The sequence below is a fragment of the Lissotriton vulgaris genome, chromosome 1_2, assembly GCF_964263255.1.
Source record: "Lissotriton vulgaris chromosome 1_2, aLisVul1.2, whole genome shotgun sequence".
NCBI classification, from domain to species: Eukaryota; Metazoa; Chordata; class Amphibia; order Caudata; family Salamandridae; genus Lissotriton; species Lissotriton vulgaris.
In genome coordinates this window covers 45972673-47097395 of record NC_141686.1, presented here as the reverse complement: position 1 = coordinate 47097395, position 1124723 = coordinate 45972673, and the positions used below count along the sequence as shown (strand labels likewise).

The window sequence follows — 1124723 nt, the reverse complement described above, 5'->3', positions numbered from 1 at the left end:
GGGACGGGGGCGGGGGCCGGACACGTGACCGGAGCTTCCCAGGAGGCAGGCTGCAGTGGCTGGCGCATGGCTCCGGTGCAGAGAGGAGAGCCCTGCGTGCAGCCGGTGTCCGCCGGGAAGCCAAGGAGCGGAGTGCCGGTGTCCCTGTGCCCGTATTACGTCGGAGTGAGCAGCCCCGGAGCGGGACGAGCAGAAGTCCGGGTGAGTGGTGCTCCGTGCTTGCGTGTCTGTGTGTATGCAGGGGGGAGGGAAGGGGGGGGGGGGGGAGGGGAGGGAAGGGGGGGGGGGGAGGGAAGGGGGGGGGGGGGAGGGAAGGGGGGGGGGAGGGAAGGGGGGGGGGAGGGAAGGGGGGAGGGAGGGGAGGGGGGGGCAGCGTGTGCGTGTGTGTGTGTGTGTGTGCGCGCACGCGCGCCTGTGTATGCGTGCATGCAGAGGGGTGGGGGCTGGCTGTGTGCGAGCAGGGGATGTGAGTTGATCTGCGCAAGCGCGGGTCAGACGCGCGCTCCCGCGGTGAAATCTGCGAGCTCGTAACAGATTGGTGTCCTCATTCCCAGCATTCTCACTAACGGGCCACAATAGGTCTGAAGCAGACACCTTCAATGCTCACGCATTGAGGGTAGGTCTGCTCGACCTAAAAATGGCTTAAGCTCCCACTGTCCAAGGGCGGGAGAGTTGCCCTCATAAAATGGTTGTGCTTCCCAAATTTTTATATTTATTTCAAAATATCCCGGTCCCCCTCATAAACAAATTTGTTTCTGCCCTTCGCTCCTACCCAATTAGATTGGTATGGGGAGGCAAGAATGCCAGGGTTAGCTGGCAGGTTATGACACTCCCCTGGGGTACGGAGTCCCTGATTTACAACTTATACTATCTGGCTGTGCAGTGCAGTTTTGCACAAGCATGGTACCATCCAGAAGCCAGAATTCCCTACCTCCGGCCAGAATCCAACCTAGTTCCTCCGGAGAAATTAGCAGCCATTTTACCAAAGGATTTCCCAAGAGACCCCAGAGATATCCAACGGTATCCACCACTAGTTGGGCATGGGCGAAACTATGGTGCGCCACACACACATCCTTGCTTAATGCTTCCGATCTCCCACTTCCAAACGCTAAATGGTAACCTATTACTGGCAAAAGATTGTACAAAAGACCTGTGTTAAGTTCAACATTGCGAAAGTTGGCGATCTGTTTCCGGATGGCCATATCTTTGAACCTGATAATGAGTCCTCCTTCCCTTACCCCACATTCATAGATAGATTCATACTTCTGAGGCTCCGTTCCGCCCTGCAAGCTACACCCCTAACTATCCACTAGAGCCTCCATCCTTCCCGCCACTCACGACAGTCATAGTCAGCGAGAGAGGGGTGCATCTTGTGCCCCAACTCTACAAGTCGTGTGCTGCTATTATGCCACTTAACGATGACAAAAAACGTAATGCTTGGATAGACGGACTTGGGCAATCCAATACATAGGAGCAGTGGGCAGCCTGCTGCGCTGTCACGAAAAAGGTTTCCCTTAACAGCCGACACAAACTGATCCACTTTAAGTTCCTACGTAGGATGTATATTACCCCAGCCAGACTACACAGGATAAACCCTGCCAGAACGCACTGTTGCGCGAGATGCAATGCTTCACAGGCAGACTTTGCTCACCTCGCCTGGACCTGTCCGTGTATGCATACATTATGGGTAGAAGTCCACAAGATGATAAGTGACATGGCTAAGGGACCAATTACTCCCCTGCCCGAAATTGCCCTGTTGGGGTATGTAGTGCAGTTCCCTCTGGCAATTCGTAGATTTGTTGCCATTGGTTTGCTGCTGGCTAAAAGGGAAGTCGCCATCCATTGGGGGGCAGATCAGCACCTTTGGTGACGAGATGGCTGAGTAGTGTGTCATCTTGTTCTACGAACTCCGACCTGTACGCAACAACCATCCCTTTCACCTCCAGGCCCAAAGATATATGGGGTCCTTTCAGATCCTACCTTGCCGCGCAGCGACAGGACTCCCCCCCCCCCCCCCCCCCCCACCCCCCCCCCACACACACACACACACAAAAGGAACAGGGCTTAGTCCCAACTGGGGTAGGTAAGGCTGTCCCAATGCGCGTGACTATGTGTCAAATTTGAAGGATGTTCGTCCCATTTTTTACTAATACTCATGCAGTTATATATTTTATATGTCATGCTGTTGAGTATTGTTTATGTCAAATAGAGAAGAAGGCTGCTGTTACTGAGAATATATTGGAAGCTACATAGAATGGTGTGTGTACTGTTAAATCGGAACAAACCATGAACTGAGCCTGTGACTACTCGTTTTTATGTTTACATTTCACGTGCCAAATAATTTGATGTGTTCTAGTGTGCTGCTTTCTGTATATAAAAATGCAAAATACATTTTTTTTAAACTCTCCACCCAAATATACGCTGCTACTACGTCATGAATTAGCAATCTGCGGTAGAATATAATTCTCCCATGTATTATCAATCTGCTGCGGTATATCAGTCCAGGGCGAACAGTGACCTTGCTCTACTTGGTGTGTTTTCCTCACTGACAGTGGCCTGTGTAGCAGCAGGCCACGGTACATTACCAGGGCACACGTCTGTGTGGATGAAGTAGAGTGCCCCCCATTATTTTTAAAGATGGGATGCCACTTCCCCTTAACCCGAGTTCGGCAGTGATTGGGAGGTGTCCATGATGTCACCTTGCGTGCCACCACCTTGGCTGCTGGTATTTGCAAACATTTGTGGCGCTGCATTTGCATGAAAGGTGGCCTAAGGGGGGTTTCACCCTCCATCACATTGGCAACATTTTCTTCATCTGCGAGAATGACCCCGGGAAGCGGCTATCATTACTTCCTACACATGTGAGGGATTTGCACCCTCTGAGCGCTCTCATTGTTTAATAAGGTGAGAATGAGAGGCTCTTTTGTCCTTGTACTTATTTATTTTACATTTTAATATAAAGCCTAGCATCCAATGGTATGAGAGAGCTTCACCAAGAACAACTGCGAAGCAAAAGCCATACAGATAACACAATAACATAAATTGGATGGTCAATGCAAGAATTATATAATTGGTAATAGTTACAACATAGATAATCAGATAAGGGGAAAGAGGACAATGAGAACTTGAATGGCGTTAAGGGAGATAATGGATAGGAGACAGTAAAGGGAATTGAGGAGGAGTGGGATAGACAAGGAGGACAATACGGGTTTACTAAAGGTAGTGTGGGCACTGGCATAATGCAAAGCACTGTGCTCGGGGGCTTTTACAATTCATAGTAAACAGGCACTACGTGTTCTGTCAAGTTACGCCTTGGGGGCCCCCATGCCAAAATCTAGCCTTCAAATTCTATCTGTGGTGTTGTTAGGAGAGATTCACTGTGACTCCGAAGATACCATGAAATGGTTTCACAATTTAAGAAGTCCTTGGCAAAGGTTGCTTTTAGAAGGGTACATCTGGTGGCCTTGCACAAAATCTAATTGCATAGAAAATCGAAATGCATCGATATGCAGTTAAACAAATAACACAATACTATTAATAACTACAATGTAACTATTCGGCATTCTTTATTTAATGAACAAATATGACCCCGGAAAAATATAGGTCCTGACCATTTTTTGAAAGCGAGTAGTGCCGAAAAGAGATAAAGCTGAAAATGTTGTATATCAATACTTAAAACTTAAATATAAAACCGGGTTCTTCGCTCATTTTTAGCTGTATGCCAACACCGCTGTGTGTACCCGACACATCACCATCTTTCAGCGTTCCCAAGCACTCAAGCCCTGCTTCTCGGCCTATCACTAATCCGGTTTTCTTAAAATACGTGGAAATAACTGCTCTGGAAACGTGACAGTACAGCAAAGTGCCGAGCTCTTGGGCGTACAAATTATCTTTCTAAAAAAGCAATGTCTAACCAATTCACTGGACTTTGTAAAGACGCAAGTTTTTTTTAACTTCAAAATTAAAAGATCTGATAGTTTGCATCGCCGACCCTCCAAAGAGAAGAGTTATAAAAATAAACATTTCTGCAGTGAAAGTCTCGTTTTTTACAGACTGAATACAACTTGGCTGACTGGAAAGTTTGCCGATAGGGTGAGTTGTAATGGAACACTGTGATTGGCATGTCACAACAATGGCAAGATGAGCAGAAAAACAAGCAAAAGCGAAAGCATTGCACGTTGTGTGACCCAAAACGAATGCAACTGCCACCCTGCGCGCCGCTACCGCTCCGGAGAGCAAAACGCCATGGGAGTGAACATTAAAAAAAGAAGTGGGATATGCGCCCGCCTTTAGCCATTTGCGTGCTTTCATTATTGAAAGACACACGCAAAAGCCAATCCTATGTGTAGGAGGAGTCAGACCCACACGGAGTAAACACAAGAAGCCTCACAGAGAAGCACATGCGTGCTGCGAGGCTGGACCTAGAAAGGGATGTATCTTCAATGTAGCAGGAAGGTCTAATTTCATTGCAACAGGATTGATAACTTTCCTTATTCTGCAGGGACCAACAAACGCGGTTTGGATTTACAGAACCCTTTCACGACAATGTTTTTGGTGGATAACCACACTGTTTCTCCGATTGTGTATGTAAGTTCTAAACGTCGATGAGATCTGCCTTTTCCCTGAATACAGACTTATCCGTCTCTAAAATCTCTGTAGCTATTTTCTGTATGTCATGTAAGTTCTTCACAAATTCAAGGGCAGCGGGAGCCAGGTTACAGAGAGGAGGGGGTAACAGCAGGAATCGAGGGTGGAAACCATAGTTGCAATAAAAAGGAGAATAAACATAGACGCCACTCTTCAAAAGCCCTCTTAATGGGCAGTAGTTCTTTATCCCCAACAGTGTAATTTTGTTCGGTAGGAGTCAGCTTGTGTGATTTGTGTGCGACTGGATGAAGACGTTAAGTAGTTAGGTCTGTTTGAGAAAGGATTCCACCTACCTCCATTTGTGAAACATCAACCTCTACAACAAAGGGCTGAGATGGATCTGGATGTTTTAGTATAGGGGCCTTGGTATAGGCCTCATTTTACAGAAAGCTTTCTCAGATGCTGGGGTCCATTTAAATGCAACTCCCTTTTTTAATCTGGTTATGGGTGAAGCAAGATTGCAAAAGCCTTCAATGATACACCTATAGCAATTGTCAAATCTGAGAAAACATTGTATATCTTTCACATATGGGGGGGTTGCCAGCGAGTTATGACTGCCACTTTCGGAGGGTCCATGCTAATCTCTTGAGGGGACAAGGCAAAACCTTAAAAAAATACTTCAGAGGTATGGAACTAACACTTGTCTAATTTGACATACAGATGATTATCTGCAAGTCTCTCAAGAACACTCTGAACATGTCCTTCGTAATCCTGAACGGAAGAGGAGTAAATCAGAATATCAGCGATGTATGCAATAGCTTAGACATCTAATATATCTTTTAACACTTCATTTATAAAAAAATGAAAGGCAGAAGGGGCATTGCAACGACCAAAAGGCATTACCAGATGCTCGGAAAGGCCAAACTTGGTACAAAATGCAGGCTTCCACTCATTTCCCTCCCAAACTCTCACTAAATGGTATGCCACTCAAATCTAACTCAGTGAAGATTTTGGCATTCTTTACTTCATCAAGTAGAGAGGATATCAATGGTAAGGGGTACCCTTTTTTTCATTAAGGGCCCTATAATCAATGCAGCATCGAAGACCCCCCTCTCGCTTTGGAATAAAGAAGAGGGGTGAGGAGGAAGGCAATCTAGAGGGCTGAATAAAGCCAATACGCAGCATCTCATCTAGCTATTATTGTAAGTGTAAGTTCTCTTCCTCTGTTAATGCGTAGATCCTGCTGCTTGGTATTCGGGCTCCGGCCACTAAATATATTCTGCAGTCATAGGATCTATGTGGCGGAAGTGTTGTGGCCTTTTCATTGTCAAAGACAACCCTCAAATCACGATAACAAGAGGGTAATTCGGGGGTCAATGTGTCGGTGATCACAGCCACATCCCCAGAGTGACTTCAATCTGTCCTACAGTGAGCACTACAATACTCAGAACCAAAAGATATGGACAAGTCCCAAATACTGCTTACTACTGAGACCAAATCACTACAACTTCCACTAGGACCAAAGAAACATTCAAAATAGTCAGCGAGTTAGGACTCCCTAAGTGTCTAAAAAAAGGCATTTTGTCATCAAATACCTGATGCAAAGATTGCCTACTTCTTCCTCAAGTTTTAAACTATTAACAAATCATTACTTTCTTCAGGATGCAATCACTACAGTTAGCTTGATAATCCTCTATCAACCAAAGGCACTACCATTCTATTACAAATCTCATCTGAGAACAGAAAGTGTCAATGGTCAAATTTGGCTGCCCTGTCGACCCATGTTCCCAGTTATTCTTCTTGAATTTCAAGAAAATGGTGTCTACTGCCATCTCACATATTTGTGATTTACGTTTAAGTTGGGGCATTGTTACAGCTATCAGGAACCAAGCCATAGTAATGCCTTCATTGGAATAAAAAGCTACCACTGCGCCACAAGTGCTTTCTAACTTAGGTCCATTCTCCATGCTCGTTTCGGTCTCAAAATCACAGAAACTACAGTTAATCTTTTTTCTTTTCTAGAAAACAATTATCTAATTGACTTAGCACAAGCATGTTTTAGACCTACTCACAGCCATCTGCAATATTCGAAAGTCTCCCAACCGGTCTGATCAAACTACTTTGAGTGGTAGGGGTGAGAGACAGTTAATTAGACTGGCTCTCATCATTCCTGCATCAACGTTCTCATGCAAGGTCATTGCATCCATTTCAATAAAACGTTCAATAGTTACTTTTATGGTACCACAAGGACTTCCTTTTGTGCCCTACTCAGTTTAATTTATACCTTGTGCACCTGACTTGCTCAATTAGAACTCATGACAAAGATTTACTGCTATGCTGATGATACCTTTTTCATTTTTCAGTTGGTAAATCTTGGGACATCTCTCTTTTCAATCACCTCGAACAATGTCTCTCAGACAAAATACAAGTGGTCCATTAAACAGATGAGGCACCTCCCCCAGTCTCCTAACCTGGTATCATCCTTGATCAACACCTTTTATCCCTCCCAGTGTTCTCAAATTAGCTTCTTCTCACTTCTTCCCATTATGAAAAGGCATTAGTTTTCAACACTAATCCTATCTCGCTTACGTGTCATGGAGGCAATGTTCGCTGTCCATTCATCTCCCTAGACCGGAGCATTTTATGGGAGTCATGGGTCACTGAAGGTTCAGAACAGAAAAGTACAACAGCTTCCACTGGACAGCTTTCAAGTTGGGTTATTACTTTGGGAGGGGCATACCCGGTTAAGTACAAATGCACTACCTAATAATGTCTCTGCTCAACGCATGGTAGCAATAGCACATGTAGCAGGCAATTCCCCAGAGAAATGTGTGTAAAGTTCAAAGAATACCAAACAACATTACCATTGAGAAACTACTGCACTAAAATTCCCAAACCGATTTAGAAACTTCATAACAATCGAAATCATATAAGGGGAACCAAATATTAATTAGCAGTAACCAGTTGACTGAGACCTAGAAGCCGTTTCAGACTGACCACCAGGGAATAAAGTTTGGGTAGGTCAGTCAAAGTTTTAACCTTCAGGTTTAATCTACTTTTTGAAGCATCAAATACTGTAAGAACCTGAAGCCAGCAAGGGCCTCCCAAAGTCAGAAAGAGTTTGGGCTGCCGGTTAAGTTTGGTGATAAAAAGGTCCAAGCAGTACAAAGCAGGATTCTGTAGCTGGCAAGATCAATTCACCACTGTGATAGCTTTATCACCAGACCCCGGTCCAAGGATTTACTGCAGACTTAGTTTGGGTTCGAAACCCCTCAGTGTGGAAAGTATGGGAGCTGTCGCCAGGTAGGACTATAAGACGCTTGAAACCATAGGGACAAGTTCCTGCTTACCTCTTTATATTTATGACAAAAACACAGAAAGGGGAACAATCTGGGATTTCTTGCCCACCGAGGAGGCACCCTCCAGGGGAAGCATACACAATTTTTCTAGTTCTCAATGTGTGGGAAAAAAGACAATGTCCCAAATTTCTCCAACTTCTGGTCACTCCTGCAACTCTCACGGCAGGCTACTATATGCTAAGTCTAACCCAGTCATGGCTCATCCACACTGTTCATCCAGGTCTCCATGGAATCAGGACGCCTTCTAATTTTTATGTCCCTGTGAAGACAAAAGGAGGCCAACAACATGGCCCATGTAAAGCAGCTCCAGTCCCTGTGTGCCTGCAGTGGAATCAAGTAATTGGATCATCTTTCTTCCAGCAGCCAGGCAAAGTACTCATCCTTCAGGATGTTTTCTTTCTTGATTCAGTAATATTCTTCTTTTCGCAGACGACACACTGCTTATTGCCAGAACTCCTCAAGGAATCCAAAATCTCTTTAACAAATTTGCTAAAGTCTGCAAAGAAAAGGGCTTAGAAATAAACTGCTCCAAACCCAAATACATGATCTTTAATCCCTACAAATCGAACAAGGGCAAACTCGTGCTGGGCCCTCAAATTTTGGAGCAGGTTAAGTCCTTTGATTACTTGGGCGTCCTCATCAGCGATAGGCTGGTATGGACTCTGCAGCTAGAAAAGAGTACATTGACCCTTCAGCATGTTAATTGTGCCATAGTACGCAGGGCTAGGGCGTCCCCCTACTGGCGAATTTCCCCTATTTTAGAACTACATAGGGCAAAAGGTCTAGGAGCTGCCCTATATGGATCTTAATTATGGGGGCTAGAAAATCTAACAGACCTAACCCTTGCCGAAAACAAATTTATCAGAGCCATTATGAACCTACCCGTGAATACACCCCTCCTGCCTCTAAGACTTGATCTTGGTCTAAAACCTATAGACCACTTCGCTATTCCCAGGACACTCTTGTTCTGGATAAGGGTATTGGCAAGCAACACAGGTCACGTTGAAGGAGGCCATGGGCGAGCTGATCGCCCTGCACAAGTAAAACAGGCCGCATTAAGTGGTTTAGCAAGATCAAGGCCTGGTTTTCAAAAATTGGGTTGGGGCAGCTCTGGGAGGTACCTGGGTCCATCACTAAATCTATGGTTCCCCTCATTAAAAGAAAGGTTTGGGGGGGGTGGCTTGGACGGCAGCGGTAATGGCTGCCTGAACGCGTCGCTCGGCACACAGGAGAGCGATCGAGTCCATTTTCGGGAGACAAATCAGTGTATTTCACGTCAGAAAAGCCAGGCTTCACCTCATCTCATCATGTAGATCAAGACGGTGCCAAGTTTCAGGCACTGACACCACGGAGACGCTGACTGACACAGATATCTGAGACCCATGAACCCTAACGTGCTGCCTCAAGATGGCGGGGATGCGCGTTGAACAAGGAAGACCTAATTTCCACACGGATGGTCCAGCACAAGCCCATCACCCCAAAGGTAGGTGTTCCAAGTCTGCGACTAACATCCGTGGACTTACTTAGACCCAGGTGCCGAGATGCCTGCCCTAACAATGGCGGTGGACAGGCATTAGCGGTTAGACAGTACCAGCGGCTACGCAACAATCTCTGCTGTTACCTGTATCTCTAGGGAGTGGTCAATGCAATTTGGCGATATGAGTTCAGCTTCCGACCCCTTGCCCGGCATCTGAGTAGTGTGGTGTAATCAGGCAGTTGTACACACAGTGCTGTGAACACACGCTTCACCTCTAAAATGGCGGCGCCATCGGGCTCGCGCTGAGCAATGAAAACCTCACCATTTGCACGTACCTCTGGGGAACCGATCGCAGCAGGCATTGTACCTTATTTAGAGTATGGTCTGCTCCTTAACCCTTGCCAACATATGGGAGGTGCGGAGCGCTCGGTAAGTGGCCACACAGAAATGCATGCCATACACTTCACCCTTAAAATGGCGAAGCTACAGAGCTTACACTGATCTCTCCCTCCAGCCCTGCGGCCCTACTACACCCTCACGCCACCCTGCCTAAACGTTCTCCAAAGCCAGTCAGCCTCACATGGTGGGTGCCATGGGAGTAATTCCTCCACTGCCTCCAGCGAACCACCCAACGTACAATCCAGTCTTTCCTAGCGGCGACTACCTTCCTGCCACAGCGTGATCTGCACTCTTTGGAACCCGGCACTGGTACCGCTCTTTGCCTTTCTTCACCACTACAGCACAGCGCAGAAGATCTCATAGCATCACAGCGGGCAACCACTCGTGCTGCTGCAGCCCTATGATCTTCACCTCTACATGGTGTTTGCCTGTGAACTGTGCTAGTATATTGTTTGCCTGCTACTCCTGGTTTGGTGGTCACTGCTCTACAACAGCTACTCTGTCAGTGCTGGCAACTCGAACCGGTCACTGGACTGTACCCTGCACTAAGTTTCGATCTGTAGGGTGCTAACCAGGTTTATCCTAGTCCACAACAACTCTACACACCAGGTCACCATATCTACAAGAAGTCCACCCACTCCTGTTGCTCAATCATCTTAACATTGTAGTGCATTGTAGTGCTCCTCTGCATTGGGGTCCTGACCATAACAATGGGCGCACACATGTGCTGGAGGAAGAGTACGAAAAACCAGCAAGAAAGTGAAAAAGAGAGCAAGAGTGGGTAAGAGAGAGGTTACCAACAAGACCCTTCGTAGTAGAGTTTGAACATATCAGGGTACTCCCTCAATCACCTCAACCCTGCCTGACGATGGCGGATAGGGAAAGCAGACCAACAATACGAAAGTAAGACCTGAACCAACAAAGTCGGAATCTCCAATCAAAGCCAAATCAGACCTGACCAGTACGATGGACACGATTTTGAAAAAACTTGCGGAAGTCCATGATTTAGCTAAATCGACGAAAAACAATGCTTATACTATGCAACTGAAGCTTACAGCAATCCGGGCGGACATGAGCACTATGAACAAGAGCATCTGTGAGGCGGAACGACGTAGAAGACAGGACCTCCCAATCCTCCGAAATCATAAAGCACCTCCAGAGCGCCACAAATGACCTCAAGAAACAAAATGATCTCAAGAGACAAAATGCTGAATTAGAGGATCGTAATAGAAGAGGAAATGTACGAATTTTTGACGTTCCGGAGGAATCGGAAATAGATGCGGGATCTTGCGTGGCCTTCCTTGAAGTTTGGATACCGACGGTAATCGGGATCAAATTCCAACACGGCCTGGAACTTGACAGGGCACACATAATACCAACGTTCAATGTCCAAGGCAGGAAAGGCCCTCGACCCTTGATCTGTAAGCCACTCCGCTATCAACACGCTGAGGCCATCTAGCAATTCGCCAGGAAAAATCATCACGTCACCTGGGAAGGTCACTGCATAATTTTTACTCAAGATTACTCCAAAGAGACTGTCGAGACGAGGAAAAGATTCCTTCATCTAAGAGATAAGCTGAAGGCGAAAGACATTCAGTTCTCCTTTGCAGGCCCGTCGAAGTTTAAGATCATTGAAAATGGCAGATCACATATCTTTTCAAATCCCCAAGATCTTGCACACCATCTAGAAGACTCTCCTCCACAGGGCATGGACTTGACTAACGGTTCATCCAACGAGGGAAAACTGATATCCATGACGCTGCTATCCCCTGAACTGCCGGGTCTTTGTGTTCCACTGGTATTTCTGTAATATTGTTCTCTTCTTGCCAAAATGCTTAACATGTTATTTCTTATTAACAAGAAGTTGCCCCACAGTCAAGTTGACTACATGCCGTAATGGGCCCCTATATGGGGCAAATTGCTGGAATAATCGGGGCTCTGTAGTTTTAAATAGTTACTATGGTTCAATACGTTCAAATACATTCGAAGTCCATTTTATGTGGTCATAATGATTCATGTGCTTATAAGTCACTTGTGCTCTATTATAAGTCACCACATGTATGGTGTGGCGTAGTTTCCTACCGACATTTCTCCTGACGAGACACTTTTCTATTAAGTCTCTCTGTGCTGCCTTTGGACGGTACTGCTGTCGCAGCTCCTGACTTCGAGTTTTCCGGGGAGAAGGGGGTGGGTTGGATGGTGGGAGCAAGGGAGCAGGGGGAAGGAGGGGAGGGGGGGAAACGGCTTTTTGGGGTAAATGTAACTTTGTCTGTTTCCTTTTTGTTCTTATCTCATTTTTAGTTATTTGCTGATCAAAGCTCAAAAGTAGTATCACACATGCCATATTCAACATGCAGACTCACAACCAGACACCACACGTTTTAGGAAGGTCCCACATTTAGTTGGACCCATGCCATGCTGCAGATATCATTGCTGTGATATACGTTTGGAATTACCGCCTTCCCGGCTGCACTTATCACAATGCAGATCCCTTTTCTAGCGATCATTACCCTTTCGATGGCTCAGACTAAAACCCTGGCAGAAAACCTTAATATCGTTTCTCTAAATGTCAAAGGCCTTAATCACCCAGTAAAACGTAGAAAAGTCTTTGAATACTTAGCAAGTCCAAGGGTGACGTCATCCTACTTCAGAAGACAAAGCTCTCAGAAGAGGATATTGGGTTCATAAAACATCGCTGGATCTCGCATACCCTATGCTCCCCGGCTGTCCATAAGAAGAGAGGGGTGATCACCTTAATTAAAAAAAAATCAAACATTTCCATCACTTCATACACTCAAGACACGGATGGAAGTTTATCAGTTACACACCTAATGAGAGATGAGAACCCCATTCATGTGGTAAACATATATGGGCCTAACGCGGACGACCCTGACTTTTTGGAATCGGTCTCAACCTTCATTGAGGATATTCCTCAAAATGAACTCATGATAGTAGGCGGTGACTTCTATCTCCCGTTGGACCCCCTATTAGATCATTAATTCAAATGCACATACCAATCTTCCCGCTCTCATGAGACACTCAAACGTATCTGCTCCAAATTTAACCTAAGAGATTCCTGGTGCCTACAACACCTTGATGGGAGAGATTACACATTTTACTCGGCACCGCATAACTCTTACTCTAGAATGCACTACATTCTAATCTCTAGCTCTTTCACACATCTTATAGAAGAAACGGACATATCACCCAAACTAGTTTCTGACCATTCCTGCATCATCACTAAACTCGCAGGTTCACATTCTATCCTACCCCCGGAGCGCTGGCGCTTTAATGAAGACATACTTTCAAATCCAGAGAACAAACGGCAAATAGAGAACGCGATTCGAGAATACATTGCTCTGAATAACCTCCCAGATACGAACACCTCCGTAGTATGGGATGCACTCAAAGTCACGATTAGGGGCATTATTATAGGTATTAGAGCACAGACCAACAAAAAAATTAACTTAGAATGTGGCACACTTGAGAAAGATATCAAATCACTAGAAATTTCCCACACAGCTAATTTGGACAACAATTCTGCTCTGGACCAACGTGTTAAAAAGAAATACGAATACAACACAATTGTGAACAAACGCGTGGGAGTGTGGATAAATAAATCCAAAGCACTCAAATGGTGTGAGAGGGAATAGGGCAGGGTAACTACTTGTGTCTTACCTCAAACAAAGGCAGAAGCAATTCACTATAGCATCAATTAAAGATCCTACCAATAACATCCATACCAAACAAAATAACATTTTAGACACTTTCCAGGCCTTCTACGAAGACCTTTACAATAACACGTTAACATTTGACCCGGAGGCGTGCTCTAATTACCTACACTCACTAAACCTCCCTAGACTTTCAGAGGATGATTGCTCTAAATTAGGGTCCCCATTCACCGACAAAGAACTCTCTTCCTCTATTAAATCCCTCAAAAGTAATAAAGCCCCAGGCCCAGATGGCTTTTCGGCCAGTTTCTACAAAGTGTTTGATAAATCTCTCAGTCCCACCCTACTAAAATTATTCAACTCTTTTGCTATAGAAGGTTGTGTCTCTACGTCAATGGGCAAAGCCACTATAATGGTCATCCCGAAAGAAGGTAAATACCCCCTTTTAACAAAAAACTACCATCCAATCTCACTCATCAATCTGGATTGCAAAATATATGCAAAATTCTTAGCCAACAGACTCAATGCAATCCTCCCAAAACTGATGAGCAACTCTCAAGTGGGGTTTCTTAAATACTGTATGTCCAAGGATAACACCAGAATACTGTGCCATGTCCTGGAAAAAACAAAAATAACAGCCACCCCCTCTGTTGCCATCACCCTGGACGCGGAAAAAGCATTCAACAGGGTGTCTTGGACCTTCTTGAAACAATGTATGCTATCCTTCAATCTGGGGAAGACTTATATTGACATGGTAATGGCCTTTATTCCTCTCCGCCCGCCCGGATTGCCATAAACGGCACACTGTCGGACCCATTTCGCTTAGAACAGGGCACCAGTCAGGGCTGCCGTCTCTCGCCAGCCTTGTTTCTCCTGGCCCTTGAACCCCTCATCACAGATATAAAGCGGAATGACGATATTACGGGTGTGGACTTCGGTGATACGCAGGTGAAACTTGCCACATATGCGGATGACACCCTGGTGGTTACAGAACACCCAGATACTTCCATCGAGGCTCTCATGACCACCATAGAGAGATACTCTGCTCACTCTGAATACAAACTGAACCGGGATAAGTCAGAAGTTAAGCCCCTGAACATTTACGGCACCAGAGACATGCTGGGCAATTCTGGCGTTTCATGGCAGACCAGCTTTATTAAGTACCTCGGATTGAATTTGGCAGCACCCTACTTGAGACACTCCAGCGCAACGAGAACATCACCCTAGAAAAAATTAAATCACAACTAGAATGTTGGTCTCCTCGCTTCACAACATGGTGGGGGAGGGTCGAGACCATCAAGATGATGATCTCTCCTCTGGTAAACTATCTTATCACGATGCTGCCCCTCACTCTATCTCCGGATTTCCACCACAAATTGGATGCCTTACTTACTAAATTTCTCTGGAAGAGCCCTTTTTAGAAACCTCGCCCTAGCGGACGTTTTGACCGCGAGCCTGAACACAGTCACTTGCTCAAAGTCCATCTTCCAGAATACAAAAATCGCTCTGCTGAAAATTGACAAACTTTTAGACACAAGTATACGGCACTCTAGTTGGGAATCGCTTTGGCAGAACTACATCTTACTTTATAACGGGAAACCACTACACAATGACTTATGGGTTAATAAAGGTATTTACTTCCCACACCAATTGTTTAAAGACTCTTACCCTCTCTCCTTCAGGGAAATCCAATCCAGATACAGCCTTGATACGCTTGAATTTTATAACTTTTTCAAAATAAAGTCGGCAATTACTAAAACAAAACTCTCTACAAGCCCTCCCTCCCTCCAGAACTACCTCTCTAAATTAAACAGACTCTGTCACCAGGTATCCTGGATCCATAAATTATTAAGTCCGCAACATTCTAATCTCAATAAACAGCTCACACAGCTCTGGAAATCACACCCCTCCTTCCCGATATCAGACGTTGATTGGCCACAACCTGGGAGTCAACCAGGAGACACAAAATCAGACCTACACTCTCCCAGACGAAGTTTTGGCTGCTCCATAGAGCTTTCTGGACTCCAGCGTGTCTTTACGCTCACAACATTAGAGATGACGCCAACTGCTGAAACTGTAAGGATAGTGACGGTGATCTAGAACACCTCCTGCTCCACTGTGTGTGCGCGTGGTACCCTTTTGGGATAAAGTCTTCGCTTTGCTCTCTAATGTTCTCATACTCCCCCTCCAGAGAGATATCCACCCTGGTATTCGGCTTACTCAAAGCCGGGTCCCTTACTGACAATGATAGGACCCTACTAGGTCTACTCCTCACGGCTGCGGTAAAAGTGGTCCTCAATAATTGGAAGGACACCCGCTAAGCCTCCTTTACCTGCTGGTTAAATTGGGTCACTAACCTAAGAGGAGCTGACAATATATCACTCCAAAATTCGCCGTGGCATCCTCCTCACAGACGAATACGGGACACTCTTGACAACTACTTTAGAGCTCACAAGCCACCATAAACCTCCTATCCTACACTCATGAACCCGTTCAACTTGGCTTTGCTTGAGCTCTCCATGACATTCCTCTGGTTACTTTTCTTGCCTTTGACAGCGGCTGTTATCATCTGTGGGCCAAGGCAGTGATACTACGTATGCAATATGTATGATCGTTGATATGTCTTTTCTTATGTTATTTTCTCGATTGCCTAACATCTATTATCACCCATTCAATTATTATCCTTAAACTCATTATTTCAAGCTTATATGTCTCAATCATATGTTTTTCTCTTTTCTGTTTTCCATGTCTGTATTACTTTATATTTCCTATTTTTTTGGAAACAACCAAAAAAAACTTTTGAACACAAAAAAAGGTTTTGGGAACTAATGAATTTGGAAAGTGTAGAACGTACAGCACAAGGCACTTTAACTGCGAGGTTTTCAAATTTTAAAGGAGGGTTTGGCTTTGAAATGTTTCTGGATAATATCGAACCACCCCAGGCACAAGCTCTGTACGTTCAATTTAGGTACAGAGCTCTTCTTCTAAATGCAAGAAGACTTACCTGGGGAAATGTGCCTGTTAATCCATTATGCCCCTCATGCCACACTTCTTCTGTGACCCCTGAGCACTTCCTCTTTTGTTGCCCCCTCTTTGCTGATCACAGGAAAAGCTGGATAGCTCCTGTTTGTCGCATTTTATCTTTTAATTGTCTCTCGGAAGCCACACGTATTTTCAGATCAGATAGCAAACACTAGCCAACTTGCGGTATTTCAAGATTTTTATTGTTCGCCTAGTGGAAGAGTTGAAAAAATGGGTAAACTCTTATCTAAACCCTAGACTTGTTAATTTAACCTAACTTGGCCCCAATAGTATGATCTTGAGTATTAGGTTTTTATATTGGATGAATCAGGAGTCTGTTTTACCTTACTGAACATTTTTTATTAACTTTATGTAATTTTAATTTTTTTTATTCTGATGTATTGTATTTAATATGTGAATGATCAAATTTGTGATCGAATAAAGTAATAATAAATGATAATAATAATAATATTCTGCAGGAAGTAGAGGTGAGTTAATAGTCTTATCATGGGAAGTAGCCAGCAAATGCAGCATACCCTAAAGCCAAGCCTGGCTACTTTTTCACAGAATGAATAGCTCCATTTTCAGCAATTCCAATCTCAGTTTACTGCAAATCTTCTAAAACCTCCCTCAACAAAAACTGCCTAGATTTTTTACAACTATAGAAGCACAGTCTCTCTTTCTTGCCACTCCACTATGAAGATGATGTATCCCTCCTATTTGTCAGTGCTGGAACAGGTTTTCCCTTCTTCAGAGACACAAAGTCTAGCGTGGCTCTGGAAAACAATGTTCACAGTCCCTTTTGAGATTTCCAATTTAAGGGAAGGGCTTTTCAATCTGGCCTTTCTGTTGTCATCTGTCCCTATCCCTCTCCCAGGTGGTTAACTAATTTCTAAATAGCCATTTTTGGTACTATTCCTAGCTTACTGCTGCCAAAGGCCAAGCCACTATCCTCCAGTGTCATGGTTCCCATGCGATGTCTGAGTGAGTGAGCTCATAGGAATGCCAGTTAGCTGTCTAGCTTCCTCATCCGGGAAGCAAAACCTTAGGTCACCACCAGGGCACTTCCAGGTGAGACCGCATAAGGACCTGCGGTGCTCAGCTCTAATTGCTTCTGATTCTGGGTGCGAGAAAGGTGGAATCGGAGTCTTTGAAACTTCTCTTCCTTCACAGTTTCTTTTGTTACTGGTATTACGCTGTGGATTAGGCACAGGAGTACCGGTGCAATCTTCAGCGTAACTCGCGTAAGAGCGCATTACCAAGTATACAGTAGTCTCCATGCAAGGCCCTGATATATATTCACTGCACAAGCGCAGAAGCGCGTGTGTGGTTTCTCTTTGGCGTGACAAGCACAGGAGTGCTTGACCACGATATCAGCCATTTACTATTTACTTTGGGAAAAGTGCAGAAGCACTAATTAACCCTGTGTAGTTGGGGATAAGCGCAGGAACAGGTTGCCTTCCTGCTTTCGCTACATGGTGGCAAGCACAGGAGCATTACCTTTCCAGTTTACTCTGTTCATAGCGCAGGAGCGCTTGGTTCCTTATTTACATCTGTGTGGAATCCGCTATTTTCATCATTTCCTTTATCAGCACAGGTGTACTGTAAGAACATACTGCAAGATCCAGTAGAGAGCTGCATTCCAGGTGACTATAGTTGTTTTCCCCAACTGCTTTCCTCAGAGCGTGTATGTATGTGTGCTTGCGAGGGCAGTATTAATAACCTGTTGGTTTGTGCTTACAGGCAGTAATCCAGGAAAGGTTCCCCCATCACCATTGGACCTAAGCACTGGAAAAAACGCGACCTCCTTTAGGATTCCTTCCACGGCCTCCACCACCAACCAGGTCAGGTAATAAACTACGACACAGGAGAAGTTGGAGACGGTAGAGTTTGTTCAGGTCTGCCCTGCGAGACTACTCTACAAGCAGAAGGTAAGACTTGTGTGGTCCTGACATCCATGAAGAAAAAGCCGGGCCGGGGGGGGGGGGGGGTGAATTCAGCCTCAGAGCATGACTAGGAGGCAGACGAGGTCTACAAAATACATATAGTTATAAAGTTACTTTTCCGCCCAGGTAATCAAAAATCTGCTCTAAATACCTACATTGGATTACATTTTTAAAACTAAGAGAAAAATAACACTTTACCTCAGTGGCATTTTTACTAACGGAGGTAGGAAAAAGTGACTTGATCCAACTCATGTTCATGGAAAACACAACTTTACCTACAATGGAAGCCACTTCCCGAGTCCCGAGCATTGTGTCTCTGATGTCCGAGACCCCAGCTCTGACTCCAACACAGGCCCTGCTGTTCAGATGAAGGTATCGATGCACCTGTCTGCCTGCGGCTGGATGAATCAATGCAGCACCAGTTTTGCCACCGCTGCTTTGACTCCAGAGCGTCTGGATTTTCATGGATCGCACCTTTATGCCAGGTTTTCAACACGCAGACCGGAATAGTCTTCAGAGTTCGACGTATCACTTCTTCTCGCAGTAACACTTCTCCTGCGTACAGCAGAACTGACGCTTCGCTTCCCCTGGGACTCCAGAACCAATGCATCATTGTGTTTTCCAATGCTTCTCTCCTTTGCAGTTGTTTTTCGCTTGGATGTTGACTCAAAGGTACTTAGTGCTAAAATCACCCCATCCATAGAGTTCTATGGACAGAATTGCTTAAACCTTCATAAAGTGATATCTTGAGTTCTGTGTGTTGGGTTTTTGTCGTTTTGGTGTGGTTTGGTTTAAATAAAGAGTGGTCATTTTTCTAAACTGGTGTGGTGTCCATTTGTAGTGTTTTCACTGCATTACTGTATGTCTTCTGTTAAAATGCTTTACACATTGCCTCTGAGATCTGCCTGACTGCTCTTGCCAAGCTGCCAATGGGGTGAGCAGGGGTTATCTTGTGTGTGTAACTCCCTTGCCCTGACTAGAAGGAATGGTCCCTACTTGGACAGAGTGCATACCACTGCCATCAAGAATTCCTAATTTCTGACAATGGCTGTGAAACTATTGTTATGTAGGGCTTCATTTTGAAGATTTGAGCAGTGAAAAACAGGCTTGAATCAGGTGCTGTAGAGATGCTGATCTGATGATTACACCAGATCTTTAAAGATCAGTGGGAGGCAGGGAAATTGATTCTTTCCTTCTCTGATACTCTCAGATTCTGAGTGTTATGAGTATTAACCTTTGAATCCCATCTCTAGGGCTTCTTAGGGGCCTTATTCCTTTGTTAATTCACTAATGGAGGGGATTTTGTATTGCTCCTTTAGCAATTGCATGCATCTCACTACAGCTTTTATTGCAGGGTGCATTTTTGTAAAGTTACTGTGCCATAGTGCTTGCAGTGGTGTTATTATGAAAACCTAATAAATGTAGACTATTACTTGATTGCAATATGATTATATATTTATTAACAGATTAGAGCTCGTAGTATTTAGCTTGCATGAAGTGCTGGTATGTATTATATTTACTATTTTTACAGACATTGAACATTTACGTTTTTCACCTTGCTTGATTTTTTAACTCCTCATTTTTTTACATGGTTAGCATTTTCATATGTTTAGGTTTACTACTTCAACTTTCATTTGCAGCAGTTCATTATATGCATTTGCACTTGTACAACTAATAAGTAACATAAATAAGTCAAGTAGGGATAAGCCAATGTAATCATATTTTAGGGGTCAGAGCATATACACTGGACAACGGTGCACCAGTGTGCAGAGTCTAACAATCAGCAATACAATTCAGAATAAAGTGTTGGTAACAATGCAAAAAGTTGCATCTTCTCACGGTATCATATATAGACCATGAGACAATCAAAAGGAACATCCATTATGTTCACCCCAGCACTGCTCATCTAAAAGGCATGGGAATGTGGGTGATGCCCCAAGTGTCACACACTTCTATCTACCTTGCCAACGAAGTCTCTGCAGGGACATAGGCAATTTTAGTTTGTGCTGGCAGCGGCTCTCAGTGTGGAAACAGAGAAGAACAAAGGAGTGAGAGACAGAGTGAGAAAACGTAATTTACACAATGGGGGGTTCCATTTTGTTCTTTAATATAGTGCCAGGAAGTGATACATTTTTCTGGCAATTTAAACAAATTAGCTTTAATGCAGGGCATGATAAAAACTGGATTAATGAAGTTCATAAATAATGACAGTCTGCCTCTTTCCAACTAAACATATTCAATGTATTTTATTGTTGTTACCTGTTCCCCTGCTGGCAGACGTCTCCACATAGCTTTCAGGAACCTTGGGAAAAGCATCAAGCTCTTTAACCAGATTTAAGGTTTTCCTCCGATTCAATCGCCTCATCTTCAGCAGGTTTCTCCAGCTTCTCCCTCACATTCATTCTAGAGTGACAAAAAAGTTGAAGTACATACGTAGCTGTAAACATTCTTAGGCTTTTACAACACAAGTTATTTGACAACACCTAGATTAATATTACAACTGAGTGGAGTATGTCAGCAGTGGTTTATTGTCAAGGTTTGTATTAGATTTTCCATAAGAAAATAACAGCCTCATATTTCAGTCATAAATAATTTCCTTTCCTAGGCAATTCTGCAGAACTTCACTGTAGGAAAGTTTAGTTGTTTTCAAATAAGCACAAAGCAACTCCTTACATTTACTATGTACTAGGCATAATAAGAGCACTGTGCCACAGCAAAGAATACGAGAAAAGGCAGGATGAAATTGACCAAAGCACACCCACGAAGTAAGGCAGTTTACAGTTGCAAGAATCAAACTAGTCCACTAGACATACAGCAGAGGGTAAAAGACATAACAGAACTGAACGTGCAAACAAACATATAAATGTTAGCAATTCATATTGCAAATTTACAACAGGTCAGCAATATAATCACTCCAGACAAGATACTCATCTGCAATGAGGTGCTGCCAGGCAAGTGATAGCAAACAATTGCACATGGAAACATACTAGACATTATCTGTAATTGCGCCATTAAAGATTAGCAATTTAAAAAAAGTAGGGATCCGTAGTATACATTTAAAACACGGAATTAATGCAAAGTACATATTGAAAACGTTTTTCATAGTGGTTTTATATACACATCAATGAAAGAACAAAAAAAAGTATTAAACAAATTGATGGACTGTAGGTGAATAAAACAGATATGAGCTGCATCTTGTTATCAACAGAGATGACATACGAAAAAGAAAACAATGTATTGGATGTGCAAGAAACCTCCTTAATATATTCATCAAAATGTGATATGCACTGTACTAGAGAACCACTGACCACCAGTGCCACATACCAATAGACAAAATGCTAAAAAATGGGTATAATGAGCTAAAGATCCACATCTCTAATTTATAAATACGAAAGCAATCAAACTGGATCAACTACTGTTTCTTTTTATGTACTATATTACCAGCTTGACAAGATGAACAGTCATAGTTTACTCCAGGAGGTGAAGGGGGTTAGAAACTTAGAGACAGTATGACACAATAAATAAAGTGGTGTCTGTGCTTTATTTTAAAAAAAGAACAGGAATTCATTTTGTAGGTAAAGGCTAACCACCCACCATGATTTAAAAAAATGTTTTGAAAAGACCAGTGATGTGAGAAAATTATGATAGATAAGTGTCTGCTTCATGTTTGCTTTTCAGAACATATTTTCGTTTTTCATCAGATTACATCATAGAAAAATATAGCTGCTCTCAGCAACTATACAGCCACTACGCAATTTCCAAGTAAGTTACAAGCTCCCCAAAAAGAAGACAACACTTCTTAAACAAGCAACGGGGCTTTATCCCATTGCTGACCAACTAGTAGAATACGCATTTTTATGTTACAAGTCGAAATTCGGAATGTTAAAATGTGGTTTGCTGAGCATCCTCACTTGGTATTCTACAAAGCAGTATTCTACAAAGCAGCATAAACAATCACTCCCAAATCAATGTTACATTGAAGCAAAAAGGTTCTTTAATTATCATACGGTTTTCACTGCATGGGAAAGCATACTAAATAGATGCACCTAAAGCGGTCCCCAAAAGCACGTAGGTAAAGTTGCAGTAAAACTTACCATAAGACAAAATTCTGATTTGTTCCTGTGGGATAATGTGGTCCATGAAGAAGGTTTCGATATGGCTTCCTAGGAGGCCGTCCACACTGAACATATCCTCCTAGGATTACAAAAGCACTAAAGTAAATTTTATACGGTCACCGAAAGATGTATAGCTCCAATGTCGATCAGCTTTACCTTCTTTAGTAAGACCAATACCATACATGTAAAACTCATACTCTAGCATTCACAATACATTTAAGGGGTGAAATTTGAAAAGGTGGCCATACAAATAAGTGCAATAGGATTAGACATGATTTACCCAATCTGTGCCATGTGATGTTGTGTAGATCCTAGGAATCCCCAGGACCTGCACATTTTGGATGACCTAAACTGAGGGCTTGGTGTCCAAACTGCTTCCAGACACCCCCACAGGACATGTCAACCATTAGACCAGCTAGCTCTACAGTGCCATTACCACCCCCCCCCCTGTATCCTACAGTGGTGTAGGTCGATTCTGGCAACCATTAAACAGGACAACCCTGATTCCTCATGGATCATGGAAAACAGTACAGTACTTTTCGCTCAGTCAATCGCACTTACTTATTCTCAGATGGTACACAAGAGGGCAATCAGGACGTTTCAATAAGTATTTATTGGTCCAGCGTTAGTGTTGTGTAAGACATGTTTGCTGTGGCAATCAGGAGACAGAAGCATACGAAAGAAATCGCAAGTACTAATATGGTAAATAGTATATACATTTCTACCATACTGCTAAAAGGTTCGAATAAAACAGTAGTATTTGCAGAATCCTATAATGCGCTTCCTAAGTAATTTTCCTAAGAGTACTTAATCTAGATATGTAGGTGTAGCATGTATATGTGTGAAGCTATGTAGGCATGTTTCTAGCCAAGAACTCCCTAGGGAAGAACCAGCCCACTCACCTGATGGTTGGGAATGAAGGAACCCGCCTCTGCTTCGAGGATGACACCCTGCAAGGGATGTCAGACCGCTGCATGTCGAAGATTCAGAATGCAGGACCCAGTGTCTGCATGAAAGGAATTCTCCTCTAATTTGCAGGGGGGAATAAGGGTCTCATATACTAGAGTGGTCACTCCAGGGTTTCTTCTAGAATCAATATATTTTGAAAACAGTCATAACTGTTTTAAAAACAATCAAATGTTTTTCCAAACAAATGTGATCATCAAAAGCTAGCTGGTGGCTAAGGATAAAAAGAAAGTGGTGACCCTTATACAGAACTATGCAGTGCCTGAGGGCATGTTTATGCACGTCAGGTACAGGGATTAGGATAGAACACTAAGAGCCTGGTGTCGAAGAGACAGAAGCAAGCTACTAGGTAAAAGGTCAGTAGTGGTTTTGCTGTTGCAGGTTTCGTTATGAATAATATATAAATGTTGTAGTACTAGGTAAAAGGTCACCTGTTTCAGAACAGTTATTGTCGTTTGGGTGGGACAATGTATGTAAAAAGGGGTATACATGACAGAAATAGCCTAAAGGACATGACAGTGACACATACAACCTAAACATTCACAAGCCAAATGATAACTTCACCACTTATATATTGATTGAATGGAAATGTGAGATGCTACTATTTTAGAAATGACTAATCCTTTAGAATAAATAAATACCCGCACCTTTTGGTTCCTAATATTTTCAGTTCACAACAAAAGTGCCAGTCTTAACTATTGATTCCTTTTAAGCATGGACACCCTTTGTGTATTTGACAAACTGGAAGAGATTAAAAAAAACTTTTGCATTACAAATATTTATTCTGAACCACTACACTGTTGAATGCAAGGGAAAGAAGCAAGATACATTTAGGTGAGGGCTTGCATTTATACAAACAGCCTCTACAGTGCGACACAAGTGCAGTACTTTCATCAGCTAACTGACAAGAAGGGCAAGAAAGTAATAAAGGCTTTATAGAAAGTAGCATTTTACAGTCTTCAATAATAAAGTATCACCTGCAACCAGTATTTGATTATAAATCAGTAATTGTGTAACTGGAAAAACAGGGGTTAAAAATATGCGGTTTTGGTTTTTACCTGGAAACCTGAAAGTGGACTATACTGCAAAAATTATGTTGGGAAGTTGCACTTGAAGGTAAAGGTTGAGACAGTGAGTGTCCGTCAGAGGCAGAGCTGTGATTGCCTCTAACCTAGCCAAACTGCCCAACAATAATTTTCCCTAGTACATATATTTCAATATTATAAAAGGGCGAATGCCTACCATTCATTTTGCTCTGAAAAATAAATAGGTAAACACAAAGCACTGCATTAGTGCAGCAGCAGTAGACTCTAAAATCCAGAGCTTTCGTTTGCCAATGCTTGTATTTGTAAAGCTTGCTATCACCAGCGAGGGTCCTGGTTGTTAATTGAAAAGCCAGGTCTTCAGGTTATTGTGGAATTCCAGAATCGAAGAGGAGGCTCTGATGTGGAGTGGTCGAGCCACAATATTGGAGCGATGCAAGAGAACACTCATCTTCCTGATCTGGTTCTGTGAATGTGTGGTATGTGTGCCAGAGTGGCAGTCTCTGGGTGGCTACTGGAAGGAGATGTAGGTGGGGCCTTACTTATGCAGGTGGGGGGCAAGTGTGTGTGTATATTAGAGTTTGAAAGGAGAACCAGGGGTGTGCAACTCCTATAGCCCAATGGCCAGGACATATTGTTTGGGGTCAAGAACAACAAGTTTTCAAGTTTATTTTGTCCTAGGGACAAGTAGGCCCAACCCCTTGCAGCACAAACACATTGGCTGCCAATTTTCAGTACCATATTATGGAGCACGAATGGGATCTGTCTGCAGTTGAGGTGATATTTGTGTCCATATGAAAATGCGGTTTGAACTTGTACTTATGGTTCATTAATGCAAAGCCTTTATTATTAGGGTGAGCATTCTAAATAAATATTGTAAGCTCAAACGGCACTACTGACAGTGGTTCCAGTAAAAAAATGTGTACACAAATTTGCAAAGTCTAACAATGTGAGGCTATGTATAATGCTCCCAGAATGCTTTCTGATTAAATGCAAATATTTGCGAAAGCTTGAAAGTACGGTTGAGGATTATTTGCTTTCAAAATTAAAAGTTTACAAAAAATGCAACTAGGAAAAAAAAACATTTTACTAAATCAAAAAATCTTTATTCGATTGTAGATTTTACAATCATAAAAGTACAGTTTTAAGTACACATTTAAAAATATTACAAACAATTCATTTCATAATGACACAATATACAGTACGAAGAAAAAGGTTGGCACGTCAGACACGATAGGCATGAGCAATATTGAGATAAAAACATAAATACTGTATTCTTAAAAAGACATCTAAAACATTTGCAGCATAATTAACCATCCATACTTTTCCTAAAACAGATGGCTTTTTTAAAAAAGTTACAGACAAATAGTGTACAATCAATATTCAGTAGTTGTAAATAATAAAGTGCAGGTTTAATTTGTGCAAAACTCAATTTTTTAAGACACGGTTTAAGATATAATTTCCGTGGGATAGAATAATAGGGGCAGATGAAGAGAAAGTGTGCCAGATCTTGAAGAGACTTTCCGTCGCAGCCACAAGCTGGCAACACTTCACCCCGTTGAGCCCCACTTGGTACTGCCAGTAGAAGATGATATAGATCAAAACGGAACCTAATTAGCAAAAACCGATCATAGCTAGTCATGGGCCATGTCAGGTAAGGTTCCATTTGTGGGCATGTTTTTAATAGTAGGTGTTTCCTTACACTAACCTTCTGTATTTCAGCCTCTTCTCTGTCAGTACATCTTAACAAGATTAGAGCGTTCTTGACAGAGATAACATCAGATGTAGAAATTGAGGTTGGCGCATGAAACAGGTCCGGGCGACCAATTGCCGTTAAACAATCCTTTATGTATTTCACCCAAGGTACTTTGAGCCTCCCGTCTAGCTGTAAAGTTTCTTTCAGTAGGGCATGTGTTAGTGGGATATCAGTGTTAAGCCAACAGTTCAGCCAACACAACACAGGATTTACTGCTATTCTATCGCCTAAATAGGGAATCCCCAACTCCTCATGTACAGAATAGTTCCCAATACCCCTTGGCAGCCTCAAAATCTTTTTTAAGAAGTTATTTTCTGTAACCTCTAGGTCTTTAATCTTGCGATATCCCCAGAGCTCACTCCCATAGCAGGCGACGGCAACACGTTTTGCCTGGTACAGTTTAAGCTGTGCGGCCATAGGGCAATTACCAATTTTTTGTGCAAAGCCAAGAATGGCCGCATTAACCCTTGTTGTTTCGCCCTTCTTTTTATCGACTGCTGGGCCCCACGATAGTTTATGGTCTAACAGAACCCCAAGGTAAGAGAAGGAGTTAGTTAAAGGGATTTTCTCCCCATTTATGCTGAAAGAATCAGTTTTCCGGGTACCCTTTCCTGTCTTCATGACGAAGGACTTGGAATTATTTATACTTAGGCCACGTGACTCCATAAATTTATGAAAGGAATTTAATAATTTCTGCAGACCGATTGCTGTTCTAGATATGAGAACAGCATCGTCGGCATAAAGTAATACAGGGACCCCTTTGCGCTCAACTAAGGGGTAATCCGCTTCTGTATTTAAAAGAAATTCCTCCAATTCATTTATGTACAGGTTGAAGAGGAATGGGGCCAAAATACAGCCTTGTCGAACACCCCGGTTTATTTTAAACTTGTCCGTTACTTTAAGGTCTTGAGTGTAACGGACGTTTGCTCTAGTGTCTGTGTGCAAATCGGCAAGGAAGTTGACAAGATTCCTCTCCACACCCATTCTCAACAAGGTAGCCCAAAGTAAGCTTCTGTCCACGCAATCAAAAGCGGCCGACAGGTCCATAAATGCCATGTAGACAGTACCTTGTCTCGCCAGGGTATATTTACTTAGAATCAGATATAGGTTCAGGCACTGCGTAATAGTTGAATGGCCTGGTCTGAACCCATATTGTATAGGTGACATGATGTTCTTTTCTTTAGCCCATGTAGATAACCTATTAAGAATTACACCCCCTACCACTTTAGCCACTGAATTTATTAAAGAAATTGGCCTGTAACATAACGGGCTGCTGCGATCGCCCTTTTTAAAAACGGGGACTATAGTCGATAGGCCCCAAGTTTTTGGACACCCCGTTATCACCGCTGCATTTATTACAGCCGTGAGAACTGGGGCCCAAAAGGGGATACTGGACTTGAACAGGTCCGGCGGTAATCCATCCGGGCCCGGGGCCTTGTTGCTGGTTAGACCCTGTATTCCCCTAACGACCTCATTTACTGTGAAACATAATGGAGTCACAGTTGGGGTTAAAAAATCATGATCTTCCCATTGCTCATTGCTCTTAAATATTGTGCTGAAGTGTGTCATCCACTCCCCCTCTGAAATGTTTGTACCAAGAGCTGTGTCATTAGGACTGTCAAACAAAGGTTTGTTTATTATTTGCCAAAATTTGCTGCTGTTCCCCAACACTGATGGGTCTAAAAGAGATTCAGTAACGTTGACCTTAATTTCCTTTTTTCTAACAGCTGTTGCCTTCCTATAAGCCAAACAAAGATTTTTTATCAAATCAGAATCCCTAGGTTTAGTTTTTAGAGCATATTTCAGATCCCTACTTGCCTTTGAACAATTATGGTCAAACCATTTGATGTTTTTCCCACTTTGCCCCTTTGTTGGAGCTGTAAGCATGGAGCCAATTTTGACGACCAGCCCCTCAAACCCGGTCAAAATATTTGAGGGGCTTGAGTCAGAGGATGAACATGCAAACAGCTCCTCTTCACATGCGCTGGTTATTTTGGGGTATAAAGTGTCTTGGTTTATCATTGACCATTTAATGCGGCGTCTGCCATTTATGCTACTCAACGTGCCATGATCAATGCGCGACTGTCGCTTTGTAAGTAAAGGCCCGCCCAAATTAATGACAAGGGGATTATGATCACTGTATACACTGGTATGGATAGTAAAGTGCGAGACCCATTGTATGAGATCTGAAGATATTAATATGTGATCAATAAAGGATCCCTGCCCATGCCCTTTAAAGGTTGGGGTGTCAAAAAGTTTTGTGTCAGGAACCAAAGACATAGCTACGGTCAAATTATTTTCATTCACTAAGTCATTTAGGTTCCTGCCACCCCTAGTGTGGGAGAAGTGAAAACCTTCAACTTCGTTACACCCCAAGGAACCCATAGGAGTACAGCCTGGATTACCACATGGTTGGATATTAAAATCGCCTACTATCAACAAATACCGTGATACAGTGTAAACATTTTTGCTCATTAATTCTGTTAAGGAGGCAATATTACATACATCATTACTGCTGCTAGCATTATAAAAGTTAACCAAGGACAACACATTCTTGCCATTTTTTAGGTCGATCATCTGGATGTTCAAGTTTTCGTTATAACAGTTACTTATTTTGCAGACCAAACCCAAGTTAATAAAAATGGCCAGGCCTCCCTTAGCTCTGCCCCTGATCGAGGCAACCGCTGGAATAATGAAACTTAAAAAACCCTCATTGTGAACATTTTTGTCCTCCAGCCAAGTCTCTTGAAGACACACAATACTACATTTTTTAATAAATGATAACCATACTGGGTCTAGTAGCTTATTGGCCAAGCCAGCTATATTCCATGAGATTAGGCTTACACAATCATCGGATACTGGCCCAAGAAAGCTATCTATGACGATTGGAGCGGGTATTTGCGCAGGTATCACTGCGCATGTGTCCACCAAACCTGCGATGCTCACTGCAGCCGGCTCCAAGTGCTCAGAAATAAGATCAGGAGCCCCATATTGATCAGGAGAGTTCTCGGTTTTAAGGGGAGAGTCCACTTTTAACAGTAATGTACTGGGGAAGTTTTCGTGGTGTCCAGGCATACTTACACCATTATCAACACCACATTCAGCGACGCCAATTGCTGGCCTTATAGCGGGTAACAGCGGTGGATTCGCCTCATTTTTCCCAGAGGGCACTGTGGGTAATACTATAGGGAAGCTGATATTTTTCCCAGCATATCTTAGAGCATTATATGCATCATTTTCATGGCAACAGCTAACCATCTTATCATGTGCCCTTTTGATGCGTGAGATGCTTTCAGCCCCCCCCCGTGGCCTCTACATTCCTTAAACATCAGTCGCATTCCTCCAAACCACTGAAGGCCTCGAACCTGTTGGAAAGCTCTAAAGGGGTAAATGGTATCAGATTTGACATATTACCATTAAAACCTATTTTATTGTTAAATGGTATTGTATTCCACCCTTGGATAGCTGGTGGAGGAGCTAGTTGATGCATATATGCAGGGTTCAAGGCAGACTCAATGTTAAGGAACTGGGAGGTAGAATAGATGTTATTATTTTGATATTGTGGGGGGAAAACAGTGGATCTGGGGTAAAAGTACGTCAGGGGACGTGGTATTATGCAGTTCTTCTCATTGCCAAATGGCCAATTCAAAATATGGTGTACTGCTTTTCTGTCCCTAAAATTAATAACCACAACGTCACCACCTATGTCCTTCACTCTGCCCCCCAGCCAAGACAGGCGGCGAACGTGGACTATTTCGCCGTTTACCATGTTTGGCTTTGGTCTATATAGAGAGAGCCAATGCGTTATTTTATTTTTTAACTGAGAGTATCCCTCTCTTTTTCCATTTGGCAATTCTGGGACCCCGGTAAGTACAACCACGTACGGAAGTGCTTCCGGTGGGAGTTCCATAGGCGGTGTCCTGATCTGACCCCCTCTTCCCCAAGTATTCTCCTTCACTTCTGGTCTAGGGAGTCTGTCCGATAGAGTGCTAGATTCCCTGGTTAGGGTATTAGCTGAAGTGACTGTACTACTAGTTGATGTTGTAGTAGTTGGTCTACCCTGGGCAGCTGTTGAGGCTATTGACAAAGAATTGTTACAAGTATTGCCACCATGTGTTGTCGAGGCCACATGCAAGGGTTTAGGGGCAACTGAAGTTGCTACTGCTGCCTGACTATTACCCGCAGTGGGCATAGAGGGTGTGGGGCCCACAACATTTTTTGAAAGGGGTTGTGTTGTTGTGATGACCTTATGTTGTTGCACTTTAGATGGACCTTGCGAGCGTACAAGATTCCCCAGTGTATTCAAGTCCCCCTCTATTTTACCTAGCCTTGACTCCATCCCCTTAAATCTTTCTGCTAGAGCAAGCATATAACTGCGTACAATCAACTCGATATTGTCCAGAAGCGTCTTGGGAGTGGCCAATTGTGGGACCTCTTCCATCTGGGTATGAGTGTTATCTAACTCTATAGTTACTTGGGCTGGCGGTGTCAAAGGAATAGGACTGGCTGCTGTAACTTGATTAATGTCAGAAACTCCCGGTGGTGTTATAACTACAGTGTTCACCTTTTTGCCAAACTCAGTATGACTTATTTTGGGCTTATTAACAGTTGTTGTTTTCCGTCTTCTTTTAGAAGGAGGAGGCCCATGCATTTTTTGTGCCAATGACCTTGAATTTTTGCCTCTTACAACTTTACCGGGTCTTATTGTTGGTGAAATCAAGATCTTGGAGGTATTAGAAGGGGCATTGGACACAGTTAGTAAGGCTTGTTGGGTTTGGGTGGGTGACACTGCTGGGGCTAAGCATTCTTGAAGGAGCAGAGGTATACTGGCAGTCAGTGAGTTGTTATCTGCTGGGGTGCTAATCAGATCGTCGTCCAAGGAGACGGACATTATGGGTTCAGAAAAGGTTCTGTTTTTAATACGTTCTATTGACCGACGACGATCGGCCCTCCTCTCGGCTAACAAGAGCTCCTTATTACCTTCTATGGCCGGTTTGAGAAAGTAGTCATCCAATGTTCGATTAGACATGCCCCCATTTTTGTCTGCTCCCCCGATAGCAGGGCTAGTAGCTGCCGTAGCCATAAGGTGATAAAACGTAGTGGCAAACTATAAACAGAGGAACTTTAACTTACGGGAAACTTGAACCAAGATTCCTGGCCCTGCCCGGCCTCCTCTGGCCGATGAGGGCCATGGAGGGCCCGCCCTTTGCCCGGGCTTAGCCCGGCGCGGCTCCGCGCGCGCTCCCGCGACGCGGGAGGGGCAGCTGTCACTTAAGCGCCTCCTGGCGCGGAAAACCGGGAAAGCAGGAAGTCGGCGTCACAGGGGATCCTGGGAAGTGTAGTTTCCCTCTCGGCGGCCGCGTTAACCTGCGGCAGCGGGGATCTCTACACGCTGTGGTCCGGTGCTCTGCTCCGCTGTGCAAAGGGTTTCCCCAGGTTCAGTTAAGCCCCGCTCCACCGGAGGGGCAGCTGTCACTTAAGCGCCTCCTGGCGCGGAAAACCGGGAAAGCAGGAAGTCGGCGTCCCAGGGGATCCTGGGAAGTGTAGTTTCCCTCTCGGCGGCCGCGTTAACCTGCGGCGGCGGGGATCTCTACACGCTGTGGTCCGGTGCTCTGCTCCGCTGTGCAAAGGGTTTCCCCAGGTTCAGTTAAGCCCCGCTCCACCGGAGGGGCAGCTGTCACTTAAGCGCCTCCTGGCGCGGAAAACCGGGAAAGCAGGAAGTCGGCGTCCAGGGGATCCTGGGAAGTGTAGTTTTCCTCTCGGCGGCCGCGTTAACCTGCGGCGGCGGGGATCTCTACACGCTGTGGTCCGGTGGTCTGCTCCGCTGTGCAAAGGGTTTCCCCAGGTTCAGTTAAGCCCCCTTTTACTAAACTACTGTGAAATCTGAGGTACCATTTCTTTGAAGCATAATTTAATAAAATATGTAGATGTATGCTAGTATTTCCAAAACATATTCATAATGGAAAGTTACTGCAACCAGTTTCAACAAGATTATGGGAAACATGAAAATAAACAAGCATTGGCAAAGCCAGTCGGTCGACACTGGTGATCAGTCTTTTGATTTTGTCAATGCGTATCTTGTTTTGACATGGCTTGTCTAAAAACGTTACTGTTGTGTGAGCTGCTGAGCCCTCACTATTGTAACAAACATTGGCAAAAAGCAAAAATATGTTTTTGTCTCAAAAAGCACACCAAAGTACCAGCGGTGCTGTGGTTGGGCTCTTGTATTGGGATGCACTTGAGGGAAGCCAGGGTGTAAGTGTGTGCAGTGATGCAGCTCATGAGGTTCTTGATGGCTTTCAGCAAGCTACTGGTGTACAGAAGCCCAGTCCTCTTCTGTGAGGATTTTCCAACTGCTGCGGATGGGACCAATGGTGGTAAGTCGAGGTGGTGCAGGGTAGTTATGTTGAAACTAACGAGGGCGTGGTATGTCCCAGTCATAGTTGCTGGCTTGTCAACTGTGATGTTTCTGACTGAGGAGAAGGTCAGGTCTAATAGGCTCTGGTGGTGTGGGCGAGTTCCGTAACGTTCTGGATGAGGCCACCGGTTCCTAGAAGAGCCATAGGGTTTGGGTTGTTGTGATTTCATAGGAGTGAGTTAATGTCTCCCGAGGAGGATGAAGGTGTTTGCATTACCGATGAGGAGATGCAACTAAGTCTGTGATGTCGCTGTCAAAACTGGTGCCGGGTCCTGGTGGAATACTGAAAGTGCCTGGGAATCTCGGCCAACTCAAATGTAAGATGGGGCTTACAAAAGTACAAGCCATATTAAAAGTATCAATCAATACAAAAGGTAGCTGTGGTTGCACATCCAGATATGAAGTAGTTACAGGGCCTGGGTTCCTAAGCCAAGAAATCCACTGAGGGGCCCTGCTACCAACAGGTGCGATACATATCGTCCACCAAAACACAACTATACAAAGGGCACGGCCATACAGTGGGTATGCCATATCTTCGAGGAAGTAGCTCTATCATAGCTGAATATTCCTTGCTTTCATTGGACTCCCAGTACCTTAAAAAAAGTTTGTTAGGACGAACAAATGACTTCACTTATTCTTCCTATTAGGGCATTTGATTGTTTTATTTTCAATGCCCTTTATCTTTAAAAATGCTATTAGGGGCGTGGCCAGGCGCCAGCGAAGATGGCCGCTTGACTCGGGAGCTCCGCCGAAGCCGAGCCCTTACCCCTGTTAATCCGGCCATAATCCTTCCTAATTTACACTCCTCATATAGCCCTAGCCTGGCCCTTCATGGCAGTGCCGGCGGCGCAAACTCCGGAGACTCAATTCGCCTGTGGCGCCATGCGGAAATGCCAGACTGCTGGGCCCTGACGACTGCCGAGAGCGCTGGTGCCGCACACCCGGGCTGGAAGTCCGGGCGAGGCCCCACTTGACGGCCTGCGCGCGGTGTGATGGCGCGCGCCGTGACCTGCGTCGGGGCTAACGATTGCCGGCAGGAATCGTAAGGGGTGACTGGCGGCTCCATTAGACACGAGTGATTGCCGGGCATTGAGTGCGGCAGCACGAATCGGAGGCGGCGTCTGCCAGCCTGAAGGGGGCCCACTTGCAGAGCAGGTGAAGCTGGGGTGCCTCCGGCCCCCTTGAAGGAGAAGTGGTGTGTGCTTGGATAAAGGCACAGAGACGATCACGCCACACCTTGTACAGAGACTCTGCCGAGCCACGTGGCCATTCAGCTGCCTGGCCGCCATATTAGAGAGGGACGGAGGTAGGAGCGCAGCAGGAACCCGACACGGGTGTGCAGTCGGACCGAGGGATTGAGGCCTATGGTCTAAACGAGCGTCAGGAGAACACCGCTTGAGAGGGTGGACCTCATTCAAGGGCTACACGGACTGTCCTGTGGGGTAGCTTGGAGAACATACCGTGTAGGAGGCAGCCGGGTGGGCCCCGGAACTGGTGGTGGAGGACTGCATCTATTGACGCATGTTGAGCATATGAAAGGAAGGGGAACTACGAGCCACAGCTGCTGGTGGGAGTGAAGGGTCACTAGAGCGCGCCTTGTGCCCAACTGCTGTCGTCGAAGTGGCTCTCCGGCGGGCTGGTGTGCGCCACTGAAACGTTGCTGACTGAGTGGGGAGCCGACGACATGAGGCCCAAAAACACTGTTGCCGCACAGACTAACAAGCTGGACAAGTACGCAGTCCAGCTGGGGACTCCGCAGACTGCTGGTGCATCGGGAGACCAAGCAGCCCCTAAAGAACCGTCGCTGGCTTCAATCAGGACGGCGATACAGACACTAGGAACTAATCTGGAGACAAACATTGACAAAATCTCCATCGAAGTCAACCTTCTCCGCACTGACCTCAGTAAAACCTCGGAAAAGGCCAAGGCAAATTAATCTGATATACGGGAGCTTCAAACCTCCTCGAAGGCACTCGAACAAGGCGTAAACGAATTGGTGCACCAACCTCGCCAGGTGGCCCTGAAGCTGGAGGACCAAGAAGGAAGAGCCCGCAGGAACAACATCTGAGGGTAGGCGTTCCAGAGTATTCCGAGGGGCCTAGTGTGGAACTCGTTCTGGAAGATCTGATCCTCACCCACCTGAAACCTAAGCGCCTGCCCAACATCCTCACCATTGAACGCGCTCATCGTGCACCTACCCCTAAGCCCAAGCCCGGAGCGCCGCCCAGGACAATCATAGCGAAAATCCTGAAGTACAGGGATAGAGATGCTATCCTACAAGCGACCAGGCAGACGAGCGACCTATAATACGAAAATGCTACAATCCGATTCTTCCCAGACTTCACGCTTCAGGTACAGCGAGAAAGGCGCTCATTTGCAGGAGTGAAGGCGGCGTTGCGAGATAGAGGAATCAAATATATGATGTTCTTTCCCGCCAAGCTCAAGGTCATTGCGTGGGGCAAATCTTCGTTCTTCACAACGCCGTCGGACAGAGAGCAGTCACGGGTTCCGGACCGGACGGAGGGGGAAAGCTGGAGACACAATCAGGTCGCCTCGCCAGGATCGACGGCCGAGAGGGCGGATGTGGACGGTCAAAGTCAGCGCTCTTGGCGGTCGAGGTCGGCCAGCCCCAAATGGGGGACTCTTCGAGAGGGGGCTGACCATTAATGGAGGTTGACCTGGCTACATGGACCCCAACGAACTGTTATGTATTGTGTGCTCCTGTGCAAGAGTGTGGATCCTACCCTCTCTGGTGGGTCCTTGGGCATGGGGGGTTGTTATTTAACCATGTGAGGACCTGTAGCTTCTGTAGAGTTAGGCTGCAAATGTTGAAGGCCTCCCCCCTTCTATGACTCTGTGGCTCATGATGACTTCCGAAGAGTCGAAACACTAATTTGTCAGTGACAGGCTGCAACCTGATGTGACTGTGATCAAATCCTTGAGGAGTGTACGCTTCTGTAGCAAATTGTTAAGTTATGAGGGGTGGGCGTGTGCAGCGGTTGGAGCTGGGGCCGGCGCACTCTTCCCCTTAAGAAGGTTTTTCGGGTGGAGGGAGGCTTCCTCACTCCTGGGTTGGGGTTGGGCGAAATGCACTCTGCTAATTGGGGATGTGGGTAGTTCAAAGCCTACGGAGCTGGGAAGCAGGTTCTACTATAAAGTGAAAAGGAAGAGCACTGAAGAAGAGGGAGGACAAAATTCATACTGTAATGAACAATGCGAGAAAACACTGTATCAATTGATTTAGGATGCCCCTTGCAGAAAACAGGGGCACTTTTCACAGAAGATGCTTCTGTGTTCACACAACAATTTTGGAACCTCCACTCATCTGAAACTAGTAGCTCCAAAAAGTTGGATTGGCGCTTACGATGCTATGACAGAGTCATTGGCTCCTATGGAAAACCTTTAGTCTGAAGTCCTGTCAATTGCGTATCTAATTACTCAAAGACAGAAAACAGCAAAGAATGGACAAGAGTTGTTTGAAGAAGGTTAAACAAAATTAGACCAACAATAATATATAATACAAGGGCGTATCTCATAGGAACTAATCTAACTACTGGAAAGAAACAGAAGAGTCTAATGCTCCCTATCCCACCCAATATGGTTGCCATTTTGTTACCGTCGGCTTTCAGTCATCCTCTTTAAGCATTTTTATGTACTTCGACAGACATCCAAGGTATCCGATTCTGGGTAGAGTAGTTTATACTCTTCCATTATGGGGATGAGGCACTGGTGGTCAGGAGGAGGCTTCTTAATATTTTTCTCTCCTCCGCTGATCCTCTGGAGTTTGAAAATGACTACTCTACTAGTTCACAGTTGTGTATTTACACTATGCAGAATTAGGATTGCTGTTATACATTTTGGTATTTATTAACATAGAAATCCTAAAAAAATGCACACAGGTGTGAAAGGCCACGGCAGACTTGCAGAATTTTGTGGCATAACTCAGGTTTCCCCGGAATTAAATTACAAGGCAAGAGAGCTGGGGTCCAAATGGCAAGTCTACTCACACACACTACATAGTAAATGCAGAGAATGTCTCCAATATGCCCACCACCACATCCTGCAGTCACAAAAGCTTGGGCTGCAGCCAAAGCAAAATGCAAGAGCAGATACATTTTATAACCATGTGTAACGACTGGATTTTTGGACCAGATGGGATCAGCTCCTGAGAGCCCCTCCAACCCAGCCGGAACGTAACCACCTCCCTCCTCAGGACCATCTATCCAGGCACCTGGGTACCTACCTGAGGATGGGGAACTCGCAATATACAAGCTCATATCATCAGAAACACCACTAAATCTATAGGGATACTAAGAATACTCACTGATTACTAAGGACATCCATGCCCTACACCACACTCATACCTCATAGTCTCGCGACCACATGGGTCCAGACTAATCTACCCTGGGGCAGTTCTGATTATCTACCATTAAACACTGATTACCCTCAGTGCTCACTCAAGCCGCAATCTTGCGGGTATACACACTGCTCACCCTCAGTGCTCACTCGACACGCAATCCAGCGTGCCATATACACTGGGCTGCAGCCCCAGTGCTCACTCTCTTTCTATTGTGTCCCCAATCCAGCGGGACTACACACCAGTCTCCTACCTGGTGCTCACTCACTTACAATCCGATCTGCAATCCGGCAGATCTACACACTGACCACAATCAGTGTTCTCACTAACGCCACTTACCAATGACGACCACTTTCCTATGAATACCTTTAGCTCTCTGTCTCTCTATGTTGGGAAGTCTCTCTCACTATTCACTAAGGGTTCGCTACTACAATAATATTATGGGATGGCCGAATTACTTAGTGTCAACAATTCCCTAGCTCAAGGGCTCCTCTCTCTCCCTACTTGTTCAGACTTACCGGATAAGGGGCAGCATCTGTTCTGGCTGTAACATCTGACTAGAAGAAAAGGTTACCTGTGCTCCGAGAATAGGAGACACTCTGTTTGCAGAAATAAAAACGCTCTCTATCATAAGAGCAACACATGCACACTAGTTCACTAAGAACTGGGGTCTCTTTATTTTAACAATGATGAAATACACATACACAAATATGCGGGGTCTCTATGACTAACAGGAACTTTAACACACCGCTGAAAGAAAAGGATTAGACATCCAGTACAAGGTTATCTGCGGGGTAACAGGAACTTTTAACACACCGCTGAAAGAAAAGGATTAGACATACAGGGACAATGATAAGGTTTGTAGATACAGAAGGATATCACCTGAGGGGTATGAAGTCTTGCTCTAGCTGTCATCTGGGTTCCTCTCTCGTCTGTGCCTTAGCTCGTCTTAGATTCTCTCCTGCACTCTTGGACACACCTCTGCGCTGATCACTTTGCACTGGGTTTCTCTCCCCCACGGACTCTCTCCACCTTCCAACTTCAATCTAATGGTTTCTGCCGCTCTGATAACTGTTCATTCCACTAGCTTGTTCACTCTGGGTAAAGTCTCTGTGCCAATGTCCAATTAACTCCAGCTGCTCCCACAGGTTAATCCACGATATAACTTCAGTCTCTTCTAAAAGGCATTACTTCAGACTCCAGCTATTCACAACTCCTCCTGATAAGTAACTGCTTCCTTCAGTTCCAGCTCACTGACTGTCTGTTTGTCTTCTCTCTGTTCCAAGCATTTTCTGTCTCTTCTCCTCCTGCAATTCCACTCCTCCAACTCTACCAACACTCTCTGCTCCTCCAATTCAACTAACACTCTCTGCTCCTCCAACTCAACTAACTGACTCCGCCTCTGCACTTCACTAATATAGAATGCAGTCTCCTCATGGAAAGTTCCAGCCAGCAGCTTCCTCCCACCGATTCCATGTACCAGGCTCCTTGCGCTAGACGCTCCCACAGTGACCAGCTGCTTGTTTCGTCTATAGACCTGAGCCCAGAGACACTTCCTGATTAGATTCAGCTTTGGCCGGTTCTCTCCGGTTCGCTTAGGGCGAACAACAGCTCAAAACCAAAATATTACCTTTTCCCTTGAAGCCTCTCAGCTCCATCAAAATGGAGTCTCTCTAGTTCTGGGCCTTGTAGGCCTGAGAAGGATGAAATAACCCTTAGCTCTGTCAGAGTACCTACATAAACCATACCAATGTGTAATATAAAGTCAGGACCACAGGATCCAACCTCTACTATAAGCAAAAATGACAGGCCAAAGCCAATAGGCAATAGATGGCCTCTTCTAGGTCTGGAAGAAAGGGCTTAAAAGGGCCAACACAAGCTAGGAATACATATCCTAGATGTGAGCAAGATTAAAGTCTTTATCACTCCCAAAATAGGGCCAAAAAGCCTGTCAATACACCATGGAAGTCAGGTAAGGGTATTCGGGTTCTTCCCCCAATCCTGTAACTGGAAACCCTTCACAATAGTAGGCCACGACTAGCTCACAGTGCATTTACTACCACTCACATTGAACAGGTCCACCTGGCCTGTTGCTGTTCTTACTGGAAGCAGTTGATGAAGCTGGTGTGCTATAGAGTCAGGACAGTATGAGGACACCTAGAGCCCCAGTTATCGGGGTAGTTGGTAAAGGTATGCAGTTTAGTGCTGTGGCCTCCTGGACAGTGTAGCCAACGCTGCATTGCTGGTGACAGTCTGCTCTACTGCTTCAGCCTGACTGCCTTCACCTGCCAGGAATCAAAACCACTAGAATAATTTGCCAATTGTTGGAATTTTCTAATGGCCTCATCCACATTTCCTGTCAAGGGCATGTTCCCAATCACTGCAGACCAGCCGGTCAGTCAGCTTTTTTTCCTACAGTACTGTACACCAGCTAGAACACAACTGCACTACAGAACATCAACAATATTGTGATATACTAATGCAGAAGACAAAATATCGAGAAGTACATATAGGAAAGTATAGATTTACTATTCCCTACTCCACATCTACGTAACTTGAAGATATATGTACTGGATGGGTACACATGTCGAGTTAAATATAGGAAATCTAGACTCACTTACCTGTCGATATTTTATCTTTCACATTCTGTCCCATCGATATTGTTGATTCGATATTAAGGGGGCACACCTTGTAATAACTCTAAGCAATTTGCCAAATTCAGGCAGCACCACTGAAAGATGCTATCCTAGCTGTTCACTTGTCAAATGTTATACAAGAGTCCTGCAAGACTAAAGTGTGTTGAAGCTGGGGTAGTAAGTATTTTAAGCATGATCTATGGCAAACTGTATTCTCAATGAGAACTTCTTTATTCTGATGACAGGCCTATATGTACACCATTTGTCACACAGGTCTTATCAGGGCTGTATCCTACACAAACTGTACTAATCATGAGCTACATAAACGTAGGTGATATGGTTGTTTCTGTCTCCCTCTTCCTGTCCCACTCTGCACTTGGTATGTTTCTTTCCTTGTCTTGCCCCAATCATTCTTACATTAGAATGCGGAGGTGAATATTTTACTCTGAGGAATGGTTAAAGCAGATGCCGAAGATAACCACAGAGTAAGGTATCCATACTGGTGTTGCTTAGCATTAAACTTGGACTCCACTTTGACTACATTGTTACTGTCATCTTTATTAAACCATTGTTATTAACCAAGCTGTCTGTCACATGCACACACTTTCAGAGCACCATCACATTTTCGCTCTGACTCATTCATCATTTTAGTGCATCTCTTTCGTTATGAATGCAGGTACACACAACCTCAGAAACAATATCCAATTTCCTTTCCGACAGAGCAAAGTGAAGAAAAGGCTTCCAAGGAACAACCCATAAACTAAACAATAAATTAACAGCATTACCATCACATCAGGAGTCTCAAAACATAGTTTATGAACCCAATAAGGACGCCAAAAATGAATTATCTTATTACATCTAACCTCTTCACACATAGAGGAATGAATAACTTAACACGCATTTGCAAAGCTAGCAGGTCTCAACTTTTCGATACATTGACAATTCTCTGTGCCAACACTTTTAAGCATAAAACAAAAAGAAAAAGCTTTTTGTCAATGTTGTACAGCACCAGGGGAAAAACAAAACAAAATGAACTAAAAATGCATGGACCGTGCTGCTACAGCAGCCCTGCACTATGGCGTATGCATGCATCACCACTCAAGTATGTGTTTTTTTTTTAATGTAACATTCCCAGGGAGCCGATACCCCTACAGCAGTGGGAAATACAACTAATCAAAAGTGCATTTAAAAAAAGTAGTTGCCACAGGGCAAATGACAGCTTTTGGTGGCTACCAAAAAAAAAAGTGAGAAAAAAATTGTTATAAACCACTAGCGGAGGGGATTGGGATCAACAATGGAGGAGTACTTGTGGTACAGTTAAGCAGGTGGAAAAAAAGGGGAGTGAGCAAGTGAGGAACTGGGTCACCAGAGGCGTGGAGATAAAAAAAACGAGGAGGTGCAATGGGTGAGATGGGACGGCTGCAGCAGAGGAATGTGGAGTATGTGGGGAGGAAGCAGCACACAATGGAGTAGCTAGAAAATGCATGCACCTTCATTGAGTGTGGAAAAAAAAAGTAGTTACCTGAATCTGAGGATAAAAGTCTTCAAATCAAAAAGATGGAATATAAGCTATGCTCCACGCAATAGACAAAGACAAAAAGAGAAAAGAAAGTAATTTGCTTTAATCTTATTCGGCGAGAGGGACAAGAAAGCTAAGCAATGGTAAGCAGTGAGCTGGATCTAAAGCTACAAAGTTTTTGGCATGTTGCACAAGAATTCTTTTTACAAGCTGTCTGGGTCGAGCCCTCCTCACTCTCAAAAAGAAAAGCGAAAAAAACACATTCACTGAGGCTTGCCATCAAACCACCGCACCTCTGATTCCATGCTGTAGAAATGCCAACGGCCCCATGATGCACTGCATGCTATGGTTTGGATTTGCCTGCAAGGTTGCCAAATCAGAGGAACAAGTAGGAACAACTTCATGGAATTACTGCTGTAAGGAGACTAGCAGACATGGGAGAACATGGGTACAAAAGACATCTGATGTAAGCCTCAACAAGGCTCACCAAAATTCAGTATCATGGGACTTAAAGATCCCTACTCTATAGAGATACATCAGATCCTTGTTCTGCAGAGCTAAATTTGGTAGAATTGTGTCAAGTCTTTGTGGCAGTGAAATATAATTTAAGACAAACCAAAGTGGTGCTACTAAAAGAAAAGAAGACTGACAAACTCTAGACAGTGCAACCAAATGCCCTAAAGTATTTGTTCGTCCTACCCTCTGAACATAAAACAGGGGGACATTCTGATTAGCACTAGAATATCAGTTCCCTCCTTACACAATGTCTTAGTAAAATGTGAGGATGCCCGGATTGATTTAAGTTGCACATGACTGTCTACTAACCACGCTCACTCACTAGTAAAGGCCTTTCTAGCTTGTGTTTCTATAAAATACAATGGGGCAGATTTACAGGCCCCTTGCGCCACCATTGCGTCACTTTTTTGACGCATCAGCAGCGCAAACAATGCGGCCAATTTACAGAGTGGCGCATCTAGGGAGATGCGTCACGTTGTAAAGCGCTGCGTCACATTATACTTGTGCCAGGTATAATGTATGCAGGGTGGGCGTTCCCACACAAAAATCCACGTAGAATTGACGCTGTGAAATTTATATTTTACTGCATCACTCTACACCTTCACTGCATCAAAATCCTTACGCCTGCTCAGACTAGGCGTAAGGAATGATGCAGGGCTTTTTGTCTGAGACTCATTTTTCATTTCAAAACTTTATTCGATTCATAAAATGGATCATAAAAGTACTGAACATACAAACCATTGTACCTCATAAAAGAAAAGAGCATTTTAAGTACACAATTTACCAAAATTTATAAAAGACATGATAAAAGGACCACTTATCTGTAGTTGCACATTGATGGAGTTGCGTCACTTTCATGAGCAACTCCAGCAATGCGTCACTTTTGTGCCAACAGATGCGTCAGTATTTATGACGCATCTGTTAATCCTTGCACCATGGAGCACTGCATTATAAATACAGCACATTCATGGTGGCGTAAGGAAACGGATGCATCCTTGTAGATGAATCAGTTCCTTGTAAATCTGCCATGGATTGCTTTGAAAACTCTGTTTGAAGAAGAAATTAAAAACTTGTTCTTGAATGCACAAACCACAAAGTAAAATTTTATTGCTGAAATATTCAAACGGAAGCTTTCCATGTGATTATTCCTTGTTGCTCCGGTGATATTTATTTTTTTACCTTTTTGAATATTTTAGCTTAGTCTTTCAGTCTGTTATTTGTAGGTAGAGATTCGGTGCTACTTAATTTTCTAAGTATAATTGAGCTCTTGGCCTTGCCTCCTGCTGCATTTATTGTATTTCTATCTAGCACCCTAATTTGATATTCCCGATTCATGCCCTTGTGCGGTTATAATCAATAATATCCTTACAAGGCATAAGAATCATATCCATATTCAGTAATAGCCCATGCAGTTCAAAGCACAGCACGGCTACTCCCATCAACTCCTAGAAAGCACAACGAGTTCTTCAAACAAACCAAGCCTTCAGGAGCCCGGTAAATTCCCCCCTGCTTTTGTTTTGATTTGAACAAGAACTCCTGGAGTCCAGCAAGAACTGTTAGTTCTTAGTGACGTCTTATGTCCAACCTTATGTCAAACCCGGCACCTTTCAGGTATAAAATACCAACAGTTGCCTTAAGCAAACACACGGTGGTTTGGAGCAGAGCGGCTATCTACTTGCCCGAGAGCCTAGCTGATGCGAGAGCCCACGGAAGCCACCCCTCCCCTTGGACGCGCTGGAGAAGCTACTTTTTCTCACGCCGAGAAAATCCAGCTCCGGTGTTCCCGAGTCACCCTTGCAGGTTGCTGGGAGATCGAGTCCTGAAGAAAGAGATAAAAGACCTCCCACATTCTATTACTAAGGTACGGAGCTGACTAAACCCTTAAAGAGAATTCTTGAATCAGATCCTTGGCAAAAACAATCTTAACCAACTGAACTTAAACTGCTACTTACTTACTCCTTCCCAAGTGTTAGGCTTAGGTCAGGTACATTGGGGTAGGCGTAGTTAGAAGCACCAGTTGAGTACGTTAGTCAATGGTTTTATGTATGTAAATATATTTTATCTATTTTAAGTATCATATGGCTAAGAAACCATATCTATGCTTTTACAGTATTATTTCGTAATACTACTTTTATTGTACGCACTTTACTTCATAATAAGTATTACAATTCTGCAAATTCATTTCTCTTGCATGAGAAAGAAGACTGCTCAATAAAATAACACCTTTTTATTGAAAACGCCTGTCTCTATTTCTCTGCACTCTGGTGAAACTAAGTATGCACAGTTGACTGAGTGAAATAGCTGCCTATTGTTTTCACACGACTCTAGAGATAAACTCTATTCTGAGGGAGCAAAGTTGTCATGTTTGTACGGTTGTCAGAAGCTAATCCCTTCTTGTCTAATCCGGAGAGTTAACTCTTTCCTGAACATTCGAGAAAGTTTCTAGTGACCTCTGAGCTAGCTGGCGAAAACTAATTAAGCCTAATATAGTCAGTAGAGACCTAGTCGACCTCAGTCCTACGTCTACACTGCTGTTTATATTATTCCAATGCGCAGAGCCTATTGGGAATATAGGAACTACACTACATATTCTTTGTTTAACATATGTTTTCTTTAGTTTATTGGGTCTGGCCTTTTCTCTCTTGTTATTTCTAGTTCTCCAACTTTGCTTAATACAATCACTGCCTAATATGCTGGGGATCGAAAACACCGTAAATTTCCTCGGATCTGAGCCCAGCATTTGACAACCTACATGCATTAGTTAAATCATGACAATGGACAACGAAAACATCCAACCGGAACATTGCTTACAAGGCACACAGATGGTAGTAGAAAAGCTGCTCACCAGCTCAAAACAATTGCTGTCGTTCATCTACTACAATGTTTGCACTTTCGCCAGCCGTGTCACAAGTTTATCTCTACAGTTTATTCCAAGCAGCGTTTATCTTACCCAGATGCAGTGTTATTCATGCTCCGGTACACAAACTCAAAGCATATATTGTTGTTCCTGTCCTTCCTCCATATCTATAATGGAGGACAAGACATTCATGGAAAGAGCCATTCGACTGTCCCTCTCAACCACTGCCTCTCAAGACGAGCCTGGGGACGTCTTCACCCCACAAAGTAACCAGCAGCACAGAGGAACGTGACAGCGCGTATAACATAGCAACAACCCAGATAGGCACCCTCTTAGTCTCACAGCTTGACTCTGTGCAAGCCTTCAGCTCCATACGTGCACCCGGCGCCTGTGAATAACATGCACACACCAGCCAGATGACACTCAAAGACACGCGTTACTTACCCTTAAGAACACCGAGGCTCACACCAGGGCAATGTCACTGTGTGGTAAATGCATAAAGTATGGTGGGCAGCCACTAACAGACATTGCGGATTACATGCACTGAATTTGGCAGTCCAATGCCACCCCCGCCAGATAACTGGCGCCAGCCTGCGCTGAGCCCTGTCACTACGGAAACACTTACCGCCCTCTTAGTGGTCCAAAGCTGGACTGTGGAAAAGCTCAGCAGGGGGGTTAAGCACTTGCACGCAGGTATCACCCTGCTGTTACAGTGCGAGCCCGGTGCTCGAGGGGGCGGGGCGGGGCGGAGTAGGGTGCAGGAAACGACAACGTCTGACGTCATTAAAGCCGGGTGGCTTTCCGCGCCTGCCTGCGCAGCAGAAGCTGGTTCCACTCTGACCGCCAGAGCGAAGTTTTAAGTGCCTGCGTTCATCCAATAATACATCGATCGTACGGACGTAACATCTGTGTTGTGCCAATCGCTGACTCCCTAACAAGTCCAAGAAAAGTCGCAAAGTGCCTGGTCGGGGAGCCTACCACTACAGGAAGAAGTAGAAGAGTCGCGAGGAAATACTTTACCGAGGCACCAAATCCAATGAACATGTGGGAAATGCTTCGTCAGCCAATCGGACCTTGTAAATACACGGCTGCCCAATGATTCTTTGAACTACCAACCAATCCCGCAGTTCGCGTACACTCGCCAATCGAAAACGTACGCGTTCCTATAGTGTTTGCTTTGCAGTTGACATGTGAAACCCCGATGTGTGGTCTTGTGTTGTTTTGGGAAACGTTCTATTTACCTTGGTGCGAGATCAGTTGAGTGGACGGCAGCAAACGTTGCACTCCGGAGAGAAGGGGTTGCTGGGCTCCAACCTTACTGGACTCATGGACGAGCAGAAGCAGTTTGCCTTCGGAGAAGCTACGCACATCTGGCAATTTCATATTTTCAGCGCACTTTTATGTGACGTTTGAGTGACACTTTTATCGCAAGTAGAGCAAAATAGTTTATATAGCAATATAGTAAGACGTGAAACGCATGGGCGTTGCAGGAATCCGTCGGCGTCTGCTAACCCAACTGGGGCCATTAGAGGTGAAATTGCAAATAAGAGTTTATTTTTTATTTTATTTATTTATGCGATTTTATATAGCGCGGACTTTACCCGAAGGTGTCAGAGCGCTTCACAATGGGAACATCAATGATACATGAGGAGAATAATAAGTGAACAAATTACAAAAGCAAAGTTACGTTACATGAATCAAAAGTGACAATAGTGAGTGTTATGTTGTGCTTTCTTTTATTATTTGCATATTGCTTTAAGGCTCGCGTTAGAGCGTGCCACCATGTAGAATGTCTATTACTGTTCTTGCATTCTTGTTCCATTAAGGGTCAGTTGAAGCCTTCCTCTGGTGCTGTCAGTTGTGCTTCCTGGCTCCACCTGTTTTATCCTTTATCTCAATAAAACCTTATGAGATACTACAGCCTCCTTCCCTACTTTACAATTGGCGACGATCAGGATCGACACCCTGCAACCTAAACCTCGGATTATTTTTTTTTCCTCTTTTTCATCGTCTACAAGGAAAAAAAAAAAGAGAATCGCTTTGCAAAGAAGTTATTTGTATATCTACTATCACCTGGGCCATTACATCCAAGGGATTCAAAAGCTGGTTCGTATATTTTTTTTTTCTTTACTTTAAGGAGACTTACTGACTTACAGGCTCCGGTTGGTCGCGCATGCCGGCATCTTTCAATCGAGAGCCGGATTCCAAACACCATCGGACGACGCGCGACCACGGAATGCGTAACATCAATCACGCGCGCCTGGGTTAATCACGTGATGACATAATCGCGCTAGGTCACGTTGCGTGACCCTGCGTAGCGGCCATTTTGGGTTGGTCGAAGGAATCTCGGAAGATTCAATTACCGAGGCTCAGTCACCGAGGCAGTTCTAAAAAAAAAAAAAAAAAACGAACTTTATTTAACCAGCGCTAATCCATCATTGGCTCACACCATTGAATAACGTTTCTCAAGGAGGATAAAGATAAACAGGTGAGACTGTCGGGGCACTTGCTAACTGTTAATCAACCTAGTGTTGTGTTTAAACGGGATTACTGCACAAAATCCTTGCATTGTTTATAGACATATATGAATTCTGGGGATCAACTCCACAGTGAAGATATTTCTGAAACAGTAATGGCTCAACAAAGCTTTGTCATTAGCCCTCCACAACCCTTTTGGGCTACTGGATCACAACCAGACATGAAGTGGGTGGAGTGGAAGGAGTATTTTAATAATTACATCTGTGCTATTGATGAAAATGCTAAAATGAAGCCAGAGCAAAAGAAAAGAATACTTCTACATTCACTGGGTCCTAAAGGATTAAAAACATATTCACGTATGCAAAAATTAGCTGATGCTGATTCAAGTGAATTTGATAATGCCATTGCTGATATGGATAGATATTTCGCACCTAAATTGTGTATAGGTGTTGTGAGACACAAATTCTTCCAAAGAAAACAAAAAAAAGGATGAATTAGTAGACGAATGGGTTGATGACCTTAAAAAACTGGCTATTGATTGCAAATTTGGTGATTTACACGACGAACTTATTCGAGATCAGCTTGTGATGCACAATGATAATTCTCCTATTCAAGATCGGCTTTGGGTTAATGGCGATGCACCTCTCGATGATGTACTCGCAATAATGAGGAAATCAGAGATGTCGGGAAGATGTGCTACTGTGATTAAAGATACTGTTAAAGATTCTGACAAGGCGTCATCGGCTGTCTTCAAAATCCAAGGGACACCAAAATATCAGAACAAACAATCTTATAACAAAGGGTTTAGTCAACCTTACAAGAACCAAGGAGTGGATAACAAGTTGGAAGACAAAAAGTGTTACCGCTGTGGTAGCAAAGAGCATATGGCTTACTACAAGTCATGCCCTGCTTTACGAAAAAAGTGTGGTATTTGTGGTCTCATTGGCCATTTCAGCAAAATGTGCCGTAGGCGTACTAATGTCAAATGTATTTGGAATGAGGATGAGTGTGTTGATGGAAGTAGTGATGATGAAAGTGGTTGTGTTAAGAATATAAGAGGGAATTACATGTTGAACATTACTGAGGAAGGCAATTATATGTTAAACCTTACTGATGAAGCAATGGTGGGTAAACCTATCTGTGAAGTCTCTTTTGGCGGTGTTAAAGTTAAGGTATACGCAGACTCGGGGTCTCCATATACGATTGTCAACGAGGAGATATGGAAAAAGAATTTTACACAGAATATTGGGGATAAATTAAATGCCTCAGATGTTAGCCCAGTAAGTTATACTGGTGGTAAAATTGAACTTTTAGGGTTCAGATGGCTTACCTTTATATTTAAAGGCAGAATGGCCAGAGGCAAATTATACATTGCAACAAAAGGACCTTCTGTTCTGGGGTGGTATGACCAGAAAAGTCTCCATATCATCTTAGATCCAAATAGCAAAGAGAAGGTACTAGTTGTAGATGAGGGCAGCAAATTGGAAGATATTTTAAAGCTTAAATTCACCAACGTAGTAAGTGGTCAGCTAGGCAAGCTGAGGGACTTTGAGCATAGAATTATGCTCAAATGCAATGCACAGCCTAAAGTGCATAAGGTTAGGCCTATTCCCCTTTTGATAAGAGATGAAGTCAAGAAGGAAATTCAGGGTCTTTTAGCCAAAGGTGTCATTGAGGAGGTATTCTCTTCGGAGTGGATTAGTCCAATTGTCGTAGCGAGGAAACCCAACGGAAAAATCCGTTTGTGTATTGATTTACGCCATCTTAATCAAAATATTGTGATTGAACGTTTTCCCTTGCCCAAAATTAACGAAATGGTTTCTTCCTTAAGGGGAGCGACTTGGTTTTCCACAGTGGACCTTTCCGCTGCATACCATCAGGTTGTTTTAGATCCTGAGTCTAGGCATCTAACAGCCTTCATCACACCATTTGGCTGTTTCCAATTTATAAGGATGCCATTCGGCCTTGCATCAGCCGCGGCTGTTTTCCAACGCCTAATGCACAGATTGTTTGGTGACATGAATGGCATTAGTTTCTTTCAGGATGATATTCTAATTGCTGGCAATGATAAAGAGGATCATGACACCAAGTTGTGGGAAGTTTTTACCACACTTAGTTCTGCTGGTTTGACTGTTGAACTGTCTAAGTGCAAATTTGGAGAAAGAAATGTCTCATATCTGGGTCATATAATTAGTGAGGAGGGCGTCAGACCAAAAACTTCACTAATAGAATGTATTGTCAACTCACCTGCACCTGATTCCAAAGAAGGAATCAAATCCTTTTTGGGTATGGCTGAGTATTGTGCTAAATTCATCAAAGGCTTTGCTTCAAAGGTACACAACATCAGATCCCTATTGAAGAAAAATGTAAAATTTGAATGGTCTAAAGAGTGTGAGAATGAGTTTGTGGAAATCAAGCGAGATTTGCAAAAGGTGAGCGCCTTGTCTAGCTTTGACCCTAATCTAGATTGTTATCTGACAACGGATGCAAGTGACAAGGGTTTAGGCGCAGTCTTATCACAGGTTGATGAGAAGGGTAAAGACAGAATAATTTTGTTTGCATCCAGGGCTCTGTCACCTGCTGAAAGCAGATACCCGATTATAGAAAGGGAAGCCTTGGCTTGCGCTTGGGCCTTAGAACATTTTCGTGCATTTGTTTGGGGGAAAATGGTTCACATTAGGACTGATCACAAACCGTTGGTCCACATTTTATCCACTGAGGGCACAGCTGCTGCTTCGGCCAGGTTGGCAAGGATCTCTATGCGGATGAAGGAATACATTTACGTGATCACATATGTACCTGGTAAAGACAATGTTGTCGCTGATTGTTTGTCTAGACTCCCTTCTCCTCTGGAAGAATGCGTTGATGATCCTTGGGGAAACATTAGTATAGCGTTCATTCATGATTCTGGTTTTCCAGCCATTAGCAGGGAGGATTGGTTAAGAGAACACAATGCTGACAAGGACTTAGTGGAAGTCTCGAAGTTTATTTGTCACGGCTGGCCGAAAGAGAGATTTTTGTCGGGCACTGTGAAACCGTTTTGGGAGGTACGTTCTGAATTATCATTTGAAAAGGAGGTTCTAATGAGGGGGGACAGGATTGTCCCACCCTCTGGGCTGAGGAAAAAAGTTTTAGAGTTATGTCACGAGGGACATTTCGGTATTGTAAGGACTAAGCTAGCGGTTAAAAATTTGTTTTGGTGGCCCAAAGTTGACAGTGAAGTGGAAATCTTTGTCAGAGGTTGTTCTGTTTGCAATTCTGCTGACAAGTCTTTGAGGACTCTTAGACCAGCTATGAGTGAGGGACTCATTCCTAACATGCCTTGGGAAACCATCGCAGTAGATATTTTTGGCCCTGTAGGTGACCCAAAGGAATACGGGCTTGTTGCCATTGATCTGTTTACCAAGTGGCCTGTAGTTAAGTTTGTGGACAGTGTGGATACTCAGACCGTGTTAAAATTTTTGGATAAAATTTTCATTGTGGAAGGTCTACCTGTTAATATCCTAACGGACAATGGTGTACAGTTCTTGTCCAAAGTTGCCCAAAACTATTTTGCAAAATGTGGTATCACACACAAAACAACCTCTTTGTACAATCCCAGTGGGAATGGAACTGTTGAGCGTTTCAATAGAGTTATTAAGGGGATTTTGCAAGCTGCAAATTACAAAGGTTTAGATTGGAAACTGGAGATACAAAAAGCTGTATGGTCTTACAAGGTGACTTTAAATAACTGCACGGGAGTTTCCCCTTTTGTGATGATGCGTGGTAGATTACCTAGGTGTAAATTCAACCCTGGTTGGGTTTTCAAAGATAACGTCCAGCAGTGGTCACCTGTTGAGGTCAAGAAAAGTTTGGAATTGGTGCATGACAAGAGTAAAGCCTACTATGATCAGCGCCATGGCGTGAAAAATATCATTATAAAAAGTGGTGATTGGGTCAGGATTGAGAAACCGTACAGGGTTTCAAAAGGGGAGAACAAATTTGATTCGCCTAAACAGGTTCTGGAAGTTCTTAGGAACTCAGTCAAGTTAAGTGACGGGAAGGTTTGGAACCTGAAGGATGTGGCTTTGGATATTTGTCAAAACCATGGTGCAGATGAGTTTGCAAGAGACAAACTAACTGATTTTGATTGGGTTGAGGATTACTTCCAAGGCAGCAGTTTGCAGTCTCAACTTGCGCCTAATGGATCTCTGCCTCAATTAAGGGAGGGGGATGGGGTAACCTATTCTCCTGTTTCTCATGATTGTCAGACCAATAAATCCTCACGTAAACCTGACAGTATTGAACAGGAACCCAACTCAGTTGATACTGGTCATGTACATGACAACGTACCTTCCTTTCCAATTGTAACTTCTCCTGCTGTTAATAGTGATGCTGTTTCAACACCCACACTACCTACAGTTAAGGTTTCTAATAGGACACGAGTGTTGCCTTGTTGGCTTAAGGATTATGTAAAGTAATTTATTATTATTTCCCTCCTTGTCCCTTCCTTCTTTCCATTTTCCCTTGCCTTTCCTCTGTTGTCCCTTTTGCCCATTATTGTGACGGAGGGGGATGTGTTATGTTGTGCTTTCTTTTATTATTTGCATATTGCTTTAAGGCTCGCGTTAGAGCGTGCCACCATGTAGAATGTCTATTACTGTTCTTGCATTCTTGTTCCATTAAGGGTCAGTTGAAGCCTTCCTCTGGTGCTGTCAGTTGTGCTTCCTGGCTCCACCTGTTTTATCCTTTATCTCAATAAAACCTTATGAGATACTACAGCCTCCTTCCCTACTTTACAGTGAGCAACCAAAATACATGAGGTAGCAATCGGTACAATACAGGAGGAAAAAGTGATATGTGTGACAGGAGGAAAAAGTGATATGTGTGCAGTGCAGTGGAGTTTCCATTTTCAATTCAGGTGATTGTGATGGAGTGACAGCAAGTACTAATGCCATTGTCAGTTTTGGGGTGGGACAGAAATAATCTGAGGATTGGTTCAATGGGCGGAGTCAGAGGTGTGGCCAGAAAGGGCAAAGCATCCCAATTTTTAGTATTTGTTTGGCATTTCACTGACCAGGTACAGTTTATCCCGTTATTTAATTCAACCACTGGATACACATGTTTATGTAATGTTTAATATGAGTTATTGACATTAAAATACATTCAGAAAGTGTGATATGTTTCCAATCACAGAATGTCCCATATACGCTTAAAAGTGGAATCGCAAGCCATTTGTCTCCAAGCACTGTAGCTTTTGTCATCAGGACTTCTCCCTTTTTCCACAAGAGCAGTTCAAACATAAATGGCAAAATATCGTAGTCTGCAAGTGTTTTCCACATATTTATGGCTCTGCCGTATTTGCTACTTAATACACCATCTGCTGCATAATCAGACGATTTTAACTAAAAACGGATCAAAGTTACTAAAAAATGTGACGTGTTGCTGTGACGTGGAGGGCCCTTTCTAAAGGCTGCCTGGTCAACTTTCGCACTCCTGCATTTGTATATTACACTGGTACCAATGAGGCAAAATCTTTGCAGAGACTGGTAGTATGTGCTTTTTTTGCTGCACAATTAAGTCAAAAATGTGACATCATTTTGTCCTCAATTGCTGTATAATTCTAGGACCCCAAAGCAGACTGCACATGTTAAAATAGCTTGTGCATGAAGCACAGAGACCGTGGACTTTGCAAACTTAGTTTGGTGTGTGTGCAAATCTTGCATTGCCGATCCCTGGTGAGTTGCACTACTGCTGAAACGAAGCCAATGGCGATGATAGAGCGCGCAGGTCACCTGACTAACTTTTATTACCAAATAGTGCACACTTGGGCCCTATAAGAATAATTTTCATTTATACTTTAATCAGGTAACCTACACACTATTACCAGTAATTCAGTTTCACTTCTTTTCTATTTCCGTGTACCTGACTTACCAATCCTTGTCACAGGTACCTAAGATCACAATGTATCAGAGAGCTAGCTGTGGGACAAATAGACAACACAAATACCATATACACATTGAATAATGTTTATACTCTTTATAATGACCACAGACTCAAGAAGTTTTCAAAACCTTTATCTAATTATCTTCATCATCATATGCCAGGAGCCACAAATTAACACAGATCATACTGTCTATAACTAGAATTAGAAATATCGTATAGCTATGGATGAGAGTAAGAATCATTTAGAAAACGGAAAATAAAGGGAAGGAGAAATAAGGAACACGCTATTTTAGATTAACAGACTTTCACAATTTCACTAAAGGCGGGTAAAGAAAGGGAACATACTAATCAAAATTGACTTTTCGAAATTCACTAACGGTTCCGAGGAAACAAAACTTTTGCAATTTGATTTATCAAGATGTGCTTATTTTCTGTGAGGAAGGTAAGAATGGAACATACTATATATGTAAACAAATCAGTAATTGACTAAAGGTGGGGAGAAAAGTGGAACATGCTAATAGACAAATTTGCATTGAAAATCTTATTTATAGAGAGACAGGGAAAAAGGACGTAGGCAATTATGCTTTATTCGAGACGAGAGAGAGAAGTTTAGAAAGACAAACACCCACATAGAATTTTATATCTACCTAGACAGAATAAAGACCAACCCTGGCCACGGGTCAGTTGGAAAAGGCGGGAAAGGACCATCAAGGACTTAGGCTGCCTGTAGGTGAGCAGGTACAGCTCATGGACAGTCAGGACAGGATAACCCCAGGATTTGGATCAGGACTGGGCTCACCAAAGGGTACTACCAACACCTGCAGCTTCGGTTGCAACGCCTGCGCTACTCCCTCTCTGCAAGGAATCTGCCAGTAACCCCGATTGGGTTCTCGAATCTCCCATCAAAGTGCTTCGCCAGCACTTAAGGTTCCAAAAACCCCGACTGGGTCTGTGGAAAATACGGACAGAGTGCTCCGCAGCTCTCTGTATCAGTCACCTATAGAGTACGTTGGGTCAGTGACAGGTCAGCTATTCGGACAAGTCGGACAATTTCTCTAGCTAAACCTAGGCTAGTTATACTGTTTTTGGGTCAGTGTACCACCCCCTAATGTTGCAAGTGGAAGGATTCCCAAGTTTTGATTGGTCAAAGGAGGAGGTTAGGTCATCACACCACCTAAATTTTAGACTTTCTCAGGCTTAATATTCAATTTTCGTACCCACCCCTTACATTCTAGTTCCCATGGCATAAGATTTACAGAGTACAATAGGATACACAGCAGTGAAATACAATTGTAACAGTTTTAGGTACAAGTCATCTTCTTCAGCTGGTTGGAGTTCAGGTTCCCAGGAGCATCTTGGCTGTGTCTGCCAGCTGGCTGGGTTCCACTGCTGCATGGCTTTCTTTTCCCCATCACGTGACTGGTACCATACGGGCTTCAAAGATGGAGTAGCAAGCGCCTCCCAGGCCCAAAGAATACGATACATGAAAAGCAAGCGAAAACAATTTAGAAACACAGAAAAAATTAATACACTGTATACCATGATTGGCTATACTACACCCCTTACTTTATAATAACCATAGCATTATGGTAAGTGTAGAACACACAGCTTTGCAAAAGCGGCAATGCAAGCTCGGAGCATATGAGAAAACAAAGCAGCCATTTTAAGTGCATTGCGCATGAGCAACAAATTCCCTCCAGAACTGCAAGTGCGTCACATCACATGGGTATGACCGACGCATGCGCAGACTAAATTCCCGCAAAGCTGCGGCCAATTTAGAGGCAAGCTTATTATTGTTAGTAAACACATAAGCAAGCTTCACTGGGACACCCCGTGTAGTGTAAAATGTGCAATATTAGTAAGACAAAACAGATTGATTACAAAGTTAAGGTTACTCGAGGTTCATGAATACAAGCAAGTCGTGTAACGTGCGAATACTTGCTCCATCAATCCCCTCTTTGATGATATTTACTATCATCACTATTAATGGAACGAGATGCCAACTTTTCATATTTCATTCACCCAATTCAATTTCTTCAAACTTTTTATTCAGCCTTTTCCCTGCATCCTTATTAGGATGAACATTCTTTGCTCTTTTGTAAATTTGATTATTCATTTCTTCTAATTCGAGCTCATCAACATTCTGTTTCATTCCTCTTTTATTCACAGCATACTTCTTCTTGTGTTTTCGACATTTAGAGCAAATTATTATGATAAGCACGAATAGACTTATTCCTGCTATTGGCATCAGTATTTTACTCACAAGACTTTTACCTAGGTTAGAAAACCAACTACCTATAGAGGAGAGACCATCAGTTAGTCTCTTCCAGGCACTGTCAACTGGTTTGAGCTCTTTTTCCAAATTAGTTATGTTTCTCACATATTTCTTAATTTCAACACTTTTGTCAGGCATGTAAGTGCAACAATGTTGTTGTAGTACTGCAACGGTCCTCTTTTATAGAACAAACTAGCTAAAATACTACAGGAAATTCCATATGTTAGTGATAAATGATGATAGGTCACACCTTCAGCTACTGAAGTAGGTAGCTTCATGCAGACTTAACAGTCTTCTATTTCCATTGCTTTTACGTAGTGTACTAACAGGTTTGCAAATACGTTTAAATGAGTTCTGTTCTTTATTCTGTGATAATGTAGTCTTCCCTCATCTGATGCGTCTAAGTCCATTCCAGTTTGTCTAAGGCTAAGTGTTTTCTCAAGTCTTTCTACACTTTGTGGTGTCTCTTTCGTTTGCAGTTCTTCTGTGTCCTTTGTCACTATTTTAGTAGGGTACAAATTAGTATCTTTACTCATCATGTAACGAATAGTTACTGTTAGTCCTATCCATAATATCAGTACTAAAGCTATACTACATACACATATTTTGCAACATGTCTTACAACAATTGCGTCTAGGTCTTCCATTCACAGTGGAATCAGAATTTTTTTTCCTTAAAAGAAGTTTTTCAACCCCTCTTTGTAACTTTGCACAGGTTGCTTACACAGGGCAACGTTCAGGTTGGTTCCTCTTCTTCAGAAGTCTGATCAGCAATCGGTTCTTCATCACTTTCATCACTTATATCAAGATTTTCAAATTCCTCCAACACCAGATAAGTCCATTCAGGACTCTGATACTTATTGTTCAGCCTCTTTATTCGGGCACTTCTTCTCTTAGGCTTTGCTCCAGACAGGTCAGTTTCGCTGGAGTCTTGATTCTCTTGCTCAAGTTTTTCTTCTACAGTTTTTAGCCTCAGTCTCAGTCTTTTGACAAATCTTGGTTCCCTATTCTTTTTCTTGAATCTTTTAACTGGCACTGTAATTTGGCTTTCCGAAAATGCTCTTTTATTTTTGTTTAGTTGTGGCACATCTGCTTCAATGTTTTCTTCTTCCCTATCTGTCTGACTAGTTCCAGGTCTTAGGTCAGTTTCTTCTCTTCTTCCTGAACACATTTATCTATTTCTATCTGATCCTGTTCAAGCACTTCGAACCTTTGATTTTCTTCCGCTTGAATTTCCGCCCTATTTTCTATCTGTCCCTTTTCAGTTTCAGGAGTCTTTGGAGGTGTGTCGGTAACCTGTTCTGTCCCTATCTGACCTTCCTTCCCATCAGATTTGACCTGGATTTCGATGATTTGATTATCTTATTCTATTCCTGTCTCGTCCTCACTATCCCACTCTCTATCTAAGTAGGTTTGTCTTCTGGTTCTTATTGGATCGAATGTCAGGTCGATTACTGGGACCCAATCATCTTGACTGGTGCTCGGTTGCTCTTCTTCAGCTACTTCAGGACCAACTTCCAGAGACCCCTCAGCTGCACAACCTTCAGTCTCAGCCTTTTCTTCGTCTTTTGTCACCTTTTTCGTATGGCTGGCATGGATCCACCTTGGCACACCTGCACACTTCACCGCTGTTTTGGTAACAAGAATCGCTTGTCTTTTCTTTCCCCACTTCGGTGCAAGGTAACTCGACCGGGTGTGTTTCTTAAGTACAACCCAATCACCAGGGTGCAGATTATGGGCTGGAGTTGCTGGCCTGGCGACGGCGTCTTCCCCAATCTGGTGAGAGATAGAACGCACTTGGTCACCCAGTTGCTTGCAGTACTCTAGCACCAAATCATCAGAAATGTTTATCAGTTTGTGTCTTGGCACCCATGCTTACCGTTACTCTTCCCATCAGAATCTCGTGGGGGCTCAGGCCTGTCTTCCGATCTGGAATACTTCTGAGTCCCATCAAGACAAGGGGCAAAGCATCTATCCATTGCATTCCAGTAGATTCACACATCTTTCCCGACCTGGACTTGATAGTGCCATTCAGTTGTTCCACCACTCCAGAAGCCTCTGGGCAATATGCACAGTGCAGTTTTTGTGTAATTTTGAATGCTTCACAGATTTGACTTATTATTTAATTCTGAAAATGCCCACCTCTGTCTGATTCAATTGTGACTGGAAAACCGTACCTAGGTATTAGTTCCCTCAGTAACAATTTAGCTACAGTGATGCTATCGTTCTTTCTTGCAGGATAAGCTTCTACCCATTTTGAAAATAGGCAAACAATGACGAGGACGTACTTCATTCCTTTACAGGGGGGTAACTGAATAAAGTCAATTTGTAATCTGACAAAAGGACCTTCTGCTTTCCCAATTTTACCCGGTAAAATTACTGTTTTCTTTCCAGGATTGCATTGTTGGCATGTCAAGCACCTCTGGCAGAGTGCCTCTGCTTTGTTCCTGAATTTCGAATTGAACCATATCTGTCTGAAGACACGGACCATTGCATCTCTTCCTACATGTGCATCTCCATATATTAACCTAGCCATAGGAGCAAGCAAGCTGTCAGGCAATACAGGCATACCATCAGTGTAAACAATGACACCATCCTCATTCCTTCTCTGACAACCACATTTTCTCCACCTTCTCTTTTCCTTAGGTCCTGCTGCATTTTGCAAATCTCTTAGTTCTTCCCATGTTTGTGCATCTTCAAACACCATAAGTTGGCAGCTGTTTCCAATTCCCCTCAATTTGATATTGACTGACATTCTATGTCTTGCACAATGTTGGGCCAGTTGGTCAGCATATCGATTACCTGCCGTCACATTGTCATCGCCAGATTTGTGAGCAGCACACTTGACCACTGCCAATTCTTTAGGTAACTGGATTACTTCCAGTAGTTGCTGCACAACTTTCCCGTTTCGGATAGGAGTACCCGAAGAAGTCATAAATTCTCTTTGCAACCACAACTGGCCAAAGTCATGCACAACCCCATAACCATACTGGCTGTCAGTGTATATGGTTATTCTCTTGCTTTTACCAAATTTACAGGCTCTTGCCAATGCAACCAATTCTGCTACTTGTGCAGACTTTATTCCAAACAAATAGGATGCTTCTACTGGACGTGCTATCGTACACACAGCATAGGCAGCGCTTAGGCCTCCATCTTTGTGTCTCAGACATGAGCCGTCTACAAACAGCTCAAAATCTTCTACAGGCAGGGGCATTTCCTTGATGTCTGGGCGTGGTTTTGTACTAAACTCAGTCAGATCCATGCAATTATGCTCGACCTCTCCCTTTTTTTCTGCCACGAGTGAATTTGGCAATAAGGTAGCTGGATTCAAAATATTACATTGGGTAATGGTTACATTTGCTCCTCCTACTAGAATTCTCTCATGGTTCGGGTCAGTAAGATTACAATTGCATGTGGAACATACACAGTTACAGGATGTCCCATAATGATGGATTCACTCTGTTCAAGACTCATGCAAGTTGCAGCTACTGCTTTCAGGCATCCAGGTAATCCAGCAGGCACTGGATCTAAAGTAGTGGAAAACTATGCCCCTGGACTTCTAGTCAAACCATGCATTTGAGTTAGGACTGAAAGTGCACAATTGTCTCGGGTGTCACAAAACAGTGCAAAGTCTTTCGAGAAGTCAGGCATTCCCAATGCAGGAGCTGTGCACAGACATTCTCATAACTTTGTAAAAGCTGACATGCTCTCATCATCCCACTCCACTGGGTCTTTCGCTCCTTTCTTTGTCATTTTTATTAAAGGTTTGGGTAGGACTGCAAATCCCAAAATCCACTGTCTGCAGTACCCTACCACTCCAAGAAACATTCTGATTTCTTTCTGAGTATTTGGTAGTTCCATGTTTTGAATTATTCTAATTCTTTCCGTGGTAACTTTCCTGATACCCCTCTCTATCTGGTGCCCCAGATATTTCACTGAAGAGGTACAGAACTGTAATTTGTCTGGGGATACTTTATGTCCTCCTTCACCTAAATGGTTCAGTAAGGCAATGGTGTCAAGAACACAGTCTTTCCGACTTTTAGACGCCACCAAAAGGTCGTCTATGTATTGGACCAGGACTGATTCTCCAGGTAAAACCAAAGATTCAAGGAATTTTTTCAGAATTTGATTGAAAATTGAAGGACTCTGTGTAGCCCTGAGGGACACGATTCCAGACGTAAATATGACTGTTGAATTCAAATGAGAAAAGAAATTTGCTGTTTGGATGCAATGGGATTGAAAAGAATGCGTGACATAGGTCAATGACGGTAAACCATCCAGCATTCCATGGAATTTGGTACAAAATCACTGCAGGTTTTGGAACAATAGGACAGCAAGGAACAACGATTTTGTTTACCTTGCACAGGTCGTGCACTACCCTGTACTTACCACTCGGTTTCTTGATTCCAATTATGGGCGAATTACAAGGACTGCTCATCACTTCTTGTATAATGTTTGCTTCTAACAATCTTTTTATTTCAATGGCAACCCCTGCTTTTACTTCTGCACTCATTTTATACTGTTTAGTATTCGGGTAAACTGCATCTTCTTTTATGGAGATTTTAATTGGGTCTACGTTTGCCATTAATCCTACATCTTTTCCAGTAAAATCCCACACCTCTGGTTTCACTGTCTGTTGGAGTTCTTCAGGTAAGTCTTGTATTGTCAGTCTTTTGATTTCTGAGTCAGGTCGTATTAACATTAATTTGTAAATTCCGTCTTCATCTTGGGTCTGAATTTCAACGCCTTTTGGTGTGCAAAAGATGATACAGTTCATTTTGCACAACATATCTCGTCCTAGTAAGTTCACGGGACTAGAACCACAGTGTAATAATCCAGGAAAAGGGTTTAAATGAAGAAGCTTTATTCAGCAGCACAGCATCAAGTATACAGCTTCAAAGTCCAAGTACAACTGACAGAAAGGGCAGAATGCATCACCAGGAAAGTTCTGAGAACCAGAACTTCATGAACAAAGTCTCATGCAGTTAAAGGTGAAGTAATGTAGGATGTAACACATCTCCCCCATAAACAGAAAAACAAAGAAAATAACATATGTACAAAATCATAACAACGAAGCAAAACTTTACAGAGCAAAATATTACACATAGTCCCGTAAAGAAATAGGTTTCTTACGAGTGCGGGAATCATCCTTGATCCTGGAGGCAATGGTGTCAGTAGAAGGCCTGGTGTCAGTAGAAGGCCTAGAACACAGACCTGGTGCAAAATTGTAACCATTCTGAGAAGAAAAATGAGAATTCACACCATACTGGACAGGGCACTTCGCAATCTTGCTTACATTCCAGACCTTTCCATCTTGCGTGATAACAGAGTTTTGGAAAACATTTTTAACCTGAATGGGTCTACTATATTTGCTCACTCCCTTGCTAACAAATGAAGGTTTCAGAATTTTGACCCAATCTCCCACAGCCAAACCATGATCTTTAGCTTTCCACCTTTTGTTGTACCACAGGGCAGATTTAGTTTGTTTAGAAGCCACTCTGTCCGCAACGAGTTTGACATCAACAACATCCTCACAAAAGGCCCCACATTTCTCCTTGAACCACCAAGGACAAATAACAGAAGCAGGATCTCTTCCCTTAAGTAACTTGAAAGGACTAACCTCTGTGGTGGAGTGTGGAGTTATGCGATAATGCCAAAGTTTCTCTCTGAGGATATTCAACCAGCTACCTTTTTCCTTAATGGCATCAACCACAAAGTTCTTTAACACACGGTTGAAACGCTCAACCTGACCATTCTCATGTGGCTCGTAGAGTGAAGTCCTAACATGTTTTATATTACAAGATTGTAAAAATGACTGCATTTCTGATGAGACCAATTGTACCCCATTATCTGACACTAAAGTGGAAGGACAACCCTCTCTAGAAAATACTTCTTGGAAAAACAGAATAATAACCTCAGAAGTGATCTTTGACACAAACTTTACCTCTGGCCATTTAGAATGGTAATCAATAATCACAAGGGCAAAACGAGAAGATTCAGGCAAAATATTGAATGGACCAGAAATGTCAAAGGCAATTTTACTCCATGGAACTTCAGGCCAGACCACCGGCTTAAGAGGTGGAACAACAACCTTTAGCATTTTGTCTTTGTCACAACATTCACTGCAATCCCTAACCACCCGATCTACAAACCTGTCTAAGCCAGGCCACCAGAAATTCAATCTAATCAAACGCTTCATGGCAGAAATACCAGGATGGGTTTTGTGCGCCAACTTGAGTATCAACTCCTGAACACCAACGGGTGGAACACACTTGTCACCTTTAAACACAAGATCACCATCACAGAATAATTCATCAGCAACATTGAAGAAAGGAACAATGTCTTCTCTAACATTAGTTTTGTTGGGCCAACCTTCCAACAAATATTTCCTCAAGGTAAGAAACTTTTCATCCTCTTCTTGACACTTAAACCAGAACTGTTCAGTGATCTCTTGATACTGTGAATCAACAAAATCCTGCAATCCACAAACAAAATCCAAATCTTCACAGCCCTTAACACTGTCAATTAAACTAAGACAAGGCAGACGTGACAAGCAATCAGCCGTCACATTTTTTTTTCCAGGAATGTATTCCACTGTAAAGCTGTATTCTTGTAACCTGGATGTCAAACGTGCGATCCTCGCTGTGGAATTCCAACCTCCTCCCACTGATAGAATATTTACAAGGGGCTTATGATCAGTCCTCAGAATGAACTTACTGCCCCAAATATATATTCTATAGTGCTCTATAGCCCATACACATGACAGCAACTCCCGCTCAATAACTGCATATCTGCGCTCTGTCTCACTCAGTGTCCTGGATGAAAATGCCACATTCCATTCTGACATACCGTCAGTTTGGGAAAGCACACAACCCAAACCGTATAAACTTGCATCTGTAGTGATTATACATTTTTTTCCCATTCTAAAGGGTCTCAAAGTTGGGGAACCAACAATATCCTTTTTGATCTCAGAAAAGGCATTTTCTTGCTCTGTGTTCCAAACAAATTCATTCTTTTGTCTCAAAAGTTTTCTCAACGGCTCCATTTTTGTAGCAAAATTAGCAACAAACTTGCTGTAATACTCACACATGCCTGAAAAAGACAAGAGCTGTTCCTTATTAATGGGAGCTGGGGCATTAAGAATGGCCTCGACATTCGATTTTTTTGGAATTAAACCTTCCCCTGAAAGGGTGTGCCCCAAATACTCCACTGATTTCTTAAACAAATTGCACTTGTGTGCTTTAAGAGTAAGGCCATAGTTTTGTAGTCTGGAACACACTTCATTGAGATGAACAGAATGTTCAGCATCATTTTTAGAGAAGATCAGGATGTCATCCTGAAAGCATTTAACATAAGAATCCAGGTCTCTAAAAATTAGGAACATTACCCTCTGGAATACAGAAGCAGCAGAAGCCAACCCAAACGGCATTCTCCTGTACTGAAAGAGACCCATGGGTGTGATGAAAGCAGTGAACTTCCTAGATTCCTCCGTTAATTCTATTTGATGGTACGCTGACCTAAGATCTAGGGTAGAAAAGATCTGCGCACCATCAAAAAGTGAAACTAATTCATTGATATTGGGGAGCGGATGGCAATCTATAACTATGTTTGAATTAAGAGCTCTCAAATCAATACAGACTCTTAATTTTTGATCAGGTTTTCGTACGAGAACAATGGGTGAAACCCACTCAGATGACTCAATTGGTTCAATTATATTATCTTTCAAAAGATCATCCAACATGTCCTTTAATTCAGACCTAACATTGAGGGGTACACCTCTCAATTTTTGCTTCACAGGAATAGCATTATCTTTTAAAACGATTTTGTGTGCAAAACCTTTCAATTTTCCTAATTGATCACAAAATACTTTATCAAATTTTTTACTCCAAAAGGAGGTAACATCTTCTTCCCGTTCAGTAATGCTATTAACCATCTCTTGGTCACTACAAAGTTCAATTGGATCCTTGGCTCGTGGATTTAGTTTGATACCAAGTTCCCATTGATCTTGCCACCCAAGAACATTTACACCTTTGAACGCTATATACAGTTTGATATAGGCAAATCTACCTCTAAAAGTTAAAGGCACATTTAAAAATCCTTCAATTGAAATATTGCCTCCATTAAAGTTTTCAGCTAAAATGTCAGATGGTTGTAGTTTAGTAAAATCACACACTTCATGTAATTTTTCATCAAAGTATTGTTTAGTAATGATGGTCCATGGAGACCCAGAGTCTACCATCTATTCCAGATCAACCCCAAGGATGTTAAAATTGCATTTAGGTGATTTCTTACGAGTAAAAACAATGGTACCACTTTGTAAGATGGACACAACATACCCTCTTGCAATCTCCTGTGGGGTAGGTTCAGAATCATTAACTGAAGACACTTTGATGGGAGTAGGATAATTGGGAACAAGACGTGACTGTCCTGTTCTTCCTTGTGAATTAAAACGTTTCTCCCTACAGACATTACTAAAGTGTCCCAGCTTACCACAAATGTTGCAAGTTCTATTTAGGGCAGGACATCCTGGAAAAGAAGCAATATGTGACTTACTGCCTCACCTATAACAGGAAACTAAATTGCTATTAACATCAGGTTTTCTGTAATTACCATTCGACCAATTTTTAACAGCAGATTGTGAGGTAGTACTATTCTTCGCTTCATTCTTGGACTTGACCAAGCACACTTCTTCCTCAACATTAGTCTTACTACCATTGGCACTTTATTTATCTACAATATCCATCCATTTTTCAGACATCTCTGTAGATTTAGCAATAGCAATACTCTCTTCCAAACTGGGATCACCTAGGCACCATAACTTATCTTGGACTTTCTTATTCTTAACGTGAACGATAATTTGGTCACGTATCATCTCATCGGCCATTGTACCAAAATTACAACGTAAGGTTAGGGCTCTTAAAGACGTGAGAAAGTCATCGAAAGATTCATCCTGTTTCTGTGCCCTGGTGTAAAACTTAAATCGATTAAGAGCAATATTAGCGGTGGGCTTAAATCTTTTTTCTAATCTGGCAAGAGCCTCAGAATAAACATTGAGATTATCACCACTGCCTGAAGGAGTAGAAATAGGGGGCAAAGTTCTGAAAATCTCTTGCCCTTCTGATCCTAAACAATGCAATAATATGCTCTTTTTCCTCTCTGAACCTATTCGCTCTCCATCAATGGCCTTCATATAGTTGAAGAATTCCTCCTTCCATCTTGCCCAAGGCAAAGGAGGATCACCCTTAATTTGCAAGAATTTAGCAGGCGGGTCAAATTGCATTTCCAAAGACACAGTTGAAATTAAAGCAAATGCCAAAATGAAACGAAACTTGTTAAAATTTGTAGTAAAATAAATATACCCAAATATAGTAAAACATGGAAAATATTGTAAATAAGGTAAGTAAAGCGATATCAATACAATAATGCACAAATACAAAGTCACTTGTAGAAATAAGTAGAAGATCCTCAAGGAAGTAACACGAAGAAAGTACCTTCATAACACGGGGGCAGAGAACGTTAATGAAAGGAATCTCACAAAAAAAAAAATGTAGCAAACGCTGTAAAAAGCGATGATCAAATAGGCTTTCCGTGTAAATTTGAATAAATAGCGCGTCCGTGTAAATTTGAATAAATAGAGCGTCCACAACCCTTGCGTATAAAAGGAAATCTCCGTGTAGAAATCGGCGAAGGGTTGCTAGGTAACTCTAAGTTTAAGGAAAACAAAATGGAGTCACGTTGCACGCAGCGTATGACGTAAGACGTTACGCTGCGTGTAGAATGCGTTGCAATGCGCACCAGTTGCTAGGAGATATGACGCGCTGGTGTGATGACGCTCCGTGATGTGTTGCGTCCCGGTGTCCAGGCAACGAGTCGGCACCTTGGTTACAGGAGACGCGTTGCACAGCTCAATTTCGTCTTCCAGAGCTCAGCGTCTTCGTATCCTGGCAACATGAAACGGGCTTCGATAAGGCTCGAGCCAAGGTTGAAAGCTGCAAAAACTTTCAATTTGACGAAAATAGCTCGGAGAACTCTCGCAATTCTCGCAGAAGGCTCAGGAAACCCAGAAATTGAAGTTGAAAAGGAGAAATTCCAAAGAGAATGATTTTAAAGGGGTGGAAAAAGCATAAGATCCACGGAAATCCAAAAATTAGTCCAGGAACAATAAAATAGGGTTCACTCCGCTCCTGTGCTGTAGATGGCTGGAGTCCTCGTCGCCAAAATATGTAATAATCCAGGAAAAAGGGTTTAAATGAAGAAGCTTTATTCAGCAGCACAGCATCAAGTATACAGCTTCAAAGTCCAAGTACAACTGACAGAAAGGGCAGAATGCATCACCAGGAAAGTTCTGAGAACCAGAACTTCATGAACAAAGTCTCATGCAGTTAAAGGAGAAGTAATGTATAATGTAGGATGTAACACACAGACAACAAATCTGTGCATTTCTTTGAAATTCCCTATTGTGATCTCCATGGGTTCTGTAGCTGGGGTAATAATTAATTGATTTGAAACACCCACTACTTCGATTGCTTCTCCCGAGAGGGGTAGGTTTGGAACGTCTGCTGTTCTCACAGTAGAGCGGGTAGCACCAGTGTCCAACAGAAAGGTGACGTCATTTCCTTCAACCTTTCCTTCAATGTATTGCCCTGGCTGGTCCACCAGCAAGGAGGCGCCAAGCACGCACTCCTCATCCTCCCCCCTCAGGCACCGTCAGTAAGGTGTCATTCAACAAAAATTGCGAAGTTGCTGCATTTCTATCCGCCCTTCCTTCCCAAACCTCTGTTTCCTCACTCTGTTGTGCTTTGCTCCTATAGTTTGGCTTAGGTGCACGAGGCAACTGATTCTGTTTTACCTGTTGCTGTGTCTTTCGTGGTCCCTCATTCTGCGCCTGTGGATTTAAATCATTATTTGGCACATTATCATTCTGCACAGCCTTACACTCGTCCCTCCAGTGCCCTATCTTCCCGCACCCGTGACAGGGAATTTCTTTTCGTGCCTCTTCTCTGCTCATTTTTACTCTGGGCTTTCCTCCACCCCCAGGGTTCTGATTCTGAGTATTTGCCATTTTACTCAACTGCTGTTCTTGGTGCTCTGCCAGTTTTACTTGTGCCCACATAACTTTTTCTTTTAATTCTTTTTGTTTATTTGCCAGCTCATCTTCACAATATTTAGCATATTTCAGGACCTCATCAATAGGTTTAGCTTGCCAACAGATTTTATTATCTTTGATCCACTGGGAAATTTCAGGTCTTAACCCTAACACAAATCGATAAATGAAGTGGGTCATGTCCTTCATCTCAATGTTATCTAGCCCACTGTACATTTTGAACACCTGTAACAGTCGTTCATAGTATGAATGCACAGTTACATCTCTATTCTGGGTAGTTCTATCTATTCGGGTCCAATCTGTTTCTTTTGCAGGCACCTTTCCTTTCAGGTACAATATTACCTGGTTATATTTCCTCATCACCTCCGCTGATTTTTTGTCTCTGGCATATTCTTCACTTGGCCAATCAACAGGAATTTTACATTCTGTCCACAAATCTACGGGAACTACAATGTCAAAGAACCCATCTAGATCTTTCAGGAGGCATTTTTGCACTTTAACAAATCTCTCCACCTGTCTGTACCATTCTACAGGTTTCTCTCGTAATTTTGCGAAATAATTTTTAAATGACACAATATCCTGCCGGACCATGGAACATGTACATATCCTCCACCTGGCACTTCTCTCATAGGATACAATGTTTCTGCCTTGTCAGATTCTTTTAGGACATATTCAGAAGTCACTTGTCTGGGTCTACTATCTTCCTTTTTCTTTGCCCATCTGGTTTTCCATTTTTCTAAGTCTCCCCATTTCTGTAACAAATTCAATAATTCTCTTATCTGAACCTTTTTCCACGACACGTTCATGTTTTCTAAATCTTTGTCAGAAAATTCTGCTCTGTAGGGCTTTTGCAACACTTTGGATCTGCTAACGTCTATTCCCATATTAGCTGCTGTGTCCATTAGTGTCTCATGGAACACTCCGGTGTTTCTGGTAATGCTTTTGCAAATGAATAGCAACTCTTCCTCACTAAGCGTGTTCAGCCTGTCTAATCCCACGTTCCCAGCCATCAGTTCGTCCAATTCTATTCTTAATTTGTAATATCTAATGGTTTTGGCTGTGGATTTATTTTTTCTAATTCTCGGGTCCATTGATCTATTTCTTCTGGAATCACTACTGTGGCACTTCGAGTACCTGTAGATGACTTTATCAGGACTTCTCTTGCACTAGTCTGAGTGTTCTTTCTCTGCGAATTACCTTCTGGTGCCCTTATGGGTAGATCCATTAGGGAAATTACAGACTCGCATTCACTTGCCTGGTCATCAACTATTAAGGGCTCTCTTCTCGGCTGCACCACAACTTGAGTATTAACCGGAGTCTTTGGACTAGTCTGTTTGTCCCCGTAAAGAGGAACAACTGGGCCAATAGTTACTGGAATTGTAAAAGCCTCAGGACTCGTATTTAACTGTGATATTTTCTGGATAAGTTCAGTTCTCTGTTTAGCTATGGCTTCTCTTTCTCGGTCCTGTAAAACTTTTTCCATGGAGGTTTCATGTATTACTTGTGAAATTAAGGGAGGGTAAAGATTCGGGGCAGTTGGAATTGTCATACTTGGTCCCGCACCACAAGACGGCCTATAATATGGAACAGTCGGATCGCGTATGCTCGACACCTAATTACCACTAGACCTATAACCTGGACCTGTCGGATCAGGCGTGGGTCCACCTGCTGGTGCTGAGACACCAGGGCTTCTAAAGCCTAGCAGGCCATCTAAGGTCTAGCATGGGAATGTGCTCCCTCAGGAGAGTGGCCAGGTCATGAAGGCTGAACCTGGTTCCCCAGTTCCAAATTGCCAAAGTGCCACATCCTCTACCCCACTGAACACCATACTGCCCCACTGAGAGAAACTCACACAGGGGTGTAGAATTAAATAAAATAGCTACTTGTCCATGGGGCAGGTCGCTTCATAAATCCACTTGCCATGTAGCGCAGAACAAATTATGACAGCAATCTCATTATATAAGAGCACTGATATAGCCTCTCTGACTAGCCAGGGCTCATACCATAGTAGTGTTTGACTATTTGCAATCCTCTTATGTTGCCACATTTCCGCAGAGCTACATACTGGGGCTGAAGGTAGTGGTAAGCAATAGTTCCAGGGTTAGAATGCCCTTATGAGTCTGTAAAAACCTACTAACTTGCATGTTTTAAGGGTTTTCAACAACTTTTCTCTAATCTTATCCCATACTGAGAAATGCTGGAAATTTACTCCTGACAATGACAGACGTAAACCTTCTTCCAGAGTTGGGGGAAAAAAGTGGTTGGAGGGAAAGTGAACTTGCAAACCACTCAGATTTTCGCAGGAGCAAATCTACACATGCATATTTGTGCATGCTAAAATGCAGTTCACAAATATTTTCTAGGTGTACTCTTTTGTCTCATACTTCTGTAAATTCTTGGGAATTCACGAAAGCGGTATAGCTGCACTTAATGCAAGGACATATACCATGGGTGCCTTTTTGAGACCAAAACCAGACCAAGGTTTCCTATGAGGCAGGTTGCAGAAGAAGGAACATCCAGTTGAACAAATAACCGGTCTCATAGGGAACCTTGGTCCAGTTTTGGTTCCCCTTTGTACCAATCAATGGTAACCCGGTTATTCTACTTGTGGGCTTTACCCTGACCAGCCGCCTTCTCTCTATAACATCAAACCACCGGTCCATTTCCCTGATCCTTAACCTAAATTTCCGTTTGTGGATGCAATCCCCATCGATTAGTCCAGACGCTTCCTTGTTTGTCCTTTTTTGAAACTACGCCCTGAAGAAGGTGAGCCCAACATTGGAGTCACACACCGAAACGCTTGTCGGAGCTGGAGTTCTTGTGTTTTTCTGCCACCCTCCAAGATTGTTCACATTCAACCTGTGTTAATTTATGATATCAAAATGTTGTAAGTTACTGACGAAAAGAATTGGTGTTGATGCCACTACATAGGCACCAGGAAATTGTATCTTTCAGATATTACCAACCTTGTTGTGGAGGGCTCAGTGTATACCAGATATAACTATTTCAAATTGTGTGCTGGATTTTTGTGTATTTTAGGATATGAGGGAATTAATATGTGCTGGTGTGTATGAATGGTATGTGTTTTTTTACTGGTGGCACCTGGTTCATTTTTCCATTGTAATTTTTTCCTTATTGTCATTGATCATGTGATTTATTATAAATAAACTTGATGTAAATGATTTTTGATACATTTGTTGACTTTGCCTCACTATTTAAATACATGTTCTTTATTAGTGTGCTTTGTTTTGTGGGGGAAAAGGTTTTTTCACTTGTTTGCCCATATTTATCAGTGACCATTAGCACTACCACAATAAGCTGTTGGGCAGCGGGGTTTTTGTTTGTGAGTTTTACTGTGGAACTCCCACATAGCACTCAGGAATTTGGAGATGGAAATGACTACTACTGGGCAGGGATCTGATCTAAGAATACGAAAGGCTTCCTGAGGGGCTCATACTCCTAGTAACATACATACAGGTGCAAGCCAAGTTCGCAGAGGGGGATGTTTAACCTGAACAGGCAAATAAAACATGGGAGATGCTCTCTCCTGAAAGGTTTCAGGTAGGACAGCAAGTGTCTCCTTTGCCATCCCCCCCATACGTATACACTCTGAGGGGTAAGGTGCCTATTCAGAACTGGAAATATAATTTCATGTGGAGTTGAACAGACACTAGATCCCAGAATGACTCGAACCCCATGTGAACTTGATGTCAATGAAGTCATTGGTCAACTTAGAGCTGGTTGCTCTCCGAGATTCCTCAGCATCCAGCATTTAACAATATTTCTTGTTCAACTCAGCCTTGGATGGAAAGACAGTTAAAGCCGGGTGATCCCACAAGTGATGAAGCCCTAACAAGTGCAGTGCAGACTTCTTGTTTGAGAGCCATGACATTTTGGTAAATTGTTTAGCCTTTGTGAGAAGGTGGGTGGGTGTATGTTGTCCACTAGTTAAAGTGGGCACCTTGTACCAGGCCACACAACCCTTATGATGTATGAGGTCAAAGATAACCTTTAGAAAGCTATCCTAGTGGTAGCTGTGGAGAGCTGCCTTCAGGCTTGATCTTGAACGAATGTAAAGCAGCTTGTTTGACCAGAATATCACCTCCTGAATGACTAAATGAAAGGAGAACCACACAGTAGTTATATAAAAATATGTATTTAATAATATAACCATCTCTACACGAGATTAGAACATAAAGCACACAATATTGTAACAATTGAACATTCGTAAGTAGAAAAATACACAGAGGACTCCAGGAGGAGACCGAACCATATACTAAAAAAAAAATGGTATAACAATCACAACTTCAATAGAGACAGTACCTAGAGCACGTAGAATTGCCGGGACCCCAAGGAACCACCCAGAGTGACACAGGGAGCCCACGGAGGACGGGTGCTGTGAGGAAACACGACCACGTGCTCCGTACAACTCTATGGGAAAGTTGCAGTTGGATAGTTAGAGTTTAAGGACACTTCTACAAGGACTTCAAGCAAACCCTTTGGAACATAGAAGGTTCTAGAGCCAACCCACCAGTGAGTACCGAAGTACACGTGTTACCTATCCCAGAGGACCCGGGTGCATAGGGGTCAAGTGGTGTCGGAAACCTTCGTTGTTTTTAGTGGAGAGCTGCAAAGAAGTACTGCTGTCAGGAAGGCGAAGAGTGTGTCTCAACTCAAATCCAGGCCTGGATTCAAGTGGAGAGGAACCTGAAAGTAAAGGGGATAGCGTCTGGGCCACAGCAATTGACCAGGGGCCCGCAGTCGAATGCCCACCGATGTTGGGTGCTTCAGGTGCGAAGAAGGGATGCTTGACTCTGCGGCCAATGGGACCAGGAGACGTCGAGGACTACCAGGATCCGGAGGTGAGCTGACCTACGAAGTTATGCACTCAGACTCCCCTGCACACATCAAAGATATGTGGAAACGATAAACAGTGCATAGAAAATAAGCACAATTTGTGCAAAAGATTTCAGTTTCTCCAGTGTTTTCTTTTCTCTTTTATTCACTAGATCTTCGCACAATGAAACTGCCGACACGTGTTTCGTCGCATACATGGGAATTAGTCCTGCAACTTTTTCAAGGCTAAGTCTTCTCAGTATGAATTTTATTTCTGTGGTGATAATTCCAACCCACAGAGTGCGTCCTTAAACATGCTTACTCGACATGGTACTGACGGCGCCCAGAAGATAGAAATACTGACACATGCTCAAAAATGACAGTATTGCTGGATACATAGGAACTGTGTTTAAGGACGCGGCAGAATACAGACACCCTCTGTGGGTTGGAATTATCACCACAGAAATAAAATGCATACTGAGAAGACTTAGCCTTGAAAAAGTTGCAGGACTAATTCCCATGTATGCGACGAAACATGTGTCAGCTGAACTACAGACCCATCTCTCTAATTAACGTAGACTGCAAGATATACGCAAAAATATTAGCGGGGAGACAACGAACTATGTTGGAACTGTCAGAAACAGAAAGGAGACCTAGAGCACATGATTGTTCACTGCCCTAAAGTTAAAACATTCTAAGCGAAAGTAAGAGATTTAATCTATAATGTAACAGGGTACACTCCACAACTAGACCTCCTCAGCATAACAAATGCCTTCATGGCCCCAGAGATACACTCTGCCAATGACAGGAGCCTCATTGACCTACTCCTCACGGCGGCAACCAAGACAATCCTCTCTAACTGGAAGGACACGGGGAGGGCCACTTTTAGAGTCTGGTTCAACTGGGTCACCTTCCTAAGGGGTGTCACCCTGACAGGAATTCTAGACGATGTATTACCGCGGTCTGGATGTGAGTCGATTTGACAGCTATTGAGAGATATCCCTGAGCGTGCCAGACTCGCCAAAAGACAACGGAAGACGGCCCTAGTCTCCAGTCCCTCTCTCTCTCTAACCCAGACGCGGCATCCAGCACCTAAAAACTACCAGCACTACCACACCATAGGAAGCACCCTGATCGGAACCGCATTCCCGATCGATATCGAGTGTCTGACGTGGCCCCTACGCCCGCTACACTACCAGTGTGATCATCCTATGCCCTGAACCACGGACATACGCAGATACCTAGACCCTCCAGAAGGAAATTATAATCCAGACTTTTCGGCCCCTGCTATCGACAGCCAGTATTTTCCCCTACCCCTCCATCTCTGCCAGCCCTGACGAAGGTGCCTCACACCGAAACGCGCGTTGGCGCTACTACCAAGACCGGCAACAGTATTCCACCTAACTTGCCCTCTCCAAGTTGCACCCCCGTCCATGCAACCATAACTCCAACCTTTTTGTTGCAGGCGAAACGAGATTTACCCGTGTGAAGTGGTTGAACATGTATTAGTATGAATGACCCCTGTAAGATGTGAGTGTCTGTTGAGCCCCTTGAAATTCCCCGGAGTGAGTGGAACACCTAATTCTCTGAAGAAAATTCTTCCCCACATGAAATGATGAACATTATTGATGGTTTTATTAATTCTAGAACCTGTTATTTTTTGATTGCTTCCTAAATATGACTAATTGCATTAAAACAAATAATAATAAAAACATATTTTCTATAATAGGATGAATTAACTGCTGTCTATCTGTTGTCTTGGGTTCTGATATTCATTTGATATTGCTCCCCTCTAACCAGAATCGGATCCTGTATAGGACCACGAATTATCATCCTTGGCAGGGTGTTCTTTTCTAATTGTTCTATTGTTTCCTCCACTCCCTTCCTGCCTACATCACCTATCTGCCCTGGGGAACCCCCTTCTATTGTATATATGCGACGAAACATGTGTCAGCTGAACTACAGACCCATCTCTCTAATTAATGTAGACTGCAAGATATAAGCAAAAATATTAGCGGGGAGACAACGAACTATGTTGGAACTGTCAGAAACAGAAAGGAGACCTAGAGCACATGATTGTCCACTGCCCTAAAGTTAAAACATTCTGGGCGAAAGTAAGAGATTTCATCTATATTGTAACAGGGTACACTCCACAACTAGACCTCCTCAGCATAACAAATGCCTTCATGGCCACAGAGATACACTCTGCCAATGACAGGAGCCTTCCTAAGAGGTGCGGACAACATAACAAAAAATCAAACACCACAAGTTAGACGGGGCAATGAGATGTGACTCTCCCTGGACAAATACCTTGACTCGCAAAAACCTCAGTGAACGCACCACACCAGACACCCTCATGGTGCCCTCCCCCACACTCCCCCCTTAGCGCCATCCGTCAGCAAACTCTGTAGTCATGCAACCCACAACACACCACACTCGTGTCCGGCAACGCATATGAACCTGTATGTAACATCGAGGTTTCAAGCTGTTTATGTATAACCATCACTCAAACGCCTCAGCAAGCCAGTATGTATCATTATCCATGCGTGTAACTACAGCAAACCAGTATTGCATTTGTTTCGGCTTACTCTGTACTGTTTTGTAAAATTTCTTCTAATAAAATCTTTTGAAATAAAAAATAAATAAAAAATCCAAGAAAATAAACTGACACTTTACTGCTCCTTTAGAACCACCCATTAAACTATTCTTCACCACGTTACAGAACTAAAAGCTGGCTGCGGATTCCGTAACATGACAGACACAATCACAAATTGATTTTGAAACTACTGCATTTTGCTCCACATGTTATCGTAAATGTAGTCAGAGACCGTTATTTGCAAGCTGTCCTGGTTTAACCTTCAGCAGGTGTACATATTTTCTATGTTCTACCCTTGGCTAAATAATCAGGGAATAATACTTCCTTTTGAGTAAATACTATGGTTTGGTAGACCTTTCATTGTATCAGTCACCTGCCTGGTGGGGTTTGCCATCTGATTCGATAAGGATTATGAAGCAAGGATGCTCTGGAGTTCTGCTTGGTCTGTCAGAGACTAACCAATGGAATCCATGCATGTAATAGAGGCAGGATGACTAAGACAACGTGAGGTACTGCAGAGATCACCCCCAACCTCTTACTTCATTATCTGTATGGCAGACTCACTCTCCACCAGTGTACACGTCCCAAGACAGATAATGGGTGGACTACTTAGTATATGTAGGTCACAATGACATCACTGGGAGTAACATCATATCCTTAAAATATTCCTTACTTTTAAAGGCATATTTTACAAAAGCAAGTTAATATAACCATGCAAAACACCACTTTGGTTTTACATGTTGTAATAAAATGTATGGTTTCCACATTTCTGTGTGCAATTCTATGTCAGGAACAGAGCCTTTGGATTATGCTTCTCCTTGTTTACTTTTAGAAATCACAGCAGCCAATGAAACATTATTAAATTGAAAACACACTTCCCATGAACCCCTGTAGTCCACTCCATCCACCAATCACTGGGGTCATGTACAGTATATATACATGTTATTATAGTTTCCCCTCTTTCTTTGCTGCTGCAGCAGCTGAATTAAGTCGTTTTTGGTCGAGCTTGAGGGCCCATGCGCTGTCTGCAAGACCTGGTGTAATCATAAAAGCTACATTTTCCCCGCCTGCTGCTTCCCATAGGTAGACTCCGGTGTCGCTCTTCTTTGCTGCTTCCTAACTCGATCAGACAGCTGATAGGCCACTTCCGTTGGACGCGTTAGAGCCCCGGCCAAGTACAGTTTCCCTTCACTTTATGGGCTTATCTTTAGTTCGGGAGAACTCTTTTTCTCCTGCTACCCTTCCTTGCACTGCAAGCCCAGCTCCGTATCAGTGTGGACTACTCCATACTGCAAGCCCAGCTCCGTATCAGTGTGCACTACTTCATACTGCAAGCCCAGCTTCTGAGTAACCTCTCCGTGCCCTCCTGCATGCTTAAACTTTAAGGGGCAGATTTACAAGCCCCTTGCGCCACTTTTCCCATGTTAAAAGTGGCGCAAGGGGCTTGTAAATCTACCCCTGAGTGCTCTGGGGTTGAGGGGGCTCGCTCCGGCGCTGCAACAGTTGTGAGACTATGAGCTTTCTGGGAAGGTTGCGACAGGCTTCTCTCGTCTACATGTGCAGGGGCATACTTTTCACAATACGTTTTTGTTTTATTTGTTATAGAAAAATTGTTTCATCTGTTCTTGTGCAGGGGCCCAGCGCATGTTGTGTGCGCCAGATCTCCTCTCCTGACGGTGTTTTTAATTTACTTCAGGCGGAGAGGCCCGTGTGTTCTGTGCACAGTGAGCGGTTGCACACATTCCAAAATTAACACTACTTTAACTCTTTTACATAATCGATAATATGCGCACATTAACAAAATGCTGCCACTGCGAGCTACAATACTAGTTGTTGCAGATACGGGCTCTACTGGACAGAGAGACCCACGTCTGACTCCCAGAGCAGGCAGGTAGATGCTTTAGCCACAACTGAGTCCCAGAGCACAGTTAGCTACTTTGGCCACGAGGCAGGCTGCATGCTGGAAACTTGTCACCAAACTGTAGTCAAGGCTCCAACTCTTTCTCAGTTAAGATGGCAAACTGAGCTTTGTTGAGCAGCCTGTCAGAGGCGTGGCCCCCCTCCTGCTAGCAAAGGTCAGAGTGCCACCATTCGAATCCTCCCTCCAGAAGCTTCCCAATGACATAGCACACATGACATCGAATATTTAAAGGCACAACACTCCACTTTACCTGCCTACTATAACCCTCTCCCTAATGGTCCTTCCTCAGGTATAACTGGTACAGGAACATTAGTTATAATGCTTGCCTGGAAATTCTATGCAGTGCATGCCTTAAATATGTGCCATTCAGTGTACGTTTAGTCAAAATTTCACAAACCAAGTGCTGATATTATTGCATAATCACAAAGAAACATGTTGTTGTAAATGGTTGTTTACTTTCATTTACTGCATTCATAATTAGTTATGAAGGCAAGCCACCTATGTGTATATTTATTTTTTTACTTCTGTACCGCCACGCAGATCTTACTTTGCTACTGGCTGTCTTTATTTGTAGGATTCTCTAGCCTATTATACCTCACATGAACACTCTATGTACTTCACGATGTTAAAGTGCCTGTCCCTCTCAGAAACAGTTTTCCACAAACCGTTATGTTTTAGTAATTGCACACAGTTATCGATCCAAGCATCTCTTTAACAGCCCTTTGCAAACCTTTGCAGAGCAACAGCCACCTGTTTAAGTCAGTCAAATGGATGGCAGGCAGTGCAGGTCATACTCTTAGGCGAGTGCTACGAATCACACTAAGTAAACCAGATTAGTAGCAGAGTGGAATCTACTACCCTTTATAGAAAGTAAATGGTAGCAGTGAGGGGATAATCCTAGGCAGTAGGTGCATGAACCTCTGTTGTCAGTAGGAAAGGTCTGGATGTCATAAGTAATCCTCATACAGTTCAGGCCTCCCCTCTCACGATACTGGATAGGGAAAGTGAGTCTTTTTTCCTGCTTATAACATGTCATTTTCGCGAAAATTACAGGGATTACATGAAATGCTTCTAGGCAATTGTCTATATGGAAATCCAATGCCAAATATGCACCAATGTACAAAAGGCAAAATAACAGCTCAATTGTTTGTCCTAGCACTTTCTAAAGTCACTCAGAAAACATTGCTAGCATAGTTCCCAGGAGACGGTTTCAAGTCATTCCAAGTCTCCCACCATCAAGCATACAGAAAATTACAAATTACACATTAGCCCGATAATCACGGTTTATGCAAGATTGTGTGCCTAAAAAAAAACTGCACAATCCTAATGCTGGCTGCGCGTGCCAGTGGAATAGCATTGAGTGGGTGTGGTAACAGTGGATTGGACATTGAGCAGGCGCACCACATTTAGACCATCTCTTTGCTGCTGATGACAGTGTAGGAGGTGTATGCTCAGGAGCATCTAACAACATAGGGTGGTATCATTTACCCACCTTTCATGTGTTAGGATACCACAAGGCCACCTTCCCCCGCAGAAGAACCTCTGCAAGATGCTCCTAAAATGCACAATGCACGGCCACCCGCAAAATGGACTATTAGTTATCTTTACTGCCTACTGAAAACAAAACATATTACTTTGTGTACAAGTTTACTACTCAGAATTTTTATTGGCAGAGAACAAATACCACCCAAGAGACATACTTTTATTCGTAATACCTTTGACTTCAATCATAATTGGCAGTTTTAAGTGCCTATGTTGAGAGCGTTTTGCCCAAGCTCCAGCCATTTCTCCTCCTTCTTGGATATACGAGGTTGCTTAACTGCCAGAAATTGAAAGGAGATGTGATGGATATGCATGCAGGAACACATTCACTAAGTCATTTGCGTTTTTAACTTCAACTTGCACAAAGTGTTTACCAATCTAAAAACCTTTTATTCATCGAATGTGGATTTTCACTTTTAAAGATTATTACTCATAAATACATGCTCATACAGCCGTTTGATTGTCATATTATGGCTTTACCAAGAGCATAAAGGGGCTTGCAGCCACCCACTGCTTACCATTGGTTGGATTTACAGTTCCTCTCATTTTCATACTTATTTCATAGCTTCAATTCTCCATTTCGGTCTCTGGCTTCCCTGGAGAATTCCTAATTGTCTTGTTATTCCATTGCTTCATTTTACAGAATGGCTTTTTTTCTGGTCGGAAGTACTCCACGAGAGTGCATGTATTTTCAAGCTGTCCCACTACTGTGCTTCTCTTTCCTTGTCCATGCTGCTCCATCACGTCCTTCTACCCTCCCCTCCTCTGTGATGCATTAAAAAAAATGTATTTGCTGAATTGCCAACGCCGGATTTTTAATTTTGCGGATTTCACAATCACAATCTTTGTTCTGCGGTTGTAAGTCACCTTCACATGCATGACTCAGAAGTTTCACTAATTGTGTACTATATGTATTATGTATATTTACTTAAACACTTCTCATACCCAACAAAAAATTGTTGCACATTTTCAAAAAAATACATCTAGAGATTAGCTCCTACCAACTGTTTTTTTAATCACCAAAAAGACAAAGCTATCCACACAGTTCCACGCCACTCAATTCAACTCACACATTTCCAATCTACACAAATAATTCAACAACAAACCACATAATTAGACTGCACACCATATCACAAACAACATCATAATTACATAATACACCACATACATTCAATCCTCAACTCAGAATTCCCCATCATGCCACAAAATTCAACATCATACCACTACAAAATACAAAATACCATTCCACATAATTCCACTCCATAACACACAATACAATTCCATATAACTCTAATACACTCAATACCACATAATTACACTGCACACCATATCACATAATTCCACTACACAAATACACTCCACACCACACAATTCCACTCCCCTAAATTCCACAAGTAACAATTCCAATCCAAACCATAGAATTCCACTGGACATCAGATACTTAGACTTCATAACACATTGGTAACATGTATTCTCATATACAACACCAATAGGTCTAACTCAAGCAAATGCGAGACCTATTGCATTTCCAATGCTTGTTATTCTTACTACTTTGCCTTGGGATTACGACTTGTATTTGTTTGTATTTATTGTTGGTGGGTTTTGGTGATGACAGAGCAATCCTGCGCTCGGTGGCTGTGCTGCCCGGTCGTCTGCTTTGTCGCCATAGAACAGGATGTGCGCTTCTGGGCCAGTCCTCTTTTTGGTTTAGTGTTTGGGCATGCACGGAAGGCCAATACGGCGTTCTCTTTGCCAATCTGCTCTTCACGCTGCACATTTTCCAAGAGACTGAGACGCAGAAGTCCCATTGAACACCCGATGGGGCGAATAAACGGATCAAATGCTTTATCTCAGGAGAGTTGGGTGACTCCGTCCACTATTGAAACTTTTGGCAACAATCCAGGGCATTTTGCTGCCCTGCATCAAGTGTTCTCTGTGAGACTTTCTGAACCCTTACCAGGGCTCTTTCCCCCTTGAACCTCTTCCGACCCTTTAGTGTTCTAGAATGGTGTTCTATGCCGCAGAGGGGGAGGATTATTTGGAATATCCTGAAGTCCCTTATGAACAGCATATGGAAGAGCACTTAGTGGAGGCATTTGACACACAGGTGCAGGACTATATCCTTGAGGACCCTGGCACGCCCTTATAGGATTATTGGCATATTCCATTCAGGCCATTTATCTGGTCCCCTTCAATACCAGGCCCTTCAACGGTTGAAAATTCTACACTTTTGCAGGGGCCTGACTTATTCTGAGCAGATTTCCTGGTCAGAGGAGGTCAAGACAGAAGCCTTTGTGGCTAGAGCACATGGATGCCTAGAACAGCATGGCCATTTTTACCTCCGTCCCAGAGGTGGTAATCGAGTCGGATGCCAATTGTTTGGGTTGAGGAGCCCATTGCAGTCCTGTGGAGACAGGGTACAGGTGGTCCCTAGATGAACTCTCTCTCCACATCAATTACCTAGAGATACTGGCAGGCTCTTTTCAATTCGTAACTTGTCACCATGCAAAACAAGTTGTAGTCTATTGGGGATGGGGAATGTATCGGCGGTCCAATACATCAATCGACTGGGTGGGACAAGGTCACGTCTTCATGTGGAGATTGCCAAAGATTTTTGGCATTATTTCCTTCAGAATCCGATATCAGTGACTGCGTAATACATCCCGGGCAAGTCCAGTGTAAGAGCAGATTGGAATTCACAATTTCTCTGCGATTCCAGCTGTTGGATACGGCATTTGCAGGTGTTTCATCTCTTGAATCTGCGCTTTTGTCCCTGCACACTGAATCTATTTGCCTCCTGGCTCAATGCGCAACTCTCACTCTCTTACAGTTGGGGGGCGGACCCTCCAGCGCTGAGCTCAGATGCTTTTCTCCAAGACTGGTAAACGGCTCAGTTGCATGCTTTCCCTCCATTTTCAATGATCCAGACAGTGTTGGTACAGGTGAGCAGACAACCAGCAGAAGTGGTTCTGGTTACACCTCTTTGGAAAGCTCAGGTGTGGTTTCCAGTGGTGATGGTTATCTTGATCCCTTCTAATTCAAGTGCAAACCCACCTAGACCTTCTGACTGATCCAGTAGGTCTTCATCATCCACTAGTGATACAGGGGCTCTTTATGGTAGAACTCCTACTTTCCTAAAGTCTCAACTAGTCTTCCATATCCCAGCCAGATGTCCCAGTTCCTCCAATACCTTGCTCCTAAACATTTTGAGATTCGAAAAGAAACTGGCTGGTGGTAGATATTCTTCCCTATAGTACCTAAATTATAGAACCAATTTCTGCTGAACCTAATACTGATTACTTCTGACTTTAGCTTCCGTAAAAAACTTAACACGTAACTGTACGCATTGTAATTTTTCCTTTTGCTCACATTTCTTAATTCTAGAAACCTTAGGGTACCATACATAACAAAACACTTATTCTCAAAAGCATAGAAAGAAGGTCGCTGAAATCTGACATATTAGTGCTGCAGTACTTTCCATATGAGGCTATTCAATTACATAAATGTGTGCACTTATTCTTCTAGCTATTGCAAATAAATAGGTATTAAGTCTGTAAGATGAATTCAAAAATGTTTTAGATGCATGAATGACATATGCATGCAAATGCCATACATACATCAGACCATTGTGAATTGCTGACAAGTCACAAAGTGTGAAACTTCTGAGTCATGCATGTGAAGGTGACTTACAACCGCAGAACAAAGATAGTATATAAAACCTATGCAAGTTCAACTTGGATGTGTTGAACTGACCATTTTCAAGGCTAGGTCAAAGGGGTACTTACTAGCTGTGAGTATGCAGAAACATATGTAATACCAAGTTCCACACGTATTTGTATCTGAATTACTCAGAAGGAAGTGTTTTGCAAAACCCACAATTAGACTTCATTTTCACATGGGATATTTAGAAAGAAAAGGCCATTCGTTGTTTTTTTTAACAAAAAAAGAAAGATCAAGAGATACTTTTGAAATGTCCCCATGTCACCCATTCTAAAAACACAGTTCTTAGAAGAACAAGAGGACACCATGGAAGTTATTCAAATCATAAATGTTTTACATAATAAGTCTTTTGGAATTGGGTAAACTGTCTGAATACAGATGTGCATGCCACACATCTACTATATTAATCTTTTGTATGAATTTGACCCGATAAGTAAAAATTACACAGATCCAGGAGTTTTATACTGCATTATTTTACAGTTTAAGAAATCATGCAATGCTTATTTAATGATTCTGGGCTTATTGCTATTTTTTCTTCTTCTTCCAAAGCTTTTTGGGTTATTGGGGCTGATCACAGATGTTTAAATTTACAGATTTGTCTTGAAGATAGTAATTGCCTTCACTTTAATATCTTTATATCAATCAAGATTTAATCATAGTTCTCTTAAGTTTAGGCATGCAAATGTATCAATTTAGCCTTCTGCAATGTTTGTTTTTTTCAGAAAACAAACTACCATAATATGGATCACTTCCCATTTGGCATTTTTTTATATCCAAAATTGGTTTCAATTTTGGGTTTCTTTTGGTCAACATTTTATAGCTGATATAGTCTTAGGATTCAAATTAGTTTCATGTTTTATTGTTGTACACTCGGTGTGTCTGTTGTAAAAGTTAGGCAATATATCAACAGCGGTAGGTTTTTATCAATCTCTTCTATATTTATTGGCTTCCCAGTTATGCCTTTAATGTTTTCATTTTTCTTGTTTTCAATCCTGTACTACTACTTCTCCCATGCTCTCTTTCACGTTACACTTGATGATCTCAAATTATTAATTTTTTTGCAGTAGATTCATTAACATTATCAATTCATATTTCTTAACTGATTAATGGGCCTTTAAGAAACAATAATCCATTGTCCATCATTGGACAACACTAGAGTGATCTGGTAAATGACTAGCAAATCTCCTGCTTGTTAAAAGAAAAATGAATTGAAAATACTATTGGTGTTGGGAAGGTAAAAACAAAATCTATGTTCGTTTAGGCATCGATTGAAATCTATATCTTGCATCAACATATTAGGCCCTTTACAATTTTGTGAGAGAAGGAGCAGAGTAATGTTTTGAGGAAGGTTTTTTCAATTCTGATTGGCGTGCTTTATTGAAAGTTATGCTGGTCCAGTTGCAGATTCTTCTAGGATTCAAATAGGGCGCTAAGTATTAGGTATTGGATCATAAAATCTGCAGCAGTTGCTCATTGCCCTTGATCATTAATCACAGAAAGGGCCCTTCAATTTTCATCATACTGTGGTTCTTCCCTTGAGTTTTAGCAAATTTCAGGGAGAGCATTCCCTCTGGTCCTAGCTTCTGGGCAAGTTTCATTATCGCCCAGAACCCATGTATAGATTTTACTAAGTATATATTCCTTGTAATATGAACTTTGTGCATGTTTCTTCTATACTAGGAATATCATCGCATTTTTTATGCATATATTTAGCACATACATCCAAATTGTTTGGATCCATGCCAAAGTTTTCAGGATAACTGTATACATTATTTCTCTTTCATTTAAAAAACATTTGCCTTGTGTGATCATCCTGAATAGCTAGAAGGGACACAGCCCTACTGGCTCCAATTGGCACCACCTTTCATCTGTACCCCTGCACATCCCCCTGCGATCTACAGCTCAGTGACTAGGCCCGGACAGGACTGTGCTGGAGCACTGTAACCACTTGACAAGAACAATACAGCCGCACTGGGCGTGCCCACCAAAAACTGAGAAATGCTTTCACGTCATTTATTTGATTGGTAACCTCTTGCTACTGGAACAGTGCACATTGGCTACTTTGTAAAACGGTAGATACAAATTGGAATCCACTCGGACAATGGGGGTGGTGGTCCCTACTTTGGTGGGGAGCACACGGTGTTGTTTAAATACCCCTCACACACCAACAGGCCCCTTGGTGTCATGCTTCATCATCGGGGTCTTCATGGACATGTTTCGGAGTCAAAAACTCCTTCTTCAGGACGGGAAATGCACAACGTTCCCCACCTTACTCACATGAAATGTAAATGCTAAAGTGTATAATACAAAAAAGGGGGTGAACTATAGGTGTAATGTACCTAGTTCAGTATCGTAGTCAGTTTACACTCATTATGCGTAATGAAATAACCATTTCTGTGTGTCATGTCTATCATATGTGTTTTTTGTCCTTTTCACCTTTTTACAGGTTGTACGATCACTGGAGGCAATCGACACCCATTACACTCTCGGTCCTTAAGGTCACTGTTACCTTGACGATATTCGAACGACTTAGTGAGAAAATATTTATCATGCTTTTCTCTCCTTCCAGGTCTTCATTATACGCATAATGAGCGTAAACATACTACAATACTTATTTTTGACTTCGAAACATGTCCATGTAGACGCACTAACGAGGTTGATGTACATAATTATACACTAACAACCTCCCACTGCACCCCTTTTAATGATACCAGCCAGGGGCTTAATTAAAGTTTATTTTTTCACCCCATGAGCCAGGTATTTTTTAATTTTCACTACCCCACCACTCACATTAATTAGGAACCACCCACACATAGTCCATTGATAGTACTCCCACGTAGTCGTCGGTCGCAGCACGCCGCTTGCCGTAGAAGTTTGCGAAGACCCCGATGATGAAGCATGACACCAAGGGGCCTGTTGGTCTGTGAGGGGTATTTAAACAACACTGTGTGCTCCCTACCGAAGTAGGGACCACCACCCCCACTTGTTAGGGTTCGAGGGAGAAGAAGGAGACCTTGAGCTGTGTTTAGGGTCGGATCATGGAACCGGAGGCGCACTTTACACACACTCCCTTAATCCTATAAAAGAAACGCCTCGCACGCTTGGCTTACTGACTCGTTCCGTGACCACGCCCCCTTCTACTTCCGTGTTGTTCCAGTCTCGACCCTGCTCCTTTGGCGTCTTCGTTCTTTGGTTCTCCGCTGCCCGGGTCCTCGACTCAGCTCCCCACAGAGTCGGTATACTCCTGAGGTGTAGCGGTATTTCTTTCTTGGCAGCACCCCCTTCGCTGCATTTCCCTCCAACCCCTCTCGTTGTTACTTGTCTCATTTGTGTATATCAAGTGCCTTATATCAAGTACTGTGAAGTCTGTTACGGTCTCAGTGCTGCTCTAGACTTTCGTTTATAATTCTCCCCTTTTTGTTTTTTCCTGCGAGGGAGTCGCTGTTCCGCTCCATATTTCCCCCGTGGAGCCGGACAGCGAGTGTGTGTCTGCTCCGCCCTGCTGTGGCTGACAGCTCGGAACAACTCGGATCCCTTTCCGGCATGCAAGGGAGTTGCTGTTCCGCTCCGTATTCTCCTGTAGAGCCGGACGGCACACCTCAGTGAGTGTGTATCTGCTCCGCCACGGTGGGACCAAATGGCCAGTCGGAACACCTCAATCCCCTGTCCTTTTAGTTTAGACAAGTTTTCACCTTCTTTTCCATCCCCCACAGTGTCCGTTGAATAAATGGTGAATGAATGTGAGTTAAGGTTACCTCAGTTTGAGACCTCCCAGAAGAACTCCGATAACCTATCCTCATTCCAGCCACATACAAGGAGGTACCGGGATATTTGGTGGTCCTCCTCTTCAAGGAGTCTTCCAGACGAGAGATGGTGAGTGTGAGACGATGATAAACACAGCTCAATGTTTGGAATGTTCTAAAACTTGCCTAGATATATAAGGGTGGTTATTGTTCTTTCCTTCCAGCATCTACGTTCCCTGGTTGCCATTCTACACGACCTCGATCCTCATCATATGGGGAGAGTGGTGGACACTCCTTGGTTTTATTCCCCCATACTTTTTGAGAGCAGTGTCTCGGAGTGAGTTTCAAGATTCTCCTTTGAGGACTGCTTTTTGGAAGTTGGGGGATTTATCTTCGCTCCTGTGGATTCTGGCGACTGTTCCTGACACCACTGTCCGAGTGGATTGCAATTTGTTTGTACAATATACTCGGGGAGACTGAATCCACTTTTTCTCTCCCTCCCTCGTTATGTATTTATTTTGTAAAACTGTCATGTTCCTTAAAAAAGAATTACATGAAATATTATTCGTAGCAGAAAGGATCATACAAAGTTTCAATTTGACCTTACTCAGAAACTGTTACATATGGCCAATACACCTATGTATCTAAACAAATTAAGTTGACTAGAAAATAACAATATTATTCAAGAAGATACCACTGTGTTTACTTGTTGTAAAGGATTCAGGTTCAATTTGCATTGTTGTGCTATTTGATGCTGAACTAACCTTCTGGGGAGAGCATCAACTGTTCGACCTCACTATCAGAAACTAAGCAACCTAAATAAGAGGTAGTTTGTAAATGAGTTTGCAGTATTTTCGGCTGTCTCTGCTTTCAGGGGCAACAGCAGTGGTGGATTGGGAGCCTGAAAATGTTTTCAGATCTGCCTCATACTGCATCAAGCGAGGGTAGCAAGCGCCCTAAAAGTCTCCACAGTTTTTGTGTGCATATTATATAGTGTCTAGCGGAAATTGTGGTGTTACCTCAGAGTGGTTTGCCAAACTGGACAGCAGACGGTCCATCATTTCTTCCTCCCCCTAAAGCAACCACAGGGCTCCTCAGACTATCACTGGTTTAACTATTATAAATGTGCTGTTTAGCATACAGTAGGTTTGTTTATCTGAGGCAGGTGGATGTCAAACCAGTGGAAACGGGGAGAGCTTCCTGTATTTTTACATCCACCTACTGCAGAAAAAAATATCACTCATCCCTTATCACATGGATTGCCTAGTGATTGGCCTTGAGTTCTTCTGGTCCCGGAAACCAGGTCGGGCACCAGGGAACTCTTCCCTTTCTTTTTTACCACATATCTCATACTCATGTTGCCCACTGTTACTATCCGTTCTTTCTACTGGGCTCAGCTTCCTGGGTACTTGTCTCGGGTACTTGCCTGGGCAGGGCACTGCTTGGAAAGCGGGCTTTGGAGAAAGGATTTGCTCCTTTTTTTAAGAGACATGTTCAGCTTTTCCTGCTGGCTGAAAGCGTCGTCAAAGGAAGGGTGAAGGTCACCAGTATTTCATAAAATTCTTGTTCACAGACCCCATAGTGAGGGCTTTCCCTGTGTGCTTTGTTTTAAAGTAGAGACAATGATTGCCTGTCAACACTGTGATGACCGAGGCAGCATTTGCACTCGACCTCTGGCCAAGCAAAAAAGGTACAATTTACAAATTGTGTTGTATGCAAGGCTACTGGAATTATGTGATTGTGCGGCCGTGGCAGTTTTTGCATAACTATAGATCTACAACATTTGCCACATAATTAATTTTCTGCTGCATTATCTGTAGATTTTAACAAAAAATTGTTTCTAGCTCAAACAGTTCATACGTTACTAAAAGCGCTGCAACTTGTTACTGGTGAGTGGAAGACCCTTTGTGTAGCTTCAATGGTCACCTGCCTTGCTTATTGCTTTATTTGGTTGTTCTACTGGCACTGAAGAGGTACAACAATAGCCCACACTGTGTTAACTATAACCACCATTCACCGAACCCGGGTGGTCTGGGAGTCGGACCTGCCAACTCTGACAGACGACTATTGGGCCTAGGCGCTGGCCAGCCCTCAACATGCCGCCGTCTCTACTAGATATACGCTAATCCAATTTAAATACCTCCACCGGGTATATTACACACGTCTCCGCCTTTGAAAAATGGGGGCAGTTCAGTCTGTCGGTCTCTGATGTGGCGCTGACCAGGGGTCGATCCTACACATGGTGCGGAGCATTACAGCTCTTCTGGTCGGGTTTGTTTTCTTGCATGGGATTTTCTGTCTGATCCTAGATTAGCGCTCTTACACAGCACAGAAGACATCCCGGGGGGGACAGGTATAAACGACAACTATTAGTTCTGGGTCTCACACTGGCTAAGCAGGACATAGCACAGCACTGGAAGGATACGTTCCTGCCTTCTGTATCCAACTGGAAAAAAGCCTTGGATAGGTGTATTTCAGCGGAGATTGCAGTGTTTCAGGTGAGGGGGTGCCCACAGAAACATGGGAAGATTTGGTCCAGGTGGGCCAAGTACAGAGGTATAGATTTGTCCCTGGTGTCGCAGACAGCCACCCGAGACCCTATAAAATGACCAGTGATGAGTGACTTACCTGTGTAAAGTTCCGGTGCTAACAAGACGTGGATGGGAATTCTTTTGGTGTGTACAGATTCTATTAATTACAATTGTATGGTGTGCGTGTGGGGTGGGGGGGCTATGTGTTTCTCTTGGTGTGATGTTTTGTAGACCTTTGGGGTGGGTGTTACATAGTACCTGAGGACCTGTAATTCTGCATTTCAATTGTACTTTGCAAGCTGGGCCCGGCCTATCTTGTTGTATTTCTATCTAGGACCCTAATTCGATATTCCCGATTCATGCCCTTATGTGTTTATAACAAATAATATCCTTATAAAGGCATAAGAATCGTATCCATATTTAGTAATAGCCCATGCAGTCCAAAGCACGGCAAGGCTACTCCCATAGACTCCTAGAAAGCACAATGCGTTCTTTAAACAAACCAAGCCTCCAGCAGCCCGTGAATTCCCCCTGCTTTTGTTTTGATTTGCACAAGAACTCCTGGAGTCCAGAAAAAACTGTTAGTTCTTAGTGACGTCTTATGTCCAACCTTACGTCAAACCCGGCACCTTTCAGGTATAAATATACCAACATTGCCTTAAGTAAACACACAGTGGTGTGGAGCAGAGCGACGTTCTACTTGCCCGGGAGCCCAGATGTTGCTAGAGCCGAAGGAAAACGCCCCTCCCTTTGACGCACTGAGAGAGACACTGTCTTTTTATCCAGCCGATAAAATCCAGCTCCGGTGTTCCCCGAGTCACCCTTGCGGGTTGCTGGGAGATCAAGTCCTGAGAAGCGAGATACAAGACCTCCTTCATCCTATAACCAAGGTACAGAGCTGATTAAAACCTCAGAGAGGCTCCTACCATCATGGCTTTTAATAAAGGACTGAAAACCCACCTGTTTAACATCACTCTGTAAACCACTTCTCTTCTGCCCATCCTTGAACCCTGTGATTCGCTCTCACCTTCTCGCGCCAGGATACTATTTTTAGTAATAGAGCGCGCTACAAAAGCCTTTATATCATATCATATCAGAGTATTCTTGATTCAGATTCTTGGCAAAAACCTAACTTAACTTAAAACTGCAACTTACTTACTCCTTCCCACGTATTAGGATTAGGTCAGGTACACCGGGGTAGGCGTATTTTAGAAGCACCAGTTGAGTTAGTTATTTAATGTTTTTATGTATGTATATATTTTATACATTTAAAAGTATCATATGGCTAAGAAACCATATCAATGCTTTTACAGTATTATTTCATACTACTACTTTTACTGTACGCACTTTACTTTATAATAAGTATTGCAATTGTGGCAATTATTTTCTCTTGCATTAGAAAGAAGACTGCTCAATAAAATAACACCTTTTATTGAAAATGCCCGTCTCTCTATTTCTCTGCACTCTGGTGAAATTAAGCATGCACGATTGACTGAGTGAAATAGCTGTCTATTGTTTACACATGACTCTAGAGATACACTCTTTATTCTGAGGGAGCAAAGTTGTCATGTTTATGCGGTTGTCAGAAACGAATCCCTTCTTGTCTAAATCAGGACGGTTAACCCTTTCCTGAACATTCGAGAAAGTTTCTAGTGACCTCTGAGCTATCTGGCAAAAACCTAATTAAGTCTAACATAGTCAGTAGAGACTTAGATGACCTCAGTCCTACGTCTACACTGCCGTTTATGTTATTTCATTGCGCAGAGCCCATTGGGAATATAGGAACTACACTACATGGCGCCCAACGTTTGGTAAGGCGATAATCTAACGCAAGACACTAGAGTAACTCAGTCGTGCTTTTCACACAGACCCCTTTCTCCCGTGAAAACTCCAATAGACGTCTGGAGTGGGTGAAAGGTTAATATTCGCCGGAACTTAGTAGGATGAGAATCCTATGTATTAGTTTTGGTTTAGTCAACGTTGAAGGATACAGTGTTCCAAAATATTGTGCACCTAATCTTTGTTTCCTTGAAACTTGATCTGCAACAAAAAAACTTTCTTTCAGTAAAATGGGGGAAAGTGACGATGAAAGGGAGAAAGCTAGATTAGCAGCTCAACTCCTAGCGGATGACAACCATCCAAGAAAATGACCCGAATGCTATAATCATTCCGGTCAATATAAGAAGAACTATAACTCTTAAACTTATAGAAAATGGACTTTCACCAAGAGGTGGTACGGTCATATTCGTGATAGAGGCACATGAGTATCGGCAGACAGAGGTGTTCTATTCATGGATACATTTTCCAGCAGCACACGCTGTGACAAAAGATTTCCACTATTACAAAATAGAGGAACCTACGGATGTATACACTCCTTTCGAGGACGTTGAAATCCCACTAACTTACCAAGAGCACCTGCTCTGGTTTAATGGCTTCCTAAAACATCAAAATCACATCACCAGGCATGGTCCACTAGGTAGACCAGGAGCCACGTGGCCGGTTCTAGCCTGCTACACACCACACCCAGATATTGATAAAATGTCGGACCGGGAACTTTTAGCTCAGCTAAAACTATTAATTAAAATACATAGACAATTGGTCCAATATGTCATGCGGACTTCAACAGTCCAACCAGCAATTAACATCCCACAACTGACCGTTCATCAGGGGAATACAAACAAAATTACATCACAGAACATACAATCATGTCTTGGTAAAACACCCATAAAACGGGAACAAATCCCATTCTGGTTAGCTCAAAAAATAACTCAAATAGAGGCAGTATTTCCTAATACCACACCTCATGAAAAAAACAGAATTCGGACTATCTGCCTCCCAATGGGGGTCGCACCACATGTGGAGGACTTTAACACTTGGGGCACGGTTTTTGCTTCCATCTACACAAAAACACATGGTGTTCTGTCTGTGGCGGTCATACCAGATGTTCTAAGACAAATTCAGGACGAATACGGTCCAGAACCTGCTTTAACTCTGGGTATGAAATTACTAAAAGATTTTAAGCAGGTCTCGGCTATATTATTAGCCAACATAAAAGGAGAAGTAGCATGTGTGGCAATCCACCAGAAATTGAAGGAGACAGATATAACAGACCAACCATTTGAACTAGCCAGAATCATAGAAACATCCATGAAGAGCTAGGAAGAGATAGTTTGGGTGGGAAGCCAATAAACCCCCAATTAACTGAAAATCCTGAAAAAACATTTATTAAAAATAATCTAAATACTCCAAAAAAGAGTTGGGATGGTAATAAACAATCCACTCCCAAGGAAAAACGTTTCCAGTCCAGAGGAAGGTCTCCTCAACGGAGAGGAAGGTCTCCTCAACGGAGAGAAAGATCTCCTTGCCGAGGAGGCAAGTCTCCCCAAAGGGAACCCTCTGAGAAAAGATACAGCCTTAGAGATAGGGATAAATTGAAAAAACCTGATAGATATCAAGATATTGATACACGTCCCTCTTGATCTTTTCAGACTTCCTCACAGAAATCGGAAAGAAGAGGACGGTCAGGACACAAGGAAGAGCACGTCAAGTCCAAAGACAAAGAACCTGCTCATCAAAGTAAAAAATCACAATTTCCCAGAAAAAAGGTAGCAAGTATTAAAATTAAACATGCCGAGGATTCTGAGGACACAACTGAAAAACGGAGAGCGGGCCAAGACAATGCTAGACAGCGCAGCAGAAGTGACCATAGCTCGCAAGATCCTGATGAATCTTCTGGAGACAGTGGACATGAAGGAATACATTCAGGTGGAAACTGCAGACACGCGAGTTAGCGTGCCCCATAAACTATATGAAATAACATTACGTATTGAGGGAGATAAAACTAGGAAAATAAAAGGTCTCTTTTGGGAGAATCTTTCTAAAAGCTATGACATCCTGTTAGCTGAAAAAGACTGGCCACCAGAGTTTGTCAGGGAGTGCCCTCATGGCGAAGAAATGATTATGCCTGCCTTCTCAAATCATATTCCAATTCGTAAAAAATACACATTCGTAAGAAAATGGGCAGTGGCCCAAGCCCCTGCATTATACAAAAATCATGTAGGATGGGATGAGGACTCTCCTCACCACAAAATCCAGTTAAAAAAAAAATCAACCTACTGCACGAAGGCAGTACCCAGTAAAACAAGAAGCTAAAAAGCAAGTCAGGGAGATCTTAGATCAACTCGAATATCAAGGGGTGATTGAAACATGCACCTCACAAATGAACAATCCTTTGTTTCCTGTCTCCAAGCCAGACGATTCATATCGCCTAGTTTTGGACTACAGACATTTAAACTCCTGCTGCAAAACTTTTGCAGTACAAAACTCAGACAGTGCAGCACTAATGAACAACATCGTGCCCAAAAAATAAAAAACAACATTAGATATCTCTAATGGATTCTTCTGTCATACATTGCACCTGAAAGCAGGTATTTGACCCCTTTCTCAATAATGGGGTCGCAAAAACAATTTTGCCGACTCCCACAGGGATTCAAGAATAGCCCAGGATTATTTTCAGCAAGGGTAACAGAGTTACTACAAATATATGATGGAGGCATTATCATATGTCGATGACATCTATCTTACAGAAGATGACCTGGAGACTCACTTAAAAAGAGTGAACACCATAATACTTGGGTTCGCATCAGAGGGTTACAAATTCAACTTCAAAAAGTCAAGAATTGCCCATCTAACAGTCCTATTTTTAGGATATGAATTATCAAGTGAAGGCAAAAGCCTGGCAGACAACTTCCTAGAGAAGTGTACAGTACTCCAAGCACCAAAGACGCTGAAAAATTTACAATCAATACTAGGTTTCCTGAATTTCGGAAGAACATACATTCTAAATTATACAGAGAGGGTTAAACCTCTCTACGAATTAATAAAACCTGATTTCAAACCAATACATTGGACTCAGAAACACACAGAAATTTTAAGATCATTACAAACCGACATGTTAGCTAAAACAAAATTGCAAACGTGCGCAACCTTGTAATCCGAGTCATCCCAGGAAGATGCGGATTCACATACCTGACCTCTAATGAGGGCGAAACGGTACCTATAGCTTACAAATCACATTTGTACACTCAAGCTGAAAGGAAATTCAGCTCTACAGAAAAAATTCTGACAGCGGTTCAATCTGCTGTAGCAAGAGAAAGAGCCCTAGCCCAAGGCAAGAGAATAACTGTTTATACAGCAGAATCAGCCCTTGAGGCATTAACAAGTCAACGCAATCTGAATGCAGTGGCATTAGATCCAAAATGGATACAATGGGAAAATTCTCTTGCTGCAGAAGACGTGAAATACTATTTTGACCCGAAAATGAAAAAACTAGATGATCTAGAATACGAACAAGAATATCCTCTGCCAATCGAAATTCTGCCTCTCGAACAATATACCTGTGTAATCTATATGGACAGATTTGCACACCATTACGATGTAGAGAAAAAATCCTACAATGCAGCGTGCGCGATTGTTAAAGGTCGCTGGCGCTCAGGTAAATTGAAACCGATGATTACCAAAACTGAATCACTCAGAAACTGTTCAGCGAGCTGAAATAAGATCTTTAAAGATGGCGCTTGAAAATGCCGATCGCGAATTCCCCACACTGATAGTGTGCGATTCGCATTACTGCGTCAAGTCATACAACAGTGACATGCAGACATGGAGCAAAAACGGTTACAAAGATGACACAGGTGCCACAATAAAGCATACAACGCTTTGGGAACAAGTAGTTATTTTGCAGAAAGAACTACAAAAGACTCACATGATCCATTCACTGAGTCATCAACGTGATGGCGTTCACGTTGCAGGGAATTCATTGACAGAGCCACAGCGGCAGCGGTTCAACCGGCTTCCGTAGCCACAAAAAAGCGTTCTAAAAAACACATAGATGGAGAAACAATGCTGGTGGTAAAAGCGTCGTAAAAAGGAGATTATGCAGCATTACCTCTCAACTATCTACTCAGTAATACATACATAATTGATGCAAACTCCGTTCCTTTTGCTCAATTCCCTGGAGTGGGGGATATAGTAATTCAAAACACAAACCGGAGAGTTTTCTTGATTAAAGACACACACATGGGATTGGGTCTAAGGCACCAAGAGATCTTGAAATCCCTAATAGAATTACAATCAGAATACTGGTGGCCGGGGATGAGCTTGTAAATTTACAAATTTGCAATGGATTGTCCAGACTGAGAGACAGAGATCGCAGTTGAGAACCGGACCAGACTATTGCCAGGACACCTTTATTAGAAAGCATCAGGCGATCTATACGCAGAAATCCAGCCGAAGGAATGCGTCCCCATAATTATTAAGACCAGATTCACTTGAAAATGTAGACCCCAGCGCTCGGCTGACGCCACAAATGTTATAAAAGATTTGCAAGTCTTTATCGGCACATACGCAATTGGCATGCTACATTCTGACCAGGGTCCTGCGTTTAGCTCTCTAGCTTACAAAGAGGCCATGACCAGCATAGGCATTGCATTGCGGTACTCTTCTCCCTTCCATCCTGAGGGAACTGCGGTAGTGGAAAGAAAAAACTGTGACATAAAGCAATCGATAACGGCGAGGGTATTCGGTTCAACGGATGACGGGTGGGTCAAACATCTAATAAGTGTCCAACGTAGTCTTAATAACATGCCAAGAAATTCTCTAGGAGGTATCAGTCCATATGAACTTTTATTTGGTACTAGAATGATTATCCAGGATTTGGATCGTCAAACTTCAGTGGTAGGAGAAAAAACTGTTGATATCAAAGATAGTTTGGCTGTTTTACAGGACTTGAATGAAACAAGAAAGAGTCTAAGTAACAAAGTTTAAGCCAACAACCACTGAAGAACCACCTGTCCCAGCAAGACCTGTCTGGATTCCAAAGGTTGGGGATCTGGTCAGAGAAAAAATCGCGGTGAAGAAGGAATTTGGGCCTTCTTACAGAAAAGCAGTACCTGTCTTAGCTGTCAGCGGAACAAGATCAGTAGTACTACCGCCACTTGCTGGTAAAAAGGAAAACAGAATTGTTTCCATTGACCTGGTGAAACCACAAACATGTGGCCAATAATTAATAGCAGGCCCAGTGGACTACCAAGAAATAGCTGAAGACCAAACTTTGCTACAATCCAAGAGGTTCAAACTGAGAGACTAATCACATTCGATAAACCTGCAGTAAATAAAAAAGGACTATGCAACAAAGCCATGGAACCTGTGCCTCTTGAAACCCAAATTGCAACAGTTCATGAAGATACACCAATCTACAACGATGTAGCCTCGGACTATACAAATGTAACAAAAGAAAATGCAAAGATCAATGGAAATCCGGAAGCAATCCCACCAATTGACAGAACTGCATCTGGGTATTTTACAACTTTGATGACTTTTCCGATGATCCAAGTGAACATGGAGACAAGCCAGAAACAAAAACTTTCAAAGAAAACATAATTGAGCTTTTTCACCAACTTAAAGAAACATATCTGATTTCACCATGGATTGACTGTGTTAGGTGTGCTTTTCCTCCTGCTTTGGCTCATCATGGTTTTATGCTTGGGTAAATTCATTGATGGAAAATATAGTACAATGGACACAGCAAGTCAGAACATCAACTTGGTCCTAAAGTCTCACAGATCCTCTCACATCGAGAAAAGAGAACTATCATCAGTGAACAGCAGAAAAAATACGAGAAATTGATCGTATAAATTTGGAAAAATCACTTTCTGTAGTGGACAATGGGTTAACGACTGTCTTCCAGAATATATTCACTGGACAGTATTGTATCATCTGCCTTTGATATAATAGAGCAAGACTTGCTAATGTTACAACATGGTCAGTCCCAATTGCGTTCTATTGTACAGCTAGGCTGGACGTTGCAAAACCTACGTTCAGGCTACGTGCCATGGCGTCTAATCAACAGAACGTCATTATTTTCTATCTGTAACCTTACTGATCAACAAATCAGTTTGGCACAAAAGGAGCAGACTATACGATTCTGAGCATTGAAAAACTTGAGAGATTACCATTGACAATGTCAGAGAGACCTGTCATTGAATGGATAATACAGGGAACAATTACAATTCCGATAACAACTTTTCAGTTTAAATATTGCCAAGAATATATACCAGCAGGCCAGTATGAAAGGTTGGGTAAAGGATACATCAAATCAACCTGGGATTTACCTTACACACACAAATGTTATAGTGAAGGGAAAAAGGGAGGTATTCCTTAGTGGTAATAATTGTAAAAAATCACTAAGCGGTACACTTCTGTGTCAAGGTATTAACTTGCATGGAGCCTGCGAAGGGTCTTCAAATAACCTTTCATGTCACCTGCAAGGCACTCCTGCAACACAGATAGAGCCATTTTTCAGACAGCTACCCAACGGCAGCTACGTTCTAATAAATGACCACAGTTGTTGTGGAATGGTGCCAGGAGAATGCTATCTCATAACTGTTACTTCCAGGGTCGTTTGCTGTATGCCAGTATTGTATCCAAACAGCAATCCAGACATGGAGGCGGCAATATGGCCTTATGTGAATATCTCTTCTATTCGAATTGATACTTTTTGATCTGCAAGTTGCAAGGACAGCAGCAGAGATACATCGACAAACTGCCCCGTGCATTTCGTAGAAATGTTAAGTCAAATTTTAAACATGTCTGATACCAGTGGCATCGCACATGTATTTAAGACAATTTTTTTGGGACTGGTAACACCATTTGAAACAGTTCTGGGCATCTTCCCGAATTTTGTCCATTCTGTCTTTGGCGGCCTACCTTTAATTTTGGGACTCGTAGCAGGAATGTTATTTTTGTTCCTTCTGCTCCGATATGGCAAGCCAAGCCACAGACAAGATTCCAGCAACGATGGAAGAAACGATCCTAGCAATACGATATCGAGACCGCATCACTAAGGTCCTCGGATTGGCCCGGCTAAGATCTGAATAATACCTCGTTTCTTTCATTCAGACCAATCTGGCAAGATTGCATCTTACCTGTGCTTCGATGTCTGCTATGCGGAGAAGAATGAGTGTTGGACGTCTGTCTTACACTACCATCAGCAGTACCAATTAATATAGAAACTTTGCTTTGTCCAGTAACGACTCATGCAACGTGTTGTCCCCAGCGGCTACCTATTCTGATGTAGGCATTCGTTGAGACTTCACCATTACGAGTAGGTGGCGGTGAAGTACGAGAGGAAAGCAGCACCAAACAGGTACAACCTTCTGTGAGCATTGCTGATCCAAACATCGATGATAGCAATCACGCTCACAACTGCACAGTTACAGTATTTTCAAACTTGGTCGAACTTTCACCTGATGTTGTAGACCAATTTTTTGCAAGCCTGTCTGATATGATGTTCTCCCCTGAACAACGAGAATAACTTTTAAAAACAACAAGCACACAGGGTTCCCTGAACTCTGAATTCGGCCTTCAGTTTTGTTAAACAAAGCTACTGAAAACATTTGGAACTATATTTTTTTCTTCCCCTGAAAGCGAAATTATTTTTCTTTCACTTCAAAAATATTTACCCTTTTTCTGGCACATGGTACTCTGCTTAAAGTAGAACTATTCTTAGAGAACAGAGCTTCTATTTTTAGAGACATTGGAGACAATATTTACCTCAGCCTCTAGCACATGTACAGTATCGTATAAATATGTGATGAAATGGTCTCTACCTTCTTTTCTGTATACAGAGCCATTTCATGTGTAATTTTCGCAATTCATTCAGCTGATATATATATGCATTTAACTGAATGATAACCCTGCTTGAAAAAACGTACAGTACCAATACTCATTTTCGTGTATAAACCATGCACCATTTCAAAAAGCAATTTATGTATTTTGGGGTGGGTTGGAAAACACATGCATCGTATGTTTAATATTGCTTATTTTTTAGTAATGATGGACATTAATACATGGAGTGGGTATTGTATTTCTATCTAGGACCCTAATTCGATATTCCCGATTCATGCCCTTATGTGTTTATAACAAATAATATCCTTATAAAGGCATAAGAATCATATCCATATTTAGTAATAGCCCATGCAGTCCAAAACACGGCAAGGCTACTCCCATAGACTCCTAGAAAGCACAACGCGTCCTTTAAACAAACCAAGCCTGCAGCAGCCTGGGAATTCCCCCTGCTTTTGTTTTGATTTGCACAAGAACTCCTGGAGTCCAGAAAGAACTGTTAGTTCTTAGTGACGTCTTATGTCCAACCTTACGTCAAACCCGGCACCTTTCAGGTATAAATATACCAACGTTGCCTTAAGCAAACACACGGTGGTGGGGAGCAGAGCGACGTTCTACTTGCCCGGGAGCCCAGCTGTTGCTAGAGCCGAAGGAAAACGCCCCTCCCTTTGACGCACTGAGAGAGACACTGTCTTTTTCTCCAGCCGAGAAAATCCAGCTCCGGTGTTCCCGAGTCACCCTCGCGGGTTGCTGGGAGATCGAGTCCTGAGAAGCGAGATACAAGACCTCCTTCATTCTACAACCAAGGTACAGAGCGGATTAAAACCTTAGAGAGAATTCTTGTTTCCGATTCTTGGCAAAAACCTAATGTAACTTAAAACTGCAACTTCCTTACTCCTTCCCACGTATTAGGCTTAGGTCAGGTACACCGTGGTAGGCGTATTTTAGAAGCACCAGTTGAGTTCGTTAGTCAATGTTTTTATGTATATGTATATGTATATATATATATATATATATATATATATGTATATATATATACACACACTCCTGGTCAAAAATTGAATCCACGAAAAGAACCAGAGTCGGAGCCCAAATGTGATACGGTGCTGTCAGGTTTATTCAGCAGAAGGAAACACCCATATATATATATATATTTTATCCATTTTAAAGTATCATATGGCTAAGAAACCATATCAATGCTTTTACAGTATTATTTCATAATACTACTTTTACTGTACGCACTTTACCTTATAAGTATTGCAATTGTGGCAATTCATTTCTCTTGCATGAGAAAGAAGACTGCTCAATAAAATAACACCTTTATTGAAAACGCCAGTCTCTCTATTTCTCTGCACTCTGCTGAAATTAAGCATGCGCGATTGACTGAGTGAAATAGCTGTCTATTGTTTTCACACGACTCTAGAGATACACTCTTTATTCTGAGGGAGCAAAGTTGTCATGTTTATGCGGTTGTCAGAAACTAAGCCCTTCTTGTCTAAATCAGGACGGTTAACCCTTTCCTGAACATTTGAGAAAGTTTCTAGTGACCTCTGAGCTATCTGGCAAAAACCTAATTAAGTCTAACATAGTCAGTAGAGACCTAGATGACCTCAGTCCTACGTCTACACTGCTGTTTATGTTATTCCAATGCGCAGAGCCTATTGGGAATATAGGAACTACACTACAATCTGATATGATGAAAATTCAATAAAATCTGTTTATAAAAAAAAAACCTCAAGCTTGGTTCTAGAGACAAGAGTTCACATTAACTCAAGTGAGGGACTCTGAGGTTGAATGGGAATGACAGATGGGCGTGTACACCAAACCAGTCCCACCCCTCACCCCAGCATTAAAGCAATGACGCAGCCTTCGGCTACCAAACTACGTTTTGAGAATTAAACATTCTCGTGCCATATTTATTTTTCTAAAGACACAAATAAAATGTCTTGACCTGGATGTACTTCAAAATATTTATATAATGTATATTTTAACATCCATATCAATAAAAGCCTAGACATAACATTTTCTGTCTGAAATTCTCAAAATCATAGTTACTCATCGAGCTGGACTTCATGCACCATCCCCAAGAAAATCTGATTTGGTACCTCCAGATTTCCACTAGGACTCCTACTTACTACTTGACAATGTGTACTCAGCCACTCCCTCATACCAGGGGTGCCCCCTTGGGTTAACCAGTAAGTCAGGCACTAAACTAATCCAGAGCGACCCAAAATTGGATACCCCTCCAGAGGAGTGGAAGTATTTTAAAACTGTATTTGTCCAAGGGTCAAAGGGGTATAGTAATCTAGCCCTGTAAACAACTCTACTTGTCCCAGAGCACTCGCGGAACCTCCCACTGGACCTCCCTTCCTCCGGAAATGTCTCTGACTTCCGGTCTTCGTGAGCGCATTGCCAGCCGCATCTACAGACGCCGCCGCCACCGCACTGGACAAAGGAAGAAGAACGGCGCACCCAGCAATAGCAGACTGCCAGCAAAAGCTTTAAAAGCGGCAAGTGCAGGAGCCGTGAAGAGCTGAGTTGCGGGAGTTTGAGGGGGCGTGGCGCAAACACCCCTCGCGGCTGAGTTAGAGCCGTACTCAGCACGAGAAACGCTTGGAAGATCAGTGCGAGCTGAAAACAAACCGTGGCAGCAAACCCCCCCCCCAAAAAAACGGATTGCCTTGGGTAGAGCCCAAGCCATATGCAAATAAACCGAGAAGCGGTTGGCGGCAGGCGCATCTAACAGAAGGTTAAGCATTCATGTTTGGACCTATGAGGAGAGGAGAATACAGCCACTGGAGTTTGCAGCTGGTAAATGGTTATAAGTGGATGAGTAACCAACCAGGAAATTAAGTGGTGAGGTGGAGGAAAGAGTGCGGGCTCACAGAAACAGAGGTAAGTGAAAGACAATTTTACCCCTTTTTTCTCTTTGTATTATTAAATAAATAATGAGGAGAAGTACACCGGGAGAGAGGGTAGTTGTGCGCCCCTCAAGCGGTGAAAACCCTTAAGGTGAAGGAAAACCCTTTCGCAGCTTGCGTACGCCGGGAAGAAGAACTCAAAGAAAGGATAAAGCAAAAGCAATGGCTTTAGGGAAATCCAAACCACGTAAAGTCCGGAAAAATCTCAAAAAAATCAGGAAATAAATCGGGAACAGTGGATGTGAATGTGACTGTTCTATCGAAAGGTCCGGATGACACAAACAAAGATATGGCAACACCCACCGGTAGCAGAACAACAGCTAATGGAGCAACCCCCCCTCCCGAGCTTAACCCCACAGCTAGCGCCGGCAACCTCTAAGTCAGCGGGCGCAAAAGGGGGGCCGGCGGTATCAAAATCCATTAAGGATTTCATTGGCAAAGATTTTAAAGGGAAAGAGACAGTAGATAAGGAGACAAGTGTACTAAGGACCCCGCAAACCATTGAGGACTCGGCAGCATCAAGCATGGAAGCCTTGAACCAGTCTGATTTTAATATTGCTGAGATACCAATGGAACCTCGCTTGTCTTCTTCGCCAAGGATGTTTCAGTCGATATTCACCCAGGACATAGGAGCAGATGTGGTGAATGAAGAAAGAATAGACTATAGCAATTCCTTGGGTGAAGGGAACATTGTTGGGAGGGAACCCAGCTTTAATGGTCATGAAAGAGTAGAGAATTCAAACGTTGCCGATTTTGATGTATCAGGTGTGGCTTTGCGCAGTCTGGAGGTGACTGGCTCCACCAGCTTATCTTTGCTGGAGGTTATGCTAATGCTCCAGAAAACCTTGCAGGGCATTTTAGAGGTTTCAGTCCTAAATATCGACATTTTAAAAAGACATGGCGACCAATTTAAGGATATAATCGGGGAGTTGGCACAGATTAAAAACTTGATGCCCGCATTAGTAAGACCAGTAGAAGCCCAGGAGGAAAATAAAGTGGACAGGGGGGAAGTAGCGGGAAAGGCGAGTAGTCACTTAGAGGATGTACCCACAGAATTTATATCCTACTGCCCAATGATTATAAAAAGGTATGGGGAAAAGAGGTATAGAAAGCAAAATACAACAAGGCGAAGGAAAGGGAAAAAGGCCCCAGTTAATTGCCATCCCATGAAGCAACAGGAGCATGGGGGGGGGGGAATAACCCCCTGCTCATAAGATAACGGATAAGGTAGTAAGGCAAGAAATTAAAAAGTTAAACTTCGCAGATATAGAAGCAAGTAGCAGTAGAACTGTAGAACAACCCAGGAGGATAACAAGGATTAGAATGGGAAAAAACGAAAAGGTTACCAGGAGGATTCACCCAGGGGTAGAGGAGAGTGTGGCAGCAGAATGGGGGACGGATACTTCCCCAGGTGCGGAGCTTACCAACCCAAGCCACGGGAAGGGGGTTAGAATAAGAGGCAGGGAAGAAGTAAGCAAGCCCACTAGGGGAGAAATGGTAGATGGAAATCTACAACATCTGCCGCCAGAATTGCCTGCTGACACTTGGATATTTGTAGAGTCAATGGGACAGGGAAAAGGGGGTGGAAAGAATTAAGAAACTAAACCCCTTGAATCGCTCCCAGCTCCTCTCCTCATTTGCAAAGTGCCCCAGCCTAAGATATGTTAGCACTGCTGACTTAAAAGAAGTAGGTTTCATGGTTAAAAGCAAGGCGGGAGGAAATAAAGGTTTTACTCCACTCAGCTCTAATAAAAGAGGCAATAGAAAGGAGACTGAGATGCTCTGGGAAGGAATTAGAATATTAAAAAGGGAAGAAGTGTTATTGGACAAAATAGGAAATTCATTCCTCAGGAACCACGCGGCATTGGGTGAAAGACCAATAAAAATTATTAACCTGGGGAGAGGCAAGAAGGACGCCCTTGAAATTACGATAATACCAAATGATCAGAGGTGGGAAGCTGAAGATGTCCTTGCTGGGAATAGATATAGAGAGTTGGCATACATGAACGGTGAGGAAGATGGTTATATGAGTAACATTGATTAGGAAGTAGGGTCGTCGCAGAGCCTATCCATTCTGTCCTGGAATGTAAACGGATATAATAGAATAGTGGTTCAGGTAGACTTTAAAAACACCCTGAGGACAAACGATATTGTATGCCTCCAGGAAACTTGGCTGTGCGACGAAACCCCTGCAACCGAAGGCTTCACTCACCATGTAAATCCAGCAATAAAGAACATAGTAGGTAGACCTTCTGGTGGTCTGATGACGCTGGTCTCAACAAGGATAGCTAAAGGCACCGAACCCCTTGAACTCAAGTGTAACTGGGCATTGGGTAGTAGAGTGCGAACTACAAACAACATGTCGGGGGGCAAAAATCTATGCATAATAAATGTGTATACACAGAAAGGGAAAACAAACGAGTATAAAGTTGACCTGCAACGCTTAAAAAAAGACCTGGAAGAATTATGTGATTGATATCCAAGAGATGTGTTCATGATACTGGGGGACTTCAATTCTAGATTAAATTAAATCCCCAAAAAACAGACTCCTGGCTGAGGGATCTGCTAGGAGCATACAAAATAGAGCTTGCACAATTTCCCTACTGTGGTAGGAGGGAGGGAACAATAGACGACGTCTGGCCCGGAATAAGGGAAGAAATAAAAATACGCTTCTCCCCTGACCTAGTTAGAGGTATAATACCTAGGTTAAATCCAACACTGGCAGCGGGCCCAGATAATCTACCAGCTGTCATTCTAAAAGCGAACATAGAATGGTGGGCGGAGTTTTTTTCTAATATGTTCATAGGGATTATAAAACACTGGCAAATTCCCTGATAGTTGGAAAGGGGCTATTAGGCCAATACATAAAAAAGGCGATGTAAACTCCCCCAAAAACTATCGCCTAATAAACCTCTGGACATAGGTGAAAAGCTTTTCTCCAAAGTAATTCTAGGTTTACTAAAGGAGTGGGTGGATGACAAACAGATTGTACCCCCAGAACAGGAGGGGGTTCAAAGAAGGCCACTCAACGGTTGACCACTCTTTCGCTCTTTGGTCCATTGCACGGAAGAGGATCGATCAGAGGGGTAATTTATTCTGCTGTTTCGTGGACTTCCTTGCAGCTTTCGACCTGGTGGACAGGGAGCAGCTGTGGTCAACACTGGTAGGGTACGAAATACAGGGTGACCTGTTAGCCCTAATCCAAGCACTGCACACAGAAAATTGGGCACAGATAATATTGGACGAGGAGGGAGGATTGACTGAGAGAATCCCAATTGGAAACGGTCTAAGGCAGGGGTGTGTACTCGCCCCCCTATTGTTCGCCCTGTATTTAGCAGACCTACCCCAAAAATTAGGAGAGGTTAGAGGGGCGAACCCGAAACTGGGAGGAAACCAGGTATCATGCCTCCTTTATGCCGATGATCTGGTGATTATGGATCAGACGGAGATAGGTCTCCAGAGTAAATTAAATAGGTTTAAAGAATATTGTACAAGTAAAAAATTTGTAGTAAGCATGGAGAAGACAAAAATTGTATGCTTTGGAAGGAGGAAAACAAAGTTCTCATGGTACCTTGGCACAGTTTTGCTTGAGAGGGTAACGGACTATAGATATTTGGGAATGTGGTTTTCTGGTACCCTGAAATGGTATACACACTTGCAAGCACTAAAAATGAGGGCATTGGCGTCTGTGAAAGGCCTAAAAAGATTTAATAATACTTACGGTGAAATGTCAGATAGGCTGGTCTTAAAAGCCTACCAAGCAATTGTCCCCCCACAATTTTTGTATGGAGCGGAGGTCCTCTACCTAAGTGGTAAGACCTCCTGGGATAGAGAGGAGGGAAATATACTAAAAAGCTTATTCCTGCTGCCTAAATCATCTATGGTGCAGGCAGCAAGACTCGAGCTGGGAATCACCTCCTGGGCTATAACTCCCAATGGGCCAAAGAGGAAATAGCCACTAGCGAGCTACCCCGGGCAAAAGAGACTGGAGCTTCAATAAGTTATGCATATGGGGTGCTCGACCTGAAGGTATGTCCGCCGCAAGACCTTCTAACTATTGGTAAGAAAGAATTAAGGCTTCAAGGGGCCGATATGTCTCGTATCAATGATCGGGAGGACCTCGGTAGCGCACATGTCATTGGCCTGGGAGAGCGACCAACATTTCCCCTATGTGGACCGGCTACCAAGTTATAGCTTAATGCGGGAAGTTTTAAATATGCGAATTGGGATAAACCCAAGTTATGCGAATAACGGGGGTCGAAACATATGATAGGATGTAATGGTAAATGCACCTGCACATTAGGCACCACCTGCAATATTTTACACATTTTACTAGATTGAGGTTTTTAGACATACGAAAGGAGTTTTTATGTCCAATTTTTGAAAAGTATAAGATTATGAACAGGATGCAAGCCGTTAACCTTTTGGTGGAAATGGGGAATTTAGATATAGCCTGTGCTTTGGGGAAATATATGAACAAAGCCAAGGTGTTCCTCAAGTGCACAGAGTAAACACTAAAAAAGCTCTTCCTTAACATCACATAAAGGTGGAACAATTAAGGGATAACAGTAGTACGTGCTGCATGTTGAAGGAGTTGATGTATAGGAATGAATTAAGTGATTTTAATAACTTAAATATCATAATACTCGGGGGGCGTGGCTTGAACGCCGCACAAGATGGCGGCTTGACACCGGAGCTCCATCAGCCGTTCACCGGAGCCGGCGATTTTCTCCGCACTCACCAAACAATTATGAGCGCTGATGCCAGATTTCACCGCCGGAACATGAGGTGAGCAGGGAGACCTAAGCTGCTCTCCTCTATACCAGCGGTATGCGCTTTTCTCATCAGTGACGCGCTCCGCTTTCCAGCGGCCGCCATTTTCTCCCGTTTTTACCGCGAAACTCCCTCAATCACCAAACGCCGCTTTTCTACTTCAGCGTGCGTAATGCGGATGTTTCAAGCACCGGACTCATGCCTTAACAGACCCCTCTCCTACACCATGTCTCTCCACTTGTGATACATATTATCGGCTCTCTGCAGGAAACAGCTCCATTTTCTCTCAGCCTAATTCAGCGCTAACTCCTCATGTCTGACGTCTTTCTCCACACAACACGGTGTCACGCTGCTTCGCATAGAGTCTATTGAACTTTCCAAGCCGAATTAGCGCTTCAGACTGTTATTCTCTGACATGAGGTGATACTGTATTCCCACAATTTTCCTGGTTATATCTGAGGAGAGATTATATGTTTTTGTGACGTCCATTTGGCTGCATCTCACCTTTCCTTGTTACGCTTTTTACAGTTTTTCACCATAAAGCGTACCTCCTGCATCATATTTACAACATTTTTCTCCTCTGAAACTTGTGGTGTCATTGCGCTTCCTTCCCCAGCTATTTATGGGGAAGCTCCGTACCCTCAAACTTACAGCTTCAAAGACCAAACCACAACTTTCCTCAGACTCTGATTCCGCGACACACACTATGGATGATTCAGTTCCCCTCAAACCAAATGCTGCTCACAGCGCAATTCCTAAAGCTACTCCACCCAGTAAGCTTCTACAACCTGTTTCAACGAAACGTCAGAAAAAAGACCCTCCCTCTCCAGATTCTTCAGCGCACTCTGCGTCAATGGATCTTATTCTAGAGGAACTTCGTGCACTCAAACCCTTCATGGCTGAAACAACTAAGACCTTACAATTTCTTCATGACAAATGGTCTACTTTGGAGTCGAGGGTTCTTTTGGTGGAACAATCTACAGAAAAACCCCAATCTTCCTGCGCAAAAATTTCACTCTTAGAAAAGGATATCTTTCTCCTGAAGCGACAGTCGGAGGAGTTGGAAAATCGCAACCGGAGGAATAACCTACGCCTTTATAATCTTCCGGAACTTACAGAGGGATCCAATCCAACAACTTTCTTCCAAACCTTTTTGCCAAAAATTTTGGATCTTCCTCCTTCCACCTCTCTTAATATCCAACGCACAGACTTGGACCGAAAGTTTCCACTAAGCCCCGCGGAGTCATCATGCTGTTCCTCAAGTATACTGATCTTCTTCAAGTGCTATCAGCAGCAAAGACTAAAAAACAAATTATATGGGAAGGTCATAGGCTATACCTTTCTCAAGACGTTGCTAAAGTCACAGCTGATCGTCGAAAGCAGTTCCTTGATTTAAGACCACGTTTGAGAGCCCTTGGCGCCCGATATGGACTGCTACATCCATGCCTCTTCAAGGTGACCTACAAGGAAAGAACAACTACATTTGAAGACCCACTCGTCCTTGAAGAGTTCCTTCGTCGTCATGAAACCGAAAACATGGACACTGCAAGACCTGTTTAACCATCTTTGTTTTACCATGTTTTCTCATTTGTCTGCCTCTATGTTTCCCTGCCGTTTCTTGTTTCTGATCCCTGTATATGAATGAATGCCTCCTACCTGTGTATATCCTACCTTTGTTGTGCAATTGTTCTCGTGCTCTCTTCTTATCTCATTTACCATATGTATCTCTAATGTTTCTTCTAATTTTTATCTTTTTACAGATCCTAACCTCGTGTCTCTTCATCCCGGTGTATCCGTATTCCCCTTCATTTTGTTCCTCAGGTGTTCGACGATGTGAGTCTCCGTTGTTGATGTCGTCCTCTTCTGACGTCGTCATTCCTCAGTTCTTTTTGACTTGTTCTCTATCTGTTGAGATGTTACTACTTTCTTCACACTTTGCTCTATTTTTTCTACTGTTCTCTTTTTCTCTTCTCTTATTCAATTCTTTCTCTTTTCTTTCTTTACTATATTATCTTCATTCTCTTCTGATCTCTTTCTCTTACATTTACTGTTTTTCACATTTTCATTGCGATTCTCTTCCTTTCCATACTCATCTCTTAATGTATCCTATTTCATATCATTTTACTGAAGTTACAAATTCCGAGTAGTTACTTGGAATGTTAAGGGGTTAAATAACCCCATTAAACGTCAACGTGTCCTAACTCACTTAACACGGCTTAAAGCCGACGTAGCTCTCCTACAAGAATCCCACCTTTCGGACAAGGAAGCTACCAAACTTAAACGTTGCTGGGTGGGACATGTTTTTCACTCTCCTGCTTTAGGTAAGAAAAATGGTACTGTTATTTTATGTCATAAAAAGCTAACTGTTTCAGTTGTATCCCATGAAAATGATGATAATGGCCGTTGGGTTATTACTAATCTTCTCATTGATAAAATTCCTATCGTTATCTTTAATGTTTATGCTCCTACAGGTGTTGATAAGTTATTTTGGCCTGCTATTTCTGACAAATTGGTTACACTTGATGAACAATATGTTATTTTTGGTGGTGATTGCAACCAAGTTATGGACCCCTTTCTTGACAGGAATTCCAAAGTTAAGTTTATTCCCTCCAAGATGCATTCCCAATTTATTACTTCAATTCAAAACTATGCTCTAGTTGACATATGGAGATTATGTAACCCTGACCTTAAGGAGTACACGTTCTATTCCCCCACCCATCACTCTCAATCTCGTATTGATTACCTTTTCCTCAGCAAATCCCTAGCACAACTAGCCACTCATTCCGATATTGGCTCCATTTTAATCTCAGACCATGCCCCCGTTTTTGTCGATATCGACCTTATTCCCTTCTCCCCTCATTCAGGACGCTGGAGATTTAATAATTCTTTACTCCTAGACCCCATATTCTCCACTAAATTTATAACTTTTACCTCTGAGTTCTTTGCACTAAATCATCTCCCTGAGTCTTCCTTTGTCACGGTGTGGGACTCTTTCAAAGCAGCTGCTAGAGGTTTTATCCTCAATTTTGTTTCTCAAAAGAAAAAACAGTAGATCACCAAGTCAACTCAACTTTTGGATAAAATTAAGAAACTAGAATATACCTATTATAATTCTACCTCTGAATCTTCACTTCGCGAACTTATTTCTGCCAAAATTGAGTTTAATAAGTTCACTACAAATGCGGCATCAAATTCTCTCCTTAAATGTAACTCCCGCTATTATGGAGGCCAAAACAAAATGGGCAAACTTCTAGCTAATTACCTTAAAATAGGCAAAGAAAAAACTAAGATTGAGTCTTTGCTAGATCCAGCTGGTGTTTCTTTGTTCAAAGACAGACATATTAGCTCAATTTGTCTCTTTCTACCAAACTCTATACACTCCTGAGTCTAGCCCTGATCCTGATGACCTTCTTTCTTATTTCCAAAATATCCCTTCCCCTCACTCTTCTCATGTTGATTTTCAATCATTAAATTTAGACATTTCCCTCTCTGAAATTTCACATGCTGTTTCAATCCTCCGTAGAGGCAAAGCCCCTGGACCAGACGGTTTTACCATTGAGTTTTACAATCACTTCTCTTCCCTTCTCCTCCCTAGGCTTTTATCATTGTTTCAGTCCTTTGTCGAATCTGGCTCTTCTCGGGGAACTTTTCAAGAAGCATTAATTTGTCTAATACCCAAACCAGATAAAGATCATACTTTATGTAAAAACTATCGCCCAATCTCCCTGGTAAATACAGACTATAAAATTTTCGCCAAAATTATAGCCCTTAGATTAGATCCTCTGTTACCAGAACTTATCGGTCCAGAGCAATCCGGATTCGTTAAGGGTCGCTTGTCATCAGATAATTCTCGTGTTTTCTTTAACATTTTGAGTAGAGCCGCCTCTCTTCCTTCTCCACTAGCTGCCATTTCTCTCGATGCCGAAAAGGCTTTTGATAGAATAGGCTGGGATTTTATGTTTCAAGCTCTTCGTTGGTTCGGTTTTCCACCCAAATTCATTTCTCTTATTTCTTTACTTTACTCCAGCCCCCATGCCTCCATTTTTGCTAACGGTATCACTTCCGATTATTTTCCCCTTCGCAGAGGAGTTCGTCAAGGATGTCCTCTATCTCCTCTTTTGTTTATTCTAGCTTTAGAACCCTTTTTGACCAAAATTAGACGTGACGAGAATATTTCCGGTTTTCAATATGGTCCCCAACAACAAGTTAAATTATCGGTGTACGCTGATGATATTTTATTTTACTGCTCAGATCCTCAAACAACTTTACCTTCCTTCCTTAATCAAGTTTCTGCTTTCTCTAATGTATCTGGATATAGACTTAATACGGACAAATGTGAAATCCTCCCCCTGAATCCGTTATGCCTCAAACATCTATTTGATGCCTCTGGCTTTTCCTGGCAACCCTCTAAGATTAAATATTTAGGTGTCTGGTTCGCCCCTCGTCTTTCTGATACCCTCAAATTTAATTTCGAATCTCTCTCTACTAAGATCACTACTTCTATCAATCGTTGGAACCCTCTCTTTCTTTCTTGGTGGGGGCGCTTGGATTCCATAAAAATGATGCTAGCTCCTTTGGTCCTCTACACTATTTCTATGACTCCTATTCGCATCCCTAATCATTACTTCAAGTCAATAGATTCTATTCTGTTGAAGTTTTTATGGAAAGGTAAAAAATCTCCAATAGCCCTTTCTGTTTTAAAGAAAGATAAATCTCTAGGTGGGGTCAAATTTCCCAATTTTAAATCATATCATACTGCCTTTTCCTTAAAACAAGCCTTACGTTGGCTCTCTTCAGATCTTCCGTATTATCCTCCACTCTGGCGGACGCTAGAATCATCCTTCCTTCATCCTTATGACTTCAATGAAGTTCTTTCCTTTTCCTCTAATGTCTCCTCTCTTCGATCTCCTATCATTTCTCACACACGTTCTCTTCTTCAGCCTTACTTGCTATCCTCCTACCCCTCTGCTTCTTCTATTCATACCCAACCTATTTGGCATAATAAACACCTTAAAATTCGTAATCGCTCACTCTATTGGAAATCTTGGCATTCACGTGGTTTAAAATGGATTTCTCAACTTATTTCTGATACTTGCCCTCTCCCTTTCCACCTCCTTCAAAACCAATTTTCGTTGCCTTCCTCTTCTCGTAAACAATATTTATCGCTGATCCCCTCCCTTATCCAATATCTTTCCTCCCTCCCTGCTACCAACTCTATTCCTATACCTCACCTTTACATCTCTAATGCCCTTGACCAATCCCCCTCTGCTTCTTTTCTCTATAAAGCTCTAGAATCATCGACTGAACGCACTAAATCTAAAGTTGAGTTGGCTTGGGAGGAAGACTTGTCTCAAAACTGGCCCCCTATTCTTTGGGATAAAATTTGGTCTAAAATTCATAGTACATCTAGAGCTGCCAATACTACCCAAACCTTATTTTTTATCTATAATCGTACATTATATACTCCCTTAATTCTGTCTTCTTTCTCCTCAGACACTCCTTCCACTTGTTGGTCCTGTCCTTGTCCTTTAGCTGATTTGAAACACATGCTCTTTGACTGCCCTCCCATTCTCCATTTCTGGCAATTAGTTTGGTCCCAAATTCATAGAATTTTCAACATTACTCTCCCCTTTTCAATCCTTCACATTTTTCTAGGTTCCCTTTCCCCTGATCTTTCTGGACCCCACCATAAACACAAACTACTCGATCTCCTGATAGCCATTGCTTTTCATCATATTACATCGCATTGGAAACAGGCTAAGGATGTTTCCTTCTCTGCATGGTGGAATGCAGTGTGTTTTAACCATCGTCTAGATACCAATTTTGTCTCCCCTATTTCCCTAGCAATTAAACGTGACCTTCTATGGCTCCCCCTTACCGAATATCTATCCAGAATTTTCAGACCATCTCCCAATTCTCCATTACGTAATGTCGAAGTTCAAAAACCACCGTGATTGTTTTATCTTAGTATATGTAAGTTTATTGATGCAAACTATGATTTCTTTTTTGTCACTTCTACGATATATGATTCTAATGTTTTTCCCTTACCCTCAATATTCCTGACTTTCTTAATACATATTGTTTCTATTTTACGTTATTTCTATGATCAATTCCATTCCAATGTAAGAGAGTTTTCTAGTTTCTTATAACTTATGATTGTTTCTTCATGTACTGTCTTTTCTTCTTTATGCCTTAATAAACTTCAAACTTAAAAAAAAAAATATCATAATACTCTGATTTTAAAAAGAAAGTTAAATTATATGTATTTTGAGGTGTAATATGTTTTGTGTAACCGCTGTGTTACGTTTTGTTGTTCTTTTTATCAGTATAAGAGGTAAAAATTACTTTAATGGTTGTAAAAAACCAAATAAAGTTTTGTTTGACTGACTGACACTAGTATGGGAGCAAGCATAGCTCACGGCATCCTTACAGAGTGAGGTCTCCGCCTTCTCTGAATTGGCGGTGAGCACAAACAGCTGTAGACAGGCTTAACTTGGTTATCGTAATTACCTATAAAAAGGCGCATATACTAATATTTCGGATTCCAATATGAAATAAATAGCTTGTGACTATTTTAGATGCACATTGTGAAAGAGAATGTCTACTTGTCCGAAGGGCTAAGTAGACAAAAGTTTGTCAGCAACAAGAATCCCCATGCCCAGAGCGTCAGGCGATACAAATACCTTGCCCATGGAACCCTTTGGAAGATGGACCTGGGTAGCATGGCCATATCTTGGTACCCTGGCGCTAGACCATCTTCTAAATCACCCAAAATATAATTACTGTAGCGTCCAAATTGCAGCCCCATGCAGATCGCTGCTCCACTACCCCTCTGTGGGGAATAATTAGTGGCAAAATCGGAATTCACCTGACCTTATAGTGGTTGCATTTTCACAGGCTTCAGAGGCTGATCTCTGGCTCTTGCTGAAAGTACTGTAGTGAATTGTGACATTTACAACATATTCCATAGACAGTCACCTGGGCTTCATCACTGTCCTTACTTTAATGCTACTCTCTGTCCCTGTGTAGTCACACTCACTGTAGTGGGCACTTTAAGTGGATCGCTCGCGCTATTCGCGCAGTGTGTCGCGCGAATAGCTAGTTCTATTAATGTTGTGTTTTAAATGTAGGGCCACGTGTATGGCATCGCGCATAGGGTGGAGTTTATTACTGTACTTTACTGAATAAATCAGTTTCCCTACATCCTGCTTCGTGTGAATTCTTCAACATAATACTCACCATGTGCAGCTTCTGTGTTTTTCAGTTACCAGGAACACAAAACTGAAGTTGGCTACACTTCTGAAATGTGCCTGAATTCCTGAAAGACATTAGTGAGTTACTGCACAGATAACATTAGTTCCCAAACATGCATAGAGAGTAGGACTCTGTCATAAACAGACTCGTCCTCTGGTGCTCATTCACAGTTAGACGGGACCTTTTTCCATAGTTTTATATAGAACAAACTCGACCTGAATGTACTGGGGTGCTTTACAGGAGCACCAGCGATATTACACAAGGTCATATTAATTTTTTTCAGCACAGGGACATTAATAGATTTGCCCAGAATAAGGGAATGTTGAGCCAGCGCTGAGAATTGAACCTGGCGCTCAAGTCCAAAGTCGGTATCTCTGGCCATAACACTACAGCTGAGTCCCCGCATACATAATACGGTCCCCTTGCACAGATACAGCAGAGTTTATGCAAAGATGGAGCTGAGCTCCTGTAGATATGATGTTGAGCTTCTTTGCAGTTTATTTCCTGCACTGAACCAGAGCAGAGTCCTTGTATTCATAGCGCTAAGCCTCTGCACAGCAAGAGTTGAGTTAATTCATAGATTGTGTTTAGCCAGTTCATAGGCAGAATTCAGTTCTTTCTCTATTCATTCCTACAATGTAAAAGCTTAACTTCTGTAAGGGCTGAGATACTTGCTCCTAACCGGTGGCAGTGGTTAGTGTCTGACATAGCCTGTCTATGAAAGTGAGTCAGGAGGAAAAGGTAGGCAGGAAGATGAGTGAGAGGTGATGGAGCAAGGTTTTGCTCGTAAATAGACTTGCTGGGACTCAATACTCTCGAAATAACCTATAACGTACTAACATGTTTTTTCTTATTAATAATGCACCACATGACATTTCTAGTAAGCTGGGGAAGCTTTTCAATGTGCTTTCTACTAATCGTAACTTGAGTGTCTTAAAATGACTGTCGCGACACGGGAACTTTTCTGCGCATGCGTCTGTTACACTCACGTGATGTGTCGTATTCTTTGCTTTTCTTCTGCGCACTATAACTGAAGATGGCTGCTCTGTTTTCATATGCTAACGCTTGCATTGCAGCTTTTTACTAAATTGTTCGTTCTGCCTAATTCCTAACTCTGTAGTTAAAATAAAGTAATGGGAATAGAGTAGAGATAAGTGGTATACAGTGCATTCATTTATTCTTTGTTCTAAAACGGTTTCTCTTCTACTTTGCTACTAGCTCGTATTTGGGCCTGACGCAACCTCCTACACTCCATCTTGAAATTTCTGCGACTGCGCAGAAGAGCTCAAGAGTCCACAAGCCATGGCATTGAATTCATGCCAACAATAGTCTTGCCTGAAGATGCGCCTGGGAAACTGACCCCGCGATCTCTCAAGAGGAAGACAATTTGTTAAAACGTTTAACATTGCATTTACTATTAGAACATCCATTGTCTGGTGGAATAAAAGTGCATGGGAAAATAAAATTATGGGAGTGAATATTAATTTGCATTATTGAATCAAGTGACCTCATAACTGGTATGGTGTGAGGACCTCTCTTCGTCTTTTGACCAATCATATTGAGGGAATACACAACTTGCAACATTGGGGGGTGGTGCACTGCCCGGGAAAATGGTATATCTAAGGTAGGCTTAGCTAGTTGGATTGTCTGACTTGTCCGAATAGCTGACCTGTCACTGACCCAACGCACTCAATAGGCAATCAAGAGCAGAGGTGCTGGCGGAGCACTGTCAGAAGAATCGATAACCCAATCGGGGTTCTGGAAAGGAATTCGATAACCCAATCAGGGTCCGACTGTTAGCTACAGAGAGGGCTGCAATGCTGGCGTTGCACTTTAGCTGTGGGTGCCGGTCTTGACCTGCGGTTGTCTTGTCCTGATTCCAATCTGGTCGATACTTATCCTGATTCTGGTCTGCAACTGTTCTATCCTGTTGGCACCTGAACTATCGGGGGTCCTGTCCTTTAGCCAGGCCATGGCCAGGGTTGGTCTTCACACCATTCTAGGTAAATATAAATTCATGTGGGTATGTCATTGTATTGTTTCCCTTTTCTTACCCTTATGTTTCAATGCTTAAAGAAAACCTTGTAGTATTTTCACATCTTATTTTAATCATATTCTTCCTAATTGAACAAGCTTTGATTGAGTTAGCATGGACTCTGACATTTAAGAATTTACATAAAGTGTTTAAACCTTTCCCGAGTTTGTGGTTATTTTATGATTGCCAATGAGTATATAATGCCTATTATGCTAACACCCTTGATCCCTTAGGACTCTAGGTACCGGTGACTAGGATTGGTAAATCAGATTGTATAGGTCCTAAATGGTAAATTAAAAACCTGATTGAAGCATAAGTTTACCTGTTTAAAGTGTGTATGTTTTTATGGGCCCAGGTGAGTATGGTAAAATCCCGAGCAGGTGAGCCCGCGCTCTATCAGAGGGAAGGAATTGAGGAAGGAAATTGTGGGAAAAAACAACATAAGAGACAAGATAGAGAATAGTAACAGAAGAGAGGGAACAAAAGAATAAGCAGGGACGAAAGCGATGGAAAAGAAATGATAGCAGAATGTGACAGATGGGAAAGAGAAAAAGTGTGAAAGAAGAGATAGCAGAGTGAGCGACATCTGAACAAGCAGCAAGAAATCATGCTCAAGCAAACTTTACTGCACATTTCAGCAATTGCTTTAGCTCTTTTCTTCACAAGAAGTTTGACTGTTACCTTGTTAGTGGCTGATGGCATTGCTAGTTGTGGATGTTGCAGGTGCAATGAACAGTTTGGGTAAAGCCAATTATGTCTTTTTTTCCCCACAAACTAAGCCCTGTGTGGGGGTGACACTGTTGCACATATGATAATGAAATTTATAAAGCGCACAACTACCAAAAATGGAGTCTCTGCGCTATATATAGCCACTGAAGCTAAGCGATTGTGTGACTATCGATTTTCACACAGCTTATTGATTTTATGTGTTTGCCCCATAATCTATCATCTGCTGCATAATCTGCAGATTAAAAAAAAAAAGTGTTTCTAGCACAGACGGTTCAAAAGTTGATAAAGATGCAAGCACATGTGTTGCTGTGCAGTGGAAGGCCCTTTGAAAAGCTATACTGGTCACCTGTCTGTTGCTTATTGCTATATTTGTGTGTTCAACTGGTACTAATGAGGGGCAATGCATGCCCAGAGAATGTAACCAAAATTAAAAAAGTACAATAATGAAGTAACGGTATTACAGTATGCCGGATTACGCAGCATAATGTGCCTTTTTGCTCCATAATTTGGCACTCTCCTACTGTCTAGTTTCAATTGCCCTGAACATAGTCATTTGGCACCCATTTTTAAGAATTGCACAGGTGGTATAGTCATTTTAGGTCTCGCTGAGTCAGCGCACATGCGCTGCTTGGAGAGACATTTAGTAGCTGCTTTGGGGAGTGCTCCAAAGCGGCGACCAGCTTGGTAGAACTCACAACAAGCACACGCGCTGCTGCGCACGCATCCCATGTTTTCTATTTCTTTACTTTTGCTATAACTGCGGCACCAGCGCTTTACTTTTAACATTGAAAGTAAGTGTGGGTACCGTGATTATAGCAAAAGTAAAGAAATAGAAAAAACTTCTGTTTCTGAACTTTAGCTATAATCGCGGCGCCCCGCTCTACTTATAACATTAAAAGTAAACCGTGGGTGCCGCGATTATAGCAAAAGTAAAGAAATAGAAAAAACGTATGTTTCTTAACTTTTGCTACAATTGCGGCACCCAGCTTTAATTTTAATGTTAAAAGTAAAGTAAAGCAAACAAAGCGTGATCTTCCCACTGAATCAGACAGCCAATGTGGAGTTTTCCATTTCAGCCCAAAAGGAACCTTTTCCAATATATCAGAGCGCTGTTTAATTCTTAAATGTAGCAAAGTTTGCCCTCTTTCGATTTCATTTTGAAGCCAAATATGTTCTCAGTAATTCATGAAATCTGCCGACGTTTCCATCAATACGGCAGTGGCATGCATGACACGAGGCCGGGTGATTTTCAGAGTTGTAAAATGTAGCGTCTAACATTACACATTAACCTGTTAATGTAGGTTCTGCATCGCAATGCTTGCTTCTGTGCCTCTCTCCTCTAGCTGTCCGAGTACAAAGCAGTGCCCTGGCTATTCTACTACGCAAAGGTGCAGCATACATGTTCAGGACTGATTAAAGTATCTCTGCACTTGGAGCGCTTTCCTTTTTTAGGTCTTGCTAGAGACCTAAAAACCACCACACCCACACACACACACACACACACACACACACACACAACCACACCCACACACAAGCCCACACACACAACCATGCATATAACCACACAACCATGCATACAACTACACACATATAACCATGCACACAACCACACACATACGACGCACACAACACCACACAACCACACACACAAAACCACAACCACACATCCAACCACACAAACACAACCATGCACACAGACAACCACACACACAACCACACACACAAAACCACACACACCACAAACACAACCACACCCAACCACACATCCACACACACAACCACACACACACACAATTAACCACACACACAACCACACACTCACACAACCATACACAACCACAACAAGCATTGGCATAGCCAATAGGTCTTGCCTCTGGGACCTTATACGTTTTTAGCCACGCAACAGCTGATGTGGTTGCACCAAGGATATTCTGCTGCATAACTAAATACTTAGAAGGTCCCAAAAGCGAGACCTATTGGCTATGCCATAGCTTGTTAGAACTGTGTTTCCCATGGGACATCAAGCATTAATCTTTAGCATACTTTGGTGAGTTTTTTTACTTTTTATTAAAGTCACATATAAAAGTAAGCACTGACAAGTCATTTTTTTGGCTTCTGTGAAAGTTTTTGTTTTTATTAGAAGGATCACTAAAACATAGCAAAAACACGTCATGACATTGGCAGCATCCCTAGCACAAGGAATAGGTAGTGTGCTATGGGAAATGGGTATTTTGGTGAAAGTGTGAGCTCTGCTGTCACTCACTTTGGTAGCATTCTGACACTATATGGGTAGTCATTCTGGTTTACTTAAGATACTATTAGAGATGCTTCTGACATATCCTGAAACTTCTGCAGCGGTCACATCGAGTCTTGTTACCATAATTTGTGCTAGTCATATCCTTGAGCCTTGGTGCTGTTACTGAGTCTTGCCTTCAGTGCATGCAGGTCTCAATGCTGCCATGTGACACGTGCCCTTGTCACTGCAAGTGAGTTCTGCTGCTATTATATGCTGTCAGTTCCTGCTGATTTCACTCAGAGTACTGCTGTCAATGGATATGTCATGCCAGTGCCCTGCTTCTTCAGGTAATCATGCACAATGAAGTAGTTCACTAGTAATCCAGCTGCTAGTACTTCTGGTGCACATCTCTGGGCTTGACTGCAGCAGGCAAATTGAGTGGATTGATGTGTGAAGCATAAGCCTACAGGAGTAGTTCAACTTCAATGTTACCGGAGGAGGGATTTGCTTCAGTAGTCTCAGGTTCCAATCCCGGTTCCCCCTAGACTGCTAGCTATTCCTTCCATCTTCTTGCAAGAGATTGGCAATTGTTCGGGTGGAGGAACATTAGCTCCTTACTGAATGAATGAATGAATTGGGGATTTATATGGCGCAACTTAACCCGGAGGCATCAAGGCGCATCTGGTAGAAAAGCAGCTGAGTGGTCGGCGGCACCTGAGAGAGGCGAATTTACGGGTAGGACTCTGCGAAAAGCCAGGTTTTTAGATTTTTACGAAAAAGGGCAAGAGATGGCTGGCCCTTAAGGTCAGCTGGAAGCGTGTTCCACAGTTTGGGGGCAAGGGAGAAAAAAGCCCTCCCTCCCCACTTGGCCTTGACGGTCCGAGGGATCGTCAGAAGATTTTTGTGAGCCGATCTCAGGGCCCTGCCCGGGGTGTAGAAGGACACGAGGAACCCGATGTCCTGAGCACCCAGGCCGTGTAGAGCACGGTAGGTAAGAACAAGGACCTTGAAGTTAATCCTGGCTTTTACAGGCAACCAGTGGAGATTTTTTCTGATTCCTGAAACAGAAACACGTCTAGGGGCATCCAGAACAAACCTGGCTGCAGTATTTTGGATAATTTGGAGGCGATGGATAAGCTTTTTACTGATGCCAAGGTAGAGGGCATTGCAGTAGTCCAGGCGAGGAGAAATGAGGGCCACAGCAACCTGTTTCTGGGCATCGGGGGAGAGATAGTGTACTAGTTTCCGGAGGATCCTCAGAAACCCACAGCAGGTGGAAACAGTCTTATTAACTTGTTTGTCAAAAGCAAGTGAGGTGTCGATAGTGTCCCCCAGATTCCGGGCAACCAGGCACGGCTTGGGACATGTTCCAAGGGAGGGTGGCCACCAGTCCTCCGACCAAAGATCTTGTTTGCCACCAAAGATGAGGATCTCAGTTTTTTCCCCATTAAGTTTGAGGAAATTCGAGGACATCCAACCTGCCACGGCTTCCATGCAGTTCTTAAAATGAAGGGCCGTGGCCTCCACAGAATGAGATAGGGAGACCATTATCTGGGTATCGTCAGCATACGATAAGACTTCCAGTCCATAAGACCTAACAAGCCTTGCAAGCGGGGCCACATATATGTTGAACAGTGTAGGGCTCAAGGATGAGCCCTGTGGGACCCCACAATGCAAAGGCTTAGCGAAGGAAAGGAAGTCACCCAGTTTGACCTTTTGAGCACGCTGGTTGAGGAAGGATGTCAGGAGACCTAGAGCCGGTCCTTCCACTACTATCTCACCAAGACGCCTAGCCAAGATGGATGGGGACAGGGTGTCAAAAGTGGCTGTAGGGTCGAGCAGGATCAAGATGGTAGTATGACCTCTGTCGACCTTAGCGCAGATGTTATTGACCACCACTGTGAGGGCTGACTCGGTGCTGTGCGCCTTCCGAAAGCCATGCTGAGATGGATCTAGCAGGCTGGCATTGTCCAGGAAGGCGCTGAGATGGCGATTGAGGTGGGCCTCAAGCATCTTGGCCGGGGCAGGGAGAAGTGATATGGGACGGAATTTTTTTAGGATACCTGGATCCAGAGTGGTCTTTTTCAGTAAAGGTTTTACAATAGCCAGCTTCCAAGATGCAGGGAAGACGCCGTTTGAAATTGCCGAATTCATTACATCAAGATAAAGGGGAAGCAGGACCTCTCTGCAATTTTTCAATATTTTGAGAGGGTAGGGGTCCAAGGGGGATCCAGATTTAAGTTTGTCGAGAAGAGCATTTAAGACTACATAGGATAGTGGAGGAAAATTGGACAGAAGTCCTAGGGGGACAGAGAGCGAGACGGGACATGACTGGGAGTCCGGAGGTAGGGAGGAGTCCTGAATAGAGTTGAGGGCTTCTAAGGCGGAGTGGATACCCACGATTTTGGTGTGAAAAAACGTGGAGATCTGGTCGCAAAGTTTTTGAGATGGAACAATGGGGTCTGGAAACAGAGTGAGAGACAAAGAATCCACAATATTAAAAAGATCTCTAGGAGAGCTGAGGGAGGTGGTCAGGTTGGTAAAATAGGATTGTTTGGCAGCTAGGATTGCGGCCTTCTATCCTATGATGAGGTTTTTATGTTTGATCCTTTCATCAGGGTCAGGGTGGGCTCTCCAGAATCTTTCTTGCCTCCTACACTCCTGCCTGCATAATCTAAGGGAGTCAGAGAACCAGGGGGCCGACGGACGTTTCCTGGCGCAGTAATGGGGTTTGGCTGGGGCGAGAGTATTGACTGCTTCCGAAATGGTGTTGATCAGATCCCGAGCGGCAGTATCCGTATCAGATTTGGTAGAGGACTTGAATTTGGCAATGAGGGGGCTAAGGGCTACGTTATTGAGTCCTCTATAGTTCCTTTTAAGAGTCCAGATGTTATTTTCCTTTGTGGGAAGATCCCGTAGCCCAGGGTCGAACTCAATAGAGACTGCCTTATGATTAGACCATGAAAGGGAGATGGGGAGGCCTACTTCCAATCTGGGGTCATTTGTAAAGACCCCATCTAAAGTATGGCCCGCTGAATGGGTAGAGCATCTCACTTTTTGAAAAAGCCCACAGGAAGCCAGGGCATCCACAAGGGATATAGTGTCAGGCGAGTTGGAATTTTCGAGATGGAAATTAAAATCCCTAAGGATGGTAAAATTGGGTACATCGATAAAAGGTTCGAAGATTTCCAAGAGACTAGCTGTTAAAGCCGACCTAGGACCTCGGGGTCTGTAAATTAAAATGCCCTTAAAGGACACCGTGGGGGAGGGGCTGAGTGAAAAATGAGCGGCCTGGAAGGAGTTATGAGGGGAGGGAAGGCATTCAATACGGCAGTTTGATGAGGTCTTATCTAAAATGCCAATTCCCCCTCCTTTTCGGCCTACTCTATCCAATCTCATGAAGGCGTAACCATCGGGAATAGCATCAACCAGGTCAGGACCAGCTGAGTCTGAGCCCCATGTTTCGGTGACAAAAACCCACAAAGGGTTCCTGTCTGAGACGAAGTCTCTAAACGCGATATGGTTTTTCAACAGGGAGCGAGCATTTATAAGGAAGCCCGTTTCTCTGGAGTGGAGAGAGGGGGAGTGTGTCTCAATGATGGTCGGGAGTGGGGGTATGTGAGGGGGAGTATGGCGCATCTTCATAAAGCACCGACAATTACAGCCTCTATGCAAATCCTCCGGCCGGCACTTATAGTGACAACTTTGCCTCGGTGGTCGGAGTGCTTTCATAGTGCTAATGGAGTATGCAGTGTATGAAATAGGAGAGGGGCTAAAATCGGCAGCCGGACTGGCCCCTGGCACCTCCTGGGCGCTGACGGGCGCAGACGGCAGGACTGTGGCACGACTCCGGCACCAGTCCAGCACGTCCGCTGCGCGGAGTAATAGCCGTCCCCTTTTAAAGACAGCTAGAGCACGTCACAGCGCGAGTTCACAACCAATATGGCTGCTAGAAATGAAAACGCCCTGCCAAGACCGATCAGCGCTGTTAGTCGGCTGAAGCGTAGCCCGGGCAGTGAGGCGAAGGGGAAAGATGAGATCAGAATTAAAAGCTTTGTAATCAAGCAAGGTATCAAAATAAATTTTTAAAATGCGAGCAATGCACAACAGACCTCCCGGCTTCCGCCTCAGGAGGGATACGAGCACACAGTGATAGCGGGCGCTGTGCTCAGTGGGTGGCTACTGGCTGGTGCTGATGCTACAGCATCCCAGTGTGAGTGGCCGCAGGTTCATCCATATGGTCATACCTTCCCAGAACTCCATCTGGTTATCCTCATATCAGTCATTCTAATCCTGCAGCAGTGTCTCTTGTGCTGTTTATGCTCACCATAACAAGATTTAAGCTAATGTTTACACAGCTTTGGCTCCTTCATAAGCATGGCTGACAACATTATTTACCATCATTTTCTAGTATAGCATGTGCACACTTACATTTTGGCATTTTTAGCCAACACTCTTTCATTCAGAGAAAAAGAAAATGTGACCGAGTGCACATTTGGCCTTGGCACGTGCCTGTATTTCTTTGAAAGATATTTGAGCTCTCAAACAGAAAATGACTTTATAGTTGTAAATTTCAAAATTGGTGCTTCCCTGTCACAACAATTCATAGCTATTTCAAGAAAGGATTGTATTGGCAAAAACTGGAACAAGATTAATCAACCCTTTGTATACTATTTTAAATATTAGAAATACCCCTTAAAAAAAGGTACTCATCATCCAGTCCACGATCACCGTTCCACGCTGATGGCTACAATGGGGATGCATCTCTATTAATAATTCATTAAATTGTTTAGAACTACGTAAAAAGTTATGTTATATTTCACACTATACTTAAACCTATAGTGTATAGAGACAAAACTGAACCTTAAAAGAGAGACCACTGAATCAAGGTGAGACTCGTCAGTAATAACTACATACCACAATAATTTGCATTCGATCTACTCACTAGATATCATGGGAAACACAGCATAATGCCTACGGGTAAATATCCCACTAATATAAGTGTCCACAAGGAGTGTTGAAGGTGAACTTTGGGAGCATTTATAACTGTTGACTTTTATTGAATGTTTTATTACATCAACTAAGGAAGAAGACGTGGTGTAGTGACTAAGTCAACATGGGGACCTGGTTTTGAATCAAGTTTGGCACTTGATGTAAAACTGCGCAGTTCTGGGCGAATCACTTAATCTCGGATGATGCCCGAATAGTGTGTAACTGTTATTCAAAGATTTAAGCCTTTACTTGATGTATGAAATCTTACTTCTGCTTCCAACACTCCCCATAACATGCTCAGTTGCTCCCCAGTTAAATCTGTGCTATAACAATGTAAGCACAATTACAATTAAAATATCCTGCTTACTCTGCTCTAAAAAATGATCCTTCCTTTTAAGCACTTTGTGAACTCCCTTATTTTGTGATATTTAGATAGAAGTCCCATATAATTGCCTTTATCGCAGTACACTTCACACTTTTATTAGGATTCATGTAAGTCTACTTCTTGATGTCTGTAGGAGCACTTTTTTGAGTTTAATATGAGATTCCCCATGCACATCATCTTATTTCATGACATTTTTTGTTTATAATGTGTTTTTAGTTGCTTTTGGTAAGAGAAGTGATGACGCTGGGATTCCCACCTAGATTTTCACCTTACTGTGGTAAAGGAAGTGACAGAGTCCACTGTAGATATAGGTTCCTTTAATTTAAGTTCCTTCCAAGATTACAGGTACAGAAGTAAGACAGATAAAACCCCACCAGGAGCCAGCTCTCATCAGCTCAGCCTGAGTAGATCAACTGACGTTAAGAGCCAGAGAGTCACCCCAGGCATTCTATGATGTCATCAACATTCTAATCAGTAGAGCACCACAGAGAAGTAGTTTACTACACATCCTCTCTCCTTAGAGAACGAAAAAAGAAAGAAGAAAACAGACAAAGATACCTCAAGTGTGACATTTGCATAAAAGTACAAAAATGAAGTACGCAAATAAATAATGTACAACAAGTACTGCATGAGGTATGATTAGCATGAACAGAAATACTATAATCATAAGTATGAGCAGAAATAGAATAACATGCTAAATTTTAGATGGAAAGAAACGACTAAATGCTACTAAATGCCACATCCCCTTCCCTTAGAGTAAAAGCATGGCATAGATGAATAAAGAGCAGAGTAGCAAAGAAAAATGGTCACGCTCCCAACTGGGTACACCAGAGAGAAAACACCCTGAAAAACAAAGGCGAGCGTAGACACAGACCCTTTACAAGCTCCCCTAAAAAAACAATCTGACAGAGAAAAATAAAAACTCCTCACCCAAAGTCCCACCGACATGAAACCCTTGGCCACGAATCTCAGGCAGGTAGACTTTGACGGAAGCGGAGTGTCGAAAAGCAACGATGTTAAACAATCTCCACCAAAAATAGGGAACACAGGGTACTAATACTTAAAAATCACAACCTCCCCAAAGTAGGGTACACCACCGGAAAATCAACCTGGGAACTGAAATAGGGCATTGACTACCCACAAATCAACAACCTCCCCTCGAAAGGGTACACCGCAGGGTAGTGAACCTGGGACATGGGGCATGGGCTACACGCACACACCATTACCACAAAAAGCTAAAGAAATGGGCTTTGACTACCCACAGACACAACCTCCCCTATGTAGGGTACACCTCAGGACAATACCTGGGAAGCAAAATGGGGCATGGACTACCCACAGACTCACAACCTCCCCTGTGTAGGGTACACCACAGGACAATACCTGGGAACCAAAATGGGGCATGGACTACCCACACAGACAACTTCCCCTATGTAGGGTACACCACAGGACAATACCTGGAAACAAAATGGGGCATGGACTACTCACACAGACAACCTCCCCTAAGTAGGGTACACCACAGGACAATACCTGGGAACCAAAATGGGGCATGGACTACCCACACAGACCACTACCACAGGAAACTAATAGAAATGGCATTGACAACCCACTCAAACACACAACCTCCCCTATGTAGGGTACACTGCAGGACTACATTCCTGGGAACAAATGGGGCATGGACCACCACCAAGCATATGACGCAGACTCAAAGAACCCAAAAAGACACTGGGGCATTGACTACCCAGACTACCCGCAAACTACCACTACATAGGGCATGGACTACACACACACCACTACCAAAGAAAACTAAAAGAAAAGGCCATTGACTACCCCCCACAACCTCCCCAAATTAACGGGTACACACTCTATGTTGAGACTAAATAAGGACACAAACCAATTGAGAGTACACTACAGTAACGAGCTGTGCAGAACACTTACTGAACACACAACCCACTTGGATTAAAAGAGAGTACACACCCAAAACTTCATCAACGTGTACACTATGTGTTAAGCCACACAACATTTGCCCCAGCACACAATAAAAACACTGGAGACCTATGTGTGTGCAAGCCCACCCACAACATGGACGGAAAAGCTAAGCATTTCAAGGAATAAATAAACAAACGAAAGACTTCAGCTCCGGTGAGCGATCTCTCACCCGGGGTCTGTATAGACTGCTCCCTGCAGACGCTGCTGAGGTCCAGGTAATTAATTCCTTGTTGATAACTGCACGCGTAGATTAATCCGGTTCAAAACATCGCCAAAATGTGGTAAAGGAAGTGACAGAGTCCACTGTAGATATAGGTTCCTTTAATGTAAGTTCCTTCCAAGATTACAGGTACAGAAGTAAGACAGATAAAACCCCACCAGGAGCGAGCTCTCATCAGCTCAGCCCGAGTAGATCAACTGACGTTAAGAGCCAGAGAGTCACCCCAGGCATTCTGTGATGTCATCAGCATTCTAATCAGTAGAGCACCACAGAGAAGTAGTTTACTACACTTACCACTCCAAGGAATCCCCAGGTCGACTGCTCTCTTTAGTCTGCATGTAAGTGTGAAGGAAGTTCTTTAAGTTCAATACCCTATCTTCAAATTCCCGAAATCAATACATTTTAATCCGAAGGATCACTGACTCCAAAGGAGAATTTAAAATGTATTACAAAGCCAAAAATAACTGAAAATACAAGCACTTCAGCAAGAGGTTCAAGAAATAAACTGGCACTAATACAAACACAATCCTACGCAGGAGTCTCAGACGACTCAAAATAAAGAGCAAAGTTAACGCCTTAGCTGCAACCGTTATTTCGGCACAGTGCTGGGCATTCCAAAAGTGGGTGGGGCCGTGTCAGCCATTGAACGTTCGCAGCACCAGCCAGGTAGTGCTCTGAACGTACAGCGGCCGACAGCAGCAGCTATGAAGTTAATTCAAGAAGCATCAGGAATGCAATCACAGTGCCCACTGGAAAACTCGACTGCATCTGTTCCAGTGGGAAAGAAAAAGATTAGTCTTTCGCTACACTAACTCTAAAGTGGCATCCCTACTTAACATACCTCCCAGGCAAGAGAAAAAGGTGTAAGCTGTGAAGGTTCCCTGAGAAACTCATTCACCTTTCCAGGTAAGTAGCCTACACTACCGAGCTCGTTTTGAGATGCTCCCTAGTTTCTCCTGCCTAGTCAAAACTAAGACCCATGTCTAACTGCAAATCCAATTGGACTGCCTTAGACAGGACTCAGTCTAAGCCAAACTAACCCTAACCCTAGCTTCACTAAGACCGAACTAACTCTCCACCCTCGGGGCACTTTCCCAAATACAAAATCCCAAAGACAATGGATACGCCCATGACACTCCTCCAGCAGATACAGCCTCTCGTACTTTTCCTGTACCGAACCTTCTTCCAAAAACTGTTGCTGTGTCCTTGGATCCCAGGCACCTTCTCCGCCAATTGTTGCAAGTGCACATGCCATCGCACTCCCTACCTCTTTACTCCTACCAGTCTAATTGCTAAACTATGGCTCATTCTACCTAACGAGCTACATGGCCTTGCACCTGCAAAAGAAATGCATGAGAACGAATCCTCTGCTAGCGTTTCTATGTCTCAGGCCTTTACTCTTTTAAATACATTTCTAATATCACAACATAAGCGTTTCAATAATCAAACCTAACATTACATCTTGTGTTAGCAAACATCATGCTCATGTTATAGCATTGCAGCTATACACGTGCATCTTTGATATGGCACGTTCATGTCAATGCACAATTTACACACAGAGCAATTAATTCCACTTTACTTAAAGCGTTATTCTCTCAACTATGCACTACATTAATCTATAAATAGAACACACTTCTACATATTGGACTGATCCCTGGCCTTATACTATCTTATAAAACCACACTACAACATGGCCCTCTAAATTTGTGGGTGCTGACTACAGACGGTTATGATGCACCCATACAATTTTTCAACCAACATGGCGCTCTATCAGAAGACACTTTTCCTATAAGGCTTCAGTGCTTTCTTTCCTGTGTGTCAGATATTCATCCATGCACAAGATTCGCTCGGTAACAACCATGTTGCAGACATCCGAAGCTTGCAGGTACTGTACATACTTTCGAAACTCCAGCAGTGCTTAGTGTCTGAGTGAAAATTATTGGCAAAGCCAATAGATCTGGCTATAATGTTCCAAAACATAGACATGCATAAATGCTGTTTGTGTTTAATGTGCTAAAGCATGCAGACATATTGACTATGTATTGTCTCATATAGGCGCTGAGGATGTTTCTACTTGACGTGGTAGCCCCACCACTGCGGCTTGAAGTTCTAGACCCCTCCCCCCGAAGTTCAAGTCTAGTTGCACCCATGAAGTCTACTGCTAGCACTAACTCATGAACCAAGCCCTTTGGGTTCTTACTTGGGGCTGCCTTTCGTGTCACCATTAAGCATTGGTTCCCAGACACTGCCTCAAAGAGAGGAAGAAAAAAAAAATAAGATCACAGACAGTTTGAAATTGTGTGCCTCCTGTATAAGCAAGCGGATTACAAGCTTGGCCATACCAACTCATCCATCGTTCATTGATAGATTGCATCGTAAAAGCAGAGCACACAGTTTTTAGTAGAAAAAAACCACCACAAGTGCATTGATTTTATTGACAAACTAGCACCGTTAATAAGGAGTGATCGGGCTACTCCGCACTGGGTTAAACTCCAATAGCTGACACCCTCCTGTATATTAAGCTAGAGACACCCAAAATTAAAACATTTCCATAATACATCAGCATCCTGTGCTAGCCGATTTAAAAGTCAGACTGTGACCCCTATTGGAGTTGCTCTACCTGTGAGAAACAGTACGATTAAATGCCAACCCTCAGAATACCAAATATCTGTTATCGGATAGCTTTAATCTCGTAGCCACTATGATCGGAAGTCATTAAACCTTTGGTACCATCTTTTGTTCTTGGTGTGTTATGCACATCTTGCACTAGGATTGTGTTGTAATATACCCACTGGCTCCTTACTTTCCCACCCAACATTCTAAGCCACTTGGTACATGTCGTTGAAGTTTGTTTGTAATGTTGGTGCCCCTGAGAGTTTACCATGCATGGTGAATCTGGCGATACATATGGTTAACTACTTGTACTCCTATTTATTAAACCTTTCAAAGTACTTACGGGTCCTTGCTACTGCAATATTGGCAATGAGCGAGAGATGCTGCGTAGGGGGGAGCGAAGTGTCTCCAGCCAGCCCTGTTACATCGATTCAGTTGTTCTTTCAAAGTGCTGCTTAACCGGGATGGTCTCACTGCTCTGTCCTGCGCTGCTCCTGATATCCACTTCAGCTTGGGTATTCTGGAGTGTATTTGGAAACCGAGAACTACTTACATTGCAGCCTTGAGCCAGTTTTTCTAGGATCCTACGTGAGCCCCAGTCTCAAGGATTTCTGTTGGAGCCTTCATCCAGCTCTACGCAACAGCTGCTGTGGGCATTTTTACTTCACCGCACATTCCCAGATCCAATGCCTACCACTGAGGTGACTGCAGAAGTGTTAATGGGTGGGCTTCTTCAACCAGCCTCCATTTTCTGCGCCCTTGCTATCGTCCGAAGTATGGCGTGTGGTAGCCTTTAAGGGGGTGTATTTCATCCAGTGAGAAGACAGCAAAGGCATTGCAGTGGGCGGGATACCTCAATTCTTTCCAGCTGTACGTATGTCCGCACCTCTCAGAATATTCTGAGGTTATTTGAGGCATTTAAGGGGCATATTTCTTCTCTGACGCTTCTGTCTTCACTGAGCAGTGCTTAGAGGGCCTCCACCCGGCTGCACCTTGATTTTCCAACGGTTGGTTTGAGGTTGGTGTAATCAATTGCTGCACAGTGCGTAGCACTATGGAGTCAGAGCTTTGTCTGACCCTGCCACAATTACTCATCTTCATTTCCTCCAATTACCACACATTCCAAGACTGCAGCACGTGTACCGCTGTGGTGCTAGTGTCCCGGCTGCAAGTCATACCGTAAAAGTGTATCTCTGTACCGCGCACTGCCTGGATAAGGAGTTTGTTGCAGTCTGCCATGTACTTTGTGTTTCAACGTTTGGGATAGTACTAATCCTTAGTAAGGTACTTTTGATGGAGTAAGGATTCGCACATAAAGCGACTTGCTCTCTTTCATGAACCTCGCTAACTTGTAATCGTATTAATCAATCCCGTTTGTTATTAATATTTCACTTTTTCCAGTACACGCGGGTGTCCCAGAGACGCTTGCCTATGTGTCTATTAATACTAATCACGCTTGCATACCACAGAATGGCCGCTTCGCAGAAAACCAGTCTGCGCATGCGTCGGTCATACCCCTGTGATGTGACGCACTCGCAGTTTTGGAGGGAGAGTTCGCTCATGCGCATTGTAGCTAATATGGCCGCTTGTCTCTAAACACGCTTTCTGCTTGCCCATGCTGCTTTGCATTTCTATCTATTTCCGCTTAACCCTTAACCGCCATAGTTATTATGAAGTAAGGGGTGCAGTGTAGATTATCATGGTGTACAGTGTATTCATTTTTTCTGTGTTTCTAATTTATTTTTGCTTACTCTTCATTTACCGCGTATCTGGGGGCCTGGGAGTTGGGGAGCCTCTCCATCTTAGAAGTCTATGTGGACCCGATCACGTGATATGAGGACCGGGCCTTGCATCAGTGGAACTCAGCCAGCTGGCTACCGAAGCTGAGACGCTCCTGGGAAGATCACCCTTAACCCCGGGAGAAGATGCTGAATTTCACCTGAAACTGTTACATTGTTTCTTTCCACTGTGTACTCTATTGTCCTCTTCTACACGTATGCCTGGGAACAGGAATGTAAGGGGTGGGTACTGACATTTGAATATTAAATATGGGAACCCAGAATTTTAGGTGGCGACAATGACCTAACCACCTCTCCTGACCAATCGTAAGTTGGGACCCTGTCACTTGCAACATTTGTGGGTGGTCTGGGGACCCAAAAAGAGTATAACTAGCCTAGTTTAGTTAGGGAAAGTTGTCCGAATTGTCCGAATAGCTGACCTGTCACTGACCCCACGACTCTATTGGTGATTGATACAGAGAGCTGCGGAGCGCTCTGTCCAAATTTCCACAAGCTCCAAGGGGTGGAAATAGTCCTAAGTGCTGGCGAAGCACTTTGCTGGGAGATTCGAGAACCCAATCGGGGTTACTGGCGGAATCCGTGCAGTAAGGGGGTAGCGCAGGCGTTGCATCCGAAGCTGCAGGTGTTGGTCGTGCCCTTTTGGTGAGCCCAGTCCTGACCCAAAATCCTGAGGGGTATCCTGTCCTGATTTTCCGTGAGCTGTACCTGCTCACCTACTGCCATCCTAAATCCTTGAAGGTCCTTTTCCTCGTCTTTTCCCGAAGCTGACCCGTGGCCAGGGTTAGTCCTCATTCCGGTCCTAGGTAAATATATCAGTGGGTGTCCGTTTACTCTCCCTTTCCTTCCTGCTCTTTAATAAAGCCTCTATGCCCATGATATTATCTCTGTTCTCTCAAATGTCGCATATGCAATCTGTTTATTAGTATGTTCAATTTTTCCCCTTCCTGTAGGGCACATTGAAACTGTTTTTGCTTGAATAGTGTGATGAACATTATTGATGTTTAGGATATACGTTTAGGTTATTAGATAGACTAAGTTTAGGGTTTGAATCACTTATAGGTTTTTTGGAATTCACTGACCAATGTGTTTTAAACTTACCTTCCCTAGTATAAGCCTGAAACTAAATAGCATGTTCCTTGTTACCCTCATCTATTAGATTTCCCATTTGCACTCAATGGTGCTTGCCCTTATTCATAGTTACATTATTCTTGTAATCCTGATTATTGATGTTTTGATCTGCATTAGTCTTATTCTCTTGTCACTTTGAATTTTACTTTCTATATAAAAATCCTTAAAACTCCCCAGGTGTCTGTGGTCATTGAAGAATTACAAAGTGTTATAGAATGTGTATAGTATTTTAGGATTATCTTATCTCTTGTCCTCTGATAGCTCCGGATCCGTCAGGAAATCAAGTGCCTGTGGTAAGTCAGGTACCATGGTAATAGTATTACAGAAAACACATACAAAGTACTGATAGTGGTGTGTAAACTCACCCGACTCACAAAATAGTATCACAATCACGTCATGGGCCCAAGTGCGTGAAAATCTGGAAGACTCAGAGCCGGGTGACCTACGCGCTCTATCACTTTAACCTAACATTTCTATAACCTACCTCAAGGGAAGCCTTTCTGAGTGTTAAACAGTTTAGTGTGGAGTTCTGGTGCCGGCATACTGATTCTGCGCTCTTTCTGGTAGTGGTTTGATACCCCTGTTATATATTCCCCAGTCTGTTCTACTTCAGAGTTTCAGATGAAGTTTTTTTCATTGCGTCTTACTTCCTAGGAGTACTTTATCCAGCGAAAAGTTTCCTCAGTGCATCATATGTATGGCACAGTCGGTTACTGTAACTATCTATAGAGTTAACCTGACTTGCATTGTGTTTTTCTGGTAATTTTTTCCCCTTTTCTTATTCTCTTCACTGTTGGGCTACTACCATATTTGCAGCATGTACATGCCCTATTGTTATTTGAAAAGTTTCTATATTATTTATTATGGCTGCAGCTAGCATGAATCATCCTTCACCTTTCCTTAATGAAGTGAGAGATCTGAGGTTTTGTAATTCTCGAGTCTGACTCCATTTTGTTCTGTGCCACCATTTGTGTTGCCCTCATATAGGCCTGTGAAGGTAGCCTGGCGAACAAAGTGGCCTGGCCTTCCTAATTCATGTATACATTAACTAGGTTTCTTTTTTACTCTGAAATGAACTGTAAAACTGACCTCTTCACCTGAAACTGACCTCGCAAAGCCAATTGCCCTGATCGAGATTTGTCTGAGATTGCCAATCAATGTTCAGGACATAATTAACTTTTAGTTTCCTTGCACATGCCTTATCTTGTTCAGCAACTGTTACTGTTTTTTTTTTGTGTTTCTTCATTACATGGGTTATGCTTTAAATTATAGGTTTGTCCGGCTTGTGGAGATTGAATTTGGGACATTCTTAATAATTTACTTTTGGGTTGGAATACTGTAAATTGAGTTTTTGTTATGTGATACTTTGTTTGAAAATGTACCTTATTGGCTAGAATTTTGTGCAGTGGGTGTACATTTATAGTGTGAATATTGGGTATAAAAGGAGAGGCCTCGCCTTAGTAAATTGAGCAGTCTCCTGAGAATTTACACCGTGATGTATTTCTAGGATCACTGTTACTAGCTGCAGCTAATAAACTTGGTCTCTGATGCCATCCAGAAGTATTCCATGTCTCTGTATACTAGGACAGGTGAACTCGAAGATCTTAGGCGTGCCCCTGCTGCTGCTGGGTTAAACCCCGATTCTTCAACTGGCGCCCAACATGGGACGACTTCAGCAGCCGAAGATTGTGAGGAGCCCCGTGAGGAAATTCTGGAGGACAGCCGCCACTTATTCGACCACTGCATGTCGACGTGGACCGAAGGTTTTTTTCTGCAAGGCTTCCCCTTTCTGACGGCTGCGAAGGACTGCTGCCCTGACTGTCGCCCTGTCTTGGACCCTCTTGTGATGATTTGTAAGGCGAGACGTTAGACAGTCTTCTGGTGGCGTGACAGACATTTTGGTTAAGTATAAGTGGGTCGCTCCACCGACTTTGTTTTGTTTCTTGGTTTTGATTCGAACTTTGCAATAGTCGAAGCCGAAGGGTTCATATATCTGCGAGTGTATCATTTTTGATAACCCCTTGAAGTTTGAAGCAAGACTAGCGAGCTAAAAGATGCCTAGTTTTAGCAAATGGTTTTGTTGTAGTTGTAATAGGGATTCCCGATTGGAGGACTTGTGTCTGATACCTCCGGTTGGAACTCCAACTTATGAGCTCTATTCAAAGCATGGTGTAGGTCCCATTACCTTTAATGAAGTATGGGTCCGTTATACAAGGAAAGATGGTGTTTTACGATGGCCCCAACATGGTAGTTTTGAATCAGATGTTTTAGATAACCTAGAAGTTGCGCTATTTAAGAAGAAAGCCCGGCCGGTGAGGTTTGACTCTTTCCGCCTTTGGCGTAAGGAAGCCAAACAGCGAGAAATTAAGCAAGCTAAGAGAGATAGGAAGGAAAGGAATATATCGGTACTGCAAGCTGCTAGGCAGTTTAAGGAAGATGAAGAAGATTGTGCGATTGAAGTGTCAGATAGACAACATTGCATGGCCATTGACAAATGTTACCCGGCTTTGCCTACCCCCCTTTCAAATGTGACTGAAGACCCTGAAAAGGATCCTTTGATGTCACATTTACTGAGATTACCACCCCCTTATGTGCAGGGTGCTACTGCACCTCCGTTACCTCCAGTTGTTGCACCCCTTGTTGTCGTTCAACCCCCTGCTGTTGTTCAGCCACCCGTTGCTTCACAGGTGGTTCTTCCTCCCCCGGCGCAGCCCCTTCCAGGGCCACTAACCTTGCCTCAGACTCCTTTGCCTTACACTCCTTTATCTTCAACTTCTCTTATTTCTGTCCCTATGTTTCTGTCGCCTCAAAACACTGCCTCCTGTCCTCATGTCAACGTCTCCTTCTGCTCGGCAACGAATGACTGAGACTGTCACTAGTCTTTTGCCTCCTTTCTTTGGGTCACTGAATATGACCCCTGTTTCTGAACGTAAGCAGAGACGTAGTCAGCTCCCTGGTCCCGAAGAGCGGGCAGTGTTAGATCTCCTTGCTCGTAGATGGGTTTTGAATACCTCCAAGTACAGTCCACAAGTGGTTATGGATATCTTCCTACAGTGGGAGGCACCAAAACAAAGGTATGTTTTTGATGTCCTATTTACCTTCATTCGTCAGGAGTGGCAAGATGAGGAGTTGGGTTCAATTCCACTGGAATTGCTTAATGTTCAGTCTGCATTTGCTAAAGGGATGATGGTGGGTTCTGATGTTGAGGAAGCGGTAGAGACACTACTCACTTTTAGGTCTAGACTTCCACCTCAGTCATTGTTCGAACCTGACCCTTCTGTTAGGAGAAAAGTGAAGCAGTATCCTATGAGAGAGGTTCCCCCTGTATGGAGAGAGGCAGTTGGGGCTGATGCCGCTCATGGTATTGCGGCTGCACCGGTTCATTTCCAGCGAGTGTGGGTGCATGTCCCTTGGAAGAGAGCTGAGGTCCTGGCTCTTAAGCAGACCTTGCCTGACCCCCGTAAAAATCCTGCTGGTTATTACAAGGAGTTGTCTCAGACAGTTGATGCGTGTGTTATAAATTTAGCTGACATGGATATGTTGATGGGTAACGTAGTTCCTCAACCCTTGTGGGCGAAGATCCGTCACGAGGATCACACGCCAGAGTTAGGAGATACATGGGTTAACATTACTGCTGCAGATGGTCGTCAGGTAGGAGGTGTCACACCTGAACCCTTAGTTGCAGAACTACCTGGTAGAAATATTAATTTAAAGAAAACTATGATGCCTCCTCTGCGGGTGAATTGGGACAAGTTAGCATCATGCAAACAAAAGAAAGACAAGAGTGCGTCTGATTTCTTCACTAGGTTTGAGGAAACATTCATTGATCATAGTGGTCAAGACATGAGTACAGAAGGTGGTCAGAGGTTGCTTGTAGATAAGTATGTTTTTAATTTACTTCCTGAACTTTCTAATAAGTTAAAGGACTCTGAGAGTTCATGGGCTGTTTCTTCTTCGGCCCAGATATTGACTACTGCACAATACTATGAGAATAGAGATCAAGATGAGAAGGATAAAGTAGAGAAGAAGACTAGAGAATTAAAAACGAAAGTTCTTCTGCTGCAGGCTTATCCACCTCGCCCTAATCAGCGTCAGTTTCAGCAACCTTCCCAGTTTCAGCAACCCCCACAGTTTCAGAAACTGTTGCAGAAGTCTGAGTCTTTTGCTTCGCGACTCCCGCTAGGCCCTAATCAGTGTGCTTATTGTAAAGAAGAAGGTCACTTCAAGAATAGTTGCCCGATCTTGCTACAGCGTGCGAATGGTGTGTCTGATCTGAGAGGTCATTGTGGTTTCCAACAAGTACCTAGGGGTAGGGGACGTGGTACGTTTCCCCAGAATGAACGTTCCTTTTCCCCTCAGAATTCTATGAATTATTTTGACCAACAGAATGTTCCGACCGTCCAGTCCGCTCAGTACTACACTGATGATTATTATGTTGGAAGTGAGAGTGCTGGTTTTAATGATAGTTAGGACAGCCATGGACAAAGGGAGGGAGTAGTTTCAGTTCCAGTAGACCAGAGTGGACCTTATGTTGAAGTGATTACATCAGGTGTGGCAGAACCTTTTCTTTTGGATACTGGTGCAGCAAAGAGTTCTATCATGCACTCTAAACTCCCTGGCGCACCTTTGTCTGGCTTGACCAATGTTTCAGTAGGATTTTCTGGCGCCCCAGTTCGTAACCCGGTTTCTTGTCCTTTGCCCCTTTCTATTGGTCCCTGTGAATTGGAGGCTCCCCTTATTCTAACGACTGGCTGTGGCGAGAATCTGTTGGGGTTTGGCCTTGTTGAAAATATTGCATGCAACATTACATTGTTCTCCTTCTGGAGTACATCTTACGGTGGGTAAGAAAGTTATTTCCCTGATGTATCTGTCTAAGGATCGCCTTCCACTGGAACTGCGTTCTCTCCCTGATCCACTTTGGGCTACAGGTCACAATGATGTTGGTCTCTGGCAGATTCCACCCTACGTTGTTACCCTTAAGTCGAATGCTAAATTACCTCGCATTCCTCAGTACAAAATTTCCAGTGATGGCGAAAGAGCTCTTTTAGCGATTATCTATGATTTGGTTGAGAAAGGTGTGGTTGAAGAAACGAGAGGTAATGTGTGTAACAGTCCTGTTCTGCCTGTCCTTAAGCGTAATGACTCTTCTCGGCCACCTGTGTATCTGTTTGTGGTCGACCTTCGAGAGGTCAATAAGATCGTTGCGCCACAGTTTCCTGTTGTCCCGGACATTACTGCTTTATGGACTATGATCCCTGCCTCAGCTGCCTCGTTTTCTGTTATTGATCTGAAGAACGCTTTCTTAAGTATTCCGATTGCTGAGGAAAGTAGGGATATTTTTGGCTTCTCTTTAGGAGGCCGCAGTTTCCAGTTTAAGCGCGCTCCTCAAGGTTATTGTGAGAGACCCTCCATTTATAGTCAGGCTTTCACCGAAGAACTCAAGAGCTCCAACAAGAACTGCCGAGCCCTCGAGAAAACCTGGCGCAGAGACCCAACACCGGACAACATGACTGCCCTCAAGCTCGCCACCCGAAAACACCACCAACTCATCCACGCAACCAAGAAAACTGCATTCAAGGAACGACTGGACAACAACGCACACAACAGCAAGGAACTCTTCAACATCGTTAAAGAGCTCTCCAACGCCAACGCCGGAAACAACGACATCACCCCTTCGCAAGACCTCTGCAACTCCCTCGCCTCCTACTTCCACAACAAGATTGCGGGCATACACAACAGCTTCAGCACTCAACCGACGCACGCCGCGACCGAACCACCGCCCCCCCACCACCACCCTCCGCGCCTGGACCCAGATCAGCACCGAAGACACCGTCCGCACGATGAACTCCATCCACTCCGGATCACCTACCGACCCCTGCCCTCACCACGTCTTCAACAAGGCCGATGCTGTCATCGCACCCCACCTGCGGGACATCATCAACACCTCCTTCGACACCGCTACCTTCCCGGAGAGCTGGAAGCACGCCAAACTCAGCGCTCTACTAAAGAAGCCATCAGCCGAACCCACCGACCTCAAGAACGACCGCCCCATCCTGCTGCTCCCGTTTCCTGCAAAAGTCATCGAGAAGACCGTCAACAAGCAGCTGGCCGCCTTCCTCGAGACGAACGGATCCCTCGACCTCTCGCAGTCTGGCTTCCGAGCCAACCACAGCACCGAGACCGCCCTGATCGCAGCCACCGATGACATCCGAGCACTGCTTGACAACGGAGAAACAGCAGTCCTCATTCTCCTAGACCTCTCCGCGGCCTTCGACACTGTCTGCCACCGTACACTAGTGCAGCGACTCAGCAACGTCGGAATCCAGGAGAAGGCACTGGAGTGGATCACCTCCTTCCTCGCCGGAAGGACACTGAGTTCGCCTCCCCCAGTTCAGATCTGAAGCCACCAAAGTCATCTGCGGCGTTCCTCAAGGCTCCTCGCTCAGTCCAACCCTCTTCAACGTCCACATGAGCCCCCTCGCAGTCATCGCACGCCAGCACAACCTCAACATCATCTCCTACGCCGACGACACCCAGCTGATCCTCTCCCTCACCAACGACCCCGCCACCGCCAGAGCCAACCTTCACGAAGGGATGAAAGAGGTAGCCGAATGGTTGAAGAACAGTCGCCTGAAACTGAACTCGTACAAGACGGAAGTCCTCATCCTGGGATCCTCACCCTCCGCCTGGGATGACTCCTGGTGGCCCCCCGCCCTAGGCAGCGCACCCAAACCAACAGACCACGAACGCAACCTAGGCTTCATCCTGGACTCCTCCCTCTCCATGACCAACAAGTCAACGCCGTCTCCTCGTCGTGCTTCAACATCCTGCGCATGCTACGTAAGATCTTCCGGTGAATCCCCACCGAGACCAGGAAGACGGTCACCCAGGCCCTCGTCACCAGCCGTCTGGACTACGGCAACTCCCTCTATGCAGGAACCACCGCCAAACTCCAGAAGAGACTTCAGCGGATCCAGAACGCCTCAGCACGACTCATCCTGGACATCCCCCGTCGCAGCCACATCTCCGAACACCTGAGACCTGCACTGGCTCCCAGTCAACAAGAGAATCACCTTCCGTCTCCTCACCCACGCTCACAAAGCCCTACACAACCAAGGACCAGGGTACCTCAACAGCCGCCTCAACTTCTACGATCCCAAATGCCAGCTTCGATTGACCGGCCACTCCCTCGCCGCCGTCCCCCGCATCCGAAGAGCCACCACAGGGGGACGGTCCTTCTCCTACCTCACCGCCAAGACATGGAACTCCCTCCCGACCCACCTCTGCCCGACCAAGAACCACCTCGCCTTCAGGAAGCAGCTCAAGACCTGGCTGTTCGAGCAGTAGCGGATCCCCCTCCCCGAGCGCCTTGAGACCCTCCGGGTGAGTAGTGCGCTATATAAATGCTTTGATTGATTGATTGATTTGAAAACTCAGCTTGATACTCTTGCATTGCCTTCTGATGCTACTCTTATCCAGTATGTTGATGATCTGTTGGTTGCTGCTGATGAGGAAGAGATTTATAAAGAAGTTACTCTTTCTTTGTTGCGACACCTGTCTGACCATCATAAAGTGTCACCTTCGAAGTTGCAGGATTGCCGCCAGGAATTGACCTACTTAGGTCATCTCTTTTCAAAGGAGGGAAGACGATTGACCGCAGAGCGTATTTAAGCGATTGCCCAAATGACTGTGCCATGCACACAGCGAGAGGTGCGTGCCTTCTTAGTTATCACCTCGTATTGTTGACAGTGGATTCCGAATTTTTCTTTGCTAGCGAAACCTTTGTTGGCACTTACTCTTAAGAACACACCACACCCTCTTCCTTGGTCTGACGAATGTCAGAAGAGTTTTTCGAATTGCGCGATGCATTGTGTTCTGCTCCGGTGTTGGGTTCCCCCGACTACAGTAAACCTTTTACACTTTATGTACACGAGAGAGAAGGTTGTGCGTTGTCAGTATTGACGCAACAATTTGGAGACAAGCAGCGCCCATGTGCGTATTTTTCAGCTACTTTAGATCCGGTAGCTAGGGCGTTACCTAGTTGTTTAAGAGCTACAGCGGCAGCGGCTGTTTCGATCCAACAGTCTGCTGGTTTGGTATTGGATAATACATTGATTGTGATGGTCCCACATGCAGTGGAAACCCTATTGAATAGAACGAAGACTCAACATCTTACCAGTGCGAGTTTGTCAGGTTATGAGTTGACGCTTTTTGCTAGCCATGTGCACATCAAGCGGTGCAACACATTGAATCCAGCTACATTGTTCCCGATTTTTGTAGAGATAGATGCTCAGGAACAGCATGACTGTTTTCTCCAGATAGAGGAGGAAACGAAGGGTAGAGTTGATCTGAAAGACACTCCTCTTTCGAATCCTGATGGTACCCTATGGGTAGATGGTTCGTGCTTTAAGCTTCTGAATGGAGAGACGACTTCAGCATATGCTGTCACAACTTTGCACACGATTGTTGAAACAGCACGTATTGCACAGAATTCAGAGCAAGCATGCGGAGTTGATAGTATTGACTAGAGCGTGTGTGTTGTCAAAAGGAAAGAGAGGGAATGTTTATACTGATAGCCAATACGCATTTGGAGTGGCTCACAATTTTGGTCGCTTGTGGAAAGAGGATTTCTTACTTCCCATGGTACGAAAATTCAGCATGGACAATTAGTGAGTGAACTTCTTCAATCACTTACTTTGCCGACCCAAATTGCGATAGTGAAGTGTAGTGCGCATAAGAAGGTTACGGATGATGTGGGTCGAGGCAATGCGTTTGCAGATGAAGGAGCGGGAGAAACGGCGAAAGATGTGACGAGTCGGATGTATGTTGCAGGTCCTGCCAGATGGGTTGTGGAAGGAGGAATGTGTGAAGATACAACAGAAAGTGTGAAGAAGATTCAGGCAGAAGCTACTGAGAAAGAATTGAGTATGTGGAGAGAGAGTACGGGAATGTTGGATTCAACAGGCTGTTGGGTTGAGTTGTCAGAGCACCAGCGATGGTTGTTGCCGGATGCATATGTGCTTCCGGTGGTTACTATGGCTCATGGGTTGGCTCACATTAGTTCAAAAGGGATATGTAAGTTGTTGGCTCCGGTATGGCAGAATGGTGGAATTCCTAGGTGTGCTGAGAATTTGGTTAAACACTGCATGATTTGCTTGATGCACAATCCTGGAAAGGGAACCCCAACTCCAGCGGGTCATTTTGCTCCTCCAACGTATCCGTTCGAGGTGCTGCAGATAGGCTATATTCATATGGAAAGATGCAATAACTTGAAGTATGTACTTGTGGTTGTTTGTGCCTTTTCCAGATGGATAGAGGCCTACCCCCGAAAGGATAATACTGCCTTGTCTACAGCCAAGGTTTTGCTCAAAGAATTATTTCCCAGATATGGCTTGCCGAGGATGGTATGAGTGAATTTGTGGGTCAGATTATGAAGAAAGTTTGTGCGGGTCTGGGTATTAAACAGAAATTTCACGCTGCGAATCACCCCCAGTCAGCAGGCCTGGTTGAGTGCTATAATGGCACTCTGAAGCTGAAGTTGGCCAAGGTGCAAGCGAGCTCTGGTCTTACATGGCTCGATGCCTTACCATTGGCACTTTTGTCCACGAGAACGACAGTACATTCTTGCGTGGGACTTAGCCCATACGAGATTGTTTTTGGACGTTTGGCGAATGTCTGGGGTGTGCCGAGGCCTAAGAAGTACAGTGATATAGAGTACCCAATGTTGGTTGACTACTTACATGAAATGACTGCTAAATTGCGTGTTCTTCACCAACAGGTCCATGACACTTTGCCTTCAGTTTCTGTAGATGCAGGCCACACGATTCAACCTGGCGACTGGATTCTAACCAGGAATTTCCAGAGGTCAAAGAACTTGGAACCAAGAATGACCGGTCCATACCAAGTCCTGTTATCAACTCGGACTGCTATTAAGGTGTTCGGCAAGAAAAACTGGGTACATGGTACCCATTGCAAGAAGATACCTTTGCCCTTACCGTACGATAAGTGGGTCCGGGAAGGTGTTGCCGATTCCGAGAGTGAAAGGGTTCCGAGATTTGTACCTTTTAGCGATGCACATCTGGAATGGACTCAGTCAGAACGTGCGGATGATGAAGTCTTGCAAGAAGCTGTGCCGCCGTGTTTGAGACTTGATACTAAGCACCCAGAGATACTCTTTCAGGATCAAACTGTGCCTGGTAAAGAACGCTACAACTTAAGGACAAATAAAATCAGAATTTTTTTGTGAATTACACTCTTTCAGACAAGAGACTATTTTTCTTTTCCTTTTTCGAACCACCATCCGGGTTCAGCTGCAGGGTCGCGGTATAAGACTTAAGGGGCGGCCCGCGTATTGACGAAAGGTCTGCGGTTCTAGGAACGTCTAGGACGCCTGGACGCACACTTGAGTGAAGAAGGAAAATTTCAGCGAGCAGCACGTTAGAGGATGGAGTCTGTTGTAACTGAAAGAGATGTTGAGAAAATAGATATTAAGACAAGATTTTGTACATTGATACATAGCAAATGTTTTATAATATTGTGCTTTTTCACGTTTTTAAGTATCACGTTAGCTTGTGTGGGTTGGACTGTCCATGCTACACAACAGACATCTGCACCCAACTCCCAACCTATGCTTTCTTTCACTACTGTTTCTTTGCACCAGTTTTATACGTTGCCTGAACATGAACAGACAAGGAGATCATAATTTGTCAACAACTCGTTCATACAGTTGTTGCATCAGTTAGTAGTAAATACCACTAATTGTTGGGTTTGTGGTCTTATGCCTCATACAACAGATAAAGGTATGCCATATTTGGTTTTGCCTTTTTCTTTTAATGGGTCTGTGTGGGCTTTTCAGACCATGTTTATCTATGCAAATGAGGTACGCCCCTTACGTTCCCTTAAAGATAACTCGAGCAATAGTGCCTTGATAAGGGGAATAATAGCTATGATCCGAAATATTGATGCATATAATGCTTTCCCTAAGGATGAGGTGCAGGCTTACATTGGTTGGAACGTGACTGGATATAGTACCAGCTTGACAGAAGGAGAGACGAAAAATGTCTCCCCCCCCCCCCTATTTGGATTGTACCCCACCGAGGCCATTTTTGTTTGCAAGGTAATGGTCGGAATCCAAAAGCTCAGCTAGGTAAGAGTGTGTGTGCTCAAACCTATGTCTATTCCTCTCAGACTTCCCCACCGTTTGTGCCAACTAAAGGTACATATTTTGTTTGTCATTACAGAACCTACACATGGTTGCCACCTGATTTTTCAGGAACGTGTTATGTGGTGTTTCTGCTTCCCCCTACATACACTACTGCTTCAGACGATCATAGAACGAGATATGGTAGAGGTGTCTTTAATCAGGAAGATACTGCAGCACACAAAGGAGATTTCTTCAAGGGCTTCCTGCCCTTTTGTGGTCTTGATCAATAGTAGGCATATTCGACAGCTTGTCCGTGTTGTTGAAGCTACTATTAATGAGACAGCAGGTGCTCTTAGTAATGTTACTGAGCTTCAAGCGGACCGCCTTATGACTTTGCAGAACTCTATGGTATTAGACATCATACTTGCAGATCGAGGAGTATGTAAATTGATTGGATCCAGTTGCTGTGTTTACATACCAGATAATGCCCCTACCGTGTACCAAGCCATCTCGAGGTTGTATAAAATCTAGGCATGAGCGGAAAATCCAGCGAATTTACTGAAAATCCGCGAGCGGCGGATTTCGGGGGCAAAAGTTCAAGCCTGTTGAACTTTTAACTATTTTAGGATGGCGCCGGTAAGCTGCCAGCGCCATCCTAAAATAGTTACTAAGTTAGCTTCATAAGGAAGCACAAATAGATAAAATAAAGCAGGTGCTCTAGCACCTGCTTTATTTTATCTATTTGTGCTTCCTTATGAAGCTAATTTAGTAACTATTTTAGGATGGCGCTGGCAGCTTGCCGGCGCCATCCTAAAATAGTTAGTTAGGATGATGTGTGTTTTGTCGAGGCTGGGTAGGAGTGGGTTCTCCCCATCTCTATCGTCGAAAAATTAGCTATGATGCTTGATGGAGGCCTTTGCATAATTGACTTTCACTAGCTTAATCCCTGTGCAGTTCCTGTGACCACGAGCTTCTCTGATCCGTGCCTGTCCTTTTATACACACACACAAGAGGCATGTGAACTCGCATATAAGCCCCGTCCCTTTGGCCCCTCCCCACACACTAGTGGTGTGTGCACCGTCTTCGCGCCCTTTACCCACTTGATTGACAGCTCACTCGAGGGACCCCGGCGCTCTTTGGTGTGATGGCAAAGTTATTATTCAGCACCCCCAAAAATGTGTGTTTTGTCGAGGCTGGGTAGGTGTGCACTCTCCCCATATCCATCGTCGAAAATTTGCTTTGATGCTTGATGGAGACCTTTGCATAATTGACTTTCACGAGCTCGATCCCTGTGCAGTTTCTGTGACCACGAGCTTCTCTGATCCGTGCCTGTCCTTTTATGCACACAAGAGGCATGTGAACTCGCATATAAGCCTCGCCCGTTTGGCCCTGCCCCTCACACTAGCGATGTGCACCGTTTTCCCGCCCGGCAATTACCTACTAAATCCGCAAAGTCCGCGAATTCGCAAATTCGTGGATTTTGCGGATCGCGAATTTGCAAATTCGCGAATTGCGAATTCGCAAAATTCGCCCTTGCCTTAAAATCTGAGTCTATCCATGTAGACGAAGGAGACTTGTCATTGACGGCATGGTTTTGGGGACTGCTGTCCAAATGGGGTTGGAAGACTCGGACATTCCTTGGTATGGTTTTAACCATCCTTTTCTCTTGTTGTCTTTGCATCCAGTGTGGTCCCGCCATTTGTAGTCTTTGTGCTACTATGTGTGTTCGGAGACCTGTCCAGAGAGAAGTAGAGAATAATAAGATGACGCTACAGCAACACCTTGATGACCTAATGAATATCGATATAGACCTAGATTCAGATTAACATGAGTCTTAGGTTATTGCCTACGTGAAGGCAAAAGGAGGGTCTGAGGTTTTGTAATTCTCGAGTCTGACTCCATTTTGTTCTGTGCCACCATTTTGTGTTGCCATCACGTAGGCATGTGAAGGTAACCTGGCGAACAAAGTGGCCTGGCCTTCTTAGTTCATGTATACATTAACTAGGTTTCTTTTTGACTCTGAAATGAACTGTAAGAAACTGACCTCTTCACCTGAAACTGACCTCGCAAAGCCAATTTCCCTGATCGATCTGTGTCTGAGATTGACAATCAATGTTCAGGACATTGTTAACTTTTAGTTTCCTTGCACATGCCTTATCTTGTTCAGCATCTCATACTGTTTCTTTTTTTATGTTTCTTCATTACATGAGTTATGCTTTCAATTATAGGTTTGTCCGGATTGTGGAGATTGAATTTGGGACTTTCCTAATAATTAGCTTTTGGGTTGGGATACTGTAAATTGAGTTGTTGTTATGCGATACTTTGTTTGAAAATGTTCCTTATTGGCTACAATTTAGAACAATTAAGATTACAAAAACAACACTGCCAAAATTTAGAACGCCATTTGCGTAAACAATATCATTCGGCAGATAAAACAGCATATAAATCCGCTCTTCACAATTACAAGCAGATGATATCCACAGAAAAAAACAATTACCACACCACCCAGATAGTTCAGGCCAAATGCACCATGAAAAAACTGTTCCAAGTGGTGAACCACCTTGCAGCACCCTCAGGCCCTCCCACTGAAACATCCCAAACTCTCTGTAATGCACTGGCAGACACTTTCTCTGAAAAGGTCACGTCCATATTTAAGGACTTTACTCCAAAGTCTACCATCACCAAAACAACCAATACACAAATAAATTCGGACTCACCGAGCTTCATGGAATTCACTAACACTCATCCTCATACATCCATAAACTAATATCATCAATCAAATCTGGCTCCCCACTGGACCCCTGCCACCCTTCGATACTCAACACCATCCCAGACATCATCACACTACCTTTAACACACATCTGCAATTCCATGTTCTTAACGGGCTCATACCCAACAATATGGAAAAACACAATAATTAAACCTCTGATCAAAAAACCATCACTTGATCCTTCATCACCTTCCAGTTACCGTCCTATAGCATCCCTGCCCTTCCCAGCAAAAATCTTTGAATCCATCATGAACAAACAGTTGTCCGAATATATTCATAACAACGAACTCCTGGATGACACCCAGTTCGGTTTCAGACACGGACACGGGACAGAAACCGCTCTGATAAAGGCTGCAGACGAAATAAGAATGACCATAGACAACGGCGGAGAAGCTGTACTCATCTTACTGGATCTATCGGCGGCCTTCGACACGGTCGATCATTCCACCTTGATCGACCGTGTCGAAGCCATCGGTATCAAACACAAAGCCAAGGACCTCATTACATCTTTTCTGGCAGACCGTAAACAGGCAGTTAAACTGGGCACATATACCTCCCCCACCTTCACCCTCCCTTGCGGAGTCCCACAAGGTTCCTCGCTAAGTCCGACCCTTTTCAATATATATGTTTCGGACTTAGCGAGAGTAATAAAAGCCTATAACTTCAACTTAACGACATATGCCGATGATACCCAGTTGGTAATATCCATACATAGAGACGGCCCTACAATAGCAGCAAATTTCAAAGGTGGCATGAAGGCCATCAGCAGCTGGATGTCCTCCAACTGTTTAAAACTAAACTCCACAAAGACCGAAGTTATGCTGTTTGGCAAGATCCAGCCAACATGGTCCCACCTTTGGTGGCCGGAGGAAATGGGCACTCCCCCTGAGCCAGTCAGTAAAGTTAGAAATTTAGGAGTCATTTTTGATGACAAACTCCTCTTCCACCATCATGTGAATTCAGTAGTTTCCTCATCATTCAATATATTAAGGAAAATCAAAAAACTACTCCCATATCTCTCCAAAACGGCAGGAAAAACACTAATTTCAACACTTGTGTTCTCACGAACTGACTATTGTAATGCCCTCCTCCTGAATGCACAAGAAAAGGTCATCTCTAAACTCCAGATGATACAAAATGCCTCAGCCAGAGTCTTACTGGGCATTTCAAAATGTAGTCCCGTCTCTAAACATCTAAAACAACTGCATTGGCTCCCCATCAGAAGCCGTACACAATTCAAATCCCTCTGTATCGTCTACATGGCAATCAACAATGTTGGACCCAAATTCCTCAAGAACTCATTCAAACCTCATACCACTTCCAGAACACTCCGTTCTAATACTGCCCACTTGCTCAACATACCCAGAACTAGAGGAGTCAACTGGGGAGACAGATGCTTCACTATCGCCGCTGGGAAATTGTGGAATTCCCTTCCCCTTAACATAAAAACCAGTCCCACCCTTATCATCTTCAGGAAGCAATTAAAGACTTGGTTGTTTTCGCAGTAATTTTATCATCTTCAGAAAGCACTTAAAGATAGGGTTGCCTTCTTAGTAATCTCACCTCAGTTGTATTAAACACAGCTTATAGCGCCGAGACACCCCTGGGTAATTTCAGCGCTTTAAAAACTGCATAAATAAATAAATAAATACATTTATAATGTGAATATTGGGTATAAAAGGAGACGTCTCTGCTTAGTAAAATGAGCAATCTCCTGAGAATTTACACTGTGATGTATTTCTAGGATCACTGTTACTAGCTGCAGCTAATAAACTTGGTCTCTGATGCCATCCAGAAGTATTCCGTGTCTCTGTATACCAAGACAGGTGAACTCGTAGATCTTAGGCGTGCCCCCGACGCCGCTAATATAGTGCAACATGAAAGGAAAATATATGAAAATCTTCCAGAACAGGTTGAGGTAGGAGAAGGAGCACAACAAGATGTCTATGAAGTTATCTTAAATAGGTTAGAAAACTATTTGAAGGAAAATATTAATGTGGTGTTAGAGAGACACAGATTTTTCAGAATATGTTCAAGGCAAAGATGAGATTTTGCATAGTATATTGCAATGTTGAGGGGGTTATCTGCCACTTGAGAATTTGGCCAGCTTACCGACTCCCTTATAAGAGACCAATTGGTAGGATGCACTAATACCTCTAAAGTTCAAGAAAAATTACTAGTATTAAACCCCAATCTTCAAGAAGCTAGTGATATGTTGAAAGGAATTGAGCATGCTGCAATATGTATAAATGAGATGAAAGTACATATGAAAGAAGACTTGTTTAAATATTCCAAAGATATTAGTAACATAAGTGAGTTAGAAGAAATTTGCAAGGTAAAAAAAATTTCAAATTCAAAAACCTGATTTAAAGGGGGTGACAATCCGAAGTGTTTCAGATGTGGTAACGTTAACCATTTGGCTAACTATATTAAATGTCATGAAAGATCGGTTTTATGTATAACAAACAAGAGAGGGCATTTTGCACTTACAGGGTCTGCACTACGCCTTGGGACACCAGAGAGATCTAATGTCCTTTTTAATTAACTAATGGGAGTCTGGCCCTTCCCTCCCTGTAAAGTTCTTTTGTTCTCGGCACTCACGGTGTGGATGCCTGACCCCAACATGGCCGACATTGGTGACTCTTTTTTTCCCCCCCTTACTGAACTTGTACTTACTCAACCCTTCCAGGAATGGGACTGACCTCAAGAGGACATCTGGAATTCTTTCGGACCGTGGCTCCCCCCACACTATTCTGACAATCCCCGAGTTCACATGACCTCTATCCTGTCAGCAGAGTCCGAGCATTATGTCAGACGCCCGGTGGAGCTGCTCTTTTCAGCTCATGAAGAGATTAACCTTGGTTCACCCCCTGACCGTCACCTGCCCAGCCGGACCTTCGGCACAGTTTCTCCCCTTCTCCCTGTCTCACCCACCCCTCCCCTCATTGTATTTCTGCCGTTCTGCTTTTTCCTTCGCTCCTTTCTATCCATCTTCCTGACCGCTGCCCATTGAAGCCTACTTGAGTTTTATTGGGGAGACTGGCTTTGGATCACCTCCCTGGCCATCACCTACCCGTGCGGTCTTTGGGATGACTTTCCCTTTATCTCTTATTCCGTCTTCTCCTCATCCTCTCTTCTAACTCCCCCACTCCCCCTTTCCTCTCTACTTGTCTCTCCTTCTCTCCCATTAATGTGCCTCATACATTTGATGTAACTTTTAATTGTTGTAACTTTGTTGTAACTTTGTTGACCTAATGTAAAGCGCTCGGACACAGATGGGTCTAGCCAGCGCTATATACAATACAACTGTTTAAATAAATATGTAGAAATAATGAAACAAAAGCAGTTGGGTTTGCACAGTCCAATGACGAAGTTTGTATGGAAGGGGATATATAGGTTTTTCAACTACATTCTATTGGAATCAAATACACTGTCAATTACCCTTGATTATGTAACGTTCAGTGTATGTACTTGTGCTCTCCCTATACTCTTATTGATAACAAGTTGTTCATAGAAAATTATGGGGAAAAAACTGACATACCACCTGCGGACATCAATCCAAGAGGATACAACAGAGACCCTATTCCATAAGTAGGAATGGCTAAAATTAATATCATTTAAAGATGGGGGTAAAGTGGGGAAAGTGTACTTAACAGAAAGAGTCTAATTTATTAGAGTGGAAACACCAAAAAGAGTTCGGGACTAAGTTGGACCCTAATGAAAGAGAACAGGTATTACTTGTTGAGACATCAGTGACAGGCACAGATGTGTGCGAGGAGTTTCTGGAAGTTTTACTGATGAATTAGGCCTCTTAAAAAGTTTCATTCACAAGATTAAATTATAAGACAACGCTATTCTAGTAGTTCACAAGACAAGACCCATTCCACTATTAATGGAAGATCCTCTTAAAAAACGAACTGGATGGTTTAGAATCATTAGGCATCATTGAAAGTATAGAAAATTCTGAAGAGATTGTGCCCACAGTCATTGCCTCTAAAAACAATTAGAAGGACATCAGGTTATGTTTAGACCTTTGCAGCCTTAATGCAAACATCTAGGTGGACAGGCATCCGCTTTAAGAATAAAGGAAATGTTGAGTTTAATTGACAATGCACATTTTTTCAGAGTATTTGATTTGTCCATTGCATACCACCAAGTTGCTCGCCACAAGGAATCACATCCTTTAATCTCATTTACTACTCCCTTTGCGGCATACCAGTACTGTGCGATGCCTTTTGGGCTAGCATCAGTGGCAGCTGTCTTTCAACGAGTGATAAGGTACATTTTAAGAGACTGTCAAGATATCCTTTGCTTCCAAGACGATATTTTAATCTACAGTGCATCAGAAGAACACCACAACAAGTAACTTAGGTCAGTCCTAAATGAACTAAAATCAGCTGGTTTGACAAAGAGGGAAAAATGACAAATCGTTGTTACTGCTGTTGATTACCTAGTACATTCTATTTCAAGTGAAGACATCAAACCCAAAATGAACTTTATTAATTCAGCGAGGGATGCCCTTGTCCTACTAACAGCATGGAAAAAATAGCTCTTTGTCCCAAACCTTTTTTGAATAGACCTACCATACAACCAAGTCAAGATTTCTACAACCATAGCATAGCAAATCTCAGAAGAAGCAACAGGCTTGTAAAAACCCTTAAATGATGGAAAGATTACGCTAGTTTTTAAATGCTACTTGTATACAGAGTGCTGTGCTATATTACTTTCTGTAGTTTTATAATGAAGACCTCCTGAGGCTTGAGCCGGGAGAGTCCTACATCGCAAGCACATGTAAATGCTATCTTCGCACACTTCTTTGCTGCTGAATTTAAAAAAAAAAACTAATTTTAACTGGTTTTATATTCTGCCCATTTACATTCACTCTGTTCTCAGGCTAGAAGTCACCGCAGGTTGATCGAAGGACCTCCGACTCTGGGGCAGCCATTGTTGGGGCAGCCATTGTTGGGGCAGCCATTGTTGGGGCAGTAAGGTTCGCGGACTAGCTCTCACGTCCCACACATCACTTAAAACAGACGCTGGCGTGTGCACGCAGCTGGCATGCCAAAGGCAAGCCCGTCTGCGCCTGTCGGTGCTCGTTTCGCGCTCAGCGCCAGCCACCCTACAAAAATGCCCTCAGGTATGGTTAAATACATACAGTACTCCAGCAACGAATTGAGAAATCTCAATCTAACTACTTCCACTGTAGATTGCTGTACGGTGCACCCAGATGCTATACAACCTCGGGCTCGAATGACCTGTACGGGCTGTAATACTAAGTTACCACAGATTCTGTCTCTGCCAATAGCAAACCCAAGCCCCAAACTACTACCAATCAAAATGTATGACATTGTTCTGTTTCTGCCCATCAACTGTTTTTGCATTTGTCTCCCGAGTGGGACGGGTATGCTCAGACGGGAGTCCCGTGCTCTCCACGCCACTGGAGTCAAGCTATCCTGTCTGAAGACGGCTGATCGCCAGAAACCGGTCCTAGGATGCTTGATTCCGGTCCAGGTTGCGGGACTGCATGCAAGCCGTAGGGAGTTGGACGGCCCAAAACTGCTTGAAACTTAATTCTGGGTAAAACAGAGGTAGTGTTGGTTGGGAACGACCCTACCTTCTGGACTCCTAAAAAGATATGGGTCCCCTACCAACTCCCATTAGGAAGGTGAACAATCTTGGAGTCTGGATAGATGACAAACTAAGTTTCAGGGACCTGATCAACTCAGTTATATCATCTACATCTTACATCCTGAAAGTCTTCCAAAAGACTCACAACAAACAGTGGTTACAGCACTTATGTCCAGATTGGACTACTGCAATAGCCTTTATCTCATGATCCACAAGGGATCAGTGAACAAACTACAGATTTTGCAGAAAGCTGCGACCAGGCTGCTTACTGTTACACCAAAGTACGAGTCTATTTCAGCCAAAATAAAAAAGCTCCACTGGTTGCCAGTCAGGAAACTGACTCTCTTTTAGTCTCTGTCTGGTGTTCAAGGCTCTACAGGGAATCGGACCTGAAATCCTAAAACAACATCTCTGCTGGTACACACCAAGCAGAGCACTCGGAAGCAGAAGTAGTGAGGGTATCCTGGGTAAAAAAAGCTAACTGGGGCGGCAGAAGCTTCATTGTTAATGCGGCTACCTCATGGAATTCTCTCCCGTTATCAATGAGAAAAATGTCCAGTTTTATGGCCTTCAGAAAAGCATTTAAAACTTTTCTAAAACTCACATCCCTTCAGCCCACAGTAGGCCTTCACATAGCGCCAGGACACCTTCGGGTAGCAGTTGTGCTCTACAAATACCACTAACATTAACATTAACGTTAACCTGCATTCTGAGTATCCCATGCTGCTACGATTATATAATTCTGTTTAATTCCTTACGTTGTGTTCCTCCTTTTTACCCCATTTGTTCCTTCTCTTTGGGAAGGGAGAAATATTGTAATACCAATTGGATGCTTCCTTTCCCATACCCACATTCTAAGCCAATTGGGTACATGCTGTTGAAGTTAGTTTGGAATGTTGGCGTCCATGTGAATTTACGGTGCGCTGTGAATCTGGAGACACTTATAGTTACTACTTGTACTCGTGTTTATTAAACCTTCCAACTTACTTATGGGCCCTCGTTACTTCAGTAGATTGTCCTGTAACTCCATCTTCAATGCTGAAAACATTACTTCTTGCTGGTAAAACTGGGTGAGTGGGAGGTTTTCTTGGGTGGCCACAGAATATTTAACCATCAGCTGATGTGAAACATTAAGTGGATGTTCACATTGTCAGCATATGGGTGACATGGCCATCCATCTTATTACTGGTATAATGTGTGCAAATATTGAACAAAACAAAAAAAAAAGTTACCTGCAGCTTTGGAATTAAATCTGATATATTCGGTTTTGCCAGAGACTTTTAAGACATGGGTAAAGTAGGCAACTGCCCACAGTGACCCCCTTCTAATGGTACTCCTGGTAAAGTGATATTTCTCAGTTCTCTCACTGCGTCTGACTTTTGTTCTCTATCAGAACCTCTCTTTCACCTCCTGCCTCTACTTCCGTCTCTCGATCCAGTGTCATTTTAAATTATTTTAGAGCATCGAACAAAATATATTTTTGCTGTTTTTGAATGAAAATTTAAACTATAATATTGTTGGGCATCATGCCAGGATAGGCAATAAAAATCAAAATTGTTTCGAACAGTGGGCCCCAAAAATGCCCGAAGTCCAAAAAATCCTTAAGATGACACTGTTTTACAACATGCCAACTTGTGCGCAGAGTTATGATTTAAGCTCAACTCAGTCAGTGCGAACCTAATAATTTTTCAAGAGGACATCTTCCACATGGCATTTATATTATCAGAGAGGAAGAGAATTGTCCCCAATATGGTAACTTTTGCAAATGTTATCGCTGAAGCTATTGATATCAGGACAGATATGCACAGAGTGTTTGTAAACTACAAGGGACCACGCAACATGAACAATTGAAGCTTCCTTGTTGACGTCTGGTAAGAAACCAGTGGTTCATGGGTGGATGATCCAGTTAGCAGTGTGTGAGTACTAAACATGCAGAACTCACCACCCTCTTTGTTCAAAACACATGGTTACAAGTCATAAGTTGGAATCCCTTCAAGAACCAACATTTTAGAATGATTTCAAGTAGGGAGAGTGCCCGAAATGGAAAATTATTTACTACATTTCTTCTAAGGCAGAATGAGGGAAGAAACGTCTGCACTCTCGTGTCAATACGTTGTGGTAGTGAGAGAAGGGGATTCTGTGGAAAATGCTTGAACCATTTATCATCTGAATGAAAATAAATATAGTAATGGTCACATGCAGTGTTCACTGTATTAATCAGTGGGGCTGATCTATGAAGATGAGTTCACTGGACAGCCTCTGCAGAAGTTCAAGGCTTAATGAGTGGCCTACACGGTACTGCATCTAAATGCAAGTCATTATAGTCCTATAAAGAGCAAAGCTGGAGTGGCAGCCTGATTCTTTGCAAATCAAGAAACATCCCATAATAAGCAATACACACTGGGAAAAACCTGAGGTAGAGTAACTGATCCACACACCAACATTATAAAAGGAAATATTTATTATTCCCGCAGAGTATTTTTTGCCCATTGCATATACTGCTTTCAGTCGCGACAGACCGCATGCTATGAATTGTTCATAACTTCGTTAATCCATGACAAGAATGGACGAACTCTGGTATAGACGGCTGGTATTCCTGTATCACATTTACCGCTACCCCAGCTTACGACTCCAGCAACCTTGTAGATGCCATTGCTCTTGCAAATCAGAGGTCCTCCAGAATCTCCCTGTAAAAAAGAGAATAGGTATTTATCCATAAAATTGATGTCACCAATCCAGAAAGCATACATTATCATTGTACTGCTTTCCCCAACATTATAGATACAACAATAAAGTACATACAGGGAACCTAAAACTAGTGTTCTACGTTGAAGTCTGGAACGAGGACATTACAGTCAAAAACACACAAATACATTTATAAGTGGCCCCAGCAAGTAGTGCCCGCAGCATTTCTCTGTGGCCCACTGTGTACCTCCCATAAAATGTACTCTAAAAATCTAAAATTCAGCACTGCTTCTAACACTGGGCACTCACAATCTTGCTTTGGGAGAGGGAGCAGGAACCTTGTCTTGAAGACAATTCAGAGAATTCATAGGAAGAGTCTCGCCAGAGCCAACTGCGGGGTCTGGCTATAATAAATATTCATGGTCTAAGACTACAGTCTTCTGCCTTTTACTCACATTCCCCAAACTGGTTCCTTATCTCCTTTTTAGGTGCTGGCTTAGACAGTAAATGCGCTGTTTTGAAGAGACATGTTGTATTCACCATGTGCGCATCAGCCCGCCTAGAGGTTTGCCTTTTTCTGGCTCCATTGTTGCTTTCATAGTCTTTCCCCCATTTGTCCATAGCATGCATGCGTCATACCTCTTCCTGTGTTTAGCCCTCCCCAAGAGCATAGACCAATTACTACCATCCATTCACTGCTCTCATTTCAGCAACTGTTTTAGGAGCTACTTTATTCTTTATTGAAGAGCACTTCACAAGAGCGCCCTTGTTTTCACTCGCTCTGTTTCTGTAAACAGGCTTGTAAACCTTGTTCTTATCTCATCACATTTGCTGTGCATTCAAAGACCAAGGTCAAATGTATCCATCAGTCTGTCTTTTGAAATAGCCACAGTAATCATGCTCGGCTCTACAGGGATACAATATATCTTACATGAATCAACATACCTGCGGCCTGCTCCATTCATTCTGTGATTGGACTTTAGTTTTTCATCGTTTTGCCGATGTCAGCCTTTGCGCTCACCTTGACAGGGTTACCAGGTGTCTTCCATGAGACATCACATATCCATGGCTCGCTCCTTTCATTTTATGATTGGACTACACTTTTTCATTACTATGCCAATGTCGGTCTTCGTGCCTGGCTTTACAGGGATGCAATGAGTTATCTTACCTGCCGCCCGCTCTGATTATTTTGTAACAGGATGATTTATTTACTAGTATGCCAATATCACTCACTGTGCTCATCATACTTGCATTGTATATTGCCTAGACACCTCCTACTGGCCGCCATCTTAGAATGAAGACCCTGAGCATTAACCAGCATGCACACTGATGCTGCGGTTGGCAGCAGCATTCTGCATATCTAACTGGACTCTTCTGCCGTGCTTCATTATCTCCAAACGTGGCTAGGTGATAGTACAGTTGATTCATTCAACTCCAAAAGCAATTGGTAAGATTTTTTGTTCACATCAATGGATTGAGTCATTCTTTTAAGTCTATTTCCTCTGCTGTAATATATTTACATTAACGTTTGGTGAGTGACTGCCGCAACAGTCAACTGCAAAATCAAGCAAACCTTTGTTTGCAAGTTTCAGTTTTTTTTGGGGACTTTAGTGAATGCGTTTAATTTGCTGCCCCTCTTGGGAGATAATGCGTTATATCCAATCTGATTTAATCAGTATATATGTTTGGAGGTTTCCTAGAGAACCTCGTTTCAAAACACATTTTACGCGCATGTTTTATTTAGTAAGGTTATTTAAACTATAGTTTGGTGACTGTCACATCCTTTTAAGTGAGTTAGATAACTACATAATTAAGTAAACAACAGTTTCCTTTTTTATGGGTTTTAACTCCATTTTAGGTCTCGGGTAGACAGTGCATGCGCTGTACTGAAGAGACTCTTGTAGTTGGTGTAATGTGATGCAGCTAACCACAAGGCAGATACAATTTATGCCAAGTTTGCGGAACATTTTTAGAAAATACTAAAAGCCTTTTTATTCTCCTTCTCCCCACCCACCCTCCACCCTCTCCCATATTGTGTTGCTTGCCCCACCAGATGCAGTCCTATTTTTTCCAACCCTGCTGCCAGACAAAAATGTGCTATGACAGGGCTCATGCTGGCCACTTCATATTGCTTTTTTCAAGGACTTTCAGCCATGTTGAACAGCAGCCATGCTGCTATACCATATGGCTAAAATACATTGACCACGCAAATAACTCTTGGTTTGCCGTGACCTATTGGCTTTGCCAATGCTTATTTAGGGTGAAGCCTACCAGACAGTGATGCTGGGAAAACAACTTGTTGTGGGCATTCTGAAAGCTTCTCTAGTAATGCACTCTGCCCATTGCAGACCATTGGCTTTATGGTTTGTAACTCACATTTGCTTGCGTTCTATTTACTGGCTTTGTTTTAGGCTGTCCAGCTTGAGCTAATCTGTCCGGTAGAGCATTGTCTGCTTACTGTATCCTTCCCAGGGCTCATTTTCTGTAAACAGGCCTTTACATCTTACTCTATCTTCTCACATTTACTGTGCATTCAAATACATAGGTCTAATGTCAGGCTCTGTCGTCTGAGGAAGCTTGGTGTTTACTTTTCTTTCCCTGACTTTCAAAGTGGGAAGATTTATGTGAATCTTGCTGTACAATAAAAGGCTTTTTTTCAGTACTAAAATGAACTGTGCTGATATTTCAGAATATATCAGAATTAGGAAAATACAAATTAAGCAAATTGTTTTGTAATTCTGAAGTGTTGTGGAAACAAATATTTGAAAAAACGACCAATATTCATGAAATGACCATTAACTTTTGCACAATGTATTGTCTAATGGCAGTGCGCTACCACACCATGCATACTCCACTCAACACTACTCTGTGCCCCTCCACTCTAGGTCATGCCACTCCCCTCTACGACACTCCACACCACTCCACCCCACTGCAATCCACCACAATCAACTGTACCCCACTCCTATCTACCCCACTTTTATCTACTTCACTTCAATCTACTCAATCTACTCCACTTAACCCCACTCCAATCCACCCACTCAACCTCACTCCAAACTACGGCAATCAACACCACCCTAGTCTAACCCACCTTACGCACTCCACACCAATCTACCCCACTCGACTCAACCCAGTTCGACTCCAGTCTACAGAACTCCACTCCAATCCAATCTAACCCACGCTAAATACCCCACACCAACCTATCCAAACCACCCCACTGCCATCTACCCCTCAATATCCCACTCCAACCCATTCTATCCAACACCAATCCAATCCAACTCCAGTATACCCCACACCACTCAAATCTATTACAATGCACCCTACTCTAATCTACCACTCTCCAATCCACCCACCTCACTCCACTTCAATCCATTCCAACCTACTCCACTCTAATGTACCCTAATCTACCCCACTCTAATATGCCCCCAATCAACTCCATCCCAATCTATCCCATCTATCCCACTCTACTTCACTACAGTGTACCCCAATCCCACACTACCCCAATTAACCACACTACACTGTTCCTTAATCAACCCCACTACACCCCATCGCCCACTTTTATCCATGCTGAACAGCTGCCAGGCTAGTGTACACCTCGACTAAAACACTGCCACAGCCAAAAGCTCTCGCAAAGGTGAGACCTATTGCTTTGCCATTGCTCATTGATATTCCCTAATTGCTGACATATAGCTCGCACTCATGTCTATTTCTCTCCCCTCTCTCTGCTCTCTTTATCTTCCCTGCTGCAAAAAAACAAAGGGATCCCAGGACATTTAGTCTTCAAAGGCTACGTACGGGTAGCACAGCAAACTGGTAATGCCCTGTCTAACACAGGATAAACAACGCACCCTATGTATTGCTTTTTTCTTGCTTTATACATTGCCTCCCCAGTGTTGCAAAAAGCCTGGTGTGCTCGAGAAGCCCCCTTGGAGAAGTGAAGTAGCCAGCGCCATTGGCTTGCTCCATTTTTATTACTAGAATAATCAAAATACAATTGCATACAATTGTAAGGTATTAAGGGGATAATCAAAAGGCAAAAAGCGGACCTGCACCTCCACAGCTGCACCTAGGGGACTTGTAGAGATTTGTGAAAGTTGCATGATGTAGCGTGAAAGAGAGCTTGCCTTGTTCTTTGGCCCAAGGGTCTTCATGACCTTACGCAGAGGCAGATCTCTACAGCTGGCTCAATGATTGAATTACTTGCTGACCTCTGGCTCAACCCACTTCATACAGTGCAGAGTGGGGAACTGCTGGATATCTCTTGGGTGACTCACTCAGCATTTCTCAATGACTTAATTCTGTATGTGCCTGAATCTTTAATATCCCTATGGTGCACAAGCATTTCGTTATTTCCATAGAGCCATAGCCCCATGTAAATGTAGAAAGACCATTTTATGTTGCGCGGACTGGATAAAGTAATGGTATTTGAGAAGGAGCCTCACAAATGTCTGAAGCACTTTTCACTCTACCAGGTGCTAAAAATAGAATATGATCCCAGACAGGTACAGCAAAAATATGATGTAATGAATATGGTGGTGGCATTTCATATTTCTCTGAGAACAAAGCTAAAGGCCATACGTCTAGGAAGTAGGGACCCCTCCCTAGGATGCCACATCTCTCCACCACTGTCCCAACCCTCCCACACAGCATTCTGGGACAATCCAAGATGGCTGCTTCAAGTTGTCTGTGGAAAGCGCTCCCCCAAAAGCCTCAACTTCATCCCCTGACAATTCCTGATCCCTTCCCACCAAAATAGCAAATGCAAACACTTACCCTTCCTGTGTTGGTTCTAGAGGTTTGACCCTACTCCTCTGTTCCAGAAAGCCTGGGCTCACCCCAGGTGCAGTGTGACAAAATTGTCAGACATAGATTTCCTCCCTTTCTCAGGAAATGAGTCGAGAACCGTTACTTGCACTATTGTGTAGGAAGAACTCTTTAGGTCGAGGACCTAAAGGCTGCGCTTGCGCAGTCTCCGGTCGGAGATTTAATGATTTGGAGTAGGGGGGCTTGAACCCGCCTCTCCTACTCTCTCCTACATTGGCTGGCTTCCTAAATGGAGGCCAGCCATTGGAGGAGACAGACGTCACTCCAATAAAGCCCCGTCTCTTTCGGATTCGGGGGCGTGTTTTTGGCGTTCTTTCCACTTGTGACGTCATCCGTCACTCAGAACGCCAAAACACGCCCCCGAATCCGAAATTTTCGGAACTTTGCGTCCGCCATTTTTTTCCCCTGTTTGTGACGTTTTTCTTGTTTTACAGGTCTCAAGGGATTACTGGCAGTCTGTATGAGCAGATGAATATAAATCGGGACAGAGCTGCTGAGCCATGAGCAGCGAGGCCCTGAAAGGAAGAGAAACCAGGATGAGGCGGGAGAGAGAGGGCGCGCGCTGATGTGTGTGTGCAGGCACCAGAAGCCGCCCGGAGTCAATGCGTCTAGACACCCTTCCCTCTGATCCGCACGCAGGGTGACTGGGAGCGGGGGGCGCCGAGCACAGCCTGCAATTCACACCGGGGACCCCCGTCCGTGTCGCCATTACTCTGGGAATAATGAAGAAAAACAATTCCACCATAACGGTAAGATGAAATGACTCTCCCTCGCATGTTTACACCCCACCTCTAGCGGGAACCCCGGACGCCCTCTGCCCCACCCAGCCCCTTCCCTGCTGCTGGGGGAATCCTCGTGGTGCAGGGAGGAGGGGGCGCCTCGTGCTGCAACATACCCCCCCTCTCCTTGTGCTCTCCGTGCATGTGGCAGCCACACAAGCCTGCCATGGGGGCAGGCACATCATAATGTCTGTTTGGATTGAAGCAGGCACGTGGTGCCGCATCAAATCCCTCCCATGTCTCTCTGACTTTGCGCGTCTGCGGAGGTCTGGCTGAATGGACAAAGCGCAGCTGTCTGCCATCAGATGGGCAGAGGGTGTGCCCAGCCCCCCGGAGAGTAAAGTGCCCAATGATATGCTCTGTTGTTGGCTGCCCGGGGGTCGCCACTGACTGATCTGGACGCGCTGATGATCGATCTTGTGTGTCTGCTCTCTCCAGGGTCCGCAGGATGGAAGCCAGCCGCCCTCGCATCCGGACAATGTGGGATGGATCCGGAAATTCTGTGGCAAGGGGATCTTTCGGGAGATCTGGAAGAACCGCTATGTGATCCTGAAGGGCGATCAGCTGTACATATCGGAGAAGGAGGTAAGGCTGCCCCGCAGCGTATTATTAGTGGTCCCTGGAGGGGGTATTGTTGAGCCAGAGTGAGCGCAGGTCTAAAAAGAACTTACAGGGGAGGGGACATGGTCCTTTATCCCAGCAGCTGAGCCTCACATTGCTTATTTATTTACTAAACCACTGAGGAGTTTTTGTATAGCGCTACACGTCGCCACTTCAGAGCGCTAGAATGGCCTCTTGCTACATTTGAGTTCAGATGCTGTGCATCCAGCTTTACTTTGGGAACGAACCCCAAACTTGCTAACATGTTTCTGCCCAAAATCTATCCTGTAGATAGACTTCGTGGCAGAGCCTCTAAATACTTTACAAAATGTTATGCTGATTAATATAGCGCACTAATCACCCGAGAGGGTATCCAGGCGCCTGGGCAGGTGTGTGGTTGTTTGGTCACCGAGGTGCTTATACGAAGAGCCAGGTCTTAAGCTTCTTGTAGAGCTCAAGAAGTGATGCTGTGTTCAGGGAGGTTATCACCTGTTTTATTTATGTGTTTATTGGGAGGCTTGTGACTCATGACTTAGGCCGACTTACCTTTTTTTCTTTTCTCGCCTATTTTCCAATATCCAGTTGTATGCATTGTGAGAATAAAAGGTACACCTTTTATTGTGAGAATAAAAGATATGCACCTTTTATTCTGACCCACAACCCTGTCATTGCAGCTCTATATGTTTGGGTCATCATCATCATCTAAATAACTTTATTCGGTCTAAACAAGACCATAAAAGTATAACAATCCAAATGCTATGGCAGTGAACAGCTTATATCCCATAAAAAGCATAACATTCATTTAACATACAGAGAACTTACTCAAAATGTGAATTGTGACAATTACAAGAAAAACAAACAAAATCTATACATCACAAAGCAATGACAAGTACATATCCACAATCAGCTTCTTCCAGCAAGACTAACGGCATTTACATATCAACACTCCCCTTATCAAAGGGCCTTCTCAGCCGCAGAGACGAGGCGAGAAAGCGAGCCACACAATACGTGGAGCACACAGTGACTGCAGATATAACGCAGGTCTTACTTGTACAAACTGCAAAACTTTAAATAGTGGGTTTAAGTACATTCTTCGATGAGTTTCTTAATAACCAGAAAAGAAGACAAAATGCAATAAATCCTGGGGAGAAAAGTTATCCCAAGTGCAGTGGCTTAACTGTGTACTCCACTCCACAGTTTTAGGGAAACCTAATAACATATGAGACATGTCTGGGTCTTTTGCAGTGAACGGCATTAAGCAATTAAGGGTAGTACCTGTGGAGCACCTGTGCTGGTAATTTAAGGGAGCTGTTCTGGTTCCAGACAGGCACAAATGTCCTTGACCCTTTGGTAACACCTGCTCTGTGTCAAGCTAGATCTGTGATCATAATAATTATGGTAAGCGCCTTGAGCCTTGCAAGGGGTCGGAAAGCTCTATATATGTCCCATTACAGTACAGCCAAACTGCTTGTTTATGTAGAGCATTATTAGTAATTGAATTGTCTGTTTTGGCAGCTGTTAGTGCTGTTATCTGCACCCAGCAGCACTTAGCTACCTCACACGGATGAAGAGCGGTGCCATTTAAACCTGTAACTTGCAGTTTGCATCCAGATTTCTGCAGCTGGGCACCACAAACACCACCTCTCAGTAGCCAGACTGGTCGATCTTTGAAAGCTCTGACCTGCTCATTTCTTCAGAATGTCCAAGTCGGTTGTTGCTGTTGAAATCAGAGTTTAATGGCGGTTGCTGCGGGTTTAAGGAGTCTGGTGGTGGGCTTCTGTCACAAGACTTGATACATTGGTGGCCTCCTGCCTGGGTCTTGCACAGTGTTGTCTCTACAGCATGGCGGCTGCCTTTGTGACACATTTGTATGCAAGGCACGAGCCTAAGTGCTCTTGACTTAAGTGCGAGCCAGTCTAGGCCTCATCATGTGGGGACCGTGATGCCCGACTTCTTTACTACTGCATCATATAATTCTACTTTCAATGAGCAGCTCTGAAGCTGGGAAGCCTGGCTGCTGAGGGGCCACAGAGGAAGGATTTCAAAAAGGCCTTCTTAGGAGCGTATCTTTGTGTGTGTGGCTCTGTGTGGGTGTAAATGCAATAGGTCATGCATTTGCGAGCGATTTTGCTATTGGCATTGTAAATGACAGTGACATTTATTTACCGATTAAGCTATTGGCAATGTAAATGACAATGCCATTTATTTAGGATTAAAAAAAAAATGTCATGAGCAATGCCAATAGCTCTACCTTTAATAATGCAGAGACCATTGCATTGTAAATGCTTGTTAATTCCTTTGCTTGGGAGCAGAGTAAATAACTTCACCCAGTAGGTCACACAAAGGCTTGGAATGTGATTATGAGCTACCCCAGGCAAATCATAAATTGCTGGAAAGTGTATATATGGCATGTTGGGGATTGGAAATTCATACTCTGGTGCATATTTTACCTCATATTTCGTACCCTTCTGGACCCTGTAGGCTTATGTGAAGTGAACCGGCTTTAGTGCAGATTTTCCTATAACATGTATACAGTATAAGCACTACAGAATTAAGCTACAAATACACCCTCACATTATAAGGCTGACCCCTAAATCAGTACCAATCCGTGTAAAGTGCCTTCTGCAAAAGGCTACCTGTGCACAAATACCGGCTGAGCAAGACTGTCACATGAGCAAGATATGTTCATGTGTAACCAGCCCGTAGCTTCTTACTCTAGCTACAGAGCAGTGAACATTTCTTAAAAGGTGGGCACTGGCAGTCAAAATGCTCAGTCAATTTATCATGAACTTACTAGGAGAGTGACTCGCTCATAGTAAAAGTCTAAACACCCGTAAATCAAATACGGAAAATCCAGGGGGACAAAATCAGAGAAACCCATTTGCTACATTTATACAAGTATTATTTACAAAAGCAACATTTTGGTGCCCAGTGCAAAATTCTCAAATGTACTAAACTGTTAACTGCAGAATGACACTTTTTGCTCAAATGTTCTTTGCAGGGATTTTTCAGGCTCAATTCCAGGTATACAATCACATATCCGTAGTGCGTGCTAAGCCACTGTAGGCTGCACTCCACCTCCACCCCATGATGGTACCCTGCACGGAGTGCATGCCGTGCTGTTAGTTTAGTCTAGGCCTAGTTGCATGGACAGGTTTTGCAAACGAATTACTAAACTATATTTGAGCTATAATGGTTCCACATCCGTTCCTCCAACATGAAATGTAATGCCCCAGTCAATGTCTTCATGCTCAAGGTATCATTTAATTATACATAGAAAAACCCCACCAAAAAATGCTGAACATGCATTAATGAGTACAGTTCAATGTACAGTATTTGTGTGTATTAACACTTGCACAAAAATTCATTAACACATGCTTATATGCCAGTGGACTGTGTAGTGTTGCATGCATGGATGAGAGTAATACCTCAACACATAGCTAACTGCTACTCATGGAGCACCTCTGTACTAAGAAGGGAAACACTTGGTGTAAGACTACTAACTGTACCACACCTTGTTTTTTGCTTAATGCTGTTAAAAAAAAGCACTAATTATGTGCGTTATAAGGCGCTTTATATAATAATAGTAGTAGCAATAGTAGTAGCATGGTGTGAGTTATTAGTGTATGGCAACCAAAATGTCTAAGACAGACAGGAGCCCCCTGTATGTAGCTGCTATTAGTCTCACCTACCCAGCTCATGCGCTGTGCTGCTAGACAATTGGTTTACAATTCAGTGGGCTTTCAACCCACCCACAGCATACCATTATAGCCCGCGGCCGAGGGCTATTCCTATTGTAAAAGACCCCGAACACGAGTTATAGGCCCGAGTCGCAGGCGAGGACCTATAATGAGGAAGTGGGCCTTTAACAATCAGTATAGCCCGAGGCAGAAGGGCTATAAGGCTATTAGAACATTCCACGCACTAAGGGCAGAATGTTCTAAATTAAAAAGAGAGTAACATGAAGACAAACATTGGAATGTTAGAGCTCCGGCTTATACCAGCCATTATAAGCCCGGAGCTACTCCATTGTCTTCCATGGAGCACTCAAGATTTTGTCACTCCCATTTGCAATCTGTTGATTGCATAGCTCCTGTGGGCTTCACTTTCTTGCGTGAGCTTCTCTTTAGAGCATGGAATAAATACGTGATCATCATCTTAGTTCTTCTGCTTCTTTTTGCAGCACACTTGTTTTTTTTTATAAGATTTGTATTACTCCAGGCCATGCAATGTGCTTTCCTAGGTTTAACAAAGGCATACAGCTTCTTACTTATGTTGCTGTCACCCAGTCCGTCGTCTTTATTTATGCTTTAGTTACTTACACTCAGAACTGTACTGCTCAACCATACTCAACGCTACACCACTTCACGCCACTATAGTACTGTACACCACTCCACAGCTCTCTTATACATCACTCTAGGCCACTCCACACTATTATGCACTCCAAGCTATGGCACACCACTAAAGCACTTTGTGCCTCTCCACTCAATGCCACTTTATATCATTCCACCCTACATCACTACATTTAACTCTACGACACTCTACTTTATGCCACTGCACTTAACACAACACTAATCCCCCACCCTGAGACTCCACGTCCCTCTACTTATCACTCCACACAATGCCATTCTAAGGCACGCTATGCCGCTCCACTCTAAGCCTCTCCATGCCGCTCTACTGTACAGAACTGTACTCTATGCCACTCCACCCCGCACAATGCCACTCTACGGCACTCCACTCAACTCCATTCCACTCTATGTCACTGCACGCCACTCTAGTTTACACCACTCCAACTGTACTGGCAGATGAATGCAAGCTCTGTTCAGAAGGACTTTATGTAAGTGTGTAACCTTGCAACACCAGCTCTCTAGTGGGGGGTCGCTGGCACTTTTATAGGCCCTTTCCCAAGTGGTTTGCGATGAAGAGTTATGTTTGCTCATGTAAGGCATGTCCATCTCTGTGTACCACTGTCACCTCTCGACCTTAGATGACACTAGAGACACTGTCTGACATGTACGCTTCTGTTTATCCTTTCACTGTTAACCTGCTCTTACTGTTCCTTGTATTTTTCTGGGTGCTCACTTTTACATTTACTGTTGAGTTTTATTTCATTTGCAAGTGTGCTTTTAAGTAATCTGTAAATATCACAATTTATTGCTGTGCGCCAGCCAAGATTGTAGACTTTGTAGCACTTGTTGTCCAAGAGGAGTGCATTGTTACTCTGTGGCTGGGTCTCACAATGGTCTGTTCCAGGTATTCACTTCTAGGTAGGAGAAGGAGTGACCGCCGCATCTGCTACGCGGATGCCGGGGGGGGGGGGGAGGGTTAGAGGAAGGGGCACAGAGCAAAGATGCCTGATGGTATGTTGGAAATTTAGGCGGTGTTTCAAGTAGGTGAGTCTGCAGTTGTATGCAGCATTCTATGTATGGGTCAGAAGATTGAACTGGCATCTTTCCAGTACAGGTAGCCAGTGGAGTTGCCTAAGGTAAGGAGTGGTGTGGGTACGTTTAGAGAAATCTAGGATCTACAGCATTCTGTATGGTCTGTATTTGTCAGATGAGGTGAGCTGCAATCCCTGCGTGGAGATCGCTGCCATCATCCAGTTGGCTGGAGATGAGGGCCTGGGTTATAATGCATCTTGAGCTTTGGGGAAGCCATGTAAATATCTACTGAAACATGCAGAGGATAAAAAAAAGCAGGAGCAGGAGCTAGAATTGCCCCGTCATCATGGTTTGCTTGTTGTCCAGAATGATGCCTAGGTTCCTAGCATGGTCAGTAGGGGTAAAAGTAGGTCCGAGTACCACGGCCACCAGGATGTGTCCCATGGGAGGCTTTTGTGTCCGAAAATCAGTACCTTTATCTTGTCAGTGCTGAGCTTAAGGCAGTTGTCCTTCATCCAGATGGTGACAGCAGCCATGCAGTTGTGGAAGTTGGTCTGAGTGGTGTCTACGGAGAGGGAGAGGATGAGTTGTGTATTGCCAGCATTGGATAGGATGTTGAGTCCATGGATTTCGGCAATGCTGGCCAGACGCGTCATATGTTTTGAAGAGGGTGGGACTGAGCAAGGATCCTTCGGTAAGTGCACAGATCATTTCCTTGGGTTCAGATGTGAAGGAGTAAAGGAGAACCTTTGGGGTTTTTTTGGTGAGGAAAGAGGCGATCCATCTGAGAGCGGCTCCTTGGATGTTAATTTGTTTACCACAAAAGGAGCAGGTAGATCTTTGTCAATGATTACTAAATGGCAGTACAGGTTACACTAACATTGTTATCGGATGGTTTATATCCCAGGTGTTAAAAATATAATGGTTGACTGCCTTTAGAGGTTAAATTTAAAAGTTGTATTCCAGAAGTGTGAGACATCTTGGAAGGACTAGGATGATATTGCAGTCACCAAATTGTCAACTGTTGTCCAGGAAGCCATTTCTGAGCATGGATTGGATAGAAGCTGTGCAGCAGGATGAAACTCTAAAACAAGTGATGACTTACGTTGGGAGTGGATGGCCATCCGGAAAAATTTAGATGCGTTGTGGGATGTCTATAAATCTACTGGGCCAGAGCTTTCAATGGATTTTTGTACAGGTCGAATATTTTGGTTGTTGCTGAGAAGTTGAAGTCCAAAGTAGGTTCTTTGGAACATGAAGGTCCTAAAGGGATGAGGTTCATGAAAAGAAGAGTAAGGGACATGTTTTGGTGGGCAGGAATAGCTAGAGAGGCTGAACATTCTGTCAGGGAGTATGTTTATTGTGTGGCCTGTGAAAGTCACAATTCCCACTGGTGTGAGTACCGTTCTGTGCTTGATAAACCAGAGTCCAAGTTGGCCATACATATAATTGCTCCTTTGGGCGTAGGTAACACCCTCGTCAACTAAGGCATTGTAGTAATTGATTATCAGTCAACATGGCCTGAGGTGACGTTTGTGACCAACATTACCTCATATGCTGTGAAGAATATGTTCGAGAAGTTGTTCTTGCCGGAAGGTGCGCCTGATGAAATCATCTCTGAAAATGGGCCACAATTTGTCTCAGAGTTTGAAGAATTCCTTAGGGGTTATGGCATTAAGAACACCAGGACATCAATATATCATCTCAAAAGCAATGGTCTTGTGGAACGTTGTAATAGGAGAATATTCAATTGTCTTTAGAAAATGTATTGGACTAGATGTTAAAGGTGAGGAAGTTGCTATGGGCAATCTGCACTACCCCTAATACAGAAACCAAGGTTTCACCTTGCATCTTGAGGAAAGGAAGAGTACCAGGTTCAAATGTGAACAGCACTTACATGCAGAAGTAAATGCCTTTTTAAAGAAATCTTGGACAGTGAGAGGAGGAAGGCTCCTCAGAACAGGTATGCGTGGAGTGCATTTAGAAAGTTGATGGTGGAAGAAGGTGACATGGTTGGGGTCAGAAAGGTTAGTTCTGATAGAGGTGTTAGTCACTTTTTAGCCCCAAAAGGCAGTAAGAGTGTGAATGCATACTGTGACCTTAGACAACGGCAGGTGTTGGAACATGGAGAAAATATCTGTGGTACAGGATGCAGGGACGGCTCCTGTATAATGGTGGAGGAGCGCCGCCCCACAGCCTGTGCCAGCAGACAATAAATCAAATGATAACACAATGTAATTATTTTATTTATGCTGTGAGCACCACAATACAAAAGTATAGGGCGGGCCGGCATGTCAGGGAGGAGTCAAGTACACTCATAAGAGCACATGTGTGTTTGGCCGCCCGTCCGAGGCCAGCCAAACTCAAATGTGCACTTATGTTTCTTTAACCAGGCTGTATTACACAGCCGGCCGGAGAAACCGCACTGACTCCAATGCACCACCTGAGCGGCAAAAAAGGCTGCTCAGACCAATCTTTGTGCTGCTCTCATGTAAAAACAGCACCTGGTTTGGGTGCAGAGCCTGTGCCCTAAAGGCCCATCACCTTCTGGCCAAATATATTTTATTCCCCCCCACCCCCCAAACCCCGGCCCTCTCCACCGTCGGCCACCCTACCACTTTAGGTAAGCGGACGCTGCCACTGACAGGATGTTCCTGTTATGAGATAATCACAGAAAGCTGTTGTGAGAAGGTCATCTAGCAAACATGCTGTGCCTGTTAAGTTACGGGAGTACTAGTTAGGTCTTTTTAGTACATACATGAAAATGTATAATTGACTGATTTTGCAACCTTGCATTTATTTGCTTGAAGAATGTTTTTTTTATAGTTGAATTGTATCCCTTATTGGTTTGCTATCTTGTGCCTATGCTATGTACATTTCTTATATGTACGGTGGGTAGGGGTAGGATGTATTGGGTTCTGCTTTGTAATACCAGAGCATCATAATGTGTTTGGAATGTAGTGCTATGAAATACCGGTAGTTTGCTGTGACCTTTTTTCCTTGAGGTCATGGATGAGTAAACCTACCCTGTTTTGGTGCTTCCTTTCAGTTATCCAATCAGGAGACTCGACCTCAACATCCAGCAAGGAGACTGAAAGGCTGGGACTGGACAGCCAGGATACTGACAAACTGAGCAAGAGATGATTGACCAAGGTACTGAATGAACCACCAGTAAAGATAAAGATACGGATTACTGATCGACTGGCAGGCTGATAGACTGTTCAGTTGCCAGGGTAACTAGGAAACAGATTTCCACCTGGATCAGTCAGGAGAAATACTGTCCAACAGGATAGCCAAGAGACCATTTTACCAGCCAGGAGACAGATTTATTAACTGAAGATCAGAAAAGGGATAGATTGGCCAAATGGCAGTTTGGCTGTTCGGAATACTAAAAAAAGTAGTAGCCAACCACGAGATGGATCAAATGAGTGTCAGAGACTAAATAACTTGGAGACCGACCCAAAACTGTCTAGACATGAGGCCAAACAGTAGTAAGAATGATCGATCAGCCAGGAGAATGGCTGGCTGGCTCGGAGACCAAAAAACATCTGGGGACCAGACAAACAGCAACTTAGCTGATAAGAAATCTGACCATGTAGTGGTCAGACGCACTAATCTACATGGAAGCAGAGCTGGACTGTGGCAATAGAAAACCTATATGAATGAAGGTTGACAGATGGGGGATCATACAGACTGGGGGTAGTGGGGGTTTGGGGGGGAGAGGAGGGGGGAGGAGGGGAGCCTGCGAGATAGCAGGGTGAATGTCAGAAGTAAAATTCAAAATGGGGAAGGAGGAGGAAGAGGAGGGCACATTTACTGAACAATTACAATGAAAGGACATGAATGAGAAATTTTGATAAAAAAAGAGGACAAGGAGAGGGTGAAATTGATGGGGACGCAGAGGGAATGCTAAACAGATGGGTAAGAGGAAGCCTATGAAAGAAAGCTTAGTGGTGCGAGACTAGACGAGAAAAACCAGGTGTAGGTCCTGCTCTTAATAAATGAACTTTTATATAAATATGCAACTAAGACTGGCAGATCAAATTAATATCATGACAATAGTAATCCCAAAATCCAGAATATAAAAGCATGGATACATTTCTTGTATTATCGTAAATTCAAACTGTACTGAAGGATATAACCAATTCCTTTGATATGCAAAGGCCCCACTAATTAAAAGACTATACCAATATAAAAATTGATCACCTATACCGTTGCTGCTATTAAAATTTACAAACAGAAAATAGTTACTATGCATGATGATCCTGGTTTTCGAGTACATATGTTGATAGGACTAACATCTACATCCCAATATAAGATACACTCTTCATTAGAAATCAGTGTTACGGATGCTTGCTTCAAAACGGGTGAAAGTTCATTTTCTGGAATACAAAAAGATTGAGAGTAATGTAAAATTGTTATAAGACCTGTGGGCTTTAAATACATTGTAATATATTTTCTATAAAAAAACTATTAACAACTTTAAGGCACCCATACATCACCACAGTAAACACATCTAAAGTACAAAGAATACAAAACGCAATAATATCAATACAATAACACGTGCAAAAAAATATGGAACTAAAGCAATCAAAAACAGCCTCTCCAGCTTGCAAGAGGGTTGCGGCAAAGTCAGATACAAAGTTCAGTGCTCAGGACGGAACTGTTCCGTCATGAGCACTGGTGGGCGTGTGCTGAACTCGGAACGTTCCGTCATCGCACCTGCCCATGGGGGAAGCTCTGGCAGTCCACCCCTTGGGCCATCCATCTAACTCCCCAAACAAGGATGGCAGAGATAGAGTTTCTGCTGCCACCCTGAACACCTCTCAGCAATCCCATGACATCAGCATGAATGGCGCACGCCATCATGAAGAGCCACCGGACCCGCTGGAAGCCATTTTCTTCCAGCACATCCAAAGAAAAGGTAGATTTCCATGTGCACAGGGGCATCGGGGGGGAGAGGAAAGAGTCTTTTCCCTTCCACGATGTGTCTGCAGGGCATTTTGCTGCACAATCGATCATGAGGTCACGATAGTGCAGCAGGAAGGCTCCCACTAGCACCAGGAATTTTTTATTAGGAATTGAAAGCAATCTCTTGGGCAAGGGTCGCTTCCTATAAGGGGCATTTTGTGTCGGCTGTTTTCTGCCCCCTCCCTTTCCGGGAACAGATTAGGCTGATTTTGAGGCCCGGGGGAGGGGGAAGAAACCACCACTAGCCCCAGAGAATTTAAATCTTTATGCCTGGAGCAACCCCTTTGGAAAGGATTGCTCCCCCCACAATTTTTTTCTAGTACTTCTAGACGTTTTCTTCCCCCTCTGGGGCAGATCGGCCCTATGTTGAGGATCATTTGCCCCTGGGGGTGGGAGTGGGGGCAGACAACCCACTAGCACCGGGGATATGTATATTTTATCTCCTTTGCTAGCAGATTTGCCATTTGGGTAATGACATAGCATGTTGTAATGTTTTATTTCTTGTCATTAACATTCGTGATTGTAATATTTTATTTCTCCTTCTTATTCTAGTTCAAGGCTTTTGCTCTTTTGACCGATGTTCCAGGTTACAGTTTTGTCACTGGTAATTCTGCAGTGTGTGTAGTTGCATGTGTTTGGTAAGAAAATGCTTTTTGTACTATTTACTCTAAATAAGTTTCATTTCCCTGCATGAATGTTTTTTGTAAATAGTGTAATAATAGCAGTATGTTTAGCTTCTGTTTTATTGTGTGTGAAAATCTTTTCGCATTGGTGCATTTTGTCTTCTTGTGAGTAATTCTCTTTTCTTTCTTTCTAATGGGATATCGTTGGTTTTTGCTGTGTCGCTGCAGAGTAGGTGCTGGTAAGTCTAGCTGTCTCTGGCAAGTGGTTGGTATAGTTTTTGAGTATATAGATCTTTGTGATGAAGCCACAATTGTTTATGACTTATTTTGCACAGTGTTGGTTGTTGTTGACTTGTTTGTGAAGTATTTCTTAGTAAGGATTATTATGGCTAGCTGCAGGAGGACGGCTCAGCAGGTTGTTGGTATGCTTTTCGAGTTTTCCCCTGACCAGGATTATGAGACGGACTCTGCAGCTGCGGCAGAGGAGGGAGTGGAAGATTCTGGCAGTGAATTTTCTGTCCGAGAGGAATCATCTGATGATGAAGCCACGCTCAGTGCAGCGGAAGTGCCTGTTTTAGAGTAGGACACTGATGTGCCGATAGTGCCGCAAGATGTATCAGGATTGCAGCGGGGGTACAAGGCTTCCCATTGGAAGAGCTAACCTCTGGGCTGCCCAAAGACATGATGCAGTCAACGTTGCCTGCCTTTACTGGTGTCACTGGGTGTTGAGTGGATACTAAAAACATTTTGCCCATACATTTTTTCAGTTCTTTATGGAAGATGTATTTTTTGGAGGAGATTGTTGAGCAGACTAATTTGTATGCTGAACAGTGTTCGAGGCACAACCGTGCCAGACCAAGGCCTTCTCCTAAAGCAACACAATGGACTCCCACAAATCTGGGAGAGTTGAAGAAGTTCTTGGGTTTAACCTATAGGATAGGCTTGATAAGGAAGCCATCAATGTCTTCATATTGGTCTTGTAGTCCCTTGATGGTTAGGGCTATATTTCCAGCAATAATGAGTCATGATCAGTATTTGCTTCGGCTTCGAATGCTGCATTTTGTCGATAAAGGTTGAGTGTGGCCATGTGATCATCCAGATTATGACCTTCGTTTTAAGATTTGGTTTCTCCTTGATCACTTTGTAGATCAGTTTTCTGAGATCTATGCTCCAGAGAAAGAAATATCTGTGGATGAGTCTTTGGTCTTGTTTAACGGCTGCTTGTTTATTAGGCAGTATATTCCTAGCAAGAGGGTACACTGTGGAATTAAGATTTATATGCTGTGTGAGAGTAGGACTGGATATGTCTCTAATTTCAGGGTGTACACTGGTAGGGATTGCAGGATTGATCCCCCCCTCTCCTCCCCCCCCCCATGGTTATCCATCCACTTTTGGAGCGAGTGAGATAATCGTATGGGAGCTTGGCTTGGCAGAGGACTTTTTAACAAAGGCCACCATTTATATGTCGATAACTTCTACACTGGTGTGCAGTTGTTTAGGGAATTGGTCAAAGTGGATACTGTTGCTTGTGGCACAATCCGCTTGAACCATAAAGGTTTCCCAAAATAACTTGTTTGTCAAAAGCTTGAGTGGGGACAATGCAGTGCGCTCCGTAGTGAGGAACTTCTAGCTGTGAAGTGTGCAGACAGGAGAGATGCCTACATGCCGATTTCCATCCATAATGAAAGTACTTCTTCACCTGTAACTGTTTGGGGTGAGGTTGCTTTAGTGCGCAAACCTGTGTGTATTTTAGACTAGAATAGGCACATGGATGGTGTTGATAGAGTAGAGGAGAGGTTGTAACTTTACATTGCTCTTCGTAAGGCTTACATTTGGTATAAGGCAAGTTGGAGTGGTGAAGGCTGTGGCTAGAGTGAAAGATTGACACTTTGCTGATCACATTCCTCCCACACCAAAAAAAGCATTTCCCAGTAGGAGATGTAGAGTCTGTGGGTGAAGAGGTACGGGGAAGGAGACGTATGTACTGCCAGGGTGTCCTAAACCTGTGCTGTGAGTGCCTGCTTGTTTCAGAATGTACCACATGCAAAAGTGTTTTTGGCAGCATCCATGAGTTTTAAAGTGAACTGCCTGGTCTGTATGGTTTAATATTTTTTGTTCAGTTTCAAGGCTGGCATTGGTGCAATGTATTTAGTTACAGCTTTTGTGTTTGCAGTTTTGTATCTACTTACAATTTGCTTGTGTTTTCTTTTTTGAAAAAAAACGCCAAAATGTGAGGACTGTGTGCGTGGACTGGTGCTTAGCTGGCAGTGTGTGTGGACTGGTGCTTGGCTGGCAGCGTGCTTGTACTGGTGCTGGGCTGGCAGCATGCGTGGACTGGCGCTTGGCTGGCAGTGTGCATGGACTGGCCCTGGGCTGGTGGGGTGTGTGTGGACTGGCGCTTGGCTGGCAGTGTGCGTGGACTGGCGCTTGGCTGGCGGTGTGCGTGGACTGGCGCTTGGCTGGCGGTGTGTGGAACTGCGCTTGGCTGGCGGTGTATGAGTATTGATTTGCTGCTGGTCACTTTACACATTGGTGGGCAAACACCAGTCCACACAATCTGTCAGCCAGTGTGCTTGCTGTGTCAGGAATGTGGGTGTATGAAAGTGATGGGCCCTTGAATGGGTCGGTCTGTTGATGCAAGTGTTTTAATGTGCTGGGCCAGTAGCTGGCTGTATGAATGGTTTTGTGGGTGTCACACGTATGAAAGGTGTGTGAATGACCTGTAAAGAGGTGGGTGCCTTATTGCGGCGTTACAGCTCACGAGCTGTGAGTTACTGTTTCAGTTTTTTGTCTTTTCAATTATTAAGAGTGCATTTAATTTTTGTGAAATCTCTTGTTAAAAAAATTATATATTATGATCCATCATTCACCCTCGTATGTGTGTGTGTGTGTGTGTGTACTTGACGAATATATGGTTGTGCAGTAATAATTTTCTTTTCTGTCTTTCTCTGGCAGGGTGTACATTATATCTTTTTGCGAATGTTGCAACGTGTTGGTTCCGTGGCTGGCGGTGTGAATGGTTTTGTGTTTATCACGTACAAAAGGTGTGTGAATGGCCTGTAAAGCATTTTGGGCCTCGACGTGGATTTACAGCTCACAAGTTGTGAATTACTGGTTCAGTTTTTTGTCTGTTCAATTATTAACCGTGCATTTCATTTTTGTGAAATATCTTGCTAATAAAGTTTTATATATTGAAGCATCAACCTCTTGCCAAATCCAACCAGTATGTGTGTGCTTGAGGAATAGATGTCTGTGCCGTAATGATTATCTTTTCTGTCTTTCTCTGCCAATGTGCACATTCCCTCTAGGGAAAATCTAGCAACTTTAGATGTTTTCGTAAACAAACCACTCAGGGGAGTACACAGTGGTCTCTCTCACATGAATACTAACAAGTTTTCTTACCCACAATGTCCTGAAAACCTCAGAATGTGACTAAAATCACATTTTCCTTGCATTACTGTGTCATAACTTTCCAGTTTCAGAAAGAAACCAAAGAATTCTTACCACCCAGCAATAACTCAGGTCTCCTGACAAAAATGGTACCCATTTGTCGAGGTGGGCCTAGTGCCCGCGACAGGAAACAGCCAAAATGCAACGTGGACGCATAACATTTATCCAGTGAAAACTGACCATTTTTACGCAATGTTCCTAGCTGTGGATTTCGGACCCTAGCTAAGCCAGCATTTTGGCCCCATTCCCTGTTACGGGTACTTGGCCTACCCACACAAGTCAGGTACCATTTTTATCAAAAAACTTGGGGAATTGCTGGGTGGGTGGAAGTTTGTGGCTCCCTGCAGATTCCAGAACTTTTCATTACAGCAATATGTGGAAAATTTCATTTTTGGGGACAAAGTTTGAGGTTTGCAAGGGATTCTGGGTAACAGAACCTGGCGAGACCCACACAGAGCAACCCATCCTGGATTGCACAGGATGTCTAGTTTTAAAAAATGTGTGGGTTTGCTAGGTTTCTCTAGCGCCAGTTGAGCTACGGTCCAAAATCTACAGCTAGGCACATTGTGAAAAAATGGTCAGTTATCACTGGAAAAATGTGATGTGTCCACGTTGCGTTTTGACTCATTTCCAGTCACAGGCACAAAGCCTCCCCACAAAAGTGAGGTACCATTTATATTGGGAGACTTGGGGGAACACACAATAGTAGAACAGGTGTTACCAATTGACTTTCTATGCAATTTTCCCTTTCCAAATGTAAGACAGTGCTTAAAAAAGAAGTCCTTTTGAAAAATGCCCTCTAATTCACATGCGAATATATGGGTCCCCACAAATTCAGAGATGTGCAAATAACCACGGCTTCTAAACTCCATATGTTGTACCCATTTCGGAAATACATAGGTTTCCTTGATACCTATTTTTCACTCTTTATATTTTACCAAATGAATTGAGGTATACCCGGTACACAATGAAAAAACATTGCAAGGCGCTGCTCAGTTTTTGGCTCTGGGTACCTTGGGTTCTTGATGAACCTATAAGTCCTATATATCACCGTAGCCAGAAGGGTCCAGCAGAAATAACTGTATATTGCTTTTAAAAATCTGCCATACTTAGTATACGTTACAGTGGAAAACGTAGGTACAAATGGCTGTTTTTTTCAACTTAATTTCAATATATTTTATTTCAACTGTTACTTTCTATAGGAACAACTTACTTGAGGGATCTACACAAATGACCTCTTGCTGAATTCAGAATTTGTCTATAATTTAGAAATATTTAAGTTTCCAGGATCCATTATTGGTTTTACACCCATTTCTACCACTAACTGAAAAGAGGTAGAAAGCACAAAAATAAGAAAAATAGGCCATATCCCTGTAAAATGCCAAAACTGTGTAGAAAATGTTGGTTTTCTGACAGAAGCCTGCCTGTTCCTGAAAGCTGGGAAATTAGTGATTTTAACACTGCACACCCTTCGTTGATACCATTTGCAGGGAAAAAACCGACGCTTTCTTCTCTAGCACCTTTTTCACTTAAAAAAAAAAAAAGTAGCTGTATTTTGGCTAATTCCTTGGGCCCCTCCAGGGAAATCGACAGTCCACTGGATGTGTGGAAAAAAAAAGGACCCAAAATTGGCATGGATATCTTATGTGGACAAAATGTTACAGGAGCCGAAGCATAAACTACCCCAAATATCCAAGAAAGGTTTCGCACGGGGGGGGGAAGAAGGGGAGGCCTAGCAGTGAAGGCGTTAAACAAATCCTTATTGCTTCCTGAAAAGACTCAATCACTGATGACATCCAGTGAATGTGTGGTTTTCTGAAAATGTAATATGTTTTATATATGAACATCTCAAGGTCGATGGAAGAATAAATGGGAATATAAGTGTCTAAATGGATGATTTGTTTTTGTAAAATTGATTGTGTAACTGACTGATTAAGTGTATTTTAGTGAATACATGGGTTAGTGAGTAATATTTCAATATCTAAATATCTGAATACGTCTCTCACTTTGTGTATAAGTGGCTGCATGGGTTGGTGAGTAGCTGCATGAGTCTGTATGGGTTATTAGTTGGTTTTCTGACTATCAGTATGAATGTCTTAGTGTCTATATGGTTAGGTGGGGTATTAGTGCATAGATGCATGAATGAGTGACTCACTGTTTGTATGTGTTGAACACAGCATGTATGTGGGACTGTATGGGTGGATGAGTGTGTGTTAGTGAGTGAATGGCTCAATAGTGTCTTTATGAGTAACTACATATGTTTTACACTAGTATATGTGAGTATTGGTATATGTGAGAGAGATTGGAAGAGATCCTGTATAAATAAGTATGTGTTTCTATAAGTGATTGTTTAAGAGAGTAAGTATGTGTAAGTTTCTGTAGAAGTGTGGTGGTGTGTGTATAACTATATATACAAGTAAATGGATTTTTGATACATTGTTTGCATGTGTGGCTGAGTGTCGGTGTGTAACAGGATGTATAGGTGTACGAGTACATAGGATGAGTGAGTACATGTATGAGTGACTGTATAAAATTGTTGGTGAATGAGTCGATGTGTGTGTAGATCTTGGAATTACCGAATAAGTGTGTTGTAACTGGTATTGGTATCTCCATAGTTTTGAAAATGTTAGTTTCTATTTTTGAGTGTGTGTATCAAAGGTTATGTTAGGGTGAGAGGAGGCCTGCCACTGTATCACAAGGATCATGTCATCAATGATGTAATTTGAGATGTCATGAGTGATGTTACTGACCATGTCATGAGTGATGTAATATGGGACGTCATCAACAGTGCATTGCGGGCGCGCAAGTTATAGTTAACGGGGACATTTCTTTGGTTTTGTACGAGTGAAATGTGCAACTAACTAGAACGCCCTTGAAAGCTATGGTTTTTCCAGTGAATTTCTAAGGTTTTTTTAAAGTCTAATTTAACTATAACGTGCCTGAAACCTATGGTTTTTTCAGTGAGTTTCAAAGCTTTTTTAAATGCTAATTCCTAACTATAACGTGCCTGAAACCTATGGTTTTTTTAGTGAATTTCAAAGGTTTTTTTAAATGCTTGTTTCTAACTATGCCTACAGCGGCAGAACATGTGAAGGAAGAAAAAACGCACAGAAAGAAGCAAAACAAATGCAGAAAGAAGCAAAAGAAGTCCTCAAAGACAAAGAAAAGTGCAGGATAAAGCAGGACATGTGCAGAAAGAACCAACAGAGGAGCAGAAAGAGGCCTTGTTACAAAATCATCCTGTGCCCATAACTTTTTCAGACGGATTCTGGTGTTAACTGACTGACTAACCAGACCTAGAGCCAGTGGTATGCTAAAATACACTTAGAATACAGTGAAACTACTTATACACTAGGGAACACTATGCTTTCATCAAAAGGCGGAAGGCGCACTCATTGAAATCACAGAGACGTTTTATTTAGTCCAAACTATTTTCTTCTTTATTTTGGTAATTTTACCCGATAAAACAAACAGCCAATGCGTTTCGTTACTTTCCGTAACTTCGTTGGGGCATAATATTCAGATGTTGTAGTAAACCAACGAGCTGACGGTAATGACCACAAGATGGATGCGTGATGCAGAAACCGCAGCTTCTAAAAACGAATTTAATGGATACTCTTCCACATATATATAATGCGTCACACTCAGGAAGATACTACGTAGATATTCTTTATCACTGAAAAGTCTCGCAGTATAGTAACTCCAAGGAACAGTGTATTGAGGAGCCTCACCAGCGTTTATTTAAAGGAGACTTAATTCCCCAACTTAAAATGCGCCACAGGGCTTGTTTCAACACATCAGTCAGACCCCGTCCCCTCCCTTCACCACTGTGTAAACACGCCCTGTGGCCATTTTAATTTGGTAGATCAAGTCCCCTTGAATCTTGAGGGTCCCTAGGGTCCAACTAGCCCAATAGGTACCTCCAGTAAGCACCACAAAGCTGCGTTTCAGAGAGGTGGAAAGAGTGGCACGGCCTAGACCACCTCTGCAACGCAGCGCGGCGGCGCTTACTGGAAGCACCTGGTGGGCTAGTTGGCCCCCAGGGGCCCTCAGGATTGAAGGGGAATTTTTTCCCCAACTTAAAACATGTCACAGGGCGTGTTTGCACATGTCACCTCAGGCCCTGCCCCCTCCCTTCACTACTGTGCAAACGCGCCCGTGGCGCGCTTTAATTTGAGGGATTAAGTGTCCTTGAACCGTAACAGTCCCTGGGGTGCAACTAGGCCACCAGGTACCTCCATTATGTGCCACAGAGCTGCCTTGCAGAGAGGTGTAAAAAGGGTGTGGCCTCTGATCACCTGTCTGCAACGCAGCTCCCTGGCGCATACTGGAGGTTCCTGGTGGGTTAGTTGGCCCCCAGGGACCCACAGTATTCAAGGGGAATTAGTTCCCCCATCTGCAAACACACCAGGGGGCCCACCCAAGGCCATAATCGGCCCCGGGGACCCCATCCCCAGGGCATGGCCATTTTTTTTTCTCTCTTTTTTTGGAGGGGGGCTGCCTTGTTCCACTCAGGAACCCCATCCCCCGGGGCCGGCCTTTGTTTTTTAATTTTGAGATGGGGGCGCGTGGTCCCCCTCCCAGGCCACTAATAGCCTGGGGGACCCCATACCCCATCCCCCGGGGCTGGCCCTCTCCGTTGGGGACCCTGGGGGTCCCCAATACCCCCACGGTCCCGCCGGTTCCCCGCGTCCTGCGGAAGCCGGCATTGCTTTTCCACACGGGGAGCTGGTAAGATGCAGCTCCTCGTGTGGAAAAGCAATCTGCTTTGGTTTTTGAAAGAAAGAGCAGGTTTCCTGCTCTCTCTTCCAAAACCAAAGCAGAGTTTGCTATGGCAGGTGGGCACCCCGGGACACTGCAGGAGCTGGTCCTGGGGGGTGGCAGGACCCTGGGCCATAAGAGGGCTCGAGGAGGGGGGCCACGCGTTCCCCCTCTCAACATTAGCAAAGCCCCGGGGAGGTGGTGGTCCCCGGGGCTGGGGGGTCCGTAACGGACCCCCCAATTTGCATACTTAGAGCCCTGGAGAGGTGGTGGTCCCCGGGGCGTGTGGGGGGCTCAAGCCCCCCACACAGGTTAGATTTTTAAAAAAAACAAGCACCAGGGGAATTTCTATGGTTTTGTATGAATGAAATGTCCAACTAACTAGAATGCCCCAGAAACCTATGTGTTTTTCAGTGAATTTCTAAGGTTTTTTAAATGCTAATTTCTAACTATAACGTGCCTAAAACCTACGATTTTTTCAGTGAAATGCCCTGCTGCAATTCGAGCAGACCGCCAGCGCCGGATTTCCTTTGCTGCTTGAAACAGAGTCAGTTTTTGTGGGAGCAGAAAGGGAACAGCAACAAGGTTTCCTCCATCATGTGACCCACTTGGGTAAAAGATTTATTTTATTTGACAAATCTCAACGGCACCCACTGGGGTTAAATATTGAGGAACTACAGGGACCATGAGGCTTTGTGGCCACACCTACCGGGGGGACCAAGAAATATATCAGGTGATCCTCATTGCAGCCGTGACTTTTGTTGCCAGTGATCAAGGGGAGAGTGCTGCCTGAAACACGTTTGGCCATTTGATGTGCACAAGAGGACGACAGCGGTTTCTCTGTGCCAACCTACAAAATAAAGGATTTAATTCTCTCTTGTGTGTGGCATTTCTACAGGGGCAACCTTTGTGACTGGAGAGATTATATATATACATATATACATACATATATACATATATACATATATACATAAACATACATACACGAATACATACATACATACACGTATACATACATACACATATATACATACACATATACATACATACACATATACACACATACATACACATATACATACATATATATACACACACATATACATACATATATATACACATACATACATATACATATATACACACACATATACATACATACATACATATACATATATATACATATATATACATATACATATATATACATATACATATATATACATATATATACATATACATATATACATATACATATATATACACTTATACATATATATACACTTATACATATATATACACTTATACATATATATATACATACATACATATATACATACATATATATATATACATACATACATATATACATACATACATATACATACATACATATACATATATACATACATACACATACATATATATACACACATATACATATATACACACATATAGATATATACACACATACATACATACACACACACCTCTGATATTCCCCATTTAGGAGGAGTACACAACAACTCCCAGCCCATAGTTGTGTATTTTGTTAAGGCCAGATCCCATCTAAAGGGTGCCCAGCAGGCCTTTATGCAGGTCCCAGCCACTGGTCAGATCCTGTTCTCACACCCAAACCCTTACAGTTCACTGGACAAGCCTTTAGCTTAAATGTTCTGTCTGAAAGTGGTGGCCATCCTCAAAAGCCCCATTCCCAAGATTACACTATATACGGCCATCCACCATTTTCAGTATAGGTTCCTTCCCTCCCAAAATACCACTGGGCACAACCTTTGGCAGGCTGTATCCAATGACTTCTGAGTGCAAACTCAATGCTTAATGTGCGTTTTAAGACCATTATTTGTTCTGGGTATGGCCAGTGCATTCTGCGTTCAGCTCCTGGCTTTTGACCCAGTCCAGCTTAAAGTTCTATAATCTCCTTTGTAGCTTCACTGGTGCCAGAGAAGACATCCCAAATGACAGTTATTGTGAGATGTCATGAGCAGTGTTCAAGCAGGATATTGTTCGATTCCTCAGCACGTGTTGCATTTCAGTTTTTTTTATGGTTTACATCATCACCATAGCATCCCTTCGACTGAAGTATTTGTAGTGAAATTTAATTGATTCTTAGAACAAATCTTTTCTCTTTAATAACAGAAAGCACCGAGTATGCCTTGGCCCTGTATAACATGTCATTTTGCCATCTGTAGCAAAATCTGTACAGTACATGGCCTATAGCTACCTCTGCTACCCATTACTTACCTCTTCTAACCATTACTCACAACCTGCTGCACACGGTCATTTGCTATACACAGTAACTCTCAGGGTGAGGCGGAGCATCCAGCCATGCCCCGTGCACCTGAATTCATCATGCATGTGCGCTACACTGAAATTCGTGCACCAGCTGTATAGATTTGTTTTGTGAATGGATCAAGTGTTTTTACTTGGTCATAGGCTCTGGCGGTTAGAGCTTCTTCATGTTTTCATGTTGACCTTCTGGTATGCAACTGAGTTCCGATGGAAAACCCTGAGCGCCTGTACTTTTTGTAGCAAAGGTTCTCTATGGACAACCTCCTCCGCTCCTGCAGGTCGGTTTTCTAGAAGACTAAGAAGGATCCAACTATCTCTATACCTGTTGCTCTAAGAGCTCCATTGCTACACAGTGTCCAGTTCTACAATTCTGTCCTGCATCTCTTGCCTAAACATGGTATGCCATAGTGTCAAGTACTGCCACCCGGGCCATGTTCTGTGCAGTGAAGTTGGCCAGAGTTAGACCTAGGCTGAGCCACTGTTTATATCTCCTACTGGTGGAGTTTCTGTACATACCTGTACATGCCTATCAGGTGCTGAACTTGATTAGTCGTGGCATTTGACTGGAATGTCACCAAAAGGTTTTTTTTCTGTACTTTTAAACAATTTTTTTATACATAATATTTTAATTGGGCTTATACATATAGGAATTATCTCTGATCGTGCCCACTCGGAAAATGTTTTAGAAATAATTTTTGTACTAATCAATTTACTGTCTCATTTATGTCTGTTTTTAAATGTTTTTAGCATACTTTTTATGGTATTTTTTACCGAAAAAAAGTTTCTTGATGATGATGATTAGTCGGTGTGTCCTGCCACATCTCCGATGTCACAACACAGCCAGCATACAGCCTGAAAAATGCTCTGTTGGGTAGCTGACGGAAGTTCATGTTGCCTGCATCTATTGATGCATCATTGATAGCTGTGGAAGATCACCTTCCCTTAGGATTGCCTTGAAAGATACTTTTTGTTCCTGTGGAAGGTTTTCTAGAAACATTGAAGGCGTTCATCCAATGCCCACCATGTCTATCTAGAAAAAAGGTTTTCCTCTTGAACTAAACAGCTGGAAAATCCTCATTACAGCTGCTATAACGTGCTATTCAATAGTTAAACAGAAATATTAATCCTGCCTATACCATAAGAAAAAATAAAATACATTCATTAAAATATTAATAGCCAAGGTGCATAGTGCTTTTGTATGAGAGCTACAAATCATATTCTAGCAGCACCATCTTTAAAATTTGCTCTAAGGCCCCAAATGTATTGCAACAACTTTGAAACAGAAAAGACGATACAGCTTCTGGTTTCTGTCTTGCATGATGGCGATCTTGGATACCCAATAGGCAACAAGGTGGAATAATTGAACGGGCATTTTGCTTCGTTTATAATTCATAAAAAAACAGGTGCTCATTATTTTCAACCTGGCACTTTATAGGGCATAACTTGGTTAAGGGTTTATCTTTAGACCATGCTAAAGTAAAAGTACCTAGTGGGAAGATCCCCCTTGATAAACAATGCTCTAGTGTGCGGAAGAGCAATACATTCTTCGACTGGCAAATCACTTTACTGAAAACCTTGCCTGAAAGACTGCCCGTTGAAGCGGCGGTAAGCCAAGTACTTTATTCAATATTCCAATATCTTGATGCAACCATTTTAGATGCACTTGCTGGAACTGAGAAAGGGTGTAGCGCTTACTGACTCACCTAAGTCTGCTCATCCACGCCTACTAAATAACATAGCCAGGTGATCTTACAAGACAAGGAGCTACCGAATATATCACAAAGACATTCTCTATAGGGCTCCAAATCCTTGGTTTTCCATATAAGAATTCAATATAAAATTGGCTTTAAGTTGGTAATAATAGTGACTGATATTAAATACAAGTTGTCATAGAGGAGTCAACGGTGCACTTGTTGGCAGTTTCAGCAATGTTTTATTAAAAGTATTCTCTCCTTTGGCGTGGCTACGAAGCCACCGATGGCGGACGCGTAAGCCGAGCACTACGCGCCAGCCAGGCAATTTCTCCTGTTGCAGCGGTGCTCTGGCCCGGGCCCTGGGTTGCTCTTCTAGGGCCTCAGTGGACTGAGCGTCTGAGGCAACCCTGTGGAGCGTGCATGCCGTGTCCCGCAGCGAAAGAGAGACGGGCGATACTACAGAACAATGGCAGCCTGAAGCAGAGAGGCGGGCTGGGTCACGGCAGAGGGTGACTGTACTGCCAGACTGCGATGGAAACAGGGTGCGCCCGGTGGCCCGGCCAGCAATTGTAGACTCAGGGATTCTCACCGGGACAGCGGGGGCTAGTGTCGGTGTATGGTTGACATCCGGAATGGCGCAGAATCCTGCCGGCGAAACTGCAGTGGGGGTCTTATGTGGAGGACTGTGAGGCGCTCTTGTGAGACACTGTTCTGGCAACCTGGTACGTTGGAGGCTGTCTGGTTCTGGACTGCTGCAGGTTGCAAAAAACAGTTGATGGACAGAATGTAGAACAATGTCATACATTCACCCCAGTACAAGGATCTGCTGCAGGCCATGGAGAGGTCCTCCATGGACAATGCCCTGGTGAAGGAGGGGCCAACGGGATTGTGGCACCTGCGGATGGCGATGACCGCAAGTATCGGTGGATCTCACCGCGAAGGGTAACTGAGGCGTTTGATTGGGACTAGGCGACGTGGGGCACTTTGAGTCGCTCGCTCGTGTCTACGGATCCTCCAGCTGATTGAGTGGTTGTTATGTGTCGGAGATGGGGGGAACTAGAGCTGGGACCGCTAGGGCGAGAGCCCTTGCTTTGTAGTGTAGTTCCTATATTCCCAATAGGCTCTGCGCATTGGAATAATATATCCTATAGATGTGACGTAGGACTTATGTCGACTAGGTCTCTATCGAAATATATATTCAACTTAATTGTGAGTGCCAGCTAGCTCAGAGGTCACTAGAAACCGTCTCGAGTGCACAAGAAGGGATTTAGTTTCTGACAACCGCATAAACATGGCAACTTTGTTTCCCCAAGATAAAACTGATCTTCAGAGTCGTGGAAACAATAGATAGATATTTCACTCAGTCAATCGTGCATGCTTCGTTTCACCAGAAGTGCAGAGAAATAGAGAGACAGGCGTTTTCAATAAAAGGAATTATTGAACAGTCTTCTTTCTCAAGCATAAGAAATGAACTGCTACAATCGTAAAACTGCTAGCAAAATATAATGCATACAATAAAAAGAGTAGAATAAAATGCTGTAAGAGCATTGTATGGTTCCTAAACCATAGATAAATACATACATAAATAACAGAGGCTAAAAGTACTCAACTGGTGCTTCTAAAATACACCTACCCTGATGTAACTAACCTAAGCTTAGTACGAGGGAAGTAGTAAGTGAGGTGTAGCAGTTTTGTAATATTCTTTGCCAAGAATCTGTCCAAGATTTCTCTTAGGGTCTAATCAGCTCTGTACCTTGATTTGGAATGAAGAAGGTCAGGCTCAGGACTAGATTTCCCAACAATCCGCAAGGGTAGCTTGGAAACACTGGAGCTGGATTTCTCAGCAGGAGAAAAGACAGCGTCTCTCTCAGTGCATCTTCTGGAGAGTCGGCTGATGCGTCGGGCAAGTAGATAGTCGAACTGCTCCAAACCACTCTGTGTTTGCTATGGCAAGTGTTGGCATATTTATACCTTGAAGGTACCAAGTTTGACGTAAAGGTGGACATAATAACGTCATTAAAGAGTCTCAGTTCTTCAAAAACTCCAAGATTTCTTGGACAAGTCCGTTTTCGAGCAAGGGAAAGCTGCTGAAGCCAAGTTTTCCAAAAAATCGTAGTAGATTTTCGGAACTAGTGGAAGTAGCCCTGCCGTATTTGGACTGCATGAGCGGTCTATATAAGTATATGGTGATTTATATCTATATAAGGGCATGAATCAGGAAAATTACAATAGGGTCCTAAAATGTTATACAACACCCACTCCACGTTATCATGTTCATCTAAGTTCAAGCACTAAAACATAATCTAGAGCATGTGTTTACAATCCCACCCGAAAATACAAAAAATGCATTTGAAAATTGTACACATAAAACGAGCATTTGTACAGTACGCATTTTAAAAGAAATTATTTCATTGCAAGCATATGATATGATATTAGCAATGCTAACTGAATGAATCACGAGAATTACATTTAGGAAATGGCTCTTAGTTACAGAAGAAAAAGTCGAGACCATCACATAGCAGAATATACAAACTATTTCGGTTTTGATATGCGTATTAGGTCAATATTGTTCGTAGGAAGTATGCTAAGAATTCTTGTTCTCTAAACATAGTTCTACTTTAAGCAGATTGCTTTTGTGCCAAGATTCATTGTGTTATGGAAAAAAGTCAAATCAAAATCATAGAAAAATAGAGGCCCAAAGTTAGAAGTTTTTTGTTTTAAAAAAGTGAAGGTCGAATTTCAGATTACAAGGAACGCTGTATGCTAACTTCAAAAGTTACTCTCGGTGTCAGGAGAAAACATTAAGTCGTCCAGGCTGAGGCAAAGAAATAGTCTACCACAGTAGTTGAAAGTTCAACCACTTCATTAAGAAGGTCAATCGTGCACAGATGTGAAACATAGCCGTCAGCGTCAGTCGCATTAGCAATGTTCACAGCAGATGGTACCTGTGTGCCTGTCGGTCCGCGTATCTCACCTTCAGCTGGATTTGCCAGTGAGATCTCAATGAATGCGGTCATCAGGATTGGTAGACGTTGAGGGCAATACATGAACCGTTTCTTGACACAGTAATGCGTCAACATCCGTTGGCATTGCTGATGGAAGTGTTAGACAGATATCTAACACGCATTCCTATCCACAAAGCAGGCATCGTAGAACAGGTAAGATGCAATCTTGCCAGATGGGTCTGAATGACAGGAACCATGTGGTATTCAGATTTCTCAAACGAGCCAAGTCAAGGATCTGTGTCATTCTTTCACAATACGTCATTGCCAGAAGAGCATTCTCCATGGTAATTTGGGAATCGCTGGTGACTGGACTTGCCATAACGGAGCAGGAGGAATAAAAATAGGATCCCTGCGATGAGCCCCAAGACGTGAGGCAGACCACCGAACAGAGTGCACAAAGTTAGGAGAAATGCCCAAGACTGCTTCAAACAGTGCTAGCAGTCCCTAAAAAATCGTCTTAAATACATGTACAATACCGCTGGTATCAGACATGTTTAAGATACGACCTAACATTTCTGCGAAATGTATTGGGCAGTTTGTTGATAATAATGCATGTATCTCTGCAGAGGACCTTGCAACTTGCAGATCATACATCTTTGGACGAGGTCATTGGCACAGTTTTCTGTAAAAGAATGGCTTTCATTCTGCTTAAAGTATCAATTCGTATAGGAGATGTTCAGTGAAGGCCATAGTGGCGACGCCCCGTCTGTCTTAGTTTTCGGAAAAAATACTTGCATACAAGTGACCCTGGCTGACACACTAACGAGATAGACTATCCCTGGCTTCATTCCACAACAGATGTGATCATTCAGCATTATGTAGTTTCCATTGGAAAGCTGCCTAAAAATTGTATCTATCACTGCTGCCGGGGAACCCTGCAGGTGGTATGATAAGTTGTTTGAAGAAATTAATGCCTTGACATAGAAGAGTTCCGCTTAGTGCTTTGTTGCAATTTGTACCACTAAGAAACACAAAGCAACAGCAGGTCTGGGAGCACACCGCTCACCAATCCAGCAAGGTTCGCCCCTGGCATTCTGGGTGATGCAGTCTCTGGTAGTTCGCCTCGTAGAAATGTTGTCAAGTGTTTCGCCAAAGTTGGCGCAGAGGGTGCTGATCTCTAGACACCGGTGTTTCAGGTTCATTAACCTTTGTCAGTAGAGATTACAGACTAGTTTTAGGGGTTTGCTGAGTAGGTTGCCAAAATCGTATCAGGTCAGGTACCGCTCACTGGCGCGCAGGGCTTCAACCAAGAGCTCGTCAGCTCCATGACTCATGGGAGTCCATTTAAAGAAACAGCAGGTCTGGGAGCACATCGCTCACCTATCCAGCAAGGTTCGCCCCTGGCATTCTGGGTGATGCAGTCTCTGGTAGTTCGCCTCGTAGAAATGTTGTCAAGTGTTTCGCCAAAGTTGGCGCAGATGGTGCTGATCTCTAGACACCGGTGTTTCAGGTTCATTAACCTTCATCAGTAGAGATTACAGACTAGTTTTAGGGGTTGCTGAGTAGGTTGCCAAAATCGTATCAGGTCAGGTACCGCTCACTGGCGCGCAGGGCTTCAACCACGAGCTTGTCAGCTCCATGACTCACGGGAGTCCATTTAAAGAAACAGCAGGTCTTTGGAGTCATGGAGCTGACGAGCTCGTGGTTGAAGCCCTGCGCGCCAGTGAGCGGTACCTGACCTGATACGATTTTGGCAACCTATTCAGCAAACCCCCTAAAACTAGTCTGTAATCTCTACTGATTAAGGTTAATGAACCTGAAACACCGGTGTCTAGAGATCAGCACCATCTGCGCCAACTTTGGCGAAACACTCGACTACACTTCTACGAGGCAAACTACCAGAGACTGCATTACCCAGAATGCCAGGGGCGAACCTTGCTTGATAGGTGAGCGGTGTGCTCCCAGACCTGCTGTTTCTTCAAATGGACTCCCGTGAGTCATGGAGCTGACGAGCTCGTGGTTGAAGCCCTGCGCGCCAGTGAGCGGTACCTGACCTGATACGATTTTGGCAACCTATTCAGCAAACCCCTAAAACTAGTCTGTAATCTCTACTGACGAAGGTTAATGAACCTGAAACACCGGTGTCTAGAGATCAGCACCATTTGCGCCAACTTTGGCGAAACACTCGACTACACTTCTACGAGGCAAACTACCAGAGACTGCATTACCCAGAATGCCAGGGGTGAACCTTGCTTGATAGGTGAGCGGTGTGCTCCCAGACCTGCTGTTTCTTGAAATGAACTCCCGTGAGTCATGGAGCTGACGAGCTCGTGGTTGAAGCCCTGCGCGCCAGTGAGCGGTACCTGACCTGATACGATTTTGGCAACCTATTCAGCAAACCCCTAAAACTAGTCTGTAATCTCTACTGACGAAGGTTAATGAACCTGAAACACCGGTGTCTAGAGACCAGCACCATCTGCGCCAACTTTGGCGAAACACTCAACTACACTTCTACGAGGCAAACTACCAGAGACTGCATTACCCAGAATGCCAGGGGCGAACCTTGCTTGATAGGTGAGCAGTGTGCTCCCAGACCTGCTGTTTCTTGTACCACTAAGAAACACCTCCTTTCCCCCACTACAACATTTGTATGTGTATGGTAAATCCCAGGTCGACTTTATGTACTCTTTACCTAACATTTCATACAGGCCTGCTCGTATGTGTTTTAAGCAATATTGACACTGGAAAATCGTCACTGGTATTGTGATGGTGCCATACATTATCAATTCAACTGATGGCTTCTCAGAAACGGTTAATGGTAATCTTTCCAGTTTTTCTATGCTCAGCACCGTATAGTCAGCTCCCCTCTGTGCTAAAGAGATTTGTTTATCTGGAAGGTTAAATACAGAAAACGTGGTGTTGATTAGATGCCAAGGCACATAGCCAGAACAAAGGTTTTGTATCGTCCAGCCTAACAGCATTATAGAACGTAATTGAGACTGGCCATGTTGTAACATTAGCAAGTCCTGTTCCATTATGTCTATGGCAGAGGATACAATGCTGTCCAAAGAATACATTCTGGACGACAGAATTGTTAACCCATTGTCAACTAAAGAGAGTGCTTTCTCTAGATTAATACGATCAATTTCTCGTATTCGTTCAGCAGTTTCCATTTGCGTGACTTTCCATGCTTCTTTGTAAGCAGCGTATATATAGGCGTATATGAAACTTTTATGACGTGGTTTGTGAGGACCAAGTAAGATTTCTCGTAAGTCAACGCCATCTTTAAGTAAAGTTAAGTGTTTTATATCTGGGAGTGTGGATTTTTACAGCCATTCAAGGCACAGTTTTCCTACACTGTAAGTTATTATCCCTGGATGTTGTCTCTGGACATATCTTGGATCTGGCCGAGTTAATGAAAACCCTTGTTTCTTGTTCTGGAATCTATCTTGACAGTTATTCGCGTCTGTTGGCCAGATTAACCATTTATTCCAATCAGGAATTGTTCTGTTTTGTTGTAAAATATAATTTACGTCTACCCCCTCATCTGTAGTTCTATTACTATCAGGTGTGGGCTTAGGTCTGGACGGTTTGTTTAAATCTTTAATCTTAGCCAGCCAAGACAAGATGTCTGTTTAATAGTTTCATTTAAGAACAGTATTTGTTCTTGGATGATGCAGGCTCTGAACAAGGCTTCTAAACCTTGTACCTGCCAGTCTTTTGTGCCACAAACAGTTTTTGTCTCAATGTTGTTTTTCCAAAAGTCAAAGCCTAATGTGGACAACTGAGCATAAAAGGCCGCAGAGTAAATCTGTTTAGTATTTGTCAACATGCTTTTCATGCCTGTCTTATTAACATCTTTGAAGTAAAAGCTTTCTGGGTTTGTGACATTAAAACCTGTAAAATATGGACATTTTCTATAGAATGTTTTAGAACTACCTTTTGAAGGTGTTGGACAATGTTCCCATTGATTACAAGTTAAAACATTTCTAGGGTTTGCTGATTTATGCAGATGAGGACCAAAATGATTAATCATAATTTGATGAACCCCCTAAGTATTCATGTTTTGCAAATTCTGGGGACATTTCCAAGTCTGCCATCATGTTATTAACAGTCTCAAAGTCCCAAATCATCAGAAAATGTACTAGATGAAACAAATTCACTCAAGGAAGCCTTACATTGATTTGGAATCTTCAGCAGCTCGACAGGGCCATAAATGTCATAATCCGTTCTATCCCATGCTATTCCACCAGGTAGAGGAACCGCTGTGATGTTCACTGACGACAGGTCTCTTTGTTCACGATGTTCACGATGAGATGATTTGTGTGGTTTCAGGAGCAAATTGATGTTCTTACTTGCTGTGTCCATTTTAATATGTTTTCCATCTATCAGCTTCCCCAAACTTAAAACGAGACTGAGCCAAAGTAGGAGATAAAATATACCTAATCCACTCCAAAATTCAACCCATGGTGAAACCAGATGTGTATTTGCAATCTCTTGACCAAGTTCCGTTAATTCTTCCTTGAAAGTTTTGTTTGTTGGCGTTGTTTCAGGCTCAATGGGATCCTCAGAAAAGGTATCGAAGTTGATGAAATAGCCAGAGGCAGTTCTGTCAATAGTTGGTATTGCATCCAGATTATTTTTAAATCGTTGGAGCTGCTGGTTCCCTTGACATGTTAGTATAGTCAGATGCTACATCATTGTAGACGGGAGATTCTTGACTAACTGTTATTTGGGTTTCAAGAGGCACCATGGCTTTATTGCATAGTCCTTTTCTCACTGCAGAATCTTCAAAGGTGATGAGTCTTTCAGTTTGAACCTCTTGGATAGTAGCAAGATTTGGTTGTCCGCTACATCTTGGGAGTCCTCTGGGCCTACTACTTATTATCGGCCACATGGTATGGTTTTGCCAGGTCAATTGATACGGACCGGTTCTCCTTTCTTCCAGCAAGTGGTGGCAGTAACACGGTTCTTGATCTGTGGATTGCTAGTACAGGTACTGGTTTCCTGTAGGAAGGCCCAAATTCCTTCTTATCCGCTTTTTTTATTTCTGACCAGAGCCCAAATCTTTGGAATCCAGACAGGTCTTGCTGGGACAGGTGGCTTTTCTTCAGTGGTAGTTGGCTTTTGGACGGTGTTGCCTAGACAACTTCTTGTTTCTTTTAAGTCCTGTAAGACAGCCAAACGATCTTTGATATCAAATGGTTTTTGTTCTACCACTGAAGTATGACGATCAAGGTCTTCAGCCATCCTTCTAGTACCAAAAAGGATTTCATATGGAGTGATTTCACCCAGAGAATTTCTTGGCAGGTTATTAAGACTACGTTGGACACTTATTAGATGTTTAACCCACCGTCACCCGAAACTAATACCCTAGCGGTTATAGATTGCTTTAAGTCATGTTTTTTTCTCTCCACAACCGAATTTCCCTCAGGATGGAATGGACTCGAAAACTGCAATGCAACACCCAAATTGGCCATGGCCTCTTTGTAAGCTTTTGAGCTAAACGCAGGACCCTGGTCAGAATGTAGCGTGCCGATTGTGTATGTCCCGATAAAGACTCGCAAATCATTTATAACAGTTCGAGCGTCAGCCGAGCACTGAGGTCACATCCTAATGAATCTTGAGCAGTAATCCACTGCGACCATGATACATTTATGTTACCATCCCTCTGCAAGGGACCAAAGTGGTCCAGGTAAACACACGCTAATGGTTTATCTGAAATTAGAAGGGGCGTCTCTGCTGGGCGTTTCACTGTTGAAACTTTTATTTTCTGGCAGATTTCACATTCCAAAACATAGTTTCTTGTTTGTTTCCTCATGCGTGGCCACCAGTATCTTTGTTTTAATAATGATACTGTAGCAGAAACACCTGCGTGTGCAGAGGCAAGCCCTTAATGTGCTGCTAAGATTAGCCCTAACCTGTGTTCCATGTTTGGGATTACTCCATCCCCCACTCCAGGGATTCGAGCAAACAGAACATTATTTGCATCAGTTATATATGAGTATTTGAGTGGAAAGCATTTTGGTAATGTTTTACCACTGTCTTTCATTGAAGCAGTGACAGCTTGCATTATTTCTCTGTCTATTTTTGTTTTTGAACGAGTGATTGCAGCTACGGAAGCCGTTTGCACAGCTTCCTTCGCGGCTTCATCAGCCAATGAATTCCCTGGAACGTGAACGCCATCACGCGGATGACTCAGTGTATGGATCACGTGAGTCTTTTGTAGTTCTTTCTGTAAAAGAACAACTTGTTCCCAAAGCATTTTATGCTTGATTGTGCCACCTTTTGCGTCTTTAAATCCATTTTGAATCCAGTTCTGCAGATATTCATTGTAAGACTGAACGCAGTAAAACGAATCGCACACTATAAGTGTTGGGAATTCGCGATCAGTATTTTCAAGTGCCATCTTGAAAGCCTGTAGTTCAGCTCACAGAACTGTACAGTCTCCGAGAGATTGAGTTTGTGACCATGGGTCTGAATTTACCATCGCGCCACCGACCTTTAACAATCACGCACGCAGCACTATAAGCTTGTTTACCCCAATAGCGGGCTGTGCTGATCCATCTGTATATATTATACAGCGTAATGTTCTAGAAGCAGAATTTCAGTTGGCAGAGGACATTCTTGTTCGTATTGGAGAAATTCTTGTGTCTTCAAGTAAGGGTCAAAAACGTATTCAACGTCTGTTGCAGCAAGAGAATTGACCCATTGTATCCATCTCGGATGTAGAGCTTTTGCATTTGGAATGCTTGCCTTTGTCACTGCCTCTGAGGCAGGCACAGGAGTAACGACTTTTATGCGTTTACCCTGCGCGAGGGCTTCTCTTTTGCTACCGCAGTCTGAACCGCTGTCAGAATTTTTTCTGTTGAAGTGAATTTCATTTCAGCTTGTATGTACAAGTGTGATTTGTAAGCTATTGCTACCTTTTCACCTTCATTAAAGGTCGGGTATGTGAACCCGCATCTTCCTGGAATGATTCGGATTACAAGGTTGCGTTTGTTTACACGTGTCTGTAAATGTGTTGTTGCTAACATGTCTGTTTGCACTGAACGCAAAATTTCTGTGTGTTTTTGAGTCCAATGAGTTGGTTTGAAATCAGGTCTTATTAATTTGTAGAGAGGTTTAACCCTTTCTGCGTAGTTTAGAATGCAAGTTTTTCCGAAATTCAGGAATCCTAGAACGGACTGCAAATTTTTCAGCGTTTTTGGAGGTTGGAGCAGAGCACATTTTTCTAAAAAATTTGCTGCCAGGCTTTTGCATTCACTTGAAAGTTTGTATCCCAAGAATAGGACATTGAGGTGGGCAATTCTTGATTTTTTAAAATTGAATTTGTACCCTTAAGAGGCGAATCCAAGTTTTATGGTGTTCACCCTGGTCAAGTGCCTGTCCAAATCATCATCTGTAAGATAGATGTCATTGACATAAGATAATGCCTCATCATCATACGTTTGTAGTGACAGTTACTCTGGCTGAAAATAACCCTGGACTGTTCTTGAATCTCTGGGGGAGATGACAAAAGTGTTGTTGTGTCCCCATTATTGAGAAAGCAGTCAAGTACCTGCTTTCAGTTGCAATGTTTTGACAGAAGAAACCGTTTGAAATATCTTATGTCGTTTTCTATTTTTTGCGCACAATGTTATTCATCAGTGCTGCACTGTGTGCATTTTGACCTGCAAAGGTTTTGCAACAGGAATTTAAATGTCTGTAGTCCAAAACTAGACGATATGTATTGTCTGGTTTGGAGACAGGAAACAAAGGATTGTTCATGGACGAGGTGCATGTTTCAATCACTCCTTGGTATTCAAGTTGATCTAGGATCTCCCTCACTTTTTTCTTTGATTCTTGTTTAACTGGATGCTGCTTCTAAGCAGTTGGTTGATTTTTTAACTGGATTTTGTGGTGGGGAGAATCCTCATCCCATCCCACATGATTTTTATATAATGCTAGAGACTGGGACACAGCCCATTTTCTGGCATAGGTGTATTTTTTATGAATATGAATATGATTTGAGAAGGCTGGCATAATGATCTCTTCACCATGTGGGCACTCCCTGACAAATCCAGGTGCCAGTCTTTTTCAGCCAGAAGGATGTCATACCCCTTAGATAGTTTTTCCCAAAAGAGTGCTTTTATTTTCCTAGTTATGTCCCCCTCTCTTCGGAGTGTGACTTCATATAACTTATGTGGTACACTAACCCTGGTATCTGCAGTTTCAACCTAAATGCATTCATTCAGGTCCACTGTCTCCAGATGATCCTTCAGGATCTTGCCAGCTATGGTAGCCTCTGCTGCACTGTCCAGCATTGTCTGGGCCCACTCCCAGTTTTTGAGTTGTGTCCTCAAGATCCTCGGCAGGTCTGATTTTAAGACTTGCTACCTTCTTTTTGGTGAATTGAGTTTTCTTATTTTTCGGAAAGTGTTGATCTTCGTTTGGACTTCACGCATTCTTCCTTGTGTTCTGATCGTCCTCTTCTTTTGGATTTCTGCGAGGAAGTCTGAAAGGTACGACAGGAACGTGTATCAGTATCTTGATATCTATCAGGTTTTCATAAATTATCCCTGTTTGAGGTTATACCTCTTTTCAGAGGGCTCCTTTTGAGGAGACCTCCCTCTGGATTTCTTCTTTTTAGGAGTAATGAGTGTGTTTTTAATGAAAACTTTTTCAGGATTTTCTGTTAGTTCGGGTTTTACTGGTTTTCCTGCCAAACTATCTCTTCCTAGTTGTTCATAGGATTTTTCTATTCTGGCCAGTTCATACAGTTGCTCAGTTACATCAAGTTCTTTTAGTTTTTGGCGCATTGCCACGGATGCTGCTTCACCTTTAATATTAGCTAATAATATAGCTGAGACCTGTTTGAAATCTTTCAGTAATTTCACACCAAGATTCAAAGGCAGGTTCTGGTCCGTATTCATTTTGAATCTGTTTCAGGACGTCTGGTATTACCGCCATAGACAGAACTTCATGTGCTTTTTTGTGTAGATTGAAGCAAAGACTGTACCCCAAGTGTCACAGTCCTCCACGTGAGGTGCCATCCTCATTGGTAAACAGATTGTTAGAATCCTGTGTTTCTCATGAGGTGTACTATCGGATAATACTGCCTCAATTTGAGTAATTTTTCGCGCTAACCAGAATGGAATTGGTTCCCTTTTTGCGGGCAATTGACCAATGACTGATTGTATAGTCTGTGGTGTAATTTTGTTTGTGTTCCCCTGATGAGGGGTGTGCTGTGGAATCCTTATAGCAGGTTGGACTGTTAGAGTCTGCATGACATATTGTACCAATTGTCTATGTATTTTAATTGATTGTTTTAGCTGAGCTAACAGTTCTGGACCTGTCATTTGTTCTATGTCAGGATGCGGTGTGTAGCTACCTAGTACCGGCCATGTTGCTCCTGGTCTACATAGTGGATCGGGCCTGGTAATGTGATTTTGATGTTGTAGGGCGCCTTTAAACCAGAGTTGATGCTTTAGGTAAGTTAGTGGAATTTCAATGTCCTCAAAAGGAACGTATTCCGCTGGAGGTTCCGCTATCTTTTAGAAGTGGAACACATGTGTTATTGGATTTGCTTGTGGAAAGATAATCCATGAATACCATACCTCTGTCTGCCGACATTCATGTGCCTCTATGTCAAATATAACTCTACCACCTCTTGCTGATAAGCCATTTTCTATAAGCTTTATAGTTATGGTTTTCCTTACGTTCTCCCAGAGGAATATAGCATCCGCATAGTCATGTCGGAAACTTGTAGTGTCAAAACCTGGTTGGTTTGCATTTACTGCAGTTCCTCTGCCCCCAGGATTGTCATCGTCTGACATTTTGTTAAGAAGTTCTGAAGAGCAAGTCTCAAGGAAATAAAGACAAGGTGCACAATATTTTGGAACACTATCCTTCATCATTGGAAAAAAATAAAAAATACTCAGTTTAAGGCGGATATTTTATCCTTTAATCCACTCCAGACGTCGATTGAAGTATTTTAAGGGAAAAAGGGGTTTCTGTGAAAAGCACGACCGAGTTACTTTAGTATCTAGCGTTAAATTAGTGCCTCACCAAACGTTGGGCACCATGTAGTGTAGTTGCTATATTCCCAATAGGCTCTGCGCATTGGAATAATATATCCTATAGATTTGACATAGGACTTATGTCGACTAAGTCTCTATCGAAATATATTAGACTTAATTGTGAGTGCCAGCAAGCTCAAAGGTCACTAGAAACCGTCTCGAGTGCACAAGAAGGGATTTAGTTTCTGTCAATCGCATAAACATGACAACTTTGTTTCCCCAAGATAAAACTGATCTTCAGAATCATGGAAACAATAGATAGATATTTTACTCAGTCAATCGTGCATGCTTCGTTTCACCAGAAGTGCAGAGAAATAGAGAGATGGGCATTTTCAATAAAAGGATTTATTGAACAGTCTTCTTTCTCAAGCATAAGAAATGAACTGCCACAATCGTAAAACTGGTAGCAAAATATAATGCATACCCCGATGTACCTAACCGAAGGTTAGTACAAGGGAAGTAGTAAGTGAGGTGTAGCATAAATGCAATATTCTTTGCCAAGAATCTGTCCAAGATTTCTCTTAGGCTCTAATCAGCTCCATACTTTGATTTGGAATGAAGGAGGTCAGGCTCAGGACTATTTCCCAACAACCAGCAAGGGTAGCTTGGAAACACTGGAGCTGGATTTCTCAGCAGGAGAAAAGACAGCGTCTCTCTCCGTGCGTCTGCTGGAGGGTCGGCTTCCTTCGGCACTTGCTGTAGCAGGATGCGTTGAGCAAGTTGATAGTCAAACTGCTCCAAACCACCATGTGTTTGCTATGGTAAGTGTGGGCATATTTATACCTTGAAGGTACCGAGTTTGACGTAAAGGTGGACATAATAACGCCATCAAAGAGTCCCCGTTCTTTGATAACGACATGATTTCTTGGACAAGTCAGTTTTCAAGCAAGGGGAAGTCCCTAGCTGCTGAAGCAGAGTTTTCCAAGAAATCGTTGTATATTTTCAGAACTAGTGGAAGTAGCCCTGCCGTATTTGGACTGCATGAGCTATGTCTAAATATGGTTATGATTCTTATGCCTATATAAGGATATGGTGATTTATATCTATATTAGAGCATGAATCGGGAAAATTACAATAGGGTCCTAAGATGTTATACAACAGCTTGACTGAGCAGATTCCTATCGGAATAGCCGCTGTGTAGGTGGTGCATCAGCTGGGCTTTCCCTCCTCCGCCTGAGTGGAGGCAACATCAATAGTTGGAGGCCTGGGCCTGGATAAGGAGGAACCAGAGTGGCGGCAGTGACCTGGGATACTCCGGTCTGTTGGGGTGCGTACTGTATGAGGCGGTTTGCCGCAGCGATTGTTCCTAAGGTGGCTTTATTGGTGCAAGACTGGTGAGCTGCTTGACTGGTGGGACCCTTCGCCTGGATAGGAGGAGCTGTGCCGCTTTACCCAGTGGGGAGCAACAGTGCAAGTACCGGAGTGGGCCAAGTGAGAACCGGAGGGCGGGGCGCTGTGTGGCAGAACAGGGCAAGGTCACCAGTTGAGCTGCGCCGGCCACCGGATGATGCATGGCACCCCTTGAGGAGGTCTGGGCTTGAGGTGAGAAGGGCTTGAGGTGGGCACCTGCCTGGCAGCGGATTGGGTGACAGGTCGACTCCGGAGAGGTCCTAACGCAGCGGTGCCCCACCCGCAATGTATGGACAGGAGGGGCAGGCTGGGGTGATTGAAGATTGGTGTGAGCAGTTCCTCCTCCTGACTAATGTAGGTTGGTGCCGGAGAGGCGGTGCAGGGCCTGGGGGCGGAGATTGAGTGAGCCTTTCAACAGGAACTGCAGGTGACATGCCCCCATTGTCGTTGGCACTGGTTGTGGTGTGGAGCGGTCCTACCTAAACTCTAGCCTTGGCGGCGGTTTGCGGAAGGTAATCAGCAAGACCCGCTGGTCAGTGGACGAACCTGGAGTGGCGGGTACCAGCCGAGCAGGAGACAGTTGTTTGTTTTCCTAAGTGCCTCCGCACTGGAGCGGGGTGGGAGAGACTTCAGCTATGGGGAAGCCATGGGGGGGAAGCAGATAGCCCCCCCCCCAGGCCTTGAGGACGACAAGGGGGACTCTGCAACAAAAGATGCTGGGGAGGAACAGGTGGAGGTGCCGGTTCATCAACAACTGGTCAAAACTCTTGAGGCTATAGCGGACACCAAGGCGACCCTCCACCAGGACATCAGCACGGTGGCGGTTGGCCTTGGCTTGTTGCGTGACGAACACTCTAAGCTGTCCGAGAGGGTAAAGCAGACGGAATCATCCCTGGAGGCTCTGGAACCAGCCTAACAGGCACTATCGGCCGAGGTGGGATAGCTTGCCTCTAGGGTTAGCTACTTGGAGAAGCAGGCGGAAGACGCGGAGGGGTGCAATAGACGGAACAACGTCTGGGTGGTGGGCCTTCCGGAGGGACTAGAGGGGGTAATGCTCAACGGGACCCCCCCCCCCCACATCATTTCGCTTTATGCAGATGATGTATTGATCTATTTGCGAGATGGGACCTCGGGAAACTGTCAAGTAGTAGAAATCCTGGAGGAGTTTGCAGCTTTGTCCGGCCTGCCGGTGAATGGGAAAAATGTATTTTTGTTCCCACTTCACCCCTCCATGCCTAGACCATTGAGTCTTCCGGCATCCCTGGCGTGGGCTCCTGTGTCTGTCAAATATTTAGGGATACAGATTTATCATACGCAGGTGGACATGTTTGAAGGGAATCTTAGGGACAACCCGGAGGGCTTTGTGGGCTTCTCACTCATGGCTCGATTGGCACTGTCGAAAATTGTTCTCCACCGCCTACTGTATTATTTTGTCAATCTACCTGTACTGATACCCAGATCTTGGTTTAGGACGTTGGATGGGCTTCATAGAGATCTTGTTTGGGATGGTGACCGTAATAGTGTCCTTACAGACCCTACGCCTTCCACTTACAGAGGGCGGGTTGGGGGCCCCAGACTTCGAGGCATACTACTTGACGGCCGAACTCCAATGGATGGCAAGATGGCTTGATGGCAGGGACCTCTCTACATTCGGACTCCCCGCTGGTCCATTATATGTACGGTTACTTCCTAGATTCCTTAACCGTCGTCAGAAGATTCCCAATATGGGAATGCTGCTTTCAGTGGCGGTGCAGTGTTGGGACAGATGTGTGGCCAGGTCCCGAATGCGACAGCTATATGCCCAGAGTTTCCTGCTGGTGGGTATACCTCAGGTGGGGCTGGGCACCCCCCACGAAGCGGTAATTGATGGGTTGGGAGGAGGCTGGTGTACGTACGGTGGGCGACTGTTATAAAGATAAAGAATGGCTCCCACTGGCTGAGTTTCTTACTTACCATGAACTCCGAGGTCAGTTTTTGAACTGTCATAAGCTCCGTGGGGCAGTGTCGGAGCTTTGGGGTGTAGCCTCTGGGGAACCGGACACACATCTGGCCCTGGAGGCGATGGTGACTCTGGGTTCCGCTGGACATTTAATACACTGGCTTTATCTGGCCATAAGACAGCTGGCGCCAAACAAGCTTCCAGGTATACGGGAAAGATGGGAGAAACTTAATGCGGCCATTGTCGGATAAGGCATGGCAGAAAGTTCTAATGAGCCCAAAAAAGATCTCCAGGAACACGGCCTTTAAAGCCCTTCAATTTAACATACTGCATAGGACCTACCTCACTCCGCATAGGTTGAATGTGGTTTATAATAGAGACGATCAGGCCTGTGCTATGTGCGCATTGAGGAACGCGGACTTCGATCATAGGATCTGGTCCTGTCCATTGCTTTCCAATTATTGGAACAAGATTGTAGATCTGGTTAACAAAGTATTGGCTCACACCTTGCAGTGCAGTCCTGAGGTTTGTCTGTTGGGCCTCTTCCAGAGAACCAAAGCCCATAGGTTCGGGCACAGATTTGTGGATCTGGCCTTCCTCCTGGCCACAAGGAAAATTGTGCTTCATTGGAAATCAGGGAATCCACCACTGGTTACCAGGTGGGAGGCGGACGTAACCTTTTGAGTTTGGGTTGAGGAACGAGTGCTAATCGCTGAAGATAAGATCACCAAGAGGCGTAAACCATAGGCGGAGCCATGGGGTGACATTGCCAAATCATGGAACACTCGTCATGGAGTGGAGCGGGACTTAGAGGAGAGGGGGACTAAAGCTTTAGTGTAGTTGTGTGAGGGGAAGCTGCCTTATGCTTTTGCCCTACTTGCCCTGGCCTGGGGTGGGGATTGGTCCCTTTCCCGAGGCCCTCTTCCAGGGGCCCCTTCCCCACTTTCCTCCCCCATCCGCCTATACGGTTGACAGTTGGCTCATTCTTTGCGGCTGAACCGCACTGACTCCTGGCAGTTAGTTATTAGTTATCAATTTTTATAGGTAATTTGGATAAGTTTCCTTTTTTGTTCATGTGCGAAAAGAATCTTTGTGTTTGAAGAAAGCCGGCTGCGGCTCGGGGTCATTTCCTTACTATACAGATTATATGGTTTCTATCATTTGGGAGTCCCAGAGAGGTCGCTTGTAGCCTGTCATTTGATTTGGGCAATTAATAGTATCATTAGGCTGGTAATTGCTTATGTGTGCATAGAATTGGGCTTACACCTCACGTATTGTATCAGAACTGAGCGCGCAGATTTGACATGCGGCATAGGAGAGATGCAAGAATTGATTATGCGTGCAATCGATAAATATAGATAAAGGTTGCACAAGCATTGAAGAGTGGGTATTGTGTTAACTGAAAGGGTGACACCCTGTTCCTTGATAGGCGATATTGTCTTTACATTGTATTCAGCTATTATATTTAGGAGTATGGTGGCGACTATTATGATGGAAATGCATTTCTGTAACTGAAGTCTGTTAACATGTTTTTTCAAAATATAATTAAAAAGACAAAAAAAAGTATTCTCTCCTTTCCCAACTTGCTGTTGCCCGACAATTCCGCTCTATAGAGCGCTGCACCGAGAGCTTGCACCTTATACACTCCACAGCAGGTGATATAGGGTAAGATGAAACTTGGTTAGTAAATCTAATAATCACTGTGGGAACTGGCACTTCCTGGTTGGCTGAGGCTTGGCATAGATTCTGGTTATACTGACATACCACAAACCAGGTTATTTAGTGTGCAACTGCTTAACATTCAAATGAAGAAAAGGTACGTTTTTGAGACTATATTTTGACTAATGACCATCTATGAATAAACAAGTTAACCAGATAATCCAATCTTCAACATACTAGCCTGAATTATTGAAGAAGATGTATCAACTATAATCACTAGAAAAATCGATCCTCCATGGTTAGAGCAGTTGTCCGCTCTAAAACGGACTGAAGAAATGCCCTTCTGGTGGATGGACCACCACAAAAAAAGGTTTGTAAGCTCCAGATGTTGCAGAATTCTGCAGTAGGAGCAGTGTACAATCTACCTAAATCTGCACAGATGTCTTCAATGCAATAAAGCATGCACCAGGCTTCCTGTCACTGCCAATATTCACTTCAAAGACCTTTCGCTAACATAGCGAATAAAAAGTAAGGTCCTACACTCTGCTGCTCCAAAAGGCAGCTCAGATCTGCAAGTAAACATTTGTTGGTGTCCTCCAAGCATGTAAGGAAAATAGCAGGAGGGAAGTCTTTTTCTGCTACACTCTGCTCAACTCATGAAGACTCAAAAGAGTCTGCCTTTTAGGAAGCCCATAAAGACATTTATTTGCATAATCCCCCTCCACTCAGTTTACAGTTGGAGCTTAGTTGCTCCATAGTAGCATAGGATGCTTGATTCCGGTCCAGGAAAGACATGGCTTGGCAGTTCGGGCTGGACTGTTCCCATGAGGCACAGGGTCATGGCTGATTTGCATATGGCCATGTCTGAACTGGGGTGGTGTGGAGTGCAAAAAAAACAATGGATTTAGGCCCAGATCTCTGTACTGGGGTGAATGTATGACATTGTTCTGCATTCTGTCCATCAACTGTTTTCGCATTTGTCACCCCAAGTGGGATGGGTATGCTCAGACGTGAGTCCCATGCTCTCCACACCACTGGAGTCAAGCTATCCTGGCTGAAGACGGCTGATAGCCAGAAACTGGTCCTAGGATGCTTGATTCCGGTCCAGGAAAGACATGGCTTGGTAGTTCGGGCTGGACTCTTCCCATGAGGCACAGGGTCAAGGCTGATTTGCATATGGCCATGTCTGAACTGGGGTGGGGTGCAAAAAAACGATGGATTTAGGCCCAGATCTCAGTACTGAGGTGAATGTATGACATTGTTCTGCATTCTGTCCATCAACTGTTGTTTTTCCATAGTAGCACTTCATAAATTCCAAACGGGATTCAAATGCTTCTTGATAATTCTCCATTCGCTTCACACATGGCTAAAAACCTGAGCTACGGTAACCTCTAGGGTAAGTTGAAATGTAAGCCTCATCACCTCATTGGCTGCAGTTTGGGTTTACAGTGTGGAAAGTAGTCTACAAGCATTGTAGTACTGAACTGCATGTTTGCCGTCATTGCCATTTAATACTTTGTACCAATGATTCATGGCCTGGTGTGGAATAACAAGCATTTTATTTAACATGTAAGAGATACTGAGCTAGAGCAGTTATTTATTTCTACCACATAAGATCAAAAGATCCTTATACATTTTCTTTCCTTTTTAAAAAAACAAAAAAAGTGTGAGCCATTGAAAAATAGTACAATGAACCTACCAGTTGCATTTGTCATTCCCCATCCGGTTACAAAGCATTCTGAGGTTAGACTTGGCTGTTCATTCTTTTCTGGTAGGCAAACTATTGAATTTGGGTCTGCAATGAAAGTAACCATATGCATGTTAGCAACACATACGGTTAAATTAACCAAACTTTTCCAAAATCAGATCACTGAATCCCATGCTCAAACTTAAATTTACTCCAGCCAAGATATAATACTTCACGGTTATATTACAATCTTTGAGCCACAATAATATCAATCTTTGTCACTGGCACATTAACACCCAATAATAAAATTAAAGACAATTTAAAGATTACATTCTATATCAAATAATCCACATGTAGATTTTGCAGCAGTTTACACATTTTACCATCTTACCAATTTTACTTCAATTTTTTTAGTGTTATGTGGAAAAGGAGGTCGACTATTTAAGAGATTGGCATTTCAACCTAGGTACCTTGGTTCTAATCCAAACTATGGTATTTGACCATGGACTTTGCAATTTTGGGCTACTCCGTGTATAGATGATTCAAACTGTAAATACATGCAACATAAATTGTAAATAATTTACAGGGCACTAATTAGTATTGTTCAAAAGTCATGTTCTAGCACGATCTCACCAATCACAGCTGATCTTTATTGTCCAAGTGGACCGTAATAGACACCAAAAAATTTGTCTATGTCCAAAACCTCAGATTCCCGCTAAAATTCTGTGTGAAGCATCCACTGCTCATTGCACCTGGGTCCAATCTAATATCTAAAACAATAGACATTAGCTCAATGCGGGTTCTAGAAACCAAGCTAGGGGCATAAGGAAGGCCCTTGCAGTCCTTGCGGTGCAATGGGCCCCACTTACCCCTTCAGGGGCGTTCATTTAGCCCAATACCTATGAATATGTGTAAGATAAAGGGATCTTCACATTCTGCAGAGGTGCCCCATAATTTTGTGTCGCGCCACTGAACCGAGCAGATCTTCATACTGAAAAGCAACTATAGCGAGTAACAAGAATCCAGTTTTGGAAAATGCAGGAAAGACTGTGCTGCATGGCTGGCTCAAGTGGGGTACAATTTTAAAATATCACTTAAGAGCTTAGCGACAAGCTGGGCTACTAATTCTGGCTAGAAAACATTCCCAAATGTGGTTTTCTTTTCATGCCAGCCCTGATGTGTGATAATTAACTGAACTATATAATATACCAGCTGAGTCTACTTAAGTCTGACATGTCAGGCGCACGGGGACCCCGCGGATGAGGGCACAGGCGACATAAGTCAGAGGTGAAATCCACTTTTAAGTATAGTTAGTTTATCCGCAATGCATCCGGGAAAAGCACAAACTCAATAAATAATTTGTGGTCACACCACGACGAATCCGAGATCCTGAACGGGTTTCTTCTGATGTACAGCGTAACTGACCAGTGGGCGCAGACCGATACTGCGGGATAACTGATCTGAAGCACAGACCTCGTGCAAATGGACCCTGGGCAGACCACGCTTAGCGGAGAAAATGCATTCTCACACTCCTCTTGCTCTTCTCATTCCAGTTACTGGAGTATTTGAAGTCGTGGGAGCTTTCGACTGTAATGAAAAGTATTTTTTCCCGGTTTCTCCATACTTCCGATATTCCACATTTTTAAGCAGTCTGATTTGGTGCTAATGTGTAGAGGGGAGGGCACACTCTTCTCGTATAGTGTTAGAGTGCACTTTGTCTTTGATACACTTACGGCCAACACTTGTTTGTTGGGGTCCAGAAAACCTAACACATGATGCATGCACTCCATAAAACACGCCGCATACACTTTAGGCTGGGTTTCACACTTGGGAAGTTTATTCACACATCCTTTCCTCCCATTGCAGCAATACAAATATACTCCAACTAAAACCACTCTGCACAGCACATGTTTCACTTCTTCACTGAGCATGCAGCATCTTCTTGCACACTCACTAGCTTGATCTGCTGTGCACCAACTCCACACTGAATAACTTTACAGAAGTTCAATTATGTGGAACTGTTTCCCTGTTTAAGGCAGGCTGAAACACTTCTACCAAAAGGGAGACACCTTTATGCAGTGGTGCCCCATTCTAGCAGGATGCACAAGTGGCCCCCACCTCACTACCTCTTGAATTTGCCCTCTCGAGGGGAGGGGGGGGGGGGGGGAGGGGCACAAACCAATCTTCTGCCCCATCTTTGCTCCATATTTTTGCTGCAACTGCCCAGCTGAAACTGTCATTTAGAGCTGGGGGAGTAGTTAGACTAGAACTACCAACCCATGTGACTGCTCCCGTTTCCTGCCAAAGTCCTGGAGAAAGCCATCAACCTCCAACTCACCGAACACTTTGAGGAAAACAACCTACTGGACCCCTCCCAATCAAGATTCAGAGAAAGTCACAGCACAGAGACAGTCCTGATCACCACAACAGATTTATTTATTTTAAGTGTTATATATATAGCGCTGGCTAGACCCGTAGGTATCAGAGCGATTTACATAAGGATCAACAATGTTACAACAGTGATAACAATTACACGTTACATCAAATATATGCAACACCTTAAAGAGCGAGAGGGAGAGACAAAATAGAGCGGAAAGGGGGTGTGAGAAGGTAGAGGAAGAGGGGGTAGAGGTATGAGAGACGAAGGGAAAGTCTGCCCAATGACCGACTAGGTAGGTGACGGCAGAGGAGGGAATCAACAGCCAATCACCCGTGTAGCTCTCAAGGTATCTACATCGGGCATCAGATAGATAGATAGTTAGATAGCCAGGAAAAAGCAGAGTCACATAAAAAAATGAAAGGGGAATGGGCGAAACAGCGAGATGTGGAGAAAACGGTGCCCAAAGTCCGGCTGGGCAGGTGACGGTCAAGGAGATGAACCAAGGCTGATCTCCTCAATAGCTGAACAGAGCAGCTCCACAGAGCGTATGACATAATGCTCGGACTCCACTGTCAGGATAGAGCTCAGGTGTATTCATAGATTGTCAAATTATCCAGATGCCATCTTGAGGTCAGGCACAGCCCTGGCAGGGTTATGTGAGGAAAAGATTCAGCTCAGGGAAAGAAAGTCATCACTGGCGGCCATGTAAGGGTCAGGCACCCATCAGCCTCCGCTTCGAGTAAATATTGGCCCAAGGGACTAGAAGGCAGCCCTAGCTATACGCAGGCATAAAGCACTATGGGGCCAATGGGAGAGGGGCCCAACTGTGTGATCCGTATGGAACAAAGTCTTCTGCACATCTTCACTGGCGGGGGCGGGCCTCCCTTTCTCACCTGGATGCTTCATGGGGTCCCCTGACGATTCACAAGGGGGAGCCTCACCCACATTGGAGCTGAGGGGCTCAAAAGTCTCTGCAGCTGCGTCTGGCATCCCTACCAGCACTCGCGCCCCGCGGCTCGCCGACTCACCGGGTGCAAGAGTGGGGCCATCTCAGCTTGCAGGAGGTTCGTCCGCTCTCGCCGGGCCGGGGTCCACAGCTCACGCCAGCTCACCTCAATTGGCGATTTCGCTATCAATTACTGCAGGCCCACAGTGGGGCATCAGCGCTCGCAGCAGCAGTCCTCTAGGGTTCCACTCCCCATGCCGTGAGGTGCAGGGGCTTCGTATTGTTCCACAGGGTGAGACAGTCTCCGTCCCAGGGAGCCGCCATTTCGGAGTCAGGCAGCCGAGTTCGCCCGCATCTCAATCCTCCCGCCTCTCGTGGTCAGCGCCACGCAAACCTGCAGAGCAGCATCAGCCCTCCACTCTCTCAAAGCGAAGATGTGGCAGGGGTCCGCACGCCGCTGTGAACCCTGTGGGCTCAGGGGACTCCCCTGAGCAACATGGCTGTCCGCCTCTCGTTTCCCCCTTCACTCGGGGTCCGAGTGCGCTCCAGCAGCTGCAGCCACGGCCCGCAACAGGTTCCCAGCTCTGACATTCCTGCACACAGATTACATTCACACCGTACTAGACAGAGGAGAATCAGCTGCCATGATCCTGCTCGACCTGTCTTCAGCCTTCAACACCTTCTCCCACCACACTCTCCTTGTCCGACTATGCCAGATCAGAATAAGGTGACGCAGCACATATGAATGGCATCTTTGCTCACGGAGCACACCAGAGCCATCTGTCTCCTCCCTACACTTCAGAAGCCAAGCACACCATCTGCGGGGTCCCTCAAGGCTCATCCCTCAATCCAACCCTCTTATCAACATCTCCTCCTATGCCACCCAGCGTGTCCCCTCACTTTAAGCGGACCCCACCAAGACCAACTTCCACAACTGTATGAAGAACGTCTCAGCCTGGATGAAGAACTGCCTGAAGCTCAACTCTGACAAAATTGAAGTACTGATCTTTGGCAGACACCTCCCTAAGGAACAACTCTTGGTGGCCTTCAGAACTCAGACCCACACCCACTCCGAAAGTTCACACCTGCAACCTTGGCTTCATCCGGGACAGCAAACTCTACATGAAACACAGTCGCCTTGGCCTCCTTCTACACACCCTCATGCTCCACAGAATGTTCAAATGGCTCCCCATCAGTACCAATAAGACAGTGACACAGGCCCTCATCACCAGCCGGCTAGACTACAACGATCCACTCTATGCAGGCACCACCACCGAACTCATGAGAAGACTCCCGACGATCCAGAACCCAGCAGCTACGCTGATCCTCAACCTGCTGAAGAGAACCCACATACCCAGCACTTGAGACCTCCACTGGCTCCCCATCCAGAATAGATGCAAATTCAAACTACTGGCACTTGCCTACAAAGCCCTCCGACCAAAGACCTGCCTATATAACCCTCCACCTACCACCCAGGAACCTCTGCTCACCTCTCCCTCGCACAAATACCATGCATCCACAGCTACCTCACCTGAGGACGCTCCGTCTCTATCCACGCTGCCAAGTCCTGGAACTCCCTTCCCTTCCCTCAACACAGCCGTTTCGCACACTCACTGACCAACTACAGGAAGGGACTCAAGCCCTGGCTCTTCGGCTGACACCCGCAGCACAGCGCCTGGATAGCCTAACGAGTGATAAGCTGTGCTATATATGTACCATTTGATTGATTGAGGTGGAATGGGTGATCATGGGTAATAAAGAAAGTGGACATTATACTGCATAGAATGGCATAGATAATGTCCAAAAATATGGCATGCTGGTGTGCCGCTTTCTCAGCAGCAAAGCATCAGCTTACCCCCTATGCATCAACTCCTTCAAGTTGAAAAAGTGCATTGGTAAGTAGTTTATCTGACATGTCTGAATAACAACTGGACTCAAAAAACTACATTTTCTTTGTAATATTCTTTTTCTTATGAAAAGGTTAGCTGATAATTTTCTTGTAGTGGCGAGTAACGTTATTAACTAGTATGAGGCACGCGAGGAGATATATATATATATATATATCCCAACAGCAAGCCTCGTTATATAAAGACACTGCACTCCTCTTGGAATTTTAATTTCTGTTTATTGACCTGTTTTCTTCCTCCACCATGGTGGAGGAAGAAAACAGGTCAATAAACAGAAATTAAAATTCCAAGAGGAGTGCAGTGTCTTTACGTAAAGAGGCTTGCTGTTGGGAAATATTGAGAGGCTGTCCTGACCTCGCCACCGGCACCAGCTGTCAGACGCTCCCCCCGCAAAGGACATTTTGCTGGAAATATATATTTCTTTAAAAGCTGTTCTCCTTACTGGACCACCAACGCAGTGGCACTGATAAGCAGCCTCCAAGAGATATTTTTCAAATTTCCCCTTTTATTTTATTCCATTTTCTTTATTGAATGCCACATATTCATGTGGCACAAATTCAAACAAAGTAATGACTAACGCCTTTAACTGGGTCTCAAACACTGCGTTATTATAACAGTCCTTTAGTGACCCTTAAACACTAGGGCAACAACTCTACTTGATATGCAGTGGCAAATTACGACCTCCATTATTTTCATGAACATTCATTGAAATTCCAATTACTCCATAATCCATTTATGCCAAGATTCCCTCTCCGAAAGGGATTATTTTATTTCATACTTAATATACATTACAGTTCTAAAATGTCATGATCCATTTCATCATATTATACACAGTAATTTATATTCTTTATATTCTTCTCGTTCACCAAACACAATTGTTTTAGGGATTTTAGAGGAGTTGCCATCAAAAACCTTTCTTATTCTGATCTTTCCAGTTCGTGTTTGATATCAATCCTACCATCTCTTCAGCGCTCAACTTCCAGTCCACACTAAGTTTTATTAGCGCTTGGATGAACGACAACCAATTGAAATAAAACCCAGAAACTGAGCTCATCCTTACAGGTGGGTTAGCAAACTCATGGAACGCCAATTTTTGGCCCCCTAGACTAGGTAGTCCCCCACTCCCCCAGAATCCGGAAGATCAGCAGATTCTTAACCACTAAGGCCCTAACCCTGACTGTCCTTGCCTTTGTAATGTTGTGTATTGATTACGCCAACTCTTTACATTGGCATCCCCGCATATCAACTACATTTGCAGCTGGTGCAAAATCACGCAGCCAGACTTATCGCCCACCAGCCTATACGACATAATGACAAACCCCTATTGAAGAGTCTTCACTGGCTCCCGGTGGCTAAACGCTGTGCCTTTAAACTTGGATGCACCACATTCAAGGTCCTAATGGGGAATAGCCCTGCCTACCGCTCTTCCAGGATTCAGCACTATATCCCCTCTCGAGAACTACGCTCCTCCAATCTTTATTTGCTGACCACCCCCATTTTTAAACGTAAGAAGCACGGAGGGCTCAGATCCGCGCTATTAGCTCCATAGCTCTGGAATTCGCTTCCTGTGGAAGTGAGGCGTACAGCCTGTTACATACAGTGCCGGAAACTACTTAAAACCGCTCTCTTCACTAAGGCATATCTGTAAGTCAAATGCATCATTGTCGCAGCCCCTCTCTTGCTCATGAGCACCATGAAACCACCTGGTGTACTTGCGCTGTATAAATTCATTTAACATAAAATGTCATAAATGGGGTACAACATGCCCCCTTTCTTTTACACACTCTTATCCTCCCACAGAGTACAAAAATATCCACTCTCTTGCCATTAATTATTCCATCATTTTATGGATTTCTGTGCTGGTAAGCACTATTATCATCATCCTCTAGGTTATTATAAAGTGCACGGTGCGTTATAATAGGATTCAATTTTTTAAAAGTACATATTACTTTCCATATGATTATTTTATCTTAAGGAGTCCTATAATCCAACAACTTTTCAAGGTTCTCAGATGTAGTTAAGTTCATAATGATACTCAATGAGGATGATATTTAATATGTAAACATCAAATATAAAGATGTCATACATAGGCTAATCTGAACCTACACTTCACCTCCTAATTTAATTATTTAAAGTTCATACTGCTCATAAAGTGCACATTGCAAGATTCCAAGAACCTAAAATATGTTGGAGCTTCTCACATCATTTACAATAAATACATTATATGTGATAATCATTCACTCCTAATCTCATAAATTCTTAAAATTACAAAATGGATCATAACATGATCCACCTAACTAAAGTACATAAACGCTCAAAGTGCACAACGTGCAATCACAATCACGCTTAATATTTTAGATCTTTTAAAAGTACTATGTATATATAACTCCTAACCATTATGATGCAAATGTAATTCCTTTCTTCAATGTGATTGCGTCAAATAATATATTGCCCCCTCAATCCTCATTCATTTTCAGGTTTGAGGATATATTCAAAGTTTATTCTTAAACTGATATGTAACAAAACATTAATCAGAAGTATAGTATTCCCATTAAAACTAAATCACTCACTTACATCACTATCTTGACACAATACATATGTCATGAAAAAAATTATGAAAAGGCTAAATATGAGGATCCACTCAATTTCTCATGCTGATTAACAAAATGTTTAGACTTTCCAAAAGTCATCCTTAAAACAGTACTTTTGCAATGGAAGTTTATTTCCACAATGCAATTAATTTCCTAAAAAATACTTCTCTGTATTGAGCTTACTTCAATACACATACAACATACTTTCAAAATGTAAGCAATCTCCAAAGTTCTCCATGTGTTCTGGTGGTAAGGTACTGGCGGCAGCAGTAACGCATCTTTATTGCCTACTAAGAATGCTGTGGAAAACCAGGAATTTATACTCCTAGGAAATTTATTTTCCTGGATTACCCATAGGCATCTTTGAAGATGTCTGAAGACAGAAATCCTTTCTTCGTGTAGTGCCAAGGCTCTGTATGTACCCCAGCATTTCCTTACTTTGAATAAATTTAGGACCTGCAAGCTTGAAGTATGCTGCTTACCAAGTGCAGAAACTAAAGAGCAGGCTACAGATCATGCCAATTGCTCAGGTATTTATGGTCGCTAGACTGTAGCCAAGATATTAAAAAGATATCACACTGAAACAGTACCTTCAACTTACAGCATTATTGACTCCTTTTCTTGCTCACTTCACAGACCTTTTTGAACCTTCCATATGAGTTCACAATATCAACTGCTTTCTTAATCGCTTTGGTCATAGTTTCCTTTACAGAAAAACTACTGACTGGCATCTTGGGCAATGCCCACAATCCAGCTCAAAGAGAATTTTTTTTAACTGTAATTTGTGCTCACCATTGGTGCCTTGACCAGAATGCCAAAGCAAGACTAGGATAATGTTTTTGTAGGTTGGAAGAAATCTGGTTGTTGGTTGACTGGGGTGTGAGGGTAAGGCACAAGCAAACCCAAAAATATCACTGTACTCAACCCCTGGTAGCTTGGCTCAGAGCAGTTAGGTTCAACTTATAGGCAATGTGTAAAGTATTTGTGCAGCACTTCAAACAGTGAAAACACACCACAAAAGGAGTCCACAACATATTCGAGACATCGAGGGGTATTCAATAAATAAAAGAAGACCAAAATTACAAAAATCCAATTAGTAGTACCAGAGATTACATTTTTAAGGTTTCAGTTAAAGAGCGGCAAAAAGTATAAAGTGCCGACTGTGATAATCTGGTTGCTCTGGACCAGGAAAAAGTCACAAGTTCAAGCCGACCGTGAGGGAGCGCAGGCCAGATACAGGGACCAAGTTAGGTCTGCTGAACAAGGAACCTTAAATCCTGGTTGTAGAGTGTTTTGAGGATCTGTGCAATGATGCGCTGCACAGCCAAAGCGAACTGTTGGGTCCAAGATGCGGCTAAGCTGTGGTGCAAGGTCCTATTGCATCAACATTGAGGACCTTGTCAACTGGGTTTTTGATGCGAAGTCCGGCATTCGGCATGCAGTGTGCAGTCAGGGCAATGTGGAGGTTCCGAAGAACAGCAAGGCTACCATGGATGAGATGGGAGGGTCTGTCTCGAGGATGTGTCACTCAGTGGCTCTTTGAATGACCCCAGTACTTAGACTGATCTGTTCCCCACCTCCCCCCAGTGCCTTGGGACCATCACAGGCAAGTAATTGCGCTTTACCATCCCTTGATTGAGTGGTGGATACAAAGGCAATACAGGTTGCAACAGCAATGAGTCTTTGCGAAGGGTCCAACCCCCGTAGCAGGGGAGACGCGTCTGCTCTGAATGGGGTTGCGTTGCACAACATCTGAGATGTGTTGGTTAGACTGGATCCCCAGAGGCTGATAAAGCACCTTAAGGCCAGTGCCAAGGGTCCAGGACTAGGGTGGCATTACTTGGCAGGATAGACTCACAGATGGCTGTTGGAAGCCTGCTATGTCCCTGAGGCTTCTAATCAGGAGGTCAGCCAAATAGCCCTTGGAGTCACTCTGGTTTCTGGGTTCAAGAGGTGCACGTCCAGTCCTTCTCAACCAGGTAAGAGGGCATCAGGTTAGCACAGCAAGGCAGGAGTCCAGTTGGGTGCAGTCCAGCAGAGTGGCAGTTCTTAGCAGCACAGCAGTCCTTCCTGGCAGAGTATCCACAGGTCCAAAAGTGTACTGAAGTGGTGGTCTCGAAGGTCCAATATTTACATTCAGTTGTGCCTTTGTAGAGGGGGCGAAGCTTCAAGAAGTTTCCCGCTGAAGTCTCCTGGCATCCTGCCTTCTCTGTCCTGGCTCCAGACTAACCACAGGGCAGCCCGTTGTGTGGAGACAGGACACAGACTATTCAGGTGTGACTTTTCCCCCAGCTCCTCCCTCCCATCATGCCAGTGAAGGCCCATCCAGTCATACCTAAGCTCCCATTGTGTGTGGCTGTCTAGGAGAAACACAAAGCCAAACTGTGAACTACACCATGCATGTGAACAGGAGACAGGCTGCAGGCACCACAATGCCAACTTTCTTAACGTGATGGTTTCAGAATGGCAATTAAAATACGTCACCAAAAGTTAGGATTTAAATTGTGACTCCAGTGACACCATACATGAACTAGTCATCACTTCCCATTTTGAAATTACACCTATAAAAGGTAATAAACAACTCCAGTGTTATCCTATGGGAGAAATAGGCCCTGTCGTAGTGAAAAATTTAATTTGAGAGTTTTCCACTACCAGTGTTGTGTAGTTCCTATAGAGGATCTGCACATTTAGACAACATACACTATAGGATTGGTGTCCAAGTGATTCTAGACACCCCTACCATGTTTGTTAGCCTGTATACCAGCTAGCTCAAGTGCCACTAGAAACCCCTCTCACGAAGGAGAGAATAGTTCTTGGCAACTATCGAACAGGACAACCCCCGATCCGTCAGAATAGTGGAAACAGTGCTACTTGTCGCCTAGTCACTTGTGCTCACTTTGTCTCAGAGAGATACACAGAATAAACGGTGGGAAAGTTTTTCAATAAGCATTTATTGAACCAGCATCATTCTAGTGTACAATAGGTGTGCTGAAACAACCATTAGACAGTAACAGATTTAAATGATTATAAGCACTAACAGAGTAAAGGGATGGTAGATTCTTCCATCATGCTAAAACAATGAATACATGCAAGTAAATAAAATACATGACAGTAAAATGCATACTCCTACGATGCAACACTTAGTAGATGTACCCAAGTGTACCTAGCATGTATGTTGGTGTAAAAGCGTAGAATCCCTCTAGGATAAGGTCAACCCCATTACCTAAAGTGAGAGGCTGTGGACACCCTGCAAGGGATGTCAGACCACTAAGAGCTGGAGTGTCTGCATGCAGGAGCCGCAGCATCTCGCATCAGTGTGTCGGCATCGAAGTCCTTTCTCCACTGAGTATCCCAGTAAGAGAGGGCCTATATATACCCAAAGTGGTGCCCCCCTGGGGATATACCTTGCTGTGTCATGTTGGACTGGGATGACGGAAGAAATGACACTTATACATAGTTATTATCAAGGGGATGGTAGGCCTGCTGCTGGGCCTTTCTAAATGAAGGGAGGGGGCCGTACGGACACCCTCCTGGAGCCCTTGATTGCCCTGGGGACCGCCAATCCCCAGGGCTGGCTCCTGCAGTGTCCCGGGGTTCCCACCCCAGGAACACTGCTATTTGCTATGGCAGGGCGGGAGCCGTGCGGCTCCCGCCCTGTCATAGCAAACACTGGTTTTGATTTTGTAAGCAAGAGCAGGTTTCCTGCTCTCGCTTACAAAATCCAAACCAGATTGCTTTTCCACAAGGGGAGCTGCATGACAGCACCTCCCCATGTGGAAAAGAAAAGCCGGCTCCCGCAGGTGGAGAGCTGGCGGGACCGGGGGGGAATTGGGGTCCCCACACGGTCCCCACACGGTCCCCAACGGAAAGGCCAGGTCCCAGGGGATGGGGGTCCCTGGGCCGTGAGTGGCTTGGGAGGGGGCCACGCACACCCCTCCCTTAATAAAGCCCCCGGGGCTATTAGAGGCCTCAGGAGGGGTGCCACGCAGCCCACCTCCTAAATGTATTATATAAAATAAATACATTTATGGCCATGCCCCGGGGATGGGGTCCCCGGTGCCGAAATTGGCTTTGGGAGAGGGGTGACGCGTCCCACTTCCAGTTTATAAAAAAAAAAAAAAAAAAATAGGGGCCAGGCCCTGGGGGATGGGCCCCAGGGCCTCGAAATAGGAAAAGGGGGGCCACACAGCCCCCCCCTTCTGAAAAAAACCCAAAAAAACGGCATTACGCTAGAGGCCGAATCCCCTCCCTGCATTACTCTGCAAACATGCCTGTGGTGCATTTTAAGTTGGCGGATTAATTCCCCTTGAATCCTGAGGGTTCCTGGGGCCAACAAGCCCACCAGGTACCTCCAGTAAGCGCTACAGGGCTGTGTTGCAGAGAGGTGGTCCGAGGCTACGCCCCTTTCTACACCTCTCTGCAACACAGCTCTGTGGATCTTACTGGAGATACCTGGTGGGTTAGTTGGACCCAAGTGACCTTCAGGATTTAAGGGGACTTAATCCCCCAACTTAAAACGAGCCACGTGGCGCGTTTGCACAGTGGTGAAGGCAGGGGGCAGGGCCTGATGTGACAAGTGATATATATATATATATATATATATATAAAGGTTACAAGGACGTTCAACTTGGGCTCATATTTCCTGTAAGGAGAAGCCGCAGAAGCCCCCGGGCAGCAGGATTATCCCTATAGTAAAGCGAAGAGGCAGAGCTGGTGTCGGAGGACCCGACCAGCGCCCGACACCACACTAAGGAAGGGATCCGCCAATTACCTGGTGAAGGAGTGCTTGAAACGGGACGCCGGTATTAACCAGGCGTTTGTGTTCATAAAAGACATTTCTAAACCCGATAAACGAAGCACCATGTCCGTAGACACGTTAAGGAGCCGCGAGGCAGTGGCAAGTGGCATGTTCGATGGTTCCCCGAGTGGGAAAGTGCAACCAACTTACCAGTTAACAGTCAACTCAATTCAAATTCAAATATCAAAGAGAAGTTTAAAATGTTGGAGAAGCCCATGAATGCTGAGCAGTTCAAGTGGTCGGATCACCGGTCCTGGACTCGATACTTGGAAGTTGGTAGGATAACGAGGGGACTACGTGTTATGCTTGCTCCCAGTTACGAGCATCCTGACCCCCGAATGCTAGCGGAATAGGCGGACTAACTTTGAGTCCTCTCGTAAACTTGTGGAAATTCTCACAAAGTATGATGATAGTGATCGAGAAACAATACAAACTAAAATTTACATCTTGAGTGCTGAAATTGACAAATTAGAAGCTGGTGCCGTGACAACAAAATATCGAAATTAAATGATTGCACGCTTGCAACGTGAAGAGGAGGTCATTAAGAAAATAAATATAAGTGAACACAAGTCCGCTATCAAAAACAATAAAGAAAATGCCCCTCTGGTAGCCCACTGGAAAGAACAAGGTCACAGTGAGAAAGATCTCAGATGGATCATTTTAAAAAGGATAAAAGAGCAGACCAGATTAGGCAACAGTACCACCAGACGTAAACAACAAGAACAGTGGTATATGATTAAATTCAACACAATTAAGAAAGGCCTCAACTCTAGGGAAGAATGGGAGGCCCTCATCTACTACAGGAAAAATCAACCCTCTTTCCTATTTAATGAAACTAGTCTTCATATATATGATGAGTCCCTCCAAAAATTAAATTACTAAAATACATGCCCGTGTTGCTTTTAAGTGATCAATCGTGACATAACAGAGGGTTATTAAACCAACACAATGTCCAGAATTAAAAGATTTTCAGACATAATGGAGTGGGTTTTTGACCTCTTAAGATATGTACCAATGAACAAGTTACTTACCTTCGGTAACGATATATCTGTAAGAAACATTAGTTAGTGTTAGATTCCTTACCTTAGAATATCCCCAGGCGTCAGTCTGGATCCGGAAACTTTTGCGTAGCAGTACCCCTGCGCGTCGGTAGGCGTCGTCTGCAGGCGTCCCCTGCGGCTCCGCGTCCGTCGTCGGCGTCGTGCACCGTGATGACGTCGCTGGAGTATATAGACGCCGCCTCCGCGCGCTGACGTCAGTTCTTTGCACACAGCTTTTCCGCGCCAGGAGACGCAGAGCCATGAGAGAACCAACACTGGTGCCATGTAAAACTAAGGCCCTGAAAGGGATGACCTTAACCCTAGGTATCAGTTCGCAGAACGGGGAGGATGGGTGGGTTCGGTAAGGAATCTAACACTAACTAATGTTTCTTACAGATATATCGTTACCGAAGGTAAGTAACTTGTTCATCTGAAAGAAACACGTTAGTGTTAGATTCCTTACCTTAGAATACATACCCCAGCAATACCAACCCCGGTGGTGGGTCTGCGAACCAATACAATACTACACCAGAAAGTCCTGGAGGACAGAACGGCCAAAGAAGCCATCCCTCCGGACTTGACTGTCCAGGCAGTAGTGCCTCGCAAAGGTGTGCAGCGAGGCCCACGTAGCCGCTTGGCAAATGTCCTGCAAGGGGACTCCCCGGCCCAGGGCAGTAGTAGCCGCCGTGGCCCGAGTGGAATGGGCATTCAGCCCAACAGGAGGCTCCTTCCGAGCCAAAGAGTAGCACGCTTTGATGCAGAGGACGACCCATCGAGAGATGGTTCGTTTACAAACCGCCCGTCCCTTCTTCGCACCCACGTAGCCAACAAACAGTTGGTCATCCACCCGGAACTGGCGAGTGCGATCCATGTAAAAGGAAAGCGCACGTTTTGGGTCCAGACGATGGAGCCGCTCTTCATCCTTTGAAGGATGCGGAGGCGGGAAGAAGGAAGGGAGGGTGATGGACTGCCCGATGTGAAAGGCCGAAACAACCTTGGGCAGGAAAGAAGGTCTAGTCCTCAGAACCACCTTGTCAGGATGAATGGACAGGAAAGGAGGTTGGACAGAAAGAGCCTGGAGCTCACTCACCCTCCTGGCAGAGGTGATGGCAACCAGGAAAGCCGTCTTTAAAGTCAGGAGACGGAGAGGACAAGAATGAAGGGACTCAAAGGGAGCACACATCAGGAAAGTTAGAACCAGGTTCAAATCCCACTGAGGCATCACAAACGGAACAGGTGGAAACATGTGAGTGATTCCTTTCAAGAATCGAGTTACAATCGGGGATTTGAACAAAGAAGGCTGATCAGGAAGCCTCAAAAAGGCTGAAAGGGCAGAAAGCTAGCCCTTGATAGTGCCCAGAGCAGAGCCCTGCTGGGCAAGAGAAAGAAGAAACAGAAGAACCTCCGAAAGAGGGGCAGAAAGAGGATCCACAGCCTTTGCTGTGCACCATGCCACAAATCTGTTCCACCGACAGGCGTATACCGACTTAGTGGAGGGACGCCTGGCTGCCAGAATAACATCACAGACTTCAGGAGGCAAGTCAAATGGCCTCAACTGCCGCCGCTCAATCTCCAAGCATGGAGGTGGAGACTGGACAGGTTCGGGTGGAGGACCGTCCCCTGCTGCTGCGACAGAAGGTCCTCCTGAAGGGGCAGGCGGATCGGGGGACCGACTGACATGCTGAGTAGCTCGGGATACCAGTACCTTCGAGCCCAGTCCGGAGCCACAAGGATAACTTGGGCCCGGTCGCGCCTGATCTTCTTCAGCACTCTGGGCAGAAGTGGTATAGGCGGAAAGGCGTATAACAGACCGCAACTCCACTCGCGCCGAAAGGCGTCGCTGTGCGAGTGCCGTCTTGGAAACTCCAACGCGCAGAACTGATGACATTGCGCGTTCTCTTCTGTGGCGAATAGATCTAACCAAGGCTCTCCCCATTGCAGAAAGATGCCTTGCGCCACGTCCGAGTTCAGACGCCATTCGTGATCCATCGAGCACCGACGGCTGAGTTCGTCCGCCCTGGCGTTCAGAGAACCTGCCAGGTGTTGAACCGTCAGAGTCACGCCCTGACGTTCCAGCCATTGCCAGAGGCGCAGAGCCTCCTGGCAAAGGGTCCACGACCCCACTCCGCCCTGTTTGTTGCAGTACCACATGGCGGTGGTGTTGTCGGTGAACACCTGCACTACACTCCCGTTGACAAAGGGGAGGAATGCCTTCAGTGCCAGACGAATCGCCCGCAGCTCCAACAGATTGGAGGGACTCCGCCGGAGACCAGATGCCTCTGATCTCTGCCTCTCCCAAGTGGCCACCCCAGCCCTGGAGGGACGCGTCCGTCACGACAACGTGCTCCGGTTGGGGAAGGGAGAGGGACTTGCCCCTGACCCAATCGCGGTCCGTAAGCCACCACTGCAGTTGTCTCGCAGTGCCCTCCGAGATCAAGACGTGGTCGGACAAGTTGCCCTGATGCTGGGCGCACTGAAACTTCAGGTCCCACTGCAGAGCCCGCATCCGCCACCGGGCGTGATGCACCAGAAGGATGCAGGAAGCCATCAGTCCCAGCAGCCGCAGCGTCAACCTGACCGAAACCCGGGATAGCGGCTGAAAGATGGGAATCAAAGCCTGTATATCCCGGACCCGCCGTTCCGGAGGATAAACCCGAAACTGCGCCGAGTCCAGAACCGCTCCGATGAAGAGGAGCTTTTGAGAGGGACACAGGTGTGATTTCGGCACATTGATGGAGAACCCCAGGTCGTGCAAGAGGTCTGCCGTCATCTGAAGGTGGTGGACGACTGTTTGGGGCGAGCCCGCCTTTAACAACCAGTCGTCTAGGTAGGGGAAGACTGAAACCCCCAACCTGCGCAGATGGGCTGCGACCACCGCCATCACCTTTGTGAACACCCGTGGGGCGCTGGTAAGGCCGAAGGGAAGCACGATAAACTGAAAGTGCTCCAGGCCTACCGTGAACCGCAGGTAACGCCGGTGGGCCGGCAGGACGGGGATGTGAAAATAGGCATCCTGCAAGTCCAACGCTACCATCCAGTCTTGTGGGTCTAGAGCAGCCAAGACCTGAGCTAACGTCAACATCTTGAACTTCTCCTTCCGGAGGAAGCCGTTGACGTTCCTTAGATCCAAGATAGGACGTAGGCCCCCCTTGTCCTTCTTGGGCACCAGAAAGTAGTGGGAATAGCAACCACGCCCTACTTCTGGCCCAGGAACGCACTCGATGGCCCCCTTGGCCAAGAGGGCCGTAACTTCCTCCTGCAGAAGTGTCAAGTGGTCCCCCGACACACGGTGGTTCTGCGGTGGCATGGCTGGAGGAGAGGTCTCGAAGGGGAGGGAGTAGCCCCTTCAGACGATTTGCAGCACCCACCTGTCCGAAGTGATCGTGCGCCAGTGAGCGTGGTGATGGCGAACCCTGCCACCCACTGGCGTCACATGGGGCCGAAAGCACGGACTAGGAGGATTTTGGGGTAGATGCTGCGGGGGAAGGTGTGGTCTGACCCCGCCGTTGTCCCCTACCGCCACCACGGCGGTTTCCACGGCCGCCACCGCGTTGAAAGGATTGTTGCGGCGCGTGGCTGGCAGCACGTGTGGGGGCGCCCCTTCCTTGGCCACGAAAGGGACGAAACGAACCCGGTTGCTGACGCTGGGTCGAGAGACCCAAGGACTTGGCCGTGACCCTAGAGTCCTTGAAGCGTTCCAGCGCGTGGTCCGCCTTGTCACCGAACAGGTGACAGCCATCAAACGGCATGTCCATCAGGGTATTCTGGACATCAGCCGAAAAATTGGCGGATCTCAGCCAGGCGTGGCGACGAATCGCCACCGTCGTAGACATAGCTCTGCCCAGCGAGTCGGTCGTATCAAGACCACACCGTATTGAATATTTCGCTGCATCTCGGCCCTCAGCCACAGCCTGACCGAGTTTTGCCCGCACCTCCATGGGGCATTCTGGCAGCAGCTCCGCGACCATATCCCACACAGAGTGGGTGTAGCGGCCCAAGAGGCAAGCGGTGTTGCAAGACCGCAGGCCCAAACTAACGGACGAGAAGACCTTTTTGCCAAATTGGTCATACCTCTTGGATTCCCGGTCGGGCGGGGCCGACGGGAATGCGGACTGGGAGGTCGAGGCCTGGATCACCAGACTCAGGAGTGGGGTGGGTAGACCGGAACTTGGGGTCGTCCGGACAAGGACGGTGGCGCCTGGCCACGTTCCGATCAACAGGCGCACCTGAAGCGGGCCTGGACCACGTGCCCAACAGAACGTCTGACAAGGCTTCATTAAACGGCAGCAGTGGCTCCTGTGGGCATGACTGCGGTTTGAAGACCTCGGTGAGGATGTTAGGCCTCACGGCCGCGACGGGGAGCTCAAGGTGTAAGGCCTTGGCAGCCCTCATCAGCACCACAGAATATGCAGCTCCCTCCACCGATGCCACGGAAGGAGGAGAGATCAAACCAGGGTTAGGAGAGTCGTCCAGACCACTGGCATCCCCCAAGTCACCCGTCCAGTCCGGGTCATACTGGCACTCGCGTGACAGAGGGTCCTCGGACCCCTCCCAACCTTCACCGAACTCTTCATCTTCTCCGTATTCGGAGTCAACGATGTAGACCGGCTCCTCGGGGTTCATGGGCCCCATCGGCGCCGGGACCGGCGTCGAGCGACGCCCGTCCGGCTCCGCGTCCGGCGTCGGTGAAGGTAAGGGGACGGCGCCGCCCGGAGCCGGCGCCGGAGCCCCAGTGCCGCCCGGAGCCGGCACCGAGGAACCGGCGTCGCGCGGAGGCGGCGCCGGGGGCAACCCCGATGGAATCGGTGCCGGGTTGGATGGACGTCCACCCGGCGTCGACCCCGAAGGCCCTAGCGGCGCCGGGATCGGCGCCGTCTGAGTCGGAGCATCCGACGGCGTCGAGGTAGGGTCAGCTGAACCGCTAGGGCCCCCGGACGGGTTTACTGGGCCCGCAGGCGCCGTGGAACCCGCCGGAGGAGACAGGGCCCTCATGGCCATGAGGAACGCCTCAATCTCCTCAGGCGTCGCACCGTGCCCAGGGACCTGAGGGTATGGGGCAGGCCGCGCCGGCGACTCTCGCGGAGCCGCGGGGTTGGGGTCACCCGAACCCCCGGCCGCATCGCGCGAGCGTCGGGGGGAGTCGGGGGTACGATGACGACGCCCCGACTTCTTGTGCTTCTTACCTGATGAGCCTGACGAGTGGTGGCGACTTCCGGAACGCTCGGCACGGCTCCGCGACCGCTCCCTCGAACGCTCTCTCGACCTCCGGCCGGACCGGGACCGCTCCCGACGTGGGGCCGACACCCGGAGCTCCAGTAGCTTGCGGGACCGCTCCAGTCTAGCCTTGTTGGTGAGGGCCCGGCAGTCGACGCAGGAGACCACGTTGTGGTCGGGGCCCAGACACCGGAGACAGAGGCGGTGATGGTCTGTGACCGACATCGTGCGCTCACAGTCATCACAGTGCTTGAACCCAGGCATCCTAACAGGCACAAAGTGATAAACAATTCGAAAAACTTGGTCAAAGACCGGAGTACTGCTCTTCAGATCTGCGTCCACTGGCGCGGAAAAAAGAAGAACTGACGTCAGCGCGCGGAGGCGGCGTCTATATACTCCAGCGACGTCATCACGGCGCACGACGCCGACGACGGACGCGGAGCCGCAGGGGACGCCTGCAGACGACGCCTACCGACGCGCAGGAGTACTGCTACGCAAAAGTTTCCGGATCCAGACTGACGCCTGGGGATATTCTAAGGTAAGGAATCTAACACTAACGTGTTTCTTTCAGATATGGTATATATATTTCTCATTCAATTCAACTGTAACATTTCTCCCTCGAATCTAAAAACTAATGAAATCTACAATGAAACCCATAATACTCTGATCAAGGGAATATAATAAAGAATAAACACAAATACCCATGAAATTCATAGAATTTTAATCGAAGGAATAAATAAATCTTGACAAAGTGAATATAAATAAATAAGGAAAAAACCATTAAAACACTTCTGTCCGGTAAAGAAATGTAGATTTCATGTAATAGCAAGGGGCCAACCAAGGTAAATAATGGCAGACGAATATCGGTGACTTTTTTTATCTTTGACGGCTAAATACTGCTCTAAAATGGCGCTGAAAGATTTTCCTGGCCACAAACACTGCGAGGGCGGGACGGCTAGGTTCCGATCTTGAATAAAAAGATACGGAACACTCCACGTTGAGGGATGTTACCCCAGGAAAATTAGTAATTCACATATCACTCTGGCTAAAAGAATAAAAGGGAAAGTCTCCGTAATTATATAAGTATAAAATTGAAGATGCGGGCACCACTCCAAGATGGCGACTCGATGCACACGCTTAACGCCCCGAATGGTAACTGACTAACCAGCTGCCAGCAATTAATTGGCGTAACGCACACGTAAATAGAAGCGCGTTTAGCATAGACGCCAGAGAGCGATTTGAACGAGGCAGAGACGCGGCACCCAAAACAAGAAGGTACGGGCTAGAGAGCCTTAACTAGTTTAAACCAGATAAATGGGGGTATTTTCTATAAAAGATAGAACAGTAGACTTTCAGCATTATGCTAAGGCGCCCGAGTGAGAATGCAGCCCATGGCAATCTAAAGGGGCATTATGCCGGGAGGTAATGGTGGTGATTAACCTAACATGGAACTTCATAACCACTGCCACGATCTATTGTACAATCTGGGGATAACATGTTTATATGAAATATAACAGAGAGACAGACTTAATTAAGGGTTTAAGGCCAATTATAAAAATACAAGTCCTCAAGTAGAGAGTGTCCAGTAAAAAAAAAGTAACATCCCATATAATGCCCCAGAAGAGAATAGAATAGATAATAGCTAAACCTGGTAAGTATTTAAAATAACCGTTCCATACGTTCTTTGATCCCACCAGAACATATCCGGTTCCCGTGAGGTTCCCAGATACCCTATGCCCGTTCGAAGAGGGTTTTATAACACTTTAAGGTAAGACATTCACACGATAAAAACATCATAACAACATTATTAAAGGCAGAAACGGAAAGGCAATCACAAATGTATTCTTTTGTTTAAATAGATACACGCACTTAAAAAGCAAAAAGACCGAATAAACTGCAAAAGAAATCCCCATACGAGGAGTTTTTCCAAAGACAAAAAGGTAACTAAAACTCCCTTTTACCTGAGGGCTTATGTCATTAATTTAATAATCAGTTCTTGACCAAGTATACATGTCTCTTATTAGGCCACAGTAGCAAGAGACTGCAGACATTAAACGACACGCCGAACAGGCCTTGACTGGATCCCTTATCATACCTATTAATGGGGAGAACACCCTTTATGTAAAGGTGAGATTATGAGAATTCTTCTCGAGTTATTCCCATCCATTTGAGGGTTTCTGTTATTCCTTTAATAATCAGTCCTTGACCAAGGATATATGTCTCTTATCAGGCCATAGCAGCAAGAGACTGGAAATATTAAACACGCCGCCCAGTCCTTGACTGGATCCCCTATCATACCTACTAGTGGGGAAAATACCCTTATGTAAAGGTGAGATTATGAGAATTTTGCTCGAGTCACTCTAATTATCCCCCATGTATCAGGAATGCTTATAGTAATGGTTTCCACAGTGAAATATATTTGGAGGAAATAAGGCTTACCATATACAAATGTTTTAAACATGAGCATTGTAACAAGAGACAAAGTGTGACACTAGCAGAGAATGACATTGCACCATAATATCAATAGGAACATTTTTTTTGCTATATCAGAGCTTGGGACACGGTATCTGCCACGATGAGTTCATAGCTAGACGGTAGAAATCCCATATTGCATTGTATAGAGGTATACGAATGTTCCCTGTAAAGGTGAAACTGAGCAACATAGATAACCTTTGAATTGTGAATAGTACACAATCTAAGAGAACGGATACTGACATATTATTTTGCTCCCCAAACAGAGAAATTAAAACTCGAAATCTTCTTGACACAGGAAACCCCTATCAAGAAGTCCTGAGGAAGGTGCCACAATATCATATGGCTGAGATACCCGCCACCCCCTCTCGACGCAATCCCCTAGGATGGGAAACGGAAACGGTTCTGAACTTTTGGAAGGCGGGAGGGAGTGACCCTCCCGGCCGTATTTATTAAAATATGAAACAAAATCAAAACATTAAAATAACAGTTTCATATTATGTACAATTTCATTTCCACATTACGATGTTTGGCTAGCCTTAACATATTTCTAATACAAAGGTTCTCCTAGCCGAACTAACATCCTACAAAACATTTAACTTGAAATTGTACATCCTAACGTTAAGGGCCAACGGCAAGGTCGTAACCGGTGTCAGATCCCTAAACCAGAATTACCCCCCCACTTGGGAGGGGCGACCGCACAGAGGCTGTACCTCAAATGCATCTACCAATTTCCCTTGACTTAACGGGGGGCCCCAATGAACTCGACGCCATTTAAAGGTCGTCCGAGGACTCGTGTGAGGTGTCTAGAACGTAGCGTAAACCCCCTCCCCACCCCACACAACTTACCACATCTGCCGTCGCAGGTGTCCTGGCCCCGGGAAATTCCCCAGGAGGGGCCCGTAGCCCCTCCTATCAAGGAAGGGGCCTTGACCGCCTTTCCTTTTCTTTCGGCGGCCCATCCTTAGAAGGGACCGCCTCCCCGTTGAGGGGCAAATGGCCACCTCCCCCGGGCGCTCCCATCCGTAATGGGTGACGCCCCCCCATAGGGATCTTCCGATTACTGCTCACCGATCATGACCTTACCGCCCGACCAAAATAAATACGACAATTAACTAAATTACTAAATTAAAAGACAACCATAACTACTTCACGTATGATTACTGATCAACACTAGTGCAAAAACTTTATTCGAAAAACATACTCTAAATGATCATTCTCTTTATTGCGTACACAAATAACACGTCAATCATCACAACCTGTAAGAAATAGAGTTACCACATCAAAACTTTATTTAAAAAACCACTTGCTGTCTTCAGGGGCTGGTGGGTGGGTCACAATTGGCTCTTCGTTCCGTCTCGAGCTCACGTGCAGTGGGGAGGTGCAGCTTCAGAGCACAGGAACAAGAGGATGCTTTCTTGGCTTGTTGCTCCTTTTATCCGTCTTCGGGCGGGCGTAAACCCGCCTCCGATTGCCTCCGGGGGCGTGGCCGGCGGCGTCAGCGTCTAGGACAACCCACTCCAGGGCGGGAAAAGGCGCGCCCCGGCTACGCCGCTTCGGGCATGCCAGCCGAGACTCGCCTCCCGCCCAAGATGGCCTCCCGGGGGGATCGGGGTACTCCACCATACGTTCGGGGGGATCGAGTGGTCGCCCCTTTCCATATGGCTGAGATACCCGCCACCCCCTCTCGACGCAATCCCCAAGGATGGGAAACGGAAACGGTTCTGAACTTTTGGAAGGCGGGAGGGAGTGACCCTCCCGGCCGTATTTATTAAAATATGAAACAAAATCAAAACATTAAAATAACAGTTTCATATTATGTACAATTTCATTTCCACATTACGATGTTTGGCTAACCTTAACATATTTCTAATACAAAGGTTCTCCTAGCCGAACTAACATCCTACAAAACATTTAACTTGAAATTGTACATCCTAACGTTAAGGGCCAACGGCAAGGTCGTAACCGGTGTCAGATCCCTAAACCAGAATTACCCCCCCCACTTGGGAGGGGCGACCGCACAGAGGCTGTACCTCAAATGCATCTACCAATTTCCCTTGACTTGACGGGGGCCCCAATGAAGTCGACGCCATTTAAAGGTCGTCCGAGGACTCGTGTGAGGTGTCTAGAAGGTAGCGTAAACCCCCTCCCCACCCCACACAACTTACCACATCTGCCGTCGCAGGTGTCCTGGCCCCGGGAAATTCCCCAGGAGGGGCCCATAGCCCCTCCTATCAAGGAAGGGGCCTTGACCGCCTTTCCTTTTCTTTCGGTGGCCCATCCTTAGAAGGGACCGCCTCCCCGTTGAGGGGCCAATGGCCACCTCCCCCGGGCGCTCCCATCCGTAATGGGTGACGCCCCCCCATAGGGATCTTCCAATTACTGCTCACCGATCATGACCGGCTATCCGGACCCCCCACAACAACTCCTGCCTAAAGGTCATGCTTTAAACTCTTTAGCCAAGCTATGAGGTCTCCTATGAGTAACTCATTCCCCACCCGGGACAAATGGACCCCATCTCCCAAATACATACTGTCCCCCTTGATACAACCATGCGGAATAGAATGCAGTGCACTTGAACGAAACAATCTACCCAACTTGTTATTTACTTTCTTCACTGAGTGATTCAGAGCAAAAACCGAAATCGCCCCCCGCCACACTTTTCGTGGAATCATATGGGACCATGCAATTGTGCGCCCTGGAACTCTTCTCGCCAACCAACTTACAGTGGAAAGCATTGCCTCGAGAAGCAGTCGTCTACCAGTGGTCACCAACTCATTACCCCCAAGATGGACTATGATTATAGACGGCGGTGACCTTGTCCGCCCTAACAAACCCTCGAAAAAGGATTGAAACTGGTCAATACAGAGCCCGCCCCTTCCATAGAAGGTCACCCTGTACCCGTATTCCCCAGCCATGTGAATCATGTCACCTGCTTCGAATACGTCCGCGGCACGCCTCACGTATGAGTGGCCCACGACCCACACCACTTTTTCCGCAGCCGGTGATGTCTGACCGGTGGTTCCCAGGTGTCGGGTCGACTGCTCAGTCCGCCCCGCCTCGTAAGCTTGCGAAACTGTAAACCAAACAAAAACAAGAAGCGTGAGTACATGATTACAGCTTCACAACATGTGCAACCGCACATACCTCTTGTAACAATTCGAGGACCAACGCCCCAAACGTTTCACTTTTTCTACACTCAGACCCCTGGCTGTAGCTTTAGTAGCAGCCCCTATCCGAAAGGAATGGGTCCCAAACTCGCCGGGGTTCAAGCCCGCAGCCGAAATTGACATTGAAAGCACCCGCTGGAACTGAAACCTCGTCAGCGGGGTGGCGTCAGAGTGTCTCAACAAGGTCCCCCCCCATGATGCCACCCTCTGCGCTAAATATTCCTCTACGCAAACAACAGGGCACATGGGAGATCCGGGAATCCTATGTATGACTATGCAGTCCCCAATCGCACCCTGATCGGCCTTGGACCTGACAAACGAGACAGTCATCCTCTCCACCGTAACCTGAATGTGCTCTCGGCACAGTCCCCCCACCGTATCCTGCTTGTTCTTCGCCACCAGTTCGCTTACCCGCATAGCCCCATGGAATGCTAACGCAAAAGCGGCCCGGAATAACACTGTTTCATACTGGGATAAACATGTCGCAGGGAGTACGGAAAATAACAGGGCCAACCTATCCAGACCTATCGGGTGTCTCATCTACTCTGCGCCCCTCAAGGCGTTGCCACCCACGTAGCGCTTTCTGCACCACGAAAGACGCTGTCGGGTCCTGGATCCCATGAGCCTTCGCCATAAAGGAAATGGCGGCCCGATGCCTCTGGGCCGTAGCTACTGATTTGCCTGCCTGATGTAAGGACAGCAAACATTTTACGACAAGCTCTTCATGGCCCCAAAGCTCCCCCCTAGCAGAACCCAAAAAGGACCAATAGGAACGAAACGCCCCTTCATATGCCTTCCTTGTCCTGGGTGCTAAACTCTCTCCCACGAGGTTTTGTAGTTCGGGGCACCGAGAGACCAGAGAGCTTCGGGAAAGGGTGCCGCCACCGGGTCCGCTGTGGGCAGAAAACCCCAGAAGGCCTGCATACGGAAACGAGAAAGCGCATCAGCCGCTTGGTTCAGCACCCCTGGGACATGTCGCGCCCTAAAGAGCACATTCAACTGCATACACAACAATACAATTTCTTTAAGCAGTCTCAGAATCCATTTACAACGTGCTGCCTGACTATTGATACACTCAACCACGGTCATGTTATCAGACCAGAACACCACAGAGTGATCTCGGAACCCCTCAGGCCAAGTTTTCAGGGCCACCAAAATAGGGAAGAGCTCGAGGAAAGCAATGTTACTTGTCAGCCCGCACTCGTGCCACCATGACGGCCATTTCTGAGCCGACCATTGCGTACCGAATATGGCGCCAAAACCTATACTCCCCGCCAAATCTGTCCACAGCCCCAGCTCCTCGGAGGACACCGCCGGCTTGTTCCAGACAATTCGACCATTGAAATCCGCCAGGAATGCCAACCAAATGCGCATGTCCTGGCGAATCTCTGCCGAGAGCCTCGTGCGGTGATGTCCCTCCTTAAGGCCGACCATGGCTTGTGCAATCGAGCAGGAAAAGGGGCGGGCCATTGGGATTACTCTAAGGGCAAAATTCAACTGGCCCACCGTTTGTTGCAATTGATGCAGGTTCACCTTAGTCTCTCGAATACATGTTTCAAGGGATGCCCTGAATTTCAACACCTTCTCTTTGGGCAACCGAAAACAACCTTCCTCCGAGTCGAGCTCGATCCCCAGAAACTCGAGTGAAGTCGAGGGACCCACAGTCTTACCTGGTGCCAATGGCACGCCAAAGTGATTCATTAAAACACAAAACTCTTTTAAAGCCTGTCCACATTCTGGATCCCCGCATGCCCCCAGGAACAGAAAGTCATCGAGATAATGCATCACATGCTGAAAACCCGTCTTTCTTGTGAATACCCATTGCAAAAAACAACTGAACTTTTCAAAATAAGCACAAGATATGGAGCAACCCATTGGCATACATTTATCCATGTAATAGCGACCCTGAAACATGAAACCAAGGAGACGCTGATCGTCTGGGTGTACCGGGAGCAACCGGAACGCTGACTCGATGTCTGACTTGGCCATCAGCGCTCCGGGCCCCAGGCGATTCAACATGGTTACGGCCTCATCGAAATATGCGTACCGCACCGAACACACTTCCGGGTCTATCGCATCATTCACGGAAAGACCTCGTGGGGCTGACAAATTATGTATTAGCCTAAACTCACCCGGGTCCTTCTTGGGGACCACCCCTAAGGGGGAACAAACAAAGTTAGCAACCGGTGGTAAATCGAATGGACCGGCAACCCGCCCTCGAGTCACCTCTTTCCCAATCTTTACCTGTACCACCGCCGTATGCTGCAGGACCGACAGTTGGTTCTTACAACTTGTTTTACCCTGAAAATCCCCCACTGGAATGCGGAAACCATACGAAAACCCGTCTCGCAACACCCCAGCGGAGACATGATCCGGGTATTCATTGAGCCAAGGAATCATTGCCATGGTATCAACCGGGGTAGGTAAAGGCGCCCCTCGGACTATTTCAGACCTGTTTGGCGCCTCCCCTACCACCGTTATCACCCGTTTTGGCTCTGCACATGGTCTCGGGATGAGAGGACTGTCCACACCCCCACATTCGTGTCTAAACTTGCATGACCCCTGAGGCCTTGTACATTTTCCCCTGTTAAAATTCCAACAAATCCCCTTTTTACCTGCGTTGCCACTCTACTTCGAGTGATGCTCGTTACCTGCACCCGTCCGAAAGGGTGTCCCAGAGGTTTGGCGGGAAGACTCACCCCCGATACCCCCCGACAATGGTACCTTTAACATGCCTGAATTCTCCATTTTTTGCCAAGAAATGGAGTCATAACAATCCCAAGTTAGGGCTGGGTCGTGCTCCTTAGCCTTCCTAAAAATATTGTCATAACAAAACCACTGATTGCCCTCGTATGCTAGAGAATACTCCATGATACGTGTCTGATTAATAGGCAATTCCGTCAACAACTCAGGCCTTCGCTCACCCATAATGGAGGTGAAAATGCCAAACGCTCTGCCCCAAGTACCTACGTTCTCGTCGACCTTAAAGGCGGCCATTTTTGCGCGCCAAATACTCGGATGCATAAGCTCTTTTTGGCCCTTCACATGCTCGATCTCGTAATGGTCAGTAAGCAAAGAAAACATGTTCACATACTTATCAGACCAAATCTTTTCCTTAATTTCGAGTGGAACATGCTGGGCCACTTTCTCCCTTCGTGAGGGTACAGACCCCTCGCCCGCAATCGGCATTAGCCGCTTACCTGAACTAGGTGCTGTACTTGCTGCCGAACTCGCGCCTGCTGCGGTCTCAGCCACCGGAACCTGCAGGGGAACAGAAGATGGTGCCTTCGCAGCCTCTCTAGATTCCCGCAATTGCCTCATTACTGCCCTGGCGTCGTCCGCCGTGGTGCCCTCACTATCTTTTCCCAACCACGCTGCCAGTTGTGCAGCCAACTCGGGAGGCATATCTTCCCCGTTCACGGGGGTGACTACCACGGGGATCGGATGCCCCTCCTTCGGAACCGGGATTGGCTCCTCTATCGGTGTCTCGGGAACCGGGGCCTCCCCCCGAGGTGCCCCCCTCTTGGACCTCTTGCCTCTCCCGCTAGGGACTACCCCCGGCAATGCTGGTCCGACGATTCGCTTCGGGCCTCCCGCCCCGTTCATTACCGCCATCTGTTTTTTCAACTCGGCTATGTCCTTCACGAGCATGCGGAGCATCTGATCGGTACCGACCCGCTTTCCGACCTTCTTGCCCGGCATTCTCCAACGAAGATATCTGTAAAAACAAGAACAAAATTACAACGCTCAAAATTGGCTCTTCGTTCCGTCTCGAGCTCACGTGCAGCGGGGAGGTGCAGCTTCAGAGCACAGGAACAAGAGGATGCTTTCTTGGCTTGTTGCTCCTTTTATCCGTCTTCGGGCGGGCGTAAACCCGCCTCCGCCTGCCTCCGGGGGCGTGGCCGGCGGCGTCAGCGTCTAGGACAACCCACTCCAGGGCGGGAAAAGGCGCGCCCGGCTACGCCGCTTCGGGCATACCAGCCGAGACTCGCCTCCCGCCCAAGATGGCCTCCCGGGGGGATCGGGGTACTCCACCATACGTTCGGGGGGACCGAGTGGTCGCCCCTTTCCAGATGTATTGCACCGAAACGCGTCGACGCATTTCTTAAATCAAAGAATCCAAGGGAAGCCTAGTACACACTGGATGTACAGACATTTTTGTCACAGTTGTGTAAGATAGTGAAAGCAATCTTAGGCTGTTGGATCTAGAAATCTATAGTGGCGAGAATATCCAGGAGCCACAGTTATAATAGGGGTTTATTACTTTATAGTGTGTTTTTGTGAAACTTCTTACTGTTTATGAACTGCAAATGTGTTATATATGTATTCCTTTGCTCTGTATTTTTAATTACTGTACACATGAGATATTGATTGTATGTCTTTACTTTTCAAAGAATAATTCTTTGAAATTTTAAACATTGCGTCCTTTTTATTGTTGTATGAAATTTTCTATTAAATAGATTGTTAACAAATTTTATTTTTCTGTGGAAATTATTACTAAATTTGACACTATAGCACAGCAGAATATAGTAGCCTGCTGTTTAAATGCTCTAGTGTAACTGCAATGGTATATATACATTAAGCAAACGAGCGCACTCCAGGGATTTCCCTCTGACTTGTCATTAAGAAAATAAAAGCATTCAAGTTCCAACGTGAGAAGTTGGACCATGAACACGGTCAAGTCTTCACCTTCTCTAAAAAATACGACAATGTCAAAGCTGCAAGGAAGGCGATATCTCCTCCCCAGTCATCTCACGATGAAAACTAAAGTGAACCAGCAGTCACGTCAGCCTCTGATCTCAGCTCGACAGTTGACAGTGAATCTGATAATGAACAACTCAGGGTCCAGCAGTTGGGTTTCACAAATCCTATAACTTGCGCATGAGGTGACTGTCTGCGCCAGGACAGAAGGCAAACATTGTGTCCCCGTGTTCCAGGTGCAAATACCATCAAAAATACAATGGCAAACGATGGGAGGGATGCAAATGTGGCACTGAACGAAAACGTAAAACAATACAAAAAAGCAAAGAAACAATGGAGGCGCAAATAGGTTCTATTGATGTAAATTATGACTCACAGACTATCAAACTTAACGAACATTGTTTTAACGGAAAGTGAACTAAAGATATTATCACTTGGATTATTCTTTAGTCCCAAAAGCGATTTCAACTATGCGCAAATGATATGTACAAATGTGTGCAAACTTAAATTATGCAAATTCCATCTGCTACAAGGGTCACATAAGATCCAACAAAGCACTACCGATGAGACTCGCAGTCCCTCAATATTAACAGCTGGCGATATGGAACTTCTACATAATCTCCAACAATTGCAGAGTAACAATGAAGACGTTGAACCACCCTCGAGTCAAAATACCATCGCTAGGGGAGATCAAGGCAACAAACTTCAAACCCAAGTCCACCTTCTGTTCTATTAAGCTAAGGGACAATATAGATGTTTTTTCATGATAAAATATCGCAGAAGCTGAAAACAATTTATAAAAAAACAACGAGAGGAAAAAACATTACAATAGTCAAGATCATGCATATTATCAGTCAATGAGAAAATTGCAAGATAATGACAATATAATTATCAGGCAATCGGACAAAGGTGGCAATATTGTACTGTGGTCGAGAGAACTATGTATGGATGAGGCCATGTGCCAACATAATGATAGGGACTGCTACAGACGTAGTTCGATGTTGATTGTCAAAACTACGTGGAACACTTTTTATTCAAGTCTATTGGCATGGAAGAGCGCTGGTTTACTGACAATTGTTGAATTCAAATTTCTCAAGAATGACCACCCTGTGTTGCCAGTGGTTTACATTGGTATCAAGATACATAAAGACAAAAGTAAACCACTGGGCAGGCCAATAATATCAGCATGCAATAGCATCATGGAAAATCTAAGCACATATGTGGATTTTTATTTGCAGTAATATGTAAGAGGCTACCCTCTTTCATTTTAGATACAGGTGATGTGCTAAGAAAACTAAATGACATTGTTTTAAAACCAAATTATTTGCCTATTTCATTAGATGTCTCGTCCTTATATACCAGTATTAATCACAGGGATGGTTTAAAAGCGATAGAGCATTTTTTACCAGACCGATTTGATTTTACAAGCACAACAAAATGTTACTGGCCATGATCACGTGTCTTGAGAAGAACTTTATTCTTTTCCAGAACCAAGTGTTTGAGCAGGTACGGGGTGTGGCTATGGGGGCCAGTTTTTCCCCCAGTTATGCCTGTTTGCACATGGGGCTGTGGGAGGAACTGGTCCTCATGTCAAGCAAGCTAATAAAATGGTTTCGATACAGTGATGATTTGCTAATACCTGGAGAGGTAGGGAGATTGGTGCCCTCCAGTTTGAGCAAATAAATGATAATCTTGATCTCGAATTTACCGGCCAGATAAGCAATGTATCTATCTGCTTTCTTGATGTTGAGATTTTGGTTCAGACTAACCAGTTGCACACAAGGCTGTATAGAAAACCTACAGCAGGCATGCTTTGCAACATGCTGCAAGTCACCACCCTGCACATCTGATCCGCAGCATCCCTTTTGGGGAGATGCTGCGGATAAGGAGAATTTGTAGCTATGACCTTGATTGTCAAACAGCCCAGAAAGAATGCTATGATAGGTTTCTGAGGAGAGGCTACTCATTGGATGTGTTCAATAAAGCTATGATCAGAGCAAACGAACTGGGTAGAACACAGGCATTGGCTTGTAAAGCTAGCACCAATTCAAATCTGATATCAGAGTCAACACAACCATCTAGACTAATTCTCACCTACAGTATTCAACATAAAACTATACGTAGGATGATTAACAGAAATTGGGCATTGGTGTAAATTGACCCAGTCCTAGGTGACAAAATAACCATGTCACCAAATATAACATAGGAAATCCCGCTCTGAGTGATGCTTTGGTCAAAAGTAGCCCAGAAATGAGAAACAATGTGACTTGGCTTAATGCCAGCAAAGGATTTATTAAACGTGCTGTGCGCAAAACCTGCAAACATGGTGTCAGTAAGACTGAGTAGGTCACGCCTTTCAGCAACAAACCTATCCACATTAGTAAAAAACTGACAAGCAAGACTGAATTTGCCGTTTATTTGCTGGAGTGTCCTTGTGGCCTGCGATATATAGGTAGCACCAAGCTGCAGGTTCACAAATGGATACTCCAGCACATAAGAGCAATCAACAACGGTGATGTATTATTTCCAGTTCCACGAAATTTCAGGGAAGTGCATGCTAAGAAATCAATTGAGCTTAAATATTTTGTTGTGGACTCAGTCCCACCCCTGAGAAGAGGTGGTGACCGAGAGGCAATGCTGAGAAGGCTAGAGACTAAGTATATTTTAGAAATGTGGAAATGGACTGTAAGACACCACATGGTTTGAATTCTAGTGAGGATTTCTTTACACGTTTATGACAATTCTGATTTAATTGAACTGCTTAAATCTTGTGGCTGCATCATCAATGTTTTTAATATTTAGCTTTTGTATTTTTGCACTAACTTTGCACATGTGAACCTTAGGGCTCACAAGGCGACACTTTGAATTGCACTGGCACTTTATTATTAGGCATGGAATGACTGATCCAAAGCCAACATGGGCTATATTATTTTGTATGCAACAATTTGGCATCAAGATGCATATAATTGAACCGTGTTAGATTGGGATTATGCTATTATTTATATGCCATAGTTTACATTTGTTTTACTCTTAATATGCAATTTTATCCAATCTGTGAGGTTCAGAATACCTTTTTATTCCAGCATCTCTTATGAGCATTGTATGTAATTATTTAATATTTATTTATTTACATATTTATTGATATTTATATCTTTTTGCTCATTTTGTACCATATTTACTATGCCAACGGTAGTTCATAATATATTGAACCGACCTGCCATTGTGAAAACTACTGTTCCGTTTTTTTCCATGTCTATGAACTCTATAGTAACGGCTAGCAGCAATGTCACTTTAAAAATGCTACGTTCTCTCCTCTAACGTGTCATGTGATCAAGGCCCCAAGAGGGCTGAAACTCATTATGGTGGCGGTGCACAAGATTGAACAAACATAATTGCACTATATTTTGGGTTCACTTAGTCTTTCGTAGGAAAGAAGGACACAAGAAAACTATATATATATATATATATATATATGTATATATATATATATATATATATTACATTACCTACTGGCGGTCGCCAGTAGGTAGTTATAGTTAGGATTATTTTCTATCGGGAAACCGCAACATTCTATTGGGAATAACTTTGGCGTCTATTGAGGGATCTGCCTGTAATTTTCCTGAAATTTGCCTCGCTGCGCTCCGCTCCGTCCCTGAAAGTTTGGGGGGATTCGTCAAGCGAGGGCCGAGATAAAAGGGGGGTCCCAAAACGTGTTTTCCCCATGTTAATTTCCAGAGGGCGGTTGGACTCACTTTTAGCCCGAACGGCTGAATGGATTTCCACCAAACTTGGCAAAATTGTAGGGACTGGTAGCCCGATGTGCCTTTGCTATGTCTCAAGATATGTGCTCCAGTGGATTTTGAGTGATGTAGGTTAAAAAAATATATATATATCTATAAGCGCGCCCCGGTACACGCACCGGGGCGTTCTCCAGCGCGCTACGAGAGTTCGCGAGCGGAAAGCTGATTGGCTCTCGGGTGTCTGTCAACATTCCAAACAGTCCGGAGCGGCCGCCATCTTGTGTCTCGGTAGGATCGAGACACAAGAGGTGGCAAAAACAAAGGGGGAAATGACCAAAAGGGGGCAGGGTAGACCCCCCCCCCCGACCCCTTAGGTTTGATGTGGGGGCCATAAAAGGGCCCCGCGGGGCAAAAAAAATAGATATTTTTTTCGATTTGCGCGGGTGGAGCGCCCGGTACGCGTACCGGGGAGCGTACCATGGGGAAAAAAGAATGACAGAGTTTTTTAAAAAGTAGCATTTTTTTATAAATTGGAGGTAGTTCTAAAAAAACTGTTTTTAATTCTTTTTGTTGCTTTATATTTTATTGTTTTTTGGAACATTTTTTACTTTTTTTGGCTTTTATGAACAATTTTATATTTTTTTGTAATTTTTATGGGGACAAACAAAAAACACGGAATTGTAAACGGCTCAACTGGAGCAGAAAAAACAGGAAAAAATTAAAGTTTGTTTTTGCACTTGTGGTTGTCTCCAGCACGGTTAATCATTTTAATACTTTGCTCTCCATAGCAAATTGTCCTTCCACAAAATTTGCAAACTATTTTGAAATCTCCAAACTGGGTTTGGATGTTTGGGACCATCTCCCTTGTCTCTGGACCCGATGGAGTGGGTTGTTTACTTTGGGAGGTGCTGGGAGAAGATTGGGGAGGGTTTTTGGTCAGTTCTCGGACCTCTGCCGCAGCATAGTTGTTTGGGTGCCGGCGTTGCATGTGGCGAATCATGGTGTTGTTGCCAAAAGAATACTTTTTGGAGGGTTCCCCCTGGAAAGTAAAGTGCCACAGATCAGACAAATAACGTTTGGCACATTAACTTTCTTGAGGCCCCGTGGGATTTTAAAAAAACTACCAGACAATGTGCTCCTTTGGCTTATAGGTGGTAGTATCTTCAGGTAGGTACAGCCTCTCCTCCTCCACCTCCTCCTCCCCCTCTTCTTCTTCTTCTTCTCCACCACTGTGGTGTTGTGGTGGTGGTGGTGGTGGTTGAGATGCTCCTGCTGCTACGGTAGCCATTTCTCAGTACAAATCGGTACAAATAGGTCTGCAAACAGGTCTTCCTCAGTCAAAGTAAAAAGTGAGAATGAGGAAAAAAGGTAGGGGCTTTCATCATTTGGAAACCAAAACTGTCCTGAACCAATGAAAAGTGTTATTTTCAGGTCACATGACCCGACGCGCTTACGTAGCATGCTGGTGCTCTTTGCTTGCTGATTATATCCTAAGCACATGAGTTTATAAAATTAATTGACAATTTTATATCAAATGTGTACATTGGCAATATTTTTTTTAGTATTGTATTGAATTTTGGATACCTTGATTTAAACACGGTGGACAGTGTTTCTAATTGATATACTTTACAACAGTAGTGCGTTTGGTATACTAGTGGGGTCTCCACCAGATGTTTATCTTTTTTTTTAAGCCAATAACAAAACAAATATTATACATGACATTAGAAGGGTAGACATAAAAAATTAAAAAAAAATTAAAAACAGACAAAAAGAATGAAAATCTTATACCTTTAATGCCAAGAGTAAAAGACATCAAAGAAAATGAAACACCGTCATGGGTTGATAATGCCTTATTGCTCCCATAACTGGTCAATCCTAATACCATTACATTTCAACCAAGAACGCTGTCCTAGCCAAAGCAAGTTCCATTTACGTACCTGTCTAATTAAGACCCATAATTCATTAACTCTAGGAATGATAGGATCTACCCAAGCTCTAGCAATACATAAACAGGCACACACAATATTAATAGTTGCCAGGAGATTCCAGTTACTAACAGCCCCACAATCGATCCCCAGAAAAACATCTTTTGAAGTGAGCTGATAATTAGGGCCAAGGAGTGGACAAAGAATACTGTTGACACCCTCCAGAATACGTTGAGTTTAGTACAATCAAACATATGTCTACGGTCTGCCGCATGCAGCCGACATTTTGGACAAAATGATTTTTCCGTATTCCCAGAAGCCCACTTCGATACACCCGCCGGATAGTAGTACAACAGGTGTACAGCCCGATGCTGTTGTAACTTCAAATTAACGGATGTTACCGCTTGATCAAGTACTTCCATACTCTCCCAAATGTCCTCAACGGTTATTTCAACCTGTAGGATCCGGCTAAGTGTAGCCGCAATTTGTAAGCTATCATCGGTAGCCGGGCCAACATTTTTGATAGACTGAGTCAATTACCCCCCCCGACCAATGCGGGTATATATTCAGACTAGTATTTGGGCAATGTTAATAACTTCTTGCCTCGTACAAAATAATCCCTAACCTGTAAGTATTTAAAGAATGTTTTTTGTGAGAGACCAAATTCATCCTTAAGTGCAATAAGAGAACAAAACCCCTGTCCATCATAAAGTTGGCAGAGTTGGTTGATGCCCTTAGATTGCCAATCTTTGCCAATATGATCCTGGAATATGTTGGGCATCATTGGATTGCCCCATAGCATAGCGTATTGATGCTGCGCCGGTAAAAAATATTGCTTACAGATATCAAGCCAGATACGATTTATGTCTATAATTACCTTAAACTTTACCCGCTTGAAGTAATTGGGGTCAGCGGTATTGTACAACAAACCCCACTATTGGGCCACAAGCAAGCTGATACAGTAACAATGTTGAGCCGGCATCCAGTCCGCAGGGCAGACCACAGAGGCAACTGGCAAAAAAAGCCCAAAAATAGAACTGAAAATCTGGGAGCTTAAAACCTCCCTGTTCATAAGATAATGTTAAACTAGAGAGCCCGCCGGGCATGCTTATACACCCATATGAAACTATTTATAACACTATTCAATTTCTTTCAAAAAGACGGGGGCGCGTATGGTATAGAGTGAAACAAGTATAGGAATTTAGTGAGGATACTCATTCTTATAACGTTACAACTCCCATAAATACTTTGTAGTAGTCAATGCCAGGTACGCAATTTGGCTGCAACACTTTTTAAAAGAGGATCGTAATTTAATGTAATACCCTTAACCTGGCTACAGATGCATACCAGAAGATAAATTGCACAAAAGGTAACCCCCAATGTTGTAGGGAGAGCATCAGGTTGAAAATTAACAATTGTCTGGGTCTTGGTGGAATTTAGCTTATAGCCTGAAAAGGAGCCAAGTAACTCAGCCTCTTCGATAATGTGTGTGATGACGTCGGCCAGATTAGTGGAGTAAACCGTAATATCGCCTACATACCCTGTAACCTAGAGTTCAATACCATTAAGACTAACAGGGGAGATACTTCCGTTAAGCAGTAAGTGTCCTATGTGTGGATCCCTGTTGTGTCCCACGTTGTACATCAAAGTTAGCAGATGTCAAGCCATTCACTTTGATTGTAGCAAACAGGGTTTTGCACAGTTTTTGTACCGCAGAGACGAACCTGGGGCCAAAACCAAGTGACTGCAAAGTAAGCCATAGGACCTCCCAGGCCACTCTTTGGAATGACTTCTCCGCGTCAAGCATAATCATGCCCATTTATTTATGAAGTTTACTCAAAGTGTCAAAAGCCGAGATAGCAGTGCCTATATGGGTCATTGTAGCCAGTCCAGGAACAAAGCTGTGCTGCTGTGCTGATACCAACTTATGGATAAAGGGAGGTAAGCAGGCGGCCAGGATTTTAGAAAAGATTTTGGCATCTGCATTAATAAGTGATATTGAACGATAAGAGCTTCTATCGTCAAGCAGTTTCCCTTTTTTGGGAAGATCACAATATTAGTTGTTTCCCATGAGTCAGGCGCATTGCCTCCATTAAAAATACTCAAGCTGAGCTTCAGATAGACCGGAGCTAAAAAGTCATGAAAAACCTTCTAAAATTCAAGCAGGATGGCATTGTGCCCGACTGCTTTATCAGAGGGTAAGGACTTAATAGAGTCTTCCACCTCAGCCAACAATAGGTCTTTTTGAAAGTTGTCATCATCCGGGCAATCAAGCATAGCAGATGACTCGTCTGCAAGTATTCAAAGCAGGTGTGTTGACAGAATGAGGCAGGAGCTGTATATTAGTCAGCATATTGCAGCCTGAATTGCTCCGTTATATCCGCTGGCTGAATAAATGACTTGCCACACTCCCCTCCGATAATTTTGACAAGGGTCCTGGCCTTTTGATAGGCAATCTGAAGGGCGAGCACCCGTCCCACACTCTATTCCGTATTGATATTGCGTAGCTTTAGGTTTATGATATTTAGAAGCAATCTTATCCATTAAACCCCTGTTTATTTTAGATCGTATTTTTAGCTTCTGAAGATATATTGCCTGTGCACCCGCATCACCGGCAGTAATTGCCCCAGCATGCTGGTGCTCTAATTTTAAATGCTCTCGCAGAGCCCATTTGGTCGCCTCTTTAGCAAGTCGATTCTGAACCAGAATAAAACGAGGAGTTCCCCCCCCTAATGAACGCTTTCATACAATCACATACACATGAGATATTAGCCGTGCCTACTTTAATGTTTAAATAAATACCCCTTCAAAGCTCCTCCGACATTTGCTACATACTGAGGGTTGCTAAGTAAGTGTCTCAGAAATGTAAAAGGCCGGGTGACTTTTCTAGCGCCAAGCTGTCTCTGTAGTCAGCATGACAGGAAAATGGTCAGAAATGATCTTCTAACAGACCTCTACCATAGTATTTTCCAAAAGAGACCTCTTGGTGAAAATCATATCCATGCGGGAATAGTGTTTATGTGGGTGTGAGTACAAAAAGTGTAGCCTGGCAGTGTAGGATGTAGCACTCGCCAAGCATCGTCAAGCTCGTGAATATACAAAAGCTCCTGAATTGCTGCCCTAGTTTTAGACATTCTTGCCCTACTTCTACTATTAGTAGTATCTATTTTACTGTACATTATGCAATTAAAGTCACCCAAGATTATAAGATCCCCATCCCAGGCCAATAATTCACCACTCAATTGATCAAAAATCTCAGCACAATCAGAGTTGGGACCATATACAACACAGATCGTAGCAATACGACCCGCTATAAGCAGCTGGACTATAGCCCATCTCCCCCAGCTATCCCACAGTGTGCGCATCACTGTAGCGACTAAAGTCCTTGATTTCTGTATAATGACCACCGGAAAGAAACTGTCTGGTGTACAAACTAGTGTAACATAGCCTAGCTGTTCCAGCAACAGTCTATCTTTATATGCTATATGGGTTGCCGTTAAGCGGATTACCTGTGGTGTCAGAGTACAGAGTTCCTCCCTGATTAAATGGCACTTACAAAGCTGGTTCAACCCTGCGACATTTCAGCACATAACTTTTAAGTATGACATTGAATATTATAAAACTCTGACATCTTAATTTTAACATCTACCCTTCTAACTGTTAATTTGCTGTTACCCCCCCCCACAGCCCCCCATCTGCCGTCAGCTAGTGCAAAGCAACCACCCCCTTATCCTATAGGGACCCTCCCCCCAACCCTTTCCAAACCCTGGTGAAAGGAATCATCCCACCCCAGAGCGGTCGCTGGCTGCTTTAGTGGATGCCAAACCAACCCCCCTACGGGGGGGTTGGTTTGGCACAAGCACTTTTAACAGTCATTTCTTTTTTTTTTTAAGCTTCCATAGAGTTTTACCCACCCCCTTTTGAATTCTAGGTCCAGAAAAAGTAAAGATAAGGAAATAAAAGAGGGGAGGATATTGAAAGAGCGAAAGGAGAAGGTAGAGAAAAATAAGCGCAATAGCCAGTCCTGTTGTACTCAGTGTGTCTTTTCTATGCCAGTGCACTTGTGGCGCCTCCTTCAGTGGCCTCAGCTTGCCATTTCAAAAGAGCCCATCTGGCCTCCTGTTCAGTATTGAAAAAATACGAATGTCCAATAATCTTCAGGCATGCTGGCTCCTGTAGCTAGACTTACGAGCACACCGATTTAAAAGGATCGATTAGCTGCAGCATCCTCCAGTGCCGATCCATTGTAGACTTGCACAAATGCACAAAAATAGTCATAGTGTCCAATTTGACAAGAGACAAAGGGAGCCTTAGAAAAAATTGCTTGGCGCAGCAAGAAGTTACGTAATAAAATCAAAATGAGATGTGGTCGAGGTGGGTTGTCCCAATTCACAAGTGGAACAGTAAAGGGTATACGTTGTGCCGTTGAACTTGGGAGTCCATGTCCCAATCTGAGAGATCAGGAAATGCTTGTTGAAGCAAACTAACGATATACGCCCGTGGATCCGAGCCCTCTCCCCCCTCTGGTATGCCGAAAATATGTAAATTGTGGTGCTGTTGGCGGTTCTCAAGATCCTAAACCTTAGGTTGCAAGAAAGCCAATTTCGCATGCTTTCGCAATCCCAGCAGTGTGTGAATTAGTTTTTTCAACTAGTGCCACCCGTTCCTGTAATTCCGTAACGTCAGTAAACAAAGAGGCACATCTACAAGTATCTTCAGTTACTGCAGCCTTGATATCTTGACTATCCGCCTTTGCTTGACTATAATATTCCTGAGACTCAGTTCTTTGAAGAGACAGCGCCTTTAGGATAGTAGTTAGAGTGGGTATGTCTTACTCCTAGGTCTCCAAGTGACCCACTTCAGGGTTTGACGTGCTATCCTTTCTTGCACCTGAAGTTCAGGGGACTGATGTAATCCTCGTCTCAGCCAATTCTTCGCTGTCCGCCTCAGATTCACAATGCCGACTGGGAACTACTTGCAAAGCATTTGAGGCCGCCGCAGGAGAAGGAAGTTGTTGGTAGTTATTCTCGTCCCTCATCAGTGAATCAGAGGTCATACTACCAGGATTGGAGAGTCTAAAAACAATAGCCTTGACCTCTCCTTTCGAAGCCACCCATTTTCACAGAGGACTAAAATTGGCATCCGTCTTCGCTTTATTTGAAAAATCACTTTTAAGTTGTCCCGCAACTGTAGTAGTGGCGCTGAACCCTCCTCCCCCACACACCTTTTGCTCCTTTGGTCGTTCTGGTCCCTCTGGTGGTTTTAGGACCTTTCCCCTGTAATGATTTTGCCTTAACCACCACCGTCGCTGCTGGCGTACATTCGACAGCGGGGGGCTCAATCATTTCATCATTGCTCCGAATACCCCAGTCCCTCGTGCCGCATCTCCTGACTGTAATGAATATCCTGACATAACGTCCTTGGGTACATCCTGAAGGGCTTGTTCCACAGAGGAAAACATAGGGCTATCGGTTATCACTGATCTGTCACGGGCAACTTGAAGATTATGTTTTTAGACTATCCCCACCAGCTGCTCCACAAATGAAAGGATTGGGATCCAATTTATGATGTATACCTTTATTGTCTTTTCCCTAACAGACACCCGCTAAAAGTACATCCTGCTCCTGTTGCTGTTGCTGGGGTATTTGCATAGCCACCATCTCGGGGGAATAGTCACTGGCACTACTTGTTAAATGACTCATTTTCCCTGACTATGTTGCTCTTGTCTTGACGCAGAGCCATTATGATCATTAGGATTCGCCATTGACTTGACAGGGGGGGGGGGGGGATCATCCCTCTTTGGACCTAAAATGCCAACTTCGAGTAACCCCCTATCATCCAGACCATATGGCACCGCTGCCATAAGGGGTTCAGCCATCTCTTGCCCAGGAATAGACAGGGCTCGACAAATCTGAAAAATTGTACTAGTCCTGCAGGTCTAGTAACTTGGAAAATCCCCTCGACCCAACTGCAACCTACTTGACCTCGGTCTTTGAAAACAGAGCAAAAGTGACAAGTTAAGAAGATAAAAAGGCATCTTTATTGCTTAGTTCCTTTGTGAGCAATACAAATGCCTTTAAATCTTGTTATCTTGTCACTTTTGCTCCGTTTTCAAAGGCAGAGGACAAAAGTTAGTTTGTTTCCTACTCGCCAGAAAGGGCGAGTAGGAGCTAAAAATAGCTCGTCCTCATCCATTCTCCCTCGCAAATGCGAGCGGGCGAGTGGATTTGTCGAGCCCTGATAGAATTAACTGGTCCACGGGACCCAAGTACCCTCCCCGGCCTTGCCAGAGCGAAATAGTCTCAGGATAGGTCGTCAGAGTGTAGAGTTGGATTCAGTGTATACTAACATCCTGACACTCATGCACTCCTGTGCCGCTTTCCTCAGGGATAGGATAGCTGCCCTGTATTGCCAAATTGTCTCCAGTATGCCGGCCCCTTCTGGACCAATGTACGTGGGGGGACCATAGCCACAACGCAGGGCAACACAAATGTCCACTGACCGGTACTTGTTGAGGCTCGGCGTGTATCTCGATGAGCAGAGACCATGGTGGAGCAAAACGTCAGCCCAATATTCATCCAAAGCGCTGCTCGGCCTGCATACACTAAACTTCGTGCAACGGCTGAGCCAAGCTACCACATTGATGCTATCAGCGAGTGGCAGGCTGTTTGATGCCTGTTCGCAGAGCCGTCTTCACTATTCACTTTGATAACTATTTCGGTCAAAGACTATAAAAGTGCAATAAAATATATACAAGCACAGAATTAAAATAAATACATCAGATTAAAAGGTTATTAAACATTAGATATCAAAGGAGTAGTTAAAAATAAAAGCGATGGTCCCTTAGTCCTTATGAATTATTGCGGATCTTCTCCTCCACATACCGACAAGAAACCGGGAAACAGCAAAGACAATGGGAGGGGTAGTATCATAAGTTAAGACTCTACAGGCAAGAGCACAGTGTCTAAAGCCCAAGTTTTTACAAAGTGGGATGATCCAACACTTCGGAATTTCACCCTATGCTGGACAGAAGAAGAGGATATGTATGATATCTTCCCTGGCATGGTTGCAGGCAGGGCAGTTAGCCTTCGTCGCTTTTGTCCATCTTGAAGTGAATTCCCCGACTGGTAGAGGGCCGTGTCTCAGTTGAATGTATAGCTTTCTAGCCAGTGGAGGTTGCACCTGATCCAGGAACGCCTCCATCATGAATTCAACTTTAATTGTCAGGAACTCATTGGATAGTCTGCCCAGAGAATTTGAACTATGTAGCAATTTGAGGTTGTACGCTTTTAGAGCTGCCACCAAGACAGTCCTTTGAGTCCTCAAACAGCTCTCCTCCGGTGTATCCCAAAGTTGGGGAAGGCCAATTTGGTAAAAAAGGGACTTTACATGTTCCAGCCATGGTATGTTCTTGGTCTTTAACTGCCCCGAAATGGTTTTGAATTCTGCTCTAAATGGTTTCAGCTCCTGGACAGACCAGAGCCTTCTCCAATAGAGCAGAGGTCGAGCTGCCGTCAGCTCAGAAATAGGTTCCAGGCCCAGGTCCAAGCGTAGTGGGAGCAGAGGCGTACTTTGCGGGAGATCGAACAGATGCCGCATGAAGGAGTGTTCCACTTTCGTTAGGTTACATGTGCTAGTGTGTCCCCAGAGTTCTGCAGCATATAAGGCTGCGGACCTAACCTGTATTTTATAAATCTCTAGGGCTGGGGTAACCGGTTTGAAAGATAGGGTGCTGCAAAATCTGCCTATGCCTCCCATTATCTGTGCTAGTCTCAAGGAGGATTTAGAGATTTGCTGGTCCCATGTGAATTGTTCTGTTAACACAATGCGCGCTAGCGGAATTCCGCTCGCACGCTGGGCTTTGCGGAAACGCACTTTACGTGACAAGCTGGGCTCGTCATCAGCGTGCGAGGAGGCTACGCCATGACGAGCCCAGCTCGTCATCAGCGTCGAAGGGGTTAAAGTCACTCCCAAATATGTGAATGTCTTGACTCTCTCAAGGAGGGTTCCGTTCAGAGTGGGGTTGGGGCGGGTGTGCCTCGGGGGGTTGAAGATCATAAACTTGGTTTTCTCCAAGTTGATCTCCAAAACCGCGAGGCGCAGAAGGATAACAAAACTGTCCAAAACCCGCTGAATGCCCGATGATGTCCGCGACAACAGCAGGGTGTCGTCCGCGAACATCAGAGCGGGCACCCTGCCAGTGGCCAAGCGTGGTGCATCATTGTCCTTGACACAATTGAGTCTGTCTATCAGGCCATTAACATATAAGCTAAAGAGGGTAGGGGCTAATACGCAGCCCTGGCGTACTCCTCGTGTGACAGGGAAACGATCAGATAATTCCCCATTCTTCCCACATCTCACCTGGGCAAAATTCCCAGTGTGGAGCTGGGTTATGGAGTCTAATAAGTAAGCAGGGAGACCAAGTTCCTCCAACACCGTCCAGAGCCTCTCCCTCTGGACCAGATTGAATGCGGCCCGCAGGTCCACAAAAACAAGGTAGAGGCTGCCACTATTCAGCTGCCTTGTGTCTTGACGCCGTATTGCCATACCGCAGTGGAGCTCCTGAGCCATCTACAGTCACCAGGTAATCAGGCGTAGCAGGCGGGGTGCTGTTGGGGGCTTTAGAATACCCCCCCCCCACTCTTACTGCCCACTCGCCGTCATCTCGTGGGCTTAGCATCAGCCCTAGGTGCGGAAGTGTGAAAGCCAGCGTGGCCGATGAGGAGGGTCTCTGAGCGGTATCCACACCGGCGGACTCACTCCACAATCTTCCCCTCATGTACGGATGACATCCCAATGGATGGATGGATGGAGATATATATATATATATATATATATATATATTTATATTTATACTAGCAGCCCGTCCCGACTATGTCCGGGTATGAATTGCTGCCGGCCAGTAGTATATTGTTTTGTAGGATTTCGTTTTGATAGCATTATATCTGTGACAGGTCTGAGAAACGCTCCGATTCACAGTGCACTGCTGATGCACTTAAGAGTGCGCGTTTAGTAGTGTGTACTTTATTTTTCCTTGCAATATTATGTAGCTCGAACTCGACAACATGGCACGAGCACAATTTACATTACAGAAGAACACATTCATTTGTGGTAGGCATGGGGAGACGAAGCAATTTGCCTGGAATCACAGGATGTTGAGTTGATGCAGAGATTTGAACGTAGCTCCCCAGCTCTAAAGTTCGCAATTCTAGAACTTGTGGCGGGAGGTATGTCTAAAAGTGTATGTCGGTGCTAGCCATCAATGAGAGAGACCTATGCATTTTTCAAATGGGTGGTGAAAAAATATGAGTATGTTGCTGGAGATGTGGGCCGTCGTGCCACCAATGTACTTACCGGGGGAGGGTAAACACCCATTATTCCGCAACTTTCTTTACACATACCATCACTTCGCATACATTCATTACGAAAGTACCATGACTCTGCAATGCCATTATAACGCATGGCATTACATTTTATATGCTTTTACCATGCATACATTTACAACGAAATTCGTTGTAAATGCATGAATGTTAAAAGCATGTTTTGATTTTTTAATGTTTGGATAAGGTAAGTATGATATATATATATATATATATATATATATATATATATTGTAATTGCATTTATATAGCCCTTACTACCCCTGACAAAGCGTTATATCACATCATATTTCACTGTTTACTACTGCACCTATAACTGGACCAGTCATAGGGTCCATGCAAAGAGTGAACAGAGGATCCATAGCTGGACATACCCAGATTCCTGGAATGAGTCAGAAATGGACGAATTAACAAATAAAAGGAAAGACTCTGGTGAAATCAAAGCAACAAACCCATTACGTAAGATTTGTATGCTCAAGCATACCCATTAGACTTTCAGGGACCAGTTTGCATCACATTGTGCTGACCCACTGTTCCTGTACTCCATCATTACCATAAAATAATAAAAATGGATCTCATACCTATATTCAGGGGTGCGGTTAGTTCCAGAAGCATGATGTCCATCATGGGAGGGAGCCTTTCATCACTATATTCTGGGGGTCTGTACATATTCTTCACAAGATATTTGTTGTAATTGGCTTGATCCAAACGCGTAATTCCGACAAGTACTCTAGTACCAGAAAGGCTGAAAGGCAAACAATTTTGTAAATAAAAAGTTCTCTCTCCATGCTACCTCATTGTATACTGATTTGCAATCACGGTCTACATTCTCATGAATAACAGAACATGTTTTTGCTTGCATGCTTTGAGGTTTGACAGAGCATTCACAGATCTCAGGATCTTAATTAAATGAGACTTGTCAGCCTTCCAACCCAATCTTCCACTTTTGGTATAGTTCCGAATTCTCTTTGCGAACAGCCCCCAAATTGCCTTACATACTGGTTCATAGAAAGTTGGCAAAAGGTATAAAATTAGCAACCACTTCTGCTGTGCCAAGATGATTTTTTTTCCCCAAAAACCATATCAAATCTATTGAATACCTTCATCCCAAAAGTAGTAACTTTCTCACATCCACAGAAGGCTACCCAAAATCTGAGACAGATAGTGGGAACATGAGCATAATTAGAGGTGGCTATATATGCATGAAAATCAGGATTCCTTTACTTCATATATAGCAAAGTAAAATCCATTTTGGATCATGAAACAGGGCTGCATATTCTAGGTCAGACTTCATCACTATGTCAACATTCAAAATGATTTAATATAGACAGCTTTTACAGGCGTATATTTCCAAATAGTAAAATTTGCATGAAGCTTAAGGAAACCCCCTAGGAAAACAGCAATGTGTTTCATTTACAAAGATCTAAATATTTCCCACTTAAGCAATTAAATTTCCAGATCTCAAAATTTATTACACAATGATTTCAAAATATATAAGATTCTTTACATTCAGAAACCCAACCTCTCCAATATAATATTTTATTATCAAGGTGTATAGCTGTAATATTCCATAAAGACTTATTCATGTAATGTAAATGTTACCTTGTGTTCGCATCAACCTGTCCCTACATATATTTCAGTAGAAGGGATAGTTGGCGTGCTTATAGCCATAAAGATTCCCATATCCATGGAAAGTAGAAGATCTAATATAAAACATTCAGACATTAATGATTCAGTGTATACCAAACAGCAAACCAGGTCTGCCTTGATTTAGTGTATATGGAGTACACTAAAGAACAAGTTACTTATCTTTGGTATCTAGCGACAGACTCCTTGCCTTAGAATAGTCCCCATGTGTCAGACTTGGTCTAACTTTTTTGGCCATTCCCTTTGCGTGCCAGTAGGTGGCATCATTCGGCTCTGTGTGGTGTCTGAGGCAGCGTCCTCTCCCGAAGTGATGTACGGGGAGCCTATATAGGTGCCACATCAGCGGGATGGCCTCAGTTCTTGACTTTTTTTTGCATGGAGCTGTTACAGGAGATCTGCAACAGGGGCAGGCTTATTGGAAGACAGATGCCCAGGAGTACGAGATACCGTACTCTACTTGCCCAATGCTGGGCAACTATGATCACTTGTGCCCGTTCGTTCTTGATCTTCTGAAGAACTCTGAACATGAGTGGTATTGGAGGAAAGGTATACAGCAATCCTGACCTCCACTCAAGATGAAATGAGTCTCTGAGTGAGAGTCGCTTTGGAAACACCAGCACACAAATGCTGCGATTGCACATTCTTGGTGGTGGCAAATAAATCTAACCAATGTTCTCCGATGAAGTCCAAAGAGACCTTGCACCACCTCAGGATTGAAATGCGCCATTTATGATCTGCAAGGCTACAATGGCTGAGTTTTATCTGCTCGGATGTTTAGAGAGCACACCAGTTGTTCAACCACCAGAAAAATTTCCCCACGCTCCAACCATGCCCAGAGACACACAGAGCCTCTTGATACAGGGTCCTCAACCCCACCTAAATCTGCTTGTTGCAATACCACATTGCGGTGGTGTTGTCCGTGAACACCTGAACTAGCCTTCCCTTGATGGAATGAAGAAAGTCTTCCAATGCCAGGTGAATTGTTCTAAGCTCCAACATGTTGATATAGAGTTGAGACTCTGCCGGAGACCAAAGATTTTTGATCTCCACCTCTCCCAAATGGCTGTACTAACCCAGAAGTGATGCAGCTGTCACTCCTGTGAGCTCTGGATGGGGATATGAGAGGGTTCTGTCACTGACGCAATCGCAATTTACGAGCCACCACTGCAGATCTCTTTGCAGGCCTCTCCGTTATCTGAACCAAGTCAGATATTCCCCTGATGCTGTGCCCACTGGGACTTCAGATCACACTGCAGAGCCCACTTATGCCAACAGGCATGTTTTATCATCAGGATGCAGGAGGCTATGAGAGACTAAAACAGAATCATAGCCCAAATGCCCTGTACTGACAGCTCTGGAGGAGAAGCCAGATACTGGAGAATAACTAAGAAGAAAGGGAGAGTCTGAGCAAGAGCCTGGTGTGGCTTTGCCCACGTTGATAGTGAATTCCAGCAAATGAGGAGGTTCACCATAGTCTGAAGGTGATCACGCCTTCAGAAGCCAGTATCTAGGTAGGAGAAGACTGGAAACCCTGACCACTGCAGATTTGCTGCAACCACCACTATCACTTTGGTGAACATCCGAGGTAGGATGGTAAGACCAAAGGGGGACCACAGCGAACGGGTAATGCTCTTGACCTACTGTGGACCACAGGTAATGCCTGTGGGCACGTGGATATGGAAGTTGGCATCCAGTCTCCAAGATAGAGGACAGGCAGTACCTCAGCCAAAGTGAGAAATTAGAATTTTCCTTTTTTCAGGAAAAAGATTTAGGATAGGACTGAGGCCTCCATCCTTTTTCAGCACCAGGAAGTAGCGGAAATAGCAACCACAACCTACTTCTGATGCTGGAATTCTCTGAATAGCTCCTTTGGCTAGAATAGCTAGTACTTCCTGTCGATAGAGTGAGAGGTGGTCCTCCATCAGCCAGTCATTGGTTGGTGGCCAAGGTAGTTGGAAAGGTAGGGGTTAGTTGGAAAGGTAGGGCATATCACCGCTGGACAATCTTAAGCGCCCATTTGTCTGAAGTGATTTCCCTCCATTGGGAGAGTTGGTCCCGAATATTCCCACCAACCGAGTGCCCATGAAGGTAGGCAGGCAAACTAAAGAGGCTTTGAGGTTGCAGCTGCAAGGAGGGGATGGAGATTGGGATGCAGATTGGGTTGACCTCTGGCTCTTGTTCCTATGTGGCTTGTGGAGCTGCGTCTGCAGTCATGAAATGACTGGGATGTTTGCTGACCATGGTAGGTAGAGGGAAAGGATACAGCTTATAACTCGTACCATAGCAGCAGAATGCTGCTGTCATGGCCCATGGCGAGCCCCAATGACCTAGTGGTGGCCCTACTGTCTTTGCAAAGCCCAAGTACCGAATACACCTTGTCACCAAAAAGGTGAGCCCCATCGAAGGGCATGTCCATAAAGGATGCCTGGACATCCCCCCCAAAAAGTCAGTTGTCCTCAGCCAGGTGTGACGTTGGAGCCTCTGTCCAGTGAGTCAGTTGCACCCAATCCACATCAGATCATGAACTTTTGCCACATCTCTCCGGTTGGCAAGAGATTGGGAAAATTTGGCTAGAGCCTCCCCCAAGACAACAGGCAGGACTTGCACAACCATATCCACACAGTGTGAGAATCAGCCCAAGAACCATACAGTGTTCGCGGAATACAGTGCCAGGCTGGTGAAAGATAAAAACGTCTTTCTGAAGGTATTCAGCCTCTTGTATTCCCTATCCAGTGGTGTGGTAGGGAATGCACTGGGATTTATACTGGAGGTTGAAGTCTGGACCATAAGGCTCTCAGTAGTGGGTTGTTGGGAGAGTATGTCTGGGTTCTTGCTACCGGGTTGATGGGGGCAAGAGGTATTTCTGTGCACAGGAGTGCCTGTTTAGGGCTTGGCCCCCACCCAGAGTAGGATGTCAGTGGGGGCTTCATTAAAGTGGAGTAGGTGTTCTGAAGGGAATACCCCGGGCTGAAACACCTCAATCAAGACAGTGGTCTTGACCTTAACTGTGGGCAGCTAAAGGTCCAGGACCTCAGCCACACTCCGGACCATCATTGCAAACAAAGCCCTTTCCTCCATAGCTCTTCTGGGGGAAGAGAGATGTGGCCTTGTCTGGTGAGGTGTCCAAACCACTGCAATAAGTCAGGTCATTATACCATGTGTCATGGACTCAGCTAGGGGGTCGAAGTAGCGATAAGGAACCTCAGAGGAAATCGGGCTCCATCTCCAACTGAGGCAGCATGGGTTTGGGCGACACTGGAACTTATGGGCGTGGTGGCACCGGAACAGCACCACTGGATTAGTCCCAGGAGAACGTTGTGAAGTCACGCTCTATCTCGATCCACCAATGGACCAGGAGGGCCTGACTAGTGCCGTGGGAGGATCCACTGGTGGGGCCTCAGTTGGAGTACCTTCTGAACCCATGGGGCCCAAAGGCTCTCCAGAGTAGTACAACCACTCAAAAATTAGGCTCATCGCCTCATAAAACACACCAAGTTGGAAAGGGGTTACTATGGGAAACTAGGAGAAACTCAGAGAAGCACGGAGCAGACCCAGTGTGACATTGGCACCACAGGAACAAATTAGGACCAGGCCTGGATTTGTGGCATTGTTCCCTAGCATCGTCTGATGAATAGGACCGATGTGGAGAAGTCAAAGAGCGCTCCAACTTCTTGTGAGACTTAACTGGAAACATCCAGGAGAGACGACTATGGTCACAAGTAACTCCAGGAGCAGTCCCGAGACCTCCCTAGCAAATGGGACCTTGGAGGCGCGGATCTTCATGCCCAGAACATTTATGGCCCACTCACGAATGGCCTTTGGATTCATGGCACTGCAATCAGCACAGGCCGTGAAATTGGGGTCCCGTCACAGACACACTAAGTAGGGGTCTGCCACAAGGCTTGAGACGGTCAGTTTCTTCAGGGACAGTCCAAAAATCGAGAAAAAAGCACACTAGTTGTTCCACAAAAGTTGAATAAATTAAGTCAAAAATTGACTGAGGGAGCGCTTCCTGATCGGAGCTGATTGTGTAGAATAGAAGGAACTGAGGTCAGCACACTGGGGTGACTCTTATATAGGCACTGCACGCTCATTTCCAGCATGGACGCTGGTGTCAAATTGCACCACCTACCGTCGTGCAAAGGGATTTGTCACGATTTTCCAGATCCAGTCTGACGCCCAGGGATATTCTTAGGTAAGGAAGCTGCTGCTAGATGCATTAATCAGATGACCATGTGTATTATAAAATATGTGTGGACAGAACTTCCTTTTTTGGGTCTCTAAACAGAAATGCATTTTACCTTTCACCCTTCCACCCATAGAAAGTACTTAGAATGTTATCTATTACCCAAATATTATCCATCAATGACCAGGGTAAGGCATTCAAAACTGCACAACCTTTCCCTAAGCTCAGTGGGACCACTTAAAAAACAAATTCCATTCAACATACTCAACTATCAGTTTTCCATTACCAGATCACATATGCATGGCTAGCGACTACAATTCATAAATATTTTGCTTTATAGACAGGTATGTAATTGGTGGCAATCTGTTAGAGCAGCACTTTTTGATTCAATCTGGGTGTTGGTTCCTCAGTTTAATAGGAAAATTGTCATTGATGAGAAGGTCAGCAAGTTGGTGAGTAACAGCCAAGTAGCTCGTGGTGGTTGCTTACATGAGAGCCTTCCTATATTTTTACACACTTTCACACAATCTTAGTGAATAGGATTGATGTGAATATCCTTTGTCACGTGACTTGACTAAAGCATCACATGCTGGCATTGAGGTAGTCTCCAAAAATTATTGGAACGGGACCCTTCATTACTACAAATATTACATTGGTATGGGTATGCCTTAAGAATTGCGCATACAGTGCGACTTTGTTCAAGGGATTCATATTTTATTCACTCCAGCAAAACAAACAAACTGGTAAGAGTCTTTTAACTTGGGCCCTACCAAAATCTAATGCATAGTGTGACAATGTAATTCAAAATCTCAAACCCAGGTGATTGCACACTATGGCTCACTGTGTATTAAGTAATTTTTACAAAGATTGCAGAAGTTTTAAGGCACATTTATTAGAATGGACTAAGAAATTGCCAGCTGTTGTCAACAGAATCCGCAATGATCTCTAGGCATTTAAGACCTTCAAAGAGACTTTCTGTACAACCCTGCATTCCACCAGAAAGACAGATGGACGCAGATATTTCCACTATTTGAAACACACATTTATTGATTACCAGTGGCTTCTACATCAGCTTTGTTACCCATTTACTAATATTAAAAATAGTTTAAAAAAATTCTTTGCTTTAGGAATTTTCTTTTAAATTTTTTATGTTATGGATGAACTCCAGATGAGGGTGGATAACGGTCAATCAGCATTTCTGAAATTACTCAATCGGTCAGCCGCTTTTGACACAGTCAATCACAAGACACCACTGGCAAGGCTAGCTATGAGTGGAGTTGGTGGTATGGAGAATTGGAGAAGTGTGGCTCAAGTGGTTGGAGCGGCAGACCCTGATGCAGAGGTCTGGCCCGGACCAGGGTTCAATTCCCCGCCTCGGCGGGTCTTGGGCTCAAAATTTCCCCAGACCTGACAATTCTTGCCTCGGTGCCTATTCCAATCATGGAGTCCCACTCTGTAACTCTGGGCAATAGCTTGCTTAATCTCCACAACGGCCCCTCGCAGCGGGATGTCTGGCTTTCACCTTGGGGATGCCCAGTAATGGGTTATCTCGCAGGGGAATACCAGGACGGGTTCCCTAAGCAAGCGCTGGGACGCTTTCGGGCAGCCATGCGCTCTACAAATCAAATTTAATTTCATTTCATTTCATGGCATTGAGTTGGATGAGTTCATATCTGTCAGATCGTTGTACAGTGGTTTTTTAGCACATTAATGCATTTTTTTTAATTGAGCAGGGAGTTAAACAAGGGTTCTTTTTAATATTTATTAGGGGTGGACACAATTTGAGTAGTCGCGCTACGCAAAGCTCAGCAAAATGGTAAAAAATCTCAGCGAGCACGCAAAAGTTCAGCGAACACGCGGAATTGCTTGTTCCATCCGTTCACAATGCTTTTTTCCTGTTCGCGAACGCTGTTTGAGTGCTCGGGGAGAAATATCTTGCGAACATGCATTTTGAAAGCGTGAACTTGCATAAAATTCCATGAAGCCGCGGAATTTTTGGCAACTCTGCGTTCTCCGCAGAACGCGAAATTACCCAAATTCCACGAGTGGAGCGGAATTTACAGCCCAGGCCTAATTTACATGCAACCTTTGATTACACTCATTAAATTCTGTAAGATCAAGCTTGTGAACTAAGCTGATGACACGCATTTTATACTGTATCCAGAAAGCAGTTAGCCTGGTGCACTCGACTACTTTCATAACTGTCTGAAAGACATCGTGAATTGGCTAGGTAATAATTCTTTAAGATTCAAGTGGGACACAATGGAGTTTCTGTTGTACAGCCAGTAAAGTCCTGATGAAACTCCCAACGAATTTCTGGCCACTGGCAACAAATAATGAACTAAGAGACTCGCAGAAACTCCACAACCCGGGGGTTACCTTTGATAACAAGCTATCTATGGAGAGCCATGTTGATCAAATAGCAGCTACTTGCTTTGCACTTCAGAATTTAAGTAAAGTCCTGCCGATGTAACACCCCAGCCCCTTAAAAGCTCCGACTGTGCGAAGTGTCATACTAAGCATACTAAGCAGGCTTGATTACTGCAATGCTCTTCTACTAGGAGTACCAGGCTATTTGGTAAATAGACTGTGCAGAGTTCAAGCCTCAGCTCCAAAATTAGCATTAAATAGGGCAAGAATATCATCCTCCTCCAGAGCTTTGAAGGAACTCCACGAGCCTCCAATAAAACAAAGGATAGCCAAATCACTCTGTATAGTCTTTAAAGTGCTCCAGGGTAAAGGCCTTACACCACTGATAAGAAAATTAAAAGGTGTACCAAGGAGGAATCTTCGCTCCCGAACTGAACATCTTGTATTTATTTCAAAATTCCAGTAAACAAGACAGGGTGGTCGAGCTTTTTTATTTTTTTCATTGGTAAATCAAAGCGGCACAGCTTTGGAATAAATGATCCGCCGCTTTGAGGACTATTACGGACTTGCTGCATTTCAGGAAAGCCGTACGAATTTGGCTTTTCCCTTGTAGTCCGTTATCACTGCTCTGGCATTTCGACAGCAGCTTTCTTCTTCTCAGTAGAGGTTTAGCGCCAGTGCACTCTATAAATACTAAGAATAAATAAAATTATGCTATCTGGGTAAGCTATTTTATACTTTATGAAATTGGTTTGGAGTGGACCTTGCATAATTCTTTGACTTGTTTTTCAGTTATTGATCCTCGCACCCCATTTTCACACCACCGGAGTAAGATCAATGAGAAACAGTATTTAACAGTAAGAGATTGATACAACAGAATGCTTTGGCGTGCATTTGAAGGCTTGAGGTTTTACTGGCATAGGTTCAGTGAGGTAAATCAGTTCTACAGTTGCATGCTTACCTGACTTCACAGTGTGCAGCCGTTAGAACATAAGTAGGTGATATAATGCAACCACCACAAATGTGCTTCCCTCTCTTTGTCTGCAGGCTGACCATCCAAGGAAATGAACTGGGGCACGCATCCCAACCACCAATCACTCGGGGGGTGTGCTCTTCGCCAGCTTGCACACTTCTCGTGTTCCTCACGCTGCAGTTTTCGTTGAGTATGAGCTGTCCCTCTGCACTTCCAAATGTACCTAAAACACAAGGTTCTAGGTGAGGCACTTAGTTTCATCTCCAGCAACTCAGTACACAGCTTTTTTTTTTTTTTTTTAAAGTAATGTGGTCCCCTTTGTACCCACTCTAAAATGATTAACGTTTTGACAAAGGGTGTTGTTTTGATGGTGTATCCCAAAATCCCTTATGTTTATGGAAGTGTCAAAGAACAATATTAAATGTGGTAATAGTCATAAGGGGACATGAAAAACGTATACATCTACACTGGTCAAGTGAGCCCATCTTGAAAACTCAACAAATATTCTATTGCGCTCTTGAGTTTTGGTATATTTAGTGTGTGTTTTACACTAAAGTAAATATGCAGCTGAAATTATTTATTGCACAAAACCTCAGTCCAAGATCCACCTTAAAAAAATCAACCCCTTTCAAATCTCTCTACTCTCAAGACAGAGGACACTTGGTGATCTATTCCATAGCAGTCTGCCAGTAGTGATAGCCATGTCCATTGCTGCCAGGATTGCCAGAAGTGGTGCCGCCTTAGATATAATAACCAAAGCAGGAGCACATTTGTGACCAAAGCTCTCCTCCTGCAAGTGCATCTCCATCAAATTTGTAGACTTTAGGCATTCCCGCTGCAGTGTGTTGTTTGTATTGTTTTAACCTTTTGCTCTGTATGAATTTGAATTGCCTCACTGCAAATTTTTAAAGATTTCGACACTACTACCTGCTCGTATCAGCCACATGCCGGCTTTACTTCCTTATCCAAGCCCAACAGGGGCACCCAATCACAGTGGGCGGGGTTGAGGAGCCGAAAGCTGCACCGGCCATTTATTGACGGTCGCAGCGGGGGCGCGCAATAGATGCACGCAACAGACGTGCCTAAGGTGAGAAGGCAAGCCAGTCTGCACCCGTCCGCGTCTCTCCTTGCCAGGGGTCAGTCACTATGCCCAACTTTTAAGCTATTCGATGACTAAATTAAAACATTGGCATTCTAAAGATCATCCATTTAATCCCTCCACTCGCTCCAGACTAGTTAAAAGGGGGATTATGAAAACTCTGCCCTGAACTCAATCAGCCGCCTCCCGCTGTAGAGATCACCCAGAGGCAGGACAGTCACAGGATGTCCAAACTAGCAATAATATATCTGAGCACTCGGTCCTTGTTAAACTTCAGTTTGATATATTTCATCTATATTGATCACTTTTTAATTAGGCTTTCTCTCAATAACCTATTATCAAAACCCCCAGCCAAGGAGTGGATAATGGCAAGGAATATTAACACCTTCTGTAACAGGCTGGTGACCACAGTACCCACTAATCAGCCATCCATTTGCCTCAGTGAAAAAAATATAAAAACATAGCTAACAGCAGCTAGCAATAAACATGACCCCTTTAGGAAAATCAAAACAGCCAGGCGTCATGATGCCTAGAGATGATTTTCAGAAGACTTAAAACTTCAAAAAATAGCCCTGCACCGAACAGAACGTATCTGGTGACGGAATTACTCCCCAGACATAAAGACATCTACTAAGCCCAGCTTAAACAATACAAAAAAATCCATTTTACAAACTAAAGCTACTTACTTCTCTAATAAAATCTTGAATTCCAAAAACAAATCGAAAGAAATATTTGCAATTGTCACTGAGCTATCCAATCCAGTTAGCTTTACTGTAATTTACTCCCACCCAGTCACTTTGTAACTCTTTGAATACTATGTTAGCGATAAAATCCCTACTATTCAAGCAAGAATCCCCATGATGCTCCCAGCTGGCTCATGGCCGCTTCCAGTCAGTCCGCCTCTCCCACTTCACATCGCTTAATATCAAATTATCCTCTGGTGTGCCACGGAGATCTTCGTTATCTCTGTGCTTGTTCCATTTTTACTTCCCCCCCTCTAATTCAGTCTACTAGGAGAAGGAAATGTGTGCACTTTTAACCCCCGACTATACAGAATGTTCAGACTACCATGCTACATATATGCAACTGGATGAATAGTAATCATCTAAAGCTGAATTCTGACAAAATTGACATTATCTTAATAGGTGGTTCACACAATCCTTGAACTCGAATTTCTGGCCAGCCGAGTTGGGAACACCTCCTGCACCATCCTCCTCAGCCAAGAGTCTTGGTGTTTCAATCAATTGTGACCTCTCCCTGAAGTCCCGGATTGGGACGGTAGTCTGTACCTGCTTCTTCCAGCTTTGTAAAATCAGGAAAATCTGTAGATTTCTCACCACAGAAGCTCTTATCCAGGTTCTTTTTATCTCTGGTCATTTCGACCATCGATTATACTAATTCACTTTATTTCGGTCTCCCGATGTGCTTAAGAAAAAGATTACAGGTGGTGCAAAACCAGGCAGCTAGACTGAACTATCATCAGCTGAGATAGCAACACGCCATTGCTCTAAGGAGGAAGCTACACCGGCTCCCCTTAACACAACGTCGTGCATTTAAAATCGGATGCCTCATCTTCAAATCTCTGCACTGCACTTGTCCGGAATTTGTCTCTAATCTTATCCAAAGGTACAGCCCTGTCCTCAACTTTCGTTCAACCCATCTTAACCTTCTGGTTACTCCTACTTACAAACTGAAGAGAACGAGGTGGTTGTAGATTTGTGGTCTTAGCCCCTCATTTTTGGAACTCTCTTCCTTTTAACATTAGATCTTGTACAAGCTACCCTCTATTCAGGAGACTCTTAAAAACTTGGTTGTTCTCCCAGGCATATGAATGACCAATTTAGCAGCAGGCTATTCCTACATTTAGCACCAAGAAACCGTCTGGTGTATGTGCTCTCTAAAAATATTTTTAACATAACAGATCACATTGGACATGACATGGGGATCTCCTCCAAAGCAGTACATGTTAACAGATTCGTATAAGCAAAAGATAGTGCTGTCAATAAGAACTATGACTGCAGATTATCTGGTAACTAGTTTAATATCATGCCTTTGAGTGAGGATTGCCACTTTAGTGGAAAAGATTTGCTGGTCAAAGTAGTGCTTGATAAAGGTGAGTGAAGCGACTTCACTGCCAGTAGTTCAAGAATTTTATACTGAGTGAATAAGACCTGATGATAGAAGCCACATGTACATGAACGGGCAAGGGTAAAAGATGTATGGGAGGGTTGGTTAACACAGCGTAGAGGCCATCATTAGACAGGAGATAAAGAAATGCCGTTGAACACATGGACTAATATCCTATATGGAGATTCTTATGGAAAGTACTTAAGTAAAGATCAGGGAAATACTTTGGCCCACTTAAGTAAAGTAGTGCTCAAGGTATCCCCAAACCCGAATCCCAAGCAAGACATTTCATGGAAAGCATATTTTCTGAAACTTCCTTTTGGGATATATTTAACTCAGACCAAAAAGCTCGATTCACAGTGGAGAACATCAGTAGTGAGACAAAAGTCTTCTGGGGTTGGTAGTCTTAAGACAGAGATACACTGGCATGCAAAGTAAACGATATCCATCTAAAGCAGTAGGACATATGCCAGTACATGGTATTAATCGTAAATTGATGTTTTGGTATCAAATGTACGTTAACAAAAATGGGACAGTTTTTTTTTGAAAACTGAAATCTTTTATTCAGTCGAAAAATGTGTGCATTTTCGTAACTGGACAAGCGGATGTTTATAAATGGACATGTAGTCCATTTATATTCAGAGTAGATATCGGAGTGATAATTACTCTATCGTCTAATGGCAGAGTCAGTACAATTCTTATAACTAGTCTGCTTTCCAAGCGTGGAATGTCTCTGTTACCCGGCTAAAAAGAATGCCTTTGCTATAGGCAACTAAACACAGCAGCATTTGGGTATTTTTAGGTTTCCCTTTTAAATAGTTTTGGACTCATAACACAAGACTGGCTATCTTCTTAGAAGGGGCAGAATTGGAAAACTGAAAGAAAGCGAAAAGTAGAAGTGAACATCAGTTATGAAAATTTCTGAAATTGCACTTTCTGAATCGAATGCAGTGCCTCAGTCATTTTGGACATTTTTGGTGGGAAATTATGCTGAAAAACCACGTTTACCACCATTATCTCAAAATTGTCTTGACAGGTGAACCTAAAAAACTCATAGCAGTCATAATTGCTCTCCAGCAAAATTTGTCGAAAGACCTTGCAACACTCATGGCTTCTTAGCAACTTATGTGAAAATTCTGCAGTAAAATGTACAATTTTATCCCAATTTTAAAACTTTCTCAGGGGGAGGGGCGAGAACATCTGCCCCGAACTGCTTATGGGGCAGTCTAATTCACTCACTTTGGTGGGGGTGTTACCTCCTACACTCCTATCAAAGGTCTCAAGCTACCACTTTTAAGGGTACTTCATCTCACTTAAAGCTTCACACATCACATTTGTAAATCCATCATTTACAAAACAATCTTCAGCCATTTTTGTACTTACGAGGTGAGCTATTTGGTGCGTTACTCTTTTGTCCTAGCGTCGACTCTGCAGTGACTTCTGTACACGTGCTCCTGAAGCCACGATCACCCACTGACCTATCAGTCTCAAAATGCAGGGTCAGGTAGTTGCCAGTTGACCTTAAAGTGATGCCATTTCCATTGCCACAAAAATTTCCTGCAACACAAAAACAGATTCTGCCGTGTATTCAGCATAACAAATGACACCTTTTAGCAAACTCCGAAGCCTAGCAGTATATTTTTTTCCATCTATTAGTATAAATGCATCTATGTATTAAATGCCAAGACACTTCAGAGGAAAGATGACGCCATTCGGGGTGATGCATGCATATTATTTTATTCACAAAGGAGACCTATCCCTTTCTCCAAACTCCGGAAGCGTGTAAGCAAGACCTTTGGTCTTGTTCATGGAATATACTAGGCCTTTTTTCTATATTTCCGGTTTATAATTTTTAGGATGTCCGATCTCGTTCCCATAAAAACTATATTCTCAGTATATTATATGTTTAGTAGTTTATGAATTGTGCTCTGTAGTTCATATGTCACTTGAGCTTCAGCTTGTTCTAGAATTCAATATATGGGATCACCGATATTTTAACCTCAAATTGTGTTTTTATTTACCCACGACCACCTAGTGGATAGGTCTCATACTCAGTTTAGTTCAAAATGCATTTTGGGATTTTAGAGCTAGAACCCTATGGGACAATACGCAGAAAAATCAAGATCATTTGTCAGGGTCTCAGTGCCAGGAGAAATATTTATATCAGCTGACCATCTAGATCTGCTCCCTCTTAGAACAGTCAGAATCGCCGATTTCACTAGGTTATGTGAACAAAATTAAATGAAAGAACATCTTTAGGTATGCACAGTTTTGGGTGGAGTCTGGATGAGAGCAAATGACAAACCAGGATATGACGAGGGAGGATGTCACAACATCCATTTGATAACAGGGGAAGATGTGATAACATCTCTTTGAGAAGAGTATGTGAAAACATTTGTAACATTTATATTATAACTTTGTATAGGACAATAGTAGTTCAAGGGGGAGGGAGAAAATAATGGTGCCTATAGGCATTTGGCTCAAATATCCAGTGATTGTTTTTCTGATTCCCCCCTTTCCTCCTGTCCCCATTTCATTTATAATAGTCTACATTCATGGAGTCGATTATAGGCACTCAAGTTTCCAAAATTGCTGGGAGTGCTAATGAATGTATTACATGTTGTGATGTCACATATCCTTTCACATCAAAGGAAGTGACAATGAAATAATATAACTGCTAAAAATAATTCTATGATGAATGAAAGAGATTGTTAAAAAAGCCATGATCTACAATTGCACTGCAGTTAATAGTATTTTGAGACACCCGGTCTAAACGCTTGAGCAGAACTGGCCTTGATCAAATCCACAGAGTAGGTTAGATAGGCCTTGGACCAGGGAGGCGCTGCGATGTTGATCATGTTGGATCTCTCGGCGGCCTTCGATAATGGTCCATCACAAGGTTCTGATAGACCATTTATCAGAAAATGGGATTCCAGGCACGGCCTGGAACCTCCTGAAATCCTTCCTCACTGATAGATTGCAAACAATGGACCTGGATAAGGTTAGGTCGAAACCCTTCTCCCTTCCTTGTGGGGTGCCTCAGGGGTTGATCCCTGAGCCCTACACTTTTTAATGTATACGCGTCCCCGTTGGGAGCCCTGATAAGTTTATTCGGGTTCCAACTGACATCATATGTGGATGACACGTAAATTGTATTGTCCCTTCAGCGTGGCCATGAAGCTGAAACCGGAATAAAAGGTCACGACTCGGTGAAAGCAATCTCGGGATGGGTGGCGTCCATCTGCCCGAGACTTAACTCTGGAAAAACAGAGGTTATTATTTTTGGTAATAACAGGAACATCTGGGCACCTGACTGGTGGCCGAAAGAACTGGGGACTCTTCCAGAACCGGCTGAGAAAGTGAAGAACCTAGGGGTGATCGTGGACAATAAACTCACTATTGGAGACCAGATAAGAGGGGTTGTCTCTTCATGTTTCTTTCTCCTCAGAATAATGAGGAAAATAAAGTTCCTTCTTCCGGATGACAGCCTCAGGACAGTGGTTACAGCACTTATTATGTCACATTTTACTATTGTAATAGTCTGTACTTTTTTGTTTTTGTTTGATTTTTTTATTGTAAAAAAATATATATTTACATGGAGCATACAGTATACATGGATGAGAAAAGAGGAAGAAAGGAAAGCGAGAGAGAGAGAAAAAGAAAAAAACTATATGTTCAAAGGCGTGGGTTTTCTCATGGTACAGTATACTTAAAAATCATAACTTTGGCATTGCTTTTAGATAAAGCTTGTTCTTACTGATAATTCTAACTGAAGATTCCTCATCTTTGAAATATCCCCGGGAATCAGGATGGATCTAGAAGATTTTTTCATCATATTCCCTGTATGCTGGGGGAGCCTGCCCCAGATTACGACTGTAATCTCATCTAGGCACTTCCCAAGAGCACTGGGGTCAGTTCCTCTTTTTGCTCCTTTGTACCTTTTTCTCATCAAACTTTAGTCCAATTTTATCCTACTGTGCAAGGCAACATGTCCGCTGTTGAAAGTATAAAGTTTACTTCAATTAGGCATTGTTGCAAAGAAATGACTGACAGATCTCCAAAAGGTGTGCCTCTGGTGTATGGGCTTAGGCAACTACTCCAAGTTGTGTCGGGAGTGTGCCATGATTAGCCTGAAGGGGATGCATGATCTCAAGGCCACACTATGTTGCCAAACACCCCAGAAAGTCACAAAGTCAGTTCTCACTCAAGGTCGAGGACAATCAAGTCTGCCTTTTTAACAATGCAGTAATAACCTTTCTCCTGCGCCTGTGTTACATGAGTATTATTGCTGTATTAGCCAGAGGTGAAGGGGTTCTGGCTTGCACTTTGATATAAAGAATTCACTGCTACCCGTATAGATACCAGAAGGGTCAGAAAGAAACACCAGAGGTAGTTTCAGAGCATTCCGTACCACAATCTGACGAGACAGCCTCCTGAACCTCCATTTCCTTGTGGAGCTGTTTTACCTCCCAGATCAAGGTACACAACGGTTTGGAGAAGTCCATCCACGTGGTGGAGCTTTGCCTCTCGTCCTCAGGAAGTCCAAGGCATCCTCTGGTGTGGTAAATAATTAAGTCTTCTCTTCATGTTGGGCACACTGTTTAGTCTGGAATATTAGGCTGTATTGAACGTTTAGTTTGCGCTGCTTTTTAGGTCGAGGACTGCGTCGCACTGCGTAAGCAGTGTGGGCGGAGCCCAAGGATTTAATGTTTCTTAGAGGGGGCTTGGAAACCGCCCCTCTTCTCCAATGGCTGGCCTAGTAAATGCACTCTGTTCAAGCCCCGTCTTTTTTGGATTCGGGGCGTGTTTTTTCCGTTCTTTCTATCTGTGACGTCATCCGTCATGCTGCAAAAAACACACCCCCGATTCCGAAAATTTCGGAGCTTTGCGGCAGCCATTTTTTTTTTGGGTTGTTGTTGTCAGGAACAGCCCCGCTACCACTCCAGGTAAGTTTTGATTTTTTTCTTGTTTACAGTGGGGAAGCGGCAAAACACAGAGAAAGGGGGACACGCATGCATTATGGAGTGCTTTTAGAAAAACAAAAACAGACACTTTTGGAAGGACAGAAGGAGCCAAAAGGTCCGATGGTAAACAGTCTGTGCGCCATTGGAGGGGCAGCGGGCTTAAGTGAGAGAAGCAAGAATTTAGAGGCATCCTCGAGTTTCAAGTGCGTCTGGCGCGGGAGGGTAGGCGTCGGCGCTGCATGGCGCGTTTCATGGTCTGGGCGCTTTGTTGACGCTTTACTCTTTTTGTTTAACGCAGTAATCTGGAGTGGCCGCCAGGACTGGTCGGAGCCGAGGAGAACGTATGGCCAGGAGTGTCTTGCCTCCTCCCCACACTTCATTTTTTCCCGCTTGCCTGCAGCCTGCGGCCAGCCGCCCCCCGAGGCCAAACACCCGGCTGGCTGAGGCTGATGGGCTCACGGGCACGCACACCCCTCCCCAGAGCAGAGGAGTATGTCCAGTAACCGGCTCAACAGCACCACACAAGAATGCGCAGCTGAAGGACTTGCTGAGGAAAGGTACTCCTCTCGTCGCCTCCTCTCCCCACCCCTCTTCTCACCTCTCTCCTCCTTGGCTCTCCCCCTCCGGTCCCGGACCGTGCGCTCCCTGCCTGCCGCTGGGCTCTGTGTGTGAGATGTCACATAGGAGTTTCTGGGACCCTGAACCACATTCTGACTGGTATTTTTTTTTTTCGTTACACACTGGTTCTGCAGCGTGCCTGCGGTGTACATTCACAGACAATGCTAGTGCAACACACTGCCATACGTTTGGCGCGCAAGCATGCTTTCCTATGCTCTTAAACAGTTCATGACTGTGTAAAAACATGCTGTCCTATGGTCTTGCGCCATCCAGGACTGCATGTCCACACCTTGCCCCATGCATCGTCTAGTTCCAGGCAAGTGGGCTACCTTTTGCCACAATGCAAGATTATGCAGGGCATTTCTGCCCCCACACACTACACATAGAATGTGTGGTAGGGCATCAAACATGGCCCCAGGCGCAAACTCCAGTACTGTGCATGACCACACTATCACGTGTTCTCCCGCAATCCAGGACTGTGAATCAACATTGTCCCACCCCCCTTCCATACTCTGCGCAGACTAGGGCAGAAACAACAACATGGGATATGGACAACTAAGGGCCACTGAGAAGGGGCCTATCACCGGTTAATTTGTAAAAAAAGACAAATACGTGCCAAGGCCTAATTTATTTTACCCAGCCACCAGGGCTCAAACTATACATACCCCCTGCTAGGTCTGCCAAAGGCCAGTGTTTAACTAGGGTAATTTCCTGTCAGACGTAGATATGTTGTCATCTTCTCACGGGTATAAGTAGGAAGTGAGACAGTGACGGTCCAGTAAGTAAAAGTGACTCACCGTGAAGCCATTTACTGGTATTCCTCGATCCGGCTTCCACCAGATGACTCACTGCCGGCTTCAGAGGCAGACCGGGAGCAGAAAGCAGCCGCGAAAAATGTGTTCTGACTGAGAAAGTGTAGCAAGTGCGTGCCGCCCTGCTCCAGGAGGATTAGGCGTGGGGGCAAATTCTGTAAGGGGTTTATTTACAAGCCCCTCGCGCAGCCAGTGCATCACTTTTAACATGGAAAAAAGTGACGTACGGGCGGCGCAAGGGGCTTGCAAATAAGACCCTAAGTGTCTACAAGTAAACGGAGGGGCATATTTACAATCCCTTTGCGCCGCCCATACATCACTTTTTTCCATATTAAAAGTGACGCACTGGCGGTGCGAGGGGCTTGTAAATAAGACCCTGTGTGTTTTCCCCTCAGGGCTGTTTGCCAGGCTGATTAGCGGATGTTCCCACCTAGCCATCGGTAAAAGCAGCCCCGGGTCTGCAGACTACCCAGTGTCCCATAGGGCCAGTCCAGCCTTACACCCAGCCCTTGTCATACTCGCCTCTTGACCAGTGACTAGAAGCTTGGGTGTACTTATGGCGTGGGGTGTGGCGTGGGGGGCTTAGATACAGAGGGGGATGCCCAGAAGCCTGGATTCTAGTTAAACCTTATTTTGTATCATTTAATGAATAACGTTTGGGTTGCGGCATGGATATTTTAGGAGTTCTGAGGAAGTTGGCACGGATTCCTACCAGGCACGCACTCATTTTGGAACAGAAATTCCATACATCAAATGCCCACCACATGAGGCCATTCACTGTTTTATTTGAGTGTCAGATTTATTATATACAGTAATGCAGCACACAATACAAGAATATTTCAATGAATACTTTCGGGATGAGTGCATATGCAGAGTTTGACCCAGATTTACTAAGGCTTTGTACTAAGGCTTTGTATCAGCTCTAGGGAGACTGAACACACAGCTATTTATTATCTTCTGGAAAGGTGAACTTTTCTCAGTACAAAAAAACTATTAGCATCAACAGGCATTTAATGGGGCAAACCAGAGAACACCCAAAGGCTTTGATGCAAAGCCCATTCTACTGAGACAGCTAAACTTGGCTTTGTATCTAACACCAACACTTACATGAAGTAGGTGCAAACAAGGGGAAATGTGTCTATTTCTTAAAAAACAAAATTAAACTGCGACTTTGGCAGAGGGCTAGCACTCCAACATCTGCCGGGGACCCGTGTGAACCAGGTATGGCCGCCCTCTCAAGCCAAATAAGAAGGTCGCTCGCTCTGAACTGCACAGGTCAGGTTTTTCCCACAATTTGGTCTATGGAACAGGGCCCCCAAACATACCCTGAATTCTTATTTTTTTGCATCAAACACTATTAACCTTAAACTGTGTGTGTGTGTCTCTGTGTGTGTGTGTCTCTGTGTGTGTGTGGCTGTGTGTGTGTGCGGCTGTGTGTGGGTGTGGCTCTGTGTGGCTGTGTGTGTGTGTGGCTGTGTGTGTGTTTAGCTTTTTTGGTTGGTGGCTGTGTGTGTGGGGCTCTGAGTGTGGGTGGCTCTGTGTGGGTGGCTGTGTGTGTGGGTGGCTGTGTGTGTGTGTTTGGGGCTATGTGTGTGTGTGTGTGTGTGGGGCTCTGTGTGTTGGGCTCTGTCTGTGTTGCTTTTTTGGTAGGTGGCTCTGTGTGGGTGGCTCTGTCTGTGTGTAGCTTTTTTGGTAGGTGGCCCTGTCTGTGTAGCTTTTTTGGTTGGTGGCTCTGTGTGTGGGTGGCTCCGTCTGTGTGTGTGTGTGGCTTTTTTGGTAGGTGGCTCTGTGTGGGTGGCTCTGTGTGTGTAGCTTTTTTGCTTGGTGGCTCTGTGTGTGGGTGGCTCTGTGTGTGTGTGTGGGTGGCTCTGTGTGGGTGGCTCTGTGTGGGTGGGTGGCTCTGTGTGTGTGGGTGGCTCTGTGTGTGGGTGGCTGTGTGTGTGGGTGGCTGTGTGTGTGGGTGGCTCTGTGTGTGTGGGTGGCTCTGTGTGTGTGGGTGGCTCTGTGTGTGTGGGTGGCTCTGTGTGTGTGTGGCTCTGTGTGGGTGGCTCTGTGTGGGTGGCTCTGTGTGGGTGGGTGGCTCTGTGTGTGTGGGTGGCTCTGTGTGTGGGTGGCTGTGTGTGTGGGTGGCTGTGTGTGTGGGTGGCTCTGTGTGTGGGTGGCTCTGTGTGTGGGTGGCTCTGTGTGTGTGGGTGGCTCTGTGTGTGTGGGTGGCTCTGTGTGTGTGGGTGGCTCTGTGTGTGTGGGTGGCTCTGTGTGTGTGGGGGGCTCTGTGTGTGTGTGGGGGGCTCTCTGTCCGCGAATACCCTCTACTTTCTAATGCTCACCTATTGCCATTGTAAATGACAATACCAGTTATTCATGTTAAAAAAAAAATGAAAACAAAATGTCATGAGCAATGCCAATAGCTCTACCTTTAATAATGCCGAGACCATTGCATTGTAAATGCTTGTTCTTTATAGTCATGAACTTTTTTTGTTTGTCCTGGACTTCCTTTGTGTAATCCAAGCGTTTTTATGACAGTCTACCAGTTAATACATAGGAGGTGCCCCAGGCGGAGACGGTGCTGCCAACAAGTGATAGGCTAGCTCAATCTAGAAGAACTTGGACAGTCTAGGTGGCCGTAGTATATCTGTGATCCAGTCCTCCAAAAAGAGTTTGGCGAAGGGCCCTCCGCGCATTCAGGAAATCCCAAAACCTGAGATTGTTTCATCGCAAGCATCCCTTCACATCTTCCAAGTACTCCCTCATCTTAGTTGCCTGAGTAGTCAATGTAGTCACCGCGGATTTCCAGGTTTTAAGTTGGGACTATAACGTAGCTATCTGAGCTTCCGCTTCCTTGACCTGATATGCGACTTTGCACATTTCAGCCCTTAGGAGAATTACTTCAATAGATACAGTATAAAATGTTCCCTTCAAGGGCTGTTCAGCTGCTTTGTATTGCCTCCATGATGTCGGATTGCTCTAGGCCCTTCTCTGGTTCTCGCTGGTTCCCTGCCTCCTGAATGTTGCCAACCATAGTGCACTCCAGCTACCACTTACCTTCAGTTCGGGCAGGAAGTAGAAATGGTTGCCAGTCATTTCCTGAACTGCAGTACTGAAGGGTGGAGACTGCCTCGCTGCTTCAGCCACCCCCCCCCCCCGCCTCCCCAGCACATGTACAGCCATGGAGAAAAAGTGTCTACCAGCCCGGCTTGTGAGGCCTTGATCGAAGTCTCAGTGGGGATTTAGAGCGCCGCTGCGACACACAGCAACCCCCTACAGTGCACAGCCGGAAGTCCTTGCTCTGCCCTGGGTCCTTACAGATGGTGCAGGGGCTCCAGCTGGCCCACTTTCTCTCCAGAGCTCACTTCCCCTTCCCGACCTCCTCTTACTGCCTGTAGTTTTGTGCCTAGCTGTGCAGGCTTCCAATCTGTTCCTGGGAGGGCAGGCGAGGTCTTCTTTCTCACGTGGGTCCTTGCCAGGGTCCTCACCCATGGCCCCTCAACAGTCGTCCAGCCCAGGGACTCTTCCATTCCTCCAACTCGCTCAGTGGCGAGGCAGTCCCCCAGCAGTCCTCAGGCTGCCTGCCCAGGGCCCGCAGTGTTCTTGCTGCGATTTGCCAGGCCTTTTATTGTGGTGCCAGCAGGCCAGATGGTGTTTGCATGGGATGCAGCATTGGCAGGCACCCCTCTGCTGCTTTTACCGCGCTGATGGGGTCTATGTGAGCCAGTATTTAACCGGATTGTCGCCTGTGTGTCAGAACTCTCAGGAGATGCACTGGTCAGCCATATTGTCCTGCTACGCCCCTAGCTTCACCAGAGTTTCATTAAACTAGGCCTGGGTGGAATGTGCGATTCCGTCAGTGGAATTCGAGGAATTTGGTAATCCCGCATTACTCTTGTAACGCAGAATTACTTAAAAATTATTCAGTTCCACTAGTAGAATTAATCTGTAGTAAGGTTTCAAAAAAATCACTGTAAAGTTTAATCTGCAGTGGTTTTTAAACAGAGGGACTTGCTCGCTATTGCAGCCCCCTTTAGAAATCACTGCAGTGCCTACATCTCGGCTCCCTTACATACTCTGTAGTAATCAGAATATAAGGGCACCAAGGGGGTATGCACCGTTGTGCTGTGCAGTGATTTTTAAATAGGGCTGGAAGAGGGAGCAGTCCCTCTATGTTAAAAAACACTTTAGAAACAACTACATATCAATGCCGAAGCAGTGCATACCCCTCGGTGCCCATACATACTCTGCAGTGAATACTGCAGAGTATGTAAAGTCCCGCAGTTTACAGCCCTCTTTAAAAGTCACTGCACAGCAGTGTATACCCCTTGATGCCCTTAGTAATCACTGCAGAGTATGCATGGGCGCCGTCGGGTATGCACTGCAGAGAGACATGCATGAGTTTCTAAACTTTAGAAACCACTGTACCCCACTCAGCAGTGTGCTTACATATTCTGCAGTAATCACTGAATTATGTAAGGGCACCAAGGAGTACTTGGGTGCAATATTTTCTTAGTGCAAAATGCGCTCTCATATCCATTCTGGGACGCATGGGTGTATTTAGCGCTTAGAAAATAGCTCCAAATGCCCACTCCATCCCATCTCAGAATTCCATTGAATCTTAGGGAATTTTAATGTAATTCTGCAGAATCAAATTCCGCACACCCCTATAACCAACCAGAGTTCAGCATCCAATATTCATGGCAAAAGTGAGGCTTCCTTCCCTTTCCAGGTTGATTATGTTTTCCAAAGTGTTTTAATCACAACTTCGACAAGTTAAAGATCAAGGATTGGCAAAGCCAATAGTTCTGGCATTGCCATGCTGCTTTTTAATTCTTTTTTATTGTAAGCATTTGCCACGTAAAGAAAAAAGAAAATATGCCTTCTCCTAAATGCGCCTAATGCTTGTAATAAATATTTTAATTTGAAAAAACATTACCGATGCAGCTGTACCGTTGATGTTTTTTTTCTAATACCAAACCTTTAAGTTGCAACATGCCTTTCATTATTTAAGGAGGAGACCAGCATAAATCACAGGATAACCAAGCACTCATATTGTCAGCAGCTATAATGTTAACGACCAAAAATATAAACACGCTCTGAACCACCTTTGCAATTTAAGAGTTTTTAGGCACATGTGAATAATGTGCACAGGCGTTGCCCAGCCACTCAAAGTGAAGAGAGCCAATGTTTAAAGTAGGCTGAACCATAGCCTCGTACAGGAGTTGGCAATCTAAATGTAAATTACACTTTAACAAACCAAGAAATGAAACCTTCTCACCAAAAGCGCCTCAATATATGTTTAATTTTAAAACTAAGCCTGGAGAGACTGATAAAGTAGTCTCAAAGGCCAGACATAAGGGAGTTCCCAAAAACATGCTTTACCTTTCCTTGAGTTGAAAGTATATTTAAGTTGTTTCCAGTGTCTGGCCGTGTTTTGTACTGTGTGATACATAACAGTGTTCTCTGTGTTTCAAAATAGTCACCTCGTTTTGTTTTAAAAAAAGCAGATAGGCAGATAGTTTATATTTATAAGACATTGATTCGCTTTTTACAATCATTCTATTTTCTGTGCTGAAAATTGGGTAAGTGGTAATATGGAAACGCATAACCAGGTAAAGTTTTCAAACCAGAACATCTTTAGCATTTAATGACCAGAGAAAGCACACCACTTCGTGTGTAGGCAGCTGTATCCGCTGTCCACAGTACTATAAATGGATATTTCCGATTCAGATGGGTGCTTCTTGAACTTGCAGTTAACATTGCCTAAGGTCTGATTTAGATCATGGCAGGCGGGTCACTCCGTCACAACGCTGACGGATTTCCAGTCCGTCGAACTATACGCTGGAGCTAGATTTTAACTCTTAAATGCTGTGCGTTTTACTCCATGGTTAAAGAACCATATTTTACTTGGAACTTTATTGATTTATTCATATTTTAATGTAGTCATTTATATGGTTTTATAAACCATACATTGTTGTATTTTAAAATCATTTTTGCAGCATGAAATACTTTAAGGTGTGAAAGCTGTTGGGTTGGAAAGCGGAGGATTTATCCTACCATCCTCTAGGATAAGATTGCGTTATTACTAAGAATTCTGAGTCACTGCACTGTCTAGGCAACCTTCACTCAATTCCTTTGTAGACTTTCTTCCTGAAATATTTGAATTCCTTTGCATTGCACACATTCCAGTGGAAGTGAACTCTTTGCTGTAAAATAATCTCAGCATCAGATGTTTCATATACATATGTATAACATCACATTACTACATAAGGTTTTCATCTAAATTCATTGACATTGTGTAGCTCTACAAAAACAGATAGGTTAACCTTACCTAGTAACTGGGAACTTGTATTTGGTCCATCATAAATTCTCAGCCAATCAAAAGCACAGTTGGGGGAATACTCAATTCCAAGGTCGTGGATGTCCAACTTCAAGTGCTGTCCTGATTGGGAGTATATAGCCCACTTGCAGTCACGTTTGTTGGGGTAAGTGCTGGGATAGTAGGGCGAATTGACATCCACAGACCCAAGGCTGCCGACTGGAATCTTGTCTAAAACTGGACAACCTTGAGGAACACACATGAGGGAATTAGTATGTTGACCTGAAAGTGCACTTTGTTGATACTCGATCACTTTATAAAGCTGAAGTCCCACTGGCAAACACGAATAACCTTTTTTCTTAAATTTAATCCGGGATCAAAATAGTTGTTGGGCTATGCACATCCCTAATATTATCATTAATAGAAAGCCTACTTACCATAGTATTAGATTATCCACTCACTGACTAGAAGATGAAGGTAGCAAACCTTATAGAGAATTTCTAAAACTACTGAGAAGTACATGTTTGTGTGAGGAAAACATCATTGATGTCAAAAACCGAAATCAGAGCTTTTACATTTAATATAAAATGGTGCAACCTAAAAAGTAGAGCAAATTGTTTTGTTTTACAAAAGTGAGTACAGATAAGCGCTGAGAAGTTTCAGTGTTCAAAACTGCAGACTAGCAGTCTTTTTTTTGGATCTTTAAAATATCAAAAATCTCCATCTGTCAGAAGTGTGCATTTTTTATTATTCTAGTGGGATGAGACACCTGAAGACACGCAAAGCCAAAGGTACACTTTGGGAGGATGCACAGAGACTTTTGGTTGCAGACAGAAAGCTATAGTCATGTCCTATGCCTACCCAAGACAGCCCCTGTGTACAGACTTCACTCCAGTGCAGCAGACTCTAGACACTGTGTTGACAGAAACCGCACCCTGTCGCGATTTTCTGGGTGAAAAGTGAGCTTTCCCGGTACAGGGTCCTGGGTGCCATGCATGGCCTCCACCCACCCTGCAAACACAGTTCTGACTAATGCATAATAAGAAATGGACACAGGCCATACTTTCTGCAAACCTTTATAACTCCAAATACCATCAAATACAGCCATTTGAGCAAGTTGTGGAAACACTGCGTGGCTTCATCAAGGGCAGTGGCTTCTAGGTGCAAGGCTTGGTCACATCTACAGCCACCAAACCTGCTTCACAGTTGAGTTTTCAGAGGGCCACAGGCACAGGACATACCCTCAAGTCACTAAAGTAGCACTTTAAAACATGTCTCAGGTCTACCATTGCAGCCTGTAGTGCAGCTTTAAACTTTCAATCCAACCTGGCAAAATAAACCGTTTTATCCAGAAATATGATAGAATGCACTCGTAATTAAATCCAAGTTAACAGTGATTTAGACTAGTCACCCAGGCAAGATTAACGATAGGTAGCCTCATAAATGCTCCCCCTCTGTAGCATAGGTTTTCCCAAAAAAATGATGTGCATGGAACCCACACATGATGAGACGTACTGTCTAAACACACAATGAGAACACGAAAACCAATTTTATACAGGTAATCCAAACTTTATTGACTTTCACAACTTTTAAAACATTCATGCAGAGAAACTGTCAAAAACAATCTTCAGATGTATGAGTCATGCCCATCCAGGCTTTTGTCTCAACATGTCTACATTCACGCAGCATTCGTATATCCAAACTGTTATGAACCCAATGCATTTCGAGCTCAAAATCCCCTCTTCAAGGATAATCTATGATACAAAAATCAGTAACCATTGGGGATCCTGTTTGAATGCAAATGACTGTGCATTTAAGTAATATATAATAAAAAGTTCAATAAATTGATACAGACATTACAAACATAGAATATATATTTAATACCATAACAAATTTGGTTCCATAAACATAAAAACCAATAGTGAACACACATTGCATGAAAATCCCTTGATACCTACTGGTGACTCAAACAAACCTCATTTTGTTTTAACACAATTTTTATTGTTTTGATTGCATAAGAAACGAAATAAAAGGCAGAACAGCAGGAATACAGTCCCCTCATAGCCATCAATCCATGACAAAACATTCGTACGGTGGGGCCTCTCCTCCCTCAAAAGTTGCATAGAGTCCGTCTTCTAATGTCCATGTTCTATCCCCTGAAAATCAGACAGTCGGAAGACTATATCCCTTAGACTTCCCCCTCAATCTCGGCCCCAACTCCTACCCTCCCCCCGCTATCCACCCAATCCCCCTCCTAATCAATACAAAACATCTCAACCCCCCTCCCCCGGCGTGTCGGAGTGCTACTATCTTGGGATGGGGCCGACCCTTCCAGGTCTATCCAGTAAAGGGACCAATGGAATCATGCAGACTGTCTTCGTTTGTCACAGGAATGGGGCAGCAGTCGAGAATCTAGCTTCCCTTTCGACCTCAAGCTGTACTATGGCAAGCGTGTCACAGGGCTATGTGCGGGGGACTCCTCATCCTCAGCAGCCGGAAGTGTGAGTTCTATGACTAATCTTTCCCAGGCTCTCGCCCTCTCTAGTGCCTGTTCATTGCCTGTTCTAAGTGCCATTTGTAACCGGACTTCCCCTTCACAGTGGGCCCACTTACAGAACTCAGTTTTCCATTTCTCTACACTGGGCCCTTTATTTGCCTTCCATTGGGAAGTTATAGTTCTTTTCGCTAATATCAACCCCAGGTCAAGAAACTTACTAATTTTGTTCTTTGAGGTGTGTGGAAAACAATGCAGGACGCAGTGTGCCATTGAGGATTGCAAGTCCCTTTCTGTAACCTCTCCTAATAGCTCAGTTACCTTCTGCCAAAAGGATTTAAATGGTGGACAGGACCATAACATGTGTTGGAAATCAGCAACCTCCGCTGAACACCGTGGATAGGCCGCTGAGTGGGTTGGGAAATATTTATGTAGGCGGACTGGGGTCAGGTATGCCCTGTGTAGGATGTGGAAATGCACCAGCTGGAACCTAGCGTTGCGCGTCCCCTTCCAAGCCCCTTTCCACGATTCCATTCCACGCTGTGTCAGGGATTTCCTTCTCTATATCCACTTCCCATTTAGTCTTTAGGGCTAGCAGAGGGGCCAGAGCCTCCAGGGTCATACGTTTGTATAGGCACGTGACAGCTTTGATGGCCCCGCAGCACCACTACATATTGGCAACCCATAGCTGTCGGAGGCTCTGTCATGCCCAGTTTCCAATGCTTGCTAATCGCCGACGTTAACGCAGCATGTACCAGAAAGTCACCTCTAGGTAGTTCAAAACGTTCTCTCAGAAGGTCAAATGTCATCAACGAGCAGTCTTCATATAAGTCGCCTATGTTCTCTAGACCCGGTTGTTCCCAGGCCTCCAAACTTTGCCATGTACCTCCGTGAGGGAGTGCCCTACAAATTTTCAGTGGGATCTCGGGTGCGTAAGGGATCTTTATCCCCCCTTCGCAGGTAGCTATGCCAACATTTCCGGGCTGTGGCAAAAGTGAGATGCATATCCCCAGTCAGGAGGCACAGAACTATGCGAGCCAAAACTTGCACGGGGCCTGCTGGCTCACCGGACTCCCCTTCTTCTCTGGTGGCCCTCGCTACCCATTGTGTGAGCCACTGCGGTTGAGCCGCCAAATAGTACGTATCATAATCCGGGACCGCTAGTCCTCCCTCTGCCCAGATTCTCATGAGCGTCCTGAGCGCCACCCTGTGCCTGCCTGACCCCCATAAAAAGCCATTAACCATCATCCTTAACCTTCGGAAGTAGCTCACCGGAATCCAGATCAGAAGAGTCCTAAAGAAGTAGAGCAGTCTCGGAAGGGTCACCATCTTGAGGAGTGCCACTCTCCCCGCTATAGATAGCGGAAGCGTGCCCCAGAATTCAAAATTTGCCTTGGTGCTGTTCATCGCCTCCCCCACATTCCCTTCTAGGATGTCTACCCGTTCATGGTAAATTGACGTGCCTAAGTAGGGAAGGCATCTCTCCTCCCAGGTCACCCCTACAGTAGATCGCAGGCACCTCCTATGTTCCCGAGTCGGGAATAGGCACGACTTCGCCCAGTTGACCTTTAATCCAGCCACCATCCTCAACGCCTGCCGTAGGGACTTCACTCCCCGCAGGGAGTCACCTGTATCCGCTAAAAAGATCAAGAGGTCATCTGCATAGAGAGCGATATGATGCACTTGCCCGTATATATCTAACCCCTGATGTGCCTGACCCGACCGAGCATGCGCTGCCAAAGGCTCCACCGCTATAGCAAAGAGCAATGGTGAGAGGGGGCAACCCTGGCGTGTGCCCCTACCCACTACACATGCCTCCACATGCCTCTGAGATTACTCCCCCTGCCTGTGTAAGATAGGACTTGTGGTCAAAACATTGAAGGCCTTCTACCGTTGCCGCAGCTGCCTCCCTAGCCTCCAATAGGGCTTCCTGTTTATCCGGGCTTTCTGGCCGCTCTGTCTCCAGGGTGCCTAACCTCTCATCTTCCCGTTGGATGTCTTGTAGTAAGGTCTTCCGAGTCCCCGATACCGTCGCAATACAGATCCCACGCACTACCGTTTTGAAGGCATCCCACTCAATAGCGACCTACCCCGCAGACCCCTCATTAATCTGAAAGTAGTTTTCTATATTAGAGGCTATAGTGGTTCTGAAAACCTGATCCTCAAGCGCCTCCGGGCGCAATCTTCAGGTAGGAATTCTGGGGCGCAGTCGCGACCACTACTCACTAGTGCAAATTTCTCCATGCACATCAGGGGAGCACAAGAATGCATCTATACGGACATGCAAATCGTGGAGGTCATTGAAAAAGGAATAATCCCTAACTGTTGGATGCTGAACCCTACAGGTATCAACCAATCCCCATTGTCATTGCCAGGTAGAGCGCACAATCGCCAGTTTTCCCGCCGGTGCATTCGGTAATGGGGGGTGTGATCGATCTAGGGCAATATCTGACAATTAAAATCTCATCCAAGGAGCAATGGGCCCCCCAGGACTGAAGCCAATTTACGGGACAACGAGGAGAAGAAAGTGGGCTGTTCTACATTTGGGGCATACAAACATCCCATCGTTAAATTCCTACCATCTAATTTCCCCAGTATCATTACATATCTGCCCTCTGGGTCAACCAGTTGTGTTGTACACTGAAATGGAACCCCCACCCTTATCCATATTAAGACCCCCACTGGCATAGGCCGAGAATACAGTGTGATAAACTTGGCCCCTCCACCGGCGTTGAAGGGCTTTCCCTTCCTTTGCCATGAGGGGTGTCTCCTGTAGGAAGGCGATTTGATTACCTCTACTTACTAAAAAGATGTGCATCTTGTGGCGCCTATGCATAGTGTGCATACCCCTAACATTCCACGTGAGACATGTGTAACCTAAAGCGGGTCCCATTGCAGACTTTGGTCTTTATGACATTCCACCCAAATTTCCTCTCCGACACGCCTAGGCTCCTTAAACCATACCCCATAAATAAAGCAAGCAAAACCTCCCCAACTCCCCCTCCTCAGGACAGGCGTCCAACATGGCATCCCCATCCAAACCAAGAGAAGGGTCCAGTGGTTGCGCAGAGCCTCTAGGACCAGCAGCCACATCCTCATCTTCCATGTTGTGCCCTGAATCATCAAGTCTTAGTGTCTCAAAGCCCTTCTTCCTGTTCCCCCTGACCATCTTGGGTGCATGTGCTAGCGGCTAGTCCCGCCTCCCAGCCCCAGGTCCAAAGTTACACTTGCAGTAGTCAGCACAGTTCAGTCAGGGTCCCCCTTCAATATTAGGACGCTTGTAATCAGTGGCCCTCATCAATGGTGTCTTGCGTTTTCTGCGCTATTACTAGTCCAGATCCCTCCCTCCGGGTGCACCACCGGGATCACTGTTCTTTTCCCTCTAGTCGTGGTCCCATCAGGCTTGTAGTCGTAAGGCGAGGTCCACTCACCGCTCGTCACACCCCAACTCCTCTATCTCAACACGGTGGCCAAGTAATGCAGAGGGGTCCGTTTTAAAGAACTCCATCAAGGTGCAGAACTACGCCACGAGCGAGGATCCCGCCCATCTGCCCGCTCCACCAGATCCTGGGTCAAGGGCACCTTTCCTACTTCAGCGCTAGCAGAGCTCACTTTATCTCAGTCCCAGCCAGTGTACTGTCGCCTCCCGGAGTCTTATATTCTGCAGTTGATGCTCCTGCAAATGTCGCCCCGGCACCATTAGGTCGTCGCCATCTTGGGGACAGGCAGTCCTCAAGGTATTTACTTGTAGAATCGCTCAGAGCCTCATTACAAGCACCCCACCTGTCTTGGATGCATCGACAAAGGCCTCGTACCCTCCGCTCACCCCACAGAGCTCCAGGGATCCACTCGCACGCAGAAGGAAGCCCCAGTCAGGCTCCCATCTTCGCAATTCCAGTCGTCATTCTGGGATCGCGCTGCTCGGCCACCTCGAGCATGACAGAAAGTTCTCCCACGCAGCTCGTGGGGTTCAATTAGTTGTGCTTCCCCGCTCAACAAGTGCACGGGGTTTAAGGGAGTACAGTTCAGGGTCGGGGACCCATAAATGAGGCCAGGCTATAGTGGGGCTTCCGCTCGTCCGCCCACTTCGTCAGCTCCCAGGTCAAGGGCACCCTCCTTTCTTCAGCACTACCAGAGCTCGCCTAGTCACAGTCCCAGCCAGTGAACTGTCGCCTCTCGGGGTCTTATACTCCGCTGTTGGTGCTCCTTCAAATGTCGCCCTGGCACCACGAGGGCGCCGCCATCTTGGGGCCAGGCAGGTCTCAGGCTGTCTCCTTGTAGGATCGCTCAGAGCCACACTGCAAGCTCCCCACCAGTCTTGGCCACGTTGACGCAGGTCTCGCACCTTCCGCTCACCTCACAGAGCTCCAGGGGTCATATCGCATGCCAGGGGAAGCCCCAGTCAGGGGCCCACCTTCGCTACTCCAGCCACTATTTTGGCATCACTCTGCCCGACCACCTCTGGCTTCTCGGAAAGTTCTCCCACGCCGCTCGTGGGGCTCAATTCGTCATCCCCCCCCATTCAGCAAGGGCACGGGTTCAGGGGAGTACCGTCCGGGGTTGCGGACCCGGAAATAAGGCCAGGATATATGTGGGAGAAGAGCGGCAGCGGAGAAGCTCCGGAGACCGCTGCCGCTTACATCGGCGTCCAAGCCACGCCCCATCCAAACAAACCTCTCATGCAGTCAGTTACAACAAAACTCAAAATTAGGAGTCCCAAACTCAAAAACTAAAGCCTTACCTACTGTGATCAAAACGATGTATGAAGCCTTCAGTGTTGGTTTAAGCAGATACAAACCTAAGCCACCCGAATTAAAGGACGAACCTCTGAGAAGTTAACTTTGGTATAGCGTCTGTTGTAGCTTTTTAATTTCTGGGGGTCACATGGGTTTAACTGTTCACTAGAGTTAATGACTGCTTTCACCTGCACTTCTGGAGGTTCCTCCATTAAAACTATTTCATCCTGGTGGCTTAGGTTTGTGTCAGTTCAAGCCAACGCTGATGGCGTTCATGCATCTTTTTTCATCACAGCAGGTATGGTTACATGGATTCACTGCATGTTCAATTTTATTTTGGAGTTAGGCACACTTCTTTTTGAGTTTTGATTTCACTGCACTGTTTGCATCTGAGGTTTGTTTGAGTCACCAGTGGATATCATGGGATTTGCACACAATTTTTGTTCACTAATGGTTTTTATGGAACACAATAATTTTGATATTTAGTACATATTGTATGTTTGTGATTGTGGTAGCTCTAGTATCAATTCATTGACATTTTTATTAATATAGTGAGCATTCACACAGGGGCACTAATAGTTACTGATGGTCTTTTTTGCATCATAGATTACCCCTGAAGAAGGGCTTTCAAACCCGAAATGCATTGGGTTCATGACTGTTCGGTTATACAGAATGTTACCTGAATGGCGACATGTTGAGGCAAAAGCCTGTATGGGCATTCCTCCAACATTACGATTGGTTTCACAGTGTCTCCACATGAACGTGTCAACATTGTGAAAGTCGTTAAAGTTTGGATTACCTGGATAAAATTGGGTTTCATGTTCCGATTATGTGTGTACAGGCAGTGCATCTCGACGTGTGTGTGTTTCATGCGCATCATGTCTTTTTGGAAAGTAAACCTTTGACAAGGTTTGGACTCAAATGATTTAGGTTTTAAAATCCTCTTTAATGATATAGTATGACTAAGTCACAATTCTGAAAATGCCACTTTTAGAAAGTTAACACAATAAGATGACAGACGGAACACTGAAACATTTTAGACACTCACCCCCAGTTACTATTACATCTGGGTTGAATCCATAATCGTTCTTTTGAGCTGCCCCAGTCAGACACAGCCATATGCAAATCAGTCTTGACCCTGTTCCTCATGAGAACAATCCAGCCCGAATTGCCAAACCAGGTCTTCCCAGGACCAGAAACATGCATCCTGGAACCGGTTTTGGGATAACACCCCTCAGCCAGGCTAACTTGAATCCAGTGGCAATGTGAGCACGGGGCCCATGTCTGGGCATACCCTGTCAACTGGAATGGTATGGTGAGCAAAACAAACAATAGATTTAGGCCTAGATCTCTGTACTGGGGAGGAATGTTTGCCATTGTTCAATATTCTGTTCATCAATTGGTCTTTTTACATTTTTCAATCCGAGTGGTACGGGTATGCCAGACGTGGGTCCCGTGCTCTCCATGCCAATGGAATCACCTAGCCTGGCTGATGTCAGGAAGATGAGACATTGTGCTCTATTTATATTGAAAATAATGAGGCCATGTGTGGTGGGATGTTGGCAGGTTGGCATAGTTACATGTGAAAATAAAATATCACTTTAAAACTTTAAAAAAACACAGAAAGTCACTGGGAAAAAAATCAAAGGATAAAGTGACAGTTAAGTATGGTAATACTTTCTTAATTGACATCAAATACATCTCAGAAATTCACTGAAAACACACAAAGGATGAAGTGAAGTTCAATGTCATGACAAATGGCAGTTGAAAACTTTTCGATCTAAAATAATTACGCTAAAATTCACCAGTTACATTAACTCAATTAACTATACCTCACACCTTTGCAATGTACTACTTATGACCTTGCACATTTTATCACTCATGGCATGTTCTATGACAACATTGAGAACATCACTGATGACGCCTGAAATTACATCATGTATGATAACAATGTGCTGAGCGGGGGAGCAAGTTATACTTCATTTACCTATACTGGTGAAAGTCAGTGTTTTTTTCCCAGTTTAAAATGTAACGTTTTAACTGACATTTTCATTTGTCACTTTAATTTTTGTTTTATCAATATATATTCTATTTTTTGCACAAAAAAACGATTTATAATCATAAGATGTTTTTATTATGGTATTAATTCTTTACAAACTTTTTTTGGTACTGTGGTACTTTTATGAAAGGTCAATGTTCATTATGAGCATTAGTGTCATCTGCATAAGTGCAATGCTTTCACTTTCTTGAAAGGTCTGCGCTACCGCCATACATTTTTTACGTGATATTTACCTTAAAGAAATATTTATTTAAAATAGGGATTCACGGTTTCATGGCTAGTTATGTTTTCTAATGCTGTTTTAGTATGTTATCTGTAAGTTGTGTTTGTGAATTATCCAGGTACAGCCATACAGGAAGTGTAAACCCATTCAATAGGATATCCTCAGAGGAAAAGGTTGTGCTTCATGCCTGAGGGAATATCTTTTGTTCAGAAGCCACCTCAACTTTTGGAGGAATGCAACAGCTGAAGAAGATGAGCCTGTGATGTTGCAAGAGGTGGAGTAGAGGAAGAAATTATAGTAATCCATTGTATGGGATTTTGTTCATTACCTCTTGGTGGGAAAAGGTGAATTCAAAACCGGTTACCTGCAACCTATGCAATAAATTTACTTCCTGTGGGATTGTGAAACAATACTCAATTGATTCCACAGGCAATTCATTCTGCCAGGTTGGCACATGTGGGAAGATGGCGTCAGAAAGATAGATCAGGTCAAAGCAGGACCCTCGACAGCGGCTACTTCTTCGGTTACTTCAACACCTTCAATGGCTTATGCAGCACCTCCACCTCATGCTGCATCTGTTCCTTCAGTAGCTTCTAGTGCTCAATCGCCACCTCCACCAACACCGGGTGCATATGTCCCTCCATCAGTACCTGCTCTTGGTACCCCGGTGTCAATACAACTTTTGAGGCAAAATCAGGAAAATATAGAGCAATATGACTCCTCTGCCATACTGTCATTGTTACTAGAGAGAGAAGTAGGACCATCCATTGTGAGCTTGTCATGCCTAACTAGTGTCCTCAACAGCCTTAGGTTTTATTTTTGCCTTTCTTGTTCTCCTGTTGTAGTGTAGTTCCTATAGTACCCCTGCAGGACGTGCGCGTTTGGATAACACACACTGTGGGTCTAGTGGCAGACTGACTCTGAGCACCGCACCGCGTATGTTAGCGTGTTTGCATTAGCTAGCTCACAGTGCCACTAGAATCTCCTTTTTATCAGAGAGATTAGATTTTTTGCAACCTCAGAACACAACAACCCTGATTCCTCATGGAAACAATGTACTACTTTTCGCCCAGTCACTCGTGCTTGCTCATTTGGTCTCAGAGTTACACAGAAGAAACAGTCAAGCATGTTTACAATAACAATTTGATGCACTGTTCTTCTAGTGTAAAATATATGTGCTGCGACAATGGTTAAACAGTAGCAGAGATATATGGTCAGCAGTACAGTGAATAAAAAAAGAATAGTACAGTTCTACCATTTTGCAATAGTCATGAACATATACATGAATATAAAATGCATTTATAAAATAAAGCGCATACTCCTACGATGCCTGTCTAGATGTACCTAAGTGTACCTAGCATGTGAATAGGTGCGAAAGAGCCAATGGTATTATGTTATGTTATATGAGCTTGTATAGCGCTCAGCTGCCCCAGCAAAGGGGCATCCCGGCACTTTGACTCACACAGACCTATCCCGAAAACCACAGTCATTTTGGCCACACCTCCCACATAAAAATATGAGCCCTCCAATGGGTGACTCGAATGAGTTTGCGTTGGTTTGTGGGTCTTATAGTGTGTGCTTCAGTTATGTGCCTCTGTCTGAGATCTTTCAAGCCCACCAATGGGCCTCCACTCGCACATCCGGCTTGTCAATCCTCCATGGAAGCCTCCACATTGAGACTCCGTGATTCAGAGCTCCATTGCCCCAAATGTCCGGGTGGTGCATCTCCAACGGCTGGGAGGCAGCATATAAATCAAAGCTCCAAGGTTCCCACCTGTTGGAGACTCACTCTGACATCCACTGCAGCAACCTTCTTGAGGTAAAAGCCAGATCGGCGAACGGATTCAGTTTACAGCACGCCGGACGCGTTTCGTGCTCATTGCAATCTTCAGCGGCACGACAGTCATTTTGGCATAGAGGCCACACCTCCCACTTAAAAATATGAGCTCTCCAATGGTGTGGCCTCTATGCCAAAATGACTGTCAGGCCGCTGAAGAGTGCAATGAGCACGAAACACGTCCGGCGTGAATCGACAGGAATGCTGTGAACTGGATCCGCCCACCGATCCGGCTTTTACCTCTTGAAGGTTGCTGCAGTGGATGTCAGAGTGCGTCTCCAACAGGTGGGAACCTTGGAGCTTTGGGATATATATATATATATATATATATATATATATATATATATATATATATATATATAGATACACATACATACACATATATACACACACACACACACACACACATATATACATACACACCATACATACACACACACACATATGTATATACATACATACACACACACACACACACACAAATGAACTACCATGAGTGAGACAGATTCCACGCTTTACTAGAAGCCCACATCAGAAGGCAATATGTGTGCCTGTTACTTCTGTGTGGCCAGCATTGGAAGATCAAAAATATCTGTTTTTGTAACTTGTTTAGGTGCTTTTATTGCATTATAATATGAGAGAGGCATAAGAATACATTTCACTGAGACGAATCAAATGTGAAAAATTGTTTGTGGGTACCTATGTAAACGGAGTTGTATAATTATAATAATGACAGACCTCCACCACTCTGCGGAGCTTTATTTTTGTCAGGGTTACTAAGATGGTTTGTGAATGGAGGACTGATTAATTTATGTGCCTAGATAAAGTTAATTATTTTGAAGCATATTTGCTGGCAGCATTTTTTTGATCTATGTATTTGTTGTATTTATTAAACTCTGCAAATAATGCTGCAAGTGCAGTAAGTCAATAATAATGTAGTAAATACCACATTCATATAGTTTCACAATTCCGCTGGCCCCAACCATTGGCCAATGTTTTATCAACAGTCTGTTCTTAAAAGATAAGCAACACCTAAACATTTGAATTCCAATCGCACCGATTGTTAGCTGCAACTAGAAGAGACAACCTTCCGTAATCTCTCCCTTCTACTTATAAAAATATCTTTTAATACAAAGAGATTTTTTTTCTAAAATTCTACATACTTACCTGTAGAATTAAGGACTATATTTTTTAATCACAATCAAACAGTGTAGTCCAGTATTTCATGTGTTATTTTCAATAAACATGTCCAGGCTTCTAATAACCTAATTGTCAAGCTAACTACCCCAAAGTAACCTTCTCTTATTAAAAAAAAATACTACATAACAGGTAGCATATGTATTACGTTACCTTCATGCGAACTCAAGATTACGATGACACCTACAAATGACTTTAGCTCATGTTTTATATCGCCAGACTATCTTCATTGCAGTTTCTGACATTATTATACGGTTACCCACTATTTATTCTCTCCTTATAGAGATGTATACACAAAATTATAGCTAGCGACTGTGCATTTTCACCCAATTAGGTAACTGATGAACACTAGCGACCTAATAAACCAGAAGGTTAAAGGCCAAGTGTGTCACTGGTTATGTATTTATGTTACATGTTTATTTTGATGTGCATGTGTGAATAGGATCCTTATTTTCACCATGAAAGTGTTTTATCAAAACTAATTGTGAAAATATGCATTGCGCAGAAGCATATTCATTCTGCAAGAAGCGAGAAGTTGCTGGCTATACCGCTCAACTAATAAACCCTACATTGAAATTAGAAGGCGAAGGTTATGTTTACCTTCCATTAAGAGGGTCCAAAATGTTTGGATTCTTTCAGAATCTAAATGCAGTGGTGTCGGAATGGCCATCTTTTTCGTGGTGCACCCCCATATTTCTGCATTAACTGTTTTTGTCGACTATGGAACTATGTGCACTGTACCCCTTTTAATCAGTGGTAAAGTGCCTGTGACCCTCCTTTGAACATGATGAAGTTAGTATACTTCTATGTGGCATATTTAGCTTACCTATACATCCAAGCAAAATATACCCAGGGGTAGTAAGTTAAATGTAACTAGTGGCAGTGCATATTGTGTAATCCATTGCAGTGATGGTGCAAGCATGGCTTCAGACTGACTTCAGCAGTGTAAACCATTCACTTTGACCTGTGAAAATAAGCCCTTTTGACAAGTCAAAACCTCCCTTTTAAACATTAAAAAGTCACCCTTATGTATGCCTTGTAGCCCACAATAATGGACGCATGGTATTTAAAAGCAGAACATGTAGAATTATTTTTTAAAACGCTATTTTTCACTGTCTTAGGCCTAGCTGTCATATGCAGAACACCAGAGTTAATCATGCATGCAAATCAACAGGTAACATTTAAAAACAATGGTTTTCAAGCAATAATTACACACAGAAATCAGGATAGTACAAGAGCTGATATATCATGTATATGCACCACATAAATGTGTCAACCAGTATAAAAAGTATGCAAATCAATGTAGTATTCATTCAAACCAGGCTGTAATTCTTTCAAACCAAATGACTACATTACAATCAATATGTTGCATGTACAAATTAGTACATTAGAAAAGTGAACTAATGTATGTTTCAAAACCATGCAGTTATGCAAGTGTACACGTACATTATGAATGCAAACCACTGTATAATGCTTTCAAACCAATAGTGGTATACCTTAGAACCTTAGGGTAGCCTTACCCCAATCCTTTGGCCTTTACCTTCCACTTTTTGCTGACATTATTTTATGTTGGCTCTAGGACTCTGTTCACTTCACCACTGTTAACAAGTGCTAAAGTGAGTGTGCCTTCTCCTTTAGACAGGGTCAAATTGGCTCACACCATATTGCCCGATTGACCCATCTAATTTACATACAAGTCCCCTCTAGAGAGGTATACCACATACCCATGACCTGTAAATGTAATGCTATGAGTGGGCCTGCAGCACTTATTTTGCCACACTCTTAAGTGGTCCGAACAAATATGTCTAGATCTGCCATTGCAGCCTGTAAGCAGTTTTAAATGGCCAATTCCACCCCTTGCAAAGCCTTAAACTCCCTTTTCATTGCATATATGTCACTCCTAATCTAGGCCATAGTTCGCCCAGAAAGCAGGCATGTAATTAAAAAGTTGGTCATCTACTTTTAAGTATTGAATGTCCTGGTAGTGAAAAAACTCCTTAATTCATTTTTCACTAATGTGAGCCTACCTCTCCCATAGAATAACATAGGGTCACCTTAACACTTTTAGTAAGTGCTAACATTTCATGTGTGGTGCGTAGGAAATTGTAATTAAAAATCCTGTAATAAAAAAGTAGATTTTTAGTTACAATTTTGAAAATGACACTTAAAAAGTTGGCTTTTTCCGGACTTCTTTGGAGCCTGCAGGTTGTTCCTGGGTCACATGGGTGTAGTTGGCAGATGTATTGTGTTTATTCCTCCCAGACAGCCACCCAATAGAGGGATAAGGTGTGTATGGATGGCTTCAACTGGCAGGTTTGGGGTCAGAGCAGGCACAGCACCACTTACAACTGACTAAGCTATGCTCTGCCTTTACAAAAAGGACTTGTCACCCCTGCATTATTCTTGCAGACAGCCAGGAGCAAGGGCAGAGGAAGCAGGAAACCAAGCATTTCAAAGGGAATTCTCTAGAAACCGCTCCTACTTCGAAGAAGGCAATAGGTATAAAAATAGGACCCTCAGACTCACTCTTCAGTTCGATTTCTCGACCTGTGGCAGGACTCTCCTGCTGCTGTAGCTTGCTTTATCACCCCTGGAGGGACATGGCAGCTTTGCTGCGGACGCTTGCCTTGAACTCTGAGGCTTGCCCTGCTGCTTGTGCCAGGTTTCATCACTTGAACCCAGACTACCAGATTGACTAAGAGCTAGTTGACTGGCCCCCTGATCTGAGCCTCATGGAGAGAGAAGACTCCAACCACCTTGAACCCGCACCTGGACCCAGTCTGAGTGGGTCAAACTCCCCTACTACCCACCGAAGTGCTGCCCCACAAGTCTTGGACCCTTGGTGGTGGTGATAAAGGCCCCCAGACAGCTAAAATTCTAATCTTGGGACTTGGTACATTTGTATTGGCTAATAACTGCTCTGAGAACCAGGAGAAGACCGAGACCAACCTGCTAATCTATCTACCCTAGGTGCCTTCATTGCAGCTCCCACTACGTTCTTCTCAGCAGCAAATCCTGTTTAGCAGTCCTTTGCCAAAGGGGTATCTAGCCTCTTGGAACTCTGGTCTGCTACATTCCCATCGGCGATTTTTGACTCCTAAAAAGAGATTATTTCCGAACATAGAAATCTTCATTGCGACTTCGTCCAGCAGCTCCCCATGAGCAACTCTCCCTCCTCGGACACCGCCAGCTGCAACCTTGCCCGGCTGAACTTTACCCTCTCAGAACTTTTAACTTCTAAATTTCTTCTAAGTCCGAAGGCAAGTCAGACTAGTACTCCACTGCGGTCAGCCATATTCTTGGACTTTGATCCACTCTCACTCAACTAGATTTGGAACAGTTCGCGCTTTGATCTTTTAGGCACACGTTTTTACCATAAACGTTAAAAATTCATAATCCCTGGTTCTACTGATTGGGTTTTTCTTGTTTTTATGTCAAATAATTTATTATAAAAGTCACACTCGATTGCTTTTGTGCCAAGCTACCAGAGTTAAGCACAGGTTTAAGTAGTGACATTTGTGGCTCACCGATTGGGATTGTGGCTGTATCTTGAATGGAATCACCCTTGATTCAACCAGCAACCCAATTTCTCAGAATTAGGTTACAGTCAGTCTAATGTATTCCATGCACTAACATCTACATTACAACAGCGAATTAACATATATAAAAATGAAACACTTTATTAAACATTGACACCCATATAATATTCGTGCAAATTGCTACGATATGCCTCTCAATGTGCTATGAATACTACCAGGTCAATATGGGAGAAACCATCTCCACTAATACGTTATACGTGTGAACGAGTGTTACCCATGCACAGCACCAGAGTAAGCATGCAAAGCACAGTATACCTAGCGACCTATTCATTATGAAATCAAACCAATAGAGTATGCCGACAGACCAGAATGATGTGCATGCAGCCCACTGTGTTATACACAGACCAGTGTTTATTGTGCATACACTAATGTACTAATCAGTTTACCAGAAGGTTAAGCAGCGTTCAGATTACTCAAACCAGTGTAAACCAACCAGTAGAATGCATGCAAACCAATACAACTTGTGCAAACCAGTATCAATCCATTTGCTATGTGAACCACTTCGAGAAATATAAACCAATATGTGTCACTGTAATTCAATTGTGGCCAATTTGGCACCCCATAAACTAGATAGAATGTCAATTTTTGAATAGTCAGTTGGGCTTGATTGGAATTTTATTGTTTTATCCCTTTCTTCCAATGGCCCTAATATGTGAAATTATTTGCCCTTCAAAACACACCATTCACCTTTTTGTTTTATTCAAACATCTCAACAGCTACTAAATAGCTTTAAATAACATCATTAGTAAAGTTCTATTTTCATGCCAAGTTGAGGTAATTCCGTTCTGCCGTATTTGCCGTAGCAGAGACCAAAATAAAATGATTTGTCTTAAAATGGGAATATAAATAAATATATTTAGGTTTCCTCCAATAAATGTCTTTTCCATTCACCAACTAAACTTCATAAAATGTGAAACTAAAAGTTTATTTGATATACCCCGGTATCTTCTAATTTTCATACAGAATTGTCAAAGCCGGCAAATGTATTAGCAATCCAAAATGTCAAATTCTTATGCGCATGTCAACTCAACCATAATTACAGCCTCTAAAGCAGACCTGCACACATACATACATAAGCCGGATAAAACACGGATGGACCATGGCTCTTAAGTGGAGGGGCGAAAAATTGTTCATTTCAACCTTTCAATAAGGCTGAACTTCTTTTCACTCTATTGTCAGAACAAGAGGCTCTGATGACATATGACTTATGTCTCATTTCTCGACACAATCAAAAATCCCTTCATCCAAGCACATGTTCTTACCACTATCAGCAGGGTCTTCTGCAGAATCTAAAAAATAGGAAAGCAGAAAAAGAGGTGTAATTAACGACAGAGTTTAAATCAACATATTACTCAAGTGGCGTTAGATACCCACAACGCGGATACCAAACAAGTGTAATTTGCAGATACATCAACTAGCACACATAACTTAAACCTATTTAAAAAATCTTTGGAGGTACAAGTTTATTAATGCGGAGACCTGAAGTCAACACTTAAGAACTCAAACAACCCACCTGAAAACTCATTGCACTAACTAAGCAAGGTCTCAGTTTTGGACAGAGAAACTGCATTCAATCATAGTGAAAAGAAAACTTTCTACATTTAATTTTCTATGTCACAACATCAATATTATTGAAATCATTTTTACGTAACAATTACAGTGATTTTCCTTCTTTCCTACACATTACAATTAGGTCCCAAGTAGAATGCGTGTTTAAACAGTTCCGTTTTCAGAACTTCCTAAAGGACAGTTGATTGGGTTCAGCCTTTTGATCTGAGTGTGAGACACTACAGTGTCTGAACCTCTGAAGCCCCAGGGACCTACCTCCATGTTTGTCACTTGTATACTTGTTGGTTGACCCAGTGTTTGGGGCTCAACTGAAGACTCCCGATTAGTGTGTGCGGAGTGACCGTTTCAAATGCTGCAGGTCGCTGCTCTCTTGCACCTTGTGTACAGGACAGAGTACTTTGCCTTCAGTTCTGGAGTTTGCTGATAACCAAAGGTGCGATTTCAAGGCTGGTTTCACATGATCACGTTATTAAAGAATCAGTCAATAACTGGCAAGTTCAATAGTTTTCAACTGTTGTCAAGTATTTTGCAGAGCTTAGTTCATGGCTCTCCCAAGCTCTATCTAGCGGTCTCCTCGAAGGAGCATGCTGCTTTCCTAAAGCATGTATGGCAGAAGTGCTCATCCCACTTCACAATGCTTCTGTATCAAAAATAAAAGACAGATTTTATTGCCTTGTTTGACCAACACATTTTGGTTCCTCCCCAGCCATTTCAGTCTACATAGAGTCTCTCAGAAGCTTCCAGCAGAAGGATCTCAGTAGTTGTTCAGTCAAGGAAGAAGAATATCTTCGATTGATGTTCATACCACCAATACTCCAATTGGTTTCTGGCTTTGCAGTGTCTTCTAGTCAGCCGTTGACGATATGCACGTATGTGAAAGTGCACCTTGTGCCTTTAGTGTCAGTCAGAAGTAGCGGTTGTACAGTGAGGAGGACAACCTTTGTGAATCTCCATACAACATACTCTGCATGGATGATTCTAGTGATCAAATATGAACCTTACTTGCCATTCTTTGCTGACTGATGAAGGAACAGGTCCACGCAAAGGCAATTCTGGACACTTCCATTGAACCGTCAGATCTGTCGCACATTATCCCATGACCCCATGTTATAAGCTCCAGATTTAGGACTTTTGATAGCAAGCAAATACCATGGTAAGGTGTTCTGGTGCACGATTTGTCAGACAATCGTACCCAGAAACCAGAATAACTTAAGTGATAAATATTTTATTTTTTATTTATTTTATGTAGTTTGTAGAGCGCACAGCTACCCCCGAAGGGGTGTCCCGGCGCTAGAACCTGAACCTCCAGAGGAGAGGAGAGGAGCAAGAAGGGGAAGTAGCGTAGTAAATCAGAGTCCAGAGAAGATCCAAGTTTTGAGTCTGGCCCGGAAGATGGATTCGGAGGGACAGAATCTAAGATCGACTGGCAGCGCGTTCCATAGTTTTGCCGCAATGACACTGAACCCTCTGCCACCCATTCTGGATAGTCTGAAACGGGGAGAGATCAGAAGGCATAGGTCATTGGATCTCAGAGATCTGATGGAACGGGATATTGAAACACGTTTTTTCAAGTAGTTTGGTCCGCGATCGTTGATGGCTCGGTGAGTCAGAGTGAGGATCTTAAACTGGATACGGCTGGCCACAGGTAGCCAGTGCAGTTCCTTACGATATGCGGCAACTGATTGACGATAGGGAATATTGCCAATCAGTCTGGCCGCCGCATTCTGCACAATCTGCAGCCGGTCAATCAGGTATTGGGGAGCACCAGCATAGAGGCTATTAGCATAATCCAGGTGGGACGTGATAAGGGCATGGGTAACTGTACGGCGGGAGTCCAGAGGGAGATAGGGAAGTATTTTTCTAATCATGCGCAACTTCAGGAAGCAGGCAGAGGTCACTTTTTTAATCTGAGTCTTGCATGAAAGGGAGTCGTCAAACTGGAAACCCAGGTTGCGGGCCGAGTGGACGGGAGAGGGAGCGGGATCAAGTGCCGCGGGCCACCACCAGGAGGAGGGGATGGAGTTTTTCTGGTTAAAAAACAGCACCTCTATTTTGTCTGCATTGAGTCTTAGATGGTTTTCAGACATCCAACCACTGATGTTGTTGAGGCACAGGCGGAAGTTGGAGAACGCGGAGTCAGAGTGGTCTCTGAAGGAAAACACTAGCTGGGTATCATCAGCATAGGAGACCACCCTGACTCCGTAGGACTCCACCACGCCGGCCAGTGGGGCAAGATAGATGTTAAAAAACAGCGGGCTGAGGGCGGAGCCCTGTGGCACACCGCAAGACAGGGGTTTTTCCTCCGATTTAAAAGGCCGCAGCAATACCCTCTGACTTCTTCCTGAGAGGAAGGACTCGATCCAGCTAAAGGCAGTGCCGCCAATGCCAGTCTGTTTAAGTCGGTCAAGGAGGATGGGGTGAGAGACCGTATCGAATGCAGCGGATAGGTCGAGGAGGACTAGCATGGCCTCCTCGCCCCTGTCCACGCACTCCCGGATTGTCTCCGATACTTCCAGCAGAGCCGTCTCTGTGCTGTATCCCGCCCGAAATCCAGATTGTGAGTCGTGCAGTAGTGAGTTGCTTTCCAAGTACTCCGTGAGTTGCAACTGCACGGCTTTTTCCAAGACCTTTGCAGGTTTGGGGAGAAGGGAAATGGGGCGGTAGTTGGAGAAAACAGTGGGATCAGCATCTGCCTTTTTTAGAATGGGGATCACCAAGGCTTCCTTCCAAGTGGTAGGGAAAAAGCCATGGTGCAGGGAGGCATTCCAGATGGAGAGGAAAGAGTCGGCTAACGAGGGGGCCAGTTCACCCATGAGTTTGGCAGGGACAGGGTCAGAGGGTGCACCAGACTTGCAATGGATGAGTAGTCTGATGGCATCCTCCTGGGTGAGTTTATTAAAGGCAAGAAAGGACGGTAAAGCAGGGGGACTTGTGGACGGAGGCCGGGATATTGGCCCTTTAGGGAAGGAGATGCATAGCTTGTTGATTTTTTCGAGGAAGAAGTCCGAAAGTCCTTCGCACAGGGTCTGACTAGCTGAGTTCTGAGTGGTCCTGGCCAGAGGATTGATGAAATCTTTAACGATGGAGAAGAGGGTTTTTGAAGAGTTTTTGGCCTTGGCAATTTGAAGCGAGAAATGATCTTTCATGGTGACTTTTTTATGTTTGCGAAATTTTTTCAGGGCAGCTTTGTAGGCAAGCTTAGCTTCAGGGTCGTAATTTAGTCTCCACTTCCGTTCGAGTGCTTTGCATCTACTTTTTTCCTCACGGAGAGAGGAGGAGAACCAAGGAGCGGAGGGGCGAGATCTAGTGGAGGCAATGATTTTCTGGGGAGCAATGTGGTCAATAGCATTGATGAGGGCGGTATTAAGCCTGGCGATATTTGCGTCAATATCAGGGGATAGATGATCCGTCTGGAAGTGGAATATCGGGTCCAGGGTGGCGCATGTTACTTTGTGCCACTTCCTTCCCAGCTCTTTCCTGGGCGCAGGAGGGACAGATTTCCGGTCTAAGGCCAAAGAAAAGGGGATGAGATAGTGGTCGGACCACGTAAGGGGAAGGGAAGGGGAGACAGTGATAGTGGAAAAATTGGCGAAAATAAGATCTAAGGTGTGACCAGCCACATGAGTAGGACCGGTGACTAGTTGAGTGAAGTTAAGACTATCCATGATTTCTAGCAAATTATTCGCTTTCGCGCAGAGAGGGTTAAATAGGCACGTGCTAGGTCATTCTTCAAAAAATAAATTGTCAAACATGGTTCTCAGCTGCTAAAGAAAAGTTTCTTCCTCCGCAAAAGACATTTACAGGAGGAACCTTAAACAGATGAGCCAGTGTAGAGCTGAGCTTCCTGCTAGGCTGATCCTGAGGAATACGATTGGAACTAAAACAAAAAAGAGTAAAAGACTTCAATACATTATGACAAATGGTCAAGGTTTTAAAGAAAATATATTAGTCAAAAGACAGTCAATGAAGCTGCATAAGTTGTTGAGAAATAGGGACTGAGTGGTTAGCCTAAGGAATAACCGTGCCGCAGCAAGCCGAAAAATTGCAGACTGAAGTCAATACTTGGGAAGACCAAGATGCAGTGTGTTGCTATCTAGTCGAGAGCGGACAATACCTAGAATGACCAGGAAGCGGAACTGGACAGAATAGAGGGCAGAACCCTTTTTTTTAAAATCACAGTAAGATTTTGATCGAAGATGAATCTTGGGTTTCAGGAAATCGTTCTCTCCGTTGTATTCATCAGTGCTGATTTATGCCATCTGTTTCTTCGGACTTTGTGACTGATTAATTAGTTTGGTGGAATTTACATATGTTCCAAAGCGCAGCTTCTCTATTTAGTACTCTACGTAAGCAAGCCATGACAATTTATGCTGTAGAAAAACCTATGCAAGTCTATGGCATGGAGGGACTGTAACTGGTGCAATATTTAGCACAATGAAATAGAAAGCATATTGCCAGAATGAGGGCACCTAATGTGAAAATAAACGGCTCAAAACAGGGGGTCTGTGCCCTTGATGACTCCAAAACAAGTTCTGCCATCACAAAATACTCTGCAGAGTAATGAAACATAGGCCACATATATACAGCATTAACAGCCACAACAACCGGTATTTTCATTAGATGTTTATTACAGCAAAGTAGTAAGCATCAATCTTTATGATTGTTAATGACTTGATGAAAGGCATTCACCTACTGAAGTCATAATTAAATTTTATTCCAATGGTGACACCATGGAATCTTCTTGACACCTTCAGTGAATTTCACATTGCTTAGGCCGGGAACAGTCAGAAGGTTTTTCATGGATTAAATAAAAACACTGAGTTTTGGGTCAGTCCTTGTCAACGATTGCTTGACCTCAGCATACTTCACATTTTACTTCAGACCAGGAGCATTTCTTTTTCATCATTCTAATTTGTGACTGTTTAGGACTTGCATCCTCTTGCTTCGGAAGCTGGGATTTATTTTTGTCCTCTGGTGCTCATCATTCATCCATCTATGTAGTTACTCATTAATCAACCCCAAATAAATAAGGTATCCCCGCCCCATCATCTCTTAGCTACAAAAATGACATATTTGACCAATTTGAAGGACTACCAAATCAATTATACTAATTCAATTTTTGATACTTACATATTTGAAGAAATAATACATAACCGTAGAATTGTTTGTATTAATTTTTAAGAAAACCTTTCAATTATGTTCCTTGCTTCTTGAGATTAAAGATATAAGAGAATATTTTGAATGGAAGAGTGTGCTTGGCTCTCGAAACAATGTTTTAAGATTTTCATTTTGGTTACACTTGTTGGTAGCCAATTACATCTATATTTCCTTGTTGGATATGCTCCAAATACAAATAGCTGTTCAACATACCATAACATCCAGAGTTAAAGGTTAGATCATGGACATAGGTATAATGTAGAGGGTGGAGAATATTGTCATTTTAAAAACAAAAATTAATGTTATACTTAGGTGAATATGTCCGTGATAACTAACTTTTTGCACTAAAAACAAAAACTCAGAAATTCTTACATTAGCAGAGTGAACTATAACTTGGGCCCCCCCATGCACCGCTTATGACATCAAACATTAAATCATTCATGACGTGTTGTATGACATCATTCATGACGTGTTGTATGACATCGTTTATGACATCACTGATGACATTTGAAATGAATTGATGAAATCACTGATGACATCATCCAACGACTATGCTACTTTATTTTATAGTTTACATAGTAGTGGGTAACTTCTCTACTCAATTTGTACTACCTGTGTCCACCTAATGGGTGTATTTACAAAATACATGTACTGCTATTGCAACATAGATGTGGAGAAGTAATGTGTGTGCAGATAAGGTTGACCTCTTGTGTCCAGTATGTTCCACACAATTTTTTTGGCTCTGCAAAAAAAGTTTCCAACAGGGAAAAGATTCTACATAGTAGATACTAATTATTTTAAGCAGCCCTGAGTTATCAGACAAAATTGTCTTAGCATGACAGTTTCTACATATATTCAAAGACTGTGTGCACCAGGTACTAATGTAGGTTTCTTTTGCTTTAGAAGAGGAGATATCTAAAGTTTTCACCACAGTATCAAAGCTGCAGGTAGTATAATCTTCAGCAACTTCAGACCTTGGGCTTTTTAAGCGAATAGTCTTTTTTGCATAGAGTGTACACTGCTAGTAGATACTTTTTAATACTCTATGGTGTATTTCTCATGGGAGTTTCTAAGTATAAACAGTGTACTACAGAGTAAATTCTCTCTATACAGTAAACAGTGTTTATAGTACCCACTTTTCTACTCATTTCAACTTTTTTTCTCAATATAGGTTCTGTGACAGAGGGGTTTGATACAGAAAAGCTGTCCATAGTATGGCATTCATTTTGGAACAGATGGGGAGTATCTTCGGGAACGTGGCTTGCTCTGAAAAGTTCTATACAGATTGAATACCATGTGCAATGAGGGTTTCCCCTATATATGTGGTTGATTGTTAATGCGAACTAGGTACCCATGAAGTGTATGGTACAGGGTCAATGTTGCACATAACCATTGCTTTCTATGCCCAAGGTAGATGCATCTGTGAGGGCATTCATGATGCTTCATATTATTCTGAGCCATATTGTACTTAATTTCAGGCCTCTAATGCCATGATAGTTTATAAACCATTTTTTGCAAATGAAGCTTGGATGAGGTTAGTGATGTCATAAAATGATGTCCTTTGACATGTCATCAGTGATGATGTCAGAGCAGGTCATGAATGACCTAATACAAGACACCCTAAGCAGTGCATGGTGGAGATGCAAGTTCTAGTTAGCTCTGATAACTAGAACAGGTGAATTTTATTTTCAAAACATTGTCACTGACATTGAACAAACTAATGTTACTTTAACCTTTGCTTTTCTTAGTGAATTTATAGGTTTTTATAAAATCTAAAAGTAATATTTTATTACCATATGTAAATCCAACCCCTTACTGCACCCACCTTTGCTGTAGGTGTTATGGGGCTGCCTCAGCCAACTGCAACATGAGCAAGGCTTTTCGCCTTGCACAGCAGGGATTGGCTACAGGGCCTGGACTGTGGCCAACCAACCCAGAGGCAGCCGGCCCACTGCAAACAGCCAACCTCACGCTTCTCATGGTCTTTCATCCCATAGGCAGTCAACCCCATACCGTGCACAGCCTTCTCTCGTGTGAGGCTTTAGCTGCAGAACCTGTGTTGCAGCCACACCCTGCATCCAACTACCCACGTGCAGCCAATCCCATGCTGGGCACAACTTTTGGCCATGCGCAGAGGTGAGGTTGATTACAGGGCTTGGCCCATCACCGGGCCCCACACCACGCACAGTCTTTGCCATACGCAGCACAGTGTTGGCCTTAAGGCCCCAGGGAACCTATCCCCTATGGGCAAAACATTTTACAAACAATTATATGGGAGGGGGCTGCACTCCCCCCACCCTCTCAATCAAAACCATCTTGGGCCAACTGGGGACCTCATTCCCAGGGCCCAGATCTAAGGGGACGGGGTTCAGCCTCCTTCTTCAGGCCTTATTAGGCCCTGATGACCGCATCTCCCAAGGCCTTCAGTATTCTGAAGGGAAGAGAGGGCCCTGTGCCCCCCAACCCTAATTAGGCCCCCCTGGGGGACCACAACCCCCAGAGCCATTTTTGTATTTCTTTTATAAAAGGGGAGGGGTCCACGTTGCCCCCCTCCTCAAGCCTCATTAGGCCAGAGGACCCCATCCCCCAATGCCACATGTCTTTTCAAAGATGTGGGCCACATGGTCCCCCTTCCAATGCCTCATTAGGCCCTGGGGACCTCATCACCTTCTGAAAGGGGGTTATGCATGTTCACCCCCAAGCCTATTTTATCCCCAGGGAACCCATCACCCGGGGTGCGCATACATTTAAGGTGGGTACCAGGGTGCCCACCCGGGTACACACCGTTTACATTGTTGAGCGCCATGTGTGGAGCCCCAGAAACCCTGTGGCCCCAGCCAGGTCCCCGCATGCTGCGGGACCAGGCATGGCTCCCACTCAGAGGGAGTAGATTTTTATGCTTCTCCCGCCGGGCGGGGATAATATCTTGATCTGCTCCCCTTTTCACATCAGTGTAGGCAGGGAAACAGATCTTAAGTCTGCTCCCAGCTCACAGGAGCAGACTTTGGGGCGGATTACAATGCAGCCTGGAAAAGTCAGAGCCTATGGGGCCGCATCGTAATCGGCCCCTCTGTTTACTTTCCTACAGCCGCATTACAATGCTAGCGGTCGGAAACAAAACCGGCTGGTCATTCCTACTGGCTTCTGACAGGCTCAAGGTGTCTGTCGGCCAGTTGGAACTGGCCTGTAATCCCAGAGGGTGGGCCTTTCCGCCCTTGGGATTACAATGCACTGTTTCCGGCACGGCTTCCATGCTGGCCTGTCCGACATGGAAACCATGTGGGAAAGCGTGTTTTGAGGCCTACAGCAAGGCTCCCTAGTGTGCGCGGCCTCCGGTTGGGTGCGGTGCCCCCCTGTTGATACCTGTACCATGTGGAAGGCTCCTTGAGATGCTTGCCACAGGGAGGAACAGCACCTCCCATGTCCTTATATGTGCATATATTATGGCTGGTTTACAGCCCTAATGCATGCTCCCATAGGGAAATGTAGGAATGCGACCGAACAGTGTTTCATGGGATCATAATTAAGCGGTCAGGACCGCCGTCCAGAGGTCGGTCGGTCCCAGGACTGAGACTGTGTCAAGCGTACTTAAGTCAACTCAACATCGTAATTAGACCTTTTGCGTTTGCTCCCGTTTGGCAGACGTTTTAAAAATGCTCCTGCCAGGAAGCAGCAAACAAGTTTCGGTTGCCGGTGTGGGCAGGGAAACCTGTCTCCCGGCTGTGGGCTATCCATGACACATGTGTCCCGGCACCAGGAGGTAGGGTCCCTGGGGTCATTAATGGCTCAGGGAGGGGGCTGCGAGGCCTCCTCTTTTTTCAGCCCTGGAGAACGGGTTCACCAGGGCCTTGTAAAGGCTTGGGAAGGGGCAGCACAACCCCCCTCCCCATACTTATGAAATTGCGCCCCAGGGGATGAGGTCCCCAGGGCCAAACACAGCACAGGGTGGGGAGCTGCACAGCCCCACTCCCCTTAAGAAATGTGACCGCAGGGAACCATTTTGTTTTTTTAGATCCCGTGGAAGTATTCCAGGATTGCAGAAAAAATTACCTATTTACTTACAATTTTGGCCCGGGGTAGTCCCTCTTGGCCCCCTCAAAGGGAGGCAGGGTATCCCTACCTTGCCCTCATATATATATATATATATTTTTTTAAACTTCAGGACAGGGGACTATGTCCCTGAGTCCGGTAATTATTGCCAGCAACATTTTTCTCAATGTCCATGGACAATAAGGACACTCCGTTTTTAAAAACTGGGTCTGAGGGACTCTAGTGAGAGTCACTCGTACCCACGGAGCTGTGCCCTACAAATGGCCCCATAGAGTGACCGGCTGCCACACCCCTCCGAATATATTGGCCAAAGGATTATCATACCAAACTTACTCCACATTTCTAATTTCCTTGGTTAGTCCATACCCTCCTTCGGGGTCCAGTACATTGTTTTCAACATTTTTTATTCATTCAAAAACATTCTTCAGACAGCAATCTATCATTTGCATGCATTTATAGTCCTGATGATGACCTGAAATAACTAAGGTCGAAACGCCGTTGACACAAATCAGCAGATTCAAGGCCTCTGAGTTACAACAGGATTCTGTAAAAACTTCCTCTTGCTAGCTCATATTTAATATCGGGTCAAATTCATGCCCTTTCATGGTTATTTTCACTCTCCAACATGTTTGACATGCTCCATGAGCACATGCTCCATATATTTATTACAAATTATCAAAGAAACGCTGATGCTGCCTTTAAGCTTTCTTTGTCCATCTGTTGAAATATAACTACAGTAATTAATTATTGGTGCTTCAAGTTTCTCTTTTATAATTAATTCATTTTTTCAAAGTCAATAGCATTACTAAAACCTACTGAAACATTGTTTAATGTTACTATAATTTACACCTGCCTCAACTGGGTTTACGGATATCTCAAATTGTATTATACTGTTCTACTAAGCAAAGAGTACACTATCAATTTGAGCACCTCACAGATTGCAAAGTTCACTTCAGGTAGAGAATTTGGCTTGCCCCAAAAAACAGGCAGAGTGGTACAATGCTTTTCCAATCCATACAAAGGTCTTGCAGATTGACAATGCTTTGCTTAGGTGGGCTTCTAGGCCCATAACATCAATGTAAAATAAAAACTATATATTACAACACGCAGTGTGGTGTCGGCAAAAGCCAGGACTGGCTGCATTTGCTTCTGCTAACATATGTCCAGTTGATGACTCAAGGAATCTTTAGTACATAGAAGACTAACTGTGCATATGCAGCAAAGGGGATTCATAACCACAACGAAATGTTAGATAAAAGGTGGAGGTCAGAATGTGCTACCGGGTCAGGCAAGATGGCGGCTGAGTGAGAGGTCGCATCAGCAGCACTCTGTGAGCCCGGACAGATTCTAGCACTCTTAAAATCTCGCAACCTTTTCGGCAAAAGAGAGGCAAAAAACGCTTAAGAAGACTTATGGCTATCCCGCTGGAACTATCACCAGGAATGAGGAATCCGGTGTTTGGAAATTAGGGGTGCCCGGTTTTATGTTTGTGCTTGTGGACTGCACCTGAAAACTGAAATTGGCCGTAGGAAGCAGGATCATCGCTGTGGACAGAGGCTGAGGCCTGAATCTAGGATTAAAGGACAGCGAAATTGTGAGTAATATGAAACCGCAATTGAACTGTTTGATGTATGATGGAAAACTTCGGGGGATGAAATGTGGCTGCATTTTATATGCTCGTAAAGAGGAAATCTTGAGCCCTTGAGTTCTGGATTGTGCAAAGAATCGAGCTCAGTTGTGAGCAAGAGGCAAAGAGGCATTAAGGGCTACAAGCGTCTCTGAATATTTGGTACATTTAAAAACATTTTCTGAGTCCCTTTGACTTATTTTACCGCTAGCACCCTTTGGTCTTCATAGCCCATTGAGGAAAACTTCACTCCTGTGGTATTCCATGACTTGATGTCATTTGGAATCACCTTATGTCATTTAGAATTATTCTTAGTCATATAGAATGTTTTTGGCTTGATTTGGACTGTTTTCTGTGGAGTTGATGCTGTGAGGACCTCTCCTCCTACTTGTGGTTGTAAAGCTGTTTTCTCTGAAATAAATCTACTTGGAACCTACATCCTGTGTAGTGGAGTTACTACACAATTACTGGCGACGATTGGGGATCCAGAGTTCAGAAGAAGACAGCGTTCACTTTTTCTTTCTAATTAAGCATCATTTTCATTTTTTTTTCCTCTCAACTAAAAGAAAACTTTGCTTCTTCAACTGTGAGAAATCTTTCTACGACGTACTTTTGGATTTTGCCAAAAGAACCTGTTCGATTTTCCTCGACAAACGTAAGTTTGTTCTCTTATTGACTGCCTTTAAATTCAAACCCTGCGCTTGCACGATATTCATTGTCTTTCCGACTGCACTCATCGAGCGGTGTTTTCCTTCAGGCATTGCGGAAATTGCAAATTGTGGACTTCTTTTGTTTATCGTGTGCGCTTTCCCCTGGGTTGTTTACATTTAAAGAAACTCACCTCGAGCCTCCCGCAGTTCGTTTACTCCTCGGACTGCTCACGGGGCATTGCTCGAGCCTCCTGCAGTTTGTTTACTCCTCGGACTACTCACGGGGCATTGCATTCTGGGATACCCGCGTCATCGCGCACGTCATCGCACACAAGACGCTCATGGCGGCCATCTTTATAAAGTTTGAAGTTGAAGCTTAGTATTTTCTCTGAATTTATCGTCGAGGGAAACGTTTACTTTCAGCAAGATACAATTTTGCTATCTTTATTTAATACTCTTCACTGCAAATATCCACGGTGATTTAAAGAGAGAAAACTTCATTTCAGCAAATCGATAACTACGGTGATTTGCACACCAATAGTGTTATTATTTGTATCTTATTCTTATATTTATTTACTTATTTATACTGTTTCAATATTAACTTTTATTTACAGAATGTCTAATATTGCTGCACCTCCTCATTTTCTTCAAGTTTCAGGTGATCCTTCCATAGAATGGGATCTTTGGTACCCCATGTTTATTGCATATGTAGAGGTATTAGAAAAAGATGGTTGTTCTGCAAAAAGAAAACTTGCTCTTTTGAGACATTGTCTTGGGGGTGCTGGGATTAAAGAATTTGATAATTTACCACCCTTAGAGGATGCTGGTGACACAGATGTTTTTGATAAAGCTGCCAAACAAATGAAGATTCGCTTTGATAGAAGAATAAATACTGTAATGGAAAGATTCAAATTTTATTCTCGTGAGCAGAAACCTGACGAAACAATTGAAGATTACGTTGCAGCATTACGTTCACTTGCTTGCACCTGTGCTTTTGAGACTATCATACGAACAAGTTCTTAGAGATCAAATCATGATGAAGACTAAAAGCAAAAAGATCCAAGAAAGACTTTGCTTAGGGTCTGAAACCACATTAGCTGCAGTAGTCAATATAGCAAAAAGTATAGAACACTCTGAACTATTTGTGTCTGAAATTAGGGGGAAAAAATCAGAAAACACATGTTCCTGATGTAGAAGTGGCTATTGTTAAAAATCAACCCACTTCAAGTTTTTCCAGTAGTAAAACTAATTTCAAAAAGGAATATGTAAAGAATGCCAATGATAATAGGAATTTTGTTAAGAAGAGTACAATATTTTGCTATAGATGTGGAAGTTCCAACCATGTGGGCAATTACAGAGGTTGTCCTGCTTGGGACAAAATCTGTGTAAAGTGCAAGAAAAAAGGGCATTTTGGTAACGTATGCAGGTCAGGTCAGAAAATCAACTATATATCTCCTGAAGAAGAAGAGGTTTTTTAATAGTTTGAACTGTATACTTTCCGTTGATGAGTGTGTTCAACAGAATTTTCCTTCTTGTACAATCTTTATGGATGATAAACCTGTTGAAGTCTTTGTTGATTCTTGTGCATGGTACACCATTATTAGTAAGAACATTTTTGAACAATTGTGGGACCAAAGAGGATTATTTAGTCCAGATATATATCCTGGTGGGTACACAGGACAACAGATTGCTCTAGAGGGTTTTTTCTGGGCTAAATTATCTTTTAAGAATTGGGATATCAAGGGAAAAGTTTATGTTTCTACTAAAGGTGTATCTATTCTCGGTTGGCCTCATCGACGTGGTTTGGGAATCAAATTGGACCCTAATGCTAATCCTCCAGTTTATGTTGATGAGCCCCGTTCTCAAAAGTTAACTGATTCTTTGGTGAATTTAACTCTAGATGTATCCAACAGTAGTTTCACTAATATGGTACTTGAAAAGTTTCCTGAAATTTTTAACGATAAGTTAGGAAAATATGTTGACTTTAAACACAAAATCATTTTGAATGATAACGCTTTGCCCGTTAGACACAGAGTAAGAAATGTTCCTCTAGCCTATAGGCCTAAATTAAAAGAAATGTTAGATGATTTAGTCAAAAGGAACATAATTGAACCTATTGAATCCTCTCCTTGGGTTTCGCCCATTGTGATTTCTCTTAAGAGCTCAGGCGAACTTCGCTTATGTGCGGATCTTCGCAGCCTTAACAAAGAAATATGGATAGACAAACACCCTTTACCAAACATACATGAGCTAATTTCTGCATTATCTGGTGCTACTGTTTTTTCTTCCATTGATTTGGCCAGAGCCTACCACCAAGTGGAGTTACATGAGGACTCCAGGAAGTTAACTGCATTGGTCACTCCAGAAGGAATGTTCCAATATTTGCGCATGCCTTTTGGTTTGGCGAGTGCAGCCTCTGTTTTCCAGCGTCTTATGAAAGAGTTAATAATGGAATGCAAAGGGGCTTAGCTTTCCAGGATGACATTTTGATTTTTGGGAAAGACTGCACTGAACATGATGAGAACTTAGTTTCTATCTTGGAGAAAGTTAGATCTAAGGGTCTTGCATTCAAATTTACCAAGTGCAAATTTAGACAGGACAAAGTTGAGTACCTAGGTCACGAAATTTCAAAGAATGGTATCAAACCCAAGGTCAACCATGTTCAGAGCATTGTAAATGCACCTGCACCTATATCAAAAGAACAATTGCTTTCTTTTTTAGGCTTGACTGAATTTTATGGTAAATTTGTAAAAAACTACTCAGACATTGTACATCCTTTGAGGATCTTACTAAAAAAAAATGCTAAATTTGAGTGGGGCAAAGAACAGGAATCTTTTGAAATTTTGAAACAAAATTATTGAGGCTCCATTTTTGAAGCCATATTCAGTAGGTAGAGAGTGCATTGTCTATGTTGATGCTAGCAATGTTGGTTTAGGTGCCGTATTAATGCAAAAAGACAAATCTGGTGAGTTTGTTGTGTCTTATGCCTCTAGAGCTCTACGTAACGCTGAAAAGAATTACTCAACTATTGAGAGAGAGTTACTTGCTTGTACTTGGGCGTCTCAGCACTTTAGACAATTTCTGTGGGGAACAAAATTCTCTTTGAGAACTGATCACAAACCATTGATCACTATGTTGTCTGCTGGTGGTGGAAGAGTACTTGCCGCTCGTTTAGCAAGATTAGCGGCCAAATTACAAGAATATCGTTGTGAGGCTGTGTATGTCCCAGGACGTTTGAATGTTCATGCGGATTGTATGTCACGTTTCCCTGCAAGCGTAACTGTTGGTAAAAGTGTTGATTGCGATGTTGCATACTCGTTTGCAGATGTTAATGTAATCTTAGATCAAGAGGGTCCTTTGGTCTTTTCCGAGAAAGATTGGTTAGACGCTATGAGAAACGATGTTTTGAACCAGGTTAAGCAGTTCTTGATTAAAGGTTGGCCTGAAGAGAGGAAATGCTCTGGTGATTTGTCATCATTCTACAAAGTCAGGGATGAACTAATGTTGTCTCAGGACATTATTGTCAGATCTGATAAAATCATTCCTCCTTTGAATTTAAGGGAAACGATTTGCAAGTTAGCACATGAAGGACACATGGGGATGTCCACTACTAAAAGGAGAATTAGGGAACATTACTGGTGGCCTGGTGTCGATGCTATGGTGGATAATTGGGTCAGGAATTGTTCCCCTTGCTTACTGAGTGACAAGTATGTCAAGAGTGTGTCTGTTGACACGACTCCCATTGAATATGCCAATGGTCCCTGGCGGAGACTTGCTATTGACATTATCGGACCTTTCAGTTATCAGTCTGGAAAATAATTTTTTGCTTTGGTCCTTATTGACTACTTCTCTAAATGGCCTGAACTGAAGATTGTCGAGAGAATTTCTTCGGAGCATGTCATTGAATATCTTGATTAAATTTTTGCAAGAGAAGGTCTACCGGAAGAACTTATTTCGGACAATGGTCCACAGTTCATTAGTAACAAATTCTAAGATTTACTCAGTAATTGTGGAATTGTACATAAAATAACTTCAAATTATTTTCCACAAGCCAATGGCCAAGTTGAGAGGTTCAACAGGGTCATCAAGGAATCTTGCCAGTTGGCTGTGAAAAGTGGTTTGAAGTGGAAGAAGGCTCTTCAGGCGACCTTGTTGACCTATCGTTTGTCTCCCAATTCGGTGACTGGTTTGTCTCCGTTTGAATTGTTACGTGGTAGGAAACCAGGTTCTCGACTTTTACCTTGGTGGTTAAAAGGTAATTCTTCTTATGAGGTAGATTTTAAAGAGTTGAAGGATAAAATTGGAAAATACCAGGAAAGAATGGTTCAACATTCTGCCAAAAAGAAGTACAATACTTGCAGCATAAAAATTGGTGACTTTGTTCGTGTAAAGCTGGGTGGATTGTTACACAGGAAAGTTTCTAGATGGTCTGATCGTGTCAAAGTCATTGAGATTTTTAGCAAAGCTGTCAGAGAGGAAGGAGGAAAAATATGGAATTTGAGGAGGATCTCCTTATGCAAGACCACTGTTGTTCCTTTCACTCAAAAGATCACTTTTCCACAGAAGTCCATTTCGGACCATAATTCCAATGGGTTTCCTGGTACACATGAGGTATATGACAATTTAGAAAATAAGTTTGTAAATAATTCTGATGTTGTGACCCATTCTGATGTTCTACCTGATCCTTGTGTTGAAGTTGACAACCATTCACTGAATGTAGACTGTGAAGAAATTTCTTTAAGACGCAGTGAGCGTATAAAATGTGTTCCTTCAAAGTTTAAAGATTATGTTAGAACTTAACCATTTTTCTTTTATTTTCTTGTTTCCTTTGGGGTTTTATTCTGGTTTTTTTTTAAGGGGGGGGAGGTGTGTGGTATTCCATGACTTGATATCATTTGGAATCACCTTATGTCATTTAGAATTATTCTTAGTCATATAGAATGTTTTTAGCTTGATTTGGACTGTTTTCTGTGGAGTTGATGCTGTGAGGACCTCTCCTCCTACTTGTGATTGTAAAGCTGTTTTCTCTGAAATAAATCTACTTGGAACCTACATCCTGTGTAGTGGAGTTACTACAACTCCCTTTCACACTGCACTTACGCTGTGCTCTTACCATGCGGCGTACGTTCATCTGGTGATCTCTGATTTCTGGAGCACTCTGCTCGGCATCCGGCACCGATAGCACTGGGCGTCATCTGCACACACAGGACAGGTGAAATCAATGCTGCGCGCAGTACGTAGCTTGCGTACCTCACTGCAGTGGTTGAGAGGTGACGTACGAGTCAGCACGGAGAGAGGCACAGAGAGGCAGCCAGCAGGGGGCAGTGAAAGCTTATAAATGGAGAAGGGGGAAAAAAACACAACGAATGTTGCTGAAAAGAAACCTATGTAGCTCGCTGTGCCGGGGGTGCTCAGACAGTAAGGAGACTCAAATAAGAAATTGGTACCTTGGTTATACGGTATGTGTTCTGAATTGAAATAATAAGGAATAAAGAAAAAGTACTCCCTATTTAGTGTTTATATCACTGTGACCACACTTAGTCTATTTTTATCTTTTATAGTCTCCTGTCTTGTCATGACCCACAGACACGTCAAAGGTTATTACTGAATGATTTTTATTTTATCAAATAAGAAAGTTTATATATCTCTCGTTGCCAATTTCAAAACACGTTTGTATATACAAGTAATTTTTTACATATATACAATAGAATAGAAGCCCTTTGTTTCCAAGTTAGGATGTCTCACTGAAAAAATAAAACAGACATTCCTATCGAGATCAAGCAGACTAATGTGAGGAAAACAAATAGGTGGAAATTATTTATACCCAATGTCTTAAAGATCCCTCAACACATTATTTAAATTAATCCAAAATATTTATATATATCTGCTGTCTCTTTATAGTCGACGCGTTTCAGCCAATCAATTCTGGCCTCTTCAGGACTAGGGCTATTCACAATCCATCGGGTTATAGAGTCGGAAATGCTTCTCAAATTCTTTCATGGGCTCTTTTTTATATATACTGTGCTCGCTGTCAATCCAATTAATGGAACTATTGCGTGGCCGGTGATTAGATGATATGTATCTCCCGTCTACAGCATTTAGCTAGCGCTTCAAGCGCTTCTTAGTTATTTCATTTACTCGATCGCGTGTGCTGACAAACGTCGGCCCAGCTCGTTGCTCTCTTCCCGGGGTGTTTTACAATGTCTCTCTTCTTTTCCAAATTGGTCGTCGCTCTGTTATGTTTGAAAGCGCCCGCCTCTATGTTTAGGCGACATTAATGTCAGCACACGCGATCGAGTAAATGAAATAACCTAGGGCTAGGGCGATTTTCATTTTATACACCAATGAACAGTAATAATGATTTGCCTTTAATATTCCATGATAGTTGTATAAACAGATGGGTATCGGCAGGGATGGTGCAACTGGGCTGCTTCTATAAACAAGGCTGTCTTAAGATGTTTGAGGATCTGCATGAGGAATATAATATTAGCGATAGAGATTTCTTTAAGTTTTTGCAGGTTAGAGATTTTCTAACAAAGAAAACTGGTGGGCGGGAGAATTTCCTGAACAATCAATTGATGGATAATATATGTAAAAAAATGTCCCCCAGGATTGGGGAAATTATGAAACTTTGGATTTAACCCCTTAAGTGCTGCGTCGGTGCGTTGGCCGACGGCAGCACTACCTCCCCAGTGCTGCGCACGACCATTGGACGTCCATTCAGCACTGGTTCCAATGGACAGCGCAGCACTGGGGAGGGATGTTTACTAGCATCTATGAGGTTAATGGCCCCCGATGATATGGATAAACATTGCGCAATTTGGCAGGACCAACTGGGACTATATTCAAATATCCCCCGCATAGCATATGACTTAGCTCTAAATTCATTAATGTCGATAAAGCTACAGGCACAATTTTATAAAACCTTCCTATATTACACCCCTAAGAAAATCGCTAAGTGGGAACAGGGAAAGGAACAACATGTCCACGTTGTGCACTATATGGGGCCGATATTATACATATATTTGCTACATGTAACACACTTACTAAGCTGATTAATGACATCTCGGAATTTCTATCAGAAGTTTGTCAAACAAGAATAGAAATTTCAACTGAGGAAATCATGCTGGGGGTAGCAAATCGGGAAGTGCAGACAAACACCCAGGGGTTAATATTTGTGGCCATGGCAATACTTCGACTTACTATTGCCTCAGCCTGGGTAGATCCGGATCCACCTGTATTTCAACAATGGAGGGCTAGGCTATTAGCCACTTGTAGCCTGGACGTTGCAATTTATAAAAACAAAGGTGCTAAAAAAAGATCAATGGGCATGCAGATTTGGTCACCTATGTTACTGTGGATCCAGAGACATACATGAGTGTATGTTGTTTACATAGAATTGTTTACATATATATATATATTTTTTTTTTTGCAACTTTATGGCAAAGTACATTATACTGGATCAATTTCTGTTGTATGTATATAATAAGCTGCTTCTTATCTATTGTTTTGACATGTTCTTGGTCAGGGAAAGGGGGGGGACGGGGAGGGGGGGAATGCATTTATTATGTAAAAAACACCAATAAAAATATTTTTTTTTTTTAAAGGTGGAAGTCAGTATTCCTATGCACCAGTGAATGCAATTCAAAGTCATGACAACTTTAACTGTTTCTTCTGGAGTTTTATAAGTTGGGGGGGGGGGAGCTAGAAGAACTGTACCAAGATCAGACACAGACCTATAACCTACTATGTACACTCCACGAAAATGGTCCAAGATTATGCATTTCCACCACCTGGGACACACAGTCAGCCTTTGAGTTAGCACATTTCTGATCGACCTTTATGAATGGCACAAATGGAGATGTTCCAGAGATGTTTTAAGGCATGGGCAAACTGGACAACTGTCCAGAGCCCCCACTTTCCTAAGGGCCCCTTGGTAAAGGCAGTGGGGCAGTCGAAACCTGTGGCATAATAACTGTGCTAATTTAAACTTTTTTCTAATTTGACAGCTGTGCATGCTTAACAGAAACAGGAGGGCAAATGTATTATTTCACACAGTGCAGAAACTAAAGTAGGAGTGTATTGTTGCGTTACTGACATTGCCATAACTACTAAGATGTGTGCTGCTGCTGTTTTCCCAAAAGCGGACTACCTTGTGCCATGCACATCTTTGCACCATAGTGCAAAGATGTGTTCGTGAGTATAGCACAGAGTTTATTCTGGAAGGATTGCCTTCTAGTACAAGCTCCCATGCTTAGATTAAGGCTAAAACATTTCCCACTGTGTATCTGTCTTGAGCAGTACCGATAGCACGCATTCACGTTAGGAAAAAACGTTTTCTCCTACTTTGCATCTTCCTACAGGAGGCCCATTTGTGTGGCGCAAAGCCCGGTTTTCAAAAGTTAGGACACGTGTGGTCTTCAAAAAAAGAAAACAGGTGGTAGAGTTGCAATGCACATGCACCACATATGGGAATCTCCCTTTAGGGAAGAGCTTCTTTTAGGCGTCTTTCCATTGTGAAACAAGCTTCGGCTGGAAAGTAATTCTCAAATTGACACTTTGTGCCAGGTTGCGTCACTTTTGGTGACTTCGCACTAGCTCACAATGTTGCTAAATTGCACTCGCAAGCAGTTGGTGGCAGTTGTATTAAAGAATTATTGTGTAATTTTTCTCTACTTACTTTATCTCCCTCCGTCTGCCTTAACTCTCTCTTAACAGCTCTCTACAGCTCTATGTACCTGCATCTCCCCTCTCAACCTCAGCTCTTTAACTCGCCATGGTCCCCCTCTCCCGCCTCACAATAAACCTAAAATACCTTACTAAAATTAATCTCTCTCTACTGATCTCCTTGTTGCTTTACCTCTGTCCACCCCTGTGCCTACTTCCCTCTCTCGATAGGTCTCTACCTTAACTCTAGCGAATCCCTCCCTCTGTACCTCACTGGTCTTTTTCCAAGAACGTTTACGTGGACAGTCTTTTGCACTTTATTGATTCGAAGACACTTAGGTTTACACCTGTGACGCTTTGTCATTTCCCTTCTACTATAAGAACCAAATCATTTACTTATGACTTCCGGCTTTGACTGATAATTGTGTTTTGCATTTGCACTCTGCACTCCTGTACAACAGTGGATTTTTTATTTTTCCAATTGATTTTATCTGAAGCTGTATTTTTTAAACTTTTAATAATCATCTGAGCAGCTAGGTTGTACTCAAATTTACATTTCTGGTTTTTGTATAGTGAGTAATAGTTGTCTTCCTTTTGTTTTGCTTTCATGGATTTATTGTTAAATCCGAATAAAGATTTATGACCGATTGGTCTTTTTCCATTTGAATTCCCTGCATCTCCAACTACTTCACTTCTCACACAAACCAATTTCCATGTTACCTCTCCTTTCAATCTCCCTTTCCATGTCTCCACTACTTTACCTATATCTTGGCTATTTCTTTACATCAACACTCCCCCCTCACCTCTCTATCTCATTGTTCTCTCTACCTCACATCTCTCTCATTAGTGCGCCTTTCCATATGCTACAGCTTGGTCTCTGGCTACCAAACCTCTCATCTTACCTCACCATTAATTCACTACCACACATTATAACCTCCCCTTTCCTTCCATATCTTTCTCTGTTCCCTTTCCTCTTTAAATATTGTATTTCTTTCTACTTGTCCTCTACCTCTTTCCTCTATCAACTTCTTTCTTGCTCTCTCTTAGACACACACGAAGTTCTCTCTGGACTTCCTTCTCAATTTCGGCTCTCCCCCTCAACCGCCACTGCCTTTGTCCAACTCCTCCTTTATATATCTCTCTACCTCACCATGTTTTCCTCTTTTTCAGTCTCATGCCTGTTATGTTATGTTAAATTATTTTTAAAGCCCACTTACACCAAACGGTTTCATGGCGCTGTGAACGGGAGGTAGCGGAGCCAGCAGTGAAAGGGAAGCGGGGAGTTACTCAAAAGCCTGGCAGAACAAAAGGGTTTTCAAGCGGGATCTGAAGTAGGGGTAGGACGTGGTTGATCTAAGTTCCAAAGGGAGAGAATTCCAAAAGGGAGGGGGCAAGAAAAGAGATTGAGACCACCATGCTTCTTACGGGAGAAAGTGGGGGCGGTAAAGAGGGCCAGGTGAGAGGAGCGAAGATTGCGAGAGGGGAGATAGCGGTGAAGCAAGGAGGAAGTAAAGGCAGGACCAAGGTCGACCAGAGCTTTGAAGATGATGCAGCTGAGTTTGAAGCTACAGCGCTTGACTACCGGAGCCAATGGAGGCTTTTAAGCAGGGGGCGGACGTGGTGGTGCCTGGGAAGGTGGGTGATGAGTCTGGCCGCCTGGTTCTGTACCAGCTGTAAACGGTGGAGCTGGTAGGTGGGGATGCCAACGTAAAGTGAGTTGGTGTAGTCAATGCGCGAGATGACTAAGGCCAGGAGCGCCAGGGTTAAGGCTTCCGTGGTCAGGAACCTGGAGATTTTTCGGATTCTGCGTAGGTGGAAGAAGCAGGATGATACCCTGCACTGATTTGGGGCTTCATGGATAGATCTTAGCAGATGATGACCCTTAGGCTTTTCGCCGATTTGGCGGGGCAGGGAGAAGTGCCTAGCCGGGGGGGCCAAAAATTGGACTTCCATGGGTTGGAGGAACCTCCGATCGAGACTAGCTCGGTCTTGTCAGGATTAAGTTTTAAATGATTGGCCGCCATCCAGTCGCTAATGAGGCACATGGTGGATTGAAAGTTGTTGATGGAATGATCAGATGGGTCGATATCAAACACTAGCTGGATGTCATCTGCATAGATGAAGGCAGTGACATTGTTCCTACGCAGGGACCGAATAAGGGGGGTCAGGTACAGATTAAAAAGAAGAGGGGAAAGGGAGGAACCTGAGGGACGCCACAAGTTAGCTTAACCTTCTCTGCGGAGAAGTTTAAGAGGCGGACCTTATGGCGGTTGCTAAGAAAGGAGGAGATCCACCTGAGAGCGGACCCCCGAATGCCAGCGTCCTCAACAAGACCGATCAAGCTATGGTCGACCATGTCGAAGGCCGCCAAAAGATCCAAGAGCACTAAGGCCTGGCTGACATTGTGGTCCGCTCCCCTTCTAAGTACATCCATAACAGAGAGGATAACCAACTCAGTAGGGTGAGCAGGTCTAAATCCTGCCTGTTGAGGATCAAGAAAATTAGAGAGTTCTATGAAAGAGCTAAGAGAGCTGGTGACATGAGACTCAAGTACTTTGCTAAGATAAGGGAGCAGCGAAATAGGGCAGAAGTTGCTCATGAGAGAGGGATCGGAATTGAGTTTCTTAAGAATGGGGACAACTTCTGCAGTCTTGAAGGAGTCCGGAACTAGGCTTAGGCTAAGGGAGTTGTTGAGAAGTGACAGGAGGGTTTGGGGCAGGCGGCAAAGGCTTCCTGGAGGACCCTCGGGGGACAGCAGTCTGTAGCCGAGCCAGAGACAACCTTTTTTAGTAGCCCAAGAAACTCATCCTCGGATATCAGGGGTATGTGATCCACTCTTAGGGTTTTTTTTGTCGTGGGCATAGGAAGAGAGGGTGAAATGGGAGGGGGAGGATACTGCATTTAATTTTTGAAATCTTATCCAAAAAGTAGGAGTTAAGAGAGTCACAGAGGGTTTGGGAAGGAAGGGGTCTAATAGTCACTGTAGCAGGGGTTGAGAGCTCATTGACTATGGCGAAGATATCTTTGGACTTGTTAGCAGAGTTGGTAATTTTCTGGGAGAAGTAAGTGCTTTTGGCCTGGAGAATGGATTGTTTGTAATCTTTCAGCAGCGCTACAAAGCGGAAAATAATTTCCGGGGAGTAATTACGTCTCCAGCCACGCTCAGCTCGTCTAAGTAAGAGTTTCTTATTTTTTAGTTCCTCTGAGAACCCTCTCTGGGCATCATGGGGGTGTTTTAGTTTAATTTGCCTGATGGGTGCGACGATGTTACTGGCAGATTCAAGCCAGTGCTTGATGCTGGCGGCCTGGCTATCTAAGGAGTCCTGTTTAGTAGGGAGTGAGGCGCTAAGTAGGGTGCGGAACTCACAGAGGTAAGCTCTGTTCCAGTTTCTGGCCAAGAGGTTTCCTAAGGAAGCCTGTTTGGGCTAGGGGACACAGGTCAAGGAGAACAAGATGATATGGTGGCCGGACCATGAACAGGAACAGATTGAGGGTGGGGTGATATCCAGATTGGATGTCCAGACCTGGTCCAGGATGGGTCCTTTGACATGCGTAGCGGATTGTATGTGTTGAGTGCAGTTCATCCCAGATAAGAGGTCAGTAAAATCGGCAGAGTGGGAGCATTCTTTGGGGTCTGAGGGCCAGTAATTGAAGTTGCCCATGATCAGCGTTCTAGAGTTGTTAAATATTAATTGAGATAACGTGTCGCTGAACAGAGAGGCAAAGTCAGGCATGTGTTGAGGGGGGCGATAAACAAGAACACAGATGAGGGGATAGGGGGGAGTTGAGTTTTATAGTGAGACGGTCGACTGAGGGAATTCCAGCGACATTAATGGTAGTAAACCTGAGTGAGTGGTGAATGATGGCGGCGACCCCACCGCCCGGCTTCCTGGGGGGTCTGTTGGCTTGAAGGGGGCACTGCTGCGAGGATGTCCGGAGTGGACTCTGCCGTGAGCCAGGTCTCCGCGACAAAGAGTACATCGGGTTTCTCGGAGTCCAGTAGCTGGAAGATCTCTAACTGGTGTTTAACCAGGGAGCGAGTATTAACGTAGCTGAGTGTAAGGGAGGCGTTGGTTTTTACCTTGGGTAGGGGGGGGCAGGACTGCCGGGGGGGCAGCAGGATTAAAAGGGAAGGGGGCTGCAGTGGAGAGGGCGATCAGTTCGGGAAAAGCAGACCTGGGGTTAAACACCTCTAGCGAGACAAGAAGAGCTGGAGTGCTAGGACTAAGGGACCAATTGTCATGGAGGAGAATCAGCATGTTAGCGGAGTGGGAGATGAATTGGGCAGGGTTCCTGGCCCCTGGCCCCGGGCAGCCGCAGACTGGCTCGCCTTTGGCGAGCCTGCGGTGCGCTTGGGCGCATCCGCTGCGCATGAGGTATGCCATGGGTGTTATGAAGGGGTGGGCTCTAGGTCATGTGACCATCCGAGCACACCTCCGCCGAGCCCCGCCAGCTGCAATCAATCTCCAATTGAAGTGCCACGCCCCTCACCCTCCACAACAATCAGGGTAAGGGCCCTGCGGGAGAACGAGGTGCGGGCGCTCCTTCGGAGAAAGTGCGGTGGTGAGGGATCCTGAGTCAGAGGTAGGGTTTTAAAAATAGCAGCGTGAGAGCAATGTGTTTTTAAAAGGAGTTTATCAGGCAGCGCTAAATCCATTGACCTGCTCCGTCCGGCGCGCGCGAAGAATGGCAGGCTACATGAAGGGGTGGGCTCTAGGTCATGTGACCGTCCGAGCACACCTCCGCCGAGCCCCGCCAGCTGCAATCAATCTCCAATTGAAGTGCCACGCCCGTCACCCTCCACAACCATCAGGGTATGGGCCCTGCGGTGGAACGAGGTGTGGGTACTCCTTCAGGAGAAAGTGCGGCGGTGAGGGATCCTGAGTCAGAGGTAGGGTTTTAAAAATAGCAGCTTGAGATCAATGTGTTTTTAAAAGGAGTTTATCAGGCAGCGCTAAATCCACTGACCTGCTCCGTTCCTGTTCGTCCCTGCTCTGTGTCTTTATATAAACCATACCTCTCTATTCCACGTATGTCTCAACCTTGTTTTTCTCCACATTTTTCTACCCTTCTCCCCTCTCTGCACATCCTTTTCTTACTGCTCTTTAGCAGCTTTATATTTCTATACATCTTCTAATATTTTTCTCTCTAACTTGCATTCCTTTATATATTCTCAAGTCAGTCTACCTCTACCTATTGTTGCATTTACCCCTCTCTAATTCACCCTTTTTTCTACATTATTTGTCGCTCTACTTCACCCCCTTGGAGTAAAGTGCTTTTCTGCCTCTCTCTACACATCCTTCTCCCTATCCCCCTGCCTCTCTATCTCACTTTGAAACCTTACCTATTTTTTACCCCTCTTCTCTACCTACATATTCCTATATCTACCTCTATCTTTACTTCTGACTACCTCACCTTTCCATATAGGCTTTATATGCTTCACATTTCCTTGTTTATCATCTCTATATCTAGCACTTTTTTCTCTCTACTTCAAGTCTCTTGCTATACACTTCTCTATGTATCTCTGTACTTCTCAGCTATTTTGCCCTGTCCAATTTCTTTTACTTATCAGGGTCACAGGTAACGGTCTAGCCAGAGAAGGGCACACATAATAGGAGGAGAAAAGGGGCAAGAGAGGCAAAGAGAAATTATGAGAAAATCATGACATTTTAACCAGTGAAATGGTGCAAATCGTCAAAGCAGCACTTGAGTTTTACTATTTGTAGCATTAATGCTGGTCAAAGAATGCAATGAAGAAGGGGGATATGTCAGTGAATACAAATATTTGGCAACTAAAACTAAAATTTCAAGTGCTAAGTGCATGTATTTTATTATAATTTATGCACTAGTCACTGAACATCTAGCAAGTACCCATTACATGTTTTTCCTACAATGGGAATTACGAGCTGGTTTGAAATTAAACTTCACATAAAATGTTGCTGTAAGTGAAAGAAAATGGATTTTAGATCCAAGCTCAAAAAGAAATGTCTTTATTAATGTTTATTTCAGGCTTTCTTTTGGTGCTATTTGACTGGCAGACACCATGCAACTTGAGCTTCCAGCTGTTTTTGCTGGTCTTCCCACTCATATCTCTCAAGTTTTAACATAAAATTCTATATTTTTTAGCAGCAAATGGGCTTGAATAAACTGAAAAGGGGTAATACATGTAAAGTTGCTCCAAACAGGGGGCCCCAAAATATAGTTAGCCCATGACCCTACAAATTCTTAAGAGGTCACTGGTATGCTGGCCTGCAAGGAACATACCCCCATCCCTTTGTTTGCATTCCCAATCTAGAAACCGTTTTAAGCAGCCCGTGTTCCTAAAAGAAAACAAGGCTGCGTTTAAAAATCACGTTTTTTTGGAACACACATTGGGGAGACAGCATGAATCCCAAAGCGATGCTGTCCAAAGTGGACAGGCTCTTCTGTGCCAATCCTTTACCACCTCCTTGCGGAATCCGTAACAATTCAATGGTTTTGCCACCACTTGCAGTCACAAACCATTCACACATCTCCAAAGAACCACAAATAGGTGGGGATGGCCATTTCTAATTGTGATTTGGAATGAGTCGCTAAATATCTTTTGCTATTCAAAAAGCCTTTTCTGAATCACAAGAGGTGTTAATTAAATACTAAAATGATTTTTTTTGCGGGGGTTGCAAACTCTGAATTTGCAAACGTGTATGAAACAAGAAACAGACTTACCGCTGCTAGATGTCTTCTTCTGGGAGGTGTAGCTCAAGCTGAAACCAGTATCGGTCACCTCTGAATTGGATATGAAGATGAGCGTAACTTCGGAGCCTTCAGACTTTATTGCGGTGGGAGGAATCTCTCCGCATAGATTGCCTAGAACAAGACAGAGCCACAGAGACAACACATTAAAAACAGTCCGATAAAAACACTCATTAGGATGGTTAATATTAAAGCTTGTGATAGAAACGGCAGACGTAGTAAATAGAGGCATAAAATAAAAACAAGTTCTTAATATTCAGTGTGAATGTACCATGTACAGAACTCCTTGTAGCATGCTTTGTATTACCACGAGGAATGAATTCCCAATAATTAAGTACATTAAAAAAAGATAAGAATCTGCTAAGTAAATCAATGTAGCGTTCTTACATGGAATTAAGTCATTGTTCAGTTTGTTTATATGAAAACAGTTCTTCTAAACCACACTTTGGTCATCATGTTTTCGCCTGTGACCATTTAAAGACCAAATGCAAGTCACCAAATTAATCAAAACGTAGCCTTTCTTTTGACAGAAAGCACTCACGTTTTGACATTTTTCATTGCCAACACTTTTTGGGTACAATTCTTTACAACACATTAACACTATCAAACGTTTCACCATTTTAAAGACTGGTCTATTTCCTCTACGTAAAGAGCAAGTTACTTACCTTCGGTAACGAAATATCTGTAAGAGACAGATTAGTTATAGATTCCTTACCTTAGAATTACCCCCAGGCGTCAGATTGGATCCCGAGAATTTTTTTATCAGCAGTACCCCTGCGCGTCGATAGGTGGCGTTGGTCGACTCCGCGTTAGTCGTTGGCATTGTGGTCGCCGTAATGACGCTGCGGTATCTACTTAGATGCTGCTCTTGTGCGCGGACGTCAGTTCTTTACACGACACTCCACGCCAAAAGCGCAGAGCCATGCAAGACACTGACCACTGGAGCACAAAACTAGGGCCCTGAAAGGGAGTCCTTAACCCTAGAAGTCAGTTCGCAGAACAGGGAGGATGGGTGGGGCAGTAAGGAATATATAACTAATCTATGTCTCTTACAGATATATCGTTACCGAAGGTAAGCAACTTGTTCATCTGAAAGAGACAATTAGTTATAGATTCCTTACCTTCGAATAGATACCCATCATTACCAACCCCTGAGGTGGGTCTGCAAACTAAGTTCAAACCAAAAAGTCCTGGAGAACAGAACGGCCAAAGAAGCAGTCTCTCCAGACCTGGCTGTCCAGGCCATAATGCTTTGTGAACGTGTGCAGAGATGCCCATGTAGCTGCCTGAGAGATGTCATTGAGGGTGACACCACGTCCCAAAGCAGTGGTAGCTGCTGACGCCCTGGTGGAATGGGCGCACAGTCCCACTGGAGGCTCGTTTGCCAAAGAATAGCAAGCTCTTATGCACAAAATGACCCACCTAGAGACGGTCTGTTTGTGCACGGCCCAACCTTTTTTGGTGCCCATATAGCCAACAAAGGGCTAGTCATCCACCCAAAAGGCATGTCCAGCAAGGTAGCCTGAAGCGGTACAAAAGGGGGTGGTGATGGACGGAGCATCTGAATCAATCAAACACACTCACCCAGTCAAAAGATCTGGGTTTAATCCATCACCGTTCTTTAGCCCACTCTGCCACCCCAGTTCAGACATGGCTATATGCAAATCAGTCTCACCCTGTGCCTCATGGGAACAGTCCAGCCCGAACTGCCAAGCCATGTCTTCCCTGGACCGGTAACAAGCTTCCGAGGACCGTTTTCTGGCATTCCAGCCGTCTTCAGCCCGGCTTGCTTGAATCCAGTGGCAAAGTGAGCAAGGGACGCACGTCTGAGCATACCCTGCCACACTTATGGCGGCCAAAAGCGGTACAAAAGGGGGTGGTGATGGACGGAGCAACTGAATCAATCAAACACTCACACCCATTCAAAAGATCTGGATTTAATCCATCACCGTTCTTTAGCCCACTCGGCCACCCCAGTTCAGACATGGCTATATGCAAATCAGTCTGACCCTGTGCCTCATGGGAACAGTGCAGCCCGAACTGCCAGCAAGGTAGCCTGGACATCCCCGGAAAAACCTGTCGACCTCAGCCAGGTGTAGCGTCGAAGGGCTACCCCCATTGAAATCGTCTAGCCCAGCGAGTCAGCGGTGTCCAGTCCACATCTTATGGTAAACTTGGCTGCATCTCTCCCCTCGGCGTCTGCATGGGAGAGCACGGCCCAGACCCCCTCTGGGCACTGTTACAGCACCTGCGCTTCTGAATCTCTCTGAGTGGGTGTAATGGCCCAACAGACATGCAGTGTTTACAGACCACAGTCTCAAGATGGACCAGCTTTTTGGATTCCCTATCAGGTGGTGCGTTAGGGAATGCACCTTTGGACAAAGAGGCTTGGACCACCAAGCTCTAAGGGGTGGGGTGTTGGGAGAGGAAAGAGGTGTCACCCAGACCGGGCAGTGGCGTCAGGCAATCATCCTATCCACAGGACCCCCTGTGTTGGGCTTGGATCAGGTGCCCAAAGGGATGTCAGTAAGGGCTTCATTGAAAGGAAGCAGGAGCCCGAAGAGGCTGCTGCTGGTTGAAGCACCTCCGTCAGGAGATTTGTCCTGACCGCCACTGTAGGTAGCTCGAGGTTGAGGGCCTCAACCGCCCTACACAACACCACTGCGTATGAAGCACCCTCCTCCGTAGCCACAGTAGGAGGAGACAGCATGCCAAGGTCTGGGGAGGTATCCAGACCACTGGCTTCCCCCAACTCCTCTCTCCAGTCTGGTTCATCCAACTGGTCAGCTAATGGGTCTACAGAACTCTCCCAGTCCTCCTCACCCTATGGAACAGAGGTACAAATGTACCGTTCAGTGCCAGATCTGGCGTTGGTCGACGTTGGTCCGGCTCCGTGTCCAAGTCAGGGTGAAGTCAGGGTCGACGCTGGCTGGGGACACAACCGGCAGTGGTGCGGACGTGGTGCCGGTGGAATCGGTACCGGGAGAGTTGTTATAAAGTCGACCGGCGCTGATCCGGATCCAGGCCTGGATCCAAGGGGACCCTGTGGTGCCCAGGCTGGAGCCGCCCCGTCGAAGACTCAGGGCCCCCAGCCAAGTCCGTAGGGTCTGAAGGCGCACCGGCGGAGTCGGGCTGCCCAAAGATGGCATGCATCGCTTTGTAGAAACTCTGAAGCTGGGTAGGGGTGCTCCAGGTCCCGGAAAGGGAGGGAAACTCTGAGTTGACACTTCAGCTCCGCATGCGGAGCCACAGGACGGGCACCGTTCGCATCCCTCGTTGCGTAGGCCGACGGACGGGGAGAAGTCGAAGAGTGGCAATGCTTCTTTAACTTCTTCTTGTGCTTCGACTTATCTGAGGAGTGCAAAGACTTTGATAAGGAATGGTGGTGACTCCGCGACCGGTCCCCCGACCTCCCAAGTGACCTGGACCTCGAACGGTGTGGAGCAGACTGCCAGGCCTCCAGAAGCTTTTGGGACAGCTCCCACAGACTTCGGATTCATGGTCCGGCAGTTGGAGCACGACTTGGGATCATGGTCATGCTCCAGGCACCACAGGCACATGCTGGTCGAGTCCCTAACATATATCAGCTTGCGACAGGTGTCGCAAGCCTTGAAGTTGGGCAGAGGACAACTGGACATCCCTGTGTGCGCCAGGAGTTGATAGACTCAAAAAACGGTGTCGACAAAAGTCGCAAAAAAGTCAGTCAAAACTGACTGGAGGTACTGCTCTCTCCGGACCTGCACTGGCTGGCACGGAAAAAGAAAGAACTGAGGGCAGCATCTAAGTAGATACTGCAACGTCATTACAGCAACCACGACGCCAAAGGCGAACGCTGAGTCGACTAACGCCACATATCGACGCGCAAGGGTACTGCTGACAAAAAAATTCTCTTTATCTAGTCTGACGCCTGGGTCGAAGGTAAAGAATCTACAACTAATTGTCTCTTTCCGATATAAGAGTTACCTGCAACTAGTTTAAAACATACAGCAGATGCACCAGGGACATCCAACTGCTAATCCAAGTGGTACCCCTCTCCTTAACATTGACAAAGAACCCCTTGGAGATTCTGTGCTTCAATAAATCAGAAATATATTTTTATAGGGGCTGAGAAGTGGTCAAAGTAGGTGGAATCTATTGGGAACACCATTACAAATTGTTTATTTAAAAAAAAAAAACTTTTTATTAACTAGCATTCGCAATGCAATCGGTCTAGCATTAGGGCTCTTATAAGTATTTATCCATACAGCACATTATCCTGGGTGCTGAAACATCTACTGTTCTTTAACATGGAGGCTTTGAAATGGATAGGCAGGTTATTGCACTATACATTATTGCACATTACTGGTGCGTAGCATCGCTCACATGTATCTTCAGCACAATGACATTCCCAGCTCACATGAATCACTACAACACAGGGAATACCCAATAACTGCCTGTGATTTAAATATTTTTAATCACAGAAGCACGAGTAAAAGCAGACACTGAGAAGCTCTACTTGCCTTTTCAGTGTGGTGATGCGGGATCATGCACTGGAATGCATTTAACCCATTATGTCATGGCGATTCTCCTGCAGAAAAGGTCCTGAATGCTCCCCTTTTAGAATTAATGACAAGGATGGTCATATCACCATAGTTGTTTTTAGTAAACACAGAAGTGAAGAGTCTAACTATAATTTTAGGATGGCTCCAGAACATGACTTTGTGGCCTGTTGAGCTTTCCGTTTCTGAACATTGGTAAAAAGGCACAAAATACCGAAGCCTGTTGGCCTTGCCAATGCTTGTTTTTATGTTGCCATTGCTAGGGTAGATTTAACATTTTGTAGTCCTGTAAAAATGAGGTAGCACGATAACAACACAACTGTACTTTCTTCAGTGAATTAGGAAGGCTAAATTTGCTTTATCAACATTCAAACCTGAGACTTGGAAGAGTGAAAGGCTGTGTCAGTCTTTGTGGGAGTTAAACCCATGATCTCCAGACCACCACATGTGTCAGCGACAAGCATTCATATCTGACATTCAGTATTAATTGAGATTCTAAGCAATCTGGAGCATTTAGGAACACCCTGTCACATGATTTACAGTTGTACAAAGGCACAACGTGTGTGTTAGGGTAAGTGAAATTTCCAAACCACATGGTTTGAAGCGACATGTTTTCAGGAGGTGATTTGGTGATTTATAATTTCAGGAAAATGCCAAGATCTCTCGCAGCAAGGATGCATAAAGAGTGTATGAGTGGGTGGAATGAGAGATGATTTCAGAAAGTGTGGCCTTGGGGCAGCTCATGTGAAGCTGGTAGGGTGCTGAATGCAGTAGCAGGTGGCAGAGACATGCTGTGCACGAGTTCAAGATGCTGAGCTCTAAACCAGAGGCGTAACACAGGCCCCTGAACCCTCTGTGGCACAGGGGTCATCCAATTCTTCAGGGGGCCCTCAACCCTCTAGAGAGGCCCCAATCATCCAGAGCCAACATCTGTGATATATGAGAGACTCACATTACATTCAGCAAAAGGGGGTGGCGGGGATCATTTTGCGCAACTCCACAGCTCTAAACAGGACTGAAATGGCAGAAGGTGGCACACAGAGGCGGAGTACGAGCATTAGATTTGGGGCAGAGAGAAACAAAACACCAAATTGCAGAACAAGCCGGAATGGAAATACATGGAGATGTCGTGTAGCTCCTATAAAACGTATACAGGATCTGCGCGTTTAGACAACATACTCTGTAGATTGGTGTCAGATGAACTCTGATCACCCCCACGGGTTACGTTGGCCTATTGTACAAAGCAGCTCACAGTGCCACCCAGGAGAGAAAAGTTCCTGGTAACCATCGAACATGACAACCCTGATCCCTCAGGACCATGGAAACAATATACTACTTTTCGCTCAGTCACTTGTGCTTAGTCCGTCTCAGAGAGATACGCAGAATAAACAGGCTGGGCATTTTCAATGCGTATTTATTGAACAGTTGTTATTCTGGTGTAGAATAGATGAGCTGCAACAACTGTTAGACAGTATAAGATATAAATGATTAGCAGTACTATAAAGGTAAATGGATGGTATAGTTCTACCATCTTACTATAATCATGAATACATTTTAGTATATAAAACACATGATAAAAAGATGCGCACTCCTATGATGTCTCCCTAACTAGATGTACCAAAATGTACCTAACCTGTTTGTAGGTGTCAAGCCAAGAACCCCTCTAGGATTTAGTTAACCCCATTACCTGAAGTGAGAGACTATGGGACCCAGTCCTGGTCTAGAGTTGGACACCCCGCAAGAATTTTTTGTAGTGTTGTTCCTATAGTACCCTCATGCAGGACCTGCGCTTTTAGATAACATACACTGTGGGTCGGGTGGTAGACTGATTCTGTGCACCCCCACTGCGTATGCTAGCCGTGTTTTGCATTAGCTAGCTCACAGTGCCACTAGAATCTCCTTTTATCAGAGAGATTAGTTTTTGGCAACCTCAGAACACAACAAAGCCTGATTCCTCAGACTCGTGAAAACAATATACTACTTTTCACCCAGTCACTCGTACGTGCTTATTTTCTCTCTGAGAGATACACGGAAGAAACAGTCGAGCGCGTTTACAATAAGAATTTATTGTACCGTTCTTCTCGTGTAAAATATATGCGCTGCTACAACTTTTACACAGTAACTGAGATATAGGATCAGCAGTACAGGGAATAAAAAAAGAAATAGTACAGTTCTACCATTTTGCAATAGTGATAACAGATATATGAATATAAAATGCATTTATAAAAGATAATGCGTACTCCTACGGTGCCTGTCTAGATGTACGTATGTAAGTGTACGTAGCATGTGAGTTGGTGCGAAAGAGCCTATACCTAAGAGCTTAAGAGCCAAGAATCCTGTTAAGATTTAAGCGAACCCCATTACCTGAAACAGTGAGAGTGTGGGACCTTGTCCTGGACACGAATTGGACACCCCGCAAGGGATTGTCAGACCCCTGTCAGCTGGAGCGATTGCATGTCAGAGCCGAAGCGTCTCTGGTCAGTGTGTCGGTGTGAAGTCTCGGTCCCTCCTCTTTACTGATAGCAAGAGGTGCTGTATTTATACCACCGTCCACGTGCTAGCTATTGTTTAGTATGAGGATGCCGTTGGCGTTTAAACCTTGTGCGTGGATAGGAGAGGTGAAGTATACCCCGGGTATCATTCTTATAAATTATTAATATGCGCTATGGATGACGTCTTAGCAATATCGATTGGGAAAAACCCTCCCTCAGCATGGAAGTAGGTGAAAAGTTTAGTCCATAAAAGCTGTCAGTCCTTAGAAGGTGTTTAGTCCATATAAGGCAGTATGTCCTTATTAGGAGTTATGACCTTATAAGGCTCGTTCATTTTAAATGAAGGGGAGGTGATGTAGGGAAGGTGTTTGATGTTCCCTGGACCTATATTAGGGTACCAATATGAAATATTAAAGTTTAACCTCTGCGAGCTGGAGTATCTGCGTGCATAAACCTCAGCGTCTCTGGTCAGTGTCTCTGTTGGCAAGTCTCGGTCTCCTCTGTCTTTTCTTAGCAAGATGTGATGTACATTTATCCATAGGTCTCCCCAGGGGTCCTACCTTGCTGTGTTACTGTGTCAGCCTGAGGATGACGTTGGGCATGAACTTTATACATAGATATTATACAGGGGATGGTAGTCCTGCTGTGCTTCCAAGAATCCTCATGCATAATGTATGAGATTTTGAACTAGGGAAAACCTGCGGTCTGAATGCAGCGTAGTATGTAGGTAAAAGGGCAGTCCCTGCAAACCGTAACAAGTGTAATATAGGGAAGAATATAAGTGAAGGGTAATGAAATTACTGAGGCCCATATGATGGTACCTATATGGAATATAACAGAGAAATACTGCCTATCAGCAGGAAGTGGTATTGTACAACGCTCTGTTTTTAATTTAAAATCAGGGTCATATCACTGAAAAATATTGTCTATGGGTGCTTGCGAAAGACGAGTTTCTACGGGCTGGAATCTATGCAATGTTAAAGCGATTCTGTTATTTTACTGACCTCTGCTGGTAGTTTTCTATCCAACAGTTAAATAGATGTAGTTGCTAGATAGAAAAGTCCCTAAACAAAAGCGGAAGCAGACAAGTCCTGGGAAAATGCTCTTGAGCCCACAAAGTAAAAACAACAGATCTTTCAGACAGTGCAAGCGCCGTCTAGGCTCAACCTAAAATCAACTGTTCCTGAACAGTTAATGCCGAGCTTAAGTTACCTTAGGCTGAAAAGTGAAAAGGGTGGTTTCCTGTACTGGGTTAACCAAGGGAGAGGCACACAGTGAAACAAGAAACAAGCCCTCTAACCAGAGTGCCTGATACCTGAAAGAAATGTAAATGGGTACAATAGGTCAATTACAAATCCTAACACTAGCTGGGAACCAGCATATGGCTTTAATTGATGGTCTTTGGCGGCTTCATAGTGAGACAGAGTTATTCCTTTTGAGAGGTGGTAACTTGCTATTCACAGTGCTTTCAAAGACAGACTGGAATCTCGTAACACTTTAAATGCAAATGTCACTATTCCCCATTGTGCCAACCAGTATCCAAGTCTGTGACTGGCTGGTTACAATCAATCAATCAGAGTACTTGTAAAGCGCGATACTTACCCGTGAGGGTCCCAAGGTGCTGAGGGGAGGGGGGTCTGCTACTGCTCGAAGAGCCAGGTCTTGAGGAGTCTTCTGAAGGCGAGTAGGTTTTGGGTCTGCCATATGTGGGTAGGGAGGGTGTTCCAGGTCTTAGCGGCGAGTTAGGAGAAGGATCTGCCGGCAGAGGTCATTTGTTGGATGCGGGGGACAGCGGCGAGGGCGAGGCTGGCGGAGCAGAGCTGGCGGGTGGGGGTGTCGAAGCGGAGCCTGCAGTTCAGGTAGGCTGGTCTGGCGTTGTGCAGTGCTTTGTGTGCATGGGTGAGGATCTTGAGGGTTATCCTCTTATTGACGGGGAGCCAGTGTAGGTCTCTCAGGTGGGGGGTGATGTGGCTGCGGGCGGGGAACGTTAACGACCAGTCGGGCGGAGGCGTTATGGATGCGTTGTAGTCGTTGTAGGTCTTTGGCTGGGATTCCTGCGTAGAGTGTGTTGCTGTAGTCCAGTCTGCTGCTGACGAGGGCCTGTGTCACCATTCTTGTTTCGGTCGGGATCCACTTGTAGATCCTGCGGAGCATGCAGAGGGTGTTGTAGCAGGAGGAGGAGACGGCGTTGACCTGCTTAGACATAAGAGGCAGGGGTCGAGGATGAATCCTAGATTGCGTGCTTGTCCGTGGGTGTTGGTGCTGTTCCCAGTGTGGTCGGCCACCAGGAGTCAGTTACACACAGACATTTTCAGCAATCTCAATCACCAACTGAACCTCAATGTAAAAGAGTGGATTTCCCATCAAGTAGTTCAACTTGCATTTATTTTTCCATTAATGTTAATGAGTTATATTTTATAATTATTTACTAGACGGTGAAAGACCAAAAAGTAGTTTAGCCATTCTTCTAGCCCCACCCCATAGCACTCTGTATAACATTTTCCAGACTTTAATTCAGTCCAACAGCTGGGGTTTATTTAGTGTTACCACAGAAGTAGGCATTAAGCAAATGGGCTCCTTTCTGGTTTATGTGTTGATATTCTGGATGGGCCAGCATCTGGCACCTGAATGAAATGGAGTAAATTTTTTAAATGCCGGTGTTTTATTTGATATTTTAGACCACTCTAAAATACTTTTTTTTTCTTCCAAAAAAGACCATTTTAAATGCAATGGCTAAGGGCATAGGCGATAGGCCTGAAAACCTACTGTCGTCCATCCACGGAACAGGTCTCATCTTTGCTAAACCTCTCTGAGGATCCAATCTATATAGGTTTCTAGGAGCAGCCCAACTGTGTCTACACCCGTTTCCCTAACCTACATTCCCTAAATTGAGACAAGCTTCCATGTTGGCCTAAATGTTGGTTAGGGTACACTCCAGAACACCCAATTGTTGATCGCAGGGCACTGCGCGATGAATTAATGGATCGATCAATGGCTCACCTTTGGAAAGATCCAAAGGTCCTTTGGAAAGATCCATATGTTTCTGCAGAAACATATGATTGAATATACCTATCTGAATCTTCGTGGGTTGCAGTCCGTGATAAAAAAAAAAGAAATCATGCACCTACAAGCCTTTATCTGAGTTCTCAGCAAATTTCTGCCCCTTCCTAGTTCCGTCAGTATTCAGTTTAGTGCCAGAGTCATGTATTGTACCATCAGTCCAACACCCTAGTAGATGGATTGCCACAGAGTGAGGACCCAGGACCTCAATCAGTTCAACACCACTCACCTTGTCACTTGCAGCAGCCTGCTCCCCTCGCTCAGATCTCTATTGGTTTCAACACACCTTCAGCAAGACAGCAGCCTCATCTATTTGTCATTGGAGATCCATCCTTGCATTATTATTCCCAATGTGATAAACTAACTCTCAACACCCGTTAGGCTAATCCTAGCAGCATTGCTCCAGCTGTTGAATCTTCAAGTATGAAAAGGCCAAAACAATACCACTGCGGCCCATAGTGGTTCCCCACTTAAGTGTGTAGTCAGTCATCTCCTTCAACCCTAAAACACTCCTAGCACTGCAGAAGTGCAATCCTCCCCAGCTCGGAAGATCATGGTCATTGTCGAGCCCAGCTGTCCATTCCTTGCTCTGAAATATTTCAAGTAAATTTTACTAGCAGTGGTTGTTTTTGGTATATTATTAAAAAAATTGAGAACTACCAGCTTCTGCTTATTGGTCATATTTTTTTTTTACGACCCCACCCTCAACAAAAAATTCTGTACATGTTAGTCAAATACAGAAATATAGCTCAGGTGTACTTTTTTTCTTATAACAAAAGGGAGTAGTTGCTTAGAAAATTAAGAGTTTAATGAATGAACTAAGTATTTATAGCACACAGGAATCAGCCCCGGAAGGGTATCTCCGCACTATAGATGGAGGGACATAGGTTGGAACAGGCAATAAGCTGGTAAAAAGATACCATTTTCAGAAGTTTCCTGATCTTAAGAAAATTCAGGCACTTGCGTAAGTGGGCCAGTCTTGAGGGGCCAAGTAGGAAAATGTTTTGCCACCGGCGTGTAGTTTGTAAAACCGAGGGATAACCAGCAATGCCTTCTCTCTAGAGGGCAGCGATCTGCTAGGTAGATAATAAAGTAGTTTTTCCGCAAGGTACCTTGGACCCCTACTATTGATTGTTTTATGGACCAGGCAGCAGATTTTAAAAACTCTTTTACGAATGGGGAGCAAATGGAGGCATCTCAATAATGACAGATGCAGTTCTAGGGGGCATATTGAGGGCCAGATGCCCTGCCATGTAATGGACCGTTGGCAATCTATTCAGCACAGTTATCATTTGCTGCTGCCAAAAGTGTATTACAGTAGTCGAGTCGACTGACTACCAGAGATTGAATCAGGGTCTTACGTACTGATAAGGGGATAAGATGGAACACTTTCAGTAGAAACTTCAGCATATAAAAGTAGGTGCCTGAGGTAGTTGGTGCTTGATCTTTCATAGATAGGGGGTGGCCCAGATAAACTCCCACATTTTTTGCCTTCGTTGTAGGGGTGGGAGCTGGACCTTATTCTGAAGGCCACTAATTGGGGGACCGCAAAGTTTGTACTTTGTCCAAAAGTAGTAATTCTGTTTTATCGCCATTCAACTGTAGAAAATTCATCATCCTGGTGGAAATTGCTCGCATACCTTCAGCAAAGAGATGTTATGTCGCAACCGAATTATGGTCAAACGAAAGGAGGAGTTGGGTATCAACAGCATTCGAAAAGGGAACGAATCCATGATCTCTAATAATATTTGCAAGGGGATGGGGGGGGGCACATATACAGAGTTACAGGATGTGATCAGTTTAAAAGAGCATGGCAACCTTGACTGGATGAAAACCCCATACCCAAAGAATAACCATAAGTACCGGGCCTCATCCGCAGTTCTCACATGAGAACGGACTACCGGGGATAAGAGATATGGAGGCACAATCTTGTGATATCAGTTTTAAGAACTGTATAGCCACTCAATACTCCTAAATATTACCCCAGGACATCCTCATTCACAATTGTCTAGGTCTTGGGCTCATAATTCAGGTGAACATAAATAAACAGTTATTGACTGGCTCTATGGTCATTAATGGCTTTTGAAGCAACACATCTCTTGAGAGGAAGTACGGCAAGCTAGAACTGTAAAATAGGGTACCATAGTAAGGTTATTTTGGGTAAAGCTATATGCAGTATCCTGCTTATGTATTCACCCTGTTGCTTTTTCCATAGTTGCTCAACCAGTGTGAATGTGTAGCATGGAATATTGGTGTGGTGATGATGAAGGGAATGTTTGGGTGCCGGTGAGGTGTGAACGTTGGAGTCTGAGCTGAGCAGCAGGTAGGCTGCTCCTGGTGAGTCTCTTCTACATGAACAAAATAACCTGTAACTAAGACTAAATGAATCTACTTGAAATACATTTCGGCTACTGGATTTCATCTTTACACTATACGTACCTGAAAAGCTTAAATTATGATATAAAATAGATTTTTAAATTGATATAATGAGATAGTATACCAATATTCCAATTATCTCAGATCAAAAGGTATTTATGGTATAGGTCAATTGGATAGCAAAGGAACATTTATGTGTAGCTAATCAAACTGAAGTAAAAGACTTACACAACAACTTCTTGAATTCACCGGTTCCTTCATAGATCATCAGCTGGTCCTGACACCCGTACTGTGCCTTTTCAGTGTTAAATTCTTCTACAAATATTGTGATAACGGAGGAGAGGTCGGCTATTATTCTCCATTCACAGCTATTGATAAATAAACAGCAAAGAATCATAACAGTGCCAAATTGTAACATGTGGCTAAAAATAAGATTTCAAAGAGTCATCTTGATTTTCAGATTACTAAAAGAAAAGCAAGCTTTATAACTGGCAATGTTACAATGCATTTCCAGCACGTTGAGACTGTGTAAAGTTGGAGTAGCCTCAAACACATCTAGCTTGGTTGCAGGCAGAAGAACCCTCAGTCTGGTAAACACAGCACTTGAGTTCCTCAAAAGGAAAAGGCTTTTTGGAATTTAGAAAGTAATACATTCATAGAAAATTGAAGATTGTGTAGTTCTCAGTTATATTTTTCAAAACGGTCATCCTTAAAAAATTAGAATTTTAGGATTTTCCATCAAATAATTGAAAAAAAAATGTTGGGGGGGGGGGGGCATGATGGATTGGGATCCACGTTTTGTTCTGTGCTTTAGCAATTGGGAACATTTGGTGAAAACCAACATAAAGGAGAAGTGGAAACGAGATTATCTCCTGAATAATTCTCAGGAGTTTTTTTAGAGCACCAACGGACCAGATATTACCAACGGGCATATTCAGAAAGGACCAATAATTAATTCAGCATTTTGACTGTGGGGGAAATACTAACTAATTTCTTATACATCCCTTCATAATAGTTCTTCCTGTCTCCAAGTATTTTAAATTACAGGTGAAACTATTTCTCACTTTAATGTTACATGATTTTTCGACCTTAGAAGGATGAAAGGTTTGGTTGCCTTCTTTCATACATCGTTGCAGATGTCTGTGATAAGTGCTTAACTCAGAGTGCTGTAGAGGCCATGGTCTAAGGCATCATGTAATTTTAGAAGCTTACCTTGTGAATATCAAACATTCACTCTTGACTGACAACAAAGGAGCAACTATCCACAGTGCTTACCAATATTTTCCAAAAGGCTAACACCCTCCACCCACAGGGAGTAGATGTATAGGGCTTCTGTACAGTTTTCAAAGTCTGGGGCTCTTTTTAAGAGAAGATAACATGCTGAGCCTTACTCCGATAAGTCCACCATGTCTTCATCTTGCTGATTTACAGGGGTCTGCCACAAGAAAACCATGTCTTCATCTAATGTCCAATCAAAAATACTACCATCCTGAACAGCTCAAAGTTTGAAATATATGTTCATGCTATGGCATCCACAATATAATTGAGGAAGGGAATTTTCTGGCTTTCTGCGATAAGCTTTACAGCTAGAATCTTTAGTGTCAAACTTCGGGTAATGTGTGCATTATAATTAAAAAAAATACATAACATAAGAACACTTTGTGACTAACACAAGGGTTTGGTAGTCCCGTTGGGTTTAGAAAAGGGTTCTTGGTGGAGATAAAGCTCAAACAGGGCACAGTGGAAGTGATTATTCAGGTGAGAAGCCTCCTGTTTATATATGCTTAGTGAGACTCAGCCTTAGGAATTGGAGTAACAGTTGTGAAGATGGGAGCAGAGTGATTAGCGTAGTAGGCAATGAGGGGAATGAACTTCGCCAGAGATGGGTATGAATTGTACTTATCCTAGTTGACGTAAACAGGATACAGAATGCCGTTATTCCCACTTGGGTCTTCTAATTTGTGGACGTAGCTGCAGCAGGTTACGAGCAGGAGCTTCTGGGTCCTATCCTTTGGACCTCATTGGCCCCTTCATTAAGCTTTTTTCACTGGTTTTAGCAAATACAATACATCTATGAAAACCTTGTTTCTTATGCCTGGGTCTGGGATGGAGGGGTACTTGGTTCCTTGTTCTTATGTCCAGACACCATCATGGTCCTGCAGTTTAAAATGACATAGTAAAACACAGGAGCTATTGTGCTTTGTGGTATTTAGTCAGTGCTTCCTATGGGTTAAGGCTTAGTATTAGTCAAAAGATTCATCTGAGCTTTGCAGTGTTCAGAAGTCTTCTGCACGGCAGGTGCGCTGGCTGTGTTCATAGATGTACTTAAAGTATTCAAATCGGGGCTTTTAAACTCTAAAATTTGCAAACAAAATCTCAATTTGTAGATTTTACACAGCGAGTCAGACTTCGATGTACTGTAGGCCTTTAGTGCAGTACCCTTCCTATACTTCCCTAGGTTCACGGGAAGGCATTCAATATTGGTGTCCTTTTTTGTGTTGAGTGCTAAGATTGCTCCTCACAATGAACTGTACTAAGATCCTGTTTTTTAAAGAAGCAAGAGTTGACTACATTTAACTTGCATTGATGTAATTAGGAGCATGTCACCTCCAGTGGAAGGCATGTGGTTTTATCAAAGTCTTGAAACTATTTGGTGCCCCATGAATAGATTTTATTTCTTGCCACATTCTTTGCTTCTAGGCAGAGATGAATAAGCATGCATCTGGGATGGCAGGTTATACTATTTATTACCCGTTCGAATAGAAAGGGTGAGAGGCACCAGAGGGTATGTACCCTATAAGCAGGATGGTTAGATTAAGCCAACTTTCTTGGCTAAAGTTTTTACGGAATGAAAAGCAAAAATTACCTAGGGAAATTGCTGCACTTCAATGTTCTCTTTTAGCTGTTTGGTTAAAATATCTCACTTTTTACTATGTTGTGGTAGATTAATGTCACTGCTGTACCCATGACTAATGTTGTATGATGGTTTGTATAAAGGTTAACATGAAATTTAAAAAAAAGCAAAAAAGGTTAACTTTTAATGTTTTCTAGTGTAGCCAGCAACCATTTCAATGGTCTAAAACGTAATTAGCAATTGAAAACGATACTGTGGCAAACCACTTACTCCATCAGTTGACTGGTTATACCTCTAATAAAATGTTTGCCGAGTCATGGAAGGCTTAGCACAAGCAATCATTCCCAGTACAGGGTATAGCATGTGATTTATTTAGGAATGTGGTAAGTATTTTATTTTTGATTAATTAAAACCATTACAACAAAAAAAAGAAAACAAATACTAGTCTAACACAATGACTAAATAAACGTATAGGGATACAGTGCATAAATTGAAATCGACAACCATTGATTACCATTTTCCAGTTAGGGATTGCAGTACTGCAGATATTTTCCCCAGTTTGATAACATTCTAAAAAATCCAAAATACAATAAGATAATCTTACAAAGCAAAAACTAAAATGCAATGTGCTAGCAGCAAATGATCAGTAATAGTTAACTGTAAAAAAGAAAACATGGAAAAACAATTTACAGAAGGTCTATAGCTGTCGTATTGCACAATCAATACTAAAGTGACTTATGCTATCATCAAGAAAGTGGACAATGCATTAAGTACAATTAGGCTAGCAGCAAATATTCAACAACAATAAGCAACGAAGAGAACAATATCACAAAAATAATATGCATACAAAGCGGAGGCTAAGGTGCAATGTGCTAGCAGCAAATGTTCCATAAAAATTAACAGTAGAAAAAAGACATAATAAAACAATTTACATAATATCTCTAACTGTCATATTGAAAAGTACTACAATGCCTATTACTATCCACAAACTGCAGATATTCAACAGCAGTAAGCAACAGAACAGAACAAAAAAAGCAGTTTCACAAATATCAAACTACAACCATTAGAACACTTGTAAGACAAAATCAGTACTAAAGTGACTTGTGCTATCAGCTAAAACGCAAGAGTTGCAATAAATCTTTAACTGGGAATGCTAAAGTGACAAGTGCAAGCAGCAAAGAAATATTATGTACTTTTTAGAATAGTCTATAATGGGTGGCGACTTTCAAAACTAAAGTACACCTACACCTTTCAATAAAAATAATAAACATAACATGCGGGACATTTTTAAGAAAATATGCTAAAAACAACATATCTAACCTGATTAAAAAGTGCCATAAAAATAATCCATCTACTCCCTAAAAACAGTGACATCTTCATTTCACAGCCTTATCAAGATTAACATTTACTTGAGGTGTTAACCTTACATAATTTCCTTTCCACTCTGAATATGAATTGAACAAATTGCTGTACAATATAGACGTTGACACCACTTAAGTAAAGTATTAATGTTGATCTACAGGTTCTAACTCCCATACCTTTAAAAATAGGTTTTAAAAATGTATTCCGTTCCTGCGACATTTTTGGCCATAATGTTACTATATGCAGCAAGGTTTCATCATACTGGCTGCAAAGCCTACAAACATTTGTTGCCCATTTAGGAGTTCCTTCTTTGGTTGGATATATTCCAAACCTTAACATACATTTCTTTTTAATTAGGGGTTTTTGATGAAAGCGTAAATAAGGTTGGACCGTTGTTTTTTCAAAAGAATTAGCAATAGACTAATAGTGAGTTTTTTTCTCAACTCATCTTCATCTAAAACTTCTGATAAAGCCACGGTTGAATTAATAAAAAATTTTATAATCCATTTTACTCCTTATTTCATCATCCAATTCAGGGCATTCGAAAGTTAGGAGACACTCAGATAAATATTCCTGCCAACTTCTGGAGTTTTCGCCTTTCGAAATCTCACACCAGCACATATTGGCCAGCGTGCCTTCATCGGTACGAGAGAATGCCAATAATGTTTTTAAGAATGTTGCTTGATGTACCAATAACTGATTCCTTAAACCATATTTCAATCTTAAATGGACACGTGAGATCTCTCTGGGAATCCTAAAAACTGATTTATATGTCCTTGCAACAATGTCCTCCCAACACTTTCACATCTCTACCCTTAAAAATTATGGACCCATAATCCAGGGAGGGAATACGTTTTGCTTTCATAACTTTTAGCAGGTGGTCATAATTAGGACATAACCACCTCTCATTTTTCGAAAAGCGAAGGCAAGTGAAGTACCTCTAGCCTCTAAGTTATCAAAATGCTGTCTATATGACAAACCAGCATCAAATGTAATTCCCAAATATTTATAGGCTTTTACACAGTGAATAGACAAACCATTGATATTAAAATCCTTTACCCCTAATTTGCCTTTCCCTATTAACATTATTTTTGTTTTTTTTGTATCAATAGCTAAGCCGTTTTGAGTCACATATATTAAATGAGTTTATTAATCTTTTTAATCCTATCCGGGTTTGGCTAAGTAAAATGGTATCATCAGCGTATTGTAGGTATTTTATTTTTTTACCCACTACAGCAAGGGAATGCGAGTTTACATCCTTAAAATGGGCAGGGAGATCAGACATAAATAAATTAACAAGACAAGGAGTGAGCACACATCCTTGTTTTAATCGACATTTGTTTCAAGGCGGCGGGTAGTAGGTCTACCATCGCCGATTTTGACCTGAACCCAGGTATTGGAATACAATAATTTAATCATTTTTAAAAGAGTTTCCGATATACCCCAATTCTTTAACTAAGTCCAAAGAATATTTTCTTGGTTGTGATTTTCTTTATTCCAAAAGGGTGTACAATCAAAACACAGGTGTTCGTGTTTTGATTGTACACCTTTTTGGAATAAAGAAAATCACAACCAAGATAACGTACGTCTTTGATTATTAGTACTGCAGTATAAGAATTGTGTGGTGCACCTTTGCGTTTATGTACTGCATTTTAGGAGATTCCGGATTACTCTTTAGCCCTGACTCGAAAAAGTCCCTATTCCCAGCAATCACCAACTGGGAGTCGACCGGCAGATTTGGTTGTTTAGTCTGCTCTGGCTTTAATTGAGCCAAAATACAAGGCCATTCAACCTGTTCATTCTTATTAGGTTGCAAAAGGATGGGACATACTAATTTTCCGATAGGCAGCTTTTGATCTTGTACAAAGGGCTGTGCTCCCTGACTGGACTGGACATTGTGAGTATGGGAGGAATTTACAGTTACATCATTTGCCATATGTTGCACTCCTTTTAAGGCTACTCCATCATCTCTAGACCAAACTAACACTATTTCCCTTGGATATTTTTGTGTATTATCTTTAAACTCTGCTAGTTCTGGATTGGAGTAATCTCGTTCTGGTTAATAACATTTTCAGTGCCCTGATAGGAGTATACATCTTGACTAGGCTTATATTGTCCTCCAAGTTTCTCTTGAATTGTTATTGTCTGTGTTTTGTTACCCACATTTAAAGTAGGCTCTACTTTTGACCCTTCGCTCCCAACTTTAATAAGTTGTTTAACCTTTTTATTAACTTGAGGGACAGACGAAGGTCTAAAAATTGGAAAGAGCCACGGGACTAGAGTTGGTGATTGAGCCGCCCTTATTTACTACCCCAGTCGGTATTTTTTTGTCTTGGGCTGTCTTGTTATGTGCCTTTCTTAACCTTTTCCTTGCCCTTTTTGATAAAACTTCGGGTACTACCATTACTTCCGAGGCCTCACTCACTATTGAGCAATTCTTATTTAACTTCTGGTTTATCTTAGATTTAGGGCCGTGAGGAGTCTCCAAAGGAACACAGATGTTACCCGCTACTGTTTGGGAGGCTGTATTTTTATTACTGGCAACCCTCGAAGGGGAAAGTTTTGAGGCTAGAGGATTTTTTTTCAACGTTTCCAGTGTTTATTAAATCATCACTCCCCTCGACTTTCCTACCAGATAATAATTTTACTTCGTGGACCATAGAACTAACGATTGATGGCAGGTCAGAGATTTTATCAATCAGTTCAGCACAAGTGCAAGGTATTAACTGATTCTCTTTATCATCTTGAACTTTAGAAATCAACTTAGTTAGTTGAAGAAGCTTTGCGTCAATTCCTCCAACATGTGTTGCTAAGGTATTTTCAAATATCCACTTGAATATCTAATTTATCAGAGTGGAAATTGAGGGCCTTTGTTATAGAATCGATAGTATTAAGCAAACAATCCCATACTCCACTCTTATGGTTATTAACATTATTTTCCAGGGCATCTGATTTTGCCTGAAAATGTCCGGCAAATTTTTTTAACAGGGATAAATCTGCGGAGTTAAGATTTACATTGCTCATTAATATCAACCTTAAGGTTATTACACCTACTAGCTATAACTGGAATCAAAACTGACTTGTTAATACAGAAACTATTATCCAAGATTATACTGGATTGATTAGAAATACAAGGATGTTCATCCCCAATTTGGGGAGGATGATCAATCGGACTTAACACTAACTCATCCCCACCTCCTTTATTGATCGATTTAACAGCATTGTGATCAGACACTATGTCCACGTCACTCACATTATGATTTGAACCTGAAGACATATCAATTACTGAACAAACAGCTATTACATTCTCTATAGATCCTTTGTTCAATTCTTCAATTACCGAACTTTGTAAGACCTCCTCCAGGAGTAGCCCAGTCGGCTGGATCACCCTATTTTGCTGATGAATTTGTGCTTGCATCTGCAGTCTTCCAGGGTGCACCAATAGTTTTTCCGTCGGGTTAGGAGCTGAGTCTTGTGAGTCATTGACTGTCTTTAAAGGCTTCTCCTTTTCCTTAGAGCTGATCACATCATACTCCTTCAATTGACCTGGGATAAATTTGGGATCTTTCAGAGAAGGAGAGTGGCCAGAAATTACGATCCCATCTGGGTAATCCGTCTCATCACAGGGCCTTGCTACCGCTGAGTCAATTTCAAAATCGGCATTTTCACAGAGCTGAGCACTATTCTGACACGGAGACGGTGATGGATCAGAAAATGATGATGTTCAACCACCGGCATTAGAATTGCAATTTTTAATTGGATTTCTATTTTGCCTTTGAGTTAGACTGTGATGATATTTAACGAAAAAGCTCTTAATCGACGGCTGGGCATCGATATTAATCTTTTGCGTCTTCCCTGGGTTAATGGGGGTTAAAGATGGTGAACACAACTCAGCTGGCTCAGACAAGCTTTCCCTTGATAAAGCTGCCCCTCAGTTTTTCCTTCTGACTTTACCTGTGACCCCACTTTGGGTAATGCGTCAGACTTATGTTTTTTTTTTTTTACATTCGGCATAGCGCCACGTTGACGGACAGATCTCATCCTCTACTGGCTTGGAGGTGGCAAGGGGGCCGGAGAGTGCCTGGAGGAAGAGGGGCTTTTCCTACTCCGGTCCGCTCCTACTCCTTATCCTGCTCCTGCCCCATTTTAAAAAACCTAACCACCTACAATGCTCGCAGGTCACTCAACACAAAGCACTGTGTACTTTCAGCAGCTCCCTCTCGTCAGGTAATCTCCACGGCTTCAGTTGTATTTTTTTTTATCAAGGGATACCGTTAAAAAACAAAGCAGTGGTATCAGTGTTAGGCAGTAGCAATGTCCGCCGTCTCCCAAACTAGGCTCACTATTTTTTGGCAGGGAAAAGTTACTTCAATACTTCAGTGCAGCTTCAGCAAGCCTAGCTAAGGCAGTAAAAAAAAAACTGCTCCAACAGCGATTCCTTCGTCAACACAATGCTTTTACCTCCAAACTGCCACCCCGCTTTCCCCACCTCTGCCTTCTTTCACCACGGCAGCTCCTGCAGGTGCGAGAGCGGCTACGGCAAATGCAGCTTCTCACTTCACTCCGCTTACTCAGCTGACTTTAGCTACCTTTAGCTACCTTTGGCTGCAGCTTCACACAGCTTCACACAGACCTCTCCAGCCACCTCCAAAACCGCCCGTCGCCTTCTCTTTCCCTTTCCACGGCAGCCCAAACTCGGGCACGGGCTCCAGTTGCGGCTCTGGTTCCCGGTCCAGTCCGGCTTAATTGCAGGCTTCCCACCGTGACCGTAGTACTCGGCTCGGCTCAGCAGCGGCTCCGGTTTTCTGCCTCCACCGCAATCTGAGATACGGGCAGGATGCCCCGGTTACTTACCGGTAATCTTCATTACTCCGAGTATAGTCTTCCTCGCCACATGACTTACATAGTGAGCTTCAGCTCCACACCAGATCCCTCCAAAGCAAAAAGTTAGCCTCCCATGCCTCCCATCCCTTCCCAAGATGGCCAAGCCATTACCACCTGACCTCTATAAGAGGCGGGCCGGCCCAACCATCAGCCTGAAACCACCAAGCATAAACATGAAGCCGAGAGCCAGACAGGGAGGGAGGGATGGGAACTCATGTGGCGAGGAAGACTATACTCGGAGTAATGAAGATTACTGGTAAGTAACCGGGGCATTACCTCCTCGTTAGTCTTCCTCGCCACATGACTTACATAGTGAGCAAATACCAAAGCCAAGCGGCTTCATGGAAACTCACAAGAAACCAACAGGCCAGAAGGGGATGACCACGAAAGAGTGCAAACCCAACATACCAGAACGAGTGGAAGGACCACCCAGGAGAGAGGCAACCACGAGTAGGAGAACCAACCCGGGACCGAAGACACCGGGAAGGCCGAAAAACAAACCGGACCCCAGAGACACCAAGTGCCGCCAGGAAAACCGCCCCAACAGAAGGAAGGCAGAGATAGGCACAGGACTGGACCGCACGGAGCCAAAAAGGGCAACAGCAACCAGGGCCAGAACAGAAAGTGCAGGCCCGACCAACACACCAGGGCAGCCCAACAGGCAGCACAAAGCGAGAGGGGAGCAAAAGGCCAAAGAGAGGAACCAAACGAACAGAGGGCAACCCCACCACAGAGACCCAACAAAAAGAATCACTAGCAGAAAAAGACAACCAGTCCGTCCAACACAGCAACACCGCAAGGGCGTCCACAAGAGCCGAACCAGAAAAACTGGGAAGCGGCACCAGAGCCATCCAACAGAGAGACAAGAGCCGGAAAAATGGAGCCGAAAAGAAACAGAAGGGGGACAAACCCCCGTCACACAAAGGACCCCCGGAAGGGACCGCGACACCAAGGAGAGAATCCAGGTAGGCACCAGGGAAAACGAACCCAGGAAGGAGCTGGAAACGACACCGAAGAGACCCGGAGGAGAACCAACCGGTCAAAGGAGAAAATCTGAAAAACCACAGGCCCGCCCACGGCCAGAAGGGAGGAGAAGAGGCAGAAAATAGCCAACCGGCCAGGAACGGAAACACCCCGCAAAGGGACCAAGCAAACCGACCCAGGAAGAAACCCAAGAGGGAGCGAGCCACCGAAGAGAGTGCCCAGGCGGTCAAACAGACAGCCATCCCACAACCAGGCCCAGCCCAGCGAGACAAGGAAGAATCCACTGGTACAGGAGCGCGGCAGTAACGCACCAAAGGCGAGAAGAAAAGAAGGGCAGGGCGAAGAACATTCAAAGTGCCTGAAAACCCCACCAGCCAATTATGCAGATGAATGTGAGTCTCAACTTACAAAGTACAGGGAGGACCCATCGACGACCCCACACTGGTAATCCAGCAGACACTCATAATTGAGAAGCCATTCCCACATAGCCGGCACAAGCCTGTCGAGATCAAGGCAAGAAACCCAGGGAGCCACCAGAGCCAACAGGACCCCGGACCCCAAACCAGATACAAAAACCAGCAAGGGAAAAAGAAGGCAGGGGCAGGACACAAAACCCGCACCCCAAGAGGCAAAACAAGGAACAAGAACAGCAGGGCCCAAGCCAACCACCGCCGAAGCAGAGGGAGAAGCACACAGGGGAGGACCACCAACCGGAGGAAGCGCAAAGCAGGAAGGCCAGACGAGAAGGCCGAAGAGCCAAAACCTGAGACCCAAAGGAAGCAGACAGGACCAGACGGACCCAGGAGACGCCCGAACCAGGCACCAAAAATGGTCCGATGAGAACAAGAGCGTACAGGGCCAGAAAAGGCCGGAGCCAAAAAACGACCCAGGCAAAGACAGCACCAACGTGTCAAAAACCAACACGGGCGAACCCAGCACACACCCCGGAACACGAGGCTGGGGACAAACCCACCAAAAAAAGGCAACCAACAAGCCCCAGCAGGGCAGGGGAACACCCCAGAAAAGCTAAGGACCCTCAAACAGAAGCCAGATGGGAAAAAACGCCCACAGGGAAACCCACCGACCCAGCACAGACCGGGAACCCAAGCATGCTCCCAGGAAGGCAACACCAACACACGGGAAGGAGGAACTCAGCCGCACCAGGAAACAGAGCGGGAAGGGCCGGGGACAAAAAGAACGAAGGAAGGGCCAGAACAAAACATGACCCGAGGAAGGCCCCACCAAAGCAGCTCAACACAGAACGCCCAGCCAGAGAGGGGCACCGAACCCCTGCACCAAAGGAAGAACAGGCACTGAGGCGAGACCAACAGGACCATGGAATCCTGAGCCCAAGACCCGCCGAGGCTGGGCATCGAACCCCGGACCCGGGCTAGACACCAGCATCAGGGCCTGACGCACCAAACACTGAGTCACACACCGCACAGCAGAGCACCAGAAGAGCCAGCCGCACGGACAGGAGCCGGGGAGCCCAAGAAACGACAAACGGAGCAGGCAGGCAGAGGGCAGAAGCCAAGGAACCGAGCCACCCAGGAAGAGAGGGGAGGCGACAGAAGGTACCGAAAAAAGGGGTGCAGGAGCCGCCCGTCAAGACCGCGAGCCAGCCAGGAGAGTCAGAAACGACACACTAGGAGCCCCACAGGTGCAGCCAAGGAACAGACCGGGACAGCACAACAACGGCGGGAACAGGAGGCCACACGATGAAAAGGACCACAGGTCCAAAACCCAAAAGGGAAGAAGGAGACAGGGACAACACAGCAACAAAGAAGCCGAGGCCCTGCAACCCAACGCCACACGAGCAAACATGCAATCAGTGCAAACACAGGAGCAGAAAACAACCCCAGAAAACACAAATCCGTAGTAAGTGGAAAGCGCACGAGCACCACCACGGGCAACCAGGCCCATAACAACAGAAGACAGATGTGACTTCACACAAGGGCACTCACCACACCAACCAAAGATGGAAGAAGGGCAGTACGCAGTGGCACAGACCAGTGACCCAGGGGGCCAACACAGGCACCAACAGCAGAAGCACCAGTCCAATTGAGCCACCAAACCCGACCCGAAGGACCGAACGTGGCTGCACCCGCAAAGTGCCAAATAACAGACAAGGACTGCGCCACAGAGGCCCAAGGTACCCCACTGAGCAACAGCACCATGGCAGCCACAAACACCCCAACAACGGGGCAACAAGGCCGCGGACAGAAGGAAATCGCCTGAACCAGAGCCAAGGGCATTCGAGACAAGGGGCTAACAGGAAGGACCAAGAGAGCGAGCCCAAATGCAGCGCCGCAGGCTAAACAGCAAGCCAGACCACACAGCCCCCGAAAAATCGACCCTGGAAAGAAGACAGGTCCATGCAACAAAAGGGCAAAGGAACAACATAAACCAAAACAAACAGCAAAGTCCACAGCCACAAGCGAGGACACATAGCCATGAATGTCTGGACTACGGCAACGCTCTCTACGCCGGAACCACCGCCAAGCTCCAGAAGAGACTCCAGCGAATCCAGAACGCTTCAGCAAGACTCATTCTCGACATCCCCAGACGAAGCCACATCTCCAGACACCTGAGACCTGCACTGGCTCCCGGTCAACAAGAGAATCACCTTCCGCCTCCTCACCCACGCACACAAAGCCCTGCACAACCAAGGCCCGAGATACCTCAAGAACCGCCTCAACTTCTACGCTCCCACACGCCACCTTCGATCGACCAGCCACGCCCTCGCCGCCGTCCCCCGCAGCCGAAGAGCCACAACAGGAGGAAGATCCTCCTCCCACCTGGCCGCCAAGACTTGGAACTCCCTCCCGACCCACCTCCGCCTGACCCAAGACCACCTCGCCTTCAGGAAGCAGCTCAAGACCTGGCTGTTCGAGCAGTAGCGGACCGCCCCCTCCCCAAGCGCCTTGAGACCCTCCGGGTGAGTAGTGCGCTATATAAATGCTATGATTGATTGATTGATTGAAAGCAAGAGGCCAAGAGCACAGAAGGAACGAGCCCAAGACCCGCCGAGGCGGGGAAAAAACCCCGGGTCCGGGTTAGCCCACAGTAACAGGGACTGCCGCTCGAACCCTCGAGCCACACCTCTCCGGAAAAAAAGACAGAATGAACAAGACTATGAAACCCACGTCAAAGAAGTAGATGACAAAAGGGCTGTAACGAGGTCACGGAACACTTCATGAAACGCGTGACATCCATGCGCAGGGGCCAAGATAATCTCCGAATCGTTCTAATTGAAGTATATGTGCTGCCGAAGCGAGCACTGAAGAAGAAAACAACAACCGAACTACCCACACACTGGAGCCCGAAAAGAGGATGGAAAACAAACCCCTGCACACCAACCAAGCCGTCCGAACAGGGACTCGAACCCTGGGCCCCCAGATCAAAAACCCGATGCTCCACCGTGCAGACTCCACACACAGTCACCCGCAGGGCCGGAAACCCCAAAACGGACAAGCACGCCCCTAACCGGAGGAAGAGAAGGAAGACGGGGAATCAGCAGAGCCGCGCAGCCGCACATAGCCACGGAGGAGCAGAGAGCCAGCCAGGAGGCCGCGGCCACGCCCCCCGGAGGCAGAGCCAGAAAACGCGAGGACAAGCGGCACCCCGCCCCCTAGAAGCCCGGACCGTGCGCGGGAAACGGGAAGAAGCGAGCCGCACCGGCAACGCAACCGCCGGAAAGCACGAACAAGGAGCAGCACCACAGCCGCCCGCCAGCCCCAACGGAGTGAGAGCGCAGGGAGCACCGACCAAGCACCATGAAACGGTGAGTGTGCCAGGGGTCCGCAGGGGCAATGGGGGCGCAGCCGCGGCGCGGAGGACAAACCGCCGGGCACCCAGCCAATCCTGCCAATAGCCACACACACACAGGGGCCAAGAGAAAAACACCGGGGAGCTGCAACAGAGGGACAGACAGCGCCGTAGGACAGCAGCCGCAGCACAAGAAAGCAAAACGTGACAAAGGCATGCCCATTTCAAAACAGGAGCACAACGCACAAACAAAAAGCCAACCGTGCGTTCCGAGGAAGCCCGTGCCACAGAGGGACAAGAAATACAGAAAAAAACTGTAAGAGAACACAGACTAACGGAAGACTGAGAGCAGGTCCGTGTAGACATGGAACAAACAGGTCAACAGTAAAGACCATCGCAGCACCATAAACTCACCCCCACGAAGTGAGCCAGGACAGGATAACGCGAGGCGCAGGATAAATGGGAGCAGAATAACAGAGCCCCAGACCACTGCGCCCGCCCCCCCCTATTGACCCTTGGCCCGCTAAGGCAGAGCCTAACCAGCCCCAAAAGAGTCGGGGGGAATGAAGGGGAGAGGTCCAAAAAGCCCCAGAGTCCGCTAGAGCAGGACCTCCAACCCGAGACCCAGGCACCAGCTAGCGCAGGCACCACTTACCTGAAGATGCATCTGGAGGGAAATGACGCGCAGAACAAAAAAACAGGCTGATGGTTGGGCCGGCCCGCCTCTTATAGAGGTCAGGTGGTAATGGGTCGGCCATCTTGGGAAGGCATGGGAGGCTAACTTTTTGCTTTGGAGGGTTCTGGTGTGGAGCTGAAGCTCACTATGTAAGTCATGTGGCGAGGAAGACTAACGAGGAGGTAATTATGGTTTACCAGGCAATGGCAGGGGTAGAGATAAGGGCTGGGCTGTGCTGGGCTGGGCTGGGCCAGGAAAATAACCAAGAAACGGGCTTCTTACGGGGCTTCTTGCGAGCCTCTTACATGCTGCACGGCTGCCCTCAAACACGACCGTTACTCTGCAGGCCAGTTTCCCGCTCCTCAATCCTCGTCCTTTGCTATGGCACCTGGTGCAGCTTGCCGGTGTGGCTTGCGGTGCGGTATTTCCAAGTTAGCAGTTTTCGCGGTTTTCCTGCTCCCGCCGCACCGCTGCTGCTTCTGCTCACTCTGCAAAACCCGTACTGGATACCGTACTCGCAAGCAGTATTTAGGAATGTGGTAAATATGCCATTCTAACAAGAGCGAAGGACTGTTTGTGGAGTATACTTTCAGGAGTTGGTTAGTCTGGTTGGAAGATTTGAAAACATGATTTATTCAGTTTAATATTTTGTGGTGCAACACATATGGCTGTGGTTTCAGCGTTTGAGAAAAGAGAAGGCAATAGATGGCCCTTGCAACATGGAAATGAGATTTCAGATAACGCAAAAGTCTGAAATAGTCTCAATGGAATTAGAGAGTTTTCAGGTTGAGCGTGAAAAAGCATTCTATTAAAATGTAAAATTAATATAGTAATGCCCTTGTGCAATGTTAATGTGCAAATTATTTTGAACTGAGAAGACATTAAAATATGCAAATAAGTAGTACCTAGTTATATCTATTAGTATTACGCCTTGAAATTTTAAAGCAAGCATCATTATTTCAGCAGCAAAGCTAAATATGCTGGGACACGCACACATGTTTAATAGTTGTCCTTAACCTGACTTTTTTTTAAAGCCTACACTACATTGTATTAAAGAAGGTACTTGATTAATAACATTTTGAAATGTTTGGCTAAAAACACATCGTCATTGAATAGAAGGACTTCATATTGTTTCATTCTCTAAATACAATGCATGAATAGAGAATGTTAATAGCTTAAGATATCTCTTCTATGATTTATATTGAGGAAATGTGGTGCTAAATGAGATTTGTTGCAACAAATGTTTCGATTTCACATAAAGCTACTGTTTAGGCTAACATACAATTTATATTATTAGAAGGTTAGAACGTGCTCGTATCCATGGGAAAAGAAGTCAAAGAATCAAAAGGCCTCAGACGCAACCATAGTTTAAAAATATTGTTTCATACTTCAAAGTAATTCTTTGTAATGCTTATTGAGATGGAACGTGAGAAAGAGCGTGACTAGACTGTTCTCAAGAAGACTCAAAAGCCTATTGTCAAAAGGAAGGAGAAGATACAGAACTAACAGCAACATTTTGTTCAGCTGTTAATATTAATGCATGTTCCTAGAGTAGGTTAAAGCTTTCCCAGATACTTTTGACCACACTTTGCCGTGCTTTTCCCTGATGCTTTTCCAGACCCAGACTATTTGTCCACACTGAAAGTGAATGTTAACAGCTTTATGCTGAAAGTGGGTTTGTAATCCTACCTGACGCGTTTGCTGATTGCAGTTGTGTTATATTCCATACAGGTTCCCTATATAGGCGCAGTTAACACTGCAACCTTTCACCTATATCCTTCCCTACATTACATACATAACGGTTCTTAGGGACTGACCTTTTACCTAGATAAGACACTGCATTCAGAACGTAGAGTTCCCCCCCCAGCCCTCCCCCGTCCCCCCCGGAGTTCAAAACTCAAATTATGCATGAGGATTCTTGGAAGCACAGCAGGACGAACATCTCTTTTTTCATATCTATGTATTAAGTTCAAGCCCGACGTCATCCTTTAGGCCGACACGGTAACATAGCACGGTAGGCCCCCTGGGGAGACCTGTGGGTATATATACATCAGGTCTTGCTTAGACAGAGACCGTGACTTCCCAACTGACACACTGACCAGAGACGCTGAGGTTCCTGCATGCAGACGCTCCAGCTCGCAGTGGTCTAACATCCCTTACGGGGTGTCCAACTCGAGACCAGGACAGGGTCCCATATTCTTTCCTTTCTCAGGTACTGGGGTTAACTAGACCTTCAACATCAGTGTATTTTTTTTATTTATTTTTTGTTTTAATATCTTTATTGCATTTTTGAATTTTGTAACAGTCTGAGATCGTCCGAGGTATCATACATACACATACGGACCAACATCGTAAAAGAGTACATATAGCTGAGGTGCATATCAGAAGCATGGTTACAAAACATGTGTATGTACTATGCTAGTAAACAGTTGCATGCTACTCTCTTCCCGCACTGCATCATTCCTGTCTCTTATTTACAGATCACGTGGAATGAGCAGAAGTAAATCACATGGGGGCTGTGAATGCATGTCCGCATCGGTACACAACTAGGAAATCTGCAAAATGTGTCAAGAATACATATATAGTCTGGTTCACTAAACTAATAACTTGCTGAACTACTATCGAAAAACATAATACGACTGGGCATGGATTTGTGCGTCTCGTACATTATATTATGTTGGCTCGCCAGGGTGGCACTATGACTCGTGCAGGTAGTGAGGAACTTGGCATACTAGATAGCTAGTGGAGGACTAGGGGAGATTTCCAACAGCGGGTTCAGGCCATGGACATGCTTCGCTATAGGTCACAATACTAATAACGGATGCTGCATGTCCATTGACTTTGGGCTTCCAGTGCTCAAATTAGGTACTGTTGGATGGGGGCACTGTAGTCCTCATTGTTGTTCCTGTGCGTGAATGTTGTGAGTATGGTGTCCCAATGTTGCGTTATCGGATACTTGCGGAGCCCTGCTGTTTCCTCCCTGTGCAGTGTTGTGCATTCTGCCTGTGCCCATATACTGAGTGATCTCCCCCAGCTGACTATTTCTGGGAGGGCATTGTGCTTCCACCTGTTCGTCATTAATCGGTTCGCTACTATCAGACCCAGATCTCGAAATCGAGACGGACTATTTTTCTTGGCCCTGGCATATATATAGTTATCGCGTGCCAGCAGAGTTGTAGGAAGGTGCAAGACCAGAGCATGTGTAACAGGTTCACGTTAAGCTGCTGAAATCGTGGACACGCGGAGGTGGCAATGATCAAATATCTATTCATATATGTTTGTATAAGCTTAAATTTGGAACTTCTCGGTATAGACGAGAAGCTGGCAAGGACAGCACTCCATTCCTTCTCCGTCCACGGTTGTCCTCTATCCGTTTCCCAACGTGTGTGAAGACTCAGCATGGGTTTCAGTGTATGTGTAAGCAGAGCTGATGGGGTTGACTAGACCTTAGAGGGATTCTTGGCATAACACCTACACAGATGCTAGGTACATCTAGTTAGGGAGGCATTGTAGGAGTACGCACTTTCTTATGTGTTTTATGTACCTGTATATTTCCATGATGTCTGCAAAATGGTAAAACTGTACCATCCCTTTACTTTCGTAGTACTGCTAATCATAAATCTCTGCTGTCTAATGGTCGTTACAGCACATCTATTTTACACTAGAATAACAACTGTTAAATAAATCCTTATTGAAACGCCCAGACTATTCTGTATATCTGAGACAAACTATGGGGTCAATTAAGATGGCAGACGGACAAAGTCCGTCCGCCATCCTGTCGGGGGTTGGAACCGTCCACCACAGGGGCGAAGGTCCCGTGCCTCGAATTATGATGCACCCGCCACAGTGGCGGGTGCATCCCCCATTTTTAACATTGTGGCGGGCGGTGCTGAAAGCACCTCCCGCCGCAATGCTAAAAATGCATGTTGTGCGTTTCAAAGCACAACGTGACAGACACCGCGCGGTGCCTGACATGTTGTATTTTGAAACGCAGGGGGGTACCATAGGTACCCCTCATGTGCACCCCTCCACCCAACAACGGGCCCCCAAAGCAAAGACCGTATGCCTTTTCGTGGCGGCATTGCCGCCACGGAAAGGCATTGCCCACAGCACATCCTAATATGGCTGGCAGTGTCTGATAGATACCGCCACCATATTAGAGCTTTTCCACTGTGGTCGCAAGGCGACCGCGGGTGGAAAAGCATCGGATGGTCTTCCCATCCGCCGCGGTCCCTCCGCCATTGTAAAATGGTGGGGGGAAATAAGTGGCGGACGGGCACGGATGGCGGACGGATCGCCACCGCCTGCATGGCGGTGGTGATCCGTCCGCCATCCTAATCGGCCCCTAAGTGAGCACGAGTGACTGAGCGAAAAGAAGTACATTTTTTCCACAATCCTGGGGGATCAGGGTTATCAGGTTCTAATGTTGCCAGAAACTATTCTCTCCCTGATAAGAGATTCTAGTGGCACTGTAAGCTAGCTTATGCAAACAGTGGGGGTGCTCGGAACGAGTCTGCCACCAAACCCAGAGTTTGTTAGCTGAACGCACAGATCCTCTATATGATCTTTTAAACTACACAACAGTTGCTACGGTGTGATTATTTTCTTTATGTGAACCTCTTTATGAGAAGCTCCACTGATATTTGATTAAATTGAATTTGAGCTTCATGCTCACTCTTGGCTTTTCAACTTGAACTCTTAATGGGTTCCTGCTACCACCCATTAACACCCCAGTCATTGAAATAGGGATTCCTTTCTTTACAGAACACGCTGTATTGCATATTTGATGATTTTCTCTAATCAATATTTTTTACTACCAATTCTGTAATTCGATTGCTGTCCTTTTGACTAATTGAATAACAATAAAGAAATCTTACTAAACCTCTTAATGAAAATAAAACCCTAAAAATAATCAAAACCCACATTATTGACTGAACGTAGAAATAGTATTGTAATTATTGACTGATGTATAGCTCCTGATCTTCTCATATACAATGGTAAAGGTCTGGAGCATAGCAGTGAAAGGAAACTCACACAAGTAACAGCGGGGAGATCTACCATGTTTGGTGTGAGATAGAGATGTTTAACCATTTTAATTAAATTGATTCCTGTAACAGTCATACTTCCTCTGGCAATCAGGGTGTGTTTATCCAATATCTAAACATATTCACTCCTAACTTTAGATTTTTGGGAAATGGGCTATCAGGAAAACAGTAGACACCGATCTTTAATTTGGCCTGAAGCTATAAGGGAGATCTGCTTAGCCTACAACACATTTGTGGAAGTAACTGGCAGCAAGTTGAGGGTGATCAATGAAGGACAGATGTGTAATTACATTCTAGGTTGAAAAAAGTCTCTTGCCAATTTATTTATGATTAGCTGAAATGTATTAGGTGAACCAGAGGAGCAGTAACTGTAGATGTTTTTCATAACCAAACACCAAGTAGAGCATTCCATGTAGCAGATTCTATACATTAACTAGTTACCTACAAAGTTTGTGGAGGTTTATATAGGTGGTTCTCAGTAAAAGCTTTAGTCACAAACAGAAAAGGGTACCTACAACCTTCAGAGAAAAGGAAAATCTATGCTTGCCACCCTTGGGACGAGCTTTAAACAGGGTCCAAGCATTCTGCACTTTGTGTGATTACAAGTTAGTTTGTGCCATAGTGCTAGAGAAAAGTTGTGCTAGATCTTGCACATGAAAAGCACTTTAAACATACTTTCATATTATCAGCACGCGAAACAGGCTGTCTAGGTTTGAGATTTTTATGAAGAAAAATGAATTAGGTTATTCATTGACGACTTGTCAGCAAGGCCCCAATTGCGCCAAGAGTGAGGCCTAATGTGTTTTAAAGTGCATGTTAAAAGTATTATTGCACACTTAGATAAACACCTTCAAAAGACTGCTCTTTCTAAAGTGGCAATGACCAGAAATGCATATTTCAATTCATGTGCCTTATCCAGTCATTCTCCTTGGACTTGCCCACAGGTCTATGCACTTGATAGTCTTCAAATCTGAATATACATTTATTTTTCATACATCCCTGATGTCAGCCGACATCTATCTATCTATCTATATATTCCAACAAAATCCCCACTCATTTGGCAGAAATCATCCAGCCCTCCATGGGGCAATTTCACTCATTTTTTTATTTTATTTACAGTGATGGCATCTACTCATTTCGGCAGCGCCACACTGCCTTGTTCATGATGCAAAATGCAATTGTTACCCATTAAAATATCTTTTTACAAATCATCAACATTGACAAATGACAAACCTCCTTCGGCACAACACAGTTTGCCATATCGTTATTGTGAGTGTATAAAGTGCTAGTGCTCAACTTCATCCGCCACTTTATATAATATTGAAAGTGCTAGTGCTTTATTAATAATACAGTACCATCATTCCAAAAAGTGCTAGTGCTTTAATATATAGGAGAGAGTTCCTTTTCCTGCTCTCTATATGCCCTTCAACAGTACTAGACTAATTTAAAGTGCAAATGCTTCAGTATATATAAAAAGTCATATACTTCATGATACACTATTAACAATGAGGAACATTTCTTTCCTTCCTCTCAACTCATATGCATGCGTCAAGTACTCCAAGCATGGTAATGTATGTTAAATATAAAGTGCTCAAATCTTACGTGCCAATGCCCTTCATTCCTCTTCCTCTACTATACAAGCATAAAAAAATATGGTTCTTGAAAGTGCAAACTCAACAGTTCTCAGTATAGGCAAGGATATTGATCTTCATCCACATTTAACCCATGAGGTTCCATGCTATCGAACTCCAACATATAATAGGTCTCCAATTTACGGAGTTCCTTCTCCCTATTCCCCCCTCTCCTCTTTCTGGGGATTTCAGCTAGACAACTGTACTGCATGAATATAGGGTTGCTTTGATGATGAATTTCAAAATACCTAGCAATCGGATATGTCTTATCTTGGCTAGTAATTGCTCTCCGATGTTGAAGAATTCTTTTATATGCAGGTAAGGTGGTGCTCCCTACATAGATTTTTCCGCAAGGACATTTCAGCATATAGATTAGGCCTGGGGGGTGAACTTCGCTCTGTTTGCAGAGTTTTCGAAAACTCTGCTTTGCGATGTGCAGCAGATTGTTTTCCCTGCTCGCGATCGCGAGCGGTAAGTTTGCGAGCACGAGCTGCCGCTCGGGTAGAATTTCGACCCAAGCAGCAGGAATACCAGCAAAAACTGCAGTTCGCACTGCACTCCGCCACTCACTGAACTTTGTGGAGTTTTTTTGTAACTTCGCGGAATTCCACGGAACGAAACTCTGCGAACTACGCCCAGGCCTGATATAGATCACAAAGCTAGATCTACATGTTAAAAAGCCATATATTACAATGGTTTTATTAAAAGATGTTTTAAGTGTCTTAAGATTTAAGACACTTTTAACTCATATCACTCTCACTTGCACACTATACAAAACAAACCAGCTCTGCAGTAATTCTGGCATTGAAGCACACCGGGAAGGTACTCGACCTTCCTGGTGGGGCCCGAAGATGAAGCATGTCACCAACTAGGTTTATGAGTGAGGGCTTTCTAAAGAATCAAATCTGATTCTTCTTGCTTGCTCTGCTCTTCTTCTAAGGCGGCTCACTCTTTTGTTGTTTGGATATATTGCCTGGGGGGCTAAGAGTGCTCCTTAAAAAATCCCATTCGTGTTGTTTAGTGACATTAAGCAACGCACTGCTGTGAGAGCTGTAAGGAGGCTTTTGAATCAGAGAGGCCTTCTCTTTTTCCCTATCTCCCCACATCTTGTGTTCCTACATACACATTGAAAAACCTGGGTCTCTCCTACATGGACTCAGAGGTGGATGCCATCCTAGCTGGTCCATCCAGGTTTGCAGATCTGACCATCACGCAAGCAATTACACATACTAGTGAGTGGGAAAAGTTGTCAGAACAGAAGAGTAACAATTAGGACAATTTTACATGGGACCATTCTTACTGAATACCTCCACACCCACACAGCAACTAGAAGGGCTCCTAGTAACAAATGCACCTTGTATCTTTCTAGAAGATGCAGTAGTCAGAAAAGAGTGAGCAATGATCGCATGGCATTGTACACGCGATTGGCTGATCTTAATCATCAAAACAGCCATTAGACTGTCAGAAGCCTTGATGGTTGGGATCCAACAAATCGAAAACCACTGCAAGACCACCCTGACAGGATTTAAGAAAAAACTAGAGGAAATAAACAAAGACATAGGTGAATATAAAGACGGCCTAACCCAGTCCAAAGTGACCAAATTTCAGAAGGACTTGGAGATTTGCCTTCAATAAGGTTTACCCCTATGCTGACCCTGCCTACACACCTCCTACTAGGAACAATCCCAACTCCGACCTCTCTGATAACAGTGGGTCTACAAATAGTGGGCCTAGCAACGGCAGCTTCAGAAATAGACAAAGAGGCGGGACAAGAGGGACACAGAGAAATAACTATACCCAATCCATGTGGCCACATTTTCCGGCACCAGGACCGGGATTGCGCCCCATGCACTACCCGCAATCCAGCTTCCCCTACATGGGCTGGAACCCAAACTTTATGCCAGCCTAGCCATTAAATCAGAACTCTTATCGCCCTCCTTTTTTAGAGTGGCCGCAGAGGCAGGAGAAGAGGGCATAACCAAGTGTGGTGGGAACAAGAGGACCCAGTGGGCAACCACACACGAAGCAAATCTCAGGACCAACAGGCGAGCACGAGCGCCAGGAGAGTTTAAAAACCACTCTCTCTAATGTTATCCTGTCCCCCGTAGAAAAACAGGTCCTAGAGAAGGGTCTGGGTTTCGTTCCCTCGGCACGTCTAGATAAGTTCAAATTGCATTGTGAGCTAGCGGAATTCTTCCGTAAACTCAAACTGAAGGCTTTCTTCAAGGGAAGAGAAGACAATGAACCACATGAGAGCCCAATCAACACAGGGCTGAGACTGAAGTCATCTTTCCAACCTCCCCCATATTGGTCCCTGCTGAAATCACAGCCTTTGAATAGGTGGTCTACCATGATAGAGAAATTTGAAGAGGGTAACAAGTACAAGAATCTGAGTCAAAAATAATTCCTGGCACTTCAAGGTTTGCAATCCAATACCGCAATCACCATAAAGCCAGCTGACAAGGGCGGAGCCGTGGTGATTCAGAACGCCAGGGACTATGAATTGGTCCAACATCTTCTTGACGACAGAAGGTACTACACGCCCTCACCAGTGACTTTTTATCAGAACTCAAGACAGAAATTACGACTTTGATAAAGGAAGCAGAGGAGAACGGCTATATCACCAGGAAAGAGGCAGTCTTCTTGAGCGAAGGGGACGGTATCATACCTTATTTCTATACGTTGCCCAAAACGCATAAGAACAAGACACCCCTACCGGGACTACCCGATTTTGTCGGGGGATCAGCTTAATTCTTGAGCCTTTGTCACGATTCTGTGACTTCTTTCTAAAACCGCTTGTGCAGCAAACACCAACTTATCTCAAAGATAGCAAAAGTCTTCTACACCTCCTAGAAGACATGATCATTGAGGTGTCATCTACTATACTAGTAACCCTCGACAATGACAGTCTTTACACCAGCATTACCTAGGACGATACCATAAAAGTCCTGGGTGAAGCACTGGGCGAGATTGTTTGGGAATACCAGACTCCAAAAGATTTCATCTTGAAGTGTGCCACCATGGCACTCAAACAGAATTACTTTGAATATAAAGGCACCCTTTTCCTCCAAACAACTGGAACTTCGATGGGCAGCACTTTTGCCCCTAGTGTGGCTGGCCTGTACGTCCACGATTTCGAGCGTAAATTCATAATTTCTGCGTACAACACATGCCTTTTCCATTGCCCTCTGGAAGAGGTATATTGATGACGTTCTAATGATATGGAAAGGACCTGAAGACGTCAATGAATTTCCTCCTCTGGATCAATACTCTGGACCACAAGCTCAAGTTCACCCATACCTGTGACCAGCAGGAGGTGGCCTTCCTGGATGTAATCATCTCCAAATGGGAGGGGAGCCTCATTACTAAGACGCACTACAAACCGACTGCCAAGAATAACTTACTAGAATTCTCCAGCTTTCACCCCAGGCCCCTCCGGGAATATCTACCTTACGGACAATACTTAGGGCTCAGGCGTAATTGCAGCAAATTGACCGATTTCCGCAATCCATCGTCTGACCTCACCGTCAGATTGAAGAACTGAGGGTATCCCGAGAGAATCCTGAATAAGAGCTACAAGAGGGCATGGAATCAACCAAGGGAAGCTCTCTTGGAGGACAATCCCAAAGAAAAGAAAGAAATTCCCCTCACCTGTGTGACAACGTACATCACGGCATCCACCGCAGTCAAGAAAGTGATAAACAATGAAGGATCATCACAAGCAGTAACAGGGCTTGGGAAAAACCCCTGTTTTCAGACAGAAAGGGCCAAAGTCTTAGAGATTCCCTGGTCCACACACAACCTAGAATTCAAGGATTCCTGGTTGTACCATCTGTTACAGTGGCATGGGGACTACCTAAAGTAGTGTGTCACTATCCCTGTGCCAACTGCAGCATATGCCATTTGACAACATACACAAAAACCCTTGGACTTGAACCGGGAAAGACCTGGTCTCAACGCTCTCACACCAACAGTAACTCCACTAACGTGGTATATTTGATCACTTGTCCGTGTGGATTGGGTTATGTCGGGATGACCACACAGAAAGTGAAACAACGAGTCTGTGAACACAGAAGCAACGTTAGGTGTAGGAGGGTCACGATGAAACTAAGTGAAAACTTCATCTTACAGAACCATATCACTAATGACAAAGTGGACTGTTATTGAATAGGTGCCTAAAGGCAGGAACATCCAGCAGGCCCTATTTGAGAAGGAACAAAGGTGGGTCTACCGCCTGGGCACTGACAAGGAGGGTCTTAATGACAATATCCCATGGAGCACTGTACTAACTAGACAATGACTCCACTGTCGTGACTCCCAGCTGTCCCCTTGATTTTTTTGCACCTGTATACACACCTACATTACTAGACATTCCATAGCACAGGAAATCTGACGTAGCGTAGCAAGTAGTGCACGTGATCAGCAACATTTCATTTGCAAACCATCACTTAATGATAGCTGTACACCAACTTGGTGTATTCCACCACCAACTGGTTCCAGGAAACCACATGCAACTTAACTAACCGACATATGACCAACTCCATTACGCTCCATTATAAGACACAATGACTTGTTGTAAACCGTCAGGAAGTAACTCCTGTCCACCGCCAACTGGACCCATAAAATGGGACTAAACTAACCAACCTGCGTTATCACATCAAGTGCCCTCAGGGGAAGGGGTGAGTTGTTTAACATCCAAACCCTTACGTGGCACTTATGAGGAAGCATGTACTTTTACACACTTAAAACGCGCACCTGTTCTGCATCTTAACTCTTCCCACTGACTGTAATTACTGTAGGTAAATATTGTTTCTCCACCTTAAACGCACTCCATAATGCATCCCAGAATAACAAGATGACGCGTTTGAAATTGTCAACAATACTTTATTAGTAAAGCTAAATGGGGGCCATAGAAGTCGGCCTTCTAGCATTTCGCGGACAGTCATGGTCACATGACCATAATCATGACCTTGATTGGGCATTGGTGCTAACTGATACGGACTGATGTACACACACCAACGTGACCAGCCGTGCCCCGCCAGCACGAATCCAGAGAGGCCCTGGGCAGCCAAAACAGCCTATCGACGGGGTCCGGTTTCAGAGGGTCCGATCAGGTACCAAGCGGGTGCTGGGCTTTGCTGTCATGAGTGGTTTCCTGCAAACCACGCAAGCACACAGATGAGTAATTGGTTTGGAGCGGGGACCTTTACATTGATGTTGTGCTCCTCTCTTGTTTCTCCATACAGGGTGTGCCTACTAGCCATTACCCCCCCTCCCGATACCCATGGGGAGATTAGTGATCATTCCGCATGTACCGTTCTTTGCCCTCCAGTTTTCTTTAGTGTGCTTTCAGCTACCCACTACACTGCACAGGGCGAGGTCCTACAAGTCATGCCACATATTGCGTGTAATTTCAATGTACCCATAACACGTAGGAGTGCAGATGATATAGCACTAAGAAACTGGTACCATCACCTTAATAGTGGAGTGTTCTACCATCACTGATAATGTGAAAACTAGGTGCACATAGATTTCTCACCATTTTGCACCATATCCTCGTGAGATATAGTTCAGTGCACATTGAGAAGAGCATGAGTACTTAATAATTTTAGGAACTACAAACATCTGACAACTATAACCTGAAATGTCCTCCTTTTCTATTTTTGTTTGTCTGTGTTTGCTTTTTCCTTTCAGAAAACTGCTGGGCTCCTGAAAATGAGCAGGTTCAAGCATGAATAACAGGTTTAAAAAAACTTTTTTTTTTCCTTTTTATTTTCACATATTTGACCTCCTGGTTAGGGTGAGCCTTAGCGCGCACATACCGCCGGGGTCGACACACTGGTCCTGACGAATGACTAGCTAGTTGCAACATATAGGCAGTAACATGTTGACCACCCACAGTGAGACATAGCTGAACTATCTATCCAGGATCCATCGCTCACTAAATTTTTTAACTGTGCCTGGTTTGCCATCGAATAAAAAATTTTGGGACACAACCTAGACACTTTAAACTCGCATCACTCACTTGCACACTATACAAAACGAACCAGCTCCGCAGTAATTCTGGCGTTTAATCACACCGGGGAGATAATCGACCTTGCTAGTGGGGCCCGATGATAAAGCATGTCACCAACTAGGTTGGTGAGTGAGGGCTTTCTAAAGAATCAAATCTGATTCTTCTTGCTTGCTCTGCTCTTCTTCTAAGAAGGCTCACTTTTGTTGTTTGGATATATTGCCAGGGGGGCTAAAAGTGCTCCTTAAAAAATCCCTCTCTTGTTGTTTAGTGGTAAAACATTCTTAGTCAGGCACAACTTCATCATTTCTAAAATCATTTTGTTACAATTAAAAAACCTCATAGGTCTTCTATTTAAAAAATATTCAGTGGCTTTTAAACCATCAATATGTCTTATACTTGTGTACAAAGTAGCAATGTCAAGAGTCAATAACACCATTGTTTCATTCCTACGTACGTCATAAATACATTAAAATAAATCTGTTGAATCTTTTATATGAGACGTTAATGTTTTTACAATAAGGTTAAAAAAATCATCAATATATTTCGAAGCATTTTCAAGCTGCCACATGAAGATATTATAGGTCTCCCTGGTGGAGTGGTGCTACTTTTATGCACTTTGGGTAGCATATAAAAGACTGGCATCAACTGGGTTTCTTGTTTGATGAACATATATTCGTCCCAGCTTAATAATTCTTGTTGTTTCCAAAACTCCAGTCTTTTAACATTGTTTTGTTACCACTTCATATTCCAGGCGAGGTGGGCCTTTGCCTGCACCTGACCTGACAGATTACCTTTCTTCTCCTTTCTATTGATGGAGCAGGAACAGGGAAACCCCCTGACAGGGCACATTGGTCTGTGCCATTTGACAGTCTGACACATGGACTTCACTAAGAAATCAAACGTGTCCCACTAATAAAGCCTACGTTATCAGATGCACAAATGACTCTAGGATTCAAGAAAAATTGTTATAACAAAATCTGAATCTTAAAGAAACTATCACTATTGTTGAGAGCAACGAACACACTTCACATTTGGTAAAAGAAATGTGTAACAGCACTGTTCCGGCTAATGCTATTGCCAACATAAAAAAGATGAACTAGATAGTGTTTCACATGACGCTTCACTTACAACGGTGTGTAAACTAAATAAACAGGAGAAAGGGTCTGCAAAGTTTGATAAACAAAGGTTTAACAACAACTCAAGTAAGGATATCAAATTAAGGTGCCCCAGGTGTGGAAGTCAAAACCATGGACCGAATTATTCCAACTGTTTTGCCAGAGGTATGAGCTGTAGGAATTGTGGGGAAAAAAGGGTGTTATCCCCTCATGTGTAGGAACACCAAAGTAAACATGGATGATGAGGAAATGTTCTCAGCAAGCCATTCACTGCATTACAGAAAATGTCCCCAAGTCTGTATAGGATTTAAAAGATGTAGATAAAGTTAACGTGGTCATGCCATGTATACATTGGTGACAACATAGTTCCAGGCCTGGCTGATTCAGGTTCACCGTACACCTTGTTAAGCGATACATTTGGGGATTCCACCTTTGAGTTCAACAATGGAAAACTTTTGCCACCTGACATCAATCCTGTAGGGTATGAGGGCAAGGTATTGATCTAATAGGATATTCTATCCAGTCCATTGTGTTTAATGGAAGAGAAACTGTAGGTAAGGTTTCCGTTGCCAAGCGTGGTGATAATCTTTTAGGGTGGCGACACCAAAAAGACCTTGGAATCATTTTGAATCCAAAGGAGCCTGATCAGATAATGCTGGTCACATGTCAGAGTGATGAACAAGATATTGTTGGAAAGTATCCTGGGGTTTTCAGTGAAAAGCTGGTCTTCTTAGTGGTTTCAATCATAAAATAATTTGAAAGGACATGGTGAAACCAGTAGTACATAAGGTAAGAAAGCTGCCTAATCTCATGCTGAAACCCCTTCAAGAAGAAATCAATAGATTACTTGAGTTGGGAGTCATAGAAGAAATAGAGTCATGATAATGGTTAGCTCCGATCGTTTTATCCCCCAAGGACAAAGGCAGCAAAATTAGGATTTGTGCTGACTTAAGAAATTAATATTTTTATCTGGTTCGACAGGCAGCCATTACCAAACATTAATGAAGCCCTGGCAAAATTGGGGGGTGCATGTATTTTCAGTGTGATGGACTTATTGTCAGCTTATCAGATCATGCTACACGAAGACTCAAGAGCACCAACATCTTTTGTAACACCCTTAGGTGCTTATAGATTAATCAGAATGCCGTTTTCAAAGAGTAATGAAATATGTGTTCGCTGGAATTGATGTAGTCTTGTTTTTTCAGGATGACATACTTGTGTATGGAAAAAATAGAGTCAACCATGACGAGGTACTGTTCAAAGTACTGTCTAGACTACAAGAACGTGGACTCACTTTAAAAAGTGAAAAATTAAAATTCAGAGTTGGGGCTGTATCCTACCTTGTACACTATTTTCAGTGAAGGCATTAATCCAAAAATTGATCTCGCAGAGGAAATATTACAGGCACCAGCTCCATTTCACAAAGACCAAGTGAAATCATTCCTTGGTTTATCTGAATATTATTCCAAATTTGTATACAATTTTGCTAGTGTTCAACCTTTCAGATTACTGTTGAAAAAGGATGTGGATTTCAAATGGTCCAAAGATTGTGTTGATGCTTTCAACAAAGTTAAGTATAAAATTGCATGTTTGCCAACATTGGCCAATTTTGACATACTTAAAAATACTATCCTGACTAATGATGCCAGTGTACGGGGTTTGGGCGCTGTTCTATCCCAAATGGTCATAGGTTTTTACCTCACGCTCATTGAAAGGAGCTGAAGAGCGTTACTCTAATTGAGCGTGAGGCGTCAGCCTGTTCTTGGGCCATCAACCATTTCATAGTCTACTTATATGAAATATTGTTGATTGTTCGTCGACTTACCACCCTGGTGCAATGCGTGAGGATCGGGGATGTGTCCATTCTCAATGCTGCGGCAATGGCTCTGCGTTGGTCTCTCCAGCCGTAGTCCCACTGTGCATTGGTTCTTGCAGCCGCACAGGAGGGTCTGCTTCGGAATCGGTGTAGTAATCTCTGATCCGGCACGCAGCGATTTCTTCAGCCATGGACAGGCTCTGCGTCGGGTACTTCAGAGATGCATCAGAAATAGGTGCTGATGCATCGCGCTTCAAAGTTGCATCTCTTTTCCAGGTCTCAACAGAAGGACTAAAAGGTGCCTGTTACTGTGGTACAGGCACCTTTTGGCAGATCAGAATTCCCAGCAAGGAAGTTCAGGGGAGCTGGTGGTAAAGTCTTTATTTTCCAGAGACTTCAAAACAGGAGGCAAGCTCTCTTGCAAGCCCTTGCAGATCTTCAAGCAGTAGACACAGCAAAGTCCTTATTCTCTCCTTGGCAAAAATAGCCACTGCAGGACAACCCTAAACAGCACACACTGGTCAGCAGTGGCAAAGTGCCCAAAGCATCTATACCAGCAAAAACAAAGTCCAGCACACAGCAAAAACACAGGAGGCAGAGGCAGAAAAAATACAGGGGCAAACCACACCAAGGATGCAAGGTCTAACACTTGTTCAATCATTTTCTCTCCACTGGAATCCTTATCTGCTTCTGGAAAACAACTTTGGCAAGATGTCTTCAAAAGAAGCACTGTTTGGATAAAATAGACCGTAATAGTTTTGCTGTTGCCTTTCCTGGCCAACTGCTAAAAGAAGTGGTGGGGGCTTTACCTAAAACTTTGCTTAAAAGAACCATTTTTTGGACCCTGATCACTCCGGTCCAGGCCAGGTAAGAATACTAAAATGTCAGTTCTATCGGTCTTTGCTAGGATGAGGAGGGAGGTAAATGGTCATTGTATGAGTCTGACTTTACTTGATCATTGCCTGCTTCACCACCATTGACCAGGGCTTCCTGCTGGAGAGTTTGGATTCTACAAGATTCCAGGGCTTTGTCAAGATGGATTTGCTGCTTTCCTTCTGGATAAAGTCAACAGTAAATTTTACCTGCTCATTGGCCTAGGTCTTCAAAGTTAGGCCAGGGACTACCAAAGAGGTAAATTTTCTCCCTGTCTATTTTACCTCTAAGTAGTCACTATTGAATGTAGAGTCCTTCTCAGGAAGCGTTTTCCAGTACGTATGAAGATGATCCCCCATGACATACTTAAACTTACTGAACATCTGGAGATACAGTCGGTGGTGATGGAGCAAGGTGAAGAACAAGATTTTGTTCAAACTTGTGAAGTTAATCTCTCATAACAAAGTAACCAGATTACTAAGCTTGTGGTGAAATTATTAATCAACTTAGTTTAAAAATATATTCATCATTACACACGGGATAAACTAATGTGCTCTATGTTGCAAACGCAAAGAAAGAATAATAAACTAACCTGGTCTATTGTCTTTGTCAGTATTAAATGCGGCAGTTAATTTGATGGCATGTGCTTATTTTATGTGCTTATGTTACGTCTTTCGTGATAAAAGCTCATGGAGTTCCTGCTGTGCGAAAAGGAGAAGTAATTATGATGCTGCCTATTTGTGCTTTTGCTAGGTAACATAATTAACAGGATTAATTAGTCAAGGGGGAGGGTAACAGAATGTGTCTCAATTCTTTAATTAATTGATGTCTTATGTCTGTTTAATAATAGTTTTCACAGTAAGGCCTAAAAGATGGTTCACAAAATATGGCTGACAGAGCTGCAGACGCAAAAGCTTGTCCAGAGTGAACTCGTACGCATGCGCAGCAGTGAAGATTTTTGCTGCATTGTCATCGTGAATTAAAAGGCAGTTCTCTGGTTGCGTTGAACGTGCTCATGGAGAGATGACTCAAGGACAGGAACTTGATTTGTCTGCCAAGGTCAGGAAAAGTTACTTTCTTGAGGAAACTGAATTACATAGAAGTGAAAGACAATAGGGCTTATGTGAAGCCTGGACTTGGTCATGAGTCGGAGATGACCTAATAATTTTATCATGGACTGACACAGGACAGCCAATGAAAAGCTCGGACTCGTTTGAAAGAATGTAAATTGTAGAAAGTTTAGCTAGAAAGAAAGATATAAAGTCTGACACAATGAGCAAGGAAAAAACTCTTACTTTCCGATTCCCGAGTGTCGTGATATGCTGATGGACCTTTGGCGCATGTAAGGACAGCAGACTTAAATGATTTTTCCTTTTCAGGTGAAGAGAGAAATAGTCAGGGAAATAGATTTAGGGAATGGGAAACTATTATTCTGCTAATATTTCATGACTCTGAGCTGGCTTGATAATGTCAGTTTATTAATTACATTTCCTTATTAAAATGCTGCTTTTCTATTTGCTGATAAAATAAAGATTTTAAAACTTTGAAGCTTTTTCTTATGAAGAATAAAAGTTAATATATTAGATTTGGAAAGACAAGCTGGTCTTGTTTATTCATGGTCCAGTTTCCATCAGTTGATCCAATCGCCTTAAGTGATTTGATTATAGGTGATAATATGTTTAAAGCCATGGTAAAGAAAGATAAACTGCAGTTGTATATAATAATGTAAATATTATATGAATAGATTTATTAATCAAATCACCTGATTCAGTTGCTCAAAAATTGTCTCATTGGTGTTATGGGCCTGAATATGTGTCTGATGTTTAATAGTGAGTATTAAGGTGATAGGTAGCATTTTGTGAGACAGTTTTTAAATCAGAGCGCTGGATCAGTGGCAGTGAGCTGGGCCAGCATCACTCCACCCAGTCATATACCCAATAAAGACGACAGTGCTTTAAGGTTTACAAACAATTTATCAGTGCTCTTCTTGCTCAACTGTGACTGATACTGAATGTTAGTTTGTAGTGCCACTAGACCGATTCAAGACACTTACATTTAAGAACATTCATACACTCAACGTTGGTTTTACACCAATCAAACTAGGGTGTTAAACACAGAAAATGCTATATTTTATTTGAAAAAAGTAGTGTCCTAAATTGTATATCCGTGCATTCTTTACTCTTACATGGATTTGAGCAAAGGACAAATCTTCCAGAAGATTGCACACAATAGTGTTACACTAAATTGATTACTATCCTTTATAAACATGAAATATTTTAGCCCACAAGCTTTTCTAGAGATTTCTTTTTACTCCGAAAACTAAGAGGTGGTAATGAATATTTTAAATAACTATTCTCAGGAAAAAACAGCATTGTTGAATGGCACATCCCAGGACTATAATAAGGCATTGACATCATAAGCCAGAGCATTAGAGGGAAGGGCTGCTCAGGGCATCCTAAAGAAGAATGGCCTGCCTCCTTATGTTGCCTTTATCTATGAAATGTAGATGCGGATTATACATTTCCCTTTGCCACTGCGGACTAAGGACACATTTCCTAAAGAAGAGGGTGGGAGACTGTTTATTTCTGGAGCTAGAGCAGCATAAATTGCACTTACCGGGCATTGTTGGAATAGTTATTGGGGTAACCAGGTGACTGGATAATGCCATTACTTTTTGTCAAGACTACATCGGCACATGAGCCCTGCAATTCTGCTGAGGACAAGTCCTTAACGGAGTCTGGAAACCGAGGCACTGAACAAAAGGAGAAATATTGTTAGGTTGCTTTCAAGGTGGACAAACTATACAAGCAGTGGATAATCCAATATTGCAATCCATTCCCACTACTCTTCATAATGTCTTTCCAGCGTATGCTTACTTTAGCTCGTGTGTTTAACCAGCTCCCTCCAACCTGCAACTCTGAGTTTGGGGTCTGCTCACAATTTTTGTCTTGTCCAACTCGGACACTCTGGGCCTTGAAATTTAATTTGGCGCAGCAGACCTGCACATTATCGGACCTCTGCAGTCTCATGTTGCATCCATCAACATTCAGCACAAAACACATAATCTCACCAGGTCTCCTTCCGCAATCTTCCAGCAAAATGCATCACCAAGCTGAGGCTGGATGTATATACAGTCTCTACTGTGGGTGGGACGTGCAACATCTATGGATACTGCTGTTGTGCAGCACACTCCTAATTGTAATACTACTGTGCATTTTGTGTTTCATCTTGAAAGTGTGCCGTCCTCGGAGTTTAAACCACTACTTCAGTGCACATTAATGTTTTTATTTATGAAGATGAAGGCCAACTGTCTTCCCTACTGGTTCAAAACTCAAATCCTGCTACACTCTGTCCAATTGCCCTTCCTTAGTTTCCGCCATCGCACTGATTAGAAATTTCTCCGAACACCTCCATTTTTAGGATAGGATTCGTGCATCGAAGCTCCATGGACATTTAGGATTAGTATGCAGTGTTGCCTCGATCATGCTCACTAGACCACCAGGGATATATTTGTGGTGAGTGGCCCCTTGGGCAAGGGTCCCTTCCCTTTTGGGAGCATTATTTGGCAGTTTCTGCCCCGATGGAGGCAGATCACCTGATTTAAAAAAAAGTGTGTGACCCACTAGGCCACCAGGGATTTTTGGGATGTTGAGGAGCGGCCCATTGGGCAAGGGTCACTCCCCTTTATGGGGTGTTTCTTGTGACAGTTACTGCCCCCTTTGGGGGCACGGCCATATGTTTTCAGGCTCATCTCCATGCGCTTTAGGGAAGAACATTTGAGCTGGCACAGTAATTCCACACAAAAATGTGGAAAATGTGTTTTTTCAGCTAAATTTGAGGTTTGCAGGGGATTTTGGGTAGGAAAAAGTTGGGGGGACCACACAAGCCATACATCCCTGGACTCCCACGGGTGTCTAGTTTTCTGAAATATGTAGGTTTGGTAGGTTTCCCTAAATGGCCACCGAGCCTGGGGCCAAAAACCTAGGTGACCCCCTTGCAAAACCAGGTTGATTTGAGATGGGTAATTGTGATGTCTCCACAATATGTTTTGGGGCCTTCCCTGATGTGAGCACTTGGCCCACCCACACGAGTGAGGTACCTTTTTTATGGGGAGACTTTAGGGAATGGAGGGTGGGTGAAATTTTGTGGATCCACGCAGATTCCAGAACTTTCCATCACAGAAATATGAGGAAAATCTCTTTCTTATAAAAAGTTTGAGGTTTGCGAGGGATTCTGGGTAACAGAACGTGGTGAGAGCCAGACAAGTCACCCCATCCTTGATTCCCCTGGGTGTCTAGTTTACAAAAATGTACAGGTTTGCTAAGTTTCCCTAGGTGAGGCAGAGCTAGGGTTCAAAATCTACAGCTAGGCACTTTGCAAAGAAAGGGTCAGTCTTCACTGTAAAAATGTAGTGTGTCCATGTTGCATTTTGGACCGTTTCCTTTCGCGGCCACTAGACTTACCCACACAAGTGAGGTACCATTTTTATTGGGAGACTTAGGGTAACACAGAATTGTAGAGCAACTGTTATTACCTATTGACTTTTGATGCATTTCTGCCTTCCAAATGAAAGACAATGTGTAAAGAAAGTCACTTTGAAAAATGTTTAATTCAAATGCTAGTATTAGTATTCACAATTTTGGAAATGTGCAAATAGCTACTGTTTCTAAATTCTATATTTCGTTCCAATTTCAGAAATACAGAGCTCTCTTTCATTACGATTTTTCACTGTATTTATTTTCCTGAATTAATTGCTATATACCTAATACACAATAAAAACAATTGAAAGACGCTGCTCAGTTATTTGCTGTGGGTTCGTCGGGTTCTTGGTGAACCTACAAGTCCTATATATCCCCACAACCAGAAAGGTCCAGCGGATGCAACAGTATATTACTTTAAAATAGCTCTCATACATCGAAGTTACAGGGGAAAACGTTGGCACAAATGGAGGTTTCTTTCAACTTATTTTCAATTTTCCTAGTTTCTATAAAAAAACAATCTACACAAATGACCCCTGTTGAATTCAGAATTTTGTCTACTTTTCTGAAATGTATAGCTTTACAGTACATTGCTTTCATACCCATTTCTACCATTAACTGGAAGAAGGTTGAAAGCAAACAATAGGCTATGTCCCAGTAAAATGCCAAAACTGTAAACACTTCGGTTTTCTGACAAACGTCTGTCAGTCCCTGATAGCTGAGAAGATGGTGATTTCAGCACCACAAACCCTTTGTTGATACCATTTGTAGGGAAAACAAACGATTTGCAGGACTTTTTTTCAATTTTTCCACAAATTTTGTTGTTGTATTTTGGCTGACTTCTGGGTCCCCTCCACGGGACTCCACAAACCCTGGGTACCTTTATAATGCCCATGATGTTGGGAGAAAATGACATAAATCTGGCGTGGATACCTTATGTCGTCGAAACGTTACAGGAGCCTAAGCACAAACTATCCCAAACAGCCAAAAAAAGGCTTAGCACCAGAGGGGGGGGGGGGGGGGCGGATGTGGGGTAGGGGACTGGGTGGAGAGGCCTAGCAGTGAAGGGGTTCGGGCAGATCCAATTTCACTGCGCGTAATTACACAGGTTTCAGAATTTTTTTATAACTATGCAAAGGGAAATTATGAATTTTGCACATCTCTACAAAATACCTGCCTGCAGATGTTGTGTTTTAAACCTGTTTTTACAATAAGTCAGACCTACTTGTTTTTTTCATAACTTTTCACTATAAACAGATCACTCTTAAAAAGTCGGACATAACTTTTCCCAATGAACCAATACAGTCTATAACGTTTACCATTGACTAGGCACTAAAGTGTATAAAAGCAGGCAACTATCATGCAAACAAGTTATAAAATTTCACTTGTACAGCATTATACACAACACAGAGTGTAACCCCTTTCAATAGGGCAGAACAAGAATTATCATAGTGAAAATCTCCTACTCTCAGGGTTTGCCAGAGTGAGTGGCTAAAACCAAAACATTGGCCTACTATGATAATTTGTAAGATTACATGTAACCAAATACCATTCTACAGCTTGTAACAAAGGTTGATAAAAATGTACTGTTAGAGGCCATTTGGCTTTAAAAAATGCTTTTCATAACATGTAAGCCAGGCCCAATTCAATTGCCACAACATTTCATAAAAATAGACAAGACTGCTGGAATTTGGCTTACCTTTTCCCTGTGTACCAATCAGGCCTCTAGTTGGTAATGTTGGCTTATCAACATAACCAACCCTAGTGCACTAAGTGTAAGCTTTCCCACACGACAGCTATAAGATAAATTACTAATGTATGTGATGATAGTTGGCAAAACAAATACTAGTTATCCTGCAAGGGCTTATCAGGGATTCTCACAGTGCAAATCATTTATACCCATGATTTCTCAGTGGGGTAGCCTACACCGAAATCCTTGCCCGAAATCTGCGAGATTCCTTGTAAAAAAAAAATACTCATTTGTAGGCTTTAATGCAGAATAATAGCAATTCACCCTTAAATGCCTATTGGCTTTAACAAATATTTGTCATAATAAAATAGCCAGGCCTACTGCCTTTGGCATAACTTTTCATAATAAATCGAAAAGCCCTATGACATTTGGCGTAATCAGGCCTATAGGTGCCATCATTCGCTTGTCTTCAGAACCATATTAGGTTTAGTGTACTAAGCGCAACCTTCCAAACAAGGCAACCAGCAGTCATACCATTACAAATGCATAAAAATTACTGTTAAAGCAAAATACCATCTACCCTAAGAGCGCCTAATAAGGATCATAGTGCATATCCTCTTTCCCAATGGTTTGTGTGGATCACCCACTCCAAAACCCTTGCCTACTTTGATAATCAATGAGACTACATGAAACATCGTATCTGCCTACAGGCTTTAGCACAGTCTAACAATCCATCCTTAAAAGCCTATTGTCTTTAACGCATAATGTTCACAGCAAGCAGGGAAGGCTTACTGGCTTTTTCATAATGCTTCATAATAAACCATGAAATCTGGTGCTACCTTACCCCACTTACCCAGTAAGGCCCATAGCCTTTACATCTTAACCAACAAATGACTAGTCATGTGTACATAAACTGGTGACAATCATGCATAGAAATATAAAATTAACAGTATGTCTAAAATTAGAGCTTTCAAAAATATACAAATCTTCTCTACAGGGCCTAACAACTATCATCACAGTGAAACCCGCGAGGATATGTCAAAGTAGGTGGCCAGTGCCAATCACTTGACTACTATAGCAATCCTCGAGATTAAGTTTAACATAGTTTAAAAAAAACAATGAGGTAGGTCTACTGCCTTTGTCATAGCTTTTCATAACAAGCATATCAGAACTATGGCATAGGACATAGCATTTAAGTGCACCAATCAGGTCTATTGATTTTTAGCATAACCACCGACCGACTGTTTTACACAAACTGTTCCGCAGGCAACCCTCAGGCACAGTCAAAATTTGAAAGGTATTCAAAATTATAGTTGGTTAAGCAAAATACTTTTTCTTTTGAAAGGGCTAACAAGGCTTCTTATAGAGAAAATCCATATCCATGGTTCGACACAAGGGATAGCCCCACCAATTCCTTTGCCAAATACGGTGAACTGTAAGATTCTATGTGAAACAAATGCATATCTGTAGGCCTTAATACGGGGCAATTACAATCCACCTTACAATACCTATTGACTGTAACAAAGTTTTCAGAATCAATACATCAGGCCTACAGAACATTTAATTGACAAACAAATCAGGCCTATAGCCATGATCATAAGCTTACCATCAAACCAACTCCTGTCTTCTGTACTGAGTATAAGGTTTGCCACCAGTAACAAAGTGCATTACAAGCACTCTTTGCAGCGGAAGCACACAGCTTGAGCCCAATCCAATCCTCTGCTCAGAAAAAGCAACATGTGGGTGTAGCCTAAGCCCTTCTCAGTAGTATCCTGTAAGTTCTTGTTTGTGGATCATATGAGGTGCAGTGACTGCTGCACTGTCAAAGTAACTAACACTGAGTAGAGTAGCCCATGGCACTCCATACTGCTCTCTAAAGTCTAATGTTAATGGAAGAGGGATCTCTGCTCCTGCCAGAGGAAAACAACTCTATAAATTATCTATATATCTGAGAAACGTTAATAGCATTACATTGGCATTATATTGACCCAGAAAGTTCTAGCTTTTTCCCATTGTAGGCTTGACTCAATGTGTTAGTGAGCCTTCTCTAGGCAGCCATAGTGCTTCTGGTTCATAAAGCTTGATAAACAATAGAAACAACAGCTGTGTGGAGGAGAAGTACATTTTCTGGGGAAGTTTTGCCCAACCAAAACATATACTCCTGTCCACCACCATGGGGGAGGAGCCAAAGACCCTCTCTGTGGTAATCCTGAAGTTCTTTTTTAGGTTGAGCACAAAGTCCAGGAACAGCTGAGCAGTTAAGCCAGACCTAAACAATGTTTTACCAAGTGATGAGTGGGGCCAAGCCTTAATTCAAGAAACAGGCTGAGCAGATCTGTACTGCGATGCCAATTGGAATCGGAGTATGTGTTGAAGCTGATCTCATTAAAATAAAATACACCTTGGGAAATAGATTCAGACTACTTATGGACATGTTTCTAAGGCCCTTCTGAGGGGAAGAAATAAAATATATCTTTAAAAACCAATCCGGTCTTAGCTTTTTCTGCAAATTAAAGCTGTAGTCGGATATCCACAAAAGTCCTGCTACATTACCATGTCAAAGGGAACTTTCCATACACATCTTGTGCCCAGCTGAAAACAGCTCCTGGGAGGGACGTTATTTTTTCTGATCCATTAAATACAGAAACATTCTGGAGTGGTAGATATTAGCACGATTATCCAACGTAGGGCCAAGAGGCCCAGAAATATACTGGACTGTCAGGGCATCCGTCGCCTATGTCAAGAGCTCCGTTTACATTAACTGTATAATTGTTGAATATTATACCAGATATTAAACCAGCTGGACAATCACAGTTGCTGCTATACATAAATATAATATGCTGTTAATTTACCTGCAATTCTTCCTATCTGGATTTACTTCATCTGGAAACAAACATCTTTAAATAAACACTGAATATCTTTAAATAAAACTGGTAACAACTATTGAGTGGCTAGAAACAGTTGCACCCGGCGTAAGGCACTTTAGAAAAACAAAGAGAAGTATCTCTATACAACTTTTGTCCTATTTCATATGCATGCAGCCTGTTGTCTTTAGTTGGAGAGTTATCTATAGTGTCCATCAATGCTTGTTTTCTGTATAAGTCTTTTTCGCAAAATGACCTCAACCATTAGTTTTCGTTTTTTTTTAAACTTGTAATGAGGATGTACATTCAAGGAAAATACTTACACAAGCCCCCATATAGTTTATATTGTGCCACAAATCCATGGTTTCCATGAGTACTTGGCATGGTGGACCGGAAGTGTATTTTCACCAGAGAGGCATTGCTCATGTAAGTCTTGTGTTCTTGGGTACCACATAACGTATCTGCCAAAACAGAAAAACAACTTCTTTCAGGTGGGTAAAAACCTTCCATCTTTCTTTGACCCATAGCCCAAAAAGGCAATTGCTTAAGACACCATAGTGCCCCCCCACTCCACATATTTCTCCCCCTCCCCACAATATTCCTCTTTCAGCCAATTGAGTTGTGTTAGAAGAAATTAAAAAATAGGGCTGTAATCATCACAGTATGATCAGACTGGACAGTATGGTTTAGGAAATTCATCTCCCTTTACATCCGATTTCACTGTAGTGATTACCATGATATTCCTTCAGAAAAACGTATATCAGCAGTAATCGCCCCACCTCTTGGAGGTAGCTATATGCGACGGTGATGCCATCTCCAACACCTATGAGATATAAAATGCCATGTCCAATCAAGATCATGGAAAAGCAAACAGAAAAGCAACTCTAGGAGGACATGGAAAGGCCCAGAATGGGCAGCATAAACATTTTGGACAAGGACATTCTACCAATGAGGGACAGCAGTGGTGCCTTCCAGATCATCACTGACCCACTCTTTGCGACTGATGGAACATAAGTTGTAGAAAAACTGTTACCTCTAACAGTTCTCTTTATTAACTGTATTTACGACTATTATTGATAAAGAAGATATGATAATGGGGTAAAATATGAACGTGAAAATGTTCAAGTGCATCATAAAAGTATGCAGAGTGTTAGAAACCTTGATTTATGCTTTGCAAATATAAGAAAGATATACAAAATAATAACCTGAGAGGTAATGTATGATATAAAGAAAAATAATGAATAAGATGAAGGTAAACGTGATATAAAATAAAACAATGTGTTGGAAAATAAATAAAATATGCATAATGATGCTTAGGGATTTGCTAAAGAATCACAATTTACTGAAATAACACATGCTAATGTGTTTTACAATTTGAATTGAATAAGTCTGTAACGTACCGAGAGGCGTGAACATTAGAAATGACACGTAAATATTGTATTTTTGAAATTTATGTCTATGAGAAGTTTTCCTAATTAATGTGTGACAATTTAGATGTAGTGCTTTGCAAATTATTTTTAACAATGAGTTGGGTTATAGTTTCATAGATATTAATGTGACATTTATTCAGCTAAATTTCATGTAGGCCTCAAAAAAGTTATTCTGCAGGCCTGTGCAAGAATATTGAAAAAAAGTTACACTGAGCAGTCATTTTGAATACTGAGAACTTTTCATGAAGTTGCTTTTTAACAACGGATGTTTCTTCCTATCGGACGTTGTATGCAGAGACTTTGTAACGAGAGATAGCAAACCCAGAAAGAATACTTTTGACAGAAAGTATCTAAAGAAAGCTTCTTTTAAAAAAGTTCATGGGAAGGATGAAAGTTTATTACAACTTTAACAAATTGGACGATATTCAAAACGGGTTAGCTAACCTTCCGGATTTCTTAGATGATGTATTGATCACACCATGAGCAGACCATTGAAAGGATCAATGAGCATTCAACAATTTGGCTAAAAGAAACATTTAATGGGGTATACAGATAACATTTGGAGTGTAATTGTTTTGCAAAGGAGGAGCAGGGAGGCTTGCTGAATTTCTTATTCCCTGCATGGCATGCTGAAGGACTGAACTCTAATTTTCCTTCATGCCAAACTCTGAACGGAACTTTCCTGACTGCAAACTCGAAATCTGCACTTTGTCGGCTCCCTCTTTTCCACAGGATAGTCACTGAGGTATAAGGTCTACTGTAATATGTATGAAACTACAGATGCATATTTGATGTATTAAACCCAACCACAAATGCATTTATTTCTTGCTTCTGGTCATTCTTCAGAATTTAGATAAATGTTTTTGTGAATTATCTAGCGATTGTATCTCATTCTTTTAATCCCGTTTCTCGTCTCACAATATATATTTTGTCATTTAGGGAAGGAATGTTTGAAGTAGATATTGTTGTTTTTGGTAATTTCATATTCCAGGTCCTCATAATGAGATTGCCCCACATTCTTTCAGGTTCGGGTTCCTATTAACTCAACCAAATAATCATCAGAGGACCTTGTGTAAGTGATACGGTAATGAGATGAGTTGTTTATGGGCCTAGTTCATTGAAATTATGACATGAAATGAGGAAGGTTTTTGGCACGCTTGATCAATTTTTTTCTAGCTTGTCGGATGGTTGGTTTGACAAATTAGACCAGGATTTAGGGGAAGTGGCTAATGAGAATATTTTAGGCTGGTTAGTAATATATGGATTTTCATGGTTAATATGAAAAATATTATTCATTCTGATTTTGAGAAAGGACAGATATGGACTTGTGATCACAGAAGAGTATTGTTATTGTACATCTATGTTGTTTTGAACTTAAGTCTGTTGAGTCTTAAGTACGGGCCTGCCAAGGCCTAAGATCCCAGGATAGACCTATGGGCATACACTAAGTGTGTTTGTCTCCTGTTTTGGGAGTACTGTGCATGAGACGTTGCCAGTACTGAAGAAAAACATTTGCAAGCATGACACGTTGGAATTGTTGAGATTTCTTCAGGGAGCGCACTGGAGGAGGTTTCGAAAATGTCTTACCTAAAGAGGGTGGAATCGCGCTGCTCGAGGTTCCCGTTGCAAGTAAATGAGATTTCTTTGAATGAATTGGTATATAGAATTCTTTTCGTGGAGCAGACAAAGTTGTTTTATGTCGTATTGTCTTTGCGTAAGTAAAAGAAAAGTTGACGGGACAGATTGTTAAGGGAGGGTCAGTCGTAGTGAGGAGTTAGGCTGACATCAAACTAGTGATGTGCTGCTATTGGTGGGTTGGTGTGGAGCCGCACTGGGATAGGTAGTAGAGGAGCGAATGCTGATTGGAAGTTAAAGATCAAAACACAGAAGGACATTATAGAAATACTAATATTTTGCCCCTTTTGGAGAGAAAAATGAAGTTTAAGATGTTAAAAACATTATTTCAGAAAGATGAACAGATTTAAACTAGAGAAGGTGTTTCAGTACGGAACATTTAATGTATGCAGTTTGGAGAACCTAAGGAGTAAATTGAATGAATTAAAGCCTAATCCAAGACCTGTGCAGTATGAGGTTCTCGAAGAAAGGGAACATGAAGCTCATCGAAAAGAGAAGGAAAAATGTCAAGGGAGAAATAAGACTACATTAAATCGATATGCAGAAGCAAAATGGGATTCCCAGAAAAAGGTTTGGAGGGAAGATGTTGCAATAGGTGGACACATGTATCGTGTAATGTTCAAGAAGAATAAAGGGGAAATGTGTAAAGAGTAAAAGAAGCATATCAAAGGGCCAACAGACAGGGTTCTCAAACTTACTGAAGAGAATCTAGATGAGACAGATACATTACTAAACAATTTATCGCTAAACAAACCTCCACCATATAATGAGGAACAGCCTAGCTCAGGAACAAACACATTTGTAGGTATATCACCAGATGCTCCACCTGTTAGTTTGGATCCTGCAGATAAAAATATTTATGTGTCAGAAAATCAGATGCCAGAGAGAATAAGAGGTTTGAATACAGTTATGACAAATAGTCATGATGTGTTGTCAGTTCCAGTGACAATAGGTTCAATTGTTCCTTTATATCAAGCAGGGCGAGGGAATTAACAAGCTCATGCAAGAAGGATTCCAACTCGAAATTCTGTAGGAATTAAGACAGGACAGGAGATCAAATAGAGGACAAGGAATCAAAGAGCGTCTGTCGCCAGAGATAGGTCATTTTCAAGAGAAAGTGAGACAGGAGAAAGTGATCCAACGAAGTATGTTGTAATTGAGCCATTAGTAAGTATTTCAGAGAGTTTAGAAACACAAAGTCGAGGACAGCAAAATGTCAATAGAAGAATTTAGCAAATGGGGAACCAGAGAATAAGTTCACAAAAGATAGGAAAAATTAGTGAAATTAATACTACAATAGGGCCATCAGCAGAGGAACTTGATAATTGAATTAAGGACATAGCACCAAATAATAGCGGAAGAAATATTGAAAATCAAAGTGATCATATAGGTGTAAGTAGTTTAAAGTAGAACTAGAAGAAATGATAGCAGGAACCATAAGTCCAGACATGTTAGGGAAATATTGTGATGAATAATTACTCTTCCTGTGCAAAGATAGAACACGCAAAGCTAAGAACATTCATGAGAAATTTACAGTAGTAGCACAAAAATATGGGATGAATTTTGAGAAATCTAAAGCATTGCAGAGAACTTACCGATTAGACTTTAGCGACAAAGAACTTTAGAGTTTGAATCCGTCAGGAAAAAGACTACAGATTAAAGAATTATTAATGACACTTTAGCATTGGACAGAGGTTGACAGGCCCGGAGTGTGGCTTTGGTGTCTGGACCTCTTCCGACGAGGCATACCGGCGCCGCCCGCACCGTCGACCGCGATCCTGAACTGGCCATCTGAAATCGGCACTTTTAGAGGAAAACACCAGCGCTCCGGAGGACGCGAGGTGCGGAAAGCAGAGAGACTAGCTGCTGCGACTGCCGGGGCCCTGAGAGATTTGCAAGGCTGACGGAAAGCAACCCGAGAAACCCCAGAGCTGCAAGGACCATCTGCACTACGGCACGAGTACGGCCATGCGATCTCACCTCAAGATGGCGCCTGGGATCTTTTCCGAGCTGGGCTGCGACATCTAAAGCTGAATCCTGGGAGCCTGCCTTCCCTTCCCTGATAGGGGCCCGCAACGGTTTTTATTCTGTTACATAGTATTAGACGGAGTCCTGTCTATCAGACCTGCACCCTGTTCGATCCGGACATGTGATTTTCCCTCCGCTTCTGTGGTTCGATGGCTGCGTGCGGAGGGCTCCCGGCGGCCGCAGCGGACATGCCTGAGATTTTCCTTGGACCTTTGAGACACTAGTTGCCCAGGATTGAGGTGAGAGCCCCCCCCCCCCCCCCACCCCTTCCCCAGTTCCCCAGCGCGAAGCTGGATGGCGGCTCCTTCCACTCTGCCTTCTCACTACCCAATCACACAGTAGAGAACGCAATAAATAAGTGAGCCTGAGCCTCCCCCACAAACTAAATTTTACACGAACTCCTAAGCGCAAAGAGACTGACCAACAAGGCTGATGTCCAGGAGAGCTGCCTAGACAGCTACAGAGGAGATAGACTCTGGGTCAACCCCTTGGCAGTCACCTACCCAGCCGGACCTTGGACTTAGTTCTTCTCGTCTCTACCCCTACCTCTGATACCTTGCCTCACCCCTCTTCCTCCCATGCCACATTCATCTTGTATCATGTACCTTTGTAACATTGGTATTTGTTTGTCTTTTTTGAGTATGCATCACCATGCTCCAGTAACTGTTTGTAACCATGTAACTTTTACCCAACTACCTACCCCCTACCCCTACCCACTCTACTCCTCTCCCCTTTCCTGCTACTGCCCTCTGCCCTCACATGTCCTGGCCCTAGTCCCACCCTATTTACCTGTGAATTTTTCCTTGTCATTTGAGATCTAGCTATTTTGTCTGATGGAGCTACCTGGTTTAGCTATGGGGGAGACAGGTCGGGGATTCCCTCCTTGAACGTCACCTACCCAGTGGGTCTTTAGCCAGACTTCCTTTCATTTCTCCAGTCGTCTCTTCCCGCATCCTCCCTCTATTTATGTCTCTTCTTCTCTCCTCTTTCAATGTATTGAGACTGAACTATTTTGTCTGATGCCCGATGGAGCTACCTGGTTTAGCTATAGGGGAGATGGGCCGTGGACTCCCTCCTTGGTCGTCACCTACCCAGTCGGCCTTCAGACAGACTTCATTTCGTCTCTCCTTGTTATCTCTTCCCCTATCCTCCCTTTCTCACCTTCCCTGTCCCCTCCCCTCTACGCTCCATTTATTTTGCCCTCCATGTTCTTTAAATGCTTCCCATTCAGACCTAGCTATTTGGCCAAAGCCTGATGGAGCTACCTGATAGCTATAGAGGAGATGGGTTTTGGGACTTCCCCCTCGACCGTCACCTACCCAGCCACACTTTGGGCAGACTTTCCCTCATCTTTCTGCCGTATCTCCGTCCCACCCCTTTACCCTTACCCCTTTCCCATTTACACTTCACTTATCTCGTTTTCTATGCTCTTGTTATTGTTTGTCTAGCAACTGATGTAATTTGGAACTGATGTAATCTTGTAATTTTGTGGAACCTCATGTAAAGCGCTCTTATACCTCCGGGTCTAGCCAGCGCTATATAAAACTCTTAAAATAAATTACATAAATAAAATAAGGCAGATGGTCTAAAAAGACGTTACCCCTTTATTCATTAATGGTAAAGGAGGCTGAAGCTACAGCTTATCCCATGCGAGAAGTGCAGTGGCGGCTCCTAGAGGGACTGCTGCAGGCAGGTGAGAGGTAGGGTGGGGGGTAGTAAATTCTAGCATACGGACGAACAGAGTTAAGAAAATAAATAAATAAAACAAATTACATTCTGCGCTCTGCATTGCCATCTAGCTTTGTAGCGCACGCAATATCATTTGTTTTAATTATTTACTTAACTCTGATCTGCCGTATGCCGGAGTTTACTACACGTAAATGTTATGATATCCGCTGCACTCCAAAAGTAAGCTTTGGATCAAAAGGTCAGATATTTGCAATATTATAGGTGCTCCGGGAGATCACCATCTGGTTCAAAAAAGTGCAAAATGATAGCAGAACATAGAAAGCCTTACGGGGGGTAAGGACTATCCCTGGGCACTCTTGCTGCACGGCAGTGAGTCAATAGGTAAATGTTCAAATATACTTCAGAAGTTAGCAATGTAGTTATTTATTGGTATAATCCAAATGGTAATCAAAACAGTCTCATCTTAGCATATTGCTTCATATGTTAATGGAGTTTTGATGTAGACATTGTAAGTTGAATCAAAAGAATACTTCAATTCATAATTCCATGACAGGTTAAAGCCCCGATGCATTTCGTGCTAAACAGCACTTCTTCAGGGGGAATGTGTCTAGGAAAAATGGAGAACAAAAGACGCTATAGGAGGCTGATATCTAGGAGCGACATGGAGTTGAAAGGTTTGAATGAAAAGAATGCTCAAGGTGATTAGTCGGAAGGTACCCGTGAATTTACAAATGTGAATACGAATCAACACTGGACTGATGTGCACCCGTGACTATGGGGAAATATTAAAATAAGGAGATGGGTGAAAATTAAAATACATTAAAATGTGTGTGGAGCCATAATGCGGTTAAGACACCCAAAAATGGCCGAGCTTAAAAGAAATTAACCCAAAGGCGGTGGAGAAGGTAAATATGAAGGTGAGGTGAACTTGGTGAAAGCTGCAGTGAATGTGCCGCCAGAGTGCGGGAAATTATGGGAAAGTGCAAATTATCGAGCATGCAGTATGATCGGTGCCGTTTCCAGCCCGTAAATAAAAACAATTATACTAACGCTTACCAGGCATGGAGGTAGATAGATCACGGTAACAAAGGTAATGGGTCCGGTCTGACCGAACGGCAACCCGGAAGACGCCGAGCATGCGTATATGCTCCTAATTAGAGAGTGAAGGCATAAACATGAAAATAGGACTCCGCAGTGGAGTTAAAATCGTAGGGTAAGTGAGGTGATGAGGGTTCAAGTGGATATGAGCAAATAGGAAAATACGTGGGGGGGGGGGGAAAGACAGACCTAAAAAGAAGCGCTGACCAGTGAGAAGATAGAGGATGAGAATTGTATACCAGGTGGTACTCTATTAATGTGAATAAAGAGAGAAACAAGAGAGAAAGAATCAAAAGTCAAAACATGGAAGATACAGGGAAATCAAATAAAATTACATTGGGGGTATACGTGTAAATGGGTAATCACAGGCAAGAGAGAGATCAAGTAAATGTTGTACAACAAACAGGATACTAGACAGTAATCATAAGTGACAGCTAAATTCTAATCTGTCATTGAGTCCCTTCGGTTGTAACGCATGGAGAAGGTATATCCAATGCAATTCGCATTATAGTAAGTGTTTACTGTTGTCTAGAATTAAAAACCTAATTTGACTCGGATTGTGAGATTGTGCAAAAAAGTGAGCAGCAATACAAGACTTCAGATTCTTCGTACGGATGTTACTACGGTGCTCAGTGAGTCTCGTTTTGATTTGTTCGTTCCGTTTTTCCCACGTATGGGAGGCCCCACGGGCACTTTAGCATGTATACATCATTAGACCTGTGCGCGATGGTTCTTCCGACGATGTCGAATCTCCTTCTGTTGATCTGTTTGTCTGGGTGCGATTTTGTCTTCTCGCGGCATATATCTCGGCCCAATTATACACTTCGCCCAGTTTGCGCACAGGTCCATTCAAAGGTAGACCTAGACAACAAGGTTTCCAACCAGGTGCTAAAACATCGGATCAACCATCAACGTCCAGAGGGAGTAGTGACCTAAGAAACTCTACTAATACCATCACAGACACGGAATCTTTTTTAGGGGTAGGCCCAACACCTACCGTAGACCCAGTAGGTCCCGAAGGAAACACCACTTCACTACCCCCAGCCAAATCGACCAGGAGTCACAGAATTTGATTATAAATATTCCTCAAACTCCTTTGACAATGACTCAACAAAAAAGTTCTTCAAAAGGGCATGAATTTCGTACCCACACACCACACTAATGAGTTGAATACTACCATATCTTTTTTCAAATTCATGAGAACTTTACGACTAAGACACTTTTCACCAACATATGTGTACCCTCTATCAACCAAGAAGAAAGTACGCTCATGGGCTTACGTCCAAAGAGCACTTTCACTCGGCCTACAAGCCACAAAGTGTTCGATACTTTTGAAACAGTTGTTCAACAAGAGCTACATGGCATTTTCTTGACATCTAAATCACATCGGTCTAATTTGTCTATCAACGAACGCCAAGCTTTGAGACAACTTGCCACGAATACGGATTTAAAAATCACTAAAGCTGACAAAGGTGGCACCATAGTAGCCTTAGACACCAGTTATTACACTGAAAATCTGGATGCTCATCTCAACAACCAAGACCTTTACATGGCATTGAATTCGGATCCGACCAATGAATTCAAAGAAATCCTGGTTACCATAGTAAAATGGCAAAATAACGATGGATTAAACCCAGATCTGTGACTGGGGGTGAATGTTTTGCCATTGTGCAACATTCCGTCCATTATCTTGTGTGTTTTGCTGATATGTTAACAACAAAATGCAGGAAGGAAGACGGTGGTTAGTACGAGTCCCATTGGCATATAAGGAGGGCTTTTTAATTTTATGCAATAAGATTTTATTGACATGCCCCTATGTAATGGTTTGAAATATGTCCTTGTGATTGTTTGTATTCCCCTTGGGTCGAGGCTTACCCAACGAAACACAATGACAGTCTAACTGTGGCTGAACGGCTTCATAGAGAGCTCATCCCAAAATTCGGTTTTCCAGTCTCTTTGGAATCAGATAAAGGAACACATTTTAATAATGAAGTGATACGAAGGCTTTGTGCTTCCTTGCAAATTGAACAAAAATTATAATGTGCCCATCGTCAGGAATCATCAGGCTTAGTTAAACAAATCAACAGGACGCTGAAATCCCGACTTGCAAAAGTGTGTGCGTTCAGGTCTCTGAAATGGCCAGATACATTACCTTTGGTGTTGATGAGTTTGCGAAGTATCCCAGACAGAAGAACTGGACAATCCCCCCCACAAGGTAATTATGGGGAGGGTTATGAGGCAGCCCATAGTCCCAGCAAATCAGCTGGTAAATATTTCTGATGACTTGGTACTAGACTATTGTAAAGGATTGGCTGATGGGGTTTGTTCTGTGTCTCATGCAATATTTTGAGGGAGGTCCCACGTGCAAAAGAGACAGGGCTCAAAGTAAACTAGAAAAATAAATATTCCCTTAGGTATTTTGGTTCAGTTGCACCTCCTTCAATCAATACCACATTGATTCATACTTTATATACATCCTCAAAAATCCATGTGTAGTAGTTGTAGTGCCACAAATAGTCAAGTAGTAGACAAATATATATATTTATTAAAAATAGTGAATATTATTCCACCACAGTTTAAAAAAAGATAATTAAAACTATTTCATGGATATAGGACCCCACACAATCAATTGATCTCACAATGATCAAAAGGACCCATACGGTTCAATAGCTAAATTGGCCTATGTGTTTTTAACAGAGCAGTAAAATCAAAATAAAAATCCAATGGCTATTGAGCGAAGAAAAACAAATATTTTTTAGAAAAAGGGGAAAGAAACAAGAGAAACAGTAAGAGACAAAACATACAACAGTACAATTATTTGTGATTCATAAACTGATCCAAATGTGCAGTCAGCCCCAGCATATGAGTAGTGCACGCTTTTTCTTCAGTAGTCCAGAAGCGCGTGCAGAAGAGTTGCTTGGAATCTCTTTGGCATGGGCCTCAAGTGATACATATTACCACAACTGCTGTAAAATGTGGTGGTATGCCACATTGAAACGCTCCTGGGTGGGCGGTCGCTCCTTCCGCTATCTCGCAGCTAAACTGTGGAACTCTGCCGATCCAAATACGAGGCTTAGAGGATTTGCTGACTTTTAGGAAGGCCATCAAAACTCACCTCTCCTTTAAAATTCACCTCTCTCCTTTAAAACTCACCTCTCTCCTTTAAAGTAGGCTTCTGGCAGCTGTTATGTTGAGTTATGTTGGGCTTTCTCGCCGCGGCAGTCAGCTCTTCTTGCTGTTGACAGCGCCGTGACGCCCCTTGGCTGGGGCAGCTGAGCGCTATATAAAACCCTATAACATAACATAACAAACCCTATAACATATTGGGTGTATGCTGCACACACTCGACAAGTCCTTTGTCCTCTTGAAAGTGCGAGAGCCTGTTGTGGATGAACCACTTGTTCCAGAAAAACATCCCATATTGACTCAGCACAAAGTAGAGGGGGCGCTAGCTACTGGGTCTCGAAACACTGGTTGAGAAGGAAGTCAAGGAGAGTTAATCCTAGAAGGTAACGAGGGTCATGGAGAGAGGGAGTTAACTAAGCGAGCTATTGACTTAAATAATGTGAACTGTGAAACTGAAAAACGAGGGCCAGAGGCGACCGATGGCCCAGAAAATCTGAAAGAAGACGTGTTTAACTACAGGAAAAATACCAGAAACGGTGATTGAAGTCTCCAGTTAGTCTGAGAACAAAGACGGAGAAAAACTGAAGTGCGCAGATCAAAAAGAGCAAGAACACTTCAGAAATACACAGCTCCAGAGTGGATATATCTTGCTGCTGCAAACGACTGGGCGAAAGAATACCAGGCATTTTGCTTCAAAGATTGCATCTCACAAAAACCACCGTAAAGAACAGTGCTTGTAAATATGAAGGCCAAACGAAAATGAAGGTACAAAGGCCAACGTGAACAAAGTATTATATATATATTTTTTAAATAATTGTTAAACAGATGGAAAATGTAAATCAGTCCGCACAATGGCGTAAATGGATATGTGCTTGCTTCTTAACTGTTTTCATTATAGTGTTTGTTTCCTTACTAATATTAAATCTACCTCATGTTTATTCTGATACTAATCTGCATGTGACAATGACTACTAAATCAAAGTGTGTGCATGGACGAAAAAATAAAGACTAATGCATTAACTGATGCTGAGTTACATCGTGATCAATCCATTGATTTCTCTTTGAATGTGTTGACAAAATTATTAGAAAATTCCCCAAATCGTATAAGAACTGATCTTCAAAAGCAGCCACTGTAAGCGGGGCTTTAACTGTTCACTAAAGTTACCATAGCTATTTACATACCAGGCTTTTAAATGGATTGCTGCTTAAGTGCTTTCAGAAATATATAACTTATATTTACCCAACTCTTTAATTCCATGGTCTCGTATCTCGGATATAGAGATGGACACGCTTTTACAATCTTCAGACGTTTCAACAGACAGGTGCACCACTTCCAGCTTTAGGACACTGCCGGGGGAGATCGGGATATTCCAGATACAATTCAAGCCCCCCGAGTAGCCCAGTGGGTAGCCTGGAGACGTCAAGGTGCCAATAGAAGAAGTAATCATTTGCATCACAGATTCTGTAAACAGAAGAATAGTGTATTTACAAATCCTGAGGCAGAAGGCAAATTAAAAGTGGAGCGCATAAAACACCTGGAAAAAAGATCAGTAGTTAAAAAAGAAAACATTTTTCTCCCTGAACTCGAACCTTTCCTTTAATTAGAAACCTCATTGTACCCTTATTCCAGCACTCACATATGCCTCTGACATTTACATTTTCGTGCTCTAACTTTAATGGCATAAATTTACCATACTAATCTGTCCATTTCCAACTCAAACTCATAACCCTAGTCAGACAATGAATGTTTTCGAATATAAAGAAACAAAGCATCAGCATTCCCTGGGCCACTTTCAGGACACACTGCATAATAACCATAGAACATTCCACATGACGGTGGAAGATGCTGGGCTCTTGGAAGGATATGTATTGACCTTGAAGAACAAGTATGTATCACCATGCTTCAGCGATTACGGTGAAAATCGGCATGCATGAATATACTTAAGTCTACAGATCCAGAGTGCAACTTCAATAAAACCTTTGGCAAAATGGGCATAGTTGTACGTGTCAAAAATATCCCCGTCTGCCATCAATACATGCCGAACTATGCGTCTGTATAGGAGTCATAAGTGTGTTCTGTAGAACATGTCATAAAAGGACATGTGCACAGAGCTATAGTGGTGGCATGCAATAACCCACAAAATGGAGATACAGAAGATAATCAACTTTTGCAAATTGTGGATTTTTTTCCTGATTTCATCTTATGAGTTCAACTATCCAGGCAAGAATTATTGTTTAAGGAGCCTGGTCCTATTAGGGGAGTTACTCTACAAACGTCCTTATATTTAAAAATTGGTTTATAAGGAGGTGCTGTGTCAATAAATGCCCTATTGGGTAGGAATTTCAGAAAGAGGATTGGAATGTTTAGACTGGAATGAACAGTAGAGAGGCAGCCAATGCCTGCAGTACTCCCCTTGGCTGTTGTCTTGTATTTGGCGAAGCAATAAAGCAGGAACAAGTCTCTGGTGTCAGAGCATCCCCCCTTCATTAGAGACAAGGACCTAATGGACTAGACTCTTTGCTACTCTATCTTTCTGTGAAGTAAACTTTGGACAGAGATGGCTTGTGGGGTGTGGGTGGGCCAAGTGGAAGTGATCGCATAATCTGGCAAGGCAAGAATCCATAAACTGCTGGATGCTGCAATGTGTCAGAGAAGGTGGTTAATAGAAATTTGGGAACAAGCCCTGTACTCCTGTTTGGCTGACATGAGTCCGGGACTCCGAACTCCTGGAGAAGACTGAGCTCACCGCCTGCAAACAGTCAGGCGCACGGTCACCCCCAACCACAGGATGCCCCACTGTGTCGCTCATCACAATTCACACAAGGAGTGAGCATTATGGAAACTCATGGAAACAAAAGCAGCGATCACTGTGCAGGTCATTGACATGGTCGAAGGAGTGTGCCAGTCATCAGGAATCTATGAGACAAACTCGTTTTAGAAGCAAGAATGTGTTGCCATGGTACTAGTCATTTTAGCATTTTTCTGCATTTTAACTGAGCGGGCGACCATGATCCAAGGGATTTGCTTAACTACAGTTGGATGCTGGGGAAGGAAAATGTTTACTTAACAAGAGACTGACAATACTGGAGAGTACCAGAGCTATTAAGACATATCTATCTAGGTTATTTACTTTTATTACAGCCAATCATACTCGTCCAACACTGGTGTCTGTGTGTGGTTGAGGCTCAAGTGGATAATGTTGTACATTTTCCTTCGGATATATTACAAGCAATGAGAAGCAAACTACAATTAAGGCAGTAAGTTGCTTAGACTACTAAACTTGGACAGCCTAACACTAGTGTAAACCACAGAGTGGCAGGCTTATGTGGTTGAGGTCCAGGGGAATTTATAGTATGCATTGATTTAATAGAGCTTACCAAGAATGGTGTAGTGAATAAATACCCCATTCCCACAATAACACAGATGGAGGCACTGATTCAGGGGGCGTAGGTCTTCACTTACCTATAACCTAGCAGCCTCCTATCAGCAAGTCCTGCTTCATCAAAAAAGTCACATTATCTGACAATGTATGCAACACCATTTGGCCTTTACAAGTTTATCAGAATGCCATTGCTTTTAGTGATAGCAGCGTCAGTATTTCAGAGAATAATGGACATATATTTAGGAGACAAGAGAGTGGGACAGTGTTTTCACAACAATGAGCACATTAGAGAAAAGAACACATTAGGAGGCAGTAGTGCTTGACATTTCACAAAGAAATGTGCTAACGTGGAAAGCAACAAACGTTTGAAGAGAGCTCTGAATGCAAAACTGCCAAACTGATAATGCTACTAAACAAAAATGCTGAGTGATTGGGATGGCGAGTTTGAGACGGAATTTAGGAGGATAAAAGAAGAATAAAGCCTTGACAATACAGTAGAATATTGACAGATACCAGTAATAAATCGTTACAGACCATTCTAGTAAAAGGAGACAAACCATTGCATTTGCTTCTAGAGCCCTGTGGGTGTGTCCATAATTGGTATTTTGGTTAAGTACTGTGATTCTCTGGATAGCTGTGATGGGCACAAAAAAACCAAGAGGAACCAATTCCTTAACTCTTACTTACTACCCGAATACAGTCTTCAAATCCTTTTCAATATGAAATGTCCGCTTTATATTGAATGGTTTGAATTATATGCATTGCTATAGAAAACAAGTGGAGGGAACAAATCACATTCCACACTTTTCCTTTCAAGCCCATTGTTTTCAAGCCAGTGTTGGCAGATTATCAATACTGTTCATTCTTCAGCAACAAATTTAATAGACAGAAGTGCTCCCTACCACATGTGCCTGTAGCAGAGATTCCAGTTAAGCACGTGAAGTCATGGAACTGTTGAGTCATGTTACATAAAATTATAAGAGATCAAATAGTGAATTTATGCGGTGTGCATGTGGTGTTAGCCCACCCTCCCCCATATTTCCTCAAGGTGGATACACTTGAACGACACTGCCTTTTCTTTCAAAATGTATTTAACAAGGAATAAACAAGACAATGAAGCATAAAGGTAACACATCTGCTGTAAAGTTCCCTAATCTTTGGTCTTGACTGAGGTCTGGATGCATAAACATGGGTCTGGAGGCATACACATCTGCTAAAACACATACTTCTATTGAAGTGGTATAAACCTTCCGTTATGTTGCCATCAAACTGGTAAAAGAGGGATGGTTCAACACAGTCAAAACTAGACTGCTGTTCTTTTATTTTAAAACTCACAAGAGGGACATTTTAGTCTGTTTCAGTATTAACATTTCTGCCATCGCATGCCATTGGTGAAAGATACGCAGTATGCTTACAGGCCAGTCTCAAAGTTAGTGTTTAAGTGTACCTTCATAGGTTCCATTTGGTGATAATCAATAACTTGATTGAATCTTACAAAATTCAATGTATGGTATGATACAGATATTTGACAAGAGGTTTTGAAATCTTGATGTCAAAGTAGATTATTAATGTTGCTTGAAAACCCTGCCAGTGTAGTGATGTATGAAGCTGCCGGTTTGTCTTCCTGAATGTGCCTTAAAGAGGCATTGATTTGGAAACAGGCTTTTTTGGGGTTTTGAAGGCGTGTTTGTCCTGAGAGACAAGCCAGGAAGACCAGAACATTGTAGAGGAATGTTAATATGGAAAAGGTCAATGCTAATATGAAAAAATACATTCATGTATGAGAACGAAATTGTGTCTTTATTAATTAATTCTTCCCTGACTCGCAAATCCGTAGTCAGGCAAGAACTGAGGCCTAGGCCCTAGGTTAATGATTGATAGGGTCACAGGTCAATCAAGAACAGAACACCTTAGATCAAACCCACAGGTAGGCACAGCGAAAGGGCGTGACCAAAATGGTCACGTAACCTTGAAGCTCCATCGATCATCCCCACAATCCTGGCCATACACTGGGCAAAATCGGTCATCCTAGCTGGGGGTGAATGTCGTAGCAGCCCACTCAATCAGTCAATCAGGAGTTTGTTAAAGCGCGACTACTCACCTGTAAGGGTCTCAAGGCGCTAGGGGTGGGGTGGGGGGGTGGGGGAGGGGGGTGCAGGTTCCATTCCATCAAGGAGGGGGTCTGTCCAAGAGCCAGGTTTTGAGGTTTCTTGCGAAGATGGGGAGCGATGTTGTCTGTCTGAGGTGGAGCGGAAGGGCGTTCCATGCTTCGGCTGCGAGGAAGGAGCGGCCTCCCGATCTGGTCTTTCTGGTGCGGGGGACCACGGCGTAGGAAAGCTGGGCTGATCGTAGGGTCCTTTGGGGTGCGTGGAATTTGAGTCGGCTGTTCAGGTATGCTGGTCCGGTGCCGTGGAGGGCCTTGTGTGCGTGGGTGAGCATCTTAAAGGTGATTCTCGCCTCGAAGTGGAGCCAGTGGAGTGTGCACAGGTGCTGGGAGATGTGGCAGTGTTTTGGCAGGTTGAGGACCAGTCTTGCGGCGGCGTTCTGGATGTTCTGTAGCTTGCGGATGAGGTTTTTGTTTATTCTGGCGTAGAGTGCGTTGCCATAGTCGAGTCTGCTGGTGATCAGGGCGTGAGTGACTGTGTTTCGGTGTTCGAGGGGGATCGATTTGAAGGTCTTATGAAGGAGGTTGAGGGTGTGGAAGCAGGAAGATGAGAGTGGATCTGGCGGTCCATTTTGAGCTCTGAGTCCAGGATGAGTCCCAGGTTGCGTGCGTGGTCTGTGGGGGTTGGCGGGTTTCCGAGGGCGGTGGGCCACCAGGTGTCGCTCCAGGCATCGGGGTTTGAGCCCATGATGAGTACTTCTGTTTTGTTGGTGTTTAGTTGAAGGCAGCTGTTTTTCATCCATTTGGCGACGGCTTCCATGCCTTCTCGAAAGTTGCGTCTGGCGGTGTTGGGCTCGTTGGATAGTGAGAGGATGAGCTGGGTGTCGTCTGCATATGACACGATGTTGAGTCCGTAGGTTCTGACGATTGGGGCAAGTGGAGCCATGTAGACGTTGAAGGGCGTCGGGCTGAGGGAGGAGCCCTGGGGGACTCCGCAGGTGATCGGTGTGGGGTCCGAGAGGAAAGGGGGGAGTCTGACTCGCTGCATCCTGCCGGAGAGGAAGGAGCAGATCCAGTCGAGGGCCTTGTCCTGGATTCCTGCATCGTAGAGTCTGCGTATTAGGGTGCAGTGGGAGACTGTCGAACGCCGCTGATAGGTCGAGGAGGATGAGGGCTACTGTTTCTCCTTTGTCCAGTAAGGTGCGGATGTCGTCTGTTGCGGCGAGGAGGGCGGTTTCCGTACTGTGGTTTTTTCTGAAGCCGGATTGGGAGGAGTCGAGGATGTTGTGTTCTTCAATGAATGTGGCGAGTTGGCTGTTGATGGCTTTCTCGATGACTTTCGCTGGGAACGGGAGCAGGGAGATGGGTCTGTAGTTTTTGAGGTCGGTGGGGTCCGCTGAGGGTTTCTTTAGGAGGGGGTTGACCTCGGCGTGTTTCCAGTCATCGGGGAACGAGGCGGTCGCCAGGGAGCGGTTGATGGTTTGGCGGAGCATGGGTGCGATGGTGTTGGCGGCTCCGTTGAAGATGTGGTGGGGGCAGGTGTCCGTGGGGGCCCCTGAGTGGATTGACTTCATTGTCTTCAGTGTGTCTTCGGTGGGGAGGGCTGTCCAGTCATCAATCGCTGGTTTCCGGGTGTCGGGGGTGGTTGGTGAGGGTTCAGTGTGTTGGTTGTCTTCGTCGAAGTTGTCGTAGATGCTCTTGATTTTGTGGTGAAAAAAGATGCTGAGTTTGTCGCAGAGGTCTTGTGAGGGTGGGATGTCGGTAGACTCGCTGGTGGGTTGGGCGAACTCCTTGATGATGCTGAAGAGTTCCTTGCTGTTGTGTGCGTGGGTGGAGATTCTGTCTTCAATCTCTTTTTTCCTCGTTTCTCTGATGAGTTGATGGTGGGCGTTGGTGGCGGCTCTGAAGTTGTTGTGCGCTTCTGTGGATTTGGTGTTTCTCCAGGCCTTTTCAAGGCGGCGGCATGTGCGCCTGGACTCTCGAAGTTCGGTGGTAAACCATCTGGCTTTCTTGGCACGGGTATTGTTTTTCTTGAGGGGGGCTATGGTGTTGGTGCTGTCCGAGATCCATCTATGCAGGGTTCGGGCTGCGGTGTTGGGGTCGTCGTTTTCCGCGATGGTTGGGGTGGAGTTGTTGAGTGAGGAGGTGAGCTGGTCATCGGTGATTTTGGTCCAGTTTCTTTGTGGAAGCAGGTGCTGGTGTCTGTGGATGGTGGGTGTTCTGAAGGTGAAGTGGACGCAACGATGGTCGGTCCATGGGAGTTTGGTGGTGTGGCTGAAGGTGATGGAGTTTCCTGTAGTGAAGAGGGGGTCGAGGGTGTGTCCTGCTGAGTGCATGGGCTCGGTCACGATCTGGTCCAATATTGTGGAGGTTGTCCAGGAGGGATGTGGTGTTGGGGTCCAGTTGATTGTCGAGGTGGAAGTTGAGGTCTCCCAGCAGGGTGTAGTTGGTGGATGCGATGGCCTGCGGGGAGATAATGTCCGTGATGGAGTTGGCGAAGGGTCCGCGTGGTCAAGGGGGTCGGTAGATGAGGGTTCCTCGGAGGGTGGCGGTGGGGCTGGCCAGTATCTTGAAGTGAAGGTGTTCCATCAGTTCTGTGGACTCGTCAGGGAGTGTGCTCAGGCGGAGGCTGGATTTGTGGACGATGGCGATTCCTCCTCCTGGGTGGATGGGGCGGTCCTTCCTGGAGATCTTGTATCCTTGGGGGATGGCGATGGTGATGTCCGGTCCCGAGGTGGTGTTGGTCCAGGTTTCGGTGAAGAATGCTACGTCTGGGGTGGTGCTGTCGAGGAGTTCCCAGATTTCTGTTGCGTGTTTGTGGAGGGATCGGACGTTGAGGAGGATGCATTGCAGGGTCTTCGGTTTGGTTGTGTTCTTGTGGGCGGGTTGTGCTGGATCCGTGTTCTTGGCGGTGCTGCAGGTGTGCCGGCAGCGGTGACAGCTGAAGGGTCCATGGGTGTCGGCTGGTGATGCTAGCTTGCAGTTGTTGCAGCCTGGGTTGAGTGCGTGGAGTGCTGCTGGGTCGTAGCCTTGGCGGGGCGGAGGTCCAGGGTTCCTGGTGGTGGTTGCGGACGGGTCGCAGACGGGCGCAAACGTGCTTGCCTTTGACGCGCCTTCGGTGCACCAGCGGCGCGCCTGCAGCCCGCGGCCGCTGCGCGACCGCGCAGTGGCCGCCATTAAGTAGGGGTCGGGGAGGGCTGGACAGCTGGGAGGCGGGGAGGGGAGCTGGATTGGGCCGGTCGTGCTGGGGGGGTAGGGGCCGCGGGGGCAGCAGCGGCGGGGAAAGGTTAAGGGAGAAAAGAAGGGATAAAGAAAAAAGGGAAAATAAGCAGAAATAAGGCACAAAAGAGCAGAGATCTAGAAAAGAGCAGAAAGGTGAAAGATAGAAAGGGTAAAAAAACGAGTGAAAACGAGTGAAGGAGCAGAGGGAGAGAAAGGGAAAATGGGCAGAAATAAGGCACAAAAGAGCAGAGGTGCAGAAAGGTGAAAGATAGAAAGGGGAAAAAAACGAGTGAAAACGAGTGAAGGAGCAGAGGGAGATAAAGGGAGAATGGGCAGAAATAAGGCGCAAAAGAGCAGAGGTGCAGAAAGGTGAAAGATAGAAAGGGGAGAAAAACGAGTGAAGGGGTAGACAGAAAGAAAGGAGACAGAGGTCCACTGGACCACCAGGGATGAGGCGCAGGGAAACCTGCGGGTGGAGGAGGGCCTCGATCACCAACACTGAAGAGTGCAGGGGCAGGGGCACCTCACTTAATGGTGGAGCTGCGAGGGTGGGAGAGCAATTTCACTGACAATGAGTCAGTGGTCTTGCTCGCCTGTCCCCGCAGTGGCCGCCATTAAGTAGGGGTCGGGGAGGGCTGGACAGGTCGTGCTGGGGGGGGGGGGGGGGAGGGGCCGCGGGGGCAGCAGCGGCAGGGAAAGGTAAAGGGAGGAAAGAAGGAATAAAGAAAAAAGGGAAAATAAGCAGAAATAAGGCACAAAAGAGCAGAGATCCAGAAAAGAGCAGAAAGGTGAAAGATAGAAAGGGTAAAAAAACGAGTGAAAACGAGTGAAGGAGCAGAGGGAGAGAAAGGGAAAATGGGCAGAAATAAGGCACAAAAGAGCAGAGGTGCAGAAAGGTGAAAGATAGAAAGGGGGAAAAAACGAGTGAAGGAGCAGAGGTAGAGAAAGGGAGAATGGGCAGAAATAAGGCGCAAAAGAGCAGAGGTGCAGAAAGGTGAAAGATAGAAAGGGGAGAAAAACGAGTAAAGGAGCAGAAAGAAAGGAGACAGAGGTCCCCTGGACCACCAGGGATGAGGCGCAGGGAAACCTGCGGGTGGAGGAGGGCCTCGATCACCAACACTGAAGAGTGCAGGGGCAGGGGCACCTCACTTAATGGTGGAGCTGCGAGGGTGGGAGAGCAATTTCACTGACAATGAGTCAGTGGTCTTGCTCCCACCACTCCAGGCAAGACAGTCATGATCAATACTGGCGCAGACTGCAAAGGGACTACCCTACTGTAAAGGAGAAGAGATGAGGCCTTGCCGACTCGAGGCGGAGCTCCTTCATGGCAGAGTAGTGCTGCCCTGCTGAGGAGACCTTCTCTCCGGCGGTCCAACTGCGCTTCCCAGTACCTGGCTGCAACTGTGGGGACCGAGCTCCAAGGTACCAGGCACTGAGACCGTATGAGACCTTTGGCATGCCGCTGGTATGCACAAGCCCTGGTGGGGCTTTTAAAAAAATATTGGTGGTCATAGTGCAGGAGAGCTGGGACTAGCTGGGGGAGCGAAACAGGACCAAGCATGACTACACGCCTGGTAAGGCTGGCCCTCTACACCCCCAAAGGCCCCATCATGACTGGGTCCACGGTTGAGCATGGGGCCGGTCATCGGGCCGAGTTGGGCCAGCCCGGTCCTTGGTGTGTCTCCCCCACCGCTGCCCTCCTACTCCTTTCTGCATGTTGAGCCTACCGGTGGCCCTGGGCAAGAGCTGATGGGCTGTGACTGGTGTACCCTGTTGGACTTGCTGTATTGGGGAGGGCACGGATTCACCTGTAGATGTGCACGGGGCCCGAGCGGAGGTATTATTCCCACCCGGCTCTGCTTGCAGATGCGACCCCACTCACTGGCGGGATATGGTCCATCGGGACCCTAAACAGCACTTGCGGACCTTTTACAAGACCAGCACTCTTGGCACTTTGAGATGGCGGAAGGAGGGAGTCTGCTGGATTCCCATACCACTGAGCCAGGAGGGGCTCATGCCTTTATAGTGGGAGCTTAGAGCTGGCTTTAAGGAGCTGGACACTCACTTTGACGCACTGGATAAGTGCTGGGCTTGATGGGGGCATACCTGGACCACCCTGAGGGGCAACTCGAAACAGTGGAGGGCAGGGTCTCAGATCTCGAAGATGGATCGGCCAAGAGGTTGGAGTGCATGGAAAAAGTCTTAAATATAGTTGCGATGAAGAATGAAAACTTAGAGGCCAGAAGTAGATTCAACAACGCATCCTGGGTATTACGGGATCCATGAGCACGGGCCGCCTCGATGACTTTGTGGAGTAGCTTCTGGTCCACCCGTTTGGCAGGGACTCCTTCACATCCACTTTTGTAGTCTAAAGAGCCCACAGCACGTTTAGGCAGTGCACAAATCCTCACTGCCCTCCGCACCCACTCATCGCCCAGGTGCTACATTTCCGGGACAGACACTGCTTTGCATCTGGCAAGAGAAAAGGGGCCACTAAATTGGCAGGGCTCATCGGTCTCTCTCTACCCTGACTTCACAGAGATGGTCCAGGACACCCACCACAAGTTAACAAGTGTCAAGGACACACTTCGCAACCTGGGCCTTAACTATGGGATGTTACACCCTGCCCACCTGCGGGTCGAGTTCAACGGTAGGTCACAAATTTTCGAAACCTCAACAGCAGTGCAAGAGTTCGGTCGCACATACTCCGAGGCACACGCCAAAATAACTCGTCTGAGTGATCGCCATTTGATTCCAACTCTGGCACCAGTACTGACCATTCCTCTGTAAGCTACATTTCTGATCTCTAACCTGTTCTGTAGCTATGCCACGTTATTGAGATGTATCAAACCATGGTGTTGCTAGTCTTCCCCTGTACCAGCTAACGTTTAATGTCGTAATGTAAGGCACACTGCATTCCTTAGCAGTACTTTTTTCCTTTACAGGGAGTGGGGAACCAGCATGGCATTGCCACCCAGAGTGTGTTCATATTTTACTGTATGGGTTTCATAATACTCTGCAAATGTTCCAAATTGTAGCAATGTTGTTGGGGTTGGGATTTTCCCGTAGTAATGGGAACAGGGATGGGGAGGAGACTGGCTGTGTGTTGAGTTTTGGATTTTTTTGCAGCAGTTTGTAATCCAAATAGCTGTTTGTACTGCACTGTTTCTCTTTGAAACAACTTTTCCCCATCCCTTAGCCCAGCAATGATTGTACATGACAGGATCCACCCCTTTGCGGATGTTACATTTGTAACCGGGAAGATCCGCGGGCTGACCAACATGCAAGGGCAAGCCAGTATTACACTATCTACAGAGGCACCAGGTTGACTTTGCTTTTTTAAAGGAAACGCATTTGTCCCCCACATCCCCTCACACCTTTGCCGCGGCATGTCCCATTGGTACTTTGTGGGAAATAACACATATGCCAGGTGAGTATCAATTCTAATTCACAAACTAGTACTTTTCCTGCTGTCGGGGATGCGTGCAGATGTGGAGGGACTTTATCTGCTGATGGCGGGTTGCTTATTGGGTTACACTATTCTCCTTGCTAATGTATATGCCCAAAACACAGATAGCCCAGAGTTTTATCTAGAGCTATAGGCTCAGGTAGACCGAATTGAGGCAAACCACATCTGCATAGGGGAGACCTTAACTTGCTACTAGATCCCCAGTGAGACAGTACAGCGGACACCCTTGACAGATTTCTGTATCCCTAGGGCAGGCGGGGTTAAGAGACAGTGAAGATTCCCCAGGTCGGATATTCGCAATTACCTATTCTATCCAGAACTCCGAACGGCTATAGTGGAAGACTACAAAATAAACAAGGGGGCAGTGGAGTCATGGGTGACATTTTGGGAGGCCTTTAATCCCTACATAAGAGGGGTCTGTATTTCCAAGCATGCAGGGATCCTTAAAGACCTGCGACATGCTCTATTTCAACTACAAAAACAGCTGTCAGAGGTCAATCAGGCCAAACTATTGCAGGGGATGCTGACAACTACAACGCCGCACCTACCTAGTAGCAGACTTTTGCGAAGTAGTTGAGCATGAAACATCTGGGGAAGTAAGCTGTTCCCAGACAGTACGGGGAGGGGGAAAGGCTGGGGCACACACTGGCTTAGATGCTACCGCCCCCTAGGGGCCAGTCCTCGCCAGCATCCAGACGGTACCTATATTTCCGAGACACTTGGTAACCAAGACGAATTACTTACTGGTAAAAATGGCGTTCTTTAATTGACAGAGGTAGGTACCTTTGTCCAAATAAGGACCCTTGCTTCTTGTCAGGGTAGGGGGGATACACTTCAAAAATATCCCCTGCTCACCCCCTTGGTAGCTTGGCATGAGCAGACAGGCTTATCTCAGAGGCAGTGTGTAAAGCACATTTGAACACATACAGTAATACAGTGAAAACACTACAAATGGACACCACACCAGTTTAGAAAAATATGTAATCGTTATCTAAACCAAACAAGACCAAAACGACAAAAATCTGCAATACAGTAATAAAAATAGGACTTTCAAATGGTAGAAATAGATCAGTTCAAAGCAAATTGCAGATGTGACAACTTTCACACAAAGTACCTTGGCTGCGTCACACACAAACAAAAAGGGTCGTAGGGAAGGTGATGCATCAGTTCCTTACTGCTGCGCTGGGGATATGATGCGTTGGTTCCTTACCAGAGAGGGAGTGATGCATCTGTTTCTTACTGCACGGTGAAGTGATGCGTTTGTTTCTTACTGCGTCCCTCAACGATGCAACAGACCTGGCGCCTCGATGTGATGATTAGGATGATACATTGGTTCTTGCAGCCGCACAGCAGTGCTTGCATCGCAATCAGTTCAGTGATCTCAGACTTCAGAAACTGGTACACTCGATGCAGCGTGCTGCGTCGGTTTCTACGCCGATGCATCGGAAACAGTTACGGTTGCTTCACGCTTCGACGCTGCGTTACTTTTCCAGCTCCCAACAACCAGAACAACCTCCAGAGGCCCAGAACAGCTACAGGCACATCTTGGCAGGTCAGATCTCCTGGCAAGGAATGCCAGAAGAGCTGGGGGTGAAGTCTTTGTGTCCCTGATACTTCAGAACAGGAGGTAAGCTCAATTGTAAGCCCTTGGAGATCTTCCTAAAGCAGGGGACACAGCAAGTGCTTCTCCTTTCCTTGGCAGAAAGTAGCCACTGCAGGCCAACCCCAGACAGCAAACAGCACAGGGGCTGTATTCCTCCTCAATTTCTGCAGCTCTTCTCTTGGGAAAGGTTCCTCATGATTCCCAGAAGTGATCTAAAAGTATGGTGTCTGGTCCCCTCTTTTTTTTTTCACAACAAATGTTATTAATTGATCAGGTAAAGGCATAGACACAGTTCTCCACAGTCAGGAGATCACTGCCAAGTATCAACACTTATCTCAATATCTTGGAAACCCAATCAATAAAAAAGAACAACTCCCCCCTATCCCCCCCCACCTCCCACAGCCACCCAACAACCCTCTGCCCATCCCTTATCCCTCCCTAACCCAGTGCACGCGATCACAGTAAGCCTCCTGTACGTGCTGATAACATGCCAGGCGCTATGCGTCTCCCTAGGCCTGAGGTCCATCGTCTAGATCCGGACCGTCGTCAGGATTTGCTGGAGGCTCCAGAGTTAGAACCCTGGTCCCATCTTTTTTGTAATACAGTAAATCTCTGTTCTCTAGTGCAGAGAAGCTCTTTCTGCCCAGCCAAAACCAATTCTATCCTCACTGGTGCAGCTTCCAGGCAGGAGGTGGAGAAAGCATTGGCCTTGGCAGGCCAGGCCCATTCAGGTGTGAAATAAATCTCCTCCCCCCTACTCTGAATGCAGCCCAGGTTTATACAGCCCAGCCCTGACTCACCCTGAAATACCTACTTCCTAAAAGTGGTATTTTCAAACCCAGAATGTAAAAATCACCATCACTAAAAATCTTAACATTCCGAGTTCAGGCATATCAACTTTTATTTTCCTAGTTTGTTCCCAGGGGAAGTTATGCTTCTAAGTTGTTATAAGCAAACGCCCTATTCTACCACAAGGGGACAGATAGCCTGACAATAGTGAAAAATGAAATTGGCAGTATTTCACTATCAGGACATGCCACACACATCAAGGTTATGTCCTACTTTTTACATACACTGCACCCTGCATACATGGGTACCTTGGGCCTACCATAGGGGTGACTAACATGTAAGAAAAGGAAAAGTTAGGGCCCTGTAAGTGAGTGCACTTGCCAGGTTGGCGTGGCAGTAGCAAACTGCATACAGGCTCTGCAATGGCAGGCCTAAGTTACACTTACAGGCTGCTTATGTGGGTTGCACAACCAGTGCTGCAGGCGCACTAGCAGCATTTGATTTACAAGCTCTGGGCAAACAGTGCATTGTACTAGGGACTGACTAGTAAATCAAATAGCCAATTATTGAAACACCAATTTACAAAGGGAACACTTGCATTTTGGTACTGAACAGCAGTGGCAAAGTGGCCAAAGTTTCTAGACCAGCAAAACGAAGTCCAGCACACAGCAACAACACAGGAGGCAAAGACAAAATACATGGGAAATCCATGCCAATGATGCCAGGTCTAACACTTGCTTACTATAACGACATCCCAGGTTGCGGAGGAGGCTGCGCACAGAGCCCGCAATTTAGATGATAGCCATGGTATAGCTCAGTTCCACGAATCAACAATTTCTCTGGGAGCCTTTTATAGAGGAGAAAATAATCCAGGCAATGGAAACCATGGATGGTACGAAAGCACCAGGCCTCGAAGGATTCTCTACAAGGGTTATGAACAGTTGCTCAACTCACATCTTTTACAACTTTATCAGGAGGCGAAAGAGAAAGGTGTCCTCCCATCCACTCCATGAAGCAGTGTTAATACTGCTCCTCAAGCACGGGAAGGATCCGCTGCAGTGCAGTTGCAGCTCCTACAGGATGCTCTCCTTGTTGAACTTCAACCACAAGATCTTGTCCAAAATGTTGGCTACCAGACATTTCCTCTTGCTAGACCAAATATTATCCCCTGCTCAATCTGAGTTTTTCCCGCACAGATCCAAGGCCCTGAACCGGCGCATGCTCTGATGTTTCCACACAGAATCTCCCCCACTCTGCCTGCCACTTCAGCATTGCTGGATGCTTAAGAAGTGGCCATTTCTGCAAGCCACATTGTTCAAAATGGAACTCCCACTGGGATATTCGGCCCTCATCATGCTACTATACACGGAGCCCACAACATGCATTTGCTTAAATGGCATGCTGACGTCCTCTTTCTCCCTTAGGTGGGGAATGCAGCAAGGACGGAAAATTCAGAAAAATCCCTAACTCTGTTGTGAGAAACTGGCCTGGTATATGATATCCACTTATGTAAGTGGGCAACCTGAACCAGTTCAGACTAAACGTATGGTGATTTAATAAGTCTTAGACAACCTTAGTAAGCTCTCTAACTGGTAGCTGTGGAGAGCAGCCTTCTGACTCAGTCCAGTAGGAGTGTAAAGCAGCTTGTTTCACCAGAATGCAATCTTATATTATAGATTAAGTGAAAAAGAAAGTCAAGGTATTTATAAAAATATGTAATTATTATACAATACTCTCTAACACATACAAATATCTCCTACCCGGAGATGTGCACAATGCACACAATATTTTGCAAAAAACACAGTAAATAGTACAGAATACACAGTGGACCCCGGGGTTGGGGGGGGGATTGGGTGTGGGACAGTGGCTAGGAACCCCACGGAGAGCGTGTACAGTGTGGAAACAAACAGCGTTCTCTGTACATGTCTATGTGTAAGTCGTGGTTTGATTTTTGAAGATTAAGGACCGTTCCCAGTGGACCCTGGAGAAACCCTGTGGAAGACAGAAGGTTGGAGAGCCACCCCACTCATGGATACCCTAGTACCCACGTTACCTACACCAGGGAAGCCGGGTACATACGTGTGAAGTGGTGTTGTAAACTGCCGTTGAGCCTAATGGAGGACTTCAGGAAAGTATCACTGCTGAAGAAGGAGAAAGTGTCTGGTGGAATCCAAAGGCGGATTCTAGTTGAGAGGTACTTGCCAGCAGAGGGGACACAATCTATGTCCCTCAGGAGTGACCAAGAGACTTGGAAGATGAATGCCCTCCGATGTAGAGTGTTGCTGGAGAGTTGACGATCTTGACTCTAGAGCTGTAAGGGCCAGGTGGTGCTGAGGAAGACTAGGAGCTTTGCACAAGCTGTCCGTCAGGAGCACCAACAAGCCTTGGCAAATGCATCCAACGCAGGAGCAGAAGGAGCAACATTGGGACTAGCAAGGTCCAGGGGACTCACCACAAGCATGGGAGTCAGGGCAGGCCCGAGCAATCAGGGGAGCCCAAAAGAAACAAAGATGACTCAACAGGACCCACAGGTCGGAGGCACTGAAGTCGCAAGAGGACCTTGAGCAGCTCACCAAAAGATGCAGGCCATGGTGCACACGATGCGTTGTGGCTGAATATTCTGGTCACTGGAAGTGCTTGAGGTTGGGGCTACTAGGAGCCAGAAGATCTTGGTGGAAGGAAGCCAACAAGCCTTTGCAACTGCAAGTAAGAGGGCAGGGCAGGCCTCAGGAGCTTTGCAAAACCACCACCTGTATTGCAGAACCTTTCGGAGTCCGGAGGAGCCCAGGATGAGCAGACCGGTCGACTTAGTTGCAGTGCCTGGGAATGCAGGGAACTGACTCCTTCACTTCAAGGGAGATTCCGTCAGGTGTCTTTGATGCCCACAGGGCTTGGAAGGTTCTTGTATGGTGCACAGACTATGCAGCAGACTGGAAGGGAGACAAAGTCGAGCCCAAACAAAGTCCAGAGTGCCCAAACGGTAGAAGTGGTGTCTGATCTGAATCTTGTCCCACGACGAATCTCGGGACCCACCCACAGGTAAGTCCTTAAGTACCCTAGAAGTGGGTTGTGACGATTCAGGCGACCCTTCCAGGGGAGGGTCTGGACAAGGGGGAGGTTAATCCTATGTCCTTTGTCCAATTTCGCACCAGAGCAGGAGCCAACAGCCCCCAGGACTGGTTTGAACTGGATTATGAACTGGGACACCAAATGTGCCCCTCATGCAGACCTAGTGACGATGGCAAGCGCACTCACCCGGGCCCAGTACCCTAAATCCTATCTGGGAGGTGGACACATCTCCCTGTGACAGGATGTCAGATTAGCTTTATTCAATTTTTGATTTAAAATCATAAAAGCAACAGTAAAGCATAGATAAATACATCAAAATTTCATTACATATCAATTGTTAAAAGCATGATTAAATTAATAAAGCAAGTCAGCTAATCAATATAGAACAATTCCCTGTCAAAAGAAGCACATATAGAAATAAGGAAGAATCGTACATTAAGTGCAATTTAGTGGAGTAGGGATCCAGGGAAAATCATCAAGCAGTGGTCTATGAAGGTTCGAATCTGGTGGCAGCTAGTAAGCTAGGGGCAATTAGATGCGCGGAGTCCCCCGCCCCAAACATTGTGGTTCTTTACTGCTGTTCTTGGTAACTGGGTAGGTGGAATGCTCGGATAAAAGTCATGTAAGTCCCAGATACGAATTGGGCCATCCCCCTCTTTATACTTGCAGGATCGTAAATAAGGGACTATTTTCCTGTGCTTGAATCTAATTAGCACCAAGTCTCCTGGGATGGCTTTTGGCAAAGTGCCCAACCACCCCACCCTCCTAACGCTTAGGATCCCCCCATCTAGGTCAGGTGGCAGGGGTCTATTGGTCTGTAACCAAAACATAGCCTTGTGTAGTAGATCTTGACGTGTTTCAAGTTTTCCGTGAGTTAGTGGTGGGATCCCAGAGACAACGGTCACATAAGGGGCGGCTTCAGGGGGTAAATTAATTTGTGGCATTCTAACAGGTTCTGGTTTAGCCTCAATATGGTTTGTTTGTACAAACGGTATGGTTTGAGGATGCGCATTCCTGCGGGAATTCAGCTTGGGTTTTTCCGGGACAGTGAGGGGAATAGGAGGGTCTGATAATACTGGTTTGGTTCTTGATGGAATGTGTGTTTTGATTATCAGTGCAATGCTAGATATCCTGTCCCCCAGATTGTTAATTTTTGCCACCAGTGGTGAAATTAGAGAGGTTAATAGATGCTCAAGCTGGGCCAATAAAGTTGGTTGAGGGGATGATGGGCGGTTTTCCATTTTTCCATGCTCCATCTCCCCCGACACAGAGCTAGGGTTGGAGTGGGGCTGAGAGGGACTGGAGCATAGTTTTTGAGTTTTGGCTGGCTTCCCGTTGACAATGGCATCATTGTTCTTTCTCTTAGTGTTGAGCCCACCCGGTAGTGCTTTGGCTGGAGATTGGGGTTTATTAGAGCAAAGGGGTGACATCTGCAGGGTGGCTTTTACATCGTCTGGATTGGTGGCTATGCTTATAGTGGGTAAAAAGTCAGGGATATATTTAGTTCCACACAGGGCATTGAGCTCCTCCCAGATAGACATGGTATGATGTGAATCGCCAAAGTGGGTCGATAGAAATGGTGAGGGGAATCACAGTACCTCTTTGATGGAAATGACAGGGGGGTGGCCCGTCCCGTCCTACTCGTGCCTCCGAGGGCCACAGAGGGCCCGCCCTTTGCCCGGGCTTAGCCCGCGCACGGTCCCGCGACGTGGGGGCTCGCGCTGGCCTTAAGCGCACCTCCGGGGGCGGGACAGGATGCAGGATGCGCGCCTTCCTGGGCGCAAGGGGTGCTGGGAAGTGTAGTTCCTGATCTGCCGCCTCGCCGCGGTGATCGGGAAGCGGCAGGCAGCAGGGTCTGAAGGTCCAGTGACAACAGGGGAGAAGCGCTCGGGCTGCAACAGTCCACAATCCCCAAAGGTGACCTCCCAGGTCAGTGAATGTAACAGGTCCCCCGCTCCCCCGGGGCTCGCGCTGGCCTCAAGCGCACCTCTGGGGGCGGGACAGGATGCAGGATGCGCGCCTTCCTGGGCGCAAGGGGTGCTGGGAAGTGTAGTTCCCGATTTGCCGCCTTGCCGCGGTGATCTGGAAGTGGCAGGCAGCAGGGTCTGAAGGTCCGGTGAAAACAGGGGAGCAGCGCTCGGGCTGCAACAGTCCACAATCCCCAAAGGTGACCTCCCAGGTCAGTGAATGTAACAGGATGTCTATTCTGCCTTCCCCTGCTCGAGCATGGCTCAGCAGCAGGAGGGCTGAAATGTGTCTCTGGTTGGCAGCAACTATTTTGTGCAGTCTGGGTCTAGAAGGTTGGCACTGTGAACACGGAGAGCCTAACGGATGGCTCTTCCAGTGCTTGGAATCATACCTCCACACTGTTTATGGTGTGGAGGTAGGATTCCAACATGTTTGGTACCAAACATGATGGGATTCGTTGCAGTCAATTTCGAGATGGCCATCGCGTAATTAAGCGGTGCCCCTCTATATGGTATATGGCTGCCTCACTTACCGCCTGGGAGAATGGAGTCTGTAGGCATGTCCTGCTCATGTAGGCGCACCCTAACACTTAGAACCAAGCACCCAGTCTTCAGGATTGCAAAGGCCTGCTATAAGAGTGTCATATAGGTTTTAAGTGCAGTGACCCTAGATATAGAAAACCTATATCTTTTGTAAGTGGTGCTAGCACCAGCTTACACAGGCTGCAATGGAGGTCTGTAGTTACAGTTTGAATGGTGTCCCTTGGGTGGCATAATGCATGCTTCAGCTAATGGGGGACCTCTGGGGTATCTATGCCCTGGGAACCTTAGTACCATATACTAAGGACTTATAAGGGTACCCCAGTATCCAATCTGGGATGTACCCAATTACTGAACATAAAAATGTAGGGAGAATGTAGATAGACTGGGGTGCGGATCAGCAGGATCCCAGTCAGCCTAGTCAATAACAGCTTAGCACCAGGCAAAAGTGGGGGTAACCAAAGAAGAAAATCCTACTTACCTACAACTGTGCAATCTCCAACCACACTGACAAAGCTACAAAAGATGCCTCTTTTTAAAAGACCCTTTGTATTTTTCTTTGGCTGATTGGGCTTTCCTTCACCAATAGTAATGTGAGGAGCCCAGACTTATCAGCTTAATTTGAAAAACAAATGAAGTGCTGGAGGATGGAGCCCATCAAGTGAGGCTGGAGCAGTTTGAATCACTTAAGCATTTAGGTGAAGGGCTGCTATACTCCAGCAGTGCTCCCCATTTGCCCTCAATGAGGACACTGGGAGTGGGTCAGCCACACAATGCACTGTGTACTATATATCATTTAGGCAGCAGAGGGAGCATTCTGATTGGCTGACCACCTATGAACGCTCTACTCAGAGTATTAATTTCAGTTTCAGCCTCTCTGAAATAAAGCAACAGACGTCCAGCAGAATGAAGCAAACCTCTCCTACACAAACACAGCAGTTTAAGGTCCAACCAGCTTAAAACCCAGAGACGGAAGCTCCATGTGCAAGGGCACTTCCTTGGCAGCGTTCATTTTCGGGTGCCTCTAGTGGTTTGATGACTGATGTTTTGGATAAATAAACCATCCAGAGTCCAGATCTTCCACTATATGTTGTACCAACTTAGAGGATCACAGTAGAATGGATTGTTTAACCCATTCTGACTTAAGAACTCTTCACAGGTACAATGTTTATATTTCTGGAGGCATTTGTTTTACCTGTTAATAGTACGTTATGAGAAAGTAGAAATGTTAGCATAAAGCACAAGACGTTTGAAGAATAATTTGAAGAATAAATTCCACTTGAGCTCGGTCACGTGTTAAAGAAATACATGTTAGTTAAGCAGCTGTAAAAAGAGGAATTACCTTTGTCATTAGGAGTATGAGACGGGATATGTGATTGGTGCTCTGGGCTGGGCACGCCAGGGCGGTGCTCACCACCTGTAGAAGAGCCCTGGTCAGCACCTGCAGGTAACACAAAGGTCAACAAGGCAAGGTTAATTCGTTTCTTCATGCCACACAGGTTACACCAAGCTTCTCACCATGTCCTTTTCATAACAGAAATGCACATCGGGTAATTGAATATTCTACAAGAATAATGCTGTTTATGGAGTGCATTTATTTGTGCTGTTTGTTCCACTGGTTGACTAGCACACTGACTAGCGACGGCGTCTGTTTTTGGTTGCGAATCTTTAGGGAATGCGAGTGAAAATACTAGTGAACTGAATATAACCTGCACGAGGCTCTGGGGGACCTGGTACAAACATGCCATCCGTATGTATAGCACGCCACTGAACGGTGTTCCTCGCCTCTCTCCAGCTGCAGGAGCTTTTAATGGCGGGGCCAGCCAGTGGGGCGCTCATGGGCTTAGTTTGTGTACTTTTACGGAAGTTTTGAAGCAGCAATTTAAGCAAAAAACATAAGCCAACTCTTCTCGGATGGTTGCCAAACAGTATAAAACCCATTCGAAAAGATGTCGAGCACTGATTGTGCTTGAACTTGATCACAAATTCTTACGAAATGTGAGCAAAACGACTTATGAATTGTGTTGCTTGATGAAAGATTGATTACTGTAGCTAATGGAAGGAGCTCAGACGGGGTTTGGCGGGAAGGGGATGTTTAATTCAGGGTGATACCCCAGATCAAATGGACGAAGGAGAAAGTGGCTACTGTCACCCCGCAATGGTGCGATAGTTGTACAGGAGGGTAGTGAATCAAGGCGGGCTAGTTAAGGATTTTTGGGAGACTTGGCCAAATGTATTTTGGGGGCCCATGTTCGGAACAGCTTTGATTTTATGATCCAGTTTCAGCCGTTTCACGCCTTCTTTGGTTACATTCTAAATGTGTACACATCTAATATTCAGGGATAGTGATGTGCGTTTTCAGTATTGTAACAGAGCAGCAGCTCATTAGTATAACTTAAAATAATCTGTCACACCCTTCCATTTCTCATATGTAAGGTCCTGTACTGATCCAAAGGAAACTTTTTATATGGATGTTGCATGAATAGAACACATTTTGTCTGCATTAAAAATAAATTAAAGAAAAACATTATTTACAACAACATGTTAAAGAATTATTCAAGCTCATCAAGGCAAGACCCTCTGCATAACATAGCTGACTATCAGGGCCCCCCCTGGTGCCAGAGCCCATCTTTGCCCATGCCTTAACAGCGGTGCGAATTCCGCCACAGTGCAGCAGTTTTATTCAGTGGGCGCGGCCTCTTCGGCCAATGGATGTGCCCAGCACTACATAGGTAGTGCTCGCAACGACCGTTGGCTGACGGGAGCACTTAAGTTGTTAAAACGTCTGCATGAAGGGCAGTCGCGGCCAGCATTAATCGCAGGTAGGGAGATATGGGGGGGGGGGGGGGGGTAATGATATAAAAGATGAAAAAACATACCGGTGCGCTGGCCGTGTCATGCGTTCTCTGATCCAGTCCTGCTCGGCGCCTGCTCCTGCCCTGCCAGGGGCTTATGGGGAGGCCATTTTCCTCTATGTAGGCTGCATTGCAGCCTGCAATGAGAAAGGGCAGAGTGGGCACACCACTCCTCCCCTGCTCACAGAGCAGAACACGCAACCAAACACTTCTGTTCTGCTTTCTCACAGTGCGAGAGACAAACATAAAATCGTAGTTAGTACCATTTTATGTTTCTGCTTCTCGCACTGTGAGAAAGCAGTGGGGCAACGCTCCTCAGCCCTAGTGGAGGAGCCGCCAGGGGTGAACTCTCAGCCATGGTCTACAGGCAAATTGCCAGCATCAGTGGTCAAGAGTTACACAGGAAGCACAGAGGAGGGAGCTTGCCTTTCATGGGCTAGGGAGCAATTGAGAACTTCCGGTGAGGGAAATGCACTTTCCCGCTGCTGGCCACTTATTATTATTATTATTATTATTCTGAGTTTTATATAGCGCCTGGTTACCAAAAAGGCATCCCAGCGCTCAACCAGAGAATGGAACTCCCAAAGTAATAAGGGGGTTAAGCAGAGAACAGGAAAGTTTTTAAAAGTTTGCGGAACCGAAGAAGACTAGCTTCCGAACGTAGATGTAAGGGAAGAGAGTTCCACAGAGAGGCTACATTTATCGAGAACCTTCTGCCACCAGTTCTTGCTTTCTTCACCCTCCCTACCTGCAAAAGATGTTGGTGGTCAGACCGGAGAGAACGGGGGGCCTTATAGGGCTGGACCATCTCCCCCAGAATAGGTGGACCTGTCCCCTGCAGGACTTTATGAGCGATACAAAGTGACTTGAACTTCACCCTGTCCCTCACAGGGAGCCAATGCAGCGCCTTCAGCGCAGGGCGAGCAGATTGATGTCTGGGGAGGCCCGTCAGGAGCCTGGCGGCCGCATTCTGCACTTGCTGCAGTTTGTTCATGGTAGATTCTGGAGCACCCAGGAACAACGCGTTGCTGAAATCCAGCCGCGAGATGATGAGCCCCTGGATGAGAAGTCTCCTAGTGACCGCTGGGAGCAGCGGTAGAATCTTCCGAGCCGAGCGGAGCAGGCCAAAGCAAACGCCAGCAGTCTTTTTGGCATGGGTTTTAAACGACAGGTCCTGCTCAAGCCAGACCCCGAGGCTCTTAATCTCCTGCTTGGGGGTGGGTACAGGTCCAAGGCTGTGGAATTTTAGTTTGCGAGCTAAACATCATCTGCGCCAGCTTGTCACCCACGTACAGCGCGCACAACGGCCATTTTAGGTATCATGGTCTCCCTGTCCGCGATCTATCGTCAGCGCGCCCCTCTGACCCAGCAAGCATCCTCTGCGCATCCTGGCTCCCCCTCCCTCCCTCTCATGAGCCTAACCCTTCTGCATGACCCTGTCCTTGGAAGTCACGCCAGCGCCTGACCAGCACCTCCTCTCCTCCCATGAATGCCTCTCTGTTGATAAACCTTCCCTCCGCGCTCAATTGTCCACGCGGCATGAATACCACTCCTTTGATGACCCCTTACCCCGTGTCCGACTGTCCACACAGGTCCGAGGCCATCGCCTAAGCCAGGAGATACCATTTACTGCCCCTCATTCTATGGAGTCGTCCCTCTTCAAAAGACACACTGTTGACCAGGGCCTCCCCACCCCCTGGGGTATGATCAGGCGCACACATCCTAAGACTTGGTGGAACACTCAGCTGCGTGATGACCCCCTCCTCTTATCAGCAGGTTAAGGACCTCTATTGTGAAGGTATACGGGGGTGGGATTGACACGAGGATTATGGGGATGTCTTTTCCTTGCTTCACAATGTTATGATTGTAATAAAGAAAGGTCACATGCCATAAACCAGTGTATAAGAGGCCAGGCCTCAGAGAGGCTGTTAGAGCACCTCGAGACGATACCTTGTTGTCTGATCTGATGTGTTCTGCTCCGTCGGAATAAAACTTCTGTTTCCTGCCTTCTGGTCTCCGGCGCCTGCCTCATTGCTTGGTAATTTGAATGGTACGAAGGCGGTTAGCGCCGGGCAAATCTTGAGAAAGGTCATAGCCCTACCTTTTTCTACAATTGGCGTCCCAAAGCGTGGGGCCCATCAGCGACACGTGGATCCAGTGGGAGAGGTCCCGACGACAGAGTGAACGACTGCAACGATCGGGAAGAGCTAGTGTCCGATAGACCCTCGTCTGACAGCCGATCATCCGACCTTCACTAGTTCCGAACAGACCTCTCTCGAGTGATCTACGGTCCTGACTGGGAACCATCAGGAGTGCCACGAACATCACGAAGAGGAGAGGACGATCGGGCGCTGGATTCGGAAGACAGGAAACCGTCCATGCGGTCCGGGTAAGGTCGTGTAAAAGACGACAAATTATGGAATGATTGTTTGGTTTGGATAATACTAGTATTACGCTTTGTTGAAACCTCTGGAGATTCACCGTCTGCAAACGGAGAAAACAACAGGCTCTCTCTTTGCAAGCAGTGAAGGATAGGTAACGCAGACTTTTGTCCCCATTGTAATCCGTCGTGCCTATCTTCCTCCCCCACTGTTTTCCCGAACTATCGTTCGTGGATTATTGTCTGGAGATTCTTTGTCCGCAAACAGGGAAGAACAAGGTCTCTCTTTGCAGGTAGAGAAAGAGTGGGTAACGCAAACCTTTTTCGCACCCACTTATTCTCCCCACTGATTGTTTGATTGACCGAACATTGATTGTTCGGTATTGGTTCTTTTGAGGTATTCACCGCCGGCAAACAACGGAGAATAGAAATATTCTGCCTAGTCTTTGCCCGCCGTGATAAGATAGGTAGTGCAGACTGTTGTCCCCGTTGTAATCCGTCATGCCTATCTTCTCCCCACTGATTGGTAGCCTGTACAGCCCGGACTGCTTATTAGAGATGAACCATCCAGCTCCACTGGAGGGCACCCCTAATAAGGACATGTTCACTAAGCATGGACTAGTCGCTATAGCTTATACTAAGTTATGGCATAAATATACAAAGAAGAACCCCGAAAGTCAGTGGCCACTGATAGGTTCCTTTAATGAAAATAAAATAAAAACATTGGAAATAGCGCTCCAGAAGAATAAGACCACGCCCACTATGCTCGATAGTATAGGCATGTGGCGCAAAGAAACGGAACGAAAGAAAGAAAAGGCAAGAAGCAAAAATAGGGAAAGAATTACGAAAGGCAGCCCACCTAGCCGCTAAGCAACTAGAAGAAGAAAGAAAAGAAAGAAAAGAAGCTGCACAAAACCAGGAATCAGGGTCGACAGGTCAATGTCCTGTGAGGACCCCCTCTGCACTCTACCCTGAATTGCCCTCCAAACAACGGGCGAACGATGAGTTACTGCTAGGTCCCCCAATCATCTACATGCCCCCTCCATATGCCCCCTGCCAACAAAGCTTGCAAGCCCCGAGTGCGAGCGAAAGTGACCTTAGCGCTAGTGCACCAGCCCTCACGGCCTCTGCACCAGCCACATTAACAACATCGTCAGACGACCCCGAGGCTAGCAAACAACCGCCAGCCAGACCAAATAGGTTGAGCAAAGATGAGCGGGATGGGATTGACAAAATAGCAAAGACATTAGTAGAACGAAGGGAGAGCGAAGAATACACAATGAGCGTATATAATTCACATGCCGACAGCCACAGACGGCATTTCATCTTGCGATTCAGCTACCACACCCTGAACGCATATGAAGATAGGTATCAAAGTAAGGGTCCCGCTAAACTAACAACGCTGTACAGGAAGATTGATGTTGGAGATGGGACTGAATGTGAGGCGACGGAACTCTTCATGCAGATACTTGAGGTCCTCCGCCACCTCACGGAACAAAAACCAGAAGCCAAGGTTACAGTCCCTGAAACGACCTCGATAGAAGTAGCCAATACTATGATGCCTATCAGAGAAGCGGCCCCTTACTGGATCCCGCCACGTGGTCAGGGAACAAGCGATGATATTAATAATTCAGATGCAAAAGGGAGGGTTGTGTACAATTGGGTTTACCAACCATGGGACCGGCAAGATATCCTAACCTTTAAACAAACTCTGCCCGATTTAAGAAAGAACCCGACAGCATTCTATACCGAATTAGGCACAGCCTTGGGTTCGACGATAATGACTTTAGCGGACATTGACTTGTTTTTCGGGTTATGCCTGCCAGCTGACGTGTGGAAGCAAATCCGGAAGGCTGACCACACAGATCTGTTTGGACATACCTGGAACCAACTCAGTGAACTAGATAGACAGCGAGAGCCTGGAAGGAAACCAGTAAAGGACATATTAGAACTTCCAGACAAATTAGTTCAGAAATTAAAGACACTGATCCCAGAGAAGAAGGTAGATTGGTCGGTAGTAACGGCCTGTCGTCAGAAACCCCAGGAAGATGTGTCAGAGTACTTCTCCCGATTCGAGACAGTGTTCTCCGACTACAGTGGCCAAGACATGACCACCGCAACCGGACAGCACCTGTTTGTACAAAATTATGTAAAGGGCCTATCACAAGAGGTCTCCCAAAAGCTGCAGACGAGTGAGAGTAGTTGGGGGGCCTCCAAACCCGCAGCTATCCTTCAGATGGCCCAGTATTACGAGCACCAAAAGAATGAGAATGATAGGGCGTCCGAGAAAAAGAAAAAAGATTTAAAGGAAAGGGTGATGATAGCCCAGATACAAGGTCTAGCGGTAGGACGAGAACACCAAAGGGGGAACTACCAATCGACCACCTCTAGAAATATACCTCCTAAAGACTACACCCCAACACCCCACACTGGACGTAGAGACATTTTGCAAAGGATTCGGCCATTGGAAATCAGTGTCCGGTCCTGCTAGAGATGAACAGAAATAGGGACCCCAAGGATGTAGCGGGCGGACCAAGAAATAGGGAACAAGGACGAGGGCACACAAACGACACCAACAATGACAGATCAGGGAGACCGAACACATTTGACCGTCCCCGACAGAACCAGTATCAAGTATCTGACGGTGAGAATACCCCCGATTTTGCATAGGACTGCCAGGGGCAAGGGAGGGATCCAGTCGAGCTCTGTGTTGACCAGCAAGGTCCTTATGTCACCGCTAAGGTCCTGGGTACAGAGTCTCCATTTTTGGTAGACACTGGGGCGACACGTAGTGTGTTATCGAAACGACTGATTCCAAGGGCACCCTTGTCTGGCTCACACATTACATCGATAGGTTTCGATGGGACGCCCTCCACTAACCCCCTGTCCGTGCCTATCACCTTTGACCTAGAAAACAACACTACTGACATGACATTTCTGCTCTCCTCCAACTCCCCTGACGCCATCATGGGCATCGACTTACTGAAACATTTTCGAGATACCATTAGGTGTTCCCCAGATGGAATCCGAGTCATCCTGTACGACAACCCAGATATACCCAAATCTTGCCCGACACGACACATGTGCTCCATAACTGATGCTGACCTGTCCTTGCTTGATACCCTGCCTCCGTACCTATGGGCCAAAAATGACTGATGTGGGACGAATGATGATTGACCCCATTCATATAACTGTAAGACAGGACGCTATGCTCCCGAAACTCCCACAATATCGGATATCCCCCGAGGGCGAGAAGGCACTGGTAGCGATCATTCAATCTCTGGTGGATGCAGGAGTGGTTGAAGAGGTGGTTAGCAACGTCTGTAACAGCCCAATCCTACCTATTGTTAAGAAACAAGGTGAAGGAGATGAGAAAGCGTACTGCTTCATCATCGACCTGCGAGAGATTAACAAAGTGGTTGTACCCCAATACCCCGTGGTCTCAGACATCACCACCATTCTGACCCTCATCCCGTCCACTGCCACCACCTTCACTGTTATCGACCTCAAGAATGCGTTTTTCTCTATCCCCATCCACCCAGACAGCCGTTATCTCTTCGGCTTCACCCTAAAATCCCGCTCGTACCGATTTTGTAGAGCTCCCCAGGGGTACACTGAAAGCCCGAGCTTTTATAGCCAGGCTCTCAAAAGACAGCTGGATGCCTTCCAGCTACCAGATGGAGTGGTGTTGATCCAATATGTCGATGATATCCTTTTGGCAGCCGACACCACCCCACTTGCAACCACAGCCTCTGTCCAACTCCTACACTTTCTTGCAGAAAATGGCCATAAAGTCTCCAAAAAGAAGTTGCAGTTCTGCCAGCCACAAGTGACATACCTAGGCCATCTCCTGTCCAAAGACGGGAGGAAACTCACGCCCGACCGAATCCAAACCATCCTAGACACCCCCGTCCCAAAAACACAAAAGCAAGTCCGCTCTTTGGTTGGCCTAACTTCTTTCTGCAGACAGTGGTTACCTAATTACAGCCTCATTGTGAAACCACTACTTGCCCTGTTGACCAAAGATGTCCCCTCCCCGCTTCCTTGGACCACTGAGTGTCAAGCCTCCTTTAAGGAATTACGGGATGCACTCTGCTCAGCACCCGTCCTCGGAACCCCGGATTACTCCAAACCCTTCTCCCTCTTCACCCACGAAAGGGAGGGATGCGCATTGTCTGTCCTAACTCAATCGATTGGTCCTAAGCAGCGCCCTTTTGCCTACTTCTCCGCCACTCTTGATCCTGTAGCTAGAGCTTTGCCTGCCTGCCTTCGAGCAGTAGCTGCCGCTGCTGTCTCTATCCGCCAGAGCGAAGGAATCGTACTTTCAAACCCTCTCACTGTGTTAGTACCCCATGCAGTCGACACCCTTTTGAACCAGACAAAGACCCAACACCTGACTAGCGCACGACTGACAGGGTACGAACTGACGCTACTTGCACCCCACATCACACTAAAGAGATGCACGACTTTGAATCCTGCCACATTGTTGCCCCTGCCTGAAAATGACCCCGACGTCCCTCCCACACACGACTGTGTGACCCTTACGGACGAACAAACTAGGAGTAGAGTTGACCTCTGAGACACTGCTTTCACTGACCCCGATGGAGAGCTATGGGTAGACGGCTCATGCATCAAACTCCCAGATGGCACCACTTCAGCTGCCTATGCAGTAACGACAGCCCGAACAGTAGTTGAAACAGCCTGCATCACACAACGATCTGCCCAGGCAGCAGAGCTGATAGCCCTCACCCGAGCATGCATCATAGCCACAGGAACCACCGCGAATGTATATACAGACAGCCAGTATGCCTTCGGGGTGGTCCACCATTTCGGGCTCCTGTGGAGGGAGAGGGGATTCCTGACGTCCCACGGCACCCCTATCCTCCACGGAGATCTAGTCTCCGCCCTGATTGAAGCAGTTCTCCTCCCCAAACGATTAGCGGTGATCAAATGTCAGGCACACAAAAGGGTGACAGACTTAGTTGGACAAGGGAATGCACTGGCCGACATCACTGCACGAACCACAGCTGAGAATAGGACGGTAACACGCATGTATGTGACCAGGTCACAAGCAGAGAAATGGACTGACGCAAGGGAAATGATCAGGGACATCCAGTCGGCCAGCACCCCTCACGAACTGACTGAATGGGCAGGGGTGGGTTTGAAGGATGATGAGGGCTGCTGGCGAACAAAAGATGCAAACAGATGGTTGCTGCCTGACTCATACCTGATCCCCATACTGACTATGGCACATTCCCCCGCACACATAGGATCTGCACCCATGATCGAACTAATTTCCAAAGTCTGGCACAACGACAAAATCCCCGACTCAGCTAGACGCCTAGTCCAACAGTGCCTTATCTGTTTGCAACACAACCCCGGGAAAGGAACTGTGGTACCCCGGGGAGGGTTTGGGACCCCCAATCACCCCTTTGAGGTCCTTCAGATGGACTACATCCAACTAGAGAGATGCCAGGGCTTGAAGTATGTACTAGTCATTGTATGTGCCTTCAGCAAATGGGTAGAAGCCTATCCAACCCGTGACAACACTGCCATGACTACTGCCAAAGTACTACTGAAAGAATTTTTCCCCCGCTATGGCCTTTGCCGAATTTTATGGAGCGACAATGGCCCCCACTTCATAGCTGAGGTTATCCAATTAATCTTAAAGGGGTTGGGGGTGAAGCAAAGGTTTCATGCGGTCTTCCACCCCCAATCCGCCGGTCTGGTGGAACGCCATAATGCCACGCTGAAGTTGAAATTGTCAAAAATAGTGGCCACCACCGGACTTAAGTGGCCAGACGCCCTCCCACTGGCCTTACTATCAATGCGCTCCACTCCCACTAAACACCATTTGACCCCCTACGAGGTCGTATTCGGGCGACCGATGAACCTCTGGACCGCTCCCAAGCCGACCTCCATTCATGACGTCCCGGACGTCCTACTGTCTGATTATTTGTGCAAATTAACTAAGACGTTGTCTGTCATTCATCAACAGGTGCAGCAGGCCATCCCCGATGCTTCCAGGGGCCCCGGCCACGACATCCAACCGGGAGATTTCGTTCTAATACGAAATTTCCAGCGGACCAAGAGTCTGGAACCCCGGTGGACGGGCCCCTGGCAAGTGCTGATTACCACGCGGACTGCGCTTCGAGTGGAGGGGAAGAGGCACTGGCTGCACGCACATCACTGCCGAAAGGTCTCTGCGAACCTGGCCACGACCGAAAACGTCAACACCCAAGAAGAGCTCCTGAACAAAGACCGACCGACATCGAACTGTTATCCCGATACTGAGGCACTTGAACTTGCAAAATTCTCTGATCCCACTGTGCCATCCAGAGAAGGGTATTTCCTGCGTCGAAAGGAGGGAGCTTCGGCTAAGTAGGCCGCGGACTAAGTTGAATCTCAGAACGGTGACCTAAGCACAACCAAGGGTTGCCGGGAGAGAAGCTAAACGAAGTCTGTGGTTCTGCCCGCTACCGAGCCCCTTGAAGGTGATGGAAGCGCCAGATAAGAAGTTGGTGGAAGCGCCAGATAAGAAGATGATGGAAGAAACAGGAAATACCCACTATAGAAACCCAAAGACTGACAATTTGCACAAATCGAAGACAATCGTCCTCTTTATTGTCTTCCTCTTCTGCCTCCTCCTCATGACCTCCTTCTGGATTCTGGAGGAAAGCACACCGGCTCATGAGGCATTGCTACCTACTGCACAGCCAACACCCCTGAAAGAGCATCACCTAATCTCTCTGTTGCCTCAGCTCCGAGAAAGGCGCCGGGAATTCTGGAACAATTCCTTCGTGCAACTGTTGCACCAACACAACCTTGCTGCAAATGCTACGAACTGCTGGATCTGCGGGTTGCTCCCGCATGCCACAGGACACTCCATCCCCTTCATCCCTTCTCCTTTCTCAGTTCACGGCTCCTGCCTCGCCTGGTTGATCCTCATGCAAGAGAGCCACAAGGACAACGCCACTTCCAGCCAGACAGTGTCGCACTTCTACTCTGGGTTCTGGCTGAACAAAACCGGAAAGACCCCTGCTGCCCTGTGTCCTGCGCTCACAGGCGCCACCTTCCTTAAAGACATTCCAGCCAAAGAACGAGTCGAAGTACAGGTGCTCCACAATCCAGCCAGAACCACCTTCTCTCATCTGCAAAAACAAACTACCGCCACCCTGACAGTGGCTCTGTCTGTTATCAATGTCACTGGCCTTGTGTGCCTCGAAGGCCAGGGAACGCAGCTGGTGGGTCACAGTTCCTGCCGAATCACCAGAACACTGGACTCAGTTGACCCCCCTTCTTTTGTCGCCTCTCCAAATATGTACTTTGTGTGTGGCACCAAAGCTTACACCTGGCTCCCGAAAGGTTGGAAGGGTATCTGTTACATTGCATTCGTTCTTCCACCCACATATGTAGCCCCTGCCAACCATCACCGGCAGAGGCGTGCAGATGACATCGGACAAGCCGACTCCACTGGAGCCCAGTTCCTAGATGCAGCAAAGGGACTTGTTCCTCTGTGGGGCCCAATGGCAAACAGCCGCGCTATCCGACACCTGACCCAGGCAGTAGAAACAACGATCAACATCACGGCTGGCATCCTCGCCAACAACACGGCGGAGCTTCAGGCGGTCCGTCTTGTGACCCTTCAAAACCGTCTTGTCCTAGACGTGGTCCTAGCCGACCGAGGAGGAGCCTGCCGCATCATCGGATCTAGCTGCTGCACCTACGTGCCAGATAACTCGCCTTCCGTCTACAAAGCAATTGAGCACCTCCACAGACTTTCCTCGGAGGTTCACCAAGAACAAGAAGGATGGTCGCTTGGGAGCTGGTTTTGGGACACTTTGAAGAACTCGGGTTGGAGGTTGTTTTCCTTCGTGCTGATACCTGTTGTGATATTATGCGGGTGTTGCTTAGGTATCCAATGTCTGCCATCTTTGTGCGGCCTTGTTTCTAACTGTATGTGCCCAAAGACTTTGGACTTCCGAAATGAGCACATGAGTCCCCTCTATGAAGTAGAAATACGTGGCCTTATGGGGATAAATCCGAACTGACAAGTTGGCAAGACATGTTAAAAGGGAGGACTGTGGAATTTTAGTTTGCGAGCTAAACATCATCTGCACCAGCTTGTCACCCACGTACAGCGCGCACAACGACCATTTTAGGTATCATGGTCTCCCTGTCCGCGATCTATCGTCAGCGCGCCCCTCTGACCCAGCAAGCATCCTCCGCGCATCCTGGCTCCCCCTCCCTCCCTCTCATGAGCCTAACCCTTCTGCATGACCCTGTCCTTGGAAGTCACGCCAGCGCCTGACCAGCACCTCCTCTCCTCCCATGAATGCCCCTCTGTTGATAAACCTTCCCTCCGCGCTCAATTGTCCACGCGGCATGAATACCACTCCTTTGATGACCCTTTACCCCGTGTCCGACTGTCCACACAGGTCCGAGGCCATCGCCTAAGCCAGGAGATACCATTTACTGCCCCTCATTCTATGGAGTCGTCCCTCTTCAAAAGACACACTGTTGACCAGGGCCTCCCCACCCCCTGGGGTATGATCAGGCGCACACATCCTAAGACTTGGTGGAACACTCAGCTGCGTGATGACCCCCTCCTCTTATCAGCAGGTTAAGGACCTGTATTATGAAGGCATACGGGGGTGGGATTGACACGAGGATTATGGGGATGTCTTTTCCTTGCTTCACAATGTTATGATTGTAATAAAGAAAGGTCACATGCCATAAACCAGTGTATAAGAGGCCAGGCCTCAGAGAGGCTGTTAGAGCACCTCGAGACGATACCTTGTTGTCTGATCTGATGTGTTCTGCTCCGTCGGAATAAAACTTCTGTTTCCTGCCTTCTGGTCTCCGGCGCCTGCCTCATTGCTTGGTAATTTGAATGGTACAAAGGCGGTTAGTGCCGGGCAAATCTTGAGAAAGGTCATAGCCCTACCTTTTTCTACAAGGCAGTCGGGCCAGCTGCTGGGGGACAAAGATGGAGAAGAATTTCCCAGCAGCATCAGCTCTGTCTTGGATCCGTTGAGCTTTAGAGCTGAGCTGCACATCCATGTGTAGACTTCCACAACTAATATAACAATATTGTAATGTTCTTTAACCAACGGACCAACTCAAATATTAGTGAAGTAGTAACATTTTTGCACATATTTTCTCTTTTGTATTTAAAATGTGGTATTTTTGAATAGCACAACGTACTCAAAAATAATGGGAAAAAAAACAATTATTTTATAGTCCTTAGAGGTTTAAACTCCAATAGAAGTCGGGGAACGAAAAAGTAATTACTTATTGTTCAGGATAATATAACAATGGCCAAACTGAATCATGTGTTAAATAGGAAATGAAAATTGCAGGGGGTCATAACTGTAAAATATTCATGAAAGCAAATAGCATGCGAGGTTAGTTTGGTTGTGGCAGAATGCCCAAAACGCATGGTCTAAAGATGGAACGCACGCTAAAAGGATTACTAGAAAATACGTGTATTAAGATTCCTCCTCTAGATTTGCACTTTAGGTAGAATTAAGTATTTTAGTACAATAAATTATATATTTGTGTGAGAAAAAAAAATAGGGTTCTTTTTGAATTGTGAAAGTCACCTGGACTTCTTTGACTGCCCTTCATTGCATACATTGCATACATTAACACCGTCTTCTGCAAGCCAGACGTGACATTATGCCAGACCATGTACCATTGGACACAATGGGTGAAATTCAGTAGTACTCCTTTGGAGAAAATTAAAAAAACGAATAAGTGATAGGACCTGATAGAGGGTCTTTTGGCAAATGCTTTTAACAATACAAAAACTGTTTCCAGGGCAGACAAGGGTAGCGGCCCTTCCAGACATGATACTGATGAAGCAAGGACTTGTAGAAAAGAGACTTGCTTGTAAGCAATCCTCTCTCTCATTTAACGTCTAACATTGTATTGACTAAGTATTGTATAAAACTAATAGGCATCACATTAAACATAAGAGACAGAGAAGCTTGCGTGTTTACTAAATAAGTAACGCGATCGAAATTCTAAAATGGCTGCTAACGGAAAATCTTTGCTGCGCATGCGTCAACTGCATCTACGCAGTATGACGAGCTGTCGCTTGGAGGGCAATTCTTGCGCATGAGCAAACGCTATTAAAATGGTGGCTTAAAAACTCACGTGCTTGGCATCTGCTTTTCTGAAACTAAACCATGCTATTTTTACTAATGCTAATGTGGGGACAGCATTAATAATTGAAGGGGACTAGAGAAGAGATAGGTGGTATATAGTGAAACCATTAATTTTTTTTAAAGAACATTTTTCTTTCTAGACTTTATTAGTGCACATTTGAGCCTCTCGTATGAGAGTTTGTTAGTCATACGACCTTCACGCATGCCTGGTGAGATTGAGCCGGAAAGAGTGGCGATATGCTTGAACGCCATCCAAGGCCACAAAAGTTACATATCCTGGGAACAAGTATCGAAGACTGCTGGATGAATAGACATACATGGAAAAATAAACAATTGTTTTTAATAAGATGTGAATACGGGTGGGAATAAAATTTTTTAATAAAAATGAAGGGGCTGGATTTATGAACAATGGGTTGATAGACTTGTGAAGTAGTGTGGCTCACTGGTTAGAGGCGGCAGACCCGAGAGCAGAGGACGGCCCGGGACCAGGGTTCGATCCCCGGCGCGGCAGGTTTCTGGACCAGGGTCAGTGGACTCGATAATTCTCTCGCCTCGGTGCCCACTCTGATCAGCGATCACACTCGGCAACTCTGGGCATTAGCTTGCCTCATCTTCACTAACAGCCCCACCAGACCGCCGGGGATGCCTGGTCTCACCCTGGAGATACCCATTAAGGGACCATCTCTCAGGGAAGCCAGGAAGGGTTTCGCAGCGGTCGAAGCGCCTTGGGACCCTACGGGTAAGTAGTGCGCTATATAAATGCCAATACATTTACATTTACATAGACTAAGACGACACTTCAGTATGGTGTGATGATCTTCCCACCCAGCCTGTCCAATCAGAGTAAGTATTTTTACGATATTTAAACATTAATGGGTGGTACATGAATATCGAAGAGTATAATTGAGGTAGTCTTAGTCAGACGGAGATTTGCTGAATGCTGCAGAGTTTGGGATGCTGTCGGAGTGACGAGAGATGCTGATGAAGAATCATTCATCCTAAAATTAATTCAATTAGAAGATCGCAGAAGAATCTAGAGGAGGAAGAGAGTGTCGGAGAGGGGTGCTACACAAGTGTTAGAGAAGTCATCTATCCTGTCCTGAATCCTGTCCTGAAACCTTTGTTGTCTGATCTTTTCCGGGGGACCCACATCAGCTCCGTGGCCAGGGGGTTGATTTTTACACCATCCTGGGTAATTATTATTTCAGTGAATGTGCAGATATTCTTTTCTCTCTATCCTCTCCTTTCTAAGCATACGTCATTGCCAGATTTAGAGCATGTGTTTGATGATTGATTAATTGAATCTTCCTTCCATTGATTGACAGACTGTGCGGTACTTTGTAAGTGGTTGACATGAAATTAATTTAGATAAAGACTTAAAATATATCTTGAGTCTGTGGTTATTTCATAAATGTAAGAAGATTATTTTATGTCATTTCACCATCAACTAGTTCAACTAATGGTCCATTGACCAGAGGAAAGAACTTTTTGATCAGTGAAAGATTAGTTGAAAATAGGAGATGACTAATCTTGATATGGTAGCAAATCATACTTTGACTCCAGCGGGTTTAACCAGGCTGTGTGTAGATGTGTTTATAGGCCCAGGTAAGTATATGGTATTGGAGTATCTGTTGCTGGTGAGCCGCTGGATCAATACAACACCTGCAAAACTGAGTGCGCATTGATTCCTAGTCCGTGGATAAGTGCCCTTGCTTGAAAACTCTGGATAACCGAGGACTAGTGTTGATTGCAACTGGCGGGGGCTTGGACACTGAAATCTATAGTACCAGCGCCCAATTCACTTAAGACCACCCAACATTCCACCATTCATCTTCTCAGGCTGCTGGCAGCAGTGCTCCCACTCAAGATATTTTGAGCCTCCCCCAGCAGCTTGTCAATATGTCCTAATCCCAGCTGGAGTCCCCACTCATGGCTGCTCAGCAGGGGTCATGGGATCAGCTTCAGAAGAATGTTGCTCATTGGCAGGGCAGTTTCTACAATTAGGCAAGACTAGACAGCCGCCTATGGTGGCAAAAAGGCTCAGGTAACAAAAGGGGGATTTTTTATTTGTATTTCAAGGCAGCAGCACCTGTATGTGAGTGCAAGCGCACCTGCTTGTACATGCTGTGCATGACACCCTAGCATTGTGATGTGTGGAGCGGGCTGGAGGTACCAGTGTGTGGGTTCCTAGGGCTGTCAACCTTGTAGCACGGAAAAGCGCTACCAATGACGGCCCTGGGCATAATTTTTGGCCAGTCCCCGGGCGGCGCTTTATGCAGCAGCCAGTGACTGACTACTTGCACGTTGCACACAGACTGTCGGCTGCTCTGGTGCCTAGGAAATAAAATAATCGTGTCAGGTAATTGGTTTATAATTCACGAATTTCATTTGTTTTTAAGCAGTGCAAACAGGTGACTAATAGCACGCCACACACAAAAAATTATATGGTACCAAAAGGCTTATTTTTTCCATCACGTCAATGTGAAATTCGTTTTTTGTTTTTTCACCCCAAAATACAGGTTCCGGACTTATTATGGTCTGGAAATAGTGAAAAAAAAAAGTCGAATAGCCAAAATGTATTTTCTATCCTGCAATAAAATCAAGTTCACATTGTGCTCAGCCTCTTGTGCTTTAGCTTTTGGGTTGGTTTGTCACGATTTATGCAACAAGACAGATCAGCGGCGGCTAGATATGAAGCATGTGAAGCTTAACCTGCGTGAATAAAATCATATAGCGAGACTCTCCAATCCACCTCGTTCTAGAGTCAGTTTGGCAGCTCTATAGGATTTACAACTCAGATGTACCTAGGCAACTATTGTACCGCACTTGATTTTCTACGGCTACGTTTGGGCTCTACGCCCACTTACAAAACATACATGGCTAAGCCTCGGGCTTAGATAATAAGTCAATATTACTCAACTCAAAGGCACTCCGTTTTGACTTGGAAAGATAAAAGGATGAGTAGACTGTGCAACTATTTCAATTTTGGACCAGCTAACACTGCAGACCTCTGCAGTAAGCAGTTAACCTACTCAGCTGTTTTGTCATGTGCTCTTTGATTGTTGGTATTATTTATACTCCGGGCCACTTGAAATTAAGCCCCAGGGGTAACCAAGTTATGCGGAGAGTTGGCTAAATTAATTCTTCTAGCCTGGATGACCGGGGAGAGAGTGATGGTAGTAAAAGGGAGGGGGCAGCATTTTTCAATTTTCGTCTAGGGCAGCAAAACACCTAGCAACGGGCCTGCTCATTGGGTTTTCCAGCACAAATATTTTAATGCATGGGACCATAATAATGAGATTACAATGGTGAGGAGGGTAGGCTGGCTTGGCCAGTCAAAGAAAAACATAGCTTGGGACTGTATTGTTGTAAATTTCCGGAGACCTGCTTGCGTATGAAATATATTGAGTAAAGGAATAAAACAGTTTAACAGCAGATAGAAAGCTTGTAAAAATACCCAAGGGGTAACATGCCTATCTCCTTCCCAAACATATGTGCTGATTCAGCCCAGATTCTTAGTGTTCCCTGCACACATATGTTCTCTTCACTTAGTGGTTTTGAGAATGTAGATTGACCCAATGGTTACACCCACTGCTATTATCCCTGGGTTCATTCTGAAGAGCAACAGCTTGGGATGCCAGTGTTACATAAATACACAATGTTGTCCATGTAACACATCCTATTATTGCCAGCTCTAGGACATCTTCTAGTGACAGGTGAGCCCTACCATTTAAAATATTAAGTTAGAATGTGGCAGGCCTCAGGGCAAAGAACAATATACCTGATTAGCTTAATTTCACTAAGGGCCATCATATCGTTCTGTTCCACGAAACCTGGAACACATTGCCCCTACTAATAGATGGTTACCAGTGTTTCTGCATCCCTGCTATCCCGTCTCACTGTGGAGTGCTTCTTCTGGGGAGGTTGGCCATTTAGGTGAGTTTTGCTCTACGGGGGACATGTTAAAACCATGGAGACCTGGGACAGTAGGTACCAAGCCATAGTTGTAAGGATTGGGTTGGAACTGTACATAGTGAATTTCTATAATAATGATTTAATTGGCATCCCAAATACGAAGTTTCCACCACTCTTTAGTTTAATTTCGATAACATTAGATTATCTGGTGCTGTCAGGGCACAGAGTATCTGTTTGGCTGGTGATTTTATTTTGCTGCTCCCTCTAATAAACCCAGCCCTTGGTTCATGGCTAGCCCTGATTGGCCCAGTATGGAACTAGTCTTATTTCTTACCTCTCCTTGATTTGGGTAATGCACTAGAAGATGTAGGGCTAATTAAATGCGTAGTTTCCACCTTTCGGGGCAGAGGTAGCTTCTCTATAATAGATTATGTGCTTGGCACTAGCAGTCTAGAGGACTTGCATATCAATGGCACAGTGGTCCCATCCAGCTATAGTGTCCACAATCCTATTGAGATAACACTATCTCTTTGTGCCAAGAGAAATTTTAGGACCGACATTGGAGCCCGTGACCTACAGCCTTCCACTGATGTGGCGACTGCAAGATCCAGTTAAATTTTTTAACACTATAATTAGGGCAAACCCTGGGACGGTGATGCGGTACCTAACTGAAGAGACAAATGAAAGACTAGTGGTGGAAGCCTTCACTACCCAATGCATTAGTATTAGGAAGGCTTTTTTTATTTTATCCTCATTTGCATGCATGGCTCCAATCTATCAAAACAAAAACTGCCACCGAGCAGAAAATCAGGTAGTGCCTCTGTACTGTCTCAGCGTCAGCTGGCAGGGATAGCGTAGGAAGGATGGCGACCAAATCCCAACAGTAACTGCTTGCAAGCCATAAGACTGACATATGGGCTATTTTGTTGATCAATAGTGCCGGAGGTACCAGGGCCCCAAAAGCACTGCTACATGCTGCAGCAGAACCAGAAGGTGAACCATGTCTGCATTAATCATTGGACCTGGGGAAAAAAAAACCCAGGTTCAAAGTGACCACTCCAGCTGATGCCAAAAGGCTCTCTTTTCCTGATTCCCTCCCCTTGCCAGATCGAGTTGTGAGATTTAGAGGATAGAAGAACGCTATTCAAAAAAAGTGGGCGGCAAGGCGTCCTTCCAATGTCTGCAAATTTCCCTGCGAGCCACCAGAATGGAATAGAACACCAGGTTTGAGGCTGCGCTGCGGGACTTCCCGCTCAGACCAAAGATGACTAGGCCCAAATCTATGGAGATGTGAAAATCCAATATCGAGGACAGTTTGTTACTTATGGAGTCCCAGGAGGTAATTTGCGGGCATTCGAAGAACATATGAATATCGGATGCCGCCTCCAAACCACATCTTGGACAAGAGACCGGACCGGTCAGGGAAAATTTAGACAGCCTCTGCGGGGAATAGTAGGCCCTATGCATTGTGAACAAATGGTTCCTTCGGAGCCAGGCAGGTTTAACCAAGTCCCACAACACCCTACATGAAGTTGTCCAGAGTTCTTCCACGTCTTTTCCTGGCATCGACTCAGCCCACAATAGCGTTGGGAGACAAAATTTGCCATCTGCTTCCTCCAAAATCATGTTCTACCAAAGCGAGATCTCCTTTACAGGGGGTTTGTCCACCAGACACGCCTCTATTTCACACCCTCCCCCTATAGGTAAGCTGCTGGTCCGCGTAGACTGCATATGAAATGCCTGAGCCCAACTTGAGATTTTTAGATATTTGAATCTTGAGAGTCTCGGCCCAACTTTGTTGACCAAGTAATTCCATGGAAATACAGATCCGTCAATAAACAAGTCGCCCCAGGATGCAATTCCAGCCTCTTTAAGTGGTAATGCTAATGCATCTTCCGCCCAGGCTGGGGGCGCAGGTAAATCCCATATTGGAGCTATGCTAGAGTGATAGCCTAGTTTAATCAAGAGCCTCACTCTATACCACGTATTAGCCATCCCCTGTAGTACCTTCAGCTTTATTTTTTTTTTAAATTTAGGGTCTCCGAATTAAAAAAAAAACTACCCTGCCCAACTCCCCCACAGCTCAGCAAGGTGGAAAACATAAGGCCCACGCCTGTCTCAGTAGGTGTTTTCAAAAGCATTCGTGCATGTGATAACTGAAATGCCAATGCGTAAGCCTGGAGATCTGGACCCGCCAACCCGCCCTTCTCCCTACGACGCCTTATCTTTTTCCAAGCAATTCTTGGATTCTTGTTGTTCGAAATAAACGAGGAAATCTCGCTCTGCAGCTTTGAAATTATTTTCGGGTCAAAAAACAGAATTGAATTAAATAAAAATGAAACCTTTGGCAGTATAGACATTTTTACAAGGTTTACCTTCCCCAAGATGGTAAGAGGGAGGTGTGCCCAAGCTCTCATCAGTTTTCGGCACTGCGCTGCCACTTTAGCAAAGTTTGAGGAGGCTATCAATTTTATATCTTTATCTATCTTTATCCCCAGGTACCGCAGGTTGGCCCTTGATGTTTCTCTGTGGGTATTTAAGTCAACATTCCATGACATCGACTCAGTTTTGGAGGCATTCACCTCGTATCCTGAAACTCTTCCAAATTCCAGGGCTAAATCTATAACCGCTGGGAACGCTGTATTGATGTCTGATGAAAAGATCATAATATCATCTGCGTAACATGCCACTTTTTTGACCCATTCAAAATAAACAAAAGGTTTAATTAGTGTGTCTTCTCTTAATTTCTGCGCAAATGGCTCAATATAGAAGTCAAATAACAGGGGAGACAGGGGGCAACCCTGTCTCGTACCCCTCGTTACCCGAAATGGCTCAGATAGGCCCCCATTGATCAGAATTGAGGCAGACGGACTCCTATAGAGCAGATTTATTGCTCTGCTGAACTTATCCCCCACGTTGAATTTCGACAAGGCCTCCGACCGGTATAACCAATTCACCCTGTCGAAGGCCTTGGTGGCGTCCTGTTGGACAGGCCACATGAAGGGCCGCTCTCCCCCGGCCCCACCAGGCCCGAGTCCAGGCCCACAAGTACCACACACCGCCATTGCACGTCCTCTGTCCCCTCAGAGACCCCTGCCCTCGAGCATGGCAACCTCGTGGGTCCGATCCACTGCCGGCCCTCGCGCCCATCCTGGGGCGCCATCTTGAACCCTCCACCACGAGGCCGCCTGGCCCCCGATCGACCTCAACCCTGGGCCTGGCCCGGCCTCAGACATCCCGGCACCACCATCCACCCAGGAGGTGAGCGGGCTACTTGGCAAGTCAATGGGAGAAAGAGGTGTCGATGGCTCTCCCCCGCCAAGTGCCGCTCGCCCATCGCCTCCCCGGGCGCCGGCTCCACCCCCCTGCTGGGTGTCTGGACTCCCTCATCCCGGACCTCCCGACCTCCAAGTGCGAGGGTCCGGACATCAAAGCACACCAGCCCTATAACTGGGGCAGCTCCAGAGCAGGAAGGCAGTTGTATCTTGGAGTCGAGAGACGCAAAGAAGAACTCATCCTTGACGGACTACTGGCGCTGCCGTAGCTCTGCCTTGTGCACCATCGTCTGGCCTGCTGGTGCTGCCGCAACCTTCGTAACCTTCATCTCCTTCATCGTCGTCGGGACCTGCTGGCGTGGCCGCGGACCGTTTGTAACCATCATCTCCATCGGGACCTGCAGGCTCCGCCGCGGACCGTCGTTTCCTTCGTCCATCTCGGGACCTGCTGGCTCCGCCGCGGCCCGATCATCTAGAACGCCGAGCTCGAGGATTGAGAGCTATTTTCATCTTTTTGGTAACCAGACTGTCCCGCTACCCTTTTCCCAAACCAGAGACTAGAATCGAGGGGACCCCTGAGTCCGGACCTCCTTGTACCATTCCATCGTAACCTTAAAGAATTGCCTATAAAGTCTCGTTGAACTTTAACCTTGTGTGGTGTCCGTCTGTGGGGGGGAAGTTACTTGTCTGTACGATCGCTGGAGACGGCTCTCCCCGGAGACCTCTCCCCTTATCCTCGGCCGACCCTCCCGGTCCGTCTAACATTGGTGGCCAGCGGCGCGATCCGAATCACCGCATAAACGTACAGAGAGTAGCTCACCCCACGACGAAATCACAATGACAACTAAAGAAAGCGGATCAACCGAGAAGTTCCAGATGGAGAAATTGGATGAGTACAGCCATCGTGAACTAAAACAATTCTGCATCGAACTAGGTATCGCTACCACCGGACTAAGTACCAAAGACGATTTTAAGCATGCCCTAGAGTCTTGGGCAGAAACCGGGGCCGCCGGAACCCCCGATCAGAGCACCGCAGCAAAAACCACCACGGCCCCTGAAGAGCAAAGAACGGGTCTCTCGCAAGACGAGATCCATGAAAGAGAAAAAACCCGACTACACGAGCTGGAAATGGCCCGACTCAAAATGGACGTTGAGCTTAAGTTGGCCGAACAAAAAATCAACTTAGAGCACCTGCGTCTCCGAGAAGAAAGAGAGGAGAAACAGAGACAAAGGGAGCTCGAGGAAAAGAAACTAGCGTACGAACACGAGCGGAACCTAGCTGAGATCAACCTACGCAAGCAGAATAAAGGAGTAGGGGTGCCCGAGCAACCCCACTCCCCAGGGGCAACAGAGAAAAAGGTACACATCCCCAAGGATGTCGTTCGAGAATACTTCCGAGAGGACGACATCCAGCAATGGTTTAAGGCCTATGAAATCGCTATGACTGCACACCGGATCGATAGAAGCGATTGGGGAGCCGGTCTATGGGGGAGATTCCTCAATGAGGGCCGCGACGCCCTGCTACAGCTCCCGGACCACCAGATGACCTCCTATGACCATATGAAAGCTGCACTCCTCACCCGCTATGGCCTCACACCTGAAATGTACCGTCAGAGGTTCCGAGACTGCACCCGCATCCCGGGTACAACTTGGGTGGACTATGTAAACTACTTTAGCCGAGCCTTCGAGGGCTGGATCAAAGGAAGCAACGTCACAACCTACGAACAACTGTTTAATCTTATGGTATGGGAGCATCTGTCGAACAATTGCTTCATTGAACTCCGCCAGCACCTCCTCGACAGCAAGTTAACGGATCCCCGGCAGCTCGCGGCCGAAGCTGACCGGTGGGAGATCACCAGAGTGGGCCGGAATGGGTCCTACGAACAGAACCGGAACAACAATGGTCAGCACCGTCCCCGAGGGGGAGGAGGGGGCCAAGGACGAGGAAGAGACAACGCCCCGGTCGCCCCCGCTACCAGCACCACCCCCCCGGCCAACCGGGGCAGCACCCCGGCGCGACCGGGTTACCGAGCCAATGTTACGTGCCATCGATGCCAACGAGTCGGCCACTATGCGAACGACCCAAACTGCCCGCAGTACCAGAGCCCAAGACCCCGCCAGGTGGCTGCTGCTGCCCTAGGGGAGGAACAGATCACAGAGGAACAAGAGGAATATGAACAAGAGCATCAAGAATGGGAGCCAGCCGCCATGGCCCTAGCCTGCTTAGGGGGGAGAGACATGGTCCCGCGGGTCCCCCTACCCGCTAACACCCAGAAGTACAGCCAATGGGTGAGCATCAATGGACGCCGGGCCGAAGCCCTTCGTGACACCGGGGCCAGTGTAACAGCCGTCCGCTGTCACCTGGTGACCCCAGAACAATATCTACCGAACATTCTCTGCCCTGTACGTTCAGCCGATAACTCGGAAAGTCTGTGTCGGATGGCCTGCGTCCCTTTCGAATGGGGAGGGGTCTCCGGCATGTTGAAGGTAACGGTCCGAGACGATGCCCCCGTAGACTGCCTCCTGGGGAATGACCTTGAAAGCTCTCCGTGGGCAGCCGTAGAACGAAGAGAACACCTGGGGATGTTAGGCGTCCCGGACTGGGCGTGCGTCACCACCCGGTCCATGGCCGCCCGTGCCAACCACCGCCTAGAAGAACCCGAATGGCCGGCGCCACCGCCTCCGGTCGCCCCAGCCGAAAACACCGACCATGACGTCCCCCCCGAACCAGCTCAACCTTCCGACCTCGCCAACCTCGACCAGCGGCCTCAAGAGGGGGGGCCCACGCAAGAGCAATTTCGCCAGGAACAGAAGACCTGTCCCTCCCTCGAGGGACTCCGCCAGCAAGCGCTCGCCCAAAGCGCAGGGGATACCTCCGGAACTCACTGGGTCTACTGGGACAATGATCTGCTGTACAGTGAGCAAAGAATCGCAGAGCTGGGGGCCAGCCGAGTACTAGTGGTGCCGCTCCGTTTTAGAGACTTTCTGCTAAACCTGGCCCACGATGTCCCCCTAGCAGGACACCTGGGACAAGATAAAACCTACAGTCGCCTAGTGACCCACTTCTTCTGGCCCAAAATGAGAAACGATGTACACCAGCACTGCCGATCTTGCCCCACGTGCCAAGCCAGTGGAAAGAGCGGCCGCAAACTAAAGGCCCCCCTGCAACCTTTTCCCGTGGTCACCACCCCGTTCGAGAGGGTCGGGATCGACATCGTGGGACCCCTGGACCCGCGTACCAAACAAGGCCATTGATTCATCTTGGTGCTAGTGGACCACGCCACCCGCTACCCTGAGGCTGTTCCCCTGCGGACCGTGACAGCCCCGGTAGTCGGCCGGGCTCTGATGGGGATCTTCTCCCGGGTGGGCTTCCCCCGAGAAGTCGTCAGCGACAGAGGCACGAACTTTATTTCTAAATATATGAAATCCCTCTGGCAACAGTGCGGGGTTACCTACCGATTCACGACCCCCTATCACCCTCAAGGGAACGGACTCGTTGGGCGGTTCAACCGCACGCTAAAAGGGATGATCGGGGGGTTGGAAGAACCCCTCCGTCGCCAGTGGGATGTGCTGCTACCGTGCCTCCTCTTCGCCTATCGGGAGGTCCCTCAGAAATCCCTGGGCTTCAGCCCGTTTGAACTGCTATATGGACACCCAGTGCGGGGACCACTCAGCCTAGTCAAAGAAGGCTGGGAGATGCCCCCGCTAAAGAACCCTCCAGATGTCTTCCGGTACCTCCTAACCCTCCGCAACCAGACCCGGCGGTTCAGGGAGCTGGCGAAAGCTAACCTAGAGGCCAGCAAGTGTCAAATTGGGCAAGGGTCTGTAACCTACCTCGGGCACCAGGTGGGAAGCGGCCTGGTGGCCCCTCTGCAGCTAAAAATTGCCGCCATCCAATCCTGGCAGCCCCCCATCACCCAGACCGAAGTACGAGCCTTCCTGGGCCTCACGGGCTATTACCGAAGGTTCGTGAAAGACTATGGTACGATGGTGGGGCCCCTCACAGAACTCACGTCAAAGAATCAGCCCACGAAAGTCAACTGGACCCCCGAGTGTCAAGCTGCATTTGAACAATTGAAAGCCGCCATGTGTTCCGCCCCTGTGCTCCAGGCCCCCGACTACAGCCGGGAGTTCGTCGTCCAGACGGATGCCTCTGACCATGGCATTGGGGCAGTCCTGTCTCAAGTGAACGCCGAAGGCCTTGATCAACCGGTGGCCTTCATCAGCCGGCGACTCCTACCACGGGAACAACGCTGGAGCACCATAGAGAGGGAGGCCTTCGCTGTAGTCTGGGCCCTCAAGAAACTCCGGCCCTACCTTTTTGGTACCCACTTCCGGGTACAGACCGACCACCGACCCCTGCAGTGGCTGATGCAGATGCGGGGGGAAAACCCGAAGTTACTACGCTGGTCCATCTCCCTGCAGGGTATGGACTTCACAGTTGAACACCGGCCTGGGCCAGATCACGCCAACGCGGATGGCCTGTCCCGATTCTTCCGCCTCGACGAGGAGAGTCCCCAAGAAGATGGGTAACTCTCCCCGCCTTCAGCTGGGGGGGACGCATGTTGGACAGGCCACATGAAGGGCCGCTCTCCCCCCGCCCCACCAGGCCCGAGTCCAGGCCCACAAGTACCACACACCGCCATTGCACGTCCTCTGTCCCCTCAGAGACCCCTGCCCTCGAGCATGGCAACCTCGTGGGTCCGATCCACTGCCGGCCCTCGCGCCCATCCTGGGGCGCCATCTTGAACCCTCCACCACGAGGCCGCCTGGCCCCCGATCGACCTCAACCCTGGGCCTGGCCCGGCCTCAGACATCCCGGCACCACCATCCACCCAGGAGGTGAGCGGGCTACTTGGCAAGTCAATGGGAGAAAGAGGTGTCGATGGCTCTCCCCCGCCAAGTGCCGCTCGCCCATCGCCTCCCCGGGCGCCGGCTCCACCCCCCTGCTGGGTGTCTGGACTCCCTCATCCCGGACCTCCCGACCTCCAAGTGCGAGGGTCCGGACATCAAAGCACACCAGCCCTATAACTGGGGCAGCTCCAGAGCAGGAAGGCAGTTGTATCTTGGAGTCGAGAGACGCAAAGAAGAACTCATCCTTGACGGACTACTGGCGCTGCAGTAGCTCTGCCTTGTGCACCATCGTCTGGCCTGCTGGTGCTGCCGCAACCTTCGTAACCTTCATCTCCATCGTCGTCGGGACCTGCTGGCGTGGCCGCGGACCGTTTGTAACCATCATCTCCATCGGGACCTGCAGGCTCCGCCGCGGACCGTCGTTTCCTTCGTCCATCTCGGGACCTGCTGGCTCCGCCGCGGCCCGATCATCTAGAACGCCGAGCTCGAGGATTGAGAGCTATTTTCATCTTTTTGGTAACCAGACTGTCCCGCTACCCTTTTCCCAAACCAGAGACTAGAATCGAGGGGACCCCTGAGTCCGGACCTCCTTGTACCATTCCATCGTAACCTTAAAGAATTGCCTATAAAGTCTCGTTGAACTTTAACCTTGTGTGGTGTCCGTCTGTGGGGGGGAAGTTACTTGTCTGTACGATCGCTGGAGATGGCTCTCCCCGGAGACCTCTCCCCTTATCCTCGGCCGACCCTCCCGGTCCGTCTAACACGTCCAATGTAAGAACCGAGAGGGGCATAGCTTCCTTCGTCGCAACATCTATGGCGCCTACAAGATCATAAATAAGCTGATATAACTGCCTCCCCTTCACAAAGCCTTTTTGATTGGGATGCAGTATATCCGGGGCTACCTGACCAAGCCTCTTGGCCAATATTGTCGCAAAATTCTTGTAGTCGGCGTTTAAAATTGATATTGGCCGATACGAGCCACAGTCGGCTGGGGGCTTTCCTGGCTTCAAGATAAGTGTTATGGAGGCGTTATCCCAGGAGGCAGGAGGGGCCTCACCTTCCCTCAATATCTGATTGAACAGAGTCGCCAGGACGGGAGACACCTCTAATAGCAGGTTTTTGTAAATTTCAGAGGGCAAGCTGTCAGTTCCTGCAGCCTTACCTCCCTTAGCTCCCCGTATGGCCTCCTCCACCTCTATCTTGGTTATTTCCTTGTCTAGGAAATTACTCTGTTCAGCCGACAGAGATGGTAGAGAGATATCCTCCAGCCAGCTCGTAATACTTTCAGATGTCACACTAAGGTCCTCCTGGTATATTGCCTGGAAGACATCCTTAAAGGTTTCCCTAATGTCTGCATCTTTTGTAAAGGTGCCTCTGTCTGTTGTAACCGAATGAACAAGATTTAGTGCCCGATCGGATTTTACTTTCCATGCCAGCAACCTGCCAGCCCTCTCCTCGTATTGAAAATGAGATAGTTTACTGGCCTCCCATCTCTGTAAGATGCGCCTATCTAGAACAGAAGACAATTTATTTTTCAAGTCTACCAGGTTTTCGTGTTTCAGGGATAAATCATGATTATCATCAACCCTGCAGTTATCAATGTCTGTCTGTGCTGCTGTCACACTCGTTTCGATAGAAGACACCTCTTCCATATACTGCCTTCTTCTGTATACAGTCCTATTTTTTATCAGTCCTCTTAATGTACATTTAAAGGCATCCCAAACAACGCCAGGTGGTGCTGAACCAGTATTAGTTACGAAGAATTCCCGTGTTTCAGATTGAATGAACTCTATGTCCTCCAAGGAGGCAAGGAGAGATCTATCAAAAGACCACATCCTAATGGGAAGCTTATCCCCCTACTCAAGTTCCAACATCATGGCAGAATGGTCGGAGAGATGCGAAGGAGCATAGCCTACATTCTTAACAGAGTCAACCAGGGCACGACTGACCAGGATAAAATCTAACCTCGACCGATGTCGATATTTGAGATTTCTGAACGAAAATTCCTGCCTCTGCCCTGCTCTAACCCTCCAAATATCCACGTAGCCATATTGGTTCATACACCCAAGTAGGCAGTTTCTAGATTTTGAAAGAACCTGCTGTCTACTTGTTGTGGACTTATCCAAAAAGGATTTAACACGATGTTAAAGTCGCCAGTAATTATAACTGGCTCTGGAAATTGTAGAAGATGAAGAAATAAAGATTCTAGCGCCGAGGGGTCATCACGATTCGGCCCATAATAGCCGACTAAAGTTAAGACTGTGCTTCCCATCTCGACCGCTGCAATGGCCCATCTTCCCCCGTTGTCCACCTTTTGCTGTATGATTTTCATGTTCATGGGTTTTTTAAACAAGATAGACGCACCCCTTATATTTAGCGATTGGGAGGTAGAGACTGAGGTATCTAACCACCTATTCTTGACTAGCTCAAGCATCTCACCCTCAATTAAATGTGTCTCCTGGAGTATAATGATCCCCGCATCTACGTCCCGTAGGTACTGCAGAATTTTATTTGCTCGAGGTTTGGTGCGAAGACCATTTACATTCCAGGAGAAGATCCTGAGCTTACTCATAGCCCTGGGAGTACATGATAATAGAAAATGCTGCCAAATAAAACTATGCCTTGTCTATCTGCCGAAAAGAAGTAAACTCCCTTATAAACTTTGATTGGAGCTCAATTGAGAATAAGTATTTTTTTCCCTTTTTATTCCATCCCAACACCCCCCGGTGACCCTCCGAACATCCCCCCCTCCCATGAGAAACCCTTGTACTCACTATCCGGAAGTACCGGAAGTGCCCCTACTCTACCCGAACCCCCCCATAAGTGCCTCTAATAGTTATTTACTTGTGTTCTTATTCGCCCTTTTGTTTTTTTTTTGTGGTTTTTTTGTGCACGTGATTTGTTATTTCATCCTTAAAGTTTTGATATAATACCTTACCAAACCCTAGCTTAGAGGTTACCCAGATTATTGTATATTGCTCCCCCACAACCTCCTAGATCTAAGCCAGTTGTAATAGGAGATGCAAGAGGGGGGGGACTTATAGATCTTGTAAAAATGGATTAGCCTGTTAGCCATGAAAAATAAGCCGCTTACCTATCTTAATCTGCTGGCCGTAACAGCTCATCAGCAGCCTGAACCGATCGTATGTTGTGCATTTTGTTATCATGCATTATTTTAAGGGATGCAGGAAATCCCATCTGCACCGTGGCGCCAATCCTATGAAAAGCATCCATTCTCCTGCCCAACTCCCACTGCTTTTCAAGAGTGAATATGGACAGGTCCGAGCGTATCTGAAAGTTGAATCCCTTGCCTACTAAAGATTTTTGTTTTAAGGCAAGATTCAAGATTTGTTCTTTAAGAGTGTACGTATGAAAATTCACTAGAATTTCTCGGCTTAGTTCTCTGCGGGTTACGCCTAAATGGATCCCTGTGGATGCGCTGTATATCCATTGCGAGATCCTCGGAGTGTTGCAAGTTGAGAGACTCTTTTAGCAGTGAGATAATAAAGCCCTTAATGAATGTTCCTTCGCTCCCTTCCGGGACATTTAGGAAGCGGATATTGCATTGTCTGGAATTATTCTCCACAACCTCCATTCTCTCTGATAAGGCCGCATCTTCTCTCTTTAGCTTCAGCATGTCAACCTGAACGCTTTCGGCACGCATCGAGATTTGCCCCACAGTCTCTTCTGTGAGAAGAGAAACATGGCGGCAGCAGGCTGACTGCCGTAGTGCTCCGCTCTGAACCTTCCATGAGTGCCACGGCTTACATTCATTTTTTTTTCGCTCCTGTTTCGCTAGCATTCTATCTCTGAAAAGAAATGCGGTGTAACTTTCGAAAAAGTTAACAAAGACAATTTTCCCGTTCACTCGTTTACCTGCACGCTTTTCCGACAAAGCTTTTTTCATCACACGGCTCCGGCTTGATGTGTATGGATGTCGGCGTGGAGGCGGAAGGCTCGGAGGTTGACGGCAGGAAACGCCCAGTGAGAGAGCAGCGGGCGTCAGAGCTGCTGCGCTGGAGTCAGGCCACCATGGAGCTCCGGAGGGCTAGACACATACGGAGTCTCCGTAAAGACTCCCTTACGAGCAAAAGCGGTGAAAGCTCGTTTGCTCCCAGCGCCTCCAGCGCCAATGCTGAACCAAGCCTCTCAAAAACGAGAGATAACATCAGATTGCCTGTAAGAGGACGGCTACAAGACGACGTGGCTGATAGCTTAACTGAGGTAAAGGGAAAGGAGGGTGGAAGCGAGTTGGAAGTTTTTTAATTTTCCCCTTCGCATATGAAAGCAGCTGAGACCGTAAAAGAAAGTCAAAGCAAGGGTTCAGCGAAAGGGCTGGGAAAGGTGAAGTGTCCCCGCAAAAAGAAGGGCAAAGGTGGGGAGTCGTTTTCAGTGGAGAAGTCCTCAAGAAAAGCTTCAGTAGCCTCAGCAGCTTTAGCTGGTTCCGGTTCTGAGGGGCCTTCTCAAGTCTTCACTCGACTACCTTCCGATCAGAATCTAGAGAAAACATCTTCGTATCTCTCGGTAGAGGTGAAGGCTAAGAGGGGTAGAAAGTGCAACAAGGCGGCAAAACTTCTCCCAGCTCCTACCTCAAAGATCACTCCCTCGCTGCGTTCTTTCTTTAAAGTGGTCCCACAGGTGCTAGAAATAGGTCAAGATTGCTTGTTGAAGGATAGCAATCCTACTGAGCTATCTACTGAGAACAGTATAATGGCATCGCTGGAACAAGACCTGGAGCAAGACCTCCCTAGCGGATCAGCGAGACTAACTTTGGATGCTAACTCCGACGCTCTACTGCACCTCAGTGTTAGGGGAAGGTCCATTAGTTCCATCAGTTCCAGACTTATCCAGTAGTCGGGTGGAAGCTTCAGTATCAGTCTATGAAGTGGATGCACCGGGGATTATATCAATTGAAGTTGCAGCTTTGTCTTCCTCACCCTCCCCAGATGAAAATAGGGGCAAAGACCTTTCAAAAACAACACATCTGGAGAATAGTAATAATAGTGTGGAAACGGATGCTCTACTACCTCCTGGGCCTCTTTTGGACCCTAGCTCCACTGATGGTGGGTTTTTTTGCCCTGAGGAAAGCGGAGCTTTGGATCCTAGTTCTACTCCCATTTCTGTTGCTTCATTGCAGCTGATGTTTGCGTCACTATCAGCTGAGATCAAGCGAGGCTTCGAGGAATCTGCCTCCAATCAGAGACATAAGAAGCTTTTGAGAGTCCCTAGATGAAAAGATTGTTGGCCTCTCTGCAAGAACTCAAGCCTTAGTATTAGGAAGGCTTGTCTAAAACCTCTACCACCTACGCAGAATTGTTCTCCAAGATGGTTTAATTCTGAATGTTCTGTGGCAAGTTAAGCAGAGGAACTGTGGTCGCCAGATTGGTGGCCACCAGAACTAGGAAAAGCACCCTCCCCTAAGAGGCTAGGCTAAGAACCTTGGCATCAGAATTGACAAACTTTCCATGGAAGAAGTGAAGACTTTGTCAGGCACCTGTTTCGGAACCATTCGGATGCTTAGGAAGATCTTCCCTTGGATCCCGCTCAATGCCAGAAAGGCCCTCATTCAGTCACTCTTGGTGGGTAGACTGGATTATGGCAATTCTTTGTTGGTTGGAGTAAGGGAGGACTTGTCATCTAAACTACAGGTGGTCCAGAACACGGCGGCTTGCCTTGCCCTCAACAAACCAGCGTGGACCCCTTCCTTACCTCTTCTGCGCCAATTACTTTGGCTTCCTATTAGGAAACAAACTATATTCAAGCTGCTATGTATGGTCTTTAAGTCTCTCCAGAGGACTGGTCCTGCTTATCTGTTGAAGAAAATTGAACGTTATCAACCCTTACGACAGCTGCGATCCAGCAACGGCAATCTGCTCAGTAAGCGGAGAATAAAGAAGGTCAAAATGAGGGGCCATGTGTTTTCTCATTTGGCCCCCAGCCACTGGAACAGCCTCCCCGACGGAATCCGTGCCTGTTCCAATCTATTTCAATTTGAGAAAATGCTTAAGACCTGGCTATTCTAGAGATCTCACTGTTCATAAGGTTTCTCCTCTCTGGCGCCGAGAGATCCCTTAGAGCAGTGGTTCCCAAACTGGGGTCCGTGGACCCAAAGGGATCCGTGACACATTCCCAAGGGGTCCCCAGGCAGCAGTTTTAAAAGCACTACAAAGTTCCTTGTTTATTCAGCAGTTTTCAAAGCAGCAATAAAAGTGTCAAGATAACTCTGGTGATTAATGTACCTGCTGGAGAGAGATGGTAGTTTTGTCTAATGGCAGCTTTGACTCCTCTAAGGAAGCACAGAGGTTTAATATGCCTGCTGCAGAGAACGTGTACCATGCATTTAAAAAACAATATTTTATGTGCATAGCTCAGTGTGTTACTGCTTTTGTCACTGAGATTCTGTTACTGTGCAGTTCATAAGTTACAATCGTAAACTAGCACAGTGGGTTATGAGCTATCAAAGAGCTGCATTTAAACGTCATGGTACAAGTTAGTAAGTTATGTTTTTTCTCAGTCTTTTATTATCCTGATGCTGCTAATAAAGGTTTATTTTGGTAGAAATCCCCTTTGCCTTATGTAACACTTTCTATACACTGATTTGCACATGTATGATTCATTTTCTCTGCCCTACACTGGTATGAGAGATGTTCTAAAACAAATGCAATACATGTGACAGAGGGGCTATGAAGAGATAAGAGGCACTGTTGGGGGGTGATAGTGAGGGAATCATTGAAGAACCCCAACAAAGATCGTTGTGTCCTGGTACACTTAAGATCATCATTTACTATGTTTTAAAAGCTAATACAATTCAATATATAAAGACAAATGCATGTGGAACGCACAATTTTTCCCTAATTTTCTTGGGGGGAGAGCCCCCCAAAGCACCCTTTGTAGTGGTCAGGCTCACTCTCTGCACTTGGTGCGCACCGTACAGGGACTGGTCTGACAACATTTGCCATGGCTGCTTTGGGTTTCCAGTACGGCCCTGGCAGGAGCAGGAGTCTCCTACCACGAAATAAAAGCAAACATTGAAAGGTTAGTCGCCGAGGTGCAGCACCAACCTACCCAATAAAATGATTAGATTTTAGAATTTTTTTCAATAATAAACCTTTAGCTATTAGAGTATGTATTTGGTGTGCACTGGTTTGTGTATTTTTCACGAATTACTGTTTTAATGTTTGAAATGTAAATAGTACAAATTGCTGGGGGGTCCCTGGCTTCCATGAGTGACTTACTGGGGGTCCTCAGGAGTCAAAAGTTTGGGAACCACTGCCCTAGAGGATGATTTACTCATTTGTAATGCGCAAAAAGTAAAGTAAATAGGGCTCAGTGTTAGCGGCAAGGCGCCATGTCCTAATGGCATCTCTATTGATTTGTTAAAAGTAATACTATTTTTTGGACTTCACTTCTTACTGACGTTTTAAATATTCTTGCCTATTGCCCACTCCCTGATACATGGGCCACATCCATTATTGTGCACATTTCCCATTTTTAGGAAAGGTGATCGATCACTCCTGGGTTATCGGGCGCTTAAGTTAATCGATACTATGGCCAAAATCCTGGGAAAAGTAATCTATAATAGGATTAGACAAGGGGTTAGAGAGGTGTCAGAGTTTTACCCCTGTCCGTATGGGTTTAGGCACAAAGTGAGAACTATTGAGCAGTGTCTCAACCTAAACCTGGTTATGGGAAAATATACAGTTGCCAAACATTCCCCCCTACTGAGCATTTGTGGATCTCTCATCAGCCTTTAACTGAGTGAACCCATCATAACTGTGGCTGCTGCTCACAGATCTAAGCTTGGATATAGCACTAGTCAATTTCCTGACAAATGTACACAAGGACATGAGGGCAAGGGTCCTGATCAGTACACTGGGTGTGCCATCTGGAGATATAGGCATACACCGACTAGTAAGACATGGGTGCTTGCTGGCTCTCTTATTTATTTTCTCTATTAATAAGGTACATCCGTTTCTAGCATGTTCTACTGACGATGTTCTGATAATAACGGGAACGCCACTGCCCACACTGCTTTACTCTGCTGACGCAGAGCTCATGGCATGCACCCCTAGGGCACTGTCAGTGTATGCTTTTGTAGATGTTATGGCCTCACTCGATCTGCAGACTGATTTGACAAAGTCCCATATTATGTCGTGTAGCCCCAAGTGTAAATCCCGCTCAAACAGGACGATTGTTTCTCAGCATTTGAGTACGACTAGTACTTTCCCATACCTTGGTGTGATTTTTTTTTAAGTCAGAGGGTCATCCTCCACGAATATCGTGCACCACTGCACGTCAATTTGTATGGCAAATGGTAGCGGGGGAGGTCTGTCTTGCACTCCTTTTGCAAATATATAATTCACAATGCCTACCCATTGTTATGTATGGTGCAGAGGTTTGGGGCACTTCTAATTGTAAGGCATTCAGCGTGAACAGAATCATCTGTATCACTGTATCAGGTTCGCATCTCATTTGCCACAAATAACTTTGCCCTTCCTTACTTAGCAGATCGGATTCGGGTTCCACCAGTCTGTTAGGCTGCCCAGGGACACCAAAAGGTGGCCACCTACGAGGGCGGCCACCCTTAGTGCCATAGGATGGCACAGACCCTGAGCGGTCTAGTGGTTGGGGGGGGGGACCAGTGGTCCCCCCGTGATGTCACTTCCTGTCCTGGAGGAGGGGTTGAACGGCTATATAGGCTAGGGGGCGAGGGTCATGCGCCCTCTTTGTTCTTTGCAGCGGCGAGCTGACCCTCGCCCCCCTCCCCCTGGCTGATCCTGCATCGCGGGTCTAGAAGACTGCCCGGCGTTTTCCTTCCCATCCACATACCCTGCTCTTGGGCAGATCGGGCGGGGTGGGTTTTGTTGATACTAATGACTTGTCTTTGTGTTGCAGGCGGAGTTACAGGGCGATCCAATACAGGAAGGTACAGAAGGGTACCCTCTACATGTGCACCGGAAGGGTGCGTGAGCGAATTATCCCCCAGGGAGATCCACGATGGATCCTGGAGGACCGACAGCGCCCAGTTAGTCCTTTGGGCGGTTGTGTACCTGAGCAACCAGGGGTTGCCAACGCTCCGTCCCCCGAGGGGGGAGGGGCGTGAGTAATGGGCAGACGAGGGGTTCTCCGGGGGAGGGGTTAGACCTTCCCCCCAAAACTGACACCGCCACGGTTAACACCGCAAGGTTATAGCTCATTAGGTGGGCGGGTCGCGAGAGGCGGCTTGCTCTGGATCTCACGTAAGATAACCCAACATGTTGGCATAATGTTTATGCTAATAAAACTGCAACAACTTTCTCCATCAAATTGTTTTGTGTCGATTATTGGTGGAAGGGTGTGTTGTATGAAGAAAGGTCTGGGTTTGGGCCGATATTGGCACTATTGCTGTGGCTTGGCATCTGGAGGAACTCCGAGGCCACTCTAAGATATTAAAATGGATTGCCCGTTATTTGGATAGAGGGTTACCTATCCATTGGTTGGCATAAGTGAAGGTGGAATGTTGTAAAATTGCTATGTAATCTGCCCCCACTGGCCCAATGTATTGCACTAGTGTAGATAAAAAATATGTGCCACAAGCACTTCCTAACCATGAAGAATTACAATGACTGAGGGGAAGCCGAATGCGACTGTATAATTGCGTCTGAGTGAATCAGATTGTTCCACCAACTATATTAGGTGTGCGTGCAGTTCGTTGTAATGCTCATTTGTATTCAGTTTTAGATCGGACACAATGAAATACTTACTTTGCTTTTCCCAGGTTTTTGTACAGAATGTAGATGTCTTGCCATGTCCTCGTGACAATGTATCAGGTCATTCGATGCTTCATTTTACTTTTTGTAATTTTATGTAAAGGTCTACGAGGCTCTAATTCCGTTTAAAACAAAGAATTGTCTGAATATATGTCAATGTAGGCTTGCATTTAGAATTGAGATTATTACCCAATGATGAAGCTGTTTTGCACATTGGGGCCTTTTTAAAATCTGCTGTTTAAACTCGTAGGTCTATTTTGTCTTAAAAATCTGTCCTCCTTATTGGATTATGTTCCTGTTTTTATTATCTTAATTATAGTCTTGATTTTTGTATTTTATGACTTGCACTAGTGACAGTTTACATTATATGATGATTTTATGGATGTTACAATACCTCTGGATAAAGATTGCGTGACTTTACTGCCCTAATAATATGTATACATTATAAAAAGCGTACAGAGATGCACTTACTGTGTATAAACATAATAGGCATCTCCAATGTTTGTACAAGGTCTGTGCAAACACTGGAGAAAGTGTATCACAGGAATTCCCAGACACCTCGACAGCAAAGGCGATAATGTATGATCAGACAGGTTTTACTTTTGAAATAGGTCAAACTGATAATATAAATCTCTCAAGTAGTTTTTTGATTGTGTTTGTTCTTTCATGCCCCCCTTCGATTAGGTTCTTGAATTAAACCTGCAATAGAGTACATACTGGAAATCATTACCCCAGTTTAATCAACAGCAGAACAAAACTTTTTATAATTTGCAGAGAAACAGTTCCAACAATAATCAATACAAGAGTAGGATTGTATGAGAAAGTACAAAAAAGACCCTCTTTGTACGATCACTGCCATTTCTGGACTGATGCTGCTGCTTTTTTCCCCGTCTGAGCTTATACACTTCTAACCAGGTGCCCGTGCTCAGATGATCCTGGAGGAAGGAGCAGCCCTTTTCTATCCTTACAAGGCCATTTATCCAGGCTAGCAGAGGGTGTGTATACGGGTTTAAATGTACCTTGTTTTCTCTTCAGTTGTATTATTCCGGGTTAACTAGTAGTAGAGCGAGTGTCATTTTCCATGTTCTTCGTTTCACACTATTTTGACAGTATAATTTCTTTGAAAACTATACAACAAGCCGTTTCTTGGGATGCTTGTGGGAGCATTTCACCTTTTCTTTGAAGGCAGGCTTCATGTAAGCCTTCGTACTGATTTCTACTTACGAGAGCTCTTTTACCCAATTTAGAGAAAGGTTTCATGCTAGTATCTTTACAGATCTATATGCAGGAGATTTTAGTCACACAGGAAAAAGCTTTTCATAAACAAGCAGAGCAAAACTTACCCTCTGGGCCCATCCACCCAGTAGCCCTGGCCTTCTTACATGAACTTATCTTTAGTTAGTTCAAAGTAAAATATATATATTTTCTATAACTTTTATTTAGCAATTTTCAAACATTTAACCAACAGGCAACATTGCAGTATATTAGTGATATTTGTAGCATGCACATGTACAGCAATAGTATTGTAGTTGCATACAATAAAACAACTTCCAAGCGTAATCTTTATGCCCCCAAACACCTCAGGAAGGGGATTGTGGAATCGCACACCCCCTTGTGCAACCGCTCAGCAGTTGAGGGGGTTGCTGTCTGTCTATCATGTCCCATCAGAGAGTGGGTTGGCAGGCCAGAAACTATTGGCATATATTGGGCATGTACCTATGGATCTGCAGGCCATTGATAGCAAGGTACCATAAATCCCTGTATGTGTGGAGCAGGCAGTGAGATCCCTTTGCTTTTGGGAGTATCTAGGCAGGGAGGGCTTCCTCCGGTGTATTGCCAATTTGCATTTCCCCATCAGGAGGGCTACTGCTATAAATTGCCTATCGGAGTTGGGAACTTCTATGCTGTTAATCTCTTGGTTCAATTTAATCCAAAAGGCCCAGATCGGTGTACGTTTCCAAGCCAGGTGGAGAGACTCAATATCTGGGGCCTTACATCTTCAACACTTAATATTTGTAGAGAAGCCAAGTCTGCACATGGATTTGGGGGTGAAATATATCCCATGTAAAACTTTGAGGTGTTGGAGGCGTAATCTGCCATTTAATAAGAAATGTTTTATTTGTTTAGCAGTATGCCCAGTTTTCAGGCAGAATATCAAATCCCAGCTCAGCCTGCCATTTATGTTTCGCATTGGTGGAGTATTGGGAGTACCACTGAGGCAAGGTTGTTATAGAGCCTGGTGATGAGTTTAAGCATGCTTGGGTTTGATATCATGGTCAAGCGGCCATTTCGTAGACTCGTCAGGGAAGGAGTGGCAGATGTCGTGTATAGTACTACAGAGTCTATTACAAAGTGGTATCTGCATTGTGCAGGGTTTGCTCTCAGACAGGAACTCCCTGAAGGAGAGAAACTTGAAGTTCACAAACAAGTCCCCCATCCTAAGCAACCCCTTGGCCTGCAGCTGCTGAATCACCCCCTTCTACGTCGTCATGGGGACTTTTGGATTGTTAAGTGGAATGTGTGTAGAGTACATGTCGATGTAACAAGCAGCTAAGTAGACCATATCCAGAAAGTATGAAGCTGTGGGAATTTTGGAACAAGGTCGCGTAGGTGCAGCATAATTGCAGTCTGTAGTAGGGTTGGGGCTGCCATCCCCGCTTTTAAGTTGCATAGTGGAGAATGTCACGTGTTGTGCATCCAGTAATGGGCAAACTGGGCTAAGCAGAAAGGTAATATCGTTCTTGATTGGCGGCAGAGAACTCTCCCTCTTCATATATTTGTGTCAACATGGCCCAGGCAATTCTAGGTTTCATTCTGGGCCATGCAAGTTCAGTCACGAGGAGCAGTAGCTTTATAAAAAAAGGCCCTTGTGAGTGGGATTGGGAGATTATGGAAAAATTCTAATAACTTGGGAGGACCACCATTTTCATTATCGTCACCTTTTCCGTTAGAGTAGGAGGAAGTTTGATCCAGCTCTCGACCTGCTGTTCCAACCTGGAGAAGCATCTCCCTTAGTTTTCTCTAAACCGCATTTCAGTATCCGTGTGGAACAAGACACAGATATCGTGTGGGCCAGTCTACCATTGGAGAGAAAAGTCTGCCTCCGGTCGTTCTGCAGGGTCAGTTAGTCAGTGGCTGGAGGATTGATTTATCCCAATGAATTTGCAAATTGGATCTAATCCCAAGGGCAACTACTTCCTGAATCACAGAAATTCGTTTTTTGTCTGGGCCTCTCAATAGAAGCAGAATATTGTCTGAATATAGGGATATGATCAGCCTGCGTGTGTGAAACTGTACACCTCTCAGCGAAGTATATCATATTATGCATACAAGGGGTTCAATCTCCAATGCAAACCTAATCGGCGACAGGGGGCAGTTCCCCTGGTATTTGGGGGGGGGGGGGAAGAGGAGTAAACAGTGGACTCTGATTCAGGACAGAGGATGAGGCTATAGAAGTGTTGCTGATTGCAGCACTTGCCGGCTCATCCCCATCCTTTCCAGCACAGCCAGGAGGTTTCACCACTCCCCTGAGTCGAAACCCTTGGTGGTATCCAGAAAGACAGCCACCACTGCCAACTCTGGGTCGATTTGGTGGGTAAGCACAAGGAGTGTTTGTAAATTGCCAGATGTGAATCTGTTTGGCACAAACTAGGATTAATCCAGGCGGACTATGTAGGGGAGATTAGGTAGCAGACGTTTTGCTATCGGCGTAGCGAAGATCTTCATATCTGTATTTGTTAGTGATAGCGGGCAGTAGGACACACATAGATGCAGAGGTTTCCCAGATTTGAGTAGCGTTATAACTAGGGCCACTCGTGGGGTGGAGAGAAGATTGCGGTTACTCCACCAAATCTGGCCTCCATGTCCTCGTTCTTGGCGTTGCTATGTCAAGCTCCGCTTGTGTTGTAGTTTCACCTGTTGAGCAGTGTCATCCTCTATATCTGATATCCTCCTTTCAGCCATGTCAACGTGGTGTACTGACAGTCAAGGCGCTCCTTAATTTCTCCATGTGCTGGTTCAGACAGTCCATTTTGTTATTTGGTGTAGCCAAGCTGCCTTGTGTTTCCAGCTGTAATAATTAACATCCATTTCCCCTTGGATGTGTGAGCCATCACTGCTGCTGGTTCTCAGGTGCTGCATCCAGCTGTGCCCTGTCTCTGGTTGTCTATATTTTCACTTCAAATGTAAGGTTCGACTGTTGCCCACTTGACTTGCCCATGTTCAGGATTTTTCCAGCAGCAAGGCGATAATAGGAAGGTGCCAACATCAGGGGCAGCCATGTCTAAAAACAACTACTCCCTGTGCAGGGTCATCTGGTTTGGCACCCCAGGCAGGCTGGTCTCCATCTGCCCCGGGGCCTTAGCACAAGGGAATCAGTCTCGCTGCAGGCCCCCCAACAAAGCCAGTTCTGGTTCGCTTACAGGCTCTTGGGCTGCCCAGATAATTCCCAGCTGTTGCTCTTTCGGGCAGTGGAAGGCCCCACGGTCTGCAGTGGAAGGCCGAGCCAGAACAGGCCTCACCTCAGGTTGAATCAGCAGAAAGGTGGGTGAAGAGAGAAGTGAACGCTTTACCAGCTGTTGCATATTAGTGGTGTATCTTCTCTTCATTTGTAGCGAATTGCATCTACATGCCAATGCTGCTCCCAGAGTTTGATGGCTGCCGCAAGGATGTGGCCCAATCGAGGTCCTACTTTGCTGCTTACTTCCTCCAGCTGCGCTCTTCACTCTCCCACTCTGGCACCTGGGCACCTAGCTTGACACTTGCCTGTGGCCTCCAGTTCCTGCTTATTCCACACTGATTCAGAGACACTGCAGCTGCCTGGGTTTTCCCGCTGGGGTTTTTCTGACCGGGTTTTCCCACTCACCATTCTTCCTGCTAACAGAAGAGCCACCTACACAGGATCTACTTAATGCAGGCTGCTGACGTGCGCAGCGGGCATGCCGAAAGCACAGCAACGACAAGCAAGTCTGTGCCTGTCCATGTGTAGACCGCTCCAAGCACCATGACCACTGGCCCTCAGCCCCCCGAAGATACACCACCACCGAGCTCCACACCCTCAACCATGGACGACGCAACAAACTGTCACCGCACTGACCCACTCACCGTTTGGACCTTTAACCTGCACCCACTGTCACTGCACACAAACCAGCTGACCGACCAGCCCACCCTGACCACGCTACAGACACCACCTGAAAAAAAAAAATCAACTCCAATGCGCCCTTCTCAACACATGCTTACTATACAAGCATTCTACTGAAATATGAGACCTCATTGCCCTCCTCAAACCTGATATAATCTTCCTCTCTGAGACCTGGCACAAGCCCAAATCTGCCCAGGCAATGCCACAGCGATCCCAGACAGATATAAAATCACTCTCCGGGACCGTACCAACAAGCCGGGAGGAGGAACAGCCATCATCCACAAAAAGACCATACAGTGTACCACCACCACTGACAACACCATCACTGACATGGAACATCTCAACTTCAAGCTCCACACAGACAACAAGATAACCATCAGAGGCACCCTCGCATATCAACCCCCAGGCCTGTTCTCAAGCTTCTGCAACACCATAGCAGACTTCATTGCGTCCCTAGTTTATACCCCAAGGACTACACCTTCCTCTGTGACCTAAATTTCGTCAGACGACCCTAATGACAAAAACACTGTACACTTTCTCAATAATTTGAGCAGATTCGGAATGACCCAGATCATCAACGACCCTAAACAGACCACAACAAACACACAGGACTCAATTTTCACCAACAGCAACCGTGTAAAATACAGCCATGTCACAAAACTCACATGGACCGATCACTCCATCATCCACTTCAGCCCCCTCCCCACCACCCCAAGTTGACCAACCCCCCTCGCCCCCCACCAGAGGGGGAATAAAATCTCAGGCCAGCTGGGCTAACACCTCCAACTCTCCTAATGCCACCAACCTCGAACGGGGAGTAAAAAACCTCAATGCCAGGATCACCAATTGCACAGACAGCAGTCACCATCAAGAGCACCATCTAGAGAAAATCCTCCAAAAATGCCAGCTGGTACACCCAGGAACTCAGAAAGCAAAATGAGACAACAGTCAGAGAGGAGATGGCGCACCAGCATGGGCAGCCTTCAAGACCTCACTTGTGGTTCCGTGGTTTACGAATTGGGTTCGACTGTTCCGAACCCGTTCAATAAAGATGGTCGGAAATGGACGATTTTGGTGTCAGCAGACCGCAAATGGCGAGCATAGCGTGTCTGAGTGTTTTCGTATGAATCGATATAGGAGAACACTTTGTATTCAAGGATTTAGTTTGAACCTTCGGGTTCCATTTTGTGTACGGCAGCCATTTTGTATGGTTGCCCTCACATAGGCCCTATGACTGTGGCCGAACGAGTCCTTGAGACACGTATGCCTTAGCTGACTTCTGGGTGACCTGGCCGAACTGACTCCTTGCCCGAGGCCGACCTCGCTGAGCCAGTTCCTTGTTCAGCAGCTGGTCTGATAAAGATCAAAGAGCAGGACTTGCCCGAGTTTACGGTACACTGCTCCCACCTTTCTATCTCATTTCCAATCTGTTTCTGCCTTTCCTTCACAACATAATCATTGATTTGGGTTGAAGGTTTTATGATGGGTTTGTCCGGCCTGATCGAACAGGAAAACTTGGAATTTGCTTGGTCATTTCTGATGGGCTGGACAACGGAAGATGGGATTGTCTGAGATTGTCGTCATACGCTAATTTCAAAATGTTACACTGTCATTGGTCAGTTTGTATGCACCTAATGCTAATTTGAAATGTTGCCTAAGGCTTGATTTTTGGCATAAAAGACCATGCTCCGCTCATTGAATTTGTGCAGTCTCTAGCGAACCACCCGTGTGTGCTCCGTAGATCTCTGTTCCTTGTTGCAGCCAATAAACTTTGGTCTTTGACGTCATCAAGAAGTATCCCGTGTCTGTTTGCCAAGACAGGGGAACTCGAAGTTATCAGGCGTTCTCCCTGACACCGCTGGGTTCTAAAACCCGGTCCTTCAGTTGGCGCCCAACGTTTGCCGACTTCAGCGGTACCGGTCCAAGCCAGAGGTTCGTGAGAAGCTTCGTGTGAAAATTCTGGAGGAAGGCCAGCACTTCATCGACCTCTGTATGTCGTCGTGGTCCGAAGGTCTTTGGTGTGAGGTTTCCCGCTTTCCGACGGCTACGAAGGACTGCTGCCCTGACTGTCGCCCTGTTTTGGAGCCTTAGACGTTTGTAGAGCGAGACGATTGACGGGTCTTCTAGTGACGCCATCGACATTTCAGTTAAGTATAAGCAGAGCGTCTCCTAGTTCTTAGTTTGTTTTGGTATCCTTTAGTGGATCGCTTTGATTTGGTACCTGCAGGCCCCAAAGCCAAGGGATTTGTGTATTTACGAGGCTATCGTTTTACGATTCCCCTTGTTGTTTGAAGTTAGACTAGTGAGCAAGATGCCTGGTTTTGGCAGTTTTAGAAACTTGTTTGGTTGTGGTTTATCGAGGGATTCCCGGTTAGAGGATTCGTGTCCGGTTCCTCCCATCTGAACTCCTACATACGATTTATATGTGAAGCATGGTGTGGGCCCTATTATTTATAATGAGATCTGCGTAAAATATACGAAGAATGACGGTGTCCTACAGTGGCCCCGTTACGGTAGTTTTGAAACTGAAATTTTAGATAACCTCGAGGTGAAGTTGTTCTAGAAGAAAGCCCGGCCGGCGATGTTTGACTCTTTCCGCATATGGCGCAAAGAAGCCAAACAGAAAGAAATGAAATTAGCGAAGAAGAATAAGCGAGAACGAGGTATGTCAATGGTGCAAGCTGCTATTGCATACAGAGATAATGAGGAAGAACAAGAAAGTGAACAGATGCTTAGAGTGAGGAAGTTAGCGGTAGATAGATGCCGCCTAAAGAGCAGAAAGACGAGAAAGATCTGGCGAAAGATCCTTTAATGACATATCTGTTAAGTTCGCCACCACCCTATGCACAGAATGCTACGGCACCACCGCCACCAGCGATGGCTGTACAACCGCCAGTTATTGTGCCTCCTGCGATTCCTCTACAGCCAGCTCTTCCGTTGGCTACTGTTCCTTTGGCGCAGCCTCTTCAGGGCCGCCAACTTTGCCTTCTTCTTCGACTGCTACTTCTATGTCTGTCCCTAATACTTCTTCAACTCAGACTTTGGATTCTTCTACTACTGTTCCGTCTTCCCTTATTTTCCCAACTACTCCTTCTCCTAGACAGCGGATGACTGCTGCCTTTTCTGGTTTTCTGACTCCTTGGTTGGGACAATTGGGTATGTCTCCTGTGAGTGAGCGTAGACAGTCACGCAGTCAATTGCCTGATGTGGATGAACGTGTGGTTTTGGATCACATGGCACGTAGATGGGTTACGTATACATCATGATCTTGAGGGTATCATGGATGTTTTACAGCAATGGAAAGCACCAAAGCAACGGTATGTTTTCAAGATGATGTGTGTGTTCCTCCATGAACAACGGATGGACGAAGTGGGTAGAGCTCCTGAAGAGTTGTCTCGACTGCGTTCCGAGTTTGCGAAAGGGACGATTGTGAGTCTCCTCGACATCGAGAGAGCGGTGTCTACGTTATTGTCGTTTCGAAATAATGCTTCTTCTGAACTGCTGCTCGAGCCTGATTAGTAAGTTAGGAGACAAGCGCGTCAGTATTCGATGCAAGAGGTTCCTCCGGTTTGGAGACCTCAGGATGGAGCTGTTGCTGCGCATTTTCAGCGAGTGTGGGTACATGTTCCTTGGAAGCGTGCTGAAGTCTTAGCACTTAAGCAGACTTTACCTGATCCACGGAAAAATCCCCCTAGATAATATTAAGAGCTTGCGCAAACTGAGTTCGTGCGTCATGAATTTGGCGGACATAGATATGTTGTTTGGGAATGTTGTTCCACAGCCCATCTGGAATGTCATTCGACATACAGATCATGATAATGAATTGGGTGATTCGTGGGTTAATCTTGTTGCTGCGAATGATAGACAAGTTGGAGGTGCTAAGCCTGAAGATCTTATCACAGAACTTCCTGGTAGGATCATTAATTTTTTGAAGACTTTGATGCCCGAAGTACGTGTTAATTGGGACAAGTTGTCTGCATGTAAGCAGAAGAAAGATGAGACTGTCAGATTTTTTCACGTGTTTCGAAGAAACTTTTGTTGATCATAGTGGTCAGGATATGGCTACCGAGGGTGGCCAGAAATTATTCGTTGACAAGTTTGTACATAATCTTCTTCCCGAGTTGTGCACTAAGTTGAAGGATTCTGAGAGTGCTTGGCCTGTTTCTACGTCAGCTCAGATTTTGGCTACGGCTCAGTACTATGAGAATAGACGTAAGGATGAGTTAGAGAAAGCGGATAAGAAGACTAAGGAATTGAAGACTAAAGTTCTTCTACAACAAGCTTATCCACCCCGTACTAATAGTCAGCGTGATTATCAGCAACCTCAACAGTATTCGAGAAACTCGCAAAGGGACGAGACTTCTCAACAGCGTTTTCCGTATGGTCCTAATCAGTGTGCGTATTGTAAAGAAGAGGGTCATTATAAGAATAGTTGTCCGGTCTTGTTACAACGAACGAATGGTGCTTCTGGTGTGAGAGGTAGAGGTGCTCAACAAGCGCCTAGAGGTAGAGGTCGCGGACAGAACGTACGTCCTTTGCCTCCGCAAAATTCGATGAATAGTTTTGATCAACAGCAGAATTCGTCTGGTAGGACAGCACAGTACTACGTAGATGATTATTATGTTGAAGGTGACGAAGTGAAAGGTAATGATTGTTAGGACAGCCATGGGTAAAGAGAGGGAGTTGTTTCAGTTCCAGTAGATCAGAGTGGACCTTATGTTGAAGTGATTGCATCAGGTGTGTCAGAACCTTTTCTGCTAGATACTGGTGCTACAAAGAGTTCTATTATGCATTCTAAACTCCCTGGCGCACCTTTGTCTGGCTTTAATAATGTTTCGTAGGTTTTTCTGGCGCCCCCGTTACGAATCAGATTTCTGCTCCATTGTCTCTTTTTGTTGGTCCTCGTAAGTTTGAAGCACCCCTTCTTTTGACTACAGGTTGTAATGAGAATTTGTTGGGATTGGACTTGTTGAAGAGATTGTATGCGACATTGTATTGTTCTCCGTCAGGAGTACATCTTACTTTGGGTGAGAGTGTGATCTCTCCGATGTATGTTTCGAAAGATTGTCTTCCATCTGAATTGTCTCTGTTACCGGATTCACTGTGGGCTACGGGTCCAAATGATGTGGGCCTATTAGACATTCCCCCATATGTTGCAACACTGAAGGTGAATGCTAAGTTACCGCGCATTCCACAATATCTTATTTCAAGTGATGGTGAGCGTGCACTTTTAGCGATCATTTATGATCTGATCGACAAGGGTGTCATAGAGGAAATGCGAGGTAATGTGTGCAATAGTCCTGTTTTGCCTGTTTTAAAGAGAACTGATCCTTCACAGCCTCCGGTATATAGATTTGTCATCGATCTTCGTGAAGTGAACAAGATTGTTCCACAATTTCCGGTTGTGCCCGACATTACTGCATTATTGACTCTGATTCCGGCTTCTGCCACCTGGTTTTCGGTGATCGACTTGAAGAATGCTTTCTTCAGCATCCAGATTGCCACGGAGAGTAGGGACATCTTTGGATTCTCTTTAGGAGGACGAAGTTTCCGCTTTAAGCGCGCTCCTCAAGGCTACTGCAGGAGTCCGTCGATCTATAGTCAAGCTTTAAAAACACAACTTGATCTGTTAGTTTTACCTGAAGGTGCAGCCCTTATTTAGTATGTTGATTTGCTAGTTGCCGCTGATACCGAGGAGATTTGTAAGGCTGCCACTTTGTCATTATTGCATCACTTGTCTGATTGTCATCACAAAGTTTCTCTCTCAAAGTTGCAATTTTGTCGACAAGAAGTAACCTACCTAGGTCACCTCTTATCGAAGGAGGGAAGGAAACTGACCCCAGAAAGAATTCAAGCTATTGCGAAAATGAGTGTGCCTACGACACAGAAGTACGTGCGTTTTTGGGTATTACGTCGTACTGTAGACAGTGGAGTCCTATTTTTTCCTTACTAGCGAAGCCTTTGATAGCTCTTACTGTTAAGGATACTCCAAATCCTATTCTTTGGACTGACGAATGTCAATAGAGCTTTTCCGAATTACGCAATGCGTTGTGTTCGGCTCCTGTGTTGGGTACTCCCGACTACAGTAAGCCTTTCACATTGTATGTCCACGAGAGAGAGGGATGTGCATTGTCAGTTTTGACTCAGCAGTTTGGCGATAAGCAACGCCCATGTGCGTACTTTGTCAACTTTAGATCCTGTAGCTAGAGCGTTGCCGAGTTGCTTGAGAGCTACGGTGGCAGCGGCTGCTTCAATTCGACAGTCTGCTGGTTTGGTTATGGACAATACGTTAGTTGTCATGGTTCCACATGCAGTAGATACCTTGTTGAATCGACCCAAGACACAGCACTTAACTAGTGCTCGGTTGCCAGGGTATGAGTTGACACTGTTAGCGAGTCATGTGCACATAAGGAGGTGTAATACCCTTAATCCAGCAACATTGTTGCCGATTTCGCTTGAGACAGATGATGATAGTGAAGAACAGCACAATTGTTTTCTAAGAACCGAAGAAGAGACGACAGGGAGAGTAGATCTCCGCGATACTCCTCTTCCTGACTGTGATGATGCTTTGTGGGTTGATGGTTCGTGTTTTAAGTTGCCGAATGGTGATACGACTGCAGCATATGCTGTGGCGACTTTGCATACGATTGTTGAAGCTGTGCGTATCCCACATAACTCAGCACAAGCAGCGGAATTGATTGCACTTACGAGAGCATGTGTGTTGGCAAAAGGAAAACGAGTGAATGTGTACACGGACAGTCAGTATGCGTTTGGTGTGGCTCATAGCTTTGGACGTTTGTGGCGTTAACGTGGATTCTTGACTTCGCATGGGACGAAGATCCAGCATGGACAATTGGTGAATGAACTTCTTGAATCTCATACGTTACCATTGCAAGTAGCGATTGTGAAATGCAGTGCGCATAAAAAGGTTACGGATGATGTTGGTTGTGGTAATGCGTTTGCGGATGAAGTTGCGAGAGAAACTGCAAGGAACATCATGAGTCGAATGTATGTTGCAGGCCCTGCAAGATGGGTTCCAGAGAAGAGTATGTGTGAAGATACGATCGAGAGTGTGAAATCCATTCACGCTGAAGCCACAGAGAAAGAGTTGAATGAATGGAGAGAAAGCAAGGGTAGATTGGATTCGAATGGTTGTTGGACTGATTTGTCAGAACATCAGAGATGGTTGTTGCCTAACGTGTATGTGCTTCCAGTTGTTACAATGGCTCATGGAATGGCACATATTAGTGTGAAAGGGATTTGCAAGTTGTTGGCCCCGGTTTGGCAGAATGTGGGGATTCCCAAATGCGCAGAGAATTTGGTCAAGAATTGTATGGTGTGTTTGATGCATAATCCTGGTAAGGGAACTCCAACACCAGCTGGTCATTTTGCTCCTCCTACGTATCCGTTCGAGGCTTTGCAGCTAGATTTCATCCATATGGAGAGATGCAACAACTTGAAATATGTTTTGGTGGTTGTTTGCTCTTTTTCTAGATGGGTAGAAGCTTACCCCCTTAAGGACAATACTGCCTTGTCCACAGCGAAGGCCTTGATAAAATAATTTTTCCCCGAGGTTTGGAATGCCGGGAATTATCTGGAGTGATAATGGGTGTGAATTTGTGGGTCAAGTCATGAAGAGTGTGTGAGGGTCTGGGAATTAGGCAGAAATTTCATGCTGCAAATCACCCCCAATCAGCTGGTTTAGTCGAGTGCTATAATGGTACTCTTAAATTAAAATTGGCCAAAATCCAAGCGAGCACTGGTTTGCGATGGCCAGATGCCTTGCCATTAGCACTTCTGTCCACAAGAATGACTGTGCATTCACAAATGGGTTTGAGTCCGTATGAGGTTGTGTTTGGTCGCGCTGCGAATATTTGGGGCGTACCAAGACCAACGAGGTTCAGTGATCTCGAGTACCCCGTGTTGCTTGATTACTTGCATGAACTGACAACTAAAATTAGTGTTTTACACCAACAGGTGCATGACAGTCTTCCACAAGCTTCAGAGGATCCAGGCCATTCCATTGAACCTGGTTCGTGGGTCTTTGTGCGCAATTTCCAGCGGACCAAGAACGAACAGCCCCGTTGGACGGGACTTTTTCAAGTGCTCCTGTCGACGAGATCTGCGGTCCGAGTGCGAGGCAAGCGAAACTGGATCCACGGAGTGCATACCAAGCGGGCACCTTTGCCCTTACCTTACGATAAGTGGGTCCAGGAGAGACTTGCAGATCCTGAAACGGAAGTTGTCCCACGGTTCATACCGTTCAGCGATGCTCGACTGATTGGAACAAACTCAGAAAGAGAAAGCAACGGGATTTTGCAAGAATCAGTACATCCTGCAGATCAGTTGAACACTACAGAGCCTCATCTTTTATTCGTTGATCAAGAATTAGCTGGAAAATGCCGCTATAATTTGAGACCGAGAGTTATGGACAAATAAATAAAGACTAATAAAATGTAATGATTTTTCTGTTTGCAGGTTAACTCTCCACCAAGGATCTACTCATTTTTGTTTTTCTTGAACCGCCATCCGGTTCTTGCTGCTAGGGTCGCGGTTGCCATCAGTCTTTGGAGTGCAAGCCTGAGACACTAGGTCGAGGGTTCTGTTGGCCCAAGGGAGCCTTCCTGGGTTGACAGAGTCATTCCTTAGCAGAATCAACCTATCACCGCGGGCAGCATACTTAGTTTAGGATGAATTTCTTTGAGTCGGAGAGACCTGTACAGACACTGACTTTTAGAAAACGGATATGTAAAATAATATCGAAGAAAGGTTTTTTGATACCATGTTTATTTTTACTTTTGAGCTTGATGATACTTATAGTTGGTTATGTAACATTTTCTTTTAAAATGACGTTTAATCCCACTATGCAACCTACACCTCCACCTACTATTTCTTCTCATTCTTTTCATCCTTTGCCTGAGCATGAGGTAGTTAGACGATTGGAATTTGCTAACAATTCCTTCATCCAACTTTTGCACCAACACCAGTTAGTGATGAACATGACAAACTGTTGGATTTGTGGTTTAATGCCCCATACGACCGATAAGGGTATTCCTTATTTAGTTTTACCTTTTAGTTTAAATGGTTCGATTTGGGCTTATAGAACGATGTTTATCTATGCCCATAGTGTCTACCCCCAAAGTTCACTGAAAGACAACCCGAAGAATAGTGCTCTAGTCAAGGGCATGGTCGACATGATTAGAGGGATTAGCTCGTATGAGACTACTCCGAGAGATGAGACACTAGCCTACATTGGTTGGAACGTTACTGGATATGGAGTTAGTCAGTGTTAACCAGCGAGCGAAGAATTCTCCACCGATTTGGATAGCGCCCCATCAGGGCCACTATTGTCTGCAGGGTAATGGCAAGAATCCGAGAGCTCAGTTAGGGAAGAGTGTTTGCGCTGAGACTTATATATTTGCGTCTCAGTCTTCCCCAGCGTTCTTAGCTGCTAAGGGTACCTACTTTGTCTGCTACGACAAACCGTATACATGGTTGCCCCCTGACTTCTCGGGCACATGTTTTGCTTCTTTTCTGTTACCTCCCACTTTTACAGCTGCGGCAGATTACCATAAGACGAGAGTTGCTAGAGGTGTCTTTAGTCAAGAAGACACTGCAGGGCAAGAATTGGGAGATTTCTTTAAGGGTTTTCTGCCGTTCTGGGGAACTATGGCTAACAGTAGGAATATTCGCCAGTTGACGAGAGTGGTTGAGTCCACCATAGTCGAAACTGACGGTGCCCTTGGTAACCTGACTGCTGAGCTCCAGTCGGATAGACTTATGACACTTCAAAATAGAGTTGCCCTTGATGTTATACTAGCAGATCGAGGTGGAGTTTGTAAGTTGATTCAATCGAGCTGCTGCGTTTTCATTCCAGACAACGCTCCATCAGTCTTCCAGGCCATTTCCAAATTACATAAGATCTCCTATTCTGTCCATTTGGACAAAGGAGATTGGTCGTTGATGGGATGGTTATAGGGATTGTTATCCACGTGGGGATGGAAGATTCTGATGGTCATTGGGATGGTCTTAGCTATCCTTTTCATGTTCTGTCTCTGTGTACAGTGTGCTCCTGCTATTTGTGGCCTCTGTGCTACTTCGTGTGCAAGGAGACCGGTCCAGAGAGAGGTACTGAGTAATAGGATGATGCTACAGCAACATATCGATGATCTGATGAGTATAGATCCGGATTCAGATTAACATGGGTTTGGGTCTGTTGCCTATGTAAGGGCAAAAGGAGGGTCTGTGGTTCCGCGGTTTATGAATTGGGTTCGACGGTTCCGAACCCGTTCAATAAAGATAGTCGGAAATGGACGATTTTGGTGTCAGCAGACCGCAAATGGCGAGCATAGCGTGTCTGAGTGTTTTCGTATGAATCGATAGAGGAGAACACTCTGTATTCAAGGATTTAGTTTGAACCTTCGGGTTCCATTTTGTGTACAGCAGCCATTTTGTATGGTTGCCCTCACATAGGCCTTATGACTGTGGCCGAACGAGTCCTTGAGACACGTATGCCTTAGCTGACTTCTGGGTGACCTGGTCGAACTGACTCCTTGCCCGAGGCCTACCTCGCTGAGCCAGTTCCTTGTTCAGCAGCTGGTCTGATAAAGATCAAAGAGCAGGACGTGCCCGAGTTTACGGTACACTGCTCCCACCTTTCTATCTCATTTCCAATCTGTTTCTGCCTTTCCTTTACAACATAATCATTGATTTGGGTTGAAGATTTTATGATGGGTTTGTCCGGCCTGATCGAACAGGAAAACTTGGAATTTGCTTGGTCATTTCTGGTGGGCTGGACAACGGAAGATGGGATTGTCTGGGATTGTCGTCATATGCTACTTTCAAAATGTTACACTGTCATTGGCCAGTTTGTATGCACCTAATGCTAATTTGAAATGTTGCCTGAGGCTTGATTTTTGGCATAAAAGACCATGCTCCGCTCATTGAATTTGTGCAGTCTCTAGCGAACCACCCGTGTGTGCTTCGTAGATCTCTGTTCCTGGTTGGAGCCAATAAACTTTGGTCTTTGACGTCATCAAGAAGTATCCTGTGTCTGTGTTTGCCAAGACAGGGGAACTCGAAGGTATCAGGCGTTCTCCCTGACGCCGCTGGGTTCTAAAACCCGGTCCTTCACACTGAACCTCTACCAGGCCCTGCTGAGGGAAACAGACAGCCATTGCCTCACACATCAAAACCAGTGCCTACACCACCAAGGAACTTTTCAAATTCATTAAGGAATTCTCCAACCAGGCTGCCAGAGAAAAAAACATCACATCCTCACAGGAGCTGTGAGACAACTTCACCCACTACTTCCACAAGAATATTGCAAACATATACAGAAACTTAAAACCTTAGCCCACATCTACGGATTTCCTCAACAGATTTGCCGCCACCGTAACCTACATGAACCACACACTGACCACCTGGAACATCCTCTACACCCAGAACACCACCTACGCCATGAAATGCTTCCACTCAGGAGCTCCCACAGACTCATGCCTGCACCACATCTTCAACCTTTGAATCTAAAGGATCGGCCAGGAACTCACCACCCTTCTCAATGCCTCTATCACCACTGCAACATGTCTGGATACCTGGAAACATGCTGAAGTCTGGTTTGAGAAAGGTCTATAACTAGTATACATAACATAGAAACAAATAGTGCTATTAAAACCCACTATATATAAATAATCATGGACCACTTTTGTTGTACTTTTATTCAAAATTTATTATCTTTGTTTGATTTTGTAAAGGGTATATACTTTTTGTTTAAAAATTGAGTTATTTATATATATAAAGGGTAACTGATCAAAAATAGTTTATCATTGAAGGTGCAAAACATACATATGACAAGACATAAAATTAAACATAAGGAAGATGAATGAACATGATGTAGGCAAAGCGGTAGATACACACTACGCGCGTTTCGACTCGTTAGCCTTCATCAGGTGACCCGTCTTTGACTAAAAAACAGCTAAAGATGAGTGAAAAGCTGGTCAGCAAATTAAGATAGTTGTATGTTCAATCTCGTAGCCCTAGCAAAATGGTCGGGGAAGTGCTGATGCAGAGTTGATATATAAGCGTGTAATTTCCTTTAATGTATTTTGATCACGACGTAAAAGATCTCATTGATGCTGGAAGTGAATATGATGCTAATAATAAACCACTTCTAATATATTGGCGTTGTGGATATTGGCTCTTAAGGGTTAGGCATCTAGAAAAGAAGCCAGATCGATTTTAATGTGGAAATTGTAGGACGATTTTTTAGGGATTAAAATGAAGTCGGTCGTCTGGCTTCATCAATGCATCGTCGGTAAAGGATCCCGGCGTCCAACACAAGACGCCGGGATCCTTTACCGACGATGCATTGATGAAGCCAGACGACCGACTTCATTTTAATCCCTAAAAAATCGTCCTACAATTTCCACATTAAAATCTTCCCCGACCATTTTGCTAGGGCTACGAGATTGAACATACAACTATCTTAATTTGCTGACCAGCTTTTCACTCATCTTTAGCTGTTTTTTAGTCAAAGACGGGTCACCTGATGAAGGCTAACGAGTCGAAACGCGCGTAGTGTGTATCTACCGCTTTGCCTACATCATGTTCATTCATCTTCCTTATGTTTAATTTTATGTCTTGTCATATGTATGTTTTGCACCTTCAATGATAAACTATTTTTGATCAGTTACCCTTTATATATATATATAAATAACTCAATTTTTAAACAAAAAGTATATACCCTTTACAAAATCAAACAAAGATAATAAATTTTGAATAAAAGTACAACAAAAGTGGTCCATGATTATTTATATATAGTGGGTTTTAATAGCACTATTTGTTTCTATGTTATGTATACTAGTTATAGACCTTTCTCAAACTAGACATTTTTTCCCTATGTATAACTAGTGGTTTTCATATATAGGGGTCCCCTACTTCCTAAAGCAACATGCTGAAGTCTGACCACTACTCAAAAAAAAACTCAGCTGACCCCAGCAAACTCAAAAACTACTAGCCAATCGCCCGGCTTCTATTTTCAGCAAAGGTACTAGAAAAAGATCATCAACAATCAACGCATGACACACCTGGAGCAAAGATATTACTGGACGCCTCCCAATCCAGCTTCAACAGCAATTACAGCACCAAAACTGCCCTGATCACAGCCACTAACATCTGAACTTTCTTTGATCGAAGAGAAGCAGCAACTTTGATCCTCCTTGACCTCTCAGTAGCCTTTGACAAGGTATCCCGCCATACACTGGTCGAAAGATTATCACATCGGCATCCAAGAAGGTCAAAGATGGATCACCGCCTTTCCCACCGGAGGACCCTAGAGGATCCATGTCCCACCTCTGAGCCAAGGAGAATGCCTGCAGTGTACCCCAGGGCTCATCCCTCAGCTCAATATTCTTCAATGCGGATATGACCAAGCTGGAAAACCTGGTCAGATCCCATGGTCTCAACATAATTAACTTTGCAGACGACACCAAACTCATCTTCTCACTCACCGATGACCCCACCACCACCAGAACCAACTTCCAAAGATGCATTACAAACGTTGCAAACTGGGTGAAAAATAACTGCCGGCAGCTGAACACAGACAAGACGGAATTACTGGTATTTGGCAACAGCAGCAACACATAGAACGACTCCTGGTGACCATAAGACCTAGGTCCCCACTGCCACGCCAAAAACCTCGGAATCATCATTGACAATAAGCTTGCCATGAAATCCCACATAAACACCGCCTCCTCCGCATGCTTCCTCACTCTGCGTATGTTACATAAGACCTTCAAGTGGCAACCCCTTCACATAAAACGCACAATGACATAAGCTCTCATTACCAGCAAACTAGACTACGGCAATGCCCTCTACATAGGAATCACCACACACCTTCTACAGAGATTTCAGGCCATACAAAACTTAACACAACAAGCCTCCTCTTCAGCCTTACACGACGAACCCACATCATACCCCACCTCAGGAAACTCAACTGGCTTCCAGTACAGAAAAGTTGCCAATACAAGCTGCTGACCCACGCACACAAGGCTCTACACAACCTGCCTACATTAACAACCGCCTGAACTTCCACCAACCATCGAGAAGACTATGCTCCACCTCCCTTTTACTTTCCCATACTTCCCGCAGCTACCAAAGGAGAAGTGGAGGAAGCTCTTTCTCCCACATCGCAGCAAAGACCTGGAACAGCCTCCCCACACACCTCCGGACAATCACTTCACTTCCATAATTCCGAATGGCCCTCAAGATCTGGCTGCATGAATAATCATCCGGGGCCTGCAAGCGCCTGGATAACCTATCAGGTAATTTGCCACGCTTTATAAATCCTGTGGTGGAGCTCTTTTCTGGTCCCGCAAATAAATCTTGTTTTTTAGGTGGCATTGATGGGGATGAATTGGACAAATGTTTTGTTCAGACCTCAGAAGCCCTCTCCCTATGTGGCCATCTTGTAGTGTACACTCTAGCGCCCCTCTCCCCCAAATAAGTAAAATATTCTAGATGTAGGCTAAAGCTGGAGTTTTACAAAACAATTGGTGTAGTTCTGAAAAATGCATAGTTTAGAATAAGACAGTAGTGGTTGTGGAAAGAATGTACATTTTTGCACCCTTTTACTATGCTATTACTATAATAGCAAAGTCAATATTCAGTTTCCAGACACAATGGCTATGCAGTTTTCACCATTAATGTTCGACAGCATATTGACCAACTACTGCACTGCATTTCCAATTAGAACATAACTCAAAAGAAACAGAAGAGAAGAACATGTGTACCTTGCATTTTGCCTCTTATCCAGTCCATTAAGAATGACACCCAGGTATACACGCCGGGTGTATTTGGCTTTGCACAACCAATACCCCAGCTGACAATGCCTTCAATAAAATATGTTCCATTGCCCTTCTGGCACACCATGGGCCCTCCTGAGTCACCCTGGGGAAAAAATTGTGCAGTAAAATTACTTTTACATTCTGATTAATTTTCAGTAAATAGAAATATATCATCCTAAAATGGCTTCAATTCCAGCTTCCTTCACAGTTAAAGCATATACTAAAAAACCTAGATGTCTTGCAGGAATTCTGCAGATATGTTTGGAGCCATGGTGGAAGTTTGATCTTTGTATGGTATACCAAAAATAGGTATTCTGTGCAAAGAGTCCAGGTATTCCCTTACTAGTTGACAGGGGCTTGCTCGGGCCATCACAATGTGTTCTTTTAGGGGGTTGTGTGGTCGAATAGCCTTAGGCTTATCAAAGACGAGTGTTAGACATCTGTTGCACACAGACAGCCAATAAAGGATTCACAAGACTCAATAAGGAGGATCTGCACCAATTTAAAAAAATAACGCTTATATCATTTGAGGCCCCAAGATCATCAAAAACAGGTAAGTACTTTTTAAAATAGCATACCTTGAAGAAAACTGTTCTTTGGTACTTTAATTTGTAATTTGAAGCACTTTACGGCAATGTTACACTATGGAGAACCTACGCTGACTACGGTAACTTAACGACTTACAGGACCCTTACCCGAGACTTAAGGTGAGTATGGGGCAAGGTCCAAGGCAGCACTAATAGGTCATGTCGAGAGGCACTGGGGCATCCGGGAACAGCGGTGTGTTTTTTAGCATCAGGGATTTTGATACTTTAAATTGTAATTGGAGCACTTCTCTGTAAAGTTAACCCATGAAGGAAAAACATGTATTGCATTCAGCAATCAACAGCGACTAACAAGGCCAATCTTCTGGACTTAAGGTGAGTATGAGGCAAGGTCCAAGGCAGTACCAACATTTCACTTTGGGCAGCACTGGGGCGGCTGGGTGCAGCGTTGTCTTACAGCGTCAAGTCTATAGAGATCGGTCCATCGGAAAACAGTCTGCAGGCTCAGCCTGCCGGACCTGTCTGGCTGAATGAACATGGGGGTTTAGGCCTCATGATTCCTGTGTATGTAAGGACGCCTTTGGTCCTCTTCTCCATGGCCTAAGGCAATGGGTGCTGAGGTGTCTTCAGGCATAGGGTATTTCTTACCGGTGCAGTCGCGGTAGAGGGAACCTGCAAAAAGAGGCTGCAGGTGATGTCAGAGTTAACGAGGGGCAAAACAAACTTGGATTGTCTTTCGAGGGCTTAGGGACTATTCTGACACCATTGGCCCACTCTGACATGGGCTGGGGGCTCAGTGCAGTGGTGCTTGGCAAGTTTGGGTTTTGGTGGTGTTGGAGTTTTTTTGGCTTCTTGGGCTACCTACAGGATGCAGGAGAGCTGCTCCGCTGTGCCACAGGAGTCCTTGAGTCTTTATTGAAGGCAGGGCATCCTCCTAAGCTTTGAAGTCATGACAGCTTGCAGGACGAAACAACTTTGGTGCAATTAGAAGGGAAATAGCAGACCGGCTGGCAGGGATTGTGCCAAGTCAGTTGCTCTTCTTCAGTCTTTGATTTTGCGGCTCTTCAGTGTCCTTACGTTATCAGGATCATATTCTCTCTTGCCAGGGTTCCCCTAAATACTGAATTTAGGGGTAATAGGGGAGTGTAGGGCGGTAGCCAATGGGCTACCTACCCTGGGGTTCACTACGCCCCTGATATGACTACTTCCTGTGGGCAGTGGGTATAACCTTGCCCCAGAACTCCTAAGTTTGCCTTCACCAAGATGATGGCACTAGCCTGAGGGTGGACATGCCTATCTGACTAGCTAATTTTGCCCCACTGTTAAGGTGCCAAAGGGCTCTAGACAAAAGGGGTCTGCTTTCTCTTCTATGAGAGAAAACAGATTTGTATTCCAAAGGCAGTGGGCGCTTTAGAGCTCCCATGCCTTGGAATGTTAATCTACAAGTAATTATGTTGGAGGGGGTGCAAACATCCACGGCCTGATCAGGCTTGGTTTCCGGTCTCCAGAGAGAAAAGGGCCTCACCCTTGGGTATAAGAAACTCATCTCTTTTGGCAAGCTAGCAAAAGACTAGTCTGTACGCACACCAGAAGCTGGTAGGTTTTCAGGGGGCACCTCTAAGGTGCCCTCTGGGCATGTATTACCAAATCCGACACAGGTATCAATGTGGGTTTATTAATACGAGATGTTTGATACCAAACATCCCTTTTTTCAGTGAAGCAGTCATGTCGCTGGGGAACTCGATTTCATAACTGTCAAAACGTGCTTTTAAAATGGCTTCCCTGATCACTTGTCCTGGCAGCAATGGAACTGACCAGCACAGGAGCATATCTGCTCCTGCAGTTATGCCCTCACATGTATTATAGTGCACTCTGCCTTAGGGTGGTAAGGCCTGCTGTAGGGGTTACTTACCTATACTGTATGTAGTGTCTGCAAGCATGGCACACAGGCTGTATGCCATGTTATATTTTCACATTTTGTCTGCAGCAACACACGCAGCCTGCAGGGACAGTTAGTGGTAGCCTGGTGAACGGAATCTTAGGGTGGCACAATTCATTCTGCAGCCTTCTGGGATCCTCTTTAGTACCTCAGGCCCTAGGTACTGGGGGTACCATGTACTAGGTACTTATAATGGCTAAAAAAGGTATTTCCAATTGGGGAACACAATTGCACAGTTTTGTGAAAGAGATGGCACTGGGGATCTGGTTAGCAGGAACCCAGTGCACTGCCAGTCAAAATCACATCATATACCAGGCAAAAAGTGGAAGTGACCATGTCAAAAAGGGCACTTTCCTACAAGCCATTGTGCTTCGATGGAACAAATAATTATTGTATGGAAACGAGTTCATGATCTTTATGCAATTAGATCATTCAATTTTGTCTTTGTGACAATGACAATGCAACAAGGCACACCCATAATCTAGAAAGACTGTAAAATACAACTAAGTTCAGCAGAGCACACAAGTTAAAGGATGGCCGATTGAAATTGGTGTCTCTAGTTGGCAGTGGTATGCACCCTGTCAAAATAGGGACCCTTCCTTCTAGACAGGGTAAGGGAGTTCCATACCCAGATAACCCTTGCTCAACACCTTAGTAGCTTGGCGTGAGCAGTCAGGCTGATCTCAGGGGTAATGTATAAAGTATTTGTACATACACACACAGTAACAGTGAAAACACCACAAATGGACATCATACTAGTCTAGAAAAATAAAGTATCTTTATCTAAACCAAACCAAACCAAAACTATAAAAATCCATCATGCACAACTCATTTAAAAGGTTTTAGCAATTCTAACCACAGGAAACTATGGATGCGGTGATTTTACACAAAGTACCTTCAGATGCATTAAAATTCACAAGGCAAAACAGTAGCAGAGGAGGGAAGCATTGGAACACACAACAATGAGCCAGCTCCTGAGTCTTTGGGAGAAGCGAGGCATCGAAATCCAAGGCAAGTGATGGATCGGAAAATGTTGCTGCACAGGTGTGATGCGTGGAAATCTGGGTGCGCTGGCCAACAGGCGCTGCATTGTTTTTTTCAGACGCAGTCCCATGATGCATCGATCTTTTCAGATGCACAGCAGCGTCTGAGCCAGTGCGGTGGTCTGGGACCTCGGAGACACAGTGCGCTGAACTCGGGCTGCAGATGTTTCTTCAGCCGGAGGCAGGCACTGCATGTATTTCTTTAGCTGTACGGTGGCAGTGGGTGGAAATTATTCCTGCACAGCGGTGCTGCACCAGAAAAACAGGAGCTGGAGGGTGATGTGTTGATTTTGATACTTTCTTGATGTGTTTTGCAGCAGAAACAACCTCCAAGGGTGCAGAACTGGAATTGGCACCATATGGCAGGTCAGAACTTCCAGCAGTGAAGCTCAAGGATGCTGCAGGTGAAGTCATTGTGTCCCAAGGCTTCTTGACAGGAGGCAAGCTCTACTTTAAACCCTTGGAGAATATTCTCAAGCAGGATACAGCAAAGTAAAAGTCCAATCCCTTCCACAGCCCACGGGCAGAAGCAGCAACTGCAGGCAAACCCCATAAAACACACAAAGGGGCAGTGCTACTCTTGGCAGCTCTTCAACTCTTCTTTGCAGGGTCCTCTTGATCTAGAAGTGTTCTAAAAGTCAGGGATTTAGGTCCAATACTTGTACCCCTTTTGGCCTTTGAAGTAGGCATACTTCAAAACAGTGTTTTTGTTGCTCACAAGTACTTGCTTTGCCCAGCCTTAGCTCCAGATTCACTCCAGATGGGTGGGGACAGCATTGACAGAGGACAGGCACAGCCTTATTCAGGTGTCAGTGTCAACCCCTCCCACCACTCTAGCACAGAAGGTCCCATCAGCCTTGTGATGACCAATCACAATAGGCAGGACAAACCTTAACTCCCTTTTTGTAACAGTCTAGGTTGCATGCACAAACAGGCCCCCGTTTCGTCTAAACCAGATAATGATTTCACAGGCAGGCAGAGGCACAAGATGGTTAAACAAGAAAATGCCCACTTTCTAAAAGTGGAATTTTCAAACACACAATTTAAAAACCAACTTAACTAAAAAATGTATTTTCAAATTCTGAGCTCAGGGAGATCAAACTCCAAATCTCTGCAGCTGCACGGATAACCTATGAGAGAGGCAGGCCTTGAAATAGTAAAATAACTATTAGGACATGTAGAACGCACCTGCACATGTCCCACCTTTCATATAAACTGCACCCTGCCAATTGTGGTACTTTGTGCATACCTTAGCTGTGCTCTACATGTATAAAAAGGGAAGGTTAGGGCCTGGAAAGTGGGTACACTTATCAGGTCGACATGGCACTTTAAAAGTGCACTCACAGACAATGCAATGGCAGGCACAAGACAAGTTTATCGGGCTACTAAAATGTGAAGAAGTGTGGCTCAATGGTTAGAGCGGCAGACCCTGATGCAGAGGTCTAGCCCTGGACCAGGGTTCAATTCCTGCCTCGGCAGGTCTTAGGCTTAATTTCCGCGGACCTGATAATTCTCGCCTCAGTGCCTATTCTAATCCTGAGTCCCACTCGACAACTCTGGGCAACAGCTTGATTAATCTCTACAACGGCCCCAACAATGCTAGGATGCCTGGCTTCACCTTGGGGGTGCCCAGGAGTGGGCACTTCACAGGGAAAAGCCATGAAGGGTTCCACAGCGGTATGCATACAAGCGTCTGGGATAACCCTTCGGTGGTCGATTCGGTGCGCTATACAAATACTACTACATTTACATTTACTCCTGTGGGTGCCACAATAAGTGCTGCTGGCCTACTAGTTGCATTTAATTTACAGGCCCTGGGCACACACTGTGCACGTTACTAGGGACTTACCAGTAAATCAAATATGCCAATCATGACTAACCAATCCGAATCACAATTTACACAGTGAGCACATGGATTTTAGCACTGATCAGCAGTGGTAAAGTGCCCAGAGTACATAAAGCAGCAAAAACGAAGTCCATCATACAGTCAAAAAAAATACAAGAGGTAGAGGCAAAAAGACAGGGGAACCACACCAAGGCTACAGGTCTAATTTCTTGTATACACACTCACCCAAATTCATGCACGAAACACGAGTACATTAGCCGTAAGCCTGGCGTGTGTTTGTCCAGAATGTATGCTGCCTATAAGCATTTGAACAAATTTGTAATAAAGCTGTGTTGATTTCAGAACCCATCACAACTGCACGTCATTTTCGAAGATTAGGCTGAGCCTAGAAGTGTCTATTTATAAAAGGAGCAGGGAAGCCTCACCTGGACGTGCACCAGTGTCTTAAAAGGACTTAGGGGATATTGAGGCCTCAAGTTAAAAGGATATATACATATATATGCACAAAGCATGTTATTTAAAGAAACTGTATTATTAAAAGCTTTCACATCTTTATTAAATTGCAAAATTCGAATTCCATCAAATCAAAATCAAATAATGTATTGATTAAACATATCAACTTGTACGTATAACATAAATGTATGGTCTTGCATCAACAACAAAAATACCCTAGAGATTTATGTAATGGAAAAAAACATTTGATAAACCTGTGTGTATATATCCGCAGAGTACATCCAAATTCTCCATGAACTTTACAGTTCAGCTCTATTAGGAAACCAGTTATAAAAGCAGATTTACATTAAACAGCAGTCTTATTGTGGATTGAGGGCAAGACTACAATAAATAAAAAGCTCTCTAAATGCATTGATAGAAAGCGATTTTAACACTTGGCAGTCTAGCTGAATTTCTATAAATTAATGCAGACATCAACGTTACTGAAATGACTGAGCACTAGACCCACATTTGGGCATACCCTTGCCACTTAGGGGAGGGGGGCATCAAAAACACAAAAGGATGAAACAGGACTTGGGTTGCTTGTGTTCTAGTTCAGGGAGGAACTGGCTTGGAAGTTCAGCATGGGATGCTCGTACTGAAACAGAGTCCAGACTGATTTGTATATGGCTGGGTCTAATCTGAGGAAGCATGTTGGACAAACAGGTGAGTTAGAATGTTACCCCCAGTGATTGCCAGTGATTAGGCTTAATGCAAACATCTTCCCATCCCCTTTTGTGTGTTTTCTGTACTGCTCTTAGTGGCCAAAGTATGTCCACACATGGGTCCTTTGTTCACTGTACCACTAGAACCAAACTGCACTTGACTGATCAGCTGCAATGAGTGAAGTGTGTCTTGGGTTGCTTGTGTTCCAGTTTAGAGAGGACCTGACTTGGCATTTTAGGCTGGACTGTTAATATTGGAGCAAGGTGAAGGTTAGTTTGCTTATGGCTGTGTCTAGTCTGAGTTGGCATGATGGTCAAATGAATGATGGGCGACAATGCTACCTCCAGTGATTGGCAGTGGTTAGACTTAGTGCAAGCATACTCCCATCACCTCACGTGTTTTATTAATCTGTTTTGATCCTATTAAAATCTTTGTTTCCATCACACTTCAGAATTAGGAAAAAAAAATATTTGTGCTTTTCGAACTGTTTATTCATTTTCAAATATCTGTACAGTCCATTTATAGGTATTTAAATTGTTGCGTTATAAGAAAACGTCTTACAGCCTTTCCTTTCACACCAGCAAGATTGTCAGAGCTCACTATCTCTTGTCTCTATGTCAAAAGAACGTGTAGAAATTTGTCAGAAGACTAGACTGACATTTGACCTCTTTAAATGCACAGAAAGTGGGACAAGACAAAAATAAAAATTGAAACTCATCTTTAATGCTAGATCACCTTCGGAGCCACAGCATGGTATTGCAGCAACCCCATAACACCTACTTCCAGTGCCTATACTCTTCATGGAAGACCGGTCTCCTGAAAGATTTTAGTATATATTCCTGCCAGTCATTTGAACTAATAATTTTTCCAATTTCGAATTCCAGATAGTTAAAAAAGAAAAAAAAAAGTACACCTAAATTTACGTAGGGTTTCCAGGGATTACTATGTTCCTTACTCTGGGAACTCATCTCCTTCCAAGTTAAACATCTACCATTAGAAGCAGATACATTTGTGGCTCAGAGTAACAAAACTAAGAGGGTTTTTTTCTGTTTTACCAAATTGACCTGCAAGCAAGTATGAACTTTAGCAATAGAATTAGTAACCCAAAGAGGAATCTAAATGTGTTGCTGTTTAAGGCATTTAAAAGTGAGCAACTTTACCATGGAAGATCTAAAGGCCAAAAGACAATTGCAGAAATCTGCAACTTCTGTGTCCTTAAATTGGAAAGTGCATAGTCTAAAGTGGTGGCTTCTGGCCTTAGTGTTTTCTAGGTATTTGCGGTGGCCAAACCTTTGATCCAGCCATGCTCCCAAGTGCTTATAAGAAAACATTCTCTCTAATCTAATACTATCTGAAAACCAAGCCCCACGTTTCACCATCCTTCACCCGAAAATGTCAACTTTTGGCTTGTCTGTTTATCCCAGATTGTTCAAGCAATATTCCCTAAGGGGGACAGTGATCTTTGGAGACAGATCACGTTCCTATATAATAGGAATGTGTCATCTATATATTGAATAGTGTGGAGCAGATAGCCACGGTTTTGGGGTGGGGGAAAGGTTCTAGAATTTCTCATCAGTATTAAGATGAATTAAAAAGGGAGCATATTTAAGTGCTCTGCTCTGTTGGTAAACAACTTTCCCGATGTTACCCACTGGGTATACAAATGTAATTCTAACCCAGGTGTTGTAATATAGCAAAATCACCGATTTAAATAGAGCGGATAGAATCACCCATCTAGGCAATTGTGCCCATAGGTAGCTTGTACTAACTTGGTCAAATGTAGTTTTAAAGTGAAACGCAGCATATGGATCATTAACCCAGCCCGCTAATGCTTGCAAAACATTTGCCCTCAATTTCTCGTCAAAACTGTTTCTATTGATTTCCATGTAGATATTCCATACATTACAGTCAATGTACAAGCCTCCCAGAAATATACATAGGTAATAGAATACACAGTTTGTATAACATGAGGCCTGTCACCTTACACGATCACAATTGAGGCCTACAGTTTAAACAAACAATTCAAGATACCCTTCTACCCTAAAAAAACATAAAAACAATTGTGGTACATGGGTGCTATTAAGTTCGAGTATTCGAGAGTCAACTGTGTTTTCCCCCTCGTATGGTCATGGGAGGTTTGAAACATCAGATAGTGGTAGCATCCTTGCCTGAATGTCCATCCAAAATGAAAGCTCAATTTAAAATTGAAATTGGAGATCCCTCGAGCGAGTGGGGCATGCACACAGAGGCAAACCTATTTAAATATAGCTCATCACTGAGCCCCAAATATATTCCAAGTTCTTGTAGGAGTCTGTGGCAATATCAGCCATCCGTTCCATCATGACGACATGCCATAATCTAGCTGCCATTGTGTCAGGAAGGGTGCTGCCTTACTTTTGCGAGCCGCCGCAACTGCGATTTTCGCAGCTCCTATTCACTGACTTGTCTCCATTAGTCCGATACCTAAGAACTTAATTTCGCAACCCCAGTAACACAAATCCTGGATCCCCACGTATCGGGTAGTCTGAAGTCTAAGGAAAGAGTCTCTTTAGTTTGGTAATTCGTCTTATTAACCCATCTAAGAGCGGGGTAAACTTTATTCCCAGATATGTAATATCCTTAGCCCATTGGAAGGGGGTGATCTTTTCCAAGGCGCCCCCCCTCTGCTGGCGGTGAAGTTTGACTGAGCAAGAAGGATTTCGTTAAGTTGATGCAGAATCCCTCTATTTGTTCAAATCTACTTAATTCCCCCATGAGGGCTACCAACAAAGTCTGGGGAGAGGTCAAAGAAAAGTATTTAAAAAGCCATGTTTTTACCTCCTTGCAGAATTCAAGAAGCTATGAGGAGGCTCTTGTGTGCCGTGGGAGGTCGTTCCATGTTTTAGGGGAGATGTTGAAGGTGCGGCCTCCTGCTCTGATTTGGTGTTTGAGTGGTATATGTGCTAATGAGTCCAGCAGAGCGGAGGTGCCTGGAAAGTTGATGGAAGTGCATATGGCTGCTGAGGTAGGCAGGCCTATATTGTGTAGTGCTTTGTATGTATGTGAGGAGTTTGAACTGAGTGCTTTTGTGAAAGGGGATCCTGTGAAGTTATGCGAGTGCTGAGAGTTAGGTTGAGATACAGTCTTGCTGCAGCAATCTGAATGGGTTGGAACCTATTCAGGAGCGGTTTGGTAATTCCCACTTTGATTGTATTGCCATAGTCGTGTTAGCTGGCTAGGAGGGCCTGTGTGACTGTTTTTCTGGTGTTCTCTGTTAGCCACTTGAAGAATTTTCACAGCATCTGCAGGATATGGAAACAGCTGGGGTTACCAAGTTTATCTGGGCTCTCATGTTAAGTTCGTCATCCAGGATGATTCCTCGGTTTCTAATATAGGGGTTTGGTGTGGAACGGAGGTCTGCTGGCCACCATGTGGAATCCCAAGCAGAGGTATTTTTTTTTTATAAAAACATTTTACTGATATTTCACATGTTGGCGTCATACCATTGCCTTGTACAATAGAAAGGTTAATACACATGGTGTCAGTAGTAGCACATAGATATGGAGCAGGTTGAGCATGGTAGCCCACCTATATTTATAACAGGACCCTTGGGTGACGTCAGCTTGATAATTCATGGTAGTCTCACCATTGTTTCCAGATTTTACCATATTTGGATGGGAATCACCAGGCTTCGTAGATCGCTTCTGACAGTTTACTGCACCAGTCCATCCCCTTGGTCCAGACCTGGATCAAAGGGGCCAAAGTAGAAGGCCAATTGCAGGCCATGTCCTGTTTGGCTAATAGTGTACCCAGGTAAACCTGTGCCCCCTCGACCATCCTCCCACAGCTCTTCCAAGACTCAAAGTAAAGGTATTTTTGGATCAGTGTCAATAGTCATACCCACCACTGCAGATAAAATAGTCATCACATCGGCTCAGAAGAATTGTATCACTGGGCATTGCAACACTACATGGCAAAAGTTCGAGGGATTTACACCAGCAGTATGATAAGGAGTCTATAAAAAGCACCTTCCACAAATGGAGAGGGGTCATATAAGCATAGTGAAGCTATTTAAATTGGTTAAAGTGGCGCTTGGACAATATTGTCAAAGTGCAATGTGTTATGTCTGCCTTTTCCAGAGCCCCTACCCAACCCTCCGATTTTTCTTTTAGGGAAGTCAATGAGGTAGGCGAGTGCATCAAAAGATCTATACATATGGGATACCCTACCCTTTCCCAACTAGCCCATAAGAATGCTATTTTTCAGTTGGGTATACTTGAGTAGATCCTGTAGGTCATCGTTATGTGAATGTAGGGCATGTCAAAGTTGTAGGTATCAACAGAATTGGGAGGGTGCCATTTCCAAGCAGTGGTGTCCCTTCTGAAAATCACTACTTCAGTCTTGTCTGAGTTGAGCTTAAGCAGGATCGATCTCATTCAGGTGGCTGTCAAGGTCATGCAGGCCCTGAAGTAGTTTTTTTGTCATTGGAGGCTTGTTCCTCAAGCAGAGTATCAGTTGGACGTCATTGAAGCAGGAAGTAATGTTGATGCTGTATGATCCGATGTCAGCCAGTGGTGTCATGAAGATTTTAAACAAAGTCAGGCTGGAGAGTGATTGTTGGCGGATCCCACAGATGAGTTTTCTGGCTTCTGATGTGTAGTGACATGCTGACTTCTTGGGTTTGAGGAAGGAGTAGATTCAGTTGAGGTCATTGAGAGTTTGAGCAGGATGACGGGGACTGCTGTTTTTCCTCAGCGGAGGATCATTCTGATGTAGCTAGTTGTAGAGGTGGTGGGAGGATTGTTGATGGCTTTCTCCAGGACCTTGGCTGGGTAGGGTGTAAGTTTGTTAACTGGGTTGGGTCTGCCGATGATTTCTTTAGTAGTGTGTGTGTGTATGTATGTATGTATGTATGTATGTGTGTGTGTGTTCTTATATAGCGCTCAACTTACCCTAGGACATCTCGGCGCTTGCCTTGGGAACCCGTCCTGGCTTTTCCCTGTGAGATAACCCATGCTGGGCATCCCCAAGGTGAAAGCCAGGCATCCCGCCATGGGGGGGCCGTAGTGGAGACTACGCAAGCTTAATGCCCAGAGTTGCAGAGTGTGAACCCGTGATTAGAGTGGGCACTGAAGCGAGAATTATCGAGTCCGTGGACAATTGGGCTCAAGACCTTGCCGCGTCGGGATTTGAACCCTGGTCCCGGGTCTGACCTCTGCTTCAGGGTATGCCTCCTCTAACCAGTGAGCCACACTTCTCCACCAGTGTATTGCCCGCTACATGTTTCTAGGCTACCCTAAATATTGGGGGGATGATGGAGGTGTTCAGGATGCAGGTGTGGTGGGGGCGCGGTTTTGTCGAGGCGTTGAAAGGATGGTTCCCATGTTGGCTGTCTGTTCCGTGGTGACTGCTTTCCATGCAATCAGCGTGTTTGAGGTTTTGTCTGGGTAGACTGGAGAGGAGGCTGCTTGGGTTCAGTTAATGGTCGGAATGTTATAAAAAGAGTTTAAATTTTGTTGCTGAAGAACTCTGATAGTTAGTCGCATAGGTCTTGGGAAGGGGTGATGCTATCGGTGGTGAAAGCGGGTGCTGTGAAGTTTGACGATCATGAAGTTCTCTTTACAGTTATTGGAGCGGTTACCCAAGTGCTCTGCTGGGCCTGCTTCTTGCTTTCTCTCATCTGCTGGTGACAGCGTCTCAGTACTGTATTAAAAGTAACCTTGTCTGTTTCTTTTGTGATTCATTGTACATCTTATTTCCAGTTGTTTGCAGAATTGTTTGATTGAATGGAGTTCTTCTGTGTGCCAACTTGCCTGTTTCTTGGTTCTCTTTTGTTTTTTGTGTTTGTGGCGGTACCAGGGAGTCAATGCAGTCTGTGATCCACACTGAGTTGTTTGAGGTCACGGTTTAAGTTGCAGGTGGAGTTGAGTTGTGTTGGTTCATGTGCAGAATGTGGGACCAATTTGATTCAGAGATGGTGATTAAGCTGCATCTGGCTAGGCTGGTGGGGGCAGGTATCTTGAGCGGAAGTGTATGGTGATGTAGTCGGTCCAGGTGAGGTGCATGGTTGCAGTTACAATTGTGGCAAAGACTGGGTTGAGAGTGTATCCGTGAAGTGATTGCCCAGTGACAGGCTGTCTGTGAGGTTTCGCAGGCTTTTGAGGAGTAAATTTGAGCTGTGGTTGCTCTGGTCTTCCAGGTGAAAATTGAGGTTTCTCAGGAGAATGTAGACTTGAGTTTATTTTGAGATGGTTGACGAAATGAGTGATGTTTGTGAAACTTGCTCATGGTCCAGGTGGACTGTAGACAAAAGATCCTTTCAGGGTGAAGGTTGCAGAGATTTGCAGTTTGTAGGCTAGGCACTCCATGTAGTGGTTTGCCTATTCTGTGGTGCAGCTCATGGTTTCTTTTAAAAGGATCGCTATTCCTTCTTGTGTATTGTATTGGCAGTCCTGTTGCACAATCTTGCATCCTGCTGGAGTGGCTTCGGAGATTTCAGGTGCTGACTCTTGTTTGACAGCCATGTTTCTGTAAGGAAAAGGAGGTCGGAACATCATCATCCAGAAAGTTCCAGATTTCCGTCACATTTTTACTAAGCTAACAGGTGTTGGGGAGCATGCATGATAGTTTTACTTCAGGTGCATGTTTGCTAGTGAGAGGTAGTTTCAGTGTAGGTCGGGGGTATGGTGGGTGGATTGTTGCATGCAAAACAGTGGGTGCTATGGAAAGGCGCCTTCTGTATTGTGTTGTGCAGCAGGGGGATACGCCTCCTGGCTTTGATGATAGGAGGGATGCTGGGGAGTACAGTTCGAGAGCGACTGGACCACAGTTTGTGGTGCTAGGTGGGGTACAGGAGCAGACTGGCTTGCCTTTGGTGTGCCTTTGGCCTTCCCATTTCTTGTCTGCCCTGTGGATTCCATTAAGTAGGTCTTTAAAGGGGAAGGAGTGCAGGGTACGTTGTGTGGGCCCTGACAGGAGCATGGGAATAAAACAAATAAGAAGCAGGGGGATGATTGAAGTGGTGTAGGATGTGGGAGGCAGGAAAAGAAACACAGTATTAAGGCAACAAAGATAGCAAAACGGAGCAGAGCAAAACACAAAAGGCAAAGGATCAAGAGGAAAAAAGTCAAGGAGAAAGACAAAAAAAAAAATCAAAAGAGCACAGAGTGAAAAGGCACATAAAGGTGATAACAGCACGCACTTCACGCTTCCCTGTTGCAGCAGTTCAAGCACACAGGTTAAAGGTATGCAAAATTGTGGGATAAAATGTGCAGAGGCAGCAGCATTTGAGAATCCTGCACTGTGCTCATTCAAAACTGCAGGCGTATGGTATAGAGAGATTCCGGAAGGGTTAGGGCAAAGCTACTTCGCTTTTCTCAGGGATACCCTCGGTAACTGGAGGCATACTTCCATGTCCTCATTTATTGCTGCGGAGTTTACTTGGTCCATGTCATCGTGTGCCGTGTTCACCCATTCTTTGCTTTTTAGCCACCCGGAAAAACAACAAAAATGTGGCAGCTCAAACAAACAAAGCTCCAGGGAAATATCGGGTAAAATCCACTGTGCAGACCTTCTCCAGCAGATGGCTTGTCTCATTGGCGGCACAGTGAGATGGAACTCCATCTGGCTCCCTGTTCGGCTGGAGCCTGCTAAATGATTGGGAGGGAGGAGAGGAGAAAAACACAATGAAAGTAAAACCAACGCAGCGCTCTCATGAAAGGGGCACCTCACTGTTAAAGTATGTCCATAATTATGAACAAGCCATGGAAGCCACAGTGGGGGGAGGGAGAAGCAACACAACTGCTGTATTAGGAGGAGGTGGGAGGAAGAATGCTTGATCTGAAGTAAGCAGCTAGGGCACTAAAGCTGCACACAAACAGTAGCAGAGCAGGAAACCAAGAAAAATAATAGCCCCCCACAGAACACATTAGGAACCATGGCAGAATGAGACCGTACTAAGTCCCTGCTCAGTGGGAGGAACAGAAGTGAGAAAGGAGGGACATAGAGGTAGGACTGACCACTGGCAAGCTGGGAGTTTTAAAGGACACTGACCTGCACTAATGAAAATCAATTTCAAGAAAGGGGATGGACTTGGTGCCCACAGACTGATTACTGCAGGTCTTGGAGTGACAAATGCGCTATCTAGCTCGACCGAAACAGCATTCAACGATCCAAAAACGGTCCCTTCCCTTCTGGCCTACCACAGAAATGTCCGGTGCCCGCTACGGCCAATCTGGCCCTGGCACCTGGTTAAACAGCAGCTCCACTGTATGCTGCTTTCGGCTTGGTTTTCATAATCATATTTGCCTTCCCTTCTCGTTTGTTGCTCCAGTCTCAACAAGGAGCAGTCTTCATGATTTTTAGAATGCTTCATTTGAAAGACTAGTAATCTTTTTTATTACAGATAGTACTTCACCATTTTACTGGTTATTCTTATTTGATAGAACACTTGGCGTGGCAGTCTGGGTCGTAACAGCGGCTGGAGGTGATCCCCGACCCATCCTGCACTGGGCTGTTCCCGCATAGTGCTGGACGAATGTGAGCGAGGGGTGGCCCATTGAGTAATCGGCAGGGCATGTGCCATGTGGCCTGGGTACCAGATGAGTGAAGTCCCCGTGGAGGAGGAGGGGCCGCTGTCTGAGAACTTGTGAGCACAGTGTGGCTCTGAACTGCGCAAGACTGTGGGGAGGCCCCCCGGCACCGGCAGAGGACCAGGGAGAAGGCAAAGGAGCTCCATTGCAGTGCCTGATTGGACCCGTGGGAGGTACCACTGGCTGGTCGCCAATGCCAGCCCTACTGGACAGAGGAGTTGGAGATCCTGCAGACACTGAATCCATAGCTGAGGGCAGACCAGCCCGAGAAGTGCAGGGATACACCAACAGATTTCCCACAGTGCCTACTGCATGATAGAAGTGGAGTCCAGACAGTGAGTGCAGTGTGTGGGGGGAATCCAAGAAATACCCCTGGGTCCTGGGCTCCCCTAAGAGTGGAGCAGAGTGCACACAAAAGTAGGGGAGGACTCCGGGCCCCCTTGGGGAGAGCAGCGAAGTGCGGTTTGGCTGGGGCCAGCACCATCTTGATCCAGCTCAGACCTGAGCAACCAGACATTGAGTTGCGATGCCCTCACCGCTGCTGAGTGAGTCTGGTCGGGAAGGCACCACTAAATGCCTAAATTGCTCCGCTGCGGTTTGCCCCTTGCTGGGGGCAAAGCCTCAAGTTCCGGGAGTTTGGGAGTTTGCTGATTGGGTGCCAGGAGGAGGACTACACCTCCCAGCGCCCCGTGCGGCATTGCGATCCTGCCACCAACGCCGTCATGTCCCTAAGCGCCAGGAGGCCCCTACAAAAAGACACAGGAGCTCCCGCAGCGCCAGACTGTGGCAGGGCCACTATTTGACCCTTTAATTTCGTGCCCATGCAATAACCTGAATAACTTCTCAGAGTGAACTGAGCGCCGTCCTTGCAGAATACCTTCATATCCTCCATAGAACTGAATAGCAGTGAGACAATTAATGTAGTACCATATTGCTTTTAAGTCGGTAGTGTGAGTAGTCCTCCCTTTAAAGACTGTTATTATATATTTTTTTTATATTTGGTCAACCAGTAAGCAAGATAGCTAAGAGACTCAACTAAGTATTTGGGAAGTGTGTTTCGAACGCTTATTAACTGTACATATATTCAGATGTTTAACACGAGTCGGTTGTTTTTTAACCAAATTGTATAGGTTTTACCATTTATATTTGTCCCCAGCCTTCTTTTATCCTTGGCCTTTCGGCCAAAGAACCTGCATCTTTTGCACCTGGCACCTTTCGGCACTGTTTGCACTTTATATAGCTGGCACTTATCACTTTATGGTACTAATACCGCAATCTTACTACCTCATTACTTTAGGCCCCGTGATATAATTTTATGTATTTTGCATTTTATTCAGTTGGCATTTAGGTGGTTGTCTGTGTGGTTGTCCTGATCGCAATCTGTTCTGGTCCCATTAGCTGTCCTTGTTCTTGGATTTTGTGGCATATTATTAATTATAAGGATGCCGAAACGTAAACTACTAAAAAACCCTAAAACTGCAGTTGACCAATCTTGGTCTACTATTGATGCCTACCTAGTAAAGCAGGTTAGCAGCATCAATATTTAAATAGACAGGGCGGAGCCCCACCTCTCACAAGGTGTAAGTACAGTGAAAGAAGAAATAGCGGGGTTGTAAGTAGAGGCCAGCCTAAGTAACTAGCAAGAATTCACCCCTCCTGCGAAACCGGGTACCTCTGTTCCTGCTCCAGATTTACCTTTGCCATCTAAGATACTGCAATCGCCATCTCCTAGTGGTCCACCGTCCCCAAAAAAGAAAAGAAGCTGTAGGAAAAGCCAAGTGAAAACAGGAACCACTAGTATAAGTAAAAAAGGCCCTCTTTCGAATCCATTGTTAAGGCTTCTGAGAAACCCCCTGAAACTGCACCTCTGTCCGACGAGCAAGCTAATTATATTGTAGCTCTGCGGACACAAAAATTGAAGGTATCTATTAAACCACTACATGATAAACTAGATAAACTTAATGGAGAAGTCACTAAACTTCGCAACATACTAAAACATATTAGTGAACACCCAGGGGAGAATGTGAATGGGCCACAGTGGGAACATTATGAACATCCTAAACCAGGTAAAACCAATGCTACAGCAAATACAATATCTAGTATCCCAAGCAACTTCAATAGCCTTAACAGGAATGGCGAGGGCCAAGATATCAATAACCAAGTGCTCATGTTATCTGCCAACACGACCCAAACAGGCCCTAGAGAGAAAGCGACAGCGTAGATATCCCTGCCATAACAGAGGGGACAAGAGTGTAGAGCCAGCAGAGGCCCCTAATAAATCCAAGGAGCGGGAGGAGCAAGAGGGACTAACTGATTTTCCGATTAACTTAACCCCAGAATGTTGTTCATAGGTGTCAGTTTTGGCAAACGTACCCCCACTAGAGTCGGGCCAAAATGAAAAGCATGACTCTAAAAAATAAAGTGGTGCACTGGTTAAATGAAAATTGTGGTTTCCCAGTAGGCCGTGCTGACCAGATACTCTTGACTAGAAGAGTGAACTGGATCGGGCCATTAGGAAAGTCATTGCATGGTGATTGCATAATTATTAATTTTAAGAATCCTAATTGGGCCCGAGCCACTATGGAAAGAGCAACAACATACCTGCATAAAGATTGTATTGTATCACTTTTGCCCCTCGGCTTCTTTTATAGACATTTAAGACCCTCACCCAAAATGGGAGGGGATCAGGAGCTATGTAGAATTAAATCAGTAGTGCTACCTCAGCCGCATTTTGGTTTACCTACATTTAATAGATGTTCACCACTTAGCACACTTGACGTTAATGATTGGCAGGATATTGCCAGTCTGCCTGGGTGGGGGGTTGGGGAGGGGGGGGGTTGGGCGGGGGGTAAGGTGGTACTGGGTCGACGGGTGTAGGGCTATCTGCAGATAGTGTGCATAACAACGCTATGGATAATCTAATTATCTTAAACCACTGTTCAAGAAATAGAACTCCAAAACCACTAATGCTGCTATGAGCCTATTGTTCACGCTAGGAGAACCTGATTTGTTTAACCCGCAACATTTATTTTAAGTTCAATTAATGCTAGGAAAAGTATGATGTTTTAATGAAATTTTGAACTAATTGACTTTTTGCTGCTTTTAATGAACTTGAAACTGTGACCAGTCTCCCCACGACCATGGGACAAGCATATCAACAGAGCACTCTGCACTTTTTCCTCCCAAGTGACATGTTCTTGAACTTAGACTTGCCTATTTTAAACAAGAATTTAGGAAATGCTATGAGTCTATCGTTTATACAAAGAGTAGAGATTAGTTGTATATAGTGACATCTCTTTTTTGTATGTTTTAAAGAAATTTTGAAACTCTAATTGATGGCTGGTTTTTCTTACTGAATTGAATCTGTACATGTACATTTTCTTTTATGGTTGCCACCTTTTAACCGAATAAAGCTGATTGAATTGAAAAAAAACATTGTGTTATTACAATAATCAGGGGGGGGGGGGCTAAGAACCACTGAAGAGAATCCATTAAAATACTCTGCTACAATTCAAAACAATTATCTTCAGTGTACATCACGGTGGTAGAAGTGTGATTACCAAACTAACCCTTTAGCTAGTCTCCATAGAATCTCCCATTTGATCGTTTTTAGTTTTTGAACTGTAACACATAAACCAGTTTTAATACATGGAGGATTTTCGATTAATGGAGAATTAATTTAGATAGACTGTGATACGAGCGTAATAGGATTTTAAAATCAAAAATTACACAAATAAGTCCAGGAATATTGGTGTGTATTATTAGAGAATGGTGTTTCTAATGGGGACTCTCTTGTATACAGGGCGGAGACAAGGGTTGAAAACCTGAGGACCAACAGTGTAAAATATCCAAGAAAAAAGAACCCTGAATCTCGGTCCCGTGAATGGGTTTCACTAAAGATGCTATTCCTTCGAATTGACTGTCCAATATGATAGTTTTCACTTTATCAATCGCACAAGAACAATTTAAGATTAAAGTCGCGAGTTAAAACACAACTAACTGAAATATGCTGTTTTTCAACAACTTCAACAAGTTAGTCACAAATGACAATCTAATTTCAATTTCGAACGCAAGTTAAAAACGCCTCCTCTTTTTTTGGGCGTAGAGGCTCCAGAAATGTTTACATAAGCTTCTTAATTCAGATAACAGGACCGGCCCACTGGTCAGTCTCAGATCCGCAGTGAACTGCTCACCGCACAGCTTCCCGAACTTCTAAACTAGATTCTGGAAGTGGAAGCACTCAGCCATCCAGAAACAGAATACAATGACAAATCTAACTGCATATTAGCATTATCACTTTACACTAAAACGCAACACACTTGAGGAGATTTTGAGGTAGCATTAGAGAAGAGTGTCACCAGCCTACAGATGCATCTTGATGTTGCAATCAAGTAAGGATCCGTGGAGTGCCACATCGAGGCTGACAATGAGAGGTGACAGATCTGTTGGGTAGACATCAGGAGACAGGTGGCTTCTGGGATCTTATTGCTTCCACCTCTGTGATTTTTGGCACGGTAGGAGGACAATGTTGAGAGGTCCATGCATGTTTCTAGGCTGAAAATCCGAATTGTGATGTCCACCCCTGAAGGCTGCTTCAACAGGAGCCGATGCAGGGATTTTCAGCGTTCAGTAGGGCATCAGCAAGTACCGGCAGATTAGTAGCCTATATGATGCATTATGGTTTGCAGAAGGTGACAGTCTGGCTTTAAACTGGGCTGCCGTGTTGGATATGCGCAGAGTGGAGATATGGCTTGTATTTCATCTTTCATTTGCTGCTGCTTCTCCTCTTGCTTAGAGAACTGTTCCGCGATCGCACTCCTGATATTATGATTATTTCTTTATTGTATTGTATGTGACCCTAACCTCCTATCCCCTCTCCCCGTTTTCTTTTGTCTTAATAAAAATGCTTTAAACCTAAACTGGGCTGCCAAGCAGATTGTGCTCATTAACATGATATTTAGCTACATATCTGATAAAGTACATCCCAAATTAAGGGACAGAAATGGGTTCTGTGCATATAACAGTCACTCCATTTCCACATTTCTTAGGTGGTTTTTACACTTAATGGCCCGAGGCGTCAAAAGGTCATGGCTGGCAACCCTGGATCAACAATGGCGCTCTGGCAATTACCCTGGTATTTAATGTCATGTTTTCAACTATTATATAACTGCAGACAGAACACTAATTGCTTGCAAATCCACCTCGTCCCTCCCAAACAAAGATCAGTCCAACTTTTAATGCTATGCCATGTTCCCTCAGTATGAAAATGCAAGCAGCCTCATACATGTTGCCCCAAACACGTAAGCCCCACCATACACATTCTGATCTTAGTGGGAGGAAAAATTCTCAGCCTGTCGCTCTAAAAAAAGCATTGTTCAGCTAGAAAACTCACTTTCCCCAAATGTCGAGAGGTTAGTTTTGCCAAGACCAAATCGACAAGTAAAACCATAAAGTCATGTCTGAGGGGTTAGAGGATGGTCCTGAGAGTGTTGAGGAAATGACGGGTAAGGGTCAGCCAGGGAGGCACAGGAGCAAGGGTTGACATATTATCCAGTGTCTCTGCTTTAGTAAGTATGCCGGGTTTCCTATGTTAAGTGCTATTTGAGTATTAAACTTCACTAAGAACTTAGGGTAGTCTATCAACCCAAGATGGCAGAACAAAACACTCCCAGGATCAGAGTTAAGCAAGAACTAATAGCAGCACTGACTAAGTATAAAATGAGAAAACACAGGTCTAAGCTTCTCAAGCCCCGATAGTTTAACTGTGGCAGTAATCGAGAAATCAATTCCCACGAGGTTTCACTGATATCCAATGCGAGTGCTAGATTAGTGCGCTTCAGGGTTAATCTCAAATTAAGCTATAGTTGCTTCTTCGTCTTAAATGAATGTTCAGGGAAGAGCTATAAGCGAGTTAGTATATTTTTCTTCTTCCATGCATGTAATTTAAGGGTTTTCCCTCCAGCACCTTCACTAGTAGCCAGAAAATACTTGACCGGCTTAGTCATTAAGGATGTTTCTTCATTCCTTTTATTGTTGCTTTTGTTATTTCTGGAAATCTGACATTTGGGAGGACTGAGATAGCTCAGTATTTTGAATCTTTAACATATAATTTACATCTAAGTTAAGGCAAATTCTACACCTGTCTTACAATGTACTCTAAGACTTTAACCATACAGGTGTTTGATTTAGGCGACAGAAGCATACCTCTAGTTAGACATGAATTATATGTTAAGTATTCACATACCTGAGCTATCGGTCTACCCAACCGTCGGGTGACAGGCATCTGAGCTATCTCTCAGGTGACAATGCTCCATCACCAAAGGACAAGAGCCACAGCATATCATTACTAAAAATAAATTTCCATTTTCCCTACATTTAGTGCCTGGGGGCGGCCACTAAATATACTGATCATCTACACCTGCAAGATATTAGTTGAGCTATTACTTACCAAATGCAACTAATACCCTAGGGTATCTATGCACTTAACTAGCATCAGAAAAGATGGAGATAATCAATGAAATAGATTAATTGAAATGGATTAATTTGAAGAGCCTTCCTAAACATAGAATGATGCCTGATGGATACTGGTAGGGGTAATGTAGAATGATCCCTAGAGGCAAGGAAAAATCTTCCTGTGTGTCAGGGGGTCTAAGTTCTGTATTAAGAAAAAAATCTACTTGGAGAGTTTATTTTCTCGAAACAAGGATGTTTCTTGAGTGGGTGTTTTCAAAATGGTGCCCGTTCAGCAAGCCTGCAGTGCTCTGAAAGGGGTGCTACAGTGGTGACTGCACTCACAGTACATAAATCTCATACAGACAGGTGGGAATCTTTATATATGGTGGACAGTCCTCTGTCTGAGTGGAGGAGCCCATATTTATATCCCCTGCCAAACCTGTGGAAAGTACACAAGGTTCTAAATACCCCACCCCCAAGCATGGTGGTGATCTGTGTGCATCATTATCTTTGTGTGATCTTGATTATGTACATAGATACCCTCTATATTATCATGGCACCAAGGCAGAACTGAGGACTGCATGAAAATATACATATTAGATGGGCGCCATCATTCTCCCTTCAGCCCCCCACACACACATCCGCACCCAGCTGAGAGATGTACCATTAGACACACCCATCGAGGGCACCACCTCCTTGAATGAACTCCACAGTAATGGCTGGGAGCACATAGCTCGGTTTTGTCCAAACAAAAGTAATATTGAACAAGAGAGTAACCCCCTCAAGACAACGCGGATTGGGTATCCCAAACCAATGAAATAAACTCTTCCATCAAAAATTTGGACCTTAATTTGTGCATAAATGTTACTTTTACACGTTCCTCATGGTAGGAACATTAGATATTTCTACAGAAATTCCATAACACTATTACAATTAGGGCACTAGGTTTTTTTTGTTTTTTAAAATCATTTAAGTCTATGTATCCATATTTATTTTTTGCGCATTTTATTGGCATTTATCCATATTTGTTTTGTGAATATATGGAGTCATGAAATGGGATATTAACACATTTATTAAACTGATAAACATGCACTCACTTTGCCGACTGTAGCGTTTTAGCAAATAAGCAGCCAAATATAGCAAAACACTATACCTTCAGGTAAATATTAGCATTATAATACAAATATGTTACCATACACCTGCATTTATGGAAATGCCAAACAGTTTTTAACTTCCCATGGTGCCTATCTGCTGAGCTGTTGTCCTAGAACTCACGAAAAACAGCATGGAGAGTCATCCACAAGAAGCACATTATTCCGCTTTTAAATATAAATTCAGACTGGAAACACTGTCTAATTATCGGTAAATTTCAGTATAAATGGAAAACCAGGAGCCTTAATTACAATGTATCCTATAAAATTCAAAACACGGTTTATGAACTATATACTATTTATTCTTCGTTACACCTTAAATACAGAAAATAAAACACATTAAAACCCAACTATTTTAATGAATATTTAAAAATCATAAACTGAGGACCCAGCATGTTAGACCTAATCCTACCAAAGGGACCAGGGGAGGTGAGTAATAATGAGAAAGTGTAAGGCATTTAGAACAGATGGTTCAACCTCCTTTGAAAGCCAGACAAAAATGTGGAACAGACTGCGAAATTTGTCTTTCACATGAGGTCTGGGATAAGTTATTGCGACTTCTTCACACACTTTAATGCAACACTAGATTCAGACATATACATTTTAATTTTGTACGTGGTATTCATATTACACGTGTTATGCTTCACAAATGGAATCGGGAAAAAGTACGAAATGCTCAGAGTGTAATCAAGAGGTATCCACAATCACCATTTAACTTTGACCTGTCTGAAGATACAAGAGTATAGAAACCAAGTGATGGAAATATACTAAGAATGGTTGCAATAAACCATACAGGTGTCTCATTGGGAGTAGGTGTCAGTCTAGCTAAAAGTGAAATGAATAGAAAATGTGTTAATGTTACCCTTTACTAAGGAAGTGACCATTGGGATATACGGATTGACCCCTAAAGCCCCAGGGCTATCAGGATAGGTAAAAGATGAGGGAGAGCTGTAGCAGAAGAGATGAGAATAAGCAGTAGAGCAAACAATGAAACTTGTTAGCAGGGATGAAAACTCGCAGAGGACATAAGTGTGGCAAGCTAGGAGCTTGCACACAGCCCCCCAAACACGATCAACCACCTCCGTGAAGAGGTCACAATTACAGACAAGCCCAAATAACATGTATAGAAAAGTCAATGCGAGTGTAGAGATAGCCCTGAAGTAATTATGAGAAACAATATTATATAAATATAGACCTGTGCAGATGTATAAAATAGGTGGTGCAACATTTAATGCCCACCTTTGGAATAAGTTTGTATGCTTACTGTTCTTATAGTAGATTAACCCGTTTGTACCAATGAATTAGAAACTAAAGTAAAAAGATTTAAAAAAAAATCTTATACACATTTTAGAGATCATGGAAGTATAAAACTTCATGTCAAACATGCCCCTTTTCTCAATATATAGTTTACCATCCTATCCACAATCTTGAAACCAGTAAGGTGTCTACCAGTTGCAAGCATGAGGATGTAAAATGCCATCTGCCTCATTACCACTCTCCAAGCTAAAGAAAACTTAAGGTTAAGAATACATCCTTGAAGAACATCGAATGGCTGATGGCAAGTGGTATATCGGGAACTAAACACCATGCTACATATAAACATTATTGAACTTTCACACATTGAACATCAATCAGTTTCTGTATTGATACCCAAGCCTGATGAAACCATACAGTTCCATCTAGACTTTGGAAGCGAACCAAGTATCTACTTTCAGCGCCTGCCCCAAATCCCAGATGGACAAACTAAAGGTATTGGCAGGTTCCTTTAAGAGCTTTTGATCGGCATTAAACTGCTTTATCAATAACGCATCGATTCCTCCAGTTCAAGGCATTACCATTTGTTCATAATGTTTTTTTTCACCTTTCATCGTTTATTAGACAAACTGTTGGCACCATATCAAGAATCCGTACTTGCCTACTTAGATGACAGGTATATTCGGTTCAACATTAAGGTCTCGTCTAAAACCTCCAGGCAGTTCTAGTGTGCTTTCAAGCAGGGTTGACATCTATTCCTGCAAAATTCTATGTGGAACCATCCGTTGAAATATTTAGGGTATACCTATTAGTAAGTCTTTTAACTAGTCCCCCAAAGTTAAACATTGTAATGTACGAGTTCCAGTCTTTGAATGTTATATCATTTAGGACAATTGTGGCATCCATTAAATCTGAATTTCCATTGCATCATTGTCCCCAAGTGACGTAGGTACCTCTCCTGGGGTGATCCCAGCATTTGATTGTCTGTGGCGACTACATCAAAGAGCAGGGGGAGGAGAGAGGGTGCTGGAAATTCCTTGAATTGCCACCCCGCGACAGCCGCACTAAGGAGCGGGGGGTGTTGGCGATTGCCGCCCCGAGATGGCAGGTAAGAGCCACTATGCCTGTGGTCCCCACCAGATGCATTTGGTAAACTCTCCCACTCTGTTATAGAGAAGATTACTCAAGTGTTGAATTGATAGCCGTCAAAAGGGATGGTCTCAAAAAATTGGAAAATCGCTTTGATCATCCCTCTACTAAAATAACTCTAACCTGGACCCCTCACTTAGTTAAATTATAGACCCATGTCGCTGCTACCCTCTCTTACCAAAGTGTTTGAATTCTGTGAGCCTATTGAGTTGTAGGTTTACATATTGCTCTATGACTTACAGCATACCTCAGAGCCCGGGTTCCGAGCAGGACATAGCATAGAATCTACGCTTCTGGATGTTACATGGTTTTCAAAGCACCAGTTAAATGAAGGTTGAGCTGCTGCACTGATCTTGTTAGATCTCAGTGCAGCATTTGATTCTGTATGCGTGTACAGAGGCTAGAGAGTATGGGAATACATAATACTGTCTTGTCTTAGTTATCTTTTCTGCATAATAGCACCTTCCTGGTACATACTAAACAACATAGATAAAAAACACATCGTTTAACCTCTGTGAGCCTCAAGGGACCACCCAGAGTCCTCTGCTATTCAACCTGTAGGTTTGGCCATTGGCAGAAATTGTGGAGAATTGTGGCCTTACACTCTTCTTGTATGGAGATGATATGCAAATTGTGGTATCTCAGTCAAAGGATAACCAGAACACAATCACTTTGCACTCTTGTCCTACAAAAGTTTCATCTTAGATGAAAGCCAACTTTTTAAAGTTGAATGGAGACAAGACTGCAGGCTTGCCTGTAGGTAACCCCTCCATGCCATGTGGCTCCTACTTGTGGCCTGCGATCATGGGCATTCCCCATAGCCCAATGCCAGGTGTAAAGAACCTGGATGTTTTGTTGGACGACAAACTTACCATGAGCCAGCAGACTGCCAGAGTAGCAACCATCTGCTTTGGCATATTGAAGTGGGTCAGAGAGATCATGTACTGCAATCCCACTTCTGCCCAGAGAACCGTAGATCAGGCCTTAGTTATTCTCTAGGCTGGACTACGGAAATGTCTTGTATCTGGGAATTGCAAAATATCTACTTAAGTGCCTTCAGATCATCCAAAATGCTGCATAACTCCTCTTATTAAGCCCCCCAGGTTTTCCTCAGCCAGTTTGCTAAAGGCTATTCCCTGGCTACCTATAGAGCAGCACGTGCAATATTTAAAGCACTGTGCTATATGCACAAATGCCTAGTGAACAGCAGACCTCAGATCTTTGGTGTCTCTTTGCTCACCCACACTTACTCTACGTTCCAGTCAATTGAGACTGACTGTGGTTCTGGGAATCAGGAAATCCTGCCAAAGAGGCAGAGTTTTTTCTTATCTAGGACTGAGACTTTGGAACAATCTGCCTACAACATTGAAAGAATGCAATTCTTTCCTGGTGTCCCAGAAACTCTATCACCTGGTTGGTCCCTTCCTTTAACGCCTCTTAAAAGGTTGCTGCTTTCAGTGATTACATGCTGGATTGCAAGCTTAGCACTGGGAAACCTTTTAAGGTCGAGCCTGAGTCAGCAAGCATGCGCTGTTCAGCAAGACTGCTGTAGTGGAGTATGGAAGAGAAGCCCCCGCCCACTCTCCACCCATGTTTGTCATTGGGTTATGTCAGTGTCCTCCCTAAATGCTGGCGTCTGATTCGTAAAGAGGCTTGTTAGTCCGTCCTTACTTCAGCTTGGTCTTCATCTGTAACCTCCCATGGCGACTGGCCCCTTTACTTCGGATGTCACACGGTAATGTTCTTAAGTGTGTAAGCAATATTTTCATTATCAAGTTTCTCTTTCTGCAGGCACGTCATGCTTTACTTGCGTTCAGCACGCCATGCCCGCTTTCTCTTTTGAAGCAGCCGGGACAATGACGGATGCTTCTTTGAAAATGCAAAAGTGGCTCGCATTTATATGCAAGACCTATTGCATTGCATATATTTTTGTTCCTGCTGATGGGCAGGAGTGAAGGAAAGGGAGGAGTTTTCCCTTCAAACGCGCACTACAAATTGACTCTCACAGACAGATCAATGGACAATTGAGGGATTGCAGCCAGTCTTCCAACTAAACTTGAACAGGTCAGTCTGAAGCCAGAGCCTTACCTCATCTCCAGAGTGCCGGTGTTTTTTTTATTTAGTTATTATGCACCCGTGTAAGTTAAGAATCACTACTTACACTTTAGGAGGTAGTCGGAAACTGCTAACTGAACTTTTATCGCACTTTATTACCAAGTGTGTGCGAGAGTCAAAATGAACCTACGTGTTTGTTTCATTACTTGAGTGATTTATTTCCCCAATACATCGTGAGTGTTAATTGCAGGGTGAGACTGTGCTAACCAGTTTCCGAACTGTTGGGATGGAAATATGTGATGCTACCTATTACTATTGTTTTTTGTTATATGATTTTTTTGTTGGTACCTATTTATGGATTGCGTGGCTTCTCTCTCTCCCCCCCCCCTATTTTTTTATTGGCCATGTTAATTTCTTTACATTGACAAGGGCGTCGCACTTCTAGACTTGGATATGTAAGATACGCTGGCCTGTTTGGCACGTTTCCAAAATATCACCGGCTTTCCCCCACATCTTTTTCAGATAACACAGTATTTCTTTATGCTTACGTTGTTTTATCTGCCTTACATACTCAGACTTTCATTCTAGTGACGTGCAGGCAGCCTGAGTTATACAGGGATTCCCCAAAGTAAAGATTGTTCGTAAGTATCCTCGAGCTGCATAAAGCCTTGTTTTAGCTGCTCGCATTGCATATTTGACCTTGGGTGCGTACGAACCCTGCCCTAGAGCAGGTATGGTAGGCATGTGTAGTGGCTCAACGCAGATTAGTATTATTTTGAGGGGTGCATGTTTGCTCTTAACTGGCAGGTCCGTTTTGGCTCTTTATCCCACCGAGGTAACATTAACAATTTCCAAGAATTTGAGTTACATGTAAACGACAAACCCACAGTAGTTACACAGATGCAACCGAAACAGTAACTATATATTCTTTAATAATGTGTTCTTTTCCTAACATGGACACTTTTTCACCATTCATTGTATGACTTCAGGCAAAATCATGGTATCCCGTTCCCTATGTTGAAATAAAAGGAATAAGTTTCTCTAGTGACAGATGGTTAGTGTAGTACTGAATACATTTTTAAATATCGTTATATCCCCGCGGTAGATTCTCGTTACAGAACCAACTGCAGAAAAAGAAGGCAACTTTACATTTCAAGAAAAAGATACATTGAGGTTAAAAAACGCAATTTCGCCATACCGTTGGAAGGCGATTGGATTAAAGTTTCTTCACCCTGGTTAACTCTGTATGGGGTGGGGAGGAGAAGCAGGGTAAATAAACAGTCTCGCTCTTCTTAAATACTTCTGGGGTGGGAAATGTGACGTAGCACAGAACCTCCCTCCCCCTCCGACATGAGAATATCACCGTGTCTCAAAGGAGCAGACATATAAAACAAATGAAAAAAGAAATCCTGCATATAAAAAGAAATAATGCACACTATTAGCAACGCTTTAACATTTGATCTGAGATGCATAGAAAGAAGAATGTTTTGTCTCCTTTTAGTCACTAGTGTTTAACACATTTGCCAGATGTAGGGGTTGACTCTTATGACCAATTTCAGCAGGAAGCAGGCATGTGCTCCAGCACCAGCCGGATAGCCAGGAACTCGTAAAGCAATCTATTTCATGTTTTATTCTCTTCCTTCCAGGGAAACAAAAGTTGTCTACTGACCTCCGCAAAAATCATAAACTAATGTATTTACAATGGAAACTCAAATATGCAATTGTTTTCAGAGATCAAGGACTATTGATTCCTGATTACACAGTTGTAGCGACAGATTTGGAGGTTGAGCCTGGGCAGCGCATGCACTTGTGCAAGGCTTGCAGTAGTGGAGTATGGCTTTGAAGTCCCGCCCACTCGCGACAATATTTTTAATAGGCTTGTGTCATTGTCCTTCGTATACGCTGGCTTCGGAGTCATTAGTAGGCTTGTGAGTCCCTCCTTGGTACCGCCTTGCCTGCATTTGTTACCTTCCATAACGACTGGACCTTTTTCTGGTGTTGTTACATGGTCTGAAGCACTATTTTTTTTAATGCTCTAACCCTATTTCACCGACATCGCAGCATGTCCCAGGCTTTGACTACTGAATTTATTTTAATTACTATGCATTCCGCTTTAACTGCGGCATTGCTTTTGTTTTTCGCAAAATTCTTGTCTGCTTGGGGTCTCCCATTCTTTGTACAGCATTATTACTCCCTCAAATCTAATTGCTGGTTCTCGCTGCATATTTCGGACATGTCGTACCTCAAATGTAATTGCTGGTTTTCTCTTCATATTGCGGAAATGTTTCTCCTCTGATTATTGTATATACCCTGTTTATGCCCAAATGTCGTCACTTCCTTCTATCCCTATCCATCTTTTTTGCCTATATCAACCATGTATACAACGTATTATCCCTGTAAAGCGCTCTGCTACTCTAACGGGTCACGTTCGTGCTCTATAAAACCTTGAATAAAACTATAGCGCCAGCGCTCATTCAATCATTTTATCTATGGCGCAGCTCGCTCTCAGTTTACTGGACAAACTTATTTAATTATTTATTTGATAGGCGGCCGCTTTCACATTAGCAGGCGCGCTTATTACTTTTATTCATTTTAATAATTATTAGCTCAGGCAGCTTTCACTTCAGCGACCGCGCTGCAGAACGTTTCTAAATGATCTTGTTTTGCTTTTTTGTGAAAGCGCACCATATGCGCTTTCACTTAAATATTGTTCTGACACTGCTCACTGTAACCCGAATATGGTGAGCAGCATCTGAAGAAAGGGGTGCAGCCAACATTAAAGTGCTTTCTCCTTTGGGAGAGTTTGAGCAATTGGCATTAAAAATAACAGTGCCTTTTATATATGTGTTGGGTTTAAGACACAAACAAAAGGCATTGTTTTTTACAATGCCAATTGCATAAACGCTCGCAAAGGCGAGACCTATTGCATTAAAAATGCTGGTTTATGTAGCCATGCGCTTTAAAAAACACACAATAATAATTACATTTAGGGATGGTATAGTGAAACCCCGATAAAAGATTTATAAGATGATAACAAAAGTAGAAAACAAATTCCCTGGCCCTGTACGAAAAAGGTTAGGGTGTTTCTAGCATTAATTGGGTATTACCAAACCTTCCAACTTTTGGAAAACATACAAGCTGGTGTTAGGGAGGACAACTGATCTCTCCAAAGAACACTAAACCAAGACCCCGGGGACAAGGAGACACAGGCTGCAACAGGCTCCAATGTGCTACCAATGCCTGTACTGATGCAATGGAGCAGACACCCAATCCAAAAGGTCGTGTCCATGTTACTCGCACAGTAGGTCCAGAAGCAATTCTTAGGATGTGAGGGAGCCAACTCTACAGACCTCCAGAGAGGTAGGGAAATTGATACAACGATTGTTGCACCATTACAGAGAACCAAGAATACAGACACAAAGGTCCAGTAAAGGCACTTTTTGTAGAATGTTGCCATTGTAGCAGATTTAGGCTACGAGTTATGTTTTATACTTTATTATTGTAATCCTTGATTAATACAATAACTTTCAATCACTACTACTACTACAGTAAAAGCACCTGCAGAACAGAAAATCTGGCACAAAGTATGGTAAATTAAAATCATTAGGTGCTTTGAAGGTTTAACCATACTATCCCACACAAAAGGAGGACAGATCCAGCAGGAGTCCTGATGGGCCACATGTCCCTCGCTTCACTTGGACCGGCTCTACCGGTGCAGCGCAGTAGTGCGGCGGATTCACAATTACCGCTGCTCTGCACACGGTGGACAGTTCGACCTCTGGTGAACTAAGCGAGCACACAAAAACGGGAGTATTAACCAAAGCAATTTCAAAATGATTCTTTCACAGCCCCTACATACTGTACTATTGAAATTGTATTTTACTTCTAGGACATAAAGGCCTGGACACATTATCAACGACTGACCTGACAGGCATCTTTGCCCCCAGCAAGAAAACCAGCACACAACATCCTCTTTGTCAGCTGCATACCATTATGCTTGGAAAAATACTTTTTGTTGCATATGTTCCAGTCCATCACAGGTAACTGTAGCTGCTGAAGCCGACATACTGAGCCGTCACCTAATGGACGAAAGCAAACTTATTATTCATAAATATATTCACATTTAGTATGCCTTAAATCCTTATGCATTCTGGACTAAATAGGTACAATAGGACAACCTTCAATTTATAGACTGCTCACATCATTGGTCCCAGTCCCCCAAAAAGCAAATCCAATGTTAAAACAAAAGACAAGGACTTAAAATGTTGTATATGCTTTAAAATTCGGTCTGATTAAATGGTTGCATCTCAGTTTACCGGTTACTGCCATAGGTGAGCGTTAATTTTACCAGATTCTGTAGACTGTTCTCACATCAAGGCTCCTGGGTATTTAAGGACTGTCTGGTAATGAGGCAGACCTGACTTGTCCTTATTAGAGAGATCCCAGGTTGTCAGGTCAAAGGCCAAAGTGCCTCCAAAATTCTTGAGGTGATTTGTGTATGCCGCAGTGTAGCGATTCATATCCCGTGTCTGGCTGGTGTGTGCAACGAGGCGAGATGTCCAACAAACTACAATATGCCATCCATCGTGAAGTTCTGAATTACAGTGATAATATAGGCAGTTACTGAAAAGGCGAATGGTCCAGTGGTGATATGCATATTTACATGCATCATCAAAACAGGATATTAAGCAAATTAATACCCATAAAACAATTAGTTACATGTAAAACAAATAATTACATTCTTTTGAAACAAGCCCAGAGAAATAGCCATACCCAATGTAGACAAATTTCAGTATGCAACCTATGTTAGTCTGATCTTTCTCAGTGGCGGCCATCATGGACTAGTCACTCTCACTATTGGAGCAAGAGCTGAGAATCAGACACATAGTCCAAGCTCTACTACCGCGCACCTCACTTAGCCTGGGTCGACACGCTCTTGTGATAGTGTCTGCCTTTTATTGCAGCATTTTTACTTCTATGTGTTTTTTATGCAATTGTTCCTTACCTGTAATGCACCGAATGCTACAACACATATTCTTGGATCTTCAGTGTACAACTATTTGTTTTTTGTTCTGTACTGGTCCTTTAACCTGTTAGGTAATTGATCTTACCTGTAACACACCGACTGCTCCTCATATATTCCTGGGTGCTCGCAGGGTACAATTATTTGGTCTTACGTATTGGGCCTATAACCTGTTTTTTTTTTTGTAATTGTCTTACCTGTAATGCACCGATTGCTACCTTGTATATTTTAGGTGCTCATACTCTACAACTATCTGTTTTTATATATTGGTATTATAACGTGTAATGCACCGACTGCTACCTCATATTTACCTATGGGTGCGCATTAGTGTCACCTGGTACACGTAACTCCTGTACTGCAACATCTGCTACTGTATATATCTTTTGTTTGCGCTCTAATGTCACCTGCGATTCATGTAGCTTACTGTGGCTCTTGTATTCTGCCCCAGTATACTGACAGCACCATACAGCTACTTGTATTCGGTACATTTAGGCAAACTGCACCCGTGTTAATTTTTAATTCTTAACCTCCTGTAATGCACCGATGACTCAAATCACCGCCATTCCCTTCACCCCGGACTCCACTACCTTCACCTGCAACCCCACCCCCTCCTCACGCGCCAATCCTCAGAACTACACACATTCCATTAACTCTCATTTCGCCCCTGACATCACAGCTCCCACCTACACTGCTCTCACACACAACCCTACCCCTTCCCCTCCTACCAACTCTCAGACCTTCAGACATACCATTAACACCCTTCTTTCCCCTGACATCACAGCTCCCACCCACTCCCCTCTCTCCCCTGACATAACCCTCAACACCAACCCTTCCCGTTCAACCAACTCTCGGATCTCCACACATAGTTAACACTCCTCTCTCCCCTGACATCACAGCTCCCACCCACACTCCTCTCTCCCCTGACATCACAGCTCCCACCCACAACCTAGCTCAGCTCCGGAACGACACACACAACAACAATTCCCACCCGTTATCCCCTCCCATCCTCAGTCCCCACTACCCTCGGACTAGACACGTAGAACACACTTCCGCTCCCTACTTAACTCCCCTACCTCTCAACAGGTCCACCATCAAGCCCACTTCCCCCCCCACTCTCAGTCCTCACTACCATTACTGCACCTCCACCACCTCTAACTTACACCCAGCCTCCACCTTGCTCTCTCCGCCTTCCACCAACCCCCTCTCTACCTCATCCACACCGCCCCCGCCCAAACTCTCTCCCTTCCCTAACTCCGTCCCGTACATGGACACTGACACAATGGAGCCCTGCACTAACACCAGCCGTCCCCCCCTCCTGCTCGCCAATTCACAGGTCAGTCATTCACCTCTGATCCCCGCCCCCACCTCCATTGCATACCCCACGCTGGACAAGATCATGGCCACCCTCATCCAGGTCAAAGAAGAACTGCACATCATCAAAGAACTTCTCTCCACAAACCCCATACAACTCTCACCCAACTCAACCCAACCCACCAAGTAGTTCAAGTGTACTAATTACACTTGAACTTGACTCTCAAAGAATATGCACAGACCTTACTCACTGTTTGACCTTTTTGTTTATTTGTACTATCTGCATTTTTTACCTACATCGTTTTGTGCTGTTAGCTTTATTGACTTAGCTGTTTGATTAGGATCATGTACTCTCTCTATGTAAAGCGCTCTGATATCTGCAAAGATCTTGTTCGCGCTATAGAAAACTTTCAAAATAAATAAATAAAAATAAATAAAATAAATATATTCTACACAATATAAAATGACACCAAATCGACAAAACTCCGATAAGGGAGAATCAGAGATATTTGTTAAGATAAAATAGCACCAAAAAAATGCTAAGAGCCAACGATAATCATAGAAAACTTTAGACCAAGACCGACGGCTGCAGGGCGCGGGTAGATAGACCAAGCCTACTCATTCTTGTGAAAGAATTTACCTTCTGATTTGTGGCCGGATTATGATCTTGACGGCTGGGATACTCAGTCACAAGTGTGATGGATATCCCATCAACCTTATTACAAGTTCCTTAAGATAATGGATTTGCAATTTGGCGGCCGGGATATCGATCACATTTGTGACCCTGCCCACCAAGATCATAATCTAGGCATTTAGTATTTTTTTTATATAGCATGAAGCTGTATCCTTGGAAGGCCTATCATATTCAGGCACTTGCCACAAGGTCTTGCTGACAGATATGTAGATATTGAAAGTCCAAACGTTACAGCATTTCTGGAACAACTTCCTCTGGGTCACCAAGGCTCCCAGAATCTCAGGATACCACTTAGGGACCAGGACTCACTCCAGAGGCCAACATCAAGGTCCAGTCTAGGTCCATATATGTCTGGTCTACTGGTCACTTCAGGAAATGTCTCTAGCTTGTTGTGTTAGACAAAAGAGGTTGCTGAACTGTTCCTATAGAAAGTGAGGAATTAAATGAGACTGGCGTGACCGGAGGTGTATGTGTTACACCTTTGGACATCCATTTTGTTGGACGTGTTTGCCTCACACACCCGAAAGGGTGTCATGCTTCATCATAGGCGTTGCTCCTCGTCGGGGAGGCGGTGCAATCCCCGACCGGCTCACCTCAGAGAGGGGCTCTTTGGCGGAGATCTTTTTGTCCAACAGCCTATGGGTGAAGTGCGGGTGTGTGGGTTAGGGCAGGAAGTTTCCTGGAGAAAGTGATTTAAAATGTAGCAGGGGGTGCCGGAAAACACTATTCTGGTGGTCCCCCTACTGCAGTTAAAAACGTGGATCTAGCTCGTTGGGTGACGGCTCGTTAGGTAGCGTAACCCTAGACGAGACTAGAGTGGGGTTTCGGTCTAAGTGTTTTCCGGCACCCCCTGCTACATTTTAAATCACTTTCTCCAGGAAACTTACTGCCCTAACCCACACACCCGCACTTCACCCATAGGCTGTTGGACAAAAAGATCTCCGCCAAAGAGCCCCTCTCTGAGGTGAGCCCGTCGGGGATTGCACCGCCTCCCCGACGAGGAGCAACGCCTATGATGAAGCATGACACCCTTTCGGGTGTGTGAGGCAAACACGTCCAACAAAATGGATGTCCAAAGGTGTAACACATACACCTCCGGTCACGCCAGTCTCATTTAATTCCTCACTTTCTATAGGAACAGTTCAGCAACCTCTTTTGTCTAACGGTTAACTGGCACGGGCACACGCTGATACTGGACCTTCCCCCTCTTTGGGTGGTAATTGGTGCGCGGTTGATCGATTGGTCACCCTCCCTCCTCCTTGACGACTGTCTAGCCCGTTGTGGCCACATATCCACCTAGGTGGTAAGCTAAATAACCCTTGAAGCTCACTTCTATGTCCTGTGTATATGAGGAAGCAAATCTAGACATTCAGGGTTTCTCTCATGTTACAGCAAGCGGGGTCCAGTCCTCTTCTGATCTTCCACAGGTCCAGAAAGTGTTTAGGAGGGTTCCTGGAAGTGCCACATTTGTGGATGGCACTAGTCAGTGGGTGACATCTGAACACCCTGTAACCAAAGAGGGAAATTTTCCCAGATATAACAACCCACTTTTCCAGCCGTTACAGTTTACACTACTGCAAACAATCCCACAGTGCTGCTCACTCCTAAAATCCAAGATGTGGAACCTCTTCTCCCTTGTGTAGAGCTCCTGTGGTCACCCAGAGGTACAACTATGGAAACGAGCAGTCCTTTCGCCCCTATGTCCTCTCCAAAACAGTTCTGGGGGCAGCTTCGCTCCAAATGGTGTTTTTTTGCCAGCCTGGCTGTTGGGGACAAAGGGTTGACCTCTCCAGGTCTAACCTTACTTTTACCTGTGAAAGGGCAGGCACCTTTACAATTCGACAAAGTTTCTTTGTTCATCCAAACAGGTCTTCCTTCAAGGGAATGAAAAACATCTCCCCACACTCAGGCTATGCTGTGGAAATAGTTTTCACACCTCACTAGGTTGATGTACATGATGGGTAGCTGGTAGAGAGCTAAAGCAAATTAGCCTCCAGGAGCTTCAGGCAGGGAAAATGTAACTTTCTAAAAGTTACTTTTCCTAAATAATTAAAATCTAACTTTCTCAATTAATTGGACTTTTAATACATATGAAAAAAAGTATTTGAATTACTTTTGTAGCAGTGTCCTGTTTAAAGTTACAGAAAAATTACATTCTACAGATTAAGTTAAGGATTAAAGGTTATAATCTGTACTTTGACTCTTTAGGATTCATCCAGAGCCCAGCCGGTTAAAAAAGCTTTTGGGGCCTAGTTACTGAAAGAATGGGCCCATTTTATTTTCACTCATGTTCCCCTTTTAAATATCAGGCACCCTAGCTTTTGGGTAAAAAGATACTCAGTGTTGCCTTATTATTTAAAAGCAAGGGTTCTTGCCTGTTAAAAATGGTTTTCTTGACTGGCCTGCATTGCCTGCAGATTTTAGGTTACTGGAGTCAGACAATGTAGTGTATGCCTGAAACAATGTTTTTCATCAGTGTACGGGATGGCACAATCAGTGCTGTAGTCTGTGACATTTAAGTTTCTATGCCATAGGTGTATTTCTGCACTATAAATTAGAGCTGTATAGCAAAGTTAAATAAAGTTAAATATGCCAATTAGGATTAAGCCAATTTCAACATGTCTAAAAGGTGAGCACAAGCACTCCCCTCCTGGTTAGTAGGAGTAAATGCAAAAATCCAGTAAAATAGATAGGGCAAACATTGGAAGGGCGTTGAGTTGGGCACTTGTTATCTATAGCCAATGCTGCTGCAATCTACCCAGTTGTCTTAGCACAATTTCTGTAGCGTGATTTAAATGGACTAATATTCAAATTGTGGATTTCGAGTTTGAGAGATGCAGAACATTTACCAAAAGCAGAGTATGTCCTTCTGCCACCTTTAAAGTGCATAGACATGTTAAATAGCACAGATGAGACAACCACATTTTTGCAGATATCCCACAACCGCCAAACTAAATCAGACCCCTGAATCCTCAGTTTACGGGAAAAATATTCGGATTTTTATCCATCACCATTCAGCAAAAAGCCTAATATAGAGCAAAGTTTGTACTGACATGTTACCATCGTCATTAATTTGAAGGCTTGTCCAGTTTTCCCCACTTGTAAGAGATTATTAAGGCAAAAGAGACACAATTGATGGACAGAATGTAGAACAAATCAAAACATTCACCCCCAGTCAAGAGAACTGGGTTAAATCCATCAGTCTTTTGCTCACCATGCCACCCCAGGTAAAACCTGGCCACATGCAAATCAGTCTTGACCCTGTGCCTCTTGGGAACAGTCCAGTCCGAACTGCCAAGCCAGGTCCACCCTGGACCGGAAACAAGCATCCTAGGACCGGAGAGATTATTAAGGCAACCACAATCAACTTTGTTGAACGCTGGCTGAAAGTCAACCAAGCCAACATAGAAGTTTCCATTAATATATTACAGTCGGGTGATGTACTAGAAGTAACATTAGGGTGAATATTTGGCTATGAGGCCAGGCCATTCTTATGATACTCTACAAAGAGGGTTCGATAGGGAAACGTTTTCAATAATTTCTGTTCCGGCATAAATGTATTTATTTGTCCTGAAAAATCTGTTGGTGCATGGTATAGGGATTGGAAAAACAGCTTATCCATATATTTTCAGCCATCTCTGGAACCTCCCTGTAGATTACCACCAACATTCCCTGGCGTTACAACAGACCAAAAAGTCAGAATCTTTTTTGAATCAGGGCTATATTTCTCATTGACAAATGATTGCTTATTTTCCATAGAAGTTCTTAAAGCTTTAAACACTTTGAAAACGATCAGCATTTAATACTGAGATAATCAATTTGAGATTCCAGACTACCTCACAAAAATGTTAGCCTTGCAGGCATATTAGTTTCCCACATTTAATACTACCAGAGCAATGGCTATCAACCAATAATTCGAAATATTTCACAATGCACATGTTCTACCAATACTAAAATAAAAAACATCATGTATTTGAAAAATGTTTCCCTCTAGGACCAGCCCATATTTTCATCGGGTATACCCAACTACCTTGCTTTAAAGTCTGACCCAAAGAAGAAGTGTGCATTTCTGCATCCTCTCTCTTATATTCATGTCTTCAAGTTGTCAATTATTTGAAGTTACTGGGATTCAAAGGAAGATTAATAACTACTATTTCTCCTTCTGCAGCTCAGAACCCATAGAGAAATATCCACCATACCAAATCTGACATTCTATGTTAGGACTGGAATGGATGTTAGGACTGAAAAGGCAGCCCCACCCCGGAATCATTCCCCTCATGTCTGGGTTGTTTTGCACCATTGTCTGGACATCATTGCTTGCTAGGCCAAGGTCCACTCAGATTCATAATTAAACCCATTTGTTCCATCCAAGTCATCAGGGCCATCAACTAGGAAGGTATTATGCCTACCCTCTAGGTCAGGGGTCTTCAAACTGCGGAGCCTCAAGTGATCCGGTGGGGAAGGGGGGCGCCAGGCTTTGGCCAAACGAAGAATTATGCGGATAGCAAAGGTTTGTTTTAAGCGGTGGGTAAAAATTAGTGGTGGTAAGCTGATTTAATGTGCTATCACTAGCTTCTTTTGTCATTTATATCCTAGCTTGGAAAAATGGTAACAGAATTTAACTGCAATGTTTAAATAGGTCTAGTGTTTTAATAATTCAAGACATATGTAAACATTGCCAGTTAAATAGAATTGTGAAAATTCTGAGGGGTGCCGATGAATGTTATTTCTTTACTGGGGGGGAAGGGGGATGCAGCATACAAAAGTTTGAAGACCACTGCTCTCGGGTGACATTGGGGTTGTCTACTGGGCTAGAGAAGGTCTACTGGATGAGACTCATTTTGTTCAGGAATGCCTTCCTGAGACACTCAAATGTAAACAATGTTGTGCTTCTTGGTTTCTCCAGACAAAGTCAGCACAAGGGCCCCTGATATTCGAAGAACTAAGAGCCTGCTTCTTTTCCCACCGGAAGGGCAATGCGCTGGAGAAATAATGCTTTAGGATGGAATTTACAGAGCTTTGAACTGAGTTGTTTATAGTCTCTGAAAAGCCATTCCCAATTGGGAAGAAACATTGCATCTCCAGGTCTCTTGACCAGTTCATGGAGTTCAGGACAGACTCTAGTCCTGTGGCACTGGTGGACTTAAGCACCCTTCACCATACTGTTACAGAAAGGGTAATCGCCCACTTGGTTCCATGCTCAAGTCCTGCTGGGGTGTTCGGAAAGCCATTAGGCCAACAAGCACAAAGGGGTCGAGTTTCCCTGGTGGCACACTCCACTTAGGCCTCCTCCTAGGCTCTTAGCAATGAATTGCTGATTGATTGAGGCTCCATTATAAAACAAATTAATAAAAAGAATGCTTCCAAATAGCAAAATAACCACTGAACAATTAGTAGAACCCCAAAGTCAAAAATCCTTAGGAAAAAGTACTTCAATTGCTGTTGGGCAGCAAAGAAGGAAGTGCTGCTCTATTGTTCCAGCTTTTACAAGTTCAAGAATCTCTCATCAATAATGAATCTATTTCCCCAATTTATTATATTTCCTTTTTGGAAACAAATACAACATATACATCAGAAGACTTGAGCATGTGAAGCATGGACAATCTTTAAGGCAAAAGGCAGAAACCAATACCTATTCAAGCAAATCTACAACCCTGAATATTAGTCTACCATTTGGACCCAAAATTGTGTTTTGTTAGAAACTGGGTCAATGGTTGAGGGGGTTGGAAGCTCCACTCCGGCACCAACCGCAATCCTTGTTAGGGTAACCTACAAATGTCACTAAATTAACCTGCACATATCCCTCTGGCAGCTTGGCACAAAGCAGTAAAGTTTACCTTAGAGGTAATGTGTAATGTATTTATGCAGCACACAAATAGTAATAGAGTTAAAACTCCACAAGAAAAATCCCAAACAAATTTAGACAATTGAGTATATGTTAATAAATAAAATGATGACAGAACAAAAATATTCAATTTCAAAGCTTTAAGTGAAAAGAGTGCATAAAGGCCCCTCACATTCATCTGGCAGTGCTAGACCGGGGAAGTCCAAGGTCAGACCAATCAAAATGGAGTGCGGGTTGGCTACAGGGACCAAGTTAGTCAGTGGCGGCTGCTCCACTATAGCAGAAAAGAATCGCTCCCCCTGCCATCAGCCTCAAACTTTGAAAAATAAAACTATAATAAAACAGGTTTATTATCGTTTTTTTTTTCAACTTCTAAGTGCCAAGTCTTGGGGGCATGGGCCCTTTGCGCGCTATGCTACTGGATTCAGGCTAGCCTGGCTGATGAGGAGTCCCAGGAAGCTTGGTTCCTGCCGAGGTATGATCTGGCTGGGCAATTCTTGCTGGACTGTTACCATGGGAAGCCGGGTAAAGTCTGATTTACATATGTCTGGGTCCAAACTGGAATTGGGTGGCCAGCAAAAATGATTTGGGACTGGGGATGAGTGTTTGATTTGTTCACCATTCCATCTATCATCTGTTATTTTTGCACTTTTAGAAAGTTGGTATTTACTGGTCATAACCATTTGTGCCTGCAGCCTGTGTGCTGGGTCACATGACTGATTAGACTGGCAGCTGGCCTTTGTGTATTCCTCCCAGACAGTGAGACAAAGGGGGACTAGGTGTTGGCAGATTGGCCATACTGCAGGATGGGTGGGGAAAGCCATTCTCTGGCCCACTTACATTTGAAAGAAGCTACCTCAGCACACTCAAAACTGCACACCATTTGTGTTACCCTAGACCTCTTGGAGCCTAGTCAGAGAGGAAGGAAATTCAAGAAAGATCTGGGGAAAAGAGGACCCTAGAAGTTTCAACCACTTGAAAGCTGGGATCTGGTATAAAAACAGGGCCCTCAGACCCACTCTTCAGTTCATTCATTGACTTGTAGAGGACACTCAGAAGGCCTGCCTTGTACTTCAGAGAACTTTCTGCTGCGTGAGGCTTGCTTTGTACTTCAGGGGACAGCACTGCTGCTCCCAGTGGATTGCCTTGCTGTTTGAGGGCTGCTTTGCTGCTTGAACCAAGGAATACCAGAGTGGCTATAAGGGCTAGTCGGCTCTCCTCCTGTTCCGAGCTACTGGAATCCAAAAAGCTCCAACTTTTTTAATCCTGTACCTGGACCCTGCCCGAAGTGAGTCCTACCCTCTTAATGATGCCTAGCCAGTTTTGAAAAACCTGGATGTGGTGCCAAAGGTGCCCAAACAGTCAAAACCCCAAACTCGGTACTGAAATAATTTTCAGCCACAAAGTCCTCTGAGAACCAACAGGAGATCGGGACCTACCAACTCGTCAATCCACCCAAGGTGCATCACCTGTCTGCCTTAATTTGTGGTAGCTCCAGCTACTTCTTCTCTACACTGGCAAATCCCGTTTAGCAGCTCCTTGCAGATGGGGCATCCAACATTGTGGAGCCCTCATTGCCTACAGCCTGCAGCTTTGTCCCCCTGGAGATTTTCGACTACTAAAAAAAGTAACAAATTCTAAACATTGAAATCTTCACTGCAACTTCATTCAGTGGCTCCCTGACTACAATGCATCCTCATCGGACACCGTTGGCTGCCTTGCACTGTTGAAATTTACATTCTCAGATCTTTTTCACAACAATTTCTTCTTCGAAGTGCAAGGGTAAGCTGAGACTGGGCACTATCCACCTCATATGTCCAACCTGCGCCCTATCTCAGTCAGCCATATTTTTCATTTTGTCCTGGTCATGTTCAAATAGATGTCCACGGTTTGCATTTATCTGAGAGGCCCTATTTTCTACTATTAACTTTAAAAATTAATAATTCCAGTTTTACTGGCTGCATTTTTGTAGTTTTGATGTCAAATTTAATAATAATTTCTCGATTTTTCGAAATTGGTGTGAGAATGTGTTTTTTTTGTTTGCTTTTACTTTATGATGCTTTATGTGCTGCATAAATACTTAACACAGTGCCTCCAAGTAAACCCTGACCACTTTTGTGTCCAGTTATCAGAGGGATAAGCACAGGTTAATTTAGTGACTTTTGTGGTTTACCTAGACAAGGATTGGTCGTTGCTTGAGACCCCCTTAATCAAAAAACCAATTTCCAACAATATGAGACAATATATGGAACAGAAGCTAGATAATTTATCATGATGCTATTGTACGGTCAAAAGATGAATGATATAAAAATACTTTACAAACAAGGTACAAGGTTATTGGTGAAAATGCTTTGCACATTTTAAGAGCATAAAATGAATAGGTATTAATCTTGGGATGGGAGGGACAATTGTATTGAACTGTAAGGGAGAAGAAATCAGAATAAATGCAAAGAAGCAAAACGGTTCCTGGTTCGTAATGTGACATCACTTGAATGAAGACTGAAATAGTTGCATTCAAGGTCAACATTTACTTTATTTCCTAGGAAGATATGGTAAGACATTTAAAGAAGAATTGCAGGAGGTTTAGTTTCCACAGATGTTAATACCGATGGATACAGTTATTAAATTGCAAGTACAGTTGGTTGTCACAGTTCAGAATTTGATTTTGAAGCTAGGTATGCCATGGGTATATTTAATGTGAATAAAGTGTAGTTGAGGCAAGGGTCGAATCCTGCGAGACAGCAATAGTGAGTAATAGGATTTAGGGAAAAATTTCAGGAGGTATAATTGGTAACTTGGATGTATTCACTGAATTCATCATCACCTTCTTTTAAAACACAAGTTACTAATGTTCCTTTTGCTGTGAGACAGGAAGCTGAATAACAGCAATTGATTTGAGGTTGCAAGTGTAACAGAAGGATTAACCACCCATTGGTGGTTGCCCAACAGGCACAGGAATAAGTTCCCTTTAAACAGAGCAGAGGTTTGGGGAGGTGGAGGAGGGGTGGGGGGGGGGGGGTTGTTAAGGACTACAGTGCTATAGACTTGTTCTGCATACCACCCAACATTGCTACACAGAATATAGGCCTTTGCCAGCATTTATTGTTCCTTTTACATGCTTTCACCTTAAATTGATCCCTCTGGCTTAGCCTCATCAGTATTCCAAAGATCAACACATGTTTTACTGCTAGGCAGTACAAACCATTTCCACAATATTATCCTGTTAACAGGAGTAAACTGGAATGATTATGAAGCATTTTATCTATAACCAAAGAAAAGGAACGAATAGTAAAATATAATTAACTGCAATATCACTTTTGATTTAATAATATTTAAGGCCTGCTTCCAAAAAACAATATCTAGACCCCAATGCAGGCATCCAAACTCGTATCCAAACCCACACACATAACACAACCGCATACCACATACCCATTGGCATATAACCCCAGACTCGACAAGATCATATCTTCATTGAACCAAATCAAAGAAGAACTCAGAGTGCTCAATGTTCGTTTAGTGAAACAATCATGGGGTGACAGAACAACTAGACATCCCAAAAACTGCCAACCTGGAAGCCAAACCACCACTAACACGAATCCACATTGTCCCACCTGGTCATCAGTCCCCTCCTCCAACAATTCATCCCGACCAAGTAGAAGCACCAACTTGCTCTCAGAGAGTGATTTACTATCCTTGGTGAGTTCATATGATCCCGCTTCTATGTAGCCTATCACACCTCCACCATCACCAACTCCCGTTCCACCAAAGCATAACACACCCGCAGCATCATTAATTCCTACTATCCCCTTAAACCCCCGTAGGACCACTAAACCAAACAGAAGCATCACAAATAACAACCTTAGAAGAATCATTATCACTCAGGAACCCTCTTCATCCACAAGCACGCCCACAATCAAATGTACTCTCCTAAATTGCAGATCGGCCGCGGACATAGCTGATCTCATCCTCACACATGAGCCAGATTTGATAATACTAACTGAAACTTGGTTAAAAGAATCCTCCACACCAATCATTGACATTCTAGTTCCACCCTACTACAACATCATCAGACTAGACAGAACTAGTGCCGACAAGTCCGGGGGTGGCATAGCCTGCATACATCGCAGCAATATCTCGGTAAGCAGAGCCATCTCCCCTTCTTTTCAGTCTTGTGAATATCTGTGCCTTAATATCTCTAGCAAGGGTACACTGGTCTGTTCTCTGCATATCATCTATCACCCACCAGGCGAGAACCTCACCTTCACCGAACACTTCATGGATATGGTGTCCTCATACATGGGTCGACAAAATACCCAAATATTCCTCGGCGATTTCAATCTCCATTGGAATGATCCTAATGATTCAGCAGTGAACAGTCTTAAGAATTTCCTGGCTGACCTAGACCTAACACAGTTCTGCAACATCCCAACACACGACAAAGGATCGATCCTGGACTTACTAATCTCTAAAACAGGCCACATTCAGCTAGAGTCGATCCTACCCTGCGACTGGTCAGATCATCACATCATCACGTTCACTATTAAGGAAAAGGTGAATATGAGCTCAGCCCAACCCACAAGACCAAAAGTGTGGAAAAGACCTAAAAAAACTGAAGCCCAACACCTTACCTTCCTCCTGTACTAACCTATTGATGCCTCCTGCAGGATTTACTACAGTACACGAGCTCACCAACCATTACCTCTCGACCATGACATCAATAATAGACGAGGTAGCGCCTCTGCAACTAAAAAGAGTCTCGCTGAAAGACTCTAAACCTTGGTATAACGGTATACTCAATGATAATAGGCGCTCCCTCAGAACTGCAGAACGGGTCTGGAGGTCAACACCATCTACCAACCACCTTATGATCCTCAGGTCAAAGAGAAACGCATATTTTCGCAAGATCAAGCGCACCAAAGCAGATTATTTCAGCCTCCAACTTGACCAAGCAAGAAACCGTCCCAAAAAACTCTTTGAGCTGATGAAATCCCAATCTAAGGAGGCATCTCATCACCCACAAGATACTGAATGCTCGCAGCCAAATTGTGAAACATTCTCCACCTTCTTCTCCCTGAAGACCGACTCCATCAAGAAAGACCTCCTAAAGGACCTAAACTTATACGCGAGCCCGAATACACTAACTTCTCCTATTCCCAGCTCCACGCCATGCCAATCCCCATCAAAGTCTATGCCTAAAAATAATGCAAGCTGGTCATCATTTTCCTCCTTTTCCGAAGTCGCCCTAGGCAAAATTCTCAGTGCATTGAACCCAGCCAACCACTCCGCTGACCCACTTCCAGCAAACGCAGTCAAAGACCTTACTCCACTGCTTCTACCTCTCTGGTCCAAGATCATAAACAGTTCCCTCCAACAAGGATGATTCTAGACACCCTCAAAGTAGGCCAGGTTTCACCCATTCCAAAGAACCCCACGGACCTAAACAACTATAGCCCAATCTCCAACATCCCCACCCTAGCCAAGTTGCTGGAAAAATTTGTACATCTACAGCTAACGAAACATATTGATAATTTAGACCTACTCAACCAACACCAATCAGGTTTCCGTGCCGGCCACGGCACAGAATCAGCCATGACACACATCATTATACAAATACTTGACCATAATGGATCCTGTTTACTCATCCTACTTGACCAATCTTCAGCCTTTGATACAGTTAAACATGAGAACCTGTTGGACCTCCTGAAACATAGAATGGGCTTATCTGGGGCAGTCCTAAGCTGGTTCACCTAATTTCTCCAAAATCGGACAACAATTCAAAATCAAGAACACCCTGTCCAAGCCCGTCCCAGTGACCCTGGGGGTACCGCAAGGATCAGCACTATCTCCAACACTGTTTAATCTTTCTGGAACCTCTAACGAAAATTCTACAAACCTCTAACGTACAATACCACATGTATGCAGATGATACACAGCTATACCTCAAGATACAGTCGTTAGATGCTATCAAATTACTCAACACAGCTCTTAGGAACACTCAAATTTGGCTAGCTGAAAATCATCTTAAATTGAACGCCCTAAAGACTGAATTTCTTCTAATAGCCCCACCGGCTCAAATCCCGAAATTGCAAGATTGGATCAAACATATTACGGCGTTCAACATGCAACCGACCATTGTGGATTCAGCGAAGTCACTTGGAATAACTTTAGACAGTAACCTCAACATGTAAAAACATATCAGCAATGCTACAAAGGGAGCCAACCTTCAGATAAACACGTTGAGGAAAGTAAAACCCTTCCTACCACACAATGACTTTAAGCAGGCAGTACAAGCTCTGGTTATACCCAGAGTGGAATACGGTTACATCACCCTTTGTGGCCTGCCCAAAGCATCAACTGCATCCCTTAGAGCTTCAATCAACGCTGCAGCAAGACTCATAACCGGATCTAAACATAGCTCCCACCTCTCACCGGATCTTCAATCCCTGAACTGGCTACCCCTAGATGCAAGAATTCAACTGAAAATTGCGTGCATGACGCACAGAGCCTTACATCAAAAGACCCCCAGTTACTTGGCACAGAAACTGACGATCTCCGGTGGTTCTAGATCCTCAAGAAATGCAGAAAAATTACTACTGAAACCACAAAAATTCCATAAGAAAAAAAACAATAACAGATCCTTCTCTGGGATGGCACCTAGAATTTGGAATGCCTTGCACCCTGAAATCAGACATGGCATTAGGCCACGTGATAGAGAAATGGTTAGATTGGCCAGGAAAAGATATAGTGAGGCAGTTAGAAAGAGGAAAAATGATTTGAGGTCCAAAGCATGGGAAGACCTGGATAAAGCGGTTGATCTAAGGGATAATAGGCTTTTTTGGGAGATAATAAATATGCCTTTTCTAAAAACAGGGGAAGATAATACCATCCGAGTGCATATACCTGAAGACTCCTGGTTAGCTCATTACAGTAAAATCTTCAATCCCAATGAGATATTGCTGACTGCTACCACGGGAGAGGGTGAATATAGTAATGTTAACATGGAATCAGCAAAGTTACTCAGGGATTCATTAACGCTTGCGGAAGTGGAGCTAGCTTTGACTAAGGGGGCTGCTTTAAAGGCCCCTGGCCCCGATGCAGTACCCTTAGACCTTTTTAAACATAACTTGGAGGTCTGGTCCCCATTACTTTTGAACGTTTTTAAGGCATTAGTGCTGGGGCCCATTCCGACCTCCTCTAAAGAGGCAGTTGTGGTTCCTATTTTTAAAAAGGGGGACAAGTCTGACCCACGTTGCTATAGGCCAATATCATTAATAGACGCGTCATGCAAATTAATGGGTAGGGTGATATTGGCTCGTCTTGAAACATGGGCAGAGTCAGCGGGGTTATTGTAGAATCCCAATATGGTTTTAGAAGAGGGAAAGGAACTACTGAGCAGTGCTTGAACCTAGCACTGATTATGGGCAAGTACATGGGTGCCAAGAATAGTTCTATTCACTTGGCATTCATGGACTTGTCCAGTGCCTTTGATACGGTATGTAGGGATAAATTGTGGCGTATGATGGAGTCTATGGGGTTCGAGGAGCCTTTGGTCACTCTGCTCCGCAGGTTGCACACCGCCACAATGGTCAGAATTAGATATGGCTCTGGAGGAGAGAAAACTAGACCTATATTATCCACTGATGGCGTCCGCCAGGGATGTATTTTAGCCCCTTTTTTATTTCTGGTTTATACGAATGGTTTAGAAGGTTTTCTATTAGAAACTGGTGCTGATTTTCCTCAGATTAATGGTAAAAGAATTCCAATGTTGTCATATGCAGATGACACTGTCCTAATGGTCCTTACTCCCAATAGCATGCAGATTTGTCTGAATGCCTTTGATATGTTTATGGGAAAATTAGATCTTGGGGTCAATTTTACTAAATCTTTTGCCATGACTTGCGGTTCGAAAAGTGTTAAAATCCGCAAATACAGGGTGAGGGATTCTAATATAGAGAAAGTTGATAACTTCAATTATCTGGGAAACCTTTTTAATAAAAAATTGAACTGGGAACCTTTGATGTCAGCCCAGGTTCAAAAGGTTACACAGTCAATTGAAGCTCTCTTTCGCTTTGCTAGTAAATTAGGACAACAACGTATAGCTGAAAACATCTTTGTATAAAGCCAAATGTGTTTCTGCTATGACCTATGGTGCTGGTGTCTGGGGGTCACAAAATTGTGAAAAGATGCAGATTATGGAGAATAAGTTTCTAAAACGTTTACTATCTGTCCCATTGGGCACATCAAATATATTTTGTCACGGGGAGGTTGGAATTGAGTTTGTAAGTGATTTTATTCACGTTGCACCTTTAGTATTATGGTCTAAAGTTTGGCAATATTATGAATTGAAATTGACAAAAGATATCCTTCACGATTGCCTTAAACTTGAGCATTACAGGGAAATCCCATGGCTTCGATATGTCAGAGATACTTTTTATAAGATTGGGTTAGGCAACATGTTTACAAATCCTGACATGCTTAGTAAGGATGCTAAGGAAATCATCAAAAATGCCTATAGTTTTAACCTGGGTTCCTTAACCACTTGGATACTAAGGGGAAGACTTCTCATGTAATGAGATTTCCATTGAAATGAATGGGCAGTGCATGACAAGTTACCCTTGTCATTAGCATCCAAGTGGTTAAAGAAGAATGATTATGTATTACGTGTTCGGGGAAGGCTAGTGCGACCCTTTTATCCATCATATATTATGAACACGCAATGGCGTTTCTATCTCACAAGGTTTCGCCTTGGCACTTTACACTTCCTTTTTGCTTTTCCAAAGCAGGGGGGTTGGAGGGAGAAGTTACCTTGTTGTAATAATAAGGTTTCGCAAAATACCCTGCACCTTATTCTTTTTTGCACTTTGTATAAGGTCCCAAGAAATACCTTTATTAGACCATTACTATTATCTCTTGGAACGTGCTATTATAAAGAAGGTTATGAAATGTTATTTCCGTCAACTGTAAATATCTGTAATGCTGTATTGAATTTTATCAGATCAGCTCTTGTGATCAGAAATCGATATTGAATGTTTACGAAAATCAGATTTATGCAATTATGTACTGTGGTTTTATTATAGAATCATGAAAATATGTATTGTGATTTTATGATAGTTCAAGTGCTTTTTAAATTGATGTATACTTTTATGATTTCCTTGTGGAATCGAAATAGTTATTTTGAATTGAATTGAGTGACTATATAGAACTGTTGGTGAATAAGTGGATGTTCATATAAATGGTGGAATTACTGAATTGGTTGTTGTAACTAGTATAGGTATCCACTTTTTTGTAAATGTTAGTTTCTATTTTTGAATGTGTTTCAAGGGTTACATTACACTGAAAAGAGGTCTGTCACTCGGTCACAAGGATGGAGTCATCAGTGATGTCATGAGTGATGTCACTGACCATGTCATGAGTGATGTAATATATGACGTCATCAGCAGTGCATTACACGCGCAAGTTATAGTGAGTCCAACTAACTATAACGTGGAATTTCAATGGTTTTATGTCAGTAAAATTTCCAGGTAACTATAACTGGTATGAAACCTATGGTTTTTTCAGTGAATTTAATAGGTTTTTTAAATGCTAATTCCTAACTATAACTGGTGTGAAACCTATGGTTTTTTCAGTGAATTTCAAAGGTTTTTTAAATGCTAATTCCTAACTATAAGTCTCACTTTATAAGTAAGACTTAACGCTCTAGTTGTTCTTGAGAACACTGATACATTCTATCTTTGGGCTATAGTTGGGCTACATATGGCTGATATTTGGGCTACATTAGTATTTTTTTGTCTCTGGTGGCCATCTTTGGGCTACATTTGGGCTACATTTGAGCTACACTTGGGCTACATTTGGGCTGTAACATATATATAGCCCAATGTAGCACAATATATATATTTTTTAAAGTTTTTTTTCTCGTAAAAACCACTTGAGTATAGCAAAGTATAGCAAAGGCACATCGGGTTACCTGTCCCTTCAATTTTTCGTACTCACTTGAAGCGCCCTGGGGCGCGCCCTGGGGAGCGTCCCGTAAGCGCCAATATCGCGAACGAAAACATGATCGTGACGTATCGCGTAGCCGCGTGATGCGTCATATTTCGCACAGCGTAAGCGCACCCGGAAGCACGCATGCGCATACGATCGCAAAACGTTCTGATCGCAAAACGTTCTGACGCGCTTACGCTACGCGCCCCGGGTAGCATTATGAATTATGTGTGATGAGATTTAATTTGATTGAATCGTATGCAGTGAATTTGTAATAACAGTAGATGGATATGGTATACAATTGTATTCCACCTTTGACCATTACAAAATGGCGCCCATAAACTGGGTTTGGGATGTGACTTTTCATGTGAGTCCACCAACTATGTCTAGTATTTGTAAAGGCGCGAAATTCAAATGTGTACCAAACCTGTATATATATATGTGACCTCCACATCACCCGCTCATCAGTGAGCAAGGACGCAAGTCCGAAACGCGTCTGATGACTGGCACCACCATCACCATTTGTTGGAATAAATAACTTTTCAAATCGAAGTCTGGCTTGCGGTGATCATTAGTGGAGTCTGTGAACCTGTATGCTGGCTGACGGCTGCCGCCGGCAACACGTTGGTGCCATCAATGTATGGGGATCTGATCTCCAACAATCCTGAATTATCTCCAACTAGTGACTGGCCAACTAAAACCAATGGCTTTGTCAAATGTAGGTCTTGTAAGGCGTGCCAATACTGCACAAATAAGAAAAGTTACTGTACCGCTTTCAGCAGTAAAGAGATTAAAATCTCCAAACCCCTACACTGCAAGACGGAATACGCTATTTACGTCTTGGAATGTAGCTGTCCTCTAAGATATGTGGGCAGCACGAAATTGCCAGTCAGCAAGAGAGTGCTGCAACACATACGGGCGATCAAAAATTGTGATCCGACTTACCCTGTCGCGCGTCATTTTCGCGAGGTTCATAACAATAATTTAACCAACTGTTCATATTATGTCATTGACTCCATCCCCAAAACCAAAAAGGGAGGCAACAGAACAGGCAATGAGGAAATTGGAGACACGTTACATACTTAATTTTAACAGCAAAAATCCTGGAGGCCTCAATAACACGGAGGACCTACACACCTGTTTATGAGTCCCTAATACCCCGCTCAGATTTTAAACCGCAAATCCTTTTCTGCGCTTTGCCTTCTGACTATTAATTAGACATGCTTTTTGTTAACCTACATATGAATTTTTCACACTATTCGAATGTATATAATCAACTGAAATTATCTACTGAAGCTGCTTTTTCTCTATATTGATGATCATTTTCATATTTTAAATATTTTTAATAGTCTTACACTTTATGCACTTCAAATCACAGGTCATGGGGTCTTTTTTGTTTAATTACATGACTAAAACTTAAATGGTTATCATGGTTATCATCTAGAATGAAATTAGCGTTTGAAATAATGCATTATGCGGGTATTATATAATACATGAAATGTTCTTTATCAGTCAAATTCACGGAATGTTTATAGGATCCATGTATCAATTTTATTGATCTGATATATTTAAAGTTACCTTTACCAATGGAGATTTTATATATTTATTAAGATTTAAATCTATTTTTTGTATTGTAAATAGAATTTATCTGAACTATTTGATCATTTTCAAAAGCGCTATATTGCTATTTCATATGTTTCAATAGCAAAGACCAACATACAGATACCAAAGTTTTTTGTTCATGTCTATTATTCACCTTAATCACGTAAGTAAATTCTTTATTGTTTGATTTAAAATCTTACAATTTTTCCAATACAAAAACATTCAATAAATACAATAGAATAAAAGCAATTATATCATAAAAAATTTCTTTAAAAAATATTTATAAAAGCATTTTTTCTAATTTATTCTCCCAGTTTTGTAGATGCTATCTTTAGGAACTTTACAAAGGCAGCGTTCATGACTATATAATTCGAATGTAGACAGACTTTCAATGCCTGTCTACATGTCCTTGTTCCACGCATATTAAAGGGAGGTTTAAGTATTGCGCATCTTTCATTGCGGAGTCCAGGACAGATACATAAGAGGTGGACAATATTCTCTTCTCCACCTTTACAAAGTCTACACAATGTGCTGCTGTTGGTTTTTTTCCACGGCGGGGCGTGACTAAGGCATGGTAAAATCCCAAATCTTGCTCTCACCAGACATGGTTTACTTTTTTCAGACCAAGGTATTTCCAAGTATTCCTGTACTTTCTTTTTTTCGTATCCATTTATTACTGACTACGAATGTTTTCTTTTTGCCAGCGTATCTTTGTCTTTTACAAGCGATAGGTGGTTTGTTGTTCGGTTTACTATTTTTTTAAAGGATCCATTGTTTATCATATTGTTCCAGATTGGCGTTAGCGCAAACTCTTCTAATGCATCTTTGAGATATTTCCATGCAACTGATCTCGTGTTCTTATTTATTTCTTGCCAAAGTAGCTGAGATATATAGTTATCGTGGTCATTTTTTATCCTATGCCACATTTTAATAAATTGGCCTTTTCTTGCATAAACTTGATTGTTTAACCCGAACTCCAGTCTAATTTGAGCTGGTGAAGCATTATTTGGGAGATAGAAGAGAGTTTTATATGTTTTGGAAAGGACCTTGTTTGTCAAATCTGCATCCCTCCCCATTAATGCCTCACTGCCATATGTTATTGTTGGGAGCAATTTAGCCCCTATAATTTTCAAAAGCGGATGATAGGTCAGATTTCCGAGTGATTTCTGTGCTATCTTGAATGCTGCAGTTAAGGAGTTAGCTCTCCTTTGTATGTCCAGTTTTTGTAGTTGATAGTTTCCTTTCTGGTCAAATAGTACACCCAAGTACTTGTACACTTCTATTTGTTCTAGTTGGGTATTTTCCATATACCATTTATTATTTTGTCTCAGTTTTGTGTTCCTAGTGACAACCATGATTTTTGTTTTGGTTTCATTTATTACCATTCCATTTTCCTGAGCATACAGAACCGTTCTGTTTATTAAGCGCCGAAGTCCGATTTTAGTATGGCTTAGAAGGATGCCGTCATCTGCATACATGAGGTTAGATATCAGTTTATCCCCTAACTTCGGCGGATGTGCATTAAGTTCATCAAGGTTCCCTGATAGATCTCATAGGAATAGATTAAAAAGGAGGGGGGCCAACACACATCCCTGCTTTAGCCCTTCTGTTGCTGGAATCTCCTTTGTTAATGATAGACCGTCCCCCATCCTTACTCTTACCCAGGTTTTACTGCGTAACAATTGAATCAGTCTTAATAGTTCAATTGGAATGTCTTTTTCAATAAGTTTTTTCCACAATAGATTCCTTTGCACTCAGTCAAAAGCAGATTTAAAATCTACAAAGCACAGATACAAGGGCTGTTTTACTCGGAGTGATTTTTCAATTATTAGTGATAACGCCATAATATTTGTCATTGTTCCAAGCCCCTTAATAAAACCTGTTTGATTTAATGCCAACATCCTGTTTTATGTTACCCATTCATTTAATTTAATTAGTAGAACTCCTGCAAACAGCTTGGCATCTGTATCTTGTAGAGTGATAAGTCTGTAGTTCTCCGCAAGTGCCCAATTGCCTTTCTTGAATATGGGGGAAATTAGAGATCCTCGCCAGGACTCAGCGATGTTGCCTGTCTCTAACTTCTTTGAATACTTTTTCCAAATAGCTCGACCAAAAGTCCGGGTTTTCTTTATAAAGGGCAAATGGTATCCCATTGGGGCCTGATGCCCCATCTTTCTGCTTCCTTATTAGTTTTACTAATTAATCTTTTGAGATTATGAATTGTTCTTGCATCTCATCACTTATTGTAGAGCTCTCTTGTATGTTTGCAATGATTTTTGTCGCTCCCTTACTGTTTAGATGTTTTCAAGAAAAGTAGCCCATTCTTGCTCAGTTAAAGTTGATGAAACTACCAATTTGTTCGGCCGTACTAATTTGTTTATAATTTTCCAAAATTCTCTTGCGTTTGCTAGTTTGCTTGCATGAAATAATTTAGACCACATTTCTTGTTTAGCTTGGTATTTCTCATTCCGTATTAGCTTCTTCAGGGATTGATTTAATGTTTTTAGATTGTTGAAGATTTCATCAGTTACTGTGGTTTTTATTTGTCTTCTTATTCTGTTTCGGTCTCTTTCGTCCTTTCCTTCTTTCCATTTTACATTCCTTTTGTTGGGGTTAACCTGGGTTTGGGGTTTCACTATTTTCTAAGTGAATTCCACTCACTGTTCAACTGCGGTTTCTGTCGTATTTTCAGTAAAGCAGCGGTTTATAATGTCCAACTTTTTAAATCATACTATCCTTATTCAGATTAGTCCAAATTAGTTTTTTTTATAATTTATTGTTCCAGTATACCCCAGGACTGTATGGTACAGTTGGTTAATATTGTGTCTAATGTTAGTAGTTATTATCTGCTGGCAATGGTCACTATCTCCAACTTTAACTATTCTATAACAGTTTATGTTTTGAAATATGTTGAGTGAAACCATTGTATAATCGATCCTAGTACTTGCATTATGTGCAATATACGTGCAAAATGGTGCAGTTTTATAATTGGTCCAGAATCAAACTAGCGTTTTCATGTGATCAAGCCACTGTGGTGGTGAAACGCGTAATGGCCGACGAGAAATAAACTAACGTTTTGGCACTGAAATTGGGTCCGTATCTGCTTACTGAGGAGACGAGAGGTGGTGTGTGGCAGCTATCCTTGATATATATAGATAAATAGATCTATATATATCAAGATACATGGATGTTGAGCCAAGAGAAGGACATCAGTACTTATCTATATATCCTTACTTTGGTAATATGATAGTAGTCGATATCCTAAACTCAACTATTAAACTCATGCTCATCAATGCACACTCTGTAATCATCCATACTTCTGACATTACTGACACCATCACAGAACACAACCTAAATACATTCTTCATCTCAAACATGGATCGTAACAATATCTACACATGCTAAATTTTCAACCATTGGCAGGGTACAGCATTCAACACAAACCACACCCAAGTCAAGTAGAGGGTCTAGCCATCATCCACAAGTCCTGCCAGAATTTGAGCTTCTCACCTACCACCTCTCATTTTGAGCACATAGAATAGCGTCTTTCACTCTGATCCACAGATTTCTCCGTATTCAACAAGAACTTTACAGAAGAAACCTTAGACCTCATCAGCTGCGCCTCCATTCAGCACACAGTTGCCAAATTCCTCAGAGTGTACCTTCCTGCTTATACCAGCAAAAAGACAATGGAGGAATCCCTAGTCCTACTTCTCGATGTCATCTAGACATTGAGTAGCACATCAACTAAGCCATCTGTGTCATCTTTACCTCATTGAGTAGCACATTACCTAAAGCACCAGTTACATCCTTGACCTCATCCTGATGGCATCACCTCAAACTATGCAAGAATTGTGTTACGAGGTTGGATATGTTCATGGGACAAGGTAGGTTTTGGTTGAGTTGTCACCTATGTCTCTGTAGAATGGTAGAATGAATATATCACGGTACTGTAGCAATTATTCAGATGGGTGTTCTTGAACCATAGAAAAGCAGAATGGCTGTGTAGAAGATTAAGCATTGGGAAAGGGTAGTCATGGGTTATTGAAGTGTTACCAAATAGGAAGTACTTACTTACGTTTGAGACTACATAGGAGCTGCGCAATGAACAACCAAGTGAGAATGATTTTGTTTTGAGGCAGGAGAGTGCCGTTTCCTCAAGGTCTTTGAGAACTAGGTAAATTTATGTGGGTCTTTTGGGAATTTGCAAGACTAAGAAGAGTAATTGAGGTTTGTTTGTTGGGTGTTGCCATGTGTGTTGAAAAACTAGAGAGGTAATGTGTGCTATGTCTAAGTCAGCGAGGTCTTAGAGGACAATCTACTATGGTTTCCTTTAGCATAGCCCAACTTGCTCGATTGAAATATAGATTAACCTGATGGTATAAATAACACTGTGGATTTGCTAGTGCTAACTGACTACTTTAATAAGAGGCCAAAGGTATTATTAGTGGAGAACATTAATACTTGTATATTTCTTGACAATTCGTTTTTAGAAGTGAGTGGATGGTAAAAGGACTAGTGGGTGACAACAGCATTCAGTCTACTGTAAAATATAGATTGTAATGGCCTGCTAGACTGACTTAATATATTTTATAAGGAATGATTCATTTAGTCCGGACAGGGAGGAGTAGGAAGGGTGAAGTCAGGAACACGGATTGCATCATGCAATGAATAGTCAGACACCCCCCCGCCCCCATTCAGGGAGATGGGAGGAGAAAAGTGTAATGGAAATGGCAGTGGCCACTGGGTCTTAACCATGAGGTTTGAGGTAGTCTGTCACTGGTGTCATGACGCCTGTCCTACTGTGGTTCTGTAAACTGAGCCAAGTACAACATCTTCCAAACTTGACTTATGGTAGTGAGGGTGAGCAGTCCCGAGCTTTTAATGGAAATCGGGTACTAAATACTACATATTTCAATAAACATATACAGGTCTGTGACAGTGGATGCTATCTGATATAGGTATTCTATCCATCTCACCTCCTCTGCTACTGCTTAGATGATATCCCTGGGTTTTAGGGTCCCTTCCATCCAAATGTAAGGCCAATCAGGAGCAGCCTGAATCAGGTTGGTTACCCACATTTAAAACATGCACTCCATTTTCAGCTTACCACTTCAAGTTATGAGAGTTCACAGGTCCTTTCAACTGCCACCACACACCCAGAACACTCTCCTGAGCACTCAAAAGAGCTGTGGGGAAATGGAGAGTTCTAACTAGAGTTTGTCAGAGCCAGGCACAAGCCAAATTTAACATGTCTGCCCAGCCTTGCCTATAGAGGTTGTGGTGCTGTGTTCTGTATGAATGTGGCATCAGTAATCCTAATGGTGCGGCTGCACCATAGCAGGTGCAGTCTGTTTGTTGAGCAGTCAACAGTCCTGAAGGGTTGTAGTTCTGACCAACCCAAAAGGAAAGTGCACTTCAATGGGGTCCTCAGCAATAGACCGATGCAGCCCGGACTGTCCCTTCTGTGATCACACAATTGCAGCTTTAACCAAGTTCTTAGTCTCTCAGTGTTGCGGTTTCCCACCAGAAACTGAAGTGAGTTGAGACTTGGGACACAGGCAGAAGTGTCCCTTGTGCATTCCTGGGTGCCCCACTGCCACCAGGGACACACTGGCCCTTACTCTTCCCCGGACAGTTGCTCTTCCTGCAGGGTTAGGCAGGCTCCTTACTTCTTCACCCCACGTATAGAACGGGAAGCATTTACAAAAAACTCCGAGCATGCAAAGTGAACAAAAAGACAGGACTGTTATAAGACTCTGTCTGATGCTGGCAAGTAGTCTGAGAGTGGGTCTGTGGGCATAGGAGTGAAAACTTGGCAGAAGTGGTTGGGGGAAATGAGTGCGGTCTGTGAAGGATGGCAGAAAGGGTTTGATTAACTCAGGTGACTGAAGTCAGGAAAATTGTTAATGGCTATGAAAAGGGGCAAAGGGCTAGGCAATCTGCAAAGTGGAGCTCACGATCATAAGAAGGCACCCATGCTTAGAATAGGGGGTGAAGGAGGTTCCAGATAGCCCAAAGAGGGATTCTGTGTGGACTTCCCCGCCCCCCATCTTTGCACTGACATTCCTTGTGCATACATGTACAGTGGGTATGCAGCAAGTGTGTAGTAGTAAGACTTATTGTGTGGTGAATGTCTAAGTGCATGGACCAGTGGGATGCATTTTGAACAGTGTGATGGAGAGCAGATACAGCTTCCCTACACAGTGGGTGTGTATTGAATCAATGCCTGTGGATGGAGGGTGGAGACCCAGAACTGAAGTGAGGGAGATTGGAGAAAAAGGTACCCAAAGAAATTCTGTGACTCCTTTTTAGTAAAGACTACTCAGTTCTGTAGGTCATAAGAATAGAGGTAACAAAATGTTTATTTAGTGTCATATTTCTTACAATATTAGTAAAGTCACTGAATAAAAATTGTGAGTTTCTTTTCTTCTTTATGTTTGATGCCTATATTTCTCTCAAGTTTACTGGGAACATCCATTCATATTCTAATGACATTCACTTCAATCATAGTCCCATTCCTTTGCTTGTGGCTTCTCGATGGAATACTGCCTCTGATGGGCCAACAGAGTAGGGCTCGTTGAAGGAAGGACTTTATACAATCTACCCTATTTTGAGTAATACGTGGCTTTAAGGGATAGAAAAAAAATAATGCCCCCCTCTTTGAGAGTTTATGAAGAACAATGTTTTTGAAAAGTTTGCTGGCCGACCATTTATGGATGACAGTACTGGCCTTCAAATGTTTTGTGCATAGACTGGTACTGCTATGACTACAGGCCAGCGGACAGCTCTAGATTTGGCAGGCAGATGTCCCTCAGGATGGAGGAGACGTTGCCCTCTGCCATACTAAATCAGTAAACTCAGTCCTGAAAACTCTAAATCAAGCCCTTCGCTTTTCTTCTACCTTCTGTCATGAGATTGAAATGAAGCCTCTCAATTATACGGTGTTCACTACATAAGGGGCAATATGCAATTATTTCTATTTTCATAAATTCACTCTAAATATTAAATGGCTTTATCTCACTTGGGTTAAAATATTCTCTGTACTGTTTGCTTTCAGGTGTTTTATAGACCGGTTTGTTTAATTGAACTGCACAAGAATTAATTTCAGAATGCACTTATGGTATCTGAACACCTTTATGTGCAGCAAATGAAACCTTTTGGTAATCCTAAAGCTGTCCCTGGTACATTCCCATGGCTTCGTGAGTAAGACCGAATACATAACTTTAACAGAGTTAGCAGATTTCACTAGTCTTGCAAAGGTTCGACTCATCTTCATCAATAGTCACCTCTGCGGTAAGCGAGAAGGAGTATTTGTGGGGCACGGGACAGCTCCATAAAGGGCCTCCTAAATAGCAAGGTCTTGGTCCATGGTGTAATGGAGTGGCATTCTGAGTCATGTCTGTTAAAATAACTTTCAAACATTCAAACATTTAGGACCTATACGTTAGCACCTGCATCTAAGTCGGTAAAAGCAAAATCACAAGTTTGTGACTATAAAAGTGCTTATCATTCCGAGTAAAACCCTTTTTTGAGTTGGTCAATGTTTCAAGTTGTAAAAGTACTTTTGCAATTTTTTCCGAATTATAAATTGGAGGATTACTGAAAGGGGTTTCCGCCGTCTGCTTTCCAATTCATAAAGGAATTCGATCGTTCGTACCTGCAGAACAAGTTACTTACCTTCTGTAACAATATATCTGTAAGAAACATAAGTTAGTTATAGATTCCTTACCTTAGAATTACCTCCAGGCGTCAGACTGGATCCGCAAAGTTTTTCGTCAGCAGTACCCCTGTGCGTCAGAAGGTGGTGTTGGTCGACTCCGTGTTAGTCTTCGGCATCATGGTCGCCGGAACGACGTTGCGGTAGCTATATAGACGCTGCCCTCGTGCACGGACATCAGTTCTGTACACGACTTTCCACGCCAGAAGCGCAGAGCCATGCAAGACACTGACCACTAGTGAACAAAACTAGGGCCCTGAAAGGAAGTCCTTAACCCTAGAAGTCAGTTCGCAGAACGGGGCTGATGGGTGGGGTGGTAAGGAATCTATAACTAACCAATGTTTCTTACAGATATATTGTTATCAAAGGTAAGTGACTTGTTCATCTGAAAGAAACAGTTATAGATTACTTACCTTAGAATAGATACTCCAGCAATACCAACCCCAGAGGTGGGTCTGCGAACCAAGTTCACACCGGAAAGTGGTGGAAAACAGAATGGCCAAAGCTGCAGTCTCTCCGGACTTGACTTTCCAGGCAGTAGTGTTTGGTGAATGTGTCAGCGATGCCCACATAGCTGCCTGAAAGATGTCATTTAGAGAGTCTCCTCATCCCAAAGCAGTAGTAGCTGCCGTCGTTCTAGTGGAATGGGCGCGCAGCCCCACTGGAGGCTCCTTCTTAGCCAAAGAATAGCAGGCTTTGATGCACAGAACGACCCACCTGGAGATGGTCCGTTTGTGCACAGCCCAACCTTTCTTAGCGCCCACGTAACCAACAAAGAGCTTGTTGTCCACCCGGAATTGTTAGGTGCGATCCAAGTAGAAGGAAAGCACACGTTTTGGATCCAGACGGTGGAGCCTCTGCTCCGCTTTCGAAGGATGCGGAGGTGGAAAGAAGGTAGGTAAAGTGATGATTAGGCCAATGTGGAAAGAAGTAACCACCTTGGGAAGAAAGAAAGGTCTAGTTCTATGGATGACCTTATTCGGATGGGCAGCCAGAAAGGGAGGCTTGGAAGAAAGAGCTTGTAGCTCACTCACCCTGCGTGCAGAGGTGATGGTCAACAGAAAGGCAGTTTTCAGAGTGAAGTCTGAGAGGACGGTTATCTTGCGGCTCAAAGGGAGTGGGCATAAGATAGGTAAGAACGAAGCTCAAGTCCCACTGAGGCATTACAAAGGGAACAGGAGGAAAAAGATGAGTAATGCCCTCAAGGAATCTACTACAACAGGGGACTTGAAAAAAGAAGGCTGATCAGGAAGCCTAAGGAAGGCTGAAATGGCCGTTAAGAGTGCCCAGAGCAGAGCCCTTCTGGGCCAAAGAAATGAGGAACAAAAGAACCTCAGAAAGAGGGGTGGAAAGGGGATCCACAGCCCTTGCTGTGCACCATGCCACAAATGTGTTCCATCTGCAGGCTTATACCGTCTTAGTGGAGGGGCGCCTGGCTGCAAAGATAACATCGCAGACTTCGGGAGGCAGGTCAAATGACGTTAACTGCTGCCTCTCACTCTCCACGCAAGGAGTTGGAGGCTAGACAGGTTCGGGTGGAGGACAGTCCCCTGCTGCTGCGACAGAAGAGGCAGTCGGATCGGAGGATCGATGGCCATGTTGAGCAGCTCGGGATACCAGACTCTTCGTGCCCAATCCGGAACCACAAGAATGACTTGGGCCCAGTAGTGCTTGATCTTCTTCAGCACTCTGGGCAGAAGTGGTATAGGCGGCAAGGCCTATAGAAGACTGCACCTCCACTTGCGACAAAGAAACGTCACCTGACGTGTGCCTCCTTCGAAATTCAAACAAGCAGAATTTCTGACATTACGTGTTCTCTTCAGTGGGAAATACATCTAACCAAGGATCTCCCCACTGTGACTTTGCGCCACCTCCGAGTGAAGATGACATTCGTGATCCACCATGAACCTGCGGCTGAATTTGTCCGCCCTGGCGTTCAGAGAACCTGCTAGATGTTGAACCACCAGAGATATGCCCTGATGTTCCAGTCATGTCCAGAGATGGAGAGGCTCTTGACATGGGGTCAATGACCCCTCCCAGCCCTGTTTGTTGCAGTACTATTGGCATTGGTGTTGTCTGTGAATACCTGCACTACTCTTTCCCGGACAGAGTGAAGGAATGCTTTGAGTGCAAGAAGAATTGCCCGAAGCTCCAGAAGGTTGATATGGAGCCCGGACTCCGCAGGAGACCCAGTTCTCTTATCTCCACCTCCCTCATGTGGCCGCCCCATCCCAGAAGTGATGCATTGATCATCACTGTGAACTCTGGTTGAGGCAGGGAGAGGGATCAGTTGTCAACCCAATCCTGGTTAGTGAGCCATCACTGCAGTTGGCGTGCAGTGCCCTCCAAGATCTGGACACAATCGGACAGGTTCCCCTGAGGCTGTGCCCCCGGGAACTTCAGGTCCCACTGCAGAGCCCACATATGCCATCTGGCATGGTCAACCAGCAGGATGCAAGAGGCCATTAGGCCCAGTAGCCCGAGGGTCATCCTGACCGAAACCCAGGATAGAGGATGAAAGATCGGAATTATAACCTGAATATCCCAGACTCGCTGTTTGGGAGGATAGACCCAAAACTGTTTTGTGTCCAGAACCGCTCAGCTGAAAAGGAGCTTTTGAGAGGGAGACTGGTGTGACTTCGGCACGTTGATGGAGAACCCCAGCGAATGCAGAAGGTCGGCCGTAGTCTGGAGGTGGGAGACAACTGCCTGGGGCGAGCCCGCCTTCAACAACCAGTCGTCGAGATAGGGGAAGACAGGAACCCCTGTTCTACTCAGATGAGCTGCGACCACCGCTATCACTTTCGTGAACACCCGAGGGGTGCTGGAAAGGCCAAAGGGAGCATGGTAAACTGAAAATGTTCATGGCCTACCGTGAACCGCAGGTAACGCCGGTGGGCCGGCAAGACAGGGATGTGAAAATGAGCGTCCTGCAAGTCCGACTCTACCATCCAGTCTCCAGGATCGAGGGCAGATAGGACCTGCACCAGAGTCAACCTTTTGAACTTCTCCTTCTGGAGGAAGCGATTGACGTTCCAGAGATCCAAGATATGACGCAGGCCCTTGTCTTTCTTGGGCACCAGAAAGTAGTGGGAATAGCAACCACAACCTACTTCTAGGGCAGGAACTCGTTTGATTGCTCCCTTGGCCAAGAGAGCAGTACCTTCCTGTTGGAGAAGGAACAGATAATCCCCCGACATTCGATGGTACTGAGGTGGCATGGCTGGAGGGGTAGTCTCGATGGGGAGGGAGTAGCCCCTTCGGACTATCTGCAAAACCCACCTGTCCGACATGATGGTACTCCAGTGGGGGAGATCATGGTGAATCCTGCTACCCACTGGCATGTGATGGGCCTGAAAGGTCAGACTAGGAGGGTTTGGAGGCAGCTACAGAGGGGGTAGTGGTGGACTGGCACACCGGATGGGCCCCAGAACCATGGCGGCGGTTCCCATGTCCCCGGCCACGGTGGTGTGGAATAGCTTGCGCCGGCCTGTGGCCCTGGAAGGAACGTGGTGCGGCACCCCTTCCCTAGCCACGAAAGGCAGACAGTGCAGGGCATGTGGTGGAGAGGCCCAAGGACTTGGCCGTAGACCGAGAGTCCTTGAAGCGCTCTAGCGCACTGTCTGCTTTGTTGCCGAAGAGGCGACGGCCATCAAAGGGCATGTCCATCAGGGTGTTCTGGGAATCCCCAGAAAAGTAAGTCAACCTCAGCCAGGCATAGCAGCAAAGGGCTACCGACGTTGAAATTGTCCTACCCAGCAAGTCGGCGGTATCCAGTCCACAGCGGATGGTAAACTTCGCTGCGTCTCTCCCCTCTGCAACTGCACGGGAGAGTATGACCCGGGCCTCCTCCAGGCACTGGGGCAGAACTTAGGAATAACAGCCAAACAGACATGCAGTGTTTACCGACTGCAGTCCTAAGCTGGAGGAAGAAAACCTCTTCTTCCCAAGTTGGTCCAGCTTTTTGGATTCCCTATCAGGTGGAGCGTTAGGGAATGTACCTTTGGATGTCGAGGTTTGGAACACCAAGCTCTCAGTGGTGGGGTGTTGGGAGAGGAGAGTGGAGTTGCCCGGGCCGAGGTGGTGGCGTCCGGAAATCATACTATTTACAGAAGCCTCTGTGTTGTGCCTTTATCAGGTGTCCTAAAGGATGTCGGTTAGGGCTTCATTGAATGGCAGCAGGGACTCTGAAGAGCTTGCTGCCGACTGAAGCACCTCTGTCAGGAGGTTAGTCCTGACTGCCACCGTAGGGAACTCGAGGTGGAGAGCCTCTGCTGCCCTACGCGCCACCACTGTGTAGGACGCTCAATCCTACGTAGCCACGGTAGGAGGAGACAACATGCCAAGGTCAAGGGCAGTATCCAGACCACTGGCATCCCCCAGTTCCTCTCTCCAGTCTGGATCATATTCCAACTGGTTGGTGAAAGGGTCTCCAGACCCCTCCCAGTCTTCCTCACCCTCCTCTGGCTGCCAATCTGGCTGGCCAGGGTGGAACACGGGCACAAATGTACCCATCGGCACTGGATATGGCATTGATCAATGATGGTCCGGCTCCTTGTCCACATCAGGCGGAAGCTGGGGTCGATGCCGGCTGTGGGTCCAGCCTGCGCCAGCTACAGACTTGGTGCCGGTGGAATCTGCGCAGGTCTTAAGAGGCCGACCGGCACCAATCCGGATCCTGGCCTCGATCCAAGGATGCTCTAGGTCTTCGACGCCGGTGACTTTGGCCTCGGAAGAGGAGTGATGATGGCTCCGCAATCAGTCTCTTGACTTCGCACGCGACCAGGACCTCAAGCGACGCAGAGCAGACTGCAGGGCTCGAGTAGCTTTCGGGACCACTCCCGCAAAGACTTCGGGGCCATGGTTTTCAGCAGTCGAAGCACAACTTGGGGTAATGGTCACGCTCCTGGCAGTAGAGGCACATGCGGTGCGGATCTATCACCAACATCAGTCAGTTACAGTAACCGCAGACCTTGAAGCTGGGCATCCCTTGTGCACCTGGAGTCGATAGACAAAAAACGTACTTGACCAACGTCTAGAAAAAGTCGGTCAAAAAGTGACTGGAGGTACCACTCTTTCCGGATCTGAGCTTGCTGGTGTGGAACAAAAGAACTGACGTCCATGCACGAGGGCGGCATCTATGTAGCTACAACTATGTCATTCGGTGAGCAAGATGACAAACGTGGAGTCGAACAATGCCACCTTCCGACGCGTAGGGGCACTGCTGACAAAAACTTTCCGAATCCAGTCTGAAGTCTCGGCGTAATTCTAAGGTAAGGAATCTATAACTAACGGATTCTTTCAGATATTATTATTGCAAAAAAATTGATAAGTAGATGACCCCAGAGTAGGGGTGGGAACCAGTTCGCAAAGGGGAAGGGATCTCCTTAGGTACCTTTCCCTTTAGAAATCATGTTGGCCGGTTTGGTGGTGGTGGTGTGGGGGGGTTGAGAAGGGGAGCGTTTTCAAAAACCTCTGTGATTACAGCCAATTAGAGCGTCGCAAATAGTTAAGCAAGTCATTCTACTACCCCTCCATTTCAATATTTTATGAACTGAACGAACAGTAAATAGGTCTGTTTGCAAAACACTATACCATTCACGAAAAAAGTGTGTATGGAATTAGAAATCACTTTTGCAAATAAAATACTACATCTGGACCCTAACTTTAATAAGGAGATGGCTGTGAATGGTGTTCATCCTTTGTTTGCAGTTCTACCTGGTGTAAGTACCTGCTGAAAATGGCATAAGACATAAAACTAAATCTAAGCGGTTTAGACATCAGCAGTGTGATATTGAAGTCCCTCTATGTGCTACAGGCCAAGTTGTGCACATTACATTTAGCAAGCCACTAGGCGAAGGACATTTCTTTTCGAGTTATTTGAAAGGTCACCAGCAATACAATATATCACTCATGCTGTTTAGCCTGCTGCAGGGTAAATATTGACATTTCATTTCTACTAGCCAGGCTAACCAGCAGCCACACATTATTAGGTTTAATTGCAATTTGCAGGTTTTTTTTTTTTTTAATTAGCATGGCTGCTGACCTAATTGTACATGCCTGTTTTGCCAGCAGCTGGCCACATAGTACAAACCCCCTTCTATTTTAGCTAGTGGCCAGGTAAGTGAATTTTCCTCGTTTTTTGTACGGCTGCGGGTTAAACAGTGTAGAGACTATTTGGTCAGTGGCCAAGGAAATAGTGACGGTTTTCTGCTATTTTAAGCAGAATCTAGTTATTTATTTTTGCCTGCAATTCGAGTGTTTTCTACATTGTCAAACTCTTAGTGGCATTGTAATATTGTAGCTGTGTAAAACTTAAATCCTTGGCTAAGTGCATATTTATTCTAGTCTTCACAAATAAGAAAAATTCACAGAGCCACTGAAGGTTAGCCATTTAAAGAAAAGAAAATCAGTAATAAAACATTCAGTAATATTTTTGAGGAAATTGCTTGCAATAGAAAAAGTAAAAGAAACGTTACCACTGCACCAGCATGCCAAGATCATACCTATTGGCTTTGCCAATGCTTGTTTTTATTAGCCATTACTTTGTGGCATTTTCCAAAGCACGGATGGCTGAAGTCAAGTCTTATCAATTGTTTCTAAAAGCTGCTACACTATCATGGGGTTAACTCAGAGGAGCCCCTGCGGTAACCCTTGTAAAAAAAAGTGTTTCCACTTTCTGGCTCAAACACATCAGATCTGTACCTCACCTACAGTAGTCAAGTGCAATGCATTTGGCAAATTTGGAGCTAGAGTTTCAGTATTCGAATAATATTCTCCACTCACCTTCGGCTTTGCTGCCCCATCCAGTCACTACGCACATAGTTGAGGGTGCTACAACCATGTTTCTGTTGGGCAGACAGATCTCTCGAACATAGTTATTGTACACCAATGGCTCTTTTAATTGTATCAGCGCAATGTCATAATCAAAGTTTTTCCCATCAAATTCTTCATGAAGGAAATATGCAAGCGCGTGCCTCACCTGCAGAAAGATAAAGTTCACAATGACATATTAAAAGACATTTCTTAATGCACATTGGTTTCCCATCCAAGTTTTGCTCAAAGAAAGGCATTCTGAAACCTAAGTGGTGAGAGTCATCCATCTGTGGTAAGAGCCATGACTTTGTGAACAAGCATTTACGCATCGGAGCCGGATTGGTGGTGTCACTGAGCATTTCTCCAGGAGGCTGATTTTGGTCTTAGTGCAGAGGCTGGCCCTTGGGATTCATCATGAGATGCCCATCGTGCCCCCACCAGCCAGGTGTGGCCCTGCCGCTAAGCTGTGAAACACTCCTTACCACTGGTAGCGCACCTTGTACCAGCCCCGCACACTGCATACGCCTTGTGCTCGTAGATCTGCCGCAGCTGTCCTATACAGGTCAAGCACCAGACAGCAGGGCTGAAGACAGAGCCTGCAGTGATGTGGATCACAGAAGGTCAGTGCTCCAAAACTACCTACAAATATATTGTTCAAAAGCACAGTGACCATCAAAATGTCAGTGGCTAACAACTGCACCTCTTCTTTTACTTGGGCCAGGACACCAAACGTCTCAAGATATACCAACTATATACATATGAACTCTGCTTCAACCGTCATGCGTCACTCGAGAAGCCCCTGCAAGCATCTGTTCATTATAACAGCTTGCATGCTGCATCAGAGATTATAAGACTTAGTTTCCATGGAATTGCAGTCGCGGATGACAACCCACGGGGTGGGGACAGAAGGTTTTCATTGAGAAAGCAAATGTAAAAATTTTTTTTTAATGTAGTGCTTATATAGCGCACGTATCACCCCCGAAGGGGTCTCAAGGCGTATACACATACTGCTGTGGAACCCTTCCTGGCCTTTCCCTGTGAAGTGCCCACTCCTGGGCACCCCGAAGGTGAAGCCAGGCATCCTAGCGCTGTTGGGGCCGTTGTGGAGATTACGCAAGCTATTGCCCAGAGTTGCAGAGTGGGACCCATGCTTAGAATAGGCACTGAGGCGAGAATTATCAGGTCCGCGGAAATTGTGCCCAAGATCCGCCAAGGCGGGAATTGAACCCTGGTTCGGGCCAGACCTCTGCATCAGGGTCTGCCGCTCTAACCATTGAGCCACTCTTCTCCAGCTTGAAACAAAGTGGTTGATAAAACTTAGATAAGTAGACCTAGCAATCAATGTGGAAAGGGAGTTGCATGTCTTTTTATGGGATTGATATTACACATTATTACAGTGTCTGTTTGAGCTCGGAGAAGAAGTGTGGTGCAGCGGCCAGGGCAGCTGACAGCACAGGGTTCCCGGTTTGATTCCCGGCTCCGACAGCAGCTCAGCTCAACACCATGTGACTCTGGGCAATAGCTCACTTAATTTCCACAATGGCCCCCAGGGCCTTGAGACCCGTAGGGGTGAGTAGTTTGCGCTTTACAAATACGGATTTTCATTTTATTTTTATTTACGCTGACGACACCAAACTCATCCTCTCCCTATCCAACGAGCCCAACACCGCCAGACAACTTTCTAGAAGGCATGGAAGCCATCACCAAATGGATGAAAAACAGCTGCCCACAACTAATCAACAAAAAAAACAGAAGTACTCATCATGGGCCAAAACCCCAACGCCTGGAGCGACACCTGGTGGCCCCCAGCCTTCGGAAACCCGCCAACCCCCACGGACCACGCGCAAAATCTGGGAATCATCCTGGACTCAGAGCTCAAAATGGACAGCCAAATCAACTCAGTCTTGTCTTCCTGCTTCCACACTCTCCGCCTCCTTCGCAAGACCTGCAAATGTATCCCCCTCGAACGCCGAAAGACCGTCACTCATGCCCTGCTCACCAGCAGACACTACTATGGCAACACACTGTTAGACCTGACATCATTGGCTTGAGTCTCTCCTCCATTTTTTCTGTTTGCCTCTACTGTTTTACGATGTTTTGCTGGTATATGCTTTGGGCGCCGTGTCACTGCTGATCAGTGCCATAGCGCAAGTGCTCCCGATGTTAAATTGATGTATCTATTGTATCCATGTTTGGCCTAATTTGGTTTACTGTCAGTCCCTAGTCTAGTGCACCAGGAGTGCCGGGGCTTGTAAATACAAATGCCGCTCGTGGGCTTGCAGCAAGTGTTGTGCCACCCACAGGAGCGGCCTCGTAAAAGAATGTCTACGGGTCGGTCATTGCGAGACCCACGTGCAGTCTTGTACTGTCACGCAGGCTGCGCAGGTATACCTACTTGCCAGCCCCTCCAACCTTCCCTTGACTTCATGTTAGTCACCCCTATAGTAAGCCCATGGGCAGGGTGCATTGTACGTCTAAGGTAGGACACACCTGACCAAGTTGGCATGTCCTGATAGTGAAGTACCGCCATCTTCGGGCTTCACTATAGCGAGGTAGCCTGCTCTCCGTTGGATAGAATGGGCCGCCGGGAACGTTAACACTATGATCCTAGCTGGCTCGGGGAGCATGGTGCAATGTCGAGTTTGGTATCCCTGAACTCGGGGTTTAATTACGCATCCGTTGGTGTGGATGGTTTTTGGACTCTGGGTTCGAAAATAGTACTTTTAGAAAGTGTCTATTTTCTTGTCTAATCATATCTGGTTTCTGCTGGTCTTGCGTGTGTGTGACAGGAGCTGGGTGGCTCCACAGGTCTGGATGAGTCAGTGTGGGATGAGTGGGACATTTGAGTTGAGAGTAGGGGGAGAGTAGTTGTTGATAGCCTGCCTTGCCTGATACAATGCCGGCTCCACATCCTGCTACGAGACTGATGGCTCTGTGCCTGCCATGGACGATCCTAGCCCCACCTCCTGCCAGGAGGGCGATAGCTCTGCTCCTGCCAGTATCAATGCTGGCTCCACCTCCTGCTGGGCGTCTGAGGACCCAGCCCTGCTCAATGAATAGGCCAGGTGCTACTGCCTAGCTCCACCCACCACAGACCCAGGATGTTGGGAAATCCCCGGCATAGACAAAGGGATCAAAGACGAAAAGGGATATAAGAGAAGGACCCCTGAACTAGGAAATCCGATCACTTCTGACAAGGAACCCTGTAACCAAGGACAAGAGGCCTGCTGATCTAAGGACTGCCTACCCCTTCTGCCAGTGTGCTGTTGTTGGGGGAATCCTGCAGTGCTTCTTTATTTTTGCCAAGGAACCAGGAGAGAGGAACTGTGTGTGTACTCTCACGCTTGCTAAGAAAATCTCCAAGGACTGGAAGAGTGCCAGTCTCCTGCTGAAGTCACAGGGCTAAAGGACTTCATCTGCTAAGGTGCTATTTGCTGGAAGTGTGAATCCAGCGCCTCTGAGAGAACCAGCAATCACGACGACCGGACGCCGGGCCCGACCGACGCCAGCAGCAACGCCAGGGAGTGGGAGTACGGCTCTAGCTCCAGAGGACCTCGTGTCTGCACCGTTGCTGATCGCATCAACCGTGTGCCCACCGACGCCGTGAGCGCTGCTCACTCTGTGCAACCGCATCATCGACGACGCCTGCTGAGGCCTGCTTGACACCGAAGGCGCGACGCCGGATCGTTCGACGCCGCTGATCATCGCGTGCTTCATTTTCCAAGGTACTGTGTTGTTAGGGGTCCGTGTGACTCCGGGCTAGACGTAGCGCTCCTCGCGGTCGACGCCGAACCCTTGGATTAACTTTGCCTGCACGTCGTGTAGCCCCCGTGTGGGTTACCCTGTTGCTAAGAACTGTATTGCCAAGAAGAAGATTGCTTGATACCAAAGACTTTTTGTGCTGAAGAAGAAACTACCTTTGAACTACCCCTTTTTCCTTCCCAGAGTATTTATTCCGATTGTGTACAGTTTTGTCGTTATTTGGTCTTGTGCTAAGCCTTATATAAAAATACTTATTTTTATAATACTACTGTGTCGTGTCCATTTGTAGTGTATTCACTGTATTACTGTATGTGGTCATAATTGCTTAACACACAGCCTCTGAGATAAGCCTGTTCTGCTCTGCCAAGCTACCAAGGGGGTGAGCAGGGGTTATCGAAGGGTGTGATCCCCTTGCCCTGACTAGAAAAGGAGTGTCCCTATTTGTCAGAAGTGCATACCTCTGCCAACTAGAGACAGCCGGTTCTAACACACACTATGCTAGAATAAACAAAAACCTCCCTTCAAGCTACAGAACATCCAGAGCGCCGCCGCAAAACTAGTCCTCAACCTGCCAAAACACTGCCACATCTCCCAGCACCTGCGCACACTACACTGGCTCCCCGTCGAGGTGAGAATCACTTTCAAGATACTCACCCATGCACACAAGGCCCTCCATGGCACCAGACCAGCATACCTGAACAGCCAACTCAAATGCCACGCACCCCAAAGGACTCTACAATCAGCCCAGCTCTCCTACGCTGTGGTCCCCAGCACCAGAAAGACCAGATAGATAGGCTGCTCCCTCTCCTTTCTTGTGGCCAAGGAATGGAACGCCCTTCCGCTCCATCTCAGACAGACAACATCGCTCCCCATCTTCGCAAGAAACCTAAAGACATGGCTCTTTGACAGACCCCTCCTTGATGGAATGGAACCTGCACCCCCTAGCGCCTTGAGACCCTTACGGGTGAGCGGTCGCGCTTCAACAAACCCTTGATTGATTGATTGTTCGGAATCACAAGTGAAACTCTTCAACATGAAATTGGGTTAAGGATAAATTTCACTTTGGTGTCTATCGAAAAACAAATCTTTTCTTTTTCTTTCATTTTCTCTTATGGTGAAAACTTTGGGTCAACAGCTTTATAAACTTTCCTTTTCTTCATGGAAGTATATTTAGTACTTTTTTCTCATCAGTAGATCATTATCTTTATGCCATTCACTCTTTGAAATGAATGGAAAGTTGTTATGTGAAACTAATGTTTTTATCTTACCAACATTCTGTATGAAAAAGGACAACATGTATTATATTTATATCCCAGCCTTGGAAAAGTCTATAATAGATGAAACACGTGTTGGCTGATTTATGCTGGAAGCTTTAAAGAATAAACCAACAGTTGAATAAGAATTGAAGGATTTTTGTCTTTGACTTCCTTCTCGAGATGAGAGATCATGGACGTTCAAATTATTTTTCTAAAAATTATATTTTGATTAATTGTGTTCGTTTAGTTGACTAATCCATTACTTGATGGGTAATTGCACTTATCTAGGAGCGTGCTGAACAAGGTTCTATCATACACTAGCATCTTTTCTTCAAACATCCCTCGTCCCCTTGGAATTGCCATGCCCTTCAAGGCTGCAGTACTTGCGCCTGTCAGCAACATTTTAAAAACATTTGGCATTGGCAAAGCTCATACTGGCAGGAGAGGTGTGGAAAGGAAAAGTGAGGAAGTGGAGAGTAACGAAACAAGAGACAGTCTGACACCGAGGTGTGGGAGAGAAAACATTTAAAGCAGCATGACTGGTGGTAGGAAAACAGAGGGGAGCACGTTAAAGCACACTCAAACTTAGAGTGCTAACTAACTAAAAGCAAAAGGAATAAAGACAAAAAAAGCAAGCATTGGTAATGCATTGGTTTCGCCTATGTAATGAACAAAGAGCTGTTTTCATCAATCATCATCGGGAAGAAGGAAAGAGCTCCCAGACAGATAACACGGGAGTGGAGAGGATGTGGTGCAGTGGTCAGAACTGCTGACTCGAGAGCTGGTGATCCCAGTTCGAGTCTCAGTGGTGCCGGCAATATCCTGGGATTTTGTGCAAATCACCTAAGCTCTCCAGGTGATAGATTGCTCAATAAATATGCTGCAACAGTAATAGGCATAACTTTATGAAAACAGTGTTCCACCAAACCAGATGTCAACAGTATTTTGGCGGCAGGAAACTGATACGAGAAGCATTGGGAAATGCAGGAAAATATGTCACAGCCAATAGAAATGGAGGAAAGGTAAGTCGCACGCACAGGAACCAATGAGAAGCCAGTAAAGAGATGAAGTGGGATGTAAGTCCCTTTTAAGTTTATATTCAAAAGAAAAGATCTCAAGCACAGTGCAAGCACTATACAGGCGAAACCTAAAAAGGAGGAAAGACATCTAATTATGAGAAACGACTGACCCAAAGCACACTTATGTAGTATTGCATGCAGTACTGGCTGCGACCAACTGCTGAGGCTTTATGCAATAGGTGGCATAGTTTATTAAAGTGAAAGCAAAAAAAATGGTACCGTATATTTTAATTCACAAGAATGTGCTGTTCATACTTTTATACAACATGATTTAGCATGCAAATTAGTTTCATATAGGAAAAGGTTTATTGAACAGCAGTAAGCATAAAAGTATATTTGCATCATAGAAGAAAATAACAAAAGCATTCTACTGTAATGTTTTATTTTTACATTTCTGGTATCGTGGAATTTCCTCTTTGAAGCACAGAGATTTCGATAAAATCATTGTTAAAATGAGGTAGTTGAATATAGCATTGGCATGGTTTGATTCTGGGACTGTAAAACAGAAGGAATAAAAGGATCTACTCTAATTGGGTGGGGGGGGGGGGGCTCAGAATGTCAGGCACCGAGCTAATTATCTGGAATACATGTACTGGTGATTGGTCAACTTATTTTTACATTCCTTCTCAGAACAATGAGGTCATGGACCGCTTTTATTTGTAATGGACATATGGAGCATACAAAAAGGCATGAAGCTGCATAACTTCCAAGTGGTCATAATCTGACAAATAATTTCCCAGATTTTTTAATAATCCCTTCTATTGAAGGTGATGATGGAGAATAGAACAGGCAGTTTTCAAACCATGCATGTAGCTACTGTAACCGTTTCTCACAGCAAATCAAACACCACTTGCATTTTAACATTTTTAAGAAGCCAAACAGCATCTGCCACCTTTCTGAGCACAGACCCACAGCTCCTTGTCAACAGGGCCGGACTGGGAACCACAATCGGCCGCCCCCCTCCCCACTCAGGGGGGTAGAGGGGGGAGGGGGGTTGGAGGTGCCAGCAAGCTCTTTGCCGGGGCCGCTTTTCGGCCGATTTTGGTTCTGGGCCGATTTTGCCGTTTTGCTGCAAAAACGGCCCTGTAACAAAAACGCCCCCCAGGGGCCCAAAACCGGCCCCCACCCGTGCGGCGCACCAGGGGATTTCCCAGTGCCAGCTATGGCCAGTCCGGCCCTTCTTGTCAAAGCTTTAAACTCCGAGAATCAGTGCAAGTTGGCGCTGTGTGTCTGCTGTCCAAGAAGCTGTGTCAGGGGAAGGAGCTGTGCATCTGTGCTAACTGCCACGGAGAGAGCTAGACACCGTATAGAGTATTTATCTCTGCTTGTGCCCTAGAAAGGATTGCTCGGGCACAGACTCATCTAATAAGAATACGTAACAGTAATTGGCTCCTTGCCAGGGTACAGACACAGCTCTTACCTCTCACAATAGTAAGTGAGAGGAAGGCATTGTGTGTCTATTCCCTGGCAAGGAACCAGAGTCTGATTGGACTTTTGGTTTTATACATAGTTTTTTTTTGTGCGAGAAAGCAGTGTGAAACCCATGGGAGCTCACATAATGCTACAGTTGCTCAGCAGTATACAACATTCCTAATTCAGCAGGGGGTTGTTTGTGTAGCTTGCCCAAGGAATTTCCAAGGAAACAAATTGCTGAAACAAATATATTTGTAACGAGTGTAACAAGCATTGGTAAATGCATTAGGTTTCGCCTAGGTGATTAATAGATGTGTTTTGTTATAATTTTAGTAAGTGGTTGCACAATACAAGTTACTGAAACTCCAATAAAGTGCTACGAGTTGTTTATCAATATATTGTGCTTTTCCTGGTGCTATTATAAAGTGGGGATGTTAGGTGAGGGAAGGTGATATTCAAAAAGATAATTTACCTTATAAGTAGGGTTGAAAGGGGCGCAGCTATGGGTAGATTAAGAAAAGGGGGGGGTGAAAAACAAAACAAGCCCAATTTAAGCGTTGTGTTAGCATATCGTAATAAATTAGTTTAGCAAAAGTGGTTGAAAATGTGTTCTTGGGTCATTGACTCGTAAAATGAAGAATAAGACAGTTTGCAAAGAGCAAGTGGACAATAGTGCCACATAAGTGAAACACTGAAAGTGTTTTCATTTTTACATTGATAAAGGCAAGCTATATATTTTTCGTTTCTCAATTAACTTTGTAAAGTAGTTGTTTAATTGTTTCCATTTTGCATCGCACACATTTAGTTGAACTTTTTATTTATGCGGGTGAAGGGGAAGTTGAGACGTGTTTTCGGGGTGAGGGCATCGGAGGCAGAAATAGTGATCAATTTCTGCATTAAAAAAAAGTTGGTCCTCGAAACCAGAAATAGTATATAATAAGCATTTGCAATGCAATAGGTCTCACCGTTGCGAGATTTTGTGCTTTTGGCATTTTAAATGACAATGTCTTATTTATGTTTGAAAAACCAGCAATAATAAAAGGTATTGTCATTTACAATAGGTCAAAGTTTTGAAAATACGAGACCTATTGCATTGTAAATGCTTGTTTTTTAAAGCGCCATCGTTTTGGATTGCCAGGAATTCTACACTGGAGTGCTTTCCCTTTATTTGTGGCGTCATCAGTCTGTGTGAGCCTGAAAATTAAGGGCAGATGAGGTCAAGTGTGGTGCCTAAAATGCATCCTGATGTGACCATTGTATTGGTCACATCAGAATAATTTTTTTGAGAAATATTTGGTAAAATAAATCTTTTAACCACATCAGCGCGGCGCAGATTCCTGCGCTGTGCTGAACGTTCTAATGAGCCAACGGGCTCATGACGGAACGGTTCCGTCATGAGCACAGGCCAACCGACGCTCATGACGGAACCGTTCCGTCATGAGCATCGAAGTGGTTAAAGCTTCTAGAGGCAGTGGCATTGGCATAACTAGGAGCACTGCATGCAGGCGAGGTGAAATAAAATAGCCTAAGACCACAACACTTGATCTGGCTAGGGTTGCCATCTGCACGGTATCAAATGGAAGAAAATCACCCAAAGCCGGTATTTTTTCATCTGACAGGTATGTACTTTAAGTAGTCAATGTAAGGCGAAAGCGCTTTAAAACGTGTTCTAAAGCTGCCTTAATTCTCTGTGACTGATAGAAAAACAAAAAAAGAAAAGCTGAATTAATAGAGTTTTTTTGTAAGTTTCAGTTGTGGCTCTGGGCTTGAAAATGTACAAAAATTGACAGTGTTAATCTGAAACAGTGGAAAACAGACCACTCACAACTTTCTCTAGTTTCCCCAGAGGTATAAGCGCTATAAGGGAGTTCTGCTGGGGCACTCATATTTCTGGTTTAGCAACATCCCTGGACCACTCAAGGCTGAGGAGAACAGAATCTGAAAATGTGCTGGGTGAAGCCCCCTCTGTGCCCTGATGTCTTCTTTATAAATGCAAAGGGCTGGTGTGTTATGTATTTGTTTTGTACAGTGCCACTCATTGCCCTTCTCAGTGCCTCGATGTAGACACAAATGTGTGTTGTGACAAAAAAATGAGAAATCTGGATACACAATAAATACTCCAGTTACTATTCTCTAAAGGTATCTATGCCTGCACGTTCCTGAGACCCACAATCCTAAAAAACATAATAAAAAAACAAAAAACGGTAGCACACTTTTCACGAAGTGCAAATTGCACAGGCCTTTCACAGGGAGCTCCCACAAAGTAAGGAACACCCCTCCTTTGTGTGCATCAAATATCTTCTAAAACACACTGGTTCAGGAATCCCTTTCTGTAGATGCATAACATCCCTTCTGTCTGACAGCATAGGATCCTCTGATAATTAAATATATGAAGCTATTCTTACAGGAGCTCGCGGTTTACAGGTGACGCTCAGTTCATGATATAATAGTTTAATTCTGCTTTAGTCAGTTACTCCTATAATCAGAGGCCAATCTGGTTTAACCATGTGTGCACTTGCTTTACGTCACGCTGACATCTGCCTGTACTGCAGTGTTCATTTAACTATTGTTGTAAATGCTAGTTTACAGCACTGACACTGTTCCACTCAGTGCTTTGTGCACTTTCCTAGGCACACATTTTGTGCAGCGATTCAGGATTAATCTTAATGTCATATCCAGTCACTTAAGCCCTGCACCCAGCAACAAGGCCTAAAAGACACTGGGGATGAGGTGACAACACCTGGCCTCTTGGGAGGCCACTTCTCTTACCAGCCCACCATAGACTGAGGTGAGAATGGACAATGGCCAAAAAATCACCTCTCCTTTCAGCCTCCCCCATGTAGGTTCCTGCCTATTCACACCCTCCCCATTGCCCCCATAACCTGAAGGTGATGGCCCGGCAGGGGATGACACTGCTTCTGGCCAGGCAGGCCCCACGAAGCATGGGGCCGAGGCCAGAATGCCCCAAAGGCCAGAGCAACACCGAGCTCTCAGCCTCAAATTAGAGGGTCAGTAGAGAGCCCGGGATGCTGGCGCCTCAATACAGTGGCCTGGCGAAGACAGTAGGTATATTGTACCAGTTTACAGTGGCTAAGAAAAACGGCCCATAGGTGCCCCTGAAACACCGGGCCATCGCAGACTGCCCGCCTTCCCAATCCGAAGTTGTCACTAAATGAGGTGTAAATCACACTCTAGCAGCAGGACCACTAAAGGTAGCCATTTTTGTGCGATGATTGATTGCTCCCACAGTGTTGCTTTGCAGGCCCATGCCCCAAGACATGGAGGGGAAGGGGGAGGTAGTCATGGCAACTGCAGACGCCTTCCTTAATGTGCAACACACATGGCTGCCGTCCTGGGATGCATGTCTAACATAAAGAAGTAGGGGAACGGTAAGTGTTAAATTTAAAAAGTAGGGGCACGCTGTGCCCTTCCGATCTCACCCACTTCTACCACTGGTGTTGGCACATGGCTGCCAAATGTGTGCCTCTGCAGAGGTAAAGAAAAAATGCACTATATTTTATTAAACATGGCACATTTTTTTGTTCTCCTTTTGACGCAAGGCAGTGCAGCAAAGAATAGAAAATCTGATCTTCAATCTCACACAATATCACTACCTGTCACTTGGCTCTCCCTCGGCTCACACACACACATGCTTACACAGACACACTTGCACATGCATGTAAGTTCTCTCTATAACTTAAACACTGCCACCGCAAGTACGCATACAACAAACATTTTAAACTATTTTTGCTTACCACAGCTGCCACCAAAGGCCTAAGTGCTCCATTTTCTATTACACTAATAGTGAATAATATGATATTACTCACTATTAGTATAATGTAAAAGGGGCAGACATTAATGAATGTGGAGCCGTGCATGTGTACTTGGCATTGATGTTGCTAACTCTCAAGCAAGGGGTTGCAAAAGCAGTGCCAGGGGCCACAAGGGGCAAGCCCGGGGTTCCAACCACAACTCCTGGCGACCCCTAAATGGCATTCAGGTGATTAAGGGTACCTGAATTATCATATTTAATATACAAATTATTTATTCTTGCACTGCATTTTATGCACTTTGTTTGCTCAAATAATGCCCTTTCCATGTGAGTGAACAGCTGATGCTAAGAAAAGTACATATTTCAAGATGGGGGTTTTGTTTCAGATGATTGGACCAGTCGATTACAGGGAGACAGGATCAGTCTGCATTTGAGAAGATTAGTGCCCCATTTCTGCAGCCATAGGCAAAGCAGCATGGTGAACTCTTTGAATATAGATGAAAAAAGTGATGGAATTCTTACTTGAATTCCAGAGGTCACTCTTTATTCTACCTACAAAGCTCCTGCTGCACAAATGTGCCACTGTGCCACTAAACTGAAATGGAAAAAGGACGACCACAATGTGACCTGCCGCTCTGAACAAAAAAAGAATTTGGGGCCATAGTATCAAGAAAGGGCGATACATTATCGCCTCTTTTATTGGCAGGAAACTGCCTCTAAAGCGGCGATAACGGGCTTGATAACATGCCCTCGTTAATTCCTATAGAAGCCCTGGTTAACACCAGAACCTGGGCTTCTATGGTAAGAGTCATCAGCAGGGGAAGCAGCAAGCTGGATCCCAGCATGTTCGTAGATGAAGACAGGAACGCTCCGAGCGGGCGACGTCCGAAGGCTGTGTCCAGGAAGGACTTAACAAACTGGCTGCTGCTCATGGTCAGTTTCGATGTAGCTTTCTACGTTCAGACCAGAACACTTTTATGGCAGTCAGAACTCCTTCAGCAAGGGAAAACCAGTAAATTGAATCCAACCAGCAATTCGATGGCAGTCCTGGGTTCCCTATTTATTGAAAACATTTATAATGCTGGTATCCTGGCATGGATGGCCTCAACCTGGACAAAACAACTGGAGCTTAACAAAACACTGAGGGGGAACTAGAAGGGGAAGCAAAATGGCTGCGTAACTGTGCAGCTCTGCTGGCCGATCCACTATCCGACTAAAATACTGCTTGAATAAGGTGGATCGAGAGCACTAGCACACAAAATGGCAGACAGGACTGGTTGAAACGCACCGAACCTGAAATACAGAGCAGGAACGTCTGAAAGTGAACAGCAACACACTTGCAGGTGGTGCAATACCGGAGGTGAGGTGCGAGGGAGAGCTGGATTAACTGGCCGCCTGGTGCTATATGCTGCTGCAGAAGGACCTGCCGAGAGAGTGGCGGGCGAGCCTTGTGCGCTAGGGAGGCAGGCTGGTTTGTCCCCTGGGGCTTGCGGTGCTGTGGACTGGTGCAGCAAAAAAACTGAAGCGGGACAGATTAGCACCGAGCTAGGTGAAGAGTGCAGAGTTTAGACATGTCGCATTGCAGCCCAGTAGGATCTTGCGGCCTAGGCCCCACTTGTGCATATGCACTGGTTAATAAGGCTGAGACAAGCGGATAGCGTGAGGCAAGTGTGGCGATAAAGGCAATATTGTGGGCAGCTAGGTCAAATACACAACCTGCAAGATAGAAAAGGTGATCTAGAGGTGTGCATTTCCCAGAAAAAGTTCAGAATAAGGGATTCGAGAATACTCAAAGGGATGCATCGGCAATGTGAGTGGTTCTGGAAAGTCGTGAGGAAGTCAGCAGCCCTGAAAGAACTGGAACCTGTGCAATCTGGGTGGTGATCCTGTTGAGGCTTAGCAGGCAAAATGGTGGACAGGACTGGTTGGAATGCACCGGGCCTGAAATACAGAGCAGAAACGTCTGGAAGTGAACAGCACCACACTTCAGGCGGTGCAAAACAGGAGGTGAGATGCGAGGGAAGAGCTGGGATCAACTTGCCACCTTGTGCTGTATGCTGCTGCGGTGGGGCCTGCTGAGAGAGTGGTGGCAGAGCCCTGTGAGCTAGCGAGGCGGGCTCGACCAATCCGGCAAAAAAATGGAAGCAGGACGGATCGGCACAGCGCTGGGTAAAGTGGGAGGAGATTAGGTCTGGCCTGGGAGAGCTGGGACAGTGGCGCGGCCTGAACTGGATCCTGCGACCTGGGCCCTGCTTGTGCATCCACCCCGGTAAATAGAGGCTAGACAAGATGATAGCATGAAGAGTGTGGCAAAAAAAGGTACTACTGTGGGCAGCAGGATCGAATACAGAACCTGCAAGGTAGAAGCAGAGATATAGAGGTGTGCTTAAAGGACAACAAAGAATAGAGTGCAAAGACGTGTGTAGCTGCAAGCGGCTAGAGGCTGCTATAATGGTAGGGGCACAGCTGCTCAGGCAAGGGGGTGAAGCACCTTTAATTTGTCGCCCCCCAATCGTCAGAAGTGGGGTGAGCACCTGAACGCAAAGGCTTGGATGTGGTGCTCCCTGCTAATGAAGGCAAAATAGGCAGAAGGAAGTGCTGTAATCGGGTGTGGGTGAGTGCAGACAGCTTGTGACGCACATGTGACACTGATCACAAACGCCAAGATCACCTAAAAAATATTAAAAACTGTACACAACCTGAATATGGGAAAAACGGACAAATCGCAACCCAGTCTCACGTTTGAGATGAGGAAACCGAGCAGTTCGCCGTCTAAAAAGCCTCCGATTTGGAAGAGGATTCCCGAACATACCTCTCCCTCTCTGGAAGCCACACTTCTGGCAATGCAATGCAGTCTCCTGTCAATTGATGGCAAAATAGAGGCTCTAAATCTTCAAATGGACCACATGTCTACAAATATGGAAAAGCAGAAGACTAGAATGGGGGAGGTGGAGCAGAGTCTCAAAATCTGAGAAAGAACTTGACACGGTTTCAGACTAATTGCTAAACTTGAAAAAGGCATTGGCAGTATTCGAGCAAAAAAAAAAAAAATAAGATTTGGAGGCAAAATCTAGAAGAAATCACATATGAATTATTGGGCTGCCTGAATAAACAAACAATGGTAAAATGGATATATTTGTGGAGACAATGTTCAAGGACATATTTGGGGCAGACAACTTCTCTCCAATGCTAATAGTAGAGCAGGCACATCGCTCACTAGTGGCGTGACCGGTCCCTGGAGAAACGCCTCGCCCCATCATTGCTAGGTTGTTAAACTACTGAGATCGAGATTCTATCCTGCGAACGGCCAGAGAGAAAGGACCTATAAGCAACCAGGGTAATTCCCTGACCTTTTTCTTGAATTTCACGACAACGGTACATGCGGCCAGGAGAGATTTAACAACAGTAAAGGAGCTTCTGATGTCAGAAGACATTCCCTATGTCATGCTATATCAGGCTCACCTCAGAGTTGACCAAGAGGGTGCAACTAAAATCTTCACCAACCCAAAAGCTGCACTACAATATGCCAAAACATTGAAACGACGCAGGCGAGAAGCTCCTAAGGACACAGACGACGAGGAACAGTAACTCTTTCACTATGATGTGTGTTACGTACATGGAGAGGTGATAGTCTTCAGGGTGCTTCATGTGAGATCACGATTTGTAGGAAAATATGTTGATGGGGGCCTCATTTGCTTAGATTGAATTGGTGTGCTCATAGTAATGCTACAGGACAGGAGCTATAATTGTAATAAGGTTCTAACAAGACTTGGCAGGTCAACCACCTCCTGGTAAGTCGGGATGTATATGGCACTCCAGCATTCCCTAGTGTATTGTGACGCTTTGTCGCTGGGGGGGGGGGTTGTCTTTGTTCAAAGGGAATGTCTTTAGCATGTTGGGGTTGGTGAAGTGGATGGGGGTTTGGAGGGGTGGGAGAAGTTTTCAGCAGATGCGGTATTATGAACATGTGGCTTGTGTAGATTTCGATTTACGTTCACGACCCGGGTGGAAATGTGCAGCCAATTTAAAAATGTGTTACAGGTCTGGGTAGTACTACAAAACTTTTAAAATGGAATGCAGTTAGGCATTACGACTCCAAACAAATGTGTTCAGTCTTAGCCTATTTGGATAGGATGAACGTCCAATTTGCTTCCCTCCAGGAAACGCACCTTACTAAACTTACTGAGAACAATCTTGGAGCTAAGTGGGCCGGGGTGAGAGTAGCTGAGTCATTCTTCTTACTCCAGGGAGGTGATATTAGTAAAAAAAAGGAAACCATTTACTGTGATTAGATCTGAGGCATACGATCAGGGCAGGGTGGTAATGGTCATGGGTAGGCTGGGGCGCACAAAGGTATTGCTGGTCAATGTGTATGGGCAGAGTATTGATGACCCTGTTTTTTTTTAATGATATATGGAGAAGGATTTCTATGTACCCTCCCGCTGTGGTGCTCCAGGGTGGAGATTTTAATTTGGAGCGCTCAAAGGCTGCATTAGGGCGGGGAAAAAAGGCTTCACTGATCTTGCTGGAACTAAGGGATGCTGAAGGGCTTAGTGATATATGGAGACTTTGTAATCCTACCACAAGGGAGAGCACTTGTCTCCGCAGTACACGGGTCATGGTCCAGGTTGGACTATTGGCTGGCATCTGAGAAGGTATGTCCCTGGAGTCTCGCAATTACGCACTTGGCAAAAACGCTCTCAGACCACTCCCCTGTGTTGCTGGAGTTAGAGGTCCCAGAATGTGTGAGGCCCCCATTTCAGTGGAGACGGCAACAGTCCTCTCTCACGGATTTAGTCTTTCTCGATACCATAGGGAAAGCAATAAGGAATTTCTTTGTTGAAAAGAGGGATCGGTCGGGAGTGCCGGGACATTGTGGGAAGCATTTAAAGTGATGTGAAGGGGGGAGTGTAAAGTCGCACAGGTGAGGGTCCTGAAGGATCGACGAAGAATGCAAGGGTTGGCAGCGCAAATAACAGTATTGGAAAGTCAGTACAAGGTGAGGCCCACAGCAGCAACACTAGCCAAAGACCTAGTTACAGATTATAATCCAACAGCAGATCAGGAAGTCCTTCACAGATCCAGAAGACGTAAGCCGAGATATTGCAGGGAGGGCAGTAGGCCAATTTGCTCGCTGGCTAATGAAATTCCAATACTGAAGGGCCGGGAAATTGTTATAGAGATGCTAGATGGGGAGGAAGTTGTGCGACATTTCACATCAGATATCAGTAGGATTCTTTTAGATTTGTACTCTAATCTTTAGGGGGAAATGCAGAGATTGCTGCTTAATTAAATGATATCGCACTTGGGTGGCTATTAGAGGGCCAGAGGGAGTATCTTACACAGCCTTTTGATGTGGAAGATGTGAAAGAAGCTATAATGTCCCTACCCACATGTCTGGCCTCAACAGGCTGCCAAGTGAGTTCTACCAAGCTTACGTCGAGGAGCTAGTGCTAAGACTGCTGGATGTATACCCCGAAGCATAGGAGATGGGTGTACTATCACCCACGTTGAAAGAGGCACTAATAGTCACATTGCTAAAGCCTGAAAAAGTGGCAAAAATATGTGAGTCATTCATACCATTATCTTTAATAAATGTTGATGCTAACAGTTTGGCCAAAATAATTGTAAACAGGCTGCAACCACTGGTCCCAAAGCTGGTCCTCCCAGATCATTCATGCTTCGTCCCTAAAAGATCCACAGCTCTTAACTTGCATATGGTCTTCACTGTACTTCATTATCTAGAGCCAGATTTTCAGGCGGTTGCAGTGTTATTAGATGCTCCAAAAGCCTTCGACTCACTGCAGTAGGGGTACATGTTGCAAAGCATGGGCTTTTAGCCATTTTTTTTTATGGATCAGCTTATTGTATACCAAGCCTGTTAATGGATGGGTCTCAGAGGCCTTCCCAATTGAGAGGCCTTCGACAAAATTTGTCAAAAGCATAGGCATGCTGCATTGAGGTTAAGGCAGCGACCACTTGCTGTCTCTCTCTACGCCGATGATATGATGCTATATGTCAGCGAACCTGCAACGTTTCTTCCAGCCCTGCTGCGTAAATACGTGGTATTTGAATGCTACTCTGGCCTAGGTATTAACTAGGCTAAATTCACAGTGTTCCCACTGACAGCTAGCACGCAGGAAACAGCGCTGGACTTCCCGTTGTCCTGGTCAAACGACCCGGTGAAGTATCTAGGATTATGTGTACATAGAGACTCCGAAGTGGTACTGACCATGAACTATGGGCGAGCCATTACTAAAATTACAGAACTAATTACACTGTGGAACCACCTACCTTTCTTGCAGATAGAATTGGAATTGTAAAAATGTTAAAATTTTCTACCCAAGCTGCAATATCCATTTGTAAACATCTCATACGACTTCATATGGCACTCTACAAATCACTTCAGTCTTGTCCGTTGTCGCTTGTGTGGGCTGGAAAACTGCCAGGATGTGGCTGGAATACACCAACACAACCATTTGAATGGGGTGGGTTTGAGGTCCCCGACTTGTGCTTATATTGTCAGCACGGAAGCACAATATGCACATTATTGGTTTTTCCCACAATGCTATCTTCCACACACCGCGGTTGAAGCGGACACTACACATCTGACACCACTGATTCAGATGGTCTTGCAGGCATGGGCTGCCAGGAAGGAAATAAATTCTGTTAAGTGTACTATTTGGGCGTGGAAGAATCTCGCCAGGCGAGCCCAGTGGGAATATATGTAAACCCCAGCTTTGCCGATTGGGGTGCACCAGGGCAACTCTGCGGCCCAGGAGAAGGGAGCATATAAAGTATTACAGATTGCGGGGGTTACTTGGATAGGAGACATGTACCAAAATGGAGTTTTTTCCTGCCTGAAATTTTGCCAAGGATTTAAAGAGTACAGCACTATGCCAGGGATTACATGTGTAAGGGTGGGTCAAGCGGTTCGATCCATTTACCCTGGGATTCCCAGAGAACCACACAATCTTAAAAGTACTGCAGGTTGTGTTGAATGGGGAAGAGTACAAGGGATTAATAACTAGACTGTATAAAAGCCCTAGAAAACATTGCATGCGTACCAGAGTTACTAGGCTTGGTGAAAAAGCTTAAACCCTGCAATTGGAGAATAATCGCAATCTCTACTTGTTAGCGAAGCATGCAGTTGCAATGAATTGGGAGGGCCAAGTCCTCTCCAACTCTTCAGAAATGGATTTGAGACCTGGTGTATTGCAAATGACAAATGGGCATCAATGCGGAAGAGCTGCCCACCACCTCGCAACCTAAAGACTTTTGAGCACCGTTTTCTATGTTTCTGCTTCAAAACCCGGACCTGCAATAGATATAACATGCACTCACCTAGACTGTAATGTAAATACGGGGTGGTCCTTCAGCACCTTGTAGGTTGAAAGGTGTTATGTAGATTGTTCATAAGATTGCAATACTGTACTTGCTGAAAGAGGGAGCTGGGCTGGAGTTTGTTAATATGCAGAAAACTGTTTGCGCCTTCCATGTTAAGAGGGTTAATTTTTTTTTAATCCTGCACATTGTGTTCACAAACTTACCAAAAATAAAATGTAAAAATAAAAAAATAATCAAAACTGAGTATTATATGAGGTACTTGAGGAAAAGCAAACGCTAGCAACTTACTCCAGAGCTGGGCAGCTCGGACCATAAATGCTCACCTGAACCTGTCTTAAATGTTAAATCCCCATATGCTCCAAGAGGCCTTTGTGAAATCATTGGAATGTTGCTTTGCAGGGCTTTACCGGGCCGTAGAAGCATGGAGCACTCCATTTACTTCAATGGACTGCTCCACATTCCAATGTTCTAATCAGTGTTATTTACAGCCTTATATAAATGTTGAAGAGAACCCTGAGGCACTCCATGTTTAATGGTCTTACAGTCAGAGTGGTAGGAAAGAAGGCAACCGTCTGACATTGCTCCCACAGAAATGAGCGCACCCAACTTAACACGGTACCACATACTCCATTTTTGGAGGCTTTTGAAGTTCTATAAGCCTGACTTAGCATAGGCTTTTGGCCCAATAACTTGTCGTATGTATACCCTGTCTCTCCCCCTTTGCTAGGGAATGAATATCCATTTGTTTCTGAAAACATAGTGCATGCACTATTAGGAAAAACCATTAACTTGGACCTTTGAATTCATGGCCTTATAGCTAGATCTTGCAGCCCCAATTTAATCTCTTGTTGAGTGACTGAACTAGTGACTGTTGTTCAATTTTTTGTTCTTACAATACTCGTCAAGCCATCTATCACTGGAATTGTTTTTAGCTATGGATTGCTTGTAAAAGGTATATCTTCTAGATACAATCTGGCTTAAAGCTTTCCGCAATTTGACAAACAGAAATAATTTGTTATTCTCCATCGGGCCTTCCAGGATGGATGTTTGAAGGACGACCATAGTTATTTCAGCTTTCCATTCTGTTACATTGGACTTTAGGTCTGGTTTACATCTCATTCTAACTTGCTCTCCAAGGTCCCAGGTGGTGTTCAGATGTTGGACTTCTATTGGCTCCATCTGTCTTACGTTTCATTTCTATGGTGAGAGGATCATGGTCACTTTCCAGCTTCTACTGTTCATACAAATTTTTAAATCTGGCCCAATCAGTTGCCTTCACTAAGATGTAACTAATTGGTCCAATCGAGCATTGCACATAAATACATTGTGGTTGTTGTATTAGTTTCATGCGGATAACAGTCCCTTAGGGCTGCAGGATTGGGCCAAGAATTTTCCTTTTTGCAAAAGCGTGACTTGGAGTCAGAATACCATGGTATGATCTACATTTGATTACTGCTTCACCGTTGACCCCTCGTACGCCCATCTTGCAATTAAAGTCACCACATATTACAATATATACACCAGGATGGGATATGTTCCCACTCAAGAGACTGGAGGGAATTCCAGGTTTAAGAGACAGAAAACAGTAAAAATATGACAAACATGATCAGCGGATTATCCCAACTAGACTATCAGGATGAGGCATACCTGACATCACTAGATTCCCTCCTTAGGTTTTACAGAATTAGACAATACATAGTTTGTAACCTTTCCATATAGTCCGGAGTTTGATATTTCTCAGATGTACAGTGCCCCATTACCAGTAATTCCGCCACAATTTAATGTTGTGCACTAATTTGACAAAATTCATTGTGCAGACTACATTTCCTAAGAAAAAGACATTTGGTATTGCCAGAGTGAAACATTTAGGGCAATATTTCAATCATTAACATTCTGGAATTGAATTCAGGTTTGCTCATTTTAGAAACGCAACAAAAAATGAAATTCTTTGCATTGAAAATTATATCTTCTGGTTGGAATGAGGTATTGATGCAGGGTTTGCACCACAATATTCCTTTGAATGTACCAAAATAAACAGTTTGCATGGGTTCACAGAGACCCTAGAATACAGGTGTTGAACAAACTTGGAGCGCGATGGTGCTCTAAAATTGTATTGGTGCATCATAATCATGAATAGTCCGCACCCGCATATATTCTGGTGTTGTATTAACTTTGATCATTAGAAATGTGTCGTAATAATACAAATGTGTAAGTGAATAAATACAAAAGTATTTTGTGCCATGCAAGAGAAGTGAAAGGCATTTATATTTGAAAACTGTAACCTTTAGTATATTGCATTTGCCTAACGAAAAGCTTGTGTAATGTATTTTGATTTAAATGTGCACCACGTTAAAGTTTGCACGTGGAGAGGACTAGTTGCGCTTAATATGTAATAATTTAGATGGTTGCAAATCATTATTAACATGTGTGTAAAAATTTGATGGGCAAAGGCCTTAATGAATTTCACGTTGTGTATATGAAAGGCATATTCGTTTATTCTTATGTTGGCCAAATTGTGTAGGTCTGAAATGTAATTTCCCTGGTAACCTCTCGCATTAGAGATGGTCGGCGAATTTCATGTGCATGCAAGTATGTTCTGTTCTCACGTTTCAGTTGCAGGTGGAAGAAGCTGCCTTTGTTGGTTAAAACTCACGCTCTTTGTTTTAGGAGTTAGGCATGGAGGAGAACAGTTACTTCGTAAATGGAATGTCGCTAAATGGAAGCCGGTGTTCTTTCTCACCGAGGAGGCTTGGGAATCAAGATCATCAAGCTGAACATTGGAAGGAGTGTGGAAGACTGTGGAAAACTACTTCGAAGTGTCCGTTCGAATGAGGTGATCTGTGAGCATGTTTTTACATCTGTGCATTTGTATTCGGGAAAGTGCCCAAAGGGAGGAGAGGCAGAGAGAGTGTCAGGGAGGCGGAATGAGACAGGTTGAGTTAGGGTGAGATCATCAATCTGGAAAGAGCATCTTAGAAGTAGCTCGGTAGCCTTGACTACCTAAATTACATTGTGAATGTACTTCTTAGGAAATCTTCACAGGCGGACACCTTTAACTGACTTTGCCTGGGAAATGCTAAGTAGGGATGTCACCTTAGAGACCGAGTTGGGATAGCCTAATGCTTTCTACTTTTCAGCTACAGATGAAGTCGGAGTTAAATATTGGATCAGTCCTTGCTTGTGCCTTATTTTTGGAGTTTTTTGTTCTCTTCATGATTCATGGGATTAGGCTCATTCGTAGATATGGCTTTGTATTTGTTCCCATGTATTTTTACGACCTTGTCTTGAGGTGCTTGTATATTCAGTTGTTTTGGCTTGGTTATAAACTCTAAACTGGAGTTCGGAGTCTGATCTTTTGAGTCAGTTATTACTGACTGTTGAATTGACTAAAATGAGTTGGTTCCCCCCTTTATACTTCTCAGCAGGTAATAAAGATACACCGACCTAGGGTTCTGTGTTAAATGTTGGTAGTGGAACCCGGCCTTATCAAACTAATGCAAAGGTTTCGGCACAGAGGTGTGGACAAACCCCTGCAGTAGAAGGCTTAATGAGCGAACAAATGCTAACTGCCTATATTCACATAGTTCAGCTCATTAAAGCAATAATAGCGATAGCTGTGTAGTCAAGCGCTGTTGGTGGCAATGATGGTGGTTGTGAGTGTTGTAGGTGGTAGTAAAGGGGGCGGAGGCAGTGCTTGTAATGTAATAATGGAAATGGCAGGTCATAGAGTTGGCAATGGTGGCAAGTAAAGGCTGTAAAAATGGTGGTAGCTTTGATAATCGTGGTGATAGGGTTGGAGGGCGTAAGAGAAGATGCAGAGTAAGAACAAACTGGAAAGGGAGACAGCGCCAGGTGTCAAGTGCAAGCCACAATGCCTGTGCGCTCTAGTTTGTACTGAAGTGCCTGGCAGAAGCACATAGGAACGGCATCACAAGAGCCATTGAGCGTGCTTAAAATTAGCAGCAACCCAGGAGCAAAAGAACGAACGAAGGCGACTGGAGCTGGATATAGAAGTACACACTAAGGAGCTGATGGTTCCGGTGTAAGTCTATGCAGCAGAATGGCAGCTAAGATCTATGTTTACAAGGAGGACAGGATTGTATATGAGCTGGCTTCTTGTAATGCTGGATAGCCATTTTGGAGTTAGGCTTGTCGGAACTTGAAAAGCAAACAATTATTTGGCCAGTCATATCAAAGTGATACTCACACAAAAGTTGACATCATAAAAAAAACTGCACTAATAGGAAGGAGTGTTTTTTTGTATACAATCCATGTATGGGATACATAATTTAATGTGGGATGACTGATTTTTTATATGTTAAATAGTTCCAAACAGCCAACACCATGAGGTGAGAAACTAACTTCTCTGGGTGGAGCTAAAGCTAGGTCTAGGTTTATTTTAAAGCATCAGTAACAAGGTTTTGCAGAACACTGCGCTGTAAAGCCAGATGTAAAAAAATGTTTTGTTCAAACCTGTTCATTCGAGTCTTTCAAGCATCTGTCGTGAATGCCAGCAGTGATTATCAAGGACGACGGCTCCACTATCCTGAAAAACAAAAATAAATATATTCATACTGACTGAGACCACTTTATTGGTTTAATTCTACATTTAGAGAGTAGTTAAGTACTAGGTGAATGTCAAATAGGGGTACCCCTGGTGACATTTTTCTACCCTGGGTTTGCGGAGTGGTGGGGGGTATAGAAGGGAGCAACAGGAACTGAAAGTACACGGGGCTCCATGAGACCCCTTTAATTCCTGTAGGTTATTGCTTGCCCGTTTCCTAGCATACAACAGCAAGCTTGTTAGGAAGGGTGGGACAAAGGTGGAAGCCAGTGATGGTGGATCAATTTTCATTAAAGTAGGAGTCAACATTTAGAATAGGCGATAAGGCAGATAGAGGGTTATTTTCCTTGAGGCACGCTACTTCTGAGAAACTTACTTACAATACAAGAGCAAACAATATAATTTTCTCATGAGGTTCGAAAGTGAAATCTTGTGCCACTAGAGGATTCCGGGTGGGCCAGGTCTGATGTATCCAAGTCATTATTCTAATTCCTAAATCTGTTATGAAAAGTGATACTACTCCAACCTTGAGCCCGGGATTTATCGTAAACAATGCTTTGGACCGAGGTTTTAACCATTACATAGTGTTAACTGGCACAGACAAGCTTCGAAAAAAAAAAAAAAACACAAGTTAAAGATGTTTTTAACCACTCTGAAAAATAATATTCATTTCAGTAAACAAACTTTACAACATTATGGTCTGTTCATAAGGTTGGTGGTGCAAAAGTAAGAACCCCCTCCCAAACAACATTTTCTGCACAGAAACGTTAGAGTTCTTCAGCCAGTACTTTTTTAAAATCAGAAAAGTAAATCAACTGGGCTTCAGGGTGACCAATAGTTACTAATCTCAGAGGGACTTGACTTTTCAACATGGTGTTCATGGGTGTTGGAAAATGTCTCTCTAAAGGGTCACCCCAAACCTTTAGCCTTTCTCCTCCTCTTTTTCTGACCTCGTTTTATCTGCTTTAGAACTCTTATCACTTGTTAGCAGTGGTAAAGTGCATGAGCTTTCTCTTATAAAAATGGTAACATTGGTTCACACCTAGTTGGCATATTTAATTTACTTAGAAGAATCTAGTAAAGTTCACTACATGTGCCCTGGGCCTGTAAATAAAATGCTATTAGTGGACCTGCAACATGGATTGTGGGACCCAAATAAGTAGCCCCAAAACCACGTCTCAGGCTTGCCACTGCAGAGCCCATGTGTGTGTGCAGTTTAACACTGCCATATCAATCTGGCAAGTTAAACCTCTTGCCAGGCCTAAACCTTTTTTAACACATTAGTCACCCCTAAGGTAAGCCATGGACAGCCCCAAGGCAGGGTGCAGTAAATCTAAAAAGATGGACATTGACTTTTAAGTTTTACGTTTGCTAGTAGTGAAAAACTCTCAAATTAGTTTTTCATTACAGAAAGGCCTATCTCTCCCATAAGAACATTGGGATTACCTATTACATTTTATACATATGATTTCTAATTGACAAAAAATAGATATTTCAGGTTTGGGGTCTCTGGACTCCACTTAAAATCACAACTTATGGTAAAGTCGGATTTTAAGTTGCAAGTCAAATGCACTTTTAGAAAGCATGCATTTCCCCCACTCCCTTATAGTGAGTGAGCAGGGCAGGGATTTGTGCACTTCAAAAGCCTTTCTTTGAAAACTCCCCCACTTCTAAGACACATCTTGAGGTTCCGTGAATTCTGAACCTGTTTCATAATGGTCATGGTATCGTTACGAATTTGGTAGTAGCGAACCGTAAATAGCGAGTGCGGCAAGTACGAGTGTTTTCATCATGTTCGATCGATGGATTTACTACGTATTCAGGGATTTCGTTCTGAACCCTCTGGTTCCATTTTGTTTACGGCAGCCATTTTGTGGTTGCCCTCACATAGGCCGATGACTACGGCCGAACGAGTCTTTGGTACACGTACACCTTTAGCTGACTCCTAGATGACTTGAGCGAACTGACCTCGTTGCCTGAAGCTAACCTTGCTAAGCCAGTTCCTTGTCCGGTAGCTGATCGAGATAGAGATCAAAGAGCAGGACATTGTTGAGTTTATTGTACACGCACACATCCCTTTATCTTGCTTTACATTTGTTTCTGTTCCTTCTTTTATGGCCTATTTATGGTTTGGGTTGTGGTCTTTTATTATGGGTTTGTCCGGCCTGTCCGAGCAAGAATGTTGGGCTTTCCCATGTAATTGATGGTGGGCTGGACAACTGAAAAGTGGGGTTGTCGTCATGTGATACCTTTTGCAATGTTACCTATGATTGGACGATTCGCAAATAATGGGTGTTTGTCAGGAATGTGATTTTTAGCATAAAAGACGATGTCTCGCAATACGAAAATTGAGCAGTCTCTAGCGAACCTACTTGTGTCGTACTTCGTAGATTTCTGTTCCCGGTTGGAGCCAATAAATTTGATCTTTGACGTCACCGAGAAGTATCCTGTGTCTCTGTATTCTAAGACAGGAAAACCCGAAGACTTTGGGCGTGCCCCTGGCGCCGCTGGGTTCTAAAACCCGGTTCTTCAGTTGGCGCCCACAGTGGGGCGACTTCAGTGGTACCGGTCCAAGCCTGAAGATCGTGAGGAGCTTCGTGAGGAAATTCTGGAGGACGGCCCCCACTTCATCGATCCCGGCATGTCGAACGTGGACTGAAGGTTTTTGCTGCGAGGCTTCCCCGCTTTCGGATGGCTATGAAGGACTGCTGCCCTGACTGTCGCCCTGTCTTGGACCCTTTGAGCTGATTTGTAGTTAAGTATAAGTGGGTCGCTCCCAGTCCTTAGTTTTTGGATATCCTTCGAGATCTTTGATTTGGAACTTGCAAGTGCCAAAGCCGAGGGACTCGTATATTTGCGAGACTATCGAGTTTGGTAATCCCTTGAAGTTTGAAGCTAGATTAGTGAGCGAAGATGCCTGGTCTTAGCAAACTTGGAAAGATATTTTGTTGTGGTTGTAACAGGGATTCCCGATTGGAGGACTCTTGTCCGATACCTCCGGTTGGAATTCCGACTTATGAGCTCTATTCTAAACATGATGTGGGCCCTATGACGTATAATGAAGTATGGGTCCGATACACAAGGAAAGACGGTGTTCTTAAATGGCACCAATACGGTAGCTATGACACGGAGATTAGATAATCTGGAAGTTAAACTATTTAAGAAGAAAGACCGGCCGGCGAGGTTTGACTCTTTCCACCTCTGGCAAAAGGAAGTCAAACAGAGAGAAATTAAACTAGCGAAGAGGAATAAAAGAGAGAAGGGTATATCGATAATGCAGGCTGCTATACAGTTTAAAGATAATGAAGACGAACAAGCGAGTGAGCAGTTGCACAGTCAACGTAAAATGGCCATTGATAAATGTTATCCAGGTTTGTCACCTCTTCAACAGGGTGCAACAAAGGACCCTGAAAAGGATCCTTTGATGTCACATTTGTTGAGGTCTCCACCCCCTTATGTGCAGAGTGCTACAGCACCTCCGCAACCTTTAGTGACGCAACCTCCAGTTGTTGTGCCTCCTGTTGTTCAACCTCCAGCTCCTCTTCAGTTGGTTCCTACTCCTTTGGTGCAGCATTCTCAACGGCCGCCGACTTTGCTATCAGTTCCGTCTCCAATTCCTATGACTTTTCCTCCTGTATTTCCGACTTCTGCCACTCCTTCTGCTACTACTTCTACGTATGCTTTGTCTCAACCTGCTTTGCCTCCTGTCCTTATGGCAGCTTCTACTTCTGTTCGACAGAGAATGACTGATACGGTTACTGGTCTTTTGGCTCTTTCATTGGGTCATTGAGTATGACCCCTGTTTCTGCGCGTAAACAGTTGCGTAGCCAGTTGCCCGGTCCCGAAGAGCGGGCAGTGTTGGATCATTTGGCGCGCAAATGGGTTACTAATTCTTCGAGATATGATTTAGAGTCGGTTATGGATGTCTTCCGTCAATGGGAAGCACCAAAGCAGAGGTATGTCTTCGACATGATGTGTACTTTCCTTCGTGAGGAATGGGAAGATGGTGAGTTGGGACAGACTCCATCGGAGTTGTTTCGTGTACAGTCCGAGTTTGCAAAAGGAACGATAGTGAGTCTGGAAATTGAAAAAGCAGTTGCAGCGCTGCTTTCGTTTAGGAGTGTGCGTCCTTCTCAGTCGTCGTTTGAGCCTGATTCTTCTATTAGGAGAAAACCGAGACAGTACCCTATGAGAGAGGTTCCTCCGGTATGGAAAGAAGCAGTTCAGGCCAATGCTAATGCTGGTATTGCAGCTGTAGAAGCTCATTTTCAGCGTGTTTGGGTGCATGTTCCGTGGAAGCAAGCTGAACTTTTGGCCCTTAAGCAGACTCTACCTGATCCCCGAAAGAATCCTGCAGGGTATTATAAGGAGTAGACACAGACAGCTGATGCATGCATTATGAACTTAGCCGATATAGATATATTGTTTGGGAATGTGGTTCCTCAACCCTTGTGGGGAACGATTCGTCATGTGGATCATGCGCAAGAGCTAGGTGATACATGGGCTAACATTACTGCTGCAGATGGTCTTCAAGGTGGAGGAGCTAAACCTGAAGCTTTAGTTGCAGAACTCCCTGGTAGGATCATTAATTATATGAAGACTTTGATGCCTGCAATGCGAGTGAATTGGGATAAGTTGTCTGCATGCAAGTAGAAGAAAGATGAAAGTGTGTCTGATTTCTTCACTAGGTTTGAAGAGACGTTTATCGACCATAGTGGTCAAGACATGAGTACGGAAGGTGGCCAACTGTTGTTCGTAGATAAGTTTGTGCATAACTTGCTTCCCGAGTTGTGTACTAAGTTGAAGGATTCCGAGAGTTCATGGGCTGTTTCTTCGTCGGCGCAGATATTGGATACTGCACAATATTACGAGAATAGGGATAAGGATGAGAAAGATAAAGCAGACAGAAAGACTAAATATTTGAAGACGAAGGTTCTTTTGCAACAAGCGTATCCGCCTCGTAATAATCAGCGTGAATATCCGAAACCTCAACAATTTCAGAGAGGTTCGCAAAGGTCCGAGCCTTCTCAACAGCGTTTTCTTGTAGGCCCTAATCAGTGTGCGTATTGTAAAGAAGAGGGCCACTTCAAGAATAGTTGTCCGGTTCTGTTACAACGTACAAATGGTGCTTCTGGTGTGAGAGGTCGCGGTGTTCAGCAAGCTCCTAGAGGTAGAGGACGTGGTGTGTTCCCCCAGAATGCACAATCCTTTCCTCCACAGAATTTGATGAATTGTTTTGATCAACAGAATGTTGCGTCTGGTAGGTCGACTCAGTATTATGCTGACGACTACTATGTTGAGGGTGAGAATGTTGACGGTAATGATTGCTAGAACAGCCATAGACAAAGAGAGGGAGTTGTGTCAGTTCCAGTAGATCAGAGTGGACCTTATGTTGAAGTGATTACATCAGGTGGGTCAGAGCCTTTTCTGTTGGATACTGGCGCAGCGAAGAGTTCCATCATGCACTCTAAACTCCCTGGCGCACCTTTGTCTGGCTTGACGAATGTTTCGGTAGGTTTTTCTGGCGCCCCAGTTTGTAATCCGGTTTCTAGTCCTTTGTCTCTTTCTGTTGGACCTTGTGAATCTTAAGCACCCCTCATTCTAACGACAGGTTGTGGTGAGAATTTGTTGGGATTGGATTTGTTGAAGAGATTGTATGCGACATTACATTGTTCTCCTTCGGGAGTACAGCTTACATTGGGTAAGAGAGTGATCTCTCCGCTGTATTTGTCTAAAGATAGACTTCCAATGGAATTGTGTTCTCTCCCCGATACTCTTTGGGCTACTGGTCCTAATGATGTGGGTCTTTTGGAGATTCCACCATATGTTGTGACGCTGAAAGCACATGCTAGATTGCCACGTATTCCCCAATATCGGATTTCTAGTGATGGTGAAAGAGCACTTTTAGCAATCATTTATGATCTAATTGAGAAGGGTGTGATTGAGTAAACGAGAGGTAATGTGTGCAATAGTCCGGTTTTGCCTGTTTTGAAACGTACTGATTCTTCTCAACCGCCTGTATATAGGTTTGTGATCGATCTTCGCAAAGTGAACAAGATTGTTGTACCGCAATTTCCTGTTCCGGATATTACTGCTTTGCTGACTATGATTCCTGCTTCTGCTTCCTGGTTTTCGGTGATTGATCTAAAGAATGCTTTCTTCAGCATCCGGATTGCCGAGGAGAGTAGAGATATTTTTGGCTTCTCTTTAGGAGGCCGAAGTTTACGGTTTAAGCTGGCTCCTCAAGGCTATTGTGAAAGTCCATCCATCTGTAGTCAGGCTTTGTAATCACAGCTTGAAACGATTGTCTTACCTGATGGTGCTGCTCTTATTCAGTATGTCAACGATTTGTTAATCGCTGCTGATAATGAGGAGATTTGTAAAGAAGCTACTCTTTCTTGTTGCGACATTTGTCTGATCATCATAAAGAGTCACTTTCGAAGTTGCAGTATTGTCGACAAGAAGTGACCTACTTAGGTCATCTCTTATCGAAGGAGGGAGGAAGATTGACCCCAGAACGAATTCAAGCGATTGTGAAAATGAATGTGCCAACTACACAGAGAGAAGTGCGTGCTTTCTTGGGTATTACTTCGTACTGTAGGCAATGGATTCCAAATTTTTCACTTCTTGCGAAACCTTTGTTAGCACTTACTGTTAAAGATACTCTGAATCCTCTTCCTTGGACTGACGAATGCCAGAAGAGTTTTTCTGAATTGCGTGATGCGTTGTGTTGTGTTCGGCTCCTGTGTTGGGTACTCCTGACTACAGTAAGCCTTTTACACTATGTTCACGAGAGAGAGGGATGTGCATTGTCAGTCCTGACACAGCAGTTTGGCGATAAACAACGTCAATGTGCATATTTCTCGTTGACTTTGGATCCGGTAGCTAGAGCGTTGCCGAGTTGTTTGAGAGCTACAGCGGCAGCAGCTGTTTCTATTTGACAGTCTGCTGGTTTGGTGATGGATAATATGTTCATTGTGATGGTTCCACGTGCAGTGGATACTTTGTTAAATAGGACCAAGACACAGCACTTGACTAGTGCTCGATTGTCGGGTTACGAGTCGACACTTTTGGCGGGTCATGTGCATATAAAGCGATGCAACCCGTTGAATCCAGCTACGTTGTTGCCGATTTCTGTAGAGACAGATGTTCAGGGACAGCATGATTGCTTTCTTAGGACAGAGGAAGAAACGAAGGGTAGAATCTATCTGAAAGATACTCCTCTCGCAAAGTGTGATGCTACTTTATGAGTAGATGGTTCATGTTTCAAGCTTCCGAATGGTGATACGACTGCAGCATATGCGGTTACGACTTTGCATATGATTGTTGAAGCTGCACGTATCCCACAAAATTCAGCTCAAGCAGCAGAATTGATTGCACTGACAAGAGCGTGTGTGTTGTCGAAAGGAAAGAGAGTGACTATGTATACAGATAGCCAGTATGCATTTAGTGTGGCCCATAGTTTTGGGCGCTTATGGAAGGAACGTGGGTTCCTTACGTCTCATGGTACGAAAATTCAGCATGGTCAGTTGGTGAATGAACTTCTTGTTAAGTTACCGATGCAAGTTGTGATCGTGAAATGCAGTGCACATAAGAAGGTTACCAATGACGTTGGTCGTGGTAATGTGTTTGCGGATGAAGTTGAGAAAGATGTGGTGAAAGATGTGATGAGCCGAATGCATGTTGCGGGTCCAGCAAGATGGGTTCCGGATAGAGGAATGTGTGAAGATACGATAGAGAGTGTGAAGTCAATTCAGGCTGAAGCTACGGAGAAAGAATTGAATATATGGAGAGAGAGAGTACGGGAAAATTGGATTCGACTGGTTGTTGGAATGAGTTGTCAGAGCATCAGCGATGGTTGTTACCCGATGCGCATGTGCTTGCAGTGGTTACAATAGTGCATGGAATGGCTCACATTAGTGCGAAAGGGATTTGTATGTTGTTGGCTCCAGTATGGCAGAATGCTGGAATTCCTAAGTGTGCGGAAAATCTGGTTAAGAATTGCATGGTTTGTCTGATGCATTATCCTGGCAAGGGAACTCCAACTCCAGCTGGCCACTTTGCGCCTCCGACATATCCGTTTGAGGTGTTGCAATTAGATTTTATCCATATGGAGAGATGTAATAACCTGAAATACGTCCTTGTGGTGGTTTGTGCCTTTCCGAGATGGGTAGAAGCATACCCCTGAAAGATAGTACTGCCTTGTCCACAGCTAAAGCCCTACTTAAGGAATTTTTCCCCCCCGATTCGGTTTGCCAAGAATGGTGTGGAGTGATAATGGGAGTGAATTTGTGGGTCAAGTCATGAAGAGAGTATGTGAAGGTTTAGGCATCAGGCAGAAATTCCACGCTGCAAATCACCCATAATCAGCTGGTTTAGTTGAATGCTACAATGGCACCTTAAAACTGAAACTAGTCAAGATTCAGGCAAGCTCTGGTCTCCAATGGCCTGATGCTTTGCCATTGGCACTTTTGTCAACCAGGACGACAGTACATTCTCGAGTGGGACTTAGTCCTTACGAGATTTTTTTGGGTCGCCCCGCAAACACACGGGGAGTGCCGAGGCCGACAAAGTATAGCGAGATTGAACATCCTATGCCGATTGATTATTTGTACGATTTGACGGCTAAATGGCGTGTCTTACACCAACAGGTTCACAATACATTGCCTCAAGCATCTGAAGATCCAGGACACGCCATCGATCCTGGCTCGTGCATTCTAGTGTGGAACTTTCAGCGGACAAAGAGCGATCAGCCCCGCTGGACTGGACCATTTCAGGTCCTGTTGGCGACGCGTACCGCAGTGAGAGTGCACGGCAAAAAGAACTGGATCCACAGCGTACATTGTAAGAGGGTTTCTTTGCCTCTGCCGTACGACCAATGGGTCCAGGAAAGTGTTGGTGATTCAGAAACTGAGACTGTGCCGAAGTTCATTCCGTTCAGCGATGCACATTTAATTGGGACAAGCTCTGAGCGACGACATTTTGCAAGAAGCTGTGCCTCCATCAGTCCGACTGAACACTACTGAGCCTGAGTTGTTGTTTCGTGATCAGACATTGCCTGGTAAAGGCCGCTATAACTTACGACCGAGAGTCGATGGACTAATAAAGTGATTTCTTTTTGCTTTTGAAACTACTCTCTCTCAGCTGAGAAACTGTTTTGATCTATTTCTGTTTTTTCGAACCACCATCCGGGTTCAGCTGTTGGGTCGCGGTATAAAGACTTAGAGTGTACAGCTGGTAGACACATGGTCAACAGTTCTGGTTTGTTCTAGGGCATTCCCTGGGACATTCAGAGGAACACCTGAGCAGAAGAGAACCAACTGCCGCAAACAGCACGGTTAGAGGATGGAGTTTCTTCAGATTGAGAGAGCTGTTGAAGAAATGAACTTTAAGACGAGACTATGTAGACTAATGAGTAGCAAATGTTTCCTGATAACGTGTCTTAATGCTACTTAGCATGACAATGTTTTTGGTATGATATGTTATTTTCTCTTTTCAAGTGACGTTTGCACCCACCACACAACCTATGCCTTTTCCTACTATTTCTTCGCATTCTTTTCATTCTTTGCCTGAACATGAATCTATTAGAATTCGTTAATAACTCCTTTGTACAACTTCTGCATCAGCATCAGTTACTAGTGAACACCACTAATTGTTGGGTGTGTGGTCTTATGCCTCATACTACTGATAAGGGTATTCCTTACCTGGTCCTGCCATTCAGCTATAATGGTTCTGTGTGGACGTATAGGACGATGTTCATTTATGCCCGTGAAGTTTACCCCCTGCGTTCTGTGAAAGACGATCTGAGGAATAGTGCTCTAGTTAAGGGAATAGTAGAAATGATTAGAGGTAATAATTCCTATGAGACTATTCAGAAAGATGAGACACTAGCATATATTGGATGGAACGTGACTGGATATGGTGTTAGTCTGAGTGAAAACCAGCGAGCGAAAAGATCTTCCCCGATTTGGATCGTCCCCCATCGGGTCATTTTTGTCTGCAAGGTAATGGCAGGAATCCGAGAGCTCAGTTAGGGAAGAGTGTTTGCACTGAGATGTATGTTTTTGCGTCCCGGACTTCCCCATCGTTTTTAGCAGCTAAGGGTACCTATTTTGTTTGCAACGATAAGAGCATATACATGGTTGCCCCCTGATTTTTCGGGAACATGTTATGTTTTGTTTCTGTTGCCCCTTACATATACTGCTACAGCAGATTACCACAGAACAAGAGTTGCTAGAGGTGTCTTCAGTAAGAAAGATACTGCAGGACAAGAATTGGGAGATTTTCGGAAGGGTTTCCTGCCATTTTGGGGACCTATGGTCAACAGTAGGAACATACAGCAATTGCCGAGAGTGGTTGAGTCCACCATAGTTGAGACTGCCGGTGCCCTTAGTAATTTGATTGCTGAGCTCCAATCGGATCGTCTTATGACGTTGCAGAATCGAGTTGCATTAAACGTTATACTTGCAGATAGAGGAGGGGTATGTAAATTGATTCAATCGAGCTGCTGCCTTTTCGTTCCCGACAATGCTCCGACAGTGTTCCAAGCCATTTCCAAGCTACATAAGATCTCCGAGTCTATACATGTGGACTAAAGAGATTGCTCATTAATGGGATGGTTTTAGGGATTGTTATCCACTTGGGGATGGAAGATTCTGATGATCATTGGGATGGTTTTAGCTATTCTTCTCCTGTTCGGTCTTTGTGTACAGTGTGCTCCTGCTATATGTGGCCTTTGTGCTACTTCGTGTGCAAGGAGACCTGTCCAGAGAGAGCTACTAAGTAATAGGATGATGCTCCAGCAACATCTTGATGATCTGATTAATATAGACCTGGATTCAGATTGACATGAGTTTAGGTTATTGCCTATGTAAGGGCAAAAGGAGGGTCTGAGGTTCTGTGAATTCTGAACCCGTTTCATAATGGTCATGGTATCGTTACGAATTTGGTAGTAGCGAACCGCAAATAGTGAGTGCGGCAAGTACGAGTGTTTGTCATGTTCGATCGATGGATTCACTACGCATTCAGGGATTTAGTTCTGAACCCTCGGGTTCCATTTTGCGTACGGCAGCCATTTTGTGGTTGCCCTCACATAGGCCAATGACTACGGCCGAACGAGTCTTTGGTACACGTACACCTTTAGCCGACTCCTAGATGACCTGAGCGAACTGACCTCGTTGCCTGAAGCTAACCTTGCTAAGCCAGTTCCTTGTCCGGTAGCTGATCGAGATAGATATCAAAGAGCAGGACATTGTGAAGTTTATTGTACACGCACACACCCCTTTATCTTGCTTTACATCTGTTTCTGTTCCTTCTTTTATGGCCTATTTATGGTTTGGGTTGTGGCCTTTTATTATGGGTTTGTCCGGCCTGTCCGAGCAAGAATGTTGGGCTTTCCCGTGTAATTGATGGTGGGCTGGACAACTGAAAAGTGGGTTTGTCGTCATGTGATACCTTTTGCAATGTTACCTATTATTGGACAATTCGTAAATAATGGGTGTTTGTCAGAATGTGATTTTTAGGATAAAAGACTATGTCTCGCAATACGAAAATTGAGCAGTCTCTAGCGAACCTACATGTGTTGTACTTCGTAGACTTCTGTTCCTGGTTGCAGCCAATAAATGTCATCTTTGACGTCACCGAGAAGTATCCTGTGTCTCTGTATTCTAAGACAGGAGAACTGGAAGACTTTGGGCGTGCCCCTGGCGCCGCTGGGTTCTAAAACCCAGTTCTTCAATCTGGGTAGAAGTACTGGACCTCTGGCACCATCAACTCAGTACACTTCTGGACCTGTGACTACTCTGCCAGGAAGAACTGCTGTGCTGCTGAAAGGACTGCAACTCTGCTGGACTGCTGCTTTGCTGGACTCTGCCTTGCTGTTCTCTTGCCTGCCCTGCTGTTCCCTTGCCTGCCCTGCTGTTCACATGCTCAGGTAAGAAGCAATGGACCCGTCTCACTTGAACCCAGAGGGACTTCAAGGGCTTGCTGGCTTGCCTCCTGTTGCCAAAGTCTCAAAGACACAAAAGACTTAAAACCATTCGGTTTTAACCCTTCGCCTCATGCGCTTGTGAATCGGTCCTGCCTAGTGGTGCCATCCCAAGTCCTGGACCCTTGGAAGTGGACCTAGGGATTTGCTCCAGTGGAACGGACACATACTCTGCTGTGAAAGCAGAATCAAAGCATCGCCACTGTAGTAGGAAACAGCCCTGTGCATCACACTCCTAATTGCCATATCATATCCGGAATCACCACTTCTGAACCAATGCATCACTACCACAGTGTGGAGAAGATTGACACATCACCGCTCCAGCGTGGCTTAACCAGGCGCATTGCCTTTGGAAGCACCACACTTGGAACTGAAGCTTGGCACAATGGAACTGACACAGCTGTATTTGCATGGAGTACTCGGGTGCAACACCCCAAATGGGTATCATCAACTCATCTGAACTGCTTGCTATTGATGAATGGATTTTTCTAAGGACAGCCTCTAGTGAGGCGAGGTCATTTCTGTGTTGTGTAGTTCGATTTTGCTAGTGAGGAAATGCACTCAACCCAGTAAATACATTTCTTTTTCCCGTCAATCTCATAATAAAATGAATGTGCAGTGCATTACATCAGCAGCAAGGAAGTGAGTGACTTGAGATCGGCAAGGGCATTTTCCTCTGAATCAAGGTTCTTTTGTTTTGCTTCAGAGTTATTAAACAGACTAAAAAAAACTTACTACAAAATAAGTTTCTCTTTGAGGTTCAGCATGGCAAGGTTTGTGCAGATTCATGGAGGTGGTGGGCTAACAAAATGTGGCTGTTAATAACAAGTTGTGTTTCTCATTTTAGCTCCAATATGAATCGTTGCTCTAGGCGACTGGAAAAGAGACACTTAACAGAATAAGAACAAACTTTGCAAGAAGCAGACTGCCTTTGCTTTGATTGGTGTAAATACGTTCAGTAGTTTGAGAAATTCATGTTCCAGTAAATGTGACGGTGGGCTACAGAGAGTTAAAAGTTAAAACTATCTGGATTGTTAGTCCATGTACTGGCCTCAAACTTGGGTTCACTTAGCCGTCCCAAATGTAAACAATAAAAGCCCCCAACCCTCCGAACTGAAGGAAGATTTTTGCTCCCATTTTCTTTCTTTATATATGGGGACGAACATTTGGATTCCCAAACCTAAAAGGTTAAATCGGTTCGCTTCAAGAGAAAATTACAGGACACAGGGTTCAAACCCAGTGTCTTAAAAACAAAAAAAGCTCAATTAAAACATGTGTGCATAACCTAACCCCATACTTGGATCCAGGGCAGTAGCGGCTCCTCGAGTGAGTGCTACGGGGCGAGGCAGGGGAGTGAAGACCTGGGTTTTAGAGCCCAGCGGCGCCAGGGGCACGCCCAAAGTCTTCGAGTTCACCGGTCTTAGAATACAGAGACACAGGATACTTCTCGGTGACGTCAAAGATCAAATTTATTGGCTGCAACCAGGAACAGAAGTCTACGAAGTACAACACGGGTAGGTTCGCTAGAGACTGCTCAATTTTCGTATTGCGAGACAGTCTTTAATGCTAAAAATCACATTCCGGACAAACACCCACTAGTTACAGTTTGTCCAATCATAAGCATCATTACAAAAGGTATCACATGACGACAACCCCACTCTTCAGTTGTCCTGCCCACCATCAATTACACGGGAAAGCCCAACATTCTTTCTCGAACAGGCCGGACAAAACCATAATAAAAGGACCACAACCCATACCATAAATAGGCCATAAAAGAAGGAACAGAAACAGATGAGAAGTAGGATAAAGGGTGTGTATGTGCATACCAAACTCAACAATGTCCTGTTCTTTGATCCTAATCTCGATCAGCTACCGGACAAGGAACTGGCTTAGCAAGGTTAGGTTCAGGCAACGGGGTCAGTTCACTCAGGTAATTCAGAAGTCAGTTAACATGTACGTGTCCTAAAGACTCGTTCGGCCGTCATCGGCCTATGTGAGGGCAACCACAAAATGGCTGCCATACACAAAATGGAACCAGAGGGTTCAGAATGGAATCCCTAAATACGTAGTGAATCCATCGGTCTAACATGACAAAAACACTTGTACTTGCCGCACTCACCAGTTACGGTTCGCTACTACCAAATTCGTTACGAAACCATGACCTTTATGAAACGGGTTCAGAATTCACGGAACCTCAGACCCTACTTTTGCCCTTACATAGGCAATAACCTAATCTCACGTCAATCTGAATCCAGGTCTATATTCATCAGATCATCAAGATGTTGCTGGAGCATCATCCTAGTACTTAGTAACTCTCTCGGGAAAGGTCTCCTTGCACACGTAGTAGCACTAAGCATGGGCGGAAAATCCGTTCCGCTCGCGGATTTTGCGGATTTTCGGGAAATTCGCAATCCGCGAGATTCGCGAATCTCCCGCAAAATCCGCAAATCCGCGAGCAGCGGATTTTGCTCGCACTGCTCGCACTGTTCGCGTGAGTTCGCGCCCCGCGAATAAGTGCAAAATTGCAGAAATACGATCTTAGCAAAACTGAAAGTAACTACTTACCAGGTTCAAAAGTTCAGGCTCATCATTAGTAGCCATTTCCTGTAGTGCTTCCTGAGGGGCCCCTCCAGAGTTCAGTTGCCAGTTGAAACTATTATGTGACCCTGCTCTGAACCTCAGAATAGTTACACATATGCCACAAAGGTCCTGAATTACAGCTAAGGGAGACAAGCAGGAGCCAGGCTGGAAGTTAAAATCCATTAATCAGCCCCTAATTCATTATTGTCAGTTGGGGCAGGGCAGGTGTTGTAACTAATTTTGCAACAATGAAAGCACTTAGCAAGTGCAAAAGATCACTAATCAGGGCGCACTAAGGAAGCAGGTGCCAGCTAAAAAAATATTCTGTGACACATTAATCAGCCCCAAATTAATTCAGGTCACTTGAGGCAGGGAAGGTGTGCTTTGCTTTGCCGAAAATAATGTACACTGGACAACCAGAGGGTGTGGTGATCAAACAGAGGGTGGCATGGGTGGGCCAGAGGGTGGCATGAGTAGTCAGAGAGTGGCAGTGGTGACAGAGAGTGGCAGTGATGAAGAAGAGTGTCCCAAACAGGCTGGACACGTAGAAACAACAAGTTCGCAAAACTTGCGACCCGACAGGTAAGTTCGCAAATTGCGAAATTGTAAAAACCCTCGCGAACTGGCAGAAACACGGGCGAACACAAAAAAAAAAAAAATCAGCAAATTCGCGGGAATTCGCGGATTTTGCGGATTGCGAATCCGCAAATCCGCAAAATTCGCGAACGCGAGATCCGCAAAATTCGCCCATCCCTAAGTAGCACAAAGGCCACATATAGCAGGAGCACATTGTGCACTAAGACAGAACAGGAAAAGAATAGCTAAAGCCATCCCAATGATCATCAGAATCTTCCACCCCCAAGTGGATAACAATTCCCAAAACCATCCCATCAACGACCAATCTCTTTCGTCCAAATGTACAGACTCTGAGATCTTAAGTAGCTTGGAAATGGCCTGGTATACTGTCGGAGCATTGTCTGGAATGAAAATGCAGCAGCTCGATTGAATCAATTTACATACCCCTCCTCTATCTGCAAGTATGACGTCTAACGCAACTCGATTCTGCAACGTCATAAGAGGATCCGATTGGAGCTCAGCAGTCAAAATACTAAGGGCACTGGCAGTCTCAACTACCGTGGACTCAACCACTCTCGTCAATTGCCATATGTTCCTACTGTTAACCATAGGTCCCCAAAACGTCAGGAAACACTTAAGAAAATCTCCCAATTCTTGTCCTGCAGTATCTTCCTTACTGAAGACACCTCTAACTACTCTCGTTCTGTGGTAATCTGCCGCTGCAGTATACGTAGGGGGCAACAGGAACGAAACATAACATGTTCCCCAAAAATCAGGGGGCAACCATGTGTATGCTCTATTAGAAAATACGTACCCCTAGCTTCTAAAAACGATGGGGGAAGTCTGGGACGCAAAAACATACGTCTCAGTGCAAACACTCTTCTCTAACTGAGCTCTCGGATTCTTGTCATTACCTTGCAGACAAAAAGGACCACGATGGGGGTACGATCCAAATCGGAGATGACCTTTTCCCTCACTGCTCTTCACTCAGACTAACACCATATCCAGTTACGTTCCATCCAATATAAGCTAGCGTCTCATCTCTAGGAATAGTCTCATAGGAATTAATGCACAAGTTACTACTTGTGTACCGATATAACTGTAAGAGACATTAGTTAGTGATAGATTCCTTACCTTAGAATATCCCCAGGCGTCAGACTGGATCCGCAAATTTTTGCGTAGCAGTACCCTTGCGCATCAGTAGGCGTCGTCTGCGGCTCCGCGTCCCTCGTCGGCGTTGTGTCGCCGTGATGACGTCGTCGGAGTACTTAGACGACGCCTCCGCGTGCTGACGTCAGTTCTTAGCCACAGCTTTTCCGCGCCAGAAGCGCTGAGCCGTGTTAAAAACCAACACTGGTGCCATTGAAACTTAGGGCCCTGAAAGGGGATGACCTTAACCCTAGATATCGGTTCGCAGAACTGGAAGGATGGGTGGGTTGGTAAGGAATCTATCACTAACTAATGTCTCTTACAGATATATCGTTACACAAGTAGTAACTTGTGCATCTGAAAAAGACACGTTAGTGATAGATTCCTTAACCAATAATCACACCAGAAAGTCCTGGAGGACGGAACGGCCAAAGAAGCCATCCCTCCGGACTTGACTGTCCAGGCAATAGTGTCTTGCAAACGTGTGCAGCGAGGCCCACATAGCTGCCTGGCAAATGTCCTGCAAGGGCACTCCCCGGCCCAGGGCAGTTGTCGCCGTGGCTCAGGTGGAGTGAGCCCGCAATCCAACAGTGGGCTACTTTCTAGCCAAGGAGTAGCATGTCTGGATACACAAGATGATCCATCGGGAGATGGTCCTCTTATGTACCGCCTTCCCCTTCTTAGCGCCCACGTATCCAACAAAGAGTAGGTCATCCACCCAGAACTGGCATGTGTGATCCAAGTAAAATGAGAGCGCACGTTTTGGGTCCAGACGGTGGAGCCGCTCTTCCTCTTTAGGTTTAAAGTATTTTATTGAAGCAGGGTGGGGTAGGACACAAAGGGGCAGGGAACAGGTGAACCACAAGATCCGCGCACCAATGCGCATCATACAGCCAGTACAATAATGCAGTTACAATTTTGCAAGAGGCTCCATCCGACTCGGGAGCATAGCTTTCGCACCTGTGGGCACGGACAGACGACGAGGGGAGGGGGGGGGGGAAAGGGAGGGAGGGGCGGGAAGGGGGGGGAGAAAAAAATCAGGAGGGAGGGGACAAAAGAGAGAACGAATGAAAAAGGGGGGGAGGGAAAGGAAAAAAAAGGGGAAGGGAAGGGAAGAGAGGAAAAGAAGGAAGGGGGGGGAGGGGTGAAGGGAGGAGAAGCAACCCCGCTCCAAAAAACCTACCTAACCAAACCGAACCCCCAACTACCATACCCCAACCCACCCCCTGTACTGTGCCAGTATCTACAGTCTCCACTACTGTGAACTCTCCATGAATCTCTACTATACAATACCGACCCCACCCAATCAAGCAGGCGGGTTCGGTGGCGGCGTCAGTCTCAACAACCGAAGATATCTAGGGCAGGTGATCTCTCGAAACTCGGAACATAACAGGCTATGAAAGGGCTCCCACAATTCCTCAAAGGTATCAGTATCCCCCAGGGCCACTAAGGACATCCTCTCCATTCCAAGAACGTGCCATAATCTGTGCAGCCAACCAACTACAGAGGGAAGTGTTGTAGTGCGCCAGTGTATGAGAATATTCTGCACCGCTGATCCCAGCGCTATTGCGATCTGTCTACCCCTCTTAGACCTAAGGGGATACATCAACCCATTCGGCAACCCCAGCAGGACATAGGCCGGGAATCTAGGCAGTTCTATCCCAAAGCATTTGTCCACCTCGCTCAGGACCTCTTCCCAGTAAGGAGCCAGCAGGGGGCATTCCCATAGTATGTGTGTTAGTGTACCAGTGTTGCCACAGTTGCGCCAGCACGTCCCCGGTATCGCCCTGTCCATCTCGTGCAGTTTCTCCGGAGTGCGGTACCAGTAGGTCGAGATTTTAGTAAAAGTCTCTGTAAGACCCGTGTGGTAGGCCGAGTGGCGCGCGCGGTAGGAGATGTGGTCCCATTCTTTACGACTCAGCTCGCGCCCGAGCTCTCGTTCCCATCGTTCCCGACCGGGGTTGTGAATGTGAAATGAGGGGGGCTGCAGCATTTTATACAGGTCTGAGATCAGTTTAGCGTCCGACGTGCGAGTAATTAACCAACGCTCATACTCCGTGATTTCCCGGTGTGCCGCGTCGCGCACTTGGGGTTGTAATGCCCAGTGGCGCGCCTGCATGTATCGCATGCGCTCCGTTTCGGGGAGGCCATAATCCCTCCTCAAGTCCTGGAAGGAGACAACCCCCTCAGGGGAGTACAAGTGGTACAGAGTGCAGCAGCGGGCCACCCTCCAGCGCTCATAGGCACCCTGTTCCATCCCCGGGCCGAAGTCCGGATTGCCAATGAGCGGCGTAAAGGGAGAGGGGAAGGTAGTTAGCTCGCATCTGGCAGCCACCTAGTCCCACGTCTGGAGCGGGACCCGCGTTACCAAAGACGCGTAAAGATTGGGGGGCCGATGGGCTCGCCTCAAGAATGGCACTTCCTGCAGCGTCCTACCCGCCACCGCCTGATCCTGGAACAACCAATGTTTATCAGACTCCCACCGGCTCCATTCCACGAGATATCGGAGCTGAGCGGCCTGGAAATATTTCCGCAAGTCCGGTATCCCCAGCCCTCCGGATTCCGGTGACAGCATAGCGATGCCCCTCTTGATCCTCGGGCTGCGTCCCTGCCACACGAACCGTGCAATGGCAGTCTGAGTCTCCGCAAGCCACCCCGCAGGGGGCTGGAGCGGTAACGCTCTGAAGAGGTAAAGCACCTGAGGCAGGAGGGTCATCTTCACCGCGGCCACCCTACCCAGTAGCGACAGCGTGCCCTTATCCCACCGGCCCAGTTCCTCCCTGATTTTGGTGCCTAGAGCTGCGTAATTGGCCGTAACCATCTCCGGGAGGGAGGGCGCCAACAGGATCCCCAAGTACGGGATCCGGTCCTTGGACCAGCTCAGAGGGTAAAGCCTCTGCAGTTCCACTCTAGTGGCAGCAGTAAGCGAGATGTCTAGGGCGGCTGACTTACCCAGGTTCACCTTGAAGCCCGCCACGCCAGCGAATAAGTTCAGTTCCTCCACACAGGCCGGCAGCGATCTCCGCGGGTCATCCAGCGTCAGAATGACATCATCCGCGTACAGGCTGATCGCATGACGAAACCCACCCATCTGGACGCCGATAATGTCAGGGTTCTGCCTAACCCTCTGGGCAAATGGCTCCATGTACAAGGCAAAGAGCAAAGGGGAGAGCGGGCACCCCTGTCTCGTGCCCCGCTCGATGGGGAAGGGTCGAGAGCTGCCGCCGTTCACCCGTACCACCGCAGATGGGAACCGGTAGCAATTGAAAATCAGATGACGGAACTTCTCCCCTATCCCAAATTTGCTCAGGACTTTCTCAAGGTAGGGCCAGTGCACCCTGTCAAAAGCCTTCTCCGCGTGCGTCTATAGACAGGAGCATCCTCTCTCCAGGGATCCTGGAAGCCTTCTCGAGAATGTGTGTCACCCGTTTCGTGTTATCTACCGTTTGCCTACCGGGCACGAAGCCTGCTTGGTCCGAATCAACCATGCCGGGGAGGTGCAACGCCAGGCGTGCAGCTAAGATACTGGGGAACACCTTCAAATCAGTGTTCAGCAGCGAAATGGGACGATAGGACCCGCAGGCGGTCCTGTCCTTGCCCGGCTTAGGGATCACTGAAACCGTGGCCTGGAGAAATTCGGAGGGAATGGCTCCCGGTTCTGCGAAGGAGTTAAAGAGGCGAGTCAGCAGAGGCGCCAGCTCCTGACAGAAGGTTTTGTAAAACAGCGGGATAAAGCCATCCGGTCCCGGGGCCTTGCCCAGTTTGAGCCGGGATATCGCCGTGACCACCTCCTCGATACGTATGTCACGCTCCAGATACTGAGCCTGATCCTGTGTCAGCGACGGGAGCGGGACCGAGTCCAGATAGTCCTCCTCCGCCTGGGCCGAAGAGGGCTCCCCGGAGTAGAGGTCAGCATAAAAGCCGCGGAAGACGTCCGCTATGTGCTCATCGGTCGTGACTCTGCCTCCGGTCGGGTCCAATAGTTCCTTCACTCGGTGCTGCTGGTGCTGCACCCTGAGTTTGTTAGCCAGTAGCCGCCCACACCGATCGCCCCCTGTGTAATATTTATGCTTCAGGCGAAGCACCGCGTACTCCGCTCGATCTGTGTCAAGGGCCGCCAGGAGCTTCCGCGCCGCCTTCAGCTGCCTCCACACCCTGGGGGCCCCCGTCCTATGATGAACCTGCTCCAGCTCCCTCACCTGCCGGGTGAGCTCATCTCTCTTGAGTTGTCGGTCCCTATTCTCGGCTGCGGAAATCGCGATAAATTCGCCTCGGAGCACGGCCTTTAGGGCTGCCCACTGCGTCGCGCGGGAAGTATCCCCATTATCGTTCACGGTCTGAAAAGCCAAAATGGCTGCCCTGATCTGATCTACCACCGACCGCCTATGCAAAAGCGTGTCTCGGAGCCTCCACACTCCCCTCGGCCGAGCCATCGGTGGAAGAGTAAAAACGCCCTCCACCGGAGCGTGGTCAGAAAGAGAGAGGACCCCCATGTCCGCATTCGAAGCCAAAAGGAGCAATGGGCCCGACACTAGGAGATGGTCTAAGCGTGCATAAGATCTATGGGCGTGTGAGAAGTAAGAGTATGCACAGGTGGTGGGGTGGAGGCGGCGCCACATGTCATGCAGGTCTAGCTCCTCAAGTCGAGTTCGGATCGAGCCCGAGAGCTCACCCAACTGATGGCGCCGCTGCACAGACCTATCCAGCGCCGCGTCGAAAACCAGGTTCAAATCACCCCCCAACACTATGTGCCTATCAGAGGTGGATGCAACGTCGTCCAAAGCCTTGTGTAAGAATTGGTCCTGATGATCATTGGGGCAATAAACGGTGCCTACAGTCGGTGCTAAGCCCCCCACCTTAATCCTGTATACTAGAAGTCTCCCTCTCTGTTCAGCCACCTTGCTCACGACCTCGCCCCTGAACCCCCTAGAAAACAAGATTGCCACCCCCGCCGTCTTGGAGGTGCTAGAGGAGAAGAGCTGTGTGGGGAACTTGGGGGTACGCATCCGCGAGCAATCCTTAGCCAGCAAATGGGTCTCCTGCAACAGGCAGATATCCGCTTGTGAGTTTTCCAACAGGGACAACACTGCCCGCCGCTTAACCGGATTATTCAGCCCTTTCACATTGAGAGTAAGCACCTTAAGAGCCATCAAAGAGGGAGTTCAAGGAGCACATATCAAGAAGCAAAGCCCCGCCAGCAAACACAGAAGACCCCCTTCGAGGCCTCAAAACAGAGCAACTTTGAATCACCCACTGGCACAGTACAGTCCCCGAACCCCAACACCCCACAACCAAAAAACCCCCCCCTGCCCCTACACCACCAAATCTACACCACCCCCCGCTACTGGCCCCCCCTCTAGGTCCCAAAATCAAAACATCTGCCCGCCCGCCCCAACCCCTTTCCTCGCTTCTCAAACTTTTCAAAAAAGACATTGTCCCAGTCCGGCCCGGAACGGGCAAGGCCGTGGTAAGTCAACCTAGTGGACGTCCAGCCACCACCTCCAGCACTCGCCCTTCCTCCCAGCCCACCCCCCGGATCCCCGCACCTGCAATAAGAATGAGCTAAAGTAGACTCCCCCAGGAGTGAGTTCAGGCCGTCAAGGCCACTTCGCCATTCGCCGCCACTCTGGAGGCCTCCTGGATGGCAGCCGCCATTTCTGCCCGGATTGCAGGCGAGCCCGGGCGCTCCGCCGGAGGTAAGGCCCCCCCCCAGCTTGCTGCCATCCGTCACGAGTGCTGCGCCTCCTCCGCGGGCCGGGGTATCTTGTGTCCGATGCAGTGAGGCCCAACACCGCGCAGACATCCTGGAGGGACCGAAGCTGATGCAAGACGCCGTTCCACCTAAAGATCAGACGGAAGGGTTGCCCCCAGGAGTACTGTGTCTCATGCTCTCGAAGGAAGTCCGTGGCGATCTTGAAGGATTTCCTCTTCTGTAGCGTGACTGTGGATAAGTCCTGAAACAGGGTCACAGGGTGGTCCCGGAATCGGAAAGGTTGCTGCCCTCGTGCCTCGCGGAGGATCCGCTCCTTCAAGGGAAAGTTCGGGAGGAAGGCCAAAATGTCCGGAGCGGGCGCCGTGGCTCTGCGGGGGCGACCCACCCGATGTGCCCGGTCAATGCGAATCCGAAAGTCCTCTGACTCTCCCAGGATCGCACGGAAGAGGGCCACCAGATATGCAGTCACGTCTTCACCCTCCTCACCAGACGGCACACCGCGGACCCGTATGTTGTTCCGCCTGGACCGATTTTCAAGGTCCTCGGCGTGGGCCTGTAACTCAATCTGCTGCTCCCGTAGTCGCAGGACCTCCTGCTGCAGATGGGTGATCTCCTCATCCCTGGAATGACCGGCCTCCTCCACTGTGTTCACACGGTCCCCTAGGGAGTCCATCTCTCTTCTCACTTCGCGGACCTCCCCGGCCACCTCACGCTTGAGCGTTTGAAAGTCCTCCCGAAGGGAGCTAAACAGCGACTCGAGAAATGATCTCGTCACCGGGGGCTCTCCACCGTCCGCCCCCCTGGTTGGTGCCGGGGAAGTCGCGGCAGGCTGGGCACCTCCGCTGCGTAGGGCGCCCCGGCCCAGCATTTCCGGCAAGGTCCGGTTGCCCCGTCGCTGCCCCCTGGCATTCGACATTGTAGATCAATAACGGACACTGAGGCTCACTGGACAGCAAAGAAAGCAGCTATATGCCAGCCGGGAGCAGCCCACACCAAGAGCACCAGGAGGGCCGAGCTGCCCGGCCGAGCTTCACAAAATGGCCGCTCAGTAGTGTTGAGGGGACAACGCCCAAGATGGAGACCCTCTCTCCTTCTTCGATCTGAGATCCAGAAATCCGGCCAGTGGGATAAGTCACAGTGCAACGTTCGCCGGGGTCCACTGCTTCAGGGAAAGATCTTCCCCGGGAGACTCGTTCCAAAGTCCCGCACAGATAACCAGCCGAGGCGATCTCTTCCAGCGGGCCTCCTCGAGCCACGGGCTGGCGTAGTGAGGCGATGCCGACTCCGCCTCCGCACTGCACCTCCGCTCCGTTCCGCTCCGTACAGCCGCCGTCGGACAACTCCGGGCCGCTCGCGGAGCCGTCGCCGACTCCCACTCAGACAGCTCATGCACTGCTGCGGGCTTCACACCTCGGAGGCCGGTCGCTCCGTCGCGCTCCGAGGGTTGGGAGACTCGCGGCTTCCAGCTCTCACTCGGGCCGTTCAGCGGGCTCCGACCTGGGCTTTACCGGCCAAAATCTCATCCCCGACGGCGCAAACCAGGCTCAGCAGGCTCTCTACACCTCCACCGTGAGCACCAGGCTCAGTTGCCGCTTGATCCGGGGGGGAATCAGCGGTTCCAAGCGGTGCAGGAATTCAGGGGTCCGGGAGCTCTCGGCAAGTGCGACCGCTCAGCCCGCCATCTTGGCCACGCCCCCGCTCTTCCTCTTTAGAGGGGTGCGGTGGCGGAAAGAAGGTTGGCAAAGTGATGGACTGCCCGATGTGGAAGGCTGTGACAACCTTGGGCAGGAAAGATGGCTTAGTACGCAACACAACCTTGTCCGGATGGACAGAAAGGAAAGGAGGAGTACAAGAGAGGGCCTGGAGCTCACTCACTCTCCTCGCAGAGGTGATGGCAACCAGGAAAGCAGTCTTCAGTGTAAGAAGGCGGAGAGGACAGTTGTGAAGTGGCTCAAAGGGAGCGCACATCAGAAATGTAAGTAGAAGGTTCAAGTCCCACTGAGGCATCACAAACGGAACAGGTGGAAATGTGTGAGTGATGCCCTTCAGGAATCGATTTACAATAGGGGACTTTAACAAAGATGGTTGATCAGGCAGCCTTAAGAAGGCTGAAAGGGCAGAAAGATAGCCCTTGACAGTGCCCAGAGCAGAGCCCTGCTGGGCAAGAGAAAGAAGGAAGAGAAGAACCTCAGAAAGAGGGGCAGAGAGAGGATCCACAGCCTTTGCTGTGCACCATGCCACAAATCTGTTCCACCTGCAGGCGTATACCAACTTCGTGGAGGGACGCCTGGCTGCCAGAATGAGGTTACAGACTTCAGGAGGCAAGTCAAATGGCCTCAACTGTCGCCGCTCAATCTCCAAGCATGGAGGTGGAGACTGGACAGCTTCGGGTGGAGGACCGTCCCCTTCGACAGAAGGTCCTCCTGAAGAGGCAGACCAACCGGGGGATCGACTGACATACTGAGTAGCTCTGGATACCAGTACCTTCATGCCCAGTCCGGAGCCACAAGGATGACTTGGGCCCGGTCACGCTTGATCTTCTTCAGCACTCTGGGCAGACGTGGTATAGGCGGAAAGGCGTACAACAGACCGCAACTCCACTCGCGACGAAAAGCGTCTCTGAGCGAGTGCTGCCTTGGAAATTCCAACGCGCAAAACTGATGACATTGCACGTTCTCTTCAGTGGCGAATAGATCTAACCAAGGCTCTCCCCACTGCAGAAAGAGACCTCGCGCCACGTCCGAGTTCAGACGCCATTCGTGATCCATCATGCACCAGCGGCTGAGTTCGTCCTCCCTGGCGTTCAGAGAACCTGCCAGGTGTTGAACCACCAGGGACACGCCCTGATGTTCCAGCCATTGCCAGAGGTGCAGAGCCTCCTGGCAAAAGGTCCACAACCCCACCCCGCCCTGTTTGTTGCAGTACCACATGGTGGTGGTGTTGTCCGTGAACACCTGCACTACACTCCCTCGGACAGAGGGGAGGAATGCCTTCAGTGCGAGACTAATCGCCCGCAGCTCCAATAGGTTGATATGGAGCCGGGACTCCGCCGGAGACCAGAGGCCTCTGATCTCAGCCTCTCCCGTGTGGCCTCCCTAGCCCTGGAGGGACGCGTCCGTCACAACTACGTGCTCCGGTTGGGGAAGGGAGAGGATCTGCTGCTGACCCAATTGCGGTCTGTGAGCCACCACTGCAGCTGTCTCGCAGTGCCCTCCGAGATCAGGACGTGGGCGGACAGGTTGCCCTGATGCTCAGCCCACTGAAACTTCAGGTCCCACTGCAGAGCCCGCATCCGCCACCTGGTGTGATGCACCAGTAGGATGCAGGAGGCCACCAGCCCCAGAAGCAGCAGCGTCAACCTGACCGAGATCCGGGATAAAGGCTGAAAGAATGGGATGAGAGCCTGAATATCCCAGACCCGCTGCTCGGGCGGATAAACCCGAAACTGCACCGAGTCTAGAACCGCTCCGATGAAGAGGAGCTTCTGAGAGGGGCACAGGTGTGACTTCGGCACATTGATGGAGAACCCCAGCTGATGCAGGAGATCCGCCGTAGTCTGGAGGTGGCTGACGACTGTCTGGGGCGAGCCCACCTTCAACAACCAGTCGTCGAGGTAGGGGAAGACTGAGACCCCTAACCTGCGCAGATGAGCTGCAACCACCGCCATCACCTTTGTGAACACCCGTGGGGCGCTGGTAAGGCCGAAGGGGAGTACGGTGAACTGAAAGTGCTCGTGGCCAAACGTGAACCGCAGGTAGCGCCGGTTGGCTGGCAGGACGGGAATGTGAAAGTAAGCGTCCTGCAAGTCAAATGCTACCATCCAGTCTCCTGGGTCCAGGGCAGCTAAAACCTGAGCCAGTGTCAGCACCTTGAACTTCTCCTTCCGGAGGAAGCCATTGACGTTCCGTAGGTCCAAGATAGGGCGTAGGCCCCCTTTGCCCTTCTTGGGTACCAGAAAGTAGTGGGAGTAGCAACCACACCCTACTTCTGGCCCAGGAACGCGCTCGATGGCCCCCTTGGCCAAGAGGCCCGTAACTTCCTCCTGCAGAAGTCGCAAATGATCCCCCGACACATGGTGGTTCTGCGGTGGCATGGCTGGAGGAGTCGCCTCGAAGAGGAGGGAGTAGCCCCTTCGGACGATCTGCAGCACCCACCTGTCCAACGTGACAGTGCGCCAGTGGAGGAGGTGATAGCGAACCCTGCCACCCACTGGCGTCACATGGGCCTGAAAGCACGGACTAGGAGGGTTTTGAGGCGGATGATGCGGGGGAAGGTGTGGAATGACCTCGCCGTTGTCCCCTACTGCTGCCACGGCGGTTTCCACGGCCGCCACCGCGTTGGGTATTACCCTGCAGAGCGTGGCTGGAAGCACCTGTGGGTACACCCCTTCCGTGGCCACGAAAGGAGTGAAAGGCAGCCGATTGCTGGCATGGGGCAGAGAGGCCCAAGGACTTGGCCGTGGCCCTGGAGTCCTTAAAACGCTCAAGCGCATGGTCTGCCTTGTAGCCAAAAAGGCGACGGCCATCGAACGGCATGTCCATCAGTGTGTTCTGGACATCGGCCGAGAAATTGGAGAACCTCAACCAGGCGTGGTGTCTGACCGCCACCGTCGTTGCCATCGCTCTGCCCAGTGAGTCTGAGTTATCTAGTCCACACCGGATCGAATATCTGGCTGCATCCCGACCTTCCACAAGGGCCTGGCCGAGTTTGGCCCGTACCTCCCACGGACACTCTGGCAGCACTTCCGCGACCGTATCCCACAGAGAGTGGGTGTAGCGGCCCAAGAGGCATGCGGTGTTGGAAGACCGCAGTCCCAGACTAAGGGAGGAGAAGATCTTTTTGCCATACTGCTCGTACCTCTTGGATTCCCTATCCGGCGGAGCCGACGGGAATGCGGTCTGGGAATTGGAGGCCTGGATGACCAGGCTCTCAGGGGTGGGGTGGTTGGACAGGAAACATGGGTCAACCGGGGCCGGGCGGTGGTGTCTAGCCACGTTCCTATTTACGGGCGAACCAGTAGTGGGCTTGGACCAAGTGCCCAAAAGAATGTCAGTTAAGGCCTTGTTAAACGGCAGCAGAGGCTCGGCTGAGCATGACTGCGGCTTAAGGACCTCGGTGAGAAGGTTAGTCCTAAGGGCCGCGATGGGGAGCTCAAGGCCCAAGGCCTTGGCTGCCCTCATCAACATCACAGTATAGGTTGCCCCCTCCTCCGTAGCCACGCTAGGAGGGGAGACAAAACCAGTTTCAGGCGAAGTGTCTAAACCACTGGCTTCCCCAAGGTTACCTGTCCAGTCCTCATAAGACTGGCACTCACGTGCCAGAGGGTCTTCAGACCCCTCCCAATCCTCCTCATCACCCATTACCAGGTACTCCGGGTCAGTAAAGGATGGGGCCGGTTCATGGAAAGTGAACTCACCAAACGGCATCTGAATCGGCGCTGAGCGGCGCCGTTCTGGCGCCGGACTGGGTTGAGGGAGGCGTCTGGGACGGTGCCGCCCGAGGTCGGCGCCGGGGGTGACACCTGTGGGGTCGGCGCTGGGGAGGTCGTTAAGTCCACCGGCAACGACCCAGAACCGGATCCAGCAGGGCCCTGCGGTGCCGGGCCCGAAGGCGCCGGCGGAGCAGAAGCACCCGACGGCGTCGGGGCCGAAGCCCCCAACCCGCTAGGACCCCCAGACGGGACCGCTGGGCCCGAAGGCGCCGCGGAACCAGTCGGGGGAGAGAGGGACCTCATGGCCATGAAGAACCGCTCGATCTCCCCCGGCGTCGCGTTAGGCCCAGGGACCGGAGGGTATGAAGCCGGATGCGACGCCTGCGACTCCGACGGAGCCGCAAGGGCAGTGCCACCTGAACCCCCCCCCCCCCCGGCCATGTCGCGCGATCGTCAGGGGGAGTCGGAAGAGCGATGACATCTCTTCAACTTCTTGTGCTTACCAGACCACTTCGACCCAGAGGAGTGATGTCGACTCCCGGAGCTATGACGGCTCCGCTCCCACGACCGGTCCCTCGACCTCCGCCCGGACCACGACCTCTCTCGGCACGGGGCCGACTGCCGGAGTTAGAGTCGCTTACGGGACCGCTCCCATCTAGCTTTCGAAGTAAGGGCCTGGCAGTCTAGGCAGGTCTGGTCGTCGTGGTCGATGCAGAGACAGTGGAGACACAGACGGTGAGAATCCGTGACCAACATCAGTCGGTCGCAATCTTCACAGGGCTTGAAACCAGGCATCCCTATCGGCACTGATCGGAGTCGAAGACGCGAAAAGGAATGATCAAAAGATCAAAAAAGAGTTAGTCAAAAAGTGACTAAGGTATCACTTTTTCCGGATCTGCGCTGCTGGCGCGGAAAAAAGAAGAACTGACGTCAGCACGCGGAGGCGGCGTCTAAGTACTCAGACGACGTCATCACGGCGCCCACGACGGACGCAGAGCCGCAGAAGACGCCTACCGATGCGCAAGGGTACTGCTACGCAAAAATTTCCGGATCCAGTCTGACGCCTGGGGATAATCTAAGGTAAGGAATCTATCACTAACGTGTCTCTTTCACATTCCTCTAATCATATCCACTATTCCCTTCACTAGAGCACTATTACTCGGATTATCTTTCATAGAACGCAGGGGGTAGACTTCATGGGCATAAATAAACATCGTCCTATATACCCATACAGAACCATTATAGCTGAATGGCAGGACCAGGTAAGGAATACCCTTATCCGTAGTATGAGGCATAAGACCACACACCCAACAATTAGTGGTGTTCACTACTAACTGATGCAGAAGTTGTACAAAGGAGTTATTAGCGAATTCCAATCTTCTAATGGATTCATGTTCAGGCAAAGGATGAAAAGAATGCGAAGAAATAGTAGTAGGAGAAGACCTAGCTTGTGTAGTGGGTGCAAACGTCATTTGAAAAGAGAAAACAACATATCCCACCAAAAACATCGTCATGCTAAGTAGCATAAAAAGACACGTTATCAAAAAACATTTGCTTAGTTTACACAGTCTCGTCTTAAAGTTTATTTCTACAACAGCTCTCTCGATCTCAAAAAACTCCATCCTCTAACCGTGCTGTTCGCGGCAGTTGGTTCTCTTCGGCTTAGATGTACGTCTGTAAGTCCAGGGAACGCCCTAGAACAAACCAGAACTGTCGACCTTGCGTCTACACAGTTTTACACTCCAAGGCTTTATACCACGACCCTACAGCTGAACCCAGATGGCGGTTCGAAAATGACAAATAGGTCAAAACAGCTTTCCGGATGAGAGAGCATAGTTTCGAAAATAGAAAGAAATCGCTTTATTAGTCCATCGACTCTCGGTCGTAAATTATAGCAGCCTTTACCAGGCAATGTCTGATCACGAAACAACAACTCAGGCTCATTAGTGTTCAATCGTACAGATGGAGACAGCTTCTTGCAAAATATTGTCGTCCTCACGCTCAGAGCTTGTCCCAATCAAACGTGCATCACTGAAGGGAACAAAACGTGGCACAGTCTCAGTTTCTGAATCACCAACACCCTCCTGGACCCACTGGCTGTACGGCAGAGGCAAAGGGACTCTCTTACAATGTACGCCGTGGATCCAGTTCTTCTTGCCGTGAACTCTCACTGCGGTACGCGGCGATAAAAGGACCTGATTTGGTCCAGTCCAGCAGGGCTGATCGTTCTTTGTCCGCTGAAAGTTTCGAATCGACACCCACGAGCCAGGATCAATGGCGTGTCCTGGATCTTCGGATGCTTGTGGCAATGTATCGTAAACCTGTTGGTGTAAGACACGCAATTTAGCCCTCAAATCATACAAACAGTCAATCAGCATAGGATGTTCAATCTCGCTAAACTTTGTCGGCCTCGGCACTCCCCATATGTTAGCCGGGCGAACAAACACAATCTCGTAAGGACTAAGTCCCACTGGAGAATGTACTATAGTTCTAGTTGACAAAAGTAATGTAATGTAATGTAATGTGTCTTGTAAAGTGCACTGCTGCCCTGAGGCGTCGTGGCGCTGTAGACCGCTGGGGAACCCGTCCTGGCTATCCCTGTGAGATGGTCCCTACTGGGTATCTCCAAGGTGAAACCAGGCATCCCAGGCGAATGTGGGGGGCCGTTGTAGAGATGAGGCAAGCTAATGCCCAGAGTTACCGAGTGTGAACCCTAGTTAGAGTAGGCACCGAGGCGAGAATTATCGAGTCCGCTGACCCTGGTCCACGACCCTGCCGCGTCGGGAATTGAACCCTGGTCCCAGGCCGTTCTCTGCTTCCGGGTCTGCCGCCTCTAACCACTGAGCCACACCACTCCACAAAAGTGCCAATGGCAAAGCATCGGGCCATTGGAGACAAGAGCTCGCCTGAATCTTGGCTAACTTCAGCTTCAAGGTGCCATTGTAGCATTTGACTAAACCAGCGGATTGGGGATGATTTGCAGCATGAAATTATTGCCTAATGCCTGAACCTTCACATACACTCTTGATGACTTGACCCACAAATTCACTTCCGTTATCACTCCACACCATCCTTGGCAAACCAAATATGGGGCAAAATTCCTTGAGTAGGGCTTTGGCTGTGGACAAGGCGGTATTATCTTTCAGGGGGTATGCTTTTACCCATCTCGAAAAGGCACAAACAACTACAAGGACGTATTTCAAGTTGTTACATCTCTCCATGTGGATAAAATCCAATTGCAACACCTCGAACGGATACGTCGGAGGCGCAAAGTGACCAGCTGGAGTTGGAGTTCCCTTGCCAGGATTATACATCAGACAAACCATGCAATTCTTGACCAGATTCTCTGCACACTTAGGAATTCCAGCATTCTGCCATACAGGATCCAACAACTTACAAATCCCTTTCGCACTAATGTGAGCCATTCCATGCGCCATTGTAACCACTGCAAGCACATACGCATCAGGTAACAACCATCGCTGATGTTCAGACAACTCAATCCAACAACCAGTCGAATCCAATTTTCCCATACTCTCTCTCCATACATTCAATTCTTTCTCCTTAGCTTCAGCCTGAATTGACTTCACACTATCGTACCTTTACACATTCCTCTATCCGGAACCCATCTCGCTGGACCTGCAACATACATTCGATTTGTCACATCTTTCGCCGTCTTTCACAACTTCATTCGCAAACGCATTACCACGACCAACGTCATCAGTAACCACCTTATGTGCACTGCATTTCACGATCGCAACTTGCATCAGTAACGTAAGTGACTCAAGAATTTCATTCACCAACTGACCATGCTGATTTTTCGTACCATGAGATGCAAGGAACCCACGTTCCTTCCATAACCGCCCAAAACTATGGGCCACACCAAACGCATACTGGCTATCGGTATACACAGTCACTCTTTCCTTTCGACAATACACGCTCTCGTAAGTGCAATCAATTCTGCTGCTTGAGCTGAATTTTGTGGGATATGTGCAGCTTCAACAATCATATGCAAAGTCGTAACCGCAGATGCTGCAGTCGTATCACCATTCGGAAGCTTAAAGCATGAACCATCTACCCATAAGGTACCATCACACTTCGCAAGAGGAGTATCTTTCAGATCGATTCTACCCTTTGTTTCTTCCTCTGTCCTTAGAAAACAATCATGCTGTTCCTGAACATCCGTCTCTACAGAAATCGGCAACAACGTAGCTGGATTCAACGTGTTGCATCGCTTTATATGCACATGGCTCGCCAAAAGTGTCAACTCGTAACCTGACAATCGAGCACTAGTCAAGTGCTGTGTCTTTGTCCTGTTTAATAAAGTATCCACTGCATGTGGGACCATCACAATCAACATGTTATCCATTACCAAACCAGCAGACTGTTGAATAGAAACAGCCGCTGCCGCTGTAGCTCTCAAACAACTCGGCAATGCTCTAGCTACCGGATCCAAAGTGGACGAGAAATACGCACATGGACATTGTTTATCGCCAAACTGCTGAGTCAGGGCTGACAATGCACATCCCTCTCTCTCGTGAACATAGAGTGTAAAAGGTTTGCTGTAGTCGGGAGTACCCAACACAGGAGCCGAACACAACGCATTACGCAATTCAGAAAAACTCTTCTGGCATTCGTCAGTCCAAGGAAGAGGATTCGGAGTATCCTTAAGAGTAAGTGCTAAAGGTTTCGCAAGCAACGAAAAGTTTGGAATCCATTGCCTACAGTACGAAGTAATACCCAAGAAAGCACACACTTCTCTCTGTGTGGTTGGCACATTCATTTTCGCAATCGCTTGAATTCGTTCTGGGGTCAAACTTCTTCCCTCCTTCGATAAGAGATGACCTAAGTAGGTCACTTCTTGTCAACACTACTGCAATATCGAAGGTGACACTTTATGATGAAGGTCGGACAAATGTCGCAACAAAGAAAGAGTAGCTTCTTTACAAGTCTCCTCATCATCAGCAGCAACTAAAAAATTGTCAACATACTGAATAAGAGCAGCACCATTAGGCAAGACAATCGTATCAAGCTGTGATTTCAAAGCCGGACTACAGATGGATGGACTTTCACAGTAGCCTTGAGGAGCGCGCTTAAACCGGAAACTTCGTCCTCCTAAAGAGAAGCCAAAAATATATCGACTCTCCTCGGCAATCGGGATGCTGTAGAAAACATTCTTCAGATCGATCACCGAAAACCAGGTAGCAGAAGCAGGAATCCTAGTCAACAAAGCAGTAATATCTGGAACAGGAAACTGTGGCACATGAATCTTGTTCACTTCTCGAAGATCGATCACGAACCTATACACAGGCGGCTGAGAAGAATCAGTACATTTCGGACAGCCAAAACCGGACTATTACACACATTACCTCTCGTTTCTGCAGTCACACCTTTCTCAATCAGATCATAGATGATCGCTAAAAGTGCTCTTTCACCATCACTAGAAATCCTATATTGTGGAATACGTGGCAATCTAGCATTCGCTTTCAGCGTCACAACGTATGGTGGAATCTCCAGAAGACCCACGTCATTAGGACCAGTAGCCCAAAGATTATCAGGGAGAGAACGCAATTCTAATGGAAGCCGATCTTTAGAGATCACTCTCTTACCCAATGTAAGCTGTACTCCTGAAGGACAACAATATAATGTCGCATACAATCTCTTCAACAAATCCAATCCCAACAAATTCTCACCACACCCTGTCATCAGAAGGAGTAGTTTCTGTCCTGTAACTTCAGTTCTGTAGTAGGGGTATCTGTTATAGTCATAATCTAGTGAATAGTCCCGCCCACGTGTGTGGACCCCGGAGCAATTAAAAATAATCTCTTACAGTGTCAAAAAATGCAGAAATGCATAGAGACTTAAGAGAGAATTTAAAGACAGATAATGCAGCCTAAAAAGGCTACACTGTCCAGTACTTCAACTAGAAATTCCACCATAAAATCCACAAAAACAGCAAAGCCTGTACAGATTTCCCTTGCTTCACCAGCAAGATCCCTCAGGAATGATAGAGAGAAGAACCTGGACAGACAAGCCCCATAGGCTGCCATTATGTGGCTTAAACAGGATACTGTGCCTTTAAGGAAACCTTCCAGAAGCTTCTCCCAGTATCCCAGAATGCATAGCAGGTCCAACTTACTTTCAGTTCTTTTTGAAGGCGTAAAAAACGCCAGACCTGTAGCATTATTTACATGAAGAATTCTCCACCGGGGAGGCGGGAGGGCGCTTATGACTATAACAGAGATACCCCTACTACAGAACTGGAGTTACAGGACAGAAACTACTCCTTCTGTAGTAGGGGATCTCGGTGTATAGTCATAATCTAGTGAATAGAATGGCAAGCCCATCCTCACACCAAAGCTGCGGTGGAGAAACAGAAACAACCACTATAGTGCAAATAAATTCCGCAGCGAAGCCTGCCCAACCTGAGCGTCTGCCCTGGCATCAGTGTCCAGGCAGTAATGCTTAGCAAAGGTATGAACCGACTTCCAAGTGGCCACCTTGCAGATCTCTGCAATCGGAACATTACAGAGTAAAGCGGTCGTGGCAGCTTTACCTCTGGTGGAATGAGCCTTAGGCTTACCCCCAAAGGTCTTATTAGCTTTTTGGTAACATAGCTGTATGCTGGACACAATCCACCTGGAGATGGACTGCTTAGAGGTAGCAAAACCCGTCCTGACAGATCCATAATTGACAAATAATTGGTCTGACCTACGAACATCCTTGGTTTTATCCAGATAAAATTTCAACACCCTCCTGACATCCAGGGAATGTAAAGACCTTTCCGCTGGAGATGAAGGATCCTGAAAAAACGTAGGAAAAGTTATAGTCTGGTTGATATGAAAATCAGAAATAGCCTTGGGAAGAAATTTAGGGTGAGTACGCATAACAACCTTAGCAGCATGAAATACAGTATAAGGTTCTTGGCAACACAACGCCTGAATTTCACTCACCCTGCGAGCCTATGTAATGGCCACGAGGAACGCCGCCTTCCAGGACAGGTGCTGCAACGAAGCCTTATGAATAGGTTCAAAAGGCTCCTTCATCAATCTGGACAGCACCACATTCAAATCCCATAAAGGCGAAGGAAGCCTGACAGGAGGGAATACTTTCTTCAAGCCTTCCAAGAAATCTTTGACCACAGGGATCTGGAAGAAGGAAGTCTGTGAAGGGCATTTCCTGTAGGCAGTCAAGGCAGTGAGATGAACCTTAATGGAATGAACGTTAAGGCCAGACTGCGCCAAATGTAGAAGATAAGGAAGGATGATGTCTTCCTTGCATGTCGTCGGGTCATAGTTCTTAGACTTGCACCAGATACAGAACCTCTTCCACTTGTAAGCATAGGAAGTCCTAGTGGAAGGTCGCTTAGCCTCCTTCAGTATGTCCATGCAATCGTCTGGGAGATTCAAATGGCCATATTGCACTCTCTCAGGAGCCATGCCTCCAAACTCAAAGAGGAGAGGTTCGGGTGCAACCCCGAACTTCGTGAGAAGGTCCGGCCTGCACGGCAGCCGTATGTGCGGAAGGAGAGACCGGTGTAGAAGGTCCGTGAACCACCACTGCCTGGGCCATTCCGGGACAATCAGGATCATCCGCGCCCTGGATTGGGACAGCTTAATCAGCAACGCTGGAATCAGGGGAATGGGTGGAAAAGCGTACACAAAGCTGTTCAACCATTTGATCCAGAGTGCATTCCCCAGCGTCCCTTGCTGGTAGTACCTGGAGGCGAAGTCTCAGCATTTGCTGTTTTCGGCGGTGGCAAACAGATCTACGTCTGGAGTCCCCCACCTTTCGAAGACTTCTCCTAGCACGTCGTCGTTTATGACCCATTCGTGGTTTTCCTGAATCAGTCTGCTCAGTGCGTCCGCCTGAACATTCTGCACACCTGGCAGATGGGTGGCCGTTATCGTCAATCCTCTTGCCAGAAGCCAATGCCAGATCGTCTGCGCCTCCCAAGACAGGGTGCGCGATCTCGACCCCCCCTGCTTGTTGAGGTAATACATCGTGGTAGTATTGTCCGTCTGTACAAGCAGAGAGTTGGTCCGGAAGGACGGATGAAAGGCCTTCAGCGCCAAGTGAACAGCTCTGAGTTCCAGGAAATTGATGTGATAAGTGGACTCAAGTACTGTATGCACTGGACCGGAGTCGGGACAGACTTGGACATGTTGATGTGCAACCCCAGCTTGTTCAAGAGAACGCATGTCTTCTGGAAGTGCGCTTGAGCTTCCGAGAAGGAGGAGGCCTTGATCAACCAATCGTCCAGGTACGGGTAGACAAACACCTTGTTCTTCCGCAGGTGTGCGGCCACCACCGCCATGCACTTCGAGAATGTTCTGGGTGCAGACTTCAGTCCCAACGGCAACACTGTGTATTGATAGTGATTGGCGCCGACTTGGAATCGCAGGAACTTCCGGTGTTTGTGTGCAATGGGCACATGGAAGTAAGCATCCTGTAGGTCTATGGCACACAGCCAGTCTCCCCGTTGCAGCTGAGGATAAATCTGATGCAACGACAGCATGCGGAACTTTTCTCTGCGAACTTTTCTCTGTCGCCCTCATCCTCCTCGACCTCTCCGCAGCCTTCGACACAGTCTGTCATAGCACCTTGATACAACGCCTCAGAAACATCGGAATCCAGGGAAAAGCACTGGAATGGATCACCTCGTTCCTTGCCGGAAGAACCCAGAGAGTCCGCCTCCCACCATTCAAGTCAGAGGCCACCGAAGTCATTTGCGGCGTGCCACAAGGATCCTCACTCAGTCCCACCCTCTTCAACGTATACATGAGCCCCCTCGCGGCCATCGCACGCAAACACAACCTCAACATCATCTCCTACGCCGATGACACTCAACTTATCCTCTCACTCACCAAAGACCCAGTCACCGCCAAAACTAACCTACATGAAGGAATGAAAGAAGTAGCCGAATGGATGAAGCAAAGCGGTCTGAAACTGAATTCAGACAAAACAGAAGTCCTCATCCTGGGTACCTCCCCCTCCGCCTGGGACGACTCTTGGTGACCAGAGGCCCTTGGAAAAGCACCCATCCCGACGGACCACGCACGGAACCTGGGCGTCATCCTGGACTCCTCACTCTCGATGACCAGACAAGTCAACGCCATTTCATCATCTTGCTTCAACATTCTTCGCATGCTCAAAAAACATTTCGCTGGATCCCCACCGATACTAGAAAAACGGTCACCCACGCACTGGTTACAAGCCGCCTGGACTACGGAAACACCCTATATGCCGGTACCACCGCAAAACTTCAGAAAAAACTCTAACGCATCCAGAACGCATCAGCCAGACTCATACTAGACATTCCGCGCAACAACCACATCTCTGGTCACCTGAAAAACCTCCACTGGCTCCCAGTCAATAAGAGGATTACAATCCGCCTCGTAACCCACGCACACAGAGCACTTTACGAACTTGGACCCGAATGCCTCAACACACGACTTTCCTTCTACACCCCCCCCCCGCCAGCTACGCTCCTCCAACCAAGCCCTTGCTGCCATACCTCGTATCAACAAAACCACCATGGGAGGTAGATCCTTCTCCTACCTGGCGGCTAAAACCTGGAACTCACTTCCCATTCACCTTCGCCTCACTCAGAACCACCTAGCATTCAGAAAGCAACTTAAAACCTGGATATTCGACAAGTAATCCCCACCCCTCTCCAAGCGCCTTGAGACCCTCTGGGTATGTAGCGCGCTATATAAGTTAACTGAATTGAATTGAATTGAATCCACTTGTTTGCCTGTCGCAAATCCAGAATGGGCCTGAACTCGTTCTTGTCCTTTTTGCGGACCAGTAAGAATCGGGAGTATAGACCTCTTCCTCTCTGAGACAGAGGCACGTCTTCTATGGCCCTTTTCCTCAAGAGGACGTCGGCCTCCGCCTGGAGCTCGTGCAGTTGATACTGTGAGCTGACCGGAGGGATTGATGGAGGCGGGCCGGTGAACTGAAGACTATCAATTGCAAACAATATTCAGCACCCACTTGTCCCGAGTAATTTTTCTCCACTCTGCCAGAAAAGATTGAATGCTTCCCCCCACCGGAGTGGGTAACGGACGAGGGGGAAGTAACAGCTCAGGGTCGAGACCCTGCTGCGCCCTTGTTCGCGGTAGAGGGTTGCTGGCCTCCCCTACCCTTCTGGCGCTTTTGGAAGGGCCTGCGGTACTGCTGCTGCTGCTGTTGCTGACCCGCAGCTTGTCCTCGCCCTCTGCCCCGAACCTCCTCTGGAACGGGCGGTAGCTCTTCTTGTCCTTGGGCTTCTCCAAGCCCACCGCCGTCAAGGTCTCCGCCTCCACCTTCATGCGGGCCATTTCATCGTCAGCGTGCTTCCCGAAGAGGGTCTCCCCCGAGAAGGGCAGATTAGCAACTTTCTGCTGGGCCTCCGGCTTGAGGGACGTCAGTCTAAGCCAGGCATGGCGTCTCTGGTTAACCCCATGACAATAACCATGGGCTGCTAGCAACGAGGCATCAGCAGCCGCGCTGACGACTTGATTGGAGACCAGCATCCCTTCCTTCAGGATTTCCAGGAAATCCTCCCTCCGATCCTTCGGAAGGAGATCCGCAAACTGCTGTAGGGACTCCCACAGTGCCCGATCATAACGTCCCAGCAGGGCCGTGTCACTAGCGGCCTTCAATAGTTGGAGAGGCCGTCCCACAGGCCTTTCTCCCATTGGAGTCGATCCAACGACTTTCCTTATCTGGAGGAACAGTAGAAGACGGGGAGGTCGAGTGCTGCTTCCTGGCCGCCGTCACAATCACGGAGTCTGGCACCGGGTCAGTTCTCAGAAACGCCGGGTCCGAGTCCGGAGCCCTGTACTTCTTAAGAAGGCGGGACGGAGCAGCCCTTGTAGTTGCAGGCGTAAGGAATAGTTCCTTCGCTGGTTCCACCAAACCTGGCACGAGCGGCAGAAGAGGGCGGGACAGGTGCTTCTTGTGAAGCGTCTCAAAGATCACAGACGTCGTCGGTGTTGGAGCCGTCACCGTGATCCCGAACTTCGCCGCCCCCCTCAAGAGCACGTCCTGAAAGATACTGATATCATCCACTGGGGACACCCTTGTCCCTGGCGAGTCCGACAATGTTGGGGAGAAAGATCTGGTCCCGGAGGAATCCGTGCGGGACCGCGACTCTCGCCTCCTGTGGCGCCGCCTCGATCTCGTAGAGGATCGGTGCAGACTGCGCTCTCTCCCTCTCTGCCTGGAGCGGGATCGCGACCTCCTGGGCTTAGGCCGCCCTGCTGGAGCCACTGGGGCAGGAGACTTAGGCTTGGGTGGAGCCCCCGGCCGTGGGGTCCCTTTAGGAGGAGTAGGGAACCTTGGCAACGAATAGGTCCTCGGAGGAACTGGAGGAGGATTCTCCAACGGAGGAGCTTGAGGAGTTGGAAGAGGTGGCAGTGGTGGTGGAGTAGGGGACCGAGGACGAGGCCCTCTTGGTAGGGGAGGAGGAGGAGTAACCGACTTAGGCTTAGTAGGGGTGAACACAGCAGAGTGCGCTGAACCCGGTGAAACTCCCCCCTCACTAGGTTGGGACCTAGGAGAGTCATCCACAGCCTCCTGACGCTTGCCAGAGCGACTCCTGGTGTCAGAGCTCCTTCCGCGCCTCTTGGGAGTCGGAGAACGGCGACCCGACGGCGAGCGCCGTTTCCTCGGGGTTGAGTCGCGCTTCCTCGACGTCGAGCGAGACAACCTCGACGTCGCACGTCTCCTTCGCCTCGACGTCGAACGTCCATGCCTCGACGCCGACCTTCTGCGCCGACGGCGATCTTCTGTGCCTCGACGGCGATCTTCTGTGCCTCGACGGCGATCTTCTGTGCCTCGACGGCGACCTTCTGTGCCTCGACGGCGATCTTCTGTGCCTAGACGGCGACCTTCTGTGCCTCGACGGCGACCTTCTGTGCCTCGACGGCGACCTTCTGTGCCTCGACGGCGACCTTCTGTGCCTCGACGGCGACCTTCTGTGCCTCGACGGCGACCTTCTGTGCCTCGACGGCGACCTTCTGTGCCTCGACGGCGACCTTCTGTGCCTCGACGGCGACCTTCTGTGCCTCGACGGCGATCACTCGACGTCGACACAGACGTTGACGACGATGAAGATGCCACCGGAGACTTCGACGGCGGCCTGTCCACATCCCTCGACGTTGACGGTAGACGTCGCCTCAACCCAGAGCCCTGGGGAGAAGGGGAACAGATAGCAGTAATTCCTCTCGACGTCGTGGTAGGAGCCACTGACCCAGACGGAGATAGATGACGTTTGCTGGACTTCCTGCCCCTGGGGAGCCCCCCAGAGGCCTCAGCATGGGCAGAAGAAGCCCCACCAGACCCACCTTGTGCCTTCATCCTTCTCTCCTCGAGTCCCTGAAGTCTGATTTTCATCCTGTCCCTCAGGGTCCTGCCAGTGAACCCACGGCAGATTTCACACTCCGCTGGGATGTGGGAAGAAGGAAGGCAGAGGATACAGACCTCATGGGGGTCCGACTTGGCCTTCTTCCTGGAGCACTTCGGGCATTTGTCAAATAATGCAGGCATTATAGACAACTAAAGTGTGCAAAAGACCAAGAAGAAGACACCAAAGTACTTTAAAAGTACACAAAATCGAAATTAGTGCAAAAAAACACCAACAAAACCCTTGAAAAGGGAGAGCTCAATGCTCCAGGGTCCTGCTTGCAGGAGCCGGAAAAAAGAACTGAAAGTAAGTTGGACCTGCTATGCATTCTGGGATACTGGGAGAAGCTTCTGGGAGGTTTCCTTAAAGGCACAGTATCCTGTTTAAGCCACATAATGGCAGCCTATGGGGCTTGTCTGTCCAGGTTCTTCTCTATCATTCCTGAGGGATCTTCCTGGTGAAGCAAGGGAAATCTGTACAGGCTTTGCTGTTTTTGTAGATTTTATGGTGGAATTTCTAGTTGAAGTACTGGACAGTGTAGCCTTTTTAGGCTGCATTATCTGTCTTTAAATTCTCTCTTAAGTCTCTATGCATTTCTGCATTTTTTGACACTAAGATTATTTTTGATTGCTCCGGGGTCCACGCGCATGGGCGGGACTATGCACTAGATTATGACTATACACAGAGATCCCCTACTACAGAATGAGGGGTGCTTCCAATTCACAAGGTCCAACAGAAAGACAAAGGACTAGAAACCGGATTACGAACTGGGGCGCCAGAAAAACCTACCGAAACATTCGTAAAGCCTGACAAAGGTGCGCCAGGGAGTTTAGAGTGCATAACAGAACTCTTTGCAGCACCAGTATCCAACAGAAAAGGCTCTGACACACCTGATGTAATCACTTCAACATAAGGCCCACTCTGATCTACTGGAACTGACACTACTCCCTCTCTTTGTCTATGGCTGTCCTAGCAATCATTACCGTCAGCATTCTCACCCTCGACATAATAATGGTCAGCATAATACTGAGTCGATCTACCAGATACAACATTTTGCTGATCAAAACAATTCATAGAATTCTGTGGAGGAAAGGATCGTGCATTCTGGGGGAACACACCACGTCCTCTACCTCTAGGAGCTTGCTGAACACCTCGACCTCTCACACCAGACGCACTGTTAGTACGCTGTAACAGAACCGGACAACTAATCTTGAAGTGGCCTTCTTCTCTACAATACGCACACTGATTAGGGCCTGGAGGAACACGCTGCTGAAAAGACTCGGGCCTTTGAGATCCTTTCTGAAACTGCTGAGGTTGCTGAAATTCACGCTGATTAGAACGAGGCGGATACGCCTGTTGCAAAAGAACCTTAGTCTTTAAATCTTTAGTCTTTTTCTCTGCTCTCTCTTTCTCATCCTTATCTCTATTCTCGTAATATTGTGCAGTAGCCAATATCTGCGCCGACGAAGAAACAGCCTATGAACTCTGAATCCTTCAACTTATTACACAACTCGGCAAGCAAGTTATGAACAAACTTATCTACGAACAACCGTTGGCCACCTTCCGTACTCATGTCTTGACCACTATGATCGATAAAAGTCTCTTAAAACCTAGTGAAGAAATCAGACACTTTCATCTTTCTTCTGCTTGCATGCAGATAACTTATCCCAATTCACTCGCATAGCAGGCATTAAAGTCTTCATATAATTAATAATCCTACCAGGGAGCTCCGCAACTAAAGCCTCAGGTTTAGCTCCTCCATTTTGAAGACCATCTGCAGCAGTAATGTTAGCCCATGTATCACCTAACTCTTGCGCATGATTCACATGACGAATCGTTCCCCACAAGGGTTGAGGAACTTCATTACCAAACATATCTATATCGGCTATGTTCATAATGCACGCGTCAGCTGTCTGTGACAACTCTTTATAATACCCTGCAGGATTCTTTCGGGGATCAGGTAGAGTCTGTTGAAAGGCCAAAACTTCAGCTCTCTTCCACGGAACATGTACCCAAACGCGCTGAAAATGAGCTTCTACAGCTGGAATACCATTGTTAACATCGGCCTGAACTGCCTCTTTCCATACCGGAGGAACCTCTCTCATAGGGTACGGTCTCGCTTTTCTCCTAACTGAAGGATCAGGCTCAAACAACGACTGAGAAGGATGCTCGCTCCTAAACGAAAGTAACGTCGCAACTGCTTTCTCATCGGAACCCACTATCGTTCCTTTAACAAACTCGGACTGTAGAATAAACAACTCCGATGGAGTCTGACCCAACTCACCATCTTCCCATTGCTCATGGAGGAAAGTACACATCATATCGATGACATACCTTTGCTTTGGTGCTTCCCATTGATGGAAGACATCCATAACAGACTCTAGATTATCTCTCGAAGAATGGGTAACCCATTTACGAGCCAAATGATCCAATACTGTCCGCTCTTCGGGACCAGGAAACTGGCTACGCAACTGTTTACGCGCAGAAACAGGGGTCACATTCAATGACCCAAAGAAAGGAGACAAAAGACCAGTAACAGTATTGGTCATTCTCTGTCGAACAGAAGAAGAAGCTGTCATAAGGACAGGAGGCAAAGCAGGCTGAGACAAAGTAAATGTAGGGGTAGTAGCAGAAGGAGTAGCAGAGGAAGTAGCAAATACAGGAGAAAAAGTCGTAGGAGTTCCAGACGGAACTGATAGCAAAGTCGGCGGCCCTAGAGAAGGCTGCGCCAGAGGAGAAGGATCCAGCGGAAGAGGAGCTGGCAGCTGTGCAACAACTGGAGGCTGAACAGCTGGAGGTTGCGCAACTAAAGTTTGCGGAGGTGCCGTAGCACTCTACACATAAGGGGGTGGAGAACTCAACAAATGTGACATCAAAGGATCCTTTTCAGGGTCCCTCATTGCACCCTGTAGAAGAGGTGACAAAGCTGGATAACATTTATCGATGGCCATTTTATGTTGCCTATGCAACTGCTCACTCGCTTGTTCTTCATTATCTTTAAACTGTGTAGCAGCCTGCATTATAGATATACCCTTCTCTCTTATTTCTTTTAGCTTGTTTAATTTCTTTCTGTTTGGCTTCCTTACGCCAGACACGGAAAGAGTCAAACTTTGCCGGCCGGGCTTTCTTTTTAAATAGTTTAACTTCCAAATCATCTAAAATCTTTGTGTCATAGCTACCATGTTGGGGCCATTTTAAAACACCGTCTTTCCTAGTGTATCGGACCCACACTTCATTGAACGTAATAGGGCCCACGCTGTGTTTAGAATAGAGCTCATAAGTCGGAGTTCCAACCGGAGGTATTGGACACAAGTCCTCCAATCGGGAATCCCTGTTACAACCACAACAAAATCTTTTTCCAGGTTTGCTCAGACCAGGCATCTTCGCTCACTAATCTAGCTTCAAACTTCAAGGGAAAACACGATAGTCTCGCAAATATACGAGTCCCTCAGCTTTGGCACTTGCAAGTTCCAAATCAAAGATCCCGAAAGAAACCAAAAACTAAGGACTGGGAACGTTCCACTTATACTTAACTGAAGTATCTATCACGCCACCAGAATACTCGTCTATCGTCTCGCTCTACAGATCGTCACAAATGGACCAAGACAGGGCGACAGTCAGGGCAGCAGTCCTTCGTAGCCATCGGAAAGTGGGGAAGCCTCGCAGCAAAAACCTTCAGTCCATGTTCAACATGCCGGGGTCGATGAAGTGGGGGCCGTCTTCCAGAATTTCCTCACGAGGCTCCCCACGATCTTCAGGCTTGAACCGGTACCACTGAAGTCGCCCCACGCTGGGCGCCAACTCAAGAACCGGGTTTTAAAACCCAGCGGCGCCAGGGGCACGCCCAAAGTCTTCGAGTTCACCTGTCTTAGAATACAGAGACACGGGATACTTCTCGGTGACGTCAAAGATCAAATTTATTGGCTGCAACCAGGAACAGAAGCCTACGAAGTACGACACTGGTAGGTTCGCTAGAGACTGCTCAATTTTCGTATTGCGAGGCATCGTCTTTTATGCTAAAAATCACATTCCGGACAAACACCCACTAGGTACAGGTTGTCCAATCATAAGCATCATTACAAAAGGTATCACATGACAACAAACCCACTCTTCAGTTGTCCAGCCCACCATCAATTACACGGGAAAGCCCAACATTCTTTCTCGAACAGGCCGGACAAACCCATAATAAAAGGACCACAACCCATACCATAAATAGGCCATAAAAGAAGGAACAGAAACAGATGACAAGTAGGATAAAGGGTGTGTATGTGCATACCAAACTCAACAATGTCCTGTTCTTTGATCCTAATCTCGATCAGCTACCGGACAAGGAACTGGCTTAGCAAGGTTAGCTTCAGGCAACGGGGTCAGTTCACTCAGGTCATTCAGAAGTCAGTTAACATGTACGTGTCCTAAAGACTCGTTCGGCCGTAGTCATCAGCCTATGTGAGGACAACCACAAAATGGCTGCCATACACAAAATGGAACCCGAGGTTTCAGAACGGAATCCCTAAATACGTAGTGAATCCATCGGTCTAACATGACGAAAACACTCGTACTTGCCGCACTCACCAGTTACGGTTCGCTACTACCATATTCGTAACAAAACCATGACCTTTATGAAATGGGTTCATAATTCACGGAACCTCAGGAGGAGAAGGGTGCGGGGTAGTAAACCCCGGCATAGGGCCGAACTGAGTTAAGTAAAGAAATAACTAAATGAAACTAATTACATTGCGCACGCTGCATCGCCATTTGGCGTTGCAGCAAGCGCAATGTAGTTAGTTTTATTTATTTACTTACCTCCGTTCGTATGCCAGAGTTAACTACCCCCCACCCTGCCTCACCGCCCGTAGCACTCTCTCAAGGAGCCACTACTTTTCCAGGGACACACAAATCCAGCTTCTCAAAATGTACTAATAGAGACCATGTTGGTTTGTGTCGTGGGGGTGCGTTTGCGAACCCAGATAAACAAAGCTCCCCATTCCAACAATGTACAGAAGTTTGCAAACCCAGTAGAGAGTCTGCAAACGTTGCAACTCATGGACCCATAACGGGGTTCCTTCTGTAATCATTAGACTCTAGACAGAGTCGGAGGCCTAGATTCGCTTCCATGCTGTGTCAACCAAGTCAGCAATCGATAAACACACTTGGACACCATATAAAATGTCAAAAGTTAAGTTCAGTGCAGTGTTGATAAACTGAAACTTTCAAAACACTCTGGGTCTTAGTGAAGACATCAGTCCCGAAAAGTCTAGTAATAAAGGCTGAACTAAGTGTGGCTCAGGGGTTAGAGGCGGCAGACCCGGAAGCTGAGATCAGTCCTGGACCAGGGTTCAATTCCCCGCCTCGGCGGGTCTTGGGCTCAAAAATTCCACGGACTCGCTAATTCGCGTTCCGGTGCCTACTCGACTCACGGGTTCACACTCTGCGACTCTGGGCAATAGCTTGCTTAATCTCCACTACGGCCCCTCGCGGCGGGATGCCTGGCTTTCACCTTGTGGATACCCTGCTGGGGTTATCTCACAGGGGAATACCAGGACGGGTTCCCAAGGCAAGCGCCTTGATGCCTTCGGGTGATACGTGCGCTATATAAATCGCAATACATATAAGTGAAGCTCTGGACTTCTAGCAAAGTCCACCCACATTTGGACAAGAGCATGCCATGCCCAGCTTTTTTTTATGATTGGAACTTCATACCATTGCTGGTGCATGAGGCTGAACTATAAGTGAAGCTCTGGGACTTGTAGCAAAGTCCACCGACATTTGGACAAGAGCATGCCATGCCCAGCTTTTCTTTTATGATTGGAACTTCATACCATTGCTGGTGCATGGAGGAGCATCTTTTCGGTAATCAGCATGATTGACAGTTGATGCGTTTGGGCAATAAACACATTACAGGCTCAAGTGACATGCAAAACTATATTCAATGCTCAACAGGGGCACATGCATCATTTGGTGAAGTGCAGGTCACCTGTGCAGTTCACAGATCCGGTGAATATTGAAGAATGGCTGGCATAGCTAACAAGGAGCTTCATAGAACATCTGAAGCTCAGGAAAGGAAGTCATCTGCACTAGACAGTTGAAGGAATGAGAAAAAACTTAAAAGGACTCCAATGTGCAGGAACTTTTCCACACAACAATCCGGAGATAAAAAAGTTAAGACAAGGAGGATCAGGTGAAAACTGTATGACAAATAACACTGAGCAGGTCAAAGAAATGTTTGCATTCCTTTGCAGGGGCACAGACCCAGACCCCCATACCAGCGACTAGACCTCAGACTGGACAAGGCCCATGCGGACCCGGCTCCTGCACCTCAAAGCTTTGCCTTTCATTTACCTCACTTCTCATTCACTCTGTGCCTCTGTTTTGTCTACTTTTGCCAGTTGTGCCTTTTTCTGCCTGCTTTTGTCCTTTTTTCATGCACATGTGTCCCTCTTTTTTGCCTGTTCTCTCAACACCGTTTCTGATATGTAGCAGTCTTCCATTGTGCCCCTTCCTGCGCTTCCTTACTGCCCCCTCTGGTCGGCCTCCATTCTCCCACTGCTCCCTACCCGCTCCTCGTGCCTCCCACTCCATTCCTACTCTTCTGCCTGCCACGTTGCTCTCCAGCTCCCCACCACCTCCCACTAAACCCGTCCCAGGAACGATTTCATTAATAGCAGCCCAGCCTCCTGAACTTACCTGCGACCAGAACCCGCTCCAATGCTTGGAGGCACCCACCTAGTTTCTTTCACTACCCCTTAAACTCTTGCTTTCTCTCTCTCTCTGTGACCTTTGTCACTCTTTCCTCTGCTGTGCCTTTCACTTGCCACTTCTATTCTACACGCCTCCTTCACTCTGTGCTTCAGTTTTGTCTGTTTTTGCCAGTTGTGCCTTTTTCGCCTGCTTTTGTCCATTTTGTATGCACTTTTGTGCCTCTGTTTTTTCTGGTTCTCTCGACAGTTTCTGCCCCGGAGCAGTCTTCCATTGTGCCCCTTCCTGCGCTTCCTTACTGCCCCCTCTGGTCAGCCTCCATTCTCCCACTGCTCCCTACCCGCTCCTCGTGCCTCCCACTCTATTATTACTCTTCTGCCTGCCACGTTGCTCTTCAGCTCCCCGCCACCTCCCGCTAAACCCCTCCAAGGAACAACTTAATAGCAGTTCAGCCCCCTGAACTTGCCTGCGACCAGTCCTCTGACTGGTCAAGGCCCTTGCAGACCGGGCTCCAGTGCTTTGAGGCACCCACCTAGTTTCTTTCTCTATCCCTTAGCCTCTTGCTTACTCTCTCTCTCTGACCTTTGTCACTCTTTCCTCTGCTGTGCCTTTCACTTGCCACTTCTATTCTACACGCCTCCTTCACTCTGTGCCTCAGTTTTGTCTGCTTTTGCCCCCTGTAACACTGTCTCCACCCTGTAGTGTTCTCCCACTGTCCTTCAACCCATGCACTCTTCCTGTCCTTCTCCCCGCCCACACCTAACTCTGCTCCTTGCACCACCGGCTACATTCATGCTCTCCTGCCAGCCATGCCATGTTACTCCTTAGTCCCACTCACTGCCCCCTGCACTCCTCGCCCTTCACAGACATACTTAATGGTGGCCACTGTGCAAATGCATTTCTTGGCACTGAAGACCTGCCAGTAGCCAGGCTGTCTGCATCAGCACCACACCCACTGCCGGAAACCCTGGTGCTCCCCCAACTCACTACTACCCTGCTGTACTCCTACACACCCTCAACCCAAGCCATCACTCAATGCTTAGCTGCCTTGCCACACAGCACAATACAGAGGGAGCTTCACTTGCACCACCCCACCCACAGATCCAAAACCTACTAAGAACACACCAGCAACGCCCAACACCTCAACCAATTAAACACCTCCCAACAAACTCTCACCCACTTCCCGCACACCAATATCAATATGCTCTTTAACACCTACTTGCTCAGCAAATCCACCACTGAGATCTGGGACATGCTGGATGATGCGACCCTGACATACTGTTCCTGTCAAACATGGCAAACCACAGCATCAGCACCAGAGATCACCACCACCATCTTTGCTGGACATAACCTCGCCACAGAAGACCACCAACACAGACCCGGAGGGGGGAGAGTAGCCATCATCTTCAAGGACACCTTTAGTGGCACTTCCTCTGCCGAATGAAGCTGATTCAATAGAACACTTTTATTTATATACTGCAAATCATAGCCAATTTAACCCTGGTCTACTGATCCCAAGGACAGCGTACAAACTTCACCAACATCACTGACTTGGTCCTCTCTTTAGTCATCAGCTCTAGGACATACATCCTCCTAGGGACCTAAATTTTCATCTAGAAGATTGGACCGCCCCAAACTCATCTGCACTCCTAGACAGTCTCAGAAACCTCGGGGTAACCAAATGGATCTCCGATCCCACCCACAAGATGTTGTTCACATCCCTCCACAAAATCACTGTCAAGACACCAGTCACCTGGACCTACCACGCCTTAGTCCATTTCACAATCTGCATCCTTCACCACAAAATAAACTCAATGATGAGCCCAGTGAACAAACACTAGAGCAAATTAGCAGAGGTTGATTGGTCTTCCTTCCTTCACAGGAACCAATTAGAGCACATGGGTCACATAACATGCAACATCCCCTACTTCAACAAATGGGATCATCATCTGAGACGAAACCCTGGTACCGCAGACAAAGCTATATAACAAGAACACAGGCCAGCTTTGAAGATCCCAGAATAAGCAAAAGGCAGTGCACAAATTTAGAATGGAGGAGGAGAACAAACTTGGGGAAAGTGGAAAAAGACGCATTCAAATCCACTTTGAGACTGTACCACCAACAAATCCGGGAAACCAAGAGGAAGTCTCTAGCCGAAGGCAGGCAACAGCTCTAGCAGCAGTAAATAAATCACGCTATTACCAAGAATTTCACCTCACCCACTGCAGCCACTAGCAACACCAACCCAACTCAAATCAAAGTCAAAATGAAGAAAAAATGAATTTAAAGATTGCAGAAAAAAAGGATAGGTATCTAAAAAGAACCGAACAGAGTTAATGTAAGATTAGGAGGAAGAATACATAAGAGAAAAAGAAGCACACGAATGAATGAGCAACAAAAAAGTTAAGAAAATAAAGTACAAAGAAACAAAGGAGAAAATAAAGAATGAAACCGATGAGAAAGAAAAAAAGTTGAGCAAGAAAAATTACAGAAAAAAAGAAAAAGTGAAAGAGGAAGAAAGAAGAGAATGTAGTAAAAGTATAGAAAGAAAACAAGAGATTGACAGGAAGAAAAAGAATGGCAAAGGAGAGAAAGCAAGAACGAGTGGAGAAAAGTGAATGAAGCTGGAAGGTCACAATATTTCAAAGCGTTGCCTTAATAAAATGGCAGCTGCATAGTCTCAATTCATCTCACAGACCACTAGGGTACAAGAAGGGTAATTTTTCTGGCAGCAGGGCAGTGCTTCTGAATCTTTCACAGGTCCAAAAGTGTTCTGATGAGGTTCTGAAGGTTCATTCTTATATCTGTTGCCTGGTTTTGTGTGTGGGAATTCCCTGACCCAACCCAAAAACTTGTTCTGGTCTGTTCTTTCCCTGCTCCTGGCTCCAAACGGTCTAGGGTGACAGTGGCAAGGGCAGGCCATGTGTCCAGTTCCTTTGAGATTTCTGCAGGCATGGTCCTTTGAAATTTTCTCAGAGCAGTACACATGTCCTCCCCAGCATTCCTGAAAGAAAGACTCTCTGCCCTCACACAGAGGAATCCATTGCTTCACTGTTTGGAAGAAATGCATAGCTCTCAACAGTACGGTCTTCAGTTATGTGACTTGGGAAACTTGCAGAAATGCACAGATGGTTTTGGTAAAAAGATGACAACTTTCTAAAATAAATTGTAGGCAGGGGAAACCCAATTAACCCTTGTAGGCTTGGGCAATATGCTGTTAAAGTCAAAAGTGTGCTACAAGGATTTGATTTGGACAGCAATGGAACTTAGTTATGAGTTGTACTGAATGTAACTCACTCAACAGAATCCACAGGATATCATACTATAAACACAGATGAAATAAATCAATGGAAGGATAAACAATGGAACACACTGAGATGAAAATGCAGAAAAATTTCTATTTACTCAAGAAACATTATTGGGGAGACAAGTACAAAGAATCAAATCAAGCAAATAGTTATGAACAGAGATAAATAATACTCAATCTACAGATTCACAACTAAGGACATCAACTCCTGGTGGATTAAATAAACAACCAAAATTAATCAATAAGAATTGGTCATATATTAGTGCCAGTGCCAAAGCAACGTGGTTGGAGATGATGGTGTCGACGTTTCGGTGTAAGGAGCAGTTGTCATGTAGACCATCATCAGGACAGACAATTTCTTTGCTGAAAACACTCCCTGAAATGTATATGCGTGGTGCGGAATGGCCTTGGATAGTGGGTTGGTAACAAGCACAAAACCACAGTGCAATGATCTGGGGTTTTAGAAGAGAAATAACCTCATAAATTGATAGATAATAGTAAGGCACGGTCTCGAGATGGAATCTATGGTTGAAACAAATCGGGCCACTTAAGTTGGCGGAATCTCAAAGAACACTTGTGAAAGGCGACGTGATGCACTCGTTATAAAGGCGATCACGGGAATGGCGTCATAAGTCCGTCCAAAGGGTCGTTCTAAAACCCCAGTTCATTGCACTTAGTTCCCAGAGGAAATTTGTGGGCAGCACTTAGTAAAATGGGGATCTCGGAAAAACTCCTGCAAATCGTCATTAGATTGCATACGAATAACTATGCGATGGACGACTGAGGGGGGGGCTTACCGATCGGATCAAGATAAACAGAGGAGTGTGGCAAGGGTGTGTCCTTGTTCCTACTCTCTTTACCCTTTACATTAATGATCTGATTGAACCACTCTTGAATTGTAGGGGTGATCCACCCAGGCTTGCTGGGCCAGCAGTGCCTGCACCTTTATTTGCAGATGATAACCTGCTCATCTCCCAACCCCGCTTGGGCCACAAAATGTTGTAGATCAGTTCAGTAAGGGATGCAAAGAATCTGGATTAGAAATAAATTCTCTAAAAACAAAATGTATGGTTTTTAATCATCCCAAGCAGTCTAATTGTGCTATTAAGCTTGGTTCAACAGTATTAGAGGAGGTAAATCAATTTGATTACCTAGGGGAATGACTGACTAGCTCACAATCATGGTCCACACAAATAATTAAAAGTCAGCTTTCGCTACAACATGTAGGGACAACATTAGTTAAAAAAATCAAGGAAGTCAACCTATAGACCGCTGACGCCAGTAATCAAAGTCTATCAGGCACATGGTCTAGGAGCCTCACTTTATGGGGCTATACTAATGTAACTCATTGAAAAAAACGAAAATATATTTGTGAGATCAGTCTTGGAGCTCCCTCGAAACACCCCACTAATACCAATGCGATTGGACATAGGAAAGGGTTTGACGCCGCGGCCAGGGCGACTGACGCTGGAATCTGGGGCTCACAGTTCGATCCCCGGCGGCAGGTCAGCCTAGCACCTTGTGACTCTGGGCAATAGCTTGCTTAATCTTCCCGACGGCCCCAGCGCCAGGATGCCTTCGGTTACCTGTTCGCACTTTACAATGACTTGATTTACATTTATCTACATGGGCCGGAAGAATGTTGGTCATGTAATTGCCCTTAGGCCTCTTATATTTTGGATTTGCTTTTAGTCGAATGACTCACCACTCCCCATGAAGGAATCACTTTTAGATGTACTATCATATACCAGTGGTCGAGTGCAGTGGCTTAACCACGTAAAGGGATGGTTGGTCAAATTGGGCCTGAGTGACTTGTGGCCAAACCCTGATCGAATCCAGAAAAAATCTTTAAATCACCTCAAAAAAAGCTATTGGAGTTATATGGATGACAATTGGTTATGTAATAGAACAGTAGGGACATTGACAGACAGTTTTTTCAAGTTTTAAGGACAATATGCAACAGGAAAACTTTAATTTTTTATTTTTTTTTAATCGCATTGAACTACCACTTGTGAGACCCTTACACCTCAAATTTAGTATAGCATCCTGTCAATCAATAGTCTCTGTAGTAAATGGAATGGTTCTAATGTTTCGCACAATTGTCCTGCATGGGAGGGTGTACCTGAGGAAGAAGCATACTTCATATTCTGTTGCCCTAGGTAGAGGCAAATTAGGAAAACATGGCTGGTTCCAATATGTCGGATCCTGGCCGCCAATCGATTAATGGAGATCACCAGGATTTAAAAAATTGATTGAAAAGAATTGTTAATATTTGGATTGTCAAGGTATTTGTTATATGCATGGAGATGAAGAAATAGGACATTGCTAAACCTGAACCGATCTAAAAACTTGTAAAGCACTTTATCCATTTGCTACTAGTAAAATATATATTAATCTATTGATTAGAAATACCAATGAGTTTTAAAGTCATAAGTTAAAATCACAAGATCAAAATATATTATATATGAATTGGATACAGCAAATCGGGAGTGCAACTTTATTGCATGAGATAATTTTACTCATTAGTAGGTTTTAAATAGTATTATCTTTTCTTCTAAAACATTTATTTTAACTATACTGGAATTGACAAAAAGTTTGATTCTTTGTGAATTTGTATATTTTGCCTCTAACACAACTCTATTGACACACACTCAACACTTTACTAAACTCCCAATCGAAGTTTAAGAAGTACAACCAGCTAGTGACGTTTGGAAGTATTTTTGTAATTACAACAATTTGGAGACGATAATATAGACTATGATTATGCAATGTGTAAATACATGTATTTCATACCATTATTTTATTGTGAGGATGTGGAGTTGGGAGAATTCTTTTTAAACTTTTTTTAACTATTTATATATTATGCACTTTTATGTTTTTCTCTATGAAGTACCGAATAAAGATACTACTAATAATAGGTATGACAGTCTATGGATTTCACCAATGCCTCACTCTCGCCAAAGAAGGGACATGAGGTTTCAAGGACAGTGAGCCTTTTTGGATGCTTTTAAGTGAAGAAAGCCAAAATACCTCTATAACTATGTGTGTTTTACTTGTTTGTACAGTGCACGTTCACACTTCATTTTCATAGAGCTTATCACAATCCTCTAATTTCCACTCGTCTCCAGTTCTACATTCATTTAGAATGCATTCATATTTCTATCTTGTTTGAGTAGTTTCCATTTTATTCTTCATGCATTTATTAATCTATTCGTGTAGCCATTCAGCCACTGACTCTTCCATCCAGGCACTCCATTATCTGCACACTGCCTTTGCACCTATTCATGCACCATCTTATTAAACCACCATTCATTCATTCATGACGGACCCAATTGACGGACGCGCTCACCACCACTCAGGCTGACCCAGCAACCAACCTGCAACAGCCCATCCAGAATTTCACCGTCTGGATCGCAAACTGCACAGACTGAGTCACCTCCATTAAACCAGCCAAGACTGGCAGATCCACCAAACAAGCCATCTTTCACACACCACAACTCATGTAGGTGACTCTGCTAAATCGTTAGGTATAACTTTGGAAATATATCTAAATATGCAAGATGATATCAGAGCAACCATTAGGGGAGCCAATCTTCAGCTCAACAGCTTTGGGAACATCAAGCCTTTCCTACCAACTGAGGACATCCAGCCAGCTGTACAATCCCTAGATATCTCACTCTTGGAATATGGTTTGGTGACCCTTGCTGGGCTTCCTAAAACTAGTTTGGCTCTGCTAAGAGCCACCCTGAACGCTTCGGCCAGACTCATCACTGGCTCCAGAAAACATGCCCAGATCAGGCCTGACCTAATTCAACTAAACTGGCTGGCCATTGAAGCTAGGATTCAGTTCAAGATAGCTTGCCTGATGCACAAAGCTATTCATCACAACACCCCCATTTACCTAGCAAAAAAACTTGAGCTATCGGGCTCGAGTTGGAACTTAAGAAGCTATCACCAATAAGAAAATAACTTATAATCGTTCTTTCTCTAGTCTTGCTCCAAGAATATGGAATGCTCTCCCCCCCAGAGATCAGAACCAATCCATCTACTGAGTCTTTAAAAAAATGTCAAATTGCTCCTCCTGAATAATCTTCAACAGCATTAACTATCTACTTTTTTCTCCGGTCTGGATACTCTTTTTAACGTGCTGTTTCAATTGGATTTATGCTTCTTCTCACTTGTCCCTTTGAACTACTTTGATCTGCTGAAACCTTACAGGTCTCACTAGATTTGTGAACTCCCCATGCCTCCCTTAGACCATGTGTGTTCACCCTTTGACCTTTTGGTAGTTAACTCGTTTGATCTCTTTTGTTGTTGTACTTATACTTACACCGCTTTGAACAGTGCTCTGATACCCGTATGCGTCAGTTCATGCTTTATAAAACGTTACAAATAAATCCTCGTTAGACCAAGCCACCTTCAAGTCAGCCCTCAACAAATACCACCAACACCCCAAAGACGTGAAAAAAACGTACCTGGCAAACCTGCATCAAAGCAAGCTCAACCACATAAAGGACCTCTTCAGCATTGTCTGAGGGATTTCCTGCCTGATGGCTACAGAGAACACAAATTCCCCTTCACAGGAACTCTGCAACACTAGCAAACCACAATATGTCCACCACCATCTACAGGAACTTCAAACCCCATCCTACAGACCTGAACAGCCTCCACACGCCATCGGATGCCACCCCTAAGCATCCATTCACCGCATGGGAACAGATCACCACAGAATACCACAGCCATCATGAACTCCATCCACTCTGGAGCACCCACGGACCCCTGTCCCCCCACCTCTGACTTCAGAAGCAAGTTAATCAGTTGCCAACTTATCACTATCTTCAAATCCTCCATCACCACAGCCACCTTCCATGATGTATGGAAACATACATAAGTCAGACCCCTCCTCAAGAAACCCTCAGCTGACCCCCAGTGTACTCAAGTACAGCCCCATCTCTCTGCTCCCTTTCCCCGCTAAAGTCCTTGAAAAGGCCATCAACATCACCTCCCCTAACACCTGCTCCATCCCTCAATGTTGCTTCCATACCAACCACAGCACTGAAACCACTTTGATCGCCGCCAAGATCTACACCCTCCTCAACAGGGGAGAAATGGCAGCTTGATCCTCAAATTCACCACAACGTTCAACACACTCACCATATTGGGATTCAGGGAACGCCCTGAGTTGGATCAAATCCTTCCTCAAAGGAAGAACTCCAAGAATCCACCTAGCTTCATGCGCCTTGGAACCAGAAAGCACCATCTGCGGCGTCCCTCAAGGTGCATCCCTCAGCCTCACCCTCTTCAACACATACATGACACCTCTAGCTGACACAGTCTGAACCAATGACCTCAACATCATATTCTACGCCAACGACACCCATCTCATCCTCTTTCTTTGGAAACAACACCCCCTGGTAGAACACCACCTGGAGGCATGCCAAACTGGTAATCTCTCCCACATCAAAAGACCACACCTGCAACCTTGGCATCACACTGGACAGCGAACTCACCATGAAACCACATATCAATGCAGTCTCCTCTTCCTCCAAATGATCTTCAAATGACTCCTTATCGACAAGAGGAAGACCATCATTTAAGCCCTAGACACCAGCCAGCTGGACTATGGCAACACACTGTACGCAGGAACCACCACCCAACTCAAGAGGAGACCCCAGATGATACAGAACTTAGCGGCCAGATATCCTCAACCAGCCCAAACGGACCCACATCACCCCCTACCTCAGTAACCTCCACTGGCTCCACATTCAGCAAAAATGCCAATTTGAGATGTTGACACATCCACAAAGCCCTCCATGAGCAAGGACCAGTGTACATCAACGACTGCCTGAACTTCCATCAACATTCCAAAAACCTTCGCTCCACCTCCCTCGCACAGCCACTGCACATCCGCCAAAGCTACAGGGGAGGACGTTCTTCCTCTAACCATGCTAAGTTCTGGAACGGACCTCCGGACATCATCCTCTATGGTGGAATTAAGGAAAAGAGTCAAGACCTCTCTTTTCAACTGATCCCCAGCAACCTTGGGCCTGGATACCCTTGCAGACGATTAGCTGCGCTCTACAAATACGTATTGACTGAATCTTTCATTCATGCACTCGCTCAGTAATCCACCCATTCACTGACAAACTCTTCAGCCTATACACTTGCTCATTGACTGTCCCAAACCCATAAATGCCCACTTCTGACTCTGCGCCCCTACCTGCAGCAGATACACACACACACTGCTGTAAGACTCTTAATTCATCATCGCCATACATCCACACTCTTTCACCCATCTAAATATCCATGCATGTATGCACTACCCCACCGTGCCCCTTCTCCCACTTAAACTTGCACGAAACTTCACTTGCCCCAACACATCTATGCATTTACTTACCCATCCATCCGTCCATTCACTCAATCACCTCCATTGATAGTCACAATCATTCTTTCCTCCATCTATCCGTTCATACACACTTTCAATCATTCTCACATGCATCAACACAAGCATTCACACTTGCAATCAATAAATGGTGAATCACTAACTTGTAGGCCAGACCTAGTGGCTTTACTGTTTTATATTCCTGCCAAACTTAGACAAGTTATGTTTTTTTAAATTTAAATCAAAGTTGTATCGTTGTTTCACCAATTGTGCTTTATCACAGCAATATGTTTTTATCCAGGCTCAATCTTGTATCGATTCAGGAAGCAGTTCAATACCTTGTGGTTTACTTCATCCACATTTCCTGCTGATTGCCCTTCTAAAGACACTGTATTCACTAAAATTACTATCACATTACAGAATTAATTTACAAATCTTAAATAGCACACCAAATGTGACAGAGTGGCATTAAAGTTTCTATTCAAGCGGACTTCATCTCACATACTTTCTGCAAAACTGTACCTTATAGGTCTGGATAAAAAGGCAATACAGGCATTGGAGCAATGCTCTATTAACGCTTTGATTCAATACCTTTGCAGTTACTTACTATGATGTTAACTTACTCATTTACACAGTGGCCTGCTGTCAATATCCATCTTGGACCAACGATTGTACCACCACACAGGTGTGGAGCTGCCACACGAATGGACACTTGCCAGGGCCAACTATTGGGCCTGGCTTCTTCTCCACCCACAATGCGAGTTGATTGCCACCGAGAGGCGAATGGTGAAAATCCACATACATCTAAACAAAAAAAGTCCAGTTACTAGTAATAAGCATCTTAATTATTTTCATATTAATAAGATCAAATAACCTCAAGCTTGCTTTGTGATTTTCCCCCTTCCACTGTTCCACAAGCATTACCCCATTTACCTTCTTCAATTTGGATGTCTAAAACGTTCAACCAAAGGCATACGATTTGTAATCCGAATGCCCCTCACAATATCACAACTTAATCAATGGTCAGTAACACAATATATCTAATATGGTCGTAGCTTTGGATCGGAGTTACAGGACAATTTTCTTGATTTCCATGGACAATACATTTTAAATCACAGGACAAAAAAAAAAAAAAGTTGAGCGGAATAGTGCGATGATGTTGCAATTAAACTTACCACTTTACTAGGAATCATCTGCACTTTAAACCAATGTGATGGTTTTCATCTATTAACCACATGCGTGCGGGGGTTATTTTTGCGCTGTGTGGCTTTTTTCGAAAAACCGCGTTACATGACGAGCTCAGCTCGTCATCCACACACGACCACCGTGGCTGATGACGAGCTGAGCTCGTCATCAGCATCGAAGGGGTTAACATCCTCTGGACAGACACAGACAGCCGAGGGGTTCAGTATGTATCATCCGGTCTGTTACAAAAAGTTTCAGCTGCCTGCTGACCAGACCTTTACTTCAAATAGAGGGTACCTTTGCATTGGATGGCTTTGCTGTCTAGCTCAGCTATGTCCTCTTGATTACATGTCTTTCTTACAGATTCAGCTGTTTGTCCTGCCCAGGAACATTGGGTGACCCGTTGTCGACGTTACTTGCACCCATGAACTACTATTTCCTTATAGTTAAATACTCCTGTGAGAGGTTGGCCTGGTATATGATGTCCACTAATGTAAGTGGGCACCTTGCACCAGTCCAGATAACCCTTGTGGTGACTTAGGATGTTTCAGACACCCTCAGAAAGCTATCCATGTGGTAGCTGTGGAGAGCAGCCTTCAGGCTTAGTCTTGGAGGGTAAAGCAGCTTGTTTTACCAGAATGCAATCTTTTAGTATATATTGAATGAAAAGGGACCACACAAAGTAGTTATACAAATATGTATTTATTATACTACACTCTCTAGTATGTTACAGTATCTCCTACAAGGAGATAGACAAAGCACGCAATACTTTAGCAAAGAATCACAGTAAATAATATCACTAATACACAGCGGGCCCCAGCAGGGGACCAAACCATATACTAAGAAAGTGGTGTAATAATCACAACTCGAGTCAGGACAATGTTGAGGATGTAGAATTGCTGTGGACCCACAGAACCACCCAAGGTAAGTAGATAGGGACCCCACGGAGAGCGTGTGCAGTGTGTGAACACTACTGCGTGCTCCGTACAAATCTTTGTGCAAGCCGTCATTGGAATTTTAAAGTTTAGGGACTAAACCTTCCCAGTGGACCCTGAAAAAACCCTGAAGACAGAAGGTTGGAGAGCCACCCCTCCCGAGGATACTGTGGTACCCAAGATACCTATCCCAGGGGAGCCAGCTGCGTAAGTGTGAAGGGGTGTCGGGAACCTGCAAACCCAATGAAGTACTTCAGGAAAGGGCTGCTGCTTGAAGAGGAGAATGTGTATGGAGGAATCCAAATGTGGATTCTTGATGAGGAGTACCTGAAAGCAGAGGGCATAGAGTATATGTCACTCAGGGGTGACCAAGAGACTTGGAAGACTGATGTTGGATGCTTCAGGAAGGATGATAGTGACCTTGACTCTGCAGTTGCGAGAACCAGGAGACACTGAGGACAACCAGGACCTGTATACGAGTTGTCCCATGAAAGATGTCGACTGTTGAGGGGTCAGTATCCAGCGGGAGCACCAACAAGCCTTGGCAAATGCAACCTACTCAAGAAGTCAAGAGGGTGCACTGTTGGGACCAGCAAAATCCAGGAGACTCACCACAAGCAGGAGAGTCAGGGCAGGACCCAAGCAATCAGAAGAGCTCAAAAGAAACAAGTGTGACACTCAAGTGGACCCACAAGCCGGAGGCACTGGAGTCGCGAGAGGACCTCAAGCAGCTTACCAAAAGATGTAGGCCACGATGCGGTGTGGCTGAAGATTCTGGTCACTCTAAGTGCTCGAGGTTGGGGCTACTTGGAGCCTGAAGCTCATCTTGCAAAGATGTCAACAAGCTGATGCAACTGCAAAGGGACGCAGTACCCTGGGGTTCAGTTATTGCAACCCCCACAGGGACTACTGGCCTCAAACTTGTTGAGAAGATAGAGCAGATCGCAGGAACAGAGAAAAACCACCACCTGTGTTAGAGAGCTAAAAAGTCTTTAGGAGCTTGGGATCTGCAGACTAGCCGTCTTTGTTGAAGTGCCTGCGAATGCATAGGAGTAACTCCTTCACTCCAAGGGAGATTACTTCGGTTGTCCTTGATGCTTCACAGGACTTGGTAGGTTCCTGTATGATACACAGGAACAGACAATGCAGCAGACTGGAAGAGAGATGAAGTTAAGCCCAAAAAAAGTCCAGAGTGCCCAGACGGTAGAAGTGCAGTGGTATCAGTTCTGAATCTTATCTACCACGAATCTGGGACCTACACCCAGGTAAGCCTTTAACTACTGTACGGAAAGGGTTGAGAATATTCAGGGGACCCTACTAGGTGAGGGTCTGGACAGGGGGAAGGTTACTCCCATGTGCTTTGTCCAGTTTCACGCCAGAGCTGGACCCAATGGCTCCTAGGACTGGTTTGAACTGAACTATGCACAGGGACACCAAATGTGCCCCATATGCAGACTTTCAGGCACTGTAAGCGCACCCATCCAGCCCTTATACAGTAAATCCTGCCTGGGAGGTGGTCACACCTCTGTGACAGGGTGTCTATTGTTCTGCCTTCCCCTGCTCTAGCTTGGCTCATCAGCAGGAGGGCAGAAATGTGTCTCTGGTCGGCAGCAACCATTTGGTGCTGTCCGCGCCGAGAAGGCTGGTAATGGGAACAGGCTTCACTGACAAACCGAGAGAATGGACTTGGTAGGATGCAGGGGTGTCCTTCTCGTGCAGGGGCACCCTCTCACTTAGAAACACGCACCCTGCCCCCAGGATTGTAAAGGCCTGCTATAGGCGTTGCTTATAGGTTTTAAGTGCAGTGACTCTTAGATATTGTAAACCTATATCTTTAGTAAGTGGTGCATGCCCCAACTTACACAGGCTGCAATGGCAGGCCTGTAATTCCATTTTGAATGATCTCTCATGGGTAGCATAATGCATGCTTCAGCCCATCGGAGACCTCTGGGGTACCCACGCCCTGGGTACATGGGTACCATATACTAGGGACTGACAAGGGTGCCCCAGTATCCAATATGGTATGTACCTAGGTACTGAACACAAAAGTTTAGGAAGAAAGCAGATACACTGGGGTCCTGATTAGCAGGATCCTAGTCACACTAGTCAAACACAGCATCACATCAAGCAAAAAGTGTGAGTAACCATAAGAAGCAGATCCTACTTCCCTACAACTCCATGGAAGTGCATTTGTTTTCTTTCTACCTTTGCGCTGCTTTCCTTTCACTTTCCCCCCAGCACCTTCACTATCCATGTGTGTGTACGTGTATATATATATATATATTTCACACAAAAAACAAAAGGTTACAGGGATATTCTAGTTCTGCTCAGATTTCACGCTCACAAAAACAGTGAAATTCATCAGTTATAGTTACCGGAGTAAACTCTAACTTCTGGCCTTGCAATGCACTGCTTATGAACTCTCATATCACATCACTCTTGACAGCCTTCGTTGTGCACAGAGCTGGCCTCAGGTCTCAGAGACACCATTCCCTGGGCCAAAATCCTAAGTTGAGGGGGCATAAAGCCCCTTTCCCAACCCTTAATTGGCCCCAGGGACCCCATCCCTAGTTGCCCAATATCTATCTATCAATCAATCAATCAATCCGGGGGTTTATATAGCGTGCTACTCACCCGTGAGGGTCTCAAGGTATGGGGGAGGAGGAGACTGCTCCGGATCAGTGGAAGAGCCGGGTCTTGAGATCTTTCCTGAGCGTGTGCGGGGTCAGGGAGCGTCTGATGTTCACCGGGAGCTTGTTCCAGGTCTTGGCTGCGATATATGAGAAAGCTCTTCCTCCGGTTTTATTTCTGCTGATGAGGGGCACCCCTGCCAGGGGGAGGTAGGCGGAGCGGAGGTTTCTCTTGGGTGCATGGTAGGAGACTCTTGTTGAGGTATTTGGGTCCGATTTTGAGGGCTTTGTAGGCATGGGTGGGGAGTTTGAAAGTGACTTCTACACAGGGAGACAGTGGAGGCTGCGTAGGTGTTGGGTCATGTGCGTGTGCCGTGGAGTTCCGAGGACGAGTCTGGCTGCGGCGCTCTGGATGGTTTGGAGTCCGTGTAGGAGAGTTTTGTTGATTCCGGCGTAGAGGGCGTTGCAGTAGTCAAGTCTGCTGGTTATGAGTGCGTGGGTGACGGTCCTTCTGCAGTCAGAGGGGATCCATTTGAAGGTCTTACGGAGGATGCGAAGGCAGTTGAAACTGGTGGAGGAGACGGTGTTGATCTGGCGCTTCATGGAGAGGGAGGAGTCGAGGATGATGCAGAAGTTCCGGGCGTGGAGGGTGGGCTTTCGAGGGCGGACAGCCACCAGGTGTTGTCCCAGGCGGTGAAGCAGGGTCCGAGTACAAGGACCTCAGTCCAGGCTGCCACATTCTTCAATCCATCCTGGAAGCAGAGTCTGGTGTCTTCGGAATTCTTCGAGAGGGAAAGGATGAGCAGAGTGTTGTCGGCGTAGGATATGATGCGGAGTCCATGTTGTTGGACTATGGCGGTGAGTGGGGCCATGTAGATGTTGAAGAGCGTAGGGCTGAGAGATGATCTGCGGGGGACTCCACAGATAACAGTGGGTTCGGAGTGAAAGGGAAGGAGTCCGATCCTCTGCGTTCAATTGGACAGGAAGGAATGGATCCAGTCGAGGGCGACTCCTTGTAACCCTGAGTCGGTTAGTCTGGCTGTGTGTGTGGGATGTGAAACGGTGTCAAAAGCCGTGGAGAGGTCTAGCAGGATGAGGGCCGCCGTGCGTCCCTGGTCCAGTAGCATGCGTATGTCATCAGTGGTGGCTAGGAGAGCAGTCTCGGTGCTGTGGTTGCTGCAGAATCCAGATTGGAAGGCATCTAGGATGGAGTTATCTTTGACGAAAGCGGTCAGGTGGGTTTTTACGACTCTCTCGGTGACTTTGGCAGCAAAGGGGAGGAGAGAGATGGGGAGGTCGTTTTTCAGGTCCGTGAAGTCCGCTGTAGGTTTCTTGAGGAGGGGTTTTACCTCTACCCGTTTCCAATCGTCTGGGCAGATGCCGGATGTGAGAGAGGTGTTGATGGTGCAACCAAGTTCGGGGGCAGTGGAGGCTCTGGAATATGGGCACAGGTCTGTAGGTGCTCCAGAGTGAGTTTTCTTCATGGTCGTTGTGATGAGTTTGATGGAAGCGGGATCCCAAGACCTGATGGTCAGCTTGTTTGCAGTGATGGATAGGGGGGTGGTGTCTGGGGCTGGTTCGCTGAAGTTGTTGTAGAAGTCTTTGATCTTATGATGGAAGTAGGAGCGGAGCTTGTCGCAGAGTTCCTGGGAAGGTGTGGTGTACGTGGCTTTGCAGGCGGGTCTTGCGAACTGCTGCATGATGTTGAATAGATCTTTGGTGTCAGTTCCGTTTGGTGTTTCTTATGTGCTGGTAGTATTCTTTCAGGGTGTTCTTGTGGTTGGTCCGCGCTTCCAAGGTTTTCTGTTTTCACCAGGTTTTTCCTAGGCGTCTGCAGGCATGTCTGGCTTCTTGGGGTTCTGTGGTGAACCAGGCAGCCTTCAGAGGGCGCTGTTTGTCGGGGAGGTGAAGCGTGCAAGCCTGTCCACACAGCAGGAGATCCAGTTGTTAAATTCCCTGGCTGCGGTGTTGCCGTCGGTCGTGGTGATGGGGGTGTTTTGGCAATGGTGGTGTTGAGGAGTTCCTCTGTGACCTTGCTCCAATTCAGTCATAGCAGGCATGGGACGGGCTTGTGTGTGGTGGTGGTGTTGAAGGTGAAATGGACGCAGTGGGGGTCCATCCAGGGGGGCTGGGTGGTGTGACTGAAGCGGATGTTGGTTCCTCCTGCGAAGATGGGGTCGAGGGTGTGACCTGCTCTGTGGGTGGGTGTGTTGACGAGCTGCTTCAGTAGTAGGTTGAAGAGGTTGGCGATGACCGTGATGGAGTCGGGGTCGTTGCTGTTGTAGAGGTGGAAGTTCAGGTCCCCAAGTAAGATGTAGTCAGTGGAGGTAATGGCATGGGGTGCATCGAGTTCCGTGATGGTCGTTGCGGGGTACTGGCGGTCTGTAGATGAGGGTGCCATGTAGCGTGGTCCTGGAGCTGGTCTGGACCTGGAAGTGGAGGTGTTCAGCATTGGACTGGTGGTCACTCGAGCTGGAGAGTCGGATGGCAGTCTTGTGAACGATGGCGGGTCCCCCTCCTGGACGGTGCAGGAGGTCCTTTCTCTGGAACTTGTAGCCATCGGGGATGGTGGTGGCAATGTTGGGGCCGGAGGTGGAGTTGGTCCAGGTCTCTGTGTAGGTGATGTCGTTGAAATCAGGGAACTGATTGACACCCTCTCACATGACATGTCGGTGCAGGGAGCGCACGATGAGGAGGATGCAAGTCAGGCCCTCTGTAGTGCGTGCATTGGGCGGCAGTCGGCAGTCGGCAGTCGTGGGAGCTCTGTTGATGGTGAAGGATCTGCGGCAGGGTTTGTAAGAGACCTGCCTGTGGGGGGTGTTATGCGAGGATACTGAGCAGTCAATGTGTCTTCCGGGGTTGAGTGTGGTTGAGTTGTAGCGGAGGGTTCTAGGAGAACCAGGGTTCCTGGCGCTGGTCGTGGACGGGCGCAGACGAGCTTACCTTCGGCGCGTTGAGCGGCGTGCCCTCTACGTGCATCCAGTTGCCATATGTAGGTGAGGGGATCAGGAGTAGCGGATGGGGCGCTTACCAACCCACAGGATATGTTTCACTGCTGAGATCTTATGACTTTGTTAAAGCTTGTTTTTGTTGTGTGTCTTACAGTGTCAAGAGTTTATAAGCATTACATCTCAGACAATTTCATATTGCCATCCGACAGTAATGTACAACATTCAAGGTACAAGTCTGAATCTTCCAAGGTCAATATAAGGAAATCAAGTAAACTGGATAAGAACACCTTTTTACAGTGCTGCAAAATGTCAATGCAAGTAAAGTTTTCAAGCATGTCAGCACTTTATATCACAAATTCATATTTATGTATGGCAATTTAAGGAGATGTGAATCAAGATAAAATATAAAGGTATTGGGCCAGCATGAGAAACATGCAGCTTACAGACATTGGATGTCATTATCAAACATTAACCATCACAGAAAATGTTATTTTGGTGGATGCTAGGTTGGCCAAGGTAAAAGTGCAGAAGTCTCGTCATGTAAGAGAGGGAAGCTCTCTGGGCAGTGGATAGTTTAAGGTAAAAGAGGTCCCATCCACTCAAGAAGGCATCTACAAGCGACCCCTCAGGTCCGGTCATAATTCGGTGGCCAGGCAAAAGAATGATCTACTTTGCCTTCATTCCCATCTGTGTGTAGGTTCATTTCAGTAATCCCTCTCCACATAGGCCATTAGCACCACTGCAAATAAATGCTATTTATAAAGAATGAGAGTATTTGCTAGGTAGTAGCCACCCAGATAATTTTCGTTTCTCAGTGCCAGGTGAGGGACCACCTCACAGGTTTGCACAAGTATATAAATAAATAGGTCAAGCATGCTACTATTTTGTAACATTTTAGAAATCCCATGTAAAAGAAATCAAGCAATTTATTGCCCCAACAGGATAAATGTAAATTAGCATTTATTGCACCATCATCCATTGAATTAAAGACCCAAAGTAGCTCTTTAGGGCCACACAAAGCCATATTACAAATTGGGAGCAGTTTCAAATTGGTGCGCCGGACACTAACCGGTACAGTGGCCCTGTTACTGGCAATATGGTTCCCGCAGAGCACAAGCAAACATCTTGCGGAACACATTTCTTCTTTATTAATCGACTACTTGAAAGTACTGATGATTGGTGACTTCAACTACTGGGCAAATAAAGTAATGGATGGGCAGTCATCTACAGATCTAACTGGCTTGCTCAGTAGCTTGAATTTTGAACATATGTTCTCACCCACCCATACCAAAAGCCATACAGTAGATCAGGTTTGGGTTTGGTCCTCTAATTTAACTGTATCTAACCTCACGGTCATCCACTGCCTTATGACCGGACCGTTACCCAATTACATTTTCACTTATCGGCCTGGCCCTTTCAAAACCCCCTCCAAGTACAGGAATTTGATCAAGAAACTGGGACCAAGTTGATATTAACTCCTTCTGCAAATCTTTGGCAACCATTCTACATAATACAAATGTCAGATTAGACCAATATGAAGAAGGACATACAAACTAGTTAACAGAAGCAGCGATACACATTTCCCCCTTGGAAATCCAGATTGGCCAGGGTTCATGATGTATCAAAATGTTTTTCGGAAGACTTAAAATTAGCCAAACTAACACGATTGTGCCAAGCATATGGTGAAATAATTTACCTGACAAAAGGGAAATTTACTAATTACATCCCAAAGAATTAAAAAAACGAATTATACAAATAAAATCCGCCTTCTTTTCAGATAAAATCAAACTCTGCAAACAAGTCAAAGGAAATGTTCAGAATTGTGTCCGAATGATCAAATCGAGACAGTGATCATACTGATCATGTCCTATCCAGACTATGCATCACCCTCAATTCCTTCTTTATCGACAAGATTATGATTAAAGATAGTATCCTCCGAATTCTTTCCACTTTGTATCCACCATTGAAGACAGAAACCAGATTATAATGCCTGAGAGTCACGCTATCAGCAAGATGTGCCTCATTGACCCGCTGACTAAAGTGAAGTCAGACTCCCTAATGATACCTGCTTTCTGAAGGTCTAAAAATATGTTTTCGTACTTCACTGACCCAGCTACATCCCTCCTTAACTTTGAGGCAAGGTATTGTCCCCAGCTCTTTTAAGGAGGTGATAGTGGTCCCACTTTTAAATAAAGCCGGTGAACAACTTCCTTTCACCCTATTTTTAGGTTGAGCATTTAAGACCTTGTATATATTGGCATATGTTGCCAGATGCTTATGCTCCTTCCTATATTGTCATCCCCAAGTTTACGGGCATGAACACTCCTTTGACCCACTCTGCGCCAATCAGTGCGGACCATCCTTGGTCGCCGACAGAGGCAGGTGAATGTCCCTGCCCTACCTCTAAGGTTAAAACCTAGGTGTGATCTTTGACAATCAGATCAATTTCTCTGCAGAGGTTAATCGTTTGACTTCCTCCTGCTTCCTCTTACTGAAGAGCTTACAGGAGATCTTCTGGAAGATCTTCCCTTTCATTCCGCAGGAGCTTCATAAAACTGTAGTAGTAGCTCTTTTTCTTTCAAAATTAGACTACTGCAACGCTCTTTTCATGGGCATTGACAAGTCTCGGAGTATAAAATTACAATCACTGCACCATGCTACAGCATGATTGTTACTAAATATTCCCAAAGGTCATTCCACCTCGGCAGGAATAAGGGCACTTCACTGGATCCCGGTCCAGCAACCAGTCGAATTTAAGGCCCTCTGTCTGGGGCACAAGACACTCTATGGAGGTGGTGCGGTGGAGATCCAGAAAATGTTCTCATGGTATACTCCCACCAGAACTCTGAAATCTACTAACACAGGTCTTATCCATACCCCTAAAATTCGTAGATCGGGGTCGGGGGTGGGGGGGTAGAGTATATTACACTGTGCAGCCAAGTTTTGGATCCAATTGGCTTATACCATGAGACTTCAGCGTTTTCCTAAAAATCTGCTGGCTAGGTTGAAGTCCTGGCTGTTTCCCTCAAATTAAACTAACAGCTCTTATGGCCTAGTATCCCTACTAGCACACCTAGCGCCAAGACCCCATGGCATTCGAGCACTTTAAAAAATTACTATCCTCCACCTAGACTTGCGCTCCTCAACATGTGGGAACAGACTGACCTAACAGACATAGAACAGCAATTTACAATACTGGGATACACTGGTTAAGCGGGAGATAGCGAGAAGGTGGGGGGTGGCGGACAAACCTTCACTCAGAGTATGGGTCAGAGAATACAACAAATGCATGATAGCAGAAAAAGAGGTGTTCAAAGTGAGAGGGTGTCCCAAGAAATGGGACAGAAAGTGGGGTAAGTGGAACGCCAACAGGGGTGACCTATGTATTTCCCCATCAGTAGAACTGGCACTGCAACGTACTGAAGAGACACTTGATTGTGCCCTAAATGTAGCTGCTGCCGTTCCCGGACAACGTATGAGTAAATGTGGCCTATGCAGAACCCTTGATTGTAAATGTATGTGACTTATTGTGAAACCAATAAAAACATGAACAAAGAATGACTATCCTATCCTATATAAGACCAATTTCCTCGACCCCATCAAGCAGGGTTCAGGCAGCCCATTCTACTGAAGCAGTCATCTCTTAGTTGTGGATGACATGAAGGAAGAAGCCAACAGGGATATTACACAGATGCTGGTTCTTCTTGATCTTTCATCGGCTTTCGACACAGTAAGCCATGAACTTCTGTTGGATTGCGTCAGAGCCGCAGGATTGCAGAGCACAGTGCTCAATTGGATTATCTCCTTTGTAAAGAACCGATTTCAATTAGTCCAGTTATATCCCCTTGAGTTCTTCCAAGGCCCGATTAACGTGTTGAGTACCCCAAGAGTCCTCTTTGTCCCCCCATCTTTTTCATTTGTACATATGCCCCTTAGTACACTCCTTGAAAAAAATGAAGGTCAGAATTTACTACTCCGCAGACAATATCCAATTGCTTTTTCCCATCTACAATTCCCCAGAATCCAAAGAAAAATTTCAAAACCCGATGTTAATCCGCAATTGGATGAACAGCAACAGACTAAAATTAAACTCTAAAATAAAACCCAAACAATAGTTGAGTAACAAAACTTTATGAACATATGGCTGCAAAAGAGGAGTATAACGATATGCAGCAAAAAGATACTTTTTAAATGTTTTTTCTAATGCAATTAGAGACCATAATACAATAGTATTTAGACAAATTATATATAGGGAATACTGTGTGTTTTTTTTTGTTTAGACAAACAGATCGAATCTGAAGTATACTCAAGAAATTACAATTTATCTTGTCAACAGATTACCTGGGTTGAATTGATTTTCGACAGACAAATATCGTGGAACACTATAAAACTTGCTATGGTATGTGTGCATATAATAATTTAATGTGCTCTTTTCTGTCTTGTGCCTAGTTACACATGGACCTTGATCCATTTTACGTTTAAGACTGTATAAACTGTAACAAATTATTCCTGTACTATGTTTAGAAATCCCCTGTGATGTGAATTTCTGTTTGTAAGACAAAAATTCCTTGAGCAAGTGTAAACTGGAAGTTTAAATTACAAGACAATGTTTTGCATTGTCTGTTTTTTAAGTGGTTTTAAATGTTTGTTAATATATTTGTAAAAATATTGTGTTTTATGTATTTCCCATAGCCCTGAAGAAGTCCGGTAATGGACTAAACGCGTAGGCTATATCATTGAAAACAAGAATTGAATAAAGATAAAGTTTTAAACTTCCGGAACTTGTGACTAACTTCTCTTTTGTAAATGAATATGACCATTCAAATTTGCAAATAGTACTGTATAAGGATTGTTATCTAAAAAAGTATATGTGAGTTTGACTTACTGGAAGGGTGCGGAGCCATCATTTTGTATTTTAATTTGAGGAGATAATGAGAATTTTCTCTAAATCTTCATTGGACATAGGGGATTGTGTTTCAGGCTACCAGCACCATCGTTCTGTATCCCAGAAAGTGTAGGAGACGTTAGATCGGTTCGGTAATCAGTGCTTTGATCCCCTTTTTTTTGTTGGTTAAAATCAAACTCTGACAAGACAGATTGTCTTAACTAGAAGCAAGCATGACTTGTGGAACTCCACATACTGACCAGCCACAATCAGCGACTCCACCCCACTCTAAGAGCTCAGTTAAAAGTCTTGGAGTTATCATTAGCAAGAACCCATATATGAGACCCCAATTAGGGGAGGGAACTTCGTCCTGTTTTGTGTAACTTCCCAGTCAGAAAGATAGCTAAATTCCTCACCTTCAAAGCTCTCATGAGGTCATTATGGCTTTAGCTATCTCGAAGACAGACTATGCAAACTCTTCATCTAGGTCTCCCAAAGGGCCTCAACATTAGACTACAACTAGCACAAAATAGTACAAAACCTGGAAGTCAGGTTAATATACTAACATCCCAGACACTGCCACATCACCCCGATGGGGAAACTATATTGGCTGCAGATAGAACAACCTTTTCAAGACTGGTTGCATTATTTTTAAATCCCTTTATGCAGCATGCCAGATTTTAGATAAGCCTGTATCCAAAAATATACACCTACTCTTAACTGGAGATCCATCCATTTGAATCTTCCTATTCCTTCATTCAAAAAGAGGATTTTTTGTCTCTCCAGATTTTTTGTACTTGCCCCCCACATTTGGAACTCCATCCCATTTGAAATTAGGACTACCTTGGTAAACCATACTTGGGCAACTTCTAAAAACATGGCTCCTTAGACAAGCATATGATTAAAACTATTAGCAGCATGTAATGTTTGTTACCCAAGCACCAGAAAATGGACCCGTGTATGTCTGCTTCATAAATGCTAGTAGCATAATATAACAAACTTGTGCATTAGTGAAATACAGATCATCACTCTGCAAGCGCATGTAGTGATCGTACCCACCGTCAGGGGGATGTCTGTCTGGGGGCAGAGGGAAGATCACCTTTGCACTCTTGAGCGAACTGCCCTCAGGGGGTGTGTGCCGACAGTACGCAACTGTTTTTTGCTGCACAATCAGTACACATCCCGGCATTCTCTTTTCCTCTGGAACCACATCCACAATACAGTACAGGTGCAGAGGCAAAGTGTTTCTTCAACTTGTATATGCTCACATCCCCCATGCAAGTAATGCATCACTCTTCAGATCACGCCAGAGCTATCTGGCATGATCTGTACTTTCAACATTAACATGGAACCTTTCACCACCCTACTCAAAAAAGCTAACATTCCCTTCCACCTATATGTTGATACTCAGATTTTCTTGGAAATCTCCTCTGTTAAAGACATTAAAAGACTCAGCGGCACACTGAGGGAAGTGCAACTCTAGCTGTCAAGTAACCAGTTAAAACTGAATCCTGACAAAACCGTATTACTTCTCATATTGAACAAAGAGGAGAACCCCCAAATGGTCGATTGGTTAAAAGCTATGGATGCGCTCAATGAGAACCTCACCCTGGCCGACTCGCTTAAATCACTAGGCATCACACTAGACCCGAAACTCGACATAACCAAACACATTAAATACTCAGCTAAGAGCGCCTTCCTCAACCTGAAGCTACTGAACAAAATAAAACCTTTCATCCCGCCCAAAAATCTCAAACAAGCCACCCAATGATTGCATTTTCATAGTCTAATCTTGACAGCACCAGTCCTCTCTGGAATAGCTAAATCACATCTTGCCACTCTTAAAACTCAACGTGAAACCACCAGAATGGTCACCGGAATCAGGAAATTTGATCACTTCTCACCTGCACTCTGAGAACTCAAGTGGCTCCCAGTAGAATTGCGGGCGAACTTCAGAACAGCCTGCCTCACACACAAAGCCCTACACACCAGCAAATCCGAATACCTTGCTGCCAAACTCAAGAAATCAGGTCAGAACAGGAACCTCAGAAGCTCTAACACCCTACTACTCATCCCGCTGAAATCACAAAAACAAAAAACCGCGGCCAGGTCCTTCGCCGGAAATGCGCCCAAAATCTGGAACTCTATTCTCCCTCACATCAGAACTATTCTCTCCTTTGCTAAATTCAAAAGTCAGCTTAAAATCATGTTCCTCGATCAATCCCTAGTGAACCGATAGGAGCAGTGGGAGCGCTGAAGTAGACTCCTCACTCTGCTCCGACGCTGCGTCATTGTCATTAGTATTTTTATTATGGGATTTTCCACATCATTGTATTATTTTTTGTCCTGCTCTGACGGATGTGCAGCGCTCCAATACCCTCTGGTCAGGTCAGCGCTATATAAAACTTCTCAAATAAAAAAATTAAAAAATGTGTAATAGAATGAGCAGCACAAGAATCTGCCGTCCCTTCTGTAATACTTCAGTTTCCTATGTCACAAACAATGGGTGCACATGCCCATTGAGCCCCCGGGGCCCTAAACATAAAATGCCACTCATCAGTTCCAAACAAAAAAATCCTGATGTCTAAGGAGGGCCAGTACGGGTTGAATTGTAAACAATTCAGTTTCTGCAAACTTGATTAGGACATTATTAAAAGATTTAACTTTTATTTTGCATGTTTACATAGGCTAGGTGGAATGAGTTGGTATACCACCTAGCCTAGAGGACAATTTAAGCTAGCAAAATTCCTAGACTACTTTCATGAAGCCTCATGGGACAGAATCACTTAGTGACCCAACTTTTAATATGTTTTGGAGAGTAGCATGATTACACAGGAATTATGTAAACGTGGATTAGGATATTTTTCTATCAGATAATCAAGTTTTGCACGTTCATGAAACCCAGAACATTAGGTTGTTTTTTATTAACACTGCCCTGCATTTGAAAAACCTGCAAATATTTGGTATTTCATGCTTGCAATTTATGTCACAGCTTCTTTAGTAAGAAATGTTGCTGTCGATTCCTGCTACATCAGATAGTATTTTAAACATTAACTTTCTCTTAGTGGTTCTGTGAAACTTTGTTACTTTTTGTGACAGCAGCATGGGTGTCATTTAGAAGTCGCCAGATGTTGTAACTTTTACCCCCTGGTCTGCTCCACGTAACTCCAGGAACTGCTCTTGCAATCCCTACCTTCAGAGTTGACAAAAGCAATTCCAAGAGCAAACGGTACCCCGTGCCCTCATGGACACAATTTACTTTCTGCAGCTCCCACTGGGACATCACACTTTCAGTTCTAGAAATTAAATACATTTTTCAAGGTAATGCACGTACTATAGAATACAGCATAAAATGAAACAAATAAAACCCGAAACACGTTGAAAAGTCATGTTTGAATTAACCCTTCAACACTGGTACTAACAAGAGTGAGTGCCTTTTTAATGATCACGAATTTATTAAGGAGTAATTTAAACCAATACCAGTTCCTATTCTATATATGAGTCAGATGACTAAAGGTGTAGATAATCAATATTTTTAAATGTTTGTTGCTTCTAATATAACAATATATATTTTCACTTAGAATACAATTGTAGTATCAAGAGCATGGCATTCAGGATCAAAGGGCATATGATATCCCTTCCTGTGAAGTTAGCGAGGTCAAAGCATGCGTCATGTCACTTCCACTGCTCCTGTTATTTGGGTGAATTGATATCAGTGGATAGTTTAATTTCCATTATCTTTGAAACAATTGGCTGATCAATCAATCAAGGTTTATATAGCAGTACTACTCAACCATGAGGGTCTCAAGGCACTGAGGGGATGGATGGGGGCTGCTGGTCCATCTGGGCACTTTTGTTCAGTAGAAGAGCACGGTCTTGGGATCCTTCCTGAATTGGGTCAGCAACGGGGCTTGCCTTAGGTGGAGAGGCAGGATGTTCCAGGCCTTGGCAGTGAGGTAGGAAAAGGATTTGCATCAGGTCCTGGTCTTGCAGATCCGTGGGACATTGGCCAGGGCCAGTTGGGCGGAGGTGTCTGGTGGGTATGAGGAATGAGAGGCGGAGTTTCAGATATGCTGGTCCTGCGTCGTGGAGGGCTCTGTAGGCGTGTGTGAGGAGCTTGAGTGTGACTTGTTGAATGGGAGCCAGTGGAGTTCACAGGTGTTCTGTGATGTGGCTGCAGTGGGAGATGTCGAGGACCAGTCTGGCTGCAGTGATTTGAAAGTGCTGTAGTTGTATGAGGAGTTTCTGGGTGACGCAGGTGTAGAATGTGTTACCGTGGTAGAATCTGCTGCTGATAAGCGAGTGGGTGACTGTCTTTCTGTATTCGGCAGGAATACCTCTGAAGGTCTTCCGAAGCATGTGAAGCGTGTGGAAGCATGAGGCGATGGGGTTGATCTGTAAGGTCATTGGGAGATAGTAGTCCAGTATGATGCAGACGTTTCGTGCGTGGTCCGTAGGTGTGGGGGTGTTCCTGATCGGCTTCAATCTTAACGTAAATTCCTCAGATCCAATAGTGTCCATCTATTCCAATGTCAAATTTGATTGACTCAGGGAGGGGCAAGGATCAGTTAAAGCATGCTTGTTTGAACAACCCATTATGTCCCTCAGTGGTCTCACCAGGAAATGACCATTTTTCATTGTTTTACTATCCTAGAGATTGAGGCTCATAACAGAAAATTCGAGGAGGACCAAACCTTTCACCCTAACATTTGATATATCTTTATGTCTGAATGATTTTCATTATTGTAATGTGTTGCTCATAATCCCACAAATAAAGTGTCAGCAGAGCCCCCAGACTCTTGTACTTCGGTTTCACCTCCAAATGGGGAGATTAGTGTAGTGAATGAAATGATGAATGGTCAGGTAGTTTCTTGAAGCTCTTTATTTCAAGTAAGATGAACAGGAGGAAACCCCACCAGGAACAGGATGGTCACTGCTCAGCCCTCTCTCTTCAACTGTCATTCCACATCCACACCAGGCACACTAACATTCTACTCACTCTGTCATCCAGCATTCAACATTCCACACAGACATCACATTCATACTGGCTGAGCAGCTAGCAAGGAGATAACACAAGGTACAACAATTAGCAAGAAGAGTTAGTGTGTGAATTTTATTAACAAGAGTCGTGTAATTAGATGATGCTGGCTCAAACAGGAAGGTAAGCAATCTATGGCCTTCACTTCAAATAAGTGCACTGGAGATATTAATTTCTAATTGAACTAACATCAATTTCTGCTTTTTGTTTTGGGCCTAGTTGCTTTCTTTGGTCGTATTCTGGCACTATCTCCGCTCCAAAGTTAATTAACAATAAATCCCTTATGAAAGTAAATGTTGCTGATTATTATCAACTTGAATTTATAATACAGTGCATTTAGAGACCTATTGCGGCCCACACTTGCTCCCTTAGCCTTGATGAGGCCATTAAATTGATTTATGCTGCGGTCACTTCACTCATTAGAGCTCAGTCATGAGGAGACCTGGATGAAAATGGTTAAAATGCAAAATGTGAAAAGAGAGCATTCTTGCAAAATATCATCAATATAAGTTTTTCCTGGCCCAAAACACTGGAATTGTTTACGGGCACTCGTTATGAAAATATTAAAGATTAATTTAAATTGATTTGAAGTCCCAAATGGGTAACCTCTTCTGATTAAACTAACTACAGATTCAATCATCGATCTTATTTTCTCAAGTAAGCCATTATCTGGATCACCAAGGTTCAATTGGACACCAACCAGTACCATTAAGAAACATCCAAATAACTGTGTCCACTATTTTAATAATTATATTTTCGATCAGGGTGTTATTACCCTATAATATAAGGGCTCCATTAATCGCCAATCTACAAAAGGGGGCTATTAGTCTTCCTAATAACAGATTGTTTCTCTTCTAGATACAGTAATATCTTGGCTAGATTATGGTTCCGAACTAAAAACAAAAATAGAAAAAAAAAAAAAAAAAAAAAAAAGAGTATAGGGTGGAATGCTTGAATTAATTGCAGGCACTACCAATTACTCTATGCCACACCCGAATCCGTCGTTATTTGACCCACCATGCCACCTTAGTATGGACCCAGCAAATTCAGATCAGTCTAGACCCTGTTCTAATATGAATATGCACACCTGAACTGCCAGGCCCTCCCTGAACCAGAACACAAGCAAACAAACTATTTTGCCCTGATTGGGGCTCTTGAACTGAGTGCGGCTTTGTCCCAAGTAACAGTGAGCACAGGACATACATCTGGCCATACCCATCACACTTGGGACGTCACACTTAAAGATAAAAAACAAAAAAATGACACATCTTCAGCAATGAGCCTAAAAATATATTTTGATAGATTACATCCAGGCAGGTTTACAGCACAGCTGTTCCACTTTGGGTCACTTAGCAGCTGCTGCTTTATCAACAATGGAAACTAAATTATTTGTGTATTGTGGATTATAGATCCTCATTCAAATGAGTTGATCCAGTGCAGATCGGACCAAATACATCTTTGAGATACTGACAAGGCTTCTGCAAAAAACATCCCACAGTGATGCCTGGGTCACATGGAAGTTATGACCCTTTCCTCAATAATTCTTACTGCACCTCGGCAGCTTCCCTCAAAAGCAGGGAGTTGATAATCCTCGAAAGGTCTTAAGTCCAATAGAGGCTGGGTGCAGCACTTCATGGTTTTAATGTAAATTTCTTGTCAATTTATCCTAAACAAATTATGGATTCTTCCGACTCTTCCAGTTTAATGGTTTATTAACATGCTAGAATTGATAGAGTAAAAGTCTGCCAGTATTTGGTAATGCACATTGACAAGAACCATAAAATGCTTGGGCATCGAAGTTAGTAACTTCAAGCACACTACGTGTGGTGGGACTCAAGTTGTTTTCCAACTGGTGTGAAGGTTTTGACATTGACTGCTGAATGACATGTCACTTGGATTTGACTTGGTCACCAACTACTCCCTCTAGGAACACATTGCCAACAAAAAAAATAGATCAGTACTAGCTCTCCAAAGAGAAACCATTTCAGAAAAGTTTCAGAACTGCTTTTCAAGCCCTCAAAATCTTGTATCTGGATGGTGGTAATGCCCTATTCCACGGCCACCCAGACTTTACACTGTCTGGCACCCCTTAGCGGCATTTTACATAATGCAGCATATCTTATCCACAGCCTGAAGAAATATGAGCACATCAGACATTTTCTGATGGAACTCTATTGGCTCCTTTTACTGGCCTGCCTCATCTTCAAAACTAGCTGCATCATTTAAAGCAATTACAACCATCTCCCTGCTTATTTTGGAGAAAATCTCACTATCTCTGATCTAGCTGGGGTGTGCCGAGAACCATCAATCAAACTGCATATTAAGTGTGAAAAAGAAAAAAAAACAAGACAGCAGGCCTTTCTATCCTTGCACCCAGAATCTGAAACATCCCTGTATCCATCATGGCCACCCAAATGCGGTTCAAAATTAGATAAGAGTTGAAAACCCACCTCTTTAAAGAGCACTACATAACAAGCAAATTAACTGTCCACATCCCTACTTCCTCTACTATTAGTCATTGACTTTATGCTTGTCTGGAAATATTAGACAAGAATGTGAAGAATGGTTTTTGGCACTTTTGGCTCTTCCGTTCATTATTAAGGATCTTTCAGGGAGTATGGTGTGTTGCAGGTGAAAATGCCAAATGGGGCCCGAGATCGTAGAGCACCTGACTCGCATCTGCCAAGCCCTCTTTGTACAAAGGAGAGATTTTAGATTGCTTTCTAAGGAATCAAATTACAGCACTATCAAGTCGTCTAATCAGCTATCTTTCAAAGCTAGGAGCAATAGAATTTTATGCATAGTCAAATTTGTACATATACTCAGAATGTTCTTAAAAGGAGATGTTAGGTTATCAGTAATAGTCAAATATGTGCTTGCTACAACCAACATGTTTTATAAGTTTTATAATGCATCATCTACCAATCTTTATTTTAGGTGTTTATTGTAGGAAATTTGGAGTATTACCGCAAGCAATAATCACAATCCTTGCTAGTGAGAATCGCTAAAGGGACTAAATTAACCCGAGCGCAGCACCCTGGTAGCTATGGCAAAGAGCTGACACTCCAGTCTTAACTTCGAGGCAATGTGTAAAATATGCAACACCAAAACAGTAATAAAAGTAAAGCAGAGCCAAAAAAAAAAGAATTTAGAAGACTATAGTAAATTGCAATAAATAAAATGACACCAAAACGACAAAAGTTCAATAAAGGGAACAGGATACATGAATTTTTAAAGTTTAAGGTAAAAAATGGCATCAAAAATCATTGTGTCAACCATGGCCAACAGATTGTGGTAGAAGGGGACCTAGAGCGTAATTTGTGGTTGACCACATTGGAGAATGGTTCGGTTACAGAAACCATGTTTGTCTGGTTGGAAGTTTTGCCATTTTACTTAGTCTCTGAAATGGTAGTCTTAAACCTTCAGTGGGGCAGTGCAGCAGCTTGTAGCAAAGAAAGCCTCCATAAGGCCAGAAAGCCATGTGATGAGGTCCTGGGGAAACCACTGACAGAGAAAGCTCAGGGTTGAATAGACTGGAATTGTGGGCCCAAGGAAGGTCCTCCACCAGTCAGATTCTTTGGTTCCTTCACTCAGTGAGGATTTCAACTTTCAGACTGTCACTTTTTCAGAGCTCAGATTGATCTGGTGGGGCAAGGCTATAGCCAAACAGGGATCCATGAGCTGGATACTTTATCTGCAAGTTCCAGCTAAAGCGGATTTGCTGCTGAGTAAGAGCTCTGAGTGGGAGCGACCTGATTCTACAGGCCAACGGTAATGAACCTGCGGATTGGTTAGGCAGGTTGGTCCCAGTTCTTCACAGATCTTTAGGGCCAAACAGTTTCAGGAGATTTAAGGTTAGTAGGGCATTTTGGCACAGCACATGATGCCAGATCTTGGGCATCAAGACTCACTCCAGAAGATGCCAAAACCAGGGCCCAGGGCAGGTCCAGTTGGAACTGGTTAGCTGGGCAGTTGCAAGAAAAGGCCTCTTGTAAAATGCTGTGTCCATATAGCTTTAACTACAGCGACTCCCCCATCACTTTGTAGACACCAAAATGGCCATGTTAAATTGTAAGCATTCTTGGCCCATCTTGAACCACAGGTAATGCCTTTGCGACTTCAGGATGGGTTCAGGAAAATGTGTATTGCAGGTCCAAGGACATCATCCAGTCTCCTGGGTCATAAGTAGACAGAACCTGTACTAGCTTGAGCATCTTTAATTGAGAGGGCAAAGGTTTAGAATGAGGCTGAGGCTCCAGCCTTTTTTGGGACATGGAAATAACATGGTACACACTCAATGGCACCTTAGGAGAGCAAAAGTAGTACTTTTTTGCATCAGGATTTTAAGTACTTCTCCAAAGTTAATTCTAGTCTGAGAGGTAAATGGGGTGAAAACAAATTAAGGGTAGGGTGCAATCCCTTTGATCTATCTGTAAAACTAATTTGTCTGAAGTAATGGATCTCCAACTGCGGAGGAAATGTTGGATTGTGCCCGCCATGGGTTATCCAAGCAAAACTAATGTGGCTTGCCATCCATTGCAGCAGGGAAGGAGATGGAGAACTGTTCTCTACTGGCCTGCAAGTTGTCTGACAGCACCGCATCCGCAGCCCCAAAGAAACTATTTGTTGCTTTGCCAGCGGTTAGAATGGTTGCACCATCTTTAGACCAACTCCCTGAAGTAACTGCTGAACCGATGGAACGAATGGTGACATTTTTCTACTACGGGCAACAATACTAAGGATTGTGCAGTGGTTCAGCTGTCATTGAGCCTTTCGAGAGCAGAGTCTACCTTATCCCCAAAAAAGTCTGGCCACAAAGGGCATTATCAATTAAGGATGACTGTTCATCACCCAGAAATCCAGTAGACCTCATAGCATGCCGCATTAATACCATGCTACTGCCCTGCCAATGTAATCTGTAATATCCAGGCAGCACAAATCACAGACTTTGCTACATCCTGTCACTTGTGTATTTTGTAAGCTAAAGAGGATCAGATATCTCCAGGAATCACCAGCAAGATCTTGCGTGTATTGCCCCAACAAGCTTGTGTATATCTGCCCAGCAAGCAGACATTAAGGACCTCAAGGCCAAACTTGCAGAAGAAAACATTTGCTTTCCGAATTACTCAATCAGTTTGGATTCCCTGCCCAGGTAATTGGTTGGAAAAGAATTAGGGGCAATATTTTTATGGGAAAATCTGCATAATGAGGCTCTCCGGCCAAAGGTGTTTAGTCAAAAAATCTGGGTCTTTTGGCTATGAAAACAAAGTGCCAGTAAGAGGCGTTCAAAGTCAACAATGGCTCAGATGAGGATTTAGACCATGCGTGAAGAAGCTCTGTGGATATTGAACTGTTTTGACGGCGCTCAACAGCAGTTCTAGAACCTTTGCTGGCCTCCTGACCACTGGCACAAATGAAGCACTTTCCTCCATTGGTGGGTCATTTGAGTTGAGTTCAGTTCGATTCAGGAGATGTGTCAAACCCACTGGCATTTAGAAGGTCTAGGTATAATTAGAGAGGAAAACATCTCCCTCCTCTTCATCATCGGCATTCTGAGGGACTGCACCTGGACTTGAACAAGATCAAGATAATGGAGCTTTTATTGGCAACTGTGTGGCAGCTAGAGGCATCAGTTAAAATCATTCTGACAACTGATTTAACTTTTCTAATATTGGAGAATGACCTAAGTCGAGCTGATGCTAAGGTCAAATTGGGATCAGACATGGCTGTCGGCACTGGTCATCCACTAGTGTCATTTGTGAACAGCTAACTATTGTGGATCTTGGAGCCAGGGTAAAACGCTGTACCGGACTAGTATGGCTCCTAAGGGGCAAACAGTTTTAGGTGAAATCCAGTCTACTGTAATTTGACTGGAGACTCCTGTAGCTCCTTGGGGCAAGGAGAGGCTCCAGAGGGTGCTGATATTGCAATCAAATAATTTTGCTTTTCTGAAGGCCACAATCTGCTACAGGACCAACATCACCCAGAGGCAGGCCAGTGTTGACTGAGGAATCTCTTCTGAAACCAGGGGGATCAAACAGATCTGCTCATTTTGACACCCTTGCACCTTCACTTTAGAACAAGAGGGGCAGAGGGGCAGATCGATTCCTGGTTCATCTATGTTATGTCTCCGGTTGGGCAAACTTCAGCTTCATAGCATCCATAGGAGCAACCCTGTGATAAAGACAGATGACAGGCCTGTGGTTTGGAGGGGTACTTAAGCTTCTATTGCAAACTCCTCTTGTGTTCAGTGACTTAGAGGTTCACCTCTCAGACCCAGATCACTATTCGGTGCATAAGGGCACAATTGTTGCACAATAGCACCCAAGAGACCTCAGAATTGTTCATGGCTGACATCTGATTCCTGAAGTCATGCCACAGTTTGAAGCCAGTAATTTTTGCAGGGGACATAGTTCCCTAGCAAACTAAAAAGTTTTCAGGGACATCGAAAATCTGAAAAGTTTAGCAGAGATTCAGACCCAAGTTAGAAAGCACAGAAATAAAGTAACTGTTCCAACGTGCAGGTACATACAAGTCTGCTGTGTCACTTCAGGGCAAGTACAGAGCCAACGCAGAGACACTTGTACCAAATGCCAATGCACAGGAGCACTCCTGACGTTTTGAAGATCAAGTCTGTCTCCTGGGGGGGTGTTGAAACTGTTAGAAGTATCCATCAGAACAGATTACATTTAGTAAATTGGAAGGTGCGACCCCCTCCAACATTAATAATTAAATTTCTGACTAGCGCAAACAGCTGTGCAATGGTTTGGTCTACTAAGATATAACCCATCTCTTTACCCACAAGTAAGGAAGCTATCAGACTGGGTTTGGGTTTGCCAGTGTGAACCTTCGTTTGCTGCAGACCTGCCATCCGCTAATGAATCACTACTGGAACCAGGCATCACAGCCTAAGCAATTTATATTAGTTGAACTTACAATTCACAAAAATACAGAAACAGAAACATATCAAATAAACTTTCAAACTCTAAGCTATCTTATTAACCCCTTCAGCGCTGCGCGAATTCTGCTGCGGTGCTGAAGGTTCTAAAGAACCTATGGACTCATGACGGAACGGTTCCGTCATGAGCACAGACCAACCGATGCTCATGACGGAACCGTTTCGTCATGAGCATGGAAGTGGTTAAATTCAACTAAAAAAGAAAAGAATACAATCTAATGGCTGAGGTTTTAAAAACATTTTTTTTTAAAAGAAAGTGATATGCTATAGTACATGCTATAGTACATCACTGTCTTTTTTGCTCTTAATGCATGCTCTCCTTTGGTGGTGCATAGCGGTGTTTCAATTGAGGACACTAATCGTGCTAAGGAAACACTTTTTTAGCCTAGAATTTAAAATCATTCATATTTACTGAGTATTTTAAACATATGCATTTCACTTTATGTATATTTACTTCCTTAATCTTTTACAATTTCTAAACAGTCAGATACCATGTGTATGGGGTTCTGCTGACCCCAGGTAAAGAGCCGCTGTAAATTGAGTGATTAGGACAAGATTGGCAAAAGCATAGGACTCACTTCAATGTTTAATACTGGAAGCTACATTTATAAATAACATGCTTAAAACGCCATCTAACATTCATTGCTGGATTGTTGCATCTCAAATATTGTATACTTTATGGTTGTGTAAGTTGGTTTGTCAGTCAGAAAGAACTGAAAGATACATCTGTCCTGGTGGGGCAGGTTGGATACCATTAAAATGGTGATTGCACCGCTTAATTTATTTCTGCTATATATGTTACCATCTAAAATTCACAATTATTATTTTATTCAAGTTAAATTCCATCTGTATTAAATATTTCTGGAACAATACACCTTTTACTTAAATTAATCAAACAAAAGAATGAAGGGGGTGTTAGATTTCCCAATTTTAAGTTATATCACACTGCTTTTCTAATCAGACAAGTATATGCATTAAATTGACAATACCATGATGCTCCAATACCTAGTTGCATTAATTTCGAACAATCTCTATTACATTACTTTTCTTTCCATGACATCTGTTTTATGTCCAACTGTACCTTCATATCTAAATAGCCGATTTTAAAACACTCCTAATACTTGCTACACTCTATTTATGGATGGATCCAACTTAAACCACGCCTTCCTTGCCTCCTCTATTTGCAATAATGAATGTAGTAGGTTTCGTCATAAATCATTCTACTTCAAACACTGGAATGAGAAGAATATTTTATATATTCGCCAACATATATCCCATATTTCTTTGTTGCCTTTTAATAAATTGAAAGACTGTTATGACTTACCCGCTTCCTGTTTACCTCAATACTCTCAATTGTCACAAACTCACATCAATCTTTCTTCCATCTAAAAACTTTTCTATCAATGACACTATGTTTATTCCCCTAACCCCTCTATACAACATCTCATCAAACTCTGATCCCAAAGCCTCAACTATATATAAACTCTTATCTTCTAGCTCAGAAAGACCAAAATCTCCTATTGAACTAGCTTGGGAACTTTACTTGTCCCTCTATTCCTCAAAAGTGTGACAAATTACAGCATAAACTTTTATCCACCTCTAGAATTGCTACTATCACTCAATCTTTATTTTTTCTTTAAGACAGAGCTGTTAGAACACCAGTATTTGTACACAAAATTAACCCATCCTATTCTCCCCTTTGCTGGTCATGCCTTTCTACCACTGGTACTCTACCTCATTTTGCCCTAATATCAAATCAAAATTTGGAACGCCATCTGGGCCAACTGTTCCAAGATTTTCCATCTAAGTATTCCCTTATTTCGAAATATTTTTCTTGGTTTGATGTTTTATTCTCACGATACTGTACTAAAGCTGAAATTGTTTGATCTGTTCATTGCTCTTGCATTTAAAGTTATTCTTACATGTTGGAAAGAAGATTCCAAAATATGTGTGTTAACATGGTGGAACCTTTTTTGTATTGAACATAGAATTTCCACTGTTTCATCTTCTTCTGTAGCTCATAGAATTAAGTCGGACTTCTTATAGTTACCCTTAACTACTTTTCCATCTAAACACTCTTACCAGTTCTTACCTGTTAATCTTTTTCCTGCTCTTTCCTCTTTTCTTTCTTCTGCTTTGTCCTTTTTTCACCTCTTTTTTTCTCATTATTATTCTAGAAATTATCCTGATACTTATTGTTTTGTACGGTACCATAATCTTATCTCCCCTTAAATTGTTGCATAAGGTTATAGTTCATAATCTCAGTTCTTCTATATTCTGTATTACTGCTTCCAATTACTGTATATTTTACGAGGTTACTTCATACCTTGTGTGGATGTATGACATTACAACGCATGCTTTTACCACGCATGCCTTTACAACGAGGTTTTTTACAACAAAAACCTTTACAACGCATAGCGCTTTGGGGTGCTGGATAGTGAATAGTTTAATTTACTATTCCAACTCCAGTCCCCGTGGACAGTAGGGAAGGTGTTGAATAGTAAATTAAACTTATTCCCTATCCTAGAGTGCCCCCCGCGCAATGCGGTGTAATGGTTTGCGTTGTAAAAGTTGCATCGTAAAGGCACTGCGTGGTAAAAGCTGCGTTGTAAAGGATGTTTCCCTCTTGTGTTGACTGTTTTTGGTACCAGCTTTATTATTCAATAAAATTGATTTAAAATAAAAAAGAAAGAACTGAAAGATAAATGTAGTTACTTTAACTCCAGTAACAATGAGTATAACTCCATGTTTTGGTGCACCAATATTGCAGGACATGGGAACATTGTTGCCCAAAAGGCCACTAGCTTGCTGTAGCTTTATAGTGAGCCTTGGAATAATGTTAGGTAGCTGGAGAACAAGGAGGAACAAAGAAAGAATGCAATATCAATAGCAATAAGCTGCACACATCTTTGGGTAATGACCGATCATAAAATGTAGGAAAGAAATTCAGAGAGACTGATCTTTATCTAAAGATCAAAGAGGCATCGATTTGCAGAAAATGACGACCTGAGAAACATTCACTTGAAAAGTTAGACCATCATTTTGCATGGCAGCTTGTCCCTTCATAGAAGACTGACCACTCCAGGGAGTAGCGGGACGCTCCATAAGTACCCAGTAACATAGTAACATAGAACACAGTGGTAATTTCTTGAGTTTTCTGTGTAGGACCTCCAGGCTTACCTTGGCTGACAAGAACAGAAATAAAGTATGCCTGAACACAGTTTTAAGATGCTTTTTACTTTTTGAATAAAGATTCTTTGACTTGACTTGAATTCCAAATGTAAAATTTGAAATTAATATCGTCGTAGTGGGTTACAATGCTATGCTTTAATTCGCATGAACAATGTATAGCATCCAGATGGGAAGCAACACTTACAACGCAACTTTTACAATGCACTACCTTTACAATGAAACTTTTACAACGCAACATCCATTACAACACATACCATTGCAACACATACCATTGCAACGCATGTCACTACAACGCATGTCACTACAACGCATGTCACTACAACGCATGTCACTACAACGCATGTCACTACAACGCATGTCACTACAACGCATGTCACTACAACGCATGTCACTACAACGCATGTCACTACAACGCATGTCACTACAACGCATGTCACTACAACGCATGTCACTACAACGCATGTCACTACAACGCATACCATTACAACGCATACCATTACAACGCATACCATTACAACGCATACCATTACAACGCATACCTACTCTATCCAACACTTACCCTACTGTTGCATCCCCTGGAGTTAGAACAGTGATTTTTACCCCTACACTATCCAACACTTACCCTACTGCTGCAACCCCTGGAGTTAGAATAGTAATTTTTATCCCTACACTATCCAATACTTACCGTACATGCAATGTAATGGTATGCGTTGTAATGGTATGCGTTGTAAATGTAGTATGCGTTGTAGTGGAATGAGTTATAAAGGTAGTTTTAAAGAATTTGTTGTAATGGCATGCGTTGTAATGGAATATCGAATACGTTGTAATGGATGTGGAGTTGTAAAAAATGCGTTGTAAAGGTATGCGTTGTAAAAGTATGCGTTGTAACGACATACATCCATCCAGATATCCCACAAACTCTACAATAAAGAATATAATAAAGGTACAATGTAAAAGGTAAACTGTTCTGACAGGGCATGTTTATGTAGAAGATATTTTAAAAATTGAAAGTGTGGGAAAACAGTAATAAGGTAGGACATAGAAAGAGCATTGGGATAGAACCAAAATGTACAGCTCGCCTTATGTGTTATACTGCATTAATAGCCAATCCTCAAATTCTGCCTCACTGTTCACCAAAATACCACTAATATGTATACCCAGGTGGCAGATGCATTTGACCCCAACATACCCAAAGTATGAGTTGCTGATTACGAACATTCATCCACATCCCATATAATTACTTATTCCACACTGCCAGCCTCGATGAATATAGCAGCTCCACATTCCTCACAAGTCATTATACTCATCATGGGCTGCTCCTCCATTTGTGTGGAGGAGCATGGCCCCACATGCCCCAGAGCTTATTTATCACCATTTTATTTTTTAGCAACCCGTCCCAACTAAGTGTCAGGATAGGGTGGGCCAGTGCTGCCATGTGGCAGCAGCAGGGAGATTTGAGTTTTAAAATATTCTCAACCCGGGTTAGAGAAAGCCCAAGCCTCCAGAGCTTTTAGGGGCAATGAGAGAGCCTGTGCTATCCAATCCTTTGCTGATCTCACTCTGAATTGAATTGAATTGAAAATTCCATTTATATAGCACATAACCACCCGAAGGCCTCGCAGCGCTAGGGACTGAATTCTGTGTGCGACTGCAGGGAGAGATTAATGCGCTTTTGAGAACAGATGGGTTTTCAATTCTCTCCTAAATTACATCAGGTTGCTGTTTTTCCTGAGGGACAGGGGTAGGGAGTTCCATGCCTTCGCCGCTGAATAGGTGAAAGAGCGGCCGCCCCATCGGGCTCTCTTGATTTTTACTTTGGTTGCCAGGTGCAGTGAAGCTGAACGTAGGGTTCTAAGCGGCACATACGGCGGTATTAGAGGGTACAGTACTGCCGGGCCAGTTTGATGAAGGGATTTGTGCAGGATGCACATGGCCTTGAATAGTGATCTTGAGGCTACTGGAAGCCAGTGAAGCTCCTTTAGGGCGGTTCTCGCTGACTGCCAGCGAGGGATATTAAACAGTAGGCGGGCGGCGCAGTTTTGAGTGACCTGAAGTTTTTTTGTCACTGTTGCCGGGGCCCCAAGATATAAAACATTTCCGTAGTCCAGGCGGGAGAGAATCAGGGCCTGGACCCTGACCCTCCTCGCCTGGAATCGGAGCAGAGGGAGCACTTTCCGGAGCATTTTCATTAGCCCTATGCATACCGAGGCAGTGATAGTAGCTTGGGACGAGAAGTCTAGCGCTCTGTCCAACCAGACTCCCAGACTCTTTATCTGCTCTTTAGGAGGGGGGGGAGTACCGAGACACAGAGGCCAATCATCCAGGAAGGAGGTAGGGGAGGAATTACCAAGCACCATGATCTCGGTCTTCTCCCCATTGAGCTTGAGGTGGGAGAGTTGCATCCACCCAGCTACAGCCTCCAAACATGGACCCAAAGTGTACGACGAACCCCCCTCGTGGTCCAAAGAGACCACGAGTTGAGTGTCGTCAGCGTAGGTGACAATCCGCACACCAAAGGGGAGAACGATCTTCTCCAGAGGCTGCATATAAACATTAAACAGCGTGGGGCTCAGGGAGGAGCCCTGAGGAACCCCACAGCTGAGAAGATGTTTTGATGATGTCACCTCGCCCTCAAATACCTGGAAGAAGCGTTCCTCCAAAAAGGAGGTCAGCCACAACAGGGCCGCGCCCGACACTCCCAAGCCACTCAAGCGATGTAATAATGTGGCATGGTTCACAGTGTCGAACGCGGTACTGAGGTCCAAGAGTATGATGGCTGTTTTACCACCTTGGTCCATTATGGCTCTCGCTGCCTCCGTGACCGCTAAAAGAGCGGTCTCAGTGCCATGTTGTGGGCGAAACCCTGTTTGGGAGACCTGAAGCAATTTGTTGGATTCCAAATATTCCCCTAATGCTTTGTTGATATGCCTCTCCAGCAACTTACTCATCCATGGAAGCAGCGAGATAGGGCGAAAATTGGATAGATTGTTAGGATCCAAATTCGGTTTTTTTAACAGGGCCCTTACCATTGCACACTTCCAGGTGGCTGGTACAGAGTTAGAGGTAATGGAGGTATTAAGAGCCTCCAGCAAACAGGGGCGGATGGTGTCCATTGCTTTCACTAAGGTCTGGGGTGGAGCAGGGTCATTTGGGGATCCTGAAGTAACCTTCTGAGCAAGAGAATCTAAAGTATTAGGGTCCAGGAGTGGAAAGGTAGCCAAGGAGCAGGATGGGGGCAAATCTGAATCTGAGGTGGGCAGTGGATTAGTGCCCCCATCATTTGCTGCTAATTGGGAATAAATGGCCTGAATCTTCTGTGAGAAGAAAGTGGCAAGATCCTCACAGCGGGCCTGCGCCCCCTCTGATATAGGTCTCTCAACAGGAAGAGATATCAGAGATTTAGCGATCTTAAAAATTTCCCTCGGTGAATTAGCTGCCATATTAATTTTATTTTCATAAAACTTGGCTTGAGCAAGTTTTATCTCCCTCTTGTAGTGCATTATAACTGCCCTGTACTCCAATTTTTTAGATTGAGAGCGGTCTTTCCTCCAGGCTCTCTCCGCTTTCCGGCACGTTTGTTTCAGGGCCCTAAGGGCGAGAGAGTACCAGGGAGCGACTTTGGGCCTTCTGATTGTTTGCAGGGAGCGTTTTGGAAGGACTCGATCTAGAGAGTTGGAGATCCAGTTATGAAAATTTTGGACTGCTAGGTCAGGATTCTCCGTTTTTTGGGGCAGTTGTTCGGAGAGGGCCTGTTCCCGGGTGTGAATTGGAACCGCGCTCCATTTCCTACCCCAATGCCTAGTATGGGGTGCAGAGGTAATGGGAATATTGATGGACCAGGTAATGGGAATTAGACAATGGTCAGACCATGGCAGTGGTACTGGTGTTTCCACCGAGAGCGTGTCCAAATTACTGAAAACATGGTCCAGCAGATGGCCCCTATTATGTGTCGGCTGAAACCCCTTTTGGGTAAGACCAATGGCTTGGAGGCTAGAGCGGAGGTCGTTAGCAGCGGCATTGAGGGGATCGTCTAGATGCAGATTTAGATCGCCCAGCAAAGTGAAATTGGCAGAGGTAAGTACAGAGTAGGCGGCTAAATCTGTTATGTTGGCAATAAAATCACCAGAAGCGCCTGGTGGTCGATATGCCAAGATCCCAGAAAAGGTAGTAGTCGGAGACAGACATAATGAGAAATATAGGTTTTCACACGATGAAGAGGTGGAGGGGGTGATGCGACAGCTATAAGAGCAGCCCCAGCATTCAGTAGTGCAGTTTCCTAGTCCGGAGCTTTCAGGAGCAGAGAACACCTGAGGGAGGATGACGTCACGCAACAAGTAAGAAAGGTAACTCAATATTTTTTTGTGCACTCCCCCCTCCTCACCACCCTCGGTGCAAGACGGCCGCCACTGCTCATCATCCTACATATCTTTTAGTGGTGGGCAGAGCTCACACAGTTTACCAAGCAATGCTATCGAGTTACATAAAAACTCCACGAGATACCGCCGATTTTTAGTACTGAGAGTTTGTTCCACACTGTAAAGTTAGCACAAACTGCACCACACAGCATACCAGTGGGCGCTGCTTCTTTCTACTGCTCGAATAGATTTTCTACTCGAGATGCAACATTTCAGTACGAAATGTTGAACCGGATGCGATTGGTTGAGACCTGACGTGACCGTCCTCATTGAGAAAATCTCGAAGGTTGGTGTTCTAGGACCCAAAATATTGCGCTAGGGGACTCAAATTCTCGCTGGCCACCTTAACGTTGATGAGCCGTGCACAAGAAAAAAAAAACACCATGAAGAAGTTGGCTGAGTTTTCCCAGAACTCCATGTTACAAGCATAACGAGGAGTGGGCAAAACTCCACCAGTGGAGGAGTTTATCACCCACCCCAACTCTTGTTTGCCACTTTCTTCCATGCATCCATCTAGCTTAGGACAAGCCACCCACTAGCACTTGTGTATCTTTAACTACCCTAGCACCAGTGGAAGATTAACATCAGTGTGTCCATTAAGACTTTGTAGATTGTCCCAGCCCTCTTTAAAATCAGTAGTAGTACTGTAGTAAAAATGACATTACATTTAAAGCTCATTTCACTTCCTCTAGAATGTTTCTGCTTGCAGTTTCAGCATTTACATATCTTCTACCTTCTGGCCATAGAGCCAATTTCTGGGTGTTTACTATATTGAATAGCTCATGATGAAACAAAGCATATACACCGATTTTGATCAACTATTTTACCATTTATTCCTAGGAATAAAAAAAAGGAAGTATTATTCATGCTTTGAAAGGGTCAATATATGGAAAGAAAATTGTGAAATAAGCTGAAGCAAAAGGAAAAGGATTAAAAAGGTAAAGGATAGGACTCTTTTCAAACAAAACTGATCCATCCAGCTTACCAGAACTGACTAACCGAGGAGTTTGCAACTGAACACCAATTGGCAGGTTCACTGTATCTTTTGGTACAGACAGATCTGCAAGATAAAAAAATACAAAAAGTCTATAATAAGAAAGTTATTTCATATATTTGTGTGATTGGCAACATTCACATAAAAATATAATATACTAATAAATTACGTTTTATCTGTAGTACAAACGATAACACGTCATTAAATTACTCCTATTTTAAAGATCTTTATTGTCTGTTAAAGCCAACACCTGAACAGTATTTTTAAGGTTCACCAGCGTGAGAGGACAAAAGGGTCAGTTTTGTAGGATCCTCAGCTTTTAGCAATCACTGATTTGATCTAAGAATCAGCAGGGCTGGACAAAAGAACATCGCGCATGTAACAATTGGACAATCCTCTCAATCCTTTGTTATGACAGGATAACCAACATTGGTCCTCCAATAGAACAGGCATTTGCCCAAGCTACTAGTGTCCCAGCAAGACCCAGTGACCGAAACGCCATACAAGTTTCCCCAACAGGGGACATCTCAATGAATCACAAGAAGCGAGCCCCACAATTAAACATTTGTTTTTGTTATTTTATTACTAGTTATCTGACCCCCTAATTGACTGCTGATAAAAAGTTTTCTTTAAAGAAAAACATGAAAAAAAAAATCAAAAACATGCTCAAGTTTTAACCCCTTCGATGCTGATGACGAGCTCAGCTCGTCAGCCACGGGTGACGTGTGCGGATGATGAGCTGAGCTCGTCATGTAACGCGGTTATTTGAAAACAGCCGCACAGCGCAAAAATAACCGCAGCAGCGATGCGGTTAAATGCGTTTATTATACAGAACGAAACACCTACTTTATTTTCCTTTGGATAGGTTATGGGTAGGACAATTATATGCCCAATTCTAAAATTTAAACAAAATCAAAAGGTGGAGTGAAGAGGTAGTGCTAAAAAGCACTTCGGTGGGCGCACCCTCCTCCATTTAATGGTATAAATAAACAACAAGGTCCACCTCTAGAAGGTATTCTGTGAGCCAGAGTATATCAGGCATACACAGTATTTGTTAAAATACCCCTCACACACACCAAAAGGGCCCTTGGTGTCATGCTCCATCATCAGGGTCTTCCTGCCCCGCTGCGGGACGGGGCATGCTAAGACTAGCGAATATGCTGGAGCACTTAGATATTGTAAGTGCTATGTGAAGTGTATTGAGGGAGTGTGAGTAGGGTCAGGAGTGAAATAGAAAAGTGAGTTTTAAAAGAATACCTGGCCTTATGAAAGCAAAGAAAATCTTTATTAGGCATAGACTGGTATCGTTAAAAATAGTGTGGCAGAGAATCTAGCTTAACAATGGGCTAGTTCTCCTGGTCTTGTCAACATGTTTCGAGGCTGACTGCCTCTTCGTCAGGACGGGGTCAGATCCCTCTGTCACTCACTAAGGTTGGCAACAATGTGTGCTATGTGTATATACAGGTGAATGGAAAATAGATTATAATACAACTGCAAAATGGCATTCAATATTGAACAGTTATAGCCCTGTCAGTATTTCTGAGTCGTGGGCTGGAATAAATAGGAGTCAGTGCCCCATGAGCCGGACTGGAAGAGGGGTACATGGAACTTCCATTAGTTCAAGAGCAGTCCTCGCATCCTCCCTCATCCGCGGCTTCCTATTTTTTCCAGCCCACGACTCAGAAATACTGACAAGGCTATAACTGTTCAATATTGAATGCCATTTTGCAGTTGTATTATAATCTATTTTCCATTCACCTGTATATAAACATTGTTGCCAACCTCAGTGAGTGACAGAGGGATCTACTTCAGCGCCCATGCCGTAAGATTTAGAACAAAGACTTTGGGCACTGGCAACAGTATCACATGGACTTCCTTTTCACAACAAAGCAAAATTGTACCCTTTACCTGAAATCAAAGCCAGAGTCACAAGGGGCAAAAAGTCAAGACAGACACTAAATACTCAACAACCCAGTCGCTACTAGAAGGTGTAATTTATTTGTGGTATTTATTAGGTGGGTTTGTATAGCAACCACAGACCACATTAAGGACCATGAGTTTTATAGGAGGGAGAGTCCAATATGGTACATTTGCTAGAGCCTGATGTTCGACAACTAATTGATCATCTGACCAAGCAGAACTCTAGGACACAACTTGAAAAGACTGTCTAGAAGAGGACAGGATTATACAACCACCAGGGTGAGGAGGTAGAGGTGGATCCTTATAGAATTTTAACTTATGCTTTATTTCACCACAAAAACCGTATGACAAACAATTTGCTTGCTTCAACCACCTTCAGCCATTCGCTTGCGAGACGGTCACGAACATCTTGGGTAAGCCCAAAAGAGTATTTTAGTCACACATTATTTAGAACGGCTGTTAAACTAGATCATTCCCTGTTCATTGGAATGTATGAGTGACTATTTTACCTCTGAAAAGTACACAATCACACAGTTAATTCTTTATCTAATACATACATTTACTAAAAGCAGAATATACTTTGTCAGAGCTCTAGAGGGTGCCTGACCCAAACATGGCCACAAATGACTCAAACAAGCAAGAGAAGTAGATTGGTGCAACATGCCATTTGCTGCTGCCAGATTGATCCTTGAAGATGCTGAGCCTGTGAACAACCAGTTCAGTTCCTCCTTCTAAAAGCCTTCTGGAAGGTTCATGGGCACCTGGAACTGGGAAAAGATACAAGGGTGTCTGGAGACAATGGTCTTGTTGGTGCATGGAAAGGAGTCTGGATCCCGTACATAGTAGCTAATTATCTGGCTCATCTTTGCGAATTAGGTCGCTCTTATAGAACCATCAACTGCTACAGGTCAGCCATTTCTTCAGGGCATGCTTTGTTTAATAATCTTGCTATTGGGAGCAACCCCTTAATCAAAAGGGTTATGAAGGGTATCAGGTTGAAGAGACCTCCCAAGGCTCATTACGAATCTCTTTGGGCGTCAACTTCATAATCAATCTCTTCCTTTCCTGGCCAATTAATGACTTACTTTCTCTCAAAAAGATTTCGATGAAATTGAAAACTCTTTTATGCTTTATCTCCTTTCACAGGGTTTCAGACATTAAAGCTTAAGAAGTTTATAATAGATTCTACTCCTCAATGGTGTTCATTTTGATATTTGGAAAAGGACTAAAACAATGTCTGAATCTATTTTCTACCCTCTTTTTCATGAATTTGAGAAGCTTTGTGTTGTGAATTGTATGAAATGCTATGATAAAAAAATGTAAGTTTTAGACCTGCTGGTACTGATCAACTTACAGGCTGCTCTTCCCATGAGCACCCAAGTGACATGTTCCTTGCCAGGTTGCCTCCCATCATGCTATCGCAGAGCTGCTAATTTAGCATAGTTCGCACACGGTGACCAGTTCCTTGCTCTTCTAGTCCCCAACGTATCCTGCTACCTCCGCTCATCCAGTCCCCAGGCAGCTCCTCTAGCACAGTAAGCACCGAGCGATCAGTTCCTTCCCACTCCATCTGCCCTTACCCTGCTCCTTTAGCATAGTGAATGTGAGGTGAGCAGTCACTGCCACCTGTCCTCATCCTATCATTTTTAATAAACATGGAAACAGCCAAAGAATCAGACTTATTAATCATAATGCCAACCTCGACAATTAGGACTGGTTTTAAAATTAAAAAAAGTTGAACCATGTAGATATTGCCAAACATTTGCTAAGAAACCCTTCACAGGTGATTAAAGTTATTGGTGAAAACCAAAACAAATTACTTTGGCTGAAGACCACTTTGGCACCATTGCAAAATGCCAATAGTGTAAAACACTAACACGAAAGATGCAAACAGGAAAGCAATTCATGCACAAAATAAATAGATCGACCATCGAGTCCAATCTGGCCACATTGCGGATTAACTCTCTAGGCTCAAAGGATCTTCAACTAGCCCCCCCACCAGACTTTGTACTGTGTGTAGAGCGCTCAGCAACCCTCTGGTAAAATGTGTACTAGCAACTCAGGTGCTGACCTCTCCCAGCACTATGCAGCCCAATCTGCCCAGCTGCACAACAGAAAATCTGCTTCTGGCCAGGTCGCAGACGAAGCACCCCCTATCTCTCCCATCTTGTTAACAACGTATGGGTCAGAGAGGCACCACTCCTCAACGCGCTTACAACTTCCAGTCATTAACCTTCCCCCTGCAGCATGCCCTTATGTGGTCGTATTGAAATAGGCCCCCTCATTGCTCCCGGATCCAAATGAATCGCACAAGCTTCTTTTCAATAAAACTCTAAACTGGTTGGCTATACACAAAGGTCTGCAATATCAGCACGCCAAGGACATCCTGTATGTTAGTAGATGCGCTTGGATTGGCTCAAACCGACAGGACTTATACGGGGACTGTTTTGTGTTTAATTGTAGACTTCCAGAGCTGGCTCATCATTTGTTATTCAATGCAAGTACCAGTAATGGAGCTTTCAGTACTATCTCTATGGCTCCTTCAGGCTTATTTTATAAGCACCCCCTTGATTCCTGGCTGTGCCCACCCAAATCAGTGTCAGCTAGTGGCACTCTTGCTTTTCTCGCTTTTAACCATCATAGGGACACAAACACAGACATTTCAGCCCCCACAGCTACTAGGAGTCAACCCCCTTTTGACACCTTCCCACCATATCAGGTTTCACTGAGTTCTCTCACTGTTTCATGCCCCATATCCACATCCAATAGGTTCAAGGCACTCTCTGACTTAGATTGACTTATTGCTCCATCCGTCGCTCTAACACCTGCCCCACTGGGCACCCGATCATCTGTAGACAATCCCTAAGAGTCTAATGCTGCCACCTCGTTGTCAAAACCAGTGGTGGTCGCAACCCACACTTCACCCTTACACTACAGATCTCTCCCCGTTCTTAGATGAGACATGGTAGGCCTCAAGGGAAGATCAACAACGATGATTGGAGGGCATTTGTATCCAAGTTTCATTTAATCCTTCTACTAGAGACCTGGCTAACTCAATCTTTCCATTTTAAGGGCTATGCTTGTTATTCAAATTTTTCCACTCCCTCCCCCCATGCAGTGGCCGGCAGGATTATTCACTTGGGTTACTTGGAGTTTACAGGTAGAGGTTTTCACTGATTAAATCTAGTTCCTCTGCATTTTTAGTATTATTAATTTGAGTACTACAGACAAACATGGCTTTTTATTTGATACATTTTTATAATAATGATTTTACCAATACTAACTGTTCACACTTTGTCAGACTATTTAACTTTGTATCCCTACTACAATCTGTAGCTAATTTTAGCACTTCACTTGTTTGCTTTTTTCTTTACAGTGATTTTAATGCGAAGATCAATCATGATTCGGTCATAAATAGGCACCTCACTGGGCAACATGCTAGTGGTGCCGAACTATCTAGACATCTTACTGTCCACGGTTGGATCGCTCTATTTGAAATGCTTGGGGGTGCTTGCATTACTTGGACATCATTTAGAAGGGGCAGAAGAGCTTCCCTCATAGATTATAGGTTTGTCAACTCAGACTTTTTACCTTGGCTCTCCATAAGTGAGATAAATTACTACAGATTGGGGTGATCATAATCCCTTAAATGCTTCCATGGGTTTACCGCTTAAGGGCTTAGCAGATAATAGTAATTTAGCCTCCAGTACACAAGACTCCGCAGATGGCCTCCGCCTAGTTTGGTGTATGAACAATACCAAAGAGTCACTCACAGCTTTACTTAAGTTACACTTTAACAAATTTCTCTATTGTCTCAAAGAGAACGTCCCGGACTCCATGGCCCTACACTAGATCCAGCTAATGCGCACAATCAGGGACCATGATTAAGCTAACCGTACCCCAAATACAAACCCAAGATGGTTCGATGGGGCTTGCTCATTGGCAAATAGGAGGCTGAAGAAAGCCCTCAATGCACGCCCCAGGAATAGGTCTGAAATCTCCACAGTGCCCATCGAGTACAAAACAAACCTCGCAATTAGGAAAAAGGGAATTCTATATCCAAGACTGGGAACTCCTGGAACTTGCGTCCGGGGAAAGGATAGTAACTCCTTTTGGGATGCAGTAAAATTAATACGGTCCAGGAATTCTCCTGTGCGGACTGAGTCACCCATTTTGCTGCTACTTACCACACTGAGGAGGTGCCAATCCGGTCTGCCGCTCTTCACACTACATTGCAGAATTCAGCACCATTTTTGCTAACTTTGGAGGAAGCCGAGTCAGCCATTCAGCACAGTGAGGGAGGGAAGGAGGGAAATCCCCAGGTCCAGACGTGGAACAGATAGCCACAAGGTCTAGCTTTTGGGACCTTACAAGTGAGTAGCCATGCAACATTCGTTGTTGTTTAATGAAGGATATTGTGCTGGATAACTAAACACTTCTAATGTCCCAAAGGCGAGACCTATTGGCTAAGCATTGGGGGGCCTTATAATTGTTTAGGTAGATCCGTCGATTCTATGGACAGTGTTTATGTTGCTTATGGATGGTAAATGTAAATGTAAATGTACATGTATTTATATAGCGCAAATCGCCCACATCGCAGGCATCTATGCGCTTGCTTAGGGAACCCGTCCTGGTATTCCCCTGTGAGATACCCCGGCAGGGTATCCACAAGGTGAAAGCCAGGCATCCCGTCGCGAGGGGCCGTTGTGGAGATTAAGCAAGCTATTGCCCAGAGTCGCAGAGTGTGAACCCGTGAGTCGAGTAGGCACCGGAGCGAGAATTATCGAGTCCGTGGAATTATTGAGCCCAACCCCCGTCGGGGCGGGGAATTGAACCCTGGTCCAGGGCCAATCTCAGCTTCCAGGTCTGCCGCCTCTAACCCCTGAGCCACACTTCCCCTCCCCCTCACCCTCCAGCATTTAACTAGTTCCAGGCTGCAAAAGGCAACCTTGGAAGCAACCCCAACCATTATCCCAAAGAGGTCATTCTGCCCCCACAACGGATACACCATCCTACAAGAGGGAGGAGCCAAGAGATGCATGCATATTATTGGCTAGATTAAATCTGAGGTCGTCCTATCCAAGGTCATGCAACAGACCACTGTGTAGGTAAGGTCTTGAAACACTGGATGTTCAATGGTCTGATCTGGAATTAGAGAAATGCTTGCACACAGAAAAAGAAGAAAAGTACAGGATTGCAAGCAAGCTTATAAAACCTGTAACAGTGGCCTGGTATTTGTGCATTGTCACTGGCGATGCTGCTTGCCATTCATTGTTGGCCTTATTTTACCCTTGCAGTCCCACATGAATTATTCATATTCCATGTATATTATGCTCTGTAATCGCCCGTAGGAAGGCATTGGTAGTTAACCTTTTTCAGAAATGGCTATCCATTCAAATCCTTTGACCATTTGGCACAGCAGAAAAACGTCGCAGGATTCCCTAAGAATCTTCCCTTACGGACTTTGTTTCCCTCTATATTCGAATTCTCCGGTGTGACTTACACAAGAATGCGGTAGTCTTAGACCAAAATCAATCAATGGGTAAAACTAATTTTGTGTACATGCGTGAATAGGCTAGAGGAAAGGGACAGTGTTTTAATCCTATTCCAGATGCAATTTGCTTCAACTATTCCTATTTCCCTGTCCAAACATACCGCTTAAATATATTTGGTATATCCGTTCTCCACGGGATAAGTTTTGCCGGGAATTATTTATATTTATTATATGTACTCTTTGAATGCAGCAAGTGCTTCCCACTTACTTTGTTGTCACGTATTCCCTTTCCGACAGAGCCTAAGCTATACCGAATGTAAAAGAACATGAAACTTTGGAAATCGTTTTGACTTACAGAACGAAACTTGGGAATACGCTTTGATTCGTAGGACTAAGTTTGCATTGGCAGAGCAAAATAATGTATTTACAAAAATATTTCCTGGTAACTGATTGGAGGTAGGGTTGGGGCACACAACATTCTTCCCCACATATAAAAATCAAGAAAATGTATCCATCACACCTGTGTTCTTCCAGAGGGAAGCCAATGAATGAATGTAGTCGAATATTCTATAACAAAATATATAAACGTTCGAAGTATTCACATTCATCCTTCACTTGGTATGGAATTTTATATGCTTTATATACTGGTATTTACAATCTGAGCTTTAAAGGCTGAAGTACTGTGCATTAAATCACAAATAACAGAGTATGCAGACCAGCTAGTAGTCGATTTGCAAAGATTTTTAGCAGTTAACATCATCCCAGGGGCACTGTTAGAAGAGTCACGGAATCAGAATGATGAATGGGAAGCTTTGTTCATGGCTGCAGACTGCCCAAATTCTGATTTAACATGTTTAACCAAAGACAATAAATTAAATTGACACATTGGAATCGAATCAGCTTCCCCTTCAGACAAGACTCGTGAGCCGAAGATTTGGAACAATACGCAAATCAAAGGCGTGATTAGGCTCGGAGAACACAGCACCAGAATCTAAAGAGAGACAGGCCGGGCCTCGCCGCAACGCACTCGGATCAGCAACACAGTTCACGCTGCACAGGTTGAAGGGCAGGCCGGAGGGGGCCTGCATAGTGACACCATAAGCTGCGGCATTAAGGTACCCACGAGTCAAGGAAAAGACCAGAGCCTGCATCTGTAGCCAGAGCCTCTGTGAAGGGAGGCGGTGGAGGTTGGTGAAAAGACATAGCGAGAGGAGGCTGATAACTGGAGTTGGTTCTCTGCTGAAAAAGATATACCTGGTGAGTCAGGAATGCATGGGTCTCTGTGTAAGCTCATGTGGACAAGACAGGCCAGAGAAGCATGCAGTGTGGCCACGGTGGATGCAGCCAAGGGCCCTGGCCCCAGTGGGCATCACACTGCTGCGGGAACTGGTAGCGCAACAAACTGAGCAGGGAATCGGAGCTGTGCGTTTATTTATTTTTGCCATTTGTTAAGCGCGCGATTACCCATAGGCGTCTTGGCGCTAGATTGTACCCTAGATCCTCCCGAGAGCTCGCCAAGTGCTGACCGTTTATTGGTCGAACAACCACGTCTTGAGGCCCTTACGGAACTGTAGCAAGGAAGGGCACATCCCAATGTGCTGGGGTAAAGAGTTCAACAGCTTAGATGCTGCAACCGAAAAGCGACGGTCCTCGCAAGAGACAGTTTTAGATCGTGGGACGGCTAGTAAGTTTAGATTGGCCGATCGAAGCGGTCTGGTTGGTTTATAGAATCTGAACTAGTCCTTGAAGTACCGAGGTCCTGAATCGTTCAATGTTTTATATACAGTACACAAGGATTTAAATTTAATTCGATTGGAGATGGTCAGCCAATGATATTTCCTGATGGTGTTTGCTATGGAAGTGAACTTAGGTGTCCCACAGAGCAGACGTGCAGCTGCATTCTGAATAGTCTGAAGCTTGGTGATAACTCCTACCTGAAAATTGAGAAACAGTCCATTACAGTAGTCTAGGGACGATAACACTAGGGAGGTGACCAGGGTTTTGGCAGCAGAGTCTGGTAAAAATGGGAGAATTTTTCTGATCAGCCTTAGCTTGTGGTGGGCTGTTGCTGCTACCTTGTTTGCATGAGCTAGAAAGTTGAGGTCACCATCAAAGATTATGCCCAAATTCCTAACCTTAGAAGCCGGCCTAGGGGGGGTCACCCATAGCTGCAGGCCACCAGGTTGCTGACCAGTCAGGAGAAAGAGGTCCAAAAATAAGCACCTCCGTTTTTCCGGAGTTCAGCTTAAGGCAGTTCGCTGCCATCCATTCTTCGATAGCTAGCATTCCACATTGGAAGCGTTCTGCCACCTTTGGTCCATTGTTTTTAATGGCTAGGACCAGTTGAGTGTCATCGGCGTATGAGGTTATGCTCATCCCGTATGCTCTGATGACATTGGCAAGGTCCGACACGTATATATTAAATAGTGTCGGACTTAGGGATGAGCCTTGTGGGACCCTTCAAGAGAACGACGACCCACCGCCACCAGCAACAGGCCGCCCGCAGAAGCTGGAACAAGATCACAGCAGACCAGCTCGCCACCTCCCTGAGCCAGCACCCTCCTGCCAGCTCAGCGAACCCCAGCCAGTTTGCCGACAACATCACGAAGTGGATCAGCAACTGCGCGGACGAGCTCGCCCCGCTGAGGACCCCGCCCAGCAGACCCGGCAGCAAGAAAGCCCCGTGGTTCACCGACGAACTCAAGAGCTCCAAGAAGAACTGCCGAGCCCTCGAGAAAGTCTGGAGAAGGGAACCTACACCGGACAACAGGACCTCCCTCAAGCTGGCCACCCGGAAGCACCACCAGCTGATCCACGCCGCCAAGAAAACAGCATTCAAGGACCGGTTGGACAACAACGCACACAACTGCAAGGAGCTCTTCAACATCGTGAAAGAGCTCTCCAACCCCAGCGCAGGAAACAACGACATCACCCCATCGCAAGACCTCTGCAACTCCCTCGCTTCATACTTCCACAACAAGATCGCAGACATACACAACAGCTTCAACAACCAACCAACGCACACCATGACCGAACAACCACCCCCCACCACCACCCTCCACGCCTGGACCCCGATCAGCACCGAAGACACCATACGCACTATGAACTCCATCCACTCCGGATCACCGACCGACCCCTGCCCTCACCACGTCTTCAACAAGGCCGACGCTGTCATCGCACCCCACCTGCGGGACATCATCAACACCTCCTTCGACACCGCCACCTTCCCTGAGAGCTGGAAACACGCCGAACTCAGCGCCCTCCTCAAGAAACCAACAGCGGACCCCACTGAACTCAAGAACTACCGCCCCATCTCGCTCCTCCCGTTTCCAGCCAAAGTCATCGAGAAGACCGTCAACAAGCAGATGGCCGCCTTCCTCGAGACGAACGGATCCCTCGACCCCTCACAGTCCGGCTTCCGAGCCAATCACAGCACCGAGACCGCCCTCATCCCCGCCACCGATGACATCCGAGCCCTGATGGACAATGGAGAAACAGCGGCCCTCATCCTCCTAGACCTCTCCGCGGCATTCGACACTGTCTGCCACCGCACCCTAGTACAGCGCCTCAGCAACGTCGGAATCCAGGACAAGGCGCTGGAATGGATCATCTCCTTCCTCGACGGAAGAACACAGAGAGTCCGCCTACCACCGTACAAGTCAGAGGCCTCCGAAGTCATCTGCGGCGTCCCTCAAGGGTCATCTCTGAGCCCCACCCTCTTCAATGTCTACATGAGCCCCCTCGCGGCCATCGTACGCAAACACAACCTCAGCATAATCTCCTACGCCGACGACACCCAGCTGATCCTCTCCCTGACCAACGACCCCGCCTCCGCCAGAGCCAACCTGCACGAAGGGATGAAAGAGGTAGCCGAGTGGATGACGACCAGCCGCCTGAAACTGAACTCTGACAAGACGGAGGTCCTCATCCTGGGCTCTTCACCCTCCGCCTGGGACGACTCCTGGTGGCCTCCCGCCCTGGGCACCGCACCCAAACAGACAGACCATGCACGCAACCTGGGCTTCATCCTGGACTCCTCCCTCTCCATGACCAGGCAAGTCAACAACGTCTCCTCGGCGTGCTTCAACATCCTACGCATGCTACGAAAGATCTTCTGGTGGATCCCCTCTGAGACCAGGAAGACCGTCACCCAGGCCCTTGTCACCAGCCGACTGGACTACGGCAACGCCCTCTACGCCGGTACCACCGCCAAGCTCCAGAAGAGACTCCAGCGGATCCAGAACGCCTCAGCCAGACTCATCCTCGACATCCCACGAACCAGCCACATCACCGGACATCTGAGAGACCTCCACTGGCTCCCCGTCAACAAAAGAATCACCTTCCGCCTCCTCACCCACACACACAAAGCCCTACACGACCAGGGTCCGAGCTACCTCAACAGCCGAATCAACTTCTACGCTCCCAATCGCCACCTCCGATCAGCCAACCACGCCCTTGCCGCCGTCCCCCGCATCCGAAGAGCGACTACGGGAGGAAGGTCCTTCTCTTACCTGGCCGCCAAGACCTGGAACTCCCTCCCGACCGACCTGCGCCTGACCCAAGACCACCTCGCCTTCAGGAAGAAGCTGAAGACCTGGCTGTTCGAGCACTCCCCCCCCCCCCCCCCCCGCATGGGAGCGACATCTCAACTGATTGATATGGGCCTGGGTTCTATCAGCCAGGAAGGTCGCAATAAGATCCCTTGCAGTAAGGAGAATGGCATTCTTTCCGACACGGTCGTGTAAGATCTTATGGTCGACCGTGTCGAAAGCCGCAGATAAATCCAGCATTACTAAGATTGCCGTTGCTCCCTGGTCTCTGATGGTCCTAATCTCATCGGCGGCTTTAATTAAAGCAGTTTCCGTGCCGTATATTTCCGAAAGCCGAATTGCGAATCGTCCAGGAGGGAGCATTTCTCTAAATGTTCGACTAGCTGGTGATTCATGGCCTTTTCTGTCACCTTGGCTAGGAATGGAAGACTTGCAATGGGCCTATAGTTCTTTAAATCTGATTTGTCGAGGTTTTCTTTTTTCAGCAGGGGCTTCAGAGTATTCTTTAAGGAATCTGGGTAGATTCCAGAGGCTAGTATCAAATTGCAGACTGCGGTGATGACCGGGATGAGAGTGTCAATCACCGGAGAGAGTACTGATAGACGGCAAGGGTCTAATGACGATTCAGATTTGATGGTGGAGACCAGCGCCTTTATTTGGTCTGTTTTGAGTGGGTTAAAATTTGTCAAGGCATTATCCATAAGGGGAGCCAGTGAGGCTGATATTGTGGGCCGCAAGGAGAAGGCCTGATAAATATCAGTCACTTTCCAAAAGAAGAATTTTGCCAATTCATCGCAGAGAAATTGGGAGGGAGGCGGGTTTAGGTCGGGGGCATTGCCTGACAAGGATCTGGTGATATCATACAGTTGCCTACTTGAATTTTTGGCATTTTCAATTTGAGCTGAGAAAAAAGTTTTTTTGGCTTCTGTTATCATGGTTTTATAAACACTCAAAGACTCTTTGCACTTTGCCTTGTCCTCAATGTTGTAATTTTTTCGCCACTTCCTTTCCCGGTTTCTATTCTGCTGTTTTTGTGTCCTTAATTCTTCAGTGTACCATGGCGCAGTTGGGGTAATTCTGTTACTTGATAAAGTCTTGGTTGATACTAACATATTCGTGGCGTGGGCAATCCAATCATGATATTGTTGGGTAGCAGTTTTTGGGTCCATAGACGGCAACGGGCAGGTACTATCCAGAAGATTTTTTAGTTCAGCCTGGTTTATGTTTTTCCAGACTTTAACAGATCGTGGGGTCTGATTATTGCTCGCATTCTTCAGTTTTTCTCCAATATTGAGTCTACTGAATACAGCGTAGTGGTCGGTCCAGGACATAGGTTGGATGTTGGATATGTGTAGACTCTTCATATTGGAGAAAATGCAATCTAAGGTATGTCCGGCTTGGTGGGTGGCATCAGTGATCATTTGTCTTAGCCCCCATGTGGCCATATCGGTAATAAGTGCTCAGGTGTCCCTATCATCTTTTTTTTCCAGATAGAAGTTCATGACCCCCATTATAGTGAACGACTCTTCCGTAATCGGTGATTCCATTAAGGTACCCATGTCGGCTAAAACCGCCGCCGTTGCACCCGGTGATCGATATAACAGTATTCCATTGAAACTGATAAGGGGGGTAAGCTTGATGGCAAACTGCAAGGCTTCACATGTGATGATTGGAATGGGGTCTGTTTTAACTGAGAACCTTTCTCGAGCTATAATTGCTAGTCCTCCACCCTTTTTCCGTTGTCTATCCTGTCGGTGAGCCTTATAGCCCTGCGGCACGGCGATTACTAGATCGGGGTCAGATGCATCGTCCATCCAAGTCTCTGTTATGAACAGAACATCTAGATTGTTATCGGTAATTAAGTCTGCTATTTCCTGACGGTGTTTACAAGCCGAACGAGCATTAATTAGTGCCATGAGGATGTCTGTTCCTCTATGCGGAGTTTGAGGCTTATTTCGAATTATGTGATTGTAAATGTAAATCGTGGTGTTACAGTCCGCACAAATGATGTTACTATTGTACAATGGACTAGCAGGATCATGGCAAGTGCAGCAGGAGCTGGGGGAGGATTGTAGGTCTGTCAAAGCCGAACGTGAGTACACCAACCTTTGATCCGGTCGATGCTGATCAGGGGTCATGGCCCTAAGCCCAGACTCACCGCGGACGGGCGCAGACGGACTTGCCTTTGGCACGCCTGAGAAGGCAGATTGTTTTTAAGCAGGTCGATAGGAGGGTTAGGTGGAGGGCGTGATCGTGCAGCAACTAGAGCGCACCCCTTTTCTCCCCTCAAGATGGCGTCGGAGTGTGTGTATTTCCAGTACCAGCCCCGAGATCGGCTGCACTGTAGATGCACAAAGCGTAAAGAAAGTCTTTGGCGCGACGCTAATCTCGCCCAAAGTGCGTGTAAGTACACCTAAAATGCACCATTAAAATATATACACAATTAAAAAAAATATGCAGTACTACGAATTCCAAAGTGATATTCTTAACACTCTAATGGGATCGCTAGATAGCCCCCGGCTTCCGCCTCAGGGGTAGATTTAGGGAAATCACAGGTTTGTAATGAGCCGTCCCTTAAGTAAGCTGGGAGGGCGGGATCGTGCAGCAACTAGAGCGCACCCCTTTTCTCCCCTCAAGATGGCGTCAGAGTGTGTGTATTTCCAGTACCAGCCCCGAGATCGGCTGCACTGTAGATGCACAAAGCGTAAAGAAAGTCTTTGGCGCTACACTAATCTCGCCCAAAGTGCGTGTAAGTACAGCTAAAATGCACCATTAAAATATATACACAATTTAAAAATATATGCAGTACTACGAATTCCAAAGTGATATTCTTAATACTCTAATGGGATCTCTAGATAGCCCCCGGCTTCCGCCTCAGGGGTAGATTTAGGGAAATCACAGGTTTGTAATGAGCCGTCCCTTAAGTAAGCTGGGAGGGCGGGATCGTGCAGCAACTAGAGCACACCCCTTTTCTCCCCTCAAGATGGCGTCGGAGTGTGTGTATTTCCAGTACCAGCCCCGAGATCGGCTGCGCTGTAGATGCACAAAGCGTAAAGAAAGTCTTTGGCGCGACGCTAATCTCGCCCAAAGTGCGTGTAAGTACAGCTAAAATGCACCATTAAAATATATACACAATTTAAAAATATATGCAGTACTACGAATTCCAAAGTGATATTCTTAACACTCTAATGGGATCGCTAGATAGCCCCCGGCTTCCGCCTCAGGGGTAGATTTAGGGAAATCGTTAAGAGTGCAATTGTGGCTGGGGGAAAAAAAAGGAGCCGAATCACACATACTAAGGGACAGGAATTTACACAGCAGTCAGACGCCGAACGGAAGACCTAAGAAAGGCCTAGGGAGCACAACGACCTGAACCGAAAGCACGAAAAGGAGGCGGCTTAGAAAATGCAAGCGATCAAAACGGGAGCAGCACCAGTGCCAAGAGCACTGCTGGCCCAATGTGAAGTAGAGCAAGGGCATATCGGCAAGCAAGCGCTACAAACATGAAAAAAGCAGAGACAAGCATTGGCCGCGCAGCCATAAATTTAACGGCGAAAGTGATCACGATTGTGGTGAAAGCGAAAGTGATCGCGATCCGTGGTAAGCGCACGAGTGGTGCACGCAGCAGTGATCGCGCTGGGAGGCAGATGGCGGCTGCACGTGTGCGTGACAAAAACCTTTGGTAGCACTTTAAGAACCCGCTAACTAAATGACTCGCAGCGCATGAGCTGGCTCAGGCGAGACCTAAAAAGGGATATTGATTGTCGCCCAGTGTTATCTAACTGACTTCGCTCATTGATGGCTTGATCAAAATCATTTGCAGAGTCATTTACGATCACTTGGTCGAATAAGCAGCTTCTAAGGACATACTCTCCCCTTTTCAATTTGGGTTTTGAGCTAAATTAGGTACGAACAAACAATGTCTGGGTTTAGCTTTGACAATTTCCAAGTCTACTAAGGCCAAGAGCGCCCCCATCGATTTAACTTTCATGGATGTATCCACTGCCTTTTCATTCAGTGAACAGAACCTAACTTTGGGTACTGTTGCTGGATCAAGGCGTGGATCGCCTCCAGGTGAATTCTTTATACTTTCAGCACTCGGACCTCACCGATTGGATCCGTTTAACTCAGCTTGGAGAGTTATCTTCTGAATTCTACTGAATGAGTGGGGTGAGGCAGGGTTGCATATTGGCGCCTCTTCTATTTATTTTATATATTAACACTAACATCTCACCTAGCCTCTTCCCTGAAGATATACCTAGAATTGCAGGTTCCCCAGTTCCCGCTCTGCTATACGCTGATGATGAAGTATTGTTAGTCCTTACCCAAAAAGCCCTGAGCCACCAGGTAGACTGTCTCCTTTATACATAAACTACACCTTAACAATAATTATTTCTAAGTCGCACAACATGTCCTGTTGCCCAGGTAAACTAAGACTAAACAAAATCAGTATTAAACGGCCATGTTTTGACATCCGTTGAGAACTTAGTCTACCTGGGATTCAATTTTAGTTCCTCAGGGTCATAGAATCCCCATTGTGCTCAGGTCTGCATCAAGTTAAGCAAAACTGCGGGTACAGTTGGCAACCTCAGACTGCAAATTAGGGGGACCCGGTCTCCATCTTTGAAAGTGTTTAACTCCTATGTCTCAGCGTGGCCACTTATGGAGCGAGAGTTTGGTGTTTTAGCAAGTGCAGCTCTGTTTAGGCAGAGGAAAGTCGCTTTCTCCGAAGACTTTTAAGTGCACCCCCACCCACCTCCACTCACCATGCACTTCAAATTAAACCAGTGTTTTAATGAGGATACAATTCAGATGGTGCTGCTTTTATTACTGGTTAGCATTTGGTCGAATCCAGCCGCCAAACTTTGTAAGGATATTATATCCGACTCCATGACGTTGGGCAAGGCTTTCTCCATACAATGGTTGAGCTATTTACAAGATACTTTTGGCTTTCTCTGCATACCCTGTGGTACTCTGAACCCAGTCATATTCCCAATAATGCCAAGTCCGAGGTGAAATCATTATATAAGGCTCACCAAGCAAATATCATGCTGAAATCTGAGCTATCCAAACCCTTGGTACTGCAATACTATAGTCTCCTTTATACTGACGACTCCTTGCTGTATTTGGCATTGTAGTTATCTAGATGGGAGCAATCTTTGCTTTTCCGCTTCAGAGCTGGGACAATCTTCTGGTCTCTTTTTTAAACATTTTTTAGATCCTGAAGGAAACACAGACTTCTCCTGTCCCTGCTATAATCACATTGTAAAAACATTGTTGCATTTTATGTTTTTCTGCAATTTGCTCAGTTTAGCAAACACTTTTTGATTCCCATATTAAGGAGGCTAGGCTTCGTTGCTGCAGTCCCGCTCTCCTTCACTTACAATCCTTGTGCTCCCCTGAAATTGCCTTTTCTGTTTGTGCCTTTCTGAAAGCAGCAATTAGGACCAGTATACATATATATTTGCAGGCATAAAGGACATCCCAGATAGATCTAAGAACTTTCAGTCAGAGAATTATTATAGTTCAATAGAAAGAAGCACAATTATATACCACTGACAAAAAGATTAATACTAACTTTAAGCAAAATCACCAGAAAGGTGTTACCATTAGCTAACGTAATAAAAACTCACCTCTTTAGGTCGAAATTGCGAGGTAAACATGAATTGTAAAATCACATAGTGCTGCGTAAATCACTTAACTCTTTGAGCCATCATGTTGGACCTGATCCAAATGGTAACTTCATGTGGTTCAGAATAGCGCTGTGGATAACCACCCAGTTATAAGTGAACTCTAGAGCTTTAGTGGTCAAACCAGTCATACAGTCACCAAGTCTTTCACACATAGATGGTTAAAAAAAGGTAAACATGGAACCTAAATATCATTTTAATGCCAACTCTATGGTACGTAAAGGCTCTTCATACTTTCTTGGTTTGGACATTCTTATAAGTGAACATGCCTTTCCATGTTTAGAGATTTAAAGACTGTCGTCCCCAAATCTGTTGCTGGTTGATGTGAATAAGGAATTTTTCCTAAATATTAAGACCCTGAGACACGCATGCTATATCACACCGCATAAGTTACCATGAATGCCAAAGCCAAAAAAGCTACAATATGTACAAAAATAGTTTTTTATCCTTGGAAGCCTTGAATATGGAAAAAAAGATAATTGAGTGGGTGTTAGAATGCGGGTCATTAGTTGTGTGGCCTGCATAAGCAATGGTTCCACATGTGCCCTCTTTTTAAAAAAATATATATATATATTTTTTTAACATTCCCTCCCCCCCATCCCCTCCCAGGGCATTTTAAATCGAAAAAAACCCCAAAAAACAAAGAATATACAAACATCCTTATATATCACAATAAACCAATATCAGTAGCAAGCATAGACATGAATTAAGCTGTTTAGCCCCTTAAGTGCTGCGTCGGGGCGTTGGCCGACGGCAGCACTACCTCCCCAGTGCTGCGCACGACCATTGGACGTCCATTCAGCACTAGTTCCAATGGACAGAGAAGCACTGGGGAGGGATATTTGCGAGCATCTATGAGGTTAAGCATACCCGTCTTAAATAAGTCTTCTTCTACATTTTTAAATCAAATTAAGAGACAGAGGTCAATCAAATATAGATCAGCCTAACAAATGTTGTTCAATAGTCCTGTTAGGGCAAGTGAGGCCAAGAGACACTAAGCAGCCTGGCTTAGTGCGATCAATAAAGTAATTAAATTAAACATGCTAAGCGGAGAGGGGTTACTTTCCCTTCCACTTATTGAGGGGGGTCCCAGATTTGTAGCCATAGTGCTCTTCCCCTCTTGCCCTTTCTTGCGTAGATCCCATTCTCTAGATTATAGACACTTAGCAGCTTAGCTACCCACTGATGCAGAGTGGGTGGAAAACGATCAAGCCAAACGGATGAAATACAAAATTTGAAGCACTGCCATGGCCACAAATAAGAAGTAGTCGTATTGGGAATGAAGGGAATCCTCGGCCATCCCCAATAAAATCCTAACTGGAGTCAGCTTAACATCTACTCTCAGCAATCTTTCCAAAAAATAATTCAATGGATTTAATTAGAGGCTGTAAGAGCAGGCATGTGGCAAAAATGTGTATAATATCTGCCTCTGAACTATCACAGCGTGGACAGGTAATCCCCCTGTGTTCCTCCCCATTGTGGAATTCTTGCTGGCGTATAATATAGCATATAAATGGTCTTATAATGTTGCACTTGGAGGGCAGCCGAACAGAGAACTTCCTGGCCTAGCTGCAGTGACCTCCAAAATACCTCCTGATCTATTCCTAGCTTGTTTGCCCATTTAGATTCAAATTTTACAAGATCATCTCTTTTTGCAATGAGCTCAGCATACAATGTTTTGATTGTACAACCATGTCCGCCTTCAATGGTCTCCAAAATTATGTTTTCCTCGAACCCCATTGATCCACCTTTTTTACTAGATAGGAAACTCCTAACCTGCAAGTACTTAAAGAAATTCCTTGAGTTAAGGCCAAATATTGACTGTATTTCAGTGAACTGCCGCATTCCTTCGAGCCCAATCACATCCCCCACTTTTGTCAACCCCAACTTCCTTACTCTGCAAAAAAACGTATCTGAAAAGATCTCCTGTGGTAGTGTAGGGTTCTGATATAGCCTAGTGTACGCGTTAAATCTTCCCAACCCAAATCTTTTCGTAAACGCCTTCCAAACTTGTGCGCTGCAATCACAGTTTTAAATCTTGTTCTTTTGAAATAACTGGATTGGGTGTACTTCAGGAAAGCATTCTCTGCTTCATCCCGAGAACTAGCGCATAAATAGGGGCAGACCCCGTGGGGACCTCTGATTCAGACTCCGCCCCCCCTATAAGCCCAGTCATTTGCTAAAGAGCTGCTGCCCAGTACTACAATTTAATACCAGGCAAAGTCCACCCCCTCTATCCCTTGGAAGTGACATGTATCTCAGTGCCATTCTTGTTTTTCCATGTGCCCAGACAAATCTGTTTATCATCTGTTCTAAGATGTTGAACCATTTGGCTTCTAACATAAGCGGGATTGCCCTGAACAAGTATAAATATTTTGGGAGAAGGGTCATTTTTACAATGGTGACCCGCCCTACTATTGACATATGTAAATTATTGGCCCTATATTGATAGCTACCAGTTTGCCCAAATCTGTAGTAATATTTACAACTAAATAAACTCCAGACTGAACAAAAACGGATCTGTGCACTTTGCCTGGTCATTTTTTATAATTTGGGTTTTGGACTTGTTCAGGGCATATCCTGTAACCCGACCGAACCGCTCTGCTTCCTCCTCTACCACTCTGATAGCCTCTGTGGGTAAGGGTGAAATAACCGCCACGTCATCGGCTTAGGCCAGAATCTTACATAGGCCCATTTGAGTTTCCAATGGGGGGATCCGAGAGTTCTGCTCCAGCTTGCGAATCAGAGGGACAATGTACATAGCGAAGAGTAGTGGGGAGCATGGACACGCCTGTTGTGTGCCACGGGTAATTTCAAAGGGAGCGGTCCGACCTGCATTCACCCGAATACTAGCTGTGGGTGCAATATATAATGCTTGTATGGCCTTGATGAAGCCCTCCCCACAGCCAGATTGCCTTAGAACTGCCCACAGAAAATCCCAAGAGACTCGATCAAAAGCTTTTTCGGCGTCCAGAAGCATAAACTGCCATCGGGTCACCTGGGATCTCCGTGGCGTCGAACAGTGTGATAACCTTTTGAATGTGCTGAGTAGTACCTCTTCCTGGTATGAAGCCATGTTGGTTTGTACGGACCAGTGCCTATAACTCTTGAGAATCTTACTGCCAGTTACTTTGAGAAGATTTTTACGTCTGTGTTTATGAGAGTTATTTGCCGGTAGGAGCCTGGCTCAGTAGATGGTTTCCCTTTCTTTAAAATAATTACTATATCTGCGCCTGCCCAGCTACCCAGTATAGACAAGCCTACCTGCGCCTCCTGTATTGTCCTAGCTAGGTCAAGTTTAAGTACCTCGAAGAAAACCTTATAAAATTCCCCCGGGATCTGATCCGGGCTGAGGTTCAGTAATTCTAGAGTCGTACTCCATTTTGTTCTGTGCCACCATTTTGTGTTGCCCTCACGTAGGCCTGTGAAGTTAGCCTGGCGAATAAAGTGGCCTAGCCTTCTTAGTCCATGTAAACATTAACTAAGGTTTCTTTTTGACTCAAATGAACTGTAAGAAACTGACCTCTTCACCTAAAACTGGCCTCGCAAAGCCAATTTCCCTGATCGATCTTTGTCTGAGATTGCCAATCAATGTTCAGGACATCGTTAACTTTTAGTTTCCTTGCACATGCCTCCTCTTGTTCATCATCTGTTACTGTTTCTTTTTATGTTTTATGTTTTTATGTTTCTTCATTACATGAGTTATGCTTTCAATTATAGGTTTGTCCGGCTTTTGGAGGTTGAATTTGGGACATTCTTAATGATCCACTTTTGGGTTGTAATCATGCCATGCCCTGCAGTGCCATCTAAATCAGATTAACCTTTGCGAACTATGTAATTATAATGTTTTGCCGATATCCTGCTAAAACCCCAAAGGCTACTCACTTGCTGACCCTCCAGATTTTCCATTTGTTTAGGAATGTAATTGGTACAACTCCCTTACATGCCTGGGGCAGGATAAAGAGTATATAACACGTGAAGTAAGACCATTCTAACAGACTGCCTCATTCAGTTGCTAAGGCTTCTGTGTGACGTAGTCTCACTCATTTGAGGTTAATAAAAATTTACTTTTATATTCCAGCTTCTATGTCAAGTTCTTTGCGAGTGTGAATGGACTACGTATCAGTGAGACCCCTGAGAAGTGGATTTTTGATTTCTACAGGGCCTGCGGCCTCGCCCGAGGGCAGGCCTAATATGGCAGCAGTAATCTCTTCTTTCCCCCGAGGAGCATCCAGTATTTCCCTATCCTCCTCAGATATTATATGACTGGGGGAATCCTGCAGATTTATCCGGGGTCTTTAACTTGCTCCTCCTTATACAATCTACAATAGAACTGTCAAAAGACTTCCCGAATTTCCTCCATATCAGAAACGAGATTACCGCTGGAATCCATTATTTCTTTAATTTCCCCGAAGGCTACCTTAAGTCTAGCCCGAATTGCTAATGTATGGCCCACCCTTTCACTACATTCATGACACTTTTCCTTTTGAATTGAAAAGATATTGCCAGCTCTAGCCGCTATTCTTTCCTCTGCCTCTGCTTTCGCCCTGTCAACCGCAAGTAACCCCTGATCGAGTAATTCCCCAGTTATCGTACATTGTGCCAGATTCTGTTTGGCAACCAGTAGAGCTGTATTTAGTTGTTCTGACCTCAGCCGCTCTTTCTTTTGCTTAGAAAGGCTAAAACTAAGTGTATTTCCACAAACACCCGCATTGAAGGCGTCCCAAGCATTCCCTGATGCAGTACTCCCTCTATTAATCTCCCAAAATTCTTTTATCCACTAATTCATATAATTAACATAATCAGCATCCATCAATAAACCCCTCTCAAAAGTCCAACCCCGCTCCTGCCTTCGCATTGCCCCAGCCTCTATTGATAATATTAATGGGTTGTGGTCAGATACGATCCGTGGAAGCCTTTCTATCTGTATTTTGGATAATAAGGAGCAAGATACCAAAAACTAGTTTAACCTAACACATAGTTTATGGGGGGCAGAATAATAAGTAAACCCTGAATCCTTCGATTTTAGCTTGCCCCATACATCCACCAACGAGTTATTCTTAGCAAGACTCAAAATTGCCCGACAGACTCTTCTTGCGGCCCTGATATTTCCCTCTAGAGTCCAAACCTATCCCGCTGCACCATTGATGTTAAAATCTCCTGCTAAAATAACCCGTGGGGCCCATGCAGCCAGTTCTAGATCTAAGAAATCAAACAATTCCGGATCCTCCTCAGTAGACCCATTAATTGATCCCAGCGTAACCCAGTCCCCACCAATCAAACATTCTATCAAAACCCACCTGCCCCACTGATCTTCTAATTTATTCCTTACTGTCACGTTACTGAGCCTTGATACAATAGCCACTCCTCTAGTTTTTGCCCCTTGCCTTTAATAAGCTACCAGATGGAATCCCAATTGTTCCAATAAGAAACCCTTGGTGCCCTCAATATAGGTCTCCTGGACACACAAAGTCTGCGCGTGTATTTTTGAGCAGACCTCCTGTTGGCTTCACCATCACCTGCCCTTTTGGTGACTGATGATCTCTCCTAATGTAGCCTTAAGCTATTTCCCACCGCACTGATCCCATTGTTGTGTAATAATTATAAGTCTATAGCTTTCCCAAAGTGATCTCTAGAAGGTTAAGTAGCCATATTTTAAAGCATCAACTTGACCTAGAGCTCTGCAGTCTGTGCCACAGAGTGAGTTCAACTGGGGAATGGTTGAAGAGTCCTCCAGCCATTATGTGCAATTGCTGTCCATAAGTACATCTGGAGTAGCTCCCTGGGCAATCTTAAAGACTGCCTCTCTCAAACTTATCCAGGACGCTATTGACATTCCTTGTGAGAAGACTAAGCCAGACTAAGTCACCGGGTGAATCTCTTGCCGCCATTAAGGGGAAAAACAATTGGTGAATAGCGATGTCTGAGTGAGCATGTGGGAGTAGTGCCGCCGCCACCACCGCCGCCACCACCACCACCACCACCACCACCACCACTGCCAGCAATAAACCTAGGAATCTGCACCTGGGGAAACGGAAAGAAGACTTGAACAGTTCATTAAATCCAGTTCCCCGACCCAATACTTCTAGAGTTGGAAGGATCTGTTGGGAATAACACAAGGGACAACTGCCAACTGAACAACAAACATGTCCTTACTATCCAATGGTCTCTTAACACAACCCATCAACAGAAAAATGAGCAAGAGAGACATGCCCATCCCACCAAGAAAGCAGTCAGCATCAAAAAATGATAGACCACGACCTATGTGTACATGAAGATACAAAGTCATATCTTAAAAAAACATCAGTTACAGTTTCTGTGAGTCTTTAGTACCAGTCGTGACTGGTGATGCCTAGAACCGCTAGTCCGCTTCCACCGAGCATCCCAGTCACCCATTTTTCAGTCTCTTATGAGGCATTGGCGACCAGCTTCCAGAGGGCCTGCCCATTTCTGTTCCCTCCCTGTTAGCTGGACTTTGCCTCCAGTTTGGATGTTACTTAATCCAATTCCGTAATGAATTGTGTAAGATTAGGCCCATCTGATCCTTCAGGGAAATCCACCAGTTGAATGTTATTGTGCTGAGAAAGTCCCTCTGCATTCTCCGCACAGCACTGAAGTATTAGCACTGTCTTGTGAAGGTGTGCAATTCTCGTAAAATTCAGCTGATGCCTTCTGCTTCAGAGATTCAGCCCTCACCGTCTGACCCAGTCTACAGACTTTCTGGCATTTCAGCTTTTTGCATGTAGCCAGGTTCTGAGCCGGGATGGTGCAGTGAGCTAAAAAACGGTGATGGATCAAGCCCTGATCTGTTGACTGGGTAGGAGTGTTCTGCTTAATTCAGATACTCTGTCCATCACCACCCCCTTTTCTGAATCGTTTTGTCCACCATAAGCGTGGAAGGATATGCTCAGACATAAGTCCCTTGCTCACTGCACCATCAGGATGCCAGAAACCGGTGCCCGGAAGCTTGTTTCCTTTCCAGTAAAAGAATTGGCTTGGTAGTTTGGTCTGCCCTGTTCCCATGATGCACTGGGGCAGGAACAGACTAATTTGCATGTAGCCAGGTTCTGAGCTGGGATGGTGCAGTGAGCTAAAAAACGGTGATGGATCAAGCCCTGATCTTTGGACTGGGTAGGAGTGGTCTGCTTAATTCAGACACTCTGTTCATCACCACCCCCTTTTCTGAATCATCTTTTGTGGTCAGGCCTCACCCCCTTCTTTATACTTTTATCTGCATTGCATCACCTATCAGTTCCTGTATTTGCAACACATCTCAGAATAAGACTTTTGCTCCACCCACGATCCTAAAATGCATGCCAGTGATGCTCCCAGGTATTCTTTGGCCTTTCACTGAATTGGCTGCCTGGTGCACAGAGACTTGGGGTGCCACCTAGTATTTTCATGCTACAATCAATCAATCCGAGATTTGTAAAGCACAGTTACTCACCCGCGAGGGTCTCAAGGTGGGGTGTGGCTCAGTAGGATGCCGGGTCGTCCAAAGAGACAGGTCTTGAAGTCTTTTCTGAACTGGGGCAGTGTGGGGGTTTGGTGGAGGGGGAGGTCATCCAGGCCTTAGCTGCAAGGCAGAAGGACTTCCCTGCTGTTCTGGCCTTGTAGATGCGTGGGATGGTCGCCAGAGAGGTCTGCTGATCGGAGGGGTCTCTTGGGTGTGTGGAAGGGGAGGTGGGGATTTAGGTATGCTGGTCCGATGTTCTGGAGGGCCTTGTAGGCGTGGGTGAGTAGCTTGAAGGTTGTTCTACTTTGGATGGGGAGCCAGTGGAGCTCGTGGAGGTGTTGGGTGTTATGGTGGCGGCAGGGTATGTCTAGGACTAATCTGGCTGCGGCGTTATGGATGGTCTGGAGTTTGTGAAGTAGTTTCTTGTTGATTCCAGCATAATGCGCATTGCTGTAGTCCAGTTTGCTGCTAATGAGGGCGTGTGTGAATTTTTCTGGATTCAGGATGGATCCATCAGAAAGTATGCAGAGGGGTTGAAGCATGCTGAGGATTGGGTGTTGATCTGGTGGTTCATCGGGAGCGCTGACTAGTATGATGCTGAGGTTTTGTGCATGTTCCGTTGGGTGGGGCAGGGGGTTCAGAGGGCGGGGGCTACCAGGTGCCGTCCCAGGCGAATGGGGTGGGGCCACGGATGAGGATTTCTGTTTTCTCGGAGTTGAGTTTTAGGCAGCTCCTCTTCATCCAGTTGGCGATAGCTTTCATCCTTCTTGGAAGTTGGGCTTGGTGATGTTGGGTTCTTTGTTGAGTGAGTGGATGAGCTGGGTGTCATCGGCATAGGAGACTATGTTGAGCCCATAATTCCAGACAATGGTTGCTAGGGGGGCCGTGTAGATGTTGAAGAGGGTGGGGCTGAGGGAGAATCCCTGGGGTACTCCACATCTGGTCTGTGATGCTTCCGAGAGGTTAGGTGGGAGTCGGAGTGCGAGTGTGCGTGTGACTGTCAAAAGCAGCAGAGGTCCAGGAGGATGAGGGCTGCCATTTGGCCCTGGTCGAGGAGGGAGCGGATGTAGTCTGTGGCGGCGGGTAGGGTGGTCTCGTGGTTGCTGCAGAATCTGGATTGGGAGAGATCTAGGACATTGTTGGCTTAGAGGAGGTTTGCTACCTGGGTGTTGATGGCCTTTTCGATGACTTTGGCTTCGAATGGAGCAGGAGATGGGCCTGAAGTTCTTTAGGTTCATCTGGTCTGCAGAGGTTTTCTTCAGTAGGGGGTGACTTTGGTGTGTTTCCAGTCATCAGGAAATGTGGTGGTTTCAAGGGAACAGTGAATCGTCCGGCGTAGCGCTGGTGCGATGGTCGTGGCAGCTCTGTGGAAGTTGTGGGGTGGGCAGGGGTCTGAGGGTGCGCCAGAATTAATGCTCTTCATGGTCTTTAAGGTGTCTTCTGTCGTGAGCAAGGTCAGCATGAGCAGGGTTTGTTGGGTGGCATCATTGAGGGTGGGAGCTGGGGTGGCGCGGAGGTCTTGGTGGTCAAAGTTGTCATAGATCATCTTAATCTTTAGGTGAAAGAAGGTACGGAGTCGTTGCAGAGGTCTTGGGAGTGTGGTACGTCTTTTTTCGCTGCCGGGTTTGGCAAATTCATTGATGGAGAATAGTTCTTTGCAGTTGCGGGCACTGGTGAGGAGTCGGTCTTGGAGGAATTTCCTTTTTGTGGCTTTGATGAGGTGGTAATGTGCTGTGGATGCTGCTCTGTAGGCTATCACTGCAAGGTTGTTTGTGGATAACTGAATTGAAACAAGTATTGGTGCTCAGCTACTCTTCTACCCTGAGCATGCAAGTTACATTTCTTCCGCCACACATCAGAAAAATTCAATTCACTAACATAAGGGACACCCATTGGTCACTAAAGACTAAGCAGGAAGTGCAAAAATGGGTGGTAAATTATTCTTGTCCATGAAAGATTAAACAGTCTGCTTTGCTACAGACTTAACAGAAAAGCAACATGAAAACTGCTGAGCAAAGAAGGATTTAAGCTGGAGCAAGAAGGTACGACCTGAAAAAAATAGTTTATTTACTAGACAAATATTTGAAATTGCACTTTGTGTAATTTGTTTGCTTTGGCAAATCCTGCACAATTTTTCATGCAGATAAAATAACCTATTCGACCGAGGAAAAAAGCAGGAACCTTACAATGGGCCTTAAATTGTGGCACTTCTTCAAATAATTTGGTCATTGACGTTTTACCAAAAAAAGGGTATTAGCCTGAACTTTGGATTTATCTAGGTTTAGCGTGACCTAAGCAACCTTTTAGTGCTATCGACTTCTAAGCACTGTTTTTGCATTTATTCTTTGAAAATTCATCTCCACTTCTAGTGATCGGATTTGTGTTCAATTAGACCCTGAAAGGTAAGATCCTGAGGAGAAAGTGGGATATTCTCTTACCATTCCCGTTTGCTTGAGCGGTTGTATTAACAACCAGTAAGAGGACCTCCGAGCTGGTGAAAGAAGGGTGGGAGAAAGCTCCCAGGAAGTTACCCTAGGATGTATGAGCTACAAGCTGGCCTTTAGAAGCCAAATGGCTAAGTTATGGTAGCAAGCTTCCAGTATCCTTGAAGCCAGCCAGGAAGTCATGAATGAGTGTTATGACAAGAATTCTACCACTGTGGAATTTCATCCTGGTTAAAAAGTGTTGGTGATGAAGCTGGTAGAGTTCAAGGTCATCCAGGACTGCTGGAGTGGGCCACATGAGTTGATTGAAAGAAAGGATGAGCTCACACACCTGGTGAGTCTTAAAGCCCCTAGGCAACCCCCCCAGGGTGCAGCATGTAAATCGCCTCAAACCACACTTTGAAAGGTCTGCGCTCATCATACTGTTGGTGACTGACGGAAAAGAGGATAGTGATCCTGCCCCTCCTGACCTCTTGGATTCTAAGGAGAAGGGATATGGAAGCATTGTTGCCCCCCTGACTGAGCTGGCTTCTAAAAAGCAGCCCAAAAATGTGATTTGGACAGGAATGCCAAACTGCATTTGACTCCCTGAAACGAGCCATGAGCACAGCTTCTATGTAGGGGTGAGTGGAGCTCATGGAGTTCAACACTGCAGAATTCCGCATAATTAGCTAAAAACTCTGTGATATTTAAGCATGGGCGAATTTTGCGGATCTCGCGTTCGCGAATTTTGCGGATTTGCGAACTCGCAATCCGCAAAATCCGTGAATTCCCGCGAATTTGCGGATTTTTTTTTTGTGTTCGCCCGTGTTTCTGCCAGTTCGCGAGGGTTTTTACAATTTCGCAATTTGCGAACTTACCTGTCGGGTCGCAAGTTTTGCGAACTTGTTGTTTCTACGTGTCCAGCCTGTTTGGGACACTCTTCTTCATCACTGCCACTCTCTGTCACCACTGCCACTCTCTGACTACTCATGCCACCCTCTGGCCCACCCATGCCACCCTCTGTTTCATCACCACACCCTCTGGTTGTCCAGTGTACATTATTTTCGGCAAAGCAAAGCACACCTTCCCTGCCTCAAGTGACCTGAATTAATTTGGGGCTGATTAATGTGTCACAGAATATTTTTTTAGCTGGCACCTGCTTCCTTAGTGCGCCCTGATTAGTGATCTTTTGCACTTGCTAAGTGCTTTCATTGTTGCAAAATTAGTTACAACACCTGCCCTGCCCCAACTGACAATAATGAATTAGGGGCTGATTAATGGATTTTAACTTCCAGCCTGGCTCCTGCTTGTCTCCCTTAGCTGTAATTCAGGACCTTTGTGGCATATGTGTAACTATTCTGAGGTTCAGAGCAGGGTCACATAATAGTTGCAACTGGCAACTGAACTCTGGAGGGGCCCCTCAGGAAGCACTACAGGAAATGGCTACTAATGATGAGCCTGAACTTTTGAACCTGGCAAGTAGTTTCAGTTTTGCTAAGATCGTATTTCTGCAATTTAGCACTTATTCGCGGGGCGCGAAGTTGTACTGGGAAGCCGCGAACTCACGCGAACAGTGCGAGCAGTGCGAGCAAAATCCGCTGCTCGCGGATTTGGCGGGAGATTCGCGAATCTCGCGGATTGCGGATTTCCCGAAAATCCGCAAAATCCGCGAGCGGAACGGATTTTCCGCCCATACCTAGTGATATTACACAGTTCCACCTACCTGCGAAATTGCGGCAATATACCTTTAAGGGGCCCGGAGAGTTCAGTTCTTCCAAAGGCTGTGCATCACAGTGGGCACCATCCAGCCAACATTAGACAGCGTTATGTTACATCCTGTGCACGTTTAAATAATGGCAGCATTGCTGTGTTTGCCAAAGCTAGTCGAGCGAAGTATCAGACCCCCGGACCTCCTTTTGGTGTGAGGTTAGTCTTTATTTGAACATTCAATAGGTATGCAGAAGTGCTTTGCACCTTTTATTTCTTTATTTAGCATTTTTTTTGTCTTGCTGCATGTGGTTCGAAGTACTTTTAGTAGGTGGCTAAATATATATATATTTTCCTATAGGCAGGGGTACTGTTCACCTTAGGGCACCTGGGTCTTAGAATACCAGCATGAATGATACTATTTGGTTGTGACAGTACTCGAACAGTTAGTTACGGGGAGGCAGCTCCCCTGAGTTTATCATAGTTGCAGAGTCTTTTCAAAGATCCCTCCCTCAGAGTAGACTCATTACCCTATGACAGTGCTCCCTTTAAATGAACCATAACCCTGAGTGATTTCGCCCAAATCCAGGACTTATTAATTATACAGAGAGCGTGTTTGGATTTGAGTATTTAACCAATTATCGGATTTTGTGCATCATCTAACTAGGAACTTAGGAGTCCTTTTTGAGGTAGGATACCCATCGGTTTCCTTAAGACTTCTTCTGGAAGCGTGCCATCGAGATCCAGTTAGACTATTTAGAATTTTTTTTTTTTTTTGCTCGTTTCTTCATAGAATCTGGACGACTACTTTGGTATGTGCTCGATTTTATCTAGCGAGCCATTTTCCCCTATACTCAGACACTACTTTATGATCGGAGACACGAGTATTATGAATTACCTACTATTACCTTTTCACCTGACCATGATGCTATTATCGTGAACTTTTTTAGCTCTCACAAGGTGGTACTTTTTTTTTTCAATTCTGTGATTGGTCGGCGATCTTTATGAGTGATTATGTTTGAACACTAGAGGTAGATTTATTGGGATTTCTACTTCCTTTTTCTTTTTTTTGTGTATACTCACACCCTGCATGTATTTGATACAGCACTCGCGTTGGTTCTTATACTCTTTGTAAATTAATCAATAACAATCCCACCTTTGAAACATGACATTTTGGTAACGGAATCTATTGACCGAGCCAGTGTCTGCGATGTTTATATTCATTCCATGCTGTTTAGGATCAGATTTTGGGTTCTTCAGCCTGGTCCCCCGTTCTCCACTCCATCTCAAGTCCTGGAATACCACATCTGAGCACTCTGAAGACGGTGTCAACACTATTGCAGCCCTCACCGAAATGGATGTCGGCGCAGGTACAGGAGTATTGGCACCAGAAGATTGGATTGAGGTGCATATGTCAATGTATAATGGTGAACAATTTATTTGCACAGATGGATGTATGATTTACATCTAAGAATTAGAAGATGTTGGCGTCCATTTATCACACTTAAACATCTTACGTGGCAACAGCTTTATTTTTGTTCTGTTACACTGTTCCTACTCCTATCATTTTGACTGTGGACATCTAAGGAGATTATATATATATATATAAACAAATCTTCAAACAGCACACTCCTGCCAGAAATGAAGACACGGACCACGAAGGCTGCAGTAAGGGAGATTTTAATCCAAACCTCTCAGGTTACGCGTTTCGAGCAACTTGTGCTCTTGGTCACACACCAATAATATATATATATATATATATATATATATTAGTATGTCATCGGAATATGGATGTGCATGGTATGTATGATATGTGTGCATTTATGGATGATGAGATTGAATGATTGATGGGGGGAAAGGAATTTAATAATATTAAGATAATGGTTTCTATGATTGAAGGTTTTTTTGATTTTTGAGGCTCGGCGATATTGGGGAGTTGTCCCCTTACCATAGCGAGATAGTCCGTATTTATTTATCAAAGGCAGGTTATCTTTTTGTTGTTTCTTTTTGTTTTTGATACCATCCAGAAGCACAGAAGATGGCAGCCAGTGGGTAGCCAGTGCCCGAAGTGGGGCAGCCACCTCCGTTGGATCACGAGGCTCAAGGACATTAATGGAGTGCCACTGCAATCTAAGGCAGAGATATAGTATGACGAAATCATGGGGGGAATCCACAAGGATAGCATAATAAAAAAAACAAAGCCTAACACACTGCACAGTTGCTCAGCCATAGAACTGCCACTCCTTTGCAGAGCACAGTACTGCAATAAAGATGACTTGTTGGTAAAATTATCAAATGTTCAAGAAGAGGATACAATGTGCCTAAAAACAATCAGGCAGCTCTCGAGAAAAGTACGGTGTTGGTAGAACTGCACTGAAACTTCACACAAAACGAAATTTAGTGAAAAGAACAAAGATCGCACAAAATCAAGGACACTTACCATGCCGCTGCCACAGTGTCTCTACAAGGGGTGGGCGGTAGCACTGGTAAAGTCTGCCACCTGGTAGAGCCGAGATTGTTTGCCGAACTGACTTGGCAAAACTCTGAACTCAGCCAGCGGAGTTCACCACCGGCCCCTACTCCTCGCCCCCGATTTCTCCTAGGAGTTTATCATTTAGACAGATTCCCCAGAACATGCTATAGGAGCAGTACTATCCCAACTTAATAAGAAGGGCCTAGACCAAACCGTAGCCTTTCACTCCAGGAGGTTACTCCCAGGAAACAGAAGTGCAGTGCTATTGATAGAGAACCTTTTGCTGTGGTCTGGGAACTGAAAATGTTGGGGCCATACCTGCTGGGCACTCAAATCCTGATCGAGACAGACCACAGGTCCCTCAGGTGGCTAATGCAAATGAGGTGTCCTACAGGGTATGGACTTCAGGGTGGACACAGACCAGGAGTAGGCAGCGCCAATGCGGACAGTGTGTCCAGGTTTTTCCACCTTAGTGATGAGAACTTCCTAGAGGCTAGGTAGAGCTCTCCATCTTTAGCTAGACCAGTCATCCTTAGGGTGGCCTTTCCACCAACTTTTTGTTATGCTTTTGTCTCCCATTTTTGCAGATATCTTGTTGGCCTTAGGACTGTGAGCACTTTATCACTGCTAACCAGGGGTGATTCCTCCGTTATGGCAGAGTAGTGTCACCCCACTAGGTGGCAGCAAAGTTAAACATATGAAAAATTAAATGATAATACATTTTATTTTAGTTTTTTTTCTTCTTACCTGCAGGCGAGCAGAGTCATAGGGTGCAGGCGAGCCGTATCACAGGGTGGAGGAATGCACTATGTGCAACAGTGGGGAAGAGGGGCACTGCTATGTGAGCATAACTGTTTGACCTGCCATCTTAGGCAGGCCAAACAGTCATGCTCTCTTAGCATTTCTCCATGCAGCTGTGTAGTACAGCCGGGTGGAGAAAAGCCACAGACTCCCAGGCACTGAGCGACAAAGAAGGCCGCTCAGACCAATCTATTCCCAGCAATGTGCACCAGCTCGTGACCGGACCGGGAGAGGAGGAATGTGGCAACCGCAGAGTCAGGTAAGTAAAGTTTTTTTTTTTTTTTAAATATTTTTATTAACACTGCAATATAACAGCAATCACAGTAATTATTACGTGGTATCCTCATCGCATTGCAAGCCGTATGTATATAGTTCTGTACAGTATATAGGACATTGCAGTGTTTATTTTACATAACTCCCATGTAACGCAAGATCGCCCCCCTCCCTCAACTTCCCTATCACTTTTCAAGTTGACCACATATGATACGTTGTACCTCGTTCGCTTTGTTCGATACTGTGACATTCAGGAGCCTGCGCAGTGTGCACCAGCTCATGACCAGATCGGGAGAGGAGAAATGTGGCAACCGCAGAGTCAGGTAGGTAAAGTTTAATATTTATTTGTTTGTGCTTATTTTGAATTTCACCCTTTCTCCCTTTCCCTCTCCCTCTACTCACTGCTTCAGATCTCGAGCAGCTGCCCCTGCTGCTAACCAGTACTATCGTGCATGTGCTTCTCCCCTAAATAGGATGACATTGGTGTATACCTGATTGGCATATTTGTTGTGCTGGTAGGACCCTTGTAAAAAGGTTTTACCATATACCCAGGGCCTGTACTTCTAATGCTAGTAGTGGGCCTGCAGCACTCATTGTGCAACTCTCAAGTAGCCTTTCAAATCTGTCTCAGGCCTGCCACTGCAGTGCCTGTGTGGGCAGTTTATTGACACTGAATTTGCATTTAAAACTACTTGCCACGCCCTAAACTCCCTTCTTATTACATATAAGTCACCTGTAATGTAGGCCTTAAGTAACTAAGGGCAGGGTACTATGCAAGTAAAAGGTAGGGCATGTACCTTTATGTTTTTAACTACTGTGAGGCCTACCCCTCTAATAGTGCAGTATCGGAAATGCCTTAATTTACTTTTAAGTTTTAATTCCTGATCAGAGAGGAGTATCTTTGGAATGGTAAAGATAAATCATCCTTACTGGTGTGGGTGGATTTAACATTGCTGTTTTAAAAATGCCACTTTTAGAAAGGTGAAGCTAAGAAAAGGGGTTACATCCTATATTGGTGGCCAGGTGGGGCGTGAATCAAGCTTTATAAAAAATAGTGCATTTTTCTTTTGCTCCTATTTATTTATTTAAGCAGACTAGGGGCCAATATTTATAATCCTTGGTCCTGGCTACATCATTTGGCCATGATTTACACATTTGTTCAGGAAACATTTCTACAATTGTATAAGTCTGAAAACATGTGGTGATACACTTTCAAATCAATATTGCTCTGTGCTGATTTTCACATGGTTAAAACATAAGACATAAACAGTACATTTTGTCAAATAAAACAATCGCGCTTAAGTTCGCTACCTGTGTACTTCAAAACAATTATACTTAAATTCAGTGCCTGTGTGAATTGTAGAAATGTTCCCTTAAAAAATGTATACATCATGGCAAAATAATGTAGCCAGGATCAAGGATTATAAATATTGGCTGTAGCCTGCTGAAATAAATATCAGCAGAAGAAAAATGGTTGCGGGGTTCTATTTTTTGTAAAACTTTTAGAAAGGTGACATTTATCTGTACTTACTGCTCTTTGTGCCGGACAACCTGTCTAAAATACACATCTGTGTTGGATGACATCTACACTTTGTGCATTCCCTCTAGACAGCCATAAACACAGGAAGGTGAGGCTCATCGGCATTGAGCACTCATCTGCATTGATATGCATCCGGATAGGTCTTCCTGGGCAGGGAAGTAATGGGAGGAGCCGATACATGCACTTCAATAGTTAGTGTCCGGTCCTTGCACAAAGCACTAATTTACCCCCCAGAGTTAGCCTGGCAGACAGGACTGGTTTGAAAGGGGTCCTTGTGCACTTCAGATAGTTTTTTTGAAGTCACCTCCTACATCAAAGGCACTTTGGGGTATAATTATTGGGTCTCTGACCTCCTAAAATCAGACACTTCTGGACCTTGAACTAAACCTCTGTCAGAAGGACTCTTCTACTGCTTAAAGTATTCAACTGTACTTCCTTTCTGGAAGGTCTGCTTTTCTGCTTGCTGCTCCCTGACTCCACTGAAGAGTTGGATTCTTCCATCCCTCCAAGTGATCTCCAGGGGCTTGCTGGCTTGCCACCTGTTTGCTGCGGTCTCAGGGACATAAAAGACTTCCTGCAATTCTGCTGGTGTTGCTGGACTCTGCCTTCTGTGAGTCCTACCCTTGCCTGAGGTGCCCTATCCAAGTTCTGGGTCTCAGAAGTGGATTCTTGCAGCGTTCACCACATCGACGCAGCAGTGACTTTGCGCTGATCGAAACACACGCATTGCCTTCAAAGCTCAAGTACAGGCCGCTTGATGACTGATTCTACAGTCAGCGTGGCTGAACATAGATGAAGAGCGCTGCTTGACATGGACCCAACGCCTGCATGGCACATTGGTGACACGAAGCTGCCATCGACGGCGGTGATGCTTGCATCCATCCTCTGATCCATGATGACGCAGGGCCTTCTCAACTCCTTGCCTCGAGTCTTTGATGTCAACACTTTGCTCCATTCAAGGTACTTTGCTAGCGGGACCTGTCAGAGTCCTGCAGCCAGCCTGTCCTTGATGGCGGTCAGCCTTAACTTTGAATTTACCCCCATTCTAGCACGATCTCAAGTGACCTTTTAGCTCTATCTAAGCACAGTTTCTGTATTTATTCTTTAAAAATTCATATATCTACTTCTACAGATTGGATTTTTGTCATTTTGGTCTCGTTTTGCTCAGATATTCTGTTTTTCTAAATCTGTGTTGTCTTTTTTTGGTGTATTCATTGTATTACTGCATGTGTTGCACAAATACCTTTACACATTGTCTCTGAAGATAAGCCAGACTGCTCTGAGCCCAGCTACCACAGGGTGAGCACAGGTTATCGGATTGTGTATTTAGCTTACCCTGAATAGAGTGGGGGTTCCTGCCTGTCCTAGATGCATACCTCACCCAACCAGGAATCCCATTTCCTAACAAGACTTTTCTGCTTGCTGCTTACAGAGGGCTAATAATGTTTGTTGTCCTTTCTGTATATAGAACTAATGTTTACGGTTATTAATTGGATTGCTTGTCTCATGTGCTATGGCTATTTAATTTCTATAAAGGTAGTAAGCATTTAGCATTATGATTTTGCTCTTATGCTAATTCCCTGGTCTACAATTACTTTTGCTGTCTGTAATTATACAAAACTGACAACTGGAAATGTCTTGTTGTGCATGTTCTCAATGGTCCGGATTAAGCGTTAAAATTCAGGCTTCTCCCTATCCTTTCCATCGACCTTCATTAATTAGTTAGTGGAGCGGTCACACATATTATCCCTACCCTCAAACCACTTGTACATTTAACAGATTGCTGTAACCTTCACGCAGTTCAATCAAAGTTCGTACACACTAATTTCTAGACCCGCTGAAAGTTTAGAATGATTTGGATTTTGACAAAAAGCATTCCAGAGTTTTTCGTCCACAGCAATACATTAGTGAAATTGTTTGCAAAGAGAAAATAAGACATATGAACAATTCTAAGTCCCAGGGTTACATCCTTTAACCATCACGATACAGTCCTCATATGCATTACAGCAGATATTAAAGCATTAAAGACACAGTAAACACTGAAGCTAGAACTCTGAACCTACCTTTGCGAATGAACTTAAACCTGGCTTTGAATCCTTTGTAGTTGCTCTCCTGGTCACTTGCAAAATGAATGCTCATAGTGTTTCCACGACTAGTCACACTCGAAGGAAGTGTGCAACCACAAAACGTTGCTGCAGTCCAGGAAATAAAGTGAAAAGCAAAGGATTGGCAAACTATCCTATGGTAAATACACATTAGAGAATACAAGAAAAAACTACTCTACGAAAAATGTACATGTTTAAACTGACATGGGCTCATCACATTTGCAAGAGCTCAACTTAATTATTGAGGACCCAAAGATAACAATGTTTGTTTTGTCACTTGTTTACCAGGACTATTTTACGCATACATTATTCTCAATGTATCTGATATCACCACCTGGGACACAAATGCCTCTTGAAAAACTCACGTGACAGTAAATCGTAACCCTCCAGATGTGCCTAAAGTGGAGATGAAACATCTTGTGTGTTCTGTTAAGGGAGAGATAACTTTCCTTGATGAGGCTAATAAAAAAGTTCTATCCCTTGCATCAACTGCTTCCAGCTCTATGAAGCGTGATGGAAGTATACTCAGATACTGCACACCTTCCATAGCTATTGGAGCACTTGGTGGTGGGTGTAACAAGAAGTCCAGACAGAGCATCTGATGAAGGAAAATATCCTCTGTGCATCTTCCAGAGGGCACCTAGAATACCATGCTTGGGCCCACTCGCCATGGTGTTCAAAACAGAGACTATGCTATCTGCCCTCCCAATCTACCCAGGTTCAACATGTGACTATCATTCCTATGGCTACTTGTAGTTTGTTGGTAAGTACGTTTAGTGCTGCCACCTCCAAAATACATCTCCCCAGTACAGTAAACACCTGTGTTTAAATTAGGGGAGGAGCAGAGATATGCAACCCATGCATATTTTACAGCACTGCCAATCCCATGCCACCTCTATCAACTACGAATTGGTGCTAAAATCAATATCTAACCCTCTGACGTCAATTGCAAGAGAAAGCCAGAACGATTTCAAAGTATGAGAGTGTGGTAAGTGCATGTTGTGAGCCCCTGAAAAGAATCCTGAAGTAAAGTGTTACACCATGATCATCTTGACTACTTCACACTGTTTTAGGAGAATATGTCAGCCTAGGAAAGAATTTGGATTTATGAGAGATGCCTCCAATAATCTATTTATTCTTTTAAAGCATGTACATTAGTTTTCGTACTGCATTTATGTATTACAAACTTTTTTTTTTAAAACAATTGGTGCACCTTGTGTTGTCATTGAGTAAATGGTTTAAAATACACATTAGGTGTTTAAGGTAACTGCTTCACAAAGCGAATATTCGTCGCAATCATTGAGTGCGTTTCATAGTTAGATAGGTTCAGTCTGTTTTTTAGGTCAGGGCTTGAGGTAGCTTTTAGCTTGTTTGCCAATTTGAGGTTTTCAGAAAAAGTCGAATAAAATATACTTGCATACACAGAGGGGCTTTCTTTCAATCAGTGCTCTTCGCCATTGGTCTGCTGAACTGCCATTCACGTTTTGCCTCCTCCCACATACGGAATGGGGCCCTCGTTAGCCATTGATCATCTCACAATTGCCTTACCGCACGTACAAATTTGCCTGCAAAGTAGTGCATGTCCGTGGCAGGGCTCGTGAGCCAATGTCTCATTTTATTTGGTTTTTTTTTCTATTTTTGTCTGTGCCAATTATTTTCTTTTTGTGCGAGGTCCCATAGGTCACCTCACGTGGTGCACTTCACATAATTTTCCCACGACACCTTGCTAGCGCGTGGCAGCGGTCTCTTCACCTAGAGAGTACTTTTGTGGCCACTGTAGGAGGGTGGATACCTGACTATAGTTGCCCCCAACTTTTTGCCTGGTGTTTTGCTGGTTTTCCGACTTAGTTGACCTGGGACCCTGCTATTCAGGGCCCCAGGCCTACTGCTCTCTCTGTAAAATGGATTCCATGTACCTTAGGTACATATCTAATTGGATACTGAGTCACCTTATAAGTCCCAGTACAGTGTACCTTAGGTACCCAGGGCATAGGTGTACCCAGAGCCTACCAGGGGCTGCAGCATGTATTATGCCACCCCTGGCTGGCCATCTAAATCTGACACAACTGGCTGCACGACAGCTGGGGCAAGGTGGTGTAATCACCCTTTGCTTTTGATAGAGTATACCTATATCTAACCCTAAAATGGACACATGTATTCCTATCAGTCACTCCTATGGCAGGCCTTGACAATCCTGAAGGCAGAGTGCTTGGAATTATGTGAGATGGTGCTCTGGCATGAGCTGAGCCCGTCTGCAGCTTGCGGAACCAAGTCCTAATAGCTGTTCTATGATAACGCGTACCATATACTCTTAAGTGCCTTATAATCCTCGCGGTTATTTGCCAACTTTGGTATCGCTTTATCAAAACATGTCGAGTAAGGTGTCATACGAATTGGAATACTAACCTCTCGCCAATTCTGGCGACGGGGTTAGCATTCCACCCTTCTAGAGGGACACGACATGTATGTAACAGTGAACCCCGGTTAAAGTTAACTCAAGCCTCAGCATCACAAAATGGATGCTGCCACCACAGACACAAGTCTGACCTCCTGCTGCTGGGAGTCCTTCCAGCGAGGAGAGCTTGGACAAAGGGTTTCCAGTCGGGGGCAGTGCTAGCACCATCCCAGACAGGGTTTTGTGTATCCTAGGTAGGCAGGGCTGAAAAGGAAGGTGACTGCAAGTGGCACCCCGGTGCTCACTGTGCATATGCCGGCTTGAACCAGTTCCAGGGGCACACCAGCCCCTGAGCTGGGGAAAGTCCGGTCAGGGGAGAGGGGTGTAACCACCCCCTTTCCTGATCCCACCCATGGGCAGGACCTAGTCGCGTACCAGCCCCTTTCTTTAGAATAAAGGTAGGAGCGGGGACCCTTCCAAATTAGATCATCTTTGAATCCTGAAACTACTTTCTACGAAAGGAACTCAAGACTTCTTCTCAAGATTTCTTCTCAAGATTTCTCCCTTGTGACTAAGGAGTAGTCACCCTGTATCAGCGGGCACCAACTAAGTAACCTGCGGTTTGCTGCACGTCCTTCCTCCGGAACCAGACCAACCAGCACAACGAGACCCGGCTTCCCTGGCACCTCTGACCTCTACCTGCATCATCAGCCCAGCTGAGATTCGTAGGTGTGACGAGACCTCGAGGGACCGGCCATCTTCAGAACTGCACTACACTTATCCAGCACGACCGCCGAGGGATCCTCGAGTGAGTGCTTTGGGGTTTGGGAAGCCCTAACCCTGAGCAGCTCCAGCACCGAAGTCCAGCCCCCCAGCATCCACGAGATCTGCGTGGGGCCCTTCTGCTCTTCGCTGCTCACCGCGTTGTCCGGCCACTTGCCTGCTGGCTTGTAGCCCTCTTGACGACGAACTACAACACTTCAATCGCTGGTCTGGTTGCTCCAGACTGGCCCTTGCTTCCCTCCAACAGAGGAGCACCCCGGACCCTCCTGGTCCACTCCAGACGCCATTTTGAGTCCACCGCGTGGGCTTGCATTTGCCAAGAGTTGTTGCCCCAATCCTGGGTCCAGCATCACCGACAGCAGACACCTTTGTGGGACAGCTCGCACCTCCATCCTGGTCGCCGACAACGCCTCCTGGTCCGAGAGACTGCAGAGCACAGCGTCGCCCACTCACCTGGTCGAGGTGACTTCATCCGGTGCCATCCTGGTGCCCACCTAATCACTGGCTAGTGATTCAGAACTTGGTCCCCTCTGCTTACAGGTACTCTTCTTCAGCTGATCCAGTCCTTGGATCAGCCCGGAACATCTTCACTGGTCGCCTGCCAGCAACTTCCACTTCAGGCTCCTGGTTCGTCAACGAAGAAACCCGACGACACTTGAACCCTATGCAGCCGCAGCCCCTGGGCTAGGTAAACCGAGTACCACGGTGCTCCAGAGTAGAACAACTCTCTAAGTGTCTAGATCCACTTTCGTTTTTGACCTACCTAGTCGGGTTCGCCCGAGAACACTAACTTTGTAATTTCTAGCAACCATAGACTTTGTCCCGCATTACGCGTGAGAGTTTCCACTCTGCACACGACGTCCCTATGCCTCCTGCTTCTAATCTAAGGGTTCAGCATTGTAGGTCCAGCGTTTCTAAAGTCTATGAGAGTAGTACTTACCTGCTAGTAATTTCGCATTCCACTTCCAGAGTATATGGTTTTTCGTGCCCCTCGGGCATTTGTGTAAATTGTGCGACTTTCAGTATTTCTTTAAGAGCTTTGTATTGTGCTTAGCACCCTGTCCTCATAAAGAGTCCAGGGCTGTTGTGTTATGATAAATATCCTTTTATTTTCATAACTTGTGTGGTGTCCTTTCACTTGGTGTTCAAGGGGTATATGTGATGGTATAACAGCTGGCTTAACACGACCTCTAGAGTTTAGCCTAAAGACTGCTCTTGTCCATGCTACTAGGATAGCTGGTCTAAAAGGTTGACTTACAACCAATCATCAATAAGGGTCATTTGGACTGATACATAGTCATCACTAGAATAGTGAGCACTGCATATCAGGCCAATTTCCCACAGCCACCTTCACACAGCTAGAAGCCATAGTGCAGTAGAAATCTTGCCTTATGAACTTTCAGCTAGCTGGTCGATGCACGGCCAAATCCTTGCAGAGATACTTCATTTAATGAGTCTTTTTACTTATTTGCAAGAACGCTTTTATGTTGAAATCTCACTCTTTGGGAGAACTTTGTTTCTACAAGACTTTTCCAAAAGAAGAGCAAAGTCTTTTTTTTCTTTGGACCCTGTAAGTGCAGACACGGAGCCTGCAAAAGATCTTTTGCAATCGATACATTGTCTACTAAAGAGCAGGCGACAACTATCCCTCCAGACGTGATCCCCACAATCAGGCAGTAGCAATGATGCAGGGGTCATTCCTTTCCTTTAAAATGTTCGCTTCTTGTGGAGTGTTTGAACACCAGGACAGTCCCCTTTCATGGATGTGCTGCTTTATGTTACATAAAAATCACTTTTGTGAAAGCCTGTTTCTCGATGGGCTCTGTTCGCTAAATGTACTGTCTCCTCTAATGTGCAGGTTGCAGGTCTTAAGGTTGTGTCGGTGTGCTCCTTCGCAGCTCCTTTCCTCGAGCTTTGCTGATACTTTTGTTTCAATTCTCAAGGTGCTTTGTCTTTTTAATCCAAACTCTGTCTTCCACGCCATTGAACAGGGTTCTTCTTGATTTGGTTTTACCGTCTTCTAAGGCTTACAGTGAGTGATCAAGGATTGTTGGGAGTACCTCGGACACAAGCTTGGCTTGACCTTTTTTACATCGTGGTGATTTGCAAATTCAAAAGTTTGTATGTATGCACACAGGCATACTGTGTGCTGAAATGTCCAATACATTTGTCTCTCATCGTCGGATGCACAGCTGAAAGGCTTTTTCATCATAAAATGATGCTGCTGTTCAGACACTTCGGATTTATATAGTGCTGCTAATAACCCAATAGGGTTTCTAGGTGCTTGCAGGTCTCGGGAGGCTTAGCCGAACAGCTAGGTCTTGAGGGCCCTTTGGAATTCCGGAAGTGAGGTGACAGTCTGCGTGAGGGAGGCTGTTCCAGGTCTTTGCTGCAATAGAGAAGTAGAAGCGTCCTCCAATTCTGCTTTGGTAGATGCAAGGAGTGTGGGCAAGTGATCGGGAGACGGAGCGTAATTTTCGAGATGGGTGGCAGTTCAGGCAGCGGTTAATGTAAGCATGTCCTTGATTCAGTAGAGTCTTGTGTGTGTGGGTCAACAGCTTGAATTGGAATCTCTTCTGTACAGGGAGCAAGTTGAGTTTCCTGAGGTGGTGTGAGATGTGGGTTTGTTTGGGGGCGGGAGTGAGGGCGAGTCTGGCTGCGACAATCTGTATGGCTTGAAGTCTCTGTAGGAGGTGTGGGGCGATTCCTATGTGGAGAGTGTTGCCATAGTCCAGTCAGCTGGTGATGAGGGGTTGTGTCACAGTGAGTCTGGTGTGCAGGGGTAGCCACTTGAAGATCTAGCATAGCATCCACAGAGTGAGGAATCAAGTGAAGGATACTGCAGTGATCTGTGATTTCATGGAGAGCTTGTTATCTTTGAGGATTCTAAAGTTTCTGGCATGGTCAGTGGGTATTGGTGTGGGCCCCAGGTCTGAGGGCACCAAGTGTCGCTCCATGGGTTGCTGTTGTTGCCAAAGAGCAGCACTTCCATCTTATGTTTGTTCAGCTTAAGGCAGTTCTTCAACCTGTCGGCGACGCTTGTCATGTTTCTGTGAAAGATGGTCCTCGTGGTGGTGTCATCCTCTATGAGGGAGAGGATGAGTTGGGTGTCCTGTGTGGGATGCTATGTTGAGGCTTTACGATGTGAATATGTTGGTCAGTGGGGTCATATAAGAGTTGAAAAAAAGTGGGGCTGAAGGATGAGCCCAGAGGGACACCACAGAAGATATCCTTGGATTCGGGGGTGAAGGATGGTAGGCGGACCCTCAGATTTCTTACAGTGAGGAAGGAGGTGATTCATCTGAGTGCATACCCTTGGATACGGATGTGGTGCAGTCTTTCGATCAGCCTGTGGTGTGATATGGTGTCTAAGACTGCAGCGAGGTTGAGGAGGATCAGAGCAGCAGTTTCTCCTTCGTTGAGGAGGATTCGGATGTCATTGGTGGCTGCGATCAGGGCGACATCAGTGCTGTGATTGCTGCAGAAGATAGATTGGGAGGCGTGGAGTAGTTGGTTCTGCCCCAGGTATGTTATGAGTGGTCTGTTAATAGTCTTTTCCAGTGCCCTGGCTGGGAATGGGAGAAAGAAGATTGGCCAGTAGTTTTTTGGAGTTCGCTGGGGTCGGCTGACTTTTTCAGTAGTTGTCTGACTCTGGCATTTTACCAGGTGTCAGGAAATTGAAGTGGCGATTGAGGTGTTGATCACGGTGGTGAGTTCCTGGCGGATCCTTTGGTTTCAGAGGTTAAAGAGGAGATGAGGGCATGGGTGTCTGTGGTAGCTCCCGAGTGGATGGATTTCATGATGGAGGTGGTGTTCTGGCTGGAGAGGTGGCTCCAGGTGGTCATTCTGTGGTTCATGTTGGTTGTGGTGGGGGCGTGTCTGTCGAGGAAGTCCCTGGGAGTGGGCGGAGGTTAAAAGTTTTTATATATAGTTGCGATCTTGCCGTGGAAGAAGTTGGCGAGGCTGTCTCACAGCTCCTGTGAGGATGTGATATTTTCGCAGGCAGGAGAACTTCTTACAGATGTTGAAAAGTTCCTTGCTGCTGGTTTTGTTGTGTGCGGCTACGCCTGTCTTAGTTGACCTCAGCAGGTGGTGGTAGAGGTTGAGGGAGGTCTTGAAGGCTGCTTTGTCGGAGTTGTCCTTGCTGGCACGTCATCTCCTTGCGCTCATGCTTCTCTGTACTAAGTTCTTGGGTGTACACCAGCTGGCCAATTTAGAGGATCTTCTCAGCTTGTTGCTCTTGATGGGACAAAGCTGTCAGCGCCGATGGTGATTGAGGCAGTTAAGTTCATATTCCTGTTCCAGGTTGGTGGTGGCAGCTGGGTTGGAGGGGTTGAGGGCATCCATCTAGCTAGTCTCTGAAATTTTGCTGTAGCTGCAGTGGGGAGCGCTAGCCAACCTGTGGGTGGTGGTGTGGGGGTTGGAAATGTTGAAATGGACGATCAAGTTATCAGTCTATGCAAGTTCGGCAATGTTGCATGTTTGGGCGTGGTTGCTGGAGATGAAAATGGGTCCAGCATGTGTCCTGCAGTGTGCATGGGGTCGCGGATGATCTGGGCTAGTCCGAGGCTGCTCATACTGTCAAGTAGGTGGGTGGTGTTGTCGCTGGGGGTTGATGTAGAAGTTGGTCTCTGAGGAAGATGTAGTCCTTTGAGTCCAAGGCTAGGCGTGCAAAGAAATCTGCAATGGTGTTGCAGAATCTGGAGGGAGGGCCTAGAGGGGTCGGTATGCAAGAGTGTCTCTGATCGTTGTCTTGTCATCAGTGTGGAGCTTGAAGTTGAGGCATTCCATGTGGGGTGGGGGTGTTGTCAGTGGTGGTGGTGGTGCACTGTATGGCCTCTTTTGGGAGGAAGGCTATTCCTCCTCCTGGGCTTGTTGGTGCAGTTGCTGTGATTGAATTTGTATCCATCAGGGATCACAATGGTGATGTCAGGGGCTAAGTCTGGGTTGAGCCAGGTCTCCATGAAGGAGACGGTCATGTGCGAGGGTAGTGTTGAGGTCCCATAACTAGGTGGAGTGCTTGCATATAGAGCATGCTTTGAAGAGTAAGCTTTGGAGTCTTCTGGTGTGGTGCTTTGCGCCTTGCGCTGTGGTGCTTTGTGATATGCTGGTTGTCATGTTGATGCAGGGGAAGGTGCATCTGGCACAGGAGAACAGTCTTACTGTAGAGTGTGATGCAGCAGTAGTGGTGGTCGTCACCGGGTCGTTCTGGGCTCAGGGGGCGGAGTACGGCTGAGTCATACCTCTAGGTGGGCCACGTTTGCGTGACTTTGGCATTCTGGTGACAATTGCTGCTGCGTGCAGCTGCAGTTTGGGCTTCATTAAGTAGTTGCTGGGAGGAGGGAGGGGTGCTGGGATGTGGTGGGCGCGGCTAAGCAGGGGCAATCGGGAGAGGAGTTGGTGGGTAAGTGGGGAAAATGGGCCAGAAGCAGAAAAGGAAAAGGATGGGAATTATGCAGAGAGAAAACGAGAGAAGCAGAGACAGAGAACTTAGGATGAGACAGAAAACGATTGAAGCAGAGACAGAAATTAAGCAGAGACAAAGAGAATATAAGAGACAGAAGGAAAATGAGAGAAACAAAAGAATAAGCTCAGCAATGGCAATTCAGTACAGATGGAGAAATCGAGAGAAGCATAAGAGTCCAAGAAATAGCACAATAGTGGTAATTAAGCAGAGAGAATATACAAATACAGCACAAGAATGAGGTTGGCAGCACGAGGGAGAGCCGGGTCTGGGACCTGCTCAAAGGGGTCGGGCTGCGACCTCCATTAAGTAGGTCCTGGAAGGAGGGTGGGGTGCTGGGAGGCAGTGAGCGGGGCCCAAGAGGGAGGCATCAGCGATCAGGAGAGGAGTTGGTGGTGAGGCAGGAAAAATGGGGGACAATCCAGCCAGTGTGATCAGAGCTGTTGTGAAGTGCACCATTAATAAGAGGTTTTAAAAAGAGAAAAAAGCCATATACATCTAAACACAAAGTCTGACATGCCGTTATGATCAGCATTTGTGAAATCTATTGCACATTGCTTCCTGCCCCTTGTGTGTTTCGCTCATCAGTGTCCTGGGAAAACTTAGCAGGGTGCCGATGAGATGATTTCCCACCTTGTCAATCCACACAGGGCTCCAGCGCTGTAGATCGTAATTAAATAAGTGGCCACTAGACTTCGGAAGACCTTTAAGAGGGATACTCAGTGAATGCATAGGTGATTCCACGTTTTAGGCATTCAGTTGATGCTGAAAAAACAATAAAGGAGTAACCCCTCGTGGGTAGAGAGAAAGGTAACTCTCTTACAATGAGCACTAGTGCTCTGGTTAGCACATTTTGCCCCAACCTGTTACTGGATAGAGCATATCCTTATAGAAGACCCCTCACTCACCAACCTAGTTGGTGACATGCTTCATCATCGGGGTCCCACCCCCTAGGCCGAGTGCCTACAGGGTGTGCTGCGACACCTGATTACAGTGGAGCTGGTTTCGTTTTTATGTGTACAAGACTATCAAAATTGTGTATTAAAAAGGGCCAACACTACTCACTTCAAGTATTTATTCTTGAGCGCTTGAACCCTTAGTAAAAATAAAGTGTGGCACCTTTGCCCAATTAGGAAGGCTTTGGTGTCAAAAAGTCGTGTTAAAATATATAAAAATAGCGAAAGTGTGCTATGTGAATGTGAATGTACAAAACTATTGTTTAAAAAGGTCTACATGTTTCAACCCAAACATGGATTCAAGGGTTTTCGTCAGGACCGTAGGTGATTTGAACTGGGTGGTCCGCCCACGCTAAGGAGCGTCCTGCCCTAGTTCAATTTAGAGATCGTAAATAGGGATCTCGTGCAAAAAGGTGCGTTTTTCACTTTTGAAAAAACCTGTGAAAAGACAGGGAAACAAAAAACAGGAAGGGGTCACACACAGGGGTAGACAAAATGGATTGTACCACATGTAACATATATATTCATGATTATTTAGGAACAATCATAATATCCACGTGTGGAATCATACCAGCATATCACTATCGTGATTAGAACATATCTACTGCGTGGGTGGCAACAGAAATATAGTGATAAAATGCCGGGAGGTGCCTTTCAATCAAAGGGCAGCCGCCAAATGAGAGGTGTCGAAATGGTTTGGCGTCTGGGATACGTGAAAATCAGGGGTCGATAAATGGGAGAGTGACCTGTTAGCGTGCTGCGCTGTGAACGGCTGCCAAATAATTGTGAGCAGTCGTGAGAAAAAACTGTCTCAAAAGTATTGAGGCGGCTGGTTATTCAGTGCTTACGCTTGAAAGCGAAACTCTCGCTTCATAGGCACCAGCGTTACCAAGTGGACAGGATTCCGTTCTCCTGTAGGTGAAAAAACAAGTTTCCAGTGTCAGCGCTGTGATCAAAGCGCATTGACAATCGAGTATTGCCCCAAGAAGAAATAGTAAATAATACAGGCGGTCGTTCCCGCTTAGCGGTCCTTCAAGTGTACTTACTTGTCGCTTCTGTTCATCAGACCGATTAACCTACTTGGTTCTTGCTCGGCGTGCCCCGTGGAGTGTCTCCGGTGCCTGTTTGCCGGTAATGTGAACACTTCCTCGTTGGGCGTGGCCGGGTCACGTGTGGTGAGCACGTGATCCGGAGATGGCCAATCACAATCTTCGGTGAACACTATTGTAGGACTTGCCCGAGTCAAGCAATGTATACATTGCCATGGAAACAGGTGCAGTGATCTCGGGCGGACAGCGCTCGCGTTGCTTAGCTATATTTCTTGGGTATTTTTATCGTGTTTCTAAGCACATACATGGGAGTGGATGGGCAATATTTACAAGGTGTTTAGTATACAGAGATTACTGTCAGGACATAGGAAAATGATTGCCTTTTAGAGACTTTGACAAAACCGGACAGGCATAAGATAAATCCGTCGGGTGGGGTGCTCTCTTATGTCAGTACATTGTTCCACGGAATGTTATCGTTTAAGCCGGTTTTGTGCGTGGAAAGTCTGTAGACCCACCTCTGTTCCTTCTCGTATAGGCGTTTTTCTAGGTTTGTACCAGGTTGTATTTGTTCAATTATTGTCCACTTTATGTCATCAGCAGTGTGACCTACCGACAAAAAATGTTCAGTAAGCTTTGTATTCGTTTTCCTGCACCTGATGGTGCTTCTGTGCTCTCCTATGCGAAGTTTTATTTTTCTGCTGGTCATTCCTACATAATGCAAGTCGCATGGGCATGTCAATCTGTAGATGACATTCTCGCTATTGCAGTTGGTCTGTCCTCTAATTGTCCACACTTTGTTAGGTTCCAACAGTAATGTTTTTGTATTTGTGGTAAAGGGGCAGACACTGCAACTTCCGCATTTGTAGTGACCAGTTACCTTAGGTAGACCCCATAGATTAGTTTGTGTTTCTTTCTTAGGGTGTATCGCTAGGGGTCTGGTATTGACTACCGCATCTTTTATGCTTCGTGCTCTTTTGAAAGAGAATAACGGTTTGTTCCATCTTAGGTTGCCTGTATTCAGAATGTTCCAGTGCTTTTTTATTATTCTTGACACGTCATTGGATATAGTGTTATATCTTGTAACACACGTCAAGGGGATCTCTTCCGGGACCCTTTCTTTTGGTTCCAAGAGCGCTGCGCGAGGCTGATTACGAGCTCGCTTCTGGCTTTTCTGGAGGATTCTGTTAGGGTAACCTCGGTTTTGAAGTTTCTGAGAAAGATCTTTGGCTTGGCTCTTGTAGTCATCCAGTTCACTACAGTTCCTACGGATTCTAAGGTATTGCCCGTATGGTAAATTTTCGCGTAGGGGTCTTGGGTGAAAACTTTCAAAATGAAGGTTATTTTTGGCAGTAGGTTTGTAATGGGTAATAGTAGTCAATTTCCCATCTTTTTTTGTGATTTTTACGTCTAGGAAGACCAGGGTGTCACTGCTTTTTTCATATGTGAACTTTAGATGATTGTCTCGAGTGTTTATCCAGTTGAAGAAAGAGGTTAGTGATTCCTCTGAGCCTTTCCAAATGGTTAGCACATCGTCGATGTACCTACGCCATATCAGGAGATTGGAGCTATAGGGGTTTGTATCGCTGAGAATGTATTTCTCTTCAAAATCAAATACATACAAACCCGCTATGCTTGGAGCAAAAGAACTGCCCATGGATGTTCCACCCGTCTGTAGGAATATTTGGCCCTCAAACTCAAAATAATTCCTTTTTAGTGCTAGCCTTGCACACTCGAGAATGACGTTTTTGGGTGTTCTTGATGTCCATGTTTCCTTCTCTAGAGCTCTTTCTAGTACTTCCAGCGTTGCATCTTGAGGGATGCTGGTGTACAGGCTCTCAATGTCAAAACTCACCAGGATGGTGTCATTATCCACAGTGAGTTGGTCAAGAATTTGTAGGAGACTCTTTGTGTCCTGTAGGTATGTGCTGGTTCTTTGCACCATGGCTTTGAAGAAAACGTCGCAAAATTGTGATAGTGGTTCGAGGACTGATCCCAAACCAGAGACAATTGGTCTACCTGGCGGTGGTATCCTGTTTTTATGTATTTTGGGGAGGGTATAGAAGTAGGGGATTTTCCCTTTGCTGTTGCAAAGGAAATTTGCCTCCTGTTTGGATATAAAACCCTTTGTTTCTCCATATTCCACTAGCGATGTTATCTCGCTTTTCAAGTCTTCTGTTGGATCCACTGGTAGTCTCCGATAACTATTGTCATCTGCTAGAAGTCGAAGACATTCGGTTTGGTAAGCTGTGCGATCTTGCACAACAATTCCTCCACCTTTTATCACTATTGTTTCACAGTTCCGCAGGGTTTCGAGGGCCACTCTTTCCTGATTAGTCAGGTTCATGAATTGTTTCTTGGGTTTTGTATTCTCAATTTCATTGAAAACAGCCTGCTCGAATGTGGAAACTTCCACAGGTATCGAGTGTGGCTGAGGGGTGAAAGTGGCTTTGTTCCTTTGCAACAGCGAAGGGAAAATCCCCTACTTCTATACCCTCCCCAAAATACATAAAAACAGGATACCACTGCCAGGTAGACCAATTGTCTCTGGTTTGGGATCAGTCCTCGAACCACTATCACAATTTTGCGACGTTTTCTTCAAAGCCATGGTGCAAAGAACCAGCACATACCTACAGGACACAAAGAGTCTCCTACAAATTCTTGACCAACTCACTGTGGATAATGACACCATCCTGGTGAGTTTTGACATTGAGAGCCTGTACACCAGCATCCCTCAAGATGCAACGCTGGAAGTACTAGAAAGAGCTCTAGAGAAGGAAACATGGACATCAAGAACACCCAAAAACTTCATTCTCGAGTGTGCAAGGCTAGCACTAAAAAGGAATTATTTTGAGTTTGAGGGCCAAATATTCCTACAGACGGGTGGAACATCCATGGGCAGTTCTTTTGCTCCAAGCATAGCGGGTTTGTATGTATTTGATTTTGAAGAGAAATACATTCTCAGCGATACAAACCCCTATAGCTCCAATCTCCTGATATGGCGTAGGTACATCGACGATGTGCTAACCATTTGGAAAGGCTCAGAGGAATCACTAACCTCTTTCTTCAACTGGATAAACACTTGAGACAATCATCTAAAGTTCACATATGAAAAAAGCAGTGACACCCTGGTCTTCCTAGACGTAAAAATCACAAAAAAAGATGGGAAATTGACTACTATTACCCATTACAAACCTACTGCCAAAAATAACCTCCTTCATTTTGAAAGTTTTCACCCAAGACCCCTACGCGAAAATTTACCATACGGGCAATACCTTAGAATCCGTAGGAACTGTAGTGAACTGGATGACTACAAGAGCCAAGCCAAAGATCTTTCTCAGAAACTTCAAAACCGAGGTTACCCTAACAGAATCCTCCAGAAAAGCCAGAAGCGAGCTCGTAATCAGCCTCGCGCAGCGCTCTTGGAACCAAAAGAAAGGGTCCCGGAAGAGATCCCCTTGACGTGTGTTACAACATATAACACTATATCCAATGACGTGTCAAGAATAATAAAAAAGCACTGGAACATTCTGAATACAGGCAACCTAAGATGGAACAAACCGTTATTCTCTTTCAAAAGAGCACGAAGCATAAAAGATGCGGTAGTCAATACCAGACCCCTAGCGATACACCCTAAGAAAGAAACACAAACTAATCTATGGGGTCTACCTAAGGTAACTGGTCACTACAAATGCGGAAGTTGCAGTGTCTGCCCCTTTACCACAAATACAAAAACATTACTGTTGGAACCTAACAAAGTGTGGACAATTAGAGGACAGACCAACTGCAATAGCGAGAATGTCATCTACAGATTGACATGCCCATGCGACTTGCATTATGTAGGAATGACCAGCAGAAAAATAAAACTTCGCATAGGAGAGCACAGAATCACCATCAGGTGCAGGAAAACGAATACAAAGCTTACTGAACATTTTTTGTCGGTAGGTCACACTGCTGATGACATAAAGTGGACAATAATTGAACAAATACAACCTGGTACAAACCTAGAAAAACGCCTATACGAGAAGGAACAGAGGTGGGTCTACAGACTTTCCACGCACAAAACCGGCTTAAACGATAACATTCCGTGGAACAATGTACTGACATAAGAGAGCACCCCACCCGACGGATTTATCTTATGCCTGTCCGGTTTTGTCAAAGTCTCTAAAAGGCAATCATTTTCCTATGTCCTGAAAGTAATCTCTGTATACTAAACACCTTGTAAATATTGCCCATCCACTCCCATGTATGTGCTTAGAAACACGATAAAAATACCCAAGAAATATAGCTAAGCAACGCGAGCGCTGTCCGCCCGAGATCACTGCACCTGTTTCCATGGCAATGTATACATTGCTTGACTCGGGCAAGTCCTACAATAGTGTTCACCGAAGATTGTGATTGGCCATCTCCGGATCACGTGCTCACCACACGTGACCCGGCCACGCCCAACGAGGAAGTGTTCACATTACCGGCAAACAGGCACCGGAGACACTCCACGGGGCACGCCGAGCAAGAACCAAGTAGGTTAATCGGTCTGATGAACAGAAGCGACAAGTAAGTACACTTGAAGGACCGCTAAGCGGGAACGACCGCCTGTATTATTTACTATTTCTTCTTGGGGCAATACTCGATTGTCAATGCGCTTTGATCACAGCGCTGACACTGGAAACTTGTTTTTTCACCTACAGGAGAACGGAATCCTGTCCACTTGGTAACGCTGGTGCCTATGAAGCGAGAGTTTCGCTTTCAAGCGTAAGCACTGAATAACCAGCCGCCTCAATACTATTGAGACAGTTTTTTCTCACGACTGCTCACAATTATTTGGCAGCCGTTCACAGCGCAGCACGCTAACAGGTCACTCTCCCATTTATCGACCCCTGATTTTCACGTATCCCAGACGCCAAACCATTTCGACACCTCTCATTTGGCGGCTGCCCTTTGATTGAAAGGCACCTCCCGGCATTTTATCACTATATTTCTGTTGCCACCCACGCAGTAGATATGTTCTAATCACGATAGTGATATGCTGGTATGATTCCACACGTGGATATTATGATTGTTCCTAAATAATCATGAATATATATGTTACATGTGGTACAATCCATTTTGTCTACCCCTGTGTGTGACCCCTTCCTGTTTTTTGTTTCCCTGTCTTTTCACAGGTTTTTTCAAAAGTGAAAAACGCACCTTTTTGCACGAGATCCCTATTTACGATCTCTAAATTGAACTAGGGCAGGACGCTCCTTAGCGTGGGCGGACCACCCAGTTCAAATCACCTACGGTCCTGACGAAAACCCTTGAATCCATGTTTGGGTTGAAACATGTAGACCTTTTTAAACAATAGTTTTGTACATTCACATTCACATAGCACACTTTCGCTATTTTTATATATTTTAACACGACTTTTTGACACCAAAGCCTTCCTAATTGGGCAAAGGTGCCACACTTTATTTTTACTAAGGGTTCAAGCGCTCAAGAATAAATACTTGAAGTGAGTAGTGTTGGCCCTTTTTAATACACAATTTTGATAGTCTTGTACACATAAAAACGAAACCAGCTCCACTGTAATCAGGTGTCGCAGCACACCCTGTAGGCACTCGGCCTAGGGGGTGGGACCCCGATGATGAAGCATGTCACCAACTAGGTTGGTGAGTGAGGGGTCTTCTATAAGGATATGCTCTATCCAGTAACAGGTTGGGGCAAAATGTGCTAACCAGAGCACTAGTGCTCATTGTAAGAGAGTTACCTTTCTCTCTACCCACGAGGGGTTACTCCTTTATTGTTTTTTCAGATTAATTGGGGGACCAGGAGTTCCCACCTCACATAGTGCCTAGCATTATTATTTTCCCTCTCTCTCTCCATTGTTGTGAAAATTCAGTTGATGCTCCCATGGACTACCAACTCCCTGGGGCTTTGTTATAATTTAGAAAGGGAGGAGAGCTGTGCGGACCCCTCCTACACATGGCCAACATGGGGCTAGGGGACCACGATCTCCATGAGGCCAGGCCGAGTGCAAATAAAGGTGAAGAGGGGGGGGGGGCGCGCGCACCTGCTCCTGGGCCATTTACAGCCCCAGGACCCTGGGGTGAGCGTTCAAGTGTGTCAGAGTGCGAGTGATTTTCAGTGTCTCAATGGGTGTGGGCCTGGGAGTGGTTTCATAATTGTCTCACTTGGTGTGTGAAGGGGTGCATGAGTGTTTAAATGGGTCTGTGAGTGGTTGTCTGGTTGTGCCTAAATTCAGTCCTGCATGGAAGAATGCAGCTTGACAGAGGGGAGAGAACTAAATGAATACTGTTTTGCTATGCAGTGAGCTCTTATCCTTAGGTCTTTAATCTGGCAGACTGTTTCCACATAGCAGGCCTAAAAGATATGGAGCTCATGTTCTTACATACATGCATGTCTTACCGCAACAGGGACGCCACCTTAGGCTTGATGGAAAGTGTATATATTTACACAACAGTGAGATAAACAAGTAAATCACTTACCCAAAATAACACTCTTTTCTTCATCATCGTATAAGGACACATTGTCATAACGACAATACTTGTCATACTCCAAGCAGAAATCTTCAAATTCAAACTGGAATACAGAAAATGTCAGGTTGTAAATTTTCTATAACTAAGTCCACACCAAAGGGCATAGCTGTGTTGAATGAATAGAGATTCTATGAAAATACACAGAAGAAAGGCTACCTCAGCACATGCTGCACTGCTATTCCTATGGAAACATGTGTTCACTGCCTGTGCTTCTTAAGTTTTGCCTGCACAGCGCTTGTGGAATCTATTGTATTTAATACAAATCTTAAAGGGGGCTTACATCCCGCCCTTGCTTTTAATTGGTTTATGTGCTTGCTACTTACTTTTCCTCCATTTCTATTGGTTTTAGCATATTGTTTCCTGTTCCTTGTGTGTTTCGCTGATCAGTGTCCTGAGTTCAAAGTACTGCTTTTCATCCATTGTGGTGGGTGGAACTTTTTATTCGGTTTCGTCTGCATCATATTTTTTTTATTTACCTGAACCTAATCTCTCCCTTCCTGCATGCATGCATTTGAAGCGTGCTTGATCTCTGCATGTTTTTTCTAATCTTTGATTTAAACTGTGTGGTGTTACGCTGACGCAGAGACTCAAACCCGGCTCCCCAGTATCCTTCCCCCGACCTCTTCCCCAGGCGCAGCAGCTCAACCGCCCATGCCAACAAAAACACTGTTCAAATGTTCAAGCTACTTTTAAGTTAAGCAACAGTTAAATTTCATATATTTGTATCTAGCTATTTCTCTAATAAACATATACTAAACAACTTCTTTGCATACACATTTGTCTTGTATTTTTGACTGGGGTCATATGACTTTACAACGCAAAGAACATTTTAAGATGGCCACCAAACTTTTATCTTATTTGAGGTATCACAGAGCGTGTCCCTTTCTACAGCGCATGTGCGATGTGGACCAAGAAGCCCATTTCTCCAGCGGCTTTCGAAGCTGCAAATCACACTAAAGGCAACAGGGATTACTACCAGCAAAATAACCCAAGCGTAGCACTCTGAATTCTGGGAGTTGTGGTTGGTTTCTCTGTAGATCGGCAATGTTTGTAGATCTGAATATTTTGCGCATGTCCGATATGAAGGGTCAGTTTAAAAAAAACGATATGAAGGGTCTTCAGAGTATGGTGAAGATGGCAGCGCACCGTGAGCATAGAGCCTGAGTTACAGCATAACCGCAGTGGTTTTAAAAAAAAAATCTTTCGAATTACGAGATATAACTTATGCAATGAATAGTATGGTTTTGCAGAACAATGTTGTGTTATTTGACAGAATGCTGTAGTTTAGGAGTGCTCCACGACATTCACTGTATTTTTTTGTGCAAGAACGACAATGGCAGCTACCTGTATTTCAAGTATTTCATCCTCCGTGCTTCGTGGATCTCTTACTGCATCCATTTCATCGCATCTAACAATTACGATGCAGAGCATCTCGCCTAAATCTCCTTGAACACTACACATACTCCTGGATTTTCAGGCCAGTGGAAATACACTTTGTTAAGTTCTATCTAGTATTTTTTTTAACTTTATTTCTCATTCTTCCACAATGATTAACAAACATTGCTCAAAACACATTTCAGCATTTTGTCCATAGTGCATTCCACAGGGTTGATGTCATACAAACTATGAGCGGTACAGTTACATGACAATATTAACATGCCAAAAAGACAGGAATTCTGTAATACAGCAAGGTCGTGCCCTTCAAAGTCGTCCTCTTCCGTATAGCCTACTCACAAGGCCATAGTGTTGAAGGATTATCCTGTATCCAAAACTACTGGAGAACCAAATTAGCCCCAAACAGCGCTTCGCTCAACCCACCCCGGTACGGTCAAAATTGTCCTTCAAATCAGCAGCATCAACTGTGTCCAACATGTACTGGCGATACGGACCCCATATATCTTTTGGGGCACATCGCACTGGCATAATTGCATTGTAGTTTTCGGATTGGGTAGAATAGTATGCTAAATCTTTTTTCCAGTACACTTTAGTTGGCAAGGGGCCCCCCATCCATTGCATGGCCACCCTTCTTTTGGCCAAAAGGAGACCAAGAGCTGCAAGCTTGCGCACTCCCTCTGCTAAGTGTTTATCAAACCCCAGTAAAGCGACCAATGGTGTCTCCATTAACTCACAATCTAGCATTTTAGAAAGAACCTTGAAAACCTCGCTCCAGAAGGTACGTATTCCTGGAAATTCCCAAGCTAAGTGAGTGAAGTGTGCATCCTCTGCATGACATCTCATACACTTCTCATCCTCCCTTAGTCCATATCTGTGCAACCTAGCCGGAGTGTAATACGTTCTGTGAATATACTTAAAATTTAGCAATCAATGCCTGTCGTTCAGGTAGATGGACTTAATAGTCGTAAAATACCAGGACCACTGCACCTCTGATGACCGTACCAAGTTCCTCCTTCCAGTCTAACTGAAATTTTAGTTTTGTCTGCTCACAGTGGCCTTTGAATAGGGAATATAACAGTTATACCATGTTGCGGAGATTGTGTTTGCAACGGTACATAAGTGACTGCATCCCTACGGGTTCACACATGTCTGAACCTAACAAAACGCACAGTGCACTACGAAATCTGTAATATTGAAAAGTATCTAACGCTGTTACCCCTTCCGCCTGCGCCGATACCTGTTCCCATGTTTTACCAGTCCCTTCCAGGAACAAGTCACCCATATACTCAATGTACAGCTTAGCTATAGTGTTCATTATAGCTCTGTCCCCTTTGTGTGGCAGCCACAAACACCATTATATCAGCAGTATAGGAGAGTATATTAATTGTATTTGTTGCGCAGCTCTGTAACACCTTTGCATGTCTAACGTTTAACCCACCCTCTGAATAAGGCTTTGTTAGGATGTCCCATTTTACCCGGCTCGTCAATTTGCGCAATGTAGAAAATAAAAACTGGGGTAGACCAATGAGTATGGGTATGTATGTATATATGTATGTATGTATATATGTGTGTGTGTATATATATATATATATATATATATATATATATATATATATATATATATATATATATATATATTTTTTTTTTTTTTAAGTTTCAAAACCCTTTATTGTGCATAATAGCATGGTATACAATACAGCACAAATTGGCAATCTTCCAGTCGATCTATCGCCCTACATACAATAACAGTGGTGTACTTCGCCCTGCTACCCTATCCCGGCCCCGCCCCCTCAACTACCCGCCCATCAGAACCCCCCAAACTCCCCATCTACTTCAACCAACAAAGCCAAGCTTAACAAAGAAAGCCATATATAGAGTTTCAAACCACGAAAGTCTTCTCACCAGGCAAGTCAATGTCTCTTGCAAAGTAGCAGATGTTCAGATTCCGTCGCTAATTTTGCCAGTCCAGTAACGACCCACGTGCACCCCGTGCCCACAATATCATGTTATATATTAACATTCCTTGCACCATCCCATGTACACATCACTTCCCCGCCAAGTGCGCCACAGCTACGCCAGCACTCTCAACCTCCACATGCTGACTCAGGAGATAAGTCGTCGGAGGCCCCCAGATGTCCCTGGGACGAGATTTCAACGGCAATTGTTCCGCATATGCGTGGAGGTATTCCTGCCAAGTGGATAAGTCATGAATCCAAGCCTTAAACTTAGGCGCCCTGCCCCTACCCCACCTACAGGCCACCTGTCTTCGTGCCAAAAGCACTCCCAGTACTAGAAATTTTCGGTATGGTGTTTTAACTTCTCCGGTCAGCCCCAACAGTGCCCTAAGGGTGGAGGGCTCGATCTGAGTACCTATCATGCAAGTCAGGCCCACGAATACCACCTCCCAATAAGTAGCCACCCGAGGACATCTCCATGCCAAATGCACAAAGTCCGCTCCTCTCCGACCGCATAGCAGGCATTTGTCATCTTCCCTAAGGTGGAGTTTATGTAACCTCGCCGGGGTATGGTAAAGCCGGTGTAAAAACTTATAGTGCAGTAAGCTCAGCCCGCTGCTGCTGGAGACAACTTCTGTTTGGAGGCAGGCCGCTTCCCACTGGTCATCCGTTAGGGGGTTATCAAGGTCCTCCTCCCACTCCCGCCGGGCCCTAACTGGGTGAGGGGGAGGTGCCCTTCGGACCCTCTTATATAACAGTGAGATAACATGTGTGGGAGCATCCGCTTGTAACATTAGATGAAGCGACGTGAACGTCTCTGGCTCTTTCGGGAAATCTGGGGTTTTAGCTCTAACACTCTGTCTAAGTCTGGTGTAAAGAAACATCCATGAACGAGTGTTCGCTCTCCCCAAAGAACTGGTCCCTAGTGTGAAATTCCCCCCCGATATGCAGATCACCCCAGGTCCTAAACTGCAGTTGATCTAGCAGGCTTTGGCATATCTTTTCATTCGTGACTGGCAGCATTGGACAATGTCGTAATGACACCCTTGGGGAGTACATCAGTTGCACCCGCTAAGCTTGCGCCAACCAGTTCCACGCCTTCACTGTACATTCAACTGTGGATGGATCCCGATCTCTCTCTTTGGTTGGTGTAAACACATATCCCGTCGGGGGAACAGGGGCCATGTCCCCATCCTCCACAGCAGATGGGGCATAAACGGGTGTGGATGAAACCAATATACCACGAAGTGTGCTTGTGCACTGTAATACTTCTCAAAATTAGGGACGTCAAACCCTCCAAAATGATCGGTAACGTGTGGCCAACGACAAAAGTGCCTGCTTACCCCTCCCATAGTAATCGCACCAGCTGTGTTTTAAGTGTATTGAAAAAAAAAGAAAAAAAACCCGGGTGGTAAGGAATATTTATGAATAAATATAAAAATGTAGGCAGTATATTCATCTTCGTCAGATACGGTCGCTCCCACGCTCCCTGGCTCCTGACGGTTTCGTTACCCTCTCCTCAAACCTCTGTGTACCTGTGCATTTACATCCGTGATTTGCTCTCTGCATTAGCACTTGTGATTTGTGATTGGCGATTTGTTAACCTGCATTAGCGCTTGTAACTGTGAATCTGTCTCAGCGCTAGTGATTTACTGCTCAGTCCGCTCTGTATGTGGCACGTTTCAGGCATTCTGCAGCGCAACATAATTCAGACCATTTAATTAGCGCGACGGAAACGGAGCTGCGCTCTACCTGGTTACTTCAATCTTTACCTGCATATTTAAAGCGCCTGTGACCTTTTTCTGTGCCCCAGCCTCACTCGACTTGTCTCTACCTCCATTTTGTTGGTTGTTGTTGCTCAGAGCCCTTCCTTCTCGCACCGCTCCCGCCTCCCTGCTGCCCCTCCCACGCCCCTCCCCCCTCAAAGTGTATTAATGACAGATGGTCCCACGCGCAGCGTCCACGCGCTACGTACACGCCGAAGGTGCGCCAAAGGTAAGGCCGTCTACGCCCGTCCGCGCCTGGACCGCGCCCAGCGCCAGACCCCATGTCCCTCGCTCTGCCCAGCCCTCCCGCATTACCTACGATGCCGCCACGCTCCTAGCCCTTAACCCCGGTTGCGCCCCCAACTGCGTCCAAGCCGCTCCTGGACACACCCATGGACCTTTCTCTTGCTACTCCTGCAAATTCATCGGCACCGACAACATTTCCGCTATGACCACACCACAGATTCCCGACCCCAACCACCTACAATGCATCCTTCTCAACACCCGATCGGTCCACAGACACGCCATTGACCTCTGGAATCTACTAGACACCATCTCTCCAGACGTCGCCTTCCTAACAGAAACATGGATGAACGCCTCCTCCGCCCCAGACATCACCATTGCCATCCCAGAAGATTATAAGATCACACGCAAGGACCGTACCGGCCACACAGGAGAAGGAATCGCCATCGTCCATAAAAAATCTATCCACATCTCAACCAGCTCTGACGTCAACCTCGCCAACTCTGAACACCTTCACTTCCAGATCCACATCGACCCCAAGACCACACTCAGAGGCACCCTCCTCTACAGACCACCTGGACCCCGCGCAAAATTCAGTGAAGACATCACGGACTTCATCACTCCACACGCGCTCCCCTCCAAAGATTACATCCTTCTGGGAGACCTCAACTTTCACCTTGAAAAGAACAACGACCGCAACACCACCACCCTCTTGGACAACCTCGCCAACCTCGGACTTAAACAACTGGTCACTTCCCCCACCCACATCGCAGGTCACACACTCGACCCCATCTTCACCTCCAGCAATCATGTCTCCTTCAGCCACACTACGGATCTCCTCTGGACTGACCACAGCTGCGTTCACTTCACCTACAACAAGCCGAAACCCATCAAACACCTCCAACCAACTCTGCAAAGAAACTGGAACAAAATCACCATCGATCAGATCTCCTCATCGCTCCTTCTAAACACCCCAGCCCACTCTAACCCAGACCAAGCTGCCGCCAACTTCACCCTATGGTTATCCAACACCGCCGACATCCTAGCACCACTGAAAAAACGTCAAAGCAAACCTGGCAGCAAGAAGGCCTCATGGTTCAACGATGATCTTAAGAAATCCTAGAAACTCTGCCGCTCCCTTGAAAAGGCCTGGAAAAAAGACCCAACAACTAGCAGCAAGGACGCCTTCAAAAACGCCACCCGCACACACCACCAACTAATCCGGAAGGCCAAGAAAACAGCATTCAAGGATCGACTAGACAACAACGCCCACAACAGCAAGGAACTTTTCAACATCGTCAAGGAATTTACCAATCCCTCGGCCAACTCCAACGACATCACCCCCTCTCAAGCCCTCTGCGACTCCCTGGCTTTATTCTTCCACAACAAAATTGCAGACATCCACAACAGCTTCGACAACCAACCCGGAGACCAACCCACCCAACCATACGCTGAACTTTCTTCCCCCTTAAACACCCTTAACGACTGGAACCCAATCTCCACTGAAGACACCATCCGCCTGATGAACTCCATCCACTCAGGATCCCCCACAGACCCATGTCCTCACCACATCTTCAACAAAGCAGACTCCGTCATAGCACCGCACCTCCGAGACGTCATCAACTGCTCCTTCAACTCCGCCACCTTCCCGGAAAGCTGGAAACACGCTGAACTCACCGCCCTTCTTAAAAAACCCACAGCGGACCCCACCGAACTCAAAAATTACCGCCCCATATCGCTCCTTCCTTTCCCGGCCAAAGTCATCGAGAAAGCTGTCAACAACCAGCTCGCCGCCTTCCTCGAAGCCAACAAATCCCTCGACTCCTCACAATCTGGCTTCCGAGCAAAACACAGCACTGAGACCGCCCTCATCGCAGCAACAGACGACATTCGAACTCTACTGGACAATGGAGACACAGTCGCCCTCATCCTCCTCGACCTCTCTGCAGCCTTCGACACAGTCTGCCACAGCACCCTCTTACAACGCCTCAGAAACATCGGAATACAAGGAAAAGCTCTTGAATGGATCACCTCGTTCCTCACCGGAAGAACCCAGAGAGTCCGCCTTCCACCATTCAAGTCCGAGGCCACTGAAGTCATCTGCGGCGTACCACAAGGATCCTCACTCAGTCCCACCCTCTTCAACGTATACATGAGCCCCCTCGCGGCCATCGCTCGCCAACACAACCTCAACATCATCTCTTACGCGGATGACACTCAACTGATCCTTTCTCTCACCAATGACCCCAGCACCGCCAAAACTAACCTACATGAAGGAATGAAAGAAGTTGCCGAATGGATGAAACACAGCCGTCTGAAACTGAACTCAGATAAAACAGAAGTCCTCATCTTAGGTACATCCCCCTCGGCATGGGACGACTCTTGGTGGCCGGAAGCCCTTGGAAAAGCACCCATCCCGACAGACCACGCACGGAACCTAGGCGTTATCCTGGATTCTTCACTTTCAATGAACAGACAAGTCAGCGCCGTATCCTCATCCTGCTTCAACATTCTTCGCATGCTCAAAAAAACATTTCGCTGGATCCCCACCGAAACCAGAAAAACAGTCACCCATGCTCTGGTCACGAGCAGACTGGACTACGGAAACACCCTCTACGCAGGTACTACCGCTAAACTCCAGAAGAAACTCCAACGAATCCAAAACGCCTCAGCCAGGATCATATTAGACATCCCGCGTAACGAACACATCTCTGGTCACCTGAAAGACCTCCACTGGCTACCCGTCAATAAGAGAATCACTTTCCGACTGCTAACCCACGCACACAAATCACTCTACAACTTCGGACCAGAATGCCTCAACTCACGACTGTCCTTCTACACCCCCTCCCGCCAACTACGTTCTTCCAGCCAAGCCCTCGCCACCGTACCTCGCATCAACAAGACCACCATGGGAGGCAGATCCTTCTCATACCTGGCAGCTAAAACATGGAACTCACTCCCCACTTGCCTTCGCCTTACCCAGAACCACCTAGCATTCAGAAAGCAACTTAAAACATGGATATTTGACAAGTAATCCTTCTCCCCTCCCTTAGCGCCTTGAGACCCTCTGGGTATGTAGTGCGCTATATAAATTCTGTGACTTGACTTGACTTGACATCTTAATTAAAGATATCCGCCCTGCCATCGAGAGGGGCAATTTAATCCACTTGGAAACATTATCTGTCACCCTGTCCATGGCCAGCCCATAATTAGTTCGCATTAGTGAGTCTCTATCTTTAGTGATATGAATGCCCAGGTATTTAAAAACTCCTACCTCCCATGCTAAGGGATAATCCAGCTGATGTGGCATAGTTTTGTCCATCAAGGGTAAATCTGCTGATTTATTCCAATTTATTTGCAATTCTATGGCCCCGAACTTCGTGATCTCCCATAAGACTGCGTTGAGGTTAGCTTGTGGTTTATGGATGTACAGCTGATGTCGTCTGCATAAAGGGACACTAGTAACTGCCGGGAGGGGTATATGAGGGCCCTGTGGTTATGGTGATGTCTCAGTTTCGCAGCTCGAGGTTCTATTGCTAAGGCAAATAGTACTGGGGAGAGCGGGCACCCCTGCCTCGTTCCTCTGGTAACCGAGAAGGCCTCAGATCGTGAGCCATTAAGGAGAACCCTGGCACACGGTTGTGTATATAGCAAATTAATCCAGTTTATAAAGGAGTCCGGCCATATAGCTTAGTGTTCCCATCACATAATCCCATTCTGCAGAGTCAAACGCTATGGTGGTGTTCAAAAAGACCGCCACTGCAGCGCTATTCGGATCAATATCCTGCAGCACCGCTAGGAGGGTCCGAAGGTTATGGGCTGTGGCTCGGTTCGTCATGAAGCCCGCCTGGTCAGGCAAAACCAATCGTTCTAGGAGAAGATTGAGCCTCATCGCTAATACTTTCGCCAAGATTTTTGTGCCACTATTAAGAAGCGACAGAGGTCGATATGAATTGCAGTGGACTGGAGACTTGCCGGGTTTCAACAGTGACATTATCTGAGCTTCCCTCATTGTTGTAGGTAGTCTACCTTCTTCCAACCCCTCGTAGAATACTGCTTTCAATATAGGCGCTAAAATGGACACATAAGTTTTATAGAAGCCTATTGGAAGTCCATCGGACCCCCGAGCCTTCCCCGATGACATGGACATAATTGCCTCCATTATCTCATCTACCTCCAAGTCTAGAGCCAAACATTTAAGCTGCGTATCACCCAGCCATGCCAGTGCGGTGTCTTCAAAGTACCCCCGAAGATCTAAAAGAGAACCTCTCTGTAGAGTGTGGTATAATACGCTACTAAGGTAGTCAACTGTTCAGGGAGATTTCTGTGTGTTTGTCCCCGCTCATCCTGCAGCTCAGTTACATAGTTATGAAATTTAGGTGATCGCACCGCATTGGCTAACGCCCTCCCCGGCTGGTCTCCTTCACTGTACAACCTTGCCAAACAGTGCTTCCCCCGGAACTTACACTCCCCATCTGCCGTCTCCCCATATTCTGTCAATTTCCCTCTCAGGCTAGCCCGCTGCGAACCGGTCTTGCGGCCTCCTTTTATTTCCTGTTCCAGTGTTTTCAGCTCGCCTTCTTATTTGTGTAGTTCCCTACAGAGGACCCTTAGAATCCCCCTCCCTTGAAGATGCACGAGCCTCGCACCGTCACTTTGAACGCCTCCCAAACCGTTGTTAGACTTGCCACAGAGTCAATATTCCTACCGAAAAAATCCTGAATATCCTGTTCCATCTCCGTTCTGAACACGGCATCCTGCAAATGTAGGGGTTTCAGCGGCCAGTTAACATAGTGGGACTGATCTATTGGGGTCTGAATCGTCACCAGTACCGGGGAGTGATCCGAGAACGTACGGGCCAGGTGTGTCACCTTACCAAACCAATGCGTCATACCCACCGTCACTAGTATATTGTCCAGCCTGGCCCAAGTGTTATGCACAGCCGAATAATGTGTTCCTTCCTTCCGTGAAGGATGCATGTGACGCCATGTGTTTAATAAATGATCAGAGTCTAGTATGTCATGCAGGGTGCGCTGGACAGTGGTGTAGTGGGACGCCATGGCATGGGAGGGATAGTGTTTGGGGTCTACCACAGTGTTAAAGTCCCCACCCCAGAGAACATACGTGGATCCAAGTGTGTGGAGTTTGCCTCTCAGCATGAGTAGGGGGCGCACATCATCTGTACTGGGGCCATAGTAATTTGCAATAGCTACATCATGTGAGTTCAATTTCCCCCAAAGTAGGCAAAACCTCCCATCATGGTCCGCCTCCATCCCTCCTAGCACAAATCTAACTCCCCGTTTAATAAGAATAGCCACCCCCCTAGAATAGCCCGAATATGATGCAAAGCATCTATGGGAAGCCCATTTTATCGCAAATTGGGGTGTGCTTCCTTGCTGAAAATGGGTCTCTTGTAAGAGAGCCCCGTGGACATGGTGGCGATCTAGGTATCCCAACGCTTGCCTCCGTTTCCTCGGATCATTCAATCCTCTCACATTCCAGGAAATGTGAAGATCATTCCTATTACCTGTGTCTGCAGACATGAGATCTAACTATTCCATTTTGACTTCTGCTTTGGTCTCGCTTGTCTCGTGTAAAGGTAAAGTGTAACCGTCCTACTTCAAAACTCCCTCCCCCCCTCTCACTCCGGCTCCCTCAACTTGCAGAGTATATCCACTCTCTCCCTCCCCGATTCCACAAGCACTTAGTCCCAGTCTAACCTTTGAACAATCACTAGTACATTCCAAATCCCATCCCACACCGGCTTCCCCAACACGCCGGGTAAGGCCCCCCCTCCCCCTCCCAGCCTTATTTCCAAAGAACTGCACTCGTACCCCCTAATATTAAATGATACATGTGAGAAGGGGAATGCCCGCAAGTGGGAACCACTAGGGGCTCTCGCCATGCCCACTCAACCTCCCTGTTTCACCCGTCCGCAAACCCACTTAACTAAGCGGCCTGCACTAACGGGACGGAAGCGAGCGTCCGGACGGTAAAAGTGTCTTAACAGCCAGTAAACATAAGTTATACATCGCCAACTCTGGACAGTTCTCAGTGGTCTCTATCCCTTGACTCTGTGGCGGGCCGCGCATTGCAGGGACAAAGAATCAGTACGGATCAGACAGCAGCGACTGGGACCAGGAACGCCGGCACAAAGCTCCTTCTTGGGATGCTGCTCTGCGGTCGCGTTTGAGGTACTCCTCCACCTGCTGAGGAGAATTAAAGAGGTGTTTTCCCCGGTGATGGATCTTTAATCTGGCAGGGTAAAGCATGGCATACGTAATTTCTTGTGCTTGCAGCTTCTTCACGGCAGCGAACTTTCGCCGGGCTTCCTGTACGGTCTGGGTGAAGTCTGGGTAGAAGGCCAAGGTGGAGTTCGCCCTTCTCACGAGCCAGGCGTAGTATAGTATCTCTATCACAATAGTTCAAAAATCGCTCTATCACCGGGCGCGGTGGGGCTCTCGGGGTTGGCCGCACTGCCAGTGATCTATGGGCTCGCTCAATGGTCATGTGCGCAGAGAAGGAGTCTTTGCCAAATGGTTCCATCAGCAGCCGTTCCATGAAATCCTCCATCCTTCCGGTGTTTGTCGACTCCGCCAGGCCCAATATCCGCACGTTGTTCCGCCGAGAGCGGGCCTCTAACTCCTCATTTTTGTCCGCTATGACCTTCAGCAGCTTATCCATCTGAAGCATGTGCTGTTTGTTGGCCGCCGCTCCGTCCTCCCTCCAATCCCGATACTCTTTTTCGCCTCCTTGAGCCGCTCATCATGTTGGTCAATTTTGGCAACCACCGCCTCGAGTCTACTATTCATGTAAATGTAAATGTAGTAGTACTTCTATAGCGCACAAATCGACCCATGAGAGTATCTCGGCGCTTGTACGCATACCGCTGTGGAACCCTTCCTGGCTTTTCCCTGTGAAGTGCCCACTCCTGGGCACCCCCAAGATGAAGCCAGGCATCCTAGCGTTGTTGGGGCCATTGTGGAGATAAAGCAAGCTATTGCCCAGAGTTGCAGAGTGGGACCCATAATTAGAATAGGCACCGAGGAGAGAAGTATCAGGTCTGAGGAAATTGAGCCCAAGACCCGCTGAGGCAGGAATTGAACCCTGGTCCTGGGCTAGACCTCTGTATCAGGGTCTGCCGCCCTAACCATTGAGCCACACTTCTCCACATTCATAGCGTCCATCTTAGAGTCTATGGAAGTAAGACTGTTGCATCCCCACAAGCAACGCTTTCCAGTCTCCGTCTCCTGACTCCGGTTCCGGCCCTGCACGCTTTTTGGAGCTCAAGCTGGGAGTCTTCCGGGTATCGAAGGACAGCTTTGCCTGGTTAGCCTCTAATCTCCCCATGCTGTCCGGCCGCGTAGCACTGACGCACTGCGCTCAGGGCCAATATATGTGTCTCACTCTACAAGTTGCGCTAAAGCACCACTCTCTCAGCCACAGCCCTTGGCCTCTTCTCACACTTCCAGTCAGGTACTCAGCAGGAGATGGGTCAGCCAGCCAGTGAGAGTCATCACAAAATGGATGCCGGGAAGCCCAGGGGGGTTTCAGCAGCGAGTGTGTGACCCCAAGCGTTCACAATCCAGCAGATGGGGTGATAAGGGACTTGTGGCCATCCATTTGACAAGGGAAGTGCCCTCCGTGATACTAGCGATTCGCAGAGGGGCCAGTAGTCAATGCTCCCTCGAGCCCCGCACAAAATGGCGGCTCGGGCCCACACCGCGCCGCAGTCTCCTCCTCGACCGGGCGAGCCGTCCAAAATTACCACTGTGCTCCCCCGTGTGTGTACTATCCCAGCCTCTAGGCCACAATGTCCATGAGAGCGCCCTAGTTACCCCCAGGCTCTCCCGCTCCTCACCTCACCGGAAGCCGGGCCGCGGGCTCTCCGCCCGACTCCTGCCGCTGGCGGGTCTCCGACCTCTCTCGCGGCAGCCCAACAGAGCCGCCGCCCGGCAGACGCATTCAGTCACTGCAGGGCCTCTGATATGCACAAAATGCTCAAGCGGCTCCGCCACGTCGCGCAGTTACCTCCAGCCGCTCAATAACGCAGCCGGCAGCACGGCGGGCCTATGCAGCCATGGCCTTCCCCAGCCACTGAAGTCCTCCAGGCTCACTCGCATTGCTCCGCACTCTGGCACCGCCGCCCGTCACACAGCTCAACGGCGGCCCTTCTCCAGCAAAGACGGGTTGCCAGAACCAGCTTGCTGTCCGCTGTCCAGTGGCACTATTTGTGGGCAGTTATGTTCAGTAGGATGAGGATGATGTATGAATTACCGCCCGGATCGGCGGGAGCCTTACCCAAGCGCAGCCATTACGGTCAAACGCCACCTTGCGCCCGACCAATGGGTATAGTCACGAAGAAAAATAAAAAACAAGGAAGCACAATCATTTTTGTCAAAGCTACACGGCCAACCAGTGATAGCGGCAGTTTAATCCATTTTTCCACAGCAGCTGTCAATTTCTGTACTGCGCGACTATAGTTTTGAGTCAATATCAGCTCAGCGTCTTTATGTATTTTTAGGCCCAGATACCTTACCGGGTCAGTAGTCCACTCCAATGGGTAAGGGGTCTGCACCGGCGTACTTACGGAGATTAGCGGCAATAGAATAGATTTATGCCAATTTATATGGAGCCCTGAATGCTGGCTAAATCGCTCCACCTCTTGCAGCATGGGAACCAAATTCTGTTCAGGATTACGAACAAAGTAAGGTATTGTCTGCGTATGCAGCAATAGAAAGATTGTACGTGGAGGACCAGATACCGCGATATGCATGATATTCGCGCATTACGCACATCAAAGGTTCCGCAACCAGTGCATACAAAAGAGGGGAGTGGGGAAACCCCTGTCTCGTACCTCTAGTGATTACTATTGTGCGAGATACTGCACCATTAATCTTCACTTTAGCAGCAGGGTCCTTATAGAGTACCTATATTAGTTGCTGAAAAATATCCCCAACCCCTACCCTGCGCAGGACAGCGTATAAGAATCGCCATTCCACTGAGTCGAAAGCTTTTTCGATATTAATGAACAGGACCGCCGCACTGACATGTGGGTTAATTCGCGCTATGGTACCAAACAGTGTGCCAAGATTGCCGGATAACGACCTGCCAGGCACAAACCCTGTTTGTTCTGGACCGACCAATTTAGACAGCAAGGGAGCTAGCCTATTCACCAGCACCTTTGTGAACAATTTCATGTCGGTATTCAGTAGTGATAGTGGCCTATATGAAGAAAATTGTTCAAGAGGCTTCTCGGGTTTGAGCAGCGTGACTATGGTGGCTTGTCGCATAGATGGAGGCATTGTCCCCGTTTTAGCCATCTCTTCGAAGAGGTTGACCAGATGGGGGAGTAACTTATCTAGGTATGCCTTGTAAAAGGCTACTGTCAAGCCATCTGCACCCAGTACTTTTTCATTAGGCAGGTCTTTCAAAGCAGCTGTAATTTCGGTGGGTCTCAGAGGTCCTATAAGTCGCTCCCCGTTGCTATTGTCCAGCCAGGTCATGGCTATGCGGGCTAAATAGTCATCAGATTCATGGGTCCTAGTCTCCCTTGAAGTGTAGAGACCTGCATAATAGTCAGCAAACGCGCCTAATATAGCCAGAGTACCCTCCACCAAGACTTGCTATGCATTATACACATGCATATGACAAGACAATCCCCCCTGTCAGGTCTAACCGTAGCTGCCAATGTTGCACTGGGTCAGTCCCCTTCCGAATATGACCAAGCCACCACATATTTCCCCAGGTGTTTAACTTCATCGTCTGCTAACTCATTATATTTCCTTTTTTGGGTCCTAATCTGTGCCAGTATCTGGGAATCACCTGTTTCTTGCAGTATACCCTTCAAGGACCGCAAGGAAGTGTTGACCTTAGTAAGTATGGGAGGAAAATTTGTTGCACTCGCGGAGTTTGAGAATTTTTGGCAATTTCGCTAATCGTGCGAAATTGCCCAAAAATCCACAATTCGCGAGTTGTCGGATGTTTTTCCTTGTTCGCGCTTAAAAAATACAATCTCGCGCGTGTGGCATTGACTTATCATGATTCTGCGTTCGCTGATTAAATTTCCTCCCTGTTCGCGTGCGCTGCAAGATTTTGGTAGCTGGTTGAGCGATGCCGCGATCGCGTCATTGCGACCCGTAACAGGAAATTGCGAATGCAAACACGTCATTGCGACCCGAAACAGGAAAAAGGCATCACAAGCAGGCTGGTTAAGTGGAAACAACATGTTTGCGACCGTTGCGACCGCATGCGCAAGTTCTCGTTCCCGAACTGGTAAAAAAATCTGGAACTCGGAAAAAAAAAAAGCAAACTCGCGGAATTTGGCGGATTTTTGCGAATCACGATTGCGAATTCGCAAATTCCGCCCATGCTTAGACCTTAGAGAGTTGGGTACAAATGGATTTAAGTACACCAGCATGCTTGGAAATTGTTATCCCTGTTATATAAATTTTAAAAGCTTCCCACACTGAGCCCATAGTGGTAACGCTGCCCAAATTTGTAAGAAAGAACTTGTCTATTGCCGTGGCTACCTCAGAACGGAAGCCTGTGTCCAATAGAGAATATTGTGGAAATCTCAATGATTGCCTGGGAGTGCTAGCCATAGGGAGCTCCAAGGTGAGGCATACTGGGGAGTGATCTCTCAAAGTGCGGGCGATATGCTGACAGTCACAAATTGAGGGGAGCAATGTGTACCAGTCGTCTATTCTGGTATGGATATCATGATGAGTGTATCCACTACCGAAGGGTGCAAGCTGTCGCCATACAATCCCTCAGCCTGCGCAATGCAGGCTACTTCACGTGCTGCACGCGAGGGGGGGTCTAGGTGCACCCTTTGACAGGTCCAGGTCAGGGTCCTGAATACAATTTAAACCCCCCCCCCCCATAGTATTGGCAAATGAGTACTGCATAATCCTAGAATGTAAAGAATAGTAAAAGTGCGGGTCATCATAGTTAGGCCCATAAACTCCCACCAATAGAACATTGAAATGATCTTTACCACATTTCACCACGACAAATCTGCCGCCATTGTCTATATCCATTGCTTGTATCTGTATACCAGAGTTCCTACGAGACCAAAGGAGTACCCTCTGAACATGCAATACAAATCCATACTTTGGGGAGAGCTGCATCTCCTGTAGGATAGCCACATCTATTTCACGCCTGTACAAATAAGCAACCACCTTACGTATTGTTCTTTGGTTGTTGAGACCCCTAACTTCCAAGAAATTAAACTGATAATCGCTGGGCAATCATTAGTATTGGGCATGTTTGAAGTTACCTATACATAGCAACCCTGCACACAAGCTGTACACAACTCTCCTTGATAGAATGCAATACCCCTGTGGGGACATATACACTGGCTGAAATACAACACTGAACACCCACGCAACCACCCACCCACACCATATAAAAAAAACAAGATACGCCCATCGCAGTTCCCCCTCCCCTCCCCCAACCCCCCCTGAAATTTACATCCGACCAACAGACCAGGATCCCCCAAATGAGTACCCAGGTGTTATACACACAGAGGCAATGGCCGCCAGCTACATGATGTAAGGGGTAGGCCGGCACCGCCCATACTTAACATTTCCTACGAGGCATCTTGGTATCCTACTACAAAACAGTGCAGTGGTAGTGCTAACATAATGAAAACATATCTATAGAGCATTTTAATTGACATAGTGAGGCAGTATCTAATGGGGAGGCAGTGTCTGAGGTCATTCTGCATAAAAAGAATTACATTTATGTCTTTGAGGGGGTCGGGGGAATCCGCCCTCGGTGCACCATCTGCCTCCGTGCCTTCAGAGGAGGCACCAACCTCAGCTGGAGAGTGGGGAGACCTGTTCGCCTTCTCTGCACTGTACTTCTTTAGATTTCTCTGCAATTCATTCGGGTCAGCTTACAGTTTGGAATTGCCATCAAAATTAACCTTCAGATGGGCTGGGTAAAACATCGCATAATCCAATTGAAGTTCTCTCAACTTACACTTGACAGGACCAAACTTATTATGTGCTTCCTGGACCAGCAGTGTGAAGTCCGGGAAGAGTTATAACTCAGAGCCTTCATAGGATAAGGTTTTCAATTCTCTTGCACGCTTCAGAGTAGCATCCCTGTACTGGTAATTAAGTAGATGAATTATCACTGGACGTGGTGGAGCACCCGAAGGCGGACGCGGTCCAAGCGAGCGATGAGCCCGATCCACGATGAAGACATTGGAGAATGTGTCATGAGGTTCTGTAAATTCTGTCTTGTTCTGTGAGGTTATGGTTCCGTCTCGATTTTGGTGATGTTGTACCGTATCTAGTAAGTACGGCTAATATGGAGTGAATTTGTCATGTTAACTAGCGAGTTCATTACGTATTCAGAGACTTTGTCTTGAATATGGGTTCCATTTTGTCCGTGCCTCCATTTTGTGTTGCGATCACGTAGGCCGATGAATGTGGTCGAACGAATAAAGCGACCTGGCCTTTGCATACCGGTATACATTAACTAGGTTCTTCTTGACTCTAAGGTGAACTGTAAGGAACTGACCCCTTCACCTGAAACTGACCTTGCTAAGCCAATTTCCTTGGTTGATCGTTGTCTGAGATTGCCAATCAATGTTCAGGACATCGTTAACTTTTAGGTTCTTTACACATGCCTTATCTTGCTCGTTATCTGTCATTGTTTCTTTTCTATGTTTCTTTATTACATGCATTGTGCTTTCAATTATGGGTTTGTCTGGCTTGTGGAGATTGAATTTGGGACATTCCTAATTAACTTTGGGTTGAGTTATTGCAAACTGAGTTTTCTGTCATGTGATACTTTGTTTGTAAATGTACCTTATTGGCTAGAACTTTGTACAGTGGGTGTGCATTTATAATGTGAATATTGGGTATAAAAAGGGATGTTGCGCCTTACAAAATTGAGCAGTCTCCTGAGAATATACGCTATGCTGTATTTCTAGGATCACTGTTACTAGCTGCCGCTAATAAATTTGGTCTTTGACGCCCACAGAAGTATTCTGTGTCTCTGTATACCAAGACAGGTGAATCCGAAGACTTTGGGCGTGCCCCTGGCGCCGCTGGGTTTAAAACCCGGTTCTTCAACTGGCGCCCATCGTGGGGCGACTTCAGCGGTACCGGTCCAAGTCCGAAGATTGTGAGGAGCTTCGTGAGGAAATTCTGGAGGAGGGCCCCCACTTCATCGACCCCTGCATGTCGACTGTGGACCGAAAGGTTTTTACTACGAGGCTTCCCCCATTCCGACGGCTACGAAGGACTGCTGCCCGGACTGTCGCCCTGTCTTGGACCCTCTTGTGACGATTTGTAAGGCGAGACGTTAGACGGTCTTTTGGTGGCGTGACAGACATTTTGGTTAAGTGCAAGTGGGTCGCTCCCACGACTTTGTCTGGTTTCTTGGTTTTGATTTGGTTATTGCAATTACCAAAGCCGAGGGGCTCGTATATTTGCGAGTATATCGTTTATTTGATAACCCCTTGAAGTTTGAAGCTAGATTAGTGAGCTATAAGATGCCTGGTCTTAGCAACTTTAGGAAATGGTTTTGATGGAATTGTAACAGGGATTCCCGATTGGAGGACTCGTGTCCGATACCTCCGGTTGGAACTCCAACTTATGAGCTCTATTCAAAGCATGGTATGGGTCCAATTACGTTTAATGAAGTATGGATCCGCTATACGAAGAAAGATGGTGTCTTACGATGGCCCCAACATGGTAGTTTTGAATCAGAGGTTTTAGATAACCTAGAAGTTGCGTTATTTGAGAAGAAAGCCCGGCCGGCGATGTTTGACTCTTTCTGCCTCTGGCGTAAAGAAGCCAAACAGTGAGAAATTAAGCAAGCTAAGAGAGATAGGAAAGAAAAGAATATATTGATACTATAAGCTGCTAGGCAGTTTAAGGAAGATGAAGAAGATTGTGGGATTGAGGTGTCAGATAGACAACATTGCATGGCCATTGACAAATGTTATCCGGCTTTGCCACCTCTTCTGCCGAAGGCGACAAATGACCCTGAAAAGGATCCTTTGATGTCGCATTTGTTGAGATTACCACCCCCTTATGTGCAGAGTGCTACGGAACCTCCGCGACCCCCAGTTGTTCAACCCCCTGTTGTTGTCCAGCCACCAGTTCTCCACAGGTGGTTCTTCCTCCATTGGCGCAGCCTCCTCTAGGGCCGCCAGCTTTGCTAACAGTTCTGCCTCAAACTTCTTTGCCTTCCTCTCCTTTACCTTCGACTTCCTTTGCTACTGACCCTACGTCTGTCACCTCAAAACACTTTGTCTCCTGTCCTTATGTCAACTTCTTCTCCTTCTGCTCGAAAACGAATGACTTAGACTGTTGCTAGTCTTTTGTCTCCACTCTTTGGGTCACTGTACATGACCCCGATTTCAGAACGTAAGCAGAGTCTTAGTCAGCTTCCTGGTCCCAAGGAGCGGGCAGTGTTGGATCTTTTGGCTCGTAGATGGGTTTTAAATGTGTCTAGGTATAATTTACAAGCGGTTATGGATGTTTTCTTACAGTGGGATCCGCCTAAGCAAAGGTATGTTTTTGATGTAATGTGTACTTTCCTTCGTGAAGATTGGGAAGGAAATGGGTTGGATTCAATGCCATTGGAATTACTTAATGTTCAGTCTGAATTTGCTAAAGGGACGATAGTGGGTCCCGATGTTGAGGAAGCGGTAGAGACACTTCTTGCATTTAGGTGTAGACTTCCTTCTCAGTCGTTGTTTGAACCTGATCCTTCTGTTAGGAGAAAAGTGAAGCCGTACCCGATGAGAGAGGTTCCCCCTGTATGGAGAGAGGCAGTTTTGGCTGATGCCGCTCATGGTATTGTGGCTGCACCGGCTCATTTTCAACGAGTGTGGGTACATGTTCCTTGGAAGAGAGCCGAGGTCCTGGCTCTTAAGCAGACTTTGCCTGACCCCCGTAAAAATCCTGCTGGTTATTATAAGGAGTTGTCTCAGACAGTTGATGCGTGTGTTATGAATTTTGCTGACATAGATATGTTGTTGGGTAATGTAGTCCCTCAACCTTTGTGGGCGAAGATCCGTCACGAGGATCATGCGGCAGAGTTAGGAGATACGTGGGTTAATATTGTTGCTGCAGATGGTCGACAGGTAGGAGGTGCCAAACCTGAACCCTTAGTTGCAGAATTACCTGGTAGGATTTTTAATTTAATGAAAACAATGATGCCTCCTCTGCGGGTGAATTGGGACAAATTAGCAGCATGCAAACAAAAGAAAGACGAGAGTGTGTCTGATTTCTTCACTAGGTTTGAGGAAACCTTTATTGATCACAGTGGTCAGGACATGAGTACAGAAGGTGGTCAAAGGTTGTTCGTAGATAAGTTTGTTTTTAATTTGCTCCCTGAGCTTTCTAATAAGTTAAAGGACTCTGAGAGTTCATGGGCTGTTTCTTCCTCTGCCCAGATATTGGCTACTGCACAATACTACGAGAATAGACAAAGATGAGAAGGATAAAGTAGAGAAGAAGACTAAAGAATTGAAGACAAAGGTTCTTTTACAACAGGCGTATCCGCCTCGCCCTAATCAGCGTCAGCAACCTTCCCAGTTTCAGCAGCCCCCACAGTTTGAGATTGTTGCAGAAGCCCGAGTCTTTTCCTCCGCGACTTCCGCTAGGCCCTAATCAGTGTGCTTATTGTAGGGAAGAAGGTCATTTCAAGAATAGTTGTCCGATTTTGCTACAACGTGCGAATGGTATGTCTGGTCTGAGAGGTCGTGGTGGTTTTCAACTAACACCTAGGGGTAGAGGACGTGGTACGTTTCCTCAGAATGAACGTTCCTTTCCCCCTCAGAATTCTATGAATTATTTTGATCAACAGAATGTTCCGACTGTTCAGTCTGCCAAGTACTACGCTGATGACTATTGTGTCGAGAGTGAGAGTGCTGGTTTTAATGATAGCTAGGACAGCCATGGACAAAGGGAGGGAGTAGTGTCAGTTCCAGTAGACCAGAGTGGACCTTATGTTGAAGTAATTACATCAGGTGTGGCAGAGCCTTTTCTTTTGGATACTGGTGCGGCTAAGAGTTCTATCATGCACTCTAAACTCCCTGGCGCACCTTTGTCTGGCTTGACAAATGTCTCTGTAGGATTTTCTGGCGCCCCAGTTCGTAATCCGGTTTCTTGTCCTTTGCCCCTTTTTTATTGGGCCTTGTGAATTGGAAGCACCCCTTATTCTAACGACAGGTTGTGGTGAGAATTTGTTGGGTTTGGATTTGTTGAAAAGATTGCATGCAACATTACATTGTTCTCCTTCGGGAGTACATCTTACGTTGAGTAAGAGTGATCTCTCCGATGTACTTGTCTAAAGATCGGCTTCCACTGGAATTGCGTTCGCTCCCTGATACTCTCTGGGCGGGCTACAGGTCCTAATGATGTTGGCCTTTTGCAGATTCCACCCTACGTTGTTACCCTTAAGTCGAATGCTAAGCTACCTCGCATTTCCCAAAACAAGATATCTAGTGATGGTGAAAGAGCTCTTTAGCGATTATCTAGGATTTGGTTGAGAAGGGTGTGATTGAAGAAACAAGAGGTAATGTGTGTAATAGTCCTGTTCTGCCTGTACTTAAGCGTACTGACTCCTCCCAGCCACCTGTGTATCGGTTTGTGATCGACCTTCAAGAGGTCAATAAGATTGTTGTGCCACAGTTTCCCGTTGTCCCGGACATTACTGCGTTATTGACTATGATCCCTGCTTCAGCTGCTTGGTTTTCTGTTATCGATCTGAAGAACGCTTTCTTTAGTATTCCGATTGCTGAAGAAAGGAGGGATATTTTTGGCTTCTCTTTAGGAGGCCGAAGTTTCAGGTTTAAGCGCGCTCCTCAAGGTTATTTTGAGAGTCCCTCCATCTATAGTCAGGCTTTGAAAACTCAGTTTGATGCTTTTGTCTTGCCTTCTGGTGCTACTCTTATACAGTACGTGGATGATTTGTTGGTTGCTGCTGATGATTAAGAGATTTGTAAAGCAGTTACGCTTTCTTTGTTGCGACATTTGTCTGACCTTCACCATAAAGTATCAACTTCGAAGTTGCAGTATTGCCTCTAAGAAGTGACCTACTTAGGTCATCTCTTGTCGAAGGAGGAAAGACGATTGTCCCCAGAGCGTATTCAAGCTATTGCTCAAATGACTGTAGCACGCACACAGAGAGAGGTGCGTGCTTTCTTGGGTATCACCTCGTATTGTAGGCAGTGGATTTCGAATTTTTCTTTGTTAGCTAAACCTTTGTTGGCACTTACTCTTAAGGACACACCAAATTATCTTCCTTGGCTGACGAATGTCAGAAGAGTTTTTCTGAATTGCGTGATGCGTTGTGTTCTGCTCTGGTGTTGGGTATCCCGGACTACAGTAAACCTGTTACACTCTACGTACACGAGAGAGAAGGTTGTGCGTTGTCAGTGTTGACGCAACAATTTGGAGACAAGCAGCACCCATGTGCGTATTTTTCAGCTACTTTAGATCCGGTAGCTAGGGCGTTGCCTAGTTGTCTAAGAGCTACAGCGGCTGTTTCAATCAGACAGTCTGCTGGTTTGGTATTGGATAATACATTGATTGTGATGGTCCCACATGCAGTGGATACCTTATTGAATAGCACAAGGACTCAGCATCTTACTAGTGCGCGTTTGTCACGTTATGAGTTGACGCTTTTGGCTAGTCATGTGCACATTAAGCGGTGGAACACATTGAATCCAGCTACATTGTTGCCGATTTCTGTGGAGACAGATGCTCAGGAACAGCATGATTGTTTTCTCCGGACAGAGGAGGAAACGAAGGGTAGAGTTGATCTGAAAGATACTCCTCTTTTGAATCCAGATGGTACCCTATGGGTAGATGGTTCATGCTTTAAGCTTCCGAATGGCAATAAGACTGCAGCGTATTCTGTTACGACTTTGCACACGATTGTTGAAACTGCACGTATTGCACAGAATTCAGCTCAAGCAGCAGAGTTGATTGCACTGACGAGAGCGTGTGTGTTGTCGGGAGGAAAGAGAGTGAATGTGTATACTGATAGCCAATATGCATTTGGCGTGGCTCATAGCTTTGGACGTTTGTGGAGAGAGAGAGGATTTCTTACTTCCCATGGTACGAAAATTCAGCATGGACAATTAGTGAATGAACTTCGTGAGTCACTTACTTTGCCGACACAAGTTGCGATCGTGAAATGCAGCGCACATAGGAAAGTTACGGATGATGTTGGTCGTGGCAATGCGTTTGCGGATGAAGTAGCGCGAGAAACAGCGAAAGATGTGATGAGTCGTATGTATGTTGCAGGCCCTGCTAGATGGGTTATGACAGGAGGAATGTGTGAAGATACAATAGAAAGTGTGAAATCGATTCAGGCAGAAGCTACTGAGAAAGAATTGAGTGTGTGGAGAGAGTCTATGGGAATGTTGGATTCGACTGGCTGTTGGGTTGTCAGAACACCAGCGATGGTTGTTGCCCGATGAGTATGTGCTTCCAGTGGTTACGATGGCGCATGGATTGGCTCACATTAGTTCAAAAGGGATATGTAAGTTGTTGGCTCCAGTATGGCAGAATGCTGGAATTCCTAAATGTGCTGAGAATCTGGGTAAAAACTGCATGATTTGCTTGATGCATAATGCTGGCAAGGGAACCTCAACTCCAGCGGGTCATTTTGCTCCTCTAACGTATCCGTTTGAGGTGCTACAGCTAGACTTTATTCACATGGAAAGATGCAATAACCTGAAGTATGTCCTTGTGGTTGTTTGTGCCTTTTCCAGATGGATAGAGGCCTGCCCCCTCAAGGATAATACTGCTTTATCTACAGCCAAGGTTTTGCTCAAAGAGTTTTTCCCTAGGTTTGGTTTGCCGAGAATGGTATGGAGTGACAACGGAAGTGAATTTGTAGGTCAGATTATGAAGAAAGTGTGTGCGGGTTTGGGCATCAAACAGAAATTCCACGCTGCAAATCACCCCCAGTCAGCTGGCTTGGTCGAGTGCTACAATGGCACTCTTAAACCTAAATTGGTCAAGATGCAAGCAAGCACTGGCCTTGCATGGCCTGATGCTTTACCGTTGGCACTTTTGTCCACAAGAACGACAGTACATTCTCGTGTGGGACTTAGCCCATACGAAATTGTTTTTGAACGTCCGGCAAATGTCTGGGGTGCGCCGAGGCCGAATAAATATAGTGACATCGAGTACCCTATGTTGGTTGATTACTTACATGACTTGACTGCTAAATTGCGTGTTCTTCACCAACAGGTCTATGATACCTTACCTCCAGCTTCTGTGGATGCAGGTCACTCGATTCAACCTGGCGAGTGGACCTTGGTGAGAAACTTCCAAAGGACCAAGAATCTGGAACCGAGGTGGACAGGCCCGTATCAAGTATTATTGGCGACTCGGACTACTGTCAAGGTTTGCGGCAAGAAAAACTGGGTGCACGGCACCCATTGTAAGAGGGTACCCTTACCCTTACCATACGGCCAGTGGGTCAAAGATGGTATTGCCGATTCTGATACTGAAAGGATTCCGAGATTTGTACCTTTTAGTGACGCACATTTGAAATGGACTCAGTCGGAACGTGCGGAAGACGAAGTTTTGCAAGAAGCTGTGCCGTCGCATTTGAGACTTGACACTACGCAACCAGAGACTTTTCCAGGATCAAACGGTGCCTGGTAAAGAACGCTATAATCTGCGGACTACAAAGGACAAATAAAATTTGAATCTTTGAGAATTATACTCTTTCAGACAAGAAACTTTTTTGTTCTATTTTTCTTTTTCGAGCTACCATCCGAGCTCAGCTGCAGGGTCACGGTATACAGTTTTTAAGGGGTGATGAGCGTATTGACGAAAGGTCTGCGGTTCTAGGGACGTCTAGGACGCCTGGATGCACACTTAAGTGAAGAAGGAAAATTGCCGTGAGCAGAACGTTAGAGGATGGAGTCTTTTGTAACTGAAAGAGTTGTTGAGAAAATAGATTTTAAGATAAGATTTTGTACATTGATCCGTAGCAAATGTTTTATTATATTGTGTTCTTTAATGTTTTTAAATATCACATTAGCTTGTGTGGGTTGGATTGTTTATGCTACACCACTGATATCTGCACCCACTTCCCAACCTATGCTTTCCTTTACTTCTTTGCACCAATTTTGCACGTTGCCTGAACATGAACAGACAAGGAGGTCGGAATCTGTCAACAATTCGTTTATACAGCTGTTGCATCAGCAGGTAGTAAATACCACTAATTGCTGGGTCTGTGGTCTTATGCCTCATACGACAGATAGAGGTATGCCATATTTGGTTTTGCCTTTTTCTTTCAATGGGTCTGTATGAGCTTTTCAGACTATGTTCAAATGAGGTATATCCCTTACGTTCCGTGAAAAACAATCCGAGTAATAGTGCCTTGATAAAGGGAATAGTAGATATGATTCGAGATATTGATGCATATAATGCTATCCCTAAGGATGAGGTGCAGGCTTATGTTGGTTGGAACGTGACTGGATACAGTACCAGCTTGACAGAGAAGGAGAGACGAAAAAGGTCTCCCCCCGATTTGGATTGTACCCCCATCGAGGCCACTTGTTTGCAAGGTAGTGGTCGAAATTCGAGAGCTCAGCTAGGTAAGAGTGTGTGTGCTCAAACCTATGTCTATTCATCTCAGACTTCTCCTCCGTTCGTGCCAGCTAAAGGCACATAACTTGTTTGTCACGACAGAGCCTACACATGGTTGCCGGCTGATTTTTCAGGGACATGTTATGTGACGTTTCTGCTTCCCCCTACATACACTACAACTCCAGACTATCATAGATCAAGATATGGTAGAGGTGTCTTAGATCAGGAAGATACTGCAGCACAAGAAGTAGGAGGCTTTTTCAAGGGTTTCCTATCGTTTTGGGGTCCTATGGCCAATAGCAGGAATATATGACAACTTACGAGAGTGGTTGAGGCCACTATAAATGAAACTGCAGGTGCCCTTAGTAACGTTACAGCTGAGCTTCAAGCGGACCGTCTTATGATGTTGCAGAATCGTATGGTTTTAGATATCATACTTGCAGATCGAGGAGGGGTATGCAAATTGATCCAATCTAGTTGCTGTGTTTTCATACCAGATAATGCCCCTACAGTATACCAAGCCATCTCTAGACTGCATAAGATCTGAGTCTATTCATGTAGACGAAGGAGACTGGTCATTGACTGGATGGTTTTGGGAACTACTGTCTAAATGGGGATGGAACATTCTGACATTCTTTGGTATGGTTTAAGCTATCCTCTTTTCCTGTTGTCTTTGCATCCAGTGGGGTCCCGCCATTTGTAGTCTTTGTGCTACCTTGTGTGTGCGGAGACCTGTCTCGAGAGAAGTAGAGTAGTAGGATGATGCTCCAGCAACACCTTGATGATCTGATGAATATTGACATAGACCTAGATTCAGATTAACGTGAGTTTGGGTTATTGCCTACGTAATGGCAAAAGGAGGGTCGGGGGGCGTGGCCGAGAGCCGACTATGGCGGACGTGTAGCTGAGGAGCTCCGTCCTGAGCCCTGTACACTAGCGGACTATCCTGTCATCCTGCACCGTTACCCACCCCGTCTCCACGTCCGAGGCTTCAGGGAGTGAGCGGCATACCTTCGCAGCGCACCACCCCTCTGGGACGCCGCCGAAACTCTGCTGACTTGTGGCGATCCCGGAGGCCTGTCCCCTCGTGGTAAGCCGCGGACTCGATTTGCCTGGGAGCTGGGCAGCGGCGCGGCCCCGACGGACTACTGGCGAGCCCCGGAGGGGGGCGGGTCTACGGAGCTCGAGAGCGCTGCCCGGGCCGGCGGCGGACACGGCCCCTGCTGCTGCCACACTGACTGCCTGCACACCAACGAGCCTGGGTGACCGTCCCTGTCCGGACTGTCCGGATCGCGGCACTGCGCCACCGGGGCCGCCCCGGAGTCTGCCCGGACCCTAAGGAGACGCCCGCACTTCCCTGGACGCCGCTGACACCGGTGAGGAGTGGGGGCCTGGGGTTGGCACCTGAAGGACATTTCTGCCCAGTGCACCATTGCCTTGGTGTGCACGGGGACCACTCGCGACGGCCCCCCGCCGCTGCAGGACCATAGCCGCCATTTTACCTCCACCCTGCACCCCGGGCCCTCCCAGCATCTAGCGCGGAGCCCTGCGCTGTCCTAGGCGCATCACAGCGGCAAGTTCACAGTGGCCCTGATACCTCCTCACATCACCAGCGCGGCCCCCCGCAGAGCAGGGAGTGGGTACCTGTACACTGCCACAGGTCCCGGCTACTCGAGGCTTCCACGGGGGCTCCTGGCTACACACCACCTTGGCCGGACTACACCGCCGAGCTCCCCTTCCTGCTGATCTCCACCGGACCCCCCAATAGTGGCCCAGCACCCCTACACATCGCCCTGTAGTGGCCAGACCCGCGGCTGAGAGGAAGGCCACCCGCGGAGCGCTGCTACACTGACGTGGATCCTGTGCTGTGAGCTTGACATCGCACTAGGGGTTGACCCCTTACTCACATCTTCGTGATGCCGTCGGAGGCGGACACCTCTGCTCGCCGCTCGGAGTGCCATCAGGCAGTGCAGACCGGAAACGGAGAGTGCGCATACTACTACGCCACCCTGCATACCAGGTCGATGGGGAAACACAGGGGCAGGACCCAGGACCACGGCGCATCGGCGGACATGCAGTCCACCGGCTCGGAGGACCCTCTAGCTTCGTCCACCGCGGACATTATCCCACCGACTGGAAAGGGTTCGCAGGACGCCAAGCTGGATCTCATTTTGAATGAAATACGAGCCACACGGGAAGCGCTTGAATCACGCATTGACAGCATGGCGACAGGCCTCTCGCTACTCCGAGCAGACCATAACAAACATGCGGAGGAAGTGTCAGAGCAGAAGCTTGCGCTGAACGATCTAATCCCTCAGCAAACAGAACACTCGGCGAAGCTGGAGGGTATGGAGAAACGGCTCAAGCAGCTATGGGATAAGGTGGATGATGCGGAAGGGAGGGCCCGACGCAACAACGTCCGCATCCTAGGCATTCCGGAGCGCAGCGAGGGGAGGAACCCCACCCAATTCGTGGAGGACTGGATCAGGAAGATGGTGGGCCCGGAAGATCTCACGACGCTATACAGTGTGGAGCGAGCACATAGAATGCCGTCACGACCTCCGCAGCCGGGGGCACCCCCACGCCCCTTGATCGCGCGACTCCTTCACTACAGGGACCGCGATACTGTGCTGAGAGTGGCCCGGGAGAAAGCGCCGCTCCGCTATGAAGACAAGAACCTCTCCATATATCCTGACTTCACGCCCACAGTTCAGCGAGCTAGGTCCACCTTCGTGGGGGTGAAGCGCAAACTGCGGGAAAGAGACTTGAAATATGCCCTCCTGTTCCCCGCTCGCCTCAAGATTCTTTATGGAAACAAATCCCACTTCTTTGACTCACCGGAGGAGGCGGAGGAGTGGATGGAGGTTACGCTGACGCCGCCGACCTCGCAAGACAGACTATCGGCTTCTGGGAATACGAGGCACCGGAATCCGTCAGGCCAGAGTCACCAGGCTTCCAATAAAGGACGAGCCCCTTCACAAAAATCTTCCTCAAAGGGGCGGCCCACAGCGGACCGCTTGACAGGCAGATCTTCGGTGGTGCAGCTGACGGAGGAGGCCCTCGCCGCTCACGATGCAGACACTAACAGAGGTCAGGCCAGCGTCTCCGGCACACACACTGAAGTGTCGGGGTCGGCGGACAGCCTACAATTATTTCCCAAGATCACGGCGCAGACAGCGGAGGAATACTGACGCCGGCAACTTGCACCCTGAACGAAGTCCGGGTGGTAACGTATGAATAGTGTATCTTCCTACATGCTGGGGGTAACTAGCAGGTTTGGTTTCACAGAGGGCTGCCACACCACCGCAGGCCAGTACACGTTAGGCACGAGAGGTCCACTCTCCCCCACCGTATGCACTTGAAACTGTTTACTTCTTGCCCATGTTGGGCACACTGGTTTGGATCGCGGGCCCGTTGGCCCGGGGACCTTAATGTTGAGGGGCAAACTGTTTACACGACACTCTTCTCATACGTCATGAGGTACTTGGTATGGTCACCCACGGTCCCACCATGGCCGCATTGCAGGTTTTGTCATGGGACCGCTTAATGTTTATGACTTGTGCACCTGGAATGTGCGGGGCATGGGCTCGATCCACAAGAGGCACAGGATACTGGCCCAGCTCAATCGCCGGGGAATCATGATAGCCTGCCTGCAAGAGACACACTTGAACTGCGCTGAAGGCCTGAAACTCAAGAAGAAGTGGAGGGGTCAACTCTTTGCCACATCCTACTCAGCGTTCTCTAGAGGGGCTGCTATTTGGCTCTGCAACTCTGTTCCCTTTAAACCGATTGAACAGCGAATTGACAATGAAGGCAGATATGTGTTTGTGAAAGGCCTGTTGGATGGAGACATGATTGGATTGGGCTGTGTGTATTCGCCAAACTCTGGCCAATCGGATTTTCTGGTAAATGTCAATAGAATCCTTGCGGAGTGGGCAGGTCACCAGTGGGTGATTGGAGGAGACTTTAATGCAGTCTTAGATGTTACACTAGATAGATCTCACCCCCCCTACACGCCACAGAAAGCAGGAGACAGGCGGATGCGCTGGCACAATGGGCGGCGGGATGGGAACTGGCAGATGCGTGGCGCAGTACGCACCCCCTGGACAGGGAATACACCTTCTCCCCCCCTCACCAGCTACATACCAGGATAGACCGTATATTCTGCTCCCGCTCCCTGCTGGGATCAGTCGTCCGAGCCCAACATATGGGGAAGACCCTCTCGGATCATAACCCCGTAGAGCTCACCTGGCAATGGGGCAAGATGCTGGCCCCGATCCCGACCTGGAGGTTACCCACAGAACTACTTGAAGACTCCGTCTTCAGGTCATCCATGGCGGACGCTATTGAGACCTACTTTGCTACCAACACAAACACTGCCAGCTCCAGACAAATAGAGTGGGACACTTTCAAGGTCTTCATCAGGGGAGAGGCGATGGCCTCCCGAGTGGGCAGGAGGAGGGAGGTGATAGGTGCCCTAAAAGAAGTGGAAGGTACACTGGCAATGCTGGAGAGCGAAGCTGCGGGCACTAACACACACTTTACTCCTCTGCAAGAGGCACACATTAAACACGCCGAGCTACTGGAAGACCTGAGGCTCCTAGATTATAAAGAATACACTATCAGACAACATACACAGGCGGATAGATCGGGCCCACTACTGGCCCGTATTATAAGAGACTCTCCGGTGAATCACCCGATCTTGGAGATACTGGACCAGGACGGTCTACTGGCCTCGTCCCAAGTGGGCATTAATGCCGCTTTCCGGAACTACTATGCCACACTATATGGTCATCACCAGTGCCTCTCCGAGGCTGCATTGGAGGACTTCATGAGGGACCTTGAATTGCCCCAACTCACAGCCAGGCAGGCCACTGACCTGAAGCGCACTATTACAGTCGCCGAAATTAGACAGGCAATACGTGCTCTCCCGAGGAGCAAAACCCCTGGAACGGATGGCCTTTCGGCTGAGTTCTACACTACATACATAGACCTCCTGGCCCCGCGTCTCCACACTGTTTATCTGGAAGCGTTGCGCACTGCCTCACTGCCCCAGTCCTCCCTCCAAGCTTTAATAACCTCCCTCTTAAAACCGGGCAAAGATGGCATGCACTTAGCTAATTACAGACCCTTATCCCTCCTCAACACCGACTGCAAGATATTGAGCAAGATATTAGCGATGCGCTTGGCGCAATACATTCCTCATCTGATACACCCCGACCAATGCGGGTTTGTGCCGGGAAGGAGCACGGCCATGAACCTTAGAAGGCTTGCTCAGCTGATGCTGCGGGACCCGGCGGAATTGGGTTCAGAAGGCTGCATCTCGCTGGACCTGAAACAGGCCTTTGATTCCCTTAGATAGGATTTCATGTTTGCTGCGCTCGCGAAATTTGGGATTCCACACGAGTATATTGCTTGGGTCAAACTGCTCTATACCAGCCCCACGGCCCGAGTGCGTACGTCCAGATACATCTCTGGTCCTGTGGACATAGCACGGGGTACCAGACAGGGCTGCCCGCTCTCCCCACTCCTGTTCATCCTGTCCCTTGAACCACTGCTCTGTAAACTCAGAACGGCAGCTCCCCACTATGGGATCCGGAGGGGCACGACCACCCATGTGGTCTCCGCATACGCAGATGACATTATCCTATACCTCCGCGATCTCAGGGGAGACCTTGCTTCTATATCTCAGATATTCGAGGACTTCAGATTGTTATCTGGCCTCTCCATAAGCGAGTCCAAGTCCTACGGGTTCATGTTTGCAGCCCCAGGCCAGCCCGCACCCTTACCCTTCGCGCCACACACATTTCAAATGGCGGACTCTACTTTCCGCTATCTCGGGGTACAAATCTACAGGGATGCGGCCATGATGATTGATGGCAACCTCGGCCGGGCTATGAGAGCGCTCAAATCCCAAATTCAATTTTGGTTGTCATTACCCTTATCGGTGGCCGGAAGGGTGGCCATCTCTAAGATGGTGATGCTTCCCCGCCTCATCTACTATTTTACCAACTTGCCATTTCTGATTCCCGCCTCAACATTTAAATCACTGGATACTCTCCTCACGGAACTCATATGGGGCCCAGGGCGGAGACGCATAGGCCTGGCCAAACTGCAGCTTCCTACTGGAGCCGGGGGAATGGGAGTACCAGACTTCCGGGCCTACAACTTTGCATGCCAGCTGCAATGGCTAGCCTACTGGCTAGCGGGTCGGAACCTGCACGAGGTGGACATAACAGAGGAGGACCGCTCTAGGGGGAAGATCCATGTCTTGTTACTGCCCCGCTCAGACCTACCAAGAAATGCCCCGCCACTGCTCGGGCTGGCTATCCAATACTGGCGGAAGGCCCTAAAATACACCACCCCGGCGACATCTTATGCCCCCACGATCCCACTGCTGGGTATCCCGCTGGAGGCGGGCCCACTTACTGCACAGACACTCACGCCTTGGCATGACACTGGAGTGGCGACTGTGGGGGACCTCTTTGCCGAGGGGCGAATTCTGTCCTTCGAAGACTTCAGGACTGCACACGGTGTACCCGGGGGATCGTTCCTCATGTATGCCGGCCTCCGCCATTACGTGACCAATAGGTGGGCGCACGAGGGAATGGAACCTCCCACAAACCCATTACCGACGATGCTTTATCTTATGGGGACGGGGAGCCACCTGACTAAATGGTTAACCGCTAGCATCAGGACAGGGAGGGCAGCCCCACTGTCGCTCCTCAGGGCGAAATGGGAGGGTGATGTGGGAAGACCGCTGCGAGACAAGGAGTGGGAGCGTATCCTCCAGTTCCCCAAAAAGATAGCCAGAAACCCCAAATTTAAATTCATTCACCGCTAGCATCAGGACAGGGAGGGCAGCCCCACTGTCGCTCCTCAGGGCGAAATGGGAGGGTGATGTGGGAAGACTGCTGCGAGACAAGGAGTGGGAGCGTATCCTCCAGTTCCCCAAAAAGATAGCCAGAAACCCCAAATTTAAATTCATTCAGCTCATGCTTCTACATAGGGCTTACTTAACACCACACCGCATACACGCCATGTTTCCTACTGCGGTTGACACATGCCCCCGATGCTCTGCGGATGACGCATCATTGGTACACATGCTGTGGGACTGCCCCAAGCTGGGCTACTACTGGTCCACGGTTGCCGGGTCACTCACCAGTGCAGGCGCCCTATCACGCACACTCACATTGGAATACGCACTACTGGGGTTGGGTCCCACAGCGCGCACTAGAAGTGTTGCAACACGCTTTGCTGACCTGGCTATACTCTTGGCGAAGCGGGCGATTACGATGAGGTGGAAGTCGCCCAAACCACCGGATCCTGAGTTATGGAGGGCGGAAGTGACAAGGTGGGGCAAGGCGGAAGGTGAAGCGCTGCAACGCGAGGAACACAGGGGCCTCAGAAAAACGCCGATCTCACTGGATTGGTTTGCCATATTGGGGATGTTTGAAGCGGAGGGAGATGGGGACTCTGTTTATTCGATGCCTTAGCACTGTACTGTGTCCTACGAACAGAAAACCTATGTGACGCATCTGACTGTGGTGCACTAGATGAAGACACGGGTTACCCCGTGCTGTTTATGCTGCTACTCATGACTATCTGTATTAATCTGTACTATTAGGTGGAATGGACTCACGGGTGCAACCAGGTACGATCTGACTTACACATGCATGTGCAATGAGTGTCGGGAGGGGGGGGGGGGGTTACTGTGGGTGGGGGGTGGGATTTTGTTCCGGTTGTTCAAGGGAATGTTACCTTATTGAGTATGCCACAAAATACAAAATATACGTTGTAATTGCTGATATTATGCTTGCGAGAGAACGCCTTCTCCTAGTGCCGATGTTTACTGTTCACTCTGTAATGTTGCTCGAAACACTATGCTAATAAACAGATTTCCCCAAAAAAAAAAATGGCAAAAGGAGGGTCTGAGGTTCTGTAAATTCTGTCTCGTCCTGAGAGGTTATGGTTCCGTCACAATTTTGGTGATGTTGTACCGTATCTAGTAAGTACGGCTAATATGGAGTGAATACTTCATGTTAACTAGCGAGTTCATTAAGTATTCAGAGACTTTGTCTTGAATATGGGTTCCATTTTGTCCGTGCCTCCATTTTGTGTTGCGATCACGTAGGCCGATGAATGTGGTCGAACGAATAAAGCGACCTGGCCTTTGCATACCGGTATACATTAACTAGGTTCTTCTTGACTCTAAGGTGAACTGTAAGGAACTGACCCCTTCACCTAAAACGGACCTCGCTAAGCCAATTTCCTTGGTTGATCGTTGTCTGAGATTGCCAATAAATGTTCAGGACATCGTTAACTTTTAGGTTCTTTACACATGCCTTATCTTGCTCGTTATCTGTCATTGTTTCTTTTCTATGTTTCTTCATTACATGCATTGTGCTTTCAATTATGGGTTTGTCCGGCTTGTGGAGATTGAATTTGGGACATTCCTAATAATTAACTTTGGGTTGGGTTATTGCAAACTGAGTTTTCTGTCATGTGATACTTTGTTTGAAAATGTACCTTATTGGCTAGAACTTTGTACAGTGGGTGTGCATTTATAATGTGAATATTGGGTATAAAAAGGGATGTTGCGCCTTACAAAATTGAGCAGTCTCCTGAGAATATACGCTATGCTGTATTTCTAGGATCTCTGTTACTAGCTGCAGCTAATAAATTTGGTCTTTGACGCCCACAGAAGTATTCCGTGTCTCTGTATACCAAGACAGGTGAATCCGAAGACTTTGGGCGTGCCCCTGGCGCCGCTGGGTTTAAAACCCGGTTCTTCAACCACGGCCCAGCAGTTGTACCAGCAGCTTTTTGATGAATGTTTCCATTGGGCCTGTGGAGGTGGTCTCTGCCAGACCTAAAAGACACACATTGTTATGCCTAGAGCACGCCTCAAGGTCTTCGGCTTTGTCTTTCATCGCCGTCACAAGTTTGTCCATCTTTTTTTTGTGCTGGCCCGTCTCCGTCTGGATGTCGTCTGCATCAGAGATCCTGCGCTCGGCGAAGTCGATCCATTCTGCAGATTTGTCCACCCTTTCGGGCATCCTGTCCATGCGATACGACAAAGAGTTCATTTTCACATCAATGGATTTGGGGCTACGCTGCATTGCCCCCAAGATTTGCCTAATATCCCCATCAGGGCCCGAAGGGTCAACTGAGCGGTCAGCCATGAAAGGGTCCGGGTCATCATCTTTATGCCTGGCAGACTTACGCAGGTCAAAATGAAGCTTTGTCTGCGTCTTATCACTTTTACCCATGTCTCCAGCAACTAGGCGCTCCCTGTAGGATAATGGAAGGGCATAAAGGTCTCAAGCCCTACAGACCACGGTAGCAGAGGCAACAGGTAAGTGAAGCAGCAGATTGGGAGCGCTTCCGAGTGGGGTCACTGGGTAAAAGAGCCAATGTGCAATACAACTCCACTGTGCCTTGGAAAATGCCAAAAGTCAATCCCAGCTGGTGCTTCACGTGATACAAAGCGCGGGGAACAGGACCCACACAGGCTCAGGGCCAGATGATTGAATCCAAGGTGCCACACCAATGGGGCACACCCCACGCAGGCCAGATAAAGCAGTGCTCCGAGGCAGGGGGTCCAGGTATTACAGCCTTCAGCACTGCCAAATTCGCCGGCGTCCGGTACACAATACCGCCGCAGATAAGGCGGCAAAACCCATCCCACCGGGGTGCTGCAGCGCAGATCCAAGCAGCCACAGGTCTCAACAATGTCGGCTTATGTAGGAGTTCACTCCCCAGGGCAGGGCGGCACAATGGGGAGCAGATGCACCACGCTCCCAAGCACGCCCATCACCAAGCACTGACCGGTGTGCAGAGGCCCAAGCCCGCAGAAGGCAGATCTCGCGGCGACCACATTAGCTGGGGGCAGCACCGCCAACTGGAGCTAATGGGGCAGAAGCAATGAGCCCAGCAGCGGAAGGGCCCGGATCAACACAGGCGCAACCTTGCACCGCGGACTGCCCAGAACAGCCGCTACCAGTCCCCACCAGGCTCGATGGCGCAGATCAGGAGAACTCCATCTATAGGGCACAGGGAATGACCAACTTCGATTGGTGCTGCCCAAGCACTATAGCAGGAACTACCTTCCAGTGTTAAGCCATCCGATGCCTCGATGGCCAAATCAATGCAGGATAGTGTGGGCGGCTGCCGGAGCTTGCTCAGGCTGCGGCCATCTTTGAGCCAAGCAAGCCCTTTTATCTAGTATTTATTATACTACTCTTACTATATGTACGTTTGAAGGTGGAACTGTTGCACTTCACTTGATACTTCCTGTAGTCCAATTTGTCATCTTGTGATTTATTTTCAGGAGAGAGTTGCTGGCCCTTGCAAAGTTTTTAGCCTTTGATTTTTTTTTCAGACATGGACATTCATGTAAACTAAGCTGACAAGATGAGTTTGGCACTGTTTTGGAGGCGGTTGGGGGAATCCATATCTCTTCGGTCCCTATGATGTGAATGTAGGGCAACAACCAAGCCCGCTTCACTTCCAAAACGTTTCGCTACAGTGAGTGGAAAGTGATGCATATCTCTAGCACAGTTCAGCTTCTTAGGGTTGCGACCCTGGAGAAGAAAAAAAAACAGTCTATAGTTTTTGTTAAACTTCCATTTTAGAAAGGACTGGTATACGATTCACATATATGCTCTCTACTCTGAACTCCCAGCTTATTCTCCATGTTTTCATTCTCGACCCTTTGATCGGACTCACTCCCCTCTGATGTTTATGTACCTTTTAATCTTAGTGTAATTTCTATGTTGTTTTCAAGCACTCTATTCTCTCTACCCTGCCATTGCATTTATATGTTTTTGCTGTTCCAGGCTGCTCTCTGTGCCAGATCACTTTCCTTTCTTACTGCTGTCGTCACACCACTGGTATTTTACGGATACTGGAGTAGTTTCACTCCCCATCTGCACACCTCTATTCTTTCTCTCTTCTACTTACTCTTTCATAGTTATTTCACTGTGCTTTCTCTTTATGCCAGTCCACTCATGTATCTCTGCCTTTCCACTCCACTATTCCCTTACACCCCTCTGAGATCTTTCACTGTCAACAATATGTACTATATTGTCATTCCTCTCGTCATATTCTTATTTTTTTCTTTTATTGGTTCTCTTTCTTCTTGCTGCTTTGCTATCTGTAACTCCATCTACTTCATTGCCACTTTTCTGCCATTTAGTTTACCTTCAATGCATTCTCTGTTCTTAATTCTACCTCTTATCACTCATCGTAAACTTACAACTAAAAAAATAATATTAATGACACTTAGGCGAAACCTAATGCATTTACCAATGTTTGTTCCATTTCAATGTATCCTCCCATTCACCTCTTTATCGCTGGCTCTCCCCCTTCTCTCCAAAGCTTTAATTTGAAAGGGTTTTTTTTGGACACGAGAAGCAACCCAACCTCTATTTTTACATTAACATTTTTCCATCTGATCTGCTACTATGTATGGAATGGATCTGGCAGGGAAACAACTGGCAGAGAGCACAGAAATGAATGATCCACAGAATATACTACTAATTGCCCACCATAAAGTTACTTAGATAAAGCTTCAGCATATCTAGTGCCAATTGTTTTCCATAATCTAAAATGTTTCAAACAGTATTAGTTGCATATTTCTGCAGACATGGGTACTATGTACATTTTGCACTTGCTCTGGCATTTAAGTTCCCTTGCGTTGAATTGTGAGTACGCGCGCTTTAGGAAGTGTTAAGATGCCATTTCGACCCGTCGTGGCCGTGTAAGTAACCCAAGATGGGTCTTTGCTAGGTCCGTATAGATCTAATAAAGGGAGCACAGTCACTCTGCACAGATCAGATCAAGGCTTGAGTTTCAAGAGTATCGCCGCAGTGGGGTGGCCACAAATATGGATGTGTTTGGGACTCCAAATAGATCCTTTGAGCACCTAAGATGTTCTTAGATAGATTCATGCTATCATTTGAGAATTTAAAATATGCAGAATAAGTGAAATCCAGTTTTCCAAGGAATTATTTAACCTCTAGTGAATGATGTGGTGTCGCTCTTACGTCTGATAATGTATTATGTTGATATCAAATACAGTTACCGAGTCCGCACCTGTGACAGAGAAGTTAGTTATGGTCTTCATGCAAGTCCTGCTCCGTGTTCGGACATCCACATCTCCCAGTCCCAAATAACATTCAGATACATGAAAGAACATGTATTGCACAACTTCAAGCCAATGCAAGAACTTTGGGAGAGGAGCTCCTGATCTGTATCGGGAGGTGCAGAAACAAAGGAACGAGCATCAGCACGTAGGGGTGGCACTTATGTGCAGCTCTACTCCATCACTTCTGGGGTTGTACAGTCAATATGGAGCCGCACAGCTTCACCTGGGAATCGTGCTGGAGCACTGCTGAGGAAACCCTTCCAGACCCCAGTCTGGCACCGAAGGCATATTCAAAAGTGAAGAATCTTTTAGAAGATCTATTAGTGAACTGGTATTACACCGGACATTCCTCGTGTGGTATTCCCCAGACATTTTGCCTTCACTCCTGTTTTTCTGAATTTGTTTTTGTTGGCATTAGGTCTCTGCCAGTGCTCGCTCCTTCAAACATGGCAAGATTGGACTATACCAATTGGCACATTTAATGTACTTTTCAGTCCCTAGTAAACTGTGGCTTGTACATTAAATACTACTAGTGGGCCTATAGTCCCTAGTAAACTGTGGCTTGTACATTAAATACTACTAGTGGGTCTATAGCACTCATTGTGATACTACTAGTGGGCCTATAGCACTCATTGTGGTGGAACATCCTTTACAACGAAACTAACAACGCGGTACCATTACAATGCAGGCTTTACAACGAAAGTCGTTACGACTTTCGCTGGAGGGCGCTCTAGGATAGGGAATAGTTTATTTACTATCCAACACCTTCCCTACTATCCACGGGGACTGGAGTTGGAATAGTAAATTAAACTATTCACTATCCAGCGCCCCCCAATGCAAGTCGTTGTAACGACTTGCGTTGTTAAACTTGCGTTGTAACGGTACACGTGGTGATACCACGCGTTGTACCGTCATACATCCCTCATTGTGCCACCCAAGAAGGTAGACTTTTAAAACCTGTGTCAACCGTGCCACTGCAACCAGTATTACAGTTTTAAACTGCAGTGTCAACATAGCAAAATAAACCTTGGCCAGGCCTAAAACCTTTCTTTTTAATAAATACAAGTAGTCCCCCAAGGTAGGCCCTAAAGTCTCATAGGGAAAGGTGTTTTGTATTTGAAATGTAGGACATGTGTGCTTCAGTTTTACATATCCGGGCAGTAAAAAAACTCCAAAAGTTACTTTTCATTGTTGTAAGGCCTATCTCTCTCATTAACTAAACCAGGTACCCCTTTTACATTTAATAAGCGTTAACTTTGGAGTTGGAACAGATAGATGCGGTTTACACTCAAGGACTCCTAATTATTGGTAACATTGGATTTTAAGCCACAGTTCGGAAAATGCCACTTTTAGAGAGTTGGCATTTTCATGTCTTAACCATTTGTGCCGTGCCTGGTTGCTGTGGTCCTGAATCACATGATGTCAATGGCTCTGCTGTTGGGTTTGGGTATTGCTTCCAGGCATTGAAAGAGGACTTCGGTGTGGAGAAGATGGGTCATCTTGGCATGATGACTAGGAGGGGCTGTACCCAGTCCCACTTACATTTTAAATGACTTTGCCTTCTGCACATACAAAGAAAACATACATAAGGCCTCCCCAGAGGTCTGGTCTCCTCAGAGAGTTTGGAGCCTTGACAGGAGGAGAACTTTCCAGAAACAGATGTATGGTAAGGCTCATACACCAAGGCTGGCACCAGGTACAAGTACTGGACTTCCAGACCAACTCTTCAGAAAACTCCTGGACCTGGGGAAGTTACAGAATGACTGCCCTGCTGCTTGAAGGACTGTCTTGCTGTCTGAGAAGGAACAAGGACCTGACTGTACCCAGAGCGACTCCAAAGGTCAGTTGGCTGAACTGTGTGAGCTACACAGACAAAAAGCTTAAGAGGCCTCCCTGCAACCGCCCAGCTGACCTGCTGCACTGGCCAAGCCTGAGCCCTGAGGTTAGCCTCTGCCTTGAGTGATCCCTGGTCCCAAGGAGATGTCCCTCCGGTCCTGAACCTTGCTTGGCAAAGTGTACTCATCCCATCCCTGCCTAACTATGGGTTCCATCAAATCTGACGCATCACAGCATGATGCAGGACCTCACATTGCAGTCCTCGCAGCTCCTCATAGGCACACGACAACACATTGCAACTCAATGCAGGACTTTGCATAGCAGCACCTGATCGGAAGCGACACAGAGCAATGCAAAGCCCCACATCAAAGACATATTGTACAACTTTCAGCAGGACTAACCTGGCCCCTGTATCTGACCCACATACCCCTGTAATCAGTTTGATATTGTGACTTTATCCCGCCCAGCACAACCAGATATGAACAGTTGGTGCTTTCCGCTTCTTGGTTCCATTTCTACTTAAAACTTTAAAAATCAATTACTCTTGTTCTACTGACTGGATTTTTGTCATTCTGGTATAATTATATTTACTAAAATGTACTCTTTTTATAAATTGTTTTAGGATTTGTCTTTTCTTGTGTTGTGTTTTCCCCTTATTACTCTGTGTGCTGCATAGATACTTTACACATTGCCTGTAAGTTAAGCATGATTGCTTTTGTGTCAAGCTACTAGAGGGTTAAGCACAGGTTGATTTAGTGGCTTTTATGGGTCACCCTGACCAGGATTGAGGTTGTTGCCTGGGTGGGGCTTCCAGCCCCCCTCAACCAATAACCCAATTTCTTCCAACAGTTAAGTGTAAAGCGAATGCTCTCAAATGGTATGGACTTTTTTTCCAGTTTTATAGACACTATGCTAGCCACCCAAACTCCCAGATTTCTTGCTCCAGCTTAGGAAGGGGCTCCTTTTGTTCAACATAGCTTGTTGAATCGTTTGAGCATTCACTCTCCACCATGCCATTACTTTATGGACTGTTCCTAACGGTAGTTAGATATCTAATTTCCAATTTCTTCATGAAAACATCCATCTGGTGAGACAAACAAAATGTGGCCAGCAACAGCCTTCACAATGGAAAACACCATCCTTCACAATGGAAAAACACCATTACATCAGCAGCGGCTGCTCCCTATGGACTAAAGAGTCGCCCGCACCTGGTGCAGCCAAAGTGAAAAATGAAATGCTAATAAACTAAGTTTATTACCATTTTATGTTTTCCTCTGGCATCCCTAGCTGCGAGGCCTGGGCAATTGCTTTACACTGGCAGCAGAGAGGAGTGGTGACAGTAGTTTAAAGAGCGCATGTCACTTTGGACAGCTGACTTACGAAGTCCTGCCTGACAGGCACACTTTATACCTCTCCAACCCGAGCTGTCCAAAACAACTCTGTGGAGAGATTTGATTTGATTTGATTTTGAGTTTTGTAGAGCGCGCAGCTACCCTAGGGCATCCCGGCGCTAGTGACCGCAGTCCTGGAGGATGGGAAGTCAAGGGGGGAGTCCTCAGGGGAAGAGAAGAGTCTTCAGTCTCTTCCTAAATCTGAGGTGGTTTTGTTCTTGCCTCAGAGAGAGTGGGAGGGCATTCCACAGCCTGGGGGCATTGTATGAAAACAGGTGACCGCCTGTTCTGGCCTTACTAATTCTGGGGACTTTTGCAAGGGAGAGTGAGTTGGATCTGAGTTGTCTAATTGAATGTTGATGAGACACAAGAGGCCTGAGGATGGGAGTGCCTTCATTGTGCAGAATTCTATGGGCAATGCACAGAGTCTTGAAGTTGATCCGTTCCTTGACTGGCAGCCAATGCAGACTTCTGAGGGCTGGCTTAGCCGAGTTCCTCGCTGCGGTTCCTGTGAGTATTCTTGCCGCCGCATTTTGTGCACATTGAAGTCTGTGAACTACAGAGACTGGGGCCCCCAGATATAGGACATTCCCATAGTCCAATCTGGAGTTCACCAGCCCCTGCATCAAGAGCTTCCTTGATTGAAGGGGAAGTAGATGGAGGATCTTTCGAGCCATCTTCATAAGGCCGAAGCACGTTCCCGCAGTTTTCCTCGCTTGTGTTTTAAAACTCAGATCCTGGTCCAACCATATCCCTAGGCTTTTTACCTTGGATTTTGGGGATGGTGGAGATCCCATGCATGGTGGCCAGGGAAGGGGTGAGGGGATTTTCTTTGGGTTTCCCAGGAGAAGTATTTCTGACTTTTCCCCATTCAGCTTTAACCGGGACTCGCACATCCATTGGTGAACTTTTTCTAGACAGCTAAATAGATTGGGGAGGGCGTTGTCTGATTGGTTGAGGGACACGACAAGCTGAGTGTCATCGGCATACATTATTGATTTAATCCCAAAAGGTTTAACAATATCCTCGAGGGGTGCCATATACACATTAAAAAGTGTGGGGCTCAGGGAGGACCCCTGAGGCACCCCACACTTGAGTGCCTGAGCCTTCGAGATGGAGATTCCATCAGTCACTTGAAAAGACCTGTCTTCAAGGAAAGATGAAATCCAAGCTAACGCGGAATTCGCCACTCCTATCAGTCCCAGACGGTGAACAAGGGTTGCGTGGTCCACCGTGTCGAAGGCGGCACTCAAGTCGAGGAGGATCACTGCCACTGATCCTCCTACGTCCAGTATGCCCCTTGCTTCTTCGACCACGGCTAACAGTGCGGTGTCCGTCCCCTGTCCAGGTCTAAAACCTGTCTGGGTCTGACGGAGGAGGTGATTGGTCTCTAGGAACTCCGAGAGGTGTTGGTTTGCTACTCTCTCGGCGATTTTACTAATCGCCGGTAGCAGTGAAATCGGTCTGAAGTTTGATGGGTCTGTGGGGTCAAGGTGGGGTTTTTTTTTTATAAGAGCCTTCACAGTGGCTTTTTTCCAGTTTGCTGGGACTGACCCATTTTTGAAAGAGGCATTGATCAGGTTGGTGAGAGGAGTGGCAATGGTGGAAGCAACTTGCTTCAGTTTACTAATCGGGGCTGGATCTGATGGGGCGCCGCTTTTGACTTTGTGCAGGACGTTGAGAAAAGTTTCGGTGGTGATTTGGGGGAAGGAGAGCAGCCTCGGGGTATCTTGGGAGGCCGGATGGTAAGGGTCTCTTAGTTCAATTGGCGCCGCCGGGAGGGAGTTCAGAATTTTTTCGATTTTTTTCGAAAAAAATTCAGCCATCTGGTTGCATTTTGTACCATCCAGGTCAGGTGATGGTGGGGGTTCCTGTATTTTGGAGAGGAGTTTGACTATCCGATAGGTCTCTATCAAATCAATCAAATCAATCAAATCAAATCCTGGTGCAGCCAAAGTGAAAAATGAAATGCTAATAAACTAAGTTTATTACCATTTTATGTTTTCCTCTGGCAGCCCTAGCTGCGAGGCCTGGGCAATTGCTTTACACTGGCAGCAGAGAGGAGTGGTGACAGTAGTTTAAAGAGCGCATGTCACTTTGGACAGCTGACTTACGAAGTCCTGCCTGACAGGCACACTTTATACCTCTCCAACCCGAGCTGTCCAAAACCACTCTGTGGAGAGGAGGACAGGTCCCCAAGCCAGTCCACTCCAACCAATTCTGGTGCTTTTCTCATGCTACTAACATTATCAGCAGCATGAGAGAAACATCTGGAGTGGTACCGTGAATAATCTGGATACTCCACCAGACATAGTGGAACATTGTCAGTGCACAGGGGCTTCGCTGCTGTCACACTTCATACATCCTTTTACCAGAATCTGCATTGGCATCCATTCTAGGTCACCAGTAGCGTAATCTCAGTTTTTTGTTGGTACCAGTAGCACGTACATGGCCATAGTGAGCAATGTTAACCAATGTAGACCTCAAAACACTTGGAGGTATCAAGGAATTACCTAACAAAATCCACCCACCTTCAATGCTTAATTCATCCATGACTGCTTTTAATTCACTAGCAAATAATGCTTCTCTGAGCCAAACTTTGCTGATCATTTTCTTAAGTCTCTCCTGATAACTCTTTCTGAAGAACCGGGGTTTATCCCAGCGGCGTCAGGGGCACGCCTAAGATCTTCGAGTTCACCTGTCTTGGTATATAGAAACGCAGAATACTTCTGGATGGCATCAGAGACCAAGTTTATTAGCTGCAGCTAGTAACAGTGATCCTAGAAATACATCACGGTGTAAATTCTCAGGAGACTGCTCATTTTACTAAGGCGAGACGTCTCCTTTTATACCCAATATTCACATTATAAATGTACACCCACTGCAAAAAATTCTAGCCAATAAGGAACATTTTCAAACAAAGTATCACATAACAAAAACTCAATTATCAGTATCCCAACCCAAAAGTTAACTATTAGGAATGTCTCAAATTCAATCTCCACAAGACGGACAAACCTATAATTGAAAGCATAACCCATGTAATGAAGAAACATAAAAAAGAAACTAACAGATGCTGAACAAGATAAGGCATGTGCAAGGAAACTAAAAGTTAACTATGTCCTGAACATTGATTGGCAATCTCAGACAAAGATCGATCAGGGAAATTGGCTTTGTGAGGTCAGTTTCAGGTGAAGGTCAGTTTCTTACAGTTCATTTCAGAGTCAAAAAGAAACCTAGTTAATATATACATGAACTAAGAAGGCCAGGCCACTTTGTTCGCCAGGCTACCTTCACATGACTACGTGAAGGCACCACAAAATGGTGGCACAGAACAAAATGGAGTCAGACTCGAGAATTACAAAACCTCAATTCTTCACAGTTTTTCCAGTCCTGTTATCATTAGATACCTTCAGACACTACCAACATCAAGCACACCAATCACAAGTTCCTCTTCACCAACCACATCACAATCTTGAGCGGATTCTGATGGTCATATGGATGAAAATCAGCAGTTTTCCCCTCAAGAACTATACTCCACCTTAAAATGAAATCCATACATTTTGGAACGTAAACCTAAATAACCCCTTGGACTAACATTTCCCAACCCTTTATTATTTAAAAGATTTACAAGTGGTTTGTAATCATTGACCAATTAAAATGCTTTGCCCCACAGTTGTGTAGCAAAATTATGTGCACCCCAAACACAGGCGTTTGCCTCGCTCTATTGTATTATCCCCCCCCCCCCCCCCCCCCCAGCTGTTAAGTGCCAGTAGGCAAAGCAAATTGTGATTTCTTTCCCTTCCGCCATCTGGCTTACCACGGGGCCCAAACCCAGGCACTAGCATCAATCGTCACTATGGAGGGCATCGCATCCCTGAATGGTTGCAGGGCAAGGTGCCTTGATTATGAGAGACTGCAATTCAGCAAATGCTACAATTTGTTTTTGTTCCCAGACAATTTGTGTTATACTGCAAGTTTCTTAAAGGTTCAGTTTGCAACACAAAATTCTCTAAAAAATTTTTTAATAGTTCTCCCAGACATAGGAATGATCTTAATTGGATTTTGTCTGTAGGAGAGGGGCACTTGTCAATTGTTGAATGAGATCGTCCTTGGGTTAAATAACCTGGGCAGAGATTTTGCACCCCAAATATTTAGCTTCCTCCACCATAAATCTGCATTTTTCTCTTTTTCACTGATCTTCTGATTCTCCAGAATGCTCAAACTCTCCTGAGTTTTTGTAAGTGACTATGTACAGAGACTGAACAAATCAGTCATCTCTCATCTTGATAAGCGAACACTCCCTTCTATTTGCCCAGGAGTGGATAAGTCAGTTTTTGAAAAAACGATGCAGCCGTAGCTAGGTCAAATGGCATGTGAAGGAATCAGAAAGCACCAAATGGGGTGTTAAAAGTAGTTAGGGGGAGAGAATCTCCACTAAGCAGCTATTGGGTTTAGAGTTCAAAGGAGTCTACCTCCCCCCGTCTGTTCCAACATCCCTTGAATTTTTGGCAAGGGGAAACAATCCATTAGAATGTTCTTCTTTAGAGTCCCAGAGCCTACTTTCACTGGATTTCAAAGCAACAATTGGCGAAACCCACTGCGAGAAGTCTAACGACTCAACTATTGCTTACATAACTTATCCAGATGTTCCTTTAACTAGTCTCTAATGCTCATAGGTATGTTATGAATCTTGTGTACCACTGGAACAGCATTCGGTTTCAGGATAACTGTTCAAATCCCTTTACAACTCCTTGTCTGTCCTAAAAAAATGACTTTGTATTCACTTAATACTTCTGGTAACGAGGTAACTTGTACATCATATCAACTAAAGATATTGGGTGCTCATTTCCCAACCTCAGAACCATACCAAATGTCTGGATACCTCCAATGTAGAAGGGTATAACCACTTTTAGCTACATACACTTCACTTTAGTGTGTATCAAACTATCCTTGTACAGAATAGCTTCATAAAAATACCCCATCTCTTGCCCTCCAAAAACCACAGTATGAATGTCTGTCAGTAACAAACTGATGTGTGCCCATTCTCGTGAATACAACTTATCAGACAATAGTGATAGTTGAAACAGAGCTGAGTGTAACAACCATGTCCACATTACAAATGTTTATCTTCCAAACAGGATCTTGTTTTTCCACCCAACCTTTACCCCAGATAACATGAGGGCTGACAACACCACTCTGCTCTTTTGTGCAACCTTTTGGCTCTTGACAGCGTACAAGTCAAACTGTCCACCCACATACTACTTTTCTGCCAGTTCTTATAGGCTCACCCAAAGTGGCCTATTTTCTATACTTCACACATTTTTCCCTATTGCACGGCAATTACTAGAGTTAACAAGAAGGCCTTTTTAAACACACATCTATAAAAAAAAAAACAATAGAAAGGTTTAATTCTTTGTTAGGTTTCCTAGATTTTTCTACGGTATTCAATGACACTTTAGGTTTAAAGGATATTGCATTCACAGTTTCAGATGAGATCTGTTAGGACTTTCCAAGCTCCTTTGATGCCAAAGCAGACCTCTATTCCTCTTGCAATCAAGAGTCATCTGAGGTGGGGTTCCTATAACACAAAAATCTTGTGTGTCCTACTTTCAAAGCAGTTAACTACCAACTGATCTCTTAAATATTGATCGACCAATGCACTTGAGTATAGAAGCTAACATTCTTAGTTCTGCTAAGAAACATTCAATAGATTCATCCTGAAATTTGCTGGTGCATGGAAAACGTACGCCTTTCACAATCATACTGGGATCCTCTTTAAAGTAGTTTTGTAATAGTATGGATTCTGCAATAACAACCCACTCAGAAGATGAAGAGGGACAAGGGACTAGTTGAGGTTGGCGCTCAACAATTCTTTGACCTTCTGTGCCAATCAATTATGGAGCTTAGCCTGTTTCCTCCCAACAGCAAAATTGATCTAATCAATGGACAATAAATAACTCAAAAAGTTCTGTACCATTGTTGCCACATCAATCTTGTGGATCCAGTCTCAGGTAAAAAAAGATACAGGTAAATTTCACTTTGCATGTTGAAGGGACAATGTGAAAATTGTTCAGAAAATGGAATTGATGCGGATACTCTAAAATGCCCCCACAAAGTACTTGAATGAAGCTAAAGCCGAAATACAGTGTAATTACCCAAAAGTCAGCTAAGCATAGGAAACCGGTCAGCCAATAGCAGGGTTGACACACAGCAGCCAATCCCAATGAAAAATAGATCCAGCCAATCCTGCGCTTTAACAGAAATCGAGGGAAAGAGCAATAATTGGAACCACAGGCTGAAGAAGACTTAAGAAGAATGTATTCCTAGTCAGAGCAAATAGCACAAAAGATGTCTGACTGGCTCAAGCTCTGCAGTCCTTAACTAAAGAGTCCGGAACACCCAGGAACAGCAAAGCAAGATGGATCATAAATAAACATTACGCACCTTAAAGGTAAAGCACCCCAAAGAGAAAGCCACAACACACATCTTCACTTTTTACTCTCAACTGTACAGGATTGACACAGGATAGACGAACAAATATCCATACTGCCAAACATGGCACATGGAAAAATATGACCATCCCAGCCAATCACAAGGAAGAACTTGTACAATAATTCTAACTCCTGCATTCATTAAAAGCACTATAGTTGTACCTTCAAAATATCATGTCCCGATTACCATAAACAAAAATCACAGTAAACCTCTCTAGAAAAACCAACCCATCAAATAGCTCATAACATGTATGTAATTGACAACTTGGCTATTTTATACTGTATAATGCATGGAATAGAACAGGTTTGCTACATATTGATCAGCTGATATCCTTTTCTGTTTTTTGCAAAATGTCTTTAAGAGTTTCAAGCACTTGTACACATTTCCAAGGACCAACATGAATTATATACAGAAAGGTGGAACACTCCATACAAATACCCTTGTTGAGCAAATGAAATACTCCCAAAGTGCACCAAGAGCCATCAGACCACAAAGTACTACTTTAAAAAGTCAAGAAATTCCGTTTTGCAGGATGGGGGCGAACGGGGAGGCGAAGGGAATCAAACAAAGGAAAGAGTAAGACAAGTAGGGAAAATATAAATGCATTTGGCATGACAAAGCAAAATTAAATAGAACCACACAAAAACAAAAAGGAAACTAATGAACAGCTCCAATAAAAAATACAAGCATCCAAAACAGTGCTCCTACATACGTACATACATCTAACAGGAATCGGCAAGTCCAAAAATGCAACACCCTGTTATGAGTAATTCACAAGACCGTGCTTATTCTCAGTGCTGACAGACACAGAATGAAACATAGAAACAGTATGTCCATCCACCATCTCCAGATAAAGGAATGGCTATCAGTCTCTATTTGCGCAATGAATCTCTTGAGAACTTGGTGGAAGACAACCAAAGAGATAAATGAATCTGTGTACAATGGTCTTTTTGATTGTCTGAACCCTACTCCATAAAAATTGGTGTAAGTGTTTCGATTTCGCAAAGTCTTTTTCAGTGCAGACTATCAGAGGCAGGAGATTGTTTTCCACCACGTGTGTGTTTTGTGAATAATTTGCATGACTGTGGGTAGGGATGTACTAGGATTAACTAGTGTGCAGAGTATATCGTCCACACACAGGAATGATTTAATGTCTCCCTTCCCAGTAGAAATACTGTGCATGTCAGTAGAGTGTGGAATAGCAGCCACCACAGGTTCCAAACCAAGCAGAAAAAGGAGTGGAAATAACAGGCAATCCCTGTTGGTTGCGTTGACCCAGCATAAACCGCTTGGAGAAAATACTCTGCTATTGACATCTGCTGCAGGGGAACCAGAGAAGATGAACTTTACATATAAAATCCTTTCCCGGTCTAATTTTAGTTAGAACTTTCATGAGGTACTGCCACTCCACCACTGTGTCTAGTGAAAATGCCAGGACTTCTTGAGAGTTGTCTTGTATGGTCATTTCGTAACAGTTTGCCAGTCGGACATCTTCATTGGCAAGTTGACACAACTTGCAGTTTGTGAGCCTGATGGGAGATTGCTCAAACAACTGGGTCACCAGCATTTTAGCTAAGATATTTAAGGCTGTGTTAATGAAAAAAATGGGATAGCAACTAAATCACTCAAGTGGATCTTTGCCTTGAAGTTAAAGGGTTAATGTGGCTTTTTGGATAGGGCTCTGAGAGCCAGAAGTCTCAACTCCTCTAGGCACCTAATAGAACAGTGGAACTTTTAAGAGTTTGTCCACCCTATAAAACTCACTGGGGAATCCCACTTCCCTTGGTCATTTACATGTTGATAAAACAGAGCGCCATCTCTGCTTCTATAATCTCTCTGGCACGAAGTAACCAACTCTCTTTTGACAGAGGGAAGCCGTAGTCTCCCTAGAATCAGATTTGCTTAGTTTGTCAGCCAGTCTGAGGTATTTAAAGACATATTAGAATGCAAACAGGTTTACTATGTCTAAGGGATGTGTCTTTAAGTTACAATTATCAACTATTGTAGGAATGGTAAGCTGAGAAGCAGATGATGGGGAGCCCACCACGTTTCTCCTCCTTGATCATACTGTTGCCAGCATAATCCGATCAAGCTGCATCAAGGATGAAGGTATTCAAGTGGAACTTCACAACCTGTAGCTCTTTCCTCGTGGTCTGTGGGGTCATTGATATATCACTCATAAGCTTTCTATTCTGTTCTTCCAACGACTATTGGTCTTTGCAGAGCCAAAACTTCACAATGCCTAACATTTTTCATTAATGTAATTTGCTGCACAGGAAACTCCCAAACTTGCATGTCAGTAGAATTACACCCTACAAAACTATTCACTGCCATCCATGTAAGGCCATCAGGAGGTCATCCTTCACTTGTGCTAGTTAATGAAGCTCTAGAAATGTTTTTTGCACACTGAACAAGCCCTCTTCCAATGACCATTCATCTGTGATCTTGGCTGAAGAGTCCCACAAAACCACAATCCACACATGCTCTGCCATATTCTGAAGCTGCCTGTTGTACTTGTCTCTACTCTTTTGCAATACTACCTACCAAAGAAACTGCTCACATCAAATTAATCAAACATCCCTCATCTTCTGCCTATCATTCCTACATGTCAACTATTTCGCCATGATAACCGTGAAAGAATCTAGCCGAACATTTGTCATCCAGAAATGTAAACTACAGCAGCATTGTACTCAAATTTTGTGTCCAGTAGTTGGCCAAGCAGTATTCCACCTTGAGTCTTCTCTTGTAAATCTGAACTACAAAGGGATGGTGTGCGGAATGAAATGCCTCCCTCCGACACAACTCTAAAACCATTCCACAACACGAGATCTAATCTGAGTGAGATATCATTAAGTTAAAGTATCCCCTCCTCCAATAGGAAGGGGGCACCAGGTTTCAAATCATGAAACCCCCATGATGCCTTTAGGCACTTTACAACAAATATTGCCTTGACAAATGGAAACAAAGCATTAAGCAGATGCATTAGGAATATTAAGCAGATGTAGATTACCATGCAGCCAGGCACAACACACGCCCGATGGTTATTTAGAGACCAAGGGGTTTCCATGACTGCATTCTAGTGATCAGATCTAGTCAAGGCAAGAAGACCATCAATGCAAGCATTTTTTTTAAACTATTGATAATGGAGGTACATGGGGGCACCATATCTCGTGCTGCTTGCCACTAAAACTCTGCATTACAAATGAATTATTTTACCTGTACAACGTGCTCCGAAGGTGCTTGAATTAACCAGTTGCATGATGCAAGTGATGGGTAGGCATCAGGGTAATTAATTGTGTCAATTGTCCCCGCTTCCGTCAGCTGAGCAAGACTTCCACAGCCAGAATCTGTTGACATAGAAGACACTTTAGTAGCTTAATGGTTATTTCTACTTACAGTTGCATACCTCTCCCATCCAAACCTATTTCACATACGTTTTCCCAAGATTTACAAAAACACTCAAGTGGGAAAACCTCTACTTTATGAGCTCAAGTTAAAAGGTGGCAATGGCTATCTAGAAAAAGTGCTGGGAATTTTGGGGAAAAAATGCCGATTTACGTTTATAGCACCTGGGCTGAAGCAGTGTAACGACTAGGCGAACAAAATAACATCTCAGACGTCATCCTACTTGTAGTATTGGCGGTGTGATGTGAACATGCGTTTTCATGCAAACTGCTACAGGTAAGCTTGGTCAGCATGCAACATCAGCCTATTCTTCCACCATTCACCTAATAATTTAAATCACTGTGAAAAGGATGTAGTATAATGTTGAAGATGCTGTTTGTTGCACAGAAACACCACCATTGCAATCCCAGGTTTCAAACATAACCGCATTGTGTGATTCTAGGTACAATACCACTCACCATGTACCTCAGTTTCAGGCAAACGTGGTAGCCCTGAAATGCATGCCAACATAAAAAGAAACCAGGACATACATTACATTCACTACAGTTTCACAATCTAGTGGTAGATTAGGCTTTAGGGAGCATCTAGTTAAAAGAACGATGTGGCCAGGTTACTAAATACATGGGAATGGACCTCAGATGAGGATGTGCAGACAACTGGATTATTCATTGGTTTGTCTATGGCAAGAAAACAGAACTCGCTGGATATTGGATGTCCAATTGATTATTTTGACAAAATTGTTACTGCCTTAAGACGGGCATAGTGGATCATACTTGGCGCATCAAAGTATTAAATAGAAGTATGTGAAAAGAGCAAAGGTGGACTATATACACTTACCCTCTAGGCCATCCACGTCCACCTCTTGGAAGTTCAGTGTAAAGCCCTTGGCAGTGGAGCTGTAATCCGAGACAAATTTCACTCTGGCCTTATTTGAATGTACCAAAAGAGGAGATGGCAAATCTGATCCACAAACTTGATCTGAAGAGAAACGAAATTATCATTGTAATCATTCATGGATTAAAGGTGGTCACTGGATCCACAGTCACCCCGCTCTCTAGTCTACTCACATCTGCAGGTTAATGACTCATGTTGCCAAAAGCAGTATCACATCATTCAAGTGCTTCATTCTCCACTTCCCTGCATACGCTTGTATAGCTCTTTATCATGGCAACACTGGGGACCCTCCAATCTACCACTCAGAGACCAGAGCGGATATAGCTATGAAAGCATAAGACTCCCTCACGTTCCCTCTCCCCTTTTATCACTTAAACGTCTAATTCCATCATTTCGACATTGATTGAAGAGCTTTATAGCTTACAGTTCCCACTGTTCGAGACCCTCTGCCTCTTTAGAAAATAGCCTTATGAAAGACAAACCATTCCTTCACTTTTCCCCCAAAGCGGTCGGATTGGTTTTCCATATTTATGTATTTGTCTTATTTTTTTTAAGTAACCAGATGAAAAGGGTGCACTTTTTATGTATTGCCTACTGATCGCTTTATCTGTTCTTGGCTGAACACCTATTATCCACAATACGGTAACACCCCTTGCTCATGATTAAATGAATTTATCTGTCAGTTCCCAGCTCCTTAATCTATGGGTTCCGATATTGGTCAGTGTTGGGCACTCACAAACAGCATTTCCTCTTTACCGTGTTTGACTGAAGGAGTTGTATCCTTCCACTGCTGATGTCAATAAGCTACTTTTTAAATAAGTTTCAGCACTCCATGGAAGTATCTCTTCATCTTCTATACCCTTCACTAGCCAATATGTTCTTCCACCCTTCCTGCTTTCTCACTTTTTTTTATTTTTGCAAATTTTTTTTAATGAGCCCAGACCCCTACATACTACTTTTAGCTACTTGCTCTTTACTTTTGATGCTCCTGCGCATTCATTTTTTTTATTTTTACAGTTCACAAATGGTTGTCTGTCATCTTGAAAAGGTAAATAAACTACAAAAAAATCCTAAATGTCAGTTGGTGCATCACAACTCATGCACAGGCTTGAGAGACCATCTTCAAATGTTTTTTTCTTGAAGAAAAATCATACAAAATGGTTCCCTATGCACATGCATGCATTACAACTAATACTGGCCATCTTGAAATGTGTCTCAAATAAAAAGCATTCCAAGCTGCTGTATGTGCATACATGATGATGCACTGCCTGTCATTTCAATTTTTGTGGTTTTAACACTCATTTGGGCAATGCCAACACAATCCTAGGCAAAGCCAGTAGCTTGGCATTTGCCTTTTAAATGCAATACCTACAGGCTTTGTCAATGCTTGTATTATTTTCAAATGTATAATACAGTAGCACCCCATACGCCCACCTAGACTGGGATCTCAATTATATGTAGCAATGTATGTTCTAAAAAAATATGAAATTTTTTAAAGAAAGTCCTTATATACGACAGCGTTAAAGTATATTATGTTCTCAGTATTTGTAGTAAACACAGTGCTAGTAGTAAAAATGTGGCTAGAAATAATCACATGTATACAAGCTGGCCTGGCTGATGAGGGATGTTACCCTGAAACCGGTCCAAGAATGCTTGTTTCCAGTCCAGTGAAGACCTGGATTGGCAGTTCAGGTTAGATTGTTCCCATAAGGAGCAGGGTCAAGACTGATTTTCATTAGCACGAATGTAATAGATTACTACTTTGTATGCGAGATCCAATACCAATTGTGTTGCACAGTTAGTGCACTGCGGGGTGGGTTTGAGGGACAGGGATCCAGGGTGGTTGAATTGAGATTAGGAATATGTATTGCTCATTATAATTATTGAATGAGGTTAACACAGGAAGTGTAAACATACAAAGCGGAAGGACCACACTATATAACTATGCACTGTAATCGAGGACTGGCGATTGTATGTCAAGACGAAAACTGTACATGTAAACTGCTTTGGTATGCTTATGTATCGGTACGGGGGCTAACTGTTCGAATGTACAATTGGAAAAACTCACACTTTGTGTAAAAAAAAAAAAAAGAAAGACTAATTTGCATATTGTTAGACCTGACATCATTGGCTTGAGTCTCTCCTCCATTTTTTCTGTTTGCCTCCACTGTTTTTCGATGTTTTGCTGGTATATGCTTTGGGCGCCGTGCCACTGCTGATCCGTGCCACAGCGCAAGTGCTCCCGATGTTAAATTGATGTATTGATTGTATCCATGTTTGGCTTACTTGGTTTACTGTCAGTCCCTAGTCTAGTGCACCAGGAGTGCCGGGGCTTGTAAATACAAATGCCGCTCGTGGGCTTGCAGCACGTGTTGTGCCACCCACAAGAGCGGCCTCGTAAAAGAATGTCTACGGGTCGGTCATTGCGAGACCCACGGGCAGTCTTGTACTGTCACGCTGGCTGCGCAGGTATACCTACTTGCCAGCCCCTCAAACCTTCCCTTGACTTCATGTTAGTCACCCCTATGGTAGGCCTACGGGCAGGGTGCATTGTAAGTATAAGGTAGGACACGCCTGACCAAGTTGGCATGTCCTAATAGTGAACTACCGCCATCTTCGTTCTTCACTATTGCGAGGTAGCCTGCTCTCCAGTAGTTAGAATGGGCCGCCGGGATTATTAATGCTATGATCCTAGCTGGCTCGGGGAGCATGGTGCAATGTCGAGTTTGGTATCCCTGAACTCTGGGTTTGATTATGCATCCGTTGGTATGGATGGTTTTCGGACTCTGGGTTCGAAAATAGCACTTTTAGAAAGTGTCTATTTTCGTGTCTAACCATTTCTGGTTTCTGCTGGTCTTGTGTGTGTGTGTGTGTGACAGGAGCTGGGTGGCTCCACAGGTCTGGATGAGTCAGTGTGGGATGAGTGGGACATTTGCGTTGAGAGTAGGGGGAGAGTAGTTGCTGATAGCCTGCCCTGCCTGATACAATGCGGGCTCCACCTCCTGCCAAGCGGCTGATGGCTCTGCTCCTGCCAGTGTCAATGCTGGCTCCACCTCCTGCTGGGCGGCTGAGGACCCAGCCCTGCTCAGTGAATAAGCCAGGTACTTCTGCCTGGCTCCACCCACATCAGACCCAGGATGTTGGGAAAGTCCCCGGCCTGGACAAAGGGATCAAAGACGAAAAGGGGTATAAGAGGAGGACCCCTGAACCAAGAATTTAGATCACTTCTGACAAGGAACCCTGTAACCAAGGACAAGAGGCCTGCTGATCTGAGGACTTGCCTACCCCTTCTGCCAGTGTGCTGTTTGTTGGGGGAATCCTGCAGTGCTTCTCACGCTTGCTAAGAAAATCTCCAAGGACTGGAAGAGTGCCAGTCTCCTGCTGAAGTCACAGGGCTAAAGGACTTCATCTGCCTAAAGTACTATTTGCTGGAACCTGTGAGTCCAGCACCTCTGAAAGAACCAGCAATCTCGACACCGACGGACGTCGCCGAATCCAGCTCGACGTAGTGGGTAACGGCCCCAGTGTCCCGCTTCCTCGACGACCGGCCGCCAGGCCCGAACGACGCCAGCAGCAACGCCAGTGAGTGGGAGTACGGCTCCAGCTCCAAGGGACCTCGTGTCTGCACCGCTGCTGATCGCATCGCCCTCGTGCCCTCTCGACGCCGTGAGCGCTGCTCACACTTTGCAACCGCATCATCGTCAGCGACGCCTGCTGAGGCCTGATCGACACCAAAGACGCGACGCCGGATTGCTCGACGCCGCTGATCATCGTGTGCTTCCTTTTTCCTAAGGTACTGTGTTGTGGGGGGTCCGTGTGACTCCAGGCTTGACATAGCGCTCCTCGCGGTCGACGCCGAACCTTTGGATTAACTTTGCCTCGACGTCGTGTAGCTCCCGTGTGAGTTACCCTGTTGCTAAGAACTGTGTTTCCAATTAGAAGATTTGCTTTGATACTAAAGACTTTGTGCTAAAGAAGAAACTACCTTTGAGCTATCCTTTTTCCTTCTCAAAGTATTTATTCAGATTGTGTACATTTTTGTCGTTATTTGGTCTTGTGCTAAGCCTTATATAAAAATACTTATTTTTATAATACTACTGTGTCGTGTCCATTTGTAGTGCATTCACTTTATTACTGTATGTGGTCATAAATGCTTAACACACAGCCTCCGAGATAAGCCTATCTGCTCTGCCAAGCTACTGAGGGGGTGAGCAGGGGTTATCAAAGGGTGCGATCCCCTTGCCCTGACTAGAAAAGGTGTGTCCCTATTTGTCAGAAGTGTATACCTCTGCCAACTAGAGACAGCCGGTTCTAACACATCTGAACTGGGGTGACAAAGTGGGCTAAAGAGCGATGATGGATTCAACCCAGATCAGTGTCTAGGAGAGAGTGTCTGAAAAGTTTCAGCGCTCTGTCAAACATCTTCTTGTGTGAAAGAGACAGACAGACACTTTTACTGCCATATTGCTCTAAATGGCTTTAACCCCATATGAATGACCAGGTCGTCAGGACAAAAGAATCATTCTGAGCACAAGATTGTATAGGCTATGAATACAAAGAAAAACCAAGTCAAAAACTTTTAACACAAAATAAATATGCATAAATGAGTGAGGCCTTGTCTATTTGGGGCACCTGTGGTTTATAAAATAGTTGTATTTACTGTTGGACTTAGCCGTTTCAGGGTCATCCCAGAACTTTTTGCCTTCCTCCTGTATTTTTTTTGACCGGTCGTTGGTGCTTTCAGGACTCTAGCACTGAACAGCAATGATAAAGTGCCCAAAGTGCATGTGCTCTCTATTATAAACTTGGTAAGATTAGTCTACACCTGTTTGGCATATTTAATTTACCTGTCAGTCCCTTGTACAGTGGTATCCTCTATACCCAGGGCCTGTAAATTAAATGCTACTGGTGGGCTTGCAGCGCTGCTTGCTCCACTCACCAAAGTAGCCTTTCAAACTTGTCTCATGCCTCTGCCACTTCAGGGCCTGTGCGATGTTTACTGCTGCTTTGATGTGGCACATATGGTGGTTGTTGCATCTGCAACTCCCATTTTACTACATATTGGTCACCCCTAATTTAGGTCCTAGCTAGCCCTATGGGCAGGGTGCAGTGTTGGTAAAAGGTAGGACATGTGCCTTAACTGTGTGGCATGTCCTGGTAGTGACCAACAGCCTATTTAGTTTCTCACTGTTGTGAGGCTGCCCTCATAGGGATGCATTGGGGATTCCCAGATATGCGCTTCAGTGGTAATTTCTGATCTTAGATGGTTTAGCGTGATCAGGTTTGGTATGTTTGGAATAATATTGATAAATCTGCTTTAACCGATAAGCATAATCTATCATTACTATTTTAGAAATGCCACTTTTAGAAGTGTGCGCGGTGTGTTTGTGCCTGCCGGTTACGTATTGGCGTCCTGCTTCTGACTGACAGGGAATGTGCATTCACGCCAGCCAGTCACGGGTGGGAGTGGGGGGGGGGTGTCAAGGTGTGTCCTGGCCTGCCTGGATGACTCAGTGTTAGCCTGAATTGATCTAGAATGAATTTAGAGTAGCGGGAGGAGTTTCCCCTGGCACTGAATCGGCCTGGTCTGCATTTGGAGTGGTGGGAGAAGTAGCACCTGCACCTGAATGGGGCTGTGCCTACCTTCCACAATGATGGCTCTGCTCCCCTGTGGTGTGTCTGGGGCCAAGGCTTACACTAACAAAGGATGTTGTTGTGCACTTGTAAAGATAATTGTAAAGTGCCCCCAGAACTGGTTTAGACTGGGCTCAGAGCCCTGTGCCAGGGGGAGAACAAAGACATATGGACTATAAGTAGTGTGGCTCACTGGTTAGAGGCGGCAGACCCGAGAGCAGACCCGAGAGCAGAGGACGGGCCGGGACCAGGGTTCGATTCCCGGCGCGGCAGGTTTCTGGACCAGGGTCAGCGGACTCGATTATTCTCTCGCCTCGGTGCCCACTCTGATCAGCGATCACACTCGGCAACTCTGGGCATTAGCTTGCCTCATCTTCACTAACGGCCCCACCAGACCGCCGGGGATGCCTGGTCTCACCCTGGAGATACCCATTAAGGGACCATCTCTCAGGGAAGCCAGGAAGGGTTTCGCAGCGGTCGAAGCGCCTTGGGACCCTCCGGGTAAGTAGTGCGCTATATAAATGCCTATACATTTACATAAGTACTGGGGCTGGGACCCCGGATCAGTTGAACCATGGGAATCTCTAACTGAAAAGAGGGGACTGCTATGAGCCAGGAGGTACTGCCATATCGGACCACCTACTACCTTCTCGAGGGGTGAGAGGACTGGCCTTCTGCTAGGGGACCCTGCATACTGGCCAGCCTGGGCCCAGTCCTCTGCCCCAATGATCTCTCAGGACCTCGGTTTCTGATCTGAAGTACTCCGCAGACATAGCGCTTAGTGAGTGCTTGATTCATTGGGTGTCCCTCCCCTTTGCTTTGAGGAAGCTCTATTTATTTTCCCCGATTCTTTAGGCATCCCGCTCCTTGAAACCTCTAGGGAGCGGTAACCTTGCTGTGGAAGTCTGTGCTGAGCCCCATCCCGGGGTGTGCAGATTCAGAGAGCGGTTTCTTTGAGTAAGCGCAGCGTGGTGCAGGCAGAGGAGCCTCTTGAGCCGCGTAAAACCGTCCCAGTGAAAGAGGAAAGGGCTGTGGGCAGACTTCATCCTAGCACACAGCAGTGGCAGGAGGTGGGTGAGTGTCTCGTTCACTCCCCCCCCAACCACTGTATCTGAAGGCAAGCATTGTGGAGCAGCCTGAACGTGGGCCGCTGCAGGCTTACTCTTGTCTACCTGTGAGGAGAGACCTACCATTGCGGGCCTGAGAGGACCTTTGTTTTTCTACCTCAGCGCTCCGTGCAGCTGCCGGGTCTCTGCCCCACTCATGTGTCGGGCGGCGGGCCAGAGGATTACGGCACAGCCAGGAGGGTTTCTTGTTACTTTGGGGGACTACTGGATTGACTCACCCATTTTTCCCTTGCACATCACAGATCAGGCTCAGTAATAAGGGTTCAATCAATCAAAGTACTTGTAGAGCGCACTACTTACCCGTGAGGGTCTCAAGGCGCTGAGGGGCGGGGGTGCCGCTACTGCTCGAAAAGCCTGGTCTTGAGGAGTCTTCTGAAGGCGAGCAGGTCATGGGTCTGCCGTAGGTGGGTAGGGAGGGTGTTCCAGGTCTTGGCAGCGAGGTAGGAGAAGGATTTGCCACCGGAGGTTGTTTGTTGGATGCGGGGGACAGCGGCGAGGGCGAGGCTGGTGGAGCGGAGCTGGCAGGTGGGTGGGGGTGTAGAAGCGGAGTCTGCTGTTAAGGTAGGCTGGTCCGGCATTGTGGAGTGTTTTGTGTGCATGGGTGAGGAGCTTGAAGGTGATACTCTTGTCGACAGGGGACCAGTGTAGGTCTCAGGTGGGAGGTGATGTGGCTGCAGCGGGGACGCCGAGTCGGGCGGAGGCGTTTTGGATGCGTTGTCCTCATAGGTGTTTGGCTGGGATTCATGCGTAGAGTGCGTTGCCGTAGTCCAGTCTGCTGCTGCCGAGGGCCTGTGTCACCGTTCTTCTTGTTTCGTTCGGGATCCACTTGTAGATCCTGCAGAGCATGCAGAGGGTGTTGTAGCAGGAGGAGGAGACTGCGCCAACCTGTTTAGATATGAAGAGGGAGGAGTCTAGGATGAATCCTAGGTTGCGTGCATGGTCGGTGGGTGTCAGTGCTGTTCCCAGTGTGGTCGCCCACCAGGAGTCGTCCCAGGCTGAAGGGGTGAGTCCGACGATGAGTACCATCCGTCTTGTCAGAGTTCAGTTTCAGACGGATGTTCCTCATCCAGTCGGCGACGGCCTTCATTCCTTCGTGGAGGTTGGTTTTGGTTTGGCGGTGTGCGGGTTCTTGGTGAGGGAAAGGATGAGCTGGTTGTCGTCGGCATAGGAGATGAGGTCATGCTGGCAGCCACTTGTGCGAGGAGGGACATGTGGACATTGAACAGCGTCTGGCTGAGGGATGAGCCCTGTGGTATGCCGCAGATGTCAGTGGCCTCGGATCGGAAGGGCAGGAGGCGAACGCTCTGGGTTCTTGTTATATCCTACATTATACATTACTTCTCCTTTAATTGCATGAGACTTTGTTCACGAAGTTCTGGTTCTCAGAACTTTCCTGGTGATGCATTCTGCCCTTTCTGTCAGTTGTACTTGGACTTTGAAGCTGTATACTTGATGCTGTGCTGCTGAATAAAGCTTCTTCATTTAAACCCTTTTTCCTGGATTATTACAAATTTTGGCGACGAGGACTCCAGCCATCTACAGCACAGGAGCAGAGTGAACCCTATTTTATTGTTCCTGGACTCATTTTTGGATTTCCGTGGATTTTATGCTTTTTCCACCCCTTTAAAATCATTCTCTTTGGAATTGCTTCCTTCCAACTTCAATTGCTGGGTTTCCTGAGCCATCTGCGAGAATTGCGAGAGTTCTCCGAGCTATTTTCGTCAATTTCAAAGGTTTTGCATCTTTCAACCTTGGCTCGAGCCTTACCGAAGCCAGTTTCATGTTGCCAGGATACGAAGACGCTGAGCGCTGGAAGACGTCATTGAGCCGTGCAAGGCGTTTCCTGTAACCAAGGTGCCGACTCGTTGCCTGGACACCGGGACGCAACTCATCACGGAGCGTCATCACACCAGCGCGTCATATCCCCTAGCAACTGGTGCGCATTGCAACGCATCCTACGGAGCATCATCACGTTGGCGCGTCACATCTCCTAGCAATTGCAACGCATTCTACACGCAGCGTAACGTCTTACGTCATACGCTGCGTGCAACGTGACTCCATTTTGTTTTCCTTAAACTTAGAGTTACCTAGCAACCCTTCGCCGATTTCTACACGGAGATTTCCTTTTATACGCGAAGGTTGTGGACGCTCTATTTATTCAAATTTACACGGACGCGCTATTTCTTCAAATCTACACGGAAAGCCTATTTTATCATCGCTTTTTACAGCGTTTGCTACATTTTTTTTTTTTTCTGATTCCTTTCATTAACGTTCTCTGCCACCGTGTTATGAAGGTACTTTCTTCGTGTTACTTGCTTGAGGATCTTCTACTTATTTCTACAAGTGACTTTGTATTTGTGCATTATTGTATTGATATCGCTTTACTTACCTTATTTACAATATTTTCCATGTTTTCCTATATTTGGGTATATTTATTTTACTACAAGTTTTAACAAATTTCATTTCATTTTGGCATTTGCTTTAATTTCAACTGTGTCTTTGGAAATGCAATTTGACCCGCCTGCTAAATTCTTACAAATTAAGGGTGATCCTCCTTTGCCTTGGGCAAGATGGAAGGAGGAATTCTTCAACTATATGAAGGCCATTGATGGAGAGCGAATGGGTTCAGAGAGGAAAAAGAGCATATTATTGCATTGTTTAGGATCAGAAGGGCAAGAAATTTTCAGAACTTTGTCCCCTATTTCTACTCCTTCAGGTAGTGGTGATAATCTCATGTTTATTCGGAGGCTCTTGCCAGATTAGAAAAAAGATTTAAGCCCACCGCTAATATTGCTCTTAATCGATTTAAGTTTTACACCAGGGCACAGAAACAGGATGAATCTTTCGATGACTTTCTCACGTCTTTAAGAGCCCTAACCTTACGTTGTAATTTTGGTACAATGGCCGATGAGATGATACGTGACCAAATTATCGTTCACGTTAAGAATAAGAAAGTCCAAGATAAGTTGTGGTGCCTAGGTGATCCCAGTTTGGAAGAGAGTATTGCTATTGCTAAATCTACAGAGATGTCTGAAAAATGGATGGATATTGTAGATCAACAAAATGCCAATGGTAGTAAGACTAATGTTGAGGAAGAAGTGTGCTTGGTCAAGTCCAAGAATGAAGCGAAGAATAGTACTACCTCACAATCTGCTGTTAAAAATTGGTCGAATGGTAATTACAGAAAACCTGATGTTAATAGCAATTTAGTTTCCTGTTATAGGTGTGGCAATAAGTCACATATTGCTTCTTTTCCAGGATGTCCTGCCCTAAATAGAACTTGCAACATTTGTGGTAAGCTGGGACACTTTAGTAATGTCTGTAGGGAGAAACGTTTTAATTCACAAGGAAGAACAGGACAATCACGTCTTGTTCCTAGTTATCCTACTCCCATCAAAGTGTCTTCAGTTAATGATTCTGAACCTACCCCACAGGAGATTGCAAGAGGGTATGTTGTGTCCATCTTACAAAGTGGTACCATTGTTTTTACTCGTAAGAAATCACCTAAATGCAATTTTAACATCCTTGGGGTTGATCTGGAATTGATGGTAGACTCTGGGTCTCCATGGACCATCATCACTAAACAATACTTTGATGAGAAATTACATGAAGTGTGTGATTTTACTAAATTACAACCATCTGACATTTTAGCTGAAATTGAAGGATTTTTAAATGTGCCTTTAACTTTTAGAGGTAGATTTGCCTATATCAAACTGTATATAGCGTTCAAAGGTGTAAATGTTCTTGGGTGGCAAGATCAATGGGAACTTGGTATCAAATTAAATCCACGAGCCAAGGATCCAATTGAACTTTGTAGTGATCAAGAGATGGTTAATAGCATTACTGAACGGGAAGAAGATGTTACCTCCTTTTGGAGTAAAAAATTTGATAAAGTATTTTGTGATCAATTAGGAAAATTGAAAGGTTTTGCACACAAAATCGTTTTAAAAGATAATGCTATTCCTGTGAAGCAAAAATAGAGGTGTACCCCTCAATGTTAGGTCTGAATTAAAGGACATGTTGGATGATCTTTTGAAAGATAATGTAATTGAACCAATTGAGTCATCTGAGTGGGTTTCACCCATTGTTCTCGTACGAAAACCTGATCAAAAATTAAGAGTCTGTATTGATTTGAGAGCTCTTAATTCAAACATAGTTATAGATTGCCATCCGCTCCCTAATATCAATGAATTAGTTTCACTTTTTGATGGTGCGCAGATCTTTTCTACCCTAGATCTTAGGTCAGCGTACCATCAAATAGAATTAACGGAGGAATCTAGGAAGTTCACCGCTTTCATCACACCCATGGGCCTCTTTCAGTACAGGAGAATGCCGTTTGGGTTGGCTTCTGCTGCTTCTGTATTCCAGAGGGTAATGTTCCTAATTTTTAGAGATCTGGATTCTTATGTTAAATGCTTTCAGGATGACATCCTGATCTTCTCTAAAAATAATGCTGAACATTCTGTTCATCTCAATGAAGTGTGTTCCAGACTACAAAACTATGGCCTTACTCTTAAAGCACACAAGTGCAATTTGTTTAAGAAATCAGTGGAGTATTTGGGGCACACCCCTTCAGGGGAAGGTTTAATTCCCAAAAAATCGAATGTCGAGGCCATTCTTAATGCCCCAGCTCCCATTAATAAGGAACAGCTCTTGTCTTTTTCAGGCATGTGTGAGTATTACAGCAAGTTTGTTGCTAATTTTGCTACAAAAATGGAGCCGTTGAGAAAACTTTTGAGACAAAAGAATGAATTTGTTTGGAACACAGAGCAAGAAAATGCCTTTTCTGAGATCAAAAAGGATATTGTTGGTTCACCAACTTTGAGACCCTTTAGAATGGGAAAAAAATGTATATCACTACAGATGCAAGTTTATACGGTTTGGGTTGTGTGCTTTCCCAAACTGACGGTATGTCAGAATGGAATGTGGCATTTTCATCCAGGACGCTGAGTGAGACAGAACGCAGATATGCAGTTATTGAGCGGGAGTTGCTGTCATGTGTATGGGCTATAGAGCACTATAGAATATATATTTGGGGCAGTAAGTTCATTCTGAGGACTGATCATAAGCCCCTTGTAAATATTCTATCGGTGGGAGGAGGTTGGAATTCCACAGCGAGGATTGCACGTTTGACATCCAGGTTACAAGAATACAGCTTTACAGTGGAATACATTCCTGGAAAAAAAATGTGACGGCTGATTGCTTGTCACGTCTGCCTTGTCTTAGTTTAATTGACAGTGTTAAGGGCTGTGAAGATTTGGATTTTGTTTGTGGATTGCAGGATTTTGTTGATTCACAGTATCAAGAGATCACTGAACAGTTCTGGTTTAAGTGTCAAGAAGAGGATGAAAAGTTTCTTACCTTGAGGAAATATTTGTTGGAAGGTTGGCCCAACAAAACTAATGTTAGAGAAGACATTGATCCATTCTTCAATGTTGCTGATGAATTATTTTGTGATGGTGATCTTGTGTTTAAAGGTGACAAGTGTGTTCCACCCGTTGGTGTTCAGGAGTTGATACTCAAGTTGGCGCACAAAACCCATCCTGGTATTTCTGCCATGAAGCGTTTGATTAGATTGAATTTCTGGTGGCCTGGTTTAGACAGGTTTGTAGATCGGGTGGTTAGGAATTTCAGTGAGTGTTGTGACAAAGACAAAATGCTAAAGGTTGTTGTTCCACCTCTTAAGCCGGTGGTCTGGCCTGAAGTTCCATGGAGTAAAATTGCCTTTGACATTTCTGGTCCATTCAATATTTTGCCTGAATCTTCTCGTTTTGCCCTTGTGATTATTGATTACCATTCTAAATGGCCAGAGGTAAAGTTTGTGTCAAAGATCACTTCTGAAGTTATAATTCTGTTTTTCCAAGAAGTATTTTCTAGAGAGGGTTGTCCTTCCACTTTAGTGTCAGATAATGGGGTACAATTGGTCTCATCAGAAATGCAGTCATTTTTACAATCTTGTAATATAAAACATGTTAGGACTTCACTCTACGAGCCACATGAGAATGGGCAGGTTGAGCGTTTCAACCGTGTGTTAAAGAACTTTGTGGTTGATGCCATTAAGGAAAAAGGTAGCTGGTTGAATATCCTCAGAGTGAAACTTTGGCATTATCGCATAACTCCACACACCACCACAGAGGTTAGTCCTTTCAAGTTACTTAAGGGAAGAGATCCTGCTTCTGTTATTTGTCCTTGGTGGTTCAAGGAGAAATGTAAGGCCTTTTGTGAGGATGTTGTGGATGTCAAACTCGTTGCGGACAGAGTGGCTTCTAAACAAAGTAAATCTGCCCTGTGGTACAACAAAAGGTGGAAAGCTAAAGAGCATGGTTTGGCTGTGGGCAATTGGGTCAAAATTCTGAAACCTTCGTTTGTTAGCAAGGGAGTGAGCAAATATAGTAGACCCATTCAGGTTAAAAATGTTTTCCAAAACTCTGTTATCACGCAAGATGGAAAGGTCTGGAATGTGAGCAAGATTGCGAAGTGCCCTGTCCAGTATGGTGTGAATTCTCATTTTTCTTCTCAGAATGGTTACAATTTTGCACCAGGTCTGTGTTCTAGGCCTTCTACTGACACCATTGCTTCCAGGATCAAGGATGATTCCCGCACTCGTAAGAAACCTATTTCTTTACGGGACTATGTGTAATATTTTTGCTCTGTAAAGTTTTGCTTCATTGTTATTATGATTTTGTACATATGTTATTTTCTTTGTTTTTCTGTTTATGGGGAGATGTGTTATATCCTACATTATACATTACTTCTCCTTTAATTGCATGAGACTTTGTTCACGAAGTTCTGGTTCTCAGAACTTTCCTGGTGATGCATTCTGCCCTTTCTGTCAGTTGTACTTGGACTTTGAAGCTGTATACTTGATGCTGTGCTGCTGAATAAAGCTTCTTCATTTAAACCCTTTTTCCTGGATTATTACAGTTCTGCCGGAGCGGAAGGACGTGGTCCAGTCAAGGGCCTTCTCTTGGGTTCCGGCAGACAGTGTCAAAGGCGGCTGACAGGTCCAGGAAGATGAGGGCTGATGTTTTGCCGTTGTCTAGTTGGCGCCAGATGTAGTCTGTAGCAGCGATGAGGGCTGTCTCGGTGCTGTGGTTGTGTCTGAATCCAGACTCGGACGGGTCTAAGATGTTATCTTCCAGGAGGCGGGCCCGTTGCATGTTCACGAATTTCCCCAATGACCTTCACCGGGAACGGGAGCAGGGAGTTGGGCCAGAAGTTCGAGGTCCTTGGGGTCCACCTTGGGCTTCTTGAGGAGGGCTTTGATTTCGGCGTGTTTCCAGCTTTACGGGAATGTTGCTGTTTCGAAGGAGATGTTGATGACCTTCCGTAGTTGGGGTGCGATGGCAGCGTCTGCTTTGTTGAATACGTGGTGTGTGCACGGGTCTGACGGAGATCCGGAGTGCATGGAGTTCATGACCTTGCGTGTCTAGTCATTGACGTTGGACCAGGAGGTGAGGTGGTTGGTGCTGGTGGTGTTCACAGGGAAGGTGGGGTATGGCTTAGTCGGGACGTAATGGTGTTGAAGCGGTCATGGATGTCAGCAATCTTGCGGTGGAAGAAGATGGCAAGTGAGTCGCACAGTTCTTGTGAGGGCGGTATGGCGCTGGGGTTGGAGAGTTCCTTTACGATGCTGAAGAGCTCTTTGCTGTCATGTGCATTGTTGTCCAGGCGGTCTGTGAAGGAGGATCTCTTGGCTAATCTGATGAGGTGGTGATGTCCATGGGTGGCGTCCTTGTGGGCTGTGTGGTTGTCCGGAGTGCACTTGTGGAGCCATATCTTCTCCAGTTTCCGGCAGGTGAGTTTAGAGGCCTTGCAGCTAGTCGGTGAACCAGTTGGCTCTCTTGCTGGCGTGGTTGTTGGAGGATTTCTTGAGTGGGGCGAGGGTGTTGGCGCAGTTGTCGATCCACTTTCTGAGGTTACGGGCTGCGATGTCTGGGTTGGTAGGGTCGGTGGGTGGGTTTTGGGCGAGGGTGGTGATCAGCTGGTCTTCAGTGACTTTGCTCCAGCAGCGGCGAGGTAGCTGTTGGGTGTGGTGGTGCGTGGTTGGTTTGTTGAAGTTGAAATGGATGCAGTAGTGGTCGGTCTAGTGGAGTTCGGTGGTGTGAGTGAAGGCGACGTGAATGCCTGTAGAGAAGATGGTGTCCAGTGTGTGGCCGGCGGTGTGGGTGGGTGCGGTGATGAGTTGTCAGAGGCTAGCAAGGTTGTCGATCAGGGTGGGAGAGTTGGCGTTTTTGTTGTTCGAGGTGGAAATTCAGATCCGAGGAGGATGTAGTCTGTGGAGGCGAGTGCGTGGGTGCTGGCGAGGTCGGCGATAGAGTTGCTGAATTGGGTTCGGGGTCCGGGTGGTCTGTAGATGAGTGTTCCTCTAAGGGTGGTGTTGGGGTCGGTGTGGATCCGGAAGTGCAGGTGTTGGGTGGTGTTGAGGACGTCATCTGCGTGGGTGGCAACCTTGAGGGTAGACTTGTGGATGATGGCTATTCCTCCTCTGATTCCGTTGGCGCGATCCCTGCGGGTGATCTTGTAGCCGTCTGGGATGGCTATGGCGATGTCGGGCGCCGAGGAGTCGTTCCACTATGTCTCGGTCAGGAAGGCCACATCTGGGGCAGAGGTGTCGAGCAGATCCCAGAACTAGACGACATGTTTGCAGGCAGAGCGGGTGTTGAGTATGCAACGGAGGTGTTTGGGTCCAGTCCTTGGTGGTTTGGTGGTTCTGTCGCAGGTGAAGCTGCAGGTGTGGCATGAGAAAGGTCACTTGAGTCTGTTTCGGGGCGGCTTAGAAGCAGGTGTGGTTTTGGCCAGCGTTGAGTCCGTGGAGGGTGCTGGCGTCGTAGCGGAGTCTGATGTGGCGTTCGCGGGGTTCACAGGGTCCTGGGGTTCTGGCGCTGGACATGGTCCAGGCGTGGACGGGTGCAGACTGGCTTGCCTTTGGTGCACCAGTGGCGCGCCCATTGCGCGCGCCCGCTGTGGGGCCTCCAATAGAGGCTGATAGGGAGGGAGGAGCAGCTGGGATGCAGGAGTGGGGTGGCCAATGGGGAGCAGGGGGGCGGGCTGCAGGGATGCAGTGGTGGGAAAGGATCGGGAAATGGCCGGAACCAGGTGGAGGCAGGAAGCAGGACACAAGGCAGCTGGCAGCCGTGTGGTGGCGTGGGGAGCAACATGCCTGCGAGCAGGGTCAAAGGTTGCCCAATGCCTGATGTTCTGCCCAATGTCTGATGTTCGCCTATATGTTGAGCTAATTGCCACGGTTGGCACCCTACGCATTACAATGGGGACCTGCATATGCCTAGGAGGGGCATGATGTGTTTATGGAATGTGCACTCTGATAAGTATTCCTTATGGTGCACTGCTGTCTATGAATAATGTGTTCTGCTAAGTAGCATTATTTTGTGTATGCCTCGTGTCCGGATATTAGGATGGGTTGCTGTTGCTCATACCTTGTAATTACCAAGAAGGGGCAACCATCTGAACCGTGGTGATTTTATGTATGCATAACATTGTGCCAAGTACAATCTTACGAGTAGTTACTGGTTAGACTAAATGTAAGGTTGAGGACAGTGGCCTGATTGGCCTAGTGATTTAAGTAAATCCATGTAAAGTCATGACAAGTGCCTAGTGGCACGGTAAAATATGTGATTGTATTCTAATGTGTTTTTAAAGTTAATTCAAAGGCTATTTTTATATAACCTTGAGTGGAGTTGCTTTTGTGTTGTGCCTACTATGTTGCTGCTGTCAGTGTTGCGCAAAACACTTTACACATTGCCTCTGGGATAAGCATGACTGGTCTGCCAAGCTACCAAGGGGGTGAGCAGGGGTTATCTTCAGCGGGTAACTCCCTTGTCATGATGAGAATGGAGGGTTCTGCCTCGTTTAGGTGCATTCCGCAGCCAACCAGAAACCCAATTTCTAACATTACCTATGAGAGTAAGGATAAGAAAAATAAAGGGTATCCATAAGGGGCAGAAAATCTTAGGTGGCGATTGTGTATCCTTGTGGTGAATGGTGCAAACAGTGCAACACTAAAAAAGAATTCACAATTCTATCTGACAGAGTTCTAAACTTGAAATCAATAGTAAGGCAAATCCGGGACCAAGTCATGATTAGGATTAATTGGTAAACAACTAATGGTTGTTTCTTACATGGCTTGTCACAATGAAACTGCACAGTAGATACAGAAAAAAGGAATAAGTGACATCACAAGAAACTGCACAATGGGTGAATCGAGTGGAAACTGGGGAAAAACAAAAGTGGATAGAAAGAAGTCCAAGTAGTCACCAGTGTCCGTAGTTATTGCCGTGGATTTCCGGTGGATGTATAGATGCATGCAAAAACTCTCCAAGGGGCCAAGGAATCAATCAGAGCCCCAAAATGTTTTGACTACAGTCCTGCAGTTTGGAAACTAACATTGGAATGCTGCTTAACATTCTTGTTATTCCAGCATAAAACACAAACGCACATTGTTGAAACAATGAAGGAAAAGACTTTCATGCTGTATATGTTATGAAATCATCCAATAGACACTGTTGTGTCGGGTGATCTACGCTCAATAAGGGACATCTAACCCTGACTAGGCCTAGCACGTGGTCCTAGAATAAACTCAGCCAGACACTGGGAATAAAGTTGCTTGGTCGGTCGGCGCGCGTCTCTGAACGCCCTCTCACGTGCTCGACCTCCTTTTTATTATAGGGCGGTCACATGACCAACTTGTCCGTCCCTCCGGACCTCGGGGGCGGACCCTCGGGGACACAACATTCCTCCTAAAACAAGAAAAACAACAAAACCAAAAACACACTGTACCATTGCAAATATGGTCTGATCGAGCCCACTGTCTCATTCGCATCGGGACCGGTACCTTCAGCGTCTTTCACAAATGCTAACGCATTCAGTTCAAAACCGTGCGGGCACACATATAAATTAGAACAGTCTTACGTAAAGTAGTCTCTCAGCCAGCTGGAGGGGGTGGGGTTAGCACGTAGCTGGCGCTGGGACCCTCGCTGAGTCATCGGCTCTGTTCCAGTCTCCACCTCTTGGCTTGGCGCCTCGTTGTCGGCCCCCTCCGGACCTGGGGCCTCATCCAGGGCCTCCGGGTCTCCGCCCACATCCTCACCAGGGACCGGCTGCTCGGCACGTGGCCGGACCTCGTGCTGAGATGTTGATTCACCAGGCGGCACCATTGTTGCAGTTTCGGTTTCTCTGTCGCCTTGCTGGCGCCTTGGCTCGCTACTCGCCGGGTGGTAGAGTTTGAAATGAGATACATTGCGAGTCACCTTGTCTCGTCCTCGAGTAGCTGTGATGCGGGTGCCCTTCACGCCACTGACTCGCCATGGTCGTCTTTCATAACTGAGTTTGAATTTTCCCCCAGTGGCCCGATTTTTTATGAGCACTAGGTCACCTCTTTTGATATGGGGGGCCACCGCCCTCCGTTTCTTGCTGATCTGATCATAGGCGGCCCGCCTCCTCAGTTCTACAGTCTGTTCCTTTATCAGTTCAGGGGCCCACTGGGGATGATGAGGAATGGAGTCCGTTATTACTCGTCCTAGGAGAAGGTGTGCCGGAGCTACCCCCGTTGTGGAGTGAGGGGTCTGGCGGTAGCTACGGAGAAAGGTGAAAATGGCCATCTCCACAGACTGTCCTTTATCATGCGCAATACGGATTACTTTGTTTAAGGTTCTCATGAACCGCTCGGCCTCTCCATTGGCCTGAGGCCACCTTGGGGTGATGCGCCTGTGGCGAATTCCTTGGGATGAGAGATAGTCTGCAAAGTCTTGGCCCTGAAATGGCGGGCCATTGTCCGTTCTGAGTTCTTTCATGGCTCCGTGCGTGGCAATGATTTTCTCTATCTTGGGAATCACACAGTCGGCGCTGGTGATAATTTCGACTTCCGGGTACTTGGAGTGATCATCGATCATCACTAGCGTGTGCCGTCCATCCGGAAGGCTGCCAAAGTCCATGCTGACCCTTTCCCAAGGGCCTCGGGGCCTGGGTTCCACGATTATGGGTGCTTCGCGGGGGCTGTCGCCTGTGGTTTGGCAGGCCGTGCATGTGCGCACAGCAGTTTCCACCATGTCGTCCATTAGCGGGAACCACACCTTTGTCCGCAGCCGGGCCTTTGTTTTAACCATTCCCTGGTGCCCTACATGCGCCAGCTGAACTACTCGGCTCGTCAAAGCCGTCGGGATCACCAGACGATGCCCTCCCAGGAGGCACCCTGCCTCGTCTTCGTTCAGTTCAGCCCTCACGTGGTACAGACCGTCCATGATTTTCTGTGCCTCGGGGGTGAGCACCTTCCAGCTCTCCCTAGCTTTCTGCCAGTTGGCTGTCCGGAGCAGATCTTTGGCCCGCTGTATGCAGGCGTCCTGAGCCGTGGCGCTCACCACCTCTTCCAGGGATATGGGACGCGGGCATGATCTGGCCACGACCCATCGCACATAGGCCTCCGTCTCTTCAGCTTCCTCCATCTCCTCTGGGGTGGCCGCCCGGGGGTGTCGTGACAGATAGTCCGCCGGATTCTTTGCCCCTGGCTGGTACTCAATGGCACAGTTGTACTCCTGTAATTGCAAAATCCACTTTTCTATTCTGGGGGGTGGTTTGGATGAGGTACCTGAGAACAGCGACAGCAGTGGCTTGTGGTCTGTTACTACTGTGAAGGGCTTCCCGTATACATACAGGTGGAAGTGTCGGCATCCCCAATGAATCGCGATGGCTTCCTTTTCAATTTGGGAGTACCTTTGTTCGGTGTCCGTGAGGGACCGGCTGGCAAAAGCGACGGGGGCCCAGTCTATCTCGTCTCGGGCTCTCTGCATCAGGACGGCCCCCAATCCCGCCGGTCCAGCATCTACTGCAATAAGAGTGAAATGTCTGGGGTCAAAAAACGCCAGCGTGGTGTTGCTGGACAGCGCACTCTTGATGGCTTGGAATGCTCTTTCCTGCTCCGGTCCCCAGTTCCATGGTGTGGAGTCTTTGGTTAGCTCACGCAGAGGGAGGGTCAGGTTAGCTAGGTCTCTTATGAAGCGACCACAGTAGTTCACCATCCCGAGGAAGCTTCGGACTTCAGTGACAGTCGTGGGCGGAGGTGCATCTTTTATGTCTTTGACCTTGTCCGGATCAGGGTTAACGCCATCGGCCGAGAATACGTAGCCGAAGAACCCCAGCTTGGTCTGAAGGAACTCGCATTTTTCTCGGTGCAGAGTAAGTCCAGCGCTGCGGAGCCTGCGGAACACCTGTGCCAAGCGTTGGTTGTGCTCAGGAATTGTCCTTGCGTGCACCATGATGTCGTCACTGACATTGATCACCCCCGGTATGCCAGCAATGAGCTCTTGGATGACATTCTGGAATACCTCGGCAGCACTGGAGATCCCGAAACTCAGTCTGGTGTACCTGCGCAGTCCGATGTGAGTGGAGAACGTCGTGATGTTCCGGGACTCTTTATCCAGCACGAGCTGATGGTACCCCGCTCTGAGGTCCAACTTGGAAAACCACCGGGCCCCAGCCATCTCTCCGATCAGGTCATCGATCGTGGGGGTGATGTGTCTTTCCCTTTTGATGGCCGCATTGGGGAGGCGCATGTCCACGCATATCCGGACCGCTCCCGGCTGCTTGGGTTTCCGAGTGACCACGATGGGCGATACCCAGGGAGTGGGTCCGGACACCTTCTCAATGATGCCCGCTGTTTCCAACTTCTGTAGCTCTTCTTCAACCAGGGGCCTCAGATGAAATGCGACCCGCCGGTGTCGCAGGGCCACCGGTTGGACAGTGGGGTCCACATGCAGGTGTATTTCCCGACCCTTGAATCGGCCAATCCCTTCGAACAGGTCCGAAAAGTCTGCGATCAGTTGCTGCACTGACTCCTCGTGCACCCCAAACGCAAAAGAGACCACTCCCAGGTCTTCTGCCGTCCGGCAACTCAGGAGCATACCTTGGCCTTCCTCCGACACAAAGATGTTGGCACGCGTGATCTTATCTCCGTGCCGGACTGCTGCTTTGAACTTTCCTCGAATACGGAGGGGCACATCCTGGCCATAGGCAAAAACGGTGATCGGAGTGGGGCGGAGGCTGGGTGGAGTAGCCATGTCTCCATAGAGGGACGCACTCATCAGGTTTATTGAGGCGCCCGTGTCCACCGTCGCCATGATGTCCTGATCAGCCACTTGTATTGCGCACTGTGGTAGTGTCATTGTGCGTCGGGTGGCTGTGCCGATCATGTGCACCTTGTGTGGGGACCTTTCCTCCTCGTCGTCGTCCATGTCACTGTTGCTGGGTCCTCCTTCCGCGCCTTCAGGCTCCGCCACCGCGTGTACTGTCTGGCGGGGCTTGCTGAACTTTTTGGATCGACACACCTTTTCAAAATGGTTCATTTTCCCGCACCCGGAGCATATCTTGCCCCGTGCTGGACATTCTGGCGCCGGGTGTCTCGGGCCTCCGCAGTAACCACATGATTGCGCCGAGGCTCCGCCCTGCGGAGTTGTTGTTCTCTTCACCCATTTGGGCTGTGGGCGGACCTGCAGTTTGTTCACCGGTTCCACTTTCATATTGGCCTGCAGAGCTGCTTCCATGTGGGCTGCCCTGGCCTTGGACAGCTCCTTCGTGCGGCCCAGCGTGAGAATGTCTGGGAGGGGTTTCCCGGACTCCTCTAGAATTCTCTCGCGCAGTTTAGCAGAAGCGCAGCCCTGAATGATCTGGCCTCTGATTTCCTCCGTGACATCCTGAAATCCACACGTTAGTGCCAGTTTCTTCAACCGAGAGTGATAGGCGTCCAGCGATTCTTCTGGCAGTTGCCGCGCTTGCCTGAAGATGAACCGTTCATAGTCTTGGTTGGCCATGGGTTCAAAATGCGCATTGAGCGCGTTTATGAGCGTGTGGTGGGTTTTGGGAGTTGCTTCCGTGAGGGTGCGGGCGATGGAATGAATGTCCTTGCCACCAAGATGGAGGATCATGGCACGCTTCTGCTCCTTGTGGACCTTGGTGGCCTCAAAGAATATGAATAGCCTGTCCACCCATTCTTTCCACTTCGGTGCGAGAGTGGACGGCGCACCTTCCACCACGAACGGCTCAATGGGCGGAATGTTAGCCATCGCTTTGGACGCCCGGGAGAATGTCCGTGGGCAGCCGGGATGTGATCCAGCGGCAGCCGGAGCGCCGGACGCACTTCGCGCGACCAATCAGACTCCTGTGCGCCGCAGAGAGAAGCAGGCCAGCGCTGCTCACCTGAGGAGAGCCAGGGATCAGAGTGTTTCCTCCAGGCAGGCAGAGCGGGGGGGGGTGTGTGGTGGCAAGGCACGAGCACCGCGGACACGTGGTAGTGCCCGCAGCCGCCTCACCCCAACAGGGACACACACACGCACCCCGAGCGGGGAATCGATCACCACCCTCGTCGCCAATTGTTGTGTCGGGTGATCTACGCTCAATAAGGGACATCTAACCCTGACTAGGCCTAGCACGTGGTCCTAGAATAAACTCAGCCAGACACTGGGAATAAAGTTGCTTGGTCGGTCGGCGCGCGTCTCTGAACGCCCTCTCACGTGCTCGACCTCCTTTTTATTATAGGGCGGTCACATGACCAACTTGTCCGTCCCTCCGGACCTCGGGGGCGGACCCTCGGGGACACAACAGACACTACACAATGACCTTACATTTTTCAGGTATGAGTAGATGATGCATTGTAGTCTGGTACTTGTAGACCTGTCTATTATGGGAAGTATATATGAAAAGAGGTGGAGTACTCTGCTTTATAATACTGCAGCTTAAAATGGGTATTTAAATATTGAATTCACCGAGTCATAATGTAGCAAAGGCAATCTGCTTTGTAGAATAATTTGGTTAAAAAAAAAAATACAGAAAGTGCTTGGAAATATTTAAGTAAAGCTGGTCACTTGTTTTTCATCGTGTTTTTATTGGTCTAAATGTATTAATTTTTAAACTATATGTAGTGCATGTTGCTTTTAACTTTTGCCTGATATTGTATTCAAAGCATGCCTGAGGGAAACAAGAAGTCTGGGGTTCTATCCAGATCCTTTAATAGAAACACTGGGAAATCATTTGCGATGACTAGCATTTAAAATCCTGGCTACTGTTTCCCCCCCCCCCCCCCTTATCAATACATACCTTTAACACTTAATGTAAGAAGAAAACACTTTAAAATGTGAATTCTGAATTCTGCAGAGTTGCATGAAAACTCAGCAAGATTCCATGGAGTTCCACCCATCCCTACTTAGGGTAAACAAGTCTTAATGGTTCAATTTAGTCGAAAGTGCTTTCCGTGCTCATTAAGTATGAGCAGACTTGGTGGAGGGGGCGAAGGAACAGGAGGGGGTGGAGGGCTTCTTCTGGCAGTGTTTCCAGCTAAAGAGGAGCCAGAGAAAGAGCGTCCTAGGCAGGCAGCATATGCCAGAGGCTGAGAACGGGATGAAGAGGGAGAGGAGCATACAATTTATGTCAGGATTTTTTTTGCAACCTTTGTATTCAATGAAAGCTTACCATTACCCGAAGAAAGTTCTAGTGGCTTATTTTGTGTTTGTGAATATCATGAGCACATCTCATTCTCTAGGAGAGTGAGACACCAAGGGAAAGCTTTCTGTTACCATGGTGACAATCATGAGGCAGCACTATGCCAACCCAAGCCTGTTTGCTTCTCAGAGCTGTACGTAAACACCATTTTTCGAAACAGTTTTTAAAACATAATATAGGAGTACAAATCCGCCAACGTCATTCAGTAGAGCGACAAATGCAAGATAGAACTCACTAACATGACTACCTGAATCCAGAGGGGTAGGCATGGTTGTCTGAACAGGGATAACTTTCAAAAGTGTTGGTACGCAGAAAAAGCACCTGCCCTTACGTATGCACCCAATTAAGCATGGGCGGATTTCGCGGATCCACGATCCGTGAATTTGCGGATTCACGGATCCACAAAATCCGCGAATTTGCAGATTTTCTTAATGGGGGAGGGGGTGTCTTCGGTGCGGCCTCGACGACGCTCACGATTGTTTTTGGGCTGATGAATGAGTCACTGAATTTGAGCTTCAACTAGTTCCAGCGACCATGTGTGTGTTACTATGCAATTGCCCCGAAGGGCGCAGGGGTCCCTTGAGTGAGCTGGTTAATCATATTGGGTAAATGGCGGGAAGACGGTGCACCCCCCGAGTGTGTGAGCGGGGCCAAACGGGCGGGGCTTCCATGAGAGTTCACATGCCTCTTGTGTGTATAAAAGGTCAGAGACCGATCAGAGCAGCAGATCAAGAGAAAGAAGCTCCTGGTCACAGGAACAGCACGAGGATTGCGCTCGTGAAAGTCAAGAATGCAAAGGCCTCTATCCAGCATCACAGCTGATTTTCGACTGTAGATTTGGGAAGAAGGCACACCTGCCCAGCCTCGACGACTCTCCCTTGAGTGAGCTGTCCATCCGTCCTCTTCCTGTAACTATTTTAGGATGGCGCCGGCAAGCTGCCAGCGCCATCCTAAAATAGTTACTAAATTAGCTTCACTAATAGATAAAATAAAGCAGGTGCTCGAGCACCTGCTTTATTTGATCTATTAGTGCTTCCTGTAACTTAGTAACTATTTTAGGATGGCGCTGGCAGCTTGCCGGCGCCATCCTAAAATAGTTACAACAACTTCAAGCTTGAAGGCTTGAACTTTTGCCCCCGAATCCGCTGCTCGCGAATTCTCAGTAAATTCGCGGATTACGGATTTACCAAAAATCCGCGAAATCCGCCAGCGGAACGGATTTTGCGCTCACCCTTACACCCAATTACTTCCAGGTGGCCGTCACCGTGGAGCTCAGCCGCTGTAGCTTTACCACTCCTCCCACTTTCAACAATCACCCAAATCTGTGATGAGCGCTGCCTCGTTGCAAGGCTGCGGACACCCTAAAGGAGAGGCCAAGGTCATGCAGATTCTCTGTTGCTGCTAAGTGTAATCTCAGGTTTCACTATGGACGTAGATGCACGCGAGTGGCGAGAGAGAGAGGTGGGCAGAGAGGTGGGCAGAGAGGTGGGCAGAGAGGTGGGCAGAGAGGTGGGCAGAGAGGTGGGAAGAGAGGTAGAGGTAGAGAGGTAGAGGTAGAGAGAGGTAGAGTGAGGTAGAGAGAGAGAAAGGTAGAGAGGTAGAGAGAGAGGTAGAGAGGTAGAGAGAGAGTGGGCGAGAGGTAGAGAGAGAAAGAAAGAGGTAGCGAGAGGGTGGAGCAGGAGAGGTAAAGAGAGAAAGGGTGGAGGAAAGAGAAAGGGTGGAGGAAGCACGTGTGTACGGGTCCAGGAAATGGCATAGGGTCTCAGCCAGAGGTAGGAAGTACACAAAAATGAAGGGTGCCAGGGGTGAGCCACGCAGGTAGTTGCTCGGAGGATCCACTTAGGAATAGTGGATTCTACAAGTAAAGAAGCGCCATGTGAGAATCACCGGATTTAGAAATCGCTTCACAATAAGTAGGTCCACTAATGATTGAGGAAGTGAAATCAATATGAGTTAATTATGGGCCATAAAGAAGGAAGAATTAAAATTCACCATATCAAGCTCAATGCACGTAAATATGGGCCACCGTGAAGTAGGAAAAGCCAAATGAGCATCAAGAATGTGCCATTATGTAGAGAATAGGCTCACTGTAAGTAGAGCGACAAAATTCCAATAGCCATGCAACAGTTTAATGTTTCCCAGTTGCCAAAAGTCCGCCCATCTGCTTCCTCGCCCGGGGCTGTTTTGTTCCTCGGTCATGCCCACGGCACAATCTCCCGGAAGACACCACTAACACATAACTGCCCTAATTAAGGCCCTGCAGCCAAGAGGAGTGGTACGGGTATTGAAAAGGGAACCGAAGATAAGCAGGAAAGAAAGGGGTGGATGAAAAGCAAGCCCGTTAAAGGGGGGTTCGGAGAGCACAGATGAGGAGGAGAAGCAAGGGAAGGGTGGAGAAAGAAATGCGGCCGGAGAAGAGTTTTTTTAAATAAAAAAAATCTATATATTACATTTATTTTATTGTAATAGCAGACAAATACACGTCATGGCACAGTGCTCTCAGCTCGACATCGCAAATTGCACCTAGCACGTTCACAAATTGTCTTACACAGCCGTTATGCCAACATCCCAGATTGGGCAGGCGGCGGTAATCTATAAATCACCAGTAACATTGCAATATGGGTAAAAGTAAATAGCTCCTAGCGGGATCGCGGTAAAGTGGCCCTCCTAGATGAGTTCCTTTTAACCTGCTCAAATCTAAGCTCTCAAAACAAGTACTTTTCCTCATATCCACCATGCATGTGGTCTCAACGCTTACACATACTCCGACAACAGGCACATCCTCATCGTCTCACCCGTCCGTGTGGGTCAGCCTTCAACACAAGGCTTCAGCCAACTCCAGCGGGCTCATCAGCACTTGCATCACCAATGCCACGCACAGTCGCCGTCCCTTCCCCACTGTCACTCTTTGCTCCCTCCTAGTATGAAATATATAATCCCCAAATGTTTTTTGGTCGGCTCCTGGGTGGAAGCAGTTCACTAAAGATTTCCGACTGCATAGAGCAGTACATCAAGTCCCGAGACCATTGCTGCAGCGTCGGGACAGGCCCCTCATCCAGCACAGAGCCACTCCTCTTGGCCATAAGCATCCCCATATCAACCAACCTGCGTATTGCCTTTGGCAGCACTTTGTTGTACCCCAGGAGCGCCACTAGTGGATCCGGTGTGAGTTCAGTTTCAACCACGCTTCCCAACTCCTCGAATACCACTACCCAGAAGGAGTAAACTCCCGGGCACAACCATGCCAGGTGCATGAAGTCAGCTGTTGCAGAACGGCATCTCTCACTTTCAGCATCCTCGCGTAGTCCATATCTACATAGCCTTTCAGGGGTATAATATGTCCTATAAAGATATTTCAAGTGAACCAGCCTGGGCCTGCCATGGAGTGATATTTTTCTAGTATTCATACAGCAGTAGTACCACTTATCGTCCTCCAGCTGAACATTCAAGTCTCGTTGTCATGCAAGCCTAGCCGCAGTGTATTTATGCGCCATGTGTGACATTGCTATCTTGTAAATAGCTGCAATCATTTTGCAGGGGGACGAGAACTTATTAACATGTGTTAACTCAAGTACCTCTGGGGTTCTTCCATACCGTCACCAAACACTGCACTGAGAGCCCCCCTCACCCTATGAAATTGGAATTTATTCAAGAGTGTGTCACCTTCCGGAGTGCCTATAATTTGCTCTGAGGTACGAACCGTCCCCTGATGAAAGAGGTCCCCCGCCACAACCAATTTCAATGCGCGAGATGCCAGAATAACGCCCCTTTCTGTACAAGGTCCTAGACATCTCATCCACTCAAAAGGCATAATAGGTGAGTATAGTAATGCACCTGCCTGATTCTGCAGGAGCCAGTGCCAGGCATGCCTAGTAGTGTTTAATGAGTCCACGATACCAGTCCTGCAGTCAACCGGTTCCATAATTACTGCCAGCAAAGGCATCGGATCCGCAAACAGCCTCTCCATCCATAGGTAGGGGATGTCAGTCTCACCATGGATCCAAGCATGGAGTTGGGGTCCCTGCGCCACCCAATAATACAATTCTAAATCTGGCGCGCCAAGACCCCCCAAATGGTATGGAAGTGTGAGTACTCCCCACTGTACCCTAACTTGCTTACCTGCCCAAGCCAGTTTAAGAATGGATTGTCTAAGCCTGTGGAAAAAGGTGCGCAATAGCACCAAGGGAATGTTCGTGAAAAGGAAAAGGAGTCTAGGCAGTACTACCATCTTCATAATGGAAGTACGTACCATTAAGGACAGAGGGAGACGACACCATAGCTCTACATAGTCTTCCAGTCTAGAGATGGCGGTGCCATAATTTTCTCTGAATACAATGTCAGAATTGGTATGAGTCTGATGCCTAAATATCGAACTGAGTCCTCAGTCCATTGCAGCGGGTATTCCATAGCAAATTCAGTAGTGGCTGGCGTAAGGGGGAATACAAGTGATTTTTCCCAGTTAACCTTCAGTCCTGACAATGCCCCAAAGCGTACCACCTCCCTAATAACTGACGCCAAATTGTCTTCAGGTTCTCTCACACACAGGAGCGTGTCATCCGCATAGGTTGATACTACTATTCTATACGTCGGAAATCCGATACCCTCATTACCATGATACCCCCGCAAGGTGCAAGCTAAAGGTTCCGCCACCAGAGCATAAAGTAGCAGGGATAGTGGGCAGCCCTGCCTAGTGCCTCTAGTAATGTGAAAGGGGGCGGTAACTAGGTCCTCTATTCGGACACAGGCCATGGGCTTTTAATATGGAGTACCGACCAATTGCAAAAAAAGCGCCCCAAGTCCCATTATCGTCAGCACTTGCCTTAGAAACGACCATTCCACCGAATCAAATGCTTTATCCATATCCAGAAAAACAGTCACAGCTTTGTTTTCCTGGCAGACATGTTGCGTCGTGCCAAACACCGTCCGAATATTATAAGTTAAGTTTCTGGATGGAATGAATCCCGCCTGTTCCGGAGCAACTAGGATATGAGACATCAGAGCAAGTCTAGTGGCCAATATTTTAGCGAACAATTTAGTGTCCACATTGAGAAGGGAGAGCGGGCGAAACGAACTACATTCATCCAATGCCTTACCTTAGGGATAGCAACCAGCATGGCCCCCTCATTGACAGGGGTAAGGTGCCCGTTTCACACATATCCTCAAACAGGGCCGCAAGGTGTGGGAGTAATTGTTCTGAAAACGACTTATAGAAAGCAACTGTTAAGCCATCAGTCCCAGGGGCCCTACTAGCTTTCATGTCACCTAAAGCCTCAATAATCTCATCCCTCTCTATCGGGTGTCTTAGGAGTTCCCTGTGCGTATCTGGAAGAAAGGGGAGCTGTATATACTCCAAATACTCCGCAATCTGCTCTTCCTACCCTGCAGACCGGGACCTGTACAGTTCTGCGTAATGCAGTCTGAAGCGTTCAGCCACAGCCACCTCCTCCGTCAATAGCTCACCGCTCTCTGCCTTAATTTCAGATACCAGAGTCCTACCGCGCCAAGCTTTCATTAGAGGTGCCAGGACAGACCCCGGCCTTTCTCCCTCTCCATAGGAGCGTGCCGTAGCACACTTGCCCAAGTGCTTCATTTCTCTATCAGCAGCGTCATAAAATTCCTCAAGGAGCGACTTAATCTCCCTATCTATAGTCTCATCAACCCCCAACAAGCCGTTGCTGCTCTAGGTTTTTAAGGTTACCTTCCAGATCAGCCAGGGTCTTCTGAATAGCCTTAAGCACACCCGAATGCTTAGGCATTGCGATACCCCTAATACACAATTTAAACGTTTCCCAGACAGTTTGGAAACAATCTACTGAGCCAATATTAGTGTCAAAGAAGGTTTCAATGGCAACAGCCATCTCTTCCTTAAGTAACGGGTCAAATAGGGAGTATGGGGGGAATCTCCACATGAATGGCGGCAGGCTCTTCCTAGGGGGGTCCAAGACCAGCAGTAGTGGTGAGTGGTCTGATAGCGTACACGGCAATACCGTACATTGCTGTACCAGGTTAATCAGTGAAGTAAATGCCATCCAATAGTCGATACATGTTTGCAGGGTATGGTAGGCCGTATAATGTGTATAACCCCCTCTCTCTCGACACCTCGTTCGCCAAACACACCGAGACTTCCTCCAGCTTTCTCGCAGCCGCCGCAGGGCTTCTAGGAGGGCCCGCCGATCTATCCAGGTCTGGGTCATCTTCTCGAAGCATCGTATGTATAAGTGATGAGCTGGGATTAATCCAACTCAATACCCCTCTGGCGTGTGTAGTGAACTCCGCCGAGTTATTACCCTCCTGCCCTCTGAACCGAAGCATAGGGCTCATTTGAGGTAGATGTGTCTCTTGTAGGAGAGCTAGATCCACATTTTGTCTATTGAGGTAATTCAGGACCTTCCTGAGCTTACGGTGATCGTTGAGTCCCCTAACATTCCAGGACAGTACCCGCATTTCGTCCACCCATCCCGGGTCTCTAGTGCATCAGCTGCCATTAACTACGCATGCAGTACATATTGTGTAACAAGAATGTGTGTGAGCTAGCGTGCCATGCATTATCTGCTTAACAACCAACCAACCCCTAGAACAACCACACATGATAAACCCCCCAGGTCTTCCCTCTTCCCCCCACCCACAGCAGACCTCCCCCAACATGGCCGCTGGAATTCCAGTCACAGTCTCCCTTCTCTCCATACCCCCCCCAAACATTAACCACCTCAAAGGAGGGAAAAACAACAGTGCAAGGCACACGTGAGCGGAGGTAGCCCCTCGTGGCTAACTTAAACACCAACAACAATTAGGACCAGCCCTGGCTCCGTGTCATCGTAACCATATTTGCAGCATAAGCAAGAAAACGTCATACCCCCCCCCCCGCAAGCAAATCAACAGACCTCCGTAGTACTTTGCAATTATCAATCACAGCTCACTCTCTGAGAGGGGTTTCAGTGTCTCAGGCCACAGTCTCGCTTTGTGAATTCAGTTGTCATGAGGCAATCCCTGCCAACACTCCGACAAATTCCCTAGTTCATAGCCACCCCGTCCGAACCAGGAGTAAAGCAGCAGGGTACCCACTATAACTAGGGCGAACCTTGATTTTCACCATGAAACCACATACCTGAAAATGATTACCACCCCCCCACAGTCCCCAGAACCTCTCACCACCCCGATATCGTCCAGTTCAGACTTTGTCTTGTTTGTCCAGTGCAGACCCCTACGACTCCTCTAGTTGTAGTTTCCCTTCCGTTCTTTCATCCAGCTCTTAATGGCTTGCTGCAAAACCTTAGGGTCCGTGAAAATATGTGATCTCCCTTGCCTATTCACCCGCTGCTTCGCTGGGTACAGCATGGCGTAGTCCACACCCATATCTCGGAGGTGCCTCTTGAGCGGCACAAAGTGTCTGCGAGCCTCCTGCACTCGGGCAGTGAAGTCTTGATACAGAGACAGTTCTGATCCCTCATACCGCAAGATTTTCTTCTCCCTAGAAACACAGAGGGCCGCATCTCGATCCCGGTAGTTAAGTAGCTTCGCTATTATCGGATGCGGCGAGGTCTAGGCCCCAGAGCACTGTGAGCTCTCCACCACAAACATTGCAGAGAAGACATTGTCTCCCAACAATGTCACCAGCAAACACTTGACGAACTGTTCCATATTTCCTGTGGCCGTCGTTTCCGTAAAGCCAATGAGTCTCAGGTTGCAGCGCCGGGAATGTGCTTTAATGTCTTCGGTCTTGTCTTGTAGGACACAGAGCACCTTTCCCAGCTGCTCATGGTCGGCGTTAAGGGTGGTGCGGGCCTCTTTGACCTCCGTTAAGCACCTTTCGGACATGTCCAGCCGTTCAGCGTGCTTGTCAAGGCGTTCTGCCATTCTATCCATCCTATATGTTAGGGCGTCCATTTTAGTGCCCAAGGATGTGATGCCACTCTGCAGAGACTTCTCCATTGATCTCAGGATGCTGAGTACGTCCGATTCACCATCATCTGGTTCTGGTAGCGGCATCTTATGCCCCCATCAGGGGCAGGGTCTTGTGATTTGGCATGCTTCGTCTGGGTCTCATCTCCTTTGCCCATGGTCCCCGGGAGCGCCTACTCACGTTAGATGCTTGCAGTCTCCCACGCTTCCCGGCCTGGGAAGAGGGTAGCCTCCAGTTTGGGATCAAATCCACTGCTATGGCCAATTCTGTCTCGCAGCCCTGCTGTCCAGGGAGCCGGCTTCTCAGCCCCAGCAGAGACCTGCTATGCCACCTGTCCGCGATGGCCTACAGGACACTCCGCCCGCAGACACCCAGTAGGGAGGGCACCAAAGCTATAAATTTAATGTCTCAGCACACACGCAGTAGTCCCGTTACAGGTCGCACCCAGCCAGTCCTGTATCTGCGCAGGTCATATTACATGCACGCAGGCCGCATCTCCCCACCTTCTGCACATCCAGGCCCCTGGGGGGTGCAGGAGCGTCCCTGTATTGCGTGTCTACCCAAAACTGTCAACAGGCTTAGTCCAATAACCAAGCCGTCGCCACAGCTCCAGATCTGTTTGGGGCCAGGAGAGTTGGCCCCAGCCTCCGCCGAGCGCATAAACCACCCAGCCGGGGGGATCGCAATCCACTGCCCCACCAGCACAGTCCTCGCACTGTTATAAGGGGCCCAGGCGATGTCGTCAAGGGTCCCTCACCGTGTCTCGCGGCTGGGCCTCGCAGCTCCACCACTCTCCCCACAACTCCTGCTGTGAGCACTCTCGGCCCCCAGCAGGTCCCCAGAAGGGTCCGCAGGTCTCCGGTACACCCCCGCAGGCCGCCAGCGCAATCAGCGCACCCGCAGTTCTCCGCTCAGCAGTGCTCCGCAGTTCGAAAGGCAGGGTCCGGCCGCACGTTAAGCGACGCAACCCGGCTGACGCCTCCACTGCGGGTCGGGGATCAGCAGCCCAGTCGCCGAAAAGTCTTCCTCAGCTAGGACTCTCTGCAGGCAGCAACTCTCGGGGCCAGACCGCTCCAACAGCTCGGCACCCCCTCCGACTCAGTAGGGGCTATATTGGGGTTTCAAAAACCGGTACAGCTGCAGGATAATTAATGTATAGTTAGATGACTCGGGAGAGCTCCGGGCTAAGGCTGCCATCACGGTCCCAAGCAAGCTCCGCCCCCCATGGCCAGAGAAGAGTTAAAGCAGGGTGGAGTTGGACCAGAGGATTGGAGAAGAGACGCCTCTCGGAGCACACCTTGCGGAGTCACGGTCGAGAATCATCTCAGCTCTAAGACGCCAATAAAGAAATATTTACATTTTTAAAGTGTTACAGGTTACAAAAGCAGCTACGTTTTAATTCCGGAATGGAATTAAAGTCAGCAGATGGGCACCTAAAACCAAACTTTGGATGGGAAAGGGTGTGTGCGGTAGGGCGTTGGGATACTATTTCGAAGAATGTGGCCACAGGCATCTTTAGATCCTAGTCAATTACCAGTGGACACTCCCTTTACTGTTCCAGACTAGAACAATGCACAGTCTGGAAGGTCATTTTCCAGGAAACAGTGCATTTTAAAACACACAGCCATTTGGTCCTGGAATAGAAGACTTAACAACTTGCTGTTTAAGTATATTTCTGTAGTTAATTTTTATGCTTAAACCATTTTGCAGCACATAGCACAGTTATATAAGTTGCAAATTGGAATATTGGTACAGGAGACCACTCTTGCAGCTGAGCGGGATTGAGCCTTGAAATAAACAAGTGGGAGGGATGGGGGGAGTGCACACGGGCACACACAGGAGACAACTCTTGCAGCCGGGCGGGCTAGAGGCTTGAAGAAGTAAACAAGAGGGAGGTGTGGAGTGAGTGCACGAGCGCTAAGCAGCTCGCTCTTTTTGGTAGCACACACTCGTGCTTGTGGTGCACCGCTGCGCACACCCCAAGCTTTATGCCGCCGCAGGCATGAGTATGTGCTTGGAAAAAGAGCTGTACGACGGCTAAAGGTCTCCTATGCAGCGCATGCGCGCTGCGTAGGCGGGACGTACAAAAGGTCCTAAGGTCTAGCCTACCAACCATGTGGAAACCACTAGGCCATCTAGAAAATTAAGTGAGCACAATAGTAATCAGACATGTTATGTTGTCGTTTGACATCGGTATGGTTAAGAGCCTCATGGGGAACCCTGTAGGGAGCTGCTTCAGAATTTCATGGCCGTGCTGGAATGCGAGATAATCCGTACAAAAGAATAAAGGGGATGACGCATGCACCCAATTTTTTTTTTTTCGTTGTGCAAACTAATTTAGTAACATTCAAGATAAAAAGCATTACATATTTCGCTTAAGCATTAGTTTTAGGTAAATATTGTAAAAAGTATCAGGAAAAGACTAGGCATCCCAAAAAGTTTCCAAACCTCACTTGGGATAAACCAGTATCCTTGTTAAGTTAGTCATTGTTTAACCTTATTTCCACGGTGCATCTAGCTTCTTGCCTCATTCATATTGTGACGAGTATGCTGCGCTGCAGATGTTTGAGAACATGTGCAATCATTCAGCTGATGTGCAGACTTCACACACACTAAACCGGTACAGTGCAAGTGTCAAAATTGCAAACCATAGGGTTGGTTGGTAAACGCCACCACAATCGATTGGCAGAGTTTTGCTGAACTCTGCGCTGCAAATGGAGTGAAAACTCAGCAAACTCTGGGGGAGGAGCAGAGTTTACTACCCACCCCTAGTTTTCAGCTGCCCTAATGGCCCCTGACTGAGTACTTAAGTAAACAAAGACAAAAAGACAATGATAAAATAAAAATAGATTTCATATAAAGTTCTACTCAATGATCATGTATAGGCTATGCAGAATCCTAAAACATTTCGAGAGCGGGCATGTTTCTCTGGGAAAGGTGGCAACCCACATCTGCCACTCAGTTCTGCGCTTTCTCTTACCTTCTGAGACCAGCAGTGCTTGGTCGAGGATGCCGTGTCAGAGGGCCCTACTCACTAATGTAAGGTGCCAGGCAAGCTCGCACTAAAGAGAAAGAAATGGTATTTTGTTTTTCAATCCTGGGTCAGTGCTGTATCAGTTCAGAACAAGCTGTACACTACAGTTGCTTTGGAGAGACACTGCACAGACTTACTGAGGGGTCACCCTTCATGCAGAGAAGGCATGGGGCCCACCTACACCACAGGGGGTGGGTGTCAGTTATGGCCAGTCTTCACCGGTTTATGCCAGAGAAAATGCATCAGTTATGCTGGTTCTACAGATGGGCTGTTAGACCACCTCCAGGCCCACTTCCAAGAGTATCCTTGACCTGGGTGGCCTGCTGTCCCCCATAGGCTCAGAAAGTCATCTACTGTAGAGTTTTCCCTTTGAAGTCCAGGGGCATCCTGCTTTCACTGTCCTGGTTCCAGTCTACCTAAAGGAAGTACGCAGTCCTTTGCAGCAGCCAGACTGGTATTGAAACTTCCTTGCAGGGTGTCAGCCTCCGCAGCTCTAAAAAGTCTTCATTGGCTCCTCGCCACAAAAGAATCTTGTTAAAACTTCTCCTTACAGTCTTCAGAGCAGTGCGCCGATTAGGCCCAGTTTACCTTTCTGCACGATTTAGGCCTTACACGACAAGGAGGACACTTAGATCTACCTCCTCTAACCTCCTTAAAACAGCCGACTTCAAACTTAAAACAAGGTGAGGGAAGTCGGCGACTGTTCGGGGCAAATGCCTGGAATCTCATGCCAAGTATTTTAAGATAAATAGAATCGGAAGAACATATCAGGAAGGCACTAAAAAGATGGTTATATGGAACAGCGGATGAATCATGTCTTGCACTCATTTAGTGCCTAATCAGTATCTGCTGTAGCATGTTATCTGGTAGCGCCAGGAAGCTCCCTTGGGAGGACAGTTTGCATTTTATAAAAGCTTCATTTCATTAATGTGGAAGTAGGACACAGCCTATTCAAGTGTAATTATGGCAGTGCTCAGCCCCGCCCTCCCATCCTGCCAGTAATGGCCAATCCTGGTGTATCTATTTGTATGTGGTTGTCTAGGAGAATACACAAAGTCCAACAGTCCGCTACACCCAGTCATTTGACCCAGGCAGGCTACAGGCACTAAATGGCTAAGCCAGGAAAAAGGCATGTTTCCAGTCCAGTGAAGACCTGGCTTGGCAGTTCGGGTAGGACGGTTCCCAGAAGGCACAGAGTCAAGACTGATTTACATATAGCGGGGTCTGAACTGGGGTGGCCAAGTGAGCTAAAGAACAATGATGGATTCAACCCAGGTCTGTGACTAGGGCTGCTCCGTCCATGATCTCCTTGTGTTTGCTAAGGCAGGAAAAAGCCAACTTTCTAAAAGTGGTACTTTCAAAGTAGCATTTTAAAATTAGACTTTACCATATGCAGATGTTTGATTACATTTCCAAAGCAAAACTAGTTCGCTTAAAGTAACTTCAATGTTATCCTATGGGAGAGGTAGTCTTTGCAGTAGTGAAAAACGCATGTGAGTTTTTCACAACCAGGATATGTAAAGCTTACAAATACATGTCCTACTTTTTAAATAGATTGCACTCTGCTCTGGAGACTGTTTAAGCCCTACCCTAGGGGTGACTTGAATGTATTAAAAAGACTGATTTAGGAAAACGTTTATGGTACAAAGGTGCCACATCACCACATGAGAAGGTAATGAAGTGTCATGTTATTGATCGTAAATAGAAACCCTTGAATGGGGAACTAAACATCAATGAAGTAATCATGATGGAAAAAGGGGAAATAAGTCATGGTCTGCTATTGCAAGTTAAACGAGTAGAACATCATACTAAGTGAAATCTAAATAAGTATCAGTCAAGAGAATGGAGAAAGTAATACTGTGAGGGGGAATATATGCATGAAGATGTCTGTAAGAAAATAACACTAACCAATTGATTGATCAAAAGCAGGTAAAAATGGTGGAATAGGACGGCAATGTAAGAATAGTTCTAAAATCATGGGCATTCTGTCAAGAAATGGCTCAATAATCTCTGGACAAATCATTGTAATCCATTCTTCCGTAGAGTTTAGTCTCTTTTTTACTAAATGGCATCTAGTGTACGTGCTTTTGGTAAGTAATTATTAGAGAGATAAGTGGTAAATGTATTTCCTCTACTACCTGCCAGCTCAAGTCATCTGCAGTGTGGCACAAAGAGGACATATTCAGTCTCTCAGCGAATTCTGCTTTTGTGTTAGAGGATATACAGTCTTATTCTTTGTGTTGGCTGACCAATATAAATAAGCCTGTAAGGGTATCAAGTATCATAAGTGTAATAATCATCGTAGAAACACTGGAAAAGCTGCCTCATGCAAGTTAATTCAAGTAGTTACATCTTACAGAGATCCTAGGGAGAGCACAGGATGTCAAACGCCCTCCTTGGTAGAGCAAGCACCAACCATCCTTCTCCAGGTTGAACACTAAGAACACTAGAACACTAGAACACAGACATTCTACTAACCAGTAATATAAAGCGAACACAATCTTACAGACTTCTACAGTACCCGACATTGGAAGAATTACAGTTGGTGTACTATTCTAAGGTAGGAGTTCTAATACTGTATCGAAATTCCTTGGTATTTGTAGTGAGTGCAAGCAGAACAGTTCTGGCATTTGTAGTGTCCTATTATGGGTGGCAGGTCCTAACTGGTTAACAGAGTGTTGGTACCCGAGTTACTTTCATGATCCCAACTCATGGTTCGCACTACACGATTGTGAAGATGTCTTCCTCTTATTTAGGAAGAGTGGTAATTCTGAAAATAGGCCACTGGTCCGTAGAATTGACTAGCCTGTGATTTTTGTTACTTTATTGGTGCAGGCACTAAATGTTGTCCCACAAGGAATGCAAATATGTTTGGCTTTTACTCGTGGGATAAGTAATACTTTAAGAGCAATACAAATCCCATTTCGGGGCTCTTGAAACAAGGTCTTTGGGGTAGCCTCTGCCCAATAATTATTTTTAAAGTAAAGCTGCTTCTCTGAAATCATCAGCTCGCATTTTGCAATTCCTACAAATACACAAGAATGGGCCAAAGTATAATCCATTCCTCAGGCTCATAGAATGGCTGATCGAATATAGCCTAGGGAATTACGCTCTGATTTTAGGATAAAGTGAGTCCAGGAATGGAAACCATCTTTTGTAGAGTCAAATGTAAAGGTAAATGTTGTTGATGCTGGTTATTCAACCAATTAAATTAGTTAGGGAATCAGTACTACCTCTCCAGATGAGTAAGGAATTGTCTATATATCATTTCCCGAAACAAATATTTTGATGATATGGATTGTTACGTGTTAATGCCAGATTAGTCTCAAAACTATCTACATAAACAATGGAACATTGGGAGGCAAAGCACAATTCTTTTAAGAAATAATGCGCGGCTTTAAATAAAAAGTTGTTTTTGTTACTGCTACCTTTAAGAGTTAAATTAGGAAAGATGTGTTTACTCTTGCAGAACTGAATTGTTTTTTAAATAATGTGCAAGCTTTCCATTTGTTGAATGTTTGCATATAAAAATTCTAAATCCAAACCCACAAATAGGTCGTGGTTGAGGTCAAAGTCAAGGTCTTCAAATAATTGGATCAAGTCCATTTGATATTTCACAAACGTTTGTCAGTGTGGACCAAAACCTTTATTAAATGAATGAATTCAAGTATTTTGCCATGGTTTTGAAGACATATCTGAATCTAGAAACGATTGGACGACTTGGGAGATTGATATGTTTGTGGATATCTGCTAATATATATTGGTATTTGTGGATTATGTTGTTGAGCAACAAGTATTCCTTGTGATGGAGTATCATTTAGTTAAATCATATCAATTAGTTAAAGGGCTGTTTAGTGATCTTATCTGTCTGAATGTGCTTGAGAGGATTGTATGTGAGAGGAGTGTAATGGTTCTTAGAAAGTGGTCTCAATTTCGTTGCAATAATCAGGATGGTTCAAAGCTGACAATTTTATCATTTACATTTTTTTCCCACTAATTTGGGCAATGGCAACACAATCACTGGCAAAGCCAGTAGCTCAGTACTTACCATTTAAATGCAAGGCTTATTGGCTTTCTCTATAATTGTATTATTTTAAGCACTGCCAAATACTTTCCCCTAAAAACTAACAAGCATCCCTTTTGAACAAAACTTGACGGGGAAAAAACCGAAGCATTCCACCATGTTTCACATCTCTGCCAGCCACCCGGTCCTTCTGAAAAGACCTTAATGTACATACTTAAACAGCCTAAAAATCTAAAGAAAAGTCACTGACTAGAGACGAAGAGGAGTCATTCAATCCCTGCTTGTTAGATCTGGGGGTCTCTAGTTGGCAGAGGTAGATACCAATGTCCAAATAGGGACCCTTGTTTCTAGTCAGGGTAAGGGGGATACACTCTTTCGATAAACACCCTGCTCACCCCCTTGGTAGCTAGGCACGAGCAGACAGGCTTATCAAATTCAATCTGTAAACTATTTTTACCAACTCTCACAGTAACAGTGAAAACATCACAAATGGACTCCACATTAGTTTAGAAAAATTAATATCTTTATTTAAACTACACAAGACCAAAAAGACAAAAATCCAACATACACTGTTCCAATAAGTCTTTAAAAAGATTTCAAAGGGTTGCACCAAAATAATCCACAGTTGCGTCACTTTTTAGCCCAAAGTACCATTGATGCAACAAAGGTTCCTAGCGGCAACTGCAGTATCCAAAAACAAGTGATGCGTCACTCCTGAGACCCTGGGGAGGCGATGCGACAGCCCCGCTGCACGCAGGGGGCATGTTGCAATGAATCTGGTCTGTATGTGGAGGTGCGATACCATGTATGGATTTCCGAGGAGCAGGTTTCTCCGGTAAAGGCACAATGCGACGTTCTTCAGTGCAGTGGCGATGCACGACGCAGTGTCGATCTTCCTCTCTCGTGGCCCCTCGATGTGTTGTCTCTGCGATGATGTTCGCAGCGATGGGATGCGGTCCGCAAGCGAGCGGTGCGAGAATCTCACAGCAACGACGGGCGCTGCGACGATACTCGCAGCGACAGGAATCTTCCCGCACCAGGAGATGCGCTCCGCAAGCAAACAATGCGTCTGTTCTTGCAGCGGCAATAGGCGCTGCGATGATCTTTGTGTCGACGGGAATTTTCTCGCACGGTCGACAATGCGCTCCGCGAGCGATGCGTGCAAATTGTAGATATTCTTTTCTTCTTGTCCAGCTCCCCAAACAGCAGGCAACAAATTACAGAGACCCCACAATTGGATCAAGCACTCTAGGAAGGGCAGAACTCACTCAGCAGAGTGCAGGGGGAAAGCGGGGGGTGAAGTCCTTTTGTGCCCGGGACTTCTTAACAGGAGGCCAGCTCTTCTCAGGCCCTTGGAGATCTCTTCAAGTAAGGGGACACAGCAACAGCAAAGTCATTCCCCTCTCCTTGGCAGCAAAGAAACTGCAGGGCAGCCTTGCAGCAGGTCAGTCCTCCTTCAGTCTTCCAGCTTTATCCTTGGCAGAGGTTTCTTCTTGATTCCAGGATGATCTAATTTTCTGAGGTCTGGGTATCCCTTTTTATACCAATATTCTCTTTGTTCTCTGGGGCAGAGAGGCCTTGGCATAGTCCAAAACTGTTCTGGGCAGTCCTGGATCACTTTGTTTACCTGATTTCTTCTTTCCTTTAAGAGAGAGGGGCAGGGTCTTCAGCCGCCCAGCAGGAGGTGGAGCCAGCATTGCGGAAGGCAGGCACAGCCCTATTCAGGCCCAGGTGCTATTCCCTCCCACCACTATACATGCAGATGAAGCTATTCAGCTTATGGATGACTCACTCAGCCTCTGGGAGCCACCCCAGCCCCTGTCACTCAAACTAGACAGTCAATTCAGAAACAGGCCAAGGCACACAAAGGTCAGACAAGAAAACAGCCACTTTCTGAAAGTGCTGTTTTCAAACACAGGATTTAAAAACCATCTTTCCTAAAAGATGTTATTAAATTATACGTTCAGGGATACCAGACTTTAATTTTCTATCTTGCTCCTATGGGAAGATATGCAGGTAAACATTATACACAGCATTCCCCATTATAACCCATGGGCAAGATAGCCTTCAGTAGTGAAAAACGAAAATGGCTGAAATCCCCAGCAGAACACGTCACCCACACTAGTACATGCTCTACCTTTCACGTACACTGCACCCTGCCCAGGGAGGCACCTAGGGCCTTCTATAGGGGTGTCCAAAGTGTACAGAAAGGGAAGGGTGAGGCCTGGCCAGTGTGGACACTGGTCAGGGCAGCATGGCAGTTAGCAACTGCACACAGGCACTGCGGTGGCAGGCCTGAGACACCATTTTAGGGCTACTCCTGTGGGTGGCACAACCAGTGCTGCAGGCCCACTAGTAGCATTTGAATCACCAGCCCTGGCACACTCAGTGCACTTTACTAGGGACCTACTGGTGAAACAAAATATGCCAGTCAAGGATATCCAATCACAATAACAATGTATACAGAGAGCATATGCACTTTAGCACTGATCAGCAGTTGTAAAGTGCCCAGAGTCCTATTGCCAAGAGCCACAGGTCAGGAAAAATAAAGGAGGAAGAAGCAAAAGGTTTGGGGATAATGCTGCAAAAAGGGCCATTTCCAACACTGCTGTATTATCAAAGATGATCATGCAGCGAGCCACATATCCAGATACCATGAAAGTATGCCAGAAGACCACCCACAGGGAGATTATGCACAAGGAAAGGGCATGATCCAGACATGAAGCAAGGTCTGATGCGAAACGGACATGATGCGATAAGCATGTTGGGAGCCAGCTTTTGAGATAGGAGGGCAACAGTAGATTTCAGTCAACAAAACCACACATTGTATTCTAAACAGCTTCTGATATAAAGGTTTTAGTCACCCTTTAACCTAAATTTGAAGGAGGTAATATAACAGACACAAACTTTATATGACAAGAACATGTGGCATAGATTGTGCTTCAGTTGAGGCAGTGTCCTTGAAAGCAGGGAATGCTCTGAGCAGCTGCTCACTGGCCTTCAGGTGCTGCAATTTGAATACAATGTAAGAGCTGACTTTTAGGTCATCCTATGTACATGCCAGACAGACACTAACAGATCTAGACAGCAGGTAGTGGGGTGGGCCCAGACATACCAAAGGTAATTTTCGACATACGGTTCATCCATGATATTTTAATGGCATTATTATTGAAAAAGTTCTGACACTGGAATATTGTACATACTTTTCTGCAGAAGGGGTTCCTATGACAAAATACAGACCGTGGCACAAACGAGGTATGATATATGGGGCTATCCTAACATTTTGAAAAAAGGGGGGTCAACTCCTGAGTAGCATCAGGTTTCATTGACTTGGAACATAATGAAAGAAATTTAATATTTGAAGAGTACCCTTTTAGAGCCTATTGGTATAGCAATCATGCAGTTCTAATATCACTCCAGAAATGTCAAATATTGTAATATATTCAGGGCTAAGGTCATGTGACCACTTCCTGGGAAGATTAGGGATCATAAGTCATAATGTCACTGTCTAGGATGTCTTTCGGGTCATATGGTGTGTGATGTCACTTCCGCTACTCCTTCGTTTTTTGAGAATGGACGTCCATGGGGTGGGTCAGGCTCTCAGCAGTAAGGCTAAGCGAGACAGCAGGACAACAGCAGACAAATAGCGAGAAATCTACATCTCCACTCCCTTTTTGAGGGGTATGGGTCACTGCATGGCTTTTGTCGGTACTGGAAACTAGCACGGATGTGCACAACTGAGAATCAGGTACCACACGTTCACTGCACCTGCTGGCACTGTGACCCCCATGCCCGCTCAGACACTAAAACCGATTATATCAGACCAGTGGACATGGGACCAGTAGGCGCAAGGTTACCACTCCCATAATAATGGCAGTGTCACCTGTAGCACAACACAAAGAGCAAGTCATGTAGAATTAACTTTTAGTAAGGCCTGGTACTGGTAGCTCGAGTATGCCTAAAATTTGTTTCACAGCTCAGAAGACCGATGCCCGTAGGAGGAACCAAAAATAATCCTTAAAATAAGTGTCACTACTGGCACAAACTGCACAAAGAGGCAACTGTGTGAGTGAGGTAGCTTATGTGAAAAACCACAAGAAACATGTGAAATTGCTACTCATTCAGTGGATATCGCCAAATAGCCTGCTGCATTTTAATTATTGTGGGTATCAGATTAAATCAGAAATTAAAACATGCTGTAAACAGGAAAATAATAGAACGTGATACATACCTACTACTGTGTTGTCTGCTGATATGATAGATAGGTAATCAAATCCACAGTTTGCGCTGTTCTCAATGTCCATCTTCGAAAACAATATCTCTATGAACTTGTTAGCAGAGACAGTTATGTTCCACAGGCATATACTGGAAGACAAAATTTAGTCAAACATGTAAGGGGCAACAGGTACAAGTTTTAGATTCGCAGCCATGCACATCAAATGTTTAAAGAGCAAATATTCTTACCACAAATAGAATTTTCTTTTGCAACAACATATGGCAGTTCTATGCAATTTCCTTTAAGAAAAAGTTCAAAAATCTATTGCTTCAAGTGCATTTGCTATACAGAAGACCCCAAACAATGTGTACTTTAAATACTAAATGCCAGGGAGTATACGGGAATGAATTTCATAGGAAAGTTGTCTAGTGATTCGTTTGCCCCGATGTACTTCAATAACCGCTCTGTTCTTTTCGGTGCGAGGCCTCTAAGCTTCCTGGTGTCTCATGCGTTTACCCAAGCATTTTCCAATGTAGGTCAACATCCTCTGTAACCAGGTTAATGAAGGAACTGGTTCACTGAAGTAGGCATAGGGCCTGATTTAGGTTTCAGCTGGCTGGTTACTCCTTTACAACGGTGACATATCCAGTCGCTGAAATATAAATCCCATAATATCCTATGCGATTTATATTTCGGGAGATGGGATATCCGTCACCGGTGTGACGGAGTAGCCCATCCATCGAAATCGAAATCACGCACTTAGTCTGCTACATGACAACCTTGACAAACAAGCACTCTTAATGAGAATCTGCCGCGCTCACCATAATATACAACTTAGACTGATTGGCATGGCCAATGCTTGGTTAAAGTAGTCTATCAAGATTGTTGTAGTAGCTTCCAGATTTCCACTGCAGTTTTTCTATTGACTATTAGTTGGCACTGAAAGTTGGCAAACTAGTGTTTAAAAGTGGCTCTGTTTACAAAAGAGTGATCAGAGCAGGAAAAATGAGGATTCTACAAATGGTGAAACCAAAAAGCTTCTGTGGGAGAATCAAACACAGAAAGGGAGGAAACAAAAAATATGAGCAATGCAACGGAGATTGACAGGAAAGCCACTCAAGCTCAATCAACGACCGACTGTTTATGATATGTAATGCTGACTCCCGATAGACAGCTGGAGCGATTTCAGCTGGGCTGTAAAAACTACAGGTTTATTTATTTCCTGGTAGACTTACGTATAGTTTAACTGTTTTTTTCTCAACCTGGAGCTGTGAGGAGATCTGCATTGCACCTCTGCTTCCAGTTTTATGCAGTGTTCAGCCACATTAGATTTAGTAGCAACACAAATTAACGCTACATATCACCATATTGCTCAACTTCTCAACTACACTTTAATCATTAGTAGTTTAACATGTTAGTACCAGAAAACAACAAGCTGCTCCTGGAGGATTGCAAAAGGCCTCCACCTGCATCCCCATGACCCACGTTTGAGGTAGTCAGGATTTCTGAACAGGATTTAAAACGTTGCCTTTTGCCATTTTGATTACAACCCAATAATTCAATTACATGAATATAAACACATAATCCAACCAGAAATCTTATACCTAAAAACTATTTTTAAGTCAACATTTAATTTCCATAAAAACAACCTAGAAATTGTGCTAAAAGCATTATCTTCTATTGCTCTCTAAAAGAGGACAATGCGGTGGACAATGCAAATTATTTTTTGTTCACTAGGTATACCAACTCTTTCCCACACTGCCATAAAGCATGTGACCACTATCTCGAAATAACATTTTATGCATTTGATACAATTTGCTCTATCCTTTGACAACAAAACATGGTTGATTAGGATTTAGGGAGTTCATATCTGAATCCTCTTTATTCAGCTGCAAACAGCCATAAAAGCATACAAAATATGTGAAAAGTAGGCAGTTTTAACTATATGTCACACCATACAACTTAAACACACATAAAATCAACAATTCGTTAAAAAGATATAAATGGACTTTGATAAAAATCAAAATAATGCAGAAAGCCACATGCTAAATTGTGGATCTACTAAAAACAAATACATTAGCCTAAAAGTATCAACCGTCTAGAGCGGACTACTGCTTGAAGAAATTAGATTACACAACCACAAGTTTCATCAGACAATGCTTGTAAAAAATGATAGACCTGTAGGCAGAAGCACATTTCTAAACCTCAAAAAGGGTACAAGGAATTTTTGGGTGTACATTTTATAATATTCGCAGAAAAGGAAGAAATGTATCAGTCTGATCATGCAAATTATTACTTTGGCAAACTCTGGACTCAAGCTTATATGGTGTCCAAGCGGAAAAAAAGGGAATAATTCACTGTACCAGCCCGAAAGCTGAACACTAAATCTCTGTTCCAGCTCTTACTAATGTTCTAAAAGTAATTTGTGGTAATGTGCCTCGGGTTGAGGTGCATATAGCGCATAATACTTTGTTGACCTTCCACCCACAGCCCCTCTTCTTTAACATGTTCTATCAAAAGAGCTTGTACTTCCTTCCGGTTAGCGGCTGTCCACTGCACTATCTGCAAAGGTATCAGCTAAACTAATTGATTCCAGGGATGTTTTAAAATACAGTTGCATACCAAGCAGTCAGAAATGATATCCCTTGTTAAGTTATCTTCTTCCGAACTCCAGATAGAAAGCCATAAAAGAGCAGGGTGGCTCCAAATATAATCTCAAGAAATCTAGGCCCAGCTCAATGTGACAGATGAAATTAGAGGTTGATGCAGGGGCTCTCCTGTAAAAGTAATTTTATTCCCTCTGGAGGTTTGTCGGTCACCTGAGCCCTATATTCCACCCCATAGGTCACAATAGGTACACACTGGGCGGAATATATCTGCAGCATCAGTGTAAGGGCCCTTCCTCCCTTAAATGACAGACTAAGAAGTGAGCCAAAAGCCTTTGAGAACGTAATCCTATTTTGTGCAATGTGAGGGAACCAAGATACGGAGGAACTAATTGTGACCCCCCCAAATAAGAAAAATTGTAAGTGCTTACTAAATACACAACAATGGATAGAGGTTGTGGTTGATAAATCCAGGTTAGCCATAAAATTAACAAAAGAGTGGACTAAATGACGCAAGGCCTTGGGAGTGCGGGCAAATAACACTGCGTCATCTGCATAGAGTAACGCCGGAAGTGGGCTGCCGTTAACCATAGGCACATCTGAGATGCATATTGTTGGACTTTGCCCTTTTGGCAGGTTCACCCCTAAACTTTTTTGCTTTTAAATGTGATCTGGTGTTAGTTGTTTTTGGCTGCTGCGCACTTTAACACTGTGCCCCAGTGTAAAGTGCGAGCGCTCTGAGTGCGTGTGGTGAGATTGGCCTGCCTTCCTATAGGAATGCATGGGGGATATGTGTGTCCATGGTAGTTCCTGGTGTGAGAGGAGTGCAGAGTTTGGTAACTGCAAACTCGTGAGAATAAATGCTGCGCAATGGTGTGAGCAGATTTATTGTGTCTAGTGGAGAAGTGCCACTTTTAGGAGTTGGCATTTTTGTGTGCTGTGAGATGTGAATTGCCTATCTGGCTTGTGAGTGACAGGGGCTGGCTGGTGTGCCTGGCTCCAGGAGCCAGGATTGGTCTGCCCGTTGGTGAATGGGGAGATCTGCATGTAGATGGGAGGGAGGAGTTGCACCTGGGACCTGAATAGGGCTGTGCCTTCCCTCCACATTGTTGGCTCTGCTCCCTGTTGTGTGTCTGATGTCCCTAGCCTGTCCTCTGAATAGGGAGAGGGGCTGAGCAAAACAAAGTAACTGGTTCTCCCCTTGCCCTGCATCTTCAGACAAAGGAAATGTGTGTATAAAAAGGGGCTGTGACCCCATGAATCTGTTCTCTCTGATCCTGGCTTAAGGGGGGGCCTGCTGCTGTTGGGCGCCAGGAGGAACCGCCACTAGGGACTGCCTCCCTGCTGGAGGGCCCTGTGAGCTGACCCCTGGGCCCAGCCTTTGCCCCCTCTACATTATACCAGACTTTGCAGGACTTTGCATTTAAGCGCCTGGAAATCACTTTTTACCTTCCTAAGGAAGCGCTTTTATTTCCCTGAAGAGCGCTTACTGCGGTGCCCTTTTCTTTGAAGGAGCAGCACACCTACTTGTGAATTATAGCACGGAGCTGCGATCATTTTGAGGGAAGAGATCACCGGCGTGGAAATTCCTCTGCCTTGGTGTCCTGATCGAGCGGGTGCCTACCCCGCATATTTGCCGTTCCTGAATATCCCTAACGGGTGCCCACCCCGCCAGGGACCTTGTGCCACTTTTTATGCCATAGCGGGTGCCCACCCGCCAGGCACTTTTTGTGTTGTTAAACAAACTTTTTTACTGAACCGGGAGCCTACCCCGTACTGTGAAGGAATCACCGCCACCGGCCCAGGTGCTTCCTTGGAAGGGCCTCGCTGTGATAGGCTACAGCGCCTCTGAGCCTGGAGGATAGTCGCGGGGGCCGCGTTGTGATAGGCTACAGCGCCTCTGAGCCTGAAGGCTCATCGCGGGGGCCACGCTTTGATAGGCTAAGTGCCCAAGAGCCTGGAGGCTCGTCGCAAAGGCCGTGCTGTGATTAGTTGAAGAGCCCTGTGGTGCCTAGTGAGGCAGAAGAGTGCTGCAGTGGCTTGCGGGGCTCCCGTGTAGAGAAGGGAGCCCCGCGTGCTGCTGCCAAAGACACCAGAGAGCGAGTGGATACCCACCAGAGGAGAGGGCTTCCTGAGCAGGGCTCCAGTGTGTAGTGAGAGCCCTGCAGGTTCCAGAGGAGAGGACCCGTCCAGAAAGCCGCAATAGGAGTCCTGCAAAACGTGGTGAGTGGGGCTCTGTGTTATGGTGGTTCGGGGTGTGTCGGGGCACATTTTCGGTGCCCGCCCCCTCCCCTCCTGCTGCTACTAACTTTGTTTTGGGCCACATTGTCTCCTTAGAAGTCCCAGAGCAGGACTCCAATGTTGGGGGCAGATTGATTGCTAAGTGTCCCTCGAGTGGGGCTCACATGCACAGTGGTGCCCGCCCTAATTTACTTGAGGGCTCCTGGGGTCATTGTGGTAGAGGGGGCGTTGGGGCACATTGCCGGTGCCAGCCCCCTCCCCTCCTGCTGCACCTACTTCGTTTGGGGCCTGGTGCAGTTTCTTAGTCCCAGAGTGCCAGTGTTGGGTGGTGCTGAGTCCAGCTGCCCTGCGAGAGGGCAGGCAGCTGGTGGGCGAGCCCCATGGTGGAGCCCCATGGAAGGCCCGTTGGCCTGGGGTCAGTAACTTCTGTGGTTCTTGCGCAAGGTGATTTGTGATTTGTGTTTATGTTGGTAATTACCCGATGCCTAATGTGATTTTATGCGTAATGCCTTTATGCCTGTTCTATACCTCTAAATGTGTTTCATGATTAGGAGGTTGTTTTGCCTAGTATGGTTTATGCTAGTCAGTTTATGTTTCACTGCGTGACCTATGCCTATGGTGACTAGTATTGCGTAGTGTGTTCCTACCTTTTACCAGTGGTTACTGGTGGTGTTCTACAATTGTTATTTTGTGCTACAGTTATTCTATGTCCTACATCTACTATTTCTACTAAGTGTTGATTCTGACAGTGGCCCATGAGCACCCCAAGTGGGCCCGGATGAGCAAACGCAGAGGTGGCTGAGCACCGGGTGGATCGGGAAGTGGAGTTCTACACGGTCTTCTCTTCCCTGAGGCCCAGTGGACACTGAGACCAGTCTGGATTGGACACGGACACCCAGGTACTTTAGAGGTGGTGAGGTGCCCTGCTGATGAGTGACTGCGCTGGCCTCATCTCAAGGGGTCTTAGTGGCCCTGTGGTGTGTTAGTGTACAGTTGTGGAACTTTGCTTGAAATATGGGAGCCAATATCTGCCATGATGGTGAATCCTAGCTGTCCTAGGTGCACTCCTTGCCTGAAGTAGACCTCACACCACAGGACGGTGGGCAGGTACAGGGTGATACTGGATGCAACCCTCAAAAAACTCAGGCCAGTTTGAAAAGAAACTGCAGGCAATCCTGGACACTAAAAGCACACTGGTGTCAAAAATTGATGCAGAGTCCACAGAAGTGGAATTGCTCAGAGTGAACCACCGGAAACTGGCAGACAACATGGAGTTCGCTTTGACCTCAATACGCCCCACAGTGTAGGATTTACATCCTCAAAGGCAGGGGTTGCATGCAGTCATGACATGACAGCACTACAATGGAAGACAGAGGATGCTTAAAGTTGCTCATGTCTGGACAATGTTTGCTTTCTGGGATTCCCCTCAGAACGAGCAGAAGTTCCCAGTGTGGAACTTTTACCTGGAACAGGGGCTGGCGTCCACGGTGCTGGCTGGAAGGATATGAAAGTTCCTCAATTGAATGGCACCGCTGTGCCCCGTGATAAAGCATCTCTAACTTCAGACACCAGGACCTGATCCTCCAGCTCCTCAGGTCTAAAGTCCCTGGCAATTGGAGTGTGGTACCATCAACGGTTATCCAGACTTTACCATTGAGGTGCAGCGGCGTTGGAGCACCTGCACCTCAGTCAAACATTAAGTAAGGAGGATTGACCTGCTATATGTACTCCTCTTTCTGGCAAGGCTTAAGGTCATTGAGGGGAAGGATACCCACTACTTTATGTCCCCTGAGGACAATTGGACATGGTTACACGCAAAAGGGCTAGCAACACCACCAACGGAAGCCCCACATACTGCAGTTTGACTTACCTGGAGAACAAACCACCATTACTCAAGGAGACCACGCAAGCACCCTTCAAGGACCATGGAGCCAAGGAGCAGGCGGAGGTGTTGCACCAGAACTGCAACCAGTTTGTGGTGCTTCAGCTGGATCGGGCCTCCACGACTGGAAACAAATTATATGACTGACTCACGCAGGGATTGGAGGGAGGGATGAACATCCCGGGCCAGACCTCACATCTTGCCTGTCGATGACCTGCTGTAAGTGACCCTATTTTCCTTGAATGTTAAGACCCATGCCCTCGTTGGAGGGCAGGGTATACTGTGCTTAGGGAGAGGAGGTTGAGGGGACATTGGGTGGGTCGCAGGAGGACACAGTGACCCACAAGTTCTGAACCGTGCTTGCCACACACCACAGTTTACCATATTGGACTAGAGTTAGTACCTTGATTTTTATCTGTATGCAGTGTTTAAGATGTTTATACAATGACCGGCCACCTCATGGTACCCGGACTGGGTGGTATGGAAGGGAGGGCCCTTGAGTTGGTTTATATGGTGCAGGAGTTATACACATGCATTAGGCTGGCCAACAGTGACACCGCTGTGCATATATTTGGCGGTGCGGGGAGGACACTGACACCTATATATCATGGCTGAGGTCCTGAAGGAATTGACATTGCATTACAACATACTGACAGGGAGAATGGCTACGCCTACCAAAAGGCACTGTATTCACTCTTACCTTAAACTATGCCACACACATTGCATTCATACAGGAAGCACATTATGACGACAGAACTACACAAACTCATTGCAAAATGAAGGGGTCAGGTGTTCGGAATGTTGACATCATTCTATGCGAGGGGAGTATTTATTTGGATCACACAGAGGGTCCCATTTGTGGTGGTAATTCATAGGGTGGATGTTGAGGGCCGGTACATTGCAATGCAGGGCCATTTAGATGGTATGACCCTTGCTTTACTTACAATTTATGCCCCAAATGCTGGTCACTGTGCGTTCCTTGGATGGCCTCAACAGGCCCTCCTCCAAGACACAAACGCTATTTGGGGAGGTGACTTTAATTTCTTCCTGGTCATCACTCATGATCACCTCCCTTCTCGGTATGGGTTGATGGTCGTAAAAAGATCCAGGACCTCCAGGGATGGCTGTTTAATGGCAGATTACATGACATGTGGTGCCTGCAACACCCAGAGGACAGGGAGTGTTCTCTATTCCCTGATGCAACGCCTGCACACAAGACTGGAGGTTTTTCTATGCTGTGTGGGGATTAGCTCTATGATCCCTTGAACCGCATACTTGCTGTGGACAGAGTCTGATCCCTGCCCACTGACTCCGCGGTGGTGGGAGGGCCCGTTCTTGTATTTTCACATGGGGGTTGCAGACAGAGGCACTCTGGGATGGTGATGCAAATCTCAGAATACTTTGCCTCGAACGCAGGTTTCACTTCACTCAGGGCAGTGACTTGAGACACCCACAAAGTGGTTCTGAGGGCTCAGTGCACCTCCATGGTTTGGGGGGTTTGGGGGGGGTGGTATGACAGAAGCGGAGGAGCGCTTAATTTGGAGGAGAGTAATAGATTGATGCTGCCGGTAGACGCCACAGCGACCGATCAACTGTGCTGTTTAAGGGGGAGTGACACTGGATCTTTAAGCACAGCTGCGGAAACTGGATTATAAGCATATACTTTTTCGCCTACATGGTGAAGGAGTTTGAGTGGGATGGCTCCTGGCATGGCTGGTATAAGAAGATTGCTCGTGTTCTCCAATCGGATCATTAAGGTTGGATGGGGAGCACATTGTTAGTACTCCAGATTAGATCTGTTGCAGTGGGCGAAGCTTGATGCTCCCCTGCAGGTTGAGATTGGTTGGCTACAGCGCATTTTGCTCTTGCTAAGGCACCAGGCATGAAAGGACTCCCTATAGATTATTATTATATTATGCGGTCTTTGGTGAAACACTAGCTCCAAGAATGATTGAGGGGCAAATAGAGGCATGGGAGACTGGCAGACACTCAGACTCCCGCTGGGAGGCCATCGTACTGGTATTCCCCAAACCGGGCCGGGATCCTCTGGATGGTTCAGTCCTATCGGCCGTAGCCGCTTATTAAGTTCGATTACACCATACTAGGGAAGTTCTTGGTGAATTGGATGCTGCCTATTGTTGGAATTCTCATGTATATGGATCAGAACAGGTTTATACAGGGATACAACACCTTCCTCAACATCTGTTGCCTTCTTGGGTTGCTGGAGGACTCACTCGGCCAGTGTTGAGGTTTCAGCAGCGGTCTCGCTTGATATTAAGAATGCCTTTGATACGCTGGGGTGGGAATATTTATTTGCGACTTTCGAAATGTTGTATTTCAGAACCAGATTTCTGAGGTGGCTATGCGTGTTATACAGGCAAGTAGTAGCACAGTTCAAGACAGGGCAACTGCAATCCGATCGTTATGCCATCCTGCAAGGCACCTGATAGGGGTGCCCTTTATTACCAATTATCTTTTCACTAGATATAAAACCGCTGACCTATAAACTAAGCTTGCATGCACAGCAGTGGGGGATTGAGGAACATAGTACCCACCACATGGTTTACTTTTATGCGGTTGATGCCCTGGACTACCTGCAGGACGTTGGGTCCTGACCCTCGGACTCTATTGTCCTACTAGAGAAATTCAGGGCAATATTAGGCCTTAAAGTAAACTGACTCATATCATACTTGTTTCTCCCCCCCCCCCCCCCCCCCCCCGATCCCGGAACAGGAAAGTGGCAGAATGCCCCAATCCAGGGTTAGGTGGCAGTTGAATACATTTAAGTAATTTGGCAAACAGGTTTTCCACTCCCACGTGGACCTCCTCAAAAGTAGCCTGTTTAGTGCTCTGATCTCTATCCAGCGGTCCCTCGAGTTCTGGACATCGCTGTACCTCTCCCTTTTGGGTAGGGTGGTGGTCTCCAAGATGCTCATTCTCCCCCAACTGTTATACTTTTCTGTGCACTGCCCCTCAGAATTCCCACCCACTTCTTGGTTGACCTTAATAAGCTTTTGATCAAACTGATATGTGAAACGGGCATTCGCCACGTAGCGCTCTCAGCTTCACAGGCCGATGCAGGAAGGCCGGCCTAGGTGGCCCTAATTATGAGCTCTACTTTGCAGCGACCCCGCTGCAGAGCCAGTGCAGTGGCTGGGGATTGCCTCCTTGCTATGAGCAGGAGGCAGTGCTTGATTGATTGAGTGTGGGGATGCTGGACAGGGCATGATCTTGGGCATATATTTCAGAAATTTGGAGGAGTGATGATTTTCACCCTCTATGAACACCACAGCTGCTGTCTTCTGTTTTAGTTGGGCATGCACACAATGATATGTGGTGCTGTAATATGCAATATAATCCAGTATATTACTGCTGCTCCTGGCTGTTCGGTGACCTGGTTATGGTGCAAATGTCTAATTGTGTGAACCCGTTATGTTTGTAGTGGGGCTTGGTTTGTGCTCCAAATTGTGTGATGTGTTTTCAACAGGTTTTACATTTTTGTATACTTTATTGAATTTCAAGCAGAGGCAAAAATAGTAAAGATATGGAAAAGGAATTGACTTGCCACTATATCCAACTCGGACCTATTGTGTTGGTATATTAGCCACCCCACACAGCCATCATCGGTTGTACAGTATTCAAACTACAAATCTGTCCAAAATACAGTTTTCACAACACTATAAAATCTCTAGTAGATCCTAATTAGTATTACCATAGTGCAAATCATCCATTCCCATAGTGATTTAGCTGCATCTCCTCCACCACCAAAACTCTTTCCTACTATAGTAATCAGATTCCATGTCACAAAATATCTTCCCACATTAGTACAGAGTAAAAATCTACTCTTAAAAGCCTATTGCATTTAACACACGCTTTTCGGCTATTTGTCATAACTTTTCATTATAAAAAAATCAAACCGAAGTAATCTGACCTAATTTTTCCCAGTGAATCAATAAGGTCTCTAGCTTTTTTCATTGGCATGTCACATTAACCAACTCACACCTATTCTACTGAGCACAAGCTTCACACAAGTCCACCATTTGGCACACAGTCCTAAAAGTACAAATCTACAAAAAATTGCATTTGGCAAAGCAAATTACTAGCGCTCCTAAACAAGGCTAACAAGGATGCTGTAGTGAATATCTTCCATCTGCACAGTGTGCTGTGGCGGCTCACCCAAACACTTGCGTGCTACACTATGCGGTCAAATTCCATGTAACAAATTAACTGCCTACTGACTTTAGCAGCGTGTAATAATCTTGCCTTAAAAGCCTATTGTCTTTAGCACATCATGCTCACAATAAGTTTGTAGGGTAGGCCTACAGGCTCAGTCAATGTTTCATAATGAACACTTCAAACCTATGAAATCTGGCATGGTTTTACCAAATTCACTGATGAAGCCTTTATTCTAACATTGGCTTTACAACTTTACCCAACATTGGCCTAATCAAGTTCACAAACTTGCTATCATGCTGTATACAGTTATAAAAGTGTATAAATATCCACAAAATTACAACTTGCAAAAACAATGTACAACCCCTTCTCAAAAGGGTCTAAGCAGAATCGGTACAGTGAAAACCCCCACGGTTTGTCAGAGTGGGTGGCCAATTGTATGTAACATAAGGCCTGTCTATAGCCCAGAACACAATGTAATAACTATTAACTGTTAATGGCTTACTGGCTTTTAAATATGCTTTTCACAGTTAATTATCTAGACCATCTGCATTTGTCATGTTTCATAATAGGTTTTTCCAAAAAGTAAGAATGAGACAGTCCTAAAAGGTATACAAAATTACAGTTGGCTTGCCAAAATACTCTCTCCTAAAACGACGTAAGAAGGATTCTCACCCAGCAAACCTTCTGTATCCATGGTTTGTCCCTCTGGGTGACACACCAAATCCACTGCCTACCGCAGAAATCTGTGGGATTTCATGCAACAAAATACCCATCTGTAATCTGTATTATAGAGTATTAACAATCCACACTTGACTGCCTGTTCACTTTGACATGCTTTTCACTAATAAATACACCTGGCCATGAGCATTTATTATAGCATCTCATAATAAACAGATTGGGCCCATAGGCATGATGACTGGCTTGCCACCATAACCAACTCAGCCCTGCTCCTTAGAGCATAAACGTTGTCACAAATCAAAAAGTGCAATACAAACAAATCCTGTATTCAGGAGAACCAACATGTGGATGAAGCCTTAGCCCCTCTCAGAAGACTCAAAGTTTTTTTTTTCTGAACAGATAAGGTCCGGTAGCACTTGCACTGCCAGACCTAAAAATCCCATCTAGATTAATGCAGACTTGGGGTTTCAAAATAAAACTCGGCTCTGGAGTCTAAAGTTAATCACTGACCTCTTCCTATGTGTGCTGCTGCCAGAGGAAAACAAACCCTGTAAATGACACATTCATCCAAGACACTTTAATAGCACTACAGCGTCATGTGTGTGCCCCTGAAAGTTCAAGTTCTGCTATAGTGATGCTGGCTCAGACAGCTGGATATACAAAATGATCACATATGCGTGAAGGACAAACACTTTGTGGAAGCATACAACGTCTGCCCAATCAAAACAGGTATTTCTGGATACCAACATGTACGCGGAACCAAATCCCTGTTCCTGTTAGTGCTTCTTAAAGCCCTTATTTAAGTTAAATTACAATGTTTGACAACAATTGCGCTGTCACGCCAGACTTAAAAAGAGACCAGCAACACCGCCCAACATCTGTGGGGTACAGACTGACTGTCCATACTCCCAACCCCACAAAGAGTTTCCAGAAAGTTCCTGGGAGCCTTCTTGGTCCCTCTCAATAGAGGCTGGCATTGGAGGATGAACGTTAAATATGGCCCGTATTCAGCAGTCCCCCGCAGAATCAGTGTAATTGTAAATTGCAATTGTAAATTGATACTTGTATAGCGCACTACTCACCCGCAAGGGTCTCAAGGCGCTTGTACGAATACCGCTGTGGAACCCGTCCTGCTTTCCCTGTGAGGCGTCCACTGCTGGGCACCCCCAAGGTGGAGGCCAGGCATCCTTAGCGTTGTGGGGGCCTTTGTGGAGATTAAGCAAGCTATTGCCCAGAGTTGCAGAGTGGGACTCCATGATTGGAATAGGCGCTGAGGCGAGAATTATCAGGTCCGTGGAATTTTGAGCCAAAGACCCACCGAGGCGGGGAATTGAACCCTGGTCCCGGGCTAGACCTCTGCATCAGGGTCTGCTGCTCTAATCATTGAGCCACACTTCTCCAGTGTACATGCTTTGACTGAATGAAGCAAGCATGCATGCAAAGCAATCCCATTCTTTGGAAGGGGCCACACCTTATGAAAGTGATCTAAGGTCTATATGCAAAAGCTCACCCACTATTTGAGCAGGCACTCATTTACCACTGAAAATGGCCACCCCTTGCTGGGCACACCGCTGAATGTCCTTTCGACCTGTGCCACGTTTTCAGTGCTAGAACCTCAAGACTCCAATAAGAATTAAGAAGAATACAAATAAAATAGTTACATTTACCAGTTATTAGTATAGTTTTCTCCTATGCCCTGGGGAAACTGAATAGTGCCGCTGCTTCCACTGACCGTCAGTCCCTCACTGCTGCACCCGCCTGCAATGAAAAAATAGACACTGTTAAGGAGCATCAGGGGGGTTCAGAAAATTAATTTTGACTGGAGCCTACAAAAACCTCCATTTCAAATTAAGTTGCATAACAACGTGCTCTCAGTTCATCAACAACCGAAGTGACAAAAGTGTTAGCCAAAAGTTTTTCTGGTCTTGTTTATATAACTGTACAATACGGCATTTTTGTTGCTATATGGCTACTGGCTTGAAACAGACAAGTGACCAGAAGGAGAGTAAGGGCGCTAAGCATGTAACTTGAAAGGACTGTTCTGCTTGTACTACATTTCATCCATTCAAAGCATGCTCTCTCAATAAAACATGGACAAACTGAGAAAAAACCCTGAAAGATTGGGTCACAAGATTATTGCAATCTACTATAGATTATCTGCTTGTTCCTTGATGAGGCTAACAATATTACGGAGAGCAGAGGTTTAGAAGACAGAGGTTTCTTGTTCAAGGAAGCCCATCAAAAATGCCCTTGCAATCGAGGTGAGGAAAAAGAAAACTAATTAAAAAATGCCCAGTGTAGCTGCACAGAAGTGGGTGTCCATCCTGGAATTTGACCTGATGCCTAGTGGGTAAGCAGCTGCTGGGTGCACTTCAATGCAAGTTCTAGAGCTGCAGAATACCGCCCACTCAAGCAACATTGGGAGACTGGAATGCTCAGACCAGGATAAACACAATAGGGAGGAAAATAATGAAATCAGAAACAGGGATGTGGGTGACAAGAAAGAAAGCCATCTAATCAGGAGTAAGAAGCTGAGCCAAAGCATGTTTTTCATGTACTATATCGTATTGTTTAAAATAGGTCTTTCACTACAACCAGCAAAAGCGGTCTAAAAGCAAACCCTAAAAATGAAACAATTTGCTTTTCCCTTTCTGTATGCCATACCAAAATGCTAAACTCATTTTGCATTCAATAAAGTGTATACTATTGCGCTAAGCAAGTTAAATAATTAATGCATTACACACTCCATCACAATCTTAACAGAACTTCTGTCTCCTCCTGCTTTATAAATGTATTATATCCTATGGCACTTTTAATAGGGCGGGGTATTCATCATGTTTGTGGCAGAGAATCCCATCTGCCAAACTTTATATCACGCTTTTAGACCTTTATGTTACAATCAACCAAAGACTCATACTTCTAAAGCTCCTCTCACCCCCTCGGGCATCTGGTGAGGCAAGCAAAGACTCACAGGGTGGTAGGAAGAGGCCAAATGCAGGCTCCCTTAAAGGTCCAGTTGTAGGAAAAAACCTCATGTAGCTTGTTGCCTTCCTGTGGCTTTAACAAGTCACTTCTTTGAACTGGCTGCAAGGAGGAGTAAGTTCAGTTCATCAACTCTCTTCTCGGGTTGTAGACAGCAGGTTAGGTCCTCTTCTGATCTTCCTCAGGTCTAGGAATGTTCTGAGGTGGGCGCCTAGCGATGCCACATTTATGCCTGGCACAAGCTAGTGTGTGGGAAGGACTTCAAGGCACATCCTCACCAATGGGTTAAAAGTTCTCGGAGCCTACTCTACCCATTTTGGACATTTTCAAGATGGTAAAAGCCTGCAGCCACACTAACATGGGGTCTGAGGCCTGCAGATGTGTGTGGGGAGTGTTTAATGGTCACCATAGTGTCCTCCAACATCGAACACTAAATACAGTTTTGGGACCACTGTCCACACAATAATCACAGAGACAGAAGTCTGGTAGAACAAAATTAGGGTTTCCAGCAACTAGACACTGAAGTCACAAGAACTGTTTGTCATCCTGTTTGCCTTGCTTTCAAGCCTCCCCTCAACTTCCACTGTTATATGTAAAGCCCAGCGACAGAAGTCTGATGGAACAAAGCAGGTCCTTCAGCAACCAGATAGTGGATACACAAGATTGATCTTGGTATCTGGTTATCCACCTTTCAAGTATGCCCCACAGTGGTATATGTAAACCCAGCAAACCTGTCAAGCAAGATCTGACACTAAAGCAGAATATGACAGTAATGTCAAAAAGGATTCTCAAAGCCCTCCCACCATGCATAATCTGTCAGGTTCTGAGGATTTGCCTCTGCATGTCAGCCTATTGTTTTGCTTCTAAAAGTCCTTTCATACCTATTCAAATGGTAATTGCTGGCTTGAAGTCTGAGAGCAAATTTAACCTCCATGAATTTCAGGCACGGAAAAGGTAGCTTTCTAAAAGTTACTTTTGGCTAAATTGTATCAAACATTTGAATTCACCATTGATTTTTTGATAACTATTAAAAATAGATGTTCATTTTTCTAGCTAGGCCCATTCTGTATATACAGTGTTAGGATTTTAATCTCTACTCTGGTTTCCTAACTCTGACAGCCAGGCCTTTCAAGAATGAAAAACAATGCATTTGGGTGCTATTCACTGTAAGGACATGTTAACATTACATTTCTACAGGTCCTAATGCACCCTGCCTTGGTGACAAAGGCCCACATAAAGGGTGACTTATGCTAGCCTGGGCCAGCATGAGCACGATGACACCATCAAGACCATGCACTCAATCCACTCCGGCTCTCTGTCGGACCCATTCCCGCACCACGCCTTCAACAGAGCAAGCAGCACCATCGCACCCCACCTGCGCAACGTCATCAATCTCTCCCTTGCGATCGCGACCTTCCCAGAGATCTGGAAACACGCCAAGATAATCGCCCTACTCAAAAAACCTAAGGCAGACTCAAGAGACCTCAAGAACTTCCGGCCCATCTCCCTGCTCCCCTTCCCGGTCAAGATCATCGAGAAAACCGTCAGACAGCTAACCCGATACCTCGAAGAAAACAGAATCCTGGACCCTTCCCAGTCAGGGTTAAGCAGCAGCCACAGCACCAAGACTGCTCTCATCACCGCCACCATCAGGACCCTGCTGGACAACAGCGAGACCGCAGCACTCATCCTCCTAGACCTCTCTGCCGTCTTCAACACCATCTGCCACCGCACACTACACCCACGCCTCCATGCCACAGGGATGCGAGACAAGGCTCTGGATTGGACCACCACCTTCCTCTCCAGCAGAACCCAGAGCGTCCGACTCCCCCATTCCGTTCCAAAGCCTCTGACATCATCTGCGGTGTACCCCAGGGATCCTCCCTCAGCCCGAAGCTGTTCAACATTTACATGGCACCGGCTCGCACACGTCGCCCAACAGCACCACCTCAACATAATCTACGTCGACGACACTCAGCAAGGACCCTATCACAGCCAAAGCCAACCTCCACGAAGGAATGAAGGCTGCCGCTGACTGAATGAAGACCAGCCGTCTGAAGCTGAACAAGACAAGACAGAGGTCCCCAGCTACGTACGCCGACCTCTCACTCGCCACTGTTCCGCGCATCCGAAGAACAACTACCGGTGGGAGATCCTTTTCCCACCTCGCCGCCAAGACATGGAACACCCTCCCACTGATCCTACGACAGACCCAAGACCTGCTGACCTTCAGGAGGATACTCAAGACCTGGCTGTTTGATCAGTAGCGCCGCCCGCTCCCCCCCCCTCGGCGCCTTGAGACCCTCGCGGGTATGTAGTGCGCTTTACAAATGATTGATTGACTGAATATTCAAAAGGGAAGCTGTGAAATGGGTTTATTTTGATAGGTTCATTTGCAGTGCTTAAACTGCCAGAGATATTAGTTCTTTTCACTCTGCACAAGATGTACACACCATTAAGAAATTTGAGCATAAAGTAAAAAATACCTTTTTGGACTTTGAACACCTCATAAGAAAATATTTTATCAAATGCATTTTTTTCCGATAAAAACATGCTTTCTCCCAACTGCGTAGCTACATACATTTTGCCTTTGGTCAGTGACCTGGGTGTTTTACCTGTGGTTGCTCCTCTGGCGATGCTGCCTCCCTGTGTCACAAAGGTCATCATTGATGATACTCCTGTAAATACACCGGGGCTGCCCTCTTTCACAATAAGAGTCAAATTATCCCACGCACGAGCACATCCAATGCCAAAAGATACCACACCAGCCAGTACCCAGCATCCACTGGATAGCTTGCATGCAAAAGGTCCTCCAGAGTCCCCCTGAAAATACAGGATTGAGAAAGGTCAAACTAAATTTTAGAAACCAAAGACTAGACACCCAGAAGAAAACAGAGCTCATTTGTCAAATATATTTAATATTCACGAAATATTGAATTTCTGTTGTACAGTTGGCCCATGGGTACAGTTACATAGTCAATACTCCTATTTTAAATAAAGTTTGAGGATTAAATGTTTACACAAGTGAAGTTTCATTAACAAGGAAATAGGTTTACCCAAAACATACACTTGGAATGACAAAAGAAAAAATTGCAAAGGAAAATCAAAATTCGCATTCCTCAAACTCCATGCTCTTACAAAACAAATGTGTTATTCACCCAGTCCGGAGTAAACGCAACCTCTCCAGGGTAAGAAGTTGGTTGGAGAGTGCTCTTGTTTCAGGCATGAGTTCAGTGCGTGCTCATTTCCTAAACCCTATGCTTGTGCCTGGTCTCACTCTGCATATGTTGTTGGCCATGCTGCTGTTGCCAGGGGCATGTTGGTGGTGTGAACGTGTTGCTATTCCTCATGACAAGACAACAAATAATTGGTTCACTCGTGGAGGGGGAGAAGAGAAAGAAATGTACACCAATAGGTAATCACAGAACGAAATTATTTTTTTAGACTTTTGGTCAAAGTACAAATAAACATGTAAGGACAATATGCAAAAGAGGGTTTGTTTATCAAATAGTCATAAAAACAGATTATTCATGTATTCGAACAATACTAGCATAACTGACCATAACGGCTCAGTGCACTGCAAAGTGGTAAAGGAAAAAAGGTGCAAAGTTTTCTATCAGAATTTAAGAGGCTTATTACACGTGTTGGAAGGTGGTTTTATTAATAATTGCAGGTAGGTACCTACAGCTAGGGACAACACCACAATGACACACAAAGTCCAGTCAAATTAGTCCTTGCTCAGCCTTAGTAGCTTGGTTCACAAGCAATCAGGCTTACCTTAGGAGACATGTATAAAGCATTTAATATACCAAAACAGTAAATAAGTAGGACAACACAAAAATCAAACCCCAATTTATAAAAATAGGAAATATTTTTATCTTTAAAATTGCACCAAAACGAAAAAATCCAATGTAGGAAACCAGAGATACATTTTTAAATATTAAATGAATGTTCTAGTGCTTAAAACCAGATGCACCAAACAGGGACATCTGATCGTGCTTGACTAGGACAAAGTCAAAGCTTCGGGCCAACCACAATGGAGTGGAGGTTGAATACGATGAGCGGTAGTGCCTGGTCAAGTTATACCTTCTGACTTAGTCACTTTGTTGAGTCTTTTTCTCTCTACATCGGGCAAGTCTCCTCGGAAGGCCGGGTTGCAATTCTCATTGATGGGGAGAGCTTCAGACCTTTCAAAGGGCAAACCTGAATTTAAACCGGAGTCATGGTTTGACATCACCGACTTGACTCTTGATCATGGGTCGGTCAACTTATGGAGCTTATCATCACAAATTCTCCAAAAGGTCTCAAACTTCGGTATCTTCTTCCAGATGGTCCTTTTGGGGGCAGGAAGTATCCACAACACCAGGCAAGGTTACAGAAGCTCTGAGTGTCTCCGAGAGTTGAGACTACAATTCTTACAATGCATCTGGTTACATTTTTAAAAGTCCACTGGATGCTGGTCGGCTGCGCTATTCTTGGTGGAGCTGAGGCAGGTGACTTCTTGAAGCTCTTTGGGCTGGCAAGCAGGGGGCAACCCTGACCAATGAGGTGCAGGGTGCCACCTTCTGTGACCACCACTTCCTTGAAAATGTGGCATATTCCTGTCCCAGAAAGCACTGTTCTGCAAAAACCAAAATGAAGAAAATCTCTTTGGAGTTCAGGTCTGGCTAATCTTACCCACAGGTGTGGGTCTAATTTCCCTACACTCCCCCATCCAGTCACTCTTAGTTCAATTATAGGGGCTTACATCTGGATGGGGGTGCAGGAAGTGGGGGTGGGGGTGGGTCTGGTTCTTGTTCTGTCTTCCTCCCTTTGAAGACCAGTAAGGCTATCAAGCCCCACTCCTGCCCTGGCATCTGCAGACAGCATTTCTCCAACCAGATGTCTTTGACTCAGTCCAGTCCAGGCCACTTCACACTTGTCTTGACGCATCTGATGTGCTCTCCCTTTGAGCCCCTTCATAACTGTCCTTTGTGTCTTCTCACTCTCAAGACAGCTTTCCTGGTAGCTATGCCTCTGCCAGAAGAGTGAGTGAGCTCTAGGCTCTTTCTTCCAAACCTCCTTTCCTTTCTGTTCATCCGGACAAGATGGTTTTAAGGACCCGTCCTTTCCTGCCAAAGGTTGTTATGCCCATTCACATTGGGCAGACCATCACTTGGCCCACCTTCTTTCCACATCCTTCAAAAGAGGAAGAGAGGCTCCACCGTCTGGACCCAAAACGTGCGCTCTTGTTCTATCTGAAGCGCACACAACCGTTCTGGGTGGATGACCAGCTCTTTGTTGGCTACGTGGGTGCCAAAAAAGGTCGGGCTGTGCACAAACTGACCATCTCTCGATGGGTTGTTCTGTACTCAAAGCAGGTTACTCTTTTGCTAAGAAGGAGCCTCCTGTGGGGCTACGTGCTGATTCTACCAGGGCGACGGCAGGCACTACTGCCTTGGGACGCGGCGTTCCCTTGCAGGATATTGGTCAGGCAGCTACGTGGGCTTCGCTGCACACGTTTACCAAACATTATTGCCTTGACAGCCAAGTTCGGAGAGATCGCTTCTTTGGCCGTTCTGTTCTCTGTGACTTTCTGGTGTAATCTTGTTCGCAGACCCACCACCGGGGTGGGTATTGCTGGGTATCTATTCTAAGGTAAGGAATCTATCACTAACTAATGTCTCTTACAGATATATTGTTACACAATTAGTAACTTGTGTATATAAACTCTTCTTTTATGGAGTATAACTCTGGCAAACATCGATGTCTCCATGTCAGGGAACCAATACAACTTGGGACAGTTAAAGTTGCTAAGTAATGAATTAAGGATTCTTAGTGAATTGTATTTAAAAAGACTCCTTTAATAATTATGGGGGATTTTAATGTTCTCCTTACTCAGTTAGGAAAGATGGTGTGTTAGGAGATACCTTCTCTGAACACAACATACTAATTACCAAATTGTTTTACTTTGAATATTGCACGAGAAATGCAAACAACTCTAATATTAGGGTTCATTTGTATTAACTCCTTAGCTGCGGCCGTTATTTCCGCACAGTGCTGGGCGTTCAAAAGAGTAAGGGGGGGGGGGGGCGTGTCAGCCGTTGAACGTTCGCAGCCCCTTCCAGGTAGTGCTCCGAACTTTCGGCAGCCGACGGCAGCAGCTATGAGGTTAACCGGGCAGATGCCATTAGATTTACCTGCAAAAGAAACATTACCCCATGGTAAGTAGAAGGGCCCAAATAATTACATATTTACTCAGTATTGGGAGCTGGTGCTATGTAAAACATGAGGTGCAAAAGATGGACTGTAGTGATCATTGGCCCCTAACCATTGGATTAAACAGGATAATGAAGGCACAGAACAAACAATACAGCTAAACATTAACTATTCAAAAAGAACAGTAAAGTAAATTATCTGTAGCACTGGCTCAGCTACAGTGGTCTATAGAATTAGGGATGACCAAAGTGAATTGAAGACACTAAAATTGTATTCATGGACTATTCATAAAGCAGCTCAATACTTAACAGCAGAACTGAAGAACTGTACCACATCAGGATCAAGAGTTGATTAAGAGTCCAAGGAATACCAGATGGTTTAACGTCCAACATTCGGATCTAAAAAGAAAACTTAAAAGGATAAAACAAAAAAGGAACAAATGTGTAGTAATAGTTGGGCCAGAAAATACAGTAAAACTAAGGCAGACTGAGGTTCCGTAATTCTGAACCCGTTCAATAAAGGTCGCCGTATCAAGACGATTTACGTATCAGCGGACCGCAAATGACGAGTGCGGTATGTACGAGTGTTTGTCGATCAATGGAAACACTGTATTTAGAGATTTCGTTCGAACCTACGGGTTCCATTTTGTGTACGGCAGCCATTTTGTGGTTGCCCTCACATAGGCCGATGACTGAGGCCGAACGAGTCTTTGGGACACGTACACCTTTAGCTGACTTGTGTGACCTGAGCGAACTGACTCCCTTGCCCGAGGCGGACCTCGGTGAGCCAGTTCCTGGTTAGGCAGCTGGTCAGATAGAGATCAAAGAGCAGGACATTGCTGAGTTTATGGTACACGCACACACCCTTCTATCTTGCTTTTCATCTGTTTCTGTTCCTTCTTTTATGGCCCATTTATGGTTTGGGTTGAGGTCCTTTTATTATGGGTTTGTCCGGCCTGTCCAAGCAAGAATGTTGGATTTTGCCTGGTCATTTCTGGTGGGCTGGACAACTGAAAGTGGGCGTGTCGTTATGCGATACTTTTGAAATGTCACTATGGGATTGGACAGTTTGTTAATAATTGATGCTAGTCAGGAATGTGATTTTTGGCATAAAAGACGATGTCTCGCTTTACTAAATTGTGCAGTCTGACGAACCACCCGTGTTGTGCTTCGTAGACCTCTGTTCCTGGTTGCAGCCAATAAACTTGGTCTTTGACGTCACCTAGAAGTGTCCCGTGTCTGTTTGCTAAGACATGAGAACTCTAAGACTTCGGGCGTTTTCCCTGGCGCCGCTGGGTTCTAAAACCCAGTTCTTCAGTTGGCGCCCAACGTGGAGCGACTTCAGCGGTACCGGTCCAAGCCTGAAGATCGTGAGGAGCTTCGTGTGAAAATTCTGGAGGAAGGCCTGCCACTTCATCGACCCCTGTATGTCTTTGTGGTCCGAAAGTCTTTGCTGTGAGGTTCCCCGCTTTCCGACGGCTACGAAGGACTGCTGCCCTGACTGTCGCCCTGTCTTGGAGCCATTTGACGATTTGTACAGCGAGACAATAGACTGGTCTTCTGGCGACGTCATTGATATTTCAGTTAAGTATGAGTGGAGCGTCTCCCAGTCCTTAGTTTTGTTTTGGTTATCCCCTTGGGATCTTTGATTTGGGACTTGCAAGCTCCAAAGCCGAGGGACTCGTGTATTTACGAGGTTATCGTATTAGATATTCCCTTGAAGTTTGAAGCTAGACTAGAGAGCAAAGATGCCTGGTCTTAGCAGACTTGGAAAGATATTTTGTTGTGGTTGTAATAGGGATTCCCGATTGGAGGACTCGTGTCCGGTGCCTCCGATTGGAACTCCGACCTATGAGCTCTATTTAAAACATGGTGTGGGCCCCATCACGTATAATGAAGTGTGTGTTTGCTACACTAGGAAGGACTGTGTCCTAAAGTGGCCCCAATATGGTAGCTATGACAGAGATTTTAGATAATCTGGAAGTCAAACTGTTCAAGAAGAAAGCCCGGCCGGCGATGTTGGACTCTATTCGCCTTTGGCGAAAGGAAGCCAAACAGAAAGAAATTAAGTTAGCGAAGAGAAATAAAAGAGAAAGAGGTATTTTGGTAATGCAAGCTGCTATACAGTTAAGAGATAACGAAGAAGAACAAGAGTGAACAGTTGCACAGGCAACGTAAAATGGCAATTGATAAATGTTATCCAGCTTTGCCACCTCAGCAGCAAGGTGCAACGAAGGACCTTGAAAAAGATCCTTTGATGGCACATTTGTTGAGTTCACCACCCCCTTATGTGCAGAGTGCTACAGCACCTCAGCCACCTTTAGTTATGCAACCTCCGGTTACTTTGCACCTATTGTTCTACAAATCCAGCTCCTCTTCAGTTGGCTCCTGTTCCTTTGGCGCAGCCTTCTCAAGGGCCGCCGACTTTGTTACCTGCTCCGTCTCAAATTCCTACGACTTTGTGTCCTGTATTGTCTACGTCTTCGGATACTCTTCTTGATACTGCTCCTATGCATACTTGGTCTCATCCTGTGTTTCCTCCTGTTCTTTCGTCAGCTTCTCCTTCTGTTCGCCAGAGAATGACTGATACAGTTACTGGTCTCTTTTCTCCTCTCTTTGGGTCGTTGGGTATGACCCTTGTTTCAGCGCGCACACAGTTGCGTAGCCAACTGCCTGGTCCCGATGAGCGGGAAGTATTGGATCACTTAGCGCGCAAATGAGTTACTTATACTTTAAGATATGATTTGGAGTCTGTTATGGATGTCTTCCATCAATGGGAAGCACCGAAGGAGAGATACGTTTGAGAAGATGTGCACTTTCCTTCGTGAAGAATGGGAAGATGGCGATTTGGGACAGACTCCCCCTGAGTTGTTCCGTGTACAGTGAGTTTGCGAAGGGAACTATAGTGGGTGTAGACGTTGAGAGAGCAGTTGCGACACTGTTGTCGTTTAGGAGTGAGTCTCCTTCTAGGCCGTTGTTTGAGCCTGATTCTTCTGTTAGGAGAAAGGCGCAACAATATCCAATGAGAGGTTCCCCCAGTTTGGAGAGCGGGAGATCCAAATGCTATTCCAGTTGTTCCGCCTCATTTCCAGCGTGTTTGGGTACATGTTCCATGGAAGCGAGTTGAAGTTTTGGCCCTTAAGCAGTCTTTGCCTGATCCACGTAAAAATCCTGCAGGGTACTATAAGGAATTATCAGAGACTGCAGACTCATGTATTATGAACTTAGCCGACAGACATGTTTGGGAATGTAGTTCCGCAGCCTACATGGGGAATGATCCGTCATACGGATCATGCGCAGGAGTTAGGTGATACATGGGCTAATATTGGTGCTGCAGATGGCAGACAAGTTGGTGGTGCTAAACCGGAGTTCTTAGTTGCAGAACTTCCTGGTAGGATTGTTAATTACATGAAGACCTTAATGCCTGCCGTAAGTGTCAATTCGGGACAAGTTGTCTGCATGTAAGCAGAAGAAAGACGAAAGTGTGACTTTTTCACTAGGTTTGAAGAGACAGTAGTGGTCAAGACATTAGTACGGAAGGTGGTCAACGGTTGTTCGTTGACAAGTTCGTGCATAATTTGCTTCCCGAGTTGTGCAATAAGTTGAAGGATTCTGAGAGTGCTTGGGCTGTGTCATCGTCAGCACAGATTTTGGCTACTACACATTACTATGAGGATAGGGATAAGGACGAGAAAGATAGAGCTGACAAGAAGACCAAAGAGTTAAAGACGAAGGTTCTTTTACAGCAAGCGCATCCGCTTCGAAATAATCAGCGTGATTATCAGCACCCTCAGCAGTATCAGAGAAACTCGCAAAGGTTCGAGTCTTCTCAACAGCGTTTTCCTGTAAGCCCTAATCAATGTGCGTATTGTAAAGAAAAGGGTCATTTCAAGAATACTTGTCCGGTTCTGTTGCAACGTACGAATGGTGCTTCTTGTATGAGGGTCGAGGTGTTCAGCAAGCTCCTAGAGGTAGAGGACGTGGTGTGTTTCCTCAGAATGCGCGTTCCTTGCCTCCACAGAATTCAATGAATAGCATTGATCAGCAGAATGGGGAGTCTGGTAGTACGGCTCAGTACTATGCGGACGACTACTATGTCGAAGGTGAGAATACGGACGGTAATTATTGCTAGGACAGCCATAGACAAAGAGAGGGAGTTGTTTCAGTTCCAGTAGATCAGAGTGGACCTTATGTTAAAGTGATTGCATCAGGTGTGCCAGAACCTTTTCTGTTGGATACTGGTGCTGCAAAGAGTTCTATTATGCACTCTAAACTCCCTGGCGCACCTTTGTCTGGCTTAACGAATGTTTCAGTAGGTTTTTCTGGCGCCCCGGTTACTAATCCGATTTCTAGTCCTTTGTCTATTTCTGTTGGACCTTGTGAATTCGAGGCACCCCTTATTCTGACGACCGGTTGTGGTGAGAACTTGTTGGGATTAGACTTGTTGAAAAGATTGTATGCGACGCTACATTGTTCTCCTTCAGGAGTACAGCTTACATTGGGAAAGAGTGATCTCTCCGATGTATTTATCTAAAGATAGACTTCCAGCTGAATTGTCTTCTCTCCCGGATTCTCTTTGGGCTACTGGTCCTAATGTGGGTCTTTTGGAGATCCCGCCATACATTGGGACGTTGAAAGCGAATGCTAGATTGCCACGTATTCCCCAATTTTGGATTTCCAGTGATGGGGAAAGAGCACTTTTAGTGATCATCTATGATCTGATTGAGAAAGGTGTGATTGAAGAGACGAGAGGGAATGTGTGTAATAGTCCGGTTTGGCCTGTTCTGAAACGTACTGATTCTTCGCAACCTCCTGTATATAGGTTCGTGATCGATCTTCGTGAGGTGAATAAGATTGTAGTTCCGCAATTTCCTGTTGTGCCAGATATCACCGCTTTATTGACTTTAATTCCAGCTTCAGCCACATGGTTTTCGGTGATTGTCTTGAAGAATGCTTTCTTCAGCATCCAGATTGCCGTGGAGAGTAGAGATATTTTTGGCTTCTCATTAGGAGGCCGAAGTTTCCGGTTCAAGCGCGCCCCTCAAGGCTATTGTAAGAGTCCATCGATCTATAGTCAGGCTTTGAAAACACAGCTTGATTAGATTGTTTTACCTGATGATGCTGCCCTTATTCAGTATGTTGACGATTTGTTAGTCACGGCTGACAATGAAGAGATTTGTAAGGAGGTTACTTTGTCGTTGTTGCGTCATTTGCCTGATTTCCATCATAAGGTGTCCCTTTCGAAGTTGCAATATTGTCGACCTACTTAGGTCACCTTATCGAAGGAGGGAAGAATTCAAGAGATTGATAAAATGAGTGTGCCTACGACAGAGAGAAGTGCGTGCTTTTCTGGGTATTACATCGTACTGTAGACAGTGGATCCCTAATTTTTCTCTGCTTGCGAAACCTTTGATAGCTCTTACTGTTAAGGATACTCCAAATCCTATTCCTTGGACTGACGAATGTCAGAAGAGCTTTTCAGAATTACGCGATGCATTGTGTTCGGCTCCTGTGTTGGGTACTCCCGACTACAGTAAGCCTTTTACACTATGTCCACGAGAGAGAGGGATGTGCATGGTCAGTTTTGACACAGCAGTTTGGCGATAAGCAACGTCCATGTGCTTTTTTTTCTTCGACTTTGGATCCGGTAGCTAGAGCGTTGCAGAGTCGTTTGAGAGCTACAGCAGCAGCGGCTGTCTCTATTCGACAGTCTGCTGGCTTGGTGATGGATAATACATGGATTGTGATGGGTCCACATGCAGTGGATACCTTGTTGAATCGCACCAAGTACCTTGCAGACCTTCCAGCCGCAGTACAGGCTACTTTACACATTCTCCTCTTTCATGCAAAGGTGACTAGATAATGTTTACTCTATGCTGATGATTTTGTCATCCTAGAGGACTCGGGTAAGCTTATAAATAAAATTAAATGCTCTAATAAATGTTTAATAAATAAATCACTAATATAGAAAATACGAATATGTTGGTGTTTGGTAAAAAAAAAAAGAAAAAGTAAACCATCTATGTGGTTAAGCTGATAAATGATGGTGAAGCAGCCGGTCCGTGTATAACTATCTGGGTATGACTTTACAAAAAGTTAAAATGGAAGTTCACCTAGATCATTTAAAAATCCAAGCTCTGTCGACATTGGATAGGCACAAGAAATTCAAAACATTTTGGAGGTCCTTTGATTGAACCCATACTTTGGGCCTACGAAGTTATGGTGCCTCCACTAATATAAGGTGCACAGATGTTAATCCTGGATTCCGATTAGGACTGGGGAAGCTTTGAGGGTAAAGGTCTTTAAAACGTCTTGGCACTATGGTTCAAACCGTAAGAAAAGAGACCAAGGTGAATTCATGGAACTCTACTGCATCTGTTAAAAGACTTGGTTTTGGTCATAAACCGATATTATCTGTTCAAACAAAACTGTTGCCTTGCTCAGTCAGAACAAACAGAATTTACAGAAATATTGCATGGGAGTGCTCATGGCAGTGCTCGCACTAACCAAGTCTGCTGCTTGCTGCCCGAGCCTACTGCTGCCACCTTATCACAACTTTAACTTCAACTCAGTCACCACCACCCTGCAGGGACCGGTTTGCCAGTGTCCTCAAGGCCAGGCCCAAGACTGTCAGAAGTGAGTCGGTCAGACCAGCTTCCAGACAGATGACAGGTTGGAGGCACGAGCTTTGGTGGCGGGACTTGGCTGATGCAGAGGAGTTTGCTTCCTTCCTTACCCGTTCCTACCACCACCACCCGAGGCCCTTTCCGAACCAGTGGGGAGGACAGACAGGCCCCATCAAAAGCCACGTGGTGAGTCTGCAGAGTGTTAGTGGCAGCAGACCACCAAGAAGGCCTCCTTGTGTAGCAGCTCTTCTCAGCTTAATGTTTCACAGAGGTTTTTAGTGGTCCTCCACCTGCCTCTGGTTGGAGGCTGCAAGAGTATGATGGCCGGGGCCAGTCAATTATGAACTGCGATGGGAGGGCAGTGTAATTGCGGGGTTGCCTAGAGTTTGATCACCCTGCAAATTTCCTATTCCCCTGCTTAACCCGGCAAGGCAAAAGTGGCATAGGAGGCAGGTGATTTAAAGCGGCCTTCGAGAGGCCCAAGGAAATTGCCTTGCGAGCCCGCACCAGAGTGACACAGGCAATTGCAGACTCCTGGGGTGTGCAGAGGCAGTCGGTATTAGGTCAGCGTGCCTTGTGTCCCTGGGAGTATGGGGGTAATTCTCCAGTCAAACAAAGGCATCAATGAAGGTATGAACAACGCCTGTAACTAGATAACTCTCCAGGACTATGCACCAAGGTGGCTCTCCAACACTCAGTGGATCTTCAGGATACCAGTTTTCAGATTGGGCATTGCAGTTCCCTGAAAAATCACTGCGGTGCATTTCTCAGCCTGTAAACCCAACAAAATTATAAAAGGACATTATACTACCCTTCTGCAAAAGCACACATAGCTAGTGAAAAGCTGTAAGAGCATCCAAAGAGGCAACATGCAGTCCAGACGGGTAAGGGCACAGCAACCATTGGTATGGAAAAATAAGCTGCAAGCTCCAACTGCCATAAAAAGCATCAAGTCTAAAGTTGCTCGAGTTTCTAATCTCTCTAGTGACTCACATGTTTGAATAATCCATAAAGGTGTCATCAAAATTAGACTTCTTAAAAGATCCATCTGGGCAATTTTCACTGCAACAGTCAACATTAAAATCCTCCAAACACCAATTTTCCTGACCATAAGTCTCAAAAGCCTCCCTGCACGAGGCAACCAAGGACATGGAGGCTCACAAGATGGGAGAGTCTACTGAAGCAACACCAGTGAATGCCAGCAAAGAAATAACCTGGGGCCAGGTAACTGATTGGGAGTTACTCTCCTTTAGGTTGCTATCACCCCAAATGCCACCACATTATTACTTGCAAATGGAATCAGGAATATAGTGGTTACAGGCCTGAATGGTTTTAAAAGTCTGCCCGGACTTGATGAACAAGATGTAGATCATCAAGAAGCTTAAGGGTCGCAGGAACCACATCTGTTGAGCCCAAGATCTATACCGTGTTAGACTCAACTTGATCCAAACTTTTATGTGGTCTAAAGACAAGAACAACCTGGGGGCGGAACTGGGGAGGCGTTACAACTGCACAGCTCGACAATACTAAGGGGAGATCAGTGGCTTGATAGTTCAGCCAGCAGCCATGGGGAAAAAAATCTCATAAGCATCAAGAAACCACCTAAGGAGGGTTCACATTGTCCCAGGGTTGATTTACCCCACCAGAGGAGGGGGTAAATAAGCCCTGGGGCAATCTGAACTCACCCAATGGCTCAAATGGGACACCTCACTATCGGGAGCACAGTAGATATTGGGACACAAACAGGGCCAGTCAGAGAGAGTGAGATATCGGGAAACAAACACCTTTCTGACTTTCCAACACAAAGGCCTTAATGCATCAACAGGTCTATGGGCTGTAAGGGACCTGCTGTTTAGAACCTTACAGCTGACATTAGATGTTCCGTCTCATCAGTCAAACAAAATGTACATCCAAGTAGACTTGTTAAATAGCCAAACTTGCAACAATCCCCTCTGTCCTCGGCACTTTCATTGAAGATGTAAAAGATCATCTCGCTGCTTCCCACTTTAAAAGGAATACAGCCGTCAGTTCATTCATGCCGGCAGCATGATTCCTGCAGCGCAAATGCAAGTGCAGCAGGAGATAAGGAAAACTGTACAACAATAACATTAACTAAGAAGTCCTATTACATATCGAGGAGGAGCCATGCGCCTGACCAAGATGGCCGCGTGAGAGCTCGGCTCCGCCGACCTCTGTCATCAGCCTCCACATCCTGGCATTGATCCTGTACCATAACCCCGCTCCCGGAAAGATCAGGCGAAGCGACGACTCCTGCTGTTTCTCCGGGCCGCCTACGGTGCTTGGAACTGAAGTTACGCCGTGCTGCAGTCTGCGGCCTACCGGCGTCTGAAGCAGGGGGCTCGAGTAGGTGAGGAGCCCACCATCAAATGAACACACATCGGGCCGTAAACTGGAAGTAGCCAGTCCGGCCCTGTAAAATACCCAAAAGGCACATTCATTACTGTGGCAGACCCGGATGAAATGTAGTGTTAGCGGTGCGGCTGCTGTGAGGCCAAGAAGCAGTGAAATTCATCTGACCTGCCCTTTGAGACACACGAGGGGCCACCCGGCGTGAATACAAAAGCACCATGCTGCGGGCGGCGAGCCGTGGCCGGCGGTGATTCAGTGCAACGCAGAGGGAGAGAGGAATCTAGTACTGGGGCTCCGGTGGGCAGTATATTGATAGTGCTGCCCCTCATTGTGGCACATACAAAGCTCCATGGTGCCAGAGTATGCGGAGGAGCCAGTGAGGTGAGCAGGTTGCAGGCAGGTGGTGCCAACTATATTGACTGCGTGGAGAGTGGTGGTGGCCAATTCGACACCCTGTTCGGGTGTTGAGTACTGCAGACAGTAGAAGGGCGGTGGCCCGGGGATATCCTTGCGGGCAATACCCTACCAATAATGTCATGGGGTGAGTCGAGCAGCTGATTGGAGCAGCGGCGCATGTGCTACCCCCAGTTATTCATCCGGTCCGCGTGTTGGCTGTGGGGGACAAGCGAGAGGTCATGCTGCTGGTGAGGAGACTGACGTCTGAAACAGGGTGGCCCTGTAATTGGCACGGTCTGCGCCCAGCATCTGGACAATTGACTCCAACGGCCCACTCTTTGGGAGTAGGAGTGGAAGCTGGTGATTGTAATTTGTCCATTCTGTGTTAAATGTCCGGTGGTCGTGCTTGCTGCCCCACATGCCTGTTGTCCGAAATAGCTGGGTGTTAATCTGTCGAGACTCCTGGGAGCACTGCGACTGGGCGGCTAGTCCTGGAGTGACCGGAAGACACACGGGGGCCCAGAGACTCTGGCTATCAACGGCAACAGGAGTTTCCTCAATATCCAGCGACACAGAAACAGCATTAAGATGGCAACTAAGCCAGAATATGAAAAATCCTCCTCTAGGTCCTCCAAGGGGTCCAGAAACATTCAAACCAATAAGTTGGACCGGTATACTAGGTCTAAAGGTTCCCCCACAGAAATGAAGAGGGCTTAATCTGCAGGGGGAGACGCTACAGGCCCTCCCACTGAACCAACTCTGACAGATGTCATGGCAGCCATAAATGGGGTCCCGGCATCCTTGGGCCAAAAAATGGAAGCTTTAGATGATAAGTTTGAACAGGTCACAATTGAGGTGAACTTAATACGGGCAGATCTATCAAAGGCGAGTGAGAAAGTCAAATCGCTTGAGCTCAAGACTACTAGTCTGATTGATGACGTGGCATTGTTGCAGCAAGAGGTGAGAGACCTGAAGACCTCGAGAACCCTGATGGATCGCAAGCTTGACGAATATGAGGGGAGGGCTAGGCGTAACAACATTCGCATTCTTGGAGTGCCCGAAAAATCAGAAGGCCCATCCCCGGACCGGTTTGTCGAGGATATTGTCCTTAAGCACCTTAAGCCCAAGGGACTGAGTAACCTTTTCACAGTCAAACGCGCACCCAGAGTCCCAGAGGGAAGGCCAAGGCCTGGAGCCCCTCCTCGCCAGATCGCGAGGGTCCTAAATTTGAGACAGGGACGCGATCTTCCAGGCAGCAAGAGCGGGATCCACCCTGCGGTAAAAAAAATGCGACTCATTTTTTTCCAGACTTTACTCAAATGGTGCAGAAACAACGACAGAGCTTCCTGCCGGTAAAGAAGAAACTCCGAGACAAGGGTCTGAAATACATTATGATGTTCCCGGCCCGCCTGCGGGTGAAACTCAACGGGAAGGCCTGATTCTATGATAACCATGAGGTGGCATCAGACTGGTTGGACAGCAGGCACCCGAGCGAGTCGGAGGATCGAGATCGTGGAGGAGAAGACTAGCAACAGGAACAAGAATAGATAAGGCTGTGGGTGCTAATGTGTAGTATTGTACATTGTGGGGTGGGGTGCCTCCACAGCTAACTTTTTGATAAGACCTGTTTAAACAGAATTAGTGTGGAATGACCCAGATTTGAATAAGTGTGTGGAGAGGCAGGGGGGAGGGATTTTGGGGAGGGGGGGGGGGGAGGGGAAGAGGCGTTTTTTTTTTGGCCCTCCTTCCATTTTCTATCTTTAGTTAATCGCAGATTAGTGTTTGGGTGACGGGCACACTGCTAGTTGGGGATGGGCGTCAGCCAAATGCAGAGGTGCGGGGAGGGGGTTGAGAGCGGAGGGGTCTTTTGGTATTGGGATTGCATTGTGTGCAGTTAAATTTGCAATTCATTTCTATTTTTGTCTTGCATCCGGTGGCATAGCTATGATTGAAATGATTCTGTACCTCTAAAATGTCTGCTGTTAAACGGGGATCGAGGATAAATGTGCTCAGTTGGAATGTAAATGGTCTGGAGGATAAAATTAAAAGGGAATGGTAAACCAGATGATTCGGAGACATTCCCCAGATGTGGTGCTACTGCAGGAGACACATTTGGTTGGTAATCGTTGCATGTCCCTACACAAGAGGGGTTACAAACTATTGGCTCATGCTGTATGTCCCACCAGGTCTGCAGGCTGACAGTTTGAGACCTTGGTGCAATCTTCCTGACGCTGCCTGTGGGCCTACTGGTGATTGGTGGAGACTGGTGAGAGAGATCGACACCCTGCCCGAACTCTACGGCCATCCCCGAAGTGGCTCTCAGATTTCCGGTGGCATAGCTATGATTGAAATGATTCTGTACCTCTAAAATGTCTGCTGTTAAACGGGGATCGAGGATAAATGTGCTCAGTTGGAATGTAAATGGTCTGGAGGATAAAATTAAAAGGGAATGGTAAACCAGATGATTCGAAGACATTCCCCAGATGTGGTGCTACTGCAGGAGACACATTTGGTTGGTAATCGTTGCATGTCCCTACACAAGAGGGGTTACAAACTATTGGCTCATGCTGTATGTCCCACCGGGTCTGCAGGCTGACAGTTTGAGACCTTGGTGCAATTTTCCTGACGCTGCCTGTGGGCCTACTGGTGATTGGTGGAGACTGGTGAGAGAGATCGACACCCTGCCCGAACTCTAAGGCCATCCCCGAAGTGGCTCTCAGATTTCCTAGAAACAACTGGGCTTACCGATGGTTGGAGGTTGAAAAACACAAACTTTACACTACAAGCACGCATCAGCTGCTCACCACACCCTCTCTAGAATATACTATGTACTGATACCGGCGGCTCAGGCGGGGACAGTCCAGGAGGTGAGTCACCTGGGGCGTGGAATCTGACCATTCGCCGCTTTGGCTCGAGGTGGAGGTTGGCCAATTTGACGTGGGTAGAATAGCCCCCATCAATGCATGGCATTTAAGGGACCCCGCCACTAAGAAGGAAATCATCACATGTACGGAAAGGTACTTTCATGAGAATGCGGGATCTGTCGAATCTGCTCAGACCATGTGGGAGGCGTACAAGGCGGTTATTCGTGGGGAGGTTTTATCATTAGTAACAGGGAATAAGAGGAAGAGTCTGGCCGAAGTAGACCGGGCGGAGGTGACCCAGATGAAGATTGAGGTATCCAGTGATGTGCCCCTGAGGGTGCACACCGGTTGAAACTCCTTCAAGATGAATACAGAGACCTAGCTAGGGATAGGGCCAAAGCACAACACGCAGACACCCAATGTAGGATACATGAACATGGTGATAAAGCAGGTAAACTGATGGCATGGCTGGAAAGGAGAGAATGGGTGTCAAGGCTGGTGCCAGAGTTGCAGAACAGTGATTCACTTAGGATAACTGACCCGCAAATTATAGCCAATGAGTTCTCTGAATATTATAGTTCAGTGTATACATCTGTAGGGGTTTAAACTGAGGCAGCTAGTGCGGACATGATACACGACATTCATATGCCCACGCTATCGGAAGATGACCGGAACCATTTAGATTCCCCTCTCACATATGATGAAGTGGCACAGGCCATCAGAGGTGTGCACTCCAGGAAGACCTCGGCCCGAACTGAATCCCTATAGAGTTGTATAAACTGAGTGCAAATAAACTTGCTCCGTTCCTTCGCGCCATGTTTGTAGAGAGTAAAGAGGGGGGTCAGCTCCCCGATGATCAGCGAGTAGCTAAAATTGCAGTTGTCCACAAAGTGGGAAAGCCCAAGACGCTCCATTCCTCATACAGGCCCATTTTACTACTAAATGCTGAGCCTAAGGTGCTGGCGAAGCCCCTAGCGACGAGACTGGCTAAAGTCATTACCTCCCTCGTTCACCCGGACCAGTCTGGCTTTATGCCACGTCGTAATACGCCCCTTAACTTACGAAGGCTACATGGTATACTAGCGGTGCAACAAAGATACACGACCAGCGGTCTTGGTGTCATTGGATGCCACCATGGCCTTTGACAGGATTGAGTGGCCCTTCTTATTTGCAGTTTTTGGAAAGATGGGCATTGGCCCAGAGTTCATCAACTGGGTCCGTCTCTTGTATACAGATCCTATGGCTAGAGTGTTGGTGAACAATCATAGATCAGCTGACTTCCATCTGGGCAGAGGCACTAGACAGAGGTGTCCCCTGTCCCCACTTCTATTTGCTTTGGCTCTTGAGTCATTGGCGGCATGGGTCCGGTCAATCAGAGGGCTGCGTTGGACGCCGGAGTGGGAGGACAAAATCTCACTTTACGCAGACAATATCCTGCTTTACCTTACTTCTCCCAGAGAATCCCCGACTTGTTTCCTGGATGTGCTTGCTATATTTGGGAGGTACTCTGGTTTCGCAATTAACTGGTCGAAATCTGTACTCTTTGCTCTTAGTGGGGATCCTCCGTGGGTCCGAGTTCCTGCCCGTTACAAATTGAGCCGTTAGTATTCCTATACCTCGGTATTTATGTGACGTTAGACCCGAAGTTGAGATAAGCAAATAACCTGGGCTCCCTGCTGACCCGGCTTAGGAATGATGTGGCGAGATGGAAGGCACTACCGCTCTCCCTCCTGGGTAGGGCAGTGCTCTTCAAGATGATGGCACTTCCCAGATTCCTATACGCACTTCAGAATGCAATGGACCTGTTACCCTCGTGCTACATTTAAGGAAATTGAGGCCCGTCAACGGTAGCTTCTTTGGGAGGGCAAGCCTTGCATTGCCTTTGCTAAACTTTCTCACCCCTGGTATGATGGGGGAATTGGTTTGCCAGATCTGGGAAGTACTACTGGGACTCAGTTTGCGGCAGTAAACTACGCTGTTAATGGGTCTCCTGGAGACCACGGATATGCGATGGACTGCGGGCAGGTGCCAGTGGGTGACTTTACGAGGGCATTATATTCCAGGGCCGGCTGATTTCCCCTCATTGGCCCACCGGCCCATGCAGTACAGGTGTGGCACGCGGCTACTCGACATCTTAAGTGGGACGGTAAGCTCACCCTTGCACCCCCATTGTGGAACTCAGATTGGGCAGCCTGTGGAAAACCAAGGGTTTTGATAAATGGGATCTCATCAGGATCTCATCAGGGACGTTTGGGGGAAAGAAACTGCTCACGTTCGGTGCTCTTCAGGAAAAGTATCAGCTACAAGAGAGCAAGCATTATCGCTACCTCTAAGTTAGACATGCCCTAATCGCGCACATTCCCAGAGGCACCGTGCTCCCAGACGCCTCCCCCCTAGAATATTGAGTGTTGGACGGTCACCTCCCAGTAAAAGACCATACCGTTGATCTACCAAATACTAATCAATAATATGGGAGACCCGCAGGCAACTATTAGGGCACAATGCGGTGCTGACGGCTTGGAATTAGAGGACGAGGACTGGAGGGAGGCTGCCTCCTCTCCAAAAGTAGTGGCTATTCAAATGAGACTTAGGCTTGTGCAATAAAAGATTCTCCATAGGTCATAGGTCACAAGGCCCCAACTAGAGCACATGGGTTGGGCGGAGAGCGGGGAGTGCCGGAGGAGGTGCGGGGAGATTGGAACCCTCATGCACACTTTGTGGCATTGTGCAGAAATACAGGAATACTGGGTCAAAATTCATGATAAGATGCGAGAGGTGTTGGGCGTGGAGTTACCACTGGAGGCTCGAAGATGTGTCCTAAATGTCTGGGAGCCAACGGATGAGTGTGTATGGGAGACAGTGGGCGACCCTAGCCTGCATGATTGCTAAGCATAACACTAAGCATGGGCGAATTTTGCGAATCTGGTGTTCGCGAATTTTGCGAATTTGCGAACTCTCAATCCGCAAAATCCACGAATTCTCGCGAATTTGCAATTTTTTTTTGTGTTCGCAAGGATTTCTGCCAGTTTGCAAGGATTTCTGCCAGTTAGCGAGGGTTTTGTACCAGTTCGCAATTGCGAACTTGCATGTCGGCTCGCAACGGTCACGATTATGTTGTTTCTACGTCTGGTTCATCATCACAGGTTCCCAGCACCCTCTGTTTCACTCCTGCCACCCTCTGTTTCACCAATGCCACCCTCTGGTACATCAATGCCACCCTCTGGTACATCAATGCCACCCTCTGGTACATCATCACTGTAGATTATGGGGGGAAAAAGCAAGCACACCTGCCTGCTTCAACTGACATGAATTAATTTGGGGTGGATTTATTAATGTGTCACTGTTTTAAAATTCCAGTCTGGCACCTGCTTCCTTATCTGTAATTTGCTTTCTGTTGCAGTGCAATTTTTTTTTCCAGGACCTTTGTGGCCTACTTGTAGCTATTCTATGAGCCTGCTGTGAGGGTCAGAGCAGGGTCATACAATTGTTGCAACTAGCAACTGAACTCTGGAGGGGCCCTTGTCAGGAAGCACTACAGGGAATGGTTACTAATGAGGAGTTTGAACTTTTGAACCTGCTGAATGCTTTCACTTTTGCAAAACTCGTTTTTCTGCAGAACAGCATTACAGCAACTGTAATGCCCCAAACAAGCTTATATGAGAAAGTTGATTTCTAATCCAAAAGTTATCCAAAGAAAATCAAAAGGCCTCAAATCCAAAAAAGTGCAGGCAAATGTCAACCTGAGGAGTTATTCTGATAAAAATCATAATTTTCAGAAGGTCTATGCTGCTTGCTAGTAGATTTCTTGTGCAGAATTGCAATTTTTGTAATTTCGCGAGTGCGAGATTGTTGCTGCCCGCCGCACCTACATGTTCGCAATTGCGAACTTACACCGCAAAATTGTATCACCAAGAAAAAAAAATCCGCTGCGTGCGAATTTTCGGTAAATTCGCAAGCGTTCGCGGATTGCGAATTTACCGAAAATCCGCAAAATCCGCGAGCGGAACGGATTTTCCGCCCATGCTTACATAACACTGCTCAGCTGTGGGGCGCCTGCCAACCGCCCCGGGTTGAGAAGTGGATCGAGGACCTTGATTGGTGCATGTACAGGTAGAGAACTGTCTACGTCGCTAGGGGCTGTCCTGCAAGTGGGGGAAGGTTTGGGGAGCCTGGAACAGTTAACGTGGGGGTATATATGTTCCTCCAGTTGTTAGGGACGAGGCGGCAGCGCATGAGTCCCTGTGATCCCTAAAATGCTATCCTATATGTATTATCTTGAAGTACGGAAATGTATATATGACAAATGTGAAGTGGTAAATGTCACCTTATGCCTTTTCTTTTTGGTTTGGTTAATAAAACATTTTTTTTTTTATTAAGTAGTCCTATGGGCCCAATGAAAACAAAGTCAGCTCAACTGGTCAATCCCCACAGGTCAGCAGCTGCCAGTAACATTTAAATATGGTGGGTCGTGTTGCCCAAAAAAATCACCATATGCAGGTTGCCTTTGCTGGAGGGTCCGGCTGCTGTCTCTCTCTCCTCCTGGTACACTCTCCTGTCGGTGTGGACTAGGGAGGAAGGATAAGGACTTGCTCTCTTGTACAGCGTGACACCAGCCAATCCTGGAGATTGTTTGGAGCAGGCTATCCCAGCGCTCATTTTGGGGCTAGGTGCCAGCGGCTGCAATACCGCTGCTGTTTTTCAGCCTTGGAACTGCAGGTTCTGAAGTGTGCATGTAAGAGTGGCCGGCTGTAATCGCCGGCCAATCTCACATGTGGTCTGGCAGAGGCTGAAGAAATACTGCAATTTCACTAATCAGCCTCGCCCTCTGCCCTCGCGCTATACCAGCGTGAGCCTGGGACACAATTTTTTTTTTTTTACCATTCTATTAATGTTTGTTCCTGCTGCACTTGCAGCAGGTTAGGACGACGCTCCTTCACCATAATAGAGGAGCCGCCACCGTAGTCAAATATAGTCTGTAATCAGGTTAACAGACCTCTATTAGAAATGCAGACCGTAAATAAGGGTGCAGTATACTCCGGAAATAACAAACATCGCAGATCATGATGCGATAACTCAACTGGCTGTTAAAATTAGAATTAATATCCAATATTTGTGAAGAACTTCGAGAATGCAACACCCTCCGGAACCTTTTCCCCAGCAGGGAAACCTTGGAGCTGTTTTAAGCAAGCTACCATCTCTAGACCAAGCATTGATAACGCGAAGCCAGCCCTTGCAGAGATAATTGCATCAAAGGTATCACCTTATGTGGAAAGTGACTCAAATGAGGTGCCTGCATTCCACCAAGTACCTACAACCAGTGAATATGAAATCTTAGGAGCTACATCAACCACCATCGCAGAAAAGGTTCCAACTCCGCTTACTTCCCCAAAAAGAGAAATTGAAGGCACTCTAAGGAAATATGCAAGTAGCAGCGTATACCCAGAGCATGAATAACTAAGCCCACGACCAACGTGCAAAGGCTCCTGTAAACCAATGGTAAGTGTGTGTCCCGCACAAGTGTCTGGATACTCAATACACAACAACCAAACTATCATCACCCCAGAATACCAGTTAATGGGTAGACAATATCTTAAAACTTGGCAAGATTTTAAAACTACTTCAGGCTGTAAGAGGATGACCTCTGCAGACAGTCATTTGAATTCTTACTCCCAAGGAGGGCAACCAACAGAAGTCTACCCTTGTGACATGGGACTCAAGCTCGAAGGGCAGGAAAGTCCTCCTGGAGAGAGTTTCCACCACTGGGGAATTAGGATCGGCACGCACCACCTAGTATCATATCCATTCCTGCTCGCCCATCAAAAGCAGCCCACACCATGAGCTTTAAATGACAAGACTCCAGTTTACTCCATTATTAGAAAACCTATTAGTAAATAAAACCTGGTCTCACCTTTTCTCAACAATTTGCATTCCTCAGATGTATTTAGAGTAATGTAACTGGAGTTAGCTTGGCTATCAGCATCCCTGTATGGTGGCAGGCAGTCTTCACATGTTGACATCCATAGCCACAAGACAGACCAAGCATCCGACAATGAAACTTTGCTCGTGGATTATAAATGTCTTCCACAATTCAAATTCCAATAAGACACTGAAACTACCTGAAGAATTTTCAAATTACACAGCTACCAGAAACATGGTGGACACTGCCATTATCCATCAATGTGGTCATAGGATATTTTAGCCCAGAGTACAAAACCAGGAGGTGTGGTTGCTTAAAGGGAGGTCTGGCAATCTCTGTGGCGGCCTAACTAAAAATAGTAGGTGAATTGGCGGAATTGGGTGATGAAAATCATAATTTTTAAGCTGGTGAAGAGTCATACAAATTTGATAGCCCCCTTCTATTAATCAACCTATATATCCATCCAGATCCAGGATAAAGGAAAGCCTTGTCAACACAGTCTACTAAACAGTTTACATGACCCAATGTCTCCAGAAATCATAGTAACATGAGACTTTACTATGAACCCCGCTGTGGCCTTTTCCCTGTGACTACTACATCACACAGCTGGACCGTCTCTTGCTTGTTCCTAATCAAACTGAATTAATTTTAAGCAATAGTAAAAAGGAAATGAAGGCAGACTCACAGGTAAAAGACTTGATTAATTTCACTAAAAGTATTAAATGGAAGATATCAATTGGATTTCCCTCCAGTGTTTGCCTACTATACATCGGGTTCTCACTCTATACTCACCTTCACAGCATCTACAATTCCTCTACTTTAATTACATAATTTCAGATTTAAAAAATGGCCAAAAGTGTTTACAGCCTGCAAATTATAGAGCTTAATGTTAAATGCCTCCTTCATTAGCAAGCAAGTTGCTGGGGAAAAGGAAACCAACTTTAAGTTAAGGTGGACTGATGCTGTAAGTGCCACTGGGGAAGCCACTGTAGACCTCATCGGATATTGTTTTAATAAGAAACATCTAACCCCGATCTCCAAATGGGAACTTTATAATAATTCAACACAAAATTCTCCATCCATGCAGAAAATGACAAACAGCTCTCAAGATCCAAAAAGGAATCGTATATCTACTTTATGTCAAATTGTAAAGAGTAATCACAATAGGATGTTGAGAATGGCTCAGTGGTAGCCAGTTAAAGTGTATAAATAAGTGTATAAATGAGTCCTAACGGTAGATGTTCTGGAAGGAAATTAATAACACCAAAACAGAACTTTTGGGAAAAAACCTTGTATATCAGCAAGAAGAGAAATTCGAGGGACCTTTAGGATGGTGAATAGCTTAAATGGGTCCCTAAATGCCATACATAATTCAAAACGAACAGAAACAAGGTGGGATATCTTTCTATCCAAACATTTTAATCAATCTTCGGGTGAAATAACCACTAAGAAAGCAACTAAGATTACAAATTCTAAAAAGATCACACTTCTAGATGACCTCGTAAACAGTTCCCCAAAGATCCATTATGTAAATCCATTCAGAAGTGTAGAAGTTATGAAGCCCCTAGACCAAATGGTAAATTACAAAACAGTACAAAACCAATCCTACTTTCTGGGTAAACAGACTGATGGTTGTCTTCAAAAGCCCCCTGCAACTAAAAAGCATTCCTGATTCATAGAAATGCTTTATAATTCACCCAATTTTGAAAGGGGGGGTCACTGCCAACAAGATGAAAATGATCACTTCATTGCACTTCTAGATACCAAGGGAAAGCATTTTTAGGCCTCCTATTAACAAAGTTAACTCTTTGGTCAGAAGAAAAAAAACTGAACGAATCGAACCGGGTTTGCACAAGGTGCTGGCACAGCAACCAATATCTTCGCACTGTCAGTAATAATTGATAAATGAATGTTAAACAAACAAGCGATTTACCTCTGTTTTGTGGACATCAAGGCCACAGTTGACTGTGCGCAGCATAACAACCTCTGGCAGAAAAAGTCGCATTGCGGCATCCATGAGCACCTTTCAAAAGCAATGCAGATGCTCTACACAGGCACTTGGACAAGAGTGAAAATTGGAGACTACTCCTTGTCCAGGAAAATATACACCTCTCAGGGTTTTAGACAAGGATATGTATTGGCACCATATTTATTCAATCTTTTCCTGGCAGACCTGAAGCCCAGCCCTGGATGAGGTAAATACCCATTCCAAGACTAGGGAACTTCATAGCTCTAATATTTTGCACCCAGATGATGTGATTCTCAGGAGTCAAACAAAATTCTATCTATAATTGACAAACATCATATCACCACATCATTGACAAACTATCCAATTACCGACCCAGGGCGGTGAACTCCACTCGGGGAACTTGCGGAGTTCCCAAAAAATCCGCTTTGTGCAGCAGAGTTTTTTTTCCTCGCTCACATTCACCAACGTCAAGTTGGCAAACGAGGAAAATCCACCTCCCAGCGGGATTTTTATCCTTGTTCGGCCATTGCCAACATCAAGTTGGCGAGCGCGAGCATGGAAAATAAACTTCCCGGCGAGATTTCTTAATGTGGGGGGTCAGGTTTCTCATTGCGAGTGGTCGCGTATGCTTGAGACTGCTCGGTTTGAGAAAATGCCAGTTTGCATTGAGAAAGCTGCAGCTCAAGTAAAAATCTACTCGAGCGGCAGAAAAGATAAGCTTGCGCTGTACATGGTGCTGTACGCAATGATTGTACTGGACAAGTAGCTGTTCCCAAGTTTAGCAGAGTGAGAATGGGTGGACACTCCTTCAGAGTCCTGGCTGCCCAGCAATGGAATCAACTACCACAGAAGCTACGCCTGGAAACATCAGAGCAGGCCTGCCGCAAAGAGTTAAAAACCTTTCTTTTCCCAAAGGACATCTGATATGCGGCTAAAAACCTTGGCGGAACAAGTCAATATGGGCTAGTTATAGTGCGGGGACACACTAGTTGGTGTAACCAGGCGCTTTATAAATTTAATAATAATAATAATAATAATAATAATAATATAATATAATAATTGCACATTGCAGACAAGCATCTGGCACTGTGCAATCACAGCGAATTACATTTTTCTAGCATACTCTGCCGCTTGCGGAGCTCCACATAGGGCAACGGAGTTTTATTTGAACTTTGCGTAGCTCTGTGTAGTGCAACTCCGCCAAGGGTTTGGTCAGTAAGCTACAGCATGTCTAAAATCAAAAGAAAACAAAGTCATGGCTGTGAATAATAGAATACAGAAAATGTTCCAATGGTGTCTACAAGGACACCAGCCGGAATCAGTGAAAACCTACTGATACCATGGCATTTTATTCGACAATATAGGCTCTTTTTACCAACATAGGCAGTAGCTAAACGGGAAGGGTATTGCACTTTAAAACATTCCAGAGATCCTTGGACGGCGCAAGCTTTACACTGCTGTTAAAGGCAATAACAGCAAAATTCATCCTAAACCTATGTTATAGAAGTGAGGCTGTAGGAGGTACGGACGCAGCAGCCGTAAACTCAATTATTAAAAAAAGCTTACAGACTCCTCTTCAATCTTTTTCGCAACGCCTCTCTGGCCCAGAAAATACTTAAGTTTGGCTTAGCAAATCAATTGATTGTCAGAAAGGAGGCATACATCAAAGTGAAGAGTATTGTCTTCATTGGCTAACCAACTGAGTAAAGCCCTCTGGCATGAAATCCAAAACAGCCAAAACTCTCCTGCTTGCCAGTACCTAGACTCCACTGTTGACAAACTGTGTGTGCAAACACTGATGGACTCTACTGTTCTCCAGGGGGCTTTGAAAAAAAGAATAAGAAAAAACAAATCTATAAAAATGCATGGAGAAAATCTCTGCAGTCAGCGATAGAGAGGGCACTGTCGGCTGGATCACATGCTCGGACCGTACTAAATAGGGCCGGCTTTAGCACTGGTGGCGCCCGGCACGACAATTGTTTTTTGCACCCCTAACCCCATGACCTCTTCCTCGGATTCTCATACTCCCACTGGGCAAAAGTGCCCCTCATCTCTCCAATCATAAGTAATTGCTAAACACAGCGCCCCTCCTGAGGTCAGAGCCCCCCTCCACAGGTTATCACCCAGTGCGGCTGCACCGGTCGCTCTGCCCTAAAGCCGGCCCTGGTACTAAATGATTATATAAATCACTTAAACCTCAACCTTATCTGGATGCCGGAAGGTTCCAGCAGTAAAAAGAGCCACTGCTTTGATCTACTTCCTGGACTCACCCCTTGGCTTTGGGAAGTAGAATCATCAGTATGAAGAATCGAACTCCGGGGAGGAAAATATTGTTCCATTCGTTTCAAAAACTTTATTCGATACATAAAATGAATCATAAAAGTATTGAACATACAATTCATCATGCCTCATAGGATTAAAAGGTTCCGATTTAAAAAGCACGATTTTTCCAAATTTAAAAAAAAAAAAGACATTAGAAAGACATAATAACCATAAAAGAATATACAAAACATGAATTTCAACAGAAAAAAATTCTATACATGTGATACTACCCATAAGTCTTCCTAATCTTTAGTGAGATTCTGATAAAATTTAACATGGAACAGCAGATTTCTATGGAGGATAATGATGACAGATATTCGTACCCTTCCTGATAAGTGCAAGGTTGCCTCCCCTTCAGGATTGGTTTGATAAACCGGAGTCTTGGCTCCTTCTATAGGGAGCAAAAAAGAACAAGATGTAAAGTGCTTTGTCTATCCCTATTATTACAAGGGCAAGGGGGCAGCCTCTCACACCAACCCCCTTGTTTCGGGAATGCAAGCAAAAAGTGCAGAATCTCCAGCCTAAACCTTGTTAGAAGGAATCGCCATTGCACATTACCAGTAAAAGTTAAATAAAACTGAGGTTGGGATTTACAGGCATAGGCAATAGCATTGTCAGTAACATTGACTATGGGCGGTGGGTTCAGTGTTTTCCAATACCTTGCTTTTATCTCCGCCTTATAGTTTCCCCCAATTCTTTCCGGATTGTCATAATATGACCTCAGTCCAATCTTTTTCAACATATTATAGACATAAGACAACCAGGGAATCTGTTTTGAGTTTTCTAAAGCCATGCAATCGGTAATAATGTCTTTGGTAAGTTGCAGGTCTTCAGATTTCCAAATTTTACCCCATAACAGTAGAGGGGACAAGCGAATTATATCAGAAACACAGGCCATACCGATTTCTTTGTGGCAGAAAATATTTGAGGAACCTTTAGGAATTGATAGGACCCTTTTTATAAAGTTATTTTCCACCACCTGGATTACGGATGGTATTTCGGTCCCCCACACCCCTGCCCCATAAGTGGCTACTGATAAACATTTTGAGGTTTAAAGGGTTCTGAGGTGCATAATATGTTTTTGCCCTAGTTTACTACAGAAACGAAAAATACCCTCTATCGCCCTTGTCATGTTCTGGGCTCGAACCTTCATGACCGGTGTCCAACTTAGTTTGCTGTCAAACAGATTACCAAGGTAGTTAAAGTTTCCCACTTTTCCAATTATGCGATTGTTGACCACAAATTTCCTAATATTTGACCCTTTAGGGCCACAAGACATCACAAAAGATTTCTCAAAATTCACCTTTAGGTCAAGATCAAGCATGAATGTATTGAAAGCATCTCTAGACACACTTGCATGCTATTTCCTGTCAATGTCATGAGGACAGTATGTTATGTTATGTTATTGTTATGTTATGTTATTATTCATTTATAAAGCGCTATATCACCCCGAGGTATCTAAGCGCTCACAATGGGCACATAACACTGGCAAGAACACATAACCTGTCACTACGAAGAACCCCAAGCTTCCAGGAAGAGCAGCGTCTTCAGGTGCTTTCTAAAGATGAGGAGATTAGTTTCTTTCCTCAAACTGACTGGAAGCAGATTCCATACTCGGGGGGCCATGCTGGAATAGGCTCTGCCACCCTTGGATACTAAACTGAACTTCGGGCATGTCAGATTACATGCATCAGCAGATCGAAGGGTCCTATTTGGCACGTATTTAGTCAGTCGATCCTTGATATAGATGGGGGCTGAGCCATGGACCGCTTTATGAGCGATGCATAGACTCTTGAATTTCACTCTCTGAGCTATTGGCAGCCAGTGTAGATCCTGAAGTAAGGGCGTTGCCCTAGTGCGCCGAGGCTTGTTAAAAATCAGCCTGGCCGCATCGTTCATCACTACTTGAAGTCTGGCTAAAAGATTGTTAGGCAGGCCCAGATACAAGGAGTTACCGTAATCCAGCCGTGCTAGAATTAAGGCAGAAACAGCCAGCCTAAGAGTGGAGACGGACAGCAGTGCGGAAAATTTCCGAAGCTGGCGCAGTAGACCAACACAAGTGCCCACCACTGCTGACACCTGCTGTGTCAAGGTCAACAGAGCATCAATTTTGATTCCCAGACTTTTTACTACTACCGCAGGTTCTGGACATGGCCCCAATTCAACTGGCCAGAACCGATCATTCCATGGATCGGTAGCTGTGTTAACTGCCAGAACTTCGGTTTTGTCTGGGTTAATTTTCAACCAGTTATCTGACATCCAGTTAATCGTAAATTTGAGAATGTCTTGCATTCTCAAATATGCGTTCGAGGAGTATTCAGTCTGGATCAGAATTTGTGTGTCATCCGCGTAATTATAGACCCTACAGTTCAACTTATTTAGGGCTGCAATCAGTGGCTGTAGGTATATATTGAAGAGCAGGGGCGACAGAGCTGAACCCTGAGGCACCCCACATGTCAATTTCGCTGGGCTTGACACGAGGTCAGATAGTTGGACTCGCTGTGAGCGATTTTCTAAAAAAGAAGTCAGCCAGGCCAGGGCCGTACCCTGGATCCCACAGTCCTCAACCCGCGACAATAGTTGACAATGGTTTACGGTATCAAATGCCGCGGATAAGTCCAGAAGGACCAGGGCACAGGGATTTCTTTTGTCCGCCTTCAATCTCAAATCATCCAACACCGAAAGCATCACCAATTCGGTGCTGTGATGAGCTCTGAACCCTGCCTGATTGGGCTCCAGAAGAAGGTTGCTTTCTACAAAATGAGTGAGGGAGTGCAGGACATGTTGTTCTAAAATTTTAGAGAGAAAGGGTAGCTGCGAGATTGGCCTGAAGTTCTTGAGAACTTTTGGGTCGGCACCAGGTTTCTTTAGAAGGGGTATCACCCGTGCTTCCTTAAAGTTATGGGGGACCCGTCCCTCTGCCAAGGAGCGATTCAACAGGTTGAGAATTTTATCCTCCATACCAGGCCAGCCCAGTTTAAAAATTTTGGGCGGGCAAGGATCGGCTGGGGATCCTGATTTCACCCGATTCATTATAGTGAGTAGCGACTCCGTTGTGAGAGCTGGAAGGTCTGTTAACGTACCCAGTGTTGACCTTGGGGATATGTGGGGAGGCTCAATAGAACAGGGAAAATGGGAGGTTAGGCTAATCTCTACCATCAGTATCATCTGCATAAGAAAGCATGGGAATACTTTTACCATTGATTTTTGGGAAGTCGCAACCCTGGTTTAATAGGTACTGTTCTAATCCATTTGTGTAAACCAGAAAAAGAAAAGGCGCCAGGATGCACCCTTGACGCACACCTTCGGTTGAAGGTATTGGTTTTGTTATTTCTCCTCCAGAACCAAATCTAATAGATACAGTTGTTACTTCATGTAACCTGCGAAGCAGTGTGACTAAAGGTTCCTCAAAGCCCATATCATCCATCATCCGCCACAATTTATGTCTGCAAACAGTGTCAAAAGCACTCAACAAGTCCATGAAGGCAAGATGGAGAGATGATTTTTTTGCCTTCATGTACTTGCCTAAAATTAGTGCCAAATTAGGGCACTGCTCGTTTGTCCCCTTTCTAAAACCATACTGAGAGTTAACTATGAAACCTGTGGAATCTGCCCAACTTTCTAATCTCGCCAGGATTACCCTACCCAGAATCTTACATGAGGCATCTATTAAGGAAATCGGGCGGTAGCAGCGTGGGTCAGACCTACTGCCCTTCTTAAAAATCGGCACTACAGTTGCCTCCTTCCATGTACCAGGAATGCGCCCAACCACAACAGCCTTGAACACATTCAGTAAGATGGGTGCCCACAGACTGACATTGGACTTAAAAAGGTCCAGGGGTACAGCATCTGGGCCTGGGGCTTTTAGTGATGCTCCTTTCCCTAAGGCTTCCTCAATCTCAATCAGTGTAAGTGGAGAGCTGAGGGTCAAAGCCGAGGGAGGTGCCACCCGATCTCTTGTCCCTTCGGTACTTGCCATTATTGAGATAGAATTGGGGTTAAAAATCTTAGTAAAATGTTGAACCCATTGATCAGCGGTAACCTGCACAACTATAGATTCTTTATTGTCGCTCTTGAAGAGAGGACGATTTATGACCTCCCAAAAGAGCCTACTATCTTTTAGTTCAGCAGCCTTTTCGAGATCATCCTAAGCACTGACTTTTAAGTCTTGCTTTCTTTTTGCAATAGCATCCCTGTAAGCCTTTCTGCTAGTCCTTACAAGCTCTTTGTTTCTTGGCTTTTGGCTCAGGGCTAGTTTTAACGATCGGTGTGTAGCAGAACACACAGAGTCAAACCATCTAAAGGCCTTTTGGCCTCCCTTCCCCTTGGGTTTTCTAAGGTGCTTTGCTGCATGACCACACAACTTCTCGAATCTTTCAATAACCTGATGGGGGTCAGATCCTGGGGCTAGACATAATTCTATTTCCGTTTCACAATTAACAACAATGTCTTCCTCAAGTTTTGTCACATTTACCTTCCCCCATTTCAATGTGACACCCTGATTCTTATTATACTTAATTGGCTGTTCCCAAATCCTTGGTGATTTTTTTGTTGGCACACACAATGACAGCATTAAGGGGTTATGATCACTTGCAGGATTTGCCACCACCTCCAACTTATCAACATACTTGAAAAAGGTACTAGATACCAAAACAAAATCAATTGTGCTCATCTCCCCCCTCGTACCCTGAAAGGTTGGTATATGCAGAGTATCTGGGGCAGACCAGGGGTCTACTACACGCAAATCATTTGTGATAATATTATTCATAGCATCCCCCCTGAAGTGTATGTCTAAAGTGGGTCAGAGGCTGGGCATTCAAGTCCTCTAGTCCACACACATTTGAGCCTCCAAAATTGCACAAAGTACAGTTGAAGTCGCCGACCCAGATGAGAGACGATGTAGGGTGCCTGTTGCGTGCTTTACCCAATGCATCCTCCAAACTTTGGATTATTGTGATGTCATGGCCGTTGAAAATATTATAATACCAATTAATAGAACGGGATCTGGGTAGAGATGTTCTAATAACAGCACTTGGTACCAGTTTGTCTCAACCAATTTCGAGGTTTTCAATTCCTGTAGTTTTGTAGACAATGCTGTCATTATTCCACCTTTTGCCCTCCCCGATGTGGATGGAACAGCCGGTACAGTAAAAGACTGAAAACCCTCGATGTCACAGGTGGTCCTAGACCACGTCTCCTGTAAACACAGGATTCCATGAGCTTCCACAAAGACCAGCCATGCCTCATCTTCCAGTCTACTCGCTAATCCGGAAATGTTCCAGGATAATAAGGATAATAATAATGATGGTGATGATGGCCCTTGTATTCCATGGATGCTTCCCAAAGCATCTCTTGTGGCGGAGGTGCTTTGTTCAAGCAATAATGACCTATTCCTCTCATAGCCCATGGAGATGGAGATGTTTCCCACAGGCGTGATAGGAGTCCCTGGCTGAGGAGGTCCAGTATTCGCATTGTCACATTCAAGAGTCACCAACACTGAATCATCATGGATGCGAGTCCCTAAGTCTTCATTCTTTCCCCCATTCAAGATACTTGGTGCAATGCCTTCAACCCCGGATGGTAGTCAATCTACCCCATCCATACCCATTAAAGGGTCAAAGCGATTCCTCAGTGGGATATTATTGTTATTATTTGGGAACCAACCAGGATAATCAGCGCCCTGAAACCTTGGTCTTCGTGGGTTATAAGGGACTTGTGTGAAGGGGCCCATACTTGGTGGCCCCATAAAGCGAGCTGTCTCATGCCAAGGGGTATATTAATTTTGCGGGCCTTGATTCATATTCATGTTGTGTGCCCAGCCCATGTGCTGTTTGCCATTTGTACTATAACCACGATGATAGGGATTTCGGTTTGGGGTAGTCTGGTAGAGGTTGGGATAAAAATATTCAAGACCCACACACTGAATATCCCCCACCCTACCAAACCTCGCCTTACTGCAAATGATATCCTTAACCCAGTTGTCTCTGAAATTAAGCAGGATGCAATCACCCTCCAGGTCTTTTTTACTTGCCCAACCCAGGGAACCCTCCGTACACTTAAGATTTTAGTAGCAGTGTCCTCGGTTAAAGGCCTATTGGTATTTAGCCGGAATTTTGTTTTGTTTAAGAGGTCCTCGCTTATCTCATATTTATTCTCTGGGATTAATGGAACACCTGTCAGGATTGCCATATATGGGGCAGACTCCGGGGGTATGTTTACATAAATCTGTTTACCTTGTAAGGGGGTTTTACTAGGGACCAGAGGTTTACTAGCTGGGGTTTCTTTCCCTTCAGTGTTAGGCAAGGTCGGGGCAGCTGCGTTAACCGGTGTAGTCACCGCCAAAGAGTTGCTAGACTTAGGGCCTGCTGGAGTCACCTGCTTAATTTTAATTAAAGGAGCTGGTACTATACAAGGGGTGATACCGTTAGGATCTGTAGATTTTGCCGGTTTAGGTTGCTGTGAATGTATCTGGTTGTTTTGGGGGCCCTTTTTCCCTGAACTGCTGTTATTACTATTAGTATTAGTGTGACCACCAGTAATAACGGATTGTTTGTTATTACCTACCAGACTCTCCAGTAAGGCGGTGTTCTTGGATGTTAAAAACTCCAATTGATCTAATTTTAGATTTATGATTTGGGTTTTTTCCATCAGGGGGTTCAGCAGACTTTTTGTAAGCTTCAAGGCTGGCCATGAGATCCTTATCTTCCTTATGGGATGGTTTTTTCCCCAAATTTGAGAAGCTTTTTTCCATGTTCGAAAGCTGGGATCCTATCTGATATAATCTTCAAAGGGATTTAAAAGTTTTTTAAGTGTTTCCCATACCACGGTCAGAAATTCAACATCTTTCCCATTTATAACGCAGAGTGGTACCCCACTAGTTTCATTCTCTATGACGAGGTTATTATTATCGTGAGTTATCGTCAGCGAGTCTACATCAACTTCTGGTGGTAAATCAGAAGGCTGCGTATTAATCATTGGGGGCGGAGATGGTGGCTTAGTAGATAACTGAGCCTTCGCAATCTTGGCTTTTTTCCTAGCGTCTGCTGTTTGGTTATTACGCTTCCTTTTCGTATGTGGCCCTTGCTGTTTAATGTCAGAGATTCCTCCAATCTGCTCTATAGATGTTGATTTTAGCGCCATTTCCGGGGAGCCTCCTTTACACTCCTTCATTTCCCCTATTGACCCAACCATAGTCGTTTTTAAAAAGTTAGAGGATACTGATGGTGAATCCTCCTTCGGTATGGATATAATGGGTGCTGATGGCTGGTGAATATCTGCCATTGTTTCAATCAGGGTAAAAGGTGGGCCAATTAAACGGTCAGGGGTTTTAGCAAGAGCTATGGACCCTAGTGAGGATTTTTTAGCCGCTGCTAACTCCTGTGAGAGTCTCCTTGCAGCATCCAGTTCAATGGAAACTCGACGTTGCATTTTAGCAATCTCTGTATCTATGGCTGAGTGAGTCCTGGTAATAAAATCATCTAAGGTGCCATTTTTCAGTTTGGATTTAGCAGCCCTTTCTTTGTACTCACGTGATGACATCGTGAATAGTCACGAGGGAGTCCGAGGGTTAGGATCAAGAGGGATGGCCCAGTCCAGTCCTCTCAGTCCTCGAACGGCCTCAAACGGCCCGCTCTTTGCCCGGTCTTCGCCCCGGTCGCTCCCGCTCGCTACCGCGCAGCGGTAACTCCTACCTGTGATATACAGCTAGGGAAGGGCAGTGGGCGTGGCCGGCAGGGAGAGCGGCCACAGGTGTGACACGCAGGGACTCCTGGGCAATGGAGTCCCTGCTAGGCTGCTCGCAGCCCTGCCGGGGTGCAGATGGTCCAGGAAGTTACCAGCTCCCCACACGAGCCTCTCGGTAGCTGGAGGCGCAGCGGGACCCGCGCAGCGGGTCCTGCAAGGTGTAGAATTTTCCGCGATGAAATCCAGCGACGAAGTCCAGAAGGGTAGAGCCTCCACACGGTGCTCTGGTCGTTCAAAAAGGCAAGGTTTCCCACAGGCAAATCGGACTTGTGCTCTTTTATTCAGCCAGGGGGCGTGGCTGGCAGGGAGAGCGGCCACAGGTGTGACACGCAGGGACTCCTGGGCAATGGAGTCCCTGCTAGGCTGCTCGCAGCCCTGCCGGGGTGCAGATGGTCCAGGAAGTTACCAGCTCCCCACACGAGCCTCTCGGTAGCTGGAGGCGCAGCGGGACCCGCGCAGCGGGTCCTGCAAGGTGTAGAATTTTCCGCGATGAAATCCAGCGACGAAGTCCAGAAGGGTAGAGCCTCCACACGGTGCTCTGGTCGTTCAAAAAGGCAAGGTTTCCATTCAACCTGTATGTGTGTCGGGGGCACTTTTTAATCAACGAGTCATTCAAACCCATTGAAAGGCAGTGTTTGTGAGCTTGAAGTCAACAGACATCATTTTGAACTGCTGTTTTACAATTTACTTTGTAACACAATTGCACAAAAACTGAAGGACTGAACTGCATTATATTTTTTTCTAATACTATAAGTGTATTAATCTCTCCTTTATATAAAATTGTTATGAGCATTTGCAGTGGCAGCAATGAATGTAAAATCATTTTAGTGTATATGCTACGGTTTTATTACCTGCGCATAAAAAAAAATTAAATTGTCGAAAGCCTCACAGCTGTGTATAAAAGAATTTTGTAATAGTGAGAGTATGGGAAGGACGTGTTAGAGAGCACAACTGTTAACACTTGAGCAATATTGTATTTACAGCATTTTAAATGCGATGCCCCTCTTCCAATAGCGAAAAGGGAATTAAAAGCAGGTGTTTTGTAGTCAAGAAGGAGACATTTGGATTTGAATGCTAAGTACTCCACTACCCTCACAAGACTCGTGGATAAATGACAGTTGATTTCCCTCTGACCAATATACAAATCCCGCAATGTATATTATAAGATTTCGTGTAGAACATAACCAGATTTTTGTACTGGCAATGAGAAAGCTAAACGTTACAGATGCCAAAGTGTACTCTAATTGTGGGTTAGGCGTGTGCACTATTCTCAAGTACACGAAAAATGTTATTCGATTTATCATTCGAAAAAAATCAAAATTGAACCGGCATGGCATGGTGAGCAAAAAAAAGATTGATTTAGGTACAGATCTCTGTACTGAGGTGGATATATGACATGGTTCTGCATTCGGTCCATCAATTGTTGTTTTGCATTTGTCACCCTGAGTGGGACAGGTATGCCCAGTCGTGTTTCCTGTGCTCTCCATGCCACTGGAGTCAAGCTACCCTGGCAGAAGAGGAGTGAAATCCAGAGACCGGTCCGAGGATGCTTGTTTCCAATCCAGGGAGGACCTGGCCGGGCTGTTCGGGCTGGACGGTTCTCATTGGGCACAGGGTCAAGACTGATTGCATACAGCCAAGTCAAAACTGGGATGGCATGGTGAGCGAAAGAACCATGGATTTAACCCAGATCTCATGACTGGGTGGGTTGGAGGCAAGCCAGTATAGCAATTTGCTGCATCTTTTAGACTTTTTAAAAACAGTTTAACAGGCAATAGTGTCAAGATTTCAGAGGGATACGTGAACATAGTCCAGAGTCATTTGTTAGGACATATGCTACATAGCCATTTATAATTCATCAAAGCCAAATCTAATGGCTGCATTCGCTTTAGAAATGGATATAATTTTGCTACCCATCTACTCAATTCAGAGGTAGCCCTATCCACCTTACTCTGAATTTTCAGCATTGATTTTTCCTATGCATGTAATTACTCTGGAATGGACTTTCCCAATTTAGCACCTCACTGGTGGTCTTAAAGCTATTCTTTCTCTTTCAAAGATAGTTTTGGATGATGTTGAGTAACTATAGAGAGCTGTAGTTGGGGCTGTAGTTGGGGCTGTGTCTCCTAAATGCAGGGGTGGTGTTTTGCCAACTGGGTAGAATACCTGAGAGGAATGGCAATAACTGTAACAGCTTCTGCTTCTGTCTCACACGAGAAAGCACCAAAATACAGTTTCTGGAGGTGTTGGTTGAGTAAATGAAGCAGTTCTATGTCAAAACAGTGAAAATGTTTTCATACGTGTTTGATTTTGCAATAGTAAGTCAATATACACATGGTGGATTAATTAAAGAGCTACATGTAATTATATATAATATATTTTATGCACATCAAGCTAATGCAAAAATACTTGTTTTATGCAAGTCATAGTGTTATGCAAATGACCTACATTACCCATAATGCATTGTTTTGCTCACTCTGAAAACATGAAGTGAATTAACTAACATTTCAATTTTGAGTAACTCTTGACAACATGTTAAATAAAGAGATCACAGCTCTACTCCCATTTTATTTATATTATCTATTAACGTGAAGATATTTATATTAGAGCATTTTAATGAAATGACTTGCTGCATCAGACATAGGGGTTAATGTGTGAATATCAGCTACAGAGAAGGATGACTGGAAGGTGGCCTCTAATAATTCTTTCAAATGGGTATTTAGTTCCCTTAAGGATATCTGCCTCTTTCCAAGATCACCCCCAAACCTTTGGACTGATGCTGCTGGTTTCTCGACTCAATGTGCACTGAGTCCTGCAAACCAGGCCTCAATGCTAGTGCCCTGACCCATGAAAAGGTATATTTAATGGGTCTAAACACAATTTTGCAAACATTAACCTACTTACAAGTCCCTAGTATATGATGCCAGAGGTACCTAGGTCCTGTAAGGTAAGTGTCCCTTGTGGACTAACTTTTTTTTCCATTAAAACAATGGCAAAACCCTTTTTAACATTTATAAGTCACCCTAAAGCAGGCTTACAGAGCCCGAACGGCATGGTGCATTATATTACAAAAAGGACGCGTTCTGTTGACTTTACATGTCCGGACAGTAAAAATAAAAACTTTGTATTTTTAACTGTGGAAAGGCCAGTAGCCCCATTGGCAGGCATATAGTTGTATACCGACAACTCAGCTGTGCAAACTTCTCAATGGGACTACTAAAATTAAAAATGTAATGTAACAATTTCACAAATGACATCTTTGGAAAGTTGCTAATTAGTTACCCCTTTTTACCAGTCGCAGTTTAAAGTTTTACACGGTTGCTGTCCTCAAGACAGTCTTCTGTAAAGATAACTCTCCAGACAAGGAACAAAATACCTCATCTTGGCAGGATGACCAGAATAGGCGTGAGCCCAAAAGGTGAGCTTCAAAGAGGAAACGGTCTTTGAAGGGCAAATGGTAGTCACACTAGAGTGAGGCTGCTCTTTTGTTTTAGCAGACAGGCTAGAATCCAGAGCAGAAGAGGGGGAAAAGTTTTTACCAACCCATTTTGTTGAGGAGTGGGTTGTACCCCGCCCCCCTTCAGGTAGCCACACATCTAGGTTGGGGTAGGGAGGACCACACGTGAAGAGACGGATTCTGTCATGTGGGGATTGAGCAGAATAGTGCATTTTGGAATGACTAGATTTCACACTTCGCAGGAAGTCATCAGGTGGCTGAGGACTTGGTAGTCCATTGGCTAATTAGTTGCCACATCCCCCTGGCCTCGTGGTGAATATAAAATGTCACCCAGACCACAGAACAGGTCTGTACTGGGGAGAGGTCTAAAGAAGAACTGCCCTGCTACGCCTTGGACTAGCAAAGCAAAGAACTGTCTGCGATACACAACTTGTGGAAAAGGTCGCCCACAAGCCCCAGTCAGAGAAGGTGACACCAAGAGTTACAGCTCCCCATTACAGCCACTGCATCATAAATGCTGAGAAGCCTGCACCCTTAAGAGGTCTCCTCAAATTTTATTTATTTCAGTTACTTGGTATGGTGCACGACTCACTCCCAAAGGAGTACCTCGTGGCTGTGCTGCTCATAGCAAGGATAAACATTCCAAAACCACCAAGTCTTTACCATCTTCTTAAAGGTAGTGACATCTGAGCAGGAATGAAGATAAAGAGAAAGTTTATTCCAGTGATATGGGCCTACATGTAGAAACATCTGCCCTAAGGTACGTATGTAGGCATGTAAAGATGGTCATCTGGACAGATAGGCTGGGTGGGCCTTGGAGTGCCTGGCGGGTCAGGCAGCATAGTTCAGAAATTATACGTTTTCCAAGAGGCAGCCAATAGGTGGCCAATGAAGTTTCCTAAGTATTGGTGAGGAGAGGGAAAGGGAGAGGGAAGATTGCGAATCAGCCGTGCAGCAGTATTCTGGTCCACCTGCTGCTTCAACAAGGTGTAATTTACCGATACCAGCAGAGCATTCCCATAGTCCAGCCGACTGATAAGAACTTGGACAAGAGTTTCCCTGGTGATGTCTGGAACCCACCGGAAGGCTTTCAGAGCCTCATGGTGGCAAAGGAGGTGCCACTTGTGGCATTAACTTGGTCCTTAATGAATAGTGGTTGATCTAGCTTTATCCCAAAATCTTTCACTACCGGCTTAGGCGCAGGGACCGGACCAAGTCCTGGGGGCCACCAGTCAGCTGACCATACCTCTGACTTTGCCAAATAGTTTGAAGCCACAGAGCCAATTAGCATGATCACTTCTGGACACTGAGGTGCAGCCTAGGAGACCACATCTTCACCCTTAAAAGTTGCACCAGAGTCTGCTGGACCCGGTTGAGTCATTGGAGTGCAGCTTGGTCGCCCATCACAGAAGTTATTGCAACTTAAAGGGAACCAGTGGCAAACTGTTTTGTGCAGGCCTTCTCACCTGGGCTTCATAAGGCACAAAGGCAAAAGTCACCCCTTGTGCTTGTGGACCAATGGGTGGCCACAGGAAGATCCACTACGCCGGCACCACATCTTCAGTATCCTTGAGCATCTTAAGCATCCTTTATCACTTGGATCAGGACAGCTCCATTGACTTCTATGGCAGTTCACCCATAGCACTTAGAACAGCACCGAGACTGCTAAACTGACAAGTAACCATCTAACTGGACAGGATTGGTCTCTGACTGGCTCCCCGTTTGAGTTAGCAACCCTAAGAGTGCCCAAATAGCTGGGTTCAACTGGTTTGTTGTGCCTTACCCTCAACTGGGAATTACAGCAGATTACAATACTTTATTGCATTTAGTGAAAAGCAATGATTTATTACTTCACTAAAATTCATAGCTCTGAAAATCCTCAGGTGGATTTTTTGTTGGTCTATTTAAAGATAAAAATACTACCCCATTTAATAAATTGGTGTTGGATTTTTTATTAAGATGCGTTTTCTTCCTATTCAACTGTTAGTAATTTACACTCGTTCCTTTGAGGATTGAGCTAAGGTTTTACAAACAAACATAAATGGATACAGTTTGTGCCACTATTGCCCAGGGAGGTTGCATAACCACACCATATAATAATTCACATTCCCTCACATGTAGCTGCAGACTTGTTTTCTTGATGCTACCTCCTCTGTGCTGGAACGCAGGTTATAAACCACGATTACTAATTTCTTTCACAGAACTTTTGGAGATACCTTATCCATTAATCATTTTCAGTATCCTCGTGCAATTGATTTTTTTGGTTGCCTTAGGAACTGGCATGGAAGATTTTCAAAACGCTTCTCCTGTTCAGAGAATTTCCAATGATCGATCACTAACTTTACACTTTCTCTACTTGCCAACCTCCTTTTGCGGCTCATGGCTGGGCAAGTTGGTTAGAAATCCTCCTGTTATGGGAGAGGATTTCTTTCTCTTGTGCAGCTAAAAAATACATTTACTTTATTTCCTGAAATAGGTAAACTCACTCACCCACTACCGGTACAACAGTTTCAATTGGTGACTCAAATACCGACTCGCAAGTCATTTATTTTAGAAATAGCACATGCTTGTGTATCGCTAATTGCCCACATTTGTTTTATGCAAATCATACATTGTGCTTCCCAATTTGTAATTTGATATTCATAGGAATGTAGGAATCTCTAAATATTTTTGTAAATCAGGCTCTAGGTTTGGCAGTACATTTATGCCAGGTGCATGACTATTGCTAATGCTTCTAATAATTTTTAGAATCTCTGAAATAATCCACGACTAATCCAGTTCAAAGTGGCCATTAATAATGAAAGCCCCGGAATGCAGTGCGCATGGAGCACCTATATGTTCTGTTCACTGTTCCTCTGATATGTAAAGATTACATTGCTCTTCATTCAATCTTTATTCATCTTGAACTAACTTCCAGAAAAGCTTTACACCTCTTTAATTATTTGCCTCTTCCATTCTAGCCCAGCATTTTAATGTCCTTTCCATTTCTTTCCTAGAAAACAGGAGCTTATAGGTTTCAATTAAACATGTACATTTTGGAGCACCCTTGCTCGTGTAGAAACATGTAGTGCTGTGGCATGTTAATGTATTTTTGCAAGCAGTCAACTTAAGCCAGTTCTTGTTTTCTTATCTTCAAACAAGTGGTCCAAAACTCAAAAGAAGTGGTGAGTAGTTTCTTTAATTGTTCTCATTCCATCATATGAAATAAAGATGATTCAGTGATATAGAATATAGAAGATTTAGCTGGCATGTGTTTCGTCCAGCACTGGACTTTTTCAAGGCTGATAATATGCCTTCGTGACAACGTAGAATAAAAGAGAAAACACACTTAGTCTGTCAGGTCAAAGGTATTCCTATGTGCGCACTTCCGTGCTGTTTAAATCAATAATGTGGGAATGCCAACACTACATGTATCAAAATAATTAGTATTTTTATTAAAAGTTCCATTAATTAAAAAATATAGATTTATAACACGTTATGCCCCAAAGTGAAAATGTACCAGCTACCATGATATAAAATACATAAAGGAAAGTGTGAGAAGCAATGCATAAAATATACCCATGCAGTGCCCACCACACCAAAGTAGATAAAGCGTTAGAAATTGTGCTTGTTGGCACAGGTATGCATCATGTCCAAGTAGGAACCACAATACAAGTCAGATACGAACCATAAATTAGCCTGTTCTCAACCCTATGGTAGCTTGGCACAGAGTTGGCAGGCTTAACTTAAGAGACCATGTGTAAAGTATTTGTGCAACATTTCAAACAGTAGCAGTGAAAACACCACAAAAAGACTCCACACCAAGTTAGAAACATAGGATGTATTTTTATGAACAAAGACCAAAATATGACCAAAATCCAATAAGTATAACCGGAGTTATACATTTTTTAAAGAATAAATGAAAATATAGTGCTTAATAGCTTAAAGCATCAACCAGGGCTATTTGGTCACTCTAGGCTGGGGTAAAGCCAAAAGTTCTGGCCGACATCAATGGACGGCGGGTAGAATACAGGGACCAGCCTTGGCCCGCTGTAAAGTACCCTGAATGAGTATGTCAAGGAAAATGCGGGAAGCAGATGAGGTGATGAGCCATTGATCCTTATGATGGAGGCGATGCGTCGGTTCTGAGCTGTTGGAGGGAATGGAGGCGATGTGTTAAGCAGTTGGCAAAGCAATGTCCTCGATCCTCGCGGCAATGCATCGTCATCGATGGACGCGCCAGTGTATAGTGGTACACCAGCATTGATGTGTCGATTTTAGAAATTGCATCATTTGCTACCCACTTCCAAGGACCCAGGACTAGATTGACACCACTTGGCACGGCAAGACTTGCAACAAGCAAAGTCCAGGTGCTATTGCAGGTCTTTGATGTCCCCGAGACTTAGAACAGGGGGCCAGCCAGAATGCCCTTGGAGTCACTCTGGGTTCATGTGAAATGGGTCCAGTCCTTCCTCAAAGGGTCAGAGGATAGCAGGTAGCAGCACAGCAGAAAAGCCATTCTTCCAGAGCAGCAGACCAGCAGATTGGCAGTTCCTGTAGCAGCACATATTTAGTGGGGTCAGAGACCCAGTAATTAGACCTGGTTGTTCATTTGAAGTGGGGGTGACTTCTAAGTGGGGGTGACTTCAAAGAGGGGCTTTGAAGTACACAGATGTCCTCAATCCCAGCTCTCGCTCCAGACTCACTCTAGAGGGGTTTCAGCCCTTTATGTGGGGACAGAACACAGCCTATTCAGGTATATAAGCTCTTCCCTCCCATCCTTCCAAGGATGACATCAGTATGTGGATGGTCATTCAGTCAAATCTAAGCTCCCTAGCTTGTCTAGAGGGAATGCACAAAGTCCAGCAGTCACCCACACTAGACCTGTATTGGAGGCACACAGAGCTAAGAGAAGAGAAATTCCATCTTTCTACAATGGGATTTTCTAAATGGTAATGATAAATCTAATTTTACCAGTAAAGACTATTTACAATCACCATTCCAATTATATGAAACATGAAATATCTATCCCTTCTCAATCAGGAATTGCAGCTTATAAGTGTAATAAGGAATTCCCAATGCTAAACTATGAGAAGGGGAGGCCTCACAGTAGTGTAAAATGAATTTAGGTGTTTTTCACTACCACAAATTAAAAACTGAAAAGTACATGTCCTACCTTTTGATTACACGGCACCCTGCCCTACGGACTTTCCTAAAGCCTACCTTAGGGGTGTCATATGTAAATAAAGGGGGATTGAAGACCTGGCAAGAGGTTTTAAATGCCAAAGCAACATGGAAATGCTAACTACACACTCCGGCTCTGCAGTGGCAGCTCTGAAACATGATAAAGGGCTACTTTGTTGCAGGAAATCTGCACAAACACAGAACTATGCATAGGATTATAGGACCATAGTAGGTAGGGACAGAGTCAACCCATCACCTTAGTACCCATAAGCCCAGGACCAACTAGCTAGAGTGCCTCACTTGTCCTCCTACTCACCCACGAAGCCACTTAATAAGGCACCCCCAGAGCACAACACTCCTGACTCTCAGAAATCACGGTTGCAGGACACTCCTTTTCACTCCCACTCTTGCACTCATCCACAACATGATCTGGTAGGGACATAAGCATGTTTAAAATATTTATTTTAACTAGTGTGCTCTATCATGCAGTATATGTGCCACAGGAAGCAGTAAAATGCATATCACAAATAGTGTCAGCATAGAAATTAGTCCGTAAATCATAAACGGTGCTGGCATGATATACGACAGGATAACAAACTCCCTCCCCTTCTACAGAAGCCAGATAATTATATATTAGAATATCTCTGGGCGTTAACTGCAGACCCTGTACTTCAGTCTGTGGACCGTAAATCTACATCACAGGTGTTATGCTCTTCTCTCTAGAAAGGTACCTCCAAGTGCGAGTTACCTATCCATCTTTCCAATAAGACCAAAGTATGTATTCCCAAACAACAGCTGCAATTGCATCTTTTGTCTAGGTGCTAGGGCCCGACTAGAACAGAACAACAAGGGGCATTGCTGTTCGACCTTGCACACAATGTTCAGACTAAATCCCAGATACTTGCAGTGCATGAAAAATTGTTCTTGTGTGAAAGTTACAAGAGAGCTTTTGAAAAATAAGCGCATGTAATAAATTGTGTGCAAAGCAGCAGACAGTCAGCAGCGTGCTCATGCTAACTTAGGGAAGACGACAATGTCCCCTCAGTACATGTGACACCCTCCACTTGGTCAGGACAGAAGCCCTTGACTAACACAGAAACCAGAGGCAAGTAGTGCCAAAGCGCTTTGATGAAATCAAAACACATTAACCAATTCAAAAATCTGGGCACAGTAAATTTGAGCATGTGCAGAAAAAAATAATTTCTAGTGCTTTGGAAACTGGAGTTTTCTACAGCATATCTTCAGACCAAAGATCTCACATCACAAGGGGAACACCATAAGCTCTGATAAAGCGCCAGATCCATCAATATTAAAAAGGGATGCGATCCAATTAAGCAATTTAAATGAGCAGATGCACTCATATCCAGGTGCAGTTAGGAGCACCGTAGGGCAACCCCTCTCTACTTCAACAAAACTTAGATCCAAGAAGTGCTGTGCACTGGCACAGGTACTTGTTTCGGCCATTGGCCCAATGGAAGGATTGTACATAAGACGCATACCCAAGGAACAGTCCTGGTCAACGGGCCCATCAATAGTTCATAATCCAGGGCAGAGTGTGACGTAGTGGTGAGGCAGACATGTAAGGCCATTGAAAGGGGCACTGGGTGCAGTAAAATACAGGTTGAACGCAGGTAAAGTACGCATAACGGAAGGTCAGCCAGTAGACCATGTCAACAGCCCCCATTGGCATCCAACTAAAGAGCTGCAGCATACGTTCATGGAATAGATGCAATAGCTCTTGGCTGAGCAATACCACAGATCAAGCAGCCATTGCGGAACAGCAAGAGAAGTACAAGACTGCCACAAACCAGGGGGATCAGCAGTAGAAAGCCTCCAAATGCACTGGAAAAAATGGATTGAATACAGGCAGGGATCACTCTAAAATAAGTCTGAAAGGAGGTTAAAAGACCAGCTACCACAATTTAAAAAAAGTGGACTATGCCCGCCGTATCAAATGCATTAAAGATTTGGTGTTTTAATTCCCCGAATTGTAGGGGGAGATTCATGTTTAACATTGACTGAATCTTACTAGACGTTCTTGCCACCTGCAATTCGAAGGTCTCACAAGCTGATGTGAGAGCCTCTTGTTGAAACAATAGCGCCTTTAGTCTGATTAGCTAATTGAAATCTACTTTTAAGTTGGAATGGAAGGCCACAGTGAGCTATCTGCAATCCTGTGTGGGGGGGGGGGTGGGGGGGGGGAGCAGGGGAACAGAACATTGCTGCAACAATTAACTCATTGTGAAACTGTTACTATGTACGGGATGCCTGCCCGCAAACTGCAGCAGTGCTGATTATTAAGAATGAGATTAGTACCATTCGAAAGTAATGTGAGAGGTGGAATTATCGCAGGAACTGGGTCAGTTTTAAAAAATAAGCGAAATTAGGTGCTGAAACATTGCAGGCGCCATGAAGTTTAACCTGTTTTCACACAAGGGAGTGTCCAACCGTAAAATCACAATCCTCCCTAGTAGGGAAAACATACTTATCTGCACGCTGTAAACGGAATTCAAATGGCAATTACCATAATTCGTGAATGTAACTGCTCCCTACCTATCCTCCGGATAGTGTGAATGAGGTGTGGTGCAGCAGCCAGGGTTGCAGACTCCAGAAGACAGGAGCTCAAGGTTCGATCCCCAACTCAGGGGGCAGGTTAGCACAGAACCCTGTGACCCTGGATAATAGCTCGCTTAATCTTCCCGACGGCCCCAGTGCCTTCACACCTAAAGAGGCAATTGTTCGTACTTTAAAAATACTGGGTTTACAAATACCAGGTTTATGCAAACAGTGAACTGAAACACTGAGATTGGCAATGAAATAACTCCATGTACTAACCATACTGTTGAATCTGTCTCTGCCACAGAAAATGGTAGCTGATCTAACTTTTCAATTTGCAACATATTGAAGATTGTGCCCTTCATAGATATCCAAGTTTGTTTATCCATCAAATTAAATGGCAAAAACAATGTGGAAGCATTCGGGTAATCCCACAGGACTCTCCCATTGTTTTGGGTTAGTAAGGCCCAACCAAATTGCATAACTGATCTAAGTTGATTTTGACCATGATACAACGTAGATACCTCATGCTGAACAATATCAATGACAGACCATATATTATATTATTGTCTAAGGTATACATATGAGATGACAATGTGTTGATACAGTTAACCACGGCAAGAAGCTTTTCCAAATTATCCTGATCGGTTTGGCATAAACGGAAGGCGGACTCCATATGTGACAATTTCCATAATTCATTACAAGCCACGTAAACAAAACTTAACGTGTGGGGTTTTTGGACCTATAAGAAAATCTGAAAGGTCAATTTCACTAGACAGCAAGGAAAGATGGTGTTCTACGGATGATGTTGAATGTTGTAGCCATTGTTGCCATAACTTACCAACTGAATATGTAGTAACTGTATTAGAATAGTGGGACAGAGGACCATGTTGATGTTGGGAACCCCTTACGTAGCGTTTAAAAAATATAAATGACAAACATTCCTGTCTGTTCGCCGTAGTCCCCGCCGGACAAATAAAAGAAGAATTGAAAGTCCCATTATGAATCATTAAAGTCAATTCCTCTATGATGTAGTTGTGTGTGTGCCAGGTTTCAGACCGAGTCATAGTTGGAAAAAGACTGCGTTCACAATTTTTAGCAGTGGCCAAGCCAAAACAGGTAGTCTGTTGAACCATCTGATTAAAAAAAATATAAATTGAGCCTGTATCAGACATGCACGCCGTACAGATTCACGACCTTGTACTACCCAGAATTTAGGGCCCCAAATAGATTCTAAGTCTATGTTGTCTTTCCAAAAATCATAACCTTTCTTGGACAAAACCGAGATGAAGGCATAGAATAAATCAATTTACTTTGTGTACGCATATACTTGTCTACAAGTGGAGCAGTCCATTTGAAAAAAATAAGAAGCCGAATCAAATCGATCATAACCAGAAAAGTATGTAAATTCCTTTTTCTGTGTACTAGAACTCCCCTTTGCAGGAGTCCGGCAATGCGCCTATTGTGTATAATTAAATACTGGTCTTTGAGTACTTGTCTTATGAAGGAAATGATGACGATAGTGTTCACAAAATAAATCTGCATAAGTTGCTGAATTTAAACCCAAATCCTCTGCATCAAAAACAGTAGAATATTGCAAATCTGAAAACTAAGAATTACCAGCATTGACATCCCAATCATCTGAATGCATCCCAGGTAAAACATGCCCATGGAAATTCAACACATATGGAATTTGAATGGATACCATAGAACCATATATATTGAATGGCACTGTGTCCCAAACAATGCCAGCCATGATCGGGACAGCAGAAATATTTACAAAGCTTTGGTCTCTTCATTTTAAGTGAAGACGTATGCGGGACAGTACTCCATCAACCAATTCTACAGCAGAGCATTCAGTTAAGTAGTGGCCATTGATTAAAAGGAAAAAGACAGTCACAAACCCAATCCACATGAAGAGGAACACCATTGATAGAACGATCAAGATGTATGTTCACGGCAGGACCAAATAAGTTCTTTTAAACCAGGAAATGAAAGCACAAATCCGGGTAGGAGGCATAGTGATAGATGAAGACAGTGATGTATCCGAGGAGAAAGTATCTTGATCCCTATAGTAACCACTGGAATTGAGCTGAAACACAGGAAGCTGTTCCGCATCCAAATATGGACACAATGTAGCTTCATGGATATTGACTGACTTTTCAACAGGTGGCGAGTTGTACTCATGTTCTAAATTAGTTGACGTTGAAGGCAGGAAGTCAATTGAAGACTTCATTCCCCTTCTGAATGGGGAGAATGTGGAGTAACGGTACTCATTTGCTGAAAGAGAAACATCCTGACTTTGGATGCTTCTAGGCATACTATGGAGTATCGGCCATATGGTGTAGTTTGACATGTTCCACAGAAATTAATCTGTTTTCTGTGCAACCATGTAGTGGAGGTAAAATTTCAGTTTGGGTGCCCTTTGTCCAAGGATCGGAGCCAGAGCATGGTAGGAGGGGCCAAATTCTCTTTGGTTTGCCACTCTCCCGGACCAGATCTGAAACTTTTGGAAGCCAGCCAGAAATAGGGACTAGGACTGCAGTATCAGTCGACAAGGGCAAATGGGATTTTGCAATAGCAAATCGATTCTTTAGCAGAATGGTTATCTTTAGCAGAATGGTTATCTACGTCAAATGTTGCAGCAGCCACAACAACGTCTAAACCGCCAAGGTCTGGCACAAACATTTTAATGCCAAAGAGCTGCATGCTCATGCTAATTTAGGGAAGACGACAATGTCCCCTCGATCCATTTGACGACTTATGCTGGTGGCACAATTAGTGCTGCAGGCCCACTAGAAGCATTTCATTTACAGGCTCTGGGCACATGTAGTGCACGTTATTAGGGACTTAAATTAAAAATGCAAATTGTAGATAATCTAATGCGACCATGTATCGAGGAAAGAGCACATGCACCTTTATCTCTGTTTAGCAGTGGTGAAGTGCTCAGTGTCCTAAAGTCAGCAAAAAAATAAGGTCAGAAAAAAAGGAGGAAGACAAAGTTTGGGGTGACCCTTCAGAGAGGGTCATTTTTCAAAAGCAAGTCTGGTTATAGAAAAGAAAAGTATATGACCCAACAATCACCATGGAACTATAGGAAATGTGTACCTAACTCAATACTTACATACAGTTAACACATGAATATGGCAGACAATATCAGTTTTCTGGACATTGAAATCTACCTACATGCGAACAAAGTTCAGACTAGAATGTGTCATAAACCAACTACATGTAATTCATTGTTGCAGGCCTCCAGCTTGCACCCTAAAGTGCACGTTCCCGCAATACCCCTTGGCGAGATGACAAGGGCCAAAATAAATTATAGTGAGGAGGAAGTCAGATTCACTTGGATAGTTTAATAGATTCATACAAATAGGTTTTTCTAATAAGGTGACTGTGCAAGCCACAAACCATATTTGTAAAACAAACACAAGGGTTTCCCTACTAATAAAAGGAGCGACCAAGGATGGACCCAGGCAATACATTCCATTTTTGACTTCCTGTAGTTGGGATAGTAATACCATATATAAAGGTCTTATTGAGACATTGGCGCATTTTACGAATGGACAGAAACACGTCGCGTCTAGTACCACCCAAACCAAGAATGGTACAAAAGAGGTAAAACTATCAGACATAGTTTGCAGGAGGTACTTACCACTTCAACACCGGGTAACCAGTACATGGTTATCAGGTAAAGGATTTTTTCAAATGCAGTACATGGAATGTGTTATGCACAGAAAGTACAGTTTCAGATTCAATGTCAGCAAGGAATATAAAATTGAGCAAATTATAAATTGCAACACAAAATATGAGGTTTACTTACTGGTATGCACAGAGAATGATATATGTTCGGAGTGCAATATGACCTTAGATGCCAACTATAAGGTTTTTGGGAGTTGTTGTAATAAATGCAAACGCCAGGGATAGTGACCGTAGGGGTGAACTGGGAAAAAAAAGAGGGACGATGGTTTGTCATATTACGGGCAATTAAGCTGGAAATAATCCAGGATAATGAAGTGCACCAATTTCTACAATAATGATATATGCATCATGCCAGAATGATGGGATGGTGCTATCACTGTAATGCAATCAACTGTGGTTGGGGTACATACTCAATATGATCAGTAAGATTGTATTATGGGTTATAACGATACAATGGAGATTGTGTGCATTAAGGAACTAAGATATATTTAAATTGGAAACATTTGTATTACATTATATTATCAATGGTCTGTATGTAAGAATGTTAATGCACCTACATTTTCAGGGATACATATGGTCAAGTGTATGGAACCGAGATTTGTTTAATGCAACGGATGTGCATCTCTCCGAGTGTCTGTCTAATATGGTAACTATTGAGAACGGGATCTCTGTCCCTATTCTGGATTCTTTTGGTTATAGTCTCACATTTTTATACACCATTATATTAATGTATATTTGGTAGGCGAAATAGGTGACCCTGTGAAATTTTGAAATAATATTGTGCAACTATGCCAAGACATGACTCCGTGATGACCACCATTCCAAGATGGTGGTGGGATATCAGAGTTTTTGAAGACCGTGCGGGCTGGCTGTCCGGTCTCGCTTTCTAAGCATGATCGGGTATCCAACTGTTACAAAATGAGTAGCGGCTGGCGTGTCGGATTTTTGACGTGGTAGGATACACAGGAATTTGGCTGCTTGTACATGGAGTGATACAACATGCAAACGATTTATTAATAAGAGTGACTATGTTTCGTATTGGTAAAAAGGGAAAACATTTTTAAACAAAAGGGGAAAACATTTTTAAACAAAGCTTTGCGTGGCTCTAGATTTCAGCTACAATCTTTTTTTTTTCAGGTAGACCTACGACTTAAAGGTTCAAGGTGATGAGGGTTAGATTTAAAAACTCTGGTGCTGTGGTTTAGCAGTCAAACTTGTTTTAATATCCCTGGGGATGCGCCAGTTATTGTAAATCTGCCCCTATACATTTAGCCAACGAGGGAGCACTTACTGATTAGACAGTAGAAGGTACTCCAGTTGAGTAGAGGTATTGCACAAAAAGGTGGCATATTCGTGGACAAACAAGTAGGGCGGGTTTCATTCTGCCCCGTTACTCGTTTTTTGTGCCCTTCTGCCCCCTGTTAGACTCGTTTTTCCCTTGTTTTTCTGCCCTTCTGCCCTTTGATAGACAGCTTTTTGTGCCTTTCTGCCCTCTGCATCACCACATCACTCGGCGCCGCCACAGCATCACTCAGCACCGCCACAGCATCACTCAGCACCGCCACAGCAGCACTCAGCGCCGCCACAGCAGCACTCAGCGCCGCCACAGCAGCACTCGGCGCCGCCACAGCAGCACTCGGCGCCGCCACAGCAGCACTCGGCGCCGCCACAGCAGCACTCGGCGCCGCCACAGCAGCACTCGGCGCCGCCACAGCAGCACTCGGCGCCGCCACAGCAGCACTCGGCGCCGCCACAGCAGCACTCAGCACCGCCACAGCACCACTCAGCACCGCCACAGCATCACCACAGCACCACCACAGCATCACTCAGCACCACCACAGCATCACTCAGCACCACAACATTATCACTCAGCCCCACAACATTATCACTCAGCCCCACAACATTATCACTCAGCCCCACAACATTATCACTCAGCCCCACAACATTATCACTCAGCCCCACAAATGTAATGTAGATACTTGTAAAGCGCACTGTTACCCCATCTCGGGGTGTCCTGGCGCTGAAGACCGCTGGGGAACCCGTCCTGGCTTTCCCTGTGAGATGGTCCCTTCTGGGTATCTCCAAAGTGAAATCAGGCATCCCCGGTGTCTGTGGGGGGCCGTTGTAGAGATGAGGCAAGCTTAATGCCCAGAGTTGCCGAGTTTGATCCCTGGTTAGAGTAGGCACCGAGTCGAGAATTATCGAGTCCGTTGACCCTGGTCCACGACCCTGCCGCGTCGGGAATTGAACCCTGGTCCCGGGCCGTTCTATGCTTCCGGGTCTGCCGCCTCTACCCAACATTATCACTCAGCCCCACAACATTATCACTCAGACCCACAACATCACTCAGCCCCACAACATTATCACTCAGCCCCACAACATTATCACTCAGCCCCACAACATTATCACTCAGACCCACAACATTATCACTCAGCGCCACCCCAGCATCAATCTGCGCAACCATGCAACAACAACTGGTTCAACTATTTTCTCTCAATGTTTCAAGCTTTATTACAAATGTCACAAAAAGATGTTAATATTTCACTTCTGTTCTTGGATTTTCGTCACAATAAAATACACTGAACATAATCTTCACAAAAGTTATTTAAAAAAGTTTAAGCTATTGCCATTATAAATTAAAATCACTTTTATTTAAGTATTAATTAAAAAAAATGTAAAGCCATTGTAATTTGTAATATTACATCTAAGTCACGTAAATACAAAACATGTTGCATTACAAATGCTATAGGTGTCACATTTGCGAAAGTTATAACTATTGGTATTGTAAAGGACAAAGCTATTAATTTAGCTATTTTCAAAACCAACACAAATAAAAAAAATTGTCATTTACAAGATCAATAGCTCAAACTTTCCTAATGCGAGACCTATTGCATTGCAAATGCTTGTTTTTATATCTGTCAGTGCTTCCTGTTGAGGTTTAATTTTCATTACAGGCGCCTCATTGCCTACTTGTAACTATTCTCTGATCCTGCTTCAAGGGTCAGAGCAGGGTCAGAATAGTTGTAAGTATGCAACGAGGCGCCAGGAAGCACTTACAGGCTTACAGCAGCAGGTGCCCAAGTTGAAATTCATTTCTTTGCAACCCTTTTGTAAAAGGTTACAAAAAATTTGCTTCAACTTTTGCACCTGCTGCTGTAACCCTGTAAGTGCTTGGCTACAATTCGTCCCCGCTGATTCGCGGATTTTACCGCGATTTCGCGAGATTAGTGGATCGCGAAATCGCCGCAAATACCGCGAGCGGACCGAATTTTCAGCCCATGCTTACTCTTTTCACGATGAGATGACGTATAAGGTTTCAGTACCAAATTCACATGTGCTACTGCAGAGTGCTCTGGGAAATAGTAACCATTCATGAGTAAGAAAAAGACAGTCACTAAACCTTTCCAGAAGAGTAGGAACAGTATTCCAGTTGTTATCCGTAGTTGTAGCCATGGTGAAACTAGACTGGTCTTTTTCAGAAAAGTTTAGAAATCCTGAAGTTCTTTTTTGCAGGAAACTGGAGCTGGCAGTGACTCAGGTTTACTTGTATCAAGAAAAAAATAGTCAAAATGTATGAAGTAGCCAGATGCAGTTCAATCCATCTCTGGGAACTCAGCAGGTTTTGAACTTGCAGGAGTCTCTTGTACAGGCATATTGATTTAGATGTCAGTGGTAGGCCGAATTGCTATCTGTGTTTTATTTGTGTTTTGAAGTTCTGTTTCAATAGGCAGTTACATTTTATTGTTGGTAATTCCATTACTTCGTATTGCAGACTCTTCAAATATAATAAGTCTTTCCGTCTGAACTTCCTGTATGGTAGCAGGAGGAGATGGACTGCTACCTAGGAACCCACATGGCCTGCTATTCAGGATCGGCCACATAGTGTGGTTTGATCAGGTCAATGGAGACAAATCTCTTTTCTTTCTTGCAGGCAAGCGGCAGAAGTAATACTGTTCTTGTTCCTTCAATAGCCAGGATAGATATGGCCTTTCTGTAGGTTGTTCCAAATTCTTTTTTGTCTACAATGTTTCTCTGACCAGATCCCTGTTTTTTGGGACCCAGGAAGGTCTTGCAGTTACTGATTTAACTTCCCCAGTGGCAGTGCGTTTTACTTGGACGTTGCTTAGTAGTGCCCGGAATTCGTTGAGTTTCTGTAAAACAGTCAAAAGTTTATTGATGTCAAAAGGTTTTTCATCTGCCACTGTGTGGTCACAATCTAGGTCAGATACCCACACTCTTTTCCCGAATAGGAATTTTTAAGGGGTGATGCCTCATAGGGAATTTATTGGCATATTAAGTGTCCTCTGGACCCCATATAGGTGATTGACCCAACTATCACCCGAGCCTAATACCTTGGCTGTTAAATATTGCCTTATGTCACGGGTTTTCCTCTCCATGACTGAATTTCCCTCAGGATGGTACAGAGAGGAGTACCGCAATTAAACACTCAAACTTCCTATGGCTTCCTTTTAAACCCTGGAGCTAAACGCGGAGCCACGGTTAGAATGTAATGTGCGAACTGCGTATGTCGCTATGAAGACTCGCAAATATTTTATAACAGTTGGAGATTCAGCTGAGCTCTGGGGCCAAACTGACAGGAATCTAGAGCATGAATCCGCCAAGATGTACTTGTGAGCCCCATCAGATTGTAAGGGGCTGCAGTGGTCCAAATAGACACAGGCGAGAGGTCTGTCGGATCTTCGTAACTGTTTGTGGTGGATGTGCTACGGTCGAACCCTTCATCTGCTGACTGATGTCGCACTTAAGGACAAATCCTTTTGCCTGTTTCGTTAAACCTGGCCATGCATAAAGCTGTTTCAGTAGATACAATGTAGCTGTAATCCCTGTGTGGGCAGAACTCAGACCCTCGTTTGCAGCTAGAATCAAACATAATCTGCGATCCATGTTTGGTTAACTATCCCCCACTCCTGGAATTTGAGCATACGGAATATTTTTTGCATCCAACTTGTAGGAGTACTTGACTGGAAAGCCCTTTGGCAAGGCGGAGCAATTTTTGGCCTGGAACAATAAGTGACAGCTTCCATTATCTGTCTATTCTCATGCTAGAACTAGTGATTGCAGCTAAAGCAGCAGTTAGCACTGTCGCCTTGGCGGCATCATCAGCCAATGAATTCCCTGCAACGTGAACGCCATCACATTGATGACTCCTCATGTCTGTCACGTGAGGTTTCAGCAAGTCGTTTTTCAACTTTGCTACTTGTTCCCAAAGTAATTTGTGCTTTGTTGTGAACGTTTTTATTTTTTAGTATGGTCCATTTAATGGAAAAACCATCATTTGTTCCTTGAACTCTTACAAATAAAGTTGAAATTTCACATTTCAAAAAGAAACTGCAGCCATATGCAAGGTGGAATCTTGGTGCTGCTGCTCTATGTAACTACAGTCTCCTAATAAGTATGTAGTAGTGCAGCCTTGTTACAACAATCAAGGCAATATTATGTGTAGGACGTTTTTCGACTTTCTTCTTTCACTCGCAACAAACCCAAAGCCATTTCAAGTTAAATTTTCCAGGACCTTGGCCATGTGCTATGTTTTCAAAGCTACTTTATCTCAGCAAGGCTTTCACATTTTAATGCTATTTTCTCCATATCATCATCATTTCACAGTTCAGGACCGTAACCTATTTTTCTCCATAGAACCCCATCTACATTCCCTAATGCAGTGACCACTCTCTACTTAGTATTGGTTGTATGATGTTACATTGCATTCTATTGCAACGCATACCTTCACCACGCATGTGTTACATTGCGAATGCGCAAACGTTTACTACGCATATTTCACAAATTATGCCTCGACCACGCATGCCTCAACAATGAAAATTGTTCCAGAAGCATGCATGTCAAAAGCATATGCATGATAAAGGTTTCTCTGACCCCTACCTTAAACCCTAATCCTGTCCCCGGCGCACCCCACCTTTGGCCCCCCACCCATCTAAACAAATACCCTGCCCTAAACACTAAAACCCTACCCAAACGCAACTCGCCCTGGCCAGCAGCCCTTCCTGAAAACCCTAAAATACTACCCCTACGTGCCCCTCAGCCCATAAAATAGTAGTCCCCCAGGCACAATTCCCCTTACCTCTCTCCTTGTGGTTTGTGCAGGCAGCTCATCTGAGGGGCTGTGCACATCATAGCGAGGAAGCGGAAAAGTCGGTCTCCTCTAATGACATGGACCTCCTACCACACACCTGTTTCCACGTACATAGTTGCTAATGCAGCGCCAGGACGCCCTTGGGCATAAGTGCGCTTTATAAGCTCATAAATAAATATATATTCTTCCACTACACACACGCCCCACCACACATACCTCCACAACAACATTTATGGCAAAAGCACATGCTAAGCAAAAAAATGTGTAGTAAAGTCTACACGTTGCAATGACATGCGATACAAACGCTTGCACTGTGATGGCATGCGCAGAAACAGCTGCGCTGTGAGGACTATTTCCCCTTAGCAGTGGCTCCCTCCAACTAACTTTTGGTGAACATTCTAACGTCTTCCCTCCAAATACTCGTTTGCTCTTACAGTGTACTCGTATCTTACTTTTTAAGATCAAGAGAGTGCAGTGTCTGTTTACGGTCATTGCTGGTCCAGTCAACTGACTGGGTTCAACACGCAGCATATACCATTCCATGGTTATTTAATACTTCAACATTAGAATACTATCTTTGTAGGCTTGAAAAGGTCCCAGGCCTGTGTGCTATGAGGAGGAGAAAAACTCTTTGGCTGTGATCCTCTGGTACATGAAAAAGAATAAACAATTGAAACATCAAATGTACAGTCTCTTTATGATTTTATTGTGCAACCTTTTGAATCTTTAAACCCTTTCTGGCCCAGTAGTGAAGATATTCATTGTAAGACTGGACAAAGTAAAGAGTGTTTGGACAAGCACTGTACAACTTATACTCTTTGTTGTAATGGGCTGGATTACTGACATGATTGGATTTATGCGGAGTCTACGGGTGTGGGAGGTGAGTGGATCGCGAGTGGAGTTAAATTAATTTTTTCTTATTTCACAGCATGTAACTAATGGAATTAAAGTTTACGAAAATTTTTATCTTATCCATGATACATTGTTGCGGAGTTAAACATACGTAGACCTTCCTGTACATACTCTGAAGAGACAGCGAAGCTGTGGGTACCAACCTGTGATACAAGTAGGCTATTGTATGGTTAAAACCTTGAAGAACCACTTGGGGATACGCTAAAATAATTTTTGGTATGATATCTGTAAAGCCACGATGCGAAGTTAAGGATTGCTATTCTATGAACAATGGTTCGATGACTAACTTTAATAAAATGTGTTAAAAAACTGGACCCGCACACTATAAGTGTGGGGAATTCCTGATCCGTATTTATAAGTCTTTCACAAAAGGAACTCAAGAGGGATATAGCGCAGGTCGCCCTTTACTCACAATATATCTCAAAAACACAGACCTGCTCTAAACTGGGAAGTATACTGTGAGCATACCCCAAGCCATGTCTTGGCTATAATGATCAGATACCTGCTATTTAAATGCTGTACACAATGCTATATACATAGCGTCTGGCTTCAGCGGTATAGCGGTACATAGGTTGACTGATAGCAACCTCAATACATACCTACAGGCGGTGTGGAACCGAACACATCCCCAACAAAGGTAGCTGCGGTATGCTAAGTGGGGGCAACCACTGGGTACATTACTGAACTTACAGTATGGCTTAGACTCACCCCTAGACCTGAAGAAATCGCCTAAATTGTTACAATGCAATGAAACATGTTGGTTTTCTGTAAAAACTAAGGGAATGTGACAGTAGGTCTTGTTTTTAAACTGAGCAAACACACGGCAATGATTAAAGTTTCAAGGTTGTGCCAGTGACTGTTTAGCTTGTTTTTAATTTACAGAGGTAAAAAAGCCTTTTGCCTCAATAGTAAGGGGTCACGATTGGTTGGCACACTAATGTCCTTTGAAGTGTGTGTTTTAACTTTACACACTTAATTTATTTGGGTACAATTTTTCACATTTTATTTTTGTGGGTGGGAGGCTGCCAATGATGAAAATTGAAGCACACTGATGAGAACATACCAGTAGCTCCCATGGGGTGTTTCCTTGAGGCGCCTTTATCACCCTCACACATTTTTTGTTTCGTGCAGAAATTTGGAGTGCATGTGTTGTATTTGTTCATCTATGGGGATAGACACTTTTTACTAAAAATGTTTTAAAGTGACTGGAGCACCCATTGTGTACAGCATTTGAATAGCTGGTATCTGATTGTTATAGCCAAGGCATGGCTTGGGGTATTCTCACAGTATACCTCCCGGTTTAGAGCAGCTCTGTGTTTTTGAGAGGAGCCGTATTTATAAGTGCCAGAAATAGGGCTTTTAATTCTGCCAGCTGTGCCAAACAGTCTCCTAGAGACTGTCTTCGTACTGCTCATATGGAATTTGCCTTCCTACATGCATCCTTTTACAATCGCACAAGCTGCACTATATTGCTGTTTACTACCTATGGCAGGCTGAGCAGAACAGTCAGTGTAAATAATGTATTCATACGGTGGCATTATTTCATTCGAGAGAGAGTATTCTTGTTCATATTGAAGAAATGTTTGTGTTTTAGTGTAGTATCAAATTTATTATCTACATCTGTTGCAGTGAGAGAATTAGTCCATTGTATCCCTAATGGATGTAAAGCTTTAGCATTTGGAATGCTTGCCTTTGTAACAGCCTCTAAGGACGGTACCGGAGTTACCACAATTATTTGTTTCCCCTGAGTCAGTGCTCTTTCACTCACTACAGCAGTCGGTACTGCTGTCACAATCTTTTCTGTTGAAGCAATAGGCATTTCAGCATTTGTGTACAAGTGTGATTTGTATGCTATGGGTACTGTTTCACCTTCATTAAAGGTTAGGTGAGTGTACCCAGATTGCCCCGTGATTACATGTATCACCAAGATTTGTGATATTTACACATGTGTATGTGTTTGAAGACTATCATGTTAGCTTGTAAGGAACAAAGGATGTCAGTGTTACTGTGTTCAATGTCGAACTGAAAAATCAGGTCTGATTTAATCATAGAAAGGTTTCACTTTTTCTGCGTAATCCAAAATGTATTTTCTGCCAAAATTTAGGAATCCCAATATGGATTGTAAGTTTTTAAGAGTTTTGGGAGGTTGGAGCAGCACGCACTTTTCTAAAAAGTTAACTGCTTGGCTTTTTCTTACACTTGACAACTCATATTCCAAAAATAGGACGCGGAGGTGGGCTATTTTTGATTTTTTAAAGTTTAATTTGTAGCTTTCAGAAGTGAACCCCAAAATTATGATGCTCACCCAGGTCAAATGATCCAATAAATCATCATTCGTCAGATAAATAACATCTACACAGGACAATGCCTCTTCATCAAGATCTTGAAGTAAATGTTACCGTAGCGGAGAATAACTCAAGGCTATTTGATTACCCTTGGGGCAGACAACAGAATTGACTCTGAGAGCCCAAGGCTGAGAATGCTGTCAAATACCTACTTTCAGGCACTACATTTTGGCACAAAAATCCATTTGAGGTATCTAGTGTGGTTTTGTATTTTTTCCACACAATGTTATACATGAATGGGGCACTGTGTGCATTCTGTACTGCAAATGTTTTAGTGTATCTGTTCAAATGTCTGTAGTTGAAAACTAGACTGTATGAATGGTCAGGCTTCATTACGGTAAACAAAGGACTATTCATTGGAGAAGTGTAATTTCTGTTACACCTTGGTATTCAAGTTGATCTAAGAACTCCAGGACCATTTCTTTCACTTCCTGTGGAGATGGAGTAGTTTTTAATGGGATTACATGGTGAAGTGACTCCGCATCCCACCCTACATGGTTGCGATATAATGCTGGAGCAAGTGCTACCATCCACTCCTGCGTGTATGAATGTTTTAGTGATACTGGAGCGAGGGCGGAAAAGGCCAGTAAAATTACAGTTTCTCCCTTTGGGCACTCCATAACAATCTTAGTGGCCAATCTTTTTCAGCCAAATGAGTCATATCCATTAAGTTAGGTACTTCCAAAAGAGACCTTTAATTTTTCTGGGTTTGTCCCTGTTCATTTTGAGTTTTAGCTCATGTAACTGATGCGGGACACTTACCCTTGTATCAGGTATTTCCACCATGATATGTACAGGGGTGGTACATTGCCCTGGAAATGGTATAACTAAGGCAGGCTTAGTTACAAAAATTGTCCGGCTTGTCCGAGTAGCTGACCTGTCACTTACCCAACGCTTGCTATAGGAGATTGAAAGCAGAGGTGCTGGCGAAGCACTCCGTCTGAAGAATCGAGATTTGCTGAAGGAAGAATTATCGACTACCCACTTGGGGTACCAAATTGGCGTAGAGAGAGGGATGTAACACTGGCATTGCACTTAGCTGAGGTCACCTGTCCTGAAATGAACAGGTCTTGTCCCGTGGGCACCTGATTAGTCGGGAGCCTTGTCTTTTGCCCCAGTCCGTGGCCAGGATTGGTCCTTGCACCATTCTAGGTAAATATAATCCATGTGGTATGTCCTTGTGCAATTTCCCTTTCTCACCCTTCCCAGGTACCCATGTCTAAAGGTGTTACTGTGATTTCTTGCAAACTTTATATCTTATTAATCATATTTTTACTTATGAAGTTTATGGTCTCTAATTTGGATAAAGGCTCACTCAAACTTGCATAGATAAAACATTTAAAACTTTCCCTGTCTGTGGTTATTACAGGAAAGGTAAACTGTTTAAATACTGCCTGTTTATTCTAACTCCCCATTCAATCCCTAGGACTTATAGTAAAGTGACAAGCATTGGTAAGGCATGGTTTACAGGTATAAGTCCTAAAAGAACTCAAAGTACTGATATACTGTAAGTAAATAGAAACGCAGGACTACTACTACTACTACTGACTACTCAATTCTGTTGCATACACATTTTAAAATAACTTTGCACAAAACCAAATGTAGTGGTTTTTTAAACATTGTTTTACAGTGTGGAGCGAACCTCTGCCACTATTGAACGGCATCTCACTTGGGGGCTGCAAAACGGCACTTAGGTCCCTTGTGGGACTAGTTTATGTCCCGGGCGGCCATCTTGAATTTGCCGCGCGCTGACGGAGGTCAGTGTTCTAGTCCTTGCACGATCACCGGCCCTGATATTATTTAAGAGCCATGGTCCTGACGCGCAGCGGTTTCGCGCAGCGTTTGCGCCAATGTCGCGACGAAGCCGCGACAAAGGCAAGACCGTCTGCGACTGTCCGGGACCAGGGGCCAGGATTCATGCCCAAAAATCCTCCCCCCCCTAAACCAACCCTACAATACTCGTCAGAATACTTGCTGAGCTTGCAGGGTAGGAAGGGTGATATTTGTAATCTACTATGTCCACTAGAGGTCAGCTCTCGGTGCAGTGGCTGTAGATTTGGTTTTAATAACCCTAGCTTAAACAAGTATCTCATGCAGAACAAAACCTATACATCTGGAGCATTAATTGCGCTCCCTTCCAAAACACAGGGAGGATGTTTTTAGTCTGTTATATAGCGAAGGACTTCACGAGATCTTCATAATGGAAACGTGGTTGAATGATAGTTCAGGACCTGAAGAGGCATGTGCCCTCCCTGATAACTACCCAATAATAAGGAGAGACAGAACTCCCAGGAAGGGTGGTGGGATTGCGATTATTTATAAAAAGAGCTATTTATGCAAATTTGAGGATTTGCCTCTAAAGGAGTGTGAAGCTGCCTTGTTTAAACTTATGCTTTCACCCCAACTCACTCTATCTGGGGCCTTGATTTATCATCCCCCAGGATCAGCTGGTTTTGGGGTGCACCAGTTGTCAGACCGGCTGGTTCCTTGGCTACTTAAACTAGCCAATTTTACAGTTTTAGCAGATTTAAATGTCCATCTGGAGAACATTGATTGCCCAGCAAGTAGGGCGCTCATTGCTGACCTTTCTGCACTGAATCTGCCTCTTTGGGATGATGGCCCCATTCAGAGCTGGTCTCTTGCTGGACCCTATTTTTTCTAACCTGCCTGGCATTAACTGTCCACCAGCTTTGCCACTGATTTGGTCAGACCACTTTGCGGTTAAATTCCAATACAGTAGCTTACTTAACCTGCCCCCCCTGCTTCCCGAATTATCAGGCTGGTCTAGAAATTGGGGAAAATTCGACAGCCAAATTCAATCAAATACTGGTAAACAATGCCCCTGCTCAGCACACCATTTCTCTAGCTTCTTTGAATAGTATTTATAATTGGATTGCCTCCGCGGCCAATGCGTGCCTGCCATCTTCGGCTAAAAAATGTAATGACCATCGCCCCCGTGGTTTACGGAGCAGCTAAAAACAGAAAAAAAGCAAGTGTAAAGCGGTGGAAAGAAGTTGGAGAAGAAATTATGCTCCCGAGGCCAAACAGATTTATAAAGCCACACTGAAAAAATACCATGCCTCATGTAAAAAGTCACTTGCTGACTAGGTTTCCTCGTCTATTTTGGGGGCAAAAAATTGTTCGCGGACTCGGTTTCCCATGGTCAAAAAGCCAGCAGGTTCAGAAACCGAGCCTAGCCCGCCTGTTCTTGATGAACCTCAATGTGATTCCCTTGCCAAGTTTTTTTTATAAACAAAGTTGACCAAATCCATCCGAAATTAGGGGGAATTAAGGCATCAATCCCGGCTCTGCTGAACACTGCCCGGATTTATACCGGGTCAGAAGTTTCTCGGCTAAAATTGGAGCAGTGGGATCTCTTGGACACGGGCTCCCTATTAAAAATGTTAACTAGTATTACATCGGGTTCTCAGTGTTATCTGCTTCCAGCCACAGTGCTTCTTCAGATGGAACAACCCGCTCTTAGAGTAGTGATGGAGCTACTAAACGCTTCTCTTAGAGAAGCACAGATGCCTACAGTCTGGAAACATGCAATGGTTTTACCACTGTTAAAAAAGCCAAATGCAGATCCGGCTATGCCATCTAATTTTAGACCCATTTCCCTGCTCCCGACTTTTTCGAAGGTCTTGGAGAAACACGTTAATGTCCAGCTATCTTCGTTTGTGGAAGCATCACAATTTCTGCATAACTCGCAATCAGGATTCAGAGCAGGGTTCTCTACAGAGACCACATTTCTAGGCGTTACTGAGATGTTACGTCAGCGCTTGGACGCCGGAGACACAGTTGCCCTTATGTTATTAGATCTAAGTGCCGCCTCTGATACGGTTTCTCATACCGTATTACTTAAATGTTTACAGGCACTGGGTATCACTGGAACTGCGCTCGGCTGGGTGTCTTCCTTTTTATCGGAACGTACATTCCAGGTGTTCTCCACCAGGGCCTCTTCAAAGTCCTATTCCTCCCTGTATGGTGTGCCACAGGGCTCTATTTTGATCCCGTTGTTTTTCAACATTCATGTGCAACCATTACCAATGATTGCGGAAGCGGCAGGGCTCGCATTGTTTTCCTACGCTGATGATACACAAATCATCTTTTCTTCGGCGGGTGGGAAACAGGACCCTTCTAATCTGCAATTAGGCTTGCGCAAGATCGCAGCATGGATGCAACTCAATTTGCTCAAGCTTAACGGGGAAAAGACGGAAGTACTTATTTTTGGGAAAGAGTCTGAACTTTGGTGCCCCCAACATTGGCCAGCGGAAATGGGACCTTTACCTACACCCTCCTCTCAGGCCCACAATCAACGCTTTATTAGACAATAAATGGTCAATGAAACAGGCAGTACAGACTGCAGCCACCTAAATAATTTGGATGCTCCCTGTTGACACTCATAGAACAGTCGTCCAGGCTCTTGTAAGATCTCGCCTTGGATTACAGTAACATTCTCTTCTTGGGGTCTAACAGAGGTACTACGCAAGCTTCAGGTGGTGCCAAATCCTGCAGCCAGATTGCTTTGTGGCCTTCCCAGAATGTCCAACATGGGAACTGCCCTGAGAGAACTGCATTGGCTTAAGGTAGAACATCGCATACAATTGAAAGCCCTATGTATTATGTTCAGAATTAAGATCGGCTCTGCCCCCAAATATCTACAAGATCAGGTTCATGCGTACCGTCCCCGGCGCCTACTTCGCTCGTCTTCAGGAGAACGGTTTGAAATCCCTAGGTTCAAATTGTCGAGAATGGGAGGCCGCTCCTTTTTCTCTACTTGGGCCAACTTTATGGAATGCCTTACCTGATGGGATGAGGAGGGAGAATTTGTTCCCCATCTTCCGGAAGCAATTAAAAACCTGTTTTTTTAACCAACATTGCTAATTCCAATATCTCCTAGCTTCTGTTATGGCTTGCGCTGGGAAACCCTGGTTGGGTAGCTGTGCGCACTACAACATAAAATAACATAACATAACAACATAACTAGGTCAAAGTGTGAATGTTTCATGAGCCCAGGTGAGTATGATAAAATTGAGTTAGTGGTCCAGCGCGCTCTATCAGCTGTGCCCTCTGGCACTCCAAACCAATAATTAGGGGTTTAAAAAGTGCCCTACTCAAAAGTAAGGGTCTCAAAGCGCTGGGGGAGGGGGTTTCGGGCTGCTCCTATGTCGTCCAAAGAGGCAGGTCTTGTGGTCTTCTTGAAGGTTTGCAGTGTAGGGCTTCGTCTGATGCGGAGGGGGGAGTTTGTTCTAGGTCTTAGTTGCGATGTAGGAGAAGGGTCTGCCTCCTGGTCTGGCTCTGTTGATGCAGGGGAATTCAGCCAGGGCTAGGTAAGGCGGAGGTTTCTCTTGGGGGCGTGGAAGGAGATTCTTTCATTGAGGTATTAGGGCCCAGTGTTGTGGAGGGTTTTGTAGGTGTGGGTGAGCAACTTGAAAGTCACTGTTTTCGACTTGAAGCCAGTGGAGGTCTCGGAGGTGCTGGGTGATGTGGATGTGTTGTGGGATGCTGAGGACAAGTCTGGCTGCGGCGTTCTGGGCAGACTGCAGTTTGTGAAGGAGAGAGTTGTTGATTCCTGCATAGAGGGCGTTTCCGTAGTCTAGTCTAGTCTGCTGGTGATGAGTGCCTGGTGACTGTCTTTCTGGATTTCGGGGGTGGGGGGGATCAATTTGAAGTTCTTGCAAAGTACCCAGATGGTGTTGAAGCATGTAGAGTATACAGCGTTGATCTGTCGGTTCATGGTGAGAGAGGAGTCTATATGATCCTGAGGTTGCAGGTGTGATCAGAGGGTGGGGGGCCACCAGGTCTTGCCCCACGTGGTGGGGGTGGATCAGAGGATGAGGACTTCCATTTTCTCAGAGTTGAGCATCAGGCAGCTGTTCATCCAGAATGGGACTTCCTTAATTCCTTCCTGGAAACAGTCTGGTGATGTCTGGTTCCTTGGTGAGACCATGTTTCTCAACTGTGTTTGAGGGGGGCCATGTAGATATTGAACTGTGTAGTGAAATGCGCTCCCAGTGCCAAGTCACAGCACAAGCAAAGCAATCTTCTAATGGACGCCAGCTGGCAGAATGTGGAGTAAAATTCTTAGAGTTCCGCCACCCCCCCACCCCCTTAGTTCCAAGCTCTCCATTAGTGTCATGGGTTGCATTAGTACAACAATTTCTTTCAGTAACAGTAACATTTGTTCCTCCATCTGTGATATGTTATATTGGTTTGTATAGTCCACTAATCACCTGAGAGGGTATCCAGGCATCGGGCAGGTTTATGGTCCCCAAGATTCTTATACGAAGAGCCTGGTCATCAGATTCTTGCGAAACTCAAGAAGCGAGATGTGCTGCAATGAGGAGAATGAGCTACCTCTAGTTTTGCTTTTGCGGATGCAGGGAATGTGGGCAAGTGAGAGTGATGCAGAGCATAAGTGTCTGGTGCGTTGGTGAAAGTGTATGCTACAGTTGAGGTATTCTAGTCCTTTGTGGTTTATGGCTTTGTATGTGTGCGTGAGAAGTTTAAATTGGCTGCGCTTGTGAATGGAGAGCCAGTGAAGCTTCCTGAGGTGCAGTGTAATGTGGTGCAGCATGGGAGATCAGGTATGAGTCTTGAAGTAGAGTTCCAGTTTGCCTGCTAGTATGATACACTATGTTTGTTGGGTTTGATGGGGGAGTAGGATTCTGCGCAGTTCTTCATCCAGTTATTCAAGATGTTGATGCCTTTGTCAAGGTGGTCTGTGGAGCTAGGCTGATCTGTACAGATGGCGCTGCACCAGTCTGCTTCTGAGTCTGCTCCTGCCCGATAGAGAACTTCAGCGGTTCCCCACCTGTGCACTCTGGCACCAGGTGCACCGTTAAAACTGGCCAAGGGGCACCACGAACAGATGCCCACCAAGCTACAGAAAACCAGGTACAGCAATATTGATCATGCTTTGCACCTAGATAAATTGCCTGAAAAAGTAAGCCGCCTAAAACAGATGATGGGCTTTTTTCCCTGCAGTAAATGCAAAGCCTGCGCAAACAGCAGGAGGGTGTTGACATATAAAATACCAGATGCAGGGATTACTAAAAAGATCATGAAGTAGATCACCTGCACATCACCCTTTGTTGTGTACTGTTTGATGTGCCCGTGCGGTCTCCGATATATAGGGAGTACGTCAATACAGTAAAGATGCGGGTGTTCGAGCACCTGCGGGCCATCGACAAAAATGACCAGGCATATCCGGTTGCGCGCCACTTCGCAGAAAAACATGGTAGGGACCGCAACCAGTTACAATATTTTGGTCTGGATTTTGTAGCTCAGAGTCCGAGGGGTGAGGACAGACTGAAGTTGCGTAGATTAGAATCGCGCTACATCATAGATCTGCATACCAAACATCCGCAAGGTTTGAATTGTGGAGAGGAACTGACAGCCCATATAGGTCAAAATTGAGGTAAAGCTATAGGACAGTAGGAATTGGGCATTGGAGATTTTATCTTGAGTTTTCATGTTGGGTTTTACATGTTGCTTTACATCATAATCATGAACCTGATTAGAATGTGTTTAAATATTGGATATGATGAGTATCCTCGGAGAATGAATTACTATCTTTATGCGTTTTGATTAGTATATGCAAGTAATGAACTGAGTAATATATTAATGTGTAAATATTAGATAATTTGAGGTCTTGTTTTGATTGGACATGCACCTAGATTAATTTCTGCATAGATTAACAGTAATTAGTTCACACATTCCAACTGACTACGATTAGTCATGTTATCTCGATCTGAGGTGTGATTGGGGTTGCATATGGAAGGATATTAGCCGATCCATGGCTCTATTAGTAAACTTACATCCATGGTGATGCATCACAAAATATGTTATTTTATTATGAATTTAACTATTTGCTCATTCTGATTCTGAAATTTTATTTATTTAAATAATGAATCATGAGATCACCAAAATGATGAATTGTTGAATAATGGATGAATTGAACATGTAATATAACATGTTATAAAATGGCGCCCACATTAGTAGTGGAACGCGAGTCCTTCCTTAATTTTGACAGTCGGAATATAAATAAAACATGGCGTTTCAAATGAGTGCCAGTAACATCAAGAAAGGCACTTCCGCCGAAACGCGTCTGTTGCTGTAAATAAAGTAACTTGTATTTGAAGCTGCCCGGAGTGCGGTTTTCCTTTGGTACGTCAGTACATTAAGGATTTTGAGCTATATATATATATATATATATATATACACATACACACACATGCATATACACACACACATACATACACACACAATTTAGAAGGCTCATAATTGGGTATTCCAGTGCTCTAATGTGACAAATTTGGTGGATGACTTTCCCGCAGCTGTGTGAGCTCCTTTACATGTAACTACTAAATAACTTCATATCATTATCTACTTGCCTGCTGCATGGGTGTTCCCTCATTCCTAATTTTACTGAGTAACAAGAGGTCCACACCATCAACGGAAGTCAGGATCAATTAGTGCGTGTGGAACAAAAGCAACAGATCAGAGTGTACAACCCACAATGACAGAGGAGAGGATTGAACCTCAGTAAAGTTATTCAGCTTCCTCACCTCTGTGAAGCCAAGAGGGATGTCAGAATGAGTATTAGTCACACCCCAAATGTTTAAACATCCTAACAGTGGTACTTTCACAAATCACTTCACTTTTCAGGGATTATACAACAAACAAAAATCCCATCGCCTATCTATAGAAGGGGTCTCTGGGCCTTGGAGCAGTATGCATGTCTGCTGCTTCCATTTTGTTATTCCATTGGAGGTACCAAAATCTGCTGCATCAAGAGGGGAAGTTAGGGCAATGTACAATGCATACTAAACAACATTTAGGTCCTGGACATTAACGGCTTCAATGAAACTAAACCCAGTTGGAACAAGGGGGTTGCAGATTCTGAGATGTTTGCATTATTAGGTTTCACTATTGTAGAACCAAATCAGGCGTGCAATCCTAAAATTTACCTCACAGGGAAAAACAAACCGTTCAAAGGTGAATTACCTGACATGCATCCTGTCCACCTGATGGATAACCAGCACATAAGCAGGAACTGTCAAGGTCATGGCCCTGGGTGGAGAGAGCATAGCTGCAGACCTCTTTTCCAATTATGGGGAGCGACACAATCTTTTGTTTATCAGATATAGAGCCTCCTGCATGAAAACAGAAATCCATTAAACAGTCGACCAGGAACATCTCAAATAACAAGTAATATTTTCTCCACCACATTGCACAGAAGATCACTTGCTCACCAATTTTCAGTTCTATTAGCATGGGAATGGACTCATCCAACAGGTGCTAAAAGAAGTGTTTAGAGGAAGGTGGGTTTGCCAAAACGATCATAAGGTGGAAACCCTCACCTATGGTCAAGAATCATTAAATCATGAATGTTTTTAATATTTCTAGAAGCTGGAAGTTAAATACAAGTTAAAGTAGCATTCTTGTTTGAATTTTGCTTAAAATTTCAACACACGTTCCACTGCTATAGCAAAGGTCATAGTCAATGCAATCATATCTTAGGTGCAATTGTCCCTTCGATCCATGAGCTTGGTGCCACAGCACATTGCTGCACTACTGATTGCTAAACATATGAAATATCTCCAATTACTTTTGCAGGCAATCTCGGGAGTGAGAAAAAAGGAGGTGAAAGGATTACATAGTTTTAGACTCAGTCTGTATTCCCATACTGAAATCTTTCCCTAGAGAAAACCAAGTTGTAAAGAGTTTAGGTCAGATTACTTTTCACAACTAAGGATGGGGACAACACAGGCTCTCACATACCACACTATTATGCATGTTGTGTGAAATCCAGTTTGGGAGACCCATGGCATTAAGTTCTTGGGAGGGAGTCAATCATCAATGGCGGTCTTTGGCTTGTGGTGTTCTAGGGCCACCTTAATAAGTATCCTTTTTTAGCAGGTCCACCTTCAAAGTACCCCTTTTAAAAGAGCTGGCCAAGTCTTAATCCGGTATGTTCTGTTTAGTAGATCAGAGCTTGCCAATACTTTGGCTTGAAAACGCACTTTAATGCACACAAATACTATGCACAAATTCTGAATATGACAGTGTGATCAACAGTTTGGAACACCTCCTAATGGGCGTTGTAAGTTTAACAAGGGTGCAAATCCGGTATAACAATTATTTAACCTACTAGGTTTATGTAACCCAATAAACTTTGCCAGTTTCCATTACGTGCAAAATTCTATGCAGAAAATGCATGCGCTGCAGCTGAAATATAGTACACAAGTAATACCGGTAAAAGGCCTATTGCCTTATTTGGTCACTGTTAGAAATCACTGTTCTAGAGGTTATACACAAGAAAGGACTACTGTTTTAACCATACTTTCCAAAAGCAATAAAGCAAGCCCACAAGCTAGAACATTTTACAGAGGATCTCCTAGGAAACCTAAACCAACATGCAGGCAGATCTGGTTTAGATGTGTCATTGTTATTAGTGGTCAATCCTAAAGCATGTAACATTTTGACATAAGATAGCTCCCTGTAGAGACCACCAAAAGCTTTTGAAGCATTTCTTTAAGCATCTCACGGGTTAGGCAGCAATCTTGGTTGTGTTGCTTATTGCCCACAACCATGATGCTGTAGTTCGAGTATTCTTTTTAAAAATCAAAACAAGAACAAAGAAAATATGTCCCTATTTACTGTGCGTTTGCTAGGATGTTCATGTTCGCCTGTGGAACTGATGAACAACATGGTAAACCCACAAGAGCAGTGCAGTCAGAGGCACTTCTCCACTCATCCAGCAGCACGTGTGAATTGGAGGAAGCCACACATGGTTATCCTAGCTCATATCTTATCTTATTCGGGGATTTAAGCGCACGGTCACCCAGGGGTTTCATGGCGCTGAGAGACAGATGGTGACTGAAGAGACAGATGGTAACAATGCTCTAGCCGTGCGCTTGTTTGAATAGCCAGGTCTTCAGGGCTCTCCTGAATTCTACTAGCTTAGTGCAGTTCCGAATAGGCAGGAGAAAGGAGTTCCAAATTTTAGGGGAGAGGTAAGCGAAACTAGATCCACCTAGTCGTTTCTTTTTAAACATGGGCAGCGAAAGAAGGAACAAGTGGGCAGAGCGGAGATCACGGGTCAATGAGCAATTTTTTCAGCTGCCATTGAATTCTGAAAGACAGACTGGTCACCACACAGTGCAATATTACAGACAGAGGGTGCAGTGGCCGAATTCAAAGTGTATGAGTCTAAACAATACAATCACCTGAACCCCAATATTTAATCACCCCAAATGTTTTGCCAAAATAATTCAGCTCCAGAGTCTTCTGTTGATTTGGTGATTAGAGACGGACTTTGCTAAATTATCTTTTCTTGATGAGGAGTGCAAACAGAATAAAACATTGGAAGCATAAAAGTGAGTACCGGGTCAAAAATAGGCCAAAACATAATATTTTACAGAATGTCAATGGCAATGTCAGAGGAAAAAAACATAAAATTGCCACTAAGGCCTTAATACAGAAGTACAGATCCATCCAAAATCATAAAACTAAATAGTCCCTAGCTAAGCAAAATCTAATTGTCAAATTCATAAAGAGCACTGACAGCATGTCAGCCACAAAGAAAATGGTAAAGAATTGCTTGTAGAACAGAATCCCAAAGAATGTAGACACATAACCCAGGCTAATAATAGGTTCTGCAAATTCAGCTTGGTAAGATCCTGGTTAGGTTTGCATTTGGCAAATCGGAAAGGACAACGCAATTATTAAAACTACGCAATTATTTAGCACCAACCCATTTCTTAAGTTAAGAGAAATCTTCTGCTGGCTTCCTCTTGGTTGTTGGAATCACGACTGGTGTGGTGGTAGTTTCTCTGCTTTTTCAAATTCCCCTTTTTCACTTGGTGGTTCTTTACCTTTAGTTTTTTCCTTTGAAGAAGCCTACTCACTAATATGTAATTGATTGATATCTATATCTTTATTGTTTACAGCTACTTTACGCTCCAGTCATTTTCTGTCTTGATGACTGCATTGTAACCCAGCGGTCGAAAGGCCGTCAACGCCTTCTGTGGCCATAATTTGAGAAGGACACATTGTTTCTTCTGTTCCTTTGTATACTCAATGTTTGTTTGTTAGCCACTTGTTTGGCATGTGAATTGTGTGTTTTTTTTGTTCTGCCAACATTTTTCTTGAGCGTTTTTGTTTCTTGGAACATGTTTTTAAAAAAAATGAAATAACTTTTTATAAAAAATACATGCATAATAAATTTTTACTGCTTGTGTAAATTAATTCATGTGTATTTAGGCTTCTTCTTTTCCCTTGTGTATTTTGTTTATGCCATCATTGTCCACCTAAACCAATTGTTAGGTGTTATGACTAGTTGTCCCTGGTTCAGGGGTGTTGGATAGTCCTTGTAGTTTGTGAATGATTTAAGTACAACCGGTTGGTTGTGAGGGCTTTGCGCCTTGGTATTTTTCCCTATAGACTATGGCAAATACTGAAGCTCCTATGTATTCAGAGGAGTATATTGCACGCATTATTAGTGGGCCATCTCTGCTCGGCGCTGCATTGGTAACACCTGTTTTAAATGATGGACAAGCACTGCTAGATGAATTAGAACAGCGCCGCAAAAAACATGCACGAACTACTTTACGTGCTCTAATGACGGAATATTTGAAAAAAGACGTCATCCCTATGGGACTGCAGGTACGTAATGTGCCTGTGATATTTACAATTTACCCCAAATTCCGCAAAGGGTTCAGCCATATCGGTGTTACATGTTCCCGCCATTGGTTGGTACAGGGCATCGATACGGCTCTTGAACACAGTAAGAAGGAATTAGAAATTATAGCGGACTTGGAAAAGAGACTTACAGAAGGAAATATAGTTGCAGATGCAAAGGCAGCTTTGGACAAAGTTACTAAAACCATAGCTGAATTTGAGTATGTCGAGAGGACAAAAAACAAATAGAATCGAGAAAGATATTGCTAATTTTAATCAAATTTGTTTCCATCCTTGTGTACTGGATGAGTTCTTTTCCCAACCAAGACAACAGTATTCGGATAATTATCAGACTTCGGGACGGTTTAAGAAAAATGTGGGTGTAACATTTTATGATTCATCAGCCAGCTCGGGCGACGACAGTGACCTAAGTGCTGCTCCTCGTCCCGGCCCCTCGAATTTCAACTACCCCCACCGCCTCCTTTTTTAGAACTACGAGGGAGAGGGAGGGGCAGAATCAAAACCCGCACACCATTATCCAATCCACAAGCCCAACCTTGGAACTTTCAATCAGGCGAGAGGCAAACACGCAGGAAATTCTACCAGTGGGGCGCCCCACAATAATTGAACAAGACTGTCCTGCTGTAAATATTATGCCCATTTTTTATCTTTCAGGATCCTCTACTGTCCTCAGCTGAGGTCTCACTGCTATCCAAAGGACTCAGCTGTATGCCCACAGAAAAATCTGGTCTGTGACATCCAACTGGAATTATTGCAATTCTTTAGGAAATTGCGCATTAAGGCGTTTTTTCTTGGTAAGGACAATAATATGAAAGAGTTTTTCGGGATTAAGACCACCCTCTACTTTTAATCCACCAATGAATCTGGTCCCTGTTGAATTGTTGGCCTTTGAATCAATAGTTTTAAAGATGTGCTTGCTTTGAATAAAAATGTTGAATATATTCCATACAATATTTCTTTATTAGAACGACAGGCACTAACCAAACTGAAACTTAAAGAGATTATAATCAAGCCGGCCGACAAGGGTGGGGGCATAGTGGTACAGTCTAAAATTGATTACAAGACCGAAATCAAACGTCAACTTTCTAATCCTGACCACTACCTCCCCCTGAGAGCTAGTCCCTTGGCCGACATTCAACAGATGATCCTGACACCGACTATAGCAGCCAAAATTGAGGGTTTCATAACAGAAAGAATTTACATTTCTGAATGCAAAGTCACCGCAAACTCCAGTGTTATATACACCTCCAAAAGTGCATAAGAGTGTTCTTTCTCCTCCAGGCCGACCCATTGTCTCTGGATGTGGGTCGGTCCTGGAGCCTCTATGCAAATATATTGATGTATTCATTAAAGACTTTGCGCATGCCACTCGTAGCTATGTGCGCGATAGTGGCGACTTTATTTCCCATATTGAGGTCATGCAATTTTGCCTCTAAACAGAGCTTTTGGTGTGTATAGACCTTGAGTCCTTCCACACAAATATACCCCAGTTGGAGGGTATTGAAGTGATCCGTAAGGTTTTGGATACACGGACCGCTCCAATGACTGTTCCCACTGATTTTATTGTTGACCTTTTGATTATTTCCTTAACCAAGAACTTTTTTGAGTTTGACGGACAATATTATTTGCCGGTTTACGGGTACATCAATGGGGGCTTCTTGTAGTAATCCACTCAAATTGTTGAATTAGGATGACTTTTATTCAGTACAAGTCAAGTACAGCAACCATCAGCAAACCCACAAATACTGGTTTAAATTGGAACATTCACATTGATGCAGTTCCACTGCATCATGACTGCATCATCTAATTCTAAGCATTACTACATATCTTCCCCCCTACGGAATCAAAAAGAAAGAAAATAAGAAAACATTAGAAAATGTAACACATTGCAAAGTACAATACATATCAATGAACTGTTTCACAAATAAATCACATTTACAGTTTGCATTGCATCAAAATATACTTACAAATGAGACACTCTACACAAACTACCAAAACTCCATTTCTTCCCATCATCTAACTCAACCACAGAGCCTTTAACTGAAACAACTTTATGTGGCTGAGAAAACTTACTTTCCCCTTTTCTTACAAAACCAAACTTCCTTACAACAACCCAATCACCTTCTTTGAAAATTAAATCCTTCACATGTCTCCTACTATCAAATTCTAACTTGTTGCGCCACTGACAATCAATAGCTCTCGATCTCATTTTTTCCCTATCAACCCAAACTTGATTTTTTTCCTTCAACCACATTGGAGACTCCTTAGTACCTGGTTCTCTTCCCTTCAAAGCCACAAAAGGAGAAACTCCAGTAACTGAATGTGATGTAATTCTATGACCCCACATCATTCTTCGCAACTCATCCTTCCAAGATAAACCATTAGCCAAAGAAAGTTGTATGGAATCCATTATGATTCTATTGACCCTCTCTACAAGTCCATTTGCTTGCGGACGGAACAAAGCCACTCTCTCATGACTAATGCCCAGACTTAGAAGAAAACTAGTCATATCTGAAGAAACTAACTGAACACCATTGTCAGTTATGAGAGTTTTGGGTACCCCTTCTTCCAAGAAAACTTCTTTCAAGAATGCAATCACATTAGAAGTGCAAACTTGCCCCATAGATTTCCAAGTAAACCACTTGCTATGGTAATCCACCAACACAAGCAAAAACCTATTATTGCAACCCAATTTGTCAATTGGACCCAAAACATCCAAGGCTAATTTCTCCCAAGGTTTCATGGGCAATTCCACACACCTCAACGGAGGTTCCCTTGTAATCTTCACTTTATCACTATTGCTACAAGCATGACAATCACGCACAAGATCCTCCACATTCTTGTCCATTTCTGGCCACCAATAAAATTCTCTCAATCTACGTTTAGTCAGACTCCTACCTAGATGTCCCTCATGTACAATTCTCAACAACTTTGACCTCAACAAAATTGGTGGAACTATCCTATTTCTTCTTAAAATCTTGTCACCTTGCAAACTAAGTTCATCCTTAACAGAAACAAATTGCTTATGTACATTCTCTTCACTAGATCCATTCCAAGAATTCATTATCAACTCTTTTATCTTCTTGTATTCCATATCCAACTCCAAAGCCTCTCTCCACTCTTCTTGACTAACAGCAAATTCACTGTCAATATTCACCACATAATCTTCTAATATTTCTACACAAATATCATCATCTACCGGCATCCTAGAAAGACAGTCTGCAATGACATTCCTACTCCCTCGTACATATTCCACCACAAAATTGTAATCTAGGACCGATAGTAACCATCTTGATATACGGGGAGTCACACTTCCATCCAGACCTCGTCCCCCTTTAAAAACATGAACTAAAGGTTTATGATCTGTTTTTACCACAAATGGCAACCCCCACAAATAATACCTAAAATGTGTTATCCCCCAACAACATGCCAGAGCTTCCTTCTCTATGGTAGAATACGATCTTTCTGCTCCCTGCAATCTACGTGAAGCAAATCCAATGATGGTTTCATTACCATCTGACACCTGTATCAACACCGCCCCCAATCCAACATTACTCGCATCTGTGACTAATATGGACTTCTTCTTAAAGTCAAAAGGTCCTAATGACGGAGCCTTTGAAATACATTCCTTTACCTTAACAAACGCGTCCTGACATCCAACACTCCACTCAAATAACACTCCTTTTTTTAAAAGAAGTCTCATTGGTTCCACTAAGTCAGCAAATTTAGGCACAAATTTAGCACAATATTCTGCGAGACCTAAAAATGACTTTAACTGTTCCTTATTAGTGGGAGATGGAACATCCCTGACAGCTTTCACAATACTACCTTTTGGTCTTATACCATCTGCAGATATTTGATGACCTAAATAATTAACTTGACTTAGCCTTAACTGACACTTCTCTTTTTTTATTGTCAAACCATGCTCCAAAACTCTACGCAACACATCATTCATCAACTGATCATGTTCTTCAAATGACCTTCCAACAATCATAATGTCGTCTTGGAAGCATAACACTCTGTCCATTCCCTTAAAAATATTCTGCATAATGCGTTGAAATACTGCTGAAGCTGACGCCAACCCAAACGGCATCCTACAGTACCTAAATGCCCCCAAAGGAGTTACGAAAGATGTTAAAGGCCGTGAGTCAGGATGTAAATTCACTTGATGATAAGCAGAAGACATGTCAAGCACACTAAAAACACAACCTCCACCCATTCTACTCAACATTTCTCCAATATTCGGTAAAGGTTGTCTATCTACCCAGATATTACGATTCAAATCCCTCAAATCAATACATAAACGAATTTTGTTCCCTTCCTTCGGTGCGACAACAATTGGAGACAACCATTCTGATGATTCAATTGGTTCTATAACTTTAGCCTCCAATAGCTTATCTAATTCCTTGCTAAGTGGTTCCCTCATCATGTGTGGAATTGTTCTAACTTTATGAACTATTGGCTTAGCATTCTTCTTTAAAATTATACGATGTGAAAATCCTTTCAACATACCCAATTTATCAGAGAATATCTGAGAATGCTTTTCCATTAACTTTTTACCCCATTCATTCTCCAACTCCCCACCAGAAGATACATTATCCACATCTTGTTCAATAATCATCACAGGTTCCACAGCATTTGGATTGAGTACAATACTTAAGTCTTTCTGATGACGCCATCCGAGCAAATTAGATCCTTCCTTGGTAATATACACCCTTCCATGGACTCCATTCTTTTTAAAAACAATGTCCATCCATTGCATTCCAAGAATATTAATTTTTGATCCGTTGTACCCCACAGCTCTCATATCCGCAGGTAACAAATCTTTTATTTCTCCATTTAACTTTTCTATGAAAGTCTCTTTTGAAATTAAAGTAAAAAGGCTACCAGAATCAGCCAAAAGATTTACAGTTCCTTTTCCCAGAGCAATTTCACAGTGAGGTTTCTCTAATTTAGTTGTACTTTCTCTTTTTAAATTTGTACAAACTTCACCAATCTTTGATACATCAGAGTCAAAGTGTTCCATTGACCCAATAACTTGTGATGGTTCTTCCACAGTTTCAACAGAAAGAAACAATTCTTCTTTTTCTTCTTCGCCATTCTCTATTTCCTTAATGCTAGCACTTTTAGTGTATCCCTTCGATCTACAAGCCTTTGCCAGATGACCCCTCTTGCCACATATTCTGCAGGTTGCATTTCTCGCTCCACATGCAAAGCTTGAACTTACATGACCTGGACATCCACACCTATAACAAATTATGGGTCTCTTATCACTTGTTTTGGTCAATCCACTATCATTGCTTTTTGTTTGAGGTTTCTTATACATTTCATTCTTTACTTCTTTAACTTCTACTGCACTCTCTTTGTTTGGCGCCACAACCGGATTACCAGAAACACTTTTACCTTTATCAATTTCTTTGACCCACATGTCAGTACTTTCCATACTTCTACCAATTCTAATAGCTTGTTCCAAAGTAGGATCTTTAGATAATAATTTTTCTCTAAGTCTTTTGTTACTTGAGCATCTAACAATTTGATCTCTTATCAAAGAATCACATAAACCTTGAAAATCACATGTGACAGAAAGACCACGCAAATCCGCCACATATGACATGATGCTCTCATCAAACCTTTGTACTCTGCAGAAGAATTTATGTCTTTCAAAAACAATATTTACTTTTGGAGTGAAGTGTTTTTCTAACATCAGTAAGGACATTTCATATATATTCACTGCTTGACCATCTCCTGTGCCCAATGATATTTCTGGCAAGTCATCATATATTCTCCTACCCTCCACACCGAGATGATGTAAAAGTATGGCTTGTCTCCGTACAGGACCATATTTGTCCCCTCCAATAGCTAATAGATAAGTTATAAATATGTTCTTCCAACGTTTCCATGGTATGGAAGGTTCACCAGGGACTGCCAAAAATTTTGGAGGTGCAGACATCGATTCATCAGACATACCTGTAAATTAAATTTAAAAATAACAAGCAAAAATAATAGGCTTACACAATTAATTAAAATAACAATCTAAAATAATTAATTAAAATAATTAATTAATATAATAGATTGAAATAACAATCTAAAATAATTAATGTATATGGGATGGAGTATGAGACGCAGTTAGAGATAGAGTCTGTTGTTCATTTCATTGAATAAGGTGATGAATAAGCTGATGAAGTCCTTTCTTTATTTTTAGCTACACAGAGACTTCCAATAGAAGAGACACCGAGACAGCTTATTGTAAGTAATTTCCACTCATTAAATTCGTGTGCTTGTCTTCTAAAAATGCCACCTTGTGTTTTCCTTCCATGACGCTTAATCAGGAAATGTTTAAAGGGAGATTTTAGAGTTCGCACGTAAACATTTGTTTTGCGCTAATGTATTTTTAATGTGACTGCCTTCACGCTTGAACGCTCTCATGTTTACTTTCGATTAGGCTTGAATGCGCGCTAATGTCCGTTCAAGTTCCCCTCACGCTTGAACACGATGTTTGTTTTAGGTTAGGCTTCCCTCGCGCTTGGACGCGCGGAAATATGCGCTGTTGTTTACTTTTGACTAGGCTTCCCTCGCGCTTGGACGCGCGGCAATATGCGCCGATGTTTACCTTTGATTAGGCTTCCCTCGCGCTTGGACGCGCAGCAATGTTTATTTCTCAATTAGGTTCCCCTGTTTTTTAATTAAGTTCCTCGCGTTTTTTAATTAAGTTCTTTTAAAGCGCGCCTGAAGAATTAGGGGCAAAACGAGATGTACTCCTTAAGAAAACTTTTTAGCACGTATCCAAAATGAGCCAGAGCAATTATAGTCTTTAAAGAAAAGTGCTCAGAATGTAATATAAGCGCTCAAAATAAAACGTTTCAAATATACAGTATTAGCTTGCCACTTAAAATGATTTATTAAAGGCTTCAATATACTGCTTTCAAATTGTTGAATTTAATCTTCATTTGAAATCTTTAAAATTGTTGAATTCAATCTTCATAGAATTTAACTCCCGTTGGTTATTAATAATTAGAAAGCACTTACAATTTTCAGATGGAATCTCTTCTTTTTTATGCGTTTCTTTGCGTTTCTTCAATAGTGCTAAGTTAATATAGCATCGTTCCAGAGGTGATGGTTGTCCACTACCTGTCCTCTGCGCAGGTCCTCGTCGCCAAAATATGTAGTAATCCACTCAAATTGTTGAATTAGGATGACTTTTATTCAGTACAAGTCAAGTACAGCAACCATCAGCAAACCCACAAATACTGGTTTAAATTGGAACATTCACATTGATGCAGTTCCACTGCATCATGACTGCATCATCTAATTCTAAGCATTACTACACTTCTTATGCACCCAATTTTGTTTGTTGACTATTTTAAAAAACAGTTTATTTTTTACAATAACTACAATCCTTTCTTTGGTAACGTCCGCCATTGGCAACGTTACATTGACTTTTTTTTATTTGGACGGGGACTAAGGGCTTACTGGACCGATTTTAGTTTTGGCTAAATTACTGTTCTAACGACCTCAGATTCTCCTCTAATTCAAGTAACTGAGTTAGATTTCTTGGACCTGGCCATCTTCCCCCATGAAGGGCGGCTGTCCACGAAATGGTTTACCAAGCCAACTGCACGGAATACCCTTTTAGAGTATTCAAGTAATCACCCACGTGGACTAAGGGATGGTTTCCCTTTCTGACAATTTTTAAGGATCCGAAGAAATTATTACCTTAAAGATGACTATTTTCGTGAAGCAGAGATCCTTTCAAGGAAGTTACAACAATGTGGTTATCCATGGAAATTTGTCCAACGCTCAATGAAACGAGCCTGGTACAATCACCGTGACTTTCTCTTGATCCCCAGGTCTAAAAACCTAGGACTCGTATCCCATGTGTGACAACTTTTGGGACACGTAGTAATAAATTGTCCTGTATCATCAAGAAACATTGGCCACTTGTTGTGGCCACTGGTATCACGAATGAGTTAACGCTATTTTCCTTAAAACGTGGTAAAAACATCCATGACCATTTGGTACGAGCGGCCTTTCCCCATGATGAGAGTCCAACTTTGCCATTAATGTGGGGTCTCAATAAAATTCTGGGACATTACAAATGTGGCAGCTGTCTCATCTGTGTCCAGTCTTAATACGAAACAATTTGTGCATGGGAACATCAAACATGACATGCGAGATTTATCAAATTGCAACACGGCAAACGTCGTGTATGCAATTTGGTGTCTGTGCGACCTGATTTATATCGGTCAAACAACACAGAAAATTAAGACACGACTTGGCCAACACAAAAGCTGCATACACTGCAAAATAGTAAATGCACCCTTAGTGGCACATTACCAACAGTTCAATCATGCCCCAGGGGATATGCGTTGGCAGGTTATTGAGGTAGTTAAAATTCCAGAACGAGGTGGGAGCATCTCCAATATTTTGAACAGAACTGAATGTCGGTGGATGCTCCGTTGTAACAGCATCAACGAAGGTCTCAACTCTATGGAAGAGTACCACTCCATAGTAACTTGCTGAGCCCCATACCTGTTCTCTCTTTTTTAGCATTGTTTAGCATATTCTCTATGTAAATATCTTGTAATGAATGAATCGGTAATGTACCATTTGATGACATCTTAATGGTTTTATGTGTATAAAGGGTATGCTTGCTTATAACAATGACATTTATACAGTTTATGTATAAGATTTATTGGACAGGTTTGCTTTTAATTATGTTCATATTGTTCTAGTCACAGTTACTACTGATTTTCGGTATATGTGCACTTCTGTGTAAGTAGACTGGTTTAATGAAAATAGTTTTGGTTACACTTTATTATTTTTTTAGCTTTGGTGTAGGGGCTACACTTTTGCTCTAATTGCCTAATTTCACTTGAGTGCAGTAAAGCGCTCCCTCTTTCCTGATTTCGCACTACTTCCTTTTTTAGTAAGAGAATTTTACTTATTTTCTATATACCCACTAGATAACTTTTTGTTGGTATATATATCGAGTAGTTACTTTGGGGCACGTTACAGTCAATATTATGATTAGGCAGTGCTGCCTCGTCTAAAATGGTGCCTTCTGCACACTCACGTTTGGTCATTTGTGGTAGTCTGTAGGAGGATCGATATTTTTTCTGATAAACTAATTTTTATTCTGTTCTATCAGCAACTTTTGTTGCTTAGACGCCGCTGGAGCAGTTATTTTTTTACAACATATGAGGGGTTTTGTGTGCACGGAATGTGCTTATTTGTATGTCCAGGTTATAACATATTGACATAATATATTATTCTAAACTTTAATTCTGGACCAATTTATGCGTTAGTATGCACTACTAACTACATTTCTGTGGGGTATTGACCATTACATCGGCAATATACCATGTTAAAAGGATTTCTTTCACAAACTAAATATGGCGACTATGCAGGCCGAGCAATCTCCATTCTTCTGCCTGTTGCGTAAATCTGACATATTGGTCCTCTGTCTATATCCTCTCCAACAACGTGACACGCTGGTTAGTGTTGTGCCGGTACGAACGATGTTTGGAGTAATTGTGGAATTCCGAGTTTGGGTAAGTTTTCCGCCTTTTGTATATACAGAAAAGTACATTTTGGCAGTATAATCATCCTCACAATATTGACCTGCCTGTGTATCATCAGAGGTAGGAGTTGCCATTTAGCCATCAACTTGTCCACTTCATTTCTCACTCTCTCCTGGTTGGTCTCCAAACATTTGTTGATATTTTGGACTAAGATCTTAAAATGTCCTTGTTGGTTCCACCACCTCATTCCAAAGGATTACCTGAATCTTGGTTTCATTGACTTTATAATCTGAGAAGCTTCAAAAACGAGTCAGTTCCTGTGCTATGTGGGGGAGTGGTGATGTAATATCCGACCTGTATACCAACAGATCATCCACATCCTTCCTACTCAATTTCCCCCACTAATGGAATTTTACCCATGTTCCATCCTAAACTTTGTGCTATAGGCTCTATATACAGGGCAAAAGGAAGTAGAGATAGGGGGCACCCGTGTCTAGTTCCTCACTTAAAGTTTATCTTTGCTGATAAAGAGCCATTTACTTAAACCATCGGGTGGCTTTCAACTTCACGTAAATCCCCTCCTATTCCACCTCCAACTTCCAGGTAGTTAAGGATGGACCCGAGATATTCCAAGTGTAGGGGTAAAAATTACTATTCTAACTCCAGCGAGTGCAACAGTAGGGTAAGTGTTGGATAGTGTAAGGGCACTATGTGTTGTAATGACGTTGTAATGACTTGCGATGTAATGCCTGCGTTGTAGTGACATGCATTGTAATGACATGCGTTGTAGTGACATGCAATGTAATGGATGCGTTGTAATGACATGCGATGTAAAGGATGTTGCGATGTAATGACGGCTATATAAAAGTAGTGCGATGTAATGACAGTTGTAAAGGTTGTTTACCTTTGTTATGTGATCCCATTCATTTAGTGATTCGAACTGTGTACTTCTAGTCACTGCTCTCGTATTGTATATGTAACAATTAACCTCTTCCATCATTAAAAATGCTAGGATGCCTTTCTTTGGCGTATTCTGAACCTCAAAGCTTATCCTCTTCCATAGTTGTAAGTTTTAAGTATTTCACCCATGTTAACACTTAGTCAAGTAGAAAGCACAAAAAAGTCAAAATCATTCTAAAAACAAACTTAATGAACAACAAGCAATTGCAGAGCAGGTCTGTCTAAGGTCAACCTATCAGTGCTGCTATATTGAACAACCGATCAAAGCACAGTTAGTGGTGTTGTCACACCAATACCAGCACAGCTCCCTGTCTGAACGGACAATTACAGCGTGGTTTCTCCGTGAACAGGGAAACTACAGATCTACAAAAATCCTTTGGAAATCAATAAATCCATTATCGGTTTACGTTAGAAAGGAAATAAATCCGTATTTCACAAGTCTGAATACTCTCAGTTATACAAATTAGATTTCAAGCAAATCGAAGAAAAATAGTATCAAAATACAAGTTTGAATAGCAAACAGCCTACAGAGTTCACTGGGCAAACTTCTGAGGAGCAAACTTGCACCTCCCTAACAAGAACTATCCTCTGCTACCTAATTTGAGGGAGCCAACCAAAAAAATTACCGGAACCCCACTTTCTGATCACTCCAAAAGGTTTCCAATATAATTAGGCCTCAGTCTCCAGCTGATTTAGCAATTTACAGACTTTATTCAGCAACAAGTCATAAAAGTTACAACTGTAATATACAAGTAAGTAAGTAAAGTTTTTATTGCACAATTAATTAAAATCATTGCAATATGCAAGAATACAAAAAACGGTAGTAAAAACATTCGAGGCTGTTAAAAACTAAAACAGTGAATGGGTGGGAAGGGAAAGTAAAAAGACAAGGAAAGTCAAAAATCGATTACTTGCAGGGAATTAGATTCAGGCTTGCACAGAGGGAAAAGTCATGGAATTAATTTCGGTAATGAATTTGACAAAGCTGGTCGCCATTTGAGGCGAATCCCCCCTCATGCATTCCTCAAGTGCTTCTTGGCATGTCCTGATACCTAGAAGGAGCCAAATTGGTCTCAGCCAGAATATTCTTTGTGGCCGCAATTGATGACAAATGCACAAAATGTGAATTAGGTTTTCCTCTCCCCGCTTGCAAAACCGACATTGGGAGGAGGCTCCTATCTTATATCCTTGCTCAAACTTGTATGCTTTCAGCGGAATTAGGCCAAATCGAAATCTCATTAGCTGGTGTTTAATATACGGTGTAATATATAAAAACATTTTAAATTACATTAAAAATCTAAAAAAGTATTAATCTAGCAGTTAAAGACTACACTCCTTATGAGGAAATACAATTTAGTACATTTTAAAAGAATAAAACATTGGAAGTGTATAATACAGTATTAGATCACATATAGGGCAACAATATATTTATTACAAAATAGTTGAATAGACGGTACAGAGAAAAATGCATCAAATTGCCATGGTGGCCCAAAAACAAAAGTACACAAATGCAAAATCATGAAATTATATTCATAGTTCTAGTTAACCAAATCTAAGCAAACAATGTCAAACTCATGAAAAGCATGTTGCCCACAAAGAAAATGGTAAAGAATCCCTTGAACAACAATATCCATAAGGTTTTATAGACAAATCACAGATTATGTATTAATACATTCTGCAAATTCAGCATGGGACAATCATGGTTAGGGCAAATCAAAAATGACAACGTAATTAAAACAATGACATTGTTTACCTCTAACCCATTTCTTAAAGCAAGAGAAATATTTCCTCAGCAACTGCATTCTGGAGATGTAAAAGCCAAATTAACCATTTCTTAAATAGCTCATAGAATAAGCAAACACGTCTTCAGCTAAACTTTCAGCGGAAGTCCTTGAAAATTATACTTTGGGCCATCATGGACGCTTCATTCAAAATATAGGTTTTCTAATTGTTGTATTTTGATAATACATTTACCTCATTCACTTGTTGCTCCATGGAAACAAGAAGAGATTGCTTTGCTGCAGTACACTGAATGGGAGGGGGAATGAGTAGCAGCAGGTTGAACAGAACACCAGCAACTGAATTTTTTTCAATAATTGAGTGCTACACAAAAATGTGGCATAACTATTCATTGCACGGTTTACTGTTTTGAGTGACATAGGTAACTTTTTCAGGAGCAGCATTGGGTCATCGGTTAGGACTGCCTCTTTAGAATTCAAACTACTCAAATAATCTTCACACCATATTTGTACATTTTACATATTCTAAAAAAGTCAGATCTGTGCAGGCCTTAGATTTTATCATGTCAAGAGGTGCCTCAGCCACAATTGATCAAGTCCTGCACCTGCACCATGACTGTACACAACTATTGAGACTGTACCTGCTGTAGCACCCCAAGACGCCATCCTTCAGTTTATTTTAGCAGGACCACTCCCCACTGAGGCTGGCAGAGGAATTAGGGAGCAGATACGACGACCACTGTTGAGGGTACACCCTTAAGTGTCCTGGAGTACAAGTCAGGAGTGTGTTAACCCTCAAGACCTCATCACAGGTATCAACAGGGGGGGGGGCTTTTAAGGTTCCACAGGAGGGGCCTGTGCAGTGGTTTAAGAAGGGAGCATTGACAGACAGTTCTACAATTGGTGAGGTACCCAATCTAGAGAAGCCCCCTAATGCCTCAGTTTATAGCGGGCACCAACTGAGCCAAACCACTGATAGAGCACTACACAGCTTGTTGGGGAAAAAACTAAATTGAGATTCCTTTCCAAGTTAGAGCACATAGCTTTTCTGGGTATTCACTGGCACAGGTTCTACCCTACAAACCCTAAAAGGGCCTATGATTAGGCACCAGAGGTAAGCCTACCGTCTTTCAATTTCTAAGACTGGGAGTTTGTCACTTAAACACGTTTCTGGTAATATCTCAGGAAATTCACCACCCCCACTCTATCTTCAGTATGAGAATCCTAATCTCCCGGGAATGGGTCAATTTATTGAGACCATTAATATGCCAAGCGATTAGCATTGTAATAAACTCCATTCAGCCTCGCTGCTCTATTAGAGAATTTCATTAATGGCGGTCTTAGAGAAATCCTCAAATAGGTACATTAAACACATCTAACTATGATAAAATATCCTCGCGTATGAATTCTAGGCCCAGCAAAATGTATAGAAGGCAGGGACTCCAGGTCTTGTTCCATGTGCCAGGACAAAGTTACAATGTTATACAGTTGCATCAAAGAGTACTAGGAAAAAATACAACACCACATACTCTTCACCAAAAACGAATGGTGTTCTTTCAGTAACAAATTCACTTATAACCATTGTGACTGTAGCAGAGAGCTTCCAATGTGCAGGCGCTAAGTGGAGGCAGGCAGACTTTCTCAGAATATACGTGAACATACACCTCCTCCAAGCCCTATGGACCTCATTTTCAAAAGGTAGACCTAGGTAGCTACAGGTGAAAACCTATTTAGGTTGAGCATTACAGTGAGTGATATACCAGTGAGGAGTCTCGTGCCATTGCAGATAGCAAGAAAATGGTTCAAAAGTAAAAACTGGAATATTTTATGGGAAAAGCTCACAACGTGTCAAATCAAATTGCACTGTGGCTGTTTCACACGGATGGGGCACTAGTTTCAAATAATAATTAATTGTCATAAAAGTGGCATGCAATCGTTTTCTGCATTACATTTAGTAATTTGTTTTACAGAGCCCTCTCATGGTTCTGGTTACAATATAAAAGAAAGCTGCAGGATTTTTGAAATGGCACCCCACCCACTTGATGGCCTCTATGGTTGAATGAGTTCTGATAAACGTATGGTACCAAAAAACACAGTTTGGGGAATGTTTTTTGGTCGTGAAATCCAGGGCAGTACTCCCATTTGTCATTATTCAATGAGACATGATGAAAAACAGTATCATATTCTTGAGGTTAAAATAAGTATGGCGAGAGGTTAAAAAGTATTTTCCAGAGTAAGGTTGAAGACCATACACGTAAGTAAAAAATGAGGAAAAAAAACAGACTAAAGCAATATATGAATTGTCAAACGTGATTCAGTACTTACCCTCGCTTGTCAATCCCCAGCCACTGACCATACAGAGCATTCCAACCTCAAACTTGTCATCTGGATGTGGAAGGCAGATTGGCTGCACGTAAGTACCTGAAGAAGGTAGGGAAAGAAGGACACAGATGAAAGAAGTGCAAGTAAAGTAGTACGAGGTACATCAGGCCTAAAGCCGAAATGTCAGACAACTTTAAATCAGCAAAGATGCACATAATAAGAGAGGGCACTTTTGGCTGAAGTAGTACCTGCTAAGTTCTCTCTCCAAGGACTAAGGATTCTGACACTTCTTGGGAACAAATGTATTTACTTGTTAATTCGTGAATAGTATTTAGTAGAGTGTGTGTGCGTAATAAATGTGCTTCTTATCCAAAGAAAAGGCGCAGACTGGACAATCGCCGATTGAGCATTATTATGTGCCAGAAAATGGCGATTACTAGCACATACCACCTTCTTTGAGTAGGCCTGGGACTGGTCTGCTTTGCGACCCTGACAGAGTCCAGCACTACAATGGAGTGCTTGTTTCCCATTAAGGGGAAATGGTGGACCTATTACTTGTGCAGGCTTCATAGCCTGAGCAACTAATAGCTCAATTTCCCACATTGGTGTTTAGCACTAGAAAACAGCATCTAGTTCTGTATGCATCAACATTTGATAAGTTCAGTTTTGCCACACATTACCCATGCATTAATGCTCAAATATCAGTGTATGGTTTTGACATAGGTTCAAAGGTTTGGTAAACTCCAGATGTGGGAGAGAAAAGCTACCCAAACACGTGAAAACATGGATTGTTGGCTAATGTATTATCTGTGTTTATTATGACTGGATTGCATTTTTGTAAATCTGGTTACTGGGTGGCCTTTCACACAGTGATCCCATTAGAGTGTTCCAGGCCGTAGAGGCCTTTGAACCCCAGCACTACACACTATGCCTGTAGGAGGAAGGTTCTTCTCTATAGATTTAAGTACAACCACTGGTACCCAAATCATGGATCAGTTTGAGGGGTAGACTCTACTTCACGGTGTGTCGGAGGTGATTGGGGGGGTCCAGGACATTCTAGTAATTACCATGGGCAGGGCAGAATTCCTGCAATGAAGCTCACCCCCTACTGTTCAATGGCTCCTGCCGGAAGAGAGCACCTGAAAAATGTTCCAAATGTGTGCGTGATGGGGCAAGAAAGAGGTGGTTTCCATGGTCACCATACATTATCCGGTTGGGGAGGGCGAGCTATCCAAGGTTGTTTGTGGTTGGCCCTGCAGAGGGAATGGTTCTTTAGATGGGTGTGGAGACTGATACGGAGGTGATCAGGCAGGGGTCAGACTCTAGGTCCTTAGGATGGGTTAATGGTAGATACTGAGGTGTCATGGAAGTATGTGCGACAGCTCAAGAACAGTGTAGTATGTCATCCTAGGATGCTTTTACCGGAGCCCAAGGTGTTGGCTGTGGTGCTACCCAGCCAGGTGTTCAATCAGGTAGGTCCTGTGGGGTCAGATTCCAGGCTGGAGGACGGATGCCCTGTCGAAGGGAAGTGTGCAGGAGACTCTGCTTTAAGCAGATTCTCGCCTGTTGCATATCTGGTGTACCAGCCTTCAGGTACTACCCTGAGGCCCCTCAAAGTCCTGACTTACCAGCCACTGTTTTAGATGGTGGATCCTGCCCCAGCAGGGTGTGGCAGTACAGAAGTCAGATGTGACTGCAGTAGTAGTACCAGGTGGCCAGGTAAGACCTATCTTAAGGGAAGGGGCATTGTGTTTCATTCTGGGATAATATTAGCCACTTCTGTCAGGAGGCTTACACTGAGCTGTCACACAGTCAGCAAGGACTGTACCAGGCAGACTCAAGCGTGGTGCACTTCAGGTGTACCAGTCTTCGGGTGCAACCCTAAGACCCCTTGAAGTCCTGGTTCACCAGCCAAGGACTCAGCCAGTGGGGGCAGCCCTCCACTGAGCGAGGTGGAAGGAGGAAGAGTGGCCCTCAAAGTTACCTTTTGAACCTTTCACTAGGGATCCTTATGGCTTCTGATTTGTCTTTGTGATGACTGCATGGAGACAGGGATGTGGCTTTAGGAGATGCCTGGGTGAGGCATGCCCCACAGAGTGCTCAGCAGTGCTTCCTGTTGACACAGTGGTGTCACAGGGAGTCCATGGGTGAGGGTAATCCTTTTGTAGAAAAAAGCCTAGGGTGGCAGGAATACTCAAGCCCCCAACAGCATAGCCATTCAGGCATGTGACAGGACACTGGTAGAGGCATAAAAATGATTAGGGGTAGAAAATGGCAACTTTCTTTAAGTGACATTTTCAGAATTGTGCCTGAAAATCAGACTTGAAATTAGCACAATTAGGCTTCTTCTGGCTCTCAGTTTATTGATTCATTCAATTGTTATAATAATAATTACAGAACATAAAAATAGAATCAGAAGCCAAATTCCTTAATTATAAAAGCAATGTCCTTTTAAGAAATTAAGTAGCCACAACAAACATCATAAATTGTCAAATTAACAACAAGCCCAACTACAAAAAACCATGCACAATCTAGCCCTCTATAGTAGCACCAGACTGAACATATCCAATGTTAAGCATTATTTTTCGAATTAAAATAATTTCTACAGCTCTCCAGCTGACGATTGAACATTATCAGACGAAACTTATGTTGAAGTATTTTCCTTCACGAACACCGATTTTTGTAAACCTCCCCTTTTTTTCTTTTTTTTTTTTTAAGTCAAGAGCACCGTCAACCTTTATCACTCGTCTCCATTTTTTCTTCTTGTTTTTGTAAGTAGGTCAAAAAAGCAAAACATTTCCCACAAAACAAATAAACAATAAATATAATTACTAATTTACAATAATCTTCATTAATATATCTGTGAATATCCCAGTAATTTTTTTTTTTTTTTAAATATATTTTTATTGCAGGAATTAGTAAATCGTTACAATATCGACCAGCATTGTATCACAAGCAATATCAACATAGTAAAACCCTCTGGCCCCCCACCTTAAGTTTCGTACACAGCCATCCGGCCCACAACCCTGGGGTCGGGCGGCGAGATGCAATGGGGGCTCAGCAGGATGCTTGAGCTGGTCCGGATGATCCACTGTCCGTCATCTGCTTTTCCAAACAAGCCTATAAACCCAAAAGAAAACCCCCACCCTCAAAATACTACTAATCAAAAGAAACCCCACCCACCCCCGCCACCAGCGCCTGGGAGCTACCGCCACAGGATCTGCCATGGGACCCACGGGGAAAGCAATAGGACTAACAGTGCAAACGTTTACCGGGACTCAGGGCGAGTCGCTTCTTCATCTTCAGAGTCGCTGGGGGCACAAAAATCCCTGAGGGCCTGCACCAACATTTCCCACTCCAACGCGGCCTCCTGCGCCTTCTCATTACGCTGCCTCCAAGCTAGTTGATATCTCAGCGCGCTCTCCCCCGCCGCCCACTTCAAAAGCTCACTGTGCCATCTGCTGCCTGTCGGACCAACTTTTGCCTTCCAGTTCCTGGTCACCTCTCGTTTAGCAAGGAGGAGCCCTAGGTCGATAAATTTACTAGAAATTTTATTCCTGGGGGTATGGGGGAACCAGTGTAGGAGCCCCACCGCCGCATCAAATGATAAGGATCTCCCCGTCACCTCCTCCAGGGTCTTCTCTACTTCCTGCCAGTAAGATGACAATCCCGGACAGGCCCATAGCATATGTAGGAGGTCCGCTTCCTGAGCTGGGCACCTAGGGCATTCCGCCGAATTCGTGGCAAAATACCGCCTAATTTTCACTGGGGTCAGGTACGCTCTGTGGAGAACGTAATAGTGGACCAGCTGGAAACGGGCGTTACGTGTGCCCTTCCAGGCTCGTCTCACCAACTGGGCCCAGGTCGTCTCCGGAATCTCCCTGCCAATGTCCTCCTCCCAGCGGTTTCTCAGAGTGGTAAGGGGAGCCAACCCTTCGTTAATCAACCTGCCGTAAAGGCAAGTGACCGCCTTCATCGTGCCCGCAGACATCATCACGTACTGGCACACCTGAGATAAGGGGGGTTCCTCCTGCCCGCTCTTCCAGTGTGCCTGGATTGCTCGGACAATGGCCGAGTGCAGCAGAAAATCACCACGGGGGATCTCGAATCGGTCGATAAGATCCTGGAAGGACAAGAGTGCTCCGTCCTCGTACAGATCCCCAACCAGCTGTAAGCCGGCATCCTCCCAGGCCGCCAAACGTGACCAATCCCCTCCATGGGGGAGGGCCGTCAGCATCCCCAACGGTATTTCAGGTGCATATGGTGTTCTCAGTTGGCCTCGGGCGTGAGCCCGATTCCAACACAGGCGGACAGTCCGCTCCTCCATCGACAAATCCCGCAGGGCCAAACGTTGTCGCAGCACTATAAAGGAGAGAACATGCCTGGCCATGCCCGTTCCCCTCCTGTCTTCCGGGCCCCGGAATTCCCTGGCGGTCTCCTGGGTGAAGGTCTGGAGCTGCGCCGCCAGATAATACTTTTCAAAGTCCGGCACCCCGAGCCCCCCCTCGTCTTTCGGCCTCATCAGGGTTTTGAGGGCTACCCGCCGGCGGCCCGACCCCCAGAGGAATCCGACCACCATAGAGCGTAACAGTCGAAACGTGGCTGGTGGAACCCAGATCGGTAGAGTCCGAAAGTAATATAATAGCCGGGGAAGCGCCACCATTTTAAGCAGGGCGATCCGTCCCGCCACCGAAAGCGGCAGCGTGGCCCAAAAGTCCATGCAGCCTCGAAGTGCTCGAATGCTGCGGGCAATGTTCCCATCCAGGAGGTCGGGTTGGTCGTGATAGACGAACACCCCAAGGTACTTAAAGCAGTCGGGTTCCCATCGAATCTCCCTAGTTAGGGTAGGGGCGGGAGCACCTTTGCGTACCGGAAAGAGACAGGTCTTGGACCAGTTCACTCGGAGGCCCGAAACCTCCCCAAACTCTGAGCGCCACCTCCGCTCCACGTAAAGCGTCGAGCGGGTCCTCTAGGAAGAGCAACAGGTCGTCCGCATACAGCGAAACATAATGCGGGCCCGCAGGCGTCCACAAGCCCGTATAGTGGGCTCCCGACCGAAGGTGCAGCGCGAGTGGCTCCACCGCTAGCGCAAAGAGAAGTGGGGACAGTGAACACCCTTGCCGCGTGCCTCGTTCCACCGGATACTGTGAGGAAATCAGTGGACCCGCCCGGACCCTGGCTGATGCAGAGGCATAGAGAACCGCAGTCCACCTGACAAAGCCCTCCCCGAGGCCGAATCTCCGCAGCACCGTACAGAGGTAGTCCCACTCCAGGCTATCAAAAGCCTTCTCTAGGTCCACCGACAAGACGACCGGGGACGGGGCATCCACAAATGGTTCCCCCAGCAAACGGAACAGCCTGCGAATATTCATAGTCGTGTTTCGCCGTGGGATGAAACCAGCTTGGTCTTCATGCACTAGGGAACTCATGTGTCCCAGCAGCCTCGAGGCCAAGATGCTGCTCAGTATTTTATAGTCCACCGTCAACATTGATAGGGGGCGGTAAGACCCCGGGTCGGACGAGTCTCGACCCGGTTTGAGGAGAGGAACCACCAGCGCCTCACACATCGAGCTCGGGAGTCGCCCCAGCCTCTTCGCCTCCCTGTAGACCACCAACAATCGAGGGGCTAGGAGATCAGCGTAAGCTGCATAAAACTCCACGGGTAGGCCATCCAGGCCCGGGGTCTTGTTTCTCGCCATCCGTTTAATAGCCCCGCGGATCTCCCCCAATTCAATGTCGGACCCCAGGGCCTTCGCCACTTCTTGCTCCACTACGCGGAGCTCCAGTGGACGTAGATAATTATCGAGCCGGGCAGGGTCTCGTGCGGAGCGACTGCGGTACAAACGTTCATAATAATGCCGGAAGCAACTAAGAATCTCTGGTTGGGTGTGTACCTCGGTGCCGTCTGCCTCACGCATACTTGTCGTCAATTGGGACTGGCGCGTAGGGTTGGCCAACCATGCCAGCAGCGTGCTCGATCTGTCCCCCTCTGCGATGGATCGGACCGTATAGGCTTTATAATCAAAACAGCGAAGCCGTTCGACCTCTGCCGCTACCTTTTCCCTCGCCTCCGCCGTTCGTACCTGCAATTCCGGGTGTCCAGGGCGGCGAATTTCAAGCTCGCGGAGTTGCTGGTCCGCTGCATCTAAGTCAGCCAGGATAACGCGCCTCATACCCACTTTCTTAGAAATACAGTAACCCCTCACCACTACCTTAAAAGCGTCCCATTCTAACGCTCGTGTACTCGCGGTGCCGCCGTTGGACGCAAAATATTCCAATACCTTGTCTCCCAGGTCCGCTCTGAAAACACTGTCCTCAAGAATCTCGGGTCGCAGCTTCCAGGTGGGCACCGCCGGCGCCCCGGGGAACCAGCGAAGGTCCAGCAGGAGTGGGTTATGGTCTGAAATGGTTCTGGACAAGTACTCAGATCGGACCGCTGCCGAAACCAGTTCGGGCGACCCAAGAAAGGCATCCAGTCGGACATGCAACTCATGCAGGCCCGAGAAGTATGAATAATCCCTAGATGCGGGGTGATGCGCCCTCCAGATGTCCGTCAAACCCCATCGGGTCTGCCAATCCTGACGACCCTTAGCCGTGCGACGAACCGGAGAATCGGGAAGTGGTGGATGGGAGCGGTCAATATCCACGTCCACTACGGAGTTGAAGTCTCCCCCAAGCAGAAGGGGCCCGGAGAAAAAGTGGGCCAACGAGCCCGATAACCTGGAGAGGAAGGCAGTCTGGTCCACATTAGGAGCGTACACACAGCAAACATTCAAGTCCCTCCCTCCTAGAGTGCCCGAGATGGCCACGTAACGTCCCTCTGGATCTATCACTGTTCTCGTGACTTGGAAGGGGACCCCCGCTCTGATCCATATTAGCGCCCCTCTGGCATACGCGGAGTACGACGTGGAAAAGACCTGCCCCCTCCATCTACGCTGTAGCGCCGCCCCTTCCGCCCTGGTTAGATGAGTTTCCTGCAACAGCGCCATTTGCACTCCCCTACGCACTAAATAAGCGTGGACTTTGTGGCGCCTGGACATAGTATGAAGCCCCCTTACGTTCCAAGTAACACATTTCAAGTTAGCAACATCAGCCATTGTCCCATATTGTTCTCGCACAGTCTCCCCGTCCGGTCTCCCGTAGAGAAAAGATATCATCCATCCCAGCACTGATGGCGGCCATTTTCCCCAACCAAAACCAAACAACCCAAGAACAAACCGAACTCTCACCCACCCACCCCAGAACAGGACCCAAACTGCGCCATCCAGATCCCATCCAAACCTCGCCTTCCCTCAACTCAATAACCCCTACTACTCCTACGGTCGCCACCGTAGGAAGGCCTTAAGGGCCAGGTGCGGGCCGGGCGGAGGCAGTGGGCCCTCGACGCTCAGGCCACCAGGACTAAAACAAGCCCTAAACAGTACCAAAAACCCCCTCGGGGCAGAAACAGGGGCACCCCACCCCTCCCACCCTCTTTGTCAGCAGCAATGGACGGCAACCGCCTCCCCCCTGCCGGGCCCCCACCCAAAATAAGGCAGCACACCCCGTTACCCTTGTCCATCCAAAAGGTCCTCCACCGATTTCGGTGTGATCACCGGTGTATGGGCACTGTCAGTCACTGAGTCCTCCGATTCCGATGGTGCCTCCTCATCACCCGGGTTGTTTTCCTCCTCAATGGCTTCGTCTCGTGCACCAGACAACTCAGACAATACTTCCAACACTCCCCTCCGCTCCGACGACGTCTCTGCAGTTGAGGGCCCTCCCGTGCGGCCGCGGCGATTCCTGATCCTCCTGGATCGCCGTCTCTGTTCCGGCTCATCCGCCTGTTGGGACGAGGAGCCGAAGCCATCTTTCCCTGCCCTGTAAAGCTCGAGCCAGGCACAGACATCCTCCGGGGTGTCGAAGAACTGAGTTTTGTCATCGACAATGATGCGGAGCCTTGCAGGATAGAGGAGCGAGTACTGGATGCCCTCGCTCCTGAGCTCACGCTTGACCGCCAGGAAGGAGAACCGCTTGCGTTGAGTCTCGTAGGTGTAATCCGGGAAGATGTTCACCTGACTGTTCGCCACTTTGAATGGACCATTATGTCTGGCCGCATTAAGGATTAAGTCCCTGTCCCGAAAGTGCAATAACCGCGCCACCACCGGTCTCGGGGCGCGTCCTTGTTGCGGTGGCCGCGCCGGGACTCTGTGGGCACGCTCCAGAGTGTAGAAGGAGGATAGCCCCTCCGGGGCCACCGTGTCACGGAGCCAGGTCTCCAAGTATGTCACCATGTCGCCATCCTCGATCTTTTCCGGGAGGCCCACTACACGGATGTTGTTCCTTCTGTTGCGGCCTTACGCATCCTCCGCCCTCTGCTCCAGGGTCGCAATTCGGGATAAGGCATCCTTCATCGTTGCAGCCAAGGTTCGCTGCGCCGGCTCCAAGGTTTTCACCGAGCTCTCCACTTCCTTGACCCGGTCCGACAGTTTACCGTGGTCCGCTCTGAGGAGGCCTAGGCTCGTCGCCACCTGGGCAATGTCCTGTTGGAGGGCCGATCTCGTGGTCGCTATCGCCTCCTGGACGCGGTCGAACTGTTGTTGCATCTGTGCGCCACCAGAACTCTTTGGGTCCCCATGTTCCTTTGTCCTGGGCTTCCGAGTCCGAGGCAGTCGGGGTAGTCCCCTTGGCTCCTCTAGGTTTCCCCATGCCACCGGGGGCACTCCGCGAAGGTCCCGGAGTAGGCGTCTCCGGGTGCAGATGCCGACCACGACTCTCCCGGTTACTGGTCTTCAAATCAAGTATGGGAGACCTCCTTCTCCAGGGCCTGTGGAGACTTCTCCGCTTCGGCTCACGCCACCGCCACGGCGTCCGAGGGCACCGATGAGAGGGCGGAGACAACCGCCGCCGAGTCGGGCAGGCCCGCTCAGCCGCTAGAGACCCGGGGTGAGGGTCACCAACTCCACCGGACGACTTGTGGCGCCAAAGTGTCGCGCCTCCCATGGAAGTGGACTGGCCAGGAAAACGTAGCTAGGTGCGGTGTCGTGAGTTGGGCCACCGCCTGGATCACAGGGCGTCCGCTCCCGGGGTCCCCTATACCGTGGGCATCCGCCCAGTCACCCAGCCGAGTGCAGACTCGTTGTAAAAAGTCCGATCCAATTGATATCTAGTGCACAGAGCAGCCGGGGATGGCAAAGCCGGGCGCAGGTCGCTGCTCGCGACGCTCCTCCGAGTCAATGGGTCCGACCAGGGGGACAAAGAAGTCCGGGCGCCATGTTGGGTCGCACTCCGCAACTCCGCAAACTTCGGTTCCACTCCGGATCAACCCTCATCCGAGCCCCACCAGGGGCCCCGGCAGGTCTCCGTCGGTCCGCTCAGCAGAATGCGGGGTCTGGGGTGCCCCGCAGCCTCCGATTTACAGGATAATTCCGGGCTCAGTCCCGGAGCCGAGCTCTCAGGCGACCATCGCCATCGGCGCCCAAGCCACGCCCCCGTGAATATCCCAGTAATACAATCACCTATATTTTCTGGGATTGCGGGTTCTCCTAATGGGTGAATTTCATTCACAAAGTTAATCACGTTATCCACATAATTATTCATAATTTCACTATAATTTGGAATACAAGTGAAACACGGTCTTCATTACATGACAAAGGTATCCCTCTTTCGTTAAAAAAAAAGCACATCTAAAGCCACAGCCATGTGCACCACTAAGATTACACAGTAGGGGCCCTTCATGAGCACTTCCAAGCATACTTCTCTGACCAAAAACCAGCCTCTGGATACAGATCATGACAATGCTGTAAGCACAGAAGGTGTAGCAACTCATCAGGTGAGAGAGTGTGCATACTGTATCAGCAAGGTGCTTGCAATGATCTAAGATCAAATCACCAATGATAGTAATCAAAACTCCAGATAAAGTGCCCGAAGTTTCACTGACCCTCCCACAAACACAAGTTTTCTTATGCAGAGTACATCTTATCCTTAGCAACAGCAAACACAAGCACACCTGGCCATTTCAGAGAAGATGAACCTCACTTCTGCAAACTTGATTTTCAGGGTACTATAACGTTTTTCGACTACTCCTGATGTTTTTGAATGAGAACTACATTGGAGCTTCCATCAATACGCAATGCTGCACACAAAACTGATTTTATTGTTGAAGTGCCCCATTGTTTGAATCAATTGAAGTTGGCACTACACATCTAGGGATCAACTGCTTCAATCATTTTACAACTGTTCGTGCATGAAGGTCGCCTTGTTTGATATGCATCGATCCATTTAAAAAAAGAAAAAACACACCCACAAATGACCAGTATGTACCTTAAACCGTTACATGGTGATCTCTCTACAAACTCAGACTGTAGCTATGTGAAGGGACCAACTGTCTTTTCTACAAAGCTCATTGTAACAGGTTTGCTTTAAAAAAATATTTGCTAACACTATATATCTGCCAGAAATCCTCCACAGCCGTTTTGAAATGAGCACTGAAGTAAGAAAATATTAAACAACCTCCCCTGGACACATCACGTCCCACGTGTGTAGTTCTGTGAAATAGTCTTCATGCTGTAACGTTCGAAATGTTACCACTTTCTTCACTTCATCTGACATCCATTTTGTAAATCTCTCCATTAATCAAATGTTTGTACTGATACAAAGGCAAAATCATAGTCAATTTTTTCAGATTTTAATTTGTGTTCAGGTAAAATGCAGTATTCCTTGTGGCATAACATTGGTCACTGACTGGGCCTACTTTCTACCTTTAGTAATCATGTAATTTCCATCTGCATTACATTTCACAAAGATCATCCCCAAAGTCATTGGCCATTGCAAACAGGTGTCCCAGCTGAAGTTATGAAACCTCGCTGTGACCATTACTGGCCAAAATCATGGACGGCTTCAAAGCAGTATGGACTATCAATGTAGATTGTAACTCTCAATGTACAGACTATGCTGAATGCTCTAGTAATGGCAAGCAGTTCAGCAACTTGCGCAGAAATCACATAACATAAGTATGATGCCTCTATCGTGCATGTCAGTGTGCAAACTGCGTATGCTGCTCATAAAGGTCCTTACAGCATCTCTCAAACCTTAGTCATTCACACAAAATCAAATTAGCCAAAAGTTGTGTTGCATCTTGGCTTAGAGTACAATTCTGTTTGTGAAATTAAACAGGATTATCCTGATATATCTTCATCACAATCATCTTTTGGATAAGGCAATAAAGTTGCATGATTTAAAATATCACATTTTTATTGACACATTTGGCGCTGCTGGCAGGATTTATTTTTTATCTAGTCAACTCCGCATTAGTTAGATGTTGAGTTCAAGTTTGAGTCAAAAGTGTCGTCTTATTAAGAGACGCACTAATAAGTTTTACATGGGACACATAACTAAATCGCTCTGATTAATGGCAATAGAAACAATTGCCACTGGTCTTAAGCATCCAGGCAAAGCTGTAGTTACTGGATGTAGAGCTGAAAACATATATGCAACATATCTTTTTCCATTTCCAGGAACAGAAAGTGAGCACCCTTCTATTTCCTGACAGAATAAATAACCTTTTCAGAATTGGACATTCCTAGAGCGGGTGCTCTCAGCTCTAACAAGGCGTGCATACATTCTTCATCCCAAAGCACTGGATCAACTACATCACTATGGTTCATTCCCCGTTACAGCTCTGCAATTAAGGAAAATCAGGGATTCCATCAACAGTAGCCAACTCTGGGGACGCATGGCGATGGACATGCACCCTTACCCCAACTGTCTCCGCTGCAACACATCTCTATCCCTAGAGCGGTCTCGTATGTCATGGACGAACACAGGACATTCTTGGGCGCAATGAACTAGGCCGGTCTCTCATATTGTGGTCTTGTAAGACAGGGAGGGGTGCCAAAAGCGCTACTCTTGCAGTGGTGACGGGGTGTGCCCTTACCAGAGTTAAGTAGCACAAGAGCATTGGTGGCAGCATACATTGTTTCTATAGTTATGATTAGCAGAGTGAACAGTTCTTTAACTGTGTCACTGGAATTGGACCTACTCATGTAAAGGTCTGCTGTTGTGTGCTTTAATCACCCTTGGCCTATATCATGTTAGTATGAGGAACTGTGCAGCAAGCTTCTGTATATGCATGATGTGATATATGCATGCCCGTGAATAGTACAATACACGTAATCCTGTAAAATCCCTATTAGAAAACCCGGGCCTTGGAATGGCATGTGGAAGATCCCAGCCCTCTCCCCCGGTCATTAGCCAGTGGTGGCTGGGCACACCTCAGGAAGGAAATGGCACTGATCGGGAAATCAATCAATAGAGTTGGCCGTCCTTTGCAACCTTTTGTTAGGCATTCCAGTGAGGTGGACATGTAGGTGTGATCCAGGAGGAGGTCCATTGGCCTCTGTTGTGGAGCTATCTGGGTTGGTGTCACTCCTGCTGTGACAGATTGCTTCCTGGGAAGAGGACCGCACAAAGGAATGGGAACTGTCACGGAGGTACCCTCTAGCAACACAAGCTTCAAAGTAAGAAAATAAATCACATTTTTGTCTGGAAATGGATTAAAAGGTGGAGCTGGGGTCTCACAAATGGTCAACCGCTAAGCTGTCAGCTGTGGTTGTACCACAACATGGAAAAGCTCAGTAAGGCTTCTGCGTTATGTGGCCAAGACGGAGGATCAAGGTCTGATAGTTTTCCAGCTGGTTTAGTATCATCGCCCAAGACAATTAAGACCATCTGCCCTGTATGCATGCCTGTGGAGTCCATAGAATCCTGTGAGGAGGAGGAGAGTGCCTGGAAGACCCGAGGTCCGGTGAGGATCTTGGCGCGTAGATGTACTGAACCGATCAGGTCTAAAGTTTGTGACCCCATATTTCGGGATGGTTTGCCATGAAAGAAAGTGCCACCACACAGAAGGGGCAGTCTGTCTGCAAGTTAACAACCCGGCATACCAGAGAGTGCCGCTATTACCATTGGTCACCCTGGAGAACCGTTACAGAGAGCGAGGGCTGTCACCCTGGATCAGTGTGTAACCATAAAGCACTACAGGTTCGGACCTGGGCGCCCAGAGAAACAATTAAAGCATTGGAAGAAGTCACTGCCCCCGACCTACAAGAGGGATCAGAGGACCTTACTGCATCACAGGAGGAGCACTGCAGAGGTCTAACCACCTTTCCTCCAGTGCTGAGACTACCGCTGGGAGTTGGTAGGGCTGATTTTTACTACAGCGCCCTTGGTAAGAACTTTGTAAGAACTTGCTCTGCCTCACAGCGCTAGGATGCTGCAACAAGAACTTCTAGAAAGCATTCTTGAACTTCAAAGACTCAGACCCTTTAGAGAAGCTTAACCTGAATGTTATTTATTGTACATGGGAACAAACGACTGCCAATAGTCAGGGACTTAGGACTCCGGACGCTGCCCAGACAGCACTGGCCTTAGGAGGCTATGTATATTGTGTGTCTTCTTTTACTTTATGTTCGTGTATAAATACTACCTTTGTCATAAAAATGAGCATCTGGCTAGATATTCCATCATTTTTTCCGAGTTACATATAGTGCGAACTTGACCCGAAGTTATCAGAGTGCTTTTCATGAGCACCATTTGCGTTAAAACTGACATTCATTTTTGCTGGGCACGGGGAGATTACGTGATTTGCCCAGAATCACAGGATGTGGAGCGTCCCCGCCTAGACTAGAACCTGGTTCCCCAGCTTCGAGGTCGACCGCTCTAGCCGGAAGGTCACACCCTCTCATCATTGAAGATGCAAGATGTATTTTGAGTCTAGGTTTACCTTGACCCTATTTTTGACTCTGCGATAACACCGAGTGTTAAGGACTGAAGGGGTACATGGCCCAGCTGCTCAGGCCCTGGGACAACACGAGTAAAAGGCATCAACCACCATGGTTGGGTCCGGTAGCTCCTCTTTTCCCTGTGAGGCTGCGATATGCGTTCTAACACCAACCATGTTTAGAAACATTCATTTCTGTAGGTATAGAAGGTGGATTCATTCTCAAAATCAGAGATACAATCTTTAGACACAAACTCCTTTTTGAATCTGATCTCCTGGGTAATTAACTTCAGCATTTGTAGGTGAAACTTTATGACCCTTATCAACCAAATGATTCAACAAAGCAATTGCGCCCAAATTGCATCCATTGCTTGTTTTCACTGCTATCAAATTATCAATTTATTGTACCAACATTTTGACTCGCCTGGTATCGCCAAAGATTCCAAATCCTTATTAAGCACTACTTTGATTTATTCTTTAGTGATTTTTGTTGTTTTGATCCTGTTTTATTCATAAAATTATTCTCTATATTTCTAAACCTTTGCGAAGTATTTTTGTGGTGTTTTCGTTGTGTGTGTGTGTCACACATACTTTACACAACACCTCTTTAGATAAGGCTGACTGGTCTGTGCCCAAGTACCAGAGGGTGAACATAGGTGATTTTTAGTGTTTATCTAACTTATCATAACTTGTCATCCCTACCTGGGTGCATAACTCTGCCAACCAGAGACCCAACTTCTAACAGTCCACAAAGCACACCAGCTGTTACACTAAAGAACCTAGAACAGCTAAATATCTGCAAACAGCGGGAACAAAAATGATGCACTACCAAGGAGATCACAGACAGAACCTCCTTCGCTACCTCCCTAAACCTCTACCATCGGCTTCTGAGGGAGAAGAGGAGTGAGGGCATGGCTGCTTGCATGGATTTCAGTTCCAACCACAACAAGGAACTCTTCAACATCGCCACAGAGTTCTCTAACCCCACAGCCACTGAAAACCGCATCACTGCTTCGCAGGAGCTAAGCAACAACCTCACCAATTTTTTCCACATTAAATCTCCACCGTCTACAAAAACTCTGAACCCCAAGCCTACTGACTGCCTCAACCGAACACACACCCACCGCAATCAGCACAGAACTCCGACTGACCACTTGGAACCTGCTCACCACCCAGGAAAAGGCTGCCTTCATGAAATTCATCCACTCAGGAGCCCCGACTGACCCCTGCCCACACCACATCTTCAACATCTGAAGAGACAATGTAAGCTTTAAACTCACCTCCCTGCTCAACACCTCAATAACCACTGCCACGTCCCCAGAGTCCCCAAACCCCTACTCAAGAAACCACCAGTTAAACCCAGGAAACTCAAGAACTACCGACCCATCTCCCTTTTCTGGCCAAAGTACTGGAGAAAGCCATCCGAGACCCCCACCACACATCAAGCAAAACCACCTTCTCAATGCCTCCTAGTCTGGATTGTGCAGCAACGACAGCACTGAAACTGCCCTAATTGCAGCCACAGACTACATCAGAGCCGTCCTCAACCAAGGAGACACAACGGTCCTGATCCTCCTCAAACTCTCAGCAGCGTTCAACAAAATATCCCTCCTCCTTTAATCACCAGGCTTCACAGTTTCAGTATCCAAGAAAACTTCTTCCAATGGATTGCCTCATTCCTCACTGGAAAAACTCAGAAAGTCCATCTACCTCCAGTCACCTCTGAACGCAAGGGAATCTGTGGCATCCCCCAGGGCTCATCATTCAGCCCTACCTACTTCAACACCTACATGACACCCTTGGCCAACATAAATAGATCCCAACGGCACATCATCTCATACGGAGACAACACTCAACTCATCCTCTCCAAAGACACAAGAGCCAGATTCCACTAGTGCATGACATGTCGTCAACTGGCTGAGAGAAAACTGCTTGAAACTCCGACAAAATGGAAGTACCGATCTTCAACAACTACCACAGAACACTCCCATTACCTTGCGGAACTAGGACCAGCACCCTTCCCGTCTGACCATGGCAGAAACCTCAGCATCATCCTCGACATCAAGCAGACACAGAAGTCCCAGATCAACAGTCGCCTCAGCCTGCTTCTTTACTCTGAGCAGGCTATTAAAGATCTTCAAGTGGTTTCCCACAAACACTTGACAGTTGCACAAGCCCTCATCACGGGCAGACTGGACTCCGGCAATGCCCTCTGCTCTGGGATCACTACACAACTGCTGAAGAGACTCTAGGCCGTCCAGAACACCACAGCCAGGCTCATCCTTAACCTACCCCCACAAATCCACATCTCCCCCTTACGGCAGGGAACTCCACTGGCTCCCAGAAAAGAAGAGATGCCAATTCAAACTACTGCCCCACGAATACAAGGCCCTTCACAACCTAGCACTGGCCTACATCAACCACTGCATGAACTTCCATTAACCAGCCAGTCAACTATGCTCTGCCTCCCTATCACTCACCCACACTCCCCGCATCACAGGAGCTCGAGCAGAGGATGCTCCTTCTCCAACCTCTCAGCGAAAGCTTGGAACAATCTCCCCTGGCAGCTCCGTGCTTCCACATCTCTACCGGAATACCAAAGAACACTCAAGACCTGGATTTTCAATTGAGCCCATCGAACCTTGCAAGTGCCTAGATACCCTCTCAAGTGATTAGTTGCGCTATACAAATCAACTGGTTGATTGAGATGGTCTTGTTTGGAAAGATTAATGAGAACATTATTTCATCTTACTGCAAAAGTGCAGGGTGATAACCCCGATATTTCTCATTTAATATTTCTCCAATGTAACGAAATTAACAGATAATCTGAAAATGAACTGAAAAACTAACATGCAAGCTGCTAAAGACACCCCCAGAAAAACACACACCTGCAACAAATAAAATTAAAAGACGCTTGCATGAATGCCCTCCCACGAGCTTTGCAATTAAGATTGACAGCTGTTCAACTTCATACAATTGTAATCCTTCAATCTTGTAGCTCTGTTGGATTTTGAGCGATTTTTCAAATGCAGCCAGCATAAGGAGAATTATCATGGATGTGTAATGTGTTTTAGCCTTTTCAACGAAGGTAAAGTTTTTTTTTCTTTAAACTACATAATTTTATTGACAGCCGAGTCAGTCAAGCTACAGCCAGGATTACCAGTATTACGCAATTATTAACAGCGATACTGATGTCAACTTTTTCAATATTGAAATATTACAGTTTGGAAAATAGGAGTATCTGAATGAAAAATTTAACAGCAGTGACATGTCCGAAATATAGAGTCTGAAATATGTAGTTCCAAGCCACCCGAATTGAACAGAATTGCCCCACAATCTTGTCCTCATGACAACTCCCCAATAGCAGAGATAGGGGACAGGTGCCAGATAAAGCCCCCGATAATCCGCCCATCTCCTCCATATGTTGGGATGTTTGAGGGCATCCCCTCGCTTTGAAAACAAATATCTCCAGACCCATAGAGAAATCTAGGCCCTTCTTCCAGACTACAACCAGTGGTGGGGATCCCTCCTTCCAGGCCCTGGCAATATCGCGCTTAGCTAGCGTAAGACCAAAAACAAATCAAATGGCACTTGTGCCTATAGCCCGTTATTCCCTCTAATATGCAGCATGGCCAGCTGTGACGAAAATGGAATATCCAATCCCAAGACTTCTGAAAGGCATGTGATCACCCCTCGCTAAAACCTTGACAGCGCCCTGCACTGCCACACAGTGTATGAGAGTGCCCTCTGCAAACCCCACATCGTAGACAGTGAGGGGAAGCAATCAGTCCACCCACCATAGCCTATGTCTAGTGAAGTAGACCCGGTAGAGATATTTAAATTGAATAAGTCTGAGGCGTTCAGCAATAGCCGCACTGCGTAGGGACTCCAACGTCTCTACCCAGTCGTCATCATCTATGGGGCCCAAATCAGCTGCCAAGTGGCTTATGTTCTATTCAGTGTAGTGGGGCATTAGTGACGAGTTTGCGATATATCTTAGTTATTTTATTGTCATCCAATTCCCTCAAAAGACTTTAGCCTCAATGGGATTAAAGTTGAGTATGTCTCCTTGATAGGCTATGTAGGGGGAGAAGGCATGACAGAATTGGAGGTACCTATAAAATTGCAAGCGGGAATGTCATTCTGTCTGGAGTTCCTGGAAAGACTAAGTTCCGGCCATGCAAGACCGCCCCAACTGTGTTGATCTTAATGGCCTTCTAGCCCCGGAACCCGGACAACGAGGACTCTTAGATTGCAGTTGATACATAACTCCGCCGCAAAACTTCTCTGCCGGGTTCCCAGAACCACTCCCATCTCCAGCTACCTCTCTGACCTACACTGGCTCAGGGTGGAGAACCGTATAAAGTTCAAAGCCCTGAGCTACAGGTTTAAAATCAAATCTGGCACGGCACCACAGTATCTGCAATCTCTGGTCAGCCCTTATGTCCCTACTCGTCACCTTCGCTCTGCTACTCAAGAAAACTTGAATATACCCAGATTCAAACTCTCCAGGATGGGAGGCAGATCTTTTACTTATCTTGGTCCCTCACTCTGGAATTCCTTTCCTTTAGCTATTCGTAAAGAAACAATCTACACCCATTTCAGCAGAGCCTTGAAGACCTGGTTATTTAACCAATAATCTCTACAAACTGCCACTTCCTTTCTAACCCAGTCCACTCTGGCGCTGGGAACCCCTATTTGGGTAGCTGTTGCGCCCTATAAATTCAATAAATAAATAAACTGTGGTAATAGGCTCTTATGCCATTGAGGAGCTTCCTTTGTAAATCTACCCCACCATCCCATTCCACGCAGAGCCCGCTTCCAAGTCACACTGTCATGGTCGCAGGCAGTAGCATTCTAAGTGTCAGGTCACAGTATAGGATCGTATGTAGCGGCATGGTGTCCATCAGCTAACGTTCAACTGCTTATGCTGGATCTCGTCTGCCCCCGTACCACCATTCATTAAGGATAAGGACATGCGAGGCAGCATGGTATGCCTGGATAATCAGTTGAGATACCCCTGCAATATGCAGATTGGAAGCAAGTTCTTAAAGCCACTCGTGTTGTACCCCCTCCCCCTCTCAGAGGAATCAGGCAAAGATTGAGTTCATTTGTGGGAACCAGGTGGGCTGTATCTGGTATGGGTGGTTCTGAAGATGATACATAAGACGAAGCAGGGAGACCATCTTGAGTATGGCAGACCTTCCAAACAGAGATAATGGTAATTGTGACCACGAGCATTCCAGCTCCCTGTTGAGTGTCCATAGTGGGGCCAGATTTCTGTGAACTGGGAAGCCGACAAACACCCCTAGATATTTAAACCCATCAGGGACCACCGTCACCTCCTGTGTCCATCCGCCCAGTTGGTCGCCCCCATGTAAGGTCCACACAAAGGATTTACCCATGTTCATATATATGCTGGAGGACTCGCCAGAGATTTGAATTATCCTTATTAGTCGCTGGTCAGTTCTATTGGGCTGCTGACAACAAAAAGCACAACATCCGCAGAGAGCACTATGCGGTCCGAAACCTCTTGTGACCACTCAAAGCCACGGACCTGAGCATCGATCCTTACCCAAGCCGCCAGCAGCTCCAAGGCAAGTGCGAACGCAGGTCAAGTTTTAATGTTTAAAATTTTGAATCAGTTTCATATTTTTCAGTGCAGCACTGTCCAGAATTCTGGAAATCTACTCAATCTGGGTTCGCACCGCAAACCAGATGGGAGGAGGCATCGCCATCATCCACAGGAACACCATCCGTCTCACGACCAGCACCGACAACACCCTGACCACTGCCGAACACCTGCATTTCCAGATCCACACCGACCCGAAGACCACCCTCAGAGGCACCCTGATCTACCGACCTCCGGGACCACGCACCCAATTCAGCGAGGACATCGCCGACTTAGTCAGCCCGCATGCCCTCCCCTCCGCTGACTACATCCTCCTGGGGGACCTCAACTTCCACCTGGAGAACAACAACGACCGCAACACCAGCACCCTGCTCGACAACCTCGCCAATCTTGGACTCAAGCAGCTGGTGTCCACCCCCACCCACCTCGCCGGACACACACTCGACGCAGTCTTCTCTTCCTGCACAGACATCAACTTCAGCCACGCCACAGAGCATCAATGGACGGACCACAGCTGCGTCCACTTCACCTTCAAAAGAACGACGACCCACCACCACCAGCAACAGGCTGCCCGCAGAAGCTGGAACATGATCACAGCCGACCAGCTCGCCACCTCCCTGAGCCAGCACCCTCCCGCCAGCTCAGCGAACCCCAGCCAGGCCGCCAACAACCTCACGAAGTGGATCAGCAACTGCGCGGACGAGCTCGCCCCGCTGAGGACCCCGCCCAGCAGACCCGGCAGCAAGAAAGCCCCATGGTTCACCGACGAACTCAAGAGCTCCAAGAAGAACTGCCGAGCCCTCGAGAAAATCTGGAGAAGGGAACCTACACCGGACAACAGGACCTCCTTCAAGCTTGCCACCCGGAAGCACCACCAGCTGATCCGCGTCGCCAAGAAAACTGCATTCAAGGACCGGCTGGACAACAACGCACACAACTGCAAGGAACTCTTCAACATCGTGAAAGAGCTATCCAACCCCAGCGCAGGAAACGACATCACCCCATCGCAAGACCTCTGCAACTCCCTCACCTCATACTTCCACAACAAGATCGCGGACATACACAACAGCTTCAACAACCAACCAACGCACACCACGACCGAACAACCACCCCCCACCACCACCCTCCACGCCTGGACCCCGATCAGCACCGAAGACACCATCCGCACGATGAACGCCATCCACTCCGGATCGCCGACCGACCCCTGCCCTCACCACGTCTTCAACAAGGCCGACGCTGTCATCGCACCCCACCTGCGAGACATCATCAACACCTCCTTCGACACCGCCACCTTCCCCGAGAGTTGGAAGCACGCCGAACTCCGCGCTCTACTCAAGAAACCCACAGCGGACCCCACCGAACTCAAAAACTACCGCCCCATCTCGCTCCTCCCGTTTCCTTCCAAAGTCATAGAGAAGACCGTCAACAAGCAGCTGGCCGCCTTCCTCGAGACGAATGGATCCCTCGACCCCTCACAGTCTGGCTTCCGAGCCAACCACAGCACCGAGACCGCCCTCATCGCCGCCACCGATGACATCCGAGCCCTGATGGACAACGGAGAAACAGCGGCCCTCATCCTCCTAGACCTCTCCGCGGCATTCGACACTGTCTGCCACCGCACCCTAGTACAGCACCTCAGCAACGTCGGAATCCAGGACAAGGCTCTGGAATGGATCATCTCCTTCCTCGACGGAAGAACACAGAGAGTCCGCCTACCACCGTACAAGTCAGAGGCCACCGAAGTCATCTGCGGCGTCCCCCAAGGATCCTCGCTGAGCCCCACCCTCTTCAACGTCTACATGAGCCCCCTCGCGGCCATCGCACGCCAACACAACCTCAGCATAATCTCCTACGCCGACGACACCCAGCTGATCCTCTCCCTGACCAACGACCCCGCCGCCGCAAGAGCCAACCTGCACGAAGGGATGAAAGAGGTAGCCGAGTGGATGACGACTAGCCGCCTGAAACTGAACTCAGACAAGACGGAGGTCCTCATCCTGGGCTCTTCACCCTCCGCCTGGGACGACTCCTGGTGGCCTCCTGCCCTGGGCACCGCACCCAAACCGACAGACCATGCACGCAACCTGGGATTCATCCTGGACTCCTCCCTCTCCATGACCAGACAAGTCAACAACGTCTCCTCGACGTGCTTCAACATCCTACGCATGCTACGAAAGATCTTCTGGTGGATCCCCACCGAGACCAGGAAGACCATCACCCAGGCACTCGTCACTAGCCGACTGGACTACGGCAACGCCCTCTACGCCGGTACCACCGCCAAGCTCCTGAAGAGACTCCAGCGGATCCAGAACGCCTCAGCCAGACTCATCCTCGACATCCCACGAACCAGCCACATCTCCGGACATCTGAGAGACCTACACTGGCTCCCCGTCAACAAAAGAATCACCTTCCGCCTCCTCACCCACGCACACAAAGCCCTACACGACCAAGGCCCGAGCTACCTCAACAGCCGAATCAACTTCTACGCTCCCAAACGCCACCTCCGTTCAGCCAACCACGCCCTCGCCACGGTCCCCCACATCCGAAGAGCGACTACAGGAGGAAGGTCCTTCTCCTACCTGGCCGCCAAGACCTGGAACTCCCTCCCGACCGACCTGCGCCTGACCCAAGACCACCTCTCCTTCAGGAAGAAGCTGAAGACCTGGCTGTTCGAGCAGTAGCGGCACCCCCCCTACCCCCAGCGCCTTGAGACCCTACGGGTATGTAGTGCGCTCTAGAAATGTCTTTGATTGATTGATTGGAATCTACTCCCCTCGATTTTTCAAAGTTAGAAAATAATAGAATACAAATGTAAACGTGTACTCCCACGCATGGAATCACAAAAGACATTAAGGTAGTTTGATAATAGCTGTAAATGCTTAAGCCAAAAAGCGAATGGATGACAAGTACTTAGTTTACAGCGTGCACTTTCACCCACAAGTAATAACAGAAACCCAACATTGCATTTGTTTAAAAAAAACTTTATTTTGTATTTTGTTAAAAAAGAAGAAAACATGCAACATTCCCGCACAACTTCCCACGCAGGGGGCAATCATAAAGGCAGAGAACAGGAAGGCAGAAGGTTAGGGAGCAATCACAATCTAGGGAGCAATCACAATCTAGCACGAAAGAGCGGTCCAAATATGCAGTAAGACATTCCCAGGACATGGTTGAAGAGAAGCCACAGATTAAGAGTCATGGTGGGGTGGGTAGCTCAGTGCTGCCAGAAATAGCTAGACAGACGCCTATTGCATGTTGCGTTGGGTCTCTTTGTGACTCAGCTATTGTTTAGGGAATCACTATAATACAAATCAGAGAAGAAAAATAGAACACCTCCCCCCAGTGGTGGTGACATCCTCTCAGTCTATCTTCCAGATCGCAACACTCAAACCTGAAATAGATGGAGAGCTCGCACCGTGGACGGGCAAACTGCGGAGGGTAGAACCCTGTAAAGGAAGCGGCTCAAAGGGCCCCAGCGGAACAAAGTTTTTGAAGTTGCCCAAAAAAATGTCCGCCATGCGTTCCATGCTCAACAGTTTTCACAGTCTCGCATGCCACAGGGAGATCGCTGGAGCCTCCGGTTTCTTCCAAGCTGCAGCTAGAGTGAGTTTGGCCGCTCCGATACACAGCCACCAGATCTTTTTGTCTGATCGAGTCTGGTGCTCGAGCTCCGGGTCCCGAAGACCCAGCAGGACATGGGCCATCGAGTCAGCTATCGGGTATCCCAAAATCTCTTTGATATGGGACAAGATCTCCTCCCAATATGGGCGGATGACCGGGCACTCCCACCAGATGTGGCGGAAATCCCCTAGCAGGCCACAGCCCCTCCAGCATCTATCAGAGGAGGCCGGGAAGATTCGATGTAATTTGGCAGGGTACAATACCAGTCCATGAGGGTCTTAAGATGGGCCTCCCATAGCTCCACCGAGTGATTATGCGCAGCGATGTCCCGCCACAGGTGCGACCACTCCACATCCGAAATGTCGCACCCGAGGAGCTCCTCCCAGAGACCCATATAACAAGGACGCGTTGACATGGCGGAATGAAGTAGGAGGTTATAAATGAAGGAGATAGCACCCCTCATGGTGGAGGTCCGCAAGAGGAAGGCCTCGAAGGGGGCGGAAGGCCTCGTGGCCGCATCGCCGACAGCTGGTGATAAGTCCCAATGGAGCAGTTGTACGTGGTGGAATCGTTCGGACAGTGGAACTCCGTAGTCCCGCATACAGTTGTCAAAGGTGAGCAGGGTATGGCCTTGGAACAAGTGTGTGAGGGCAGGGCAACCCCCTTCTCTCCAGACATCGAAAGGGCCCTCCCGTAGCGCTGGCGGAAAGGCTGGGTTAAAGTGGATTGGCGTAAAGGGAGACGGGAACGAAGTCCATCGCTCATCACCAGACACAGAGTCCCAGACCTTCAGGGTAGTGCCGTGGGGGTACTAATGTACACGTTCTGGGGCCTGTCCCCCTTAGGTTTCCACGCCAAATCCCATATCGTTCTCCCCGCCACACTTCTGTCCATATGCAGCCAGTGTTTCTCCGAGGTCTGTTGGGACCACTCCACCAAGACCTGTAATTGCGTGGCTTTGTAGTATAGATGCATGTCGGGGAGGCCCACTCCCCCCTCCCTCCGCGGCCGACGGAGAGTAGCAAAGGAAAAACGCGCCCGACCCCCCTGCCAGACAAAACGAAGCATCTGTGTTTTGAGACGCCGGAAGAAGTCCATCTCCAAGGGTATAGGGAGTGCCTGGAAGAGGTATAAGAACTTGGGGGGAAGAACCATTTTAAGCGCATGAATTCTACCCAGTCACGATATGTACTTCGGCTTCCAGCTCACCAGGTCTCCTCGAATCTTCGCCAGTAATGAGGGGAAGTTCGCAGAGTACAATTTCCCTATCGTGGGAGTCAGATGGATCCCCAGGTACAGGATGGAGTTGGAGGTCCATGGCAGCGGCTTGAGCGGCCACAGTCGGTTCACCTCCGCCAAAGAGCACGAGGTTGAGAACGTAAGATTTATCATAGTTAACCCTGAAGCCGGCTACCTCCTCGAAGCGCAGCAGGACCTCCTGGACGTGAGGGAGAGAGTGAGCTGGATCCGCAATAGATAGAACGTCATCAGCAAATAGGGTAATCTTGTGCTCTTCCCCCGTAAAGGGAAGACCACGAATCCCCTTGTGCTCCCGTAGAGCCAGCGCCAATGGCTCAATACTCAGAGCGAAGAGCAGGGGGGAAGGGGGCAGCCCTGTCTTGTGCCTTGGGAATGCGAAAGAAATGCTGACAGGTGGCCATTAACCGTCACTCTAGATCGGGGGCTGCTGTAGTTCGCTCTCACCATTGATAGAAATTTAGCCGAGAAGCCAAAGGCAGCCAAGGTATGAAACAGAAAGCCCCAGTCCACCCTGTCAAAGGCCTTTTCTGCATCAAGGCCCACCAGGACTGCCGGGATTCTGAAACTATTAGCCTTCTCTATTAAATGTATGACTCCCCTGGTGTTATCATGGGTCTCCCGCCCCTTAATGAACCCAGATTGGTCTGGATGGATGAGCGCCGGCATGAGGTCTTGGAGCCTGCCTGCAATGATGGAGGAATACAGCTTGGTGTCTATATTGAGGAGGGCTATTGGGCTATATGAGGAGAATTTGGACGGGAAAAACAACTGTCAAAGGAGGGTCTAGGGGACAATGTTTACCGACCTATCAAGCTCATACCCCTCATGAAATATACTACAACAACAAGAAAACTTGAAGGTCTAGGAGGTTGAGAAAAAGAAGTGGCCACAAGGGCATCACACCACTGTCACAACTAACGGTGAAGGACCATCAGATGTAAAGAAGTCCTATCAGCCCACCCATATGGCGGAACATCGTCATTTAGGACCTTATCAGCAGGTTCTTATATGGCCAAGCCCAAAGGTCATTGCTCGGTGCCAGTAGATCCTGATGCTGAAAGAGGATGTGTCCTCACCGAGAGTGGTACTGATGGCGTCCAAGACTTCAGCTGTGGTAAATGGGGCAGCGAGTAACTCATTCCACTCCTTAGAGACCTGGGGCAGAGGAAGGCCGCCTAGGTAGTCTCGTTGTTTCTCAGGATCAAGGGCCTCTCCCGTATAGAGCGCGGCATAGAAACGTCCAAAGAGATCAGCTTTGGCCTCGTCCCGATGCTGAATAGACCCCATTCCATCTCGAATACCCCCTATATATTACTTCTCCCTCTTGTCCCGGAGCAGTCTAGCCAGGTGTCTTCCCACTTTGTTCCCCTGGGAGTAGGATGGGTGCCGCAGTTTCAGTAGAGTAAATTTTGCTCTGTTATAGTGGGCCCTAAGCTTCCCCCTAACCGCCGTCAATGGGCGAAGGGTTAATCTGGTAGAGTTCTGTTTATGCGCTTGCTCAAGAATGGCGAGCTGCCCTTCCAGCTCCTCCCGCTCTCTCCGCCGCAGCTTACTTAAGGTTAGCATTGAGGGCTAAGCAGGTGCCCCTCACCGATGCCTTAAAAGCGTCCCATGTTGTGAATACCGACGTATCGGTTATTGGGTTGAGATCAAAAAATTCCCAAACGGCCTTACGCAGCTCCTTACATGAGGGCTCATCCCGGATCAGTGAGGCCGGGAAGTACCACTTTTTTTTTTGCAGTTTTATATAGCGCAAACTTGACCCGAACCGAATCAGGTATCAGAGCGCTTTACATAGCACACACACATTACATGAGGATGCACATTCACTTTTTTTTTTTAGATGAATAGTTTGGTGGCCATCTTAAAATGTTCTTTGCGTTGTAACGGTTTATGAAGCCAGACAACAATACAAGACAAATGTGTATGCAGAGCAGTTGTTTAGTATAGGTTTATTAGAGAAATAGCTAGATACTAATATATGAAATTTAATTGTTGCAAAAATGTGCATTGTACAGTATAAGAACGGTTGCTTAACATAAAAGTAGCTTGAACATTTGAACAGTGTCTTTGTTGGCATGGGCGGTTGAGCTGCTGCGCTTGGGAAGAGGTTGGGAGAAGGATACTGGGGAGCCGGGTTTGAGTCTCTGCGTCAGCGTAACACCACAACGTTTAAATCCAAGATTAGAAAAAACATGCAGAGATCAAGCACGCTTCAAATGCATGCACGCAGGCAGGAAGAGATTAGGTTCAGGTAAATCAAAAAATATGATGCTGACAAAACCGAATAAAAAGTTACATCCACCACAGTGGATGAAAAGCAGTACTTTGAACCCAGGACACTGATGAGCGAAACACACAAGGAACAGGAAATAATATGCTAAAACCAATAGAAATGGAGGAAAAATAAGTAGCAAGCACAAACCAATTAAAAGTAAGGGCGGGATGTAAGCCCCTTTTAAGATTTGCATTAAATACAATAGATTTGGCAAAACCTAAAGAAGTACAGGCAGTGAACACATGTTTCCATAGGAATAGCAGTGCAGCATGTGCTGAGGTAACCTTTCTTCTGTGTATTTTTATAGAATCTCTATTCATTCAACACAGCTATGCCCTTTGTAAATTTTCTATAACTGAGACCACACCAATATGACATTTTCTGTATTCCAGTTTGAATTTGAAGATTTCTGCTTGGAGTATGACAAGTATTGTCGTTATGACAATGTGTCCTTATACGATGATGAAGAAAAGCGTGTTATTTTGGGTAAGTGATGTACTTGTTTATCTCACTGATGTGTAAATATATACGCTTTCCATCAAGCCTAAGGTGGCGTCCCTTTTGCGGTAAGACATGCATGTATGTAAGAACATGAGCTCCATATCTTTTAGGCCTGCTATGTGGAAACAGTCTGCCAGCTTACAGACCTAGGGATAAGAGCTCACTGCATAGCAAAATAGTATTCGTTTAGTTCTCTCCCCTCTGTCAAGCTGCATTCTTCCATGCAGGACTGAATTTAGGGACAACCAGACAACCAGACAACCACTCGCACACCCATTTAAACACTCATGCACCCCCTCACAAACCAAGTGAGATAATTATGAAACCACTCCCAGGCCCACTCACCCCATTGAGACACTGACACGCACTCACACTCTGACACACTTGAACACTCACCCCAGGATCCTGGGGCTGTGGCGCTGGCCGTCTCCCCTCACCGACCAGTGTAGACAGAGCACGAGTAGGCTATGATCAGAAACAGAGAGCGGGAATATACTGGCATCGCGGACATCTCCTCTAAGGGCTTGACTTAAAAATATGTGGTCCAGGCGGGAATAGGAGTGATGGACATGGGAGAAGAAGGTAAAGTCTCGAGTGTGGGGATGAAGAGAGCACCACCCATCCACCAGACTCAAGTCTCCCACCAGTCGCTGTGTTTCAGCGGAGAACAAACCAGTATCGGATCTCTGATGAGAGCTATCCTGCTCCCTATGCCATACCAAGTTAAAATCCCCCATCAAAAACAGGACACCTTCAACAAAGTCCTCGACCTTCCGCAGCAGGTCCTGGATGTAGCTATTTTGGCCTGCATTCCGGGCATAGAGAACTACAAAGGTGCACAGTTTACCATGCATCATACCCTTGACCATCCACCAACGACCTTCCTTGTCACTTCGCATACCCATGGGCTGGAAGTGGAGGGCAGAGCGAAAGAGAAGGGCCACCCCTCTACGCTTCGTGGAAGCGGACGATCTATAGATAAGGGGGGGGAAGTGCTTATGTTTTAGGCGAGTCTCATCCCTGCGTGCCAAATGAGTCTCCTGAAGACCCACCACATCCAGTTGGTGATCATTTATATAATTCCAAACTTTCTGGCGTTTCTGCGGTGAGTTTAAACCTTTCACATTCCATGTCCCTATGCTGAGTGGCATTACGAAGTAGAGACTCTCCCCACCGCTACTGGCATACCGTCAAGAAACCTTTCAATCTTCCCCACCATAAATTGCCAATGTTCAAGTCGTGTCAGTGTACCACAGTGAATATTGCCATAGGAAACAATTGCCAGGAGAACGCACCCCAGCCAACATCTCGTAGCTCCCCCTCCCCAGATCCCAAGCCTCACACCCCTTACCGACCCAACCCCGAGCATCCGCGAGTCCCACCCCGCCTCCCCGCCTCCAAGCATACCAGGACTCCAACCCCGCACTGCCATCAACACAACGAAGTCACCATTGCAGGCACACAGTTCCCCAATGCTCAGCCCAGACCAGCTAGAAGGCAAAGATACATTGCCCCACATGCCGGAAGCTGCACAGAACCATACAACTTGGTCACCACCACTGCCCCCCCACTCCCAAACTCCCCCAACCCCCCATTTGACCACCCAGACCCCCTCCCCCTCCCAGAACCCAAGAACTTTACCAAAACGCCAATAGAATCAAAAGAAGCAACAAATAGAAAAAGACACAATAAAGAATATAGGGTCTGACAGTCCCAATATGTGGACAGCCGTAAGCACCCCCAGGGGATGAGTGTCGTGCAAACAGTTAATGTCTCCCCAGAGGTCCGGTCCGGGGTGTCTTTCCAAAAGAACATAAGAATCCACGGTACCTGAAAAGGAGGTGTCCCTCCGGCGCCAACTAAGCATCCTCCCATGACTTAGGCTGCTCCAGAGCTATCCTGCGATGGCGCATCTGTCACTGATGTGACAGAGGCAACTGCAGCACCTCTCTCCTGCAGGCTAGTCGCAGGGTCCGGCCTTCTCGATGCAGTCGCCTGGCTCACTCTTTGCCAGGACGGGGAGCGCCGTCTCCGCCTCGACGGGGAGCTCCCGCCTCTCGGAGAGGGGGAAGCGTCATCCATGCCCAGGAGATCTTTGGCAGCTTGCAGGGATCTGACCTGCACCAACTTGTTTTGCCATCTGAAGATAAGGCAAAAGGGATGGCCCCAGGAGTAGGCCACATTCTGGTCATGCAAGAAGGCGGTCACAGGCCTAAACTCACGCCTCTTCTGGAGCGTCGAGGACGCCAGGTCCTGGAACAGCTGGGGATGATGGCCCCGAAATTGCAGGGAGGAAATCCCTCAGGCTTTTCGAAGTATGCGTTCCTTCAGCTGGAAATCGTGGACGCAAACCAGGATATCAGGGGGTGGAGCCCCACCGCGTCTTGGCAGACCAACTCTATGGACCCTATCCATACGGATCTCGCTGAGGTCCTCCTCTCCCAGGATCTGCAGGAAGAGGGCCTCCACGTAGCCACTCAAGTTTCCAGCCTCCCCATCCCAGGGCACGGCTCGGATGCGGATATGGTTCCGGCAGGATCGGTTTTTCAAGTCCTCCGCGTGGGCCTGGAGATTTAAGTCCTGCTCCGTGAGCCAGATCACATCCTGTTGGAGCTGTTACACCTCGTCCGCCATACCCAAGTCATGGTCTTCCAGTTTGGCCACTCGCTCTCCGATGCCATCCACGTCTCTCCTCACCTCGCGAAGATCTGAAGCAAGCTGGGAGCGGAGTTCTGAAATGTCCTCCTTAATGGCCAAGAAAAATTCCAGCATGAAGGCCTTAGTGGCAGGCGACTCATCATCTCTCAACTTGGGTGAGACACTGGGACCGGGGGATGCCGCCTGCTGGGCTCCCTCGTAGGGCCATCTTTGCCCGGCTTGTCTTTACGGAGTTTGGTGGTCATTACGCCATCCTTAACAGCCCCCCTGCACCTGATGGAGCGTTAGAGTTGAGCCTTCCCTGCAGGCGTGGTTCCCCAAGGGCCACCCCGGAGCTTCGTGCCGGTGCTGGTGTGGTGCAGCTCACAAAGGTGCCCCAATCGCCTCACCTCCCAGAAGTCAGCACCGTCGTTGCAGGCTCAACTGCAGGAAAGGGGGCACCACTCCAAATCACCCAGGCCCACAGGCGTCACCCTCCAGATGCCAACGCCGTGCAGGGTCACTGACTCGCTCTTTCCCCAGGCAACACTGTGGCTACCACGAGGAAATGTGCTGTGGCCAGTCAATTTGCCTCACTCTAGCTCTGAAGGTCGCCGGGGACACCTCTCGTAGAATGCGCCAGGAGCGCTTAGATCAGGGCAACACCTCTTCAATGGCTGCTAGCTTAGCCTCTGCTCGGCGACCTTCACTACCAGGTCTTGCTGCCGAAAGTCATGTGGGGCCGACGTCCCTGTCCTACCACTTCAGGCCAGACGCTCCACAGGAGAAAAACTCCCGAAAGGCTCACCACGTGGCTCGGGGCTCTCGTCTTACCGGCCCGTCTCCGCCTCTGTACACTCTGGAGTAGAAGTCCCGGCAGGCGATCACCGGGGAACCGTTGCAGTCTTCTCTGCAAGCGCTCCGTAGGCCCCGGAGCCTCGGGCTCACCTAGGCCCCGCCGCCGCTCCTCCTCCACACTGACTTGGGCCGTTGTCCGCGCCCCTCCCAGTGCACCTTCTGCCCACGGGTCACCTTCATCGCGGGCGCTGCTGTGCTGCAGGAGCGTTATCGCTGCGGGGCACCAAGGGTGTGCGCACCTCTGCAGGGAGACCCAACTCTGCCTTCGTCTCAGCTCTACGCCCGCCCAGCCGCGGCCAGGCCTCTGCCAGCAAGGCCGGTCGTTGCTCCGATCTCGGTGCCCCGGGGAGTCACACAAAGCCACCGGAAGGACGCCCACGGCGAGCCACCGGCAGGGTTTACCGGGCTGTTCACGTTCCGGCGTTGGTGCAAGGCAATGCTATGTAAAACGTGGCGCCGGAGGGACTCGGAGACACGTCCTAGTCCGCCGCCATCTTGGCCACGCCCCCCAACCTTGCATTTTTTAATGTGACTTGGAAGAAAAGTAAAAAAAATATATATACACATCCCAGACTACATGTCAAGCTTGTTACAGTCCAACTAGGTCTGTTAATTATCTGAAGACGACATAGTGGGGCTCATAAAAAGAGCAAAGTGACAGTTCACATACAGGCAACATAAAACAAATGTTTTCCTACCTGCACTTTCTTTCAACGGTGGCAATGGCTGCTGAATGACCAGAAACCATACCAATAGCTTTAGAATCCCACAGAACTGGTCCCTAAAACACCATTTATCCAGCATCGAAAATTAAATGTTTTGAACTTCCACTGTATATTTCGACAACCACAGACGTACAACACCAAACACGTATTTGAAAGGGAAAAAAGCATCCATTACCATATTGCACCGGGCTTGCTAGATGCAGTAGAGCGATGTCATTGTTGTAGTTCTCCTTGGAATTGTACTGTGGGTGGAGCTCGATCCGTGCCACGGGTATGATCTGTTCCGTAGTTCCCTCCACAAGCAGATCAAACTCTCCGGCAACCACGTTCAACGTCAGCAACTCCTTTCTAGAAAACAGAGGCAACAGTCAGACCGCTACCACATCTGCCCACACCTTAGTAAATCGAGTCTGATCACTGCATCTCATTCCATTCGTGGAAAAATGGTGTGAAGGACCTTCTACAGATTTTCTAAAAGAAAAACAGTTATTTCAATGTAGAACTAGTTAATAATTTCTCTACATAGAAAGGATTGACAAAAATGGATGCAAACAATCTAGTATGAAGGATGTGCTGCTTCGTTTAAAGCAGTGGTATGTGCAGACAATAAGAGCATTAAGAAGTTGCACTGTGTGGATTAGCATCAGCTTAATTCTGCTCCGGAAGTGATCCTGCATATAAGCACCTCCCCTGCGTGTTCATATCAATAGCTTTCTTGACTATGTTTGCAACCTCAGACTTGGGGACCAAAGGTACCAGTTTGCAAATCTCGGTGGAGAAAGAATATTTCATAGGACTGGGAGGAGGGAGGGTGGTGAGGAAGCTCCTGTTACATACACCGTCCATCAGAAAGAGCATTATCTTAAGGATATTTCCAATTGCAGATTCCTCACCTTTAGAATAGATACCAAAACCCTACCCCCCAGACTCCAAGATGGTGGTGGGTATATAGAATAGCCAGGGCCAAAATTTCCTCCAGGAGGACCTGCAAAATGCCCTTTCCATTGGACTTGGCTGTCAAGGCAGTAGTGCTTTGTGAACATTTGCGCAGACACTCATGTTGCAGCCTAACCTATCAAGAAAAGGCACTCTGCATGCAGATACAGTGGTAGCAGCCTTAGCCTTGGAGTGGACACAGAGTGATACCAGAGGCGGATTCTTGGCCAGTGTACAGCAGATGTTGATGCAAGGTACTAGCCACCTTTTCAGAATCCTTTTTGGCATCGTCTTCTACCTTTTTGTTCACACTACAGTCTTTGCTGCAATCAATATAAAAACTCAATACTCTTGGTGCCCAGCCGATGGTGTACCTTCTTTAGAGGGGTGAGATGGAGCAAAGAATCTCTGAAAGGTGATAGACTACCCAACATGAAAGGGAGTCAACACGCCAACACTACTTTCTCTGGGAAAAGGTGGTGTAGGCAGCTGCACTGAACACATGAAGCTCACTCATGAGCTGACCTGATGTTTTGCCAACAAGAAACAGTCTTCAGAGTCCAGAGATGTAGAGGGCAGCTGTGTGTGCATCAGTTCAAAGTGGTCTGCACATGAGGAAAGTGTGGACCCAATTAGGTTCCCATTGTGGCATTACAATGGGGGGTTTTGGGGAGAGGGGTGACATGTCAAAGCTTTTAGAAACCTCATCACAACAGGTGAAATGTTCATGATGCTGATGGGCCAGAGACTAAACAAACAAGACCTCATACCGATTTTCCTGTAAAGAGTCCATAGTTTGGTGCTACACCAGTTCACGAATTTGTCACAACACGCAGTATAAACAGCTAGTACGATGATGTCTGGCAGCAAAAATATCCACCACTTTGGGAGGGAGATAGAATACAGGACTCTGCCCTGTTGCTGCAACAGGAGAGCCTCTCAAAATGGAAACCTGGTTGGAGGGCAGATGCTCATAGCCAGAAGTTCTAGGTGATAAACTCTCCTCCCCCAATCTGGACCCACTCGGACGACTTTGGCCTGGCTGGTGGAAAGAGATAGAGGAGTTCCATGCACCACTCTAGCTGGATTGCATCTCAGAGAGCCTTTGAGAGATCCAGCATGCAGAACAGTGGACACTGTTCTTGGCAGTGGAGAAGTATCCAGCCAGGGTTATCCCCACTGTTGGAAACCTCAAAAGCCCTGTGCCACCCTGGGATTGTAATTGCGCTGTTGGTTGAAGGGAGGTGACAGCCCTTCAAGGAAGAGTCACAATACTCATCGGGGTGAACCACTAAAGTCACTAAATAAACCTGTGCTTAACCATCTGGTAACTTGCCACAAAAGCAATCAGGCTCATTGTAGACCCAATATGTAAAGTATGTATGCAGCTTAGACCGTAATAAATTGAAAACACCACACAAATATCCCACACCAATTTAGAAAGAGTAAATATCAATAAATTATTTGATACCAAATAGTAAAAAAAACAATCAGTAGAAGCAGAGCAATACACCAATTTAAAGATTTAACCTAAATGTTGTGGCTAATAGCACAAAGCACCACTCGCAGTTATCTTGGTTAAAGTCATATGTTCAGGTTTACCACAATGGAGCACGTGCAGGTACAAGGACCAGGTAAGTCCAGCTAAATAATTACCTTCTAAAGTCCAGCATGAAGAGTCCAGTTCACGGTGTAAAAGGCTGGAGGGAGAGTGTCGTGAATGGTTGCTCCTGTAGCTCAAAGAGCTGGTCGGGCATTGTGGATAGTCGTCGCTGTCGGGTGTCGCGGACGGTCATTGCTGAAGCTTTATGTTGGCGTTCACCAGTGGCTCTCGATGCTCTATTACAATGTGCATATCTATTTGGCAGCCATCACTGGCAGTCGCTCTAACGCAAAGTTTGGTTCACTAGAGCTTTGCGTGGGCAGGTCTAGTGCAGCAGGTCCGCTGGGCAGATGCAGAGATGGCCGTTTGTTATATCCCTGTAGCGGAGAACAGGAGGTCGGTCAGCTGTCCAGTTGAGTCACTTCAGCCTGGAATATGGGAGCAGGTCAAGTCTTTCTTCTAAGACAACAGGGCAGTCCTCAAGCAGCAGGGTGGTCCTCTGGCATCAGGGTAGTCCTTTTGAAGTATCTACAGGTCCAGTAGTGTATTGAAGAGTGGGTCTGAGGGTTCCTATTTTTATAACTGGTGCCCCTTTTGAAATGGGAGAAGCTTCAGAAGCGTGTGGAACTTCCTGCCTCCTTGCTCAGGTCCCAGTCTTTCTTGGGGCACAATAGGCCGGTGTAAAGTTCTTTGTGTGTGAGCCAAGCAAGGTCTTCTCAAGTTCAAGTGTGACGGGTAAAACCTCTGTCCCTCTCATCAAGCAAATCCTGCCAATGATGGAGCAAGGATTTGCACGTTATGCGACTTGCTTGTATTCATGAACCTCGAATAACGTTAACGTCATAATCAACATGTTAGTCTTATTAATATTGCACTTTTACACTACACGGGGGTGTCCCAGTGATGCTTGCATATGTGTTTATTAATCCTAACAACGCTTGCATATAAAATGGTCGCTGCTTTGCGGGATTCTACTCTGCGCATGCGTCGGTCATACCCATGTGATGTGACGCACTCGCAGTTCTGGAGGGAACTGGTCGCTCATGCGCAGTACTGCTAAAGATGGCTGCTTTGTTTCTCACATGGTCTTCGCTTGCACTTCTGCTTTAGCTCAGCTGTTTCATTCTGCTTAACTCCTAATGCTATAGTTATTATAAAGTAAGGGATGTAGTATAGCCAATCATGGTATACAGTGTATTCATATTTTCCGTGTTCCTAAATTGTTTTCGCTTACTTTTCATGTAACATTCTTCGGGGGCCTGGGAGAGAGGTGCTACTCCATCTTGGAAGCCTGTGCGGTACCAATCACGTGATGGGGGACGAGAGTCATTCAGCAGTGGAACCCAGCCAGCTGGATGCCGAAGCTAAGATGCTCATGGGAACCTGACTGCACCCCAGCGCGAAGATTTTAACCAGTACCTGCATCTGTTACATTGCAATGTTTTCCTGTATACACCATTGTATTCTTAAACTCACATGCCATGGGAACTGGAATGTAGAGGGTGTGTTCAAATATTGAATATTAATTATGAGAATGTCTTAAATCAGGAGGTACAATGACCTAACCACCTCCCGTGTCCAATCAGAAGTTGGGGATCCTTACACTTGCAACATTGGTGGGTGGTACACTGACCCGAAAACAGTATAACTAGCCTAGGTTTAGATAGACAAATTGTCCGACTTCTCCGAATAGCTGACCTGTCACTGACCCTACGAACTCTATAGTTGCTTGATACAGAGAGCTGTGGAGCACTCTGTCCTTAATTTCCACAAACTCAGTCGGAGTTTGGAAACCTTAAGTGCAGGCGAAGCACTTTCCCGGGTGATGTGAGAAACCCAATCGGGGTTATTGGCAGATTCCTTGCAGAGAGTGAGTAGCGCAGGCGTTGCATCCGAAGCTGCAGGTGTTGGTGGTACCCTTTGGTGAGCCCAGTCCTGATCCAAATCCTGGGGTTATCCTGGGGTTATCCTGTCCTGACTGTCCATGAGCTGTACCTGCTCGCCTACTGGCATCCTAAGTCCTTGAGGGTCCTTTCCCGCCTTTCCCAACTGACCCGTGGCCAGGGTTAGTCTCCATCCTGTTCTAGGTAAATATATTCCGTGTGGGTGTTTGCCCATCTAAATCTCTCTCTCTCGTCTTTACTAAAGCAAACTTGCCTATGTAAATTTTCTCTGTCATTTGACTCAAGTAAAGTATTTTACTAGCATGTTCCATTTCTTCTCCTCTTCTCCCTCCTATAGTCAAATGCTGAACTGTTTAAACATATAGTATGTTCCATTCTTACCCTCCCTATAGAAATTAAACACTTGTTGGTATAGAGACTTTCATGAGTTCGTTTTCCTCTTAACTGTCAGAATATTTGAATAGCTTACTTTGATTAGTATGTTCCCTTTCTTTACCCACCTTTAGTAACGTTGTGAAAGTCTGATAAACTAAATTAGCGTGTTACTTATTTTCCCTTCCTTTTATTCTTTGATTTATAGATGATTCTTACTTTGTTTCATAGTTACTCTATATTCTTGATTTTAGTTATAGATGTTTTGATCTGTGTAAATTTCATTCTCATGGCATATGAAGAAAATGATTAGATAAAGGTTTTGAAAACGTCTTGCGTTTGTGGTTATTACAAAAATACAAAACAATTTCAAATGTACATGGAGTTTGTGTTTTCAACTTAATCCTACAGCTAGCTCCTGATCCATTGTGATCTTAGGTACCTGTTTCGAGGATTGGTAAGTCAGGTACACGGAAATAAATAGAAAAGAATAAGGATTACTGATAGTGGTGTGTAGATTACCCGATTAATGAAAATATAGTGGTAAATACGTTATGGGCCAGGTGTGCATATTTGATAAAATAAGATTCGGGTGACCTGCGCGCTCTATCACAAACACCCAGATTCTCTATTGTGATACTCTCTGGGAGGAATATACAAAGGTCAATCACACCTAGTCATGTGCCCCAGGGTACAGGTTGAGGGCACCAACTTGTTAAAACAAGAAAATGGCAGCTTTCTAAAAGTGCTATTTTCAGAGTTATGACTAAAACCCTCCCAACGCCCCATAGTGGTAAAGTCAGATTATAAAGTACAGTGCCTCAGTAACCAAACAGGACTTGCTCCCTGCTCCTAAACAAAAGTTATCACTTATAAATTGCAATAAGGTAATGCAATGTTATCCTATGGAATAGGTAGGCCTTGCAACAGTAAAAATACTAATTTAGGACCAGCCTTTCCCCAACACCCTGATCTGGCTTGCATCAGTATCCTTCAGAGCAGTGACAGGGATCCTATTCATGGTGACCTCATGGAAGAGACTCCCCCCACCCTCAGGGATCACAAGTCTACCATTGGAGTCTATCTCCCAACTAAGGGAGGTTAGGGCATGGTCTAATACCTGTCCCTGGAGACTATTTACCCCGAAGGCTACATTGGCTACCCATGTAGAGCTGGTTTCTTAAGTCTCTCCCCCTCCCTCCACTTGTGGGGGGTAGGGTGGTGGAAAGCCTGAATCACTCTTCTTTGGGTCACTCCCAGGTACCTTCTTTTTTTACCCTGGTGGAGTACGTGGTCTGACACCTCCCTGAGACCCTGAGCTTACTACTCACTAGAGCCATTCTTTTTTTCTCCAGAGCCAACTTCTTATCCTCATATGTCCACTTTGCAGAAGCCTCCTCCTTGGCTGCCTCAAATTTTAAATTTAGCCAGCTGCCCCTAGATTTCTCTCCCAGCTCTGCTCCTCCGCGGACAGACTGGCTGTGAGCACTCTTCTCTAAGCTGCTGCAGCTCAGGACCAGTGCCCAGGTCCTCTGCCTACTCATAACCTTCAGGAAAATACTCTTCTAACCTCTAAAGGAAACTCAATCTTGGCTAGTACCAAAGCTTCACCACCTTCACAGGTTCAACTAAGTTTCTCAATATTAGAACTTCAATACAGAGTAAGAGTGGATGACCAAATCGCGAAATCGCAGTAAAATCCGCGAATCAGCGGGGACGAATTTTCAGCCAAGCAAGGGTTACAGCAGCAGGTGCAAAAGTTGAACCTAATTTCTTTGTAACCTTTTACAAAAGGGTTACAAACAAATTAACTTCAACTTGGACACCTGCTGCTAATTGCTTCCTGGCACCTCGTTGCCTACTTGCAACTATTCTCTGACCCTGCTCTGACCCTTGAAGCAGGGTCAGAGAATAGTTACAAGTAGGCAACGAGGCACCTGTCCAAGGAATTAAACCTCATCAGGAAGCACTTGCAGATATAAAAAACAGGAATAAGGGAGAGGATGGCAAATACACCCATTTTGAGTTGTCAGGAGGGATTAAACTAAGAGACCTTTACAGCACAATTTTCATATGCATTTTGCTAAAAATATAAAGCTGTATGTTCTGTAGGGGCAACTCAGGAATCTGGCCCTTCAGAGATCCGGCCTCTTTCTTTCTCTCGTTCTCTCTCTCCCTCTCTCTTTCCCTCTCTTTCTATCTATCTCTCTCCCTCCCTCCCTCTCCCATAAACGACTGCATGGGTAACTTCGCTATGCAAGCGGCTCGCGAACACGCAAAAAACCCCGCGAACACGCAAAAAACCCCGCGAACACGCAAAAAACAAAAATCTGCAAATTCGCACAAATTCGCAAATTTTGCGAATCGCAAATTCGCAAATCCGCGGATTGCGAATTCGCAAAATTCGCCCATGCTTAGACCAAACACACAAAACAGACAGGCTCTTCTCAGCTCGCAGTCTCCAGACCTCCTAAAACAAGTTCTTTCAGCAACCAGGCTCATTTCAGAAGATGAACATTCATGCATGCCTGAAATTTTCTCTCCATGGCCTGTTGATTCTTGAAGGCAGTCATGAACTCTTTCAAGAAAGCCTTTTCAGCTTCAAGCGTTTATTCCAGTTTAATATGGCATGAACTTGACCCAAAGGTATTGGGACACTATACAGGAGCACCATTACACAAGGACACTTTTTTTTTAGGCACAGGGATTTCATTGATTGCATATAATCACAGGATGTTGAGCTGATGCAGAGACTCAAACCTGGTTTCCAAGTTCCAAAGTCAACAACTATGGTCATTACCCCACATCACTCTTTACAGTGGCTACCTATGCACTTTTAAACAACAAAGATGTTTTCTTATAAGTTATGATCTCTGAATGATTTCTAGCAAATACTTCTGGCTTATTTTGTGGCTCTTCAATAACCTTACTGTTTTTGATAATGTGCTATGACTGGTGTCGGAGCTGGTGCCTCATCTGAAATTATGCTGGCCTGGTCTTGTGGCTTACCACCCAATGTCGCTGCAGCCAGCAAAAAACAGACACTGGTCTCTCAGCCTGAGAACACCTATGTTGTTCCAGTTCACATTTCACTAACCCTAGAATTCCCGAAGATTATTTTTTTCCCCGAATGTTGTATTTATATGGTATTTTCATACAGTATATTACACCTGTATTATGTAGTTGATGGTGTCCTGATAAGGTGGCTGTGAGTACGTGACAGAGTGGGCATCCGGTACTCGACTGATTGAGGGACTGTGACAATTGGACACCATGGCTCAATTTCCTGTGATGGAGCCCTACGTGTTGGAGGGAGCACCATATTTTCAGGCCCCTAAGTGGAGAGAAGGGGTAGACAGAGTGCAACTGTTCTTTGAAACCACGCAGGTTGAAGATGACCAGAAAAGAGCCATGATACTACATCTAGGAGGAAGAGATGTATACAGGATAGCCAAAGCTGTCACAGAAGCCACACTGAAGATTCACTTCATGTTGATCGCATCATTGAATGCCTATTTTGAACCTATGGCGAACATGGAATATGAACTCTTTGCCTTTAGGCAAGCAAGGCAACAACCAGGGGAGTCACTAGACCCGTTTCACGCAAGCCTAAGGGAGTTATCAATCACTTGTGGGTTTCGTGATGTGGAGGAAGAGGTCAGAGGCCAGATAATACAACGATGTGCATCAGCCAAGCTGAGGGAACATATCCTGGAAGAGTCGGACAAACCTCTAACAGATATCCTGACTGTAGGAAGGCCAAAAGAGCTATTGAAAGTAAGAGCAACACTCATGAAAGCTGCGTTAGAGGCACCTATTAAGAAGGAACTGGTGAACAAGGTCACACTGAGCAGTGGGGCTACTGCTGCGAAAGTCAGAAACTGTCAAAGCCCAGGTCACCTGAGTTTCTGTTCAGTTCTGATGGAGGTTGAAGACAGTCCGACCCCCACCCTGAAACTGCTTTTTCCAGCACACTAGTTTTAAAACAGTGCGCTAAGAACCAGAAGCTCAAGGGAAGGGGGGGGGAAGAGGATAAAATAAAAAAAGAGACAACACCATTCTTGCGTTTCCACTGTAGAAGAGCTGCTAAAATCTGCGGCCCTCTGACTTCTGTAGAAAGTGGTTCCTTTTTTTTTTTTTTTTAATTAGATTTTTTTTGTCAGCACACAGAATACAGTATACATCAAACTCCCGGGATAATTTAAGAGGTACATGAAAAGATAGTAAGCATGACAAAGGAAAAGAACCAATTCGAGTAAACATAAAATTATAAATTATGCATATCAGAGAAATCACAAGAACAGCAATTTCGAGTAAACATATAAAGTTATAAATTATACATATCAAAAAACCACAAAAACATATGAAACTCCTACATTCCTTATATTAAGTAGTATTAAGATCCTAACCAGTTAGCAATCGGCTCCCATAGTTGGACCCCTTGCCTTTTCTTTCGAATACCCTTTATTCTATAAAGCGCCATCTCCAGACGGTAGGTTGTAAGCAGCCAGGTTTGCCAATTTACAAAAGTTGGAGGATCACTATCTAGCTATTGTGATGTAATACATAAGCTATACATGGCCATAAATACCAAACCCTCCTCCGCAGCCGTCTGGATACTTCCTTGCCATCCAAAGATCACCATTGTCGCTGTGAGCTGCAGTGGAATACCAAGACTTCCCATGATAAAGGTCTCAATTTCCTTTATAAAATTGCAAAGTTTAGGGCAATTAAAAAACATGTGGGCTGCATCAGCTGCGTACTGGCCACAACGATTACAGTTAGTACTCCTACCAGTGTTCCATTTTGCCAGTTTCCCCGGAGTGTAATACAGCCCAAAAATCTCAATTTTGCCAAAGATAATCTTATTTTGATTTTTTCTTCCAGCTCATAATAACTACGCAGCTGTAAATATTTAAAAAAATCCCCTCTGGGTAAATTATATTTCCTTTGTAAACATTCAAAAGAGACGAATTGTGTCCCCTGAAATAAATACCCTAAAAACCAAATTCCCGAGTTATGCCATCTACTCATAACAGAGCATTCGACAGGGTCACGTGGAGGTTTCTGTGGGCAGTTTTGGCCTGGAAGGGGTTTCCCCCCCGAGTTTATAAAAGCTATACAAACGTTGTATACTCATCCAACTGCGACAATTCGGGCAGCTGGTGATGTTTCTAAGGAGATCGCGATAGCAAGGGGGGACGAGACAAGGGTGTCCCTGTTCCCCTTTGCTGTTCGCATTATACATTGACCCTTTCATCACCACAATGGAGGCTGATAGTATAATTAAACCCGTTCAGATAAGAATACAATGTCAAAGTATATGCCTACGCGGATGATATTGCCGTTGTTACATCTAACATCGCAGAGGCGTTACCCAGAATCATTGAGGCGGCGGATGCCTTCGGGAGATATTCTGGGTATAAACTGAACGTTTTAAAAACCCAGATGATTCACTCGCAGGCTGGACGCCCAACGAATATCGCATTTGACTCGGAGGTAACATATCTGGGTATAAAGATTTCACCGAATGTAGAGGATATTGTTGCCAAAAACCTCGACCCGATTATTGCCTCATCCAATAAAACACTGGAAAGAATTAACAACCTTCATCTTTCACTTTTTGGCCGTAGTAACGTCATCAAAATGCTAATCTTCCCCAAATGTCTTTGTTTTTCGTGCTATCCCTTTCTTAATACCTGCTGGGTTTTTCTCGCATAGAGAAAATGTGTTCAAGGAGTTACCACCGAGCCAGGCGGGCCATGAATTGATGTATCTTGCCCCGAGAGAGAGGAGGTTGGGGGATACCTGATTTTCAATTATATCATTGGATTGCTATCCTACAACATATGGGGGTGTTATTGTTACCAATAGATCCAACCCCTGATTTTGCGGCTCACTCAATTTTTGAGATGCTCTTGGGACAAGAAGCTAAGCAATATATAAATCGTATTATCGAGCCCAGTTACTTCAAAAATAACAAGTTTAAGGTGGTTGTAGCCGCATATGTAATATGGAGGAAAACCAAAAAGAAACTGGGTCTTGGTCCGAATTTGAATATTTATACTCCGCTTCAGAATTGTACTCTGTTACCTGAAATTTTAGAAACTGGTTCCTAATGAAATAAACAAAGAACAGATAAGTGCAACCTATCCCTAAATGTGTTCCTGACTAAACCTTAATCTTATTAGAAATTCTCTTCTAAAAGTACCTCTTGGATCCTGGTCTCAAGCTTCCAGGTTTGGAATGTGTTACTGTTCTGGGATGTGCTTTCTATTACTGTAAAACTTTTTTCACACATTTCCAGACTTTTTATCAAACAAATAATGTACTTTTACATCAAAATACAGCAGGTAATTAAGTCCTTGATTTACTGTTTGCCTTGCTGTCAATGGTTTCCTCTGTTCGATTCTTAAAGTTCCAAGTAAAACAATGTTTATTTCACAAAGTTCCACAAAGTATTCTTGTAACAAAGGGTTTGAACCACAAAGTTCGTGGGAGATATCTTGTTCCAAATTGTCTTTACATGAATCCAGAAATCGCCGATAAAGTTCTTTCAGGTAATAAAAGGTTTTGCACTTACTTGTTGCTGAAAAGGGATACTGATCAGTCTAACCTTGACCTCTTTCTCTTTTGCATGTCGATTGCAGTGGACAGAAGAGGGGCTGAGGCAAGAAGTAGCCGGAAACCAGAAGGAAGAGCCAGAAGCAACACCCGTTGAAGTCAATGAAGGTCTGGAGAGAGCAGGAGTGCCAGTGCCGAAGTATCTGTTTTCAGGTAAGTGGGAGGTAGACTAGCACAAGCACTGGGTGAGGCTCAGGGGCTGCCTTTAATAGACAGGGCTGGGTGTGGTTCGAAAGAACTGGGTGTGGTTCTCATAAGCAGGTGTGCAGAGCTTCAGTTATTATGCTAATGAGTTGAAGTAACACATGGCCTAGGGAGGAGTGTTCTAAATAAGCCTTGGTAAAAGCAAGGTAAAATGTTTTCTAAATAAGCCTTGGTAAAAGCAAGGTCCAATGTGCAAACAAGACAGCAATGTCCAAACTTGGGAATACATTGAGCAACATACACATAAGTCTTAGGGAGGGGCTGAGATAACAAGAAAGGATTTCAGTAGTATGTTTAAAGAGCTATTACAGAGACCACTAGTGCAATGAGAGGGGACATGCTCTTTGCTGTGCACAAACCCTAACAGAAACACAAGGCCATACAGCTGCGGATACTGTGGAGGCGCTTCCCACAGACCATCAGAATGCCCAGCGAAGGTAAAGAGTTGCACTGCATGTGGGAGAATGAATCATTTTATAAAAGTGTGCCGGTCGAGCAAAGGACGGACGGCAAAACCTCAGGTGAACCTCATTTCTGAGACACAAATGGAGAGCAGTGACATGAATGAAGATGATCAAGAGGAACACAAGGTACACTCTGTGTTCATGGTTGGGTCGGCGTCGGGCTCCGTGAGCAGACTGCCACAGTGTCCAATCCTAGTGGGTAGTAGCCGGACTGTTGCCATAGTGGACACCGGGCCACCATCATCATATCCAGAGACGCATACCACCAGTTGCAACACCCACCAACTCTCACCCCAGCCAAGATAACAGTGTTCGCCTATGGACAGTCGAAGCCCCTGGTGATCAGAGGTAAATTCAGAACCACCCGGGAGTATGGCACGAAATCAAGTGGAATCGACGGTGTATGTCACAGAAGAAGGGAAAGGGATGTTGCTCGGGTGCAAGTCAGCAGAAGTCCTACACGTCTCGTTCACCTTCAGAATCCACCAAGAAGGCGTGAACCAAATCTTGCAGGAATTTCCGACGGTGTTCGATGGACTAGGATGTTTCAAGGGCCCGCAAATACGCCTAAATATTGACCAGTCAGTGAAGCCGGAAGCTCTTCGACATAGACCTAAGGCCCCTGGTGGAAAAAGAATTACAAAAACTCAAGGAGGCTGGCATAATAGAGAAGGTAAGCGATCCCACCCCGTGGGTATCCCCCAATTGTCATCGCCCGGAAGCCCAAACAGCCCAGAGAGGTCAGGATTTGCATAGACATGAGAATTCCCAAGTGATTAAAAGGGAGAGACATCTTACACACACGATCGATGACATCAGGGAGCTCAGCGAAGCAGAGTGGTTTTCGAAGTTAGACCTCTGAGCGGGATACCACCAGCTGCTGCTGGACGCAAAATCAAGATATATTACCACCTTCTCAACACATGGGGCTGCGGTGGTATCGCAGACTAAGCTTCGGAGTGTCGAGCGCTGCAGAGGTGTTTCAAAACCCCATTCGAGAACTCTTGGCAGATCTCCCAGGAGTTTTCAACATAAGTGATGATGTCTTGATTCATGTCAAGACAGTTGAAGAGCATATTGGTTGGCTGAAACAAGTCCTATGGTGCCTCCAAGAATCAGGACTAACCTTGCATCGAGAAAAATTCTAATTTCTACAGGACCAGTTACAATTTTTTGGGTGCACCTTCTCTGCCAGGGGGGCTGCCCTGGATCCTGGAAAGTTTAGAGACATTAAAGATGCCCCTGCTCCCACCAACATCACCAAAGTGTGAAGCTTCCTAGGAATGATAAATTATTGTGGAAGATTCATCAGGGATCAATCCTCTCGGACTGGCCCGCCGAGAGAACTGACAAAGGCCACTGTACCTTGGACTTGGGGCCTGGAACAACAAACTGCCTTTCAAAATACCAAAGATGCTTTTTCCAGCAACACTACGTTGAGGTACTTTGATCCCCGCATGCAGACCCAAATAGCTGTTGATGCTGGGCCAAAGTGTCTTGGCGCTGTCCTGTTGCAGCAGCCAACTGACGAAGATGAGAAACTGAACAAAGTTATTCTCAAATAGAGAAGGAGGCGATTGTGGTGCACAGGGGGTGCCGACAATTTAAACTCTACATGTACGGGGAGCCGCTTAAGGTCACCACATATCACAAACCTCTTATCCCGCTTTTCAATGGTACGGTATCTAAAACCCCACTATGCATAGAGAAGGGGATGCTGCAATTGCAAGACTATAACTGCACCATTGAATACCAACCGGGATCCCACAACCCGGCAGATTACCTATCTCGGCATCCCAAGGCGGCCACGTGAAATGAAGTGAGTGAGGTGGAAGAGACCGAGCAGTATGTATGATACATATCCGATCGGTCGAGGCCACTCCCGATTTCACTGGACGCACTTTGTAATGCCACTAATCAGGATGCGAGTCTACAGAAAGTTTCGGAAGCAGTAAGAAAATAAATGACCCCAACTTCGGAGTCATGAAACAGTTCTAAATCCTGATACCAGAAGAGTGATGGATAGTCTCTACCTGGTGAGGCATGAATGGAGTGCGGATCTGAATGGATGCCTTCTCAGGGGTCATTGACTAGTTGTGCCGTTCTCCTTAGTGGATCGCATCATGGATTTGGCTCATGCTGGACACCAGGGGATGGTAAAGACAAAAAGTTGTCTGCAAACCAAGGTATGGTTCCCCTTCATGGACGCTAAGGTGAAAGAGGTGGTCAGTTCCTGCACTTGGTGCCAAGCCACAGGGAAACCAAACCCCCATCTCCAATATTCATGGAAAAAGCGCCCGGACGGGCCCTGGTTGCGGGCAAGCATGCATTTTGGAAGTCTCCCAGGTGGAAAACATTCAATGGTCATTATAGACTATCATTCCAAATATCCTCAAGTAGAAATACTGTTGTCGCTGAGCGCAGGAGAAGTAATCCCCAAATTGGAAAAGGTCATGGTGACCCACGGCCTAATCAAGGAAATCTGAAAGGATAACGGCCCTCCGTTCCAAGGGCAGGAGTCAGCATCTTATCTGGCGTCCATGGAATCATTCATTGGAGGCTCACATCGAAATGGCTGCAGGTAAATGGGGAAGTGGAATGTTTTATGAGGACCATGAACAAAGTAATGCGCATTGCTATGGCCAATGGCAACCCTGTAGAAGTCTACCTACTGCTTTCTTCGGGACGATAGACCGACGCCCCATGTCACCACTGGGCGAGCTCCAGTACATTTATCTATGGGATGCGTGATAAAATACTATTCCTCACCATCCACAATGGGCCCCAACTGGCAGGGATGTACCAGCCGTGGAAAGCAAATGAAGTGCCTAGAGTCAAGTGAGTCGGAGCCGGCAGTACCGGTCTTCCAGTCTTCAAGTAGGAGATGCGGTGTTGGTTCAGAAACGACACCCAGAGAGCAAGTTCAGACTTCCTTTTAAATAATAGGGTTATTCGTGTGTAACCTTCCACTGTATCGCCTTGGTTGAGGTGTTCTGTTCAATTGGGGTCCGCTTCTGAAAGTATCTGCAGTTGCAGGATATCCCTCTCATGGATACCCCTCTCTTATAGGTGTCCCCTCTCACTGGACGACCCGGAGTCTCGAACCGCATGGTCAGGATGCCTCCACTCGCCTTGGCGATGTTCTTTAGACCAGCCTGGTCTCGCGGTGTCTATGCATCTGGAGCTGTGGTGAGATCCACTCTGGATTCGGAGACGGTCTCCGTGAGTGAGGCTTACCTGTGGGATGACGTGCTGGATGACCTTCCTTACTTCAGACTGCCGAGCGACGTCCGACTTGCCTCTATCGCCTGGACTCCTGCCACTGGAGCCTCGTTGGCGGGCTTTCCTTGCTGGCTGTCATGGGACTGTGGACCGTGCAGGGCTTCACGTGAGCCGCGCAAAGACGTCGCTGAAGAACTGCCAACGGATTCACAGCCAAGTCGCTCATGTAGCCTCGGAGGGTGGTGTCGTTATGGCATAGTCGCGGTCTGGACTCAGGTTCTGCACCTTCCTCGCGTAATCTTGTGGGTGACCAGTCTTCAACCGTAACCTCCATGCTTCCTGCGCCTGACAAGGAGCTACGGCCGACACATCTCTCCTACTCGGGCTCCCTTCGCACGAGAACTCCGTTGAGGCCCTTGTCCCCTGGACTGCCACGTGACTGCGTGGACTGTGCGGGCCTTTGTGTAGGCCGCGCTTCGGGGTCGCTGCAGAACTCCCAACAGGGCCATGGCCAAGTCTTGTGTAGTCCCCAGGGGCGGATCTTCCAATGGCCGGGTATGCTTGACTTCGGCAGGCTGTAGGTTCACGGGGTGCACAGAAGGTTCCTGGGTGATTTGCCTCTTTTACCCCTGGTTGTTTGGGGCATGCGCGGATCCACTCGGGTGGTGAGATGCTCCTTGGCGATGATGCGCCTGAATAGTGATGGCAGAATGTTGGATTTCTTCTGTGGGTAAACAGGCAGTGATGATCATGCACCTCTTCTCCATCTGGGGTTCCCCTTCTGGTGTGTGTTGTGGTGTCTGGTCACTCACACCTCTTTACTCTGCTCCTTTTCCTCCTCCTTTCTTTGTCGTGGTGCTGTGCCACTCAGGATGGGTCATCCTCCCTTACTCTTCTCTTTTCTTCGTGGCGTTGTGCCACTCACTCGCCATCATTTCTCTCCTTCCCTTTTGCAACGCTATTCAGTCTTCTTGCTTTCATCCTCATCCTGACCAGGCTTCTACGAGCAGCAGGCCCTCTGCTCATTTCCCTCTGGTCTTGTCCTGGCACTAGGACACTTGTTACTTCACTCCCTGACCGGACCAGTCATGGCGACCTTCTGTCATGTGATACTTCTGATGTCAAAGTGATGTTGTGGGACTTCGCGTCCGTCTCTTTCTGGTCCTTTTTCTGGACATCTCCTCCTTTGTTCTCTTCACTGATATCTTTGTCAGATCTCTTCACTCGCTCACTCTGCGGGTCAGCATCATCCTTGTATCCAAACTGAGTGGCCGGCTTCTTCCTTCTTGCGACCAACCTGGGTGGTCGGCTTCTTCCTCCTTTGCGACCAACTGGGTGGCCGCTTCTTCCTTGCAACCAGCAGGGTGGGCGGCTTCTTCCTTCTTGCGACCAACTGGATGGTTGGCTTCCTCTTTTCTCGCGAACAACTGGGTGGTCGGCTTCCCATCGCAGTCATGTTGCTGTGGCGCGCTTCTTATTGCGCCTTCGCACTAGACCATTGCTGAGTTCCTGAACCACCGTCTGTTGGTGTAATGGTGCTCCTGTCTTCGCCATACTGCTGCAGCAATAGCCTGTGGCCACCAGGCATCGCTGTACTCTCTCCCGGCGTGCCTTCAGTGCTTCTGGAGGGTTGCGCCACCGCTGCGTCGACCTTCTCCTGGTCACTCCCTTTTGCACTCGGATAGCTGCGCTCTTTGTTTGCTTCCTTGGGCGCACTTGCTGCATGCCCTCTTGATTATCCTGTGTGGAGTTGCTGCACTCCTGGCACGTTCCTTGCGCATTGTCGGTCTCCCTTTTTCAGCTGTGTAGTGTCTTGGCACCACTGTAGTCAGCGTTGCTGTACATTCACTTTCATGCTTGGCAGTCCTCACTGTGCCTTAGTGTCCAGTGTTGTCTTTCTGTATTTGCTTTGCACTGGTGCCCTTTACCTTCAGTCGTGTACTGAAAAAAACTGCCTAACCTGTGCTGTTGGCATTTCGTTGTCTTAGACAGCCTGGCACTGCCTCGCTTTCGTACCTCCGTGTTGCTGCACTTTACTTTACCTCGCGGGTGCAGTACTTCTAAATGGCCACCTGGTGACAGTGCTGCTTTTGTTCTTCTCGTTCATAGAAGCTTCTACATGGTGCGTGCTTCCCTTTGGGGACCTTTGCGGCTTTGCTCCCGATCCTTCTTGCAGGTTGCTGGGGTTCCTGTCCTGCCTCCCCTGGTAAGACCTTTCTATTTTGGTTTCGGTCCTTTTTTTTTTTTAATGTTCTCACGGGCCCGGGGCATTATGCGGCACCCCAGTGTATCGGCCCGGCAGCTTCACCACGCTGCAGGCCTTGCTTTGTTTCCTTACTTTCTTATACTTTGGGGCATCGCCGGGCACACACTGTCCCTTGGTGCACTGCGGCCCCCGGGGAAAGCAGGTCGGCAGACCAGTCTTTCCCCGGGGTGTTCAGGCTAGGACAGGCAGGAAGTTAGGTAAGGGGTTAGGTCAGGGGTGGGAGGGGTTAGGAGGCTATTTAGGGGGACAGGAGGGGAACGACTTCCTTTTCCTGTCCCCGGTGCCTCAGGGAGAAGTTAGTTTTGGGAGTGCAGGCGGAGTGTGATTTAGGTAGGCGGAGTGTGATTTAGTGTTGTGGACGTCGCAACTGGTGCCCCGGTGCGACGATTAGCTTACTTTACTGTGTCTGTAGTTAGGCGGGGTGCTATTTAGCATAAAATTCAGCGTGTCGCCACGGGTGCCCCGGTGCGGCAAGCGTAGGTGCCAAACCTCACTCATCTCGCGGACGGACCGAGCGCGGGTGTCAAACCTCACGCATCTCGTGGACGGAACGAGCGCTCAGGATTCATAATGGCAACGCCCGATGCGGAGGCGGTGCGGGCTGCGCTACTAGTGCTTGGCTGGGCTGGGAGGGCGGATCTCCTCCAGCCCGGTGTTCTGGACCAGGCGTGGGTCGGTATGACCCGCACGCCCAGGTCAGCGTCTGCGGGGGTGGCTGCTGTTGTCGCAGCATGTATGGATGAGCCCTCTGGGGCTCATGAAGGTGTGCCCAAGAAGGGGGAAGGGTAAAAAGCAGCAGGAGGCCCCCAAGGAAGGGAGGAGGCGGCTGAGCCTCCCTGCCAAGATTGAGGCCAGGGAAGTGGTGCCGGAGGAGGAGGGAGGGGCCGAAGGGGAAGGGCACAAGGGCCCCCAGCGTGCTGTTGGGGAGCCCGGGCAGGGCCAGGCTTCGCTGGCGTCACAGGCCTGGGTGTCAAGGAGCATGGGCCAGTTGGTAGGGTATGACGAGAGCAGTGAGCAGTGGGGGGGGGGGGGGGGGAGGACCTGGATAAGTGGGAGGTGGCGGCTGGAGAAGAGTTTGCTCTCATGCTGTTGGGGGGGGGGGGGGGGGAGTCTGGGGGAAGAGGAGGGGTTCACCATCCTTGAGCAGCCGGTCGACCTTCCGGGGGGCCGGAAAGGGGTTGTCAGGCCTCAGGGTTCCAAGGGCAAGGACCCCCTGAAGGCGCAGCAGCAGGTAGGGGTAGCTCAGGCGGCGGGGAGTGCTGCGGCACCCGTGCCCGGGAGGGGAGGCCTGGGGGAGTCAGGGCAGTCTTCCATGTACGACAGGTGGGTGCACATGATCGAAGAGGAGAGGGCCCGCGACCAGCGTCGCGTAATTGCTGAATACGAGAGGGAGTGGGCAGCGCTTATGCGAAGCCAGGGAGGCGAAGTGGGGTGGGGTGCCCAAGGGCGATGGGGCCCTGGCACCTGCGCGTGGTCGGGGGCCGGCTGGGGGTCGAGGAAAGGGGGTCCCAGGGGCTCAAGGGCAGTGGGTGTGGGTGGAAGGTTCAGGGACTGCCTTGACGGATCAGAGACCTGGTGGCACCGGGGCCTCCCCGAGCGCATACGGCTCGGGGGGGTTGGGAACAAGCCAGTAGGGACCACTGGCAGAGGCTGGGGTGGGCCGGCGGGGCGCAAAACGGCCTCCGAATGCCGGGACGAAGAAGCAGGGGGGTCCGCGGTGGCCTGCCCTCCAACAAGGGAGCGGGCACCGGCGATGTTGGAGTGCGAATTTATGCCTGGAGCGAAAGGGAAAGGTGCTAAGAGAGTTGTGACGGAAGTGGTGCCGCTGGATGTGCAGGATGAGTGGTTGGACTATGAGGATGAGGAGGATGATTTGGAAGAGGGTGAGTTGCGTGAACCTGGAAGTGTGTGCAAAGCTAGGGTGGCAACGGCCAAGGTTGGTGCTTTCCAGGAGGCACGGGACGGCGCCAGTCGGGCCAGCAGAGGGTGTTCGAAGCCAGTGGACGCACGGCGACAGGAGAGGGACGCTTCTGCAACGTTGTCAGGTGAGGGCGCTTGGTGGGACGCCTGGACAGAAGGGGTGAAAGGGGGAAGGAAGAAGCCCTGCCGGTCGGTGGGGGTGGGCGATGGGTCTGTGCGGTCTGGGACCCCAGGTGAGGTGGTGCCTGTGACGGCTGATTGGGGGGGGGGGGAAGCAGGTCGCGACGGCCAGCGCACAGACTGACAAGGCGGACGACATGGAGGGAAAGGATAAGGGGGTTGAGAAGCTTCAGAAGAAGTTGCCATACATGGGGCTGGCGATGCCTCTGGGATCGCATTTGTCGGACAAAACGAGGGCAAGGATCTGGAGGAATGAATATGTTGATGTGTTTAAGCTCCTGCATAGGAGTTCAGGCGAAAGAGGGTCTAAAGAGGAGGAGTGGGAGTTGACCAGGCGGCCGAGGGTGCCGGTAATGATGGAGAATTGGACGTCGGCCTTTTTGATTTATGCGAGTATTTATTGCGAGAAGTACGGGGGATCGGGCTAATGCATTGTTCAAGTATATGGATGTTATCAGGAAGGCGCAGCTTCATTTCGGGGGTTTTGCATGATTGAGCTACGACGAGGAGTTCAGGGCCAGGGTCAGTGTTAATCCTGACAAGCCATGGGGGGACGTAGACCAGGAACTCTGGATTCAGTGGATGTCTTCGACACAGGTGGCGGCGTCTACGCATACGGTCAGCGGTCTTCCGGTCACTTATCGGTCTTTTCAGCCGTGCCCCGCCCAGTCTGGGGCGGGTAGTCAGGGAGCTGCAGGTGGACAAGGGAACCAAGCTGTGTGGTCTGGGGCAGCGGGGCAACAGTACAAGCCAGTGGCTTCCGGGGCCTGCTGGGGGTTCAATAAAGGTTTCTGCAACCGTCCCTCCTGTAAGCTTAAACATGAATGTTCAAAGTGCGGGGGCGTCACCCAGTTACACAGTGCCTCACCCTGGCTACGCCATCAGAGCAGTGGAAATTTGCAAAGGGTAGGGGTCAGCCTGTGCCGAAGGGCCCATCCTCCGGTTAAGGTGGAGGCCATGGGTCCATGGCTCTCCTGGTACCCTGATAAGGAGGCGGCGCTGCGTTTGTACTGGGGTTTATTTATTTTATTTATTTGTGGTATTTGTAGAGCGCAGCATTCATCCCAAGGGATATCAAGGCGCTAAATGAGAAGGGGCTGCTGAGGTTTAAGCGGAAGGGGTTAGTTTTTGGGGAAGAGGTGTGTTTTGAGTTTTTGCCGGAATGAAAGAAGGTTTACAGTGTGTCTCAGATCCATCGGTAATTCATTCCATCGTTTGGCCGCTAAATGAGAGAAGGCTCGTCCTCCTGTTCTTGTTTTATAGATACGCTTGGGTTTTGCTAGGGCTGAGTTAGTGGATCTTAAGTTCCTGTTTGGAATATAAAATTCAATTTTCCCTTGCAGGATTGTAGGGCCTGTTTTGTGGAGGGTTTTGTGCGCATGACAAAGTAATTTGAATGTGGCACGCTGGCGCATCGGCAACCAATGGAGTTTTTTTTAGACATGCCGAGTCTCGTTTGCCTTTGTTGCATACCAGTTTGGCAGCCTGGTTTTGCAGAACCTGTAGGCGGGAGAACAGCTGCTCATTCATTCCTTCGAATAGAGCATTGCCATAATCCAGGCGGCTGACTAGGAGGGCCTGGGTAATCGTACGACGACAGTCAAGTGGGATCCATGTGAAGATCTTGGCGAGGAGTTTCAGGATTGCAAATCCCTTACCCCAAAGTGTGCGCACATGGTCTTTCATGGATAGTGCGTCATCCATCATAATGCCTAGGTTCCTGGCATATTGTTTCGGGGTGGGGGCTGTTCCCAGTGACGGTGGCCACCATGAATCGTTCCACGATAGTTTGGCTCCTCCGAACAATAGAATTTCGGATTTTCCGGCATTAAGCTTAAGGCAGTGGTTACGCATCCAATCCGCCATTTCGGAGAGGCAGCTGTGGAGTTTATTTTTAGTTGTTTCTAATTTTTTCGATCTTTCATCCATGGTCACCATCAGCTGCGTGTCGTCGGCATATGAACAGATGCCGATGCCCCACTTTCTTCCGATGTCGGCCAGAGATGATACGTAGGCATTAAAGAGAGTGGGGCTTAGGGAAGCCCCTTGTGGGACTCCACAGCCAATGGGACGGGGTTCTGAATGGAATTGGCCCATATGCACTGCTTGGGTGCGGTTGCTCAGGAAGGATTCAATCCATTGCAACGCTGTGTCTTGTATTCCTTTACTCCGGAGAATGTTCAGTAAGCATTTGTGCGACACTGTGTCGAACGCTGCTGACAGGTCCAACAGTATCAGAGCCACCGAGCCCCCTTGGTCGGTGATGCATCTGACACTGTCAGACACTGCCAGCAGCGTAGCCTCGTAGTTTCGTGGAAGGTTTTCAAATTTGATATCAGGGGCCTAGGGAGAGGCGTTGGGCTGAGAACTTGCGGTCCGCCAAGGAATTGCCGGAGGTTGTGGTGCGTAAACTGGAGAAGGAGGTTTCGGAGGGCAGGATTGCAGGACCTTTTACTGATTGGCCGATGTCGGATCTCATTGTCTCGCCTTTGGGGGTGGTGCCCAAGAAACAGCCTGGGAATTTAGATTGATTCATCACTTGTCCTGGCCGGAAGGTGGGTCTGTGAATGATTTTATCGTGGAGGAGGACTCCAGAGTGCTGTATGAATCAGTGGATGATGCCATTGGTTTGGTGAAGTCCTGCGGAAGGGGGGCAGAGTTGGCCAAGTGTGACATCAAGTCGGCCTTTCGCCTTCTCCCCATTGATCCGGCGGATTTCCCCTTGTTGGGCATGCAGTTTGACGGGGCCCTCTTTGTGGACATGCTATTGCTGATGGGTTGTGCGATTTCCTGCGCACTCTTCGAGACTTTCAGCTCCTTTTTGCAGTGGGCCTTCGTGGACCGCAGTGGGCACCGGCTGGTGTCCCACTATTTGGATGACTGTTTGTGGGCGCGGGTCGCTCTGGCGCATGTGGAACGGCTCTGCAGCAGTTTCAGTTGTTGGCACAGGATTTTGGGTTGCCGTTGGCACCGGAGAAGACGGAGGGCCCTAGTTGTTGCTTAACATTCCTTGGTATTGAGTTGGTTTCGGTAACTTGGCAGGCGCACTTACCAGTGAAGAAGGTGGCGGAGATGCAGGATGCCTTGAGGCGCGCTAGAGGTCCGGAAAGCTGTATTTGAGGTCTGTGCAGCGTTTTTGGGGATTGTTGAACTTTGCCTGCAGAGTGGTGAGGGCTGGGAGGACGTTTTGTAGGCGGCTCGGCATGGCCATGTCGGGGGTGGCCCTCCCACACCACAGGGTCAGGGTCACGCTGGGGGTCCGGTCGGACTTGCGAGTGTGGCTGTTGTTCCTGGAAGACTTCAATTGTGTATCTTTGGATTTTGCGCGGGACAGGATGGTGTGGCAGGTTCAACTCTACTCGGACGAGGCGGGAGCAGCAGGTTTCGGGATCTTCTGAGACAGTCGCTGGTGTGCGGAACAGTGGCCAACTCACTGGCTGCGCCAGGGCAGGAGCATTGCGTTTCTGGAGTTTTTTCCCATGTTGGTTACACTGCTGGTGTGGGGCCCAGAATTCAAGAATAGGTCGGTGTTGTTTCATGTGGACAATATGATGGTGGTGGACTTGGTGAAAAACCAAAAGGCGAGGGACCTGCGAGTGCTGCGAAGTTTCATGCTGCTGTGTCTGCGTTTCAATGTGCTGTTTCACGCGCAACATGTGCCTGGTGCGAGTAACGAAATTGCGGATGCGTTTTCATTCGCAGTGGCAGCGCTTCAGGAAGCTGGCGCCGGGAGCGGAAGCTTGCAAGACCAAGGTGCCGGAGGGTATCTGGGCATGGGGGAGTGAGAGTGGTTGGGTTGGTTGAGAGGTCCTTGGCAGAGTCCACTAGGTGGGCGTACAGGTTGGTGTGGGCTGAGATTGGGGACTTTGTGGGTTGGGAGAAGGGTGAGTGGAGGTTGCCCAGAGAGGTGTGTGAGCAACGGGTGGTGCACTTTGTGTTGGACTACATGGATAGGGGATTGTCGCAGACGGTTGCTGGCAAGTTGGCGGGAGTTTCTTTCTACAGCATGGTGTATTTGGGTTTTGATCCGGCTAGATCGGATCTGCTGAGTCGAATGTTGAAGGGTTGGGGGCGGGTGCGGGCAGAGATGGGTGGGGGGGGAGGGGGGGGGAGTTGCCCCATGAGGCGGTCACGTTTGACTTGTTGGAGAAGGTTTTGAAGGAGTTGCATTTCTGTTACGACGGGGAGGAGGTGGTGTTTTGCCTGTGCATGATCTGGATGTTTTTTGGTGCATTTCGGGTGTCAGAGTTGCTAGGGACCAGTGGGGCGCCGGGTCGGATGTTTGCAGACGTGCGTGTGGATGGGGTTCGGTTGGGCATATGGTTGGGGCGTTCTAAGATGGACCAGGTGGGGCAAGTAGGTATGGCTGTCGGAGAGTGAGTGTGCAAGTGTGTGCCCGGTGCGAGAGTGGCTGGGCGGTTGCGCTGCTTGTCGTTTTTCCTTGTTATGCTTGGGTGCTAATCTCTTTCTCTTCATAGGTTGTGTTCGTGGACCAGGGGCCAAGACGGTCACTTGGGTCGTTGGGCATTCTTTTGTGCACTGGGCTTCGAAATACGCTGACAGGCAGGTGTACGGCCGTAGCCTGGGCCTGAGGAGCAGCCATCACGAAGTACAATGGTGGGGTAAGAGTGGAATGCGCTGGGGTGAACTGTTGCCATGGCCAACAAGGAAAGTGTCACAGCTGGGCTGCCCGGACATGCTTATCCACCTGGGGGAAAATGACTTGGTGAAGCAATCGGGGGTGTCACTGTTGCTTTTGATGCAGAGGGATCTGGAGGCGATGAAACCCAATCTGGCTGGCGCCTGTATTGTGTGGACTGAATTTATTCCACAGAGGATCTGGAGGGGTGCACTCAAGCCTGCGGCTGTTGAAAGGGCCCGCAGAAAATTGAACAGGGCTATGAGACTCTTTTGTGCGGATCAGGGTATCAAAGTGCTGGCTCATGTCGGGCTTCAGCTGGAACAGCCACTTCTTTTCAGGGATGACGGCGTGCACCTTTCTCACATGGGAAATGCATTTTACCTGATGGAGCTGCGGAATCTGATTAGTTTTTTGTGGAACGAATCGATATGGTGTAAGAGGGACTGAGTTTGAAAGGTGCACGCTTGGTGGGGCAGGTAACCGCCCTCCGTGGGTTCCCTGGGTGGTGGGAACTGGGAGGGGTGGGGAGTCCATGACGGGCAGAATCACCCTTCCAGGGAGGGGGTTACAGGTGCAGGATGGGAGGGAGTGATAGACGGGAGTGCGATGGATGGAGATGACGGAGGAGTTGGAAAGTGAAAAGGGGAAGTGAATGAGATGCAAAGAGGTCGTGGTGTGATTTGGGAGTGGCTGGTGGAGCACGTGAGTGGATGATGGGTGAAAGGCAGGATGTTGGGGGGATTGTTTAAGTTAATGATGTTATGTTTATTTGTGAATGTCATGCCTGTCCTAATAAATGGCCTTTTATGCAAACTGATGCGTGGAGTGGTTATTGCGCGATGTGCAGTTTGCAGCAGGCTCCTCGCGCTTTACTGGCTGCTCAGGGATACAAGTTGCTACTGAAGTCTGTTTACTGTGCAGGGAGGGGGGTGAGGGGGGCTGGCCTCAGTATATGCTGGCTGCTCTGATCAGTCACGGGCCGTCTCTCCTGCAACTGCAGGCGGGGAGGGAGACACTCGCGGGCTGTCAGTCCAGCACTGCTTTCAGGCCGTCTCTCTCGCCCACCTCCGGTGGTCTAGCCTCACTGTCCTATAATGTCCGACGGCAGCCCACCTCCTCAGTTCCCTAAGGGCTGCTGGGGCTGGCACGGTGCATTTTTCTCCTCCCCTTTTGCCGTGGCAGCGAGCCGCACACTAGCACTTCGCACTGCCCTCTCACGCGGCGGCCTCTCTGGCATCACTCGCTGCCCAGGAGGCGGGGTTGCTGATGCCGCTCCTCCGCAGGCCTCCCGCTGGCTTCCTCCTTGTTACTCGCTGTGCTGGGGGCTAGAGCGGGCTCTAGGGACCGCTGGCTTTCTGGCACTATACCCGTGCGGGCTCACCTCATGCCCTGCAGACTTTCATGTTGTCCATATGCGGGTCTGGCTCTCGTTCTGATACCGGGACAGGGACGCAGGTCGATGGCACCGGTCACGCTACGACTTTGCTGTCCTCACTTTCGCCCACACCCAAGGCAGTCGCCATACCCTCCTCACCGGGCTCGGGCCGCCAGCGCAGCGGGTCGTCGCAGCCGATGCGGGTGGGCTCTGCTCAGATTCCACGCGGTGGTGGTCACTCCCTCGTGGCTGGCACGGGTGGGCTCTGGCCGGTCCGCTCTTCCCCACGGTACTTCTACGCAGGGGGGCGGCTCACGCTGGGCTCATGAGGTGCGGGGTAGGCTCCCGGTCACCTTATCTTCATGCAGGCCCGGGGCTCGACACACCCCGCTGGCCTTTCGGTGTCCGGCGCTGTTCACAGGGGGTGCCTTCTAGACAGGCAGCTCCCTCCCCTTTTCTCAACGATTTTTCCAGCTGTGGCACAGCTTCCGCCTCATCGCCATTGTGTTGATGTGAGGGCCCTAGGCCCGCATCGCTATTAATGATGGATGCAGTACACAGTAGTGGGGTGGTACAACTGGCCATGAGCACGTGCGCTCAGCCCCTTTTATTAGCAGGGTCATCTGACTGATGACGCCTGTGGTGTGTGGGTGTTCAGTGTGGGTTACACCAACTGCAACACTAGAATGCGGACTCTCCGTCACTACAACATTCTTGGCAAAGTGCGAGGAGCAGTGGCGGCGCTTTTGAAAGGCCAGATGGAAGAGCAGCTATTCTGCCAAAGACTTGCTGGGTATGCTGCAGATTACAGATCTCACAGTGTCCAAACTCGCTGCTTGCTCTGTTAATGTCAGGAGCCTGTAGTGTATTGCAGAGGCGATGTCTTGTAAGGGCATCCTGCCTACTTTGGAACGGAGAAGCCACAGGGGCTAACACAGGCCCATGCAGCCCCCGCGGTGCGGGGGCCCCTCTACATACCTTGCAGGGAGGTCCCCTCAATTTTCGTAACGCCACGGAGGAGCCAGGTTCAAAGTTTCAAACCCAACAAGAGGAAATATATATATCTTTTTTCCGGACCCCGGGATAGCTTCGGAAATGGCTTCCTATTATACACTGATTTGAATCCAGCGATTCTGTATTTAACCTTATGGCGCTGGGTTAGAGGCTGCGATCATGCTCTAATTTGATGGCATGCAGCAAAGTAAACCTGGGGCTAGTCCTAATGAAGGAATTGTAGTATAATCTAGCTAACCCAAACTGCCTCTACATGTACAACTTTCCCTGCTCGCTCACTGAGACTCAGAAGCAAGAGAGGTGGTGTTAACCCCCAAGGGAAAATATTTCCAATCTCTGCAATTTCAACATACGGACACTGGGCAATTCACTTAATCTCCCCATATCTTAAAAAGAAATCTTAATGAGTCTTTGTGTAATGCAACTGGTGCTCATGTAAAGTGCTCCAGTGCCCTTGGGCCAAGTTGGCGGCATATAAAACTGAAAAAAACAGCACCAACTCAGGAATTAAAGTATTGTAGACCGCATATATTTATTTATTGTAGTGAAACTGGCCTGCATTTCATCCACAGAAGTGTAGCTGCCACTGCTATGTGATACTGTTTCTCAGTTAATGTTTAAAACCACTCACTTTTAATTAATACTTTCCAAATATTTGGACATAAAGGGGAACTCTTCCACCTAGTAAAGAAATACACGTTCTTGAAAACTGAATGCAAACTTATCATAACCTTATTTTTTATTGTTTAAATAGTATCCAAATTTGCATTACATATATATATTCCAGGTAATTTTCGTCATGAACCAAGCATACGAACAATAAATGTAAATACTTATTTAATTTCATGTTATATAGCCTAGTAGCTGCTCAGAGTATAGAAAATCCCAAATAATAGGTGTCAATAGGGCAAAGAAACGTAATACCAAAAATTCAGATGTCCTAAAATTGAATAGAAAAAAGGTCATAAAGTGCTTAAGACCTTGATATGGCAGAGGTACCAAAGTGGTTAAATCAAAACATTCAATCTAAAACTGGATTTTCAAGCAAAAAATATTGTCCCCCAATTTTTCCAGATTTCTTCACTCCCCCAATTTGTATTGCGTATAATTTGTTCGCTAATTCTAACTTGACCCATTTTCTGTAGCCAGTCCCTCACTGTAGGATCAACTGAGTTAGCCATTTTTGGAGCATGAAGGACTAAACTACAGCTGTTGCTTTATAAACAGCTTTAACCATTTATCAGATAGGCCTAGTGCCTAATCATACCCCAGAACTCTAAGCCAACTGGTCGGAGCCAAATTGACCTGCCATTCACCTGCAAGGCACTGGAAAATGTCATCCCAGAATCCCTAAATGGATGAGCAGTGACTGATTACATTCACCTAGTTAGCGGCCGATCGGTCTATGCATCGAAAACAGTGGCCTGGGAGACTGGAGTTAATTTGTATTAAAAAGGTAAGAGCCATTTGATAAAAAATAGCACTTGTCGGCAATTGGCCCTCTCACACTAAAATTGAATTTGTTGACTCCTCGCACATCTTGTCCATTCCAGGCCTTCATATTCACTCTAATGAAAGAGAGAGGGACCCCTCAACCAAAGGGATAGGGTACCACAATAGACACAAGTCAAAAATTAAATTCCCTTTGGGCAAGTGAACATTAATACAAAAGTACTTAGACAATAAACTAACTAGTACATAGGTATAACATAGAAGCAATGAAAAAATGGAAATCCAAAAACGTGAAAACACTATAATACGATCAAAGCATTAAAACAATTTTTTGACATACATTCTATTCATTAAAAATTGGGAAACAAACACAGGACGTAACAATAATAAATAAAAACATTCCAATAAAAAAAGAGTTACAGGAGAAAAGGACTAAATTCAAACATTCACCCCATATTTTGTTGCTTTTTGACATTCTTTTCCATTCCCCTGGCTTTTCCAATACCCCATCTTCAATCAGTGCAGAAACTACCTCTCTGCTGCTAAGCATCTGACCTAGATCTAAGTTTGAATTTTTTTATTGAACACCCTGAAAGACCCCAGAAGCAGAAAGTAGTCTTGTATACGCTGTCGGAGCTCTACTATGTTTACGATATCTCCAAATCGCCCCTTTGGGAAAGAACAGAGAACAGTTGCAGGTTGTGGCTTTTCAGACAGATCAGCCTCGGAGCATGCACCTGGACCCAAACCAGTTGTGGCCTTCTTAAAGAGAATAATCCATGAATTCTCTAGCTTTTGGACGAGTAACCTCCAGTTCCTTGTTAAACCCCACTGAATGGACTGCGTGGAACTGACCCAATTTCTGGACTATTAGTGCTCTGAATGCAGCTCATACATACTACCCCTGCATTCCCCTCCAGGTAATGCTGGTCTTCAATGATGTTTGTACCTTCTTCGTGCTCTTCACTAGCACAACGTCCAGAGGGGTCCTTATGGCTCCTTGCAGCAGTCTTCCAACCACCACCTGCCGTGGGCTAGGCCTCACGGGTGACCCCGATCGGGTCCTCGTCTTTGGACCACCTGTGCTACCTAGTTGCAGCCAACAACCAGCAACTGGCAGCAATCGCCGAGCCTGGTGTGGAGCTTGGTGTCCTGCCATGGCAAGGAGAAGAGTTGGTGCCTCAGCCGACTCATCTCCATGCTCCAACGTGATCATACTCTAACAATTTTTGTTGAATGTTTTACATTTCAAATATTTTCAAGGGTCAGCCCATACAAATAAAATGACTTTACATATGGTGATGTTAGAATGTGGGGAATTAGGGGGATAAATAGCGCTGTTGGGCTTTTATCTAGTGGGTACTGATCTCAGAATCATGTGCACTTTTTTGCCAATTCACTGTGAAACCACTACAGAGAACTCATTAATGTGTAAACCTCAAATTCATGGTTAATGTGTGAGAACAGAAAGGGAGTGCAGTCTCTGAGCCATGCAAACAAAAGTCTGGCTGTCAATGTATACTTTTTTTTAAACTGCAAAGAAATTGGCAACAAGGACAAATGTGACAGTTCATCTGTTCTGGTTTAATTGATTGCAAAGGCTGCATTTTAAAATATCTTATGGGGTTAAAACACCCTCTGCAGAGATCTTTGTGTGCCCACGACTCTCAGTCCAGATTTAGGTCCGGATATAGCATGGAGACAGCATTATTGGAGGTCACAGAGACCGTAAGGGAAAGTGTGGACAGAGGAGAGGTTGCCATGTTAGTGCTCCTCGACCTGTCCGCAGCTTTTGATACTGTCTACCACTCCATACTACTGGAAATACTCCATGATATTGGGATTTGTGACACCCCTCTGGCCTGGATCACATCGTTCCTGGCGGACCGTACTCAACAGGTATGGTGTCGAGCCTTCTGGTCTAAAGATAAAAAAAAACCTCAGCTGCGGTGTCCCGCAAGGGTCCGCTCTCAGTCGTCTTTTTCAACGTCTATCTTGCACCCCTGGCTAAGGTAATAGAGGCATTTGGGGTCAGAGTGGTCTCTTACGCTGATGACACTCAGCTTGTCTTCTCCTTTAGAGACCACTCGGATCATGGACTGGAGAATTTTAAAACATGTCTCTCCAATATTGTCACCTGGATGACTAACACTTTAAAACTTAACAGACAAAACGGAGGTGCAATTTTTTAACCAATCAACCCCCCTACTACCTGACAAATGGTGGCCTTCAGAGTTGAACCCTCCCCCTTCCAAAGTTGAACGTAACCTGTGTGTCCAAATCGACAATGAACTAGCTTTTAAAATTCAAATTCACAAAGTTACCTCACATGATAAAAAAAATCGCCACCCCCTACCTGTCCTTTGAGTCAATGAAGACTGTAATCCATGCCCTCATCACCTCCCACCTTGACTGCACCAACAGCCTCTATGTGGCAGTGCCTGCCTGCCTGCCTGCCTACCTACCTACCTACCTGCCTGCCTGCCTACCTACCTACCTACCTACCTCCCTCCCTCCCTCCCTCCTACACCGGCTACAGATAGTACAGAATGCCGCCTCCAGGCGGATCTGTAAGGTCCTTTCCTTTTCTAAACCAGAGGTGTAGGTGCTACAGGAGTAAACAATTCATGTCACAAGGGCGTGTATCTAAATTGCAAAACTGTCTCAAGACCTTATTAAATAGCGCTATATGTGTGTGCAATGCACCCGTTTTACACTTTTAAACAAAGGTTTGTAGTGGCGATTGCCACAGATTTATATTGCGAAGCACCCAAATGCAGGATTAGTTGCTTGTTGCACATAGCCTTGTTTGCAGCACACAGATTTGAACTGCCACACAGAGGAAAAAAGAATTAGAGGGAACATCAGGTGACACTCACTGTATAAATTGAGCTCACTCAGGTAGCTTGGCACTGAGTAGTCAGGCTTATCACAGACTCAATGTGTAAAGCATTGGCATAGTGCTCCCACACAAATATACTGAGCATCACCAATGAGAACATCATGTGTTTCTGGGCATAAATGACACCTGGAAATATTTCTAGCAGTACTAGGCCCAAAAGTGTTAAAATGACATCAGTAGTATGCACACTTGGGAAGAATGCTATTTCCCCCCTGCACCCTTATGTGGTGCGATAAGTTGTTAGAACTGGGCCACTATGGCATACAAAATAATTCAAATCCACACATTTCTAGGGTACACCCTGCATCAAAATGATAACAGGAATGTGTAGACAGGAATTTATAACACTTTGCAGCAGCACCATGGGCCAATGCCACACTGGTCAGACCAATGTGAAAAAACAGAATTTGTTAGGTAATGAAACCACCAAGTAAAACACCACTGCGCATTACACTATTAGCAGGCTGTTTTCATGCAGCACACTCTCCCACACTCACACAGCACCATAACGTGGTGAGAAGGATATCGGCAAGTCTTATGAAGCACAGTCGCATTCACACGCACTTGGCACCATAATGTCTGGTGCATGATGATCTGAGTCACACCAGACAATCTGGTTCTAAGCAACCCACCGTCTGGTTCACCGCACCTCCTGGGAATGAGGCATCCTAATCCGATGTGCATGATCCGAGTCGCACCAGACAATCCGGTTCTACATGCACTCGTATGGTCAGTAGTACTGCACAAGGTAGAATGCAGCATTACAACGGATGCACCCTCAGAGGGTCACAGCCAGTGAATTGGACACTGCACGCAATGAGCATGCAGTCAGCATGTCACTCAAGAGCGATGTGGCACGGACCACACTGGGCCCCGCAAACGGTGAATCCGCTCACCACCAAGACACTTGTGCGTGCTGATGCCCCAGGATGCAGGGGCCACAGAAGTGGGCACGTCTGGGAGCTACGCACAAGGCAATCCAGTCTTTAGGGCACAAAACTTAGTTCCAAACTCACCCTGCGCTGCAGTAAGGATTCCACATAGAGTAGGCACTCGTAAGGGCACCACTCTCCAGGTGAAACAGGTAGAGGGTGTAGGTCCCTCACTAGAGCCCTTTGATGTCCCTGAGACCTCCACCAAGAACAGGGGGCAAGCCAACAAGGCCTTGGAAAGCACACTTCAGGGTGCCATACAGCAGCAGGTAGTTGGCCCAGGCCAGCCACTATTCAGGCAGGGTGCACCGTACCTTCCAATGGCAGTCTCCTCCTTGTGAACTGCAGATTCCTCTGGCATTTATTTATTTAAAAAGGTTTTATATAGCACTGGCTAGACCCGGAGGTATCAGAGCGCTTTACATGGGTATCAGACAATACATTTCAGGTTACAGCTGTACAAAGGTTACACAGTTATTAGAGCATAGCCATTTTAGTTACAAGTAAGGTTGAGAAACAAAAAGGAACATATACGTAGGGGAAAAAGCTGGCAAGGGGAGATATTCTGGGGAGTGTGGGGTAAGAGCAGGGGGAAGTATAAAGAGTGGAGGAGGGAAGGGTTAGGGACATGGCATGGCAAGAGGAGGGGTAGCATGACAGGGACACCAACAAGTAGACGAGTCAAAGCTGTGCCCAAAGTCCAGAAGCTGTGATCCCAGGGGGAGTGGAGGCTAACTGCAGTGGACTCTCTCAGAGGGGTCTCTGAGACTCCAAGGCAGATTTACTGGATCCTTTGCCAAAGAGAAAGGGGAGAGGGAGTGCTTTGGCAAGGGGTGCCATACCATACCTCAATTGTGAGTGGCTCCCTTGGCGCTGTGGACTCTCAGCGGGTATGCCGAGACTCCAGCGCATATAACTTGGATCTTTCCCCAAAAAGGGGAGAAGGAGTGCTTAGTCAAAGGGCACAAAAGGACAGGGGGCTAGGTGGTGAAAGCTGGTAAGGGGAGATATCCCGCGGAGTGGGGGGTAAGAGCCGGGGAATTAGAGTGGAGGAGGGGAAGATTAGAGACAGCAAGAGGAGGGTGACTGGAACACACCGGTAGGTGAGTCAAAGCTGCGCCCAAAGCCCAGTAAGCTGTGAACCCAGGGGGAGTGGTATCATTTCCCCATCTCTGTTGGGAGTGGCTCCCTAAGTGCAGTGGGCACTCTCGAAGGGGTCTCTGAGACTGCAACGCTACTTTGCTGGATCCTTCCCCCAAAAAGGGGAGAGGGAGTGCTTTGGCAAGGGGTTCATACAATACCTCAATTGAGTGGGGAGGCGATACTGACTAACCAGCTGTTGCACGCGGCCGGGCTTGGTTCCGCTACGTGTTTTCTGGCCGGGCTGGGCTCCGCTTTGCTGTTTCTGGCCGGGCTTGGCTCCGCCATTGTTTGTTCCCCTTCGTGGTCCACCTGGACGGGCTTGGCTCCGCCGGGGGAAGCCTCAAACCACAACCCCCAGCAGCCTCATCGCGGCAAGGACGCCGCACACGCAACGAGGAAGCGCATAAAGGAGACCACGCTTCCTCGTCCAGCGGGACGCGCGCGGGCGCGCCCGGGAGAAGCCCGGGAGAAGGGCGGGCCCTCTATGGCCCTCAGAGGCCTGAGGAGACTAGACTGGGCCAGGGACTTTACATCGTCTCATTCGGACCATATCATATTTGGGTGTCTTATTCGATACGAAGCTTAGTTGGGCTCCACATGTGGCCAGGAAGAAGGGGGAAATGACCAGAGTTAATGCCTCGATCTTCAACTTTGCCACTAAACTGGGGAAAAAGCCAAATGTGCCCATGATGAAATTATACAATGCTAAATCAATAGCCACCGCAGTCTACGGTAGCGAGATATGGGGCTATACAAATGGCGAACAATTACAAATAGTTGAAAACAATTTCTTAAAGCGTCTGCTGTGTGTACCAGGAAGTACACCGAATTTAGCAGTACATGAAGAGCTGGGTTGCCAGCACTTATCCGACATTGTAGGATTGAAACCACTGTTATGCTGGGTAAAATTATGGCTAAATCATGAAATTCCTTTAACCCACCAGATAGTGGAAGATCTTGTATCGCTTGATCATGCAATGTGTGTACCTTGGCTCAAATATCTGAAGTCCCAATTTTTGAAGCTTGGACGCCTGAACTTGTTTGATAACCCGAGGGATATAGTTAAGGGTGATGTTGCAGCAATTAAGAGGGCCTTTTACATGGATCGCAGTGCCCTAAGAGATGAAGTTGAGCTTGTGAAACCCAATGTTAGGAAGTATATCATGTTAAGAACTTGTGATACTATGGAATCGTACCTAACATGCTCCTTTACCTCCCATGATAAATTTTTGCTGACCCGGTTCAGGTTTAACATCTTTCACCACCTTTTAATTAGACCAAAGTCGGACATTTTTAAGAAACCAGCAGCTCCCTGTGGCTGCGACGGGAAATGTCCACAGGATATGCTGCATTTTATATTTTTATGTACATTTTATGAATACCCCCGTAGGCGGTATCTTATCACTCTCTTAAAGAGATTAAATTTTAATCAAATTAGACCTGCCCTCATGTACTTACAGTTCCTGCACTCTGATAGTGTCCTCCAGGTGTTAGAATTTTTAAAACTAACTGTGAGATTAAGAAAATGTTTAGATGAGTAACTGAATTAGTCGCAGCTCAAATGCACCAATGCACTTTCTTGTATGTGGGCACCACTTGCACTTTACCTGAATTGATTTTGTCTACTCATTCTTCTTAGAAATGTATGTGATGTATGAATTTAAGATTGACTTTGTAATTAATGTGATGTTTGTAAAATGAAATGTGTAATGTTTTGTACTTTTATGGATTGCAATATATCCGAAATAAAGTCAATTTGAATTTGAGTGGCTCCCTTGGCGCTGTGGACTCTCAGCAGGTATGCTCAGACTCCAGCGAATAGATCTTCGATCTTTCCCCAAAAAGGGAGAAGGAGTGCTTAGTTTAAGGGCACAAAAGGACAAGGGGCTAGGCGGTGAAGCAGGCAAGGGAAAAGATTCAGATGGGATAGGAGCAAGGAAGTAGAGAAAGAACGAAAGAATGCTGAATAGGAACAGATAGGTAGGAGACAAGGATAAAGCAGAGTCACAGAAATACGATGGGGGGGGGGGGGGGTAGGCAAGACATGGAGATGGGGAGAAAAACTGTGCCCAAAGTCCGGCTGGGTAGGTGTGTTGTAAATTGGCAGCAATGGGTTAGCATTAGCAGAAGCCATCCTGTATATAGAAGTTATCTTATCCGCTTTGTGAAAGCCATTTTGTATTTCTGGCAGCCATTTTGTTTTCCATGTGCTCGCCATGTGCTCTGTCCTACCTTTGTTAACTGCTCTTGTAGTCTGTCTAGAGACAAACTATGTTTGGCTTCTTCCACCTTCGCACATGTCCAGAAGGGCCTAGCTAGTAGAATGCACCTGCTTCTCTAGTATAACTGTCAGGCTATTTTTGCTGCTACATGGAGAAGTAACTCTCCTCCCACTTAGTTGAGCAAGCAGATCTTGTATGCCCATCTTAGTCCTTTTTGCATGCTTTCATGAGCCAGGACTGCCCCTGGGTCTTATGCGGAGTATGTAACCCTGAGCATATAAAAGGCCTCTGTTTTCTGCACTCCTCAGACTGCCTCATTCAGTTGCTGAGGCTTCTGTGTGACGTAGTCTCACTCATTTGAGGTTAACAAAGATGCTCTTTTATATTGCAGCTTCTGTGCCAATTTCTTCTTTGTTAGTTTAAAAGGACCAAGTATCAGTGGGACCCCTGAGAAAGTTTCTTTGTTCTACAGGTAATGGTCAGGGGATGAACCAAGGTAGGTCTCAATAGCTGAACAGAACAACTCCACCGGGCGTCAGACAGTGCTCGGACTCCGCTATCAGGATGGGGATCAGGAGTATGCTCAGAGATGGCCATTGAGTGTTGATTAGGTAGTGGTCACTACCACCTCTTGTTCACCTTAGCTCCATTGCTGCCTCTCTGGTCATTTAACTCTGCCCAGACCAGGATGTCTGGTGCCACTTCCCCTCCCCAAGCGCATCTCTGCCACGATAAAGTATGGCACCAGTAGTTCTACTGTAGTGTGCCTTTGAAGTCGAGAGTGGTTCAAAACCAAAGTTTTCTCCCCTAAATTTCAGTCCTGTCTCCCCTGAGGCCATGGAATGCAGATCTTAATCTTTAGTGGGGCCAGATCTGGCTTCCCAGAGGCCAAGTGTCAAAACCTCTCCTCACAATTCATACAGCCTAGTCCTCAAATGGCAGAGGTCTGTAGTTCCAGTTGCATGCTCAAAGTTTATGGCGGTCTCTGGCGAAGCACAGATGCGCTCCCCAGCCCTAGTGTGGATTGGAGTCAAACTAATAGGCATACAAAAGAGTTTAGTGGAGAGAAATGACCACTTTCTAAAAGTAGGATTTCTAAGCTATTAATGGCAAATCTAGGTTTACCAAAAAAGCCGATTTGTCATTGTGAATGATAGTAAACAACATGAGGTTGCTCCATTATAAGAAACCACTGCAGCTTAAAGTCAATTGAGCTATTCCCCAATGTTAACCTATGGGAATAGCAAACCTTATAAGTAGTGAATACACACATGGGTATTCTTCACAACCTGGGGAGGGAACATATGTACCGGCTCTACCTTTGACCTACCATTTGTTTCACCTCACAGGGCTTAATCTAGCGGTACTCTAGTGGTAGCAAAAGGTACCCGCAGGATTGTCCAGTGGTTTAGACAACCGGAGCATAAGTACATGTGCGCACACACAGGCCTGCAATGGCAGGCTTGAGACCGATTTGAAAAGCTATTCTTGTGGTTGACAATTAGTGCAGGGTCCCACTAGTAGCCAGTGCAGTACCTGCTCTGGGTATGTGGTATACCTCTCAGGGCCGGCCTTAGGCATGTGCAAAGTGTGCACATGCACAGGGCCGCCAAACCCCAGGGGCCGCCACAACGAGGATCGGATCCACCACGATCGGAATCATACATATTCGTGACACTTGCGGCCCCTGGCAGGATTTGGCGGCCTCCAACACCGGCTTCCACTTTTACTAACTTCCAGTCCGGGGATGGTGAAGCGTGACAGGGTAGGAATGCGAAGTTAAGGCCATGCGTGCAGGAGGGAGGACAATGCATGCTGATGCGCATATAGACGAGGCCAAACCCTGCCAGCTATGAGTTTCGAAATGTACAAGCGTAAAACGTGATGGGTAAAAAAAACGGAATTTCGTTAAGCATGAAATTCCTAAAAAAGAATATGAGATGGAGTAGTGTGGGTAAAGACGGTGAGTAATGAGGCTCTGTTTGTGCTACATAAGTATGTACACGTGACATTCGCAGACCCGGTGGTCTTTTTAGTTTGCAATGCACATTTGACATCCCTGTTTAAATTAACAGCTCAGTTTATAAAGTTAACAGCGGTATCCAGAAATGAGGTGCAGCTCTCCAATAAAATATACTTAAATAATCAGATGTCTTTAGTGGGAGAAATGGTGCACAAGAGACCACTTCTATATGTTGTGAGGTATGAGTATTTTACCCAGGCTTTGAATTTTCTTTGCATATTGATGTTTGCGGTCATTAATCGTACCAAAATACAAAAAAACTGAGCAATACAGACCAGGGCTAGATAGTATTTAAGTAGAAAAAACGTTACCTGACCCATTACAAGGACAGTACGGTTGTGCCCTTTCATTTCTGGTGCTTTGTAGATATTTTAAAATCTTAGAGTTTCTTATTGCTCAAATGGGTGTAATTTCTGTTATGTATATGTTTCCTTCATCTTCATTGTTTGATTTTGGTTGCGAGAAAGTGCCACTTAGTTGTTGAAATGTCACTCATAATTACGCTGAAGTTATGAAAATGTCGCACACAGCAATCTAAAACCTTGGCAGCTATGGGATACGCAGGCAGCTCTGCGCATGTACCTCAATGTTGACAGTTTGTATGCTATTCTAGTACTGGAGCACGCAGGCAGACAGGCAGCTCGGAACATGTACCTCAATGCTGAAAGTTTGTATGCTATTCTAGTACTGGGAGACACACGCAGCTCTGCACATGTACCTCAATGCTAACAGTTTGTATGCTATTCTAGTACTGGGGCACGTAGGCAGACAGGCAGCTCTGAACATGTACCTCAATGCTGAGAGTTTGTATGCTATTCTAGTACTGGGGCACACAGGCAGACAGGCAGCTCTGAGCATGTACCTCAATGGTGACAGTATTCTGTTACTCTAGCAGTAGGACGCAAGTGCAGCTTCGCTGATGTACCTCACTTGCCAGACACATGACACTAACTTTGTATTTCATTACTACGGCCCCAGCTCTGCCCATGCATCTCATTCCCTGCCTGCAAAACTCTGCATCCCTGCCACTCCACGGCTAGGAAAACCACATAGCCCAGCAATGCACTGTAATCCCCCCTTTCTACTAATACTGGGGTGCACAACAAGCTCGACCAGTGTCCCTCAATCCTAACCTGTAGCTCCACCTGGTGTTGCAATACTGGCATCTCCAACTCACTTCAATACTGGCCCTAAAGCTGACCACACAACACAGCTCTACCAATGCACCTCAGTACTTGCCCTAAGGATGCACACAACACAGTCCTACTAATACACCTCAGTCCTGGCCCTACGGATGGACACACAACACAGCTCTACCAATGCTCCTTAATACTGGCCCTGAACATGCACAGCTCCATCAATTAACCTCAGTTCAGGCCCTGAAGATGCACACACAACACAGCTCTACCAATGTTCCTCAATAGTGATCCCTGAACATGCACTATCCACCAATTAATCTCAGTTCTTGCAGAGGCCGCCGCACCCTCCCATAAGGGTGGGGGAGGCTTGAAGGCCGGCGCCATAACCCTCGTGGTGCCACTAGCGGGGGTAAACTGGTTCTGGGCGCTTTGAGGCGCCCTGGAACCAGCGGAAGCGGGGTGCGCACCAGCCACCCGACCGGAAGCGACCTGTTGACCTGAGCGCCCCCAAAGGGCGCCCAATGGTCAACCTGGCTTTGTTTGAACCCCCCAATCAGGGGGGCGCACCTGAGGCCTGCATGGAGGGCTCAGGAGGATTTAAGCGACGCCGCCTCCCAGCAGAAGCACAACGCCTTCGAGGAGCTGGGAGAACGGCGCGACAACAACAACGACTGAAGGAAAGAGGCGACGCGGCGAAGGACGAAGCGGAAGGAGGCGAGGCCACGGTTGGAAGATACAGGTCATCATTTCCAAAGACGCCTCGTGGAGTACGGCGCGCCTTGCCAGCTCCTCCGAACCGAATACCAGGTAAAGCGGCAACAAGCTCAGAGCCCGGGGTAAGCACACGCAGTTAGCTGTGCCCCAGCCGACGGCCTGACGCAGATAAACCAAGAAGCCACACGGAAGTGCGCAGACGATCAAGAAATGTCGGAGGGCCAGCCAGACGAGAGGGCAGAGGTACTGATTAAGATCCGTGAATTAGCGGCCATCCACGGTGACGACTGGCTCCACCCTCACTTGGGTAAAGGTAAAGAAAACAGACCGGCGGAACAGGCAGACGAAGAACCAGGGCCTTCCGCACCCAAAAAGCTAAAAAACACGCCGATGAAGAGAACATCCAAGAGGAATCCTCCGAGGAAAGTTCGGCAGAAACTTCTTCCGTCGAGACCGGAGGTCAGCGACCAGGGTGAGACGACCAGCAAAAAGAAAAAGGGTGAGCATATTAGCGACATCGTAAAGGAATGTTTAAAATCGCTGGCGCCGGGGCTACTTAGTGGCACAGGGCAAGGAGTGGCAGGGCCTAGGGAGCAGCGCGCAGAGGAAGCGACAGGTCTCACGTGGCATATGGTCGATCCGGGGTGGGCCCGACAAACAAGAGTGCAGGAGCAGGTAAGCTTGTCCGCCCAAGGTGAACAGATTTCCCCTCTACCCGGGTGGGGTTACGGCCCCGTTTCGGGAAGCCCTCCTCCGAGCGGGGTAGTCAACGATCATTACATCAGGCCATCCCCTGGTCCGGCGTCCCTGACTACGAAGGCCACCGGCTTGGCATGTCTCATCCCTCTTGCAGTAAAAGAGGATATGGCGCAAGGAATTCATAGACATTTTCGCTGCTAGAAATTCAGCTAGAGGGGCTTGATCTAACCACGTGCGACAGGAAGGAGGAGGACAGGAGAGAAAGGCGCGGGGCCAGAAAGGAGCGCAATTTCGACAATTGGGTAGATGCGTTCAGAATCATGGCATGCATTATAGTGGAAAGGTTCCCCCATTGCGCTGCTGACTTGTGGCTATACGAGGCCAACATCCACCTAGCACAGAGGCAGTTCCCTGGGGATGCCTGGTTAGAGTACGATAAAGGGTTTAGATTAAAAATGCAGAGGCACCCCGAAATGGAGTGGAATGAAGAGGATGTATCGGGGTTCATCCACAAGATGCTTACAGCTAAGGAAGTTAGGTCCTGGGCGGGCAAAAGCGACCAGCCCTTTCGGAGCTCATACCAAAAGGGGAAGAGTAGTACATACCAGAGGCGGTCGAACGGGAGATCGTACTCCCCAACCGCAGCTAAGGCGATCTGTTGAAGATACGAGGCAGGGGACTGCTCATGGGGCTCCGCTTGTAAGTTTCAACACGCATGCGCCATCTGGGGAGGCAAGCACGCTTCCGCTGCATGCAAAGGTTCCAAACACGAATCGAAAAGGGAAAAGAGAGAAAAGAGCAAGAAGCGTTAGCCTCAACGCAGGGGAAAGAGGGGGACTGGTGGACATTAGTAAGTGTCAGCTGGCCAGATCCCCCATTAGTACACAACAGCTGCGCAGACTGGCAAACAAATATCCGAACAAAACGGATGCCAAGATACTGGTAGAAGGCTTCGAGCAAGGCTTTGTTATTCCATTCCGGGGCCCGCTCCCCGCGGCGGGGGCGAGCAATTTGAAGTCGACAAGGCAGCACCCCGAGGTGGTTAGCGCTAAAATAGTGAAAGAATTGAACCTGGGTAGAGTTGAGGGCCCCCTCCCAAAGTAAGTACAAGAGGGCATAGTCGTTCCCAAGAAAGAAGAAGGTCAAGTCAGGCTGATACACCACCTTTCGTTCCCAGAGGGTTCCTCCGTGAACGACGGTATCGACCCCGAAGCTTGCTCAGTGGGCTACGCGTCAGTCGACGACGCAATTGAGTTGGTAAAGGCGGCAGGCATCGGAGCCCTCATGGCGAAAGCGGATATTGAATCAGCGTTCCGCCTATTGCCGGTCCACCCCTCCAGTTTCCACCTACTGGGTTTCCAATGGGACGAGGAGGTGTTTATTGACAAAGCCATGCCCATGGGCTGCGCGATATCATGCGCATATTTCGAGCAGTTCGCCACTTTCTTAGAATGGGCGCTTCACGACCAGCACCAGGAGGGTGGAAAACTGCACTACCTAGACGATTTCTTGTTCACAGGCCCGGCAGGGTCCTCAGTTTGCGCTAGCACATTGGCAGCCTTCGAGGATCTAGCCAGGTCCCTAGGGGTCCCCCTCGCAAAAGAAAAAACAACAAACCCGACCACGAGGCTCACGTTCCTGGGCATAGAATTGGATTCTATAGCAGGAACGGCCAGGCTGCCTCCAGACAAAGTAAAGGAATTTCGCGAGGAAGTATCGAAGCTACGGGGTCGGAAGAAAGCCACCCTGAGGGAGATCCAAGGAGTGATTGGTAGACTTAACTTCGCGGCTCGGGTTATCCCGCCCGCCAGGGTCTTCGAGGCGCCTAACAGGGCTAACGGCCGGCGTCACCCACAAACACCACTGCATCAGATTGAGCGCAGGCGTGAAACAGGACCTGCAGGTGTGGGACGAGTTCCTACAAGATTTCAATGGGGTGCGGATGTGGAGAGAGGGGTGGGTAACGGCCGATCAGATAGCTCTTTACACGGACGCGGCCGGAAGCCTGGGTTTCGGCGCGGTCCTGGGAAACAGTTGGTGCGCCAGCCAGTGGCCGGAGGAGTGGCATGCGCAGGGGCTCACTAGGAACATCACGTTTCTCGAGCTGTTCCCGATAATTGTAGCACTGACCATCTGGAGAGAAGAAATAAAAAATCTGAAACTCACGCTGTGGTCAGATAACATGGGAGTAGTGCAGGCCATTAACAGAGGCGCAGCAAGATGCCCGGACATGCTGAGGCTAATGCGGCGGTTAATTAAATTACAGCTGGAAGGGAATCTGGAGCTGAAGGCACGCCACGTGCCAGGGTCAGAGAACACGGCAGCAGATGCACTCTCCCGGTCCCAAATGAAGCGGTTCAGAGAACTGGTGCCCGGGGCAGACAGGGAGATGACCCCCTTTCCACCGTCCCTCTGGGACCTGGGGGAGTAGGCTTATCCTGGCTGATAGGGCAATCGCTTACCGCGGAGGCAAACAGAAGATACAGGACTTACGCAAACACGGTCATGAGAGTTGGGGGGCTAAAGTCGCTGGAAGACAGGGCGAGAACTCGCACAGCAGTGGAGAAATTCGTACAATGGGCATTTAAGTCGAAGAAGACGAGATCATGGGCACAGGCGCATTTGTCCGCCATCGCCCATTTCGCCAGGCTTTATACAGGCGAGGACCCAACTACCTCGGCCTATTTGAAGGCGGCCCTAAAAGGCTGGAGAAGGGTTGAAGGCAAAAAGAAAGACAACAGGCGTCCCATCGATTTCGCCAAGCTGGGGCAGCTCCAGGGAGCCCTCACAGGCCTAATATCAGACAAATATGAGCTGCTACTATTTAGGGCGGCATTCACCACGGCTTTCTTCGGAGCATTCCGAATCAGCGAATTAGTAGCCCCCAGCAAGTCGGGCCCAGCGCAGCAATGCCTGCAGGCAGGAGACATTAAACCAATGGCGAAGGCAGTTGAATTAACGCTGAGACAGTCCAAAACGGACAGGGCAGGGAGGGGGACGACGATACGTCTCCATTGCATCCCAGAGGCTGGGCTCTGCGCGGTATGCTGGCTATTTAGGTACATGGGGGCACGACCAGCTGGTGAGGGCCCCCTCTTTATACATAAGGATGGAAGGAACCTGAGTAAGTTCCAGTTTACAGCCATAATGCGCCAAGGCCTTGGTAAAGCCGGGTATCGCGCGGCTTCGTTTGCCTCGCACTCATTCAGGATCGGGGCAGCGCAGCATGGCATGCCTGAGGACAGGATCCAGGCGGTGGGCAGATGGCGCTCCAGGGCGTACAAGTCGTACATACGCCCTCACCTCGTATAAAAAAAAAAAAAAGGCAAAAAAAAAAAAAGGAAGAGAAAGCCCCGAGGGAGGGAGAGGGGGAGGTGGAGGTGGTCACTTTGGGATGCCGCACGGCAGGGTGATAGCCCCCTCGTAAGTACACACGGTGCGCAGAAGGCCACCTAACAGAATGCTTTCTTTCGGCAGGGGGACGCCCGCGGCTGGTCTGGGTGGTGGGACATTCATTCGTGTCCCGAATGGAGTCTTGGTGGCGGCAAGGGGGCCACAACACAAGCAGGCCCAAATCGACGTACATCCGCTGGATAGGGCAGCCGGGTATGAGATGGGAGCAGCTACTGCCGACGCTGGACGGCCTCATGGCAGACTCGGCCTGGCTGCCCGACGTCCTGATCATCCACCTTGGGGGCAACAACCTGACCCGGCTAGGGCGAAAAGCAGTCTGGCAGGCCATCCAAAAAGATCTCACCAAGACAGCAGCGTGGCTGGGTCCCACAACGATAGTCTGGTCCAAAATGATCAGCAGGAAGTATTGGAGAGGTGCCGATTCCAACAAGGCCCTCGATAACGCAAGGAGGAAATTAAATGTGGCGATGCACAAGTTTTGCCTCGCAAATGGCCTGGAATCAATCCGGCACGGCCTCATCCACCCAGGCCGCCCGGAACTCTACGGGCAAGACGGGGTGCACCTCTCCGAAAAGGGGATGAAGGTGTTTTGGGATAACTTGTGGGGTGCAATGACACTCGCAGGTTGCTATTAAAAAAAAAAAAAAAAAAAAAAAGAAAGGAAAAGATACACACAAGTATGGGAGATGGTGGGAGCCACGAACCAGGTGCAGGGGGGGGCCGCAGTAAGACGTGAGCCTCCCTGCGGCGTTGCGGAAACCCTACACTGGTTGGCTAAGAAAACACACCGGCGGGCGGTGTGTAAGAGGATGGCCACTCACTTTTGAATGCCGCGCGGCAGGGTGACGTGGCGGCATAAAGGAGGGGAGTAACAGGAGGAGACGGCACTCGCGGCCCAGACCCGGCCGGACGGCAGGGCGCAAATGGTAGCGAGCTGGGGACCTAACTCCCGACAGGAAAGCTCCCCTCCGCAACACGCAGAAGGCGTGGGCAACCAACCACTGGAGCACCAATAGACTGGCAACAAACTGGTTTGTGTACAAGCCCCATTTTCGAACTAAGGAGGGCATAAAAAGACTGACACCTGTTATCACAAGATGGTGTCATAATTTGTATATGGCAATTATGATTGATGTTTAATGTTCGCAAAATGGAAGATTACTTGAAACCAGTTTGTGTTATTAATATGTCTTTGGTTATTAATAAACTGCGGCCAACAACGACCACTACTAATACCAGTTATTGTTGGCTGACATTATTTCCCACCATGGGCAACAGCAGAATGCGGGGGCCGGTAAGTATGTATGCTTGGGTCTCCGCGGAATAGGCACATGCGAGGGTTAAGGCCTTGACGATGCACACACCACACAGCTCTACAAATGCTCCACAATACTGGCTCTGAAGACGCACACATCTCTACCAATGCTCCTCAATACTGGCCCTGAGCATGCACAGCTCCACCAATGCACCTCAATACTGGTCCTGAAGACGCACACAGCACACAGCTTTACCAATGCTCCTCGGTAGTGGCCCTGAAGATGCACACATCTCAATGCTCCTCAATACTGGCCCTGAACATGCACAGCTCCACTAATGCACCTCCATACTGGCCCTAAAGATGCACACACCACACAGCTCTACCAATCACCTCAATCCTGGTCCTGAAGACGCACACACCACACAGCTCTACCACTGGACCTCAAGACTGGCCCTGAAGATGCACACACCACACAGCTCAACCAATGCACATCAATACTGGCCCTAAAGATGCACACACTACAAAGCTCTACCAATGCACCTCAGTACTGGCCTGAGGACGCACAGCTCTACCAATGCACCTCAATACTTGCCCTGAAGACGCTGACAGCTCTGCCAATGCATCTCAACACTGGCCCAGAAAATGCACACTTTTACCAATTCAATTCAGAAAATTTATATAGCGCGCTACATACCCAGAGGGTCTCAAGGCGCTTAGGGAGGGGTGGGGAATTATTTGTCGAATATCCAGGTTTTAAGTTGCTTTCTGAATGCTAGGTGGTTTTGAGTGAGGCGAAGGTAAATGGGAAGTGAGTTCCAGGTTTTAGCCGCCAGATAGGAGAAGGATCTTCCTCCCATGGTGGTTTTGTTGATGCGAGGTACAGCAGTCAGGGCTTGGTTGGAGGAGCGTAGCTGGCGGGAGGGGGTGTAGAAGGAAAGTCGTGTGTTGAGGCATTCGGGTCCAAGTTCGTAAAGTGCTTTGTGTGCGTGGGTTAGGAGGCGGAATGTTATCCTCTTATTGACGGGGAGCCAGTGGAGGTTTTTCAGGTGACCAGAAATGTGGTCATTACGCGGGATGTCTAGTATGAGTCTGGCTGAAGCGTTCTGGATGTGTTGGAGTTTTTTCTGAAGTTTTGCGGTGGTACCGGCGTATAGGGTGTTTCCGTAGTCCAGTCGGCTTGTAACCAGTGCGTGGGTGACCGTTTTTCTGGTTTCGGTGGGGATCCAGCGAAATGTTTTTTTGAGCATGCGAAGAATGTTGAAGCAAGAAGATGAAACGGCATTGACTTGTCTGGTCATCGAGAGTGAGGAGTCCAGAATGACGCCCAGGTTCCGTGCGTGGTCCGTCGGGATGAGTGCTTTTCCGAGGGACTCTGGCCACCAAGAGTCGTCCCAGGCAGAGGGGGAGGTGCCTAAGATAAGGACTTCTGTTTTGTTGGAATTCAGTTTCAGACGGCTGTGCTTCATCCACTCGGCTACTTCTTTCATTCCTTCATGCAGGTTGGTTTTGGCGGTGTTATGGTCTTTGGTGAGTGAGAGGATCAGTTGGGTATTGTTAGACCTGGCACCGTGGCGTGAGTCTCCCTTCCACTTTTTGCTGATGTGCCTCCGATGTTTTGCTGGTTTTCCGATACTCAGGGCACTGCGCCACGGCTGACCCGTGCCGCAGTGCAAGTGCTCCCTACTGTAAATTGTACATGCGATTGGTATCCATGATTGGTTCATTGGATTTACTGTTAGTCCCCAGTAAAGTGCACTAGGAGTGCCGGGGCTTGTAGATGCCAATACTGCTGGTGGGCCTGCAGCGCTGATTGCACCACCCACCGAAGCAGCCGTAAAGATGTGTCTGGGAACTGCGACCGCAGAACCCGCGTGCGGTCTCGTACTGTCACGCTAGCTGGGCAAGTGCACCCACTTGCCAGCCCCCGAACCTTCCCTTGGCTCCATATTAGTCACCCCTATGGTAGGCCTGCGGGCAGGGTGCGTTGTAGGTGTAAGGTAGGACAAGCCCTGATGTGTGTGGCATGTCCTAGTATTGACTTACAACCAAAACCGTATTTCACTATTGAAGGCTACCTGCTCCATTAGGCCAGACTGAGCTGCTGGAATTATTACACCCTATAATCCCAGCAGGCTCAAGGAGCATGGTAGCGAGTCGTGTTTAGTATGCCTGAACTCAGGATGATAAAATATTTCTGTTAGTAAAGTTTATTTTAGTATCCTGGGTTTGCAAATGCTACTTTTAGAAAGATAGCATTTGCTTGCCTAACCATTTCAGCCCGCCTCTGCTGGTATGTGTATCTGACTGTCTGGGACGTGTGAGTGACAGGGCTGGGGGGATGACAGGTGGTGAATGCGCAGATTACACCTTAGTGGGAGGTAGGAGTGCCTCTTGACTCGAACTGTAGCTGGGCTCTGCCACCACAATGCTGGCTCCACCCTCCTGGGGAGCGACTGATGACTCAGCCGGCACCTGGCCCAGGAAGGGCGAAGCCCCCATCACCAAGGTACTCTGGCAGCCCCTGTCCGCACAATGCTGGCTCCACCTCCTGTGGGGCGTCTGATGCGCCTGCCCCTCACACTGAAAGCAGAAGCCGGAGTACACCCACCAGGGTACTCAAGGACTGAAAGTGGCTATGCAAAGGCCCCCCTGGCCTGCGAGAACAAAAGAATTGCCATATAAAAGAAGGAGCCCTGCTCCTTGAGAATTAGATCCTGTTTGGGCTACAGAAGGAACTCTGCCCGAAGAGGAGGACCGGGAAGGACAAGGAAGAGTGCTGTCTCTTGCCTGTGTCTGGTGCCTTGCTGCCGAAGGAGAGGAAAAAGGAAAGACTGCGAGAAGACTTTTGCTTTACAAGACTTTGTGCCAAACTCTGCTAAAAGATCTCCAAGGGCTTGCAACTGAACTTGCCCCCTGACCAGCGCCCCAGGACCAGTGGGCGCTACACCCTGAAGAAAGCGACTGCGTGTGCTGCTTATCGCTGCAGTACAGACGGAGGAATCTCCTCCAAGGCAACGACATCCACCTGACCACCGTGACCGGGGCCCAAAGCAACAGCGAAAGCAAAGTGAGGACCAGCCGCCGCTGGCCCGAACACCGTGACCGCAACTGCACCGGGAGCCCGAGAGCAAAGTGAAGGAGGACCCGTCCGGTCCGAGCTCTCGAGTTGACTGCGCCACGAGCATCCAATCCACTTGCAAAGACGGAGAGTTGCCCTGTGAGAATCCACTAGGTCGGTACCTTGCCCGACAGCTTAGCTGTGAGCGCACAGCCGCACCGGCACTTGGCTGGGTACGTCCTGCACTTGAGGACCGTACTGCCACTTGCCGCCACCACGCAGCCGCCGTCTCCAGGGTCGGAGCGGACGACGAGGAAAGGACCCTGCCGCCACAGAACACCGCTGCCCCGGATGACCCGTGAACTGCTCGGCTGAGAGCCGCAACGAACAGCGACCCCGGGAAGGTAACGCGACGTGGGACAGATCCCCTGGAAGCCGCCGGCTCCACAAGAACTTTGTTGAACTGGGCAGAAGGCCCTAAAGAACTCTTATTGCTAGAACGAACTGTGGCAACTTGAACTAAGTAACTCGGAACCGCTATTTGAAAGTCTGATAACTGTATTCACAAGCCTGCTTAAAATCTATATAAAGATATATATTTTTACAGAATACAGTTTGGTCTCATTGTGTGGTGGGTTGGTTGTGACGGTGTAATACTGCAAGTGTTTAACCCTATGTGCCCCAAAGATTAGCCTAAGACTGCTTAAGCCACACTACCTAGAGGGTAAGCAGAGGTTGTCTGGAAGGTAACCCTCAGCCCTGACGAGGAAGAGAGAGTCCCTGCTTGTCGCTAGTGTTACACTGCGCCAACTAGTGCCTCCCCCTTCCTACATTGGACGCAGCGGTGAGGATTTTCGAATTTACACTTGCGGTATCTATACCTTAACTTCTGACCATTGCACAGTGATTACAGTCCAGTTACTTAGCCACAGACTTTGCTTTTGAAATTTTGCCGAAAGAAGATTCCGAGTGTGGAAACCATGCCAGGCACGAGGAGCCTGGATGGAGCGGAGTCCACGACCTCGGAGGTGTTTGAGGTCGAGTGGGACGCCGCGAAGCTGGATAAATACTCAAAGACCGAGCTGAAGTTTTTCTGTAAGAAACTCAAGGTTCCGCACGCTGGTTGCAAGAATAAGCCAGAATTCTACAAGGCCCTGAAAGCCTGGGTAGAGTCCAGAAAGGCCCCGGAGGATCAAGATGCCCTCGCGGAGCAAGATGCAACGGAGGAGCAGAATGCACTTGGGGATCTGGTGGATCTCGAACGACAAGACAGCGTGCACAGCTTTGGTAAAGGCCTGTCGCCAGAGGAGCTGGCAGACAGGAAGGAAACAAGGAATCATGAGAGGAAGCTGGCAGAATTGAAAATCCAACTGGAGCTTGAAACCAAAAGAACAGCGCTGGAAGAGCGAAAGCACCAAATGGATTATTAAGTGAAAATGAGGGAGATAAGTCTCATGGAGAGAGACTTGGATCGTCCTCCCTCTGGTGGCAGCACATCGCCAGTGCAGGTAGAGTCAAAAGTGCACATCCCGAAGGACGTAGTTAAAGAGTTCTTTAAGGGGGATGACATAGGACAGTGGTTTAGGGCATACGAGGTAGCCATGTCCTCCCACCGGGTCCCTGACAAGGATTGGGGAGCGGGGTTGTGGGGAAGGTTCCTTAGTGAAGGGCGAGATACCTTGCTAGATTTGCCAGTTGAGAATCAGAGATCCTATTCCCACATGAAAGAAGCTTTAATGAGCAGGTACGGGCTTACCCCTGAAATGTATAGACAGAAGTTTAGGGGATGTACTAAGCGGCCTGGGAATACGTATGTGGAGTATGTGACTTATTTTTGCAGAGCACTGGATGGTTGGGTGAAGGGTAGCAAAGTGAATGATTTTCAAGGTCTCTTTGATTTGATTGCATGGGAGCACTTGTCTGATCACTGTTTTCCTGAGTTACGCCAACACCTGATCGATAGCAAGCTGTCCAACCCGAGGAAGCTTGCTGAGGAGGCGGACCGCTGGCTCAGCACCAGGGTCCACAAGGGTCCCGTGGGAGACTCCGCCAAGAGTGGGCAGGGTCCCCAGCAGAAGAGTGGGGGGACAAGGGGGGAAAACAAAGGGTTCCAAAAAGGCCCCCAAAGTAGTTCCCAGGGGAACCAGCAGCAAGGTTCTCAGCCTCCCCACCCCCGAAGCAGAATGGGGCCCGACAGGTAAACCTGTTCCAAAGGGGCCCTTCAATTGTTACAAATGTGGCGAACCTGGACACATATCCAGTGACCCCAAGTGTCGCCTGTTTGGAAAACCCGCACCCACTGGTGCTCCGCCCCGTCAAGTGACTAGCGTTCACTTAGGAGAAGAAGTGATGGTCCCGGGGGGTGGAGATCCTGTTCACATGACCCTAGTCTCGCTAGGCGACAGTGAGATGATCCCTACGAACTACCTGCCCTCTAACACTAAGAAATATGGGCAGGTGGTGATCATCAATGGCAAGGAAGCTGAGGCTCTTAGAGACACAGGAGCCAGTGTGACTGCAGTGAGGCAGCACCTGGTGTCTCAAGAGCAGGTTGTACCCCATGCCTACTGTAGGGTTATCAACGCTGATAATTCTGAGAGTCAGTGTCCGATGGCTCAAGTTCCCTTCGATGGTCTCCGGTACTCTGCAGGTCTGTGTAAGAAAAACCATGCCTGTTGACTGTTTGCTAGGGAATGACTTGGAGCACTCCCCTTGGGAAAAGGTGGAGAAGACGACTCACCTGCGGATGGTGGGTCTGCCTGACTGGGCGTGCGTGACCACCCGGTCGATGGCAGCCAGTAGGGGTGATCAAGAGGTCCTGGGGCCTGAAGGAGAGGCCCAGGAACCGGCCTTAGGGAGAAGGCGCAGGGGGCGCGGGAAACCGGCCCCTGAAGTTCCCACGGTCCAGGAGGAAGCAGACCTTGAGGGGGATGCCCTGGAGCCTACAGGGGAACAGATTGCCGAACTGGGGGACCTGCCTGAGCTGACCCATTGGCAGCAAGAAGGAGGACCCTCCAGGGAGGAATTCTGCAAGGAGCAGAAAGAATGCCCTTCTCTTGTGGGTATGCGGCAGCAGGCTGCAGACCAGGCCAATGGTGTTCAGGCCAAAACACATTACGTGTACTGGGAGAACGACCTCCTGTATTCAGAGCCTAAGGCTGCTGAACCTGGGTCAGCCCGTGTGCTGGTGGTACCCCAGAAGTTCAGAGCCTTCCTACTGGGTCTGGCTCACGATGTGCCTTTAGCAGGACATTTGGGGATGGACAAGACCTATGACAGGCTTGTCACCCACTTCTACTGGCCCCAAATGCATAAGAGTTCAGACGCTCATTACAGAACCTGTCCGACTTGCCAGGCAAGTGGGAAGACCGGAGGGAAGAACAAGGCTCCCCTCCAACCCTTCCCTGTGGTCGGTACGCCATTCCAGCGAGTGGGTATTGACATCGTTGGGCCTCTGGACCCCAAGACAGCCATGGGCAACAGGTTCATCCTGGTCTTGGTGGATCATGCCACCCGGTACCCTGAAGCCATCCCTCTGAGGACAGTGACGGCCCCCGTGGTGGGATGTGCACTGATGGGAATTTTCTCACGAGTAGGATTCCCTCTAGAGGTGGTGAGCGACAGGGGGACCAACTTCATATCCAAGTATATGAAGTCCCTTTGGCAAGAGTGTGGCGTAACCTATAAGTTCACCACGCCTTACCATCCCCAAGGTAACGGGTTGGTTGAAAGATTCAACCGAACCCTGAAGGGCAAGATCATGGGCCTAGAAGGTCCGATGAGACGTAAGTGGGACGTCCTCTTACCATGCCTACTCTTTGCGTATCGCGAGGTACCACAGAAGTCCCTAGGGTTCAGCCCCTTTGAGCTACTGTACGGTCACCCCGTGAGAGGACCACTGAGTTTGGTAAAGGAAGGCTGGGAGCAATCTCCCAGGAAACCTCCCCAGAATGTATATTGCTACATGCTGGCCTTCAGAAACCAAACCAGACGCTTCAGACAACTTGCCGAGGCAAATCTGGAAGCGAGCCAGGAGGAGATGAAGTGGTGGTACGACCAGAATGCCACTCTGGTCGAGCTTCAGCCTGGACAAGAGGTGTATGTCCTGGCCCCAGTGGAGCCCTGTGCCCTTCAAGATAAGTGGACAGGCCCATTCGAGGTTGTGGAGCGCAAGAGCCCCCTGACATACTTGGTGGACATGAAAACGCCCAGAAACCCTATGCGGGTCCTACATGTCAACCGCCTCAAGCCCCACTTACGAAGGTCCGAAGTGGGCATGTTGTTGGCAACTGATGACGGAATGGAGGAGGAGTCGGAGCCTCTTCCTGACCTCTTAGTGGCCTGTGAGAAAGACGGGTCAGTGGATGGAGTTAACCTCTCACCCACCCTGACCGCCGAACAACAGGAAGACTGCCGCCAGTTGCTGGGGCAGTTTCCCGATCTGTTCTAACTGGTTCCGAGTGTCACAGATTGGTGCGTCCATGATGTGGACACTGGAGACAGCTTACCTGTGAAGCATAAGGCTTACAGGGGGACTGACAGGGTCCGGGCCTGCATCAAGGAGGAGGTCTCCAAGATGCTTGCCCTGGGGGTGGTTGAGTCTTCCAGCAGTCCTTGGTCCAGCCCCGTGGTCTTGGTTCCGAAGGCTGCTGCGCCGGGAGCCACACCCGAACTCCGGTTCTGTGTGGACTACAGAGGACTCAATTCAGTCACGAAGACTGACGCGCACCCCATCCCCAGAGCTGATGAGCTCATTGATCGGCTAGGGGCTGCTCGGTTCCTCAGTACGTTTGATTTGACGTCTGGGTACTGGCAGATCGCCTTGACCGATGGGGCAAAGGAGAGGTCAGCATTCTCTACACCAGATGGGCATTTCCAGTTCCGGGTTATGCCATTTGGAATGAAGAATGCCCCTGCCACCTTCCAGAGATTGGTCAACCAGGTGTTGGCTGGGCTGGACGAGTTCAGTGCCACCTACCTGGATGACATCGCAGTGTTCAGTGGCACCTGGCCAGAACACCTGCGACACCTCTGGGAAGTGTTGATGGCCCTGCGCAGAGCAGGCCTCACAATCAAGGCAAGCAAGTGCCAGATTGGGCAGGGTTCCGTGGTGTACTTGGGACACCAAGTTGGGAGTGGCAAGGTAGCACCCTTGCAACCCAAAATTGAGACCATCCTGGCTTGGGAACCCCCCAAGACCCAGACTGCCGTGAGAGCCTTCCTGGGGCTCACTGGGTATTACAGGAGGTTTGTCAAGGGCTATGGCATGATCGTGACCCCCTTGACAGAGCTGACTTCGAAGAAGCAGCCCAGGAATGTGATTTGGACTGACACCTGTCAGAAGGCTTTTGACACCCTGAAGACTGCCATGTGCACGGCACCCGTGCTCCTGGCTCCTGATTTCTCCAAGGAATTCATAGTGCAAACAGACGCTTCAGAGCATGGTGTAGGGGCCGTTCTTTCACAGATCACTGAGGAGGGCTTTGACCAACCCGTAGCCTTCATAAGTAGGAGGTTACTTCCACGGGAAAGTAGGTGGAGTGCAATAGAGCGTGAAGCATTTGCTGTGGTCTGGGCGCTGAAGAAGCTAAGACCCTACTTGTTTGGGTCTCACTTCCGAGTTCAGACGGACCACAGGCCCCTCAGATGGTTGATGCAAATGAGGGGTGAGAACCCGAAACTGTTGAGGTGGTCCATTTCTCTACAGAGTATGGACTTTACGGTGGAACACCGCCCTGGCACCGATCACGCCAACGCTGACGGTCTGTCCAGATTTTTCCGCCTTAGTGATGTGGAACTCCCTGGGGAAGGGTAGTTCCCCCCCACATTTCAGCTGGAGGGGACACATGTTAGACCTGGCACCGTGGCGTGAGTCTCCCTTCCACTTTTTGCTGATGTGCCTCCGATGTTTTGCTGGTTTTCCGATACTCAGGGCACTGCGCCACGGCTGACCCGTGCCGCAGTGCAAGTGCTCCCTACTGTAAATTGTACATGCGATTGGTATCCATGATTGGTTCATTGGATTTACTGTTAGTCCCCAGTAAAGTGCACTAGGAGTGCCGGGGCTTGTAGATGCCAATACTGCTGGTGGGCCTGCAGCGCTGATTGCGCCACCCACCGAAGCAGCCGTAAAGATGTGTCTGGGAACTGCGACCGCAGAACCCGCGTGCGGTCTCGTACTGTCACGCTAGCTGGGCAAGTGCGCCCACTTGCCAGCCCCCGAACCTTCCCTTGGCTACATATTAGTCACCCCTATGGTAGGCCTGCGGGCAGGGTGCGTTGTAGGTGTAAGGTAGGACAAGCCCTGATGTGTGTGGCATGTCCTAGTATTGACTTACAACCAAAACCGTATTTCACTATTGAAGGCTACCTGCTCCATTAGGCCAGACTGAGCTGCTGGAATTATTACACCCTATAATCCCAGCAGGCTCAAGGAGCATGGTAGCGAGTCGTGTTTAGTATGCCTGAACTCAGGATGATAAAATATTTTTTAGTAAAGTTTATTTTAGTATCCTGGGTTTGCAAATGCTACTTTTAGAAAGATAGCATTTGCTTGCCTAACCATTTCAGCCCGCCTCTGCTGGTATGTGTATCTGACTGTCTGGGACGTGTGAGTGACAGGGCTGGGGGGATGACAGGTGGTGAATGCGCAGATTACACCTTAGTGGGAGGTAGGAGTGCCTCTTGACTCGAACTGTAGCTGGGCTCTGCCACCACAATGCTGGCTCCACCCTCCTGGGGAGCGACTGATGACTCAGCCGGCACCTGGCCCAGGAAGGGCGAAGCCCCCATCACCAAGGTACTCTGGCAGCCCCTGTCCGCACAATGCTGGCTCCACCTCCTGTGGGGCGTCTGAAGCGCCTGCCCCTCACACTGAAAGCAGAAGCCGGAGTACACCCACCAGGGTACTCAAGGACTGAAAGTGGCTATGCAAAGGCCCCCCTGGCCTGCGAGAACAAAAGAATTGCCATATAAAAGAAGGAGCCCTGCTCCTTGAGAATTAGATCCTGTTTGGGCTACAGAAGGAACTCTGCCCGAAGAGGAGGACCGGGAAGGACAAGGAAGAGTGCTGTCTCTTGCCTGTGTCTGGTGCCTTGCTGCCGAAGGAGAGGAAAAAGGAAAGACTGCGAGAAGACTTTTGCTTTACAAGACTTTGTGCCAAACTCTGCTAAAAGATCTCCAAGGGCTTGCAACTGAACTTGCCCCCTGACCAGCGCCCCAGGACCAGTGGGCGCTACACCCTGAAGAAAGCGACTGCGTGTGCTGCTTATCGCTGCAGTACCGACGGAGGAATCTCCTCCAAGGCAACGACATCCACCTGACCACCGTGACCGGGGCCCAAAGCAACAGCGAAAGCAAAGTGAGGACCAGCCGCCGCTGGCCCGAACACCGTGACCGCAACTGCACCGGGAGCCCGAGAGCAAAGCGAAGGAGGACCCGTCCGGTCCGAGCTCTCGAGTTGACTGCGCCACGAGCAGCCAATCCACTTGCAAAGACGGACAGTTGCCCTGTGAGAATCCACTAGGTCGGTACCTTGCCCGACAGCTTAGCTGTGAGCGCACAGCCGCACCGGCACTTGGCTGGGTACGTCCTGCACTTGAGGACCGTACTGCCACTTGCCGCCACCACGCAGCCGCCGTCTCCAGGGTCGGAGCGGACGACGAGGAAAGGACCCTGCCGCCACAGAACACCGCTGCCCCGGATGACCCGTGAACTGCTCGGCTGAGAGCCGCAACGAACAGCGACCCCGGGAAGGCAACGCGACGTGGGACAGATCCCCTGGAAGCCGCCGGCTCCACAAGAACTTTGTTGAACTGGGCAGAAGGCCCTAAAGAACTCTTATTGCTAGAACGAACTGTGGCAACTTGAACTAAGTAACTCGGAAACGCTATTTGAAAGTCTGATAACTGTATTCACAAGCCTGCTTAAAATCTATATAAAGATATATATTTTTACAGAATACAGTTTGGTCTCATTGTGTGGTGGGTTGGTTGTGACGGTGTAATACTGCAAGTGTTTAACCCTATGTGCCCCAAAGATTAGCCTACGACTGCTTAAGCCACACTACCTAGAGGGTAAGCAGAGGTTGTCTGGAAGGTAACCCTCAGCCCTGACGAGGAAGAGAGAGTCCCTGCTTGTCGCTAGTGTTACACTGCGCCAACTAGTGCCTCCCCCTTCCTACAGGTATCATCAGCGTAGGAGATGATGTTGAGGTTGTGTTGGCGTGCGATGGCCGCGAGGGGGCTCATGTATACGTTGAAGAGGGTGGGACTGAGTGAGTATCCTTGTGGCACGCCGCAAATGACTTCAGTGGCCTCTGACTTGAATGGTGGGAGGCGGACTCTCTGGGTTCTTCCGCAAGGAACGAGGCAATCCATTCCAGTGCTTTTCCTTGGATTCCGATGTTTGAGGCGATGTAACAGGGTGTTATGACAGACTGTGTCAAAGGCTGCGGAGAGGTCGAGGAGGATGAGGGCGACTGTGTCTCCATTGTCCAGTAGAGTTCGAATGTCGTCTGTTGCTGCGATGAGTGCGGTCTCAGTGCTGTGTTTGGCTCGGAAGCCAGACTGTGATGAGTCGAGGGATTTGTTGGTTTCGAGGAAGGCAGCGAGCTGGTTGTTGACAGCTTTCTCGATGACTTTGGCCGGGAATGGAAGGAGCGAGATGGGGCGGTAGTTTTTGAGTTCGGTGGGGTCCGCTGTGGGTTTTTTCAGAAGGGCGCTGAGTTCGGCGTGTTTCCAGCTTTCCGGGAAGGTGGCGGAGTTGAGGGAGCAGTTGATGACGTCTCGGAGGTGTGGTGCTATGATGGAATCTGCTTTGTTGAAGATGTGGTGAGGGCATGGGTCTGTGGGGGATCCTGAGTGGATGGAGTTCATCAGGCGGATGGTGTCCTCAGTGGAGATTGGGTTCCAGTCATTAAGGATGTTCAAGGGGGGTGAAGGTACGGCGGAAGGTTGGGTGGGTTGGTCTCCGGGTTGGTAGTCGAAGCGGTTGTGGATGTCTGCGATTTTGTCATGGAAGAACAAAGCTAGGGAGTCGCAAAGGGCTTGAGAGGGAGTGATGTCGTTGGAGTTGGCAGTGGGGTTGGTAAACTCTGACGATGTTGAATAATTCCTTGCTGTTGTGAACGTTGTTGTCAAGTCGGTCTTTGAAGGCGGCTTTCTTGGCAGTCCGGATCAGTTGGTGGTGTATGCGGGTGGCGTTTTTGAAGGCATCCCTGGTGCTGGTGTTTGGGTCTTTTTTCCAGGCCTTCTCAAGGGAGCGACAGTTTCTTGGATTTCTTAAGATCACCGTTGAACCAGGGGGCGTTTTTGTTGCCAAGTTTGATTTGACGTTTTTTCAGGGGTGCTAGGATGTCGGCGCTGTTGGTTAGCCATTGAGTGAGGTTAATGGCTGCTTGGTTGGCGTTCGAAGAGTGGGCAGGGGGGTTTTGAAGAAGCGATGAGGAGATCTGGTCGATGGTGATTTTGTTCCAGTTTCTTCGCAGAGTAGGTTGGGGGTGGTTGTGGGTTGTGGTCTTTTTGTAGACAAAGTGAACGCAGCTGTGGTCCGTCCAATGGAGAACAGTGGTGTGACTGAAGGAGATATGTTTGCTGGAGGTGAAGATGGGGTCGAGTGTGTGCCCTGCAATGTGGGTGGGGGTATTAACAAGTTGTTTGAGTCAGAGGTTGGCGAGATTGTCCAGAAGGGTGGTGGTGTTGCAGTCGATGCTCTTTTCCAGGTGAAAATTGAGGTCTCCCAATAGAATGTAGTCCACGGAGGGGAGGGCGTGTGGGGTGATAAAGTCAGTGATGTCTTCACAGAATTGTGCACGGGGTCCTGGTGGCCTGTAGAGGAGGGTGCCTCTGAGTGTGGTCTTGGGGTCAGTGTGGATCTGGAAGTGAAGGTGTTCGGCGCTAGCAAGGTTGACGTCAGAGCTGGTTGAGATGCGGATGGAATTCTTGTGGACGATAGCGATGCCTCCTCCTGTTTGCTTGATGCGGTCTTTTCGGATGATTTTGTAGCCTTCCGGGATGGCGGTGGTGATGTCTGGGGCTGAGGAGGCGTTCATCCATGTTTCTGTTAGGAAGGCGACGTCTGGAGAGATGGTGTCTAGTAGATTCCAGAGGTCGATGGTGTGTCTGTGGACCGAGCGGGTGTTGAGCAGGATGCAATTTAGGTGGTTGGTGTCAGATCTCTGCTTGGTGTTCGTGGATGGGGAGTTGGTTTTGGTGCCGTCAAACTTGCAGGAGTTGCATGTGAAGGGTCCATGGGTGTGTCCAGGTGCGGCTAGGGCGCAGTTGGGGAGTCGGCCGGTGTTAAGGGCTAAGAGGGTGGAGGTGGAGTATGTAATGCGGGTGGGGTGGATGGAACGGGGGCCAGGGGGTCTGGCGCTGGGCGCGGGCTCGGCGCGGACAGGCGTAGACGGGCTTACCTTTGGCGCACCTTCGGCGCAACTGGGGCGCGACCGCTGCGCGCAAAAGCATCTGTCATAGGTAGGTGGGTAGGGGGGAGGGGCGAGGGAGGAGCAGCTGGGAGGCGGGTGCGTGGTGGAGGGGGCTGGCTCCGGGCACAACAACAACAATCAATAATGGCAGCTGGGGCTGAAACGCCGACCGGGATGGGGAAATGCTTCAATGGAATAAGTTGCCTCAGTACTTGCCCTGAAGACGCACACACCATACAGCTGTGCCAATGCACCTCAGCCGTAGCCTACATACACTGGTTCTCATGGTGGTTTTCTCTGAATGGACGTTTGGATGCTAGTAACTTCTTGACGCCCTTCAGGTGCTATTGAAGCCCTTTTAGCCTTAGTGGAAGCCCCTCTCTCCCCTCCCCAGGAGTGCTCCCCTCTCACACCGCTCCCCTTCCTGCGCAGCCGCAGGTGGCCCGTGAGGATGCCCGGGGCCCCCACCAACGCTCCCTGCACAGGGCCACCATGAGCATAGAGCCGCCCCTGTACCTCTTTAAAGGGTAGTCACAAGTACAGCACCTCAACTAATCCTAGCATGTGTAGGAAGGGCACGAGCTTTCACACGGCATTACAGTGGGAAAGTGCCCAGAGTCTTAAGGCCACAAAAAGATAATCAGCCAAAACCAGGAAAGTAAAAGCAAAGCGTTTAGGCAAAGACTACCGTAAGAGTAGCAGGTCTAACACGCATCGGATGAGCTGAATATGTAAATTACAAAAGAGGAATGACTGAAGACTGTACATCTTCAATTAAAACAAACAAAGCATCGCATGTGGCTGCCTAGTATTGCTTTGGTGGTGTATTCCAATGTATGCACCCATTCATTATTTAGTAGATACAGTGAAGACCCCCGAATCAAGGAACAGATTTATTTTCAGATGCATTCTTAAGTTTGCTACCACAATTCCACCTAGCTCCTTACTCCCATTCAGTGCTCATGCACAGTTTAAGGTCATCAAGGCCATTTGAGGAGGGTTCAAGGTTCCTGTTTCAGCGCAGATTTGGCACAGCTGAGAAAAAAACTGCAAACCAAACATTAAAATGTTCACACGCTGGAGGCTGGTTGGAGACTGTGGCAGTGAACCACATAAAAGAAGACACTTAAAAAATCGAAGTCCTATTTAGATTTCAGCTCCATCACAACAGTTGAAGGGATAAGGTGTTGCAAAATTGTCAATTACAACATATGTCGACCCAATGCAAAAAAGCTAAATAGGTACCTACCCTATACCCCCCACCCCTCATAGGCATGTAGAACAAATACAACTGGGTGAATGTGATCATAGTAAATCTTTCTAGAGAATGAATTGACTTACGGCGTAAGATCTGCCAGGCAGTGCGAAGCAGTCACAACTAAATCTGGCTGTACTATAGAGCCACCACAGAAGAATCGATTGTTTAGTTTTAAAGCCACCTAGAAAAAGAGAAAAGCGAAAAGGAGAACTAATGTTACTACAACACACTTGTCACTATCAAGAGCACATTCAAAGTATTATTGCAGAAACAAAGATGAGGCTGGAGTATCTCTAAAATGTCAAACAGAAGAATTATCACAAAAACAAATCAAGCAAGGTCCTATTTTGAAATTAAAGAAAACGCAGGCAGACGAAAGTTGTGCCATACCCCTTAAATCAGCATTTGGGGAGAAGCCAAGAAAATTCAATTATTCTCGCATCATTTGGCAAGCCTTTTGGAAGAATAAATCAACAGGATGATTGTATTAATTGACTTCTCACCATGCCAAAACATGCCGGGTCAAGAGAAAACTGCACAGTTCTGCACACTAGATTCCAAAATCGTGTTTCATGTGGTGAAGTAACACTTGTGGGTGATAGCCGTGCACTGCACTTGGAAGGCAGAGATAATTTCTAGACCCTTGAAGCTGTGTGGTGGGAGCCCCTGGCTGGTGCATTTACTGTGGGCGGTTTGGCTACAAAAATACTCCAGTTAAACATTCTATAACATTGGACAGAAAATAAAGCTGGGTAGTAAGCGATGCCTTTGAAGTAGAGTCTAGATTCCTAGTTACACTTTATTGTAATCCTTATAAATGTTCCCCATCCTAGGTTATAGCAAATAGGCTCTACTTGGAGCCTGCCCAGGCCACGTTTCATCCTGGAAAACAAATGACAGGTTTGATCTGCAGAGTGTAAATGGTGTGCTTCAGGAGGTCTTGGACGAAGGAATACATACTTCTACTTAAATTAAATCGAATAAGTCTCATATTTATAAGAAGCAGATGATCCTAAAAGAAGTGCACACAATAGTCAATCTGTAAAGGCCCTTCATGCTAGTGTTAAAAAATAGAGACCTTTTTAGGTTTCCCCTGCAAAGCACTTGTACTGTGAACTCTATTGTATTTAATATAAATCTTATAAGTTGCTTACATCCCTCCCTTCCTTTTCACTGGTTTGTGTGCTTGCCACATACTTTTCCTCCATTTCTATAGGCTGTAGCATACTGTTACCTGTTCCTCTTAACAGGGCATGTGCTCCAGTGCTGCAAGAGTTGCCTGCAGTGTCTGTTACATGCAAGTCTATGGAGGCGGAAAAGCACGATTGATCCAAAGTGGTCTTCACAGGTTGAAGTAATTCAACAGTCTACGTCAGCCGCTGTTATACTCTGAAGAGTGATGTAATGCTGTTATGGTCGGTGATTTTCTCTAAAGAGAATTGCCATAACCATTTCCCTTCTTGAAGTGTACCTTCTCGTCCATAGGATTTGCGTAGTGGCCCTGGTGGGATGCAGAATTGCAGATGACAGCGCAATGCATCACGGATGTCCTTTAACTGTTGTCGTATTTTGGGGATTCCCTTGATTTGCTTCCAGAATACAAACATTTACCGACAGATTCAGTCATGTACCTAACAGAGCAATGCCTCTGTGTAGGCAGTTTGCAAACAGCATCATGTTGATTCTCATCTGGGAAAAGCATTATTTTCTCAGGGACGGCGGGCTTGCTCCTGTACTTCAAATGTTAGAGGAGATGTTTTAAGGAAATGAGGCTGGCTATGGAAATATTAAATGTAAAAAAAAAAAGTCAGGGTTTGTTCACCGCTTTCCGCCGCGGGGAGAAACTGGGACCTGCAGGGGAGTCTCTGGGGCACGTGTGCTGGAGGCAGCACATCCGAGAGTTGCAATAACCTGAATATTCCCGGGAAGCTGCATGAAGCAGCTGCCTCATTCCGGTAGAGCCGTGCTGAAGCATCCTATACTTCGCACTTCATGCCTTCTGCGCCACCTGAGCACAGACAGTGCAGATTTGAATTTAAATTGAATTTAAAAACATTTATATAGCGCACTTATACCATGCGGTTTCATGGCGCTTCAGATTGCGAGGGGATGGCAAACGAGGAGAGTTAGGCAGCAAAAGCACGAGAAAAAAGGAAGGTTTTGAGGTTTTTCCTGAATTCAGTGTAGGAGGGTGTTGTGCGAAGTGCCGCGGGCAGGGAGTTCCAAAACACAGGGGCCAGAACAGAAAACTTGGTGCCGCCAGCCTTTTTCTTTTTGAATCGGGGAACAGTTAAGAGGGCCAGGTGGGAGGAGCGAAGTACTCTCCCTGGGGTGTAAGGCTTGATAGCCGAACAGATGAACTCTGGTGCTGTGCCCATTCTAGCCTGAAAGGTGAGGCACCCAAGCTTGAACAGGGCCCGCTCTTTCACCGGCAGCCAGTGCAGTGCCTGCAGTAAAGGGGTGGCCCGATGATATTTAGGCAGGCCATAGATAAGTCGGGCCGCCTGGTTCTGCACTAGTTGCAGCCGGTGAATGGCGTAGGCAGGCGCACCATTGTAGATGATGTTGCCGTAGTCGAGGCGCGACAACACCATCGCCAGCACTATGATCTTTAGGGCGGGGAGTGAAAAGAACCGAGAGATCTTCCTGATGGTTCTGAGGGAGAAGAAACAAGAGGAAACAGAGCTAACCTGTGAGTGAACAGAGAGAGAGGGATTGAGGAAGATACCAAGGGTTTTGACTTTGGGGACCGGGAGTGGGGGGGCACCAAGTGGGGAGGGCCAGTGAGAAGGGGACCAGGGACTGCAACCACCTCCGGTCAAGACTAGTTCGGTCTTGTCCGGATTGAGTTTGAGGTGGTTGCAGTTCATCCAATCCTGAATGAACAGCATGACAGATTGGACATTCTGGAAGGATGAAGGGGAATGAGAAAGGTTGAAAATAAGCTGGAGGTCATCGGCGTAGTTGTACACCGTGACCTCGAGCTGCTGTAACATAAAAATGAGGGGGAAAATGTATAAGTTAAACAAAAGGGGGGAGAGTGAGGAACCCTGGGGGACCCCACACGTCACCTTGTGAGAGGCCGCAACCGATGCATACCATGACAGTGCTAGTTTGTTTCATTGTTTTGGTTTTTGTGCCAGTGTTTTTAGGCTTCACTCCTTCGCAACACTGGGTCCGGAGGATGGTCATTCTGACTTGATGTGCCATTTGAGACCAAAATGTCGACAATTATTACTCTAACATCAATGGCATTACATGGTGCTTGTAGTCCCTCACTCAAAGTTGAACTGTGATAATTTAAATCAAATTAGCTGTCTTAGACTGTAATAGTTAGACAGCTTCTTGCTCTTCTGTATATCTTCAAACCTAATGAATGTGAATATCCTTATCCTCAAACCGAATGAATGTGAATGGAGGGTCATAAGGTTGCATAAGAGCTGGTTTCTTGATGTAGTGCTGTATCAAACAATGGTATTTGTACTGTAATCCTGTATAATGGATATATTTTATTAAATAATTTTTCATAAATATATTTGTGTATAAATAATTAAGTCATTGGTTTTATACATGAATGTTGTGTTAATGTCATAGGATCATTTATTTGACCAGCATAAGATTAAGTTGAGTAGAAATAATTACTCCAGAAACATTCTTTTTGTAGATTACCCAATTCCTTGGGGGTAAACTAGGTTGCCCAGTCTCAATATTTAGAGGCTCATGAGGCACTAACCTGGATTGATCGGGTTGAACGAGGCGCTCAATCACACCAGACAGCCTGCTATCCGCCACCTTAGCCCACACCTTGACCTCTATATTCAACACATATTAGTCTGTATTCCTCACACCAAGTTTCACTGAAGCCTGGCTTTGGGATCAGCCCTAGTACCGCCACACTGATGTTGCAGGTCAGCTTACTCTTCTTCAGGGCATCATGAAAGTCATTTAACCAAAGCTATGAGAACCATAGTCCTCTCTCGCCAAGCGGATCAACTGGTGCAGGTCAGTATGTGGTCCCAACTGGTTAGGACCATAGAGCTGTTGGTAATATTCAGCAAATGCTCCTGCTATTGCCTCGTTGCCAGTTATATGCAAGCCTTCATCTGTGTCAATGTAAGCTATGGGATCACCCGAGGCACAGGGGTGCACAGCCATTGCAGTGTTTTGCTTGCTTTGTCCCCCCCATTGAAAAATGTGGCTGTGTGGCCATCCACACCTCACATGCCTCCTCCTCATATTTCTGCCTTAATGTCTGGGTATGTTGGAAGTCATGCAGGATTTAATACTCAGCTGTAGCTATATAGCGCTGCTCAAGGACTCTGGACTCAAAGTCAGTCCCCATTTGTTGAGCTCGGCCTGCTGTCCCTTAGTATAGCTGCTAATCTCACCCCACAAGGTGACGTTAAGGGCCCCTCAAACTACACCAATTTTCCGTCAAGAATTGCAGATTCATATGGCGACAAGCCTCATGGAACTACGCACTCTGGAGGCACTGATTCATGCACGACCCCCCAGAGCAGATTGACTAGACTCCCAGGCAAGGTTGAGCAGTATTGGCGAGTGATCCGACAATTCCCTCGCTAAAATCTGGACAGATACCCCCGGAAAACGGTCCCAGGATGCTTGTTTACGATCCAGTGAAGTACTGGCTTAGCAGTTGGAAGTGAGCTAAAGAACGATGATGGATTCAACCCAGATCTGTGATGGGGGGGTGAGTGTCTGAAAAGTTTCAGCGCTTGGTCCATCATCTCCTTCTGTTTGCTTTGTACAAAAGGTAATGGCAGGGCCAATAGTCTCAAAGGCAAAACCTATTGGCTTTGCCAATGCTTGTTATTACTGAAAGCAAACCGTATATTTACTGTATTTTGCTGGAGAAGACCATGCATGTTTCTTTTTAATGGCTGGGAAAGTACAATTTTTTTTGCGGAGTATAATTTTTGCTGTGTTTTTTTACAGCGCAAAATTGACCAAAGGTATCAGAGCGCTTTACATGCACTCCTGTTGCATTACAAACTGGCACAGAGATATGGGGCCAGATGTACGACCCTTTTTAGTGGTTGCACATGGGAAATCAGCACATATGCGACCACAAACGGTGTGTGGCAAGTGCAAACCCCATTTTGCAAGCCAGTAAAATATTACGGACACGCAAAATAAGGTTTGTCAGTCGCTATTAAGAAGGGGCTTGCCAAGGGAGTCTCTTCCTAATAGCAAATGGCACTAGTATGTACGATCGTTTTGCGCCCGAAAATGCAGTGGCAAAGTCGCAGTTACCACCTTCTTCAAGTAGATGGTGAGCCATTCGCAAATGTGAAGGAGCTCCTAGGGGACCCCTTCTTTGTGTTGGGCAGTGAAAATTTATTTTAAGAGCAAGCAGTGGTCCTACGGACCACTGTCCACTCTTAAAAAATGAAACAAATGTTTCATTTTTCTTTTTTAAATGCATCCCATTTTCCTCCACGGTAAACAGGATGCATTTTAAAGAAAAACTGCTTTATTTAAAAAGCATTCGCAGGCTTGGTGGTCTGCTGACCCCAGCAGGGAACCATCCCTTTGAGTGCTGGCCATTCCCAATGGGTCACAAATTGCAACCTACCTCATGAATAATAATGAGGCAGGTCATTTGCAGCCCTATTGGGATTTGCAAACTGTGTCTCAGACATTGTTGTACATTCCATTTTGTGAGTTGCAAATTGAGAGTCGCAAATAATCTAAATTTGCGACTTGCAAAATGAAATGGTTGTACATCTGGGCCTAAATGTTTTGCCCAAATTCACTGGATATTGAGACTGCCGCTGTGACACAAACCGGATTACCCAGCTTCAAAGTTGGCCGCTCTAGCAGTTACCCACATCCTCTTTGGTCTAGATAATACTAGCATTGGCATAGTCAATAGGTTTCACCTCTGCAAAATCTATTTTTTGCTATGGTTTGCTGTTTGACCCGGCCTTGTGGCGTGGTCTCTCCCCTGAGCAGCGGCACCCTGACCGCACCCAGTACAGCAGAAATACTCTGAGCGTCCTGTCCTCTGCCCACTCCGCTTCCCACAGGACCCTTCTAAGAGGACGACCGCCCCTGGACCCCAACAGCCCTCTTCCAGATACTCGGCGGCCCCCACCCGCTCGCAACCCAAAAGGGCCAGTCGCCATTCCCGGTCCCTCTGATCCCTGATTCCATGGCCGCTGCGTGACCCCAGGCCCGGCCCCAGCGCAACCCAGACACCGGGGCACCACAACCTGACCAGAGGACAGAAGGATTAATTTGGCTAACAGAGGGTGGAGCAGTTTCAATCGCACCTCCATCCTCGCCCTAACGACTGGTTTCAATTACCCCTCCAGCCTCCCTGAGAGTTGGCTCCAACCCCCCCCGCTTGGTGTCTGGAAGGCCCCTGACACACTACAAAACAAAGACCAAGAAGACGGAAGGAAGAACAACCATGAGTCCCACTGGAACCAACACGAGTCCTAAGTTCCAAGAGGACCAGTTGGAAGAATACACGCACAGAAACTTAAAACAATTCTGCAAAGACTTTCGCATCGCTACCACTGGGTTGAGCACCAAAGAACTTCCAGAAAGCCCTGAAGGCCTGGGTGGAGTCCGGGGCCCCCCTCCCCCGTTCCTAGGAGAGGTGGGTCACGGGGTGGTCGGAAGCGTATTCTGTGCCCCCAGATATCGCCCCTTCTAACATTTGCCCTCTCATAAGTACAGTTTCCAGTTTGTTATTAGGAACCATACCGCATTCTACTGATCCTTTCCACAAACTAGCAGAACAGGCAGCTTGAAATTCATCTTGCACAAGAGGAGTGTTTCCCTTCACAAGTGATGTCTTCTGAGGAGACTAAACCACTACTGGAATTTCTGCATCTACATCATATTACCTATTTCGGCTTTCGGTTTTGGTTGTCTTTTATATATTTGCCTATCCAACTTTCTACAAGCATGTGTCTGTTTCAGATACTGGTGATGTGGTTCTGATGATCCGAAACCACACACTGTAGGATCAGACTGACCCACTACATGCCACCTATACCTCTACAACAAATAAGAAGCGGGTGCCACTACACCTTCATAAAATTGTTAAAACGTTAATCTTTGTCGTATGGGATTTACGCCATTGCAATTACTCTTACGACCTCCTTACCTCCAGTGCACTAGATGACTAGGTGTTGACCCACATGCAAAAATGTCCTCACTGGAATATTCGTTTATTACAAAAATAACTTTTCAAGGTTGATGTGTAGTCCAGTCAGGAACAAATGCCATTTCAAGGTTTGATTAGAAAGGGCTGCGCTGAGGTAAAATCAATCTGAAATAATGCATTACTTGAAGCCACACAAAAAGATATAACTTCGTTAAAAGCAACCAGTTCCATCATCCTTCCTTGTCTGCCACAATGATCTTTCTCAATGATGTTTTTTAAAGTGAAGGAATAATGAAAACAATTTACCAGCCATGGCTGCTCTCCCGGTGTCGCAATTCTTCCTCCAACAATTCTCACAGCGAGGCTGGACCTCTTCGTTTGGGTCTCCGCAGGCACGCCACCGCATTTCAGTCCTGTAGTGCAAGAAATGAATTAATTCTACTTCTCTACAAATACAAATGCATTTAATCTCCACTCAAGGCGAAGTAGTTTGCACCATTACATCAATAGGACAGAAATCTTTCTGTAGGAGGGCACACAATCCACCAAAATGAGAGAAAGTTGGTTGAGGGAGGGTGAAGTGGAAAAACGAAGGACTCAATGCTTCCATTCGAAAAGTGTAAGAATTTGACCCTCACACAAAGAATCTTCTAGGAAACAGTCATCTTAGATTGTGAAGGGAGCGCAAAAGTTGTGCCCTGGAGAGTGATCAGAAATCTTATGGATTAGAGTATAAACATACTAATTATACAGCAACAGCCACCAAAGAAGACATTTGGCCTAACGAATTTGACACGGAGAACTGCTCACAGAAGAGTCTTCCTTACCATCAAACATTTTTTTTACAAACCACCATGACCACTACTATCCTTCAACATGTTTCAGAAGCATTACAATGTGAGAATAAAAATTGTTCTTAACAGTTCTTTTTTTGAGTTTCGAAACAAAATGTCCATGCCTAGTTGTGAGGCACATCCATTCCTGGTTACAGATATGCAATGTTGTTTATGTGAGGTGATGGGTTAAATAGTGTTGTGAAGCAACAATGCAGAGGTTTGGAGCAGATCTCCTGTTAAAGAAACTGTGCAACAAGTTTGAGAGGCACAATGCAATACCAGAATGTTACATATGCGAATCTAGCAGTGACGTAAGTGGCACACAATGCTTCACTTCCTTACTGGTAATACTATATTCTTTACAGCCTATTCATTGGCCAGTCCTGAAGTCATGAAGTGTGTCACTTTAAAGACAGGCACCAATCTGTCTACCCAAAAGAATAACCAAGTGTGACATTAAAAGGATCGGTTCTAACCAGAGTATATATTACCTATGTAGCCAATGGACTGCAGTTAAAGGCAGATAACCGAGGAGGCGGATGGGATTGAAAGGTCTGAGGCGTGAAAGTAGAGTTGGAGGTATGGGACTACAGGCAAGTAATGGAAGCATTACTTCCTGATGTCCTTGCCAATTACTTACATCATAAGGATCTACCAAAGCAGGCATGATCGACATTTCTCACTGACTTCCTTGGAGATTTATGCCAAAGTTCAAACACAAGGGAAAAAGGACTGGACCCAGATGGCCAAAGCAGGCCAAAGTGCAAATGCCAAAGCTAACAAGTACTAGAAGACCAAAGAGGCACAACTTAAGCAAGCAACTCCCAGAGAAGCCCCGAAATGAGAGAATACCTGCAACAGCAACCCACAAGAGGAGTTCCAAGGAAGTAGGAGGCAAGCACCAGTCAAAGAATGCACAGCAATGCAGAGCCAAAAGTGACAAAAAAGGCAGCAGCATGAACACTGTCCATAAGAGCAGGTACTCCCAAGAGCAACCAATATATTTTGAAGTTAAGAAATTTGAATGCGGTACTGGGAGGGGGTGGGGTCAGTCAGATGACAGGGCCCCCCCTATAAATGCAATTACAATTACTCATAGGAGCTTAGTGGTAGGGCCGCACACTGGCACCTCACCCAAAACAGGGCATAAACACACTGCAGCCAAAGCAAAGCAACAAAGGCAAATCAAAGGAGAGTTCAGAAGGAAGCACAGTGTCCAACACAGTAGTGGGAAGACCTAGCATAGGCAACAGAATAGTACATTAGGGTAACATCTTGAAGCTCATCCTACAAAAGCAGATTTGCAGAAAGGCCACACAACATAACTGTTTGCATGAGATGCTACAATCTCTGAAGAAATATTCTTGGAAGGTATAAGTACCGCGTAATTCCACTGCAGCTCGCTGGCCCCTCTCTTCGGACAAGAGCATGAGCAGCTCCCGCTCATTCCCAAGAGCTATGCTGGTGAATCCTGCTGCAAGTTTGAAAAGGAAGAGAATGAATATTTTATTCTACAAAAAAATCATTTAAATGTAGAATCCATTGTTCATAGTCCCATATTGTACATTGTCACACACTAAGATAATACACATAAGACAGTAAATATTGTACCTTATGCCCTCCCTGAAGGTATTAAAATAAGCATTGCGTTGCAATACCCAAGGATGCATAACATTACTTTGATAAGAGTTGATCCTGAACATTTGTTTTTTTTCTAACTATTTAGAGTCATCATTCATAATATTAGGCACGTAGGCAGAAAGGTCAGAACCTCTTATTTCCATTTCATTCAAATATGTTAAAAATACCTACACTGATGTTGCACCACCTAAGCCTCATACAGGTAGTGAATGGCTAGGTGTATTTATCATTAAAAAAAAGTCATGTCCACATTTATTAGTTCAGGTCCTAGTGCACTTCCTAATTCTAGTACAGTTTAAAAGATTAATTGTCCAAGGTCCTTCCTTACATATATTTAATTAGAGTAACAGTGGGCCATGTAGACTGTGGCCACAATCATACCAAGACATTATCAATGTGCAATGCCCCGTCAAGTTCCCTGCTGCTGGGTAAGATGCCCAAGACTGCCAGTGTCCTCTGCTAAAAGTCTTGACTATTGTTATAGACCTCCTTGGTGTGGATTTCCAAACGTTTTGACTTCAATCTTCCTGTTTTTGCTGGCCTTAGGACTCCTTACAGTTTGCCATGCCTAACAAGTGATAAAGTGCTTGTGCTCTCTCCCTAAAGCATGGCTTTTATCCAATTGGCCCATTTAATTTACTTTAAGTCCCTAGTAAAGTAACCCTTCAAACAGGTTTCAGGCCTGCCATTGCAGTGGACAGACAGATAGATGGGTAGGCCCTAAACAGCCTATGGGGCAAGGTGCAGTACGTTGATAAAGTTAGACATGTGCTTTAGATTTTTGCACATCCTGGTAGAGAAAAACTTACATTTGTTTCGCACTACTGCTAGGCCTGCTTCTCCCATTAGATAACATTGGGTTACCGTATTTATTAAGTGATAACTTTCAATGGGGAGCAGAAAGGAATGTAGAGTTTGGTGTCTAAAGAATTGCACTTTAAAACCCTTTTTAACGGATTTTAACTCACAAATATGAAAAAGCCACGTTAGTAGTTAAGACAAGAATCATTAGTTTCATGGACCTTGAAAGCACAACTTCTTAGAATTTATCATTCCTACTATTCATTTATGCATTTCATCAGCATATTTCTTTACTCTTATTTTGATTTACATTGAATCTTTTGTAACCGCTTCGATGCGGCGCACATTTCCCCACTGTGCGGGCGAATTCTACGTGTGCGCAAATAGGATAACCCCCAGCAGTCTGACGCACACACCCGCCGTGACGTGAGACGGCCAGGGGTCGTCTGACGCACGGAAGAGGCTAATAGAGACAGCTTCTGCATCCCCACCTAAACAATAGTTTCATTTACATATCATTATAACACTAAAAAAATAATAATTGAGAAACTTTCTCTTATATCATGCTTATTACAGCATACTGCCCAATGCATTGTGGGATACACTCCCTTCATCTGGGGCTGTTTGGTATAACTGCAAAAACTGAAAATGCAACAAATTGGACTTTAACTTAGCAACAACCACTGTAGATATTCTTATGGCTCCGGTGTAAACCATGCATGTAACCATGATCTACGATATAATACACAAATATATCAAAATTAAAACATAATACCCTAGAGTGTATTTAGTTTAATCCAAAAGTCTAGAGAAAAAACTAAAACAGACTGAAATGAAGACAAATGCTTTGAGGAGGACAAGTTGGAAGCCTACAACGGTTAGGAGTTGAAAGTCATTTGTAAAAACCTAAAGGTCCAAGTCAGAGGCCTCACCAGGAGGGAGGAGCTACAAAAGGCGCAGAGGGCCTGGGTAGCAGCCAGGCATGCCAGCGAACAGTCTGGAAATCTTAGTGGAGAGGTGGAGGAGCCTACTCCTAGGGTAGATGTGCTCCCTCCCAGCCAGGTATCAGTGGTTTGTCCCCTTAGGAGCTGGAGGACAGAAGGTGAGCTTGAGAGGCTCAAGATAAAGTCACAAAGGATGGTATTAGACCAGGAGTGTGAGCTCAAGCAGCTGGAATTGAGGAGCAAGTCCAGCACGGATGGTGGCAGCAACTCTTCAGTGCAGGCAGATAGGATTGTGCACATCCCCAAGAATGGGAGGTAACATACAGAGGTGGTTTTAAGGGTAGGAGTAGTCTATCCACATTAATGGGGTCCCTGAAAGGAACTGGGGGCAGGGTTGTGGCTTCTCTTTCCAGAAGAAGCTAGGGATACCCTGAGAGCTTTGGGTAAGGGGAAGAACCTAGATTATGCTGACATGAAGGACGCTCTCCTCACTAGGTATGGACTCACTCCTGAGAAGACAAGGGATCAGTTTAGGTCCAGTAAAAAGTCGGATGTCAACACTTGGTTGATATGTGTAGATTCATTCTGCAGGTCATTGGATGGCTGGGTGAAGGGCAGTAATGTAACAGATTTTCAGGGGCTCTACAATTTGATTGCATGGGAGCACTTGTCTAGTCTATCTTTTGAGGATCTGCGCCAGCACTTGGTTGATAGTAAGCAAACTGACCAGAGGAAGCTTGCTATGGAGAAGAACCCCTGGGTGAGTACCCGGGTCCACAAGAAAGCATTTGGGGAAAACTCAGCCAAAGGTGGGCAGGGTCCCCAGCAGAAAAGTGGGTGGTACAAGGGTAAAGCACAGGAGTTCTCTTAAGGGCCCCAAACTAACACTCAGGGTAAAGGTTCCCATCCCCCAGGAGATAAGAAAGCAGTGGTCTATTCAGGAAAGCCTGCTGAGACCATCCCCTGCAAGTGTTTTGCATGTGACCAGGTTGGTCACTTGAAGGTGGACCCCAAGTTTATCAAGAGGGCACAGTCACTGGCCAGTGGGCAATCCACGTTGGCTAGTGTAGCGCTTGGGTAGGAGGAGTGCCCACAGGAGGGTGGGGATCCCACAGAAATGACCCTCGATTCACTAGGAGACACGGAGATGGTCCCAGGAAACCAGGTGCCCCCTAACACAAAGAAATACAGCACCTGGGTGACCATCAATGGGAAAAGGGTAGAGGCTCTCAGAAACTGGAGCCAGTGTGACCTCAGTCCGGTGTCACCAGGTCTTTGAAGAGCAGGTAGTCCCAGGGGCATTCCACCAAGTAGTTGCTGTGGACAAATCAGAATACCAGTGTATGGTGGGGCAGGTTCCCTTTGAATAGGGGGGGGGGCGGGTCTCAGGTTCCTTGAGGGTGGTTGTGAGCTCTACCATGGCTGAAGTTTGTCTGCTCTGTAACGACCTGGAGCAGTCCTTATGGAAGGATTGAGCTCAGGTTTCACTTGGAGATGCTTGGGTTGCCAGAGTAGGCATGCATGTCCACTCGGTCAATGGTAGCCAGAAAGGGTGATCAGAAGGAACTGGAGCCTGAAACAGTGGCCCAGGTCCCAGCCAAGAGAAAGGGCAGGGGACGCGGGAAACCAGCCCCTGAAGTTCCTAATGGACCGGGAGGTGGCGGACCTTGAGGGGGACGCCCCAGTGCCTACAGGGGAGCAGGTAGCTGAACTGGGGGACATCTCCGACCTGACCCATTGACTGCAAGAAGGGGGTCCCACCAAGGCAGAATTCTGCAGGGAGCAGAAAGTGCGCCCATCTCTGGAGAGTCTGCAGCAGCAGGCTGCAGGCCAGGCAGCTGGTGATGAGTATGGATTGCATTGGATCTACTAGGAGAATGGTCTCTTGTATAGTGAGCCTAGGGTTGGGGAGCCTGGGTCAGCCCGCGTTCTGGTGGTACCCCAGAGCTTCAGGACATTCCTACTGGGACTGGCTCATGACGTGCCTTTGGCGGAACATTTGGGGTAGGACAAGACCTTTGACAGGCTTGTCACCCACTTCTTCTGGCTTCAAATGCGAAGGCAGTTGGATTGACATTGTAGGTCTGGCCAAACCTGCCAGGCTAGTGGGAAGAGTGGGAGGAAGGTTAAAACTCCTCGCAAACCTTTTCCAGTTGTTCGAACACCCTTTGAAAGGGTAGGGATTGACATTGTGGGGCCACTGGATCCCCAGACAGCCATGGGCAACAGGTACATCCCGGTCGTGGTGGATCATGGCAATCCCCATCAGGACAACAATGGCACCAGTGGTGGGCTGGACGTTAATGGGGATCTTTTCCTGCGTGGGGTTCCCCAGAGAGGTGGTTTCCGCCAGGGGGACCAGTTTCACATCCAAGTATGTGGCATCCCTGTGGAAAGAATGTGGTGTAACCTACAAGTTCACCACTCCTTACCACCCCCAAGGTAACGGTCTGGTGGAGAGATTCAACCAGCCCTTGAAGGGTATGATTAAGGGTCTAACAGAACCCATGAGGCCTATTTGGGACATCCACTTGCCATGCCTTGTCTTTGCATACAGGGAGGTGCCACAAAAGTCTCTTGGGTTCAGTCCCTTTGAGCTTCTTGTCTTTGTCATTTTGAATGGATCCCATATAGTAAGAGAAAGGGAGAAGTAAAAAAAAGGTATTCACAGAACAGGCCATCTGTCAGGATGAGGAGAAAAATCTGTAATGTAATGCAAATTTGTAGAACACCGCTTGTCACCAGCAAGGGCACCCAGGCACTGAGTAGGAGGGCATAGGCATGTGGTGAGGCTAGGCCTTAGTGAAGGCAGTCTTGATGGTCCCACAAGAAGACTAATTGAAAAGGAGGGTTTTCAGCTTTTTCCAGAATTCCAGAAGTGAGGAAAAGGCTCTGATGTGTTTGGGAGGTCACTCCAGGATTTGGCAGCTTGGTAGGAGAATGATAGAACTCCCATTCGGTTTCTGTGGATGCAGGATGTGTGAGCAATGGCGAGCGAAGTTGCCTGGTTACATCGGCATTGTTGTCCTTTTGAACATCGTGAGGGTCTTCAAAAATGTCTCTCTTGCATTTACTGGATATATTGAGTTACACTGGCCTTGACCATCTTGCTCTTAAATAGGGAAGTTGCCAAGAGTATTTGTTTTTTGGGGGGTAAGGGGGGAGTATCACTCCTACTGATGACAAGATGAAGGGAAAGTTCGGTAGCCGAGGTTTCTTCCGTATATAATTGCTGGAAAAAGACTGCAATATGTGTGATATTTTAAAGCGTGCAACATTCTTGTGTTTACAATTTGATCTTCTGAGGATTTTTTGGGGGAAATGTGCGACAATTCAATTGAAGGCATACAGATTCAAACTTGGTTATCATTTTAAGACCCCATTACGGAGGGCATTGGTGAAGCTAGGGCACCATGGCACTAATGATTACAAGGAAAATTCAATCCCAACCAGCTGGTTGGCCAGTACAGTGCAGCAATAAATGAGGTGCAAAGAACCCTCAGCCACGGTGCCAATGCCCTTGATACATTAATAGTTGTACTACCACCTAGAGGAAGACAGAGGTCAACTCATGTGATCCAATCCGAAGCACTTACAAAAAAGTGGAATGATACACTCAAACAGCTGCTGATGTCTCTACAATACTTCTCTGGGCTGACCCAAGATGCGATTGACATAAAGCCAATGGCTGATTCAGGTGACCCGATAGTTGAAGAGCACTTAAATTCTACTGTGTGCACTGAACATAGGTTGGTTTCATCAGACCTAATAAACACACTGTATGTAACTTTCAAATGTGACAACACAAGGTACTTGAGCCTTGCTGGCAGTTAAGTAATTGTCATGAGTTAATGAATATGTATTTTCTCGTTGCGTTGCCGAAATAATGGTAAATATTTTATGGACCTCAGAAGGATGAAAGAAAAATATAATCGTGGGATGATTGAAAACGGCAGGCTGGCCAGCCCATTAAACCATTTCAAATGTTACATTCTGAATATTTTCAGAAACTTTCCCCGGCTTAAAAATGGAAATTGGCTTGGTCCTATTTTAGTGTGTCCGGCAGGTCTCCACCGGCATTGGCCTGTGCTCACAAACACTGGTTAAAAGCATTCTTGCAATTTTTAAGGAGCTCTTCTTATTAGTATGTCCTACAGGCTCTCTCTGCTTGAAGTAATGTCACTCACATTAAAACGTGTGGATGGAAGAGGAAGTGGGATGATGAAATGTTCTGACTCCTCTTGTCTGAACCCTCATTCTGTCACAGAAGAGCAGCTGGCCCAGCCAGTGTGTGTAGGAAGGGGCAGGCCGGACCGTCGGAGGGAGGAGGAATGGTGTACATGTGCACTTCTAAGTGCGAATGTCTTTTTGGCCAGCCGTCTTAGGCCAGTCAAACAGACATGAGCAGTTGGGTTTCTCCAACCCGGCTGTATTGCACAGCCTGTTTAAAGAAACAGTACAGACTCCCTGTGCCTGATCAAGTGTTAAACAAGCCAGCTGAGGCCAATCCTTGAGCAGGTCTCATAGAACGAGAGCAGCGCTGGGATTGCACAGGGAGTTTCTGATGTGTCCCAGTGTCTGCTGGAACCAGGAAGAAGAGGAAGTCGGAGGCAGCCGGCAGCTTGAGTTAAGATTTTTAAATTTGTATTAACTCAGCGCTCCCCCTCCCATGCTACCTCGACCAGCCCCACTAATTTTAATTTGTGTCAGCCGCTACTGACCACAGACAATATCAGTCATAGACCAGGGTCATTAACTCATTCTTTCTCCCCTTTTCTAGCTCGATATAATACAGTACAACTTACATTAAGGCCTGAATTCTGTTCCAAGAAATTGTCCGGTATCCTTATCAACTAGAAGCAAAAACAGTAGCCATGGCACTACTCTTACTGCTAACTGCCTCCGACTTAAACACTTACCAACTGAATGGTCCTAGGTAAATCAATTGATTTCACTGTGCCTCAGTTAGTTATTGGTCAAACTTGTGGTTATACCCATTTTATTCTTACAGCCCCATATAGTCACCTCACTAGGATTTTGGGCTGCAGGTTAAACCTCTATTAGGTCTCAGAATGGCATATTAATATTACACTCCCCAGTTGGTCCTGTTCTAATAAAGTCTCAAGGATGAGTATCAGTTCAGATGTTTGGGAAATATTGCAGAAATTCATATTTATCCTGACCACAACCTGGCCAACATAAAAGAGTAAAGGTGTTTAGCCATAGAGTAGTTGCCATCCAATTGTTTAATACAATAGTCTTTTTTTAGGCCTATTCTCTCTAAAGCATTAGCAGCAACACATTGACACTGCATAATGGGCTTCTCTGAAGAATTCTGAGGTCCCTGCACTGGAAAAGTCCACCAATAGCTTGTCTCATCCACCTCCCCACATCTTGGGCATTTTTAGGCCCACCAGTCAATGCATCATACAGTTTTAAAACATTCATGATGAGGAGTGGTTCACTGTAGTGCTCTGTTAATGTTGATGGTATAGCAACTTGTCATATGGCAAGATAATCTTTCACTGAATGCAGAAGTGTTCAGTTCCTTAGCAAAGGTGAAGTGCTAGTAGAATGTCAAGTCAGTAGAATACGCTCCAATAGGAGCAAGTGCCCTCACACACCCAAACTGGGGTCATGCTTCATCATCTGGGCAGCCTCCTCGTCAGTCTATAGTAGACCAGACTTTGGGAGACTAGAGTGGATGCTAACCAATGGTCTTAGTAGACCACATAGGGATCTACTTACAAACTGTAATTTGTTGTATCTTTAGTAGTACTAAATTGTTACTACTATCCTACCTCAAAGTGATATTTAGTAGCCTATACATAGAAGTCTACACCTCACCTAACTAATGTGAGGGGGAGGGCAGGGAGAAGAATAATGGCTGGAATAAGAGGGATTCTTACTAATAAAGGGAGGGCTTAAAGGTGAAATATGTAGGGGTTTAAGGAGGGTTAAGAAAGGGTTTAGTAAGGGAGATGTACCTACACAGAAAAGAGTAAGGCCACTTCTATTCACAAACCTCACTTCTATAGTTACCACAAACTACAAGGGGCAGAACCAATGCAGCGTGACAACTTGATGCAGGCATTCCCTCATCACAGCTCAATACCAAGACTGATGCCGAGCGACACAAAGCTGCTTGCTTCCACTCTAACAGAGTGCTTGTATTGCACTTTTTGCCTTATGGGGAAAGTTTGAGAGACAAGACACCATGCCAAAACTCAGTTCTGGAACTGAAATGCTAAGAGGATCAGACTGTCCTCATGCAACGATATGGAAAAGGCAGCATGGCACAACAACAAAAAACTCCCAATGACAGTGAACCACTCTGCCTTATGTGAAATTCCACAAATTCTCACTATGCCGACACCTTCCTGCTTCACCTTATTCTATTCCAAAATTCTTTGAGAATTCCATCATGAACCATCTTCAATTCAAACTTAGAGCCCTGCTTAGATGCCTTAAGACTTTTGCCACGCCCTCCGCACATCTACCACAGAGCCACAGCAGCAATTGCACCCAAGCTACAGCACACCATCAACACCACCTTCAAAATGAGCTCCTTCCCAGACTATTGGAAACGCTCCAAAGTCAGGCCCCTGCTCAAGAAGCCCACCGACCTCAAAAACTACCGGCCCATCTCACTCCTCACCTTTGCAGCTAAAGTCGCAGAGAAGACAGTCAACAGGGAACTGACAATACATCGAAGCTAGCCCTATCCTCGATCCATCCCAATCCTGATTCCGAAGCAACCACAGCGCCGAGACCGCCCTACTCGATGCCACAGATGACATCCGCACCCTCCTGGACAAAGGCCACTCCACAGCCCTCATCCTACTCTACCTAGCAGCAGCTTTCAACACAGTCTCCCATCGCACACTACTCACACGACTACACAAAGCTGGCATACAAGGAACAGCCCTGGACAGGATCTGCTCTTTCCTCACCGTAAGAACCCAAAGGATCAGACTGCCACCCTCCCTCTCCGATCCTACGATAATCGACAAGGGTCATCCCTGATTCCAAGCCTCTTCAACATCTACATGGCCTTCCCTTGCTGCCATCGTCCGACACCACAGCCTAAACATCGTATCCTACGCAGACGACAGCCAGCTCATCCTCTCCTTCACTAAAGGCCCTACCACTGCCAAACTCAAATTCCAGAAAGGAATACAAGACGTCGCAGTCTGCATGACCAACAGCTGCCTGAAACTCAATGCCGAGAAGACAGAAGTCCTCATCCTCAGAACCACTCCCTCTGCTTGGGACAACACCTGGTGACTGCTGCCCTCGGAAGCCCACCAACCCCCTCATAAAACGCCAAGAACCTCGCCATCGTACTCTATGCATCGCTCACCATGAACCGACAGATCAACGCTGTCTCCTCCAGCTGCTTCAACACACTCTGCATCGTCCGCAAGACCTTCAAATGGATCCCCCTGGAATCAAGGAAGACAGTCACCCACGCACTGCTCACCAGCAGACTACTATGGAAACGCACTCTACGCCGGCATCAACAGGTCCCTACTCCACAAACTCCAGACAATACAGAACACCGCTGCCAGACTCATCCTCGGCATCCCGCGACACGAACACGTCAGCCAACACCTACGGAGATTCCACTGGCTCCCTGTGGAGCAAAGAATCCCCTTCAAAATCCTCACTCATGTCAACAAATAATAACAAATAACCCAAAAACCTCAACGACAGGATCAACTTCCACGTAACCAAAAGAAACCTCCGATCTGCCAACCTCACACTGGCCAAAACCCTGCGCATCGACAGAGCCAGAGTAGGCGGAAGATCCTTCTCCCACACTGCAGCAAAGACGTGGAACGAGGTACCGGCAGACATCAGACGCGCCCCCTTTCTGACCACCTTCAGGAAGACCCTCAAGACATGGCTCTTTGGATAAGCAGATCTGCTAAACACCCCCCTTTCCCCCAGCGCCTTGAGACCCTCACAGGTGAGTGGCGCACTTACAATTTTGTGATTGATTGATTTTTACTGTGGCTGTGCTTGTGGCATACTGATGCAATCAAACTGAATTTATTAGTTCAACTAATGCTTCCTTTTTGAATCCTGTAACTGAACGATACTTAATTTGCATTGATTACTGATGTGTAATAAACCCACATAATTTATTGTGTGGTCAAATGGGCTATGCCGATGTGAATTGCTTTATTTAATGCTAACTCCTTTTCTTCTTAGTCAACCACATAGGTCTGTCAAATGAGACTTGTAACAGCGTGCCAATTAGCAATTAGCCATTAATGTGGTAGCAGAGGATGGTTGGTTGCAGACGTAAAGGAGTTCGGGTATCCCATTTTTAGTTTGCCCAAACCCGGTCGGGAGTCCCTAAAGCCTGTGTCTTGTGTCGGACGATTTGTGGAGTTCCAACAGTTTGGGAGGCACTTGTGACTGCAGAGGTGAGAGTATTAATAGGGATGCACACTGAAACCGCTTTTGTTTAGCTTGTGGTGCTATGCGGAGGTTGGGTGCATGATGCAGTAAGGTTTTGAATTGTGAGAGTGTAGCACTTGATGTAAAGAAGTTGAAATTGGGCTCGACGTAGCTTAACATCCTGTGATGGTATTAAAAATTGTAGAAGATGCTATTTTGTAATTGTCCGTTAAGTTTTGTGATGTTTGTCGTGAGACATTTTTTGCAGCACAATTGAGATAGGGTTACTTATCTTTTTGAGAGAGTATGGTGTGGTTGGTATAGTGTACAAAGAAAAGTTGCATCAATCTGGGTGATACCAGCTGATTGAGGTTTTACTCGAGTGTGTATCTGAGTAGGTCGGAATGTGTTGCTACCAGCCATTTCTTGTATGAGTACTAGCTATTTCTTTACTGGTGCAAAAAGTTTGTTGAAGTTGTTTTGTAGTTTGCATGCTTAGTGCTGAGAAGAGGGAGTTTGTGAAAATTGTAAAGGAGTAAACTGTTGCAAGGAGTGAGGTTGACCTCACACTATCACTCTGGGATTGGTTGGCTGGTGTTGAGCTGCACTGAGATTGGGTGTATAGATCAGTGTTGCGCTGGTATTGGTTATTGATGCTGAATGAGAACTGTTGGTTAAGAAATGATTTCCTGGTAGGAGACAAAGATTTACTGTAATTGTTGGTTGATTTATTGTTGAAAAATCAAATTCTTTAAGGCCGTACGAGATGTTCAGGGGAGATGTGAGGATATCTATTCAAGAGAGGGAGGGAAAAGGCACCACCTGAAGATATGCCAGGTCATTATAGGACTATAAACATGGGCCTTCACACATGTATTTGGCTTAACCAATGACACGAGATTACTGAGAAAGAAGGTGCCTCGATGTTTCCACGCTATGGCACATTTGAGATTCATTTGAAATCTGAGAAGGATACTATGTGTAATGAAGCCACATCCTAGACCAGCACAGTAAGAAGCACTTAATGTTTTGGAGTGAGCAGCTCATGATGGGCAGAAGGAAAGGTATCGGGGAAGAGCCAGAAAGGCAGTGAGTTCTTATGCTGATGCTAGGTGGCATGCATAACAAAAGAAGTGGAGAACTTATATGATAGAGAAAGCTAAACATTACATTATATTGACAAATAAAGAAACCGAAAAAGTAAAGGAAGAGAAGAAAAAAGGGGTGGAAATTGAGAGTGTAAGAGTGAAGCCTGCAGTAACTGTTCTAGTTACGATCTTTTGAGCACATTGTTGTCAGAGTGTCCACCTCCATGAAATTAGGCCCAATTAGAGGGAATGAGTAGTGCAGGTGCCAGTGGAAATCAAGGAGTAGCTACCACACTGGTGAACACAAGTCCTACTCAGATGAGCGAGACCTAACCCTATCGTTTTGAATGCCCCAGATGCACTTATTGTCCCAGTTACTATTGGTCCCGTAGTTCCTCTGTATAAGCCTGGATTAACAATACAACTTGGCAACTGCGTCTAGAATGAGTGCTACAGGTAACACTCGTATGGACCAGAGAATGGGAGGATTTCCTCAAGTCTCTTCAGTTCCAACTCAAGTGATTACCCCTTGTGGTGTAAGACCAGAACCACAATGAACCAGAGAGGATTCACCCCTACAGGAGGCTTTGCTCAAATATCACCTGATTCTAACATGTCAATTTGGACTTCACCTCCGATAATTGCCACAGTACTCCCGGAGAAGGGTTTACATTTAATGCCCGATATGGGAGAGGCCTCCCCCAGCAATGAATAATAAGAAATCAGCCAGTCATGCTTGGAATAAAATACAAGCTGCTCATTTAAACCATCTATTAACAAACTCACTACATGAAGTAGGGACGAATTTAGATCAGGTGGCAGAGGATTACTCCAACTGGATTAGCTCTGCCCTCAATGACAGTTACCTTGTAAAAACATATAGCTAACAATCTAAAAAAGGTATCCCAACTGTGGTTTGATGAAACACTTGGGGCCGCCAAAAGGGCTGTAGGAGACCAGAGTGCAAATGATGTAGAGAATACAAAGAGGAAGAAAGAGAAAACTATAAACACCTCTAGCAAATAACAAAAAGCTCTTATTTTTGGCCAAATCAAGATACTCTGCAGACCATGTAAAAATAGCAAGTGATTCCAACAAGACTATTTCAAACAATAAAAAACTGACTCTCCCCACAACAAGCAACAGAGCAGTAAATAATCAAGATATCTGTGAATCTCTCGCTGGTTTCTTTCAGGAGAAAGTCACAAATATTTTTAACAAATTCACTGCTAGCAGACAGAACATACCCTCAGAGGTGGTCCCCAAAACTGCCAGTTTTAGGCAATTTGAAGCCCTTTCAGCAAAGCAACTTGCGGAGATCATTCCCAGCATCAAAGCTGTATCCCTGTATGATGCATGTTCCCCCCTAAGATAGTGCAGTTAGTACCAGAGACAGTAGCACTTCCATCTGACTAATATTTTCTCTGCTATGTTTAAGATCGGAATTTTCATTACCCCTCGGAAGTTAGCTTTGGAATTCTCTTCCTGTAGAAATCCGTCTGATGGAGGATCTATTGCTGTTTCGAAAGGCTATCAAAACTTTCTTATTTTAATGCTGCCCTGTAGCGGTATCCTTTTTCATTCCTTGCTTTTAGCGATGCTGTGTTCTACCTTGTCGTGCGCCGGGACGCTCCTTTGCTGGAGCAGCTGCGCGCATTATAAGTACCCATAGCATAGCATAGCTTTAGTTCTTCCTTTATTAAAAAAACCTAATCTTAATGAAATGGACCCAAACAACTATTAGCCCATTTCATGGCTTCCTTATCCAGCCAACTTGGTAGAGAGGATAGTGAATCTTCAAGTTTCCTCTTTAATAGAGGCAAATCATCTTTTAGAAGAGGCTTAGTATGGCTTCAGGCAAAGCCAAAGTACTGAATAGGCATTGATTATGGCTATGGAGAAAATCAGAGCGACCCTAGAGGGAAACACAGTTCTCATCCTACGGGATCCATCAGCAGCATTCGATATGGTCAACCAGGATATGTTGGTTGACCGTATGCAAGAACTCTGAATTAATCTGGCACTGACCTGATTACAATCATTCCTCTCGGGGGGAATTCCCCCCAGACTCATGCTCTTTGGCCTGTAGTCTCCCGCAGGGGGTCATAGCTGAGCCCCACTATGTTCAATCTTCAGGTCACATCACTGGCCTCTCTGATAAAAGCATTTGGCTTGCCATTAGCTTCATATGCAGATGACACCCAAATTATAGTCTCTCTTGCAAAAAACTGTATTCCAGCGGCATATTCAGAAACTGCATGAGTGCGGTATGCAAGAGGATGGACTGGCATTGCCTAAAACTAAACTCAACAAAAACAGAGGTCATTCTGTTCAGTAATCTGTCTTTTTGGTCTCCAGACTGGTGGCCTCCCAAGCTAGGTTATCTTCCTACATCTGCCTTAATAGTCAAAAACCTGGGGGTGATGATGGACCGGGATTTAAAATACAAAGACCAAGTAATAAGTTCACCTCAGCCTTCTTTCATGCTCTCAGAGTGATTAAGAACACAAACATTTTTACCCCTATATCTTCTAAAAACAGTAGTCCTTGCACTCGTGTTAGCATGACTTGACTACTGTAATAACCTTATTTAGAAGTGTCTAAAGGTTCATTTAAGAAACTACAGGTGCTCCAGAACGCTGCTGCTTGGTTCCTCTTCAGAATCAAAAATGTCTAATGGCTAAATCAGCCATTAGGCAATTTTATTAGCAGGGCCGGACTGGGAACCAGAACCGGCCCTGGCAAAGTGCTCGGCCGGCCCCCCTACCCTCCCTCCGGGAGGAGAGGGGAGGGGGAGAGGTGCGACCGCGCTCTGTGCCAGGGCCGGTTTTCGGCCGTTTTTGTTACAGGGCCGTTTTTGCAGCATAACGGCCCTGTAACAAAAACGGCCCCCAGGGGGCCAAAACCGGCCCCGAACCATGCGGCCCACCGGGGGATTGCCCGGTGCCCGCAACGGCCAGTCCGGGCCTGTTCACTAGTTCCCAGTTAAGGAGCTCATTACTTTCAAAGCATTGTGCCTGGCTTATAAAACCCTTCGTGGACAGGCCCCATCGTAACTTTAAAAAGAAAATCAGATGGTATACTCCTGGTAGAATCCTGCACTTCAGCTCCGCAAGGTACCTAATGGTTCCTGCTTTCAGACACTCCTCTAGGGGAGAAAGAAGATTTTTCAAATCTACGGCTCAATACTGGAACAGTCTTCCTTATGAACTGAAGTAGCATCATCACTTCCTGTTTTTAGGACACTCCTAAAAACATGTTTTTTTCAATCAATCAAATTAGGATAGATCAAATCTGAGTTCACCATCCTTAAAGTCTTAAAGCTCCAAGACACCTCCGGGTATTCGCTGCACTAAATAAGACCATTCATTCATTAATGTTCCTCTAGCACAGATGGGTCCTAATGCTCAAAAATTGGATAATTGGCTTAAGGACTTCGTTGAAACCGGAAGAGGTGGATGTTCAGGTCCAAGCAAAGAGGTATTAGAGTCCCTAGTGAGAGAAAATGCCATGGGTGAGGTCAAGTTAAAGCTAGAACTGGACTCCTTGATTTTTCTTGATTATATAGCTGCCAAGAGTGAACTTGTGTACATATGTAAAGATGTTACCAGATGTGCATGATAGGCTCATGAAAGGTTAACAGAATTAGCTCAGTAGTACAAGGTTGACTTGACTAGGATTAAGTCTTTTAAAAATAGTTAACTTGTATGCTTTGATGAGAAAAACAACTTATACGAGAACATCAGAAATGAGACTGCAGATTCAGGGACTACTTAGTAGCATCCGAAAATAGAGTGAGTTCATTTTATTAGGGGCTCTGCTTGGTTGCACAGTGGGCACCTATCTTGTGAGTTGGCCAGTGACGTCTATTCTTCCAACTAAAAGAAACATGCCACTGTAGACTATCTTTTTTCCTACAGAAATTTGAATACATTTCAACAGATTTTCACACTTTCCTGAAAATGTGGACTGCATCGACACAACCGACATACAACATTATTATGCAAAGTTATCGAACTACACACACAATAACACTTGCTGATAGCTCTGTCCAAGTGTCTCAAAGTCACCAGGACCCCTTTTTAAAGTCCCTAGCTGCCCGCTGAAGCAAACCAAGGCTACAACTCCCAGAGCGTACTAGTTGGTTAAATCAAAGCCCAGGACTGGAAAGGTTGTGATACAGAGTCCTGAGATAGACTTACAGAATGTGACCAACAGCTTACCCTGAGACACAGCCTGATTTTTCCAAAGTAAACATTTGGTGAATCTAAGACATTGTTGGTTCACACAACAAGCTTTTTCCATGTTATCATACATCTTCAAATTAGCATAACATAGAACAACGGAAGCTTTCTTCCTTATTTAACACATAACTAAGAATATTTGAAGATTGCCACCAGTGGCTTAACCTAGCCTACAGTGTATTTCTTTCACAAATAGTTTCCAGGTTCGTCAGCTCTATCCAACTCCCAAAAAAGTGAACACTACAATTCCTAGACTGTTAACTTGATTCGTGAAAGCTCTGAACTCGAGCACTATATCCTTGACCACACGAGTCATTTGGTAACCTCTACCTGCCCACGAGTCTATATACGGTAAGGTTTTTGGGGCGGGGGGAGGGAACTACAGAGAAATGTGTTTAAAGTTAAAGTTCTTTACAAAAGTATGTCACATAAATTGTACCAATTTTTAGAGCACAGCTGTTGACCTGTTTAGAGTAGTCAGATAGACCACACCATTACCTATCCATTGGTTCCCCACATTCCTTCCTTTACTTAAGTGTCCAGAAACTCACTCCAACTAACTTATTCTTTGCATTTGTGTGCAGGTTGTATCCCACTGTGTGGATTCCATATTCATTTTAAGATATGACACCTCCCCTTCTATTGTGTTTGCGGTATCCCGTTTTTTATATGGTATGTGGCGCAGAAGGTTCACTTTAATGAATTGTGATAAACTGATTAATTGGGATGTTTGATACCATTATTTTGATAACTTACTGTTTAATAACTCTTTAACCAAGTATTTTTTAAATTATTTATGTATTCCATTCCGTGTATGTACATATTTTATCTGTGCTTTTATGGTCCATGACCGCAATAAAGTTATCAAACATATTCATTAGAGTTGTATAAGCCACTGAATGGCTCACTCTGTTTACTCGATAATCTACTTTGGGTCCTTCCTGTTGTTTTCCAGAACTATTTAAACTGTTAAGATTATCTGTGGTGCCAATTGCCACCTTGGAGGAGAGCTGGCAATAGTGATTCCCATTTCTTCTTATGGCTGAAAAATACAGCATAAATAGAAAGACAAAATGTGACTGACCACGGTTCCGCACCTCAGTTCCTAGATTGGGAAAAACAATTAGAAAGTATGTGCAACAGCTTCCAGAGTTCGCCGCACTTCCACTCCAATGGAGACCAGATAAGTACATTTCTAAAGAGAAGGAAGGTGCACCAGAACAAAGTCAGGGAGCTCCAAGTGTTTTCAAAAAATATCTTTTATTTTAGTAGTAGTTAAAATTGGACATCAACCAACGCGTTTTGTTCCAAATGGAACTTAGTCAGGGCTCAGTTATCTTAATCTTGGTCCGATTGATCTGTGTACGTGGGTCAATATTTCCCAAAGCCCAACCAAGGTAGATAAAATCCGCAAGTAAAAAGACTGTTGAACTTATCAGTTCTAGAGTCCAAAATCATTCAAATAGGATGGTCCAAAAGGTTAACCCAATTCCTCCACATCCACAAAAACGCAGTAACGTAATGGATAATCTCTTTCAGCATCTCATATTTCCAAAGGCCAGTGTTGCGGCCAATAGTCCTGGTCAATGTTGACACCCACAAAGGTAATCCCTCATCCGGACTTTAAAAAAAAATAAAGCAACTCGCATCTAACAATAGCAAGAGATATTTACACACTCACAAAATGGAAAGTCAGAGCTGGAATTCCAAACTCTAAAGAAAGACCCACCACTACTCACAGCCCAATAGGGTACAACCGTGGCTAGCTAGAATGAACCACTGTACAAGGAGAAATTCACACCCTCTATGCAGCTTCATGCCAAGACCAACACCTGTAAATCCTGGCCAACAACACTTTAAAGGTAGCGATGTCACGAACCATGATAACATCAAACATCAGATTATTTGAAATCGACTGATTTGTGTGCATGATGGAGTCCTTTCATGGACATTGAGAAATTACACAAACGCAGTGAACTGTTGTTGATCAGTTTCTCACAAGAACTGTTCACGTAATGACATCTTGCATAAAAACATTTACAGGAGATCCTGGAAGAAGACTTGATACATGCAAGTTTAAAATGTCGCCCTCGCTTAGAAACTTAATTACAACTACCAACATGCATTGGGGGGGGGGGGGGGGGGGGACACCGGGGATAGTTGAACGTGTCACACACACACACGCACACACACAGCACTATCAACGAGTAGGGCTACAAGACTACCAAGAGCTGCAAAACTCCAGCCCTGAGTTTTTGTTTAAAAGTGTAACGCTACTTAGAGCTGGTTGAAATCTCAGTCTCCTCAACTGCACTAACATCTGAAAAAAAAGGATTTGTACTGGAAAGACAGAAGAACTGGAGCGCTGCACGCGCCACGGACTCGTTTGGTAACTTTATTTATGGAACCGTCTGCCCCTTAGGCAAAAGTAATAGCGAGACATGAAGAAAGTTTAACATGAGAAACATTTGAAACAAACACACAATTAGAGACAGACCAGAGTTCAGTGAAGAAGCACAAGTCGGAGAAAAAAACACTTCTGCTGCTTTCATAGTCAAGTAGTAGCAAGCCACAAGCAGGTTCCCACTTCGAAAAAAACCTGAACTTCAACTTAAAGTACTTTATATTGGTTTGATAAACGTTGGATAACCTACCCCGTTGTAAATTCGAAACTAGCAGCAGAAGAGACAGCAGCATATGGTTCATTGTTGCCTTCATTTCCAAACATGAACTTGGTTTCACCGAATAAACATAGGAAATGTTAAGGAGAAGACAAACAGACAGACACCTTTGCGACACAATACCCTACTCGCTTTTACCAACAAAATAACAGAAAGAGCGCCGCTCTTGGTCTTCTCGGGTGCTTTATGAACTTCGCTGGACAGATAATGAGTCTCAGCTGGGGCAACAGCACGCGGACGGAGGGCTGACGTCACTGGGAGGTCCCCGGAAGTGCAGCCCGCCCTAGGCTGCTCTCGCTTCAGGTTCTTTACGTTTATCCAAAGCTGTCAAAACTTGGCTTTCACACAGCTCCTCGGATACACAAGAGCTTTATTAGCACCAGGCACTGCTTTCCAATTCATCCACCTGAGAGGAAACTAATTGGAAATACCTCCCAGATTGTATGTTAATGGTATAGTACCTATATCGTGTGTTCGTCTTCCTTTCACATCTTGTGAGAGATTTAATGCAAATATTGCATTTCGTCTGTAGTCTGCCTTTCGGCGGAAGGGAAAAACACGGGTATACCTTTGAGGGCATAACCTCGATAGTAATGCATTTTATTGGGTTCTTCATTGTTACTCTGTTTCTTGTTATTATTAACCCAGCGTTTCCTGTGACTGCTCAGATCTATTAGTGTGTCCAGTATGTTTTAGTTGCATACCGTGCGAAATTAGCCCTAGGGCATGTTACACATTTTTTTGCACGACAAGTCCAGTTTTTGTGCTTAGTATGCTGGAATGTGTTTTCCTGTTTAACCAAATATAACTCCACGACTGCACGTCCCAGAACTTCATGACAATTCTTTGACTGGCTGAGGTGCTCTTGCTCGTGGAAAACGCCTTGGCTAATTATTCTAGATTGACATTAAATTGTGCGTGTACGCTCCATCTTATTGTCCGTACCTCCCCTTTGTTACTGGACTTTATGCTTCTGGATTTATCATAGGATTACCAGATGCGTCTCTGTCACTGCAACACTGCTCTCTGAGTCCTGGGCTTTCCTTTCACCACTCGTTGTTTCCACTGGGGTTACTCTAGTTTCTTCTATTCAACCGAATCTTAGCTAGAAGATCCAGAATGCATATATTATTTAACTGCATGTTTAAGGCGGGGCAAAGACAGCTCAGTGACATGGGATCACCTAGTAACAATATTTTTGTTTCACTCACACCAATTAAATTTGGACGTATATCACTGCTCTGCAATGTCAACCTACAGTGGGACTTTAAATGTTGCGATCCGCTCTCGCCTTGAGTGTACTCCATTGGATGTCAATGCTATACCAATGCAAGAGGTACTATCCTGCAGCCAGCTTTAGGTTAGTAGATGCCTCCATGTCATCAGGGATACCGTGTTCCGGTATTCGTCTTGTCTTTTAGAAATCTGTGTTTATAGCTGTGTTAGTCCAGTTGGGTTCAGTTGAAATTAACGAAAACAACAACACCCAGAATGCATGAGCTATGCAGCAAATAAACCCTGAACTAAAAAATGGTGGCACTAGTAACTTTAATCCAGTCCAAATTGAACTTGTTCCAAGGTCATAACAGTCTGGGACAAGTGGAAATGTTTATCACTCTAGGCAGAGGTGTGCAAAAGGACATTCTCAAATGACATTCGTGCATTTGATTCTTTTCCGATCAGATTTAACCTCTGGCCCACTGATCCTCCCACTGAATCTGACACCCACTTCCTACGCCTTACTTTCCTCTTTGGTCCCAGTACCTTAAACTTAGGGCTGGTACCCTTCGAGATCTGCTATGTGGCAACCTGGAAGCTTTCATGATCCTTTTTTTTTTTTTTTTTTTTTTTTATCCTTATTTGCGTGCATGGCTCCAATCTATCAAAACTAAGAACTGCCACAGAGCAAAAGATTAGTTAGTGTTTGTGTGCTGTCTCAGCGTATAGCTGGCAGGAAATTCGTTAGAGAGGGGGAGACCAGTTCCCAGCAGCACTTTCACACAGGCCATGCGAGATCTTGCTTAGGGCTGTTAGTTGGTAGATAGTGCCCGAGATAACGAGGCCCCTATGGCGCCATGGCGATTTGCCATGGATACAAGGGTAGGCAATGCCCGCATTAATCATAGGACCTGGGGAAAAAAAAAAAAACCCAGGCTCATCACTACTACCCTAGCATGGACCAAAAAGCTCTCCTACTAGGATTCCCTCCCCTGGCCAGGTCAAGTTTGGAAATCTGAAGAAGCGATGACCGCCATTCATGCATAGTGGGCGGTTGAACATCTTTCCAGTGCCTGCATAGCTCCCTACGTGCCGCCAGGATGGAATAAAATAGCAAATTAGAAGCAGCATTACGGGCTTTGCCTCTCAGGCCGAAGATGACAAGAACAAGGTCTATGGAGATGTGTTCACCCAAGGACAGGGATAGTTTGTTTCCAATAGAGTCCCAGAATGTAGATATATTTGGACATTCGTAAAACATATGGATGTCAGATGCTGCGGCGAACCCGCACCTTGGGCATAAGACCGGGCCCATTAGAGAAAACTTTGTCAGCCTCTGTGGGGAATAGTATGCCCTATGTATTGTAAAAAGATGGTTCCTGCGGAGCCACGCAGGTTTAACTAGGTCCCAAAGTACTACACAAGAGGCTGACCAGAGCTCCTCCACGTCTATACCTGGCATTGAGTCGGCCCATAGTGATGTCGGTAGGCAAAAGTTACTATCTATTTCCTCGATGATCTTATTGTACCAGAGTGATATTTCTTTCTTTGCCGTGGGGCTATCCAACAGGCACATCACTAATTCACTATTACCGCCTATAGGTAAACTACTAATCCGGGTTGGCTGCTCATTGTATGTCTGTGACCAGCTTGAGATTTGGATGTATTTGAATCTCGACAGGCTTGGTCCTACTTTGTTGGTTAAGTAATCCCATGGAAGCAGAGATCCATCCATAAAAAGGTCTTCCCAAGTGCTGATTCCGGCCTCTCTTAGTGGATGTGTAAGTGCATCTGCTGTCCATGCAGGGGGGACGGGTAGGTCCCATATAGGAGCCTTCCCTGAGTAATACCCCACTTTGATCGCTTGCCTCACTCTATACCACGTGGATGCAATCCCCTGTAAAACCTTCAATTTTTTTTTTTTTTAAATTTAGGGTCTCCAAATTTAAACAAAAAACAGACCTGTCCTACTCCTTCACAGTCCAGTAAGGTAGAGAACATGCGGCCCACCCCTGTCGCTGCTGGTGTTTTTAGTAGCATGCGAGAGCTGGAACGCCCATGCGTAGACCTGAAGATCAGGTCCTGCTAGTCCTCCCTTCTCTCTGCGGCGTCTTATTTTTTTCCAAGAAATTCTTGGGCTCTTGTTATTCCAAATAAAACTAGTAATCGTGCTCTGTAGCTTTGAAATTAACTTAGGATAAAAAAAAAGTGGAATTGAGTTAAACAAAAAAGAGATCTTTGGCAAAATACACATCTTCACTAAGTTAACCTTACCTAGAATAGTAAGCGGTAGGTGTGACCAGTCTCTCATAAGTTTTCGGCACTCTGCTGCTGTTTTAGCAAAATTTAATGAAGCAATCGAGTTAATGTCTTTAACTATATTTATCCCCAGATAACGTAGTTGAGGTCTTGATGTTTCATTATTAACAATTGAATTGATGTTCCAGGACATTGACTCTGTCTTAGAGGCATTTACCTCGTAGCCTGAGATTTTTCCAAATTTGAGAGCTAGGTCAATGACCTCTGGATATGCTTCGTCAAAGTTTGTCATGAAAATCATAATATCATCAGCATAAAGTGCCACCTTTTTATCCCAGCCACCAAAAGCAAAGGGTTTAAGAAGTATGCTGTCTCTTAAAGTTTGGGCGAAGGGTTCAATATATACATCGAAAAGAAGGGGAGATAGGGGACAACCCTGCCTGGTTCCTCTAGTTACCCTAAATGGCTCCGTTAGGCCCCCATTTATCAGGATTGAAGCAGAAGGACTTCGATATAGCAGGTTTATCGCTCTTCGGAATCTATCCCCAACGTTAAACTTTCTCAAGGCCTCCGACAGGTACAACTAATTCACCCTGTCGAAGGCCTTGGTAACATCCAACGTGAGGACAGACAGAGGCAAAGCCTCTTTTATAGCCATATCTATGGAACTTATTAGTTCATAAGTGAGCTCACATAGCTGTCTCCCTTTTATAAAGCCTTTTTGATTGGGATGTATTATATCAGGCGCTACATGGCCAAGCCGTTTGGCCAGTATTGTGGCAAAAATGTTATAATCGGCATTTAAGATGGAAATAGGCCGATATGAGCCACAATCCGAGGGAGGTTTCCCTGGCTTCAAAATAAGGGTTATAGAGGCATTGTCCCAGGATGCAGGTGGCTATACTCCATCCCTCAAAATTTGGTTAAATAAGGTTGCTAAAATTGGGGACACCTCTGATATCAATTTTTTATATATTTCGCTCGGTAGACCATCAGTACCTGCCGCCTTACCCCCTTTTGCTCCCCTTATAGCCTTCTCTACTTCAGCAATGCTTATTTCCTCTTCCAGGAAGCGACTCTGTTCTAGTGATAAAGATGGTAGGGAGATATCCTCTAACCAACTCATGATGTCATTATGCGTAATATTAAGCGCCGGGACGCCCCTTGGCTGGGGCAGCTGCGCGCTATACAAGCTCATATAACATTAACATAACATTAACATTAACATTTAGGTCTTCATGATATATTGATTGAAAGAATGTTTTAAAGGTTTCTCTGATTTCTACATCACTAGAAAAGGTACCCCTCTCTGATGTGACGGAGGCTATGTTGTTACGGACCCGATCTGATTTAATTTTCCAGGCCAGTAATTTCCCTGCCCCTTCTCCATACTGGAAATGAGAGAGTTTACTTGCCTCCCATTTCTGTAAGACACGCTTCTCTAGGATTGATGATAGGCTGTTCTTTAATCTATCCATCTCTGCAAGTTTTAAAGATAAGTCATGGTTATCTATTAATCTATCCTTATCAATGTCAGTCTGAACGGCTGAGATGCTATTCTCAATGGCAGATACTTGATCCATATACTGCCTTCTTCTATAGGCCACCCTGTTCTTCACGATGCCTCTTAATGTGCACTTAAATGCGTCCCATACAGTGCCTGCTGGGGCTGTGCCCATGATAATAATGAAAAAATCACGTGCTTCTGATTGAAGAAATTCTATATCCTCTGTTGATGTGAGTAGTGATCTATCAAAGGACCACAATCTTGTGGGAGGCGTGTCGCCCAATTTTAATTCAAGCTTCATTGCGGAATGATCAGAAAGGTGTGACGGGATATAGTTTACTGAGATGATATCATCAACCAGAACTCTACTAGTAAGGATAAAATCTATTCTAGATCTATGTCCATACTTGAAATTTCTAAATGAGAAGTCTTGCCTCTGGCCCTCTCTAAGTCTCCAAATATCGACATACCCATATTGGTTCATTAAACCTATAAAGCAATTTCTAGATTTAGAGGAAGTTTTGTCTACTATTAGGAGATTTATCCAATAGAGGGTTCAGAGTGATGTTAAAATCCCCAGTTATGATCACTGGGTCTGGGAATCTCAACAGATGTTGAAATAGGGATTCTAATGCTGATGGATCATCAACATTAGGTCAGTAGTAGCCTACTAATGTTATTATCATTCCTCCTATCTCTATTGCTACAATAGCCCATCTTCCTCCAGAGTCTACTTTCTGCTGTATTATTTTCAGACTGATGGATTTCTTGAAGAGAATGGAAACTCCCCGCGTATTTAATGTTTGAGATGTTGAGATCGAGGATTCTATCCACCTATTCCTTTTAACTAACTCGAGCATTTCGCTTTCGATTAAATGTGTCTCCTGGAGGATAATGATCCCGGCATCGGCATATCGAAGGTATTGCATGATTTTATTAGCACGAGGCCTGGTGCGGAGACCATTAACATTCCAGGATAACATCTTGAGCCTACTCATAGTGCTGAGGGTATGGATTACTTTGTGAGACTGTCAATTTATATGGATTCATGTTTTTTTGCCAGCAGTGAATAAAAACACTTGAAGTCAAGAACTTACAAAAGTGCAGCGATTGGAGCTCATTCAAAAGTGTATCTTTTTTCCTATTTGTATTGTGCTCCTCCACCCCCGTGTCCTCCAAGGCCCCCCCCCACTCTCCTGGGAAACCCTTGTACTCACTAACCGGAAGTTTCCGGAAGTAAGTGACCCTAGCTCTTCCCCGACCCCCCCCTCATGTGCCTCTTAACCTTACGCAATAGCTCGCCTTTCGAATATTATTGCATGATTTGCAAGTGTATTTTATGTATATTTATTTATGTGTACATATATATATATATATATATATATTTTTTTTCCCGGTTTCCTTGTCTCTCATTTTATGTACCCTCATTAATGGATTCTCATTGTTATTTCCTCCTCTTATCTTCCTCTTGGCAAAATTGTTTTTATTATTTAATTTATTTATGTTTTGCCCCTTATTGTGAGTGTTTAAGTTATGTGTATGTGTTTTGTTGTGATTTTAATTAGTTTTTTTTTTTTTGCCTAAGCCTAAGCCTATAACAGTAGGAAATTACAACTAGGAAGAGGTTTTGATAGGTTGAAGAGTTAAGTATATTTTACAACTTCTCTACTCAGCTTGCCCCCATCTCTTTCCTGCTGCCTAAAGACAATAAAAGTTCATCTGCGGCCTGCACTGATCGAATGTTGTACATTTTATTGTCCAGCATTATCTTAAGGGATGCGGGGAAACCCATCTGCACCGTTGCACCCATTTTACGAAAGGCATCCATTCTTCGGCCTAGCTCCCACTGTTTATCTAGGGTAAATCTGGACAGATCTGAGCGAATTTGGAAGTTAAAGCCTTTGCATGTTAATGATTTTTGCTTTAACGCTAAGTTTAGGATATGCTCCTTCAAGGAGTAAGTGTGGAAATTTACGAGAATTTTTCTAGGCTTAGCCCGCTGTGGGTTGCGCCTGAATGGATCTCTGTGGATACGTTGAATATCAGTCGCTAACTCTTCATTGGAGTGCGTAAGATTTAGAGATTCTTTTAATAAGGCGATAATGAAACTCTTGATGTCAGTGCCTTCACTGCTTTCGGGAACATTCAAAATGCGTATATTACTACGCCTTACGTTGTTTTCTAAAACCTCCATTCTCTCCGATAAGGCCTGCTCTTCCTTTTTTAATTTCAAGATGTCATCCTGGGTGCCCTCGGCCCGTATAGAGATTTGTCCCACTGTTTCCTCCAAGGCTTGGGTTCTCACCAACAGGCTACCTATTCTTTCATCAAGAGACTCGCAAAAGCTCCTTATTTCTCTTTGATTAGAGGCTGACTCAGCAAAACCTTGCTTTATCTCCGCTGATAGTGCTGCAAACATCTGTTGTAGCGAGGCTACTGAGATAGGTGCTGAGTTAGGACCTAAGACGCCATTTACTTCCAGGCAGGGGGCAAGATTATCGCCCGCAAAGTTTGAGGCAGGTTTGGCTGTCAAAAGGGGTTCAGAAAATATTCCAGCTTCAAAGTTGTCTTCTATATTGTCCGAAATGGTTATACTGAGAGGATCATTACAGCTGTCTTCTGAAACTAAGGGGAGAATAGCTTCCTCTACTCTCAGAGTGGTGTCTTCCATGACTGGACCTGCTAGGTTTTTGGAAGGATCTCCACTCCCCTCCAAACGCAGATTTTCTACAGACTGCGGTGTGTGAGTGGAGCCAAGAACAGCCTGTTGAACCTGGGTGTCTGTAGGGTTAACCGGTGCTGTAGCTGAGGCCGAGCCTTGATCGAGTGTTGTCATATCTCCAGACCCTGGATTAAGCTCAACGATGGAACTACCCCTCTGCTGATGTTCTTTGCCAATTTCCAAGACTTGAGGAATAACCTTGAAGTATGAGCGCAGAGAAGGGGTAATCTTAGGAATAGAGGTAGGAAGAGGTTTTGCCTTTCCTCGCTTTCTCCCCCTTTTTGCTTTAACTTCAGTGGAGAGGTATGATGAAGTTTCCTGATCTGAATATGATTTTGCAGAGCTTTGGGGGCTCTCTTTAGGCTCAGATACCTCCTTTCCAACTTTCTCCTCTGTGGTTTGCAGCGCGCCTTTACCCCTCCTTTTGCGTGTTGTGCTAACTCCCACCAAGCCCTTGGCTGCGCTCTTACCTTTTTGTTTCCTATCAGGTTCTGCAGCGTTCATGTGAGCTGGGGGTAGGTTAGTGATTGCAGGCTCACGCTCGCCACGGCTGACCTTTACCTCTTTGGTGCATCTATCGCCACCGCTGGCTGCTTCCTCGTCCTCGAGTAAGGCTCCTGCGGGCTGCCAGGGGGGGAAAACGACTGAAGAAAGTGACGGTTGTGCACTAAAAGCAAACACTTCCTTACTGCCGCGGCTTGCACTGCTCAAGTGGGAATCTCCGCGGAGGCTCCGTATCCGCCTGTTCCTGCGGAGCTCCAGGGCGGCCTGTCTCCAGCGCAGCAGCTCAGGTGTGGGCTTCTTGCACAGGGGGCGTTCACCGCTGTTGATGCCGATCTCGGTCTTGCTGTTCGCCTCCCCGGCTCCGTGGTATACGCCCTCCGGGGCTCCGCGGAGCACGTCCTTCTCAATGCACATCGGGCAGCAGGCAGCGGCTTCGGCTGTGCAGTCTTAGAGACCCGCATCACCGTCGGCTCACAATCTAGTGGTAAGTGTACCTAGACGTCCGGAATTCACTCGTAAGCACTGTTAGCGCTGTTAAATGCGCATAATATCCTTAATCAAAAACGCTCAAAAAAGCTCATAATAGCGAGCTGCACACGGATGATTTTAGGCACTTGAGAGCGGGAGACGGAGCGGAGCACTGCAGCAGTCAGCCGACTGCCGCCATATTTCCCCCTCCCTCCTTTCATGATCTTCTGGAAAAGCACCTCCCTGTAGTGACAACAACTGGTGGTCCTACGAGCTAAAACCCAACCCTACACTCACAGCCCACTCCCGCAGCCTCAGCATAATCCTCAACAGCAAACTCACCATGAAGTGCCAAATCAACGCAGTCGCCTCCTCCTGGTTCAGCACCCTCCTCATGCTCCGAAGAATCTTCAAATTGAGCCATGTCAACATGAATCTTCAAATTGATCCATGTATTGCCGCCAGTCCGGTCGGGGAAAGGCCCTGCCGCAGATACAGCGGATCCTGGGTTGTCTGATATCAGTAACCCGGTAGGACCGGGTGGTACCCAACTGTGAGTGGTGTCGGTACTGGTAGAGGAGCCAGTTTTTAACTTCAACCATCCCACTGGGGTGAACATTGATTGTGTGGGTGGCGACAGCAGCACCTACATGGATTTATTGTTTAGCGGGACTACATTAACCAGCATGCAATTTGGCATATGCCTATCGAGCGAGACCTCAACGCCCACTAGGGCGGGAACTTATCGAATAAATGAGGCATGTATCCCACCATTTGCTGCTGTGCGTCATTTATTGCCAGTGATCTAGGACGTTTTCCGTCCGAAACATGTTTGGCGTGTGTTTGGAGGGAGAGGCTGGCTCATCTTCTACACTCGCGAAGGAGGTGAATTTCCCGGGTGCGTGCCTTTCCTCAGAGGGCAACCTGTTTGTGTTTATATGTTGTGACCAGGAAAACCATCACAGAGGCCTTTGTCACCAGTCAGCTCGACTACGGGAACGCACTCTACTCCGGCATTACCACTCAACTCCTGAAGAGACTCCAGACCATACACAACGCAGCAGCCAGACTCCTCCACCTACCCAAATGCACCCAAATTACTCCCTGCCTCAAGAACTTCCTCTGGGTCATCATCCAGAAGAGATGCGAGTTCAAGATAAATGAGGCATGTATCCCACCATTTGCAGCTGTGCGTCATTTGTTGCCAGTGATCAAGGACATTTTCCATCCGAAACATGTTTGGCTTGTGTTTGGAGGGAGAGGCTGGCTCATCTTCTGCACTCACGTAGGAGGTGAACTTCCCGGGTGCGTGCCTTTCCTCAGTGGGCAACCTGTTTGTGTTTATATGTTGCCGCCAGTCCGGTCGCGGAAAGGCCCCGCTGCAGATACAGCGGATCCTGGGTTGTCTGATATCGGTAACCCGGTAGGACTGGGTGGTACCCAACTGTGAGTGGTGTCGGTACTGGTAGAGGAGCCAGTTTTTAACTTCAACCATCCCACTGGGGTGAACATTGATTGTGTGGGTGGCGTCCAGCAGCACCTACATGGATTTATTGTTTAGCGGGACTACATTAACCAGCATGCAATTTGGCATAAGCCTATCGAGCGAGACCTCAACGCCCACTAGGGCGGGAACTTATCGAATAAATGAGGCATGTATCCCACCATTTGCTGCTGTGCGTCATTTATTGCCAGTGATCTCGGACGTTTTCCATCCGAAACATGTTTGGCGTGTGTTTGGAGGGAGAGGCTGGCTCATCTTCTACACTCGCGAAGGAGGTGAATTTCCCGGGTGCCTGCCTTTCCTCAGAGGGCAACCTGTTTGTGTTTATATGTTGCGACCAGTCGGTCGGGGAAAGGCCCTGCCGCAGATACAGCAGATCCTTGGTTGTCTGATATCAGTAACCCGGTAGGACCGGGTGGTACCCAACTGTGAGTGACATCGGTACTGGTAGAGGAGCCAGTTTTTAACTTCAACCAACCCACTGGGGTGAACATTGATTGTGCGGGTGGCGTCCAGTAGCACCTACATGGATTTATTGTTTAGCGGGACTACATTAACCAGAATGCAATTTGGCATACGCCTATCGAACAAGACCTCCGTGACCACTGGGGCAGGAACTTTTCAAATAAATGAGGCATGTATCCCACCATTTGCTGCTGTGCGTCGTTTGTTGCCAGAGATCAAGGACGTTTTCCATCCGAAACATGTTTGGCATGTGGTTGGAGGGAGAGGCTGGCTCATCATCTGCACTCATGAAGGAGGTGAACTTCCCGGGTGTGTGCCTTTCCTCAGAGGGCAACCTGTTCGTGTTTATATATGTGTGTGTATATATATATATATATATATATATATATATATATATATATATATACAAACTGCGTTTACCAAGGAATACCAGATCCCCCGGTCAAACAAAAGAAGCCGCCACTCCAGTCACTCGATTTGTGTGAGACAACTTAATTTATTCTTAAATCCTCTGCAGCATTATTCACAGCACAAAACCAACGTGTTTCGTTAGCTCCCCACTAACTTGATCACGGTTGTTTCAAACACTGTTTGCTGGTTGTGTTTTAAAAAGGGAGTTCCCGCCCACCTCGGTCACATGGTTACACCAATCTGTTAGCATTCACAATGGTATTCTGGGATTTGTAGTTTGCATTTCCAATTCATGTAAACATCATACATTTAACACCAACTTAGTGCCTCACATTATAATTCCCTCGCCCTGCTGTCCTTAGTTTAACACCCTTCAATGTTTAGTGAAGTAATACCTCCATAAGCAATTATAAAACAATTTTTAAACAAAAGCAACGAAAAAAATCCTTCGGACGCAGGGTCACATTCCCAAGTCTATATTCTTTAGACATATTTGGTGCCCTCTAGTGGGCTGACATTACTGAGGGATTGTAAAGTTTTTAAAAAATGTTTATGGGTCTCTATGTTTTATTATCCCAGATGCTCAATTGTTTTTGACCTGTGCCGTGGGTTTTCGGGATGGAAAAATTATGGAGTTTGTTTAGAGAAGCAGTCTTGGTTTTTTCAAATATGTACATAAAGTTCTTCCGACTGATTCAGCCCGAAAGGGGTCATTGTTCGAAAGTTCAAAATGTGGCGTGACTCCTTTTGGCGTAGAAGTTTTTCACGATGTCCACCCCTGTCTGACGGTGCCATCGTTTCCAATCCCAGGAATTTTAACAATCGACAGTTTCCGTTATGATGTGTCTCCATGTGTTTGGCCACTGCATTTCCTCTGTCCTTGTTTGTAGTGGCCCTTACATGCTCCAAAATTCGCTTTTTCAGCTCACAGATTGTACTTCCTATATATCGTAACTGACAAGGACATTCAATCATATAGACCGTGTACTGGCTTTTGCAGGTGATTAATTCCTTTATCTTCCAGATCTTTTGGTTTGCCATCTTGATTTGTTTGGTGGGTTTCGCTATCTCGCAGACTTTGCAATTATAGCAGTTGTTAAATCCAACGGTTTTGAGCCATGGTGTTTTTTTTCGGTTGACAAAGTGGCTATGGATCAATTGGTCTTTCAAATTTTTTGATCTTCTATATGTAACCACAGGATGATCCCCCATTTTTTGGCTTATCGTCGGGTCAAGTTTTATTATTTTCCAATTTTTTTTGAGAATATGGATTACTTGTTTGGACTCCTTGCTGTAATCCATTATGAGTCTGATTGGTTCTTCCGTTGTACTCTCTTTTGTTTGTGGCTTTAGATAATCTACCCTTGATTTCTCATTTGCTCTTTCCCAACATTTTTTAGTCAAGTTTTTCCCATACTTTCTTTTTCGGAATCTATTCATTGTTATTGCACTGTGTTTTTCCCATTCTGTTTTCTCACTACAGATGCGTTTAATGCGAAGAAATTGTCCGTAAGGTATACTTGAGATCAAGGCCGGTTGATGAAAACTCGTAGCTTCCAAGGTGGAGTTTGTAGCTGTTACCTTTCTGTGCAGAGTTGTCTCCACTTTGTTATTTCTTACATATACCTCTGTGTCTAGGAAAGATAGACGTTCCCTGCTTGTTTGCAAGTGCACTTTTTTCTTTTTCTTCAAGTTCGCCAAGCAAACCTCTCCTGATTTTAGGTATTAAATTTGCCGCTTTCTTTTCCCGGGTCATGTGTGTTATCCGGTGCTATACTTTTGTAATATATTAATAAACATATTGTATGTATATTTATTTGAAATGTAGTGTTGAGGCGCCAAACTCTGATTACATACTCCGTCCAACCGCCATTTTAGTAGTTTTCTTCCGTTATTTTTATCATACCTGTTACTTTCATCTTACCCTGCGCATATTTTCTCTGTGATCTATGAGATTTTGTGCCACAGATACCACGGTGTTTGTCCTTGGCCTCCGATCTTATCAGACTTGGTCACACGTGTACCTAGAAACTAATTTGAAGGACGTAAGGCACAGGCATTACAACACGTGTTGGTCAACAAAAAACATTATTAAGATTATGCATTTATCATGTGTGGTGTTAGAACTGGGGGTCTCTAGTTGGCAGAGGTAAGTACCTTAGACCAAGTAGGGACCCTTGCTTCTAGTCAGGGTGAAGGAATAACCCTCTGAGATAACCCCTGCTCACCCTCTAGGTAGCATGGCGTGAGCAGTCTAGGCTAAACAGAGGCAATGTGGATAACATTTGCACTTAACACAACAATAATCCCCAATCCACCACAAACTGAGACCACACAGGTAAGTATATTTTATAAAAATATATAACTTTATCTAGTTTCAGCAAGGTAAATCAAGCAGTTGCACGATAATTACTTCATTATAAAAACGTAGCACTTCTTCTCAATGGTTGCACTTAATTCTTAATGGTTGCATGTATGTAGGAAGTTCTTATTAAAAAGAAAATAGTCTCTAGTCTCTTATCTTAGTATTAAAAATAATACCTCAAATTGATCTCCTATCAGCTCTTTAAAAAGGAGCTAAATCAAGCAATGCCGAAAGATGCCATTGATCCTATCAATAATAATCAGGCCGCTAAGTAATGTATTCCAAGCGCGAGATGCGCGCCTCCCCAGATTCGCTGGGGACTCCTTTTTGTCACTCCGCGTGTCCTCGCGCCTCAGGCGCACCGCGCCGAGCTGAGCACACTCGCTCTCAGCCCCCGGCCGGTCCCCTCTGCTCTCCCGCCCGCTCTCGACCATCCAACGATCGGCGGGGGAGTTAGCTCTGCACACCTCGCGGGACGACCGGCCAGGGACGTGGGGCACTCACTTGGATTCCCTCGGCGGGGACGGGTCGCACGGCTGTCGGCTCCTCGCCGGGGAAAGGGGCACTCCTTCGATCGCGGCTCTCGGCAGCTCCTTCACAGGTCCCGATGTCGGGGACCAATCCGGTCGCGGCGTTGGCCGAGCCTCCAGCAGCACCCGGGAGTCAGCCAATGGCAGCGCAGCTCCTGGGGCAGACCTACGATGACGCTCCTTCCCTCAGCCAATCACGGCCCACCACCATGGATGACGCTGCGCCGCACGGGCCTATCCCGTCGCGGCGTTAGTGAGGGGGCTCAGCTCCCTCAACCAATGGGAGCGCGGCGGCTTCGTTCTTCGCCGCTTCAGCTCCCCAACGATCGGCAATCTTCTGGGGGTATTCCTGGCCCTGGGCCCCGATGGTGATTTGGCGGCAAAGGGTTTTTGAGGGCGCAGGTCATGAATAGACCCCCCTCTCGGCCTCACCACCACTTGGGAGCGGATTTCACGAGGGGAGGCACCACAAGCCTCCGACCCTCGCTGGGAATGTGCCGATGAGCACACCAATCCCTTCCTCACGCTCCCCAGTCGAGTAACACACGTCCCAGGTCACCACAGCACGATCTGGCAGCTGCTTTTGGCAAAGCTTTAGGAACCTTTAACCCTGGGTTCCCAACAGGAGGCCAGCTCTTCTCAGGCCCTTGGAGATTTAAGTTGCAGACACAGCACACAGCAAAGTCTTGGCAGTTTCAAGCAGGCAGGGTCCCAGCACACAGCGAAGTCCCTTTCTCCTCCTCAGCTTCCAGTTAGACAGCAGAACAGGTCAGCCCTTAGAGCACACAGCAAGGCAATCTTCCTTCAGTTCTCCAGCAGTCCGTCTTCCAGCCAAGGGTCCTTCTTGCTTGTAGGATCTTAGAATCTAATCTTCTGTAGTCATGGGTCCTTCCCTTATACCCCAAAAAGTCTTTGAAGTCCTTTGAAGTCTTTGTGCAAGGGGGCCCTGAGCACTGGAATGTTTCTGGCGTTCTTCTTCCTGTCAGCTTCAGGGCCAGAGGTGACAGTGGGCCGGCAGGGGAGTTAGCCAGCATGGTGGTCAGGCAGACACAGCCCGGCACTATCAGGCGCTTCTTCCTCCCCCTTCCCTGGCAACAGATGTTGCCTTTCACCCCTGGGCTGACTCCGACCCCCTCCGGGGTCCTGCAGCCCCTGTCACACAGGCAATCCACACACAGGCCCAGGCACACAGAAAGGTTTAGACAAGAGAACAGCCACTTTCTAAAAGTACTATTCTCAAACACAGAATTCAAAAATAACCTTTCCTAAAAGATGTGTTATTAAATTCTGAGTTCAGGGATATCTTTCACTTATGCTCCATCTTGTTCCTTTGGGAAGATAGGCTGGGATCCAATGGGACCAGCATCCCCCATGTTACTCTATGGAGCAAGACAGCCCTACAGCAGTGAGCACACAAAATGGCTGCTGCTCTCTACCAGAGCATGTTACCTGCACTAGTACATGCTCTACCTTATCCATACACTGCACCCTGCCCAGGGGGGTACCTTGAGCCTTCCATAGGGGTGACTGATGTGCACAGACAGGGGAGGGTTAGGCCCAGCCAGTGGGGACACTGGCCAGGCGGACATGGCAGTCCGCTGACTGCACACAGGCCCTGCGCTGGCAGGCCTGAGACACCATTTTAGAGCTACTCATGTGGGTGGCGCAATCTGCGCTGCAGGCCCACTAGTAGCATCTGTCATCACCAACCCAGGTACACACAGTGCACTTTACTAGGGACTTCATGGTGATACAAATATGCCAATCAGGTATACCCAATCAATATTACAATTTACAGAGGGAGCACTTACCCTCTGACACTGATCAACAGTGGCAGAGGGTCCAAAGCATCTAAACCAGCAAAAACGAAATCCAGCACAGCATCAAAAATACATGAGTCAGAGGCAAAAAGGTGGGAAAAAACCACGCCAAGGGTGTCAGGTCTAACATGTGGTAAAAGCATTCTGCTTGTAAAAGCATGTGTGGAAAAGCGATATGCGTGCTAATGGTTTTGTGGTGACATTCACGAGTGCTTATGAACCGGGTCTGGGCGTGATGGAGTCTAGGGTACCAGGCGGAGGGGCACGCATCTGCACTCATACAATATATAAGTAATAAACTTTAAAAAAAAATATTCCATAATTATCCTAGATTAAGTCTTCTGTTAGTATGTTAATTAAATACATGAATATATGTTTTTAAACAATTAAAAACATTTGCGTCTTTTTTTGTACGGGGCGCCGTACATGACGTCACACGGAAGCTTTGATGCGACGCGTAATCTCGAAGCGTATTCGCAGCGTATGCTGAGAATGATTAGCAGTACAAACTATGGTGCAATCACTCTCTCACTGTCAAATCAGAGCACAGGGCGCGCTGTGAGAATGGTTAGAAGTGGTCACTCATTGGAGATCCAATTCAGGTGTGTGGCTTATCCACAGTATCATAACGTTATTTTTTAACCTGGTTAAGTTTGAGGTTTGCATGAAATACTATGCTATAGGCAGATATGGATGTTTAGGGAGCGGTTATCTGCATGAAGCTTGGTTATTACTATTTACATATACTCTCACCCAGAGCAGCCAAGCAGCGGGGCACTCGGACGCCACAAAATGATGACAGATCAACGCGGACTCCATTAGAAAAGTTCAGTTTTTTGCACTCTCAGTACCAGCCAAACAGCAACAACAACCACCTCAAGTGCATCCTGCTCAACACCCGCTCTGTTCACAAGCACGCCATCGAACTCTGGGACTTCCTCGACACAACAACACCTGACGTCGCCTTCCTCACGGAAACCTGGATGAACGCCTCCTCAGCCCCCGACATCGCCATAGCCATCCCGAACGGCTACAAAATCACCTGGAAGGACCACATCAACAAAACAGGAGGAGGGATCGCCATCATCTACAGGAACACCATCAGCGTCACGACCAACACCGAAGACACCATCTCCTCCGCCGAGCACCTACACTTCCAGATCCACACCGACCCCCAGACCACCCTCAGAGGAACACTCATCTACAGACCCCCGGGCCCACGCACACAATTCAGTGAAACCATCGCCGACCTCATCAGCCCGCACGCCCTAGCCTCACTAGAATACATCCTCCTAGGAGACCTGAACTTTCACCTGGAGAATAGCAACGACAACACCACCACCACCCTGCTCGACAACCTCGCCAACCTCGGACTCAAGCAACTGGTGGACACCCCCACTCACCTCGCTGGCCACACCCTCGACGCCATCTTCTCCGCCAGTAACCACGTCGCCTTCAACCACTCCACAGGACTACACTGGACCGACCACAGCTGCATACACTTCACTTTCAAGAAGACTACATCTCACCACAACACGCATCGGATCCCCCGCAGATGCTGGAGCAAAATCACCACTGACCAGCTCACAACGTCACTGAGCCAGAACCCACCTGCCGACACTAATATGCCCAACACCAACGAAGCAGCTCTCGACTTCGCACAGTGGATCACCAACTGCGCCGACGACCTCGCTCCATTGAAAACCCCCCACAGCAAGACCAACACCAGAAGACCCTCTTGGTTCACAGACGCCCTCAAAGCCGCAAAGGGATCCTGCCGAACACTCAAAAAGACCTGGCGCCAAGAACGGACGACTGAAAACTTGACAGCCCTCAAAGCCACCACCCGCGAATACCATCAGAAGATCCGGACCACCAAGAGGACATCGTTCAAAGAGCTACTGGACAACAACACTCATAACAGCAAGGAAATCTTCAGCATCTTCAAAGAGATCTCTAACCCCGACGCCAGCAACAACGACATCACCCCCTCTCAAGACCTCTGCAACTCCCTCGCCACGTTCTTCCACCGCAAAACCACAGACATACACAACAGTTTCGGACCCCAAACTCCACTTCCGGACACCAAACCAGCGACCCCCAGCATCTCCATCAACTCCTGGACCCCCAGCAGCAGTGAAGACACCATCCACGTCATGAGCACCATCCACTCTGGATCCCCCTCCGACCCATGCCCCCATCACATCTTCAACAAAGCCGGCACTACCATCGCACCCCACCTGCGGAACGTCCTAAACAGCTCCTTCATGTCAGCAACCTTCCCTGAGAGCTGGAAACAAGCAGAGATCAACGCCCTCCTGAACAAACCCACAGCAGACCCCACGGACCTCAAGAACATCCGTCCCATCTCTCTTCTCCCCTTCCCGGCTAAAGTCATTGAGAAGACCGTCAACAAACAGCTGACTGCTTTCCTCGAGGACAACATCTTCACTCAACCCCTCCCAGTCCGGATTCCAAGCCAACCACAGCACCGAGACCGCCTTCATCGCAGCCACCGACGACATTAGAACCCTGATAGACAACTGTGAAACAGCCGCCCTCATCCATCAGGACCTTTCAGCAACCTTTGACACCGTATGTCACCGCACCCTAATACACTGCCTCAGCAACACTGGAATCCAAGGAAAGGCCCTGGAATGGATCACCTTGTTCCTTTCCGACAGAACCCAAAGAGTCTGCCTCCCTTCCTTCCGGTCCGCGGCCACTGAGATCATCTGCGGCGTACCACAAGGATCTTCACTCAGTCCAACACTCTTCAATATCTACATGAGCCCCCTCGCCACCATCGAATGAAAACACAACATCAACATCATCTCCTACGCCGACGACACCCAGCTGATACTCTCCCTCACCAAGGACCAAGCCACCTCCAAAACCAACTTCCAGGAAGGAATGAAAGAGGTAGCAGACTGGATGAAGCGCAGCCGTCTCAAGCTCAACTCAGACAAGACTGAGGTCCTCATCCTCGGACAATCCCCATCTGCCTGGGACAACTCATGGTGGCCCTCGGCGCTGGGAACCGCACCAACACCCACGGACCACGCACGCAACCTGGGTTTCATCCTGGACTCCTCCCTCACGATGACCAAACAAGTAAACGCCGTCTCATCCTCATGCTTCAACACCCTGTGAATGCTCCGAAAGATCTTCCAATGGATCCCCACTGAAACCAGAAGAACAGTCACCCAGGCCCTCGTCACCAGCCGACTGGACTACGGGAACACCCTATAAGCAGAAACCACCGCCAAACTTCAGACTCTGCTCCAGCGCATACAAAACACCTTCGCACGTCTCATCCTCAACATCCCTCGTCACAGCCACATATCCACCCACCTAGGAAACCTCCACTGGCTCATCGTCAATAAAAGGATCACGTTCAGACTGCTCACCCACGCACACAAAGCGCTCCACAACATGGGCCCGACTACCTCAACAGCCGACTCTCGTTCTACACCCCCACCCGTCAGCTTCGCTCCACCAGCCTCGCCCTCGCCATCGTCCCACAAATTCGCAGAACTACCTCCGGAGGAAGATCATTCTCCTAACTGGCAGCGAAAACCTGGAACTCCCTCCCCACTTACCTATGACTGACCCAGGACCATCTCGGCTTCAGGAAGCACCTCAAGACCTGGCTCTTCGAGCAGTAGCAGCGCCCCCACCCCCAGCGCCTTGAGACCCTCACGGGTAAGTAGCGCGCTCTATAAATGATTGATTGATTGATTGATATTTTTTTTAATTGTATTTATTTATCTATTCTGAAGCCCTTAGGTCAGGGTACCTCGATGTATTTGAATATTACAAAAGACCTCCTGGACTTACTCAAAGACATAGAATTTGACCCTGAGAACAACTTACTGTTGAGCCTTGATATAGAAAGCCTATATACAAGCCTACCCCAGAAGGAAATTATAACAGTCATCAGGGATGCTCTGGAGCAACAGAATTGAGACTAAAACACCCCACGAGAATTCATAATTAATTGTGCGTGCCTAGCTCTAATGAGGGATTTCTTCGAGTTTGAGGTTACCCTTTAGCTCCAACCCTTTGGGACTTCAATGTGGAGTACCTTTGTCCCCAGTGTGGCAGGGCTATATGTGCTCAAAATTTGAGAGAAAACATATCCTCAATGATACCAAATAAAATTCTGGAGATAATTCATAGATGCTATTTTGACCATCGGGAATAGAAAGATACCGTTGTTTACACCATTCGTAGAATGAATCACTGACTGACACAAACCTGAAGTTCACGCACATGTCCATTACTTTCTTGGATGTTGCCATATTTGCAGAGGATGGCGGACTGCAGACCAGAACTTACCAAAAACCCATGGACAAGAACACACTACTTAAATTTGACAGTTTCCACCCCAAAGATCTCAGGGAAAATTTATCCTATGGGCAATTTCTAAGATTGAACAGAAACTGCAGCAAAACTTTGGCTTTCAATACACAAGCAACATTTTTCACAGAAAATATACATGAGCATTGCCACCTGGAGAAGAGGTAGTGGGTCACTATGCCTGTGGGAATTGTAGCATGTGCCACCTGACTACTATTACAAAAATGCTGAATCTGGAACCTTGTAAGGTATGGACGATATACAAACACACAAATTGCAACTTGATGAATGTGATATATACGATCAGGAAAATCACTGCAGCACCGCAGCAACATAAGATGCAAACGGAATACCAAAAGGATGACAGATCACTTCTTAAAGGAAGGCCACACACCAAGTAATATGCTGTGAGTGAACATCGAACAACTGGAAGGGAGCCAGGACAATCTGCGGACCCACTTGTTCAAGAAAGAACAACGTTGGATTTACTGCTAATACACACAAAAAACTGGATTAAGCGATTGCACACAGTGGAACACCATTCAAGTGCAATAAGATAGGACAACTCTAGAACACCTTCAGAATATGACACCCCTGTACCTTCAAGGGACTAGATGCCCCACAAGCCCATCCTTTTTAGGCTACCATTGACCATCAAGACACTGAATTAGGGATGATGAGGTATTTAGTAGGTAGTGCAAATAGAACTTGTTTTTTAGCTACCCTCGAACCAGTTGAACCCTTGGGAGGATGTTCTTTATCATCCATGACCCTCGCAGATTATCTCTTTAACTGAAGTATGGGCGAACACCACTGATTCCTACCAACACACAAACCAAGTACACTGTAGAAGCTAAAAAAGCAAATGTACATAGAAAATTGTAAATGTAACTGAACAAGGCTTTTCTTGCCTGCTCTGTTTTATTTTATTTTGGGACTATTCACTGTTAATGGCCATAGGGCATACTGAACAGTAAGCAGGGTTAATTCTGATAAGAGCGAGGGGATTCCTACTCTGTCCAGTGCACTCGACTACTGGGCCCCTTCTAGGATTAACTCTCCATGGGGGTGTGAACATTGCGGGGGAGGGCAGTGTAGCGCTCTAGTGCTCCGAGGGTCTCTGGTGAGACCCGGAAGCACTATCACACTTTGTATCACCTTCTGGCCAGGCGTGGCCAGAAGGCTATAAATAAAGGGACAGAAGTGGCACGGCACTTCCTGTCCGGACCGGCACTGACTGTGTGTGTGTGTATTGTTTCACGATAGCTATATGTGCGTAGGCCTAGCTAAATACCGCAACTGCATGCTTGGCGTAGCGATCCCCCACAGGCAGTTCCACTGAATTCGAAGCTACGCCCAGATGTGAGCACAAGGAGCATAGAGATGCTGGCTCAACTACTTAGTTCTTGTGGGCCGAATTTTAAGAAACATCCGGATCCCATGAAGGATAGTAGTAGGTACTACGACGAGCGGCCTGCCTTAATGAAGTATGTTTTTGGGTGGGAGGTGGCCACACCTTATGACGAGCCTGCTGTGATTCCAGAGGAGAATAATTCTGGGAGTTGGGCAATTAATTGAGGAGGAAACAGTGGTGGTCAAAAGATGACAGTGAATTTTTCTTTTCCACAGTGTGTGTCTAAAGGCACCGCCCCCTCACAGGATCCATGTCGCCCTAATCGGTAGCGATGAAAGGGGGTGATACATTGGGGAGGCACATTGTCTTTCTACTTATTCATACTCACTCCAAGCCTTTTGATGTGATGCATGTGTGTGTGTGTGTGTGTGTGTGTGTGTGTGTGTGTGTGTAGCACTTTTTTGCTTGATTAGTAATGTAAAGCAAGTCTACCACGCAAATTGCAAATACCATAGGCCCAATTTGCCAAAAGGTGACAATCTTAAGATGCTCATGTGACACTATTTTGCATATTAGTGGTGGAAAATAAGGAAGAGCGCCCTGATATGAATATCACAAAAAGATTCTTTTAACAAACTCAATGAAAGGAACAACCACCTGAAATAATGTCATGATTTCAACATGAATGCCGATACACTGGAGATACCGATATGGATACTTGACGAGCATGTTGCATAGCATGCACGCGCTGGCTCTGCACATTATGCATCAATGATATGATCTATCATGAATGTGTGCATAATACCTTTCTCATTATATCCACTGTAGGTTCAAAAAGAAAGTGAGTGAAATTCTTAAGTTACTGATGGTTCCCCCCCTACCCATCCATGCCTTAGTGTGTATGCATCTTCCCTAGCATTTCGGTCCTGAAGAAAGGCACTTCAACTCAAACGGCACTCATATTTGGCTGAAACATGTAGACATTACACCAGGATGTGAGAGATCACTAATTTCTCACTGAACATCCCCCATTACCGTTTTTAACCCTACCCAGGGAATCCATGATTAACATTTTTCCAAGGGACTGATATTCACGAGGTAGTTTTCAAATCACTCATAAATTCACCACGTCACATGAAAAAAACAGCTCAGCTGTAATCAGGCGTCATAACACAGCTAAGGTGCATTCAGCATCTTAGGTGGGAACCAAATAATGAAGCATGCCACCAACTAGGTTAATGAATGAAAGTTCTTTTAAAAAACCTAGTAGTTTGTCTGAGATCTGAGTGAAAGACATTCGCGACAACACATTGGGATGGTAGTGAGCTCATTCTCCTTTGTCTGCCGATACTAACTCATCTTCACGTGCGATGTGGCATGAGTCATTGAGTGCTTTGAGGCTCTTTTTTTCTGGCTTCAGTATAGCTACTGTATCTTCTGCCCACAACTCACTTTGTACCACAATATCAAGTCAAGTTCAAGTTCAAGTTTCAAAGCTTTATTCGACATTTGTCATAAAAGCATTCACCTAACCCTAATACAATAAATACTACAGATAAAATACTTTCTAAAATACATATTAAACATAGGTAGTCGAATAAAATACATATTAGAATACAAGACATTTCCACAATGCATATAAAATATTGTTCTAAAAAATATAGTAATTCATATGACGGAATGGAGGAATAGTAATAGACATAATTCATTATGATGTGATTGACATTAGCGAGCGAGTACGGATTGTCCATGCCCAAGCCAGAAATTTTGCTACACCAACCACAAACAGAGTGGAACAATCGGATTCAAGTATCCTGAGGGCAACCGATTGGCTACGAGGGCCCATATTTAGGCACACTGGCTTTAGCCATTTACGTCTTGGACTCGAATACAGTGGACAGCAGAACAACAAATGGGAAATGTGCTCGGTTTGTTCTTTGCAATGGTGACAATGTTCATCCCAGGCTGGGGACCAGTGTTTCTTAAAGGCATTCACTGGTAGTGTACCTATGCGAAATTGAAAATATAATTTTCTATCATATGGTCGTTCGATAACGTCCCAAAATAGTTCGCATGAGGGGTACATTTTTATATCCAGAAAACGAGTTGTTAATTTTGATCTGGAACCATTACAAAACATTGTAAGATACACCATTTCCCAATATAGTTCTTTCAACTTTACTTTCGAGGGGAAACTAGCCACATCTTTAGTATTCCATAGATGTTCCAATTTCAGCTTTACAAGAAGTCCCCGGAGTTCCTTTAGCCATGGGATACAATGAAAACAATCGAACTTAACAACATCCATCAAGGCTGCGGCATAGTGGCTTAGTTCTGGAGTCACCATAAGACGTCTCCAGTATAAAAGAGGCCGTAGCCTAGCTATGTCCTCTATACTCTTCCTACCAAGATCCAATTTTAGTGGAGTTATGGGTGTGCTTTGTGGAACCATTATAAGGCCTCGCAAAAATCTATTTTCTGCACGTCCCAGTTCTCCCAGGTTTGAGAACCCCCATAGTTCGGATCCATATAAACAGGCCCCCAATACTTTCATGTTGTAAATTTCGAGTGCACAATTTACCGGCTTAGTTAGCGAGGCTCGATGTTTTAAAGCAATTGCGCCTGCTAGCTGCCTAAACTTCAGTACTGTTGTATTAATGTGCAATTTCCAATTCATATTTTCCTGTAGGATGATGCCTAAGTAAGAAAAAGAATCCACCCTTTCTAAGGGAGAGTACCTTTATATTTTATTACACCTTTGAAGGTGGACTGCTGGTTAAGGCACATGAATTTGGTTTTGGTAGTGTTCAATTCAAGGCCCCTACCATCACAAAATTTACCAAAGGCATCAACCACTTTTTGGAGACCGCTAGGAGTGCGTGAAAGTAAGAGCGTGTCGTCCGCGAACATCAGGACGGGGACGTGGGAGCCTGCTATAATTGGGGCGTCGCTAGGGGTTTTCTGTAGATATTCGACAATGCCGTTTATATAAATTGAAAATAGTGTCGGCGCTAGGACGCACCCTTGTCTCACCCCACGCTCCACTGGAAAGGGATCTGTTACTTCTCCTTGCTTGCCCCACCTAATTTTGGCAAAATTATTTTCGTGGAGACGAACAAGGAGGGTAAGGAGTTCCTGGCCTAGGCCTGCATCCGCCAACGTCTGCCACAATTTTTCTCTGGGGACCAGGTCGAATGCTGCCTTTAAGTCCACAAAAACTGCATACAATGTCCCCTTCTTTAGTGTGACGTTTCTCCAGTAGATGGTTAGGAAATGTAAAACTTGATCTACGCTACTGGTTAAGGGGCGAAACCCTGCCTGGTATGATGACAGTATGTTCTTTTCATCGATCCATTGTTGCAGTTTTTGGGCTGTGTCAATCAGACTAATGGGTCTATAGTTTTTAGCCAGAGTTTTATCGCCTTTTTTGAATATGGGAATAATTTCAGCTCCTTTCCATGAGGCAGGTACTTCCCCTCCCATTGCCACGGCATTGGCCAACATTGTGAAATAACTACACCAGGAATTCCGGTCCGATAGGAATATGTCAGCCGGAATTCCATCCATGCCCGGCGCTTTGCCCCCCGCTACACAATCCAATACATTACTTACATCCTTTTCAACAAATATTGGATTTTTGAAATAAACATGTGGGGGGGGATGGTCATGGGTGAAGGCTGGATTTCGGGCATACTGTGGTTGTAAAAACTCTATCCAGTTATTTTTCGGGACATGGTTCAGAGGCTGGGCAGCTATCCCTCCCTTCTCCCATTTTACTGAGGCCCAGAAACGTTTAGAATCCTTGGCAGCACAGGCCTCCTTTAGTTCATGCCAGCAATCCTCATCCCAGCGTTTCTTGGCCTGTTTTAGGGTCTGTCTATACTGATTTCTTGCCAACCTGACTGTTATTGCATTTCCAGTTCTCAGTTCCGTACTTAGGTTATGTCGTGCTATCCTACAACTCTTGTCGTACCAACCTTGGCTCTCTTGATGCTTTTTCTTTTTATTGGGAACTACAGTTTTGATAAAGAAACTTTGGATTTTACAGAATAGCTTCTCATGGGCCTCCATCATGTAGTGTTTGAAGTCAAACTCCCCGCAGTGGGACTTAATCTTAGTGACTTCAGCCACTACTAGTTGTTTGAGGACCTCCAATTTAGATACATCCTCTAGAAGCATACTCCACTTCAGGTGGTGATGATTATTTGAGCACACAACATCATGCGTCACCATTTCATTTTTGCTGGAGTGCTCAATGGCTTCTTGATAGGAGTGAAGGGTCAGGCATAGGGGATTATGGTCGCTTTCTATTTTGACTTTCACTTCCATATCTACCAGTTTGCTCCAAGCCCTTACATCCAATAGTAAGTAGTCAATTCTGCTAGCTGCTCGGCCATTGTCAAATGTATTTTTCCCCGTTAGATCAGAGGGTGACCGACCATTTACTGCTCTTAACCCTCTTGAAAGACAGAGACTCTTTAGCTGAATTGCCACTGTACTCCATTTCCTGATAGCTGGTACCTCCAGATGAGGTATTCCCCATTTGGCATCCTCCTCTTCAGCCAGGATCCTGTCCTCTTCACCCAAGGGTTCAAAGGTGGTATTGAAATCCCCGCCCACTATTACGTGAGGTGTTAGTGGTAACATTTCGGTGTGGTGCTCTAAAGTTGTTATGACCTCTGACGGTTTACCCCCACCAACTCCCCTGGCATAGACATTAAACAGAGCAAGTTGTTGGCCATTTGGCCATTTTGCCAACTGACATCAAGAGCTAAGATGTCATTGGAAGGTATGGACCTTTGCTTAATTGTGCAATTCAATGTCTGACGTATCCAAATTAGCAGGCCCCCAGAGGGACGACCCACTCGGTTTCTAATTGCAGGCATATGGAAATTCAAATACCTTTGGCGGAAAGTTGGGGTGAGTGACCAAGTTTCTTGCAGCATAATAATATCATAATGGTCAATAAAATCAACCCATTCCGGAGTATTTATCTTGTTTACAATACCGGCTATGTTCCAAGAGACAAGGGACATTAGTAGCGTCTCTTGTTGATGTTGTATCTGGCCCTTTTCAGGTGCAATTGCAACTTCTTCAGTTTCTACGTTTACTATTATTCCATCCCTCAGTATTGAGATCCTCTCGGTCACCTCTGTTGCTCTATTTGGACCCTCTATGTCTGTATTTAACTCTTCAGGAGCGGGGGTTTGGGATTCCTTAGGACCTAATGTCTGCTTTCCTGCTAAGTACTCATATAAATTTCCTGTCCTGTCATTCTTAGGGGGCAACTGACTTTTAGGGGGTGCAGAGACACAGCCTACGAGTCAGTCGCATTCATTTAGGTCGGATAGGGCGGAATAGTGATTTTCCAAGTTTAGCCCCCACTCACATGTTGGGCCATTCCTAGCCCTTCTGTTTCCCACAACTGTCCACTTGGTTCTCAGTATACTTGGTTTTGCTACAAGTCCTCTTCTGCTGTAAAAGAAATCCAACGTTAGTGGTATAATTTCCGCTGTTCTGTGCTGAGGTGGAAAAATATTTCGCAAGACATCTGGTAATACTTCAGGGCCTTTGAAATTTAAAACCACACAATCCCCTTGGAATTTCTTTGATTTAGTCCCTATCCACTTTACCCGTCTCGCTGTTAGCAGATCATCTGATAGCTTTTCTTTGCCCCAGGAGGATATATGCATATTATTACTCAGCCACTGTAGTGCCTTGTTTCGTAGAGAATCAGGAGACTCAATCTGCCCTAATTTCAGTGGTGGAGTATTAGCAAGCACTAGGATCAGTGGTGAGGCCTCTACAATTAATTCAACAGGACTGGTTTCTGTGTTGAAATCAACGATTGTGGTGTTGCCTAGATTTTGCACAGATTCTGTAGTTAAGGGGTTGTTGGGGTTAACACCAGGTCTGGAGCTAATTTGCTGAATTGGGGCAAGTATGTCTTCTGCTCCTTCATTCGTGTTTCCCCCAGGCATGTTTCCTGTGTCTTGCTTTTCCTCAAGTTTATTTATTATTAGATTTGGAATTTCCCCCACATCATCGTTTGTTTTTTTCAGGAGGGTCTCTAATTTGTTGACTTTATTGGTAAGGTGGTCTATTTTGGATATGAGAGGTTTTATTAACCCAGATATCTTAGACTCCAGCATACCCATAAGCTTCTTTGATAACATATCCTCCCAGGCTGTACTGTCATTCCCTTCCTCCCTTATTCCATCTACAGCCCTTCTATGTGTTCTTCTAGGTGGGGTTTCTGGTTTGTTCTTACTAGACCGCAATCCATCTCTTTTAGGCGGAGCCTTAATGGTCCCTCGTTTGGCTCTTGGTGCGGGGACAGGAGTAGGAGGGGAGATGCTCTCAGTGTCTAACTCTACACTCTTACCAGAAATATTTAACTCTTCTACAGTTATTAAGTCGGCTATAGAATCGGGTTGTAGAGCAATAGATACCGTAGAAACATTTGTCATTGCACAATCATTAGTTTCCTCAATTAGGTCAATAGTGTTTGTATCATCACAGACAGATTGGGATACACTTAGTGGATTAATTTGGGCACAAGGTGGAGAGTCCATGAGTCCCAACGAAGACCTCCGTTCATTATTAATTTTGGTCACCACCTGGACTAAATAGTTGTCCATGGTATTGGCCGGAGTGATGGGGGTTTTCTGTCTCGACATATTAACCGATCGAGCCCAGTACAACACAGCAGCTAGATTGGGATGCAACAATAGTAGTAGACAAACTTATGCGGAGCCCAAAGATATATATGTCGCCTTACCACAGACTCACTTGGGCTCGGGGGCAAAGAGGGTGGCCCAGTCCAGTCTATCACAGTCTAGAACGGGCTAAAACAGGCCCGCCCTTGGCCCGGGCTTCGCCCGGCGTCCCGCGAGACGGGGGTGACGCGCTATTTCAGCGCCTCCAGGCGCGCAGGTGACGCGGCGTGCGCCGCTTTGGATTCTGGGTATGGTAGTTTTGTACCCCCTCGACCGCACTCCTCTCGGCCACCACCGTACTCCGAGATGGCAGGGGAGTCGGGCAGCGGGAGGCGGGAGGGCAAGCACCAGTATCCGGAAAGCTCCAGCAGATCTAAGAGGCGTCAGGACAGCAAGAGCGTTGTTCGATGCAGAGATTCCCCCCTCGACCGGGGTGACGCGCTATTTCAGCGCCTCCAGGCGCGCAGGTGACGCGGCGTGCGCCGCTTTGGATTCTGGGTATGGTAGTTTTGTACCCCCTCGACCGCACTCCTCTCGGCCACCACCGTACTCCGAGATGGCAGGGGAGTCGGGCAGCGGGAGGCGGGAGGGCAAGCACCAGTATCCGGAAAGCTCCAGCAGATCTAAGAGGCGTCAGGACAGCAAGAGCGTTGTTCGATGCAGAGATTCCCCCCTCGACCGGGGTGACGCGCTATTTCAGCTCCTCCAGGCGCGCAGGTGACGCGGCGTGCGCCGCTTTGGATTCTGGGTATGGTAGTTTTGTACCCCCTCGACCGCACTCCTCTCGGCCACCACCGTACTCCGAGATGGCAGGGGAGTCTGGCAGCGGGAGGCAGGAGGGCAAGCACCAGTATCCGGAAAGCTCCAGCAGATCTAAGAGGCGTCAGGACAGCAAGAGCGTTGTTCGATGCAGAGATTCCACAATATCGAAAAGGATATTCAAATCCATAACACCTGAGAAATTTTAACAAATCGGTCACCCTGGGTGTACCATAGTACTTGATTATTCCCTCAATTTAGGGAAATCGTTAGTGAAAGCAGCAAGATCACCTCGGCTCCAAGGTACATGGATGTAACCTCTACCGGACAACTCCCTTAATGGGAAACTTTGAGCTCCTTCTTTGTCTAGAGAAGGATGGGGTGGTTTCCTGTAGTGGATACCACCTTCAACTTCTTATGATCCTTCTTTTTGGCCCACCTGCCTTCCCACCTATCTAACTCGCGCTGCTTTCATATACGGCCAATCAGTTCCTTAATTTTCTATTTCATCCCGGATGTCCTCATACTTGTTATGTCGTCTTAATCAAAATACATGAAGTAACTCTTCTGCAAAGATTTTGTTCTATTATGATCTATATCAAACACTCAGGAAAACTTGGAAAGCTTGTCAGGAGCTTGCCCTGCACGTTGTGTAACATCCTTACATCTGTGTTCAAGCTCATTTTCCTGATAAGTTTCTAAACAGTAAAGGTCATGATTACCTAATATTTCATTTTACACCAATTTGAACCTGGCCATATCCAGGGATTTATCCATGTCAGGAGACTGGACTTAACCTGCTTAGCTCTGAACCTTCACAACCTGGAGGGGACTCATTAAAGAATCTGAACAAATCTTCTACCTCTTGTGAATTGATATCAAAGAGTATTAAGCATTATTCCCCCTCTGGGACTTATGCTTGAAATACTTTAGAATGCATTCCAAATGACCATGCAAGGGTTTTGAGGTATTGGGGTAGGTTCCTCTATGGGAGTGCAGCCTGTCATCTTTAATGTTGGTAAAGGGGTAGCATCAGGTGGAGTTACCTTACCCGCCCGGGTGCCACACTGATTATAGTTGACATATTTACCCTCCAGGACCAATAGTCACAGGCCTAGTTATTGCTTTTTGTGCATTTAGAACAGGGGGATTCTCTTCTCTTAATCACAATTAACTTTGTCCTGCACTTATAGCCAGTCTTAGCACGGTCCCTTCCTCCCTGTTCTATCCAGCATGACTTTCAATGCCATAAGCAATATTAATAATTTGTAGATTTATATAGCGCAGCTTATCACCCATAAAGGTGTCCAGGCGATGTCCATGGGCACGGGGAGATTAATTGATTTGCCTAGAATCCCAGGACGTTGAGCCGCCACTGAGAAGCAAACTCGGATACCCAAATCAGCAGTTCTTGCCACTGTGCTACATCCTCTCCCTGGTAGCGCAGCACAAACACCAACCATCCAACCCCAGTGTGGCACATTATGATGCATTTCTCACTCCTTGCAGTGATTCATCCTCCTTTACAATTTTTATGAATGCATCTTCTTGAAGCACTAAATAAGTACAATAAACACAACTTCTGTCTGCTACACTGAGAAACTCAAAGTATATCACTCACACAAGAAATAGTCCAGAGTAACACTTTCCCTCTTGCATCACCAGGATTTTCCAGCACTGATTGCTGTTAATACTCTCACAACAAAGTTATAATTCCTTAAGACAAATTACACCACCATATATTCTTATTTATACGGGGATCTTATTCTGCAACTAGTCCGATAAAAACTTCAACTGCTCAGCAACAAGCGCATCTATAGCTTCACAATAATTCAAAACGCCGTCACTCTACACCACATAACCGCAACTTAACGCACACAATTGCGATGAACAACACTAATTATACTCACTCTCCTCCTATGCTGCAATTCTTTTCCAAATTGCTGGAACACTGCCAATCCTCTGAAGCAGTGCATGGGCTTTCAGGGCTGGGGCCGGGCATAGGCAACTCTCAATCTCATATAAGAATGTTTGAGCTCCCTTTGCTTAACTAACCATCCAACATGGTACCCTCTAAGAGCGACCTGATATTTTCACCTTAATCTCTTCGTTAAATCAGCAGATATATTTCCCCATTGAGTCTGAACTGGGGTGTTGAAGTGAGCTAAAGAACGATGATGGATTCAACCCAGATCTAAGAGTGGCTGAGGGTAAGTGTCTGAAAAGTTTCAGCGCTCTGTCCATCATCTCCTTGTGTTTGCTTTGTTTGCCCTAAGTTGGTAGGGTATGACCAGACATGGGTCCCTTGCCACTGGATTCAAGCTAGCCTGGCTGAGGAGCGTTACCTAGGCCTGGGCTGTGAACTTCGCTCCGCTTGCGGAGTTTTCTGCACTTCGCACTCGATGTGCAGCAGAGTTTTTCCCACTTTCGATCACGAATGGTAACACTCATGATCGCGAATGGTAAGTTCGCGAGCGCGAGCTGCAGCTTGGGTAGAATTTTGACCCAAGCTGCAGAATGCCAGCACAAACTGCAGTTTGCACTGAAATTTGCCACTCGCTGAACTTCGCAGAGTTTTTTTGTAGGAAAACTCTGCGAACTACGCCCAGGCCTAGTGTTACCCTGAAACCGGTCCCAGGATGCTTGTTTCCATTCCAGGGAAGACTAGGCTTGGCAATTCGGGTTGGACTGTTCCCATGAGGAACAGGGTCCAGATTGATTTGCATATGGCTGGGTCTGAACTGAAGGAATGATGATCGATTCAACCCAGATCTAATATTGACAGGGAAGAAGTGTCTGAAAAGTTTCAGTGCTCAGTCCATCATCTCCTTGTATTTGCCTTGTTCTCCCTAAGTTGGCAGGTAATGCCCAGACATGGGTCCCTTTCTCACTTTGCCACTGTATTCAAGCTAGCCTGGTTGATGAGAGTTGTTACCACAAAACCGGTCCCAGGATTCTTGCTTCCGGTCTACGGAAGATCTAGCTTGGCAGTTTGGGCTGGTCTGTTTCAATGAGGAACAGGGCCAAGACTGATTTGCAGATGGCTGGGTCTGACCTGGTGTGGCGAAGTGAGCTAAAGAATGATGACGGATTCAACCCAGATCTAATAGTGACTGGGGAGAAGTGTCTGAAAAGTTTCAGTGCTTTATCCATCATCTCCTTATGTTTGCCTTGTTTTCCCAATGTTGGCAAGTTATGCCCAGACATGGCTCCATTGCTCACTTTGCCACAGCATTCAAGCTAGCCTGGCTGATGAGGGGTGTTACCACAAAACCGGTCCCAGGATTCTTGCTTCCGGTCTACAGAAGATCTAGCTTGGCAGTTTGGGCTGGTCTGTTTCAATGAGGAACGGGGCCAAGACTGATTTGCAGATGGCTGGGTCTGACCTGGTGTGGCAAAGTGAGCTAAAGAATGATGATGGATTCAACCCAGATCTAATAGTGACTGGGGAGAAGTGTCTGAAAAGTTTCAGTGCTCTATACATCATTTCCTTATGTTTGCCTTGTTTTCCCAATGTTGGCAAGTTATGCCCAGACATGGCTCCATTGCTCACTTTGCCACAGCATTCAAGCTAGCCTGGCTGATGAGGGGTGTTACCCCAAAACCGGTCCCAGGATTCTTGCTTCTGGTCCAGGGAAGACCTGGCTTGGCAGTTCAGGCATAACTGTTCCCATGAGGAACAGGGTGAAGACTGATTTGCGTATGGCTGGGTCTGAACTGGGGTGGCGAGGTGAGCTAAAGAACGATGATGGATTTAACCCAGATCTAATAGTGACTGGGAGCGAGTTTCTGGAAAGTTTCAGTGCTCCATCCATCATCACCTTGTGTTTGCTTTGTTCGCCCTAAGTTGGCAGGGTATTGGTCATATGGACCTTTGTTAGTTGACTTGAAACACTGTAAGGGTGATAGCATTAGAAATACGTTTACAACTTGGAAATCCAATGTAAATCCACAGTAAGGACCAGGAATCAAATTTGAATTACATGTGTTTATTTTGACATATTAATCCATCCAGTATACATGCACAGTAAAACATCCTTTAGAATATACAGCAATACAGTTTGAAGGCAGAAATTTTCAAGTAAATTGAGTCATAAAATTATGAGCTACAGAATGGTAACAGCCACAACACAAATTAAGCAAATTGTTGCAATCAGGTGTCCCATAAAGATACTTATTATTATTATTGTTATTATTATTACACCTATAAAGTGCACAGCTACCCGACAGGGTCTCCCGGTGCTAGACATGTGTAGACCGAAACAGCTAGACAGAGATAAAAGGTCAAAGATCACAGAGAAATCAGACTAAGTCACAAAACAGCAACATCTTTAAGCTCTTATGGAAGGCCAACAGAGACAGACAGTTTCTGCGGTCAATCACAAGGGCATTCCAGAGCCTGAGGCCAAGACAGGAGAAGGAGCGACCCCACAAAGGGACAAGCAGGAACCTGGGAACTGAAGACCATGAAAGGCTGTAAGAGCTCAGCTGTCGAACCGGAGCATGAAGAGTAAATAGATTTTGAATGTAAGAAGGAGCAAGGCCCACTTTGACACAAAACAAGTAGCAAAGGGTCTTGAACTCAATACACTTATTGATTTTAAGCCAGTGAAGTTGGTGAAGCAGAGGAGAAGCCGAGGCAGATCTAGGCAGGTGGAAAAGAAGGTGAGCAGCAGATTCTGGATGACCTGTAGCCGGTGTAAAGATGCTTGATCTGCACCAAATACAGGACCTGGATATCACCCGAGCCTGCAGGACCGTTCTCTGAGCTGCCAGTGGGAATAAACAAAGGATTTTTTTAAATCCATCTAAGAGCAGAAAAGCAGGATGAAGCTACCCTTAAGACCTGAGGTTTAAAAGAGAACTTTTGATCAATAATAAATCCCATGTTCTTAACTTAGGAAAAAGGGACAGGCACAGGGCTCAAATCGTCAGGCCTGTGTTTAATACCCCACAGCTCAGGGTAATTGCCCAGAATGAGCACCTCAGATTTGGAAATGTTAAGCTTCAGGGCATTACTAGTGATCCAGCGTCACTATAGAAATTCTGTCTCACATTCACCACCATTCACTACCTAATACTCACTATACTAATTAATACTAAGGCCCATACAACTAAGACAGAAAATCCTGAAGCTGAATCATATGGCCTAATTAATCACACCAACTGAATACATTTATATACATTATTTACAAACTGCAGTATAACATTTCTAAACATAAGGGAAAAACATTTAATTAGACCATAATGGTCGATGAATATTTGCTAATGGTAGCGACTAAATTAATCAAGACCAGCTTGACGTTTTAAATCTTTTATTTAAGATTTTCAAAATTAAGTTTCAGTTTTCAAAATCTTTTTTAATAGCAAACATCTTTTTTAAATCAGTATTATCATTTAGTTTATTAGCACAAAGGTCTGACACATTTAAATTGCTCAAACTGATGAATTAAAACAAATAGACCCTAATTCCCTAAATTAAGCTTTCTGGCCCTGCAAGAAAAAGACATTTAAATTTAGCTTTGCATTTGCCTTACGTGTCCAAGGAAAAACGGACAGCACTTCGCCCTCAGGAACTGTCAGCCCGCTCCTCTCAATGGGCTAAGTTTTTATACCTTTTCTTACTCACTAATCTAGCTAAACGATATGTTTTAATAATTTCTAGCACCCTGATTGGTTGCTGTCTGTCAGACCACCAAAGGCCACCGCTTCCAAAGTGAAAACGTCATTTCATCATTGTTCATTGACATAAAGCGACACCGGCTTCCAAAGGTTTGATACAGTATCCAAAGTTATTTCACTGTTTCCTCCAAAGCTCGGCTAAACCATCCCTTGTCACTTCCTTGGCCTTGTAGAAATGACACCCAGAGCACATTACACACAAGTCTCTTTGTTTAGGCTTCAGTTTATTCCAAAGAATAGTTTTTGTGGAAAAGCTTCAACACGGCTGTGCTTGGCTCTGCTCACATACAGGCTAACCATCATTTTCCAGAACTAGGCCTCAAGCATTTCTCTCGGGCTAGTATGCCAACAAACATAAAAGAATAATTAATTCAAGCAAAATAAACCCTTCTGTTACCCACCCTCCTTTGCTAATATTTATCCCATTAATATATGTCACCCAGCAGAAGCACACAAATAAAGCAGCACACTTAATATCTACCATTCTTCATAAAGTCCAGCTGAATTCTTCATATATCTGAAAGAGTAAAAAGATAGACGAACATAACATGGATAAACAAGCACAACATAGACAAACACTTAAGCACACATAATAAAGCACATGCCATCAAATGATCAGCCGCATTAATAGTGACAAAGACAAAAGGACGAACAAAACAATATTAGTTATGTGTTACAAAACAGACTCGCAAATGCGACATGAGCACATTAATATTAGTCCTGCGTGTGATGCGAAGTAAAACTTTTAATCTAAATTGATTAATACAACAAATCATGCATCAATTCATTAATAAATTAGTTCATGTTACAGAGAATTAATTTCGCGACCCAGAATAAAATAATTTCTGAAACTTGCTCCATCAACTCCCTCATCTGGTGATTTAAAAATCACCAAACAACACCCAAAATTAAGGAAAATTTTTAACTCAATTTAGAGACGTCACATTTTGAGTTCTTTCAGTATTAGTCTCCCTAAACCCCTGTTTCTGCCGTTTGCTCGACACTTTCAAACTGAGCTCTTCGCATCTCTAACTCATATTCCTTCTCTTGTTTCTTTCTGAGTTTATAAATCCTCCTCTTTTCTTTCTGATGCTTCTTTCTCTTGTGAATCATGCAACTAATTTTTAGCAGCAATATCACCATAATGATGACAATTACTGGATAGAGCACTTTGCCAATGATTGAGCCACCAATTTCTGAAAACCATTCTTTAATTGCCTCAATTCTTTTGCCTAATCGTTCAGTGAAATTTTCTTCCTCCAGGGGTTCTATTTCCTCATGGAATTCTGTAATATTTTTAATAAGCGACTCTATATTCCGACTCTTGTCAGGAATATAAGTACAACAATGCTGAGCATGTAAGACCCCACACTCCTCCCTCTTTTGCAAGCAGAATGTCTAATGCAAGACGATTCTGCATAACCATGCTCCTAATAGCAACAAGTTCTGTATTAACTAATTGGAAACCACTTGCTGTATCTGTAGACAATCTATCTACAATTGTGGAAACTTTTCTAATTTTGATTGAATTCATAGTAATTCCTACCATAGGAATGACAGCACCAAAGATGTCTCCCAGGACTTCTGTAAAACTTTCCCTGTTGTACCTATTCAGGTGTTCACCAAATTCAAAGGTACCCTTTTCATTTCTGTCAACATGAAAATTTTTGGGAAAAACTAATCCAAGATAGCACGTCCATACCAATGGTCTGGGAGGCTAAAATATTCCTTATTACCGCAAATAAAATAAATTCCAGGAAAAAATGGATCTTTACCACCTTTAAATCCCCATCCCCCTATGATACGATAAGTATCCTCACATTGACTAGCACCAACAAAAAAGTTATCATAAAGTGTGTTATTTCTTCTAATACAAAATTTACCACTAACTGGTTCATCCATATGAATAGCTGCATTTGTGTTAACACCATTGAGTTTAGCATCTTCCATTTGCCAGTATTTAGACTTGGCATGTTTTAAGCATCTCATTTCTCTTGTAAACAGCCCTTCTCTCCTCAACCATATTCAGGAAAGTCTTTTCTTCTGCTCTCATTTTGCATGTTAAATTATTTCTATAGGCATGCTCGTAATTAAGTTCATTAGTTACTAAAAAGAATTCCCTCATCTGCTTCGCAGGCTTAACTTTGTTTAAGCTAATTACAACTTAGAGATTTGCAAAAACCTCATCAAAGTCTGAGTAATAATACTCCAGATGACCGGTTTGATAAAACAGACTAGAAATTACACTGCAAGTGATGCCATATGTGAGAGGTAACATGTTATAAGTAACCCCCTCTGAGACAGAAGCAGGCAGCTTTACACAAACATAGCAATCATTTACATTCATTACTTTAACATATTCAGACAGAAGCCTTGAAAATTAATTGCTAGAAAAATCTCCAACAGATCTATCTTGATGGATCTCTGGATTATGCTCAATAACTCTGCTAGACTTGCCAGCATGTTTCTTATGTTTAGTCTCTACCTTACTTGTTATATTAGTCTTAAGTTTCCGTTTATCAATACCAAAAGGGTATACTACAGCTAATATTAACCAAACTAAAATTAATAGAACCACACAAATTGAAGACATTTTGCAACATCTTCTCTAAATGGAACACCTTGAAGTATCTGAACTAGGCATTTTAAAGAATAATCAAAATTGCAAAACAAAAATTTTAAAATGATGTAAGTAACTAAAAATGTAAACTAAAACGAAACTATATTCCCCCCTTTTAAAAATTTTTTTTTAAAGAAACCCTAAAACACAATTTCTTCGACCTAAAGTCACTTAACACATTTTCTTCAGCCTTATGCCAGGAATCAAAACCCTTATCCAAAACTAAACCGCATCAGTCATTGTCACTAGCTTCTTCCAAATCTTCTTGACTACTACTTCCTACCTCAACAATTGGCGGGATAATGATGTAAGTCCACTCTGGGGACTTATACTTTTGATTTGGCTTTATTACTCTTTTTGTTTTACGAGTTATTACTTCTATTTTCTTATTCTTCTCATCTTTCTTATCAGAGTCACCTCCCTGACTAGATACTTCGTTGATCTGCTCTTTTGATTTCTTCACCAGTTTGAATTTCAAGTTATCTTCCGGCCAAATATCTCCTTTTCTCAAGATTTTCTTCTTTGGCACGTTTTCGTTACTCTCAGCTTTCCAAGCTCTTTTTCTGAATTTTCTTATTTCAGATTCTTCATCACTTCCATCTGAATCTGTCTCTGAGACTTCAAATCTGTATCTAGGAACTTCTTTACTCGGCAGATTCACTCCATTAGGAACATCATCCTTACAACTGGTACTTGGTAATTCTTCCTCTTCTACTTCAGGGATCACCTTTAGCTTCCCAGTTTCAGGTTTCTTGCTCTTATTCACAGAGTTACTTCTTTGCCTTTCAATACACTCCTGGATTAAATTTATATCTTGCTCAGAGTTTTCTGCTTCTGAATCTCCTTTTTCTCTTTGAGATTCTTTTTCTAACAGGTCTTCATCAACATCTTGATCTCCAGTATCGATACCCAGATCTTCTTCATTCAAGTTCTGATTCTCATCTAGATTCTCCAGACGTTGATTTTCTTGCTGATCATCAGATTCTGGATCTTCAGGGTCTCCTTCTGAATCTGAATCAGTTGTTGTTTCACTTTCTTCATCAGAATTTTCAGGAGGTGGTACGCGAATAGTATGACTCGCGTGCACCCACCTTTTCAGGCCTCTGCATTTAACTGCATTTGTTGTGACCAAAATAACTTGTCTTGCTTTTTGCCACCTTGGTACTAAACAATTTCTTCTTCGATGAACTTTAGTCCTTACCCAGTCTCCAGGCAACAAATTATGATCTTGTTCTTTCTCCTTTGTTATTACATCTGTTCCCACCTGATGAAATACAGAATTAACTACATCAGAAAGATTCTGACAGTATTCAATGATTGCACTATCATTAATACTTAATAGCTTGCCAACTGAAACAAATGCTTGCCTCATTACCCTACCCATTAGGATATCATGGGGACTAAGGCCTGTCTTTTTCTCTGGAGTACTTCTCAAAGACATTAAAACAAGTGGAAGAGCATCTGTCCACTTTACTCCTGTGGCTAAACACATTTTTGAGATTCTGTTTTTGATAGTTCCATTTATTTGTTCAACAACACCTGATGCCTCTGGTCTGTATGCACAATGCAGTTTCTGTTCAATGTTTAAAGCCTCACAAACCAATTTCAGCAATCTGTTTTCAAAATGCGTTCCGCGATCACTTTCAATAGTTACTGGAAATCCGTACCTAGGTATGATCTCTCTCAAAAGCAGTTTTGCCACAGTGACTGAGTCATTATGACGAGTTGGGAAAGCTTCCACCCATCTTGAAAACAGACAAACAAACACAAGCACATATTTGAGCTTGTTGTGCTTTGGCATGTCAATAAAATCCATCTGTAATCTGGTAAATGGACCACCCTACCGAAAATGGTTCCCATACTTACAACAGTTTTTCTATTTGGATTCATTCGTTGACAGGTCAAACATCTTTGGCAAAGTGACTCTGCTATGATTCTGAATTTTGGACTGAACCATGTTTCTCTGAATAGTCTGATCATTGAATCTCTTCCTAGATGCCCTGGACCATGGTACATCCGTGCCATGTCTGCAATCATGGAATTTGGCATTATGGGCCTTCCATCTTTGTAAACCCAAACTCCCATCTTCCTCTCTCTGTCTACACTCTGCTTTTAACCATGTGTTTTTCTCTTCTTCTTCTGCCTCATCTTGTAATTCTTTTACCCCCTGCCATGTTTCAACTACAGAAATTAGCATGAGAGAATTCAACATGTGACTTTTGTCTTTTTACCGATTGATTGAATAATTGTTTTTAGCGCAGTACCTTGCAATCTCATCTGCGTATGCATTGCCTTTAGTGACGTAATCTTCTCCCTTTTTATGAGCTGCGCACTTGACGACAGCAATTTGTTCTGGTAACTGAATGCCATCAATCAATCTTTTGATCAATTTTGCATTTCTGATTGGCGTACCCGCAGAGGTCAAATAACCTCTTTGAGACCACAGCTGTCCATAGTCATGAACTACGCCATATCCATACTGACTATCAGTCACTATGGTCACCTTTTTACCAGCTGCTTTTTCAGAAGCTCGAATTAAACCAATTAGCTCTGCAATCTGAGCAGAACGAATTCCATCAAGAGGTGAACCCTCTACAACATCTGAAACTGTACATACTGAATATGCTACTCTCAAAATTCCTTCATCAGTTCTTAAACAGGAACCATCAACAAAATATACTAGGTCAGATTCAGGTAAGGGAACATCTTTTATGTCCTGTCGAGGTTTTGTGCAGTAATCTACAACATCTAGGCATTCATGATCAATGTCATTTTCATTATTTACGTCATTAATAACTCCATCTGGCAATAATGTGGAAGGGTTCCAATTCACACATCTTGCAATAGAAACATTATCTGATCCCAGAATTGTTTTCTCATATTTTGTCAATCTGCTACTTGTTAAATGCTGAGTTTTGCTTCTGGTAAGAAGTATTTCAACTGAATCAGGTACATATACCTTTACAGGAAATCCCATGATGATACCCTCACTCTGTTCAAGACTCACACTTGTTGCGGCCACTGCTTTTAAGCAACCTGGCAAAGCTTTTGCAACAGGATCCAAAAAAGCTGAGAAATAAGCAATCGGCTTTCTCAATTTCCATGTCTCTGAATCAAAACAGACAATGCACATCCTTCCCTTTCGCTGCAGTACAGCTCAAATTCTTTTTCATAATCTGGCATACCCAAAGCTGGAGCTTCACATAAGCTTCTTTTTAATTGTTCAAAAGCTTCTAGTTCAATTTTTGACAATCTGATTGGATCTTTTATGTCTGCTTTTGTTAGTCTTTGGAGTGGTTTTGCAATTACTGAAAATCCACTAATCCATTGTCGACAGTAACCAAGCATTCCCAGAAAAATTCTGACCTGTCTTTGTGTTGTTGGAGGCTGTATTGCTCGAATCATTTTAATTCTTTCAATTGTCACTTGTCTTATTCCTTTTGCAATTCTGTGACCAAGATACTTTACCTCTTGTTTACAAAACTGCAATTTTGCAGGTGACACTTTATGTCCCTCATCTGCCAATCGATTTAAAAGAGTAATGGTGTCAGTTACACAATTTTCTCGTGTCTTTACTGCCACGAGCAAGTCATCAATATACTGAACCAATGTAGAATTACCAGGCAATATCAGATCTTCCAGGGACTTCTTTAATAACTGATTAAAGATAGATGGACTCTCAGTATACCCCTGTGGGATACGACACCATGCTAAAATACGGTTCTGGAACCTGAATGCAAAAATTTGTTGGCTCTCTGGATGCAGTGGAACTGTAAAGAAGGCATTACACAGGTCAATGACCGTGTACCATTCTGCGTCATGCGGAATCTGATAAAGAATTACCTCAGGATTTGGAACAATTGGGCAACATGGAACAACAATTTGGTTAATTTTCCTTAAATCCTGAACAATTCTATATGTTCCGTTTGGCTTCTTGATACCCATTATCGGTGAATTACATGGGCTGCTCTCAATCTCTTTTAGCACACCTTGGCTTATGAATTTTTCAATCACTGGAATGACACCTTCAATTGTCTCAGCTTTCATTTTATATTGAGGAACATTTGGGAAATCTATTCCTTGCTTTACAGTAATTTTTACTGGATCTACATTTTTCATAAGACCCATATAATTTCCAGTCAAGTCCCAAATTTCTGGATTGACTGGCTTTTTGAGCTCTTCTCGCAAATCATTTTTATCAAAAACAGGAAACAATAATTTCTTTTCTTCTTCAACCATCAACATTGTCAATTTATAAAGCCCATCTTCTTCTGATGTTTGCAACTCAATGCCATCTGGTGAGCAATATATCTTGCTATTCATTTTGCAAAATATATCACGACCCAACAGATTCACAGGACTACTATCACAAACTAGAAACCTGTGTTTATCTTTGTAATTTCCAATCTCCACTTTTACTGGTTCTGTCAGATTCGTTTTAATTTGATGATTAGCTTCACCTACAACTTGGATGGACTCACCAGAGAGAGGAAGGTTTTCTATTTCTGTTGATCTAACAGTAGAACGGGTAGCACCTGTGTCCACAAGAAAAGTGATATCTACATCATTCACTTTACCATTAACAAATGGACCAGACTGATCTACCTCAAGAGTGGGTCCAAGCACACACTCTTCTTCCTCTCTCAGGCACCGTCATGAATAGTCTTCTGATGAATCACTCTCTTCCTTATTCAGCCAAAACTGTTGGGAACCATTTGACATGTTAACTCTTGACACATTATTTACCCGATTACTTCCACAGAAACCTGTTTCGGGTGTAAACCTCTGAGCATTTGCACTATTTGGAAATGGTGCTTGTGGAATCTGGCTCTGCTGAATTTGGCTCTGCTGTATCTGGTTCTGCTGAATCTGGCTCTGTTGATTCGCTACCTGTTGCTGTAGCTGTTGCTGCTGTTGCTGATTTAACTCACACTGCACCTGTGGATTCAGTGAATTATTTTTAAAATTTCTGGGCGGGTTTTTACACTCGTGTTTCCAGTGTCCAATTTCGCCGCAATTAAAACATGGGAGCTTTTGTTTTAGCTCTTCAACATTTACATTAAATTTAGGCTTGTTATTATTATTAAAATTATTCTTAAATTTGCCTTGATTCTGTTGCATAGAAGCCATCTGCTGTTGCTGATGTTCTGCTACTTTCACTTGTGGCCACATTGCTTTTTCCTTCAGGTTCTTTTGCTTTGCATCTATCTCATCACTGCAATATTTTGCCTTTCTCAGGATGTCATCAACTGATAGTGACTGCCAGCACACAATTCCATTTTTGATCATTTCACCAATTTCAGGTCTCAGGCCATAAACAAATCTGTAAATAAAGTGACTCATGTCCTTTTCACTTAATTTTTCATAGCCACTGTATTGTTTGAAAACTAACAGTAACCTTTCATAAAATGAATGTACTGATTCTTTTGGCTCCTGATTTGTTCCGTCAATTTTAACCCAATCTACTTCTTTTGTAAGAATCTTCCCTTACAGCCAATAAACTACTTTATTATATATATCCATGACATCTTTTGACAAGGCACCTGTAATTGTGTCTCGGGCAGGTTCTTCTTTTGGCCAATCCACAGAAATTATACATTCTGTCCAAAGATCTGATGGGACAACAATATCAAAGAATCCATCCAGATCAATCCACAGAACTTTTGACACTTTTATAAATCTATCTACCTGTCGATACCATTCAACTGGCTTCTCTCTCAAACGAGGGAAATCATTGGTAAACAGCAGAATATCCTGTCTTGACCAAGGAACATGCACATATCCTCCTCCTGCTATTTCCCTCATTGGAAATTCTGAGACCACTTCACTTCTGACCCTTTTGTCCTGATCTTTATTCTTTGACCATTTTATTCTCCATTTACCTATTCCACCTAATTTCCTGAGAAAACTTATTAATTCTTTAATATGGGTCATCCTCCCAGCAACTTTGAGATTGTCAATATCCTTCTCAGAAAAATCCACTCTGTAGTGTTTCTGCAAATGTTTTTGTTTACTCAAATCAATTTCTAATCATCCTGATACAATTTCAAACTGTCAGTACCAATTGTGCCAATAATTAATTCTTTAAATCAGCCTTTAATTTTGCAACATCAAGCTTTTTATAATCAGGAGCTTCTGGAGACAATGCAGTTTGTGTTAAGTCTATCCTGTTTAAGCTTATCTCTGACGGACCTGGATCTGATTCAGCAACAGATGGTGTCTGGGAACCTGACAAACTCCCATTTAAAGTTAAATTCGGCATCATAGATTTCTCTCTATGTATCTCTGAAAGTTCTGAATAAAATCTTTCAGCCACTTTTTGAATTTCTGCATTCAATGGAACTGTCAGAGCAGAATGTCTATTTTCTCCTTGATCAAAAACTGGTACAACAGGACCAATAGTTACTGGTACTGTCACCGCTTCCATGCTTTTTGTTAATTGTTGAATTAAGTCTTCCTTTGCTTTATTATAACTGGAAATTTCTGGCATGTCAGCAAGTATTCTTTCCTGACTTCTCGTAAAATTATTTTCCTGATGAGGAATTCTATTTTCTTTAGGTGCACTACAATTATTTATTGACCCTACTCTTTCAGGTAATTTTAAAAATCTGGGAGAACCTTCCTCAACTTCCCTAGGAGGTGCACTTGGAGAAGTTCCTGTAGAAACTCTCGGGGTAGATTGAGAATCTATTTGATAAGGTGGCGGTTTGCGTTTAGTAGCATAAAGGTCTTCTAAAACTGCATCATCTAATTCCTCATCAAGTCTCTTCTGAGCTTTCTTTTGTTCTAAATCATCAGTAATCATTATTCTCACTGGATACAGACCATCATACATGTCTGCTTTTCTCCAGCGTCTCACTTTGTCTTCATGTGTTTCTCTATTTAAAATATATTTTGAATTTCTAGGTGTTAAGCATTTGCTTTCACGTTCAAGTTCCATCATCTCAACTTCCCATTCAACCAATGCCTCAAATTGTGTAGGTCTAGGCTTCGGCACAAGATCCATCATTTTTACTCTCAGGTTTCTCAAAACTTTCATATTAAATGACTCATCTTCCGGCCATGCTAACACGCCGTAATTTTTTGTATAATGCATCCAATTTTCAAACCAATTTACTGTATGATAACCATATTCGCCTTCCATATAGGCTGCGGGTGTTTTGTACTTATGAAGTAATTTACCACCGCGCGTCTCAATTTTCTTGTCAGGTTTAAACAAATTTTTCACTTTCTGAAACCATGTAGGCTTCTTTTTCTCACCATCGTTCCAATAACTCATGTTTAAAATCAAAATCGCTTATTCCAAAAAGCTTCAAAATGTTCTCTTGGTGTTCCGCTATTCTAGCCAATCCGTGCGCGAAAGACACCAACAAGCCAATCAGGTTAAGCTACGTCACCACCTTGCTCAACCAATAAAAATACAATATACAGAACTGACCAATCTGGTATCAGCTCGTCACTGTCACGTGAACCAATCAGTGCGCTTGCTGTGACGTATGTTAGCCAATCACAGCGCGAACCAAAATGACGTACACTGCCGCTGCAGCTTCACTGTGTGTTACTCCGTAAACTCACCCCTCCTTCACAAAAACTTTTTCACACCGCCATTTTAAACAATACTTTTCCAATGAATTTCAATTAGTAACCACAAATAAACAAACCACTTGTCTGTTTCGCTAGTAAAGTGATAGTTTTACAAACATTCAGAACTCTCTTCACATAAAATAGACGACGCTATTTCTATGCGATCATTCACGCATTCAAACGAAAACCCTAATCATACATACACAAAATCTTGGCAGGACTTGAACCAACCACAGAAAACGTCAAAAGTTAATAAGAATAGACAACGCTATCTCACCCTTCTCTCAAGCTTGGATAAATCCTATTACTCTTTTCACAAAAAGTTTTAAACGGGCTCACCAGGTCCCTATGTTTAATACTACGATTTCATAGACAATCCTTACTATTACATTCAACCAGTCACATCTAAGGTCCCTAAACTTGTGTTGTACGTCCACAACACTTTGCGATATATTCTATACCACAATTTTGAAACAGAACAAATGCACTGTGTAACTCTTCTAGTCACACTACTCTTTGCCGGCAAACAACCAGGAATTTTTCACACTGCTGGAAAAATCCTTTCGACTACATACAACAAGTTAACAAACCTAACAACATATTTTAGACATGTATCCTATGTAATTAACATGTAACATGTCAGTTACCATAGCAACCATCCTCTGCTACCAAATGAATTGATCCAGCGTCACTATAGAAATTCTGTCTCACATTCACCACCATTCACTACCTAATACTCACCATACTAATTAATACTAAGGCCGATGCAACTAAGACAGAAAATCCTGAAGCTGAATCATATGGCCTAATTAATCACACCAACTGAATACATTTATATACCTTATTTACAAACTGCAGTATAACATTTCTAAACATATGGGAAAAACATTTAATTAGACCATAATGGTCGATTAATATTTGCTAATGGTAACAACTAAATTAATCAAGACCAGCTTGACGTTTTAAATCTTTTATTTAAGATTTTCAAAATTAAGTTTCAGTTTTCAAAATCTTTATTAATTCTTTATTAATAGCAAACATCTTTTTTAAATCAGTATCATCATTTAGTTTATTAGCACAAAGGTCTCACACATTTAAATTGCTCAAACTGATGAATTAAAATAAATAGACCCTAATTCCCTAAATTAAGCTTTCTGGCCCTGCAAGAAAGAGACATTTAAATTTAGCTTTGCATTTGCCTTACGTGTCCAAGGAAAAACGGACAGCACTTCGCCCTCAGGAACAGTCAGCCCCGCTCCTCTCAATGGGCTAAGTTTTTATACCTTTTCTTACTCACTAAACTAGCTAAACGATATGTTTTAATAATTTCCAGCACCCTGATTGGTTGCTGTCTGTCAGACCACCAAAGGCCACCGCTTCCAAAGTGAAAACGTCATTTCATCATTGTTCATTGACATAAAGCGACACCGGCTTCCAAAGGTTTGATACAGTATCCAAAGTTATTTCACTGTTGCCTCCAAAGCTCGGCTAAACCATCCCTTGTCACTTCCTTGGCCTTGTAGAAATGACATCCAGAGCACATTACGCACAAGTCTCTTTGTTTACGCTTCGGTTTATTCCAAAGAATAGTTTCTGTGGAAAAGCTTCAACAAGGCTGTGCTTGGCTCTGCTCACATACAGGCTAACCATCCTTTTCCAGAACTAGGCCTCAAGCCTTTCTCTCGGGCTAGTATGCAAACAAACATAAAAGAATAATTATTTCAAGCAAAATAAACCCTTCTGTTACCCACCCTCCTTTGCTAATATTTATCCCATTAATATATGTCACCCAGCAGAAGCACACAAATAAAGCAGCACACTTAATATCTACCATTCTTCATAAAGTCCAGCTGAATTCTTCATATATCTGAAAGAGTAAAAAGAAAGACGAACATAACATGGATAAACAAGCACAACATAGACAAACACTTAAGCACACATAATAAAGCACATGCCATCAAATGATAAGCTGCATTAATAGTGATAAAGACAAAAGGACGAACAAAACAATATTAGTTATGTGTTACAAAACAGACTCGCAAATGCGACATGAGCACATTAATATAAGTCCCGCGTGTGATGCGAAGTAAAACTTTTAATCTAAATTGATTAATACAACAAATCCTGCATCAATTCATTAATAAATTAGTTCATGTTACAGAGAATTAATTTCGCGAGCCAGAATAAAATAATTTCTGAAACTCGCTCCTTCACTAGTCAGCCAAGATGAGACACTTCTCAGGCCTAGCTGCAATAAGGAAGGATCCTGGAGCTGAGCAGCGGAAAGGGATTAGACGATCTGAGTATCGTCAGCATAGTAGAAGCAGACTCGAGTTCTCTGCAATGTCAGCCAAGAGGCGAACATATATATTAAAAGGTAAGGGGCTCAAAATAGAGCCCTGAGGAACTCCAGAGGTTAAATCTAATATGTGCAATCTCACTATGTCAGAGAAGACCTGAAAGGTACGGTCAGTAAGGAAAGACCTCAGCCAGTTGCGAGCCAAGCCCACAATCCCACAGGCTTCGAGGTGGTTTAACAAAATGGAATGAGACACTGTATTAAACACCGCACTCCAATCCAACAGGATGAGAGCAGAGGTGCCCCCGCAGTCGAGTTGTAGTCTGAGGTGCTCAGTGACCCAGAGGAGAGCAGACTCAGTACTGTGGCCATGTCTGAATCAAGACTGAGACCGATGTAACAAATTAGATGTCCTCACAAAAAAGGAAAATAAGGTATTAATGTGTCATTCCAAAATTTTAGAAAACACAAAATGAAGAGAAATAGGATGAAAATTGGACGAACAAAGCAGGTCAAGACCTTCCTTTTTTGATAACGGAAGGACAAGAGCATGCTTCCACGCCTTCGGTACCAAACCTGTACTTAAGGAGTTGTTAAGTAAATTAAGAATCACAGCAAGGACTGTGTTATCCAAATGACTGAGTTTAGAAGGGGGGAGAGGATCAGCAGGAGAGCCAGACTTAATAGAGCTCAATGACAACTTCAAGGAGGGCAAATTCAGAAGAGGCCAAGAGCGAATCTGTTCAGAGTGCTCAGCCGCAGAGGTATGGGGGGAAAATTCCTGGGAACCTGCCAAGAAACCAGCAGGAAACATTGTATTCCCTTGTTGAATAACATCCATTGCGAGTTGGGCATGAATGGACTTGACTTTATTATGAAAGAACAATTTAAACTCATCACATTGAGGTTGAGTGAGTGAAGGAGGAGACAGAAACACACTGGCGGCAGAGAGTTGATTAACCACCTTAAACAGAGTTTTCTGGCACTGCTGGGGGCTAGAAATCTTATCTATAAAAAAGGCAACGCATGCCGATCTTCTTAGAGCATTGTATTTCTTCAATGCTCACAAGTACTCTAGTTTGACATCAGACAGATAGTATTTCCTCCATTGCCTTTCTAACGCTTTACAGTGCCTTTTCTATTGTTTAAGAGAGTCAGTAAACCAAGGAGCAGGGCAATATGTCCTAAACTGAAGTTTAGAGACCAGAGGTAGACAGCATCAGTGGCTGAAGAGAGCTAAGAGTGCACACTAAGTTTAGCTTGGTCAAGGGAAGAATCTAGAACAGGAATATTATTTTGAAGCACTTTGTTTAAAGAAAAAATATTAAGTTTGGACCAATTCCGAGTTATAGGCTGTAAAGTTGGTCTAGTGGAAGAGGAATCAGGAAGCTTAATAGAAAACGGAACTGCAAAATGATCAGTCCAGCAGAGCTGGACAGGAAGTGAAACAGAAATAATAGAGATATTAGAAAAAATAGAGTGAAGAAGATGACCAGCAATGTGAGTGGGAAGTGAATTTAATAAGAAAAGATTTAGAATATTCATATCCCCAATAAAAGTAGAAGCTGATTTGTCTTCAAGATTCTCGAGATGGAGATTAAGATCACCAATCACAGAAAAGTTAGTCGAACAGAGTACATGGGGAGCCAATGGATCACAAAAGGCTGAGCACTAATTAGGCATAGGCCCAGGAGGGCGATAGACAAGGGCGCCTGAGAAGGTGAATTTATGATTTAAAAGGAATAGTAAAGACCAAGGCTTCACAATTAGGAATCCGAAGGTCCACAATTTTGCAGTTACAAATAGTTTTAAAAATGATGGCAATACCACCCCCAATGCTGAGGGGCCTATTGATACCCAACAAGAAAACATTGTTAGGCAATGCCAAGATACTATCAGGTAGAGAACCATCATGAAGCCACGTCTCAGTAAAAAAAACTAAGTGAGGATCCTTATCAATGAGAAAGTGAAACAGATAAAGCTGGTGTTTAGAAAGGGAATGACAACAGCTAAATTCACTACACAATGAGGAAATGTTAAAAAAATTATCAGAGGAGTCCGAAACCCCACTCTGAATCTGTTCAGCTGCCAGCTAAGAATTGGAAGTGCACTCAAAGTGGCAACAAGGGTCCCATATGGGGTCGAAGGTTATGCAACATTAAAGAGGAGTAACAACTAGAACCTGACAGGAAAAGGTCAGGGTTCCTGGCCCCTGGTCCCAGCTGGGCGCGGACGGGCGCAGACAGGCTTGCCTTAGGCACACCCGTTGCACGCGTCCGCTTGCCCGTATGCATTAAGTAGGGAAGGGCAACAAACTAGCCCGCCCCCTACCTGGAAGAGGAAGATGACCGGGAGTGGCTAAGAAGAGCTCCTACCACTTACCTTTTCTAATTTAGACACAGGTTGAGGATTAAAATAAATAACAGGGATTTCTATACAGGCAGCTTAGAAGAGGTCAGCCTAAAATAGAACTCCTGTAGAAGTTCAGGAAAATAAAAGAAGTTGTCAGCATGAAGTTTTTAAACTTGATGAAAAGGCCAGTAAGAGAGAACTCTGCCCCCTCTCAGAGTCAGGGTAGCGTCTGCCTTACTAGCTATGGAAACACCAATAAAAAAACAGTAGTTTCAAAAACATCCATATCGCATTTCTCACTACCAAGAACAACCAGATTGCTGAACGTGAAGGGTGTCAACATAATCTCTTAAATTCCCATCTCATCAAAACTGGGACTGGAGCGGTCTCCCTTGAGTACCCCACTATCCTGGTATGTGATAAACAGAAAGCCTCTTTTGACCATTATTTCTCCAAATTCATAGCCAGCTTCTTCCCCACAGGCCTTTCTGTCAGTCATTTAATACAAACAGTAATCCTTTGCCTAAATAATTAGAACTATGATAACACACCTGCAGAAGAAAGAAAACAACCTGCAGGCAACACATTTTAGTTGGAGCGGTGGCTCCTCTGCTAAGGCGGAGGAGTGTCGCCCCACTGCCTTCAAGCACGAAAATAAAGGAAAAAATAAAATGATAGGAACATAGTGTTATTATCATTTTATTTTGTCCTCCTGCTGCTGCAGCTTGCGTGAGGGGTGGGCAGGGCTGAAGAGCAGGGGAGGAGGGTACAACCCTCCTAAGTGCTCAATGACTGTTTGATCGGCCCTCTCTGCAGCGTATTTATTAGTAAGGGGAGCCTGTGTGCCGGGTGCTTCCTGTTCCTGGGAGACAAGAGCAGAAGCAGAGACGCGGGACCCAGTGGAAAGGTAAGTGGTTTTTTTTTTTTTTTTTGCCCCCGACCCCTTCTTGCCCACCTCACCACCCATGAGCCGTGCTGGCCGCCACTGGCCTGAAGTCAGGCTAAGTTAAGTCAAGAATGAAAATTAACCTTGCCTCCACAAGTATGGGTCTCATTACAATGTCGGGGGATCACCACCAACAGATCATTGGTGGTGCTTTGCCCGACTCAGGGACCTGGTCTGACAACCACATTACGATGCCGGCAGTCGGAGCTGAAACTATGTGGCGAAACACTGCCACTTCCGATAGGATCTCTAATCCTGTCAGGGCGGCGATCGTAATCATATTCCCTTGATGGCAGTGGTGTCGAGCAGGCACTGCAGTCAGTATTATGATTACCATTTCTCACAGCCTTTTCATCGAGGTCCCACTGCCAAGGAAAGGCTGTTAGAAATGTCATTTGGGAGCCCTAAATAGGGCCCCCCTCCGTGTGGGCCACTGAAATGAGACTGTGGGAGCACATGTGGTGCCCTCACACAGTCATGCACCATGTGCCATGGACCACATGGTGCATTGCACCCATTGCATGGATGTGCACATATTTTTCTTATCTATTGCACCATGTGTTACGGCCCTTTTCCGGGGACGCATCACAAGTCGCAATGGAAAATGACAGTTTTCTACTCCCACACTAGCGGTCCTATCAGAATTTGGTGGTCGAACTGAATGCCTGCATGTTGGGCGGTCTTCCGACCGCCGTGATGTCAGGTGGTGGTCTTGCCACCCGGCATCATAATCGGGTCCTGTGTGTATGTATATATGACCTCATGGGTGTGATAGAGGGGTCAGTGAGGGACCCCTGATGGGCAAGAAATTGCCCCCAAAATGTATTTTACACATGAGAAACCATGGATCCATTGCAGGGGGCTTAGCACAGCTCCAGGTATCAATCCGCGATGGGTCCATGGATCCAGATGCCAATGAAAAAAAGATAGACCTACTCACAGACCCACTCGCACACTCTCACCCCCATACTATTACTCAAACACGCCCTCATAGACTCATGTAGCCGCTCACACACCCACTCATAGACCCATCCAGCCACTCACACACACTCACAGACCCGTGCTGACACACCCACAAAACCACTCACAGACCCATACAGCCACACACACACCCAGACACTCTCACACACTAATACAACCACTCACAAACCCATTCACAGACCCAAAAAAACACTTACACACCCACTTAAGCACTCACAGACCCACATATCGACTTACACCCACACAAGATCTGACATACACACTCACAGACCCACACAGCCACTCACAGACTCATTTACATACAAATACAGCCCAGGGTAACTATAACTCGCATCCTCACCATGCACTGCTAATTATCACACATCAGTCATGACATCTTCTATGACATCATTGATAATATCACTTTATCATTTCAAATAAATTAATTGATTAGATAACTATGCATGGCGGGGCGCAAGTTATAATGTCCTTAGGGCAGATTAGTATAACTATAACTGTTGCGTTTCAATGGCATTGTGTGTGGAAAGTCTGAGCCTAACTATAAGGTCCCTATAACCTTTAGTTTTTTTGTGAATTTCTAAGTTTTTAAAATGTTTATTCTATTTCCGTGAATGAATATACAGGGGTCTCCAACCTTTTCTATATTGAGAGCTACTTATGTTCAATAAAACGCATTGAAAGCTACTAATTTTATTAGTTAAATTTTTTTATATATATATAATATTTCAACTAGGCAAAGCTTTCTAATTTAATAAACTGGGCTGCACACAGGTGAGCTACTCGGAGGTAGCTGGATAGCGCTAAGGTAGCTCATGAGTGTAATGATGTATTAATGGCATCATAATGTGAGATGTAAAAGAATGTCAAGAATAAAGAATGTTGAGGAAACATTCATGGGACATACCAGGACAGATATGGAAGCTGATTTACAAGCTCCATTAAAGATATATTAATTAATTATATTTATTGTGTCTAATGGATTTCTTTACATTGGCGACGAAGGGAGAAGAACATTTATAAAGAAAGTGAAGAAAAAAATAAACACAAATTAACAGTTTTATCCTAAGGCAAAAGCATTTAAGATATTGATTACAAATTACCAGTGTTGTTCCTCCAGAAGATTCTGTCAAGTGATTCAAGTTTGTCCAGTGTGGCTTCATGTACCTATAAAAAGGAAAGACAGACTTGCTATTAAAGAGAAAACAAGAAAACAGAAAACATACTTTAAAATACTTCTTTATCTATTATTTATATATATTAAATAAGCAAAAAACTAAGCAAAATGACTTAAGAGGAAACAAGAAATGCAGTTGTAAACATGAATTCAGATATGTACAGTGAGGAAGATAATACTGAAAGCATTTCAAGCACAATTTTTAGAAGACCACTACCTTTTAATATATCTGATCAAGAAAATGTTGCACAAAGGTGGGAAAAATGGACAAGGAGGTTAAAACATTTTCTAAAAGCCACATGTAAAAAATACACAGATGAACAAGCAAAATATTTATTATTGAATCTTGTAGGTGATGATGCTGAAGACTTAACCCTTTCGATGCTGATGACAAGCACTAAAATGGCATTTTCCAGCACAGGGGGGGGGAAACGCCCAGCAGCCATGTGGTTAATAACAACATTTCCAAAAGATGAAAAAAGCACTTATGAGGGAATCATGAAGTGTTTAAATGCAAAGTTTGACCCCCAAAGAAATTTAGATTTTGAAAGATATAATTTTAATTTAGCTTGTCAACAAGAAAATTAGACTATGGATAATTTTGTGACAAGGCTTAAAAAACTGGTTACATTTTGTGAATTTGAGAAATTTAACAATGAAGAAGCCATTCGCTTAAGAGTTATACAAGGATGTAACTCAGTAAAATTTAGGAAAAAATTGCTAGAAAAGAAATATGACTTACAGGAGATAATTCGCATGGCAAAAACAGAAATGCAAGCACAAAAACAAGCTACAAACATGGAAGAAGGAAGAATTAAAGCAATTGAACAAATTAGAGAAATGTCAAATTAAAATCAGTAATGAAAAAAAATGAAACACAGTTTAAAGGAAAAAGATTGTGTTACAAATGTGGATTTCAATTTCCACTTCAGAAGAAATGTCCAGCATTAGGACAACAGTACAAAGAATGCAAAGTTTATAACCATTTTGCAAGTGTTTGCAGATTTAAGAAAGAAAATAAACAAAGTTGGAAACAAGTTAATCCATTAAAATAAAAATTGGAAATGCTAAATTTATAAGACACATGGAAGGAACTGCAGAAGAATATGATGAAGAAGAAGAAAAATTTGTGCAGCCAGAAAGATTATACATGATGCAGGAAAGTGACATTTACCAACAGATCAACATGATTAAAAGAGAAGATATAAAAAAAACACATCTGTGAACCTACTAGTTGGATCGCAAGAAGTTCCTTTTGTATTAGACAGTGGAGCGACATGTAATATAATGTGTATAAGTGAATACATGAAATTGGAAAAACAACCCAAGTTGACACCATCAAATGTTAGTGTTTTCCAATGGGGTGCACAACGTCCAGTCCGTTGCCTGGGAAAATTTGAGGAAATTTTAAAATATGGAGAAATAAAAAGCAAAGAGGATATACATGTGCTCCAAGGTGAAGTACCAGGTCGATGTCTGTTGAGTAATGTGACTGCACAACTAATGGGTTTGTTGGCAATGATCTGCAATATTTCAACTGATCACCCAGTTTTTAAAAAAAATCCTAAATTATTTGAAGGACTAGGAAAATTTAAAGGAAAGGAAATTACATTACATATAAATGAAGGAATAAAGCCAACAGCACAAACACACAGAAGAGTACCAATTCATATGCAAGAAAAAGTTGAAAAGGAAATTAAATCCTTACTTGAACAAGACATAATAGAGGAAGTAACAGGCCCAACGCCCTGGGTAAGTCCAATTGTCATAGTTCCCAAAAAAGATACTGATGATATCAGGATATGTGTAGATATGAGAATTCCTAACACTGCTATTGAAAGGGAACGTTATCCAGGTCCTCACTTGAATGACATGATTAGTACTATAAGTGGAGCAACAGTGTTCTCAAAACTTGATTTATGCAAAGGATATCACCAGCTGGTCATTGATAACCAATCAAGATATATTACAACATTTTCAACACACCTGGGGTTATTTAGATATAAAAGATTAAACTTTGGAATTTGTTCAGCAGCAGAAATTTTTCAAGAAATTATAAAAAACATAATAAGACCAGTACAAAATTGTATGAATTACAGTGATGACATCTTAGTTTTTGGAAAAATGCAGGAAGAACATAATCAAACATTGGAAAATGTATGTCAACGGCTGGAAGAAGCTGGGTTAACTTTAAATGCAAAAAAATGTAAAGTTATTAAAAATGAGTTAACATTTTTTGGACATATATTTTCAGAAAGAGGAATGAGACCAGATCCTGTCAAAATAGTAGCATTAAATGCAATGCAGAGACCAAAAGACATAGCAGAAGTAAGATCCTTCCTTGGAATGGCAAGTTATTGTGCAAGATACATAAAAGACTTTGCAACTACAAGCTCACCTCTAAGAGAGTTAACAAAAAAAGGAAGGAAATTTCAATGGAATATCGACTGTGAACAAGCCTTTAAAAATATAAAAATGGAAATTACGAATGCAGCAAACCTAAAATATTTTGACCCACATCTATGCACAGAATTAATAGTGGATGCTAGCCCTGTAGGTCTAGGGGCAATGCTGGTACAACATAAGCCGGGAAGAGAAAGTCAAAGATATGTAATCTCACATTCCAGTAAAAGTCTATCTGAAATAGAGCAAAGATATTCACAGCCTGAAAAAGAAAGTTTAGCTGTTGTTTGGGCATGTGAGCATTTTCATGATTTCATTTATGGTAAACCCTTAGTAATTATTACTGACCATCAAGCATTAGTTTCCATTTTTGGGAATCCAAAGATAAAAATGCCGCCGAGAATTGAAAGATGGGGTATGAGGCTTATGGATTATGATTTCAAAATAATTCATAAACCAGGTAAGGAACATAATCCAGCAGATTATTTGTCTAGACACCCATCTTCAACAACCGATGTACAACAATTAGAGGCAGAAGAATACATACACTTTATAGTGAAATCAGCAATTCCAAGAGTTGTGAAAGAAAATGAACTAATTGAAGAAACGGAGAAAGATTATACTCTTCAAGAGGTGAAGAAAATCATACATGAAAATAAGTGGAGATTGATAAATAAAGGAAGTCAATTTCAAAGAAATATTAGGAAAAATGATATGTTGGCGTTTAAAAATATAAATTCGGAATTATCTATAACCTCCTCAGGAATACTACTCAGAGGAACAAAAATAATAATACCAGACGGTCGTCAACGTCGTGTAATTGATTTGGCTCATGAAAGTCATCGTGGTGTATCAGCAACAAAGAAGTTTCTAAGAGAGAAACTATGATTTCCAAGGCTGGACAAACAAGTGGAAGAAATTGTTCAGTCTTGTTATATCTGCCAATGTACCATAAAGAAGAAAGGAATTGAAGAGTTGCACATGTTGGATCTTCCAAATGCTATTTGGTTAAACGTGGCAGCAGATTTTTATGGGCCTTTGGATTCTGGGCATTACCTACTAGCAGTGGTAAATGAATATTCTCGTTTTCCAATTGTAAAATTGATATCATCTACGTCTACTTCAACAGTACTTCCAATATTAGATGAAATATTCTCAACATGGGGAATACCTAGTATATTAAAAACAGACAATGGGCCACCATTTAGTGGAGAGGATTTTGGAAAATTTATGAACTATTTGGGAATAGTACATAGGAAGATAACTCCAATGTGGCCTAGAGCAAATGGAATGGTAGAACGATTGATGGCAACAATTAAAAAGGGAGTACAAAGAGCAAAACTCTCACAGATTTCAGTAAATCGAGCTTTGTGTCAAATTTTAAGAGACTATAGAAATACCCCTCATCCATCAACTGGGAAGTGCCCTTCAGAATTAATGTTTGGGCAATCAAGGAGAACTTGATTACTACAATTACCTGCAAGTCCACCATAAGCACATGAAGAAGTCTTATAACAAGACAAAGAGGCCAAAGAGAAAATGAAGTACTATGCAGAAAAAGGAAAAACTTATCATGGCAAAGATTATCAAATTGGTGATTTAGTTTTAGTTAAACAACAGCAAGTTAAGAAATCACAAACTAGATTTCACCCAATGCCTTTGGAAGTTACAAAAATACATGGAACAGCAGTGACTGCAGAAAATGATAGCAGAACAATTACAAGAAAAAAGTCTTTCTTTAGGAAAGTTGCAACAGGCAATGTACAGAGAAACATACAACCAAATGATCAACAAGATGAGTGGATACAAAGGAGATCAGAAAGAATTTAAAAAAGACCCGAGAGACTAATTGAACAATGTTAATATTGAACAATGTTAATCTATTTATTTATTTAAATTATTTCACTTATTTTAGGGGGTAAGGGGGAGAATGTAATGATGTATAAATGACATCATAATGTGAGATGTAAAAGAATGTCAAGAATAAAGAATGTTGAGGGAACATTCATGGGACATACCAGGACCGATATGGAAGCTGATTTACAAGCTCCATTAAAGATATATTAAATAATTATATTTATTGTGTCTAATGGATTTCTTTACAATGAGCTAATGGTTGGAGTATATATATATATATTTTTCTTCTGGAAAATCCGCAGCACTGCTGATTATTTCCACCTCAGCTGGGCCGGTGTGAGGAATGGGTGCCAGGGCTCGTTAATTATGTTCCAAGAACAAATGTACCACAAGATATCGAACCAAACAGAAGTAAAGGGTGAGATGAACTTAACAGTAGTGAATTTGTAAATGAAAATTCAATATAAAAAAGCGTAGAAAATGATCCTTTAGAAAATGTGTGCGTAAGTGTTCATTATTAGAATCAATCAATCAGTATTTGTTAAGTGTGGCTATTCACCCGTGAGGGTCTCAAGAAACTGGTGGGGGGTAGGGACTAGGGAGGAGCTGCATGCCTGATTGGGTCCCACGGTTCAATCGAAGAGCCATGTCTTTACATCCTTCCTGATTTGAGTCAGCAACAGGAAAAGCCTGAGGTGGAGAGGCGGTATTGGCAGCTAGGTAGGAGAAGGACTTACTTCCGGTCCTGATCTTGTGGATCTGCAGTGAAATGACCAGGGCCAGTTGGGCGGAGTGGAGGTTTCCGGTGGGTACGTGGAATGAGAGGTGGTGGTTCAAGTATGCTGGTCCGGTGTCGTAGAGGGCTTTGCAGGCCTGTTTGAGGAGCTTGAAAGAGACTTTTTTGTTGACTGGGAGCCAGTGGAGTTTCCTTAGGTGTTCAGAGATGTGGCTGTGGCCGGGATTGTTGAGGACCAGTCTGGCTCATTTTAAACATTCTGTAGTTTTCTGGGGATTTTCTGGGTGATGCCTGCGTAGAGTGAGTTACCGTAGTCAAGTCTGCTGCCGAGGAGTGCGTGGGCGACTCTCTTTCTTGCCCCAGTGGGGATACATCTGAAGGTCTTTCAAAACATACGATGAGTGTGGAAGCATGATGAGTAGACATTGTTGATCTGGTGGTTCATAGTGAGTGAGGAGTCCAGTATGATGCTGAGGTTTTTTGCGTGGTCGGTTGGCGTAGGGGGGGCTCCTAACAAGGCGGACCATCAGGAGTCTTCCTAAGCGGATGTCTTGGGCCCCAGGTTGAGGATTTTGGTCTTGTCCAAGTTGAGCTTGAGGCAGCTGTCTCTTATCCAGGTGGCAACAGCCTTCATACCATCATGGAAGTTGTTTCTGGTGATTACGGGCTCATTAGTGAGGGAGAGGATCAGCTGGGTGACGTTGGCGTAGGAGACGATGTTGATTGAGTCTGTAGTTCCTGAATATTGCAGCGAGCGGGGCCATGTAGATGTTGAAGAGGGTGTGGCTTAGGTAAGAGCCCCGGGGGACTCTGTATCCGATGTCCTTGACTTATGAGAGGAACAGAGGTAGTCTGACTCGCTCTGTTGTACCACGGAGGAAGGAACCAAACCGACCCAAGGCTTTATAGTGGATGCCAGCATTGTGGAGTCTCGTGCTTAGGGTGTGGTGGGGCTGCTGCAGATAGAAAGTTCTTGTGTGCGTACCTGTGTGTAATAAAGAGGATCTGTTTCTGCAACAATATTACCGAGGACAGTCTCCAACTTACTATCACAGTCCCTGCAACAAACAGGGCATTTGGCAACTATGTTATTGCTTTAGTTCCAAAATTTGTCTCATTTTGTAGTTTTAGAAGAACTTGACTAGCATGTGTGTGTGAAGATCCTTTTCTATTAAACTGAACTGATTTAAAATTCCACATGGTTCTGTGGCACAGTTTCTTGATGCCAACTTTTTCAGAATCTGTTGGTCTCCGAATCAGCAAGGTCTGCTTTCTATGGTCATTAGTTAAACTCAACACTGCCATCTAGTGTGTTTTGATTTAATTATTTAATTAGGCACATTGGAAGTTGGGATTATACAAAAGAACGTTTAGGCATAAATTTACAATCCAGTGGTGATCGTGTAAGCATTGTCAAAGTTCTTTTCGTTAAGGTACATTTAAATACAATGTGACAGTTTGCGTTTTAAAGAACACGATGTACTAGAATATGTTGTCTTTGTGTACACTGTAATGCCTGATATATATTATAGTCTGTTACTTTTCTGCCTTTCACCCAACCTTCAAAGGCCTTCAACACCACACACACAAATTCTTCCTATGACTGATGTGACTGCTTCGGGATGTCTCTAAGCTTCAAGTAATAGCTTTCAGGAGTGACACCAAACTTCCAAATGAGAACGGTCTTACATGGCTGGTACTAGGTCTGCTCAGACTCCTTGAAATTCAACAGATGTTACAAATACACATAACCGAGTGTCTCTCCCCACCCACCAGTGAACAGTGAGCATATACTTATAAACTACTTCCATCCCTCCAAAGGTCCTTTAGTACGTTGTGAATTTGTAAGGCTACTTCATAAGCCACAAACAATTTTCTGTCATGCCTAACCACATAACTCCTTACAGGATCTTTGGGAAACTTAGCATTAGTCTTCAGTTAGCATTTGTGCCCATCAGAAGCATTCCTTTTCCTCTGAAACATTAGGAATACAGTGTAAATTTTAGCGCAATCAAGGGTTGATCTTTCTCTTCTAGCCAAGTGTATCCACCTACCTCTGTGTCCCAGATTTCCTGACGTGGGGCAGTCATACTTTCATTCAACCCTCCCCCAAACAACACATTTCCCTTTATATCTCCGAGTTGGATGACCTTACATAGGAATTTTATGTCAGGAGACCACTTGTTGTTTAGGAAGACTGCCCCGAATACACAAAGATCCACTCTCTGGCCACAGCTTGTTGCTGGAGCGTACGTGTTTGTGCACTGAGTTGGGGGTTTGTCCACCTCCAAAAATCTCTTCTCTGGGAAATCTTGGTACTACATGGTATCTTCCCCTATATTACCCTTCCTACTCATCCTGTTCAGGTCGGTTTGGATATCCTTGGACTCAGAGAGGATGTGTAGCGCTTTTGGGTTGGTATCATATCTGGTCAGGTTTACCACTAGCCTATGTAGTTCTATCTTGTTGGGTTAGGATCTTGGCTTTTAACCTACATAGGTAGGGGTGAAAAAGCCATTTTGCTCTCTTGGGGGCTACTTCTTGACACAAGTAAAGCCTACAGTGTGGTAAATGCTTCTATGTATTTTCCCTCTCTCCACTTTATGAGAATGTCCTGTGACATCATGGAATGTTGGTGTGCCTCTCTGTGTAAAGATTGTCAGTTGGTCATCTGAGGCTGAGGAGCTGGTAGCTCTCTCCTGGTGGGGTTTCTCCCTGTTACTTACTATCCTGTAACCTGCCACCTAACTACCTGTCAATAAAGAGGGATCGCCACTACACCTGGACTACGCATCATTGTTTGTGTACCACAGTTTGGCGACGTTTCTTGGACTAACCTATGCAGCACATGAAGAGGACTGTAACTGAGCATTAAGGAAACCAAGGACTGTTGTGTGATCTAAGAACAAGTCTCTACTCAAGGACTAAGCAATTTAAAAGAAGGAACCTGAAGCTAAACTAAAGGTAACGCCCAGCTAACCCCACCAGTGTCCTTTCCAACTTGGACAGCCTTCACCCTGGGCGTCTGTTTTGTGAAGGAGCTAACTGCCGCCCTACAGTCATCTGGAGTTTGTCTGCCTCCAGCTTAAAAGTGAGTGTGACCCAGCTGGCCTGATCAACCTGTTGTGTCTCTATTGCTTTTACAACTTGACAGTTCGCCCTTTTTGCATCTTCTGTGGATCAGGTGAGACCACTGTGTTCTCCCACAGTGTGGGCACGTTTTACTCTGTTAGCGCCTGCTATGTCTGCTTTCACTGAGTTGCTCCGGCGCTGGCGGTGCCTCTCCTTCTCAACAGCCATCATCTGTGATGTTTGCTCGTAGTGTTCCTACTTCTATGGCAGTGTGTGTCTTGCCAAGAAAGTGAAGTTTTCACTGTTTTCCTGCGACTGCGACCAAATTGAGCGCTTTACCTCGAGTGCGAGCCGACGCTCGTCTTTGTGCCAATTTTTCTGTGAATTTTATTTAACTGTGACTGGGGGACATTTTAATTTGTTTTTATGCACTCACGGTGTAATTATCCTCTTAGCGGTTGAACCGCCGCATTTCAAACAAGCCACGAGCCCTGACGCGCACAGCCTTACCGGTCCCGTGTTGCCGGCATCTTTTCTTCTGTGACGTCTTCCCACTTGCCAGCTGCTCTACAACATTGTACAGCACGTCTAGACCGTGAGCCATTCGGCTTGGACGTGACGGCGTGCCGCCATTTTGTTTCCTGTCAGAGCGCAAGTCTTTTCAAGTGTGCGTCCTGTTCTGCGAGTCTTTGCAGGAATGCGTCTGGTGCTTAGAGTCTCCACACCATAGCGGACTCCATTTCTGCGGCAAGTCGAAGGTCAGCAATGAACTGTTTTCTCCACTTCACAGTCGCACTGCGCTTTTGGTACTTTCAACGTATGTGTCTATTTGGTGTTCGAACACTTCAAGCCTTCGTTGGTGTTTGAACACTTCAAGCCTTTGTTGGTGTTTGAACACTTCAAGCCTTCGTTACTTTCCGATTTTATTTTTCATTGCACTGTGCATTTGGTCATTGCCATTATTAGGAGAAGACGTGTATGGTTTATTTTGCATCGCACTGTGCTTTTGGTCATTGCCATTATTTGGAGAAGACGTATATGGGAACTCGGGTGTGACACCTGAGCTCAAGCATGCTGTTTGCATAATTTGGTGTTGCTTGTCACTGCCTGGAGCAATCTATGAGGATCTCGGGTGAGAAATCGCTCACCGGAGCTAATGTCTTTTGTTTTTATCATTCCCTATGCTTCAACTTATTTGTTTTTCACTGTATGTTGTGGGTTGGTGTGTGTGTTGAGCATAATGGCTTATTATATTTACCTTTGGGGGGTTGTTGTATGTCAGTGCTTGTTTTATGCCGTACCCTGCCATTGGGAGTTTGGGTTGGGTTCCTAAGGCAATGTTTTAACCCTACAGTGTACCCTTATTTAGGGGAGGGTCTGTGACTAGTCTATGCCATATCTTGTAACTAGGGTGATGTTGTACCTTATGGTGTACCCTGTATATTTATTTATAGGGGACGTTTGGTCCCACAGGGTGGGTATCCTGTGTTTCACCCTGCTTGGGCGGCTGGTGTGTTTGTGTCTAACTTTACCCCATCCATGTACTTAGGGTTAGTATTTATGGTGTACCCTTACTTAGGGGAGGTTGTGGGGTTGTGGTGCCAGTCAGTGCCTACATGTGGTTTCTTAGGGTCTTGTCGTTACTCTTTGGAGAAGTTACGTTTTATTTGGGGAGGTTGTCTGCATGTAGCTATTTTTCTCCAAGGTTTCAAAGATTAGTTTTCTTTGTGTACCCTTTTCTGGGGAAGGTGGTGTGCGTTGTCAGCGCCGCCATTTAGTGATGTTATCTTGAACAATTCCTACATTGTTTAATGGTGTACCCTTTTGTTTGGGGAGGAGTTGCATCACTCTATGTGGGTTGTCGGGGTGCGTTGTCAGCGCTACCTCTTGGTGTAGTTGTGCCACTTTTGCGTGGCTACTGTCTATTTTGTTCCAGGGGTGTTATGTTCCTCTGGTGTACCCTTTCCTGGGGAGTTGTTTTGTTCCACGGTTTTAGGTTGCCTTTCTATGTGTACCCTTTATGGGGAGGTTGTTAGTGCACGTCATGCACTAGTCTCTTTTGCAAGGCATTCCTTTTTCTGTAGGTTGCTATGTTCATCTTTTTGTGCTTATTTCCATCTGCACTGATTTTGTGATTATGTTGTTACACCCTGCTTGATTTGCCAGGATCGCTACCTTGTTTTATTAAGGAGGGTGGATGGGCATGTTATATAATTTGCATTTAGTTTATCTGTGCATCTTATGTTTATCTTTCTACATGCCTCTTTTTGTTGTCCTTTGTTTCTGCTTTCTTGCTTGAGTTTCCTTCTTTTCAATTTGTCCCTTTGATTAGCTTTTGTGTCTACAGTCTCCTCTGAATCCTTCTGCTCCGTCTTAACTTCTTTCTTGCTGTTGTTTGTTAACGGAAGAGGATGTGTGGTAAATGCTTCTATGTATTTTCCCTCTCTCCACTTTATGAGAATGTCCTGTGACATCATGGAATGTTGGTGTGCCTCTCTGTGTAAAGATTGTCAGTTGGTCATCTGAGGCTGAGGAGCTGGTAGCTCTCTCCTGGTGGGGTTTCTCCCTGTTACTTACTATCCTGTAACCTGCCACCTAACTACCTGTCAATAAAGAGGGATCTTCCACTACACCTGGACTACGCATCATTGTTTGTGTACCACATACAGCATGTAGGATCAATGAGCAGACATGGCTGATGCTTGGGAGCTGACTGTGGTCATGTACTGGTACCATGTGTTATGTGAAAGGGCACTGTGCAGTGAATGTTTGATGCTGCTGTTATGTTTAGTGTAACTGTAGGTGCTGTATAAGAGGTCTCTGTGCAGGTGCTGTAGTTCCCCATTAGTGAATCTCTTTTGACTCAGCAGTTCCTCAGTAATACTCAAATGTGGGACTACCCATAGGAGGTAGATCGTACATAACCATATAAGAATACATAACTTTTGTTGTGATATTGCAGTTCAAAGCATCGGCCCCCTGGGAGTCATTTGTGCTCCTCCAGTGGCAGTGTTTCTTCTGACCGGTTCAAACATGTTCACAGTATTTAGTTCGAGGGTGTCATTGCCATGGAAGGATTCACATGTACGTTGTAAAGGTGCACCCACGTGGGTGTTAACCAGATTCTCTGCTGCAGGCCTGTGTTCTTTTTTTCCTTCCATTGGTGTAGGCTGGGAAATGTCCCTTTTTCCCTTTTGGCCAAGGGGGTTGATGATAAATAGGTGTTGGTGCACTTTGTTGTTTTTACAATTACCTGTTTTGAGAGAACTTGGTTGATTGTAAATTCAGCTAGCTCTGTCATTAATGGTTTTGGGGACCCTGTATTTTACCCTAGGGGTGTGATCCCGTCTACCTACTAGTCAGGATCTAGTGAGGTATCAGAAGGCATAACTTCAGAGGATTTGGGTAGTGAGGGGGCTTATTATTCTCTAGACAGATCATATTTTATAAGCTGATAAGCCCCCTCTACCCCCGTTCCTACTTGGTTGTTTTCAGACCTTCTCTGACATTTTGGTAGGTTTGTGAAATGGTCTCATGAGTACAGAGAGAGATAGAATTGGGGCTTTTAGTAGGAGTCCTATGTGTGCCACTAGTTTTATCAACTATCGGCAGACAGGGCCGACTGTTCCCTGGATGATGCTTGCAAGCCTGGAGCAACGTGAGTGGACAATGCTTGGAATGAGGTTGAGCCAGGAAGGTGCGCACCCGCTTCCCTGTAATCCATCTGGAGCAGGGGCAGAGACTGCCCGTCCCTGGCATCCCCCTCTCCCTCAGGCCCCAGCCTGCCTTGAAAGGTTGAGTGAACCTCCAACTGGAGCCTCAAGCTCGTCATTACGCTGAGGTAGGGTGACCAGAGTTCAAAGCCAAACAATAAGGACATTTCATAAAAATAGGAGGACTACGATTTCACTTCGCAGATGGGTGCAGAATGCCTTGAAGGCTGCACTCACTAATGGAGACAATGGTCATTGATGAGTACCAGGGTAAGGGTGCCCAAAGCGGCAAGCATGAGAAAGGGGACCTTTACAGAACACAACAGAAAGGGTGACCCACACCTGGTACTTCAGTCACCATCAGGACTTTGATGTTTTGGTGAGGTCCTATGTCATGCTCTGGACCCATACATTCGTGCTTACAGACTATGCACAGCAATTTGTGTAATCCTTGTCTAGATGATGACCTGGCGTAACACAAGTCGAAATTCCATCGCCAGAATTCAGCAGACTTACGGCCTCTGGCATTTAACAAGCTTCTGTAAAAGAACCCCCCGAGTATTTATGTTCTGAATCATTATAAGTAGCACCCTCTAGCTGTTTGCTTTTACTTTGTCACATTCGCCGTTCACCTTTTAATGAGCATTATGTGTGCACTTTTGATTTGATTACATTTACTCATGAATGACTATACCATTGCTGTTGTAATTAATTTCTATACCTACTATTGAATATAAACCGCAATAGTCTACCCTTGGTGCTCCTTTAGTTTTTTCTTTTTTCGCCTTCTTCTATAAATGAATTTAATTTGCATAAATTTGTCATGATAGTATAGTTTTACCTGTTGAAAAGAACATAAAGGTACAGGGTATGTCTGGATGGAAGAGCCATGAAATCTATTTAAGACTACACAGCTGTAGTATTCAGTGTGCCGACACTTAACAGCAGCGTCCGTGGGTTTCTGAGCAGAGCTTTGGGCACTGACACTAATTCTATTATAAATTAAGCACTGGGAATTTGTATCCTTACAAATTCTTTTCTGAAGTGTTTCGTTAGATCATGGCAATGTTACCAATTTGACTTACTTTCCATCTCCCCTTTCAATGATATGTTTGAAGTGCCATTGAAGTTTTCTTACATGTTCCACTGATGTCTTGCTACATGCTCCTGTGTTGCTAAACTCCCGTCCAATGTTTGTGATGGGTTTGAGTGAGTAAGGGTCAGCACTATGGTGAGGCTCTTTACTTGTCTTCATAATAAAATATGCCCTTTTAGCTCTTTCAAGCTAATAACAGATTTTCTTCTGTTTACTTTTTTCCTCAGGATGGTGCAGTACTAGCATGTTGTTTTTGCCTAAAGGACATTTCCCATTCTATGGGAGGTATCATTGCTACACCTCTGCTTGTGGGCAAAGTAGGTGAAGCTGTTGGCACTTTTTAGTTGTTACATGCTATACATGCTGCTGAGTAGAGCAGTGCTAAAGCTAGAGAAACAACCATTGGCATATAGGTCTTTCCTACAAGAGGTAGGGTAGGGGCACCATATGCTGGGTGCAAACTGTTAAAAACACTTGAGAAAAGGGAGTCTCAGTGAGAGACTAGTAGAACAACTATTTAATGTAGAGTTACAAAGGACTGCTTCCAGACCATAAACCCAACATTGAGCTACAGGAGACTGTTTTAAAAATATAGCTGGCATAAGCAGAATAAGCATCAGCAGAATGGCGACTTCTATCATGGTGAATGCAGCATTGCATGTGCTTTACATAAAACGTTTTACTCTTGGAGAGAATATGAAAAATACAGATCACTGACATAATATCGATTACAAAAATTTTGTGAACAGAAATATTGTGGTACAAAAGGGGGTGGTAATGGACGGAGCATCTGAACCAATCAAACACTTACACCCAGTTAAAAGATCTGGGTTTAATCCATCACCGTTCTTTAGCCCACTCTGCCACCCCAGTTCAGACATGGCTATATGCAAATCAGTCTGACCCTGTGCCTCATGGGAACAGTCCAGCCCGAACTGCCAAACCATGCCTTCCCTGGACCGGAAACAAGCTTCAGAGGACTGGTTTCTGGCATTCCAGCCGTCTTCAGCCCGGCTTGCTTGAATCCAGTGGCAAAGTGAGCAAGGGACTCACGTCTGAGCATACCCTGCCACACTTATGGCGGCCAAAAGCGGTACAAAAAGGGGTGGTAAATATTGTGTCAAAAATATCGATTACATAAGTATTATTTCCCTATACTTATAATGGTAACTTAAAAAGTATTTAAAAAAAACATTATTTCACAATAATATTGTTACAAAAATATAAAAATATCAATTTTTATTATATATATGTATAGTTTAAAAGAGTATTTCTTAAATATGTTAATAAATATTATTATAATGTTAATTAAATACCTTTAATTAACATTTAATGATATATACATTTACACTTATATCAATGTACACATAGATATATGTGTGTATGTTTATATATACATACATATATTACTATTATTAGAAATATATTTTATATTATTTTAACTTTTTAAGTTCCTGTTCAAAATGCACTACTATAAAAAGTGTGTGTATATGTATATATATTTATTTATTTATTTATTTTTGAAACTTGTAGAGCGCAACAAATGCCCTTGACTATATATATATATATATATATATATATATATATATATATATATATATACACTAGCAGCCCGTCCCGACGTTGTCCGGGTATGAATTGCTGCCGGCCAGTAGTATATTGGTTTGTAGGATTTCGTTTTGATAGCATTTCTTATCTGTGACAGGCCTGTGAAACGCTTCGGTTCACGCTGCACTGCTGATGCACTTAAGAGTGCGCGTTTAGTAGTGTGTGAACTCGAGTTTCCCTACTTTATTTGCAATATTATATAGCGTGAACTCGACAACATGGCATGAGCACAATTTACATTACAGAAGAACACATTCATTTGTGGTAGGCACTGGGAGACAAAGCAATTTGCCTGGAATCACAGGATGTTGAGCTGATGCCGAGATTCGAACGTAGCTCCCCAGCTCTAAAGTTCGCAATTCGGGAGGTGTGTCTAAAAGTGTATGTCGGTGCTGGCCATCAATGAGAGAGACCTGTGCATTTTTCAAATGGGTGGTGAAAAAATAGGAGTATGTTGCTGGAGATGTGGGCCGCCGTGCCACCAATGTACTTACGGGGGGAGGGTAAACACCTATTATTCCGCAACTTTCTTTCAGCATACCATCACTCCACATACTTTCATTACGAAAGTACCATGACTTCGCAATGCCATTATAACGCATGGCATTACATTTTATATGCGTTTACCACGCATACATTTACAATAAAATTCGTTGTAAATGCATGAATGGTGAAAGCATGTTTTTTTTTTAAATGTTTGGATAAGGTAAGTATGGTTATAGGGGTATATGTTTTGGGGTACTGAGGTATATTTTTTGGGGTGTTTGGGTATTTTAAGGGTTCAGATATAGTTTTGGGTTATGGGGTACAGGGGTAGTGTTAGGGTTTAGGGATAGGTATGGGTTTTGGGGTAAAGGGGTATTTTTAGGGTTCAGGGCTAGGTTTGGGTTTTGGGGTATAGGGGTATTTTTAGGGTTCAGGGGTAGGTTTGGGTTTTGGGGTACAGGGGTATTTTAAGGGTTCAGGGCTAGGTTTAGGTTTTGGGGTACAGGGGTATTTATAGGGTTCAAGGCTAGGTTTGGGTTTTGGGGTACAGGGGTATTTTAGTGTTCAGGGCTAGGTTTGGGTTTTGGGGTACAGGGGTATTTTTAGGGTTCAGGGTTAGGTTTGGGTTTTGGGGTACAGGGGTATTTTAAGGGTTCAGGGCTAGGTTTGTGTTTTGGGGTACAGGGGTATTTTAGGGTGCAGGGGTAGGTTTGGGTTTTGGGGTACAGTGGTATTTTTAGGGTTCAGGGCTAGGTTTGGGTTTTGGGGTACAGGGGTATTTTTAGGGTAATGGGGTAGGTTTGGGTTTTGAGGTACAGGGGTATTTATATGGTTCAGGGCTAGGTTTGGGTTTTGGGGTACCAGGGTATTTTTAGGGTTTAGGGATAGGTTTGGGTTTTGGGGTAAAGGGTATATTTATAGGGTTAAGATGGGTTAGTGTTTAAGGGTGTTGGAGTATTTGAAGGAGTAAGGGTGGGTTATGATTATGGGGTGCAGGGGTATTTAAAGGAAGCAGGGTGGTATTAGCACACGACAGGAGACCAGCATTTGTCAAACCCCCAGCACACTCCCACAGCACAACGCAGACATGCCCACAAGGGACTACTTTGCTGGCACGGTTCTTTTACCTTTTAAATGTATATGGTGGGCGTCTGCATAGTCTATGTCCTTCTGCTGCAACTGCCCTTTCCAACGCTGTATTGGGTTTTGTTATTGGTGCTGTGGTTCCTGAGATTACCCGCCTCAAAGGTTTGGACTCTCTCTTTATCATATTAGTATATATATATATATATATATATATATATATATATATATATATAACCTACTGGCGGTCGCCAGTAGGTAGTTATAGTTAGGACCTAGTTTTCATATGAAATCCACAACATTCTATTTGGAATAACTTTGGCGCTGGTGGACGAATCTTCGCATATTTCTCCAAGAAAATGGCCTGCTCCGCTCTGCTCCTTCCCTGAAAGTTTGGGGGTGATTTGTCAAGTGGGGCTGAGAAAAAAAGGGGGTCCCAAAACGTGATTTCCCCATGCAATTTTCCATAGGGACCTTTAGCCAGGGCTACAGCCCGAAAGGCTGAACGGAATTACACCAAATTTGGCAGAGAGGTGGAGTTTGGTTCGCAGATTGTGCTTTTTGTTAAATGGTGTAAATCCGTTCAGTAGTTCCTGAGAAAATCAAAAGCGATATCTAGAGATGAAGTACAGCACGCGTACGGAAATCCGTGACCAAGCCGTAACTGGCGAAACGCGTCGGTAGACAGCCTTCACATTTGCCAATAAACTAAATGAAGCATCCTGAGGTGTCCTGCGCTGTTTTTCCTTGAAGAAGGAGTTACGCTGTTGGAATTTTAAGGGTAACCGGTACCCGTGCAGGACCGCCACGGAAATAAAGCCAAGAGCAACTGGGAACTAAATGGTTGGAGCTAATTCGTATTCTCTAGGCTTCCCACAAAACTAATCCCGAAGACCAGCCCAAAACGGAGTATAAACTCTACATTGTATAGCTGGCGGACTAACAGGAGAAGAAAAGACTACAAATACAAAACGCTGCAAATAGCGTTTAGCTAGAAGTTATGGGTAAGACTCGGAGAAGGATCCTAGTACGGCGGCAGTAGACGGAGGAGGTTGAGGCTCTGCCCCGACATCCCGTGCTGACGCCGCTTACTGGGGAACGGGCCCGATAAAAAAATCCTGGTGATTTTGCGGTAGCGGAGCCAAGTCGGGCGGAAATAATACTGCTCGCACGACGCGTCAGGGTGTAAGCATACAGGATTGTGTGCTAGTAACATCACTATTTCGGCGAAAAGATGGCAGCCCATTTGGAAGCTAAAAGAAAAGAAGTGTTGAATCGGCTATTCTTTACAGAAGCAGCACAAGGAGCAACTGCAAGTGGCCAAACTCCTAAAGAACACCCTCTTTTGAATAGCGAGGTACAAGTACAGCAGCTGTTTGATAAACTTGAAAAATTACATCATAAAGAAATGTCAAAATGGTGGGAGGCGGAATCCTTACAGAAGTATACAGATGTAGGGAGAGTACCCAGAGGATTAAGAATATATACTATTCCTACATTCGAAAATCCTGACCCGGAGTTGTCAGATGAATGGGCTGGGAACTCTAAGGAATGCTCGACAACAATGATGCGGATTCTAATTAAATACGCTTTGAAGGATAGAACAAGACTTTTGGAAGAAATAGAGACTGTACTCCTGGAATTGACTAAATTGACCCCTAAAGAGAAAATTGATGAGTTCATGACGAAACTACAAGGGCGTTTAACCAAGTTAGAAGAGGTTATAACTAGCAAGAAACAAAGAAAATTTATCAGAGACTACAAGGACTATCAGTCAGGAAGAACTCTAACGTTTCACAGAAAATATGATCAACTATTCCAGAATGCCAGTGAATCTAAGCCAACAGGAAGAATGGGTAACGTAACAGTTGAGGGGGAAGATAATAGTACAACCGCTGAAGAAAGCAATGTGTTGGACAGTAATATGTCAGATGCATCGGTGGATAAACGTGGACAAGAACCCCAAGTGAGCAATCTGGGTAGAAACAATTTCTTGAAACAATTTCAGATGTTGAACAAAGCCAAACCGAATAAGCAAATGGGCAGTGAGGATCAGGATTTTTGGAGAGGCCGAGGACGAGGATTTCGAGGCAGAACCAGAGGGTCCAGAAGAATTAAAAAACGAGAAGGAGAAGGAAAAGGCGATTCCAATAAATCCAGCCCGATGGTAACCTGAGCCAAAAGAGGGATGAAATGACTGTGGTCACCTTATCTAAACATGAGTTAACACCTATTGACATTAACTTATTGGCTCTAGGGTTATCTTTTTGCCCTACAAGAAAAATGGACTATGGGAAAACCCGCATAGATACATTTTGTTTCGTGCGCAAACTGAAACTCAGGAAATGGTTCCAGTTTCACGCACCAAATAGGGAAAGGGCAGCTAGAATTGAACCACGGGAAACATTGTGCATATCTGACATTGAAATGTTACAATCAGTAGCTGAATTGAATGAAAATATTGACCATCATGATGATCCTCTGATGAATTTAGATAATCTAGAAATGACTGTGGATGAACCATGTGCGTGTGTATTTAGACCTAAATCCACTTTTTTACCTACAGTACATTGTGATGCAATAGAGGTTTTTGACAAAAGTGTAATCAAGAATCTTGAGAAGCTACGCTATTGCAATAAAGGTATTGCTAAACGCAATCTGACATTGACCCAGACCACTTCATTGGAAAGCCTAAAAAATGATACATCTATTGTAATCCTTCAATCGGATAAGGGGGGCAATGTTGTGGTCTAGGACAAAACAGATTACATACAAGAAGTGTTGCGTCAACTCAATGATGATGTGTGCTACCAGCCGTCGTCCAAAGCGGAAGTATTAGCGTCCAATTTGAAATATGACGAAATGTTATGCCAATGGAATTACTGTGGTTTATTAGAAAGGGGAGAATTCAACAGTTTGAGATGTAAACATGAAAAATTCCAATACTGTACCTCCTTCCTAAATTACACAAAAATCCTACAGCACCAAGGGGTAGGCCAATTGTGTCGTCCATGGGCTCGCAGCTGGAAATGACTTCTAAATATATAGATTTTTTTGTAAGACCCTTTGTAGTCGCTCTCCCCGCATATTTAAGATATACTATGCACTTCTTAAATATGAACAATGGCTTGATATTGGAGCCTGATTTCCTGCTGGTTACACTAGATGTGACGAGCTTATACACATCAATCAGACACGATCTGGAATTTAGTCAATCCGTCATTTCCTCAGGGCAAGATCTATTACCACAATATTACATACAGAAATGTTGGTTGATATGGTCCAATACTGCCTTACAAATAACTTTTTCTTCTTTGATGACAAACCTTACAAGCAGACAAAAGGCACGGCGATGGACACCTGCTTCTCCCCCAGTGATGCGTGAACTTGTTCATGGGCTGGTGGGAGGAGCAGGTGTCCAGTAGCCAAGGTGTCTTTGGGGAGCAGGTGATATTATGGACTCGGTTCATAGATGATATATTCATGATTTGGAGGGGTGACGAGTCCAGTGCTAAAACCGTTATATCATCTCTGAATATCAATGAGTGGAACATTAACTTGACATCACATATAAGTAAGAAAATATTGTGTTTCTTGATGTAGAAGTGGAGGTACAAAACAATCAGCTGGTGACAAACCTTCACAGAAAGACAACAGCAGGTAACAGTCTTCTGTACGCCACTAGTGCTCGCCCGTATAGCCTAATTCAAAGCATACCTTACAGAGAATTGATCAGAGCAAAGAGAAATAGCAGTACCCCTGAGGAATTTGAGAAGGAAAAATCAATAATGTGCAGCAGATTTGCAACCCGAGGGTATCCTAAAAAAACTATTGAGCAAGCTATTGAGAAAGTAGATAAACTAAAGAGATCTGAGTAACTAACACCAAAGCAAAGTGAATCAGAGAGTGGTGAGAATACAGTTAGATTTATCACCACATATTCGAGCCAAGCATGCAAAGTTCAGAAAATCTTGACTCAAAATTGGCCAATTTTAAAAGCTGATGGCTTTCTGAATAAATGCTTGAATGATACTCCTCAGATAACCTTTAGAAAGGGGAAATCAGTGAAAGACGAATTGAGTCGCAATGCGGTATCGTCAGTGATGGTTGACAAATCAAAGAAAAGTACTGTGGGATTTGAATGTTGTATGAAGTGCAAAGCTTGTAAAGGAAGAAAAAGTTGTGCAAACATCAAAGTACCTAATAGTACGAGACTGTTTGCAATCAAAGGGCCCTTTGATTGCAATACTGAATATTGTGTATACTGCCTTATATGTCCATGCCCAAAATATTACATAGGCAGTACTAAACATCGAGCTAAAAAGAGATTGCTGGAGCACAAAAGAGCGATTAGGAATAATAATGAACAATGCCCAGTTGCTCGGCACTTCAAAACTTACCATGGTCAAAACGATAAATTGCTGGCCTAAGTAGTTTTGGAAGCAATAAAAAAGGTGGTAAGAGGAGGGGATAGACCACACCAATTAAGAGTATTGGAGTCTAAGTACATCATGGAAAGGGGCGACCACTCGGTCCCCCCGCACGTATGGCAGAGTACCACGATCCCCCCGGGAAGCCATCTTGGGCGGGAGGCGTGTCTCGGCTGGTATGCCCGAAGCGGCGTAGCCGGGGCGCGCCTTTTCCCGCCCTAGAGTGGGCTGGCCTAGACACTGACGCAGCTGGCCACGCCCTCGGGGCAGGTAGGGGCGGGTTTACGCCCGCCCTGAAGACGGATAAAAGTGGAAACAAGATCCGAAGTCATCCTCTTGTTCCTGTGCTCTGAAGCTGCACCTCCTCGCTGCACGTGAGCTCGAGACGGAACGAAGAGCCAATTTTGAGCGTTGTAATCGTTCTTGTTTGTTTTGCAGATACTCTGTTGGAGAATGCCGAAGAAGGCGGGAAAGCGCATGACTACTGAACAGATGCTGCGTGTTCTCATGAAGGAGATGGCCGAATTAAAGAGGCGAGTGGATAAGAACGAGGAAGGGGGACCAAAACGTCCTTTGGCGGGAGCAGCCCCGGGGGGGAAAAACAAGAGGCCCAGGAGGGGAGCAGCGGGAGAAGACATCCCGGGTCCCAGTGCCCCTCTTGAGGCACCAACTCCCGTACCGGAGGAGGGGAATCCGATTCCCGTGGTGGTCACCCCCGTGTCCGAGGAAGATATGCCGCCCGAGCTGGCCGCTCAATTAGCAGCGTGGTTGGGTAAAGGTAACGAGGGCGCCACGGCTGTCGACGCGCAGGCGCTGGTGAAGCAACTGCGTGAGAAACGGGAGGCAGCCAAGGTGTCCGCGCCGGCTGCAGTAATTGACAAGACACAAGGGACGAGTACGACCGCAGAGGCAGCGTCCGGTGCAGGTAAGCGGCCATTGCCGATTGCGAGGGATGAGTCAGCACCCTCTCGTAGAGAACAGTTGGGTCAACATGTACCTTTGGCGATTAAGGAGAAGATTTGGGCGGGGGAATATGTGAACATCTTCTCGTTGCTTGTTGATCATTATGAGGTGGAGCATGTTAAGGGCCAGAAAGACCTCATGCATCCGAGTGTTTGGCGCGCAAAAATGGCCGCCTTTAAAGTGAATGAGAGTATTGGCAATTGGGGCAAAGCATGGGGGATGTTTACGTCGATCTTAGGGGAACGTAGGCCTGAATTGCTTTCCGAGTTACCGACCTATCAGTCGCGAATCATGGGGTACTCGACGTCGCACCAGGGTAACCATTGGTTCTGCTACGATAATCTTTTTAGAAAGGCTAAAGAGCACAATAAAAGCTTGACCTGGGACTGTTACGATTCTTTGACATGGGATAAAATGAAGGAGACAGGTATGTTGAAAATGCCATTGGTAGGGAGTAATGTTGGCGAATCCTCCCGCCAATATGCGGGGACGCCCTTTCGATCAGGTACGGGTACCGACGATTACACGAGACCGGCCAACAATACAGGTAAAAGGGGGTTCTGCTGGAATTTCAACAGAGGTAAATGTAAATGTACTAGGCCCCAGGGATCGTGTAAATTTAAACACGAATGTAGTGGGTGCGGGTCGTCCCATCCTGAGTCCTCGGGCAGAGCCAAAACGGGTGATAACGGCGGTAGAGGAGGCGCCAAACAGGTCTAACATAGTCCGAGGGGCGCCTTTACCTACCCCGATTGATACCTTGGCGATGATTCCTTGGCTCAGTGAATACCCGGATCGTACTTCTGCTGGGGTGCTGCGGAACGGGTTTTTGTATGGTTTCCGCATCCCAGTAGGGGACTTTCAGGGTGTGGAGAAGTGTAAAAATCAACTTTCGGTCCTGCAGCATACGACCGTGGTACGGGATAAGATCCGGAAAGAAGTGAATCGAGGTCGGGTTGCCGGCCCGTTTACTATACCCCCGGTTCAGAATTTTGTTTGTTCTCCTTTAGGGGTGGTCCCCAAGAAGGACCCGGGTGAGTTTCGACTGATTCATAATTTATCAGCTCCACGTGGTCTTTCTGTGAACGATGCAATAGATCCAGAAGTGTGTACGGTGCGGTATGCATCCTTCGATGAGGCCGTAGCCATTTTGAATCGCCTGGGGCCCGGGGCGCTGATGGCGAAGTCAGACATCGAGTCAGCGTTCCGACTGCTCCCGGTACACCCAGACGACCAGCGTCTCCTAGGTTTCATGTTTCAGGGTGTATGCCGATGGGGTGCTCTATATCTTGTGCCTATTTCGAGAAATTCAGTAGTTTTCTACAATGGGTCTTCACAAGGAAGACGGGTTTCCAACATGTAATGCATTACCTTGATGATTTTCTGTTCCTTGGGGCAGCCGGGGATCTCGAATGTGGCCAGGCCTTGGCCGAATTTTGTGTGTTAATGAAGCAGTTTGGTGTGCCATTGGCACCAGGTAAGACGGTGGGTCCTGCGACTTGCCTCGAGTTCCTGGGGATCGAGTTAGACTCCAGTGAGGGTTGTTTTCGTTTGCCAGCTGACAAAGTGGGGAGGTTCAGGGCAGCCCTGCAAATGTGCATAAATGGATCTAAAGTTACGCTGCATCAATTACAGCAGTTGGTGGGACAGTTGAATTTTGCCCTGAGGGTGATACCGATGGCCCGCCCCTTTTCCCGTTCTATTGCCCAAGCTATGGTCGGCCTAAAGGAGGGTCATCATCGCACGAGACTATCGGCTGAGGTCCGCCAGGACATGCGCATTTGGTTAGCATTTCTGGCGGATTTCAATGGTCGAGTCGTCTGGAACAAACCGGCCGTGTCCTCTGAGGAGCTGGGGCTATGGACAGATTCGGCAGGTAGCATAGGTTTTGGTGCCATCTTCGGTACGAAATGGTCGGCACAAAGATGGCCGGCATGGTGGCATGACAATGGGCTAACAAGTAATATTGCTTTTCTGGAACTTTTTCCCATTTTGGTGGCCCTGAGAACCTGGCCCGAAGGGTTCAAAGATCACTCCGTGGTATTTTGGTCTGACAATATGACCGTGGTCGAGTGCATCAATAGCCAGGCAGCACGATGTAAACTGCTTTTACGACTGCTCAAAGAAATTGTTTTACTGTGTATGCGACTGAATGTGCTATTCAGAGCAAAACATGTCCCGGGGGTGATGAATCAGGCGGCTGATGCTCTGTCTCGTTTTCATATGCAGGCTTTCTCGGGTTTCCTTCCCACAGCGGACCCAGAGCCGGCACCCTTTCCCGAAGCTCTCTGGTCTCTCGGTGCCCCGAACTTCGTCACCTCGTGGGAGAGAGTCTAGCACCGAGGACAAGGAAGGCATATGAAGGGGCGTTTCGGTCCTATTTAGCCTTTTTGGGGACTCATAGAGAGGGGCTTTGGGGCCACGAGGAATGGGTAGTGAATTTTCTGATGTCCTTACGTAGGGCTGGGAAATCGGTGGCTACGGCCCAGAGGCATCGTGCTGCCATTTCCTTTGTTGCCAGGGCTCATGGTATCCAGGACCCGACAGCTTCTTTCGTTGTACAGAAAGCGCTGCGTGGGTGGCAACGCCTTGAGGGTCGCAGAGTAGATGAGAGGCGCCCGATAGGTTTGGATAGGTTGGCCCAGTTGTTGGCCGCACTCCCTGCCACATGTTCATCTCAGTTTGAGACGGTGTTGTTCCGAGCCGCTTTTACGCTGGCATTTCATGGAGCAATGCGGGTAAGCGAACTGGTGGCAAGGAACAAACGGGATGTGACAGGGGGTTTGTGCCAGGAACACGTTCAGATCAGAGGTGAGACAATGACTGTCTCCTTTGTCAGGTCCAAGACCGATCAAGACGGGATGGGTGACTGTGTACTCATACGCAGGATTCCCGGGTCCTCCATGTGTCCAGTAAAGTGTTTGGAAGACTACCTAGCACGAAGGGTGGCATCATGGGGGGGGACCTTGTTAAGACACGCGGACGCCACCCCACTGACGAAATTTCAGTTTCAACGGGTGCTTGCGATGTCAATTGCCGCTGCGGGCTTGAACCCGGGCGAGTTTGGGACCCATTCCTTTCGGATAGGGGCTGCTACTGAAGCTACAGCTAGGGGTCTTAATGTTGAACAGGTGAAACGTGTGGGGCGTTGGTCCTCCAAGTGTTATAAGAGGTACGTGCGGTTGCACATGTTGTGAAGCTGTAATGATGTACTCACGCTTCTTGTCTTTGTTTGGTTTTCAGTTACGCAAGCCTACGAGGCGGGGCGAACTATGCAGTCGACCCAACACCGGGCCAGCGGTCAGACATCACCGGCTGTGAAGAAGGAGGTGTGGGTCGTGGGCCACTCATACGTGAGGCGTGCCGCGGACGTATTCAAAGCAGGTGACATGATTCACGTAGCTGGGGAATACGGGTACAGGGTGTCCTTCTACGGAAGAGGCGGCCTCTGTATTGACCAGTTTCAAGATTTTTTCGAGGGTTTGTTAGGGCGGACGAGGTCACCGCCGTCGATAGTCATAGTGCATCTAGGGGGCAATGATTTGGTCACCGGTATTTATTTTGGTCGGGCGGTAAGGTCATGATCGGTGAGCACTAATTGGAAGATCCCTATGAGTGGGCGTCACCCAACACGGATGGGAGCGCTCGGGAGAGGTGGCCATTGGCCCCTCAACGGGGAGGCGGTACCATCTAAGGATGGGTCGCCGAAAGAAAAGGAAAGGCGGTCAAGGCCCCTTCCTGTGTAGGAGGGGTTACAGCCCCCTCCTGGGGAATTTCCCGGGACCAGTGACGTCTGCGACGGCAGATGTGGTAAGTTGTGCGGGGTTTGGGGGGGGGTCTACGCTACCTTCTAGATACCTCACACGAGTCCTCGAACGACCCTTAAGTGGCGTCGAGTTTTATTGGTGCCCCCGTCAAGTCAAAGGGAAATTGGTAGTTGCAATTGAGGTACGCCTCAGTGCTGTCGCCCCTCACAAGTGGGGGGGGTATTTGTGGTTAGGGATCTTGACACCGGTTACGACCTTGCCGTTGGCCCTTAAACGTTAGGATGTACAATTTCATAATTTCAAGTAAATGTTTGTAGGATGTTAGTTCGGCTAGGAGAACCTCTGTATTAGAGAATCTGTTAAGGTTAGCCAACATCGCAATGTGGTAATGAAATTGTACATAATATGAAAATGTTGATTTAATGTTTTTGTTTTAATAAATACGGCCGGGAGGGTCACTCCCTCCCTCTTCCAAAAACTTCAAGAACTGTTTCCGGTTTCCCTCCTTTGGGGATTGTGTTGAGAGGGGGTGGCGGGTATCTCAGCCATATGGAAAGGGGCGACCACTCGGTCCCCCCGCACGTATGGCAGAGTACCACGATCCCCCCGGGAAGCCATCTTGGGCGGGAGGCGTGTCTCGGCTGGTATGCCCGAAGCGGCGTAGCCGGGGAGCGCCTTTTCCCGCCCTAGAGTGGGCTGGCCTAGACACTGACGCAGCTGGCCACGCCCTCGGGGCAGGTAGGGGCGGGTTTACGCCCGCCCTGAAGACGGATAAAAGTGGAAACAAGATCCGAAGTCATCCTCTTGTTCCTGTGCTCTGAAGCTGCACCTCCTCGCTGCACGTGAGCTCGAGACGGAACGAAGAGCCAATTTTGACCCACCCACCAGCCCCTGAGGACAGCAAATGGTTTTTTAATAAAGTTGATGAATAACTCTGATTTTCGTTACAGGTTGCGGTACTATTGTGATGATTTGGAGTATGTAATAAAGAATGGTTGATTTGTGTTAAGTTTCGCTAATAAAGTAATTCTGCTGTAGTGTTTATTGGTAAGCATGCTTTTAATAAAAGTGTAGTTGCTACTGTTTTAATTTAGTCATTTAGTTAGCATTGTCGTATTTATTTTGGTCGGGCGGTAAGGTCATGATCGGTGAGCACTAATTGGAAGATCCCTATGAGTGGGCGTCACCCAACACGGATGGGAGCGCTCGGGAGAGGTGGCCATTGGCCCCTCAACGGGGAGGCGGTCCCATCTAAGGATGGGTCGCCGAAAGAAAAGGAAAGGCGGTCAAGGCCCCTTCCTGTGTAGGAGGGGTTACAGCCCCCTCCTGGGGAATTTCCCGGGGCCAGTGACGTCTGCGACGGCAGATGTGGTAAGTTGTGCGGGGTTTGGGGGGGGGTCTACGCTACCTTCTAGATACCTCACACGAGTCCTCGAACGACCCTTAAGTGGCGTCGAGTTTTATTGGTGCCCCCGTCAAGTCAAAGGGAAATTGGTAGTTGCAATTGAGGTACGCCTCAGTGCTGTCGCCCCTCACAAGTGGGGGGGGTATTTGTGGTTAGGGATCTTGACACCGGTTACGACCTTGCCGTTGGCCCTTAAACGTTAGGATGTACAATTTCATAATTTCAAGTAAATGTTTGTAGGATGTTAGTTCGGCTAGGAGAACCTCTGTATTAGAGAATCTGTTAAGGTTAGCCAACATCGCAATGTGGTAATGAAATTGTACATAATATGAAAATGTTGATTTAATGTTTTTGTTTTAATAAATACGGCCGGGAGGGTCACTCCCTCCCTCTTCCAAAAACTTCAAGAACTGTTTCCGGTTTCCCTCCTTTGGGGATTGTGTTGAGAGGGGGTGGCGGGTATCTCAGCCATATAGACTTTGAAACCTTACACCCTGTAGGTATGAATTCGAGTGAGGAGTTGGCTGTACACTTGGGTTGATTCATTATTGATAAGTGGCTGCAACTGTATGGACCGGAAAGTGTTGAAGCACTTTCCATAATATGGCCAAAACTGTCCTACGTTTTTATGTGTACATAGGAATTGAGTTTTTTATTAGTAAGATATTTCTATTTTATTCACTTAACACTTGCTTGTTATATCTTGTTTTATTTTGGAATTAGGACTAAAGACTCGATGTGAACAAAAATTATTAACATGGGCAGCATCGAATACAAGATGTGAATTTGAATTTGTAGAACGGTGTATATTTGTAATTATGGGGCAGCATGCTTAAATCAACACTAGAGGATTTGCCCACTTGGGCGAGATGTTAAATCAAATCAAACGCCCACTGGGGCGGGACTGGCATCGATGCAGAATATAACAATATAACAGAATGGGAGTTTAATATTAGACTCTACGCAATGTAAATACATTTTTTCCATAATGATCAGAAAGACAATTTTTAATGTTGTGTTACTATAAATGAATGAAATTACAACATTATATATTGATTTGTCAAATGTATGAACTATTTTCAAATTCATGACCTATTTTTTCTGAGGAGATTATAATTACCTTGTGGAGGTGGACATGCTGTTCCAATGTTTGGTTTAAGTATTTGCCGAACAAGCATTACTGCAATTATCAATGCTTTAAACAGAATCACGATAAAAACCGTTACAAGATGTCTGCCAGAGAAAGAATCATGAACATGGGTCCAGTCCTGTTTCCACTGTTATGATTTTTGTATGTAAATAGAATTTGCACGATGGTGGCTTCACCGTGACCAAGCCGTAACTGGCGAAACGCGTCGGTAGGCAGCCTTTACATTTGCCAATAAACTAAATGAAGCATCCTGAGGTGACCTGCGCTGTTTTTCCTTGAAGAAGAAGTTCCGATGTTGGAATTTTAAGGGTAACCGGTACCCACGCAGGAGTGCCGCGGAAATAAAGCCAAGAGCAACCGGGAACTAAATGGTTGGGTATATGGCATTTCATACTTTATTTTACTAGTTGGATTTCGCTGTTTATAGATGCCAGCATTATGCTTATACATTTGCAATATGTTTTGCATTCATACATGTTTTGCGCACAACAGTATTTTCTAGATGTCTATGAATACCTTAAAGGGGGAAGGGCTATATAGAGTCTCAAGTTCATGGCGCCAATTAGATTGATAAAGGCTTCTGTGAAGCCGAAACGCGTCTCTCTAGCCATGGGATCGTGTGAGACCTGATTTATTAAAGAAAGCCATACCTTCACATCTTCGAGTACGTGCCTTCTTCTTTGCTGGAGTGGGATGGAGTATGCGTATATATATACACACACAATTACAATGTTAACAAATCAAATTCAAAACACTAAATACATTACCAAATTAAGTTTATAAAAAAAATTACAAATATTTCAAAATATATAGAAATAGTTATAAATACATAAACAAATAATAACATTAGATAGATTTAAGCAATATTTTAAAAAAGTTCAAGTTTGGGAATAATAGATATACTATTCCCACTCAAATCTGAGCAACAGTAGGGAAAGCATTGGAGGTTGGAGGGGTAACATTTTCTATTCCCACTCTAGTCTGTGCAACAGTAGGGAAAGCATTGGACATCAGACGGGTTAAAGTTACTATTCCCTCTCGTCTGTGTAACAGTAGGGAAAGTGCTGGACTTTGGTGGGGTAAAATGTACTATTCCCCTTCCAGCCTGTGCAACACTAGGAAAAGCATTGGCCTCCAGAGGGGTAACATTTACTATTCCCACTCTAGCCTGACCAACCATAGTGAAAGAGTTGGACACTGGAGAGGTAACATTTACTATATTCCCACTCCATTCTATGAAACAGTAGGGAAAGCATTGATCTCCAGAGGGGTAACATTTACTATTCCCACTCCAGTCTGTGCAACAGTAGGGAAAGCATTGGACTTTGGTAAAGTAAAATGTACTAGTCCTACTCCAGTCTGTGCAACATTAGGGAAAGCATTGGACTCCAGAGAGGTAAAATGTACTATTCCTGCTCCAGTCTCTTCGGCAGAAGGGAAAGCATTGGACATTGGAGGGGTTATAGTTATTATTCCCACTCCAGTCTCTGCAAAAATAGTGAAAGCTTTGGACTCTGGAGGGATTAAATTTACTATTTCCAATCCAGTCTGTGCAAAAGTAGGAACACGGTTGGACTCCGGGGGGTAACATTTACTGTTACGAGTCCAGTCTGTGGGGAAAGAACTTCCCTTCAGACACATAGCATACATGAAGCATAACCCTATTAATCTAGAACAGATATAAAACTTATAGGGCCTGATTACGATGTCAGACGGACTTGAGTCTGTCGGACTTCGTTTGGGAACTGGGACCGACCGACCTTCTTTAGTCGGACCCAACCCAGCAAGTAGGAAGAAATCCTATTCTTTACAATGGGAGCATTGTAAAGAACAGAATCATGCTCTCTAGAGGCCACCGGGTGCAGTAATCAACAGGGGCACCATAGGTACCACCTAGGCCTCCATCCGAAGGCTGTGCACCCATGGGGGCACTGCTGGGAGCCCCCAAAGTCCGATTACCACAGCCTTTTTTTGTGTCAGAAAGGCCGACACAGAAAGGCTGTGGGAATCTGCCATCGTAATCCCTCGGGCGGAAAGAGCTGCCCTTGGTATTACAGGCTCCTTTCAGAATGGCAGACAAGCTCTTCGAGCCTGTCATAAGTCATTCGGAAATCCTGTTTGGATTGAATTCCCACCTACACCCTCAAAATGGGTCGGTCGGAAGTTAATCCAAACAGGAAATTACAATGCCGTAGGAACGGCTCCGACCAAGGGTCCGAACCGTTTCCTATGGCATCATAATCGGCCCCTTAATATAAGCGTTATTATTTAACCCATAAAGATTATATATTTAAAAATAAAAACGAATTAACATGATTATTAAAAAATGTATAATTATCAACTTTAAAAAATGGCTATTATATATTACTTATTTAACTTACAACACTATACCCCCACAAACCTAGCAGCCCACACTTAACATATAACTAAAATAAGTAAATGTAACACATTTAACATAAGAAATAACAAATGAAATATTAAATAATTGACTTACCCATCCCTCTTCAAACCCTGCAGCCTGCACATTACATAACTTAAAAAATATAACTATTACCCAATTAACATGATAATCTATTCAATAATTAATTGTTAATCATACTTAATTATCGTCCCTGCCTACACACCTACAAACCTAGCAACCAGCTACGATAATATACATTACTATTAGCAATTAAATTAAAAATTATAAATCGCTTTTACCAACTATATTAAAAAAATATTAACAACTATACAGTAATATATATAATTAATATATAAACAAACACCCATAAAATAGTTGAAAAAAAATATTTTTGAGAACTATATTATTGAACATAATATTAACGATATTCTTGAAAAATTATACTATTATTACTTACCTGAATAATCCATATTCTAGACAACAATATTTCTGCATCAGAATATTTTTGTATCAGAAGCAAGATGGTGGCTGTGTGAGGGAGCCGCAGAGCAGCGGCATGGGCGAGGTGCAGTAATCCTCCCCTACCCCCCGTAGAAGCAGTGGCTCACCTGGCTGACTCCCGGTGAGGAGAGCTGATGCTGCTTGTTTCCTGGTGGTCCGGAGCAGTGAGCTTCCAGTGGAGGCGGTCTGAGGTTGCGGTTGGGCTGCTGGTGCTCTGGGTCCGACGTCCGCGGCGTTGGGGGCGTGTCAGCTGCCAGCTGAGGCAGGCAGTGGGAGCCGTCGGAAGAGAAGCAGACAGAGTTGTTCTGCCGATCAATTTTTCTCGGCGGAAGGAGCACCCTGCTGCTAACGTACTGACAATGACCCCGAAAACGGCAGCAAATGCATATGTTAAAGCTGCAGCTGCAGCAAAGAAGAAAATTCAGGCAGCCCAAGCAGCACAGGCAGCGCAGGCAGTCCCAGCTGTACCCTTAACTTCGGAGCAAGTGCACCAAGGGACTGAAGAGACATCTTTGTTCATAGTGGATCCGAAACGTGGTGAATGTGATGAACATGATGAAACAGCAATGCCGCTCGAGAGGTAAACAGGTGACACAGCACCCCCGGCAGTCCCCCTCTTATCTCTGAGCTGTTGATTCGCGGGGGAAGGAGCCAGAAGAACTCGGTCCTGGAGACGCCTCAACCCCCTGTCCAGGAGCCAATGACAAAGGAGGCCATGGAAATTAAAGGGCCTGTATCTATCCTCCTTTCGGATGAGGTAGAGGGGCAGGAAGATGCGACGATGTCAATTGCCAGATGCCAATAAGGGCCCGGAGCGACAAACTAAAACTGCACCTTGGTTCAGCATAGCTCTTAAAGAAACCAAGGCAGCCTGTAAGAGGCTCGAACGCGCCTGGAGAAAGAACTATTCACCAGAGGCTAGAGATGTGTACAAAGCTAGCTTAAAAGAATATCATCTCCAAATCAGGAAAACCAAAGCGATCTTCTACGCTGATCGAATAGATAGTGCTAACTGCTCATCCAAGGAACTCTTTAGGATCTATAAAGAGATCACTACACCCCCCCCTCCTCAGAGCAGGCTGACACCTCAGCACAATCTTGTAACGCCATCGCGGAATTTTTTTACAAAAAAGTACGCAACATTTACACCAGTTTCCCTGAGGATGCCAGAACGGGCTCCAACCTTCTTCCTCCTCAGGAAGAAGCAACTTGGGAGGCAAAGATCGAAGACTGCCTCACAGTATTCCAGGTTCCGACGGAGGACCTCCTGACAGCCATGGCTAAAGGAATCAAATCAGGCTCCCCTCACGATCCGGCCCCTGCCAAATTCCTGGCCAGTGCCATGAGTCTTCTGGCACCCTATGTTGGCCATATATTGTCTATCTCTTTTAACACTGGCAAGGTCCCTCACGGGTGGAAACAGGCAGTCGTGCTACCTCTTAAGAAAAAACCCCACATCAGTGCGTCCCAGCTTAGCAACCTGCGCCCCATTTCGCTTTTACCCTTCTTTTCTAAACTGGCGGAAAAGCTGGTCAACCAACAACTCACAGCACACATAGAGTCCAGAGGCCTCCTGCATACTAACCAATCGGGCTTCCGGGCCCGCCATTCTACGGAATCAGCCCTCCTTTTTTCGACTGAGGCACTGAGGAAGCACGTGGACGCCGGGCATGTGGCGGCACTAGTGCTCCTGGACCTCAGCGCAGCTTTCGACACTGTGGCACATCATACGTTGCTACAGTGTCTGAAGAAAGGAGGAGTGACAGGCATGGCCTGGTTATGGCTGGAATCTTTTCTTACCAACCGTAGCTTCTCGGTGCAGCAAGGTGGAGCTCGATCCGACACCTTTGACCTCGGTCAAGGAGTGCCGCAGGGATTAAGCCTCAGTCCAACACTTTTTAATTTATATGTCACCCCCGTGGCCACTACTGCGGAACGCTATGGGGTGGAAGTAGTAACATACGCAGACGACACCCAGCTGGTGGTCGCTCTGACACAACCTGCTGAACAAGCCGCCGCGAACTTCTCAGCATGCCTCCAGGAGATGGCTGGATGGATGGCGAAGAATTGCCTCCGTCTTAACGGTGACAAGACTGAGGTGTTGATCGTGGGAAAACCCCCCTCAGTCTGGTCATCTGCCTGGTGGCCGCAGACCTTGGGGCCCCTCCCTACCCCCAGTGATCAGGTCAAGAATCTTGGAGTATGGGTGGACTCAAAGCTTGACTACGACTACCACACCAGACGGGTAGCTGGTACTTGCTTTTCGATTCTACGGAAACTCCGCAAAACCATCGACTTGCTCCCAGAATCCTCAAGGAAGACCCTGGTCCATGCTCTTGTTACGTCAAGATTGGACTACGGCAATGCCCTGTATCTAGGTGCCAACGCCTCTAGTCGGCGGCGACTGCAGACCATCCAGAATGCTGCCGCTCGCCTGGTCCTCCGGCTGCCCAGAAGAGCCTCCTCAAAAAAATCCCTACAAACATTACATTGGCTCCCGATCAATGAAAGGATCGACTTCAAGGCCATTTGTATTGGCCACAGGATCGTACATGGCAAGGGCCCGGCCTTCCTTCGGAACCTGCTATGCCCCTATACTCCTACCCGTCAACTCCGCTCATTAGGAGCAGGCCTTCTCGCTGTCCCCCGGCACAAGAAAGCCAGAATGGGAGGCAGATCCTTTCGTACTTTGGCGGCACACAAATGGAACTCTCTCCCCCTGAGCTTAAGAGTTGAAACATCGGAGCTCATCTTCCGCAGGAAACTGAAAACATTTCTCTTTCCTAAAGACTAAGCCCGTATTGTTCTGACTGTCGGAGCAACTGACTCTTCGGACAGCGCGGGGACACACTGACAGTGTAACCAGGCGCTATACAAATTCAGAAATAATAATAATAATAATAATAATAATAATAATTACTGTGCGGGCAGAGGAGCAGGCTGAGGCAAGGGGGCAAGAGACAGCCCCAGGGACCCCGGTGGCTACAGGTACAGGTACGGATGAACAACCTGTTGGGGCCGCATTTGATAATGGGGGGGGGGTAACCAAAACTTTGTCAGCACCCGTACACTCTGTCTGTTTGCCTGTACTGCTGAATGGTCAGCTGGAGGAGGCCACGGGTCAAGGTCTGGTGACTGAAGGGGGCACGGATAAAGGGAGAGAGAAAGAAATTATGTTATTGTGCCCACTAGCTCAGCTCACTCTCACGGATGAAGGGGGTAAGGAGCAAGAGAAAGAGAAAGATAGCAGTGAGTGCTTCTTCTCGGTGACAGAGGATGCAGAATGGTCCGATGAGGAGAGGAGCTCCCAGGAAGGGAGCAATCTGGATTCTGATAGTGGCAGTGATTTAGAACGGGACCCCCCCAGTACAGCCAAAAGACCTGGTGGTCAGGGAGAGGCCCATGCATATCAGATGCGGGATTTGACCTGGGACAACTCTTCAGCTACGCCCCTACAGGGAAACCCTAACACCGAGGCCCCATCATCGTACCCTCCATTGCTGGATGTCATATATCAAACCATCCTTACGCATAGAGAAGAAGCTAGGCAGGACACTCGGAAGTCACAGGCAGCAATGCTCAAGATGCAGGGTGCTGTTAGAAAACTCTCTAAGGCATGCACCAATGTGGGGGACAGGGTCACTAATCTGGAGGAACGAATTGTGGCTACCGAAGCAGAAGCTGCAGCAGCATCTTCCAAGGTAGATTCCCAGTGTGCTTAGGTTGTCGACATCCAGTGGAAACTGGAGGACATGGAGAATCGGTTGAGGCGCTATAACCTCCGAGTCCTAGGAGTTCCGGAAGGGGCAGAGGGCTCAGATATTAGGGTCTTTAAGATCAACCTGTTCAAGAAAGCATTCCCGGAACTATCTGAGTGGAACTGGGCTACTGAAATGCAGAGAATTCATCGTACTCCATTTAGAGCTCGCCGAGGAGCTGGAAGCGACGATAAACCTAGGGCAGTCTTGATATTTTTGGGTAATTATGTCCTTCGGCAGATCATATCGGAAAAGGCTCGCCCTGACGCAAAAAGATCCAGTGAGGGGGTTTCTTTCTTTGTGAGACCAGACTTCTGACAGTGGAGAGGCGGTGGAGACTCCGCCAGCTGATTAAGCCCTTTCAGGACAAGCACATTCAGGTTTATTTAGTAAATCCGGCGCAGCTCAAGATACTGAAAGATGGGAAGACTACTTATTTTGCATCAGAAGTTAAGGCAAAGGAGTTTCTGGACTCTCTGTGATTTAAATAAGTCTGACTGGTGGAGTATTCAGTCTGGCAAGGGGCCTAAAAATTAGAATATTTTTGGTGTTTGATGTTCTATTTATCTGAATTGATTGGTTCAACAGTGGGACTCGGTTTCGTTTTTGGTGTGTTTCTTAGAGGGGACGGGTTGGGGGAGGTAAGATACGGTTTATATGATTGGTGTGTTTTAAGAAATAGCTGCGCCTATGCTCCATGCTGCTGCACACAACCTTCATTAGCTCAGACCAAGGTCTGAGTGCTTCCAGTGGAAGGGGGGGGTAAGAAGGGTGGGGGGGGGGAGAGGGGGGGCTCTTCAGAGGGGGGGGCATTGGTGGGGAGGGTAAGGGGGCAAAAAAGCAGAAAAAAATGAGAATTTGTGGTACAATGTTTTTATGTTATGTTATGTTATGTTATGTTATGTTATAATGGCTTTTGTAGAGCGCACGGCTACTCAAAAAGAGTGTCCCGGCGCTTTTAAAAAGGAGGGCTGCAATATGCTAACATAACACATTAAAAGAGAAAATATCACAGATAGAAAGAACAGAACAAGCAAAAGGTCTACTGGGTGAACAACCAGGTTTTGAGGCCTTTTCTAAAAGCTAGTAAGCTGGTGGCTCCTCGAAGTATAAGAGGCAGGGAGTTCCACAGCTGTGGCGCCAGTAGTCCAAAGGAGCGACCTCCCAGGCGCGCTCTCTTCACTCGTGGGACAGTCGCTAAAAACAGGGATTCTGACCTCAGAGAACGAGCCGGCCGGTAGAAGGCAAGTCTCTTTTGGAGGTACTTAGCTCCTGTTGCATGGGGGGCCTTGTATGTCAAGGTCAAAGCCTTAAAAGCAATCCGCTTGCGGATTGGGAGCCAATGTAGGGTCTGCAACAAGCCTGCTGCACTAGCACGTCTGTTCAGGCCAAAAATCGCTCTCGCCGCCGCATTCTGAACAACTTGGAGCTGCTGTAGCAGGTACTCTGGCAGGCCAAGGTACAGAACGTTTGAATAATCTAGCCTAGAGCCTATCAGAGCCTGCACAGTCAGCTTCCTGTGCTCCTCCGATAAGAGGGGAAGAAACCTCCGCAGCATCCTAAGGAGGCCGAAGCAGGTGCCCGACAACCCCAGGATCTGGGACTTCATAGTCACCCCCTTGTCCATCTTGACCCCCAAGTTCTTAGCCATTTGGGATGAACAAGTGGGGGGGAACATATCAGTAGGCCACCACGCCTGCCAGTCTGGCTCCATGTCACACCCAAAGAAGTGTACCTCAGACTTATCGGAATTGCACTTGAGGCTGTTCAGTTGGAACCATTGGAACACAGCCCCAAGGCAATCCGGATACTCTCCCCATCGAAGTCTCCACCTCTCTTGCACGAGAAGAGGAGCTGGGTGTCGTCTGCATAGGATACGATCCGGGCCCCAAACGACTCCGCCAACGCCGCCAAAGGGATCATGAAGATATTAAAGAGGGTCGGGCTTAAGATAGAGCCCTGGGGGACCCCAACTCCCAGGGGCGGCATCACGGCGGAATCTGGCGAGGCCCAGACCGTTTGCCGGCGGCCGGCTAGAAAGGACGAAAACCAGCTGAGCACCGTCCCCCGTAGTCCAATCTCACTGAGTCTTGTGAGCAGGCCATCATGGGGGACGGTGTCGAAAGCCGCCGACAAATCCAGCATCACCAGCATGGCTTTACCCCCCCCGTATCCAGGACCCATTTAATGGTTTCTGAGACCTCGAGGAGCGCAGTGTCCGTGCTGAGATTTGGGCGAAAGCCCGACTGGGTGGCATGCAGAATCTCATTCGTCTCTAGAAAATTGGACAGCACCGTCTGCACGTGCTTTTCTACAATATTCGTGAGAGCTGGCAACAGGGAGATAGGCCGGTAGTTGACTGGGGCCTTTGGATCCAGACCAGGCTTCTTAAGCAGCGGGATGACCATTGCCTGCTTCCAAGCCTGCGGAACCACTCCCTGGCTCAGCGAGAGATTCAGTAGCGGGTTAGCCAGCGGATTGATCACCTCAGCCAATTTCGCCAGAATTTTTGCAGGGCACGGGTCCAGGGGCGAACCCGATTTCAAGTTGCCCATAAGTGCTAAAGAGGCGGGCGCAGATATAGGTGGAAACACGCCCAGCGTCACACCTGACGCAGCCGGGGGCGGTCGGTTTGCCTCAGAATTAATCAGCCCCGCGGGTACAGCCGATGGAAAAGAATCCTGTATAAGTTGGATCTTGCTAGTAAAAAAACTAGCGAGATCAGAGGCCCAGGAATCAGAGGGCCTCTCCTCAGAGATGTTAGACCGTGGAGATATAAATTCTCTAACTATAGAGAAAATCTCCTTACAGGAGTTGGAGGCAGCTTCTATCCTCCCTGCCAGGTAGGCTTTCTTTCCCAGGCGAATGTCCCGGTGATAGTCGTTAACCGCACTCTTATAAGTCAGCTTAGCCTCCGGGTCATATTTTACCCGCCAAGCTCTTTCGGCCACCTTGCACTGCTGCCGCTTAGCCGACAGTGCAGCGGTGAACCAGGGGGCGGAAACCCGTTTTGGAGTCAGACGGGGGGCCAGTTCCGGGGCAAGATCGTTAAGCCTGTCTGAAAGCCATGCCTGCAAGGACTCCAGATCCTTCGACAGGTCGCCCGAGAGGGGGCAGGGATGATCCAGGGCAGCCTGGGCCAGCATCTCAGGGGTCACTCGATGGAAAGCCCTATGGGTTCGACCATGCTGCTGTGGGGCGGCAACAGCCGATTTAACTGTGCCTTTGATTGAAAATTTCGCGAGCAAATGGTCTGACCATAGTACCGGGATAATCTCTAGCGCCTCAAGCGGGGATGTCGAGAAAACCTGGTCAAGCTCTGGGGCTCTTGGGAAATGGTAAACTTGTTTCGGAAAAAGCTTTTTTTGAATATTATGATGTTCAGCTGAAAGTAAGGTTCTTCTTTAGCAAAAAGCATGGCAAACCTTAATGTATATTCAATAAATATAGGGGGGTAAACGATTGGAGGAAGAGAGCAAAATTGGCACAGTTCGTGAAGACTGAATCTGTAGATATTTTGTGCCTTCAGGAAACCAATTTACAATGGGCGAAGAGGCTGTTGCTGAGGGTTCAATATTTTGGCATGTTCCACCCAAACGTCAACAGTAAAGGGGGTAGAGATTCTGGGGAAATCTTTTCTGGGGGAGGCAAAACGGGCTAAATCTGACGCACTTGGTAGATGGGCCCTGGTGGAACTGGAGTGTGGTCTTACTATTTGTGGAATATATGGCTCAAATCAGGACGACCCAGAGGTTTTCGAAATTCTGGAAGAGGAACTGTCATCATGGCCGATTCCCATACTGGTTTGTGGTGATTTTAATATTTCCACGGATCTTTCTGTGGGAAGTTCATATGCTGGCAGAAAACCAAGGGTATTCATGGCTCTCCGGTCTATGATGTTGTCGCATGGTTTAATTGATATCTGGGGGGCAAAGGAGCCTAGAGATCCAGGCTATACATACTTCTCTTGTCCCCATAAGAGGTATAGTAAGCTGGATTATTTCTTAATATCATCTACAGAAATTAGCAAGATCAGTATTAGGAAACTTCCCAAGGTCCTCTCGGATCTTACTCTGTTGGCAATTATCTATAATGGTATGGGGCTAGTTAGGAATTGTAGGGCTTGGACATTCAATCGGAAGCTTCTGGCCGATGCAGTTTGTTGAACATATGCAAAAATGGGCCCGCAAATTCTTTGATGCCAATCGTTATAGCGCATCTAGGAATTGTGTGTGGGATTCATTTAAAGCAGTATTGAGGGGAGAGGTAATCAGTTATTCTGCTCAGGTCAGGAAAAAAGAACAAGCCACCAGGGTCAAGATTTTGGGAGATCTAGGTAAGGCAGAAGAACAACACTGCCAAGATATACCCCAAGGAAGGGAAGGTAGAGAGAGCCAAACCAACATCTGCCTAATTAAAGCAGAACTACAAAAACATTTTGCAGAAAAGGCGGCAGCGGAATATTGGACATATAAGAGGAGGGTGTACGAGACTGGGGAGCAGGCTGGCAAGGAATTAGCGCTAAGGATCAGGCAAGATTACACCAATAATATAACAACAAGCATCCACGAGAATGGATGTGATGTGGTGGAACCCCAGGGCATCCTCAGTTTTCGCGAATTTTTATGAAACCTTGTATAAGGAGGAAATGGGTGGGACGTGCCCAACTGGCAGGTACCCGGATAATGGGCCTAAATTTGGACCAACAGAAAGAGAAAAATTGGAGCTGGATATAACGGTGGATGAGATCCGCGAGGCGCTATCTGACCTGGCTGCTGGTAAGGCTGCTGGGAACAGATGGCATCCCTCTCGAGATCTATAAGTGTCTCTCGGGAGAGCTGGGTCCAATACTGGCGGATCTATTTAATGGCATTATAGGTATGGGTAAGATCCCGGAAACATGGAAAGATACCAACATCGTAGTCTTCCATAAAAAAGGAAAGCCGAAGGAAAACCCTGGGTCATATAGGCCCATAATTCGGACAATACGCTGTATTCCAAGATCCTGGCTATGCGGTTGGGGATGGTTATTGGTGGGCTCGTCTCCCCCTGGCAGCATGGGCTTATCCCTGGTCGAGGAACGGCGGACCATGTTAGAAGAGCAATATCGCTGTTCGAGGCCTATGCTGCTGGGGGAAGAGGAGTCGCCATGATCCTCCTCGACGCAGAAAAAGCGTTAGATCGCATCAGGTGGCTCTACCTATGGAATGTATTGATGGAGAGGGGGTTTGGCCCAAAAATTCGGACGGCCATAAAAGCCATGTACTGCGATCCAATGGCCCGAATTCAGCTGATGGGCCAGAGTTCGGACAGGATTAGGACAAGCAGGGGCACCCGCCAGGGTTGCCACTGCTCACCTATCCTGTTTGCTCTGTATATCGACCCGCTGGTTAGGCAGATTCTCGAGAATGGGGGAATACAGCCGGCAGTAACTAATGATTTTCCTAGCAAAATATTGGCATACGCCGATGACCTGGCAGTAATTACACCAAAGCCAGTCAAGGTCATGCAGATACTGGTAGAGGTCACTAGCGAGTTTGGTATGCACTCGGGGTATTACCTGAATGAGTCAAACACCCAGGTGATCTGTTCAAAGGAGATTGTTAAAATCGATCAAAGATATGTTGACTCTGCCACTTATCTTGGGGTAGTAATTAATGCTGAAATAGGGTCTATTATACAGGATAATTACTCCCCCGCTCCCTTAAAAAAATAGAATCGGATTTAAAGCGGATGGACTCATTGCACCTAACACTTATTGGGAGAGCCAACGTGTTAAAGATGACTATGCTGCCTAAACTCCTCTATCTGTTTAGATGTATACCATATTTAATTGAGGAAGGGATGTTAAAAAAGATCGAGTCCATTTTTAACAGCTTTTTATGGCAGTATGGTAAAACTAGGAGGGCAGCAAAATTTATGACGCTCCCTCAGGAATGCGGAGGTATGGCAATTCCTAATATCAGATTCTACCACTGGGCTGGTTTGTTAACTCAGATGTCTATATTATTTGAGTCAGTATCCAGAGGGAGATATACATATGATCCTACCTCAGATCTATACGTCTCATCAATTTATGAATTGCTGATGGGAGAGGAGGCCGTGGGGTATTGTTGAGAAAAACCAGTCGCAGATTTTTTTTTAAATCCCGGTATAAGGCGGCGCTGAGCGCCTGGGATTTGTGGAAAAATCTGCAGAAACTGTGTCATATCCCTAAGATAAATCTATATACCCCGCTGTGGAACTCAGGGTATACACCAAATTTGAGTGTGGATGGGGCCTGGAAATGCTGGGAGCAGCTGGGTATTTGGACTGTGGGCGATGTGATGTTGAATGGAAGCATTGTCAGCTTCGACTGGATACACGAGAAGTATGGTCTCCCCAACGATCAAATCTTTAAGTATCTCCAGGTTACACAAACACTTAAAACTGTTATTTCGGATATCTTGCTCGAGTCATACTGCCCCGTGCTGGGGTATTTGCTAAGAGGAGGAGATAGGATTAGTAGTATATATCAAGCCCTTATTGAAAAATTCCCTGATGATCTTGAGAAACATGAGGTCGCCTGGGCAGTTAGACTTCAAGATCCGGATACTGACCTTGAGAAGGCCCTGAGTTTAGATAAGCAGGTAATTCGATCCTCAAATCTGAAGGTCCAGCATTTTAAAACACTTTTTAACCTGTACTACACGCCATCTAAGCTACATGATTGGGGCATGAGGATTGACAGCAATTACCCTAGGTGCCAGAAAGGTCCAGGAGACCTATTACATATGTTTTTTCACTGCGAGCAGCTTAGCTTGATTAAAATCGAGATAGAGAAATTTTTAGAGGGGCTGCTAGGCTTAAAGATCTGCCTATCCCCAACAATAATGATCCTTGGGAGTGATAGCAAAACGTCCCTCTTGAATAAAGAAACAGAGGCTTTTATCTTTCTAGCTGTTGCCGTTTTACGTATCCTACTCTCAGCTGCTTGGAAGGATCCAAATCCCCCAACCTTCCAAATGTGGCTGACCAGGCTTCTTGGTATTCATAACATCGAATCCACTCTATATTTTTATAAGGGTAAGAATATGCGTGATTTTGGAAATAAGATATGGGACCCCTTTAAAAATTGGAGGGAGAGGCAGTTATAATTAATCGGTGATGAGTATCTTATATGTATATTCTTATATGTAACCACCTATCTATTTCTTATTGAATGTCTGGTTTTATCTATGATGCTTTTATGCTTATCGAAAATTACTATGAGATAATGGATCTTTTCGTATTAAGCTGTATTTGTTTTGTACCAATGAATTTTCAATAAAAAAAAAGAATATTTTTGTATCATGATATTTATTTCCTATATTTCTGAAACTCTATGTTTAAATCTCAATATTCTGTCCCAATACTGATAAAATGAAGTTGTTGTATCTTTGTGACAGACAACATTTTTCGATTGGTGCTATTCTGCTGTATTTTTTCTTTTTTTATAAAGTATCTTTATTAGTTTTTTTTCCCAAATTTACAAACCCCTCTCTCCCCCCCCCCCCCCCCCCAGTCAGACAAGTTCAACAATATTTCACATATAAACACAGAGAAATTAGGAATTTTAGGTGAGTTCATAAATCATACATTAATGGCTAAATAGGTAAATAGGTTATTCAACCAGTGTCATATGGATACTTCATTACACATATTGCGTTAAGTTAGCATGAGTGTATTACATGTTTAAACAGCCGCTTTGCCTTCGGCTTCAGTTTTGCACACGACACGTACTTGTTGTTGTAGCTTTCACCCTAGAAGCGGTGAGGTGCTTTATTTGAGAATAATATGTTATTCCTATGCTATCAGCGTTGCCTCGTACACTTGGTACAACTGTCTGCACACTGAGAGCTGCACACTCTAAGATTAACCTAACACAAGGTTGCTGGGAAGTCTGATCCTCGCACCACATTAGACATTAGACATAACACAAATAATGTTGATGCCAACATTTTGGGCTCTACGCGGGTTTAAGATAGAGTTACACGGAATGAACGTAGACACTTGGTACTGCGCAGGAAGAGAGCTGGTAGCTGCTGATGTGAACTGCTCCTACTGACATTGAGAGGTATGGGGCCGCCCTGCTAAAGCCCGAATGAGACCTTCTTAGATATAAAATAATATGCTAGATAGGGTGCGCGAAATATAGGTGCTAGAGATTTCTATAGGTTTTGCATTATATCATGCTAGCACCTTTTGCTTACTATGGATTAGTGACTATGCTGCTGACTATGGTTTTTATAATCTGCATTTTGGTATTATACAAGATACTGCGTTTGAGAACTTTGCATTGAATAATAAATATTTCAAACTTGCACTTGTGTTCTTTGACTCTCAGTTTTGGTTTGAAATGATTATAGAACGAAAGAGTGTTCATGTGTTCCACGATCCCTGAGGTATTCTAAAGATCATGTTCTGGTTTGCCTAAGACATGTATCATTCCATAATGATCCATGAGGCACTGTAGCTAGCTAGGTAAGGGGATTTCTGACACTGAGATGAGTTTTGGATCATCCTAACTCACTGAGGTTCTAGATCTCTATGCACAGTTCTGTGGGAGAACGGAAACCCTGCTACATGGCGCCCAACGGATTGGTTGGCCGTATTTCATGACACTCGAGTAGTATATCATTCAAACCTTAACACCTTCATACCCGTTTCCGGTAAACGGTGGTGTCGGAAAACCTACCTATTTTTGAAATAGGTCTTTTCAAGCTTGAATTCTTCTGTAAACGGTTTCTTTGAATTACTACCCAGTTGTGCTACAAACTGTTCTTTGTCTCTTTTCACTTCCTTTGCTACCATGGCCGTGGAAATTGCGCAGCATAGCCGCATCGCGGTTCGCGACCACTTGCGGACATACAATGTCCCTGTGGACGGCTTGGCTGTGGTTCTAGTGGTGAGTGCGGAACATGCGTACCCGTACGAATTGTTTTATTCCTGGGTAACATTTCCGGCTGTGGACGCTAATTCGGGCGTCTTCCATTCATACACTGCCTCGGCAGTACCGGCGGCTTATGCTCCGTACAGGGCACTGGAAGTACCTATTGACGCTTGGCAGCACGGTGTTTGGTTTGGTGGCGCCCTACCCCATTCTTTGAACGCTACGAGGTTAGGTCCTTTGTCCATTCCGGGCACAAATTGGCCCGCCTTGGGTGGATTTACTCCTCATCCTAATCGCGCCACGTGTAACGTGGCCGACCTGAGACGTCTTCATGAGGTCTCGGTTGGAGTGATTAGAGCTCTTGTTCATTACATTAGTCGTAATATTCAAGGCGCAGCCCCCGCAGGTGCGCAGCTTCGAGCAGAACAGGCTGGTTTGAAAATCAGTCCTGTCTTGGTGAATTCCGTTATGGGCAGAAAGCCAGATAGTACGGATGAATTTCCTTACTGGCTTGCCGAGAAATTCGACCAGTTAGAGGCTGTGTTTCCTAATACGACTCCGAGTGAAAAACACCGGATTCTTACGCTTAGTTTACCGAAGGAAATAGCCCCGGAACTTGCTGACTGTGAGACATGGGGTAAGACATTTGCAGCGGTTTACTCGAGGTGCTTTGGCACACCTTCAGTTTCGAACCTGTCTGCGATCCTCAAACGTGTTCAGGATGATCACGGACCTGAGTCGGCGGTTGAGTTGGGTATGCGCCTGAACGGTTCATTTGAGACAGTTTGCGGTATTATCCTTGCCAATGTAAAAGGGGATGCAGTGAACTTTCAGGTGGCCAATGGTCTGGCGTTAGTACCCGATGCCGAGAAACCCCGTCAGCTGGCAAGAATTATTGTGGCGGCTTATAAAATGGTTGGCCGCAATTCTAAGGGTGCGAAGGTTTTTCTTGAAAAAGAAAAGAAGCAGCCCCAGGGGCAGTCTTCGGAAACAGGTGGACAGCCCAAGTCCAAAAAACAAACTTGGCCAAAAAAGCAGAATCAGGGTAAGCAACAGCAACAACAGACAAAAGTCTCTAGTCCGGCGCCTTCACAACCTGCGCAGTCGGAGCGAGTTTATGAATTGCGCGATCGCGCTACGATTAAATCGCCTGACAGATATCAGTCATCCGACCAACGCTCTCCTCGTTCCTTTCAGGACTCATCGGCTACATCAACCGGTGGTGGAGGGGGCGGCAGGGGCAGGGGTGGTCAGCAAGGACGTGGCCAGCCCCGCACGCGAAGTGAAGGGGACCAGCGGGACGACTCTACGCCAAAGAGACCGCAGTTTGCCAAGAAGAAAGTCGCAGCCTTAACGGCGCATCGATATGCCCCAGATAGTGAGACCGCGGCTTCGGAATCTGACGTGGGCTCTGACCTTGCTGGACAGCGCGGCGGAGATTACCATAGTGAGAGAGGCCCTCCATCCACTGTTGAAGGTGACAGCGACTGACACTTATGTTGTAATCGAAACAGCTGATACACATGTTGCTCCCCCTGAAAGACTTTTTGAAATTGTCCTGTTAATTGAAGGTGACATGCAGCGAACTGTAAAAGGGGTATTCTGGGAAAACCTTTCAGATACGTATGACATTTTGCTTTCGGAGGCTGACTGGCTCCCACCTTTTGTTCTCGCAGCTCCGCGAGGGGAGGAGGTAATCCTCCCCAGTTTCGCGCACACTGTACCGAGAGTGGAAGCGCTGCATTTTGCAGAAGAGTGGGCTCTGGCGCTTGCGCCGGCTGTGTACCGAAATCAGTGTGGCTGGGATAAATTGTCCCCTAGCCATGAGATTCCTTTACGGTCACAGCCTCAGCCACAACCCCAGTACCCCTTACGGCGTGAAGCTAAAGCTTCGGTCGCGGCTATCCTTGAACAATTGGAATATCAAGGTGTAATTGAAACATGTGTGTCACCAATGAATAATCCCCTTTTTACTGTTAACAAGCCGGACGGCTCATATCGTCTGGTTTTGGATTACCGGCATTTGAACTCGCATTGCCGTAACTGTGCAGTACAGAATACTCACGGCTCTGCCCTAGTGAATAGTCTTGAGCGTAAACGGTTCAAAACCACGCTTGACATTTCCAATGGTTTTTATGCACATAGATTAGATGGTCTCAGTTCCCAATGGACCAGTTTTACATGCGGCGGCGTACAAAAAATGTATAAACGACTCCCAATGGGATATAAAAATAGTCCTGGAGTGTTTTCCGCCCGCATTGTCTCTCTTTTGGAGAGTTTCGATCCAGTTGCATGTTCGTATGTGGATGACATTTATCTCACAGACGACGAGCTTTGGGTGCATCTGTGTCGAGTAAACAGCATACTTTGTAACTTTGCAGACATGGGTTACAAGTTTAACTTTGCAAAATCACACATTGCGGAGTACACGGTGTTGTTTCTAGGTTATGAACTTAACCATGAAGGAAAGGGGTTAGCTCCTCACTTCCTGGAGAAGTGTGCGCAGTTGCGCTCTCCGACAACGCTGAAAAAATTACAGTCTTTACTGGGTTTTTTAAATTTCGGGAGGACATACATTCCGGAATATGCCCAGCGTATCAAGCCTTTATATGCCTTGGTACAACCATCTTTTTCCAAATCATGCTGGCTGCCTGAGCATTCAGCCATTCTGCAATCTTTGCAGGCTGATTTGCTCACTTCTGACTACTTACAGACCCGTGATAACCAGACTAACCTGGTGATAAGAATTATCCCTGGGACGGTGGGTTTCACGTACCTGACTTTTAATGAGGGGGATACTGTACCTATTGCTTACAAGTCACACTTGTACACTTCGGCTGAACTGCGTTTTTCCACTGTGGAGAAAGTTTTAACGGCTGTGCAGATGGCAATTCTTAAAGAACGTGCCCTGTCGCAGGGAAAGCGCATGTTGGTTGTTACCCCGTGTCCTGCATTGGAGGCGGTCACGAAAGCCAGTGTACCTAATTCTAAAGCTTTGCACCCTCGGTGGATTCAGTGGGCTACATCCTTGACATCTCAGGATGTCACGTTTATTTTTGACGCCGCTTTACGGTCGCAGGAGTATTTACAGTATGAATTTGTTCATCCTGCTCCTTTAGCAATGCGGCCGTTGGAGGATTTCCATTGTATCATTTACACGGATGGTTCGGCGCAGGTTGCGCATGGCTATAAACATGCCTACGTTTCCGCTTGCGCCATTGTGGTCGGTGCAATGGTGAACGATGAGTTCAAGTCCAGTGTCGTGCACACGCAGACGCTTGGAGACTGCACCGCACAATTAGCAGAGCTCCGTGCTCTTATGCTCGCATTGGAGTACGCAGATCCTAGTGTGACGACTCTAATCGTAAGTGATTCTTACTACTGTGTCCAGTCTTACAATGAGAACTTGTTCTTTTGGATTCAGAATGATTTTCGTGATTCCAAAGGTAGTACAATAAAACATAAAATGATCTGGGTCCGAGTGGCGGAACTTAAAGAGAAACTGCCACTCGTGTTTGTGATTCATACTCTCGGCCACCAGCGCGTGGGAGTCCACGCTGTTGGCAATTCGCTTGCTGATGAGGCAGCGAAGTCTGCGGTATCAAAATATTTAGTTGCAGCGGTCACGAGGTCCAAGAGCAAAATAGATGACGACATCTTGGCGGCTGTTGCTGCCACATCGAAGGGAGGTAAATATCCTGCGGGGTTCCCTTCGAAATACACATACCACTTAAGTCCCGATAAGGTTCCTTATATGAAAATTCCTGAAGTTGGAGAGCGTCTGATTCCCAACTCGGATCGCAGGGCTTCTCTGATTACAGCGGCTCATGAAGGTGTGGCGTCTGCGCATGCGGGCGTCTCAGCCACTGTATCACAGCTACAACAGAGGTTCTGGTGGCGGGGACTGTACAAACAGACGCGCGATTATGTCCTTATGTGTGACATTTGTCAGCAGATTAAGCCTTCTACTGCTGCGCGTCCGCCTCAGACAAAGTTGTACATCTCTAATAAACCGCTTGGTTGTGTTTATTTGGATCACTGCGGTCCTTTCTCTTCTGATACTGCGTATAAATACATCTTAGTAGCAGTCGACTCATGCACACGCTTTGTGTGGTTATGGCCGCATCGCAGCGCTGATTCACGGACTGTCATTAAGGATTTGCGTGTCTTTGTGGGAATCTTTGCTTGTGGTGCTTTCCATTCGGACCAGGGTCCGGCTTTCGCCTCTAAGGCGTATAAGGATGCTATGGTTTCGTTGGGAGTACAGGTGAAGTTTTCAAGCCCCTACAGGCCTGAGGGCAATTCTGTGGTAGAAAGAATGAACCGCGACTTAAAGCAATCTTTGACAGCCCGAGTTATAGGCACTGGTAGAAACTGGCTGACCCACCTCTATGGCGTGCAGCGTGCGCTTAATAATCTCCCTAGAAGGTCTCTGGGTGGGCGGACCCCATACGAAATGCTCTTTGGTATCAAGATGTACGTCCCTGACCTTGATGGTGCAGACTGCCAGGCCCAGGCCGCGGCCTTTGACGTAGATGAACATTGCAATGTTTTACAGGATCTACAAAAGACCAGAGACAGTCTTGCAAAGGAACACTTGCCCTCCACGTCGGATGATGCGTTGCAGATCCCGGTAGTTGGCTGGCTACCCCAGGTTGGAGAACTGGTTCGAGAGAAGATCGATAACAAGAAAGAGTTTGGTCCCTCATTTAGAACGCCGGTTCGAGTCCTTGGAGTGAAGGGCACAAGAACAGTCATTTTACCACCACTTCCAGGTCGTAAAGAAAACAGATTTATTTCTATTGACAATGTCAAGATACACAGGGTGGCCGATTCTTCATAGTATGACACCGGCTGCTTCCTGTCCTTCCATGGTGAGGAACTCTGTGCTGGCTATTACATCTGGTGCAGATCAGGAGGTGTCCCTCGAGATGCCTGCTATATCCAATCCTTTATTAAATACTATTCCTCTTGCTAACATTGATGAGCGGACATATGCAGATCCTGCTGATTTATCTGTGTCTGATCTAAATGCTCGTTTGGCTAACCAGTCAAGATTCTCTTTTGACTCTGATTCGGAACTTTCAAAGAAACCATCGACTATTGCAAAATATGCCACGTTGTTTAAAAAACATTTTTTAATTCCACCTTGGACCTACGTTTGGCTGATACTATTTTCATTTTATCTTTTTATGTCAATTGGTTTTATGTTTTATTTTTTCCGCTTGATTGATGGCCATTATGTGAAAGAAAGAACAGGAATTCGGTACCTTAATGGAACATTGGCCCCTCTTTCCTCCTCACATTCAGCACACAGGCTACGGAGAGACTTGAAAACAGTAGAAATTACTGCTTGGCCTGTCCTTGATGGGATTGTGTGGGATGCGGTTAGGTTTCAGATACATGGCCCCACAGAAGTTATTAATGTTCCTAATGTGCTTAGAGTAAACATGGGAGATGTGGTTAAACAAAATATTCATTCTGATGACTGGGATCTTCAGGCCGTAGAAGCATTGTTCTCTGATTTAAAATATTATTCGGCCTTTGATGTTGAGGATTTGTACTTTGATTCTGTCAATTATGGTGATTTGTTTTGTTATCAACATTATGGAAATCATTTCTTACACAAGACAAGTTCCAGGAGGGTTCCTGTGAATTACACTCAGTGGGAACATTGCCCTGCTCCTTTACAGGGGAGCTCAAGTACGTTTCTGGGAAAATACTCTTATTTTACAGACTTTACTCAATCAAATCCCGAGTCGTTTTATTTTAAAGTAAACCAGAAATTCATGCCCAAAGTCAGACTGACTGATACAAAATTGCTGTATTCAAAGTCCTTTCTAGAAAGGTTATCTGTAGAAGGCTATGAGTTATGGAAGGATACTATTGACCTTAAATCGGTTTGGGGTACCAAAGATTGGCAGGTACAAGGCACTGAGGCTTTGCATCGTGCATGTCTCATCCCGAATCACATGTTGTTTTTAAATTCAACTATTTCCCAAACAACATGTTTTGGATTGGCTACATCTAAAAAGTTAAATACCCCTACTATCCCTGATTTGGAAGAATATTCAGGTTGGAGTAATTTCAGTACATTGTCCATCAGTGAGATACAAGCACTTTTGCAGAACTCCTCCTTTAATGTTTCCCATTTCGACCCGGAGGGGTGGCTCTTGTGGCAAAGGAGCTCTGATGCTTGCCAACGTCGTTTTTTGGGTTTGTCTGAAGGGTTTACACACGTCAGGCCAGATCCCAGGTTTGAAACAGATCACACTGTTACTACTTATTCAGTAGGAAAATTGTGTCAGAACTGGTTACAACATTCCACTTTGGCTGCAGTTAAACTACATCTGTCCCAGTTGAATGAAAATATAGACCTAAATGATTTTATAAAAGGCCCAGCTAGGGGTAGATCTAAACGCTTTCTTTATGCTATATACAATGAGATTTGGAAATGTTCACAAGTTGAGGCAGCAAAACGCCTGAGAGCTATTGATCAAGCAAATTTGGAAAAAGTGCTTGCAGTGGTCGATAACAGTATTAACATGCTTTCTTCCAGAATTTACACATTGGATAATATTGTTTCTTCTGTTGTTGATATTGTACATGATGAAGTGTCCACGTTATACCATGGTCAAAATCAATTGCGTTCTGTGATGCAGTTTGCATGGACGCTACAGACTCTTAAGGCTGGTCGAGTTCCCTGGACCTCATTGAACGTTTCATCCCTTTTTGCTCCTTTTAATCTTACTGAGAAACAGCGCATGCTTTCAATGCGTGATGCTTCATTTTCTATGCTACATATTGAAAAGCTAGAGTCCTTGCCTTTCTCTGTTGCTGAAACCACTACTGCCACATGGCTTATTCATGGATTAATTACATTACCATTCCCTTTATATAAATTTACTAACTGTATGCGTTATATTGCTATAGGACGATATGAACCATTAGGCAATGCATTCCTACATGAGGCATGGTCATTACCATACACATACAGATGTCTGAAAGATGGAAAAGAGGTTAATCTTAATGGTGAGGAATGCACACAGTCGCCTGACCATTCATTAATATGCAGACACATTCAGTTACACGGTTCTTGTAATCAGGACCGCCCAAATTTAGCATGTGTTTTAAAGGGCACGCCAGTTCCAGCAGTAGTGCCCACATTTACATTATTAGCTAATGGTAGTTATTTGCTTTTAAACAACGAATTATGTTGTGGTTTATTAATTGGTGTGGCTTATATAGTTACTGTATCAGAGCGTGTAGTGTGCTGCAAGAACGTGCTATACCCACCCACGCATGGCTCTTCAGATGTCTCCATCTGGCCACGGATCCCAACCTTGGAAGCGAAATTCAATGGTTTAAGCAGAATAAGGGCCCTTTTGTCTCAAAAACAAGTGACCCTGAGTTCGGCCCGGGAAACTTATGTCCTTCACATAGCCAACACCCGCACAGAGGTGCAGGCGCTCTTAAACACTGATTTGCCATTTCATTTCTGCGAGCTGGTACACCAGATTTTTAATGCTTCTTCAACGACTGGCCTTGCACATTTTTTTGAACTAGTAAGCAGTGGCCTCGTGACTACGTTTGAAAAAGTTTTTGGTATCATTCCCCCGTTTTTCCACACTATTTTTTCGAGTTTGTTTGGTGGACTACCTGTTTTGCTGGCTGTGGCCGCAGGCTTTCTGTTGGTGTTTTTCTTCATAAAACATGGATGCCCATCCTGCGCAAGACGCCGTTCAACGCCTCCTGACCCTGTGTCGTAATCGGATGCTCAATTACTATGGAACATTGCCGCTTGCAGCATTAAGCACGGCCTATAGATTGTCATTTCGGTTCACCGACTTCACGTGTGTCCAACCTGTGTTTCACTGCCTGAGCTGCGAGTTCGATTGGGCCATTGATTTATGCCTATGTTTGAGGACTGCTCCTGACGTCGATTTTGATCAGCTAATGCGTCCCGTTGTGGCTCACGAGCTGATCTGTTCTGGCGAGAGAGTTATGGCCTTGGCAGCAATAAATGGAGTTCTGGGCCAATGGGAGATCTCTGCAGCGGCGAATGCCTTTCTGACACACAGCGATCTGGTGAACCCACCGAGTTGTCCTCTGACGTTGCAGGAGGATCCGATGCTGGAGGAGCACGTATGTTCTTTCCCATTGCTAAATTGGATGGCTGAACTATTTTCGGATGATGGCAGTGATTTCATACTGGAGGCTGTTGCAACTTTCTTTGCATATACTTTCCAATCGTGAGATGCCTGGAAGGAATGCTTTGTTGTGAAATATAACTTTCCCCTCGCTGAATTGGAGGGATGGACTATGTTCAGCTGATGGAGAGTTCACTCACGTGATGACGCTGGAGATAACGTCTAGGTGGCACATGACTTTGGATATCGGATAAGTGCCTTGGTTTTTTCTCTTACAAACATTTGAAAGGATGCGACCTGGTCATACATTTCATAATTTTTGGACCTGGCGGAAGACTTTTGGTTCAAGACTTTTGTTATTTTTTTAAATTTGAGGCCACTGTAGGCATTCATACATATTCATTCATACATATTCATTCATACATATTTTTAGCTTATTTTAGCTCAAGATTATTGAATTTTGCTTTCAATTTTTGTATCTGATTTAGTATTGCCTTTTCCCTTATGATTGGCGGTGCTCGGACCAATGGGGGGGTGTCATATGGATACTTCATTACACATATTGCGTTAAGTTAGCATGAGTGTATTACATGTTTAAACAGCCGCTTTGCCTTCGGCTTCAGTTTTGCACACGACACGTACTTGTTGTTGTAGCTTTCACCCTAGAAGCGGTGAGGTGCTTTATTTGAGAATAATATGTTATTCCTATGCTATCAGCGTTGCCTCGTACACTTGGTACAACTGTCTGCACACTGAGAGCTGCACACTCTAAGATTAACCTAACACAAGGTTGCTGGGAAGTCTGATCCTCGCACCACATTAGACATTAGACATAACACAAATAATGTTGATGCCAACATTTTGGGCTCTACGCGGGTTTAAGATAGAGTTACACGGAATGAACGTAGACACTTGGTACTGCGCAGGAAGAGAGCTGGTAGCTGCTGATGTGAACTGCTCCTACTGACATTGAGAGGTATGGGGCCGCCCTGCTAAAGCCCGAATGAGACCTTCTTAGATATAAAATAATATGCTAGATAGGGTGCGCGAAATATAGGTGCTAGAGATTTCTATAGGTTTTGCATTATATCATGCTAGCACCTTTTGCTTACTATGGATTAGTGACTATGCTGCTGACTATGGTTTTTATAATCTGCATTTTGGTATTATACAAGATACTGCGTTTGAGAACTTTGCATTGAATAATAAATATTTCAAACTTGCACTTGTGTTCTTTGACTCTCAGTTTTGGTTTGAAATGATTATATAACGAAAGAGTGTTCATGTGTTCCACGATCCCTGAGGTATTCTAAAGATCATGTTCTGGTTTGCCTAAGACATGTATCATTCCATAATGATCCATGAGGCACTGTAGCTAGCTAGGTAAGGGGATTTCTGACACTGAGATGAGTTTTGGATCATCCTAACTCACTGAGGTTCTAGATCTCTATGCACAGTTCTGTGGGAGAACGGAAACCCTGCTACACCAGCCAAAACATTTCCAGTCTATTTGGGTTGATACAAACAGCATCTAAATAATTATTAATTTCAAATTTTTTTTACAGCCATAACAAATTAAATTTTGGCAGTTCTTAGATCACGCTGGTTATTGCCTTATGTTACAGAGAATTGCCTTGGGATTGAGACCACTCAATTAAGGGATTCCAGATTTTTAATCCCCGGACCCTCCGTCTTCTGCCTTTTCTTTTATATATAGCCATTTCTAAGTTAAATATAGCTAACAATCTAGAAAACCACTGTTGAAAAGATGGTGGGTTAGGGTCTAGCCAGGCGGTGGCGATACAGATTCTTAAGACCGCCATTGCGATAAATATTAATTTGTGTCCAGGAGATAGTTCTGCGAGACTAGTCGCCCCAAGCAAAATCATTTCATTAGAAAGGGTTATTTCGGTTTTTAGAACATCAGTTAGAAACCGCTCAATGTTCAATTTTAAAGAGGATAGGTTTGCACAGGAGGAAAATATATGTATGCTGTCTGCATTAGATAAAGTACATCTAAAACAACATGTACCCCTCCCACTTCCCCATTTGGCGATTCTATCAGGGGTATAATACATAAAAAAGCAGGTTTTATAAAACTGAGTTTGCAGTTTACTTGACATGAGGATAGTTTGAGATAAATCATATGCGTAATTAAATTCTTCTATGTTGATTACTAATTTCCCCTGCCACTTCTGTGCTGTTTTCTCAAGATTGTTCGGAAGGAGGGATAGCAGGTGATGGCGTCTGTGTGAAGGAAGATGGCGTCTGTGTGAGCGGCTGCAGCAGCAGTGCTCCGCAGCGCTGGGCAGCACACATCACAGAAAATACTTTCTCTGCATCTCTACGCCTTTACATTTCGGGTGCTCACAATCACCATGATTTTCTCTATCAACCTGATCAGCCATTCTAAGCTGCACCTACGTTTTTTCCAGTCTGCAGCATTACCTCAACACTAGATCAGAGAAACTCCACATGAAAGATCGAGCCACATTTTTATATTGCAATATGGAAGCAGCGCACCGGTAAGGATTGATCGTGAGCTAAACCTTCTGACTTTGTTCTCAATACTCAAATACTCGATTACTATCAGCTGAACTGTTAGAAAGCCAAATGCTAAATGCTGTCACCACCGTTATCGTTATCCTATCACTGTTTGGCTCCAGTCCTTGTGCTCCCTGTGCTCACACGACTATAACCGGCTAAGGGCTGCTAAGGACTCTCTCTCCCTGCCTCTCTTGCCTTTCACAATTCTTTCGTCCTGCGCTCTCACCTCTGACTCCGCCTCGCCATCCACAAGTGATTTACTTATAAAATATCGCCAACAACAACGCCTGCTCACTCAACTGACGCCCTCTCTGATGCCCTCTCCTCTTCAATGCATACAAACACCGAAACTCGTTCCCTCACCTTGCCTCGTCTTGTCTCCGTGGTTCCAAAACTTCATCTGCTAACACAAGAGCAGGGGTTTTAAATCTCACGCAGGCGCCGTACTCCACGTTTCTCGTTGTTTAGGTAACGCAGGGAGCTGGTGTAAGAAGGAGAGAGAAGGAAAGATCAGGGGGAGCAGGGGGAGCAGAAGGGGTGAATGCGAATGCTGCTCATAGGCGGAACACATTTACTGAAAGGGAGACTCTGTCTTGGAGGCAGTACTGGGTCTGGAACTGTGACCACTTCATTTGTCCTACCTGATACAGTGATAAATATACCGATAAATATCATTTTTTTATCTATAACTAGGGCAACCAAATCTCAACTGCTTAGACTGTGTAGACTGTGTAAAACTTGCCCCTCTGTCACCGATACCTCACGAAGTGTGTTAAATCTCTTGAAGAAAACTAAGTACAAAAAAGGCCAGAAGAGCAGTGAAATCTTCCTAAAAAAACGCTCTTATTGGAAGAAAGGAGTCCAAGAAGTCAAAGGAAGACGACCGCAGCAGGATTCACAGACGGACCTACAGACGCCAGGGAAGAGATTGATCGCAGCACTATATCAGGATACAGATATGGAGAGGGTCACTGGAGAGGGTAGAGAGGATGGAGAAGAGGAGCTCGCAGCGCAAAACAACCAAAAAATCGCAAAGAGTCAAAAAAGCCAGAAAATACAAACAGCAACGCTAACATTAAGCAATACAGGACGTGACAGAGAGAAGAGGGATGAAGGCGCACTCCTACAAGGAGATACACTGATCCAAGAAAATCCGGCACACTCAAAGGGCGTGATAAGCCTAGGAAATCAAAATCATGAGGGTGCCGAAATTGAAGAAATACTTGAAGAGGCACACACCTCACATCTAATTAACAGACATAAAGGCCCTGAAACCAGGGGAGCTAGAGCAAAGGAAAAAGACCTGACAAGAAATGAATCCCAAGAGAAAAGGAAAACTAAAGATAAAAATGCAGAAAAGCTGGTAAAGGAAAGAGAAAGAGAAAAGGCAAGACGTAAGGAGAGAGAGAAAGAGAAAGAGAAAGAGAAAGAGAAGGAGAAAGAGGCTCGCAAGAAAAAAGAGAAAGGGGGAGAAACGGAGGAAATAGAGGAAAACACGAAGCTGGAGCTAATGGCCAAAAAAGCGCAGAGATTACAGACTATAAAAAATGTAAAAGCCGCTGCCAAGAATACTGGACTACAAACAACATTCCAGCCAAGAATATCTAATATATTCAGCCCCCGACCCAAGGAGTGCCCGAGCGATACGTCAACAAAAGAAAAAGTACAGAGCCAACTGCAAAGCAAGAACTTTAGAGAGCTGAATGAGCTGAATGAAAACTGTAAAGATGCCCAGAGTGTGGTTCTAACTGATGCCAACCCCGATGCCAACCCTGAGGGGAATCATACTACAGGACTAGGCAAAGGAACCCTGAACGCCGACCCCAATATGAGGGACAATGAGATAAGAGCATCCGTAGAAGCTGATACAGAGGCTGTTGAAATGATAATTAATCAGAGAGAGCAATCTGATCAAAAAGAGACGAATCAGGAAACTGAGTATCTGCATTACTCTCTCAACATGCAAATGCATCTAGCTGAGAATGAAATGCACTCAGTTAATCACTCACTTTCAGACGAAGACTCCGAATCAGAATTATATGAAACAGGGATGTCTATTTCAAGTGATTCAAGTGATTTAGGTGAACTAAACGACACAAGTGAGTCAGGTCCCAGTGCGAAAATTGACTCTGTACCTTTGGAGATCTCTGGCTCCAACGATTCAAGATTACTCAGCGAAACTAACACTAGAAAGAAAAAGAGCGGGGGGGTAAAAAAAGGATAAAACATAAAAGAGGAAAAAATATGACGAACGAAGAGACCACAGACCCCGGTAACAACACAGACTATGCCATAAGCAGACCTAACTCTACCCGAAAAACACCAGGAGAAATATCACGTCAAAAAACAACTGAGCCTTCATTGAGCGAGGTGCTAAGCTCAATAAAAAAAATTCATGAGGATGTGAAGAAAGATAGCCAAAGGAATCGCATGGCTATTGAAAACTTACAAGGCGCAGTAAAAAAAGTGGGTAACATTTGCTCTGAGATGTCTGAGAGAATGGTCATGGTGGAAACTCGCACCGAGAATCTCGAGACAGATATCGTGAAGCTCCAAAACAACGAAAAAGAACAAGATGGAATAATAAAGGATCTCATGGCGAAAGTGGGAGATCATGAAAATAGATCTAGAAGGAACAATTTAAGGTTCCTTGGAATTCCAGAAAACTTTGAAGTGGACGATGCCAGAGGAGCAATGATTAACATTCTTAAAACATCATTTCCGGAGCTGGAAGCCTGGGATATGGAAAGGGAGATACAGCGGGCCCATCGGTTTCCTCTAAGGCCATCAAAACATTCTAATAAACATCATCAATATCCCAGGGCAATGCTGGTCTACTTTGGCAACTTTCTTCTCCGTGAAGCAATCTATGACCTAGCCAGACCTACCACTCAAAGAGAACATAAGAGATTCAAATTTTTTGTTAGACTGGACTTCGCCCACTCTACTGTCGAGCGAAGATGGAAAATGCACCAGCTATTTGGACCTTTTGAAAAAATTGGAGCAAAAGTATTTTTGCAAAACCCGGCACGCCTGAAAATCATATTCAAAGGTACAACGAGATACTTTAATAGCGAAGTACAGGCAGAAGACTATTTACGAGAAATCTCAGGGACTGGATCACTAAACTCAGGGAAATAACGCAAAACCACATAAAGGGACTTATACATGGAATAGATAAGCTGAATTAACTATTCCAATATGTATTAATTAGGAACCATCCCCTAGTGAAGCGTTAAGAATTAAATAGAATGAATAAGCAGGCTGGAAAATATATTTAGTTTATAAAGTTAAGTGTGAAATGTTATCATATTATTTAGATTTCTGTTAAGTGGGGATTAGATGAGTATATAATACATATTATTAAACTAGCCCAGCCCGCGGGGCCCGCTTTCACGGATGTCACACCACTGGTCCAGACAGGGTCAGGTAACCTTCAAAGGTGGTGGAGGGTGGGGGGAGGAAATGGGGGGGGGGTCTAGGGAGAAGGTCAGACAGGAATTTTACAAACCACAGAGAAAAAGATAAGTATATAATTATAGTTAATACATTGCTTATGGGTAAACATCTTTATAAAATACTTAGTACAAATAAATGGGTGCAGTAAAGATTATGTCACTTAATATCTGCGGCCTAAATGATATTAAGAAGAGACAGGCAGTAGCGGTAGGCCTACTAACCTCAGGCCCCAATATAGTATGTATTCAGGAGACGCATATCGAAGGTTCACAGCTACATCTTTTAAAAACATTGGGATACAAATTAATCTGCGCTACTACTCAGGGAGCTCGTGTTAGGGGGGTGGCAATCTTAGCTAGAGGCGGGGGCCTAAGTTGGGTATATCATGGGAGGAAACCTAAAGTGTTTAAGGCCCTAAAACATTTATGTCATATGCATGGACTTCTGGATGGGTGGCAGATCTCTAACTCTGAGGATCCTGGCTACACCTTTTTTTCAAATCCACACCGTGTTCATGCAAGGCTTGACTATTTTCTTTTATAACAAACATTAAGCCAGATTATACAAATAGAAAAACTGCCCGAGTACTCTCTGCCCACAGTCCTCTAATATGTACCCTAGAGCTGAGACAATGGGGCCAGAAGCTAAGAAATTGGACCTTCGAGAAATCCCTGCTCCTTGAAGAAGACTATTGCAATCACATGCGAGCATGGATTCCCAATTTTCTGGAAAATAATGTAGGGAGTACCTCTATAGAGATAGTATGGGACGCACTAAAAGCAGGAATCCGAGGAGAAACTACACAATACTTAATAAGGGTCAATAAATTGGCCAGGGACCAATATAAAGCGCTATTAGGGAAATTACAGGACTCGGAAGAAGAACTCATTAGGGCAACATGCAATTCTTTAACGGTAGAAGAACTCACCAAAATTCAATATCAAGTGACAATAGATAAGGCTGCTATCATGAATACATTTATCACCAAAGAGGTAAAAAAAGCCACAGCTCATAGTGAAAAAACTTACGAAGTAAGTGAATCAGTTGGCCATCAATTAGCCGTACGTATGAGGCAACCAACCTCTCAGAATCTCATACGGGAAATATCAGACCCAGTGGAAGGCTTAATCACAGAAAGCGATAAAATTAGAGAGGCTTTCTGGCACTTTTATAGTTTTTTATACTCAGAGGAAACAGGGGCCAATACAGACAGTATGAGAGAATACCTAAATCAGGGACCATCTAGTAGACTTGCCGAAGAAGATCAGGATGATCTAGAAGAGATACCAGATCTGGAAGAAATTTTAGAGGCAGTGAAGGCTTTGCCTAGAGGAAAGGCAACTGGCCTGGACTCTATCCCTCTAGAGTTTTATATCACTTTCCTAGATCAAATCAAAGAGATTTTTTTAAATCTATGTGTTCATATATTTAACAAGGGACAACCACCAAAGTCCTGGTCAAAAGCCAAAATAGTCATATTCTTGAAGAAAGATAAACCACCAGATCAGAAGGGCTCCTACCGCCCTATCACTTTAATTAACGTGGACTCAAAAATATATTCCAAATTAATAGCGAATCGAATAGCACCATTAATACATAAACCTATCTCAAATTCCCAGCACGGGTTTGTACCAGGAAGAGGAACTACAGACCACATTCATAGAGTGATTACCCTGTTTGATAGTACAGAAGTGACGGGAGACCCAATGGCGCTTACCCTTTTAGACGCTGAAAAAGCATTTGATCGGGTCTCCTGGTCATTTCTGTGGCTGGCAATGGGTCATCTGGGCTTTAAACACGGATTCATTCAGGCTGTACAAAAACTATATATTGACCCTAAAGCTGTAGTGATGGTAAATGGCAATCTCTCTATACAGAATTTAAAATATCAAGGGGAACTCGACAGGGATGCCCATGCTCCCCTTTGCTATTTGCTATCTACATTGATCCCTTTATTCGCAGTCTAGAATCTAATGCTGGGATCATCCCTATTCTGACCCAAGGTTATATGACTAAAACTCTTGCCTATGCCGATGACATCGCCATAGTGACATCAGATCCGGCATTAGCCTTACCTATACTTGAAACTGAGGCAAAAAACTTTGGCAAAATGGCCGGCTATGCCCTCAACCAAAACAAAACCCAAGTAATCCTAAACGACAAATGCACTATGGTGGATCCTCGTGTGACAACAAAAGCGACCTACCTAGGGGTATGTATCTCCTCTAAACTCGATACAGTGGTCAAATTAAACTTCAGCCCCCTGCTAGATAAAATGCAGAAAGATCTTCACTGTTTGAATAACCTGCACCTATCTCTGATTGGCCGTGTAAATGCACTAAAAATGGTTTACTTCCCAAAATTGCTCTATATGTTCAGAGCAATTAATCTGGAAATTTCTGAATATTGGTTTAAACTGATGGAGCGTACTTTCTCCAGTTTTATTTGGTCTTATTCACAACCTCGAAGAGCCTACAAGCTCTTGACTCTCCCTAAAGAAAAAGAAGGCTTAGCCCTTCCTAACCTTAAGCTATATTATTGGGCTTGTATGCTTTCATATAATCATGAACTCTTCTTTCTATTAGATGATAATGAGACAGTCTCAGGGGAAGACCAACCATCGATTCACCAGCTGGTATTAGGTAAAAAGAGCAAAGGCTATATGTGGCAATTTCTCTATGATCGCTACCACAAAAAGGTCCGCCTAAAAACCTTATTGGGAGGATTTAAAGCATGGAAAGCTGTGAGGAAAATACTGGGTATAGTGAGGTTCCGTGACAATTGTAAGTGATGTTTTCAACTCGCTTGAATATGTACAAGTTTGGTATCTATGAACCGCAAATGACGAGTTTAGTGGGTGTACGCGTTTTCGCTACGCTAACCTGAACCGTTCGTCTGTTTCGTGGGTTTCTTCATCTGAACCCACGGGTTCCATTTTAGATACGGCATCCATTTTGTTTCTTGCCCTCAAGTAGCCAGCGAACGGACGCTGTCCGCTTCGTGACCCTGGGATTCCCAAACTCTTGCGAAAGACACGTGTTCCTTTGAGGGTGTCTTTATGACGAGGGGGACGACACTGCAGAGGCAGATGGCCTCGCTCGAGGCTCATCTTGCCGTGCCGGTCTATTGTTTCAGCCGTGCATTCATTAGACACATCTCCTTTGATCCTGCAATCATAGTTCTGATATCACCCCCCTTACACTCTTTTCAATCTGTTGACTATCTTCGTCTTCCTCTGCACCTGTTTCTGACTCTTCCTTAACTCGTTTACAGCCAGAATGGAATGCACTAATGGTGGGAAGATGTACTTTTACAGTTGGGAACCGGCGATGCTACTGCAATTTTGTTCCGGGATCCTGAATACATGAAAGCGACCCCCTATGGAAATTACTGTGGGAACTGGGTTGTAACCTTTTGTTTGCCATGTTGTTGTATGACGAAAAAAACTGTATAAAAGGAGCGATCCACAGATGCAATTTGAAGCAGTCTCCTAGAACCTACATACGTTGTACTTCTTGTGACTTCTGTGTTCCCTGCAGTAAGTAAACCCTGATCTTTGACGCCGAAGGAAGTGTCCCGTGTCTCTGTCATTTGTACGCCGGAACAGGTAACCCACAAAGGTTTCAGGTGTTGTCCCCTGGCACCGCTGGGTCTTAGAAAAACCCAGTCCTTCAGTTGGCGCCCAAAGTGGGGCGACATCAGCGGTACCGGTCCAAAGCCCGACAATCGTGAGGAACTTCATGTGAAATCTCCGAGGGAAGGTGCACCCCGCTTCATCGATCCTGTTGTCGAAATAAGTGGCCCGAAGACTTTTCCCGCAAAGATCCCCTGCCTCCTGACGGCTGCGACGGACTGATGCCCTGACTGTCGACCTGTTTTGGCGCCTGGCGTAGACCTTTGTACAGCGAGACGATTGACGGGCCTTCCTGGTGACGCCATTGTCCTTTTAGTTAAGTATTTGTGGGTCGCTCCCAGAGTCCTTAGTTGTTGTTGGTGCTTAGTTGTTGCATGGTTCCATTGCATTTGTGGTTCTTCGTATTTTGTTCTTAGTTGTTCTATTTGACGATTGCAATCGCCAAAGACCGAGGGTCTTGCATTTTTTGTGAGGATATCGTAAATAGATAACCCTTGAAGTTTGTGAAACTCGGTTAGGGTGCACGATGCCTGGCCGTAGTACTTGGTTTAGTTGCTTTAAAAGTTGTGGTGCGGATTCCCGATTGGAGGACTCATGTCCGATACCTCCAGTTGGAACTCCAGTCTATGAGTTATATAGTCGCCATGGTTTGGGTCCTATCACATATAATGAGTGCTGGGTCCGTTATACTAAAGATGACGGTGTCCTTAGTTGGACACCTCATGGTAGTTTCGAAACAGCAATTTTGGATAATCTAGAAGCAAAATTGTTCAAAAAGAAAGCAAGGCCGGCCATGTTTGATTCCTTTCGGTTATGGCGTAAAGAAGCTAAGCAGAAAGAAATCAAACAGCTTAAACGTAATAAGAGGGAAGGTATCGTTACGACGATGAGAAATGCAGTGCAGTTTCAGCGAGATACAGAGGAGAAGGAAAATGAAGTTTTTGATAGATTGCAACGCATGGCGGTGGACAAGTGTTATCCCGCTCTACCATTGAGTACTGATAAGAAGGGAGAGGAAGCAGTAGAGGATCCTTTGTTATCATACCTATTGAAGTCGCCACCTCCATATGCGCAGGATACTACAGTGCCTGTGGTTCCCCCTGTTCCTCAACCTGTTGCCCCGGCGGCTGCTGGTCAGCCTGTCGTTGGCCCTGTTCCTGCGAATCCTCTTGTTCCTATTCCTTTACCTGCTCCTGTTCCTACTTCTCCACTGCCTATGTCTTCTCATCTTACTGTTCCCGCCACTTCTGCTCTTGCGGCTACTCCTACCCCTCCTACTGCTCCTGTATTTAGTCCTCATGTCATTGCTCCTGTACTTTTTTCCTCTTCTCCGTCTGTTCGAAGACGCATTCCTAACGCTGTTGCTAACCTTTATTCTCCTTTTGGACCGATTCTTGGGTCCGATGCTGCTGATGTTCCCCAACGACGAAGTCAGCTTCCTGGTGCTAGGGAACGTGATACGTTAATTCGGATGGCGCGTAATTGGATTAGGTAACCCCTTAAAAATTCTCCGCGCATAATTTTCGAGACCTTTTCTCAATTCAATGAGCCCATACAGAGATTCGTGTTTGATGAAATGTGCAAATTTTTACGTGAAGCGATATCAAATGATGAAGTAAACGAAGTAAACGAAGTACTGATCGATGTTACTGAACTACAGCTTCAGTTTTCGAGTGGTATGATTGTGAGTAGCAATGTTCGACGTGCTATAGAACATCTTCTATCCTTTCGTCCCACTATAATACCTCGAGTATTGTTTAAAGATGAATCTGAGGAGTGGATGGCAATGCCTGGTCAGTATCCTATGCGAGAAGTCCCCCCAGTGTGGATGCCAGGTGATGCGACTGCCAATACTGCTATTCCGCCACACCAGAGAGTGTGGATACACCTCCCATGGAAGCGATCCGAAGTTTTGCAGGTTAAGCAATCGTTGCCTGCCCCCGCAAAAATCCAGCAGGATACTATAAAGAGTTGTCCCAATTAGTGGATGCTACGATCATGAACCTTGCCGACATCGACCTGTTGTTCGGCAATATCGTACCTCAACCGGTTTGGGCGAAAATACGTTGTGAAGATCACGCAGCTGAGTTAGGTGGTGATTGGGCTGCGCTTACAGCGGCTGACGGATTGCAGGTTGGTGGGGCTAAGCCTGAGCAGTTAATTACGGCTTTGCCTCAGAGAATTATTACCTTAATGAAGACACTTATGCCAGCAATGAAAGTTAATTGGGATAAACTGTCTGCGTGTAAGCAAAAGAAGGACGAGAGTGTCTCTGATTTCTTTACGAGATTTGAGGAGGCATTCATCGATCACAGTGGTCAAGATATGAGCACCGAGGGAGGTCAGAGGCTGTTCGTAGATAAATTTGTCTCGAATTTGTTGCCCGACCTTAGCAACAAATTGAAAAATTCAGAGAGTTTGTGGGCTGTTTCTACCTCTGCTCAGATATTGGCCACGGCTCAATATTATGAAAATAGGGAGAAGGAAGAAAATGATCGTGCGGATAAAAAGACGAAAGATCTCAAAACAAAAGTTCTGTTACAGCAAGCGTATCCTCCGTGCTCAAATCAAAATGATTCTCAAAAACGGAATAGATCGCAATCGCAATCCGCTAGGTCGCAATCGCAGAATGACTCTTCCTCGCAGAGATCTATGCTTGGATACAATCAATGTGCCTATTGTAGAGGTGAGGGTCATTTGAAGTTTGATTGTCCGGTTTTGCGCGATCGAAATAATGGTGGTTCATCTAGAGGAGGTCGTATTGGTCCTCAACAGGCTTCGCGAGGTAGAGGTCGTGGTGTTGGTCAGACTCAAAATGAGCGTTCTAACAATTCATCTGATTCCAATAATTGTTTTGATCAGCGTGGTTCAACGTCGGGTAGATCTGCACAGTACCATGTGGACGATTTTTATATCGAGCAGGGTATTGATGACGGAAATTACTAGGACCGCCACGGACAAAGAGAGGGAGTAGTATCAGTTCTGGTTGATCAGAGAGGGCCTTACGTCGCAGTTGCCACATCGGGCTTAGTTGAGCCTTTTCTGTTTGACACTGGTGCAGCGAAAAGTTCCATCATGCATTCGAAACTCCCTGGCGCACCTTTGTCTGGCTTAACGAATGTTTCCGTTGGATTCAGAGATCAGAGAGTGATCTCTCCCATGTACTTGTCATCTGATAAGCTCCCACCGGAATTGAGTTCTCTTCCTGCATCTTTGTGGGCAACGGGTCCCAATGACGTGGGCCTGCTTGACATCTTCCCTTATGTTGTTAAATTGAAATCGAATGTGCGATTGCCACGTATTCCCCAGTATCGTATCTCCCTTGATGGAGAGCGAGCGTTGTTAGCGATCATCTATGATCTGATCGAGAAAGATGTTATCGAGGAGACTCGGGGAAACGTGTGTAATAGTCCTGTGTTACCTATTTTGAAACGCACTGATCCATCCAAACCTCCTGTTTATCATTTTGTTATTGATTTGCGGGAGGTGAACAAAATTGTGATCCCACAATTTCATGTGGTGCCTGATATTACGGCTTTACTGACTCTGATTCCAGCATCTGCTTCTTGGTTCTCAGGGATCGATCTGAAGAATGCTTTCTTTAGCATTCTGATTGCTGAGGAAAGTAGAGATCTATTCGGTTTCTCATTAGGTGGACGCAGCTTTAGGTTTAAACGTGCTCCTCAGGGCTATTGTGAGAGTCCATCGATATACAGCCAAGCCCTGAAGAGTCAACTTGATGCATTTGCGTTACCAGCTGGTGCGGCTTTGATCCAGTATGTGGATGACTTGCTGGTGGCTGCTGATACAAAAGACATCTGCAAACTTGCCACGGTCTCGCTGTTACAGCATCTCTGTGACTTACATCACAAGGTGTCACCTTCCAAACTGCAATATTGTTGCCAAGAAGTAACCTATCTAGGTCACTTATTGTCAAAGGAGGGAAGAAGGTTGTCCCCAGAGAGAATTGCAGCAATCGCTCGAATGACTGTGCCAACAACTCAGAGAGATGTGCGTGCCTTTCTAGGTATCACGTCATACTGCAGGCAATGGATTCCAAATTTTTCATTGCTAGCGAAACCATTGGTAGCCCTCACGTGCAAGGATGTTCCAACTCCTTTGCCATGGACGGAAGAGTGTCATAAAAGTTTTTCTGAACTGCGTGATGCGTTGTGTTCGGCTCCTGTGTTAGGTACTCCTGACTACAGCAAGCCGTTTACACTATACGTTCACGAGAGAGAGGGTTGTGCGTTGAGTGTTTTGATGCAGGAATTTGGTGGTAAGCAGCGTCCATGTGCATATTTTTCCTCGACTTTGGACCCAGTAGCTAGAGCTTTGCCGAGTTGTCTAAGAGCGACAGCGGCGGCTGCGGTGTCCATACAACAATCTGCAGGATTGGTCATGGATGATATGCTTACGGTGATGGTTCCACATGCAGTTGACACTCTTTTAAATCGTACAAAAACTCAACAATTGACGAGCGCAAGGTTGTCCGGTTATGAGTTGACGCTTTTGGCAAGTCATATTCAAATAAAGCGCTGTAATGTCCTAAACCCGGCGACGTTGTTGCCAACCAATATGGAATCAGACGACGTACCACCACATGATTGTTATTTGCGAACTGAGGAAGAAACGAAGGGTCGTGTTGACCTAAAAAACACTCCATTGGCAGACCCCGATGGTACCTTGTATGTTGATGGTTCGTGTTTTAAGTTGCCGAATGGTGATGTGACGACTGCGTATGCTGTGGTAACATTGAGTACGGTTGTGGAAACTGCGAGGTTGAATCAGAATTCTGCGCAGGCGGCAGAGTTGATTGCGTTGACGAGAGCGTGTGTTTTGTTGAAAGGAAAGTGAGTGAATGTGTTTACTGATAGTCAGTATGCTTTTGGTGTTGCGCATAGTTTTGGTCGATTGTGGCGAGAGAGAGGCTTCATGACATCGCATGGCTCGAAGATCCAACACGGACAGCTTGTGAACGAACTTTTGGATGCACTTACATTGCCCAAGCAGGTGGCAATTATTAAATGCAGTGCGCACCGTAAGATGACGGATGATGTTGGTCGTGGTAATGCGTTTGCGGATGAGATTGCTAAAGAGACAGCTAGAAACCTTGCGACTAGAATGTATGTGACGAGTTCGGTAAGGTGGCCTGCAGAAACTGGTATGTGTGAGGATACTGTTGAAAGTGTGAAAGCGATTCAGAATGAGGCCACCGAAACTGAAAAGACTAAGGGCCCGATGTAGGTGGCCAATACCGGTCGGAAACGGCCGAATTCGGCCGTTTCCGACCGGTATTTGGCCTTTTGAGATGTAGGGGACCTTTTTTTGTCCGATTCGGTATTTTACCAATTCGGTAAAATTACCGAATTTGAAAAATACCGAATCGGTAAGTTTACCGAGTTTTAAAAATCGAGATGTAGGTGGGACTACTTTCAGTCCCACAGGCCCTTCAGATTCGGTATTTTAACACCCAATCCAATTGGGTGTTAAAATACCGAATCCAGGTGTGCATGCACATGTGTGCATGCACACCTATGCCATGTGACAGACAGACATGCCCTTAGGGCATGTCTGTGTGCCACATGGCACACAAGCCAGTATTGGAGGTGCTAGAGGGTGTCAAAGTGACACCCCCTGCACCCTTGCAGAAATCGGTAATTACCGAATCGGTAAATACCGATTCGGTAATGCACATTGATTCCTATGGGCTTCAAGGCCCATAGGAATCAATGGGGGATACCAATTCGGTATTTACAGAATCGGTAAATACCGAATCTTACAGATTCGGTATTTACCAATTCTGAAATACCCACATCTCCCCCCCCTCCAATTTACCACTTCTTAAATACCGAATCGGTATGATTCGGTATTTAAGAAGTGGTAAATTGGAGTTTACCTACATCGGGCCCTAAGTGGAAGGAGAGCACAGGAAAGTTGGATGCGAACGGATGTTGGATTGATTTGTCAGAAAATCAGAGGTGGATGCTGCCGGATGCATATGTGCTGGCTGTTGTGACTATGGCACACGGCTTGTCACATATTAACGTGAAAGGTATATGTAAGTTGCTGTCTCCTGTATGGAAGAATGATGGTATTGCTAAGTGTGCTGAGAGAGTGGTTAAGAATTGTATGGTATGTATGATGTACAATCCTGGCAAGGGCACCCCTACCCCACCTGGCCACTTTGCTCCTCCTACATGTCCCTTTGAGGTTATCCAGCTAGACTTCATCCATATGGAGAGATGTAATAACCTGAAGTACGTTTTAGTTGTGGTTTGCGCATTCTCCCGATGGATCGAAGCCTATCCTCTTAAAGATAATACTGCCCTGTCCACAGCGAAAGTCCTACTGAAGGAATATTTTCCTCGGTATGGAATGCCATGGATTGTATGGTCTGATAACGGAAGTGAGTTTGTGGGGAGTGATGAAGAGTGTGTGTAAGGGCCTAGGAATTACACAAAAATTCCACAGCGCCAATCATCCCCAGTCAGCAGGTTTGGTTGAAGGGTACAATGGTACTCTAAAATTGAAACTCGCAAAGATTCAGGCTACGACTGGTCTGTCGTGGCCTGATGCCTTGCCTTTGGCCCTTTTGTCGACCAGGGCGACTGTACATTCTCAAGTAGGGCTCAGCCCATATGAGATTGTGTTCGGCCGTCCTGCAAATATTTGGGGGGTTCCTAGACCCAGGTCTTTCGACAGTCTTGAGTACCCAATGTTAATTGATTATCTTCATGATCTGACTGCTAAACTGAGATTAATTCATCAACAGGTCTTTGAAGCACTGCCGGCACAGACAGAGGGTCCTGGACATCGGCTCCAACCAGGAGACTGGGTGGTGATCAGAAATTTTGGCCGAAAATGGAACCTGGAGCCGAGGTTTGTGGGACCCTTCCAGGTTCTACTCGCCACAAGAACTGCAGGTCGTTTGGAGGGCCGCAAAAACTGGGTGCACGCCACCCACACAAAGAAGGTACCAATACCTTTACCAGCGGACTCGTGGGTGAGGACCGGTATCGCCGCATCGGATACAGA

General features: G+C 45.3%; 1 protein-coding gene, 1 long non-coding RNA gene and 1 other non-coding gene across 3 annotated transcripts; all 3 read right to left on the bottom strand.

Moving 5' to 3' along the window:
* Positions 1-20725: 20725 nt before the first annotated feature.
* LOC147733901 (uncharacterized) lies at positions 20726-47026 on the bottom strand. The gene is made up of 3 exons (XR_015307598.1): positions 45269-47026; positions 22555-22654; positions 20726-20863 (listed from the first exon to the last, which is right to left on the bottom strand). It is a non-coding gene; the product is annotated as an uncharacterized LOC147733901 (long non-coding RNA).
* Positions 47027-152054: 105028 nt separating this feature from the next.
* Positions 152055-1004109, bottom strand: OVCH1 (ovochymase 1). The gene is made up of 34 exons (XM_086952799.1): positions 1003924-1004109; positions 985524-985616; positions 983613-983719; positions 976249-976346; positions 916975-917147; positions 885532-885627; positions 867288-867436; positions 800243-800450; positions 796313-796403; positions 783078-783211; positions 740568-740708; positions 739542-739672; positions 688452-688545; positions 671281-671409; positions 634879-634953; positions 602328-602508; positions 545403-545475; positions 522271-522466; positions 487233-487387; positions 456092-456248; positions 400305-400403; positions 380057-380278; positions 368135-368272; positions 361396-361531; positions 327984-328123; positions 315263-315403; positions 288100-288126; positions 270705-270938; positions 259375-259548; positions 254754-254988; positions 246171-246334; positions 201338-201433; positions 168127-168257; positions 152055-152296 (listed from the first exon to the last, which is right to left on the bottom strand). Exons 1-34 carry the CDS (start codon positions 1003985-1003987, stop codon positions 152135-152137), a joined length of 4644 nt encoding a protein of 1547 aa, XP_086808925.1. The 5' UTR covers positions 1003988-1004109; the 3' UTR covers positions 152055-152134.
* LOC147733900 (U6 spliceosomal RNA) lies at positions 341018-341120 on the bottom strand. Its single transcript, XR_015308055.1, has one exon. It is a non-coding gene; the product is annotated as a U6 spliceosomal RNA (small nuclear RNA).
* Positions 1004110-1124723: the final 120614 nt, after the last annotated feature.

Coding starts and splice junctions, on each gene's coding strand:
- OVCH1 (XM_086952799.1), bottom strand. CDS start 1,003,987: ATGAAGGCAACAATGAACCATATGCTGCTGTCTCTTCTGCTGCTAGTT. Junction 740,709..783,077: donor AGCAGACAACACAGTAGTAG/GTATGTATCACG, acceptor GTTTCTCTTCAG/ATCAAGTTTGTGGATCAGAT. Junction 259,549..270,704: donor TACAAGTTCCCAGTTACTAG/GTAAGGTTAACC, acceptor TTTGTGTTGCAG/GAAATTTTTGTGGCAATGGA.